This window comes from Homo sapiens, chromosome 6, assembly GCF_000001405.40.
Source record: "Homo sapiens chromosome 6, GRCh38.p14 Primary Assembly".
Taxonomy (NCBI): Eukaryota; Metazoa; Chordata; class Mammalia; order Primates; family Hominidae; genus Homo; species Homo sapiens.
The window spans coordinates 156,542,263-157,359,433 of record NC_000006.12 but is presented as its reverse complement, the minus strand read 5'-3'; the positions used below and the strand labels follow the sequence as shown (position 1 = coordinate 157,359,433).

Below are 817,171 nucleotides of genomic sequence, written 5' to 3'. Positions count from 1 at the left end.
CCCAGGCTGGAGTGTAGTGGTGCAATCTCAGCTCACAGCAACCTCTGCCTCCCAGGTTCAAGTGATTCTCCTGCCTCAGCCTACTGAGTAGCTTGGATTACAGGTGTGCACCACCACGCCTGGCTAATTTTTGTATTTTTAGTACAGACGGGGTTTCACCATGTTGGCCAGGCTGGCCTCAAACTCTTGACCTCAAGTGATTATTGAATTCTTAGAAATCAGGTTACCAAACATAGAATGATCTGGTTTTTATGAAATGCAACTATATGCATAAATATAGATAGATAGATGTCAATGTTTATGTCTAGAATTTTGTGTGACATTTTTTACTTTTTTCATTAAACTTGTCTGCATTGGCCCATTATTGTAATAAGCATGTGAGTGGATTGATTCTTGTGGGAATAAATATATAGAGCAAAGAAAAAATGTAGCTCAGGGCAGAACCTTGGGGAATGCTGACATTTGAGGGACAAAAGGTGGGAAGGGATGACAGCAACAAAGATGGATTAGTCAGAGAGGAGAAAAATCCAGAGTATAATTCCCAAGAAGCCAATAAAGGACAGGGTTTCAAAAGGAAGGGCGCTGAACCGTTTAAACACTCCAGAGAGGAGATCGGCTGCATGGAGGTCTGGCAGGAGAGTGCTGCGTTTGGAGACTGTGAGGGCGTGCTTCCTCCAAGAGAGTGGTCAAGTAGCAGGGAGGCCAATGTGCAAGGGTTTTTGGAAAGAATGGGGCATGAGGAAGGAGGGCAGGAAAGCCATAAATACTGAATAAAATTAGAGACCTTCAGGCATTGAAGCAGATTGTCATCTTCATACTAGGAATAGCCAGAATACAAACTCGAGGATGTTGAGATGACAGTTACCCTAGAAACCCTATTGAGAGAGTGGTACCCTGGCAACGGGTACCAAGCTGCTCCACTGCACTGTACTGAAGATGTGCTGGGACTCATTCTAGTGTAGTGTGTCAAGTCGCCTGTAGTCTTTGCTGAGTGGGAAAGACGTTTCTGTAAACCCGCGGCCTTGGTGGTGAAATCACTTAGCAGCTTCTACGTAACAACAAATTGACAGCAGCAACCAGCACAATTTGCTATTAGAAAGTTTCCGTAATGTGACAAGAAAGCATTTATAAATTCATTTGGCTACTAGGGAAAATGCTCTCTCATCTAGTTTCTCTACCACTTAGCCAGGTTCCCTTAGGATGAGGACACAGTAAAAACTAAATACTGCAAAGATTGAGAGGGAGGGGGAGGGTATGTGTTTAGAAAGTGTGCCAGGCACTGCTTGCTCTTCTTTTATCTTAGCCAGGGAGCCCTGGGATGGCATAGCATCAGTGTGTGTGTGTGTGTGTGTGTGTGTGTGTGTGTGTGTGTGTGTGATGGAGTCTTGCTCTGTTGCCTAGGCTGGAGTGCAGTGGCACGACCTCAGCTCACTGCAACCTCTGCCTTCCAGGTTCAAGCAATTTCCTGCCTCAGCTTCCCAAGTAATTGGGATTATGGGCACGTGCCACCATGCCCAGCTAATTTTTGCATTTTTTTTTTCTAGTGGAGATGGCATGTCTTGAACTCCTGGCCTCAAGTGATCCACCCACCTCGGCCTCCCAAAGTGCTGGGATTACAGGCGTGAGCCACCACACACACCTGGCCAGCATCAATATTTATATATATAGATGTGTATAGATCAATAGATAGAAGTATATATGTTACGTGTATGTGTATGTATATATAAAAATTTACCCATGCACAGTATTTATTTGAGTATCATGTGCTAAGCATACTTCACAGTTTACTTGAGTTATTTAATCTTTACATAATCCCAATTAGGTAGGTACTATCATTATCTTCTTTTTATAAATGAGCAAAAATTTTTAGAAGTTATGTGAGTTCCTCGAGATCACACAGCTACTTGCTTTAAAGTAATTTCCTTGGTACTACAGAGGGCACAAAGTAACTGTAGACATAATAACTCCCATTGAGGAACTGTCATGCTGGAAATACAAATTAGGCCCATATGGAGTTAACACTGCCTAAGAGCAGCGTGTAAATGCTGAGTTAGAGGGGCCAGGCATTCACTCCTGGCTGGCGCAACCAGAAGATTTCTAAAAGGAGGCAGTTTTAAAATTTCATTTTGAAGGTTGGGAATTCCTCTTATCATAAGATCAGAACAATGTCTATTTATTTCTTTCCTTTCTTTTTTTTTTTTTTTGAGACTGAGTCTCGCTCTGTTACCCAGGCTAGAGTGCGGTGGCACAATCACTGCTCACTGCAGCCTCTACCTTCAGGGCTCAGATGATTCTCCCACCTCAATCTCCTGAGTAGCTGGGACCACAGGTGCACACCGCCATGCCCAGCTAATGTTTAAATTATTTGTAGAGACAGGGTCTCCCTGTGCTTCTCAGGCTGGTCTTGAACTCCTGGGCTTAAGCTGTCCTCCCACCTTGGCCTCCCAAAGTGCTGAGATTACAGGTATGAGCCACCGCACCAGGCCCAATATCTATTTTGTCTACCTTTCTTTGTGTTACCTCAGCTCTTTTCAAGCTGTGCCTAAATACTAATACATCACTAGGTACATCAATAGAACCACCACCATCTTTTTACTCCTGACGTCTTTTATTTCCTTCGGGATCTGGACGTTTCTTAGCAATAGTAGACAGAGCAGGGGACATCCCCAGGTTTCAAAGCAGGCTTCAATCACTCGACAGCTCTGGCATGGAGAACCTGGCTATAGGGACTTCATTAAAGGACAATAGCCACTCTCCCTTTGACAGTTGTTTCTGAATGCCATGTGGACCAACTTCTAGCAGAGGCATCAAAAGCATGGTCTTAGGCAATCAGAATTTACCTTGGAGGCATTTCTGAACACAGCTCTGTCCCGTGATGGAGATGTTATTTGAATTTACCTTTAATTGTCGTGTATTAAATAAAATTCTAAAACTCTTTGTCTCTTTAAGGTTGAGAACTGAGGGATTGAGGGTTCAACTTCAGATCTGTGAGCGGGCAGTCCAGGCCCTGATTTGTCTGAGCATCCGTGGGAAGCCCCCTTGGACCTGGCTTTCTCCAGCACTCCCCGCACCCACAGTTGGCCCTGCTTCCTCCAACTCTCCCTCCAGTGGGCTGAGTTTCTCCACCAGAAGCAGAAAGTAATTCTTAAAATAAATTAGTTTTTAAAATGTTAAAAACACTTTTCACATTGCTCATAAGTAAATGTCTGTATTTCCATAATCTGAATGATCCCATCATCAGAAGGGAGGAGACATGTTTTTATGAAGATTCATTAAGCAAGGAGAAATTTCTGGATACCAGTAGTAAACAAGTCAAGTATACTGGGAAAAATTGGAGTCATTTATTCTTATCAAAGCCAAATTATTTCTTAAAAGCTCATGGTAGGTTGGGTGCGGTGGCTCACGCCTGTAATCCCAGCACTTTGGTAGGCCAAGATGGACAGATCACCTGACGTCAGGAGTTTGAGACCCACCTGGCCAATATGGCTAAACCCCATCTCTACTAAAAATACAAAACTTATCCGGGCATGGTGGCGTGTGTCTGTAGTCCCAGCTACTTGGGAGGCTGAGGCAGGAGAACCACTTGAACTCAGGAGGTGGAGGTTGCAGTGAGCCGAGATTGAGCCACTGCACTCCAGCCTGGGCAACAGAGCAAGACTCCATCTCAAAAAAAAAAAAAAAACAAAAAAAAAACAAAAGCAAAAACAAAACAAACAAACAAAACAAACAGACAAAAAAACCAAAAACACTCATGGTAGCTGGTTGAAACTAAGTGTACTGAAAGAATTCTCAACAACTGAAGAAAAGCTCTCAATAGACAAAAAATGGAAACATCTGATTGCAGTGTCAGAATTTTCCATTTTTATCCCGTAGAAAAGGTTAAAGACATTTTGACATTTCTTTCAAGTATATGGAGGACATGAAGAACTATCTCTTCTCCATTTCTCCAGAATAGGAGGAATGCAAAAAGAGATGCTGTCAAACCAAAATAGCTGAATCTTTCAACATTTCCTGTTATTCAATATTATTTTAAAATCTGGATACCTAAGTGCCATTCCTTCCCAGTTTAAAAATAGTGCTATTTTTATTGTTTCCTATGGAAACCATTTCCCTGGGCATGTCAACAGCCATATCTTAAGAGGGAATTATTTATTTTAGCCAGTTTTCCTCATTGAGCTTTGGATGACACAAACCCATATTTTATCCTAGTGGCTTCTTCAAGGCTAACCCCTGCCCACTCTTGGAGCAGCATCTACTGCTGCCATAACCACACTCCCAGCCTCTAAGCAGCCAAGGAAAATCATTCTGTTCCCCAGAGATCAGTTTGAGGAACTTCAGGTCCTCAGGGACTGATGGAAAATTACAGAATCTGTGACCAAATTGTGAGAAGTCTTCAAATCTGCTTAAAGGCAAATGTCAAATAAAGCAATGAGGCTGGGAAGACACAAGCATCACAAGACGCCTTCCGTACTTGCACAGGAGAGAAAGAATATTCCCTTCACATAATGCAGACTTCTGACAACATATTATTTTTCCTAGAAATTAAGAAATGGGAAACTTCTACTTCCACCTATGAACGGATAGCTTGTATTGGACTGACTCTCCCACAAAAAACGACCGTGAAGGCCAGGCATGGTGGCTCACGCCTGTAACCCGAGCACCCTGGGCGGCCGAGGTGGGAGGATTACTTGAGCTTAGGAGTTGAAGACCAGTCTGGGCAACCTGATGAAACCCCACCCCTACTAAAAATACAAAAATTAGCTGGGCATCGTGAGTGTACACCTGTAGTCCCAGCTACTTGGGAGGCTGAACAGTGGGAGGATGGCTTGAGCCCAGGAGGTAGGGGTCGCAGTCAAGATCATGCCCCTGCACTCTACCCTGGGCAACAAAGTGAAATCCTCTCTCAAAAAATTAAAAAAAAAAACCCCATAAGGGCAGGATAAAGCAGTCCCCCTAAGAAAAACAGCTCTAAACAACAGAGAGTAACAAAGCCACCAGGATTTAAAGGGCCAAGATACTGGAGAGAAATAAAATGCATTGAGGTAAGCCACCACTATTTGGTATAGATAATTTTCTGCAGAATAGAGGCCAAATAAATTAATAATACCTTGTGTTACAAGAGTCTTACTGGGCTGGGGAGAAAAGTAGAATTCATGACTATCAAATGATTTGAGGAACCAGGGTTCTAGAGAAGCGAGCCCTACATTCTCCGTGTAATGTTTCCTCAAGGAATTGCCCTATTTCTAAACTAAACATGCACAGTCCAAGAGGCAAGAAACCAAGAAACCACTCAACAAACTGCTTGTTAACCAGAGATTTTAGTAGTCTCATGGTCCTAGGAAGACAAAACTCAGAGTTCAGGACCTTCCAAAAAAGAGAATTCCTGGTAGGCACTTCAGGCCTTTAATTGAGAACCCCTAAAGGGCCACATCTGAAGAGTAAGGGCAAATAAGAGAAAAAATAGCCCTTACAAAACCCAAAACTCGGCTCCAATCAGCTCAATTTCTGATTTGATCAAGGTGATCTGCTGCCCAGATAAAACCGAATGCTCTCTGTAGTAAGGAAATCATCATTTAGTCCTTCTGTAGTTTTTATACGTAATGTCCAGCATTTAATCTGTAATTACCAGGCACACCAGAAAATATGACCAAAGACCAAAATACAACGGAGAGAGAGAGAGAGAGAAAAAAAATAAGACAATGGAAAGAGAAACACATTTGATCCAGATATTAAGTTTATCAGACTCAGACTTTAAAATAACTTATGGAAATAGTCATAAAATAGATTAAAATGTGGAGATTTTATTGAGAACTGGTATCTATTTTAAAACTTAAATGGGAATTCTATAGCTGAACAATATAATAACTGGATTGATAGCTCTAAACCTGAACTTGATGATAACTAAAAGCAGAAGAGAACATTAGCAAACTGGAAGATAGTTCAGTCCAAAAATCCGAATTGAAGCTCAGAGAAAAAGGATTCAAAAATAGAGAAAAGAGGTACATGAAACATGGTAGAAAGTTCTAATATATGTGCAATTAAAATTCCTAGAGAGGAGAGAGAATCTGGCAGAAACTATTTCCCAAAACTGACAAAAGACCTCAAGCCACAAATTCAAGAAGCTGTATTTCTCCTTCTTGCATTTTGTATTTGTGCATCTGAGCTGTATTTATATTCAAAAATCTCTAACCAAGATAAATACAAAAGTAAATCATACATAGATATGTCATTGTAAGACTGCTGAAAACTAAAGTTAAAGGAAATAAAATCTTCAGAATAAAAGAGAAAAAATATTATCCTCAAAGGCGCAACAATAAGACAATTCTGAGGTTAACATTGTATTTCTATATGTTAGAAAAGAATAGAAAATGAAATTTAAAAGACCATACCATTTATAATAAAAGCAAAAATCATCAAATAGGAATAAATTGAACAGAAGATGGGTAAAGTCTCCATACTGAACACTACAAAATATCCTGAAAATATTTGAAAAGATCTAAATAAATTTAAAAATATACCATGTTCATCAATTAGAAGACTCAATATTTTAAGGGTTAATTCTACTCAAATCCATCAGTAGATTCAATGCAGTCCCAATAAAAAAAATGGCTGCAGTTCACTGACAAATTGGAAATTGACAGATTGATTTTTAAATTATATGGAAATGCAAAGGGCCAAGAAAAGTTAAAACAATCTTGATCAACAAAAGAAGTTGCAAGATTTTTATTAGCAAATATCAAGTTTTATTGTAAAATGAAGTTAATATTAAGGTATCAGTGAAATGAAAACAAAATAGATCACCAGAATATAACACAAAGTTCAGAAAAAGGATGGTCTTTTCAATAAATGATAGTGGATCTACAGGCAAAGCTTGAAGATACTGTGGGTTTGGTTCCAGACCACTGCAATAAAGTGAACATCACAATAAAGTAAGTCACACAAATTTATTTGTTTCCCTGTGCATATAAAAATTATGTTTATACTATGTGGTAGTAGACTAGGTATGCAATAGTATTATTTAAAATAACAATGTACATGCCTTAATTAAAAAATACTTTATTGCTATAAATCACTAATGATCACCTCAGCTTTCATTGAGTTGTAATCTTTTTGCTGGTGGAGGGTATTGTCTTGATGTTGATGGTTGCTGACTGGTCAGGGTGGTGATTGCTGAAGGTTGGGGTAGCTTTGGTAATTTCTTAAGACAACAATGAAGTTTTTTGCATCAATTGATTTTTTTCTTTCACAAAAGATTTCTCTGTAGCAATGTGATACTGTTTGATGGCTTTTTACCCACAGTAGATCTCCTTCCAAAATTCAAGTCAGTCTTCTCAAACCTGCTGCTGCTTTATCAACTAAGTTTATGGAATATTCTAAATCCTTTGTGGTCATTTCAACAATGTTCACGACATCTTCACCAGAACCAGATTCCACCTCAAGGAACCACTTTCTTTGTTTATCTATAAGAAGCAACTCCTCATATGTGTAAGTTTTATGAGATTGCAGCAATATAGTCACATCTTCAGGCTCCACTTATAATTCTATTTCTTTTATTATTTCCACCACACTTGCAGTTCCTTCCTCCACTGAAGTCTTGAACCTCTCAAAGTCATCCATGAGGGTTGGAATCAACTTCTTCTAAACCCTTGTTAATGTTGACATTTTAACCATCTCCTACAAATCATGAATGTTGTTCATGGCATCTAGAATGGTGACTCCTTGCCAGAAGGTTTTCCCTTCCATAATTAAAAAATACCTTATTGCTATAAATCACTAATGATAATCTCAGCTTTTGTTGAGTTATAATCTTTTGGCTGTTTGTCCAGATCTGTCAGAGATCACTATCTATGGCAGGTATAGTCTTACTACTAAATGTATTTCTTAAATATTAAGACTTGAAAGTCAAATTTACTTCTTGATCTATAGACTGCAGCATGGATGTTGTGTTAGTAGTCATGAAAACAACATGAATCTCCTTGTACATCTCCATCAGAGTTCTTGGGTGACCAGGTGCATTATGAATAAGTAGTAATAGTTTGAAAAGAATCTTTTCTCTTAGCAGTAGGTCTCAACTGTGGGCTTAAAATATTCAGTAAACCATGACTAAAAACATATGTGCTGTCATTCAGGCTTTGTTGTTACATTCGTAGAGCACAGAGTAGAGTAGATGCATCATAGTTCTTAAGTGCCCTGGGATTCTTGGAATAGTAAATGAACATTGACTTAATTTAAAGTCACCAGGTGCATTAGCCCCTAACAAGAGAATCAGCCTGTTCTGTGAAGCTTTGAAGCCAGGCATTGACCCTTCTGTAGTTATGAAAGTCCTAAACAGCATCTTCTTCCAATGGAAGGCTGTTTTGACAACATTGTAAATTGTTGTTTTTCATAGTTACCTTCATCCATTATTTTACCTAGAGCTTCTGGATAACTTGCTGCAGCACCTTGCACTTTTATGTTATGGAGATGGCTTCTTCCCTTAATCCCCACGAGCCAATCTCTGCTAGCTTCAAACTTTTCTTTTGCAGCTTCCTCATCTCTCTCAGCCTTCATAGAATTGAAAAGAGTTAGGGTCTTGCTCTGTATTAAGCTTTGGCTTAAGGGAATGTTGTGGCTGGTTTGATCTTTGATCCAGACTTTCTCCATGGCAACAATAAGCCTATTTCACTTTCTCATCCTTCGTATGTTCACTAGAGTAACACTTTTCCTTCAAGAACTTTTCCTTTGCATTCACAACTTGGCTAATTGGCATAGAAGGCCTAGCTTTCAGCCTATCTTGGTTTTTGACATACCTTCCTCACTGAGCTTAACCATTTCTAGCTTTTGATTTAAAGTGAGAGACTCTTCTTTTCACTTGAACACTTAGAGGCCATTATAGGGTTATTAGTTGGCCTAATTTCAATATTGTGTGTCTCGGGGAATAGGGAAGCCTGAGGAGAGGGAGAGATATAGGGGAATGGCAGGTCAGTGAAGCAGTCCGAACACACACAACATTTATTAAGTTCCCCATCTTATATGGGTGTGATTCCTGGTGCCCCAAAACAATTACAATAGTAACATCAAAGATCTCCAATCACAGATCATCATAATAGTTATAATAATAATGAAAAAGTTTGAAATATTGTGAAAATTACCTAAATGTGACACAGAGACTTGAAGCGAGCACATATTGTTGAAAAAATGACACTGATAGACTTCCTTGACACAGAGTTGCCACAATACTTCAATTTATAAAAAATGCAACATCTGGCTGAGCACAGTGGCTCATGCCTGTAATACCAGCACTTTGAAAGGCTGAGGTGGACAGACTGCTTGAGCCCACTTTGGAAGATTGTTTGGCAAATATCTGCTATACACATACCCTATCACCCAGCAATTCTACCCTGAGGTATATACCCAACAGAAGTGCATCGAAAGACATGTACAAGAAGAATATTCACCGTAGTGCTATTCATAATAGCCCCAAACTGAAAATAACCAAATATTCATCAATAGTAGAATACATCAATAAATTGTGTAAAAGTCATGCAATGGACTTTTACTATTACTGTATAGCAATAAAAATGAACAAACTATTGGTAGTTATACAACATGGATGAATCTCACAAATCCTGTATTGAGTAAGAAAACCAGACACACACACACACACACACGCACACACACACAAAACCAAAACAGACACAGACACAAAAATAACACCTACTGCAATATTTCCTTTATATAAAGTTTAAAAACAAGGAAAAATCTACAGTGACAGCACTGAGAATTCTGGTTACCTTTGGAAGGGTTTGGACTGGGAAGAAGGCATGAGGGAGAACTCTGGGTGCAGTAGGGCTCCATAGCTTGATCTAGATGGGAGTGACTCAATTGTTTTTACTCTGTAAAGATTCACTGAACTAAGGATCTAAGACGTGTGCTTTTTTTTTTTTTTTTGAGATGGAGTTTCCCTCTTATTGCCCAGGCTGGAGTGCAATGGTGCGATCTCGGCTCGCTGCAACCTACATCTCCTGGGTTCAAGCAATTCTCCTGCCTCAGCCTCCCAAGTACCTGGGATTACAGGAGTGTGCCACCACACCCAGCTAATTTTGTATTTTTAGTACAGATGGGGTTTCACCATGTTGCTCAGGCTAGTCTCAAACTCCTGACCTCAAGCAATCCACCTGCCTTGACTTCCCAAAGTGCTAGGATTATAGGCGTGAGCCACCGTGCCATATATCTTTCTTGTATATATGTTATATTTTCATTTTAAGAGCATAAAATAAGAAGTGATTCCCAGTTCGAGTCTCTGCAAGCTCTTCTTCAAGGAGCTTGTCTCTACGTATACACTTTTGTTACTAGGTGTATGCTGATGGCTCTTAAATCTCTCCCCCTAACCCCTATCACTCTCGGTCCTTCCACAGACATCTGTACTTGCATGACCTATCAACATGGTGAAGGCGGAGTCTAAGACAGATACGCGTGAGTTAGGGGAGCCTCTCATTTCCTAGTAACTTCTCTGGCACCTCTCATTGCCTTATGTTCTCTACATTGTACTATCAAGTCCCGCAAGCCTTCCTTTCAAGCAGGTTTCTTTCTCCTTTCCATTACATCAGTCAAGGTTCAGAGGCAGCAGACAGAAGCCATTCCAATAATCTGAAGCACAGAGAGAAGTATACAGATAATTCAGGGCTTACAAAATCACTGGGAGGCTGGAGGATCTTTGCCTGGCTGACTGCCAGGAATGAACCCCATGCAAGACCACCAAACTGGATCTCCAGGGGAATTCTCCAATCAGGCAGGTGGGGTTCCAGAGGCTTCCACTGGAAGTGTTAAAACATATCCATCCCAGGCTGGGCATGGTGGCTCACGCCTGTAATCCTAACACTTTGGGAGGTTGAGGTGGGTGGATCACTTGAGGCCAGGAGTTCCAGACCAGCCTGGCCAACATGGCAAAACCCCGTCTCTACTAAAAATACAAAACAATTAGCTAGGTATGGTGTAATCCCAGCTACTCAGGAGGCTGAGGCATCAGAATCACTTGAGCCTGGGAGGCAGAGGTTACAGTGAGCTGAGATCACACCACTGCACTCCAGCCTGGGCAACATAGGGAAACTGTCTCAAAAACAACAAAAAACAAACCCCATCCTTGCTGCAATCCAGATATCAGGGAGCCACCCATACACCCATGAAGTCCCCCAAAATGCACACCACTAGTGACTGGACACTTGGGAATAAACCCAGTCTCTCTACCACCTGTCTGGCCAGCAGCAACAATCAAGGTGGAGAAGGGTGACCTGCCCTTGCCGCATGTCACTTTCCACATCCAAATCTCAGGAAAGCACATCTAATTGATAGAACTGAATTCACACACAGAACACTGGCTGCACAGGATTCCAGAGAAGCAGCCTTTAGTTTTCTGCCTCTGCAGGAGAGAAAGGCCTCTAGAAAGCGAGTGGAATAGTGGCTGAGGGTCAGTTCACCATATCCATGCATGCTCCTTTCATCTACCACAAGCCAATCTCTCACACCTGGAGCGGCAACTGAGTCATCCAGTGATAAGTAGGAAATATCTACTCAGTCTCTGCTGGGTACCTGGGATTGGGTTAGGTACTGGGACCACAGAGAAAGAGAGAGTTCCTGCCCTCAAGGAACTCTTGGTCTAGAAAGAGAGAGAAACCCAATAACCAGTGATCACAAGATGCCTTAGGGGAAGGACTGTGATAGAGATGTGTACTTTGAGAGTAAGGAGAGGCAGTCTTGTCTTAACCTGGGGGAACAAGGAGGCTTTACCAGAAGAGACCCAAACATATTTTGAAGTCTTTAATAATATCATTTCCTTTGTCTCAAATATCTCCCCATTCTACCTTTTACAGACTCTGTGAAAGAACTCACTTGTGAATCTTAGTAAATAAAGGTCAATTTAAGTTAGAGAAAATGGTCTAATAGATTTTTTTTACTCTCAATTGCATTTTAAACAAATTAAGCTAACAATTGGAAATCCTTAGATTGCCTTTGAAAATGAATAAGGATGTGTGTGTGTGTGTGTGTGTGTGTGTGTGTTCCATATCAGTTACCATAAGGTGGTGATTCTAAAGGACATGAGTGTTTGAAATGTCTGTTCATATGCCTATTATTTCACTCCTATTTTGTTTACACAATTGGTCTAGAATAAATTATACTATCCATTGAGGAAAGCATATTTTATGCTGCTCCTGTCCCGTTTAATTGGAATCCACATAATTTAGGTTTTACCTTTGCTAAATGTAACTAGAATCACGGTATAGGGAACATTAAAGTGTTGGGTATCTGGGATCCTTGTCCTTGCTTCATCATCATCTAGCTCTGAGACAGCAGATATATCCTTGATATACCTGTGCTGTTCTCATGATAGTGCATGAATCTCTCCAGATCTGATGGTTTTAAAAGCGGGAGTTTCCCTGCATAAACTCTCTCTCTTTGTCTGACGCCATCCATGTAAGATGTGACTTGCTCCTCCTTGCCTTCTGCCATGATTGTGAGGCCTCCTCAGCCATGTGGAACTGTAAGTCCATTAAACCCCTTTTTTCTTCCCAATCTCAGGTATGTCTTTATCAGCAGCATGAAAATGAACTAAGACAATCCCCTACCTGCCTAGGCAAGTCAACAGATTCTTACTGGGTGTCCATCTCATCAATGTGATTTCTTGTCTTCTGTCTTGTGATGGGTCTTTATTTGGACATGCCATTTGCAGTTTATGTATCCCATGTGCATAGGCTGAAGACTCCAGTGAGTGGCTGAGACATAGCCAGGGGCCTGAGACATGGCCGGTGTATCATTCTTATAACACTAACCCTTCCCTTAGGGGGCTGTGTAATTCCTTGGCTCAAAATGTGCCATTCCATTACTAATTGCTGCCAGCTGGATAAATGCTCCTTCTCTTATGTCTTATCAGGCTCCAGATCTATGCATTATTGAAACCCGAGTAATGCTCCTTGTCTTTAAAATAAGACTTACAGTGCCTTGAGACCAGCTTTCCTATAAAATTGATGCAGAGGTAACTGGCAATGGTGTCATCTGTACAGCATTGGACAAAGGGTAATAGCTAATATGACTCCAGGACCTAGTTCTGAGTAGGCAAAAGTGCAAAGCGGGCACATCTTGGAGAGGGGTGCAGTGTGGCACCTCAGGCTCTGGCAGGTGCAGTGTGGTTCCATTTGTTGCTGATCTCTGTTGCTGAAGACATTTCTTTTTAGGAAATGTGTATGGCTTTTTCACAAGGCACCTGTCCCAAGAGGTAAAGCCAGATCTCCTTTGGACCCTGTAAGCAGTCTCAGTCCCTGACCCTCCTAGAGAGGCAGCAGCACATCTCACCACTTGTCCTGAAGCCTTCATGGGCAGCCTTCCTGCCCCCCAATCTCTAAAGCACAGGGACCCCTGAGCCTCTTGGGGAAAGGCTGAAGGAAACTGGAAAGGAGGAGGGTATGCCACATTTTAAAACCTAAGTTTTCCTTGAGCCACTAAGGTCAAATGACAACTCTTAGTCTACTTATACATCTAGCAAAACAAGAATAGTTAATTTCATTTTCTTTTATCAATGACTGATCACATCAAGTTGAACAGACTAAACTTCCTTAATAATTCCCATTTACTTGTGGTTAATTAAATTCCCTCAAATATGTGAAACTGCAGTGATAAATGTAATATATTCCATTTTCCTTTGGACTGCTTCAAATGCCTATTCTAAAGAGCAAAGCCATTCCAAATCCTTAACAATGGTAATAAATGTAATACATTAAGCCTATAAATATAGTGACTCTTAAGCTCACTTAAACATTCTTCTATAAAATTAATTTTAAAAGATTTTTTTTGATATGGAGTCTCACTCTGTGGTCCAGGCTGAAGTGCAACTGTGCGATCTCAGCTCACTGCAATCTCTGCCTCCTGGGTTCAAGCGATTCTCCTGCCTCAGCCTCCTGAGTAGCTGGGATTGATTACAGGTGCGCACCACCACACCTGGCTAATTTTTGTATTTTTAGTAGAGAAGAGGTCTCACTATGTTGGCCAAGCTGGTCTCGAATTCCTGACCTCAAATGATCACCTCCCGTTGGCCTCCCAAACTGCTGGGATTACAGGCAGGAGCCACAGCGCCTGGTCTAATCAAATTTTAAACTCAATCTAAAATCATGTCTGAAATCAAAATGTGTAATTACTTAATTATGCATTTTAAGTGGAATCACAAGCAGGGCTGTCTTTGTTCTAATGTGCCCAATCCTCTTATTACGAACACTTAAAATCTACGTACACTCAGATTGTCTCAATGATTTCTTGAACTTTATACAAAGGTATAAATAGCATAGTTTGGTTTACTTCAGCATCTCCATTTCTAATTCTAAACTTTTATAGGGCTAGAACTACGGTTCACCCAATGGAAAGAACAATTTCATTATCCCCAAAAAACCTGGATTGTCTTCTCAAGGTGTTCAAATCACTTATTGGCCAGGCAGCCAAGTCCTACATGAGACTCCAGCTCTGAGCCTGCACTTGTCCCAGGCAACCCTACCTACAGCCAAAACTGACCAGTGTCAGGCACATCCCAATTGATTTTTGACAAAAATGTCAGGAGCACACAATGGGGAAAGGACAGTCTCTTCAATAAGTGGTGTTGGGAAAACTGGTTACCCACGTGCAGAAGAATGAAATTAGATCCTCATCTCACATCATATACAAAAACAAACTCAAAATGGTTTAAAGACTTCAATGTAACAAGTGAAACTGTAAAACTGCCAGAAGAAAACCTAGGAGAAAATCTCTATGACATTGGTCTGAGCAACGATTTTTTGGATATGACCCCAAAAACACAAGCAACAATAAACAAATAGGATTATATCAAACTAAAAAGCTAGGGCTGGGGGGAGGAGGGATTGGAGAGACGTTGGTCAAAGGATAAAAAATTCCAGGTAGACAGGAGGAATGTTCAAAAGATCTATTGTACATCATGGTAACTATAGTTAATAATAATATATTTTACACTTGAAAATTGCTAAGAGAGATTTTTAAGTGTTCTTAATACAAAAAATGCTAAGTATGTAAGGCAATGCACAAATTAAGTAGCTTGATTTAATCATTCCACAACATATACATATATCAGAAATATCATGTTGTATACCATATGTATATACAATTTTAATTTAAAAAGAATTTAAAAAGAATTCTAAAAAGTCTTGTGCTGAGGAAGTATGTTGACTCCAAGAAGCCCAGAGTGGTGGGGCAGTGAGAGGCACGTGCCTAGGATGTGGACAGATACTTCATTCAGCTGAACTCAGCTTCTCTGTTCTCTGTTTCTAAGACCTGCCCATGAACTGATCTCACTTGTTTCTCATTAAGGCACCTGGAATTAACTACAGCATGTCTGTTCTCTCCCAGCATTTGTATCGCTTCCTTAGTTCTGTCAGTTTCCAGAGCATTTTACTTCCTGTACTTACCTTCACCAGGCTCAGAACGCAGTACTGCAGGAGACTTGGCATTTGGACAGGAATGTGCAAGTTGTCCACCCGCTTTTTGTTTTGCTTTGTCTTTGTTTGAGACAGAGTCTCACTCTGTCACATAGGCTGGAATGTAATGGCATGATCATAGCTCACTGTAGCCTTAACCTCTTGGGCTCAAGCGATTCTCTGACCTTGGCCTCCTGAGTAGCTGGGACCACAGGCACTCACCATCATGCCCAGCCAATTGTATTTTTTGTAAAAACAGGTTTTCACCATGTTGTCCAGACTGATCTCAAACTCTTGGGCTCAAGCAATTCTCCTGCCTCAGCCCCACAAATTGCTGGGATTACAGGCACGAGCTACTGCGCCCGGCCTTTGGTTTTTGTTTTTGAAATGATGTCATGGGTTCAGGTTTTCTTTATGTAAAGAAAAAAAATTCAGATCAATGGTAAAAAACTACTACTGCTGCTAGTACTACTACTATTACTACTACTACTGCTGCTGCTGCTGCTGCTACTACTACTACTACTGCTACTAATGGACCAGTGAGCTTTTCTTGTAGTCTGACCATATAGGAAAATAAGTCCTTACCTTACAGAAGGTGTTGTTAATCTTAAAGCTCATGACACCTGGGTTCAAGTGACAGCATTATCTAATCTTTCAAACTTCTTTTTTTAATTATTATTATACTTTAAGTTCTAGAGTACATGTGCACAACGTGCAAGTTTGCTACATATGTATACATGTGTCATGTTGGTGTGCTGCACCCGTTAACTGGTCATTTACATTAGGTATATCTCCTAATGCTATCCCTCCCCACTCCTCCTACCCCACAACAGGCCCTGGCGTGTGATGTTCCCCACCCTGTGTCCAAGTGTTCTCATTGTTCAATTCCCACCTTTGAGTGAGAACATGCAGTGTTTGGTTTTCTGTCCTTGAGATAGTTTGCTCAGGATGATGGTTTCTAGCTTCATCCATGTCCCTACAAAGGACATGAACTCATCATTTTTTATGGCTGCATAGTATTCCATGGTGTATATGTGCCACATTTTCTTAATCCAGTCTATCACTGATTGACATTTGGGTTGGTTCCAAGTCTTTGCTATTGTGAATAGTGCCGCAATAAACATACGTGTGCATGTGTCTTTATAGCAGCATGAGTTATAATCCTTTGGGTATATGCCCAGTAACGGGATGGCTGGGTCAAATGGTATTTCTAGTCTAGATCCTTGAGGAATCACCACACTGTCTTCCAAAATGGTTTAACTAGTTTATAGTCCCACCAACAATGTAAAAGTGTTCCTATTTCTCCACATCCTCTCCAGCACCTGTTGTTTCCTGACTTTGTATTGATCACCATTCTAACTGGCGTGAGATGGTATCTTACTGTGGTTTTGATTTGCATTTCTCTGATGGTCAGTGATGGTGAGCATTTTTTCATGTGTCTATTGGCTGCATAAATGTTTTCTTTTGAGAAGTGTCTGCTCATATCCTTTGCCCACTTTTTGATGGGGTTGTTTGATTTTTTCTTGTAAATTTGTTTAAGTTCTTTGTAGATTCTGGATATTAGCCCTTTGTCAGATGGGTAGATTGTAAAAATTTTCTCCCATGCTGTAGATTGCCTGTTCACTCTGATGGTAGTTTCTTTTGCTGTGCAGAAGCTCTTTAGCTAAATTAGATCCCATTTGTCAATTTTGGCTTTTGTTGCCATTGCTTTTGGTGTTTTAGTCATGAAGTCCTTGCCCATGCCTATGTCATGAACAGTATTGCCTAGGTTTTCTTCTAGGGTTTTTATGGTTTTAGGTCTAACATTTAAGTCTTTAATCCATCTTGGATTAATTTTTGTATAAGGTGTAAGGAAGGGATCCAGTTTCAGCTTTCTACATATGGCTAGCCTGTTTTCCCAGCACCATTTACTAAATAGGGAATCCTTTCCCCATTTCTTGTTTTTGTCAGGTTTGTCAAAGATCAGATGGTTGTAGATGTGTGGTATTATTTCCAAGGGCTTTATTCTGTTCCATTGGTCTATATCTCTGTTTTGGTACCAGTAACATGCTGTTTTGGTTACTGTAGCCTTGTAGCATAGTTTGAAGTCAGATAGCATGATGCCTCCAGCTTTGTTCTTTTGGCTTAGGATTGTCTTGGCAATGCGGGCTCTTTTTCTGTTCCATATGAAGCTTAAAGTAGCTTTTTCCAATTCTGTGAGGAAAGTCATTAGTAGCTTGATGGGGATGGCATTGAATCTATAAATTACCTTGGGCAGTATGGCCGTTTTCACAATATTGATTCTTCCTATCCATGAGCATGGAATGTTCTTCCATTTGTTTGCGTCCTCTTTTATCTCATTGAGCAGTGATTTGTAGTTCTCCTTGAAGAGGTCCTTCACATCCATTGTAAGTTGGATTCCTAGGTATTTTATTCTCTTTGAAGCAATTGTGAATGGGAGTTCACTCATGATTTGGCTCTCTGTCTGTTATTGGTGTATAGGAATGCTTGTGATTTTTGCACATTAATTTGGTATCCTGAGACTTTGCTGAAGTTGCTTATCAGCTTAAGGAGATTTTGGGCTGAGACAATGGGGTTTTCTAAATATACAATCATGTCAACTGCAAACACGGACAACTTGACTTCCTCTTTTCCTAATTGAATACCCTTTATTTCTTTCTCTTGCCCAGTTGCCCTTGCCAAAACTTCCAACACTATGTTGAACAGGAGTGGTGACAGAGGGCATCCCTGTCTTGTGCCAGTTTTCGAAGGGAATGCTTCCAGTTTTTGCCCATTCAGTATGATATTGGGTGTGGGTTTGTCATAAATAGCTCTTATTATTTTGAGATACGTCCCATCAATACCTAGTTTATTGAGAGTTTTTAGCATGAAGGGCTGTTGAATTTGGTCGAAGGCCTTTTCTGCATCTGTTGAGATAATCATGTGGTTTTTGTCTTTGGTTCTGTTTATATGATGGATTACATTTATTGATTTGCATATGTTGAACCAGCCTTGCATCCCAGGGATGAAGCCAACTTGATTGTGGTGGATAAGCTTTTTGATGTGCCGTTGGATTTGGTTTGCCAGTATTTTATTGAAGATTTTTGCATCGATATTCATCAGGGATATTCAAACTTCTTTCAACATTGCTGCCTGATGTGGAACATGGAAACCATCTCCTCAACCAAGGTTTCAGTTAAACTTCTCTATTCTGTCACTACTGTTTTGTTTGTCTGTTTGTTTGTTTGTTTGTTTGTTTTGAGATGGAGTCTCGCTCGGTCACCCAGGCTGGAGTGTGGAGTATAGTGGCACAATCTCGGCTCACTGCAACCTCCACCTCTTGGGTTCAAGCAATTCTTCTGCCTCAGCCTCCCGAGTAGCTGGGACTACAGGCATGCACCAACACGCCCGGCTAATTTTTGTATTTTTAGTAGAGACGGGGTTTCACCATATTGGCCAGGCTGGTCTTGAGCTCCTGACCTCGTGATCCGCCCACCTTGGCCTACCAAAGTGCTGGGATTACAGGCACGAGCCAACGTGCCCAGCTTCTGTCACTGCTGTTTTGACTTTGAACTCTTTTCATCTTCCTATATAGCCAAGCCACGGCTCTCACAGACATTTAAATGATGACTGCATGTGGTGGCTGATGCCTGTAATCCCAGCACTTTAGGAGGCTGAGACGGGAGGATTGCTTCAGGCCCAGGAGTTTGAGACCAGCCTGGGCAACATAGTGTGATCCCATCTCTACAAAAAATAAAAATGAAATTAACAGAAACCAAAAAATATTTAAATGGCATCAGATAGGTTCTGCACACATGTCAGCTGTGGCACTGAGGCTCTATGACCACACTGATGATGCCAGCCCACACGCAGTGTCACTTCCCACACCTGCCCTGCTGGGCTGCTCACGTTAGTGATCCAGATTGGAAGTGGCAACTAGTTTCAACCGGTTTCCGTGCTCAGATACACTTCGACACCACTGATTTAAAAAAACATTTCAGTACATTTATCTTTGCTAAAGGTGATTTTTGCACAACCACAAAGTCATCAGGTGAAAACAATGTAAGTTACAAACATTGATTCTATCTGGTGGGGTCATGTATTCACTTCACAAACATTACTGAGCACCTGCTACATGCCAAGCTGTGTGGATACAGTGATGAACAAGACTGGCCAGGTTCCTACTGTCATCCTGGTGAGAGAAGCTAGACAACAGGCAAGCAATCTGCCTAACCCACAAACTGCCTGACCCCCAAACTGCCCAACCTCCAAACCGCCTGTCCCCCAAACCACCTGTCCCAGCCCTCCTGTGACTGGGGACAGCAGCTGCCCCCTCCACTCTGGGCATTTGAACAGAGGGTCCCAGTTTGTGGCAGCAACTATCACCAGTGACAACAGCCTGCCCTCTAGAGACAGAAAGCTTCCACCCTGGCTAGTTATGTGACTTTGGAGGATGGATGAACAATTCCTTGGACAACAGTTTCTTCCTGTGTCAAATGGGGTCACAGTATCTACCCCACAGGTGTGGAGATTAAATGACTCTGGGCAGATAAAGCACTTTGCACAGTGCCTAGCACCAAGCATGTGCTTGATAAATGATGGCAAGTACTGCCTTCAACATATGCATGTTTCATTGTAGGTATGTATCTTAGTTTGGGCTGCCATAACAAAATGCCATAGGCGAGGTTGCTTCAACAACAGAAATTTATTTCTCATAGTTCTGGAGGCTGGATGTCTGAGATCAGGGTGCCAGCACTGTTGATTTCTGGTGAGGGCTCGCTTCCTGACTTGCAGACAGCCACCTTCTTGCTGTGCCTTCACATTTAGAGAAAGAAAGCATGCTCTCTGGTGTTTCTTCTTAAAAGGACACTAATCCCATTGTGGGGGCCTCACTGTCATGATTTCATGTAAAACTAATTACCTCCCATAGGCCTCACCTCCAAATACCACCACATTGGGAATTAAGGGTTTCAACATAAGAATTTTGAAGGGACACAAACATTTATTAGTCCCTAACAATATGTTTCTTTGGGATTCCACTGAACCTGATTTTTTTCATTATCTTTTGAAAATTATAAGGTCCTGAAACCACACAGCTGAACCTTGAGGAAGCACAGCTAAGCATTGCCAAAATTTTACTTGAAGTGTTATCTCTTTTCAAGGACAAAACATTCCGTCAGAGAGCAAGCTGGTCATTCTCCACCTGTGCCCTCACATCCATTCTTTACCCTCTTGGCCTTTCTCTGCTCCAAAGAACTCCTGTGGGGTCCTTTTCAGCTGCTTTCTGCTAAGACTGGGTCAATGGGAGGCACCAGAGGACATCCTAGGGCAGGAAGCTGGGCATTGTTTCCCTGTTCCCTTCACACTTTTGGTGCCTGGTTCTGGGACTTGTGACATCCCTCCAGGAGTTCCTGGCTCTGCCAGATCACTGGATTTCAAAACGTCCACGCTCCCACCCCATCTCCCTTGAGGCCCAGGGTTTGTAACAGCTTCCCACTGTTGCTAGTATCCGAATGCCCCAGCCTTTCATCAGCTCCCTGCCCACATCCCTAGTGATAGTCCCTTGGTTGAAGAACCTTCCGCTGAACAGGCCAGGTGTGGTGGCTCACGCCTGTAATCCCAGCACTTTGGAAGGCCGAGATGGTCAGATCACTTGAGGTCGGCAGTTCTAGACCAGCCTGGCCAACATAGTGAAACCCCATCTCTACTAAAAAATACAAAAATTAGCCGGGCATGATGGTGCGTGCCTATAATCCCAGCTACTTGGGAAGCTGAGACATGAGAATCGCTTGAACCCAGGAGGCAGAGGTTGTGGTGAGCCGAGATCGCACCATTGCACTCCAGCCTGGGCGACAGAGAGAGACTCCATCTAGGAAACAAACAAACAAACAAAAACCAAAGAACCTTCCGCTGAACCAGCTGAGGGGTTTTCTATTTCCTGATGGGCCCCGGGCAACAGATGTAATGATAATAAACTTCACTATTTTCCCATGCATCCTACTTTCCTATCAGTCATGCTCTTAGTTTAATAAAATATTTTCCTTCATTAAAACAGAAATTCTGGAGAAGTTCCAGCTGGCACATGTGGCTTTTGCAAGGTCATGATGGTAATTGCCATAAGGGAAATAATCATTTTTAGGATTTAGTATTTCAGTGAAATTGAGAAATACAGCAAAGGAAATGTAATTCTTGCTCATGGCTTGATGGATTCAGAAATGTGAAAAATGGTAAGTTAGAAGTCATTAGCACAGGAGTTGGCAGAATCGAGCTACCAAAGGATCATATTGTTCTTGGTCATTTGCCTTCTCATTACTCTTAAGGCAAAGACTAATTACCTGCCTACGAGAATCCAACACTTGTCTCTAAGCCAATATTTAGGGGCTATCATGAGGCATATTCTCATCCCTCCCTCCCCACAAAAATCTTGGAAATAAGAGAAATAAGATACTCTCTGAGAGTTAAGTTTCAAATCACTAGGACAGAATAATAACAAAGAAATACAAAGTCACCTTAAAAACAGAAGTACCCTCAGCCTGGGCAATATGCCAAAACCCCATCTCTACAAAAAAAATACAAAAATTAGCCAGGTATGGTGGCTCATGCCTGTAGTCCCAGCTACTTGGGAGGCTGAGGTGGGAGGACTGCTTGAGCCTGGGAGGCGGAGGTTGCAGTGAGCCCAAGTTGTGTCACTGTACTCTAACCTGGGCGACAGAGGGAGACCCTGTCTCAAAACGAAAACCCAAAGCAAAACAAAACCCAGAAGTATCCTGAGAGCTGGAGGACTTGGCTTTGGCTGGATTGAGTATATCAAACTATCTGAAGCAAAATGCGCTCGTCAGAAAAGGCCACCAAAGCTCATCATCAAAGCAGACATCAAGAGTGCTCAATGAATTCCCTTGCAGAAGAACAAGCTTGAATTGCTTGGAATGTTTAGATATCCTTACTGTGAAACAAACACCTCAGCTTATCTCAGCCTGATGCCTTTAAATAATCAATTCTAATTCCCCATGTTTCAATTCCGTATTTACCAAGAAATATTTTTATAGGAATAATTTTATTTCAAAAGTAATACATGTTTATAACAGAAATCATCAGAAAATATGGGCCAAGCCCAGGGATAACATTAATGCCTTGATAGATTTTCTTCCATGCCATTTTTCACACACAGAAATATACAAATATACATATTAACAAAAATAGAAAGGTTTCTATTTTGGGGTGGGGTTCAACTTGCTGTTCACTCAATAATGAATAATGAACATCTTTGTATATCAACAAATATACCTCTGTGACAGCAGGTTCATAATTACATATTATTTTTGATGGGGGGCAATCCTATAATTTATTTAACAAAGCTCTCATGCATATTTCTTTCATTTCCATCCTTTTGCAATTATTAACAGCATTGTTGGAGACATCCTTGTAGCAAATCTTTGCAACTCCTTAACCATTTCCCTGCACAGATTCTCAAAGGGCATGGACATTCCAAAACTTCTGATACATTTTGCCAGATTGCTTTCCAGAAAATAATCCTGTAATTTTTCCAGTGTTTGCCAGTTTTATAGGTGATGAATCAATCATTAGGCTATTGTTTTAATTTGTCATGAGGTTGAAATTTTTTCATGAATTTCTTAGACACTCGAATTTCTTGTTTTTAAAATCTTCCTATTCATAATCTTTGCCCCCTTTTTAAACAATGGGATATCTAGAGCTTTCTTGCTTATTTACAGAGGTCCTTATACGAATAAGGATATGAACTTTTGTGATCCATCGTACAAATATTTTTGTTATTTGCCTTTTGCTGCAATATGGTGTTTTGCCTTAAGCTCAGAATCAGTTAGGAATGAATTTAACTTCAGGAAATAGAAAACTCAGCTCCACTCTCTTAAGGGGGACTTATTATCTCATGTAACAAGCATCTCATAGAGAGGCAGCTGTTGGACCTGATTCAGACAGTTGACAATGTGACAGCTCACGTCCCTGTCCTCTCGTAGCCCCTCCCATTTGTTACCTTATCATCATTAAATGGCCGCTGCAGAACTAGCCACCAGGTCTGTGTTCCAGGCAGAAGGAAGAAGAGTGGAGGAAGAGACAAGACCAGCCGACCTTTGCTTATGTCTTATTGGCCAGAACCGATTTCATGGCCACTCCCAACAGTTAGGAAGAGGCTGGCAAGGGCGAAGGAGGCATAGGATTAAGTGAGCAAACTTAATCTGTCTGCTGTAGAGCAGTGTTAAGACTTTATGTAGTCAAACTGACCTACATTTATTTCTTCGGTTTCATGCTTTAAAAGTTCTTCCCAACTTATTTACCAACTTATTTCGGTAGATATTCATCTATATTTTTTCCATTATTTTTATTGTTTCATTTTGTCCCCAAATCCTTTTTGAACTTTCTCCTCTGATTTGAAATACTCCACTTCTTCACTAAGCTATGAGATGCACTGAAGTGCGTTTTGGCCGGTACTATTCTGTTCTGCAGATCTAGATTCCTATTCTGTGCTATAGCTAGTACTTTAATTAATGCAAAGTACCATGCATTTTAACATTGTGAGGCAAGTCCCTCTCATCATAGTGCTTTCTCAACAAAATGTTGACCTTTCTTGAATGTTTATTATTCAGATGAATTTTGAATCATTCTAACAAGGTTTAAAAGTAATCTTATTTGAGGCAGGGCATGGTGGCTCATGCCTGTAATCTCACCACTTTGGGAAGCCCAGGCAGGTGGATCACCTGAGGTCGGGAGTTCAAGACCAGCCTGGACAACATGGTGAAACCCTGTCTCTACTAAAAGATATAAAAATCAGCCAGGCATGGTGGCCCGCGCCTGTAGTCCCAGCTACTTGGGAGGCTGAGGCAGAATCGCTTGAATCCGGGAGGCGGAGGGCGTAGTGAGCCTAGATGGCGCCATTGCACTTTAGCCTGGGTGACAAGAGTGAAACTTCATCTCAAACAAAACAAAACAAAACAAACAACAACAACAAAAGAAGATCTTATTTGGATTTTAACAGGAATTGCATTACATTTATAACATAAAGGAGAAGAATTAACAACCTGTGTGATTAAGACTTCTAGGCCGGGCGTGGTGGCTCATGCCTGTAATCCCAACACTTTGGGAGGCCGAGGCGTCCGATCACGAGGTCAGGAGTTTCAGACCAGCCTGACCAACACGGTGAAACCCCGTCTCTACTAAAAATACAAAAAAATTAGCCAGGCATGGTGGCGTTCGCCTGTAATCCCAGCTACTCAGGAGGCTGAGGCAGGAGAATCGCTTGAACCTGGGAGGCAGAGGTTGCAGTGAGCCGAGATCACACCACTGCACTCCAGCCTGGGCGACAGAACGAGACTCCGTCTCAAAAAAAAAAAAAAAAAAAAAAGGAAAAAAGAAAAAAGAAAAGACTTCTAGGGCAGAAGCATGATGGAGGCAAGTCTTCTTGTTTATGTCAGTAAAGTGTTGTGATCATCACATAGTGGATTTCTTCCCCTCTGTTTTGTATTTTAATGGGGTATAGCTAATGTATAGAAAAGTTGAAACTTTTATTAAGATTTCTTTTACAGCTGGAAACTTCACTGAATCCTCAATCATTCTAAACGTTTTTCCTTACTTATTATATGTCCAATTAATCTGCCAGAACCTCCAAGAGGGGGGTGTCCCCTGCAACTTTGATTGTTATCTGGCTTCCCATTATGGTTCTTTTGCCATATTTTTCATTATACTATATTAAGCTGGCATTCACTCATGAGCCTAATTAACGTAATTTTTCCCCTGAGAGATAAATCTACTCTTGCTCTGCTGACAAAAGAAAGTTTCAGAGACAGCGGAGCTGAGCTGGCCCATGTTGTGTGGCATAAGCCACCTTGCAAGTTCTAACCTGTCCCTCAGTGGAGGAATGTCTTCTACATCGCTTTGTACATATTAATACAAAAAAATGTATTTATGAACCTCTGTTGTAGAGGTATATTTGTTGACATACAAAGATGTTCATTTTTTGCTCAGAAAGTACCTAATTCCATTTTGGGGACATTTCAAATTTTTAAAAGTTCTCATGTGTAGAGACATGATCTACCCAATATAACTTCTCTCTGTGCCTCCTGAGAGAGGCATCAGCTTCCCAATTCTTCTCTCTCCAACCTAAATATATCTCCCTCAATGATTTCTTCTTAGATAAGCTGGCTAAGACTTCTCACCCTCCTTGTCACTCCCCTTCGCCTGCCTGCTCTTGGAGGACGCTTCCTCCACAGTGGCCCCCAGAACAGATGGGAATGAGTGGGAGAGACTTCTCCTAGGCAGACGCACAATGACCTCCACTGTTTCAGCATTATCGCCAACTAAATTGTCCATTTCTTTGTCTCAGGAAGTGCTTCAGGCCAAATCTCTCCCATCCTGCACTTGTGTATTTTCTGAAAATTTGATTTATTCCTGTTAAAGTTCATTTTATGTGTGATTGACTTTTGTTCTTGTCTAGCTAAGTAATTTTGAGACATTTCTGTCATTCATCTCATTCATTAAATAACCAAACCTTCTTGTTTTGTGCCTTACATAAAATTTAATAGCCTGCCTTCTAGCTCTAGGTCCAAGTTGCATATAAATACGTTGAAATGGCCAGGGCTGAGGAGAGACCTGTGGCGTGACCTCGGGTGTCTCCTTCCAGGTGATACATAAATCACTCTTCTTTAGGCATAGGTGGTCAATCAGCTTCAAACGTAACCAATCTTATTGATAAAGGGATGAAAGGAAGGACCTTGTCAAAGATCAGCTGGGGAAGAGTATTGTCCAGAGCTCCATGTGACCCATCTGTGATGTGGTCAGCTATGGGTGCAGCCACTACAACAGAGCAGCGCACACAGGAAAAAACCAGGACCTAGAATCAGATCTGACTCCTGGAGTGGAACACACAGTGGGCTGGGGCGAGGCTGGGGTTTCAGAGAGAATCGTTATGTTAGTAATATTAGGAAGTACCACCAGCCACTCAGCTCACGGTACCCTATGGGCTTTTGCTTCTAGACGATGTGAGTGGCACATGTGGTTATGAGAGTGGCATGTACTTCACAGGCTGCTGCGTGTGCAGGTGTGCAATGAGGTTAATGCATTAAATAAGACTATTTTACATGAGAGGGGTGTGTTTTCCCAATTCTAGCAAAGACACCATAAGGGCTTTCATGATATCCCCGTGAAAGACAGTGTGGGAGCCAGAGAAAGCAAGCCTGGATAGTACCTTGAAGGATGGCTGCGAGGGCGTTAGGAGAGGGAAGAGCAGACAGAGTGCCAGGAGAGAGGAAGTCATCAGGACATCATGTGTTGCAGATTGGGTGGACCATTGATAAATGTGGTTCCCACTAGGCAGAGCTGCTGGCCTATACATGGCTGTCTTTGGGTCTGGTGGTGACTCTGGTTCAACTCGCTTTGGCCAGGGTAAGTGGATGATGTGAGATGAAACACAGCCACCCCTGCAAATGGAACCACGCCTGGCCATTTTTCTGAGGAAATGACTAGCATTCAACACATCATCAAATTTCTCCAGTCCATGCTACTACCACAATCACAGCACAATGGGTACCTGGTTACTGTAAGAGAAACTGCGTGTCAGGTAGAATGCACTCTAAAATCAGGAGTCACAATAGACCCGCTGCTGAATCTGTAATTAGGAGAACTTGAGAGAAATACTTCTTGGATACAAGATGATCAGCTACATGACCCAAGGTCACTCTCATTTCCATAGTCATGCAACTCTGCAAAAGACAACCAAATAAGGATAAATATATAGCAGGGCTTGAAATAGTAAATCTAATTCTACTGTGTGCCAGTCTATTTTGGTCTCTCAACTATACCAATTCAGAATGTGCTTTGCGGACTGCGTTTTTCTTCCTAATTGATTGGAATGAAGTAGATTATTCATGAACATTTTGGCTTTTTCCCCTAGCAAATATCTCTCCTTCTCTCTTAGAATGTGAAGAAAAGCTCTAAATTTGACATGGGAAAGTGAGATATTATGTTTGGCTTAAGTAGAAGGAAAGCTTCAACCCCATCATGAAATCTGGTCTTTGCTATTTTGACCACTCTTCTGGTTCAGACAAATTGCAGAGTGGAGACATCACTAACTTTTAGATCTTACCATGAGCTGCAAGAGAGAGGGGGCATTGCTCTCTGTCCTCTAAAGGGAACAGTCTCATTTCTCCAAACTGAACTAGAAGCATAGAGTTTGGGAACTAGGAAGAATCCTAGTGACCAAGTAGTTCAGTATTTTCTCAGTCTATATTCTAAGATATATGAGCCCACAAGATGTTCCTAAACAAAGAGTTGTTGGTCAAATAAGTTACAGAATCAAAGCTTACCGTGCCCTCCTCTTGAAGACTCTGAGAGGCTCTGAAGCAAAGAATTCTGTGAGGTTTTGTTTTCCAAACTTCTTTGATCACAGAATCTGTTTTTTTGGTTTTTGGTCCAGGTAACACCTAACAGCTTCTGGAACTGGCATGCTGTGAAACATACTTGGACAAAGTGCAGATATATTCAATCCCTTCCTCACTTTACAGAGGAAGGAAATGAAGCCCATATTAAGAAACATGGTTGGGAGGCCAAGGCACGGATCACCTGAGGTCAAGAGTTTATGACCAGTCTGGCCAACATGGTGAAACCCCATCTCTACTAAAAATACAAAAATTACCCTGGTGTGGTGGCACGCACCTGTAATCCCAGCTACTTGGGAGGCTGAGACAGGAGAATTGCTTAAACCCAGGAGGCAGAGGTTGCAGTGAGCCGAGATCACGCCACTGCACTCCAGCCTGGGCAACAAAGAGCAAAACTCCATCTCAAAAAAAAGAAAAAAGAAACATGGAGACAATCCTTCCTCGTCACTGACAGAGCTGGAAACTAGACCCTGGCTTCCAGACAACTGACAAGTCCAGGCTCTTTCTATCACCTTGAAAGAGGCATTGTTAACAGCAGCTCTGATGTACCCCCTAGCACATGCTCACTGTCTGGAATTTGAGGTAGCATTTATTTATAGTGCACTCAGCAATGAATCCATCAAATGCTTTGACTGTTTTAAAAGGGCATTGGGCCCTGAACAGTTGACCTAAATAAAACACTATCATCTAAATGATACGTAATTTACTAGATAGTAAATATTTTATCAGGCTGTATAATCACATTCTAAGAGGTTATTACTTTTATAAGCAAGAGTAAATCAAAGGGGTGAAATCCCAATAAAGTGTTCCTAAAATATAAGTATACTACCCAATGGGAAGTAACTGTAGACAATTCTCTTGCAATGCAGAGAGGAATAGTTGGTGAGGACAAAATTATAAAAATGTGTCCAAGGGTCGTGTATATATTTTTCCAAAATAATGTAAATTCAAGTAGCTTGAGCATGCTTGCACCCCTCAGAAGCAATATTTATCTGCCCCATTCTCTGAATCCTAAAGGCACTTTGAATCTACACACATTTTCTCACTTCTTTAACCATACCATGGTTTCTGAGACTGCAGCGTTGGGTACTTTGGAAGCCTGTAAATTTTTTTTTTCTGACTTAATACACTTGAGATATGAGATATACTCCTAGCAGTTGGGATATTTTAAATTAGTTTCTAGCCTCTGAATACAAGGTTTCCAAAGCCAATATTAGCCCATGTGGTACTTTTGTGTGTGTGTGTGTGAACCAGAAAAGGTGCACCTTCCCCAGGGCTGCTGGATTCCAGCACCAGAGCGCAAGGCTTTGGTGAGCAAAATGCAGGCTGGATTCCTGACCTGACCTGTTCCATCCTGTTCCATGTCCCCCAAGATGGAGGCCCTCATGCAAATGAACAAGTTGCACAACTAAAGGCAAGATCCCTGTTTCTTTCCCTCCCTCTCCTTGAGCCCCCCACCCCTGTAAGGCTGAACTCCCATTCCTACCTGCAGACCCAGCCTTCATCTTGACCTGAATCAGCATGTACTTCTGGGCCTGAGCCTCTCAATTTGCCTTGCTGACTCAACATCAGAGTATGTCTGACTCTATTACAGTGATCCAAGTCTGATAACCGGGCTCCTGAACAATGGTCTCTTTTTCATTTCCTTGCTATTTTAGCTGGGTTTGTGTCTTGTGCAATTACCAGTTACCATCTCTAGGTCTTCAGTTCTGCCTAGGGGCTTCAACTCTGCTACCCATGGACAAATTTCTTGGTGACACTAGCCTTCCTGCCTAAAGTTCTGAACTCTCTCCCTGCCCTGGATTCCAGGATGCCCTGTTACCTACTTAAAAATCCTTCTACTTCATCTCACAACTAGGTCACCTGGACTGAAAAACTCTCTTGCCATCACCCCCTGGCATGAGCTTTGTCCCCCAGGGACATGTGCCTCTTGCTTTTGAGTTTTTTGTCTGGGCCTCAGTTGCTGAGCCCACTTGTAGGAACTAGTCCCTTCTCCACAGGCCCCCTCTGAATTCCAAGCCAGGACAGTCTGGGTTTGGTACATATGCAGACCAACCTCTTAAGCCCTCTATATCCACATTTACAGTAACAGTTGATATTCAGAGAAGTGACTTAAAGCACTGCATACTTTTTAAGCAAGAAGTAAACCATATTTTACTTATTAAGGCAGAAAGTAGAAGACCAAGAAAGAATATCAACTGCAAAGATTCAAGCAAAAAGATATTTTGATGAAATTTCTTAGAAAATTAAGGGTTATGGAACTATAAGCTCCAATGAGCCAAGGACTGTGCCTCATTACTTCGCTATAGTAAAACAGCGCTTAAGACCATAGAGGTGCTCAGTAAATACTTGCTGTGTCAATAAAAAATAAAGTCAATCGAAACACAGTATTTGGTCAGAAAAGGTCTTACTACTTTATGTGGTCACTCTTTCATCATACATGTGATAATACTTGTTTTTAAATCATTTTATAATTTATAGCCTTTAATATATCAGAATGGTATAGATTATTAACAATAAATACAATAAACATAAGATGTATTTAATGATGCAAGTGGTTGATATCACAGATTTTAATAGTAAATGGGAGTGTAACATATGTCCTTGTATATGAAATACTGGCAAAATGATAATGCATAGATGGAAATATATTTGGCTTTTGGGAATGCTAAGAGTCTTTTCTATAACTGGGACACACACAGGACTAAAAATAACAATGCTTTACATTGCCAGAATACTCAACAGTTTACAAAATGCTTGAACATCTGTGATCCTATTTGATCCTCACAAGAAGATAGAGAAACATAGTTAAAGGAAATTATATGCATCACTCTTTTATAAGATAATATCTAGTGGCTTATGAAATATAACAGCTCTTGAAAAGATTTCTAGTCTATCATTAATGATAACAATTCAACTGATAGCACAGAAAGAGATAGGAAAGATATACTCTACAATAAGAAAAATTGAATGGAGGAATATATAATGGCAACTCTCATTTACTGTGATAAAGACAGACATATTATTCAACCTGAGGCAGTTACAGAATATGATTCTAAAAGATTAGTAATGAGATACCGGAAATGAGTAATGAGACTCAAGCTTTGGACTCAAGCTAGTTTCAGCTCACTCAAGAGGAGTTATTACCATACTTACCATTTCTATTGATTGTACTAATGCCATTTCGAAGGAGCTGTAGCTCTGGGGATTCAGAGCAGATACTGGGAAGAATTCAAGAGGCTGAGAGCAGCAAACTGGAGGGTGCAGATACCACGTGGGCTCTCATGCCAGCCCAGAGCTTCTCCTTGTGACATAATGCATCTTGCTCTCATTCCCTTGCTTTCCAAGAATGTTATCGCTGGGTATCCTGCTGGAGAGTTTGATGAGTTACCCTGAAAACCTATATAATATTTCTATTTAAACCAAAATTCATCTTTTAAACAAGGCGATACATTTTTAAAGTATTTTATTGTTTTCCTTCCATTTTTTCCCTTCTCACAAAAGTAATACATGTCCCTTATTAAACATTTTGCAAACATTATAGAAATATGTAAAAATGTGGCTTTGGTCAGCATTTTACTTACTAAGGCAGAAAGTAGAAGAGATATAGATAGAACACTCACCTCCTCCCTCCTGTCAAAGTAACCTCTGTTAATAATTCAGTGTTGAGTCCAGATCTTTTCTTCTGTGCACACACTTAAGCTGGCAATAACTTTTAAAGATCTCTGATATATATATATATATATTGAGATACATATATATGTATCTCAAAAAAATTATATATATCTTTCAAAAAATTACATATCTATATGTATATATATGTTTTTTTTTTTTTTGAGATAGAGTCTTGCTCAGTCACCCAGGCTGGAGTGCAATGGCATGATCTCGGCTCACTGCAACCTCTGTCTCCCGGGTTCAAGCAATTCTCATGCCTCAGCCTCCTGAGTAGCTGGGATTACAGGTGCCTGCCACCACAGCCAGCTAATTTTTGTATTTTTAGTAGAGATGGGGTTTCACCATGTTGGTCAGGCTGGTCTCAAATTCCTGACCTCAGGTGATCTGCCTGCCTCAGCCTCCCAGAGTGCTGGGATTACAGGCATGAGCCACCACACATGGCCTATATTTTTGACAACTATCTTATATCAAGCAGCAGGAAGGATGATTTGACCCTTATCAGATTTTAAAAATAATTCAGCCTCATACATTAAACATGGAGAGATTGAAGCTCTGAAGAAATGTTTTAAAAAGTGACGGGGAAAAGAGTCCATCAGAGTTCAAAACAAGCTAGAGCTAGGGCCATCCAAATTCCAGGAACGGTAAAGCTAACAAGTTTCTAGCTGTCAACATTTGAAATAGAATCTACAGGAGCCAAAACGTTTGAAATAAGAATGTGGTCAAATGTGTCCCTGGTATGAACTTTCAGCTGACTAAAACAAATACCGAAATAGCAACAGCATCCGTCTCAGATAAACCTGCTTTCCCAGCAGCCTCCTTGGCTTGTAAGAGATTTCCATTACTTTTTCTAGAAGAGTACTGTGCTTCCATTGAAATATCAGTCCTGCTGGTGCTGCGTGAAGCAACAAAGCTCTGTGACTTTCTAATCTCTGGTTTCCACACTTGGAAATGCTTCCCTGCTCAAGTCCCCATCTTGCAAAGAAACTGTGCTTAGAATGTCTACAACTCACCTGTTTGGAGCTTGTGTCATATCTTCCTCTAGTAACAAGTCTAGGTGGAATTGTGGAATTCTTAGAGCAGTGCAATTAATCAAATTGTACCCAAAGTACCCAACTGGGTGTCCTGTAGAGATATGAGACCTTGGGAAACATTGTCTTTAAAAAATGCTTTCTTTCAGCATTCCAACTTGGGATGCCTGGAATTTGGTCTTATCCCAGGGCCAGGGACTTCCCGTCCCAGTGTGTGGCAGGCTTCTGAGGCTCTGGAAACACCATCTCCCAGGATCTGGCACCAAGCAAGTCACAGGGCAGGTGCTGGGGGCTAGTGAGAAATGGGGCTGTAGTAGTCTCCACAAACAGGCCTTGACCAAGGAGCTCGCACCTCCTCCTCTCCTTGGTATGTATCCCACAAAGATCCTCAAAATGCAAATTTTGAGGCTGAAGTGTAAACCATTGGTTTGTGTCAATTGCCTTTTCAGTCCTGTGTATATTGGGAAAACAAGCTTTCAAGTAGAAAAAAGGAAGATTGCCTTTTACTTTGGGGATTTAGAAAGAAGATAGAGGTTTGTGAGCTGCAACATCCAAAACAAAGCAGACACCAGTTTCCTAGGATGTGCAGTTACTTTCAATGGAGACCAGCTCTGGAATGCAGGACTCTGTAATTTCCCTAGATTACAAGATCTATTATCTCCCTTCTGTTCCTTATAGTAAGCAGTGATATAAACCTTAAATTATTATTATTATTATTATCATCATCATCATCATCATCTTGAGACGGAGTCTTGCTCTGTCACCCAGGCTGGAGTGCAGTGGCATGATCTTGGCTCACTGCAACCTCTGCCTCCTGGGTTGAAGCGATTCTCCTGCCTCAGCCTCCCAAGTAGCTGAAATTACAGGCGCCGCCACCACACCCAGCTAATTTTTATATTTTTAGTAGAGATGGGGTTTCGCCATGTTAGCCAGGCTGGTCTCAAACTCCTGACCTCAAGTGATCTGCCTGCCTCGACCTCCCAAAGCACTAGGATTACAGGTTTGAGCCACTGTGCCCAGCTTAATCCTTAAAATGTTTCTGTCGTTTTCTAAGGGGACAGCAAAGAAGAGAGTGGAGGAATCTGCACTTTTTCTCCCTAAGCAGTCTTGGGAAAACAGATTTCCAAGTGCTAAAGTGTATGGTGTGGATTTTAAGAGGTGTAATCCATAAGAGGAAGGCACACAGAAGATGTTCTCGAAGTGGAATCCGTGGCAACAGCATCACCTGGGAACTTAGACATACACGTTCTCAGCCCCCACTGAGTCACAGACTCTGGGAATGGGGCCCAGCAAGCTGAGTGCAATAAGCCTTCCAGGTGATTCCAATATTCAAGTTCACACTTGAGGACGACTGGCACAGTGGATAAGGAAGGACCTGCTTTTAAGCCCTGTCTCTGCCACTTAACAGCTGTGTGAGCTTGAGCAAGTTAGTCTTTCTGAGTTTATGGAGAGGAATAAATGAGATAATGTACTTGAAGCACTTAGTGCAATGTCAGATATATAGAAAGCACTCAATACATGTTAGCAGCTATGGTTACTGTTATGTATGAGGGGAAGGAAAAAGGATAGGTCCTTCAACAAATTAGCACAGCATTTACCAGCTTAAAAGCCCTTTCAGATACTGACGTGTTTCCAGGAAATCCAAAGGTCACATACATTCTGTGTGATCTCATCCACACAAAAATTTGAACAGAGCAGTAGTTTTTTATCATCAGAAACCCCACGGAGCTTTTACATTCTGCCCTGCCACCCGCGGGCCTTCAGAGCTCTAATCTCCCGTGGTAGATAGACCTTGATAATCCATCATTTTTAAAAATCCCCATAGGCAATGCTGCAAAATAGCTACTGGAATCAAAGGTGGTAATAGTTAGAGCTAACATGTATTGAATATTTATATGTGCCAGGCACTGTGCTAACTTCTTTATAGATGTTGCTTCATTTAATTCTCACAGTAATCCTATGAGTTAGGTACTATCAGTTTTTGTGTGTGGGGGGGGCGGGATGGGGTGGATGGCAGAGTTTCACTCTTGTCATCCAGGCTGGAGTGCAACGGCTCGATCTCGGCTCACTGCAACCTCTCCCTCCCAGGTTCAAGCCATTCTCCTGCCTCAGCCTCCCGAGTAGCTGGGATTACAGTCCCGCATCATTAGACTCCGCTAATTTTTGTATTTTTAGTAGAAACGGGGTTTCACCATGTTGGCCAGGCTGATCTCGAACTTCTGATCTCCACCTGCCTCAGCCTCCCAAAGTGCTGGGATTACAGGCGTGAACCACCGCGCCTGGCCTACTACCAGTTTTTAAATTTTACAGGTGAGGAAACTGAGCTATAGAGGGGCTAAGTTACCCCAAGTTCACACACCTGAGAAGCGGTTTAGGACCCGAGCCCAGGTTTGAGCTATTAACTGCACTTCACTGACGCAAAAATGGATGCATTCATTTACTCATTCATCCAACATGCATTTGATGTTGGTAACCAGTTAATATCTGAAAGCTGGGGGATATAAACTGAACATAGAGTCCCATCTCCATCCTCAGGAAACTCATGCCCTCCGGTGATGGGGGGCAGGACAAATAGCAGAGAGACCGCCTTATTTTACAAGATGTCATTGTTCTCTGAGAGGCTGAAAAGATTTTCTATCACCACTAGCCTCCTCCTCTCCACGGCCATTTACAGAATGGGCAAACCAGCCTCCCAGCGGAAGACCAAGCTTGCTAGCGGTCAACGTTGCCGGCAGCTCTGCAAGCGCTTCCAGCGGGCGTCGCTCTCCTTTCGGGGGTGGTACTTTCATTCGGTCATCCTGTGAGTGTTCCACTTCCCGACGGAGGCCGAGCACTCACACCGCGGCGGAGGTACCCGTCACCGCAGAACCGGGTGGCTGGCTCTCCTCCAGGGAGAAAGCCTGTCACTTATTCCTCAACACTGTTGGGAAGTTACCTAGAAAAGTACAGACAGAAGACCTAGGCTTGCGTTTTAGAATCGTGGAGTGTTAGCGCTGGCCAAATCGTTGGACACAATGTAAGCTTGATCAGGAAAATGAGCTCCAGGGTCTCACAGGCGGGGCCTGGAATCTTGGCGCAATCTGCGACCCTCACTGCCTCCTACAGTCGGGGCTGAGCGTTCTTTCAAACAGCCAAAGTAATCACTTAAGTCCAGCAATGATCTCCTTGGAGAAATCAAAAGATCCTCCCTAAGAGACGGCCTTGGAGGGCATCGCCCCTGGGGCTGGGCACAGCACGTCTTCCCGGCCCCGGCGCGGGAGGAGGGTTTGGGGACAGCGGCCGCACTCCGGACCCTTCTTCAGATTGCACAGGAGGAGGCGGTAGCGGAACCTTTCTCCTCCGCCTGGTTCTCGCTTCCACCCGGGCCCAGTTGGGGACGGACGCACTAGAGGCGACCTAAACATGGAGACAGCGGGCGCTGCAACTGGGCAGCCGGCCTCTGGGCTGGAGGCTCCGGGGTCCACGAATGACCGGCTTTTCCTGGTTAAAGGTAAGATGTGCTGTGGTGAGGTGCGGGCGTCGGGGTGAGTTAACCCCGGACCCTGGCTTGCTCTGGAGCGGGCATTCCCACACACATCCCGCTCTGAGAGCCCTTAGCTTGTGCTTGCCCCTGAGTTTAGCCCGCGGAGTCTGGCGGCCCAGGGAGGGTAGGTCGCTTACTGGGTGGAGTCTCCCCTTGGGCGGGGCGGGGGGCAGATCCCGCGAGCTATTCTCCCGGGCGTGCCATATTTCCCCGTCACCTCTGCAATTGTTCTAGAGCCTTGCCTTTTCTGATTGCCATCGTCTCTTCTCCTCCCCGTGAGAAACTTCACGCTGTGGTCCCAGGGGAGAGGGGAAGGGAAGCTGAACCTTTTCTCTGCGCTCGGGAATAATAATTCGGAATGACCCAAGGAACCAGAGGTCGTGCGGTCACGCGTGTTTCTCAGCCGCTGTCATTTACTGTTAGCAAGAGCTGCTTAGCCATGGTTTCTTGAATTTCAAAAGTGATTTTGATTGTAACTCGAATAGTATCTTAAACTTACTTTTGTACATCTTTTTAACCTCTTTTTATTTAATTTTTTTTAATATCCCCCCTCCTCCCCGAAACTCTTGGCAGGTGGAATTTTCCTTGGTACCGTTGCTGCAGCGGGAATGCTAGCTGGATTTATTACAACATTATCATTGGCTAAAAAGAAAAGCCCTGAATGGTTCAATAAGGTTGGTGACACTGAAATCCATTCATAGCATTGTTATTGTTTACAATATATGGCAGCTTTTGCGTAGAAAAAATAAAATATTGATGGTCTTTCACATTGCTTTAAGATGTGAATTTATATACGCTCATGGATTCTAGAAATGTACAAATTAACCAAGTCTTTATTTTCATTTAGAAGGATGTACTTATGTGCTTTCTTAAATTTTAGCGGAACAAGACTTTGAAAGCTTATCTGGTACATTTCCTATTCACAACATGACTTTGAATCTAAATTTGGGCCAGGCATCGTGGTTCATGCCTGTAATCCCAGCACTTTGGGAAGCCGAGAGGGGCAGATCACCTGAGGTCAGGAGTTTGAGACCAGCCTGGCCAACATGGCGAAAACCCATCTCTACTAAAAATACAAAAATGAGCCAGGTGTGGTGTGGCACTCCTGTAGTCCTAGCTACTCGGGAGGCTGAGGCAGGAGAATCACTTGAACCCAGGAGGCTGAGGTTGTAGTGAGCCCAGATAACACCACTGCACTTCAACCTGGGTGACAGAGCGAGACTCTGTCTCAAAAATAAATAAATAAATATTCACACAAATAACTGTGTAATTACAATTTGATGTGTGCTATGGAGGAAAAGTGTTACGTAAAACATCATAAAAAGTCAAGTTTCCTTTCCACTTACATTTATCTTTAATAATCATACTTAAGCCTTATCGATACCATAATGGCAAGAGACCATGTTTAAAGTGTGCTTGGATCCCCTCTGAATGCTCTAAGCTTATATGGAGCTTCCTAAATCACTGCTATGGACCTTGTGGGTCATTTTCTCTCTATGTTATAGAATGTTTTCAGAGCAGAAATATATTTTGTGGTGGAAATCAGAGTAGTGCCTTAACAGTAGAGTTTTGGTTGATTTCTAAGCCTAAGTTATGTTAATCCTTGGCTCACTGATCTTTTTAATAATCTGATGAAAACTAGGGATTCTCTGGGGCTGAAGAGCGCACGTACACATATCACAACTTTCCATCCTATTTTGTTATTCTGAGATTTGATCATCACAGATGCTCTTCGGGGTCTAACAGTGGTTTTCAAACTGCAGTCCACAGAACCCTGCTGATCCTTGATCCTTGGGTCCATGAAGTCAGAACTATTTTCATAATGATACTAAGATGCTTGTACTAATGGTACAGAGGCAATGGAGAGTAAAACTGCTGATACCTTGGTCTAAGGCAGTAGCACCAAACTGTGAAAGTCCTTGTGTCCTTCATTACAAAGTACCTGTATTTTTTAAAGCCAGTATTACTTAACAGTGTCCTTGTTGAAGAAATAAAATAGTTAATTTTATTAAATCATGACCTTCAAATAAACCTCATTTTAATATTCTGTGTAAAGAAATGGGAAATACAAGGCCGGGCGAGGTGGCTCACGCTTGTAATCCCAGCACTTAGGGAGGCCAAGGCGGGCGGATCATGAGGTCAGGAGACTGAGACCATCCTTGCTAACACGATGAAACCCCGTCTCTACTAAAAATACAAAAGAATTAACTGGGCGGGTGGCGGGTGCCTGTAGTCCCAGCTACTCGGGAGGCTGAGGCAGGAGAATGGCGTGAACCCGGGAGGCGGAGCTTGCAGTAAGCCGAGATTTCGCCACTGCACTCCAGCCTGGGTGACAGAGCGAGACTCCGTCTCAAAAAAAAAAAAAAGAAAAAAAAAAAAAGAAATGGGAAATAAATACATAAAGCATTTCTATTTTATACTGAAGTAGGATTTTTTCTCTAGAAAAGCAATTGAATTGCAAGCTGAACTAGCCACTTTTTTCCTATAGAATATCATTTTTACTTGAAAGAATATTTGGCAGACATCTTAACAATGAATAAAATGAGCTTGTCTTTTCAAGCAAACAATTGTCAGTATTTATTGCCACTGATAAAATTCAAGCTTTCAAGTGAAAATTAGATTTTAGAAAACTTTTATCCCAGCACTTTGGGAGGCTGAGGGAGGCGGATCACTTTAGGCCAGGAGTTTGAGACCAGCCTGGGCAACACGGTGAAACCCCATCTCTACTAAAAATACAAAAATTAGCTGGGCATGGTGGCATGCACCTGTAATCCCAGCTACTTGGGAGGCTGAGGCACAAGAATTGCTTGAACCTGGAAGGTGGAGGTTGCAGTGAGCTGAGATCACGCCACTACACTCCAGCCTGGGTGACAGAGCGAGACTCCATCTCAAAAAATATAAATAAATAAAAGACTAACAAAAATGTAAAACATTGTCTCTCTTTGCACAGTTTTGTTTTGGAAAAGTAATTTTTCATAAAAAATAGGCTTATATTAATCTAAAATGATTTACTATTTTTAAATGACTAATATAATTTAAGAATTTCATAGTTTTAATTTCTAATACATTAAATATTGATAAATACAACCCACTTAATTGAAAGTCTTTAGGGCCCAAGTGTAAAGGGATCCTGAGACCAGGTAGTTTGAGAACCCCTGTTTTAGATGGTTCTGTCTCCCTCTGGGAAAACACTGGAATTAGAGTATGACCACTTACCCAGACTCTGTTTCAGAGGTAAAATTGTTTGTAGAAGAACTCAGAGATTTTGGAGCACACAGTTAATGCGTTTATACTGAGCAAGCACCAGTCTAAGAATCTCACTTAGTCAGTGCACTTCACAGTTGCCACCTGGAGGTCTTTTCTAACATTGATAATATCTAATATTTGAGTGCTTAGCATGTGCTGGCTGTTCTTCTGCGGGCTTGACTCATTGAACTCTCCTCACACCCTATGCAGCACCGTTATGTGTGGTCCCCATTAAAGGGCAGGAAACTGAGGCACAGATGAATTAAGCAACTTGCCCAACATGGTACTCTTCCCATCTTGGGATACTTCTAGGGAAGAAATGATACAATTTTTAGTAATCTTGCTATTTAAACAGACTTCTATCCATTAGCCTGGGATTCTAGGTATTAAAACAGATTCAAATTGCAACCCCAGAGGACATTAAAATGATAAACTTTTCAGTTGGGGACTGCCTACACTGCTTTTATTTTGGGATGATAGTTATCCTTTTAATGTCCTGTTCTCATTTTCTTAGCTGTGTGTCATGCAAAACAACTGGGAGTTGAAAAGCAATAATAGATGCTGAATGGACATTCATTTTTCTTTGTAGTTCCCTGAATAAACAGAAAGAGGAAGGTGCAAGCTAAAAGTGGCGAAGTAATTTACTCTTGAGCTTCTTTGGTCGATCTATTAAAATAGATCAACATTTTTGTTAACTAGTCTATCCTGCATTTATACATCAGTCTCATAATCGGTAGACTAAATGAGGTGCTATGAGAGAAAATAACATGTATTATATGTCTATTTGGTTAAAATAACTGAAGAAAGTACATAATGTTTACACACATGCAAAGTTTACTTATCTGAAATATCTGGTGCCCTTGCTCATCTTAATATTATGGCAGGAAAAACATTCATAAAATAACTGAGTTATTTTAATACCACTTTAATGTCATTCTGTGAAAATGCCAATGAATGGGGGATAGAGAAATCTTGACAAAATGGTCTAGGATTTTTCTGGAAGAATTAACAGGCAAGGTGCCTTGCATACTCAAATATCTGTGAGTCAGAGAAGGCATGCAATTATTAAGTAGCAAAGCCAGAATTAGACCTTGGGTTGATTTAGCTTCCTAATATCATGTTGTTTGCACAGAGAGGAATTTGCAAACACCCCCAGAATGCTTATTCTTTCTGCACTGATTGTTTTTACCTCAACTTTTCTGTTTCATTTCAGGGAAGTATGGCCACGGCTGCATTACCGGAAAGCGGGTCTTCCCTTGCCTTGCGAGCTCTGGGCTGGGGCTCCCTGTATGCATGGTGTGGGGTTGGTGTGATTAGCTTCGCAGTCTGGAAAGCTTTAGGAGTTCACAGTGTAAGTAACTACTGTCTTGTCCCTGGTATCTACATGTTTATTCTGCTTACTGTGTTCTAAATTTTTCTGGTTTTCAAATTTATTTGCATGTAGTTTGGTCACTGTCTAGGGAGATGATGACAGAGTACGTGACTAAATTCTTACAAATAACTAGACAACTTCTTATTACTAATAAATACAATTTTTGAAGGTGGTAAAACTTCAAATATAATTAAGTAATGACTAATTTATAGCTAATGTTCTATATAAATTGACATTAGGGCGAGTGCAGTGGGTTATGCCTGTAATCCCAGCACCTTGGGAGCCTGCGGCAGGCAAATCACTTGAGCTCTGAAGTCCAAAACCAGCCTGGGCAATGTAAAGAAACCCTGTCTCTATAAAAAAATTAGCTGGGTGTGGTGGCATGCGCCTATAGTCCTAGCTACTCAGAAGGCTGAGGGAGGAGGATCACCTGAGCCTCACAGGCTGAGGCTGCAGTGTGCCAAGATCATTGCGCTTCAGCCTTGGCAGCGGGGTAAGACCCTGTCTCAAAAACAAAGTAGAATAAATAAACAAATTGACATTAGCGATTTGTTCAATAAAATTATTAATTTGGAACAACTTTCTATTGCTGTTTGACATATATATATAATCTTTGTAAAAGTTAAAGCATTTTAAAATTAATTATTTAAATTACTAATGTGTTATTTACACATTTTTGGAAAAAATCCTAAAATCTTGTGTGTCTGTGTCTGTGTTTGTGTATATATGTAAAATTTATACTTCAAGCTACAGAGCATTACATTAAGAATGACTGCCTTCTTTTTTTAAACAACTGGTTGGAAGTTCTGTGGACCGGACCCTTCGTGACTGGTGAGAATTGGCAGTAGTTTGAGATAGGTGGCAGCGGTAAAGTTGATGAAAACAGATGTCGATATATTTTGAAGGTCAAGTCAGCAAAGATTTGTTGTTGATTGGATGTGGGGTGTGAGAAAGAGTGAAGTTGGATGTCATCAAGACTTTTGGCCTGAGCAACTGAAGGATGGGTGGGGAGCAGTGTGAGAAAAGGAGGTATTGGGAGATAATGTCAGGAGCTCAATCTGACTTGTGAGGTTGACACATCCGTTTGATAGTGAGATGGAGAGCAAGTAAGCAGTTAGATATAGAAGTTGAGAGTTAGGGGAGAAGTACAAGGTGAAGATTTGAATTTGAGACTCATCAGTATATGGCTAGCATTTAAAGCTGTGAGACTAGATTAACTCACCAAGGCAGTGAAGGTTGAAAGAAAAGAGAAGAGGTCTGAGGAAGGAACTCTTGGGGACTCCTAATGTTAAGAGGTTGGGGAATGAGGGGAAAGTACCCTACTGAAGAGGGAAATCTCCTTGGCCTGGTGACTTGGACACCCGGTGAAGAAAACACTTCAAGGAGAAGTGACTGACTGTGTTGTATGCTGGTGATAAGTTACGTAAGATGAGGACTGATGATTCACCCGGTTTGGCAGTGTGACAGCCATTGGTGAAATGGTGGAGTGAAGCCTGAGTGATTCAAAAGAGAATAGAGGAGAATCAGAGGCAGTATATCTAGGTGAGTCTTGAGTTTTGCCACAAAGTGAAGGAAGGAAATGGGGTCATAGCTGGAAAAAAGAATGGGATCAAGAGATAAGTTTTTACTTGTTATATTTTACATTGGGAGAATTAACAGCATGTATATGCTGATGGGAATGATTCAGCAGGGAGGAAGAAACTGGGGCAAGTTGGCAGGGTTGCAGGAACAACCTCATAGACATTATTGAGCTTTTCATATTTAGTTTAATCGTAAACAAACATAAACATTACTGTGCTTTCCACTCAGAATACACTGATAGACAGATGATGGTGCTTTTCTCCTAGTCTAACCTTTGTTTTTAAAATTTATTTTTATTTTCGACTCTTTGGAGACAAGGTCTTCCTCTGTCACCCAGGATGGAGTGCAGTGGTGTGACCTCAGCTCACTGCAGCCTCCTGGGCTCGAGCAACCTTCCCACCTCAGCCTCCTGTGTAGCTGGGACCACAGATGCATGTCACTATGCCTGGCTCATTTTTTTTATTTTTTGTAGAGATGAGGTCTCATTATGTTGCCCAGGCTGGTTGCGAACTCCTGGACTCAAGCGATCTTCTGCCTCAGCCTCCCGAAGTGCTGGGATTAAAGGTGTGAGCCACTGCACCTGGCCCTCACCTTGATTTTTGAGTTAACTTTGCTGGCTAATCATTGTTTGTAATGCTAAATTAGAGATTGCTTGAAAAGACAGAAAACCTGTGACTGAAGATTTTTCATGATTTTTGCTGTTAACCTCAATTTTGCTTTCGACCAATATAAAATCTCTTCTTCCATTTTAGGCATTCTACAGACATTTTAGACATAGCAGATTATTTAATCTTCATAATAACTATCTAGCAGATATTAATATCCCCCATTTTATAAATGAGGAAATTGGGGCTCAAAGAGGTTAAATCACTTGCCCAAGATGACATAACATGTGATTGGCAGTGTCAAGATTTAAACCCAGGTCTGAATCTTCAGATTATTAAGTAGTACTTAGTAATAAAGTTATTAAGCTTCTAGTTTCTATAAAAATGACAGTCTGCTAGCACTTTACATGAACTGTGTGGAACTGATATGTGATGTTTCCAGTGTTTAGTAATGTGGGTCACAAACTTAGTAAAATTTTAAGGTATTTGAAAATACAAATAGTCTCACTTAGAAGAGTCAATCCCAGTTTTCATAAACCAACAAAATTAGGTTATCTAAATTATACACTTGATAATTCAGTGTTTATGGGCTAGAATAATCCAACTGTGCTAGAATAATCCAATTTTTTATTCATAATTATTATGGAATTTCATTTCACATAGAACACATACATTAAATACAAACATACATTTCTATTTCACACAGTGGTATATCATTTAATCAGAGGTTCCAAAGAAGGAGAGGTATTGGGAGCTATCTTGTTACCAAACAAAGCAGATACGTTTGCCCAGCACTGAAGATGGGTAGAATGTGAACTTCTTTGTTTTTTGGCATTGATACAAGGATTGCTGCCTAAATAAGATATTTTGGGGAGAAAAAATATTTTCTGGTTGGCACTACTGAATATAAGAATATGTGGAATCCTTTTATATTGCATCTTTATGTCATCCAGTGATAAGTAGGAAATATCTACTCAGCCTCTGCTGGGTACCTGGGATTGGGTTAGGTGCTGGGACCACAAAGAAAGAGAGTTCCTGACATCTTTATGTCTAAGTAAAAAGAGAGACTGCATATGCACTCTCTCTGCATATAGATCATTAGGCATATCAGTTTGATCTCCATGTTTGAGAAGGCCCACAGAAAAATGAACTCACTGATACCTTTTCAAGGTCATATCTTTTAAAGGCGGTAGTGTTTACTAATTTGCTGGTTTGTTCATTCTAAAGTCATTTGTGGGTCTCTCCTGAGCCAAGCACTGTGCTAAGACAGCGCTACCCTGTAAAGGGGTAAACCTTACCTGTTGACTTTCTAAGCAAATTCTTATGGTATGACCCTGCTCTGAGGCTTGCAGACAGCAATGTGGTATATTCAGCTCAACGTTTAGAGAGTTTTGATAATTATGAGGTTACCCTGAGTCCAGTAAGAACTTCTGTCACTGTGTACTGTCTCATCTTTGTATGACTAAGAAAACAGTCTCAGTCAGAAAATGTTAAACAGAAATGGTCCAAGTCTATGCACTCAATAAATAACTGAGATGATCATTCTAGATAAAATCAACTCCAGCGTTAAATAATTGTAAGTAGCTAGCTCGAATTGAATTGAATCTCTGATAGAAACCCAGTTCCAATACAAAAGGGTGCCATCTAATGGTTAACCTAGAGCAGCTTGATGAAAGTGCTTGCGGTTCCTATTTTAATTCGCAGCTACATCTGCTGGCCTAAAAGGGAACATGTTTAAAATGCTTAAAGTGAAACTTCGGTTTCTTTAAAGTATTTTGGTTTTACTGTTTGTTTATTCATAATTATTCTGGAATTTCATTTCACATAGAATGCATATAATAACATTAAATATAAACACATGTGTATTTTACACACTGTTATATCATTTAACCAGAGGATCTAAAGAAGGAGAGGTAGCAGAAGATGTCTTGTTAGACCAAGGCAGGTAAGTTTGCCCAGCATTGACAATGGGGAGAAATCAGTGCCAGTTCAGTATCTACCCTGCTCCCCGGCCCACCCTGGCCAACAAGCACGGCTTGACTGTTCAGTTTGTGTTCATCGATTACTTTCAACTATGGTATTTTATTATTTGATTATAATTAAGATAGCACCAATTTTATCACAATAACTTAATTCTGGAAAAAAAGATGAACATTTACTTTGGGTTTGTAGTCTCCTAAATCAGCTGTGTACATGATCATGGGAATGCATGCTGGGACACTATGATGAGGCCAGGTGAGTGCACACTGGGACACTATGATGAGGCCAGGTGAGTGCACACTGCGACACTATGATGAGGCCAGGTGAGCGCACACTGGGACACTATGATGAGGCCAGGTGAGTGCACACTGGGGCACTATGATGAGGCCAGGTGAGCGCACACTGGGACACTATGATGAGGCCGGGTGAGCGCACACAGGGACACTATGATGAGGCCGGGTGAGCGCACACTGGGACACAATGATGAGGCCGGGTGAGCGCACACTGGGGCTCTATGATGAGGCCGGGTGAGCGCACACTGCGGCACTATGACGAGGCCGGGTGAGTGCACACTGAGACACTATGAGGCTAGGTGAGCGCACACTGGGGCACTATGATGAGGCCAGGTGAGCGGACACTGGGACACTGTGATGAGGCCAGGTGAGCGCACACTGGGACACTGTGATGAGGCCAGGTGAGCGCACACTGGGGCACTGTGATGAGGCTAGGGGAGTGCACACTGGGGCACTGTGATGAGGCTAGGTGAGCGCACACTGGGGCGCTCTGATGAGGCCACGTGAGCGCACACTGGGACACTATGATTAGGCCAGGTGAGCGCACAGTGGGTCACTGTGATGAGGCCGGGTGAGCACACACGGGGACACTATGATGAGGCCAGGTGAGCGCACATTGGGACACTATGATGGGGCTAGGTGAATGCACACTGGGACACTGTGATGTGGCTAGGTGAGAGCACACTGGGGCACTATGATGGGGTTAGGTGAGCGCACACTGGGACACTATGATGAGGCTAGGTGAGCGAACACTGGGGCACTATGATGACGCCAGATGACTGCACACTGGGGTACTATGATGAGTCTAGGTGAGTGCACACTGGGGCACTATGATGAGGCCAGGTGAGCGCAGACTGGGGCACTATGATGAGGCCAGGTGAGCGCACACTGGACACTGTAATAAGGCCCGGTGAGCGTACACTGAGGCACTATGATGAGGCCAGGTGAGCGCACACTGGGGCACTATGATGAGGCCAGGTGAGCGCACACTGGGACACTATGATGATGCCGGATGAGCGCACACTGGGACACTATGATGAGGCCAGGTGAGCACACTCTGCGACACTATGATGAGGCCAGGTGAGGGCACACTGAGGCACTATGATGAGGCCGGGTGAGCGCACAGTGGGACACTATGATGAGGCCAGGTGAGCGCACACTGGGACACTATGATGAGGCCGGGTGAGCACACACTGGGACACTTTGATGAGGCCAGGTGAGTGCATACTGGGACCCTATGATGAGGCCAGGTGAGTGCACACTGGGACACTATGATGAGGCTAGGTGAGCGGACACTGGGACACTATGATGAGGCTAGGTGAGCGCACACTGAGGCACTATGATGAGGCCGGGTGAGCGCACACTGGGGCACTATGATGATGCCGGGTGAGCGCACAGTGGGACACTATGATGAGGCTAGGTGAGTGCACACTGGGACACTATGATGAGGCCAGGTGAGTGCACACTGTGGCACTATGATGAGGCTAGTTGAGTTCACACTGGGGCATTATGATGAAGCTAGGTGAGCGCACACTGTGACAGTAAGATGAGGCCAGGTGAGCGCACACTGGGACAGTAAGATGAGGCCAGGTGAGCGCACACTGGGACACTATGATGAGGCTAGGTGAGTGCACCCTGGGGCACTATGATGAGGCCGGGTGAGTGCACACTGCGACACTATGGTGAGGCTAGGTGAGTGCACACTGCGGCACTATGATGAGGCCGGGTGAGCGTACACTGGGGCACTATGATGAGGCTAGCTGAGTGCACACTGGGGCGGTATGATGAGGCTCGGTGAGTGCACACTGGGACACTATGATGAGGCTAGGTGAGTGCACGCTGGGGCACTATGAGGCTCGGTGAGTGCACACTGTGACACTATGATGAGGCTAGGTGAGTGGATACTGCGGTACTATGATGAGGGCAGGTGAGTGCACACTGGGACATGATGAGGCTAGGTGATTGCACACTGGGGCACTATAATGAGGTCAGATCAACGCACACTGGGGCACTATGTTGAGGCTAGGTGAGTGCACACTGGGAAACTATGATAAGGCTAGATGAGTGTACACTGGGGCACTATGATGACGCTAGCTCAGTGCACACTGGGACACTATGATGAGGCCGGGTGAGTGCACACTGGGACACTATGATGAGGCCAGGTGAGCGCACACTGGGACACTATGATGAGGCTAGGTGAGGGGACACTAGGGCACTATGTTGAGGCTAGGTGAGCGCACACTGGGACACTATGATGAGGCCGGTTGAGTGCACACTGGGGCACTATGCTGAGGCTAGGTGAGTGCTCACTGGGGCACTATGATGAGGCCAGGTGATTGCACACTGGGACACTATGATGAGGCCGTATGCGTGCACACTGGAACACTATGATGAGGCTAGGTGAGCGCACACTGGAACACTATGATGAGGCTAGGTGAGCGCACACTGGGACACTATGATGAGGCTAGGTGAACACACACTGGGACACTATAATGAGGCTCGGTGTGTGCACACGGGGGCACTATGATGAGGCTAGGTGAGTGCACACTGGGAAACTATGATAAGGCTAGATGAGTGTACACTGGGGCACTATGATGACGCTAGCTCAGTGCACACTGGGACACTATGATGAGGCCGGGTGAGTGCACACTGGGACACTATGATGAGGCCAGGTGAGCGCACACTGGGACACTATGATGAGGCTAGGTGAGGGGACACTAGGGCACTATGTTGAGGCTAGGTGAGCGCACACTGGGACACTATGATGAGGCCGGTTGAGTGCACACTGGGGCACTATGCTGAGGCTAGGTGAGTGCTCACTGGGGCACTATGATGAGGCCAGGTGATTGCACACTGGGACACTATGATGAGGCCGTATGCGTGCACACTGGAACACTATGATGAGGCTAGGTGAGCGCACACTGGAACACTATGATGAGGCTAGGTGAGCGCACACTGGGACACTATGATGAGGCTAGGTGAACACACACTGGGACACTATAATGAGGCTCGGTGTGTGCACACGGGGGCACTATGATGAGGCTAGGTGAGCGCACACTGGGACACTATGATGAGGCTAGGTGAGCGCACAGTCGGACAGTATGATCAGGCTGGGTGAGCGCACATTCGGACACTATGATGGGGCTAGGTGAGTGCACACTGGGACACTATGATGGGGCTAGGTGAGTGCACACTGGGACACTATGATGTGGCTAGGTGTGAGCACACTGGGGCACTATGATGGGGTTAGGTGAGCGCACACTGGGACACTATGATGAGGCTAGGTGACTGCACACTGGGGAGGCTAGGTTAGCGCATACTGGGACACTATGATGAGGCCAGGTGAGTGCACACTGGGGCACTATGATGAGGCTAGGTGAGTGCACACTGGGGCACTATGATGAGGCTAGGTGAGTGCACACTGGGGCACTATGATGAGGCTAGGTGAGTGCACACTGGGACACTATGATGAGGCCGGGTGAGTGCACACTGGGACCCTATGATGAGGCCGGGTGAGTGCACACTGGGACCCTATGATGAGGCCGGGTGAGTGCACACTGGGACACTATGATGAGGCTAGCTGAGTGCACACTGGGGCACTATGATGAGGCTAGGTGAGCGCACACTGGGACACTATGATGAGGCCGGGTGAGCGAACACTGGGACACTATGATGAGGCTAGGTGAGGGCACACTGGGGCACTATGATGAGGCCGGGTGAGCGCACACTGGGGCACTATGATGAGGCTAGGTGAGCGCACACTGGGATACCATGATGAGGCCAGGTGAGTGTACACTGGGACACTATGATGAGGCTAGGTGAGCACACACTGGGGCACTGTGATGAGGCTAGGTGAGTGCACACTGGGACACTATGATGAGGCCAGGTGAGTGCCCACTGGGACACTATGATGAGGCCAGGTGAGTGCACACTGGGATGCTATGATTCAGTTGTTTTATCAAGACAGATAGTTTAAGTTTGGAGAACAGTTGAGGTAAATGCTTTAAGGAACTCTTGTACTAAGTGGCAATTCCCTAACTATCAAAGAAGAAAAAGAAGCCTTGCTGTTTACATGGTTATTTACATGTGACTCAAGAGCAGTGACTTTTACACTTGTTTACCTTTTATTATTTATAGTACGTGTTGATACTTGAAGGATTCTGAAGAGGTTTAGGTTATTTATAGCTAGACTACCTTGAGTTTTTTCCTCCCCTTAGAAGGAGAAACATTAAATATCTAAATAATTCCTAGTTGGTATGATTAGAACTTTATCAGGGGGGTATGCGCTATGTCTGTGGACCTGTGCTCTATGTTTGTGGGGAGGTGGTTATCTCAAAGGACTGGCAGAATGAACATTGCTAACCTTTACTGGGGCCTCTAGAGAATGCATTCATGATGCCTAGTATAGTAGGAATTTACAGATAATTTATAGCTGTTGTCCTCACAGGAGCTGAAACCTCAACTGTAATAAAAAACCATCAGTGAAAATGTCCTTAGTTATTGTGAAGTACTTTAAGTTGTCCAGTTATTTAAATTTTTAAATTAATGTATAAATGAAGGGAGTTTTTGATTTGTTTTTTTACCCCTTTGCCATGGGATAAGAAGTATTTGTTAGGTGGGCGGTGGCTCATGCCTGCAATCTCAGTACTTTGGGAGGCTGAGGCAGGAGGATTGCTTGAGTCTAGGAATTTGAGATTAGCCTAGGCAACATAGCGAGACCTTGTTTTTACAAAAAAATTTTAAAAATTAGCCAGGCATGGTGGCACGTGCCCGTAGTCCCAGCTACTCAGGAGGCTGAGGTGTGGGAGGAGCACTTGAACCTGACTGGCAGGTTGAGAGTGTGGCAAGCTAAGATCACACCACTGCACTCCAGCCTAGGTGACAGAGACCCTGTTTAAAAACAAACAAAAACAGTATTTATCTTCGTATATATATTGAGGACCTTTTTATTCAAAACAGAAAAAAAAAGACAACCTTTGGTATTTTTTATAAAAATATGTACTCGTTTAAAAAAAAAATCAATGTTGAAAAGTACAAAACAAAAATCACCAGAAATCCTACTAAGTTGTAATCATAATTACATTAGAAACATCCTTTTGGAGCATCTTGTGTAGGCATATTCATAGAGTTGTATAGAAATGCTGCTTTACTGCCTGCTACTCTGCAATCTTTTTTCACTAAACAGTCACAGGAGCATCTTTGCACAGCAGAGTATATCAATCTCCATCACTTTTAATCACTATAGGGAACCCTATTGTATATTATAATCTATTTAATCAGTCTCCTGCCAATGGCATTTAGATTGCAATTTTTCACTATTAAATACCATAGGGAACCTGTAGGCATACATCTCCTTGCACAAAAGATGTTATTGTTTGTTGAGTCAAAGTGCATTTTTAAAATGTTTTTGATATTTGTTGCTAACCAGCCCTCCAGAAAAGTTTATACAAAATGCATAAAAGTTTCTTGGGATCCTTGCCCTGAGTGGCTTCTATTACTCTGAAATTTTTGCCAATCTGATTGATAGAAAGTAATCCACCCCCACCCCCAACTCTCTTTCTTCCTGTATCTCTCCTGAGTCCCTGCTGCTAGAAAGGCTTTTATGGAAGTGATTTCTGATTGGCATCTTGCACAGCTTTCCAGGGCCCCGTCTTGCCTCCTCTTCTGCTGATAGACATTGCTGCTTTTTCAAGAGCCCAGACCTCCTTTTCTTTAAAAAACAAAAAGTAAAACATGTAAATAAAACAGATATATTTTAAATATGTCTCTATAAATGGACATTGTGCTTTCCTATTACAAGAGAATCTTTAAGGGAAGTAATATTGTATCTTTCCTCTAGGACAGTATTGGATGTACTCTGATAATATTTATTTTCTCCAGTTCTTTTTTGTAGCTGCTCCTAGGTATAATTTTTATGATAATATTTAGGCTCACTTCTTAGTAACCTTATGACCAACTGGAGGGCCTTAGCTAATAATTACAATCAAATTTCTTTTGGCTCCTTGCTAATTTAAGTTTCACTGGTAGTTTGGTGTTTCTCTTATCAGTACGTTTATTCCTGCATTATTTTTACCTATTCACCTCAAATGAAGCAGCGTTGTAGAGTGACTGCTAGAACCCCATATGTAAATAGTAAAACTGTGAAAAAGCTTAGAAATGTTTAACTTTGATGATCTCTAAGGAGGGAAATAGACTTTAAGGGCTATGTACTTTCATTGGCTTAGATCAAACATTAAAAACAAAACTGAGTCTCCTGGCCAATTGTTTAATGGCAGCCACTTCTGAGGGATCTGCAGGGGAAGTGTGAGAAGCGGCTGAAACATTTCCCTCTGCCTCCTTGCCTAATCTAATTTCAGTGCTTCCAGAGATCTCTACCAGCTTCTGCCCCCAGGAAGCAAGCCTCAATTTCTTATTTTGATTACCATACGTCAGCATATTCGGCCTCGTTTCCACTTCTTCATAGTGCTCACTAGAACCTCAGAACAGTCATCACGATCCTGCAGAGGTAGTTCCATGTGTCACACTCTTGGGCCTTCAAACAGCTTGAGGACTGGGGAATATTTTCCTGGAATCATTTTTAAATGAATTGGAAGTAGCACTGCACATCAGTGAATAGGTTCAAGTCAGAGGTGACAAGAACATCTCTATAACTCTTCTTCCCCATTCCACTGCAGCTCTAATAGGTTTAACATCGTAGTGGACAGAGGCACTTGATGCATATGTGGACAAGCAGTTTGGTGACAGAGAACCCGAATCACAGGGACTTGCTCAGTTTAAGATGGGAGATAATGACCAATGTACTTTTTTAAAAAGTCAAGCAGGGGAATCCGCTGTTTTGGCATATTTCCAAAATAGCTCTTTCAAACCCACCTGTTTCCTTGTATAAGTAAAATAGCACCCCAAGCATTTTATCAAGTGGGAACGTGCGACAAGGACTGGGACAAATCAGCTCTGCCATAAAAGCTTTTTTGTTCTGAGGCTTGACACAGATCAGACTTCATCACCTCGATAATATTCCCAGCCGTATCCCACAGGAGGAAGGCAGCCTAGATTTCACTTGGGTTTTCTTTTTCTTTGTCCTTAATTCTTAGACTGAGCCTAGAAAATTGGGCACACATGAGCAGATCTCTCTAAATAAAGCATTGTGGACTGGAGACCTGATATCATTTGCTTCCCCCTCAAGCTCCGTTTTAAAAGTTACTTATGATTGATTAGTCACTTACAAATATCTAAAACTGTGGGACAGTATTACACTAATATATAGTTGATATGTACAGTTTGTAAGTATTCACTTACCGGTATATCAGAAAATGATGTTCTCTCAAATGGATTTTTCTACCTGAAATGTTTCTAACAATTTTAAGAAATCATTTTCTAATGTGCTATATATTTTTCCACTATGTAAATTGTGCTGAACATAACTTATCATGTAACTTTTTCTTGGTGACTCAGATCTATCATTTATTGTTTGCTTCTTATACTGACAGATTCTAGGCTTTTATAGTTCTTCCTTTATTCTTTTTATGAGTTTTCTCGATTCCAGTTTGGCTGTTGTAACTTCCGACTGTCCCACTTACTTGTGAAATAGTGCTGCTTTATTTTACCCAGTTATGCTTAAGGTGCTTTTTTTCCTCCCCTCATCTCTTCTCCTTCACAGGTTCCAGCCACTCTGATGCCTTCATTTACACCCTGAGCTCTAGGCTCATGGGCCCAGTTGACTGGACACAGGTGCTTGGGTGTCCTGCAGGCATCCCGTGTGTCCCTCAGTGAACTGTCATTTGTCCCCAACTACAACCTACTCCTGAGTCATTCTCCCCGTGAATAGCAGCATCACCCACAAAGCTGCCCAGACAGAAAAGCCAGGTGGCCATTCCTGACCACACTGTGTCTCACCCCTGCATCTAATCAGTCACCACATCTTGCTTTTCCCTGACCCCCACAGCCACTATAGTTGATGGCACCTTCTTGCTCCAAGATGATTCGGACAGCTGTCTCTGTTCTCCCTGCCTCCCGCCTTGCCTCTCTGCAGCCCTTTCTCTGCCCTTCTGCCAGAGCACTCTGGCCTTCACCTTCTCTGGACTTAACACGCACACTGCCTTTCTTCCTGTTACCAGAGATAAAAGGTCCATGCTGCTGCCAGAGGCCCACCCTGCCTTTTGGGCATTAGATCCTGCCCCTCGTCATCTACAAGGGACCTTGCTCCCATCGTTATCCTCAGCCTTAGCTGATTGTGACATGTTCCTTCTCTGCTGTGGTGTGTACAGACATGCTCTAGTTTCTCCCACCTCTAGAGGTTCTCTCTAGATATTCCTTAGCCTCCTCCAGCTACCAGCCCATTTATCTGCTCCCCTTTACACAAAAAGCTTCCCGAAAGAGTTGTCTGTGGTCACTGCCTCCACTTCCTCCCCTTCCTGCTCTCAGTCCAGCTCCTTGCCCCAGCGCTGCACTGGAACTGCTATTAAGGTTGCCAGTGCCCTCCTTGTTGCCAGATCTTACTTTATCCTCTGTTACTTGCCCTCCCAGCAACATTTGGGCACAATGGAGCCCCCCCTCCATCCTGAAACACTGTGGCTTCTGAGCTACCTTCCACCTCACTGGACATTTTGCCTGTCTCTTGTGCCAACCCCTCCCCTGGCCAGCCTCTTAACATCAGTGTCCAGTAGCTCCTACTTAAACTCTTCTGTCCTCCATCTATCCTCCGCCCCTTGGCTCTTTCGTCCAGTCCCTGCCACTTTAAAACAAACAGTACTATCTGATGCCGTCCAGATACATAGCCCCAGCCCTGACCTTCAGATCGGCGTCTCTGCTTCATATTGTGTGCCCTCACAATATGACACGCCCTCATAGGCGTGTCACATGACCCATGTCCCAACTAGAGCACTTGATTTCCTCACTTTATTCCCAACTTGCTCCTCCCTTGGTCTTCCCCATTCCGTAAATGCCACCGTCATCTCATCCTTCCACTTCAAACCAAAAACCCCAGTGAGAATCCTCTTAGATTCTCTCATTTCCCTTGGTTCCCTTCATCTGATGCATGCAAGTCCTGCTTGTCAGCTCTGCCGCTGAACACCGCCTGCCTCCTTCATCTCTCCACATCCATTCCTCTGTTGCCTAGTGTTTTAAGAGTTTCCTGTCCAGTTTCCCGGCCTCTTCCTTATTCCTTCTAGAATTTTTTCTCCACACAGCAGCCAGAGATATTTTAAAAATGTGAGTCAGATCATGCTACTTCCTTATTTAAAACCCTTCAGTGGCTTCCTGTTGAAGAAGGTTTACATGATGTAGCCCCACCAACCTCACTGACCTCATCTTGAGCCACCACAATTGCCCACCTCACCTCTTCCCACTGCACTCCAGCCCTGCCAGCATTCTTATTCCTTCAACACACAGGGCTGTTCCTGCCTAGGGCCTTTACTCTAGCTTTGCCCAGGAAACTCCTTCCCCAGGTCCTTGCATCGCTGGCTGTTTGCTGCTATCCAGGGTTTCAACTCAAACTTAATTTACCTCCTCAGAGCAGCTTCTCCAGATGTCTTCATTCCCACCACCCAGTTACTCTCTGAAATTATCCTATTTTCTTTTCTTTGTAACGCCTATTGCAAAACGAGATGATATTGACCATTGTCTTGTTTTATCAGTCTTCACAAAAAGAATGTAGATTCTGAGGGTAGAGACCTCCTTTATCTTGGTCATTGTTATATCCTCGCACCTGTAACACTGCCTAATGCATTGTAGGTGTTTAGTAAGTATTTATTGAATGCAATCTGATCACATCACTTCTACCATTTCATTTCAGTGGCACTCTCTCTCTCTCTCTTTTTTTTTTTTTTTTTTTTTTTTTTTTTGACAGAGTCTCACTCTGTCACCCAGGCTGGAGTTCAGTGGCACAATCTTGGCTCACTGAAACCTCTGCCTCTTGGGTTCAAGCAATTTTCCTGCCTCAGCCTCCCAAGTAGCTGGACTACAGGCATGCACCACCATGCCCGACTGATTTTTGTATTTTTTGTAGAGACGGGCTTTCACCATGTTGACCAGGCTGGTGTGGAATGCCTGACCTCAAGTGATCCACCTGCCTCGGCCTCCTGAAGTGCTTGGATCACAGGTGCGAGTCACTGCGCCCAGGCTAATGAATTTTAATTTCTTTGCTTTCCATGTTTTATGCCACATTATAAGTTTTCCTTTTTAATGATTAACACAAGTGGCTCTTTTATATTGCATCAGAAATTATGTATAAGATGCTGCTTTCAAAGAACAAAAATGTGATTGGGGTTATTTATTAGAAGAGCTTGCCAATTCATTTCATATTTAAATACCGTAAACAGGAAGTTGATCCCAGCATTGCTCTTTGAATTGACTTTTTGCCTTTATTCTATTCTTTGTGGCCCTCTATTTGTCTTTCCTCCAGTTTTCCCAGTGTTGCTGACAAAGTAAAATATTTTCATGTGCTGGGATTTGCAGAGACCCCCCCCTCCCCCCGCCACCATGAGAATTACTGAGCAATAGAATTAGAGCCCACTAATTTATTTTAAAACTACAATTTGCATTCTATGATTTTTCAAATCACAAAGAAGACTTTCAAAATAATTGTGTTCATGCTGGTGAGTTTATGGCCTATTTCAGATCAGCTTGTAATAATTAACACTGCTTTCATTTTATCCCTTTCCCCTAAACCAAGGGTTCTGTGTGCTGATTATTTTTTTAAAGCTTTCCAAAGAACAGAACATTTTAAATAACTTTAAAGGATAAAAATAGTTTCTCTGCCACTGCATATTTGTTTTACTGCATTTCTAACACTGTAATAGATTTTTGTTTTTGTTTTGTTTTTTAATGTTTTAACTTGGTAAAAGTGGGTATTGGCTTTGAAAATAGCCACAAAATCTTTTAGCTTATCCAAAGCTTTACTTGAAATATATGCATCAACTTTCTAAAGATGCCCCAGTGGGTGCCACCTACCCATTTTACTTACCCTCATTTTCAGAACTCTCTCTAGATGGGGTCTGTGGCCCCGCCTTTCTGTCTCTCTCACCTTTTAGCCCACTCCCCAGCCTTACTCACTCAGCTCTACAGTTCCTCATTCTTTTCTACTACATTTACCAAATCCCTATTCGTGGGCCCAGCTCTGTTCTAGAGGACAGGGATATGCTGGTAAATAAAAGGTGATCCTTCTTGCAGTGGCACATTCGTAAGTATTTTACATTTAACTGTGTGTGATAAATCCTCTAATGGAGAGAGGTACAAAGTACAGTGGTGACATAGGCTTTTAGAAAGCCAGTTCTGCTTAGGGGATTGGCAAAGATTGGTGAGAGAATGGAATATCAGAACTGGACTCCCGGAGAGGAAAAGGAGGATTTGAGAGCTGGGTGTGAGTCCAGGTGAAAGGAATAGTGACTTAGTGGCAGCCATTCTTGGCCCAGGGACTTGCTGGTTGTTTTCATTTCCTGCTTCCTCCCTCCTAAGTGGTACAACCGAAAGTACTGAGGTGTAATCCTGCCATTAGCTATAATACTGTACTGCGTTTTGAATAGATAATTTGAGTCAGGTTTTCAATTCAGAAGGAATAATGAGCCACCTAGGATAGGAAGTCACTAGGGAGCTGTCTAGCTATACTTGGCTTTCCACATCTTTGAGTAGACCTAAATATGCTCTGGAGGTCACATACATCTCTTCGTCTTTGTTAGTGCTTTCCTTTTTTATCTCAAGACTTATTGTAAATAAAAAAGCTGCTTTGTTTGGTATGTTTTTATTTTGAACAGTTTTTTTTCCCCCTCAAGATTGATTTAGTTGTGGCTAAGGGGAAAAACTGAAGAGGCAGCTATTAGAGAGATTGTATTTCTGAAGAGGTTCAAACGATAGAAAGAAAATGACTATAGAAAGTAGCCATCCCGCGAAGAGTCTTTATGTCCTTGAATTTCATGTTCAACAACACTTATCTTGGAAAATGACTTGACTGGTGAAAGGAATCATTATAGGTGGATGGTGGGAACAGTCACCAGGTTAAAACATTTCAAGTTATGACTGAGATAAAAGAAATGACAGCTATCAAAAATTGTTGCTTTTAAAGGATTCCTCTAAAACATTGGCCACCATTAAATAAAGATGACCCTTTTAAAACTGCAGTTTTTAATTTGACAAATGTTAACCAAAAATCTGACCACCAGTGCTAAGAGGATTCATGTACCTAGTCCCCTTACCATTTGGTTTGTGGCTCTGTCATCTGAACGGGGTATCTGATCCTTACTGATAGGGAAAACATGGCCAGGAGGTCACCCTGAAACAGGATGTCAGGAACTCAGCTGATGGCACACCTTTCCCACCCTCACCAACTCCTTTGCTTATTGTTCCTCTCCTCCTGGACTGCCTTTTTTCTTCTTTTGTTGAGACGGAGTCTTGCTCTATCGCCCAGGCTGGAGTGCAGTGTCATGAACTTGGCTCACTGCAACCTCCGCCTCCAGGGTTCAAGCAATTCTCATGCCTCTGCCTCCTGAGTAGCTGGGACCATAGGCACACACCACCACACCCGGCTAATTTTTGTATTTTTAGTAGAAATGGGGTTTCACTGTGTTGGCCAGGCTGGTCTCGAACTTCTGACCTCAAGTGATCCACAAACTCAGCCTCCAAAGTGCTGGGATTACAGGTGTGAGCCACTGCGTCCAGCCCTGGACTGCCTTTCAATGGCACAAATAAGAATAGCTTTTCGGCCAGGCGCGTTGGCTTATGCCTGTAATCCCAACACTTTGGGAGGCCGAGACAGGCAGATCACCTGAGATCAGGAGTTAGAGACCAGCCTGACCAATATGGTGAAACCCTGTCTCTACTAAAAATACAAAAATTAGCCAGGTGTGGTGGCAGGTGCCTGTAATCCCAGCTACTCGGGAGGCTGAGACAGGAGAATGGCTTGAACCTGGGAGGCAGAGGTTGCAGTGAGCTGAGACCATGCCATTGCACCTGGGCAACAGAGCAAGACTCTGTCTCAAAAAAAAAAAAGTAATAGCTTTTCAAGTCCAAATATAAAGTATTCATTTTGTCAGCATTCAATATTCTAAAGCGGAAATCTTTTTTTTGCTGATCATGAGGAGCTACATGTACCAAGGGGCCCCATTCCAGAAGAGCACACTGCTTTTAAATAAAACAAGAGGGAGAGCTTTTGAGGAACCATTACACGGGCAGAATGCTGTTTATAAGTGAGGAGAAAGTGCCATCATTTTTTTTGGAGCTTTTGTAGTTTACTGGGCTTATTAGGGTATGCATTTCATCAGATGTGAAGTTGACACCTCCTCAGAAACTGTAAGGGAATTTAGTTCTTAAGATTGCCCAGAGAAATGCTGAAGAAATAAGGCATACTGATGCCACGTTGTACTAGATCATTTATTTCACTACTTTGGTCAATAATCTGATTTATGCATTGGTTGAAACTTGCCATTTTAAGGACTTTTAAGAGATATCCTCATTTTAATTGAGGACTGCATTGCCAGCTTTCTACCTGAGAAGTCGTTTTTCTTCGGGACGCACAATCAAAGGCTTTCCTCTAGCATGAGAAAGGAATAGCATTCTCGCCTGGTGAATTTTTAGTGATGGGATGACTCCCAGCGGGCCCCTACCCTGCTCAAGCTCCTGCTGACTGTCCCAGTGTGGGTCCTGGCCAGAACTGGCACCAAGGCAGTGGGATCCTTTATAAATAGGCCTCCGGCGCCATACACCAGATAGCAGGAGCCCACTTCTGGGACACTGGGAGATGGTGCAGGCAACCACCCGTATGCAAAGCACAGCGCCCTATCCTTCCCGGCAGGGTCACCGTTCAGAAGATGTAACCTGATTTTCATCCGTAGTTAATAGAAGCATTTTTCCTTGGCATTCATACTAAAAATAGAAAACTAGTAATTCCGGGGATCTGGGTTAACCTCTTAAGCATGTCAACTATCGATGAGAATACTCTTTGTAAAACTAACTCCAGAAATCACTTGCTCGAGAAGCAGCCCTTCACTGCCTTAGTCTCAGCACCAACGGAAAGTACATGTTGAAGGCGCTGGCAAGGCCCGCGCAGCCGCAGTAGAGGGCCAGGGGGCGTGTCTTGCGCACTCGCCACAGAGGGCTGAAGGTGCTGCTAATGGCTCTCTTGGCGTTGCGACGTCCTGGTCAGCAGTTTTCTTCCATTCTCTCCCTCCATTTCTTGAGTGAGCAGCCATGAGTTGGACTGTGTCTGTTGTGCAGGCCAGCCGGAGAGTGAGCTCGGCAGGAGCGAATTTCCTGTCCCTGTGTCCCAGTCAGGCAGCGCGCATGCCGCTCAAGGGCGCCTGGCTCTTCACCCCCGTGAAGAGTGAGCTTGTTGAGCGCTTCACTTCCGAGGAGCCCGCTCATCACAGTAAGGTCTCCATCATAGGAACTGGATCGGTGGGCATGGCCTGCGCTACCAGCATCTTATTAAAAGGCTTGAGTGATGAACTTGCCCTTGTGGATCTTGATGAAGGCAAACTGAAGGGTGAGACAATGGATCTTCAACATGGCAGCCCTTTCATGAAAACGCCAAATATTGTTTGTAGCAAAGATTACCTTGTCACAGCAAACTCCAGCCTAGTGATTATCACAGAAGGTGCACGTCAAGAAAAGGGAGAAACGCGCCTTAATTTAGTCCAGCGAAATGTGGCCATCTTCAAGTTAATGATTTCCGGTATTGTCCAGTACAGCCCCCTCTGCAAGCTGATTATTGTTTCCAATCCAGTGGATAACTTAACTTATGTAGCCTGGAAGTTGAGTGCATTTTCCAAAAACCGTGTTATTGGAAGCGGCTGTAATCTGGATACTGCTCGTTTTTGTTTCTTGTTTGGACAAAAGCTTGGTATCCACTCTGAAAACTGCCACGGATGGATCCTAGGAGAGCATGGAGACTCAAGTGTTCCTGTATGGAGTGGAGTGAACATAGCTGGTGTCGCTTTGAAGAATCTGAACTCTGATACAGGAACTGATAAAGATCCTGAACAATGGAAAAATGTCCACAAGTGATTGCTAGTGCCTATGAGATTATTAAAATGAAAGGTTATACTTCATGGGCCATTGGCCTATCTGTAGCTGATTTAACAGAAAGTATTTTGAAGAATCTTAGGAGAACACATCCAGTTTCCACCATCATTAGGGGTCTCTGTGGAATAGATGAAGAAGTATTCCTCAATATTCCTTGTGTCCTGGGAAAGCTGACCCCTGAAGAGGAGGCCCCCCTGAAAGAGAGTGCAAAAACACTTTGAGAAATTCAGAAGGAACTGAAGCTTTAAAGTTGTCTAAAACTACCATTCTGAAATTATTGAAGAGATCATAGATATAGGGTTATATATCAAAATTTTGAATAAACTTAAATTCCTAAAATATGGAAACAGGAAAGTGGATAAAATGACTTACCTATTTATTTAGTCCTCCAGCTCTTTTATTTAGCATCCAGGTGCTGGGTGATACTTATTTACAATTCCTAAAGAAAGTGTTTTTGGTACCCCTGATGTAGCAGCACTTGCCTTGTTATATATGTAGTTGGCATTTGGTTCCCAAAAAGTAGGATGTAAGTATTTATTGTGTTCTAGATATTCTGATTATTTTCATTAGATACATGCTTTCTTCTTGCTGGCTTATACCTATGTTCATTTATATGCTGTAAAAAAGTGGTAACTTCCTCTACAATGTAAAAATAAAAGTATATACGTACAGGTATTTTTTATAATGGACCCATCTTGAAACCGCCTTCATTTCCTCTGGGACGGCCTTTCAGCTGGGTCGTTAAAAAGACATGAAGTGGGGACTGCAGCTGCATGTTGGGCATGTGTGTACATGCACACACTTGTGTATGTGCGCACACCAGTGAAGCAGGATCATTTGGTTAAGATATGAAAATAGTGATCTGATGGTAGCTGTTATAAAATGTTTAACGCAGTAATTCAGAAAGCTTTTAGAAAGAGGCTTGACAGTCAGAGGTGGTATAGTTACTGTTGTTTGTTTGGCCGGGAAAGGAAACTTCCCTAAATTTTGCAGTTACTAAAAATAAAGCCTGACTGAGTAAAAATCATTTTAGAATCGCTCCTGAGAACCTGACCTGTTAGCGCATTAAATCAAGAAGCATGTTAGAAATTGTTCTTACTGAGCAGGATCTTAGCTTCAGAGTGGCCCTGGCTCTAAGAGCCTCCTGGGTTATTCCGCTCTTCAGTTTATTTCATGTTTACAGAAAGTTTTTGCTTTTGAATTTGTGCCTGATTGTTAATTACTGTCATAAAAATTGGCCATTTTGATGCATACTTCAGGGATTGTATTTCTCAGAAAGTTACATGTGTGCTTTGTATTTCTAAATCAATTGACTTTACTACAGATTTTGGACTTTATGCATGTGATACAGTGAAAGTTGGGGAGAAAGTAAAAATGTTTGTCTGACATTTATCTAAATAATAGGATTAGTAGCTTAGAAAATGGAAAGCTGAGATGTAAAAATTCACATTCGCTTTCCTAATGCAGTTGAATATTTAATAATACGGTATGTTCAAATACATTTCATCTCAGGATCCATGTGGATAGCAACAAAACTAGTCAAAAGTGAAAATATCAGTATCTGCCCTCTAAACCAGGCCAGTCCTGCTTAGTTGAATTTTATCAAGCATGATGGTGATCCTCCAAAACACTGACCCTTTTCTACCCTGACCAGAACTCCCATACTGCTTTATTGAAAACATCTAGAAATGTTGATTTCTCAGGAAGCAGTGTCATATAATGGGACTCACTGATGTGCTGGGCTCCTTGAAAGTGGGAAGAGAAGAGTGGTGGTTTCAGTTCTAGGCGGTTTTAGGAGCTTTTGAGAGCTCAGCTGCGGAATTTGAGAGCTTGTAATTCCAACAACTGCCTATTTATTGGAATTGATGCTTAAGGACTTTCTGAAATTAATTAAATTGGGGACATAACCTGAGGCTTTTAAGTAACTTTTCAGCATACTGTATATTAGACCAAATGTTTTCAAGTGTTTTTCCCCTACCAAGACATGCATGGTAAATGTGCAGCAGTGTCCCCTGTGCATATTCAAGCAGGATACACAGTAAGCACATAGGCTGTGCAGTCAGATTTGCTCTTACCAGCCATGGCACTGAGCACATTGTTTCGTTTCTCTGAGCTTCCATCACCATAGCTTTAAAGGAGGGATGATATTTGCCCCACTTGGTTGTTGGGAGGGTTAAATGAGAAATATGGCTGGCATACAGTAAGGACTCTCTAAGTGGCATCAGTGGTTGGCCTCACTCCTGGCCTACTGGCTATATGGCCTATTGAAATGTGAACGAGAATAACATTATTAGAGGCATAATCCTGAATCTGTTTTAATGTCTAAAAAGGCCATTGTATCTACAGAACATCCATATTTGTGACAAATTACTTGTAATACATTTTCCATTTGTCTTGACATTCCATTTGAGCACTACTACCTCAGATGGTGGTACTTTCTGTGACTATGACAATGCAGCACTGTTGGACACAAAGCATTGGGACTTAGAAATGAGGATGGTGGGCCCACGGCACTGGGGAGTAATACTCATGTCTTAGATGAGGATGGTGGGCCCACGGCACTGGGGAGTACCATTCATGTCTTGGTTTTGTTTAGTTTTGGTTTCTTTTGAGATGGAGTCTCACTCTGTGGCCCAGGCTGGAGTGCAGTGGCATGCTTTTGGCTCATTGCAACCTCCACTTTCTGGGTTCAAGCAATTCTCCTTCCCCAGCTTCCTGAGTAGCTGGGGCTACAGGCGTGCGCCACCATGCCTGGCTAATTTTTGTATTTTTAGTAGAGACGGGATTTTACCACGTTGGCCAGGTCTCGAATTCCTGGCCTCAAGTGATCCAACTGTCTAGGCCTCCCAAAGTGTTGAGATTACAGGCGTGAGCCACCACACTCCACTCATGTCTTAGTTTTTATGGAAAGCACCCCCTGGAGGTGTGCAGGGCACAGCAGCACTGCTTGGAAGGGTAACCCTGTTATCCATAGTATAGGAAAATTTTCCCTGGTCAGAGGAAAGAAGAGAGAACTACAGTTTGGAAAATGCTTGGGAGTGAAACGGAGTTGCTGGATGGGTACTCTAGTTCCCAGCATACCCCCCACCAGACTTTTGGGGTACAGGGCAGTCAGTTCTATGGCAGTAGCTGTGATTATCAAGGAATTCAGTACATTTACTTTATAACCAAATTTGCTTAAATGCACTCAACCCCTAAATCTTTTCAAGCACATCTTTAAACAGGGAAATGTTCTGTTGGCTTCATGTATAGAGAATCATTGGTCAAACCAATACCTTTTCTGAACTGCATATCAGAAATTGATATAGGTGGAAACGATGTGAAGGTTTTCATTTACTGTCCATGTAATATGAACAGTATGAGCTGAAAAGCCTTCTGTGGAGCCCATTCTCTAAAGCCACTTGAGGCCCTGTTTATATCTTAAATGTCTGCGTTTCGATTTCCACAGCTGTAAACTTAGAGAACAGGGATAGATGGTACCCTTTACCCATCTCCGTTCCTTTCCCTCATCTCAGGCCTGTCTATTCCTAGTTAGTTACTTTTCAGATAGAGTGCTTCTATTGATTCAGTTACCATGACCCTGGGCACAAGTAAATAATTTAATATTTGAGAAATTAGAGGAAAGAAAACAATCAGGCCAAGAGGAGGAAATGGAAACGTAACCCTGCCGAAGGAGAGCAGGACCGCCCCTTGCTCTCCTCCCCTGGCCTCACCTGCATTTCCCAGCCTCTCCCTTCTCAGCAGCTGACCACATTCCAGACCACTGGAAGGGAGACTGGTGAATGATTCTGTTCATGTCTTGGCTATCTGACATCCCATTTGAAAATTGTCATCTGGCTTCGTTGTAAAAGATGTTCAACCAGAAGAGTGAAGAGAAAGAACCAGGCAGCACATTGCCAACCCTGGCCAGAGAGATGTCTGTTTTTCAACTACAAAAGTCTATGCAAAGTTCCTCAGTGGGGGTGATATTAATGTTTTGGACAAAGCAATTAATTCTTTATGGAAGAGGGAGTGGGGAGGGAGACATCCATGAGCTGTGTGTCTTCAAGATTAGTGTCTGGGTCCAGAACACTGAGATGGCTGGCACAGATACAGACAATATGTAATATGGAAGGAAGACCTTACGTATCTTCCAGTGACAGAATATGTAAACTAAAAAGATATATAGCTATAAAGTAATGTACTTAACAGACATTCCATAATATTTATATCCATGTGAGCTTTGTTCTTGGAATATAGCACACATATGTCGATAATACAGCAATGATAATAGCTAATGTATATTGAGCACTTTCCATGTGTTAGATGCTGTGCTTTATATGCATCATCTCACTTAGTCCTTAATCCTCACAACTCTTTAAGCAGGTAATTACTGTCTCCATTCTACATATGTGGAAAGTATGGCTTAATAGAGTAAGCAGCTTTCCCAAATGGTGGAGCTAGGATCTGAACAGAGTCCATGCTGCTGACAGCAGTGCTACAGTTTGCAGCAGTGCTAGGAGTAAATGCCTAGGATTTACAAGTCCCAAACCCCTAAATCTGGAAACAAGGTAAAGATTCAGCCTCAAATTGAAATAAATAAGCATCGACATTAAAGAAATATTAGCTGATTCTCAAAATAACCACTCTAAGAAATGACTTGCGGCCGGGCGCGGTGGTTCACGCCTGTAATCCCAGCACTTTGGGAGGCCGAGGCGGGCGGATCACGAGGTCAGGAGATCGAGACCATCCCGGCTAAAACGGTGAAACCCCGTCTCTACTAAAAATACAAAAAATTAGCCGGGCGTAGTGGCGGGCGCCTGTAGTCCCAGCTACTTGGGAGGCTGAGGCAGGAGAATGGCGTGAACCCGGGAGGCGGAGCTTGCAGTGAGCCGAGATCCCGCCACTGCACTCCAGCCTGGGCGACAGAGCCAGACTCCGTCTCAAAAAAAAAAAAAAAAAAAAAGAAATGACTTGCATGTTGCATATGAGTCCAGCATACTTCACAAACCTGATCAAGGCTATCTCTATCCTTAGGAAAATATGACTGGCAGATGGCTGATGAGAAAAAATTGGAAGGCAGTACTGTGGTGCTGCTGAAATGTCTTCGTAGGAGGACCGTATAGATTAACCAGGATGAATCAGGGAGTGTGTTACTAGTACTGTCCAATGTAAAGATCACCTAACTTCTGTAAGTTAGTGTTCCCACCTTATGGGGTTGTACGCCTTAGGTGGACCCAGGTGCTCCAGGTAAACTGTAATACTGTGTGACACTGCATGTTAAGATCTCTTAGGCTGGGCGCGGTGGTGCACGCCTGTGATCTCAGCACTTTGGGAGACCGAGGTGGGAGGATTGCTTGAGTTCAGGAGTTTGAGACCAGCCTGGGCAACATAGCAAGACCCCATCTCTACCCAAAATGCAAAAGTTAGCACATGCCTGTAGTTCCAGCTACTTGGGGGTGCTGAGGTGGGATGATCACTTGAGCCCGGGAGGTTGAGGCTGCAGTTAGCCATGATTGTGCCACTGCACTCCAGCCTAGGCAACTGCCTCAAAAAAAGAAAAAAAAATCTCTTGTTCCCTTGCTGTGACTCTGATTCCAAATCAACTGCTTGTAAAACTCCTACCTAGATTTAAAAAAACAAAAACAAAAAAAAAACCACTGTCTTGCACATAAGAACATTCCAGTTTATCTACCATTCCTTGATTTATTCTTGACGAAACTCCTAAGTTTCTTCTGTCTGCCATTTCTGTGTCTAAAATTCTAGCTTTGAATGACCTAATTATATTTATTTATTCAGAAAGAAATCCCATCCTCAATGGCATCTTTATATATGAAAGCCAACAATACACACTCTTCTTCTGGGAGGGAATAATTATTATGGAGAGTTGACGGTTTAGGACATGTTGCCTTGCAGATTAAGAGTGGTTTGTTTGTTTGTTTGTTTGTTTGTTTGTTTTTAAAGAGATAGAGTCTTGCTGTGTTGCCCAGGCTGGACTCAAACTCCTGGGCTCAAGCAATCTACCCACCTCAGCCTCCCGAGTAGCTAGGACTACAGGTGTGAGCCACCATGTCCAGCTAAGAGTGAAGTTTTATGTTATTTATTAATAAATTTATACTCAGAAGAAGAAAGGAAGTATATTTCATTTTCTTTCAAGATACCTAGGATATATATAGTCCCTATCTTTTATTGATGTTCCTTAGCTCTGTATCTGTGAGCAGTGAAGTACTAGCCAGTCAGCAAAGGTGCCATCTCTAATAGCTGTTTTTCTCCTTCTTTTAACATTTGATAACTGATTATTTTTCTTCTTTTAGATGAACGACTTTCGAAGTAAAATGCAATCAATATTTCCAACAATTCCCAAGAACTCCGAATCGGCTGTTGAGTGGGAGGAAACATTGAAATCCAAATGAGATGAGCATGGATGAATTTCAAAATGCTTGTTACAGAAAGGGGTGGCTCTGGAGACACCATGACAGCAAAAGGACTGGGACTGATTTCTCCCAGGAACATGGGCAGATTGCTGACTGAACCAGTGCACTGGATAGCATTCAGCCTCATCACAGGAGAGTATGTGTGTGCGTGCTGGGGGAGGGTAAAGTTTTCCCACAGTTAAGAAGACTATTTAAAAATAGTAATTACAGGAATAACTTCCTTATGTGGAGGGGACCCCATAGGAAATGATTCTGTTTGTAACAGTTGAAGCAAATTTCATACTAAAAAAGTTTATAATAAAAGTATGATAAGAAAATATTTATAAAACAGACCCCCTAATAGCAATAGTACTGCAATGTGTCTAATTAAAGGAGTTTCAAGAGCCTTTCTTGTCAATATATGACAGAACTTGGAAGTCTTATTCTGATTAGCCAGACTACAAAGTGACAGTCACCTGGTAAGTCCTGTATGGTAGGAAGTGGGTGTGGCTCTCGGGTCCTAAATGTGGTCTGTGCTTTACAGCCATCACACACATGCTAGTTATTTACCTGATGCCCTTGCTTGAAGGCCCTATAAATTCTTATACTTAAAACAAAAAGCCAGTAATGAGTTGTGATCACCCCAAAAGGCACAGTTGGGCTAAAATAATGATGATATCAGGGGTAAACATATTTTTTTGAGAAGTTGGTCTGGATCTCTGAACACTGACAATTTGTCATTTTGTCTCAGTTGTCAAAGTAAAAAAAGCCCAGTTGTCATCCGTCTTCAATATTTTTAACCAGAAAGTCACCTGAGTACGGAGTCCCAATATAAAGTATTTGGGACCACCTCCCTAACAAAGCTGTTAGGGTAAATTCTGTGTGCACGCCCAACTCCCTCCTGTCTTCCACAGTCTCCTACAAAAAAAACAGATGGAGAATAATGTCTACATGCAATTGTTTTTACTGCAATTGTATTTTAAAATATTTTCAAGAAGAGAAATACTTTAATATGTCAATATGTCCAGAGAAAAAACCTGTAGTTAAATATCAGTTGTGCAATTTCTTCCTACTTGCCTAGGCTCTAATTAGTCAGCAATCAGGTTTAATAAAGGACATTTGAAATTTCTGTTATCATGAAACCTTTTATTCTAAGGGAGATTTTTAAATGAAATGACAAGAACTTAATGTAATACTTTTCTCTAGACCATGTTACCCTGTTAAAATTGCTGTATTGTTAATGAAACAGGTGTAATCAGCATCTGGAATTCATATGTAATCTGTTAAAAATCCAAGACTGAAAGGAAAGGATTGTGAAATTGGTCAGTGAATGCGGGTAGCAAAAACTCTTCACTGCCTTTCATTTGTAACTAAATCTCCTCTGAGAAGAGATCTGTAGGCTTTGAATGAAAGGAAGGAAAGGCAGGAGCCAAAGGAACAGGTTTTCGTCCATACAATTAGTCTGAATCTAGGTTCCTCTGAATAGAATGGGCACCGCCTGATCCTTTTGTGCTTCATAAATGTGGGTTTCCAACGTGCATGAGATGGCCCTCAAACCTTGTTACAACGATGCACTTTACTCGTTTGATGTGGGGGGAAAAAGAATGGGCACTACCTAAAACTGTTTACAGCTAGAATCTGGGTTTTATTTTTCATAGATGGAGAATGCCTAGTGGTTTCTAAAGGCCTCCACTGGGTGGAGAAAGGAGACTTGCCCACCTGTCTGGAGTGTTAAAAGGAGAAATCATTGTTAACTGATTCTGTTAATGGATTCCTGCCTTGTAACCTCCCGAAGGGCAGGGACCCCTCTCAGGGCCTTGTAAACTGGTGTCAGCACCGCTGCAGAGGCTGCTGCACATCAGGCTGATGGCAGCTAGGCCCTAGGAAGGAGCCAGGGGCCATGGTGGGGGCTCTGCTTTCCCACAGGGCTGGCACAGAGGAGGCCTAGACATATGTTGCTGAAAGAGTGTCCTAATACTAGAGTGGCATGCCTCGTGTCTACAAAACCCTTATATGTCACCTCTGCTGTCCTTGACCGATGGCAGGGGAACTCCCATTAGAATGATGATGAATCCCCTGCAGAGGGGAGGCTGGCAGGGACAAATTCCCTAAAAGAGGGACCAAGCGTCAGCTCCAATTGCATCTTAAAAGCAAAGGTGAAGTAATGCACAGATGGAAATTTAAAAAGAAAACAAGCAGTATGACTCAAGTGGTGTTTTTCACAGTCAGAACTTGAATATCAGTAGATTTCGTCATTTGTCTATTCCTTTTGTACCAGAGGCATATTGTTAAATTGGTTAATGGAAAGGAAAAATGTTGAACAGATAATGTTATTCTTTATGAGACGTACCATCTGTGTATTGAGCTCTGAATGTCCCTGGATATGGAAGAGAGGAAATGTGATGGAATTTCAAGTTTGCCTTCTTTGCTGTCTTTATCTTGGGTTGAGTATGACAAACATAATCACATTTATCTCCTGGAGCATAAAGAGTTTTAATCACCCTATTAACCAGGATGACATTTTTCACAGACTTAAAAAGGAATAGAACAGACATTATCTCCCTATAAGCAATCCATTTCATGGAGGCTGAGCACTAGAAATGCTTTAAAGGATGGATAACGCAGGCCATTTCCATTTCCTGTCTAAGCCAACATTAAGGAGGCTTTCGGTAAGGCTGTTGCTTCCACTGGGTGAGTGTTAAGCTTTACACTTAGAGTCTCAGCGCCCAAAAGAGCTATTAGAGAAAGCACGGGCAGGGAGGAGTGGCTTCCGAGACCCCAGGATTCATTCAAGGGAAAACATGTATCCTGGTAAGTTGCTGCTGCCCTGTGAAAAGGAGTCCATAGGCTGCTGTTATATTCAGAGTCAAGAAAGTGTGGGTTCAGGACAACCTGAGAGTGGAAAGTGGGGGACGGGAGCTGCCTCCGAAGACGCCCGGCAGCCCATCACCAGGAGGACCATGGCCCAAGGGCATGGAAGCATGTGGCTGCTGAGAGGGTCGTGGGCCATCTCCACCACCACCCTCGCGTCAGGGCATGGGCCCAGGCTGGCGTTAAGGGCACTTTGCCTGCTTAGTCAAAAGGTGGCATCGAATCACCTGGGCTGTCACATGTTTTGTTTAGTTTCATGGATAGTATGGGACCAAACTTGCAAATTAATCATTGCAATCTAAGGGGAAAATAGAAGAAATTAAGGTGGGGGTGGGGGGACGGGGAGCCCATGGGGATAAAAGTAATTAAAATCCATTGAATTTAGCTATTTCACTTGGGGCAACATTTAATCTCCAAGATTAAATCTTGGTTTATGGGGAAGGTTATATATTTTCATCTCATTTTTATGTATCATCTTTAAGACAAATTGTTAAGTACAAATGAAAATCAGGTAACATACAAAGGCATTTCATCAAATAGTTAAATTTCCTATGAAAGTTAGTAAAATACATATTTTTATAATACCATGTTCAAGTGAAGTGTTTTTGCTTTCTGCCAAGAGTCATTAAATGATATAGCAAGTATTTGGGTCTCTCTTGGTGTTATCAGGATTAATTGCCCAAGGCTGCGATTTTGTGAGCATAGAAGAGGAAAGCAAGCATCTCTCACAAGCAGTGACATGAATCTGTAATAATGAGTGAGGCTGTTAGCAAATTTTGTGTGATGGCAGATAACTCAGTTTTGGAGAAAATTAGAATCACAGCTACCAAGAAGCACATATCGTTTCAACTTTCCCACCCAAGTATTAGTGAAGTGATTTAGGACCTTGATTTATATTTCTTAGAGAAGCTGGCTCGAGGCCTTTGTTTCATTACTGTTTGATGAGGCATGATCCCTTACTTTAAAAAAAAAAAAAGGTGAATGTATTAAATGTACTTAAAGACATAAGGATAAAGCTCATTCTTAATGGACTCTCCTAAGAAGCTAAGTCAGGCAAACTGAGAAAGCTTGGCATGTTCATAACACCTATTACCTGCTCATCTGAAAACACTCAAAAACCGTACCCTCATGCTGCCTCTGACACCCCAGGCTCAGAGTGGCCTTCCAGGTTTGCAGCCTAATAGGTGACCCTCCACAGGACACCTCCAGGCGATGTCCACATTGCCGGCCCTGGGCGAGTCTCCGGCGCTCCCGCGTGCATGCCCTGCCTTCAGAGGACAAGTTGGCAAAACTGAGTTTCTAAAAGAAAGCTTGATTTTGGTGGTCTGTACAGAGCTGTGCCAAACTGCAGTTTGCTCCTTTGCTCTGCCAAGCTGGGTGGTGGGAATGTGTTTATTTTATTGCTGCTGGCTGTCTTCTCCGACTGACCCTGTTGTAGGGGCTGAATCCCCCACCATGTTTCCTACTCTGGAGCAGAGGCTACGTGGCAGACCTCTCCATCCAGAGCCTTTGGGGAGTGTTACCAGGGGGTAGACCGTCCCTGCAGCCACTGTCTCCCTGTGTCCTTCCATCTCCCATCAGGCCATGGCGGCCACAGCTACTCAGATCCTTCTTGCAGTCAGGACAGAGGTTCTGCAGCTAAGACAACTCTAGTGAGTAAATCTCATAAAAACTAAAATAAGACCCCTTGTCAGAAGATAAGGATTGAGAAAACCTCTGCACTCAGCTTGCTCGTGAGCCACCTCTGGTTCTGTTTTCAAAGACTCATGACAAATGGGTGTAAAGTATCTGTGGAATCAGCACATGACCAAGTGTCTCAACTCCCTATTTCACAGGGATGCTTGGATGCAGCATGTGATGCAGTGAGTGACAGGGAGGCTTGGCTCCGCAGTGGAGAATGCCTGCAGGAGGGCCGGGTTCAAGTTTATCGGGAGTGGGAGGGAAAACCGCACTTCCACCTGCCAGGGTGGGGCTCTGCAGCATACCAGCCCGCATCCCAGGTTCTCCTGTCTTTCCAAGTGTCTCCCACATACAGAGATCTTCCCTGGGAACTGTGAAAATGTAAGGGCTCGGAGTTGGGGTGGAATCCATATTCTTCAATGAGCATGGTTAGCTTTCACTTCTCAATATTCTAAATGTTACTGAAGGAGCCGGGGTGAAGGGCTGGGTTGGAAAACGCAGACTCAGGTGAGACCCTAGAGAAACATCCACAGCCCTGACGGGAAGAGGGCGTTCACCTTGGACTGTTTCTTCGGGTTCAGGACTAAGCCCATCATAGCCCTTAGCGGACTCAAGAAAGAAGATAGGAAGGAAGGGAGGGAGGAGAGGGAGGACAGAAGGGAGGGAAGGGAGGAGGAGGGGAAGGAAGGGAAAGGGGAGGGAGGAGCTCCTCCCTGGGAAGAGGACCCAAGCGTCCACTTGGCTGTGTGTGAGACCAGGTCCTGGGAGACTGGCATTTGCCTTCTCTGTGCTGGCCACATTTGCCTTTCCCACCAAAACTCAAGGAAAATTACATCAAAATGAAAATGAGGAAAAAGTCATTTCAGCGGGGGTTGGGGTTGGGGGTGTCCTGGGCTTTTACAGCCAGAGGCTGCAAGGTTAGGCGTTTCTAACTGCCAGCCCTGTGAACGGATAGTTCAAAAATGAAAAGCCACCTGGTAAGATCCCACTGCACTCACCAGCTCTGACCTACTGAGCAGGAAGAAAGAAATACACAGACCTGCAGGATGATCCCTACAGACAGATGATACTCAGTGGCCCTGCATCCGACCGAGGAGGAGGTGGTGGTCTTGCTGCACGGGACGGGCCAGTGCCCTGCTCAGGCACTGGAGGCATGAATGGAGGGCATTGTCCCTAAAAGCAAAGGACCTCAAAAAAAAATCCCTGCACTTCTCCCTTCATTTTAGAAACCTCGCTGTCTTCCTACTTGTAGTATCAGCAACACCACCTAGAAGTCAGGCTTTGTCCTCATCTCCGGGGGTGGAGAGTTTTATTTTGTAGCCAGAGAACCTAAGTTGAAGTTTTACAGAGAGTGCCTAGGATCAGGCAGGGCACACAGAAATATCTTGGGCCAGGGTCGCCTGGTCACATTCATCAAAGAAACTAGACAGAAAGCAACCCACCGTCCGCTTCCCAGTGAACCTAATATACCCTAGAAAGTCCAGTAATTCTACCTAATCTACCCAATTTGTGCCTTTGATACGAGCTTCAGCATTCTATCTTTTTCACAAGACGCTAAGTCATTTTGAGTGGAGTGCCATCACACGTTAATTACCTAGCCTGACAAACCCCAGGGCAGCTGCTTTTCCTGGGCTGTGTCTGCCAGGAGGCAGCGGGAGTTATTAGAAAAGTTCGGGCTGCCAGGTTAATATCATCCCTTCCATTATCAATATGTAATGTCCTACTCCGTGCCTGGGCTTTAAGTACCAAAATTAAAAACCACTCTCTCAAATACATGACAGGCTGAGAATCTTATGACTATTCTCTGTGGCTCCAAACTTCTAAATCAGTGCTCATAGTAACTGCCCTGTGGCCAAAGAGCTATGCCATCTCAAGGCTTAAGGCTGGGAACTCAGTGCCATGCTGTTCAGTGGTGATATCCAGCATTGGCTAGTGACAAGCAGGCCAAAGGGAGGCAGAAGCCTTCTCGAAGACTGTGGCATCCCCAATAAGGACAAGGAGCTAAGTTGCAGTACTCAGGAAGTATACAACTCTGCTGCCTCAGAGTTTTTAATTTTTTTATTTATTTATTTATTTTGAGACAGAGTCTTGCTCTGTCACCCAGGCTGGAGTTCAGTGGCGCCATCTCGGCTCACTGCAACCTCCGTCTCCCGGGTTCAAGCAATTCTCCTGTCACAGCCTCCGGAGTAGCTGGGACTACAGGCGCACGCCACCATGCCCGGCAAATTTTTGTATTTTTAGTAGAGATGGGGTTTCACCATATTGGTCAGCCTGGTCTCTATCTCCTGACCTCAGGTGATCCACCCGCCTCTGCCTCCCAAAGTGTTGGGATTACAGGCGTGGCTTCCCAGGAAACCTTTCTAAAGCCATTTGGTAGCTTCCTGTGCATGCCGCTAAATCCAAGTTTCCTCCAATCAGGGAGCAGCATTGCTGGGGCGCTGGCTTCCCCGAGCTGCAGCTCCCTCATCTCATTTCTCTTTATTTGACCCTTGGTTGCCAGAAAAAGTTATCACACCTCCTTCTGGGCCTCAGCCTTCGGACTCACCTAGACTTTATCTTCTTCCTGACAGTTCCTTCTCCTGCTGCACAGAACACCTGGAAAAGCAAGACGTGAATTTGATTCCATTCATCAGAAAAGGAGCATTCGTGGCCCACTTGCTACAAACTGTGGCATCTCCCCAGCCTCTTAGCGGGAAGAAGGGCAGGGCAGGGGCTCACAGCCCTTGGGTTTTTGATGACTTCTCATATTTCTCTGGGTGTCCTGCACCCCCACTTCCAGAACTTTCTTCAAATATCCTTCAGGGGTCCCCGGGGTGGGTCCTATCCCAGAACCAGCCCCAGCTGTCCCGAGAGGAGAGGATAAGGCAGATGAACAGCCTCCTGGCAGGTTCAGTTAGCCTCAGCCTGTTTCCTTCCTTTTTCAGAACAAGGACATGTTGACCAGTGACACGGCAATGTGTGCGCAATTAAATGTTTTTACCTGTTCTGCTGTGCCGACAATCTGCCTTTTTTCCCTTCAGATAAGTTGTTGATTTTTTCCCAGCAGGCAGCCTGCTCTCCGGAGCCCCATGCTCTGGGCCCCGGTGAAGGCCTGTGAGTTCTGCCCAATGCCCTTTGCTCAGCTAGGAGCGTCCTTCCTGGACCTGGAGCAGTCACTTCCCAAACCTCGTCCATTTCCCACTAGTTATTAACAGTCTATTCAGCACTGCTCTATGTCAGAAACATTGTCTCTGCAGCTAACACTGCTTCATGACAAACCTGCCATTGTAAACATTTGAAACACTCTTTACAATTCGAGCACCTGTGTAACGGGCAGTGCGCCCTGAAAGCAGTCCCCAGGGCCACTGGTGGGTGAAGGCGAGATCTGTGTCCCTTCACTCCAGCTCCTCTGCCACCTGGCCCCAGCGCTCAGGCCTCCTCCAGCCTCCCAACCACGATGGTTAATTCTAGGTGTCTGCTTGACTGGATGAAGCAGTACCCAGGAACCTGATGAGGCATTATTTTGGGGTGTGTCTGTGAGAGTGTCTCCAGAGGACACTGGCACGTGAGTCTGAGTGGAGTAAGTGGGGAAGATCTGCTCTTAATGTGAGTGATACCATCCAATCAACTGGGGGCCCAGAGAGAGCAAAAACAGAGGAAAGGCGAGTTGGTGTCTCTCCCTCTTGGAGCTGGGGTGCTCTTCTTCTCTTGTCCTTGGACATCAGAACTCCAGGCGCTCCAGCCTTTGGACTTCAGGACTTACACCCGTGGCCCCTGGGTTCTCAGGCCTTCGGACTTGGACTGAGCCTCACCACCAGCATCCCAGGGTCTGCAGCTTGGAGACAGCCAGTGGTGGGACTTCTCAGCCTCCACAAATGTGTGAGCCAATTCTCCCAACAAATCCCTTCTCATCTAGCTATCTAGATAGGTGTAGACAGACAGATACTATTGGTTCTGTCTCTCTCAAGAACCCTAATACACAGCCTTAATCTCCCGCCGGGGCCCCTCCACCCATGGGCACACCACAGACAACCAGGATGGCTTGGGACAAATGACTCCATGAGGGCCTTTTGTCTTCATCTCTGAAACAGGTGCATGCACTCCCGTGGCACCACATTGTAGGGAGGGTTAAATGAGGGTTCACGCAGCACCCTGCTCCTGAAAGCCCCCAAGCTGGATTGCTGGCCCACTGGATTTGATGTTAGTCAGTTAGCAGAATAACACCCCAAATGCACCTCCCACAGCACACTATTTACACCATCAGGGCAGGTGCACCTCCCACAGCACACCATTCCCACCATCAGGGCGGGTGCACCTCCCACAGCACACCATTCCCACCATCAGGGCGGGTGCACCTCCCACAGCACACCATTTACACCATCAGGGCGGGTGCACCTCCCACAGCACACCATTTACACCATCAGGGCGGGTGCACCTCCCACAGCACACCATTTACACCATCAGGGCGGGTGCACCTCCCACAGCACACCATTTACACCATCAGGGCGGGTGCACCTCCCACAGCACACCATTTACACCATCAGGGCGGGTGCACCTCCCACAGCACACCATTTACACCATCAGGGCGGGTGCACCTCCCACAGCACACTATTTACACCATCAGGGCAGGTTCCTCAAATGCTTGGGCCTCCAGACCTTGCCCACCCTTCGCCTGACACCCAGCTTTAGCCTGAATCAGAATCAGCTGGGGAGATGGTTAAAACACAGGTTCCTGGCCCCACCCCCAGAGCTTCTGATTTCTTTGGTCTGGGGTGGGGCTGGAGAATCTGTGTTTCTCTCAAGTTTCCCGAGGCTGCCGTTGCCGGAGAACCACTGCCCTGTGGTGTGGTTCTGATGATGGCACTTTCAACATAATGTGTCACAGGAGTGCGTCTTTGCTAATCACTCACTTGCTAGCACAGACAACCTTGTGAGGCCTCTGTAGATAGTGGCAGTAACACTGGTCCCAATTCTCACAAATCCAAAGTGACTGCATTCACTGGACTGAGAAATGCATCAGTGGGTGTCACCCTCCATGGCTGCCTCCCTCTCCTGCCACCTCTGGACTCCCTCTCCCGCCACCTCTGGACTCCCTCTCCCGCCACCTCTGGACTCCCTCTCCCGCCACCTCTGGACTCCCTCTCCCGCCACCTCTGGACTCCCTCTCCCGCCACCTCTGGACTCCCTCTCCCGCCACCTCTGGACTCCCTCTCCCGCCACCTCTGGACTCCCTCTCCCGCCACCTCTGGACTCCCTCTCCCGCCACCTCTGGACTCCCTCTCCCGCCACCTCTGGACTCCCTCTCCCGCCACCTCTGGACTCCCTCTCCCGCCACCTCTGGACTCCCTCTCCCGCCACCTCTGGACTCCCTCTCCCGCCACCTCTGGACTCCCTCTCCCGCCACCTCTGGACTCCCTCTCCCGCCACCTCTGGACTCCCTCTCCTGCCACCTCTGGACTCCCTCTCCCGCAGCTGCAGGAGGCCGTACTGTCACCCAGGCAGCCCTACCCTTGTGAGCACCCGAGGAGTGGGCAGAAGCACAGGCACATGACAACACGAGACCCTGGACCCCTTCAGGAGCCATGCGGAAAGACATGGGGAGCACTTAGGAAGGCCCCCCAAGGTGCGGTCCACAGGTTGTTTATGATATAATTGGAGAGGCAGACAAGGTCACGCTGAGTTAACTGACCAAGACCTTGGTGTGGCTGATGACCCCAGAAAGGGAGAGGACAGTGCAGATGAGAGTCAGAGAGAATGACCTGGAAGAGGCCAAAGAGGAAGGGGCTTTGGGAGATGAGGCAGAGAGGAGCAGGAGAAGCTCAGAGGAGCAGAAGAAGCTGGCGCCAAGAGGAAGACTTGTTGGTGGCACAGTGAGCCCGAGACCACGGTGCAGTGGGTGGTGGGATAGGCAAGACGGAGAGAAGGAGATGAGTCAGAAAGGCACGTTAAAGGCTGGGTGTTGTGGCTCATACCTGTAATCCCAGAACTTTGGGAGGCCAAGGCGGGCGAATCACCTGAGGTCAGGAGTTTGAGACCAGCCTGGCCAACATGAAGAAACCTCATCTCTACTAAAAATACAAAAACATTAGCTGGGCGGGGTGGCGTGTGCCTGCCAGTCCCAGCTACTCAGGAGACTGAGGCAAGAGAATCGCTTGAACCTGGGAGGTAGAGGTTGCGGTGAGCTGAGATCACACCACTCCAGCCTGGGCCACAGAACAAGACTCCATCTCAAAAAAAAAAAAAAAAAAAAAAGGTAGCTTAAGGCCCATGGTTAAGGCCCACTCATAAAAGCATAAAAGGCCTTTACTGGCCGACTAAGAGGTTTGCACTTTGCCTATAGCAACAATAATATAAAGTTAATAAAGTTTTCTGAGCTTGTGACATATAAAACTGGTATTTTCTTTCAGTCATTCGTTCATTCATCTAAGCACAATTATCAAGTGCCTGGCCAGCACTAGGTGGGGACACGGCAACAATTAGACGGTCCCTCCTTTAAGAACTCCCGGTAATCTGAGGGGGCAGAGGAAGGCCACTGCGACTGGAGAATGGACAGGAAGAGTAGAGGCCCTGGCAATCCCTAGGAAGTGCCACCTTGGACGGCCAGCAGGAGGCGGCTGGGCCTGAGCCAGGAGGACCAGAGCTGTTGACTGCGGGTCCCCAGCGGCTGGGGACAGGAAGGGTGTGTACTGTGGACTGCACAGCCCATAGAACCCATCAGCTCTAATTTTGCTCTTCTCTTTTTTCTTTTTCTTTTTCATTTTTTTTTTTTTTTTGAGATGGAGTCTTGCTCTGTTGCTCAGGCTGGAGGGTAGTGGTGCAATCTCAGCACACTGCAACCTCCACCTCCCAGGTTCAAGCAATTCTCCTGCCTCAGCCTCCGGAGTAGCTGAGATTACAGGTCCACCACCACACCTGGCTAATTTTTTTTTCTTTTTTTTTTTGCATTTTTAGTAGAGACAAGGTTTCACCATGTTGGTCAGGCTGGTCTCAAACTCCTGACCTCAAATGATCTTCCCGCCTCGGCCTCCCAAAGTTTGGGAATTACAGGTGTGAGCCACTACACCCGGCCACTTTTCTCTTTTTAAAAGAAAAGAAATGAGAGTGAATGGCAGAGCTGTACCTGAGCAGAGCCCTGCACTGTCTGTCCAGGGGCAGATGTTGGTTTGGATGTCGGGGTGGCTGTGGGTGCAGTACCCACACTGGGCCTGTTCCTGGTCGAGTGCAGGAGGGTGAGAGCTGGGCCACACGCGCGGAGAAGCTGGGAGGCAGCTCGGGTTCCAGGGAAGGGGCACCAGGTCTCACAGCACCTCCAGGCCTCCACAGTGACCTCTGGCCGCTGAGCACAGGGAGGTGCCAGCCAAGGGTCTGATCCTTTACTTGGGGGTCCTGCGGGAGGGAGAATTAGATAAGACCCACTTAGAGAGGAACAGTCACTGATCCTAATATTGATAATAACAACAGCACCTATGTAGCATTTACTATATATCAGGCACTGCTCTAAGGACCTTACATATATTAACTCATTTAATCCTCACACTCTCCGTGAGGTGGACACTATTATATCCTCATCGTACAGAGGAGGAAACTGAGGCCTCCATTTGCACTATTTATTCATAGTGTATCTGGGGTCACATGGCTGGAATGAAAATCAGGTGAATTTTTTGTCCAAGATCACGCATCTAATAAATGTCACAGCTCGGATTCAAACTCACATCTGGCCTATAAAGCCCCCACACCCCGTTGGCCCAGGCAGCAGACTACAAGGGAAAGACGACTGTAGCCTGAAATTGAGCATTTGCTGGGCCCGGGGCAAGACTGAATGCAGGCCCAGGTCCCGGCCACCTTCGTAAAAGTTACGCGCAACAGTCACCCACCAAGCTCGTAACCTGGGGAGTAAAATGCGCTCGGTCTCCTTCCCTGACAGACAGCTTCATGGCAGCCTGGACCGCCAGGTTCACATTTGGAATTCTCAGACTCCTCAGAGGCCCACCAGGACACAATGCGGGGAGAGCGGCCGTCCCGGGCTCCGCCCTTTCTCCTCCCTCAGCCGCGGCTCCACCCAGCACCGCAAGGCTGCGCTGGTTTTGCTGTTGTTGTTGTTTTAGTCTCTGCCTTCATTGATTCTTTTTTTTCTCTTTCAAATATTTTTTATTGAAATAACAATAAAATAAAAAAAGAACAGTGATCACTTTAACCAAACTTTTACTTTACAAATATAAAAATATAACCAAAACTTGTTTCTTTTATACATTTTCCATAAACGTAATACCAGAAAAGTTCTCAAAGCCAAACTATAAATGATGCTTGTATACTATGATGTGAACACAATAACCAAAAGTTTAAATTTCTAAATACATGACCTTTCCCTCAACAGAACAGCATAACCGATATATCTTCCCAACTTATCTCTATTTTTACGATATGATCTTTTTCATTCTTTCATTTGGACAACAAACATTTATTAAGGATCTATAGGCATCGGGCATTGTGGTAAATCCCAGAGAATCAAAGATACATCAGATATAGTCCTTGCCCTCCACAGGACCAAACTCTAAGACGAGAGAAGATACCAGAGAAAAAAAAAAGAAAAAGAAAAAGAAAACAGAAAAAAAACTATAATAGAGTAGAAAGTCCTGAGAATTTTAGGGGAGGGTTGGATAAAGGGACAAGAGAGCAGAGAAGAAAGAGAAATTGCTTCTCCCTTCCTTCCTTCCTTCCTTCCGTCCTTCCTTCCTTCCTTTCCTTGCCCTCCCTCCTTCTTTTCTTTTTTCTCTTTTCTTGTTTCCTTCCTTCCTTCCTTCCCCCACTCTCTCTCTCTCTGTGGCTTTCTTTTTTCTTTCTTTTTTCTTTCTTTCTTTCTTTCTTTCTTTCTTTCTTCCTTCCTTTCTTTTCTTTCTTTCTTTCTTTTCTTTCTTATTTCTTTCTCCTTCCTTCATTCCTTCCTCTCTTTCTTTGTTTCTCTCTTTTCTTTCTTTCTCCTTCCTCTCTTCCTTCCTCCCTTCCTCCCTTCCCTCCTTTCTTTCTTTCTTTCTTTCTCTTTCTTTCTTTCTTTCTTTCTTTCTTTCTTTCTTTCTTCCTTTCTTTCTTTTTCTTTTTTTTTCTCACTCTGTTATGCAGGCTGGAGTGCAGTGGTGTGATCACACCTCATGGAAGCCTCCAGTTCCTGGCCTCAAGCGATCCTTCCGCCTTGGCCTTCCAAAGCACTAGGATTACAGACATGAGCCATTGCACCCAGCCCAATCTGGTCCTTAAATGTCAAGCTCTAAACCCACAGGACCTGAACAAATGCAGGTAAGAAGCCCTTTTAGAAGGGAAAAATGGGCCATTGGGGTGGCTCACACCTGCAATCCCAGCACTTTGGGAGGCTGAAGTGGGCAGATCACCTGAGGTTAGGAGTTCAAGACCAGCCTGGCCAACATGGTGAAACCTCATCTTTACAAAAAATACAAAAATCAGCCAGCCTTGGTGGCAGGCACCTGTAATCCCAGCTACTCGGGAGGCTGAGGCAGGAGAATCGCTTGAACCTGGGAGGCGGAGGTTACAATGAACCGAAATTGTGCCACTGCATTCCAGTCTGGGCAACAAGAGCAAGAATCTGTCTCAAAAAAAAAAAAAAGGAAGGAGGGAAAAGCGCTAATCTGTTGCAGCCTATCTAGCCTAGAGGAAGACTGTGTGTTTTCAGGGTGGTGTTGCTTTTTCACAATCTCTCAAATAGCATTATAAATATAAATGGCCGAATTGCACGGTGAATCAGAAATAACAATGATTATAGTAACAAGCGTGTGGACAACCCAGCCTGCAGTCCAAATTCCCCTGCACCCCACTGGCTGCCCCTGGCCCTCCTGAGGCCCAGAGGCATGAACATGTGCAGGGCTAGCCACTGGAGAGGATGGACCCAGGGCAAAGGCCAAGCCTCAGGGGTCTCGGGGCTGACTGAGTAGGAAATGAGAGGCCCTGGCCTTGTGGATAATTCACCTCAGGGTGAGGCAGCTGTAGGAGTAGGCACTCTGCAGCGAGGGCTGGGCTGGGCCCCTTGCCTGGGGCCTGGCGCGGCGGGTGTCCCACTCCAAAGCCTAGGCTTGCCACACGCAGGAGGGCTGGACCCTCTCCATCACCTGACTCAAAGGCCCTTATAGGGGTCACCCAATGAACACGGTACTGGAGACCCGCTGATACCCCTTGAAGACTAATACACGGATTATGATTTTCTTTTCTTTATTCAGATACTGAAGTGCCTGCCAGCCTCCACATTTCCATCTTTGCTTTGGCCATCAGAAAGCTTGGAACTAAATTTAATCTCGCGTCATAATAATCTTACCACCTTTTTGACTCCCTCCTTCTTTGGCATGAGTTTTCAATTTTCTGTTCCCATTTTAGCAATCTTATTGTGCGTGTATCTTTTATTGGAAGCTGCCTCCAATCCTTTTTAGAAGCTGACAGGGTATAAATTGTAAATAAAAATAAATACTGCTGAAATCTTCCCATGGTAGCTTTCTTATTTCTGGAGGTATCTGAAATCCTGACTTGGCTTTTGTGAAAAATTCAACACAAAACATCCCGTGCACCAACTCAGCTTTAAGTTTCTGCTTCTGTAAAAGATCCTGGGTTGCTATAACCCTGAGCTCTGAAATGAAAACTTTTCAATGGCAAATGGTAAATGTTTAGTTTCTAAAGTGTAGTTTGTAAAATGTTTACCTCAAGTGGTGGCTGTTTGTGACACCCCACTTTCATCTTAAGCATTGTTTAATATTTGGGCATTATGCTTAGCTAGCTGGGACTAGCTTGACTGGGAGGCTGGGAAATGTGGAGTCACTTCTGGCTGGAGGAAAACAGTTGGAGTATTTATGCGCTCGAATGGAGATTCCATGTCATTCCTTATTGTCTGCCATGAGTGGGACCAGAGGAGAGAAGGGCTTCCCTGCTGGTTGGAGTGCAGAAGAGGGAAATGGAGGCTCTTCTGTTGTGGGTTTAACTCTAAAGAGAGTTCCGGTTCTGGCTGAACGGAGATCCCTGAGCTTCCCAGGTTAGAACAAAGGAAGTTTCTTATCTCGGAGGGGGGGAAAAGACACCATGAGAGAGAGCCCAGTGCATGCCTTTATTTCAGTCCTTTATTTTTTGAAATCTTACTCTGTGAGATTAGTTTGTCATTTAAGGCTATTGGTATGTAGCAATTGTAATAGAGAACTCTACATTGTTCAAAAGAAGCAGTACACACACACACACACACACACACTCCCCTCTCCGTGCAGCCCCTGCACCCCCTCTTTCTCAACTCTCCCACAGCCAGCCTGGCCCTGCTCCTGGCCTGCGAGACCCCTGGGTCTCTTCCCCACCCCCATCCTTTCTGGACACTTTCCGCCTTATTCTTCCGGCAGCTATCTTGCTTATTTACCAGGGTCGTGTCTCCTTAGAAGGTCACATCCCCTGGTCCTGCCAGAGCGTGGCGCCTGTGGCCAAGGGGCACCCTCCCCAAGCTCACCTCCTCAAGACAGGCCCAGACTCTCCACATCTTCTGAGCCACATGAGCAAAGCACCTGCCATTTATAGAGGCACCGAGTCCTAACTGCAGGTCATATTTTCAGAGAACAGCCCTATTGATGAGTCTAGGAAACTAAACTCAAAAAGTGACGGCAAAAGTCATAGTTCCAGAAAGGTTGGCATGTGGCATTATTCCACTGCAGACAGTGACATCCAACCCACTTAGGTAGACAGATGCACCTTTTCGTGTGCGGCCATCATGGGGCACTGGAATTTTAAACCTTTATAATCTACTTTCCCCATTTTCCCTCAGTGAACATGGCTTGCTCTTCTAACTAAAGAAAGTGAAGGAGGGATATTTGTGGCATGTTTGTTTTTTGAGAATAAAATAATCGTTGCCTACAATACATGGGTTGATCTAAAACCCCAAGCAGTCCCCAGGCCCCCTCCCTCCCTGGGGAGTGGAAGTGCTTGGAATCCTCCTTGCTGGGACTCAGGGCTGGGCTCTTGCCTTCTAGGGCCACTCCGGTGAGGTGAGATCATGACAACTTTCAAGGTTCTCTCTGCCTTGGGAGTGAAGCCCTGTGGACTTTGCACGCCCACCTGGAACAGGCCTGCTGTATGTGGAACTGTGTCCCCACAAAAGGTATGTTAAAGTCCAAACCCCTGGTGTTGAAGATTTCAGTGTTGAAGCCTTCTTTGAAAATCAGGCCTTTCCATTTTCAGCAAGTTAAAATGAAGCTATGTATGTATACACACACACTTTATTTATTTTATTTTTATTTATTTATTTTGAGAGGGGGACGCTGTCTCACTCTATCACCCAGGCTGGAGTACAGTGGCGCGATCTCAGCTCACTGCAATCTCCGCCTCCTAGGTTCAAGCGATTCTCCTGTCTCAGCCTCCTGAGTGACTGGGATTACAGGCACCCGCCACCAGCCTAATTTTTCGTACTTTTAGTAGAGATGGGGTTTCATCATGTTGGCTAGGCTAGTCACAAACTCCTGACCTCAGGTGATCCGCCTGCCTTGGACTCCCAAAGTGCCGGGATTACAGGAGGTTTTTTTTGTTTTGTTTTGTTTTAAACGGAGTCTCACTTGGTCGCTCAGGCAGGAGTGCAGTGGCGCGATCTCGGCTCACTGAAACCTCCGCCTCCCAGGTTCAAGCGATTCTCCTGTCTCAGCCTCCTGAGTAGCTGGGATTACAAGCGCCCGCCACCACCCCTGGCTAATTTTTGCATTTTGGGTAGAGATGGGGTTTCACCATGTTGGCCAGGCTGGTCTCGAACTCCTGACCTCAGGTGATTCGCCCTTCTTGGCCTCCCAAAGTGTTGGGATTGCAGGCGTGAGCCACAGCGCCCGTCCAAAATGAAGCTAAATTTGATGAGAGTGGGCTCTACTCCAAGACCACTGTTGTCCTTGTAAAAGGAGAAAAGACAGACACAGGGACACAGGGCCATGTGGCCACAGAGGCAGAGACTGGAGTGACGGGAGACAAGCCCCGAACACTGAGGACCCTGTACCCCAGAGGCCAAGAGAAAGGCATGGAACAGATTCTCTCCCCCAGCCTTCGGGGACCTTGACTCTGGACTTCCGGCCTCCAGAACCGCGTCTGTTGCTTGAAGCCTCCGGGTCTTCGCGGTGCAGAGAAGCGCCAGGCCTCCAGGGCCTCGCCTCCCGCCGCCCGCGCCCGGCCCCGGGTCCTCCCTCGGAAGCCGCCTGTCTGTCTGCCGCCGAGTCCCACCGGGCTTCGGCCGGCACTGCCCGTTTACCCTCCGTCCCTCCCATCCCTCCCGGCTCCTAGAGGAGCTGGGTCCGCGTCTAGCTCCTCGGCCCTCCCCGCGCGCTCGGCACCGCGCACGGCCCACGCTGGACAGATGTCCCCGGCCCTCTCCCCGGACGCCCCCAAGGCCCCTGCCTTCCAGGCCGAGCCTCCGCTGCCGCCGCTTCCCCGCGCTCTGCAGTCCCCGCGGCGCTCCCGGGGCCGCCGCTCGGCCGTGGTGCTCGCTTCGCCCAGCAGAGGGCGGCCGAGGCGCGGGCCTAGGCGGGGCTGTCGCCGCCTGTACGGGGCGGGCGGAGCGGGGCGCGGGCGACCTGACAGCGAGGCCCGGCGGCGCGTCCCCACAGCGGCCTCCCGCCCCGTCCGGGACCGGGGCTGCGGGGATGACCCCTAGCTGGAGGCCTTGGCTGCCTTTTGCTCTTTTGTTTTCTGTCTGGTCCCCTGGAACCGGGGCCACTGGAGGCTCCCGGAAACGCGCAGGCGACATCTCCCCGACCGTCCTCATCAGAAGCCCACGGAGCCCGTCCCGCCCACGCGTCCTGAAGGCGTGGCTGCGGGTGCCGTGGTCCCCAGGTCCCGCGTCTGGCCGCGCCCACCTGGCATCTCCCTGGACGCCCCCAGGCGCAGAGACTGAGCCTCCTCCCGGCTGCAGCGTCGGTCCCCGGGCGTGGCCGCCGTTCCCTGTCCCCCGCGCGTGCTCCCAGGAGAGTTCAGTCCTCAGCGCCCGCAGCTGCACCCTCTCGGAGCCCCTCATTTACCCACCTGTATCCCACTCCCGACCCCGGAACTCTCAGCACCCAGGGGCCGCCCTCTGCATGGTGGCTGCCAAAACCCAAAAACCAGAAGTGGGCTTTTCCTAGTGCCTTTTTGAGATCTAAGTGGTGTTTCTGGCGGTTTGGGTTTTAAGGTGCCATTTTCTGTCTACTTTCTTTACTTTCTCGAATGACTTTTTCTTGTTATAAGTAACTACATGTTCAAGGTCAAAAAATGAGAAAACATAAGCAAAAAAGGCACCTGAAATCCCAGCTTCCATCAATAACTATAGGAATATTTTGGTGTCTGCTGCCACATTTTCCCCTCTGCGTGTGGGTGTGTGTACGGTGATATGTTATTTTTCCAAAATAGGGATCCCTCCCATCCACCTCGGCAATCTGCTTTTCCACAGAGCAAGGCAGTGAGAACGTCTCTCTGTGAACCACAGTGAAGACGCACCCAGCAGGGTATAGGAGCTGGGCCCGCTGGGAGGGCGAGTGTGGGCGGGGCATAGCCGGCAAACCCAGCCCACCCGAGGCCTGGCCAGGGGAGGGCCCTCCCTGTGAGCCTCCTGGGGGCCCATGGGCCCTGTTACCTACGTCGCCTTGGTTGGTGAGGTCTCATCCCTGGCTGCAGCTGCCGGGCTTCAGGGTGTCCTTTTAAAGAGCACCTCGAAGAAGAAAATCCCATCCTTTCCTCTAGTCCCGGAAGAGTCCATCTGCAGTTGAAACAACTCTGCCCTTTGTAGAGTGGCTCTTTCTTGTGTGGATTTAAATACAAGGAATACAAAACAAATTCATATTGACCCCAAGGAGCCCCATTCCTCCCTCCGCCTCCGGACAACTAGGGTGCCTCCAGATCAGCAGTTCTCAATGAGAGGCTGGGGGGAGGGGGTTGGTGGGTGGAGTTTTGCCTCTCTTCCCCCAGGGGACGTCTCTGGTATTGCCTAGAGACACTAAGAGGGTGCTACTGGCACCTCGTGGGTAGAGGCCAGGATGCTGCTAAGCATTCTGCCATGCACAGCACAGGTCCCCACGAAAAAAGAATTCACTGCTGAAAATGTCGGTAGTGCCCAGATTGAGAAATCCTGTCCAGATGTTTCTCGACACTCTTCCAGGGGTCCAGGAGCCCAGGAGTCCCGAAGCCTAGGTCTGCCTACAGCACCGTCCAAGGGGTAATGGCCCTGGCTGATCACTCCCAGGCCACGTCCATTAGCCCAGGACCTGAAACGACTGGCGACCAAGAAGGGCCAAGAGGTTGCAACTGCAGTCTGTGGAAATGAGAGGCCCTGGGCAACGGGGCGTCAGGGGAGGAGATGAATTCAGTAGCTGAGGCTCTGTTTCGTTTTGTTTCACTGTGCATGGATTCAGGTTGTTTCCTAAGGCTCTATGTGCCTCGTTTATGAGTCTTTCCTTTCAAAACAATTCAAGATGTCCCAGCATTTCAACCCTCTGACTGCAGAACTCCACATTGCTAGAGCTCAAAGGAACCTTTGACATTTTCCACTCCAACTGTCTCGTTTTCAGGGAGCCAGACCAAGGTTTATGCACAGCTTCAGTGCCTCAGTTTCTTCCTCAGTAAAATCACAAATAATGACATCTCTCTTTGGCCAGCCCCCCCCCCCCACCAACTCCATGCCTCGGGCACTCTCACACACATTATCTCTGATACATCTACCCTGGGAAGGAAGTTGCCCCTCCTATTTCCCAGGTGACAGCGCTGGGCACTCAGACTGCGGGGAACTGACCTATGACCACACAGCGAGCAGGTGGAGGAGGGGAACACCAGCCCTGGGTTTCTCTCGCCCTAACAGCGGACCAGGCCACGGGTTCTCAAGCATGGCTGCCCATCAGAGTCATCTGGGGAGTTTTAAAAATCCTGGTGCCTGTCACACCCCCTATCACTGTCATGGATATGTGATGGAGGCCAGGGAAGACTCAGCTTCAAGAAATGGTGAGATCTTTGAATATCTTCTTGGTACCAGCCCATATTTTTTGAATTGAGAACCATTAGGATTAGCTACAAATGAGTTTTCTTTCCATCTGAATATTGAGAACTGTGTTTTCTGGCTGCTCTTTCCTCCCTGGATGTTTGCAAAGTTGAAAAATCAGCTAAAAATATATGCAGGGGCCACACAAGGCAGGAAGAGTGAGCCCAAACATCCCGGCTCTGTGCGGGTGGCCAGGGCCAGCTGCTTCCCCAGGCTAGAGGGCGTAAGGCACCACATCTCCCAGGGATATTTGCATTTTCAGCAGAAACTCTGGAACATGGAAAGGTCTTCAGATGAACAGCATATCAGAAGGCAGCATTTCAGGCACCAAGAGGCCAAGGGAGGTGACTGGGTCTGCGGGGGGCTGCTACCTCACCTGCCTACCCTTGTGCAGTCTCTCCACAGCCCCTCTGCAAGTCTATCTGCTCATCTGTCTCTAAACTGCCTCAAACTTGAGACAAAGCATACAGAACCCTCTAGGCAGGGTAGCTTCTCTTGAGTTGGATGTACCATCTGCATTTTAGTCTCACTTTTGGTAATAAGAGCGCTTTGAGCCTTGCAGAGCAATTGGGCAGCTGGCAAGCTCTGACTGTTGTTGGCATTTTGTGTCATCGCGGAGAGGCTAAGTGAGTGCTAGTGGGTGACAAAGGCCAGGCTTCTGACTCAGGGTCCCCACTTCCCACCGCTCCGCTGACCCCCTTAGCTGCTGGCCTCTTTCTTGGGGCCTTGGTCATGTCTGAAAACAGGTGCCGGCTGCACTAACATTTTGCAATGCTGCTGACCGGGTCACCAGGGACACTGTGTTCACGCCCCTCATGGCACCTCCTGCCTTCAGCAGGGATCCTCCCCACCCACCGCTGGGCCTTGACATCACTGCTTGCTGCTTCTCAGCTCATCCATGGCTCCACCTCCACATTACAGCTGCTTCTGAATGGTTCCATCTCTGTCCTAGCATCGGAAAGGTTTCTTTGACCTTAAAACTTCTATTTTCTATATGTCTCCAAAATTTACATCTCCAGGCCAATCATATTATAACATTACTTTTCTCAGCTGGTTAAATGGTTTTAACGTGTCTTTAGCTCTCATTTTATTAATTTTTTTTTCTCCACATTCTCCAAGCTCTACTTTGACAGAAACTTTTACATAAAAAAGGTTTGATCCATTCTGCAAGTGTTTCTGTGTGTGTGTGCGAATGTGAGTATGTGCCTCACCTACTGTAATGATTCTCAAGTGTGGCCCCAGAGCCATCACCTGGGAACCTATTAGAAACACAAATGAGTAAGCCCAAAGCCAGACCTGCTGAATCAGAAACTCTAGGTGGAGTCCTGGAATCTGTGTTTTAAGAAGCCCTCTGGGTGATTCTCTTGCATGATAGAGTTTGAGACCCACTTATCTACTGTTGTTTTATAGGATCTACTCCTCACCAAGGATAGAGGGAAGTTGTGCCTCTGTTAAGATAGAAACATGTAAATAATAGCATTCTCGACACCATTGCAGGAGGTCAGCAAACTTTTTTTCCTGCAAATTTCTTCATTCACTATTTAACTTACAAAATGTGTATATGTGCATGTGTGTGTGTGTGTGTACACATGATGATGGCTAGCGATGGAGGTGGAAGTGGTGGTGTTAGTGTTGTTGGTAGTAGGAGTAATAATATTATTGGTGATGGTGGTGGTAGTAATGGTGTTGATGGTGATGATGGTAGTGGTGGTGATGGTGGTGGTGGTGATGGTGTTTGTGGTGGTAATAGAGTTGGTGTTGTGATGATGGTGATAGTGGTGATGGTGGTGGTGACAGTGATAGTGCTAGTGTTGATGGTGGTGGTGGTTGTGCTGGCAATGGTGGTGGTAGCAATGGTGCTGCTGCTGGTGTTGGTGGTGATGATGTTGTTGGTGATGGCTATTATGGTAGTGATGGCTTGGGCAGTGATGGTGATCGTGGTCATGATGGTGGTGGTAGGGATGGTGGTGGTGGTAATGGTGTTGGTGATGGTATTGTGGTGGTGTTGGTATTGGTGGTGGTGTTGGTATTGGTGGTGATGGTTTAGTGTTGGTGTTGGTGAGGGTGGTGGTGGTGGTAATGGTGTTGGTGTCATTGGTGGTGGTAATGGTGTTGGTGTTGGTGGTGTTATGGTGATGGTGGTAGTGGTGGTGATGCTGTTGGTAGTATTGATATTGATGGTGTTGGTGGTGGTGATGCTGTTGGTGGTGATGGTGGGAGTGCTGGTTACATATCAGCCCCTCAGATCATATTGCCTGACTCCCCCGTGTCTCACCCAAAAGGCCTGCCTGGCTTGTGCCATGGTGCGTGTGATAATGTGTGTGCATATGGATGTGTGTGAGTCTGTGTCTGGCCACTTCAGCCTTAGTGCCTCTGAAGTTTACAAAACCCCCAAAGTTTTAAAATAAAATTGGGGTTAAACCATTTGGATCCTGTAAATTAGAAAAAATAAATGAACCACCCAGCAGCAGTTACAGGCAATTAATGTGATTCTGGGAGGGCTTCACTGCAAGATAATGGGAAAGCTGATTATAAATGAGCCAAGGGTAATGAGGGAGGTCATGAGTCCCTTAACTCTGAAGGAGAAGCCAGGGCTCCACTCCGGCTGATGCTGGCTGCTTCGAGGTGCACACAGATCTCTTTCCACATGGGCTTCCCATCCTGGCCGCTGGCCCACACCCAGCCGGGAAGGCAGGCCAGGCCAGTGGGGAAGGGCCGAGCTCAGCCTGGTTTACCACGGCAGGGAGGGGCCTGGGAACGCTGGAACCTGGACTCTTCTGTGCTGTCCCTGCAGCTTCAGAAGAAAAGGCTTCTGAAAATAAATCCAGAGAAGGGCCAGAAAAATGAGGACAGGAAGGGAATGCGTGGGAGGGGAGGTTCCTGTGAGAACAGACGGAAAGCAGGACTTCTGACCTGGAAAGGCCCTTGCAGAGACAGCCTCGGGAGCCAGGAACCAGGGAGACTGGAAAGCACAGGCGTCTGGATCCTGACCGGATCTCTTTTCACTCCTGCAATGAGGAATCTCAAAACCAAACGTGCGGGCTGGCCAGGGACCTCAGGCGGCTTCCTACAGCTTGCCTATTTGCATTCTCGTTTTATCCTTCTCTTGATTTTGTTTCTAACCACTCTCCTGGGTCTTGTAAATATATTTTACATCTTTTGTGTTTTGCTTGCACATATCCTATTGCAAATTCTTTTCTAACAACAATAGCCTGTGAGTGAATAGATGGCCATGCAAGCCACGGCCCCTCACACTCTGAGTGTCTGCTGCCAGCTGACTAAGTCCACTAGGCAAGTCGGGGTTCGGGTTGAGCGAGAGCAATCTTCAAGCACAGCCTCATTTTCTTCAGAACCTGCAGGGTTGGCTGTGTTCTCTCTGGAAACTTGGCCCATGGTCAAGGGGTCTTGGCCCTGACTCGTCATGACCCTGGCCCAGGCCTTCTGTTGTGGAGTAGATGGAAAATCCCTCTTTCTCGTCCTATTCTGGTCTCAGAGGAGTTCTCTGTCCTCAACTCTCTGTAGTTTTGAGACAAGAGGAGCTTCATCCTCTTCCTCACACACTTGGGGTGCAAGGGTCATCCCCACTCTGCACCTCACCCCTCAGGGAACAGAAATGGCTCCTTGGGGGAGGAACTCAGGTGGGATTCTTATGGGATGTCATTGTTCTCTGGAGAATGAATCCATCACTCCCAACCTAGGCTTGTCATGCTGCACCTTGTGAGTGATGTGTGGGGCCCACGGGGCCCATTGGTTTGTAGTGTGCATGGGAGTGAAGTGGCAGCTCATGTCCACACCTCGCGAAGCAACAGCCTGACCGAGTGGCTCAGAGCACAGTCCCAGGCCAGGCTGCCACTGCCTCCTCGTGCCAGCCTCTCTGCGCACCACTGTCCTCCCTGTCAAGTAGGGATACACCTACCTCACTGGGCTACTTGGAGTATTTATAGATAAGAGACTTAACATGCAGTTCAGGCTGGGCACGGTGGCTCACACCTATAATCCCAGCACTTTGGGAGGCCAAGGGGGGCGGATCACCTGAGGTCAGGAGTTTGAGACCAGCCTGGCCAACATGGTAAAACCCCATCTCTACTAAAAATGCAAAAATTAGCTGGGCTAGGTGGTTCACGCCTACAATCCCAGCTACTTGGGAGGCTGAGGCAGGAGAATCGCTCGAACCCAGGACGTGGAGGTTGCAGTGAGCTGAGATTGTGCCACTGCACTCCAGCCTGGGCAACAGAGCAAGGCTCCCTCTCAAAAAAAAAAAATGCTCGTTTCAGCACCGGGCGGATGCAAATTATGACAATGATCATGTTTATGGTGATGATTTCCCCTGGGCAACAGTCAGACACCAGCCTAATGGCCTGTTGGAGAAATTGCACCATTAGTAGCTCTGTCGGGGTTCAAAGCAGGAGCCATCAGGAGCCACAGGGCCTGGTACAGTACCCGCACCCAGAACTCCCCAGCCGGCAGAGGCTGCCCAGCTCCACGGTGCTGGCTTTGAACATCCAGGGCTCTGTTGCCCAGGCCTGCTGCCCCCTTCCCCACAGGTACCAGGCGAGGCACCCACAGAGACCTATGCCCAGGGGGCCTCGGATGCAGAAGCCAAGCCCTCGGCCTGGGTGAAGGACACTTTCTGAAGCTTCCTGTTATTTGTTGGTTTCTTTTGTGTCTCATGCTCCCTGCAGCTCACAGACTGGGGCTGCTCCTGTAGGTGCAGAGTTCCCCATTGACCGCAACTTAGGAGAGGCCAGCTCATCCTGGGTGTCACGCCCCTCTTCCTCCAAGTAACCTTCCTCTGTTGGAGGAAATCCCCTGTTACGAGCCTTGACTTCTCGACATGGAAGCCAGGATTCAAAGCCCAGCTCCCCCTGCAGTGAGGACGCAGGCTCTACCGCCAGATGCGGCCCAAGGAGGTGTCAGCTGCCAGGGAGTGATGTGCGGGAACAGGCTCTGTGGGTTCCTTTTCATCGGCGCAGGTGGAAGCAAGTGCCCCTAGTTCTCGTGGTGACAGCAGTTGGGGCTGCAGTGGCCCAAGCTGCCGCTCCCAGCTCCATGCAGAAGCCGCATGGGTGTGGGTGGCAGTGCAGTGGCTGGGGAGCTGATTTTCAGCACTGATCCTGGAAGCTCGGTCTTGACCTGTCTCTGCAGCCCTCGCAGTGGTCCCACGGACCATTGCATACACTGTAATAACTCCCCTTCTACACAAACTGGTCAGGGTGTGTTCTCTTGTTCAGAACCGAGACAGCTGGCGGAGAAGCCACGGCTGCGTGCAGAGCCTCTCACGTGCTCACCAGCCTTTTCCTACATCATCCTGTGCAGTGCTCACGGCAGCTTAGTGCAAATGGCCAGCTTGAGAGATTGAAGCCGCCTCGGGGCACTTACTGGGGCCCCGTGTTAGGCCTCTTGGAGGGAGACTAATTTTTTGTCCTCAAACCCAAAATCAACTCCTGGCCTTCTCTAGAGGAGACCAGAGCACAGGCATGGGCGATGGGGATCACCCCGGATCTCAAAGGTGCTGCACGGAGCTGGGTCTGAGGGCAGAGGCGGCAGGACCTCAGCATCCTGGAATTGGGGAGTGCGAACCTCACTCGGGCCGACCCGTCTATACCCTTGGATCCCCTGCCAGACACAGGTCAGGGCTGTGTGCGGTCTCTCTGCAAAGCACCTGCGGCCACTCAGAAGGGATACTGCTGCCCTAAACTCATGTGTGTGCGCATGTATATGTGTATGTGTGTATGTGTACGTGTGTATGTGTGTGTGTGTGCGTGCATGTGCATGTGTGTATGTGTGTGTGCATGTGTGTATGAATGTGTGTATGTGTAACATTGTGTGTATGTTTTTGTGTGTGTGTGTATGTGTGTGCATGTGTGTGTATGTGTGTGTTTGTGTATGTGCATGGGTGTGTGCATTTGTGCGTGCATGTGTATGTGCATGTGTGTGCGTGTGTATGTGCATGTGTGCATGTGTACATGTTTGTGTATGTGTGTGTTTGTGTGTATGTGTATGTGTGTGCATGTGTGTATTCATGTATGTGTATGTGTGTGTTTGTGTATGTGTTTGTATATGTGTGTGTGTGTATGTGTGTGGTGGCAGCTCTTCTGGGCATTGTCCTTTACCTCAGTCCTAATTTTATTAAAGCATTAGAGCCTCTCACTGAATATTCCGAATACCCTATTAACCACATCTTTTGAGAGGCCAGCGCCAGTACAGCAAAGGGATGGCCGTACTCATTTTCCTCTCCTTCGGTGACCCCTGTCCCAAATCAAAATCACAGAATATTAACTCTTCCTTTGAGCAACACTTTTTGTGCCTTTAAATTACTTCCTCTAAGCCTAAAACAGAATCTAAATTCTGGAATCAGATGGTTGCTTTATGCTCTTCATTCATTCATTCATTCAACAGTTCTCCTGAGTGCACGCTCTGTTTGTATGTGCCAGGTGCTGTCTTAAGCATGGGGGTTCCAGTGTACACACACAGGTGGCACAGCTCACTTGGAGCTTGGCGTGTAGGGGAAACCAGACACCACAAATACAGAAGATAGCTTACAGGGAGGGCAAGGGCTGTGAGGAGCTGGGCCACGCAGCGCGATGGCAGAGCCTGCTGGGTTTCGGGGCAGTGCCAGGCAGGGGAGTCCTTGCTGGGAGGGCAGGTCCACTTCAAGGGCTGGGGAACAGTCCTGAGCCCCAAGAAGAAAGGGGGAGCTTTGGGTGTTCAGAGACTGACAGAAAGAGTGTGGGGACAGGACAGAGTCTGTGGGATCAACTGCAGAAGGAAATGCGGCCTCCTGTTCAACAGCGGGTCAGAATTTCAAAAGGGAAGCAGAGCGATGCCCTGGTCGGGGTCCCCAGGTCACAGCCCCTGCAGATGCCGAGTGCCCCTGAGGCTGGCCCTGTGTGAGAAGAGGGACCTGAGGGGTAGCTGGGGCCAGATCACAAGGCCTGGGGCCCAGGGAAAGATCTGGACTGGGTTCCTCTCGCAGTGGAAAGCCTCAGAAGGGTCTAAGCAGCAGCGAGCTCTGGCATGGCTTCTCTCTCTGCGCAGTCACCGGGAGGCCATTCTGGGCTGGGGAACAGACAGGGCCTATTGCAGGAGAGTGAGCGGGATAAAGAAGAGGAGAAGAGAACAAGGTCGGGTTGGGCTCTGTTTAGAGAGGGGGCGGGCAGATTGGCTGTGAGGGGAGAGAACAGGAAACCCCCAAGTTCAACTTGAGCTTGCAAGTTTAAGATGCCCATTAGATCCCAATAGGGCATGAAACGGGCCACCTTGTCCTACGGAATCAGTGCCTTGTCTAAGCAATGCTTTTTTCCTCTCCTCACAGAAGGCCGATTCCAGGACACGGCCGACCACAGTGCTTGTTAGGAGACTCCTCGCAGTTAGAGGCCATGTTGCCAGATGCTAAATCTCCCCCATAAGAAATCTGAAGACAAAATCGCCGCAGCCACTGTCCAAAACCAATATGTACAGAACAGCCCAGAGCCCCGTTAGAGCAGCAGGTGCCGCAGCCGTAAACACGCGAGCTGAGCATGTTGACTTTGGCAACACTCATGCGTGTCTTGCTGTGGAAATGGAGTTTATTGAAACTGAAACCTGGGAATAGACAGCTCGGCACAGCCCATGCCCCACTACCTTCATCCATAGTAACATCAGGAAGAACAAGGGGACATGTGTGGTCTGGTCAAATCTCCTGGACACTGTCCACATATTCTCTGACTTAGTCCTCCCAACGGCACTGTGAAGTGAGAATGATTATCCTATTTTTCAGATGCTGGAAATTTTTCAGATGCTGGAAATGGGGCTCATGAATGCTGAGTGATTTGTTCAGACAATTAAATGGAGCCCAAATTAAAAACCAGTGTGGCAGATCCTGTTAGCTGCCTACCAACTTGCAGCTCCGCCCCCCCTTTTTTGAGACAGTGTCTCACTCTGTCACCCAGGGTGGAGGGCAGTGCAACAATCATGGCTTACTGCAGCCTCACACTTCCAGACTCAAGCAATACTCCCACCTCAGCCTCCCGAGTAGCTGGGACTACTGCCACCACATCCAGCTAATTCTTTTAATTTTTTTGTAGAGACAGGGTCTCACTATGTAGCCCAAGCTGGTCTCGAACTCCTGGACTCAAGTGATCCTCCTGCCTCAGCCTCCTGAAGTGCTGAGATTACAGGCATGAATCACAGCACTGCCTGCACCTCGTTTTTTATGGCAATCTGGCTGGCCCCAGGAGATAAATTGTGATTGGTCTTAGCTGGTCACAAGAATCCTGTTCCCCTTTGGCAGGGGCTGCTATGGGATGAGCATGTAACCCATTCTGGCCAATGGGATAGAAGAGAAAGCTTTGGGAGGAGGGGCTTCTTGAAAGATTTTCTCCCTGGTAAAAAGTGGGGAACAGTTCAAGGACCAGTGCCTCTTGATCCATGTCTCCTTCCTGTCTGTGGACATGTTATGGAAGTCAGGTGTGTGGCCTGTGGCAGCCTTCTGAGACCCATGAGGTGACATGGAGAAAGCCAACAAGCTGAAGATGCAAAATGGAAGCTTGGACTATGCCCAGGTCCAGAATGGCATCATGGAGTTGTCAAACCAATCTGAGGGTCACCTGCCTCCAGACTTCTTGGTGAGAAAGTGACAAATGTCCTTATGGTTGAAGCCACTGTTAGGTATTTGTAAGTTATTTTCAGCTGAACACCTCCTAACGTAAAGCCTGGGTTGGTCTCACTTCAAAGCCCATGATCTTTGTCCTGTTTCACTCTGATGTTTGCATGGGGGTCCAGCTGTCATCCCACGTCCATTGTCAATGCCCAACAATTATAGCAACGATCAGATTTAGAAACTGAAAGGAAAACTGTCAGTTGAAAGAAGGAGAGGTGGTCAATTCAGCAAGATCAGAAATCTGGCTCTGGCCTTAATTGTTCTTGGCATGAATCCTGGGTCACAGAACTTCAAAGCTGGAATGGACCAAAAATATCTTCTGATCCAACCCCCTGTTTTGTAGAGGAGGAAATTGAGGCTTTGAGAGGCTAAGTGATTTGCCCAGCGGCCCACCGATGGCATCAGCCTTGACAGTGGAACGCAGCTCTCCCAGACAGCTCTCTGCCAAGCCAGCGCTTTCTTGCTCAGCACTCAAACTCACTCAACTTTGTTCCACACTCTGACTGGCCAATCGCCTCAAATCAAAAGGAGGTTCTCAATTTAATCATACTCTTGTGATAGGATAAACTTTGGGGGCATTAACTGAGGTTTCTTTCACATATATTTTCTTAATGTATCAAGTTACCACCCTCTTCCAATTATTTTTTATTTTTTAAGATAGGGTCTTGGCCGGGCACGGTGGCTCACGCCTGTAATCCCAGCACTTTGGGATGCTGAGGTGGGTGGATCACTTGAGGTCAGGAGTTCAAGACCAGCCTGACCAACATGGTGAAACCCCGTCTCTACTAAAAATACAAAAATTAGCTGGGCGTGGTGACCGGTGCCTGTAATCCCAGCTACTCGGGAGGCTGAGGCAGGAGAATCACTTGAACCCAGGAGGTGGAGGTTGCAGTGAGCCAAAATCATGCCATTGCACTCCAGCCTGGGACACAAGAGCAAGACTGTCTTAAAAAAAAAAGACAAGGTCTTGCTGTGTCACCCAGACTGGAGTGCAGTGACACGATCATGGCTCACTGCAGCCTTGACGTCCTAGGCTGAAGCAATCCTCCCACCTCAGCCTCGCTGGGACCACAGGTGTGCACCACCACACCCGGCTAATTTTTAAAAAATAATTTTTGTAGAGATGGGGTCTCCCTATGTTGCCCAGGCTGGCCGTGAACTCCTGGGCTCAAGCAATCTTCCCACCTCAGCCTCCCATAGCGCTGGGATTATGGCATGAGGCACTGCGCCAGGCCGCCAATGTTAATCTGGAAATACAACCAGAAAATATAAAGAACCCAGACGTATAGGGGAGTGGGGGTCAAGTTCTTGGCTTTTCAGATTAAAATCAATTCTTGAATCTCATCACAGAGAATGGTCTTGAAAGCAAGCGCTGGGCATTTAGAAGTTGAGTGGCTAAGCCCTGAAGGGACCCAGTCGGAAATGTGTGCCAGCAACTTGCATACATGAAGTGGGAAGAGAAGAGATGAAAAGTCAGATGACCCCACTTAAAGGCTTCATGAAGACTATCAGACTGGAGGGAGAGGAAGCTTCACTGTTGGAGAATCCTGTAGAAAGGGATTGATGTCCAGGGAGGAGGGGAGGCAGGACAATAAGGATAGCAGACAGGCATGAGGGGGTTCCCGACTATTCCTGGGGGCAGCCAGGAACAGTTTGGAACTGCTAGGGGAGTTGGGGGAGGTGGGGGCGGGCAACAACAGATCGGTAAGACAGGTTTTGGATGTGAGCACAGAGGGCTTGGCTTAGCTCCTGTCTGGAGGTCTGGGAGGCTGTGCAGACAAATTCATTCCATGGGGACTAGGGGATGGAGTCAAGATGTTTTCCTGGGGACCAGGGTAATGATGAGATTCTATCAAGGGAACCGAACATTCTCCAGTGTCTCGCAGTCAGAGGGCAGCCAGCACTCCTGGTGCCCTGCGAAGGCATGGCCGTCCACTGAGGATGAAGCGAGCGGCGCAGAGGATACCACAATGCAGGCAGAGCCACGGGCATCACAGTGACTGTGCAGGCCTGAGGCCCATGGAGCCCTGGCCACCCCGGACAACATCAGTGAGGGGCAGTTCCTTTTCTTTTTCTTTCTTTCTTTTCTTTTTTCTTTCTTTCTTTTTTTTTTTTTTTTTTTGGAGACACAGTCTCATTCTATCCCCCAGGCTGGAGTGCAGTGGTACAATCTTGGCTCACTGCAACCTCTGCCTGCAGGGCTCAAGTGATTCTCCTGCCTCAGCCTCTCAAGTAGCTGGGATTACAGGCGACCGCCAACATGCCCAGCTAATTTTTGTATTTTTAGTAGAGATGGGTTTTCACCATGTTGGCCAGGCTGGTCTCGAACTCCTGACCTCAGGGGATCCGCCCGCCTCAGCCTCCCAAAGTGCTAGGATTTCAGTCGTGAGCCACCGTGCCCAGTCTGTGAGGGGCAGTTCTGACCAGTGGATCTCACAGGGAATAGATATCAGTAATGAACTATAAAAGGAAGACCTCCTATCTCTGCAAATGCAAGTGCAAGAAGGGCAGATACTTCCCCTAGATAGCACAACCTCGTGTGCATGGTCTCTTCACTGTGATGCTGCCTAACCACAGGGAACACGTATTCAGCTCCGAGCCTGCCAGGCTCAGTGCCCCTAATGCAGGGTTTCCCATGAGCCTGCAGTAGCTGTGAGCTGCTTTCTCATACGCTGGCTACAGTGGCCTCCATCCCATCCAGGTGAGCCAGCTGTGCTCACCTGCCTCTCGTTCTTCTCCTGGGATCCAAAGGCTGGCATGGGCATGTCCTTCTCCTGGCAAGGGCAGAGGGGAAGATCAAGCAAGTCTAATCATGCAAGTGCTTTGCAAGCCTCTAATTGCTTTACATTTGCTGGTATCCCATTGGCCAAAACAGGTCCCGCGACGGAGGCTGGCATCACCGTGGGTGGACACACGAGAATTATGTGGCAAACGGCAGAATAGAGGGAGAGGTGAAGTCAGGCCATACTTGCAACCTACCACACCAGGTAAGCTACCACCCATCCAACCTCCCCGTGATGAGAAGCTAGCAAAAAAACTGGCAGAAAATCCTGATCTTAACTGATCTTAAGCACGAAAGGGCTGCTGGATCATGAAATTGAGTTTACCTGCAATTGACTAGTTTAGGTTTTCTAACCATTAGACAGAAAAGAAGTTCAGGATAAAAATGTAGCTTAATTGTAGAAAAAAATTACAATTTTTGCTTATGTGATTTTGTGACTGCAATTTGTATGCACTACATTCTTGACCAAAGGTTCAAAATCACCAGATAGATCAATAAGTCAGCTTGAAATACTCTAGAAGCCAGCCTTCAGAAGACCTCCAGCCAAACCAGGAAGTGGCATCCAAAGCTGACACGGGCTGACTTCCAAAGAGCAGACAGAGAGGCGAAGAAACGGATTAAAAATTCTGAGTTTGCCTACAAGGGTGGATTCTGGAACAAAGTGGCCTGGAGCCTCTGACACTTTTCCTAGAATATCACCTTTCTGATGACAGCCATCTCTGTAATTACAATGATAATTGCTTCCAATGTAAAATACCACTTATCTGGCTAGAAGAGCTGTCTGGGTCAAGGCAAAAAACAGAAAATAAAACAAACAAAAAAACAATGTTCAATTTCTTGTTGTCAAATGAATAATGTTATCATCATTAAACCAATTCTAGAGGATAATCTGGTGGAGGAAGGTGGCTTAATTTAGGACTGGCGGGGACATCAAACTAAATATAAGTGTTGTGTGTTCCACGCACCGGAAGTCCTTCCTCAATGTTTACAGTGAGACACCAAAAGTAAAAGACAGGACCCAAGCCCAGGGCATTGGGAGGGAAGCAAGAAGGGACTCAAATGCCACAGAATGGAAGGCAGGATTCCACAGATGTGAGCAATTTATCTCAAAACAAGCATTTCAAAAGGCTGAGAAAAGAGAGAGAGACAGAGAGTGAGACCCCGCCCCCCATTTTCACAGTATTATAAGTGGGCTGCCTTTCCCAAGGTCCTGCCATGTCAGGGTCTTTGTGTGTGTGCATGTGTGTCCGTGTGTGTGTGCATATGTGTGTGTGTGCCCACACGAGTGTGTGTGCATTTGTGTCCATGTGTGTGCACACGCCAGTGTGTGCACGCGCGAGTATGTGTATGCAAGCATGTGTGCGTGTGTGTGTGTGTGTCTGTGTGGTGTTCTGTTCCAATATTTCAAAAAAGTTTTCGAAGAATAAAATGCTTGTGTCCTAGTTATAAGCCAGAGTTTCATGGCTGAGGGGAGAGGAGTTGACCAGATTGGTTCTTTTGGTCCTATTTCCCTGTGACTTAAAATCCCAGGGCTCCTGTGGGCCTCTTGGTCAGGGGCTCTGCACAAAGGGATCTCTTGAAGGGCAAGGACTCCTTCCACCATCTCAACAGAATAAATGAAGTCCAAAAGGGCCTGCGATGAGCTTCCACTCCCCACAGGTGACTCGTGTGGCTCGTGAATTATATCTCAACAAAGCTGCTAAACGGAAGTGGTTGTGGAGCATCCGGCTCTGCCATATCTAGGGGCCTTGGAGGCTGTCTCACAGCACCCCAAAAAACCACACTCCCACACTGGGCCAGCTCTTCCTGTTTTCACACCTCCGAGGCCACCCTGAGCAAGGGTTACTGGCAAGTGGTGTGCACATGGCCGTCCATGGCAGAGCGCCCGCAGTGGCTCCAGGGTAATGGTGTGGTCACACATGGGGCTGTCCTCAGCCATGTAGGGATGATCACAACCACCATGGCCATGTCAACCAGGACGCTGCAGCCGCTGGCCTCAGGTTTCCACCAACTTCTCGGGTCTGATCTGCGATGCCAAATCTCCCTATCCCCAAACTCTGCTCTCCCACCTGCGATGAGCGCTCACAGGGGCCGGGTCCATCCAGCCAGAGGGTCCCCAGCCTGGAGATCAGGGCATTCAGCCTTCCCAAGAAGGGGACTCTTCCCTCAACCCCCTGGAAACTCTCCACCAGGAAGCTGGGAAAACCCAGCCACACCCACAGCAGCCAGTCCAGGAATCACTTCCAGCTCTCTTCAGACCCCAGGATGGTGTCAAGCAAGAGCCAAGGTGAGCCCAGGGCTCCTAGTGGGTTTGCCTTGGAGAGAAGTGCACAATGATCACATGACTCCTGAAATCGGCTGCGGCTTCCCAGTGCAAAATGCTGGAAGCCCCCCAGGATAATCCGCGGTGTGGAAACTGAGGATCAACCCTGCACCTCTCTCTCTGGCATTAAGCTTCTCCTTAGCTATTGTGACGCCCCAAGCCCTCTGGCTGAGCCTGATCATTGCACAGCCCCTGACACTCCAAGGCTGTGACAAGAAAGGCACCTGGGTCCTGGAGCTACCTGCATACTGGGCTGGGCTGGGGTGACCCAGAGTCAGTCCCTGCAGATGCTGTTTTGATCCGTGTCAGATGCTGGGCTCTGTTAAAATTCCATGTGAGGAAGGCATGTGGTCTGTTCTAGATCCTTCGTGCACCACTTTGTATTGCAGCCTGTAGTCCCTGTGCGGGGAGTCCCCAGCTGACCCCTCATGGTGGACAGCAGCACAGCTTTCTGCCCAAGACGACCTTTTCCAGGCTGCAGGAAAAGTTTCATATGGGGGTAACTATGGAGATGATTGTCATGGTGGCAGAGGAGGCTATGATCAAGGTGGCTACTGGGGCTGTGGTGGGGACTGTAAGGACTTCCAAGGGGGTTGGGGTGGTGAGGACAGAGGCAGCTTTGGCCTTGGCAAGATGGGCTCCAGGAGTGAGCACAGACAGGATTGCAGGAGAGGTTGTATTAGCCTGACTCCCGAGATTCTGGAACAGTTTTTCTTCTTACATCCAGTGTTACCTTCATTACTTTGTAACCTTCCAACTCCTGATCACCCGCAGGTTTTTTGTGCTGGACTATGTAATTGTCTAACCTCTGGTTCCCATTAAAAACCACCATTTTAGTTTTAAAAATAAAACCTCTGTGTGCATGTGTGTGTGTGTGTGTGTGTGTGTATAATTCAGGATGGAAAAATGTAGAAAAGACTCTGTGGGTCTCTTCTCTTTCATCTTCATATTCGTTTTATTATAAATTTAATGTTTTGTGATTGTTGAAGAAATACATGCTTATGGAAAACATTTCTAAAATACATAAAAGTCTATTTTAAAATGATGGAAAACATGTGGCTGCTGGTCATATATCATATGTAGGGTTAGAGTCGTCTCAAGGTTAGAGTTTCAGAATCTTTTTCTCTCCTATTTGGATATACATTATTAAAAATCTGTCTCTCTTATACCTTATCAGGGGGCTGGAAGCAGAAGGGCTTCTCTATCTCTGGAAGTTTTCTATATTCTCCATTGCTGGATGACCTGCACAGCATGTTTAGAGAAATCCTGTAGGTTAGAAACACATGAAATCTTAATCTCTTTTTCTCTTTCTCTCTCTCTCCCCTCCCAACCCCCCCCGTGTGTGTGTGTGTGTGTGTGTGTGTGTGTGTGTACTCATATAATTCAGGATGGAATATGCAAAGTGAAGTTGATTCAACTTCCAGTGCTTTTTAGCAGGACTTGTTGTTATTTGCAGCCTGTTCGCTATTGAAACCCACCCCTGGCCTGTTAGAAACTCAGGTGTTCCTTGTCTATCCTCAGAGTAGGTGCCTTGTCCCTGCCAGGCTCTGATCCTATGTCTGCCTCCTGGTTGTCTGGATGGGGGGGACAAGGGACAGGAAGTTCGAGGAAGATTTTTAACAAAGGGATGGACATTCTAGATCTTGGACCACTTTCAAGCCAGCCTTAGCTTGCTGAAAGCAGTTCTTCCCTTGATAGGAATGAGCATGAGCTGTGTGTGGCCGAGGGCTTGGGACACACCAGGGTAACCTGCCCACCATCCAGCTGCCCCCACTGGAGGGGAGAGGCATCCTTCTCCGGCTCTCAACTTTCTATTTCATCTCTCTCAACACTCAGGCTGGACGGTGAAAAGAAAATAATTTCATCAAGGGTTAAACCAGTGTATTAATTATCCTTCTTTTGTACAATGCTTGGCCAATTACTTTGCATAAAGCAGGAAAATGGTCAATATAGAGAGGCTGGGTGGGCAGCCCCTCCGCAGAGCACACCTTCAGCAAGCGACTCGGGCCGAATCGATGCTTCCAGGGGGCGCGTCCTGAGTCCACACCACAGACAGTGATGAGCACACACTCCCCTTACTTCTCAGCACGACACGCTTGGAATAACAGCCAGGCTGCAGCTGCTCCCATTTCATCTCTGGAGTTCTGGGCCTGGCCTCTTTCAACTCCCCTTGCCCAAGAAGGCAAGTTCTTGTTTTCTTTTCTTGTGTTTTCAAGGTTGTACCTGTGAGTTTTGGTAGAAAGTCCTTGAGGCTTCTGGGCTACTGTGCCTCTGGGCCCTTGAACTTGCGAACTTGCAGAACGCTCTCTGATTCCGGTCTTCTTTTCTTTCTGGGCGCTCGGCTCCTGGTTTCCTTTGAAATCCTCACAGATAAAATGATGAAACAGCTTGGAGGCTGTTGAGGCTGAGTGACCAGTTGAACAAGTACGCCTGAAACATGCTCTATAAGCAGAGGGGTGTTAACTGCAGGCGTCTCCAAGCAGAGGGCCCAGCTGCCCGGAGCACATCTGTGTTCTCTATTTGTGTCTGCAACAACTGAATTCAGACATGATCCAGGTGTAGACAACATATTAGCCTGATAGTTAACAATATGACTGACATCAAATTGCTGGGTTTAAGTCCAGCTCTGTCACTTACTAGCTAATTGTCCTGGAGCAAGTTATTGACTGTGCCTCAGTTTACTCCTCTATACAGTGGGGATCATAATAGTTTCTACGTGAGAATTGTTGAGAAGATTAAGAGTTGAGACTCAGGAAGCACTTAGAGTTTATTGTGGAGTGCTGGCTGTTGTTAGTATAGTGATCATGCTTGTGAGTAAGGCAGTGGAGAGTGGAGACACCAGTGAATGGCCGAAGACTCAAGGCACAGTGGACAGAATCAGGATCCAGAGGACCTCAGTGAGCTACGGTGATGGGTGATTTTCACAATAAAGCTAATTATTGTGTTCCCAAGCCCCCAGCTGCAGAGGATGGGGAAAACGTGACTTTGCAGTGGTATGGGTGAAAACGGCTTGGGAGGGCTGTTTAACAGTGTTTCATGTGGGGCAGCCACGGGGTGGGGCTCCCCCAGTTAATGCAATCTTACCCAACACCCCTAGAGATAGGTGTGGGAAGAGGGAGAGCATTGGCCTCAGCCTTGGACACACGGACCACACCTGGACTCCAAAAAAGGAGTCTAGACAGGCAGGAATGTGTGCAGAGGAGTGAGCTGGTCACAAAAGAGCTTTGCGTCATGTGAGCCAGTCAAAGTGATTGGAGCTGCTGTGACAGGTAAGCCCCTAACCACAGAGACCCAGCACAACCGCTTATGGCTTGCTCACCTAGGAGGGGCTCCTGAGTGGAGGTCAGCCCTCCCCTAGCAGTGACCCAGGGCAGCTTCCCTCTTGTGCAAGAGCATGGAGGACTGTGAGTGGAAGGTGTGTATAGGCAGGGCCTGGAAGTGGCCACATGCCTTCTGCTCACATTCTAGAACTCCTGTGGCCACTCCTACCTGCGAGAGAGGCTGGAAAGTGCAGAAGAGGAGAGGAGCCTGGTGATCAGCAAGCAGCCTCTGCCACCTCGCACAATATGAAGGAGGTCCAAGAAATTGAGGATATTGAGCCTGAGAAGTGGACCTAAGATGTGTCTTCACTCAGAGTCTACTTGGGGAAAGAGGGGATCATCTTTGTTTTGTGCCACTCCAAAGGGTGGATGCAGAACCCGTGGATAGATGTTAGGAGGCAGGTAGGGTGAGCAGCTGTCCCTGTCTGGCTTTAGCACTGAAAGTTCACTCTCCTGGGAAAGCCCTCAGCCCAGGGCAGACCAGGATGGGCTGGCCCTCCTAGCTTGGGTGATTTTAGGTCCACACAAGTGTATCTATGTTGAGAGGCTCTCCAGGAAAACACTCCTCCCCACAAACCTCCACCCTCTGAAATATGAGTTGAAATGCTGTTGGCCATAACTTCAATGTTAATGAACCAACTATATATATATGCACATATTATACATATATACATATGCACATACGTATATAAATATATAGACACATTATATATCAAATTAGTTGTCTTTAAACAGAAATACACATAAAACAAGATTACATATCGATCAGTAGGCAAAAATGTGACCAGAGGCTTGCAGGAACCTAACTCTATTTCCTGTAGGGGTAGTGGTTCAATGTTTGCTAATTCAATGTTTGCGGTGACTTTACAGAACAGAACTCCCAAAAATAAGGAGAACCAATTGTATATCAATACAGTGGAATACAATTTGGTAATAAAAAACAACGAAGTGCTGATGAACCTTGGAAACATGATGCTAAGTGAGAAGCCAGACACCAAGACCACATATATTGCATGGTTCCGTTCATGGGAAATGTCTGGAACAGGCCAATCTAGAGTGACAGAAAGATTAGTGGTTGCCTAGGGCTGAGGGAGTGGGGAGCTGGAGACTTGGGGGAATATGACAGCTAAAGGGAAAAGGTTTGTCTTGTTTTGCTTTAGGTGACGAAATGTTCTAACATTGTGGTGATGGTGGCACCTGTCTGTGGCAGTACTAGAAACCACTGAATTGCACACTTTAAATGGGTGAATTGTGTGGTGTGGGAATTATATTTCAGTAAAGCTATTTTTAGAAAGAATAAAACCCCTCCCTCCTGGGGAACTCGCAGGAGGAAGCAGAACAGGGCATACCTGGCCAGCGCGGCTCTCACCTTCATGCCTCCCACACTGGGGCTTTGACAAGCCCTGCCCTTTCCAGGCAGGCTCTGGGAGGGACTCAGCCCCCACACCTCCCAGGGAACGCTGTCCAGCTGAATTCCCTCATCACAGAACAAAGACTCGGCAGAAGGGCCCAGAGGTGGCATGGGTGGCCTGGGAGAGAGAGAGTGAGCTCCTCCATTTTTTTTTTTTTTTTTTTTTTTGGAGACGGAGTCTCTCTCTGTCGCCCAGGCTGGAGTGCAGTGGAGCGATCTCGGCTCACTGCAAGCTCTGCCCCCCTGGTTCAGGCCATTCTCCTGCCTCCCGAGTAGCTGGGACTACAGGTGCCCGCCACCACGCCTGGCTAATTTTTTGTATTTTTGTAGAGATGGGGTTTCACCGTGGTAGCCAGGATGGTCTTGATCTCCTGACCTCTTGATCCGCCCGCCTCGGCCTCCCGAAGTGCTGGGATTACAGGCGTGAGCCACCGCGCCTGGCCTGAGTTCCTCCTTCTCTAATTGCCTAAGCACAGGTTGGTGGAAATGCTGGGAGGGGATTCAAGCAGCTGACAGCAGAGATTCCAGGTGACACAGCTCCAGTTTCTTCAAAGAGTCTTGAATCCATCAGGAATGCTTTTGATCACAAGTAACGAAACAGCTGACCAACAGGCACCAGGCAGTGAAGAGAGGCCGTCAGCTCACACGGTCAGAAGTCCGGAGGTGGGCGGTCCCAGCTGGCATAGGTGCAGGAGGATGGGTGTCAGCACCAGGCTTCCTGGTTACCTGCTCTGCCACCCACAGCACACGGCTGTCCATGCCAAGCCTGTCACCTCATGGTCACAAGATGCCACCATGTTCCAAGTATCACATCATCACACAGAAGCGTTGGAGGCAGGAAGTTGGGGAAGGTGCAGAAAGGTCTTTTCCTTACATGCCTTTGTCTTGTATCTGAAGAAAAATAAAAGTATTTCCTGGAAGCCCCATCAGCAGGCTTGCTCTGTGTCTCGCTGGCCACAGCTGGGTTGTATGCCAAGTCCTGGGCCAAACATGGGATTACAGTGATTGGTTTGGACCAGGCACAGTGTACCTTGGGGGGTTGAAATTATGGGATTGCTATCCCTCTACCTAAACCCAATCCAGCTTCTACTACAAGGGAAGAACGGAAAGGGGGAATGGCTGTTGGGTGAGCTGTGAACAGTATGGTTGAATGTCATAGAAAGTAGAAAAAAGACTGATGGTGTTCTCTTGCATGAATACTATTTTGACATTTTGCAGAACCGCCAGAAAAATAAAGACTTTGATGTTTGCAATTATGAGCTCTAAATCTAACCAAGTTTACGTAGCTGTAACCCCAAAGCCCCCAGGACTTAAGATACCAGAGCCAGCCTGAAGAATGCCAGTGCCGGCACCTCTGCCTCTCCACCAAGCATTTCCTTGGTACAAAAAGGTGAAACTTTTCATTGTGTTACTGGAAATGTATCACGAGGCCACCGTTTTGCCTCGGCATGGCCCCTTCATTAGCAGTTTCTTCAGAAGTGGAATGCAATTTGGAAGTAATCTGTTTGCTCGGACACGGCTGAACGATGGCTCCTATCTGGAGATAACTGGTGCTTCTGCAACAAGAAGTCGATGCCTTCTGCATGCATGTGCCTCAGAGACACATACCCTAATGTGCCCACCATGTCTTGTGAATACAGCAAAGCAGCTGCAACCTTCTAAAAATTAATTGGTTTCTGGATCATTTGCATTTTTTATAGTTTGCCAACAACAGGGAGAGGGGAGGGAATTTATTAATGTTTGAAGAAATTTTCCAAAAGGGGAAGAAGTGAGCATTTTTAGCAGGACCCAGAGATGCTTATCTAAATATGACATGGCATTGCCTTTCGAGCTGCCTCTCCCGGCAAGCCCCTCTGAAGCGAGAATTGATATGCAGCCCTAAATGTAGACAGCTGCTGCAGACCTCCAGAAACTGCCTGGGGCTTACATTATTTTATTTGGGGTCTGCATTATGGTTCAGTAACAGCCATTTTCAGAAAACAACCAAGGCAATTTCAGGATTCACTGTCACAATAGGCCCACTAAAAATAAAGTCAGCATAAATAGATTAAGAAATTGACAGAATAACAAGGCATAAAGAATGAGAATGAATGTGCCCGCTGCAGATGACAGCCCAGCACACTGTGTGGGGAGCTGGGGAGCGACAAGAGGGAAGGTTGGAGCTTTATCTGCTGACTCCGTGGTTTCCAGATGTTTTCTGACTGTGGGGAGAGTTTATTTCACAGGGATAGTCAGCCCCTAATCTAATTCTGCATTAGTGGCAGTGGAGGCTCTATACGAAGCGGGGAGAATGGCTTTCATTGTGGCATTCTGTTTTTTCATGGCTGATACCTCTTAAAAGACAGGGTGGGCCTGGGCGCGGTGGTTCACACCTGTAATCCCAGCACTTTGGGAGGCCGAGGCGGGTGGATTACCTGAGGTCAGGAGTTCAAGGTCAGCCTGCCAACATGGTGAAACCCCCGTCTCTACTAAAAATACAAAAATTAGCTGGGCGCGGTGGTGGGTGCCTGTAATCCCAGCTACTCAGGAGGTTGAGGCAGGAGAATCTCTTGAACCCAGGAGGCGGAAGTTGCAGTGAGCTGAGATCATGCCACTGCCTTCCAGCCTGGGCAACAGAGCAAGACTCTGTCTCAAAAAAAAAAAAAAAAAAAAAAAAATCAGAAGTCTTCCATAGTAGATCCCTAGTCCCAAACATGAGTTTGGAGAAGGAAGAGATGCAGTGCAGAAGGAAGTAAGTTGGAAAAAAAACTGTTTTTAATTCAGTCATGACATTTGGAGAAAACGAATCTCTTCAGAAAACTGGCAGGAGAGAAAAAGATAAAAACTATCTGCTATATACTTACTGTGCCATCATAGGTCAGTGCATACTGTGGTAAGCTCAGGGAGATGGACTCTTTCTGATCTGGGGGTCCAAGCAGGCTTACTCAGCTGGTTAATCACAGAGCTCTGGTTGGGGCATCCGGCCCCCGACTCATCAGCATCGCTGGAAAACATCATGATTTCTTTTCATGTCTGGTCAGGCTGGGAATGCCAGAGAGAAGCAGCTAGGGCGCCTGGGGTGGCCCCCAGTTCCTCACTGTCTCACCCTTCACTGATTCTATGGCTTTTGTTGAATAGAACAGAGCAACAGATACTGCTTTTATGGGAAAATTTCATGGAATTTTCTGGAAAGGCATTTCCCAACCGAGTTCCCTGGTGTTAATAGGTGTTAGGTGAAAAAAAAAAAAAGATTTCTTAGCTTAAGTAATGTTGCAAAAGCAGCTGAATTTAGCTAAGCAGGTGAATCTCCTTCACGACTTCTCAGCATCTTTGCTAAGGTGAAGTGCACTGTGAATCTTACAGAAGGGATAAAGTGGACAGCATTTCTCCAGTGAATCTTAACATTAAAATTGTCCCTTTGAAAAATATTTTCCATGGAACACCTTGGTAGGACTCTCTGGAAATATGTTTTGTCCTAGATACAAACCATATGATTTTCAGTTAATTGAATATAGGAATGTTAGGGAACATAGCCCTCTACGTTTCTGCCTGGCCAGGACCAATTTTCTTTGAAAAAGGAAACATTTTATTATTATTTTTCCAGTTCAGTACTCATTCAATTATCTCCAGGGGACGTGACTTAAAGAGCAGAAATGATGGCACTGAGTTCTCCAGGTTGGGAAAAAAGAGGGGACAAGTTCAGCCCAAACCGTGCCTGGTGGCAGATGCCTGCCCAGGCCCCTCCATGCTGTGCTAGTGCTTTGGCAGACATTCATCAGAGGTCAATAAAAGTTAAATCAATGAAATGAAGCTCCGCTGTGGAGACATTTAATCATTTCATTAAGCATACTATTGTGTCCAGGTGCTTTGCCAAGTATAGCGCTGGTTATGGCTTCATCTAATTCCTAACTGCTGGGAAATGCAGCCAGCAGCCCTCAGACGCTCGTGCTCTGCCTCCCCAGGCAGCTGCTGGAGAGGCGGCCAAGGCGGGCTGCTGGAGGAGTTCACCTTCCGTGTATTCCAAAGGGAGACAGGGTCTTCTCCTCAAGTTTCTTTTGAAGGTTCTCCAGCCTGATTGGAGTTAAGGGAAGGTAAGGATGGGGCAGGAGTGGGAGGATGTGGAGGGGCTCTGAGGGCTCCAACTTGGCCAGGGTTTCAGAGCACCTTGGGCATGCAGAGCTGTGGTCCACAGTGGGGAGTGCTCTTCGCATGACAGGCTTTCTGGAAGACATGGTGTGGGGGACTCCCCCAACCTCTCAGAGGCCTGTGCACCCATCTGCAGCCAACCTCCACTGGAACAAGGCTCATGGAACTTCAGGGTATAGAAGATCAGTCAGTGCCTTTTGTGGTGGAGACCCAATACAGTGAGCAGTGCCCATGGATGAGAGTGGGGGACCCTGTCTGGGTATAACAGGGAGAAGTTTCAGGGGATGAAGGCCAGGAGCAGGGAATTTTAATACAAGATTATAAAATGAATTGAGATGCTCCCTTGAATAGAGCCCCTCCTCACATAGGTGGTCCACTGATTTTCAACAAAGGTGCAAAGGCAATTCAATGGGGAAAGGATCATCTTTTCAATAAATGATGCTGGAATAACTGGACACCCATATGCAAAAAATGGGACCTCTATGTGAACTTCGAACCTTATACCAAACTTAGCTTTGAAATGATCCTGGACCTCAATGTAAAAACTAAACTATAAAACTCCTAGAAGAAAACATAGGAGAAAATTTTGTGACCTTGGTTTGGCAAAGGTTTCTTAGCTACCACACCCAAATGCATGATCCATAGGAGAAAAAAAAAGTGATAAATTAGACTTGTTCAAGATTAAAAACCTCTGCTCTTCAAAAGACAATGTGGCTCACACCTGTAATCCCAACACTTTGAGAGGCCAAGCTGGGCTAATTGCTTGAGCCCAGGAGTTTGAGATCAGCCTGGGCAACATGGTGAAACCCCTTCTCTAGAGAAAACACAAGAAAATTGGCTGGGTGTGGTGGTGCGCACCTGTAGTCCCAGCTACTCATGAGGCTAAGGTAGGAGGATCACCTGAGCCCAGGAAAGTTGAGGTTCCAGTGAGCTGTGATGATGCCACTGTACTCCAGCCTGGGTGACAGAGTGAGACCTTATATCAAAGAAAAAAAAAAAGACAGTGTTAAGAGAACAAAAACACATGCTATAGATTGGAAGAAAATATTGGCAAAATACTTATAAAGGACTTGTACCTAGTATATAGTTGTTAAACTCTCAAAATAATAAAAAAAAAGCAAAAACAGCAGAAGATTTGAACAATTTGCCAAATTGTCAGATAATGCCAAAAAAATATATAGATGAGAAATAACCACATGAAAAGATGCTCAAAATCGTTGGTCTGTAGGGCAATGCAAATTAAAACCACTTCCCACCTGCTAAAATGGCTAAATTAAAAAGAACAACCCTACTAAGTTCTGGTGAATACACTGAGCAGGGAGATCTCAACTCTGAGTCACAAATCATTTGGTTACTTTCTAGAAAAAGGTATTTTGGAAGAGTGCAATATTACAAAATAATAGTCCATTTGATGTCAGGAACCTAAAACTCAGTGTCTGGGGTCAACAATCCCAGGAAGAGGGTATTATCCTTATCATCCCTGTTTAACAGACAAACTGAGACCTGGAGAACTTGGATGACAAAATGAGTTCATGGTAGGGATTAAAAGCAGGTGGATGAATTCCCAAGCCCACTGCCTAAGCACTGTACCACATGGCCTCAGCTAGCTACACACCTAAAGACCTCATGAAAGGAAACACCACACCAGCAAGGACAATGAGAACCACCCCACCCCCAGACACACTGCTAACACCCAGACATTCTGCATCCGTATTCGCCAGAACGTGGTGTGATTGGGCCAGGCACGTTGGCTCACGCCTGTAATCCCAGCACTTTGGGAGGCTGAGGCAGGTGGATCATTTGAAGTCAGGAGTTCAAGACCAGCCTGGGCAACATGGTGAAACCCCATCTCTACTAAAAATACAAAAAATTAGCCTGGTGTGGTGATACATGCCTGTAATCCCAGCTACTCTGAGGCAGAACTGCTTGAGTCGGGAGGCAGGAGAATCGCTTGAACCCAGGAGGCAGAGGTTGCCGTGAGCGGAGATCGCACCACAGCACTCCAGCCTTGGCAACAGAGCCAGACTCGATTAAAAAAATTAAAATTAAAATTAAAAAAAAACTTGATATGGTTGCTCTACTAAACAGAAATCTGGGCTAAAAAGGAAACCTTGAAAAGTTTGGAAAGAAAGAATATCTCTAGAAAAAAAAAAAGTAGGGATTGTCAAGGAATCTTTTTCTGTATATAGTTTCTCATTCCTTGCTACCCTCAACCAGAAGGGGGAAAAAAAAAAGTTAAATATAGACTCTTGGGATACTTCCAGACTTCAGCAAATGGACCTTCGGAAGATTGCTGAGAGTTACAGAAAACTGAGAAACTAATCAAAATTGTGTTCTTTGATGACTTAGTATTCACCAGGTACTATTCTAAAGGCTTTATAAGTGATAATGCCATTCAATCCCTGCAGGAAGGTATTATTAGCCAGATTTTAGAGATGATTAAACCAGTCATCAGAGAGGGTAAGTGACTTGCCTAAGGTCACACAGCTAGTTGGCGGTAGAGCTGGGATTCAAATCCAGGTTTGTGTGATATCAGTGACTGACTTTTCCATCCCATCATTGCCATTACCAGTAAGCAAATAAACAGTCCTACCTGGGCAGGTTTGCGTCCTGTCTCTATCCTATGTGTCCTTTATGTTTACATAGTGGTACCAGATGTGCATCCACGGCTCTGTAATTTCCAAGGACCTGCCTGTCCTCCCCCTCCCAATCTGCTGGCAGTTTACAAATGCTTCCCAGGCACCACACAGGGGCGTTATCTCTCCTCTCTCGCTGCGACTGCACCTTGGCCTGTGCCCTGACTCTAGACAGAAGCCTAATAAATGGTTAGTAATGACTCCAGCCCCACACAAGGAAAGCTGCCCTGGCCCAAGCCCCCTAAAGGCCTAAGCGGATTAATACCACCTCGGAAAACCTGCAGACCGCCCAGGATTGGGGGCACGCGTGTGCTTCAAAATTTCTTCTCGATCGTCTGTGAAAATGAGTCCGTGTCCAACAAACAGCATTGTTCCATGTGAGCAGCCATCAATGCACTTGGCAAGAATAAGGACTTGGAACACGCTGGTGATTATTTTTAATTGGATGGGCCTCGTGGCTGTAACAAAAATCGATGTATTTCTGACGCGGCTGCGGATACACTGATCCATCTTGGCCCTGCGGCGCTCCGGCGGCCAAAGGAGGCCAGCACTCCAGAGAGCAGCCCCCTTTTGGCTTTGGGGCCCTGAGGACCAGAGGCTCAGGGCTTCCCCGCAACAAGGCCACAGGACCCCGCTGGTGGGAGGGCCGGGGCCCCGCGCTGACCAGACCCAATAGAGGCCCCCATTGGGGGACAGGCCCCGCGGTGCGGGAGAAAGTGGGTCTGGGGAAGGAGGGGGCTGTGCAGGGGGCCGCCTGCACCCTCCGCTCCGGCTGTGGGCTTGGAGGGTTTGCGTTTCATGGAAAGTGCAGGCCTGCTAAGCATTTGCCACTTGCATCAGGAGTGACGACCTGCCCACGCAGGACAGGGCCAGGCAGGGGGCTTATGAGCCAGAGAGCCTTTTAATGCTTTCATTTCTGGCTGGAATCACCATTGTGAAATATTAAAACCAAACAACAGAACATGGCCTCCCTGGTGTAATGAAAAGCACGTGGCTCTTATCCCTGCCGGCAGCTGCCCAAGGTCTTTGAGGAGATGGGGTTGCTGTCTGGGGGAGACTGGGGTTTGTCTTTCTTGCGGGGAGAGTGGGGGTTGTCTGTGAGCTAAACAGATGAGACAAGTGTTCTATGGAGCCAATTTTTTTAATGACGCATTGGGGGAAAAGAAAAGTAATCGGATACCCACCCAAGGCTTAAGGAACCCTTGAACCTGGTTTAAAGGTTTTTCTCAAGAAAGACAATAGCATGGCCACTCTTGTCTCCAGCAGTTCATGGACAGGGTGAGGCCTCCATGCCGCTCACATGGAACAATGCTGTTTGTTTAACACGGACTCATTTTCACAGCTGATCAGAGAGGACATTGTGAAGCACCGCCCCCGCCCCCCCCAACCGTCCCCAATCAGGAGAGGACCCCGAGTCTGGAAAGCGTTCCTCTCAGGAGTGGCCTGGGAGCAGGTAAGTGCCGCAGGCAGATCCCGGGGTGCAGACAGCAAACCGCAGCACCGTTGCTTCCACAGCTGCAGCGGGGAAGTGTTTTTATGCACGCAGGAGCTCAGAGAGTGAGCAGCCACCATCTCAGTGATGTGTCTTTTGAAGATTTTTGGAAGCTGCTTCTAGACCACAGTGCAGCCTCACTAGCAATAAAAGGAGAAATTCCCTGGAGCACCAGGAATGCTACTGCCATTCCCGTGAACTGTGCCACCTGCCACCCCCATGCCCTAACTGAAAAGCTCCCCATTCACACTCAACAGAATCAATAACAATTTAAACTACTTTATAGTGAGCATGATTTCTGTTTCTAATCCTTTTTTTTTTTTCTTGAGACAGAGTCTTGCTCTGTCTCCCAGGAGTGCAGTGGCACAATCTCAGCTCACTGCAACCTCCATCTCCCGGGTTCAAGCGATTCTCCTGCCTCAGCCTCTGGAGTAGCTGGGGTTACAGGCATGTGCAACCATGCCCAGCTAATTTTTGTATTTTTTAGTAGAGAACGGGTTTTGTCATGTTGGTCAGGCCTGGTCTTGAACTCCTGGCCTCAAGTGATCCGCCCTCCCTGGCCTCCCAGAGTGCTGGGATTACAGGCATGAGCCACCTTGCCCGACCTCTAATCCTTATCTCTGGGGTTTAGCATAAACACACACTGGAAGAAGAGATCTCGGCCTTCAGACACCCCCTAAACCCACCTGAGCCTGCTTCTCTGCAAACACCCTTGACATCTGCATTAAGAGCCCAGGGGACCTCTGCTTGTAGGCTGGGCTGCATTTTCTACAAAGCCCCTGATTTTCACAGCCACATAAGTGATTTCTCTCTCAGGGCATTGCTTTTGTGCAGAAGTTTATCATATTTTTTTTCCTCAGTCTAGAAGTAAATCTTTTTTTTTTCTGAAAACTTGAAGGAAATCCTTTAAGCTGTTTGGACTTATTCAAGCATGTAAAAAGGGTATTTCAACCCATAGTTCAGCTGCTTAGAATGTTCTCAAATAGCCCAAATAATCTGAATTTAAAACTTTGAATTGGGCCTCTTTATATAGCATCTTAAAAAGGTGCCATTTACAAAGAAAAATATGGCCATGAAATAAAGGATATGGGGAGAAAGTGATCCTGCTGGTTACAGTAATAGATTGAGACTCATAAATCTTGGTTTCTATTCTTGGCTTTGGAAAGAATTTATGTGCTCACTGCATTTGGCACATGGTGGCAACAGGGAGATAGACTGGAGGACTTGGTATGAAGGAAATAACATCATCCTGCACACGTTCAGTTGTGAAATCCACACACAGGGCACTGGAGACAATGCGTGCAAAGCCACCTTAAAGAAACACAACAATCTGCAAGTCAGATGGGACCAGCCAGGACTGCCCTGGAGAGTCTCAGAGGCAACTGCGGGGAGCTCATATCTGAGCAGGGGGAAGGAGAGGAGGGAAGGGTGTGGGAACGGGGGAGAAGTGGGGTGGGTTGGGGTGGGTGTGGGGTGGCCCAAAGGCTTCTTCTGCTTCAGGGGAAGCAGTAGAGTGTCCTTGGCTGACTGGGGATCCAAAGCCCTGCTCTGCCAGTTCTGAGCTGTGCGATCTTGAGCCAGTTACCTAACCTGGTGTCTCAGTCCGTTAAAGCCCCTGTAACAAAGGGTGCAGCTTGGCTGAGTTCTGGTGATGGCCCTCCAAGTTGCAGGTGACGGTCCTCTCCTTGTGTCCTTTGTAAAGGCACTAATCCCATTCATGAAGGCCCCACCCTCATGACCTAATCTCCCCCAAAGCTCTCACCTCCTAACGCCATGACACTGGGGAAGAAGATCTCAACACGAATGTGGAGGAGGACACAAACATTTAGTCTGTAACACCTCACTGAGCCATAAGAGCTTCATTTGGGAAAGTGGAGACAACAGTTCTTAACTCATGGAATTAAAGGAGGATAAAATGTGTATACCTCACTTAGCAGTTAGGGAGAGGTGGTGAGGACTGTGCCGGTAGGGGTGGCAGTAACACTGGTGAGGGGATTGCCATTGTGGTACTGCTGGAAGTGGTTATAGTGGCGGTGGTGGTGATTATGGCGGTGGTGGTGGGCCAATCGTCAATGCAGAGATGGCCAGGTCCAGGCTGCCAGAGCCTGTTGCCGTTATCAATGCCCATGAGCCAAAGAAACCAGGAACACATAGTTGAATAAAGTTAGGTTTCTGGGTACTTGTTGCCACAGGGGAAACCGCACACCACAGGGAAACTTGGGGTGTCTCAGTAAGAGGGTGGTAGGTGACCTTGTTATAGGAGTTGAGCTCGCGTTAGGTGACTTGGGAGCAGTTGCTCTGGATTGGGTATAATTGGGTATCACTAGTTTTTATCCAAGACGAGAAAGGATAGAGCGAGCTAAGGCTGTCATTGGTAAGGAAGTAGCCATCATTGACATTGGGTGAGAGGGAGGCACGTGTGGTTGTTTTTGTGGTTTGAATAGTGTGCTGTGTGTGTGTCTGTGTTCAAACATGATTACCTTGTTTGAACAAGTGGTCTTGTTTTTGTCTCCCCCTATCCAGTCACAGAGTTGCCTTGTTCGATGTTGGTGTCCAGGAAAATTGTGTTTGTTCAACAAAAGACCATCATGGTGGAGTGGTGGGCGCCAGGCTGGCTCCCAGCTGACAGCTGGCGGGGTCTGCCTGTTTGTTCCTCACCCTCTCGCCCCGGAATCCCTGCTGCAGTTCATTGCTCACCAAGAACCTCTTGGATTAGAATTGGGCTTCCCACATGTGGGACCTGCAGGGGACAATTGTGGTCAAAGGGATCTGAGTATCCCAGACCCCTGTGGCGATAGCAGTGTTGAGCCATATGAAATTGCCACTTTTATAGGGCAGAAGCATTCAAATATTGGCAATTTCCCACAGTAGAGCCGAAATATTTCTCACCATTAGTTAATAATTTGTTATCCTGCAGCCCTTAACAGTTTCCCCTGGGCCCCCTGCGAGAGGAAGCCCTCTGTCTCTGGGTGAGAACGATTTGGGGTTTCTCATCCTATAAGGCAGAGAGTTGAACCTTAAACCACACTCAAAATTATCAAGGTAACGTGAGACCCTCCAGAAAATACCAGGCTTTTCCCCCATGGCACCCTCTTCCATTTATCAGAGGGAACTTGGCTCCGAATCCACTTCTGCCTGTCAGTAAGTCAGTTAACTCATCGTCTTGTGAAATGACTTATGAACCTCTTTGCCCGGGCTCAGGCGCTGCCCATCTCTACCCCCAGTGGAAGGGATGGGCACATGAAGGGAAACAAGTGAGACAACTCGAGACACAAGGACCTGGGGCTGCGATTGAGAATAAATGTTTAACTGGAAAGCGGCTGGGGTGTGGACAAGGAAGCTGCCCTGGGGCAGCATGGGTGAGCTGGGTGCAAGGCCCACACCTGGCATCACAGCTTCCTGTAGCTCGTCCCAAGGTCCATTACACACACACACACACACACACACACACACACACACACACACACACACACACACCCGGAGAGCGGTGACGCGATCTCGGCTCACTGCAACCTCTGCCTCCCAGGATCAAGCGATTCTCCTGCCACAGCTTCCCAAGTAGCTGGGATTACAGGCGCGTGCCACAATGCCCAGCTAATCTTTGTATTTTTAGTAGAGACGGGGTTTCACCATGTTGCCCAGGCCGAATTTTGACCTCAGTAAAATTCTGGGGGCACCTGCTGCTTTAAGTGACACTTTGCTTGGCATGAGTTGCTGAGTGCCTGAGTAGGTTAACAAATTCAGGCGAACAAAATCACCTGCGCTTTGAATGGTGCTATTATTATATAGGAGTGATTGCTGAGGCCAAGAGAAGGAAACTCAGAGTTTTTCCAAGGCTCTGCCAGGCTGGGCTGCCCCCACCGGTTTGGGCACTTCTGGCCAGAACCAGTCATCCCCAGAAATGTAGGGCGCAGCTGCTGGACTGTAGGGGAGCCCAGGTTTGGGGAAGAGAAGTGTATTAGTTTCTGTGGCTGCTGTTACCAATGACCACAGCCTTGGTGGCTTAAAACCACAGATGTTCATTCTCTCGTGGCTTGGAGGCCAGAAGCCCTAAACCGAGTGGCCACTGGCAGTGCCTGGCATTCCTTGGCTTGCAGCCACCTCACTCCAGGCTCTGCCTTAGACTCCACATGGCTTCCTCCTCTCTGTTCTTCCCTTCTACCTGTCTCAAATCTCCCTTAGCCTCTCCATTAAAGGACGCTTGTCACTGGATTTAGGGCCCACGCAGGTAACCCAGGATGATCTCCTCATGTCAAGATCCTTAATTATATCTGCAAAGAGCCTTTTTTTCAAATAAGGTCATATTCACAGGTTCTAGGGATTAGGATGCAGACATACTTTGGGGGCCACCATTCAGTACCCCACAGGAAGCACAGGGCAGCAGCCGGCTTGGCCCGCAGTGCTCCTCCCGAGCCTGCTTCATTAATGGGCTGGTGCTTCGTCAACACGACAGCATTTGCCAAGGGCAGGTGTCCTTTTCTCCATCCCACCTTGGAAGCCTCCCAGAAGCGGCCAGGCCCCTGTGGGACTGCCCCCACTGCAGCGTCTACCTCCATAAACACTTCCCGGGATCCCCCTTGGAAACCTGGCTGCCTGGCTCCCCTCCCTCCACCCTCTTCCTCAGCAATTACCCCAAGCTGGCCGGCTGCAAGGTGCTGGGGATCCCCGGGAGTAGGGGGCTGGAGCCCGGTTCAGCCAGGCCCTCCCCTCCTCCCTCCCTCCCTCCCCAGGGCTGGGTCATCGGCCCCTGCACCCTGAGTGCAGCTCCCATGTAGGGACACCCTCACAGCCCATCAGCCCTCCCCCAAAACACACGCTCACTCACGCTGGCTGCTCGTCCCCTGGAATGGCTCCTAATCCCCTCGGCAGTGACTAAGCACCTTCCAGTCACTGCTCCAGTCATTAATTTCAGCACGGGCGCGGCCTGGCCGTGCTGTTCTCCTGGAGCGCCAAGGCTGTCCGCGCAGCCATTGATTTAGGAGACAATATCACTTGCTTCCAAGTTTATGAGGCAGTAAACAGCCCCCGCATAGTGATGAATGCCGAGGTGTTTGCTCAGCACATTTGCTGTGCGCATTTATTACAAGGGCTGTGCTTTAAAGCAAATGAAACTGCAACTATTTTCATTTCCTCCGGTGGGGCCGGCCCCTCCCCCAGCGGTTGTCCTATCTATTTGATCCTGGATCCCTCTTCCCTGGGTACTGGGCTGCAACCCTGTGACCAGCCAAGATGCACACCTGGTCACTGCAAACACCCCTGTTTGCTTAGGCCTTGGGGAACCTCAAAGGACCCCAGACACAGGGCTGGGAGGGTCTGGAATAAGAGGGGCAATGAAGAGGCTGCATCTCCAGGACCCCGCCCTCGAGGCCTCTCTCCAGCCTTGCCTCCTCCTCCTCTCTGGAGAGGAGCACGCGTAATAAAAATAGAACCCGCCAGCCGCCAGCATCTCCTCCCCTCGCAGCATCACACACCAAATAAAACTCCTTTTAATCTTAAGAAGCTGGGACGCCTACAAGGCTGGGCTGCCAGTCCATAAAGATGAATCTTAGAGCATTTACTGGTTGGAATGCCCTGTGAATCGAAACTGGTTTATGTATAAAATATTAGGACGGCTCGGAGGAGGTGGCGAGCCGGTGGGAGCGACCAGAGGAGATTGATTGCGAACTTTGTGCCAACCGAGCAGTTCCCTGAAAGCTGAACAGAGAACAACACTTGAAAAATGTATCAGATTAGCCCCAACACAAAGCTGATTTATAGCCGCAGTAATCCGCATCTTGCCGTCCATTTTGGTAATAGAGAGAGATTAGGATGGTGGTGGCGCTTTGTGGGGTTTCTCCAGCTCATTCCTCCCCCAGCCCCCAACCCCACAATGAATCTTGCGGTAAAATCAGGAGTTAGCAGTTTCACCAGACATTGTGATGTGGAGGGTGTTGAGTTTTGAAGCATTTTTGAGTTTGGCATGAAAACTGACTGGATGAGGAATTCGTTTTAAAAAATCTAATAATATTGATTGCTTAAAATCACAAAGAGTTTCCTGGGGAGACGGAGGAGGCAAGTTCCCCAGTAGCCCCCAGGCTGTGTTTAAAAGGAGAGGTGTCGGAGCTGAGTGGCTGCCCTCCAGAGGCACCCACGTTGCAGCCCACCTTGAGCATAACCCCAGCCCATACACACAGCATTTGGGGCCACCTGAGTTGGGAAGGACAAGGATAGAGCCTGCTTTGAGACAATGACATTCACCCCCACCTGTCACTGGCTACTTATCTATTCAGTGGACATTTGCCAGTATGTACAAAGCACCATTCTAGGTCCGTGGGAGATGCAGAATGTGGGGGTGCCCTCCTACTGTTGCTAAATGCCATGTGGGACATTTGAGAAAGATCAGGGTCACTGCCCTCCAGAGCCTTACAATCCCCACTGGAACTGGGGCACAGGAGCCAGATAGATCAATAAATATGGAACATGCACCAAACCAGAGAAATGGTAACTGGCATCATGTCAATCAAGGGCAAGGGAGAGAGACCGAGAACTCCTGGGGATGGGATGAGATGTGATTGAGGAAACTTCTCTTTCTGTGCAAAGGGCTCCTGGGAAGAGTGGGAAACAGGAAGATGTGTGACTGGACCTGGCCCCTCCACAGGGCCTGCCGATATGTCCTGCTTCTATGGAAGAACCGACCCCTAAAAGCTGCCTTTGAAACCCTTTCGTCTAGGCAAATCTCATTCCCAAGCTTATTGTTCTAAGAAATAGTTTAGAGGATCCTCTTTTCTACCATTGCTCATACATGCACAAGACTGTTCAGGACTCCCTGGCAAAGTCTGATTTGCCTGAGCACAGCAGGAGGTCTTCCCTCTGCCCATCCGCCTCATCAACAGATGAATCTCTCAGGCCTGGGAGGAGGGGCTGCTCACCACTAACAGGATGGGGTGATGAGACATGCTGTGCACAAAAACACCTGGTGCAGACAGGAGGTATAGACACCAGGAGAGTCTAGCGATAACACTGGGACCCAGTTGCTGAGAGCTTGTGGGGTGACCACCATCACCACCACAACGTCACCCTGATCCTCACCATCACCACCTCATCACCATCCTGATCATCATCACTACCACCACCCCCATCACCATCACCCTCATCCCCACCACCACCATCACTGCCACCCTCATCATCACCATCACCATAACCACTACCACCACTATCACCCCCATCCTTACCATCATCACCATCATCATCACCATCACCCTCATCCTCACCACAACCATCACCACCACCCTCATCACCACCATCACCATAACCACTATCACCCTCATCTATTATACTCTCTATCACCACCATCTCAAAGGTGCCTGTGGGGTGGGCCGTTTGCTAAGAGCTTCATATATATCTAGAACAATCCTCATAATAATCCAGTGCCATAGGGGCCACTATGATACCATTTTATAGGTGAGGGTACTGAGGATTAGAGAGGTCACCCTGATAATAAGTAGCAGAGTAGGAATTCAAGCCCATGCAGCCTGACCCTGCGTGAGTATTCACAATATAGTAAGTTCCCCTTATTGGTGGGGGATATTTTCCAAGACCCCCAGGGGATGCCTGAAGCCTTGGATAGTACCAAACCCTATATATGCTATGTTTTTTCCTATACATACATACATACCTATGATTAAGTTTAATTTATAAATTAGGCACAGGAAGAGATGACCAACAATAATAGAACATTTACAACAATATATTGTAATAAAAGTGATGTGAATGTGGTCTCCCTCTCTCTCAAAATATATTACACTGTGCTCACCAATTTTCAGACCACGGTTGACTACTGGTTATTGAAACTACGGAAAGTGAAACTGTGGATAAACCGGGACTGCTGTACCAAACTGCCCCCTCCTAGGCTCCGAGTCTCTGTTTACTGCTGTTTTCTTGAAGGTTTGACCGGTGAGATTGATCTTTAGATCAGTTGCTGCTGGTCACGGGCCAGCTGCAGGCGTTGTGAGTGGAGATGTGATTGTACCTCCATGAGCTGTTTGTATCATTCATTCCCCCATTCACCGCTGATCTGAGCGGGGAGGGTATGAAGAGAGGAGGCACGCCCTCCCTAGAGGAGTTTATCCTTTTGACCTTCAGGGGTCAGATGTGGCCACATGGCTGTCCTCACCTGAGAGGATCACACAGGGCCCAGACCAGCGCGTGCCCCGTGTGCTGTGAGAGAGCAGGGGCCAGGTGGCAGGCAGCCCTGCATCCTCACCAGCTGCCTCCCTTCCCCCACCCAGTATGGATCTGAATGTTGCGCGCGCGCGCGCGCGCACACACACACACACACACACACACAAAACCTACCTACACAAGACAAAACCCCAATTCATTTTGCCAAAGACATTTTCCCTTAGATTTAAAACCCTGTGTAATTTAAGAGATATGTAATTCATGTGTCTGCATTTAAACCATCAAAGTGCTTTTAAAAGAGCTATTTGAAATCTTTGGAGCTTTATGAACCTTTAAAGTTCTTTCTTTGAAACATGGGAATCACACACTGCCAAGGATAAAGATAGTCAAATACCAAAGGGCTAGGGGTGGGCTTGAGACTCGAAATCCGTGACATTTCACTGACAAAACTGAATTTCTCCTCTTTAACATCCACTTCCAATTAGGACGGCAGGCTGCCTGGCATTCTCCACCTCTGCGTGCCGGGGATGGCGGCGGGGCAGCACCGGGCACCCGAGCCCGTCCGCAGGGGCACTTTCCCCCTCGCACCAAAGCTCCCAGAAGTGGGCCCGAGTCTGCGACACCGGCGCCGCCACGTGCCGAGGTCGGGACTGGTTAAATGCGGGTGCCTGGGCCCCTCGCCAGGGTGGGCTGACTCCGCGGGCCTGGCGGGCCCCGGGCTGCGGGGACCACGATTCACCGCGCCCCCGACCCTGGGGATGCCCGAGCACGCAGGTGTGGGGACCCGGCCAGGGACGGCTCGGGCGCTGCCCGGCTGATGCCCGCCGTCCCCCGCTGCGTCCCTGGCCCCGGACCCCACGGAAAGAAGGTGAGGGGTGCGGGCGCCCCGGGTCCACCTCGGCGGAGCAGCTCCCACGGCCCCCGCGGGCTCCTAGCTCGGGTCGTCCCCGCCGAACCCGGGAGGCCGTCGGTGTGCGAGCCCACTTCTCCCCCGCTGCTCCCAGTGGCCTGGCAGGTGCTGTTGAAGGCGGCCAAACCTCCGCACTTCCCGGGTCAGGGCCGCTGTGGGCCCGGAAGGCTGAGTCGCGGGGCCAAGCCCCACAGCCCGCCTCGGCCCGCAGGTCACCAGGGCGCGCTAGATGCACGGTCCCCGCCGCGCTCCGCCTGGGTGGGCCGCCAGGGTGGGGGATGTCCCCTGCGGAGTCCGCGGCAGAGCTGTCGGGTCCCTGCCGCCAGCTCCGCCGGCGCCTACGGGGTCCGAGGCCGACCGACCCAGGCCTGCTGAAGGGCGCTGGGGTGGGGCCGCCACCTGAGCCGGCCGTCACCGCCCGCCCTGCCCCGCGGATGCCACTTCTTCTCCTGGCCCAGAACCGGTAGCCCCCAGGCGGAGCCGAGCGCGGCCCCCGGGGGTTCCGAGAGCTAGGCGGGTGAAGTCTGGCACCGGTCTCCTCTCCGCGCTCCGCTCCCCTCCCCTCCGCTCCTGGGCAGCGCCCCTCCTCCGTGTGCACCCCAGGAAGGCGGTGTCTTACTCCCTGTCCTGCCCTCCCCACTGCTTGGGACCAGCTGCGACTTCCTTCACCCCGCAACGCCTCCCAAGGCAGCCACCACGGAGGAGTGAAGATTGTCTGAGGAATCTGGCTCTGAGTGTCACTGCGGCCGCAAGGGAGCGGGGCAGCAGCCAGGGGCCTCGGCTCTGGGCAGAGTCCCATCTTCGGCGGGGAATTGAAGGCTGGGGTGCGCTGCTCTCTCCGCAGCTGCCGGCCCCGCACACGTCTGTGCCCCACAGCGCCCCTCCTGGGCTCCACCAAAAGCCATCAGCTCGCAAGTTCCAAGCGCTGAGGAATGCTTTTAGAAATGGTTATATTTGGTCCGGCGTGGTGGCTCATGCCTGTAATCCCAACAACACTTTGGGAGACCGAGGCGGGCGGATCACAAGGTCAGCAGATCGAGACCATCCTGGTCAACATGGTGAAACCCTGTCTCTAGTGAAAATACAAAAATTAGCTGGCCACGGTGGCGCATGCCTGTAATCCCAGCTACGCGGGAGGCTGAAGCAGGAGAATCGCTTGGACCAGGGAGTCGGAGGTTTCAGGGGGCCAAGATGGCGCCACTGCACTCCAAAGAGAGACTCCGTCTCAAAAAAAAAAAAAAAAAAAAGAAAGAAATGGTTATATTTGAACATTGGCATAAGATTTAGCGTCCTGGGGCTTGGGTTCCCTTCCAGAGTAGTAAAGCAAGCCCAGGCTGATGCCTCCAGGGAGGGTGCCTGGCCCTGCGCACTCCACCATCAGCCTGGCCTGCTTTGGTCCCCACCTAACCCCTACCTTGCCTGAGTTTGTCCATCAGGCCCAGTTCTGACCACTAACTAGCAACCCAGGGACTCCCAGGTCACCACCCCCAAGGCTGAGTTCTCACTGTGTCTTTTCTTGATGACTTTGGCTGTCCTCAATGACTGTGTCACTGGCCGGAGAAATCCACCCTGCTCAAAGAAGGAGAGCATCTCCTCCCCCACAAACTCCCTCCTTTCCAATTTCCCCACTTCCTGCATCACTACAAGTTGCAATACACCAGTAGGAACACATTTGACTTATTTTGACGTCTTTCTCTCTCTTGCTCCTCTCAACACCAAATTCAATCTGCTCCAAATCTTGGAATGTCACTCAAATCCACATGGTGTTCAATGAAGGTTAAGCGTTGAAGGCCAAGAGTGAGGTGAAGGGTGTTTCAGGCCAGGAACAGTGCATGCAAAGGCAGAGGCCAGTGAAAGCACCTAATGGTGAGAACCAGCCAGTGGTTTGGGGGTCCCTACTGGAGGGCCCCACCACCTGGCCTTTGTTTCAGCAGCTGGGTCTAGTCTTCTAATCTTCTGCCATTCAAAACCTCCTCTCTCCTTGGTTCTTAAAAATACCCAGTGGCCGGCTGGGCACGTGGCTCACGCCTGTAATCCCAGCACTTTGGGAGGCCGAGGTGGGCAAATCACCTGAGGTCAGGAGTTCGAGACCAGCCTGGACAACATGGTGAAACCCCATCTCCACTAAAAATACAAAAATTAGCCAGGCGTGGTGGTGCTCATCTGTAGTCCCAGCTACTCAGGAAGCTGAGGCAGAAGAATCGCTTGAACCTGGGAGGTGGAGGTTGCAGTGAGCTGAGATAGTGCCACTGCACTCCAGCCTGGGCGACAGAGTGAGACTCCATCTCGAAACAAAACAAAACAAAACAAAACACAACCACAACAAAACTAGTAGCCCTTGAGCCCAGTGATCTTTTCTGTCCCCATCACTTGTTGGGGTAGCAATGAGTCTTCAAAGTCCATTTCCCCAGGTGTGAGCAGGGCTTCCTGTACACACCCAAACAAACGCTAGTGTCCCCATGCAATTGTCTTGCTATTTGCAAACAAGCCTGTGTCCCTCTCAACCTCTGAAGACTGGGACTAGGTCACTGTCTTTCAGAACAAAGAGGCCCAACCAACCTTTTCCACCTTAGTCTTTTCTCAAAATCTCCAATAGGCAAGCCTCCTCCACACCCTCATCTGGACCCAATCCTGAGCCTGGACTTGTGGGAGATGTCACTCACCGGGCAGCAGCAGGTGTTACAATCCTTCTATGTTGCTGAGATGAAAGCTGGGACCAGGGCCAGGTGGAGAAGGGAAGCTCTTTGGGCCTGTTCATGGAGAACGTTAGCTTCACCAAACCATTAGCAGCCACACGGTGCAGGGAACACTGCTGATCACACACACAAGGCCTCTTGTTGGAGCCAGCCTGGGAAAAGACCTGGCTGGGTGGTGTCTGCTTACCTGGACATGTGCTCCTGGAAAGGGACTCAGCATCAGCAAATGCAGAAGGCCCCATTCTGACAACTTGAGATCCAAGAATTCCTTACTTTGTGCCTCTTCATCCGATTAAATACAAAGATTTGGGTAGCAGCCGCCAATCTTCCAATAAATCACCCAGAAATGGGGAGATTTGACCTGGGACCTTGGGTCCTCCCATCACCATGAAAACCAGTGTTCCTACTGCATGAGAATAAAGCCAGTTGCTGATCAGAACAAAGGGTTCCAGGGGAGACCCTGGTCAGCTCACTCCTGCCAGTCTGCACCTGTCCTGCCTGGCTTCGTTTCTTCTGTCCCAGCCTGTGAGGGAGAGGGCCACAGTTCTGTAAAGCTTTCTCTGGGTTCTTCCAAGGGAACCCCCTCCCCTGCCTTCAGGGTGGGAGGTACAGGAGGAGGAACAAGGGACTCGGATTGGAGCTTGCATCTATCCTTCATAGCTGTGTGATGCTGGGGAAGTCACATGCCCTCTGAGCCTCAGTTTCCCCAGTGAAGATCAGAATGATAATTGGCGTACGTCGTTGCCCGTTTAAAGGAGAGTGATTTGTGAATTACAGAGCCCTGTACAAATGTCAGTTATTGTTCTGATCCTTGACTTTCTTGCAGTCCCCAGGGGCTGGAATAGGAGCCAGTAACTTGTGGAGTAACAAGAATAATGACTAACAATTTTGCAGCTCTTACTACTCTGAGGAATGATACTTCACATGAAGTATTTAATTTCATCCTCACATCAATCCAAGAGCATAGATACTATTGGTGTTTCCATTTCCAGGTAAGTACTGAGGTTCCAGGGCTGGCCAGCCAGGAGTTCTAGGTGGACCCACAGTAAACACAAACCTCCCATCCCTGTTTGGAGAGCGTCCTCCATTCCTAGCTGCGTCCTCACATCAGCAGTCCCTGAAGGGCACCTGCCACCCTTGCATGGAGCTCAGCGTGTTCCAGAACTTCTCCAGGCCCTTATTTCACATCTTTGGCTCCTCGGGTCCATTTCCCACCAAGTGTGGAGGCCGATCTGCGTCCCTAAAGGCTAGGTTAAGGAGTTCTGCTCCAGAGCCGAGAAAAAAAGCCCGGTCCCCAATGGTTGAGGGACCTCTCTGTCAGGTGGCCTGGCCTCTGGGGTGTCTTCTGCCATCAACCAGAATTGTCACTGGGGGGGGCCACCTGCCACCCTTCAGAAGGTGGGCTCCCAGCATCCTGCCTTGGGCTGGGGCCCCTCCCTAAGTTTGTGTGCGCCCCCTCAGTGCCCTGCTTCTGCAGGACTGGGGCTGAGGGGTCATGGCCAACACTGCACCGACTCCCTGCCCTCAACTCGGCGTGGAATCAGACCGTCTTTCCACTCAGGCCACTGTCCTTCACGCCTATCCCCTGGTACCCTCCACGTATCTCCTGGCCACCATCAGAGACGTGTTCCTGGATGCCAGGTTGGGCCTTCCAGGCCCTGACCCCTCAATACACCTCTCCGTTTCAACAGAGCCTGCCCCTTCCCCAGCTCTGGCCAGGCCCTCAGAAGCTGGACTGAGGATAAGAGCCCCGCAGTCAGAGAGGACATCCTCACTCTGACTCCTACACTCTGCCTGGAAATCCTCCTCTGGCCAAAAGACAGCGCAGTTAAACCAGCTGCGAGGTCCCCCGGTGGGCCAACTTTGTTGTGTGTGCGGTATTTTTAAAGCAAAGCCTGCCTGTCACATCACACAGGCACTAAATCAGGTGCACATTATTGGAGATATCTCAGAGGAAGCATATTGGCTATGTTAATAACAACAATGCACTCATAATGTACTTTTCAATTTGAATTAATTTTTGTAGCTAATTCTAGCTACTGAATGTCTTCATTTAAAATATACACATACATGTGTTTTGTTCAGTGTTTTAATTAGGCCCAAAGGAATATACTTTCCATTTTTGGTCCACTTCATTTGTTATATTAATGAAAAGGCACTCTAAATCAAGTTTCACGTTGATGTTTCATTACGTATGCTGTTCTCACACATCTCTAAAAGAGATTTACGTTGCAGGGAGTAACCACAAATACTGGCAGTGGACATGCTGTTAATTTAAAGTGTAAAGTTTTCTTTTGAGGTGCAGCAAAAACATAAGGTCACACACTTCCCGAGCACAGCTGACTTCCCTGTAACGTGGCTGCACCTGGAATTCAAAGCAGGGGCCCTGCACTGCCCCCTCCTAAAGCGTGTGCCCACCTAGGCTCCGATAATAGAGATCAGAGCCCGACCTGAAGGACTGAGCCTGACTTCAAGGTATCCATGACTGGGAAGGAGAAGATTCAGGAGCTGGGGGGGTCTCTGGACTCTGCATCCGCTGTGTGTTGGGGGGCTTCGGTATGGGGACTGGATTGCAGCTCGTGCCACTGACACACACACATGTGAGCACACAATCACTCTCAGCAATGATGATGGCGTGCCCGGGGCCCTTGCCACATGAAAGGCCTCAAAGTTGGTGTTGGCCTTGTCCTGGGCTGCCATTGAATGTCTCCTGTGGTCCAGGCAAGGCGTGGAGCCTGTCAACCCCGTGCCATCTGACTGAATCTGCACCAGTGCCTGTGGGTAGACAGCAGCACCCCATCCTCGTGTGTAGAGGAGGAAGCCGTGCACCTGGCTGATGCGTCACAGAGTGAAGATGTGAAGCCAGGCCCAGTGCCTGCCAGCACAGGCCATGGGAGCAAGTTCCGCTGGGGACAGACCTCCCCATCCCCACTGGTGTTGGGATAGTGTGACACACTTTAGAGGTAAACCTGGGCCTAGTAACTACCTAAGAAGGGCAAAGCGGTTGGGAGGAGGGTGAATTACAGCTCCCTTTAACGCTGCCATTGATATTTAGCCTTCAAACGTTAAGCTCCATTAGACACATGTCTCGGCACTAAATTGTACTTTAACGCTTAAGAGCAGTTTGTTAAATCTTCCATCCTCCACTCTGCAGACTGAAAGCAAGCTACTCAGGAAAACGAAGCTGGAAGACGATTTTCTGGAACTGCCTGGAAGCTGTGGGCACTGTAGGTGACACAGACTCTCTTCCTTATCTCTTAGGAGAAAGAGGAGATAATTGGGACAATTCTGAGAGTAACAGAAATCACCCCACCCTTCCTTTCCGTGGCCCTCAGCGGGCCTCCAAACACCCTGACAGACACTGTTTCCCTGCTTCTCCTGATGGCCCTGGAGCCTGAGGTGTTATTATTCCTGCTTTGTAGACCAGCTGGGATTACAGGCTTGCGCCACCATGCCCGGCTAATTTTTTTTTTTTTTTTTTTTTACATTTAGTAGAGACAGGGTTTCACCATGTTGGCTAGGCTTGTCTCCAACTCCAAACCTCAAGTGATCTACCTGCCTTGGCCTCCCAAAGTGCTGGGATTACAGGCGTGAGCCACCGCACCCAGCCCTGCATTTTAATTTTGAAAGAGTACTTTTAAATGTACAGGCAAAATACGTTATGCTTGGCTGGATGATGATATTCAGTATGGTATGCACTGAAATAGCCTCTTTATAGAAAGTTAAGATAAATATAGCAGTTTAGTGCACCAAAGGATGTGTTTCATGAAATGTTTGGAATTCATATTTGGTGTGACTTTTAAAATTGTGATTATCAATAATCAGACATAAAAGCTATAATTTGTTGAGCACCTACTCCTTGTGGCCGCGTGGATTATGTCATCAATTTAAGTTTACACATTACTTGCCCGCCAGCCACTCCACCCAGCCACACCTGCCTGCTTGGCCTAGGACTGCGTCAAACTCTTCCTCACCGCGGGGCCTCTGCACCTGCTGCCCCAGCTGCCTGGAGTGTCCTCCCCTAGGCTTTGTGTATGTTGGCTCCTCCCATGCTCCAGAATGTCACGAGGCCGTCCCTAACCATCCACTTGTCCCCTTGGGATGCTTTCATAGCACACTGGCCTTTTCTGCCTAGCACACACCAGAATCCTGGAATGATGTTATTTCTGTATTTATTTGTTTTCTTTCTCTCCCACTTAGGGTTGCCAGACAAAATGCAGGATGCCCAGTTAAATTTGAATTTCAGATAAACAATGAATATTGATTCTTATGCTAATTTAACTGGGCATCTTCTGTATTTGTTTGCTAAATGTGATGACCCTGTGCTCACTAGCCTGAAGGCTATGCGAAGGAGACTGCCTGGTCCCCCAGTGTATTCCTGCTTCACAGCAGGTGCTCAGTCATTATTTGCTAAACGCACCTGACAAGCTGTTGTGTGGTGGTTTCAAACCGGCCTTCCCCACACCACAGCCTGTGCCTCTTCCAGATGCTGCTGACGGCAGTACCATCACCGGCCAGACCACCGTGTCCCACATCCCCAAAGAGCGTATCAACAACCCCAGCCATCCCCATTCCCCACTGTCCAAAGACTAGAGTCCAAAGCAGGTCAGCAAACCTTCAAGAAAACTATCTTTGAGATGCTTAAAACTGAGCAGAAAACAAGAGAGTTGGTCAGGGAGGAACTCATCTTAGGAGGTGAAGCTAGACCCTCAGCGTGCAGGGTAATCTGGGGAAGAGGAGGCTGTGAGATGGGGGCGTGCACTGGCAGGGAGGTGACAAGTCTCAGCAAAGAAGCAGCGGGTGTGACCTCGGCACATCCATTAGAGGTGCTCGTCGCCATGGAGACCAGACAAGTGGGCGAGCAGCCAGGGAGGCAGGAACAAAGTGGCTGCCGGCGCGATGCTCACGGAGAGCCTGGGAGTTAAATGCACCTGATGTGGCTGAGTGGAGACTCGGAGTTGCCCAGATGTCCACCGAGACATGCGTGGAGGAAGGGGAGGCCGCAGCTGTGACTCCACAGGACAGAAGGAGCTCAGAAAAGTTCCAGGAAATGTCTGGTGGCTCTGGGGTAACTCTTCTGGAGGTGGCATCTCTGGGTACAGGGAATGATCCCCCAGGAACGCGCCCTCACCCTCGGTTCTGGGCCCATGCACAGACCCGGGCAGTTGGTGCTGGGCTGGGCACAGCTCTCCCAATCCCACAGCCTGGCGCCGCCTCCCGGTTTTGATCCCCACTCAGGGAGCCTGATGACAGAGGCCAGTGTCAGGGCTCATCAAACCCCAGAGCTACCTTTGGTCTTATGTGACACTCCGGCACCCTGCAAGGCAGAGCCCAAGGGGACTCAGAGCCACTGTCCCCCTGGGAAGCCCAAGGTGTGGAGTAGAGAGGCCACCACCCACAGCCCCCACATAGGTCTTCTGACACTGTCCTACGCTGTCACACACAGATGCCGGGGGCTGACCTCATGGCCGCCTCTTCCTTTTCCAGGCCCAACCATAGAGGCTAAAAACTGGGTTTTCTTAAATTTTAACAGTCATGACATAGGAATATCTACGAGACATCATGAGCCCTGTGTTGCCAATTCTGTTTTCCTAATTTTAAAAATTAACTTATAATTTTACCAGCTGAATTCAAGATTTGGCCAGTTCTGGGTCTTGTTAATAATGTGTGTTGATAAACCCACCCATAGCTTGGGAGAATGCCCCCTCCACACTCCCTGGGTCCAGGCCTGCCATGGCCCCTGACTCTCCTTGCACTCTCTGACACCTGGGAACTGGCCCCCGGCATCTAGAGGCAAGACCTGGAGGATGTGGTGAGGCGACGCCCAGAAGTGGGAGTGCAACTTCAGAGGCAACGGCCTCACAGCAATTGATTTGGAAGCAACATCTGAAAGGAAGGAGGGGAGGGGTGTTGCTTATTGCAGGATAATTGACATTTGTCGTAGAAAAATACAATTAAAAGAACCAAATAAAAATGGGTAACCCCACCTCCTAGTGGTGGAACTGGTTAATGTTTTGAAGGCTATGCTTACAGACCCCGGTCTCCATGTGTGGGCATGCGTGCGTGTGTGTGCATGACCCCGGTCTCATGTGTGTGTGTGCATGACCGCAGTCTCCACGCGTGTGTGTGTGTGCATGATCCGGCTTCCACATGTGTGTGTGCATGACCCCGGTCTCCACGTGTGTGTGTGCATGATCCAGTCTCCATGTGTGGGTGTGCACGACCCCAGTCTCCACGTGTGTGTGCATGATCCGGTTTCCACGTGTGTGTGTGCATGACCCCGGTTTCCACGTGTGTATGTGCATGACCCTGGTCTCCACGTGTGTGTGTGCATGATCCAGTCTCCATGTGTGGATGTGCATGACCCCAGTCTCCACATGTGTGTGCATGATCTGGTTTCCACGTGTGTGTTTGTATGACCCTGGTCTACACGTGTGGATGTGCAATGTGTGCATGACCCCAGTCTCCACGTGTGGGTGTGCATATGTGTGTGCGTGCACATGACCCTGGTCTCCACGTATGTGTGTGCATGATCCGGTTTCCGTGTGTGTGTGCATGACCCCGGTCTCCACGTGTGTGTGTGCACGATCCAGTCTCCATGTGTGGGTGTGCACGACCCCAGTCTCCACGTGTGTGTGTGCATGCACGTGTGGGTGTGCATGCACGTGTGTGCATGAATGGCTCACATTGTTCTGAAATCTCCTTTTCATATTTAGAGATAAATTCTTTCATGTCACAGAATTATTTCCTCAACCAATAAATGGGGGTGGTTGGGCCATGCCTTGCATTTCTGCAGCAGTTCGGCCTTGCCCAGCCTTAGAGGTTCCTGGTGTGGACACCCTGACCCTCCTCTGGGAGGGACCAGCTCCCACTCACACCTGCAAGCCTGATTAGCAAACCTGACTTGGTTATTCAAGTGTGAAACTCAAACTCAGGCAGGCATTGGAATTCAAGTTTCCTGGAGCTATGCTAAGGGCTGGGAGACCTGAACCGGGCTGCAGATGAGGGAGGATTATACCAGACATATCTGGCAGAACACAGCCGGCTTGAGCTCTTGAAAAGACTTTTGGAGTCAGGAGGTGGTTTGGCCCAGCGATTCATTTTGTAGATAAAGACACTGAGGTCTGAAACACAGAACTGGGGCTGGGGGTGGGGGTGGGAGGGGAGGGAAAAAGTGACAAAGGAGAAATTTCTAATGATTATAATTCAAACAATAAACTTTCATAAAAGATTAGTAGTCTGGTAAAAAAAATATTGACAAAGGATACAAATAGAAAATTTCCAGAAAACAAAATATAGATGGGTTAGGAACATACAAAAAAAAAATTCAATCTTGCTGACAAGGAAATGAAAACAGGACAAATTTCGCAAAGCGGGAAGATAACCCAGTGCTGGCTGGGTTCAAGGAGCTGGATCTAGATCCTTTCTTAGACTTCTGCTGGGATTTTCCATGACGTTCCCAAGAGTGTAACTTGGCCACATGTCCAGATAGCTTTAAAAATAGTCATACCATTTGAAACACTGTTTTTCACTCCCTGGAATTTATCTTAATGAATTAATTAGAGATTGTGACAAAGATTTATCTTCTGGGATGTTTGTGGCGGCATTTTTTTATGAGGGTGAAAATGTGGAAGAGACATGAATGTCCAACAACTGGGGATGGGTGAAATAAATGGGGCCCTAGGCAGCCACAAAGGCTCAAATTTTAGAAAAATTAATGACATGAAGAGGCTTAGGATATAATAAAATTTAAAGTTTGCTTACAAAATTGAACACCTTATTAAAGTGGATATTTCTGGATGCCAGAATTACAGGTAACTGATATTTTTAACTTTGTTTCTCTATGCTCTTGTACTGTTCTAAGTTTCTACAATGGACATATTTTTAGCTTCTAATTTTAAGAAAAGGACAAAGAAGGGAGGGTGAATAGGAGGACACAAGGAGTGAGGGAAAGAACTATTTGTGTGACTGTTTGCTACATACCGTCTCCCTGTTAGCTTGTTAGCTGCAGGCTCTGGGGCTTGGATGAGGCAGTCTTGGCTCCCTGTGCCCCTCGACGTGTCCAGCACCCACACCCTGGGCCCTGGCCTGGGCTAGCAGGTGGAGGCCAGCAGCGGATGCGGTAGGTCAGCGGTGGGCAGGTCCTGCGGGAAAACGCAATGGTGTCCCAGGCCAAGGGCAGCCTGCGGGCCCCTAGCTGGGACCTGGTTGCGGCACTCAGTCGACAGACTCATTGGGTGTGGGGGCACTGGATGGTCTCTGGCACCCACTTCCCCTGGGAAACTCAGGGACGAGGCCAGTGGGCCTGGCTGGCGAGTGTGGCAAGACGGCACTAACGCCCCTTTTCCCTATGCCTAAATCGTGTCCAACTCAAGCGGGAGTGGACATGGCTGGCCTGTTAAAAGTATGCTCCGCAAAGGAAATCCCACGTGATTCGTTCCGCTGGGACAAAACCCAGACATTTGGCCACACTGAGTGAACACCTGCTCCGTGCCAGGCACCCTTCCAGACTCCGAAGACCCAGCAGCGAGTAAAGCAGACCCAATGCCTGCCCTCGTGGAGCCCTGAAGGTTAATGATCTCAGTGCAAGGATTGGGGATGTGGGGAGGAACGAGGCAGGAGCGTTGTCAGAGAGAGGGAGCACCAAGAGGCTGCTGGAGCCTCCTGGCTCGCTCTGCAGCCTGGCCGGGCCCCGGGAGGGAGCCGCTGCCTAATTGGCTCCTGCCTGTTTCTAGTGGTGTCCATTTGAAGCCATCTAACGGCTCAGTTCCTAAGAAAGTTCCAGCAGAGGCCCTTGATTGCCCTCTGGAAGGCTAATTAGTCCCAGAAACAGAGCGTCTGTGGGGCCTGCGGGACGGGGGAGCCCTCAGCCGGCACAAATGGCGGAACCGGCATGGGGCTGCCTTCTAATGGCTTTTTGAAGGTTGCTCTGCGTTTGATTGACAAATGCCATATGTCCCTAATGCGCTTCTCTGAGCTCTCTCTTGTTCACCTCTAAAACAGGTTCCTCTTTGCTTTGATTTCATATATACGATTTTACCAGTCCCTGTTCTTTAAAGGCAGGAAAGTCCTAACAGCTCATCCCCACACAAGGCCCCAACAGTCGCCAACTCCCGGCTCTAATGACTGCAGCCGAGTTCTCCAGCGCCTGCCGCTGCAGGGGACAACGGAGCGGGCCCGCCGGCCCCCCTCAGCCGCTCCCCACTCACCCCTCCCCACTCACCCCCTCCAAGGCTGCCGCTCCCCTGAGGGGGATGCTCTGAGCCACGGGGATGAAAGGCCTGGTGATTGCTGTCACGAAGGCCCCAGAAGCCCCAAAGGCGCAGGAGACGCAGGCGGCTAAAAGCACCCGATGGGATGCTGGCCTGGGCCTTAAATAGCCATGCTGTGTCAAGGGAATGTGCTGGGCGCCAAACCCAGGGGCCACCGGAGCCACCTGCACCGGGGTGCTGTCCCCAGGGACTGCAGCTCCCTGGAGGCCTCCCCGAAGCCCGTCAGCCACAGACTTCCTCATGTCCAGCCACCTCCTCGCTGCTGGAGCAGCTGCCCTTTCTTCTTTGTTCCGCTCGAAGCCGAAACAGAGCCCAGCTGTGGCCCTCAGCATCCCCTCGGCAACGTGACAGGTGTTATTAACTTGTGCCCTCTCCTTCCTCATCTTCGCCCCCTCCCCTCCCGCTGGCCTTCTCTTCTCCAGGCAATTCCGGAAATTTCTGATTGCTTTTATCAATCTTCTCTCCCAGAGACACATGGAAGCTGCATAGATCTTATTCCTTGCTTGGATCTGCTGGCTGGAAAGGCTTGACCGTGAGGACGGTCTTGCTCCTGAAGGGTAATTGGAGGTGCAGGAGAAATTAGAAGCCACTACAGCTTGTCACCGAGCATAAGCGACAAGCCCATTACCATGCTCGCTAATGACCGCCTGAATGTTCCCCTTCATTTTGTCAAAAATAACATCCTCATCCCCACGCAGCACTCCATCCAGCACCTGTCTGTCCCGCACCTCCTTCAGGCTGGTGTCTTCCTTTGCTGCCACCAACACAGCTTCTCTTGTTCCTCAGGGCCCCCCAACTTCTCTGTCATCCATCTGCTCCACCCCGTCCAGGAGCATCCCCGGACCACCGTTCGCTGCGCAGGACAGACGCCAGCCACCTTCTCTGTGTTCCCTTGGGAGGTAGCAGCGCTCTTGGGGCCCATAACGGGAGGAGCTGCCTAAAACATGAAGAGATCAAGAAGTCGTTTTGCCCCAGCACGCTTTTAGTACAAAGTGCTCCCTCAACATCCGCTGAGCAATGGGAGCCTCCTGGACATGAGTGCCAAGAGCTTGCGGGGGACCAGAGGGAGTGACACGGAGGGGCACCAGCAGTCACAGTCCACTGCCACCACGCGGGGGGGGGGTGCCCAGCGCTTTCCTCTGGTACTGGGGGAGACCTCCTTCCAAATCAGCTCTGGGGGTTTGCCTGCCCCCAGGGCATTTGGGCTGTTTCGGTGCCCATGAGTACTAAAGATCCCCGGCCCTGTGACACCAGCGGGATTCTCTGTGTTTTCTGCACAAAGGTTGCAGCTGTCGCTTCGCTCCACGGACCAGAGAGCGATGCATAGGGGCCTCCTCAGACCAATCAGGAGCTGCTCGTCACCTGGAGGGCCCCTGGGCGGTCCTCCTGCCTCACCACTGCCCTTCAAGGAGTCCTCCCTGGCGACTCATCTGTGTTCCCCAAGCTGCCTTGCACTGGGGCAGACAGAGCCACTCCCTCCCAAAAAGGCAGGCAGGAAAACCACAGCTCATAAATGGCCCCACAATGTCACTGAGGAAAGGGGAAACACTGCCTTCTCTCCTTAACAGTAAAATCAATCGATGCCCAGTAAGCTAAGGAGAAAACACACCCACAAGCGCGGGCAGCTGTTTTCCTGGAGGGTCTTCACCTTCCCACTGCTATGTGCTTTGCCTTCCAGGGGCCCAGCCCCACCCCAGCTCCGAGCTGGGCAAAGGCCCTGCCCTCACAGCTGGGGTCTGGGTGGACAAGGGATGTGACCTATGCCATATACACAGAACACGGCTTCTGACTGTTTTCTCTATTGAGGAAAAGGAGCAAGAGAACTGGGCCCCACATGGCAGGAGCCACCCAGGAGGGCTGGGAGGAGGCTCATCTTGAAGAAACGACAAGAGGAACCAGGCCAGGGCCAGGTGGGGGCAACCACCGTGTGAACCACTCTCTAAGGTGGGCAAAGCCATAGAGTCATGTGAGAGCCGCTGGGACAACCCTGCCTGAGATGAGGACAGTGACCCAAGAGGCCAGGTCAGAGTGACTCCAGCCCACTCTCTCCAGCCCTGCCAACCGGCAAAAGAGTGTGCGACTGTGATGAGAACGTGGAAAGGCAGGGAAGAGCACGTTTGGCAGCGGGAGAGGTGGACGGCAGGCAGGAGAGCCTGGGCAGCCCAGGTTGGGGCCACAGGGCTGGGAGTGAGGGGACATCACCAATCACCAGTGGGACGCCAACAGATTCCTCTAGCCACAGAGGGGGTGGACGCATTGCAGCAGAGCCCTTGGCTGGGGACACCCGCAGGGCGGCCCTTCCTTGACTCAGGAACGAGGCCAGAGGGTCCTAGGAGGGCAAGGGGAGGGTGACCCAGGACTTCCAGGGATGTGGGACTTTCAGGGCCAAAACGAGGGAAGTCCCAGGAAAGCTGGGACCAGTTGGTCCCCCTATCTAGAGGGAAAAGTCTCCGGAACTTTCGCTGTACTCCACTGAGCTTGCAGGGCCCACACCCTCCAAAACCCACACACCTACATCCCCACACCATGCAACCATGCAACACGGGGCAGGAGGCCTCCCAGGAAGAGACCCACAGGGCTGCTGGGGCTAAGACCGGCAGAGGACAGAGGCCACCCTTGAGCACAGCCCTGGGGACCTGAGACTGCAGGCAGCAGGGAGGCAGTGAGGATGCCCGGGCTCCCAGGGCTGGGGGGACTGCGGGCGCCTGGCTCCAGGGACAAGCCCTGGCCCAGCGTGTGTGTATGTGTACGTATGTGCACGTGTGTGCACATGAATGCGAGAGTGTGCGTGACTGTGACTGAGCTTAAGTGTATGTGTACGTGTGTGTGCATGACTGTGTGGAAGTATGTGTGACTGAGCGTGTGTATGAGTGTGTGTACGTGTGTGTGCATGGCTGTAAGTGTATATGTGTGTGCACGCACCTGTGTGTGTGAAAGTGTGTATGTGTGTGTGTGCGCGCGCGTGTACGTGTGTCTGAGTGTGCACGTGTGAGTGTGTGGTGAAGTGAGCAGGGAGAGGCCTGTGAGGACAGAGAACCAGGGGCCCTGGTATAAACTCTCATTGTCTAGTCATGGAGGAGTCATCTTCAGAGTCCCCGTGATGGCAGCAACACGAGGGCAGCACGCCCGCCCAGGCTGAATCGGCCCCTGCCGTCTAGGAAAGGGAGAACGGCTGCCGGCGCCGCGGGGCTGTTTCTGCGCACGCGCACTATGCTGGCCCCGCTTCCTGGTCGCCACACCGCCCTCTGGTTCGCACACAGCACCGGAGAAACCGGAGAAACCGGAGAAACCGGGAACGGCACATGGGGCACCTCCGTGCTATTTTTGCAACTTACTGTGAGTCTACAATCATTGCAAAATAAAATGTTTTAAAAAAGGTATTAGATGTATTTTTTCATAATAAAAACCTGGCCATGTTCTAGGTGACAAAAGCTCCAGCAAATTCCAAAAGAAACAGAAGAGCGGGGACGTCGTGTCCTACCTCAGGCTGTGGAGGTGCAGCCACTTGTGGCCAGGAGCCGGCCAGGGGCGGGAAGGGGGCAAACCGAAGGGACTCTGGAGGTGCGGGGTCCCTTCAGTTTCTCTTTACTCCTTTGTGTGAGACTGAAATATTTCAACACAATTTCCAAAAAAATCCATCTCAAATCCAATAGATTATGGAGAAAAATAATTGAACGTATAAAAGATCCAGAAATGTAAAATAAGGGGGCTTATGTGAGGAATTCCAGCAACTATTTTCCTGTGAAATTGATGTTCTCCAAGAAACAGAAGAAAACTCTATTCTAAAGGAAACTTGGGAGAAAATTGCTTCTGTGAAAAAGGAACCGGGCCAGGTGCAGTGGCTCAAGCCTGTAATCTCAGCACTTTGGGAGACTGAGGCAGGAGGATGGCTTGAGCCCAGGAAGGAGTTTGAGGCTGCAGTGAGCCATGACTGTGCCCACCCAATACCCACACCCCACTGCACTACAGCCTGAGTGACAGAGAGAGACCCTGTCTCTAAAAGTAGAAGAGAACAATTTGAGACTTTAAAATATTGTTTTATACCAAGATATGCACAAATATATAAATAAAAAATATTGTTTTTAGAAGTAAAACATTAATTACTCATTGGTTTTTCAGCTCAACAGAAGCCATGAACAGCATATTGGATATAACAGATAGCTAAACTAATGACTCTAGAAATTCTCTGAGCACCCAGAAGAAAAGATAAAGAGGCGAAAATAATAAATAACAAGACAAGAAAAAGGCAAGAACGCAAAATATCTGTTGGGTATTCCTGGAGATTCCAGAAGGCAAGCGTGAGCAGAGAAGTAATGATGGAAGAAATAAGAGATGAAAAGTGATCAAATATAGAAATTATATAAGCCATGTTGTGATAATAATGCAATAAAACTAAAATTCAATAGTACAAGGAAAAACAGGGAAAAATAAAACCTATTTCAAACTAAAAGAGCCTCCAAAAAAAATCATGAGTAGGAGAGGAAAAGAACACAGCCATTGTGGGTTTTTATAAAACAACAGTCATGGCATAGGAATGTTCTGAGAAGAAAACTGGTATTTTTTTTGTCTTGTTTTTGAGACAGGGTCTCACTCGGTCACCCAGGTTGGAGTGCAACGGTGCCATCACTGCTCACTGCAGCTTCCACTGCTTGGGCTTAAGCGATCCTCCCGTCCCATCCTCCTGAGCAGCTGGAACTACAGGCACACGCCGCCATGCTCAGCTAAGTTTTAAATTATTTGTGAAGATGGGGGTCTCACTATATTGCTCAGGCTGTTCTGGAATTCCTGGGCTCAAGTGATCCTCCTGCCTCAGCCTCCCAAAGAGCTGAGATTACAGACGTGAGCCACTGTTCCCTGGGGAAAACTGATAACTGGAATGTGTTTTACAAAATTCAACAGAAATGAAAATAAATGTTGTAATTAAGAAGCAGGATAGTAAAGAACAAACTAAACTAGAGGGAAGGAGAAGAAAGGGTAAGCTGAGAAATTCATGACTCAGAGCGAGTGGTATCAATGACACTGAGAGCGGGTTCTCTGCAACAGACAAGCCTCTGGCAAGGTTAATCAAGGAAGAGAGAGCGCAAACCCCAACCTCCACACACCTTCATGAGAAGAGGAAGAGCTGCAAGGAGAGGCCAGGCCGGCAGGGAGGGCTGTGGGCAACTCAGCAGGAGGGGCTTCTGGGAGGCTGAGCATGGACGAGGGAGCCCCGGGGAAAGGGCAGGGCAGGCTCTCATTTCCCAGGAACACCCGTCAGCCCCACCTTTGGGGACAGGGAGCAGCCTCATAAAAGGGAAACATGTTGCGTCCCTCTCCACACGAGCTCTTGGTGAGAAAAACCCGGCTGCTAGGCCCTGTGGGTGACAGCCGTGATATTCTTTCTGTGCTGGTGCAGACAGGCTCCCAGGACAGGGGTGGAGGGGACAGCAGGCCAGGGCACCCCCACCTAGGCCTGCTTGTGGCCTGTCCCCAGGCCATTCACCGGCCCCCACTCCCCAGCGTGGCTGTGCTGTGTGTGGAGAGAAGGCCACCATCAACCTAGGTGCTTACCTCAGAATGTGCCAGGAGCTTGAGAAGTCTTGAGGCTCTGATGGCCGGGATGAGACTTCGAGAGAAATACAGGACCGGCGGAAGAGGAGGCCGGGACAGAAGGTGGATGTGCACCGGCCTCCCACTCCTCGCTCACCCAGGGGTTCCCACCTTAGGAGTCACTAGTCATGCATCCTGGGATCCAATCTGCGCCTCCAGAATCCCGGGGCCCTCGGTCTGGGCAGGCCAGGACACAGCCACCTTGGAGCTGTCCAAAATGCCTCACTTTCTAGGTTTGTCCCACTGACTTAAGACAAAGGTGACAAAGCCTGTGGTTTCCTTCTCCAGGTGTGGACACCCTGTGAGTGGTGGGGGCACGCTCCCGTTCTTTGCTCAGCCCAGCCGGGGGCCTTGGGGAGCCTCACCCAGGTCCTCAGCCTCACCTTCAACCTCAGGCCAGCTCCCACGCCTCAGGATCGAAGGTGCAACCTCCAGAACAGAAACACACCCCAGGAAGCAGCTTCCGCTCCGAGGAGGTGCTCTGAGGAGTGTTGAAGGCCGTTTTCTCCACCCACACTTTTGTGAAGAGCAAAGTAGGATGATTTTCATGCATGAGGAGAGGCAAGGTCGCTGGTGGGGCAGGCTTTCCCGAGCAGGAGTGAGCTGGGCACGGGGGATCCTGAGCCCCTGTCCTGAGAAGCATCTCAAAGGGCGTGTCCATGGAGCAGCCTTTCATAGCAGGCCCTGAAGGTGGGCAAGGGCAGCAACCCCCGACGCTGGCCCTGTCATCTGCACAGCCACCCCCCCCTCCACCCAACGCTGGCCCTGTCATCTGCATGGTCCATGAGCTCCCATTGCAGAATCGAGGGAACCCTCTGCTGCCATCTGGGCCTGTCCTGCAGCCTGGGCCCTGTGGCAGCATCTCCTGGAAGCCTTTGGCTCTTGGTGCCAACATGGGCTCCCTGGCCTCTCCCAGTGCCCCACCCGCCCTCTCCGTCCTGTCCTTCTTGCCTCCTCTTTCCAGCCCGCCCCTTCCACGCTCTTGCTGGCAATCTGCTCCCACCCTCAGGTCTCCACTCACCCCGCACTCCCCACCTCTATGGAGATGACACCAACCCTCTCCACCTGCTGAGCCCAGACCCCTGCAATCAGCCGCTCCCTCACCGGTTCTCCTCGGACATCCTATAAGCACCACAGACTCAAAAAGCCCCTCTATCAGTGTCCTGTTGCTTCTGCAACAAATCACCACAAATTTGGTGACTTAAAACAACACAGGTGGACGAGCTTACAGTTCTGGTGGCTTCAAGTCAGGCACAGGCCTCCCGGGCTAGCATCACGGTGGGGCAGAGCTGCACTCCCCCCAGGGCTCTAGGGTACAGCCTGTTTCCTTGCCTTTCCTGGTTTCTTGGCCATGAACCTTCCTGTGGCCTCTCTGGCCCTCGCTGTGCAGTGTCGTCTCTCTGAGCCGCCTCTTCCGCCTCTGTCTTCCGCTTCCCAAAGACCCTTGGGGTACTTTTTTGCCCACGTGGATAGCAGGGGATCCACTGCTTTCCCAAAGGCCCGCTGGTGAGCAACCTCAGCTTCCCTCTGCCACCAGCTCAGCGCCTTCAGAGGTTCTGGACGCCTCCGGGCCCTAATCCTGCCAGACAAACCCCCTCCCCGAGGCTGGCTGCCCAGCCCAGGCCTTCCTCGGATCTGGCCTCTCTGTGACTAGCAGCACCACTTTCAGTGACCGGCGCCAGGACCCCCCGTTCCCTTTTGTCCCTATGTCCACCTGACCTCTACATCCCACCACCCTCACACCCTTGAATCTGTCTGGTCTTTTAAGGGCTTCAGCTGGCGGCCACTGCCCTCCCCAGCCCGGCCCACCCTGCTTGGGTTTTGCAAAACCCCCAGTGGGTTCGGTCTCCAGTTCACTCCTCAGATCCCTGCATCTTTCTGATTGAGGATCCCATTCTGTTGTACCCATATTTAAAATTGCCCGGCATCTCGCCAAGGCCAGCTTCTCAGGAGAGACGCGGGGCACCCGCCCCAACTCCTCCCTCAGAACCTTTCAAAACCCACAACTGAACTCTTACGTTTCGAGATTCCAGAATGCCCAGGGATCTCTTCCAACTGTCTCTCTCCCATATGATGAGCCCTCTGTCTCCAAAGGCAGCTTCCTGCAGGAAGCCTTCCCAGGTTGCTCCCTCCCAGCCGGGGTGGGCTCCCCCTCTCCTGGATCCTCCCACAGCACCCTGTGCACATCTCAGCAATGCCATCACCATGGATGGGTCTTACCTGCTGACGTGTGTGGCCCCACGAGTCACACGATGATGCTTGTTATTTGCTTTCAGAATGAAAAAGCACGATGGTTTACTGAATGCTGATTACATGCTAGACTGTGCTCATGCTTTGCCCACTGTCATGCTGCAGGGATGACATAGACAGAGGTGTGGAGGTGAGCAGGCTCTGAACCAGGGCCCCTTGACAAAGACCCACTCCTCCTAAGAAGACAGAGCTGGGTCTTGCACCCTTTGGCTGCTCTGGGGGTAATGACCCCTCACCCCAGTACCTTTGCTGAGCTGGAGGGGGAGATGAGGGTTGGGGAAGAGGTAGGAGCTCCCCACCATCCTGAAAATAAAAAACAATACACTTTTCAACTACTGAAAAGCCATAAAGGAAGCCAGGCAAGAGGCTTTAAGGAGTGTTCTCCAAAAATCTAAGTTCAATACCCCGTTCAAGCCTCTCAAGCATCAGACTGAAAGCAATTCATGGCACTTACAGATCTCACCATTCAGCAACGGCTGCTAAAGACAGACTCTGGGTGGGTGGGAAGAGATGCCAGTTCCTATCAAGATTTGATTGCTCAAATCAAATCCAAGCCCACAAACTAATATATCACATTTAATATTTGAAAACAGGGCCCACCAAGATGAACTTCCACTCATTAACAAAACCCATTTTTCGTTTTCCCAGATGCATTCCAATCTCCTATTACCCACACAGCAGAAGTTGAATGTTAAATGTGGGGAGAGGGGATTGCGTGTGAAAAGTTGGCTAGGAGAGGCCTTCACTCTAAGCTCCCCTTTGGAATTGAAACTCATCTGGATAAATCACTATGGCTCTTTGCCATGGGGACTCTTCTCCCTTCAGATCTTATGGCCAAGAGAAGCTCTGGCCATATGTTCACACCATTTGGTGAAAAACACACTGAACCAACAAAACAACCATTGCACTTATGGGTAATTTTAAAAAATCATGCTAAGTGTATTCATCTTAAATGTGTAAGATATACCACGTCACTTTCCCCCCATAGGAACAAATAAGCTGTCTTATGAGACCTGAATTTTTATAGCCATGAGCCAAACCTAAGCAACTAGTGTCCTCCCCAAATGTCCTTTGTCACTTGTCATTCCTCAAGTGTCTTCTTCTAAGTCTCAATGGATGAATGAAAACTGAAACATGGAAGAAAATATTGAATCAGAACCCTGAGCGTTGTCCAATAGGGGTTCTAGAGGCCATTTATTAAGTGGAATAGTAGCCCCAAGTCAGCGAAGCTTCCAAGACCTAACTAAACCCAGAGCGGAATGTTACACCAATTCCTGCGGGACAGGCCCACTCCCTGGATGACTATGAATTTCAGCTTTAAGGTGGCCAGGGTTTGGTTAATGCTGACAGCAGCACAATTCTAATTTATCATAAAGCATCATTTATTTTAATTCAAAAAAAATTTCTTTAGACAGAGTCTCGCTCTGTTGCCCAGGCTGGAGTGCAGTGGCTCGATCTTGGCTCACTGCAACCTCTGCCTCCTGGGTTCCAGAGTCTCCTGCCTCAGCCTGATGAGTAGCTGGGATTATAGGTGCATGCTACCACACCTGGCTAATTTTTGTATTTTTAATACAGAAGGGGTTTTACCATGTTGGTCAGGCTGGTCTTGAACTCCTGACCTCAAGTGATCTGCCCACCTTGACCTCCCAAAGTGCTGGGATTACAGGCATGAGCCACTGCGCCCTGCCCATTATTATTTTTCTGAGATAGGGTCTTGCTCTGTTGCACAGGCTGGAGTGCAATGGTGCAATCATAGCTCACTGCAGCCTTGAACTCCTAGGCACAACTAATTCTCCTGCCTCAGCCTCCCAAGTAGCTGGGACTACAGGTGTGTGCCACCATGCCTGGTTAATTTATTTTATTTTTTTTGGAGAGACATCTTACTATGTTGCTCAGGCTGGTCATGAACTTGTGGCCTCAAGTGATCCTCCTGTCTCAGCCTCCCACCATGTTGGGATTATAGGCATGAGCCACCATGTCCAGCATAAAATATCATTTATGAAAGCCCATGGGCCCAGATCATTTTTTGAAGAAACCACAATTTCAATAAAAGTTCTGTGGTGTATTTGAAGATCGTGGTGAGCAGAAAATGTGTCTGACATGCTTTAGGAATTTTACTCAAGAGAGTAGGTGTGTCGAATACGGACTCAAACTTGAGTTGCTCATAGGAGTTCACACAAGCCTTGGGCATTAGAATAAGGGAGGCCCAAAGAGGTGGTGCAGGTGTGAGCCCTGTAACAGGAGCTGCTTACACCAGGGAGGGATGATAATGACATTTATTCCTCAAAACATGCAGGGAAGCTCTGGAGGATTACGAGGATGACAGCAGGAAGGAGAACCTTGGCAGAGCCTGCTATGCAAAGACAGAGTGCTGCCAGGACCATCCCGATTTTGGGTGAAACAGTATCATTTTAATATAGGCACAGACATAAACTGAGCATATGACATTAAATCTCTAGAATGAAGAATTAACGAAAGACCCCTCTCTCCCTCTAACTGTGGCCAATGTACATCACGGCTTCTGTTTTAAAAGTCCCTGGTCTCCCCCAGATTTTGTGTAAAGCTGCAAAATATCTTGGGTACATACACATTCTTGGTCTCGGCTTGGTTCTAACTCGGCATGTTATTTTGGGCGTCAGCCTCTGCTTCTGTTTTTGGAGGATGGATGTGATAATGTTCCATACCAAGGCTTCTGTGAAGAACCACTAATAGCCATGAAATTCTTTCAAGTGCAAAAAACATCCAAATGTGAAGTAATCACCACTTACCAGGAGGCAACTCGACAAATGCTGTGGCTCTTGCCTGAAGGAAGCGCTTTTGTTTGGTGAAGACCATCTTTAGGAGCCGCATCCAAGCTTCATCCAAGCTTCGGTTCCTTAACTCTTGGGGGAAAATCTAGTTTGTAAATATACAAATCCCGGGCCAGCTAAATACCAAACTTACGCAGATCAAGGCTCAAGCTTCATTGATTCACCTGACCTTAAGCCTACCAGGAAGTGAAGAGTATCGTGAATCCCACTTCTCCAGCCCACAGCACTGCAGCCCATCTCCAGCTACGCGTGAAGACCGTAGTGCTCTTTCTTTAGAGGGGCTCTCTCTGCTGTGTGTCAGATGAAAAGGAGTATCAAATTAAACACTGTGGTCGGCCACCTGCCACATCTGACCTTTAAAAGGTGTTACAAGACACTTTCTTAGGTTAGGGCAGGGTAGGGCAGAGCAAATTTACTGTGTGACTGTAGTCCAGAGATTTGCTTCCCCCAGGTCTGCGAAAAAGGTGCGATCTTCCACCACTGCAGGGTGTTGGACACCCAAAACTGACATTCGGTAGAGAAATTATGCAGAATCAAGCTGGCCTTGGTGAGATGACGGGCAATTTTAAATATGGGTACAACAGAATGGGATCCTCAATCAGAAAGATGTGGGGATCTGAGGAGTGAACTGGAGGCCGAACCCATGGGGGGTTTTGCAGAACCCAAGCAGGGTGGGCCGGGCTGGGGAGGGCAGTGGCCGCCAGCTGAAGCCCTTAAAAGACCAGGCAGATTCAAGGGTGTAAGGGTGGTGGGATGTAGAGGTCAGATGGACATAGGGACGTTTTACTATAAACCAAAAACAGCAACAAAGAGTCACACAAGCTGTGTGACTGGTTATGAAAATGGGAAGCTATTCTCTTGGACTTTGTGTGAAACACATTTTAGGACACCAGCCAAAGGAGAAGTCTATATGTATGGATGGATGGATGTTTGGGGTTAATATTCACCGGTCACATGTGACAAGGCCTTTAATCATCTCATTTAATCCTTACCAATCCCCTGAGATGGGTGTCATGCCCATATTACAGACAAGGAAACTGAGGTTCAAATAATTTAAGTACCTGGCTCAAGGCCGTGGAGATAGCAAGAGAAGATTCCATGTTCTCTCCTCCCATGAGGACATCTTAATTTTGGTTTCAGGAGTAAGAATGCAAGGAGCATTCAGTCCGGGGCAATGGCCAGGCATGAGCACTGGTGGATGAAGTTGTTTCCCAAAGCTCTGCAGCATGTTTTCAGGAATTGCTTTTTTTTTTTTTTTTTTTAATTCCAAGGTTAATTAAGTCAGGAAATGCCTGGATTATAACAGGTGTCTCTTCTGCAGGATTTCTATCTTTAATATGGCAATATGGACTATGGATTGCCAAGAGAATACATAAGGAGATTTTTTGGAGATCTCTTCTGTTTCTTAGAATACACTTTGGAAAAAGCTGGGGTAAAACTTTAAGTCCCTGAAATCAGATTCAGGAAGAAGACAAATGAGTCTCATGTTTAGGACACACTTGACGGTTGCCCCTCCCACCTCCAGCCCCACCAGCTTTCCCTCAGGGTTTCATCATTTTAAATCCCAAAGTGAATTAACTCAGCAATTTGACTTTGGCACTTTAGAGGATGACATGACTTGGATCATCATAAAACCAAACCAGGACCAGAAAGCAAGGGTAGAAGCGCTAGCACAGTGCCTGGAGATGCACGTGGATGCACCTGACAGCGTGGGGCTTGGGGTCAGGAGGCCTTGACTACGGCCTTTGTACAGGTGCAGTCAGTTCCTGCATTTCTAAGGGCTGATGGTGGAGCCTGGGAGCACCGGGTACCAAGCCACTGCTGCTTTTTCCTTCCACATCAGGACTCACCAGCGTGCTGGCGGGAGCCTGGGCAGGCCAGGAACTGTATGCTCTGCAGGAGCAGCTCTTAAACGGGAGGGCCTTGGACAACTGCAGAGCACAGTTGGGAGCCTACAGGCCACACCCCAGATGAGACTTAACCTTTTAAGTGTTTTTGATTTTCAGTCCAGAGCTCATCTCATCACACCCCCTTATCCTCAATAGCCAGTATCTTACTTTTATTTCTTAACAAAAATGAGTGTTTTCAGCCAGGCATGGTGGCTCATATCTGTAATCCCAGAGGTTTGGGAAGCAGAGGTGGCCTGAGGCCAGGAGATCTAGACCAGCTGGGGCAACATAGCAAGACCCCATCTCTACAAAAAGTTCTTAAAAATAAATAGCTGGGCGTCGTGGCACATGCCTGTAAACCCAGCTGCTTGGGAAGCTGAGGTGGGAGAATCACTTGAACCTATGAGTTAAAGGCTGCAGTGAGCTATGATCATGCCACTGTGCTCCAGCCTGGGTGACAGAGCTAAACCCTGTCTTTGGAAAAATAAAAAAAGTGTTCAGTGCATAAACATGGAGCGTTCTGAGTGTTTTCAATGTAAAACACTGTATTTGGAAGACTAGTTTATTTCTATAATTGTCTGACATGGAAGACTAGAACATAATTGAAACAGGGTCATTGTTTATTGAGGACTCCTCAGAGCCTAGAACAGAGCCAGGCACATAGCATGTGCTCAACACATCTCTGTTAAATTCATGAGTAATGTTGCCTGTTCGCAGATTAAATGCTGCTACCAAGTGTATTCATCAGAGTTTTTAACAATCTTGCCTGACCATGAAGTTTACTTCCAAGTTCTTCTAGGCTGGTGCTGAGCAGGACTTCAGGCAGCTGGGCCACGGCCCTCGAAATAAAGAAGTGAACCAACACTCAGCAAGAAGAACAGGGACTGTTTGCACTGTCCATTTGTGGCTCATTTATAATACTTTCTTTGCTTCCTCAAAGGTGAACAGACATGGGAACAGGTACATGTGGTTTGATAGGAAATGAAAGATTTCCAACAGTTTTAAATGGATGGACTTCAGGGCAAAGGCTGGCTTCTTTTCATAAAGGAGGTAGTTAATAGCTTACATTGTATGAGACTGCCCATATGCCCTTAAAAAAATCATTCTTCATTATAACTCTGAAAAAACAGCTTAACTAGTCTTTGAACAGGCCACCTTCATCAGTAAAACATGCTTCTATATCATTCTCTTCCTCGAACAAAACACTGTGAATAGCTATTGCTGAGCAGACGCCGCCCAGTATCTCTTATGTGACATTAAAAAAATCCACTCAAATACCAACAGATTCAACTTTATAGCACCATTCCAAAATACTAAACTTTCTTTGCACCTTTATTTTTTATCTTTTTTTTTTTTTTGGTACACATGTAAAGTCTGGGCATCCTGTAAATTTCTGAAAAGCCTCATAGAAAAAAAAAAACCGACTAATTTTTAGGACAAAGCAATAACTCAGTTTATAGGCAAGATGATCTCAAGCAGGCTGTAAATTCTTCGTGGGCTTCTGTAAATCTTGATTCGGGGGTGAGAATATGGAAAGGAGGCTAAAGTCTTCCTGGATTAGTCTCTAGAGACTGTGTTGCGCATCAGGATAGAAAAACTTGTTGCCCAACGGTCAGACTCTGCGTATCGGTTACAATGCAAACCATAACAACAGTCTTTTGTTAATTATTTTACTCTTCTGATTGACAAAGGAATTGGAATACTGGATATGTTCGGAGTTTGTATACACCTTTTATTTGTACTCTGTAAGAGAGAAATTAGAATAATATTGAATTCCCTCTTACAAATCTCCATATTTGAAGCTTGGAGCACTGAAATCTGTTCTTAGCAAGCAGATGTATTTAAAGCAGAATTATAAATGGGTCTTTAATTCAACATATATTTGGTTGCATTGTTATGTAAGAAGACTGTTTGACTCAGTAATGTGGGAGTTGACAGATGAGAGACTGTTTGCAGAAAAGATGATTTTTTTCCTCGTGACACTGGAGAGTCACGTCTCACAATGACTGTAACTGCATGTTCTTGTCTAACTCTTCCATATATTACTGTGAGTAATGTGAACCGACACAATGTATGCGAGGGGCTGGGGATTCTGAGTATACTGTGATTGGGAGAGGGAAGAGAAGAGGTAGAGGTCCACTAACAGCATAATTATGCAGCAGTTTCAAAGAAATCGATTATTACACAGTAACAGTCAATGACCCAGGAAGAGAAAGTTTAAATTAGAAGTGACTAGTATTAAAAAGCTACTGTGCACCAGGTAGGAAGGAATATGAGAACCATAATATGCCCTGAAATAGAAATCATCACTTTGCACTATGTACACCACATACAATATAACAGATTCTTTTTTAACATTGCACAGTATAAATATTATACACGGTGGAGTAAACTAAATGCAAAATAACTCTGAGGCACACAGAAGAAACAAGGAATAGATTGAACTTTGATTAAACTAAGATGGAGTTAGTAAAAGGCAGAATGTTACATTTTCAGGCCAGTTAAGCTTCTGAGATCTCACCTCAAGTGGGTCAGCAGCCACCTCCCATAAATACTGAAAATGATCATACCTCAATGTCGTTAGAGTTAATTGCTTCAAAGAAAGACTAATTAGCTAAGTAATTTGAGAAAATCAAACTGTTGCTCCCCACTCTAAAGTAGGTAACCCCTAAAGGTCTCTTCCAAATGTAGGGTTTTATAATGTGAATACACTGCTGCATTCCCCTATTTCTTGTAAATAACTTGATTACTAGGAAACCACTTTAAGGAAACTAGAACAGTATTCAAGAACACCCATCACAGTGCTTAACAAGATTTAATGTACATTTATTCTTAACATGTGGAACATATAAAGATTTTATACTGAATAAATGATATTCATTAAGCCAGAGGAAAAGGAGGAATTTACATCAAGTTTTTTTCTTTTTTTTTTTTTTAAACTACATTATCTTGAAATACAAATGTGGATTCTCATCACTGAAAAATCTTTGAAGTTGTGTTTCTTCCTTTTAGTTGTATTTTTTTCATTTTCTCTTTTTTGACTGTACTGGTAACCATTTTCTAAATCAATCCATATATAACCATTTCCACACCTTGATTCATGAAGCAAATTGTGATCAGCTGCTCTCCTGAAATCGAGCATGACTTTATACATACAGAAACTTGTACATTACCCTCTTTTTTTTTTGTTTTTGTTTTTTGTATTTTTTCTTTCTTTTTTTGGAGATATGGCCCTAATGAAAAAATATATAAAATAAAAATAAAAAATTATTTAAATCTACCATCACTTCGTAGTTACCACATCATGAAAAAGAAACTAAAACTTTGTACTAAAAAAAAAAAAAAAAAAGAAAAGAAAAAAATGAGGGTATGTTTAATGTACAACTTCTATATACATCACAGCCCATAGGCAGTAAAAAAAATATTTAAAAAATGATGAAAGGAATTGTGAAGAACTGTCACGTGGAAGGTCAAACGCCGACAGCAGGCATGACGGGAGTGGTGAGGAGCAGTTTCCGGATCGTTGTCAGGTATGTATTCTCAATCTTAAAAAACATTGTTTTTGCTCCCAGCCTAATGGAACCATATTCCTGTGGAGAAACCAGTATCATTTCATAGTTTTGACTACTGACCGACATACCTCCTTGAGCCCCTATACCTGTATCTGTAGAAATTTCTATTGCACAGAACTTTGGGTGATGGGATGCAGTTTTTTTCATTCTCTGAGGAGTAAAACGCATAGGAAATGGATAATTTTTCACCTTTTTGACTCAGTGTGGTGAAATTTTCGCATCTTAGCATCTTTTGCCACAACTTTTTTCTTTAAAGTCAATTTGCTTCCCCCAAAAATGCAATACAACATGGGAAAGAACATTAAAAAGATCTGTGAAGAACAAAAAGTGACCTTTGAATGCACTAGACAGCAACTTTGGTTAAAAAAAAGAGAAAAAAAAAACCCCAAAGGATGTACTTATACACACAGACAGCAAATATTAATTTCATAACTGTTCAAATTAATTATTTCTTTAATTCCCAATTGGTAAATAGTGAATGGGGCAGAGGAGCAAAGATTTTCTTTTCCTTCTTCCTACGCTGGATAAACAAGAACAGAAAACAGCCAGTTATATGTGACCCTCTAATCTTCACTCACACATGCTTGCCTTCTCACTTATGTCATAACTGCCCAATCTGAAACAGTACATCACAGATGACAGATGCAACCAGAGAGTTCAGGACAGCTGATATCGAGATATCCAGCAACCGGCCCTCGTGCAAAAGGAATTCCGAGCGGTTTTCGTCCACTCTGGCCATGGCTAGCAAAGCCTTGGCCGCCCTGCACATCATGTCTACGCTAGGTGGTTCCAGGGGCGGGGGCTGCATGTGCATGAGGTTGTGCTGGCTCTGCTGGTACTGGGCCATCGTGACCCCATCCTCTAGGAAGCTTATCAAGTTTCCAATGCTTCCTTTCTGCACAGCTATGGCCCTTGCTGCTAGTGCGTCCCCTTGGGCAAGGTTCGATAAAAGCGCCATGGACATTTCTCGACAGACTGGGTTTTTGCGATCCCCAACGTACCTAACTAATGTAGCATAGAATTTCTCCTGACGACTAAATGGAGGAGTGGCCAAGATCAGGTCCACATTATTGTCCTGGATACTGAGTTTACAGAGGGTCTCCAGCACAAGTCTCTGAGGCGACAGGACCGAGTTGGGTCCCACAGTTGGAAAGGGATCTTGTGCCTCTGCAGACGGGCACACCATCCAGTGCAGCAAGCCATCCAAAATTGGCAAGCAGATGCTTTCCGTGTAAGCAGACAAGTCTAGCTGCCCGGAAATGTTGGCCAACGTGACCAACGTGTTATCCCTCAAGACCTCGAGGCAGTCCCACCACCACTCATCTTTGCTGCAGGCCACCCCCTTGTCCTCATCCTCCTCTTTCTCATAGGTCTGCGGTGCTCGCTTTCTCTCTGGATGCTCGTGGTGAAGAAGAATCAGCTTCCCCAGGATCAGCACCAGGCCTGGATGTTTGGACATTTCGGCATCATTGCCAGGCACGAATGACAAGCTACGGACAATATTGGACACACAGATGCATCGCTTAGCCAGCGAGTCCTGCCAGTGCGCGATGGTACACAGAGGAGTCTCGTCTCGGCTCCTGGGCTCGTCCTCCAGCAGCTTGATGTTCCGGTGACTTTTGGCTTGCTGGATACCAAAGGGAAACTTACTGCTTTCGGTCTGGGGCCCAGGGTTTGCGTCTTCAGGCAATGCCCCTGGCCGAGCAGAGAGGACGTCATCGATGGTTGCTATGATGCTTTTCTCTTGCTGCTCTTCAGAGTCGCCTTTGCCTTCTTGCTCTTTCTTTCTACCTGCGGAGCTTAAGGGGGGAGGTGGGCGCCTGCGAGGAGGAATTTCCATCTTGCTCTCAAAGTGAGTCTGAATGTGCTCGGTGGTGTCACCCCCGCCGAGCTGCCAGTGCAGAAGGCCACTATTGAACTCCTGCACACGCCCCAACTTGTCAGATCGGTCAACAACAAACAGGTTGTTCTTTTTGACTATCTTTATTGGCAGCTTGTCGAACTTACTGGCTTGCTTGGGCTTCTCCTTTGGGTCTGCAGCGGCGTCCGGGGCAGTCAGAGCGATGCTGCTCTTTTCATCGCTTTCTGTCTTCTCGCTGTCTTCCTCCTCATCCTCCTCGTCTTCCTCGTCGTCATCAATACATTCAGCATCTTCCTCCTCTTTCCCAGAATCGTCTGCCAAGGACTGGCTGTCATCCTTCCTTGCTGCGTTGTGATCAAGTGCTTTTTGGCTGGGGTCTCCCACTTCATATTCCATAAGAATTCCAAAAATGTCAATCAGGCATTTTCTAAAGTACTCGACTAAAAGTTCGAGAAATCCAGACAACTGGAGAGGAGGAGGAGGAGAAGAAAGAAAGAACAGGTACAATGTCATGACATCAGATATGACCGAGGAGGGTAAAGATCCTGAGACCCGTCAATACCTTTCCATCATTGTCACACGTTTGTCTCCCTTTTTGGCTGGACCATGAAAGATAAACTACCCTTCAGGTCCAGCGAACTTCCTGAATTTTACAGTATAAACTAAACCGATGTTTAGCATGTTCCTTATTTGCTGCTTCCTTGCTTAGACTATCTACACGAAAACTTACTTTTTATTCTCATATCTCTAATCTTATCACTGAGGGAGTGCCTTGCTGTTCTTTACCTTTCTGTTCCTGATTTAGAGACAATGTACTCATTATTAGAAGAGTGGGAACATGGATTTTATAGACTCTTTTGCCCAAAGTGACTCTGTTCTCTTCTATTATTTATCTGAGACTTGCTTGCCGGGATTTTTATGGTTGTTATTCTTAGGATTTTATGGTTATTTTTGTCTCAGGTACCATAGGTCACCCTAATTTATGTTCTCTATATATCTTTTGGAGAAGATAATTTCAGCAATGTGGTAGCTCATGAACACTGAAAATTAAAAACAAATCAATTTAGCCTATGATAAATAAATTAAAATGTTTCATAAAATGCAATTTTACATTTCAGTTATTTATGACTCTAGCTGAAAGGCAAAAACCACTATGAGAGAACCACTGACTACAAGAACAAGTTTGGTTTCCTTTAAGCAACTGTACCAAGAAAAAACCAATACACTTCACGATTAGCAACTGCCCTCTCTCCCAACACCCCCCACCATGTTTAGGAACTCTAAAGAGTAAGTAACAAGGATTCTAACAAGGATTCTTTCCCGGTAGATGTTCTGGAAATCAGCTATACCTTCATATCCTACTGTCAGTTTCTTGAAAGTAGAGTTGGAACAATTTTTAAGAAGTCAGGGGAAGCCCCCAGCACCAACTAGAAAGAACTGCTTTTAGTGTGCTGAAGGCACAATGTTCCAAGGGCATTTTCCCTTTTTTTTCCAGGGGAAAAGGGAAAGTTAATAAAGCAATTCTGGTTATGCAAATATGTGATCAACAACAGTTCACCTAACATAAGGATGAAAGCGCATTACTCTAGCAAATGCAGTATACAGTTTTTAAATACTTATTTTCTGTTAACACAGAACTCGTACAATGTTTATGACCTTATTAATAAACTTTCTAGCAATTGAAAAATTGCCTTTCTAGGCTGATAATGAGGGCTTAAATGAGAGAAGAAAGAAGTAGAAGATTCTGGTCTTATTTCCTTAGAAGCAAGGAAATTAAGTGTTTTAGTTTTTGCACTCAAAGTAGAGAGTTGTTTGTATACTATAGGGAAAATGACCTTTTTCCATTTTTTATTTCTAAATATTTCTTTAAAAGTCTATAGCCCAGTGGACTCGGGCATTTTCCCCAAACTTCAGTGCTCCTCTCTTCTAGCTATTATGCTGGAAGCTACCTGAAGCCTACCTCTGAACAAAGGAGGGGTTTAAGCTCATTAAAAGTAGTAGGCTTTTACATGACTGCTTCAAAATAACCTGGAGAGAGGCAGAAATGAGAGAGCATAGACTAAGAAGTAAGTTTAGCCATGAGTTCATAACTATTTTAGCTGACTGACAGGTACATGGGGGTTCATTAAACTGCTCTCTCTCCTTCTATATATATTTATACATTCTATAAATGTATAGAATATAAAATTTCTAAATCTTGAATATCTTTTTAATGAAAAGAAGATGTCAAGTCCTCCTGGAAAGCAGGGTTATGTCCCATTGCAACCAACTGTGTTTCCAATGCTGACTCCAGTCACAACTTAATGTTACATTTTGATTTCTTCCCATTGGCCAGCTAATATTCATTCTGAACAATTTAATGTTACTACTGTCATCTATCCCATATACACATACACACACAGTCACTGTTCTCTCATAAGAAATAGAGGTATGTGTGTGTACACACACTAAAGACTACAGTGAATATTATCCCAGATAACTCTACATTGATTAAGGCTGGTTGATAACAACTGCAGTGATTAACAGTGTTGGACGGTCAGTGCTCATCAACTCAGGCATTAGTTCAAGCACAAATGTGCATGGCCTGATGCTCTCCTATCCTAATTTGGTTGTTAGTTGGACTATGCTGGCTTACCTGGGAGAGATTGAAAGTAGCAACAGTGCTGTCATCATACAGAAGAATATTAATAGTGTCCAAAGCCCACGTACTCTCAGCCAAAAGACCTGATTTAAGGGACATCATCACACGCCACGCCTCAGGAGTAACTGAAGATGGGGAAGAACAAGGATATCATGAATGTTGACTCTATGCATGAAAGAACGAAAGTTAACGAAAGAGTAAGAAAAAATAAGTGGAGTGTTAAGTTAAATATTGACTTTAAACAAATGCTCTCAAGGACAGTTAAGCGTGATCATTTCCGATTTTAAATGGAGGCCATAGCTGTAACGAGAAACTTTTGTGGTTTCAGATCTCGCTTTGTTGGTCACGCAGGGGCCGAAAGTGCTTCTGGAGGTGGAGTGGTTGAGCACAGATGGTCCTTTCTCATGGCCGGGTTATTTCTTTCAGCCACCCTACAGAGTCTGCAATGTGGTATCAGAGCTTTTAATAAATGAGTCAAACCCAAAAGTGGTATTTGTCTTCTTTTGGCTTCACCACTCACGAGTGTCTCAAGGTGGCGTCCTGGAAGGCCGCCAAGTATGCAGAACATGGAAGCAAAATTTAACTCCAAGACAGCCTCCTCAGACACACGGCCTTGGCTTCCCAGGCTGCTTTCCTCTAGTCCTGTGCTCCTGCCCTCAGAACATGCTGTGATAAATATTAGCACTTTGATGGCTCAGATTTCTCAGGAGTATGGCTGGAGCCACAGAATGGGAAGTAATTTGTTGTTTTCCCTATTCCTGCTACTGAAGGAAACAAAATGATCAGGTAGAAAGTTTGGAAGATTTGCCATGAGACCCAGCTCGGCCAGATCCCTGGAGCTGCCTGGAGGCTGGGGGCATTCTCCAGGCACCAAGAATCATTGCATGAGGGGGAGACACCGTGGCTTTTCCACTTTTATTTTATCTGTTTTAAAATTTTCTAAGATAGCTACATACTGTTTTTACAATAAAAAAATCAAAATTACTTTTAAAAATAAACATGTAAATTTCCCTAGGTTGAAGACAAATGCTATATAACCCGCACTGGGAGATTTTTAGAAAATTTAGATGTATTTATTTAAACATACATATACACACATAAACACACAATACACGTGTGTGTGTGTGTATATATTTCTATATATAAAATGGTGCTCAGTGTCTGTGTCTCCTTCTCTCCCTCTGCAACCCCATATAAATACACACACACACATATTCTATATATATCTATATATCTATATTTATATCTATCTATATATATATATAAAGGGATATAGATACACATGCATTATATATAAATGGATAGATATATATAAAGGAATATGTGTGTGTGTGTGTGTGTATACAGTGGCACAGTCACTGCTGAAGCCTTGATCTCCTGGGCTCAAGTGATCCTCCTACCTCAGCCTCCTGAATAGCTGGGACTACAGAAATGAATCTCACTTTTGGCTAATTTTTTTTCTTTTTAGTAGAGACGAGGTTTTGCTAGGTTGTCCAAGGGTGGTCTCGAATTCCTGAGTTCAAGTGATTCTCCTGCCCTGGTCTCTCAATCTACATCTCCTTAATGTCCAGTGATTGATGTCTTTCAAATTATTAATATCTTTAATTTTCTAATCACTGAAAAAGATTTTAAGTCAATTTGTTCTTGATATTTTTTGAGTAATTTTTCCTAATATAACTCAGATCTATTATCTTCCTTCCTGTGTTAAAAGTACTTCAAAAATAATGCAGAAACCCTGTGTGTACTTCCAGATAGTCCAGACCTCTGATTAGTATTCAGAACATCCCACAGAGGATAAACAAGCAACATCAGCATTCGATTGACATGGTTCTTGGCCCAAGTCTACCAGTGCATTGGATGATATCAGTTCTATGTATCACAGCATAGCATATTCTTTATGTCATACCATCTATCAATCTACATATTACATACAAGCTTTAACTTTTTCCCACGGAAATTCACTGTATGTTGTCACCAAATTACAGAGTGGCTTGCCTTCAGATTTTCTCAGGTCACCTTTAGCATTTCATTAGCCTCATGGGGGGGTCTGTTAGGCACGTATTGTAGTGATTAAGTGGCTTGGTTAAGTTCAAATCTTTAAGCCCAAAATACAGCATATAACCACTCAGGATTCCCTGATCTCTTACTTGAAGCTCTAATCTTTCACACAAATAACATTCACACGTAAAACTACCATTTTATTTCACCGTGTTATCCAGGATGGTCTCGATCTCGTGACCTCGTGATCCACCCGCCTGGGCCTCCCAAAGTGCTGGTATTACAGGCATGAGCCACCGCGCCCGGCCAATCTTTCTGGCACTATTTCTTAATTCAGATTAGCAGCCTCCAACTATATTACTCCTATATAAAAACGCATCTTGATAACTTCTAGTCATAATTTTTTCATCCCTTTAAGATGAGCAGGAACAGCATCTTTACTAAAATTAAAATTCTACACTGCAACTGGAATTCATTTCAGAATGAAAGCTTTGGAATTCTTACCGATATCTTTGGAGGTAATCTTTCGCCTTTGTTTCAAGACTGGTTGTGATGCTTCTACTGAGCCAGGAGGAAAGGTGATCTCCCTTCTGATTGGGGGTGGTTGGGGTGGTGGCCCGGTGACCTGGGATGTGGGGACCGTGGGCATGACCTTCTGCATCTTCATAGACGGCAGAAAAGGAGACTTGCTTGGAGACATGCGGTTCTCCAGGGAGCGCTGGAAGGACGCTGGGCTGGGCGCCCTGGAGATGTGATTTGGCAGTGACGGTGGCGTCTGGTAGGACGGCTGTGGTGGGCGTGTGATGGGCTGCATGGAGGCTGAGGACGACATATAAGGCTGACGCTGGCTGACGTGAGAAGGCCACTGGCTCTCATGATTTATCCTCTGATCGGGTACCATCATATCGTCTGTGCGGTTCATGCCTGGGTAAGGGGGCGCCTGTGTAGGGCCGCCAGGGCCCTGCCTGTTCTGGTAGGGATAAGGCATATCATTGCGTGCTGCCCACATATTCTGCTGAGGCCCCTCACTGGAGGACGACTGCAGCGGGCCGCCCATCATCTGAGGCGGGATTCCGTGTGTCTGGATCTGCCCCGGGCCCTGCATCCTCTCCCTGCTGTAGGGATACGGGTACTGGCCCTGGATGGGCCTGCGGTCCGGGCCCGAGTAGGAGCCTCCATACTGGTTGTACATCTCCTGCTGCTGGCTGCTGTACTGCATGTTGTACATGTCGCCCTCGTGGCGCTTGGCTGGGGGCCCGTACATGCCGTCCATATGGCGTTTGTAATTCTGGAATTCACAGAAAGACAAATCATCCTGATGTGCTCTTACAGGTATAATCACACACTGAAATTATGCAAAATAGTTATTACCTGCTAGAATGTTCATTTCAAAATGAATATGGGAAGCTCCTATAACAACAGAGAACTAACAATTTATGTTCAATATTTCAGTATTATATACACCATGTCACACACTGAGGAGAGAGCATCCAAAGTTTGTTTTCACGTGTTTGAAACTTCCTGTGGAAAAAAAAAAGCCTCCTCTCCTTAGGCTGTGCCACCGGGACAGCCAGCGTTCAACTCCCACACAGGCAGACGGCTCCCGGGCTGGGAGCTGCACTAGGACCACAGCAGGAGGCAGAAGGACCCTCTCACAGGAAAGCCAGCATCCAGGGGCCGGCCTGAAAGGGTCTTGGGGTAAAAGGGTTTCTTGGGCCTCATTTTACAGAAAAGCCCCCGAACAGGACTCGGCTCCCCAGACTGGCCCGTGTCACCCAACATCCATCCCACGGCTCCTGCCCTGACTTCTGGCCTGGTCAGGTGTGGCTCCCCCAAAGCCCCACTGGTCCCAGCACTGAGGACAGGGCTGGGACCACACCTGTTATTAAGCTTGCTTCCCAGGATGCTCCGGGACCAGTGCTTAATCGGGGTAGGTGGGACTCTGATGGGAGGCAGTGAGATGCTGATGTTTTCCACTTTACTTGAAAACTGTTTAAGATCAGTTGGTTTAATAATGCAATTCACTGGCCAGGCGCAGTGACTCACGCCTGTAATCCCAGCACTTTGGGAGGCTGAGGCAGGAGGATCACCTGAGGTCAGGAGTTCAAGACCAGCCTGGCCAACATGGTGAAACCCCGTCTCTTATAGTAAAAATACAAAAATTAGCTGGGCATGGTGGCGGGTGCCTGTAGTCCCAGCTGCTTGGGAGGCTGAGGCAGGAGAATCGCTTGAGCCCAGGAGGCAGAGGTTGCAGTGAGCCGAGATTGCACCACTGGATTCCAGACAGAGCGAGACTCCATCTCAAAAAAAGAAAAAAAGCAATTCCTTGTGCCTATATGCTCCAGCAAAATTAAATAAATGAAAAATGATATACATATTATTATATATAATTATTATAATTATATAACATATATATAGTTTTCAAAATTTTTATTTTTTGCAAGAGTTCTCAGATCTGAAAAGTTTTTTAAAAACAGCAAAGTCCTGTATGTCTGGAAAGCCACACCACGAAGGGCGGTTCCTGCAGCGGCACTGGTCACTGTAAGGGGGAGATCCTGCGTAACTTAGCATCTCTGAGCTGCAATGGTCACCTGTGAACCAGCAAAAACCTGTCCTACTTATTCAAAATAAGTATCATTAGCATCTTATCTCATTTTTAAATAAGCCAATTCACTTTCACTATTAGTATACAATATTTTAAGTTGCTTTTCTACACATTCTCCTTAAAGCATTGACAAATTTCTGTTCTAAAATGGCTTCTGATACAACAGTATGCACAATAGATACATGTTTAAAATATACTAATTCTAGCTTGGGCTTGTTATTATTTACAAGGATGAATACACTCAACTTCTTATTACAGGTCATATGTGTTTCAAGAAACCGTGTATCAAGAGTTATTTTTAATTTGCTGACTTCAACATCCCAGGAGTACTTTCTAGCATTAACTATATCCTGAATGCTCAACAAACACTAATCATTTTTGTTAGATGTCTGAAAATCTTCAGAAGTAAGACAAGTTTGAGTTTTAGCCTCCAGGACAGAACCAGAAAACACAGCACCCCACGCCCACTTGCCAACTCACCGGCTGCTGTGGGTACAGGCCGGGCTGGTGCCCTCCATACGGCGGCTGTCCCGAGGGAGGGCCTTGGCCTGGATACTGCTGCCCATAAGGTTCATGCCTGGAATGAGGCATTCAAAGAAAACTTAACTGAGAAAAAGCTTCAGGCAAACAGAGAAATAAACAATCCATTTCTGGAACCCTGACTCCCTCAAGCAGCTCTGTGTGGCTTTTACTGCGCACCCCTCCGACAAAGGCCCTCTGAGAGGCAGCTGCACGCCAACTGTTAGCACCAGGGATGGGAACACCCATTTTGGGAATGGTGCCAAGCTCCTAGTTTGGGCTGTTGGCTAATAGGTGTCAGAGGAATACCGGTTGAGCAGGCAGGCACCCTGTAAGCACTTGTTAGAGCCTCTGGCCTCTGCTTGGAGGCCGCAGCCCCGCCTGTCCACTGACGTGTACCTTAGGAAGTGTCGTACAGTGCTGTGATGACAGGCATTAAGGGAAGCAAGAAACAGCAAGAAGAACTTAAGACTCAAAGGCAATGTTCCTACAAGTGCCAGAACATCAAAATGTTTGTACTTTGCACATTCTCATTATGAATGGAAAATGTTTAATTTTTAAAAGCTATACTTCAAATTTAATTCAAATGTTAGCTAATCATTATATAAATACAAGTGCTCAGAATTTCACAGTCCTATGCCCTAAAAGGCTCCAGAAAAGAATAACAGGGATGATTCAAATGTACACCTATTACATCTTAAAATGGAAATGAATAATACATTCATTTTTCAACTACTAGTATATTAAGAAATTATAAATACCATAAAAAATAGCATGTTTTAAAAGACAATAGATTTGGAACTTTGAAAAATACATTGGTTTAATATACTAAATCTTGTAAGAAAGGGAACAATGGACTGAATATATTCCTAAGCTGATCAAGGAATGAGAATAATAAAAACAAATAACTGAATTTTTAGACTATCACATGTGAAACAGACACGGGAACTTTTGATAACTACTTTGATATCTAAGAAGGAAATGCAGAGATAGGAGGAAAGAAATGTAATTGACATGGGTAAAATTTAAGTTGCCTAACAAGCAACATTTTTCAGAAGAGAAAACTTAACAATGAGGTAAACCTCTCTTTAATGTGGTAGATAGAGCCCAGATAATTGTTCTTCTAATCTTGCCAGCTACCCCCCCCAAAAAAACATCTGTAGCTTTTCCTGGACCCTCAGAAACAAAACAAACCTAACTGAAATCCTTGATTCAGCACACTAAATGTTACCTTATGGTTAACTGATTAACGAATATATCACAAGTAAATATTGGCCGTATTATGGCCGGGTTAAGAATTAGAAGAGTAAATTCCTAGGTCCCTAGGAGAAAGCACCGTGTCTCCTTAAACATGGGATGGACTCTCAAGAACAAGGCTCACAGACAATACCATAAAGAAACCTCATTTGGTAAAGCCGTGATTTTTCAACCTTTTTCTCCTTTGTATTACACTGAGGAAGCTTTCCCACTGACCCATCCCTGTGACCCCAGCATGTGGGCTGATGAAAGGTGAGCGGCTCTGGCCCAGCCGGTCCCCGGTAGAACAGCACACGCAGCTTCCGAAGGCCGCGATCCCGAAGTCAGCTCCACCCTGTGGCACACACTGTGGCTCCGGGGAGGGAAAAGCCCTTCTATTATGCCTCTATCTTTTTTCTTTAAAAATCTGAAATATTATATGAAAACCTTGCTTATCATCATGTCTCTTACTAGGAGGTAGAGAACATACCCAACAAGGGGAAGGGGTTTTTGTGACAATGAGTATTGAAGTCAGGGCCCAGGCAAGGGACTTTCTTCACAAAAAGAAGCCTACCCTATGCCATCATCTTAGGAAGCAGTTTTCAGGTTACCTTTCAGAGCCATTTCAATAACTTTTCCTCCTATCTAGTTACAAATCACTCTGCATCATCAGTCCTGCAGCTGAACTTGCCATTTTAACTTGCAAGTTTAACTTGCCATTTTCAGTCATTTCAAGATGACTTCCTTAAGCGAGGCTGCAGTGAGGCCTGTGCTGTGGGTTTTCTAGAGATGTTTATTAAAGAGCAAAGTATTGTCCCTCTGTTTAAAATATTCACAGGGGAAAAGCACTGCCTGGAAGACCTTTCCAGAATGCTGAAAGCCCAGTGTGGCTACCACTGCACAGGCCTTTCCCCCAGACAGAAAGAAGGGAGGGAGGGGAGCGGGTGCTGTGGAGGCCCAGGCATCCAGGAGCTCCAGGCGAGCCATGTCTGGAGTGTGCAGCTGGCAGTCCCTCAGAAGGAAGCTGGGTGCTGGTGCCGGGTGCCAGCGTGACTTGTGGCGGCCCTGGCTCTTGACTTCGGGAAGAAGACTCCTACCAAGGCCAAGGTCCTTCTCCCTGGTCCTGAATAGCCATCTACTGAGGGCAGCCACCTGACACTCACCTGGTGACCAGCAGCCATTGCCTCTTTACTTTCACAGGAAAGGGGACACTGTATATTGTCATCAGTGGCTCAGCTGCCAGGGCTCAGAAATGTGTGTGTGAGGAAAGCACGGTTTCTAGTAAATCATCATATTGTCATCTTAAAAAATACTCACCTTCGGTCGTAACTGGCTCCATAGGGAAACTGCTGGCGCTGCCCCATGCCCAGGTTAGACATTGCTCCGGAGGGACTTTGGTTGTACATGTCCTGCATGCTGCTGTTGGGCATCTGTCCTTGCGTCATAAAGGGCTCGCTGCTTCCAGGCACTGCAATATTTTAAATAAAATGCATACATTTAGGCATTTCTGAAAGTCAAAGGCCCATCCATCCCTTCTAGTCATCTCTATTGTCTTTGGACTTTTTCTTTTTTTTGAGATGGAGTCTCACTCTGTCGCCCAGGCTAATGCAGTGGTGTGATCTTGGCTCACTGCAACCTCTGCCTCCCGGGTTCAGGCGATTCTCCTGCGTCACCCTCCCAAGTAGCTGAGATTACAGGCATCCACCACCACACCTGGCTAATTTTTGTATTTTTAGTAGAGACAGGGTTTCACCATGTAGGTCAGGCTGGTCTTGAACTCCTGACCTCAGGTGATCCATCCACCTCAGCCTTGCAACATGCTGGGATTATAGGCGTGAGCCACTGCGCCTGGCCTGTACTTTTTCTTAATATGATAGACCATAATACTATTGAAAGAGCATAAGTTGTGGAGCCAAGATGTGCTCTGTGGGGGCAGAAATCTAAGATGGCCCCGAAGATCCAGCACCCCCTGCCCGGTGGGCACCTTCCATGAGCCCCTCCCCTTCAGTGTGGGTGGGACCTATGAATACGATGGTATCACTCCCATGATTATGTTATGTATGTTACATGGCAAAAGGGGCTTAACAGATGTGATTATAGTTACTAATCAGCCGATTGTGAGTTTAAACAGAAGGGAGATTGTCCAGGTAGCCCTTTAAGTTTGGATCTAGAGCTTAGAGAGGAAGCAAGTCAGAGATATTTTCCTGCTGGCCTTGAAGAAGCAACTGGCATGCTGTGGAGGGGGATCACGTGTTAGGGAAGGTGGGCAGAAGATAGTCAACAAGAAAACGGGACTGCAGCCTCACAAACACAAGCAAGTGAATTCTGCCAATGACTTAAATAAACTCGGACGAGGACCCTGAGCCTTCAAAGAGCTCACAGTGCTGGCAGACACCTTGATTTTAGCCTGTGGGACCCTGAGCAGAGGCCCAGTCACACTGTGCCAGATTCCTGATCCACAGACACTGGAGGATCATACATTTATGTTGTTTTAAGCTGCTAAGTTTGTGGTAACTTGTTATATAACAACATAGAAAACTAATACAGGCCCAGATCCATTCCTTACTTGGGTAAGTTACCTCTGAGTTTAATTTCATTTCTTTTCAACATTTTTATTATGTTTTTTAGAGAGAGGGTCTCGCTGTATCACCTAGTGATAAGAGGTGCAATGTTGCAACTGCAGTGGTGAAATCGTAGCTTACTGTAGCCTCGAACTCCTGGGCTCAAGTGATCTGCCTGCCTTCCTCAACCTCTTGAGGTGCTAGAATTACAGGCATGAGTCATCACCTGGCCCCTATTTTCTTGTCTATAAAATGAGGCCAGTAATATTATCTCATGAAATGGTTGTAAGGAGGACATAAAATATGTATACAAAGTTAGTTCCCTTCTCCCATAAGAAAAAAGGTGAAAACCTTAACATTCAGCCACTGATTCACTCCAAAATAAGGATTAAAAAAATTATTAAGGAGTTAAGAATAGCTCAAGATGGGATGAAATACAACTATTTCTAACACAGGATGGAGTGACAAGTAGGTAGTACATGCAAATTAGCATCAGCTCAGAGCCTGAAGGAAATTGTGTTCAGTCCAGAAACTAGCCTGAAGGCAAATTAAACATTTTAATATAAATTTTCATCGTTATACAGTATTGCTACCTTTCTCCATCCTATGATAGTTACTTTTATGTTATGTGAAGCAAAAGCTGGTTAAGATTTCATGAGTAGATACATTTTGTTAGGCTGGTAGAGAGGGGCCAATGCCAGCATCAAGTATTTTCCTTTGCAATGTGCTTTCACCTGTTTTATCTATTTGATCTCACATCAACCTGTGGTAGAACCAGTTTTGAAGTTACTTTCTATTTTGTAGATGTGAAAACAGAGATAGAAAGAAATCACGTGACATAATTAAATAGCTTTTCTCTAATACACAAGGAAATTTAAAAAAATCAACAGGAAAAGCAACAATCAAATTAAAAATGGGCAAACACATAAATGAACATTCACAAAAGAAAAACAAATGGTCAATCAACATATGAAAAGATGTGTGAGTTCACTAATAATGGAATGAATCCAAGGTAAACAGTAATGAGGCCTTCCCCCTTCCATCTGATTGGCCAATGTTAAAATGATGGACAATGATCATTCTTAGTAAGGGGGTGAGAACCCGCACACTCTCACATGCTTTTGTTGAGAACATTAAGCTGGTATAAGCTTTGCCAATACCTGCTTTACCTGCTATGGGAGGCTGTGCTTTGGCAACCCCCAAAGAAGTGCATCTCCCAGCATTCGCAGCCTGGGAAACCCCTCCCATGATGCCTTTGGGTTTGGTCATGTGATTAGCATTGCCTAAGAGGGCTCCAGCAAGTGAGATGCAAGCAAAAGTTTTTAACTGCTTGCTCCCGGGACCTGTCCTCTTGGAGTGCTCCCTCTTGAAATCCATCTGCCATGTTATAGGCACCTAAGAAACTACATGGAAAGGCCCCATGGAGGAGGCTGCAGCCAACAGCTCCAGTTGAGGTCCCAGTAGAGCCTGGGGATGACATCAGCCACTTGAGAGACATCAGAGCCCAGCAGAGCTCTCAGCCTGGCTCCCAGATGATGGCGGCCACCTCAATATCCTAGCTGACAACATGACACACAGAGCGAAGAACTACCCAGTCTACCACAGAACTGAGAGATATAATTAAGTGTTACTGTTTTTAAAGCCACTAAGATTTGGGGGTAGTTTGTTATACTGTAAAAGCTGAGATACTCAGTAAACTAAAAAAAAAGTTCATATCCTTTGATTCAACAATTCTACTTCTAGGAATCTATTTCGCAGAAACATTCTTACAATGTGAAAAAACTGTACTTCAACAATCACTGCTTCATTGTTTATAATAGAAAAGATTATGGAACAACTCACCCATTACTAGAGCATTAGGGTGTATCTATTCAATTAAAAAAAGTAGAGCTATGTGTACAGATAATAATATAAATTCGATATATACTATTCTGTTAAACATATAAAATGATGTTCATTTATATGTAATCAATCAATGCCTCAATCAGTGAAGTAAGGAAGTAAGAAGGCAGGGAAGGCAGGCCGGTGAACAGGCAGGGCCAGGCCCCTCAGGGCTACTGAGGGCTAATATTAGATCAGACTCTGACCATGCTACTTGTACTACAGGTTAACACCACCAGCAGCAGCAACAGCGACAAAGAGTATGTTTTCCACTGAAGTTAGTCATTAAATAAAAAATCAGAGCACCATTAAGTTTACTGACAGAGTAAGGCAAACTGAAGAATGGAAAACTATACACAACAGGATTAAGACTCTTAGAAAATGTGTTTCCCGTGGATTTTCTGTTTATCTGCTTTAATTTGGTACTGAATACATCAATACCGTAAGGCAGCAGGTGAACTGAAATACACTAGGGATTGTACTTGCCACCGGGGATCATTTACATGGTTGATGAAAACAACATTACAGACAGTCACCAAAGTAGGATGGCTCAACCTTATGATGGTGTGAAAGCGACAGGCATTCAGTATGCTCCTCAATTTAAGATGGGGTTATGTCCGGATCAACTCATTGTCAATCAAAAATATCGTAAGTGAAAGTGTGTTTTCAACTTACCAATATTTTCAATTTAGGATGGGTTTCTTCTGATGTAACCCCACTGTAAGGTGAGAAGTATCTGCATATATCTACCTAGGGCCTAGCAAGGTGATCCCAGAATCATTCCACCCCCACAAATTTATTTTTGTAATAAGAAATTCTAGGCATGAGGACACGAGGGAAATACACCTATAGTTGTCTAATGTGGTGTATCGGTGGGATATGGGAATGGTTTGCAATACATTTTGAGGCCAAATTCTAAATACTACTAATTATTTTTTTCCATGTTGTCATATTTTCAGAGTCTAAAGCCACCAAAAGCACTAACGAAATGTTCTGTCTAGCATCTCATACCACTAAGAAAAACAGCTACCCCAACATTCACAAAGCTTTTGAAATTCTAAGCTTATGGATTTACTGCATGTCCTACAAAATCCTCACTTGGAATAAGCAGCCCTGAAACTTTTGAAAGAAAAAAATCATAGATGATCTTGCTTTATGAGTGTTACCTGAAATGTTGTACATGAAATACTATGAATTTCATTTTTAAATGGTATATGCCCTATACTCAAATTTTAAAGACTCTCCATTGTTCTTTTTCATTGGTCTATAATACATATGAAAACCAAGGCTTTGGGCTTTATGCTTCTCTCCACTCAGACAATATTATCAAGAAATTTATGTACCCCAACACAGGTACTATTATTTAAGGGATTCCAGAGTAAGTATTTCCATAAAAATATTATTCACTATTTATTCTATATGTTTTTTTCCAATAATATACACATCATGCTTCAATTTCACAGGCCTTGAATGCACTTGGAAGAATGCGCAAGAGCAAAATATCAAGTCTCCACTTGTGGCTTGTAGACCACGGGCAGAACTGAAGGACAGTGGCTCAGACAGTCACAGCCTCAGTGCCACCTCAACCTTGGGAGTCGGCAGGCATCAAGGGAAGGGCCAGCCTGGTGTCTCCTGATGGCAGTCATAAACTTCTGCACTCTCTGTCTCAAGGATCTCATCAATCCCATCACTGCAGATGCCATTTCTACACTTACTACTCCAAGATCATACCGATCCCAACATCTGCTCAGCTCCAGCCATGCACTCCATGCCTTACCACCGGGACACACCCCAGAGGGACTCCAGGTTCCCCTCTCTAGCCCGGTCCTTTTCCAATCCTCTGCATTGCAGGGAATAATGTCTTCACCCGCCCAGTCACGGTTAGCTTCTCCCTCAGGGCCCGCGTTCACTCCACCAGCACCTCTGACATACACTCTGCCGGCGGGTTCCCTCTGTGCTGCTGGTGTCCGGCTCCAGTTGGCCAGCTCCCCCTAGACTCTCACAGTGGTCTCCCCAAAGCTACTCTTACCTCTTTCCAGTACATTCTCCAGAGATGGCCAGTCATTTATTTATTTATCACAAAAAAAAACTACTCACATCACTTCCCTGCATAACATCTTTCACCTTGGGGAAAAATCCAGATTCATCAATACGCCCACAGACACCGAAAGGCTTTGGCCCCGCCGGCCTCAACGACCTCAGCCTGTCCCCGGGCCCATGCTCACTGTGCTCTGGACACCCACCACCTCCTCATACACCAAGCTCATTCCCACCACCACCCCCATGACAGGTCCTCAGGGCCCTTCCCTCCCGACCACTCAGTCTAAATCGCTTTCCCTCTCTCCCACCGCGCCACCCAGTGCCACTGCTATCTGTATCCTTTCTTCCTTTCACTTTCCTGTCTTCCACCAACCACAATCTTTAACTGCTTATTTGTGCTTAACTTATTTTTTGCTTCCTCCCAGGAAGTAAGAAGGCAGGGAGTCTGTGATTCCCTGAAGGTGGGCAGCGACTCTGATTTACCAATCCACGAGCTAGCGCCCAGCGCACACTAGCACACCACCATGCCAAGTGCCGTGAAGTGCGTGCTTACTTACCGCGGCTGCCAGCCACTCTTCTCTGAGCTCTGTTGCAGGAACTTAATCCTCGCCATGCCTTTGGAAGCGGGTCCTATTATTTTCCCAATTTCTAGATGAGGAACGTAACTTGGCACGTGTAAGGAGGTGGCAGGTATCCGGAAACAGGGAGCATGTGCCAGGGAACAGGCTGAGGGCACTGAGGCCAGCCGGGGACAGGATGAGGGCACAAAGAGGCTAACTGCTTTTCCCAAGGCCACAAGTGGAGTAGGATGGGGACCTGGGACCCACACCGATGCAGCATGGGCTCAGAGGTGTTCTGAGTGAAAGGTGAACTGTTGTGGAACGGCAGAGAGTAGAATGCCCACTGGTCCATGGCCGGGTGGAGGCCCCTCTACACGTACCTTTTCTCATTCCCCCAAAGGGGTCCTTGTTGGGCTCATAGGGCATCCTGCCCATCACATCGGGCATGCTCATGCCCTGCTGGTAGGGGGCGTTTGGAGTCATGGAGTTCCGTTTCGGGAAGGATGAATCACTCACATCTGAGAATGGGTCGTGCACACTGATTGTACTGCTTCTGAAGAGAGGCAAAGAATGAAAGCTTAATGATACAGCAGGAGTTACCTCCAAACAGTACATTCAGAAGATGAACCCATCTTGAAATGTGCAAATGCAAAAACCATTCAAGATAAATGACATGAAGAAAACTGGCAGTCATCAACATTTAAAAACTCTCTAGGGAATACCATTTCTTCTCTCTGTGAAGTTTGCCCCAGAAAACTAAAAGATGAACAAATGTGACTTTGTATGCCTCACAGAGTTATTTGAACATACCTTCCACCTTGCATTGGAGTCATCTGGCCGTGAGGGGTGGAGGCTGGGGTAGGTGGCTTCAGGTCACCTGGAACCTCTGCCATGGAATTGCTGCCAGTTGACTGGGGGGTCTGTGGGCCTTGCAAGGATCCCGAGTTAGCTGATAGTAGCAGCACCAAGAGAAACAGGAAGAAATCCAGAGATTATCAAGTAAGCCCAGCTGCCTTGCTAGTTATACAGATGAAAGACATAAATGTAAATAAGACACCATCTTATTAGAAACAGTAACAATAGCCATTGCTGATAATGATGTTGTAAAATTCGTTGCTTTTCTATTGTTTACAGTAAAAATTAGTAAAGAAGTTTTTGAGTAAACTATTTGGCAACATATTTCATTTGTGAGCCATAAAACACATTTATATCTTTTGACTGGATACTTATTTTCTGGGGTATTTATCCCAAGAAAATAATCTAATAAAAAGGAGGCTTTAGGCAGAAGAGTGTTCATTCACTGTTGTCTAGACTGGAAATAATCTAAATGTACATTTTTATAAATGGGATGAAAATTTTTGTGCATCAACTCGATGAATTATTGTGCTGTTTTAGAAACGAAATTAGAAAACTTAGTTCTGGGTCTTAGACAATGTGAAATGTTTAAGATGAAAAGCAAGGACACAAATTAACAATGAGCCTTATGTCATTTCAATAGCTTCTCAACATCTGAATGTGTCTGTGCTGTCATTAATAGTGTCACTTTTTGACCTATGAAATCAGATTTGTTATCAAAAAGCACAAGTCATACTGGTTTGGCGTTTTTTTAATGCTGTTATCAGGGTGCTGAGATTTGGCTTTAAGTATAATTACATTATAATAACAGAATTGAACTGATTTTTTCCAAACCTTATGTGGGACTCTTGGAAAAATTAATTAACCTCACCTTGAGGGAAAAACGTAACATTTGCAGGGCTCCTGCTCTGTCATCTACTGCAGTCCTTAGCACGCCAGATCATCAATAGATACTGGTTTCATGTGTGAATTAAACAAATACTTAATAAATGAGTAATACACCTACTATAGTCTAGGTTCTCTTCTATGCTCACATACACCAGTGGACCAAACTGATAAGAAAGACAACAACCCCTGCCCTCATGGAGTTTCTGATAAAAACGTGCAGAACCCCCCGAACAAATGGCAGGATTACTGCTGCTTGTGAATAACGTTTTCCATGTTATTGTGTAGAATGCCTTTCCTATGACGTTCCCAAGGCTCACTACAACTACCATTATTCACATTTTACTCTAGTGGCAATGGAGGTGAAACAAACCACGAGAGGTTACAGAGGACACTGGGAAGGAGTCAGAAATCAAAATGAGTACATTATTTCTACTCGGAAAGCCTCAGCTAGACAGAGACATTCCTAGCCAGATGAGGTCTGCCCAGCCTCTGGCCTGGGTTGGAATGAACGCTGGCCAACAGAGCTGAACACTGCGTAACATCCGTCCCTGTGAGCCCTGCACTGAATGACTTAGAGAAGTTCTCAGAGATGCCACAAAGACTGACTTTTTTAAAAAAGTTTTTATTTACTTTTTTTTTTTTAAACTTTAAGTTGAGGGGTACATGTGCAGGATGTGCAGGTTTGTTACATAGGTAAACGCATGTCATGGGGGTTTGTTATACAGAGAAGATTGACACTTATTGTAGGTATTTTAAAAGAAAAATGTATTCACTCATACTTACAAACCAAATTTGCGTAAAACCCTGGAAACACATGTTAAAAAGGTATATTGGAGTAAAGGAAGAAAGCCGTCTTTTGCAGATATAAAAGGGTAATAATCCTGCAGACATGGTTGCCCGCCTAGTGCTGCAGAAGAGAAATGACTTGCTTTCGAAATTCAGGCAGGCTCCGCTCCAGCCGACAGCCTCCTTGGAAACATCACTTGCAAGGCTTGATTTCAGAAAGACCCTTATTTACAAGTATTCACATTTATAGCTAATAAAAAAAAAAAGGAAAAATCTCCCTTGCCAGTGTTTTTTTTTTCCTTTCCTTTCATGGAAAAAAAAAAAATGAATGCAACCTCTTGTAACTCCATTAATAGAGGAGGCTGGCAGGCTCTCTAGGACATCCCTACCTTTTGCCAGAAGCTACAAATGTATACTCTAAAGTAAACAATGGAAAGGTTACTGAAGGTTAAGTACATTCACACACTTCAGACAGCATGGCCAGGCTCCTAGCTGGGAAGATAATTTACCCGGCACGAACCTGGTGCCCTAGTTCTGGCGGGGTTGAGCGAAGTAGGGTGGGGAGAAGGAATAGCTGATATGTCCCAGGTCTACAGTGACTAGAGGTCAACCAGAGGGCACCTCTGTTTATAACCTGAGTCCCTTTCTCATTTATCTTCCACTGAGGATTCCCTAGTTGGATCCATGACAGGTTTTGTGACATCACCTGTCAGCTAATAATAGAAATTCAGTCAGCCACCTGCCAGCCAAGATGGATGGGTTTTTGGTTACAGACTTATTAACCGAATGTGGAGCTCCATGCCCCACCCCTGCCCCACTTCTCCCAGCCTGGTCCCTTCCATTCCCCTCCCCATCTCCAGCTTACAGGCTGGGGAGGTGCTTCCTACAGCGCTCATTGGAACTCCCCCACAACCTTTTCTAGATGCTTTATAACAAGATCGCCACTGGCACCTTAAAGACACAAACCACACCCCATGGCCTTGCCTTGGTTCACCTGGGAGTCTCAATCACTGACTTGCTCTGGTGGCTGGAAGACAGGAACCCAGACATCCGGTGTGAGAAGCCACACAGCCACTTGGCAGTGATATGTGGGGTGCAGCCCCAGGGGCCAAGGGGCTTATGCCTCCCAGAGGCTGACAGAATTGAAGCCTAGAGCTGTATTAGCACCCCAAATTGAAACCTGACTAGAGACAGATGACTTAGAGTGCTCTTAGAATACAGTCAAAAGACTTAGGATTTTAGCTGGTTCAGAGCAACCATTGGGTGAAAAAAAATCTAAAATGTTTCTTCAGAATCTTTTAGTTTAGTTCGCCTGAATGTGCTGGTAAAAAATAAACTATAATTATGTTCTTCCAGGAAAAAGTGACTTCAAAGAACATACATTTTTACCGTAAATTTGTGTTTAAAAATCTTGTAATAAATGAGACTCTAACATGGCCAATAGTTGGGAATAATTTTATTTTCCTTTAACAACAAAAATGTTTCCAGACACTTTCCCTAATGATGGGACTGGAATCGGAGAGGCCACCTGCTGTGTGGGTGGCAGTGAATCGAGAGGCTTCTGAAGACCAGGGTGCCTCTGCCTGCGACCCCCAGACGCCTGTGTGTGCCTGGAGCCCCCTGCACGCGCTCTCGGGGCTGGACGAGACCAGGAGGCTTTCCTTCCACTGCCTCCTGTGTCACAGGCCCTCGGCTCCATCTGGACTACTGAGAAGAATGTATACCAGGAGTCCATTTGCAATCCAAGCTCTTTTGTGTAGTTAAAATGATAATGTTGCCATAAAAATGACAGTTTAAAAAAGGGGAAAAGGGAACGGCTGGCTGTTAAGAGAACAGGCCCTCCACTTTCTGAAGGATCTATACGCCTCAGCAGGGCCCCCGTCCTGAAGCTGATGCACACTGGGAGAGCTATTCTCCATACACAAGTGCAGCCCATTCAGTGACACGAGTTCTTTCCTGGCAAATAAAATGTACCCTTAGATCTTTACAGACATCACCACTTTGGTCCCTACGCCCCACTGGGTTTTTATTTTGGAAAAATAGTTTCAGAGCTGTTCACAGGCAGCTTGTTTTACTCTGTGAACTGGATGTAATGTTGTGAGATTTTTAAAATTAGATTTCCCAGTTTTTAAGGGACACCTGAGTTGGTAAAGCCTTTGAATCTTTAAGGATGAGGTTAGCGAGGATTTCTACTTGTTTTTAGAGCCTACAGATGTAATTCTAGGTATATTCACTACAAGTGCACTTTGGGCCTAAAACGTATTTATGTGAGATCCCTTGATTAGCAACCTTGGATATCAGCTTTGCCATCCAGACAGCAGCTAGAGGAAATCATTAAAAATGAAATGACCTCTTTCTCTGGCTTCTATGTGTAAACATTTCACATATTACAAAGGTATTTTCAATACAGCCAGAGGTGTCTGGTGGGTATCGTGTATACTGTAGCACCAGATGCCCCAGATAAGACCTTCTACTCCCCAGCTAGTTGGCTTTGGGCAAGTACTTAGATTCCACGAGACCTTCATTTTCTCATGGATTTTAAAATAGTATCAATGTCACAGGGCTGATGTGAAAATGAAATGATAGCACTTAGAAAAGGGCCCAGCACACTGGAAGTGCTCAGGAAACATGGGCTGCCAGCCACGCTCAGAACAAGCTGTGTACAGGAGCGGTGGGTGCAGCCACATCTCATAGACAGGGACCAGGAACAGTGAGGCTAATGTGCTGAAGGTCGCTGACTGCGAGGCAGACACAGATAAGAGAATGGTCGGATCTACTGGAGTAAGGTCACCACCCAGCACTAAGGTGCCAATTTCTTCCCCTCTCTACTATTGCATTTATCAGAATATATGATTTTGTCATTTCAAATCTGAAAGCCAAACGGTAGAACGAAGGCTGGCAGGGGAGCTGAAAGGAATGGGAGGGTCTCTGTCAGTGGGGAGGAGAGGGAAGGGAGCCAGCAGGCGTCACTGATGTGGCTCGGCCTGCGAGCGTGTTGGTGGCCAGCGCTGCACCCATTCCTAAGACCCCTGACTTCCAGAACAAGGCTGCAAAAGACCACCTGTTTCCAAAACAAGGCCGTGTGGATCCTTACCACGACAGCTTGTTAAATTCCCTAGAAGTGAGAACTTGCTGGGTAGGGGACATTAGAAACGAAGCCCAGGCTTCATTTTACTAAAGTTCAAATCTGAGGATTTCCGAAAGAGGGCGGGGGAGCTCGAGCTGTCGAACCTGTAGGGTGGCATTTCCTAGAAGTGCACATGTATTCAAACTGGCCACTGGGGGATCTTTATTTTGTGTAGAGGTAGATGGAATCTTTTTGAATACTTGTATAAGCAATAAACGTATATGGCTTAGAATTCGAAAGCCTGTTTTGATTAAGGTAAAGCAAAAGAAGGGGTGCCTTCCAAGTGTCAACCAGAAATGGCCATATCCCAGATTTAATTCTCTCATCCCTTAACACTGCCAGTGGGCGTCCAATTAAATAAACAAAACGACACAGGAACCCCCCACCTCTCAAAAGTCCCAAGTTCCCTGTTGGCCTGACTGTGAAACCACCTTCCCGGAACCTCCCAGGCCAGGCGCCTGGGCTTTCCTGGGCCAGTGACTGCAGCGCCGCCACTTACCAGGAGATGGCGGCTGGAGCTTGGGCTGCTTTTTGGTGTCCCCGGTGCTGAAGACTTCCGGCGGGGGCTCCTCCCCACGTTCGATCTTGCACTCAAAGGCAAACAGGTACTGAATATACTGCTTTTTCAGGGAGCTCGCTGCACTGCTTGAGGTGCCAACGTTTAGGTTGGTTGCCAGCTCACGCCACTTCTTGTTTTTATTAACCTAGTGAAAAACACGGCAGGATCATTGGTTTGCAACAAAGTGGCTTGTTTAAAGCCAGGAGACAAAAAAAGCACTTAATGTCTTGGTTGACTTTTCTTCATTTGCCTCTTTTAACTAATGCTCATTACTCCCACTCAGCAGTGCATAGGCAGCATTTACAGTTATAAAACCATTAGGGAACCTGCTGATGGCAACAGAAAAAGCACTGCTCGGAGGTCCTTCTGCCCGCCACATCTCCCAACGCCTCACGCTCATCCCACTGCACCTCCAATTAAGGAAAAAGGGCATCTCAAAACATTTAAAAAGCAACAACGGCACTATTTTCCAAGTTAGGTTTTTGGGCACTGATGTGAAAGTGCTCATTCCAGCAGCTGCAAGCCCTCAGAAGTGGGCCTGTGATTCTGGGCCGTACCCATCCCCTCACCCCAAGACTGCTTGGGGTGTCAGGCAAAAGCAAAAGCAGCACCTCGTGCAAAGGCAAATGAGCCCCTGGACCAACGGCCCCCAACTTAAAAAGCATGATGCGATGCCACTGGCCACCAGCCCTGCTGACGGGGCAGGTGCACACCTTCCTGTGCGGTGCTCTTACTCAAGGAGGCTTAAAGGGCTGGAGACAACACAGTCGCAAAAGGAGGAGAAAGAAAGAGAACTCCTGAAATGTGACGTCAAGATCCGAGGCATTATTTTAACCTTTTGATTCCCACTTGGGAACAGGTTATGAAAGGTTAAACGGTTAAACACATGGATGAAACATGAGGATTTGCAAATAACTTGGGGAAGGTTTTGCCTTTTGATGTCTCCTGCGTTGTGTGGCAAGGGAGGAGGTAAGGGGACAGTGGTTTTTAATGAAATATTAAATTTCTGGGTTCAAACTTTCTCACACGGCTCTTCTGTCCATTTACTTAGTACTCGGTGGTGTATAATAAATTGTGGATGCTCCCGGAGATGCCCACCGCCCTCTTTTGGCACTGAATGCAGGGCTGCAAACTGTGGGTCTTCAGGTTACTTCAGAAATGGCAAGCTGGGCGCTGCTCAGTGTGACCTAAGAAGGAAGGCTGGGAGCTGAGCTTTGTGTGGTGGCAGCACCTGCTCCCAACCACATCTGATGCCCACAAGGTACACAGCATGATGGGGTGGGGACAAAGATGCAACCCAGCTACATTCCAGCAACCCTCATTATAAGCCCGCGGAGAGTCTCATGACAGACCCAGCCTGGTTATATATACTGTGGACACAGTCACAGTAAGGAAGTAGCCAGACACTATCTACTCTGTGCTGGCTGATAAAATCTAATCGTTTGAGCAGTCTTGGTGATTCTAAAAAATCCATGTCAGAAGAGGCTAGGTGCAGGGGAGAAAGGTCAGGGGAGTCCAGGGGCAGAAGGCAAAGGAGCCCAGGTGCAGAGGGGAAAGGTCAGGGAGTCCAGGTCAGAGAGAGGCGTGTCTCAATCATTCTCTTTGCTGACCATCACTCACACGTGGTATCACACGACTTAGCAGCTGGTTATGCAGCGTCATGGGCAAGCTCTAATTCTTTCTGTCACAGGTCTCAGTTCCCCCATGGAATGGATTAGGCACCTAGTGGGAAGGCTAAGCACAAAGAAGGCCTCCCCTTTCTCCCCCGAGACGCAGCACTGAGACCACGGTAGGCCGTCAGTGACACCTGCAGGGCAGATGACTTGCCCTTGGATAGTTAGTGACCCCCGCCACCTTGGTGGGGCGCAGGGCGCCTGATTCTGACTGCCTGTTAGATTACCTTGGGCACAGAAGGTTTCATTTCATTGATGTCGGGTGGTAGCCCAGGTACTGACAGCTTTGAAAAGCTGCCCAGGCCATTCTAATGCATAGCTGGACTCCAGAACCAGTGGCAAATGGGAAGAGTATGTGTCTGGAGTCAGACAGACCTGGCCCCACCAACTACCCTGTGAGTGTCCCTGGGCTACAGCATTATTCTATTTTTTAAAAAATATATTATTTTTTATTGAGACAGGGTCTTGCTCTGTCAACCAGGCTGGAGTATAGTAGTGTGATCAAAGCTTACTGTAACCTTGAACTCCTGGGCTCAAGTGATCCTCCCACCTCAGCCTCCTGAACAGCTGGGACTGTAGGTGTGCATCACCACGCCCGGCTAAGTTTTGTAGTTTTTAATGGAGACAAAGTCTTACTGGGGTCCCCAGGCTAGTCTGCAACTCCTGGCCTCAAGTGATCCTCCTGCCTTGGCTTCCCAAAGTGCTGGGATTACAGGTGTAAGCCACTGCACCCCATCCTGTACTTGATTTTGTTACACAGGAGTTTTCTCATCTATGCTTTGGGGCTGGTGACTCATGTATTTAGAAAGACAAAGGTTACACAGTGAGTACCTTTTCCCTGTTCCTATGACAGGGCGTGGTCCTACAACTAGACTCCTGATTAAGGAGCGAGGGCTACAGTGAGGAAAGCCGGTGCCTGGGGTATGAGACTTCAGGACGCACTCACTCTGAGAGTCAAGCAAGCACACAGTGGATAGCTCCTTAAATCTGCACCCCAGGCAGCTCCCCTGTCACACCTCAGGCCTAGCCCGCTGGAGGTCACAGCAATGGCCCTCCTAACTGTCCAGTTATTGTGGGCATGGTTTGACAAGTATCACTTAATTTTCCTGCTAACCTGTTCTGGATAGAGGGAAGCAGTAAATGTGACTTATATCTGACACAGATAATTAATTCAGTCATTTGTAAAACATTTCTGAGTATTTACTATGAACTACTGGCAGATTCCAGAGAATTCTGGAGCTGTAAGAAAACCTACAGGAAAATCTAGTCTGGCCCGCTGTATACATGACGAAACTGAGGTCCAAGAACATGACCTGCTGAGGTCACGCTGCGAGTTGGTGGCAGAGCCAGGGTCCCCCAGTGCTCCCTGACAGCACACAGACGTGGGTTGCAAGAAGGCGACTTTCACACAGGCTTAGCTTTTCCTTTGTGAGAAAAAAAATGAGTCCACACATTCAAAGAAAGCCACTGTAAGAACTTATCCACAATGCTTCCTTTTTCACCCCCTCCCTCACTCATTCTTACCTGGGCCAAACCCCCGATCTCTTTGACGCAGACGTAGAGTCGGAACAGGTCCAGGGGCTTCTTGCCCACGGCAGGCAGACTTGAGACAGGAGAGCCTCTCTCTTCCATGAAGGTGAGGTATCGGTCGACCCAGAGCTTTCTCTCTGGCTCATTCCCCAGCTCGTACACCTTCGTGATCTTCTCCCCAGTAGTGGTGGAGGAGCTGGACTTCTAGTACCCAGAAGCAGCATGTGGAGGTGGGGCATGGGTGGGCAGAGGGAGAGGGAAGAAGGTGAGAAAAAAGTAATGAGCTAACAAATACAAGAAGAGAAGAGATTAAAAACTACTGCTATCACACAACAATTAGGAATGAAGGCTACTAGTTCAGGCACAAACTATACATTTTCTTAGTTAGGAATTTACTTTTACTTTAAATAAAAGGCCCAAACTCCCCCTTTTATACACTTAAAAACAAAAACAAAAAAGAACAAAGCCCTTTTTGGATATAAGCGTTGAATCCCAGAAGGCAAAATTCCAGTGACACCTCATGTTATTTTTAAAAATAAAAGGGTTCTAGCTCATGGAATGATCATAGTGAATTAAAATTTTTACATGTGATATTATAGAGCCCAAAACATTAAATGGACTCCTACTTTTCCTTGTCAAAACAAGAATGGCTAAAGGGTGTCTTCGTTAAAATGCTACAGCATCTGGAGGATGAGCAACCACACGGTGCTTGCTGAAAAATATAAGGTAGATTTCCAGTCACGGGAACCAGTGGTGTGGGCTATAAGCTCGTGTGTTTTTTGTTTTTTTTTGTTTTTTTTTTTTAGATAAACTAAGGGTCAACCAAAGCTTTGGGATTTATGGATAAACATATACATTTATTTTTATGCCCATGTATTTATATGCTCATGTGTTTTATATTGATACTCTAGTTCTTGGGTTTCTATGTACCTGCTTTTACCTGACACTAAAATATCAAGAGTTGCCGTTTCTGAACACCTGAAGCCTACTCCGTGGATTACATAATCTGGACAGGTAACACTTTTAGCCCTAGGCGGGCCAACTGTATCTCTTCCCTTTCTTATTTATATCTCTGTATTTGTAAAAATATTTACAATATTTGCAATACTAGGGTTATTGTACAAAATCTTTTCTCAGTTCTCAATAAAGATTTCTTGGAACAATAATTTACTTTATTTATGCATACCTAGGTTATTATTTGCAATATAGAGAAATTATTACAGACAGAATTCTTAAGTTTTTTTTCCTTTTTTCTTTATTTAGCTTAACATAATTTTAAACATATTTTTGAAGGTTTAGGGGGTTAACTAACATGACTGCCATTGAGGCTAGATGTTACCTTATTTAGCAGAATGATCTCCAGTAAAAGTAGGTCCCTCAGAAAGGATGCCTGAGAATGAAACTTACGCAGCATGTGAGGCCGCCGCTTTCCCTTTAACTAACACGTGATTCTCCAGAGTCACTGGGCTGAGATTTTAAGCCTTCAGCTTCAGAATTACTGAGGCATAACCTCTTTATCAAATATGTAATGGGTGATACAGTTGATGTAAATAAAAAATGTAGAATGATAAAAAATAGTTGTTTTATATTTTAGAATATACTTTGATGCTGAGGTTAAACTTCACATCACTTAAAAACCACTTTAGATAAGAGCTTAAAAAATATATATGTATACATATTCATATATGTGTGAATATATATATGTCTATAAACCCATATGTACACTTAGAATATAGAAACTATATATCCAAATAAATTTTTAAAGCTTATTTTTCATATCCTTGTACCCAAGGCCTACTTGACTAGGAAAAGAGGCTGCTCTAACACACTTTACACAAGACTCTCATCCGGGCAGCACCTCAGAAGCTCTGCCGTCATTAATGGGACAGTTATTAAAAACAGGTTCCTAAATTTTAGTATGGAGTTTTCTTTTTTATTAACGGGACAGTTATTATTAGGAGGTTTCTAAATTTTAGTATAGAGTTTTTTTCTTCTTTGGGGAGTTACACTTAAAAAAATGGGTCCAACGTTTTCAAAAGTGAAAAATTGAAATAAGAACATGAAGAAAAAGGCATTATAATCTATAATCAGTTAACAGTAAAACAACTTCCCTCTTGCATTTTATTTGTAAAAAACTGAGGTAAAAGTTTGAGATTCAGTTTAAAGATAAGACAAATAAAGGCAATCATTTCAATTTAAAATTGCTCCAATTAGCTCAACCAATATCCTGTTTGTAAGATCCATCTGCCGTTCCTGGTTTGGTCCTCTCTAAACTGAAACTGGGGAGTGGTTCTGGATGAATAGAATCATGAACAGAGCAACGGGGCACAGAAATGCTTGTTCTTGCTTCTGAAGGGACTGGATTCTTACAAGCTGGAATAGGCCTGAGATAATGATGGACACAGTTTGACTATATATTAACTTTTCTCTCCTTGGTTAAATAAACTTAAGTTTAATTAACTTGTGCCTATCTCAATTTGTTGTCATAACACTGGAAAAATTAAATGAAGATACTTTCTAAGAGAATAGTTCTTTTTCATAATTTTTAGATCTTCTAAGAGGCATTTTTATGGCACCATAATGTAGGAAACTGCATCTGCAGGGAACTGACACGGTCAGGCCTCAGTTTACGTGATAAATTCGGAAGAGGCCTCCCGAGGCTGGCTCACTTAGCTGAACCAGGGCCTCAGTTTCACCACTGCCACACGCTTTACTTTTCCTTTGCAGCACGACGTCACACACTGTGTAAAACTGTATGTTTTGCACGTAACTATTTGTCTGACACCCACTTTTCCGACTAGATCCTAAGTTTCACAAGTCAGAGTTTGGGTGGATGCTGATCACCAACACTTAGCGTGGTGCTCTGCATGCTGGAGGGCTGTGATAGCATTTTTTTTTTCCATGAGTGATTACTCCAATGGACAAAAAGGGTGTGAAACGCTTGGAACATGCTAACAGGAATTAACAGCTGATTCAAATATCCTATAAACAGGATTTCACCGAGCAAGGTGTGGAGTGAACGTGGGCACAGTCTAGTAAGACTGAAGGCTGAGCAAGAGGTTGCGTCCGCTGCCAGCACTCAACGCCTCCACCCCAGCTTATGGTTCGCATACTGGGCAGGCAATGACCACAGCCAATATTTAGTGTCTGAACAGAGCGCAATTAAAGACTTAGTGAATAGAGAGCATGTACGTTATCACTCTCATCACTGACCAGGCTCCAAACATACTGTCCTTGTTCATAGACGCTGGCTTTGGATAAAGGTCTTCATTTACACTCCTCCCACTGACAGTAGGCAAACAAACTCGCCCTTCGGAAAGACGGGTTCACTTTTCCCAGTCACTAAGGCCTACCTAGTACCGCCTCAGTGTTGCAAAAATTGTATCCTACTGCTGTGAAACTTTGTGGAGGCAAGAAAAAGGAATGGAAATTGCTGTAAAATTACAGCAAGACATTATTATGGTGCCACAAATGTTTTCCTTGCATATACTTTAATTAAGCCTATAAGTACATTTTCCTCAAGTCTTTTAGGCAGATTTACATTTCAGCAGTCTTTACCATATGCCTGGTAATATGTGTATGTGTATGTGTATGGACAAATGTTTATTTTTATTTTAGAATGTTCTGTAACAAAACAATGTTGGTCCACAGTACACTGTCAAAGCATAGAGCATCTTCATCATTTTGCCTTTTCCAGACCTGCTGTTAGACAGGCTTTATTAAGGACACTATTAAGAGCAATTTTAAGCCCAAATTGAAGCGGCATCTCAGAAAGAGCAGTTAACTATTCCGGGGTTGCATGTATTTGCAGTGATTTGATAGCAGAGATAATGTTAGGTTCTTCATTATACTCTCTTTTGCTCCCCTTTTTGAATTAGCATCTCATTCAAAAAAGTGGCTGTTTTCTCAACACAGAGCAATAATCTGACATTTTCCACTACTGTGAACTTCAGCTTCTCTTGTTCCTATCTACTACAGGAGCCAGAAGTTTGCTTGCAAATTCTTAAAACTATTTATGGTACAGGAAGAGATCATATATATGGAAATATTGAGAAAAAATACACAATTTCAAGTTTAATTATAATCAGAAAACAAAGTTTATAATTCAGTTTGCTATTGTCTTACATTAAAGGAGAAAGTCAGATTTTGATAAAGTCTCCTACAGTGGATGGAGATAATCTTAACTAGTGAATTAAAATATTGTGACTATCTCAAGCCTTCTTTATAAGTCAATGAAATTAGCAAGATGAAAAGTTTTAAACAATATAATATGGTCTATTGTTAGTCTTTCTTTTTAATAAGTGCTCATTCTTATTATCTTTTTTTTGAAATGGAGTCTCACTCTGTCGCCCAGGCTGGAGTGCAGTGGCGCGATCTCGGCTCACTGCAACCTCCGCCTCTCGGGTTCAAGTGATTTTCCTGCCTCAGCCTCCCGAGTAGCTGGGATTACAGGCACCCATCACCATGCCTGGCTCATTTTTGTATTTTTAGTAGAGACAAGGTTTCACCATGTTGGCCAGGCTGGTCTTGAACTCCTGAGCTCAGGTGATCCACTCGCCTCGTCCTCCCAAAGTGCTGGGATTATAGGCGTGAGCCACCGCACCCGGCCCTTAATTATTATCTTAAGTTTTAAAGATTATTATTTTTAACCTCTGAAATTCTCCCTCTGGGCCAACACACAAATACTTTTGAGAAGTTATCTGAATTCTACCTGTTAACTTGAGAGCATTACTGATTCAGGAATGCTTTTCCTATTAAAAAAAGAAAACAAAACAAAAAACCAGGGCAGACTATGAGGGAAAAACACAATGTCGGCTGCCTTCTGAGACTCAAAGCAAATAACACAAAGACATCAAAATGCAGGAGTTGCGCCCCTTCCTGCGAGTTCGGATGCACCCCTCCTAGAAGCGCACTGTCTGCTATACCCATCCTAGAAGCGCTTTCTCTTTCATCACGGGTGCTGCAAAATCGAAACGTAGCTACAGAGAAGGTAAGAGCGAATATCGCCCTTTCCTCCTCTGAAAGGGAAAATGCTGGTTATCCTAGAGCTGCATGTGAATTTTACAAACATTTACTAGAACAACCAACTCTTCAAGCCTTCAGGCTCTATCTGTTTAAACCAGTGAATGGATAATTAATAGCAGCCTCCTTTTGGGGTTTTGACTAGATTGCCAGATTCTGCACAGCTAGGGTCTTCTTGCCTCCAACTTGCCTTCCTGAGCCGTGCTCGTCAATACATCGCCTTACAGAAATGAGCATGTTAATTAAGCCTTCTTGGCAAGTAATTGCATGTTGTTTTTTTTTTTTTAAGATCTTTTGATTCTTTATATGAATGTAAAATAAAGGTTGCTTCAGCACCATTTTTTTTTTCTCTCTAATGGTACAGAATTTCTTTAGTAGGAAACTAAAGGCCCACTTCTAGGGTCAGAAGAACATTGAGGCTTACAAAATTCCCTGATACATCCGTGACATTTTTGTTATAATTTATATATCATACAAAAATCAACACTTAATTTCAAGATTATCAGCAGTCTTGTGCAGAATACAATTGTTCTATCTCAACTGATTCTAACATAGGTACACATTATTAAACTAAAAATTCATTCACATACTAACAACTTGTACGTTTTTATTAATTTCAGACAAATGGGTTAAAAATAAAGCAGGGCTGATGTTACACTAAACCATACCCAAATTGAGTATTTACTTCTTTCAGGTAGGCAGTTTTGAAATAGATAGAACATGCAAAATACAGGTCAGGGGCCAAACTTATCATTCAGTCAATGGCTGCTATTAGTTCCCATATAAATGGAGAAGTAACGCATTTGAAGAATCTTCTATAAGTGCATAATGGATCAGACATTTTTAAAAAGTCACTGTGTGAAGGAGTTTGGACCCAGTTAACACACTCGCATGCTTTGTATAGAGGTGCTTCTTTATAACAGCTTTTTCATTACCAGAAATCAACTTCTTTGATGCACGCAAACTTTATTCATTTTGTCACTAATATTATTATTTATAAAGAAAACCCTTTCATGGATAAATAATGAAGAAAAAGTCTTACAAAACAAATAAACAAGCAAGCATTCAAGTAGAATTAATTAATTATCAAAAAACCCCAAAAAAACAAAAAACAAAAAAAACAAAAAAAAACCAGAGCCACTTACAGGGCTTGATGGAGTCTTTGGCCAGCCTGGGCTGCTAATGCTATCACTTTCATCTCCATGAAATGAGGAGATGCTAGCAGAGCTGGGGGACATTGGGGAAGGGACTGGCAGGTTGCCTGGGGTTGGGGGCTGAGAAATACCCTGAGAGCTGTAGCTATCCTGTGGTAGAGGAATAAAAAAAAAAAAAATGACAAAGGTAGGGCAAACTTTATTTAAAATAACAAAAAGTACATCCACTTTAACAAACTAATTTTTTTATATATATTATATATATATATATATATATAAAGACATGTACAAACAAACACACAAAACCACACATAGATAAAGGTATTAAAACAACATTCTTAATTAGTATAATTGGGTAAGTCTGCTGGATGCTGGAGAAGGCCAGTACGCCACCATGCTTACTTCAAGCTTACATGGAATGCTAAGCATGGGTTACCCCTTATGAAAGAAAGAAAAAAAAAAAGCTGTTCACCTTATTTATCAAATAAGGCAGGAAAGCAAAATATTAAGTATGTTGTTGTTGCTGAGGCGGCCAAAACAGGAAGCTATAAACTGAAGGCAGAGAAAATGGCTGCAAGTACCGAAACCAGGCAGGACCCCTACTTCTCCCCACCCCGAAGCATTTTTCTTAGGTGGGTCTTGTCCCTCCACCCCTCTCCCCCAACCGTGAGTTAATGCCATAAGAACTAGTAACTTTCAGATCCACACCATGAAGGGGCTGGGGAAAGAAAAGAAGACTACAAACATGTTGCACAAAATGAAGGCATGCAGAGGAGACCAAATGAAAAAAAAGTGTCGGCCAACACCAGTGAAGAGAGAACGACATGGCAGCTTTTTGCTAGGCAGACCTCACACCGCGTGCAGAGGCGAAGGAAGTACCTTTGACTTGCTCTCGGGCTGTGGAGTGCCTTCTTCTTTGCCGTCTGCTTTGAGAGGCAGGGGCAGTTTGGATTCACCAGGAGACATCATATCTGCAAGACCCACAGATGCTAATCGAAAACAGGAGAAAGAGTTTAGGATTATATGTGTGATTCGTCAGACTGTACTCCTGCCAACACAAGTTACAGAGTGAAGCAGGAGGCCCTTGCATTTCCCTTGAAGGAAGAAAAGAAAAAAGAAATTGTAATGGGGAGCATATTAATTTCTGAAATGCAAACAGCACCGCATTCTGGCAAAATCCTTTTTTATCTAAAAAAAAGGGCAGTCATTCTGTGTGCTTAAGACCCAAACCTATGAAGGTCAACTTATATCAATATTATTTTTTCAAAATTATTATACCTTCAAAAGAGTAGGCAACAAGTGGAAATAAGGCAAATGTTTAAATTACTAATCAGGAGTTGGAGGCAAATACTGGGTGTGCGTATTTTCTACCTAGGTCCTAGAGGATTTAGTGCCTTCTCAATTTCATAAGTGCAAATAATCTATAGTTTGCAAAATTATTTGACATTTCACAGTGTTTCTTTTGAAAACCTTATCTATTGCACGTAGTCTAGTCAACAATAAGGGAAGACAATCACAGCAGATGGCTTCAAAAACAATATAATTAAAAATAAATTTTGGAAGGAAAGGATTTCTGATTACTTTGCAGTTGTGCTGGGATCCTTTCAGTCTGTCTGAGAGCCTGTGGTCATCAACCCTTACAGCAGCTCAATGCCCAGGTCAGAGGCCCACAGCAGCTCCAGAGTCAACACCACATTTTCTAGCACTAGGCTCAGAAATCCAATCAATTCTATTTAGGCTTTAGCATCAAAGGTTCACCATAGAACAACTGATTTCTCCACATTCATTGCAGATACAGCAGACATTTTCAGGTTAAAAATATGGGTTTAGATTTCTTTTTAGTGGAAGAACAAGACTAGAGTAAGGAATCAGTGTAGCTATCCAGGGAATAACAGCTGAATTTCTACAGAACCCCACTGTGAAAACCATCTGCGCAACACTGGGCTGCAGGGGCTGCGAGTGAGGCACCAACCAGATGTGAAGAGTCAGAGTGAGGAAGAGAGGGAAGGAGAGAGACGGGAGAGAATGATGAGCCTTATACATGAGTGGGAAGAACCAGAAACCAGGCCTATTTCAAATGAAAATAAACCTGAGGTTTGATGAACAGGGCCCATTCTACATTCTGCAAATGAAAGTGCTGGCTCAACCAAGGCGGGACACATGTAGCGTTATGTGCCAAGAAAAAAAAAAAAAGCTTTAAAAAAGGCTCCGCAGATTGCCCACTACAAAATGATTATTGCACATATTCATGTATTACTATGTTTTAGAAAATAATTAGTTTTAATTACAGCAGTGAGAGAGTGAGCAGGCTCTGGTGAATTAGCTGGCAAGCTTTGTGGTGCTAATTTGCTAATATCGTTAGCATCACTGCAGGTTGAGACCACAGGTCCTGCCAAAAAAGCCTGCCCTGCCACGTGCCCATGAGTTTACATCAGCACACTCAACAATACACTTTGAAATCCCGTCTTTTCCACGGGCGCATTGGCTTGTTTTTCAAAGCCCATTTGCAGCCCAGTCAGTCCTTGAAGTCATCACAACACACACAAATCATAATTGGGATGTTTTTCTTTTTTTCAAATTACTTTCAATACTTAGACTTTAAGAACTGGAACAAAAAGCTTTTTCAAGTGATGCAGCTGCAGAGAAAAATCTATTGGGATCAGCTAAAAATGCTGTTATTTTTGTGAATGTGTGAAACCTCAAGCAGCTGAGAGATATTACACCGCGAAGACCGCCTTGTTCAAAGCAGTGGACTGGACTGCTTCCACGCAGTTTTGTCTCTGGGGTCTAACGAGATATGAATTAGTAAACCTGTACATTAAAAAACACCCTTTTCAGAAGAATAGAAGGATAAAAGAGCAGGATGAGTGCGAAAAGAGGGGCTTATGTATGCGAGTCCACATGTCCTGGCTAGTTGATTCAGAGCGGGTTCAAAGGAATGACAGCCAAAACAATTCCAGAGAAAGTGGTAAAGTCATGGGCACATGGCTTCTGTGGCATCGAGCTTCTCCAATGGTTTTAAGTGGTAGTTTTGTCAGTATTTACAATAAATTATGTATGAATATTATTTTGAAGGCAGGAATAGTAAGATTCTATTTTACGCATTAAATGTGCTAGCGTACACAAACGCAACTTGTAAGCATACAGAACTAGGCCAATATGTATTATGGAAATTACTGACAATTTACACTGATTTGAAAATCAGACTTACATGAATATAAACACATTGTTGGTCTGAAATTCCCCAAATTTCTTCATTCTCTATTATATATTTTAAAACAGGCATTTTGGGTGTGCAAATAGAAAAATTATCAAAAGTGGCACTGTTCTATTATTTTGAGAGATAAATAAGGATAGAATTTAGAGTAATAAATGGTTCTATTTAATATTTCTACCTTATAAAATGTATGTTTTATTTTACTAAATGGATCAGAAGCTCTTTCCTTACTGTGGTTTTTACTATTCTTTTTATTTAAATGCTTATTTTTGACTTCTTACCAGAATTCTCAAGGAATCACTGAAACGAGCCATATGCCTCCCAAGGCAATGGGACTCCAGGGGCACTATTTCTTCTCCTTTCCCAGAAGAGAAGGACCACGACTATTACAAGGACGTGTTAAATCAAGGCACTGTTCCTTCTCCTATTGACACGAGTAATCCAGTATGTAAAGTTCAGACATAAAAAGGGGCAGTAAAGAATCTGTAACTGCAGAAAGTGCTGCCTGAGCACTGTAAATACTTTTCAAGCACCAGCCTCTGGCTTTACCATTGAAATTTAAGAACTAGAACGATTTCTTAAAGTAAGTGTGGGTCAAGGTCCTAAGGCAGCTATTCCACACTGGATTTAATATATTCAAAAGGAACGTAAAGAACACATGACATGAGTCAAACCGAACTTCAACACTCATGCCTGCTTTCTTCCTCTTCCTTTACTCAGTCTCCTTACAAGTCTGCAAAATCATTTCCAGAAGATGGTGAAATAGGTCAGAAATGCACAGTTCTTTTCATTTCATGGTAATATACCAGACTGCAAAATATTTGATTTCTTGTTTTTGAAAACACAGAGGGCTGATCTATGTACATCCGCGGATGTTCATGACTATGTTTACATGTGCCAAGACAGAAAGTCCACTGTGAAGGTAACACACACAGGATCTAAGAACGGCTCGGGAGACGCACTGCTCTCATTGGATACGCAAGGCCCTGACAGCCCTGACCGGGAGGACCCTCCATGGCACAGAGTGGGGCCAGCGAGTACCCTGGAGGCCCTGCATACCCCATCATTGCCATCAGCGCCCCCTCCCCACTGTGGCCACCCCCAGGACACTGGCCATGCTGGGTGGCTTTCCAAGGAAACCAGCTCCCCCAGCCACCTACAGAGTCTGGAGCCATCCACATACTTTGGCATAATCTCAGGATCTATTTTCCCCCAGTTTAAGAGATTTGGTTTTCATAACTTATCAAAACCCTTTTATCAAGTCCTTTGTATATGGTGGGAGGGCAGCAATTCACTTGAAATCATTACCTTAGAGCAAGCATGAAAGTGAGCACCCCAGCAACCTCTACAAACAACCCGGACAACCAGCCCCTCGCAATGAGGCTGAAGACCCAAACCTTCCTTTGTGAGAGACCCTGAAGTCCCAAGACAGAAAACTGTGATCCAGCTGGAAGATTGATATTCTAGGAGTAGTTTTGTGAATCTTTTCTTTTTTTCAATTTCAAAACAGCAAATCATCTGGTAAACAGCTAATGCCCCACAAAGCTGGCAGCAGATCTGCCAGGAGACTGTTGAGCAAAATACCTCCACATTGGCGCTTCTCAAACTTGAGCTTGCATGCATGAAAACTACCTGCGGAAGTGGTCAGGGATGCGGATTCCTGGACCCACCTCAAGAATTCTGAAGGGAGCCCCAGAATCGGTAGTTTTAACAAGCACTGCAGGAAGTCCAGAGGTAGGAGGTTCTCAGTTTTTGTGGTAGTGTGATTGCCTTTTTCTTCGTAAAGGCCTGCTGGAGCTGGGATACCCTGTACTGGCAGGGCATTAACGGGACACTTCATGTTTGGGACTGAGTGGTGCTAGGTTAGCAGAAGGACTCACTTCTGGAATGTGCCCAGGGCTCTCTGTGAGAAAGCCTGGTTCCAGCAGCACATATGGCCGCTCCTGTGCTATTTATAGGTGGCAGTAGGAGAAATGCCCTACATTTTGTAGAGTAGCGTCTGGTGAGGCAAACTTAGAACCACAGATGGGAGATAAAGTTTTTGGAATTTAGATGTCCACTTTAAGATGACGGTTTATATGCAGACAAGTGCAAATGACTAATGAATATTATAAAATTCAACACAAATAAGTAAAACCTAACCAATCACACATGTATTGTATTACAGTGATTTGTAATTTTGTCCACAGTAATACATAATTCTAACCTTTTAATCTAAATAATTGAAACAAAACAAAACCAAAAAAGCTCTTTAGAAGGAAAAATTCCCACTGCTTACCATCCTCCTTCCCTTGGCATTTTAAGTGAAGAAATAGTTGTCACATTTATACTCACACTGACTCCATTTAAATAATTACTTGCTCACTGAAGCCTGTAACAATTTGTCACTACACAGGAGGATTTTTTTTTGGCCCCGTACACTGTCTACAACACAGTTGTTTGAACTCGGTGAAGAGAATTGCTGGAATGCTGGTTGCACTGGCTGCTGAGGTTCAGAAAATTCCACCACCAGACCTGGCCATCATTTGTGCTGTCCTCGCTTTCTCCAAAAGTATATTTTGATGGAGAAATGCTTTGCTGTTATCACTGGTAATTTATCTCCATGGGCCCAAACCAAGGAGACTGGAGTGATGGTGATCCCACCATTTCTGGCCCTTCTCTTGTGCAGTCAGGTAGACGCATCCCAACGCTCACAGGGGCTGTGCTGTAACGCTCTGCGTCACTCCTGTCTCTCTGAGAGATCAGAACGCAGTAACAGCAGATTCACGTGTACCTGCTGCTAGGTGCACAGCCAATGTGAAATGGCCAGTCCTCCTCTGTTATGCATTTCACTTAATCAAGGTGGGATAAAATCAGATCAACGTGTAGAGGAAAACTGGATAAATGTTTAAATTATTAAAAATTCAATGTTTCAAAATGTACAATGCAGTAAAAAAATACACTACCACCCCATACAAAAGATCGTGAGGATGGACGGCCTTTCACTGAACAGATTTCCTCTGTACGGAATAACGAATAGCTGAATTATCTGAATAATAAGAATAGAAAGAAACCCTCTCTGTGAATCTCCATTAAGCTGGCTATTCCTTAGGAATACATAAATCTTCTGAGGCAGGGCACTGGGCCATCTGCTTGTTGTTGGTTGTTTCTGTGGCTCTGGGGTCCAAAGGAAGACGGGGAAAATGAGCGCTGCTGATATTAGGTGAAAACTGATTGTGTGGTTTCAATGCTCTCAAGTAATTTTATTCCAGCAAGTCAGACAAAACATAGTATGTCACAACCCAATATTCTGTTACCTGGGCCAGCACTGGTTAGGGAAATTAGGGAAAGAAGAGGCTTCCAGCTAACAGGCTGTTTGCAAGCTTTTCACTTTCATCTCGAATGTAAAACATCCACCAAACTGTGATGGAGAAGCACTCAACGCAGCATCAGGAAGGGCTATTTTATTTATTTAAAAACCTTCATTTTTACCACTAGTTTCTATGTGTTCCTCTTTCATAAATCTTTCAAGAGAAATTATCATGGAATGTCACCCTTCAATTAGGTCCTAGAAATCAACGACGCAGAAGCTCAGACAGGAGGCGAGCCCAGCCTCTCACTGGCTGTTCCGCCGGACACAGGGACATGAACTTTCAAAGACAGAGAGGCCAGAAAGGAGGTGGAAGGCAGAAGAAATGAAAAAATGTAATCAGAAAGAACCAAGGATCTGGCTGTCCCATGCATTCCTAACGCATCACGGGGCATCACGGGATACACACTGGCTAAGCCACGCCCTGCAGTCTCTGAAGGAGGGAATCCTCCCGTGAGATCCATTTTAACATGTGACAGAGAGTAACAGGTCGCTGGAAATACACATCACTTTATGTAAAAAGTGGTACTCATTGTCTTTAGGTAGTTACGGAACCTGAGGAGGGGGTTCAAGGGTCTTGAAGAGTCTAAGATCATGGGAGATATGCACAGTCTCAGACACTCTTGATATTTTCCACACATTGGCTACTCATCCACTGCAATCATCAGGCATGACTTTTAAGAACGCTACTGTGGAGATTATAAAATGGGTTAAAATAACTAAACATCATGAAACATTTAAAACAGTTTCCCAATAGAGACAATCTGCACAGAGCATTTATGAAGCAGCTACTTCCGAGCATACATTTAGAGGTGTTTCCCTAAATGTAAAAAGTACTTCAAACCCCCCTTGCTCTGCCCTTCCAGCGATTTCCCCTGAAATGTGAATTCGAAATGTTTGTCTCCACCACTACCAAATGGAGAGAATTTGAGGATCTTCCAATACTAATAATTCCCAAAGAGAAAGAGAACTTAGTGTGCATATTTAACAATCTCCAATAATACTTGAAATATGTCCACTTGTTATACAAACACAGATTGAATAAAAATAATTTACATAAAATATAATGTAATTCTCAAGTCTTAAATAGATGGAGCAAGTTTCTGAGAAGCAGAAAAGTAGTATGATTCCCACTTTCGCCAACTGATCCACCTTCTCGGGCCGTTTAGGCAGATTCACTGGTGGAGCCTAAGAGGAGGAGAGGGGAGAGAGAGGGGCTCAGGAGCGCAGAGCTGCCAAGGTTACCTGCCGAGCTGTTCACCATGGCGGGCGCCATGCTGTAGGGCGGCGCCTGCGTGTTCATCAGGCTAGAGCTGTTGTTCATGGGCTGGCTGTAGGGAGAGCTGGAAGCCATAAGTCCACTCTGGTTCATGCCGGGGAAACTGCCTTGCCTACAGGAAGAGAAAGCACAGCACACATATACCGACCATGCACATTAGCAGTGGTTTGCCCTGGCAGTCATTTCTACTAATGCATTTATGTAAGGGGTGGGGCTATAACTTTTCATGTTTGTGTAAAACAGATTATTTCCTGGAGAGAAAGGCTGAATTCTATTGCTAGGTAACTCTTTAATACACCCCTTTACAATTCCAAATATTACAAGTTCTGCAAGTAAATTACACATTTTTAATCATGTCAAGTGTTCCAGGTTATTATTTATATAGAGGAATATAAGCAAGAAAGGGGGAACTTGAAATAAGAACAGGAATTACAAAAGCAAGCAAAATTAACTTCTGACTATTAACACTACTTAGTAACCTCACATAAAAACCCAAAGGTTAAGAAATGAAAAACAAATGGGCAGTGTGGGAATGTTTTTTAAAAAAACTTCTTTGACCTAAATTTTCTGATATAATGAATATGGGAGAAAGCACTTCCAAAACTCTCCCCGACCCTACTCTTTAACTTTGGTAATTAGGTTCTATTAAAAACATACCAATTTCCCTACATTAAAATGCCACAGTAGACATCAGACTTCCACTTCTTGTTGGTTGGGCTTTTTACGTTACAGAGGAGGATGGGCACTTAGATCAGCTGCACGTGTCCCTAGCATGCAGTCGCCCGTCCCCAGGGTGGTGCAGACCTACAAGGCGGTCTTGGTGACTTAGTCTTGTTAGTTTTGTCTTACGCCCTGTCAGACTTCTCTTCACTCTTGCAAAGAGGTCAAGAGTATTCTCTGATTTGAAGCAGATAACTGTCACACAATGTCAATTCTCTGACTGTTAGTAACGAGATGGGGGAGAGATTTTAACTGCACAGTGGTGTAGAGATTGCCCTAAAAACAGAAATGATAGCAAGGTGGCAAAAGCGTCAAAAGAGTCCACCATTGTAGTCAAGCTCTTCTTACGTAAAGAGCATACCTTTAAAAAATTTTTCAAAGTTTTGGCTACTCATGTTTCATCTTAGGAGTACAAGCTAGTAGAGGGGTACAAATCCAAAGACACCCTGCCTATCTGTTCCAAATTAATTACAACCCCCTCCACCACCATTAAGCTATCACTTGGTATAATAGTTGGCATTTTAAAATGAGATCCTTTAAAAGATTAACATAAATCTTATTTTTTTATTTTTATGTTTTTTTGAGACAGGGTCTCATTCTGTCGCCCAGGCTGAAGTGCAGTGGCGCAGTCTTGGCTCACTGCAACCTCTGCTTTCCCAGGCTCAAGCGACTCTCCCGCCTCACTCTCCCAAATAGCTGGAACTACAGGTGTGAGCCAACAGCATCCAGCTAATTTTTGTATTTTTGTAGAGACGGGGTTTTGCCATGTTGCCCAGGCCAGTCTCGAACTCCTAAGCTCAAAGCGATATGCCCACCCAAAGTGCTGGGATTACAGGTGTGAGCCACCATGTCTGGTCCATAAATCATTTTTTTTTTTAAATATACTGTTCCTTTTGTTTACCTATTTTCAGCGGACTCAACTGAAAAACCTCTGTACAAAAAGTTCAAACGTGGACCATCTGCAAAATCAAGCTATCAAAGCCATAACTGGTCTACTTTAAATATTAGACAAACTAGAGAAATTCTGTACAATCTAATGTACCATGATGGCTTGGAAAGAACACTGTTAGAAGCTGAAAGATTCTTAGGTATGAGGGTGGCTCAGGGAGAAATGGGCATTACTTTAGCCTGCAATTCTTAGCTTCCTGACAGTCCACTTTGAATAACTGCAGACTGCTAAATCAGAATTAGAATACCCCTTGGAGTTCATTAAGAACAGATCTGAGATCATCCAACAGCTTCTGATTAACCTCTAGGTCATCACATACTCATGCACACAATTGCACAGTAGCTATAAACACATCCCTATATGGTTCAGGGCTTTACATCATCTTGCAGAGTGTTGGCATTAACTCAAGTACCTTAGAAGTATCCCTTCTGAGGTGTTCTTCAAACAAGGGACAATTGAGCATTTAGGTAACTGCTTCAAAAGTGGCGCCTGATGGGACTGCTCTCAGTGTCTTAGCAGACAATCACTGAAGAGCATCTTCACTTGTGGACGGTTATGTTTTCTGGAAGGCTACTTCCATGTCAGTGACTGCCTCCAAGTCACAGCCAATTTTGGCCCATTCTCCAAGATGCATTTTAGTGGCCACTGCTCTGTGATGGCTGTCCTTGTCATCCTTCCTGAAAGTAAGCCCTGCCTCTCCACTTAGCTTCATCTATGCCTTTTGTAGCACTGACCTCTTTCTTTTGTATGTTAAAATAATTTACGCATGTCTTGGTTCTTCTAGGTATGGAAGCCTCCTGAGAGGAGGATCTGGGCCTAATTAATCCCTTGCACATGAGAATTACTAAAAAAAAGAAAAAAAATTGTTAAAGGGATGAATTACTACAGAACATTTTTATTCTTGAAAAAAGGCATTACAAAGATGGTCGCCTTTTCAAGCTTCCATTAAATTCCGTCTCATATATAGTGTAACTAACATGTATGAAACTAATGGTTCCTTGAGACACTTGTTTATACTAAGGTAAAAAAGAGAATCAGAATAGAAAATCCACCAGGCAAATGACTGAATGAAGTAATCATCCAACCCTCATCTAGGATTTCTCCCCCAGGACAGCACTGTCCATCCGTGTCCATCTTTAATCACCAGAAGATGATGAAGGCACACACTACAGGTTTTAAGAAATACCTTTAAACTAACAATGAGGTCCATGCCTTGGATGTCAGTTGCTGGTTACAATGGTCCTTAATTAAAGCACATCTGTAGTTTTAAAAGTTTGGTTAAAAAGCCAGGGGTCTTGACTCTGTCACTGGAGCTCTGGGAGCTCTGGTCCTTTGGATTTCAGTTTTTTACACCAGAACAGGGAGGGGCTGGTAATGATAGTGACAGTAATTTATTTAGTATTTACTGCATGCCTGGTGCACATTCTAGGCATACACATTTAATGTTTTAGATTCCTGGAGGAAGGTAGGTGGAATTATGCTCATATATTAATAAAGGCAATAAAGATCAGAAAGGTTAAGTAACTTGCCTAAAGTCACACAGCTAGTAAGTAGCAGAAATAGAATTCCCCAAACCTACTATCAGTGCGGTATACTACACTTCTTTCTCTATGGGACTCTAACACTGCTAACACTCAGTGAGACCAAGTGCCTGGCTCCTGGCAGCCTGCTGCACCATGCCTTTCCATCTGTCTGGTGTATGGCCCTGCGGTTGTACAAAGATGACAAACCAGAGGGTGTAAACTCTCCGGGAGTCCTGGAATACAGGCTTCAGGGAGCTGGCCACAGTGAGGGGTAGTGGGAGACATGAATACAACAGCTCCCTGGACACCTGCTGCAGGCCTACTGGGCCTCCAGGGCAGGAAGTGAGTCCTCCCAGGAGCACAGGCCACACGTGGCCAGGGCAGAGCAGTGGGTGCCTGTCTGGGTGGGGAGAGCCAGTCTTTCACCATTGCAGAGGAAATCCTATTTGCTCTTGCTTGAGACACTACTGCCAAGAGTCTTGGTAATTTTGAACAAGCAACATGGGCCTGATACCAAAAGAAGGCTCGCACTGCACGCCACTGATTTTGGTTAGTGGAGACAGCGGGCTGTGGATGGACTCCTAAGATGGCTGCCGCCCTAACTAACCCAGCACTCCTGCTCAGCGTGGTGTTGCTAACCTAGGAGGAGTCTGTGGCTCACAACAAAAAGCTCCTTGTTTGGTGGGGCTGAAAATACAATGCCCGAGACCACAGCGACCTGGGTTTCGAGGCGACCTCAGCAGCAGCTGGGTCCTTTCCAGAGCAGCGCTCCCTGGCTGCTGAGCCCCTTCTGACCAACACAACATTTGGACGGCTCCAAATGAATTAGGAGTGTTAAGAAGTAAATCAGTTGCTTTTTTGAAAAGCAACAAAACAAAAACAGGCAAAAACATGAATTGAAACGAGCAGAATGTTTCCAATGTGAAACCCTACAGAAACCTAAGCTGTACCCGGAAAAGCAAAGCCTCCCCCCAGACCCTTGGGCTCTGGCTTCCAGGGGGCCTGCGGGCTTCATGTCTGTTACAAAGGACAGCTGTCCTGACTCTGCAGATGCCGAGTCCATGGCTGTAGAAATGACTGCCTAGGAACATCTCAGGGGGGTAAGGAGACAAACATTTACAATAATTCGGTAGATGCACACTGTGGGGGTGACCCTGGTTGGGTGGTGTTGACCCCAGACCCCAGGATGCCGACACTGCGCTCGCCTGGGCCAGGGTTAGACCACAGCACCGCTCCCTCCTCCTCTTAAATGGCAATGTTCAAATTGGGGAGTTATTACTTAAACATGCTGACCTGCGGAATAACCAGAAGAACTTTATTTAAATCTGGTTGGGACCAGAGGTATTTAAGAACTGTCATTCTATAAGCAAAGCCAGGTTATTACAGGGAGAATAATTGAGAAAGCAGGACCTGTGAGTTTTCCCTACAGCACTCCTCATTCCTGCCCACGGGCTGCACACATACATACCCCAACAACTTTTTTACTTTTTCCTTTTATTCACTTTGGAGATTTCTCAAACATTACATATTCATATCCCAACAAAGGGCTGTCTTTGGGGAAAAAAGCCCAAAGCAAACACCAGTTTTCAAGCGACTATTTCCAATGGTTCAGTGTGAAAACAGAAAGAGGAATATCACTTCCCACTACAGTTTGCTTTCAGCAGTTAAAAATATTAGTATGAAATTTCATGCAGTACCCACATCTTTCTAAATATCTGGTTTTAAAGTCAACTACATTAAAATTTAAAATAATTTTGATGCTTTAGAGAAGAATATTTAGGCCTTATCATCTTAGCAATCAACACTGTATTTTCTCAACAGTGACAGACGGTGAAGTGTGTGGTTATCTTTAAAATGAATGGGTTTCTGATACAGTTCTTTGGAGAAGGGTAGGGACAGACAGAAGAAATGGAGACCCTGTGAGTGAAGCCACTTTAAAGTCCCATCCCAGTGGCAGACACGGGGGAAGCTCCAGCACATCCACTGCAAATACCACCCTTGAGTTATGTTCGGAATGAGCATCACGCAGTGCACACTTTATTGGGAAAATGAGTGCGAGTGCCAGGTGTACATAACTTTCTCTATACGGACTGTCACTGTAGATGTAGCTGGGTTATGAAGCCAGAAAAGACTGCTTACTAACAACATAAACTAGGCTAACACTAAAACTTGGGGCACTTTATCACTTAAACCCAAGAGTCATCAGAACCAGTACTCAAAACCTTGAAATGCTCCAATTCCAGCAGTTTATTTCTAAATGTGTTACTTTATTCCTCTGGAGAGATCCAATTGCATACATTAACATTACACAGGATGCCCTATAAAAAATGTTTTATAAACACAAACTCTTCTCACACATGTATCTAGCATCACTGGTGAAACAGATTTTCAACCCGAATTACATGGTGACTCTTCCAAAGCAGTACTGAGAAGGAGAGACTCAGTCGAGGTTATTTTAAATTTAATATTTTAAGAGGGAAAACTACTATGTGCCCCCCCGCCAAAATATATATATATATATATATATACACACACACAATCAAAACAGAAAATAAGACCGTCAAGCCCTGGTCAATTTTTGGTGTGGCTAATCCACCAGCGTGCCTGCAACAACAGCTGCATTAGCAATTCTGGTGGCAAAATAATGTAATTTCAACAAGCCAGTGGCTCTGGCTAGGAATCAATCCTGTGGCGGTAAAGTGGCATTTGTCTCATTAGACAAAAGACATAGAATAGAAGTGCCTTTATTTAAAAATGTAGATTCGTGTAAAAGTATATAACCATATGCTACTAAAAAAAATAGATTCTACCCCTTTTGCTCAGGGAGACATGCTATAAGTAATTACAATTAACCAGAAATACCTACTGCTTTGTTGACAGTTATAATCACTTGTCCAAGATGAGTATTTTAAGATAAGTATGGGAGAGGAATGAGCACAACAGCGGGCCAAGACTAAAAACAAACACAACCAAAGTCAAACAACCAGGGCAGCGAGTGCGAAGTTGCGACCACATGCGTGGCTTGGAGAGGTCTGTGTGTTATGTGAGCTCACAGGAAGGCGAGCACAGGAAAAGGTCCCAAGGAAGGGATGACGTCCCCTCCATCTCTCAGATCTGAGGGATCAATCCACTGGAATTAACCAGGTAAGGAGAAGAGAAAAGAGAAACAGCAAATTCAAGGGCCCTGGGGCATCCAGGAGGCCCTCTCCAGGAGAAAATGCGGTAGAGCAAAATAAGAAGCGAGAGTGGTGCGGGGCCAGGCTTATGGTTCTCTGGGTTTGGTCTTTATCCTAAGAGAAACAGGAAGACACTTGGGGTTTTTAAGCAGGAGCAATGGCATTAAAATATGTTTATTTTAAAGACATTGTTCTCTGGCCATGCTGGGAAGAACACATCGGAGGCAAGAAGAACGAATGTGGGGCTGACCGTTACGAGGCTGTTACCACAACCAAGGAAGAAATGATGGTGCCCTGGAACAGGTGGTGGAGCACAAGAGAGAGTTGAGCAATATCGTGGAGGTGAAACGGACAGGATTTGGTGATGAATTAGGTCCTCTGGGGAAAAGAAAAGTTGTGCCTAGCTGTCTCCTAGGTGTCCAGCTTGTGGGATGGGCAGATAATGGAGCAGTCACTGAAATAAAGAACATCAGGGGAAAGCGTGGGCTTAGTTTTGGACATGTGGACAGGGTTTGGCTTTGGACAGGCCTCTGAGCACCTAGCGTCACACAGGCAGGTGGACTCTCAGGTCAGGAAGCAGAGGTTTGGGGTCATCTTTCCTCCCTATGCAGGAACCCTCTATATAAGACTTTGTGAGTCTTGTCTAAGTCTTCCTCCACTGGCGAATGTGACCTGTTTTCGAGGCAGCCTGCTCACTCAAAGAAAGCTTCCATGTATTCAGTGCTAGCAGACAAGCTGGAGCAGCTACCAGTTATCTTCCAGCTCCCTGTTAATAACTCCCCAAAACCTTTGGTAGCTGATATGTTTACATTTTATTTTCTTCCTTTAAGAATGGGCAAAGAAGAATATTGTTTTGCGACAGCTTTATGAAAGAGAACTTCTAAGTAAAGGAACAGTAGTAACTTTGTCACCATACTCTCAAGAATAATATTTTCAGTGGCTATGCCTTAGCTCTTCAGAATAGAACTTCTCCCTGGCACGTCTTTGCCTGGTCCTTTAAAATGTGGCACTGCCCACAGGGCCTCTTGTTTTCAAAGCATTTCTCCTGATTGTCTCCACATTTCTCCAAAGAGCTGTATTTTTCACTCCTGCATCTTGGTGAAGCTCTTCTTGCTAAGCACTGAGGAATACTGCATATTCCAGTCTGGATTTCTTAAAAGCCTCTAACATCAGAAACGTTTTTCCCTTTTGTTCATACTTCACACAGACTTCTCAGAAGGTTCCGACCTGTTACCAGCTCTGCTCCTGGCACTCCCTGCTGAAATGGCACCTGTTGTGCAATTTCAAGATTCAGCTCTTCCTTTTTGCTTCAATGCAGGTAACCAGCTTTAGTTGTTCCTAAAGCAGCTCACTGATCTTCACCTTTTCTCTCAAAGCAACCAGGAGAACAAATAGAGCTCAGGGGTTCTGAGGCGAGAGGCCTCCTTGTCGGGGTGTGAAGAAAATGCAAACATGGTGTTGTCTGGTTGCTTGAATTTTAGCAACTGATAACTAAGGAAGTTCTCTTCATCCTCAAAGTTGATTTTGGTTTGTTAAGCCCATTGTTCTGCTACTACGGACTCTTTCCTGGCAACCATACAAAAATGAACCTCAATACTGTGAAGGTATTTAGTTCAGAGATTCTGATTTCAGCTTTTCCCTGCTGATCCCCAGCACATGGGCTGCCTCAAGCGCACAGTGTGGATTAGAGCCACAGGGGGGTAGCAGTGGGTCCTAAATCCTGTCTTTTCCCTGCAATGGATGACTCTCCAGAACTTTGGGGGTTTGGTATCATGTCGCATCCCACTGACCTCTGAGAAGATGTAAATGGCACAGTTTCCTGGTCTGGTGAAGCTAGATCCATACAGCATGAAAGAAACATTAGCTGCCATGGATGTCACCCACAGAGAGAAAGTGTCACCTCTATTGCATTCTACTTAAGGATCTTTACTTAAAAAGTTTATCTTGAGATCATAGTACCATTAAGAAAAGATCTCTGTTATTTCCAAGGAGGGCTATTACTTCTCAGTGCTAGGAATAGCCACATCCTTTATTCCAGGACATCCCTTCCAAGGTCACAAGGTATAAAGGGGAGTGAACTGCTAATCCCAAAGTGGCTTAGCTGCCGAGGAGCCACAGAAGCAGAGTGGAGGGAGCAGGTCTCTTAGAGGTCTGGAGCCACACAGCCTCAGACACAGAGAGCTTATCAGCCCAGCAATACTCAGAGTAGGTAACAATCCCTGATGGACGAACCTGAGTTTTAGCAGTGCGAGGGGGAAGCACACATCTATCTTACATGCGTTCTATCTAACTCTCATGCCTTAATGGGCTTGTCAGTGGGCTTAAGAAAATTAATCTGGGTCCTGAGTTCTCCATCCTATATCACTGTGTTGCAGCAATATTGTGTAGAAACCTCTAATAAAAAATGCACTTGTCCAGGAAACAGAAAAACAGTAATTTCTGATCTTTAAAAAATCCTCCTAAAAATTCTTGGAGATTTCCTGAGTTAACGGTGGCCTGGGCCACAAAGTGACTTAGTTTGGTAAAGCCAAACATTGTTCAGTTAGGGTTAAAATTTAGGCAAGGCTTGCAAGCTGAGCAAAGCTATAGTTCTTTATGTCCTCACCAGCCACTCTGTGCAGGACAGGATTCAGACAGGTTCTTACCTGGCAGGAATTTTAACAATCAAAAGTAATCCAGTATGAGTTCACTTTTAAAACAAGGGCCACAATCTTACAGGTTTCTGTCTGTGCATTTTTTGTTATTATTATTATTTTTTAAGAGACAGGGTCTTACTGTTTTACTCCAGGCCAGAGTGCACTGGCACGATCCTCGCTCACCACAACCTTGAACTTCTGGGCTCAAGTGATCCTCCCACCTCAGCCTCCTGAGTACCTGGAACTAGAGGTGTGCGCTACCATGCCTAGCTCACTGTTTTTCACTTTCTGTAAAGACTGGCTCACTACGTTGCCCAGGCTGCTTGTGAACTCCTGGCCTCAAGCAATTCTCCTACCTTGGCAGCCCAAAGTACTGGGATTACGGGCGTGAGCCACTGTGCCCGGCCTGTTTGGTTTTTTAAATCTATATAATGGCAGAAATGGAGTTCAAAATAAGAATGAAGACCAAGATTAAGAGGAATCTTAGCATCTTAGTGAGTTGCTTCTCATACTCCTTACTGCTACTAAGATGCCCTGTGACCCACGACACTTTCCAAACCCCAAGCTGCAATATACTAAGACATAGTCATAGCCTCTTCACCACTTACAAACTTCCTGCTGCCTTCAGCCCAAAACACTGTTGAGGTTATCAGATTTCAGGGCGGTGAAAAATTCACCACCTGCTGGTCATCAGCCTGACACCTGGCAGGTTGGCATCACTGGCCATTGCCACTCCTGTTGCACACACGTAATTCCAAAGATCCCTGCCTTTCGTAACTCAGAACCGTGGGGGTTGCTGGGCTGGGCTGCTAATGACGCCTAGTGATGGGTGCGCTTTAATGCTGGTTCTCGCTGTGACGATCCCAGGACATCTGGTGTAAGTGTGTATCTATGGGGGCGGGATGTTAACAGAGCCATGAAGCTGGAAGTGAAGACAGGTGGCATAGACAGTGGTGCGCGAGTCACGGTGAGCCATCTCCGAGTGAGCACAGCCACCAGCTGTGAGAGGGCCAGACCCAGACCCGGAGAGGGGAATATCCGAATGAAGAGGGCAGGCTAGGTGTGGTGGGGAACTGAGTATTTCAGGGGATGAGGAGGATACTGAGGTCTGAGAGGAAGCAAAAGGGCAGAAATCAAGACAAAGCATTTAGGAAGACACACTCTGCCATGATCAACAGATCTCCAGAGCCTGAGTCAGGGTCAGGTCGGCGCAGACTCGAGCTTCTGATGCCAGAGTGCTCCCAGTGCGAGCCCTGTGTGCTCCTCACGTGATGTCCCTCAGGAAGACTGCATAAGGAGGAAGCGTCCGGAGCATGCCTCCCAAACCTCCCACTCCATGCTGCCTCCGTGCTCTGCAGTGGCGGTTATCTCTGAGGCCCCCCTCAGACCTGAGCTGGCTTCCACACCAGAACCACCAGGGGATTTTGGAGTTGAGGCTCCCGCGCCTTGGCCCCCTGGCTGGGTGAGGGTGTACAGCGGCTGTCGAAAATCTCTGGGTGACGCTCACGAGTGGCTTGGGGCACCTCATGGTCTCCGGTCCCTCCCAGGTCTGCTGCACAGTTCATGCTGTGATTCCTTGGCTCTCATTAACATTAAAAAATAAATCTCTGATCCTTTTAGAATTAGTGTTTTACTACTTTTTGATTTGATGATTTATAAATGCACTTTATGGCTTCCATAATAGTTCTGTAATTCTAAAAGTTTTAATTGAAATCATAATCTTTAAATACTAACATAATAACATTCATTCAAATTCTAAATTTTGAAGAGAAAAAAGGGGCTAAAAATTAAAGCGTAGTATTTAGATGATAATGCAAAGGCTTACATTTAATTGCAGAAATAAAAAATCTGTTTAAGGCTTTGAAATCTTTTCTCTTTGTCTTTCAATAACATGACTTTTCAAATCATAGCTATTATGTTAAAACCTAATTGTCCAAAATCCAAAGGGCTGGATTCTTGGTTAATACAAATCACTTCCTGCTCTTTAGCACATGGACCCCACTACAACTGGGGCTTGACACATTTCGAAGTTTTTTGCCCCTTCTCTTTGACATTTTAATGCACTATCTCCATTAACGTATTTCCACATCAGCAGCTCTTCGTCCATCAGCAGAATTGCATCATACTGGCTTCAGAGGAAAATAACACAGAAAAAGTGCCTTGCTGGCAAATGGCAACACAGGATATGAATTATAGATACACCTCAATAAAGAACAGTGGCTGGAAGATGTGTCTATGTGGGGTGCACATGAGCCACAGTACAAGCCACTGTATACCCAACAAGCCAGTCCAATTCATTTGCATTTGTAAATAGACCCAGCTTCTTCCAAGCAGAGGAAGGCAGCTAGTCACATTCTCTCCCAAAATATTCAGCTCCTCCAACAGCAATACGGTGGGGTTACCACTGATCTAGCTACCCTATGGAATTTATTCACCCTGTTAATGAGTGGCTAAGATTTAATAATCTTAACTAAAGTTCCCAATTTCCTAATGGACTCAACACAAAACATTTGAAAGCTAATTTCAGTGACCCTAGTTTTTGGTATGATGTAGTATTAAAATGCAGGTCTACAGAATTATATTTGTGATATTCAGTATTAAAACTTCCCTTCTAGTCAAGAGTAACAAGACTTTTCAAATTAATTCATTTTACCCTTTTTTTTTTTTTGAAATTAAGAAGTCTGAGACTTCTCCTTCTTCTGATGCTCAGTTAGTCCACGAAGGGCTCTCTCAGGGACAGCAAAGGAACAGTAGTGCTTATACCAGCATCATGTAGGTGTGCACCTTTATCCGTGTCAATATCACTACCTTCCCACTCTGCTCCCCCACAATTCACAATTCACAATTCGTACTTTAACAGCCATACTCCAGTCCCAACAATGTTAAATGCCAAAGCAGTGTTGGTAAAAGCCTCAAATGGTGAAAAGGACAGAAACTCAAACCCGCCCTTGTGCCAGTAAGTAACTGTTACTTATCTCACAAAGCGCTTGGCTCTGGAAACAATCTAACTCTGAGCTGCACGTGGAGTCTACATGGGAATGTGCAAAGCATGTATTTCCTTTTAGGTGCAGCAGAGGTAACGAAATTCAGATAAGAGAAAAAAAATCCAGATTTCAATGCAAGAGGTGGAAGATCCACGAAGATACTCGTTACTATTTGGTTTCTAGGAGCAGGATTGCCACTAGATATGATGGAGAACAAAAATGAAGAGGTGTTGTGTAACAAAACAAAACAAAACAAAACAAAAAAGTAGAAAGAAGAGCAACAGGCCGGGCGCAGTAGCTCATGCCTGTAATCCCAGCACTTTGGGAGGCCGAGGCGGGTGGATCACGACGTTAAGAGATCAAGGCCATCCTGGCCAAATTGGTGAAAGCCCGTCTCTACTAAAAAAAAATACAAAAATTAGCCAGGCATGGTGGCAGGTGCCTGTAGTCCCAGCTACTCGGGAGGCTGAGGCAGGAGAATCACTTGAACCAGGAGGCGGAGGTTGCAGTGAGCCGATATTGTGCAACTGCACTCCAGCCTGGCGACAGAGTGAGACTCCAACTCAAAAAAAAAAAAAAAAAACAAAAAAAAAAACAGAAGAGCAGAACAACAACAGGACCAGATGACAAGGACCCTGCTCCTGACTCAATGATTCTGAGTGGGTGACCCTGTAGGTCTTTGTTGACTCCACCATAAAATCAAGAAATAGAGGCTGGGTAACGTCTAAAACCTTCCCAGTTCTGAGATCTGCTCATTCTATAATTGAAACTCTGTGTCCTTATGGAACCTCTTCTTATGAACACAGTATTAGCTTAAAGATCCCTGCCAGAATTTTGACACAATCTCAAGTCACTCAAGACTTGATCAAAATTTATATATGTGAGGTGCTAGGGTAGCAGGCCTTAAGGAATTAAAATCTGTTTGTCCATCTACCCTGGCTTAAAGATCCAGGGCTTGTGAGATCTTCTGTAAATTCAGTGAAATCATGCTTCCTCCTAGAGCTCATTTCCAAGAAAAAATTCTGGATAATGCTGAAATTTCCAAATCCACAATCAGTTGTATTTTGAAGAGCTGTCAATTGCTGGACATCACCAGGTACCATCTAGGACTAATAAAAGGACGTAAGACACATGGAATGAATGGGGGAAAGTTATTCTACCTGTGCACATCTGCACGCACAGCCTTTAAACATAATGGATTCAGTCATTTAAAAAATGTTACAAGGTCAGGAGTGGTGGCTCACGCCTGTAATCCCAGCACTTTGGGAGGCTGAGAAGAGAGGATTGCTTGAGGCTAGGAGTTCATGACCAGCCTGGGCAACATAGTGAGACTCTGTCTCTACAAAAAAGTAAAGATAAAATCAGCCAGGTATGGTGGCACGTGCCTGTAGTACCAACTACTTGGGAGGCTGAGGTGGGAGAATTGCTTGAGCCCAGGAATTTGAGGTTGTAGTGAGCTATATTAAAGCCTGTGTTTAGCCTGGGATCCACAGCTATGCTCTTTAGGAAGTGGTAGGCCAAAGTTCTTCCTAAGCTTCTGGCAAACTTTGGCTCACCTATGCTCAGGTAATGGCTCAGAATCCTCCAAAATGATGCTACAGAGAGCCACGAGAACTGATCTACAGATGGATGGAACTAATTTGCCATTCCTGAAGTAGGCTTTTAGTAAGATCAGCTAGTATTTCCAACTCTCTGTTTCTTATATCTTCAAAAGTAAATTCCTTAACTAGCAATGCTTTAAAACTGTACACAACAATGCATTTTCAGATAAAAAGGGTATCAGTGTGTAGAAGGAGGAGGGTTCTGTACAGATATTACTTATAAACCATTAACTTCAAATGACTGGATATTACTGCACAGTGAATCTAGTACGTGAACAAGAAGATTCACCAGATTCTATTGTAAATCCTCTGATGATCAAAATGAGGAATTTACTCAAAAGGTGAAAAAGAAAAAAAATTAATCTATGTTTCTTAATTTATTCAATGCAGCAGGTCGATTTTACCTTCATATTGTCACTCTCAAAGAAATTAATAAAACAGTTTCTAACCAGTTAAACTTGCATGTTTTTTCTCTCTACTATCTTATACTTGACCAGCTGAGAAAATCTGAAGCATAATTGCCCCAATCCTTCATTTTTACAATGAGCATTCTGTTTTTATCTAATTGCAGACACACACTCACTCACGCTCCACCTTCATCATTAATTTGTCCTTTTCAGATTCTTCCATGGGCTCTAGGTCCTTTGGGATTGTGCCTTGAGAAAGAAGTCATTCTGACAAGCTCTGTGAATCCCACACTATGCCATTTCTTCCTCTCCCAAAGAGAAACTAACATTTAGCAAACTAGCTTTTCTAATCGCCAACCTAACTTCAACCTAACAGAGCCATCAATGGGGGAACAAAAATCAAAGCAAAACCACGAGTTTGCTGCAACAAGCTGTTAAATAAGTAAAGCAAAAGCATGTTGAAAATCAGATTTCTCAACCCAGAGCACTAAAACATGTCATACACATGTTTTCTCAGATTCAAGCTTCTGCTTTTAAAAAAGGCACAACACAGGTTATGTGCATTGCGAAGTGAACAGAAGGAAGATTTAAAATAGAAATAAAACTTAACTTCTTTCTTTTTTTAGAAAGAATAGTGTAGACATAAAAGTTAAAATTCACAGCTAACAGTCATGGGGCTATGAATATGAGCCCTTGCCAAGTGTGCTTTATAAGATTTACATAGAATAACGCCAACATTTTTCTTTTTCTTATTTTTAATTAAGGAGGAGGTGTTGTACTCTAAGGAAGCTATCTGGATGCTGCTGGCTGAAATACAGATTTGATCTCCTCGTGCTGGTTAGCTAACATCGATTTTCTGCCCCAGTGGAAGAGATTTCACTCTGATGCATGCCATTTAAATTCATTTTACACAGCTGCTTAATGTGGTTTGGCAAGGCACAGTCAAACTAGCTTTGTGGGTCTAAAGAGGCCTCTGGAGTTGGTAAAAGGACAGATCCTATGGATTAGCTGCAGATGATGAATGCTTGCTTCCTCCGACTGTTATCTTCCTACTGACTCATGAATTGACCTTGAAGGTACCACAAGAAAGTAAGAAAGAGGAAAAGCCAATTTCCCAAGAATAACCATGTTTACCTCATTCTATATTTGTTATTTCACTTTGGGGATGATGTTTACAGGATTCTATATTTGTTGGTCCACATTTAGGGCCATGTTTACAGACTTTAGAACTCTCGATTCCAAAATTATCATTTGTTCTGTCTAAATAAATGTAAACTGAATATAAAACTACTAAAAAGCTCTGTCAGGCATTCATAACCAGTAGTGAAAGCATAGTTCTATAAGTTTACTGTTTAAACAAAGCTAGGTGATAGTTCCCTGTTTGATTTTAACCAAAGATGGGGCATGTCTCTACTAAAACTAACTACCAAACATGATTAAGTCTGCCCAGGATGATAGCAATAATTATTTTTTTTAGCAATTCACTCAATAGTAATAGACTTTAAGAGCATTTACTAACCTAAACATGGTGACAGAACCTGATATTACACAGTTTTGTAGTAGGAAAGAAGAGATACTTTTTGTTGCTGTATGTAATTCCTGTGTTGAAATTGAGAATAATATGGCAACACTGTGTTTAGACAGAAAATTATCTGTTGGATTATTTTGTTGTATTTTCCTGGTGACTTCAATATTCTGATACTCGCTGGAGAAAAAATAATAGAAGTTTTTGGCACAGACATTTGCTTGGTGGTGATATAATGAAACTCCTCCTAAGTCCTATGAATAGCCTGTCAGCTCAACTGCAGTGAGTCTCTTGTCAAATGAGATGCTGTGCTCTTAATTTGGGGGTGGGTATGGCAGCCGCTCACTGTAGCAGCAGGAGTGATAATATAGTCATGAGAACAGCGCTGCACAACACAGGTTCCTAGACAAAACAATGACAACAATGGGGGAAATGACGCCAGAGGTGGTGACATCATGTCTTCGACACAGATCAAAGTTTCTATTTCCCTCTCAGGCATGAAGGAAAGCAGCCATGCCGAAAGCCATGCACAGACAGGGCCTGAGGACGCATGCGGGTTTCCACCGAACGGCCACAGTACTGTTAATACGAAAGGAAAACGAAACAAACACACCAACAAAAATGGACAGAAGGACAACCCCCTTGGAGATGGATTTTCTGTTAGGTGTTTCGCTTTCTTGGTTTGGGTGTTCCTTTCGCGGCCAGACGGCACGATCGTTAACAGTTTCAGAGAAAACGCCCAGGTCCCGCAGCAAGTCGGGGTGTGTTGCTACCTACCCGTACTGGTCAGGCTGGTGCACCATGGGAGCCTGAGAGTTGCCATAGTTGGGGTGCTGGGAAGAAAACATGGGGCGTCCGCCAGCCCCAGACTGGCTGGGATAAGCAGGCGACCTAATGTATGGTGGCCTAAAGTGGAACAGAAGAACAGCTTCTTGGGATTTGTTCTGATGCACAAGCATGAGCCCTGTATATCTGTCACCCCCACACATAGGTGCGGGGCTTACAGACCATGGAGGCAAGTTGAATACCCTGCATCCTGCCGCTGCCTGAGGGGTGGGGGGTACAGAAAATGCCTCCAACGAAAGGGTGGGGACAGGCAGAGAAAAGTAATATTCTCAATTCTAATCTCCATTTACCATTTTAAAGTATAGCTTTGACTTTGGTAAAAGCAAACAAGAAGATATACAGCCCCCATTTAAACTCCTGGTGAGCTAAAATGGGCAGTAAGTTGAAGGCAAGGCTTTGGAATGGTCTACGCATTAGAAACGGAAAATGGCAATGCATGGATGTGTATTTATATATTGATTGCTACAGGATGACATAAACACTGACTCAGAGAGGGGGCACGCGTAGCTTTGTAACCACACAAAATCAGGCCTGGCTCTCTGTGGCTATCTTCTGAGGTCCCTCCAAAGGCTGCGTGCCAAATGCAATCAAATACTTTCTACTTAAAAAAAGAAAATAACTTGCGCTTTATGAGTTGCAACAATGGACAATTCATTTAAACTTGAATTAGAACTTCAATTTCAACAGCCAAACCAGTTTTCACAGACAGGTTTACAAAAATATTCCCTAAAGCCTGTGTAGGTTCGGCAGAGGGCTAGACTGCTGGAGTTCAGAAGATTTTAAGTAATTGTAATGTGGAGACAGAAAGAAAGATAATGATTGATTTTCATTTTATTTCCTCAAGGGAAATTTATTATTATTTGGAAAAAACAATAAGACTGGAGGGGTCCCACATTCCCCAGATAGCAGCTTCAGAGGAAAAGTAACAAAAGACACATTTAAAAACACACGCACACACATGCACACACGCACACACACCTTAGCTTTTGCTTCCCTTTGACAAAAATCGGAATCTTCTACTTTGCTTCTGAAGATATCATTAAGATACACATCTTTCAAAGTATGTTGCTTTAAAACATATTTACATGTGCTTTTAAAACATATTCACCTTTGCCTTATAAATTTTTAATTATGTTATTTTTATCCAGGTCAAGTATTTACTTCAAAATTAATTTTTAAGTCGGGATTAAAAATGAGTAAGTAATTGTAGCTAAAGCCTTTTATCAACTCAAACTTTCTAAAATATTATATTTGCTTTTTAAACCACATTTTGGTTTGGACAGATAGATATGCCTGGAAAAATAAAATATAACATAAGAATGTCAAGTATATAAATCTCACACATATACATTTAGACAAACACACAATACACGTATGTATACATACGAAGTTTGTATTTTAGGAAGATTCTTGTGGTAGGGTGAAAAAAAGGTGGGGAGTGTGTTCCTTTTGAATGTTTTAGATTTTAAATCGTTCCTAAGCGTATTTCCTGCTTAAAAGTCACTGCTTCAATTGGTACCACGCAGACACTTCCCTGTGCAACCAGATCTGGTTTGCTGCTGCAATGACTATTCACAGGCATTTCAAATCACCTCCCACGACTGATGTGCTCACCGCTCACATTCCTTCCTCATGTATCATAAAACATGGTTTGTCACTTAGTTCTCTGACCTCGATGCTACAGAATATATTTAACACAAAAAGAACGGCCAAGCACAGTGACATTCTACTGCTCTGTGTGACCCCAGGGAACAATGCAGCTATGTGCGCAGTCACGTGGTCACGGGTAGACACACAGCGTACCTGCCCGGGGCGTGCTCCTGGGTGGCGTACCTGCTTTGTGCTGAGTTCGCAGCAGCCTGCATCACTGCTGCGGCTGCCTCCTGTGCCTTACGGTTCACAGTTGGCATTGGCGGCCCCATTCCTGGCCCTCCCTGCTGAGACATGCCAGGAGAACTGGGGGTCATGCTGCTCATATTTCCAGGAAATGGTCTGTTCTGCATCCCAGCTGATGGCATTCGTCCCAGGGGCACAGCACCACATGGCTGGCTTGGCCCTTGTCCATGCATCTGGTTGTTGGCACTGATACCCATACCGGGCCCTGGGCCGCTGTAGCTTGCACTGGGCACCCCACTATACGCTGGGGGTCTGGAGTAGTTACCTAAACAAAAAGCAAACACAAAGTAAAGCCTTTTATTTAAACTTGTGACAACATTCACTGGAAATACTTTTTGTCCAACAATGCGATCAGCACGGAGTATTAGTCATGACCGTTATAGGCCCTTCCTGTTGCTGCTGGTGCAGCTGCCAGTCTCAAACATGCTCTCTCTGCACACTCCCAGGCCCTCAGAGAGTGACTCAAATACAGACAGCCCCAGAGGACCACTGCACTGATGAAGAGAAATTCAGGCTGGTCATAAAAAGAAACAAACAAAAAAACAAAAAACAAACCCTATGAATAGGCAAGGGACACCGAGTGCTGCCTCAATCCATTCAACACCACATATTCTTATATTTTAACCAAAATGGTGAGCACCACTCTTGAGATCACACCACTAGATCACTGCTACCTTCAACAGTCATGTGAAAGGGCTCAAAAAGACAACGTGTAAGACGACATGCACATATGGTCAAAATCATCCTTTAAAACCCCACAGGAAGGTGTCACGCGGGAACCTGACATGAGCCCCAGTTTTCCTCTAAGTTGGGAATAATATTTTTCTTTCTTTCTTTCTTTTTTTGCTTGAGTACCAGATCGAGCAGCTGGTTTGTGCTGGCTGCCACATCTCGGAAAACTGTCCCAGCACAAGCACGGCACACGGCAGCAGGAGAGCTGGCGGGCAGGGTCAAAGGCGAGGGTGAGGGCGGGCGGGCAGGGTCGGAGGCGGAGGTGAGGGACGGAGGGCAGGGTCGGAGAAGGGGGTGAGGGCTGGCGGGCAGGGCCGGAGGCGGGGGTGGGGGACGGCGGGCAGGGCCGGAGGCGGAGGTGAGGGACGGAGGGCAGGGCCGGAGGCGGAGGTGAGGGACGGAGGGCAGGGTCGGAGGCGGAGGTGAGGGACGGAGGGCAGGGTCGGAGGCGGGGGTGAGGGACGGAGGGCAGGGTCGGAGGCGGGGGTGAGGGCTGGCGGGCAGGGTCGGAGGCTGGGGTGGGGGACGGAGGGCAGGGTCGGAGGCGGGGGTGGGGGACGGCGGGCAGGGCCGGAGGCGGAGGTGAGGGACGGAGGGCAGGGTCGGAGGCGGAGGTGAGGGACGGAGGTCAGGGCCGGAGGCGGGGGTGAGGGACGGAGGTCAGGGTCGGAGGCGGAGGTGAGGGACGGAGGTCAGGGCCGGAGGCGGGGGTGAGGGACGGAGGTCAGGGTCGGAGGCGGAGGTGAGGGACGGATGGCAGGGTCGGAGGCGGGGGTGAGGGCTGGCGGGCAGGGCCGGAGGCGGGGGTGAGGGACGGAGGTCAGGGTCGGAGGCGGAGGTGAGGGACGGAGGGCAGGGTCGGAGGCGGGGGTGAGGGCTGGCGGGCAGGGTCGGAGGCTGGGGTGGGGGACGGACGGCAGGGTCGGAGGTGAGGGACGGAGGGCAGGGCCGGAGGCGGGGGTGAGGGATGGCAGTTGTTTTCCCTTTCCTTTCACACCTTTTGATTGTGTGTAGATAGATTCAAGTAAATCAAAGGTACACATGATACTACTTCAATCATAACAGCTGCTGAACCACAGTGTGTGCTGGGCACTTGGTTAAGTGCTTTGCACCAATGAATTCATTCATTTCTTCCAATAACCACATGAAATATAGATACCCCAGGACTCCATTTACAAATGAGAAAAATCAAGAGCTAGAAGATTAGTACTGAAGCTCAAGCAAACTGGCTCGGGGACCCATGTATTTGACCAATAAAATGTGCTGCCTCCTGATAACTGAATGTTGAAATTACATAAATGCGAAAGACAAGTGTGTGTGGAATATGGATTAGTGTTTCCCAATCAGTCCTTACTATTTTTTGGAAGCCTTTCTCCATCCATGTAACATAACTATACACTTACTACATTCCAGAAGCTGTTCTAGGCACAGGTGACGTAAAGCTAAATACAATCCAGTTCTTGCACTCGAGAAGCTCACATCTACATGGGTATGTGTGTGTGTGTGCATGCACGTGCACGTATGGGTATGCATGTGTGTGTGTGTGCAGTAAAGCAGCAAGGGTGAAAACAAGAAAAAGGATAAAAGCAAAACAAAGCATGCAATGTGAAAAGTGCAAGAGAGAAGGGAGAGTGAGTCTGATGGGGGCTGAGGGCTTGAGGGTCCCCTTGGTGGGGGTTGGTGGAGAGTCCTCTGAATGAGCACTTCTGGAGCTGAACCCTCAGGAGCTGGCTTCAGGGGCTGGGAGAGCCTGCAGCTGGGTGAGCCTCTGCACTGCCTGCCTGTAGGACCTTAGGGGAGTTGCTTGCATCTTTTCTTGTTTCATTCTCTTCTCTGTAAAACAGATAATCCTAACACTGTCCACATGAAGAGGTGTTCTCAGGATTAAACCATATAATGGATGTAAAGTATCAAAATTGTTGGTGCCACTTGATGGGGGTTTCATTGTTGGCTGGGGACTGTGGCAGAAGAGGGGAAAGGGCACTTATGGCTGAGAGGCTGGGGACACCGGCTTAATGGCAAGGGCAGACTGACTTGGGACAGCCACTGGGGCGCTGTGTGTGGCTGACGGGGGGATAGAGGGGAGAGGCTGGGTCTGGCAGGGCCTTGTGTACCAGGCTTCTAAGTTTGAGATTTATCCTGTCCATAAGGAGGAGCTTCTCAAGGATTTCCAGCAGAGGTAGGATTGGATTAATAACTGCAATAAAAGCAAACACTTAACATTTACTATGTGCTAAGCTCAGTTCCAAGTTCTTTGTGTTAACTCACTTAATCCCCAGATCAAGCCTAGGAGGTACACATTATTATAATCCTCATGCTGAAGACGAGGAGCCTAAGGCACGGGGCTGTGAATAACAACAAATGTCCCATGGTCACGTGGCTCACAACTGGAGGACTAAGGTCTGAGCCCAGGCATCCTGGAGTGTAGCTTAGAGTCCAAGCATGACACACTCTGCTACACAGTCTCTCAAATATTTAAGAAAAAGCACATTTATGTAACAATGTTACCCTAATGGTCAAAACCGGCTTTCTTAAATTCACACATATAAAGTTCTATCACCTACAAATCTGCAAGAGACCTCTGCAGACTTCTCCACATTTACTGCGCGTCTGATCTCTGTGAGAGCCACTGTGTGCATTTTCATTTGGCTGTCCGGGAGGCGTGTGTTATTCCCTACAGGCGACGCACGGGCCACTGTCCGTGCAGATGTGGGCAGGCACGCTTTTTGTCAAGGGCCAGATAGGAAATAGTTCAGGCATTTGGGGCAAACAGTCTCTATCACGATTGCTCAATCCTGCCACTGTAGCCCCCAAAGCAGCCACACACACAGATGGGAGTGGTGATGTTCCAGTAAAACCTTATTTACAAAAACAGGTAGTGGGCCAGAGCGGGCCACAATCTGTGGACTCCTGATACAGACCGGTCTTGGGACAAGCTAATAAACTGCTACACTAGCAACAGCAAGTAAGACCTGGTCAAGTCAGCAGCTTCCTTAGTCCCGAACACCACCTGGAAGGCTGAGAAAGGCTTCAGGGGATGCCAGAGAGCACAACAACAGATCTGAGGAACTGGGAAAGAAAGTGGAAGACACAGGGGAACAGGAAACAGGAACAGGAGAGGCACAGCGCAGACACCTCGGGTGCGCTGGGCCACACGCCATTAGCTTTTTTATTGGCAGCTCCTTAAAGGCAAACTGCTTCGGCGTGAAGAGGCACTGCTTTTGCACAGCTGAAGTTTGCAGATACCATCAAAACTTTGTTTTCAAGTTAAAATAAAAAATAAAAAAACACCACTGTTCATCAGTTTCAAAGTTCTTTACAAAAATTTCTTAAGTTGCTTCTGAATCTCCCATCCCACGGGACACACATAGGCTCCCCTGTCTGTTTTCCCATCACGCAGTCTCGGCGGAAAAGGCACCTTCTGTGCACCCTGGTAGGTGGGCACAGAGCAGGGGCCAGCTGCTGGGCCCTTCCTCTTCCCACGCTTACCCAGAGTCCCAGTCCTCACGACTTTTCCCTGTGAGAAGGAATTCAGACTCCTCCTCCTCCTCCTCCCCAAGCTCACATCCCCTTCGCTTCCAGATGATCTGATAAGATCAGTGAAATACAGTGCTCCTTCTTAGCTCTTGCTTTTATTAAAAATAAATATACTCATTCATAGTTTGAATGCACAAGTAATTAATTCATATATTCATGCCATTACTTGAGGGCTAGTTTCCACCCTCCCCTAACACTGGATAAGTGACTCAGTTGGTAAGAAACCTTTTTCAGTGAAAACTTATGTGCCCTTTGCTTTAGAAGGAAATGAAATAACGTTTTAGTCTTGTTTTAGAAAACAAGCGTTTAGACTATACCCATCATGCGGTTTTATTAGAGAAAGAAGGTTTCTGAGTTTGTAGAATTCTGCTTATAGCTGGAATGCGGAAATGCTGGCACTCCAACCTCCTGGGTTTAACTGGGAGTCAAGGGCTGTATCTTAATGAACACAAAGGAAAGAAACTACTGAGATGTTAAGTTACTCTGTACCCTACCTCCATCTCTCACTCATGTTATATACTAAAGAGAGAGGAGCTGTGTTTCAATAGCTTTGCCCAGTTCGGCAGCTGGTCTTCGTCTCCTGGCAGGAAGCATCTGCAACCTGGGGGAGCATGCGTTCGAGCACAGCTATGCACACCAAGACACGCGTGTGTGCACTTGTGCTTAGAAAGGCGCTTAGGCCAGGGGTGCCAATCTATTTCTCTCCAATCAGTTGGGTTGATTCCATGAATTGGCACTCAAAAGTGCATGTCAAGGAAAAATGTTCTAATTACAGAAGCCTCTATTGGATAGAAGAAATACAAAGTCCCCTTTTCTTTTCTTTGAAACTTTCCTCATTAGACTCACGTGCCTGGACAAAAATAGTTTCTAAAGGCTTAAAACGGTTTAAAAGGCAACAATGGATAAAGCACAGGCTTCAGCATCTGGGTGTGAATACTGGTTCTGACACTCCCTAGCAGCGTGACAAGTGGTTTAACCTCTCTGAACTGTGGTTCTGTCATCTGTAAAGTGACTACGATAATGAGTAAGAGGTTGAAAGTAACAAGTACAGCGCCAGGCACCGCACTGCCTAACAAATGACAGCTGCCATCGTCATCAATGGCCATAACAACATCACTAACATCACCCCCCCCATCTTTTAAAAATGTGTGCATGGGGTGAAAAATGATTCATGCCCCCCCCAACTACTCGATAACGTATCTTTCTTCCCAAAATAAACAAAAACCAAATATGTAAGCCAAGCAAAATATGAGAGGAAAAGCCAGGAATGAGAAGTGCAATCTTATTTCCATGTTTCTCTAATAGGTTAGTAATTTGTTGGCACTGGCTTTGACAGAAAACAGATGGATCCAGCATTAAGCACAATGAAGGCGGCAGATGCTGGGCCAGCCCACCTCAGCTGGACTGGTCTTGCAGCCAAGTCCAAGGACCCACAGTTTTCAAGTGGGTTCATCTTGGCACACTAGCTTTGGAAAATTGGTCACCAAATGAATTCAGATTTCTACCCACCAGGAGTTCCATTCAAGCACCAGAGAGAGGAAGCAGAAGCTAGACCCTATTCAAGTCACCATCATCATTTCAGGCAGATCACAAAAATTTCTATACCTGACTCCAGAATATTTAAAGTTGATAGTTGCAATGCATACTCAGAGCTTACTGCTTTTTGTAAACTACTAAATGTTTCCACTCATATACGAAATTTTGCTTCTAAGTTCCAATCACTCAACAGTTATGAACAACTACTATGGGCAAGGTTCTGCGTCATTCCCTATATGATGGAGGAGAAAATGGAGGTGAATGCAATAAATCAGAAATCTTACCCTTGTGGAAAAAAGAAATGCATAATTAGCTACATACTATGATAAAGGCAGTTGTGAATTAGGGCTAAATATGCATTTATCTTGTTTTGTAGCCAGTGATGTTTACCATTTTTATAACAGTTACTACAAAATATTGTTTTTTTTGTTGTTGTTTTTGTTATTGTTGTTGTTTTTGAGACAGAGTCTTGCTCTGTCATCCAGGCTGGAGTGCAGTGACGTGATCCCGGCTCACTGCAACCTCTGCCTCCTGAGTTTAAGCGATCCTCCCACTTGAGCCTCCTAAGTAGCTGGGTTTACAGGTGTGTACTACCATGCTAGGGCAATTTTTGTATTTTTAGTAGACACAGGGTTTTGTCATGTTGCCCGGGCTAGTCTCAAACACCTGGCCTCAAACAATATACCCGCGCGGGCCTCCCAAAGTGCTGTGATTACAGGCGTGAGCCAATGTGCCCGGCTTTGTCATGTCTATATTGAGATATAAAAAATTCTATAATCCTGTAATCGACAGCACAATCAAGGTACAGAATATTTCTCTCACAAGAAATGAAAGGAGGGAAAAGTTCCCTCTTCCCCTTCTATAAGTCAACCTTATCCCCATGCCACCCCCTGGCAACCACTGATCTGATTTCCGTTCATGTCATTTTATTTCTCTACAACGTCACATGGAGTCACACAGTATAGGCTTTCGTGGCTGGCTTCTTAGCATTATGCCTTTGACATCCATCCACACCGTTGCATGCATCTGTACATTCCCTTTCAGTGCTGAGTAGTAGTCCATTCTTGGATATGGTTTCCAGTTTTTGGCAATTACGAGTAGAGCTGCTAAAAATTTGTATACAGGTCTTTGTGTGGTAGGAATATGTTTCATCTTTCTTGGTAAAACCCTAGAAATTAGATTGCTGGCTGTATGGTAAGTACGTGTTTATAAGAAACTGCCAAACTGTGGCTGTACTATTTTGTATATATTCCCATCAAATACTGTGTGAGAGTTCTAACTGCCAGCACTTGATATTCCAACTTAAAAAAATTAGCCATTCGAATCAGTATGTAATAGAAATCAACGTGGCTTTAGTTTTCATTTCCCTAATGAAAAAAATTTTGAGGATTTTCCATGTGTTTATTTGCTGGTTATCATATTTAAGTAAGATCTTTTCTGTGAAAAATAAAGTTCTATTTCAATACAGCTTCTTTCAATTCTATCTTTCTACTTAGATCTATCACACAATGCTGCTCTTTCAGCCAGAGAAATGCATCAAGTAGATGATCACAAATACAGGTTCATCAAAATGAAAGCTGACTTACCGCAAGTTGCATTAAATCCTATTTGTGGGAATAAATAGAGAGAATTTGTTTTCTGAACTATACATAAGGTACCATATTTCTCTTAGGTCAATATGCATTTTAAAATTCTTTAAAATGTAAAACTTACAATATTACACAAAGTGTGTAAAAGAAGGAGAAAGACCTATTATCTTACCTTACAGTGTCACTTCAATGTTTCACTTTTGGTAGTTTTTTTCCATTTATGTTACAACAATTATTGTCTTCCTTTTTAATTACAAAGTAATGCACGCTCAATGCAGAAAATATGGAAGCACAGAAACAGACAAAAATTATCCTTAGTCTCACTCCACAAGGATAATATACCAGGTACTGCTCTTAGGCATCGAATGGTCAACCCAATACTGGTCAAGCTTCAAGGCAGGAGGGGACGGAGTATCAGTGACTCTGGATTACTCTGCCTTAGCAAAATTCATTCATTTAAGAAAGAGTTATTAAGGGCCTCTTACATGCCAGGCTCTGTGCTAAATGCTGGGGATTCAGCAGTGAATGAAGACAAGAGCTTATGTCCTGGTGGCAGGAAACAGGCAAGTAAAGAAATCAAGAACATGTCATGAGGTGACGAGAGTGATGATGAGAAACACAGGAGGGAGGACTCTGCAGAGTGCTGAGGGGAAGGGAGCCATGTGGAAGGCCGCTGCCTCTCCCGGGGCAGAAGCGGATCCCGGACCAGGGCTAACGTCAGAGGCGGACCCCAAGGACACGTGGGTATGCTCAGAGGCCAGCATCTGACATCGAGGCAGCAAGTGAAGAAGAAAGGCCTCCCAGGAGGTGGGTCTCGCCATCTGGTTCTGGGCAGGTGACCTCTGGAAAGCTACGTGTTACTCCAAAGCTCAGTTTCTTCCTCTATAAAAAGGGTACAATAAAAGATTCTCTGTCTCATGTGGTTGCTGCAGGGAAAAAAATATAGTAACTATGGTTGGACAACTGACAATGAATAGATAAAATCAGCCAAGGAATAGGCAAAAAGTGTTCTTTTTATTTTTATCGAGACAAGGTCTCACTCTGTCGCCCAGGCTGGAGTGTAGTAGTGTGATCTCGGCTCACTGCAACCTCCGCCTCCCGGGTTCAAGTAATTCTCCTGCCTCAGCCTCCTGAGTAGCTGGGATTACAGGCGCGTGCCACCACATTAGGCTAATATTTGTATTTTTAATAGAGATGGGGTTTCACTGTGTTGCCCAGGCTGGTCTCAAACTCCTAGACTTAAGCAATCCACCCACCTCAGCCTCCCAAAGTGCTGGGATTACAGGCGTGAGCCACTGCACCTGGCCCAAAAAGTGTTCTAATAACTTTATAATTAGTGAAGAGAAACTATCTTTACATCATCATATTGCACTATATCCCTAGTTTTACTTTCATCACGCACAGATACGCAATTTATTCCTTAAATAGAATGTATAAAAGGTAAGCACTGACATTAAAAAATATATAAAAAGGCTGGGCACGGTGGCTCATACCTGTAATCCCAGCACTTTGGGAGGCTGAGGCGGGTGAATCACTTGAGGTCAGGAATTTGAGGCCAGCTTGGCCAACATGGTGAAAACCTGCCTCTACTAAAAATATGAAAAATTAGCTGGGTATGGTGGTGGGCGCCTGTAATCCTAGCTACCCCAGAGGCTGATGCAGGAAAATTGCTTGAACCCAGGAGGCAGAGGTTGCAGTGAGCTGAGATTGCACCACTGCACCCCAGCCTGGGCAACACAGCAAAACTCCATCTTCAAAAAAAAAAAATAATAATTATATATATAGCTCTCTCTATATATAGTTTAATATATATATATATAGCTATTAACCCAACCCAATAGTCAACTGCAGTGTGAACAGTCAAGTCTCTATGGTAAGAACCGAATGCGTCTAACCATCAGAAGCACACTCCAGAGGCTGTGTCTCCAGGCTCAGCTGCTGTGCACTGCATGCCCCACACAGACTGCAGGGGAAAGGCACCCCCTGCAGGCGGGCCAGGGAGGGTCCCGATCGGCTGCCGCTAACCACAGGTGGAGGGACCCTTCTCCAGGGTGCCTGGTGCAGCTCTGACAGATTTGTGAAATGTGTCAACAGGTAATTTCCTTTTAAACATTCGAATAAATGGAAGAGCGATGGACCTCGGGAAAAGGTACCTTGCTAAGAGGGCAAGTGAAGCTGCATGTCCACACCCTGCCTCTCTAGGTGCCACCCACCGCTGTCTTAATGAAGCCCACCTGACATGGTGCGTACGGTGGTGCGCTCGGTCACACGGTGAGGGCAGGAGGTGTGCCCCTCTTAAGTACTGCTGATGTTAATTACTGCAGTAAAACAATTAGCCTCACAAGAGTCAAAATTAAAGTTGCTTGATTTTTTTCTTTTTTCATTTTAAGTTGATTTGTACTGTATATTTTCCTTTTTCTCCCTAATTCCCAGGTTTTGTTAAGATCATGATGTGATGATCTTATCAAAATCATGATGATTATCAGTCTAAGAAAAATTCACGCTTACGTCTTATAACTTGAAGGCTAGATTCAGGCATCACAAGAAGACTTGATTACGTTCACCTATCCTTTGCTATGAAATAATCCAATTCAATTTTTGTTTTTTCTAATATTAGCAAAACAGATTTAGTATATTTCCTTAGTAAAACATAACAGTATAGAAGAAGGAATTAATCCTTTTGCTTTGCACTGTCGATTTAACCAAAAAACAAGGTTAAGATAAGAAGAAGCTGTGGCCTTATCAAGTGCATCAACCTGTTTGAAGAAAACAATAAAATGAGCACACTGAAGGGCGAGTGACCTGCACAGAATCTAGTCTTTGGAACGTCAGAGAAGAGGATCTTGTCAATCTGCATCACCATCCAGGGGAAGTCTTTTGACTGCACAGAATGAATCTATGTGGCAGACAGACCCCACATCTGCAGAAGAGCAGCTGCATTTAAGCCAATTCAATAATAAGACCAAGGTTCTCTCATGCCTGTAATCCTAGCACTTTGGGAGGCCGAGGTGGGTGGATCATGTGAGCCCAGGAGTTTGAAACTAGCTTGGGCAACATGCTGAAACCTTGTCTCTACAAAAAATACAAAAAAAATTAGCCCGGCGTGGGGTGCATGTCTGTGGTCCCAGCTACTAGAGAGGCTGAGGTGGGAGAATCCCTTTAGCCCAAGAGCTCGAGGTTGCAGTGAGTCAAGGTTGCATCACTGCACTCCAGCCTGGGTGACAGAGTGAGACTCTGTCTCAACAACCAACTAACCAACCAACCAACCAACCAACCAACCAACCAACCAACCAAAGATGGAGGTTCTGAACTTAGAAGAGTAGAGACTGAAATCCTGGGTCTCAGTGACTGCAGGGCCTACAAGGTACCCACAAGTAGCCAGGGGCCCCACAACTCTTGACATCTAGACCTTGCCCCTCTAGAACCACAATTTAAGAGTATTGCTGTGTAATTCAGTAGTTTGGAACTGTATTCATTTCAACTGAATATCATTTAAAGTTTGCCTTTGTTGAACTTATGAGACACATATAATGAATGAAGGGAAAAGGAAAATTTCTAGATGGCATCTAATTTATTTTAGTGAAAAAAAAAATCTTTAAACCCTTCTGAAAAACACCTTTACCAAAGTAATTTAGAAATAATTTACACCTACTTGTAAGTCCTCTGCTTTCTAAGACACACACAATAAAAATCAGGCATAAACCCAGGTGTCAGCACGACCCATATGGCTGTGTGTGGTGGCCCTTCCCAGACTCCCATAGGCTATTACAGAGTGAGTGAGGCCTGGGAGCAATCTAGACTCAGAACTACTGTTACTTGCCCAAGGTAACTCTACTTACTCACAGCAAAACTAAGGCCCGAGTGTTTATATTTTGTAACTAATAACAACATGCAAAAAGTATTTCTGGATAGTCAGTGTGATAGACATTCCTCTAGAGAACACAAAAAACAAACAAGATAGTTTTGTCCTTAAGAAATAAAAAGGCTATGGACATGAAATTGATTTTAGCTCTCTTTTTCCCATACAAACTCACTTATTAATAATTAACATGTTAATTACATAATCCTTTCTACTTATTAAAGCAAGTCCCCACAGTCCTCTTTCCTTGCAAACACTTTGCAAGGGTAGTTATTATTACATGTGCTTGCTTGAAGGTGGCAAAGTGCTATTTCATAAAATATACTGTAATTAAGTATTTTTACACATTTATATTGGCTTCATTTATTTAAAAATTCAGATTTTATAGTACTAATATACATTTCTAACATTCCCCCTTCTTCACATCATAGAAATTTTATTTTATTTTATTTTTTGCGACAGGGTCTCACTTTGCCACCCAGGCTGTAGAGCAGTGGTGTGATCAGAGCTCACTGCAGCCTCAACCTCCTGGGCTCAAGTGATCCTCTGATGTCAGCCTCCCGCGTGGCTGGGACTACATGTGTGTGCCATCACAACTGGCTAATTTTTTTATATCTTTTTGTAGAGATGGGGTTCTACCATGTTGCCCAGGCTGGTCTCAAACTCCTGGGCTCAAGCGATCGGCCTGCCTCAGCCTCTCAAAGTGCTGAGATTATGGGCATGAGCAACATTCTTAATCTCTTTAGTATTTTTGTTGTTGTTGTTGTTTTTTTAAAGACAGGGTCTCACTCTGTCACCCAGGCTGGAGTACAGTGGCATGATCTCGGCTCACTGCAGCCTCCACGTCCCGGGTTCAAGCGATTCTTGTGCCTCAGCCTCCCAAGTAGCTGGGACCACAGGCGTGTGCCACCGCACCCGGCTAAGTTTTGTACTTTTAGTAGAGGCAGTGTTTCACCATGTTGCCCAGGCTGGTCTCGAACTCCTGACCTCAAGTGATCCACCCGTCTCGGACTCCCAAAGTGCTGGGATTACAGGCTTGAGCCACCATGCCCAACCAGTAATTTTTTATATATATGTTTCCATGCCTGTTTCTTGCTCCTTAAAGGCAAGTTATTTGTCATTTTGGTTTTATATCCCTAGTGGCTTACTGAATGAATGAACCGGTGAGAAGGCAGTGCAGCTCAGGTGTGGGAAGCAACACCGCCAATGACCACGCGAGAGGCCCCTCGTAAGTCAGTTTCTGCTGGTGGGAACCCTGGCCCAGCCACTTACTGTAACAGCTGTGGGATCATGGCCGAATTATTAAATTTCTCAAGGCTTTGGTGTTCTCATTTACAAAATAGAGACAGCCTCAGAGGGCTTCCCGTTAATTAAGAGAATGGGTGAATCAGCCTGGGTTTGGATCCTGGCTTGACCATTGTAGTCACTGTGCATCCAGGCAAAACTATTCACCTGTTCTGTGCCTCAGTTTCTTCCTCTGTAAAGTGGAGTAATAACAGCAACTTCTGTGACGATTAAATGAGTTAATATATAAAAAACACTTAGAAAATAGGACCCAGGACATAGTAACATGTTCAATAAATGCTGGTTGTTATTACTAACAATTTTGGAAAAGCTTCTCATATAAAATATGAGTAAAACGGCTGTGAAATATTTGAAACTTCTTTAAAAAAGCAAAACCAGAAGCAAGCCATGAAGTTAAGAACAAAAACAGAAAAAGGAGACTGATGACATCTTGGGTGGCTGCATGAGTGAATCATTCCAGAGATATGAACACTTCTAATGCAAAGAAGGAAGCTGAATATGTCACTAATAATCTGAGTAGTTAATCAAGAGGAGAAAGAAAAAAAACCCTTTATTAGGATCCCTTTCTAAAAGGATAACAAAGACAGAAAAAGTGAAGAGTATTTATTGAACTCAACAACACATTGCAAATGTGATCTCCTGTTGCTGAGTGTTTGCTGAGGACAGGAGGCTCCAAGGCGGAAAAGGTGATGATTTTGATTTGGACATTGAGAGTACCAGGACCCTCACAGCACACAGCGCTCCGAGCTGATGCAGGAACCCAGGAGCACATATGCCTTGGAGGGGAACAAGGTGGCAGTGTCACTCAGGAGAGGAGAAAAGGGTGCATGGTGCTGGGAGGGGTGCCCAACTTTCAGGCACCAGAGAGTGCTGAGTGTGGGAATATTCATTCTCATTTCAGATCGTTTCTACTATTAACCTACACTCAAGGTTCATGCCTTAAAACACTCAAACAAAAAGCTGAACTGTGATGCAGGAACCCAGTGGGCTACCGTAACAGTAAAGGTCCTGGAACTGAAGCAAGGCTTTATTCGTAGAACATTAGAAGTGGAAGCAAATGCCAACATAATATAATCTCATTTTCTCATTTTCTAGACAAAAAGAACTTCAGAAAGAGTAAGCAGTTTTCCAAGGAGACACAGCAGTTTGGATAAGAACTCTCCTGGGCTTAGTGCTCTTAAATTAAGAGTCTTCACATTCAATGATACTGAAAAACAGGGATTTAGTAAAAAAAAAAAAAAATCCATTCTATAGTAATTTCCTTCCCTGCTATTAATTCCTATAGCAAAAGTTCTTCCTTAGTTGTTCACAAAAGACTTACTAGATAGCCCAAGGCTCAGTCTTCACATATGATGAGTAGAAAAAGAGGCTACAAGATTGAATTACTTGAGAGTATGGAGACAAATTTCAGAGTCCAGGAAGGGCTTATGGACTTAAGAGTTAACTCCTAGACCTTCAGCCACACCCAATTCTGAGAACAAGGTCTGCATCTTGCTTCCAATTACATTAGGAGCAAAAGCCCGCATTTTCTGTGCCTACCACAAGTTACAAACCGTTTTTCCAACTGCCACTAAGCTCTCTTCTTTCCATGACAGCTAAAGAAACCTGGCTTTGACGACACCCACCACGTTCAGTAAGGATGGTGGGTGACCCACAGTCCTGCCTCTGCTCTGCAACAAACTGCTACATGTCATAGTTACCGGGCACTGACAGGGAACAAGCAGACCATTACTGTCAACTGGGACTGAAATTCCTAACGCTTACTGGAATTACTAACATGGAAAACTCTTGATGATGTGATATAAAGAGAATTGGGCAAAACACCAAGTCTCACTCTCAGGACAAGCCTAGAACAAAGGCAGGAGAGGCTCTATACAGACGTTTGCTTTCTTGGGTATCCCCATAGTCTTCCTACCAACAGAAATATTTGGAAAGTAAATATAACAAAGCCCTCTAAGGCAAAGAAACAATGCTCCATTGGTAGCACTGAAACTGTTTAAGATCTTTCGGAAAAACATCTTCAGAACACAAGATAATAACTCGCTTTTCAAGCTGTAAAGTACTATACATCAGAAAGATGCGATTTTCTGAGAACCAGCAGGTAAAAAGGTGACTGGGCCTCACCTTCTATTTGCCTGGCCTCTAGGAAATACTAAGGCGCTACACCAGGCAAACCTGGTTTTGTTGTAGAAGTGGTAAACATTTTACTACAGTTTCCCAGTGGCACTCATCATCTTCACCTGGAATGTTCCTGGTATTTTCAGAAGTGAGAGAACTCTGGGAATTGTGCCAGATTATCTCATTCTCTCTAAATTATCCACTCATGTCTAATTTAAATAAACAAAATATAAGGAAGGTGGTAAATTCAAATGTCTTATTGCTAAAAGTGACTTAGAAAAAACATATATATATGTATACCTACACACATCAGGTTAAAAACCTTGATAAAAGGATGCTGTGTGTATCTGACAAAACCTACATCCACTTCCAGGAAGGAGGAAGGCCAATGGTGCATGCTGGACATGATTCCACTAGTTCTCTGCTCCTCCCTTATCTTCTCTTGTGAAAGACATGTAACCATTTCAGGCTTTGTCCTGTCTCCGAAGAGTCACACTGGGGTTGACTGGGAAAGTGAGAACTACTGCTGACCTGATGCGGCACCTCGGAGAGAAACTGGGAGGGATGTGCGGGGCAATGCCGTCCTGAGCCGTCAGCTCAGGGTTTTGACGGTGATCACTAAGAGGGATGGGCCAAACCAGAATCCAACCCAACAAAGCCCAAGTTTGACATCAGAAACCTGAGAACGTGGCTTGTGTCTTTTTCTCTACGTTTAGAACCACGTCACAGAAGATAGGGGTCCCCTACTTCACTAGTAACACAAGGATGATGAGCACCTACCCAAGTGTCTGATACATAAATGTTTCACCAATAGTGGCTGTAATTATTCCTCCCATCATTATGGGCAGCTAAAGTACTGTGGGCTTGTATGAACCTCACAAACCTGTCAGGTAACAGATAATGGATCTTACGATATGTTTACAATATTAAAATCTTGAAGGACTAGCACATTAAGAAAATTTCTACAACTTGCTGCCATGCATTTTGGAGAAGCTTTGGTTTTACCTTGTGGTCCATACTGGCTCATCTGTGGACCGTAAGTCCCACTTGAGTTACTCTGCTGAAAGCTACTGATTCCAGCATGCATCTGGCCCCCAGGAGAAGGATGAGGCGACATGGATGGTCCTGTCTGTTGAGGTCCATACTGAGCCATCTGAGGGTTTCTTTGTGTGCCTGCCATAAAACCTAAGTGGGAAATAAATGGAAACATATAAATGCAGGTGTTTCATAATCTCTGCATACATAAAAATGGACATGGACTGATGTGGCAGGTGGCAGGGGAGAAGGCTGGTACCATAAGATTCTCCTAAAAAATAGCTAAAGACATCTCAGTTCAGCGTGGACGGTCTGGAGGGTGCCCTGGTGAAACCCTGGTCCTAACCCTGAATTCCCAAGAGGATTCCCAGGAAGCCAATGGCTTGTGGACTTCAATTAGGGAGGGGAGAAGGAGGAGAAAAGGCAAATGACCTTAACCTCTCTTGCAGATAAAATCCCTACAAAAAGCAACAGTGACCGACTGCTGTACTGCAAACCCTCTGCCCCTGAAAGGCTGGCCATGCCGTGCGTGCCTGCTCCAAGCCTTTGCTCCCTGCCCAATCTGTGGGATGCAGCTCTCTGGTCAAAGATCCCACTCGTCAGACCCAGGGTACCAGCTCTTCCCTGCACAGAGCTGTTTTTCTCCCCTCTGGTGTCCTCAAGCAGTAACCATTAAACTTGGCTCCTAAAGAGCCTGCAGACTTCTGAATACCTGACTCGGCACTACCCCTTACAGGTCAACTGCCAACAACTGCAGGCTTGCGCTGTATTCTGCTGCGCCCCAGCAGAACCTCTGACTTTCTCCTTCAAACCTGTTGGGTCTTGAGACTTATCTACCTCTGTAACTGGTACTGCCACTCCTCCAAATGCTCCCTCAGACACATGGGACGCCCACAAGGCCACCCTTTCCTTCTTTCCTCTAAGTGTGATCCATCCATCAGCACATCCTGGTGACTCCGCTCCGACATAGATCGTGCATGGTACTTCTTCCTTATTTCTACTTCTACCAAAGCCAGCCCCAGTTGTGTCTTCTCCTGCCCACACCACAGCTGTACCACCGACCACTCAGCCTTGCTAACCCCAGTCTTGCTCCTTTTGGTTCATTTTCCTCAAAGGTGCCAGAATAACTTTCAGGAATATAAAAGGAAATGAGAGCATATCTCTCCCCTGCATAAAACTCATCAAGGCTGGCTGGGCGTGGAGGCTCATGCCTGTAATCCCAGCTCTCTGGGAGGTCGAGGTGGGTGGATCACGAGGACAGGAGTTCAAGACCAGCCTGGCCAAGATGGTGAAACCCTGTCTCTACTAAAAATACAAAAATTAGCCGGGCACGGTGGCAGGTGCCTGTAATCCCAGCTACTCAGGAGGCTGAGGCAGGAGAATCGCTTGAACTCAGAAGGCAGAGGTTGCAGTGAGCTGAGATGGCACCCCTGCACTCCAGCCTGGGCCATACAGTGAGATTCCATCTCAAACAAAACAAAACAAAACAAAACATCATCAAGGCTTCCCACTGGCGCTAGAATAAAATGCACACGTGACCCTGTCTGTGAGACCTCGTGAGCTCTGGCTGCTGCCTTTCTCCCTTCAGCCCCATTTCCTAGAGCTTTCTCCCCCTCCACTGCACTGCAGGTCCCAGAGTTCCTAGAAGACAACATCGTGCTCCTTCCCTCAGCAAAGCCTCTCTCCCCCGTTCCCTCCTCCCGGCTCGCCCACGATCTGCTCTCCACACTGCTGGGTCCTTCTCATCCCTCAGCCCTCCCTCGACACCTGATCAGAGGTCACACCAACCCTTGCCCTTTCCCACTCACCTTCCTTCATAGCACTTTTCATAATCACTGGTAATCACTTTATTTTATTTTGACTCACTTATCATCTCTCTTCCCCACTAAAACATTAGCTCCATGAGGGCAAGAATCACACCTGGGTTCACTATCCTTGGTGCCTAGCAGAGCGTGTGGGACGTGGTGGTTAACAAAACTATTGCTTTTTAAAAAAATGAATGGATGTTAAATTCTTCATGCGGCCAACAGAGTGCTGAGTACGACACATAGGTGCTTGGTGGGTAGATGATTCAAATGGATAAAGAAAACACATCTTTATGCATCACTGGAAGGCCAGGTACCTCCACTCTCAGGAGTCCAGGCAAATGGAAGCGAGTTCATAGATGGAGCTGTGAAATACTCATTAGGACAAAGAGGACCCCAAATCAAGATAGATTTGAGAAAAAGCTGACATTATCCATCTAGCACACTAACAAAGGACAGTTTGAAAAACAACTCTCAGAACACAGGGTTTTATGTTCGGGAGAGGGGCCCACGTTACCAGGTGAAGGCTCTAGCTGGAGACGGGCAGGTTTCTGCTTCAGGAGAACCTAAAGCAGTAGCTTCGAAAGAAAATCCACTGAGGCAGCTGGAGGGTAAGATAATCCCAGATCTAAGTTTGGCTTAAGGAGGTTAAATGGCATATTGTATTTACAAAGGTGGCCACAGTTTACATTTCAATTAAAAAAAGAGATATAGTCTAACATTGCTTCTGTTTAAAGAGATAGACATAAAATAAAAGTAAGTTGAACTATTTCTTATTATCCTATTTAACTTATTTATAAAGATAAGCCTTATGAAATTGGGCTCAATTGGCAGCTTCCAGATATAAACCATCATAGAAAACATTTGCTTATTCAATCTGAAAACAAACAGAAATCAGAGCACTAAAATTACTATGAATGATTGCATCTTAAGATGTTACATGAAATATTTATCTAAGCTTTACTATAAAATTCTCAAGTGTTTCAGATAGAGTCCTGTTTAATAAAAAAATGTGTTTCAATTTCATAGAGATCATGTGGGTCTCCCCTTACTTTCTTTGAAAAGAACGATTGCTTTTTCTTCCTTAGTTAAGGAAAATAACACAGGCCCTTTAATTAGCATTAAATTTCACTCCAACCATGAAGGTGTCCATGCCAAAGGGTTTGGAAGCTCTGATAATATACTATATTCTTTTTTTTTTTTTGAGATGGAGTCTTACTCTGTCACCCAGGCTGGAGTGCAGTGGCACGATCTCATCTCACTACAACCTCCACCTCCCAACCTCAAGTGATTCTCCTGCCTCAGCCTCCTGAGTAGCTAGGATTACAGGTGCATGCCATCATGCCCAGCTGATTTTTGTACTTTTAGTAGAGACGGGGTTTCACCATGTTGGCCAGGCTGGTCTCGAACGCCTGACCTCAAATGATCTGTCTGCCTCAGCCTCCCACAGTGCTGGGATAACAGGTGTAAACCACTGCGCCCAGCAGTATACGATACTCTTAAGTTTTTGTGGCCTCTGTGACACTCATTATAGGCTTAAGGTTTGTTCAAATGAGTGCTAAGAATTCTTACCTAGGCAAGGTATTTCTTTTTCTATTTACTCAGTCCTTAAAAATACATATGTAGTGTTCCACTTGAACTATCTCAATTGTCACTGGCATTTCACATAAAATCACATTTGCAAAAAGGAGATGGAGTTTCCAAAAGGAGGTAGAATTAAAAAGCGAATTCAAATGAGGCTGCTTCACAGTATCAATTTCCCATACCTTAGGGACAAAGTTCAACTGGGTGTGGAATCTACCTCCTTACATAGAAATTACAACTTGAAAGCTATTTTTTTCTTTGTATTATTTACTTTTGCAATGGCACCACTTAAAAGAGCTTCCTGAAATCTTGTTTTCTATTTTTGGTGAGACTCACCCCTTTCCCTGTTCCCCAAGACCATGAAAGAGGAAGCTGACACATTTCCCTGACTCCTTTCTAAGCCAGCATCATCTAACGGCAGTGGACTGGGAATGGAAGGCGTAGATTGTGGTCTTGTTTGCGTCATGAGCTCTGAATCTAGTAGGGGAGACAGATATGTAAATAAATGGACTGCAGTGGGTATTGAATACAGCTTGCTGTGTGACTTTAAGCAAATCATAACCTTTCTGAGCCACAGTCCCGGATCCTGTGAGGATCAACTGAGATAATATGTCAAAGTGTCCTATAATCTGTGATGTGATATACAAAAAAAGTTAAGACATTATAATGTTAATGTTTGGTTTATAAACTCCCAAAAATATCTTTTCACTTGGATAGCCTATAAATTCAGATGAAGCTTCCAGCTGGGATGAACAAGTTTTTATTTCTACATGTTTTTAATTTAAATGTCTGGAATCCACATTACTCCAGCACTTGGGTAACTGTGTACAGATTATAAAGGGTTAAAAAGGGTGTATTATGGGAAGTACCTCTCACATCCCTGTCTTCTGCCAGAGTTCCCCTGGCCAAAGGCAAATGGTTTTTCAATGTATTCTTTCAGAGATATTTTATAATTTGTGATTGTGTTTTTATTTTGGTTATCAAGAGTAAATGTGAACATGTTAAACAGCTGTCTTTACTTCCTTTTCTATAAATGTCTGTTTATATCGTTTGCCTCTTTTTCTATTGGTCACGCTCTCTCTCTTGAATATGAAGTATTTCATCTGGCAGGTACAGCTCCTGTTAACAGATGAATTGCTGCATGGCTCACCCAAACCTCTGTATCTGCAGTCCTGTGAAAAGCTGGTCTTTCAGTTGGTGTAATAATGGCATAGACCATATACTGCCGTAAGAGGAAGTGTTATGACCTGACTTGCATTTGTTTTCTTTTTGAGACAGGGTATCTCTATGTTGTCTAGGCTGGTCTCGAACTCCTGGCTTCAAGTGATTTTCCTACCTCAGCCTCCCAATTAGCTGGGACTACAGGTGTGGGCCACCATGCCTGTTGCATTTTTGAAAGCTAACCCTACTGTAATAAGCATCATGAAGAAAGGATTGAAGAGGAAGAGAAAGGTTACACGTGAGAAGACCAGTTAGGAGGTAGGTACATGACACATAATAGAAAATCACAATTAAATGCCAACACTAGCTAATCCTACTAAAAAAGTAATCCATTATGGATATTTTTAAAGGTTATTGAATATTGCCATAATCTCCTAAACAAATTGATAAAAAATTAGAAGACAGAAGTTAGCTAAAAATGAAGTATTTCTATTCATCCTAAATACAGAAACGATGCATGTCTATTAGCAGTTTCCTCATCTGTAAAATGGGGGCAATCATATCTACCTCATAGGGTTGTAGTGAGGATTAACGGAGATAAACATGCATAAAAGGGCTGGCTCACAGGAAGCTTTCAACAAGCAGTAGCTTTTTTTTTTTTTTTTTGAGATGAAGTCTTGCTCTGTCGCCTAGGCTGGAGTGCAGTGGAGCACTCTTGGCTCACTGCAACCTCTGCCTCCCAGGTTCAAGTGATTCTTCTGCCTCAGCCTCCTGAATAGCTGGGACTACAGGTGTGCACCACCATGCCTGGCTAATTTTTGTTTTTTTTTTTTTTTTTTTTTTTGAGACAGAGTCTCACTCTGTCACCCAGGCTGGAGTGTAGTGGCACAGTGGCGCGATCTTGGCTCACTGCAACTTCCACCTCCTGAGTTCAAGCGATTCTCCTGCCTCAGCCTCCTGAGTAGCTGGGATTACAGGCGCCTGCCACCATGCCCGGCTAATTTTTTTTTTTGTATTTTTAGTAGAGACCGGGTTTCACCATATTAGCCAGGATGGTCTCGATCTCCTGACCTTGTGATCCGCCCACCTCGGCCTCCCAAAGTGCTGGGATTACAGGCGTAATTTTTGTATTTCTAATAGAGACGGGATTTCACCATATTGGCCAGGCTGGTCTCAAACTCCTGATCTTGTGATCCGCCTGCCTCAGCCTCCCAAAATGCTGGGATTACAGGTGTGAGGCACCATGCCCGGCCAGTTCTTGTCACTATTATAGATTCAAACAAGGGTACAGGACAGGTAGCATGGTAACCAAGAGAGCACTGGGCGAGGATCTCATCCTGGCCTCCACGTCTGCTGTGCAGATTCTAGCCAGTGACTTCACCTTTTTGGCCTCAGTTTCCTCACCTGCGCTCAATAGTTGTAGGGGCACTTCCAGCTATAGGTGTCTATGATTCTGGTTTAAACGTTTTTCTTTCCTAGGAAGAAATCTAAATCAAGTCTGCAATTTCCAAGTATATTTATTTCGAAGGTAGTTCTTTTCTTGTTTTGTTATATTTTTATTTTTGAAAGAAATACATTTTAAAATGTTTCCCAAGAAATCAGATTTCAACTAAGACTTTTCTTCCTATTTATGGTGACATATTTGTTTGATTGCATCTTGCTTTTTTCAGAACATTCTTCTAAGATGGTGTCTTGTAACAGAGTTTGCGAATAGCAAGCCTGACAGCTGAGGGAACGCAGCTGCGTCTTTAAAAGGTGTGACCTTTTCTAGTCATAAGCCATCTGAGTTTAGAGTACCACGCTTTCTGAATTTAGGGAAATTCAGAAAATATAAAATGAATTTCCTATATATTGTGAAAGTATATTGAATTACTAAATGTATTATGGAATTATAGGGTCCCAAGTAAATATCTAACATGGGAAAATTCAAACTTTAGACAAAGCACTAAATTAGATATTATCTACATGATACAAAACAAAGTTTCCTCGAAACCTCATATGAAAATATGATTAATATATTCATCCGTAACATAAATCTGCACCAGGGTTCTGATCAGGGAATTTCCTAGTTTTGAGTCCTGCGCTGTATGCTCATACAGTCACCGAACTTGTACTACCACATTCCAAATGCAGAGATACCCTTCTGATGTTAAAACCAGACTACCCTTTCTGCCCTTTAGGGGAAAAAAAAATCAAGCAAAAGAAAAATCCTTAGAGAGAAGTTAAGGTAGTGGAGTAGGAGCAACACACCCCCTATGGATTTGTTTGGAAGCAGATCTGTTTAGAGGCTGCGTCTCCCATTCGCTGTGTGGGTCCACAGGCTCCTTTGTGTAAAGTGAAGAACGCACATCTTGCTCTGGCTTACAAGATCATTCACCCTGAGAGTCAAATAAGAAAAATCCATGCACAAATGCTCTGCTAAACTGAAAACCACCATGAAAACCCTATACAAAGGCATTACTATTGCCTTTATAGTGATTCTGTGAGCCCTTTAGTCACTGCGCGGGGTTCTATCTGAGCTATCAAACTGGTAACTCAATCCACAGTAATGTCACACAAATCTTCCACCAGCATGCACCTATTTTACTCTAACATTCTCGGAACTGTGGTAGGAATAAGAGAGTATTTTTTAAAAAGCAAAAGATGTGATCCTTGCCCTCGAGGAACTGAAATTTTAGTTGAACAGAAAATAAAAGCCTATCAATAGGGAAAAATAATGAACTAAAATTACGAAGCAACTTATAACTTTATATGAGACAAGAAAAGTAACATCTTAGTCAACTAAATATCACCTCCTTTCTCTTCCATTTCTTGGTCATTCACGAGGTGCCAGGGGCATGAATGAGCCAAGCACAGGCAACATCTACCCTCATGGAATTAACATTCCAGCGGGACACACAGACATCTGACAAATAACTCAAAGTCAGTGTGTGACGTGGAGAATAAAAGCAGCACAGGTGCTATGAGAGTATCAGGGGAAGACCCAATTTAGACTGGGATGGTGGAAGGTTTCCTCGAAGAAGTCACATTTCAGCTGAGACCTAAACAACGTGTAGGAAAGACCCGGGCAAATCTGGCCAGACAGCTTCTGAGAGGCTCCACTGCAACCAGTGGGTGTCATCCAAAGTGGATGTCCCAAGGCATGGACTTGGAAACTAAAGTTCCTGCATTCAGCTGAGTCTAGAGGTCACTTGAGGTACCCTTTTACTTGGCTGGTTTAGAATTTTAACTTCTTCAAACCATCTGTAGCCCAGCTACCAACTGTCAAGAAATGACCACCCACACCACAAGAAAAGCCAGCATTGACGACTTCCTGCCCTCTAAGCTTTGAGCATCTCCAGCCAGGCCCGAGGCTTATTGGTTTTCCTCCTCTAAGAAGAAAATCTTCTGCTTGTGCCCAAGGCTGGTGCCTACACTTGGGCACTGAACCGCCTTCTGCATCTCGCAGATATCTGTGTTCATTCAAAAACCATTCACTGTCTCTTGACTCCTCAACTGGCTGAAGGCCAAACTTAGCCCAGCACACGAGTCTGCCGCCCTACCCTGGACACGCAGTCACCAGGTGCTCCCATTCTGGTTCTGTCACTTAGGCTCTGAGCTCCCTGTAGCCCCTGGGTTGCTTCAGACCTGCAAGTCCCTGCACATCCAGTCACTCAGCAAATCTGCATTCTCAGGTTCTAGGTAAGGTGCCATTCCCTGGCCTATGAGCAGCTGATCTTTAATGAGCATATATTATATGCTAACAGCTTGTTCATTATTAGCCCATTTCAGCTTCAAATCAACCTAAAGACAGTGAGGCTCACAGAGGTTGATTTGTGAGGCCACTTTCAAACTTTTTTTTTTTTCAACAATCCACACTTTAGAGACATATTTTATGTCATGATCCAATGTGCATATGTTTACATACTTACATATACTATTCACATACACTCTACATTTTCCAGAACAATGTTGACCCTTATTATGTACAGTGCACTCTGATATTTTACATATCATGGAAAGATCCACTAATGGGAGGCATAGCTTAAAAAACAAGATGGTGTGCTGTGTCCTTTGCTCCAGCTGTTTTTACAGGTGTGCCTAGAAGGCCACTTGCCTTCATACAGCTGATGTGCACCTGTTCTGTATGACTCTGTTAGTGCTATCTTCCATGACATTCCTTGCCCTTCCAGGAAAGCAGTCACTTTTATAAGCATGAAAAGCACCACGTATGTTAGCTGTGGCCGTGCAGTTAGCATACTGCTATTGTTTTTTGTGCAACTGTTTCTCTCGCCAGACTGTAAGTTCTGGAGGCTTTAAAACACACTCTCCTCTCATCTGCCCAAGCAAGGTATCTGGCATAGAGTTAGAACCAAAAACATGTGGTCTTAGTGAAAAATAAACCATCTTCATTCAGACCCATTTGCTCTTACTTTACAAAAGTGGCTTAATAAATTGGATTGTTTCGTTCTTCATCTCACGGTGTTTCCAAAGAATCATTTCTGAGGAAAAGGAGACAGCTGTCCAAGAAAGGACTGTTGTGAGAAGGAACAACTGATAGCTGACAGCAAGGCAAGGAAGAAAAACGAGTCTACTAGGCCAGAAAGCACAATTATTTCCATGGCCTAAATGTCTATCAGACGCATCCACCCTGTCCATCTCCACAGCCACTGCGAAGCTGTGAGGAGTGAGGGCTCTGCAGACCAACTGCCTGGGCCAAATCGTGTCTTCACCACTTACTAGTTCAGCAGCTGTGGGCACGTTAGTAGCTGCAAAGCATCACTTTCCTTTTCTGAAAAATGTGGATGACAACTGAGCCTACCTTGTAAGATTAAACGAGAAAATGTGTAAAGCACACAGCTCAGTGCTTGCACACACTAGAGGTTTAATAAATGATAGCTACTATTATTCATATTATTTTTAATGCAATCCACCATTTATTTCCTGACTCCAAGTTTCCAAACTAATTTCTCTTGCCAGGTTTCCCTACAAACCATTCATCAGTGAAGCCAGAAAATGCTGCAAGTCCTTGGATGGTGGTTAATCTCTGGAGGTGCAATGCCACACCTGTGAGCCTCCTGGCACGCCTTCCGAGGCTGCCCCTAGGGAGTGGTGGCTCCAGGCTGGGCCTGCCTGTCCCACGCCTCCTCTACAAGGCCAGCTAGAGCTGAGGGGGATCCTGCCTCACTTAGCTCACTATGCAGAAAGTCCTGTGCCCTTCCAGATAAATGGTTCCAGAAATAATTGGCCGACCATGTTATTTGGCTCAGAAAAGCTCAGCTTGTCAGTTTTAGGCCACTCAACCAACAGCTATAGTACTGATTAGCTCTGGGCGGCCTAAGAAGCAGTATACATCCTTCCTGATCTGGCAGATTCCCCAGAGTTTGCTTGTGTGTGTGTGGGGGGGGGGCGGGGGGCGGGGGGGAGAGAAAGAAAGATTGAGAGAGAGACAGAGACAGAGACAGAGAAAGATCTCAAAATCCCCATCGAGTATCTGAATAGACTCTCAATGTGAGGAGAAGGGCCCTGACTTCTGGTTACCATGGGATCTCAAGCACCCATGGCAGTGAGTAGCTTGATAAACATTTGTCTTAATGGATGAAACAACCCATTAGGTTTTTTGTGGGGGTTAAAGGAAAACCAGTCTGAACTAAGAAACCTATTCCTGGCCGGGCACGGTGGCTCATGCCTGTAATCCCAGTACTTTGGGAGGCTGAGGCGGGTGGATCACCTGAGGTCAGGAGTTCAAGACCAGCCTGGCCAACATGGTGAAACCCGGTCTCTACTAAAAATACCAAAAAAGTTAGCTGGGTGTGGTGGTGCACACCTGTAATCCCAGCTACTTGGGAGGCTGAGGCAGGATAATCACTTGAACCTGGGAGGCAGAGGTTGCAGTGAGCCCAGATCACGCCACTGTACTCTAGCCTGGGACAGGGTGAGACTCTGTCTCAAAAAAAAAGAGAAGACTGTTCCCTTTCTAGCTGTAAGTTAGAGCACGCAGGACCCTGGCCTAGGAAATGGTGCCCTGGCAGGTTCTGCTGCCCCAGAGCTTGTGTGAGGGTATGAGCCCGACCCGGGCAAGCGCGTTTCCACCACATGCTAAGAGGCGAATCCCTTGTCCTCAAGTTCATTTCAACGTTACATGGTGTTAATTTAGATAATGGATTCTAATACAATTTGATAATTGTTTGAATTCCACATTTTGTATATCTAATAGCTAAAGACAGGGGTAGTGGTGGGCTGCCAAGATATTCCCTGGAGTCATTCAGTCTGCATTTTGAAAGGACTGTTTTATTTAGGGGCATTCTCTTGTGAATAGTAATATTAGCATCAGTGAAAAATTCCTATTCCAATAATCCATTCTTGTTACATGGCAATGTAAGCAGTGTTCGCGTAAGTCTAGGAAAAACGCTACTTCAATCTCTATTATGGAGACCTGTGTTAAAGACTAAGCCAAGAGACATTTTTCTTCTATCAATTAAAAACAAGAAATCCCTTCACTGCCCTCTTGCAAAACTGGCCTAGTTGGCCTAATGACAAGCCAGTCATTGTCATAGGTGCTTGAGACCCAGTGGTAAACAAACTAGCATTTCTAAAACATGTCCCTGTGTTATTCTTAGATAAGTGAGTTTTCCAGACCTTTCCAGTGTGTTCTGCAGCAGTGTCCTATCTGTGGTTTGGTTAGCGGAGACTTTACCTAGTTTATAAAATGCTATATGCGAGCCAGGCACAGAGGCTCACGCCTGTAATCCCAGCACTTTTGGAGGCTGAGGCGGGTGGATCACTTGCAGGAGTTCAAGACCAGCCTGGCCAACATGGTGAAACACTGTCTTTACTAAAAATACAAAAATTAGCCGGGCGTGGTGACATGTGCCTATAGTTCCAGCTACTCGGGAGGCTGAGGCAGGAGAACTGCTTGAACCCAGGAGGTGGAGGTTGCAGTGAGCAGAGACGCGCCACTGCACTCCAGCCTGGATGACAGAGTGAAACTCCGTCTCAGCAAAAAAAAAAAAAAAAAAGCTATATATGATTCTCTTATTTGTAAAAGAGATAATCTTTACAGCAAAGATCCAATGTTGCTTTCTAAACCTTAGCAGATGAAAAAAAATTAAAGAAACTGATTTATGACATCCTTATAAGCAAATCACATCTTCTATATAAAAGAAGGAAAAAATGAATATTTTTGTATAGTAGGAATACAGAAAAATTCTTCCCTGGATAAGAGAGAGACCTAACTTTAGAAATTTTCAAAAATAGAATGAAACTGTATTTAATTTTAAAAGTAAACTTAGTCCTTAAAGCATATTTGGGGGTAGACGACATAAAGGAAACAGTGATGAAGCTCCATGAACTTAAACAGGGCAATGTTGTCAAAGCTCCAAAATCGCCAGGGATGGGTCCAGTTAAAGTACCATCCAATGAAAACATATCTCTAAGTTTGAAGGGTGTTACAAAACTGAGTTAGAAACAAAGTCAAATAAAAAGTGAAAGCAAAACTAGGAAATTTGGGGAAATAAAACTGGGAGGAATTTTAACATGGATCTTGTTTAGCCTCCAATCGTGTATTCTTTTCCTCTTCATGGGACACAACAAATTCTGCAATGTAAGCATTAGAAACTTTAAATCCTGTTGGAAAAAGTAGAGTCAAGCATGAAACCCAAGTCACCATTCATCCTACCCATGAAAGAGAAATCAGCAAACACAGAAAGCGTGCGTGGCCAGGCCCATGCAGGAAAGCACAAAATCAATTACAGAAAAATTTAATTTCTTCATCAAAGGTGCCTCGTCAGCTAGCAGAGAACTACAGCATTGTCAGGATACCAACAAGACGTCCAAGGCAACAGAAGCCACCGAAAAGCAAGCACGTTTTTCATTTGGCACATGGACAATTGATTTTCATGTTGGCATCTGTCTCTTCAAGCCAGTTCAATAAAAGCTGCTTTGCCATGTGTGTGTGCCACGGTTACATACCACGCCACCTTTGTGGTGTCTCCACCCAGAAAGACAGGCAGAGGCATTTCTCTTCACAAATAGGTGTCACATCTCCATTTGGAGAGAAAAATAGATTTAAAAAAATATTCTCGTTACATTTAACTATGTTCAGTGTTTATTTGCCTGCCTTCCTCTCTTCACAACATGAACTACTTTGAAGAAGACAGGAACTAATGGCCCGTTCAAGGCTTTAACCCAGGCCCCCCGCGCCACACCAGCTGTGCTATTAGGTTAACTGGCAAAACGACTCCCTCTCCTTCCCCACTACCACAGAGCCTGATACTTGGAGCCGGGCACAGCAACCTCTAAGCTGTCCCCATCCACCCCACAAACTCCTTTCCGCTACTGACTGGTCCTGCAACTTATACCACCTATCACTGGGCAAATGAGAGTCCGGGGAGGGGTCAGACTGAGCACCCAGATGACAGATGGGGACAGAAGATCCAGTCATTCCTTACACAAATCCTTTAAGTTTTAGCTGCAAAAGTCCACTTCAGTGCTGAGGAAAAAGACAAAGTACGTACGTCGCTATGCCCTGGAGAAGCAAATAAACTACTTTTTAAGGCTTTCGACCCAGGTCTCACCTGAGGTATCTGAACCTGATCTTACATTTACTATGTTCACGGTGCTTTGCAGTTTTTACTGTTAGATACAAAATCTTATTTGAATTGTGCAATATATCCATGATCCTCATTTCACAAATAGTCCAAAGATACAAAACTAGTTAGTGATAAAGCTTGTACCTAAACCCAGATCTTCTGATTCCAAAGTCCCTGCAGATTAAAATGAGAAGCAGCAGGTAAAACATGAGGCCCTGGAGTTCTGAAACTGACAAGGCCACGGTCCCTCCACTCGCAGAGTTCTGGAGTCTGGAACAGAGTTCAACTGTGAATCAACTGTAATCCCAGCTGTTAATGGGTCACCAACACTGTACACATCTGGGCTGCTTCAGAGGGTGCCTGGCCCATAGGGGCAGCACGGTGACTGGTTATGCTTCCTTCATTTGTTCACCCAACAAACACTGACTCAAGCACCTACTAAGAGCCAGGCTGAGGACCTTAAGAATCAGGACAAAGTACACAGGTAAGAAGACCCACAGGGGTGGTGGGGGTGCAGCTGAGGTGGGATGGCTGCAGAAGTGTTCCAGTTGGAGAGAAGAGTTTATATAAAGATCCCAAGAGGTTCAGTGTGGCAGGTGTTTGAGAGAGAAAGCAGTGTGATGACAGGGAGGCCAGCAAAGGAAGCCGGGGCTGGATAAGGACAGGCCCCTTGACCGCACAGATCAGTGCACCTTTATCCAAGGCACAGGCAAGTGACTAAAGGCATAGGTGGTGAGGAATGACATGCTCTCACCGGTCTGAGGAGGTGGAATATGATCTCAAAGGCATGAGGCTGGGGACAGGAGGAACAGCGAGGAGGCTGTGAGGTTAACTAGGTGTCTGGACTAGAGTGGTGATAGTGGGTATGGAGAAGGGGTGTGTGGGAACCTCTACTGGGGAAGAGTTGGTGGAACTTGGTGACTAATTAGTTTGGGGCAGACGGGGGAGAAAAACGCATCAAGGATGGCTTCCGAATTTTTGGCTTTGGAAAAAGACAACGGTTTTTCACTGAGACAGAAAAAACACAAAAGGAACAGGAAAAAGTGTTGTTATAAATCCATGAATTTACCTAAGATCCAGATGTTCTCAAATACTTTCAATGAAGAATAATGAGCCAATTACAAATAAGTATTAAGTATTAAAAGCCCACTTTAATTGGCAATTCAAAAAATTACTGCATATAACAAAAGTAACAAAATATGCTTCTTTTAAAATGTTCTAAAACTTCGACTGATGCTTCCTCAATGAATATAAATGGACTCCTATTGTGTGTGACATTTGTTTTCCCAGCTTTGGGATGAACCTATTTCTGGATAGCTGGCTTAAAAGGAACTTAATGATAAACCTGACACAAGTCCTGTGCCATGACTGCCTTCATTACTGACTAGCTTTGGCTTGGTCCACAGTCTAGCACAGAGGCAGAGTTCTGAGGCTGAAGAAATTAGAAGCAGCTTTCCAGAGTGGTGTCTAGATATTCTCTTTTGTATAAAGCCTCCCATTTGAGTTTATTTTCATCTTTCACACATCACAAAGAAGGGATCTTCAATTAAGAGTGGAGGCTAAGTTAATTGCATCTGGGGGTGAGGGTAGATTATTGCTGATGCCCTACCGGGGTGATCTATAAACTTACACAGCATACATTAGGAAAATGATACACTTACTCTTTAAAACTAGAAAGGTAGATTAAGAGAATATTTTCTGACAACCAGTATATCTTATGATACATCTCAGCATCTGCAGATCTACTGTCACACTTACAACCGGGAATCCAATAGAAAGAAGAACAACACGGTTTCCGTAGGTTGCAAAACAGAAAAAAGTATCAAACCCCACTTCCAACTCCTTAACAATTATCCGGGTGGTCTCCTTCATTTCAGTACTGACTTGTTAATCTATTCTTGAATATTAAGGAATTAGGTCAATTCAGATATTCAAGAGTAATTTTCACATTTAAAAAATAACTTTTGGTATAAATATCACCATAAAACTAGCTGACAACAGTAAAAAACTTTCAAAATTTTACATATTTCTATCTAAATGCCCCTGGGTCATAAAGAGCACGGCTGGGGTTGGGGAGGGGACTCAGCACAATCCATTTAGTGCCAGGCTCCAGGTGCAAGGGCTATGGCTCATACTGACACCCACTGTAAGTACAGCTGTGCAGTCATGGAAATGCATCTGGGAAGAACAGAGGCAGGGGGGAGCAGCAGCAGTAGCTTTAATCTTGTGTAAGCTCAAAATACTAACAGTGAGTTCAGAGGGACAAACACTGTGTTACAGCAAATGACATACAGTATTTATTGGTAAAATTGTAAGCTTTCTTAATTCCAAACAATAAAGATTTTCTAGTTCGGTTGTCTTGTGCTTTGACAGGGTGTGAGAGCTGGATGGCTTTAGTTGTTTGGCTCAGTCTCTGCTGAGCATCTGTGAAGCCCCAGCCTGCTGCCGACATGGGGGTCCCTGGCAGGGGATGAACACCGAGGGCCATGCAGGCCCTGGGGAAGCTCAGTTGAACTCATAGGAAGACACTGAATTCATTCTTTTTCCCCTGATTGCAGGAAAAGGTAAGAGAAAGATGTGCCCGCAGCCAAAAGGTGTGCACTATGCAAATAGAATGTGACTCGAAATCTGATAAGGAATTCTACTCAGACTTTGTAAAGAAGCTAAAATATACCATTAATTAGTAGGAATAAAATTATACCAAGGCAGTTAACATTCGGGGTTAATAACAGAAGCAGCATATAAAAAATGAAGACATATTGAATAATGAAATATTCAATAATGAAGACTATTCAGTCTAAACAAAATATGTAATTTTGAAACCTCAGACTTTTGAAGTATAGAAATTTTGATTCACCTTTTTGTAGTAGTACGCAAAAAGAACCTTGAAATGCCTGATCATGCCCCATCTGCTACACACTTTGCTGGGTAATGGCACTGTCTGTATTTGCAAAAATGTAGCTACTGATAAATATTCCTCTGTGAACATCAGATTCCAAAGATGAGATTTTTGTGATTCTGCTGACAAACAGCTGTCAAGATCTCTATGTTTGGCTGGACAAAATACCAGAGGCTTAGAACAACACAAAATTTTGTTATCTATTTTCTCTATAGAACTATAGAGAAAATACACAACTCGCCCAGCTCACCTAATGTTGGTGTCGCTGATAAAGCAAAAGCCAATTTTCAATCAGGTACAGCGTGCTTTGACTACAACTCCTCTTTTTCAACAGTGGAGAGGAAAAGCCAGTCCTTGTGTAGGTTGGAAAGTGGGCAGAAATGAAGGTTGGGGGGACTGTTATTCAGTAATTCTGGAAGATTTCACCTAAGATGCTTTCAGCACCGATCTGATGGCCACACAATGGTGCCAGAGAACTGCCTCCAGCAACAGAATACATTTCCTCGTGGCTCACAGTCCTGGAGCAGCATCCATTCTGCTTGCATCTGTGTCCGAAAGGGGAAGTTCCTAGGGGTTCTGCTTCAGCATATCTCAAGGACTAATTAAATCCTCATTATGACCTTCTAATTATTCAAATACTATGGGATTACACTAGGAAAGTCCCTGCTGGCTTACTAGATAAAAAGGGTTAAATAACCTGTGTTGATTTTGGGAATCCAGATCTAGTTCAGACCTTCAGAAAATCACCGGCATTAACATGAATGTTTAACTAGACACCACTGTGAAATTAAAAGGGAATTCAATTAGAAGGTTTTCGAAAAATTAATTTTGACCTCTCTACATCTGTCCAAATAAATAAGCTTTCTTTCAGCATTTTCACCTAATTGCTAATCCAATAAACTAGAAGGGCATTTGTTAGTTTCATTAAGCTTAACGTGTCACTGGGGTTAAAAATGTGGTAACTTTAATGTTAATAATTATTATACTTATTTATCTACTCAGATGACTATTCCGTATTTCCTCCAAGACTTCCTAAGAGGACAACCTATTAATAAGCCGTTTCCTATTTTTCTTTTTGAATTTCAAGACATATAAAGATTAAGAAATAAGGATAAAACAAATGTGAACTGGTCACCTACAATTTTTGTAAGATTCATTTCAGTATTTTAAGGTTATCTGAACTGTTCCTCCAATGCCTTTGGTGGCCTAATTTACACTGCTTGATTTTTTGGCAAGGTGATTTAGTAACATTTCTGTATATTGCCATATGAGGTCTACAGAGAGGTTTAAAATAAAAACCAATGGCAAATGTGTTACAACAGAATACTAAACTGAGGTTTTTACTGTTTTTCTTTAAAATTCATGTACATAATGAAGAAGTAAAGGCCAAAAAATCTGAACTAATTTTCTTTATTTAGTTAAAAAGAAGTTCCGCTGGGTGCGGTGGCTCACACCTGCAATCCCAGCACTTTGGGAGGCAGAGGCAGGCGGATCACGAGGTCAGGAGATCGAGACCATCCTGGCTAACATGGTGAAACCCCATCTCTAATAAAAATACAAAAAAATTAGCCGGGCGTGGTGGCGGGCACCTGTAGTCCCAGCTACTCGGGAGGCTGAGGCAGGAGAATGGCGTGAACCCGGAAGGCGGAGCTCACAGTGAGCTGAGATTGCGCCACTGCACTCCAGCCTGGGTCACAGAGCAAGACTCTGTCTCAAAACAAACAAAACAAACAAACAAAGAAAACTTCCAGCAGCACAATACTAAATCAAGTTTTATACTGGAAAACAGAAGATGTAGAGGAGGCAATACTATGTAAGAGAGTAGAGAGCCCAATAAATATCTAAAGTTTTCCCTCCATTTGTAACCTATGATGCCATATCCATATTTACTTGCACAAATACCTTCTATACATAGAAAATATCAACTGTAGAAACTCACAGTTATTTTCATCTGTGTACAATGTGGGGAAATGGATTTGTGACTGATGTCCTGTGACAAAACTCAATACCAAAACCACCAGATAAAATGGGCACCGAAAAAGAGATGGGGTGGGGACGGGGACTGCAGGTTTACAAAGGACTGCTGTCAGGAAAGCTGGGCACTTCACTGACCTTGCTGTCACCAGAGGTTTGCAGAACCTCTGACACACAGGGTACATGGTTTATTAACATATGCTCTTCCTGAACGGGAACACAGGACCAAGTAGAAAAGAAAGATCAGAGCAAGGGTTCAGCTACTTGAAACTGGGGGGACTTAGGCTCCAAGGCAGTGTTGCCAGCATCACTGCCCCATGAGGACTTGGAGGGAGAACTCAGAAAACTGCACCTCTAGAGAGAAGTAGGTTGCATCATCTCTCACTCTCCATCATCTCTTGTCTCTGTGCAAATGTGTTTCTAGATTCCGTGCCATTAAAGAAAATGTTATCTCCTGTGGGTACATTAAAGAAAGTACGTATATGGTGGACTATTACTATATTATCAGAATCTTATTTATTAAAACAAACTAAGTGTAAACAGAACTGTTCAATGTGGTTATTTCAGCACTCAGCAGTACAGAAGCAATGTCATTACCTTTTCTATCAGGGTCTATGGTTTCCATGATATACCTTTTTTTTTTTTTTTTTTTTTTTTTTTTGAGACGGAGTGTCGCTCTGTCGCCCAGGCTGGAGTGCAGTGGCGTGATCTCAGCTCACGGCAACGTCCGCCTCCCTGGTTCAAGCGATTCTCCTGCCTCAGCCTCCTGAGTAGCTGGGACTACAGGCACACACCACCATGCCTGGTTAATGTTTTGTGTTTTTAGTGGAGACGGGGTTTCACCATGTTGGTAAGGCTGGACTCGAACTCCTGACCTCAAGTGATCCACCCGCCTCAACCTCCCAAATACTGGGATTACAGGTGTGAGCCACCGTGCCCAGTCTGATATACTCGTTTTAAAAAAAGATACTAACTCACTAATGTATTTCTTGGCCTGTTTCTTTCAGCACTTCCCTAAACAAGGTAGGTATATATCAACCGTAAGAGTATAAACAAAGTTAAGTTACTTTCCAATATGGGGGAATGAATTTTGGGGAATTTCCTAGTAAGAGTTTTCTTAGATCTGCTTTCCATTGTGTATGCTGCTGGTACATACCAAATGATGGTCCAACAAACAGATGTTTCTATTATTGTGCCAAAGCACTAAAGTCACTGTCATTTAGACACCTGATCAGGTGGCATTTGATCAAAGGTTATTAGGAGCTAACATTTCTTCCTAAGTTTTAATAAATAATAAAGCCATTTTCTTTAAAGCCTTGCTACCCAGTGCTGGAGGAAATTTCACTCATGCAAGGCAAAGCATCTTCTAACGTAACAGTCATTTTAAAATAGAAAGTTTTCCTTTTCAGGGTGTTGCCTAACCAACACACACACACAAAAGGGAATGTACAGTGATATAGCTTGGCTTTGTGTCCCCACCCAAATCTCATGTTGAACTGTGTCCCCACCCAAATGTTGGAGGTGGGGCCTGGTGGGAGGTTATTGGATCATGGGGGTGGTTTCTAGCGGTTTAGCACCGTCCCCCTAGTGCTACCTCATGAGAACTCACGAGATATGGTTGTTTAAAAGTTTGTAGCACCTCCCCTTTCGCTCTCTTCCTCTTGCTCCTGCCATGTAAGATGTGCTAAATTTGCCTTCACCTTCCATCATGACTGGAAGTTTCCAGAGGCCTCCCCAGCCATGCCTGCTGCACAGCCTGCAGGACTATGAGTCAGTTAAATCTCTTTTCTTCATAAATGATCCAGTCTCCAGTAGTTCTTTATAGCAGTGTGAAAACAAACTATAACAATATAATAATGTCTCTCACAGTCTTTCAGAGGAGGTTTAGAGATCACATTCATAAAAATCAATTCACATTTAGCAACTTATATAATTTATATTTACTATTTGAAAGAAATGGTCATGGCCGGGTGCGGTGGCTCATGCCTGTAATCCCAGCACTTTGAGAGGCCTAGGCAGGTACATCACCTGAGGTCGGGAGTTGGAGACCAGCCTGACCAACATGGAGAAATCTCATCTCTACCAAAAACACAAAATTAGCCGGGCATGGTGGCACATGCCTGTAATCTCAGCTACTTGGGAGGCTGAGGCAGAAGAATCGCTTGAACCCAGGAGGCAGAGGTTGCAGTGAGCTGAGATCGTGCCATTGCACTCCAGCCTGGGCAACAAGAGTGAAACTCCATCTCCAAAAAAAAAAAAAAAGAAGTGGTCATTATAACCACCCAGCTTGTTATGTACCTGGTATCAGTTACCCAAACTACACTACATATAATAAAGGCAATCGAAGGAAAAACAATAATCATATTAACATGGTAATTTCCATACAGTGGTACCACTAAAGAGCCTAGATTTTGCCTTGAAAGTGGATCAATTTAAGTTAAAAGTTTGATTTAGCTAAGTTTCCTAATTGTTGTCCTGTTCTTCACATCTGGTTTTCTACATTGCCCAATTTCCCAAACACGTATCTGTTGGAAAGGGCTGGGAAAGACATTGTTCAAGGATCTGAGAGGGTTTCTCTTTGTTTTCTTCTTAGTAATAAAGGTTAAAATTTTAAGACTTTCAAATAAGGGAACTTTTACCCTTTAACACTTGTTAAAATAAAAAGAACTGTACCAGTGAGAGTGATGTTACAGGGTTATGGGGTGAATCTTCATCTCAGTTCTCTGCCTGACCCGAGTAGGCACCCAGTGCAAGACAATTTCCTTTTTCCCCACAGTGACCCAACAATACAACACAGGTGCAACTCACAACCAAAAAAGGATTTTAGTAAGAATCACGCTTGCTTGGCACCAGTACACTATAAACTTCTATAATGCCTTCAAGATGACCAGAGCCATATGAGGAGTTAACACAGATCAAGCAATTTAGAGAGATGATATGGGATAAAAGGATGATTTGGAGCAGGTCACAGTAGAGAATTTAGGGAAACAAATCCACATATTCACACAATTATTAAAATCTATTTTTATTTTTTTGAGACAGGGTCTCACTCTCTGTTGCTCAGGGTGGAGTGCAGTGGTGTGATCACAGCTCATTGCAACCTCGACCTCCATGGGCTCAGGTGATTCTCCCACCTCAAAAACCTATTATTGTACTATTAGAAGGCAGTGGTTCTCAAGGTATGGTCCTCAAACCACTGGCATCAGCAGTATCTGAGAACTTGCCAAAAATGGAGGTTTAAAACGTCCCAATTCAAACCTTCTGAATTGGAAACTTGGGGGTGGGGCCCAGGAATCTCTTTTAACAAGTCCTCCAGGTGATTCTCACACACTGTGAAGTTTAAAAACCATGAACTATTCCATTATTAAAACATTATATTATCGACTATACCTTAAATTATAATATATATATGTAATGGTATTAGAAAATGAAAAATTCATTTTATCCCTCTGAAACATTCAACACAAATGATATGTAGAGAAAGCAAATCTATCTTTTCATTGACATTAGTTTCTAAACATGTTGCTGAGTTTGTAACATGTAAAATAACTTAAACCTCATAATTCTAATCAGAAGCAAATCATCATCTCTACAACTCATATACAAATAATTATAAACAGTAGGGGTCAGGAGCCCAGTACATATTAGCTGCCAAGGTAGGAACTTCTGGCCTCTGGGCCTGTGTGAGAGAGGAGGGGAGTGCAGGACAGCGGTATCTCTCTCGTTTGTTGTGGGATGGAGCAGACAAGCCTTGCCCCACAGCAAGGGAAGTGACCTGCCACCGCACCAGGGGTGCACAGGTAGGCTTCTTGTACCTCCAGAATACACCAATCTGGATTAAAACCACCACCACCACCAAGAGTAGCTTTCCTACTCCAAGGGATAATGAAGACAGAGGTAAATATGGGTGGGCTTAAGGTCTCTGCAAGGCAGTTAAGAAATGCACGGCAGGGATGACAGGCAGGACTGAGCTAAAGGTCAAGAGCACTGGCAGATGTGGGGCCACTTCTCTCCAAAGGTTTCTGGAAAAGCCCATATTCTTTTTTTCTGGGACTGGCACTAACTAGCTCCTGAGAATAAGGGAAGTCACACCTAACCGCTACACTCCCCAGTTGCTTTAGGTGACTGGGCCATAGAAACTTTTAGGTCTGCTCCAGTTCTAAGATCTTACCATTTATTAAGACAGGGTCTTGCTCTGGGTTTAAAATCTTACTATTAAATATCAGGGAATAACCAGTATTAACACACACAACCCCCCACCGCCAACCGCCACACACACACATTGGGACTGATACCCTAGTTGAGTCATTCACAGTTATTTTTACACAGCTAGACCAAATACCAGACTACAGTCATATGTGAACCATGCTTCATGGTGCTATGTGGACACACACATTCTTTGGGCCTTGAACTGTACTTTGACCACACTTCACCCAACCTACAAGAAAGCATCCTCCCTCCTCTCCATATTTGTTGGAAGGGCTTTTATTTCTTCCGTCTGATAAGAAAACATAATATCCTTTAAAAAAATTAATGATAAGGAGGTGCATAGGTAAGCAAACTCACGTACGCCTTATCGCCTGAAAGCACTATAGGCATGTAAGACATGAACTGGAGACGAACCTCTTTCCTGTGGCATTGGTGACTGGCTCAAGGCGGGATGGGAACTGGATTCTGACTGGCTCCCGGGTGGCTGCGGAGGCATCTGACTACCTGTAAAACACAGGAGGGAAAGTGGAGATGGGGGAACCCTTTGCATTAATAATGCAGTCATGCAAAACCAAGACACAGCCACATTTAATTTTTATGATCACAAAAGGTATAGCCCCATTAAAAAAAGACATAGCTCAGAGTGTAATAGTTCATCTTTTCCCTGGGAAACAAAGAGGAAACATGAATAAACATATTTAGCTAAACACTTGCTGAAAAGTTGTTACTGAATGAGTTCCTAAACTCATATATGAATCAATCTGTAGCTGAAATTTCTTGACACACACTTCTGCAATGCATTTAAGAAAACGTAGGAGAGCTGGGCCAAACTCATCCTCCTGACTCTTACGTGAGTCTCCAGGTGGGCAGGCATGCAGAGTGGCCAACAATTACTCATGGTAATATCCAATCAGTACAGTAATATCAATAGACTTCTAAAACATCTTCATCATTAGTCAGTCAGAGATTTAACATAAACTTAGAAGACCTCCATTAAGAAACAAAAAACATACTACTATAAAATGCAGTATACATGATCACTAAAGAAGGGACTATTATTCTGCATCTCTTTTGATCTTTATTGCTAATACAGCAATAGCATCTATTTAATTTCCAGTTTTAAGTGTATGCTCAGTTTGTCTTTTCCAAATATAATGTAAACTCCTTAAGACAGGAATCTTATCTGTATTCCTTCAATCCCTCTCTGAACATAGCAAATACTTAATAAGTCATAATCTGAGAATATTATTTAAAGGAAGATACTTCTTACTATACTGATAAAAGAGAGATAATGAGTCATGTGAAGGCAGGAGATGAGATTTTGAAATTTAAAAATCATCAGAGGTAGCTGATGATCTCAACTCACTTTTTGGCTGAGAGGTTTAAATGCATTTCTAAGACTAAAAATGTAACGGAATTTAAAAAGCAGCTGAATTTAGCACAGTCCTCAAGGCACTAACTAGCTCTCGTGACATGAGGACCATGCTATTTTATCTTCTACCCTCCCTCTTTGCTTCAATAAATTGGAAACACAAATACACTCACACACACACATAAAGAACATTGCATAGTCCTCTGGGGCGGTGGTCCTGGGACCCCGGCTGGATCAGGCTAACCGCTCTGACTCCGTCAGACCCACTGCTTCATAGTCAGGCATATTGCTCAAAAGAATTACAAATAATAAAGAAAAAAATTAGTGTCCTAAAGATCATCACCAATTCGCCCCCCGTGAAGGTCAGGGCACATTCAGCACAAAGCCTGGTATTTGACGATGTACAACAACCAACCCTCTTGTGGTTCTACAAGATGGGTCTGTTACCCATGTGGCCAGGCAGGACACGGTCCCAGAATCTCTCAGGACGGTCACTCCTTACTAAGTCTAATCACGGGGTATCTGTGGCAGTCAGAGGATCAGGAATATGATTTTCAGTTTAGATAACACGTATAAATAGCTGTTAAAATATTACTATAAAACAATTGTTTTCAGGGGTTTAGGCTTTGTTTAGAGAAGAATGCAAAACTTGTTTATGTATTTCTGAGTGTTCCTGAGTGTGTAACTGCCACTCTCATTTTCAGATTAAGTGAAAACCAAAGACCTGAATTTATAGACACTGAGAAATATGCACTGTGTCACCACTAGAAGCTGCTTTTTACATTAGAACCATAACTAGTCGGGATAAAAGACCTGGACAAACAGCATAGACTTCGTTAAGTATCCATTTGGTTTCAGACATTTGTAGTAAATTAGTACTAGTACCAAATAATTAAATGTAAAGTAAAAAACACCTAACATTCTGAACCAAAACAATTTCAAGGGTAAATACTGGTCACCGACTTGGCTACAGATCTACAAAAGTTGCTGTGTGCTCACTGCAGGGTCATGTGCTTCCTATGAAATACCCTAAGGCCTCCAATCTATAGTCCATTTAGAAATTTAAAGCACTCTGCAGCCAAATACTGACTTTTTAAAATGTCACTGGGGAATCAGCTGCAGCAAGACAGTAAGTGCTTACATTATCAGGATCACTTCTGCATGACAGGCTGGATTCATAGACTCATGACAGTAAAAACAAACAGTAATTCTATGTGAACACAGGGCACCGTGGCTTAGACAGTGCACGCCCGAGGCACTGCTCTTATGCACAATATTTCAAGTAGAAATAAAAAAGGCTGTAAGTAATGCATCCCATGATTCATAAAATACCGCCACAGCCAAGCAGCACTTCTGGTTGTGTGGCACAATTCTAAGACAGATGTCTCTTTAAAGCAATGAGAATATTCACATACCAAATTCATTCTGTTAAAGATACAAGAGCTTTATCATGATACAGATCCACCCAAACCATCTTATTCATTTTCCTTTACTCCCTATCTTTCTACCATAGTTTCATAACTACTAAGTCATAGTTACTATGATTCAGTAACTACAGTAACTAAGAAACAACTTGATCTTCCACAGGCATAGTTTAAACATCGTCACAGCAGATGATGACTCAGAAAATGCATTTGAGAAAGTGATAACAGAAGACTCATTTGTGTCCTTGGCCCATGTAAAGAAGAAAATTCAGAGCCCTCCGAACCAACCGAATTCAATAAACACCTTCAAAATTACAGATTTTTATATGACATGTGTTGGTCACAAGTAAAACCTCTTAAACAAAGTGTGGTAATAATTTTTAAAGCGCATACTGCTGGGCACAGTGAACCAACCCACTTTATGAAGGCACTTTAACATTAAAATAGCTTAAAAAAATAAATAAAGAGAGCCCCCGTGTTCTTTCCTCAGCAATGTCTATTATGATGTAAGCATAATGGAAAAAAATACAACTGGAAAACACTATACTATGAATTAGAGTAAGTTCCATCATTGCACACTTCTGTATTCTCCAATGATAACACACACAGCCACGTGCACAATTTAGGTGCAGAACTGTCACCTGCATTTCTACTTTTACTGAAATAAAATTATCAGCCTAAGTCTATGCTATCATTTTCTTAAAAACGTATTTTTATTTTTAATTAATTTTAGACTTACAGAAAACTTGTAAAAATAGTGCAAGGAGTTCCCTTATATCCTTTAGCCCACCTCCTCCAATGTTAACATCTTATATAACCATAATACAATTACCGAGAAGAGAAGCTTACCTAAAGACCTCATTTGAATTACACCCATTTTTCCGCGTCATGTCTTTTTTCTGGGATCATCCCACATTTCATTTAGTGACTTTCCCTTAGCCTCCTCCAGCTGGTAGGTACTTTAGTCTTTCCTTCTATTTTGTGACCTTGACACCTTTGAACAGTACTGTTCAGTTATTTTGTAGAATGTTGCCAAATTTTATTTGCTCTGATTATATTTTTTATCCCTAAAATGAGGTTATGAATTTGGGGAAGTGTACCACAAAAATGTCATACCCTTCTCAGTACAATCTATTTTCCCATTGTAGTTGGTTAAGTATTTTTTGGAAGATATTTGAGACTATGCAAATCCTATGCCTCCTCAAACCTGCACTCACGAATTTCTGGATCCTTTAGAAGATCTTGTTTACATTTATTACAGTGGTATCGGCTAACGGTGATTCTATATTTCCCCTTTTTCTTCCACATTTAGTTACTGGAATTCCATTGTGAGAAGAGCCATCTTCTTCCTCACTTGGTTTTTTATTTATTAGACTATTTCTCTTCACTCACTGTGGCAGACACACCCTCGAGTAACCTCCAATGAGTAACACCGGTGAGTAATCCCCTCCTCTCCACTGAGCAGAACCTGTAATTCTATCCAAAGAATGTGAAGAAAGTGATGGGCTGTCACTCCTGCAACTATGTCAGATGGCAAATGTGAAAGGATTTTGCAGATATAATTAAACTCCCTAATCAGCTGACTCTGAAATAATCAAAATGGAGAGAGATGATCCTGTATGGGCCTGACATTTCAACAGGGTTCAGGCCTTCTAGGAAATAGGCTTCTCTGATGTGAACTGAGACTAAGGCAAGAACGAGAGGCCTCCAGAATCTCAGGACCTCACTCCAGCAACTGCTAGGAGATGAAGCTGCCACAATCCGAATGAAACTGGAAGTAGATTGTTCCCTAGTCGAGCCTCCAGATGAGGATGCAGGCTGCCCAACATCTTGACTGCAGCCTTGTAAGTCCTGAGCAGCTAAGAGGTGCCTGAACTCTCTGCCAGGGGAACAGAGATAATGAATGTGCCTTGTTTTAAGCTGGTAAGTTTGTGGCACACCCTTTGGGCTTTCCTTTTTTTCACGCTGTCCTGGACACACTGTCCTGGGCTCCCCAGCACCCCTTTATGTGAGTGCTCCATAGTTTACTCAACACTCTCCTGTGTATGGGCATTTAGACAGTTTCCAGTCTTTTGTGGATGTATTTTTGTATTGCTGGGGTCTATGTTCAGGGAAAATTCCCTGAAGTGGGATTGTTGGGTCTAAAGGTTACACAATTCCAAATTTCCTTCTAGAAACTTTGTACCAATTTACATTGCTACAAGCAATGTTTGAAAGGCCTGTCTCTCCATAACCTCACTAATAGAATGTATTGCTGTTTAAAAAAATTTTACCAGTCTTGGCCAGGTACGATGGTTCACCCCTGTAATCCCAGCACTTTGGGAGGCTGAGGCGGGCGGATCATGAAGTCAGGAGTTCAAGACCAGCCTGACCAACATGGTGAAACCCCGTCTCTATTAAAAATACAAAAATTAGCCAGGTATGGTGATGCGTGCCTGTAACCACAGCTACTGGGGAGGCTGAGGCAGGAGAATCGCTTGAACCCGGGAGGCGGAGGTTGCAGTGAGCCGAGATTGCACCACTGCACTCCAGCCTGGGCGACAGAGCAAGACTCCATCTCAAAAAAAATTAAAAATAAAAAATTACCAGTCTTACTGATTCTGAATGAGTTTGACTACTTTTTCAGATTTTAGGGCCATTTTAATATCTTTCCTTGTGAATTGTTTGTTCAAGTCTTTCTCCTATTTTTCTGCTTACGTTCTTAATCCTTTGCCCTGGAATTTTTAAGGGTTCTTCATATATTAGAGATATTAGCCCTTTGTCTGTGGTATATATTGTGAATATCTTCTCCTAGTTTGTCAGTTGTCTTTTAGTTTTGCTTACGGTGTCTTTTGTAGCGGAAATTTTTTTTAATGTTGTCAAATTTATCAGTCTTTATTTTTATTGCCTCTGGATTCTGAGTCACAGTTAGGAAGCTATTCTCTCTACACCAAGGTTAAAGAGGAATTCACCCTAGTTTTCTTCGAGTACATACATGTTTTTTTTCCATCTCCCTTGAGTTTATTTGATGTGAGGATGGATCTAACTTAATCTCTTTGCACGTGGCTCCCCAAGTATTCCAACACAATTTATTTAAAAATCCATTCTTAGCCCAGTGACTTGAAATATCATCTTTGTCATTTAATACATGTTCACATGTATTTGGTCTAACTCTGGACTTCCTCTTCTGTTCCACTGGCTAGCACACACTATTTTCAGTTCCAGTATTTTTATACCATGTTTTAGTGTCCAGTAAGAATAGTGCTCCTCACCTTTTCTTTTTCAGTGTTTTCTAAGTTTTCTTGCATGTTTTTCTATATGAACTTTAGTATCAACCTGTCCAACCATATAAAATAGCTCACTAATATTTTCACAGCAATTGGACTGAAATAATCAGTCAAGGAGAACTCATGACTGCTGAGTTCATCCCACCCAAGAACAAGAGACATCTTTCATTTGCTTAAGTCTTCTTTAGTTTCTTTCAGGTACCTAGAGGGTTTGTATATTTTATGTTAAGTTTATTCCTAAGCACGTAGTCTTCCTTGTTGCTACTGTAAATGGGATTCTCTTCACCATTATATGTCTTTTAACTGTTTATTGTTTGTGTATAGAAAGACTACTGCTTTTTGTATGTTAATTTTATGTCTCACTACCGCATTAAATGAATTCTTCCACTGCTAATTTGTCATTGATTCTCCGGGGTTTTCCAGGCTTACTATTATATCATCCGTAAATAGACAGTTTTATTTCTCCTACACTCATCCTTATGCCTTTAATTGAGTTCTCTTGCCTAACTACATTGGCTAATATCTGTAGTACATTACTGAACAGTAGTGAAGATAGTGATGATCCTTGCCTCATTTGTGATCTTAGTGGAAATGCCTCTAGAGCTTCCCTAGTCCATAAGTGAAACTAAAGCATATACATTTTACCATGTTGAGATTGTATCTCTCCATTGCTACTTCCTTGAGTGTTTTTATCATAACTGGGTGTTGAGTTTTGTTACAGAGAGGATTTCCCCCCACCAGATGTATGTTTATGGTATATATTAATAACAGAGTTGTTAGGCCGGGCGTGGTGGCTTACGCCTATAATCCCAGCACTTTGGGAGGCCAAGGCGGGTGGATCACGAGGTCAGGAGTTCGAGACCAGCCTGGCCAACATGGTGAAACCCTGTCTCTACTAAAAATACAAAAAATTAGCCGGGCATGGTGGCAGGTGCCTGTAATCCCAGCTACTCAGGAGGCTGAGGCGGGAGAATCACTTGAACCTGGGAAGTGGACGTTGCAGTGAGCCGAGATCACATTACTGCCCTCCAGCCTGGGCAACAGAGCAAGCCTCTGTCTCAAAAAAAAAAAAAAAAAAAAAAGTTGTTAATATTGAACCAACTTTGCATTTCTGGAATAAATGCCACTTATGATACATTATTTTCTTAATGTACTGTTGGATTCTGTTTGCTAATATTTTCTTTAGAATCTTACACTAGGAGAAGTTTTGGGAGAATTTTATCCAATTAAAAATAGCTTTTAAGAACTAAATCAAGATAAGTACCAAATTAAATATTCAAGTAACATAACTCTGGGATTTTAGTATATAACACAATTGGGAAAAAGAGGCTAATATGTGTATTTTGGTAAATTAGCACACATCCAGTAATGTATAATGTACAGTGGATGGACTGAGACATGAATATATTATAGCTCAGCATACTTCATAGAACAAGATGGTGGGGCAGTCAGTACTAACAAGTGCCACGTTCTACGATTTTTTACAACTGGACACAGTATTAACACTTTCCATAGTTCTTAATTTAATTCCGTTCATTGTCTCAACTGACTACAATGTACATTCCATACAGACAGAAAATTCAGACTGTTTGGTTCCCCGCTATATTATATCTCTTGAACCAGGCATATAGTAACCATTCAATAAGTATTTGTTGAAAAAAAAAAGTATGGCTAATGATTCCAGGAACCAAGCTCAGATTAATAGATAATTAGATCTTTGTAACTCATCTGTAATCATGTAGTTTTATCTTATTATTCTAGATGAGGATTAGACAAACTTTCTCTGTAAACTGCCAGATAGTAAACATTTTAGGTTTCACAGGCCATATGTTTTCTGTTCCAACTACTCACCTCAGCTGTTGTAGTTCAAAAGTAGCCACAGACAATATGAAAACAAAATAGCATAAATAAAACTTTATTTGCCAAAACAGGTGGTTGTCTGAATTTGGTCCTTAGGCTGTAGTTTGTGATCCCTGTTCTAAATGATAATATGAGTGAGTAAAGAAACATTCAGGAAGGCCGGGTGCAGTGGCTCACACCTGTAATCCCAGCACTTTGGGAGGCTGAGGTGGGTGGATCACGAGGTCAGGAGTTTGAGGCCAGCCTGGTCAATATGGTGAAACCCCGTCTCTACTAAAAGTACATAAAAATTAGCCAGGCGTGGTGGCGTACACCTGTAATCTCAGCCACTCAGGAGGCTGAGGCAGGAGAATCACTTGAACCCGGGAGGCAGAGATTGCGCCACTGTACTCCAGCCTGGGTGACAGAGCAAGACTCCGTCTCAAAAAAAAAAAAAAAAAAAAAAAAAAGAACCACTCAGGAGGAATACTTGCTGAAAAAGCCAATACAGATGAGTATTTAATAACAACAGCACTGACATAGAAATCTCACATTCTTCCATATTTAAAGGGGAAGGCTTCATAAATAAATGTCAGTAACAGAAGTTGCTTTATGCTCTCTCCTATCTATATGTAAGAATGCGCTGGGTTCCTTAGCACTTAATGCAGGCAAAAGTCTAAGACTTAAATGGTAAGTACATTTAGCAGGTAAATGTTTAGATAAATGATTACTTGTAGTTTTATTTTTCCAACTCTTTCGGATCAGAAACAAACCAACAAATCAGATCAACTACTGATCAGATGCAATTGCGTAAATTATACTCTACTACTTTTGTGTTGGGATGGTAGAGAATAAACATGAGGTGAATAGGATTCCCACATTAATCCTTTATTGAGGTTAAAATTCCTTGGGGATAATTCCTTTCTACATTACTACAGTATACAACTATAGAAAAAGAACAAGAACACTAACTCTGAACCACAACCAATTCTGGCAAACAAACCATTCACCCCTTTTCAAATAATACTGCATTATCTCCAGTATTAGTAATACTAATAGATATAGAAATATTCAGAAATTCCATGTTTCAAAAGTTGTAGTGGCCATAGAAAAATTATTCCTTCCTTTCACATCATTACAGCTAAAAAGCCAACTAACCTAAGATGGATTTAGTTATCTGAGATGGAATATTGACATGATTAGTCAAGATAGCAAATCTGGAGTCTGAATGACAGACACTACTTGATTTCGGTTTTAATGCCTCAGATCCATTCTATCCTTCCAATTTTCCTACGTTAGCTGACTCTGGGCAAAAGTGAAGAAAGAAGGAGCTAAAGAGAGAGCACTGTCTAGAATATACATTTATTTGTCTTACAAGTTCGCAGGTAAATTAGAGATAGCTTGAATGTACCAAATGAGGTTAAAAAAAAAAAAGAGTACTCACTATATAGAGGGCAATGTCCTAAATTATATTCTTCGATTAGTAATTCAAGAAGATTGGCTTTTTATAATTAATGTGAAAAGACATGTGAAACCATGGAAATTTGGATAATTTTCTTGGCCAATCATCCTCAATACATGGAGATCATGAGGTGTTTAGTGGCAAGTACTTGGGCCCTCTTCATAAACTCTGTGACAGTGGCAAGGGTAAGACAGACCTATTCTTAGGTCCGTGTGAATTAAACTGGTTGTGGTTCTTGTTGAATTCTGAGAAGAAATGAGGAATGCTTCCAGTCACTTTGCAAATAACTCTATCATGATCAAGTTACTCCCATGGGATGGTGCTACAAAATCAATACATAGTTCATGGTTTTCAGCAATTAGCAATTGAATTAATTCTTCTACTCATCAAGAATTCTTGGTGGTGTCATTAACTTTAGTGAGAAATTAAAAGAACACATTGTAGCAACCAAATACTGATACATTACTACTATGATCGTGTTCATCTTGTGCTTCCCACTGACTGTGCAATTCTGCTGCTGCATCCAAAATTAAAACACTGGGTTGCTTTATTCTAGTACAGCCTCATGGAAATCGGCTCTCTTTCAAATCTTTAAAGTAGAATACGGGTCTCACCTGCCACCATCTGACTTTACCGATCTTCTGGAGGATGCATTTCTTATATTCTGCCAAACCCACTAGTAATTACACTATAACTTCTTACTATGGGTTGTATTTAGTTGCTCCTTTAATTTCTGCAACATGAAGAACTGGTCAGGATCTTTCCTTCCACCATGATAAATGACAATATAATTTTGTTAAGAGACAGCATTGGTTGGTTGCATGGTAGACTCCGCATCTGTGGAAATCACTGTACATCTTATCTCAGTTAGTAAGAAGCTAGAGTATGGTAAGATGGTACAGCTCTGCAACACAGCACAAGGATTTCATGGGTCATTTCTTTAAAAACCTGCATAATACCTAATGGTGTAAATGAAAAATACATTTTTGATAATCCATACATTCAACAAATGTCCTAGTCTCAGGCATTTATTTAGATGAGTTAGAAAACCCACAAGTTATTTAGACATAGCATCCTTCTGTTCAGTGTTTTCTATTTCACTTGCTTCAAGAACGGAAAAAAATCCCACTTATTCTCAGAATGAAGAAGCAGGCTGGCTGACACCAACTTCGATATGCTCCAAGCAAACTACTGAAATACAGAATCTGCTCAGGCTTCCGCTTAGTGGTTCCGGTTAACAGTTTATCTGAAGTGCGTGGGTGTGAACTTATAACACTTCCTATTGTTCAGCATGGGGTGTGTGTGCCTCTGTCTCTAATAAGATCACCTCACCCTTTACCAAAAGGTCCTGTATCAGGGCAGAGGGGTGGGGAAGATGTTGGTGAACAGGCTGTCAACACAATTCTTTATTGTGAATAAATCCTATCTCAGATTAGAGCAGTATAAACCAGAAAGTAATGTTCTTCCCTACCTTTCAACTGAGAACACAGAACCACAGCAATTTGGTGTCCTCACCTTGAAGGAGTTAAGCCCCTGCTTTGAGAGATAAACCTTTTCATGTCATACAGCTCGAAAGTTCATTCAAAACGGGGCTAGACTTTCCTAAATCCTTATCCAAAATATTACAGACTATTCATGTGTCATTAGGTCCTAAAAATACAGATAAATGGGCACTTCAGAGGCTATCTGACTTGGATACTCCCGAGCCATGAAGGGAATAAGGATACTTCCAATTCCCGAACTTGAGAGAACAAGACAGCTCCCACGCACCGTTCACAGGGCCATATACCTTTATTCTAAACAAACTAATACACTGTCAAAAACCTGCCGGATTAAGCTTTTCAACTCTCCTCCCTACTGTGGTCTGAGTGTTCCAAGTCTTTTTCTAAACCTCACTCCTAGGCTTGAAGATAGATTAGCTATAAAGGACGATCAGCCAACAGGTAGAAAACAGAAGTGAGTATGATGTGGTCTATGTGAATTATGTCCTCATAAAAGCCCTTAAAGACCAACTTATAAAACGTTACTCACCCAGCCTGCTATCATAGATTCAAACCAGAACTTTTCTTTTATTAATTAAACATACTAAAACTACACAATGTTTTTCGCATGGGTCCTCCTCATAACTCTGTGACAGGTGCGAGGGTAAGACAGACCCTTGCAAGTTGGTTTAATAGTCTGATCACTAATACCCATGAGATCCCTTTTGGGGAGATACCTTCCCACAGAGAACTTGGGGCAAAGAAACTGAAAAGTCTCTGGCAAGGCAAAGGACAAGTTAAGTCAGAGGATACATGGTGATGCACGGACTTCTAGACTTAACTATTTAAGTCAGCACAGCTTTGATTAAAGATAAACTGGAGTTGGCCCAGCGCAATGGCTCACGCTTGTAATCCCAGCACTTCAGGAAGCCAAGGCAGGCAGATTGCTTGAGGTCAGGAGTTCGAGACTAGCCTGGCCAACATGATAAAACCCTGTCTCTACAAAAATGCGTGGTGGTGGGCACCTGTAATCCCTGCTACTTGGGAGGCTGAGTCAGGAGAATTGCTTAAACCTGAGAGGCGGAAGCTGCAGCGATCTGAGATCATGCCACTGCGCCCCAGCCTGGGTGACAGAGCGAGACTCCGTCTCAAAAAAAATAAAAAAAATAAACTGGAGTCATAAAACATTTACATACAGAGGATTCTCCGCATTAAAATGAGACATTTTTAGTCTGGATGACTGCTAAGTGGCCTGAAAGGTGTGGGAATATAATGTGCTTTGGGTTTGACTGAGGCACAACTCTCAGGGTGGCGGCTGGCACAGCTCAGCCTGGGTCCCACTGCACTTGCCACTCCACTCAGGACCGACTCTGGGGAGGTGAATAAAAACTGTGTCTTTGTGGATAAAACAGCCATTAAATAAAAGATGGAACTTTAAGGAAAGCTTCTCAACTTTAGTTAACTTCAGATGTGAAGACATGAATAGTAAATAGGCAGTATGACCAAAAATGTGATTTGGTTGAAAGCAGGAACCACTTCTAACTTTGGGAATCTTGAGGATCTGCGAGGCATCCCCTGTGAAAGTCCATGATGTCCTGAAGTACATCAACTACCATGCTGAAAATCTGGCATTCTCATCAAAACACACCCTTTGCAATAGCTTTAAAGCTCAGGCATACAATTCCAAGGTCTACTGGGCCACGTGAAAACCCACTTGTGGAGGGAAAGGTCTATTCTCCACATTTGGGTATGGCATCGCTAGCCCGGCCTTCCCCCAGGAAGTCCGGATTCATAGCACTCTGCTATCTGTAAGAAAAGAGGTAGGTTCTGAACTTTCCTCAGGCAGAACACCAGACATAAAATGCTGAACAGCCACCAGCTCCATTCTCTCGAATCCTCGCTTTGATGTAAGGTAAGAGGCGGCGGGGAGAACACCAAATAGAGGGATGGTTTATATTTCTCTCACCAGGGCAAATTAATAAAAACAAAACCTAATTTTTCCCTTCTCTCACCCATTCTTATTCCTCCTCAATATTTTTCCTCTTTCTAAGATTCCTTTTTTGTTTGAGAAGCTTAATATTTGGCTGCCTCTGAAGAAATGGGTATAGTGACAGATGAAAGACTTGTATTCATCGTCTAATTCAGAATAAGGGGAAAAATCGACTGCTGTGCATTTTAGATTCTAACAACCTTGCAATTTTGTATAGTCGTTTCCCCCACCCGTTCTTTTGAAGAAATCTGCTTTTATTCTGCTAATAACTAACCACAGTTGCAGCAGCATGGATCCGATTAGCAGTTCTTATGACACAAAGGGGAGAAGAAAAAAAGCTGTGAACAGGGTTGCCAATTTGTCCACCTGGGCCCCCAGGAGAAAGATTAGCTGAGGCGCCTGCCTGCTCCCTTTCTTCCACTTGATCGCTGCTCTGTGCTGCCGGATAGAGACAGGCCTTTTTAAAGCCAAGGCACTTTCCTTTAATCAAAGTTTCACTCGCCTCCACCCTCTCTTGTCACAAATTTCTCATTCTGGGTTCCAACGCTTCGTGACAACTCTGCCTGTAAACATGGGTGGTTGGCTATGAGAAGTGCCACATGCGGATGCTCACTCCCTTGGAGTCATTTTGCACCTAAAAGAGAATATAGCACGTGAGCGCTTGCTGTGCCCTGTAGGTACGAGGGACCGTGTTTTCCAGACCAAAAGGTGGCACACGTGGTCAATCAATGGGCATCTTTATGCTGCGTCTGGATGTCAGAAGAGGGAGGGAAAAATACAGGGTTTGGGAATTAAATATTGGAATTTGAGGGAAATAACACAGAATGTATAAAGTTGAGACCAACAGATAAAACACTGGTACTATAGGTGGCATGGTTTCTATAAATTCTCCATTTAGATATAGAATTAAGTGTCAATTTATGTACTAAAATAATATGCTTTTTCTTACAGAGTTTAAAATTTCATTGCATTTGTGATTATACTAACTAATGACAGCTTGTTTTCATGATAAAACTTAAGATTTTTAAACCCTTGGCATAAAACTCATACTTTTAAAAGTAAAGAACGAGACAGCTAAAACCACTTACTATTCTGAAAAACTTAAAAAACAAACAAACAAAAAACCCCAGGCTCCTGAGTGAAATCTCCAGGATCTAAGGGGGATAAATCAACACTTCACAATGTATATTTGAAGGAAACCAGCACCTGCTTACCTTGCTTCACTATCACAATTCACACCATGACATATTAATACATTTGGGTGTTTAAATAAGTGCTTTTTCAAGAGATATAGAGTTGCACAATGAAACCCGGATTAATCAATAACCAGACTCCTTTTTAACAGTGCTGGGCTTGTGAGGTTGCTGGGGGGAGAGCAGACCTCTCCAGCACGAGGCTAGAACTGGGAGGTCCAGGCGGGTGGCAGTGGGCACCCTCAGGGACCCCGCAGCTCAGGAGTAAACTCTGCCAGAGGCAGTGCCAGCCTGGGCACGGCTAAGCTCTCCATGCTGAGTGCCAGGGGACAAGGAGGGCTGTGCAGGCCACAGAGCCTCTGACTGTGGCAATGTGGAGAGGAAGGTTCTCGAGCACGACCTCAAGTACTCTCCATTACTTCTTTCAGATTGGACTAAATATTCGGCAAGCACACTTGTGAAAGGTATCTGTCACAGTGGAGTCGCTTTCAGGAGGGAGGGGAAAAGAATGATCCCATGGAGGGTGAAATGCAAAGGCAGAAAGATGGCTCCAAGCCCACAGGAGAAAGGTTATAAGTCACCAATTTCAGAACTCTCTCCTTTTGAATTCCCATTTTTCTAAGAGAACTGTGAGTTCTTTAATTTGGCCCATGTTTACTGAATAGCGCTACTTGCCAGGCACTGTTCTTGGCACTGGGGACAAAAAGAAGAAAGAGGCTCTCAGCCCGCCAGGGGCTCAGGCAGCTGGGGCAGCCCTGAGGGAGAGCTGAACTCCGGGGCTGCAGGGGTCAGCAAGGACTTCGTGAAGGGAAAGATCCTTTAGCGGGGTCTTGAAGGGTAAGGAGGAGTTTGCTGGGCTGCATGAAGAGTGGGATGGATGTTCCAGGCAGAAAGGATAAATCACATTATTCTTTAATGCAGCTCTAGGGACAAAGATCTGACGCAAAGTCATGGTCAGTGGTATAGAGACAGGGAATTCTCAACTAGTTCCTCCGTCGGCTTCTAAGAAAAGGCACTGAGGCCACATGAAAAACGAACAAGCAGCAAAAATATATCCACTGAGGCTCGCTTCTCTTAAAATGTGATACTTTTTTTTGCCTTTTTTCAAGTAGAATTAAAATAACATGATTCTTGGATTTCATGTGAAATGAACTTCAGGTAACAATTGTGGAAATGAGGAAGTCTGCTGCTAACTGAACTGGACTTGAGAATACAACAGTATTTTTGCACAAGAATTTTTTCTGTGACATTACTTTCAACTGAACCAAATCTAGTTCTAGAAAGATCAGGGGAAAAAACCTCAGCACTATGCCGCCCTTAACACATGAGCTAATCATCCCTCAACTTTCCTGTGAGAAATGTATGTGCTCCTAACTGGGAAGACAGGCCTCCTTCTCAGGCACGCCCATGGAGCACTGGGGAAGTGCTAAGTTGTCTTGGACACGGGTGCTCTCTTCCATATTCTAGAAACATTTCTTCTTGCATTTCTTTTTCACAGTCTCTACCTTTTTGGGTACCCCAGGGTTTCCTCAGAATTCTTCTCTCAGTGATTCTCAGCCTTGGCTGTGCATAATAACCACCTGGAGAGCTTTAAGAAAGTACTGACGGAATACCCCGTGTCAGACCGATTAGCTCAGCATCTCCAGGGCTGGGCCAGCACCGGTCCTTTCCCAGGCATGTTGTGTGGCGAGTGCTGAGGAGCACTGACCTTCACTCACTCCCTAGGCCAGTACTTCCCAGACCAGCAGCTTCAGCAGAACTAGAAATTATTGGAAATGCAAACTCTCGGGCTCCACCCCACAACTACTGAATCACAAGCCCTCCAAGTGATGCTGAGGCAGGCTGGGTGCCCAGGGGACCTCATCCTGAACCCTAAAGCCTCACACACTCATTTTTCCCACCAAAATACTGCCTGAGTCCAGATCTTATCCAACCTCCTATTCAAAACCTCCCTTAGGATGCCCAGTAGGAACCTCAAATACAGTATGTTTAAAACCAAACTCTCGATTCCCCTTCAAAAACGTGTTCCTCTGTCTTCTGTACAGAACCATCATTTACCAATTCCTTCGGCCAAACTCCTTCTGCCACTACTCCCGCTATGTGCACATCCAAGCGGCCATCAACACTCCGCGTGGTTACTGCAGGAGCCTCCGATGTCTCTGCTCCCACCTTCCCCTACAGTATACTGTCCACTTAGCAGCCACAGTGAGCCTCCTAAAACCTAAACAGGATTATGCTATTTCCTGCCTTCCCAACCTTCCAGAGGGATCACATCACACTTAAACTCCTAAATCGGCCAGGCGCGGTGGCTCACGCCTGTAATCCTAGCACTTTGGGAGGCCAACATGGGCAGATTTCGAGAGGTCAGGAGTTCGAGACCAGCCTGGCCAACATGGCGAAACCCCATCTCTACTAAAAATATAAAAATTAGCCAAGCGTGGTGACATGTGCCTATAGTCCCAGCTACTCGGGAGGCTGAGGTAGGAGAATTGCTTGAACCTGGGAGGTAGAGGTTGTAGTGAGTGGAGATCGTGCCACTGTACTCTAGCCTGGAAGACAGAGTGAGACTCCTTCTCAAAAAGAAGTAATAAAAAAACCTCCTAAATCATAATCATAACCTACAAAGTCGTTAGCTCCTCTCTCACCTAACTGCCCACACATTCTGCTCCATTGCCCGTGACCACTATGCTGTGGCTACACTGATTTCCTGGTGTTCGCCGCCCAACACACTAAGCACAATACTAACTCAGGGCCTTTGAGTTTGCTCCGTTCTCTGCCTGGATCTCCTTTCCCAGATGCTCACATGGCTTGCCCCTGCCCTTCTTTCACTTCTCTTGTTCAAATATCAGCTTCTAAGAGAGACACCTGCCCTAACTAGCCACTGCTATCTAAAGAAGTAACCTGATTTTTTTCCTTGACTACCTGACAATAAAGTATGTAGTTATTTATGTATTTCCTGTCTTTCCCACTAGACTTTAAGTTTCACGAGGACAGGACCCTTTGCAGTTTATGTTCAGCGCCTTTACCCCACTTACTACGCCTGCAGCATAATACACACTCAGTGCTTTGCTGAATTAATGACAGAATAGAATGATAAAATAAGGCAGGAAGGAAACGGAACAATTAGGATAGTTGGCTTTCCACAGGATATCTCCTGGTATATCCAACACTCAAAGTGCAACATGCTACTTTTCTAAAACCATCAAATGAAGTAATATATTTGGCATCCTCAGCAAGGTCACACTCTTGGCATTCAGCTTTATGTATTTAATGCAGTTTGCAAGTACAAACTCCCATGTCACTTTCTGTTTGGAAGGGAGAATATCAACATTAACAATTCCTAGTTATATCATTTATAAACATGCAGATGTGGATTATGAAAGATTAATGCATTTTAGGATTAGTGAAGGCATTCCGTTTGTCTCATGCCGAAACCAATTCTGTTCTTCATTAGTCAATGACAACCCATATCACCCTGTTATGGAAGAGAAATCAAAGATGCAAGTGTGTGAATTGAGAATAAGTGATGAAACTGATTAGTAAGAGTCTTAACGGCTATAATCAATCAACACATCATAATAATCCTGGCTCCAGGGTTATCAGAAGACTGGGAAATAAACCTAACACTCTCTATAAAATGGTTTTGTTCCTTCCACAATTGTTACTTATTCTCTTTTAGGAAACATGGTGATATACCAGAAGTTTGTGAAATCAACTTTAGGAGCATCTTGACTCTAAGTACTATTCATTTACCCACCATTTTCCAAAATGTACTCAAGTGATTTTTGAAACTTTTTACTTCTAGGCTAAAATTAGTTCATAAAAGCTTTTGTACCCCTCCATTCTGAATCTTCATTCTCAGCGAAGGGAGAAGGCAGCGGGTCAATGCCAACAGCATTTCCACAGAGGCAGCACACGCAGAATCCAGACGCAGTGACACTCAGCTGAGCAGAGGTTCAGAGCAGGGACAGCCTACTCAGCTCAAGAGTGAAAACAAACAGAACGAGGTGTCTGAAGTGCTTCTCCAGAGAACAATGCAAAAAAATAATGGAGAAGTGGGAGTGGACCATTAGACCCACCATGAAAACACATGAGTCACTGCTGAGATTGCAGAGCAAGAAAAAGGCACATAATATTGCCTTGGTGACACAGGCTTTCTTGTATTTTCATACACAGAAGAATAGAGAAAGGGAACGGAAATTGACAGGATAATTTAAACTGAGTTGCCCAACTTTTTTTAATTAAGAGAGGAGCAAAACCAAGTGGGAATTTGTATTTTGATAAATTTCTATTGTTTTCTTATTTCTAAATGTGGGAGAAAGAAGAGGAGAAAAGGCTTAATTTGAAGTTTGCTGGAATGAAAGATTGAAAAGATTTGTGCTTTTGAAGAAAAGAATACTCATTCCCCACCCATCAGAATACCTGACTTGGGGTGTGGAGTGACCTCTGAAGGAGAAGAGTAGCTCAGAACACTGAGGCAGTTCTTCAAACGCAAAGGCCTTGGCCACCAGACAGCAATGGGGAATCTGTCCTCTAGAAACAGCGCTGAGAATATTCATGACCCATGGACTTGCTGAGTTTCCATAACCAGGATCTTGGCCTGAATTTTAAAGCTGTTATCTTAAAGTGGGAGGTTCTACATCACGCTACCAATAACTAAGCCATACAGAGATGCAACCCCGTCTCTCAAAAAGACAAAATATACAATTTGCTTTCTTAACTATTGCTAAGCAGCATTTGGAAGGGAATGGAAATAGTTTTGTATAACATCCAAATATTTTACTTTGTCAGGGAAAAAAATACTGGCTTAAGTTCTCTTTGGTTTGTAGAACTGCTGAATTGGTTTTCTGTGCTGCCACAGATTAAAAACATGGATATATCAATGGCATTTTGTGTTAATTTTTTTTTTCCTCCTCGGCTTGCCAATAAGCAGCATGCATCTTCCTTGCAACAAGCTGTTGCAGGATTTCCACCTCCAGTGAAGCCAAAAAGGAACATTCGATAGATATTTAAAAATAAGATTATTAGGTAAGATGATTATGCAGACTTTCAAATAAAAAATTTCTGTCAGTACAAGAAATGCCATTTTAGAGGGTCTACTGCTAATGTCATCACGAAACGACACTGGCTAAGAACCATTTACATATAGAAATAAACTCATGCTTTTTACCCTGAGTTTTATTAAGGCCAAATTAAAAAGTAGAAAGTTTATTTACTTAGGATGGGCTTGAGCCCTAAGAGACCTAAAACTCCAGGAGAAATGGGTTAAATGAAAGAGAGACATTGGTTTGCATCCTCCATTGTTCATCTGATAGGTACTAATCTTGACAAATTAGACCAGGAGCTATCATTTCCTCTCACTGGAATCCTTCCTGTTCACTCTGGACTATGACTAACTCCTAACTGAGATTCATCTTTCTCTTTCCCATTATAGCATCCTTCCAGATTCTGCTTGTTTGAATGTCAAATTAAGCAAGAAAATTAGTTTTTTGACCAGAATATCTTCTTGTTTGTATCTGCAGCTATATCGGCTGGTAGAGAAATCTACTTAGCTCTCACTTGCTGAAGGGTGGGACTGGGTGAGCACTCACACAGAAGAGCTCTAAATACACCCCAGTGCTGCCAAACAGTTCTTTTCCATATTTAATCCAATACGTGCCACCCTTTCTAGAACTCATGCTTTTTGTCTGAGATTTTCCTGAGGGGCACAGATTCATTATGGCTGGTTGGTATGCTGGATGCATCTCTCGCCCTCTAGGAATGGCCATGATAAAGCTGCAGAGAATTAGGCTCCACTATAAAGGAATTGGTGCTTTGTGGCGTAGGAGGACGAGCTCTGACCAAGCGATTTCTTCAGGCTCGTCACACCTGTGATCCTTTTCAAAGGACAGAGACTGAAGTTATTCACTGGGTATGAGTTCACATTAGCAGGTGCCACATGCTGTGCACTGTGGAGGGGCTCCTGGAAGAGGCTACCCCAGGCGGGAGGCGGCTACCCCAGGCAGGAGGCACACGTGCAGAGGTGATCACTGGAGTAGGGTGAAGCGCAGCTGGCTGGAGAGGGAGAAGGGGAGGGGAGGTATCAGTAGAAAAAGATGGGAGCAGTGAAGGTGGCTCCTGGAATGTGAGTGAGATTCCTCCTGACCTGTGCCTCCCGGCTTCACAGTCTCAGCTCTGAAGGCACCCTGACCCATCCCTCATGCCCAGCCAGCCAGCAGGTAGTCTGCCGAGAGGCCAGGTGGCAGGTGAGCGCCTCAAACAGCGAAGCACGAAATGTGAAAAGAAAAAGGGTTCTACTTTCATATTTGATGCAACTCTATTTTGTTTCTGTCTATGATAGCTAAGATGATGTTGCCTTTGATTAGTCTTACCTAATACCAAGCAAGAAGAACAATAGCCATGAAACAAACAGCTACTCATTATGTGCTAGCGTGAAGACCTAATTTTGTGTTTTTGACCCTAATCTATTATAATCAGTGGCCTTCTGCTGCCAGATCAAAGTGAGTTAACTCTACTTACACTGGACTTAGTACAAATACCAAATGCCTAATGCCTAAAAAAGAATGCGGAAAAATCTATTCAGGAATTTTCAGTTACTATCCTTAGATCTTCATTAATAAAACAGATGAGCTTAGTTTTATAAACAAAAGTAGCCAGGCTATGAACAGTTAACACCTGCCTGTCCATTCCTCACCCCCACGGTGAGCTCCCTCCTCTCAATATTTAAACACTGCCGCTGCTTACAGCACATGGAGGAAAAGCTGACAAAAGCCTCTGGCCAATAAAATAAAAAATTTTTAAGTTTGGCTTATTTACATTTTTGCTTTGTTAGTAAACTGGAATGGCTGGCTCTGGAGGCAAGACAAGTGAAATTAACATCCGCAGAATCTTCTGGCAACAGCGGTGCATTCAGATGCCGTGCTGAGTCAGCTTCCACCATGCATTAGGGGCAATCAGGCCCAGCGTAAGACCCAAGACCTGTTCAATACACATCCAAAACCCAGCAGCCCTCCTAACGCCAAAGTGAAAAACGCTAGGATATAACCCAAGAAGCAGTGTAAGTGCAACGTGATGGGATCATTTACTAGAATATCAGCATCATGTCTAATATCACACATTTCAGAATTAACTGTACCTGACATTACATCTACTTAATTTAAATGTATAGTATATGAATACACACTGCCAATTACAAAGATGGAGCTATTTCATTTCTGTCTCTAAATATAAATACATCAGTATGAAGAGGAGAGAGAATAGGTAAAAAACAAGAAAATTTGTGATGGCACTGGAGGGAGAGTACAGCGTTTGTGTTTCTGTTCTCAAATGCTTGTTTAGAGTCAACAAGCAGGCCTGAATTCTTTACCTTCTAACTATAGAGAGCTGCAAAGCTGGAGCCCAGGAATGTGCAAACAAAGGGAGAGAATCCATGTGGCTACCTAACATAAAAAATCTCCATTCTGCTTCTCCAAAGAATGCAGGAGGAAAAGCCCAGCTGAGTTAGGGATGTGGCGGGGCAGTGTTGTACCAGTGTATCACAGTAGTGGTTCCCATGACACTCACAATGTTTGTGATGCAGCAAGATAGGAGGGCAAATCTGCAGTGGGTGGAGGAACAGTTTAACAGGCAAGAAACAGAATCAGCCATTTGGGATGCTTTACTGGGCTTCGTTTATCTACCTCTGTGATACTTCTCATTAGCTGTCAATTACATTTACCAGGGTAGAGATGGAGAAAAATGATTGTTTTTTTTCAACAAATCCTAGGAAAGCAACATCAGGAAGAATCCCCTGCAACATTTGGCTTTACTTCATCCCAGCTATCAGCTACATAACAGCTGCACATTTTACAATGACTTGTTGGAGAGACAATGATTGAAAGAGCCAGTCTGTGAGACATGGAGAGGAGGTGATGAGATATGGCAGGAAGCAACAGGAGAGAAGAGAGGCCAAACACAAGTTGGTGCTGGGAGTAAGAGGAAGGAAGGGGACAGAAAGAAAACAAAAGACTACATATAGAAAAATAAAGGGAAATTCCTAACAGATAGCTCGACAGTTTGAGTATCACGCCTGGGAGAGCATGTCGTCTCTACATGGCATGTATGGTTCACTGGCAGACTCAGAACCAAATGAAGGTGGACTGCATATGAACTTGGGATCTGATGTATAGATACACACCATTTAAATATAAGGATTAGAGATGGGAAAAGGAGGAGGGAGATGGGCCTCATTATTCTCTAAAGGAAGGTGTATTTGCATTTAGGTGAAAGTAAATATAAAACAAAAAGCAAAGACCAACTTTATGATCATCTCCAAAATGTGGTTTTATTACCTATGACCAAGATCACACAAATATATAACATAATGCACGCTGGATAACTTAATATATTTAATACTTCTCAGAGAATAAGGATATGAATCTTAGGGAAATGATTTAAAAACTTCGAAAGGACAGGGTGCCTAGGTGGAGGGAAATGGAAATAGAAGACAATCATTTTTTTTCCCCAACAAAAACCTGTCATGAGCTTTGAGTAAATTCCATTAAAATAGCTGCATATAAAATGTTGGATGAACTGTTATCAAAAACTGACATTTGAGTGGCCCTCGGCTTAGCTGTGGGAACAAAGAGAAATGGGTAATACCTGGACTCAAGCCATGGACTACTCCCCCAAGGTCTAGGACAAGGTTACTGAGGGTAACCTGGCTCCTCTGTATGAATGAGAAAATGGTGCCCCTTCCCACAAGAGGGCAGGTAGATGTCAACTCCCATTCACCACTCAGACCCTGTGCAATGAGCACCTGTTGAAGTGTTTACAGCAGCCCTGGCAGTGACCACTGGGCAGGAAGTGCTGCTCACAGTTAGCTGATGTGGCCTCCACACAGGCAAAAAGAGGGAAAATAATCCAGGATTTTATACTGCATCTATTGTTAACTTTTCTGTGTGGCAGGCAGGCGGTCTAGCATAAATGTTTGCCTATGATCTGAGAGAAGCAGGGGCTAAGTGTTCAGCTAAAATTTTCATGTGTAGAGACAACAGTAGAAATTCTGTTAATCTCTGGGGTACAGTCATTCTCTCTCGTTTTCCGGTCTTCCTCTTAACCTTCTCAGGCTCAAACTCCAAGAGGAACGTGGACTTTTTTTTTTTTTCTAGAAGAAAACTGAGCTCAACTCTGTGAAAATATATTATGCTTTCATGGCTAGCTCTAGCAGTCCTACCGAACTACCTCAGCAAACACACCAAGTCATTACTGGGAACAACATACATGTCTTCTGAATTGCACAAAAACACCACTGGATTAAGAACCAGAAGACTTGCTGCCTAAATCAACTGTACAACTCTGAACAGTAATTGTCACAGACAGTCTCAGTTTGAATAATATCCATAATGGTGAACGTAACATCGTAAGAATCAACAAGCACTGAGTGCTCCGCATGTACCTGTCTCACGTGCAGTGACACATTTAATCTTTGCATTTCCCCTATAAGGTGGGGTTATCATCTTTACAGATGCAGAAACTGAGGCACAGAGAGGCTTAGAAGCTTCTTCAAGGTTATATGGCTAGTATCAGATAATTATGAAAGTCCATCAAGTTCAAATGTTTGTAATTCCACTTGGGAGAAAGGTGAATAAATGCCAAAATTGTTTATCAGATTTTTTAAGAGGTTACTCCATGGCGAATATACTAAGAAATGTTCTATTTGTCATATTTATATAATCTAACCCCATGTAGCTTTGCATTTAGCAAAGACAGTTAAGAATTTACTTGAAGAATATGCCACCAAAAAAAAGGTGGAGCTTTTGCTGCCTAATTTCCTCCCGGTACTAAATTTCATTGAATAGCTTTACCAAGCACCATATAGAGGTCGGCTACAGAGGAGCTGACTTGGAATAGTACAGTGAAGCAATATGGTGGTAAGTGTTTCTGACACAAGTTTAAAAAACAAACTATACACTTTAAATAACGTGTCCAAGAAAGTGGAAAGCTTTCTAGGAGTTAGCAGGGAGAAATGATAGTGAGATCCTTGTGCTCTCCGTCCGCACGCATCTGCAGTCACTGCGAAGAATGGGCATCCTTTGTGATGGTGTATAACCCACTCACCAGCTTTTACCCTGTGCAAACCAACTGAACCACAGACTCTGAGGCCAGTTAAATTTGCTGAGCTACTTCCTCTGTAAAATACTATATAATGTAACACCTGATACCCAGGATCACATGCCCGAAGTGAGCTTTTCTGTTGGGTTTTATCTTCTGTATTGCATCAAATCCAAACAATGAATATACAAGTTTAGAAATCCCCATTTGGAAGGACAGACATGTGGAAAGTCTTCAGATGGTTAACTACTCATGTCAGGAATTTAAAATTTAAAAGCATTATATCTTTATACCTCAAGAAAGTTTTCATTTAGGTTTTTAGAAAAAGTCCTTTTGACTCAATTTAGAATGAAAGAGTAAGCTCTTTGAGTAACGCAATATTTTACATATAACTTTCCAACATTTAGGTAGGTGACATCTCACAAACCATCTCAACACCAAAAACTGTCTTAAAAACTCTAGACTACAGAGTATTCATAGCATTAAAAAGTTAAAAGCAGCAGATAAGTCCAGGTTATTACAAACACTATGAGGACAAACATATATCTTTGAAAGAAAGATAACATCGAAATGCTTTAATCAAAATGCACTGAGCGTATACCTATATCAAATTACAGATGAATCTTAGAAATGTAACGTTTAGTTAAAAAAAGCAAATTTTAGCCTACACTACAAGTGGGTTGACCATATTATCTGACCTGCCCAAGACCTTCTGGCTTATGCCGCTATCCTACTGTAATTGTTAATAGTAGCCCTTTGCATGCACAAAAGTGTCTCATATTGGATGATAAATTATAGTCATTCCAAATATAATACATTTCCATAAAGCTAAGAACTTAATAAAACAATATATACTCTATGAATGTTTGTAATAAAATTCTTAGAAAAAAACCCAAAAACCAAAAGAACAATATTTTAAAAAAGATTAAAAGGATATTTGAAGTGAGGAAGAGGTATAGAGCTTGGGATAAGGAAGAAATATACAGGTAGATACAATGGCATTATGATACTCTAATTCTTAAACCGGATGGTGAATTCATGAATGTTTATTTGATAGTTGATGTTTCATAATTAGTGTGCTATGTATGTTCTTTTATTTAGAGATATATATGTGTAATATTCTAAACATTCCACAATACACTTTTTTTTTTTAATATAAAAGAGGTGAAACGTTAAAAAGCACCAAAACTAACGCCCATGATTTTGGAAGGATAGAATGAATTATCTGGTTTGGTGATAAAGGAAAGCTAGTTGTACGGTAGACTTGAATGGATGAAGTCTGATATAAGAAAGCTGGATGAGGATGAAGTAACTGACAAATAAATAACCAAATAAATAACCTCGAGAACATAATAAAGGGAGAAGATAGAGGCGATGCATGACAAGTGAAATAAATGAACACAGAGTTAACCAGAACATGGGCTCCTTGTGTCCAAGAGAAGGCACGAGTTTGTATCAGTAAGAACGCCTCGACCATGCTCCACCTTGACCAGTGCCTGCATGTGATCAGACACTGATAAGTATAGACTGTAGAAATGTTTTAGAAAATAAATGCTGTGGCAAGTATTGAATAGAACCACAAAAAAATAAGGCCAATCCTCATCAACAATCTCACTTTAGTGGCACTCATCAACAGAAGCTCTGATGTAACAGAATCATTACAAAACATATGCTAAGAGGATAAATAATACCCTGTTTCTGGCATAAGTTAAGGTAAATATGCAAATTGAAATTATCAAAGTAATTGGTCATTTTATTAAAGGGGTAGTTATAATCACCTGTTGAATATCTTTAGGAACTGGGACTCTCGTATGCCTTGGTGAGAATTCAGTTATACTCTTAATATGTGGCCACTAGGTTTTAAATAGTAAAGTAATGTGAGTTACTGTTGATGAACATGAAATCTCTCTTTATCACAAAGTAAAATAATAATTGTCAGGAAAGTAAATACCTGGGATACTTGCAGGAGAGATTGGGCCAGATCGAGACTGGTTGCTTCCTACAGGAGAGCCAACAGGAGAGGGAGATGGGCCCCCCGGGATGCTGGAGAGATGAGGGGACGCATGTGGGGAGAAAGGCGACTGCGCCGGGTTGCTCTGATCCCCTTGGCTGCTCGTGGACCCGGATGCACTGACTGCTGAGCTCAAAGTTGCTTCCGTTCCCGTGGGGAGGTCATCAATGGAGCCAGACAGATCCTAAGAAAGGAAAAGATGTATTTATAGAGTGACACGTTTGGATGAATATCTCATCAAAAGACGACTTGAAAATCATAATGACGTCCCCTTCAGAGATGAAGGTTTTCTGGGTAACACCCAAAATAAAAAAGCATGGCCACTTTTTATTAGATTTTAATGAGGTCATTTGTAAGTTGAACCAATAAGATCTTGCCTCTCTCCTAAAAAATGAGTAAAGTTGTACTTCTCTTTGATAAAACCATCCCCATACAGTTTGCCCTTCAGCTGTCAGCACCGAGTCCATTAGACCTGTTCAAAATGCCACACAACACAGACAGCACTCTGCCTGGTGACTTACCATAGGAATGGAATGCTGGTTCTTAAATGATTACTTCATAAAGTAAAAAACTACAGGCTTTGAGTCCTTTTTTTCAGAATTTGACACTGGTGGACTACGTGAATTTCAAACTAGGATATTGTAATGTAATAGCAGTCACAATTTTGACCAAACTTTGTGATGAGAAAGTTTTTTTTTTTTTGGGGGGGAGGTGATGAAGTCTCACTCTTGTCGCCCAGGCTGGAGTGTAATGGCGCGATCTTGGCTCACTGCAAGCTCTGCATCCTGGGTTCAAGCGATTCTCCTGCCTCAGCCTCCCTAGTAGCTGGGATTACAGGCACCTGCCACCACACCTGGCTAATTTTTGTATTTTTAATAGAGACGGGGTTTCACCATGTTGGCCAGGCTGGTCTCGAACTCCTGACCTCAGGCAATCTGCCTGCCGCAGCCTCCCAAAGTGCTGGGATTACTGGCATGAGCCACTGTGCCTGGCCGAGAAATTCTTACAATAAAGTGCCATTAAAAGAAAATAATAATGTGTGTATTTATATATGATATTGTGAAAATAAATGTCTTTGAAGTTATGTTGGCAGAAATGGGTCCTAATGTTATATCTTACTTTTTAATACCAGTTTTTCACCGTCAATGCCATCTATATTTTATCACCATACTCTCTGAGGCAGTGATTAAAAACCCCATTGATACAGATACAAAACAATGGAAGCTCAGAGAGTCCAAGTTACTGTTGAAGGTTACGTTACTGAGGACAGACTGTAGGTGCTAAAGACGAAAAGGGGAAGATGAGAGAGGAGGAAGAAGAAACTGTCTTCTGCTCCCTCAGCAGAAGAGGACGCAGACAAAGCCTTTACTTCAGCCTGCATCACTGGTGTGCCCCCCATGGCTCCCATGGAGGCCCCCATCAGCAGGTGCTCAGTGCATCCCCGTTGCAATGACTGGACTCCCAGATCACTGACCGAGCAATGTGCCAACGAGTTCTCAAGGCTGAGTTACAGCATAAAAGATACTTGTCCTGATAACTGAAGACTACATACTATAGAATGGAGTCAGAAATATCTGGTTATGCTACTGTTTACAAAGCATATTCAATCCTAATAGATCTCCACCCTCTAAATTTTATCAATGTTAAATTTTACCTCACTGCTTGCAACTGGGACTTCTGAGAATAGGGCTTTAGAATCTGGCAGAGGAAAATGCTAAGATTCTAAGAGTAAACCTAGACCAGAAAGTACAAAAAAAAGCAAGGGAAATCAGAGCTGGTTATAGCTCTTCAGGGTTTCCTGAAACGTCACAAAGCAAACTCAGGATTAGGATCCTAGTACCCTGGATAGTTTAGTTTATCTGGTAAGCATCTGTTATAGCATATAATTAACTTCTCTTTAAAAATCATATTCTAAAGTATACCTGACAGAACCTAATCAAAAAGAGAAATGCTATAGAAAAACAAAATGTCTTCTGCTAAGAAGAATATCTTTCTAAGTAAAACAGAAAACGTCTTCATTCCACAAAATCTTCAATGTCCAATGACTGTGCTTATGGGAAACAACAGAACAGCAACAGAGCAGACTGCAAACAGCACCCCTAGAAAAAGTTCATCAAATCTCCAAAACAGAAGCCTGGAGTGATGGCACAGCCTGTGGTCCCAGCTACTCGGGAAGCTGAGGCAGGAGGAGTGCTTGAGCCCAGGAGTTCAAGGCTACAGTGAGCTACAAGTGTACCTGTGAGCAGCCACTGCACTCCAGCCTAGGTGACACGGTGAGATGCAGTTCCAGAAAAAATCCAAAATAAAATTAAGTAAATTCAATCCGATTGTTAGAATTCAAAGGTATATAAACATTTATGCTAATCCTTATGATTAGCAGAAATGTAAGGGCACGTGAGATGCATGGTTTTGTACATATTCAGCTGGTGAAACTTTATATTTAACTTGATTACTGGACTCAACAACAGAAGTCTTGACAGAGACCACAGGGGCTGCAAAGTTGAAAATATTTACTCTCTGGCCCTTAACGGAAAAAGCTTGCTGACCCCTGATTTAAAGAACCACGTGTACTCACACCATCCCTACTGCCTTTGCCTATTCCTTGGGGGAAAAACAGGAATTAGGACAGGCCTCAGCTGAAATGCACCATAACTTTACCATACATCATGACTGGTACAAGCTTTAACAGGAACAGGAACTTACTCCGTTACTACATCCCCCTGAAAAATACTGAGTGACAACTCCATATAATCTTACTCTTTTTGAAGGGATCATAAAAACCCAGGATGGGTGATAGCCTCCATATCCAGGCCCTGACAGTACCCACCACACGGCAATGACCAATAAACAAGCGGCAGTCAGAGAACAGCCATCAGGCAGGAAATAGGCTTTTCATGTTTCTCTAAAGAAAAAAAAACCTGGTAGATAACAAGATATAAAATCCCATACTATATATGAAGTTAAACGTAGAAAGGACAAATCAGATTTAATTTTTGAAAAATCATCTATTGTAGTTAAATAATTTTATGCAAATCTCTCATCATAAAATCTGAAATTTTACTTTGAAGTTCTTGTAATTCTCTGCACAGCCTACAAGTTTCATCCCCATTCTCCCTTAAAATTCCATATTATGGTTTAAAAAGTGACACGGATGGGCATTAAGAGGGCTTTACTCAGGTTGCAAAGGCATCAAAAACATTTCTGTTATTCAACAAGCTGATCAAGGAAGTATCAAGAGAAAAATATAAAAACAGTGGCTTTCTTCGTGTTCATGTGTCATCAGAATTTCAGTGCTGACTAGACCTCAGTGTAACAGAAGAGTAATAAAAAGATATAATTATTATATTACTGTTACACACTCACGCGACTTTTATATGTAAATTATACAGAAATATTCCCGCCCTGCAGATTGTTAGGGTATCTGTATGTAGAGCTATCTTAAAACATGCTAATAAAAGAAGTTCAACAGTGGTTTAAGTATTCAGCCTAGTTAACAAAGAAGCTCTGTAACTAATACTCCTCTAGAGGACAATTTAGTCAGCAGGGCACCAACTCTATTCTTCTTTTATAAGTACTATCAGATCTATGATGCCTGTAAAGAACAGAGAGACCTTACTGCATCTCATTCTACCCAAGGCACCTTCAAGCTACAGTGCTTCCATTTATCTTGCTGGAAAGCTGGCAGGTGAGGTAATTGCAGGCAGTCTCTTTTAAGGGGCTAGGAGAGTCCTCCTGCCCCATGGCATTCCATAAATCAGTCCTCTTTTTGTGATGGGGTGATTGGCAAGGCAATGACTTCATGGGCTCTCAAGCATAGTAAAATCACTATTTTGCTATCATCATGTGATTTGGTGAAATCTTGCTATTAAGTTGGGTTTTCAGTAACTGACATCACTCGGAATACTGATTACTTTCTGGCACACCAAAAATAACTTAACTTCTACTATCGATGATTAATTTTTTAAAATCCCTGCCTTCAAAAACCAAAATCATGAAGCTGTTTAGCTTTAAAACTTAATTTAAATGACAGTTCCCTGCAATGACTCTCCCTCTGTAACCATCATCCTTCCACTGTCTCTCTGCCCATGTAAAATTTTCATTCTAACCCTAGTGACAAGTACAAGAGATTTCACTGTGCTTAGAATGAAATGCCACCCAAAGCAATAACAATCTTATCAGACTTTGACAAGAGAAACATTCACAAATTAACATGCAGCATGAATATGTTCAGATTCTCTATGTTGGGGCAGGCTCAGGGAGGGCAGCGTCAGAAGGAATAAAGATGGGACATCCCACAAAGAAGATGCATGGGAAGGATTTTTTAAAATCTGCAGATAATTGAAATAGATATTAAGTATAAAGACTCTCTCATGCCTACAGATTGTACATGATCCTTCCTAAAAATATTTTACATTACTACATGACGACTTGCTACACATCAAAAGACATATTTGGTTTTGATGGTATTCAATTTAGCGTAAGTTAGCTCACCAAAGGATAAATTCAGTCAATACTGGTGGCTTTACTTTCTCAGAGAACTGGGAATAAGTCAGAAAATTTTACTCCCTTGCTTAATTAAATAAGTGGGTTTTTTAAAAAGCAAATGAAAATACTCTAAGCTATGGTTCTCAATACAATTAGCTGATGGTATTAGATCAGCCGCTCATAGAAAGCTGCCAAGCACTGCACACATTTGGGCATCTCTTGCTCAGAAGTGCCCCAGGAGAGCATGAGGATAAACACTGAATCAGAAATAGAGAAGATATTTCAATCAATGAGACCAGTTCAGGTCTCTTGTTTAAGGATTTTAATAGGATACAGTTAATGATTTCTCACTGTGACTTCCCATGGGTTTAAAGCACAGGTTAAAACGCCAGTTCAGTGGTCTTCAAAAAAAGTCTCTTAATTATCTTAAAAAGCAGAAGTAGTGTCTCTTCTCCTTTTTAGAATATTAAAATGAAATAAAACCGTGTACTTTTTCTTTTTCTTTTTCTCTCTTCAACTACACCCTCACCTTCTTAAGGGTAGTGACTTCTTGTGCCAAGTGCGGTGCTAAAGACAAAATGGATATGATTGTTCATCGGTAAATATCACTAAATTTATAAGCTCTACAGAAAAATACAGCTGCAAACACTATAGAAAGTAATCCAGCACATGCAAATATTTCTAAATATTTACCATAAATGCTCTACTGAAAACTATTGACTTAGCTATTAAAACTTAGCAATGAATTATCAGCCCTCTGTTTCTAATTAACATCCTGGATGTCAAGTATCCAGTGTCATTAGATTCTTGGTTCTTTAGAAACACACTGTAAAATTACTTCACATCTTCCACCCTTATTTCACAACTATCATTTTTGGTCACGTGATATGAATACACCTTGAAATTGATATGAGAATTGAGTCAATAAATTGACAGACACATACACACAAAAGGAAAATTCTCACAGTGACTGTTTAATTTCCATGATGTTTAAAGGCTTTTTCTTGCATTAACCTGTGTTGTAATAGTGTTTATGTCCAGATACCTACCAAAGTCCCTGCTGCTTTCATTTGTCTAGACAGCAAATGAGTTAAAAGCTCAGACTTCCTATCTTAGACCACATTAAAAAATAAAGCAAAGGCACCAGAAAAACAGAATCCCTGGAAAAAAAATCTGCCAAGCACTAATTGTTAGGCCTTAAGAGCATCCTCTTTCCAAGTTATACATGTGTCGCTTTTTATTTAATCATGTCCAAATATGTATTTATTTTCTCATTATGTGACAGTATGTACAGTACACACCCTTAAGATGTACGAGGTCAGCTGGAAAAAAAGGTTGATGTTAATTTAAAATTAGTTCTAAGCTCCAAAAATCCGTATCAAAAGCCAGAGATAACACAAGAAAAACTAATGAGCCAAAATTCACTTTAAGAGGGGTGGCCAAGAACTACTTTTGGGTGACATGACTTTCACCTGATACGTTTGTGTTATTTCTCAGGCAAAGATTCCATTATGGGTAACTCTCATTTTAAGGGGGACATTTGTAGGATAATCAGCTAAATTGACACTTTACAAAAGCAAAATTCTGAGTTAGGCATACCATTTTAGATAAATATCATTGTAATGGTTACATTTTCTTTGGTATTTAAAAATCAGCATCTAAAATAAAAGCTGTTCTCAAAGGTCCTTGGGTTAAAACTCCTGATATGGAACATGTTGCCATCCTAAACTTAGAAGTGGTAAACAATGCAAGTATGAAATATGCATCATAAAAGGGATCTTTCTTCCCCACTGCACAAGCCTCAAGGGGTTCCTAAAATAGTCTCAGTTTTCAAGCTCTTTTGAAGAGATTCTCCACTCTTCAACTATTAACAGTCTCAGGAGTTACGTAGACTAGAAAGAACAACAAATAGACCTCTCAACATAGTATGGGCAGTAGAACTCAAAAATAATTTGGTACGAAAATGTATTTATAAGCTTTTTTTGGGTATATAGAATCTGGGATTTACCTTCATCTGGAAGTAACGTTTCCCTTCTTGGTTAGACTCCCAGGACCAGCCTCAGAAATGCTCATGATTATGGCCACGAGAATGCTGACTTTAGCAACAACTGATACCACCACTGATCAAGGGCCGTCTAAGTGCTCCAGATACTATGCATATTTTCTTACGTGAGAAAATAACAGCATCTTGTTAGCGGCATTTCATTGTTCCTACCAGTTAAAATGCTTTTTATCTGATTTTATCATACTTAAGTCCAACGAACTTAAGACTCTTCCTACCCACAAGTCAAGCCCCATGTCAGTGCTAAAACACGAAAAAGACTCGTGTGCGTAACTGCTGGCCCTTTATTATTCCAGGAACAATGATGTTTTGAAAACAAATTATAGTGTACTGATGAAATTAAAGCTTTATAAAAAAGTGAGATACTGAATAATGTGAGGAAAGGTATTTTTGTACTAGAGTCACCCTTAAGCAAGCCCTATCTAAGTTTTGTAGTTGGTGCTGTGGGATGGGTGAGAGGAGGTGGAGAAAAAGGGAGAAGGCAGTGTTGACGTGTGGATGACATTTTATATTCATATGTGGACTTGTACACTTGAATGTCCTTCTATCATTGAGTCTCAATGAAGAGAGACAAACCACACAAACAACAATGAAGTGCAGAAAATTCTATGATGGAGGGTGAATTAGTAAGTGCTAAGAGGACAGACTGACGGGTAAATGTCCAGGGACTGGGGTCCAAACCAGGAGTAAAGGATACTCTAGGACAGCTGGTGGGAAGGGGCACTTGGCAGGGAAAGAGACAGGAAGCAGAGGGGACAATCCACAAAGGCACAAAGGGCAGGAAGAGTGAGGGGAGGGCATGCTCATTTCGGCACAGGCGGCACTTGGGATGCCCAGGAGAGAGGGTGAGGCTCCGGAGCCTGGCAGAGGCAGGCTGCGCATGGCCTCACGTGCTTATGCCAAGGAACAGGGGCCTACATTTTTAGGAACCAGGGAGCCACAGAGGTCCAGAAAGTGAGTCTTAATATTATTAGAAGAGGAAAAATTTGCAATAGGTGCCAACGAAGAGACTAAGAACACTTTAAACACAATTAAAATTGCAGGTACTATTTAAGAATAAATCTGTAAAGTGCTTTTTAAAAAATCTGTATATTTTTAGCATTATATAGAATTAAACAAATAACACAATGACAACAAAATTGCCTGAGTAACTCTAGTCTGGGTTAAATAGCAACATGTTTTCTAGATTGCAATAATTTTAAGGATCGACATAGTCATCTGACTCATTTCAGGTCCATGTGAGAATCAATGAAAAACATGAGTTGAAAGATATATGCCTTAACCTTAAAACAGCCTGACAGTATCTAAAAACTATGACTAACATACAGTCTTAAAGATTATAGTCTCTTAATTCTATATTCTACTCCAAAACTGCTGGTGATGACTCTCAAGGTATTTAGTTAGAAAGGAAAAAATCACCTAATACCACTGAGGAAGAGAGAGAGATGGGTTTATGGGTTGGTGCTTCCCAAACATCATTGCCAGGTAGGAACCTATAAATATTAATGACCCATGTGCTTTTGAAAGTAAATTGACAAACTAACAAGACCTGTAAATATATAAGATTCAGACTTTGCCTACAGATTCCTGTTTTTATAACTGAAAGTTTACAATAAATCTTCAGGACAGAAAAGCCATCAATACCACCACTTCCATCTCTCATGGTAAAAAAAAACCCACAACAACTTTACTGTTTATCTTAGAAGTACAATGCTTAGCACACAGAATCTCTAAAAATAACACAATAAAAAGGCATGAGCCTTCTGGAGACATTCATTTCTTCAGTAGTATAGCAGTAAAATGCTTATAAACATTAAGATTTATAGGAACTGTAAATAAATTAGCAACTTTAAAAAAATTAGGCAGGAATATTGCTTGATCCCAGGAGTTCAAGGCTGTAGGACACTATTGTACCTGTGAATAGCCTCTGCATTCCAGCCTGGGCAACACAGTGAGACCTCATCTCCTGGAGGAAAAAAAAACAAAACAAACAAACAAAAAAACCTAACAGAAAAACACACAACTCACAAATTGTGTGGAGTCTACTATGAAAAATAGGCAAGTTTTACTTGTAGAACATTACTAAACTTGGTTATTTTGATATTCTACCCATTCACATGAACCATAAGAAAAAATGTATTTGTTCTTCATCCTTCACTGAACTTTTTAACTTTCAATTTTGAAATGACTTCAGACTGAGAGTTCCTTTACATCCTTCATCCGGTTTCCCTAACAGCAACATTTCACATAACATGGCACATTTATCAAAACTGCAAAATGAACAGTACTACGACACTGTTAACCAGAGACTTCATTCATATTTTTCCAGCTTTGCCACTTATGTCCCTTTTCTGTTCCAGGACCCAACCCACCATCCATGTTACAATGACTCGCCGTGTCTCCTTAGCCTCCTCCATTCTGTGACAGTTTCCCAGTCTTTCCTTGACACAGTTGAAGAGTACTTGTCAGGTATTTTGTAAAATGTCCTTCATTTGCATGTCTTGGTGTTTTCTCATGATGAGACTGGGCTTACAGATTTTGGGGGAAAATACCACAGAAGTGAAGTGTCCTTCATATCGTACCATAGCGGGGAGGACGAGGTCAACATGACGATGTCAACATGACTCACCACTGGTGATGTTAGCCTTGATCACTTGGTTAAGGTGGTGTCAACCAGGTTTCTCCATTGTTAAGTTACTTTATTCCCTGTCCATACTCTACTCATGAAGGGAGTCACTAAGTCCAGCCCACACTCATGGGAGGGGAATTAAGCTCCACCTCCTAGTAAAAGAATATCAAAAATTTTGTGGATGTATGTAAAAACCAGACAAGAATAAACATTTTGGGTGATATATATGAAATTATGCAAGTATCCTAGTAGAAAATTTTCATATTTTCATTAAAATCATTTTTAAGACTTCTGAATGCTTTAGAAAAGTAGAGAATTCAGAAACTTTTTACATGATTAGCTTAACTAGATTACAGATGGAAATGTTTTATGGAGACTATTTTTATATTTTAAAATCAAATTCAACAAATGCAGTACTCCCGCAAAAGTCAAACTTAAAACCATGCATTTTTCTTATTTTCTGTTATGATTCATAGACTCACTTAGATAAGAGGTTTCCAAAATGAGTTTTCATTTTTGTACAGGGGCAGCTGGTCACTTAATACCTCAAGTGCTAGCACTCAAGTGCAATTTTACATAATAATTTTTTCCAAGAGCATATAACCACTTTATAATATGTTACTTCAAAAACTACTCAAAAGGAGGTGGTCATCAACCTATTCAGGGTCTCAGAAAGAAACTTCCAATGCCAATAATAATAACCATGATGATAAAGAAAATAGTATCAATAAGGACTTGAATGAGCACTGGACACCCAGTGTGTTTTACACTCAACCATACTACCTCTCCACAAGAGCCATTCTTACACCACGCCATGATGTTACTATACCTCACCTTTATAAATAATTACCCTGTTCCCTGGAGCACGTTCCCAGACCCTAGAGTAGGATAAAAAGTTTCCTCTGATGATCACTTCACTCCACTATAAAGAGTCTCAAAGACAGCATAAAATAAGACATGGGACTCCCAAAGGCACAAGAATAAAATTCACATTTCCTTTGCACTGTAATACCTTTGAACAAGGGAGAGACCAAAAGAACTTGACTCACTAGCCCATCATATTGCCTAATTCCTCTTTATCCAAGTAAATTATATATCCAAACAAGTAAAGCTGGACTTAAACTCTGATCAATAATCTGTAAATTGGCCGGGCATGGTGTCTCATGCCTGTAATCCTAGCACTTTGGGAGGCCGAGGTGGGCGGATCATCTGAGCTCGGGAGTTCGAGATCAGCCTGGCCAACATGGTGAAACCCCATCTCTACTAAAAATAAAAATTAGCCCCGTGTGGTGAGGCACACCTGTAATCCCAGCTACTCAGGAGGCTGAGGCACGAGAATTGCTTGAACCCCGGAGGCTGAGGTTGCAGTGAGCTGAGAGTGTGCACCACTTAGTTCCAGCCTGGGTGACAGAGTGAGACTCTGTCTCAAACAAACCAACAAACAAACAAACAAAAAACAATCTGAAAATCTCTGGAAGGTGCTGTGAAGCCTTCTTGCTACATCTTATTCTAATCCTCTAATGAAACCTGCTTCTCAAAGGCATGCAATCAATGTTCAAGTTTTCTTTTTGATATTTGTATGGTATCATAACAGTCTTCTTTTTGTTTTGGGGGATGGGGATGATTACAATAGAATTCGGGCTCTGGAACCAGACAGCTGCTGGTCAGTTTCACTCACTCGGAGGACTTGGGCAAAGGCCTGAGCCACAGTCAAACCCTACCGGCCTCCACTCCACTTGTGTGTGTAGCATGTGGATAATAAATAATGAACTCACAGTGTTGAGAGAGTTAACTGAGTTGCTGTAGATAAAGCAGCACTAAGCATGATCTGTCTGGCACCAAGATCTGTGCTCGTTAAATACTTACTGTGATAAAGGTGTTGAATAATAACATGGCAGCTAACTCCTCCAGCAGGAATTGTGGGGTAAGAGCAGTGTAAACTCAGGTCCTGGTGCAATCATTTCTTCACCTAACCTTAAGCAAGTTACCTAAGTTCACTGAGAATACTTAATTTCACCACCCCCCAAATAGAGAAAATAACATTTATGCCACAGTGAGAATTAAATGCAATCGTGAATCTGAAACATTAAGCATACAATAAGTGCTCAATAAGCAGTCGCTATGTATAAATACATACATCCACATATTAACACAGTTCTGACACATACTGTTTTTAAACACTGCTTATAAGGTAAAATACATTTTGAGTAAAGAATGTGTAAATGACTTGTAGAAAAATATCTCACTTAAAAGATGGGGTGCATAGGGCCAGGCGCGGTGGCTCACATCTGTAATCCTAGCACTTTGGGAGGCTGAGGCAGGCAGATCACCTGAGGTCAGGAGTTTGAGGCCAGCCTGGCCAACACGGTGAAACCCTGTCTCTACTAAAACTACAAAAATTTAGGCAGGTGTTGTGGTGTACATCTGTAATTCCAGCTATTCAGGAGGCTGGGGCAGGAGAATTCCCTGAACCCAGGAGGCGGAGGTTGCAGTGAGCCGAGATTGTACCACTGCACTCCAGCCAGAGCGACAGAGTGAGGCTGTGTCTCCAAAAAAAAAAAAAAAAAGATGGGGTGAATAAATACTAGTGGCATAAATGTATCCCATTCTTTATCAAATATTTATCAGATAATTATGTATTAGGCAAAGAGTTATATTAACAATCAATATTATACTAAGCAAATGGCCTTTGGCACTTCTTTAAAGTATATAAACACTACACACCAAAGACAGCACTGACTAGAGAAGGGAACCAGCCCAGGTTGTAAAGCCTTGGTTCAAGTCTTTGCTGTAGTACTTCCCAGTGGTGTGACATTGGGCAAGTGATTTAACATCTCTAAGCCTCAGTTTCTTCACCTATAAAATGGATCTCTGTCTCAAAGAGGCTGAGAGAACTGAATGAGTTAATAAAGAATCCACTTAATATATGTTAGTGATTATTTTGATTTTTGTTTTATAATATCACATAGTATTAAGATAATTTAAAACAGGAAATAAGAAAACTGGACATTGTAACAGCAATAAGTTAGAAATCATCTAAATCTGTTTAGTAGCGAGCAATTTAAAAGTATATAGAAATTATTAAAAATGTATGTCATATTAATATAAACAGTACAATTTTATTGAAAAGATTGAACGAAAATCAAGTAACAACAGAAAATAAACATTATAAAGATTATATGAGCATGCAGGCTTATTTATACATACAAAATACACTTGTATATACGTGCCTTTTTAAATGCCTAACAGGTATAGACTGGTGCTGAATAAAATATTAACAGTAGTTATTTGAGGTGATCAGATTTGGGAGGATTTTCACTTCCTTCTTTGTACTTGAGAATTTACCAACTGTATAAATGCTGAAGCTTTTTTTGTAAAGGAAATAAAACAAAAGGGGACCCTGGAGATTTTAACACATAGCTACAGCACAACTGAATGAAGAGAAGATTAACTTATGCCCACTCGAAGGTGAACAACAAATCCTATTTAAAAGATGGGAAACAGATGAATAGCAGTAGCATGAAATCACATTAGTATTTTCAGAATAGATGTTAAAACTTAATGAAGACATATACAATAAGGAAATGATAAGATCAAGTTGGACAAAGAAAAAATTCTGCTCATATGCATACTTTGCACATTTGATCAACCTAATATTTTTACTAAGATTTTCTTTATGGTCCCCATTTAGCAAGTCTGTAAATACCTGAATAAGATAGCTGAGGAAAACTTCTGAAAAATCCGATTTTGGGTAAGTGGGAAAAAGCAAAAGTCTAAAGTCAGATTTTCATAGCATGGCCTTTTGATAATAACAGCCCCAGTCTAACAACCCAACCTTCCCCAAAAGACGAACAAATAAATTCAGACATAGGAACTTCTAGTTAAATGGGTCACAGAAGCTGGCATCTTGAACCTGAAGATTCTCAGAAGAAACAGAAGTCACATGCCTATCAATAATTTACACAGACTTTAAAATAAATTGTTATTCTTTCACTGCTGGCAACTTTGTGGAATAGGACCAATTATCAGGAAACAATGAATACCACTGCTTCAGGTACAGGTAGCGCCTGTGCCCGGAATAACTCCTCAACAATCTTGTCAATGGTCTCCTTCTAAGAGTTACATGCTTAATGTTTGTTTGTTTTGTTGTTGTATTTTTTTTCCTTTCAAAGATAATTATAATTTTTAAGACAATTATTTGTGAACTGATGCTTTTAAAGTTCCTGTTTCATTTGGAAATTGTAGAAGTCTTAAAGTAATGAAATGGAGAGGAAAGAGTATCCTAAAACTATAACCTGCAGTCCATTTGTCCTACTGAGCTCACTTTTTGCTCTTAGGATGTGTCACCACGTGAGATTGTTTAGGAGCACCACGGCAGTCCATCAGTCTGCAGAGTGTGATGGGACCTTCCAAGGTGTGCCCTTGTGTGGAGTGCACCTGCCTCTTCTTGCCTTCTGCATCCTGTCCTCTTCTGAATTTTTCTCAACACTGCTAAGTAGATAAGACATTGTACTAAGGATAAAATGAATTTTGGCTTTGAGAATAAAAGCAGCATCTTTAAAAATAAACATACGAAGACTGGTAAATGTTACTTAGAAATTAAATAAAAGAAGAGTGAAGGAAAAAAATGTAAAGCTAAGAGGAGCACAGCAATCTGCTCCGAGCTGCACGAGTGCCAGTTTGTGGGCCCCAGGGCTCGGCAGGATTTCTCTGTACAGTGCCAAACTCCAACAATATTGTTATGGTTAGAAAGGAATTTCTCACAAGAGCTAACAAAGGCAGAAGGTCATAAATAAACCCAGCAGGATTGCCTTGTCAGTTCTCATTATTAGCGCTGCAGGCATTTGCTTTTCTATGGGCTTCTTACAGGTTCATTTAAGTGTAAGAGTTCCTCCTCAAAAATTCACATGCTCGTAAATAAAACTGTTCCTAATCTAGCAATGTAAAATACTTGAAAACTAAGAAAATAAGTAAGTAAATAAACACATAAAGGCCAGGAGACCTGCAAAGGGCAAGGGATACTGCCGCATGCTCCAGAACTTCATACCTGAACTCCTGGCCTGATTGACTACCCTTAGCACTGACCACAAGAATTGTCTGAAGAATTATATCTGGGCAGGAAACGATGCTGAGCTCCTAAACTGATGCTGACATATGTTATAAACTGAGCAAAGCACAGCTGTGTGATCATTACTGTAATTATGAAGTGACATTTAGTGTTAACTTTTATTGAAGATTTTTAACTAGTAACAAAAAAGGAGGTGTCAGTATACTAGCAATAGGAAGAGATGTTGATATTTAGCAATTTAGAATATCAAAACTTACAATAATTCCAATATAGATTTTTATTCAAAGGAGAAAAGATCTGAAGACCTGATTTCATGTACTACTAACCAAAAAATATATTTATTAGCAATAAGAGAAATATATTTTATCTTTCTTTAAAAAAAAAAGAAAAAAACAAAATGAACAATTTAAGGTAACACAGCTTATTATTCTTTAAAAAATAAGAGAAACACATTGGAAAACAAAATAGAAAAAAAATGATCAGTAGTGTCACTATTCAGAGCTTACTAAATTGTAACATTTTGCCATATTTCCTTCTAGTCTTTTTTCTTAGGTATAGGCAACAACATATCTTTAAGCATAATATGTATGCAAAAACAGATATGATATCAACTGACCTACTGGCTATCCTCTATCAGGAAAAATGAATTACATCATGCCTTTTAAGAGAACAACTACAATTTCCAAGGAGAAACGTTATTCGTATAGGCTAGGACGCTGGAATGCCGCTTCATGTAGTTACCTAGTCAGTCCTAGAAGCTGAACTGTTAAGTACTGTTATGTTACAAAGAAAGGTATGTTTGCGGGATTCCTTTCCACTAGCTTGCAACCTCTCATTACCTACCACTCATGATCATTAGTGTCAAGCTGATACTGATTCTTCACAGGAAAAAGGCTCCAGGTTTGCTTTAGGCACTGGCAATTGGTCTATGATCTGAGTATTCAAACAGGATTGCCCTTGAATAACATAACATTACTGGTACAAGGAACATGAATAAATGCTGAAGCAAAGGGAATTTAAATGTTCAAGAGTGGCAAAAAACTGAGAGAGGCCTCACTTTACATTGGTGAGGAAAAGTGGGTTTTGCCAGAGAACATTTCTGAAGCAGCTAAGTAACTGCATTAACTGTAGCCTACCTACAAGAAATTAGTAGTGTTAAATTTGCAATACGTTGCAAACATCATATTAAATTTTATTAGATTAATGGCTTTATAACCAGGTAGCCCACAGTTGACAATGAGAGGCCATAAACAGTCCTCAGGAACTTGCTACTGAATATTCTGACAACAGCAATAAATAGTAAATGCAAGGTTCCCATACCTGACACATGCAGGACATGAATAATATATAAAAAATAAATGGAGCTATATTTAGACTTGTGACAGCTAACCTATGCTCTTCTTAGCCAAACTAGACATCATCAATTCTTAGAGCAGTTTAGCAGATGTTAAGGGGCCTCACATTTGAGTATAGAAAAAGAAAAAAAAATAACCACAGTAGTTCAGATAAAAACGTGATACAAGTTAAACATTAAAATGTAGGGGGACGCTACATTTCACTCAGAAGAGAAACCCTTATGACTGCCTGGTTGTTAGGAACTGCACAGAATTTTCAGAACTGAAACAAGACCACAGTAGACATTTACTCCTATTCTGTGTTTTCGAAATGTGAAACAGAGGTCCGGAGAAGCTAAGTGATTCATATCAAAACTATGCACAGGTTCTACAAACACAGACTACATTAGGATGCAGCTTCTAGATATATTCATTAACAACATCAGCGCAGATATTGATAGCTGCATCCAAGAGAGCAGAGGATGTGTTTGTATGCATCTGTGTACGCACGTGTGTGAGAGGGTGTATGTCTCTAGTTAAATGCATTCTCTAACAGGTATTTCACACTATGTAAGCATATGATGATCTCAAAATCTTTTCATTTAGTAAAAATATAACTTTGTAAGTGATAAAAGGAAGAGTAAAATGCAAAACTATGCAGCAGAAATGTCACAGTATGCATAAGAGCAGGATATACTTTGATAGATCCTTTGGTGACTTAAAATAGATCTCTTGTTTTCTAATTTCTACCCTTCGGTGGGTCTCACAGAATGTTTTCTCCAGTTCTCCAATTGCTTGGACTTGCAAACATAATAATATTTAGTGTATCTTCTTGTGGGTGATCCCCAACAGCCTGTATTGTGCACAGGTCCATAAAACAAGAGACCATCATCAGATTCAGCTGAAGACAGCTACCTCTCACCAACACAGGCAGAAGAGAATGTCTTCATAATGTGCCTACCTGACCTGTGCAGGAGGCCCACCTCTAATACAACACAAAAATTCATAATTAAGTTCAGAGGGAATTTAAAGAGCAATAAGTAAAATGTATTTTATCATGAGTGCTAATAATTTTGCTCGAATTGATAAGGCAACGGATTTTTGTTCTGTCTGCTGATTTCCCATGGAATTCACACGAGTGAAAGATAAGAGAACCAAATTGTGAAGACAGAATGTTTTGTGAAATCACAGTCCATGAAGTAAACCATCTGTGATCTAGCACAGTTCTCAACTTACAATGGATCCCTGGTGCCATATGAAGTGATAAATAGTTTATTTTATAAAGTTAGGAGTTCTGAAGTACCTACGATTGTTTTAGGTCTTAAACATATGGGGTATGGCACAAGCTGAATTTAAATTCCTGAGAATTGTTGACTGTGGAATTAACTCCACCTATGGAGAAGCTGACCATGTACACTCTGCAATTACATATGGCAGGATACAGGAAGAAAAGGCGGAAAAAAGGGACAAGACGAAAATGGGGAAAGAGAGCAGAAGACAGAAAAACACAGGCACTGCACAGTACGCAGAACGAGTGCATATTATAATACTTTCTGTGTGAATAAACAAATAGGTCAATGACCACACATGCGGAAAAATGCAAGGAAAGCAGACAAAGTGTCGGGCAGATCCAGCAAATAATAAATATTATTGAAAATCTTAACCTATCACTGCTAAGCTAAATGATATAGGAAACTCTCTATACATGCACATTTGAGCAGGAGGAACCTTCGCGAGAAGCAAAAAAAAAGTGGCCCTATGGGCAAGATGCAGCCCCGTAAAACCACGGTTCCTCTGTGGAAGGAAACTGTACCCCATTCTCAGGAATGAGGGGAGCAGGGAGACTCTGTCTTAGCACCAGGCCAGTTTCAAACCCCATTTGTTCTCAGGAAATTAACCCTGGATGCACTGTCACAGTGACCCTGCCTGGCACCAGTAGATGGCCTGTACTTCCCAGAAAAACGAGCAAAGCTTCGTGGTTAGGAGCATGGGCTTTGTGACTCGAACTTGGTTCACTCCTTACTTCTACTGGTTACTAGCCATTCAGCCTTAAACACTTGACTTAGCTCTGAGACCTCAATTTCTTCATTGACAAACTAGTACAAATACTGCTAAAATCTTTGTTTATAATGAGACAGAAGAAAGTCTTGGAATCTGCTTGGCAAACAGTGAGAATAAATGATAGCACTTCTTGTTTTTTTTATCCTGACAGCCCACTCAGTAAGTAGAGACAACTGCATTTCATACACAGGAAACAGATTCAGAGGGTGAGGTGGTTGGGCCATGATTTCAATCCAGCTCTCTGTCTTCAAAGCCCATTTTCAGTGTTCTAAAGTCCACTCCTCTAATACATGTTTTTCTCCTTTCTACTCCCACACCAAAGGAAAAAAAAACAAGCCAGAGAAAGAAATTTTAAAAAACTGTACTCTATCAGTGTTTTCCAGGAGGTTCACGGTTTTTCTGAAATTAAAATCATTTAATAATTCAAGTGCATCTCCTTCCTCTCCTAGCAAAACAAGTATTATTTTTGCTTTGATGGAAAATGAAATCTCTCCCACTGCAATAATTACCTCCCAGATCTTCCACTGGAACAGAAAATGGCAAAACACCACTCCCAGTATCCTAACGAAGGGACTAAATGATTCTATTCTTTGGAACAAAAGACCACCATGAACTCAGACATAAGCTATCCGTTAAAGGCTATAATATCATCATACAAGCAAGACAGTGTTTTGGCCCAAAAATGTCATTAAAATTAAAACTTTCTTCATTGAGATATTTATATATTTAATGGAAGATACTTTAAAACTAATTGTGCATTATATTTTATATTTAATTGTCAGGAGACCATTTAAAATTCTGAGATTATATACAGTCCTCAGAAAACAGTTATTACAGAAGGAAGAATAGTAAAACCAAAATGGAAAAGAATTGAACTACACCTTTTCTTCCTTTCTGTAATTTTTAAAGGGTAACTCTTGAGTAACTGATTTTGAAAGCAAAGAATATTCTCTTCCATGACATCCATCTTGTCTAAAATTTCTTTTAGTTACTATATGAAACAGTAAAAACTGATATTGACAGAAACTCCTTGAATAAGTTTTGTGTTTTCTTCACACAAACCCTCTCACATTTTCATGTGAAGAAATAAGATTGTTTTCTGTGGGGAGACTAAACAAATGGCTTACCATTAGTGACCATCGGGGACTGGAAATTTAACTGACTTTTATTCAGACAGTGTGGTAGGGGTTGGGGATGGATGGATAATGATTCAAAAGAGGCATAAGAGGGCTTTTGGGGTCCTGGTGGTGTTTCTGAACCAAGTACTGATTACACAAGTGTGTTCATTTTGAGAAAATGTATCAAGTTGTACATTTAAATTTGTGCATGTCCCTGTATTTATGTTACACCTCCACAATACTTACATTAAAAAATGGACTTCTACACAATGACAGCATAGTCATTTGTCATGGCATTAGAGAATATAAACCAGCCATCATCCAAATCCTTACGGTCTTATTTCTCCTGATAGGTCAGCACTAATGTACGCTAAATTCTTCTTTGGTATTCTCCCTGAAAATATGACCTGCTCTCAGAAAAGCAAGAAGTCCAACTGAAACGGAAGTTTCTATGGGTAGGTAATGGTTTGACCCCTGATCCCACTACCACAATTGTTCCAATTCTCTAATGATTTCCCTGCAGGGTTCATTTACCAGTTCTGGGTCAAAGACCAACATGCCCATGAAGTCAAGGGTCAACCCAAGCAGTGCTTGATGTATTTGAAAGTAACTGTACCATAAAGGCACCTTTCATCAATTAGAGACGGTTTTTTAATTTAAAATAAAAGTATAAACCACAATATCATCATCATTTATATTAACGAATTCACAGGCATACACATATGGAATGATATATCCCGATTATGGTACAGAACCAGTTAATACCCAGAGCCAAAGTAGTTTCAGCTTAAAAAAAGAGAGGCAATTTTACCTTACTATCTTCAGTAGTATCACATTTGAAAGCATTTTTCATTTGTCTCTCAGATTTTCCTTCAAGTTTTCATTACTTTGAACTTCTTTTAACTTATATTCTTCATGACTTTGACTAGCACAGTTATGTATGGGTTAGATAGGGACGTGGAGAGGTGAATTTCCCCAAATATGATAAAATGCTGCTTTAATACTCTTTTAACTTAAACACTACTTCCTTACTTTCATATCTATAAAAATAACTATTTGCAAATAATAATTTTTGTTAAACAAACTACTCCAGTAGAGAATGGGTTGAGCCATTTGGACTTGAAAATGGAGTGTCTTTTAGAATTATAGTCAGTTCCTAATAAAACAACAAAAGACAGTAACTTCCTCTACTGCTTATTTGTCCTGAAGAGGAAGGAAAGGGAGTAGTAATCAAAAAAAGAGGGAGAGAAAGTGAGAGCCGGGGCTGAAGGGCAGGGGGCAGGCCAAGGTTGTGGCTGGGGTGCACGCAGTATCAGGCAGAGGCCGGAGCCTGGGGTTAGAAGCTGGATCCACCAGGGCCGAAGCTCTAAAGTGTAATCCACTCAGCTGGTCAGGAGAGGATGTGGGGACAGTGGGGCATGACACTCGTCAGGTGCAGCAGCTAAAGGTGCATTTGGAAGTGTTCTCGGCGAATCCAGAAAGCCAGGGTTGTGCGTTCTCCACTTGACAGACTTTGGATTGGGTTATAAGTGCTCATGAATAAGAAGCATTAGAAGAGTAAAAATTAAACAAATCAAGTCTTCACTGTTCACTGGGAACAACAATACACTCAAACCATCGAAGAAACACTAAGAAGAATGTTTCCGTATCATCATAAAAACTGAGCATAGCCTCTGAGTGTTTTATTTTGCTCTTTAATATTACGAACACACATAGCTAAACATGCGTTCTGGAGAAAGGAGCTTTAGAGTCTCATGAAAAACAAGTATTCCTGTTCAGCAGATACATGCAAAGTTACCTTAAAGAGCAAGGCCAACTCCTAAATAGGCAGTACCTATCGTCAGACCAGATATACTCAGATGGCTCAGGAAAAACTGTATCAGTCAAACGAGGGGCTGATCAGCCAGGGAAAAATCTCAGAGGTGCTGCAAGACAAAGATGACAACAGGGTAGGGAATCCAGGCCAATGAATATCAGAGATGACTGCACAACCAGAATGGGATTCCTACTGTGGAGATGCAGGTTTCCGGCTAGCCTAGTCGGATGCCACAAACCTTCCAATTATTTAACCACCCCATGTTCTGATGCCCCCCTCACAGACTGGCCTCTCCCTACAGAGGTCAGCCTGCAGGTAGAGCACTGCGGTGCCAACCAGTGTGGTCCATGAGTCTTCATCTGAGATGGGTCATCTAGCTCTCAGTATTCTCCTGGTAACATTGGTTTCTGAGCCTTGTAAAACAGAGAACCAGATCTTGGTCTTAAAGACATTTGCTAAAGGAATGTCACCCTGTGATAAGTCATGAAAAACTAAAACCCTCCCAGATAACACACTAGCCATTTGCATATTGTACAAGGACTAGATTGTCAGGTTTACCCACTGGCAGTCATTCCATACATAACAATAAAATTGAGAAGTCTGACTCATTAGAAGTACATTTCGTATGAGTTTTATATTTTACACACATTTTATGTTGGTAACTCACATGTGCCTGAGAAGTTAACATACTATTCTTCCACACTCAATTCTTATGGTATAATAGAATTAAACTCACATTCTATAGGCAAGTCAAGTAATAGCACAACTATCTAAAAAAAAATCTAACAGAGGAGGAAAGGGCCCCTAATGATAAGCATCTTGGTGTGGAAAAGGCACTGGCTTTTTATTAGCCGCATGCCTCACAGTATCAGCTACCTAACCTGTGAGGCTGTTTCCTCCTTTGTCAAAGGGGCATGAGAGCACCTGCCTCTTAAGGTGGTGTGTTAAAAGAAATGCAAAGCACCTGGTATTTGCTTGCTGCTCAGTAAATGTTAGCCCCCCAGCTGCCACCCCTTCTTCCCTTACTCAACATTTCACACTGGCATGAAAAAATGGCTGGTGGCTCATTCACCTGTCCTGGAAACTGTCCTCTCTCCCTTGGAACTTGATAGTAATCTAAGATTCAAAAATGTTTAAAAGAAAAAAAAAAAGGGAAAAGCCACCACATTAAAGATTCTCTACATTCTTCAAATCCAAGATGAGGATGGTCAGTAGGACCCATCCATTCTCATTCTGAAATGTAACTTATTTCTTTAAAATATATTTTAGGCTGGGCACGGTGGCTCACGGCTGTAATCCCAGCACTTTGGGAGGCTGAGGCGGGTGGATCACCTGAGGTCAGGAGTCCGAGACCAGCCTAGCTAACATGGTGAAATCCCATTTCTACTAAAAATACAAAAAATTAGGCAGGTGTGCTGGTGCGCACCTATAATCCCAGCTGCTCGGGAGGCTGAGGCAGGAGAATAGCTTGAACCCAGGAGGCAGGGGTTGCAGTGAGCTGAGATCGCGTCATTGCATTCCAGCTTGGGCAACAAAAACAAAACTCCATCTCAAAAAAAAAAAAAATATATATATATATATTTTAAAACATACCAGATTAACAGACACTTTGTATGAAACAACAAACATCACAGGAGGAAGGCAAGTAGCGAGTGCTCATCGGACCACCGTCATCAGTTTCTTATGGTACCCTGTCCTCATACCTTCTATGAATATACAAGGGAAAATTTAAAAATCAAACTCGTGTCTACAGCAATTAACAAAAGGAGAAACAAGCCATGTTCGGTGGCTCACACTTGTAATCCCAACACTTTTGGGAGGCCAAGGTGAGAGGATTGCTTGAAGCTAGGAATTCAAGACCAGCCTGGGCAATGCAGTGAGACCCCGTCTCTACAAAAAATGAAAAAAATTAGCTGGGCATGGTGGTGTGTGCCTGTGGTCCCAAGTACTTGGGAGGCTGAGGCTGGAAGACTGCTTGAGCCCAGCAGTTGGAGGCTGCAGTGAGCTATGGCGCCACTGTACTCCAGCCTGGGTGACAGAGGGAGGCTCTGTCTCTAAAAAAAAAAAACAACAAAACAAAAGGAGAAACAGAAACAGGGGAACATACAATAGCAAGAGAAAGCAAAAGAATCTAATGTTGTAGCTATGTACTTGGGAAAGTAGATTCGGCTTATCATGACTGCTTTGTCAAACATTTTATTATCTCCAAAAAGTGACAGCAGTGACAGCACGCATGGGCTGTCTTTAGCTCCTTTCATTTTTGCTGTCTCGCTTTTCCCACTGCAAACTCAGTGGTTATTAGCTGCTGGAAAAATTTACCATGGTGACTCTTCCATAAAAATACTTTCCTCCTACCACACGATGCACGTTTGGAAAAAACATGGCACAGACATTTCAGTTTAATTGTTCTTAATTGGGTTGTCTGAAAAACAAAAACAGGCTTTTTTATGCTGTGAAAAAATACACAAAGGGTGGAATCAGCTATCTTTTTTATTTCTGGTATATTATTTAAGGAATGGCACAGAGTAGGCACTTTGGATGGATTAGAGTTATCAGATAAAATATGGGAACTCAGTTAAATTTCAGAGAAATAACAAGTTTTAAGTGTATGTGCCATGTAATATTTGGACTTATACTAAAATTTTATTCATTGCTTATGTGAAATTCAACTATAACTGGGCAATCTTTTTTTTTTTTTCTAAATCTGACAACCCTGAGATGGTAAAGGCAATAATAACCAGGAGTTAAAATACCCACGCCCACTGCCCGAACTCCTCCCCACAACTGCGAGATGTCAAGCAGGTGACCTCACCTCTTGGTTCTTCTGTTCCATTCTCTATGAAATGGGACATCACCTGCCATACCTTGCAGGGTTGACATGTGGAGCACTTCCATGTGCTCCGTACCATTCTAAGTGCTGCAGATAAGTAATGTAACTCTATCTTCACCGCTTTGAGATATTTACTATTATTGCTCCCATTTAAAATTTTACTATTATAATTGCCATTATGCAAACAGCTAACAAATGTAAATTCAAATGCAGCCAGGCTCTCAATTTAATGCAGTAAAAATAAATATATGATAAAATGTATAAGAAAGACACAAATAGGATATATTACAATTAAAGAATTAGAAGGAATTAAACTTTGACAGGAAAAAAAGATTGTCTTGGTTGATCAGTTGAGGGGACAGCCTGAGTCACGAGTCCACAGGAGGTGAGACAGACCACACAAGACCCTCTGCCCATCCAGAGGTGCCACAGCAGGTTGTGGGGTGGGGAGTGGGCAGAGCACTCCACTCTGTAACATTTTTTTAAAGGCTGAAAATAAAAAACACCAGCAGCTCCAGGGGGAAGAAGCTGTAAAAGATCATTTGTGAGTTAACTAACCACAGATGGGGCAAAATTAACCTTGGTGTGGACAAGGAATTTGTTGAGATGGAAAGGAAGGACAGCTCAGAGAAGCTGAGAAGGAAAAAATAGCAGGGGGTTAAGGACTGAATCAAAAATGTGTAAAGTAAACCATCAGCAGATATTTATTACCATCTCAGGATTGTGAATCTGTGCCAAGACAGCATGGTCGGGCTCTTGAATGTGATGAGACAATGAAAGAATAGTAAAAAAAAAAAAAAAAAAAAAAAAAAGTTCAGATTTTGCTTCACATATATTAAAATGCTTTCAAAATAAGTTTAAATCTATATGTTAACCAGATTGAAACTTTGTGGTTGTGTGTGAAATTGTTGTTATTGAAAAGTATTATTTAAGAAAAACTACTAGTGAAACAAGTGATATTGGAAAATTATTTATTCTTCTATGGCACTAGACCTTGGGATTTTACATTTATTAATCAAAGTATGTAATGTTCGTGTTTGCATACAAACAGAGACTACTTTGCAAATAATTATTAATAATTATTTTTGTTCCAGATAATTAATCTTAAAAAGTTGCGCACATGTCTACTATACCCTATTACAATGTAAAAATTGAACACTCTCTGCTTTACCATCGTATTGGTTTCTGAATTCAGAGCTGAGAGGCGCTATGCTATATAATTTACCTTAAGAACTGTTTTTATCGACTGATGGATTGTTTTCCCAGATGTGGACTTATCAGCGGTCTCTTTAGTACTGGTATCTAGACAGGGAGTTGGCAGTAAAGTTCCTGTTTCACTAATTACATTCTTTTCCAAAAGTTCACCCTGCCTCGGTGTCCAGGTAATTGCAATTAAGTCAGGAATCTGGTAATTAGAAATTCAAGTGCCCTGCCAGGAACAATACACTTCCTCTTGACACGCTGCCCACAAGAACTAATTCACTTGGAAAGGACAGAAGCTGATGTGAAGTGGCAGCGTAGATGCTGATTAAGCAACAAGCAGTGAAATAAATTTTTCCCCTCCTTGTTCTAAAACAAAATGCATTCTATCTCATTTAAACTCCTAGAAAGCATTTTGTAAATTCTGAAATGCACAGACAAAAGCATAATCACTCATATTCAGGAAAGCTTGCTCTCTCTCCCTCACAAAATGTTTCCCAGGCCAGGCAGGAGCTTTAGAGCCCACCAGGTCTCCCAGGCAGTAGAAGGGGCGTGCTAAGGAAATTTAGGGTCACTTGTATCTTGCTAATCATTGTTTAACCCCAGAGCTTTCCACAGGGCCTGGCCCACTGAAAACAATTAATAAATGTTGAGTAAACTAGTCTCAGAACCTCTTTGTCAATACTCTAATCTCAGAAACCTTTTGGTAAAATATAAGAATAAACATTTATTTGACTTACCAATAGATTAATTTCCATTACATGAATCAGACTCTTTTAACCTCATATTCTGCAGTATACTATCAAATATTTACAAACAATTCACTATGTAATGAAGATTTCAGGTAAGAAAGGAAAACACGATAAGTAACTTTATCTCTCTAAAAAGCAAGGGCTTAGCTGATTCTGTAAACCATTTTCTAGCGAATGGAGTAATTTCACCAGCTTCTTTTATTCCTGACATCACACAACTCTATTATATAACAAACTGTTACACATGATAATGTAAAACTTTCATTTATACATCAATTTACTATTTTCCAAGCACTTTCACATTTTCTCATTTGATTCTAAAGATACACAACTAATCAATATATCGTCTCTTAAATCTTTTCTCATGCCAACAGATACCACACACTGTCGATAAATGAATATATTTTTATCAAAAAAAAAAAACAAAAACACAATTTCCAAGCTGAAGTACCTTTGGCTATAACTCATCTCATTGAAACATCTAGGCAAGGTGTTTTGGGGCCTCCAAATCTTTCCTACCAAAATCCGCAGCCCCAGCTAGATCTGCCTATTCATTCCTGCCTGTCTGTGAGGCTACCCTCCTCTGCAAAGAGCTAAGTCAAATCTCCTTCAATGCCTGATCACCCCAGACCACGTGGTATTTTCCCTCTTCTATGTCTTATTAACCACATATCGCTGGTCAGGTGCTACCCAGCCCCATCTCTCCAACTGCATTGCAAATGATGAGGGCCAGAACCACGTCTGCCACCGCTAGTGTCCTCAGCACCCAGCACGGGTGAGTGAGGCAGGAAGACGCTGTGAGCCTCAAGCTGCCTCCCGCGGATCACATGGCTTGCTTCTGTGAACATCAGGCCATATTAAAGAGGGTGACTGACATCACAGTTGCAGGAAATAAATAATTTGGCACAAAGATTAAGATAAAGTAGGGCTGGGCGCGGTGGCTCACGCCTGTAATCCCAGCACTTTGGGATGCCGAGGCGTGTGGATCACCTCAGGTCAGGAGTTCAAGACCAGTCTGGCCAATATGGTGAAACCCTGTCTCTATTAAAAATACAAAAATTAGCCCAGCATGGTGGTGTGTACCTGTGGTCCCGGCCACTCAGGAGGCTGAGGCAGGAGAATCGCTTGAACCCGGGAGGTGGAGGCTGCAGTGAGCCAAGATCCTACCACTGCACTCCAGCTTGGGCAACAGAGTGAGACTTCGTCTCAAAAAAAAAAAAAAAAGACCAAGATAAAGTAGTTTGAGAAACAGTTGCTGATAATAATTTAGAGAAAAGCCTGATGGCGTTCAGCTGGTCATCTGGGCATATCTGAACTTCGTGGCCCTACTGGAGGTGAAGTGAGGGTGGTAGCAGACAAGCCACCACAGGATCAGACAGGACAATGACTTCGGTGTGCATGGAAGTTGGGTGTCTGTCTTGCCTTACTATGCCACTGCTTTCCTTAAGTACTACAGTTCATCTTGTAGTCACATGAGTTCCCAAAAACGGGTGCATCCATAAAATACTCATCAAAACTCAAAAAATTCTGCAAAAGAAAGAAAATTAACTAGTAATTTTCATGTCAACATTAGTAATTCCTCTGGAATATCAGAAAACCACTCAATGTACTCATAGAGTATGCTGTTGGTATCATCAACCCTATCTGAAATTAATCCTCCTAAACTTTTGTTTGATTCTAGAATCAAGCACAGGAAATATTTATGGCTATTTTAAAATTTTGACACATTTTCAAAAATAATGAGACTTGCTTTATATACGTTTTTAAATTTTCGGCTCTATGGAATTCCCCCACCTAAAGGACTGAAATCAAGTGCATACAAATCCTATTTAAAATATATTATTTTTCTCTAAAGTAATTCTGAAAGGAATCAGTGTTAGCAAAGATAAATTCAAAATAACGTGCCAAGCATGGTGGCTCACACTTGCAATCCCAGCTACTTGGGAGGCTGAGGTGGGAGGATCGTTTGGGCCTAGGAGTTCAAAGCCAGGCTGCACAACATAGTGAAACCTCATCTTACATAACTATCTATCTCATCTATACAGTTATAGATGTGTGTATATACATATATACCTGCAAACATAATTGAAAAGATTGATTTTTTTAAAAGATAAAGGATAGTTTGGATTTTTAAAATATGTTGTATTATATTTGATTCACAGAATTGAGAGAAAAATATATAATTATTTAAAAGTTAGGACACGTGGTGGCTCACGCCTGTAATCCCAACACTTTGGGAGGCTGAGGCTGGTGGATCATGACGTCAGGAGATTGAGACCATCCTGGCTAACACAGTGAAAACCCATCTCTAATAAAAATAGAAAAAATGAGCCAGGCATGGTGGCACGCACCTGTAGTCCCAGCTACTCGGGAGGCTGAGACAGGAGAATGGCGTGAACCCAGGAGGCGGAGCTTTCAGTGAGCCACGCCACTGCACTCCAGCCTGAGCAACAGAGTGAGACTCCGTCTTAAAAAAAAAAAAAATTCAAACAACTGGGGTAATAAAATAACCTGCACAACTCCCATGACGCATGCTTACCTACACAACAAACCTGCACATGTACCCCTGAACTTAAACTTATTTAAAAAAAAGAAGAAAAGTTTTAACAAAAAAAGAAGAAAAGTTTTAACAAAAAAAGTTAAAAAAAGCTTTTTAAGAAAAGTTTTTAACAAAAAAAAAAATTAAACAAAATTCAATTGCCTAAGTTTCTCCTTATATGCTCCAAAAATGATTAGTCAAAACTAAACATCAAAATGTTTAAAATATTGTTTAGACAAAAATTTTTTCTGAGCATTTCAAGTCTATCAAACTAACCAGACACAGCAGGGCCTTCTTTTTCTATTATTTGCATGCCTATGAAGATTCATGAGATCATAACCAAACATAACTACTGGAAGGAGAAACTGAGATCATAAAAACCTTCAACAGCAGCACTGAAAACAGAAACGCAGCACATCCTCCACCCACCCCAGAAGTGCATCAACTGCACAGTAAGAGCCTGTAGTAAGAAATTACTTATCTCACTCTATGGCAAAGGTTCAGAAGCTAACAATAAAACTGCTGCTATGATGGATAGCTCTGTTAAAGATGCTTATCATTTCTTTTCAATGTTGTCAGTCAAATATGTTCCATAATATCCCACTCTCATTTTTCCAAAGCTGCATTTTAGAAAAATTCAAGTTAAGGACATTTTGAGTACATGTAAAAAAAAGACCTTTGTATCTCTAAAATCTGAGGGCAAATGTGAAATCAGTAGCTGTGGGAGGCAGATTTTTAAGATGGTTCCTAAAACTCCCAGCCCCTGGTATACAGACCCTACATAATGCCTGACCCTAAGTATGAGGTGGGGGCGGTGTGGAGATGACAGGTAACACTTCTGCAATTATGTCACTTTATAGGGTAGAAGGGATTTTGCAGATGTAATTAAGGTCCCTAATCAGTTGACTTTGGTGTTAATAAAAGGAGATATTCCTGGGTGGGTCTGACCTAAAGAGGTGATCCCTTAAAAGAGGTGGGAGAGATTGAATGCAAATCTCCTGCCTGCTGCCATGTTGTGGAGACAGGCACGGAACTGCAGGTCACCTCCAGAAACTGAGAAGGGTGCTGGGTTAGCATGCGGCATGATGGTGGGAACCTTAGAACTCCAGCCACAGGGAAGTAAATTCTGCCAACGGGTGAGCTTGGAAGAGAACCCTAAACCTCAGATGAGACCACAGCCCTGACAATACCTTATCTCAACTTCACGAGATCCTGAGTAGAGGACCCAGTTATTGGACTCTTGGCTACAGAAATTGTGAGATACTCAGGAAGAATAGTTTTAAACTGCTGAATTTGGGGGTAATGTGTTACTCAGCAACAGAAAATTAATACATTTGAAACCTCACTTACCTTTCAAATCTCACCAGAGGAGATCTGTAAGAATTTTCAAATTTTCCTTTTTGTTAAAGTTAGCTTTCTATTGTTATCAAGAATATTATAATCAAATTTAAGGACTAGAGAGCAGTTACTACAGTGAGCAGTAAAGGTTTGAAATTTAAGGTGATATTTGGGTGTTTTCTTTTTAAAGCAAAAATTTTGAGCAGCTACTTCTAAAGAGTACTTTGTACAAGTTCTACGGGTGAATTTAAACGACAAAGACAGAAACAAAAAAAGATTATGTTACTGGAAAGGAAAATCAAAGGCATAAAAATAAGATGGGTAAACTAATGATTATTGTCTAGTTAACCAATTAATGATCTGTATCTTTTCTATAGCAGCATATTATTGGAGATCTGGCTTGAAGTAGAAGGAAAGATAATCACTCATCATTTCCAAAGGGAAACCAATGCAAATGGTCCCCTTATCCACACAGCAGGCACTAAGCTCCACCTGAGGTATCTGCTGGCTTCAGTGGTGAGGTGGCTCCTCTCTGGAAAGCCCCCCTACTTCCCGGCTGATGCCAGCTGAGGAGGATGCTTCCCAGTGGTGAGTTCTGTTCCCTCCTCTGCAGGTTTATGCTACAAGTTACTCCAGTTCTAAACTGAATGGAAAATGGAACCAGGTGATGTATCCATGTGAAAAGAGACCCACCACTGGGGATGAGTGAGCTAGTGAAACGCTGCTGCAGAATGAGGTACGGCTGAGACAGCGGTGAACCATGGACAGGAGGGAGGTACACGTGAATAGACATTTATGTGTTTTATGCTAAAATAAAATGTATAATGATTGCATCATTTTCAAAGATTTCTGCTTTAACCAATCTGACAATCACCCCTGTAACAGTGACATCTAGTAAGTAGGCCTAGGCTGTGGTTCTTTTGCCTTTCACAGCTCAATGTGAACAACTATTTCCACAAACCTTGCTCTTTAGGTAAGAACCACTTCCTCAGACATAGAACAAAAAGCCCCAGATAGGAAGTGAGGAGATGTGAGGTCTAGGTGGTTACTAGTCCTTCCATGAGCCTCACTTCCTACTTTTATAACACAGGGGCAATAGATTACATAATTTCTCATGTCCCTTGTAGCTCTGAATCCTATCACCAGATTTACATGTTTATTATAAAATAATACAAACACATTATTTCAAAAAACTATAACTCACTACCATTTTAAAAACCAAATATTTAATTGGGCAGTAAGAACATTAAAAGATGCTAAGGAAATTGAAGATAGTTTGATGCTGCCTTGTGTTACAAATCTCAGTTTTAAGACACAGCATTTCCAAGGGGAAAAACCTAATCTAAGGCAAAGAATCACACAGCTCCTGGCCATCCACCTTCTTTTTTTTGAGACAGAGTCTTGCTCTGTGGCCCAGGCTGGAGTGCAATGGCACAATCTTGGCTCACTGCAACCTCCGCCTCCCGGGTTCAAGCGATTCTTCTGCCTCAGCCTTCCGAATAGCTGGGATTACAGGCACGCACCACCAGGCCTGGCTAATTTTGTATTTTTAGTAGAGACGGGGTTTCTCCATGTTGGTCAGGCTGGTCTCGAACTCCCGACCTCAGGTGATCCACCCATCTCAGCCTCCCAAAGTGCTGGGATTACAGGCATGAGCCCCTGTGCCCGGCCTAATGTTTTTATTTTTATTTTTTTGTATTTTAGTAGAGACGGGGTTTCACCATGTTGGCCAGGCTGGTCTTGAACTCCTGACCTCAGGTGATCCACCTGCCTCGGCCTCCCAAAGTGCTGGGATTACAGGCGTGAACCACAGTGCCCAGCTCATCCACTTTCATAGAAGAAAAATTTCATGCTATCATAATAAATCAAACTTATAGAAAGGCTTGATATTATACACGTAAGCAACAAAAAGCCACAGACATGATTCTTTTCCTAATCTCATAAAACAAAGCAAACCCCACTCAAACTAAGGTCCTTAAAGAGGGAATCATTTCTACATTCAAGTGATAATAATTATAGCCAAAATTCAGGAATAAAGTTGCAGGATTGAATAATTGCCTAGTAGGAAGCTGAAATTATAAACTACTTGTATTAAAAAGATGTAGAAAAGTTAATAGTTTTATATACTGCTCTGTTTATACTATTGACAAGAGAAACCAGTCAAGACAGCACATCCCCCAAAGGGCTATTGCTATCTTCAGAATAGCTAGCTTAAATTCTGCATGATAGGCCAGGGGTGGTGGCTCACACCTGTAATCCCAGAACTTTGGGAGGCTGAGGTGGGCAGATTGCCTGAGCTCAGGAGTTCAAGACCACCCTGGCAACACGGTGAAACCATGTCTTTACTAAAAATACAAAAAATTAGCCAGGCATAGCGGTAGGCGCCTGTAATCCCAGCTACTCGGGAGGCTGAGGCACGAGAATTGCTGGAGCCCTGGAGGCAGAGGTTGCAGTGAGCCGAGATCATGCCACTGCACTCCAGCTTGGGCTACAGAGTGAGACTCCGTCCCTAAATCAATCAATCAATCAATCAATAAAATAATTCTTCATGATATTTTGCACTGTTGTAAATCAGGCTGGTAAAAACTGCTCTTAGCGCTGGGTGTGGTGGCTCACGCTTGTAATCTCAGCACTTTGGGAGGCTGAGATGGCCAGATCACGAGGTCAGGAGATCGAGACAATACTGGCCAACATGGTGAAACCCCGTCTCTACTAAAAATACAAAAATTAGTTGGGCATGGTGGCATGTGCCTGTAATCCCAGCTACTCGGGAGGCCGAGGCAGGAGAACTGCTTGAACCAGAGAGTCAGAGGTTGCAGTGAGCCGAGACTCCGCCACTGCACTCCAGCCTGGTGACAAAGCAAGACTCCATCTCAAAAAACAGACAGACAAACGAAAACTGCTCTTAGGTGCTGTTGTTTGGTACAGGTTGCTATGTTTGTCCAATCTTTGTCCATTTCTTAAATTCTTTGAGGCAAAGTGCATCTTTTCCTTTGCAACTTCTGTTTTGCTTTACAAGATATTCTGTATAAGCAGCCATTCAGATTATGCCTGTTTAAGTTACACAGCTACAAGAGTCCACTTTGGAATTCCAAGGACACTGATGAAAATATCCATAGGAAACTTCACTTTGTTTCACAAGGAATGTGCAAATAAAGGTGCCAATTATATTGGGGGAAAGTAATCAGCCCCAACAAAACTTATTTGAGTAGCAGAGAGTGGCATCTGTCTACAGTTGACATCCAGTCCAACAGGCCGACTTGGTTCCACACGGATCTATTACCATTCAATACCCTAGTTGAAAGCTATTCCCTGATCAATTCTTCTATATGAGATAAGTCACACAGGCTGAGAAGCTTGACTGTCTAGAGATAATTCAACAATATACGAGGATCAGTTTCTTCATTTTACTACATATATATATAAATAACCTCTGTTATCCAACCTTTATTTTCATTGCTTCACCTACAAGACAAAATAGCACAATTGGAGACATTTTCCTACGTCATTACTTGGTAAAATACGACGTACCTGGAAGCCCACAATATATAGAAGGCCTCAGCCTTCAGTTTTTAACAGTCTTTTTCTGCAAACTGCTGTTCTGGTGGCATTTTCAAAATAATTACCTATTAATTAAATTGACAAAACTAAAATAAAGCAAAATACATCTAATCATATAAATAACCATACAGATAACAAGAGAATTTTAAATACTTTTATGAAATATGGTTACAAAGTAATATATCATGTGACAAAAGAAACAACATGAAAAGAAATATACCACTCTCCATAATTATTTTTGCATAAAAATATCAATACCTAAGAGTGTGGTGCACGAGGACTGTACCAACTGCCTCAGATCCTGTTACTCAAGAATCATCTGTACACTCTCTAATTATATTTTTACATTCTCCTGGTATTATAAATATTCATTTTTTTTCTTTCCTCTGCCTGCATTTATTGAAAGATACACAGGCACAAGAAGTCTAGCATTCAAACATTCAAAAGATACAAACTATAAAATTCAGAATTGTTGCATATTACATTTCAGTATAACCTAAAGTACAGAGTGAATTTAAGAGGTTACAGATTACAAATAGTCATCTAAAATAAAAACGATTCCTTTAACATTTTTTTTTTGCTTAATAAGAGAATCCATTGTAAATTCTTATTCCAATTATTATTTACTGAATTCCAAACTGCATTTTCCGTTAGCATTTAAATGGATAAAGGGAGCTGCCTGGAAGATCTAGTTTCGTTGTGCTCATTTCTATCTGCTGTTTTAGTTTAAGGCACATTTTCCTTTATTTCACTTTTCCACAAGCCATAAAAAAACTCATTTCTAATTCATCCGTTCGTTCAGCTTAACCTCTCTTCTCAGCAATTAAAGCACTCTGCGCATCCCTCATCTATCACACAGCCAGCTAAATAATGCATTGCGTCCCCCGCTCATCTTTTATCATCCCAAATGACAGGTATTAGCATATCTCCCCAGTCAATTACAGTGCAGCAGAATAATCACAGCATAATTGGGCGAAAGCCACTCTAATCACCAGCCCTGCAAATGCGCAGAATAAAAACTGAGTGGCAGTTCAGACAGGCCTTGCTCTTGTCCATGACTCTAGCCAACAAGCCTGGCAGATCTCCATTTCCTGCCTTTTAGAACTTATCCTTTAGGGAGGTCAACTTCTCTAGGCCTCCTATGTAAAAGGAAAGAATGCATACATGTGTGAATGGGAAATATTTAATGTGTAACACACATATATGTGCATCTATTAATATTGTGCCTGCGATGTTTGCACATACTATTACATAGCACATCATAAACCTTTCCACTGTTGATCAGGAAACAAAAAAGTCATTTTATGAGTATGATGTCATTAGAAGTACTATTACAGGGCTCATATGAAGGTAAAACAAAAAAATTAACTTTTTTAATGAAGGTTATTTACTACCAAAATTGAAGCCCTCTAAGTGTCTACATGATAAAGAAATACCTTCTGCATCATAAAACTCAGGATTTCTTCTTCCCAAATTATTCATTTATCACAAGTAACTTTTTTATTTTTGAGATAAGATTCTCGCTCTGTCGCCCAGGCTGGAGTGCAGTGGTGTGATCTCCGCTCACTGCAACCCCCGCCTCCTGGGTTCAAGCAATTCTCCTGCCTCAGCCTCCTGAGTAGCTGCGATTACAGTCACGCACCACCACGCCTGGCTAATTTTTGTATTTTTAGTAGAGACGGGGTTTCACCATGTTGATTAGGCTGGTCTCAAACTCCTGACCTCATGACCCACCCGCCTCGGCCTCCCAAAGTGCTGGGATTCTAGGAGTGAGCCACCATGCCCAGCCACAAGTAACATTTTTTAAATTGAGTTATCTGTTGTTCTTCCTTGTTGGGGGACTGGGTACAGGGGGTTTCATTGATGATATACAAAGTGGAGCTCCTTTGGCCCCTCCCATTCTTCTGGGCATCTGAGATGGAAACTGTGGGGATGGAAGACCCTCAGTGAGGTGGGGGCTGAGTCAGGGAGAGACACCCCACAACTGAGAGTGTCTCTCTTCCTTTTGCTGGTGCTGATGTTCCAGGGGTCCCTTACTCCTTGGAGGCCACAGGCGTTGTTATTCTTGGACTGTAGCAGCATTCAATGCATGTTTTAAAATCATGATGATATGAAGTGCAGGTTAACACATTAAGATGACTGAAGAAAAGACACTTATCCTTTTATGAGGAGATTAAAACTTAAATGAGACAAAAATAGGAATACAATGTGAGAAGCTTTAATATGTAATGTGAAGATTTAAAAAGAAAATTCTAGAAATGTTTCGAAAATTTGTTTGAAATTAATTTTAGAATACTTCTTAAAATTTTATTGATTTTACCGTGATATTTAATGGATAAGATAAGCCTATATCCAATTCTCATTATAAATAATATGTATTCATTTGCTGCTCTGTTCTTCACCTCCCCTCTTCCTCAATGAGATACAAAAAAATTTATTCTGAAAGGAAAACTTAATTTGTGGAAGAGTGAAGGGAGGTTAAGAGACATTTCTTATAAAAATGTACATGGCTTCTTAAGAAACAGCCAATTAAATGCTTTAAACTGCCATGTGTAGCTAGGGGAAAAAAAAGAAATCTCCTGTAGGACTTAACTTCCTCTACGCCGATTTCAAGGGCCAGTCCTGTCCCTCCCCGTACTTCTCTCCAGTTCCTCACACTGACCCCTCCTTTTCACATGGCCATCTAAGGCCACACCTACTGCAAGGAGAAAACTGCCCAGCTACCAAAGGAAGGTCACACTTGAGGAGCACTCTGGCCAGAGAGAGAGAAGGCTTCATCCCACCTTGGCCACGGTCTAGAATCGGCCATGGCAGAGTGGCCTTGCTGGGCACAGTGAGCAGCAAATCAAGGCAGCAAGTCTTTTTTTTTTTTTTTTTCTCCAGACTGAGTCTTGCTCTGTCACCCAGGCTGAAGTGCAGTGGCATGATCTCAGCTCACTGCAACCTCCACCTCCTGGTTCAAGTGATTCTTGTGCCTCAGCCTCCTGAGTAGCTGGGATGACAGCTGCCCACCACCACGCCTGGCTGATTTTTGTATTTTTAGTAGAGATGGGGCTTTACCATGTTGGCTAGGCTGGTCTTGAACTCCTGACCTCAAGTGATCTGCCCGCCTCAGTCTCCCAAAGTGCTGGGATTACAGGCGTGAGCCACTGCGCCTGGCCTTAAGGTAGCAAGTCTTGGTGACTTGGCACACTGGAACACAGAGCCACTGCGGGCTGCATGGATGCTCTGCTGTGGCTATGCACAAACGAATAAATCACACATGGCAAAACTCTCTGCTTAGTGATTCCATCGTAATCAAGACACCAGCCGAATTCAGGGAAGCATGAGATCAGGCGACTATGACAACAAAGCAAACAAGATATGATATTTATTACTCTTATTATTTAGAACTTGTAATATTTTCAACCACAATTCTGTCAGACAATGTATTCCTTCAATACACAGGAACACACTAAGGCAGTAATACATTATCAAAAGCCAACTGTTAAAAGACCAGAGTAAAAGCAGAATTTAGACAAAACAAATAGTCTCCCAGACTTTTTATTCCTTCCAAACTTGTTATTTTAAGTTATAATGTGAAATGTTTTATTTGCATTATCACTTCCAGAGCTCTGCATGCATTTCTGTTGGCATATCTTTGCAAATGGACCCACAGGATGCATTACTTCGGTTGTAAAATGGTACTTTTATTGCTTATTTGGGAATATCTTTTACAAGTATTTATCAGTGATACATCTGTTATGCAAGTATTAATTCAACAGGTTTCTTAATCCAAATCTGATTTTTAAAAATCATCCCTGATATATTCTTTAATTCACATAAATGTTCTACTTGGCTTTAAGCATATTCCAACATATTGGCTCTTTCAACACCAGCCACGTTGACATTCTCAACTGACTTGCAAAAATTGACATGGCTTGGGAAGAAGCCAAATTTAAGGCAGGAGGAGGGAAGGAGGAGGGCTTTCACCATCTGAAGAAACAGAATCTGCTTTAAAACTTGGCAGTGCAGAGAACCTAAAACACACGCAATCAAAATCACCCCCATCTTCCCTAGGATATTTTCTTTGCTTCTTCCCAACAAAATCTCAAGTAGCTTGATGATTACTAATATGATCACAGTAACTGCATGCAAAGGAATTTTACAGGCAAGTCCTGAAACACGCCTCTAATTACATGTGCATGTCCCAAATGAACAGGTGTTTGAGGGTGGGGATAAGAGAATATATGCATTTTTATTATTACTAGAAAATTAAGTCCTCAAAAACTAGTGCCAAAATAATGTCCCCAGAGATACATGGAGTCAATCAAACTCTAAATTATACAAGTAAATAAGCTTGCTTCCAGCATAACTCCTTGCTCTCTTAAAAAGACCACTTTTCAGACACATAGCACGTGAGGCCATGTTTAATTCCTAACGTCTTTTTACAAAAATGAACAGAATCTGACAAAGGCAGGCATGAACTACACTAAATTATGGTCCCTCCACTCACCTTATCTTCACCATCACTAAGGCAGGGCAAACATTTCTGCACAGTGGACTTGGTAGATCTTGGGACAGCCGCGATGCTGTCAATGAATCTATCTAAACACTCTGTCATCTACCATCATCTGACAGAATACTTGGTCTAGAAGAAATGGAGTTCCTATTACACCAAGAACTCCTCTGATTATAATATACTACTTCTGATTTTGCATATAATGCCAAAACATATTCTGGAAACGTCACACCTTCTTTGCTGGGCTTTCTGGCCTACTGGGTACTCTCATGTCAGTTAAGCTCCACAAACATCTCGTGATCACCTAATACCTCACAGAGTGTGCTCATACCCATTCCAATTGGAATAAACTACTTTTAAAGAAAAATACCGTTTTCACTATTGAAAGCTGATCTAAAATGATATTAGAGTCCTAGTACATTGGGTTGAACCATATGAAATTGCCAACATTACACCATTTTTTGAGCTGCGAAATGCCAATTCTGTAAAATGTAACCTAATATAGAGTTCCTAAACTTGAGAGGACTGATTTAAAAAAACAACAACACAGGCATTGCTGGAATTTTTTCATAAAGTACACAGGCCTGGGAAGCAGCAACTTCTAGCTGAGCTTTACCACTAGACAGTGCCTAAAATAAGTCACTTTCCCTCCCTCAGCCTTTTTCATTGTGAAAAAAAGAAATTGAAAAAATCTTAGGTTACATTTTCTCTTTGAGAAAAATGCTGAAAAGTAACTGGCCATAGCAGCTCTAAAGGAAATTAGGAAAGAAGACTAAAGGTGGCAGAAAATAAAATTTCTATATTTTACCTTTCTTTTAAAAATTTTTGCCTGGCTTCACTTAATGAAAGGATTTGTTTGTGGACAACAATACAACAACAAAATTCTATTTTTCCCAAGACAACAAGAATATCTTAGTCTAGGAAACATCAGCAAGAAGAAATGGAAGACTAACAAATGGTAAAACACTTGTACTTCCAATGAATACAGGAGGCCTGTTAGCATTAAGGACCTGAAGAATTTTAGAGCTGGAAATAAATTTAATGATGTCTAGAAATCAATTCTCCAACCTCACAATGGGACTTACAGTAGAATATGGGTCTGTTCAACTCCCAGTCAAGTAGTCTTAATTATAAAATGGCAGGAAAAAAATCCTATTCCATATTTAATCCAAAGCCAGACATCAGGTGAGACCCCTAACAGCTCTCAAGTAACTCCTCATCAGCCACTCCAGGCCTTTCATTAACAGGGCTCTAACCTGCCTCTTCACTGCATATGTTTTGGCCTCACAGTCTTGTCTTTTCTGAGTTTTAGACTTGTGTATTCCTCTAAAGACAAAATTGGAAAAAAAGCTAAAATATCCCTTCAAAAGATAATTAAACCTAACAAAGAAAACTGTATCAAAATATTACAGGTAAATATACATAAAGTATTTCCCCCAAATCATTTCTAAATAAAAATAAAGCAAATTTGTTTTAAACTCAAACATGTAACTGTCTGAACTACCAGCAGATGGCAGAGGCAGAGGCTGGGAAATTTTCTAACAAAAGAAGAGAAGAGCTCAATATGGATTCCTGGATTCCCACATCCGGGAGAACTTGAGATCCTTGAGGTCCTAGAGAAACACTGCAGATTCCTCTCCCCACACCCCCTTGAATCTTTCTTTTAGCGGAAACAGTAAATTTTTTGCTTTAACAATATATATTCTATAATTTTAAGTTTGAGTCAATATTGAAACAGTATGGAATAAACTTGGTCCTCTACTGCTCTAAAGGTTTTGAACAGATTTTAATTAAATAAAAAAGATTAAAATGTAAAAACAAATCTTTCATATTATGAAAAGTAATATGAGTTCATAAGATTATGAGTTCAAAAAAACTGTTTGCTAGTTTTGTTTCAATGACATTGGTTATCTTAAATATACTTTCACCTAACTTATAGTCACACTCACTCAGAGAGTTAGCCAAGTAAATTCACTAGAAAACACATCCCGCTAAGGGTGGAGCTTGCAGTGAGCCAAGATGGTGCCACTGCACTCCAGCCTGGGTGACAGAGAGAGACTCTGTCTCACAGAAGAAAAAAAAGGTCCCGCTAAGAAGACGCAAAGAGTAGAGAAGAACCAGAGTTAATGCAGCTTGACAAAAAATATATATGGTAAATGTTTTTAAACAGAAAATTAGTATATGTTTTCATGTGGTTACACTCATAAAAGAAATAACTATTTTATTGGGTAGAATCTTACAATGCAAAACTAAACACTCTAAATCCAAAATACTATATTGGTAGCCTGGGGCATATCTTAGGCAAATCAATGAATTAATGACCCATCACAAATGTCACTCTAGAAGGATGTCAAATTTCATGACCCTGTTTAAAACTTTTCTATTCTCAAAATCTAATGAAACTTGTCAACTTTATAGTAGTTTATCTTTCTTTCCTAAGCAGAACATCCCCTCTGCTTTATAGCACTCTACCTGAACAGCAAATTCCTTCTGTTTTCTACTATCTTTTCAAATCCCTAGTGTTTAAATCAATTTTTAAAATGGCTGTTCTAATTGTTATTAGAACATTTATATATTATATAAATGGCTGTTATGCTAAAAACTGTCTGTGTCATCTACATACTTGGAACCTGTATTTTCTAGACCAGCTCAGGCAACAGAACTCATTGTTAAGATGGACGCCTCTCTCTATGCACTGTGGCAGTGTGGCAGCCACCAGCAACATGTAATTGTTGAGATGTGGCCAGTGTAACTGAAGAAATGATATTTGAATTTGATTTAGCTTTAAATACTTTAAATAGCCACACATGGCTGGTGGCTGCCACACTGGATAGCACAGCTCTACAGAACCAAAATGAGCAATGAGAAATGATTAAAACTGGAAAAATGTAACAAAAGATACAGAGTCAGAAATGACTAAAAACAAATGGACTTTTAACACAATTCAAACTGGAGCCCTCTAAGTTAGATGGATCAGAAAAGGAAGCTACAAGTGAACCTCCCGCTTTTTCCCAAAGGTCATTATTTGGTTCTTGAGCCAGGAGGCCCATTCAGACATGGGTTGCCATTGTATTTTTTTCTGTTTCCTCCTTAGCCAGTATGATAAATCCTATAGTTAACGACTGCATCATTTTGTTTTTATATGAGGGAAGTGAAATACAGATACTTTCATAATGATCAGATGTCAAAAGACAGAAAGCAGCTCAAATTTAAGTCACTGCCAAATATGATCCTCAGGCTACACATTTTCCACAGTTGAAAATACCTTATTTTAAAAAGATAAAATAAAATTTTCCACTTTTATTCTATTTGAAATTATATTTACGGGTGACTAATCCTTTTGTTATTTATAATTTCCTTAGGTCAAACTGGAATCCATTCCATTTTGTAGAATACAATAAATAGATTCAATTAAGACAATTAAACAACAGAAAAGCATACAATTATATCCAAACTTTGCATCTCTTCTTGGATTTTTCTCTGACATAAGATCATTCCAAATGTTGTGTCCAGAATGTAAGATCCGTGGAAGCAAGGACTTATTATTCTTACCACTGCATCCCTGGTACTTGACAAATAACACGTATATCCCATAGATATTTGTTTGAATGGAAAGCAGTGGAAAGAAGTAGAGTGATATGAATGAATACAACTGCAGAACCTGATTAATGAACATATTTAAGATAAGCCAGGTTAAAAGGAACCAACTAGTTTTTGATGCCAGCCATACCCACTCAATAGCTTCAACAAACATTAACAATGAATATATCTTCCTTAAGGTGGGCATTACAGAGCTTAAATAGGAAATGCCAAGCTCACATATTAGCCCAGATAACAGGAGAATCGGCAAGGAAATCCCAGAATACAGAAGAACACAGTAGTGATATGTTAATATCACACATTTTATGCTCTTAGCAGTGACAATTGTTAACACTATCAGTAAAACTCTTAATCATCAGTACTTATGCACTGTTTACCATGTGAAAGTCAATATGGATATAAAAAGATGAAAAAAATGGATTCTCTAAGCTTACCATATTATGGGGGAAAATGCCACGTAATAGAATTGGGCTAGGCCATATCACGCTGTCTCCCAAATACAAAAGAACACCAAAACAAGTTGGCAGATGAGAAATTCCAAATGAGTCCTAAAGGCAGTGAGAACTGTTGAGCTCTGAGGATGGTGCTCAGAAGGCGCCCATGCCGAGACAAATCATAGAAGAGAGAGGTTAGAATGGAGCCTGGAGGGAAAGCAGGATTTTGAAATGCAGCAAGAGGAAGGGTAAGCATTTCAGGGGAAAGGCAAGGTGGAGACTAGGCTGGAGGGAAGCTAAGGGCAGCAAAGGGCATGGGATATTTAAGGGACTCTGTTAGTTGGGGGTTGGAAGACCAGTTTGAACGCTGATGTTATTTTTCTCTAAGATATCTAATCAACCAAAATACAGGTAAAAAGTAATACAAGTGTAGGATTTACTTTAACATCTTATGTTCAGATACTTTAGCTTAGACCTTTCTCTTTTATAGTAATAAATTTTAGGTGCCTAAAACAAATATTAAAAATTATCACCAAAGAGGATTAAAGTTAAGTGTAGCCTTTGTGCGGTGGCTCATGCCTGTAATCCCAGCACTTTGGGAGGCTGAGGCGGGCAGATCACTTGAGGTCAGGAGTTTGAGACCAGCCTGGCCAACATGGTAAAAACCCATCTCTACTAAAAATACAAAAAACTTAGCTGGGCGTTGTGGCACAGGTCTGTATTCCCAGCTACTTGGGAGGCTGAGGCAGGAGAATCACTTGAACCTGGGAAGTGGAGGCTGCAGTGAGTGGAGATCACGCCACTGTACTCCAGCCTGGGTGACACAGTGAGACTCTGTCTCAAAAAAAAAAAAAAAAAGGAGTGGAGGGCTCCTGTGATCTTGTGGGACCCAATGATAGCATAAATTGCATCATTTTTCTTTTTCTCATTCTTTTTTAGAGTAATACAATATGCTTCCCCTTGATTATCCTTGTAATTCATTTTAAACTGACCTCTCCACATGTATTTTTAATAGTTTATATCAAATATTATAAAAAGAGTCATAAAATTCAGAGTTTTCTTCCCAAAGAACATGTCAGCCAAAACACCCTATCAAAATATTTTTGATTTTGTGGAATTCTGATGTCCATTTAGCCCGGAAGACAGGTATAGCAAATGAATACACTGGTAATACATATTTCTGTCCCTCCATCTTTCAAAGGGAAAAGTCTTTAAAAATTATTTTGAGAATCAAATTACGTTATTGTCAAATAGGCAAGCCCTAAGAATTTACCCCAGGAAATACACTGTATTGAACAAGAGATACATGTTTTCATCTTTGTCATGGCTTTATGCATATTCATTCATTCGGCAGGATATTTAAGAATACACCCTGGAGGAGGAGGGGAAGGTGTAACGTGGGGTATTAGCGGCTTATGTAGCAGAGAGGAGAATCGAACACATTACTGCCTGTCTGTGAAGAGGAAGACGAGTCTGAGAAATCGAGGCCAGACCTGTAGGAGGTGAATCAACAAAACGCTGCTGAGGAAGCCACAGGAAGAGAGTGTGCCAAGGAAGAAGTCCATTAGGTCAAATGCGCAAGGAGGCAGGCACAGGGCAAGTAGTGAACTGCTCTGCTAGATCTGGGTGTGTCGTTGGGGACCTTAGTAAGAGGAGTTGAGTGGGGCAGTGGTGATGGTGGCTAAGAAGATGGGGAGTAAAGACTGAGAGGCGGGTACAGGGTACACCCTATCAGTTCCATCAGTGATCAGGACATTCAGAAAACAGAGAAGGTGCTGGGGCTGACACTGCTGGTGCAAATCCCAGTTCTGTTACTGATTGGTTGCGTGAACTTGAGCAAGTTCTAGACTCTGAGTTCCTGTTTCCTTACCTAACACTGGGGATAACAACAGTGTCCACGTCTCATATGAGAGTGGATTAAATAAAAACGTGCTTTTTTCTAATTCTGGACTTAGCCACCTAATCAGAAGATGAAGAACATTCACAGTCATGAAATTTTGAAGTAACTTATTAGATTAGTAAGATTTCTTAAGAAATTTATTAAGAAGTTTATTAAGTTATGTTTACATGTTTTTTAATGACCCAGGGCTAATTACATACCCCTTTCTTGTTTACACCCCTTACTATAATTTTCTATACTACTATATGTAGAATCCATAAACAACAAGTCAATGTTTCAGTCTTTTCCCTATGTTTAGTAATGTAATCACATATGTACACATATAAATGTTTAGCTGATTTATCATCCCATTATCAACAGCAGCTTTAGTTAGTTCATTAATGATATACAAGGCACGGTTATCCTATAAAAAGAACCAACCCATGTTGGTGGCTGCTGGGACTTCTGATTTATTTTTCTATAGAATTATAAACTTTATAATATATTCAAATCATGATCAAAGCTGAAAATAAGAATAGTGGTCTACAGTTTCAGAACTTTACTAACAAAGGCATATATTCACCCATTTTTTATTTTGAAGCACCTCTTCTATTCACCTCAAATTCTTGTTTATAAGTAGATATAATTTAAAAATAATTATCTTAATTAGACCTGTATAGAAACAAACTCAAGAAAATAAAAGTTACTTAAATTCAGAGGAAAAAACTAAAACCACGGGAAAACAGCGGAAGTGCTTATTGTCTACTATACTGTGAAACAGCTTCAGCATTTCAAATTCTAAGTTACCTTTAAATGAGATAAGCCTAACAAAACAATGAATCTCTATTTGTGCAAAATTAAGATGTAAGAAGTAGAACATAGATATTTGCCATTTGACTAGAGTAAAAAGTTACTCTCAGATCAACCTTGCTAGTCATGATAGTTTTGCGAGACTGCACACTTGTTTCCCTGGGTTGTAGTTTCGCCACATGTACATACAAAAATAAGTTGTTTTCATTTCTGGGTCCCAGTGTATTTAACTCATTTTCCAGTAAGACTGACAAATTTGTGCTAAGTCAATATTAAGCTTGTAAATTTAATTTCGCTTAAGAGAAGGCAAAGCATACAAGTATAAAGAATTAGTAGGAAAAAAAGTACAGAAAGATAAAGGATCATTAAAGATCATCACTAAAAGGAGCGGCGACATACACAGGACACACACTCCAGCAGGCTCAGAAATGTTCTGTGCATTTGCCAAGAGGGTGCCATGTGTTACCACAGTGACTTAGACACTTGAGTTACCTTTCCCAGTGCTTACAAAAACAGGAAGAAACACCAATTGTGAATGCGTTTAAAAACCTAACGCTGAATACCTAGACCTTTATGAAATAAGGTAATTCTGGCCGAGCACAGTGGCTTGCGCCTGTAATCCCAGCACTTTGGGAGGCCGAGGCGGGCAGATCACAAGGTCAAGAGATCGAGACCATCCTGGCCAACATGGTGAAACCCCGTCTCTACTAAGAATTCAAAAATTAGTGGCACGCGCCTGTAGTCCCAGCTACTCAGGAGGCTGAGGCAGGAGAATTGCTTGAACCTGGAAGGCAGAGGTTGCAGTGAGCTGAAATCGCACCACTGAACTCTAGCCTGGCGACAAAGCGAGACTCCGTCTTGGAAAGAAAAAAAAAGAAGACAGAAAAAAGAAAGAAAGAAAGAAAAGAAAGAAGGAAGGAAGGAAGGAAGGAAGGAAGGAAGGAAGAGAAAAGAAAGAGAAAGAGAGAGAAAGAGAGAGAAAGAGAGAGAAAGAAAGAGAGAAAGAGAGAAAAAGAAAGAAAGAGAAAGAAAGAAGGAAGGAAGGAAGGAAGGTAGGTAGGTAGGAAGGTAGGAAGGAAGGAAGGGAGGGAGGGAGGGAAAGAAAGAAAGGAAGGAAAGAAAGGAAAGAAAGAAGGAAGGAAGGAAGGAAGGAAGGAAGGAAGGAAGGAAGGAAGGAAGGAAAGAAGGAAGGAAGGAAGGAAGGAAGGAAGGTAGGTAGCTTTTGGAATTCAAAAATATACTTGCCGACTTCCAGATAATGAAGCAGTAAAAAGAAATGTCCCATCCTGGGTAACAAGGTGAAACCCCGTCTCTACTAAAAATACAAAAAATTAGCCGGGCGCGGTGGCGGGCGCCTGTAGTCCCAGCTACTCGGGAGGCTGAGGCAGGAGAATGGCGTGAACCCGGGAAGCGGAGCTTGCAGTGAGCCGAGATTGCGCCACTGCAGTCCGCAGTCCGGCCTGGGCGACAGAGCGAGACTCCGTCTCAAAAAAAAAAAAAAAAAAAGAAATGTCAAATTTCCCATTTTTAATTATATGTATAAACACTTCAGTATAGATCAGCAAAAGCTAAAAGCATCTATTACTGTGAAAGTCACTGGATTGTTGAAAAAAATTTTCACTGTTGTTTCAACTTATTAAATTTAAGGCTATGAGGTCAGGAGCAGTGGCTAACGCCTGTAATGCCAACACTACTCTTTGGGAGGCCAAGACCAGGGATCACTTGAGGCGAGGAGTTCAAGACCAGCCTGGGCAACATAGTTAGACCTGCATTTTTATAAAAAATTAGCCAGGCATGGTGGCACATGGCTGGCGGGAGCATCGCTTGAGCCTGGGACGTTGAGGCTGCAATGAGCCATGATCGCGCCGCTGCACTCCAGCCTGGGCAACAGAGTGAGACCCAGTCTCAAAAAAAAAAAAGTTAAGGCTACAAAAGGAACCTGTTAGGTTGGCCACAGAACAAACACGGAAGCTTCACACAGCAGGGCAGACTATGAGAGCTGCTGGCTACACTAATCTTCTATAACGTTGCTGCATACTCAGTAAGTATGAAGGATTATGAAAATGAGCTCCTAAGAACTGACCCTACAGGTCTATTAAAAATGCAATGAATATTCCACATGTATGCTGGGCATTAAATAAAAAATGAAAAATTCACAAGACAACCATATGTTAAATACTGTAAATAATACTGAATTAGGTTCTATTTAGAATAATTTCTTTTAGTAATTTTTGGCAGATACAGAAACATAAAAAATTTATTAGGGTTATAAACTTGAGTTGTATCAAGTATTTATAAAGTATTAATTTAATTTTCTTCATATATTTATGAATGTAAAATTGTGCTACATTTGTAACCTCAGAAACTTTGCTTTTGGTAGCATTACAGTGTCATCTTACCTGTCATTACTGTACAACTGGTAGACTGTGCTTTTGAAATGTCAAGCATATAGGATAAAAAAATGGTAAAATATATATATGTATATATAAATAATCCAACTTGGTTTCAAGCCAAAGATGTAGCACATGGAGGAGTCACGTGAGGGTCATCACCAATACCTGGTGTTCTGTAATAGTTTCTACCAACCTTCCTATCCTCCCAAACTGACTTCCGAAGTAACTGATGGCACCTACCCTATACTTCTACACCTCTATATGAAAATGAAATCAGAGTTCTCTAATAAGTGTCTCCTAATTTACTCAAAATTTAACAAATTTAAAAATTATCACCAAATATGTACAAAAGGCAAATGCCTCCCAATTTACTCAAAATTTAACAAATTTAAAAATTATCAGGAAATATGTACAAAAGGCAAGTAATTTGATCGACAATTCAGGTCTGGAAGATTATAATTTTTAAAAATCTGTAATTCTTCCTCTTGTGTTCTCTATCTCAGGGTGACACCATATTGTCCCTGGACTCATCTTGAGCTCCTCTTTTCCTACTCTGCATACCCCAGCAGGCACCAGACCCTGCACACTGCGGTTGCCAGTCCTCTGCCCTCTGACACTGCTTCTACTATGCCAGCTCAGGCCTGTGTTCACTTTTACTGGGTCTATTCAACTGCTTTTGACTGGTCTCTGGTTAATCCGTCCTCCAAAAAGTGGCCAAAGTCATCTGTCTAAATTGCAAATCTGACCACTACCTGGCTTAAAATCTTTTAATAGCTTACCATTTTTTATAGGAGAAAGTTATCTTTAACCTCTCCAGTCTCAGATCTTGCCACACAGACAGAAACTTAACTACTTTTAGCTTCCTCAGATATTTTTCATGGTGGCTGTTCTACCCGAAAATAGCTCTCATTTCTCCTGCCCTCCTTTCTTGCCTCAGTATAACCTAAGCCCTCAAAACTCAGCCCAGGGATCCACCTCCTAGAAAGCCTTCCCATTCTCCACTCCACCCGACTCGCAGCCTCTGGCATGTTTCTTGCATGGATACAGCTACCCTGTGGGATGATTTATCTGCTTATAGGCTTAGATCTGTCAGCTGGTCATGAGGTCCTCACGGGAAGGAGCTGGGTTTTCAATCCGGTTGTAACTGGACGGTAGGGGTTCTGTCTGAAGCGGGGACGTTTAATAAATCAATGAATAACACTGGAGCTATGAACTAAATACAGCACTCTGATAACATCTTACATTTCAGTAGCCCCAAACTGGGGCAAAATTTAAGCAAATCTTGTGCTATGCCGAATTGAAATTTAAAAGTCAATTACTGCTAAACGAAACTCTTGTTTTCCTGTATTGTTTCTTTCTACACAACAAAGAAGGTAATGAAAATACTACCACAGTCTAATCTTAATCACAATAAGAGAAATCTTAAACTTGTGAAGATTTTTAAACCTCAGTGTTTTGATTATGATTAAAAAAAAAATAAGTCCCCTCTGTTGAACCTTCAAATCCACCTAGGAGGAACTGACAAAAACCTCCACAATGAACTACACCAGACTACACACCTTGAGTCCAAAGGCTGCATCCTCCGAGGCCAAGACTTCAACCTGAAATCATAAGGAAAAACATAATTTAGGCACTATCAAAAACCTCTTTGAGTCTAGCCACAGAAACCAGACACAGGCATGGCCTAGAATTGAGAGTTCTGAGAAAACTGGCATTCCATTTATGTCAGTTGTCAAGAAAGAGAGATCTGTGAGTATCTTCAAGAGCTGGGCTGAAATCCCAGTCACCGTCTGGGTTTCAGTTCTATAAGACGGCGGGAGCTCCTATCAAATGAATCCATCTGCCATCATGTGGACGTAGTGGTTGAAGTTCCTCAAAAACAATCCAGGGAGTGAGTAGAATCATCCTTCTCACCTAAATCACAACATGTTGCATATGCCTTTTGGTCTTTTACTGACAGACAGTGAGGGGAAGCTGCCCTTTGTAGAGCAATCTCACTATGCATGTGTGCTACCAGTAGATTCTTGTCCTGCTCAGATCAGAGTGGGCAGCGCTGGATCTCTGGAATGTTGCAGAGCAAGAGTTCCTGAAAGCAATACTCTGGAAAAGGCAGGCAGTGTCTAAGCAACAAGTTGTGAAATGATGGCAAAACTTCAAGACTGCCTGTCAGTCTCATGCATAGAAGACAGAGCTCATTAACATGAATTTTAAAAAGCTGCGAGGAACAAAACGTGTATTGATAATTACTGTTTTTTAAACATAATTATTCAGTGTCGTGTGTAAAGCTTTTAACTTTGACTATTGCAAAGTACCAATACACGATGGAAAAGAACAAGGAAAGAAGGCAACAGAACACATCTGAGTATTTTTAAAGAGGAAGACGGGGTGGGTGGGCAATATCAGACTGTAACAGGCTTCACTGTCAGTTTTAAACCTTTTAAAACTAGGCATGTGTGGCAGGTGTTTAAGTAGAAGGCACATAGGCCTATCTAATGTATCCTGCTATAAAACAAAATTGTATTCTTCCCTTGTGGACAGAAAATATAGAAAGGAAGGCCATGACAATAAGACTTTCATCCAGTATGAAAGTTAAAAGGGTCAAAAGAAGAAACAAGGAAGCAAATTGTCTTCTCCAACTGCTTCACTGAAAGCCAGGCTCACTGACCACCCCCTGGCACTGGCAGAGCCTGGTGCGGAAAGCAAAAGAAAGATACTACCATTAGGGATGGAGATGAGCAGCCTCGTTTTCATAGAAAACCATATGTTGCTGATACCAAATATGATTTTAGGCTAAAGACTGAAATGTTGGATCAATTATAGTAGAAAAAATCATTGTAAGTTTCACTGACAGCATTTCTGTTTACATTTTAATTTCCAAGGCTGTTAGATTTAGAAACAAGGCCTTATTATAGACTTTTCATTTAAGAAAAGGAAAAAAGATTACATGTTTGAATTTCCCAAGCCCTGACTTTCACAATGCTAGGTTACTAACCTCAACTATTTTTTAAATTAAAACCTCTAATCAACATTGGAGACTTTAAAGGAAAAACGCGAACAGGAAATATGCTGAATCTTAAATACTGTGAACATCGTATGACATTTGCTTGTGAATTACACATATAGATCATATCTGCATACCTCACCCTTGATGTGCTATTTTTAACACAAATAGAATTATTTTTAAAATATATTACAGTTTAACTTTGCAAGAAAAAATCTTCAGTGAGTTCTGCATATTTTATCATATTATAAAAAGTCAATGTAACAAGAAAATTCAATAGCAAATAGAGCTCTATTTAAAGATAAGGCTTTAATATATTTGACAACTTGAGGTGAGAGCAAATCAAAGCTTTCGTGTGAAATTTAGAACTCTCCCTGTGGCTATTTCAGCAGACAGAGACAGTGACAGACCTTGTGGGTGGGAGGAGGGAGTCAGATCCCACCAGGGCACCCTTCACCCCAGATTCTATCTCCAGGAGGGCTGGGGGAATTGTTTTGAAACTCTTAATATACCTTTAAACGAATTTAATTACAGCAACTCTACAAAAGTATTTATGTTTTGTTCAAAAGCACTATTGTTTACATATATATGTACCCTAGTTCAAGTATCCTTTACATCCTCTATTTCTGTAAGATTTTAATATCAGCAACTACAGAAAATCAGCTGATTTTAAAAACATGAGGTTATCCTCAATTTAATACAAAGGGAATATCAATGTCACACAAGGTTTTCACGCTGAGTCTAAGAGCATTTTTACCTAAGTTGGAAGGAATCCCCCTCTAGTGGGAGCAAAGGAGTATTTCAACTTTCACACTTAATTTCCAGGTAGTAGTCATTAAACTTACCGGCCGAAATCAGCTAAGCTTTTTTGTTCCTTTTGTCATAAATTTGAACAACAATAACAGAAAAGTCAATAACTATATTTCATAAGACAAAACCACCCATCATTCTTATACATAAATTAGAAGTAGATCTGTGTTAATCCGATTAAAACAAGAATATACAACTGAAAAATTTGGGAAATTCTCAATGGAAAGACTGGATACTGTACTGGGAAGACACAGCATTGATGCTAAAATACTAATTCTTTGCCTATAATCTGCATTTATCTGCTCTAATCTCAAAAAGACCATCACTCATTCATAATAAATACTGTGCAGATATTTATTAAATGCAATGTTTTGTGCCTAATGTCATAAGAAAATGAGTTTAGCTTAGGTATAAATATCTAAGTGAAATGTATTTAAGTATCCATTATACAGTCAAAAATAAATTCTAATTCATAAATGAAAAGATAAGATTATTCATTGTGTTATTTTTCTTTTTAACTTTGATGTGGGGAGACTTAAAAATTAGCAGTAAGAAAAAAAAAGTCACAGGTTTAATCAAATGTAAAATTAGGACATAATAGCCAACGTTCTCCTCCTCCACACAGACACTGTAACAAATACAGAGACAAATTTGAATACTCTGATGAGACCCATGTTTCACTTCAATGGGAGAGAGAACTTTTCAAGGGTTCCTGAAGTACAGAGGTGTGAAGGGGCAGGTTTAGGATAACAAAGTAGAAACTTCCTAAAGGCAAAGACAAGGCCCTTTCCATTAACTCACACTTATTTCAAATGTTACAATCAACATTTTATAACACAAGTGCCTAAAAGGATTCCATTTGTAGAGAACCTCTAAGAGCTCTGTGAAAGTTCAGTCTGTAAAGTTCAGCAGCAGCTAAGCCATTTACAGTCCTCACTCTCCTAAAGCACAAAAACCTTCAATTGACATCTCTTTCCCAATTACCCTACGGCCCACCTCCACCAAAAATAACACAAATCACCTTAATTTCCAATCATTCCAGTAAGAAAATTGGGAAAACAAGAATTCCTGAATTTGGAAGTAAAACTGGCCGTACTTTCCTTTCTCTTTCACTTTCAACGTCCTTTTTATGTTCACAATGTAAAGCACTCATTGAAAACAGAGTATACTAATTCTAGCAGCATTATCGTCAAAATAAAGCAATGCCAAAACTATGCTGCAATTTATTTTTTTAAATAGTTCTAAAATCAGTATCACACTGTCACAAAAAGAGGAACTAAAGTGAGAAATAATGCTCATTTATAACAATGTATAATGAACGATACTCATAATTAAAGGAATACAAATAAAGTCATATTGTACTAAAGATTAAACCTTGTAATAATTACAACATATACACAGGTTTGGGTAATTATTCAAATCACAGCCTTGCACTGCTGATGAAAATATATACTGGAATAAAATACAATTGGCAGTATCAATCAAAATGCACATGTATATGATTACGCAAGTATTAACCCCAACAATTCCACTGATCCTAAAGTATAAAAATAAATATTTAAAACGATGTTTACTGGAGTTGTTTGTAACAGTGAAAAGTGAATATAACCAAATTTTCATTGCCAAGGGAGTTTACAGTAAATTACTGTATAGTCGAACATAGAAGACTATGCTTCTGTTACAAAGACAGAGGTAAATCTATGTGTGCAGACAAGAAAAGATTTCCAGGATACTCTATTAAGTAAAAAGAATGGAAAGGGTGTGCACAGTAAGCTACCATCAGTTTTTTTTAAAAAAGGTGGGGGTGAGTCATATACTTGATGTACTTAGAATATTTTTGGAAAGAAATGGAAGAAACACATCAATCTAAGAACTTTTCCCACCAACTACATGTGCTTCTTGTTCAATTAAAAGTAATTAGTTAACAAAATAAGTCAATAATAACATTACCCATTGTTCCATGTCAATTAATAATCATGGAAATGTGAATAAACATCTTATCTTTCAAGGTAGCAAAAATTAAAAATATAGTGGTCCAGGTTTATGTGTACACCTAGGTTTCTCAACATCTATGGTGGGCCTGTAGCTAAGAATGACCCGCCCAGAAAACAATCTTCCATTACATATCAATATCCTCAAACATACTCATGCCCATTTATCCAGCAATCAAGCCGCTAGAAAGAGCTATCTTCAAGTTATAATTTGTGATCTACCATTTATATATTAAGCATGTGTACCACATTATTTAAAATAACATATTAGAAAAAAACGTACAAATATGGGAGATGGTTAAAGTATGGTATATTCACATGATAGAGCATTAATAATCATGAAAAATTCAGGTTTTAAGAGATAGTTTGTAACACGGGAAAATGCTCATAACTGTGTTAATGTAAAGAAATTAAAAACAAAAAATTTGACATTTTAAATATTTGAATGTATCCATTTGTTTTCCCCAAGCTTCTAGAGTTTGTGCCATGCTGGAAAATGTCTTCCTCACTGCAGCATTTTAAAAAATATTCATTTTGGGCCGGGCGTGGTGGCTCACACCTGTAATCCCGGCACTTTGGCAGGCCGAGGCAGGAGGATCACCTGAGGTCAGGAGTTCGAGACCAGCCTGGCCAACATGGTGAAACCCTGTCTCTACTAAAGACACAAAAATTAGCTGAGCGTGGTGGCGCATGCCGGTAGTCCCAGCTACTTGGGAGGCTGAGGCTGAGGCAGGAGAACAGCTAGAACCAGGGAGGCGGAGGTTGCCGTGAGATCGCACCATTGCACTCCATCCAGCCTGGGCAACAGAGTGAGGCACCATCTCAAAAAAAAAAAAAATTTCATTTGTTTTCTTTTAATATATTTGACTTTTTTACATTTAAATATTTGATCAAACTGTAATTTATTGTGAAATAACAAGAGGAGGGGGTGACTCCATTTTAATTTTCCATTTGAATAACTGTGATGAAGAATATTCCTTTATTTTTTCCAGTGATTATAGATATCATACCTTTACCATAATTAAACATTAAAATGATATAGATTTTGCCTCCAATTCCAGGCAAGGATGGGAAAGGCAAAATTACACAAGTGAGCTGTTCTGCCCAAAGGGGAATAAAGGTGAGGAGAGGAGGCTAGTAACAATCAACAAGAAATTGATTAAATTTCCAGTCACAATAATATTTATCTGCAAGGGTATTACCAAGAATTTAGATGCTCTTGGAAAGAATAATTTTTGCCTACATTGGTGTCCAGGGGATAAAAATACTCTCCTTACAATGTTTGCTGTATCTCCCTTGATTGGGCCAACAAGTCCAATACACCAACTACAACCTATTCCATTAATCATACTTTTACCTACATTAAGGAAAAGTAGACACTAATAAATAAACTGCTCTCCAAAACCATGTTCCAGGATTTATGACAATTTAAACTGCAGGAGAAGCATATGGGTTGCAAAGTTTTAATTTTATCAAACAAAGAAGTTGTTCCGTGTTTTTCTTTATTATTATTTTATTAACTTTTTGGGATTTTAATCCATTAAAAACATAGAACTCTTAAGAAAAAAAAAAACCAACCATAAGCCACTGCCAGCATTCCTCTTTTACTTATTAATTCTCCTCGTTCTCCTCATTAGCATGACAGACCACATGACGGCTGAAGGACATGGCTTGCTGAAATCGCTCAGTGCACCGTTAGCCAGCAGTGGAAAGAACACGCACGGTAGCCTCGTGCTGCTGAGTACAGCGGCCGTCCTCTGAATGTATTGGAAATGAACTAAAACCTTGTCTCTATACAGGGACCCAATAAATATTGGTAACAATGAAAAATACATCTATGCAATCAAAAAGCATTTGATAAACTTAGTACTCTAAGACACAATTTCAAGGCGGTGTGATGTTAACATAATTACACTTTTCACCGCAAGTGATATGCTCACATGATCTCCTCCACTAGGATGCTGGTGTGTCTTTCTATTCAAGGCTGTTAAATTTAAAACAAAGTCAGTCAGCACTGTGGTCACACCCTTATTTCCAATTATGTTCTCTAACTCAGTGAGGATACCTCCACAGAGGATTTACAAAGCAATGAGGACACCTGGTATGAACCAATCTTGAACTCTTGGTATCACTCAGAGACAGAGAGACCTTGAAGTGTGCGAAACCAGCCACTACTATGCAATGTGGTGTTATAGCCTCTTCCACCCAAGGTGGAGTCTAATTCTCTACCCCTCAATCTGGACTGGATTTATGATTTACCTGGGTCAAGAGACTGCTGCAGCAGCAATCATGCTGTGCCACTTCCAAGTCTAGGACTCAAGAGGCAATTCTTCTAATCATTCTCTTGAAACACAACCAACCACCACATGAACAAGCCCAGACTAGCTTGATGATAACACATGGTCCTGTTACCACATCGCCTTAGCCAAGAGCCAGTCAAGCCAAGAGCCCGAGAAGCAGAGCCACTTAGCAGGTCAGTAGCTGACTGAAGTAGAAGGAACAAGCCCAGTACAAACCAGAACCACCCAGCTGAGCCCAGCCCAAATCGTCAAACTGTAGAATCATGAGCTACATAAATGGTGGCTGTTCTGAGCACTACTGCAAAAACTAACTGATGCACTGTACAACTTTAAATAAAGGAACTCTAGGTGCCATGGATTTACAGGCAGAGTTCCAGGCAAGAACACCATGACACTAAAGGAAGTTCTGAAAGCATCCACGCAGCCAATTGCTTCTTTCATCTCCACTCCCTCCTTAAAACCTTCGAAGTCTTCCAAGACCGTAAAATTAAGCCGAGCTGCTTACCATGGTCCACAAGAAGCTAAACCACGTGGCTCCCGCCTGCCTTGCAGGTCCTCGGTCCTGCCACCCGCTGCTCTTCACAATGTTCCCGCTGCACTGGCTTGCCTTCTGTTCCTCCAAATGGCCACTGTTCACCTGAGGGCCTTTGCACTGGCTGCTCCCTCCTCCTGAATTACTGTGCTACCAGATCATCCCATGGCCAGTCCTGTCGTACCAATCACTCCTCAAGAGAATCCCTCTCCTTCTTTTGTATAATCACCTGAGATTTTCTTGTTTATTCATTTGTGTATCACCTTTCTCCCTTTACTGAAATGTCAACTTCACAAGAGCAGGCTAGCTCATTCACTGTTGCATGTCTCTTACCTGGAAGAGTGCCAGACACAGAGTAGGAGCTCACTAAATATTTGTTGAATAAATGTATATGAATGAATGCGCTAAAGACTATAACAAAACAATAAAAATATAAATACATGTGTATGAACCCAAATTTGACACAGCTCATTATGACACAGGTGGGGATATAACAAGGTTTAAAATATGCTCTACCTAATATAACTATATAAGTAGAAGTCATATGTGTGGTTGGTGATACATGCTTGCATGCATTACACATGACTGTTACTAAAAATCAAACCAAAAACCAATTTTGCTATATTGAATACATATATATGCATTTGATGCATTTGTCTCTCTAGCCAAGAGTAGACCTTAAATTCCTTAAAAAGGATTAGTTCTTATAAACTGATGGCAATAAAATGAGTATGTATGTTGCTCAAAGATAGATCTTTTCTATCCATCCTGAGTTAAGAGGTAATGACTTCTAGACTTGAATCATACCAATAAATAACTCCAGTTAGACTACAGTAAATATTTTATAAAAATACATACAGTTCGCAATCCTTCCAAACAATTTTAAAAAGTAATTTTGAGCTTTCCAATTTAGGTTGGCTGACCACAACACAGTGGATGGTAAGAATATCTGCCTATGCTACAGGGCATGATTGTAAAGGAGACTGACAGGCCCAAATTCTACAGAAGAATAGCGGCACTCAGAAGGCTTATGTGGTCACAGTACCATACCTTTTCCATAAATAATTTTCTTGAGACAGTGGAATAGTGTAACCCTGTCAGTTACATGATGACATTATTTGTAGATTTGGGGGCATTAAGAACACTATACCTAAGGAAATCACATGTATCAAAGTTCATCATTTCCATACTTCCAGCGTTTATCAAAAAACATGGCTATGAGATCATGAACAATATAGACCAAAATATAGTTATCTATTCATTATTTCATTTGGCCTTTCCAATGCAACACATGTGTATGTATCAAACATTTTGAAAACAGGTAGTACTTTCAATAAAAGCAATGCTTTCCCTTTAGATCTTTATGTAAACTGTATCTTATTAAATTAGAAAACACTAATACTTATTCATTACATTATTATTTCTACATGATTGATTTTTCTGTATAATTCAAATTAATAACTATTTCTTCTTAACACTTTCTATACTTATTCCTAAATTCTAGAAAGTTTGATGAAGGAAAATAAAAATGATGGGTGTCCAGGCAGTGAGGGACTGTTAAAAAACATATGAGCACTAAGTAAGTGGTAGTTAATAAACTTTACAAAAAGTGAGATAATGTTTAGTCATATTCTAAATATTTATCTTGCATTATGTGATATAATTTGGTCATAATTCAATGCCATTTTATTTAAGCAATACTTCCCAATTTACCCAACCATTTACACACACACACACATACACACACAGTTTATGAAGCCAATGTCTTATGCTACAGCTTGGTAAGTTTAGATTCTCCAAAAATGTAATAAATAAACTCTTTTCCTAATTTTGACATTTCATAAAAAGGAAAATCTTACATTTAAAAAATACCTGGATAAATCAACGGAAGTACTAAAAGATAAAAATTGTGGCTAAGGTACTATTTGATCATACTTAAATCCCTCTCCCAGTCCCACCCTGCCATTGAAGTTAGAAAAGGAAGCTGAAAGTTGTTACAAAGTCACTATGTAGAAGACATATTGTGGACACACAGGCTATGGCCATCCCCAAGATAGAGGCATGTAAAACTTAATTATGGTATCAAAGAAAATGAGGTGCAATAAAGATGACTTTATTGATTAGGTGAGAATGAAAAGGTGTTTTAAAAACAAATACATTTTTAGATCAGCAAATGAAACTTCTATTACAGCCAGCAAATGGCTGTTCATACATCTCGATTGTGTGTCACTGGTTTTCTTTCTGCTGCCCTGTTCCCTGTCCAAACGTTCCTGCCCCCAACTCTGTCACTTGGGTCCAAATGTCAAAAAACTAACAGATGACAAAACTTCTTTCTTATCCTAAAATACTTCTACCAAAACAGATGGGGGTTTCAAAACACTGAAATAGTGGTTACGACCAAAGACATTTATCACAGTGCATATTTAAAACCTTTCAAAGTTCAAATTAAATAGTATAGTATTATTTTGATTATCAAATTGGAATGGAAAGACAATTCAATAAAAGAAAGAATGTAAGATTAGGTATACTGAAATTTAACCACAGAGTTTTATCTTTTACCTTAAGATGAATTATTGTGTTAGAGGAAACTTATTTTGAAGAATCTATTTAATTAGGTAAACTAATAAGTTTGAAGCTAAGAAAAAATGACTCTAGGGAAGACAGACAACTATTTTTTTTTATTCTTTTCAGATTTCTCAAAAGTCCTATTTGTCCAAAGAAACTTAACTAAACTGGCTCCCCACCAATCATGTCATCTCCCTTTCTTCTCTCACATAAATTGCTTAATACAGCCTTACCTGCTAAGGGCAATAATAACAAATAACTATGTATGCATTACATGGGAAGGAAACTGAGGCTACCTAATACAGGACACTCTGTAAGAGGTAAATTTAGGAAGAGGAGTTAGAAGTTTTCCAGGTAACTGTCACAATACCACTATTCCACTCTGCTCCCCTTCACCTCTTTAAAAAGTGCATCTTCTAATAGCCAGGCGCAGTGGCACGCATCTGTAATCCTGGCTAATAAAGAGACCGAGGTAGGACAATTGCTCGAGCTCAGGATTTCGAGACCAACTGGGGCAAAATAGTGAGACCCCCCCATCTCAAAAATAAAAAGGGTATTTTAGCACAAAAACAAGTCACAGTGATGATTACAAACACTCCTCTACTCACCTAAGAAATAGGTCTCTGAGGATTCATGAGGCTTAGGTGAGACTGGAAGCAATGAAGACAAACCTGAAAGCTAGACAGCTCTGAGATGAAGACTGGCCCCGAGAAGAAGGCAGGCGCCGCCACTTGTCAGCATACTCCTCTAGACCAAGTGCTCTTGATCTGTTGCTGCTTTATTAAATAAAACTACTTCATATCAAGGGTACATCTTGACATTAAATAATAAAGTCACTTTAAAATACGATTGATATATGATTACAGTGCTCTCCCAAAGAATAAATTACCTGAACATGGAAAAGACGAGTCTTTTGGCTACACCACAGAAAGCAGTATTGTCTGGAAAAAGAAAATATGAGTGATTTGTCTCTTTCCATGATAAAAACATTGGAGTCAAAGGAGAGATCTGATTTTTAAAAATAGGCCTGGCGCAGTGGCTCATGCCTGTAATCCCAGCACTTTGAGGTGGATCGCCTGAGGTCGGGAGTTTGAGACCAGCCTGGCCAACATGGTGAAACTCTGTCTCTACTACAAATACAAAAATTAGCCAGGCATGGTGGCGGGTGCCTGTAATCCCAGCTACTCAGGAGGCTGAGGCAGGACAATCTCTTGAACTCACCAGGCGGAGGCTGCAGTGAGCCGAAATTGTGCCACTGCACGCCAACCTGGGCAACAGGGCGAGACTCCACCTCAAAAAAAAAAAAAAATCTATTCCAGCACAATGTTACAGCCACTTTGGAGAAGAAGCCTGGTAGTTTCTTACAAAGGTAAATGCAGTCTGCTATATGATCCAGCAATCCTCTACTTCTAGGTATTCACCCAAGAGCAATGAAAATATATTAACATGAAAACCTATATGAGAGTGTTTAGGGAGGCTTTCATCATAGTTGACAAAAACTGAAAACAATCCAAATACCCTTCAACTGATGAGTGGATAAACAAAACTATGATCATAGCCAAACAATGGAAAACGACTCACCAATGAAAAGGAATTAACTACTGATACAAACAAGGAAATGGATGACTCTCAAATGCACTGTGCTAAGAAGCCTGACTCAAGAGGCCACCCACTGTATGATTCCATTCATATGACATTCTGGAAAAGGCCAATCTACAGAGAAAGAAAACAGATCTGTGGCAGCCAGGACTTGGGTGTTAACAGAGAGGGACTAACTATAAAGATAGAGGGGAACTTGTTAAGGTAACAAGAATGTTCTACCGTCCTACTAGAATACTGTTCTGCCTTACACATCATTGTTATGCATTTCTCAACATAGTAATCCATCCACAATGCTCAGAAAACTTTCATCTTGTCCAAATATTCAGACATGAATTCAAACAATATCCTATAGTTTCTCATCTTAAAATTCCTTTAGTTTCCACCGTGTAACACATCTTTTTGTTCTGAGAAAGTGTTCTAGAATATAGAGTTAAATTTTACATTTGATAATTTCTAGACATTTCTGCATAATTTGGGAATTGCTACATTTTTCTTATGGAGGAGGTCAAAGTTTTTGAGTTTTTTGCTTTGGAGTAAGAAAGGAATCATTTACTAAAATTCTTTGTTATTTAATACAACTACATATAAATGTCAACTTCAACATGAAAACGAGCAAATGAACTTAAAATCAGAACTGCAGCCAATGGTGAAATCGTCTGTACAAGCGCAGTCATGAAAATTATTACACAACCTTCAGATCTGAAGCATGGCACTTAACACATCATCACTATACCTTTTTCTTATAGCTCAGAAATGTATGGAACTACACCATGAAGTTCCTTTCTACTCAATAGCAAAAAGCTTGAAATGTAGTCTCAAGGATGAAAAGCCAGATTTTGGGTTTTTTTTTCTTTTTTGTTTTGTTTTACAGAATCTCACTCTGTTGCCAACACTGGAGTCCACTGGTGCAGTCAAGGTTCACTGTAACCTCTGCCTCCAGGTTCAAGTGATTTCCCTGCCTCAGCCACCTGAGTAGCTGGGATTACAGGTGTGTGCCACCAGATCTGGCTGTTTTTTGTTTTGTTTTGTTTTTTAAGTAGAGATGGGGTTTTGCCATGTTGGCCAGGCTGGTCTTGAACTCCTGACCTCAAGTGATCTGCCCGCCTCAGTCTCCTGAAGTTTTGGGATTAAAGGCATGAGCCACTGCATCCAGCCCCGAAAAGCTAGATTTTTGATGTTTGAAACATCTACACCAAGTAAGCCCTTTCAACATTTTAATATTAAATGGACTCAATTTGTTCACTCAATTTTGTTCATACAAATCTGCTTTTTAAACAAAAATGAGGTTTCTGAAATAATTTACAACCAAACATAAAAAGAAACTTGTCACTTGGCAGTAAGATTCATTTATGTTATGTTTTTCTAAGAGTTTATAAACAACCTTGGTCAGCGTTTGGGATGAAATGACCCCAGTTCCTGAAAGAGTTAAACCACATATCATTTTTGTGGCAGGAAGGCCATAAGAAGCAACTTCCACAGAGTGGCACTTCAGCACTGCTGACGCAAAATGTTGGAAGACAAATCTTTCTTCCACAAAGAGGCCTTCAAGTTAAGTAACATCTCTGCACAGGCAGATAAATCTCATATGAAATGTAGGCTGAATGCCATGGTTTATGTTACCAACTATTTTTAATACAAATTCACTATTTTTAAAATGGGTAAATTGGTGAAAGTTTAAAGAATAAATAACCTGAGATAACTAGCTACAATCTACATGCAAAATCTGTCAAGCCATACACTTGCTTGACATCTCACTTGAATGTATTATTTACATCAAGACTACCTTTGGCAAACCTAGGGGAGCATAGGAACCACACACTCATTATATTAGGTAGGCAAAGTTTAACTTCAAAATTTGCCGTAAACTTGGCAAATGTTTGCAGCAAATAGAAATTACTGTTGGAGGGGCAGAAGTCATAAGTGACTCCCAAATAGATATGCCTTGTTGATATTTATTTGGGTTAACATTTTAAAATCCAAGACTTTCCAAATAACATAAAATAGTGACTGCAAACCACACTTAGATGTACCTACAACGTCAGACCCATTATGAGCAATGGCAGGTAAGTGTAACAGTAGAATATGCCACGACGATGGGGAGAAATCTTTTACTCAACCCTTATTACACTGTTTCCAAATTGCTCCAGTTTATGTAAAATAATTTGTATTGTTTTCTTTTTTAATTGTACATATCCCTTCTGAGATACAGAGAAAATTAAGCTTTTCCATAAATTCAGTATTCACAAAGCTAGGGAGTTAAAAGCCTGTAAACACAAAATTCACTGACCTGCATCAATTTAAGCACTATTAAAAGAGATTGCAGCTCAAAATCTAAAAAGAGCTGCTAATCCTGCTCTACAGATAGTAACCAATCAGTGTTTATCCTCACAATGCATTTGCTCTTCCTGTTAGGAAGCGCCGGAGTGAGGAGAGGATATGGAATACAAGAGTATATCCTAGTATGCAACTCACTCCTTCTTATGAAACACCTAAATAATAAATTCAACTTAATTTAAACTGTAACTGGCAAATGTCATCAGTTAACAACAATGATCAAGGTCAGAAATGTCCCTGCTATTATTTTTATAAAATCTGTATACAGATCACAAACACAGAAATTGCTACATGAAAATTTCTATGCATATTCACACGTGCGGTAAACACTACAAGGCATAAAAACAGAAGAATGTTAATATTCAGAACTCTTCAAGGCCATTTCTCTTAAACATTTCAAAATACTTTTGGATTCTGTCTCTACATCAACACCGAAAACTGACCCTAACCCTAACCCTACGTTGTTATAATGGATCATCAATTAAATTTGCAGAATTCCAAAATTAAGTTGCTTTGAGTCTGATAAAAATACACACATAAGTTATAAGTTATCTGCATAAGAATTATCAACAAGAGAACAAATTAGAATTTATGGTCAAATTATATAGTTCACAGAGTGAACAAAAAGTGTAAAACCAAAGTGGCCGTCGCTGATTGCTACTAGTTGGATTAAATGCATGTCTTGGTTAATCTACTATAGTTTCATGTGTTGTTTAGCTTACTTGAAAAAGTCGTCAAATGTTCCTAGATTGCAGATTGCAACATCCTACCTAAAACACCTGCAAGTGACCAAGAGACCACCCAGTGATCCCAAAGTCTCCATGGCAGAGACAGGATGAAAAGTAATATCCCGACAAGACTCTTCAGCATTTAATTAAGAACAGGAAAGCACAGGCAGGAGATGAAACTTTACAAGCCTAGGCGTTTCTCGGCTTTTAAAAAATGCTGTGAGTTGGTTTTCCCAGCAAGGAAGGTTGATGAGCATGCACTTGGCTCCAAGAAGCAGCTATTACACAAATAGAATCCAAGTGCCTGGCTAAGCCGCCCAGCCTCGGTGCGTCGGGTAACAGCCAATGGCGGCGGCCTGCCAGCCTCGCCCCGCCCACCTCCCGCCGGCCCCGCCCCTCCACCTCGCCCCCTTCCGCGGCCCCGCCCCGCCTCCCCGCCCTGTTCTTGGCGGCCTGGGCTCCGCGGCCCTGCTGGCGTCCTTCGTCTGTAGTTCCTGGCTTTTCCACCGTCAGCCACTCGTTTTAATTACGCGAACGGGTTCCAACTCATCCAGCCTTTAAGTTTGGGTGGTGGTTTTGAGAGGGGGAAAGAGATGCACCAAAGGAAGTAGGGGAAAAATAAAACCTTAAGCGCTGGGCGCGCCACGCGGGACGCAGAGGTTAGGGGCGCGCGGCGAGGTAGCGGGGCGGCGGCGCGAGACGGCGCAGGGGAAACACTCGGTGCCTGCGTGAGTCTGGCCGCGCCGGCTCATGTGTACGCGAAGCTGTGTCAGCAGAAACTTTAGAAAACACGCTGTGCGAGCGGCCGCCGCCTCCCGCCTCCAGGAGGAGCCTGCGGGCGCGCGGGGCGGACGGTGCCTGCAGGCGGCGGCCGCGCTTGCCCGGAAAGGAATGTGGCTGCGGCCGGCGCCTCCTTCCGCGGGGTCCCACAAAGGCTCATCTGTGCGCGGCGCGGCGCCGTCGGAGGAGTCCGAGCCTGTTCAGTCAGGCTGAGGACGCGGTTGTTTTCGTCCCCCTGTCCCCGCCCCCACGAGCCTACGTGCGGGGTAGGGAGGGCGGCACCGGAACCCCCGCCCGGGTCGGGCCGAAAGGAGCGAGCGGGGCCTGCCGGCAGAGGCCGCCGGGCTGCTGTGTGACTCGGTCCCCTCCGCGCTCGCCGCCCTCATCCTCGCCCAGCGCCTCCGCGGCAGGGTTAATTCCGCCCGCTGCCTGGTGGTCCCACTCCCGGGGGATTCCGGGGTCCGTGGAATCACTGGTTCTCCCTTCGGAGGAGCTCGGCTTCTTCCGTGGGCGCGGGCGAGTCTCCCCGCTGTACCGCGGGGCCGGGGCTTGAATAAAACAAAAGAAACCAAGGCGAGGTGTGGACGCGCAGTGAGGACCGGAAAGCGAGGCCTGAGAGCTGGCGGCCTGAAAGCGGTCCTGCGTCCTTCACACCCTCTCTCTAAAATCCCCCTCTCTCAAGCGGGCCCTGACCAAGAGTAAAAGCGCAGCCGAGGAGGGAAGGACGCCGCCGCCGCGCAGGCATCCGGGCAGGGACGGGTGGGCGGGAGATTCCGGGCCGCTGTTCAGGGCAAGCGCTAAAAGTTTCCGGGTCCCCGAATTTCTCATTTCTTTATCGAATTCTGCAAAGAAGTAACGTTCCTTCGGCCATTAATATTGTAAGAATGTATCGTTTCTAGCCATAAGTTCCAGGTTACTTTTTGTAAGAAAATTAAGGACTCAAGTAGATCAGCCAAAGAAACCACGTACAGCATAAACTCACGTACCACTCCTTAAAAAAATAATTTATTGAGTTATGACCAAGAGTTATATAAGGGGAGAGGTAACAAATCTTTGGTGAGGAAAAAGCGATGGAAAAAATATTAGAGAAGCATAATTTTGAGGAAATTACATATAGTTTGAAACCACCACTGTTTAATATTTTGACTCGCGATCTGAGTAGGAGAAATGACCAAGCTAGGCTGTTGTTTATGTGATGCCATCTCATTCAGTTCTACCTACTATTTATAGCTCCAACAGCATCAGAAAGAAAAACACATGCCTAGTGGCTAAAGCATTCAAACACAACCCCTTATAAAAAAGTTAAAGTTTGGGTTAATTAAAAAAAATTAATTTCATATTAAATATATATTTTTAGGTTCCAATTTACAGTTATGTAGTTATATATTATCGCAATAAAAAGATCTGCCCATGGACTGGTTTTTGGTTTTGAGACATGTTTAAATTACATCCCTTACAGAGTGCTCAACTTGTATGGGGGTAAATGACTAACATGATGTTATCTACAAGGTTAAAAAGCAAGAATAAAGAACTAACTACATTTTAGGTCAGTTCTTCATCAGAGAAGGAATGTTAAAAATTTATTTCCATCCAATTTATTTTCTAAATATTATTAATTTTCTTAAATAAAACATTTCCTGAACGGCAAATTTGCTTGTTATGTCTATTCCCTCCTTCCTGAAATGACTTTCTCCTATCCCTCTAACAGCTTTGTCTTTTGCTACTTCTTCATCCTCCAAGTTGTGCCAATTTGTTTCACTTTTTATTTATCTTTGCTAAAAGAGAAAGGCAGGGGGCGAAAAAACCCTAAAGGACTTAAGATTTTCAGATGGTTCTAGCTCTAGAAACATAATGGCTGCATATGAAGGGGAAGACAGGAGTCGTCCAGATACACCCAGATTTTCTTTTGGCTTGGTGGGAAGAATGAATGGCATGGTTGTGTCCTCGGCAATTTGACATGCTTGTGGTATATCCGCGGAGGTGACCCGCTGGCAGCAGGAAATACAGGTCATGGCACAAGTTGCAGGAGACTAAAGAACATGGATTCGCAGGCAATTAGATGACAGTTGAGTGAGCGTGGATGACTGAGTTTTATCATAAAAAGGCATCACAAAGGACGATAGAGCCTAAAACAGAACCTTCAGGAGTACCAACATTTAATGGACAAGTTCTTCCCTCCTTCCTTAATGAAAGCAAAAGCCACCAGGCTAGAAATTTTACAATTTCAGAACTGCTTTTTCCTCCAAATCTAGAGAGAAATAGGAAGTGAAACATGGACTCAGGTAACACTAAACAGAACTAAATTTAACTCCTCCAAGCAGTGGCTTTGGAGAAGTTAGACAAGTTTCTTAGCATCTCTGGGCCTCAGCTTCTTCATGTATATGACGACAGTCTGCTCTGATGGTTGTTATGAGAATGAAATCAGCACTTACCAGATGCTGGCTATAAACATCATCTGACCATTCCTGAAATACAGACTAGCCTCCATTCCCATTACCAATGCCTTAACTGAGACTCGCATCTCTCCTCCTAAGCCTAGAATACTGTGAAACTGGTTTCCTTGACACCAGGCTCTTTCCAACCCATTCTCCCTCACAGTGCCCCCAGTGTCCTCTTCAGATAACAGATTTGAACATGTCATTCTGCTTAATATCCCTCAGACCAACAGAACTGGGTCTAGACTTCTTACCTCGGGATAAAGGGCTTTGGAGAATCTGTTCCTAATCTGCCATATGATATCACCCCTTACCTCAACTCATTATTGGAATATGAAGCACCCTGTCATGATTTCTGTGCTGAGCCTACCGTATTTTTTTTCAGCCCTTTATTCATACAGATCCCTTCACTTTCCCTGTACATTTGCCCTTTGAGGTCATGCTTCCAAGTCTTCCCTGACCCCCCATGGTTGGAATGTACTGCACTTTATGTACTACTGCACTGGACTGATAGAATTTTACTGTTGTATATATAATCACATATATGTCTATTTTCCTTTTAACCTCTATGAAGGCAAGGTCCATCCATTGTGAATTTATGTATATTTTCCCACCTGCAAAAATCCATAGAAAAGTTTGCTACAGATTAATTTAGCTACTAAATTTAAGCAGAAATGAAAGAGATGTGCTGGAAACCAGAAATTCTCATACGCCAGAAATCCAAAACTTCAGATTAGTAAACGAAGAGTAAGGCTGAGACCTGAAGGTCTCACATGTAGATGGGTAATAATTTTTGACAAGTATCTCCAGGAAGCAGAGTTTTATCATAAAAAGGAAATAGTTATGCCGGGCACGGTGGCTCACGCCTGTAATCCCAGCACTTTTGGAGGGCAAGGCGGAAGGATCATGAGGTCAGGAGTTCGAGACCTGCCTGGCCAATATGGTGAAACTCTGTCTCTACTAAAAATACAAAAATTAGCTGGGTGTAGTGGCACATGCCTGTAGTCCCAGCTGTTGGGAGGCTGAGGCAGAACAATCACTTGAACCTGGGAAGCAGAGGTTGCAGTGAGCCGAGGTTGTACCACTGCACTCCAGCCTGGGCAACAGAGCAAGACTGTATCTCAAAAAAAAAAAAAAAAAAAAAAGCATACTACTTTTTGTTTAGACATTCTTTCCTACTAAAAACAAGTCAGTTTCCATTTTACTTATTACTTTACTTTTATTTAGAGACATGGTCTTGCTCTGTTGCCCAGGCTGGAATGCCATGGCACTATCATGACTCACTGCAGCCTCAACCTCCTGGGCTCAACCTATCCTCCCACCTTAGCCCCTTGAGTAACTGGGACTACAAGCACATGACACCATGCCCAGCTAATTTTTTTTTTTTTTTTTTTGTAGAGATGGTGTCTCATGTTGCCCAGGCTGGTCTCCAACTCCTGGGCTCAAGCAATCCTTCTGTCTGCCTCAGCTTCCCAAAGTGCTGGGATTTCAGGCATGAGCCACCACACCCAGCCCAGTTTCCATTTTAGAGATGTTTAGGCTCTAGACATTTGCACCACAGCAGAAGGAGCTATGTTGACTTTCAATTTCAAAGCAGATTCTGAGAAGCTATGACATTCTAAATATGAGGCCTTCTTTACTCATGGATTGTCCTAACTACAGGTTTGTTTTCAGATGAATGCAGTCTGGTCTCAGGAAAGACCCCTAAAAAGGTTAAAAAGCAATTACCTAGAGGAATATGAGTTTTTATTTTAGAATTTCAACTAGCACTGCTCATTTGTTACTACTGATGAATTCCTAAAGAAAGATGCTAACTAAATGCCTTAAATCCCTTTGGGAACAAGGTAGTAAGTAAACATATATTTTATAAAATCTAATAGTCATTTAATAGCCAAAACAAACATATTTTATAAAATCTAATAGTCATCTATTAGCCACAACAAACAAACAAAAAGAACATCTTCCTGTGGTCCCCAATAGATGTTTTACTGATTGGAAGTATTACTCTTGAGTAGCTCAGTGAGTATGAATTATTTCCCAATCTGCCTTCCCAAAACTCTCCCTAATCAATAATGTGGCTTTAAAATTTACCAGAATTGTTGATGGATTACCAGAGGTTTCTACACTGGGCAATGACATTTGAAACAAGGGCAATCCACCACTATAACAAGTCCACAGGGAAGGTCCATTCCCTGGGGCGCAGAAGTTGTGTTTGGTGTAGGTTTGTCTAGAGCAACCCTGTCCAACAGAAATACAATCCAACTACATTTGTAATTTACCATTTCCTAGCAGCCACACTAAGCAAAGGGAAACAGGTGGAATTATTTTGATAACATGTTTTATTTGACCCAACATACCCCAAATTTTATCATTTCAACCTTTAAGCAATACAAAATTAATGAGATACAGTAAGTCTTCACTTAACAACATTGATAGGTTCCTTGGAAGGCATGACTTCAAGTAAAATGCCCTACCAGGAAACCAAGTTTTCCATGGGCCAATTGATATAAATAAGAAATAAGACTCAAAATACTTACAATATTAAACATCGAAACAAACGTGAGCTATACATACATTTAAGAAAGATTAGTAAAAATAAGTAATATCATTATTTACCCAAGTATTCCAGTTTGGGTCGCACATGGGCAGAGCCCATCCCTGCAGAGCACAGGCGGGACCCACTCTGGCCAGAATGCCACTCCATTGCAGGGCCACTCACACACCCACAATCACTCACAATGAGACCATGCCGACATGCCAGGTCCCATAACTGGCACATCTTCGGGATGTAGGAGGAAGCTCCACACAGACAGTGGTCCCAGCTGGGAATCGATATTTTTTTTTCTCCTCCAAGTTATAAGGAAACAACATTGAACAAAACAATATTATTCAAGGACTTGCTGTATTTTACTTTGTTTTTAATGCCATGTCTTCAAAATCTGATGTGTATCTTTTACTTGAAGCAGATCTCACTTTGTAAAGTAGCCACAATTCAAGTGCTCAACAGCCACACTGGACAAATCTAGATATTTGGGGTGGGGGGTGGCGATGGTGGCACCTATTTGCAATTGAGTATTGAAGTTTAAAATTACATTGAGGGGGCTCTTTTTTTAAAAACTGAAGACATAATTGCATATAAATGTATCAGTGATTATTGACGTGAAAATACAGCACAAAGCATTAAAAGGGGAAATAACGATTAATACTGAAATGTTTCTAATAATGCAAAAATAGCAGCCAATAGTAATTTGACAGACACTGTCTACAAGCCAGGCTGGCTCAAGTACTGTACTTAAACTAGGCAAATGTCTTCCGAGATAAAAGAACCACTTCTACCAACCCTTCTCCTGAGCAAACTGAAAAGAGTTTCCATTTGTGAGAAGATATCTCCTTACAGATGTATCAAGAGGCTCTGAACCGGTCTAATTTTTGCTGTCTTGAAGGCAATGAAGATGCAGGATTCACATCACAGCTTTGTGTTTCTTTCTGAGGGTTGGGGGATGTATGTAGCAGTGGGGTCGGAGTAATGCTGTGATTGGCACAATGAGGACAGGAGAACATCTACAATTTTACTATCGTGCCAGGAATGAAAGCAGTGAAGTGAAGACAGAATGACAGCAAACGCAGGGTTATACGGTAAGTCAGCACCTGGGAAACTCTGAAGTCAGGAGAACCAACTGCTCCCAATAGAAACAGGCTACAGAAGTGTTCTAACTACAGTGGGTCCCCTTTAGAATAACTCTGATCAGCTCTAGAAGTGTCAAATTTAAAAGTATTATCTTCCTCATGGATCTATCAGAGACAGTCTTCGCACTTTTCTTGAGCAATCTCATTCACACCCAGGAGAATATCAGATATGGCTTCAAATATCAAATATTGTGGTGAATCCCAAATCTGTGTCTTAGTTTCCTCCACCCAAGCTCCAGGACTGACCAGACCTCTCCAACTGCACACTAAACAGTCCCATGAGGATGTCCTTCAAAAACCTTGAATTTAACATGTCAAAAACTAAATTAATTTTCTCTCATCATTCTGCTGATCCCTAACTAACTTCTGTATTGTCAGTTATTGACAAACTATTTCCCAATCTGCCCAAGCTCAAAACTCCGGGACTTATCCATTTCTCCTTGTATTGCTCCAATCAGAAATCATATCCCTGGTGTTTCTTTATATCTCCATCAGGCTCTCATCAACTCTTTATTCTTCAAGTCACAGTTCCGTTCAAACTTACTCCCCAAATATTTTCTCAGTAGCTACGACGTGCAGGGCATTGTGTGAAAAATGCTGGATTAAAAGACACGTGGCATCAAATGTCATCTCGTCTTTCCCAGTCTGATGCCCTCGAGTCAGATTAGCCAGCTGCTCTTCAAAATACTGAGTTATAATAATCTGATTATTTGTTTTTTACTTTAGCCTGCATGTTTCTATAAGATGGAGAGTGGCATATTATTGTGCTATCCTTTTTTTTTTTTTATTCCTGGCATAATACAGAGACTAGTACAGTATTTAGTATACATAAGGTAATTGGTAATTTTTTACTCATCATGCTTTAGTTTACAAAGGAAATTTAATGGCTCTAGATGCCAATCTAAAGATTCATATTTAACTGAAAACTATTGTATTCCTCAAATTTGGAATTCAGATGATCACCCTTCTATCAAAACACTGATTAATTCAATGGTGTTGGTATCACCCCAAACTCTATTGCACATGGTAACTCTGTCATACATCTATAAAGCCTAGTAGCTGTATTGGGTGAGATGAAAAAAACTGCTTATATTCCACAGCAACATAATTACAAATAAGTTTTAACCTATTAAAGTACAGAGTCTCTCTCATCACTTTCAAAGCAGGACCCTACTTACCAATAATTCATAGCATACCTCCCCTTATTTTAAAACTCATATGATAGCTGATTTCCTAACTGTAGCAATCAGGATTCTTAGAAAGAATCGAAACTGAATTTAGCTAACTAAGGAAGCGGATTTCATTAAAAATATTGGATTAGTTTACAGAATCAGTAGTGGAGAACCAGGATTGCATAAAAGGTAAGAACCAAGGGAGACTGGTCAAAAGAAATAATTTGCCCAGAAAGTCACCACCAACAATTCTAATAATGGACACACGATGCTGACAATATTGCTAGATTCCAAAGTCTGTGGAGTTTAATCAGGCAAGAGCTAATGGCTGGCCAAGCCTTAGTCATTAGTCACATGCTCCCTCAGTAGCATCTACGATCTTTGGATTCAGTAGCAGAAAATACATGCTGCGTTTTAAGTTCCATACCTTTCTTTTGTCCCCCAAAGAAAGCAGGTTTATACGCTGAGTCACCAAAAACAAAACAAAAAACACCCAGCAATATTCAAATATTCAATAATGTCATCAAAAATTTCATGATACCCAAAGGTTTTGTGTGTGCATTAGCAATGTACAAAGTCAAGGCACTGATCTTGAGCAAAGCACCGAGTATAAGATTCCCACAGTGCTAGCCTGTGTTACTGAACAGACCCAGGGGGCTGACTCCTTTAATTGATTCTTGCTTGTCACTTCTATTCTGTTCAGGCCTGCCGCTGAATTCCCTTTGTGCTGGTATGTAATTTGGCTATAGTGCAATCAGTTTCTAGTCAGTACAGAAAAAAAGGTAAGTCCATGAGATTGCGTTGCAGGCACCCCTCAACCTTCAGTACACATTCAACCAAAATCTTCCTGTGGTGTTTAATGTGAGTGTTGGATACCAGGGTTATTTTGAGCAAAACACAAAACACACACTGAAATACTTGGCTCGTGACAGATCCTGTTTTCAGTGTTAACTAATCTGGTAAATGCCTTTTAACTAACCCAAGGAAGTAGAGATGAAGCAGTAATAATGCACCTAGCATTTCTTTTTTTATCATTACCTTCAACTGAGGTCTCAACTTCAGGGCACAGCAGTTGCAACACAGAATTCTTTTCCTGCCATCACTCCATCTCACATGAATGGTACTAAGTCCATAGGCTTCAGAGAGCCCTGGATCTAAATGTCATGCAACAGAGGAGGCCACTCCTGGGATCATCTCAGAGGGTAAGGAACTTAGGTTGGGACTGAGCTTTGAAGGCACGAAATGCCTCTGCAATTACTGCCTTCAAAGTGCCTTAGGCAGCACTAGAGCGGCAAAATGGCAAGTTCAAAACTTCATGCCGGCAGGGCGCCGTGGCTCACGCCTGTAATCCCAGCACTTTGGGAGGCCGAGGCGGGCGGACCACCTGAGGTCAGGAGTTCGGGACCAGCCTGACCAACATGGAGAAACCCCGTCCCTACTAAAAATACAAAATTAGCCAGGCATGGTGGCACATGCCTGTAATCCCAGCTACTCGAGAGGCTGAAGCAGGAGAATTGCTTCAACCCAGGAGGCAGAGGTTGCGGTGAGCCGAGATCATGCCATTGCACTCCAGCCTGGGCAACAAGAGCGAAACTTCATTTCAAAAAAACGAAACAAAACAAAACAAAACCTCATGCCATACTTAAAAACCTCACCATGTAAGGTCCCATACCATTCCTATTATTTGCGCACATTTGTTGCTTTCATTGTTAATCTGCAGTATTATTCATAGATCTGAAACGAACACTGGATATTAACAGAGTATAACTTCTTATTTCATAGATGAGGAAAACGGAAGCCAAATAGGATAAATGACTGTCTAAGGTCACGTACAATTATTTGAGGAAATTAGACTAAAGCCTAGGTCTCTTGCCCCCTGGGTGTTACTCTTTGTACTACAGTATACCAACCCAATAATGTCTTCTATTTACAGTTGGCTAGAGTCAACTACTGACAACCAAGGCCAGTTGCATAAAGGCAGCCTCCAGTTAGCCTCCAGTATACCATATATTCACCAAAGGTAGCCCTAATCCTCATCATGTATTCTCAATCTAAGTGACTTTGTTCTTAGTTTACACTTGACTTGTTTGCTGACAATGGAGCCCTCATAACTGCCTTATCGGCCCACTCCCATGTTCTCACAACTGCCTGGTGGACTTCTTCAACATGGACTAACTCATGTCATTGCAGTTTTTTGCCTTTAATTCCACAAATTAAACACAATTATTACGTTATATCATGTTTGTTTGGCTTTACTGTGCCATTCTATCTGTTTACTATTCCATCCTACATCTCAGGTATTCCTTCTGGGATAATTTTCCTTTGTCTTAATTACATCCTGCAGTTCTTTCAGAAGAATTTTAGAGATCTTTGGTAAAACTCCCTCAGCTGTTGTTTAAAATGTGTTCATCTTATCATAATTCTTGAACAGTACTTGAAACAGTCTTGCTAAATTGCTATTTTATAGACATTTATGTGTTTCTTCTGAGTTCCATGGTGTTACTGCCAGTCTATTTCTTTATAGATGAGCTGCGCTTTTTCTCTGGCTGCTTTCTAGACTTTCTCTTTGTCTTTGATGTTCTATAGCTTCGGTCTAGGCATAGATTTCTTATTCACACCTGGAATGCAGTATGCTTCCTGAATCTGTCGGTTCCTTATTATCATAAATTCTGAGAAATAACTGTACCTTTTGAAAAATGCTACACAGGTATCAACCAAAATAAGGTAGTAGAGAAAGACAACAGTAGGAAGTCTTATGGTGCTTATGCATTTAGATTCATTTGTAATAAAAGTCAAATCCTCTGATAATATTCACATTAACACTATACAAAAATAAATAAAATGCAACTACAATTAAACTATGGACCATTATGTCTATTGTGAAACGGTTGTTCATGGACCGTGGTTCATAAAAACATAACTTTCTAAGGAAAGAATTCTTTCCTCAAGACTTTAAAATGAATTTATATCACATTTTCATTTTATACTTCACCATAAAAATTCCCATAGCAGAAAATAATGCAATACTTCACACCAATTAAGCTTTCTTTTCAATTTTTCCACTTAGTTCATTTTAACTAATCAAGGCATAACTGCTACATAATTTGTTTTTGGCTGTAACTACTGACTAAAGGTGTAGAATTCATATGCAAGGGAATTTATCATAGAACTACAATACTTTTTGGACAATTAATTAGAGCTTGAAGGAACTACAAAATCCTCAAATAGCAATCTAATTATCTTGTGTTCATTTTTCCAACTCTTTAAATGTCGATAATATATACATGCTTTAATGACAATATGGAAATCCTTGACCATGATTAGTCACCAAGAGTTTATCATACCTGCACTAAAAACAAAAGGTAAAAGAGAAAGTAGAACAAATGAAAAGAAGTACAGAATGCTTTCTCCATTCAATTTGCCCATTCTACACCCCCTCAAAGCAAAACCAAAAAAACTTAAAAAACACACACCATAGGGAAAAGGAAAAAAAGAAAAACTATGAGAGGTGTCCTGGCCTTCGGACCAGGCTGTTGCAGTTAACTGCATGACTCATGTCTCTTTTCCTTCGTTAAAAAGTTAAACTAATAATTCCCTATGATAGTTCTATTAGTGATCACAATCTATAGATTTCCTACAGAAGGAAAAATAGGAAAGTAGCAATTTCATAGCTAAAAACAAAAGAGGTCACACCTACTTTCTTATCGTGAAGGATTAAGCACTAGAGAAAGATTTTTCAGTTTCACACATGCAAAATTTCAATTTAGATAAATTGACACAAGTTGCTTTGCCTAAACTGAAAAGAAGTCTTGCTACATGAGAACAGTTAAAAACAACAACAACAAAAAACAAAACAAAACAAAGCAAAAAAAAAAAACAGGCCGGGCATGGTGGCTCACGCCTGTAATCCCAGCACTTTGGGAGGCTGAAGTGGGCGGATCATGAGGTCAGGAGATGAGACCGTCCTGGCCAACATGGTGAAACTCCGTCTCTACTAAAAATGTAACAATTAGCTGGGTGTGGCAGTGCTTGCCTGTAATCCCAGCTACTCGGGAGGCTGAGGCAGAAGAATCGCTTGAACCTGGGAGGTGGAGGTTGCAGTGAGCCAAGATCAGCCACTGCACTCCAGCCTGGCAACAGAGCTAGTCTCCATCTCAAAACCAAACCAAAACAAACCAAAACAACAACAACAACAAAAAAAAAAAAAAAAAAAAAAAAAACAGGCAATGCATAAATGTTAACAAAATTAGACAGAAGCCTAGAATTTTACTGATCAGGAGTAAATAATAGCTCGGCCCTATTCAAGATTACCCAAAGATAGAGAAAAACAAAAACAAAACCCCTGAGTGAAACCAGTGAATCAGTGGTATAAGTGTGATCACTTTAGGTTCCCTCATATTGCTAAGAAAATCCAAACAGTTCACAATATTTAGTTTTAGAAATTCTCTTCTTATTCTAGATTTCCCTAACACTCTTTCATATGAGAAGGGGTAAGAGCTACTAAAAAATTGCTTCATAAAGAGCAGAACTTCACAATCTTTTGTAGAGTCCTGGAACACAGGTTGGCTATATTACATCACATTCTTCACTCAAGGGGTGGGTCAAACCATGGGCTGTGTAGGTGACAACCTGTGTTCAAATCCTGGCCCTACAGGGATTCTACTTAAGACTTACTTAACCTCTCTGTGCCTTGCTGTTCCACCTCTACAAACAGGTGCCATAGAAGTAACTATATAGCACAGAGATGTCATAAGGGACTTGACAAATAAATGCATATAAAACACTTAGAAAAGCATATTAACAAATATGAATATTACCACTATCAATTAAACATTAGTGAAATGTCTCAATTGATGAGCATTTTGCGTCATATTAGCTATGACATTCACAAGAGTATGTGCTGCTCAGATAAAGCTTTTATATCTAATATAGTAACATACAATAAATACTTGTTGAATGAAACTATATATGCAGAACCCAGTCTAGAAACTACACTTGTCTCTAATCAACTCCTTTCAACTAAGAGAAATGTACTTTCCATATTCAGTACTATCACCTAGTTTAGGGCCAACTTTTCCGCTATTCTGTCTGTTTCCTAACTGGCCTCCCTGCCTCTAGTCATCTCTTCCAGGTCATTGAGAGAAGAGTTCCTCATACTAACAGCCTTGTGCGTATCACTTCTCTGCTCAAAAACACTGACTTGCACGCCATTACCACCTTGAAGCCTCACTTTCCTTACTGCACCTCCATTTTACTCAACACAGAACTACTGTGTTTTCCAGTGAAATCTTGCAGTTTTTCATCAACACTTATAGTTTCCTACAAATGACTGTGAGCACTACTGTCTCTGTAGCTGATGGCTGCTTCAGTTCAGTAACCAGTGGGCTTCCTTCTCCTAAACCCTATATGAAGAATATCTTAAAGGCCAAGCACAGAGGAATGACTGGTATTTACAAAGAAGCCGATTATTTTATTATATGAAGGGTTGGCCTAAAAGCTAACCCAGTGAATTATTGACCTTCTTCGAGATTGTCTGTAACTAAACTATATTCTTAAAGGAAGCCCAAACATCTTAACACTGGAGGCAGTTGGCAGTAGTTGGGAAGGTGGGTGTGCTAGCGTCAAACTGAAACCTGCCAGCTCCCAGCACCACCACCCATTACAAACTGTGAGAGCTCAGACAAGTCACTGTCAGGATGACCAGTGAAGGACCCATGCTGTCATCTGAGCGCCGCCCCCCTCCCCCGCCGATCCCGTACCCAGAGGTCTCTTCTACAGAGAGATGGGTATCAATACTGCTAAGTGAGCCATGCTTGGTAAGGCCTCCCACCACCTCCCACCCAACTCAAAGTCACATTTGCCTAAAATCCTTCCAACTAATAGGGAATGCAGTAATGAAAAATCGCAATCACAGTGATTAGGTGTCCAAGTCAGAGAATGATGTCTGAGTTAAGCTGAAGAGATCAGGGTGCAAATCCATGTTTTTTAACCCCCTAAATGGACTCTGAACCGGAGCCTTTGAAGACAGAAGATAACAGTAACTTTGGAATGAGGGAATGGCTTTCAATAATACTTAGCAGCATGGAGGTTAAAAGGGAAAGATTACAGGAGGTCCCTAGAGTAGTCAAATTCAGAGAGACAAAAAGTAAAATGGGGTAGCCATGGCTGAGGGAATGAAGAGTTAGTGTTTACTGAGTACAGAATTTCAGTCTGGAATGATGAAAAGACTTCTGGAGATGGATGGATGGTGGTGACGGCTACACAGCAATGTGAATGTACTTAATGCCACTGAAATATGTGTGCTTAAAAATCGTTGAAATGGTAAACTTTATGTTATGTATATTTTACCACAACAAAAAAGGGGGAAGGAAAGGGAAGGAAGGAGGAAGAGAGGGAAAGTAAGAAAAGGAAAAACAAATCTATGCATCTCTGTAATAGCACTTATTTGCCGAATTTAAATGTTTTGATGAAGCTCTTTGCTTAATTTAAACTTTAAAAAGTTTTTAAAACTTAGGGCTTCCTAGGCTGGGCGCAGTGGCTCACGCCTGCAATCCCAGCACTTTGGGAGGCCGAGGTGGGCGGATCCCGAGGTCAGGAGATCGAGACCATCCTGGCTAACACGGTGAAACCCCGTCTCTACTAAAAAATACACAAAATTAGCCGGGCATGGTGGAGGATGCCTGTAGTCCCAGTTACTTGGGAGGCTGAGGCAGGAGACCCCAGCCTGGGTGACAGAGTGAGACTCTGTCTTGGGGAAAAAAAAAAAAAAAAACAACTTAGGGCTTCCTTAACTATTGCTGCAAAAATTCCTATGGAACTTCAAAAACACTGATGTTCCACAAATTTTTCTTTGCAATTATCTTCTTACAACAACTCTCTGACTCATTTCTTATAATTCTCTACTTTCTATTTTAATATTTCAAATTCTAGTGCTCATCCTTCCCGCTGTGTCTATGTGTGCACGTGCAAATCTGTAACAGAAGCTAAATGGTTCGCTTTAAATTAACAAAACATTGCCAAAATATGTAGAAAACATTAATGTATTTAAAGAAGAGCTTTAGAGTGCCTAAAATCGTTGACCCTAGTCTGGCAGCAATTTTCAATACTTATTAAACAATTAAAGAGCAGAAAAGAATAACATTTTGGGATTCTTTCTCTTCATTATGAAAGTAATATAAGTACAAATACAGAAAACTTAGAAAACTAGGGGAAATTCCTGAATTTAAATTTAACATTAAAAAGCATTTTTCTACCTTCCTGAAAGTTTTAGTAACAATTATCTTTAGTCTCAAAGAATTTCCATTTGAAGGCATGTGCGGGAATTCATTAAATTACGTCCCTTCCATGAGTCCTTCAGGGGTGTTTCCAATTTTTCAGTTGCCTAAATAAGATACCAAGGAATGCCTTTATACACACAGTTCTCCCATGTCCCCAACATTTTGGATTATTTCCTTAGGAAAGATTCTCAAAAGCAGAATTACAAAGTTAAAGGATGGGACCATATCATGGTGCCTGATAAACTTTGCGTGTCTGTGTGTGTGTGTGTACACACATGTGCCTAGAATACACAGCATTTTTTCTTTAGCAAACTGATAACATTTCCATTTAAGGAAGAGTAATTTAGGATTACTTCCACGTGAAAAAAGACAAAAAATTTCTGGTAAGTAAACTTTCTTGTGAATAAAGTCTCCTTTTTCCATTCTGAAATAAAAATATTCAATTTAGAAATTGCAGCTGTGTGCTGAAAGCTTCTTCACAAAAAATGATAACAGTGCAGGCTCCTCTCTGGTCTATGAAAACACTACATACTGCTCTGAGTATCTGCAGCAAAGTAAAGTATCTCTTCCTTCTGATTACACATTTCTTGTTGACATCATTCCAATGATAAAAAACCTAAAGAAGTTTCCTAATGGTTAATAACTGAAATAAATTAAAACTGTGTGTTTACTGGTAACTAGGTTAGTTATTAAAAACGTTCTCCTAGGCATATGCAAATGATGGCTGCTTAACTGGTACTGCTCTCTAATGACATCTCTATACTGTAGTGATATTTTATAAAACAATATAATTTCAACCTTATGCTACAATTCTTTGAATATAATTTCTCTCTTCAGAATGGCCATTTTGTTGCCCCAGGAGGGAGGTGGGGGAGGACCTAACACAGTATTCCACATGCACCATGTCACATCAGGTTACTCTTATCACCAGTATTTCCATAAAATGGCTTGCAATACACTGAAGCTCTGATATAACATTATCAATCAACAGATTGTGTGAAACTGCCCATCAATGACAGAGCTCAGAGATGGTTCCAGATGGTCTCTAGATCTTAGTTCCCTGAGGTAAGAATATGTGCTGTCTGTTTCCCTAACAGTGAGATCAGATAGCACTGAACTTCCACGGAATACCAAGGGCAAAGGAGTCTATCTTGCCTGGATCTCTCAATGGGGGGTGTTGTGGGGTGGCAAGAATAAGAAGGGGAATAGAAGGAAGGGCAAGGGAAGACAGAGAGAAAAGAGGGAGAAAACGTGAATATATAAAAGCCTCTTAAAATAGCAATGTCGCTATGGCATACATTTCCAAAGCATAAGAAACAAAGTCAAAAGCTATTAATGGAAAGCGACCCCAGAGAGTTTTAAGTTCAGGGAGTTAGGAGGTAGCTGAGGAGACAGAATATGGTGAAAAAGGTAGAAATGCAGGCCAAACTTCTAAAAAGCATTTTTAAAAGATCTGAAGTTATTTTGTTAGTTTATGAACTTAAAATGCATTATGTTAAATTCCTCTGCTCATAAACTTTACGGTATTGGGATGTGGTGAGTAGAACGGAGATCGGGGAGGAACTGCCATTGCTCCTTTCAAAGTTCATGAACAAATCACTAACAGAAGTCCTGTGGAGAAAGAAGTTTTACCAATTCGGTTTTCTTACTTGCCTACTCTGGGCTTTTCATCTTTAGCTACAACTTAACTATTCTCCTTGGCAACCCAGTAAGTATTGTCATTTTAGGTAAAAATAAATCTTTTGTGTTAGAAATGCCACTACATAAGGGCCTGGCACGGTGACTCACGCCTGTAATCCCAGCACTTTGGGAGGCTGAGGCAGGCAGATCACAAGGTCAGGAGTTCGAGAACAGCCCGGCCAATATGGTGAAACCCCATCTCTACTAAAAATACAAAAACATTAGCTAGGCATGGTGGCCCATGCCTGTAATCCCAGCTACTCAGGAGGCTGAGGCAGGACAACTGCTTGAACCCAGGAGGTGAAGGTAGCAATGAGCCAAGATCCCACCACTGAATTCCAGCCTGGGCGACAGAGCGAGACTCCATCTCTCCAAACAACAACAACAACAACAACAACAACAACAACAAAAAACAGCCTGGCCAACATGGTGAAACCCCGTCTCTACTAAAAATACAAAAAATTAGCCAGGCGTGGTGGTGCACACCTGTAGTCCTAGCTACTCAGGAGTCTGAGACAGGAGAATCTCTTGAATCCGGGAGGTGGAGGTTGCAGTGAGTCGGGATTACGCCACTGTACTCCAGCCTGGACAACAGAGCAAGGCTCATCTCAAAAAAAAAAAAAAAAAAAAAAAAAAAAAAAAAAGAAAAAAGAAGAAGAAAAAGAAAAAAGAAATGCCACTACATGTGAAAAGTACACACACAAGAACTAGAGAACCAATTAAATTCTTTCTAACATTCACTGCTGAAAAGTGACATAATTATAAGCAATATGGTACAAAGTGTGTACTTTCCCAACACCCTCCCCTAACACCGGCAATAAAATCACTCCAGCCTCAAGGGAAGCGCAAGTGGTGAACACAGCCAAGTCCAAGTGCACGGCTGTTCCGAACACATTTCTAAATTTAAGGTAACTATCATTTTGGGGGGAGTTCTTATAAAAGAGACCAACTTTACCTTCTGAATTACAATGTATGTTTTAAAATTTCAAAATCTGTGAAATGAAATTAATATTTAATCTCCTTCCATGGCCCCAGTGTTCTTCGAGCCTTTTTCTCAAGAAATTACACTTCGGAAAATCAAGCAAAATTATGGTATTTTATCACTTAGATCTCTAACATGTGTTCACAGGAAGAACAAAATGGCTTCATTTAACATTTCAGGGCTGCAAAATGATTTCACTTGCTAAACACTTAGCAAACATATAATTTACAAGGCAGTATTAGAGTTCAAGTTCTTTTTTGGCCTATATTTAATTTCCCAAATTTAAGACATTTCCATGGAAAACATCGTAGCATGTGCCCTAATGTTAATCAGTAGCTCTTGGATTTTAAACAGATAAAAGGCAGAGATAAAAGGCTCACACCTGTAATCCTAGGGTTTCGGGAGAACGAGAGGATTGCTTGAGGTCAGGAGTTCGAGACCAGCCTGGGCAATATAGCCAGACCTCATCTCTACAAAAAAAATTTGTGGTGGTATTGTTTTTTGTTTTTATTTGTGTTTGTTTGTTTTGACACAGGGTTTTACTCTGCTGGCATGCACCACCACACCGGGCTAATTTTTGTCCTTTTTGTAGAGATGGGATTTCACCATGTTGTCCAGGCTGGTCTTGAACTCCTGGGCTCAAGCGATCCTCTTGCCTCGCCTTGAACTCTCGGCCAAAGTGAAAAAAAAAAATTTTTTTTTAATTATCCAGGAACAGTCATGCGCACCTATAGTCATAGCTACTTGGGAGGCTGAGGCAGGAGGACTGTTTCAGCCAAGGAGGTCGAGGCTACAGCAAGCTATGATGGTGCTACTGCACCCCAGCCTGGGTGACAGAGCAAGACCCTAACTCTTAAAAAATAAATAAATAAGAAGACTCGATGTTACTTAATTTAGCTGCCATTAACACTTCACTGTAAGTAGTCCATTCCCTTTTGAGGATGAAACAAAAAATGACCTTGCTCCTTTTCCCATGTACCCTTCTCCAGGCAGATAAGCCCAGTCAGAAAACCAGGTATCTCCCTGACTCCCTTGCCTTTACAGCCATACATTACAAGGCCTGTGGATCTTCTTGCTTTTCTTCACCTCTACTGTCACTGCCTAAATCTAGACCACAATAATCTCAATCACAAATGTCTATAATTTCTCCTCTGGCAGAGCCCCCATGTAAGGCTGTCCGGGATGTACAGTACGAGGTAGGGGCCAGGCATTCACATGATGCTCCCTCACCCTCTGCAGTACCCAACCTCCATGGCTGTGTTGTCCATACACAAAATCCTCCAAGAGCATCCTTAGCTCCAGTCTGGTCCCTTCCAATCCATTCTCCACATGGCAGTCAGGAAGATCTTTCTGAAATTCAAGTGTACTCAGATCATGTCCCAGGCGAAAATAAAATCTCTTTCCAATGGCTTCCTCTTGCTCTTAGGATCAAGGCTAACCTCCTCACAGGAGCTTCAAAGCCCCTCTGTGATGGGGCCCCAGCCTTTACACTCCCCACCATCCTCCCGGCCTCCCACTTCCTACACTTCTTTCCCTAATGGATGCTGCTTTCCTTGGAATTCCTGGAATACACCATGCTCTGGCATGTTTCTGGTCTCAGCTGTCTCCTCTGCCTACAGTCCTCTTCTCATTCTCATGCCTGGCTACTGTCCTTCAAGTCTAAGATGTCACTGAGATGTCTTCTTACTTAAGAAAAGATTAACACTGTTTTCTACATAATCCTGTCTATCAATTTGCATTTTACCTGCAAGATGTTCTCTCCCACTAAATTATAAAGTAACATGAGGGCAGGTCTGTTTCCTGTTCATTACTGCAGCTTCACTTATAACACAGCAGATGCTCAACAAAAATGGGCTGAATGAAAGATCAAATTAACAGTTTCAGGCAGACTAAATTAAAATACTCCAGCAACTATTTAGCAATTCTAAGAAATTATTTTAATGTTTTTAAGGCATTTCCCAAGGACAAATGTATCACAACCATAAAATAGATCATAAAATAGAATGAGGAGGCCTCAGGAACTTGGAAAATGCAATGCAGTGGCTACACAGTTAAGTTTGTTTCCTTTGTATAAATGCAAAGCAGGTTTGTGTATTACAAGTGTCAACTTTGTATAAGAATAAATTTAACATATGGAAATTTTTAGTCCTCTCACAGATTTAGAAGGCTTTTAGAATCCACAGGTTAAAGGAGAAGCCTCCAAACTAAAACAGTAAGCAGAGAGTAAAGATAACATAAAGATAACTTTGGGAGAAATTCTTTTCAAAATTGGAGGTATAGAGATGTGCAAAATGAACACAAAATGATAAAGTTTAAAAAATACCATGTTTAACTTTCAAAGTTAAACATTTATCTCAAGATATCAAGTTGTATCATAATTATGAAATCTATTTCTCATCCCGACTTGGCAATCAGGAAACAGGAGGAACTTTTCTAAGTTCTAGTTACTAAATTAAAGCGAATATTTATTTCTACCATACTTTGCAATTGAGAAAGCAATTTGAAATATACTATCCCAGCTAATATACAGCAACCCAATGTCACAGGCAGAGCAGGAGCTGTGTGGACACATTTTCATTCACTGCACGCCTTCTCAATAATACGAGGCACCTCTGGAAACGAGCAGCGTGGGGAGCCCTCGCCGCCTGCTGTTGGTAAGGTGTGCGACCTATCGCCAAAACTCAGTCCATCTCTCCTCCGGCCGAATTCCTGGGGGATTCCAGGAGACCACCATCTCCCCTTTGCCACCTGCCATAGGCTCCACCTTCTCAGAATCTAAAAGCTGAAGTAATGAGTCAATCGGCCAAGGGCAAGGAGGGGGACAACTGCATCTTAAATGCTTATAAGCCCAGGAATACAAAAACTTCCACTTTCTCATTTTGTTTTCTGTTTTTGTCAATATAAATAAAAACCCACATATAGCTCAGATGTAGTACTGCGTAATATATCAAACAAGGTCCCCTGGCATTTTAAATGCTCAATAACAAATGTCTGCTGCATTCTTTTGGGACCTTCAATAACTTAAAACAGGGAGACCATGAAGTAGCTGCTTCGATGGTTGGTCTCAGGCTCCTCTCCCCTAGAAAGGAGACGTCGGACGAAATGTGTAAAGTGAACCAGAACCTCACGTCATCTGCAGCTGGTCAGAGGACGGTTCAGATGAAAGCCTGCACTTCTCATATTTATCCAGGTAGACTGAGGGGGACGTGACAGAGACTGAGCTCCGAATTAACACAGATTCGATCTCGGCTCCACTACTCGTGAGCGATCCCTCTCGGAGCAACAGTTCCTTCACCTTCAAAATGAGACCATTTCAATCTGGGTGCTGTGGCAAAGATATCTTCGAAAATGAACCTAGAATACAGCATGTGCTCAGCCAGGCATCTTCACCTACCCCGTTTCCTTGCTGCATGCCTTAAGAGAACAGCTTTAGAGATTAAATGTGTTTCAAATTCTGAAGGAATTGATAGCTATAAAATGTATTCTAGAGCATTTAAGATGCCATGAAATGTTGCCACAACAGTCATTTCTAACCTGGGCATGCTTTATTAGAAATGAGTGTTTAGGCCGGGCACAGTGGCTCATGGCTGTAATACCAGCCCTTTTGGAGGCCGAGGCAGATGGATCACTTGAGGTCAGGAGTTTGAGACCAGCCTGGCCAACGTAGTGAAACCCCATCTCCACTGAAAATATAAAATTGTAGCTGGCCGTGGTGGCGCACACCTGTAATCCCAGCTACTTAGGAGGCTGAGGCACGAGAATCGTTTGAACCTGGGAGACAGAGGTTGTACTGAGCCGAGAACGCACCCCTGCAGCCTGGGCAACAAAGTAAGACTCTGTCTCAAAAAAAAAAAAAAAAAAAAGAATAATTAGAAATGGGTGTTTAGAAAGGGTGTAAATCCATCATAATTATTGGAGGAATCACTCACTCTACCCCCAAAATGCTGGTGGGAAAATGTAAGAACATTGTTCCACATCCATATAGCATGCTAAATACCAAGTAAATAATTACATGTGAAATTAGGATTTTAGGATTAGTCCTATAATTGTTTTCAGACTACAAAATATGACACAGTATTTTACAATATTTCTTTTCAATTTGTTTTTGGTTCATAGTACACAGGATGTTTTTACATTTACTTTACTGTTCTCACATCCCCATCACAAAGAAATAGATATAAAATAGATCTCCATTTGATAACTAAGATAAGTTTCCAGAGGCAAAGCAGCCTACTTCCCTCTGGTTCACAGTGATTTTTCTGGAGTGCTATTCAGAAACATGGCAAAGAAGCCTGCAGACTCCAGTCAGCTTTAGAATTCATTCAAGGAGGGAGACTCTGGCCCTGGTTCCCTCCCTCTCCAGCCTCCCAGGACGCATCTCCAGTTTCGTCCCACCTGTTCCTGTAGCAGGGCCTTCTCCTCAGCCATCCTTCTACCCAGAATGCTCTCTTGTCAAACCCTTGCCTAGGTGGCTCCTTCTCCTTCAGATTTTAGTTGCAGATTTATGTCCTCCACCAGGTTGTCTTCTCTGACTGCCCAAAAGAAATCAGCCTCCCACTCACTCACTCACTCCATGTCACCATATTTCACTCTATGCACAGCAAGCATGTCTTTCTGACATTATCTTTTTAACTTATTGGTTGTCTTTCTCTTCTAGAACACAAGCTCCCTGAGAGCAGCAACTGTGATTTCTAACCTGGGCATGCTTTATTAGAAATGGGTGTTTAGGCCGGGCATGGTGGCTCACGCCTGTAATCCCAGAACTTTGGGAAGCCGAACAGTGGAATTGTTTTTCCATTGCTGTGTTCCTAGTGCCTCAAAGTGTGCTGGCACTGAGAGGCAGGCAGGTCCTAAATATCTGTTGAAAAGGTGAGCTGCTGACGGGGCTCAGCAGCACCTGCATGCTCACGTACCCAGACAACACAAACACACACGCTTCCTAACAGACCACCCTGCTGCCTGTGTTTCTTAAGGCTCTTCATCACTAGCATCAGTGTGGGAAACCAATGGCAACAATGGAAAAGAGAGTGACAATGTCTTGAACCCCCATGTGACAGCAGCTCTTGTTTTGTATTTGCTGACTGCAACAATAATAGTGACTGCTTTATTGGGCCTTTAAGTGCCAGGGTCATACCCTGGCTCCTCTAACCTTTTGAAGAGCCATTGTTACAGAGGGATTGTGACCTTCGTTTTATACATGAGGAAATTATAATTCACAGAAATCAAGAATCCTTTCCAATGTCACATAACTTGTATGCACAGTTGGGCTTTATCTGACTGATTACATGCTGTTAACCAGCATATCCCAAGGATAACTAGTTAATATGAAGGTTTTAAATGAAATCCTAATGTACTGACCATTACAGTAAATTCCTACACTGGAAAGCAGCTGTGCCTCATACGTAAGTACAGGACTCATGGCGCATCCAGTCTCCAACCTAGTGTGACTGCAGCACCGCCACAGCCACCAGGGTTGAAAGTCACTGGCCCAGAAGGTTTGAGGACATGTCACATGAAGCTAAAGTCACCACTGAAGAGAGAAACATATAAACTTCCCCCTCTCCCACCTTGCATTCCTTCCAGTAGCTCTGCTGATTTAACTTGGAATGTGTTCTCACACCAGTGAAGCCTGCTCAAAAGGCTCCACGGTATTTTCTCAAGGGCCGCGTTCCACCATAATTGGAGGAAAAGAACGCTTTCTTCCTCTTTTCCAGGCAGAATAAATACAGCTTGGAGTTACCATTTTATCACAGAATAGAGGCCCAGAGAAAATGCAGTTGTTGATTTTCTCCCTACTATTGTTAAACAGACCAATTTAGACATGAATAAAGAAATGTAACTTTCATGTGTGGTGTTGCTTCCATCGCAGCTCCCCGCTCAACAACTGAGCTGGAGAAAGCCAATCTCCAGCCTCAGGATGAGTCCACTGGTGTGAGGCTGCTGTCGGCTGCACAGCCACTGTCAGCTCGCAGCAGTCATTCCTCGTGCCCCTTCCACCTCTTGGAACTTTTCTCAACTTCTTTCAAAAGAGAACAAGAGCCAGGCGCGGTGGCTCACGCCTGTAATCCCAGCACTTTGGGAGGCCGAGGCGGGTGGATCACGAGGTCAGGAGATCCAGACCATCCTGGCTAACACGGTGAAACCCTGTCTCTACTAAAAATACAAGAAAAAATTAGCCGGGCATGGTGGCACACACCTGTAGTCCCAGCTACTCAGGAGGCTGAGGCAGGAGAATCGCTTGAACCTGGGAGGCAGAGGTTGCAGTGAGCCAAGATCGCGCCACTGCACTCCAGCCTGGGTGACAGAGTGGAAACTCTGACCCCCGCCCACCAAAAAAAAAAAAAAAAGAGAGAGAGATCAAGATTGGGAGAGGGGAGCAAAACAGAAAAGCTAGATCTAGGCACACTCTACTGTCATATCACGAACATCTTCAGAGTTGCTTTCTATCCATACCAAGAAGCACAGATGCAAGGACTGCAAGCCCGCACAGCACCCATAATCCATGCTCTGGAGTAGTCACGATGACGAGGTTCCTCTTAAGCGTTAAACGGAAAGAGGTAAAATAGACCCCATATTATTGTCCCATAAGAATTTATTTGCACCCATTCTTCTAACATTTATAAACACTTTTCTAGTATTCACATTTGCAGATAAACAATTCCCTGGGATAATGATGTCTTTATGCTTATAGTTTATTTTGTGTAATTGCAGTCTTCCAGTAAATCTTTCAGAAATAATATATGTATACAGAGTTTCACGCCAATTCTTAATAGGAGAATCTTTAGATATTCAAATGCATTCCTTTATGCTAATGTAAACTTAAATATAAAGTTCTAGAAATGATGGTTCTTGTGGAAAACAGTATGGTATGGTGGAAATAACAGCAAAAAAAAAAAAAAACAAGTTAAAATGCAAGTGTTTAAATCTCAGCTCTACTACTTCCCACCTGAACTTTGTAAATAAGAATTTCTCTACATCTGTTACTTCTTACATAGAGAGGATAAACATGCCTACCATGTTTACCTCTTGGTAATTGTAAATATTTAATAAGATAATAAGAGAAAACATCCCGAAAGCTATAAAGTGCTATTCAAAGGTAAGAATTCATGACAGTGACGATATAAAGAATTGTTATTTCAATACTAAAGTAAAAAGGATGCCACATGTATAATTACAATACCTAGACATTTATTTACAGAATAGGAAATAGACTGAAGAGCTGTAACACAGAGTGCAGGGTTTTTGCACAGACATGAGAGGAATTCTGTAATATAATCGCAAACTTCTATGGTTTCTTCAGATGCATCAAGTATCCAACCTCTAAATTCTGTCAAAGAGGAACAACATCATGTTTATACAAATAACTAATGTAACATGCATGGTAAATCACAAATTTTAAGACCATCAATTTTATATCTATTTTGGTGTTTCCCATAGACCACATCCATTCACGGGTACTTGTGAAAATAATATGTTTAAAAATAATTCCTTGGAGATTGAGAATTTATGTCTTAAGTAATGCTAAAAATCAGGTTTACTAGGACAAATTCACCAGACTGCATACCATACTCTCTATGAATAACACACGTTTTTTTCCCTTCTCAACATCAAATATCATATTTTCTCAGAAACTTTTAAGTCGTAGATTAAAAGATTATCATGGCTATCTACTAACATGAACAATTCAGGCAAATGTGTGATTTAAAAAACAAAACATTCAATCAGTCAGGCTGCTGATTTTAATTTGGACATTAACGCAATTGTAAAACTGCAATTCCAATTCCCAACATTTATTAATTGTTATACAGCAAAAATCTAATTTAATATGAGGTATTAATATGGGTTAAAATTCACATTCTTTTTTTATAAAACTTGATAAAACTTCCAAAAAAACCCAAAATGCAGCACAAGAGTAGTATTAGTAGGCTTAATACCCTCTGTCTCTAAAGTACTCCACAATCTACAAAATACTTTTACATATTTTGATCTATTACTTATTTTTGGTTTCCATAACAATGCATTGAGGGTATATATTATCCCATTTTGAAGAGAAACAAATGGAGGCCCAGAGACAGAGCCATGACTCACCTTCTGGTTCAGTACAATTTCTTTCCATGTTATCATCCTATCTCTAACCAGGCACACCATGAAGGTGGTAGGTTGTTGAGGATGCCTTTACAAGATTCCCTTTCAGAGGGACTGGGGACATTTCAGAATACTCCGTCCCATCTGGTTGCCCTAGAGTCTCATCAAGACATGACCTCGCTGCAGGAAAAGAAATCCTTACTTGAGTTAGAGCTCAGCTCTGAAGCCATTCCTTACAGTTTTTGCGAACACCTGCAGAGAGAACCTAATAGCAGCATCCAGCCTGTGGCTTAGATTACTCCTTACCACCCAAGCTTTTGAAAAAAATTAAGAAAAATTAAGATTTTGGAGGATAGAAGATATTTCTATTATTCACACAGTGCTTGAATTTGCTACAGAGTCAAAGGATTTAGCCCTTACTGTTGAAGAGTTTAAAGATTTAGGGGAGCTAAAATATAAGCATTCCAATTTTGTGTGGGGTCCTGAGGTTTTTCCGCAGCTTATATCACAGGGAGAGAGGACTCTTCTCATCACTCAAGTGAATTCTTTTTCTATAGGGTTGCCAGATTGAGTAACATGTCCTATGTAATATGTTCCATGTAATATATAAGACGCATTTAAGCTAGGAAATTATTCCTTGTTTATCTGAAATTCAAATTTAACCGTGCGTCCTGTATTTTATCTGGTAATTCTACTTCCACATCAATGACATGAAACACGTTACTAGGCTGCAGATTCTCCATCTCATCTGGTGATAGCTTAATAGCAGCTGGTACAGCACTGACGATAATTGAATATTTGGGCACTCTGTCACTAAGCACATCTTCTCACTTGCACTTGTCCATGTCAGTGAAGTCTAGAAGCTCAAAAAGGTTACTAAGTAGCAGGCTTGAGGATCTAGTCCCAAATTGTTCAGTTCCTAGTACAGTACCCTGGGCTTGGAGCAAAACAGATACTTAGAATACACTATATGACCACATGGTTTTCAGCAACAAATACTTAATCCTTGGAAGGCAGCCTGCTCAGAAGAGTTACCAAAACTCTCCTACTTATTCAAGACAATCTCTGTCCATAAAGAATTCTAATCAGCAGGTTCCTAAGTCAGGACACTGTACAGGTCCTTTGTAAAAATAAGGTTCAGGTCAGCTATTTAAAATTGCTACCTTCTCTTTGGCTCCTTTTGTACCTTTCAGGTAAACAGAGTTCTTTTCAGTGAGAAGCAGTGAATAAGAAAAGAAAATGAAATTCACTTTTCAGGGGCTCATTCGTACGTCACCTCAGGCTTCCTACCGTCTGTCTTCAGGTACACCTGGAGTCCTAAGCCCGGGAGAAGAGGGCACAGCCCCACTTCCTCTGGTACCAGTAGGGCCCTCTTCAGAGACAGACGTGCCTAGGAAGGTGCAGGTCCTCCTCTGCTGAAGATCCTCACATTCCAGGGGTGCAAGAGGGGCCCCTGCAAAGTCAGTCTGCTCAGACCTAAGTCTTGGTAAGTGGCCCTGACTCTTCTGCCCTCAGTCCACCCAGCCCCAGCTGACAGGGGAGGACAGTAAGAATAACCCAACCGTCATGTTCTGGCAGGCACTGGTGCATGGCTGGGAGAGCTAGTGACACCGTGTTCAGGGTAAGAGAACCTCTCCAGGCACTCCTGTGAGGGCACACCGGGACACAGAGACCACTGGTCTGTCCACTGGTGGAGGACAATCCTAGGCAGCCCTGGGCTGGACTGAGTCTTCTGTCTGGTCTTGGACAGGTTACTAAATGTCACTGACACTGGAGGGAACCGTTGAGAATTGGAGGCAGAGCACAGGGGATGGCCCAGATCAGGTTGCCCATAATGGGCGTGCGTTCACCCTACAGACTTAACATATGTTTTCAAAATAGTTTTGCTTTTTTTTTTTAAGCTGCCTCTGATTATCCAGGAATGAGGACTGGTTTTTACCTAGGAAAAGCATTTTATAAAGGTATTTTTTTTTGTATATTTGTTTTAAGTATCATTTCCTCCTTTTGGAGGAAGTAAATCAATAACGGAGCCTCGTAAATTCTTCTATGGAGATCCGGAAACAATCAGAGGGCGTTCTCTGGAATCTAAACTGCTGAGAGAGTATGCTGGAAGCTTTAAAACCCATTAGCGCTTTCTGCATTAAGACTGTCTGCCACCTATGTATACAGTCAGATCTGACTGAAAATGGCTTGTTATTGAAAGAGAACGCAGACCCACATACACGGTAAACAGAGTTCAAGGATCTACAGGGACTGTAAATAGGTGACCCATTCTAACCCTTCATTAAGGGCAAAAAACTTTTTAAATCAGTCACTATTTCTACCCTCACTGCATCAAGTATTCTTAAAATGTACTTATGGAAAAAGCAAGCACAGAAATCATGAACAAAAAAAATGACCAAAAGTTTAAAAATGTGCATCTCAATTTCTACATACCTGACAAACTTCACGTTCCTACATAATGCTTTCTGTTATGGTACAATGGCATCTGTGAGCCTGACACATTCAATAAGTATTTATTTTATAATTTGAATAAGTGCCACTTGATATTTATATTACCTATTCAGCAAAATGTTTGATAGACATATATTTTACGAAGAGATAAACTTAAAATTTCCATTTGATTTTTATAAATTTTTGGACATATTATCCATATTTATCAACAGAAATTTAAGAGTTAACAGCAACAAGTCAACAGGCTACTTCAAAAAGAAACAAGACTGTTTTGTTTCTGGCTTTTACTAAAGAGCAATGGTTCTACCCATGCTTGTCAATGGAATAAATATTATTCCTACTACATTCAAAAAATTTTGAAAGTTGGGATTGTTGTTTGGCACTATCCTTAGGTATATAACTTCAATGGCCAGTCTGAAAAATCAGTATTTCAGAGAATCTAAAATAGTATAATATCATAGCCTTAAAGGTCTAATATATTTTGTTATCCAAGCATCACGTCTATCTGTAAACTAATATATAAAGTTACACACACATCTTGCAAAATAGGAAATAACTGCTTGTGGTCAGAATCACCATACTGAGCTAGCAGAATACTTTTGCTAAAAACTTGAGGCCAAAAAGAAATTTCCCCTATCCTTCGTTACAATAAGAATGTAGGTCTCATTAGATATATTTAAAATGTGCCAGGCGCAGTGGCTCACGCCACCCAGCACTTTGGGAGGCTGAGGCTGGTGGATCACCTGAGGTCAGGAGTTCAAGACCAACCTGGCCAACATGGTGAAACCCCATCTCTACTAAAAATACAAAAATTAGCCAGGCATGATGGCGGTTGCCTGTAATCCCAGCTACTCAGGAGGCTGAGGCAGGAGAATCGCTTGAACCGGGAGGCGGAGTTTGCAGTGAGCCGAGATCATGCCACTGTACTCCAGCCTGGCCACAGAGAGAGACTCCATCTTAAAAAAAAAAAAAAAAGCGAAAGCATATATATACAATTATGGCCTAAAATGGCTCATTGATAAACATTCAGCTCCCTACAGAAGGCATCTGAATTTTAGACTGATTTACAAGGTCTTTTAATTCACTGAATACTATTTTTTTAAATCACAGTTGATTTCTTTCTTTAAATCCAAAACATAAACTTGGCTAACTGCAGAGTGACAGAGAGGTGCTAGGCAATCCAGTCTGCAGCCGGCGGCTCCCTCCAATGCTGTGCCTGGTGCTGACCCTTATGTTGCCCACCGCACAGTGCCTGCAACCCACTGGGACCGCTCCATAGCCAGGGCAGTCTTCCAAGGCCCAGTGACCTCTGCGCAGAAACAGGCCACGGCTGCTCTGGAGAAGCCAGACAGCCACTGCAAGTTTTATCAGTGCCCAGGCCCCACAGATGGGAGGCCGTTCTGAATACCTCCCGCTCCAAAACCTACGGCCCTGGTGCTAGCCGTCTGTCCCCTCCATTCCCGGGGTGCCTTTTCTGATAAGGAAAACAAACAGAAAACTCACGAAGATGCTCACGAACACTGAAAACACATATCTTAGAACAAAGCTGTGGAACCACTAAAAACAAATTAACCATCTTCTAAATTCAGAGGCTGTGATAATAACTCAAAAGTAATTGGCTTTTTATATTTTACTTGGGAGATGACGAGATATTAACATATAACAGTTACATGTTATTTTTTTCCCCATGAACCTCAGAAACTTAGAAGGGAGCAACCGAACTGCAATGATACCCAATAGCTTTCCCAGATGAAGGACTACAACACACACACAAGCACACTCATGTCTGTATCTACAACTAGTTAATATTTCACAGCAGGAAATACAGAAACCCAAGAGCTAAAATGTTAGCTTAGTGCAATCTGCATTGACATACTACCCTGTACAGTTATTATACATGACATACATAGCATACACATTACACACTCTCCATAAAATATTTCTACTGGAAAGAAAAGTAAACTGTAAAATAATGCCTATGTCTAAGGTTACTTAGACATAACAAGAGTTCATGACAAGAGATCTTTGTAAACTTTATTGACTTTTCAAAAATGTTTTCTTTGTTATTAAATTAGGATTACAAATTTGTTAAATATCTTTGGCTAATTTTCAAGATTAAAAATTTTTAAATATACACTTGAACAAACATGTCCTGGAGAAGCAAATTAAGGTACAAAATAAAGGGCAGTTTATAGATAATGCATCTCATTTCAATAGAACTTTTGAAATACTGAAATGTTTGGGAAAAAACTCAGGACGTTTAGAATAATTTATTACTATGTGTATGAAAACATACTAAGTTCCAATTATTCCTAATTAAAATAAATTAAAAATCAGTACCTTAATAATGTATTCAGGAAAATATCCTTTAATTTACTGAAGTTCAAGAAGAGTGTAAGAAAGATATAAGTATGAACTTTTCCCCTCAACATTTCTCTAATTCTGATTTGGTACAATAACATAGACAATCCTAGCTTAATACAGAAATGTGCCAGGCGCAGTGGCTCATGCCTGTAATCCCAGCACTTTGGGAGGCTGAGGTGGGTGGATCACCTGAGGTCAAGAGTTCAAGACCAGCCTGGCCAACATGGTGAAACCCCATCTCTACTAAAAATACAAAAAATTAGCCAGACATGGTGATGGGCACCTGTAATCCCAGCTACTTGGGAGGCTGAGGCAAGAGAATCACTTGAACCCAGGAGGCAGAGGTTGCAGTGAGCCGAGATCGCACCATTGCACTCCAGCTTGGGCGACAGAGAGAAACTCCGTCTCAAAAAACAAAAACAGAAACAAAAAAAGAAAGAAATGCATCCCCATTTCCCAATGAGTATCACAAGAGACAGGCTAGCATCTGCAGGCCCAGACTGCCAGGGTTGAAACTGTCTCTGCCATGTGTACCAACTGTGCAACAGTCGGCAAGTCAAGTTACTGCTCCTCAGAGCCTCATGAGGAAGTAGAACTAACAAGACTAATAACAGCCCTCATAGGAATGTCATGAAAATTAAATGAGTTAATACATGTAAAATGTTTGCAAAAGTGCCTAGCTCATAAGTAAACCCTCAATCAATGTTAGTTGTTGTTACTATTATAGTTATAATTATTAATCATCTTGGCTGTGAAATATGATTCACCATGAAAAGCCATTTATGATACTTAATTTGTTAGTAAATGCAATAGAGCAAAAATATAAAATAAAACCAAGGGTTAAAAGGTTCCTATGTCAGGAAAAGGCCTGACACAGCTGCTCACACCTGTAATCTTAGCACTTTGGGAGGCTGAGGAAGGAGGATGGCTTGAGGCCAGGAGTTTGAGACCAGCTTGGAAAACAAGATGAGACCCTGTCTCTACAAAAGATGTTCTGTTTGTTTGTTTGTTCGTTTTGAGACGGAGTCTTGCTCTGTCGCCAGGCTGGAGTGCAGTGGTGCGATCTCGGCTCACTGCAACCACCAACTCCCTCGGTCAAGTGATTCTCCTGCCTCAGCCTCCCGAGTGGCTGGGATTACAGGCGCATGATACCACGCCCAGCTAATTTTTGTATTTTTAGTAGAGACGGGGTTTCACCATGATGGCCAGGAGGGTCTTGATCTCCTGACCTTGTGATCCGCCTGCCTTGGCCTCCCAAAGTGCTGGGATTACAGGTGTGAGCCACAGCGCCCGGCCTACAAAAGCTGTTTTGAAAAATTAGCCCGGTGTGGTGGTGTGTGCCTGCAGCCCTACCTACTCAAGAGGCTGAGGTGGGAGAATCGCTTGAGCCGGGAGTTCCAGGCTGCAGTGAGCTATGATGCTGCCACTGCACTCCAGCTTGGGCCACAGAATGAGACTCTCTTTAAAAAAAAAAAAAAAAAAAGTTAAGGAAATCTGTTCTGTAACCAGTCCATTGACTCTACAACTCACTGGATCTCAAGTTCTCTAAGGACAAACACCACTTCCTATTCATATTTTTGCTCCCCAAATAGTAAGTCCGGTAAGAGAACATGTGCTCCTAAGTATTCACTGAATTAAATACTTTCTGTATAAGAAATTTTACATTATTCATTGTAAAGGTTGAAAATCAAATTAATTGGCAAGAATTATATCAAAGGTATCAACCATAAGCTTAGATGCCTCTGATTAAATATGAGATCACTATTTCCTATCATTCTCCCACATGGCAGCAATACAGAAGACTCCCATCACCCGGGAGGTAACATACATCTACCACTGCTACTGCCACTCCCACCATCACCTCAACTATCCCCGCCATCAGCACTCTTGACAAGGCATTTATTGGATGTACACTTAATAAATCAGCAAACATTGCTAATTTCAATACTGAAGTCAAGGGGAATCTCACTGACTCCTCAGACTAGCCTGTGGGGTAGATTATCATCTCCATTTTACAGATGGGGAAAGTGAGGCTTAGAGATGTTAAGTAATTTGGCCACAGTCACACAACTATGGGGCGGCCCAATTGGGATTAAAGGCCAAATATGTATCACCCCCAGGGTCCTTACTTAATGACTATCTACCTTTGAGTAAAACTTTAGAATTTCAATTTATACACTGGCTTTGTATAGTACAGCTATGACGAATTCCCAAAACTTTTTGAAGATTAACATGTATTATCTTGTGACTGTTAAATGCATCATTATCTTCTCTTTTGCTTGGAATCTTCATAACCGCAAAAAGATATAATCCTACTTCACCTTGACCACCAGGACATAAGACGATCCTTTGTAGCAAAAATGCCAACAGCCAAAGTTGTGAAATTTTGTCCCAGCAGTGTTTCATGGAAGACGTGGGAGTAGAGACATAGTGTGGCTGACCTGACTTAGAGGGGTTTCGCAAAGCAACCAGGGAGTGAAATAATCAGGAGTAATACGAATAAAATATGATAAACATGGCCAAGAAGTTAAATCCAAAAGGGAGCTCAAAGAATGGGAGTAGGAGATCACAACACTCTCAGCTCTCTGTGTTGTAAGAGCAGGATGGCAGAACACAAGAAAAGTCAATAGAGTATGGTAGATCCCTGTGACAACATGGCCTTAATGTGGCCATGGGTCCAAGCTACAGGAGCAGAATACACAGAGGCAAAAAATGAGAAATTATTTTTATGGCACATTTCTCTGATTGTAAGAACGCACATATGCAACTGTCATGAATACTGGCTGCCATTCCCTAATCCAGGTTACAGGTAAGGAACTGGTCAGTTGAGATAACAAAAGCTCCAGGTGCATAGGAAGAAGGCAGTAAAACGCACCAATGTCCCTCCCTATCAGATGGCTCAACATGCTGAAGTGTGTCGGAAGTGATTGAAGCGCACTTCCCCACTCTCCTGAAACACAGGCAAACCAGCTGTGTTGGATGCTGCAGTGGGCAAGTTCCTAAGCTTGCACATGCATTCAGACAAACAGGAAATGAGATGTCCAGAGCTGGCAGGTAAGAAAGCTCCTCTGGCAGTCCTTAACTCCTTGCTAGTAAGACTTTTCACTTCCTAGTAGAAGCAAGAGGATGTGCTGCCCCCATTTAAACTATGGAAGGAGTGGCCAGGAGAAGCCAGAGAAGGACTCCATGGATGCACTAGCCGTTCCTCCCCTCCCCCTCACCATGGTTTGCAGCGAATCCCCTGAGATAAGCACAAAAAACAGTGGCAGGCTGCAGGCACCACACATGCATGAATGAAGACAGTACAAAATGTGAGTCACCTCACTTAAAACAGAAGTGTTCCTTTGAAACACCACACAAATTGGGCATATGTAAATTAAGTCACTGGCCCAAAAGTTTACATTATTTAGCATATTACTGGTCTGTTTTTTATCCTATCCCCTTAAACTCCCTTCTCACCCTTCAAGCTCCCGGTTTGTAACTACTAAGTGCGTCTCCAGCTAAATCCTTGAACAATAATCCCTCTACCTTCACCCTAAAACTAGTTGTGACAAATCTGAATTCCAATAGATCAGATTTTTTTAGAGTGTTTTGCCTATATGTACCAACAGTAAGCATCTAGAATGAAAGAAAGACTAAGATATTGACCATTTCCACGATATTCCATTATCCCCAACATCACCATCATGCACACACTTATTATCTGCTATAGATTAATTACTTGCATTGTATTTCATATGTATATTCAAAAACATATTACAGAAAGTACAGAAAGGTACTATTCAACTCAAAGGAATAAAGTCTCAACAGGCCACGATTCTAGATTCGAGCAAGATACTCTGAAGGGTAAATAACATAAACAAGGGCTAATGGGGCCTGTCAATGACTAAAGCTTATGTATTACTATAACTATCAAGTATGAGAATATATTAAGTTTGCAAAACAAAACAAAAGATTCCACAAGCTAAGGAAATTCAAGTGATGTCAAATGAAAAAAGCAGAAAATACAGGCACAAAACTAGCACTGGGCCGGGCGTGGTGGCTCACGCCTGTAATCCCAGCACTTTGGGAGGCCGAGGCGGGCGGATCACAAGGTCAGGAGATCGAAACCATCCTGGCTAACACGGTGAAACCCCATCTCTACTGAAAATATAAAAAATTAGCCGGGTGCAGTAGCGGGCGCCTGTAGTCTCAGCTACTTGGGAGGCTGAGCCAGGAGAATGGCGCGAACCCGGGAGGCAGAGCTTGCAGTGAGCGGACATCGTGCCACTGCACTCCAGCCTGGGAGACAGAGCAACACTCCGTCTCAAAAAAAAAAAAAACTAGCACTGGTATCTAGAAAACTGACTAGAAAAAGGAAACAGAAATATTAGCTGTAATTATCTCTCTAGAATGGAAGAAAAACAGGTGACCCCATCTTATATTTTGCTTTTAGTTTTTTAATTTTTTGAGACAGGGTCTCTCTCTCTCTCTCTCTCTCTCTCTCTCTCTCTCTCTGTCACCGAGGCTACAGTGAAGTGGCAGTATCACAGCTCACTGCAGCCTGGACCTCCCGGGCTAGAGCCATCCTCCCACCTCAGCCTCCTGAGCAGCTGCGACGACAGGCACACCATCACACCCGACTAATTTTTTATATTTTTGTAGAGATGAGGGTCTTGCTATGTTGCCCAGGCTGGTCTCAAACTCCTGGGCTTAAGCGATCTGCCAACCTCAGCCTCCCAAAGTGTTGGGATTACAGGCATGAGCCACCGCACCCGGCCTATGTTGTTTTATTAATACAAAGTACATATAATGAACAGCCAGTTTGTGTTTTAATCCTGTTTAATCACTTTACTATCATTTTGCTACCACTTTACTACCATTATGCTGACAGCTGAGTTTCCTTTTAAAATGGTAGCATTGGCCTTAAAAAAAAATTAGGTCCAGATAACTATACTGTAGTCTGTGTAGAAGTATCGAAAGCTCTTTAATAATAATAGTCATAGCAACAGTAACAGCAAGCATTTACTGAGTAATTACTATGAGCCGGGCAATGCTCTAAGCACATCACGTGCTAATCTTCACCGAAGACATAAGTTCTGTTGTCCCATTTTGTAGGTAAGGAAACTGAAGCACAAGAAATGAAACAAGCTGACCGAGTGACAGAGCCAGATTCAAACGCAAGGGCCTAACTACCAGCCCCTGCTGTCTCTTATGCTGATGATTTTACCGTGCAGGGGGTTCAGGCTTTGAATAAGCTTAAAAATAATTAGACAAACTTTGGAGACTTAAAAAGCTTTTTATTAAACAGAAATTAAAACTGAAATGAAATTTTGTATTTAATAACAATTAGCTACAAGCCTGTTCAAGAAAGAGGATGTGTCCCTCTAATAATTAAAAATCCAATACCTTCCCATACAGGTGTTATCTACTTAACAAGTGAAGGGGCTGAGAGGAAGGTCAGAGTGACTAACAAAACCAGTCCTGAGGCCTTGACACCTGAGGACAGGTAAGTGATAAAAATGAAAATTAGGTAACTCCAAAAGGAAGAGCTAGAGATCCTCCCTAGATCGCTTTCCCTTCCTCTGTGAATCCTCACAGATCAAAGACAAAAAGCCTTCCAAGTAAAGGAATTTTGCCAGAAATTAACAAAAACTGACAGAAAAATCGCAGGAGGCAGGAATACTTTTACTGAAAATTACTCGGTGCAACAGGACATTACATCTCGAAATAAAGCAGTAAAGGTTCTGCTTCAGCTTTGCTTTTAATTCCCATCCAACAAACCCAGAAGCAGGCGTTGTCCTGATCCGAGATGAGCCAGGCAGGGCACAGTCACATCTCTGAGAGTGACTTGGACAGGATGATGATATTTAGATATGTGTTCCCTTACAGAGCTGTGTTTTGTAGCAATGTGCAGACGTTTAAGTTTTATTATCATATGGTTCACATTTTCAGGCTACAAAAAGTATATGCAATTAAACCCAATACATGTGTGAAAGTTTTAATAATAAAAAGAGATTCAAGACACAGTAGTTGTTTATAAAAAGCAAAACTTTTAATGTATGGGAAGCTGAACACTAAAGGGAAATTAACAAAAAATAAACAGCCAATGTAATATAAAAACATGAGTTAACTGAGGTCGTTAATGTCAGTTAAATGGCAAACAATCCATTACAACCAATGTTTAAACGTGTGTCAATTAAATATGAGCAGACAGCCTTGCAATTAGAGTTTAAAGATTTACTTTTACTTCTTCCAGATCCATATATTGTCTTTCAAACATGAGCACCTTCTCTGAATTAAAAAACCTTCCTTTACATTTTATACACAAACGCTAAGTACAAAAATGCTTGCTAACTATGTTTATCAATGCAGCGGATATTATCACATTGATTTTAGAAAGAAACATGCCAAAAAGTATTATCAATTTCAAGCATTTTGAGTGATTTTAACAGAATCACAACATTATATTCTCACTTCTCTTTACTTTTCTTCCAGGATTGCTGTCAATAAAAATGTAGCTGACCTTAAGAGTCACAGCCTGAAAGAATCTCAAAATGGTCTAGAGTATATGGAAGCTTTCTTTCTGTAAGAACTTTAAAAATATATAAAGCAATATTTAATAACCTACTTTTATTTGGAAATGAAGTCTTACTCTCAGTCTCTGTATGAAAATAAAGTACTGGCCAGGTGCAGTGGCTCTCACTTGTAATCCCAATACTTTGGGAGGCTGACATGAGTGGATTGCTTGAGTCCAGGAGTTCAAGACCAGCTTGGGCAACAGGGCAAAACCCCGTCTCAACAAAAAATACAAAACAATTAGCCAGATGTGGTGGTGCATGCATGCCCGTAGTCCCAACTACTCATGAGGCTGAGGTGGGAGGATCACCTGAGCCCAGGGAGGTTGAGGCTGCAGTGTGCCATGACTGCACCACTGCATTCCAGCCTGGGCAAAAGAGCGAGACCCTCTCTAAAAAAGGAAAAGGAAATGAAAGGAAAGAAAAGTAAGAAACTCCATTTAGACTCAGCTAAATGTTCTGATTCCAAATTTCACACTGAAGTTTCACCCACAACTGCACCCCACCCACTACCCCACACCCAGCACTTGTAGATTCCTGTGTTCCTCACTTTACTTTTGCTTTCTAGTAACACCAAGTCACTGTCATGAACCCTTCACATTTCACTATCAACTTCCTAGTAAGTCAGTAAACACCAAGCAGGTCCTAGGACATTTTCACTTATCCAGAACGCCCTTTTTTTCCCAGTATTCTGGTACCTTAAAAGAGCATGGCAAAGAGCACTGTGGGGCAGAAGGAAGGATCTGAAAATTCCATTCTGATGAGACATCTAGGTAGAAATGTGAAGAGGTCCAAGGAGAAGCTGGAAAGAGAATTAGTTCCAATGATTATTAAACTAATGCCCCTGCCATGGCTCCCTCATTCTGGAGCTGCACCGGACTGCTGTGGGAGCATGCCTTGCTGTGCTGTTTCCCATCTCCAAGGTTTGTCCTGATACCTCCTGGAGACGCTCAACGAATCCCCTCCGAACTCCAGCCACTGCCTGTCCACAACCAGGTGCAAGAAACCCAGCCAGAACCCCACCCTTCCCAACTTCCTGATCCCAAGAAATGGGGAGAGGTAAAAAAAATGATTGTTTTAATAAAATGAAGTTTTGAAGTGATTTGTAAACGGAAACAATAGTGCTAACAATATATGTAGATGGAAAGCAAACACAGGAATGAGAAAAGCAAGGTCAATCCTAACTGGCTGAGGGGTGCAGGAAATCGGGTAACTAGAAGGAACAAATTAACACAGCTGGTATAACCTGAACAGCTCAAGAACTGGAGACCACCAGACCAAAACCAGATTTAAATCAAGAGTTTGTAAAGCCAGAGCATCTGACCACCATCATCCCTCTTCCATTGTAGACACCAAACCAGAAACGAGTAGGGCTCACACGGATGAGGTGGTTTGTGAAATGGCCACACAGTACATTAACAGCAAGTACCGAACACTGAGACCCTAAGCCCCTCAGCCCAGCCCCGTAATGTCAGCAACCAGGCTTAGACTTCACCCACCATGTCCTCCAAGCAGAACACGACCAGTGTCTTCTCTGGAGAAAATAAACTACTCCTGAGCATATTTCACATATCAACATGAGGAAGTCCCCAGTGAAAAAGCTGGCTGATCACATGATAACCCCAAAGAAATGCCTACCTGTCCACATGCCCAGCTCACACAGGAGGCCTCCAACCAGCCTGTTTTTGTTGTTTGTTTGTTTTTTGAGACTGAGCCTCGCTCTGTCGCCCAGGCTGGAGTGTAGTGGTACAATCTCGGCTCACTGCAACCTCTGCCGCCTGGGTTCAAGCGATTCTCCTGTCTCAGCCTCTCGAGTAGCTGGGATTACAGGCGCCTGCCACCAAGCCTGGCTAAATTTTGTGTTTTTAGTAGAGATGGGGTGTCACCATCTTGGTCAGGCTGGTCTTGAACTCCTGACCTCATGATCCACCCATCTCAGCCTATGCTGGGATTACAGGCGTGAGCCACTGTGCCAGGCCTTTCTTTTTTTTCTTTTTTTTTTTTTGAGACAGGGTCTCACTCTGTTGCCCGGACTGGAGTGCAGTTGTGCAATCTCGGCTCACTGCAACCTCCACCTCCCAGGCTCAAGCCATTCTCCTGCCTCAGCCTCCAGAGTAGCTGGGATTACAGGCACGCACCACTACCAATCAGCCCTTTAATGCACCTCACTCTTAAATAGGAACAAAGATTCTCACACTTTTGAGGAAGCCTCCTGCCTAAAACAGATTGTAAAAAGTAAAAAGGGTAATTCAGAAGAAACAGATAATGCAAGGAATAGAAGAAACATTGTAAAAAATAATAACATGCTGCTTGAGAGAGGAAAAGTGATTGCATACAGGAAATAAAGAATGCTATTAAAAAAGGAACTATGTATAAAGAAAAACACTTTGAATTAAAAAATATAAAGAGAAAAACAAGATAATTTAACAGTCAGATTGGCAGATAGAGTCAAGGTTATCTCCCACGCAGAAAACAGTAACAGAAAAGAAAAATCAGTGAAGGAAAGAAAAGATCAATAAATCCAGTATATCCAACACCCAGGAGCACCAGAATAAGAAAGCAGATTAAGGGAGAGAAAGAAATTACCAAATAACTATATAAGATAATTGCCCCAAAATGAAGAACAGTACATACTTAGTGCCCAGCACAATGAAGTACAAAAAAAAAAAAAAAAGACCCATAGAGACACACAGCACTATTTCGGGCATCACAGGCGAAAACCCTAACAGTTTCCAGGATCACACAGAAAGAAAGGGCAACGTCACAATGGCATCTAATTTCTCCACAGCAACAGGAAACATCAGAAAGCAGTAATAGCAGAAGTCAGAAGCTTTTATCTTTTAATTCTTAGAGAAAATTATTTCCATGCAGGATTGCTATATGTAGTCAATCAATTTAAATATGAGGGTATATAGTAAAGGTGTTTTGAAACATGCAAGGTCTAAAAAATTTACCTCCCATTCACATTTTCTCAAGAAGCTACTGAAAGATGTGCGCAGTCAAAATGGTAAGTGATCTAGGAAACGGGAGATCCACACATGAGGCAAACAGAAGAGTCACAAAAAAAAAAAAAGAGACATCCCAGGAGATGGCTGTACACATCTATCTCCTGCGTTAACAACCACTCCAAATTGTGGTGAAGACTATGGAAATCCAGAAGGGATGTCTCTTAAGAAAAAATACTGGAGCTGAAAAACTTCTCTGGCAGGTATGACCGCATGAAGACTGCACTGCCCAGTTGTTGGAGGGCACAGGAAGGCCCAGTCAGATGTTCAAAGAAAAGCATGTGAAAAAAAAACGAGGTAATGAACTCCAAGCAAAACTAAGTTATTATAGTATTACAGTATAAGTATAGTATAATGCAATATTTAGCTTAGTGAACAAGAGTTAAGAAGACATAATAACATAAACAGTAATGCAGTCTTAACCAAAACCTGATGGGATTAGATGGGTAGGACATTGAAGAGTGGGAAAGACACAGTGTACAGCAAGCTACAATCCTCATCTAATAGGAAGCCAGTAAATGATGCCAAACTGAGGAATTTAAAAGATAATATATAGCAATGATTGCATGTATATGTACATTTCTAAAGAAATATACATGTAACAAGACAATTTCATTTGATTTTCATCATCTATAAATTCATCATACATTCCTAAATTTTGTCTATTTTTGAAAACTTAGATGACCTGGGTTACAGTTTATCCTAGGAGAAAAGGATATATGTGCCTTAACTCCTTTTTGTTTCTGAATGCTTAATTCTATATACTCGATGTGAAGAACGGCAGAGACTCTCCATTGCCTGATCCAGCTACCTAGGTGGTTAATAATCCCCTATGCTCTACTTCACTACCACCCCTCAAAAGAAAGACATCAATCATCCATCCTGCCCACAGGTCATGTGGACCTGGAGCAATCTTAGAGGAAGAGACTAAGTCAGTGCTTTCTAACAGTCACACCAGCACTGCTCACCCTCAGAAGTAGACAAGGGAGGACAGTGGCTACAAGTCTCAAGAAATGAAATACCTTTCCAGTTTTTGCTAAGTCATGAGTTAAACCAACAAAAACAGTGGCTTCACTTACCTGCCATGATTACACAGATGTTTATGCTACAATGTAAACAACAAAATAAACACTAACTAGATTTATCATGAAATTGTTTCTTCCAACAAGTGAAAATGACTTAATTTCTGTGACCCTCCCTAAAATAATAAAAGATTTTCCCTAAAAATATAAACCAGTATCTGTGTATTCTTCTGTATGTCAAGGGCTCTTCACTGCCTCAGGCTGAAATCTGAGCTCCTGGGTACATTGAAAGCTGCCAGCCTTTCCCCAGACTGCCGGGTTCCGGGCTGCTGCACGGGTCCCTCCACTGTCTCAAAGGCCGTCCCTCCACTCCAGGGATCCCTGCTCAGGCTCCTGCAGATCCTCAGCCACAACAGTGCAGGCGATTTTACACGGCACTGTCTACGAGTAGCCCTGCCACTAAACCGGACTCCTCCTACGGGAAAAGCACTGCGTGGTTTCATCTCTGTATCCCCAATGACTGGCACATTGACTGGCACACAGAAAGGAGCTCAATGATTCTTATTTTGTTTTGTTTTGTTTTGTTTTTGAGATGTAGGTTGGCTCTTGTCGCCCAGGCTGGAGTGCAATGGCATGATCTCGGCTCACTGCTACCTCCACCTCCCAGGTTCAGGCAATTCTCTTGCCTCAACCTCCTGAGTAGCTGGGATTACAGGCGCCCACCACCACGCCCGGCTAATTTTTGTATTTTTAGTAGAGATGGGGTTTCATTGTGTGGGCCGGGGTGGTCTCGAACTCCTGACCGCAGGTGATCTACCCACCTCGGCCTACCAAATTGCTGGGATTACAGGTGTGAGCCATCACGCCCGACCTTCAATGATTCTTTTCCACATATACTTAGCAAATTACAATGACACTATGACTACGGATCTAAGCATTACAAAAAATTTTAATGAATGTTTAATGGCAAATGCTAAATTTTTACATATACTTTCCTTAAAGTCTTTTAACTTAGGTGGCAAAAAAGGAAAGGCCACATTACAATCAATGTTTAAATGGAAGGACCAGGCTGGGTGTGGTGGCTCATGCCTGTAATCTTAACACTTTGGGAAGCCGAGCCATAGCCAAGCTATGATCACGCCACTGCACTCCAGCCTGGGTAAAAGAGTGAGACCCTGTCTCAAAAAATAAAAATAATTTTAAAAAAGGAAGGAACAGGCCAGGTGCAGTGGCCCATGCCTGTAATCCCAGCACTTTGGGAGGCCGAGGTGGGCGGATCAAGAGGTCAAGAGATAGAGATCATCCTGGCCAATGTGGTGAAACCCCGTCTCTACTAAAAATACAAAAATTACCTGGGCATGGTGATGCACGCCTGCAGTCCCAGCTCCTCAGGAGGCTGGGGTAGGAGAATCGCTTGAACCTGGGAGGCGGAGGTTGCAATGGGCTGAGATGGAGCCACTGCACTCCAGCCTGGCGACAGAGCGAGACTTTGTCTCAAAAAAAAAAAACAGCAACAGCTGATTCAAATAATTCATGTTTATATTTCATGCAAATCACTAATGTCCCTGGACCACTGCCAAGCTCAAATTCAGGTAGATCAAGTAGTAATTTCCAATACTCCCACAGCAGCAAGGAATATAAACAGCATTGTCCTGTCCTCCCAAACTCATCACTGGGGCAGGTAATTTCTCCCCATGGCAGGATATGAAGAGTTTAAAGCTGAGTCAGTTCACCTAACACCATATTCTGAATAAGGAAAACAAGATTCACTGGAACCTGACCTAGAAAGGTAAGTTTCCACCTAGGCATCTCAGCAGTTACTTTAGATTTGTACTGTATTACATGCACAATATATATATTCTTTGCAAGGTTGAGATCCTTGTCAACTGAGAACTTTCAAATGACTCTGTCACCTGGTAAGTATAGAAACAGTAATAACAGAACTGCAAAACAGAAAAGTTCTTAAATCACAATCTGGAAACTTTATCAGCACTACTAGCGCTTTCAGGATACTTCACTTTACAGAAACATAAGCACTGACGACACATTTAAATCTTTTATTCATTAAGCAATTCAATAGCATTAAAATGGATTTATCAGCCTTAACTGAAAAAATGTAAATGTATTATCATATACATTTGAGTCAGCAGCCATCTGGATAGAAAATGGAGAGAAATTTGGAACAAATGGAATAACATACTTTGATTCTGCTATATTGAAGGCTAAAAGAGTATGTGGCTAGAAAAAGTAATATATCACATTTAAATATAGTCTACTGGAAAGTAAAGTTTATGGTAATTCTTTTTACACTAATAAAACCCCAAATTATATTCTCTTTTGAATCATACTAACAAAGATACTCTACCATGAAACTAAATGAGATTTTAAGTAAAGACCCACCTAACAAAACAACATACTAAAAATAACTTCTGTATAACGACACAAAACAGTCTCTAATAATTTATATCACACAAGAACAAAGGTTTTCATGGTGATGAGATGGATTCTACACTGTATAAAGGGACTTCCATATGTTTATTCAACAAAACTCAAGGAAGATACACAAATTCTGTCCATAACAGCTATGAAGAAATCAAAATCCTGTTTCCCTTTTGTTAGATTCTATTCTCCTAATATTCATTCCTGTCACAGGGACTGCATTTATTTCCCCCTTAAAAAATAGAAATAAAAATCTGGACAAGATCTGTGGTGCAATCATTTTCAAAACACTGACCATCAACAAGGATCTTGGTCCCTGAGAGATGGGAAACAAACCAGGTGAACCCTCTGACTGCCCCAGCAAACTGCCTGGAACACATTTCCAGGCCAAGGTGCTGGGAGCAGAAACCAGGCAGAGTCTGGAAATGGAGCTGGGAATCAGAGGTCAATAAGAGGATGGTGTTTTCAGGGAAGCGTAAGAGACAGGGAAAGCCACCCAACAAGAACGCTCCTGGTATTGGCAGTCTTCCCTCCCATACTCGGCAGAGTCACGTTCAGCCTGTGTGTGTGAAGAAACCACGTGAGGATGGGGAAAGAAGCACCCAAAAGGATTAGAAGAAGAATCCTCAGGGCTCACACAGAAGAGTTCCTGCTCCCACCCGCCAGAGAGGGAAAACCACGCAGAGCCCTTGGGAGGAATCTGCCCGAAAAGTGGGCAGAATCAGTGCAGACCCTGCTTACCCTGTCCCACCTCCCAAAGCTTAAAGTAAGACCCAAAAGGATCAAGCTGTTTCCAAGTAATATGCCTGGGTCCCAGACTAAAGTTCAAGGATGTTTATAGGAATAAAAAGAAAGATACCCAGTCATCAACAAGGTAAAATTCACAATGTCTGGCACACAATAAAAATTACCAGAAAGCAAAGAAGCAAACAAAAACAAAAGCAAACAAAAACAAAAGACCCCAAATGAAGAGAAAAATCAGTCAATTGAAATGTACACAGAACAACAAAGACAATGGAACTGAAAGTCAACAATATTAAATTAGTGTAACTATATTCCACATGTTCAAAAAATATAGAAAAAATGTGCATCTTAAGGTAGAGATATGGAAACCAAATCAAATAACCCAAATTGAACTTCTAAAGCTATAAACTTTAATGATGCATGTAAAAAATACATTTTCACTTTTTCACTGGATAGATTTAATGGTAATTTTTAAATGAAAACGAATAAGCCTGAAATTGAAGACACAGCCCACAAAGGAAAAATAAAACACAAAGAGAAAGAGACTTCAGGGTAGGTCTAATATATATATTTAGTTAGAGCTGCTGTTTAAAAAAAAAAAAAAAGAGGAGACAGGATAAATATCTGAAGAAAAAAACTGACTTGAATTTTTTCCAAATTTGATAAAAACTGTAAATCTACAGATATGAAAGTCAATAAAACACAACCAAAAGACACACAAAGAAAACCACACCAGTCCCATCATAATTAAATTTCTTAAAACCAAGGAGAGAGAAAAATCTTTTTTTTTTTTTTTTTGTAAATATGTATTACATCCCTAGAAAAAGAATTCCAGGATTTTCCCTGCTGTGTGTTTTCATCTTGCTTCCTTATGGTCCATGATGCCAGCCGAGGTTGTCAGTGCAATGAAACCAAACTGGCAGGATGGAAGCAGATTATTCTGCCATTTTTCTAGATCTTTGAGTTGCACATCAAATCTGAGGCTGATCACTCCACACTTGTTTAGCCCGCCTGTGAGGTTCACAACAATTTTCCCAGCTCTGTGATCATCAATGATTTCAAATTTGCCAATGTAACTGAGTTAGGAGTTTTTCCTGCCGATGGGTTTGTGGTCTCGCTAACTTTGATGAATGAAGCTGCGGACCTTCACGGTGAGTGTTACAGCTTAAAAAGAGTCCACGGACCAGGAGAGTGAGCAGCAGCGCAGTTTACTGAACAAAGTGAAAGGAAAGCTTCCACGTGGTGGAAGGGGACCCAGAAGGGTTGCCGTTGCTGGCTCGGGTGACTAGGGCTTATATCCCTGTGTTACCCTCTCCCCTTTCTTTCTTTTTGTCCACTGAGAGTGGTTCTTTTTTCAATCCTCCCTTGGAGTGGTTAATTTTGAATCCTTCACTCGACTGGTTAAGAACTCAAAATCCTGAGTCACCGGGGTCTCTTGCAAAAGTCCCCCGGCCCAGGAAGTCCCCCCAACTCCACCCCGCATAATCCGTGCTGCATCATCACAGTGAGAAACGGGCAATGACCTTGGAGCACAGCTTAAAAAGCACCTAGCGTTTGCCTCTTTTCGGCATTGTTGATGCTCTTGAGAATGTCAGCCAGGACATCCGTGTGCACTGTCAGGCCTCTGAGCCCAAGTTAAGCCGTCATATCCCCTGTGACCTGCACATATACATCCAGATGGCCTGAAGCAACTGAAGATTCACAAAAGTGAAAATAGCCAGTTCCTGCCTTAACTGATGCCATTCCACCATTGTGATTTGTTCCTGCCCCACCCTGACTGATCAATTGACTTTGTGACAATACACCCCCTCCCAGCCCTTGCGCTTATGTACTTTATGATATTCCCCCGTCCTTGTGAATGTACTTTGTACGATACACCCGCTCCACCCTTGAGAAGGTACTTTGTAAGATCCTCCCCCTGCCCACAAAAAAACTGCTCCCAACTCCACCGCCTATCACAAACCTATAAGAACTAATGATAATCCCATCACCCTTTGCTGACTCTTCGGACTCAGCCCGCCTGCACCCAGGTGAAATAAAAAAGCTTTACTGTTCACGTAAAGCTTGCCTGGTGGTCTCTTCACATGGACGCTCGTGACATGCACCACTGTGGTGGCATGGAAAGATGGGGGGAAGAGGAGAAAAATCTTAAAAGGAGTCAGAAAAAAACACATTACATCAAGAACAATAAAATTAAAAAGACTTCTTGCCAAAACAATGAAAGCCAGAAGACAGTGGACCAGTATCTTTAAGGAACTGAAAAAAAAAAAAAAAAAGAAAAAAAAAATACAGTCAAACTAAAATTCTATATCCGGTGGAAAAAAATGTCTTTTGAAAATGAGGCAGTTTCGCACCAAAAGCACAAGTGATTTTTAAAAATGGTAAAGTTGGACTTCAGCAAAATTAAAGGTATTTTTTTGCTTCAAAAGACACCTTTTAAGCAAGTGAAAAGATAAACCACAGCCTGTGAGAAAATATCTGCAAATCATATATATGATAAAAGATGCATATCCATGATATATAAAGAACCCTTAAAACTCAAGACAAAACTCCTCCAATTTTAAAATGGGCAAAATATTTGAATAGACATTTCACCAAAAAGGGTGTATAAATGGCCAATGCACACATTAAAAGATGCACATCATTGATTACTAGGAAAATGCAAATTAAAACCCCAGTCACATCCACAAAAATGGCCACGATGCAAAAGACAAAAGATAAGTGCTGGTGAGGTGTGGAGAGGAACACCGCTTATAAGAATGTAAAATGGTTCAGTCATTTGGAAAACAGTGTGGCAGTTTCTTCAAATGTTACACAAAAATCACACACCCCCAGCAGATTCCACTTCTAAGTATCTACTGAAGAGAACTGAAAATATGTCTACAGAAAGACCTACACATGACTGTTCCTGGCAGAACTATTCAAAATAGCTGAAAAGTGGAAAGAACCCAAATGGCCATCAAATGGTAGATAAAATAAATATGTGTAGTGGTGTTTATAAAATATTGAGATACTGAATGTATGACAACAACAGCAAAAAGGCAGAGAAGGGAGAGACAGTGTGTGCTGCTGTAAAGTTCATATACTGCATGTGAAGGATGTAATGGAACTTGAAAGTAAGTTCTGATAAGTGAAAGCATATATTTTAGTAGCAGCTAAAACAATTTAACAAACAGCTAATAAATTCTATTGTTCCATGTGATGCTTCTCACTGAGTTAAAACAACTCTGCCAGTATCTAAGAAAAAGTAAAGATTTTTCTATGCCTACACTTGGATTTTTAATTATCTGAATTTCATTAATATAAAATATGTCTTGTGTGAAGAAGATGTCAGAGAGTACATGTGGGGGTTTTTGGTTCTGCGTTATGTTTTCAAGGAACAATTTAACCTTTCTCTTCTTCTCCAATCTTAAACAAAATTACAACAGTTTCCTCTTTACCTCTACACAATTGGCTTTTCAGGTACATTAACCAAACAAGATTATTTCTTATTTATCATTCAATGTGTTTTAAATGTTGGTTTGCTGCAAAAAGAAGAGTCAATAATGCTTCCCTTGCAAGAAACTAAGTAAGAGAAATGATTCTGGTACTCACGTGGTTTTGTTATTACAAGGTTTATAAAGATAAAGCTCCCAAAATAATCTACGTGTTTTAAAAATCCTGAACTGTAGGCAATCTGAACTTGTTTAAATTGCACATCTTTATTCAGGCTATTAAAAAAATAAAATGTACACAGATATAAATGAAATATAAATAGTAAAAACTCAAAATCCAAAACTAAACTACAGTTTTCACTTCATTTCTTCCCTAGTCTCTCTCTTTCTCTCTCCTAAAATCCTGGGCATTGTCAGACCTGAATGAATAATGTTTTCAAGTCAGATGCCCTTTGGGAAATCACACCTAAATTAGCCTAGCAAAATGTTGTAGAAAACCATTCCACAAGGAAAAAGTTTTCAGACAAAGAGAGAACTTCTATTCAGGTCACATAAAATCTAACCTGAACAATCAAGAGGTTTTGAAGAAGGAAAAACCACAATCAGAATGATATATGCCAATAAATGTCTTTGAGGAAATTTTTAAATAAATTCGGTAAATATTGAAATAAATTGGTAAGTCAAACTGAACCAAAAATAAGTGGGGGCAGGGACACAGTGGGGGCGTTGCCTGTGGTTCCATCTTTCAAGACAAACAAATCAAGTCTCAGTTCTCCTGAGAGCAGGAAGGATTTGGAGGGCTAAAAAGTAAACTAATATAGAATTTTCTTTTATTTATTTCATTTGCCTCCAACTCCCATCTGATATGGAAATTCTGTGATGCTTAAAAACTAAGTTCTGTTTAAACCAATAACCAAAAATGTTTTTCATTGCATAGCAGTAAAAGACATGCAGAAGATGAGCAGCTTAGAAACTCACAAGTAAAATAACCCTACATATGCTATTAAAATGCATTAAAAAGTAATTTATAGCAAACGATATGGCACAGAATTTGAGAATCAGAAGGGCTGTCAAAGATCATTTATTAACAGTTACTGCTTCATGATAGGAACTTATAAACTACGTATGCGTACACCAGCACAGTTCTAAAGAACTCGCTGTTACCAAAAAATAAAAAAAAAGGTTCTATAATCTGTGCTGTCCAATATGAGCCAACATGACTGCCACATGTAGCTATTTAGATTTCTAAAATTTGTTAAAATAAAATAAATGTACAATTCAGTCCCTTAATTACTAGCCAGTTTTTGAGTGCACAATACCCACAAGTAGCTAGTGCCTACTGTACTGCACGGCACAAAGTCTTAGGCTTTTGCTTATATGATGTGAGACTATTAGTCTGTTATACATAGTCTATACTCTGTAAACTACTATATATGGTTTTATATAATACAATGAGAAACATACTAAACTACCATGTGTTAACTATCCTCAACAGCACTATTAACAGATACCAACCAAAGTATCACTTGAAATGACTTTTTAACTTTATTTCTTTCAATAAAATCAAAATACAAAGAAACTGAAAGTTTAAAATGTCTTTTTACTGGAAAATTTTAAGCAAAATTCTAAAAAGTGACCACCTTTTTGGTGGTTGGTTTGTTAGCACATGGCTTGTTTTAAAGAGGAACATCAGAACTGTAATCAGTCTGATTTCTAAGTCCTGCAGGTCTCTCTGGCTGGAAAAGACTGACACCTGAATCCCACATATTACCAAGGGGAGAATGAGGGTTTAACTGAAAAGGTGAGACAGAAACGAAGCCTCCTATTTTAATCAATAATAATGGAAAAGCATTACGTGCTTATGGTTCTGATTTCAAACCATGCTATCCAAATTTATGTTCACATGCTTACTAAATGTTCATCTTCCACTGGTAACTAAAGAAAAATCCTTCATCAACGTGACACAATCCAATTAAAATAAATATTCTTAATAAAGTAGATCTGTGCAATTTTACACTCAGAAAAGCAAAAGCTGTGGGCACAGGGGAAGGGATAAAGTGGACAGCTCGTCCAGCCCTCAGCACAGGTGCCACCATGCAACCACTGGACACCCCTGGGCCTTTGGCTGGCCCCAATCCCTGCCCCACAGCTAAATAAGGTCACAAGCCTAGACCATTTGCTTTATTTCTGATTGTCCACTCCTGACACTGTTTGAGAACGACTATTGTGACTAAGTATACATTAACTAAAATTCCTTCCAGAATTATGTCTTGTAATTTTCATTTGAGAATTCTGGGGGAATCTCATACCAAGTAAAATAAAAAGAACTATTTTAACCTTTATGTATTATACCATTTTTAAAAAGTTTAAATACAGAACTATATGAACTAAGAAACCTATGTCCTTCCCAGCCCATGCTCACTCTGTGTGTAGGCAGAATTCTGTGATGTCCCCCAGGATTCCTGGCTCTGGGTACAAACACTAGGGCGCTCGAGCCTCAAGTGCAGGAAGGACCCGTAAATGTGTTGGGATAGCAATCCTACCATTAAACCATGTTATACAGCAAAGGTCAAGGGACTCTGAGGATATAATTAAGGCCCCTAATTAGTTAATCGAAAAGGAAATTATCGTGGGTAGGCCCGTTCTAAGCAGGAGAGCTCCTTAAAGAGGGATCAGAGAGACTCTCTGGCTGGCCTTGAGGAAGCAAGGTGCCATGAGCTCCACAGCTGCAAGGAAATGAATTATGCCAGCAACCACAGGAGCTTGGAAGAGGAACCCCCACAAGCCCTAGATGAGATCACAGCCCCGGCTGACACCCCGATATCAGCCTTAGGAGATTCTGGGCAGAGAATTCAGTATGCCTGCCCAGATTCCTGAGCCATAGAAACTATGAAATAATACACAGATGTTGTTTTAAGCCTCCAAATGAGTATAGCAATAGTAAAGGAACACACTCCCAAGCCCATCCACAGTTGTCTAATGTATCTAGTTAGGATATTTTCTCTGCATACACACACAGGTGCGTGCACACACAAAGTTCTTTCAACATCTCTGTTACATAATGTTATATGTTATTATGCCCATTTTAAAGATAAATAACTTGAGGCTGAAGAACATGGGACTAAATTGATTAAGGCACTATGCTGAGCTCTTTGTTCAATTGGTTCATGTAATCTGTCTATCAATAAGGAAAGCAGGCTCATTTTACAGATAACGCTGCAATTTAAAAGAACATATTTTTTCCAAGACCACAAGGAAAGTAAAAGCAGAAACAAGAATGTATGAATTCATGTCTTTTAGAATCCAAAGCCCCAAATCTACAAAAACCCTTCAGTTTTAATTCCCTGGTAATTACTCTTAATTATAAAGAATTTTCCAAAAATTTCATCAACTGTGAACTTCAAGAAGGATGAAGATGAATGAGGACACAGCAGTAAACCTGTCATTTCTTTGGGTGACTAGCATCAGGGCTCCACCGGCTGCAGAAGCTGGCAGCAGAGGGTAAAATAGGACCCAAAGAAGATCAGACCTATACTTTCACGCAAACAGCACACTGGGGAGAATTCTGCTTCCCTGCTAGAGATCCAGGGTTGGCAAAGCTAGGCTGAGAGAGAACTGAGTCCAGCATAAGATGGGCCCCCTCTCCAACCACAAACATCAGCTGCTGTCATTCAGAGGGCAAAAGGCAGTCACCTGCTCCAGCCCAGCAGTGAGTGCAGAGCAGGTAAGAGATTGGGACAGCAATGCAGAAGGAAGGCTGGGCACTGAAGCATTCCTTTTCCAATGACCCACAGACAGTTGCTCTATAACCTAAAAGAATTATCTCTTTTGAGTGTTGTTTACTAATCATAAAAATTTGGCAGTATTAATGAAATAGGAATAAAATAGTTTTGAACAAATTGTTTTTAATGTTCCAAAATTTGCAACATCATAGCAGACTCAGTAATCTTGGTTAAATAGTTAAAGCACATTTCAAGTGTGACAGAAGAGAGTGAAATGCCAAACTGTTTTTAAAAGACAAAAATCAAAAGCAATTTTTGATTAAAAATTTTTTATTTAAAAAGTCAAAGCTTGGCTGGGCAAGGTGGCTCATGCCTGTAATCCCAGCACTTTGGGAGGCCGAGGCAGGTGGATCACTTGAGGTCAGGAGTTCAAGACTAGCCTGGTAAACATGGTGAAACTCCATCTCTACTAAAAAATACAAAAAATTAGCCGGGTATGGTGGTGGGCGCCTGTAATCCCAGCTACTCAGGAGGCTGAGGCAGGAGAATTGCTTGAACCCAGGAGGCACAGGTTGCAGTGAGCCAAGATCATGCCATTGCACTTCCAGCCTGGGCAACAGAGTGAGACTCCATCTCAAAAAACAAAACAAAACAAAACAACAAACAAAACACACAAAAAAAACAAAGTCAAAGCTTTTATTCTTAATAATTAAATACAAATTCTACATTCTACAGTTCACTAATTGACACAGAAAAGGTAAACATTAATTTTCAAGTCTGAATTGCTTTAATCTAGTGCTGGTTTACCTGATACCAGTCAATGCAAAAAAAAAAAAAAAAAGCATTATATAATAAGAAATAAACAAGACAGAAGAAAACAAATTGAAATTATTGAGCCTTCTAAGTTACTAGACAGTGTCTTCTCTTTAGAAAATTGGGATGTAATACTGAAGTATGCTTTTAAACTTCTATTTTAATAAGTGTTCCAGAGTCTAAGTTCCCCTGGCCATATAAAGCTCGTATGAATCAAGTCTAACATCTAGAGTTCTAGATTAACAGTTATAAGCTAGTACCATTGGAATAAGGTTGAAAGTGGTTAAGTAGCTTGGCTCTTGGGTAACTACAGATATTAGATGTACAGTAATTCTTGTATTAGAAGGTTTTAAATGTTTTTGTGACATCTCTTTTCAGTAAATGCAAATAAATGTGGCTCGCCATGTCTACCATGTGTTCAGTAGCTTAAACAGTGAGTTCTGCTGTGTGTTCTGAACCCAGACTGCACTCCTTCCTCTAGCTGGTTGTCTTAAGACAGATACCAGCACTCATGGGGAGAGCCTGCAGTACAAATGCAACACGGCTGAACAGGGAACCACCACCACCGATCCTGGGGCTGAAAGGGGTACAAGTTAAGCCCAGACTAACAGACTGATTTTGAACTGCGATTTGCATTCATATGGAATATTTTCTGGAGAACTTTGTCGACACATACACACAAACACAAATCTCCTGAGACATAAACAGCAAGATATGTCTTTACTCAGTGTCCACTGAGGTAATAATTTATAAATAAGTTATGCTACTCAAGTCCATTGCAAGGTCACATTGTTTGGAACCTGGAATGCATTTGCCAGAAATATAGTAAATTGAAGTTAAATCCTCAGCCTCTGAAAGTTTCAACCCATGAACAGAACCCATTGTACTGGAAGTGAGCCATCCTTTTCAACAGTGCAACTGTGCGCATGTGGAGCACCTCCCTGGGGCCACCTCTCCACCTGGGCTCCACTCACAGAAGAGACCTGCTCCCAGGGGCTTGCGCCCTTCACTCCAAGCAGCTAGCACACAACCTCAAGCCAGAGTAACCATTCACAACAAAAATCACCACCATTCACTGAGGCACTGTAGTACATGATCTCTGGTGATCCTGACAATGACCCTGTGAGGAAGGAGCCTTGACTCCCATTTCCAGCAAAACAAACAGAAAAGTCAAATGAATTGCTCAGGTGACAGAGCTAGAAGTGGTGGCACCAGAATTCAAACCCAGATCCAACTAACCCCAGCAGACTACAATCCTATAACCACTGAAGGTGATGAGCATGTCGAGACTCCGGGTGATACTCCATTCACATATGGGTATTTCTAAAAGCATGTACAGAACCAAAGAGCAAAAGCTGAAATCAGTGGGAGCTGGGTGGGGTTCTGCCACCAGAGAGCATGAAAAAGACGATGAGAATGATGATGGAAAACAAAGGCTTAATTTACATTTTCCATTCTAAAACATAATGCTCAATGGGGATTTACTTTCTTGCTAAGGGGTAATGAATAGTCAATTTCAGACTAAAGATTTTCTGCATTCATCTTCCCCAAGTGTTTCATATCTTTACATTACATTTTTCAGATATAGATATTTTCATCACTAATATTGTTCCTCTCAATTTCCCCTTTCTCATTTTTTGTAAAATGGCAAAATGAACAAAATATTCAAATATTTGTGTCAATTTACAATAGACTAAAATTAAAATGCTGGCTACCAAACAGTATTACCAAAACAACAGTTTACAATAATCATTTCCCAGGTGAGGCGTTAAGAGTCCAGGTGAGGTGCTTACAGATGCTTGGTTAAAGCTCAAGGACAGTGGCTACATGAAGGGGAGACAGCTCCCTGCAGGAAAGAGACTGCAGACAGGGACCGGGAAAGGTCACGTGTGACCTAAGAGGAGAAAAGGACATTCCTTCCTAGGACTGAATGAACAGGAAACAAATTCAGTACCCCGAAAGTCTACACAAATCTGAACTTTGCATATATCAATGACAAAAATTCACTTAACTGAAAGAAAAGTAAAATTTAAAACTGGGCTCCCTACTGAATGAACCAAAGTTCCTTGCAAATCTTATCACCAATTTCAATATACACAGAAACCCCCAAAAGGAGGTTCATACAGCATCTATGTTTCAAATATAAGTCTACGTTATAAAAAATAATAATTTGACCTCATTAATAAGATCAAATAACTTTAAATACATTCAGAAAAGTCTAAAGCTTAAATTTTCATGATAATAACAATGAATATAATATATAAGGTAAACCATAACAGATTGGAAATTTTTATTTCAAATTGAATATATAGGGCAAATTAATATTCTTCTGTCTTAAAAGCACTGAAACAAATCTTACGTACCAAATGTACAAACATACACACATTCTCTCCCTCCTCCTCTTCTCTCACTCATCATTTACAGAGCATTGAAAATCAGTCAAAAGACAAAAGCATCAGGAGGAAAAAAACCCATTTCCAAATTAATCATTAACTTCATTGGTGACAGCTAATTTATCTTCATGACTTTTTCATATCTATTTAATGACATTTCCTATGGTGATTTGTGTCTTAATATCGCTAAATATTTTTATCTGAAAAGACTGCATGTGAATTTGTATGTGTGGATATGTGTATGTATGTGGCCATGTGTATGTGTGTGTATGAAACTAACTTGTATTCAGCAACACGTATCTTCCAATGTTCAAATATAAGGTACATTTTGAAAGACAGTAAGAATACTATGACCCTTTCAAAATCCCCCAAAAGACTAGGTTTATATATCTCTAGTAATTTCTAATCACGGCAATTTAAAAGTAAGACAGCGTTATCAACATTAACAAAGACCAGATTGAGAAGAAGAAAATGGGCTGAGTTACTAAAAGAAAAAGCCAGAAAAAGAGCCTATTAAAAGTTATTTATAGCAGGACATGGTGGCTCATGCCTGTAATCCCAGCACTTTGGGAGGCTGAGGCAGGTGGATCACCTGAGGTCAGGAGTTCGAGACCAGCCTGACCAACACGGAGAAACCCCATCTCTACTAAAAATATAAAATTAGCCAAGCATGGTGGCACATGCCTGTAATCCCAGCAACTCGAGAGGCTAAGGCAGGAGAAACGCTTGAACCCGAAAGGCGGAGGATGCAGTGAGCCGAGATCGCGCCACTGCACTCCAGCCTAGCGACAGAGCGAGACTCCGTCTCAAAGCAAAAAAACAAAGTTATTTATGGCCAGGCGCAGTGGCTCATGCCTGTAATCCCTACACTTTGGGAGCACGAGGCGGGTGGATCACCTGAGGTCAGGAGTTCCAGACCAGCGTGGCCAACATGAAGAAACCCGATCTCTATTAAAAATACAGAAAATTAGCCGGACGTGGTAGCAGGTGCCTGTAATACCACCTACTTGGGTGGCTGAAGCAGGAGAATCACTTGAACCCGGGAGGCGGAGGTTGCAGTGAGCCAAGATCGCACCACTGCACTCCAGCCTGGGCAACAAGGGTAAACCTCTGTCTCAAAAAAAAAAAAAAAAAAAAAAAAGAAAAGAAAAGAAAAGTTATTTATGTCTGTATTGTAGTGATTTTCCCTTAAATTGAAATGCTGGTTCTAAGCATTTACACTACCAAAACGAGAAAATAAACAAAAATTTAAAGTATGCCTTCTTAAATCTTATATATGAGGACTGCGATATACCATTGAAGTATTATCTGCACACTTATAGGAATTTAATGTAAATTTCAAGTTAAGCAAGAAATGGTTAATCAGAATTTGTTTGGCTGTGGGCCTGTCTTGTTGAATGATAAATTAGCAGTACATACAGATAAAGGCCAGTCCCACTTATTGAAAAGAAAATAGGCAAAACATCCTACATATCTTAGCTCTCTATGAGAACTTGTGGTCCCTGTGATGAGGCCAGAGATCTCATGTGGTTGTGCTGGTACTTCATTAAAAGAAAATAAAAGCAAAGCAGGTATGTAAATACACAAATAATACATCTTAGTAATTAAAACAAGTATACACTGCCCACAACTTAAAGACAAAATTTCAGAAGTCTAATCTGAAAAGTCTCAGAATTTATTAATGATTAATAAATTTTTTCATAGTCTGCAATAAAGTACAAGTGTATATTTAAATACGACTTTTGGACAATCGAGCTAACAATAAAAAAATCTTATTGTTCACAAACTGCCCCCCAAAATAATTAGCAAACTACAATTCTCCATTAGGTTCCAAAATTTCAAAACCACATTAAATATAAAAGAGCTGGAAAAAGAGGCTACTAATGGTTGTACATATTTGTATTATAACAAATTTTTCCCTAAATTGAAACCACTAGGTTTTTATTTGAAACTTAATATGTGTTTAATCTACTCTTTCTACAACTATTAATACACATTCACGGATTAAGTGCAGACTTAGTTTATTCAGTTAACGCCTACTAAACTAGGCAGAGCAGTCATCGAATAACAAACAGTGACTTTTCTTAAGTGACACCCATTTTCCATACTTTTTAAGGATAAAGTGGAGAAGACTGAGCAAGAAAGAGCTGCTTCAGAACAACGGGCACATCTGGAGGAAGACAGGTGCCTTCATGAAGGGTGGAAAACCCTGGGCAAGCCTAGAAAATTTAGAAAATGAAATAAACTGTGCAACCACATTCCAGATAGGCATCAACAAAGTAATGACAGGGAAAGCACTGCAGAATTATGTTATTCCTTTGAAGCTTTAAAAAACTGTGTTTAAAAAATAAAAATAAGAAACTCTTGATCCCAGCTGCTCTATGCAAAAGAAAAGTAGAGGAAATAACTAAATTTCAAACTACTGATAAACAACATACAGGACATAGGGAAGAGAATACTTATGTAGCTGTATATTCAATGACAAAGTAACTCTATGAAATATTCATTTGAAAGGTAATTAAGTCTTACAATTGAAAAGCTAACCTTTCACAACACAAAAACCATCATGCGGCTTTGAGATTAACACATTCTTATGTCCTCTGGTGCTCATTACAATTTATTTAGCACCTCATCTACATTGATACTTGGACTGTTTATATATTTTTCATTTCCTACAAGCTAAAATAGAAAAGAACCAAGGCTGATTCTCCCCCAAATATCTCAAACAAAACCTTTACAGATCACATATATAAGACTTATATAATAACCTTAGTGTTAAATCATGCTAAAATATTAATGAAAATAAATTTTTTCCATTAAGAGAATCCATACTTCAACTGAGGTTAAGCTGTCAAAAAAAGATGGTTTTAAAATCTATATTCTTTTTTGTAAAATCAATGATTCCAAACTTTCAACTTTTATACACATACATAACATTCTATGGCCTTGAGTATACGCATAAAATTACGCCATCATAAAAGAATTTAAAACCACAAATTTCTCAAATAATCCTATCCTGATTTTCCCTACATAGAATATTAAATTAGCCTTTCTGTGGTCTCACAGCACATGAGGGATGACGGGACTTTTTTTCCAGAAGAAATTAGCAGAATTTTAGGCTTTAAATGCCAAAACACTCTATTAGCTTCCCTTTGGCTATTAGTCTGATAAACAGAGTGGTCTCTAAAGTGTCTGCAACAGATACCAATAAATTTTCAAAATGAGACTTAGCACCTGCTTTTCTGATGTCAAAGAGAATGAAAAAGAGCTGATTCAGCATATGTGGTATATCCATTCAAGTCACATACTACTGATGTCACTGCGAGCTTTGACAGCTCATCGTCTTGACAAGCCAAAGGTTGCAAGATGAGTTAATAAGGCATGCAGCTGAGTCCATGATGACAGGCTTTGGGGAAGGCTGGGGACAACATCCCCCACAACTGCAGGCCAAGGGGCAGAATCCTTGTGACTGCTTCCAAGGGTGACAGAGAGATTCTGAAACTGAAACAAACGAGCAGTGGAGAAGAATTTCTCCTTCAAGTGCGATTAATCAGCTCCTTTCCACAATTGGCAAGCACATATTCATACTAAAGAAAAGGGAACAGAAAACCGTTTCCAGAATCCAAACTTAAGCCACGTGGGCATAGTTCATGCTAGAGATTATTGTATGTCCTGCCTCTCGGACTGCTACCTCATAAGCACATTTAAAATTTCTGTTGTGCAAGATAAATATTACACAATTTCTGTAAACAAGAAGAATTTCAAATAAATATACTGAGAGGAGAAGTTTGTTTTGGTTTCAGGAGATTTATTTGATTACAAAACAAACAAACTCTTCCATGGTTTTGATTTTATGTAGCATTTGATCCATTTTCATAAATACTACTTAGAATTTTTTAAACGCTTAAGTATCATTCTGAACACTAAAGATTAATATAACAAAAAAGACAACTAAATTAAGCAACACTTAGTTACACAGTCTATTTAGATTCTTTAATATTTTCTTAAACAGGCTTATTCCATATGAATACTATGCAATCATTTAAAATGACCTACGCAACTAACTGTATTTGACAAGAAATTACAATTTCCAAGTAGATAATAAAAACAGTACATAGAATACGACTGTTCTTCTAAAAGAAATTATCCACGAATACACACAGAGAAAGAAAGAGAAAATAGTAATCTTCTCAACTTTATAATGAAAATATTAACTATGTGATTAGGATAACCAGTAGAGCGATTTTTAGAAAGAGAAAACTTAACATCACTGAACAGACTTCTTTGTTACTCCCTAATCTAAATCTAAATTCATTACTTGATGCAAAAATGCAACACAAACACAGTCGGTGCAGGCAAAACAGAGTGACTTTTAAGCCCTCTAAAACAAACAGAACCTACCAAAATAAACTATAACTAACTACATAATACTTCTAAAGAAATTGAGGCCGGGCGCGGTGGCTCACACCTGTAATCCCAGCACCTTGTGAGGGCCGAGGTGGGTGGATCACGAGGTCAGGAGATAGCGATCATCCTGGCCAAAATGGTGAAACCCCGTCTCTACTAACATAAAAAAAAAATAGCTGGCCGTGGTGGCGCACGCCTGTAGTCCCAGCTACTGGGAGGCTGAGGCAGGTGAATTGCTTGAACCCAGGAGGCAGAGGTTGCAGTGAGCCGAGATCGTGCCACTGCACTCCAGCCTGGCGACAGCGTGAGACTCCATCTCAAAAAGAAAGAAAGAAATCGGCCAGGTGTGATGGCTCACACCTGTAATCCCCACACTTTGAAAAGCCAAGGCGGGCGGATCTCTTGAGCGTGGGAGTTTAAGAGCAGACTGGCAACATGGGAAGATCCATCTCTACTAAAAATACAAAAAAATTAGCCGGGGGTGGTGGTGCCTGCCTGTAGTCCCAGCTACTTGGGGGGCTGAAGTTGGAGGATCGCTTTAGCCCGGGAAGCGGTGAGCTGTGATTGTGCTGTGATTAAGCTGTGATTGTGCTACCGCACTCCAGCCTGGGTGGCACAGCCAGACCTTGTCTCCCTCCACGTCCCCACCACGCCCCAAAAGAGAAAAGAAATAGACACAGGCACAGACATCTGGAAAACTTTTTCTAAAATTAAAAAATAAAATTTTATAACACAGCTTTTTAGAAATAACTGTTTAAAGACATTACAGGCAAAAGAGGAAAATATTGCTGAATTATCATTTACCTTTCTATAGTTTTTTTTGAGACAGAGCCTCGCCCTGTCGCCCAGGCTGGAGTGCAGTGGCGTGATCTCAGCTCACTGCAAGCTCCGCCCGCCGGGTTCACGCCATTCTCCTGCCTCAGCCTTCCGAGTAGCTGGGACTGCAGGCGCCCGCCACCACGCCCGGCTAATTTTTTGTATTTTTAGTAGAGACGAGGTTTCACCGTGTTAGCCAGGATGGTCTCGATCTCCTGACCTCGTGATCCACCCACCTCGGCCTCCCAAAGTGCTAGGATTACAGGTGTGAGCCACCGCGCCCGGCCTTTCTATAGTATTTTTAAGAGTATTTGTGTATATGTAAAATTATTCTATCAGAGAAATCAGTCCATTTACTGACCCTAGTAAAAATAGGGTCAGTGTTATGGTGAAATTGACTTAGAAGAGATTAGAAGTGGCAGGCTGCTCCCCACCCCAACATTATGTTTATTTTGAAATACAAAGAATACAAATTTTCTTTTTAAAAATACATTCCTCAGTAAACAAAACACTAATCATAAACAAGATCAGACACGAGTTGCTCCCAGCCCCGTGTGCCCATTTATTTGTACTTCAAGAAACAACCAGCACATCCCACCTCTGTATCAATTTCACATTCAACAGGTGGTAAGCGCAGCTCACACAGCGACCCTGCCCTTCTGGCCTAGTCTTCAAATACTCCCAGTACTGCTAAGGACCACCAGGCTTCCACCAAGAAGACACTTGAGTGGAGACAGGGCTGAAGATCAGGTGAACGGAGCCACCTGTGCTCACCTGACTGTCCTGCCCGCGCAACGCAGCGGACCCGGGAGAGGACCCCGCGCCAGCCAGCAAGCCGCTGCTGGCGGGGCCCAAGGCTGCATCACCACAGCACTGCCCGGAAGAGGCAAAGTTGGCATTTCCCCACCTCCTTAACAGCCTGACCGGTGATTTCATTTTACTCTCCAAAATTACACACCTCAAAGTTGTGTGGAATAACACCATATTTTCAAAATATCATTTGAACAGTCTGCACGGAGGCCTGTTATCTGACAGAGAAAGCTGACTAAACGTACAGTGTTGCAGGATTGGTTTCCATTAAGCAGCTCCGTGTCCTGCGCACTCTGTCGCAGAGCACGCACCTGGGAGTGTTTAGGGATGCTGAGCTGCACCCTTCTTTCTGGAGTAAGCTGTGTCTGTCTCCGCAAAAGCTCAGGGATTTGGGTTAGAGGTTTGGGGTTTGTTTCTTTGTTTCCCAAGAGGGTGATTTCTTTCCTTTTCTGTGGGAACACATAAATCTTCAAATTTAGAATCAATGTTCCATTTTACAACGATTTTTCCTTTTTAAAAAGGTAGAAAGGTGGACCACTTTGCATTGGTTTTGTTTGTTTGTTTTAAATGGCACCCTTAACTAGAGAGGAAAACACTTCCTAGGACTCTATTTCATAAAATGCACAGGGAATAATTCTGCTTCTTTACTCAACAAAATCATCTAACTTCATGCCTTAAAAAAAATACAGTAAAGTGCTTTGTGCCTGTAATTCTAAAACCCTGTGGCTTTCCTCTATCTGAATCATATTCTAGTTTACCAGTTGTTTTTTATTGCAGAGAGTAATTTGGGGTTCTCCCTCACTTTAGAACTGCCCTTTAAGTACATAAAAATGAAATACAAAGACTAGTAGTGAAATTGTTGCTTGAATTTTTAAGACTCTAGCAAATAACTGCACCATGAAAACTGACTCAAAGGAATGTATACCCAAACCCATTCAAACTAAACACATAAACAAAATAAATACATAAAGAAAAATAGTACTTTTAAGGCCAATACTTTGTCAAAAGCAAAGTTTATTCACATTATTTTTTACTGATTAAACTAAATACCAAATGAAAATATACTTTTATTTTACTATAAATTAGAATAAATTATTTTAAGGACAATAATTCCCTTATATCAATGTCCAGAGAAATGCACTATGAGTCAATAAGGACGTCCATCATACAAACAGATGCTGCAGGACATATGTACACAGCCCAGTTCCCTATCAAAACCCAGAAATTTCTGTTTTGGTCGTGGTTTAAATTAAGAAGGGGACAAGTGGCCAGGCGTGGTGGCTCATGCCTGTAATCCCAGCACTGTGGGAGGCCGAGGTGGGCAGATCACGAGGTCAGTAGTTCGAGACCAGCCTGACCTACACGGTGAAACCCCGTCTCTACTAAAAATACAAAAATTAGCTGGGCATGGTGGTGCGTGCCTGTAATCCCAGCTACTCAGGAGGCTGAAGCAGGAGAATCGCTTGAATCTGGGAGGCGGAGGTTGCAATGAGCCAAGATCGCGCCATTGCACTCCAGCCAGGGCGACAGAGTGAGACTCTGTCTCGAGAAAAAAAAAAAAAAAAAAAAGAAGCTGACAATCTTCAGACAATACTGAATTAAAATTTCACCAGCACACAGGTGCAGCTGCACAGCAAACCAGAGAGAGCAGCCTGGTGTGCAGACCTCCCGCCTGCCACCACGGATCGAAAGGCAGCAGGGGATGGTGGACATATTTTTTATTTACTTACCCGGGAGAGATGGGGAAGAATCTGTATTTTTAAAACTGGTCATATATTTAAAAAGGACTCTGACTCAAATGATGTAGTCAGACAATTCAACCTTTACACAGTCACAGTTTCTGAAGACTTCTCATAAAATTTTATTAAAAATATTTTAATAATAGAACACTACAACCCTCCTGATCCTCCTTTTAAGAGATTTTTAAGTACAAAACCCTACACACTGTAACAATAAACAGACCGAATTAAGCAAGACGTTTTGAACAGAATGAGTACGGTTGGTCCTCCCTACCCATGGGTTCTGTGTCAGCAGACTCCACCAATAGCAGATAAAAAATTGGGGGAGGAAAAGCAGTAAAAATAATACAAATTAAAAAACAAAGTACAACAACTATTCATAAAGCATTTACATTGTATTAGTTATTATAAGTAATCTAGAGATGATACAAAAAGTATGTAGGAGGATGGTAGGTTACTTACAACTACTAACTTTATCTAAGGAACTTGAGCATCTACGATTTTGGTACTCGTGGGGGTCCTAGAACCAATTCCCTGTGGATACTGAGGACTGTACATAATTTTCCCACACTCACCCTTCCCAAACAGAATGATACTACGCTCAACCATTAAAAAGAACACAAGCCAAGTGGTCTTCCCAATAGAGGAAAACATTTCATTTTGCATTTCATCTTTTCTAGGCAAGTCCCACAGACTCATTTAATAACCTTCCTGTAATCTTATTAACCAAAGTATGATAATTAAATAGTCTTTGGGGTTTGGTGTTTAGGTTGAGGCACATATGAGTAGTTAATGATTTCACTTAACTGAAAATCCCAGGTAATGACCAGATCGAAAGAAAAGAAAGGGGCTCCTTTATTTTTCCTTACCTTTTAAAAGTACCTTGCTTCATTAGTAAACTAACTCCGTATGATTCCTGGCCTCATCTTTTTTTGCTTTGCTTCATTAACTGGACTACAATCACCCCTTGGTTTTAATAGAGCTTTTTTTTAGCAGAAATTACCCAGATTACTGACTTTTCCAAAAGGAAGGAGGAAGACGATTATTTCACAAAAGAGGAAAGAGAAATCCAGACTATAATTAAAAATAATGATTATTCAAAAGAAATACTTAAGACATTTGGACAACATTTAAATGCCCTTCAACAAGATGGGTAAATGCATACTGCAACAAAATGTATTTGCTGAAAAGTGCTTCACGATCTCAGGGACTCTGTATTTCTTCAAACCAGGAGTGTATCCATCATAATAGCACACTACAAAGGCTCAAGAATTGCTTAACAAAATGAATTCATAAATTCTCCTTCTCCCATCATAAATAAAACGAATTAGGTTTATAGACTGAGTAAGAACTAGCAATATAACTCAACCATCTACTTTTGCTGCTGAAGTGTACAGTATGCCACAGAATCAAACAAATACTGAGAAATCAGTATTACTCATTCCTAGTGTTTTTCTTTCTTTTTAAAGGGGGTAGGGGGAACAGAGATAAACTGTTTAAAAGTGAAAAAGCTGTTCCTAGGTGTGGAGCTGTGACTAGGAGAAAACAAGTTAGTCTTTAACCTCCTGATGTCAGGAAATGGAGCCAGAAGGCATGGATTGGACTACAAATGGTAGACTGCCGTGTGCAGTGGGATGGATGTGGACAACAAGCCAAAGCTGAGTTTGCAAGGCGGGTGACAAATGAATCAGAGATCTTGGAACATATTATTCTAACTACCCAACTACATTATACTGAATGTAAAATGCAGTTCTTATGAAAATTCTAAACATGTAGAGCACTAAAAAAGTGAATGAATTAAGTCTAAGAGGAAGGCTACACCACATAACAGATTCCCTAGCAGAATACAGAACTCCAGTTGTTTGGGGGGCTTGGAAGGGGCAGCAAGATGGACTCAACACATGGGTATCCTGGTGTCATTATCTCCATCAGCAGAACCCCTACTCATCCAGCAAATGAGGATACCAGCCTTAAAAAGTGAGAGTCATGAAAAGCCCTAGGCTGGCCTGAAATTACCAGATTCTAACTATGAAATTATTTGAGACTCGTGGGAGAAAAGACTTCCTGATCCCCTTTACAATTAAACAGAAAGAAACATATTTTAAATATCAACAGACATCATTTGTATACATTCAAGGGACATGATTTACCAAACCATAGGGTCCAAATCAACCCTAACCTAATTCTCAGATGCCACCTGGGCTATGAGAAAGATGCCAAGTGATGGACACTCCATATCCTAAAGCTCCAGCTTCTTAAGCCTGCACGGTGGTCCTGGCAGCCAGGATGCTGGAACTTGGCCTGCTACTCTGCTTCTGTGGCTCACACCTCTGCTTGACCTTGAGTCTGTGCCATCCTCCTACCTGAAGCTGACCCTGGTACTGGTGAGTATGTGGGAAGGAAGTGGGGATGTCCACAAGAGATCTTCAAGGTACTCAACTCTGTGATAACTGTTTCCAATAAACATAGATAACTGAAAACCCAGAGAAACAGGCAAGGAGAAAGACGTGGGACACAGTGGCTCTGTCACTTGTAAATCAGCATCCAAGTGCACAGCACTCTTTCACCAAGTGTGCCATTCTTACTCCTGGAATCTTGGTTCCTGGCCTACATGCCAAACCCTGCAACAGATAAACTCTACATCTAAAATATATTTGTTCCTTCAATCTCTTGTATCCTTGTAAAAATGAGGTAATTTTAAATGCCAGCTCAGAATACATTACAAATCAATAACTTACATGCCAAGAATTTGAGAGTCTTAACCTAACATTGTTATTTTCACCAAATTCAGTCTGTAATAAGATCCTGACCATATGGGATCCATAATCTAGAACTGCACTGTCCAGTATGGTCGGCACTAGCCACATGAGGGTGTTTAAATTTAACTAAAACGCAAAATTCCTTCTGCTAGCCATATTTCAGGTGGTATATAACAATATATGGCAAGTGGCTGACATACTGGACAACACAGATAGGGACTGTTTTCATCACTGCAGAAAGTTCTACTGGACAGTGCTGATCCAGAATATCCCAAAGTCCCTGCAACATCCTGCCTGCTACACATGCTATAAACAAAATTCACTCATATATTTTTCCTTTTGGAGGGAGATGCAAAATACACTGAATGGAAATCTCATTAAGATATCAGTGGACTAAGAAGCTGTCATCCACCCTTCACCCCAAACTCAAGCTGAAACTGCAGGCTGGTTAAAGAAGCCTCCATGGTGACCCAGCAGAGGGTCTATGGACTGACCACAGAAAGGGCTGCTGTCCCTAGAGGCCACCTCCAGAGGACTATTTCCTATCTGCCACTCCACTGCTACCAGCACTGGTCTGAAGCAATTTTTTTCCAGTCTATAAAACTTATTGCCAAATTTTCATTTGTAAGTGCTCTGCCTCCCAGGTTCCCATGCCCAGAACTCACTGAGTCCTGGCTTCTGAGAGAAGGGTGGGGGTAAGAAGCAGGGAGAGTTTATGACAAGTCCGAGTGGAAATTATGGGCCAGCCTCCATGAACTCACAAAAGTACCTGGGACTCATTCAAAAAAGAATGTCTTTTTCTGAGTGGCCCACTTGCCTCCCACCTCCTTCCCCTGCTAGAGGCAGCCCCTGTGCACTACAGAAGCAGAGGCCCTGCTCTTGTCCCCAGTACCAGGCCACTGGTGCATGTCTTCCCCAAGGTTTACATCCCTAGAAAAGACTAGGCCAGTTTTATCTGACCTTATGTCCAGAACCCAGCAGTCCTGGACGGCTGTCAAGCAGTTGGTGGTAAAAAGCAAAGCACAGGGCACTTGGCAGATACACAGATGAACACAGGAAGGTGAGGAAATAGAACAGGCGCGGCTTCCACCACCAGCGGCCTCCAGTAACCTTCCTAACAGGATAGGGTTTCTGAGACCAACAGCCCTCCTCCCTAAAATCTTAGGCCCCTGAAATGGGGCTACTTCATTTCTAAGATCCCAAGTCCAGGGCGAGTATCTTCTGCCTTGGACCCCATGACATCCAGGCTCTGTTTCTAGGGCCCTTCTGGAGATGGGCATAGGTTCTCCTACCTTTTCTTGATGTTTATCTTGGCTGTTCCTCCTGGACACAGGGAAGGAGCTGAGGCGTATCACTCAGGTGGCAAGGTGAACTAGCTTAAAAGGTAGATTTTCTCCTCTCATGTAGAAAACTTGATAAAGATAAAATTATGTCAATAGCAAATTATGTATAACTTTCAATTATTACAGAGCCTTTATATGTGTTACATCATTGGAAGTCATATATAATCCACAATAAGTCATTCTGGAAGACAGCACTATAACATATACAGAAAGGACTATAGCGTTGTTCTGGATCCCCACCTAGCCTCAGATAAAGTCTCTAGGACAGGATTGTGGTTAATATGTAATGTATGGCCTGGAACATACAGTAGCTCTAGGTTTATCACACCTGGTTGAATGGCAATAACCAGAATGTCAGAAAGCTCTGGATTTAGCCTATTTAACTTTCTGTATTAAGAGCTATCATGAGATACAAATTCAGAGGGGACACAAAGGTAGGAATTACACTAAATACAACAGATGCCAGATTCAGGATCCTAACACACGTTAGCAAGCTTGAACAACAGCCCCGACCCAGTCCAACAGCAGCCAGGAAGGGTCGATGAGCACTTGAGCTCAGGTGCAGGATGGATGAGACGTATCCTTCAGAGCAGCTCCCATCACAGTGGCAAGAGTGGGCTGCAGCTGCCGCAAAGCCCTGCAGACCCTGACGCCTCCGATACACGGCAGCGTGACGGTCCAACACAAAGCGGGCCAGGTGGCCTCCGCCAGCCATGCCTTTGGAGCCTGCCCTTTGGTTGTGGATATCACATTTAGAGGTGCTTATACAAAAATGAAGCTCATTAAGGAATTAAGAATAGGGTGCAGGGGAACTTGAGACCACACAGTGGGGGAAATAGTTAAAGTAACTATTAATAGCCCAGAAGAAATCCTAGTAAATGAAAACTATCTTCAAATACGTGAACAGCCGTCATATAGAAGAAGGATTTAGATTTACCTTGTGTGGTTTAAGAAGGCAGAAGTAGAACCAGGATTTAAAAAAACAAACAAAAAAAACAGTTCGAGCTAATGTAAGGAAAAACTTCCTAAACAATTTAAATTACCACAAATAAAATACCTCATAAAGTAATAAATTCTGTATCACAAGACATTAAAAATGATGTTTTAGTAGCAGTTTATGTATCAGGTAGACAGGGACTTGTATATACCATACAAACTATTAAGATTCATCTTTATTCTAAAGACAAAATACTCACAGATAAAAAAAAATCATATGTATGTGTGTGCAAACGGCCTCATTCCACACAGGCTGACTATGTCAGAGCATATTGCTTCGAAAGTTACATCAACTAAAGCATTTTCAAAATGTCCAACAGTTCTCCAGAACCATAAACTGTCCTTCCTTTACTATCTCATGTGAGGGTATAGTTCAGGAAAGGGGCTAACTAGAAACTTGAAACCAAAGAGACATCTTGATCAATATTATCACTCATACATTAAAAAAAAAAAAGAACTTCATTTTTAATATTTTAAAAGCTTAGTTCCTTAGAACTTTGTCTCCTCTGAAATTGTCCAAGATCAAGCAGATAATGGGCTAAGTCCAAAAAATAAAGGAGCAACAGAGCAAATCTGACTGCGTGTTTGAAAAAGCCTATAAAATGTTACAAGCAAAACAGGAAAGCCTGTGTTAATAATGCATAAACCAAAAGAGAAAAAAAAGCTGCCCATTTAATGGAATAATGCTTTTATCCTTGCAGTTAAAATGAAATAAACCATGACTATTAATCTAGTAAGACCATGTAAAAATGTAATTTTTAAACATTTACTAAAAGGGGATAGTTCAGTAACCACTCTAAAAATCAAGGCCTTGTGTACAGCAGTGTTTAAACGCTAAATACCAATCTCCTGTCTGCGGAGGCCATTACCCACCCTGTCACCATAGCAACGCTAACAGTATGCCTGACTTCAAAGACAAAGATGTAATTTCAGACTTCCAGCAGCCAGAGGGAGTGGTAAGAATATTCTACCCAAGCAGTGTCAGCTGATGATAAATTATAAAAATATCCAGGAAGGTTATGAGGCGGACGGTACCACATATTCTCATATTCCTGGGGGAAGACTTACATTAGTCAAACATACTAGGAGACAGAGAGAGTAAAACAAAAAGTAAACAAGAAAGAATCTCAATGGAGTCCGATTTTTTTCTTTTTTTAAAATTACATAGTACAGAGTTCTAGCCTTCCTTTTCTCTTGCTCCCAGGAGAAAATAAAAATAGTTTCTACCATCTTCTTTCTCATTCAAATTAAGAGTGACTGCAGACCTGCATGAATGTTCCAAGGGACTTGCAAAACCACCTCTATAACTGCTACTTCTATATTTGTGAAACTCTGGCGTTTGTCAAAAACCGTTTTAAGCACCAGTAGTCAGCTAAGGGGGCTGAGTGGATCCCTGTGTTGAAGCTGCAGAGGGCAGCCGTCCATTCTAGCACTTGGAGCTTTGCTTTCCAACCACCCAATCTAACCCCAACATACTCAAGATATTTTTAAAGCCCTGTGAAGGGGAAAACACTGAAAAACAATTTGCCAATTTGTAAGTTTTTGTGTCTTAAAAAAATAATAATAAGTGCATAAAGCTGACACAGTACTGTTTCACAATTACGCAGTTGACCAGATTTTAAAAGCACTAGCCCTAGAGTTGAGGTTGAGAATGCCACAAAATGCCCAGCTAGTAATTTTCCCAGAGGTAATGAAATACAAAAGAATAAAGTTGGAGCTAAAGTCTTCTTGAAGATTCCCTACAAGGAAGAATTGCCAGACTCCAAGGATTTTCGCTTACTCGAAGAAAGTCATAAATGACTAGCCTGGCCAGCAAACACACAGATGTAAGTTTTACTACAATATTATTGTTTTACAAGAATGAATATATACATTAAATTCTCTTTCTGTTGAATTCTCTTGTATGGTTTTAGGCTCAAAAAAGTCTAGTTCCCTTACTAACAGGAGCATGACACGGCTGCCTCTTTCAACAGACCCTGCTCCCCACTCCCAAAGGTGGATGAATGGTCAGAAGGGTGTGGAGTCCAACAAGGGCTGGTGTCAAGATCCCTGCCCCCACTGCTCACCGGCCTGCTGCCCACAACCACTCTCAGCAACCAAAGTGCACAGGAGCCACGGCAGCCCGACCTTCTTCCCACGACCAACCATGGGGGGCAGGATGGGAAATCAAGCCAGCCTCAGTGTCCCCACCACCCCTGCTAGCCTTTTGCTGGAGGTGGACCTATGATGGAGTTCCATGTTACTCCTTAGGAGCACAGCTCCAATTTTATAACGTATTCAAAGTCAGTAAGTTCGAGAAAAATAAAGCACATAAATTCACTCACAAACTGTTATCATCCTAACTATTAAGCTATTAGTGGCATGCATGTTCTGTAAAATTTAGACCATCACTAGTCTCATCAATTAATCTTGAGCCCTCATCTTTAAACCCAAGGATCAGCAATCTTCTTCCCAGAAAAACAAGCTAAATTACAAATGTCACTCACACACCTATCCCTCAAAACAAAGAAAAACACATGTATAAAAAAACACTCTCTTCACAATTCAACTCTTTCCTGACTAAATGGGTTTCCACCCTGGTACACGTTTTATGCTTATAAAATAATTATTTTTAAAAATTATTGTGAAATAAAAATGGGTTCAATAAGCTACTTCTTTGGACAGAGTAACAAAGTAGTTAAGCAAGTTACAGCAAAAACAGATAATTATTCAATCATTTATGTGGCATGACACCTAATTTAGGCCTTTGATAATTTTCCCAAACATGAAACCACTTTTTTAGCACTATATTAAAAACTCATATTTTGGACTCATTATTCACTATTTTCAAAAGAGTATATATTCCTTTATAAAGTATTTCCTTTTACAATATAATAAAAGAAAAATAATATTCCTTTCTTAAGAAATGAAGTGTTGGCCAGGTGCGGTGGCTCACACCTGTAATCCCAACACTTTGGAAGGCTGAGGCGGGCGGATCACGAGGTCAGGAGATTGAGACCATCCTGGCTAATACAGTGAAACCCCATCTCTACTAAAAACACAAAAAATTAGTTGGGCGTGGTGGCGGGCGCCTGTAGTCCCAGCTACTCAGGAGGCTGAGGCAGAAGAATGGCGTAAACCCAGGAGGTGGAGCTTGCAGTGAGCCGAGATGGCACCACTGCACTCCAGCCTGGATGACAGAGCGAGACTCCATTTCAAAAAAAAAAGAAAAAGAAAGAAAATAAATGAAGTGTTTTACTTTAATAATTAGGTAATCCCAATTTTTCCCCTTTACTTTGCTAGTCAGGAATGTAGCCTTAAATTTAATCATTATTCATCAGTAACTGCATTATCATGGTTTGTTTGCTTCTCTCTTTTTCAAACTTTTTTAAGAATTTGTAATCCGCTTGGAGCAGTCTTTGTTTATACAAACGTTTTACTGTAAGTCAGCTCAAATCCTTTCTGGAAGCACAAGGGTTATAAATTCTATATAAAAACATCATAGGATATGAAACATTCTGTCACACCAGGACTCTTTCAGTTAAAAGTGGCCACTGGTATATTTAAAAATAACCATTTATTTATAATTTTCAGGGATACATGTTGAAAGAATACCTCATCCAAGCTATTTTTAAACACTTTTATAAAGAAATTAATTCTTAAATTTTGATCATTAAGTTATAGAGTATCTGGGTAATACTTTATATTAAAATACCAGAGTATTTTAAAAAATTCATTAGGGAGGCTAAAATTGCATCAATTATATTATACTTCATACATTTTTATTGTTTTAATGAGAAATTAGGTTTGTAGGTAAATTCAAAGGTAAAACTGGTAACAGTAAGTATGATTTAAGAAGGGATATGACAGGACAGTCAATAAAAATGTTGGGGAAAAGTAAAGTGCATTAATCTATTTGCAACGGTAAAGTCATAGTCATTTCCTCTATAACTTCCCCAGTTACCTTTACAGCAGTTACCACTAGATCTTATGAATAGTTTAAACTTCAATAAATAAGACTCGGAAAGAGCAGCGCTAAAAAACCAGGACAACTTTCAGGTTGTTACCCCCCCGCAAAATACCACCTGGCCCACAACAACATATTCATTTAATGTCATCTAATCAACTGCGATGGAAGAAGGCAGAATTGAAAAAGGTATATTTCCTATATTAACGTAATTATTTAGGCATGTCCCTTTCTCTTACATCCCCATATATATACACAAACCTATATAATATTTTAAATAAAGTTTCAACATTAAGTATTTGACTTAAAAGTGCATTTAGTGATACTACCTGATTCACCATCTTTGGTCTTCCACTAAAGACCTGTGTTATCCTTCATGGCTGGTTGCTCCTATTACGGTTATATGGTGTTTGTACCAAAACTCTGAAAACTCTTTGAGCAATGTAAGGAGTTTGCCTAAAGCAGATTTGCTGCAAACCAAGTAGATCTGTACCTATGCCTTTGCTTTTGCCTTCTTTTAGGTGATCTTGCTACTCACTAGTAATACCATGAGCTGAAATGAGCAAGGGAGGGTGAACCCCAATCACTGCAGCCACTATGCTACCAACCGACTCTGAGGATAAAGCTGGGGTGCAGATTAGTCTAACACTAGTCACTAACATCACATTTCCGAATTATCAACATATTTTAATTGTCCAAACTATACACCTATAATTATTCCTAAGGAGTTAGAAATAATTCACAAGTTAGAAATAATTCACTTGTTAGGAATAATTAATTAAAATGTATTAAAACCTAGAGGATTTCACCCCTTCATCTTCACTCGTCCCCATAGTTTAGTTTTTGGTAGCTCAACAAACCAAAAATGGCAGCGTAATACTGGGGAAATTCTTAAAAACACAAGGTTTATTAATGTAGTTTTCTCTTCTTTATGTTCTTCTGTGCAGGGTAAAACTGATAAAATATAAAAAATATAAAACTGAGGAACATGAAATAAAATGGATGCAGAAGAACCTCAGTGGCATTTACACCAACATTCTCTGCATCCAAAGAGTACTGCAGCATTGGGGTTCAGCAATGAAGTCACAGGCTAGGAGTCCTGGGGATCTGATTTAGACAAGAGTCAGCCGCCTGTTCCAGTTCCTTGCTCATAGGAAAGGAATGCTGAATCTCAGGGAAGTGTGGTGCACCGGCAGCCCTGACAGGCCCTGGAAGCCAAATATCATTTCACAAAAGGAGGAGGGCAAAGAAAAGGCAAGAAATTGACATTCAGTGGACACTTGTGAATGTGGCAGGCACTGCCAAAGTGGTTTATGAACCTTAGATCTCATGTATGTGCAAAGTACTCTAGGTGGAGTATCCCGGCTGAAAAGCTCAATTAGGTGTGAAATGTTCTTTGTCAAACAACAACGTGCATATTTAGATATATATATCTGATACCCCTAAAACAGGCCAGAATTATATGAAAGATGTTTTTATCCCTATAAAACATAGAAAATGCCAATTAAGTCAGCAAAAAAAGTAGTAAAAATAATAAAATCCTCATGAAGCCACTCAAGAAAGCCAGCATAAACATTACTCTTCTACACCAGGTGTTCACAAAAGGGTTGGGAGACTTGGAAGGCAGTGTTCTCTTCCTCTGAAATCACCAGCACTGATAAGACGTGACTCAATGCCACCTGAATGTCTTGTATAAAAAGCTCTGACCACAGTTGTGTCATAGCCATTGCTGCTCTTAAACTTTCAAATAGTCAAGACTTCCACAAGATGGCAAAACACTTCTGTGAAATTATATGTGCTGAAAGTATGAATTCTGCAACTATAGGTACGTGGTTCTCTGAAGATAAAATGAAAAAAGATGTTAAAGTATTTTCAGTAACCAGTATCCCAAAAGTAGATATTTTCTGTTGAGGATTTCTTTTCTTATTCCTGAATGTGTTATGGGAAAGAACAGACATTAATAAGCCAGTGAAATAATTTGATTTTTTATTTATTTTTCTTTACATCTAATATAAAATCTTAGACATTAGACACAATAAATGATTACTAAACATAACTGAATTTTTCTGCATCATTGAGATGTGGAAAAGACAAGATACTGTGTCTTAATTGAGGATGTCAACATTTAGGCATGCTGGCTAAAGAAAGGCATAAATGCAGCAACTATGGGGCTGGGCACTGTGGCTCACATCTGCAATTCCAGCACTTGGGCGGGCGGCAGAGGTGGGAGGACCACATGAGGCCAGGAGTTCAACACCAGCCTGGCAACAGAGTGAGACACCCTCCACCCCCACCACCCACTGCCCCCCCATCTCTATAAGAAATTTAAAAATTAGCCAGGCGTGGTGGCACACGCCTATAGTTCCAGCTACTCGAGAGGCTGAGGTGGGAGGCTGAGTCTAGGCGTTCAAGGCTATGATCATGCCCTTGCACTCCAGCGTAGGTGACAGAGCAAGACTCTGTCTCAAAAACATATTAAATAGAAATAAATAAATAAATGCAGCAACTATGAAAAGCAAACACATTTGGGGAAATTTGACCACATTTGTATTTATTCAAGAATACCCCTAACTTTAATCAAAATTAGCAAAATAGTTTTTTTATTTAAAAGGAGAGACTGTTTTAGCTTTGAAAAAGCTCACAGGACACCATGGTGGCACCATGCTCAGGAGCAGGTGCCTGAAGGAGCTGCTGTCATGACTGGAACAAGCTCCAGACAGACCACTATTCCACCACTGTTCAGCTGTCCTGCCATTCTGGAGTCTCTGTTTTCGTAGCTGGAAATTACAGCTCAAAAATAATCCAAATCAAATTAAATATATAAAAATACATGCATGTTAAGAAATCATTAATTTTAATTTTTCTTGTTTCATTAATTGCCCTTGGCAACTGTAATATGTTTCATCTTTAGCTTATACAAAAAGAATTTTTTAAACAAATTAAGCCAAAAGTTTTTCCCTTCATCCCTAAAGCAAAACCTTTGCTCTTTTCTTTGTCATTTCCTGGAGTAAAATGACAGGCCTTTTTAAAAATGAAGAAAAAATAGGGGGAGGGGCTTGATTTTTTTTTTTTTTTTAAATTAGCCCTTCAGAGTTCAGAGTAATCTTTCTAAAGTCCCATTTCCTCTGCTAGGATCCAAATGTACAAGAAACTCCTGGTGCTCAACGTGGTAACCCATTTCTACAAAATAAAAGGGGATATCTTTCAAAATAGCATGTTAAAGCAAGGTTCCCTGCACCATCGCCCCATACTCACACGCCCTACATCTGCAAAAAAGAAAAAAACAAGTAAAGGCATTAAATTTGTAGACTATGCCATACATACCTATATCCCCAAAAAGTTTCAGAGAAGGAGGAATTAATAATGAGACAAATTAAACTAAGAAATATTCCTCCAAAATGAACTAAAGTAAGAATGTAGCCCAAATCATTCAAAAGTATATATCAAACAAAGAAATACAAAGTAACTTGTCTTTACCCAAGGAAAGGAACCTATTTGGATAGAAATTTACTGCACTATCCTAAAAGCAAAGAAAATAAGACTAGCCTGAGTCCCAACTGAACTACAGAGTTTCAATTTTTATCTTGGGACTGTGCTCTTGCCCTAGTCCCAGTTACAGTTAGAGACACTCTGGGATGATGTGTGGAGTTGTTTATACACAGTCTGCTACAATACCCTTCAAATCATCTCCAAAAATTTAAATGAAATGCAAAGTTATAGCCAATGCCATCAATATTTCAACATCAATTCTAATTTATGACAATGTTTTACTTCTATAAAGAACTATATAAGAAATAAGGCTTTAGTAGCAAAGATGAGTGAGTTGCTTCCTTTTAGATGTTACAGGATTTGAGCAGTTATTCAGGACTTGCTTTACTCTCATAAAAATCTCTGGGCATTCCTTTCTCTTCCCACCACCGTTTCCCTGTGTTTGTCAGCAACGCCACCAACACATCCTGGTCACACAGATTAAAAACCTCAAAAGCATCTATCCTCCTTCCCTCCCTCCCTCCCTCTATTCCAACAATTTTCTTCCTCTGCACTCCCACTGCCACCACAATTTCACAGCATCGCTGAGCTAACACTCTCAAGTTGTGTCCCTGCTCCAGGGTCATGACAGCATTTCGAAAATGAAGTTTTGCATATGTTAAAAGGGCGTTACAATGCGCTTAGTAACCTGAAAGCTCTAGACTTTCGAAATACTATAGAAGAATGGAGTGGGCTTTAGGCAGGCACATAGATGTCAGGAAGCCCTGTCTTTAAAATTCACACACCTCTATCTTGGACACTCACTAATGGGCATATTTATTTATTTATTTATTATTTATTTTTTATTTTTTGAGATGGAGTCTCACTCTGTCGCCCAGACTGGAGTGCAATGGCACAATCTCGGCTCACGGCAACCTCCACCTCCCAGGTTCAAGCAATTCTCTTGCCTCAGCCTCCCGAGCAGCTGGGATAACAGGCGTGCACTGCCATGCCCGGCGAACATTTTTTTTTTTTTTTTTCGTATTTTTAGTAGAGACGGGGTTTCACCATGTTGGCCAGGCTGGTCTTGAACTCCTGACCTCAAGTGGTCTGCCCGCCTTGGCCTCCTGAAGTGCTGGGATTAAAGGCATGAGCCACCACGCCTGGCCCATTATTCTTCTTTTACTAGCAGTTTCTAGTGTCCATTAACTAATATTTTCACCTTTGTCGTTGTTGAGACAGGGTCTTGCTCTGTTGCCCAGGCTGGAGTACAGTGACGTGATCACTGCTCACTGCAGCCTCCATCTCTCAGGCTCAAGCCATCCTCCCACATCGGCCTCACAAAGTAGTTCAGACCACAGGCATGCCCTACCACACCCAGGTAATTTTTGTATTTTTAGTGAAGATGGGGTTTCACCATGTTGGCCAGGCCGGTCTCAAGCTCCTAGGCTCAAGAAATCTGCCCACTCATGGCTTTCCAAAGTGCTGGGCCACCATGCCCAGACACTATTTTCATTTATATACAACCAGACTTTCAAAAATAGTGTCCAATGAATGAAGTGTCATATTACCATTCTAAAGCCAAACTTTTTCCGGGTACAGCATAATTCCAAAAGACCAACTACACATTTTCCCCAGGTGTGGACTGACTCACTGCACAGCTCAACCACCCATGCCCATGGGGAAAAGAAAGACTCAGGGAGATCCCTACCTACGCAAGTCAGGAAATTCTAAAAACAGGAAAGAATCTGCAGGCACAGGTGCCAGGAGGCCGCAGCACACTCGGTGGTCCCCAGGCTCACTGTGGCCTGCTTTAGAGAGGACATCTGCCTGAGGAGCGGACATGGCTTCTGCCACTGCCTCAGTGCATACCATTTTGTGCTCTGACAGAAAGAGCAGTGAGAAAACAAGTAAAAATGAGAACTGTAACACACCACTCTACCCAGATCAAAACCAGTGAGCTCTAAACACTCACAAAAAAAAAAAAAAAAAAAAAAAAAAAAAAAAAAAGCCGGATGCGGGGGCTCACACCGGTCATCCCAGTACTTTGGGTGGCAGAGGCGGGCGGATCACAAGGTCAGGAGATCAAGACCATCCTGGCTAACATGGTGAAACCCCGTCTCTACTAAAAAAAAAAAAAAATATACAAAAAAATTAGCCCGACTTGGTGGCAAGTGCCTGTAGTCCCAGCTACTCGGGAGGCTGAGGCAGGAGAATGGCAGGAACCTGGGAGGCAGAGGTTGCAGTGAGCCGAGATCGAGCCACTACACTCCAGCCTGGGCGACACAGCGAGACTCCGTCTCAAAAAAAAAAAAAAAGGAAAAGAAAAAGAAGAAGAAGAAGAAAAAGCTTGCAGGGGATGCAGGAGGCATTCTCCAGGAAAACAGCTTGGGTTTCATTAAAGACGAACAGTGGTTTTTCATGTCTCTGGGTTGCTACTACTTCCATTCATGTCAATCTCGGTTTAAAAAGCATAGTGTGTTTATGAATGACTTTTTAGTATAACAAATGTAAACCTGAGGTTTGGAGGTGAAGGGAGGCCTCAGATACATGCCCTTAGGGCCTTCCTTCCCCCACCAAGAAATGAAAAGCAACTGCCACATGATCAACTTGGTTCAGAAAACCATCCGGTTGGCATTAGCCTTTGCATTACAAAGATTTCGGCGTCCTGCAGCTTTTTCATTTATTTGGTTGGCTGGTTGGTTGTTCTGCCTCCCCCTTCCCTTTCCCATGAAGTTTTTTCCTTTTCCCTAGACTTCCCTATATGCAACGACATCACGGCTCCCAAACTGATCATACAGGAGAGGAAGGAGGACCTCTGGAATCTCTAGGATGAACAAGAAGAGGGAGACCACAGGAAGGTCTGCGGCTCTCCAATGGCCTGCATAGTAAGATTATATACTCAGTAAGGCAACCCCAAATCCCTCAATAAGTTCAAGTGTCCCTGCTACAAAAGCAAATGGCATCGGAGAATGGAAGAGAGGCCACCAAGCAGCACACAGGAGCCGTTTCTGAAGATTTCAATGTACCCGCACTTTACTCACTCCACTGACTTTTTCCCAAATGCAAAGGGCCCGTTTTTATCAGTGCTTTTTCTCATACACTAACAAAGATGGCTTTTAATGTAAAATTTTGGAGCTAGAAGGTGCTAGAGTTTCCTAAATCTAACTTACTCATTTTTCAAAGAAACAGAAGCTCTGAGAAATGACGTGTATTGCTCAAGGCCAGAACCTTAGCTGAGAGTCTGCCCTGTTGGCATTCAGTGTGGCGATTAGAATAGGTCTCCCAGCCAAAACATATTATTTTATAAAAACAGTAAAGCAATTGTTTCTTCCATACAAGTCATTATAAGCTGTTTATTTTCATTTTTGTGAGGAGGAAAAAAGGCAAGTAATATAAACTACTTTCAAATCACAATTTTTACAATGACCCGATGGTAAATAAAATTGTAGTTAAATATTTATTTCATTTCAGTCTAATAATCAGGTTAAATCAAGAGCTCTAAAAAATTAGCTATTAGTAAGTGAGTGCTAAAAATGATATACGTAATTTTAGAATATTCTCACATGCAATGAACACGTACCATATGCACAGATGCATGCATACAGACAGCAACAAATACAAACCTGTGCACTGAAAAATGTAAATGGTATCTCAATCACGAACCAAGTAGAAAGATGTGCACACCATGATCTAAAATTGGGTACAATTTCGGTCCTGTGGAAAGAGACAATCGTACCAACATGCTTTTTTTTTTTTTTTAAAGAATGCATTATGAAGAAAAGTAGTTGAGAAAGCTTAGTCACTTTTTTGTGGCTTACAGCTTTTTTCTCCTCTTTTATTCCAGGCTTAAACAAAGTTCAGTGGGGCATCAAAATGCCTGTTTTAAATTACAGTCTATATTTTAAAATAGAATGCACGCACGGCATGTTCCTGAAGCTAGGGGGTGGGAGTGTTATTCACGGAAAATTGAAGGCTTGTTGAGTCAATAATCTTCTTTCACACAGTAACAATTTTCCGCTAAAATTTCTTGACCCAAACAAAGGAAAACAAGACCATTCAGTTATTTTACAACAATTTAGAGAAGGCAAAAGAAAAAGATGAGAAAACAAGAGAGACACCTCTAAAATCCTACATTGTGAGGGAAGAATGGGAAATTTTGGCTCAGGTAGAACCTTCTCTACATGTATTTATTTCCTCTCCTAAACTGACAGTTAACATTAAAAATTGTTACTTCCAGTCCCAAAGAAACATAAAAGCAAATAACCAGTCTACAAATGCTACTATGAGCTCCTGCTGGTTATATATCCCTTGTTATATAAAACAGATGTGTGCCTTCAGAGTTACCTGCGAAGTGAAAATCTGTAAATTAAAAGCTATTTCCCACCTAACTTGGATAATATAAAGTAGAATGCATTCAACGCCTCACACTGGCCATTGCCTGCAGGAGCTGGAGGCAGCAGATCCCAATGCCCAGGAGAAGCAATAGGAGGAGGAGGATGGGTGGGTGAAGATGGTGGCATCTAGCCCAACATGGCAGGCACTGCCATGCCAAAACCAGAAGTGCAGGCTAGGGTGAGAAGAGGGACCTCAGAACATTAGAGTCATGTGTTTTTTTTTTTTTCTTTTTAGCATAAAAAATAAAAAGTTACACTTGCAGGAGCTGCAGTCCTGCCCTGGCCTCTGCACCATTGTGGAGCTCCTTGTAAGCTCTGCTCTAGGTGGCTCTAGACTCCCTGAGACCCACTCTGGCTCCCCCTTCTGCTGGCCTGAGGCCCATGGGGTCCACGCTGCCTCTGTGGCCCAGGCATCCAGACCACAGAAGAGCTCCGTGGCCTCACAGAGGTCACTGGAAGAGCTGCAAGCTGGTCAAAGCCTGCCCATCCCTCACTTGTTATGGCAAAATTTGTATGCTGACTTTTCTATTAGCCAGGAATATCTGCATTTATCATCTCTTACTTAATGAGCCTCATTTATCAACTATAGATCATCCTTATCCTTCTATTATCAAAACCAATATCCTGCAAATCAGTTATGCTTCAGCCTCTCTTAATCTCCAATTTTGTCTAGTGTCTATTTTTTTATAGTACTCCTTCATACTCCTTCATTAATTTTTTAGGAACTAATTGACACTCCTATAAAATGGGTTGAAATTCATTTCCCCCATATTTTAAATGGAAATCTTCAGAATACTATATGAAAAAGTTTTCAGGGGCATGCTTAGTTGAAATGTATTTTAAAAAATTAAACAAATTCTTAAAATTAAAACATTACCACTAAGCAAATATCTCAGCTATGACGAATTCAGAATTTTATTTTAACGGGAACTGAGTATGTCAACTTAGAAACACTTTGCACACAAACATCTGAATTATTTAAAAGCAAACTATAGTTCTTTCTCAATATTAATTTATTCAGACTTTCCATTATATTTAGCCTGTTTTTTCCTGGAAGAATTCCAAACTGTTAAGGTTTTATTGAATTTTCATTTACAGAACAAATATTTAAATGGAAGATTGTTTTGAAAGAAGGAGACAGACATACCTTCCTGCTTCCTACCTTGTTCAAGTTCAAGCATTATCCTCTATTTTCAAAATGACTATCAATATCATGAAAATATCCTAGGGAATAAAATCACAGGATATCACATCCTAAAGAAATAATCCATTTTGGAAAATAAACATCTGTCAGAGTCACTATCATATTTTCTAAATTCAGGTTTTCCAGCAAGGTCCTGAAATGCTCTTAATCTTAATCCAAAAATAACTGATATCTCCAGATAGAACAGACCAGTGATGAAAATTATGTTCAAGAACTTGATGAATCCTAAGAAGCTGAAGTATTGCATGTTCCCTTTAAAACTTCCCCAAGACATCAAAATGCATCTGTACCTTTGGTTTTGAAACGATGCAGATGATAAGGTATGCCTGTAGCTGTTCTGGGGGACAGGGCACCATCCTTCAGAGAACCTCCTCTTCCTCCCTGGCACAGGAGGCTTCCATTTTATAAAGTATTTTCTCTGAAACTCTAAAACTCAACATAGCCTAATAACATTTTGAGAATACTGATAATAAACAGCTTAAGTCTTCAGCAACACACAGGCATCATCCATGCCTGAACACTGAGATAAGCCTGATGACAGATATGGGTTTTCCTTCATTAACTTATAATTTTTTTAATGTTCATAAGGATTTGAGAAGGATCAATCAACGGAAGACAGCTCCACTCTTAACCTTTTAATGACAACCATTTAAATCAACCTCAAATAAAAAGGTTTCAAAATACTTCATTCAATAGCCATACACCTAATTCTTACCTGGTAGATTTTAACTTTTGCCAAAACCTGCCAGCTCACAGGTTCAGATGGTCTTAGCAATTTACATTTCTAGCTGGGTTGGACTGAGAACTAGCAAAAAGCTGAACCCAGTTAAAAAGCTTTTCCCGGTAGTTTCCAATCATTCACAGTATTATCAAATCTACATGCTTAGAACATCCATATGAATGTCAGCAATATTCAAACATGCTTCCAAAACACATGACCTTTTGCCACTAACCAACGTAAGTGTCATTAAAGATTAAGAAACAAAAACCAACACAAACAGAGTATTCTTCTTGAATTAAAGGCAGAACGCTGCATGCTCTGCGGCTAATAGCCAAGCCCCAAGAATATTCTTGGTAATAAAAGTTTTCCAACCATTCTCTTTCAGGCTTCCAATATCCTGTTTAACACCCTCTATTTCAAAGAACGACCAGCATTTACTACCTCCTTCCTTTCACAAAGAGCCAAAAAACATATGTTTTATCTAAAGCCCAATATTTCCGTCTAATTGCAAACTCAACAAAAGTGCCATAAGCACTATTCAACACATTCAGGGATTTTTAGTTAACTCAGAAAGATCAAACCGTTTTCATGCCAACCTCTTTAGATATTTCCTATTTAAGGAAGAAAGGGTCACAAAGAGGTTTTTAATGACCTGATGAGCCTTCTAGAACAGCCAATATTTATAGAAATATTTCACAAAGTCCTAACAAAGCAGTCCATTTTCAAACGCTCTTAGAGTATGACTGCCAAACTGATTGTATTCCAAACTGATTGTATTCTATATCTTAGGTAAACAGAATAATGAACCTCCTATCTGAAATACAAAGCTAGCAGCATGCCTCTCTGAAGAATAAAACAAATTAGTTATTTTTAAACTGAGGAATATTAACAACTCTTCAGATCCCTGGAGGGAAAAGCACTATAAGAAAGTGCTTATATAGTGTTTTATAAGAAAATAAAACTTTTTCCTTTTTCATGTTTACTTCCCTTTATACATGTTTACGAATATTTTATTAACTACCCATCTGTAATATAATTACTGAACTTATGATTACCATTTCTGTCAATTAATTTTTTATAAGTAAAAAAGATGTATTACTAAGAACAGAATGCTTTTAGGGTATTTTTAGCTTAATTATCCAAAGTGTCCACTTCTTTTCCTAAAGCTATGGTTACCAAAGTAAATCCAAATGTCACTTGGTAAAATAGAATCATTTTAAGAATAACACCCACCTGGCGATGCAGACATCCACCCATTTAATCACTCAGCAGCACCAGCACAGAGAGCACAGGTGCCCCGAGAGCCATTCAATGCCACCTAACAGATCCCTTAGCAATTAAAAGAAAATTCTGAAAATGAGGAAATAATTTATTTTAAAATAATTTTTATAGAAATTTTTGAGGAAAATATTTACTGAATAGGACATAATAAATACCATGAAAAGCTTCTAGTGAAATAGGGGAGCGAAGACAATGTTCAGGATAACTATAATAAAAGGATAAATAATAAATGCCACAAGAGGTGAAAATTTAACAGAACACTCAACAAAAAGTGTATTAAATCATATTTGAGGGCTATCTTGGAATATAAATTGAGGGATATCCAATGTTTATGAAACAAGAAAATAAGTAACTGACAGCATCTTTTAGACATTCCACTGTGTCTTTAGCTTAAATGCTAGGTTTATTTCATACCAATATTAGAGGTCGTGAAAGCTAAATGTGCTCAAATTTTAAGTGATAATAGTCTAAGAAAGAGAGCTCTTCAATGTTAAGATTTATCAATAACAGTAATACCAAGGATGTATAAACTAATACAACTAAACAGGGAAATGCTGTACGACTAAGAGGTATAGAAATAAGTGGACGATATTAAGGAGGATTTGTTCAGTGCTTAGGTCTGAGTCCACTAAGCAAAAAGTAAATATGACTGGTCATGGCTCCAAGATAACGAGAGAACAAGTTATTAATTTATCAATCATTTGCCTTCTGCAGATGATGTGAAGGTCTATCTAAGTTAGCTGGAAAACATAACTGCATTGCCTACTGAAGGTCATCAAGAATTTAATGGCATGCAAATATAGAAAAACAGGTTCACACAACAGTGAGGACAACTTGCTGAGGGATCAAAGTATAGATGTAGCATAAAGATATTGGAAATGCCTTGATTTCTTATAATGCAAAGTTGTTACATTGTAACAAACATGCTAAAGAAAAATCTACTTAGGATACAGGTAGAAAATATCACATGCAGAAACATTACAAACCTATCTGTAAGCAAAAAGACTAAGAAATTACTACTTGAGAGGCATTCTTGTCATCGTCATTACATAAAATGAACAGAATAATTACACATTAGAATCACTATGTTGCATTTCATAAATGGTACAGATAACACAATATACTTAATTCCAAATTACAAAACTACAGGTTTCAAATATCATGGATTGACTGTAGGTGAAAAGACAAAATTTATATCCCTGACACCTGAAAAGGAAAACCATAGCACAACAGTAAATCTACAAAGGATCCAACAGCAAATTCAGATGTGATAACAAATACAGCTTCATGGGCTCTCCAGAATCAACCCAGCCAAGTTAGAGGACTACAGTATCTAATAAAAGTAACATTGTAAAATACAGACTATTAGAGCCGTAACAGAGTATCAACAAATCATTCCCTGAAACCACAATGACCTTAGCTGTGTGCAACTTATTATAAGTATCCACATAAATTAAAATATTTGTAAGCCCCATACAGAAAGTTTTTACACATGCAAAGCCCTCGTGGAAAAAAAAAAAAGTGGTGCAATAAATTTCATTTAACTACAGCCAAATTTCATCCTAACAGATTGGGGGTTTTAGGTGTAGCAGGTTATCTTACAGTTTGTCCTTTATTCAGTAACTGAATCTTCTACATACTTAACATAAAACCTGGAAACTCTGCTCTCTAAAGATTATTGAAATGTGTTTGAAGTACTATTGAGTCAACCAGCATCTTATTTATCTGTGAGTTACAAAAACGGAAAGAAAATACCAATTGGGGTATTTCATTAAAAAAAAAACTTACATTATGGACAACTTTAAATACTTTTGGGAAGTAGGCAAGATAAAGGTTAAGGAAGATAGCTGTTATACATACATAACAAGACAGAAATAGAACAATTCAGAAAACATTTAAACAGTTGATGACTATATTCGTTCATCTCCTAAATGCCTTCATCCACTCTTCCAGCAATCAACTTAAAAGCTCCTATCCCAGACCAAACTCTTCAGTCAGTTATCTGAAACTACAATACTTCATGCCATCCCTAATAACACTGTAGAGTTAGCTGAATGTCAACCATCCAATCCAACACAGATCCATGGCAAAAGGCACGCACTAGTGAGTGATGCTGAAGTTTCTGAGTAGATATGAAGAAAGCAGTTTACCACAAACTATTTTTATAGCTATGCAGAAAATCTGCATCCATTTATGACAAATTTACCAACCTGTGTCACAGTACAAAATCATCAGCCAATGACAAATCTACAAGGTCGAACCTCTCCAAAACCACTAAAAAACTGCTGAAAAAAGTGGAATTCACTGTTTACCTGCTTCCCATGCATCTATTTAAATTTCATAGAACCACAAAAGCTAATTTCCAAATACTTGGCAAATGTAGTATTTATCGACAGCATGCATGCCTCTGTCTCTCTCCTTCTCTCTCTCTCACACACGTACACACTACATGCTTACCAAGCTGCGAACTATCTGCTACAGAAAGTTTAGCAGCATACAACACAAAATCCATTACCTATTTCCCTCCTTCAAAACCAAATACCTAGACAACAAATACATTAACACTACTAAAGGGGGGGGGAAAAACACCACAATAAGATTTCACCCTCTCTCACATAAAAGTAAAAGGTATAAAAATTAGAGTTTCAAAAATATATCCATCAGATTCAAAGACAGTAGACATCCTGTGGTCATCACTTACCTTCTCTAAATCTGCATATACATTAAAATGTATATGGTATGGTACGCATGTCAAATGTCATGTTTAACATTCACTACAAATGTCTGTTCTCAAATGTTTAGAAGTAATAAATCTAAGTTAATGCAAACATAGTTGAAATTCCAATTAAAATCATGGCTATACTGAATTCCCATCTTAAAACAAACCTTCTCCATAGAAACTAGGCAATGACAACAATTCTTCAAATAAATGTAAAAATATTTATTGGTATAGATTTATTCTTTTTTTTTTTTTTTTTTTTGAGATGGAGTCTCGCTCTGTTTCCCAGACTGGAGTGCAGTGGTGCAATCTCGGCTCACTGCAACCTCCGCCTCCTGGGTTCAAGTGATTCTCCTGCCTCAGCCTCCTGCAGATTTATTCTTTTAGTTAATAAAGAAGACTTCCTTTAAATTAGGTTCTCTATAAAAGAAGGCAAATTAAGTAGATATGAACTATTTATGAGCATCAACATGATACCCCATATAATAGCCACTACTCTTATAAATAGAAACCCCAATCACCATATACTATTTATTGGTGGAAATAAACAGCTTTGTCAATTTTTTTTTTTTTTTTTTTGAGATGAAGTTTCGCTCTTGTTGCCCAGGCTGAAGTGCAATGGCGTGATCTCGGCTCACCACAACCTCTGCCTCCTGGGTTCAAGCGATTCTCCTGCCTCAGCATTCCGAGTAGCTGGGATTACAGGCAGGCACCACCACACCTGGCTAATTTTGTATTTTTAGTAGAGATAGGGTTTCTCCATGTTGGTCAGGCTGGTCTTGAACTCCCGACCTCAAGTGATCCGCCCACCTTGGCCTCCCAAAGAGCTGGGATTACAGGCGTGAGCCACCGCGTCTGGCCTCAAATTTCAAACTACCTTCTTTTGGGTGATTTCTCATTACATAAATAGAAAGTCCTAGAAGAAATTCAAATTACTATCAGGTATTTTATCTCATCATTTGTATCCTTTGCAAAGTGCAAATTTCTTTTAAGTTTTGACTCCTCTAAGGACACCTCTGTTCTGTATCGCTGCCAAAAAGCAACAGCCTAAAGAAAGCTCAACTGTACAACAGCAATAACCACCTGCACACAAAATCGACCAGCCGCATAAAACCTTCCAACTGATGTCTACACTCTGCAACAGAGATATATACACATGAAATAGACTTATCCAGGACTACAGAGCTCCTAAAAGGTAAACCTTGAAAAATTGACCACAAAATAAACCTGAAGTCTAGAAACTTCTCAATCATGTCATAATATAAAGTAGAACAAACAAAAACAACAGCTCTTTCTAAAAGTCTTTAACTCATTACATTTCCAAATCAGCACAATAATGTCTTACTGGTAAACTTGATGGTCTTTCTTGCTGTATTAAGTTCAAGTCTTCATGGTTAGGTTTTCCGGGGGCCAGAGGAGGTTGAGATCTAGTTCCATAGCCTTCCTGAGACATGTCCTAAAAAAAAACACAAACACAAAGCACTTCATAAATATCTCAATGAGTTATAAGCTTCTTCAGTAACTAAAATTAAACAAAAGCTTGGCTGGGCACAGTGGCTCATGCCTGTAATCCCAGCACTTCGGGAGATCAAGGCAGGCAGATCGCTTGAGCCCAGGAGTTCAAGACCAGCCTGGGCAATGTAGGGAGACTCCATCTCTACAAAAATAATAAAAAATTAGCCGAGTGTGGTGGTGCAGCTACTTGGGAGGCTGAGGTGGGAGGATAGCTTGAGCCTGGAGGTGGAGGCTGCAGTGAACTTTGACTGCACCGCTGCACTCCAGCCTGGGTGACAGAGCGAGACCCTGTGTCAAACAAAACAGAACAAAACAAAACAAAAGCTTATCACAACCAACAACTGTTACATTTTAGCAGGCATATAAATATGTTATGGCTATAATTTAATACATTATCAGAAGCAAAAATTTTAAAAAGCAGTGAATAACAGCAGAAATATAAACTATATATATATATATATATATATATATATATATATATATATATATATATAATTAACAACTAAATTTATTATGAGACCATACCAAGTACTGTATTTGAGTTTTGCAGGAAGAAGACTAGTTCATAAAAACAGGGAGGGAGGTCAGCTGTAGCCAAACCAAACTGTCTTTAAACCCAGAGTGAACCCAGAGCAAACCAAAAGCTCCCTGGATTGTTGAATTCCGATTTTGGTCAAACTGCCTTTAATATTACCTCAAAAAGTTGAAATAACTAACGAAAACCTTACTATCAACTATATCTTAACAGGTCCTCTCAATTACCCACATAACAGCGTAAATCGTTATTAAGCTCATAGGATCCTGAGGTTTCTATAAAACCAATAAACACGCATATATAGAACTCCATATGTTCATGGGGCATAGTTTTCAGAGAACCATCATAAAGAATAAAACAACAGTGGGGAACAAAACACACCCAAAAAACCTGAATAGGCACAATAAACTTATAATTAACACGGCCTTTCTGGCATCTTGTCAAACACTCTTCCAAGAGGTATTCTGCATGGTTTCAGCATTGTGCTGAAATAATTAGCATATATAACCCAAATACCACACCACACCACATTTACTGTATACCAGATCTCTAGCTACCTGTGTATGCTCAGCTACTAAACATTCTACCATCGTTTCCCCCTGAAGTCAAACAGCAGGACAGAATTGTTAAATACTTATTATAGCATGTCTCAATTGGCACTGAAAGTTGAAGAACCAGTTTCTAATTGAAGAGAAAAAAAGAATGGAAAATATTGCTTTAAAATAAAATTATCTCCCTTCCCTTGTCAGTTCAAATATGTGTTGGTATTAAAGAAACATCATATACAAGTTCTACTTCTGTTAAGTCCCTGGAATATTGCTTTAAAAATTAATGTTTATTACTTGAAATCCTATAAAAAGCTTCTGCTGTCCCACCCCTTTCTTGCACACTTAAAATTACATGGCTTCTTAAGCCAGGAAACTTTGGAGCAATAGCTGGTACCACCAAGTACACAAGCTGTACAAACTGGATTTAACCAGCCTAGTGTTGGTGCGACCTGCTTTTCAACACGCTCTGAAATACAGGAGCGTGCCAATAATTCCAGCTTTTCACATGTAGCCCTTCTTCCCTTTAAATACATCTCCACCAAAAAAACAAACAAACAAAAAACAAACAAAAAAAGCCTCAGATATTTAACCTCTACTAGTAATGTACCCAGTTCATATCATATTTTTCTAAGAGAATTCAATGCTATTTGTCTAGGTTTTTATTTGATAACAATAAGGTGAGAGTAAGCACAGGCAATCCAAGGACACTTACAGAGTGGCTCTGCAATCTGGTTGCCAGCAGAGGGTGACAATTAAGCTTGTGGGGCACAAAAGCAAAGGCTGAAAGATTATGACCACTCTCCCCACCACCTTCCCCCTCAAACACCACGTTTCTTCCAGATTCTAGATTTCCACTTGTCACACAGACTTCCCGCTGGGTGCCCTGCAGGTTCCTTTCCATAAACAGCATGGATTTCAAATCAAGCAGGGCACAAGGCCTCTATTCAGGGGCCTTCACCCTGTTACAAAAAAGCACAAAGGTGCAGGACAGCCTCACAATGGGCAAACAAATGAGCAGGCCCCGCCTCCTCCTCCAACACACGTGCACACAGTGTCTGCCCAATGCCTACTTTTTTTTTTTTAAAGTAAACTTCAGCTAGGAAATAGTAACAGGCTCAAAAGTCCTATGCATATTACCCTTTTATGTTTCTTTTTATTTTCTCTTCTTCGCTCAATGAACTGCTTTCTAAAGAGGCTGAAAAAGATCATTACAACTATAGTGGATAAACATTTCAATTTAGACATCGTCCCCCTAAAATAAGCAACACAGACTAACAGACTATGAAAGCTATCAGAAAAATGTATTGTGGCCTTATATTTCACTCTTTAAGGCTTTAAAAGTTCAAAATAATTAGATGCCACCAAAATCTCAAATACTATTCCTAACCACAAGAAGCTTTCAGCTATTAAGTACAGTTGGAAATAAAATCAAAACAAAATTTAGTGAGAACTATTGAAAAGGAAACGTGTTCTGCCTCAGCTTATGTTTGAACATAAGTATTAATTTAATAAGGGAGCACATAGAAAAGGTGCCAAGTTTAAACCTAGAACAATCAACAACTACATATAACTTACAGTGGGACTATAAAGTCTGTTTGGCTGTTTTAATAATGATATAAAAATATTCCATAAGAAACTTGAGCTTTTTCATCTTAAAAAGCTATATTTATTTTTTGGTACATACTTATTTTCATCTCAAGAAGAGCAAATACACAGTAAAAAGGCAATGACAGTATCAGAAAATAAAGAATATGTTCAGCATCATATTTTATAAACAAAGAAGCACAGCTTTACACTTTAAAACATTACTGCCATCTTTGGTTATTTGTAAGTTTAAGCAGCCAGTGAACACCAGTGTGTAAACCAATATACACATATAAATAATTACATTTATCTGCTGTATAGAATGCCATATTGTGGTAATACTGCAATGCACAAGAACCAGGCAATGGAAATGAGGTTTCCCCTTTCAGAATTCATCAGTACTGTTTTTCTACATCTCACTCACAATCTTTTAACCATTGATGGACTCTGGCCTTAACCTTCTTTATGTTACGAGTCAAAGGTTAAAGGGAAACTGACTCACAAACAAAGGTGTGAAAAAAGTTTAGCGTAGTAGTAATTACACATTTGTTTCAGAAATTTTCAGTTTGGTATTTCTTCACCCCGCCCCCCCCCTTTTTTTTTTTTTTAAGAAACAAGGTCTCGATCTGTGGCTCAGCCTAATCATAGCTCACTGTAGCCTCTAACTCCCAGGCTCAAGCAATTCTCCTGCCTCAGCCCACCCATGCCTCCCTAGTAGCTAGGACTACAGGCACATACCACTATGCCTGGCTGATTTTTTTTTTTTTTTTTTTTTTTTAAGACGGAATCTTGCTCTCGTTGCCCAGGCTGGAGTGCATCGCGCAATCTCAGCTCACCGCAATCTCCACCTCCCGGGTTGAAGCGATTCTCCTGCCTCAGCCTCCCGAGTAGCTGGGATTACAGGCATGCGCCACCATGCCTTGCTAATTTTGTATCTTTAGGAGAGATGGGGTTTCTCCATGTTGGTCAGGCTGGTCTCAAACTCCCAACCTCAAGTGATCAGCCTGCCTCGGCCTCTCAAAGTGATGGGATTACAGGCGTGAGCCACCGTGCCCGGCCTAATTTATTTATTTTTTTAATATTTTGAGAGATGGGGTATCACTATACTTCCCAGGCTGGTCTCCAGCTACTGGCCTCAAGTGATTCTCCTGCCAAAGTGCTGAAAATCAGGAATGAGCCACTGTGCCCAGGCCTCTTGTAACAAATGTCGTAGACGCTGACTGAATGCCTACTATGGGCTTATTCCCTTTGCGAGGTACTTGAACATATCACAGTATGAAATGAAACATGACCAGGAGGAAAACACTAGTATCCCACTTCTACTACAGGAAAGGGTAAAGATAACTATTACAAGGGCCTAGTAGAAAGGCCAGGAGCAGGAGTGCTTCTGTTTTCTTTCATTAGGAAATGAATAAAATCCAAATAGCAATATGTAACTTTGAATAAAATGCAGAATAACCAAAACGTCAAAGACACTTTTTAAAAAATTAAAAAGGGAAAACATTCCCATGGTATAAGCTTTGAATTTTTTTTTTTTTTTTTTTTTTTTGAGACTGAGTCTCGCTCTGTAGTCCAGGCTGTAGTGCAGTGGGCGCAATCTCGGCTCCCTGCAAGCACTGCCTCCCGGTTTCAAGAGATTCTCCTGCCTCAGCCTCCCGAGTAGCTGGGACTACAGGCATGTGCCACCACACCTGGCTAATTTTTTGTATTTTTAGTAGAGATGGGGTTTCACTGTGTTGGCCAGAATGGTCTCTATCTCCTGACCTTGTGAACTGCCCGCCTTGGCCTCCCAAAGTGCTGGGATTACAGGCATAAGCCACTCTGCCTGGCCTAGCTTTGGATTTTTTTATTTACCTTTCTGCAATTTTTCAATGTGTTACCAAGTTTAAATGTGAATTTAAATCCTTTTTCCTTTATATACAACTAGAGCATATTTTCTGTAAACAGCACGTTGTTCAGCCTCTTAATATATTGTAGAGCTCATTCTATATCTGCAACTAAATATCTACTTTATTCTTTTTTTTTATGGCCACACAACATTGCATTATTTGTAGGTGGAGTAACGTATTTAACCAGTCACTTATTGATGTACATTTAGGTTGTTTCCAGTCTTCCGTTCTTCATACAGCACTATAGTAAGCATCCTTACGCATATATCTTCACATGAAAATCTCTGTAGCATCAATCTTTACAAGTGAAATTTCTGTCAAAGGGTTGTATATGTCCATTGTCACACTGCTATAAAGAAATACCTAAGACTGCATAATTTATAAAGAAAACAGGTGTAATTGGCTCACAGTTCTGCAGGCCGTACAGGAAGCATGGCAGCTTCTGCTTCTGAGGAGGCCTCAGGAAGCTTCCAATCATGGTGGAAGGCAAAAGGGGAGTGAGGTGGCTCACACAGTGGGAGCAGCAAGGGAGAGAGCAGGGAGGTGCTACACACTTTTAAACAACCAGGTCTCATGAGAACTCACTCACTATCACGAGAACAGCACCAAGAGGATGGTCTGAAACCTTATTCAAGAGAAACCGCCCCCATGATCCAATCCTCTCCCACCTGGCCCCACCTCCAACATTAAGGATTACAATTAGACATGAGATTTGGGTGGAGACACAGATCCAAACTGTATCAGATTGCTACATTTGAAATGTTAATATATACTGGCAAATTGTTCTTAACAAAGGAAGTATCAATTTACACTTACAGTCCATCATTCTGGAATAGAACAAAACTTACTCCAGGTGTCAAACTACATCATAAAAAGTAGCAAAACCAGAGCAGGGGATGAGTGGGAAGATAGGTAGACAGTAACCAAAAAAAAAAAGAATTTAAGAGCATACAGACTATAAACTAACAGATGATGGAGGAATGGAGGAGGGAAAGGAGCACCTTGGTCCTTGACAAACAAATGGCAATGGCACCTAGTAAGAGGTCAGTGAGGAGGCCTCTAGATGCCAGCAAAATCCAACAAAGAGCGTCAGGTCAGAAACAAAATGCAACAGAGCCTCCATGGTGTCTGGATCTGGAATAAGTGATAACTGTCATGTTATTTAAGAAAAGTTTTTCCAATCCTCACATCAAGTATAGATATGCTAGGAAGAGAGTTAAGATGGCCACATTGTTATTATCTTGCAATAATTCAGAATGAGGGAATGAATGACGATTTGAGTAGTCTCAATAATTTCTTGATCCTTTTCTCTTTGTGCTTTGGAAATTCCCTATCACCAATTCCAAATCGTAAAAGGGAAACAGAAGCCTATCCCCAACATGTGAGGGTGGGGGAGAGGTGGCTGCGACCACTTCCACAGAGAGGATGCCTGGTGGCCACACAGCCTGCCACAGTTCGTGAAATCATCCCTAGGCTTCAGACATTTGGCATATTATTGACCTCCCTCCACTTTCTGTGTGTAGATGAATTTCAAATATCATTTCCAAAAGGAAAGCGATATAAATCCATACAACATGCACATCAAGGATGGCATGCTCAGCCCTTGCCACCTCAGGAAAGCCCCACTGACAGCTCATATTCGCAAGAGGGGACTTGTGACAGGTACTGTGCACAGAGGTAGTGTGCACGGTTCATCCTAACGACACCACCACAAGATAGTTGCTATTGTTACCTCGTTTTTTCCTACCAGGAAACAAAAACTGAAGTCATTTGCAGAGCTAGCTTATGAGCACTAGGCTGGAGTAACTGAAAGTGATGGATATCTCTTCATTTCTATAATAACTGTACACTAGAGACAACTGGAAGCTTCAAACACTATCACATAATAAGGGATTGAATATAATTTTAGCTTTTTAAGGTTTTATCCTGGGCTTCATATATTCCCCTAAATTCTCTTTTGAAAAATTATAATCTTAAGTAGTTTATACGTGGAACACTTCTAAAACATCAATTCCAGTAACATGAATAAGTAAGAAATGCGAAAATGAAAAATTCTCTTCCACAGGTGTGAAGGCAAAGCCACACTCCTTATCATCAAGCATTACCAGAAGCCTACAGGCTGGCTGGCAAGCCAGGTGAAGGGGCCCGCCTGCCAGATTATGTTCTTTAAGGATCCTCTACCGGCTCTTCTCTTTCTCCCTGTCCTTTAAGAATGGGGGCCCCTCAAGTGTCTGTACCCCAAGGACTCCATGTGGCCCCCTGCTTGGTGGTGATTCCCAAATCTCTACAGGAGGTCCTTAACTGCATCCTTAATGTTTGGACCTCTGGAGAGAGTGCCTTGCACTCATCGGGTCAAGAAATGACTCTCCCAAATGACCCCACAGACCTGTTCCTTCTCCCTTGGGCCCCCACCTCACCGAAGGAGAGCACCCAAATGAGATTGCTCAGAGCCACCCCACACAACTCATTATCTCTTCTACAATCTGTGCACGTCTGACACATCACCAAAGCCCAAATCATCACCCAGTCCATCCCCTTCCTCCTGATCCGATGGCAGACACCTGCACTGCGGTCAATGCTGCTGACTTCCTCAAATACAAGTGCTCAGAAAATGCCTCCCGAAGGCCTACAGAAGGAAGTTTAAGTCCCAGTCTGGGCTCAGAAGAGCTCTTCAGGCACCCTCCGGCCACCAGGTCAGCTTCTACAGGGCCGGCCCCAGGGTGTGGGGCAAAACCGTACTTCACCTGTTCAGCTGCTCGGGTCCCATGGGCCATGCGGCCACTGCTCCTCGGTGCCTTTCAGCCAGTCCAAGTGGATGCCCTTCCTCCTCCTTACTGTCCTCAAGATCCTGCTAGAAGTTAACCCTATCACCCTCCAAAACAACTACCTCAAACCAACCTCAAATGGGCTCCTCTTAAAGAACTTAGAATGCCATATATTAACTATTTGTGGTGTATCCCAAACTGGACACCATTTTTCTAAGACGGGGATGCTATCGTCTTGGATTCCCAAGGGCCCAGCAAGGATGGGTACTGGATAAAAGCCAGGTGAATGACTGAATGGTTTCTAGGAGCTTATACTTAGAATTAGACACAGCAACACAAAAACAAATGTATAAGGACAAACACATAAAACTGAACAAAACTTGGGCACACATCCAAGAATATTTATCATGTTAGCAGCTACTCTGCCTGGTAAATGTGCTACAGAACACATTTTGCTGTTTGTTACTGGCAGTCTTATGGCAAAAGGATGACTGCAAAATAATGCAGTAAAAATATACTGGAAATTAAGACTGCAGAGAGCATCAATAATGCCACCAGAAGCGGGGGTGGGGTGGGGATCAAGACATTTGATGCTTACCAAAAAACAGATCAGGAATAAAATATCCCACCTCCCAAAAAATGATGAGTTTGACAAAACCTGCAGATCAAACCACTAATTTATAGGAAATAAAAAGGTCCAAGCAACATGTTAAACCATTGCAAATCAATCAGGAAATCCCAGGCTGTGGGAATCTCTACTAGACAAATGTCCCAGTTTCAATAAATAAATGGCAACAGAAAAAAATGAAAAGTGAGAGGACGAGAAGGAGAGGAGATGGAGGAAAATCCTAGAAATGAAGAGTAATTAAAAGATAACAACAAATTGTTAACACTTTATTTGGATCCTGATTCAAACTACCCCACAATGTAAATTAAACAATAATATATATTCCATTTATGAGATTATTGGAAATTTGAATACTGGATAATTGATAGGAATAAATTATATTTTAATAGTGATAACTGTATTATGTCTCTTTTTTAAAGTTCTTTATCTTTTAAAGGCACATACTGAAATATTTACCAATGAAATGATACAACATCTGGGCCAGGCATGATGGCTCACACCTGTAATCTCAGTGCTTTGAGAGGCCAAGGCAGGCGGATCACGGCGTCAGGAGTTCGAGCCCAGCCTGGCCAACATGGTGAAACCCTGTCTCTACTAAAAATACAAAAAATTAGCCAGGCATGGTGGCAGTGCCTGTAATCCCAGCTACTCGGGAAGCTGAGGCAGGAGAATCACTTGAACCTGGGAGGCGAAGTTGCAGTGAGCCGAGACCTCACCACTGCACCCGAGCCTGGGCAACAGAGAGAGACTCCTTCTCAAAATAGTAACATCTGGAATTTACTTCAAAATAATAAAAGGGACAGGGGATACGGGGATGAGAAGGGGGAGACAGAGGTGAAACAAGATGAAGGTGGAGTGACGTGTGCCAGATTAATTACACCATTATCTACTTCTGTTTACATTTGGAAATTTCCTTTTAAAGGAAACTGAATGAAGTTAATGGTATGAAAGGCAACTTCATGAACCTAGAGTGGGGCTGAGACTGACTCTGGCTTTCATCTGAAAAACTATGCCTCCAACCTCCTCCCCTGTGAACATACATTAAGCATTAACCATAGAACTTTCAATCTTTCTGTTTCATAATGCCCCCACCTATTTTTAACATGTTTGCTGCACTATTAAATCCTAATGCTTAGCTATCCTAAACAAAACAAAACAAAACCCCTCCATGATCTTAACCAAATTAACCTTAACAATTTCATTTTTCCCCTAGGTTCCCAAAGTAAAACCTGCTCTTCTTGTTGACTCAGTGATCCTTGTTCAATCTTTTGATCTCAGCTGAAGGTGCCCTCCCAGCCTAAATCTCACACTCTGACTTTATCTTAACCCCACCTCTTAAAGGCCTGGTGTCCTATTTCACCAGCTCCAAGAAGCCTTATGCAGCCACAGATCTCTTCTAAGGACCTTGAATCTTTGAGTTCAGACAAACCCAAATTCAAATGCCAACTTCACTATTCATCAGCTGTATGACTCCAAACAGCTTAGTTTCCTATTCCACCAGCCATACTGGGTGGCAATGGCCTATGCAGACTACGAGTGCATCACATGTGCCTTCACTCCTCCTGCTTGTCTATCTCAGGCTCATGGTGCTCAAAGAACAGGGGTGGAATGGGTCTCTTGCATGTGCCATGATGAGTACTGTTCATTATCTGTTCAGAAGACTACTAAATCCCTTCAATTTTTCCCAGTCCACATCGATAGTTTCCCTTCCCCTCTGCTCCAAAAATCTTTTAGTTTAGATAAAAATCACATGTCTAAACTGCAAATGCTTTTTAACTGCAACTAATCCCAGAGGCCAATTAGAAGCTTAAAGCCATATTCCTTCTAATAAACTATATATATTATTAATGAGTCCAAAGAATATTCAGGATATTATTTATTTTCTATCAATTCAAAGGAATAATTATTTCCAGACTTTTTTAAAACCTTTTTATAATTTTCTTTTTTTTAGAGAAAGGGTCTCACTGTGGTGCCCAAGCTGGACTGCAGTGGCACAATCATAGCTCACTGTGACTCAAACTCCTGGGCTCAGTGGATCCTTTCTCCTAAGCCTCCTGAGTAGCTGGGACTACAGGTGTGTGGCACCATACCCAACAAAAAACCATTCTAGAAAAAGGACAGGCTTGTATAAGCTACTTCATGATGCTTTCTTACTGATAAGTCTCAGTCTTACTGACAAAGGACTCAACACTGCAAAACGCCTGCAATTCACAGAATGTCACCATGGCACAGGACACCCATGTAAACAAGGACCTGCAGTCCCTGGCTTCAGTATAGAGGAACCCTGAGGGGATATGGAAGAAAAGAACAGAGCAATACCAAGAGCAGCCATCTCCCCTAAGCTTAAGAAGCAAGAATCCTAGAGGCTGCTAATTTATATTCAAAACTTAAGACAAGCTTTTAAATTTGCCTTCTTTCGTAGGAAAGAAGTTTTCATAAGACTTCTTCCTAAACTAACAGTGGGCTCAGAATGAGAAAGGAAGCCACATGGTTGCCTAAAATTAATTTTCCTAAAATAATCAACATAATGATAGGCAAGACTAAAGACTAGTTAAGATTTTTAATAATGAATGTATTTTAATAAAGTCATAAAGGCAAATGAGCCACAGTAAATGTTCTGCTCTCTATACTTTTTGTAGGGAAAAAGTAATGTATCTAATAATTTTTAAAAATCTATACAACATCCAAGAATCTCAGCTCCCTATAACTTATTACCTAAATAATTCCTTTCCTCATCCATAAAACCAAGATACAGTAGCTCCCCACCACCCTTACCCACGGTTTCGCTGTCCATGATTTCAGTTACCCATGGTCAACTGTGGTTCAAAAATATTAAAGGGAAAAAATTCCAGAAATAAACAATTCACAATTTTAAATTGCCCGCCTGGATGTGACTCCTCCCTTTGTGAGGCAATCCACGTTGCAGGCGCTTCCCATCCACTGGTCACTTAGGAGCTGTTACCAGATCCAGTATCAGTGCTTGTGTTCAAATCACGCTAATTTTACTTCATAATGGCCCCAAGGCACCAGAATAGTGATGCTGGCAATCAGTCAGCCAAAGAGAAGCTGTAAACTACTTCCTTTAAGTGAAAAGTTCTTGACTTAATAAGCAAAGAAAAAAATAGCACATCCTGAGGTTGCTAAGATCTAGGGAAAGAATGAATCTTTTATCCTTGAAACTGTAAAGGAAAAAGAAATTTGTGCATAGTATGCACAGAGTTCAGTACTATCCACACTTTCAGGCATCCACTGGGGGTCTTGGAACTTATCCCATCCCCTGGCTGACAAGGGGGATGACTGTATAAGGGACCTGCTACTAAGATACAGGAACCTACCTTCTAAGGTTGTATTCATGATCATGACACACTGCCTTCAAGCAATTAGCACTGTGCCTGGTGCCATTTAAATGTTCACAGATGTCAGCTATTGTTATTTTTAAAAGCATATTTAAGAATGAGAATCAGTCTGGGCACCATAGATTATGCCTGTAATCCCAGCACTTTGGGAGGCTGAGGCAGGAAGATCGCCTGAGATCAGTTTAAGACCAGCCTGGCCAACGCGGTGAAACCTGTCTCTACAAAAATTAGCTGGGCATGGTGGCGCACACCTGTAACCCCAGCTACTTGGGAGGCTGAGGCATGAGAATCACTTGAACCTGGGAGAAGGCAGAGGATGCAGTGAGCCGAGATTGTACCACTGCACTCCAGCCTGGGCAACAGGGCAAGACTCTGTCTTTAAAAAAAAAAAAAAAAAGAGAATCAACTAATAGAACTTTATCCAGTGGCCATGATGCTGAGGACAGTGTTGGTAGTAACAGCAGCTGCTAATAATTCTACATCACACCATCTATCAGGTACTCTCCTAAGTGCTTTACTCATACAATAAACTCTTGATTTCCACACTGACCCCATAAAGTAAGTACTATTTTACTTATGAAGAAAATTAGGTTGAGTAACCTGCCAAGGTCACTCAGTTGGCAAGTGGTGGAGAAGGGATGGGAACCAAGATATTCTTTCTCTAGAGTGTGTGCACTTAACGATGCTCCCACCCACCAGATAAGGAGGCACTTCTGGACCCTACCTGACAGCTGACAATTCCCAACCGGAGGATGGGGTCCAGGAATCTGAATTTCCCAGATTTGTCTATAAATTTCGAGGACTGTTGATTAAATACAGTGTTATATTTTCATTAAATTATGATAATTAAGTGAGTCCTACAATGTGGGGTTTTGGATATTACTCCATTACCTAGCATCTGTAATAGGGCATTTTGCTGTAACATTAACAATGGCTAATTTCCCAGGTAGATACCTGTCCACCCACCCTTCACCTATCCTCCTTGGGCCAGGGATGGTCTTATTTGTCTTACTGTGGTTAAAGCAACAACTTGAGAAGATCATCATCAGCTTTTCAATGACATGGCCCTGCACTGGCATCTCACACTTGGAAGGCTGATTCTTGCTCCAAGAACCCAAGCCCCTTCTTCTCCCAACCAAGAAGCAGACTACTTCCGGCACACGAGCCACAGACCTGGAGGGCCACAGGAGGCCTTCAGAAACTAGCAACATCAGTTCTTCCTACCCCACACTGGGACCATAACTCATATCTAGGGCCTGAATTCTTGACCTGGAGTAGAAGGTCTTTGAACACTCCCCTGAGAATACAGCAACTCTGTGATGCATGTATTTGTCTGGGAGGAGAATCTGTAGCTTTTACCAGATTCTCAAAGACTCCAGAAAGATTAAAGGGTAAGAACAGAGATAATCAACAATGGGATTTACCAAAACTGAAAACATCATAATTTCATAGAGATGTTTTGAACCAGATTAGCTGCAAATAACCACATTCAACATTGTAATACTTTTCTAAATAACTGAAACACAAATAAAAATTACTTAAGAATTTGCAAATATGCCATTAGTATCTGAATTAAACATGCAATAAAAGCCCAGACTGCTTAAGTAACTCTAGTCTAAAGAGCTACCTAGGCCAGGCATGGTGACTCACCCTGTAATCCCAACACCTTGGGAGGCCGAGGCGGGCGGATCACTTAAGGTCAGGAGTTCGAGACCAGCCTGTTCAACATGGTGAAACCCCATCTCTACTAAAAATACAAAAAATAGCTGGGCACGGTGGCATGCACCTGTAACCCCAGCTACTTGGGAGGCTGAGACAGGAGAACTGCTTGAACCTGGGAGGCAAAGGTTGCAGTGAGCTGAGATTGCACCACTGCACTCCAGCCTGGACGACACAGCAAGACTCCATCTCCAAAAAAAAAAAAAAAAGGGCAACCTATACAGGACCCCTTACGTTATTATCCACACTCTTCACTTAGATGAATACCATGGGGGGTTGCAAGTGGCATGACAGTGACCTGCTGAGACAGAGCTCCTGAACCCGCGTGCTGGATAAAGAGGTACAGACCTTCTTTTTGCCAAAGAGAGTGAAGTAAAGTGCCAGAAAGATCCTGCCTCAAAAGCCTGTCTTGCCAATTCATCCCTAAAACTGCTGAGGGGGTTAATCTCAAAAGTTGTCTGATTTCTCTGTGAAATGCCTATGGAATGAAAGCTAAAATAACTGAAGGAAAGAAAAAGAAAAAAAAAGCTAGAGAAACAGAAGAAACAGCCAAAGACAATAAAAGATAAAGAAGATTCTGTTGTTTTGCATTGTATCAATAATGCTTTCAAAATGCAAGAAGCACAAGGATTCTGCTGAATTTTTTTTACAAATATGTATTACTTTTTGAACTTTTTACAAGATGTTAAAATGGATCATTTGATCTACTAAATTATCTCTTCCCCACTCTAAGAGTACAGACTTTCAGAAAAACAATATACTAAAAAGAACTTAGCATCCAATTAGTATCAACTTTACCAATCTTCTACGAAAGTAGACAGGCCACAGGCATCCCCCTTCTCCAAGAAATAGCAGAAAATGTGAATTTTTTAGAGATTCCCTTACATTTTGTGTGTGTGTGTGTGTGTGTGTGTGTGTGTGTGTGTGTGTGTGTGTGTGTGTGTTTTCCCATCAAGTGCTATTACTGTAGAAGACTTTTTACCTTTTAAACAGTCAAATTTCCATTTGGGAAAAAACATAAAGATGACTCCAGAAATCTGAAATTATCATCAATTACATCAAAATTAAATTAAAATAAAATTTATTTATTTACCCACTTTATTTATTTCTTTAGTCACTTTATGTTAAACACCTCCAACTTTCCAAGGAGGGCAAGCTATATATTCATCCCACTTTATGTTAAAATGAACACCTCCAACTTTCCAAGCAAGGTGACTAATATATTCATCCTGAAGTTAATCCCCCACTGCTCTTCCATAAGGAAAGCAGACATGAGAACTACTGCTTTCAAGCAAGGAAGATACACCAAATATTTGGCAACTGGTAAAACAGTGGGGTCCAGGGTCCTGGAGTCCCCCTGCTAATTAATTAATTAATTACTGCCTGTAATCCCTCAGCTACTCAGGAGGCTGAGGCAGGAGAATCACTTGAACCTGGGAGGCGGAGGTTGTGGTGAGCTGAGATTGCACCACTGCCCTCCAGCCTGGGCAACGAGAGTGAAACTCTGTCAAAAAAAAAAAAGAAAAGAAAAGAACAAGAAAAAGAGAAAGAAAAGAAAACCACAGCTGTATACATACCAAAGGGCCTTCCCTGCCCGACTTCCTGACACCATCTTCTTCTGTCTCCCTAGGCTAATGCAAAGAGACATAAACCCATTCCTCTCCCAAAAGCCTAGCACTTTGGGGAAAATCAATCAGTGACCTAAGCTGGTTCTGTTCTTTCTTTTGCAGAAAAAAAGAAAAAGGTGACCACTGCCCACATTAGCAAATGCTAAAAATAATGCTACATTTCAAACATCTGAAGATAATCTTCCTCTGGAATACAATATACATAGAGCTTGTTACTCTAATTAAAAATTTTAAAAATCAAAGAAACTGATGAAGAAAGAACTTTATGTATAAATTATGTTTTATTTCATTTTTCATAGTTTAACATATTGAAATGAGCATGTTAAAGACAAATGAAAGCAGCTGAGAGTAGCAAAAAAACAATCCAGGAAAAAAATAATTCCCCAATTTCCCTTGTGTCAGAATATAAATATCAAGGAAAGAGAATTAGTGAATATATAATGAGCCTCGATGATACTTTTAACTGCACACTGCATTCTCTTCCCAACTTCATCCCTCAATACCAATGGGGGCAGGAGCAGGGTATCAGAGAGGAAGACAGATGGGCTGTCAGGCCCAGGGAGCTGAAGGGGAGGGAGGTGAAGGGGTGCAATGAGGAGGCTTGCTCGGAGAGCGCCAGTTCTACCCAACTTTCTGGTTTAGAAGAGCAGGCTTCTTCTTCCACTGGCTGCTGAGTCTGGGGAACTAGGACTAAAAACTAGAGAACAAGGCAATGTCCACTCATGCGTGAAGACATCTGGTTCAATTCCATAAATCCTCCTCTGGCGGGAGAGAGGGATCACCCACCTACAGTTAGTTATAGCAGTGTTAGGATCAGAGAAGGAGGTGAAGCTTAATTGCTCTTTAGACTAAACCCTCCTCTTAAGGTGTTTGAAGTTTTTCTTTAGCCTTTGATGAAATATATCATTCATTCATTCATTTAAAGAGCCAAGGTCTCACTCTGTGACCCAGGCTGGAGTGCAGTGGTGCGATCAGAGCTCACTGCAGCCTTGAACTCCTGGGCTCAGGGATCCTCCTGCCTCAGCCTCCTGAGCAGCTGGAGCTACAGATGTCCGCTAACACGCCCAACTAAGAAATACATCTTCAACAATCTAAGGTTTTCCTCTCCTGCCTCCATGGTAGACAGTCATGCCCAGCTGATGTGATCTCCTCCACATTTCAGTTAAACTGGGCTAAGCAGCTGCCCAACAGTGTCTGAGATGCTTCAAACCAGGACACAGCTGGCCACACACTCCAGGCCTGCCTGGCTTCCTGGCTACTCTTCTCAGGAGGAGCCTTCCATCCCCTTTCTAAAATTAGTATTGAAAATATTATTACTATATAATTCCTCACTTCCTGGTTTTAATTCTGGTACTAGAAAGAAAAAAAAAACTTAAAATATATGTTAAATATGAAAATGAATACATAGCATTATCAAATTATGATCCAATGCAATTAAATTCCCAATTATACTTCAAAACATATTAAAAAAACACTGAAAGTTTTCCATTAAAAGCCAAAAATGCTTCGATACTAGAAGTGATGTGTATAAAATCTGAGGATTTTTCTCTTGCTTTCTTCTGCTACTATTAAGGAAAAGCAAAGGCCCAGGCAGACATAGTTGCAACTAACTACAGATTCACCCTGATTTCTACAGCAATTAAGAAAACCAAATTCATACCAAAAGACATTCTAACATTCTCAAAATGTTATTTTTCTTCATTCTTCAATGGGTCTTTTTTTCTACTTTTTTTATTTTAAGAAGCTTTCAGGAATAACGCCACCAAAACACACAATAAACTGAAACTGTTAACGCAGCAAATTACACCTATATTCAAAACGAGTGCTGAGCTTTTACTATACTAGTTTTTCCCCCAAGGGAGAAAAAGGGAACAGAGAGAGGAAGGTCACTAGTCCTCATTCCCATCCTCCTGGCATCAGTCATCCTGCCAGAGCGAGCGCAGGCAGGCTGGTGGCTCCTGCAGCCTATCTAACCCCACCTCTGTGCTCCCAAAACCGGCCCCAACACAAGGTTAGAAGCCCCAAGTCAACAATCAGAGTCTAGGAATAGGCCTTGCTCAGCCACTAAGTGACCCAGAAGTTGTCTCCTCGGATGCTTACAAGCTCTTCAAACTTAAAAGGAAATCTCCCTCAGCAATGGTTCAAAGCCTGAGACAACTGTAGCAAGAAGAAAGAAAAAGATTCAAAATTCAAACATAACCCAAGTCTTCACTAATAATATCCTTTAAAACAAAGAATAACATTAACTATATTCTGGTTTTTACTGAGTTAATAGACTGTGTTAATATCCAAAAACTAAGCAATTAATGGCAACAAACTATATATGTCCTTGTTTTTTTGCTCTTATAATAAAATCTTAAAATAAGTGAAATGAACACTTCAGTGGCTTTCCACAGGCCTTGTAAGGTTAATTTTCCCCCAAAATCTGCAGGATTGGCTTATAAATTAAATTTTGGTCTTATTTCTATATAAGAAACAGATTTGCATAATATAAATAACAACAATATAAGGAACTGTTTACCCCACAATGGATCACAGCCTCTGTCCCTAATGTGACTTCTGTGTTCCTTCAATGACTTGAGTGGCATGCTGTTACAAGCTTTAAATCAAAAATATATTTCACTATGTTTTTAGCTTTAAAAAAAGTATTTTTTCTAAGTTAAGCTCCTTTGAAAGATTTTGCTTACTATGTGGATTATGATGGATATTTTATGTTAAAAAATTGAAACCTATTTTACCCCCATGTTCCAGTACTATTTTGTTCTTTTCCAAATGATTGCCCATGTGCCAAGTACTTCCAGTTCACGGCATCTCTTTTAAAAATTGCTGACCAAAAAGATGTCTGAAGAAAGATATTTTAGAAAATATCATTTAAACACCCATCTACCTACTCTCATAAAAGTAGACTCAGATTTCCACTTGGTCCAACTACCAAGTGATCTACTGCTAGAAGTTAACTGCTAAACTAGTACTATTTTCTGTTTTAAATGATATTGAACAATAAATAACCTCATTTCATTTTTAATCACTGAGGCAAAGGCAATATAAATCACCAGTTCCCACCATAATTAATATGCTCCATCTAAATGACCTTGACTGTTAACTGACCTCATTGTCTACTTCAGTATCTCTCAGGAATGGGCATCCCCTCTATTTTCACTAACAAGGAACTGGCCCTATCCCAGGATCACTTCTTCTCTCACCAGCAAAGTCTTCCTCATTCTTCCAGACTTCCTCTGAGACACTTTTATCAACATCTTCTCCTAAGCCTCACAACACTAGAATCACAGCTTGAAACACACCCCTCCCACGGCACCGTCAACCCTCCTGTTCAACTAGGGGCTCCTTTAGGTCAGCAACAACGTCTGACTCAACACTAGATTCCCACATGCAAAACAGTCCCAAGCCCAAAGGGGCTCATAAAATGGTTTATGTTTTGCTTGTCCAACAGACCCTGAGGTAAATAAGTACACTTTCATAATACCCATTATTTCTCTTAAGAATCCGAAACAACTATATCAACTTGAAGAGAAACTATACGTATAAAAGCCAAGTTTGAAATTATGTTGCTGCTTTACACTAAGGTTTTTTAAAAAGATCCATACTCTCTAAAAAAAAAATGGTGACTTCTTAAATAGGGTTACTTGCTACAACTCTTCTCTAAGAAAAGAAAAAGGTTTTTCTGGCTATGAGGGCACAACAGTGTCCCTTAAAGCCATGAAAACAGACAGGGTTGTGCGAGGATGCCAACTGTTCCAGACCAGCAGAAGACCTCGGTCACAAGAAAGGGTACTGACAGACAGCCCCCTGTCTGCGGCCAGGCAACTCTCTTTGAGTTACCTGATTGTTGGAACACTGGCCTTGACACTTAACACACAACATCTGCCAGGAGACGATGGGTGAAGGTTCCTGGAGAAATGTGTGCCTTAACAGGAAAGGAGGTCTCTTCCAGTATCTTAGGAGAGTAAGTCTGAAGCAGAACAGGAGTCAGAGGTAAAAGGAAAACGATTCTGAGTCTAAAGGTACTAGGAGGAGAGAGAAAGGTCATGAGAGCTTGCTAAGAGGGGACCGGGAAGCAGACCTGCATGTGATGCATCGAGACCTGACAACGGGGAAACATAAGGCAAGCAGAAACGTTAGAGCAAAACAAAACAAAAACTAAACCACAGCATTGAAGGAGCTTTCCCCTTCTATATAAAAGTATTAAATCTCGGTTAATGAAGTCTGAGGAAGTAAGCTAGGATGTAAAAATACTTTAAAATGGAAGCAACTTCTTCAAATAGCTTTTTTTAAAGGCCATAAAAATAGATGCTTTTTAAAAGAAGGAAATGACGAGTGTTGGGTAAATAAGATGTCTGATGAACGCACAGTGTGAACCTCTGATGTCCTAGTTATCCTCTATCTACAACAGGAAGAATAAACCAGACCTACTCACTCCAGTTCTAATTCTGCCCCCTAAAAAGAGCAGCAGAGACAAGAAATGGTAATGGTAACAAAAATGTAAACAACAAGAAGTTGTGGAATTCATGGAGCCGCAGTGTCAGCAGTAAATCAAAAAAAATTACCAATGTCCAACTGTGTACTTCTTCCTGATACAATCGAATTTCCACGATCTGTTCCATCATTGTAACACATCACCTAGATCCATCCTAATTCCAAATTCTGTGAGGGCTCTTTAATTCTGTCGGTGCTCAGAAAACAGTTAAATCCTCACTAAAAATAAAACTTAAAATAAGAACCACTGGAAAATATATATTAAAATGTAGGAAAGTGAGCTGGGGGGGTGGGGCGCGTAATTTGTTAAAAAACCTTCTAGAGAGGAATTTGGTTAAAAAAGAGGTGGGGCTTTTTTTTTTTTGAGACGGAGTCTTGCTGTGTCCACCCAGACTGGAGTGCAGTGGTGCAATCTTGGCTCATTACAACCTCTGCCTCCCAGGTTCAAGTGATCCCCCTGCCTCAGCCTCCCAAGTAGCTGCAACTACAGGTATGCACCACCACATCTAGCTAATTTTTGTATTTTTAGTAGAGACAGGGTTTCACCATGTTGGCCAGGCTAGTCTTGAACGCCTGGCCTCAAGTGATCTGCCCGCCTGGGCCTCCCAAAGTGCTGGGATTTCAGGCATGAGCCACTGAGCCCGCCCAAAACCAAATCTTTAAAATGTGCTTTTTTTTTTTTTAATTTTTTTTGAGACAGAGTCTTGCTCTGTCACCGAGGCTGCAGTGCAGTGGCACGATCTCAGCTCACTGCGACCTCTGCCTCCTGGGTTCAAGCGATTCTCCTCCCTCAGCCTCCTGAGTAGCTGAGACTACAGGCATGCGCGACCACACCTGTCTAATTTTTTATATTTTTAGTAGAGACAGGGTTTCACCATGTTGGCCAGGCTGGTCTCGAACTTCTGACCTCAGGTGATCCACCCACCTCAGCTTCCCAAAGGGCTGGGATTACAGGCATGAGCCACTGCGCCTGGCCTAAAATGTGCCTGTTCTTTTGCCCAGCAATTCTATCAAAGAAGAAAGCCTGTTTGCTCACATACATGCATCTATACTGCACAAAGGAACCAGCTATAAAAGCATTCCACAAAGCACTATCTGCAATTCCAAAAGAAATCACAAAATTTAAATACCCAGCAGTAAACATTTACCTTCTTCAACACTGTAAAGTATGTTTTACTATGTTTCAGCAAATAAAAAAGATTTTTTGAATGATTAAATCAACAATTTTCACCATGTTTACTAAGTTTCTACTTTGTGCAGGCATTGACCTAGGTGCTGGGGACATAATGACAAAACAAAGTCCTTCCACTCATAAATCTTATTTTCTTAAGGTGAAACCACACACATTATTTGGAAAAAAAGAAAAAAAAAGTGGGCTTGATAGAGAAGAGCCAAAGATTTCAAAGGGTCAGAAAGGATGGATTGACATACATATTGTTGGGATGGGGGAAAATATAGACAGGGCAGGTTTGTGGATAAAGGGCTGGGTGGCCAGAGGCCCGCTTTGGATATGTTGATTTTCCAAAGCCTGTTGGGCATTCAAATTAGTGATTACCTGCAGGAGCTGGACATACATAGATGTAGAAAGGACAAGACAGATCCAAGTTGCAAAAGTACATATGAAAGTCACAAGTCTCCAGATACGTAAAGCTTTGAAAGTAAAAGAAATCATACAGGTAAGGTGGGTAGAGCCACAAAAAAAGAGGGGCCAACACTGAGCCCTGGTCATGGGCCAGTATTTGGAGGCCAGAAAGATAAAGAAAATCTAGCAAGGAAAGGCAAGGAGCGGCCACAAAGTAGGAAGAGAGCCAGGAGAGGGTGGCGTCCCAGGAACCAAGCAAGACAGGTGCTCCGAGGAGGAAGATACCGTCAGCTGCATGGAATCCTAATGACAGGCGAAGGATGGAAGGAATGACTATCACCCATCAGGCTGAATAACAGAACACTGGAGGCTTTGAAAAGAGCTGTTTCATACCGCATGATCTCACTCAAATGTGGCCTCTAGGAAAGGTAATCTCAGAAGTGGAGAGTGGAATGGGGGCACCACGGGCTGGGAAGGGCTGGGAGCTGGGGAGTAGAGTGGAATGGGGGCACCACAGGCTGGGGTGGCGCTGGCAGTTCGGGAGTGGAGAGTGGAAAGGGGGCACCATGGGCTGGGAGTTGGGGAGTGGAGAGTGGAATGGGGGCACCACAGGCTGGGGTGGGGCTGGCAGTTCGGGAGTAGAGAGTGGAATGGGGGCACCACGGGCTGGGAAGGGCTGGGAGTTGGGGAGTGGAGAGTAGAATGGGGGCACCATGGGCTGGGATGGGCTGGTCGTTGGGGAGTGGAGAGTGGAATGGGATCACCGGGGGCTGGGATGGGCTGGTTGCTGGGAAGTGAAGAGTGGGATGGTGGCTCATGGGCTGGGGTTGGCTGGTTGTTGGGAAGTGGAGAGTGGGATGGTGGTTCACGGGCTGGGATGGACTGGTTGTTGGGGAGTGGAGAGTGGAATGGGGGTACCATGGGCTGGCATGGGCTGGGAGTTGGGAAGTGGATAGTAGGATGGTGGCTCACGGGCTGGGGCGGGCTGGTTGTTGGAAAGTAGAGAGTGGGATGGGGGCACCACGGGCTGGGGTGGGCTGGAAGTTGGGAAGATGTCGATCAAAGATACAAAATTTCAGTTAGATGGGAAGAATAAGTTCAAGAGATCTGTTGTACAACATGGTGACTGTAGTTAATAATATATTGTATTCTTGAAAAATGTTGCCAGGTGAGGTGGCTCATGCCTGTAATCCTAGAACTTTGGGAGGCTGAGGCAGGCAGATCACAAGGTCAGGAGTTCAAGACCAGCCTGGCCAATATGGTGAAACCCTGTCTCTACTAAAAATATAAAAAAATTTGCCAGGCATGGTGGCGCGTGCCTGTAGTTCTAGCTACTCAAGAGGCTGAGGCAGGAGAATTGCTTGAACCCGGGAGGCAGAGGTTGCAGTGAGCCCAGATCGCGCCACTGCACTCCAGCCTGAGTGACAGGGCGATACTCTGTCTCAAAAAAAAAAAAAAAAAGAAAAAGAAAAATGTTGAGTGGATGTAAAGCGTTCCTACCACGAAAATGGTAACTATGTGAGGTAATGTATATGTTAATTAGCTAGATGTACTCACTCTACAATGTAGTATATATACTTCAAAACATCACATTGTACACAGTAAATACATACAATTTTACCTCTCAATTTACAAAGCAAGTGAAAAAAAAAAAAAAGAAAGTATGAAAAGAGCCATTTCAATAGAATAGTTGAAATAAAAGCCTAGACAGAGTAAATTCAAGGGATACCAGCAAATGGGGAATACAAGAAAAGAGAAAAACAGGCTTGTGGTTTCGGTCAAGAAAGGCGTTTTTGTTTTGTTTTGTTTGGGGTGGGAGAAATGATGGCATGTTTAAATGCCAATGGGAAGGACAGAGAAATGGATGGTGTGGGGAAAAACCAAGAACTTGAGTGGACCAAGGGCACAGAGCAGCCTTCCAGAGGAACAAGGAGATTTCTGGCAGAGTGTGTACATCACAGAAGGCAGACATGATATGCAGACACAGGCTGGCTGGTACCTCTAAGTTCTCCTGATTGCTTGTGTTGATTTCTTCAATGAAACAGGAAGCAGCCTCACTAGCTCAGAGTGAGGGGCAGGGCTTAAGCCTTTTGGGTTTGAAGACAGAGGGAGATCTGAAATAGCCTTAGGGAAATGCAAAGCTACAAGGCAAGGATGATCTAACATCAGTGGTCACCAACTCAAATAAATAGCAGGGTCTTCCCTCCCTCTTTCCCCATCCCACTCACCTGGAGTGGGCACAAAAGTGGATTTCATCAGGCTTGCATAAATAGGTTTAATAAGATGGGGCTGGTGAGTATTTAAGAGTACATGCAGGAGCGTGAGGGCGAGTATAATGATGGGCTTGGAATTTTAGTTGGGTAAGGAAGAAAGGGATGACAGGAGGGGCATAAGAAACAGTTAAACAAAAAAAAAAAAAAAAAAGAGGTTTGATTCACTGTTTCATTTAGTTTGAAGAACTGAGCCAGCATTTTAGATATTTTGATCAATAGAGACATTGAGAGCACCTAGTCTGCCACCGGAATGGGTAATTCCTTACATTGTATAATGGGTAACGTGGAATCCTTTACACAACATTTAAGAATATTATATATGCATTACATGTTTATGTAGATAATTTAGAAAATACAAATAAAGCAAAAGAAAAGAAATCTTTACTTTCTTACCAGTTTTTACTATGTATTTGTATTTTATTTACAAATTTATAACATTTCCAGACTTTGGGGTAACTTACCTTTTCTAACAACTCTGTGAGCATGTTATTTAAAGTGGTCTTCTATACTTTCATTTCTATAATTACTGTTGTGTGGTCATTGATCCCATGGATTCTATGCCTGCTCGTGGTTTTGAGCTGTTCATCCCACACATCTGTAGCAGCCTCGTTTGCACCTGTGGAGTCCATGGCTCCCACAGACCCAGGCACAAGCCTCTGACTCTCTCACAAGCCTTCTAATGGAGAAGTGCCTGAGCATTTACTTAAGAGAAACACAAATGTGTTATAGGCAGCTTTCTGTCCTTTCCTACCTCTTTCCATTACATTCAGGGAATCATACTCATGTTTGAAATTTTATACATAGGGAACTCACTTTACATATGAATTTCAGGAAAATTAAGGACATATATAACACATGTAGTGACAAAATTTCAACGGAGTAGTTAGTTGTCACAAGGACACAGAAATGCATTTAAACAGTGGCTATAGGGTAGGAATGCTAGATTATCCTGCAATGTGTAAGAGTGACTGATGGAAAAGATCACCATGCCACAGCCGACACTACTTTCAAAAGTGCCAAAGTTTGGGTATATTTAAAAACAAAGCAAAAAAAAAAAAAAAAAAAAACTAATTATTTAGCTGAGTCTAGAACCCAACTCCATTTTGCAAGGAAGAACAAGGTGTTCTTAAAATCATCTTATGACATAATAAATTTTCCAGAAACAAAACCATCACGTATATTGAGGGAAGATTATACTTTGTTTTGCTCAGAACTTTGCCAACAGTTGCTCATCATTTCAAAAGATGACATCACCACTGACAACCCTGCTGGAGACATCTGAGTTGCCAATGCAACATTCCTATATCAATCTCATTTTGTAGCTGTCAAGTTCACAGTGATCACACATATACATCAAGCATCTATTTCACAAGTCTTCTAAAGTAGTATGCCTAAATATTTGTTTAATTAAGCATACAATACTTTATTATATACTTCTTTCTTTTCATTTTCCATATATAGTTAGTGCCTTATTCTAATTTTGTTTAAAATTTTGTGTGGGGAGAGCTCATATTACCTAAGAACTTTATTTTAAAAGAATAAAGGAGACACTAGAAAAGTTTGATTCAAACAATGAGAAGGTATTATCTGTATGTTCTAAATGATCTATCATAAACATTACATATTTGTATGGTTTCCAATTGTATAAAGGATACCAAAGGAACAACTAGAAAACATGAAACTACCAGTTCCAGCAGTATGGCAGATTAGATGCTCTAAATAGCTATTGATTGAAAAACCCAAAATACTGGATAAAATGCGTTTTCTAATCCTTTTTAAATGAATCCCAGACTTGCCATAAATGTGAGTAACATGAAGAACACCCAGAGAGCAGACCGAGAACAGAGAAACCAAGAGAGCAATAGAAGCCAACTTTTGCTATAGATTCTAACTTTCCCTTTGACAACTATTCGAGAACAGGGAAAAGGAGAGGAAGTCCAGGGCCTGCCAAAAGGGAGTAAAATACAAGACAACACCTCTCAGTTAAATTAAGGACCAAGAAGGGCTATACCCATCATTTAAGAGCTTGCAACCCCACTAAACAGAAAAGAGAAATACCTGTCTTGAACTTGATATGCAGAGGTAGCAGGAATAAGTGGCTCCTTTAAGAAATAGCAACCACAAGCTAACCATCACCAGGGTATCTGGTCAAAATTAACACTTAATGGTGTGGTCTACAAAACCTCAAGAAGATACTTCATTTAGAACAGCCCCAGAGACCATCATCACCTAAACCCTCTAATTAATCTTAACTTCACTGTTGTGGGACAACCAAACATTACGCTCAATCTGATACAATAAACGCACAGCATCGCCTATGAAGCATCCAGACCAAGTCAGTCAGAAATGACGGGTAACAACCACCCCAAACTCAGTGGCCTAGGGTCACCAGCATGTGTTGTGCTCACCAATGTAGTTAGTGAGCAATTTGGAGAGGGTACAAAGGGAAGCTTTATCTGTCCATCACAATGTCTCTTCAGCCTCAGCTGTAGCTGATGGTCACAAGAAAGGTGGGGGCTAGAACCACCTAGAGGCTCTTCGCTCAAAAGGAGGATCACAGACCCATCCTGTGAACAAGGGCAGGCCTAAGATGTTGGGAACATGATTTTCAACGACTGCAAATAAAATGTTTATCTTCAAGCCTGTGGATCTAACTTGCAATGTACAGGAAACAGATGAGCAAGTTAAGCCACATCAAGAGAAAACTGGCAGATAAAGCCATTCCACAGGACAGTTGACCCAGGTTTTTCAAGAGGTCAAGGCACAAATTTTGGGGAGGAGAAACTGTCCTAGATAAAAAGGCTTCAGAACCAAATCAATGTAATAAATCTTGTTTAAATTTTGCTTGAAACGAATGATACAGAAGGGTATTCTGAAGACAACTGGGGCTATCTGAACATGGCTAGGTTTGTAGACAAGTGGAATTATATTTAATTTAATAAGATGTGGTAACAGAGCTGCTGTTATATAAGAAACGCCCTTGTCCGGATGCGGTGACTCACGCCTGTAATTCCAGCACTCTGGGAGGCCGAGGCAGGTGGATCACAAGGTCAGGAGTTCAAGACCAGCCTGGCCAACATGGTGAAACCCCGTTTCTACTAAAAATACAAAAATTAGCCAGGTGTGGAGGTGCACGCCTGTAATCCCAGCTACTCACAGGGCTGAGGCAGGAGAATTGCTTGAATTCAGGAGGCAGATGCCGCAGTGAGCCAAGATTGCACCACTGCACTCCAGCCTGGGCGACAGAGCGAGGCTCTGTCTCAAAAAAAAAAAAAAAAAAAAGAGAAAGAAAAAAGAAAAAAAAAGAAGTGCCCTTACGTTTTATACACACATACAGAATGATTTTGAGAAGAAATGTATCTGTGACTTAAAATACTTTGAAGAAAGTCGGAAGAGGAGGAAAAGATGAGACAGGGCAGCAGACATGGGAAAATATTGGTAATATTAAAACTACGTGAGGGCATAGGAGTGCTCATTATGTCATTCTGTGTATCTGTATATTCTTCTTGTAATAAAACTTTCACAAAATCAAACACAAAACATTGTTCAAGATAACTGGTACCCATAGGCACCTGGCAAAAGCAAAGACCAATCAATCCTTCTGAGGAAACAGAATGCAAACCCAGGCCTCAATAAAAATGTCTTCAAAAAAAAATAAGCAATTTAGAAAAACAAGAAATTTCTTAGAACTAAAAGAGAACAAAAATGATACATATCAAAAGTTGAAAGATTCAGCCAAAGCAGTACTTAAGAGAAAAAATTTTAGTCTCATATTTAGCTTCATCAAACAAAAAATGTTCAAATAAAGTAAGCATTCACTTGAGTGGGGGCGGGGGGGAAGAACAGCAAAATAAACATCAATAAAGTAGAAAGCAAGACGTAATCAAGGTGAGAGAAGAATTTCATTAAGTTTGTTTACAAGGACACACAATACAGACAATAAAGACCAAGTCACTTTGGAAATGGTTTTATCAAGAATAAAAGAAGAAAAACCATTATGAATTAAAATGCCTTAACTCTGGATGGTACAGAGATTAAAGTAATAAAGGCTATTACGAACTTTATGTTAATAAAGTTGAAAAATTATATGAAATGGACAAATTCCTATACATAGGAATATATATATAGCAATACTCACACAAGAAGAAATTTTTAACTTGAATATGCCTATATTGACAAAAGAAATGAAATCAAAAATTTTAAATGGCTGGGCACAGTAGTTCATGCCTGTAATCCCAGCACTTTGGGAGGCCAAGGTAGGAGGATCACTTGAGGCCAAGAGTTAGAGACCAGCCTGGGCAGTAGAGCAAGACCTCAACATCTCTACTAAAAAAGTTGAAAAATCAGGGGTAAGACAAAAGGTAAAGATAAAGAGCTATACAACCCTTTATAGCTTTATAAACAGTTTTACTAAACATTCAGAGAACAGATAACAACACAAATTCTTTCAGTAAATTAAAAAAGGGACTCATCTTCAATTCTTTTTTTTTTTTTTTTTTTGAGACAGTCTTGCTCTGTCGCCCAGGCTGCAGTGCAGTGGCGCGACCTCGACTCACTACAACCTCTGCCTCCCAGGTTCAAGCAATTCTCGTGCCTCAGCCTCCCAAGTAGCTGGGATAACAGATGTGTGCCAACATGCCTGGCTAATTTTTTTTTTTTTTTTGCATTTTTAGTAGAGATGGGATTTCACCATGTTGACCAGGCTGGTCTCAAACTCCTGATCTCAGGTGATCTGCCCTCCCAAAGTGATAGAATTACAGGCATGAGCCACCACGCCTGGCCTCCAATTCATTTTCAAAGCTCGAAAAGTACAGATACCAAAACCTAACAAGGATAATTACAGTTCAGTCTAATTCATGAATTTCTGATTCAAGAAACCTAAAACAAATGTTAGTAAACTGAATCCAGTGATGAATAAAAAAGACAATATATCATGAGGCTATGTTTATTATAGAATGTGAGTTTCATTTGATACTTAAAAGGTAATTTACCTCAAAAACAGATTATAAGTAAAAACAAAGTGATCATCTCAATACATACAAAGTGATCATCTCAATAGATTCAAAAAAGACGGAAGATAAAATTCAGTATCCACTCATGAAAAAATCTCTTCGCAAACTAGAAAAGAAGGGAACTTCCTTAGCCCAACAGTGGACAGCTACAAAAAGAAAGGGAAAAGAGAAAAGAAAGAAAAGAAAGGGGAAACATTGTATTAAATGACAAAATGCTGGAAGCCTTCATTTAATCAGGGATAACACAGGAACAGCCAGCCGTTTCAAAGAATGCATACAGGGGAGCCAGTCTGCAGAAAGGCAAAAAAGCAGGAAGGCAGTGATTTTTTAAAGTATTATTTTAATTAAAAAACCTGAGACTTCACAAATCACTAGAATTAGCAGAATTAGCAAGAATTTAAAAGGTGGCTGGACACACACACAAAGTTAATATACAAAGTCTGTTACATTTGTATACACCAGTAACAATGAGAAAATGTAATTTTTTAAAGGATACCATTTACAATAGCAACAAAAAATAAGGTATGTAAGAATAATCCTAACAAAAGTAATACAGCAGCTCTTTTTGAAGAATGTTATAAAAGAAACTGAAAAGTACCTCAACAAATGGAGAGATGGAAAGCTATCCCATGCAGGAGAGGCAGGGATGGTGGAGTGGAAATGGGCAAAGGCAAGCATTGGAAAACCAGGCAGAAGAGCCAGCGGACTGCATGGTTTCTACAGCACAGCAACAGTGCCCGAAACAACAGGTGCCCAAGGCCACTTGCTGATGACAAAAATGACAAACATCCCCGCTTCTTTTTCTAAGTGGCTGGTGCTTTTTTTTTTTTTTTTTTTTTTTTTTTTTGGAGATGGAGTTTCGCTCTTGTTGCCCAGGCTAGAGTGCAATGGCACGATCTCAGTTCCTCACAACCTCTGCCTCCCGGGTTCAAGCGATTCTTCTGCCTCAGCCTCCCGAGTAGCTGGGATTACAGACGCGCCTCCACGCCCAGCTAATTTTGTATTTTTAGTAGAGACAGGGTTTCTCCATGTTGGTCAGGCTGGTCTCGAACTCCTGACCTCAGGTGATCCACCCACCTCGGCCTCCCAAAGTGCTGGGATTACAGGCATGAGGTGGCTGGTGCTTCTTTACCAATGACAACCCTGCCCCACTTCAATCCTCCTGTCTCCTAGATAAAAATTAAAATACCTAATCACAAAAGTACCCCCAGCTTCTTGAGAGCAGCCAGTTGAGGACCACCCCTCCTCATGATGCCACTCCCTCTTAAGAGTCATCTAACACACACCCCAACCCTACTACAGCCCCACCTCCCCCTTTCCACAGTGCTCCTGGGGCTCCTCAGGACTGCATCCTCCCTGGCCTGCAGCCACCTAAGCTAAACAAACACATCTTTTTATTACAGGGATATTTCTCATCTTTGGTCAGTGGGCTCCAAAAAGGAAAAAGCTATTCAAGTAAAGTGCTTCTGTGTGTCTTATCTTTATTCTTTTCTAAGTACCCTGTTTCACAGAAGATCCCATTATAACAATAACAAAAGATAAAATTCTTAGAAAATAGCGTGATAAAAAAAGAAAAAGTTTATAGGAAAAAATAAGCACATACGAATAGCAAAAGGAAAAAGAAAACCAACAACTGAAAAAGAAGGATAATGAGGATATACTACCCCATCAGATACTAAAAGATAATAGAGAAACAGTACAATACTAATGCATTCATAGAAGAGCCAATGGAGAATAACAGAAATCCCAAAATGACCCCAAACACCATATACCTAAGGAAATTCAGTTAATGATTTTAGTGGCATCAGGGAAAGGTAGCTGCAATGGTTGATTTTACATGTGATCTTGGAAGGTACTGTAAATGGAATTAACAATTTCAACGGAGACTCTGAGAATAACAGATTGTTTTCCATAATGTGGGTGGGCCTTATCCATTTAGTTTGAAGTCCTAACTATAATCAAAAGACCAGCCCCACCTAAGCAAGAAGGAATTCTCCAGCAAGCTGTCTTTGACTTCATCAGACCATCGGCTTACCACCTGCCAGCCCATACTGCAGGTTTCGGAAATGCAAAACTCCATAAGCATATGAGCCAATTCCTTATAATAAATCTGTGTGTGTGTGTGTGTGTGTGTGTGTGTGTGCGTGCATATGTGAGCACAATTGATTCTATTCTATTATTCTATTCTATTGATTCCAGTCCTCTGGAGTTAATAACTCATATTACAGACAAAGGCCCAGTCTCCCTAATATACAAAGGATTTTAAAAATAATTTTTAAAGACCAACAACTGAAGAGAGAAAATTCAAAATATATATAAATTTATAGTTCAGGAAAAAGGAAACACAAATGCCTTTAAATACACAAGACAACACTCAACATTACTCATAACAAGATAAATGTAAACTAAAACTATATGCTTAGAAAAAGAAGTATTTCAGATTTTGGCATATTTGCATATACACAAATGAGATATCTTAGAGATGGAACCCAAGACTAAACATGAAATTCATTATGTTTCAAACGTGCCTTACATATATGGCCTGAAGGCAATTTTATACAATGTTTTAAAATACTTGTGTGACTGAAACAATGTTTTACATGTGTTCTGACTGTGATCCATCACATGAGGTCAAATATGGAATTTTCCACTTGTGGTGTCATGTTGGCATCCAGAAAGTTTCAGATTTTGGAGCATTTCATATTTCAGACATTGGGATTTAGGGTGCTCAATCTGTACCAGATTGGCAAAAATCCAGAAGCTTTGTAAAGCCATGCTACTGGCACATATGTAGGAAGAGTCCTCTCACGTGCAGATGGGAGTGTGAATTGGCTACAACCTGCAATACCCACTGGGAATGCAGATGCACACACCCTTTGCCCAGCACTGTGGCTTCCAGAATTCATCCTGCAGATATTACTGCCCACTTATGACACATACACAAAGTTTAGCATGGCATCATTGTTTCAATTCAAATAACCAGAACTAATCTAAATGTCCATCAAAAAGAACTGGTTAAATATATCATGGTATGTCCATAAAATGTAATGAAGCTATAAAAATGAATGAGGGATTGCTGTATGTGCTCCTTTGGAAAGATCTCTAGAAAATATATTTAAGTGAGTAAAAGAAGGGGATGAGGAAAAAAATATGGAAGAAGGCATGTAGTATATACTATATACACCATCATTTGTGTAAAAATAGGGTAAAAATAAAAGTATGGTATTGTGCTTCTTGATATAAAGAAACTCTAGAAAAACATACAATAAACTATAAATGGTTATCCAGTCAAGAACGGGGGTGGTGACATGGGCAGAGGGAACTAAGACGGGAAGAGACTTTTCTCGGAATCCCTTCCTTGTACTTTTTATTTTTTCAAACCAATAAATGTATTGATTAGTTAAAACATTAAACATATGAAAAATATTGAAGACACAAAGTCAGGTATCTTGATGGAACCCTAAAATTATACCATCTGTATCAATCGCATTAACAAGACACCAAGTACTACTAATACTTGCTAACTGCCTGCCTTATACAAAAGCAAGAGATTACATAAACCACATTTGAAAACAAAAGGAAAGACTGCATAAAGAAATGTTCTGGTCGTTATGAAATACTAGCTGGTTAAATATGGTTGAGCTTCTTAAGTTTTTAAAGGTATATGAATTCAGTGTTATTAAGATTTAGCTTGATTTTGATAATACTTTAATGGTAATTTTTACTTTGTTTCAGGATAGATTTAGGGGGATTACTTAGGTTTTGGAGGTGCTAAATATATCTATAATGCAAGTTATCACTTTTTTGAGAAACTTTCCAAATCTATCTCCCATCCAACTCCCTAAAATCCAGGACTGTTCCTGTCAAACCAGACCATCTGATTAGGCCACTCAAATGTCTCCAACTTTCACCTCTCTGCCCCACAATGAATATAACTCAGACATTTTATAGCTAGGGAGTACAAACCCAAGAAAAAATTTCCAATGTATTTTGAGCAATGTTTGGTTTTATTCAGAATATACAAAAATTATTACAATTACTTTAAAAAGTCATGGTTATAGAGTATTTACCATATAATTTATTGTATTCAAATCAATAAAATGATAGCAATAATCAAAGCATAAGATAGACTGAAACTAAGCACATTAAAATAATATTCATTAAAATAAGATTTTACTTGTAGTATGCTTTAAATATTTAAATATGAAAGATATTAAATAACTAATTGCCATGTGCTGGAAGTCATCAGTGAATAATTTTTAAAGGAAGTAAATTTTGAGCTTGGTCTTGAAGAAAATGACAGGCATTTAGAATCATTAATCAAATCGGTTTTATGATCAGAGATTCATTTCAGCACACTACAGTCAAATGAGTAATATAATTTATCTATTGACTCCTTAAATTTTGATGACATGACAAAACACTCTGTGTCTACAGATAAGTTCAATAAGGCTCTGAAAGCCCCTTGAAAAAGGTTATAACTTTATCAAAACTCCAGATACCAGCCTTGCTCATCTAAAAAGAAATTATATTAAAGTGTTTTAAAATTTTCATACACTTTAATAAAAGACTTGACCAGGTAACTATGAAATGATGTACATTCCTACTGCTACAAACCCCACAGATGTTACTTTTTTTTTTTTTTTTTTTTTTTTTTTGAGACAGAGTCTCACTCTGTTGCAAGGCTGGAGTGCAGTGATGTGGTCTCCGCTCACTGCAACCTCCGCCTCCCGGGTTCAAGCTTTTAAATACATGTATGTAAAAACAAGATTGTACTGGGTCTCGAATCCTAGCTGTTGTTTTAACATGTTTTGCTTCAAATCATAAACTCTCTTTAGAATTCTCTAGTAAGTCATACGGAAAGGGACTCCAACAAACCCAAGAAAATATGTAAGAAACCAGCCAAACTGATTAAAATTAAGCTCCGTAAATTTATTTATTTTGCTTAATATCCACGATCTATTCAAGCCACAAAAGAAGTCCTTTAAAGAGGAAAAAGTCGATGCTACATGTGTTCACCTTCTCTTTGCCACCTCCACCACACAAAAGAGAAGGAAGGAAGTATTAAAATGGAAAATTATATTTTGATGTTTATGATTGGATGTGCTACGAACATTTTATCTGGATTCAGAGTAAGAGTCCCTCACTCACTACTTCTTTTCATGTCACTCATGAGTGACAGTCTCTAAAACATAAGGAAACTGAATCATTTTATCAAATAACATATATACTATTTTTCCACAAATTCTGTAAGCTGAAATATATAACCCAGTAACCTAAAGGAGTATTTAATGAGACTAATTTAAACTAGAAACTGCTTGATATATTTAAAGTACATGATTCCAATTAGTATTTTAATATACTGCAACTGAAGTGAATATCTACTTATAAGCTAGTTTAAATAGAATAACACAGTCAAAGGCAACAATGTTTTCACAAAGTAGCACTTACCATTAAAACAAAACAAAACAAAGGTCAAGATAAAAATACCATGCACGTGCCAACTAGAAGGATTAAATGATTGATAAAATCCTTCTCCTGAATAAGCCTTAACAAAGTGGCAGAGTGCTTTCTTGAAAGGTTCAGAACACAAATGACAGGGAACAAGCAATGACTGACACTTTCTGCTGCCACTAACCAGTAATGCAAGCAGCTATTAAACCAGTCATTCTTCTCACCCTCCAATCTCAAAAGGGGAAAAGACGGAGGGAGAGATGGAGTTAGATTAGGTTACAGTTATGCATTTTCTCAAAACTAATTTTTTTTCCACCAGAACATAATTTTTAATAAAGGACAGGAAGATGATTCAGAGCCGGGTCTGCCTTGGTGGAGAAAACAGGGCCCTGCGGGGCAGTGCACTGTGCTCACCTGCTGCGGCTGGTACCTCTGCTGGGACTGGGACGGCAGATACTGCGCCTGGGGTGGGAGGTGCGGGGGCTGCGGCTGCTGGCTGTAATATGGCTGTTGGCCCTGCTGGCAGTAACCACTCACACCTTGCTGTCCATACTGAGGTGGCATCTGTCAAAAAGTCAAGCAAAGCAAATGAGAAAGTCAAAATGTGCAATTAAATGAAATCAAATATGGTTTCAATTCAGCAACATGAAGGGGGTTCTCTGCTAAGCAACTAAACTCAATATTTCTAATCCTCTCTTCCTTAAACAAATCGACACGCTGCTTTCTATTCACATACTATAAATGAAGTCAAAAGGCAATCTGCTTTGCCTTTAAAAACCATCATATTCTATCAGATAGAAACTATTGATAATATCATAAAGGTGGAGAGGGGAGGAAGTGCTAAATACTGAGACTAAAAAATAGCCTCTACTAAGAAAGAGAAGCATGATATGAAATCCATTCCCACACAACAGTGAAAAAGTGAACTCAAACAGTCCAAATTAACTCACTAATACTTTACAGAAGGCCTGTGGTTTGGGTGCTTTCTTGTGTATGTTTGTTTCTAAGTTCAGAATGAAAAAGTCAGAATATACCAACGGCATTTACAGCACATATATACCAGTTAAATTATCAATTTTATTTACTATTTTTGCTAAGGATGGCATTTTCTTAGTTGATAAAACAGGTAACAATGTAAAGCAAGGTGTACTACAGTGCAAATACCAGAGGTATAGACAAAAATGGCCTCAATCAATCTTCTCCATCTCTAATTTACATCAGCCTAAAAATGCCTGAAAGCATTGTTTACAGGAAAATCCTTCCTCATGCAATAAATATACCATGGATAGTATTTTTGAATATTTTCTTAATGAGAAATCTATTGCCTTTTTCTGTAATTTCAAGAGAGAGCAGGAAAGGAAAAGAAAAACAAGATATCAGGACAGCAAAAAGCACTCTAGAGACAAGAATGGCAAAGTCATTTTGTTTCATACCACAATATGGTCCACTGGAGAACTTCAAGAACTTGAGCCCCATAAGCACACACACTTAAGAAATTAATGAGTGCCAGATACACACTTAAAACCCAAATCCACTATAGAAATACTGAATGAGGAAAAAGATGAAATGGTAAAAGATGAAAAGAGTAAAACATTTAGCCTCTAAGAAAAATCAGCACAGTAATTCCTAACATATACAATGGGGTAAAAGGGGAAAAAATGAAAAAGTTAAAGTTCCTATATTTCTTTCAATCCAATCCAGATTATTTTCAAGATCTACCAAAGAGGATGAGATTAAATGTGACCATAACGGCTCACAATGCCTCTCATCACACAGAGCCTAAGTTGTTGGAGCAGAAAAGTCTGCATTGCAAGCCATTTAACAGCACAGTTGAATTTTTTGCTTTTATTTATTTTACAGCTTGATATCTCATAATGAATGTTATGTCCCTGCCATAAGCCAAGCCAACGAATTTCCATAAAATACAACTCCACATGCTAGAATACCATATACCACTACAACACACATCCTTCCGTTCAACACCCATATGTTTGATTTGATATCTAATACTATATTTCACACAAGCATCTTTGCAGTTTGATTTAAAGCAGTTAGGATAACACTTCTGCCAGTGTTAAAATGACTGTAAAGCTCAGTCAACACAGCCAGCAACTCCCCTATGAATTGCGCTTTAATATGTTGACTTTCTGGTTACAGAAGCCCTCACACACAATATGGAAGTGTTGTTTGGGGAGGGGGCGCTGTTTTCTAAGCAACACAACAACAGGACAGATTGCAAGAACCTACTAACACTAGAGCAGCCACAAGCTGACTAGAATTTTTTACTACCTAGTCCAGCTCCAGGAAGTTTGGCTGCAGGGTGTGGGGCGAGGAGGATAGGTGGGCGCAGCTAAGAAATCTTCACTGGAGCAACCACCTACACGACTGAGCAAACCGAGACCTGGGTGCCCTCAAATATGCTCCTTCACGATTAAAACCAATTTGCTATCCTTTTAGACACACGGCTCATTCATCCATTTAGGACCAACTTTGCTGGCACCCCACCTTCTGTAAGCCTGGGCTGAGGAAACCTGTAACAGCACAGAGGGGCTCTCCCTGAGACCTGGGGCCCAGTGCCAACCAACTGGACCCGGTCAGCTGTCCTTCAATGGGAGCCATGATGGGACGGATTGCTCAACTCTAGTTTACCCAAAGAATCTTTGGGTTTGAAATACATGGACTCTAAGTCCAATTCCCTTTGCACGTGAGTTGTGTGAATACGGTCAGTCACATGACTCTGCCTTACATCTCCAACTGTCAAACAGGACTGCCTTCCTAAGTCATATAGATGCCCTGCCCAGTCCCACCTGCAAGTCTATACAGGTGCCATTATGACTTATTAAACTAGAAGTTGTAGTGCTCTCTGTAAAATATTAATTATTTCCTAAATGTTACCTTTAAAAACCAATTCCTCGATAGAATATCCCAGCTGACTGAAGCTAAAGTCTAACTCTTTGTTTGCTTGTTTGAGACAGAATTTTGCTCTTGTTGCCCAAGCTGGAGTGCAATGGCGCGATCTTGGCTCGCCACAACCTCCACCTCCTGGGTTCAAACGATTCTCCTGCCTCAGCCTCCCAAGTAGCTGGGATTACAGTCATGAGCCACCACACCCGGCTAATTTTGTGTTTTTAGTAGAGACAGGGTTTCTCCATGTTGGTCAGGCTGGTCTCAAACTCCCGACCTCAGGTGATCCGCCCACCTCAGCCTCCCAAAGTGCTGGGATTACAGATGTGAGTCACCGCACCCTGCTTAAAATCTAATTCTTTAATGATCATTATTGTTTTTTTGTCAATGCATTCAGATGCAAGGCTTTGAAAGATCTACTATATGCTGTTCAGACTTCTGAAACTGAATAGTATTATGAAACACAAATCAACAGCCTGCCCCAAAGGACATGGAAGGCCCCAGAGCCTTCTGCTGGATGCTGCAGACCACAGCTCCTTTTGAGTTCTGGCATCTGGGCGGCTGTCCCTCTCCTCACAGGCCATCAGGGCATTCTGGCACTGCTCACCGCTCAAGCTCAACCCCCACCTGAACCCAGTTAGGCTTCTAATATGCTGAGGACCAAGACACCCACACACACTGCCCACACAAGGAGGGCCCAAAGGACCGATGCGTGAGGAAAGCACCTGAGCTTCACTGTCCCAAGCTTTGCAAACCCTATTCTGATTGCTGAGAGTTTTTAAGTCGTTTCATTCTTAACCATATGCAGGATAACTCATATAACCAGACGGTTGCATGCAAGTGACATGCAACCAACAGTTACTGAGCGCTAGTCAGCAGTTGCTGGGAGCTGGAGACATAGAGCACTGGTAGCTCGGGCGGCCCTCCCTCCCCAGTCTAACCCTAACCATGGTCACTCTCGTGCCTTGACCAACCTGATCTTATCACAGGGGAGACTGATTTAGTTATGTAGTGAAACACTTAACTACGTGTTCACGTGTTTACTATCTGTCCTCATCACTAGAATATAAGCTCCTGGAAAAGGATCTGAGCGTCAACAAACATCTGTTGAATGATAAGTACTGTTGAATGATTATTAAGCAAGCTATTATTATATGAAAAATTTTAACGAATCAAGGAACACATTATAATATGGAAATCTCTTGAACTACCCAAATCTGACACACGTGTTCAGCTTCATCTACAGCCACTGAATGGTACACTAACAGCAGCACGGTGTCCTTGGCCAAAAACTGCTGGCCCATGGAAGTCCTGACTGTCCAGTGCATGCTTTGCCTCGAACACAGTTCTAACTATATATATATATATTTTTTAAAACCTGCAAAACTGAACTAAATGGAGATCTCAAAAAAAAATGCCTCAGATCAGAACATTTCCATTTGTTATTTAAAAATAAGAATCTGGCTGGGTGCAGTGGCTAAAGCTTATAATCCCAGCACTTTGGGAGGCCAAGGTAGGCAGATCAACTGAGGTCAGGAGTTCCAAACCAGCCTGGGCAACATGACAAAACCCCGTCTCTACTAAAAATACAAAAATTAGCCAGGCGTGGTGGCACACACCTGCAATCCCAGCTACTAGGGAGGCTGAGGCAGGAAAATCGCTTGAACCTGGGAGGTGGAGGTTACAGTGAGCTGAGATCGCTCCAGTGCACTCCAGCCTGGGCGACAGGGCAAGACTCTGTCTCAAATAATAATAATAATAATAATAATAAGAAGAAGAAGAAGAAGAAGAAGAAGAAGAAGAAGAAGAAGAAGAAGCAGCAGCAGCAGCAGCAGCAGCAGCAGTAGCAGCAGCAAAAGAAGAATTTGCTTCACTCATTTCTAAATAAAGAAGACCTTTAAGACATGAACACACACAACAACAAAAAATTTATAGCTAAAAATGATTCACTTACATATTTATTTTAGAAAATTATCCCAATAAAGAACGCAAGTACTACCTTTCACATTTCTGTATCACGTTAAATATGCAGGGTCAGGACTCATTTTTCATTTCACCATACCCTGAACTTTTTGCTCATCCTCCAAAATGAGTGAAATGATCAAAGGTTACCCTCTCCCCCTTTTTCCTTCTAAAGAAGTTTGTTTTTGTTTTGTTTGAGGTGGAGTCTCGCTCTGTCGTCAGGCTGGAGTGCAGTGGCACGATCTCAGCTCACTGCAACCTCCGCCTCCCAGGTTCAAGTGATTCTCCTGCTTCAGCCTCCCGAGTAGCTGGGATTATAGGTGCATGCCACCACGCCAGGCTAATTTTTGTATTTTCAGTAGAGACGGGGTTTCACCATGTAGGCCAGGATGGTATCGATCTCTTGACCTCGTGATCCACCTGCCTTGGCCTCCCAGAGTGCTGAGATTACAGGCGTGAGCCACTGTGTCCTCTTTTTTTTTTTTTTTTTTTTTTTTGAGACGCAGTTTTGCTCTTGTTGCCCAGGCTGGAGTGCAGTGGTGTGGTCTCGGCTCACTGTAACCTCTGCCTCCTGGGTTCAGGTGATTCTCCTGTCTCAGCCTCCTGAGTAGCTGGGATTACAGGAGCGGGCCACCACGACCAGCTAATTTATATATTTTTAGTAGAGATGGGTTTCATCATATTGGTCAGGCTGGTCTCGAACTCCTGACCTCAGGTGATCCACCTGCCTTGGGCTCCCAAACTGGTGGGATTAGAGGCATGAGCTACTGAGCCTGGCCTAAAGAAGTTTAGAGAGCAGTTTCTTACTAGGTTTAAAGGTACACTGACCCCATGACCCGGCCATGCGCCTTGTTAAGTATATAACCATGAAACACACATGTTCCAGGAAGGATATTCAATGCAGTCCTGTCTACTACAATTGACAGAAGAGGACAAAATCTAACTCTAAGACAGAAGGTAAATGGGAAAAGTTAACTTTGCTATAGGCACACAATTAAATCTACACAGTAGTAAAAAAGGAGTAAGACGCCACATATCAAAATGGTACAAAACTAAAAACTACAATGTTGAGTTTAAAAAGAAAGCAACAAAAAGTTAATGCAGTATCATATCATTTGTATAAAATTTGAATACGTAAGATATTAGTGTATACTGTTTATAAACACACATGTAGCAAAAGTATAGAAACGTGCATTGAAAAGAATTGGGGATTATGGGGCGTGGCTTCAGCCATGCTTTGCTCCTTTATAAAAAGAAAGATGTGAAGCAAATAGGGTAACATGTTATTTTTATACCTATATATACTGTGTGTATGTGGGTGTGTGTGTGTGTGTGTGTATACACCTGTATATACTGTATCTGTAATTACACAAGTGTGTCTGTTATATTTGCTTCTGTACTTTTCTATATGTCTAAATTATTTCACAATTTTCCACTTTTACCATAAAGATTTTGCCTCCACCCCAGTCCACATCCTCCCAAAAAGAGGTGGCCCTGGGAAACTCAAGCACCCACACAAGGCAGGAGGGGACACCCCAGGAGGTGTCCTTCCGAGAAAAGAGACTCAGCTCAAAGGCCAAGTCCCTGACTACAAGACCAGGTGCTCCAATCACTTCCCAGGCCTTTCACCTAGGACACTCCAGGCCATAGCTCTTCTGAGTTCTGGTGTCTGAGCGACTGTCCCTCTCCTCACAAGCCATCAGGGCATTCAGGACAGAACTAGGAGGAAGCCTTCATTATGATCTCCTCCCAAGGGAAACAAGTGTCCTGTAGGTTGGTGAACCTCTAACAGACAGAACTTTATGCCAGCATTTCCCTAAGGGTCACTAATTTCCCTATGGGTCCTACAAGGGACACTAATTCTATAGAATATCACACAGAAATGAGTTCTATAATTTAAAAAAGTTTAAAAAACAAATATACTATAAAAAGAAAACATACCATATCATCACATTAAAGGATATGTGAAATCCTTTAAAAAGTTTGGAAACTTGTCCACCTTTACATCCAAGATTTCTCAAACTCATTTGACCATGAACACCACCACACCACTGGACAGTCCACTGCACAGGACAGGCCCTTGCTAGTTCAGTTCATCACTGTATTCCACATGCCTGTCCAGTACTAAGAGCTCGGTGAATGTCTGTTGACTGAACCTCCTGAAATACATATAGAAATCACACACCACAGTCAATGGAAACGTTAAGAGCTGCTTGCCTTGAGCTAAACTATAGTCCAGTCCAGTTCTATCTCTAGGAAAGCATAGAAAAACACTGGAACAGATATTAGAACCTCCTTGATGTGAGCTTTGAAGTTATGATACTAAAACACGCCCCAGTTTCTATCACAGACCTGGTGTCTCTGAATAGCTCAATCTACTTACATTATCAGTTTGTTCCTCCTTTTGGAGGAAAAGAATCTATGAACAAAAGAAATACTTGGCATTGTCCTAAACTTATCAGAGACGTATTCAAGTGTGGTGAAAACTCCCCACTACTGAATTCTAACATGCTACTATTTTGCTGTGTAAAAGAATGAGCACCTTTCTCCTTATCTTCCATGTCTAAAGACCTTTTTTAATTGTGCTAAAATATACACAAAATTGACCATTTTAACCATTTGAAGTATACAGTTCAATGATGCATAAGTACATTCACACTGTTGGCCAACCATCACCACCATCCTTTTATAGGATTTCATCATCCCAAATGGAAACTCTGTGCCCTGGAAATAACAACCCCACATTCTGTTCCCCATCCCAACCCCCGGCCCCCATCCCAACCCCCCGGCCCCCATCCCAACCCCCGGCAAGCACCATTACACTTTCTGACTCTATGAATTTGGTTAGTCTTGCTATCTCACATAGGCAGAATCACACAATATTTGTTCCTTTGTGTCTGGCTTATTTTGTGTCTGAGTTAGCATAACGTATTCAAGGTTCATCCATGTTGTGGTGTGTATCATGTTTCATTCCGTTTTAAGGCCACGGAATGTATACAGCATAACTGTTTATCCACTCACCCATGGATAAACACTCGACTGTTTCCAACTTTTGAGTATTGTGAAAAATGCTGCTCTGAATAGGGGTTTACAAATATCTGGTCGAATTGTTGCTTTTACGTCTTGGGGTACATTCCGAGAAGTGGGACTGCTGGAGTATATGGTAATTCTATGTTTAATTTTTTGAGAACTATCATACTGCTTCTCACAGTGGCTGCACCATTTCACATTCCCACCAACAGGACGCAAGCTTCCAATTTCTCCATATCCTTGACAACACTTGGTATTTTCTGGGTTTTTCTTAATATTAAATATCAGCTGTACTAATACTGGGTGTGAAGTGATAACATACTCATTGTGAAATTTGCATTTCTCTAATGATCAGTGCTGTTGAGTACCTTTTCATGTGCTTATTGGCCATGTATATATCTTCTTTGGAAAAATGTTTATTCAAGTCCTTTGCCATTTTTTTTAATTAGGTTATTTGTTTTGCTGTTGATAGGAGTGTTTTATATAGATATTAATCCCCTATCAGATATATGATTTGCAAATATTTTCTCCTATTCTGTGGGTTATACCTTTTCACTCTCTCGATAGTCTCCTTTGATGCTCAAAAGTTTTTAAAACTTTGACGTACTCCAATTTGTCTGTCCTTTCTTTTGTTGCCTATGCTTTTGGTGTCATATCCAAGGAATAATTACCAAATGCAGTGCCAAACTTTTCCTCTGTTTTCTTTTAAGAGTTTTATAGCCAGGTACAGTGGCTCACACCTGTAATCCCAGCACTTCGGACGGCCGAGGCGAGTGGATCATTTGAGGTCAGGAGTTCGAGACCAGCCTGGCCAATGTGGTGAAAATACAAAAATCAGCCAGATGTGGTGATGAGTGCCTGTGATCCCAGCTGCTCAGGAGGCTAAGGCAGGAGAATCACATGAACCCAGGAGGCGGAGGCTGCAGTGAGCCAAGATTGCACCACTGCACTCCAGCCTGGGTGACAGGGCAAGACTCCATCTCAAAAAAAAAAAAAAAGGAAGAAAAAAGAAAAAAAAAGAGTTTTATAGCTTTGTTTAAGCTCTTACACACTTAGGTCTATGATAGATTATGAGCTAATTGTTATATATAGTCTAAGGCAAAGGGTCCAATTTTATTCTTTTGAAAGACTTATTGTTTTTATTCTATACAATTTTCACATCAGCTTTGGATCTTTCTGTTTTAAGAAGTACAGTTTGGTATTTACACATCCATCAAGAACTATTTTTTGAAAAGAACTAATTAAATGTATACATTCTCAACACACCATATGGTCTGTTTGCATGAAATTCAAAATCAGGCAAAATCAACTTATTGTGACAGAAATCATAACAATGATTGTGGGATATGGGGCCTGGCTGGAAAGAGACATGAAGGAATTTTCTAGGAGTGACGGAAATAGTCTAATTAGGATAGTGGTATCCTAGACGTATGTAATTGTCAAAACTCACTGAATTGCATGCTTAAGATTTAGGCATTTTAATGGATATAAATAATAGCTTTAAAATATTGGTGGCATATGTATATACACTTAATACAGAAGTCTAAACTGTTCGTCTCCATTTTTATCATTCTATAACACACATTTTAACACATTTATGCTTAAATCTTTCTTGCCTTTAGACCTAGATGTAAATTTTGTTTTATAATTAATGACTGATCCTAGATGCTTATCAGTGAGTTTTTATGTTTTCATTTTACATAATCCAAAATATTACAGAGCAACAGGGCAAACTGAAATAATCATGGTGAATTTACAAAGTAAAATATGTAAGGCAAGTCATAATATGTATAGAAACAACGTTCTTTTAACCCAAAATTCTACTTTAGGAATTTATCTTAAGAAAAAGTATGAGGCCGGGTGTGGTGGCTCACGCCTGTCACTTTGGGAGGCCGAGGTGGCTGGATCACGAGGTCAAGAGATAGAGACCATCCTGGCCAACATGGTGAAACCCCGTCACTACTAAAAATACAAAAAAAAAAAGAAAAAAAAAAAAAAAAGAAAATTCGCTGGGTGTGGTGATGCACACCTGTAGTCCCAGCTACTCAGGAGAGTGAGGCAGGAGAATCGCTTGAACCGGAGAGGCAGAGACTGCAGTGAGCCGAAATTGCGCCATTGTACTCCAGCCCGGGGGAAAGTGTGAGACTCCGTCTCAAAAAAAAAAAAAAACAGAAAAGAAAAAGAAAAGGTATGAAACAAGTATGCAAAGATATGTGTAGCAAGGAGTTCATTGCTGCTCCACTCAAAAATAGGGAAACAGCCTAAATGTTTAAATGTCCATCAACAGGGAACTGGTTTGAGGGGGGGAAAAAAAAGAGCAGAGGTGAGGATTCAATAAAATACTATAGAGCCATTAAAAATAACAATCCTCATTTTACACTATATTTAATAACAAAAAGTTCTGTCCATATATTACTGAGTTGAGGTTTAAAGATAGCAGGCTACAAAACCATATGTAGTATAATGTTATTTTTGAATGTGAGAATCTGTTTGTGGTATAGGTATAAAGAATTAACAGCCTCAAAGAATATATACCAAAATCACTCCTTAAACCAACTCTGTTTTTCATGAATCTAGAACAAAATGAAATTTATTTAGGATTATTTACTGCTGCTGTCTAAGAGTTATCAAAAAGTATAACAATTTATCTTAAACAGAAGAAAGCTCCTTAATTTTTATGTGTTTGTTTTTCATCACAGATTTGAACCCCTCCAGGTAAATTCTACAAAATGGGAAAGCAAAAAGCAGAAGAAAAATCTTAAGTCCACAACAGCTCCATTCACATGTGGCAAATCCTGCTGGCTCCTGATTTCACAGGAAGATCAAACACCATTTTTCATGCATAAGAGACAGACTGAAAATTCCCCACAGCAAGAAATTCAGATGCTAAGCTGATGCGTGGTTGAACCAATTGCACAAGGAAATTTTATTATGTCAACATGTCCAGTCAAAAATAATGTGCTAGAAGGTAATAAATAAAGTTTACAAGGTCAAGATCTTACAACTGCTCAACATTCCACAGTCCCTTAAGCTAAGTTCCCAAATGAGACTCCTAAACAGCTTAGGTGCCTTTTCCTCCCCTCTTTCTTATTTTAAGAAGAAAAATAAATCTTGTTCTTAGGTTTGTCTAAGGAAAAAACAAACAACAACAACAACAACAAAAACTCCACAATTTCCTGAAATTCACCTTTCACCCTTGAAAAATGAGAAATAGTCAACAAATGTATATTGAGCACTTACTGTATGCACTGTATACTAAAGCTAAGTTCCCTCCAATTCTATCTGGCTTCTCTTGACTAACAGGAAAAAGATGACCCGGGATGAGAAAGAAGTTGGCAAAGTATACAAAAGGGTCAGGCAGTGTCCCACACTGCAGAATGGGCTAGCTGACCACCCACACCCACAAGCTGGGTCCATGGCTCTCACATTGCTCTGAAGTCCAGTATGTTCTGGCCTGGGCCCTGGTTCCTTCCTAACAGGTAACTTCTGGGCCATAAACATTGCCAGTTTTTAACAGGCTTTCTGAAACCAACACATCTGGGATAATTTAACCCTCCCCATTAGCTTAGAAATTTAAAAAAAATCATAGGATAAAATAGATTTACCTTTTTTGATTTGGGAAACATTGAAAAGTTCTCATTTTTTATCAGTAACAAGTCTTTTTCGTGACAAATTTTTTATAAAACTTAGAAGGGTACACACGATATAAGATTATAAAGACATACACATACAATCCCTCTTGGATTTCTTTACAATTATTAATTGCCTACAAAATTTCACTGCTTATTCTAAGTTCAACTACTCTATATTTAGCAAATCACAGCTGAAGTGAATAGTAGGTCAGACCAATGTTCTGCGGAGTGAATATTCTATATAGCTGTGGGAACTAAATGGTAGTGCCTCTCATGACCTCAATTTCCAGAAGTCAGGGATATGTCCTGAACAGCCTTTATTTCCTCTTAATAACCATTATGAATCTATTATCCATGAATTTATTTATACACTTCTTAAATTAATTTATATTTCCAGTCCAGGCTATCTCTTTAGGGTAACAAGCTCTCCCACATTATTATCCACTTTGCAAACTGGTACATCCTTTAGTTTTCATAAAATTAACTCCTTCAGGCTTCAAGGAGTGTTGCCTAACTCTTGTACACAGAATTTGATTAACAAATGTATAGTCAACCAACGCAAGTCAATTATATCAGCCCAAAGCCTTTTTTTTAACCATATCAAAAATTCCTTGCCAACTACTGTCCATGCCAGTCTGTCCCTTGATTCTTTTCCTTTGCCTATCTAAACTGCTTTCACCCTGTTCGCCTTTATTGTGAAACAGCAGCTAGAATAGCACAAACGATCCCGAAGGCACAGCAAACACGGCTGTACACAAGAGTGAGATCACTTTTCGAGGTACCTGGAAAAGGAAATCTCTAGTACACATTTTGTATTCTCCTCTCCCACTGAACTACAGATGTTTTCACCTTTCTTTCCAGGTCAGCCAATTAGAGGAGATTTTATTCAAGTATTCATAAAATGCAGGCATTCACTGGCAGTCAAATGCTTCCTCTCATTTACAACCAGTGTTGAACTAAAGTCTTACTGTACACAAAATTAACACGCAAGTGTATAATTGTAGTTTTATGCTCAAGTGCCCTAATTACACACTTTAAAACACTTTCTTCCTGAGGATCCAATCGAGAGTATTCGATACCACAGATCTATAAAGTCTACAGTGTGTTTTTTGACAAAATAGAAGAACAACAGGAAAAAATCCGCAGCTTCTGAGAGAAGAGCATTTGTTTAATACAAGGGATGACAAATCTTATTCTAAAATAGCTTAAAAAATAGCATATTTCCAGTGTATATAAACTTGGTATGGTAGGAGGGTTGCCTAAGAGTTAAATAATTCATACTGCCTATTCTTGAAGAAAACAGAGCTGGCATTTTAAAATGTGGTCTTTCCTAAACTGTCACAGCAGTGAAAAACTCACCTATAAGTTTGTGTGCCTTATTGATATAATAATATAAAACAGGAAAAAATTTTTAACAGTAAAAAGAGCCACACTCACTTTTAATGTGGAAGCTTTGACACCTAGGGTATCAATATTTGCATTTAAAACAAAATTAAAAAATAAGTATTTTCCATACCAAATATACAGTCATTTTTAAATGCGAGACTCATAACTATGGAAATGCATCAACATGACTTCGTAAAACTCTATTCCTGTGAAGGTCATAGGATACGTGGAAAGAAATGAAGGGCTCAGGAGGTAATCTATAGTAACGAACGGGTCAATTCTGCTCACAGAAGCAACACTTTCCTAGAAAATAAAAAGGCCTGAGCTGCCTTGCCTCACGGGGATTTGGTTGTTTCCATCCCAAAAATGCTGTCCCAGGAAAAGCACACTCGTGGTATCATTTATTTAGTAATGAGTACATCTCACTACAAAGCAATTTGGATTTTCCCTCTTTCTTGTTATATTATTGCCCAGACTGTAACTGGTAATTTTGAATTCGTGAATGTCATCTTTGAGATTTTCCATTGTTTTTAATGCAAAAGGATTACAAAATCAAAAGTCAACACAGTCTAACAGTACTTCACACACATGTTAGAACAGCAGGGTTTTCTAATAAGACTTTAAAATAAGTGTCAGGCTACAGTATGTTCGTGTTTCTAAAAACCACCCACTTGGTCCACAAGCACATGGTGAGGACACCATTTACTACAGTGTAAAACAGAAAACACTCGGGAAGCAGAAGTGATGGGAATTACAGAGGAGCTTCTTGCTTATCTGCCCTTCTGGCCAGAGATTTCTATTTTTATAAAGCACAAAAAGAGGAGCCAAGAGCTTTACCACTTTCCTATATAAACCCAGCTGCCAAAATGAATGTGCCAAAGGGGAATTTCAGAAAATTTTAAAGAGATAACCTTTGCTGAGGCTGCAATGTCAACTTTGTAACCGCATGACTGGGACATGTGCAGTGAATGCTTGATTGAAAAGACTGTTCTCTTTGAGATAACTATGGGGTGGGGACAGGGTACAGAAAATAGGATTTACCAGAAGAGGACTAGAATTTTAAAAGAGTCAACAAAAAGACAAGCAACTGGTATCTTCCAATTTGGAAGGGGAGCCTTGTAGGGGAACAGGAGGAGCGAGACCATTCACTGCAGGCCACTTTCCACCCTGGGGATCGTATACTTGCATGATAAATGCATATAAATTACTCATTCGTGTGTAGGTTTTAAATACAGCCTTTGAAATTGTTTCTTCTTTTTTTTTCAAATGAAAGAATTGGGGGTGAGGTGAGATTATGCGGTTGCATTGTTACCACGAGTCAAAAGCCCACTCTCTGAGGGTGCAGGAGGGTGGGTGCTCCACAGCCTTCCTATATCCTTTTTCTCTTCTGGCCCTCCTCAAAATGATTTTTGTAACTAAGCTGATGAAAACAGAAGAAAATGCCAAGCCCATCAAAAATGAAAATTTCAAAAACTGCATTAATTTAAAGCATCATCCTTTAAAAAGATACAGTCTAAGTGTTCCATGAAGATACTTTTCAGGGAGAAAATGTACTCATTAATCTATCTACCCCTAAATTTAAATGATGTATATGGTGAAAAACATAGCAATGGAGAAAAGTAATAGCAATGGTAATCATGCAAGGGTCCAACTTCTCCACAGACTGTCCAAGACCCAACTTGGCTCTTAAATTTCTTCCTCTGAGACTTTGGGAATCGTGTCAACTGCAGAATCCATGAACAGACAGTCCCGTGGGAAGAGCCAGCATTGGTACGTTACTGGCACCCACTGCTCTCCCGAGAGGAGGCTGCACACTGACACAGACAGTGAAGAGGCTGGGGGTTTTGTCCCTATTACCTAGGACAGGACAGGCTTCAAATGAGCATGAGTCTTCTGTCGCCTTCCTGAGTTTCAGAATGTTCTCATAACAAATGAGGAGTGGGTTTATAAATAAATAAATCTTTCTACATTCGAAGATGCTGCTACCACCAGCCCACCATTTCACAAAGCAATGATTCCTCCCCTGAATTCCATGTACAAAGGTAGGGTCAGTGGAACACAAAAGCATTATCAGTGGTTCAAAAACTAACTCCTTGCAGCTTGTTCCCTGGATCATAGTTTGAGTTGGTGTAAAGGGAAGGGAAGAGGAGATGCTCAAAAATATATCCAGTACACAGTCCACATATTGCTGGATCAATGAGCTATTGTTTTAAATGAAAAAATATGTATCCATTCCCTTCCTCCTTGGAAGGCTCGGCACAGTTACACATTATTAAGAACTACTTTATCATACACTTCCGGAACTGGAAAAGACTTTGAATGGCCACTGGTTCAACTCTGTCCTTGTTACGGTCAAGGGCTAGGAAACCTGCATAATTTCACCCAGTAGTCACAAACGGAAGTGCTCACTCCACTCTCCCACGAGGCTCAGTCATTAAACGGAAGTGAAAGGTGGAGGAAGCGAACAGCCACTCAGACTGGGACAAGAGAGGCAAGGACACTTTGGAGGTCATGCTGTGTCCCAGGAGAGCAGTACGGGGTAAGGCATGGGGAGCCCAGAGGATACAAGAGAGCCAGCAGGGGTGGGAAAAGAAGCTGAATAGAGGAAGGAAGCCTGTAAATGAGAAATGCACACACATTTCTTTAAGTTTTAAAAACTAAAATTGTTAGCCAGGCATGGTGGCAGGTGCCTGGAATCCCAGCTACTCCAGAGGCTGAGGCAAGAGAATCACTTAAACCCAGGAGGCGGAGGTTGCAGTGAGCTGAGATCACACCATTGCACTCCAGCCTGGGCGACAAGAACAAAATTCAAAACAAACAAACAATAACAGCAACACTAAAATTGTAAAATCTGTGTAGTTGAGATTAATTTAGAAAGTATGGGTAGAATGTCCCTTATCTGAAATGCTTGGGATCAGAAGTGTCTTGGATTTCAAGCTTTTTCAAACTTTGAGATATCTGCATTACATAATTGCTGGTTGAGCATCCCTAACCCAAAAATCCAAAATCTTGGATGCTCCAATAAGCATCTCCTCTGAGCATCACATCAGTACTCAAAAAAAGTTTAGGATTTTGGCACATTTCTAATTTTGGATTTTCAGATGAGGGATACTCAACCTGTACAATATTAGGATACAAAATTTCTACCAACACAGACACTGTAAGTTCTAGGCACAAGTGGGAAGGGGAGGCTTCGTTGTGAGTCGTTTAGCACATAATCTTAACTTACATGATAAACTTGTGATACTGGGCAAGAAACAGGAACTCCATTTTAAAGTTGTGGCAATATGAAGAAGTGATGCTTTGGATAAAGTATCAAAGTACTTGAAATATCAACATATTTCAAAGTAAATGTTCATACAAAAAGAAAATAATTCAGTTATTTCCCTTGAGAAGAACAATCTGCAACTTTTAAAATTTCATCAGGTGGAACATGTACCAAGTAGACCCAAAAGATTGGTCAGAAAAAAATATAGGATGTTGACATTTTAAAATCAGTAACAGAAAGACACCCAAGGGCAGGCAGGGGAAAGGGAGGAGGACTTACTGAAGGTAGAATTTTCAGCAAAATAAATGTCTCACTTCTTTCCATTGCCTCCTCATTTTATATTTACAAATCATTAAAATTAGGCATTCTAAACTATACATTTTGAAACTCAATAAATAATCATAAAATGATACTTACCCACCTCAAACCAATACTTCAACATGGATGTATTCTGATTGTCCATTCTAAGCACCTCTGAAATTAAGTCAATAGACTTCAGTGAATGCATTTCACTGTTTTGGACATTAACTGGTACAAATACCTGTCTTAAGACAGAACCCTCCAAAATCCAGTGACATATAAGGATAACTGGGCTAAAATATTTTAGTTCTGAAATTAGATCATATTCCAATTTTACTTTATTTTAGCTATATTACCATTAGAAGGTAAAGCCAGGTTTCAAACAGTATCCTACAATGATTTTCACTTTAATAAATCCTTTAAATTTAAAAGATACACTGTATATGTCATAGGGAAACACGATTTCCAACTATTCATTTGACATATTTAGTTTCCTTTCAAAAATGTTTCTTACAAGAACAATGAAACTTTATCCCAGCAGCAACACTGTAGTCCGGAAGGACTTCCCCGAGCTCAAGACAAGGTATAAGGAACTGGGGGGAAATGATAATATTTTCTGACCAGGGCTACTACATTCAATAATCACTCACAATCATTTAAAACCTACAGCTATTTCTTACTGCCAGAAAAAAGAATTAGCAACACTAGTATCTGGGCATTCGGTGGTTCCTGAATCTCAGAACCTTTTTCCATTGCTCTTCACTCCCCAAACTAGTGGTAGCCTAATAATCCTAGAAACATGGCAGCCACCTCCTTAGCGGACTATGATTAGCCCACACACAGCATCCAGGAAAAACCAACTGCTGGAGTTTGGGCACTCCATCCTTACACCTCCTAATCCTCCCAGATGGAACGCCCATCTACAGAAGGCCCTCCAGGTGGCCACCTTACCCTTATCTGCTGGAGCTTTACTGGGAAGGCGCACTGCTTAGGAGGCAAAGACCTGCATGAAATAGAGAAGACCTGCCGTGCAACTGGCAAATCACTTAGCTATGGTTTCAGTTTTTCATCAGGTTGTCCTGAAAATAGACCATGTTCTAAATCTACTTTATCTGAACTACAAAAAAAAAAAAAATTCTTAAATTATCATTAGAAGGAAAAAGGGAGAGGGGAATCAAAGGAGCTTAAAAAATACTGAAAGTTAATTAGAGTAATGGCTGTCAAATGTTTTGACGCCAACTCGGAGGAAGAAACATATTTTATGTCAAAACCTTGAACACAGAGGACACTTGCTGTATGTGCTACATTTGTATCTTCTACTATTTACATCAAATTCCTTCCATTAAAAACATTTCTAGTTGCAGTCTAATACATTACTTTCTTGCTCCCATTAATGAGTCATAATCAGCAGTTTAGAAAACACTGCATTAGGGCACGATATTTTTTTTCCCAGAGAATCTCAAAGAAAACAGTTCCAAGTGATACTTTATCAGAATAAATGAGGGTCCCGCGATTCTGGCTCCTGAAATGCCTCTTCCCTGACCTACAGCTGTTGTTGATACAAAATGCCATTGCCAGAGAAAGAGAACTTACTGCTGGTCTGAGTAGGCTGAACTGCCAGGGCAGGTTAACAGGAAACACCTGCACAGGAGGAAGGCAAACACCAGCAGAACAGGTAACAGCTTACCTCCAGCACCTCCAGCACCTGCCACTCAGAGGAGCCGGCAACTCTCAGAAGAAGTCAAGAGTCAAAGCAAGGAAAGGTGAAGAGATGGGGCTGGAGTGAGACGAGGTGACAGTCCCGAGGTGAGGATCGGAGAGTGAGATCATGCTGTGGGGAGCGTGGGCCGAGTGCTGGGGCTGATGTGTGTCAGGCTCACGCTGGAGAGGAAAGCATGGAAGACATGGCGTTCAGAGGCAGCACGTCCAGAGGAGAAGGAAGTAAAGCTCAGAAAAGTAAAGAAAAGCAAGGAGAGGAAGGGCTATGACTTATTTTAACTTTCCACACAGATCCCCAAAGAAGAAAAGTAAATTGTCACGAAGACAAGGCAATCTATTTGTCCAGAGTGGAGGACCCCAACTGTGGGAGCTCTCAGATCACCAAGTCCCTGGAGTAACTTGGGAATCCCCCTAGCAATGAACTCTTTGCCAGGTTTATATGAATATTAGGCAAACAATAGCTCTGGGAGAAACAATTAGAAGAAATTATAACTACTACCCCAAATTTACAATAATGCTACCAAGAATAAAGACGGTTAACATATAATTGAGAATCTGCAAGCTGACGAGGAAGATTTGATGCAGGGAGAGAGCCCCGAAGTAAGATGCTGTCGGTATGGGGAGCCTAAAGGCGCCTCACAAACACTCCTTGACTATAACTCCCAGGGAGGCCAGAAGAAACCTAAGGCAGTTGCGTTAATTCAGGCTCTACCCTTAGAAAATGCAGAAATTAAGACAGCGAACTCTCCCTCTTTTCGGGTTCCCCGTGTAAGATTTTATCATAACCTTACTTTGTTCTCTATCCTGAGGCCTCAACATAAAAGCCCCTAGCCACAAAAATACAGTATAAAGCTAATCAGCTCTGTGTACTACAAAATGATTTACAAAATAACTACCGAACAGACCTCATTATAAAATGTTGTCACTGATATCACCTTCCCTCACCCAAAACTAGCACTCACGACAATAGCAAGACGTTATACAAAGCACTTTTAAACGTTTTAAACTATTTTCACACAGACGATCTCATTTACCTCCATAACAATCCTACGAAAAAGTATAGAATCAGTATCCTTTCACAGAAAAATGTCTAAGAGTATGTGGCCAGTGTGTGATGGGAACCGTGCTATATTTCTGGTCTCCTGATTGAAAGAGACCACAGCAATGAAAGAAAAAGGCAAGGCAAGGCACCCTTATAGTTGGTATCTGTAGCTACGCTTTGTTTTCCCAAATGGATTTCAAACACCTCTATATTTTCCATTATTCACATGTGTTGACTGATACTTTATTGTGCAATGATTAGGTGTCCACAGAATCATCCCAGGCCCTGTAGATGGTACAAATATGAATAAGACAGAATCTCTGAACAGAAACAGCCCCTAGCAGAAGAGAGGGAGCCCATGGGCAAACAGGGAGATTCTGAGTGGCATCAAAGAAGCACAGCAGAGAGGCAGGCTGGCCAACTCTGCCCGAGGAGCTGGGCGGAAATGGGTCCCAGAACATGGGAATTGCTGCTCCACCGGGACCAAGGCTGAGAGGGAGGACTCCCTTTCAACTAGCAGAGAAGAGAAACGAGAGTAAGATCTGTTGAACAGCTGCAACCCAGCTGGGGAAGAAAGGCACACACAAGTGAAAGAGGAATCATTCAGGACAGGATGAGCAGTGATGGGGCAGAATTTTATTAATTCCCAGGGCCATGCTAGGCATACAGCAGATGCTTAAAAAAATACTGGCTGTATGATTGCTTGACTCTGAAATAAATTAGTACATTTTATTTTAAAGCAGAAGTATGTATGTTACTACCCAAGTAAATGAGTTCTAGTTCTCAAATATCAACTGTGCATACTTAAGCATTAGGGCTTCCCCCAATGCTACACTAGCCTTCAGGATGCCTCCTCACATTAGTCAAGAACACATCTTCGCCTTATTAACCCAAATAAGCCATGGGGAGGAAGTTAAACTTGCCGCCACCCCAAATCGAATACTGTAGCCCCAAACCGTGAGGCAATTTTTAAGGAATATCTACCATTTGGAATTATTGCTATAACTACTTCCCCACAATGGGGACAGGAACACTGGAGATCCACCAGTATGTATCACTAAAGACTAAAATTCCAACCACAGGTGTTGAAAGTAGCCCAGTATTGAGGTATGGGAACCCGTGCAGTCCTCAGGCTCTGAGAAGGAATGATGCAAAACCGAAGACAATATGCCATTTGTGCAGACATTTAGAGAGAACCTAAAGGTATTACATGTGACACTATATATATACATAGATGTGTGCATACATTGTATACATACATATATTTTTAAAACAGTATAAGCAGGAGTCTATTTTCCAAAGCTTTGAAAACAAAAACTAGTAGAAATTATGCAATTTCTTCAAATACAACATGCCAGAATTTCAAATCTGGTACATCTAAAATTTCAAATACCATATACTAAACCCTATTTGGGTCCAGAAAAGCAACTTCTGGCTCTCCTAGTACCAAATTGTGACTGCCTGAGTGAGCCGTAATTAACAGAAATCAGCTTTCTCAGGTTCCAAGAGTGGCTCCCAGAGAGGCTGTTCCCAGCCATGCAGGCCCCACCCAGGGAGAAGGAGAAGACCTAACTTGAGCCAACTCACCTGGCAGGGCTCTCTCGAAACTCCTGCAGGCCCCAGGCAACACGCTGTCACTGTCAGTGCATTTTAAATACCCTTCTAACCTCTACTATCAAGCTAACAAGACCAGTACAGAATTCTAAACCCTTCTCTTTAGCCTTTTTCTCTACTTTACAGCCACAAAAGTGCTTATAAATTATGCTAGTCTGAGAACATGGATTACACAAGAAACACGAAAAAATGACTATGCAGTTTTCAATTTAAAATTTCTGTTCGCTATACAAAACTAACAAGGATTTTTAAAAATACTAAAAGCTTAATAACTAACATCCACCAAAAGCCATCAATGTGTGTTTTTCTTTTCTTTTCTTTTTTTTTTTTTTTTTTTTTTTTTGAGACAGAGTCTCGCTCCGTGGCCCAGGCTGGAGTGCAGTTGCACGATCTTGGCTCACTGAAACCTCCGCCTCCCGGGGTTCAACTGAAACTCTTGCCTCAGCCTCCCAAGTAGCTGGGATTACAGGCATGCGCCACCACGCCCAGCTAATCTTTGTATTTTTAGTAGAGACGGGGTTTCGCCATGTTGTCCAGGCTGTTCTCGAACTCCTTGACCTCAGCTAATCTGCCAGCCTCGGCCTCCCAAAGTGCTGGGATTACAGGCGTGAGCCACTGTGCCTGGCTGATGTGCATTTGTCTTATGCAAAACTTACACAATAAATCTAAATAACTGTTTCCTACTCTATAAAGAGCCTTAAGTTTGACACTTTAAACACTACATCATCTTATCTACTATCTTAGAAATGCCTTGTAGTAAGCTTTTGCCTCTAACACAATCATGAAACATTCTCGCTATTTTTCTTTCTCTCTCCTTTCACTACCAGCATTCCATTTTCTAGCTCCTCCCTTCTCTCTCTTATCACATCCTTCTTTTCCTTTGACCCGCTCTACTAAACGACTGGTCATTTGCTCACACTAAGATGTCTCCCTCTCCCAGAAATCTCTTTTTCCTCCCAGGCTTTTCATTGACATTGGCCTGCAGTCTCTTGCCACCTGGCCTCCACCTCACAACTCAAATATACCATCAGGGGGCATCTGGGCTCCCAGAAGCCCACAGCCCCTACTGGAACAGCCTTTGGAAATCTTCTAATGCTGGAAGGGTCCTTCTCCTCTGATCACTGTTTGCCATCTGCTGCTGCAGAAAGGGTTTGAGATTTTGTTGCAGTTTTTGCTTTGCTTTTCTCCCAATATCATGAATGAGTTGACTCTTAGCTTTCCTGCTGTATGTGAAAGATCACTAGTCTAAAACACAGGAAGGCTAAGCTTACACACACACATATGCGCACGCTGCACATATATACACATGTGTCATATGTTTATATCTTAACTCCCAGCAAGAGTTGACTTTACAAAAACAATGATATAAACCCTCTGCTTCCTGTAACAGAAAAGCTACCCGATACTTCTAAAATAAAATTCTTAAGGGTTTGCAGAAGTGTTTAGCATTATATGAAAAAGAATACCTCTTACAGTACTTGTTTTGAGGCACTTCATTCCCAAAACACATTTTCCATTGTTGTAATCTTTTAAAGTGCTCATCTATCTGGCTTCTACAGCAATTTGCGAGTGTGAAACAAATATGCAATTCACAGAGGGAAAAAAGGGCAAAGGCTTAATTTACGATACTCTCATTTGCCAGAGTGTAGAGCTGTGGGGCACAGCCACAAAAGTGATTGTAAATTCCACTGGTCTAATGAACAGATACAGTTTTCCTAATTTTTATTGCTGTACTCCACAGCTGAGTGATTGTCAGGCCAACGCCAAAGCACAGGTTCCATTTGAATGACATATGGCTTCAGTCAACCAGAGAGATGTTCAACATTAAACAACACAAGTAGACAGAACAAGAATACAAAATGCCAAATTAGCCCTCGCAGAACCAGATACCCTAGTACACATCTCAGTCCTTTGGAAGAGGCTCCGAGTGCGTGGGTATGATGCGAACACTCCTCCCTGGCCCCTTGCAGCAATGCACAGGGCACAGCCGGGATAGGCTGGTGCGGAGGAGAGCCTCCATGGGCACTGGAGTCAGAAGCTGTAGTTCCGCCCTCAACAGCTAACTGTCCTACCTACATCAGACTGCTTTACCTCTTTGTCCAGCAGTTTCCTTACCTCCTCCTTACAAAATGGCACTACAATACTTCCTCCACCTCACTCAATGAAATGCTGATGCAAAAACACTTCCTAAATGGTCAATCACGATGCAAACAAACCCATGATGATGACAATTCTCTTACCAACAAACACTTCCTAAAGCAAGCCCAGTGCAATTGCAAGCATTAAAGCAGCAATGTAGCGACCACCTGTCCAACCATTTGGCTGCCCAAGCTATGAACCCTCTTCTGGGATTTGGGTAACTCCTCACCTTATTATGAGCCTGATAGGAGGCAGACTCCACTTCCCAAAAGAGAGGCTGGAAAGGCCAAACACTTACTTGCTTTCCCAAACTAGAAACTAGAGTAACTGGAGTTACAGGCAGCTAGATTATTGACCCAGCCAATCAGATGCACATGCCCTGGTCTTTGACTCATTAGCCAGTAATACAAAGAAACAAGGAGAGGAGGAACTTCTCCTTGCAGTACACACAGCAATACCCAATTTCAGGTGTGTGCACATGTGTCTGCCACCAGGATGCCAGTGGGGCGATATGGAGGTACAAGTTGTGTCTGGCATGCTCAGGTCTTCTCTGTACTTGTGACCTGTTTTTGCAGCATCCTCATGGTGTGGTCTCCCTTGTTCCTGCCCTTCTGGCAATTCTGTGAGCTTCCCAACAGCCTGTCAATTCCTTTTCTGCTTGAATTGGCTAGACTCGGTCTTCATCGCTTACACCTAAGAATCCTCGCTGACACAAGGTAAAATGGTACCTTGAAATGGTAGCCAGATAAGTGGAGAAACTAAAGGAGAGCCTCAAAATGTGTGGCACCACAAAGCAAAAACAGAAGGCAGAACGTGACGCCCAGCTGGCAGAGGCATGAGGAAGGGCAACCGCCTGATCAAGTATGTAGAGTGAGAGAAGCCCTTCAAAAGATCTTACGTAACTAATCAAAAGTCAAGGATAAACATGGGCCAGACGCGGTGGTTCACGCCTGTAATCCCAACACTTTGGGAGGCTGAGGCAGGTGGATTACTTGTGGTCAGGAGTTCGAGACCAGCCTGGCCAACATGGCAAAACCGTGTCTCTACTAAAAATACAAAAAAAAAAATTAGCTAGGTATGGAGGCACACGCCTGTAGTCCCAGATACTCAGGAGGCTGGGGCACGAGAAGTGCTTGAACCCGAGCAGCAGAGGTTGCAGTGAGCCAAGATGGCACCACTGCACTTCAGCCTGGGTGACAGAGCGAGACTCTGTCTCACTTAAAAAAAAAAAAAAAGGATAAATATGGTTATGCAAGAAGGCCTACAGGTGGCATGGACCCAACTTTCAGAGGCCGGCAGCTCCAATGTGTTCCTTCTTTTAGCATTCATTGAGACCTTATGTGCCAGACTCTGAAAATACTCATGAGGGTCACAAGTTCAGCAGGGGACACATTCAATAGCTACAGGTAATTTTAATATAGGGAGACACGTTATTGAAGTAGACGTTGAATAAATGTAGGTGGAGCCAGCAGGCAAGGAAGAAGCACGGAGAAAGAGACACCTGAAGGAAACAGGAGAGGGGAAGGAGTGCGGGTCCACAGGCAACAGTACAGCACAGTGCAGAGTGAAACACAGCACCATGCAATCTCGAACTGCAAGCATCTCAGTAAAGTGGTGCTTAGATCCAGGCTGGAGAGCTGAGAGCAATAGGGGTGAACAGGAAGACAGGAGTCCAGAAGGGTCATGCCATCAGACTCACAAGTTTGGATTTTATTTCACAACAGATATTCACTAAAGAACTTTAAGCAGGAGAATAACATATCAGATTTTCATTTTATTTTAACAAGATTACTGTGAAAGCTCTTTGTGAAAGAATAAATAATAAGTGGTTGCTAAACATTCGGGATTCATAGAACCTTTGAGAGTATATTGGCCAGAAAAATGCATCTACACACATATATAGAAATCTTAATATTTAATTTCCGGGAGGCTGAGGCAGGAGAATCGCTTGAACCTGCGAGGCAGAGGTTGCAGTGAGCCGAGATCACGCCACTGCACTCCAGCCTGGCAACAAAGCAAGACTCCATCTCAAAAACAAACAAACAACAACAACAAAAAAAATTAATATTTAATTCCAAAGGATTCGCAGCATCCTGAGGTCCATCTGTGAACACTCAGGGGTCTGTGGACCTCAGAGTGAGAATGATCTGGAAGTAGGAGGGCGATAACTGGCAGATACACTGGTTGAGGGGCTAAAGCAACTGCCCACGCCAGTGACGGCAACAGCCTCAACTTGGGTAAAGGCTATGAAGACGGGGCACACAGAAAGTGTCTGGGACAGTCTTCAGGAATTAGTGATCAAGTGGAGGAGGGTAGTGAGGGAAAAACACCAAGGATAATAACTTCCCAGGCGGGCAACTTAAGAGATTGAGCAGTGCCATGTTTTTATGGGGGCAAACGGTGGACTGGGGAAAAGAAACACCATGAGTATACTCGGAACTGGGATGCTGGAGGCGCCCCCAGGTGGACATGCCCAGCCGGCATCAGCAGTGAGTCTCGGGCTGAGTGGGCCGTGGTCCAGGGTAGAGCCACTGGAACCAGGACGAGACAGCTGAGCCTACACAGATATCGAGGCCCAAGTCCACAAGGCAAACCCAGGACTCAACCTAAAATCCACAGGGCCGGATGGGTGAGGCTGAGGAAAGAGGCCCACAGTTCACTGAGAACACCACCACAATATCATCTTACAAACATTAATACAAACTTATTAATCTGTGCATGTGATTTATTCACACAGTCACATCAGTGCTATCTACTCCAAAATATAAAGCTTTGGCAAATTTCTTTAAATAATTCTGTTCAGTGCCTGGTAGGTACCACGGGAAAGTCAACACTATCATCCAGAGATACAACTCTAAATTTTTTCAGAGACCCAACTTCAAAAAGGACAGTGTATGCAGACAAATTTTAAAGATGCTTTAAAAATACCCATATAATTTGGAATATTCAACAGTACACTTCAGTAACACTAAAATCTGGAATGGAATTTGCAATTTCAGGAAAGCAGTTCTTTAACAGAAGTATTTAGCACGTTATATAAACATGTTATTCAAAGAAATGTACAACACAGGGGATTTTCATCACATTTACTACATTTGTTAGCCAAAACGTAGCCCTCTTGTAATCACCAAGAGAGTTGCAGTAAAACCTCTATAATATTAAACAACAGCACAACACGGCAGTAAGCCATCCTTTTATTAAGACAAAGAAAACATACTTAATACGCGCAGCTTTCTTTGCCACTTCTTTCCTGAGGAACTCATTTTAAACAGCAGCTCACTGAAAAGGCATGAACTGTTTAAATCTGAACAGAGACTCGCATCTTTATTTTGTGAGGAGAAGCTGGCAGGGAGAAAGACTGTGATAATTTTAAGGTTCTATCAGTCTCATGCTAAAATCTAGAGTGTGAAATAAAAATAATCAAAAACATTAATCCAGAATCGAATACAGCTGGTCAATGAAAACTTTCTCACCTCACCTGGCTTTTAACATTGACCATTACAAATGCAATTAATTTTGAATAAATGGCAAAGTGTTCCATACATTTTTAAGGAAGAAAATATAGATGTCACTAACTGGACTGGAAAATGGATGCAGATATGAAGAAAGCTTATGGTACTCAAATGAGTGATTTGTAAAGCTCTGAAAGTTGATCATGCAATGCACAACCACAACCATTTCCTATGAAGCTAAAGAATGACTTTCCTTCCATACACTGAGTTCCTGCTACACAACATATGGCAGTGTGATGGTGTAGTGCTCGTTTAGTGAAGGAATGCGGGAACAATGAATAAATGAATGGCCATCAGCCTCAAATATATATCTAGACACTACTCTTAATCTATATACTCAAATAGGCCATTTAGAGATGGTCTTTCAAAGAATACTGTAAAATTTAGCAAGTAAAAGTAGATCCTATATGTTAACTAAAGTCAAATATTTACCTGATCAGTTACTATGGGTGGGCTATTCCACTTTGTGCCACAGCGATAAAATCCAGATGTGGCTCCTGCTCTTAAGGGCCTTAAAGGAGCAAAGGACCCATATTCCAATTACCATAAGTCAAGATTCAATATGCCACGACCATAAAGAGATACGCTTAAGGCACTACGCACGTTCTGGAAATGGATTAAAGCTCCACGAAGGAGAATGGAATGGAGTTTTGAGGAGTAGCCAGGGTTGTACCAGACAGAGATACAGGGAAAGAGATCAGGACTTCCAAGTCACAAATAATGGCACCATGAAAATGTGGGACCTATTTAAGAAGGCGGGGTTTGTGTAAGAGGAATGAAGGACATAGTCAGAAAGGGACGGGCCTGGAGCCAGCACAGAGAGGACCCATGCAAAAGAGAGGCCACACTGAAAAGGGGACTGCAGATGCACCTGCTGATTTTTAGTTTGGGGGAAATGTGTAACAAACACCATGCATGCCAGGCCTTGAGCCTTGGTGTTGAACTCACTCTTACCAACTTCACTCTACAGGTGAGAGATTCCCACAGCATACAGCTGATAGTCAGTGAGAAGGGGAATCAGGAGAGTCAGGGCCCCTACTCCAGGATATTAAAACAAACTAAATGGCTGAGCGCAGTGGCTCACACCTGTAATCCCAGCACTTTGAGAGGCTGAAGTGGCTGGATAGCTTGAGCCTACCAGGAGTTTGACAGCAGCCTGGGTAACACAGGTAGATCCTGTCTCTACCAAAAATTTAAAAATTAGCCAGGTGTGGTGGCGCACATCTATTGTCCCAGCTACCTGAAAGGCTGAGGCAGGAATGAGCCCAGGAGGTTGAGGCTGCAGTGAGCCGTGAAACACTACACTCCAGCCTGGTGACAGAGTGAGACCCTGTTTAAACAAAATAAAACAAACAAACAAAAAACCTAAACATAAGAAATTAGTCAGTACAGGAAAAAAGGGCAAAATCCAATATGACTCTTTGGCACTGCCACCACAGGCCTGAGGATACTATGGTTCCATTAAGAGAAGATGTGGGCAAAGCAGATGGAGGAAGAGCTGTTTCTGAGGAGGCCGTGGGTATCTGAGAAATGCTTTGGCGGGTGCTGACAAGGCTGGCCCGCAGCTGAGAGACAGGTTGGGCTGGGGGCACAGATCCAGGAGAGAGCCTTCTAAAGGACGCCACTCATCAGACGCCTGAAGTTACCAATGCCTGAGACTGTCCACAGGTGGGGAAGACCGGGCCATCCTTCAGGAGACAAGAAGGCAAACCCACGTAAGTGAAGGAGAATCTGCAAAGCACACAGGTACTGCAGTAAAGCTCTGCTGCACAAGACTCCATTGCATTTGCTGAATAATTCACACTGTGTATCACAGCTCTGCACGCAGCCAACCATAGAAACACAACTGCATCAACGCAGATCATTTGTAGATTCCAGATCTTCAGTAATATTTATTCAGATTTCCACTTATCCTGTAAATCACCAGTTCTCTCCTTCAAAAATTGACCACTAATTTTTACAAAGTTTACAAAAATATTTGTGACTAAATATGCTTTAAGTTTAAAGTAATAAAAGACTAGTATTAGTTACCCTCTCCTCAAAGTATGATAAAAATTATTCACTTTGAACTTATGAAATGTCAGAATCTTCAGTTGAACACAATTATTGTGACAGAAAATTCTATCCAGTGGGCTAATCCAGAACTTTCCAATCATTAATCACATAATTACATAAACTAACCTGTGATTAATTTATGTAATTAAATATGATATGAAAATTTGTGCCCATTCCCCTTTTCTTCAACCCGTATTCTCTAAGAGCCTTCTGTTTATCTGTCAGGCATCATGCAAGGTGCCAGGAGCAGACATGAGAAGCCATGCACGGGGCTGCTGGCGTGCTTGTAGGCTGGAAGGGAAAGAAAGAAACATGAAATGGCCTGTTCAGGTGGTCACTGCCTCGCTGTCCGACAGTTCTGGTAAGAATGGCTGGCACAAGATGGAAGGAAGAGTAGAGGGGTCTTCAGCACACGGAGTAGCCTCAGAGCAGGAGGGGAGTGTCCAGCATAAAATACGGATGGGCCGATGGGCAGGGGTTCCAGGGGAAAAACAGCATGGAGGAAAACAAAGCACCAAGAAACAACCTATGTGGAAGGATGACCAATGACCACGCCAGCAGGCTCACGAACAACATCCACTCCACAGCGTGGGGGCAGCAGTTGGAAAAGGGTGCTGAAGAGACCTTGTTATTTCTCAGATACCTATTTCCCCTTTTTCTGGTCCCTGGAAGGCTCTGTCCTACTGAATAGAAATTATTAAAGAAAGCTTAGCAAGCCAATAAACCAAACAGACTGAAAACCGATGGGTTAGGCCAGGAGTGGTGGCTCGCACCTTGGGAGGTGGCTCAGCACTTTGGGAGGCTGAGGCGCGCGGATCACCTGAGGTCAGGAGTTCAACACCAGCCTGGCCAACATGACGAAACCCCATCTCTACTAAAAATACAAAATTAACTGGGCGTGGTGGTGCGCGCCTGTAATCCTAGCTACTCGACAGGCTGAGGCAGGAGAATCACTTGAACCTGGGAGACGGAGCTCGCAGTGAGCCAAGATCGCACCATTGCACTCCAGCCTGGGCAAAAACAGCAAAACTCCTTCTCAAAAAACAAACAAACAAAAACAATGGATTAAACTGACCAGGTATGATTCCAAAAACAGATGAAATGGAGGAAGGAGATTTATTGAGCACTAAGTGCCAGGTCCTAGGCAACCTGCTTTTACACATGAAATCTCATCGACTAATCCCAATTCTTGTTTAATAAAAAAGAAATTGTAGTTCAGACGATTTAAGTAACTTGCTCAGGATCACTCGCCTTGAGAAGCGGCTGTTGCTTAAATCCAGTCTATTTTATTTTATTCTACACAGACTCTATTCCAACTTCCCAACAATATGTCAGCGTACAATATCATATATGCACATATTCATTCATTAACTCATTTACTATTTTTTAAATCTAAGAACATGGAGAAAAACAGAAAGAGAAAAACAAGTCTTCAATTAAGTATACATAAGCCACCAGGAAAAAAGCACAATGTGGTTCCTCAAGAAGGAAAACCAGAAGTGAATGCTCTTGTAACTTACAATGAGCCCAGTCCCAGGAGGCCCTGGAAGGACCTGGTATCATCAAGCAGGACATGCACCTGCACAGGGATGGGCCCTCAGCCTCCCATCTAAGAAGCCCCTGTTCCTGCAGGAGGGGAACAACACAGATGTGCCAGCTGCCCCCACTGTCATATGCTGTCCCAAAGACTTGGAGCAAGTAAGAGCATGTAAGAAGATACTTGCCAACCAGAATGTTTCTTTCCATGTGGCATCTCCAGAGTCCTAAAAGTAGGATAAAACAGTAATTAGGAGCAACAGTGTTGGAGTCAGTCCAGGATTCCCATCTTGGCCCTGTGGCTTATTAATTAGGTGACCTTGAGCAACTTAATCACTCCAAGAAAACCTCAGGTCCCCATCTGTATCAGGCCTTCTCCACCACTCCCTATCAAATGTGCAAAAGGGTTATCCATGGGATCTGATTTCCACTCTGTCTAGCACCGTTTTTCAGACTGCCCATAGCATAAGTGAACAAGAACATTCCATGGGGTGCACTTAGCATTCCATGACTGCCTTCCATTTATTTGTCCATCACCTACTGGATGCCAGGCACTGTACTAGCTAGGAGGTGATAAATGTAAAAGATAAGTAAGCTACAGTATCCCTGCCCTCCAAAAATCTCACTTTTCTACACCACAGGCTGGCCTGTTGCTTCTATGGTATATGTAAGAAACCGTAGCAAGATAGGCTGTACAAGAAAGGAGAAACGATGACAGCAGTCTTAGTTTCAAACCTCCTCAGATTAATGACAAGGCAAAAAAAATCACTCAGATTCTAGTTACGGAACTTACTGACATAAATACTAATCTCTTTTAGGCATAATGCTAGGAAATCCAAACGTTCTAGATATTTGAAAATGATAAAAATCCCAAATACAAAACATGCACAGACTTTAGGAACATGGTTTGTTAGATGTTATTAGGACATTTTTGGATACAGAATCATTACTAAATATTACTGCAAAATAACAAAGAGGTTTGGTAAAATATTCTAGTTCTGAGTCTAGAGTCCAATGTCACACAGCTTTTTAAAAATGTAAACATATCTATAATGTGCAATACGACAGAATTAGCAACTCTTAGCTGGATATATGTGACTTTTTTTTTTTTTAACACTACCATTTTAAGCATTGCTTTTCAAGTACTTCTATTTTCACAGGAAATCCAGAATCCACATTTTCCCACCAGGTCTAAGTTACCACACAGACTCAGTATTTGACAAGACTTCATTCAAAGCAAGCTCTTCAATCCGCAGCTCCCAAGGCATAGGAAATCTTTTAAACTATAGATACAGAAAAGACAACGAAGGCAATTTAACCTAAATAATTTGTTCAATGGCAAATATATTTATTCCATGTTACCCTAAGCCCTGAAGTGAGACATTTTCAGGTCTCCCTGGCCTCTAGCACCAGGCTGGAAGCTTTGTGTTCAGGATCTGGTTATAAACAGCCAGCGGAACGTCTCCTGGAGCTCCCTGCTAGCATCCAGCCTCTCAACACCAGGATGGGCCTCAGACGGGGCCTGCTACCACAGTATGAACGCAATCTGACGACCGGGGGGAGGCAAAAGGATTTACTGAAGTTCCCTGTGGATCAGGAGGCGCTCTCCAGCTTCTCTGGTTGCCACCTCCACTAGCAAGGCCAGGTCATGAGTGGGCACTTCGGCCACCGGCTCTCCTACTTCTTCAAAGACTGTAATCCAGGGTGTTTCGGAGCTAGAACTGGAAGGAAGAGAGCAAGTCCTGAACAAACCGGACCATCGGAATGGCTACTCCCTGGCAAAGGCAGAGAACAGCCTCTCAACTGCTTGCCCTCCCCGCCCCCACCCTGCCCCAGCCACTGCTCCCTGGTGTGTAGGGAACTCACTCAGGGAGATCAGTAATGCCTCAATTATCAAATGCTCTCTCCTGCTACTATGAGGATTAGAACATTATTGGAAATGATATTTTAAATATTTTTAAAGACATATTTTCAACAGATGTCTGAAGTTGTTAAGTGTGATTTTACTACTTGCTCTCAGAACCGATTTTTCCCTACAGGAATGCTCACTCTTTTTTTTCCTTAAGAATCTCAATGGGCATATAAAATTTGATATGAAGAAATTCACTTTATAGCTCACTCTAGACAAATCCATCTCTTCACATATTTTCTGACATCCGTATTAATTCCTGTAGCTTCCACTTGCATGCCTGCAAGTCTACTAAAAGGGTGAAGAAAAGCATGATAAAATAAAGTCTTTCCATGTCCTCGCCCTTATAAAAAGTAGTTAATATAGGTCACTGAGACTTCCTGAAAACCCTATTTTCAGGCAAATCAAATATATGCAGACTAACAACTTATAAGCTCATTAATCTCAGTGTGAAATTTTGCTAATATTTATGAGGCAGATGTAGTCCCCAATGGTTACTTATAAATTATATAAAAATGTCTCTCATCCAAAAATTCACATGCAAATTTCAAATTCAAAAAACCATTCATTATTCGCTTTTATGGCCAGATGTTGAGGCAACAGAAGATGAATGAACTATACCAAAAAACACGATGACCTATGACAGAGAGACAAAAAAAATTTGTTAATCTCGTCTTCGAAAGAAGTGTCATTAGAAAAAACAGCTAAAAGTATTAAATCTGAAAATTTGGCCTCTTCTGACACACACTTGGTAACAGACTTCCAAATCTTTAAATTCCTTTGAAGAAATATACAGACAATGCACATACAATATAGCAATTAAAATGAAATCAAAAGTTTCAACTGATGACCAAGAAAATTTAACGCTTTAGAGGCAAAAAAAACAAATTCATTTTTTTTTAAATCAGAAATGTTTTACAAATCATCAAATGCCTCTTCCTTCACTCACTTAAAATTACATACCCAAATAAACCCTATTCGTACTTGGTCTGTCACTTCTTTTATATTGTAATGATCTTGCTGAATTCTTCTTTCACATTAGCAAAACAAAGTACCGTTAAGTGTTATTAAAAATTGACAAAAATTGTCTCTAAATCCTATTTCTAAAAAACATTTAAAACAGTTCTAAGTAGTTTCACAAGAATACCTATTGTTTTGTTTTGTATTGTCTTAAATCTGCTATGGTCTGAACATTTGTGTCCCTCCAAAATTCATATGTTGAAATCTAAACCCTCCAGGTGATGGCATTAAAAGGTGGGGCCTTCGGGAGGTGACTAGGTCATGAGGGCACAGCCCTCATGAATGGTACTGAAGCCCTTAGGAAGAACAGTCAGCTGGCCACCCCCTTCCACCATAGGAGGACACAGCCCAATGGCACAGTCCCGGAACCAGGAAACAGGCCCTCGCCAGACACTCAATCTGCCAAGCATCTTGATCCCAAACTTCCAGCCTCAAAAACTGTGAGAAATACATTTCTGCTTTTTATAAGCCACCCAGTTTATGGTATTTTTGTTATAGCAGCCTGAACAGACTAAGATAAACCCTTTCAGCATTTCTGTCTTCTAAAGCCATTTCTTTATCACAGGAGGTTTAAATCCTTAATATTTATCCTCATGTGATAACAATACAATAGAAGCACCCACATATATCAGTGATGACAACCAAGGAAACACCAATTCCTCAATTCTCTTTCCAGGGAGGAAGAAGAATGATTGAGCTTCTTTTATAATTCACACTTTACCTAAATAGTTCAACAAATACAAAATAAAGACCACGTGGAAAACTGATCCAAAATAATGAATCAGACGTTTGTGCACAGCTCGGTACTGAGGCAAGCATTCACCTGGCAGCCTGCTACAAGGCTTTCCTCATAGAAAGGTAGGATGGAAATGACCCATCCATCAATCCCCACTGTGAGGAAGAGCGCTAGGGACAGGAAGGCACTGGGACAGTTTGGAACTGCAGCAGCCATGCTCAATGACAAGGTGCATAACTGACGTGAATACAGCAACTCGTTTCGGACATTAAAATTATTTCTGAAACAAACATTTGCTTTCTCCACCTGCCTTTTTAAAGAAAGCTTATTTGATCGGTAGAGGAGCTGTATTTTGAACTCCAATGAACAGCCTGAGATTTAAAGGGCAGGGCATGTGAAGAGCAGCTTGAGATCTGTCGGACCACTTCTAAGGTAAAATGACATTTTTTAAAAGTCACACCAGAAGTATATTCTCTGTCTTATTCTTAACCTGAAAAGCAGGCCTAAAGGAAACCAAAAGTATCTTCAAAGTTATTTTAAAACTTCAAAATAGTACATTCACATACCGTTCAAATGTAACCAAATGAAAAAAAAAATTAATCAGGTGGTATTCCTAATAATGACACCACCCAGATACTTTTAAAAACATTCAAATAAAGGATCAAATATCCCAATAAAATACAATCACTAGGTCAGCTTTCCACAGGAAACAGTGTACTTATCATGCCTCTCACATTATTTGTGGGAGGAAACATCCCTTTCTCCCAGCTCAGTTTATGCCCAAGGAAATGGATTCCGGCACTCAGCCTGGCTCTTCCTATGTCCTCAGCAGTGAGGGTTCTTATTGCTGCCATCCACACAGCTCTGGCCAGGGCTCCCAGCACAGGACTGCCGCCAGTACCTAACTGCCTATGGTGTTTGCACCATCTTTTCCATGGAGGAGCCTCAAGCCACTTTAAAACTTTGATTTTAACATCCAGCAATATGATTTTCTTTGCTACCCTTTAGTAGGTCCAGATATGTCATGTGTACACCTCTTGTTGGTTGTCAAAGATGAAAACCGTCTGTCAGAGTATGCAATGGATGGCTGAAAGACAGGTCACAGAAGACTCCAAGGAAAATACACAAATAGCATTATAATAAGCCAGCACTGTGCCAGGCCATGTTAAAGGGAGCTATTCATGTACAGGGAAAAACTGTGGTCACAAGTAACTTTCCTATGTCTGTACAGAAAATAAAATGCACTAAATCACACTTAAACGAAGTAACTTCCATGATGCTTGCAAAATCAACTGAGTTTTTCAACGTTTCCAAGTAGTATAAACCATTCAAAAGAACTCGTGTAGACAGTTCTTGTAGCTGTTAATTACATTTTAATGTCTGTGACAATTCTGTTTATGTATTAGACAGACAGTAACCCACAGCCATGAACATATTAACATAAATTACAAAGGTATTTATAAAGTAGCACACAACAGCAGTCAGACCCACAAATGTAAACGAAACCAAACTGTTTTCATTTTATGACTCACATATTTTTAACCTAAAGAGACTCTGGATAAAGACAGCAGATTCAGCACTCACATCTAGTAATAAAAATGGCAGTACTGTTTGCTTTTTGCTTGCCTGCTTTTTGTTTATTTTTATAAAACAAACCCACAAGAAGAGGAACAAAAACAGCCAAAAATTTTGGAAGCTAGAAACAGATGGACAAATAGTAACTAACTTACCCAACCTGGAAAGGTTAAGTCCGACACCCAGCTGACAAGGCAGAACCATCCAAAGGCTCGGCGATTGGTGGCAGCAGACACCTCCGAGTATAGTGTGGCGGTAGATGGGGTGACTAAGAAGCACTCACTCTCCCACTAAGCACAGCTCCTCCTTCACCCTGGCAGATGCCCAGAGATTTCCTCCTCGTAGAAGAGCAAAAGAGGGGCTCCTCAGAACCACTGCTGCAGAAGTACCACAGCAGTATCCACAGAATCCCCCAGCACAATCAACCTTGCCAACAGACCTCTTTCTGTGGTAAACCTGAGGCTGGACCAATAAGAAAGGTCTAAATACAGCCAGGATGGGAGTGGGAATGTCCCAGATTTCCCTAAGGAGCCCACCAAGGTCCCCACAGTAGTTCTTATGATGAACAACTGGCCAGGCAACCAATAATTACTTGGGGAAAGACTTTAACATAAAAATAGGGACCAAAACAAACAGAAAAGGGCAAGTTAGACGACAAGGAAACTATGCAAAACAGAGTACAATCAGTATCTCAAAGAGGTAAGAAAAAATAATCTACCCTCAAATAAGAACAGGAGTCTTTTACAACAAAACAAAAAAGAATTAAGAAAAGGAAAAAGGAGGAAGGTGGAGGGAAGGAGGGAAGGAGGGAAGCAGTCTTAGAGGAACAGAAAGAGCTCCTGGAAATTAGAAATATAATTGAAATGAAAAACTTTTCTAGAAAATGGAACAAAAAGGAAAAGACATGAAAAATAGAAGAAGAGATAAAGTTAAAAGTCTAGTATGAGATGATGAGTTCTAGAAAGAGAGAAGAGTAAAAATGAAGGAGAACAGGGAGATAAAAAAAACTTAAGAGCTTTTCCATAATTGAGCCAGAGTACGTGGGGAAATGAACTAAAATGGACTGAGACAAAACTAAAGACCAAAAGAAGGTCCTACAACATTAGGGGCTGAGGGAAGAGAGTCACATGCAAAGGATTAGGAAACAAGAAGCAAGAATGGCTTCAAACTTCACAACAGCAAGACTGGTGGTTAAGACAGTTGAGCAAGTGCTTCAGAATTGTGAAGGAAAGTGATTTCCAGAATTCCATTCTCAATCTATAAGTCATGCATGAGGGTAAAATGTCTTTTATTTTAAAGACATTTTCAGACATGTGAGATCTTAAAAATTTGGTCTCTTGAACCATTCTTAAGAAAGCTACTGAAGGATTGGCTCCACCAAAACAAGAAAGACACAGAATCCAGGAAACCAAAGATCCAACACAAGAAAGTGAAGGGAAACTCCAAGTAAAGGAAAATCCCAGGGTAATAGTTGAACATCAGCAGAAAGTGAATCCAGAGAGACTGGAGCAAGCCAGAAATCTCTAGGATAGGAAGTCCTCTAGAAGATAAAACTGATGACATAACTGATGGATCTAAACATCTTACAAGGAGAGACAGACAGTTATAACCGATTGAGATTCTAAAGGGGAGTGCATGGTAAGTTTATATAGAAAATTTAAAAAAAATTATTTACGAAAAACAAAGAGCTGTGTAGAAAAGGAAAACAACAGTTTATGACATGGCTCATTTCTGAATAGTGTTTCCCCACCCTTCATAATGTAAATACCAGACTGATCAAACCACAATTCCGGCAAGTCTACACTAGGAGGATGAGAGAGGATAAAGGGTCATGCTTGTGGTGAGGGCCAAGTGAGAAGGGAGTACTAAATCATCATCTTCCAGCGGGGACAGCAACAGACAAAGCCTAAAACTTCAAGGAGCAATGTAAGAATGTGATTCTAGACATGAAGGTATCCTCAAAGAGCAGCTACAAGGGTTGAAAGTGGACGCCTCTGGGGACGTGGGCATGGGCTAAGGCGGGCAGTACCTACTGTTACTGACAGCACAGCTTACACAAGCATGGACTCTGTAAACCATTTACACATATAACCTTGATACAAATAACAACTTTTTAAAAACTAGGCTAAAAGAAAAGATTACAGATAGCTAGTGGAAAGTAAAATATCATAAGCCAAAAACAATTTTAAAGCCATCCTATATATTACCATTACTTAGAATCAAGCCAAGAGCCCAGGGGAGACATGGAAGGTATACTCACTGCCCGAAGCACACCTCTGAAAGACAAGATAACAATTTGTCAGAGAGCATCCTCTCCTTATCCCACTCAGAGGGCTGCAAGATTATTAATCTTCAGAATACAAAGAAGTGGAAAACTACAATTCCCAGTATACCCTGCAGTCCATTCAATTACTTTAAGTACATAAGGCTTTGCTATGAGGGAGAAGATTAGTTTTAAGAAAATATAAAACTAGTTCTCACAAGTCATTTCCAGTCTACTGTGTTCTACAGACATAATTTTTCCATTTTCTACTTGAAGAAAAAAAAGGATACAAAACAAATCATCTGTTATAGGTTGAAAATTATTGTTTAGTTATTTCAAAGAACAATTTTGAGATGATGGTATTGCAAGTCTGGAAACGGAATGTTCGAACTAGTGAGGCCCAAGAAGTAACGGAATCTCTCCTTCCCTCTCCACACTCCACACATCCAATTTTGCACATGGATTTTGCCAAGGACTCAAAGAGGCCCAGCACCCATCCAAAATGCCCAGAAGCTGTGTGCAGCATCATACAGGGAAGAATTCATCTTTCATCCAACCAACAGCTGAAAAACACAGTTTTGGCAATTGCTCAATTAATCAAGACACAGAACTGGAGTATTCACTAACCTGGGTTCCACTTCCTATTTCATACTTTTGGAAAGTCAGCATTTTAATTTCTTCAGGTTCCCCATCTATAAAATAGAGATACAACTCTCCTGTGTTTCACAGGAGAGTTTGATATATATGTTGTTTTAAGATTCTTAAAGGAAAAAAGAAATACAAACTACTCTCTACTTTCCTCAAGTATCCACAACCAATACAATCATTTCAAAATCAGTATATCCAAAACCAAACTTATCATCATCATCTTTAAAACTGGCCTCTTTTTCTATGCTCAGGCTCTTGGCTGAGAGATCCATATTCTTCTCTTCCATCCAACCTTGAGAATCCAGAGTCATCCAAGTCTCCTGCTCACCCATCCCACACCTTCTTGCCCTAATGCAATCAACTTCCCTGTCCTGCCTCGTTAGTCCTCTAAATAGATTTAAAGCCACCCCTTTCCTTCTCATCTCTATTACCCACCACTATACTAATCTGCTGAGGTCCCATCTTATTCTGGTCTTTGTGTGCCTAGACTCAGAACAGGTGGTTTCCAGGTTCCTTCCCTTTAAATCCTTCTTATCCCCACAAGCAGCAGGTTAAAAAGTGACCTAACATGCTAATTTCAGGCATTCTTAGAAGTGGAGAGGAAGTACAGGGTCAAGTCAAACTTCCCAACTTAATCTTCACATCCTCCATGACCCGGCACTGTCTCCAGGATCATCTCACGTGCAACTAAGGCGCAGGCCCATATTCCGTCAAGGCACTGACGCCACCCTCCACCTCCTCTGCTGTTCTTTCTACCCACCTGCCTTTTGTTTTTAAATGACTGTTATTCATCTTATGAAACTCAGCTCATCATCTGTTCTGTCATTCACTATTTCCCTGTCTCTTCATGAGCAGGAAGAGTGATCTAGACATGACTTTCCGCTGCCAGGGCCCAGCCCCCAAGCGGGCACAGGGTAGGCCTTCATTAACAGAGAAGCACTCCTGGCTCCCACACAACAAGACATGCAGTCCCAAAGAGCCGTCCACATCTACCGCCTCCTCCTTTCCTCATTCACTCCTTACACCACTCCGCTTTGCCTTGTACCATCAATCACTGCAGGAAGGCTCTCTGGCCATTTCTTAATCCTTATTTCTCCCTGACCTTCTGTAGTGCATGGCGGTGCTGGCCACTGCATCCTCCTTTGGAATGGCCCACATCCATCCATTTTATGACAGAGCTCTTTTCTGGTTTTTTTCTCTTACTGTTCTGCCTTCGTCTTACTTTCTCACTGTGCCCTCTTTCGCCATATACCCCCCTTAAGTGTTGGGGTGCCAAGGTGTGCTCAGCCCTCTCCTTGAACAACACTCATCCCTTCCTGTGGCTTCCACTGTAGGCCTACAATTGTGATTCTCAGCCCTGCTTACACAGGGCCAAGGGCCCGCGCCAGGCCAACTGTAGTAAAATCTGAGGATGGGGCACACCACGGCTATTTGTTAAGGCTCCCCAACCAATTCCAATGGAAAGCCCAGAACAGAACCACTGAGCCACACAGTAACTGTAGACCCAAACCTCAAATGTCTCTCTTCACCATCCACAACTCCCCTGACCCATATTTCCAGCTGTCCACTGAACATTTCTGTTTCCTCAAGACACCTACCATAAATCAAATTATGTTCAAAAGCAACGTCACTGTCTTCCCTTAGACCTGTTCCTCCTGGATTCCTTGAACTCTATACTGACACCTACTTGGATGCCCACGCTGCACACTGGAAAATCATCTCAGAAACCCTCCTTTGCCTGACTTCAAACTCACAAATGCCCTTTGGGTCAGTCCTACCTCCCTTTTGGCCCCACTGCTTCTGCACATCTCAAGGTCTACAGGGTCACTCCCTTGTCACTCACCTTCCTTTCAGGCTCCCTGTCTAGCCCACTTTCCATACCACCAGCAATGAGCCTTCTAGAGTACAGACTTCATAGCTGCCTCCTTATTAAAGCTTTGTAAGCAAAGAGAAAGGGCTCCCATTTCAGCATGATAAAGTTCAGGTTCCGTGGGAAGGTGTATAAGACCATTCACATTCACAACCTGTCTCTGGTCTGGTTTCTTATTTATTTATTAATTTTTTATTTTTTTATTTTTTGAGACAGGGTCTCACTCTGAAACCCAGGCTTGAGTGCAGTAGTACAATCACAGCTCACTGCAACCTCCGCCTCCAGGGTTCAGGCAATCCTCCTACCTCAGCCTCCCGAGTAGCTGAGACCACAGGCTAGCACCACCATGCCTGGCTAATTTTTTTGTATTTTTTGTAGAGACAGGGTTTTGCCATGTTGCCCAGGCTGCTCTCGAATTCCTCGAAATCCTGTGTCCAGCAATTCACCGGCATCAGCCTCCCAAAGTGCTAGGATTAGAGGCATGAACCACCACGCCTGGCCTGGTCTAGTTTCTTAACCCAGACTTCTATCACATTCTCCAGGTTACTCTTCGTCAGCACACCATGCCAGTCTAGGATTATAAAGCAATGGATAAACTGTTTCCCCTGTCAAGAACATGCCTGTCCCCCCTCCCCACCACCAAACACACAGAGTCCTGTTGTTCCTTCACTGGCACCTTCAAATGTCACCTATCCTTCCTGCAAAGGCTCCTCTGTCTACCTTTCATACAACCAGTACCTCTCCGTCTCGGCTCTACTAACGACCACAGTGTACAAGGTGGCTGACAGACCTACTACGTGGCTCTGCTATTGTTCTCTGAGGGCCTGGAATGTGTATCTTTTTCCAAACCAAGTTTTTGTGTCATTAGAGAAATTCTAAAATGTTGGTTGCACAAAAAAGCAAGTAACTCTGGCACAAACAGAGTGCTTAAATAGACCAAAGGCTTTTTCTAAAGAGATCCAGATTTTCTCAAGCTAGAAAAGAAGTAGAGGGGGAAAAAAAAGAATTTCTGTTTTAAGTTCTATGTCCTAATTATGAAAAGTATAAAACGCTGTTCCTCAAAAATCTATTATTAACATCTTAATGAAATAATCTTTTGTGGGTATACTAAAGATTCCATTACATGCAAGTTAGAACCATCATTTTGCCAACTGAAGACTGAAATCCTTTTCTTCTCCTACAATCACCTCCAAGTAAATGAAAGAGTCAGCTATTGTCTCCAGCTTGGTATGGATGTTAGATAATTAACTCGCAGAAAGATCAAAATTTACAGTTCTAGAGTATAGTAATATTCTTATTTTATCTTACTACCTTTTCAATGGCATAAATCCCACGATTTAATGGTCTTCTTGTTCCTGACTATTAGAAATTATTGCCAGTTTACACTAACAGGCTTCTGTCCTGTTTCATTTTCAAATCCTATTGTGGCCATTCATTCCAATCAAAACCAAAATAGATCAATTTTTAAGAAAAAAAAAAAGAAGACACTGAAAAAATAAGTTATGTGAACAATTCAAAATCCTTCCTCTATATTATCTATAATAAATTCTGAACATCAAATAAAATTGTAAAGCACTATTATATCATCAACTCTGTGCTATACTGACTTCAAAAAGTAAAATCTAAGCATACGGCATTAAAAATTTGTAAGCATATTCTGCAAAATTTAAAGCATATTCTGCAAAGGGAGATATATGCATAAGTATAGGTGCTTTTGTTCATATTCATGTCATTTATGCAATGGACTTATCCACTAACAAACTGACTGAGCAGGAAGATTCCATTCTGAACACTTTCATGGTTTATCAGATTCTCAAATCTGCCTCAGTACTGTGACCCAACTCTCTTAAAATTAATCTCTCTCTCTCTCTCAAAATAAGGACAAGACCAAATGGTTGAAACAACTCCTGCTGCATACAATTATGTAACTAGACAAGAAGGGTGTGAAAGTCTGAATGAAAACATTAGAAGTGACAGCTTTTCACCTTAGTCTTTCTGTGCCCTCTCCAAACTGCAGGGAGCAGATGGTGATTTTCAAGCACATTTAGACCAGGCTTGGAAGGACAACTCAGTGGTAAAGAAATAACTGCACATGCAAAAAACCATGTTTTGCAACCTACGGCTTTTAATCTAGAAAAGCTTTAATACCAGTTAACACAGAGAAAGAAGCTGCCATAAGCATTGCTCTGTATAAAAGGCTGGTGTATAAATTATAAAATAATTCAACTTTAAGTTTCCTTTACACAGGTGCACTACAGCACACCTGTAAACACTAGAATTTTTTTTTTTAAAGAACTAAAATCTAAACATCAAGTAAGGCACCAAACAAAAAATGCCAACTCTTAAGGGAAGGCGAACTCTCCCTGCTCTCCATTCCTTTATGGCCAAAACTCAGGCGATGGGCAGCCATCCTAATGGCACTGGCACCAGTAGTGTAAGGGATGACAGAAAAGGAATCATCAGACAATTCTGATTCATTTACAGTCATGTACCACATAACAGTGTTTCGGTCTATGATGGACCACATATACAACGGTGGTCCCATACACGTGGTGGCGGGCACCTGTAGCCCCAGCTACTTGGGAGGCTGAGGCAGGAAAATGGCGTGAACCCGGGAGGCGGAGGTTGCAGTGAGCTGAAATTGCGGCCACTGCACTCCAGCCTGGGCGACAGGCAAGACTCTGTCTCAAAAAATAAAAAAGAGTGGTCCCATACAATTACTGAAAAATTCCTATCAAACAGTGACATGGTAATCACCATCATATTGTAGCATAATCATTTAAAAAATTAATCTAGTGTACCCTAAGTGTATAGGGTTGATAATGTCTACAGTAGTGTACAGTAATGCCCTAGGCCTTCACATTCACCCTCTACTCACTCACTGACTCGCTCAGTGCAACTTCCAGTCCTGCAAGCTCCATGCACAGTTAAGTGCCCTACACAGGTGAACCATTTTTACGGTTTTTTTAACTTTTAATTATTATGAATCCGTAACAGTTGTACATATTCATGGGGTATGTGTGGTTTGTTTTTTGTTTTTGTTTTTGTTTTGAGACAGAGTCTTACTGTGTTACCCAGGCTGGAGTGCAATGGTGGGATCTTGGCTCACTCCAGCCACCACCTTCTGGGTCCAAGCGATTCTCCTGCCTCAGCCTCCTGAGTAGCTGGAACTACAGGCACACGCCACCACACCTGGCTAATTTTTGTATACTTTTTAGTAGAGGCAGGGTTTCACCATGTTGGCCAGGATCGTCTTGAACTCCTGACCTCAAGTGATCTGACCACCGTGGCCTCCCAAAGTGCTAGAATTACAGGTGTGAGCTGCCGAGCCCAGCCTCTTGTGATCTTTTGATACAAGCATACAATGTGTAATCATCAAATCAGGGTAATTAATATATCCATCACCTCAAACATTTGTCATTTCTTTGTGTTAGGAACATTCCAGTTCCAATCTTTCAGTGATTTTGAAATTACATTATTGTTAACTATAGTTGCCCTACTGTGCTATCAAACACTACATCTTATTCCTTCTAACAGTATACTTGTACCTATTAACCATCCCCTCTTTATCCCCCCTCCCATCTCTCCACTACACTTTCCAGCCTCTGTTAATCATCATTCTATCCAGCTCCATGAGTTCACTTTTTTTTTTTAGCTCCCATCTATGAGGGAGAACATGCATTATTTGTCTCTCTGTGCCTGACTTATTACACGTAACATAATGTCCTCCAGTTTCATCCACGTTGTTCGAAATGACAGGATTTCATTCTCTACTATGGCTGAATAACATTCTACTGTCTGTGTACCACATTTTCTTTATCCATTCATCCCACTGATGGACACCTAAGTTGTATTTTTACTGTATCTTTTCTATGTTTCAATATGTTGACGCACAAACACTTGCCACTGTGTTCCAGTTGCCTAGAGTATTCAATACAGTCACATGCAGCACAGGTTTGCAGCCTAGGAGCATCAGGCTCTGTTATATAGCCTAGGTGTGCAGCAGGCTATACCATCTAGGTTTGTGTGAGTACACTCTATGGTGTTCACACAATGACTACACTGTCTGATGACACATTTCTCGGAACATATCTCTGTTGTTAAGCAACATGACTGTATATTTCCAATGCAAAACTGACTACTATACCAGTTAGGAACAGAACACTATTTGCCTCTTTGTTTCCTTAAGCCAAACTGAAACAAAAAATCAAAGTAGTTCCAGAGTAGGTGGCCAGCACCTTGGTCATGGCTCTTCAGCCCCCTTCCTAGCTCAACAACACCCTGAGTTTCCAATTCAAATAGAAGCTTCAGAACAAAGCCCTCCTTCACACTTGAGCAAGAGGGCTTCTTGAAACCCCATACTAGAAGTTAGCCCCCAGGCCAAGTACACACCAGGGCCTCTGCTTCTAACAGCCACCTGTCCTTGCATTCTCAGTGGGTATGCCTGGCACCTCAGCTTCCCAGGGGCTCTGTACAGCCTCCACAAAGCAGGGGACCAGGGCACTGACACTCTCTTGAAATTGCGGGTGACAGAATCAAAGAATATTGTTTTGTTATCAGAAAACCAAAGTTCAGCTTTTGACACTTCAAAACTGTGTAACTTTAGGAATGTCACTTAACCTAAGCCTCAATTTCCTCGTCTGGAAAATGGTAATACTTTTGGTGTCATTTAAGAGAACTATTATGAGGTTCAAAGGAGATTACTGATGTAAAAGCACCCAGTAAACAGACAAATCTTACTACACTGATGTTCTAGTTGTGGTTAACAGTTCAAGCAAACATGTAAATTTTCCTGAATCCCAGCTCCTCCATGCGGCTCCCATAAATCCAACTGCAAGCCCTTCTGGACCCTTCCAGCCTTGGGGTGAATGAGTGAGGTCAGATAGCCCATCCTACCCTTAGATTGCCAGCACGTCAAGCTCCCAACGGTCCAGTTTAGATATGTATTACTTTTCTAGTTTTTCCCCCAAATTTCTTCCCCTTATATTTTGTCACAGTTTCAACAAAATATGACTGAATGGGTTTTTCAGCATTGAGATTTACTAGGCTTAAGCATTTTAGAAAGCCAACATCAGTTTGTGTGTGTGTGTGTGTGTGTGTGTGTGTGTGTGTGTGTGTGAGAGAGAGAGAGAGAGAGAGAGAGAGAGGATATGCATGCCCACACACACAGGATGTATTAAATGGGCTCTGCCATATACAGACACACACATGTGGATACACAAGTGTTTTTATAATAAGACACAGTGCTTGATGCAGGGAGGCAGCATGGAGCAGTGGTTAAGGTCAGAGTCTGGATGCAACCCCGGCTTCTCCACTAGAAATACTTGGGGAAGTTACTTAATCTCTCCATGCCTTAGTTTTATCATCTGTAAAATGAGTTAATAGGACATACATCTTAGAATTCCTAAGAAGTTGATGAGTTAATGTACATAAAATGCCAAAAACCAGCACATGGCACACAGTGGGAGGTTTTAAGTGTTTATGTTGTTATCATTCAATGCATCCTGAAAAGCATAGGCTATATGGTCACCACATACACACACACATACATGGTTCTAGGCATTGGTATAGTGGAACGTATTTGCTGAAACATACACACATCTTTCCACATGGCACCTGCAGTAAGTTCGCTCCAGTTAACGTTAGGCAACCTACATCAGTTTATGTTGTTTACCTCACTCCAGGCACTGCTCTAAGACCTCAATATCTAGGAACACATGTTGTCCTCATAACAACCCTACAAAGAAGCAGGGGTCCAGAAAGTCTCCAGAGCCTGCTGTCTTCCCTCCATCTACAACCAGTCCACACGAAGAGTTATAATTATAATACGTGAAAATTGTAGGCTACATAACCACATTTTTCCTGAAAATTTTGATAACAGAGAACAAACCACTATAATCTTTATTCTCATACTGGTATTTCAACAATTGTCTTTTTCATAAAAGTATGATAGCATCCCTGAGGATCCTCTAAGAGTAGCCATCTGGTTCCTAGATTCCAGAGCTAATTTCTCCAATGTAAATCACTGAATTCCATATTCCCATCTCTAGTTGTGGCATTTAAAAAGATACTCACATGCACGCACACTCACACACACAAAGACAGAGAAACACACACACAATTTAGGGCTCCATTCAAAATGATGAACTGCTTTGATGAACTTAAGGTTTCATTATTTTAACCAGTTTTCATATAGCTAACTTATTGTTTAGCTTGTTAGTATTTCATCTTAATATAATTATAAAATGATTATTTTACAAACTTTATCAGAAACACTGACTGAAATATGTGATATTTTGTCAGAAAAGAAACTGAAAATAAAGGTAAGCGTGTAGTCTGCCGCCACGTGAAACACACAAAGTGGACGGGCCTGCAGTGTTTTGTGGGTCAGCATCCCACGCGTCTGTGTTAGCACACGCCTTCCTCAGACACACCGGAACCCTGTGCAGAAGGTACACTTGCACACAATATTTTTGTAGCTGAAGTCTACTCTCAGTGTAAATTCTGACTAATTCCCAAACTTTCGAAAATCAAAAAACAATGTGCTCGCTAATGGGCTTTAAATGTATAATATCATCCATACGCCTTAAAAATCTATTACTAATTCTTAAGAATAACTTAGATAATAGTATTACAAACTTGCTCTTCCAAAAGTGGACATCATTCCCCATCTCTCTGACCTATGTTCATTCATCTCTTCGTGTTAACTTAGACACTAGTGACATTATTACAATTTGAATTTTATGCTTCATGAAATGCCTTCTATGATATATGATAAGCACCCATCCCAACCCCAACTGCCCCGAACTCATAGTTTATCACAAAAGCCTTATCAAACAGCCCAAGTGGACAAAAACTGCCTAGTAATTGACTGGAAGTAAACAGGCCAGAACAATCAACAGAGGCCCATGTTACAACTTAACACATTTTGTTCATTTATTCTTATGATCATATTTTTGTTTTAATTATTTATGGTAATTACAGCAGTTAATGTGCTGTAACATTTTTGCAAAAGAAATGAACTCTCAATAAAACCTTCCTAAATCTTTCACTGTTTCATCTGTGCCCTATATATTCAAACACAACAAGCAAATAGCACAGTGTTAGCTGGTATCTAGAGGTGGACACAATTCCGCGTGGCAGGATGGCCGGGATGGGTGCGGGGGCACACCGCGACGGTTTACAGCAGCAGGCTGTAAGCACTGTGGAACAGGCCACACTTCCTCAGTCCTGAGACAATTTTGTCAATTTTGAAAGCTGACCCAACATGTTCCCTGGGTCTAGAGAGGCTATTTAATAAGCTTAACATCCCAGAGCCTGGAGGAACCAAGCAGACACCTGAATCTTCCGTGCTCTGCTCCAGGACAAGCCCCTACCCCTGCTTCACAGCCCCAAAGGGCTTCCTGAACTGCCTCAGGTTATGGGTCATAAGAAACCTTAATTTTCTGAATTCCACAGAAAGTCCCCAAGTACAAGTCAATAATCACTCAAAACCAAGGAAAACAGCCTTTCAAGCTCATTCCAGCTCACCCTGGCAATTCCGTTCGTTCCTTAGTGCCCCCTGCCAGAAAAACAGAAAGAGGAGGGGGTAGGAACAGGTACTAGTAGCTAGCTTTGGTTGATAAAAGGAAATTGTTAATGTCACAATTCACAACTCCCTGAAGAACGACATGTTTTATGAAAACATTCATAACGTTCTCACCAAAAAAAGTTTGTTTTTTAGTGAGTGAAAACATTAAATTATTTACAAGTATCACCTCATTTAACCTCACAAAAATTTATGGAGGGCTGGGCACAGTGTGGCTCATACCTGTAATCCCAGCACTGTGAGAAGCCAAAGTGGGGGATCACTGGAGCCCAGGAGTTCGAGACCAGACTGGGCAACATAGTGAGACCCCATCTCCACAAAAAATGAAATTAGCCAGCATGGTGGTACATGCCTGTGGTCCCAGCTCCTCAGGAGGCTGAGGTGGGAGGATCACTTGAACACAGGAGTCCTAGGCTGCAGTGAGCCGTGGTCGTGCCACTGTACTCCAGTCCGGGCAACAGAACAAGGCCTTATCTTAAAACAAAACTAAAAACAAAACGTATGGAGGCAGGTAATACTATGAGACCCATCTGACAGATGCAGAAGCCATCTCTTCGAGGTTAGGGCTGAGCCTCAGAGCTCAAAGACAAATAGGAAAGAGTACTGTGCCATAAAGGTGAGACCACAGAGAACAAGAGAAGCTGTGCTGGCAGATGGAGGAATCAGAGTCAGACATTTCTACACCTTGCCCCCTCTTCCACCACAAAAAGCACACGTGGGAGGAGAAAAAAGCACCTGTCCTGCAGCCTCCAGCTACTGCTCCTACAGGGTGACCCAGGTTAAGCCACTGCCTCCCTGGAAAGGAAGCTTGGGCCTCAAACTGACCACCCTAGAGGACTGGGTCTACCATTAGGATCCATTTTCATGCCCGCGGTGGGAAAATACTCATCCTCAGGACAACTCTAGGGCTCTGAATAAAAACACACAATAAGATTGTTTTAAAGAATATATCCAAATATTTCAAATTCATTTTTACATAGACTTTCATCTAGTCTCACAACACATTTCAATACAGGCATACTTAAGTACTATAATCCCAATGTGTTAAGTAAGATTTAAAGCACAGAGTTAAACCTAGAATTCTTAAGTCCTAATTCCTAATCCAGTCCTTAAGCACTGTAAGATTTTAAAGTACCACCCTATACCATGGTCTTAGTAATTCCACCAGTCAAACCGATCACTGTATGTGCAAATGATGCATGTAGCACATTCCTTAAGGAAGCACAAAGCTTCCAGCCATTATCCCTATCAGCATTATAACAGGCTACTCCACTTCACAGCAAGCTCACCAAGACATGAGGGAAGCTTTGGGTTTTCAAACCTGTTTGTTTAGTAAACCTTTTGCTCTCCCAATTAAGTGAAGGAGGAAGAAATATTAAGTTATAAAACAAAACTAAACATGAAACGAGAGGCTCCTACTTTCAGAGTAAGTAAGATAGCTGTAGCTGGGGTCGCTAATATCTGAAAGGTCTAAAATAGCATAGAGTTCACAGGCACGGGAAAATATAATACAAGTCATTAGCTATTAATAGAGCCAGAGAGCCCACTGTTGTAATTAAATCATAGTTTAATCCTCTGTATAATCCTCTGAGTTAGTCTTGACATGCTTCCTTGTGGTTAGTTTTGGAAAAACATCTGCTAATGGTAAAATTGGGGGCTCAGAGGGGGAAAAATTACATCCTTCTGGTTGGAATAGTCATATGAGTAAGTCAATGAAAACACTGAATTAATGAAGGTCCAAATCACTGGCTCTTAATTTTTTTTTTTTTTTAAGAGACAGGGAAACAGAGTCTTCTTGCTCTGTTGCCCAGGCTGGAGTGCAGTTGCCTCATCACAGCTCACTGTAACCTCAAACTCCTGAGCTCAAAGGGTCCTCCCACTTCAACCGCTCAAGCTTGAGACTACAGGTGCACATCACCACGCCCTGCTAATTTTAAAAATTTTTTCTGTACAGGGAGGTTTCGTTATGCTGCCCAGGCTGGTCTCAAACTTCTGGCCTCAGGCAATCCTCCCACCTCGGCCTCCCAGTGTGCTAGGATTACAGGTGTGAGCCACTGCGCCCGGCCTCAAATTTTTTTTTTTAAGTCAAAAGAGACTTAAACACAGAAACAAACTAAATTTGTGAAGGCTATTACAATTGAACAAAATATTCTGATTCGAAGTCCCTATATGCTCTTGCGAGAGGTAAAGAATAGAAATATAACTTTACCCAGTTAGGAAGGAAATATGTAAGTAACAAGTATTTGTACTGAAAGCATCCCTTTTCTAGACCAGCCTTGCGCTGAGATAACAATATCTCCATAATACCTTTAAAGAATGAGAGGCTGATTCAAGCCACAGTCCACAGGGATCAATTTACTGCCAGTCAATTTGCTAAAGACCATTTAGCTAGCTATATTCAAGCCTAGAATCTTTTAAAAAGCCAAATCAGCTCTGAGTATGTGCTGGGCTTTTTCATTATGTTAGTCTTCTACGTGAAGCACTCGACCAATAAATATTCAAATAAATTAACTGTGCCAGTAAAAAGTTTACTGTACTTAGTCATTTGAATGCAGAAATAGTAATTTTAACAATCTGTGCACAATTCCATGTTACGTTGGGCAGGCCCAGTTCAAACCCACTCCTGACACCCTACAGCTATAAATTATTTCTGGAGCTTGAAAGTGAAAGACAGGCCAGGTCTGAAATAGCACAACAGTTGGACAGTTCCAGCTTCAAGAAGACAAACCCTGTAATAACCTAGATCCAGAGGCTTCAGAAGGAGTCTAACTCACTGTCCAAAAGTGGGGGGAAATCCCTTCCAGAAAACATTCTTCTTTTTAAAAACGTACTCTTCATTGTTATTTCCTAAATATACAATTAAACATTGGAGTGTCAAAAGCAAAGCAGAAAATAGAGAATGCTAAATAAATAACCCGGAACAAGTTGAACCCTTCACGACTGAATGGTCTTGGAGAACAAATAGGGTATCTTCCTCCTCGAAGTCTTAAGATCTGGGTCCCCTTTCTAGAAGCAGCCCCTAGTGCTTGCAGGGGGGCTCTGGCACACACAGAGAGAGGCCAAGGTAACTGAGTCTTTCCCTAGTTAAGTCTCCTCCTTGGGGACATTTTCTTCATGTAAATTAGCAGTGTTCAAAGAGCCAGACCTGGCTCATTCCCCCACGGTAATAAATAATATAACCACACAGAACATTCAAAAACACTGCCCAATGCTGTTAATAAATACGGGACAAATACGCAAGGTTCAAAGATTAATGAAGCACCTCGTTCCCTTCATACAACCACTTGTTATCTGTGAGTGGAAAGATGATGGGGGAATTTTTGTGACTTTCATATTCCTTTACATTATCTGGACACTTTACAGTAAATACTTATCATTTCTCCTGTCAAGGGGAAAATATTTAAGCCATTTTCCTTTTTAATTTTCTCACTCAATGTGGTTTCAAAGAACGGATAGCAAGTTTAACTGCTTCAACCAGGTTAGTGGTCTTCAAAAGGTAACCTTAGTAAAATTTAAATAGACAATTCTTTCTTCCCAGAAGAAATTCTGAAAGAATATTAGTCTAACATATTTTCAGAAAGAAAAAAATGCTTAAACTGCCTATACATTAAATGCTTGTTTGAGAAATTACACTAATTACAACGAAGAGCCACTCTGTGATCATTAAAAATTACTATGCGTTCAGTGCAAGGGGTGATTCCAGTGTTTCCACTTCCCCATTCTACTTTCTATTACTTTTCATCCTTTTAGGCACTTATGTCTTAAAAGTGGCATAGCCTACAAAATTAGGAATTCAAAATACAAATTCAAAAAAGCCGCTTAATTTTAGAAATAGGTCCTCAAAAAGAAAAATATTTACACAATTTCATGTGAGAATTCAATCCTAAATAAGAATACTGGCGTCCAAAATCACCCAAAATGCAATAATAAAAATACAGATTCATATTGTCCAGTCAAAAAGAGTCTCCAATTTAATCATATATTGTAGCATTCTCAAAACTTCCTATCATTCCGTCCCATCTTTTCCATTTTCAGAAATGAAGTGATAATTCAAATGGGAAACACAGTAATTGTGTACAGTGCAGCCTGTCAATTGGTCCAGTTCTCTTCTGCACATCACCTTAAATACGTGCAAGCCAGATATGCTCTCCCGGGGCTGGGCGGGCCTGCATCTAGTAACTATGTGCTTAAAGTTGTCCAGGGCTACTAGATCAAAGACAGCCGTGCAAGAACACTTCCAGCTCTAACAGGTGCCACTTTGTGCAAAAACATCCACAGGAGTATTACAAAAAAAGACAGCACTGGGTTTCAGAAAGCCCGGTGTCAAAAAGGTGCTTTCATGCATTTTTAATCCGAGAGAGAAAGTGAACAATTGTCCTTCAATAATCAGTGTCAGGGCCAATGACACGGCTTCCCCTCCTTAGGGTCCACCCAAACTGTGACAATTGGCTTACCAACTACGGTCCTTAAGGGCTTTAAAAACAAAAGAAAACCAAAAAAGCTATCCTCCCCAGCACAGAAAAGCACCCAAATATTTGTCTTTTTCTTCTTTTGCCCCTTCCATCTAGTAATGAACAAGAAAAGAAGGAGAAAATGAATGTGATTGTCTGCTCTCTGGGACAGAAAAACATGCAAAGACTGTAACGATTTACACAAAGAGGTGTTTAAATTTTGACTCTTTTAGACTACGTAAATGCAGATGCTTCTCTCTATGAATTAATTAACATTCTGCTATTTAATATTTTAAGTCTTAGCAGCGGGTCCCACATGTTGGCTGACTGTGGGGTATAGCCTGAAAATTATTTGTAATGACAATTCTGTAACATTATCCCTCACTTTACCAAATTCCTTACCAATGTTTAATAACAAAACAAAGCAAGGTATCAATGGCATTTATTACTTTAACCCTATGATTTAGTATATAAAACTCTTCCAGGGAAGAGGGCATGAAGGAAGGGAGACAAAAATGGTTTTCTAAGTACTCCCAGGGGAGGAGAGGGAAGAACCCTGGTAACACGTGAGTACCTTCAGAAGAATCGAGGCAACAATTTAGAATAAAAAATAGCATACATAATCTCAAGGAAATGCTGGACATAATTTAGGAAAAATGCCACTGGACACAGAAGACCAAAAATGAAGACTAAATGTCCCCAAATTTTTGACATTTAATAAATATGTTTCTCCAGGAACCTGGTGCTCAGTTAATTAGTGAAAGTATATGGACCCAGGCGGTGAAGTTTCTCCCTGGCAGAAGGGGCAACAGGCTTCAAAAATAATGGGAAATTTACTCAAAGTTGTCTCCTTGGTTATTGTAACAAATATTTTACCAAAAGATATCAGAGAAGAAAGGGACTGCCATCAGATGACTCGTCTTTTATTTATGATGACAGAGCTAAGACTTAGCGAGGCAGCAGGGCCTCCCCACACTTCTGGTCTACCAAGCCAGAGAAGGCCCCCCGGCACCTCCCCTCATGCTAAGCTCCATTCCCAGGCCAGACAAGGCTATAAAAAGCCTGGCCTTGGGCCAGCTGGCAGACCACACACCGGGTATTTTTAACTTAAAGGGGCCTGAGGATCAGGCCAAATCCAGGGCACCAAAAATGCACAGAGAAGAATAACAACCTCCAGCCAGGATGGTGGTCCACATGGAAGATCCTTTTCCTGAGTTATCCTAATTACTAATGGGTGTTCTAATCGTGATGAAGACATTAAAAGATAACATTTGGGAAAGCTGATAAAAGTGGGTAGATACTTCATTTTGGAAGTGCACGATCACTTTGAAAGACCATATGTAGAGTTACATAAACAGCAATGTGAACACCAAACACTGGCCAAATAAACTGAACTCTTATTCTTTATTCCTGACACATAAGGCTACAGACTTGACTTTTGTTATAATTACTCTAACAGTTTGCTGTTGTTGTTTTTAGTTTCACACTGGTCTTGGCACTGGGCCACACATACAGATACTGTGAAGCTGTTCTCTTCAATAAAGCTCAAATACAGCAACAGTACAACTGAAGGCTGAGGAGCTAAGGATTATGCTACAATGACTAACTTCATTTTCTGGGTTCATAAGTATTAATCGGAAATTTCTTCCCGTTTCATTCTTTATTGTTAAAAATTACACTGAAACACAGACATTAGTTATATTTTCTGCCTTAAATGAGCACCACTGCATCTTTCCTTGAGGACTGAAGACTGGCAAAGTCTCCATCACGATTCTAAATATGAATGCTTAGTATCACCTGTCCAGTGACAGGGCAAGGGGAAGGCCAGGTAGGTGGGGTCTCAATTACAACACCCTTGCTCTGACTGTTTTATTTATTGGATTCTCTGGTGGGCTTCCAGGGAGGAGGTCGAGTTGGGTTCTGTGACTCCTGGAGAGCAAGCCACATCTGCAGAGAGCCGGGTCTACAGTCAGAAATTTCTTTTCGAACTAAATATAACCTTAAAATACTTTACTTAACTTGCCTCTTTTTCTCTCCTAAAGGCAAAGGATAACCAGAAAAATCATGTTTACCTGCAGACGTGTGTTAATAACTACCAAATGTAAACACATTCAAGATATCCTTAACATTTACAACACTAGGATCATCTTCATCCTCATTAAAATATATCTGCTCTCATCTGCAAGAAACCTCCAAAACTCTCTTTCCTTCCCATCGTCTATCTCAGCTGGACTCTCCTCTCTTACCCTTCACTGGGGATGTTCTCTACAGACCCAGACCTCATTTTGCCTCTGGATGGTGGGAGAGCCTGGCCGGCCTTCCCACTTCAGATCTCCCATTCGCTGGGTCCTAAACACAGCTGGGAGACCCTTTCCCCTGAGCAGCACTTCCTGAGTTCCCTGAAGCTTTTCCTGGCGAATCTAAACAAAGGCCACCCCACCCTTACATGGCCTCCTCAGACCAGGTTCCCTGCCAGAGACGCTCCAGTTGTGCTGTTTAATTCATTTATTCTTAGGTTTATTCTTAGTCTACCAATTCCTTGAGACACTGAAAACTCTGGCACATTACCAGATAGCACAGTATTAAAACCTATTAGAAAACAGGTTGGTTTAAAAAAAAAAACTGCTTATTAAAGATGCCTTTGCAGAGGTTTCTGGTAAACAGACAGATTAAATGCTCATGTTTCTCTCTACTCTTCCATGGGACCCCATTAAAATGACAGTAAAGAAATAAAAACAAATACCACAAGGGCAAAGAAAACATGAGGTGAGATGGTAACAGATAAGAAAGGTCAAAAAAATTTTGGAAGGAGAAAAGCAGAAAGACAAGTGATAATTAAAGTTTTAATCTGTTCTAGGTGACAGGATAAGAAGCAAGCTAATTAAAGTGCAGAACCCCAAAGACAGGAATCAGAGGGTGGCGGGGGGCTGGGTAAACAATCTGTAGGGAGCAATTCAGAGATCCCCCTTCCCAATCCCCACCTGTCCTGTAGGAAGTCAAGAGGACTTGCCATCTGGAGGGGCCACAGCAGGCGAGTCCATGGAAAACGGGGACTCAGTTAAAACACGTAACAGGCCCGTCCCCCAGTCAGCCTCCAGCTCTCCAGACACCCTGACTTCTCCTCTGAGAGTCAACGATGAGTTAGTTACTGGGGAGGGGGAGATAGCAGCATGTTAGGGTCTGCCAACAAGATGGCCCAATCCTCTCCCCACCACCGCAGCCCCGTCCACACACACAACGTGCCGATCGGTTCTCAGAACTGGCTGTTACAGATGTGCAGAAAGCGAAGGACCACCAGACACCTCAAGAAGGCCTCTGGCCAGGCGCGGTGGCTCAGCCTGTAATCCCAGCACTTTGGGAGGCCGAGGCGGGTGGTTCACGAGGTCAGGAGTTTGAGACCAGCCTGGCCAACATGGTGAAACCCCGTCTCCACTAAAAATACAAAAAAAAAAAAAAATATTAGCCAGGTGTGGTGGTGCACACCTGTAGTCCCAGCTACTCAGGAGGCTGAGGCAGAAGAATCACTTGAACCCAGGAGGCGGAGGTTGCAGTGAGCGGAGATTGTGCCACTGTACTGCAGCCTGGGTGACAGAGTGAGACTCTGTCTCAAAAACAAACAAACAAACAAAAAAAATAGCCTCCAACCAGAAAGACCGTATAGGTGAAGGGCTGAAAGGAAATATGGACCAGGAACACTGCAGAGGAGCCCTTCAAAAAGAATCCCAACATTGTCGTCGGCAAGATAAACCATTGTAGCCACGAAATAAGAGTAAGATGGTATAAAAAAGAAAAATTTGGTGAACAAAACAAGTTCATGGAAAGTGAAACTACAAAAACAGAACAAACATCTGCCAGGAACTACAACAAAAAAAGCAATCAGATGAAAGGAGGATAGAAAAAAAGTTTCAAAAATTAAAGAATTAATCCAGGACTTATAACACCCAACTAATAAGGTTCATAGATAGTAAGAACAAATGAAATAAAGATATGGTAATTATCAAAGGAATAATACCCTCCCCTAACGAAGAAAAAAATAGCACCAAGTTTAATACTGAATGAGTCTAGCAAAATGGATGGAAAATACCAACTCCAAAGTTCATCCACATTTTAGAAATCAAGGAGATCAAGTTTCTAAAGTCTCCAGAGAGAAAAACAATCAGTGACATACCAAAGAAGGGGCCCTGGACTTCTCAACAGACATGCTAGAAGCTCAGAGGACAGTGGGGGAACAACAGTTTTTGAGGGAAAATTATATCCAATCTAGAATTCTACACTCAGCCAATCCACCCATTAAGGCCACCTTTCTGACAAGCAGAGACACGCACATCTCCTGCACCCTTCCTACAAAGCTACTACAGGATGAACCCTACTAAAACGAGGATTACATAAAGACAAGACATGGAATTCAGAAAACAGGGTTTGAGGTCAAAGTAATTTCAAGAATGGCAGTTAAGGGATGCTTTACTCCGAATGCGCAGCGGGCCAGGAGGGTAATAAAGTACAGAATGCAGAATGCGGCAGGTGGCTCCCGGAGGGATTCCAGCTCTGACCAGGAGATCACCACTGCTGCTGAAAGCCACACAAAATTTAAAGAACAACATGCAAAGTGCTTACTTCCAAATAAAAGTCCAGTATGGCTGGTCTAATTAAAAGAACTTAAGCCACCTGAATGCATCCCCGGCTGAAGATGTCTCCTAAATTACGGAGACAGAGCTTTTTACATGTGGACATCTCCCCAGACACGGGAAGGCTATTCAAAAGATGATGGTCATCCATGAACATGAAAAATTGTTCACTCAGAGTCTAAGTAACTAATGGGTTCCACCATCTTGAGAGGAAGTGCACCGTTCTATCAGAGCTTGAGGATAAACTGGTGATGTATACATTTCTTAAAACGTAAAATAATGGGCAGTTATCAACTCCTGGATAACAGAAAGTTGTACAGTAAGGAAATATACTTGCAGTCCATGACTCAACTACAGACAGTTATTTTATAGTTACATTAACATAAACACTGAAAGTTGATTTAACCAAAAGTTATAATATGGAAAGATGATAGAGGGAAAAGGAAATACAGGGCAAGGCAGTCAGTTTTTATTCAAAACTTCACTTCTTTACTTATTTCCCTATCATCCTTCACCAGGTTAAACACACCAGAACAAACACTCAGAGTGTTGAGTATATTGCCTGAACATTACTTTAGATTTTTGGCAAGTTCCTATTTCCAAAGGCAAAAGTCACCAGCAATGTAGACTGCAAAGCAAAATGTTAATTCTTTATATATAAACTTAACTGCCATAGAGGTGCTATAATTGCATGATGCACTCTGATACAGAAGAAAGTAAGGTTAATAGAAATCATATACCAATTTTAAAAAGTCTACTTATCAAAACAATGTTTAGAGACATACTGCACTTCCATCCTCTCTGGATACACAGACAGAGTAGGAATTTTCTTCACTCTGGAAGCCTGAGCGCTTGCTCCAAGTATGAAGAAACAGTTTCTCTTCTTAAACAAAACAAAACAAAAAATCAAACAAGATCCAGCCAGCCTGTAAGCGGCAGCCCTGTGGCTTTCTGAACTGATCCATCGAAGCACCAAAGCAGAACAAAGATGAAAGGAAAATTTGGAAGCAAGAAGGGGAGAAAGCTTGATTCTATGCTCATAACCATGTGTAAACTGAAAATGTGAAAAATTCTGTAAAATTCACAAAGACCCCTTTACAATCTAATTGAACTTGAAAAGCACACTCTACCTACTCCCCAAGAACACATGCCTCTCTCCCCAGACCCAGCAAACTCCTACAGCAAGATCCAGGTCTAGGGGCACCTATTCCCCACCCCATGCAGCTTCAGGTGTTCCCAGAGTATAGTCCATAGATCTTGACCCAGCACTCCTCACACTGCATCCAAGTACCTGGTACGTGTCTGCTCCCATGATGTACTTTGAGTTCACCCACTTAGGGCTACCAGTAAACATCTGATGACAACTAAGTGAGCAAACTGTCAAAGACCTTAATAATATTCTCTCAATTTATTCGACCAAAACAATAGCTATGGATAGCAATGGACACATGAGATAATGGCATTTATCTAACTGCAAAATACCAATTTTTAAAATTTAGTAAATACATATTATTATTAGAATCAGTCTGGATTCACATATACAGCCTAACACCCCCCCTACATTCCTGTCCTTATCCCAGCCCAGGTGTGCCCCTCGGTGTTACCATAGCCCCAGGGTAAACATCCCTACCTGTGCGCACTACTCAGCATATCTCTTTGCAGAGTGTCCCTGCCGTGGTCCTCTGGAGCAAAGCCCCAGTTACGGCTGTCTTGGTATTTCCCCATGACTAGTACAGGACTGAACAACTGTAGACATTGAAAATACATGTGCTGAGTTAAACTCAAAGTAAGTAAGCTTAACTTACAGCATGAACTGTTTTTCTTTCCAGTGAAACACTTTTTAATTTAAAAATTGTATTTTAAAACTTTGCATACTACCATATATATAAAATAATACTACTCGTCATAAACAGAAGATTACCAGAAAAAATGAATACCATGAAGACAATACAATAATGGTTACATTCTAACCAGATATTGATGCTGCCCAAGGTATAGACACAGGCCTGTTCTTCAGAAAAAGGAAATGGGGTGGGAGGCACTATGAAGTGTTGGAAGGGTGCTACCGCGTACTAACACCAATGAGAGAACAACTACCCTACTCTAGAACTCCAGGTTATGTAATGCTGTGTCTATGTGCCACCCAAAATGACCTTGCCTAACACCAGTGGAATGTGTTGCACACACAGCAAGGCTGGTCTGGAGGATCTTTAAGGCTACTATCTAATAGAAAGGCAGAATTCTCTACTTAGAGTTTGTATCAGCTTGGGCAAGCTACCTAACCTCTGTTTCCCCACTGGCAAAGTGAGTAGTATTACTTACCTCATGGATTTGGCGAGAATTATAGGAAATGATATATGAAAAGGGTTTGGCAAGATTCCCTGGCACTTAAGAGTCTCAGTAAATAACAGACCAATGATAAAATCCTGTTTCTAGTGTAAAATGGTACAGCCACTATGGAAAATGGTTTGGCACTTCCTTAAAAAGTTAACATATAGAATTACCACATGATCCAGCAATTCTACTCCTAGGTATATACTCAAAATAATTGAAAGTAAGTATTCAAACAAATACCTGTACACAAATGTTCATAACAGCACTATTTACAATTGCTAAAAGGTGGAAACAACCCAAATGTCTATCAATGGATGAATGGATAAACAAAATGTGATGCATATATCCAACAGATTATTAAGCCATAGAAAGGAATGAAGTGCTGGAACGTGCCACAAGAGATGAACCTTGAAAACAGTATGCTAACTGAAAAAAGCCAGACACAAAAGGTCACATATTATATCATTCTATTTACATGAAGCATCAAAAACAGGTAAATCCAGCGGTAGAAGGCAGGTTAGCAGTTGCCTGGGGGGAAGAGGGACAACAGAGAGTAACTACGTAATGAATCCAGGGGTCTCATCTGGGGGTGGTGAAAATGTTGGAACTAGACAGAGGAGGTGGTTGTACAACACTATTACTGCAGTAAACATTATTGAACTGTACATTTTTAAGTGGTTAATTTTATGTTATGTGAATTTCCCCTCAAAAAAATTCCTCTAAGTGTGATAGACGTAGTAGGTAACATTCAATTTTCAAATTGTTAAAGGTCACAAAAGACTTTACGTGAAACGAATATTCAATGTCAAAATGAGGCTACTTTAATTATAATCAGTCTTATTATTTAAAAACTCAAAGGAACTCCAGTGTCAGTTACAAGGATTCCAGCTTTACCAGAATCATAAAACAGTGCTAGCGTGCGCCCAGAGTTCAGGCGCTAAGGAACTGAAATGCTTGTTATAGCACTTAGTAGGCATGTAAATTTGAACAGCCTGAGTAACCCCTCCCCTTAGCCTCCTCATTTGTAAAATGAGGATGACTATATAACAATGCCTGTCTCAGAGGCTGTTATGAGGACTGGGTGAGTTAATCCATATAAAACAAGCAAAACAAGTAAGTGCCTGACCCAGAGTAAGCCCTCAATAAACATGAGCTACTATTACTATTCATAAAATGGAGATAAATAGAAACATGGCAGGGATTAAAGGAGAACATCCATGTAAAAGTACTTAGCATAAGACCTGGCACAGAGATTGCTGTTATTGTTACTGTCATCCAGAGGCAACTTCTCATATTTACAAATAAGAAATTGGGTCCAGAGAGGAGACAATTGTGATGGTGACAGTTTACATGAAGGCACTAGATTCCTGTCATCATCATCATCAAAATTATATGTCTATCAAAGATTCTCAACTAGAATAAAGCACACAGGGATGATTTTTAAGAATTCAACCTAAATTTCATTCCTCTACTCCGAGGTGCAACTCTCATTCCAGCCGTAGCCATGACCTCTGCTTTGGAAATGGGCTACGATGCAGTGTATGCATAATGGCAGCAGCCCCCATAAAGCACTGTGAAAATCAAGTCTGGGTCCAAATGATCAGCGACAGAGAACTAAAATGCCATCAAAAGCCCTTTCCGTGATCCCAGCACAAACATGGATGTGAACTGTGCTCTCACTACAGAGGCTCAAAGCCCATCTTCCAGGCCCTGTTCTTCCACCACATGTGGTAGAACTCTCTTCCCTCCAGCAGCAAATCCCTAACAGAAAAACATCTGTTTTGTATGTACGGCATCCTAACTACTTGGGGACTTTCTTCAGTAAGCACTGTTGAATGACTGGTGTTGGGATGAAGAACCTAGCTCCCATCACAGGTACACCAAATCCAACTCAACCTTCTCCAGACTGAGGTATTACACCCAGTGCAAGGGATCATTCTGAGACATAATGGGCCTTAGAGCAGAGTAGCAGCCATCTCCAATTTACTCAATGGGGTTAGAATCAGAGAGGAAGAAACACAGACCCCGGACATGACACAGCAAGACAGCAAGACAGAAAACCACTCAGCTAGAACAATCTCTCAGGCATCAAAACTTCCTTAGGAATCTAAAAGCAGCATTAAAAACACAGCCCCATAGCTGTCTGCAGGCTTTGTTCTCAGAGCACCTGGGCACCGGGATTCTAGTGAAAACTATGAAAGCTTTGGAGAATGAGCCTAATCTCGGAGCGAACCATGGGTGGCAGATAACACGGCTAAAGCACACAGACATTTTTGCATCAAGCTGGACAGATTTCACTGGCCAGAGTCTAGGATTCGGCAACTTCTTCATTAGTAGTTTGGAAATGTTTGTGAAATGCCATGTACGGCTCTAGACGATGGGTCCACACCCGTGGAAAACAGTCCCTGCCGGCCTAGGCCATATGTTCTAACGGGAGGATCAGACAAGTGAGGTTCAGGAGGGGATAAGAGAGCTGGAGAAAACAGAACAGGGCAGGAGGCAGTGGGAGTGTGCAATTTTACTTAAGTCAGAGAAATGTCTCAAGGAACTCAGATAGCAAGCCCTGCAAGACTTCCCAGCAGGAGGAAAAGGAAACGCAAAGGTCAGAACAGATGAAAAAGGCTGAGAAAAGCCAAGAAAAAGATTTAAAGGCTGAGAAACAGAGGAGGGGTTGTGGCCCAGACGGTGGGAAGGAAGAAGCTACCAGGTATTGAGACAGGAAAACTACAGGAGGCGACACTGAAGAGGGAAATTTCTACACAAGAAAAACTTTGGAACTGTCGAGAACAATTCTGTGTTCCCTACAAAGAGTTAACAACCACAAAGTTCTGCCTCCGAAATTTAGAAATCCGAACTCAAATTCGCAGCCTCTCTTGCAGCCTGCGTGCATTCACGTGACTTAAATTCTTTGTTAGATCATAGCAGAGTTTGATTTGGAAGTAAGCACACTGCATGATGCTCCTTGCCAGACCTTGGTGGCTTTCAGCAGCAGTGGTGATTTCCTGGTCAGAGCTGGAATCCCTCCTGGAGCCTCATGTCTCACTCTCCACTGTGTGCTTATCACTCTCACGGCCTGCTGCGTATGTGCAGTGAAGCACCCCTTAACCGCCATTCCTGGAAGTGTGCTGTGATACATCAGATGCCATGAAGACTAAGGGCCAGTGATGTGACTAAGTTATCACTCTTCCCATCCTTTTATTTTGACGCCAAGGAGGAAGAAGAATGGGTGAGAACTCAGCCAGAGACACTAGGGGAGAAAGAGATTAGCTCTTCCTGGCAGCTGAAGGGGATTCTAGTCTTTCCTCCTCTCCCCAACTGCTCAGTGATTTGAATGTATCCCCTAAATTTCATGTGTTGAAAATTTAATCTCCAAATTCATATGTTGACTGGAGGTAGGGACTTCAGGAATTAATTAGATAAGGTCATCAGAATGAGGTTCCCTACAATGGGACTCAAGGCTTTATAAGAAGAGGAAGAGAGATCTGAGCCAGCACGCTACTACCCTCTCACCCTGTGATGCCTTCCACCACGTTGTGAAGCAGCAAAAGGCCCTCACCAGAGGCCAACACCATGCCTTTGAACTTCTCAGCCTTCAGAACTATAAGAAATAAATTTCCTTTCTTTATAAATTACCCAGTCTGTGATTTTTTTTACAGCAACAGAAAAGAAACTAAGACACTAACCATCAAATTTTGGCCAATTACTGAAGAGTAAGACCTTGTCATCTCCATGACCCCTAACGAATGGCACAGGACCCACAAGTAGGAAGAAAAGAAGGCAGGCCCTATTTCTCCATGAAGCCCAGGACACTGAGGAGAACCTCCAGAGATGTAAATCCTTAAGATGTCTGGAAAATGACTATTGGGATGCCTGAAGATCCTACTGGAAATCTCAAGGTAATATACTAATTGAAAAAAAGGGAAGCCTCCTTGTTGGCTGACCCTTTTAAGAGAGTATCTGAGGTCACAGATCCCATAGGCCAATAATTATTCTGGGCTTTACCTTTTCCCAGTTCTCTTTGGAAACAATGATTATGATACTGATTATAAAGAAACATCTAATCCTTACTTAGAGCGGTTTTTTTTGTTTATTATTATTATTATTATTATTATACTTTAAGTTCTAGGGTACCTGTGTACAACATGCAGGTTTGTTACATAGGTATACATGTGCCATGTTGGTTTGCTGCACCCATCAACTCATCATTTACATTAGGTATTTCTCCTAATGCTATCCCTCCCCCATCCTCCCATTCCCACCGACAGGCTTCGGTGACTTAGAGCGTTTTAAGAGCTCTTGCTTTCAGGTACGCTCTCGCTATCGTTGGCAGCTCAGGCTGGAAAACCATCCCTGCACAGCTGTCTTTTCTGTGGTGCATCTCAGACTGAAGCTTTCTTCCAAAAGACGTTTGTCTCCAGCTCTCTTGAGGACTAGCTACTACAACTATCCAAGTGAGGCTGGTTATACCATGTCTCAGGACCATTAAGTAAAACTTAATTACCTCAGCAATGACAGGTTTTTGCATTTTAATTCTAATACCTGCGTATTTTTGCTATTAACATTAGTCTGACTTTGTTTCTGAATGTTTGGTGTTTTATAGATCTTGACTTGGATCCTTGCCTTTGACTAACCCTGAAGAGCCAATTCTACTGGTTGGTTTGCTTGGTAGTTATTTAAAAAAAATAAAATAAAATAAAATAAGCATGCTCTTACCAAGTCAATATCAATAAAGGGAGATGAATTTGGCTCATTCTTTGGAATATGGTCTGCTTTCTAAATTAAACACACTTCTCCATAAGAATTGGGAAGCTGGGTAACTCCTGCTGTTTATCTAGTGACCAAAATTTTGGATTGGGGCTATTTAAGCAGGCAAGGGATGTTTGTGTTATACACGCACACTACCCACATTCAGATCTCAAATCCAGGACGTCCCAAACATTTCTAAACTTGAGTCCAACTGCAGAGTTGCTCTCGAGGCCTGAGGAAGCCTGGATTAAGCAAGGCTCTCTGGCTCTGCGGAGGAGAGCCAGATTATAAAGCTGCTGCTTCTTTATAATCCCCTACTTGCCTCACATGCTCCCACCCATCTTCTTCCTCTGCACCCTCTCAGCTTAAGAGTTTTCTTAATTTCATTCACAACTACAGATTTAACTTTTAAAGTTCCTTTTCAAAATTATAATAAGGGCAAATAGCTTTAATAAATTTATTACATGTAAAAATAATCAAACTGCCATAAAGAATTTTTTGCCATTAAGAATTTAACTATTGGCTGGCTATTAACATAAAAGAAAAACTTTTTACCTTTAGAAAAAAAACCTTTTTAAAATACAAAAACAAAGCCATCTAGCCTACCTCATGAGAGTTAAAGAGTTAAGGTAATGCACAGAACATAAATCTTGAAACGTGTTTCCATCCGGACTTCACTTTATATAATCTGTCCCAATGTTGTTCAATATATACTTGTTTTCAGAACTACTTAGAAAGTAGCAATGTCTTAAAAATGAGTAATTGCTAGATCTCTCTTTGCTTCCTTTTGTGATTCCAAGAATGTCAACCTTAAGATTTTCTACTTATCAAAAAGGACAGACTGCACTCTACACATCTAACACATACCAGGTTCTTGCAGAACAAAGACTTACATGAGAATACATTCATTTAAAAAACAATAAAATTAAGAATTAGAAAATAATTTATTAGACTGATACCAACAATTTGCTAATCTTTGAAGAAGAAAGAAACACCTCTTTCTCTTTTAAAAAGAATGTGGGTCAGTAGTTATCTTAATACAATTTGTCAAGCATCAACCCATACATTTCACAAGACTGCTGAAATAACAAGACTTTAAAATCTAATGCTGAGGCTGGGTATGGTGGCTCATGCCTGTAATCCTAGCACTTTGGAGGCCAAGGCAAGTGGATCGCTTGAGTCCTGAAGTTCAAAACCAGCCTGGGCTACATGGCAAAACCCTGTCTCTACAAAAATATTAAAAATTAGCTGGGTGTGGTGGCATGTACCTGTAGTCCCAGCTACTCAGGAGGCTGAGGTGAGAGAATCACCTGAGCCCAGGAGGTCAAGGCTGCAGTGAGCCGTGATCGTGCCACTGCACTCCATCCTGGGTGACACAGCAGGACCCCATGTCAAACAAACAAACAAAAATCTAATACTGAAATGAAAAGACATTCACTTAATATTACTTTAAAGGGGAAATCCAAGCTGAGAGGTCTTATAGTCCAACCCCCTCATCTGGCAGAGGAGCACAGTGAGATCCAGATTTTCCCAGTATCACACACAGATTAGACTTTAACAGGCAAGGACTCAACCATCCCAGCTCCTGGTTCTGGGCCCATTTCATTCCTTTGGGTCAGTGGTGAGTTTCTGATTCACCGAGTGGGCCAAGAACCAGCATCACTACCAAGTCTCCAGAAGGTGTGAGCTGCCCCCGCTTGCCCACGTAGCCTCCCTCTAATACCCTGACTCACAGGGCAGTCACGGGAGATTAGGGCCTTCACAGTCAGGTGTCATTGATATGGGCATCCTTGGGCATCCGTGGGGGGATTTTCTTAATGCCCCGGGAGACTCTAACATTCAGCAAAGTTTGAGAACCACTTGTCTAAGATACGTCACTTAATCACTTTAACTTTCCATTTATCTTGTGGGATTTCCGTTGTTGTTCAGTGTTTGTTTTCCAAGGAGCGCTGAAGGGATATGGTTGGTTCATTTTACTGACGTCGACTGTTACCTTTATTTGAATTATTAACGTTTTAACATAAATACCATGCTTAATGTTTCTTTGGTGAAAGCAAATAAATCACACTTATTTAAAATATACTCATTCAGTGCTACCTAAAACACACACTTGTTCGAGACCAACCTGGGCAACATGGTGAGACGTCTCTACAAAAAAATTTAAAAATTAGCTGGGCATGGTGGCACATGTCTGTAGTCCCAACTGCTTGGGAGGCTGAGGTGGGAGGATTGTTTGAGCCCAGGAGGTCAAGGCCGCAGTGAGCCATGTTCATGCCACTGCACTCCAGCCCGGGCAACAGAGCAAGACCTTGTCTCTAAAAAATAAAAATAAAACATACATTTAAGATTTACATCTCAAAAGTAAAATAGAAAACCTTACAGATATTTTAGGTTGAAAGTCTATATGTAAAATACATAGTGGAACTCATGTGTACATGACAAAACAGTATAAACTACCAGCAGAGTACTAGGCGCTATATACTGTATATAAGCTTAGAAAATCGAGAATAATGTAAATGTACAGATAAAAAATAAATGTATCAATATAAACATCCTAATATAAAAGCAGCTTTCCATATTAAAATGAAATCATCTCACATTTTCTCATTAAACTTTCAGGTAAAATCTGATCTTCTCTCACTTTTCGGAAAAAGGCTAAAGATTTAAAAATCTTTATTTAACTTAAAATATGATCTCTTCTAACATATCATTCCAAGAATGTCACAATTCAAATATGTTTAAACCCAAATACAATATAAAAAGTACACAAAACCAGTTAGGTATTATAGGAATTTACAAATCTTTTCAAAAATATTTTCTTTTTTTTTTTTTTTTTGTGACAGAGTCTCCCTCTGTCACCCAGGCTGGAGTGCAGTGGCAAGATCTCGGCTCACTGCAAGCTCCGCCTCCCGGGTTCACACCATACTCCTGCCTCAGCTTCCCGAGGAGCTGGGACTACAGGCGCCCGCCACCACGCCGGCTAATTTTTTTGTATTTTTTTAGTAGAGACAAGGTTTCACTGTGTTAGTCAGGATGGTCTCTATCTATCTCCTGACCTCGTGGTCCGCCCACCTCAGCCTCCCCAAGTGCTGGGATTACAGGCGTGAGCCACCGCGCCCGGCCCAAAAATATTTTCTTAGTACAAAACTCCATCTACAGGGAGCTTTGGCATCACAGCCAGTAGCATCTGCTATCTACTTGGAAGCAGAAATGTGAGGTATAAATGTATTTTGCTGGTAAACCTTAAATACCTTCATGTTCACTGCTGAAGAACAACTGAGGAAACCATGACAAAATGTGGCCAACGAAAGGCCATTATTTATAAAAATCTGCAATCTGCTGAAGGGCCTCCAAACATTTCAGGTGTACAAGCAAATCAGCTCGGCTCCAAGTCTCAGTACAGAACACGAATGTATGAAAATGCTGTAAACAACATAGTGAAATTTCATAGCATTTCATTATTTTACTGGCCAAAATGTTCACCTTCATTTCATTTGTGTGTTTATATATGTATATCTACAAATATGTTTAACATATAAATTAATATACATATACACGTTTCATTACACAAGAATGCCATTGTCACATGAATGTTCTGTTTTTTACACACATGTGGGAGCGTACATGTGCACACAGATATGAATGGGCATCTTTAAGTAAATATAGAGACTCAAAAAATTAAGAGTCTGAATGTAAAACAGGCACCAGGCACCCATTCCTCTCCATTATACTTAGTCAAGTTATCTATCCTTTCTCATCCTGGACACACCATCACAGTCGCAAACATAGGAAGTCTAGGCTCTTTTTTAAATAAAACAAAAATTAAGCCCTGACTATTGGATTCATATTTAGGATTCAAAGATTGAATCATAATAAACATTTCATGATGAAAAACTCTGGAATTTTTAAGTCTTAAACCAGTCTTCCTCTCCCCATTCATCCTTACTTTTCAGAGCTCTCATGCAAACTATATCAAAACGTGGCTTTAATTACATTTAAAAGAAACACATTTTTTTCCAGAATAGATCAACAATATAAATTAACACAGGTGGAAACCCTAGAAATTGCCTGGCTGCCTTAATAACCCCAAAGGAAACATTTATTTTAGCCAAACAATTGTAATGTTTGTCTCCTTTTTAGAAACATCTGCTGCCAAAATAAACATTTGCATTGGAAGAAGTGTTTTGGCTGTTAAGAGGGTACCAAATAAAATGCTTATGTTCTGAAATAAATATTTTACTCAAAAAACATGCAGCAAAATTAGAATACAAATCTTTTTCAAGCCCTCTTCAAGGAAACCTGTTTTGAATTGTTTTTACTTCAATATGAAGTAATAAGTTCAGATGAATCACCTTAACAAAAATAATTAGTTTATATTTAATTTTGCCATTTTCTATTTCAAAACAATGATCATATTCTATGTTCCTGCTATAAAGTTCTTCGCAATACATGTATGCCTTTAAAAACTAAAAAAGTCATGTTTTCCCATCATAAAAGCACTCATGAACTTCAATCTCTCATTTTGCTTTTTTTCCTTTTGCCCTGTTTTATAATTCCAACAGGCATCATATTATCAAACACCTGCAAGAATAGTTAAAATATCAACCCAATTACAAAAAAAAACTCAGGAAAAATCTCAGTCTACATAATTGAAATCTGCTTGACACAAATAAATAACTCAGCTTCTGTAAGCTATTTCTCCTGGGTGCCGTTTTATATTAAAATCTTATTTAAAACAAGTTGGTAAAGGCCTAGGTGTACATTTATGATCACGAAGGATAAGAAAAATGAAACAAAACCTGCATTCCTGATCCAGCAAAGAATATCTTGGTGTCTTTAAGGTTTGTTTTTTTTTTAATCTGAAAAACTCAGAGTCAGATTCTAGTAACCTTAAAAATTATGCCTCTTCTGTGTAGCTGTCTAATAGATGAAATCAACCAATGTACTTCTGTTAACCAACCCCATGTCTGAATTCCAGAAGCCTGGAGGCAGAATATTCTCCACAGAGGCATAGAAAATTCATTTCCCCCCTGAACTCAACAAAAACCCAAGTAGACTAGTTTTTAGGGCACCGTGCAAAACTAATCTGTTTAGCCATGTATTTGCCTGATGATGTGGGAGAACTGGCAAGTGAAAGACCACAAATCTAGTTCCAGTTAATAAAGACTAAAATGATGTACTATTATCACGTCATGCTTCAAAGATCCAGTCACGAGTATATCTCAAAAACAAAATTATCACCATACAAATCAAAGATCACCAGGGTAATACTAAAATCAAACACAGTCAGTGGCCAGTTCCTTCAGACTCTCAGAGACAAAAAATAAACAGTGATACTCCTCTCCATGTTAAATTTCACATCAGCACTGCAGTTCTTTCTAACAAAATACTCATTTAAAATTCATATCACAGGAGCAGAACGCCAGCCAGGAATCAAACTGTGACCCCTGAGCCAAAGACAACTTACCACTCAGCTGGTAAGTGGGCAACTCAATTTACAAACTTGAATTCCTGCATTTTAATCCTGTGCAGAAATATACGAGCAATATTAAATGAACTGGATTCAGCTCATTAGAGGTTCACAAACCAAACACAGAACGTTCTGGAAGCCATCCAAAGCAAAGTCATGCCTAGGTGGTGATGTCCACTCAATAAATACTCAATGTCATAATTATCTTTCAACTTTTTCCCTGAAGAACATTATTAGCCACAACTACAACAATGCTTAGCCAATTACATTAATCCTAGGGGAAGATGGATGGGACCAGCAGCCAATCACAGTGCCAGGACCCTGTTTGTGAACAAATTTATAATTATCCAAAATGCAGAAACAAAGCAATTCACTGAAAATTCCTCCCCAAAGAACACAGACTCAAGCTAACAAAATGAATGTATATGCTCTAATAACCTTTGCTCTAAATCTTCACTATTTTTTTCCATTTCAAAAATTAAGAACTGTTCACATGACCTTGGTATTATAAAAGCTGTATGTCTTCTTTAAAATGTTATACACATTCAAAAGTGCATTCTGTTATTTTTAGCCTTTTAAATTTTAAAACAAGATACTATATTTCAAAGCTGTATTTAACTAAATGAAAAGGTAAAAAGGCAATACAGATTATTTAGACCCATGACTTTGATTAACTCATTATGAAAGTTTCCACACTTCTGCAGCCAGGATATTCAATTTCTTACCAGATATACTATTTTCCTTTCATTATCAGAAAGATCTGTGCTTAATTAGAATTGGGTATTTCTTTTGGTTAGCAGTAAAATATCCAATCTAAAATCTTAATTAAAAATTTGCTGAAATACTTGATGGGCAACCTACATCAATTTGTCCCTTCAAATAAATCTAAGAGTCATTGGATTTAAAAAGTGTATAAGAGTCACAGGGATTAAATAAATGGAAGAAGCTAAGAAAATTGAGATTACTCTATATATCTGTGTATGTCCTCTACTTTTAGCTTTACACATTTAGAAAAGAAAATAATTAAAAACATTTCCTAGGTAATCATTCTTCACACACCCTCTCCATTTGTTTGACTCCCACTTTGGGACTGGAAACTAAGCCAACATCTAGAACTTCTAGTGAGACTTAACTCCTTCAGAGACCAGGGAGATCCGGCTGCTTGCCGTGAACAGCATCTTTTGAAACTGACTTTTTAATCTCACATCAGGGAAACATGCTGAAAAGCAAAGTGGGGAGCCCAAGAGCAGCGAGCATCCACTTCTCTCTGCCGGTCCCACTACTTCTTACTACCTTCCCACCTCTGCTCTCTTCCTGTGGCCAAAGCACCATCCACAACTATTAGCTCCCACATAAAATCAGCAACAGAGTGCGATGGGGACTTGAGCAGCCAGCTGCCTGGGCTGTCTTCCTCTCAACTAATGGTGAAGCTGCTCTAAAACTAAAATGAAGGAGAGAAAATCGCAACTCTTCCACCTTACTTTTCATCATTTACAAATTATTTCCTTCTCACAATTAGCAGCCACAACTAAAGATTTCTACTCTAGGCAGCAAAATATTGCTGGAAAAAAAGGAATAATGTGGAAAAAATTAAAAGTACAATTAAGTATGCAACTGACTGCTAGAATTCGGAGTGGGTAACCTTCAATAATTGAGAAGTGAGGTCTCTGACAACAGCAAAGGGTGTTCAATCTGCAACTAGGATTCAAAGGCTGAGCTACCTCTATCTTCCCCAATAATGGCCTTAACATAAACAAAATCATCCAAGTGGGAGCAAAGATAAAGAGGAAAGACAACATTTTATTTCTTATTTTATAAATAAAAGACTTATTTTATTTCTTTTTTTTTTAGGGTCTCGATACATTGCCTAGGCTGGACTCAAACTCCTGGGCTCAAGCGATCCTCCCACTTCAGCCTCCCGAATAGCTGGAAATACAGGAGGGTGCCACCATGCCATGCTACTATAACATAGACTTACACAATATTATAATTAAAATAAACTTCAATAATAAATTAATAACAATAATAATGAAACAAATAATAAATCACAATACAGATCGAATAGTGTATAAACGAGAAGGCTCAGAAGCAACCTACTGATGAACTGTTAATATACAGCTATGTATCATGTAAAGTATGATCAATCATTCTCCATATCCACATCAGAGAGAACAGTAGTCATATCTAATTTTTGCCCCTCAACGAAAGATGTCTGGTCAGATGGAAGCATTTCCTGAGACAGCACTGTCAAGCCCTGTTGTGGGTTACCGACGGCCGCACCATGGGACGCCCCAGCCTGGGGCAGTAAAACGTGCAGCAGCATCAGCCTGACCCACTCCCTGGCGGCTTAGGTACGGTATGGCGATTTATAAATAAGCCTTTCTGGTGCTCCTAGTAACTAAATACCCTAACAAGTTTGAATCTAATTTAGTCTTTTCCAAATTTCATCCTCCCTCCAGCCAGCATAAAGGGGTATTCTTTCAAGTATCCAAAAGACTAGGTTTACCACTGCTAGAGGGTAAATGGTCATCTAAGGTGACTCCATTTGATTCCAGAGAAAAAAAAGGAAAATGTTGGGTCTCTTAAGAACAGGAAAAGTCTTTTTTAAGTAAAAACACAAAACCCATCAAGACCTAACAAAACAGATGCACATCAAATCCTCTTATATGAAATACAGAAACCTTTTTCAAAAGGTACAGAAGAAATAATTTAAGAAATGAAAGCAAAATAACTTTGGGAGACTAAACTTTTTTTTTTTCAATTTTAAAAACTTGATGCCATCCTCATGGAAAAGACCTTTAAATGACTTGAAAATTCACCTTAAGATGGTCTATTCACAGCTCAAAATCTGACACAGTCTGACAAAAATGTTGGAATGCCAAGTTCACTTCAGAGCTTACATCTGTTATAACCTGCTGCAAATTTATGACACAGTGCACCTATCAAATACAGCTGGTCCTGCTGCCCTTCTACCAAACAGGTATTCTGTCCACTTTAAGAAGCTCACCTTTCCATCTTTAAAAGAAAAAAAAAATTATACCTGTGATTAAAGAAACAATAAAAATTAAAGCAGAAAATCCGTGCAATGCCCCCTAATTCTCTTTAACATCAATCTTAGGTGGACAGCAAAAGGCAAAGACAAAACTATTACAAAAAAGCAGCGGGTCGGGGGACCAGCACAAACCTGCTGCTGAGGGTACTGCATTCCGGCCATGGCCCCGGGAGTCCGACCCTGGATGCCAATTGGATACCGCTGTGGGCCTGGAGGGCCATAGGAACCTCCTGGGTACGGACTGCTCTGCTGAGGCTGAGAATGAGGGTTACTGCCCATGCCATACAACTGAGGTCTCTTCATCACCATTGGATCCATTGGGCTGCCCTGTGAAGACATAAAAGAAGTCGGTTTATTAATTCATTCTTTATTACAAAGGCACAAATTTGTGTTATGTCAACATATGCATTAATAACACAACTATCCTTAAGTTTTAAAAATATTAAAAACAATGACCTGACAAAACATCCAGCAAGACATTAAAGAAAAAACCTAGATGGATACAAGAAATTTTATTTTTTACTTTTAGGAGTTTTTAACAACTAAGAGAGCTCTAGACTAAACAAAACTAAAAACGATTTTGGACCATAAGCAGAGAGAAAACATTTGCATCTAAAATTCTATTATGCGTACAGGAAAAGAGCATGATAGTTAAGCTCACCCACCTCCTTTTAGCTTACTAGTAATAAGAGCAGAGGGTATTGAGTGATTAACATTTTCTGCCTTCAAAGTATTCTTAGAACAATGATTTTATTTTAGAACTGAGTCTGCAAGTCTTGATCAAACCTTAGTGCAACCGAGTGTTCATTAAAAAGTGAAAAGATAGATTTTAGATCATGCATATGTCCAGGGTAAAGATTTTGTTCAGAGACCAGCAGTGTGTAGGGATGAGCACTCAGACTATGAGTCACAGCACCTCTCCCCATGTAAGTCAGCATCTTACCAAACACAACCAGTTCACAAGTAGATGTTGAATTTTATTTTTGGTTTGGTGAGTCAGGCCCTGGGCTTCAGGGCCGAGGTCATACAGGAGGGCTAGGCGTGGAGCCTCAGCCCTTCATGTCCTGGGACGTCAAAGGAACAAAGCAATAGGTAGAAAGGCCCTCACCCGGTGCTACAGTAGCAGGCAGCATTCACCCAGCAGCTCCTTCCTTCCCTCCTCTGTCCTTCCAAAACCACATACTGATCCCAACTGTGTGCCAGATGCTGCGTTCACACTGAGGTAAGTACATGGGGACTTTCAGGAAGGCTTAAGAATTAGCAGGGTAAATTCAAGACCATCCTGGCAACATCACAAGACCCTGTCTCTACAACAAATTAAAAACTTAGCCAGGCGTGGTGGCAGGCACCTATAGTCCGAGCTGTTCAGGCTAAGGCAAGAAGATCACTTGACCCCAGGAGTTCGAGGCTGCAGTGAGCTATGATCACACCACTCCACTCCAGTCTGGGTAACACAGTGGGACCCTGTCTCTTGAAAAAAAAAAAAAAAAAGAGGCCGGGCATGGTGACTCATGCCTGTAATCCCAGCACTTTGGGAGGCCAAGACGGGCAGATCAGTTGAGGTCAGGAATTTGAGACCAGCCTGACCAACATGGTGAAACCCCGTCTCTACTAAAAATACAAAAATCAGCTGGGCATGGTAGTGCACGCCTATAATCCCAGCTACTCCGGAGGCTGAGGCAGGAGAATCGCTTGAACCCAGGAGGCGGAGGCTGCAGTGAGCCAAGATTGTGCCACTCCAGCCTGAGAGACAGAGCTAGACTCCATCTCAAAAAAAAAAAAAAAAAAAAAAAAAAAAAGAATTACCAGGATAAAGGGGAATAACACGTCCAAGGTGGGAGGGAACAGCATGTACAGTACCACAGGGCAGAAGAAACAGCACAAGGCACTGGGTCAAGGGAGATGAACTGCCTGGTGTGTATCAGGAAATAAAAACCATCTGGATCCACGTGAAGCACGAATTTACGAAGATGCTGAAGCAGGCAGAAGCCAGAACATGGGTGAGCCCTGCAGGGCATTCTACAGGCTCAGGCTGCCTCTGACAGATGAACACAGGACTGCTCCCTTGGGCACCTGACCCAGCTGGAAGCAGGTCAGGTTGCCCTGGCAGGCAGGTGAGGCTGAGGTCCTGAACTGGCAGCAGTGGTGGGAGGAAGCAAGCCCAGCTCCAAGGCACAGTTAGAAGGGAAATGCGGCAGGATTTGGAGACCAAATGAGTGATGGAAGCCAGCAGCCAAATGAGATGGAGTGTGCAGAGGGAGAAGCCAATCACCATATCCCCAGGAGTGGGAGCCTTCAGTGGTTTACATAGGAAACTTGAGGCTCTGATATGAAATCCAGGTGAAAATGCCCAGAAGGAAGAGACATAATGAGCTGCAGCTTGGGGAGTAAGGCCTGACCTGGAAAAATAGGTAGAGAAGTCAGCAGAGAGGACATCCACTCCCAGAGGGCAGGGATTTTCTCTATTTTATTCACTATTATATCTCCAGGGCATAAGTTGAACAGTGTACCCAGCACATTAATTGATGAATTAATCAATAGGAAGCAATAAAACCCATGAACTTTATTTAGGAGGAATATATGAAAGGAAAACAATGGGTAGCGAACAGAATCCTAGAGAATATCACCGCTTAAGGGAAAAGGGAAAATGAACCCACAGACAAGCTGGAAGAATGGCCAGAAAATGTAGACACTCTGGAGAGTGTGCTCTTACAGGAGGGAAGGGAGTCAGGTGTAGCAACGAAACAGGTGTGCCAAATGCAGCCCAGGAATGCAGTCAGGTGAAGGGTAAAGGCTTCTGCTATACTTGACAAGGAGGCCACTGCTGTGCTCGGCAAGGACAGTCTCGCTGCAGAGGTGAGGGCTGAGGCTGGAAGAGGAGGGACGGAGGGGAGGTGAAGATGGAAGGCAGGAGCACAGACCCCGAGAACTGCCAGTCCTCTCTTCCACTGGCACTCCCACTCCAAGGCTGCACGGGTCCTTCCCCTTCTCTGCCTTCCTCAATACTCTGGTGTTCACTTTAAAGATTTGGTGAATCCATTCACCACACATTTACTAAGCACCTACTATGTGCGTTGTGCCCAACACTGGAAGCAGAAGGATGAACGAGCCTCCATGTCCTGGAGATTCACTGAAGGAGACAGACTAAACAGGTCACAGTGCAACACAGCAGATGTCCTGAAGGGACAAAGCACCAAGGCAAGGTGAGAAGAGGGTGTCTCACTGGGTCTGCCATGGGCTTTAACAAAGGCTTCCTATAGGAAATACCTGAGCTCAGTCCCAAGGGATCCACAGGACTGTGCCAGGAGGAACCCATCTCACCTGAATGAAGCTCTGTGGAGGACACAGGAGGAAAGAGGGTGCTTTGCCCCAGGCCCCACAGCCTACAAGCAACTTTTCTGCTCAAAATTCACCATGTGATACAATTTTAAACTGTTACTACTTTCACCAGCCAAGACATTGTTTGGACTTAACATGATAGAAATTAAACGACAGTACATTTGTTTGCCCAAACAATATACTGATTTTACATAACCTGAGCCGCCTTCATAATTAAGTGTACAAACATGTATGTTGATATATTTGTAGTAAAACTAAAATCTAGGGCTAAGAATTCATTTTCTCATAATTATTTAAATTAGAATTTATGCCTGATAAAAATAAAATGTGATTATTTTCTAGATTTTCTTGAAAAAGGTAAAACTTTTTATGGAAGTATGAAAATCAAGGCTGAGTTGGTGATTTCAAAATCAGCCAAGTGAATGAAGGACCTATGGAGAGGCTGAGTAAATCAAATTTCAGGCTGAATTTCCAATACGGGGCCCTGAGGCAGTCCTATCTTCACATTCAATCTAGACAGCCCAGGGCACAGGAAACGTCTACTTATTTCACTTCAAATAGTGCACGACCAAAACTGCCTTAATTAAAGCAGAAATGTTAAATGGGAAAATGATTGGAATGTCTATGTTTTAATGCTATAGATAACAGTGCAGCAAATTCATCTTATCAGTGACTAAAATTGTTTTGTATTATCTGTCTCATCACTGCCATCAACTCTCACAGTCCTACTTAAAATTCAGTTAATTTGCACCATGTCAAAAATGTTAGCTTAACCCTCAGATTTCTGAAAATCGAAAGCATTAAATACACAGATTATCTGAACCTCTCAAAATGCATCAAATATCTTTCAATGAGACTTCAGATAGAAAAACAGTTACTCATACAGTGCAAATTATTTAATTTTAACTTCTCCTTATGGTCTATTATTAAATATTCATCCACAGTCCAAATCCATCCTGCTGTGTCCTCTATTTTTGAGCATTAAAAATGTACAACTGAGGGTCTCAACTCCTGCTTCTCACTACCAGTCCCTTAAAGAAACTAAAAATTGGCCAAGTGCGGCGGCTCACGCCTGTAATCCCAGCACTTCGGGAGGCTGAGGCAGGTGGATTGCCTGAGCTCAGGAGTTCAAGACCAGCCTGAGCAACACGGTGAAATCCTGTCTCCACTAAAATACAAAAAATTAGCCAGGCATGGTGGCGGGCACCTGTAATCCCAGCTACTCAGAAGGCTGAGGCAGGAGAACTGCTTGAACCTGTGAGGCAGAGGTTGCAGTGAGCCAAGATCGTGCCACTGCACACTCCACCCTGGGTGACAGAGCAAGACTCCATCTCAAAGAAAAAAAAAAAAATCAAATCTAAGACTTCTGGAAAACAAAAGGGCCAAGCTGCTTCTCATACGCACATCTAACCTGAAGCAATTTTATGTTTTTTGTTTTGTTTTGTTTTCTGAGACAGGGTCTCGCTCTGTCACCCAGACTGGAGTGCAGTGGCACAATCTCAGCTCACTGCAACCTCCACCTCCCGGGTTCAAGTGATTCTCATGTCTCAGCCTCCCAAGTAGCTGGGATTACAGGCACATACCACCACACCCAGCTTATTTTTGTATTTTTTGTAGAGACAGGATTTTGCCTTGTTGGCAAGGCTGGTCTCGAACTCCTGACCTCAAGTGATTCGCCTGCCTCGACCTCCCAAAGTGCTGGGATTACAGGCGTGAGCCGCTGCGCCTGGCCAATTTTATGTTTTTTTAACATCTATCCGGGTATGACCATTTTCATTTCTCACTGAAAGTTTATGCTCTATCAGGGTTATCATCCACATCGAAAACAGCCCTCAACAACTTCTCTAAATAGATTGTCCGAGCATGTTTTCATTTCTAGATGGCATTCCACAACTGCTGTAGCTTGAGTTTCAATTCCAGAAAATAAGACAAGTGCTGTGAAGGCCACAATATATACACCACCATTTTCAAAGAGCTCTTAACCTAACCAGTCTGGTTTTAGTTACTTGGCTTTTAATGCAATTTTTTTACTTGATAAGACTTTCCTCCTCCTTATTCAAAGTAAACTTTTGGATGTACATGTAAGTAGGAGTTATTCTCTCTCTCTCTAAGGAAGAAATACATTGTCTATTTTTAAGAAATGTTTGTATATAGATTCTTCTAAGCATATTGGGTAGCACAATTCAGCTATATTACATGTCAGATAGGCTTTCAGAGGCTGGGCTGGGAATCCAACTGTCCTTTTCAAGATGATCCAAGTTAAAGGACAACTTGCTTATATACTTTTAGTATACTTTAAATATACTTTATCCTTTTTATATTTAGATACTCTGTTATCAGGCTTTCAGAGTATCCCTACACATGCATTTATAGTAAAAGATATCTAATTGTATTTGCTCCTAAATATCAAATTAAGAACACAGTTTATTAGATACATCTTTATGCATATCATATTTTACTACTTTTTTCAGCCCAATTCCTTCAACCGCAAATTGGAAAAACACTTCACAAAAAAAAAAAAAAAAACAACAAAGAAAACCCACCGAAAGAACTATCGAATCTTGTTGATCTAAAATCATTTCTACACATGTGGATTAAACAAGAGCTGATAGAAAACTCTTCCCTCTTTTGAACCATTGTTCGGGAAACAACATTCTCTTACCAGTAACTAAAGAAAACTTTTGAAATCTGTTCTATTTCTCTCGCTCAAACAGGGCAGGGGGTGTTTATTCACGTCTGCAGCTGTGTACCGAATGGCACTGCCCAGCAAGGAAGTAGGGGCTCTGGATTCAGAATGGATTCACAGCCCTGTCCCACCAGGGACCTCGAGTACACTGTGACCTTATTTCTTAGTTTTCTCATTCACTAAAGGAGAAATAAAACCCACCTTGCAATTATTATGAACATTAAATTCATCAGCGCTATAAAGGCTCTCAGAGGTCACAGGGGCTATGGCAGCACCTGGAGCCCAGGGCCCACCTACTCATTGAGAAAAAATGGAACAGCCCAACTGTGCAAAAGTAAAGAATCCATGGCCCGGCCGTAACACACCAACACAGCGGACTACACACGGGCATAGAGAAGACATGTCAGGTAACGTGCCATTTCTTCAATACTGATGCACACAGATCACAGCCATGTGAAACAAGCTCGATAAGGATCGGGGTCAGCCACAGTGGCCTGTAGATAGTTGCTGTCATATCGGGAAGCAATCTGTGTTTACTTTTCTGTGATGGTGTCTAAATATAGCTCAAAATGCCTCTGTTTTTCCCTGAGCATATTACAAACAGTACTCTGGCTCTCTGTAAAGGGAGAACAGGAGGTGGATGCAACACGGCCGTCTAGCCTGTCTTCCTCCCTCGCACACCCGCCTGGTCACGGCACACACAGAACAGTGGGCAGTGGGCGCCCACTCCACCTCACCACAGAGGTTCCCCACCACATGCCAGTGGCACCACCCAGAAGCCACTGTGGGACACACTTCAGAGCTGCTGTACACACCTGCAGAAGACACAAGTAAAGACAATGATAATACTGAATGCATACTCTGGTCAGGTTCTTCTCCTAACGGCATAAAAACCCGTTTACGGCAAAAGTAAAAGTGGGCACTAAAGACTCTTCCCTTGTTTCATAACAAGTGCCTACTCCTCTCTAAGCCAGAAAGAACCAAGAATCTCAGCTACCACTGCCACCACTACTGCAGAATGTAATCGCCAAAGAGATTCTCTCATGCCCAATGACACAAAGGAGGCTCACGGTAGCAGAGCTCAGACCAGAGTCAAGTCTCCCAACTCGGGTCCACAGTCCCATCTCTGGTCTGGTGTGTCTATACACGATCATCAGACTGAAGGAGGATAACATGCAACCCTGCATTTAAAACCACTATGTGTTTTACTTCAACTCACAACAAAACACTGCCTGCTTATTAAGACTTGAACTAACACGTTGGAACTTCGAATGTGGGTATCAACACACAGAAGTTCTTCTTTTGTCAATACAGGAATATTTGTCACATTTTCCAATGGTACAGAAAGGATCAAGAAATGGGATTCTAAGATATTAGACAAGACTGGCCACACATGGTAGCTCACACCTGTAATCTCAGCACTTTGGGAGGCTGAGGCGGGCAGATCACTTGAGGTCAGGAGTTCAAGATCAGCCTGGCCAACATGGTGAAACCCCTTCTCTACTGAAAAAAAAAAAAGATATTAGACAAGGCAGAAAAGGTTGTTTTGTTACTAACTCTAAGAACCATGAAATTATCGGTGCCCTCTAACCATGACATCATTAGCAATGTTGGGGGAGAGACCTCAAAACACTCCTAACTGACTGAGAAAGATGACCACTGCCTGTGTTTTTGGTCTTGGTTTTGGTTTTCTTAAGCAAGGTGCAGAGAACATATGTATTTGTGGAACCATGGAACCCTCAATTTAGCATACAGTGTCAGAGGAGTTCATGGAATCTAATCTAGAAACCCATCCAAAGATCCCAGACTTACATTATCAAATAATAACAACATATGCCATGCATTTCCAAAGCACTTTAATATATTCTCACGTTATCACAATTCTTAAGACAGCCTGACCAAAGATTCAAAGATTCAGCAATGAAACTCAGAACCTTAGAACTGCAGAGAGCCTGACGGGTCCGTAAGTGATGTACATACAAATCCTTTCAAAGCATCTACAATGAATGTTATGAATTTCTTCCTCCTATGTAACAAAAGTCTGCTCCCTGTCATTTATACCCATTGGTATTACTTTGGTCCTTTGGCAGAATATTTGAAGATCGCTGTAAGCTATTTCTCTTTTCTGCGTGACATATACCCATTCTCAGCCCCCTCAACACAAAAGGTATTGTGGGGGGAGTGGGGGAGCAGTTCTTGCTTCCTTTTTCTAGAACCTGCACTGCTGACAACACAGTCTAAGAGCTCTGCGCTCTTGGCAGCCCCATCCCCACCAACAGCTGACTAAACCCCACCTCCCCATCTCCTATCAGACACTTGGGGAGTTGACCCTAGTAGAAGAAGTTGGTCTTTATCTCCGCTTGTTTGCATTTCGCTTATTTCTGATCACCATTCTACCAGGATGAGGTTGTTTTTCAAATCTTGATTTGGATCTGACATATTACAGTAACTGCATTTTCTAGCTTGACATCAACCATCAATGAAATCAGCATACTATTTCACCCAAGTCTTCATCAATGAAAACACTGAAGAGGTGCGAGGGGAGACAGAGCCTTGGACTCACTACCAAATCTATTCATAAAGACTGGTATTTAAATCCAAGCATCAGCGTTCTGGAAGCAGATCCGTACAGAAACCTTTCCACTGGTTCCCAGGAAACCTCCCATTCCTTCACTACTCTTGCTATGCAAGTACAATACCATATTTGCCTTTAGGTGACCACCTCTTGACCACTTCAAATTCCTACATCTTTTCTAATATATAAAATAAATCCAAAGTTTAGAAACATAATTTGGGGAAAAGGTTATAACGGAGCAGGCAGGGGGTTTCAAGTCAGACAAACCTGGGTGAGAATCCTGCCTGTGCTGCTTATTAGCTAGGTAAGCTTAAGCTATTCAACAGAATACGGTCACACTCACCTCGCAGTGTTGCTGGTGGATTAAATGAGATACCACAGGATTTATCACATAAAAAGAACTTCCTAAATCTCTTTTATTTTACTCTTAACAAATTAGCAAATTGAAGGCAGAGCTAAACCACTCAATAATTTAATCTACATATTTTCCTGTCTCCCCAGCAGACTGTTAATTTCAAGGTGAAAATTTTGTCTTATTCATCTTTGCATACCTAGCACTTAGTACAATGCCTGGCATAATTAACATTTGTTGACATGAGAAAGGAACAGCTTCCTCAATACCACATGGCCACTTAAACAGCAGGACTCTAACTAGAATGTAGGCCTCTTGATGACCACTAGATAAAAGAGGTAAAGACCCTTCTAGTCTCCCCTCCCTGCAGACAAAGCTTCACTTTGCACAAGTTCACCCAGACCATGGCTTCCATCACCTCCCCAAGCTTCTGTCTCCCAAATGCTGCTTCCCTTGGCTGCTTCCTCCAAGCCCCAGAACTCTGCACAGCATTCCTGCCCAGACATCCACAGGCTCCTCTCCGCCTCTCTCTGACCTCAGAGAAAGACACCCCATCCACCCAGATATTCATGTCAGAATCCAGGACACATCCTGACCCTTCCTCTCCTCTCCACCACAGCCAGCTCCTTACCAAGTCAATCTGTGGGACCCCCCATCTCTGCCAGCAGGAAATCTCCCCTCCAACCATGCTGGCCTCCACAGGGCTCTAGAAAAACCACACATTTCAAATATGTCATTCTTTCACCTAGAATGAGCTCTGTTCTCCTCCTGCAGAACTCAGCTCCAACGTCATGTCCTTAGAGGAGCCCTCCCTGAACTCCAGGCCCGGGCAGGATCCTCTCAGAGTAACAGTGGGCTCATCTGTGTGACTACTTGATCAATGTCTGTCCCCCAGCCTAGACTGTCCCAGAGAAACAGGAGTACGGAAGAGGAGAAAAACAAGTATTGAACCCATTTATAGCTATCATCCAGGTGCTACAGAATAAGTCCAGAAAGGAAGACTATTTTGGTTCCCTAGTTTTTCCCTGATTTTTATAAATTGGCAAAACCTATTATTAGCTTCATCCCCCAAAGCTCAGCAGCTTGTAAGTCAATTCAATGAGTAAATTACTGTCTGACTAAGCTACACTTTTCAATTTAATTTAGCAAATGTAATAATTTTATGAACAAACCAAAGGCTATATATATTGTTTATTTTGAGAGTAAGTTAGATCTAAAAGGAATACCAAAATAGTAATAGAATATATTTCCATTTTTCCTCACATTTGTTACTCTTGCTACCCAAAAAAATTGTAAAGCTTTTATCATGGCTTTAACATTTTCTAACATTTACATCTCTAAGTATGCAGTATTGTTCATAACCATGTGTCACTACTGACAGCCTAGTAGCAAGCACTTATTTAAGAAGGAGAAATAATATGGTATATTTCCCATACAAATACAGATTCAAATTGAGAAAGAAGCTTTTGTGAGACTATGTCAAATTTTAACCCCACCACTTGTAGCTCTGTGATACTGAAGAAAGCTACCACTTAACTTCCTTGCACCTCAGTTAATGGATCTGTACACAAAGAACACTACCACTATCATTTCAGAGCTGTTACAGAACTGGAGATAATACATTCAAGTTCTTGGTACATAACAGGTTTTTTTTTTTTTAAAAGGATAGATTTTATTATCATCATTATTATATGGAGGTATAATTCCAGAATAATCAATGAGGCATGGAAACCCTCTACTCCTCCATCAATGTGCAGAAGACAGACATTGCTAATCAATCCTAGCATTATTTTCTCTAAGTCCAGTAAGCCTCAGAATCTTTTGTCCTGCAGAGTTGCGGGCAGTTGTGTCAACTATCAGAATTTGCACAAGCAAAAAGTAATTTGCCATCTCCAGTAAAATGGAAAGAGCCTAAAAGTATGTCATCAGGTACACCTGGGTTCACATCTCTCTCCTACTTCTGACTAGCCATGAAATGTTAAGTAAATTATTGAAGTGCTCTAAGCCTCAATTTCCCCACCTCTCAAGTAAAAATAATAATACCTCCCTCAGACAACCATTCAAAAGATGTTTAGTGTGATTTGCAAGGATAAACAATTCCAAACACATATCAGAGCACTACGTAAAGACAGAGAAGTTACTAATTTCCCCAGCAATCCCTATGGTTGCTACCATGCCTCTTTCCAACTATTTTATCAATATTTTAAATAAACAACTTAAAAATTGTATTAAAATGCCAGTTAAGATAAGAAAATTACCAACTGACTTACCTATCTTGGGACAAAGGGTGCTTGCCATGCTGATACACAGGCTATTTGCCCCTGGTTTTAAAATGCTTTTCAGAGATATGACCCTATTAGATATCTAATTTGTCAGAGCTGTAACTATGTGTAAGCATATATTGACTCTTACTGTAATGTGCTTCATTAAAGAAAAACAAGTTAACATGACTAATATATGGTCAAATCTTATATTCTAAAAAAAAAAAAAAAAAAAAAAAAAATAGGGCAACTAAATTCAACATATAAAGGCCAGACAGAATCTTACACTGAAGGAGAGAAGATTGCTATATAGATGCTATTAGGACAACAGACAAAATTAGAATGTAGACTGTAGGTTAAAGTATGCAATCAAATCTAAGTTTCCTGACAGTGATAACTGCACTGAGGTGTGTGTAAGAGCATATGCTTGCTCCTAGGAAATACACCCTGAAGTATCTAGGAGTAAAGAAGCGGAATGTATACAACCTACTCTCAAAAATGATTCTGAGAAAATGCATTATAAATAAATGATGGATGAACAGATGGATAGATGAACAGACAGAATAATAAAGTAAATGTAGCAAAATGTAAAAATGTAATGCATCAGAATAAAAGGTACATGGGACTTCTCTGCACTATTCTTGCAACTTTGCTGTAAATTTAAAATTATTTCAAAATAAAAGTTTTGTGTGTGTGGTTTTTTTTTTTAAGAGTCAGACAAGGTCCTGCTCTGTCACACAGGCTGGAGTGCAGTGGTGCAATCAGCTCACACAGCCTCAAACTCCTGGGCTCAACCCATCCTCCCACCCCAGCCTCCCACATAGCTGGGACCACAAGCGTGTGCTACTACACCTGGCTAATTTTTTTTATAGAGATGGGGTCTTGCTATGTTGCCTAGACTGGTCTCAAACTCCTGGGCTCAAGTGATCCTCCTGCCTCAGCCTCCCAAAGTGCTGGGATTATGGGTGTGAGTCACAACATCAGGCTGCTTTTTTGATACGGATTCTCTCACTCTGTTGCCCAGGCTGGAGTGCAGTGATGCAATCTCAGATCACTGCAATCTCCACCTCCCGGATTCAAGTGATTCTCCTGCCCACCACGCCTGGCTAATTTTTTTTTGTATTTTTAGTAGAGACAGGGTTTTGCCCAGGCTGGTCTGAACTCTTGACCTCAGGTGATCCACCCACCTCAGCCTCCCAAAGTGCTGGAATTACAGGTGTAAGGCACCATGCCCGGCCTTTTTTTTTCTTTTTTTTTTTTAATTAAAGGGCAAATGGGATGAAGTTCCTTATTGTTCTAACGTGCGATAATTCTAGAATCTTCCCTTCTCCCTCCCTGCCAGACCTTCTGATTATGCTGTGGTATCAAAAAGAATGTGGACTGTTAGAGACACTTCTCCTTTCTGCCCCATTCTTTGATCAGAAATCTTATCAATAAACTTCCTTGAAGATCAAAAGTAAGAAAGAGGACATAAAGGGGTCCGAAAAATCCAAACTCCAGAAGGACAAATTCAAACAAACAAGGTTAGCCTCAAGGTGACAGGCCCAGCGACCTATCAGGCCTCAGCCCGCCCTGTACCTGGACAGCCCTCTTATGCACCACCAAGCCGATGCCTGAGCACACAACTCCAAACCCATTTCTAGAACACTCTGTACCCAGCACAGCTGTGGCTGCCCTGTAAACGGAAGACGCACTTCCAGCCTGGGGAAATACCAGTGAGTCCAGCAGCCTGCCTTCACAAGGCTCCACCGTTCCCCACAGCTCTCTTATTTAACAGATACTCAATTTATCACCATCAACTGCAACTCATTGTTTATCTCTGCCTCCTTTATCAGACAGTAAGTTCTTTAAGGCCAGATATGTTTTTTCCTCACCCTAATTTTCCTTATAGCCCCAACTTCTGACACCCAATGGACAACCATTATTGCTATTATTTCTTTAATAAAAAAACAAAATTAAAGAAACCCAAGTGCATCTTTTAACCCTTACCTCTCTCCAAGCCATCCTTTTCTAAACAATATTGTACTGTCTTCCTAGCTGTGTCAAGTATAAGTAATAAAATTATGAAAATCGATATGCTGTCTGACTTATAACAGGCATTTAATAAATGTTTGGTATGTGACTGCTGGAAAGACATCCATCTCCTATTCCAAGTGACTTCTGAATTCAAACTATAATGCTCCAAACATAGGCATTTTTTAATTTCCATACTATAATGTCACTATTTCTAGTATTCTAAAAACAGTATTTCCCAAAGTATATGAATAGATGTTATTGTAATTAAGAATGGTAAATGTGTATAAAGCGCACACCATTCTTCAAGATTCATAACATATATTAACATGAGAAAAGTCTAAAATGTCCTATATAGAAAAAACTTACTTAACTTGGTTGAACTCAAACCTGCCTGGGCAATGTTTTTTAAAGCAGAACACAGGAAAACATGAACCAGGATGACATAAAAATGTAAAAATGCATTCCATTTTCACTGTTACCCAGGCCTACTTAGGTAAACAAACAAGCAAAGTGTCACTAATATAAAGATAGATAGAGCTTACCTGTCGATTTTTATATATAGCTGGATAGTAACAGCAACAACAAGGTATGCTGGTCATATATCCTTAGCATTTATGGCAAATTATTAATCAAGTCCCACCTGAAACAATTTGTTAAATTGATTTTAATCACTGGGCCTCTCATGTGAAGCTTTGTATAATCAGCATTTCATTTACAAAATTAATTGCCTGATTGATTTTCAGGAGGCAGTTGCTGTCATTACCCTGCTGTCATAACTTCTGAGTAGGGTGTCACAACATGAAATTCTGACAGTATGAAAAGCACTGTTATTTTAAAAATGGGTGTGGGGAGAAAGGGAGAAAGGAGGAAAACTAAAGAAGTTACATTATCCTTTTCAGCCTAAAAAAGTTCAAAGTGTTTCATGCTAATTACACTCAATATCAATACCCTTCTGCTAAGTGAATTAATATACCAATCTAGCATCAGCGCACGAAGGATCTTTACTATCTTAAAATAATAACTAGAATGTATATGGACAAACTCAACAGTAGAAAATTTTACCCTACGTTACAAAATATACACATGTCTGGATATGTCTATATCAAGATAAAAAGAGCACTATCTTACAGTGGCATGCTACTTGTCTACTGCCAGCCATTTCAATTTCCCATACTCTTCTTTTCTTAGACTTTCTAATAAAAAAGCCATGACCAGAAATTTTAGGAATTTACAATGGAGACACAAAGTATATCCACTTTAGGTATACTCAAAACACGTAAGCACGCAGTCTTTCAACAATATTTGAATATTATTGTTACATACACACTTTTATATTGAATTTCTTGCTCACTATTTAATATTTAATAGTCTATTGATAATTGATGGGTCTTCACCTAAAAACCTGTCATCACAATTAACGGAGATTAGGCTAAAAAGCATTTGTTGTATTAAAAAAAAAATGAGGAGTACAGAACAAGGGATGAAAGGGGATTTTTAATAGTTATTGAGTATTATCCTCCCAAAAGTGAGACGGCATTGCCTACAACATCCTATTTCAAGTGCACCCACATAAACATCAAACTAGCCAAAGATTCTACTTTTCTTTACCATCAATCTGCCTTCTCAGAAAGATGCCCAATTCTACACAGGTCCCTAAATCTTGGGACCCCATCTCTCCCGCAAGCTCATGGTTGCATTTCCCACATCCTCAACATTAACTAAAAGCAGGATTGACCACGCCAAGCCAATTTGTTTTCAAAGGCATAATATAACTTCCAGAATATAGAGGCGGGCAGGCTTAAAACAACCCCCATTTGCTGCAATCCAATTCCAAACACAGCCTCTTTTAAATAAGACACCTTGAACTTAAAAGAAGTCCCCTGTGGAGACCAGATGTACTTTACATTGGTGCTTTTGTTTTTGAGACAGGGCCTCTCACTCTGTCACCCAGACTGTAGTGCGGTGGCAATCATGGCTTACCCGGCTCAAGTGATCCTCCCACCTCAGCCCCCATAGTAGCTAGGACCATAGGCGCGTGCCACCATGCCCAGCTAAGTTTTGTTGTATTTTTTGTAGAGACGGGGTCTTGCCATGTTGCCCAGGTTGGTCTGGAACTACTGGGCTCAAGTGATCCTCCTACCTCAGCCTCCCAAAGTGCTGGAATTACAGACGTGAGCCACCACTCCAGATGTATTAATATTTTACATTCCTTTCAGTACATGGAATTTTGATTCTTACGTATTCCTTTAAAAATAAACATCACCTTGTAAATTTACTCTATTATCTTGTGACCAAAGGCATTTTGTTTGCTGGCACACTGTACCCACTCTCGTGGTGCAGGCTACCGTGAAGAATCCACAGCGCGGGAGCATGAAGGCAGGGTCTGACCAGCGCACACATCCTTGAGATGGGGTCTGGAGGGCAGGCCCCTCCTGAACTTCTCGTGCTATTCCACTGCAAAAAAAACAGCAACAGCTCCCAGTTCTTGCTTGGCTCACAAGGATGCCCTAAGTATTGATAAGGTAATGTCTGCAAAGCGCTGTAAGCTCTGGAGAGAAAGGTCTTATGAAAGCCTAATATATGTCTAGGGTCACTCCTTAAGTGACACAAACTGGAATCATTTTGGAGAACAGGGTTCGACAAATTCAAATGCATATCAGTTTAACCCTGTCATTTAAAAAGAATCATATAAAGGGAAGACAGAATATTCTCTTACACATGTGCAAAGGTAGTGGAGACACAACACCGCACCTGAACACTTAATTCTAACTTCACTACTTCCTGTAACAGGATTCTACAGTATATCAGAAATTGTTTAGAGCAGTAATTCTCAAGGGTGAAAATGAATGAATGCTACATAAATAAGAACGAGGGTTACAAGGAGGGTCCGGTTAAAATACACACCCAGGATAGCCTGAGCGCAATGGCTCGCGCCTGTAATCCTAGCACTTTGGGAGGCCAAGGCAGGCAGATTGCCTAGCTCAGGAGTTCGAGACCAGCCTGGGCAACATGGTGAAGCCCCATCTCTACTAAAATACAAAAAAAAAAAAAAAATTAGCAGGGCGTGGCAGCATGCGCCTACAGTTGTAGCTACTCGGGAGGCTGAGTCAGGAGAATTGCTTCAACCTGGGTGGCAGAGGTTGCAGTGAGCCAAGATGGTGTCACTGCACTCCAGCCTGGCAACAGTGCGAGACTCCGTCTCAAAAAAAAAAAAAATATATATATATGTATGTATATACATACGTATGTGTGTATATATATATGTATATACATACGTATGTGTATATATATATGTATATACATACGTATGTGTATATATATGTATATACATACGTATGTATATACATACACACACACACACACACACACACACACACACACACACACACACCCAGGATTATAATTTTCTATTTGGAAAAGAAAGGAGGAAAGCTTTTTTTTTTTTTTTTATAACATACCACATGAAAGTGGAGCTTGATAAAATAATCTCAACTGTTGAGGATCTGTAGGAAAAGTCGAGCTTGTCCCATCAAGGGAGATGGGGGCTGCGGGCCTGGTCTTTTGGGAGGAGATACTGAAAGGTGGAAGGGGTGTAAGGAAACTTACATTTTCAAAAGAAGGCATGAGTTAGAAAGGATTGAGAAACAAAGATTTAGATGAAAGAGGAAACACATTACCTCAGAGGCCATGCCCATTCATTTATTTGTTCATTCAACATTGTTTAAACTGAAAAAATATTAATGTACAAGGCACTATGAAAAAGATAAGCAGAGGTATAAGAAGGTCCTTGACTTTAAGAAACAGAAGAAACAAAAGATGTATACAAATAATACACTGCAAAAATAAGCTTATAAATACTATAGGACAGAGGCTTATAAATGCCACTGTCCTATGAGTTCAGGGGAGAGTAACCACTTCTTTCTTGAAGAAATGGAAGGATTCATGGGGAATTCTTCATTTAAGGTAGATAATAATTAAAAAAAGAAATCAGCCTGGGCAACATAGCAAAACCAAAAAATACAAAAATTAGCCAGGTGTGGTGGCACATGCCTGTAGTCCCAGCTACTCATGAGGCTGAGGACAGAGGATCACTTGAGCCTGGGAGGTTGAGGCTGCAATGAGCTGTGATCATGCCACCACACACCAGCCTGAGCGACAAAGGAAGACCCTGTTTCAAATAAGAGAGAGAGAGAGATGCAGAAATATCAAGGCACAAATACAGCAACAACAGACAACATTTAATGAGCACCTCCTGTGCCCTCGGCACACTATAGGTGATTTACACACAGCACAACCAATGCGAACAAAAATCCTGCAAAGTAGTTAATGTTGCCAACCACTATTTTAGTTGAAGGAAATCATCTCCTAGAGTAGGTAATTTGCCCAAGGTCATATTATAATATAAGGGTCATGATGCTTTTTGGGGAAGGCATCTATATATATACCCCAACTGATATCCCTTGAGATAAGCAGAATGTAACTAGAAGACTTTCTTAGCCTGCTACAGAATGAATTGTGTCCCCCACCAAAATTCCTACATCAAAACCCTAATGTCCAATGTGATTGTATTTGGGACTAGCGTCTATGAAGAGGTAATGAAGGTTAAAAGAGGCCATGAGCATGGGTTCTAATCTGACAGGACTGCTGTCCTTATAAGAAGAGAGACCAGGCTTCTGGTACAGGCATGCACAGGCTCTTGCATCCTCTCTCTCCCCCTGCACATGCTCAGAAAGACCATGTGGGCACACAGAGAGGTGGCAGCTACCTAAAAGCCCAGGGAAGAGGCCTCAGAATGAAAACTACCTTGCCAGCACCTTGATCTCGGACTGCCAGCCTCCAGAACTGAGAGGGAGAAATTCTGTCTGGCATTTTGTCATGGCAGCATAAACAGACCAACAGAAACCACTGCTATTTTTATGAATTATAACACACAACCTGTAGTTGGCAGAATTCTAAAATAAATCCATGGGATTTATGCCCCTCGTATCCACACTTCTGTGTAATCCTCTCCTCTTGAGTACGGGTAAGACCTGTGACTGGCATCTAACTAAGAAAATATAGCAAAGGAAGAGACTTTGCCGATATAATTAAAGCCCCTCCTTAATCACATGACATTAAGTTAAAACAGTGGCCTGGATGGGCTTGACATAATCTGGTGAGCCCTTTAAAAGAGGGTCCAGGCCTTCCCAGAAGTTACAGATTCTCTCTCTGCTGGTGGCATTGAAGAAGCAGGCAGATATGAATTCTACAGCCACCAGGAAATAAATTCTGCCAACAGTCTGAGGCGGCCTTCCCCAGTCAAGCCTCTAGATGAGAATGCAGCCCGGCTGACACCTGGATTACAGCCTCTACGACCCCAAGCAGAGTATGGCAGCTAAGCCATGCCTGGACTCCTAACCTCCAGAAACTGACATAATCGATGTGTGTTCTTTTAAGCCACTCAATGTGTTATGCAGCAACAGCAAACTAATCCACAAGCTAATACAAATAATACACATTTCATATAGCTCTTCCTCACTCTTGCCCCTCCCACATAAGACCTGCTGCTGTGCAAAATATTGGTGTTGGTGCTCTCACATTCTCCAGAAGCCTGAAGACACACGATTCCAGAAGTTATTGGGGGCTGATTCCTCATCTTTCAGGCCTTGACTCAAGGATCACCTTCTATATCAAGTTTGTCTTGAAACCACCAGGCAAAATGAAAATGATCAAGAGATCAGAGACCCCTGAGGAAACCTGTGTTCTAAAATTTAGAAGGTTTGGTTGCCATTGTCTGTTTATGTGTCTTCTGGACACCAGAGGCTGTGAAATAGCAAGAGAGTTTACAAACCAAAGGAGAACACCCCTCTCGCTTTACAAGGAAGACAGAATGAGAGCAGGAATCCAACGCAGCTCCAGGAGCTGAGGCAAGTTCCTCAACCTCCCAGGCCTCAATCCCCTCATCTATAAAGCAGGCAGGCTGGCAGGTGGATCTTTGGTAAATGGCAGCTGTTACCATTTACACTTTTATAACCAGAACCTACCACAACGTATATCTGTAGATGGAATCAGTATGACAAAATATTCTTGAGAGGTCACCCTAAATTCTAACTCAAAAAATTGCAGAAATGCTAGCAATAATACCAATATAGGACAATGTGTACAAAATAGTGAACTGAAAATAAGTAGTTTAAACTGTGACTATTTAATAGTACATGTGTATAAGCTGACAAGGAACAGAAATGATTTTCAATAGTTATTTTTCCCCTTCCTATATTTCACATGTAAAGCAGCAGAGGTCACACATGGGGCCTGCTGCACCTGACAGTCTTCACCTCCCTCCTGAATCTGATTCCTCAGCCACATGCTGTGCTGATTTCCCAGATGATTGCTTAAATCCTCAAGTTCAGAGCTGCATCTTTTTGTCCTCTGCATGCCACCTGACCACATGACAAACTGTGCCCACCTCCACAGAGCTGACTTTACCTAGCCTACCATGCTAAGCCCATGTCAGAACCAAGGCCCGCTCCACTTTCTGGTGGCCCTCAGCCACCAGACTTGAGAAGGCTACTTTTGAATCATTTTTGAACGAACCAAGGGAAAGGGAGTCCTTTTTTTTTTTTTTTTTTTTTCTTTGAAAAAGGCAAATCTTCACATGCTCTTGACAATGGTGGTGGTACAGGAGCCTCAGGTCTGCCCACTTATCTCAAACCTACATCTAACCCAGTAATTCTATGTAATGCAATTGATTCAGCAGTACCATTTTACAATTCTGACTGGGTTTCTCTAAAATCCTGTTTATTAAGTTGCTTCCTTTAAGCATGCATAATTACTAAGTTGCTTCCAACTAAATCAGATATCATATGGAAAGATTACACTGCAACAGTGGAAGAGCACTCCAGGGATTATGTTTCATCAAGATCTCAAAATTCAAATAGGCGAGAATTTTACAACTGTAAAATGTCTTCTTAAAAAGAAAGCTTAATTTATACACAGGATGCTGGATCCGTAAAATGTCAATATCCCATTATAACATCCTGTGTACAAAATGACCACATCTCTCACATAGCACATGAAGCTAAGGCCAGCAGACTCAATGTGGCTCTCACGTGCTAACTTCCTCTTAATCAGGAGGTCAGTCATGGTAAGACACTGCTCAGCAGTGCACAGAGCTGAAACAGACTGAGCCTTTATGTGCCTGCTTGAAAGTACAGAGTAAGTAACGTAAAGTAGGCCAAAAAAAAGACACCTGATACTTTATAAAATTAGGTTATTGATGTTTTACTTTTAAAAGATTAATAGCAAATCAACAAATCAAATTACTAAAATGAATAAAAACCTCCAAAAAGAAACTTCAGTGATTTGCTAAGCCATGTGACTTTGATTAACTTTAATTAGAGTCACACAGATAAAACAAACTCGTGTGTACAAATCTTAAGACATTTCTCCCAAAGCACAATGAAATACAAATCCTTAACACTGTTTTTAATCAAGGATTTTAGTGCCTCTAAAAACATTCGTTAAAAGAAGTTTCTCTCCTTTCATCAAGTAAAAATAAGAGCATTGATATTTTAAAACCAAATGAACAAATAAAGAATGTGCACAACTAATGAATAAATCCTTATTAAACAATACAGATAATGTTTTTATTTTCAATTTTCATAGTGGCATGTAGATTAGAAAAAGACTTCTTTATAGAGAGTTAGTACACTTATATATATTCAATTTTAGCTGAGACTGAAAACAAAACAGGTAAAAAAGAGAATGAAAGAAAAAAGTATGATTGCAAGGAAATCTGTGGTATGAGGACTGTAAGAGAATTACAAGCATTGACTTTAGTAACAGGGCTGCTCTGGTTCACGGTCAATGTAGGCTGGAGCCCACACTCACAAGAGCACCACGTGATAGGCTGCCAAGAACACAATGAAGGCTCCCTTTTTTCAAGAGAGATTATTTACAAAGTCATAGCCTACATTTGACTAGAATACCTATTGAGTACCATACCAAAAAAAGAATGAGAACTCTGAAGTATTTTAAGATCTACATTATACCACTACATGTTCTCCTTTCTGTTTTCCCTGTTCTTATTTCTAAAGCTAACAAGACAGAATGCAAATAACTTCGGGAAAAATAAAATAAAATCCAGCTGATGTCTTCCAAATAGGAAACGCTCTCATCTCTCAATTACTTTTGAAATTTCAATTACTAAATCCAATTACTTTGAAATATCTACCTCTGCTTCTGCTTTGGGATACAATAGGGTTAAAGCCTCAACAGTAACACGGCTTAACAATGAAGAGGTTGTATTTTTATAGCACACTCATGGTAAGATGTTATGGACAGCGCTCAATGACACGGGAGTCTAGGACTGCATCTGAGGCTGTCAGAAAAGGAAGTCACGCAGGACTCAGACCCAAAGACCCTATCCTGATCCTTCCGGGCAAATCCTGCCAACTGCCTCAAAAGAGGGTGACATTCTAAAATGATTCCACAGTCCACAGCAAAAAAAATGATATTGTGTTTTTTCACTGTTCAGTGACTGCTTAGACAACTGAGAACCTCTCTTGCTCACACAACAAATTACCCAAAGCAAAAAGTCGAACCACTGTGGTGTGATCCAAGGAACTTTCTGTAAGGAAAAGGTCAGAGAACACGTACAATATCATCTTATATACAGATGTTTATATTTATATAATTGTCTATGTTCACATGCAGTATTTTAAAATCAACTAAAAGACACATTTAACTTAAGAGCATATACTTCTGGGAAGGGGAAGCAGTAAATGAGAGTTTAAATATTCAACATACACGTTTTTGCCAGCGTTTGAATCTTTTAATAATCAAACTATACTAATGCACTACATGTCTGTAACTCTCTTTTTCAAAAAAAAAAAAACCTTAAGAAAAAACCTCAAAACTCTAGTGGGGGGAAATTAAAGAACTGACAGAGCTCCTAGAACATGAAGAAACTCAACTAGATGGCGGGCAGTAAAAACCAAAACACAACAGAGAACCCTGAGCTTGGTTTCTGACATGCAAGCTTCTTGCTTAAGGCGTTTCCGACACCACGTGATCCGCTGGCTCCCTTCACCCTGGGCTCTTCCACTCCATAGATCTGAACTTTCTCCCAGCTTCCTGTTAGCTGAGATGCTAGAGAATAAAGAGTTGTGCAAACAAAGATGCTTCACTGGGTGGGGCGTGGGGGGGTGCACAATACTTGGACGGAACTGGAAATGGAAAAACGCACGCTGTCCAGGGGTTGGCAAGCTGCGGTCCTCCAGACAAATCTGGTCCACCGCTTGGTTTTTGTAGGACCCATAAGCTAAGAATATGTTTTACATTTTTAAATGGTTGGGGGAAAGAAATCAAAAGAATATTTTAAGACATGTAAAATTACATGAAATTCAATTTCAGCATCCATAGCTTTTCTGGCACGCAGCCTCCTCCCACGTTCATTTACGGATTGTCTATGGACACTTCAGCACTGCCTCAGCGGAGCTGAGTAGTTGAAACAAACATCATCTGGCCCAGAAAACCTGAATTATTTACTATGTGGCCCTTCGTAGGAAAAGTTTGCTGACCCCCTGATCCAAACGTGTCTCTAAGCTAAAGAATCACTGTAACACACCACAGCAACAGTGTGAGGTGCAAAAGCTCAGATTTGGGTCACAAAACCTGGTTTGAAATAAAGTCGTGTCCTTAGCCAAGTCACTGTGCTTCTGCTTCAGCACACACGAAACAGGGATATTAACCAAACCTCGCAAGATTACTGTGAGGACTAGATAAGAAAAGCACTTTGGAAATTATTAAATCATCTGTAAAGTAGTATTATTAAGCAAAACCAAACAATCCCCATTTAAACTCTGGTTGAAAATATGATACAGTAAAGTCTGTGAAATGTATTTTTGTGAAATGTGTTTTTAGAAGAAAGGACACGTAGAGAGCAGGAACACCTCCAAACCAGCTCTAAGGAGGTTCTGAAAGCCAGAGGTAGAACCTGTTCTTCAACTCAGTGGCACGGTAAGGCATGGGGTCCCAACTTGAGAAACTAAAAGAACCTTCCAAAGACCATAAGCCTTTGCTTTTTTTATTTAAAAACCTTTAAAAGTTTGTTGAATGTGCTGAACGTGAGTTTATCACTTATTGAGGACCTGGGCAACGCACCCTTCCAGCAATTCACTTAATCCCCATTTTATGGACAAGAAAACAGAACCTCAACAAGGTTTATGGTTATGATTTTGGGACCCACCATTAAACCTAATTTAGTGAATGTGACACAGAAAAAGTGGCCAATACGGAAATTAGAAATGAGCTTTCTAACTGGAGTGAGGGGGAACTCACATTACAGGGTTTCAAAGCTGAAAAATGTGGCTGGGCACAGTGGCTCACACCTGTAATCCCAACACATCAGGAGGCCAAGGCAGGAGGATCACTTGAGGCCAGGACTCTGAGACCAGTTTAGGCAACACAGCGAGACTCCATCTCCACAAAAAAATTTAAAAATTAGCTGGTTGTGGCAGTGCGCATCTGTGATTCCAGCTACTTAGGAGGCTGAGATGGGAGGATCACCTAAGCCCAGGAGTTACACGCTGCAGTGAGTTACAATGGTGCCACTGCACTCCACTGTCTCTAAAAAAAAATAAAATTAAATAAATAATTAAAAAGTTGCAAAGTATATGTAATTCTTTTTCCTATTTTTTCTTCCGTGTATGGAAAGGAAAGAAAATAAAAGCAAAGGTGACATTTGGATAGAAAAAAAATTTTCTTGTAGGCCCTCTGAGAGCAGAGAGAGCATACTCCTATAGGCAAACCAATAGCTGCCCTTCCTTGGTGAAGTGTAAACCTGCTAGGTTTCCTCAAGAATAGTAATGGTAACAATAAAAGCTGACACTCGGACAACATCCTATATGCTTTAAACATGCGACCTCATTTAATCCTCAAAATAACCCCAGAACTTAGATATTATCATTATTCCCATTTTACAAAAAATGAGTGGCAGAACTGGGGATTCAAACAGACCACTTTACTCTCGGGCCTATCCTGTCTCATTCCCTCACTACACATCCAGCACAGCAGGCTGCAGGTGGAGGCAAAGTGTCTCCACCAGATTTTCCCTAAGATTTAAATCCAATGAGCCAATACTACATCCCTGAAAAACTAGGGCCCAACCCAGAATCTCTAACTTGGCCTACTGAGTAAGCTGAGAGAGGCCTGTTCCTGCCAGAGTAGTATAAGCAAACAAATGCATAGTTATAATTAGCAATTATTAGCTAAACATCCAAGGGTTGGTAAGTGAAGTACTAAAATTTAGTGAGATGTTTACATTTGTTAAACTCTTGTCCTATTTACATGTCACTTTATAAGTACTGGCCATTAGTAATACTGCCTAATCTTTAAATTTTATATTTTAAGGGTGGGTGAAATAGGAACATTAAGACACAAAAAGGGCCAATTTCTTTTTTTTTTTTTTTTTTTTTTGCCAATCAGATCACATCTCTCTTAGTAGTAAAATTCTTCAATGGTTTCTATGACCCCTGGAATAAAATGTAATCTTTTCATGATACGTTGATATGATTAGGCTTGTCCCCACTCAAATCTTATCTGGAATTATAGTTCCCATAATCCCCATGTGTTGTAGGAGGGACTTGGTGGGAGGTGATTGAATCATGGGGATGGCTTCCTCCAGGCTGTTCTCGTGATTGTGTTAGTTCTCACGAAATCTGATGGTTTTATAAGGGGCTTCCCCCTTCGCTGGGCACTCATTCTCTCCCCTGCCACCCTGTGAAGAGGTGCCTTCTACCATGATTCTAAGTTTCCTGAGGCCTCCCCAGCCATGCAGAACTATGAGTCAACTAAACCTCTTTCCTTTATAAATTACCCAGTCTCAGGTATATCTTGATAGCAGTGTAAGAACAAACTAATACAGTAAATAAAGCTCTCTTTATGATCTGGCCCCTAATTATCAATGTAATCCAAAATTGAGGGGTGTTTTTTTTTTTGCTTTTTTTTTGAGACGGAGTCTTGCTCTGTCACCCAGGCTGGTGTGCAGTGGTGCAATCTCAGTTCACTGCAACCTCCGCTTCCAGGTTCAAGTGATTCTCCTGCCTCATCCTCCCAAGAAGCTGGAACTACAGGCGTGCACCACCACACCCAGCTAATTTTTGTATTTTCTGGTAGAGATGGGGTTTCACCATGTTGTCCAGGCTAGTCTCGAACTCCTGACCTCAACTGATCAGCCAGTCTCAGCCTCCCAAAGTGCTGGGATTACAGGAGTGAGCCACCATGCCCAGCCTTGAGGGGTGTTCTTTAGAAACATTCTCCATCATACCAGGCAATTCAACGTTACAACTACTATTACCTCTGCCACTAACATTTAATGAACACTTATTTCACATTGGATGTAAAGCTATATGCTTTACACACCTCAACTAATTTAGCTCTCTTAGCAACCACGTAAATTACGTTTCATCATCCCTATTTTGCAGATGAGGAAAACAAGGCTAAGTGTTTCCTAAACATGATGAAAAATGGCCAATTGTTTTAATATGTATTGGAAAAAAAGGTAATAACAGACACCCAGGAAAAATCTTACAGGAAAGCCCACCCAAGACAGGATGTGGAATGGGACACTTACAACTAACCCACTCAATGTGGGCAGCTGTGGAGGGGCAGGAAGAACTAGATCAAAAAAGGAATTTAAAAAAAAAAAAAAGAGAAAAAGATAAAATGAAAGCAAGAAAAAAACACACCATGAAAACAAAAATAAAGCATTCACTTGAAGAGAAAGGAGGGAAAAATCATAAATGCAAAACGAAGGCAAAGGTAAGTCTAGGTAAGTTTAAGACAGGTAAGTACAGAGGGAGGAAGATGGTGGATGGATAAAGATTTATAGATAGACACACAGCTTAGAGAACACTGAAACGAAAGGAAAGGAAAGGAAAATATTTTGGTTCTCTCTTAAAAAGGTAAGTAACAGCAACTACAATCTTTGCAAGATCCATTATTCTTCTATACTGAAAAATCACAGGAAATGTACATACATTTCTATTATACAACATTATAAATGTGGACTGAATTTCATAAATAAAATGTTGGCTCTTAAATCTTCATTGAAAAGGCTTAATAAATGTACAAGACCACATGCACGAAAATTCCATCATCTCTGCATACTAGAGTCAATCTGATAAAAAGAAAACATCGTTGCTTGGAAGTTGTATAATCAATTTCCTATACTCTTTACATATACCTATCGCTATAGCAGTAATTTAAAAAAAAACAAAATAGGTTGGGAGGACAGAAAAAAAATGTTTATACTCACACATACACCCATCAGAAATAAAAACTACATGGAAACATGCAAAAGTATAATCAGCTGCATTAGCATAAGGATCACGCTTTAATTGTTTTTCATATTTGTAGTTATAATAAAACTGTGAAACATATTGTGTACATACACAAATAACACACAGCTACATACTCATAAACACATATGTACACATATATTCATCCACCTCTTTGCTTATGAGATGCTAAAAATACTTAGAAATATAAACAATAACCCTCAACTTATACTTAGCCACAAAAAAACAATGCCAATACATAATCTTTCTCCTTATTTAAAAGCTTTGCACTCTGTATGGCACATCTGTTTTGGCCATTCAATGACCTACATTAGAAATCAAAGCCCCAGGGGCTAGGAGAGCTGTAGCCATCTAATAGGTGGGGATCTTGAGAAATCCTAACCTAAGAACCTAAATAGAAGCTTCAAAAAGAAAAGTGAAGGAACAGTCAAAAATTTGAAGTCCTCCTTATTAAACCTCTGGACATTCCTTAAATTAACATTTGATATTTTAAAACTAAAAAGTATATGATTTAAATATTTTATTATTTTTCAGGTTAAGCATTATTATTCAAACTACTAAATCCTAAAAAGAAGGGTAAAATATTCCAAGTAGAATGAAACACAATGAATGAATACGAAAGAATATGAACATAAATAACTAACATCCTTTACATATCATCAAGCTTTCAGAGACACTAAAAAATGTATTTTTGCTTCATCTAATGATGATGTGAAATAAAATGTTTGCAAACAGGAAGTTTATTTCTTCTAATCCATAGCCTACAGGACTTCCTAATTATTCCTCATAGCAACACTATAATCTAACACTTTCAGAAGGGCTGTGATTTTTCTGACATAGATGGAGGTCTCCTCGTGAAGACAAGCTGTGAAAAATTGGGTAGGAGAGAAGGAGAAAGGTGCCGTTTACACATTTATCTGCTTGGCTCACACCTTCGATAGAACAGCACCAACCAGTTAAACATTCAGTACTGCAATAATTTTGTCTCCATGCTTTTGACAATTTGTTTCACGCCTCATTTGCTATGAAGAGTTAAAACATTTTAGTCAATTTCGAGAAAGCAATTCGATTTTTTTTCCACACCAAAATGCACAATCCATTTCAACTACCAGGCCACAGGTTAAAGTTCAAACTGCAACACAGACAGAAATCAAGGACTTTCCTTCAAACATCGTGGAAGAAAAAAAACACTAACTAAACTTACATTTATTTTCAGTGGATATAAAACAAAGTGAAGTAAAACAGCCTTCCACATGTTTGGTTCCAAACAGCCTTTTCTCTACTACTAAAAAAAAAGCAAAAACACAGACCCCACCCTGCTCTTACCATCCTTAGACAATATGGCAGAACCTGGATAGATGCTTCAAGCAGAGGAAAAAATCTTTCCTTGTTTATAATGTGGTTTTAATGGTTTTTCATTATTTTTAAAGTTTAGATAACTGCAATACATTTGTACTATCAAAGATAGTTTCAAAAACAATGATGAGGCCGGGTGCGGTGGCTCACACCTGTAATCCCAGCACTTTGGGAGGGCGAGGTGGGTGATCATGAAGTCAGGAGTTTCAAGACCAGCCCAGCCAAGATGATGAAACCCCGTCCCTACTAAAAATACAAAAAATTACCCAGACCTGGTGGCGGGCACCTATAATCCTAGCTACTCAGAAGGCTGAGGCAGAGAATTGCTTGAAACCGGGAGGCAGAGGTTGCAGTGAGCCGAGATTGCACCACTGCACTCCAGAGTGGGCAACAGAGCGAGACTCCGCCTCAAAAAAAAAAAAAAAAAAAAAAGATTATTCAAGATCCTACCCTACTGACAGCCATCCAAAATTCAAGTAGCTCACATTCTACACTTGCTAAGAGCCAGGCACAGTACTAGTAGGTTTAAATTGTTATAAATACTACAAGATGCAACTCAAGAGTCTCTAGAACACTGTCCCAGAGAGCTTTCTACAGTGATGAGAATGTTCTAGATCTATTTTGCAACTTATGACAGACAGCTACTGACAACAGATTGTGCTGCTGAGCACATACAATGTGGCTAATGCCACTGCAGACATTAACTAATTTCATTTAATTAATTTTTTTTTTAAGAGACACGGTCTTTCTCTATCTCCCAGGCCAGAGTGCAGTGGCTCACTACAACCTCGAACTCCTGAGCTCAGGTGATCCTCCACCTCAGCCTCCCAGGTAGCTGGGACTACAGGCACACACCACCATGCCTGGCTAATTTTTTAATTTTTTGTAGAGACGGGGTCTTACTATGTTGCCCAAGCTGGTCTCAAACTCCTGGGCTCAAGTGATGCTCCCGCCTCAGCCTCCCAAAATGCTGGAATTACAGGTATGAGCCACCATGCCCAGCCTAATTTTAATTTATTTTATTTGCTTTTTTTTCTTTTGAGATGGAGTATTGCTCTGTCACCCAGGTTGAAGTGCGGTGGTACAATCTCAGGTCACTGCAACCTTCACCTCCAGGGTTCAAGAGGTTCTCCTCATTCAACCTCCCAAATAGCTGGGATTACAGGTGCCTGCCACCAAGCCTGGCTAATTTTTGCATTTTTAGTAGAGACGAGGTTTTACCATGTTGGTCAGGCTGGTCTTGAACTCCTGACCTTAGATGATCCACCCGCCTCGGCCTCCCAAAGTGTTGGATTACAGGGGTGACCCACCACACCCAACCTAATTTTAATTAATTTTAATTTAAATAGCCACACAAAGCTGATGGCTGCCATACTGAACAGAGCCATTTCAGAGTATACTTTTAATGCTGAAAAGGTTTTATGTTGGAAAAAGGTTCTTCAGACACATGAAATGCATCCTGATTCTGAGTTTTCTCTTTAGGAAAGGGGAATTGTAATGAAAACTAACCAAGTACAAAGATCCCCTTTCACATTCTCATCAAAAGAAGAAATACGCTTCAGTTCAAATCTGCTTTGTAACTGGTGGGACAGGAGGGATGTGTATAATAAAAGTGTTTTCCATGGCAGGGGTGGGGGTGAGGGTTCCGGGTGGGCACCTTAGAGCCATGTCACCTAGGACCCCGAAAACAAGAAAACTCATTTCACCTGCTGGCTGGGAGTCTTATTACTGCGCAGCTTCTTCAATGATTCTGTTTCACAGGTCTCTCTAACCAAATGGTATCCTCTTGGAGGGAAAGGAAGATCTTTCATCAGCTTTTCCAGTATCTTCATAGAATATCAAATGATTTGAGGCCGGGTGTGGTGGCTCATGCCTGTAATCCTCACACTTTGGGAGTCTGAGGCGGGCAGATCACTTGAGGTCACGAGTTCGAGACCAGCCTTGCCAACATGGTGAAACCCCATCTGTACTAAAAAATACAAATATTACCCAGGCATGGTGGTGCACATCTGTAATCCCAGCTACAAGGGAGGCTGAGGCAGGAGAATCGCTTGAACCTGGGAAGCTGAGGATGCAGTGAGGAGATAGCACCACTGCACTCCAGCCTGTGCAACAGAGCAAGACTCCGTGTCCAAATATATATATATCAACTGATGTGAATGCGCAAGCAAGCAATAAAAAAAATCTATCATAACGCCACCTTTCACAATGTAAATTCAGACCACTTGTCCAACTCTACTCATTCCAGTCCCTCCTGAGAGGCAATACAGCATATATGAAAAGGCAATGGGGTCAGAATGCCTGAGTGCAAACTGCAGCTGTGCCACTCGCTAGATGTGTGCCTCAAATGAGTACAGTAATAGAACCTACCTCACAGAAAATGCATATAGAGTTCTTAGCACAGTGCTTGGCACCTAGAAATTATTTGATGAATTATTTTATATTATTAATTATTCAATACTTAGTATTTCACTACAACAGCAAAACAATTGATTTCCCTTTGAGGTTCCACATATCATGAGGGAATCTGACCTACAGTCTGTAATACTTGAGACTTGAGATGGGACATGTACACGAGTTGAAATTTAAAGAGTGGTTTTTTTATAAATATATGGTAGGAAATACACACCTGTGCAGCATTAGCCATTTTAACATCAGAGAATAACCTATACACACAGAGAGAAAACTATTTCACAACTGCCAAGTTTTTTAGTATCCAATCCTGAATGACAGCTCTCAAACATAAGGTTTCAGAGGGGGTAAAGAGAAAATGTACAATTAACAACATTTACTCATGCTGACCATGCTTTAACCCAAGATTTTCGCCACACAAGTGGCAATGACCAAAACTAACTCCCCAAATGCAATAATCTCTATGAAGTTTCTCCAGACACTCAGAGATGCCTCCACCAAGCCAGCTGACTCACTACATCAAGGTGACAATCCAGTTTACCAAAGAGATCAAAGGCATCCAAAATATACTGGTAGTTCAATATATTACAAAACTAATCTTCTGGAAATATTTGTAAATAATCTTCCCCTCAGTCTACAAAGGTAGTGAAATATTCTCCACCCTCAACAAGGAGCGAGGGCAGCACAGGCTTTGGAGTTCATCTGCCTCAGGGCTGACTCCTGGTACCATCATGTAACATGGCCTTGGCCAAAGCGCATGCACCCTTCGTTGTACGTTACCTTAGAATCTGTGAAATGCAGAGGGGAAAGCCTGTCACCTAGGAGTGCTAAGGGAACTCTATCACCACCACCAGCATAATCTGAGCCCCACCGCATGCCAGGCACGACCCCAGGCACTGGGCCACAAAGAGCCAGGCGTGCTCCCGCCTTCCCCTGAGCAGCTCCAGGCCCACCGGAGAGGAGGAAGGATGGGTGGACATGCAGGGGCCCCAGGAGGGAGCGACCAGCACAGCACCCAGCAGAGAAAGCAGAGCGGCAGGCGCAGGCGCTCCACCCTCTTCCAGCAAAAGAACAACACATCAAACACCCCGCTCCTCTTCCAGCTGTCCAGAGCCTTTTTCTGGCTTCCTATCCATCTCTCGCTCCACCTACTGCAAACTGCCGCCTTCCCGACCACTCCTCTGAAGGTCACCAGTGACGAAATGACCACAATGTCAGCCCCCAGGCTTACTGGGCATTCCTCAGTGCTCACCTCAGTTGTGCATGTCTTCCTGCCCCCTGTGGAACTCTCCTCAGCTTTTCCATCGCCCTTTCTGGCTCTCTGGGTGGCTCCTCTTCATCCCTAAAGGTTGGTGCCCCCTAGAACGCCCAGGCACCTCTCCTCACCAGGCACGTGCTCCGCAGGGCAGTGTCATTGGCCTCTCAGCTGGCACCTCAGGCTGCGGCCCTTGTGCCCGCCTCAACTGCACATCCCTCTTTTCCTTCTGCTCCAGCATCTCCATCGAGCTGTCTGGAAACCATCTCAACCCAACACGTCCAAATCCAAAACCACAGCCTGGCACCAAGTACATGAGATGATCCAAAAGCAGGAACACCTTCAAAAAATCCAGCACTGTATGATTCCTTCCCATAGAGTCAGGTCAAGAACCTTGCGCTTGCAAGGTTCTTCTGTCCAGCCTTGAGGAAATAAAGGTGGCATCGGGGCTGCCACTGGTCATTTCAACCACGGGCAATGGAAATGCTACATTTAACAACTGTCCTATGGCACAAGAGGCTCAGGCCGGGCATCTGAAAGACTGGAGAAATAGCTGCGATAGCTCCTCTCCAAACTGATTTTACTGCATATTCATCTACAGCTCCATTAAAACCAATTTTTGAAAATGTTCCATTATTTTGAATTCCCTTGTACTGCTGTTCATCCCTACAATAAACGGCAGCACCCCCATGTGGGTGGTTGGTCTGCTGTCTCTGGGATTAAATTTCTCTGGAAGGTAAGCCTTATGAAAGTAGGGACTAGGTTTTGTCACTGTGGTATCCCCAGCCCCTAGAACACTCTGCCACACAGCAGGCACTGAATAGATACCCAGCAACTGAGTAGACGGCAGCAGCTATTTGATGAATAAAGGAAGTATATACACAAAGGGGCATGGTATCTGGCAGCTGCTGGCAATCAACTCAGGCCTCCCACCCACCCAACCCTGACTCACCACTCTCCTTTCCCAGGGTCTTGGGGTATGGAAGGCATCCCTCCAAATGCCTCTTCTACCAGGTTGGTGTCTGAGGCTCTCAAAGACCTCAAAGCACATGAGGCTGGGCCTGCCCCTCACTGAGCCCACTCACTCAGAGGCCCCAGGCTCTGGCTTCTGCTCCTACGCCCACCCCAGGGCTTAGCAGAGCCCACCATCTCACCACTTGTCTGCTTCCCCCAGCCCCACACACTAGCCTGCGCCCACAGCTGCATGACGAACTTCTCCACTCTGTCCTTGTAATATGGCAAAAAGGATAACTATTCTCTATGCCTGGAAGAGGAGGAAATGGCTTGATTCTTCTCCAACAGAGAGAAGCTCATGAGCATTCTGACAGTTATTTTATTAGGGCTTTCTCAGCTGCTTCAGAATGTTCTCATTGCTGAAAATCTTACCACTAGATGAATGATACATTACTACTGAAATTCCCTGAAAGAAATAACACAAGTAGACAGGTGTTAGCTTTCTAGGCAAAAGATACCTTTCATCATAATGACAGAGATTTAAACGTGGCTGCTAAGACATGAAGATGCCCAGTCCCTTCATAAGTTTAAAAAAAAAAAAAAAAAGTAAAGGTCCAGTCTTACAGACACATGGCAAAAGCCTAAAAAGCAGGTTACAGATTTTGTTGTTTTTTTCTTCCTGTGGGCTCTTAAAAATAAACTGCCCACTGATTTGCTTGAGATGGGTTAGGCACAGTCAGCTTTAACTTGAAAAACTGGAAATCCATGATAACCCTGATAGTGATACATTACCATAAACAATAAAGCAAGATGAAATATTATGAAATAGGAAACAAGAGACAGCAAAGACTTCATTTAATTCTAAGCTAAAAACAGAATTACAGGGGTATGCCACTTGGAAACAGTCTCAGCCTCAAATTAGAGAGAAAGCAGATGAGGAGCACACACGCTGAAAACCCAGACAACAGGCATGAGCAGAGCAGCGCCGAGCTTTCCCACCGCAAACAGGCATGAGCAGAGCAGTGCCGAGCTTTCCCACCGCGCAGGAACCCCAGCAGGACCGCTTACGTGAAATTTAACTTACACCCCTTGTCTAAGACAAGGTTATGAGCTAAACTGAATTTTTTTTTAAAAAGCTGTGAGATGTAGTTTTATTGGCAATTAGAAGAGAGGAATAGTTGGGGACATAAAGAGAAACTTCCCAGTACTGTACTTTACCCATAAGGCACAGTAATAATAAGGAAGAGAAGGAAGGGCGCAGAGGGTCTCGGGAGCCCTCCCACACCTGAGGAGGCCTGGGCAGCCTGGGGAGGGAGGGAAAGAAGGTGTCCGCTGAGTGCTTTCCACAACCTCCTAACACCACTGAATCTGGCTCCAAAATGACCGTGTGGCTACAAAGACAGAAATAATCAAGACTCTATGTCATGAAATAACCTCACTGAAGAACTGGAGGAGTTTTCTGCCTTACATCTGTTCTTTTAACTATGCATTACCGTCTTGATGATTTTTAGATATGCTAATTTTGGTGTTTGGTTGACAACTTTTAGCACCATAGTACTTCAATCTGGGTACATAATGAATATTATATTTTGTTGGTTTCTTACTCTAAAATTATCTCTCATCCGGCTGCCTGGATTTCCCCTTCTCTCCTACCTTCCGGCCTCCCTTCCCTTATTCTCTCTTCCCACTTCCTCGGACTCATGGATTTCTGGACTCGTAAACCCCAGCGAATCTGAGACACCGTCCAGTCTGTGCACCAACTCTCTTTCATCCAACACAAATGACCTAACAGCCACCGTGTGCTGCCTTACTCCTTCCCAGGCCCTGCAGCAGCCTCCGCCTCCTGAACCAGCCAAGCCAAGCAGGCTTTCCTCTAAATGGCTGCTGACTAGTTCACGGCCACCCTGGGTAACTATGCAATGACCCAGACGGTGGTAGGGAGCAACGACCCAGATAATGGTAGGGAGTTTCCCTGAAGAACAAATGTAAATTAATGTCTGGTGATGTGATCAGAAAATCCCAATGCCACCCTCCAGCCCTTGTAGCCCAAATTCTTGCCTCTTCTATGTCTGATAATGACTACAGAGCCAAAATACACTAAAAGCTCCTGAATTATAAGAATGTGGGCCAGGTGCAGAAGGGCTTCACGCCTGTAATCCCAGACTTTGGGAGACCAAGGTGAGTGGATCACTTGAGCTCAGGAATTCAAGACCAGCCTGGGCAACATGGCAAAACCCCCGTCTCTACAAAAAAATAACAAAAATTAGCCAGGTGTGGTGGTGCGTGCCTTAACTCCAGCTACTTGGGAGGCTGAGGTGGGAGTCACTTGAGCCCAGGAGAGAGAGGTTGCCATCAGTGAACCAAGATCGCACCACTGCACTCCAGCCTGGGTGATGATGTGAAATTGTCTCAAAAAAAAAAAAAAAAAAAAAAAAAAGAATGTGCCAGGCTCCATGGTTCATGTGAATGACTACGCCCAGACTCCCAGGCCTCCCAGGCCAAGGCAGGAGGATTGCTTGAGCCGCCCAGAATGTAAAGAGACCAGCCTGGGCAACACAGCAAGACCCCCATCTCTACAAAGAATTTAAAAATTAGCTGGGCATTGTAGCATGCGCCTGTGGTCCCAGCTACTCAGGAGGCTGCGGTGGGAGGATTGCTTGGGCCCAGGAATTCAAGGTTGCAGTGAGCTATGATCATGCCACAGCACTCTAGGCTGAGCGACAGAGCAAGACTCTGTCTCCAAAAAAAGAAAAGAAAAAAAAAAGAATGCAATTTTACATGTCTTAGCAATAACAAAAAAGAAGTCTTTTTTTTTAAATGTTACCACTTGCTCTTCAGTGGCCCTACTGACAGACAGAAAGGTGGGCTTCCAGGCCACTCCAGAGCCTGATGGCATCTGAGTTCCTGGGGGCAGGGGTTACTTCCCTAGGTGATTCTGAAGCACAACTGGGTTTGAAAACCACTAGTTTAGTGGAAAGAATGTAGGCTTTAGCACCAGAAAAACCAGGGTATTGAACAAATTTCTAAATTCTACCAGTTTCCTTGTCTATAAAATAGAGATAATGATGATGCTTTTGCAAGACTGTTGAAAGGATTGCAGATAATACGTGCAATGTGCCTTGGCACACATACTAGGAGTGCATTAATGGTAGTCATTATTACTATTACTATTGCTTTTTATTATAGCACTGTTATTTATGGCTCTTCTAAGTCTTTCTCTAAACCTCCATTTCTTTATTTGAGAGGCAAGAATGAGAAGCAGCATATCCATAAGAGTTTTGCCAGTCACTCCTGACTAGAACGACAGGCTGATTTCATGTTTCCCCAAGTATCAGTCCTATGCAGCCCACCCTTTTTGAAAAACCATGCAAGGCCGGGCCCAGTGGTTCAACACCTATAATCCTAGCTCTTCGGGAAGCTGAGGCAGGAGAACTGCTTGAGGCCAGGAGTCCAAGACCAGCCCGGGCAACACAGTGAGACCCCATCTCTGCAAAAATTTTGAAAAGTAGGCAGGCATGGTGGCATGTGCCTGTAGGCCCAGATACTCACGAGGCTGAGCTGGGAGGATTGCTTAAGCCCAGAAAGTCGAGCCATGACCTCACCGCTGCCCACTAGCCTGGGCAACAGAGTAAGACCCTGTCTCAAAGAAAAGGAAAAAAAATCCCACAATGCTCAGCTGCTGACTCACGGACACCCTGACATTTCTGCTGCCTCCTCTGCACCCAGCTGGCTGCTCTCCTTCACTGTGTGCACCAGGAGGACCACTCTCCACTTGGCCATCCTGACCTTAATGACACACCTGCCTTGCTTCTTCTCCAATCACAGAATTCCCTTTTGCCTTCTCAGGTGCCAGCCATGCCTCATGCCCCCACCCCGGTATTAATCTGATATTAGGGCTGTGCTGGCTGCTGCATCTTCCCAGGTAGGCATAAAGATGCTGTCATCACTGGATTAGCGCTCCTTATGCCTGCCATGCGAACTGCAGTCCACGAAAGCCCCCACATTCTACAAGACTGTGATAAGATACTTCCCCCAATTTTTTTTTCATTGTCCTCATTTAAAAAGAAACAAGTCATCCTCGGATAAAAGGATAATTCTGCTTCCCCCATAGTCTATCGTATCCATTAAGCACATTCCCTACACAGACATCCTAAGGACTAAACCTATTTTACACCCACGGAAAGAGCCAGGTATCTATGACAGCTCCCACAGCGCCTGTAACGGATGCTCTGACCCACGATATTTCATAAACCCTAATGTACACAGGAAAAGCTCAGCTTTGAAAGCTATACAAAAGCACTCATAAATTTCAGACTGCCCTAAGCACCCCTCCTTTTGCTAAGACACTAGCTGGAGTACCACTTCAGACCCATTATTCTTATAACGACAACCTTCCTTATGCATCTCGTCCTATCAGCCTACTCAAGCACCATGACTATTATTTATACTGAATTTTACACTAACTGCAAGTATGTTTATTAACAAGGCAAAGATAAATGTTCTTTAAAACTAGCTTTGTCTAATAAAAATCCAAAAATGTGCTATTAATTACTTTTATTCATCATTACACTATGATGAGTCTCACTATGTTGCCCAGGCTGGTCTTGGACTCCTGGCCTCAAGCACTTCTCCTACCTCAGCTTCCCAAAGAGCTAGGATTACAGGTGTTGAACCACTGGGTCCGGCCTTGCATGGTTTTTTAAAAAGGGGGGGCTGCATAGGACTGATACTTGGGGAAACATGAAATCAGCTTGTCATTCTAGTCAGGAGTGATTGGCAAAACTCTTATGGATATGCTGCTTCTCATTCTTGCCTCTCAAATAAAGAAATGTAGGTTTAGAGAAAGACTTAGAAGAGCCATAAATAACAGTGCTATAATAAAAATACTCAGCTATTACAAAGCTAATAACTCTCATATGAGTAAAGTTCTAAGTATCAATTCATTTCAAAATTCCAGATACAGGTCATACATTCATCTCTCCTTTTTTTTAAAGATTTCTGCTTTTGAAAGACTCATCTAAATTGTCCACTATGTCAAAAGTATTTAATTCCTAGCATTAGGAAATAAACAAAAATTCAAAGATTTCAAAAATATAGTTTGGAAAGGAAGAGAAAGAGGAGAGTCAAAACGAATTAGCAATGCCCATAATAACAATGTCCTTTTTTAAAAGGACACGGTTCCAGAATTCCTACATTTATCTCTCTATCTCCATCTGTCAGTTGCTCTTCGGATCCTGCACATCAGCACATTGTGAACAGACGGTGGGTATTTTCACCCTGGACCAGGTAGAAAGCTTGCCTGCCTGTACACGCTGACTGCCTCCCTGTGTTATCTGTCCGTGTTCCGTTTGAATCCAATTTCCTTGCATTACCTCTGCCCAGGTCAGGGATGAATGGCCGTCAAATTCCCAGTGGAATAAAAAGAAAAACCCTTTTCTTCCTGAGGCAGCAAGTTTCAATTCACAGAGCACATGGCTAATCTACATATGTGAAGGTCACGGCACTTCAGTCAAAGAGGTTAAGAATGGAACAGCTCACGTAAGGGGTTGTCTTAAACATCTTGGCATGATGCCCAACAAGTGAGACTGTTGAAAAGCAATAGATAGCTCTGGCAGCAGCAAGGGGAAAAATATTTTGATCATGTGATGCCATACACATTACCTCGTTTATTTCATGTGTGAAAGTTTGAGAGTCCCTGAAAAATACCACATATGCAAATCAAATCCAGATTTCAGCTTTACCAGTTTAGCCATGCTAGTACACCTTCCTCTTCATAAAATACATTTATATGGAATTTGTGGATGCACCAAGAATAAAACTTCAACATATTGACAGCCAGCTGGCTCAAATATCTTAACAGCTGATTACAACTTCTTTGCATTAGTTTTTCCATGAAGCATGAAACTACTTAGACTGGGAAAGGGTATTTAGACTAAAAAAGCATATTCTTTTAAGTTATCCAAATATAACTGTCTTAAATAAAATTCATCTTCTCCATCTTTCTCTATTCTTCTCTTTCTCACTAATAATATAGCAATATGGAAAATTACAGAAACTTAATGCATAATAAAAGATAAAACACAAAACTGCTTACCTTTCAATTTCCCTCTTCAGTAATTAATTGTAGAATAAAACACTGGTGCTTCTAAGTGCTTGTGTCTCCGACCAATATCAGAGTGGAGGAGGAAGGACAGAGTCTTGCCATATACAATAGACATGGGTGAAAGAGGAAAAGTCAGGATTGCAGAGGGCATGTCTCTGCCTCCTGTATGCATGGCGCCTTCCTGAAATGCGTTCTGCATCAGCCAATTCAGGTTAAAGGCAGTTGGCACTAAGATGGGGGGAAAGGGATGATTTCCACACCCAGCAAAGTCATAAAAAGTATGACTGTAATTTTTAAAATTTTCCAACAGTCAACAATAATAAATACTTGTTTAATACATGAAGAAAATAAAGTAGAAGCAAAAGATCCATTTTACCAATTTGGAAATTGTCTGCCAGACACCCATTTCCTTCAACTCAAAATTCAGATTGCTTATGAGGCCAGAGTTATTGTCTGTATTTCTAATTAAATGGAATACTAAGTAAAATTTAAACACCCCACAAACTATCTTAATTAATTTAATCACCACTGTTTACTCAGTAATCTAAGGACATCACTCTATGCTCAACAATTAATACAATGTTTAACAATTTACAAATATTTTCTGGATATCTACTTCTGTGGTACAGTGCCCCTACACCAACGTCACTAAATGTTTACTGATGGTAGGAAAATTAAATTCTTCAATTATAAATCTTCTGAATTTATTTCCTCACCAGTTAAAAATATGACTGCTTAAAAAACAGGCAAACTACAGTAAACATTTTAGAATTGCTCAATAACTTACTTTTCCTAACACTGGACAAGGTAAAAACATATCAGGAAATTTGAAAACTGCCATGGTATGGATTAGAACTAAGCTTCAAATATAAACCTATTTGCTCTGAAAGACCGATAGGCTGCTAAGTAACTTGTTAAATTAACTAATAGAGAATTGCCTCTAACTCATTTTAATTCCTTATTCATGAGAAAATACAATCCTTTGTTACTCTATTAAAAGGTCCTTTTCATTGCCAAGCAGCATACACGTTTCTTATAAAGTTTAGTCCTCATGAAAATTCCATGAGTTAAGTATCCTTTCCCATTCTTTGACAAATGAGGAAACCACACAGCACAGAGAAGCGAAGTGACTTGCCTGAGGTCACACAGCTAGTAAATGCATAATCTTCCAGTGCTCTCTAACCTGCCAGCTTTTGGCTCTAGCCCTTGCCCCAAGCCCCATGCCTCTTTACCTTCACTGTTTGTTTCTCATTAACCAAGTCTTAGCTCATCAGACCTCCTTTGCTGTAGGAGCCTTCCTGCCTCAACTCCACCCCAACCTAATCTATATAAAGTGACCCTCTAACATCAAAACTTCTTTCACAAAATCCTTTACACCTTACTGTGTAGCATGTTTACTTGTCCTTAATTCCTGCATTGTCCATTTGTGGAGGTCACCAAAGAATCCCATCACCCAGCATGATGCCTGGCACACAGTGAGCTCTTCACAAACATGTGCCTTCTGCCCACATTATTGCTGTGATGACACGAATCTATAGTTCCAAAGCCCTGACGCACACAGTTCAATACAGTGAAGTAAATGAACTGAGTATTAAATCCTTCATGTTACTGATGTGAAGGCTTTTCTTTAGCAGAAAAATCACCATATGAATGACACCCAATACAAAATCCAAATTAGGATCACTTTCTCATCAACGTCACAGCACCAAAGAACAATCTCCAAGTACACTGACCTTCCACATAGAATAGCAAATACTGACCAAACGGATTTCCTTGCAACTGATATTGGAAATGAATAATACATTCGTTAGGAAAGTTTCAGCTTGGATACATCATTTACTCCATAAATACTTCTTAGATGGTGCACTTTGAGGAATATAGTCTTTTTGCATAAGAACTACAGAAGAAAACTGTAGCCATTCACTTTAATTTCCACTTTGTAAAACACCAGGAGTCTATGATAATACACCTGGGAAAATTAAGGATCATATGTCATCTTTACTCTGTGTATCTTAAGCACCAAGTGGTGCTCAGTAAGTATTTGTTCATAATAGAATTACATTTTGTCCCTGATAGTTTTATAAATCTCAGCATTTAAAAAAAATTGCTCTTTATATATTTGAGGGAGGACCCCGGTACTCTTAGATTTGACATTCCTGTTTTGACTATTTAAGAGCAGCCCTAACCCTCCATGCATAGTAAATTATAATTTTGCTAAGGATCAAGTCTAAATCATATATTCAGTGAAGATGAAGCAAACACAGAAGCAAGTTACTTAGCTAATGAGAGACCAAAGTCTAGCACCCAAAATCTCCAAGAAGCCTACTTTTAAATTTTTGCAACTTCGTTCCTTTGCAAAAAGTAATTCTCCTAAAAAGCCAGTCATTTTTTGCAGATCATCAAAGTGGGAAGGTTTAGGAAGTATAACAGAGGAATGATTGTTGGCCAGAGAAGAGACCACTAATTAATATTAGGGATGGGATATTGAATGGGGTAGCAGCTTGGGGCCAATGGCATCAGCCGTAGGCTCTGTGGGTAAACCAAAACCAATTTATACAACTGCTGAGCAAGAGTCCCAATCAGTACAAAACCACATTCTGTAAGGGAAACTACAGTGGAATGCAAAAATCTATGTATTTGCACAGGTCTCAGTTTATATTCACAGAATATGTCTGGGATCTAGTGTGGTTTAATAAGCTGTTCAGCGGTGCATAGCTGATTAGGCACTATTTGTTTAAAAATTCAAAGCAGCACAGATTTTTGGAGCTGGGAGGGGCTGAGCATCACCTAATTGATGCCAGCAAGGGCTTGTCCTGAGTCAGCCACACCCCGAAGTACAGCAGGACCAGGCAGAGAATGAGAAAACAAGCCCCACATGGGAAGGCAGGTAGGCAGAGAAGAGAGGGGCCACATACAGATGCCACAGATAGACATCCATGACCTCAGTGAAGGTTTTCAACAACCCTGCCCAGCAGCCAACATTCCAGGTAAGGAAACTGACCCCCTGCTGGAGTGCAGAGAAAATGGGTGCTGAGGCCTCCAAATGAGCTAAGGTCTGACCAGCTCCAAGCCCATGATCTTACCATTGTGTCAGGATGCCTCATCATAGAAGCTTATTCGCTCACAAATCCTCAGAATCACCAAAATAAACTAATACACAGCAAACATGCCAGTCCCCTCGGAATTATGTCTGCTTCTTCAGAAAGATACTTGCTCAGCAGTAGCAATGTTCCACATTCCTATTTCCAAGGTCATTTATAATTCATTAGTTAGAGTGAATTTATTATAAAATATACCAGTGGTAACAGAAAATTTAAAGGGCATTAAAATGGGTGTGTAGCTTGATATATGGTCACTGAATCTTAAAAGGTGGTTCTCAAGATTTCACAAATTAGACGCCAGCTTCTAAATGAATTTTAGAATTAACAATCATTTCAATATAAGGCTATGAAATATGGTGAGTGGTTTAACTTCTAAGATGCTCATCACAAAAAGAAACAGTAGATACTAAGAATTCTGGAACTGCCTCCACTAATCATCAATGCCTCGCTTTCTGAAAGGTTTATTTCAGGACCCAGAAGCAGTAGCTGAATTTACTCCTCAGCCAGCATACATTATCTAAACAGTTACCAAAAATACCCCAGCAATCCAAGTATCTTCCTAAATCTGAACAGACTGTTTTAACTTTTTTTCCAAGAATCTATGTAATGTAGAAAACTGAGAAAAAGAAAAAGGACCATTCTATATAAATTTGAAAGTGATTATATTTTCCTTCTTTTAGTTATTATTCTCGGTAGTGAATCTATATTTCGCTCTGGCACAAAGCCAGTAACTGATTGGTAGAAATGGAAAAGAGTCACTAGATCACATCAACTATATCACAACAACCTACAATTGTTGTTGACCAGATTTTGTTTTGCCAAAATATACTGCCCCACCGGAAAAAAAAAAAAAAAAAGCAGGCCAAATAGACTGCTGACCCACATGGTTGCTATCTGCAATTTGTTTAAATGAGCCAGTTCTAAGTCAATGATGTCAGCAATACCACGATCCAGGTATGGAGGGAGCAAGCGTTAGCAGTATCTCTGCATGATCCGCACACCAACAGCAGCAATCCCCAGACCCCAGCTATTGTCTGTCTCTGGCACAGGGCTGATTAAGAAAGTGGGAGCTCAATAAATATTTGCCAATTGACTGTCTGGAGTAGATATTTATCTAACATATACCTCACTGCATACACAAATGCTAAATGTTTACACCTTAAAGAAATAACTATTGCTTCCCAGTACAAGCTCTTAAGTAACAGTTCATTTCCTCTCTGTGGAAGCTGGTGTTAAAGTACATAACTGATCTTACAAAGATGTGACTACCTATCAGCATCAGCAGCAATTCCAGTACAATTCCAATACCTTACACAAACCAAAGACGCCTGTTCATGAGACTAGGCAGGATCTAGAAGTCTCCCTTCACAGCTGCCTTTAAAATGTAATTCTAAAAGGTCAATCATCTTAATTTAGTAATTTTTCCACATACAAAGAATTTCTGAAGTTTTGCAGAGGACTAAAAAGTAAAAACATGAGGGGGAGGCACAAATTTGGTGGCAGAGAACACTATGGAAAAGGACATGGCACCACCTAGACTCTGGGTTTGCTCTGGGTTGGTAGGGGTGAGATGCCCAGAAACTTCAAACACAGAAAGAATAGAAAAAAATATCACTATAAATGATTTTCACTAATAGTGGGAAAATAAAATTAATAATTTTTAAGAGACTACAAATGCAAAAGGTGAGGGAAGAAAAGCAAGGGAAAAGTGAGAATGGTAACAGTTCATTTCCACACCCTATTATCTAACCAAGTCCCAGGTTTCTCTCAACAAATACCCTCAACCTTTAAACTTTAGAAAGGTTCCAAAAAGCTGCTTTTCAAAATTTTAATAACATAACTGGCAGTGAAACTACTAACCTTTGTAATACACATCTCCAAAGAGATCCTCAAACTCTATGAGGATTACCCCAAAGTTAGAATTGAGAGGAAGTAATGTACTAATAAAAAACAAAAACAAACAAACAAAAAAACCATTAGCATCCTGATGGAATGTCTGCGGAAGAATTTACTCACAAACTATGAAGTGATAAGATTAATGGTTACAAAAACAAGATTATTTTACTTACAATACACATTAGCAGCTAACAATTTTAAAAGAAAGAGAAAAATATTTTTATTTCAGTTTGAGAAGGAAAAGTTCTGGGGATAGATGATGATGGTGACAGCCACACAACAATGACAATGTACTTAATGCCACTGGAATGTATGCCTAAAAATGGTTCAAATGGTAAGTTGTATGTTATGTACGTATAGCTTACCTCTATTTAAAAAAAAAACCATATATTTAATTTTTTAGCATCCCATTACAAAAAAAGAAAAAATGTAGCATTATGGTCCAGGATTTCTTCTGGATTTCATCAAATATGGCTTCCCTTCCAGAGTCACCTGATAAGGAATGGCTTCTGGTCTAGTTCTCCAGCTCATCATTCATCAAGGCCCAGGAAGACACTGAGAAGTGCACCTTACAGAAGATGGTCAACAGAGGGTGAATCTCCTCCAGATTCTGCTGCCATCTACCTGATTTTAATAATGGAAATAAGAGTAGCTATTCATAAACCAGATAGGCTTAAGATTTTAGGGCTTTAGTCTGGTGCCTGGTAATAAATCTCATCCAAGAAACAAGTTAATTTCATCATTAGTTCATCTGTCAAACTCAGTAGCCTTCTAATATTCTTGGCATTGATCCATACAGATGTGGGTTTGAAAACTGCCTACTGGATCCTATTTAAGTAAGTAAATCTTGCCTGGCAGGATGGTTCACATCTGTAATCCCAGCACTTTGGGAGGCCGAGGAGGGTGGATCACTTGAGGTCAGGAGTTCGAGACCAGCCTGGGCAACATGGCGAAACCCCATCTCTACGAAAAATACAAAAATTAGCCAGGTGTGATGGCGTGCACCTGTAGTCCCAGCTGCTTGCGGGGCTGAGGCAGGAGAATCACTTGAATCTGGGAGGTCAAGGCCACAGTGAGCCAAGATCGCGCCACTGCACTCCAACCTGGGTGGCAAAGTGAGACCCTGTCTCAAAAAGAAAAACAAATAACTAAATGTAAGGAAAGAATTTTCTTAGAATTACTCCAAGTCAAAGATTTTGAAAATAGAACATATTTAGTGAAAACTTACAGTGGAAACACATATTCTACTCTGAAAAAATTCACTCACTCAAAGTGAATTGCTAATTAAAACTATATAGTATATGTCTATCATTCCATTCATTCAGATGTCAGTATAAGGAAAAACAAATGAATACTTAGGACACTCAGGTAATGACTGATACCTAAGTCATTTTATCTTTACCAAATTTCCTGAAGAAAAAGTTGCTAAAGTACACCAAGTTTTTAGATCAGAATTAATTCACTCAATTACCCAATTAAACCAAAAGGGCCATTGAGTCTCATTCAAATAGCCTCCAAGCTAGAGAAAAGATATTTATAATAGTTCTACATCTATGATACAGAAATATATTCTTGGTAGAGGAACAGTTTTGCCTGGTGCCTCTCCCGGACACGACAGGGAACAGGGTTTGGGATTCCTCAGCCTCAAGCAAGCACACACAGCAAGCGTGCGGCACTACTTTACATATCCACAGAGAACCTGCAAAAACCTCCCTCCCATTCAGGAAAGGGCACCTCCGAAAAGGCATGCAACCAAAACCACCCAATCCCAAAAAGGCCTAAGAGGTGGATACGGCCCCTTGAGTAATAACAGCAGTGTAAAATGTCATAAAAATTTTATAACATCCAACTGGAAAACCTAAATATTGCAAAAAAAAAATGGAATTAAGTTTTATTAATATTTTCAGCCTCCATAAATCTGTCATTTTATGCAACACACCACACTTCTATCAAACATAAATATCAATCTCAAATTTACAAATCTACACATACACTCCAAAACAAAAGTGACACGAGTGAAATATCAGTCCCTTTTCCACCCACATGGATCAAAGCACACAACCCCATGAGCTGAGCAGTGTCAGTCCAGTGTAGAGCTGCAAGAAAAGCCTCCAGATTGAGGACACCGGCAAAAAAGCGAATACAGAGTCCTAGGCCAGCACATCCAAAATTTACATCCCCAGTGAGTCTCCAAACGGAGTAGAAAATTTCATGGAACCCTAACAAATGTTCATCAAATCACTCATCTCCTAGGAAAGGGTAGGGTTAAATAAATGAAATGATCATCTTTTCGGTTTGCCTGTGATATTGGAATTTATCCTAGGAAAGCAAGTGTTCCTATTACATCAGAAGTCATCTTTTTAGATAGATACACCCTGCCCAGAATCATAAAGAAATAAAGTCTATTAATAAAAAATAGAACTGAAAACTCAACCGCATTCTATTACACCTATTCTCTTTAAAAGGTATCTGTGTCTAATAAAACGATCAAATGAGCTTATATTAAGTCTTCCTCTACATTGTCTTACATTTTTAAAATCAGTTCTCAAATCAGAATTAATGTTTTTTTTTTTTAAATATCAGAATAAAGACGTTATTTTCTTCAATTTCAGTAAAGGAAAATGACATTCAGAGGTTAAGTATATTAGTAAAAGTGTCCAAGTGTGATCTGCATTATTTCCACATCCATAACACACTTCTGATACACTATGACATTGAGAAAAATGGAACAAGTATAAAAAGCCTTGCCAAAAATTCATGACTAAATATAGACAAGCAGAGCCAAAGCAAAGAGGGGTTAAGGTTCCTCATTATAGATTCAAGGTAAGGATGTGCTAGTCCCTAGCATATACTTACTGATGTAGTATTAATATAAACATAAACCTAAGTGATAGCTGTCTTAAAGAGTGGCTACCACTAAAAAAAAAAAACTACCAAAATATTGTCAAAAGTATGTACCACAAAAATCAGGACTCCCAATGAAAACGATTTTAAGCCATGCATAATTTCATCCCAGATGATTCAGAAAACAAAACTGCAGACATTTGTTATATTTTCTTTTCCTGTTTTTTAAATGATAGGCCCTTTCCATTAGCCACAGTTACTAAGTCCACCTTTTCTAACTATACACAGCCATCCATACTTTGGCAAATATATAAATTTAGGCCACAAAAATTTGTTTACAAGATTTAAAATATCAGACACCCTAAAATTTAACTGGGAGTGATTTTATCAAATAATGTATCTCACACACATTTTAAGGTAATCAGGAACCAGTTTGTAGCTTCCTGCTTCGCATGCTAGCTAATCACTTTTCTTCTAATGGTAAATAAGGCCCTTTTCTTAATACATTGTACTACGTTTTATAAAACTAAAAGTTAAAACTGCATTTATGGAATTCAGTAGAAATGTGGACATCATAAAACCTATGTGCGTGAGTAGACCTCAATATTCCTTTTGAGACTGCTCCATCTGAATACTCATCTTACAAAAATCTAGTAATAAACTGAATCGTCAAATGGCTTATTTCACTTTTTAAAAAGACCCTTCTCCTATAATATATACACGTTTTGTCCCAATTACGAAAACATTTGCCACCCAATAGAAACTATTTCCTGAAATCAAAAATGAAACTAAAAACATATTAAAAGCCAAAATATTTCATCATTTAACAATGTGATTTAATAGCATTTCATGACCTACAGTCAGGCAGTAATTTAATATTTTGGACAAATGACTGTTTCTTAGTATAATTACAACAACTAATACTAAATAATACTAACTTCCAAAAAGAAAAGAAAAAAAAGGATTGTAAAAAAGACACATTCCACATGTTACACGGTAAGGTACTTAAAAGAAATTCCTGAATCTAGGTCGCATGTCCATATTTCCCCCAACCTCAACAAAAAAAAAAAAAAAAAAAAAAAAAAAAAGCCTATTCCCAAGGGTCATAGGGACATAATGGATTCATTCTCATTACAAGAAAACAAAATACTGAAAATGATTGGTACCATTAAGAAAAAAATACTCTAAAGTAACATGGTCCTACATCTGCCTCTAACTTCATTCGTCTCTAGTTTACGAAGATGTGAATTTTAAACTGCTCCTTTAAAAGCAGGCTGACAAAGCAAACCTTTTTAAAATTAATTACGTGGGTTTATTTCCATGATTCTTCTCTATAATGTTTTTCCTCGTGTGAATCAAAAACAAGTTGAAATCACAAGTTTTCTATTAAGAATAGAAAAATCTATTATCCTTAAAAGCAAAACTCCAATAACTAAAGATCTGAAAGCAGTGGACAGCAGTGTTCAGCCTAGGATTCACAAGATTATTTGTTAAATTCAGCCCTTCCTTCACTCTGACAAGTCTCTAAGGTATGATTATTGTTAAAATACCTCTTCCTAAAATAAATGAGTTACATAAAAATATACATACAACGACTGTTGTTCCTCTCTAACAGATTAGGATTTTTTAAACTTTCATAGCATTAACATGAAAGAAAAATTATTTGGAAAAAAAGACACCCAGCACAACTTGCTTAGAATATAGTTTCCCTAATTCATCGTGTAAGCAGTTCAAACAAGGCTCAAATTACCTAATCTAACAAAACAATGAAGAAAAAAAAAAGATTATGGGGCATTTCTGTATTCTCCACATCAAAAGCAAATATGAAATGATTCTTAGTATTTCACAGGAATATCTCATTTTTCCCCTTTTAATTATTGTTATCTGCACAAATATGTGGTTTCCTCATTTCGTTTTTTAAATATGTCAATTCTAACCAAAACTCCTCATCCACAAATATCTTTGAACAGTCAGAACTGATAAATCACAAAAAAATGAAGCTTAAATCTTGTTTATCAGGTGAATTACACATCACCAAAATATATTGCTGCCTATCAAAATCTTAAAAAAATTTTAAGGTTTTATTAAGCTGCGTGTGCTGACAGAATTCAAATTTTTCCATAGTTGAATTTGTAAAGGGAAGACTTTTATAAAGGCTTTACAAATCCAAAAATTGGTAAAATTCGTGGTTTACTTATTTTTCAATGGCCTTATCCTCAGCCTCCAATTAAAGTCTATGATATATGTAATGTGCATATTCTAAGACTATCATCAAAGATCTGAATTTTGTAAATGCCCAATACTGGACACCAGCGAACTGTTTTTCTGTATTTGATCCTCTTATTAATAACTATGATTCATAATAGTTTCAGCTTTAAATACTGAACCTTACATTTGCTTGTAATAGAGCTCAGTTATTATTTGTGGCAAGAATTTTTGTGACTGTACTGCTCAGCACTTCTATTTACATCAGCAGTGCTAAATGCCCAATGGTGAGAGGGGAGCCAATCAGATGGCAGATTAGATGTCAACTCAGAGGCAGCTGTCTGGAGACTATTACAGCCAGTTTACCTCCACAATTCAAATTCCAAACCTTGCAAAGGAGATCAAGTCAGTCTTTAGGCTCAGCCTACTAGCAAGAAACAGCAAGAGTGCAGGACACTTCCTAACAGCGCTGTAGGACTCGGGTGACAGCAAAATAAAGAAAATCCAAATAAATACGATCCCAAAAGATCAATTTTCACTGGTCTGCTATCTTACTGGATTTGCTGAATAAAATGCATGCCTAATCCATGATCAAAATAAGTTCAATTGATCCGGAACGTGCTCCTTTCACATAGCCTGCCTGTTGAAGGTGACTCCCTGCAAGCAGCCCGTAAGCCCAATAATGGATTTCCCTGGCTATTCTAAGGAACGAATCGATGTATTTTACAATATTGCACCTCCATGTCGTTGTAAATTTTGTTATTATTCCTACCAGCAAACGTTCGAGCTCGAAGCCCGCACCGAGTGTCTCTGAATGGCTCTCCCTAAGTAGGAAAAACCCACTCGCTTGTCACAAAGCTAACCTATTTTCCCTGCCTGGACCTCGGAAGCCAAGAGGGAACGTGCTGTGGCTAAAGGTGTGAGAAAGTTCCTCATTCTTTCCCCCGTTAAAGCACATTGTGGGCGCTCCCAGAACCGATCGGGTGGCTCTTCGCCCCAGCCGTCCTGGCCGGGAGAGCCTATTTGTTACAAAAGCACCCGAACGGTCCCCGCCGCCCCAAACGGCGACCGCGCGGGTGGCGCCTCGGGATCTCGCTTCGCGTTCCCGGGCCTGGGGGAGGGGGGGGACGCGGGTGCGGGCCGGCGGGGTAGAAGCCACCCGGCCCGGCCCGGCCCGGCGAAGCCCTCCCAGGCCTGGACAGCGCGCCGGCCCCCGGGGCGCCCCGACCGCGGCGGGAGGCGGCCGCCCGTCAAGATGGCTTTGGGCGCCGCGCCCCCGCCGCCCCCGCGGGAAGACGGGGAAAAGTACGCGGCAAAGAAAGAAACTCAGGCTCGCGGCGCGGCGAGGCCGCCGGGCGGAAGCAGGCCCGGCTGGCGCGAGGGTTACCTGGGATCTGCCCATGGTCGGTCCGGGGGTGCCGGGGCTCATCGCCGGGTGACTCCTTTGTTGCGCGGCCGCCCAGGCCGGGCTGGCAGCGGCGTACTGGGCGCCCATGTCCTTGCCCAAGCCCATGCCCGCGGCCGCCTGCTGGCCGCCCGCCGCCGCCCCCGCCGCCGCCGCCTGGGACTGGGGCTGCGACGGCGGCGGCGGCGGCGCGCTGGGGCTGCTGTACTCGGGGTAGCTGCCGCCGTAGCTCCGCATCATGGGGCTGGGCGAGGTGAGCAGCTGATTGAGGGTCGGGGTGGCCCCCGACGGGTGCTGGTTCTGGCCGGCGAAGCGCTGGAAGCCCCCCGCCGCCGAGCCGGCGGCCGCCTTGCTGAGGCTCGCGGCCCCGCCGCCCCCGGGGCCCATCATCATGCCGCCGCCCTGCTGCCGGGGGGAGCTCAGCACCCCGTACCCCGCGGACGAGCCCCCATAGCCGCCGCCGCCGCCGCCTCCTGCTGCTGCCGCCGCCGCCGCGGCCGCCGCCGCCACAGCTCCCGCTCCTGCTCCTCCTGCTCCTGCTCCTCCTCCTCCTCCTCCTCCTCCGCTGCCTCCTCCTCCTCCGCCGCCGCCGCCGCCGCCGCCGCCCGCGCCGGGCCGGCTGTAGCCCGGATAATGGTTGCACTGGCTGTTGGGGTACCCTTCGTGGGAGTTCTGCAGGGGGTCCATGCTGCCGGGGGCCCCGGCGGCGGCGGCGGAGGCGGAGTGCATCATCCCCATCCCGGGGCTTTGTTGTCCGCCATGTTGATCAAAGCAAGGCCCAGCGCGGCCGCCGGGGCCGCCGCTCGCAGGGGCAGCGCTGCCATAGTAATTATTAAACTCCGGGACGGCCGCCGGGCCGCCGCCGCCCCCGGGCACGGCGACCGGCGGCTGCTGCGTGCCCAGGGCGCCCAAGCCCGGGTGCTCGTAGCGGCCGCCCGCCGGCTCCCCCATCTTGGGCGGCGCGTCGTCCTCGTCGCCCGGCTTGCTCAGCAGCGGCGGGCCCGGGGGGTCGGCCTGGCCGCCCGCAGCACTGTCCTTGGCGCCTCCATGTTGCGGCTGCTCCATGTCGGGGCCGGGCTGAGGCGCGCCGCCGCCCGCGCCGCCCAAGCTGTTGTTGTTGGAAATGGGATGTTGCTGTTGCTGCTGCTGCTGCTGCTGCTGTTGCTGCTGCTGCTGCTGCTGCTGGAACTGGTTTAGCTGCTGCTGTAGTGCGTGGTGGTGGTGGAGGTGGTGGGCATGGTGGTGGTGGTGGTGGGCATGGTGGTGGTGGTGGTGCTGCTGGTGGGGCGGCGCGGCGGGGGCTTCGCCAACGGTTTTCAGTTTGTGGTTGGGGAGCAGCCCCGTCTCCATGGCCGAGCCCGGGCCCGACGAGGAGGAAGAGGATGCCGCCGCTGCCGCCGCGGAGGAGGAGGAGGAGGAGGACAGCGCGGCGGCGCTTCCACCCTCCTTGAGAGCCGCCTCGGAGCCGCCGCTCTTGGCGCTGTGGGTGCCGGCGGCGGCCGCGGCGCCCGCGTTATGGGCCATGTTGAGTTCGTGACGGGGGAGCAGGGGGTGGTGGTGCACACTGTTCAGGCCGCCGCCGCCGTCGCCGCCGCCCCCCAGCATGGGTCCCGGTGCCGCCGCCGCCGCCGCCGCGCCGCGCGCCCCCGCCTCCAGGTCCCGGGCTCCGGGCGCCGGCCGCGGCCCGGGGGGCGCCCGCCGTTCGCCGCTGCCTGCCCGCGCCCGCGCCCGCGCCGCCGCCGCCGCCGCCGCCGCTGCTGCCCGCGCGGCCATGATCGCCGCGGCGTGGCGAGGCCGGGCGGGGGGCGGGGGGAGACAATAACCCCCACTTTTCAGGCCGCGGCCCCTCCTGTGCGCATCCACGCGGCCCGCCGGGAAGCCGCGACCCCCTCCCCCTCCGCAGGCCCCGCCGGAGCGCCGGGCCGGGCACGCCTTACGCTCTGGGCCTGCTCCTGCTGTGTGCTTTCATGGTGAAAGTTTTTAGTTCAGGTTTAAATGAAACTTTTCTCTTTTCCTCTCTAGCCCGGATATGGGTAAATACACGACTAGCTGAGCCTATCGGGCCCAGCATGGCTTGAGAGGCAGCGGGCGAGCTCGAGCAACTATTATCCACTTCGCTCGCATTACTCCCGCGCACTCGCAAAACGCGGACTGGACTCGTCCCCGGGCCGCCGCCGCCCGCCCCGGCGCAGCCTCGCGGGACCCAGCCGGGCTTGGGCTAAGGCTGGGGCCGGGGCCGGGGCCGGGGCGGCTCGGCGGCCGCTCGGAGCGCGGCGGCGTGGGGCGGCCGGAACCTGCACTTTCCCCCCGGGCCGCTGTCTCCTTGCCAACCGGGCGTTCGCATGTTTGTTTTCACGTCTAAAAGGAACGATACAAAGGTGGAAAACGAGTCTGACGAGCAGACAAAAGAGGGAGAAGGGCTGGGAAACAAAGTTGTCTATTGGCCTCAGAGGTTACAAGGAGCCGACGGAGAAAGAAAATATTTAGGCAATCTGCAAAAGCACGGTCTCTCCCAGGAGTTATGTAATTTTCAGAACGTTCGCCTCTGCCTTGATTTCGGGCCATCGGCGTAATTCCCACAACTTCTTCCAACTGCAAAATTAGGAAAGATTTGAAATGAAGGTTAGCCCCGGTCAGAGAGCCCTATGGCCTGTACCCAGTAGGTACTCAATAAATGCTTATGACTGACTGCACCCGCCCCAAAGAGAATGTTTACATAACTCTTTTTGAAGGCACCTTAAACACGTATGTAGGTTTGTCAGTGTATTTCCAAAGGAATATGTCCACGTATTCCCAAAGGAGCATTTTTCTTACATGCACTTGGATGTCCTCTGTGGAGTATGTACAGTGGTGTTTTCTGCGCCAACTTTCACATGAACATTTAACTCTTGGTGCCAGAACAGCGACAGCTATGGGTTAGCTCGTATCTTCATAAATCTATATGACACCTTTCATCATGTTTCAGAGCTTCGTGTGCACAGTTAACCCTCTCGATATACATTCATTTCAAAGAGATGTGGAACGAAACTAAAATATTATAGACATTATATTTAATAAATATAACTTCAATAATAATATAAAACAGTCAACTCTAGTCCTAATGTAGAAATGTTCCATACTTTGTTCTCTTAAAAATTGGTGTCTATTAACATTTTATAATGTTTTTAATATTTGCATTGTTATTAATGTTTTCAATATGTGCATTGTCCCCTAGTAACATTTTAAAAAGCAAGACTTCTTAACCTTAGGCAATGACCCACTTGTACTAGTGTGGACTCAGTTTTCATTGAGAGAAAGCATTTAAAACCTGGCAGAAACAATACTTACGGTTTTGGTAGAGTATAGTTTTCCAAAATTATTTCATTCTTCAGCTTTCCATAAAAACTATTTTAGTTCATTTCCACTGCAGCAGTGGTTATTTGTTTGACCAAGTGTAAATATGTTACATGACTAAATAGAAAAGGATTGATGGGAAAACTGGTGACTAATTGGGGTCGGGGGGAGGGAATCAGGTGCACACCCAAGGGTCATTATAGAGTGTAGAAACAACAAATTGCAATTCTACGCAAACAACTGGAAAACGGGATATATCATCGTGTGTTAGAGAGAATAACAGAACCATAAGATGAATTCGTGCCAAATCATTCATCAGTTTTTGCCAAGAGAATACTACATCTTTGTTAGTGTGCCTTTTTGACATTTTTTCCTGGATTTTCTCCCTTTATATATTCAAATACATACTAATTATACGCATTACACCACAGAAGTTGAATTTTTAGTTTTTCATATGCAAATATAAATATATGTCTGTTTTGTGTGTATATACATATATTCTAAAATCAATTACATATTTATGCTTTTAGACATAGTCAAACTAAGTATGTACACATCATCCTAAAAGTGCATTTTTTCAAATTGATAAAATATATCAAAGTCAGTTCATACAAGTGTAGCCATATGTTGTGGCTTATTTTCACAACTAATCCTAAAAGGGAAAATGAGTCACCAAGTTCAGCTATGGCCCTTTTCCTTAAAATATTTTTTCATATTGGCAAATCGTGAAACTAAAAAAAAATTAGTAGAGAAGTCAAAATCTCTTTTAATTCCATTTGCTTCAGCAAGTCAACTAGAAGATTGGAACTAAGAGACTATAAAATAGAGGCCCCCAGCACAATGAAATCAGTCTGCTATAAAAGGCGACACATGCCAGTTTTTCCTCCCCAATGGCAGATGCCACACCCTAAAGCAGACAGAAGGCACTGCAGCCTGTAGGAGAAGCACAACACAAAGCCGGCAGGACTTGGTTTTGTCTTTTAAACCACGGAGAATGCTAAAATACCTTTCTAAAGCATCTTTGCTGAAGATAAGAAGTGCACTCGAATTTGCTCAACTTTTCATACACACCTCAGGAAAACAAAATAAAAGCCTGTTTAGTTTCATTTAAACATCCAGGGCTTAACAAACAAAACACCAATTGTCAGGGGTCTGTTACAAAGTGATGAAATAGGTTCCCATTACACAAAAGCACAATTTCAACCACAGGTTCAAATTTCCATTGTGTTCCTTGCCTCAACTATCTCATATGGCAATTCTACCTTATTGTTTCTTTTTGATGAAATAAGGTACTAGAAATCACTGCGCTCATTTTTCCTAATGAATTCCTTAATTTTACACCTCTTGCCTAAATTTCAAACCACAATGACAACTTTAATAAGTTACCCTAACCACAAAGAAGCCATGAGGGGAAGGCCCGGAGGCTGCCCGCAGCCACCCTGGGTTCCAGCCGACCTCCCACCCACAGGGTGCTCCCCACGCCCTCATGTTTAGCCAGAGGATTACCCATTATTTTGTTAAACATTCCTTTTTGGTTACAAAAGACTTTTTTTTTTACTGTATGGAAATATTAATATTCAAATACTGCGCCTTTTGAATAAGTTTTAGGGCACTGAATAAAAGGCTCTTCAACTTGGCCACTTAAAGGGGATTGAGCCAGATGGTAGTTTAAGAATTCCACAGTTCTGTTCTTTTTGCCTCATCGTAGCCCATCATACTCTGTTTGCTTTCAGATTAGTCCCCTTTTACTGTTCTACTTATTTATTCGATGACTGAAACTATCACGATTCACTGCCCATCATATTTCTAACTATTCTTTATGTAATTTGGAAGCAATTTAGAATAAAGCCCTGTCAAGGTTTTACAAATAAGAACTATTAAAGAATAAAGCTTTGGATACTTGCTTTCCTTTTAGATTTATGAGAAATGCGATGAATAGAGCTAATGGGATTTCCCTACTGATCTTGGTCAGGGACTTAAGAAAGCACGAAACAATTGTCCTTTTCACTTCTCCGATTTAGACGTTAGCAGTGAATAACTGCGTCACTGCAAGATATGGGATGTAGCATTTGATTTGAAACAACTGTGCAAATCAATTAGGTAGGATTTGAAAAAAAAAAAGAAGCCTAGGCAAAAAAAATAGTTCAAATTTGGGAACTATGGCAGACGGTAGCACTAATAAACTTACTAAGAAAATTATTGTGGGGATAATAAACCTGGATGGAGATACACTGCATGTAGTCATTCAACAAATTTACCTAGAGTCTACCTTGTGCCATGCCTTGAAAATGAAAGATAATTACCTTGGTCCTGTCCTTCATAGGGGAGATAAACAATTAACAATCACTCATACCTACTAAGGTCTGCCCCTCAATGTCACATGGGATTTGGCCAGTAAAGAAGCAAGCTCAGACCTTCCCCATCCCGCAGCATTTCCTGCAGCGGAGGCTTGCTGGCTGCCATTAGCGGGCAGCTGACCCTAATCCTCCCGCTGACACAACTCCGACTTGACACCTGGAACCCACCACTGTGGAGTCTGGACTTCCAGAACCTTAAGTTTAACATCAGGCTACTACAGTTTCTCTCCAAATTCCTTAGAAACATAGTAACACCAGTGAAATACATTAAGAAACACCTTACTACATTTTAATACATTGTACTTTTTATTTTATCCTGGACTGTCCGCTTTTGAATGACTTTATCACAGCCTCATTTATAAATTTCTTGTAACTTTTAGACAAATGTGTGTTCAATGGCTGCTTTTATTTCCAGTACTGTCCTCAATCATTTTGCCATTAGTGAAAATCACTTACTGAGCACCTACCAGTGTTTTTCAGTATTCTACATCACATCATGTAGTCATCTTTGTGGCCGTTCTTAGTGATAACATGCTGCCTGGCTGGCTAAAGGTCCTGCATAGGTAACTCCACTCTAGTTCCTCAAAATAAATATTTGGGTAGTAAGCATATATAATCAGGTATACAAATAAGTCACTTGGCAGTTGAATCACCTCAGTTTTCTAGAAAAGTTTCAGGAACTTACCTGAAGGCCTTCTAGGTCTCTCACAGATAATGATTAATTGCTTTATAGTACAGGTAAACTTTGAGAATAAGACTATGTTTCAAAAACAGTAAGTCCCAAATAACAATAACTCGTGCATTAATGGAGCGCATTCCTCGTTTTTAGTTCACCTTGCTTATACCTGATGACTTGGTTTCTAATTCATTATGCGAGTCAGTGAGCACCTTTAAGGGTTTATGACAGTCATCTAATTGTCTTGGTCAGGGCCAAAGGACTTGGTTATATGCTTTTCATACCAAAATGACATAATTTCATTGAGGAATCTGCTTATTAACCCATTCCCCTAAAAATGCCCAAGTTAAATATAAAGAATTTTTTTCTCTCTCTAACTTGAAGTTACATTGCAACATGTAACTCTAAGACTTAAATTTCAGTGAGCTCTCCCTGGCATCTTCTTGGGCCCTCAGGTGACACCTGTGTCAAGCTGTACTCTGTGTAGTATAGGTGACCCTCTTTCTCAAGGACCGGACATGCCAAAAGGTTTCCCTGCCAAAGCATAACCCACAAGGAGCATCTGGGAAGGGGACTCCTTGCCTCAACCCCAATTATTCATTTGACAAGGAACTGTCTATCACCTACTCTGCCCTAGCCCTGTGCTAGGTGCTGTGGGCACTGGAGTGAACAACAAAAACTAATAACACTTGACCACATTGAATGTACCGGATCATTCATTGAATGATCACTAATGGAGAGTTACAAAGCAATGGGTTCTGAAGGAAAGGTACAGGGTTCTATGAGGGAAATAGCCAAGGAGCCTGATGCAGACTGGGGGCTGAGGGACAGCTTCCCTGAGGAAATGTGACTTGGGCTGAACACTAAAGAAAGAGGAGAAAACATTAAATAAAGAAGGGAAAGAGTGCCGCAGACGGCAGGAGGCAAGTGGGACTGGAGAGCAGGGTGAGGGCAGGCATGCTGGGAGACAGGGACCACCATGCTTGTCCCAGGCCCAATTAAATCAGGGCTTGTGACCCAAAAGCAGTGGGAAGTAACCAGGGCATTGAAGCAGGGGGCTGACATCAGATCTGGGTTATAGCAAGAAACCACTGCTAGGAAGACAGCATGTTGGCAGTGCGGCCAGAGCTGGAATCGGGCGGCAGGTCCCGGGAGTCGGGGCTCAAACCTCTGGGACCAGGGCGGCCTGGCCACTCTCATTTATTGCGGCTCTGAGGATATTATGATATTTTTTAAAACCATAAAAGAGGAGCATACAAATGTTTATTTTAATGTTTACATTTTTAAATTCCTAATGTACAGACTCAAGAATACAATGCTATACAAATATGCCTTTTGCAGAATAAATCTTAAGATTTATTTATTTTTTAATTCATAGGGCAGTGTGAGCTGATCATAGATCCCAACCTAAAAAGCAAAAAACATGAAGAACATCTTTTAATCTAGTTGTTGTTATCTCTAGGACTAAATGTATAACTGTACCTGGCAACAACACCGCGTCTAAATGTAGGCCTCTTTATAAATGGCTCTCCTAATTATCTGTGATGATTGCGCATAGCCCAAGTGAGAAAAGAGAGATGGTGGAGTTGTATGGGGACCAGAGGGACTATGGGGATAGAGATAAGTGAACTGACCCCACAGAGTCCACTACTTCAGAATGTGCAGATTGCTCACTGCTCAAGGCCAAGGAGGTGGGTGGGGGCTCTGATTCAGCCAGGGCCTTGCATGCTACTCATTGAGTCCTGGCACAGAGCTGAGTCCACTGGAGAATGGGGTGTCTTTTTCTAACTTACACAAAGCTCCATGTATGCTAGCAGTGGCCTCCATGAGAGAGACAGTGAGGAGGTAACACTGAAGAATGAGGTCGTAGATTAGATAAGGAGGTGAGAGGATGGCAGGGCCGAGGCCTTCTCTTTCCTCTTTTTCCTCTCCACCCTTTCCTGCCCAAACCATATTGGCATGAAGCAACTGGAGATTCCAGCTTTTATCCCTGCCGTCCAGACCATTCCACACTACCCATCAGTCCTACCCAGCTTGCTCTCCCAGCCCTGCTCTGATAAGCCAACCCTGCTCACCATAGAAACTTAGCTCTAAAGAAAGCTTCAGGCTGGGCATGGTGGCTCATGCCTATAATCCCAGAACTTTGGGAGGCCAAGGCAGGCGAATAGCTTGAGCCCAGGAGTTCGAGACCAGCCTGGCCAACATGGTGAAATCTCATCTCTATAAAAAAAAAAAAAAATTAGCTAGGTACAGTCACATGTGCCTGTAGTCCTAGCTACTTGGGAGGCTGAGCTGGGAGAATCACCTGAGCCTAGGAAGTCGAGGCTGCAGTGAGCTGTGATCAGACCACTGCACTCCAGCCTGGGCCTCAGAGTGAGAACTTGTCTCAAAAGAAAAAGCAAGCTTCAAGGTTTAAGAGGCGGAGGACAACTCCTCAACTCCACACAGTGGGAACATTCTGTAGCCTGAGCATCTTCTCTGTTATCTAGGAATTTGTGAGATTGAGATGATCCATGGAAAACCTTTCAAAATAAATGGACCAAATTCAAGACACCTAACCATGAGTTACAACCAACCCTTTCTCAGGGCCACCTGCTTGCACAGCATGAGGGGCGTCTTGCTTGTTGTCACTGATACAGAGGATGTCTTGTCCAATGTGACTGGCATGTCCTGGGTTTTTCCCATTTGCCAGAGACCTGAGCTGTCATTCACAGGTGCTGAGAGGGAGCAGGAGAGGCAAGCAGAAGCTGAAATGCCCAGGCCTGGGCAGCGTCCTTGCTTTGCATCATGACTTGGCTGCTTCCTGCCACCTTCACACAGGTGTGAAACCTTAGGGCAAACCACCTCGAATCTCTGGAAAAGGTAAAGGAGAAGCTGGCCCAAGCGGGGATGGGGATGCCCCCGGCCTGCGGTACACCCTCCCTTGTTCTCATTCACTTACCTGTTTAGGGATAGTGCACAAGCGTAAAAAAGAGAAAACCTCAGACACAAAGAGTTGTATTTAATCAATGAACCAAACCACCTCTAGGCTGCATTGAGCTTTGTAACTGTTATTACATACCACTTAGTATGTTTATCCCGTGTCTGGCACTTTGCATACATACGGCAGAGAAGCAAGTTGCCTAACTAACCCAATATCTGTTCTTCCCACCTTTAGTTACAGAAGCCCCAGTGTTTAGCTGGGCACATGACCACCTGTTTAAAAAAATCGACATTTTGCATATTCCCTTGGAAGTCAGTACGTCCACACGCTCAAGCGGAGCTGCTCAGGGCAGCTCAGCTGCTGTCTACCTCCTGACTTCGTGTATGAGAAATAAGAATAAACTTCTGTCTTGTTTAAGCTTCTGGTATTTTTTGCTTTGTTTTGGTCTTTTTTCCCCCTTTTTCTTTCTTTTTTTTTTTTTTTTTGTAGAAAATCACATGTAAACCCAACTGATATAATGCATTATGGTTTCTCACATAATCCTCACAACAACCCTTTGAAGAGTTTGTAAACATCCCAAACCTTGGTTTACTCCTGTATAACACACAGATCGCAGTAGTGCTTACTTCCCCAGGTTTCTGAGGATTCAGTGAAATAAGGTCTTCAAAGCTCTGAGCACAGCACCTGGCACACCAGAAGTGTTTGATAACTGTACTTTATTAAGGTAATTTTCATCTCCCTAGCTGGATGGATCAATTTCTCAAGGACAAAGTCCCTGTCTTCAATTTCTGTTATATTGTCTACCACACTCAGAACATTCCTGAACCCACAGTGGGGGCTCAATTGTCAACATAATTTTATGGCTGAATCCAAACATGCAAATAAAATTATTACATGCATTTTCAAATTAATTGTTTCTTTCAGAGCAGAGAACTGATGTAGCTAAAGCAGCAATGACTATGCTGGTCATTTAAAATAAAGACAGGCTGGACACAGTGGCTCATGCCTGTAATCCCAGCACTTTGGGAAGCTGAGGCGAGTGGGTTGCTTGAGCCCAGGAGTTTGAGACCATCCTGGACAACATGGCGAAACCCCATCTCTACCAAAAAATACAAAAATCAGCTAAGCATGATGGTATGTGCCTGTGGTCCCAGCTACTCAGGAGGTTGAGGTGGGAGGATCACTTGAGCCTGGGAGGTTGGAGGATGCGATAAGCAGTGATCACACCACTGCACACAAGCCTTGGCAACAGAGTGAGACCCTGTCTCAATAAAATAAATAAATACAGGATTCCTAACTTAAAAAATTACTTAAAAGGCAGAGAAGGCCAGGCATGTTGGCTTACACCTGTAATTCTAGCACTTTGAGAGGCCCAGGCAGGAGGATTGAGCTCAGCAGTTCAAGACCAGCCTGGCAAACATAGTAAGACCCGATCTCTAAAAAAAAAAAAAGGTGGGCATGGTGGCACGCACCTGTAGTCCCAGCTACTTAGGTGGCTGAGGTGGAAGGATCGCTTAAGCCCGGGAGGTCTGAGGCTGCAGTGAAACATGTTTGTACCACTGCATTCCACCCTGGGTGACAGAGCAAGACCCTGTCCCCCTGCACGCCGCCCCCCGCCCCCCACCAAAAAATACAAAAATAAGGCAGAGAGCATTTTTCTTAAAAGGTGGTTTCTACCTATCAAGGTAACATGTTTCCAGCTGTGTTCAGAGGGCTACTGCTCTAAGAAAGGAAGTCTGTCTGACTTACCATCTTCCTCCAGGTAGACTTCCTCATTCTTGTTAGCTAAGGGACTATTGTGTAGGCATGAGATTCGCAACTGTAGAGAGCATTGCAGAGTTGCTATGTACATGTTTTAACGCTTGGGCACATAACAGTAAGGCTTGGTCTGTACTAGTCTAGCATGGCAGTTGTTTACAAACAACATGATTATTAGTGCTGATTCTACAAGATTGGTTTCCCATTGACCCCAATAGAAACAATGCAAAATATTTACCCTTTTCTAAAGCATAGTAAAACTCCTGTGGTTTTTGAAACCAGACCAAGAACACATGTAGAAAACCCCATGGATTATTTTAAGTGAACTTATTTTTTTAAATCTCATTAACTTTTCACCATATGCTGTTTATTTTTATATCCTGCATAGGCTGAAAAGTGAAAATAGACCAGGCCACTGTGTTTCATTTCAAGCAAATCATTATGAGGATGACACACACAGACTCTGGGGAGTTCAGAGAAAAACAAAGATGATTAAGAGGCCTTTTAAAGATGACTTACAAGAAAAGGTACTTAAAGCTCTACATGTTCCTTAACATAGCAACCCAGGAGGCAAACAGGAAAACTACTCCTCCTCGCCACAAGGATGGAGTATTCCTGCCGGGGGCTTCATGATCTGTGGAAAGAGGGTAGATTCGCATCCCAGCTCCATGTTTACAGGCCGTGCAAGTTTGGGCAATGTGCTGACCTTCGTGTGTACCAGGATGTACGTGAGACACTAAATATCTACTTCGTACAATTTCTGGGGGTAAGAATTAAATGAGAAAGTATATGTAAGTACTTAACATATTGCCTGGAATTAAACAGATAAGGTTTGAGGAGTGTGTGTGTGTGTGTGTGTGTGTGTGTGTGTGTGTGTGTGTTAATGTCTAAGTAGAATAGATGTGTGTTGTATGCTTTCAGGAAAACCAGGTATACTCCACTCAACCCCAAGCATTTCTCCTGCTATGTAATTAAACTTTCTCCATTAAAGATTTATGGATTTATTCTTTTCCGCAAAGGCTTTGAGCCTTGTCAAAATACAAATTTGCTTCTAACAAGTAATACCTTAAACTTGTATCAGTTATTTACACCTTCTTATGAACATATTTTGGATCTGTTTCTGAAAGCCTGCTTTGATGAAGGAGAGGAGATGAGAAAGAGGATGTGGATGCCAGAAAGAAGGTGGGCTGAAGCAGGAGGAGGGACCTCAGTGAATGGGAGGCTGAATGGTGGGGACAAAGTCTATTTCCTGCACAATATCCCCTCAGACCCAGCCCTAGATATTAATGAGCTGAAGGTATGAAAAGGAGAACATACCTAAATATTGGAAAAGTTTTTCTTTCCTTCTGAACAGTTCAGTCTCATGGATCCTCAACCCATTCCCTCAAAGCTGGAATCCCAGGGTTTGCCACCGCTGACCATGGCATGATAGACTCTTGATAGATGGAGATGGGTACTGAGAAGGAGGGTCATGCAGTAGGGGGGGCTCTTTTCCAGGCAAGCCCAAGTTAATGCCATGATTCTGTGGCTACATAGGACAGGGGATGATGTAGAACATTTTTACTTTAGAGGTGATGACGAAGCACCATAGATCCTCTACCGCTACAAAAGGAGGCTGGTACCAAGGCAGGAGGGAAGAGGGAAGTAAAGGAAGCTGCTGGCCCTAGGCCTCTGGAACCTGCACCCTACCATGTGGGCCCACGTGGGTCCCTTTGGCTGCAATGACAAGGATTGGTTCATGCACAGATATGAGAGTCCATGTCACCCACAGTGATGTGGAGAAGAGGACAAGGAAGGAAGAAACTGGAAGGGAACAGAAGTGGGGAAGAAGAGGGAGGGATGAGAGAGGTAGAATGACAGAGAGAGAGCGAGAGACACAGCCAGACATGGTTACTAAAGACATCACTGGGTCTAGGAAAAAAACAATGTTACAAACTATAATTTATCATTTGATACATGTATCATTAGCCAGGCTAGATCCTCTTACTAATGTGAGATAATTCATGGAAGTCATAGCAATTTTAGGCTTGAGGTTAAAACTGTAGAAGATGGATGGTTGCGATGGCTCATACTTGTAATCCCAACACTTTGGGAGGCCTAGGTGGGAGGGTGACTTCAGGCCAGGAGTTCAAGGCCAGCCTGGGCAACAAAATGAGACCCAGTCTCTACAAAAAAAATAAAAAATAAAATTAGCCAGGTGTGGTGGTGCACTCCTGCAGTCCCAGCTACTTGAGAGGCTGAGCTGGGAGGATTGCTTGAGCCTGGGAGGTTGAGGTTGCAGTGAGCCATGATCATGCCACTATGCACCATCCTGGGCAACAGAGCAAGAGACCCTGTCTCAGAAACAAACAAACATAAAACTGTAGAAGATGAGTAAGACCCTCTTAGCCTTTCCAATTAGTATTCTTCCTTGCTGATTTTCCAGAGAGAAATTCCTTAAACAATTGGCCCCACTGACTCCATTTTATTCCATAACCCCTGCCACATTCTAATTTCTAGCCTCATCTGGTTCCTGGAAAATTTCCATCTCTGATTTCTCATTACCTTCTTTCTTCTAGAAAAACCCTCTTGTCTTTTCTTGGCTTTCCCCTGCTTCCATCTTTTAGAAATATGTATTGATATCTGGAGCGTGGTGTTTTGTAACTAATTCTACTCCTGCGGATTAGAGCTGAGATAGGAGGTCTGTTTACATGATATAAGCCCTTCTAAGTGCCAGATATGTGCGGGAGGACTCAGGGGTGTGGGTGGGATGGAAGTCTCAAGGGCAGATGGCGGTCCTCCACCTGAAAGAGGCACCTACTGACAGACTTCAGTTTCCTGTGGCGAATGGACCAGTTAGTGGCCACCGGTGACTCTGTGAGTCTCAAAATTATTTTTCCCCTTCCCTGATTTCCCTGAGACCATTCTAGCTTCTTCCACACTTTCTGTTTCCTTCACCAACTTCTTGTCCTCCTAGCCACAGCCTCCCAACCCTAAGGCAGCCCCTATCTGCTCCTTTTCTTTCAGGCCTCACTGCCCCGTGGCCCTCCAGTCCACCATGGTGCCCCTCAGGACGGCCCTGGCCTCTCCGCCCTCACCCACTGTTGCTGGTTCCTCTCTCTGTGCCTTGGTTCGTGTCATTCCCCCAAATGTCCAGCCACTGCTCCCAAGTCAGGCTCACTACTAGCCCTCTCTGAGAAGCGGTCCTTGACGAATTCCACTGCTAACCCCTGCCCCACCGGGCTTGCTCACGCCTCTCCGCCTTTACGTTTGCTGCCTCCTGTGTTCTTTCCCATTGCTTGTTAAGAAGCTGCCATCTTTCCAAACTCGGCCCAAATATCACTGGCCTTTGTGAAGCCCTCCTTGATCACAGTTCCCACACGCCCTATGGAATAGTCACCTCAGAGCTATGAAACCAGCTTGTGGGCATCACGATCTTAGCCTTTATTGTATTATGGTGTAAATATTTGTGAGTGTTCATGTCCCAACCCCAAAAAGGGTGCTCCAGAAGGGCACCCCCACATTTTTGCATATCCAGGGCCTAACCTAGGACCTGGTCCTCCACTGAACGAATGACCTCTGAAACCAGTTAGAGCAATACTGGGGCAATGCCTGCTCCTCCAAGCAGGGGACCAGTGTGACTGATATATTTGAGCTTTCCCGACACTTCCTGAGCAGGCACAAGGCCCCTATGCATGAGGATATGTTCTTAGCAATCAATCCATTATTCTTTTCTCTTCTGTTTTGCTTTCTTTCTTTCTTTTTTTTTTTTTTTTTTTTTTTTGAGACGGAGTCTCTCTCTGTCACCCAGGTTGGAGTGCACTGGCACCATCTTGGCTCACTGCAACCTCCACTTCTCAGATTCAGGTGATCCTCCTGCCTCAGCCTCCTGAGTAGCTGGGATTACAGGCATGCACCACCACATCTGGCTAATTTTCATATTTTTAGTAGAGCCAGGGTTTCACCATGTTGGCCAGGCTGGTCTTAAACTCCTGACCTCAAGTGATCCTCCCACCTCGGCCTCCCAAAGACCTGGGATTACAGGTGTGAGCCACCGAGCCCGGCTGATCAATCCATTATTCTAGGGAAATTGAGCAGAATCCTCGTGTCACAACGTGGGCAATGACTTCAGAACATCACTTGCTGGAGCCATATTTTTTCAAGACACATGCCAGTCACTCTGCTCGTCTGAACATACTGCAAGGGTGGTCTCTGCAGGAGGGAGAACGTGAGGCGACCACCCTCCTATGCCAGTACTCTGCTCTCGTAGTTAGGGAACCCCAAGCCCACAGGGCCTCCCCAGGAGCCCTACTTCTGAAATGTGGAATTTTGCCCTGGGACATTATAGAAGAAAAGTTCTCTGCTCCACGTAGCAAGAGTCAAAGAACTAGAAACAGCCATCATGGATTGCTTTAATGATTTCCAGATATCAACATGGGGAAAATTTCTAGACAACATGGGGGAAATAAAAGTTGTACAATGCAGAGCACATATATAATTTTTAAATGGCATGCAAAAAGGCTGTGTGGCCACCCTACAGACTTGAGATTTATTTATTTTATTTTATTTTATTTTATTTTATTTTATTTTATCTTTTGAGACAGAGTCTAGCTGTGTCACCCAGGCTGGAGTGTAGTGGCTCAATCTCAGCTCACTGCAACCTCCACCTCCCGGGTTCAAGAGATTCTGCTGTCTCAGCCTCTCAAGTAGCTGGGACTACAGGCACATGCCACTGCACCCAGCTAATTTTGCATTTTTAGTAAAGACAGGGTGTCACCATGTTGGCCAGGCTGGTCTCGAACTCCTGGCCTCAGATGGTCCGCCTGCCTCGGCCTCCCAAATTGCTGGGATTACAGGCATGAGCCACCGTGCCCAGCCTTGGGATTTTTTTAAAAAAATAACTAAAACCCCTGTTGAAAATGCTTTTTCTCTATACTGCCAAAGAGCTCAGACTATTACAATTATTAGATATAGACATTAGATATTTCCTTGCACTACAGAGAAATAAAGTTATTAGCATGATGGGTCTAAAAATAGGCTATTTGTAGCTGAGTTGTGATGTATTTTCTAGATACTTTGTTTTAATTTCTAACTTTGTTAACTCAAGTATAAGATGCTATATGTTATATGCTTCTTGGCATTACATTATTCGGTCAGGATCTGATTTAATTTCTTTTATAATAAACAAATAAATCTAAAAATATTTTATTTATCATCTCCAGCAAGTTCCCCTACGCTGGCTCCGGGACCAATAGTCAGCTAACGGGGCTTCATTAGGGTGACATGCAGTGAATTTCCAAAGCTATGTCTAGATGCTTTGAGAATGGACACCCGTTCTCCTTTGCCACTGCTCCTCCAGTTCTGTGCTGTACCTTCAGCCAAGGCCCAGTCTTCACTTTGTCCAACAGTTTTGCTAACCACATCCTTGTCTTGTTTCTTAGGATTGAGCCCCAGCCACTGAATCCTGCCTACTCTATTCTCCTGAGCCTGGGGCTCTTCTTTGCTTTTGCCACAATGTCTATTTTATCCTTCCACCTCCGTTGGGACTGGGATCTGGTCCTTCAACTCTTGGTTCATTGCTGTCATCTTGTTACCTGCTGAAAACTGTATATGATGCTGCCAGCCTGCCTGGATTGCCAAATATCAGCTCCCTGCTTATTGAACACGCCCTGACGCCTACTGCTTGCATTGACAGTTCACATTAGTCAAGTGCTCGCGGTGTGACAGGGCACAGTGCCATGGGCTCTGCATTTGTGACCTCATATGATCTTCCTAAGGATCCTATGAGGTAGATAATATCTCTGTTTTACAGGTAAGCATACTGGAAAATGTGAAGTAAAAGAATTTGTATCAGGTTGCTGGGTGCGGTGGCTCACGCCTGTAATCCCAGCACTTTGGGAGGCCGAGGCAGGCAGATCACCTGAGGTCAGGAGTTCGAGACCAGCCTGCCCAACGTGGTGAAACCCCGTCTCTACCAAAAAAAAAATACAAAAAATTAGCCGGGCGTGGTGGCGGGCACCTGTAATCCCAGCTACTCAGGAGGCTGAGGCAGGAGAATTGCTTGAACCTGGGAGGCGGAGGTTGTGGTGAGCTGAGATCATGCCACTGTACTCCAGCCTGGGCGACAAGAAACTCCATCCCCCGCCGCCCCCTCCAAAAAAAAAAGAATTTGTGTCAGGTTATACAACCAGTAAAGGGAGAATCTGAGATTGGAGGAGTCTCAAGCTGGTTCCCATTCTGGGGAAGCCCTGCGGCCGCAGTCTACAGGTCCCGGGTGAAGCCTGCGCTGAGGCATCTCTCACCATGGCCTGGGCTGAATTTGGTGCTGTCGTTTTGTCCCCAACTCAATAGATGGGTCCAATTCGAGGGTCACATACTGCCAGGCTGTTCTGTCATAATTGGCTCTTACATTTTTGACTCACACCACAGCATATCTAGGACTACCAATAATTAATAATGGGAAATGCTAGGTATGAAGAACAGATATAAAAATGTATTTATATTTGGTAAAACTTTATTAGATTTTATTCTTCCCTCCCTTCCTTCCTTTCTCACTTCCTCCCTCCCTTCCTTCCTTTTTTCCTTCTTCCTTCCCTCCCTTCCTTCCCCCTTCCCTTCCCTTCCCTTCCCTCCTTCCTTTCTTCCTTCCTCCTTTCTTCTTTCCTTCTGTATAAGAGAAACTTTTGTGTTTTTTTTTTTTTTTTTTTTTTTTTTTGTTGTTGTTGTTTGAGACGGAGTCTCACTTTGTCGCCCAGGCTGGAGTGCAGTGGCACCATCTCGGCTCATTGCAAGCTCCGCCTCCCGGGTTCACGCCATTCTCCTGCCTCAGCCTCCGGAGTAGCTGGGACTACAGGCGCCCGCCACCATGCCCAGCTAATTTTTTGTATTTTTAGTAGAGACGGGGTTTCACCGTATTAGCCGGGATGGTCTGGATCTCCTGACCTGGTGATCCGCCTGCCTCGGCCTCCCAAAGTGCTGGGATTACAGGTGTGAGCCACCACGCCTGGCAAGAGAAACTTTTAAAATGTCTTCTAAGATCTTAGGAAAGTTATATCATCTAGAAAAGAGATGTTCATATTCCACTGAAAGTCCATTGTGAGAAATTTTCTCACACATTTTGCTGTACTGGCAGTCTTGTGTTCTGTATAGAATTTGTTTTAATATAATTTATTGCAAAAGCTTTCTGAAGGAAGCAGGAACCATGAGAAAAATTTTCAAATAATATACTGAGCAAAGTTTGGTGTGACAGTTCTGCAGAATATTTTCTATTTTCCTCTCACTTTAGAATTAAGTATTTTTAAAAATCTTTGACTTAAAGAAAATCAGTACATACATATTGGCAGATCACATAGAGAAAAACTTTTTTTGAGCCTCAATAATTTAGAAGTCATGATTGTTTGAATAAGGACAAGGTAAAGTAAATGTATTAAAGAGTAGAAGAATTAGAAATCACTCAGCACAGACATCCTCATACCCAATACCTCTCGCAAATACACATACACATCCTCACACCCGAGACACATCACACATCACTATATAAGGTGAGAATCCTCAGCTGCTAAACTAACAAAAAAGTTGCACAAGAAAAAACAAATTGGGCCAAGGCCCACAACAACTCTGGGACCCTTGAGAGCCAAATATAAATCCACACTACAGGAGTCAAATTCATAAATACAAAAATTAGCCGGGCATAGTGCATGCACCTGTAGTCCCAGCTACTTGGGAGGCTGAGGCTGAGAATCGCTGGAGCCTGGGAGGCGGAAGTTGTGGTAAGCCGAGGTCATGCCACTGTACTCCAGCCTGGGCAACAGAGCAAGATTCTGTCTCAGAAAAAAAAAAACAAACAAACAAACTGAAAATACAAAAGAGAGGTTAGGAGGCCTGGAGGACAGAATGAGAAGTACAAAATAACTATACTTTTATTGGCATTCCAGAAATACAACTGTAGTGACATTCAAAGAAACAATGGGGGAAGAGTAATACTGTAACAGTTCATGTATTGTATAGCTGCTCCAGACAGAAAACTGAAAATTATGCACAGGGAAATTATTAGAATTAACAAGAGAATTTAGCTGGATAGATGCAAAATAGACATACATTTTTCTGGAAATGAGTATTTTTTCTTCTGAGTTTTTAATTTTATTGGCATAAAGTTGATTAAAGCATTCTCTTAACCTTTTAATTTCTGCTGCATCTGAACTTATGACACTTTTGTCAGTTTAACAATATTTATTTTTGCCTTTTCTTCTTTTGTTTTTTTGAGTAGTCTTACCAGATATCTACTTTTTTAGACTTTTCAAAGAGCAGTATTTTGGATTCCTTGAGCATTTCTATTATTTATGTGTTTCCTATTTAATTGACTTCTGTTTAATTGATCTATTATTTATATGGTGGTTATTTATTTGGTTTCTGCTCTCATCTCTATAGCAGTCTTCATCCTACTTTTTTGTGATTTTTTTTTCTGTTATTCTTTAACACTCAAGTTTGAAAACACAGCTACTTAATTTTCAGCCTTTAAGCATCAAGTCTATAAATTTCTCAAAAAGTACCATTTTTCTACGTCCCTTAGTATAGCTGTGTATATAAGTGAGATGGTAGATAAGAACATACTTATAAAAACAAACAAGAGTAGAATACATAAGGGTACTTAGGACTTAACACTAATACATCACGTCACACACAAAAACCAACTCTATGTGTATTAATGAGCTATATGTGAAATACAACCCTACAGAAACTTTAGAAGTTAGTCTGGGAGAATACTCATCTGAACTTAGGGATGTAAACATTTTCTTAGACAGGAAACAAAAATTGAAATCCACAAAGGAAAAATTGACAAATTGGCCTACATTTAAAATGAAAACATCTATTTATCAAAAGACACTCTAATGAGAATGAAATGACCAGCCACAGACTAGGATGAGATATTTGCTAAATGTGTAATTGTCAAGGGATTAGTCTCCTAAACATGTAAAGAATTCTTACAAATCAATAAAAAAGACATCTATTTTCACCAAAGAGTCAAAATAATTACACAAGTGTTTTATAGATGTACAAAATGTCACTCACTCATTAGCAATCAGGAAAATACAAATTAATTCTGCTATGAAGTACTGTTACACATCCACAAAGTTTGCAAAAATGGAAACCTGACACTACTGTGCGTTGAATGGGATGTGAAGCAAGACAATTTCTCATATATTGTTGATGGAAGTGTAAATTAATTGTCACTCTGGAGACCAATTTTGCTATGTGAAAATGCACATACATACTCTATGACCTAGCAATTCCACTCCTAGGTGTAAACTCTAGAGAAACTGTCCTGTTCCAGGAGGCATTTATGAAAATGCTTAAAGCAGCACTATTCTTTTATTTTTATTTTTACTTTTATGTTTTGGAGACAGAGTCTCACTCTGTTGCCCAGGCTGGAGTGTAGTGGCATGATCTCTGCTCACTGCAACCTCTGCCTTCCGGATTCAAGTGATTCTCCTGCCTTAGTCTCCCGAGTAGGTGGGCTTACAGGTGCATGCCACCACGCCTGGCAAATTTTTGTATTTTTAGTAGAGATGGGGATATTTAGTAGAGACCATGTTGGCCAGGCTGTCTCAAACTCCTGACCTCAAGTGACCTGCCTGCCTTGGCCTCCCAAAGTGCTGGGATTACAGGCATGAGCCACCGCGCCCAGCCCAAGCAGCACTATTCTTACTAATAAAAAAACTAGAAGCAAATCTATGTCCATTGACAACAGAATGAATAAAATATGGGTGACAGAATACTATATAGTAATGAGTATGAATAAATTACACCTGTGTCCATCAATGCACGAGAATCTGAAGAACATAATTTTGAGTGGAGAAAACAAAGAAAAACACAGCTTTAGTCAAATGATATACAGTTTAAAACATGCATAACTATATTTCTTTGTGAAACTACAAGGAAATGATAACTATCGAATTTAGGATTATAATGGTCTCCAGAATGGAAACCAGCGGGTCTAGGGAGGCGGACAAGGAATTCAAAAGCAATGGTGTGGCTTTGGCACTCTTTTCCTACACTTGAGGGCGAGGACATAGGGGTTGTACTATTATTCATTTTTTGTTTTTTCCATTATACTTTATACCTTACATATTTTTAAAATATTGTTTTGTATCTTCTCAGTATTTATTAAAAACAATTAAAAAAATAAAATGCTAAAGAGTGACACTTTTCCAAAATTGAAAAAGGACATAAATCCTCAGATTGTTGAAGTGCCCCCAGGCCCTTGCAGGTTAAATAAAAACAAATTCAAAACTAGACATATGAGAGTGGAACTGCAGAGCACCAAAGACACAGAAAAGACAGGGGGTAAAATAGGCTACCTTCAAAGGAAAACGTTCAATTCTGTACAACAGTGACACACCCCAGAAGTGACATAACAATTCTAGGTGCTGAAAGGAGGGAAAACCCCTGGATAGAATTCTTTTTTTTTTTTTTTTCTGGGACAGAGTCTTGCTGTATCACCAGGCTGGAGTACAGTGGGGCGATCTCTGCTCACTGCAACCTCTGCCTCCTGGGCTCAAGCAATTCTCCTGCCTGAGCCTCCTGAGTAGCTCGGACGACAGGCACACGCCACTATGCCCAGCTAATTTTTGTATTTTTAGTAGAGACAGGGTTTCACCATGTTAGCCAGGATGGACTCAATCTTTTGACCTCATGATCCACCTGCCTCGGCCTCCCAAAGTGCTGGGATTACAGGCATGAGCCACTGTGCCTGGCCAAGGGAGGAAAACCCCAGGATAGAATTCTTTATCCAGCCGCTTTATTCAAGAGTGAGGGCTAAATGATCACCCTATTAGAATTCACCATTAACAGACCTTCACTGGAAGAACTACAAATAAACAGTCATGTGTCGCTTAATGATGGGCATACATTCTGAGAAATGCATCGTTAGGCACTTCCATCTTTGTGTGAACATCATAGAGTGCACTTACACAAAGCTACACAGCATAGCCTACTCCACACCTAGGCTGTGTGGGACAGCCTGTTGCTCCTAGGTTACACACCTGTACACCATGTGACTGTGCTGAACACTACAGGCAACTGGAACACAATGCTAAGTATTTTGTGTATCTAAACATAGGAAAGATGACAGCAAAAATACAATTTAAAAGATTTTAAAATGATTCACCTGTATAAGGCACTTACCATGAATGGAGCTTGCAGGACTGGCAGTTGCTTGGATGAGTGAGTGAGTGAGTGGGGAGTGTCTGTGAAGGCCTACGACTTTACCGTATGCTACTGTAGACTTTATCAACACTGGACACTGAGGCTGCATTCAATTCATTCATTTCTTCAATAATAAATTAATCTTAGCTTACTGTAACCTTTTCACTTTATAATCTTAATTAAAAAAAACTTTTAGACCTTCTTTCCTTCCTTCCTTTTTCTTTCTTTCCCTCTCTCTTCTCTCCCTCCCTTCCATCCTCCCTTCTTTCCCTCCCTCCTTCCCTCTCTCCCTCCCTCCGTCCCTCCGTCTGTTCGTTTTCTTTCTTTCTTCTTTCTTTCCTTTTCATTTTTTCCTCTCTTCCCTCCCTCCCTTCCTTGCGTCCTCCCTTCCCTCCCTCCCTCTTTCTTTCCTTCCTTCCTTCCTTCTTCCTTTCTTTCTTTCTCTTTCTTTCTTTCTTTCTCTCTCTCTCTTTCTCTCTTTCTTTCTTTCCCTCTCTCTCTTCCCTCCCTCCCTTCTGTCCTCCCTTTCCTTCCTTCCTTCCTTCTTTTCTTCCTTCCTTCCTCTCCTTCTCCTTCTCCTTCTCTTTCTCTCTCTCTCTCTTTTGCTTGGATGGGTACAGTGACTCACACTTGTAATCCCAGCACTTTGGGAGGCCAAGGTGGGTGGATCACCTGAGGTCAGGAGTTCGAGACCCGCCTGGTCAACATGGTGAAACCCTGTCTCTACTAAAAATAAAACAATTTAGCCAGTCATGGTGGCATGCGCCTGTAATCCCAGCTACTTGGGAGGCTGAGGCAGAAGAATTGTTTGAACCTGGGAGGTGGAGGTTGTAGTGAGCCGCGGTTGTGCCATTGCACTTCAGCCTGGGTGACAGAGCAAGACTCTGTCTCAAAAAAAAAAAAAAAAAATTCTTGCTCAGTTGCCCAGGCTGGAGTCCAGTGCTGCACTCATAGCTCACTACAGCCTCGAAATCTAGGGCTCAAGTGATTCTCCCACCTCAGCCTCCCAAGTAACTGGGACTACAGACACGTGCCATCAGGCCCAGCTCATTTTAAAATTGTTTTTAGAGACTGGAGGTTCTCACTTTATTGCCCCAGCTGGTCTTGAACTCCTGGCTTAAAGCCATCCTCCCTTCTCAGCCTCCCAAAGCACTGGAATTACAGGCATGAGCCATTGTGCCTGGCCTTTTTTGACTCTTCTGATAACACTTGAAACATGAACACAGTAAAGAGCTGTTCAAAAATATTTTCTTTCTTTATATGTGTATTCTATAAGCTTTTTTCTTTTCGTTTTTTTTTTTGATACAAGTTCTCACTCTTGTTTCAAAAAACGTGATACAATGTATCAAAAAACAACCTACAATAGTGATGTCTTGTCTGGAGTGCAGCAGGGCTTTTATGGTTCACTGCAGCCTTGAACTCCGGGACTCAAACAATCCTCTGGGCCGGGCACAGTGGCTCACGCCTGTAATCCCAACACTTTGAGAGGCTGAGGCGAGCGGATCACTTGAAGTCAGGAGTTTGAGATCAGCATGTCCAACATGGTGAAACCCCATCTCTACCAAAAATACAAAAAAAAAAAAAAAAATTAGCTGGATGTGGTGGTATGCACCCATAATCCCAGCTACTCGGGAGACTGAGGCAGGAGAATTGCTTGAACCCAGGAGGCAGAAGTTGCAATGAGCTGAGATCGCACCACTGCACCCCAGCCTGGGTGACAGAGCGAGACTCCGTCTCAAAAAAAAAACCCAAAACAAACCAAAACAAAACAAAAAAAGCAATCCTCCAGTTTCAGTTTCCTGATTAGCTGGGACTACAGGTGTGTGTCACCACACCTGGCTAATTTTTAACTTTTTTTGTAGAGACGAGGTCTTGCTTTGTTGCCCAAAGCTGGTCTTAAACTCCTGGCCTCAAGCCATCCTCCCACTTTGGCATCCCAAAGCACTAGGAATCCAGAGGTGAGCCACTGCACCTGGCCAAGCTTCCTTTCGTTACTTTTTTAAAACACTTTTAAAATGTTGGCCAGGCGCAGTGGCTCATGCTGGTAATCCCAGCACTTTGGGAGGCCAAGGCAGGTGGATCACCTGAGGTCGGGAGTTCGAGACCAGCCTGACCAATATGGAGAAACCCCATCCCTGGTAAAAATTCAAAATTAGCTGGTGTGGTGGTGCATGCCCGTAATTCCAGCTACTTGGGAGGCTGAGGCAGAAGAATTGCTTGAGCCCAGGAGGAGTAGGTTGCAGTGAGTCGAGATCATGCCATTGCACTCCAGCCTGGGCAACAAGAGCGAAACTCCATCTCAAAACGAAAACAAAAACAACAAACAAACAAACAAAAACACCTTTTAAAATATTGTTAAAAGCCAAGATACAAAGACATACACTAGCCTAGGCCCAGACAGGGTCAGGATCATCTACATCACTGTCTTACCTCCACATCTTGTCCCACTGGAAGGTCTTCAGGGGCAGTAACACACATGGAGCTATCATCTCCTGTGATTACAATGCTTTCTTCTGGATACCTCCTGAAGGGCCTGCCTGAGGCTGTTTTACAGTTAACTTTTTAAAAAATAACTAGAAGGCGTGCACTCTAGAATAATGATAACAAGTATAATATAGTAAATATAAAAGCCAGTCACATGTACTGTATATAATTGTATGTGCCATACTTTTATATGACTAGCAGCTCAGTAGGTTTGCTTACACTACAAACAAGTGAGTGATGCATTGCATTATGATATTACAGCAGCTGTGATATCACATGGGCATTTTTCAGCTCCATCACGATCTATGGGACCATTGTCATATGCGCAGTCCATCATTACGTGCTGCATGACTGTACTTGATCAATAAGGAAAAGGGACCCGGAAGAGAGATGGGAAAAATAAGGAGAAATGGTAAGCAAAGGAATTAAATAAACAGGTCAGGCACAGTGGCTCACACCTATAATCCCAGCACTTTGGGAGGTCAAGACAGGCGGATCACTTGAGGTCAGGAGTTTGGGAGCAGCCTGGCCAACACAGTGAAACCCATCTCTACTAAAAATGCAAAAATTAGCTTTGTGTGGTGGTGCATGCCTGTGGTCCCAGCTACTTGGGAGGCTGAGGCAGGAGAATCACTTGAACCTGTGAAGCAGAGATTGCAGTGAGCTGAGATCACACCACTGCACTCCAGCCTAGGTGACAGAGCAATATTTTGTCTCAAAAAATAAAAATAAATAAAAATTTTTTAAAATCTTTTTGAGTCAAGGTCTCACTCTTACCCAGGCTAGAATGCAGTAGTACAATCACAGCTCACTGCAGCCTCAAACTGCTGGGCTAAAGGGTTCCTCCCACCTCAGCCTACCAAATAGCTGAGACTGCAGGTACATGCCGCCATCCCCGGCTAATTTTGTAAAATTTTTTTGTAGAGACATACGATCTCACTGTGTTTTGCAGCCTGGATTTAAACTTCTGGCCTCAAGCAATCCTCTTGCTTCAGCCTCCCTCGTTGCTGGGATTACAGGTGTGAGCCCCTGCACCTAGTTCAGCAAACATGACTCGTAAAACAAAAAAAGCTGAGTTTGGCCCAAGTTTTGTGGGATCTAAAGCTTTAATAGTTTGGCGGGGGAGTGGGGGGGGGTGCTTTTTAAAGAAAGGAATACCAAATTATTAATAAATACTTAGGTACAAAAGTTTAGATTTACTGAGAATAAAAATAAAAATCACGACAATTTAAGTTGTAGTTAAGTGCCTCAAAACATCACAAAATCCGGGACTAAAATACAAGCTTCAATTATTTTATTATAACCAATCCCTTTCTTTTTTATACATTTTATTCCTTACATTTTTTGGCTATATATTCTTTGATCACCTCTTAATGTGACAATAATTTCTAAGTATCATCTTCTATTTTAAAAAAGTAGAGAGATAAGTCTGTCTTGTAAGGATAGATTAGTCTTCTAACACAGTAGGTCAATATTTGTGGTTTGTTGGTTTGTTTGTTTTTAGAGATGCGATCTTACTATATTGCCTAGGCTAGAATGCAGTGGCTAGTCACAGGTGTGACTGTGGCACACTACAGCCCCCAACTCCTGGTGTCAAATGATCCTCTTTGCCTCAGCTCCCGAAGTAGCAAAATTTATTTGTTTTTAATCAGTCATAGTTGAGAAAAGTTTATTTTAGCTTCACAATTTGTTATTGGTAGTCGAGGGGAATCCTCAGACATAACTTCAGCCCTTTGATCTCACAGTCACAGCAAGCTGGTCAAGGTCGACTGGGTTTTACCACACCCAGTATCCCTGCCACCCTCGGCCTTGCCAGGGCTGTTGTCAGGGGCAGAGCGTGTGCCAAAGGGACCATGAAGCCCGGTCACATGGCCCTGGGGCTGGGAGTAGAGCCGTGTCGCAGAATGTTTTCCTTGGGGAAGAGGCTGATGTCCTAAGGTTCAAGTTGTCACTGGGGCCTGGTACCCAACCCCCATGCTGCAGCTCCAGGACTACCACTAGGGTGAGCAGAGTGACCTCCAGGCTGGCAGAGCTGCCTTCCTCTAACTCTCCTGGGGCTACTTCTTCTTCCCGGACCTTGGAAGTGTCTTTGCAGACTAGGGAGCTGAAACTGAAATATCAGCTCCAAGGTAAATCAGACTTTTGCAGGGAATATGGAAAACAACTTTCATAACAGCAGCAATAATAGTAACAATGGTTAGAGGAACAACTGTTTCCCGCTCATATGTCCATAGAGAGGAGAAAAGGTCTACTCTAATCTCCTCAAGTGATAATATGAGAACACTGTGCACTTCTTTCTGCCTCCTCAACCATTCTTCCACCAGGCAGGAGGACTGCAAAGTTTAGAAGAAAGGCCTCAACGTGCTTGGCTCAGCCCCTACTGTTTTCTCTCCTTCAGAGCTGCATCTCCCAGAGAAGCTGCATTCTTGTCTGCGTGGTCTGTGCAAACAGCCTTATTGGGGACACTTGTTGTTGTCCCACTCTGCCATCAGGCATGAAGCCCATTTAATTCAGGAATACAGTATCAGCAAGCTCATCTGTCCACAGATCTAAAATCTCTCTCTGCAATCAGACCTACCTGAAATAAAGCTAACATTGTATTTTGATTTTCAACTCTCATTCTTGCCTGTTTCCACCCTTATTTCTCCATATGAATTCTAATTTCAAGACAGGAAGATAAGTTCTGTATATGAGATACCCTACAACTCTAATAATAAAGGCTAATTTAGAGAGATTTTCAAAAACTGGTAAAACTAACAAATTAGAGAACAATAACATGGGGAGAGAGAAAATGGAGCTACTGTTGAGCTTTAGCTTTTTTAAAAATTAAGCATGACATACTCAAAATTTAAGGGTAACTTCTAAAAGGAATAAAATACGTGTCTTTCAAAACACTGGAGGAGGAAAAAAAGGCAACAAACTCAAGAAATGCAGTAGAGAGCAGGAAAAAGTAAAAACCCAAATAATAAGAAAAAATATGGTAACTAGAAAACATAAAATAAGATGATAGAAATAAATCCAATATAAGGAATCCTCATAAATGTAAACATGAAACCACCTGTTACAAATCAGAGATTATCTGAATTGAAATACAAATTTTATCTATGTTTTATGCTCTCATGTTCTTCAGAAACATAAAATACAATGATTCTTAAAATTTGAAGTAAACTTATTGAAAAATATTTCAGGTAAGTACTAAACAAATAAAGGTAATGAAACAATACCAATTATATGAAATAGAATTTAAGGCAATAATGTTAGGTATAAAAAGTCATTATTGACTAATAAAAAGAAGAGTTATCAAGAAAATAAAACAATCCTGAACTTGTTTGCACCCAACAATATAGCCACAAAAATATATAAAGATAAACAATGATAGATAAACTAAAAGAAATTGTTAAATTCCCCAATCATGGTAGGTTTTTGTTTTGGTTTTGTTTTTTGCATGGCTGATACAGAGTAGTTTTATTCTTTTTTTAAAAATTCCGGGATACATGTGCAGGATGTGCAGGTTTGCTACATAGGTAAACGTGTGCCATGGTGTTTTGCTTAATACCATCACCTAGGTATTAAGCCCAGCATGCATTAACTAATTTTCCTAATGCTCTCCCTCCCGCCATCCCACATGGTAGATATTTTTAACACATCCCTCTCAGAAACTGACATAGCAAGCCAATGAATAACTAGGAAATATAAAATGTCTTGAACAACACAATTAATAAGCACATTCTAGTGGACATATACAGAATCCTGCCCCCAATAATTAGAGGAAACAGATAATTAGTAGAGTGACCACAGTCTAGACACAACAAATACATCAACAAATACAAGCAGGCCAGGCACAGTAGTGCACACCTGTAATCCCAGCATTTTGGGAGACCAAGGCTGGCAGATCGTTTGAGCTCAGGAGTTCAAAACCAGCTTGGACAACATGGTAAAAACCCTATGTCTACAAAAAATGCAAAAACATTAGCCGGGTGTGGTGGTGCGGGCCTGTAGTCTCAGCTACTCAGAAGGCTGAGGCTGGAGGATCACTTGAGCCTGAGAGGTTGAGGCTGCAGTAAGCTGAGATCGTCCCACCGCACTCCAGCCTGGGCGGCAAAGTGAGACCCTGTCTCAAAACAAACAAGCAAACAAACAAACAAACGAACGAACAAAACCCAAATACCAACGTATTCACTTCCTACAGAGCACACTTCATATTACATACAATGCAATGTAGTCAGAAATGTAAAAACCAAAAAAATAGTTTAGAAATTCTATCATTTTAGCCAGGCGCAGTGGCTCACGCCTCTAATCCCAGCACTTTGGGAGGCCGAGGCGGGCAGATCATGAGGTCACGAGTTTGAGACCAGCCTGACCAACATGGCGAAACTCCGTCTCCACTAAAAATACAAAAATTAGCCGGGCGTGGTGGCGGGCGCCTGTAGTTCCAGCTACTCGGGAGGCTGAGGCCGGAGAATGGCGCGAACCCGGGAGGCGGAGCTTGCAGTGAGCCCAGATCGCGCCACTGCACTCCAGCCTGGGCGACAGAGCCAGACTAGTCTCAAAAAAAAAAAAAAAAAAAAAAAGAAAGAAGAAAAAAAAAAAGAAATTCTATCATTCTAGAAACCAAAAGCACTTCAAAATAGATACTTACATAGATATATAGATGGGTAAACTATATGAAAAGGCAATTCGATCGATAAATAAAAGATGACGAGATCGTACTATAAAACCAACGTCGGCTGGGCGCGGTGGCTCACGCCTGTAATCCCAGCACTTTGGGAGACCGAGGCAGACGGATCGCAAGGTCAGGAGATCCAGACCATCCTGGCTAACACAGTGAAACCCCGTCTCTACTAAAAATACAAAAAAATTAGCTGGGCGTGGTGGCAGAAGCCTGTAGTCCCAGCTACTCCGGAGGCTGAGGCAGGAGAATGGCGTGAACCCAGGAGGCGGAGCTTGCAGTGAGCAGAGATCGCGCCACTGCACTCCAGCCTGAGCGACAAAAAAAAAAAAAAAAAAAAAAAAAAAAAAGCCTACAATCCACTAGTACTTTTATTTGTTGTCTTGTTTTTATTTTACTTACTTTGATATTGTTAATCCATTTAGTATTTGTTTTGTTATATGGTAGGAATCTAAATTTTTCCTCCTCCAAACGGTTAACCAAATGTCTCAACCTTTATTGAATATGTCATCCTTTATTTCCTGATACAAAATGCTCTCTGTAGAAAAACCTAAATTCTCTTATGTCCATGGATCATTTTTAATTCTCAGTTATGCGATGTTGATCTATACATCTATTTTTCTACCAATTCCATTGCTTTAATTATTCTAGCTTTTGAATAGTGTATAATAACTGATACGGTATATTCTTCCTGATAAAATTTTTAAAAGATTCTTTTCCATAAATAAATACAAGTTCACCATTTAAGATGAGTTTTAGAGTAATTTTGTTTTGTTTTATTGAATATTTTAGAGACAGGATCTTGCTTTGTAAGTTAGGCTGGAGTGCAATGACAACATCATAACTCACTGCAGCCTTGAGCTTCTGTGCTCAAGCAATCCTCCTGCTTCAGCCTCCTGAGCAACTAGTACTACAGGTGCATGGCACTTTGTTTGGCTAATTTTTAAATTTTTTGTAGAGACAGGGTCTCACTATGTTGCCCAGGCTGGTCTTGAACTCTTGGCCTCAAGAGAGCCCTGTACCTCAGTCTCCTAAAGCTACTGGATTACAGACATGAGTCACTGTGCCTGGCCTTTAGAATGCTTTTAATGTTCCAACAAAACAAACAAAAACACATAAATCCACCACAATTGAGACTTTGATTTGAATTTCATTATACTTTTGGACTCATTTGCAAATATTTAACACTTTTTATTATTGACTCTTCCCATTAATATTTAATATCATATTTCTTCTTATTTTCAAATGAAGTCACTTTGATCTTTTTGCTGAGATGTTAGCAGACCCTTGAAATTAAGTCATGAAGTCTCTTGTACATGTCAATCATTTTGTTGAGAATGAGAAAGTCATAAAAGCGGCCTTTGCCTTCACTATGCTTACATTCCACAAAAGATAATGAAGCTCTAGGGGGTTGACATAAAGTCAAGTAAAACAGAAATAAAACTCCCCATACTTTATTACTATAAATACACTGTTCTGTACTTGAATTCTGCAAAGTTGGCTGAGAGGACAAGTGACAATAAGAGCAGAATGGGATTGATCTGGAGTGGTAAAGGAGATGGTGAAAGGCATTGCAGATGGCAGAAATGGCATTTGGATTAGAGAAAGCAAATCACGAAGCAAATTCGCATGTGCTCTAGGCTAGCAAAGATCATGTGAATATACAATTATCTTTTAAAAGAGGAATGAGGGAGAAGGAAACCAATTGCTAGAAAACCTTTCAAGATGAAACATCAATATAGGTTTTATGTGAGCAAAAATTTAGACCTATTGTGTCTTCTAAAAATGAGTCTGAAATAGAAATGATGCTTAAAAAAGATATTCCTGCTGCAATGGACAAATTTGGAGTAAGGAGGTAGTTAATAGTCTGGTTAGGGAATTGGTGCAATACTTTAATATGGAATTTAATTTATTTACTCAATACTTTTCATAGAATATTACTCACTATGTGCCTAGCACTGTGTTAGCATTAAAATGACATTGTTTGCATCTGAAATCTATTTTTACAGTCTTCACAACAGATGTCTAATGACACCACTTATAAAGAGGGGGAGACATACCCCAGGTACTTCTGTACTTTGTTCAACAGAAATTTAACTGCCCAAGTGGATGCGTGATTGATGTTACTCAATGATTAATGCAGCAAACTCCCTACTTTACCCGCTGCAGCAGAAATCTCCGTTTAAGCCCTTGGGATATGTAAGTGCCTCATTTCTTAAGAAACTACAGTGAGATTAGGGAGAGAGGAAGGCTTCACAAAGCAATTAGGAAGAGGGCAGTTTAATCCATCCTCCTCCTTATTGCAAAGCAGCTTTAACCAAGGTATTGCCTACTAAAATAAACTTTAATCTACAAAGGAGTTTGCAAGAAAATTTGATCAAATAGGAAAATAAGAGGAATAAATAAAACAGCTATTGGGACAACCTATTTCTCTGCTGTTTTATTTCTTTCAATGTACTGAGACTGATAGCAGAAAATCTCATTGAAATAAGCATTTCTAAGTGCATCACAGTTGCTTTTCAGTCTGCAAAAGCCACTCTCCTGTAGCATGAATATTTTATTTTTTTCTCACCATATAACTGACATCTACATGATGTGAAGCAAAATACTTTGGGTTCTTGTTGTTGCTGCTTTTTAGAATTGGAAGAGTTATTTGGAAATAGGTCTACCCCACAAAAGAGAGCTTAAAAATGTTCGTTTCTTTTTGTGCCATTAATTCCTCTCTGCCTTCCCTTACTTGTAATTAATGGCTGTTAAGTGAGACTGTATGAGAGGAAATAAAAAAGTGCTGCATGTAAGTGTAGGGTTTTTTTTTTTCTTTTAATAAAAGCACATTTAACTTTTGTTTTTAAAGCCCACTTTGGCCCTCAGACCCAGTGATGCTAATTTTCTGAGCATCCTCTCTGACCTCAGAGGCATCTTTCTCTCTTTAGTCAAGTGTTAAACAAGAGCCTCTCCACCAGGAATGCCACGGGGGAGAAATGAAAAAAAAAAAAGGGACTGATAATATTCCTACTCTAGTTCCTAAAAGCGCATATATTGTGGTTCCCAGAAGACTGAGAGACATTGAAACCAAATATTGAATCTAGGTAAAAATGACTTTCACCATAAGCTATAAATTATATAAAAAATTATACATGCTTATGGCAACAAACAAGCAAACAAAGAAACCCAACAGAACAACAACAACCACAAAACCAGAAAAAAAGAAAAGAAATGGTATGTGATAGAACAATGTATAAAGCAAAAGTACTTCTCACTCTTCAACTCCTCAGTAAAACATTTATTTATTTTAGACAAATAGGGTTATATTATATATTGTTTTCCAGCTTGCTTTTTTTTGCACAAAACAATTTATCTTGGACATCTTTCTCTACCAGTACATATAGCTCCATCTCCTCCCTTTAAGCAGAGATATCCGTGACATAGAAGACACGAGATCCTGACTGCTGGACCTTCAGCTGGGTTTTGGTTATTTACAAAACAATGTTGCTGGGTGCGGTGGCTCATGCCTGTAATCCCAGCACTTGGGAGGCTGAGGTGGGCAGATCACTTGAGGTCAGGAGTTCAAGATCAGCCTGACCAACATGGTGAAACCCCATCTCCACTAAAAATACAAAAATTAGCCCAGCGTGGTGATGGACACCTGTAATCCCAGCTACTCAGGAGGCTGAGACAGGAGAATTGCTTGAACCTGGGAGGCAGAGGTTGTAGTGAGCTGAGATCACCCCATTGTACTCCAGCCTGGGCGACAAGAGTGAAATTCCATTTCAAAAAAAAAAAAAAAACCAATGTGATGATTATGCTTGTTCATGTGTAAAAAACCATAGGATAAATTTCTAAATGGAACTGGAAGATCAAAAGATGTGTTATTTCAATTTAAAAGTAAAATTTATAGGTTAACGTTTAATACATCCTGCCAAATTGCTCTGGAAGGAGGTTTTATCAACTTGCACTCCTAGTAATGGTACCAGAGAGGGCAGATTTCCCACTTGCAACAAATGTTTTCATCACTGGCAATATGAAAGAGGAAAATTCATTTCTCAATTTTAGAAATTTTCATATCTTCAATTATAAATGAGTTTGAACTTTGCATATTTTTATTGGTCAGGTTTTTTTCCCTACAAACAAAACTATCTATTATTTTTAAATTGACTTGTTTACCTTTTAATTAATGTGTAAGAACATTTGGATATTAAGGAAATTAACACCTTGTCATACAAATAAAAAATGTTTTCTCAAGAATGTATAATAAATAATCCATTTAAAAGAATAGTCCTAGTTTTATCAGTAGACTCCTTATCCAGGAGAAATTTGATTTAAAATCATTCCTATTTAAATCTTTCATTACAGAAACTGGATTTAATCAATTTTTCCAAAGAAAATGCATTCTTCTATTTGATGTAATCTTAAAATAGTTGTTTGATGTAACTTTAATACATAGTCATTACCTCCAAGATAGATTTATATTCAGAAAGAAGAAAAAAATTCGGAAAGAACAATGAAAAGTCAAAGAATAACGATGACCATCTTCATGTCTCATGAAACCTTTAGAATAAAATAAATTAAGAATATAAGACATAGAACATTCATGGAGATTTCAAGCTTTGCTCAGAACTTTGTTCTTAATTACTTTGCCAATTTTTTTCTTTATCATTTCTATGGCAATGTCCTCTTTAGAGGACATATTCCAAATTCCCTCTTTACTCACATCCTCTTTTCCAAATTATCTCACATATCTTCTGAAATGTTGTATTTTTTGAGGGCACCAAAGTTTGACTTAAAAGTTAATCACCATTAGATTCCATACACAATTCTATAGGAAGGTCATTGCCAAAGACTCAGATCACTGTACACACAGTTTATCAGCAGCTATGTCTTCACCTTGACTTAACTAATGCTCACAAAAGTCTTATCTCTGAAACAGTTTGAGTAGGAAAATTAGTGACAATAATGCTGGATGAAATAGCCTAAATACTAAATGCTGGTTTATGTGAAATGAAATTCTTTAATTTTTCTAAATCTCTGAGAATCACATCATTCTATGATTTAACCCCTAAAATTCTATGAACTTATGAGTCTAGGATTTTATATGGAAGTAACTATTTAACTATGTTTACAAACCACTGTTTCAGGTTCCAAATTGTTTTAGATGCTCAATGGCTTATTTTTTTTAAAACCATTAATTAGGTAATTAGTGGACTAATTTAAGAAATAAATAATTCCTCAAACCAAACAGGCTAGACAATTGCAGTCATAGTAATAAAGTAACTAAATTAAAATCAAATATAATTAAATATATTACAGAGAAAGTAATACGTTGCTAGGCTAGCATTTTTAGTTTATTTATTTTTTTCTTTTTTTTTCAGATGGAGTCTTGCTCTGTCCCCCAGGCTGGAGTGCAATGGCACAATCTCAGCTCGCTGCAACCTCTGCCTCCCGGGTTCAAGCAATTCTCCTGCCTCAGCCTCCTGAGTAGCTGGGATTACAGGCACCCACCACCACACCCGGCTAATTTTTGTATTTTTAGTAGAGATGAGGATTCACTGTGTCGGCCAGGCTGGTCTTGAACTCCCAATCTCAAGTGATCTGCTCGCCTCGGCCTCCCAAAGTGCTGACATTACAGTCGTGAGCCACTGTGCTTGGCCTGCATATTCAGTTTATATTTAAATACAAGTGAAGTAAGGCTACTTAATACATTATTTTAACATTGCAAAGTAGATTTATTATAATGTATGATGTTATTTTATTAATATTTATTTTTTCTTCTTTTTTTGGTCAAGGGAGATCAATGTATTTTGGTTTTGACTAAATTTAAAAAAGTAAACATATCAGAAGTTAGGCAAACTTTTGATATAAGGATTATCTGGAGGTGATAACATATACAGATCTTTTCATTTATTAAACAAATATCTATTGGCCACCTCTTGAGATTAACTTAGATAACAGCTAAATTAAAAAGCATTTGGAATCTGAGTAAAGACATATCAGGATGTTCTAAAATCCTTAGATATTCACCAAGCTTGGAAACTACTCAGAAGCCCCAAATCTGAAGGGATTTAATGCTGAAGTTTTTATTTACCCCAAAATAAATCCAAGTTTTAGTCAAGATATACTAACAGATTGGGAATGTAACCAATCTGTTATTAGATTATTGTATTTCTTTAAAAGTTACTCCATTTTACATTTTGATTTATTTATAAGGCAAAGATGGTTTGGGGGGAAATGTCAGTACTGGTAGTTTAATAAAGAATTTTTTGTTTATGTAACAGAATGATTGTTGGTTGTAGCCCTCATTGCTCTCTGAGGATACATTCTTGTAGCTGGAGAGCCTTCAGTTTACAGGATGCCGTGATAAAATAAGAAAATTAGGCTGGATGACTGAATTACTCTCCTAATAGTGCAGGGCCGAAGGGCAGGTGACAAGTTCCCCTTGGAGAAAGTCCTGGAGGAATAAGAGTGCAGTGAGGCTGTGCTGGTGAGTGTCCCAGAAAAGGTGACTCCTGATGCCTGGGGACCTGGGAGAAAGGATAAAGTAAGAAATGTTCAACAGGCCTGGAGGTGAAAGTTTGCACAGTGTGAGATGTAACCCCTTGTGATGCCATCATCAGCCTTCAGTAAATCTTTAAGGATATTGAACTGATTGGATTTCTTGGGGAAGCCAGTGAATAGAAAGAGTTTATGTCAAGGTTGTCTCCAGGCAGAAATATTCAGCTCAACATAGATAAAAAGGACAGCAGACACGTCAGTAACATAACAAAAAATCAGCACTAAAAACTGTCAGAATTATTTGTTCAATGCTTTGCCATTTGGTTACGCCTGGGCTTGTGAATCCTAGCAGGCCTATGCAACGTTTCCTGACACAGCTGCCTGCTTGTCTGGAGTATCAACCAAAGTTCACTACAGACACGTTCAGAAATGAAAATATTCCCCAAGCAGACCTCTATGGGTTATTTTATTTATTTATTTATTTGTTTATTTTTTTGAGACAGAGTCTCGCTCTGTCGCCCAGGCTGGAGTGCAGTGGCACGATCTCGACTCACTGCAGCCTCTGCCTCCTGGGTTCAAACAATTCTTCCGTCTCAGCCTCCCGAGTAGCTGGGATTACAAAAGCTCGCCACCACGCCCAGCTAATTATTCGTATTTTTAGTAGAGAAGGGGTTTCACCATGTTGACCAGGCTGGTCTCAAACTCCTGACCTCAAGTGATCCACCCGCCTTGGCCTCCCAAAGTGCTGGAATTACAGGTGTGAGCCAACGCGCCCAGCTCACTATGGGTTATTTATTAAAGAAATGACATGAACATAATCCTTAGTAGAAGGTCTTAACATCAAAATTTGGAGTGCAGTGGTGCAATCATAGCTCACTGTAACTTTGAACTCCCAGGCTCAAGGGATCCTCTGGCCTTAGCTCCTGACTAGCTGAGACTACAGAAGTGTGCCACCACGCCTGGTTAATTTTTTTTTTTTTTTTTTTGAGATGGAGTTTCACCCTTTTTCCTAGGCTGGAGTGAAGTGGCGCGATCTCTGCTCACTGCAACCTCTGCCCTCTGGGTTCAAGCAATTCTCCTGCCTCAGCCTCCGGAGTAGCTGGGACTATAGGTGCACGTTACCACACCTGGCTAATTTTTGTATTTTTAGTAGAGATGGGGTTTCCTCATGTTGACCAGGCTGGTCTTGAACTCCTGGCCTCCAGTGATCTGCCTGCCTCGGCCTCCCAAAGTGCTAGGATTACAGGTGTGAGCCACTGTGCCCAGCCGCCTGGTTAATTTTTTAAAAAAAATTTGGAGAGATAAGTCTCATCATGTTGACCAGGCTGGTCTTGAACTGGCCTGGCATCAAGTGATTCTCCCTTCTCAGCCTCCCAAAGTACTAAGATTACAGGTGTGAGCCACCGTGCCTGGGCACTGTCACATTTTTAAAGGAAACAATGTTTTTCTATATACAATGTTTCTGTTACATTTTATTATTAAATATCTTAGGATTATTCAGACTGTTCTTTTCTTAAATCAATTAACAAATCTATTATATTGTGTATCTAATACTTAATACTAGTGGGAGAATACTGTCTTCAAGCTCTTCAATCCTTAATGTCAGTAATTTTCCACTGTAAGTCTGTACTCACTGGGCATACTTGAATGAAGTCTCTATATGCTGTAACAGGAAGTAAAAATCACTTACAAGAAATTTCTGACTCTAGCAGTATTCATTCATTTGCATATTGCTAAGTGATTTGCATTCTAGTTAAGTTAAGGATGTCATAAATGCATCTCTCATTTACATCACCAAGAGGGGGAAATTAGAGGATGACAGGAATGTATGCAAAAGCACTTTGTAAAGTACCAACAAAATGTAGTCCTCTAGTATCAAAATCAGACAGAAGTTAACAAAGTACTCTGAGGAATAGCCATGAAGCAAAGGAAAATTATTTGCTTATAAAACCAGAATTATAGGCTGGGCATAGTGGCTCACGCCTGTAATCCTAGCACTTTGGGAGGCTGAGGCAGGTGGATCACCTGAAGTCAGGAGTTTGAGACCAGCCTGACCAACAGGGTGAAATGCTGTCTCTACCAAATATACAAAAATTAGCTGGGCATGGTGTGGAGGCTGAGGCAGGAGAATCATTTGAACCTGGAGGTGGAAGTTGCAGCAAGCCAAGATCGCACCACTTCACTCCAGCCTGGCCAACAGAGCGAGCCTCCATCTCAAAAAACAAAAAACAAAAAACCAGAATTATAAATAATCAGGTACAGCTATATGCCATATACAGTACCTTAAAAATTTGTTTTCTTATATATATATATATATATAAGAAATATATATAATTTATATATATATATATATATATATATGGGTGAAAAAATAGTTAAAAAGATTCAATTCATGCTTTAATGTAGTTTGTGTTTTTTTCAGACCCTTTTTATTGATACCATGGTCATTTTCATTTTCCAAGCAGCTATCATTTTGTTATTAATTTCTAATTTTACTGCATTATGACCAGAGAATGTGTTCTATATGTAATCAATTTTGTGTTGTCTATTGAGATTTCTTTTGTGGGAAACATTGAAATTGTTGAATTTTTCTCAAATTAGATATATACTTCACTTGTCTATTTTTCCTGCCTGGGAATCAGTGTATTTCCTCACGTTTTAGACTCTTGTATTTCATTACAGAAAATTATCATCCCATTTTCTGCTCTCTCCAGTGTTTCCTTGAGACATATTAGACATATGTTGGACCTTCTCATTTTATCTTCCTTATTTCTGAGCCACTTTTTAATCTCTTCTCTTTCTTTGCATACTTCATTATGGGCAAATTCCTCATATATATCTTCCAGTTTGCTTATTTTTTCTTTAGATGTGTCTAATGTGCTATTTAACATATCCATTAACATTTCCAGGACTATAAATTTCATTTCTAGACATTCTATGTCTTTTCAAATTTGCCTACTCTTTATTTTCATAGTGTCCTATTGTTTCATTATGTTTTCACTTTCTTTAAAAATCTCTTTACTCATTTTAAGCATACTACTTCAGAGTGTTTTTTATTTTGTTCTGTTATCTGTAGTTGTTTTGGTGCTAATTCTCTTTATTTTTGCCTCCAATGACTTTTTTTTAATGGTAGTTTCATTCCTTGTGTACTTTATAACATTTTTTGTGGTGGTTGTTTTGTATTCATCTTCAGTGCTTTAATTTGTTTTTTAGAGAAAGGTTTCTGTTATGGACTGAACTGTGTCCCTCTCCACAACCCTGTTTATCTGTTGAAGCCTGTGACGGTTAAGTTTATATGTCAACTTGACTGGGCCATGGAATGCCCAGATAGTTGGTTAAACATCATTTCTGGCACGTCCCTGAGGGTGTTTCCAAAAGAGATTAGCATTTGAATTGGTGAACTGAGTAAAGTAGATGGCCTTCCCATCTACTTTAGTCCCCAAGGTGGACATCATCCAGTTCACTAAGGAACTCAGTAGGAAAACCATGAAGGAAGGTTAAATTCTCTCTCTGCCTGATTGCTTAAGCTGGGATATCAACCTCCTGCCCTTGACACTCCTTGTTCTCAGGCTTTTAGACTTCAGCTGGAATCTTTACCATTGGTTCTGTGGCTCTCAAGCCCTTAAACAACACAATTGGCCTTCCTGGGGCTCCAGCTTACAGAAGGCATATCATGGGACTTCTCAGTCAGCATAATCACATGAGCCAATGCCTTACAATAAATCACTTTCCATATATACATATACATATGAAAATAAATCTCATTATTTATACATATATATTCTGTTGGTTCTGTTTCTTTGGAGAACACAAAAGTACAGAGCCCTAACATTCAATGTGATCAGATTTGGAGATAGAGCCTTTAAAGAGGTAATTAAGGTTAAATGAGGTCGTAAGAGTGGGGCTGGGGCCGGGCATGGTGGCTCACGCCTGTAATCCCACCATTTTGGGAGGCTGAGGCAGGCGGATCACCTGAGGCCGGGAGTTCGAGACCAGCTTGACCAACATGGATAAACCCTATCTCTACTAAAAATACAAAGTTAGCCGGGAGTGGTGGTACATGCCTGTAAGCCCAGCTACTCGGGAGGCTGAGGCAGGAGAATTGCTTGAACCCGCGAGGTGGAGGTTGCAATGAGCCGAGATCGTGCCCTTGCACTCTAGCCTGGGAAACAAGAGCAAAACTCCATCTCAAAAAAAAAAAAAAAGGCCGGGCGCGGTGGCTCACGCTTGTAATCCCAGCACTTTGGGAGGCCGAGGCGGGCGGATCACGAGGTCAGGAGATCGAGACCATCCTGGCTAACACGCTGAAACCCCGTCTCTACTAAAAATACAAAAAAAAATAGCCGGGCGTGATGGCGGGCGCCTGTAGTCCCAGCTACTCGGGAGGCTGAGGCAGGAGAATGGCGTGAACCCGGGAGGCGGAGCTTGCAGTGAGCCGAGATTGCGCCACTGCACTCCAGCCTGGGCCACAGAGCAAGACTCCATCTCAAAAAGAAAAATAAATAAATAAAAAATAGAGTGGGGACTTAATACAGTGTGACTGGTATCCTCATGAAAAGAGAAAGAGAGGCTGGGTGCAGTGGCTCACACCTGTAATCCCAGCACTTTGGGGGGCTGAGGCAGGCGGATCACGAGGTCAGGAGTTTGAGACCAGCCTGGCCAATATGGTGAAACCTCGTCTCTACTAAAAATACAAAAATTAGCTGGGCGTGGTGGCGTGCGCCTGTAGTCCCAGCTACTCAGGAAACTGAGGCAGAAGAATCACTTGAACCCAGGAGGTGGACGTTGCAGTGAGCCAAGACTGCGCCACTGCACTCCAGCCTGGGCAACAGAGCGAGACTCCATCAGAAAAGAAAGAAAGACAGACAGACAGACAGACAGACAGACAGACAGAAAGAAAGAAAGAAAGAAAGAGAAAGAAAGAAAGAAAGAGACACCAGAGATGTGTCTGCTCTGGAAAAGGCCACGTGAAGATACAATGAGGTGCCCTCTATAAGTCAAGAAATGAGTCCTCAGGCGAAATCTAACCTGCTGATACCTTGATCTTGGCCTCCCCAACTTCTAAAATTATGAGACAATAAATAAAATAAAATTGTATTGTTTAATCCATCCAGTCTATGGTATTTTGTTATGGCAGCCCTAGCCAATTAATACAGCTTCTGACCTCTATGTTTTGAAAGTAACCTCACAGAGTTCTTTTGCATTTGCTTCTATCAGATTCAAAGGTTTCAAAGTCTTTGGATCTATTTTTATGTTAATTTATTTGCTTAGTGTCCTATTCCAAGACAGTGGATTTAGGATTAGGTTTCCAAGCAAATATTATAAATTCAGACCTCTCAATATGTGGCCCAGTCTGGTATCAGTTTCAGACAATGTCTGAGTTTGTTGTTTTGTTGTATCCATCACTTTCATGACCTGGTAGAAGGAAGGGAGGCTTTCCATGTCATGTGTATCTACTGTGTTTGCTTTCTAATTGTGTGCACTAGAAGTAGTAGGTATTTTTCTAACATGCTAGAAGTAAATTTGTCTTTGTAGAGCAAGGCCAAAGAAATTATATGAGTTAGTAGCTAATAAATTTGTCACAGCCTTTTTTTAAAAAAAGGTTATGTTGTGGGTAGAAGAATAAATTAATTTTAGAATAAATAACCTTCAATAATGTCATGAAACGATCATCAGAGATTTTTTTTCCAGATTTAAGGACATCAGTGTGATGTATGTAGTGGTTCATGGTTTCAGAAACAATAGATGTATTTTATATATATGTATTTACATGCATATATAATACACACATATAATTATAAGTTATATATGTATGCGTATATACATACACATACATATATAATTGTAAGTTGAAAAGCAAGAAAAAAGTCTTCATCTTTGTGGCTGTATTATAACTGCGAAGTCACTGATACCTTCATGGACCTTTAATGCACCTGCTGTCCATACACCTGTCATTTGCTTTCCTATCATCTATTCAAGCAAGTCTATGCTTCATGTTTATGCTGTTCCTACCCACTTAACCAGAGAAGTAATCAATGATAGTCATGATAACTCAAATGCACAGTATTTAACATGCAGTCAAGTTTCTGAAACCTATTTTTTTCCCATTTAAAGCTCTCCTGACTCAAATACATTCTTAATTATTCAAAGTAATTCAATGTTCTCCCTCTTATTCAGCTATCTGAAGTTTGATTAAGATTAATGCATTCAAGAGCCCACAACACCAGACTTCACGCTGGGGGGTGTCGGGTGATCTTACCAGTATGTAACCACCAATAAATAGCATGTCCTGGACACAGGCTGAATGGCTGAGATGTGCATGCTGTGTGTTCCTTGCTGTGTTCTCTTAACAACTTAGTCTGTGGGAGGAGGAAGGAGAAGCATACTGCTTCCTTTTACTAAGGCATCGTGAATTTCAGTGGTGCTGTCTATCATATAGACAGAATATTCCCATGTTTCCTGTAGCCATCTAATAACTGTGACCATAAGGAAGGAAAGAAGGGATTGAAGGAGACCACTAATAAAGCTCTGATGGAAACCAGGAGACTTCCTGCCTTTCCAGACTGCTCCATTTTGGCTTCAGTCTTCCTGGTGTTTCTAGTTGTCCTTAAAGGAGTCCTTGAAACTTTAAATTTCCTTGTTCTCTCCATTTCCATTCCAGAACAAGTGGTTCATACTTTGTTATATTGATGCCATTCAATTTCCTAAAATAATGAGCCTAGCATGGGCAAATTTGACTTTGATAAAAGAAACTCATCAGTGTCTCAGGAGGTGTCACACAGCGCACAGAGGTGGCATTTGGCTGTGAGATTGGAGAGTCTGCCCTTCCAGGCATGCCTCCTATGGTCGTGAGTCTTCACTCATCCCAGACTTTGACAAAACAACTTACCCTGTGTGGGTGCAGAGTTTTGTTTTTTGTTTTTTGTTTTTTGTTTTTTTTTTTTGAGATGGAGTCTTGCTCTGTCACCCAGGGTGGAATGCAGTGGTGCGATCTCGGCTCACTGCAACCTCTGCCTCCCTGGTTCAAGTGATTGTCCTGCCTCAGCCTCCCAAGCAGCTGGATTACAGGTGCGTGCCTCCATGTCTGGCTAATTTTTTGTATTTTGTTAGTTTCACCATGCTGGCCAGGCTGGTCTCGAACTCCTGACCTTGTGATCAGTCCACCTCGGCCTCCCAAAGTGCTTGGATTATAGGCGTGGGCCACCAAGCCTGGCTGAGTTCTTTTTAAAATAGTTCTCTGGGCCGGGCACAGTGGCTCACACCTGTAATCTCAGCACTCTGGGAGGCAGAGGAGGATAGATCACCTGAGGTCAGGAGTTCGAGATCAGCCTGGCAAACATGGTGAAACCCCGTCTCTACTAAATATACAAAAATTAGCCAGGCGTGGTGGCAGGCACCTGTGATCCCAGCTACTTGGGAGGTCGAGGCGGGAGAATCACTTGAACCCGGGAGGCAGAGGTTGCAGCGAGCTGAGATTACGCTACTGCACTCCAGCCTGGGCGACAGAGTGAGCCCTGTCTCAAACAAACAAATAAATAAATAAATAATAAAATAAAACAGTTGTCTGAAGCCTGGCTTCTCAAAGAGTGGCCATGAATCAGCAGCGTGGGAATCTCCTGGGAGCTTCTCCAGTACAGCATCTCAGGCCCTGACCCAGAGCCTCTGAATCTGAATCTGCAATGTATCAAGATCCCAGTGATGCACAGCACATTCGAGTCTGAGAAGCACTGATGTTGAGTATTGTGCTCTTGACCTAACGCAGAGTCACCTCTTTTGACTCAGTAATAATATCTAAGAACAAGATTGGGGAAAAAACTCATCTAACATGGCATCCTGGTATTCTATAAACAACGTCAACTCATCTAACATGGCATCCTGGTATTTTATAAACAATGTCAACTCATCTAACACGGCATCCTGGTATTCTATGAGAAATTAGGAATCACAGTAGGATCTTTTTTTCCTTGTATAAGAACACTTAATATTTAAGTCTATAAATGATACAGAAAAATTGTTTCCATTTTGATTTGGTATGAATGCAGTCTTGCTCACAACTGCTAAATTAGAAGCAAAGAACTGTCTCCTTTCAGGTTAATGGGTTTCCCCTCATCAAGCTGTCTTTCTTTCATGTAATCTAGACTTGCCTCCACTTATTTATTTTTTTATAACTGTTCATTTTTTAATAGGATTATTCATCCTTCTAATATTAACAGCAATTAAACTCACCTCATGGTGCATCATGCCAAGTCAATCCGCGACTGTCAGAATAGGATGATCTTAGTCTTGTCTCAGTAACAAACTTTGACAACCAAAACAAAGCAGCGGGCAAAATACATGAAGAGAATTAACAATAAAGGATCACAGATGACAAGAACTTCTCGAACATCATGGTTGCCTCTGCCTGTTCTGCCCACACGGGAACAATGGCATTCACTCTGCTAGGGACTATTGAAACTATGACACATGGTCTTAAATTATATTTTTCAGAAAAGTTTTAAAAGAAGACTCCCTAAAAGCCTTCAAAACATTAGCATTCTCTTTCCAAATCTAATCTATTTAATTTTATTGGAAAACATTTACATAGCTCATCAGCAGACTTCCTAGTATTGAGTAATATTTAGCACGCTGTAATCATAGGAAAGAGAGATTTAGATTAAATGCAGCTTTTTATTACTATTCAATCATCATAAGTTGTTCCACTTTTTATCTTTTTAGTCAACAGATTTCAAAGGTGGGAAAATATCTTCATTTGCAGACATACCTGTATTTATCTCCTATTATATTTTCCATTAGTGTCTACATGAGATTTATTCCTGGTGATTTCCAACAAAGTAAATGTGAATCTCCTAACACCAGATGCTAATAATAAAGACAAATGCATCCTATCACTTAGAGATGTTATGAGAACAAATTAGATAATATTTACAGGGGAATTTGACCTCACTAGAGATCGTATATAAATAAAATGTTTTTGAAACAGCATTTAAAGAACAAAAACTTCCATTCAATTGTAGCCAGATTGACTTGACAGTACCAAATTATGTCCTGCATAAAGAAAAGGTTCCTACTAATATTGATTCCACTGGTTGTGGTAAATGCCAAACACTGACAATGAATTCCAGGTCTGGGCTGAAACCTTGGTCATCGGTTTGGATGTATACAAGATGAGCTCTTTGTCTTTCTCTAGACACCTACATTTATTAAACTTGTGATACTGGTAAAGCCTTATATATATTGTGGTTAATTATCAAAATTGTTTTTTAACCTCTTTCTACATTTGATAACATGTAAGAACTGTGAGTAAGGAAGACTCACTGCACGAAAGTAGTTGATGTGAGGCTGGGTGCAGTGGCTCATGCCTGTAATCCCAGCACTTTGGGAGGCCAAGAAGAGTGGATCAAATGAGGCCAGGAGTTCGAGACCAGCCTGGTCAACACGATGAAACCCCGTCTCTACTAAAAATACAAAAACTAGCCAGGCATGGCAGCACACGTGTAATCCCAGCCTCTTGGGAGGCTGAGGTACCAGAATTGCTTGAACCTGGGAGGCGGATGTTGCAGTGAGCCGAGACTGCACCACTGTGCTACAGCCTGAGTAACACAGCGAGACCCTGTCTCAAAAAAAAAAAAAAAAAAAAAAGAGAAAGCAGTTGATGTAAAGAGATTTTTAAAACATATATAAAACGTATACACCTGGACAAACTGTTTTCATGTTTATATCATCTAGAACCAAAACGAAGCTTTTGGTGAGACAGTGGGCAGAAAGGGAATCACAGTCACTACAGATTGAGGGCAAAGTTGTCCTCACAGATGTAGGAAGGTCATCAATTAGATTCTTAGTATTGTTTGTGGGGCACTGAAAAGTTCTCATTTCCACATATTTTTCAAACATACTTCAACACTATCCCAGAGTCTACTACTTTAAATTTCTCTGAGTTAAATGAAGTAGTTGCATATTCAAGAAGAAAGGCAGGCTGGGCGCAGTGGCTCACGCCTGTAATCCTAGCATTTTGGGAGGCCGAAATGGGTGGATCACCTGAGGTCAGGAGTTCGAGACCAGCCTGGCCAACATGGTGAACTCTGTCTCTACTAAAAATACAAAAATTAGCCAGGCATGGTGGCGGGTGCCTGTCATCCCAGATACTCGGGAGCTAAGACAGGAGAATTGCTTGAACCTGGGAGGCGGAGGCTGCAGTGAACCGAGATCTCACCGCTGCACTTCATCCTGGGCGAGAGAGTGAGACTCCGTCTAACACACACACACACACACACACACACACACAAAGAAGAAAGGCAAGAGTAAAAATTGTAGGATGATGAAGATATTCAACAATGTAATAAACCAACACTTAACTGCCTACCTACTATGTGTCATTCACTATTCTAAGTGCTTTACCAGAACTATCTTGTTTAATTCCCACCCCAACTCTATGAAATAGGTCCTATTATTATCCCAATGTTACAGATGTGGGAACAGGCAGAGAAAGGTTAAGAAGCCTGCCCAAGATTATGCACGGCAGAGCTGGGCTGTCTGACTCTACAGTCCACGCTCCTGCCTCCTTCCATACAAGCGCAGTAGTTAGCACCATACAACGTATTACTGTGAAAAAACAAACAATACTGTTCAATGTTTAATAGAAAGAAAAATCTGAACGTTGAAAATGTTTAGATTGTGCTTGAACAATTGTTGCATTTTTCTAGAAAAGCCAAGACTATAATATTAGGGCAGCCTCCACCTTTCTATTTTAAACAGTGCTGGGCTCATGAACAGCAAGCGTTCATAGTACAATCACAATGTGGTGAAATTGTTCACCAAGAACAGAGCACTAGATAATATGCCAAAAGGACCGCTCTCTTGTGGAGCCAACAACAGACATTTGGGTGGAAATGAGAAAGGCAACATGGACATGAGTTTAGAGATGGAAATATCAGAAGAGCTTAGATAATATGCTGTGACTAACTGACATCTCTATCATTAACTTTTGCAGTAAGAGGCTACTATGCATTTTTGAATGCAGAATGGCATCTCGATACACACAATGTAAAAAGGGCCTTTCAAATTTTCCTCTAATGTCAGAAACATGTGCTGTACATGTTTTTTGTCTTGTTTTATCCTGTAAAACATATGGATTTTTGAAACAAGATGAACTGATAACCCAGTTTCCCCACCCCTAAGAGAACATTGTCATATGATTAAGTATAAACCTTTCCATAGCAACAGACGTTATATATCAGACATGAACCCTACGTATTTCCCTTGAAGAAAGCTTTAAGGTTATAATGGACAAATTCAAAATAAAGTCTATGATCCCATCACCCTGAAGCCTGCTTCCCCAATCAGCTCAAGAAAGGATACATTGACAAATGACTCACCATGGCTTCCTAGAGCTCATTTCTTTGCCTTCCTTTTTCTTTAAATGGCACTTCAACCTTAATAGTTACAAAGGTTTCAAGAGGGAGGACTGGTGCCACCTGAAAAAGAAAGGCCAAAAATCCAATACAATTATGGTTTGCAGAAGTTCAGCATTGGGCTTACTGAATAGTATTGAGGCATAGTGGTTTTTCTACTCTGAGACTAAAGACCTTCATTCTTGCCACCCGTTACTGTTTTATTTTGTGTATTTCCACTCTATGAACATTATATGAACACTGGCTACCCGCTTAGCTATAAATCCAAAATAGGTATTTCTTAGAGGGGAAAAGGTAGCTTTGGGGACAATATCTTGCGATGTTTTCATAAATACATATCAGGAACATGATAGCAGGCCACTGGAAGTAGTGGCTAACACAGGGGCAAAACCAGGCTCATACATATAGTTGCACATGCAAACTAGAATTAGATTCCCAAAACACTTGCCTGTGCAGAGTGGTTGCCTCCCTTTGCTTACGCCAATTAGGCAGGAGGCACTGCCTAGGGCTGGAGAGTGAGTCTGCCTGGTGAGTCTATTACGACTCACTATTGTCTCTGTGTGGGGAGAAGCATGAGCTGCTCTGTGCGGCTAACATTGTGCTTTGTTTTTAACATGCAGAACTAGGCTTGCAGACGCTATTGATTATGCTTAGGAGAGAGGAAGTTAATGATATGTTGTGAGTGTGTGTACTGTATTTCATCTCTATTCAGGTTTTAAATAGCATCCTCTTCCAAATTTTCTACTCCAAAGGTTGCATGTTGAAAAGGGAAACAGATGGTCCAGTTTTATATTTCTTTTCCTTTCGAATTTCTTATGCAGCTCAGGGACCTTGGCCTTCTGGGATCTCAAATGATATTTCAGCCCATTATATGTATATCAGTTTGGAAACTAAGATGATATGTAAGAATGATTCAAAATCTACAAGGCCGCAGACTTTGCTGGCTCTTAGTGTGCCGTGAGCTGTTCATTTTAATTGAAAATATTCTAAAAGGAAGATTGATGTGTTTTCTATCCCTCTAAAATAGGAACAGGTCTGGGCTCATAATTGAGCACTCATAAGCCCCCTTTCCTTATTAACATGCCCTCTCTAATTTGTGCCTCTGTTTGCACAATATAAATGGCCTTTAACAGCCCTTCATTCATACAATGGTCTCAGTAACCCAAAGAAAATTAGTAGCAGGCAAAAGCCTATTTTAACTGACACAGAGACAAAAATGCTAATTACCTTAAAATATTCTCAAGTGTATATCTTTGGCATCCTTCCAAGTAAGGCTCAAAAGTTTTTTTTTTCTTGTTATTTACTAGTAATAGGGGAAGTTGTTTTTGTTTTACATTCGGGCTTATACATAAGTAAGTTTATATGTATAATTTGAAATCTTTTCTTTTGGGTCAAAAGTACTGGTGATAGGTGAGGTGTTTGGTTTTCTTTCTACTTAGTCTTTGGTATATTGAGAGAGTTGCCCATTTTGATCAATTATGCGATTGCTGTTTTTGTTAACGTACGCAGGGATATTTGGATAAAAAGTGGAGTGCCTAAAATTTTGAATTTACTTTATTTAAACATATTAATTACCATATGTTTTAGAGTTTCCTTAGAATTTTAAAAAATATTTCTCTGATAATTAAATCTGTTTGTCCCAGTTTACATTCTGATACACTCCTTCTTCTCAAAATTGTTTATTTATTTATTTATTTACATTGGGTTTTGGTGTCACCAGGCTGGAGTGCAGTGGCACGAACATGACTCACTGCAGCCTCGACTTCCTGGCCTCAAGCGATCCTCCTGCCTTAGCCTCCCCCGTAGCTGGGAACACTACGGTAGGCATTCGCCACGATGCATGGCTAATTTTTGTATTTTTTGTAGAGGTAGGCTCTCTCTTTGTTGCCCAGGCTGGTCTCAAACTTCTGGGCTCAAGTGATCCTCCTGCCTCAGCCTCCCAAAGTGCTGAGGCTTCAAAAATGATTTTAAAACTAAAGACTCTGATGTACACAATAAGCAATAACGAAACAAAATTCAAGGCAACTTATTAAATTATGATACCAGATATGCTGACAATATTTACATAAAGACAATGAGCTTTTTATGATTTCTGTCCAAATATTTATTGAAGATTTATTATTTTCAGGGTAATTTGTTAGGCTTGCTATAGAAGAGAACGAATAAGGTAGAAGTGCTCTTCTTAAAGGAGTTTAAAAATCAAGGTTGGGGAAAGAAAAAATATGTACACTAAAAGTTAAATAATGCTACAGAAGTCCAATAACAGTGGAAGACAACAGAATAAAAGATGCCACAAGACAGTGTAGGGTGAAGTGGCAATTAATGGGAAAAAACAAGTAGTGTCTGTCGTCCAGGCTGGAGGGCAGTGGTACGATCCCAACTCACTGCAGCCTTGACCTTCGGGACCCAAGCAATCCTCCAGCCTCAGCCTTAGCTGGAATTACCAGTGTGCGCCACCATGCCCAGCTAATTTTTAAATTTTTTGTAGAGATGTCATCTCACTATGATGCCCAGGCTGGTCTTGAACTCCTGGACTCCAGTGATCCTCCCATCTCAGCCTCCTGAAGTGCTGGGATTGCAGGCATAAGCCACCACACCCAGACTGACACAGTTTTAATAATGGTCAAAAGATTTGAGTAGATATTTCAACAGAAAAGAGAAATGAATGTCTAATAACCACATAAGAAGATGCTCAACTCATTAGTCATCAGGGAGATGCAAATCAAAACCACAACAAGATACCACGACATACCCACTAGGATGGCTATCTTCAAAAAGCCAGACAGTATCAGGTGTTGGCGAGGATGTGGAGAAGCTGGAACCTGTGTACATTGCTGGTGGGAATGTAAAATGATATAGCCACTTGGGATAACAGACTGGCAGTTTCCCTCCCTCCTTCCTTCCTTTTGAGACAGGGTCTTGCCTGTTGCCCAGGCTGGAGTGCAGAGGCGCCATCATAGCTCACTGCATCCTCGAGCTCCTGGGCTCAAGCGATTTTCCTGTTTCAGCCTCCCGTGTAGCTGGGACCACAGGAGCATGCCACCATGCCCAGCTAATTTCATTTTTTGCAGAGACAGGGCCTCATTACATTGCCCAGCCCGGTCTCAAAGTGCTGGCCTCAAGTGATCCTCCTGCCCCAGCCTCCCAAAGCACTGGGATTACAGGCATGAGCTACTGTGCCTGGCTACATTGGTAGTTTCTTAAAAAGTTAAACATCAATTTGCTGTAAACCCAGCAATTAACTGCTAAGAATCTATCCAAGGAAAATGAAAACATATGTTCAAACAAAGATATGTATGTAAATGTTCACAGCAGCATTATTCATTGTAGCCCCAAACTCAAAATAACCCAAATGTCCATCAGCTGGTGAGTGGATAAACAAAGTGTAATATAGTCCTACAATGGAATACTATTCACCAATAAAAAGAAACCAAGATTGATACATGTTTCAATATAGATGAATCGTTAAAAAATATGTTAAATGAAAGATGCCAGATGCAAAAGACTATATTTATATGACCCTATTCATATGCAATGTCCAGGAAAGGCAAATCTATAGAGACAGAAAACACATCAGGAATTTCTTAGAGCTTAGAGTGAGTGCAGAGATTACCTACAAATGGGCATAAGAAAATTTTTAGGGTGTTAGAAATGTCCTGAAATAGAATCTAAAATGGATTCTACGATAGCTGCACATCTGTATACATTTACTAAAAATCCTTGAGTTGTAGCCTTACAATGAATGGATTTTATGTTATGTAAATTATACTCCAATAAAGCTGCTGAAGAAAAAACGAACATCACATGTTCTCACAGGAGAGGGCTGACGTGGTCATCTGAACTTTTCATGTTTATTTCAAGGCCGAAATGTAATTCAAACGTGTTTATATCAATAGATGTGAATCCTTTTTCACAGTTTGCAATGTCTTTTACCATTTTCAAGTTTATTTGATCCTGACACTAATTCTGTGAGGTAGGTTAAGAAAGTATTGCATAACATATAATAAGCACTTTTCTTTTTCCTTTTACCTATGTTCTTAGGAAACTTCAAATACTGTATAGATCATATAATTTGAAAATAAAGGCCATCTTAGATAATACAATCTGAATAAATTGGATAGAAAATATTATCATTCTCAGATGCTTTTACAAAGACAGGTATCCTCCACTTGCCAAACTACACTGAAGGTCGGGGAAGCTCCTAGCTGGAGCCTCATTACAAGACATTGTGGACAGGCTTGGCCAGGTGGCCACACCCACAGATCCACCCACTTGTCCATCTTCCTCATTTAAGCCTGTGGTGGTTTCTCACTCTAAAGCATTTGCATTTACAAACATCAAAATGCATGCAATATAATTGTATATACAATTAGTTGCACAATGGCTACAATTACAGGAGCTAATATTCCCTGGCAGAAGCAAAGCTGCCAAAAACCAAACTGGAGATTAGTGTATTAATTTGGTTCACAGTAGATTCTTCTCTAGTATTTCTCTTGAAAGCCCCAATAGAACTTAAACAATTCCAACTTAGCTTGAATCAGAGAATGACATGTTTAAAGAAATGCAGCATTAAGCATCCAATTTGAAAATGTATGTTGGCGTACACATAAATAATCTTACAGTAGATAAAAGTCACACGAACCTCTCTTATTTTAACTGTACATACATAGCAGGCCAAAATCATAGACCTTTCTATTCAGCCTAAGATTTAATGCTTTGGATTTATGAGAAGGTCTGTTTCTGGATTTGTCTCTTCCACAATTTCTGCTTGAGTTTCATGAAAAAAGTATTGGCCAAAGGTGGAAAATACAAACTCAACTAAACCAAAGTTTCAGCCTTGCTGTCTCAGCTTCATTTGTGTGCTTGCTTATTAATCTCTGCTTTACAAGGAAAGCGTGAATATGTTGTGTGCCTCATCACTCTTTGGTTCTCTGCATGACCTCCTATACCTTTGCTCCTGAAAGGAGCTTTTTGGCAGCTGAAAAGGTATCTTTTTGGCAGCACAGCTGTGCAAGGATGCTAACATACTCTCCAATCGGACACAATGTGTTCTCTTGACCATCTAAACAAATGTAGAAAGATCCAGCTGATTTCAGCCAATAGCTAATTTTGATATTTTCAAGTTGTAAAAATTTTATATTAATGTATACATTGCAATACATGGAGTGTGGGATGCACATTCCATGTGCACATTAAAAAAAAACCTTTGTACTGCAGTTTTTTTAAAAATGGAATTTGAAACTTATAGACAAATTGTGTATTGCACTATCCTAAAATGCCACAAAAGTTACAGCTTGAAAGTAACAATGATAGAGATAAGAAATGGATATTAATTAAATGGTATTTTGCAAACACACACACATGCATACATGCATGCAGCTGCAAGGAAAAGATATGTCATCTCAAACAGCACCTTTCATTTATTTTCTTTTAAATAAGCCTTACTACATCGGCTTTCAAGTTCCTACAGGTCCGGTGTTCCTCTAAGGGGCATTTGTTGCCCCTCAGAGGGTGCGGATCACCAACACCCCTCCACTGCTCCCTCAACAACTCTGTTCACATTTGTTTTATTTACTTGGCTTTTACTTAATATTTTGTTTGGAAAAGAGTCTGTGGATAAATGCAGTCTGAAAACCACGGCACAACATAATGTAAAAGCTTTTGCTTAAATGTTGTACTTTAAAGAAGTGTTCCCTTACACCTACCACATAAAAATGTCATCTTACAAGTGTTACAGCAAAGACCAAAGGCTAGGGTCCAGGAGCGGTGGCTCACACTTGTAATCTCAGAACTTTGGGAGGCTGAGGCAGGCGGATCACCTGAGGTCAGGAGTTTGAGACCAGCCTGGCCAACATGGCGAAATTCCCTCTCTACTAAAAATACAAAAATTATCCAGGCATGGGGGTGCATGCCTGTAATCCCAGCTACTCAGGAGGCTGAGGCAGGAGAATCCCTTGAACCTGGGACACACAGGCTGCAGTGAGCTGAGATTGTACCACGGCACTCCAGCCTGGGCAACAGAGCAAGACTCCATCTCAAAAACAAAACAAAACAAAACACCAAAGGCTAGAACATAATTTTCTATTTATACTCTTTTCCAATACTATAAATGGCATGTGATACTTAATTTTACAGAGCCCCTGTACAAATTATCAAATATTTTAATAACTATATAAATATTAACATTTGATATATGAGACCTCCTAGACTGCAGCATAATCCTAACTCTGGATTGATAGGGTGCTAAATGGGAAAATTCCTGTTTAGACAGTTGTAAGATAAGGGAAATGTTTAATGAAACAAGTTTTATGGTCTTGTCATCATAAAACTGATAGATACTTGGCATACCTTAATTTTTGCCAAAGAATTTTGAGAAAAGGAACAATCAGTAACTTAAATTAATTCCCCCTACTTCCCCATCAGTCCAATTCATCTATCTCTTATTCTATGAATGGTCCCTTGGTCTGCTGATTAAACAAATTCTTTTTTGCACCATTATTTAAGCAATTAAGAGTTGTTTGGTGGCCCACGCCTGTAATCCCAGCACTCTGGGAGGCTGGGGTGGGTGAATCACCTGAGGTCAGGAGTTTGAGACCAGCCTGAACAACATGGCGAAACCCCATCTCTACTAAAAATACAAAAATTAGCCAGGTCTGGTAGCACATGTGTGTAATCCCAGCTACTAGGGAGGCTGAGACGGGAGAATTGCTTGAACCCGGGAGGCGGAGGATGCAGTGAGCCAACATCAGGCCATTGCACTCAAGACTGGGCAACAAGAGTGAAACTACATCTCAAAAAAAAGAAAAAAGTTGTTTTTATTTTATTTATTTATTTTAAGGGATAAGGTCTCACTCTGTTGCCTAGCCTGGAGTGCAGTGGTGTAATCATAGGTTACTGCAGCCTCAAACTCCTGGGTTCAAGCAATCCTCCTGCCTCAACCTCCTGAGTAGCCGGGATGACAGGCACATGACATCATGCCTGGCTAATTTTTTTATTTTTATTGTAGAGATAGAGTCTTACTATGTGGCCCAGGCTGGTCTCTAACTCCTGGCCTCAAGTGATTCTTCTGCCTCAGCCTCCGGAAGCGCTGGGATTACAGGTGTGAGCCACTGTGCCTGGTTGGTTTTTAATTTGTTTTTAAGGACATATGTCTAGTTTATTTGTAAGGGTTTAAGTAAAGGCTATTTCACTTGGGGTATCATTGATTTTCTAAATTAACTCAGCATAACAAAAGCGTAAAAACAAAATAAAATATTTGGGTCATTTCCCCTATGACTTTGAATCTATTTACCGCCCAGATAGGTTCACTATGTTACTGAGAGACTTAGTAAAATAAAGAACAAATTATTCCAGCCAAAGGATTTTCTTATCTCAGTTCCCTAAAAGTCTGTACTCTTCCCATAATAACAGACGGATTTGATTCCTCAGCAAAATGCTGTGGAGGACACTGAGATAAAGTACTATAAGCATGACCATTCTCTTGAGTAAAGTGGAAAGGGATCCTTCACTCTAAGCAGAACGTCAATGACATGGTTTGGCTGTGTCCCCACCCAAATCTCACCCCCCCCCCTTTTTTTTTTTTAAAGACCGAGTTATGTTCTTGTTGCCCAGGCTGGAGTGCAATGGCACAATCTCAGCTCACCACAACCTCCACCTCCTGGGCTCAAGTAATTCTCCTGCCTCAGCCTCCTAAGTAGCTGAGATTACAGGCATGCACCACCACACCTGGCTAATTTTGTATTTTTAGTAGAGATGCGGTTTCTCCATATTGGTCAGCCTGGTCTTGAACTCCCGACCTCAGGTGATCTGCCCTCCTGGGCCCCCAAAAGTGCTGGGATTACAGGCGTGAATCACGGGGCCCCTGGCCCTTTTTTTTTTTTTGTGAGACGGACTCTTGCTGTTGCCCAGGCTGGAGTGCAGTGGTACGATCTCGCCTCACTGCAACCACTGCCTCCCAGGTTCAAGCAATTCTCCTGCTTCAGCCTCCTGAGTAGCTGGGATTACAGGCATGTGCCACCACGCCTGGCTAATTTTTGTATTTTTAGTAGAGACAAGGTTTCGCCATGTTGGCCAGGCTGTTCTCCACCTCCTGACCTTGTGATCTGCCTATCTTGGCCTCCCAAAGTGCTGGCATTACAGGCATGAGCCACCGCACCCCACCCCAAATCTCATGTTGAATTGTGGTTCCTGTAATCCCCACGTATTATGGGAGGGACCTGGTGGGAGTTAATTGAATCATGGGGGCGGTTATCCCCATGCTGTTTTTATGATAGTGAGTGAATTCTCATGAGATCTGATGGTTTTAGAAGGGGCTTTTCCTTGCTTTGCTTGACACTTCTCTCTCGTGAAGAAGACGGGTTTGCTTCCCCTTCCACCATGATTGTAAGTTTCCTGAGGCCTCTCCAGCCATGTGGATGTGAGTCAATGACATCTCTTTCCTTGATAAATTACCCAGTCTCGGGCGTTCTTTAGAGCAGTGTGAGAAGGGACTGATATCACCTACTAGTAAATAACATAAGAAGAGAAGTGGCTGGTGTCACCATGAAGATCACTGGAGACTGCCTTGGATGGTCATGAGCAATGGGGCCATTTCTCAGCTTCTTTCAAACTTCCTGGAGCTCACAGCATGCTAGCCTCATTCATCCATGTGAGCTTGTATGTCTCCTGGATGTCACTTCCAATAGGTTTAGATCACTTTATGAAGCACAATGAGAGGTATTTCCTTTACCTGTAGAAAGTGGTTCACTTTCACTTTTTGTTATCTTCCGGAAGAAAGTCTCTGTTTTTTTAAATTCTAATTTCCAGTCCATTCAAAAAGAAGATGTGAACGAAATCAATATTCTCAATCTTTTTTTTTTTTTTTTGAGACGGAGTTTCGCTCTGTTGCCCAGGCTGGAGTGTAGTGGTGCAATCTTGGCTCACAGCAACCTCCGCCTCCCGGGTTCAAGTGATTCTTCTGCCTCAGCCTCCCAAGTAGCTGGGATTACAGGCACGCGCCACCATTCCCAGCTTTTTTTTTTTTTTTTTTTTTTTTTTTTTGTATTTTTAGTAGAGACGAAGTTTCACCATGTTGGCCAGGCTGGTCTCGAACTCCCAACCTCAGGTGATCCACCTGCCTTGGCCTCCCAAACTGCTGGGATTACAGCAGGCGTGAGCCACAGCGCCCAGCCTGTTGTTTTTTCTTTCTTTTTTTTTTTTTGAGACGGAGTCTCACTCTGTCGCCCAGGCTGGAGTGCAGTGCACAATCTCGGCTCACTGCAATTTCCGCCTCTCAGGTTCACGTGATTCTCCTGCCTCAGCCTTCTGAGTAGTTGAGACTACAGGTGTGTGCCACAGGCCCGGCTAATTTTTTTTTTTTTTTTTGTATTTTTAGTAGAGACGGGGTTTCACCGTGTTAGCCAGGATGGTCTCCATCTCCTGACATCGTGATCCGCCCACCTCGGCCTCCCAAAGTTCTGGGATTACAGGCGTGTTGGCCGCCTCGGCCAATAAGCTCACTCTTTAGGGGGCTGACCTCACCATAGTTTATCCTCCCACCTCCTTTTGTTGTGATGGTCATGCGTTTTATTGTTTGTCTTGGCCTTGGGAATCTGATTGGAGTGGGCAGATCTTCCAGAACAGAATTTTGGTGTAATTGTGGGGGCATCCCAGGGGTCTGGAATGAAGCAACCTTAAGAGAACTTCCTTCTGTTGCTCTACATTCCCGCCTGTGTCTCAGACCCTACATACAAAATCCCAGGGTCTCCGCATTGTTCCTGGGGAGACAGTCAGCACCACCTGGAAAATGACACCAAATGTCACTTCTGCAGCCAGAATTCAAAAGCATGTTAGTTGCTCCAGAGGCAGGGGATATGCAGGCAGGCAGTGTTCAGAGAAAAAAACAATAATTCCCCTCTGTTAATACAATGTAAAAATCTTAAAAACAACTATTTTGCTGGAAACGTAAAAACCTGAGAGCCAGGACAAAACGTGATTCCACATAAAGATGAGAGAAACAGAAAAGAAAGAATTAGGCCATTAGGCCGGGCGCGGTGGTCTATGCCTGTAATCCCAGCACTTTGGGAGGCCAATGTGGGTGAATCACTTGAGGTCAGGAGTTTGAGACCAGCCTGGCCAACATGGTGAAATCCCGTCTCTACTAAAAATACAAAAATTAGCCGGGCTTGGTGGCAGGCGCCTGTAATCACAGCTACTTGGGAGTCTGAGGCAGGAGAATCGCTTGAACCCGGGAGGCAGAGGTTGCAGTGAGCCGAGATGGTGCCGCTGCATTCCAGCCTGGGTGACAGAGCGAGACTCTGTCTCAGAAAAGAAAAGAAAAGAAAACAACAACAACAACAACAACAACAACAGTAAGAATTAATTGTTTTTTAAAAGATCAACTTAGATTTGTTCAGAATGTTCGTCTGACTACACAGTATTGTATCACTTTAATCAAGCATTAGCTTCTCTTCGAGTATCAGCTATCCCAAGAAGATGGGGGTGCAGGGAAGGCAGGGGTGGGGAGGTGTTGCATTCCAATCCTGCTGCCCAGAATTCGTGTCGACCCATTTCCTCATTCATGCGCTGGCCAGGAACACTCCGCTGGAACACTGTGAGTTCAGCAACTTGCATAACAAAGACAGGTCGACACCACCTAGCTCTGGAGGCAACCTTGCAGGATTGCTCCTGAGAGACGCTGGCATATGCCACAGAGGAGGAGAAAGTTCCACAAACAACCCCCGGATCTCTCCACCCAGGTCTCTCTACACCTGGTTTCTCAAGAGCAGATTGCTTAGCCAACCTTAACAATCCCAGAGGAACGCCAGGGCAAGAGGCTGGGTTCCCAGTACCTTTGCCCTAATTTATTGAGGGCTTTAAAAGTAGAAAATAAAACTTTGAACTCAACTCATCTGAAGCTTAATGATTCAGGTGTGCTACTTGCCTTCGGGGGCACCGGAGATCACTGAAGTTAAAGTGACAAAAAAAATTCTGTGAGCTGCAGAACAGAAAAGCGTGTCCAGACCCGACCCAGCTGCTTCTCCTAGCGTATTAACTTGGCAGGAGAAGCACGGAAGTCCCCTGTTCTGCCCTTGTCCTTTTCTAATGGATAGGATTTCCCCTGCTTACGGGCCTCTAATCCTCTCTCCTCTCTGGCCTTCCAGAGTGTGGAGAAAAAGTGCTCTGCTTCAAGAAGAGGGTAGAAAGATGAGGGTGAGAATGGTAGGAAAAGGAGGAAATGAAAATGGCTAGTGAGAAATACTTGGAGAGAAAAATAAAAGTCAAGGGTGAAGTCAGTTCTCATTTACACTTCATTGAAACTTAAGTTCAAATAGCTAGTCCTGCAATGAGCTCATCGACACCACTTTATACAAATATCATAGCCCACATGGGCCTTTTTCCTATCTTACTAGGGAGATATTCACAGCAACCCCATTCAGCTCTGTTAGGATCCACTGTGTTAATTTTTGTGGCAGTGTCCATGTGGTGCTTCTGCGCAGTAGGTGTTGAATGTAGTTCTGAAACTAAGATTCCACTATGACCGACTGCAAAGCAATGTAGTAGTATTTCAGCTTAGATGATATTTAAGGATAAATGTAGCCCTTTTAGTGACAGGGAAAGCTAGGCCTAAAAGGAAGGAGAGATCTTTGGCCTAGCCAAAGGGGAGGTGGGCTGCTGTCCGCACCCTCAAGCGAGAGAAGGTTCCAGGCTTTTCCAGAGTGACCTCTCTCTTCTTCCTGGGGAGGGCTCAGAGCAAGGGTTACCTTTGGATGATTTCTTCTCGCTGAATTCAGCTACTAAGCACTTTGCCTGGAAAGGAAGGGCACCTCTGAGCTATTCCTACCGACGCAGTGTGTGCACGTGTGTGTCTGTGTGCATGTGTGTGGGCGTGTGCATGTGCGTGTGTGTTGCTCCTGACAGGTCCTGAGTGCAGTGCAGAACCACGCAGCGCGCAGCGGGAGGCCTGCAGCCGCTGGGCGTTTTCCCAGGCCGGCCTGCGGCGCGGCCGGCCTCCTGGGCCGGTGCTGGGCGGCTGACACATGCACCAGTTTCGCTGGGTCGGCGCCTCCCCGGGGAGCGGGTGCGGGGCGGGAGAGGTGAGTTGAGCAACAGGGCCCGCCCCGCCCCCGTCCTGGGCCGGCTCTGCGCAGAGGAAGCGTCTGGAACGCCGGCACTGGTGTGTGGCTTTCCCAGGGCGTGTGGTGTGTAAACAAAATTGTTGTCAATCAGGTCGCGTCTTTGAAGGCTCCGAGGGAGCCTGTGAGTTCCAGAAGCCCCGCGGTGGATCCCTGTGTGGACGCAGAGGCTTTTTGCTGGGCGCACACGCACCCCCACCCCCGACAACGTAGATCTTTACTAATTTCAGGGTTTGTGACCTCTCACCTTTAGTCTTTAGTTTCTCTCCTCAGCCCTCCTTTCTGATGATCTTTACCGCCCTGTAACCCTACGTTTCCCAGTCGCCAGAGCTGCTGAGACCGCGTGGCCATGAGGTGGAATTTCCCAGCTTTTTAAACCGGGGCTTTTACCCCCAAGACTGTGGTAGATGGGTCACAGAAAGGACGAGAACGTTCCCAAACCCTCCAGCCTTTGAGACAGAGTGTGTGCTTTAAGAGACGTTAATGGCAGGGCGCGGTGGTTCATGCTTGTAATCCTAGCACTTTGGGAGGCCGAGGTGGGTGAATCACCTCAGGACAGGGGTTCGAGGCCAGCCTGGCCAACATGGCGAAACAACATGGCGAATTTTTAGTCTCTACTAAAAATACAAAAAATTAGCCAGGCCTGGTGGCGGGCACCTGTAATCCCAGCTACTCAGGAGGCTGAGGCAGGAGAATCGCCTGAACCCGGGAGGCGGAGCTCGCAGTGAGCCAAGATCGCACCACACTCCAGGCTGGAGTGTGGAGACAGAGGGAGACTCCGTCTCGGAAAAAAAAAAAAAAAAAAAAAAAGAGAAGTTGATACAAAAAAAAAAAAAACCCAAAAAACAAAAAAACAAAAAAAAAAAACAAAACCAGAGTGTGGATGCCTTGGAACACCCACCTGTGATCCTTGCGGAGCGGGGGTCTTCACCCTGGGGGGTGGACTCTTTGGGGACTGGGTCACCCCTTATTTCTCCGGAAGAGACAAATATATTTCACTGGGGATGAAATGGTTTCTGTACATAATTTAAATAGTGTTTTGGGGGTCCTAGGCATGCAAAATGCAGCTTGACTTGAAGGTGTAATTCTCCTTAAGGGAAAATGTGGAATGCGCCGAGTGTTTTCCTTACCTGCTTTTCAAGCTAGCTTGACTCTGTGTCACTAACGAAGCTGTTGAACCGCGTGCAGATGTGTAATCCAGCCCCTGGCGGAGTCGGCCACACTGTGCTGATTGGCTCTGCCAAGCCTGGAAGCTGGGCTGAGTCACCCAGGGGCTGCTCTAGCCGTGGATTTCCCTCTAAATTTAGAATATGTTGGTAGAATAAAATGACTACCACTTTTTACAGATTCAATGTCTTCACTAACTCCCTCTTTTAGACATATTTTTTTTTAGGAAGGGAAGTGTTTTGTCTTAATTTTTCCCTCTGATGGAGATACTTTGGGTTTTAAACAAAATTGAGTAATAATGACAATAAAATATTGTCATTAAAAATCATTTCTGTTTTTGGAGAAATTATATGTTCTGGTTTGGAAATCCTGTTTTTGCCAGAAATAAAAATGTAAAAATATTTTTCCAAATTATTCCTGAAGTTTATGATTGTACCTTCAACTAATTACATTCTCAGAGACACATTTAAATTAAATTTTAATTTTAAAATTTCATTATATGAGTACTACTTTTAAATTATGAAACATTTCAGGCATACAAAAACCTACAGAGAATTTTATAATAAACATATGTAGGCTGAGGTGGGAAGATCACTTGAGCCAGAGAGTTTGAAGCTGCCGTGAGCCAGCATTGTGCCACTGCACTCCAGCCTGGGCAACAGAATGAGACCTTCCCTCAAAAACAACCCAAAACAAACAAACAAACAAAAACCCATATGTAGTCCACTACATAGCCCAAGAGATAAGGCTTTACAGATGTAATCGAAGCCCCCACCACTGACGTTTCCTCCTTCCTAATCTCATTTTCCTTCTTCAAATTCCAGAGATAAATATTACCTTACACTGGGTGTTTATCGTTCCCAGGCATTAAAAGGTTTACTACATATGCACAGGCGTATACACATACACAGTACACCATAAAGTGTTAGTTTGCATTTCAAACAATTTTTATATGAACGATATCATACTGCACTTACATTTCTACAGTTGGCAGCTGTATCGCTCCAGCTATATCACAATATTTTTCTGATATATACACATTGATGACAGCAGCTCTGCTGCCGAAGCGTCCTTTGTCTAGAATGGCCATGCTTCTGTTGATGGATATAAGTTGTTTACATCTTTTTTTTTTTTCCGGACAGGGTCTTGCACTGTCATCCAAGCTGGAGTGCAGTGGCATGATCTTGACTCATTGCAGCCCCAACCTCCAGGGCTCAAGTTATTCTCCTACCTCAGCCTCCCAAGCAGCTGGGACCACAGGTGTGTGCCATTACACTAGGCTAATTATTTTTTATGTTTCTTAGGGAGGAGGTCTCATATGTTGTCCAGGCTGGTCTCAAACTCCTGGGCTTAGGCAATCCTCTGGCCTTGGCCTCCTGAATGTTGGGATTATAGGCATGAGCCACTGCGCCTGGCCTTGTTTCCACTTTTTCTCTATTATAAACCGTGTTGCTGTGAACCTTCTTGTATGTGTTGCATTGTGCATGTGTAAAGACTTTCATCCAGGAGTGGAAATGTTTCAGGATTTTAAGTATACAATCTACAACTTTATTAGATACTGCCAAATTGTTCTCCACAGTCACTAGTTTTACATTTTCACTGTAGAAACATAAGAAATACAGATTAGATGAGAAAAAAAAGGAAAAGTCACTCCCCATCTCTACATTCAGAGAAACCCACTTCTAACTACTTCAAAATCTTTTTGGTATATAAACTTCCAGGTTTTTCTGTGCCCCCCCCCCTACAGAATCCAGTATACCTTATATGTCTCTATATATGTAGATATAAATGCAGCATATCATATATGTACACATAAATACATTATATGTCATATGTATACATTCATATATAATATATACACAGAAACACATGTATATATGTGTGCATCTGTAGCTCTGTGTTATGTATATATTTATAATTATTAATGTTTGGGGATCCTATATTTTTAAATTTAATATAACATTAATGTATAATAATATAGTGAACATTTCATTGTGTCACTAAATATTCATTTAAAAATACAATTTTAATGGCTGCAAATGAGTTCTGTGTAAGAATATTTCTTTGGTTTATTACTATTCACCTATTAAATATCTAGGTAGTAATTTCTCACTCCTATACAAAGTGCTGTGATGAAGTTCAACCAAAGCTTTTTTTTTTTTTTTTTGAGACAGAATCTTGCTCTGTTGCCCAGGGTGGAATGCAGTGGCGCGATCTCAGCTCATTGCAATCTTTGCCTCCCAGGTTCAAGCGATTCTCCTGCCTCAGCCTACCGAGTAGCTGGGATTACAGGCGCATGCCGCCACACCCAGCTAATTTTCTTTCTTTCTTTTTTTTTTTTTGAGACCAGTCTCGCCCTGTCCGTGCAGTGGCGCAATCTCGGCTCACTGCAAGCTCCGCCTCCCGGGTTCACGCCATTCTCCTGCCTCAGCCTCCCGAGTAGCTGGGACTACGGGCGCCCGCCACCAAGCCCTGCTAATTTTTTGTATTTTAGTAGAGACGGGGTTTCACCGTGTTGCCCAAGCTGGTCCTGAACTCCCGAGCTCAGGCAATCTGCCCGCCTCGGCCTCCCAGAGTGCTGGGATTATAGGCGTGAGCCACCGCGCCCGGCCTGTACTTCACTTTTTTTGAGTCTCAATTTACATCATCTGCAGAATGGAACTAACGGAAGTAATAACTAACATTTATCGAAGGCTTATGAGAAAGCAGCAACTGCTTGGAGTACTTCACATGAATTATTTAATGCGACATCTCTGTCAAGTATATACCACTATTACTCCTATTCTATAGATGACTAAGCCGAGGTAGAGAGAGCTTCAATAAATTACCCAGATTACAATCAATAATTGGCACAGCCATGATTCAAACTTGCAGACTCTGCCCTCAGAGCCTGCCACTCCCTTTTAAAGACATTTTATCACATTTGCTTTCTCTGTTTCTCTCTCTTTCTCCTTGTCTCTCTCCACGTTTTTGTTTGTTTTTTGCTGAACCATTTAAAAGTTGTAGACATCTTGACATTTCACTCCTAAATACTTCAGAATTGTCACACAATAAAATTAACACTAATATCACCTAACCCTAACATACAGTCCAGTGTGTGTGTGTGTGTGTATGTGTGTGTACATGTCTCCCAGAAACAGAATACCTGGGATAAGGGGTGTGTGCACCACCTTTGCTAGGTAATACACATTTCTTTCCAACAAGCTTTGCCCATTTAGACACCTCCCCCCATACCAATTTGTATGAGAGTTTCTGTAGTTTTACATCCTCATCAACACTTGGTATTGTCAGACTACAAATTTTTGCTAATCTGATGGGGTGTGAAATGGTGTCTCATTGTGGCTTTAATTTGCACTTTCCTGATTATTTATGAGGTTGAACTTATGAGACTATTCTCTTTTCCCTCTTATATGAAATGCCTGTTCATTTCTTTTACCCATTAAAAAAAATGGTTTGCTTGTCTTGAAGGCTTTTCTTTTTAAGATGGAAACTGGCATGACGAATTCTTACTGTAACCTCTGGTTACTCAATGGCTTGGCATCACAAATAAATAAATGGTCCATGGAGAATGAAGCTGAAAATAGAGGAATGCTTTCCTAAAAGTGATTACTTGGAAATTTGGATTTCAAAGGTGGAAATGAAGCATACAGCTTCATGCTGAATAGCAAAATATACCAATACTTAAAAAATTTCACAAGTAGCAGAAATAGCAGCAGTGTTATATTTAAGTAAGAGAGATGAGTTGAATTCCGTGTCCTATTTCCCACCTGTCCTATTTCCAGGCGTTAAAATCTAAGTCATGAGGATGGTTGTAAGAATGAACTCCAAGTGCGTCTCCTGCCTTTGTACCTGTCCTTTAGACAGTGAGGGGACTTCAGTCATTAGAGCGGAAGGCGCTCCATTTTCACCAGTACTCAGCGCTGAAAATCAATAGTAGGATCGTTTAATAATGCTCCAAAGGCTTGAAAAGAGCCTGTTAAGAGAGGCTTAAGCCAAAATAAAGGAACTTCAGAGTGAAGTGTTCCTGTATTTGTTGTTATTTTCCTTTGACTTAAAGAGAACTATTTGTAGCCCTGTACTCCTGTGGCTAGAATAGAATTCAGCCAAGGCTGTTAATCCAGATTTTTCAGATAGGACAGAAGATAAGATATATCGCTTATTCATGTGGCGGTGTAAGGAAATTTGAAAGAAATAAAGTATGATGAATCGCTTTTCAGCATATAAATGTTAAGATTTGTACTTGAAAGTACAAATCACTTTACAGTGATTTATAGCATTTACTGTTGCTTAGCTAAGTGACTTTGGAAAATAGAACCGTTCTTACAGATGGGGTAAAATGCACTGTTTGCCACACTGTCTCTCATTAGCTGTTAAGTCTTTGATGCTGTTTCTACCATTTCAAATATAAGATCTGGAAACTGAAGAAGTTACTGTGCTTCATTGCTATTGGGTCTATCCAGGTAATAAACTCCCTTTAAAAATGACTTTACACTGTATCCTGATTGAGATGGGTATACAGTTTCATCAAAATTAACAGAATTGTATATTTAAAGTATGTACATTTTATAATATGTAAATTATACCTCAATAAAAAAAGAGTATTGGGGGAAAAAATGCCATTTCAGAATCTCCCTCTGGCTGGAATGGTTGAGATCATATAGTCTGGTTGTCCCCAAAGTACTCATGGTACCTTTCTGCAGTCCTGAAGGGTCTTATAGGACTGACCCAAGATATGTCTGGTGGTCTTGGTGTCTGGGTAAAAATCTTTGTCATCACTTTGAAAGAAGACAGAAAAGCAGAAGGTACATTTTTAGCTGCCATAAACTTAATAACAACCGGTAGCAAAATTTCCTACTGATAATTGATTTGAAAGACAAGTAATTCTATCCTCCTTTCTCTTGACTCTGGCCAAGGTAAGGAAGAGCCAATACCTGACGAAGAATTGTGGGAGAGGAAATGTAGTAGAAAGCTATCAAATTTATTCAAATTCTCTTTGCATCCACCTCTTTGCCTTAGTGAGAAATGACAGAGAACAAGTAGGTAAAAGTAGCAACGTGTAGGTAAAAGTAGTGAGTGATTTAGTTTTACTTTTGAGCTCTTCCTCTTCTTCCTCCCCTTCCTCCTCCCTCCTCCTTTGCCTCCTCCTCTGCCTCCTCCTCCTCCTCTTCAGAATACTGGCAAATGGTGGTGGGTGGAGGAACCTCCTTAGCTTGAGGCGTTTAGAATTGGCTCACGCCTTTAATCCTAGCACCTGGGAGGCTGAGGTGGGAGGATCATTGAGCCCAGGAGGTCGAGACCAGCCTGGGCAACATAGTGAGATGCCCGTCTCTACAAAACATTTTTAAAAAAATTACTGAGGTGTGGTGGCGTGCATCTGTAGTCCCAGCTACTCAGGAGGCCAAGGAGGGAGGATTTTTTGAGCCCAGGAGGTCTGTGCTGCAATGAGCCATGATCGTACTACTGCACTCTAGCCTTGGAGACAGACAGACAAAAAAAGAAAAGAAAAAAAGAATTGGAAGCATCCTGAGGTTGCTTTTACTTGTTCAACACCGTTTGCAGTTTTTTACTCCCAAATTTTCAGATCACTAAGTTTGAGAACCAGTGATCTAGTAGTGTACCCTTTTGCTTTCAGAAAGAGGTCTTTATTAAATTAGTCAAATTATTCTTATTTGTAAATATTTCAAGGACACAAGATTTTCTAAAATACATACACTAAACTCTGTCAAATATTAAAATATCCTAGAGTCACATAGTCGCCCTTCACTCTAATATCAATCTTTTTTTTTTTGAGACAAAGTCTCGCTCTGTCATCCAGGCTTGAGTGCAGTGGTGCGATCTCGGCTCACTACAACCTCCACCTCCCGGGTTCAAGCAATTCTCTGCCTCAGCCTCCCGAGTAGCTGGGATTATAGGTGCCCGCCACCACGCCCAGCTAATTTTTTGTATTTTTAGTAGAGATGGAGTTTCACTATGTTGGTCAGGCTGGTCTTGAACTCCTGACCTCATGATCCAGCCACCTCAGCCTCCCAAAGTGCTGGGGTTACAGGCGTGAGCCACCATGCCTGGCCTAGTATCAATCTTTTTTAGCAAATTAAATCCATTTTCTTTTCCAGTTAGGAGGTCAAAGCCAATACCAGTAACTGAAGACAAACCGTTTTTAAATCATCCTTCGTAGGTCTTATTTTGTACTTACTCATGCCTTATCTGTTTTTCTGTGCTTTTTAATTTGTTGAGGGGGCAGTTTTCTTGAGTTGCCTGTTTGTGTACAATTATTTGTGTTGGACTGAATGGCTCATCATTGATCTTCCTTCCTTCCTCCTCTTCCTCTTCCTCCTCCTTCTCTTTCTTCCTTTTTTTGGTTTCTCATTATTAAAAAAATGTGAAGGTACTCTGAAACCCCTTTGTACCTGTCTTCAATCTTCCTTCCCTGCAGGAGGGAGCCACTATCTTTCCCATCCATGTTTTTATATTTTTCTTTTCCTTTCCTTTTTTTTTTTTTTTTTTTGATACAGTGTCTTGCTTTGTTGCTCAGGCTGGAATGTGGTGGCACAATTTTGGCTCAGTGCAACCTCCTGGGCTCAAGAAATCCTCCTGCCTCAGCCTCCTGAGTAGCTAGGATCACAGGCATGCTCCACCGCACCCAGCTAATTTTGTTTATTTTTTGTAGAGATGAGGTCTCACTATGTTGGCCAGGCTGGTCTCAAACTCCTGGACTCAAGTGATCCTCCTGCCTCAGCCTCCCTAAGTACTGGAATTATAGGCATGAGCCACCATGCCTGGCCTGTTTTTATATTTTTCTTCATGTATCTGTCCATGAACAATATTTTGTATTGATTTATTTTTAAAAATATGTATGTATTCATATAACTTATTATGTATCACTCAACATATTTTTTAGGCTGTTAATTCAGGTTTATTTGGAATTGATTTAGATTTTGTATTTTTGGGTATTTTCCCATTCCTCTCATTCCTGCCTTATTGATATTGCCAATATCTCATTGTTATATTCTTTTATTCTTTTATTTTCCTTCTTTTCCCCTCTTTTGGTTAAGAAATTATACATTCTAATTCTATTCCTTTAATATTTATTTTAAAAAATTCTTAAAGAATGTAAAGTTAATTAGTATCTCTCTTCTCCTCCAGACTAATATAGGAAGCTTAGGAATTTTTCATTCAGATTTTCCTCTGCAGTCTTCCATGTTGTTGTTGGCTGGTACTCAGCATTATCTTATTTTTAAAGTCCTCTCAAGTTGGTTATCAGTATTTCTTATTGTTATTTGACAATATATGTACAAATTTCTTTATTCACCCTTGGATTTTGTCCTTGACTTCTTCTGTCTGGATTCTGTGGTTTTCCTTATTGAAGTAAACCCTTTAGTAGGTCATTTATTTTATTTTATTTTATTATTATTTTTGAGGTGGAGTCTCGCTCTGTTGCCCAGGCTAGAGTGCAGTGGCATGATCTCCACTCTGTTCACTGCAACCTCTGCCTCAGCCTCCTGTGTAGCTAGTATTACAGGCGAGCGCCACCATGCGCAGCTAATTTTTGTATTTTTAGTGGAGACGGGGTTTCGCCTTTTTGGCCAGGGTGGTCTCCAATGCCTGACCTCAGTTGATCTGCCCACCTCGGCCTCCCAAAGTGCTGGGATTACAGTCGCGAGCCACCGAGCCCAGCCTAGTAGCTCTTTTAGAAAGGGTTATTGTGTGGCTAACTCCCAAGATTGTTGATTTAAAATGTACTTGTTTCATTCTCAGTCCTGAATGAAGATTTAACTGGGTATGGAATGAGCGTGATCTAAGATGAGAATTATCTTCCTTTAGCCCCATGGGATCCAAAGATGCCATTCATTTCCTACAAACATCTATTGAGACTGATGACAAATTTGATGATGGTTTAATTGGATGTTTTTTTGCTTTTTGCTTTTAGGAGATTTGCTTTTGTCCTTTGTTAAGATTTTTCTTCTTATCATTGACATTCTGAAGTTTCATCATAGTGTAGCAAATTGTGACATTTTAATTTTTGATTTTTATACCTCTAGGGCCTTTGTACGCTTCTGAAATCTGAAGACTTGTTTATGTTTTTCTTTAGTTCTGAAAAATTCTCAGCTGTATTATGTAATGTACATAATTGTATGGGTTAGACTTTTATACAACTGGCAGCACAGCAGGTTTGTTTACACCAGCATCACCACACACACACACACACACACACACACGAGTAGTACATTGTGCTGCAATGTTATGACAGCTATGACTTCATTAGGCAATAGGAATATTTCAGCTCCATTATCATTATAATCTTATGAGACCACCATCATATATGCAGCTCATTGTTAACCGAAACGTCATTACTTGGCTCATGACTGTGTGTAAACTGTAATTTGAATTCTACAAAACTGGGATTAAGCTACATTGTCCCCTTGGCCAGTTCACTACAGAGCAGAATCTGGTATAAGGTAATTCATGTTTAGACCTAATCTAGAGAGATTATGTTACTAAAAGAACAAAGTAGATTCAAAATTTTGGGATGGTACCTATAAGGTAATGTTTCTGCATTTTTTCTGCATTCTGAGAAATTTATTGAAATCTATCTACTGATTTATGGATTCTTTCCTCACATTTCTCTTATCTGTTCATTACCCTGTTCATTGAGGTTTTCTTTTTCTTTTCTTTTCTTCTCTTTTTTTAAGACAGAGTCTCGCTCTGTCACCCAGGCTGGAGTTTGGTGGCGCAATCTTGGCTCATTGCAACCTCTGCCTCCTGGGTTCAAGCGATTCTCGTGCCTCAGCCTCCCGAGTAGCTGGGATTACAGGCGTGCATCAGTATGCTGGGCTAATTTTTGGATTTTTTGGTAGAGACAAAGTTTCACCAAGTTGGCCAGGCTTGCCTCGAACTCCTGACCTCAAGTGTTCTGCCCACCTCAGCCTCCCAGAGTGCTGGGATTACAAACGTGAGCCACTGCCCCTGGCCCTGTTCACTGAGTTTTTCATTTCAGTGACCATATTTTTCATGTATAGAGACTCAATTTTTTTTCAAAGTTGTTTGCTCTGTTTTTATATTATCGTTTCCTTTCGTTATAGTTTATATGCCTTTGTGTATACCTTTAGTCATGTTAGAGTTACTTCATAGTCTCTTTTAGAGTGTGCTTGCTTTTATATGCAGCTCTCTGAGGGCTGATTCTTCCATTTGCTGGGTCTGTTGACTCCACCTCATGGTAATTTATTTCTTTGTGGGCCTTGTAATTTTTGACTGTGAACTGCCCTTTATTATTTTTTTCTTTCCTAGGGGATGTGAAAGTGTTCTTGTGGAATGAGTGTACATTTTTACTGCAGGAGCTCTAGAAGTTTCTCACTTGATTTTTTTTTTGAGATGGAGTCTCGCTCTGTTGCCCAGGCTGGAGTGCAGTGGTGCGATCTTGGGTTACTGCAACCTCTGCCTCCTGGGTTCAAGCAATTCTCCCACCTCAGCCTCCCCAGTAGCTGGGATTACAGGTCCCCACCACCACGCCTGACTAATATTTGTATTTTTAATAGGGACAGGGTTTCACCATATTGGCCAGGCTGGTTTCGAACTCCTGACCTCAAGTGATCCACTTGCCTCCCAAAGTGCTGGGATTACAGGCGTGAGCCACCGTGCCTGGCCAAGTATTTCTTTACAGTAGTGCAAGAATGGCCTAATACACTTCCCATCTCCACTGCAGCCCTCATCTGGACTTATTTCAGTTGTGATTTCCTCTGGTTCATCCACCAATGGGATTCCGTCTGCCTTTGTGTCTTTCATACATTTTTCAAATTTTCTAATCGACTGTTGGCACCCTTTTGTGTTTAAGCACTCTCATGGAAGTATTATTTTTTGCGTATCATCATTTTAATGGGATTTTGGGGAGTAGGCTGAATAAATGCTTATATGCAATTTACAACCTCGAACCAGAAGCTCCCTATATGTGGTCATGCATCCTATTTGCTTAGCACTGTGCGTGGAACTAAGAAAGATACAAGAGAATACAGCACAAGATACAATCCTTAGTATCAGTGGTGTGCCACAGCCAGCTTGCACCAACTCACAAGAGCTAATTGTTAAAATATCAGGAGCTTTGAGATGATTGACTTTACTTTGATATCTTGAAATTGGCTGTGGGAGGAATGTTTATACCACTGAAATCAGCAAACACATCACTCTCCCCTCCTGGAGAGCTGGTTGTTAAACATTCATCAGCACACCACTGATCTTTACTCTTGAGCAAATGGCAGCATAGTCATAGTGTTAAGACAACGTATACTGGGCCAGGTGCAGTGGCTCACGCCTGTAATCCCAGCACTTGGGGACGCTGAGGCTGGCAGATCACTTGAGGTCAGGAGTTTGAGACCAGCCTGGCCAACATGGTAAAACCCTGTCTCTACTAAAAATACAAAAACTAGCCTGGCATGGTGGCGCATGCCTGTAATTCCAGCTACTCGGGAGGCTGAGGCAGAAGAGTCACTTGAACCCGGGAGGCAGAGGTTGCAGTGAGCCAAGATCATGCCACTGCACTCCAGCCTGGGTGACACAGCAAGCTCTGTCTCAAAAAACAAAACAAAAAACATATACTGAAGAAAAAGTAAAAGTGCAAGTAAGCTAGCCCTTGCATGCAAAGTAGAATAGAACAGATACCCCAATGGCTAAAACATTCAAGAGTTGGAGAAGTTTGGCAAGGTGGGAGCTGTGCAAATAGAGCACTTTTGCCCTTAGCAAGATAGAGGGTGGGCTCTGATGTCAGAATTGGAATTCCAGCTCTTTCACTTGCTGCTGAGTAATCTGGGAAAATGACTAAATTCCTCCAGTAAGCGTAACGACAGCCAACGTTTATTGAATCTTTATTATGGGCAGGCACTGTTCTAGGTGCTTTACATAAATTAACTTAATCTCATCATTTGCAAAATGTTGCTTACCTCACAGGTCTATTCTGAGTACTAAATGAGATAATTCATGTAAAGAGCATGCATAGCAAAACCTCCATAAAGTTAGTTTTTTACTGGCAATTTTCTTGTAGAAGGTAAAGCAATTTCAACATTAGAGTTTTCCTACTGGACCTTGAAAGATGGGTGACATTTGACTCGGTGAAGGGACTAGCAGAGGATATTTCAGACAAAGGAGAGATAGGTACCAAAGCACAGAGGGAAGGACAGAGCGGAATGTGGGGAGCTGGTTCTGATGCCAGCCCAGTGGAGGAGGAGGTAAAACGATTGAATGAATTAACGGGGCCAGATTGTGGAATGTTCTGTGGTCCTTATTTATTTATTTATTTTTATTTTTTAGAGACAGGGCCTTACTCTGTTGCCCAGGCTGGAAGGCTGGAGTGCAGTGGTGTGATCGTAATTCACTGCAGCCTTGAACTCCCAGGATCAAGCCATTCTCTCTCCTCAGCCCACTGGAACTACAGGCATGCACTACCACGCCCAGCTAATTTTTTTTTTTTTTTTTTTTTTTTTTTTTGTAGAGATGGGGTCTTGCTATGTTGCCAGGTCTTGCTATGTTGCCAGGCTGGTCTTAAACTCTTGGACTCAAGGGATGCTCCCACCTCAGCCTTCCAAAGTGCTGGGATTACAGTTGTGAGCCATTGCATGGGGCTTTGTTGTGTGTTCTAAACAGAACATTACATTTTATGTGCTGAAAATAGGGAGCCATTGTAAGTTTTCGAAAAGAGAAATGATGAAAGCAGGATTTTAGGGATAGGATTCTGGCAGGCTGGTGCTTGTGCAAAATGAATTGGAGAAGGGCAGGGGACAGAGACAGAGGCATGAGGCAGGAACAGTTTGAGGTGGCGGATGTGGGTGAGCCAGAAAAAGCCAGGTCTGGGCCAGGCGCGGTGGCTCACGCCTGTAATCCCAGCACTTTGGGAAGCCGAGGATCACTTGAGGTCAGGAGTTCAAGACCAGCCTGGCCAACATGGTGAAACCCTGTCTCTACTAAAAATACAAAATCTAGCCGGGCGTGGTGGTGCATACCTGTAGTCCCAGCTACTCAGGAGGCTGAGGCAGGAGAATAGCTTGGACCCAGGAGGTGGAGATTGCAGTGAGCCGAGATTGTGCCACTGTATTCCAGCCTGGGTGACAGAGTGAGACTCTGTCTCAAAAAGAAAAAAAAGAAAGAAAAGAAAAGAAAAAGCCATGTCTGCAAGATTGTTCAAAAGAGGGACTCATCCAACAAAGAATTCTGTAAAAAGACAAAAAGAGTCAGATTCTGTTATAAATGAATAAGCTAGAAATATGTAGCCACAATATTTGTAAGAGCAACCTGAACCAGAAATTAAGAAAAACCAGATGGGAGTATTCTTTCCCCTCCAAAAATAAAACTACTATAAATTGAAAGTAAGACTATGTACTTTTTTTTTTAATCAGTGGAAAGTTTTCTTTTTCTTACTTTCCTTGTTTTTTACATTGCGTATGGTTTCTTTTGTTTTTTTTTTTTTTTGAGACAGAGTCTCGCTCTGTCACCCAGCCTAGAGTGCAGTGGCATAATCTCGGCTCACCGCAACCTCTGACTCCCGGGTTCAAGCAATTCTCCTGCCTCAGCCTCCCCAGTATCTGGGATTACAGGCACCCCTCACCACGTCCGGCTAATTATTTGTATTTTTAGTAGAGTCGGGGTTTCACCATGTTGGCCAGGTTGGTCTCGAACTCCTGACCTCGAGTCAAAATGTTATTTCTGCTGGACTCTCTAACTTTACCTCTCACCTTTCTATCCCTCATTCTCTGTACCCTAATCATGCTATTCTCTCATGCTTTGAACATGCCACGCACCCTCTCTTTTCAGCATCCATGAACAAGCTGTTTCCTCTATCTGTTCTTTTGTCTGTCCTCCCTTCTCCCCATTTATTCTGCTATTTCTTCAAGTCTCAACTCAATCATCTCTTTATCAGAGAAATCTTTCCTGGATTCTCAGAGGCAGGTTCCTTTGTCTTACGCTTGCATAGAATGGTGGCCTTTTCCTTGTGAGTCCTTATCTGAGCTTTTAATGATCAATCCACTAGTGTGATTATGTGATAAATGTTTTCCCTGTCTCTGAGCTCCATGAGAATGGGAACCATGTCTGACTTTGCTCATCATTATATAGAGAGCATGCAGCACAATGCTTTAAACATAGTGGATCTTCAGTAAAAGTTGATTGAATGAATGAAAGAGAAGAATGTTGAAATGCCTAAAAGAACCATTGGAAGAATTGAGGCCCTTTGACTTGGAGAAGAGAATATTCATGTGGAACAGTGAAAAAGCTATGTATTTATGAAGGGCTTTCTTGGAAAATTGGGGGTAGATTTTTTTTTAATTCCTTCAGAGAGCATATTTAGGACCAAAGTTTAGAAGTTGGAGGTAATGGGGCCGGGCACGGTGACTCACGCCTGTACGCCTGCAATCCCAACACTTTGGGAGACCGAGACGGGTGGATCACCTGAGGTCAGGAGTTCAAGACAAACCTGGCCAACATGGTGAAACCCCATCTCTACTAAAAATACAAAAATTAGCTGGACGTGATGGCGGGCACCTGTAATCCCAGCTACTTGGGAGGCTGAGGCAGGAGAATCACTTGAACCCAGGAGGCGGAGGTTGCAGTGAGCCGAGACCATGCCATTGAACTCTAGCCTGTGCAACAAGAGTGAAACACTGTCTCAAAAAAAAAAAAAAAAAGAAGTTAGAGGTAATGGATCAAATTTTTGTTGACTGTAAGAATAAACTTTTCTGACAATGTGGACATCAATATTAGAAATGTTACATTCACATTTCAAATATTGATAGAAATATTCTATATCACGTGTATTTGCTGAGGCAAAGACTAGATGACCAGATGTAGACAATGTCAATGGACATTCTAGGTAGCAGCAGTAGAGGAAGGAAGGCATGATACTTGATCCCTTCAAACATCAAAGGGGTATAATTCTATTACAAAAAATAGAGATAGTAAAACAAGGAGACAAGAAAACACAAGGCATCAAATATGAGGCACTATAACTGTCTATAGAGTGGCCCAGCCACTAGGCGCCATACTGATGATGCTCCTCTCTTGGCTAGTGATTTTAAAACTTCTTACAAAAAGAATCATTAAATAGGTTATCTCCTAATCTATGCCTTCATCTATTAATGTAATTGTGAAAACTGAATATAGATATATCTCTTTTAGAGGGTTATGGGAGTAGGCAAAGTAGTTTATAAATATGAACAGCCTCAGAAACTAAGACCTCCAACACTATAGCATGTTATGTTAAACAGTGCTTAAGTAATGGTCAACATTTACATACACTACATGAAAACATAAATATTAGAGCCACTGTCTAATGCCACAGCATACATATATATTTCTCAAAAAAACTTTCCCTTTTTGCACTTTTATAAAAATAACGTGTGATTTCCTTTACGTGGTGAAAATGTAAAAATAATATGGATGAAGTGATTATATAATACCATAATATACTCAATAGTTGTAATCAACATTATAATAAGTATAAGACTATTTTTCACACTACCAGTTCAGGAGGAGAGTCACACTACATTGGAATAGCTAAAGGAGTTTTCTTGAAGGAGGGATGCTCCGATGAGTCCCTAGACAATGGGGTAGATTTTAATAGATGGATGGAGAGGAAGAAATGCTGTGAATAGGGCTATCTCATGTTCTAGATCTTCTGGGATAGTTTTGATTTCAAATATAATCCAGGTTATACAAGTATGGTCATAATTGTTAGAGTGGGTGCCTCTCTTCCGAGTTTGAAATATGGTCAGTAAGAACATTAACAAGTGCCTGGAAGCAGGAAGAAGATGGCCAAGCAACGAATCACGCAGAGCAGTGAGTATGTGCCTTCTCCCACCCCCCAGTCTCCCGCCATCCCTCCCTGTTATATTGTCCTTTCTTCCAATAATAAACCAATGTAACATCCTCCTGTCCCAGCGGTAGAAACATTTACAATTGCTGGAAATGTGATAGAATCAGAAATGTGCAACCAGTCTATGCAATCAGCTGCACAGATTGTGAAACAACAGTCGTGGTTCTGTTTGTTCCGAGACAGGATAAAAACTGCAAATCTTTTATAAGACAGAAACTGAAGCCTAAGAGAAGCCCCAGCAGCATTCCCTGTGCTGTGGTACCATTTGGCTTTTTGTAATCCCTCCCTCCTTCTCCCTCCTTGAGTCCCATTTTTTTTCAGCCAGTGTCTGCCCAGGGACACAGGGCACAGGTTTTGGAGGGGAGAGAAGTTTGGTGAGATTTGGCACACAAACACTGTAGGTGTCTTGTTTTTCTTTTTCTTTCTCATTGTTTTTTTTTTGAAACAGGATCTCTCTCTCTGTTGCCCAGTCTGGAGTGCAGTGGTGTGGTCATAGTTCACTGCAGCCTCTATCTCCTGGGATCAAGCAGTCCTCCCGCCTCAGCCTCCCAAGTAGCTGGGACTACAGGTGTGTGCTACCATAGCTGGCTAATTTTTAAAAATTACTTTTAGGCCAGGCACGGTGTCTCATGCCTGTAATCCCAGCACTTTGGGAGGCCGAGCTGGGAAGATCACTTGAGGTCAGGAGTGCGAGACCAGCCTGACCAACATGGTGAAACCCCATCTCTACTAAAAATACAAAATTAGCCGGGCATGGTGACGCATGCCTGTAATCCCAGTTGATTGGGAGGCTGAGGCAGAAGAATCACTTGAATCCAGGAGGTGGAGGTTGCAGTGAGCTGAGATCGTGCCATTGCACTCCAGCCTGGGCAATAAGAGTGAAACTCCGTCTCAAAAAAAAAAAAAATTACTTTTAGTAGAGTATTTGCTATGTTCCCCAGAAGATTGGTCTCCAACTTTTGGTTTCACATGATCCTCCTGCTTCGGCCTCCCAAAGTGCTGGGATTACAGGCATGAGCCACTGTGCCTGGTGGTCTTGTTTTTCTTTGCTGTTATAGTAGCAGGGCATAGAAATACCACAGAAAGAGGGAGGGTGGGACTCCCATAGAGCAGGAGAAACTGAAAGCAAATAGGGATTTCAATTTTTTGTTTCTCCAGATGAAGAATAAAATGCTTATGAACAAAGAAAAAGGTGCCTATAGAATACATAATAAATATGACATATTTAATAATATTAGCCCATTCAGATCATTCAGAGGAAGGATATGCTTAGAATGAGAAGGTTATTTCATTTTTAACTTTTCTTGGGTATCAGGTCCAAATTTCATAGTAATATCTGAAAAAATATCTGTACTTTTTATAAAACAGGAAAGTTTATGTGGAGCTACCTAAATGTTTGAATAGTAACGTAAGATTCATTGTGTTCATGTTGCTTTGCTTTTGTTGACTCCTACTTAAATTCGCATCATTCTACTATTTTGACCTAAGCAGTCTTGCTTCGATTAAGAAAATTCAGTGTCTGGCATCTACATGGTAAAATCACAGCAAGAAATTGGAACTCTAGAGATTGGAACTGTAGCCACGACAGGGGGTGCCAACTCCTGTGGTCCCCCGACACCACAGAATACCATGAGTGGAACTTTATCCACAAACATATATTTCCCTCCCAGTGTTAGGATGTTTCATCTCCCTCAGGCCTCCCTTTTAGAATTTCCTAGATTCCTGAAGTCCTCCTAAGTCTGCAATATTATCACTACATATATATCAAATTAAAATAAAGATCTGTGTAAAAGATAAAAGTAGCTTTTCTCTCTCTCTCTTCTGTTGCTGCTGTTTCTTTTCAGTTGATTCAGCTGTCAACTTCAGTCAGGCGCAGCTCTGAACACGTGGTCATATAATTCATTAGCAGTTAGAAAGGGGCTCCACTCAGCCCTGAAGACATTCATGCGAACAGCTTTTGGAAAAATGTTTAATAAACGTCTTCTAGCATTGGTCTGTGCTCTTAGAAAGACCAACCTGTAGGAAACTAATACATACAGCTAATGTCTTAATAGATAAATACACTTATTAGGCATATTTAATTTTATGTTTGACTTAGTACCCCCAAAAATGCTGTTTAAGTTGGTAAGAAAGTCAGATTCACCAAAGCAGAAGGGAAATGGGATGCATTTGGTCCCAGTAGTACTGGCTTTGGGTGAGTGATTTTGTATTGCTTTTGGATGAATTGTGGAAGTTAGTCGTTCTCCCAGTCACCTCTCTAATTTGATCATGAAGTCAAATGATATGAAGAAAGCGTTATAGAGATTGGACTAGTTCAAACAGTGAACACAGTCAATATAACTGGTGGAAATGATATTTTAGTGTAAACTCATGTGGCAAAGCTTGGCCTAAACGGAGAACATTTGTTGTTTCTATTTAGAAACATCAGACTCAACAGTCTAGACAATACATTTTGATTTATTACTCACCTTTTTACTACCTTTTTCACTTAGTTAATCAAAGTATATATTCAAAAACATTTGAGTGCCTGTATTGTGCCAGACAATATTTATGGTTACTCAGTCTTCTTATTTTCTTTCTTTCTTTTTTCTTTTTTTTTTGAGATGGGCTGGAGTGCCATAGTGATGCGATCTGGGCTCACTGCAACCTCTGCCTCCCAGGTTCAAGCGATTCTCCCGCCTCAGCCTCCGGAGTAGCTGGGATTACAGGCATGCGCCACCACACCCGGCTGATTTCTTTGTATTTTTAGTAGAGGCAGCATTTCGCCATATTGGCTAGGCTGGTCTCACTCCTGACCTCAAGTGATCCGCTCGCCTCGGCCTCCCAAAGTGTTGGGATTACAGGCATGAGCCACTGTGCCCAGCCAATCTTCTCATTTTCTAACTCATCTGTTTCTCATTCTCTTCTTCCTCCTCCTCTTCCTTTTTCTTCTTTCTTTAAAGCCTCAAGTTTTCCTCCTCAGATTTGTCTTGATTTTTAAAGTTTTCCTTTCATCTCTTGGATGTGGAATTTTCCCATAAAAATCTATTGTTCCCTTGTTTCATCCCTTTTGGAAAGGAATATCCTTCAACTGGAAAAGTGAAACATATCCACCAATTTTAAACGTTAAAAATAACTGTGCAAATATATAACTATGTTTTATCTTCAATTATTATGAAATTATTAACTCGGTCATTGATTTGTTTATTTGGCATGAGACCATGCTGTTCAGGGAATTCCTGCCCATTTCGAGAACCATCTTTCTTGCATTTCTTACTTAATGGGACTAAGCAACTTAGCTACAACTGAAATAATTTTAGCAAATATGAAATTCTACAAAAAAGCATGGCCAACAGAAAGCCTTCATTCACTGTGTTTATGTTGGTACTGATCTTCACGGCATGCTGTTAACTCAACATGAAGCTATGCTTTTTAAAACAATTCAAGTTCAAGGCCATCCCATTTATAACCAGTCATGTTCCAGGCCTATAAAGCATTTGCAATAACAATCCAAACTGGCATATAAGTTAAAGCTCACCCTAGGCAGCTTAAATTTACACGATTAGCCTGGGACTTGCTCATCCTGTAGCATCGGGAAGCCCGACCTCATGATCAAGTGCAATTCACATCTCACAATTCTAGCAATCGATGTACATGGATACACCATTATATTATTATTAAATCCAATTGCTTTGCAATTAACCCAATATGACACCCATACAAATGATTCAAATAAAGAGCCTCACATTTCACAGGGGACAATCAATACAGTGAAATCACAGCTACTGACAATGCCAGCAATTTGGCTTGTTACTTTAGTGCTACATTTTTCTCAGGTTGACACTTCTATTCCCGCTTCTGAATTACAGCTACCATAACTTTCAACTATTGGCAATGCCCACGCCTCACAAAAGCAGAATATTCAACCATGCTTGGCCATTCCTAACCTGTTAGCTGAGTCATGAAAAGTTACACCCAGCCTAAGACGTGCTAAATCATAATTTTTAAAAATTTTCTTTCTTTCCTCCCAAAATGAAATTTGGACTTCTTTTTCTCCAGGAAAAGCTCCTTAATGATGGAAAAGAAAATTATGAGACTTATCAATAGATTAAATAAGTTCTTAGGAAAAATGATTCTTGCCCCTCCCCTTGCATAAAACTCTTACAAGGAGATGCTTGAAAGCAAAACCAATCACAACAGTATCTTTCCCAATTACTATTATTGTTCTTCTGTAGCTTTATCATCTCTATTTTAATTAAGTGAAAGCACTTTACAGTTATAGCCTGATCAAAAGCAACCTTTTAAAAACATTACAACCTTCATTTTATGTCACCCTCTTTTGGCAGATTTTGCCAGTGTATGTGTTTGTCAGACAAGGTGGCTTTTAGCAGCATTTCCCTTCAGCCATTTCTACAGAGTTGGGTGCTGACATTCAATAGATATTTATTGACAGACTATTTGAGCGCTACTTTGTTAAGACCCCATAACTCCTTATTTCAAGTTGACTGAACTTGACCTTATGGAGCATTTAAGACAGGCACTGACCAAAAAATGTATCTTTTCTGTGTCTCTTTCTATATTGTTTCCAAACAGAGACTGGTTGAGTCAGATATGTTTCTATGAGGCCATTTCCATCTACTAAATGGGGGGAATAGAACATTAAGTATGCAGTAAAATGCCTCTGTTTTTTAACATACAGTGTAGACGATTGAAAATAATGACTTACTTAATACGCTAATAGAGTCTCCGTGAATCATACTGTATACATAACGGTGATGAAAATGTTCAGGTTTGAAATTTCTCCCTTGCCAGAGAGGAAACCATGGGGGTGAGTCATGGTTTTAGTGATGACTGGCCTGGGGAAGTGAAATTGGAAAGCCACAGGTTAAAAAAGGAGTGAGGAGTGATTCCTTAACAGGAGTGCCATAGTCATAAACTCCAAGAAGGCAAGAGACAGTTCCTTATGCTGCTCACACCTAGGCAGGAACCTGCAGAAGAAGAGCTCCTGGCGGTTCACCTGCAGGAGAGAAATCCTGAAAGCCCAGGAAACCAAACAACATTTAAAGTCACCTATGGATTGGGAAAAGAAACAGGACTTCTTGCTGGGGGAAGAGCGATAAATGACTGCCTGTAAAGGGGAACACAACTGAATGCAGTCACTCAAGTGAACGAAATTCATTTAAGAGCAATTGGATTAGAGATGGAGATTTACATGGATGACTTTAAAGAAGAGAAGTGTGCAAGAGACAGGAAAGATGCACATCAGTCATTTGCTACAAAACTGTAAACAGCATTGTTAAGTGGGAAAATGGGCCACTAAATTGTAATTAAACTATGACGATAATGTTGTAAAATGTGTGCTATGGGCAAAGACTGATTGGGATTACATAGAAATTAACCTAGTTACTGTGCTCTTGGTAAAGTATTGATGTTATTTGTTTTCCATTGTTAAATTTTGTGGTGTGAACATGAGGGTGGGGGTGGGGAGAGACTATATATAGAGAGTTTAGTGTTAAGACCATGGCACGAGGAACCAGGAAGCCGTCTTTAAGTTTCACACGGCCACGCCAGCTGCGATTGTAACCTCTCTTGAGTCTCAGTGTCCATATATAGAAAGTGAGAATAAGAACACCTGCCCTGCACTAATGGGGTAGTGAAAGCACTTTGTAAATTTGAAAGTATTGTAGGAGATTTTTTTAAGGAATGAAGGTCTGGGTGCTATCTAGATGAGAGACTTAGGAAGTCCAGACCTCAAAAAGTTACACTGACTCTCTTTTCTTAGCAGTCACTGCGGAAGCTGGAGAACATGTGTTATCTCATTTAATTTTACAGTAAAACAAATTACAAACACTTATTGGGCATCTACTAATTGTTTCACTAACCAGGTTTTCCAATACCATTTATAGAACAATCTTCTTGTCCTCCATTGATCTGAAATGCTCCTTTTATCACACACCTGAGTTTATATTTGAACTGCTGTTTTACTGCTCACCGTTCTGTTTTAATTGTTGTAGATTGGTGACTTTTTTAATCTGGTAGGGTAACTTTTTATAGCTGTTGTTTTTTAAAAATAGGATCCAGGGCAGAGAGGGAGCTATTAAGGAAGATAACCAAGCTTGGACTCAAGGGAGTAACTAACCAGCCCAAAGGCACGTTGCAGTGTAGCAGATTCTTAGAAGACATTCTGGAATCAGAGGAAGCTTACTTCAAATCCTGGTGTATGATTTATCATCCACATGACCCAACGTATATCACTTAATTTCTTTAATCTCTTTCCTCATCTGCAAATTGAAGACAATATCAGCTACCTTGAAGTGTCCTGATGTGGATTAAAGTACAAAATGGATGTCAGTTTCTCTAGGACCATGCCTGGCACCCAGCTGTCACATCCTTCCCTTCCTTTGAAAGCGTTCCTACTGGTAGGGACATGGCTTCCCTTTCTTAGGTTTTCTTACATCTGCAAAAAAGGAAGAAGAACAAAGAATGCTCACAGCATTCTGCAGGCTTGTTTCACTGAACGGAGATAGATACATGGTAACTGTCTAGGGGATTTCAGCTGTGCATGTGTATTCTCTCCTCCCTGAACATGGCAGAGCAGAAGATACTGCATGCCATAGAATTCATGAAGGGCTCTGTCATTATCCAGCCATGAACATGGGATGTCAAACCAGGTAGGAGTGCTTGGCGGTACATTCCCCTTGAGGGGAAGTGAAAGGGGAAATTGCCCTGGGCCGTGAGAACTGGCTAGGGAACAGGTGCAGAGTGATGGGGCCTCTCTTCTCTGCCAAGTTTGGACTTTAAGTGATTTTGGGGGCAGAACTCACATTGATGACCTCCCTTTTTGTAGTTTCTTAGAGATTATTGAGTAATATTTAAAAATATTTGATGATTAGAGTGAAGACACGTCACATTGGGCCCCAGAGCAATCTTCCACCTCCAGGAGTGGCCAGGATGACTTTGGAGGGACACCTCTGTCATCTTTTCTCCCTAAGTGATGGATGGATAGAGTCTGATCATAATTAATTTTAATAGAGACCTGATGTGCTGTGAGAGAATCTTGGCCATTCAAATGAAATAGAACTGATAGCCAGCCACGAAAAAAATAATCTCAGTTCTATCTCACCATTGGCTTTAGAACATATTAAGTCTAGTTAAGAAGTATTTATGGAGGGCTTCTGTGCCTGGTGCTATAGAAAGGGATACAAAAAAAGGACCTTGTCTGACATTCTCTGTCTGAATTGGACAGACAAGAAATATAATAAAATAATAATGTACTATCTGTGAGGCCCTGACATATGGTATACACTGAGTTATATGCTCAGTGTGCATTAGCTCTAATTCATTAATTCTTTCCACAAATGTTTCTGGAGTGCCTAGTATGTGCCAGGGATTCTAGTTGCTGGGAGAACCATAGGGCAGAAGGCAGAGCAAGTCCCTGCCTTTGGGAAACATTCTAGTACTTATAAGCAAATGAGTATGCACGATCATTTCAGGGAATGATCAATGCTATAAAGAGCCAGGGGCAGTGGCTCATGCCTGTAATCCCCGCACTTTGGGAGACCGAGGTGGGCGGATCACGAGGTCGGGAAATTGAGACCATCCTGGCCAACGTGGTGAAACCTGGTCTCCACTAAAAAAAAAAATAAAAATAAAAAATAAAAAAAAAATTAGCCAAGCGTGGTGGCGTGTGCCTGTAATCCCAGCTACTCGGGAGGTTGAGGCACGAGAATAGCTTGAACCTGGGAGGTGGTTCAAGTGAGCCGAGATCGCACCACTGCACTCCAGCCTGGTGACAGAGCGAGACTCCGTCTCAAAAGAAAAAAAAAAAAAAAAAAGAAAAAGAAAAAGACAAAAGAAAAGAAAAAGAAAAAGAAGTAGGGTACAGGGATAGAGGGGCATTGGGGCCCAGCTAGGGGATATTTTAGACAGGCCTCTCTGACGGGGTGGGCTGGAAGAATGAAGTGAACCCCAGAGGCCGAGGGTCCAGGCAGAGAGAACAGCAAGTATAGAGGCGCTGTGGGGATTCCTGAGACCAGGGCGGCTGGAATGGGGTGAGGCAGGAGGAGGGGCAGGAGAAGAAACAGGACAGACAGTAAGTGACTCTGCTGTGTCAGGTCTTGCAGGAAATGACAATCATTGCAGGTTTCATTCTGAGGCCAACGGGCAGCTCTTGGAACATTTTGAAGCAGGAGAGGGTTACCTGGAAACAGACTCTGAGCTGGCAATGCACAGGCAGAAGCCCTGTTCTCCCACCAGCAGAAGAACAAGAGAGAAGCAGGGCTGGGAAGAGGGAGAACGTGGGGTATCTCAACACAGACCCCCAACTGATCCCGCCAAAGCTGTGGGGTTGGGAGGACCCTTCAGAGTTTCCTCCAGTTGAGGCAAGAGGGCTGGACCTTATAAACCAGCATCAACCAGTTGCTGTCTCCCAAGAGGGGTTATAGACTTGGGCTAGGCAGCTCCCTGTGGGAGCGGATGCCTGGAGAGCGACACAGCTGTAGGCCGCCAGCAGTCAACACCCCCAGCAGCTAGGGCAGTGGCACCTGAGTCCTGAAGGGTGGCTCTCCACAGAATCCGCTACAGATCTGTTTATGTTTTCATTCTTATAAAAATCCTCTAAGTTAGGTGTTTTTATTCCCATTAGACAGGAGGAAACTGAGGCTCATGGAGTTTAGGCAACCTGTTCAAGGTCATACCTAGGAGATGTTGGATTTGAGACTAGATCTCTCCAAATGCAAAGACCATATCCTTTAAAAAATTGTGATAAAATATACATAAGTGAAATTTACCCTCTTAACCATATTTCAGTATAAAGTTGGTAGCATTAAGTACATTCACATTGTTGTGCAACCACCCCACTATCCTCCAGAACATTTTGTTTTTAAATATATGGAGTCTTGCCATGTTGTCCAGGCTAGCCTCGAACTCCTGAGATCAAGTCATCCTCCTGCCTCAGCCTCCTGAGTAGTGAGGATTACTGGAGTGCACCACCACACGCAACTAATTTTTATTTTTTGTGTAGACAGGGTCTGACTATGTTGCCCAGACTGGTCTCAGACTCTTGGGCTCAAGCAATCCTCCTGCCTCAGCCTCTTGAGTGGGTGGGACTACAGATGCATGCTACCTCACTTGGTTTCATCTCCAAAACTTTTTCATCTTGCATAACTGAAACTCTGAATCTGTAAAATAATAACTTCTCATTCTCCTCCCATCTCCCTAGTCCCTGGTAACCAGCACTCTACTTTCTGTCTTTATGAGTTTGACTATTCTAGATATAAGTGACATCCCACAGTATTTGTCCTTCTGTGGCTGGCTTATTTCACTTAGCATATTGCCTTCAAGGCTCATCCATATTGTAGCATGTATGCGAATTTCATTCCTCTTTAAGGCTGAATCATATTCCATTGTATGGATATTCCACCATTTATCTGTTTATTCATCTGCCATGGGCATATGGGTTGTTTCCCCCTTTTGGCTATTGTGAATAATGTTGCTATCAACATGGGTGTACAAATATCTCTTCATGGCCCTGCTTTCAATTATTTGGGGTATATATACCCAGAAGTGGGATTGCTGGATCCTATGGTAGTGCTACTTTCAGTTTTTTGAGGAATCATCATAGTGCTTTCCCCGGTGGGTACACTGTTTTCCATTTCCACCAGTATTGCACCAGGGACTGGAACCAGGGTTCCAGTTTTCCACATTTGTGCCAACACTTATTTTCTTCTCTCTCTCTCTAATAATAGCCATCCCAATGGGTGTGAAGTAGTATCTCACTGTGGTTTTGAGACCATGTACTTTTCATTGCCACCATGCTCCCTCTCTGAAGGGAATCAAAGATTTCAAGCTTGCATCCAATCCCATCATTCCACTTGTGGGTGAAAATGGTGACAATGCTTAGTCAAGACAAAAGCTCACTGAGCGAGGTGGCTCACGCCTGTATTCCCAGCACTTTGGGAGACTGAGGCGGGCAGATCGCCTGAGCTCAGGAGTTCAAGACCACCCTAGGCAACATGGTGAAACCCTGTCTCTACTAAAATACAAAAAATGAGCTGGGCGTGGTGCCACGCGCCTGTAGTCCCAGCTACATGAGGCACAAGAATCGCTTGAGCCCTGGAGGTGGAGGTTGCTGTGAGCCAAGATCATGCCACTGCACTCCAGCTTGGGCTACAGAGTGAGACTCTGTCTCAAAAAAAAAAAAAAAAAAAAAAGACAAAACTCAGTTAATCTCCCTGGATTAACATACCCCGAGGCACTCAGACAACTAAAGAACAATACAAAATTTGTCACTGTATGCTGAATTAGTCTTTAAAGTTTTTGCTCAAGAACCCTAAAATAGTTTAGAAAACAATGCTCTTCTTTGCATATTTTTAAATCGATACCTATAATTTTATCATACATTTGAATAGTTATAAACATGTGAATTCTAGCATATTGTAAATGTTGACATTTTAAAAGAAAACTGTGACATCACTCTTTTAAATGCATCTCAATGGAATTCACATCCCATCACAGTTTGTTACCCACCATCATCCATTTAAGAAATACACATGCCAGTTCATCTTCAGCAAGCAAAAATTGTATTCCATTTTCTCTTTGAAATTTTATTTCCATTCTACTTCCCCTTCAGAATTTTATGCTAATGTAATATAATGATAGAAAGTCTTTTACTGAATATCTCGTTGTACTTTTATCTATCAAACATATGTATACAAACTAAAATTTATACACTTTGAAATTCTTGTGACCATAGGCTCTAAGAGTTCTCTGAATTGAGTTCTCATTGCAATGACTAGTGTTACACAACTGATCCAAACAACCTAAATGAATATCAAATTTTATAAATGCTAACATGAAAAGTAAAGTTTTATTGGAAGTTTGCATTTCTTTTCTTGTTTTTTTTTTTTTTGAGACAGAGTCTCACTCTTGTTGCCCAGGCTGGAGTGCAATGGCGCCATATCGGCTCACTGCAACCTCCGCCTCCCGGGTTCAAGCGATTCTCCTGCCTCAGCCTCCCGACTTGCTACTCATTGCTAGATTGCTAGGATGACAGTGTGTGGCATTAATGCTATTTCTATTTCTATTTCTCATTTCTTAGAGATGAGAAATCCTTGTTCTTATAAATAAGGAGAGGGGAATGGAAAAAGTTTTGTTGTAAAAATGTCTTTCAAGTTTTGTCTTTTGGGGCAAATAAGTCAAAAATTGTCTTTCAATTTTTGTCTTTTGGGGCAAATAATCTTTTCTGACTTATTTGCCCCAAATCACATGGTAATGTATGATCAGAGATGATTTTCTAATGATCTGTCAGCTGACAACTCTACTAGATCCTCCTTCAGTTTTGTTGAAATCAAAATATTGGAAACTGTATGGTTTGCAAAGCCTTTGTTACCTAGTCTGTGAAGGACTGAACTTTGTTCCTACGTATGCATATGTTGATGTCCTAACCCCTAGTACCTCAGAATGGGCCTGTATTTGGAAATAGGGTCATCGTAGATATAATTGGTTAAGATGGGGTGATTAGGGTAGGCCCTAATCCACTATGACTGGTGTTCTTATAAAAAGAGGAAATTTGAACATAGGGACAGACACATCTAGAGGGAAGATGATGTGCAGAGACACAGGAGGAAGATGGCCATCTACCAGCCAAGGAGAGAGGCCTGGTACAGCGTCTTCCTCAGGGGCCTCATAAGGAACCAACTCTGCCAACACCTTGATTTTGGACTTCTGGCCTCAGAACTGCGAGACCATAGGTTTCTGTTGTTTAAGCCCTGCCGCTTGTGGTCCTTTGTTAAGGTAAACTTAGAGCCACTCACTCCCTTATACCTACACCAATATTTTCCATTTTTCTTTTATTTGGTGTCCAGGAGGGTTTTTTAAACCCCAGAGCAAGGCATCCCAGAAAGACTGGAAATGCAGGAGAGGGACGCTTCTCTTTTGTAAGTGGAATAGAAGCCACTGTGAAAGGGAAATGGGTGTTTAATAAAAAGCAGATATTGAATTTGAAGATCTGCATGTTGCTTTCCTTCAAAATATCCTTGTCTGTGGGCCCCTTTGGAAAGTCTCAGGCCCAGAGGACTAGGTGTGGTGCCTTGTTTGAAGACAGCTGTGCTGAGCCATAAAATACCTACTGAAATTCAGGGGTATGGAAAGCCTTTGTCCATGGAGGTGTCAATGACATTTTCATGGAGGCTATAACATCTAACTGGCCTTGTGTGTAGAATTTTGATTTGTGGCAGAGAGAAGGAAGGACATTCCAGCCAGGGTGGAAGCAACTTGGAAATGCACTTTTGACTAAAGTAGGAATTGGTAGGGTGGGACCAGTCTTCAGGGGTCCATCAACGATGGGCCTAGGAGCTTGTACTTAGGCACTAGAAAGCGTTTCATGAGCACTGCCACGATGAGAATGGTGCTTAGGAAGATGAGTCGGGCTGCAATGTAGAGGATGGGTGGGTGTGTGCAGAGCTGGGGCAGGAGCAATCCAGGGGTGTGGCTCTCCAAGCATGGATCCGTGCAATGGATCTAGAAAGGGGGAGGCAGCTGTGTGTTGGTTGTGACAGAAACACAAGTCGAATGCCCATGTCATAGTCAAATTATGTGCCCACTGCTTAATGATCTTCATTTGAGAGGGGCTGCCAAGTCCCTGAACTAACTCCCTGTCTTTCCTCTGCTTTTCCGCTGTCTTCTGTAGTGGTGGAGGGCTTAAAAGTCTAGAAAGACTAACGATTTCCAGCGAGTCAAGTAGAGGCACAGTGGGGCAAAACTTCTCTGTTATGTGACTGATCCTTTCATTGTCAGGATGAAATGAGTCAATGCGTGTGAAGACACTTGGTTAACTAGAAAGTGCCCTGAAATGTAAAGCTATGGTTCCTCATTACTCACTGTTGCATGCTACTCTTTCTCAGAGGTAGTGGAGAGGTTTTCTCAGTGCTTCACTTCACATGAGGCTTTAGTAACTGAAATCCAGGTAACAGAGACTCCATTGTGCATTGCCTGAGAATTTCCTTGGGCTTATATCCCTCTCCAAATTGGGAAGGTGTGACAATACCCCCTGCTGAGCCCCACTGGGGAGAGGAGCCATGCATTGCACTCCTGGATTCTCTGAGGTGTCTGTCCTCATGCCCAAGCACCCTCAGAGGACTGTTCATTTGCCGTCAGAATTGCAAGCCTTCCTGATTAGGTAGTAATGGATACAAAGCTTTCCTATGCCCTGAAAACCAGATTTTTTTTTAAATGGCCACATGCTCTCCACTCCCCAAGCAGGGGAGTCCACAGAGCATCAGAACAACCTGCCACACAACTGTCATTCACACACACACACACACACACACACACACACACACACATTCAATACCACTTGCATTTTTATGACCCAGAGAGGATAAGAAAACTGGTTTATTCTAGAAGAAACTGGTGGTCACCATCCTTATAGCCATCTCTCTAAATCTTATTCATGTTCTCTGTGTGACCCTGAGGGTCACTGGAACCTTCTGGTGTTCTTAGTTCTCCAGAGGATTCCCTTGGCCATCGTGGTAGAGACCTGTCCTACTGGTCATGTGGCTGCTGACTCTAGCTGCTAGGACATGAACATTTGGAATTTCTTCCAAGGATGAAAAGGACATGGTAAATAATGTCTGAATGAGTTTTCTTACCTACATTGCCACTGCCATCTCTTATTCAAAGGAATATCTCCATTCATATGGCTGCCATAAAGCAAATCCAATGGTAGGAAGACAAGATGGAAGCATCAGATGATCCCCTCGGCATTGACACCTGCTCCCATTTAAGAGATGGGGAGAGAAGCCAGCGTGTTAAATGGTAACAGTTCCTGTCATTCCATGTATACTTAACAGGTGCCAGGATGTGCCAAGCACTTTGGATATGGAGCTCATTTTGCCCTCCAACCCTATGGAGTAGGAATGCTAACACCTAGATTTTCAGGGGAATAGATGGCAAACTGGAGCAGGTAGGTCACTTTCTCAAGGTCACGAAACTAGTAAGTAGCTGTGTCAGTCAGGGTGACTTAAACTGAGCTTTGATAACAAAGAGCTCCCAAATCTTAGTGGCTTACAATATCAAAGATTTATTCCTCCCTCCTGCTAAATGTCTACCAAGGTCTCTGGAGGCTTCTTCCTCAATCTAGGACCTCGGCAGACACTACCAGGACACTGCTGGTTGTCATGCAAGTGGAAAAGGAGAAGACCGCAAAGTGCTCAATGCTGGCACATGTTACTTCTGTTTATTTTGTTGGCCAGAGGCTGTCACATGGTACCTGTAACTTCAGAGGGCCAAGGAAGTACACTCTTATTATCTCAAAGGGAGAGGAGGAATTTTTGCAGACAGCTCTAATGACCACCACAGTGGTAAAGGAAGGATCCCAGAAGAAAGGCATTTTCTAAAGCCTATGCTCTTTGCTCCTATGAGAGCTTCCACTCACGGAGCCCTGGGCGCCTCGTGGGGTCTGAGCACTAAGCGTTTTACAGATATCATTTCTGGTCTTCATAGCCACTTGTTAGGTAGATGCTAATATTCCCTTCATTTCGAGATCAGGTTGCTGAGGCCCAGACAGGTCTTGAAGTAGCTTGAGCCAGATGGTACAGAGAGTACCAAATAGCACGTGTGCAGGCCTCTGATTAGTATGACTCGGGAGGCTCTCTTCTTTCCTTCTTTGCCTTGAGGATTTCCAATGCCACAGACATCATTTCAGTTTCACAACAGAAAACTCACATACATTTTCACAAGATTAAAACTTTGCTTAATCTTGTGTTCATTTATTGTTTTATTAATTGCTCATTGTAAAAATTCAGGTAATACAGGCATGAAGGAGAAAGCGAAAAATCACTAACAATCAAAACATCAAGAGAGAGCCGCTGCTAACATTTTAAGTATGTCCCTCCAGATCTGCTCATCTGTAACTTGTTTCTTCACATAACAATAGGTTGTGAACATCCTTCCAATAAATACACTGCAGTTTTAATGACTGCATAATACTCTATTGAGTGACTGTGCTACAATTTAAAATTCCTTGATGATCCACATTTATCTTCTGTTTAATCTCTCCCTCTTCTCTTGTTAATTCTGAGTTCCAGCTCTTTCTTAACAGTGATGTCTAAAATCTCCTGTGTCTTATGATACAGGATAAGACACAGGTCTCTTATGATAAGAGACCTTATGCTTTCGCATTGTTATGGTCAAAGATCTTTAATCAAAACACTAGTTCCTCTTTGTTACCTCTTTTCTTTCTCCCTCTTTCATAAAGAGCCCCCACAAATGGTATTAAATGTTTTGTTCTGGGAGTTTCAGGCCAGGGATTTTCCTTGACATTTCTTTTTTGTTTCATGTACTTTTTCTGAAATTCCCCAATAAACTGTCCTGTTTTTCTTTTTACTTTTGTTTTTGTATATCCACATTGCTTATTTTATTATATATTTGCATGCCCATATTCCAGAACCACTGAACAGCATGTTTTGTGCTTTTCCTGGCTGTTACCTGTGTGGCAAGGTATTCAGTGGCTTCCTGGCTTCCTTTTCTATGCCCCCTGAGTAACCCCCTATGCAGATTCATCACTTTCCTACTCATTGTAGGTTCCCTGCTTTGCTCATGTTGTTCCCTCAACCTGGAGTGGCCTTTACTGTCATCTAGAGTTGGTCTTCAGAATCCAGCTCAAATGCCTGGCCTTTCACAAAGCACCGTCTGACCCTTTAACTGTTCTTTCCTCTGTGCTTGGTAGCATTTTACTATCACCTCCAATATATACTCAGGAGTCATCTACTGAGCACCTATGGTGTACCCTGGAGGGCTGGGGCAGAACAGACAACAATCAGCCTTGGTATCCACCCTCTAGGAGTCCGGGGAAATAGGAAAACAGAACTGGAACCCAGTGTAGTCCAGGCTGAAATGGAGGTCAGCAGAGACGCCAAGATAATGACAGGGCCACGCCAGCGCTCGCTGGCTTTTCTTTAACGCACGTTTTCCCTTAGTAAAAATCAAGATCCTGAGGGAGAAGTGATCCTTTTTAATTCGCCTTTTCGGGACTTTGTGGCAGCGCTTAACGCGCCTTATGCTTAATGGCACACGTCGGGGGGCTCCCGGGAGATGACGGGTGGGCGGACCCCAGGCGCAGGTCCAGTCCCATTACCCACATTTCCCGGAGCCCAGTCTACTTTTCACATCTTTCATTCCCCCTGAAATAGATGCACATTCGCCTCCAGATTTAGAATAGGAGCAATGAGTATTTCACGAAAGCCTGGAAAATATGACTTTTCCAGAAATGGCTTAAGTCGGTCATAGATCTTCAGGCTCCTGGCAACTGCGGGACGGGGGTGTGCCCTAATTGCATCCATTTCCTCCCAGGCCTGATTGGGAATCTTGCACCGGCATCGCGAGCCCCGCTCTTCGGCCTCCAGGAGCGAGTGAGGGACGCGGGAGAGGGGCTTTTCTTCGGCGTGCGCGTCCCCCTGCCGCCGGCTTCTCCAGCTCCTCGCCGGGCCGCGCTGCCGCCCAAACTCCGCGGCGCCGCCCGCTCCGCGCCCGGCTCCGGCCCAGGTTTTGCGGCCCGCCCGCCGCCGCGCTCGCCGAGCCGGAGGCTGGCGCCGCCGAGGCCGCCGCGGCCGGGGCGTGGGGGCCGCACCGCGCACGCGCGCCCGCGGCGTCTGAGGCTCCCTGCGCCCCGACTCCGCGCGGCCGGAACCCTCGCGCCGCCGCGCCACCCGGAGCCGCCCGGGACCCGGACCCCGCGCGCCCCGCGCCGGGCGGGGACTATTTTCTCTGCCCGTGTCCTCTCCTCTCCCCACGCCGGGAGGAACATTCCTGGCTCTCCCCGCCCGGCTGCGTCTGTGCCCGCTCCTCCCCCGCCGCGTGTTTTCCGCCCCAGTAAAGATCGTGCCACACAAATAAGCCTCGAATGCCCTTTGCCGAGCAGGCAGGAGGGCAGCAAGCGCAGAGCCCGAGCGGGCCATTTTCAGGGCGCGTCTCCGGAGCCGCTAAAAGTCTTGTTTTCTCCCAAAAGTGGAAGGTGGGAGGTGGGGCGGTCGTGGGGCCGCTTCCAACTGCTACACACGCTCGAATAGTTGTCAGTAAAATCAAACTGACGTCAGCCCTGAGGAAAAAGATAGGTCTCTTTTGTTCTCATGTTCTACCCCCGCCCCTTGCGATCAAAGGCAAAAAACATTTTTTTGGAGGTGGGGGGAAAGACAAAAAGGGGGAAAAAATTGCAATGCGGAGAGATAGCTTCCATCAGAGCTCCTGCCCGGGCGATGGGAATGTTTAATGAATGCATCAAGCCTTTTGATCACCCTCGCTCGGTTGGGTTCAGTAGTGCCGGAAGGTTAGTTGCATCTCCTGTGGCTGATCTGAAATTCGATCAGCAGAGGGGGCAAAGAAAAGAAAAGCATTTTAATGGGAATCAATAGGGGATCATAGGTCTTGGAAGGAAATACGTGTTGATTAAAAATGCCACAAGATTAAAAAATGTCCACGACTTGTTTAAAAAGAGAAAAAGGAAAAAACAGAGAGGAGAGGAGAGAGAGAGAGGAGAGAGGAGAGGGGGAGGAGGAGGGAAAAAAACCCTTAGCAATCTATTTTCTCTGTGTGTTGCTGCCAGAGAGGCAGTCAGCAGACCAACAGTTTGTATAATGCTTCAAGCTACAGCGGGCAAATTTAAAGCTGTATGCTCAGAACAACATAATAAATACTTATTGAAAATGCATTTCTATTTCTAAGCGGGGTTCACTCATGCATTATACAAAGCACCTAGGGCTGCAGTAGCGAGACGCAAGGGGACAAATAAGGTGTACTGTGGCTCAAGTTCTTAAAACTAAACTCTCCAGCTTTTAACAGTTGACAGCAAGAACATAGACACTTAAAAAATGTATGAAAAACTAAACGAATAGCTTGAAAGATACCACGGACTTAAATTGTCTGAAACTTAAAGTTGTAATTTAAAAAAATCTGATAACTGAGGTTGAGGAGAAGGATAGCAAGGGGAGTTAGTGGTAGATAGCATATTGATTGGGTTACAGAGTGGAAAATTATTGCCCTGTAGGTAGAGAAAGTGATCAGCGGTGTGATAAAAACGGTGGAAGGTTTTATGACTATCCATCTACTACAGTGGGAAAGGGAAAAAGGTATTTTAAACCCATTCTTTGACAGAAAAACACAAATATACACCCTGTTTGCATAGCCTTTTAGAAAGAAATCAATTTACATTTTTACATTTTTGCATGTTAAACAAAGTTTCTTCATTGCAGTGGTGGAGCCTTCCTTTCAATAGCCTTTTAGGGAGTCCTCCAGATCTCCTGCATTCTAGTCCTACCCTTTACTCATCTTCCTCATTTTTACCTTTTCTTTCAATCTCTTTGAAGGACGTAAAAAGCGTCAAAGAGGTTTCTCAGGGCAATTTCCCTTGGATGTTCCTAATATTTAATTTCAGTAGTTTGGATAAAGGGGGATCTGTTATAATGGAGGTTTCCTTGTTGAGCCACGAATTATCTTACCTCAATATTTTTGGTCTCTACTAGATTATAAAATCCTTGAAGGCAGGGGATGTATCTCCTCTATCATTCATATTTCCAACAATGCCCCTTAGAACAAAACCTTGCACCTGGGAAATAGTAGAGAGAGCTCATTGAGCACTTTGGGTTAATAGCGGTAGATGGCCCATTGGATTTCAGAGAGGAAAAGTCATTGCTGGGTAACCTCAGAGAAGTGACTTAGCTTCTCTGAGCTTCAGGTTCCTCATCTGTAAAGTTTGAATGCTTATATCTAGCTACCAGGACTCACTTTTGTGAATGAAATGCTCATAAAGCACACTGTGTAATGTGCAATATCTGGCTATATATACATATATATCTAAATACATATATAATGTATCTAAATATATCTATAAATTTTATGTTCTATCTATCTATCTATCTATCTATCTATCTATCTATCTATCTATCTGCCTATCTTGTTCCTTCTCCTAAGATTTCTCCCACCCAGAAGCCCTGACTCCTTTATTCACACTCTGATGTGTCCCCGCCTTGAATCTGGACTGTAGCTGGATTGATGCTTTATGACGTTCAAGGCTAGATTATAAGAATCTTGCTGCTTCTACTTGGGACTCTTGGAATGCTCACTCTTGGGACATTCCCTCCTAGGACCCAGCTGCAATCTTCAGGAATCAGGGATCTTGTGTAGGTGAGATCAGGTGGACAGGTTGATAGTGTGCAGTGAACTCCCAGCCAACAGATAACATCAACTGCCAGCCATTCACTGCCAGCCAAGTGAATAGGCCATTTTGGATGGCCAGGCCTGTCCAAACTTCTGATGACTCCAGCCCCAGCTGTTGTCTGACTGCAATTGTATGAAAGACCCCAAGCAAGAACTGCCCAGCTGAGCTTAGTCAGCCCATAGAACCGTGAGAGGTAATATATAAAATGTGCAAATAAAAAAATAATTTTACAGTAGGTATAAAACCTGCTTGTTGAATAAACAGAAATGAAATAAGCTAGCTGCTTGGCAATCTCTTCCTTACCCCTTCCCTCCTGCCCCTGTTATTCTTTGACACCCCCAGTGGCATGCCAGCCCTTATTCCTGAGGCTATTAAGCTAACTGTGACTACATTAAAATGGAATTTGGTAAGCCCTTTCCTCAGGAGGCTTAGAGTCCAATTGGGCAAGAAGAAACTTTTCAAAAGGGGAAGCCATTTATGCACTGCTAGGTCCTGGCATAGAATAATGATTGTTAAACTATCTGTTGTTAAATGGAAACATTATTTTCTGTAACATGCTGATTGGAGGGAGGAAAGTTTATCTAGGGTTTGAGCTGGCCTTTGCTTGTAGGGATTTTTTTTTTTTTTTTTCAGCTTCTTTTTGATGTAGTTCTACCTTTCCTGGGAAAATCTTAAGAGTTCAGGAGAACAAATTTCTACCAGTTTGGAAGCCACCAAAATGAGAAGATATAGTATCTTATTTTATTAATTTTGATATTTATGCACTAGCTAATTACTTGGAAGATACATCTTCTTGTTCGTAATACAGTCAGTGCCATTTGGCCCTTGATCAAGTGTAAACAATGATTTTCATGTGGAAGGGCTGGAGCTTGGGCTGCATCTGCCGTGCACTTCATTCGCTAGGGCTACAGTGGTCACCAGAGATTTTTCTTCTATCACAGGTGATTCTACCCAAGAATGATTCGAGGAAAGGGGAGGTGTGGGCAGGAAACCAATTGGGGTTCGCAAATAAATAAAATGCAACTCAATTTTTTTTTAATTTTTGAAAGAAATTCTAAACTTACTGACTTGTTTTAAAAATTGAATAAATAGGCTGGGCACAGTGGCTCATGCCTGTAATCCCACTTTGGGAGGCCAAGGTGGGTGGTTTGCTTGAGTCCAGAGGTTTGAGACCAGCCTGGCCAACATGGTGAAACCCTGTCCTTACTAAAAATACAAAAAAATTAGCCGGGCATGGTGGCACATACCTGTAATCCCAGCTACTTTGGTGGCTGAGGCACAAGAATTGCTTGAACCCGGGAGGTGGAGGTTGCAGTGAGCCAAGATAGTGTCATTACACTCCGGCATAGGCAACAGAGTGAAACTTCATGTAAAAAAAAAAAAACAAAAAACTAAATATTATACATGTAAAGAAAAAACCCAAAAATCTCAACAATGACAATTTAAAGGCAGAGATGAACAAGGAGAAGAGAAAGGTGGGTGCTTTGAGTGTGGAGAGAAGAGGGATAAGTGGCTTGGTGGATCCCAGGATGAGTCTGCGTCACTTGGATATTTACTTGAATTAGGGTTGTAGAGATTCTGGGAATATCTTGAGTTGCATGTTTTTGCGTTTTTTCTTACTTTTACAGTAAAATGTTTACATAGATAAAACACAAAGCCTTTTTTGATTTTGTCGATACGGGCATACATACACATAATAAGCCCAGTGAAAAATATTTTTCATGAGCAAATGGGTCAGCTACTCTACATAACTCTTCATAGGACTTTCAAAGTTTATATTCTGAATGCAACAATTACAACAATGTTCCAGAACAGAAATTGCATTCTGGAATGCACCAGTTGGGAAGTGTAATACCTTCTGATGAGCTACTGGCTAAAGTTGCATTCCAACCTCTTGCTGCTATGTCTTGGTTTGTATCATCTCCATGGTGGCTTTTAATACTTCATTCCAATTGGATGGATTGGGTCCCCGGATCTGTCTTTGGCTTTGAGCCTGTCTCTTGCAATTGACCCGTCTTCAAGAAGCTTGACCCATGTGTTCCGTTCATTTAATTCTTCATTCATTCCTTCAACAAACATGTATTATCTGTCTACTATGGGCCAAACACTGTACTAGGGGCTGGGGATACATTGATGAACAAGGCACCATTGTAGCCTTCCAACAGCTTCCAGGCTTGTGGGAAAGACCCACAGGTACTCAGGGGAACACTGGTAGGGAAACTGGAGTGATTTTGAACACTAAGGAAGCCATCAGAGAAGGGAAAAGTGAGAAGCGTCCTCAGAGAGTCTGAGTTGAGACCTAGATAAATGAATCAGCCAGGTGAAGGCCAGGGCATGGGGAAACATAGTGAGAAGAGATATTGGAATTGCAATATTTGAGATGTTGTATGGAGGTTCCTGATTTTGCCCTGGGATCTGTAAAGACAGCTAGGTGTAGTGATGCTTAAGCTAGTCCTGATTTAAAAAAATAATAATGTAAGTGGAGTGATTAATTCAAGACTTAGTCACCTTTTAAGCTATGAGCTTTTTTGCAGACTAAATGTGCTCTGCTTGCACTTATGTCTGTCAGCAATGCTTCTCCGGAATCTGACTGACCCTCTGAAGCCAAGTTTCATCTGTATTAGTGGTGGTGGTGACTGCCATTTTGGAAAAGGGATTTTTTCCCTTCACTTTTATTGTCGCATCTCAGTGCCATTGTTGATGTGGATTATGTTCTGTCATCTTCGTTGCTTCCTTTTGTACCTACAAACATTCCAAGATGCTAGCATTTATTTCTAGTTGCAGTATTTTAATTTCATTTTTATATCTTTTTATTGTGGTGAAATATACACAACATAAAACTGACCATTTTAACCATTTTAAAGAGTATAGTTCCGGGACGTTAAGTACATTTGCGTTGTTGTGCAAGCAATAGTCACCATCCATCTCCAGTAATTCCCCATTTTCCCTTCTCCCATCCCCTGGCAACCAGAATTCTACTTTTTGTCTCTATTAATTTGACTACTCTGGGTACCTCATATAATCATTTTACATTTTAAACTTTTTGGCAGAATTGCTGTCAGATTTGAAATGTTATTGGAGAAAGATTGTACAGGATGAATTACTGAAAATTTTAATGCATTTAAGTGTTCTACACACAGTTTTAACATTTTCTGTGACTGCGTAATTTATTCTGAAGCTGGCTATAGCAGTGTGTCTTAAGTCAACGTTGATGGGAGAGGTCAAAACTTTTTGCCTGATAAAGACTATTAAACAATTAAGATGACATAATAGCACTACAGGTATAAATTATGTCATGAGATTCTATCTGATTTGATTGGATCTTTCTCCCATATGTAAAATTAAATGTCCTCCAACTGAAACAGTCTTATTCAATATTCCTCAGTACAACTTTGTTAGTAGCTCCCTTAATGCATGAAAGAAGATGGTAAACGTTATGATGTATTTTTATAATCACTCATTTTACACATTTCTGAAATAGTAAAAATAATATTTTGTTTCAGTTACAGATATCTGAGAAACAACACTTTATACTCTACTGTATAAAAATTTCTTAATGGTAAAAGTGACTGAGAAATAAAGATAGAAAACTATAGCTCACGTTGTCTCAAACCTTTGTAAAAAATATTTCATAGTAGGATTACAGACATACTTAGATTATAAATAATTTTATTGCCAAGTTATCCATGTGAAAATTTAATTAATATAAATTACACGTTGCAGTAAAAATGATCTCTATAATGGCCAAATTTCGGCTTTTACAGTCTTTTGCTTTCAATATGATGTCATCTTTGCCAGAATGATCTGAAAAAGGCCTTCACTCTTAGAACTAATTTCTTTATAGGAGTTCTAGTTCTTAGGTTGTAGTAAAGATAGAGGAACCTCATTAATTCTCACTTTGCTAATCCATAAACTCTGTAATTTCCACAAAAATTTCTCAGCAATATCATTTTACTTTACAGGAAACATTTTATAGCCAGGAGCTCTAGACAAATCTCAAATCACTAAGAATCCATTACTTTTGCCAAATATACTATAGGCCATTCACTAGCTATCATAAAATATTATGACTCAACTACATTTATCTAAGTAAACTAGTAAAGCAAATATCACGATTCCAAATTCAGATGTGAAAAAATCATGTGCACATATTCTCATATTTCCCTACATTATGTGTGTGTATGTGTGTGTGAGATTGTTATAATGATAACCCCTAATAATTTGTGAATTACACTTTCCTGTATTCATATCTCTTTGCTACACCTTCAAACAAAAGGAGAATTACATTTTTTTCTATCCTTTGACTGCAGGCTGCTCTTGTGACTTGATTTGACAAATGGAATCTGGCAGAAGTGACATTGGATGTCTTCTGAGGCCAGGCTTATAGAGGCTAGGGAGCTTCTGCTTTTGGTCTCTTGTAACCCTAAGACTCCCATGCTGTGAACAATTATGCTCACGAAGAAAGACTTCTGCAGAGAAAGGCCCAGGTAAGCTCAGTCTTAGTCAACTGCCAGTGGACTGTACCCAGGCAAGTCCAGAAGAGAATTCCTCAGCCAACCTATAGAATCATGACAAATAATAAATTGCGGTTGTTTAAAACCATGAAGTTTCAGGGTGTTTTGTATGAGGATGTCCAATTGTTCCAGCACCATTTTTGGAAAAAGCTATTTTTGCTCCATTGTGTTGCCTTTGCTTTTTGTCAGAGAAACTGATATAGAAATTGTTATCTGACACTAGGTGCAAGTGTAGCAAAATCCTAAAACATGTGACAATGGTTTGGTGACTAGGTGGCAGGTAGAGGCTGCAATAGAAGCAAGAAGTTTGTTAGCAGATGCTGGAAGAACAATGAGGAAATGGCTATTGTTAAGACTTCAGAAAAATTTAAGGAGGTACCTAACAGACTCTCTCACCAGACAAAGAATCTTAAGGGCATTGTTTCATAGCAACTTGACATGTTCAAAGTAGAGGTATGTCTTGAAAATAATTATGGATATACCTTTTGGGCTTGGAGAGAAACTATAAAATTAATAGGAAACCCACAAAGTTTTTTGAGAGTATTGTATTTATGAGAGCACTGTCAGCTTGGACTGAAAGGGAAAGAGGGAATTCAAAATTAAAAAGAGGCCTCTGTACTCCCAACTTTCCACGGGCAGAAAGAAGACTAAGAAAGCTTCCTAGCTGCAAACGTGGGCCATTGTTGAGGATAAATGAAAGGTGTTTCAGAAGGTAAAGCCACAAGACTAGGGCAGAACCAAGAGCTGGGAAGAATAAGAATGGAGAGAACCAATCTTAGTGAGCAGAATTGGCCCCCAGTAAAGGAACATTCTTTATTCCCAGAAGAGAAGGCCTGAAACATGTGCCCAGCTGGATTTCAAGAGTTGTTATGGGCCAGTGACAGTTCTGTGCCTCCCATCCCCTTGTTTTTGAGTGGAAGTATCAATTGCAGTTATCTTATCCCTGTCTTTCCATTGTATATTGGGTGTCTGTGGGGCAGATAACTGTTTTTAGTTCATGGAGCTCTAGATTAAGAGTTGCTGCACCAAAGAGCCATTCTTTGCTAGCCTCATCTTTATCGGTACTTGATGATCTGCATGAGATCATGGGCTCTGAGCCTGATGCTGGGATTGGATGAGACTTTGGGGATTTGCATGTGAAGGAGACGTGAATCAATGGGTCCAAAGGAAGCTGTGGCACAACAATATTTAAAATAATGGCCCCTGATGAATCGCGTCTTTTTGTGTTCATGCCTTTTGGCAATGTGACTTTGCTGCTCCTCTCATCAAGAGGTGGCATCTAGTTTCTCACTCCTTCAATATGGGCTGGGCGAATGGACTGGCTCTGACCAGTGGAACATAACAGTAGCACACTGTCCAGCTTCTGAGGCTAGAGCCTAAAAGGCTTGGAACCTCTGCTTTTATGGCTTGGACTTTGGAGGTCACCATGCTGTGAAAAACTCAACATAAAAGACTGTGTGGAGAGAGAGGTGCAGCTATTTCAGCCGACTCAGTAGAGCACAGTACCCAGCTGGTCCACCAGCAGAATATGGTTGGATAAGTCAGCCCAGTGGGAGCAATGGAACTTCTTGGCCAACCCCTAGAATCACAAATAATAATAAACTGTTGTTATTTTAAACCACTAGATTTTGGGTGTTGCTTATTACACAGCAATAGATACCTGGTACAACTTACAATTTAGAACTGGTTGTTGTGAATAAAGATTTCCTTAATTATTTTATTTATTAACTATTAATTTAATTTAAGTTTTTTGAGATGGGGTCTCGCTCTGCTGACCAGGCTGGAGTGCAGTGATCTCGGCTCACTGCAACCTCTGCCTCCTGGGTTCAAGCAATTATTGTGCCTCAGCCTCCTGAGTAGCTGGGATTACAGGTGCCCGCCACCATGCCCGGGTAAGTTTTGTATTTTTAGTAGAGACAGGGTTTCACCATGTTGGCCAGGCTGGTCTCGAACTCCTGAGCTCAGGCAATCCACCCGCCTCCACCTCCCAAAGTGCTGGGATTATAGGCGTGAGCCACCGCGCCTGGCCTCCTTAAGTATTTTTGCCTGCTTGTAGTAATATAGCTCCTTGATGTGTGGCTTTGTTGATAGTGTGATGCCCTTGGCTGCTGGAAGTTAAGTTAAAGCTGGAAAACCTTAAGAAGAAAGGGTCGAAGAAACGTAAAGTGTTACAGGGTCCAAATTCAGTTGCTTGGGACCTGCGACTGTAATCTCGGAGACCTGCTGGCATTGCCAAATTAAGCCACAATTTTAGAGTTGACTCCATCTGAGATAAAATCCTAGCTCTGGCACTTATTAACTTTTTAAACAAATTGGTAAATTTTACATTTTAGGGCAGTTTTAGGTTCACGGAAAAATTGAGCTTAAAGTACAGAGAGTTTCCACATACCCCGTCCCCATACACACGTACCTTCCCCACTATTGACATCTCCCAACACAGTGGTACATTCGTCACACTTTGTGAACTTACATTGACATGTTAATATCACCCAAAGTCCATATTTTACATTAGGCTTCACTTTTGGTTTGTACATCCTATGGGTTTTGACATGTGTATAATGACATGCATCCACCATGGTAGTGTTATACAGAAGAGTTTCACTGCTCTAGAATTCCTGTATGCTCTCCTTGTTCATCTCTCCCTTCTTCCTAATCCCTGGAAACCATTTGTCTTTTTACTCCATTGTTTTTCCTTTTCCAGAATATTATGTAGTTGGAATCACCCAACTCGTGGCCTTTTCAGATTGACTTCTTTCACTTGTAAAATGCATTCAAGGCCGGGCGCGGTGGCTCACGCCTGTAATCCCAGCACTTTGGGTGGCTGAGGCGGGTGGATCGTGAGGTGAGGAGAGTGAGACCATCCTGGCCAGCTTGGTGAAACCCCATCTCTACTAAAATACAAAAAATTAGCCGGCATGGTGGTGAGCCCCTCTAGTCCCAGGTACTTGGGAGGCTGAGGCAGGGGAATTGCTTGAACCCGGGAGGCGGAGATTGCAGTGAGCTGAGATCATGCCACTGCACTCCAGCCTGGTGACAGAGCGAGATTCCATCTCAAAAAAAAAAAAAAAAAAAAAATGCATTCAGGCTTCCTTCATATATTTGCATGGCTTGATAGCTCTTTTTGTTGTTGTTGTTGTTGCTAAATAATATTCCATTGTCTGGATGCACCTCAGTTTATTTATTTATTTATCTACTGAAGGACATCTTGGTTGCTTCCAAGTTTTGGCAATTGTGAATAAAGCTGCTATAAACATTCATGTGCATAAACATAAGTTTTCACTTAATTTGGGTAAATACTAAAGATTGCTAGATCATATGATAAGAGTGTATTTAGTTTTGTAAGAAACTGCCAAACTGTCTTCCAAAGTGGATATTTTGCATTCCCATGAGCAAAGAAGGAGAGTTCCTTTTGCTCCACATCGTCACCAGCATTTGGTGTTGTCAGTGTTTTGGATTTTGGCCATTTTAATAGGTATATAGTGGTATCTCATTTTTATTTTAACTTGCAATGTCCTAATGACATGTGGTGTTGAACGTATTTTCATATGCTTATTTGCCATCTGTGTATCTTCTCTGGTGAGTTATCTGTTCAGGCTTTTCACCCATTTTTTAATCAGGTTGTTCTTTTTTTATTGTTTAATTTTAAGAGTTCTTTGTGTATTTTGGGTAACAGTCCTTCATCAGATGTGTCTTTTGCAGGCCAGGTGTGGTGGCTCACACCTGTAATCCTAGCATTTTGGGAGGCCAAGGTGGGCAGATTGCCTGAGCTCAAAAGTTGAAGGCCAGCCTGGGCAACATGGTGAAACCCTGTCTCTGCTAAAATACAAAAAATTAGCTGGGCGTGGTGGCATGTGCCTGTAGTCCCAGCTACTCGGGAGGCTGAGGCATGAGGATTGCTTGAACCTGGGAAGCAGAGGTTGCGGTGAGACGAGATTGCACCACTGCACTCCAGCCTGGTTGACAGAGCGAGACTCTGTCTCAAAAAAAAAAAAAAAATTTGTCTTTTGCAAATTTTTTCACCCAGTGTGTGGCTTGTCTTTTTATTCTCTTAATATTGTCCTTCATAGAGCAGGAGTTTTACATATTTAAAATTGATACATCATTGTTGTATACGTTTTGGGGTGACATGTGGTATTTTGATACATATATACAATGTCAGGGCAATTAAGCAACTGGGATATCCATCACCTCAAACACGTAACTCTTCTCTGTGTTGGGAACATTACAATTCTTCTCTTCTCACTGTTTTGAAATATATAATAAATTATTGTTAACTATAATTTTCCTAGTATACTATCAAATACTAGAACTTGTTCCTTCTATCTAACTACATTTTTGTACTCATTAACCAACTTCCCTTCATTCCTCCCACCCTATTACCCTTCCCATCCTCTGATAACCACTGTTCTACTCTCTACCTCCATGAGATCTGCTTTTTTGGCTCCCACATTTGAGTGAGAACATGTGATATTTGTCTTTCTGTACCTGGCTTACTTAACATAATGACTTCCATTCCATCCATGTTGTTGCAAAAGACAGGACTTCATTCTTTTTTATGGCTGAATAATATTCCAGTGTGTGTATGTACCACATTTTCTTTATCCTTTCATCTGTTGATTGACACTTAGGTTGATTCCATATCTTGGCTATTGTGAATAGTGCTGCAAGAAACATGCAAGTGCAGATATCAGTTTGATTTACTGATTTCCTTTCTTTTGGACGCATACCTAGCAGTGGGATTACTGGGTTGTATGGTAGCTCTATTTTCAGTGTTTTGAGAAACCTCCATATTGTTCTCCATAGTGGCTGTACTTTACATTCCCACCTACAGTGCATGATGGTTACTCTTTCTACACATCCTCACCAGCATGTTATGCCTTCTTGATAAAAGACATTTTAACAAGCAAGATGATATCTCATTGTACTTTCGATTTGCATTTCTGTAAAGGTTAGTGATGCTGAGCATTTTCTCATATACCCAGTTGTCATTTGTATGTCTTCTTTTGAGAAATGCCTATTCAAATCTTTTGCCCATGTTTTAATTGGATTTTTTTTTCCTATTGATTTGTGTGAGCTCTTTATGCATTCTGGTTATTAATTCCTTGTCAGATGGGTAGTGTGCAAATATTTTCTCCCATTTGGTAGGCTGTCACTTCACTTTGTTGATTGTTTCCTTTGCTGTGTGGAAGCTTTTTAGCTTGGTGTGATCCCATTTATTTATTTTTGCTTTTGTTGCCTGTGCTTTTGAACTCTTACTCAAGAAATCTTTGCCCAAACCAACGTCCTGGAGGGTTTCCCCAATGTTTTCTTCTAGTAGTTTCATAGTTTTAGGTTTTGGAGTCAAGTCTTTAATCCATTTTGATTTGATTTTTTTTAATGGTGAGAGATAGATAGGAGTCTAGTTTCACTCTTCTTCCTATGGATACCCAGTTTTCCCAGGACCATTTATTAAAGAAACTACCCCTCCCTTAGTGTATGTTCTTGGCACTTTGGCTGAAAATAAGTTGGCTGTAAGTGCATGGATTAATTTTTGGTTTCTCTATTCTGTTCCATTGGTCTATGTGTCTGTTTTTATTGCAGTACCATGTGGTTTTGGTTACTGTAGCTTTGTAGTATAATTTGAAGTCAGGCAGAGTGATAGCTCTAGCTTTGTTCTTTTTGCTCTAGATTGCTTTAACTATTTGGGGTCTTTTGTGGTTTCATATGAATTTTAGGATTGTTTTTCTATTTCTGTAAAGAATGTCATTGGTATTCTGGTAGATTCAATGCAATATGTAGATTGCTTTGGGTAGTATGGATATTTTAACAATGTTGATTCTTGCGATCCACAAACATGTCATATCTTTCCATTTTGGTGTCTTCCTCAATTTCTTTCATCAGCATTTTATAGTTTTCATTGATGAGAACTTTCACTTCTTGAGTTAAGTTTATTTCTAGGTATGAGGACTTTCACTTCTTCAGTTAAGTTTATTTTTAGATATTTTATTTTATTTGTAGCGATTGAAAATGGAATTACTTTCTTAGTTTCTTTTTCAGACTGTTTGCTATTGGCATATAGAAATGCTACTGATTCTTGTATGTTGATTTTGAATCCTGCAACTTTACTGAATTTGCTTTTTGGTGCTAATAGTTTTGGGTGGATGGAGTCTTTAGGTTCTTCTATATATAAGATCCCATCATCTGCAAACGAAGATAACTTGACTTCTTCCTTTCCAGTTTGGATTCCCTTTATATCTTTTTCTTGTCTAATTGCTCTGGCTAAGACTTCTAGTGCTGTGTTGAGTAAAATTGGTGAAAGGGGGCATCCTTGTCTTGTTCCAGATTTTAGAGTAAAGGCTTTCAGTTTTTCCTTATTCAGTATGATAACAACTGTGGGTTTGTCATATATGGCTTTTATTGTGTTGGAGTATGTTCTTTCTATAACCAGTTTGTTAAGGTTTTTATCACGGAAAGATGTTGAATTTTATTGAATGTCTTTTCAGCATGTATTGAAATGGTCATGTGGTTTTAGTCATTCATTCTGTTGATATGATTGATTTGCATATGTTGAACCCTCCATGCATCCCTGGGATAAATCCCAACTGATCATGATGAATGATCTTTTTAATGTGTTGAATTCAGTTTGCTAATATTTTGTTGAAGATTTTTGTTGACTTTTAAATATTCACCTTTATCCAGCAACCTCACTATAATCACTTTTTAGTTCTAGAAGGGTTTTTTTTTCATCTTTTAAAAAAATTTTCTAGACAATCATGTAATCTGTGAATGAATACAGTTTTATTTCTTCCTTCACAATCTGCATACCTTTTATTTCCTTTAATTGTCTTGTTGCATTAGCTAGGGCTTCCAGTATAGTGTTGAAAATCAGTGGTGAGAGGGGACATCCTTGCCTGTTCATGATCTTAGTGGGAAAGTTCTGAGTTTCTCATCATTAAGTATGATGTTAGCTGTAGGTTTTTGGTAGATGTTCTTTATCATGTTGAGGAGCTTCTCTCTATTCCTAGTTTGCTGAGAGTTTTAATCATAAATGGGTATTGGATTTTGTCAAATGGTTTTCCTGCATCTATTGATACGTTTATGTGATTTTTCTTCTTTAGCCTGTTGATGTGATGGATTACATTAACAGATTTTTGAATAGTAAACTGGTCTTGCATACCTGGGATAAATTCCACTCAGTTGTGCATAATTCTTTTTGTACGTTGTTGGATTTGATTTGCTAATATTTCGTTGAGGATTTTTGCTTCTGTGCTCTTGAGAGGTGTTGGTCTGTAGATTTCTTTTCTTGTAATGTCTTTGTCTGATTTTGGTATTGGGGTAATACTGACCTCATAGAATGAGTTAGGAAGTATTCTCTCTGTTTCCACCTTCTGGAAGAGATTATATCTATATTATAAATTATATAGGTATAATTTCTAATTTAACTATTTGGTAGAATTCACCAGTGAACCCATCTGGGTTTGATGGTTTCACTCTTACAAGGTGCTTTATACAAGGACATTTTAAATTATTGATTCAATTTCTTTAATAAGTATAGGTCTATACAGATTGTCTCTTTATTCTTGTGTGAGTTTTGGCAGATTGTGCCTTTTAAGAACTTAGTACATTTCATCTAGGTTATAAAATTTGTGAGTGGGGGTTGATCATAATATTCCTTTATTATCCTTTTAAAGTTCATGGGATCTGTAGTGACATTCTCTCTTTCATTTGCAATACTAGTAATTTGTGTTTTCTCTTTCTCTTTTTAAAAAAATTTAGTCTGTCTAGAGGTTTATCAATTTTATCGATCTCTCCAAAGGACAAGATTTTACTACTGGTTGCTTTTCTCTATGATGATGATGATGATGATGATGATGATTATTATTATTATTATTATTTGATTATTATTATTTTTTTGAGATGGAGTCTCACTCTGTAGCCCAGGATGGAGTTCAGTGGCATGAACTTGGCTCACTGCAACCTCCGCCTCCTGGGTTCAAGTGATTCTCCTGCCTCAGCCTCCCAAGTAGCTGGGATTACAGGCGCCCACCACCACGCCTGGCTGATTTTTTTTATTTTTAGTAGAGATGGGGTTTCACCATCTTGGCCAGGCTGGTCTCGAACTTCTGACCTCGTGATCCACTTGCCTCAGCCTCCCAGAGTGCTGGGATTACAGGTGTGAGCCACTGTGCCCAGCCATAGTTTCCATTCTTTTAAATTTGTTAAGATATATTTTATGTCCTAAGATAGAACAGAATGTGGCCTATGTTGGAGAATGTTCCATGTGAACTTGAGAAAAATGTGTAATTTGCTATTGTTGGATGAAGTAGTCTATAGATGTCAATTATATCCAGTTGATTGATGGTGCTGTTGAGTTCAGCTACGTCCTTACTGATTTTATTTTTATGCCTGTTGGATCTGTCCATTTCTGATAAAGGTGTGTTAAAGTGTCCAAATATAATAGTGCTTTTATCTATTCTGCCTTGCAGTTTGATCAGTTTTTGCCGCATGTATTTTGGCACTCTGTTAGGTGCATGTACATTAAGGATTGTTATGTCTTCTCTGAGTATTGACTTCTCAATTATCATTATCATTACATAATGTCCCTCTTTATTCCTGATAACTTTCTTTGCGCTGAAATCTGTTCTGTTGAAATTAATATAACTACTCTCACTTTCCCTGGATTAGTGTTGGAATGGTAAATCTTTCTTCATCCCTTTACTTCTAATCTACTTATGTATTTATGTTTAAAGTGGGTTTCTTGTATACAACATGTAGTTGGGTCATATTTTATTTTATTTTATTTTATTTTATTATACTTTAAGTTCTAGGGTACATGTGCACAATGTGCAGGTTTGTTACATAGGTATACATGTGCTGTGTTGGTTTGCTGCACCCTTTAACTCGTCATTTACATTAGGTATTTCTCCTAATGCTATCCCTCCCCTAGCCCCCCACCCCACGACTGGCCCCGGTGTGTGACGTTCCCCGCCCTGTGTCCAAGTGTTCTCATTGTTCAGTTCCCACCTATGAGCGAGAACATGCGGTGTTTGATTTTCTGTCCTTGCGATAGTTTGCTGAGAATGATGGTTTCCAGCTTCATCCATGTCCCTGCAAAAGACATGAAGTCATCCTTTTTTATGGCTGCATAGTATTTCATGATGTATATGTGCCACATTTTCTTTCTTTTTTTTTTTTTTTTAATTGATCATTCTTGGGTGTTTCTCACAGAGGGGGATTTGGCAGGGTCATAGGACAATAGTGGAGGGAAGGTCAGCAGATAAACAAGTGAACAAAGGTCTCTGGTTTTCCTATGCAGAGGACCCTGCGGCCTTCCGCAGTGTTTGTGTCCCTGGGTACTTGAGATTAGGGAGTGGTGATGACTCTTAACGAGCATGCTGCCTTCAAGCATCTGTTTAACAAAGCACATCTTGCACCGCCCTTAATCCATTTAACCCTGAGTGGACACAGCACATGTTTCAGAGAGCACAGGGTTGGGGGTAAGGTCACTGATCAACAGGATCCCAAGGCAGAAGAATTTTTCTTAGTACAGAACAAAATGAAAAGTCTCCCGTGTCTACCTCTTTCTACACAGACACGGCAACCATCCGATTTCTCAATCTTTTCCCCGCCTTTCCCCCCTTTCTATTCCACAAAACCGCCATTGTCATCATGGCCCCTTCTCAATGAGCTGTTGGGTACACCTCCCAGACGGGGTGGTGGCTGGGCAGAGGGGATCCTCACTTCCCAGTAGGGGCGGCCGGGCAGAGGCGCCCCTCACCTCCCGGACTGGGCGGCTGGCCGGGCGGGGGGCTGACCCCCCCCACCTCCCTCCCGGACGGGGCGGCTGGCCAGGCGGGGGGCTGACCCCCCCACCTCCCTCCCGGACGGGGCGGTGGCCGGGCCGGGGGCTGACCCCCCCACCTCCCTCCCGGACGGGGCGGCTGGCCGGGCGGGGGGCTGACCCCCCCACCTCCCTCCCAGAAGGGGCGGCTGGCCTGGGGGGGGCTGACCCCCACCTCCCTCCCGGATGGGGTGGCTGCCGGGCGGAGACGCTCCTCACTTCCCAGACAGGGTGGCTGCCGGTCAGAGGGGCTCCTCACTTCTCATATGGGGCGGTTGCCAGGCGGAGGGTCTCCTCACTTCTCAGACAGGGCAGCCGGGCAGAGACGCTCCTCACCTCCCAGACGGGGTCGCGGCCAGGTAGAGGCGCTCCTCACTTTCCAGACTGGGTAGCCAGGCAGAGGGGCTCCTCACGTCCCAGACGATGGGCAGCCAGGCAGAGACGCTCCTCACTTCCCAGACGGGGTGGCGGCCGGGCAGAGGCTGCAATCTCGGCACTTTGGGAGGCCAAGGCAGGCGGCTGGGAGGTGGAGGTTGTAGCGAGCCGAGATCACGCCACTGCACTGCAGCCTGGGCAGCATTGAGCACTGAGTGAACCAGACTCCGTCTGCAATCCCGGCACCTCGGGAGGCCGAGGCTGGCGGATCACTCGCGGTTAGGAGCTGGAGACCAGCCCGGCCAACACAGCGAAACCCCGTCTCCACCAAAAAAATACGAAAACCAGTCAGGCGTGGCGGCGCGCGCCTGCAATCGCAGGCACTGGGCAGGCTGAGGCAGGAGAATCAGGCAGGGAGGCTGCAGTGAGCCGAGATGGCAGCAGTACAGTCCAGCTTCGGCTTGGCATCAGTGGGAGACTGTGGAGAGGGAGAGGGAGAGGGAGAGGGAGAGGGAGAGGGAGAGCGTGCCACATTTTCTTAATCCAGTCTATCATTGATGGACATTTGGGTTGGTTCCAAGTCTTTGCTATTGTGAATAGTGCCACAATAAACATATGTGTGCATGTGTCTTTATAGTAGCATGATTTATAATCCTTTGGGTATATACCCAGTAATGGGATGGCTGGGTTAAATGGTATTTCTAGTTCTAGATCCTTCAGGAATCACCACACTGTCTTCCACAATGATTGAACTAGTTTATACTCCCACCAACGGTGTAAAAGTGCTCCTATTTCTCCACATCCTCTCCAGCATCTCTTGTTTCCTGACTTTTTAATGATCACCATTCTAACTGGTGTGAGACGGTATGGTTTTGATTTGCATTTCTCTGATGACCAGTGATGATAAGCATTTTTTCATGTGTCTGTTGGCTGCATAAATGTCTTCTTTTGAGAAGTGTCTGTTCATATCCTTTGCCCACTTTTTGATGGGGTTGTTTTTTTCTTGTAAATTTAAGTTCTTTGTAGATTCTGGATATTAGCCCTTTGTCAGATGAGTAGATTGCAAAAATTTTCTCCCTTTCTGTAGGTTGCCTGTTCACTTTGATGGTAATTTCTTTTGCTGTGCAGAAGCTCTTTAGTTTAATTAGATCCCATTTGTCTATTTTGGCTTTTGTTGCCATTGCTTTTGGTGTTTTACTCTTGAAGTCCTTGCCCATGCCTATGTCCCGAATGGTATTACCTAGGTTTTCTTCTAGGGTTTTTATGGTTTTAGGTCTAACATGTAAGTCTTTAATCCATCTTGAATTAATTTTTGTATAAGGTGTAAGGAAGGGATCCAGTTTCAGCTTTCTACGTATGACTAGCCAGTTTTCCCAGCACCATTTATTAAATAGGGAATCCTTTCCCCATATCTTGTTTTTGTCAGGTTTGTCAAAGATCAGATGGTTGCAGATGTGTAGTGTTATTTCTGAGGCTTCTTTTCTGTTCCATTGGTCTATATCTCTGTTTTGGTACCAGCACTATGCTGTTTTGGTTACTGTAGCCTTGTAGTATAGTTTGGAGTCAGGTAGTGTGATGCCTCCAGCTTTATTCTTTTTGCTTAGGATTGTCTTGGCAATGTGGGCTCTTTTTTGGTTCCATATGAACTTTAAAGTAGTTTTTTCCAATTCTGTGAAGAAAGTCTTTGGTAGCTTGATTGGGATAGCATTGAATCTATAAATTACCTTGGGCAGTATGGCCATTTTCATGATATTGATTCTTCCTATCTATGAGAATGGAATGTTCTTCCATTTGTTTGTGTCCTCTTGTATTTTGTTGAGCAGTGGTTTGTAGTGTTCTTTGAAGAGGTCCTTCACATCCCTTGTATGTTGGATTCCTAGGTATTTTATTCTCTTTGTAGCAATTGTGAATGGGAGTTCACTCATGATTTGGCTCTCTGTTTGTTTGTTATTGGTGTATAGGAATGCTTGTGATTTTTGCACAATGATTTTGTATTCTGAGACTTTGCTGAAGTTGCTTATCAGCTTAAGGAGATTTTGAGCTGAGATGATGGGGTTTTCTAAATATACAATCATGTCATCTGCAAACAGGGACAATTTAAATTCCTTTTTTCCTAATTGAATACCCTTTATTTCCTTCTCCTGCCTGATTGCCCTAGCCAGAACTTCCAACACTATGTTGAACATGAATGGTGAGAGAGGGCATCCCTGTCTTGTGCCAGTTTTTGAAGGGAATGCTTCCAGTTTTTGCCCATTCAGTATGATATTGGCTGTGGGTTTCTCATAAATAGCTCTTATTGTTTTGAGATACATTCTATCAACACCTAGTTTATTGAGAGTTTTTAGCATGAAGGGCTGTTGAATTTTGTTGAAGGCCTTTTCTGCATCTATTGAGATAATCATGTTGTTTTTGTTTTTGGTTCTGTTTATGTGATGGATTACATTTATTGATTTGCATTTGTTGAACCAGCCTTGCATCCCAGGGATGAAGACGACTTGATCATGGTGGATAAGCTTTTTGATGTGCTGCTGGATTCAGTTTGCCAGTATTTTACTCAGAAGTTTTGCATCGATGTTCATCAGGGATATTGGTCTAAAATTCTCTTTTTTTTTTGTTGTGTCTCTGCCAGGCTTTGGTATCAGGATGATGCTGGCCTCATCAGATGAGTTAGGGAGGATTCCCTCTTTTTCTATTGATTGGAATAGTGGTTGGAATAGTTTCAGAAGAAATGGTACCAGCTCCTCTTTGTACCTCTGGTAGAATTTGGCTGTGAATCCATCTGGTCCTGGACTTTTTTTGGTTGGTAGGCTATTAATTATTGCCTCAATTTCAGAGACTGTTATTAGTCTATTCAGAGATTCAACTTCTTCCTGATTTAGGCTTGGGATGGTGTATGTGTCAAGGAATTTGTCCATTTCTTCTAGATTTTCTAGTTTATTTGTGTTGAGGTGTTTATAGTATTCTCTGATGGCAGTTTGTATTTCTGTGGGATCGGTGGTGATATCTCCTTTATCATTTTTTATTTTTTATTTATTTTTCTTTTTGAGATGGAGTCTAGCTCTGTTGCCCAGGCTGGAGTGCGGTGGCGCGATCTCGGCTCACTGCAAGCTCTGCCTCCTGGGTTCACGCCATTCTCCTGCCTCAGCCTCCCTAGTAGCTGGGACTACAGATGCCCACCACCACTCTAGGCTAATTTTTTTTTTGTATTTTTAGTAGAGACGGGGTTTCACCATGTTAGCCAGGATGGTCCCGATCTCCTGACCTCATGATCCACCCGCCTCAGCCTCCCAAAGTGCTGGGATTACGGCCGTGAGCCACCACACCCAGCCGCCTTTATCATTTTTTATTGCTTCTATTTGATTCTTCTCTCTTTTCTTCTTTATTAGTCTTGCTAGCAGTCTATGAATTTTGTTGATCTTTTCCAAAAACCAGCTCCTGGATTCATTGATTGTTTGAAGGGTTTCTTTGTGTCTCTATCTCCTTCAGTTCTGCTCTGATCTTAGTTATTTCTTACCCTCTGCTAGCTTTTGTATTTGTTTGCTCTTGCTTCTCTAGTTCTTTTAATTGTGATGTTGGGTGTCAATTTTAGATCTTTCCTGCTTTCTCTTGTGGTCCTTTAGTGCTATAAATTTCCCTCTACACCCTGCTTTAAATGTATCCCAGAGATTCTGGTCTGTTGTGTCTTTGTTCTCATTGGTTTCAAAGAACATCTTTATTTCTGATTTCATTTTGTTATTTACCCAGTAGTCATTCAGGAGCAGGTTGTTCAGTTTCCATGTAGTTGTGTGATTTTGAGTGAATTTCTTAATCCTGAGTTCTAATTTGATTGCACTGTGGTCTGAGAGACAGTTTGTTGTGATTTCTGTTCTTTTACATTTGCTGAGGAGTGCTTTACTATCATCTATGTGGTCAATTTTGGAATAAGTGAGATGTGGTGCTGAGAAGAATGTATATTCTGTTGATTTGGGATAGAGAGTTCCATAGATGTCTATTAGGTCTGCTTGGTGCAGAGCTGAGTTCAAGTCCTGGATATCCTTGTTAACCTTCTGTCTTGTTGATCTGTCTAATATTGACAGTGGGGTGTTAAAGTCTCCCATTATTATTGTGTGGGAGTCTAAGTCTCTTTGTAGGTCTCTAAGGACTTGCTTTATGAATCTGGGTGCTCCTGTATTGGGTGCATATATATTTAGGATAGTTAGCTCTTCTTGTTGAATTGATCCCTTTACCATTATGTAATGGCCTTCTTTGCCTCTTTTGATCTTTGTTGGTTTAAAGTCTGTTTTATCGGAGACTAGGATTGCAATCCCTGCTTTTTTTTGCTTTCCATTTGCTTGGTAGATCTTCCTCCATCCCTTTATTTTGAGCCTATGTGTGTCTCTGCATATGAGATGGGTCTACTGAATACAGCATACTGATGGGTCTTGACTCTTTATCCAATTTGCCAGTCTGTGTCTTTTAATTGTGGCATTTAGCCCACTTACATTTAAAGCTAATATTGTTATGTGTGAATTTGATCTTGTCATTATGATGTTAACTGGTTATTTTGCCTGTTAGTTGATGCAGTTTCTTCCTAGCATCGATGGTCTTTACAATTTGGCATGTTTTTGCAGTGGCTGGTACTGGTTGTTCCTTTCCATGTTTAGTGCTTCCTTCAGGAGCTCTTGTAAGGCAGGCCTGGTGGTGACAAAATCTCTCAGCATTTGCTTGTCTGTAAAGGTTTTTATTTCTCCTTCACTTATGAAGCTTAGTTTGGCTGGATATGAAATTCTGGCTTGAAAATTCTTTTCTTTAAGAATGTTGACTATTGGCCCCCACTGTCTTCTGGCTTGTAGAGCTTCTGCCAAGAGATCTGCTGTTAGTCTGATGGGCTTCCCTTTGCGGGTAACCCGACCTTTCTCTCTGGCTGCCCTTAACATTTTTTTCCTTCATTTCAACCTTGGTGAATCTGACAATTATGTGTCTTGGAGTTGCTCTTCTCAAGGAGTATCTTTGTGGTGTTCTCTGTATTTCCTGAATTTGAATGTTCACCTGCCTTGCTAGGTTGGGGAAGTTCTCCTGGATAATATCCTGAAGAGTGTTTTCCAACTTGGTTCCATTCTCCCCATCACTTTTGGGTACACCAATCAAACATAGATTTGGTCTTTTCACATAGTCCCATATTTCTTGGAGGCTTTGTTCATTTCTTTTTACTCTTTTTTCTCTAAACTTCTCTTCTCACTTTATTTCATTAATTTGATCTTCAATCACTGATACCCTTTCTTCCACTTGATCGAATTGGCTACTGAAGCTTGTGCATGCATCACGTAGTTCTTGTGCCGTGGTTTTCAGCTCCCTCAGGTCATTTAAGATCTCTACACTGTTTATTTTAGCTAGCCATTCTTCTAATCTTTTTTCAAGGTTTTCAGCTTCCTTGTGATGGTTTTGAACATCCTCCTTTAGCTTGGAGAAGTTTGTTATTACCAACCTTCTGAAGCCTACTTCTGTCAACTCGTCAAAGTCATTCTCTGTCCTGCTTTGTTCCATTGCTGGCGAGGAGCTGCGATCTTTTGGAGGAGAAGAGGCGCTCTGGTTTTTAGAATTTTCAGCTTTTCTGCTCTGGTTTCTCCCCATCTTTGTGGTTTTATCTACCTTTGGTCTTTGATGTTGGTGACCTACAGATGGGGTTTTGGTGTGGATGTCCTTTTTGTTGATGTTGATGCTATTCCTTTCTGTTTGTTAGTTTTCCTTCTAACAGGTTTCTAAGCTCCAGGTCTGTTGGAGTTTGCTGGAGGTCTACTCCAGACACTGTTTGCCTGGGTATCACCAGCGGAGGCCACAGAACAGCAAATATTGCAGAACGGTAAATATTGCTGCCTGATCCTTCCTCTGGAAGCTTTGTCCCAGAGGGGCACCCACCTCTATGAGGTGTCAGTCGGCCCCTACTGGGATGTGTCTCTCCGTTAGTCTACACGGGGGTCAGGGACCCACTTGAGGAGGCAGTCTGTCTGTTCTCAGAGCTCAAACACCATGCTGAAAGAACCACTGCTCTCTTCAGAGCTGTCAGACAGGGATGTTTAAGTCTGAAGAAGTTTCTGCTGCCTTTTGTTCAGCTATGCCCTGCCCCCAGAGGTGGGGTCTACAGAGGCAGTAGGCCTTGTTGAGCTGTGGTGGGCTCTGCCCCATTCTAGCTTCCCTTCCGCTTTGTTTACCTACTCAAGCCTCAGCAATGGCGGACGTCCCTCCCCCTGCCAGGCTGCTACCTTGCAAGTCCATCTCAGACTGCTGCGCTAGCAATTAGCAAGGCTCCATGGGTGTGGGACTCACTGAGCCAGGCGCAGGATATGATCTCCTGGTATGCCGTTTGCTAAGACAGTTGGAAAAGCGCAGTATTTGGGCAGAAGTGCCCCATTTTTCCAGGTACAGTCTGTCATGGCTTCCCTTGGCTAGGAAAGGGAAATCTGACTCCTTGAACTTCCCAGCTGAGGCAACACCCTGCCCTGCTTCAGCTTGCCCTCTGTGGGCTGCACCCACTGTCCAACCAGTCCCAATGAGATGAACCAGGTACCTCAGCTGGAAATGCAGAAATCACCCATCTTCTGTGTTGATCACACTGGGAGCTGCAGACTAGAGCTGTTCCTATTCAGCCATCTTGGAACGGTCCTGGGTCATATGTTTTGATGCACTTTGAATATCTATCTTTTTCTTTTTCTTTTTTTTTTTGAGGCAGGGTCTGGCTCTGTCACCCAGGCTGGAGTGCAGTGCTACGAACTTGGCTTACTGCTGCCTTGACCTCCCAGGCTGAAGTGATCCTCCCACCTCAGCCTCCAGAGAAGTTGGGACTACAGGTGTGTACCAGCATGCTTGGCTAGTTTTTGTATTTTTTTGTAGAGATGAGGTTTTGCCATGTTACTCAGGATGATCTTGAATTCCTGGGCTTAAGAGATCTGCTTGGCTTGGTCTCCCAATATGCTGGGATTAAAGGCCTGAGACACCACACCCAGCCCTTTATTTATGTTTTAAGTGGTGTAGGTAGACCATTGACATTTGAAGTGATTATTGATATAGTTGAATTGATGTCTGCCATATTTGTTATTGTTTTCTATTGGTTGCTCTTGTTCTTTGTTCCTGTTTTTGTCTTCCATACTTTTTTTTGCCTTTTGTAGCTTGTTTTTTAAATTTCTATTTTAATTTTTTAAAGAATTTAATGCATTTTAAAACTTACAGGAACAGCACAGAAGACAGACAATATTAGAAACATGTACTGTCATGTAGGATAACTCAGAATAGTGAATGAATGGGGTCTACTGTATGATAAAAATGCTACAAACACCATTTGCTTGCTGTCCATAGAAGCTGAATTGTTTTAAAAAATCCAAATGCTGGCATTATCGAGAAAAATTTAACAGGTTTGTTTATAATTATTATAAAGTTGAACTGCTGAAACTCGTTCACTGAAACATTTTGGCTTGCATTAATGCCTTGTGTCCCTGCATTTATATTAAAAATTCACACACAAATAAAAATGGAAAAACTGCCAATACCTGATTTAAGTCCTGTATTTTTCCACTCACAGTCATATTCTTAGGTTCCTTTTGACCCCATGGGAAAAAAAAAAAAAACCTAACATTCAGAACCATCACTAACATCACTAACAGGTGGTGAAGAGAATTTTTTTTTTTTTTTTTTTTTTGAGAATGAAATGTTTCCCATCGTAGTGATCTTATCCACGTTCTCCCACATATGGGGCATATTAGCCGGATGTCTTTTGGCACAATTGTTACACGTTTGGCATAGACAGCACACAAGTTAATGTCTTCAGCAAGGCATCGCTTGACTCCTGCAAAGCACCAATAGTTGCGGTCTGGAAGCGCAGATCTGTTTTAAAGTCCTGAGCAATTTCTCACACCAGATGCTGGGAAGGAAGTTTGTGAAACAGGAATTCCTGGACTTCAGATGACGTCTGATTTCCCGGAGTGCCACAGTACCGGACCTGGGACGATGAGGTTCCTTCACCCCTCCGGTAGAGGGCGCACTCTGCGAGCGGCTTTTGCAGCCAGTGGCTTCCTGGGCGCTTTACATCGGTGGCCTTGTGGGCAGTCCGCTTTGTGGGAGAGCAGGTGTGGAGACCTCCTGGCTCTAGCCCCATCTCCTTCATGGAGTGCACAGAGGTAGAGGAGGCACTGGTATTAGCGAAGGTGGGGCGAGAGAGGCTCCTTTTGCAGTTTTAATTAAGCATTTTATATGATTCCATTTTCTTTCCTTTTTCTGCATATCAATTATACCTTTTTTAAAAAATTGGGTTGCCTGGCCGGGCGCGGTGGCTCATGCTTGTAATCCCAGCACTTTGGGAGGCCGAGGCGGGTGGATCACGAGGTCAGGAGATGGAGACCACGGTGAAACCCCATCTCTACTAAAAATACAAAAAAAATTGGTCGGGCGTGGTGGCGGGCGCCTGTAGTCCCAGCTACTAGAGAGGCTGAGGCAGGAGAATGGCGTGAACCTGGGAGGTGGAGCTTGCAGTGAGCCGAGATCGCGCCACTGCACTCCAGCCTGGGCGACAGAGCCAGACTCCATGTCAAAAAAAAAAAAAAAAAATTTGGTTGCCTGAGAGCTCACAATGTACGTATACAATTAATCTAAGTTCACTTTCAAATAACACTATATTGCATCAGGAGTAATGCAAATATCTTTTTAAAAATTTATTTATGTATTTATTTTTTTGAGACAGGGTCTTGCTGTGTCACCCAGGCTGGAGTGCAGTGGAGTGATATTGGCTCACTGTAGTCTCCACCTCCCAGGTTCAAACGATTCTCCTGCCTCAGCCTCCTGAGTAGCGGGGATCACAGGCGTGCACCACCATGCCTGGCTAATTTTTTTCTGTATTTTTAGTAGAGATGGGGTTTCACCATGTTGGCCAGGCTGGTCTCAAACTCCTGACCTCAGATGATCTGCCTGCCCTGGCCTCCCTAAATGTTGGGATTACAGGTGTGAGCCACTGCATCTGGCCACAAATATCACAAAACACAGTCCTAATTCCACTTTTGTGTCCATTGTAGCATTGCTGTCATTCATTTCACTTATACGTAAGCATACAGAAACACACACACATATGCATACACAAGCATGTATACACATACACACAAAAGCATACAGAAATAAATATATTGTTATTATTTTAAACAAGTCATTATCTTTTAGATCAATTAAGAATGAGAAAAATACGTTTTTTTAATTTTGCCTTCACTTATTCCTTCTCTGATGCTCTTCCTTTCCTTTTGCAGATCTGACTTTCTGACCTATATTAGTTTTTTTTTTTCTCTCTGAAGAACTTCTTTTAAAATTTATTGCAAACCAGTGCTATTGGCAACACTTTCCCTCAATTTTTGTTTTTCTGAGAAAGTCTTTATTTCTACTTCACTTTTGAAGGATAATTTTACAGGGTAGGATTTTAGGTTGGTGGTGTTGTTTTTCTTTTTTTCTCTCAACACTAAATATTTCACTCCAGTCTCTTCTTGCTTGCATGTTTCTGAGAAGTCTGATGTAATTCTTATCTTATTCATTCTTATCTTATCTTAGTTCCTCTATAGGTAAGGTGTTTTTTTTTTTAAACTTCTGGCATCTTTCAAGATTTTTTCCTTTTGATTTTTCTGAAGTTTGAATATGATGTGCTCAGATATAGTTTTTTTTTTTTTTTTTTTTTTTTGAGACAGTGTCTTGCTCTGTCGCCCAGGCTGGAGAGCAGTGGTGTGATCTCGGCTCACTGCAAGCTCCACCTTCTGGGTTCATGCCATTCTCCTGCCTCAGCCTCCTGAGTAGCTGGGACTACAGGCGCCCGCCACCACACCCAGCTAATTTTTTTGTAGTTTTAGTAAAGACGGGGTTTCACTGTGTTAGTCAGGATGGTCTCCATCTCCTGACCTCGTGATCTGCCTGCCTCGGCCTCCCAAAGTGCTGGGATTACAGGCGTGAGCCACCAAGCCTGGCCTACTCGGTATAGTTTTTTTCCTTTTTGCATTTATCCTGCTTTATGTTCTCTGGCTTCCTGTGGTTTAGTGTCTGACATTAATTTGAGGGAAATTCACAGTCATTATTGCTTCAAATACTGCTTCTGTTCCTTTCTCTTTTTTCTCCTTCTGGGATTCCCCTTATGCATGTATTACACCTTTTGCAAGTGTCCCATAGTTCTTTGATGTTCTGTTTAGTGTTTTTCAGTCGTTTTTTTCTCTTTGTGTTTCAGTTTGGAAGTTTCTGTTATCATATCCCCCAGCTCAGAGATTTTTTTCTTTGGCCATGTCCAGTCTCCTTGTGAGCATGTCAAAGGCATTCTTCATCTCTGTTACAGTGTTTTTGATCTTTAGTATTTCTTTTTGATTCCTTCGTGGAATTTCCATCTCTATGCCTATATTATCCAAGTGTTTTTACATGTTGTCTACCTAGATTTCTTCAGTAAAGCCCTTTGCATATTAACTCATATGAGGGAGTAGGAGTTGGGATTTTCCCTTGCCCCACGTGGAAGGCTACAGCAGGCTGGGATTGGTTATTTCCCTTCTCCAGGTCTGTTAGGCTCTGAAAAGCACCCGACAGGTGAGGCTCGGGTAAAACAGTTTCTCTTGAGGGCAGGTCTTGTTAGAAGAACAGAATGCTCTGTTTTATCTCAAAATGGTTCCTTTTCTCCTCCCCCTGCTGGAAGCTCAAGAGGGTTTTCTTTCTTTAGTATTCACTGTGCAGCTGCTGGAGCTCCTAAAGGTAAACTTACAGAAGTGTGGGGGCCCCCTGTGACTGGGTCATCCTGGAATTTTTAATTCTCAGACCTGTCCACACTGAGCCTCCAACAATTTATCAATTACAGTCCAGGGTTTTGCACCTTGGTACTGGTTCCCATAGAGGTTTCTGCTCTGGTAATTTGTGATTCTCTGTATCTGCCTGCCTGCCTCTCTAATTTTGGGGCAGCAGTGTGCCCTTGACCTCATTTCTCTGAGGGCTATAAGATGAGTCATTGACTTCACAGTTTGTAAATCTCCTGGCATAGATGCTTGATAGATGGTAGCTGCGGTGGGGGGACTCTCTGGAGCTCAATGTTTCATTTGGGCAGTGGTGTGGGGTTGGAACTTGTCCATGCTCTCTACTCAATGCCCTTATCACTAGGATGCTCAGCGGTTTCCTGGTACCCTTGCTGTTTCCTGGGTTATTGGGGGCGAAGGAGGTACTTTCCTCCTACAGCAACAGTGGCTTCCCAAGCTCCTCTTTGTAGCATCAACTTTTGTCGAACCAGAGGCATGAGTTGACCATCCCACCGTGGGCAGGAAGGCATGAGCTCCCTCCCTTTGGACCAAAGGCTTCAGCTTACCCATGAATCTAAAGAGCAGAGCAACAAAGAGTGACAAGGCAGCAGCAGCAAACCACGGCACAATTTATGGAGCATGGAAAAGACTCTGGAGCTTCCCATTGGTATTTAAGCCACATTCTGAGGCTCAGCGAACAATCACTGTCAGGCACATTATCTTTGAATACAAAGGACAACAAAGTGTAATACAGTCTGCAGTTCAGCCCAACATTCTTGTCGGTAACATTTCCAATTTTTTATTTTTCTCACTAGTTGACAATATTATGATTTCTTCCTACAGGGGATGAAACTGCAAGCCCCTGCCTATTTCCCTGCTTGGCTATTATTTGAGGTTCTATTATAAGCCTCTGGCAGGCCGCCACAGACATATAAACCTTTTTTTTTTCAAGGCTACACACGTGGTACTCAGTTTCCATTCAACTTTTGTCCGCTCTGGTCAGGGATGGTGCTGACGACAGACCCCAAGATCTCAGTAATCTTGGGAATTAGGTTGAGGTTTCAGAACTCGTGATTGCAGAGTCAAATCATGCAGACTTGGCAAAGCCGTCCCTGCCAAACGCCCCTTTTATCTGAATTAAAAAACATGGTGCCAGATTCCAAGCTGTGTACTCATTCCAAAAAGTCTTATGTTTTCTGGCATCATTTAACTTTTAGGTCAACAGAGTTTAAAATATAGCTTTGCCTTTTTCCATTAACACCTAATAAGACCCTGTGTAGTTTTAGAAAAGCACTGTGAATATTACAGTATTTTGTATTTGGGAAAAAAAAACAAAATCTATTTCCTCTTAAAAAAGAACTGAGGAGCAAGTAAGGAAGCAGACTTAGTGTTCATAGTAATATTACATGTTTTTAAGTTAAGGTATCTTTCAAGATAAAAATGCATTTTAAATTATTACTGTTTTGTATTTAGCTGTGGCATGTGGTTTATTCTGCAACTTTAATGACCCTTAAAGGAGTGGGTGATTTTGTGCTTACCTTAAGAGGGCATGGGTTAATAAAGGTTGAAAAGACTGTTGTAGATTTCAGTTTTATTATGAATTCCTTGCTCATTTAAAGTGATAGTTACCATCTACGTCTTTTCTGAGAGAGACACCAAGGTGCAGGCAGGTTCATTACAGAAAAACACAGTATGTTGAAAAAACTCTTTGTTCTGTAAATTGATTGGGCCAAATTTCTGGATTTGAAGGGAATTGGAAGGGAGCTTCGGTGCTATGGAGGGCCCAGCAGAGACAGGGGCATGAGGTGTGGCGATGCTTCGAGCTGCCCCCACATCCGCCTTGCGCTGTGGGTCAGTGTCTGTTTGAAGGAGTCACTGAGTGGGTGAGGGGTGGCCCTGGCTGGTGCTGCAGCCTGTGGTGCTCCTAAGTGGCAGTGACAGCTCATTCAGCAGCAGTGTGACCTTTGGGGGAATGCCTGCCACTCATTTACTTGGGAGAATCCCAGACTTTCAGGCCACAGGCTCCTTGCCTATAAAATGAGAGATATGGATTAGATGATTTGCAGGGTCCCCCTCCAGTCTAAAATGCTATGATTCTATGGAATTAAGCCCATTTGATCTAAGAATGGAACCAAAAACCTTCTGCGTGTGTGTATGATGGAGGAATGGATTGTAATGCAGATAAGATGAAATAGTCCTTTTAGCCTTATTTTTGCCTTTCCCCATCTCAATGGTGTTTTTTTTTTTTCCCCCTCAGTGCATATTATCTGCTCTGTGCTGAGCAGGTTCAGAAAAGTATAAACCATATTCCTTCCCTTAGGATGCTTAAAATTTCATGGAGGAAGTCACTAACACATGAAATAGTAACATGGAGCCACAGATAATTCTTTTTTTTTTTTTTTTGAGACAGGGTCTCATTCTGTTGCCCATGCTGGAGTGCAATGTTTTGATCTCTGCTTACTGCAACCTCCATTTCCCATGCTCAAGCTATCCTCCTGCCTGAGCCTCTACCTCCCAAGTAGTTGGAATTACAGACTCACACCACAACACCCAGCTAATTTTTGTGTATATATATATATATGTGTGTGTGTATATATCTATATATATATTTTGAGATAGGGTCTTACTCTGTTGCCCAGGCTGGAGTACAGTGGCTCAATCTCCACTTACTGCAACCTCTGCCTCCGGGGTTCAAGTGATTCTCCCACCTCAGCCTCTTGAGTAGCTAGGACTACAGGTGTGCACCACCACGCTTGGCTAATTTTTTTATTTTTTTTATTTTTTGGTGGAGACAGGGTTTCACCATGTTGGCCCAGGCTGGTCTTGAACTCCTGACCTCAAGTGATCTGCCTGCCTTGGTCTCCCAATGTTCTGGGATTACAGGCGTGAGCCACCATGCCCAGTCTAATTTTTGTATTTTTTGTAGAGATGGGGTCTAGTCATGTTGCCCAGGCTGGTCTCAAACTCCTGAGCTCAAGCGATCCACCTGCCTTGGCCTCCTAAAGTGCTGGGATTGCAGGCGTGAGCTAATGCACCTGGCTAGCCATATAAAATTCCAGGTGGAAGGGAACTGTGGAGCAGAATTAAGAGGAGCAGGTTCAAGTTTTCACTCCGATACCACCTTGTCGGTGGGGTTGAGCCCCACTACCTCTTTATTATTGCAGTTTACACCTTGGTGTTTCCCCCAGCTCTGCTCATCAGCCTTAGCCTACTCTCCTTTGTTTTTTCTTTGCTTTTGTTTACTAATATATCCCAAGTGCCTAGAACGGTGCCTCAATAAATTAGGCACTGAAATAGACATTTGTTGAATGAATGAATGGATGGATGAGGGAAAGTAGGGACAGAAAGCAGAAACAGAGAGGTGGGATTTAGGTGGGCCTCAAAGGCTGAGCACATACACCTTTGTAGAGAGGGACAAGGCCACCTATAAATGATAGGGCTGCTTATACTGTTAGATTGACAGGTCTCTGTTTTGAGCACTGTTTGTTGAGATGAAACTCCTGGAAAAATCCTGAAGACCCCTGATCCTGTGTTCTCCATGGACACATTAAGCCCCTGCAGAGGCCATTGTGATTGTAAGTGAACTTTTTTACTTTGAACAGTAAGATGTCACTGGGTGGGTCCCCCATGCTGTGGCTCTCTTTCTCTCCAGGCAAGCCATTGTTAGAAATGCCTCTCCGTGCTCAAACAGCAACAGCTGCTCCTGGGCACATCCTGGGCACCTTGCAGAGCAGAGTGAGGTGAGCACTAAGGGACCTGAGGATCTTCCAATCTGGTGGTTCCCCAATGTTGGCTTCACATTAGGATTCCCTAGGGAACTTTTAAAAAATACTGGGGCTTTGGCCTCCACCTCCTCCCCCAGATTCTCACTTAATTAGTCTGGGAAGGAGGGGCCCAGGCACCATAGTTAGTTTACAAGTTCCCCAGGTGATTCTAATACGCAGCCAGGGTCAGAGCCACCAACTACTTCTAGCCCTCTCATTTGATTAGTGAGGGAGCCCAGGCCCAGAGAAATCAAGCGGCTTGTCTAAAGGTGACAGGCTGTTATTACCTTCAGGTGGCCATCAGAGGAGCTGCACAGAATGTCTTTAGACTGACAATTTTCAGTTTGCCAGATTCTATGGCGAATTACATGAATCTAGGCTAGATAATTAAGTCCTAGACACAGAGCTCATATTAGAGATGTGCGAGGTACCTATCTGGCTGATCAGAAGACACGCAATAAAGGCTCAGACGTGTGTACCATGAGGACCCCTGTGTCACAGGTGCCAATAATAAATGACTCAGAACCCTCGATGGACCACAGATAAAGGTGTTGGAAATGATCAACACTGCAGGTCACCAAAGGGAATTGTCCTGGCTTGGCTGTTTCCTGGAGAGCTTTGTTTGCAGAGCCCATGGTCTTTACAGGGTTTGCTCTGGGTGTCCTAGTACTGTCAGGGTGTGGGTGCTTCTTCCTCTCAAAGAGAGGCCTTTCTGTGTCTGATCTTGCAGTGGGGGACCACGCCATCGCAGAAGAAAAGCCAAGGCTTGCTTTTCCACAGGGTGCTCACAATCATACCAGGAAAAAGTAATGAACAAAACAACCTTTGCTACCAATGTGCAGTCTCAGAAAGATACATTGTGGAGGAACAAGCTGTCTCTGCCACTTAGGATGACTGGGTCTCCCCCACAGAGCCCTTATATCCAGTCAGCGATGGTTACAAAAATACTGACTCCCAGCGAGATGAAAAATGAAAGGAGAAAGTGTCTTGGGAGTCCAGGGCATCAGGAGGAAAGACCCACTTCCAGTGATTTTTCTTTCTGGAGCTAATGGGACACCAAGGGGTGCTCTGTCTTAAAGCCAGGCACAAGTGGGGCTGAGCACCTTTGTTTCTGCTTTTAGTGTTCTCTGCTTTTGCAGCTCCTGGGCCCCGCGGCTGTTCTGCAAGAAGGAACTGTGGTAGTCCCTGCTGAAGGCAGCTGCCCTAAAAGAGAAAACTGTGGTCAGTGGTCTGCACCATCAGTACTTCAGGCTGTGGGGAGGATATTAAGCTGTGGAAAAGATACGTAAGAGGTTGTTTCTTGGGTAGGGGGAATTCATTCAAGAGACATTGATGAAGTTCTTATTTGAGAGTCTGCTAAGCTTGGGGAGAGGGCAGTGGTTGTTTTCGATGTAACCAGAATCAAAAGCAATGAGCTGGACAGGAGAGGATAAATGCATTTCTCTCTCCCTTTCTGCTTGTGGAAATAATTATTGGGGAAAGAAAGCCCTGTCTAGGAATTTGATCTGGTCCAAAGAATGTATAAACTATAATTTTGGAGTTGTGTGTTCTTTGTGAAATTAAGAGGGAGGATGAGGGAAAGGTGACTGGTGTTGCCAAAGGGCAGTTCTCGGATATAGCATCCCTGTTCTCATGGAGCTTATAGCCTGGTGGGGAAGACCTACAACACACAAATAACAAACTACACACACACACACACACACACACACACACACACACACACACACTTCTGTATGTGTGCTGATAACATCAAGGAAGAAAAGTGAATCAGGGGAAGGGTTGGAGGATATTTTAGATAGGGTGGTGGGGGAAGGCCTTTGAAGATGTGAATTTGAGGAAAGACTAAAGGAAGTAAGAATTTGGCTACACGGAGTAAGGGCATGCTAGCCAGAAGGAACAGCTGTCACAAAAACCTTCGAGGATGAAGGACTGGCATCTAGCATTGAGAAAACATCACGAGCAAGGGCAAGAGTGCAATGGTCAGCAGTCACCTCTGACCGAGATCAAAGAGGAGTCCAAGAAGGTGGTGGTACCTAGACTAAACCTTGCAGGATTCATAGGATTTCAACAGGCTGGATTCTGAGCAACCCAGGGGAAGAACAATGCCCTGATGTTCATAAGACCTTACACAAGGGAGATATTCAATAATATTTATGGATAAAGGGAACAGGTGGAGAGGAGGAAGGTATGAAAGATAAAGGGAATGCTGTAAATAAAGATGTAGAGGTGGAAACTGTGGGTTAGATTCTGGGAATGGTGGAGTTTGGTTGGAATATCCATTATGTAAAGGATGCAAAAATGGGTCATGAAAAATGTCGGTTGATGAACTGATAATAAACGGCAAGAATACTAAATTCTGAAGCTTGGACTGTGTTGTGCAGGCAAGGAGGAGTCATGGTGGGTTTTTGAATAATGGAACTACGCACACCAAAACAGAACCTATGCTGAGAATAGGCTGGTTGGGGGATGGTTGGGGGATAGAATAGAAGTGGAAGCCTGCTATGGTTCCTCTGGAGAGAACCGGTGCTTCATGATTTGAGCTAGGGCTGGGTTTCTAGCAATAGAAAGGTAGGTAAGACATGGTACAAACAAATGGCTAATATTCTGTGACTGTTTAGATGTAGGAAGAGAAGAGAGAGGTGGAGTCAAGGATGTCTGATGTTTCACATCTGATTGGGAAGATGGCAGCCTCACTGATAGGAAAACAGAAGTAAAATGATATGGGATGGTTTAGAGATGGTGATAGTGCACCCAGGGGTTTGATGTTTAGCTAATGGAAAAGGAGGGATGATGCTCAGAGAAAAAGTTGGGATTGGAGAGGGAAGTTTGGAATTTCTACCTAGAGGAGATACAGGTATTTAGGAAATGGAAAGAGAAAAGGCACCAGAACAGAAACACAGAGATTCTCACATGTAGGGCCTAGAAAGAAGAAGAGGAAGCCACAAAGGAGAGTCAGAGGAGCAGCAGAACAGGCAGAAGAACCAGGGATTCCAGGGTTGGAAGTTTAAAGTGAGGGTCATCAGTGGTGCCAAGCATTTTCACCCACAGGCAAATATTTTGGCAACCAGGAGTCACGGCCGACTTTCAGGAGATACGTCAGTTAACCATTAGTGATGTAACTGGGACCTTTGTCAGGGGGGACCAGCCTACCCTCATTGAAGGGGCTCTGAGGCTTTCTAATGACTCAAATCTAGAAATTGGTTGAGGGGTCACAATTCTGTTGGGATGATTCATGTCAGAATTCTATTAATCAGACCCAGCAGGTGGTATGTCTATTTCAGTTCTAGAGATACCAAAGATTTCTGTGGGTCAAACCACTGTGATCGCCCCGGTGGCTCTGCTGCCCATTACAGTAATGGTGCCAGCCTTGTGTCTGTGAATAAGGTTGCCTGCCACCCTGGCATTTCTATCCTCATGAATTTGGCAGTCCAATTCAGTGACTGCAGTTCCCACGGTTGTTCCTGGCCTGCAGAGAAGAGCCAACCTACCCTCTTCTATCTTCTGGTAGATATGTAAATTTATATCAGCCTTGGATTCTTCTGGCAGGTACAGTTAGGAATGGGTGAACAGGTCTTTTTTTTTTTTTTTGAGGCAGAGTCTTGCTCTGTTGCCCAGGCTGGAGTGCAGTGGTATAATCTTGGCTCACTGCAACCTCCTGTGTTCAAGTGTTTCTCCAGCCTCAGCCTCTTGAGTAGCTGGGACTACAGGTGTACACCACCATGCCCAGCTAATTTTTGTATTTTTAGGAGAGACAGGGTTTCACCATGTTGGCCAGGCTGGTCTTGAACTCCTGACCTCAAGGGATTCGCCTGCCTCGGCCTCCTAAAGTGCTGGGATTACAGGCATGAGCCACCATACCCGGCCCGAACAGGTCTTAAGTAATAAGTCCACTCTACAATTCTGATTTCCTAAGCCTCTGGATCTTGTCTTTTAAAGTTTGCTGAGGAAGTGCCAGCCTTTCAACGTCAGTCAGTAAAGGCCACTTTTGTTCCTGTGTTTCAGGAAGTGGCCTGTACAGACGTTTAGAGCCAGTCTCAACTGCTCACATTAACACGCTGAATCCAGGGTCTCTGCTCGGCATACATGTGTCAACAAATTTGGCTTAATCTGGAATATTCCTTCCACCTGGATCTAACATCATGGGGATTCATTCCCAAACATGTTTTCCAGGATACTGTGGATAAAGTTCACGGTCTTTTGGTCCTTCTGGTGTGTACGGTGTCTCCCCGTGGGTTACTCTTTGTGACCTTACTCCTGAGGCCTGCCAGGACTTGAGCCCGGTCGGAGGTCTAGAAGCAATGGGAGGCAGTTGGGTAAGGTCAGAGGAGAATTGGTCCCCTGCAAGGTAGCGACCTCAGTGGAGACCATGACAAGTTTCTCAGGCACAGGAAGACCTCAGAAAAAGGAAGCTTGGATGAGGAAGAAGCACTATTTCCACTGACAAAAAAGGCTTGGCAGAAATGATCTCACATTTTCAGGGGCCCAATCCATGCCCTGGTTTTAACATATAAGATTTTTGAAAGGTTGTGAATTCAATGTGCTTTGTCATTCAGCAGTCCTTAGGATTGAATTTAGGATTGTTTTTCAGAGATTTTGGCTACAGAAGACAAGAGATCCTTTAGGGAAGGCCTGGAAACTTCGTGTTGTTCTTTCCCCAGACTTTGAGCTGAGGATTAGAAGCCCCAATCTCTTCATTTTCTTTTGCTAAGTTCTGCACTGCTCTTAAAAGCAACCAACTCCATTAGAGTCCTTATTTTCACCAAAAGCATTATAGCAGCAACTACTTGGTCCCCTAAAGCCTTGTCTTTCAGACACTTGATTACAAATTACAATTTAGTGAATATTTTGCCCTTGCATGTCACAGGCTACCAATGTCCCTTGGCTATCGTCACAGGGCGATTAGTACCTTTACATCTAATCAGATCAGTGAACCAATTCTAGATAAGCCAGTTCCAAGTCTAAGAATTGATCTTTAAAGTTCTGTTTCCCAGAAACCACTGCCAGCCCCAACACGTGCATCAGAGAAGCAGAACCACCGTGAGTGATGTGCATTTGGGATCATCTCTTATGGCAATTGGGCTGTATGCAATCATGGAAGCTGATGAAGACATCTTGGAAGGCTGTAGCCTCTGTGTTCGATAGCAGGGGGTCTATTCTAAGTCAGCAGGACCAGAAATTAAGAAAAGCAAGACATGAATGAAGCACAGGAAATTGAGGACGAACTGGAAACTGTGAAGACAAACTAAACCCACAAGGACAAATGGTCAGTTGTGTCTGTCTCTCACCACCTGCAACCTGGATGACATGGGTGACCTGAAGTAGCCGGCGTCCTTTGCTGTGGAGCTGTGCGGTGCTTGACTCAGGACACGGAGAAGCTGGAGGGGGAGGTCCAGCAGGAGGAGGAGGCCCCAGGCCAGCCCCTGAGCCAGCAGATTGCACTAGTGTGGGACCTCTGAGTGGTAGCCTGCAGGTTTGATCCTGCCTCATATATCTCACATCTATTTCTCCGGTGGCCAGACCTAAGCCAGAACCACACAAGTAAGGAAATTCTCAGACTTGTAGTTTAACCTAGCTATGTTGTCACATTACAAAAACATATTTTTCTGGCTGTTTCTAAAAGTATGGCATGAGCATGTTAGGATGTGGAGACGGGAATCAAATCAGCTGGGTGCAGATCCCAGCTCTGGTCCATGCTGGCTGGGCAAACCTGGGTGGGTTTTTACCCTGAGTCTCTGCCTCTTCCTCTCTAAGTGAGGGAGCAACCACAAGTAGGCCAGAGCCCGCCTGAGCCATGAATGAGATCCCAGTAAACACCGGGCGAGGTGCCTGGTATGCAGCCAGGACCCCAGCTTTCTATCAACCGTCGTGGTCAGATTATTTGGGGATGGTCAAGAGTGATTTAGAAAATAGTGGAATGTGGATCTGGTTTCAAAATGCAACAATTTCAGCCAGGCGCGGCAGCTCACGCCTGTAATCCCAGCACTTTGGGAGGCCGAGGCAGACGGATCACCTGAGGTCAGGAGTTCAAGACCAGCCTGGCCAACATGCTGAAACCCAGTGTCTACTAAAAATTCAAAAAATAGCCAGAAGTGGTGGCGGGCACTTGTAATCCCAGCAACTCGGGAGGCTGAGGCAGGAGAATTGCTTGAACCTGAGGTGGAGCCGAAGTTCGCACCATTGCACTCCAGCCTGGGCGACAGAGCAGGACTCTGTCTCAAAACAAAATAAAAACAAAAAAAGCACAAAATGCACCCATTTGAAGTCTAGTCAAGAAGCTTCCTGGTGGATTTGGTATCTTTTATCTGGCCTTCCAATACCCAGAATTCTTCTGGATAAGACTGTAATACTGGTTCTCGGTGCCCCACTGTCTTGTCTGGCCTTGGTGTCTGGCGTGCTGTTTCCCAGCACATGCTAGGAGTGCCTCTCTCCTCCTCCCAGGCCCTGGCTCCTGTGGTCACTTCCTCCCAGCTTCTGTCTGCTCAGGCTGTTGTTCACTGTTCAGATTTTCCAAAACGTAGCAGCCCTGCATCCTGGGCCCATGATGGGGAGAACAGGAACCTGAGCAGGTGACCTCAGTGAAGACCCCTGAGCTGGGAGAACATGGTCCCCTATGGAGGGTGACAGCAGCTGCTGCCTCCCATCACTGCTGGTCCCTACGGGGGCCTTTCACAGAGAGTCAGCCTCTCCAACAGGGGAGCAGGAGGGGCACGGGGAGGAGGAGAGTGGAGAGAAGAAGGGGGAGTATTCCTCTTAGCTTCCTTGTTTCCCCTAGCCAGGACTGGGTTCCTGGGCTCTGAAGAAGGGAGAGGCGGGTAGCTGTGGCGATTTCTGGCCGCTCACATGTGTGGAACCGCATGGATAGTCACACCACAACTCACCTGTGTGATGGAGGGAAGAGTAGTTTATTAGTTTGGAATTAATGGCTTGTCTCAGTGATGGAGTCTTTTTTTTTTTTTTTCTTATGGAGGACAGGAAGGCTGTGAGGAATATTTTATGCACAGTAAGGCTGTCTACTCTCTGTGTCGAGTTGAAGAAGAAAAATGGAGAAACTCAGCCTCGTAAGAGTTCCCTTCTCCCAGAGGCCGGGAACATCCATGTGTGTAGTGCTTTTGATTAGATCTGCTGTTTTGCCCATGGCTGTTATCCATAAAAACACTCTTCTCATACACATCATTCAAGCCTCTATACACGATGCAGTTGCTCCTTTCTTTCCTTTCTTTCTTTTTTTTTTTTTTCCCATCAAAGCCAAACAGGGTGGTGTTTTTCCTTAGTAAAACCCCTCTTCTTTTTGGCTCTATGCCTGGCTCTTCCCAAGGTGCTTGGAAAGAAAGGAAAAATTCAGAATCATTTCCTTTTGTTCTTGACTGATTCATGGGTGGAGGGAGGAAGGGGTGGTTTTCCGTTTGAAACACAGAACGATGTTGAAGCAATTTTCACAAACGGTGTTCACGAATCTGGATCGTGTGGCACTGCCCCATCAGTTGCAGGTTCTTTTTTTTGTTTCTTCTCCTTTTTCTTTTTCTGCTTGTCTTTGAATGTGCAGCACCCAGCACAGTGCTTGGCACAGAGCAGGTTTCTGGTGATTGTCGACCACAGACTGTTGATGGTACACTCGATCCTGTGTAGCACACAGGGGCTCTTGCATGGAGCAAAGTGCTTATTAATACACATGTAAATTAAACACAACATGTGTGGCTACACTTTTCTACTTCCAAAGCTTTATTCATGGAGTGCTGTGGCATAAATCAGTTTCAACTTTGCTCAGCCCCAAACAAGAGTTATGTAGGAGCAGAAAAATCAAACCAGTGCTTTCTTAATTATAGTAGTGGTTTGAAAGCAGTTATTGACCTGTAGAGTCTCATTATTTGTCTTTCTGTCCATCCATATATCCATGTGACTAACACAGTCAAGAGGTCAGATAGGAATACAGCCAGAAATATGGTGCCTCTAATGTAACTGATAAGAATCTGAATTGGTGTGAATCTCTGTCGCGGGGGTCTACTTCCAGCACCCGATAAAACCAAACCAGCAGCCCTGGGAGGGAAGCCCTTCTGTTCGATGGTTCTGCTAACGTCATCATGTGAAAAAAAGGGATATGCTCTTATGAGTATATTTTGTGAAACCGAGAAAATAAAAGACAAAAAAAATGGCTGAAAAAAAAAATGTACCATCGTACACGTTTCTTAAAAGGAAAAGTCATTCTGTTCTCCCAGCCAGTGCAGACTTGCTGCCTTAAAGGAGAAGCCTGTTAAAAGAACATATTTGTGTGTGGAACAAGGTCATGCACTTATTGGTTTTCTGCTGCACAGCATAAATATACCAGACAAGGAGAATCAGTTTGCTTTTACTGTAGCCTTGTACTGTGCACAAAGGCTGCAGCACATATATATTTTCTAATGCTGGCAGTGCCAAAGTACAGAGGAACCCAGAGTCAGGGGTTTCAAAATTAGAGGAGAAGAGCCAAGCGTTTGCTGCAAGAAATAAATATATTACCTGGAAAAACCCCCCACTCTGGTCTTTTTATCATTCCTTTTTTTTTTTTTTTTTTTTTTTGTTTAACAGACAGGGGTCTCGCTATGTTGTCTAAGGGTTGGCCTCGAACTCTTGGGCTCCAGCGATCCTCCCACCTCGCCTCTTGAATAGCTGGGACTACAGGTGTGCACCTGGCTTCCAGCGTCACATTCTGAGCAGTCAGTGACTGTGGTAGGAAGTGGCTGGGGTAGCCTGGGTCCTCCACGTCTCTGTGAAGCTGTTCCAGAGACAAATGACTTCTACGTTTCTCAGGTTCTCCCTTCTCTCCTGCACCAATTTGTCCAGCCATTGCAGTTTGACTAATGTTGCTCATCTCCATTGTGCTGCTCTCTTATTACTATTACTAATAAGGTAACACTTCATTCATCCAGCCTCATCCGGGGTTAGTGTTCCACATAACTACATTTTCCAGCCCACTGACATCACTTCTTTGAGCGTCAAACTTTAGTTTGTTTTCATCATTCTGAATGGCGATTTTCCTAAAATGTTTTAAACTCTTGCCTTCTCGAATGGCTTCCACACACATGATGTAGCCTTATCTCAGGGATTAGGGGGCATCTTTACATTTACTGGTTTTGCTGTGCTGTAAAGCAGGGCTGTCCCTCCAGGCCATGGCGTTACCTAGGACTGCTTGGCTATGCTGAATGGCTCAGATCATTCGCTGCTCATTCTGAGCGAGGGCAAGTTATTTACCTCTCTTAGAATCAACTTCTTTACCTATAAAAGAGGGGCAGTAGTGCCTACCTCATTGGGCAGATGGGTGAATTAAATGAAATTACACTTATCAGGGTGCGTGGCCATGGCAACTGTTCAGTATGAGTGAGCCATTCTTATTTAAAGTGAGGAATTCCATCAGTCATCACCACTACAACAGTAGTGCAATAATGATGGCATTGGCATATATGCATGGAACACTTTAAAGACGTATACGGATATTTTCTCCAGCATAGTTTAATACAGTTTACTTACAACCTGGGAGGGCCCTCCTGCCTGATCAGGGAAGCCTGGGAGTGGGTCAGCCTCTGTCTCTTCCTTTCTCTTCCAGAATGGTGCCCCAAACACTCATCCATGGTCTTCTGCCAGTTCGAGCTGAGGTTCCCCAGGAAAGCTTCCTTCCTCTTTTTGATCTAACTTGCATCTGACCCACTTTTGTGCTTAGCATCCCTTCAGCCCCCTGTGCTCCATTTGTTCTGTGTCAATTTCTGTTTGTAGATAGGTTGCTTTGGCAGGTGTTCTTGGATGTGAAGTGGACTGTGGTTCTGTGGGCTTCATTAAGTCAAGGCATCCTAATGCCCATCCCAGCCACCCAGTATCCTTGTGGGCATGTTGTCTGGGATGCATAGAATGGAAAGGATGATGACAGATTTGTAATCAGCCCTGATGGGAGGGGAGGGTAGAGTCTGACACACACAAAGGGCCCAACGAGAATGGAAGTGGTCAGCGCTGTGGCTCCAAGAGACAAGCTGTCTCCATCCACCTGGGGAGACTGCCCCAGGACCAGGCTATTGGTGGCACCAAGGCTGAGTGAGTGGATGGGTCTTGTGGGGGCTGCACTTCCACCGTGTGGGGAGTACTGCTTATCTCCCAGCTCCTGGAGGCTGCCTTTGGGCTCTGTGCAGCCCCGGACTTCTCTGCTGCCAACTCCTTTGACCTTACTCAGGAGGTTCCTGCCTCCTTTCGCTCAGGCCCACTCCTCCCTCCTGAGCTGTTTCCTTGAACTGGCTACTGAGCTTGACATGTAATTGATGGTGAAAGCTGACTCTATCCAGAAGTGAAGCTCAGTTTCTTAACTTCCAACTAGAATCTAGACTTAGTCATCCCTGGAGCCTCTTTACATTCCATTCGCTCCACCAACAGCACAACTAACTTTCTGTTTCCAGCATCCTCTCCGGGGTGTTCCCATTCACTTTCTCCTCCTTTGGGGAGCCATGTCCCTTGTTCTTCTGCAGAGCAGAGGTGATGACATCCAGGAGCCCAGGGTGCGAGTTCTCCCAGAGAGTTCTGCTCATGGCTTTCAGAGATGTGGCCCTCCTGGGTGGTGTCACTATTGCTTTGGAACAGGGAAAGAACTACAAGAACAACAATTTCAACTCACAGTGAGAGAAGATGGCATTTCTTTCACATACCATCTTACATAATAAATGTGTTTCTGAAAAGTGTATTATTGAAATGATATAAGTAAAATCATGTTTAGAGAGAGCTAGGCCAGTTGTTCACAAACTTGTTTAGATGGTAGTATAACTAGAAGTCTTGATGTTCTTTCCAGTATAAACCCCTTACACAGAGACACGTTCAGTAACATCACGTGAGTCAGGGACAACTTTACCAGCAGAAGGTATGACTGTACCATATAAGTGCAATATAGAATCACAAGCATGAAATCCTCCCCCAAAATCAGGTTATCAAGGGTGACATGATTGGTTCTTTTTTTTAAATAATTGCTTAGTACATGTTTGTTTGCTTCTTTATCAACCCTTCCTTAAGAGCAGATAAGTGGTACAAGTACCAAATGTTTAAGAAAAATATATGGGAGACAAATTTAAATGGTTAAAACTACATTCAGTAGTCTGTTTTTCTATGCATTGGAAATTCTGCCTTTTTTTCAGTTTTAGTGGTCAAACACTTTTGTTCAGCTTATGGGCAGTGTTTGGCACTTTGTTTTGAAAGTTTCTGCCGTAAGAGAACTCAGCCTTGGTTTTCTCTCTGTAAAATGGGAATAGTAATCGAACCTACCACACACGATTATTGTGAGGATGAAATGACATAATGTAGGAAAATCATATATGAAGAGTGTTTGGCTGAAAACAAGGGCTCAGTAAATGGTAGATATTGTTTATAGCCTAGACTGTAATTCTTAATAATTTAACTAAGACATTTAAAAATTATACAAACATTTTGGTAATAACATGTACCAACTTACACTACTTATGGCACAGTGCACACTGTAAATATGGGTAAAAGTAGTTGTGTGTGTAAGCGTTCAGGCCATGGTAAGACGGCCCTTGGAGAAACAATTCAATTAGGACATTCCGTATTGGTCCACAGGAGCTAACTAGGTGAAAGCGGGTTTATAAGAGCAGGATTCTTGGAGGGCCTATGGTGACTGGCACTATGGTGTTTGGTTGAACTACCACAGTGGACGACCATACTGGCGAAGAACTGCAGTGGGATTGTTCTTGTGACCTTTGATTCTATAAATGCAAAGTTTCAAGGAAAAAAAGCAGCAAAGGGAGAAGAGAATTAAACATTTTGGGTAGTGAGCTGGCAGCTAATGGTGGGAGACATTGCTGATTTCCTCCCTTACCGCCTTCTCTCCCTCCCTTTGTTCGGTCCTCCCTCTCTTTTCTTCTTTCCACCATCTCTCTGCACTGCCCTCCCTTTAAAAAATAAGACACAATTTTTATAGGAAAGGATACACTTTCCCCCCTTAAAATCTTCCCTAGGTACTTTTCTTAGGTATATTTATTGCTCTAGTCTTGTAAATGGGTCATGCATTTACTGGCTTTTTAAAAGGGAAATTTGTCCTTGATTCTAAATCTTCCGTTTATCTTCAAGAAGAGGCTAAATGCTTGCCACAGCTCCCACCTCTTCTTCCTTGATGTGATTTTTACATTTACTTCCCCTCAAAAACCACCTCATTTTCTGCCACTTCCCATAAGGCAGTCAAGCTGGTAACTATATTTTGATACTACTTACCAACCACCAGATAGAAGCCCTGACAATGATTACTGAAAATAGCAGCTAGGAATGGACGAGCATTTTCTTTCACCTTTCAGTCTCTTTACACCAGTTGTCTCCAAACTTCTTTTGAGTCTGTGCCTCTATTAAAAAGAATACTGTAAATTCCAATGCAGAATTTCCCAATCAAATTGTTTCTCCAAGGGCCATCTTACCGTGGCCTGAACGCTTATACACACCTTTGATTCTGTGCCTCTATTAAAAAGAATACTGTAAACATACAATGTATACATATGCGTGCTTTAGATATAGTACATATGTAAGTGTACTTATGCATAGTTGTATTATGCATATCATGAAACATACATAAAATATAAGTAAATGGGATGAGACATGTGAGATAGATAATATGTTAAACATTAATTTATTTTATCTTATTTTAATGGTCGTGATGGTTAATTGCATGTGTCAACTTGACTGGGACACAAGGTGCCCAGGTATCTGGTTAAACATTATTCTGAGTGTGTCTGTGGGGGTGTTTTCATATGAGATTACGCTTGAATGGGTAGACTGAGTAAAGCAGATGGCGCTCCCTGGTGTGGGGGGCTTCATGCAATCCTTTGGAGGCCTGAATAGAGCAAAAGGCGGAGTAAGGGAGAATGCGCTCTCTGAGCCTGACTGTTGGGCTGGAACATTGGTCTTCTCCTGCCCTCAGACTGGGACTTATACCAGGGGTGCTCCTGGATCTTAGGCCTTCAGATATGGTCTGAGTTATATCACCAGATTTCCCATGTCTTCAGCCTGCAGATGGTAGATCATGGGACTTTTCAGCTGCCGTAAGTGCATGAGCCAATTCCTTACAATGTCAGTCTCTCTCTTTCTCTCTCTATATGCGCACACACACACACATACACACACATACACACACACACACACACACATATAAGGACCCAGACTAATACCATGGTATGAATAATTTTTGCTGTCATTAAATATCTCAAAACCCCCAAACCCCAGATACCTTTGGGGTAACTTTCACTGGCCTTTGAGGATCCTCATATGCACCTGGACCTGATATAAATGATGAGATTCTAGACTTTGAATGGAGGCTGTGATGAGATGAAACTTTTGGGACACTTTAGAGGGAGCGAGTGTATTTTGCATGTAGGAAGGATGTGAATTATTAGGGGTCAGAGGGTGGACTATGGTAGCCAGTCTTCAAGGTGGCCCTTGTGGTCCTCACCTCCTGGTATACTCCCTTCCCATACTACATCTGGGTTGGTTTGTGTGACCAACAGAGTATGGTGAGAGTGATAAGTGATGGTGCTGACTTCTTTCTTTTTTTTTTTTGAGAAGGAGTCTTGCTCTGTTGCCCAGTCTGGAGTGCAGTGTGGTGATCTCGGCTCACTGCAACCTCTGCCTCTGAGGTTCAAACAATTATCCTGCCTTAGTTTCCTGAGTAGCTGGGACTGCAGGCATGCACCACCACGCCTGGCTAATTTTTGTATTTTTATTAGACATGAGGTTTCACCATATTGGCCAGGCTGGTCTCGAACTCCTAACCTCATGTGATCCACCTACCTTGGCCTCCCAAAGTGCTGGGATTACAGGCATTAACTGCCATGCCTGGCCCGATGGTGCAGACTTCTAAGGCTAGGACTTTGCCACTTTTGCTTTGCTCTCTTGCAACACTCAGTCTGGGGGAAGCCAGCTGCCATGTTGTGAGGAGACTCAAGCAGCCTGATAGGGAGGCTCACGTGGTGAGGAATTCAGACCTCTTCCCAAAAGCCAGCACCAAGTTGCCAGCCAAACGAGTGAATCTTGGAAGTAGCTCCTTTAGTCCCAGTCAAGCCTTCTTATGACTGTAGCCTTGGCCAACATCTTCACCACAATCTCACGTGAGAGTCTAAGCTGGAATCACTTGGAGAAGTTGCACCCAAATTTTGACCAGTAGAAACTGTGTGAGATACTAAGTCCTTATTATTGTTTTAAGTCACTAAGTTTTGCAGTGATTTGTTTTACAGCAATAGATAACGAATACAGATATGAATATTTTTGTGGACTGCTTTTCTGATATGATTAATTTTTCCATTGTTTTTGTCTTTTATGTGACTTACAAATGTCACACTAGGACTTGGAGAAGTGTTGGTTCTGTCATGTTTGTGTTGTTCATTTTATTCATTTGTGATTGTATTGTTGGTATTGTCTTCAGTCTGAGGTTTCTTTGTGGAAATCTTTTAAGCTACTTCTCTGTATTTTGGATGTTACATACAAACTAATGTACTACAAGGCACTGAAAGTGATGAAAGACTGAGGACCACTGGCTGTGCTTGGATGGCTCTTTTCCCTCCAATTCTTTCTGTACCATGTGATCTCATGCTCTGACATCAGATTGAGTGAGGCCACCAATGTCAACCTGTGTATTAAATATTAATAGATTAGTGTCTTTCTGGCTTTCTTTTGGTGGGGTGGATAAAAATCATAAAATAAAAGTACTAACATTTCTCCCCCACCACATCCCAAGGCTCATCTTTGCTTTGTTTTGTTTTGTTTTAGTTTGTTTTGAGACGGATTCTGCTCTGTTGCCCAGGCTGGAGTGCAATGCCCTGATCTTGGCTCACTGCAACCTCCGCCTCCCAGGTTCAAGCAATTCTCCTACCTCAGCCTCCTGAGTAGCTAGGACTTCAGGCGTGTGCCACCATGCTGGCTAATTTTTTGTATTTTTAGTAGAAATGGGGTTTCACCACATTGGCCAGGTTGATCTCAAACTCCGGACCTCAGGTGATCTTCCTGCCTCGGCCTCCCAAAGTACTGGGATTACAGGTGTGAGCCGCTGTGCCCAGCCCAAGGCTCATCTTTAAAGACCACTGTTTTAGAGCAGGGGTTGGCAAAGTACTGGCTGTTTTTATAAAAGTGTCATTAGGACACAGCAACACACCTTTGGTTATGTATTATCTTGGCTGCTTTTGTGCTACCATTGCAGAGTTGGGCACATGCAACACACGATGTGATCGTCAAAGCCCAAACTATTTACTATATGCCCCTTTACAGAAGGTCACCACTGTTGTTTTAGAAAATAAATGGAGCTTGAGGGTGCTTAGCATCAACTCACTTGTTCCCTCATGCAGGGGCAGGCAATATGCAGTACAAAGTCATCCAGGGAATTCTGGGAGAACAAAGTTCTGTGTCTGCCTTGGGAGTGAAATTCTGGCCTGGGGCTTTGATTCTCCCAGACTGTATCCTAGAACCCAGTTACAACTTGAACTTTAAGGGAACCAATAGCAATATGGCAATGCAAGTAACTGGGTGGATCTGAACCAGGGCATCTTATATGGCTGATGGAACACATCCTTCTCCTTTCTTTCGACTATGTATATCCTAAACCATAATCCAAAAGCTCGTACTCCTTTCTTTTCTCAGAGCCCTTGTCCTCAACTCTTCTTCCCTTTGGATTGCTCTTCTCAAAGATCTTGGCTTGACTGGCACCTTCTCATTTAAGCTCAGCTTAAATGCCAACTCTATAGAGAGACCTTTCTGGATACCTAGTCTAAGGTGGTCCCAATGACAGCCCCATTACTCTCTATCTTATGTTCTGTATTATTTTTTTCCTTATATTTATCAATATCTGAAATTATTTTATTTATGCCTATTTATTATCTTCTAGATAACAAACTACTAGAATGCAAGAACCAGAAGAAGAAAGACCTTGTCTGTCTCATTCGTAACTGTATTTCCAGGGCTTAAAAATAGTGCCTGATCCAAAGTTTGAATATTTGAGAATGAACAAGAGGAATGCCTGATATTATTTTGTGTCTGGCTGTAGAATGGGTGTTGCATCCTGGGTCATAAATCATACAATTGGCTTGGAAAAGGTCTGGCCTGAATAAAACGTGTTGCTTTTATTTTCCACGCTCTGGATTCGTCACCAGTATCAATTAGACCAGTGTTTAACCCATGCAATGATGTTCTTTTTGAAAATTGTAATGATGGTCTATTTGCTTATTCCTGTAATTCCTATTTAGTTTGTCCTTTATTCTTTAATGCTACTTCTTCCTTCTCCGTCTCCTAACCTCCTCAGTCTTCTGTTCTTTTATTACGGTTTATAGATGATCTTTTGTGTCTTGGGTAGGAATGTTTGCTTTATCTCTCTCGGCGAACACATTTTTTTTCATTTGCTGCCTCTGCCGATTATTCCACAGTGACTCATTTCCCTATGTGGCTTGTCATCTTTGCGCATGAGCTCATCTTCAGTGGGGATTAATTTTCTGGGGTGACATGGGATCCCGACCGTGCTCTTGTCTAGATATTCTTGTTTTCCATTTGCTCTTCTGTGGGGCCCAGAGGTTTCCTTGGTTCTGTACCAGTTTTCTTTTTAATTTTTAAATTAAAGTTTACCATCTTAACAATTTTTTGTTTTTGAAACAGGGTCTTGCTCTGTCACCCAGGCTGGAGTGCAGTGGCACAATCATAGCTTATTGCTCCTTCAAAGTCTCTGGGCTCCAGCAGTCCTCCCACCTTGGCCTCCCAAAGTGTTGGGATTACAAGTATGAGCCACTGCACCTCGCTCAACTTAAAAATTTTTAAGTGTATAGTAATGTTCAGTAGCATTAAGTATATTCATGGTATTATGCAATCAATTTGCAAAACTTTTTCATCTTAGAAAATGGAAACTTTATACCCTTTAAACAGTGACTCCCTGTTTTCCCCTCTCCCCAGCCCCTAGCCACCACCATTCTGCCTTCTGTCTCTATGAGCTTTAACTACTCCAGTTACCTCATATAAGTGGAATCACACAGTATTTGTCGTTTTGTACCTGGCCTATTTCAGTTAGCATAATGTCCTCAAAGTTCATCCATGTGACAGCATGTGACAGAATCTTCCTCCTTTTTGAGGCTGAATAATATTTCTTGTATGTATATACCACATTTTATTGATCAGTTCACCCACTGATGGACACCTGAGTACTTGTGTCTACCACCTTTTGGCTATTGTGAATAATGCTGCTATGAACATCGGTGTTCAAACATTTATTTGAGACCCTGCTTTCAATTGTTTTGGATATGTTTACAGAAGTGGGATTGCTGGATCAGTGCCTGTCTTAATTTCTTGGTTGGGGTTCTCTCCTCATGTAGGTAATACAGATGTGAACACCACACATGTGTGTAGCAGGCACTGGCTTCAGCTTCCTATGGGTGAGGCTTCCTACCCCTTGCACTATGGCAAGCTCCCTTGCTGATTCTCTAAACCAAGGCACCGACTTTCTAAGCTCAGTGTCACCACCTAGGCACAGCTTCATGGCTTCCAGTTTAAACAGGAGTTTCGTTTCAGCTTTTCTGTCTTGTACAGGCCCAAGGCCTCATCTCCTTTTGCTGTACAGGCGTTAAAACTTGAGTCCCACGCCTGTTAGGCCTGTATCTGTTTACAACGCCCCTGTCATCTGTTTGGCTTCAGCTTGCACTCACCTCTTTTTCTTTGAGTTGTTCTTTTTTCCTGACATCAGGGAATTTTCTTTCCTTGCTTTTGAGTATGCATTAAAAAATAGTTTATTCAGCATTTTCAGTGTTTGGGGTGTGTGTGTGTGTGTGTGTGTGTGTGTGTGTGTGTATGTGTACGTACTTTCAGTTCTGTTTGAGCTGTGGTGCCAATAGATATTTATTTGTTCATTCAAGATTTTCTGACCGTTTATAGCCTACACAATGATAAGCCTAAGATGACTAAATAGTAATCTTCTGAACTCTTGTAACTCGGGAAGATGTTAAATCATAATACACTAACAGGCAAGATATAGATGTTGCTGTGCAATTGTGGCAGTGGAATCCATTTTTAGCTTGAATCCCAAACAGAAAGGTTGTCTTCCTACTAAAGCTGCACAATGAGCCCCTCCTCAAGCCGTGCCCTTGTGAAACCAGGTTCAGAGTACAGAGACCCGCGGGACCAGAGCTCTGAGCAATGAGGTTGCAGACAAGACCTGGAGCCACACACACCAGAAGAAAGGGGAGTCTTCCTGTGTCAATCAGCAAGAACAGGCAGGCATTTTTGCAACACGCATTATAAAATAGCCTACGTTGCAGAGACGTGGCCTTGTTAATTACTATTTAATATACATGTAACAAGCATATCAGCAAAGATCAATAATTTTCTGCAGATAAGAAAAAGGCCAGTGAGACTTTCGCTGGTGTTATTTTTGTCTGCGTCTATTGGTTTCAGTGTTGCCAGCTTCTTCCTTTCCAAATCCAGGCTATATGAGACAGAAAGAAAACCCAGAGAACTCAACACTCTCATTGTTTGAGTCCCAAGTCCCCCATTCAGTCTACCTCCTTCCATCCACCTTTCAAAGTCTTCTTATGTTTGATTTATATACATATATAATGTCTAGGGTTTTTAGTTGCAATTAGTGGGAGAAATAGGAGAAGTACACCCTATCTTCTTGGTGGATGATTTTTTTAAAAAAAATAAACTTGTGTTATTTTACTGCAATCATTACATTACTATATGCTTATTAACATCTTTATAATATAGAAATGATGAAATTGAGAGTAACAATTGGGCTGGGTAAGATTGTGAAGTAGGTGAAAGAAACAAACACAGTTCAGGCAAGAATATGGGATTAGCAAAGCTGCTTTTTATTTCACTATAACTTTAGACACTTTGTGTTCACATTTTTTTTCTGCAACAAAAATTTTCTTTTCTTTTCTTTTTTTTTGAGACAGAGCCTTACTCTATCACCCAGTCCGGAGTACAGTGGCGTGATCTTGACTCACTGCAACCTCTGCCTCCTGGGTTCAAGTGATTCTCATGCCTCAGCCTCCTGAGTAGCTAGAATTACAGGCACCTGCCACCACGCCCGGCTAATTTTTGTATTTTTAGTAGAGAGGTGGTTTCGCCATGTTGGCCAGGCTGATCTCAAACTCCTGGCCTCAAGTGATCCACCCGCCTTGGCCTCCCAAAGTGCTGGGATTACAGGCAAAAATTTTCAGTTTTATAAAGAAAGATGAATAGAGATGAACTTTCTTTTAAGAAAACCTGTTAAGTGTGAACCCGGGCGGTGGAGCTCGCAGTGAGCCGAGATTACGTCACTGCACTCTAGCCTGGGCGACAGAGCGAGACTCCGTTTCAAAAAAAAAAACAAACGACAAAAAAAAGAAAACCTGTTACGTGTAGATTTGAATTTACAAAGTGGATAGATAAGGATGTGATTCTGAGTTTTACTCCGAGTCACCCCAAATTTTTCAGGAACTCAAGTGTTATATAAAGTTAACTCAGAACAATTTTACTTGATTATCACTCTGGGATTCTTGGCATGAGTAGAATTCACGTCAATAAGTACAGTAAAGCCCTGTTTTGAAAGTGCTTTGCTATCACAGATTATATTACAGTAGGGTCAAATCATTTTCCACGTATAATCCCTGATATATGACTTGAGTAAAACAACGCATGAGGCAAATATTGTTCTTGCATTCTGATACCAGTGTCACAATAGGGTTCTACTGAATTATTAGTAAAAACATGTTCAGTGAGATTTCTTGCCCTGGATGTAAACTTCAGCCAGGCACTGATGCTTTTCCCATTAGCATCATTATGCTGAACGTTACTGTAATGGTATTCTACTGTCACACAACACTGGGGTCTAAATGAGTTTTTCCTAAAACAGGCCTATTCACAAGGTGAGCCTGGCCATCTCACACCATTTCTTTCATGCCTCTGTTTTGGCAGACATTTCCCCATCTTCATTCATCTTCCTGCAAGAAACAACTCCAATTCACACCATGAATTGTAATGTTAACTATACTGTACAGTGGTTTATTTAAAAGCCAGAATCTATGTTGTTTGATAGCCAAACTTACAGTGGGGGAAGGGCAGACAACCCAGTCATCAAAGGATAAAAATCTATACTAATCTTAAAAGCAAAACACAGTGTAGTATTTCTTGTCTATTTTTCTACAAAAGAAGGCCATTGTATTTCTGTTCCTGGCCATGTCAGCAGTGATGGTCCACCCCACAACGGCCCCCACCAGTTTTTTTCAAGCATTGATTGTTGACTTCCCCTGACACCCCATCACAACCCATTAGTACTGAAAACTGACAAGCCCAGCTGCAGCAGCAAAATGGCAAGTTTGAAAGAAAATATCGAAAGCACAGGCAAAGCCCAGCTCTTAGGGACCCGCACGAGACCCAAATGCAGTGACTCCTCCCCGCCCCCACGACACCTTCGCGGAGGTCAGCAGAATCAGCAGATTTTCTTTAACCCACACTCCAAGGTCTTGAGGAAATTATAAGGAGTATTGCTTTATTTTTACTTTCATTTTCAAAGGAACTGAGTTGAGGAATATGAAAACAGAGTTGGCTAAAGTGCTTTTGCTGAGAAAGCTAATATACATTATGTCTCTTTTCAGACTCAAGCGTTTCAGGCGTTAGTGGCTCAGCAGTCCTGGGCTTCTGAAGGCCACACTTTAAACCCTGGCAGCTTCTTAAGTTATGAGTCTTTTTCTTCTTTTTATTCAGCAGAGTTTTATGGTGCCTGTGTTCCGAGAGTTACAGTAATAGCAATCGCGAACATTCCTTGTGATTGTACAGTTGATTGCCCAGGGGAAAAAGGTGACAACTCTAGATTTCCAATAGACCTTGTATTTGCAGAGCTATGAGTTCAAGCAAGGCCAGACAACTTGTTGAAATCTTAAGAGCCAAGACACAAGGTGAATCTAACTTTAGCTAAAGAGCTGGATGTAAGTTTTGTGCAGTCAAAGCCCTGGAGATGGGGTAACTAAAAAAATGGTGACCATCATCCATTTAGGTAAAAAATCTAACTGCAAATGGTCATTGAATCAAGAACAGATAAGAATAAAGAGCCAAATGAAAAACCAGCATTAAGCAGGAGTTCCTGTGTTTTTACCCCTTGTGAGCAGAGAGGATGCAGTGCGCAAGCGTGGGCTAATGGCAGTGATGGTCTGCCTCATGGCAATGATGGTCTGCCTCCGGAATGGGCACTTGGAAGCCATTGTTTAGCACCGTTCTTGCCTGGGGATGGTAAGATGGCCTTAGGGGGAAATAAGAATGGGTCTCCTCAGTGAGTTTTATGGCCACCTCTACCATCAAGCCTATGTGTGCTTGGGCGTTACCCACTTCCTCCTTCCCCTCTGATTGTGTTTGGTGTCTTACCAAGCTGCTGATATGTTTCCTGCCTGCCCACATCCTCTAGGAGAGGTCTGGGAAGTCTGGAGTATGGGCTGCCTCTGAAGTCCTGTAGCTTAGACAGACTTGCTTGCCTGCTGCTCAGACAGCTGGTGAGCCCATAAACTCTCCCTGGTTTCCCACCAGCCCTCCGTGTTCTCTCCCTTTGGTAAAGATGGCTGCTCTGGCAGAGGAGGGGCCCACAGAGAAATCCCAGTGCTCCTAGGCTTCAGGGCCTTCCCCTGGACCTTGCTCCATCTGCCAGGGTACAGGCTGGGCCCCAGTCGGAGAGAGCTCCTCAGTGACAACCATGCAACCTGCAGACATGCAGATACACATTATAGAATGGCTTGCCTGGTGCATGTTCCAGCACCCATCCCGAGTCAGCACTTAAACCTGGAAGTTGTGGCTTCAGCTCTGCCTTTGGCTCTGAACCAACCCTTTTCTTCATCTGCAGGAGCCTCTGAGAGGACCTGGCCCTGCACTGTCCTCGGTGCTTCTAAAATGACAGCCTTGTGCTTCTCCGTCCTGTCCCCAGCATCTGCAGGACTCAGCCCCGCTGACACCACCCGAGTGCCTACTCGACTCCCTCGGATCACTTGTTCTCCCCTGACCAAGAGCAGCCCTTTGAGTTTGGGCTGGGTCTGGATCTTTGGCAGAAGATTTGACAGCTCCAACAGCTTCCTGGTTTTGGTTCATCTTTGGACTCTTGGCCCTGTGTGCCAAGTCCTCATTCGGCCATCCCGGGACTTGGTTTCATGCTCCGAGCCCAGCCCTGTGTCCACCTGCAGATGACCAGTTCAGATCGTCCGCGTTCTAGCCCATTTGGGCCACTCTTGCATCCAATCTTTCTGGAAAGCATTCTTTGGCATTATTTGGTTGCACCACACCTGACGTTGTCCTGAAGTGCCTGAGTGTCTGGTTCTTCTCCCCTATATTGGGGAAATAGGAGGGGTAGGTCTCCTCCATGGCTGCTGGGTGAGAGAGCAGGGGACAAACGCCAGAACCATGAGCAAGGGGAGAGGCTGGAGATTGCACTGGAAAGGTGGGTTTAACATGGACCACAAAGGCAAGCAGACCCTGACTGTGCATCAGGAACTGAGGCGCCTTCCCCAGAGAACGCTCAGAGAACCACCTGGGATGAAGATGGGTGTGAGATTTGCCCAGGGAATAATTTGTGCCTCAGAGGTGGTCCGGATGGAATCCAGAGAGGGTGCCAGAACTCTGGTGGTTGTTTTCCGTGCTTCTGGCCCTTATTTAAGTGAGGCAGGGCCATTTAAAGCTGCCATGATATGAAACATATTGGCTTATCATCAACAAAGATTTATTAAGTACCTCTGGCTACAAGCCTGAGCCCTTACAAGGTGAGAGAGCTGAGGTTAGAGTGAGTGTTCTGGAGTGGAAGTCGGAGGTGTGGTAGTAGCTATGCACATAGATCATGAATTTTCAAGACCCTCTGATGAAAAATCCGTTGTTCTGATTTCAAAAAAGGAGGTCACAGTAATGAAAAAATAAGGATGGAGGCAATGATTGAACCCTTACTGCATGTTAGGCGATGAGTGTCTGTCTCTCAAAGAGGAAAAAAGAAAAAAATATATATATTCTAAGTATATAGGAATATATACGCTATAAATATATATTAGCAATATATATACTATATATACTATTAGTAATATACTGTATATATTATTTATAATATATTTATATATTCTTAGTAATATTATATATTTGTATATTCCTATATATAGGAATATATATGTATATGCTCTTAGTTCTGACAAAATCTTTTGAAGCTTGCATTATTATTACTAATGGCATCTTATATTAATTGATGAGGCAACTAAGATCACAAGATTTAACTTTGATGCCTTTCACACCTAGGCCCTCCCATGGCCCCATCATGGTTCCTTTCTATTTAAGAAGCACTTAAACTAAGTTTTATTAACAAAAGTTCCAGCTACAAATGATTAAAATAGGCTTGAGGGAGACAGACACCCAGGTCCTCCACTTAGCCAGATCTGAGATACACAAGACTGACTGGAGGGAGACTTTGTAACTTGACCAGAAGATGTGAAGAACAATTTCAAGACACGTCTATTTAGGCTTTTTTCATGAAAAAAAAAAAAAAAAAGTGAAAGAATAACTCCAGTTTCCTTGGGCTGATTCTTTTGTGAAATACTTTGGTAATGATCAAGAAATGGGTTTAAAATACTGGTTGAAATATCAGATCAAATTTTCATCTTCACTGTTTGGTATTATTTTTCTAGGTCTCCACTGAGAGAAAAGAAGTATGTTAAGAAACTGGCCCAATAATTTAAATGTTTGTGTATTTCAGCGTGTCCAAAAGCAGAAAGGAATAGAGGAGGAACTACACTGATTTACACTGTTTTAAATAATAAACCAACAAAATCTGGTAAAGGATTTTTCCTAACTCTGAGTTAATGTAAATTCCACCGAAATTTGGCAAATGGGAAGCAAATCTGTGATGAGCGGACTTGGGTGGGAGGTTCATACAGCAGGATTTCTTCCCATTCCCTGGGAGTATCCGAGACTTCCGAAACCATGATCATGATGGTTCTTTGGATGCTAAGTGCTCCTGCAGGTGCGTTATTTAGTAGACCCGGGTGCGAGCACTCAGACACCTGCCAAACAAAGTTTTGGAGAAACAGGGTATCTTGAAATTTAGAAACGCTAGGATGCTTCAGGACGCCTTAGAGATGCACTGCTACCACCACGAAGAAATTTGTCATCTGAGAAGCCAGTGCCACATTCAGACACACAGGCGATGACGCCTAATTGTTTGTGATAAGTGTGGGACCAAATCCAGAAATGTGAACAGCCCTGGTCTAAGCACGCAGGACACTGTTCCCTGTCTGTCCCCACCAGCCTACCTCAAACCTGACAAGTCACCCTATTAAGACACATCCTAGCCCGGGAACCGGGCTCCGGGTTGTGGGGGCCGCGCTCGGCCCTCACCTGGAGCCCTGCGCGCAGGTCCCGTGGATCTGCGAGGCTGCAGTTCCTTAGGCTGGGCCAGGTGATCCGTCGTTAGGCAGTGAAACGCTTCCTAATGCAAAACACGAGTCAGCTGCAGGCGTTGCGCTAAAGCTCCTTTTCCATGGCAGCCTTGGCCCCACCTCCAGGGGCCCCTGTGCCTGGACCTTGCTCTCTGGCTGCCCGCCGGCCCAGCCCGGTCTCCCGCGAGCGTCACTGTGGTCATCGCACATCACCACTGTTCATAGGTAAGAGCAACAACTCCTGAGCGCCTAACATATGCCGGACGTTGGGCTGAGTTGCTTCATGCATGGGTATTACCTCCTGAAAGCTAAACTGTGAGGTGGCTGCTATTATTAACCCGTTATCCACGGAGATGTCAGGTCCCTCGCGCAAGGATGCACCAGGGGCACGGTTGAGCCAGGATCCGAACCGGGTCTGCTACACCCTTGCACCCGACCATGACCTCCAGGCTTCTCCCAAACCCAAGGCCTTTCTCGCGCCTCTCCGCAGAGGAGGGGCCCATCTCCTCACAGACACTCTTAAAATCTACCTACAACTGAACTCATCTTTCCCCTAATAATCTCCCTGAATATTTTTTTCAGTTTCCATAGACATGATGTAAAGCCGTTGCATTATCGTTGAACGTATGAAGGGGTGAGTCTTAAGTCAACCACATAGCATTTGTCTTTAGTTCATTCTAAGATGAGTCTTAGATTTGATTTGTGGTTTATGAGACAAAATGGTAAAATTTTCTTTTCTTTTTTTTTTTGTAAGAGGGAGTCTCACTCTGTTGCCCAGGCTGGAGTACAGTGGAGCGATCTCTGCTCATTGCAACCTCCACCTTCCAGGTTTAAGCAATTCTTGTGCCTCAGCCTCCCAAGTTGCTGGGACTACAGGTGCCACCACCACTCTGGTTAATTTTTTGTATTTTAGTAGAGACTGGGTTTCACCAGTTTGTGCAGGCTGGTCTCGAACTCCTGAGCTCAGGCAATCCACTGCCTCGGCCTTCCAAAGTGCTAGGATTACAGACATGAGCTACTGCTCCGGGCCAAAATGGTAACATTTTTAAATGCAATTTTTAATGGATTTCAAAGCAAATTTGTACATGACCAGAGATCATGGAAATACATAATTACATTGAAGTACACAGATTAAAAGTCGTTTACGCCTGTGGTTAATTACATATGAATTATTTGCGTGCGTGTTGTATATATACAGTCATGTGTCGATTAACAATGGAGATGCATTTTGAGAAACGTGTTGTTAAATGATTTAATGATATGCGAACCTCATAGAGTGTACTTACTAAACCTAGATGGTACCACCTGCTACACACCTAGGCTATATGGTAGAGCCTATTGCTCCTAGGCTACAAACTGGTAACACCTGTTACTGTTCTGAATACTGTAGGCAATTGTAACACAGTGGTAAGTATTTGCGTATCTACACACGTGGGAACATAGAAAAGGTACAGAGAAAATACAGTATAAAATATAAAAATGGTGCACCTGTATAGGGCACTTACCGTGAATGGAACTTACAGGACTAGGAGTTGCCCTGGGTGTCAGTGAGTCAGTGATAAGGGAATATGAAGGCGCAGGACATGATTGCATATGACTGTAGACTTTATAAACACTGTACATTTAAGCTACACTAAGTTAATTTAAAATTTTTTTCTTCAACAATAAATTAACCTTGGCTCACTGTAACTTTATAAAATTAAAAATTTAAAAACTTTTGGACTCATTTGTAATAACACAGCTGAAAACACAAACGCATGGTATAGCTGCACAAAAATATTTCTTTATATCCTTTCCTATAAGCTTTTTTTTTTGTTTTTAAATTTATTTTTTACTTTCAAAACTTTTTTTTCTAAAAACAAAGACATAAACATACTCATTAGCTTAGACCTACACAGGGTCAGGATCATCCATATCACTGTCTTCTACCCCCACATCTTGTCCCACTGGAAGGTGTTTAGGGGCAGTAACACACATGGAGCTGTCGTCTCTTATGGCCGCAATGCCTTCTTCTGGATACCTCCTAAAGGACCTGCCTGAGGCTGTTTACAGTTCTTTTTGTTTTGTTTTGTTTTTTTAAAAAAAGCAGAAGGAATATACTCTAATGATTATAGTATAGTAAAGGCATACACCAGTAACATATTTATTATCAAGTATTACGTACTATATATAATTGTATGTGCTAGACTTTTATAGGGCTGGCAGCATAGTGGGTTGGTTTATACCAGCATCACCATAAACAGGTGAGTAATGCATTGCCCTGTGACTTTATGGCAGCTATGACATCAGTAGGTGATAGGCATTTTTCAGCTCCATCATAATCTTATGGGACCATCTTCATATATGTGGTCTGCCATTGACCCATATGTTGTTGTTGACTATACATACACATAAACATGTATGCACACACACGCACACACGTAATTTTGTCACTTGTGTTCATATACATGTCTTCTCTACATTCCCACACCTTTGGCTGTAAATTACCTAAAGACTGAGTCCAGTTAGAATTTGAACCCAAAGTAAAATGAAGACGACATTTCAACCTGAAAAATAGAGATATCTATTATAAAACAGATATAAACATGGACAATTTTGAGGCTGGTTTATATACTTACTATGCACAAAGAGGTATTTTGATTTAATTTGTGGAATAGCTGTTTCTGCAAAGTTGTAAATATAATGTTATTTAAAATGCACTGGAAGGAAAGACAAATGGCTAATTATCATAAAAAATGTTCAAACTTATGACTATCAAAGAAATGTAAATTAAAAGAACACTGACTCTTGTTTATCAGATTGGCAAGTTTGAAACATTATTAAACTCAGAATTTGAGAGGATAAACATTTGTTGGGAGAATGCTTTGGCAATATGTATCTATATGTTTAAATGTTCATACCCTTTGTCTTGGTAAGCCTACTTCTAGGACTTCATCCTAAGGAAATAATGAAATATTTATAATGCAACATTATGTATGGTGGGTACAAATTAAAAACAATAACATATCCATAATAGGAGAGTCAGGAAATTATGATAGATCGATATTACATATATATGAAAATGTTTATATTAAACAAAAAAGTAAGATATAACCCAGTCTATAAGTATGCCACAATTTTATAAAACAGTATGTTTATATATATGCATAGAAAAAGACTAGAAAGAAATGTATCTTAATGTTAATAGTGGTGGCGGGTTAATGTTGATTTTTATTTTTACATTTCTCTGTGCTTCTAAATTTTTACAAGAGTAGGCCTATTTGTAAAAAGCCCAAATATAACAGTTAAAAATGCATTGGGATAGCTTTCAGGCAAGGTGTCAAAATGAGTAGATGTGGAAAGTTCTGTTCCATACATACACAAATTAGGGACAACTTAGAAACAAAAGTTAGAGCTGCATAGCTGTGCTAAAGGAAAAGTGGGAAGTCTAGGACCAGAGTTCCACAGCAGTGAGTGTTGGCTGAGGCTGGAGGCCTGTGGGAGGCGGGGAGAAGGTAGCCTGTTTGGTATCTAGGATTTCAAAGTGGGAGTGGAACAGAGAGGGTGAGTGCAGTCTCACCTCAGGCTGCTGTCATGAAGTCAGTGCTGGGATTGTGGTTCTATGCAGGTGATTGGAAGTGGAGGAAACTCCAGCTAACCCACCTGGGGTTTCAGCAGGTTTATATACTTACTAGGCATAGTAAGTAAACCAGCTGCTTACTAGCTGTGGCAGAGGTGGAAGCAGTGGAACTTGTGTGACCACGAGGTGGACCAAGTTCTGTCCTGGCTTAAGGTTGGGAACCATAAAGACCCAGGACGGTGAGGCTATACTTCTGAGCTTCTGATGTTGAGGCATCCCAGCCTAGGGAGGGGAAAAGCCTCCTGTACCAGTGTGGAATGATGTTAGCAGCAAGTGACTGTGGCCTAAACCATACAGACATTAATGATTTTCTTAATAAAAAGAGAATGGAGGTGGGCTGCCTTAGGGTGGTCTAGCAGCTCAACAATGCCATGAAGGATCCAGGCTCCCTCTAACATTCTCTTTTCTGCTTAGTTTGCTGTTTGTTGCCTTAGGTCATAAGACGGCTGCTGCAGCTCCAGGTATCACGTGTGATTCCTGTCTTCTCAGATACTCCCAAACAGAATCTCCATCGTATATTGTTAGGATGAACTTGGTCACAGAGGAGGCTGGGAAATTGAACATCTGGCAAAGGGAAACAAATAGTAACAATTGTCTTAGAGCAGGTGTGTCTTGGATCACCTGTTGGCTGGACACATTGATACTCGAGATAAAACTGGGTTTTATTAGTGAAGAAGTGGGGAATGGCTGTTAGGTAGGAAACTCCCTTGCAGTATGAACTCTCAAACAAAATTGGAAGAATTTATGCCTGGAAAACTACAAATAATAGAAGAATCTGAAACTTACATTAAAGTAAATACATTTACAATCTTCAATATGATAAGCAACAACTATAAAATATAAATTAAGTAGGTAATGATATCAAGAGTAGATGAATATAAATAAAAACCAATTAGAAATCTTGCAAATGAAAAATAGAGGCCTCAAAAAAGCAACCGTTGTAAATGAAATACTGAACTGAATATATAGTTGAAGAAATTGAGAGAGAAGCCAGAATTTTGCATATCACCTGGAATGCAGCATTGAGAGATAAAGGTGAATTAAGAGGGACCTTTAATGAAAGGTAAGTTGAGAAATTGAAGTTGTTACAACAGGTATTTCTAAAACACCATAGCAAGAATAGGAGAGAAGCAATATTTGAAAAGGTAATGGCTAAGACTTTTCTAGAATTAAAGGTAGACCTAATCCTGGCATTAAAAGGGCATTTTGTTTGTCAAACAGAGCAAACCACCTCACACCTAGATACATGCTAGTAAAACTGCAGAATGACAAGAAAAAAGAACTAAATTAAAAGGCACCAGAGAGAAATATAGATTACTTACAAAGGAACAGCAATCAGACTGATAGCAACATCAGATGCCAGGTGATGATGGAATAATATCTTAAAAGTGTTGAAGGGATGGCCGGGCATGGTGGCTCATGCCTGTAATCCCAGCACTCTGGGAGGCCAAGGCAGGTGGATCACCTGAGGTCAGGAGTTCAAGATCAGCCTGGTCAACATGGCAAAACCCTGTCTCTATTAAAAATACAAAAATTAGCTGAGTGTGGCAGCACAGGCCTGTAATCCCAGCTACTAGGGAAGCTGAGGCAGGAGAATCGCTTGAACCCATGAGACAGAGGTTGCAGTGAGCCAAGGTTGTGCCACTGCACTCAAGCCTGGGTGACACAGTGAGACTTCATCTCAAAAAAAAAAAAAAAAGTGCTGAAGGGAAACAACTACAAAGTTAGATTCTGCATCTGGCTAAATCATCTTTTCAGAGCACGTAAAAAGTAGAAAAAGAAAACAACAAAAATGATATGAAAACACCCAATGTGGACCATAGCCTTAAACAGAAAAACTAAAGCCACGAAACTAGAAGAAAACATAGGAGAAAAGCTTTGTGACCTGGGAAAGATAAAGATTCCTCAGCTAGAACACAAATAAGCATAAAACATAACCCCCCAAAACTAATAATTGAACTTTATCAAAATTAAAAACTTTTGCTTTCCAAAAGATGCCGTTAAGAAAATTAAAAGCTTAAGCCAGTCATAGTGGCTCACACCTGTAGTTCTAGCTACTTAGGAGGCTGAGGAGAGAGGTTTGCTGCAGCCCAGGAGTTTGAGATTACACTGAGCTGTCATTGCATCAGTGCACTCTAGCCTAGGTGACAGAGTGAGACCCTATTAAAAAAAAGCACTACAGAGTGAAGTAAAATATTTGCTACCCGTATATCTGACAAATAGTTTGTATGCAGAGTACATAGAACTCTTAAATTTCATATTAGAAAGCAAACAACTGAATATAAAATAGACAAAATATTTGAATACTTTACAAAAGAAGAATGACTGGACAAAAAATATGTGAAAAGACGTCTAATGTCCTCAGCCATCAGGGAAATGCAAAAATAAAACCACAATGACAAACCATTATTTACCCACTAGAACTTCTAAAATTAAAAATACTGACAAAACCAAGTGTCGGCAATGTTGCAGGACAAAGGGAATTCTCATAACCTGTTGTTAGGAATATACAATTGTACAGCAGTGTTGGAAATCTGTTTGGAAGTTTCTTAAAAAGTTAAACATGCAGCTACCATAGGATCATTCCACTCTTAAGTATTCACCCAAAAGAAAGGAAAATGTATGTCTACAGTAATACTTACATAAAAAAATTCATAGAAGCTTTAGTAATAATAGTTAATACCTGGAATAACTCCAAATATCTATCACCTGATAAATAAACAATATATTGTATATCCAATATGTAGAATATTACTCAGCAGCAAAAAGGAACAAACTACTGAAACATACAGCAACAATGGAGAAATCTTTAAATCATGCTGAATTACAGATGCACAGTCATGCTGAGGCCAGATACGAACGAGTGCATACTGTATTATTTCATTTATATAAACCGTGGAGAATTCTGTAGTGACAGAAGGCAGATCTATGGTTGCCCAGGGCTAGGGTAGGGGCAATGATGGGCTGCAAATGGGTACCAAGAATCTTCTGGGGTGATAGAAATGTTTTGTATCTCTATTGTGGTGGGTGTTTTATGAGTATTTGTATCTAATGAGACTCATTTAAATGGTTTCAGTTCATGTATATAAATTATTCCTAAATAAATATGATAAGGAAAAATGGACTGGGTATAAAAAAGGAGACATTTTTAGATATACAAAGATAAGGACAATTTAAATTTTATTAATTTGTAAAATAGGAAAGAAAAAAATGAACTTCAAAAGGAGGGTACGTGGTAAAAAATTTAATGCTTTGATTTAGAAAAATAATGCTTTGTGGGTACTACAATCCTGGGTAAATCCTTCTGTAACACAATTGATGAGCAAAACTCAACCATTTTAACTTAAAACTTGTTTTTAATTTAAAAAACGTTAAATGCATTTTTACATAAGTAAAAATAGTGGTAAAAAGAACTCCCATATATCTAGAAAAATCCACATTTTCATATATTGAGCTTGCTTGAAATAGGAAATACTGTGTTTGTTAATCATTATATAGAACTCTGTGTTTTAAAAGTGTTGTTTTCTTTATTTTCTCTCAGTGTATGTCAGATAAAAATTATCATTTTGCTTATTTACAATATTTAAGAAACATGAAAGATAATTAGGATATTAAGAATTCGAAATGGCATTACCCTCAAGACCTCAAATCATATTCAAATATCTTATAATTTGCAAAAACTTCCCTATTGCATGCACCTTTCAAATAAAGATTTTTTTTGGATATTGATTTTATTTTTCAAATACATATTACACAGCTTAAACACTTATGTAGATTAATTCAAATTCTATATTCATTGAGCAACTACCTTTTTCTAGGCACTCAATGCAATAGGCCTAGGACATAAGAAATTTGAATAAGACTTGGTCTTAACCCTAAAGGAGCTGATATTGCTCCAAAAACTCTGCTCCACTACTTCAGACTTCCTGCCATACTGATGGATGGGAGAACATCGTTCGTATCTCCGTGTGTCTGCTTTGGGATGTAATGAAGACACACACATACTAGCTTGAATCACTCCTCTTTTCTCAAGGTGGACTCTGAAACCCCAATTTCCTAAAACCTTCTTTTGTTTTTACAAAGTTGGAGGGAACGGCAAACAGTATGCAGTCATTCCTGGCACACACACTGTTTAATTCCTGAAAATTTATGGGTAAATGTAGAACACTTCATGGGTGAGCAGTGGTTGTCCTTACAGCAATTTGTAGTGAAATAATGTCATAAATCACAGGGGACTGGCCAGCACCTAAAATAAAAATAACTTTGGCTTTAGACTACAAATGTCTCATGTGCTAAGATGTGTCTGTCCTGCTTATTCCAATCACAGAATGTTAGAACTATAAGAAAACCGAGAAAGAAAAAAAGTTTTATCACCTCTAGTCTGCTCTATTCCCTATAAATTGGTAATAAACACATCTAAGTTACTTCACTACAATGCGATAGATTGTAACAGCAACTGTGAAAGTCCATTATATAAATCATTTAAATAGAGATTCAGACAATTTGAAAAATTCCCATTAATTACCACAAAGTCAGTAACAATGACATCGTGAGGTCAGTTTACCCTGCTCTTGTGAATACAGACACTTTAAAATGAAGATTATGACCCAACAGAGAGGAGTAGCTCGTTAGTCATGTAAAATCTTTTTATTTTTAAATTTTGATGGGATGAGAATTGTTGAACTAATAGATGATAATTGATCTTTTAGAATAAAGAGGCTGAAGTATCTTTAGTGCAACATATTGCCTGAATCACATTGAGATTTTTTATGGTCTGTCCATATTTTCAGAAACACCCAGAGTTCATCACATAATGAAGAGCTTTGGTGTGCTGAGCCCTGTAAAAGAGGGAAAATATTTAGTTGCTTGCCTGGAAGGTGAGGGGAGATCCCTCTGCTTTTTTGCAGTTTGTGGACTATCTTAGAAACCAGAATGATGCATAGTACAGCTCTACCACTGGTTAGGGATTTACAAGTAATCTTTCTCTAGCACAGCCAGTCATTTTCTGCTTCTAAGAGCCAGCATGTCCCTAACATCTTCTGTACCAAAGATCCCATGCTGTTACTCATCGCAGAATGTGAGACTGATGACTTCCCTTTCAGCTCTCCACCCTCCTCCCAGCTCTGGTTGATACTCTTCAATTACTGCAAAGGATGCCTCTCTTCTCTACTAAAATCTGAGTATCTTGAGGGCAAGGATCATCTATTACTCACAGATATCCATGATGGTTCTAGATTCAGCAATCTGCACAGAGTGGCACTGAATTCCTAGTCATTAAACACACACAGGACAAATAGCAGCTAGATACCGAAATCTGAGTGAACTGGATAGGATCTGGGCATCCTGTCTTGCTTATCACACTCCACCTTCCTGCTCGGAGTCCAGCCCAGGTACCTGGGCTTATGCTGGTGCCCTAGGCTGGCCTCCCTCTTCTTTGCCACCTCCAAGCCCCCTGTTTAGCCATCTCTCCCACTATTCTCTCACCATTCTGGACTGATCAGAGTCCCCAGGTGTGTGCCACCATGCCTGGCTAATTAAATTTTTTTTTTAAATTTTTTATTTTATTTTTTTTGGAGACAGGGTTTTACTATGTTGCCCAAACTGGTCTTGAACTCCTGGGCTCAAGCGATCCTTATACAGAACTTATAACTGGCCCAGCCTTGTTCTATGTACTTCACATAAATCAGTTCATTGAATCCTCACAACCTAATGGCATAGATATTACTGGCTTTTTATAGATGGAAAAACTGAAGATCAGACTGGCTAATGTCTTGTCCAAAGTCACACACAACCAGTAAGTGGCAAAGCTGGGACGGAAACCCAGTCCGGCTCCAGGTCTGTGCGTTGATTCACTCCTGCCATGGGCAAGGAGGGCATAGATGCTAAACTCTGAAAGCTCAACCAAAGTCAAGATTCACTGAAAATTTGCTGAGTGTCAAGGAGGGTGCTAAGTATTTTACATACATTTGTTACTTTTTCTGTATTTCAAATTTCTCATTTTGCAAAATTTAAGACACACAAAAGTTGCAATAATAGTATAAAATATTCCTGTGTATTCTTCACAGACTTACCAAATGCTAACATTTTACTACACTTCTCTCTCATTCTCTCTTTCTCTCTCCATATGTATATATGTTGTGTGTGTGTTACATACACACACAACATATATATATGAAACATTTGAGAATAAGTTGCAGACATGATGCTCCTTTACCTCTAAATACTTCAGTGTGTATTTCCTAAAACAAGGTCATTTTTTTCCATGACCAGTACAATAACCCAAATCAGAAAACTAACATTGATACAAGAGTATTTGCTGTGCTAAAGATCTCAGAGTTTTCCAGTTGCCCCACTAATGTCTCTTTTTGATCCGTGATTGAATCCAAGATCACACCTTGTATCTAGTTGTCATGCATCTTTAGCCTCCTTTAATTTGCAACAGTTCCTTGTTCTTTTTTTGTTTTTTTTTTTTTGAGACAGAGTCTTGCTCTGTTGCCCAGGCTACAGTGCAGCAGCATGATCTTGGCTCACTGCAACTTCCACCTTTTGGGTTCAAGTGATTCTCATGCCTTAGTCTCCCAAGTAGCTGGGACTACAGGTGTGAGCCACCATGACCAGCTAGTTTTTGTATTTTAGTAGAGACGGTGTTTTGCCAAGTTGCCCAGGCCAGTCTCAAACTCCTGGCCTCAAGTGATCCACCTGCCTTGGCCTCCCAAAGTGCTGGGATTACAGGCGTGAGCTGCAGCACCTGGCCTGTTTCTCATTCTTTGTCTTTCATGACTGTATTAGTTTTCTATTGCTGCTGTAACAATTTACCATAAAATTAGTGTCTTTAACAACAAAAGTTTATTACCTTACAGTTGTGTCGGTCAGAAGTCCAAGATGGTATCCCTGGGCTTAAAAAAAAAAGGTGTGGGGAGGGCAGAATTCCCTTCTGGAGGCTCTAGGGGGTGGGGAATCTGTTTCCTTGCCTTTTCCAGCTTCTAGATGTCACCTGCATTCCTTGACGTGTGGCCCATTTCTCCATCTGCAGAGCTATCAATGGCTAGTTGAGTTCCTCTCATGTTGTTACGTCTGTCTGACCTCTGACCACCGCTGGGAAAGCCCCTTTAAGGCCTCATGTGATTAGATTGGGTCTGCCTAGCTCATCCAGGGTAATCAGTACATCTATAAGAATGCTTTTGCCATGCATGCTAACTTCTCCACAAGTTCCAGGTACTATTGGGGTCATTATTCTCTCTGCTGCTGTAACTTTGACATTTTTGAAGAAGACAGGCGAGTTATGTTGTGCACTCTTTCTTGATCTGAGTTTATCTTGTGTTTCCACATGCTTCGATTCAGGGATGCTGTTATGGTTTGGCTGTGTCCCCACCCAAAGCTCCTCTTGAATTGTAGCTCCCCCACTGTCCACATGTTGTGGGAGGGACCCAGTGGGAGGTAATTGAATCATGGGGGTGGGTCTTTCCTGTGCTGTTCTCATGATAGTGAATAAGTCTTATGAGATCTGATGATTCTATAAGGTGGAGTTTCACTGCACAAGTTCTCTTCCCTTGTCTGCCACCATGTGAGATGTACCTTTCACCTTTTGCCGTGATTGTGAGGCCTCCCCAGCCATGTGGAACTGTGAGTACATTAAACCTCTTTCTTTTGTAAATTGCCCAGTCTTGGCTATGTCTTTATCAGCAGTGTGAAAATGGACTAATCCAGATGCAATGTTGGCAGGTGGTTCTGCTGCTGTGTTCTCAATCCTGTGTGTCAGGAGGAGTGTGCTACGCCTCTGTCCATTAGTGTGGGTGTCATTAATTTTGATCCCTTGACTAGGGTGATGTCTGGCCATTTCCTTCTCTGTAACGTTAGTATTTTTCACTTTGTAATTAATTGGTATCTCTTGAAGAGATTCTTTGAGGCTATGTAAATATCTGCTTCCCAGCCTACTTTCTATCCTACCTTCACCCACTAGTTTTAGCATTTGTTGATGATTCTTTGCTTGAAACAATTATTACTGTGGTGGTTGCCAGATGCCTACATTTTCTCATTTAATCTACAACCACGAGATGGGTAGTGTTACTGTCCTAATATCACAGATGGGGAAATAGGCTTACGTAAATTAAATAAGTTTTCCAAGGTCTTACGGTTAAGTACGGTGGAACCACAATGTGGAAGTTTCAAGGCACATTTCACTGACCTTCCTGGCCAGAAAGGTGGTTGGTAAGATGCGTTGTAGCTGTTCTCAGAAAAAATAAATTAGAAAGTACAGTGGACTTTATTCAATGTAATTCTGCATCAAGTTGAATCCATCTATCTTTTTGGAAAAACAACTTTCATGATGACAAATTCTCGGAATAGAACAGTGGAAATGAAGCCATGGTCAAAACTGTCAACTCTGAGGAGGTTCTTTCTCAAGGAGAGGCAAGTGGCACTTCAGCTGAGCCCCCGTTTGGGCGTCGTTCCATCATTGACCTCAGGGTGCGCAGGCAGGGCTGGCTTATAAGGGAGCTATGCTAGAAAACAGCTTGTCTGCTGCTTTTGGTAACAGAACCCCCCTGGAAGGGCTCCAGCATGGGCTTGTGTGAGATCAGATTTCACACTCCAGTGAGTGAACTCCTCAAAGTCCCAGTTAATTTGTATTAAGCACCCAGCTTTCTTTTCCCACTGAACTCCCTTGAGCCCTCTCAACCAATCAAAGAGACGTGGCATGCAAACAAGCCACTTGGAGGGGTTTCTATGACCAATAATCTAAGGCCCAAGCAAACTGGGTTCTGGCCAGCTCTGTACAGAGGCACTCCAAAGCTTATCGGTGGCGAAGCTACGAGAGGAACCGAGACTGTCATCGCTGGGGTCCCTGCAGGACTGCGCTGAGTGCCCTCCAGACCCTTTTAAGGAAAATAAATTTTACCTCTGCTTCTTCTGGTTCTGTTCTCCAGACTGAGCTTAATGAGTAACTCATCGCCACAAAATGGGGTAATTAGAAGCAGGTGATCTGGGATAGTGCCTGGGCTGTGGGTTTTTTGTTTCTCACTTGAGACTGGAAATTAGGAGCCCGGGATTCTTTCCCCACGAATTCTGTGCCACCAGAAAATAATATTTTATTTCCTAGCATCTGAAACGTAGTCGTGCATTAGGACTAATATGTTTGTGATGCTCTCTGAGCAGCCCAGAGCAAGGGGCTACTGTACAAACCCAGCAGCACTCTGTCTGCAGAACAGATGGCTATGGTAGTAAAAATGTAACAAGCTGAAGACACCCTGACTTTGTCGTATTAGATCATGTGTGCTGGTAAATCCTAGGTCTCTATACTACACACTTTAAGAGAAAATTGACTAAATGGCTTCTGAACTTTGTTAAAATAAACACAACAAAATACAAAGGTGCTTGATCTAGCTGCCTTTCTACAAGTGGCTTCCTAACATGAAGTAGCTATTCCTAGAGTCACAAAAAACCGAAGGCTCACACATAGAGAGTCGTACAAGCAAGAGAGGAGTGACATTTCAAGGGGGCGTTCAAGAATAGTTGGAGTGCCTTGGACTCTAGTGAATTTAAAGTTCCCCAGAAGACTTGATCCTTACATTTTCTAGGGAAGGTGATGGCATTGCTTTTCTTTGCAATGTATTCTATGACAGTGTGAATTCTTTGTGGGCAGGCCTTCTACCTTTGTATCATCCTTGCCTGGTTTAGTCCCTGACACACGGTAAGTGTTTAATAAACGCTAGTTGAATGAATATCAAAGTGATTACAATTCCTCCACTAAGTCTGTTCTTCTCATTTATCAACCTTAATATCTTTTCTTGCAAATGGCATACTTACTTCTTTCTTTGAAATTGAGTAGAACGATTCACGTTACTCAATGTAGAGGGTAGGTCTATTACAGCTTCTCTGCCCACAGCTTTTCCTGCTGTAAACGGCCGTGCACCATTAGAATCCGCCACTCCTCCTGGCCTTGGGTGATAAGGGCGGGTGCGTTCCTGACTCTGCCCTGTCTGGGAACTTAAGTCTTGCATGGCTTGGCTCTTTGCCAGTCATTTGGAATTAGGAAATGAGAGAGAGTGCTGCCGGAATGCAGGCCATGTAGACTTTGGTCTGCGGGCGCTGTCTGGGGCCCTGGCACACTAATGATGCACCTAGGAAGCTGGTCTACAGGAAGGAGAGTGGGGCAGTGAGCAGCGGAAGATGGATGGAATGTTGTGTGGCCCTGAGAGGCAGAAAAAGGGACTCAGTTCCCAAGGGCATCAGGAATGCTACCTGCACATGGTTTCTTGGATTCTGAGAGATGTTTCTTGTCCTTAAATTCCTCTCCTTTCTGCTTGAGCTTACCTCGGTGAAGAGCATTCTTCCCACATCCCATTATCTTGTTCTAAAGTGTAAACAAATTCTTATCTTAACCTCTTAAAAAAGTCTGTATGAGCTCCTGGCCACTGATTTGAATGGAAGGAGTCTCTTTCCAAAACTTTCAAGTTTCCTTTGTTCCTTTGCTGTAGCCTTTCCTGTATTCTTGTCCTTCACTTCTGAGTGGGTATCCTGAACAGAACACGATGCTGCTTCTTTAAAAAAATTTTTTGTTTGTTTGTTGTTCAGAGACAGGTTCTTGCTCTGTCACCCAGGCTGGAGTGCAGTGGCGTGAAACATGATGCTTCTAATAAAAGTCTGACAAATGCTGTTGAGAGTGAGAAGAGTACCTCAAAATCCTGACGCACTTATGTGTTGTTTATATTACCCACAGCCAGGATTAAAAAAAATTACTGGATTCTCAAATTAGAAAATATACTTTATTTTCAAATACATAAAAACCATTAAAAAATAATTTTCTCTCTCTATCATCTATCATCTAATTATCTAGTATCTATCCATCTATCTGTCATCTATGTATATATGTAATGTATCTATCTATCTATCATCTGTCTATCATCTATCTATCTATCCATCCAACCCCTTGGTAACTATGCTGTTCTCCATCCTTCTGCATCCTTCTATGTGAATCTTCTACATCCTTTCTTTTTTTTTTTTTTTTTGAAATGGAGTCTCCACCTAGGCTGGAGTGCGGTGGTGCAATCTTGGCTCACTGCAACCTCCACCTCCTGGGCTCAGGTGACTCTCCTGCCTCAGCCTTCTGAGTAGCTGGGATTACAGGTGCCTGCCACTATGCCTGGCTGATTTTTGTAGTTTTAGTAGAGATGGGGGTTTCACCACGTTGGCCAGGCTGGTCTAGAACACCTCACCTCAGGTGATCCACCCACCTCGGCCTCCCAAAGTGCTAGGATTATAGGCATGAGCCAACATCCCTGGCCCTTTCTATTTTTTATTCTGCTTAATCTACCAAACATTCAGAGAGACGTGTGCTAGAATCTCCCACCATGTTTTTCAATCAGTCTATTTTTCCTTATAATTCTAACAATTTAATATATTCTGAGGTTGTTTTATTAAATTAATAAAAGTTTAAGATGGGAAGATTTTCCCCATGAGCTTTCCCTTTATCACTGTGTAGTGAACATCTTTTCCCTGGTTAAGCTTTTCGTCTTAACATTGTGTTGTGTTGCCTTATATTATGTAACAATACCAGCCTACATTTGGTGTGTATTTATTTGACATGTTTTTTTCTTTTCTTTTTCTTTTTTATTTATTTATTTTGAGATGGACTCTCGCTCTGTCGCCTAGGCTGGAGTGCAGTGATGAAATCTTGGCTCCCTGCAACCTCTGCCCCCCGGGTTCAAGTGATTCTCCTGCCTCAGACTCCCAAGTAGCTGCGATTACAGGTGCCTGGCACCATACCTGGCTAATTTTTGTATTTTTAGTAGAGAGGGGATTTCACCATGTTGGCCAGTCTGGTCTCAAACTCCTGACCTCAAGTGATCCGCCTGCTTTGGCCTCCCAAGGTGCTGGGATTACAGTCATGAGCCGCTGTGCCCGGCCGGCATGTTTTTTCTCTATTTCTTTATTTATAACGTTTCTTTACTAGTATGTTTTAAACATATCTCTTATAGAAACACATAGCCAGATTTCGATTTTTAAAAAGTGATTGAAGAATCTTTCTTCTACCTGGTAGATAGAGATCTATTATGATTACAGATCAATTTTTCCTTTTCACTTATTCTACCTTTTCTTTGCTTTAACTTCCCTATTATCCACTTTATTGGTTAATTTAGTTTTCACTCTTTTTTCCTCCCTGCACTTCAATTTCACTGGAAGCTATGCATACTATTCCTATTTTTTTTTTTTCTGATTATCCTAAAAGTGTAACATGATACTTCATATTCGTGTCAAGGTAAGTGTTATTTACATACTTCCTGACTAATAACTTAATACTTGACTAACATCTTAGAATATTTTAATTTCAACCACTCTTCCCATTTGATATGGTTTGGTTCTGTGTCCGCACCCAAATCTCATCTCAAATTGTAATTCCCAGGTGTCAAGGGAGGGACTAGGTGGATCATGGGGATGGTTTCCCCCATGCTATTCTCATGATAGTTAATTCTCATGAGAGCTGATGGTTTTGGCAGTTTCCCCTGCACTCTCTCTCTCCTGCTACCATGTTAGACCTGCCTTGCTTCTCCTTCACCTTCTGCCATGATTGTAAGTTTTCTGAGGCCTCCCCAGTCATGTGGAAATGTGAGTTGATTAAACCTCTTTTGTTTATAAATTACCCAGTTTCACTTAGTATCCTTATAGCAGTGTGAGAATGGGCTAATACAGAAGATTGGTACCAGCAGAGTGGGATACGCCTGTAAAGATAACCTGGAAATGTTTAGCAATTTTGGAACTGGGTAACAGGCAGAAGTTGGAATAGTTTGGAGGACTCAGAAGAAGACAGGAAGATGTGGGAAAGTTTGGAACTTCCTAGAGACTTGTTGAATGGTTTTGACCAAAATGCTGATAGTGATATGGACAATGAAGTCCAGACTGAAGTAGTCTCAAATGAAGATGAAGAACTTATTGAGAAATGGATTAAAGGTCACTCATGCTATATGCTTTAGCAAAGAGACTGGCGGCATTTTGCCTCTGCCCTAGAAATCTGTGGAACTTTGAACTTGAGAGAGATTATTTAGGGTATCTGGCAGAAGAAATTTCTAAGTGACAAAACATCCAAAAGATAACCTGGCTTATTCTGAAAATGTTCAGTTATAATATATAAATGTTCAGCATTGACAAAGACTTGGTTTGAAATTGGAACTTATGTTTAAAAGGGAAGCAGAGCATAAAGGTTTGGAAAATTTTTAGCCTGACCATGTAGAAGAAAAGAAAATTCCATTTTCTGGGGAGGAATTCAAACTAGCTGCAGAAATTTTCATAACTAATGAGGAGTTGAATGGTAATAGCCGTGACATTGGGGAAAATGTCTTCAGGGCATGTCAGAGAACTTCAGGGCAGCCCCTCCCATCATAGGCCTGGAGGCCTAGGAGGGAAAAATGGCTTCCTGGGCCCAGCTCAGGGCCCCACTGCTCTGTGCAGCTTTGGGACTTGGTACCCTGTGTCCCAGCCACTCCAGCTCCAGCCCAAGCTAAAGGGGCCAAGGCACATCTCAGGTTATTTCTTCAGAGGGTGCAAGCCCCAAGCCTTGGTGGCTTCCATGTGGTGTTGGGCCTGTGGGTGTACAGAAGACAAGAGTTGAGGTTTGGGAACCTCTGCCTAGATTTCAGAAGATGTATGGATTCTCTTGGATGTCCAGGCAGAAGTCTGCTGCAGGGCCAGAGCCCTCATGGAGAACCTCTCCTAGGGCAGTGTGAAAGGGAAATGTGGGGTTGGAGTCCTCACACAGAGTCCACATATGGGCACCACCTAGTGGAGCTGTGAGAAGAGGGTCACAGTTTGCCAGACCCCAGAAAAGTAGATCCACCAATAGCTTGCAACTTGCTCCTAGAAAAGCCACAGGCACTCAATGCCAGCCCCTGAAAGCAGCTGCAGGGGCTGTACCCTACACAGCTATAGGGGTGGGGCTGCCCAAGGCTGTGGAGCCCACCACTGCACTGGTGTGCCCTGGATGTGAGACATGGAGTCAAAGGAGGTTTTGGAGCTTTAAGATTTAAAGACTGCCTGGCTGGGTTTTGGACTTGCATGGTGCCTGTGATCCCTTTTTTTTTTGGCCAATTTCTCCCAGTTGGAATGGGAACATGTACCAATACCTGTACCCCCATTATATCTTGGAAGTAACAGTGATTTTACAGGCTCATAGGTGGAAGGGACTTGCCTTGTCTCAGATGAAACTTTGGACTTTGACTTTTGGGTTAATACTGAATTAAGACTTTGAGAGACTGTTGGGAAGGCATGATTGGTTTTCAAATGTGAAAAGGACATGAAATTTGGGAGGGGCCAGGGGTGGAATGATATGGTTTGGCTCTGTGTCCCCACCCAAATCTCATCTTGAATTGTAATCCCCAGGTGTTGAGGGCGGGACCAAGTGGGAGGTGATTGGATCATGGGGACAGCTTCCCCCATGCTGTTCTCATGATAGTGAGTGAGTTCTCAGAGCAGCCAATGGTTTTAAAAATGTTTGGCAGTTTCCCCTGCACTCTCTCTCTCCTGCTGCCATGTATGACATGCCTTACTTCCCCTTCACCTTCTGCCATGATTGTAAGTTTCCTGAGGCCTCCCCAGCCATGTGGAACTGTGAGTCAATTAAACCTCTTTTGTTTATAAATCACCCAGTCTCAGGTAGTCTCTTTATATAGCAGTGTGAGAACAGACTAATACACCATTAAAAAAAATATTTATGCCCAGTATTTTAGTTTTACTTGTTTTCCAACCATGTGTTTTTATTATCATTGCTTTATACTAGCCAAAGCTTCTTTACAAATATCCACATATTTACTGATTTCTTTGCTCAACTTTCTTTTACCTCAGTCTTTTCCTCTATGTTTAATTTTTCTTCTTGCTGAAATAATATTTTGTCATTTTTTCAAGTGAAGTCTTAGCTTGTTTGAAAGTCTGTATTTGTCCTCATTCTTCAATTCTAGTTTAGCTGGGTTTAGAATTCTAAGATGACTACTTTTTTTCCTTTTAATATTTTGAAAATATTTTCCATTGTTTGCTGGGTTGTATTATCATAGTTGAAAAGTCTGTTGTCAATCTGACTTTTGGTCCTCTGTGAGTAATCTATGTTTTCTTAATGCTTCATATAAAAGTTTTCTCTTTGTCTTTAGTATTTTACAGTTTTTCTCTAAATGTGTTAAGTGAAATTTATTTTTATTTACTATATTTGGTAGTTGAAGTGATTCTAGAATTATGTGATTACTGTCTTTCTTTAGTTCTGAAAATATTGCCTCTTCCTCTTTCTATATTCTTTCTCTGGATATTCTTTTAGAAAATTCTTGGATCTTCTCATTTTATCCACATTGTTTCTCAAATTACAACGTTTTCCATTTCTTTATTTCTCTCTTATTCATTCTGGGAAATTTTCACAGAAATATCTTCTGATTCACCAATTCCTTCACTCACCTCTGTCTAACCTGCTGTCTAATTAACCTGTCTATTTAGTTTTAAAACACAGTGACTACATTTTTCATTTCTAGGTGTTCTGTTTGGATAGTTTTTTAAATGTCTTTTTTTAATAGTTCCTTGGTTTTATGTCTTTGTTTCCTCTTTTACATCTTTTAAAAATACATTCGTTCATAGAGTATCTAATTGCTCTATTATCCTAAGTTCTTAGGGGTTTAATTGCATTGTTTTTGGTGCTTGTTGATCCTTTTCTCTCATAGTGGATTTTTTTCCTCATGTATTTTACATTCTAGGTCATGAGCATTTATTTGGTGGGGTTTATCTTTGTGAATTTTTCTGGGGAATGAGTGTGTGATACAATCTCCACCCTCCAGCCCCCTGAGTAGTTTTTGAGTTTGCTTCTGCAAGATACCTTAAGAATATAAGCATATTGGAAATATTTTTATCTGTTTTCTTGACATGGAGGTTTCTGGACCATATGAGCCTATAAATTCAAACCAAAAATTTGAGTGAGGGTAAGTTCATTGTTGCAAATTCTAAGAGGCTATCTATTTCCAGCCAAAGCTCAGTTAATAATTAAAGAGATTCCTTGATGTTTCTCTGGGCCAGTGAAAGGATTTTTAAAAATCATCTTTTTATTGAGAATATAACCATGTGAGGACCCTGTCTTCATCAGGGGGTCTCAGTTCTAACTCCCAGTCTTGTTGGGGGCTAAGGTCTTATTATCTGTGCTTGTGAGACATTAAAACCTAAGCTTCTTGGTTTGTTTGGAGCTACTCTTGCTCCAACAAAGACAGCCTTAACTTTCTAGTTTCTAATTTCCAGTTCATTTTTAGCCATTGGGAGATTCCTTTACTTTATTATAAGCTTCACTATGAATTTCACAGGATATTTCCTATACGGTTTTCCCTTGGTGTCTGCAGGGGATTGGTTCCAGGATCTTTTGCAGATACCAAAATCTTGTGGATGCTCAAGTCTCTTATATAAAATGGCGGTGCTGGTATTTGCATATAACCCACACATATTCTCTCATATACTTTAAGTCATCTCTAGGTTATTCATAATGCCTAATACAATAAAAAAAGCTGTGCAAATAGTTGTTATACCATATTGTTTTTAATTTGTATTTTAAAAACCATTGTATTATTATTTTTTGTTTTATTTTTATTTTTTGCATATTCTCATCCACAGTTGATTGAATCCCTGAATGGGGAACTGACAGGTATGGAGCACTTACTGTACTTTATTCACATTTTTTTTAAATGAACGAATATATTTATTCAGAATCACTGCTTTTTAAACTATTTTCTAAGTATATATTAATGAATTATTGTTCAATTGATATTCTTTTTTTAAAATACTTTAAGTTTTAGGGTACTTGTGCACAATGTGCAGGTTTGTTACATATGTATACATGTGCCTTGTTGGTGTGCTGCACCCATTAACTCGTCATTTAACATTAGGTATATCTCCTAATGCTATCCCTCCCCACTCCCCCCACCCCACAACAGTCCCCGGTGTGTGATGTTCCCCTTCCTGTGTTCATGTGTTCTCATTGTTCAACTCCCACCTATGAGTGAGAACATGTGGTGTTTGGTTTTTTGTCCTTGCAATAGTTTGCTGAGAATGATGGTTTCCAGCTTCATCCATGTCCCTACAAAGGACATGAACTCATCCTTTTTTATGGCTGCATAGTATTCCATGGTGTATATGTGCCACATTTTCTTAATCCAGTCTATCATTTTTGGACATTTGGGTTGGTTCCAAGTCTTTGCTATTGTGAATAGTGCCACAATAAACATAACGTGTGCATGTGTCTTTATAGCAGCAGGATTTATAATCCTTTGGGTATATACCCAGTAATGGGATGGCTGGGTCAAATGGTATTTTTAGTTCTAGATCCCTGAGGAATCGCCACACTGACTTCCACAATGGTTGAACTAGTTTACAGTCCCACCAACAGTGTAAAAGTGTTCCTATTTCTCCACATCCTCTCCAGCACCTGTTGTTTCTTGACTTTTGAATGATCGCCATCCTAACTGGTGTGAGATGGTATCTCATTGTGGTTTTGATATGCATTTCTCTGATGGCCAGTGATGATGAGCATTTTTTCATGTGTCTGTTGGCTGCATAAATGTCTTGTTTTGAGAAGTGTCTGTTCATATCCTTCACCCACTTTTTGATGGGGTTGTTTGTTTTTTTCTTGTAAATTTGTTTGAGTTCATTGTAGATTCTGGATATTAGCCCTTTGTCAGATGAATAGATTGCAAAAATTTTCTCCCATTCTGTAGGTTGCCTGTTCACTCTGATAGTAGTTTCTTTTGCTGTGCAGAAGCTCTTTAGTTTAATTAGATCCCATTTGTCAATTTTGGCTTTTGTTGCCATTGCTTTTGGTGTTTTAGACATGAAGTCCTTGCCCATGCCTATGTCCTGAATGGTATTGCCTAGGTTTTCTTCTAGGGTTTTTATGGTTTTAGGTCTAACATGTAAGTCTTTAATCCATCTTGAATTAATTTTTGTATAAGGTGTAAGGAAGGGATCCAGTTTCAGCTTTCTACATATGGCTAGGCAGTTTTCCCAGCACCATTTATCAAATAGGGAATCCTTTCCCCATTTCTTGTTTTTGTCAGGTTTGTCAAAGATCAGATAGTTGTAGATATGTGGGATTATTTCTGAGGGCTCTGTTCTGTTCCATTGGTCTATATCTCTGTTTTGGTACCAGTAACATGCTGTTTTGGTTACTGTAGCTTTGTAGTATAGTTTGAAGTCAGGTAGCATGATGCCTCCAGCTTTGTTCTTTTGGCTTAGGATTGACTTGGCAATGTGGGCTCTTTTTTGTTTCCATATGAACTTTAAAGTAATTTTTTCCAATTCTGTGAAGAAAGTCATTGGTAGCTTGATTGGGATGGCATTGAATCTATAAATTACCTTGGGCAGTGTGGCCATTTTCACGATATTGATTCTTCCTACCCATGAGCATGGAATGTTCTTCCATTTGTTTGTATCCTCTTTTATTTCATTGAGCAGTGGTTTGTAGTTCTCCTTGAAGAGGTCCTTCACATCCCTTGTAAGTTGGATTCCTAGGTATTTTATTCTCTTTGAAGCAATTGTGAATGGGAGTTCACTCATGATTTGGCTCTCTGTTTGTCTGTTTTTGGTGTATAAGAATGCTTGTGATTTTTGTACACTGATTTTGTATCCTGAGACTTTGCTGAAGTTGCTTATCAGCTTAAGGAGATTTTGGGCTGAGATGATGGGGTTTTCTAGATATACAATCATGTCATCTGCAAACCAGGACAATTTGACTTCCTTTTTTCGTGATTGAATGTCCTTTATTTCCTTCTCCTGCCTGACTGCCCTAGCCAGAACTTCCAACACTATGCTGAATAGGAGCGGTGAGAGAGAGCATCCCTGTCTTGTGCCAGTTTTTAAAGGGAATGCTTCCAGTTTTTGCCCATTCAGTATGATATTGGTTGTGGGTTTGTCATAGATAGCTCTTATTATTTTGAGATATGTCCCATCAATACCTAATTTATTGAGAGTTTTTAGCAGGAAGCGTTGTTGAATTTTGTCAAAGGCCTTTTCTGCATCTGTTGAGATAATCATGTTGTTTTTGTCTTTGGTTCTGTTTATATGCTGGATTACATTTATTGATTTGCATATGTTGAACCAGCCTTGCATCCCAGGGATGAAGCCCACTTGATCATGGTGGATAAGCTTTTTGAGGTGCTGCTGGATTCAGGTTGCCAGTATTTTATTGAAGATTTTTGCATTGATTTTCATCAGGGATATTGGTCTAAAATTCTCTTTTTTTGTTGTGTCTCTGCCAGGCTTTGGTATCAGGATGATGCTGGCCTCATCAAATGAGTTAGGGAGGATTCCCTCTTTTTCTATTGATTGGAATAGTTTCAGAAGGAATGGTACCAGCTCCTCCTTGTACCTCTGGTAGAATTCGGCTGTGAATCCATCTGGTCCTGGACTTTTTTTGGTTGGTAAGCTATTATTGCCTCAATTTCAGAGCCTGTTATTGGTCTATTCAGAGACTCAACTTCTTCCTGGTTTAGTCTTTGGAGGGTGTATGTGTCGAGGAATTTATCCATTTCTTCTAGATTTTCTAGTTTATTTGCATAGAGGTGTTTATAGTATTCTCTGATGGTAGTTTGTATTTCTGTGGGATTGGTGGTGATATCCCCTTTATCATTTTTTATTGCATCTATTTGATTCTCTCTTTTCTTCTTTATTAGTCTTGCTAGTGGTCTATCAATTTTGTTGATCTTTTCAAAAAACCAGATGCTGGATTCATTGATTTTTTGAAGGGTTTTTTGGGTCTCTATTTCCTTCAGTTCTTCTCTGATCCTAGTTATTTCTTGCCTTCTGCTGGCTTTTGAATGTGTTTGCTCTTGCTTCTCTAGTTCTTTTAATTGTGATGTTGGGGTGTCAATTTTAGATCTTTTCTGCTTTCTCTTGTGGGCATTTAGTGCTATAAATTTCCCTCTACACCCTGCTTTAAATGTGTCCCAGAGATTCTGATATGTTGTGTCTTTTTTCTCGTTGGTTTCAAAGAACGTCTTTATTTCTGCCTTCATTTTGTTATGTACCCAGTAGTCATTCAGGAGCAGGTTGTTCAGTTTCCATGTAGTTGAGCAGTTTTGAGTGAGTTTCTTAATCCTGAGTTCTAGTTTGATTGCACTGTGGTCTGAGGGACAGTTTGTTATAATTTGTTTTTTTACATTTGCTAAGGAATGCTTTACTTCCAACTATGTGGTCAATTTTGGAATAGGTGTGGTGTGGTGCTGAAAAGAATGTATATTCTGTTGATTTGGGGTGGAGAGTTCTGTAGATGTCTATTAGGTCTGCTTGGTGCAGAGCTGAGTTCAATTCCTGGATATCCTTGTTAACTTTCTGTCTCGTTGATCTGTCTAATGTTGACAGTGGGGTGTTAAAGTCTCCCATTATTATTGTGTGGGGGCTAAGTCTCTTTGTGGGTCTCTAAGGACTTGCTTTATGAATCTGGGTGCTCCTGTATTGGGTGCATATATATTTAGGATAGTTAGTTCTTCTTGTTGAATTGATCCCTTTACCATTATGTAATGGCCTTCTTTGTCTCTTTTGATCTTTGTTGGTTTAAAGTCTGTTTTATCAGGGACTAGGATTGCAACCCTGCCTTTTTTTGTTTTCCATTTGCTTGGTAGTTCTTCCTCCATCCCTTTATTTTGAACCAATGTGTGTCTCTGCATGTGAGATGGGTTTCCTGAATATAGCACACTGATGGGTCTTGACTCTTTATCCAATTTGCCAGTCTGTGTCTTTTAATTGGAGCATTTAGCCCATTTACATTTATGGATAATATTGTTATGTGTGAATTTGATCTTGTCATTATGATGTTAGTTGGTTATTTTGCTTGTTAGTTGATGCAGTTTCTTCCTAGCATCGACGGTCTTTACAATTTGGCATGTTTTTGCAGTGGCTGGTACTGGTTGTTCCTTTCCATGTTTAGTGCTTCCTTCAGGAGCTCTTTTAGGGCAGGCCTGGTGGTGACAAAATCTCTCAGCATTTGCTTGTCTGTAAAGGATTTTATTTCTCCTTCACTTATGAAGCTTAGTTTGGCTGGATATGAAATTCTGGGTTGAAAATTCTTTTCTTTAAGAATGTTGAATATTGGCCGCCACTCTCTTCTGGCTTGTAGAGTTTCTGCCAAGAGATCAGCTGTTAGTCTGATGGGCTTCCCTTTGTGGGTAACCCGACCTTTCTCTCTGGCTGCCCTTAACATTTTTTCCTTCATTTCAACTTTGGTGAATCTGACAATTATGTGTCTTGGAGTTGCTCCTCTCGAGGAGTATCTTTGTGGCATTCTCTGTATTTCCTGAATCTGAATGTTGGCCTGCCTTGCTAGACTGGGGAAGTTCTCCTGGACAATATCCTGCAGAGTGTTTTCCAACTTGGTTCCATTCTCCCCATCACTTTCAGGTACACCCGTCAGATGTAGATTTGGTCTTTTCACATAGTCCCATATTTCTTGGAGGCTTTGTTCATTTCTTTTTATTCTTTTTTCTCTAAACTTCTCTTCTCACTTCATTTCATTCATTTGATCTTCCATCACTGATACTCTTTCTTCCACTTGATCGAATCGGCTACTGAGGCTTGCGCATTCGTCACGTAGTTCTCGTGCCGTGTTTTTCAGCTCCATCACGTCATTTAAGGACTTCTCTACACTGGTTATTCTAGTTAGCCATTCGTCTAATCTTTTTTCAAGGTTTTTAACTTCTTTGCCGTGGGTTTGAACTTTCTCCTTTAGCTTGGAGTAGTTTGATCATCTGAAGCCTTTTTCTCTCAACTTGTCAAAGTCATTCTCCATCCAGCTTTGTTCCATTGCTGGTGAGGAGCTGCGCTCCTTTGGAGGAGGAGAGATGCTCTGATTTTTAGAGTTTCCAGTTTTTCTGCTCTGTTTTTTCCCCATCTTTGTGGTTTTATCTACCTTTGGTCTTTGATGATGGTGATGTACAGATGGGGTTTTGGTGTGGATGTCCTTTCTGTTTGTTAGTTTTCCTTCTAACAGTCTGGACCCTCAGCTGCAGGTCTGTTGGAGTTTGCTGGAGGTCCACTCCGGACCCTGTTTGCCTGGGTATCAGCAGTGGAGGCTGCAGAACAGCGGATGTTGGTGAATAGCAAATGTTGCTGCCTGATTGTTCCTCTGGAAGTTTTGTCTCAGAGGAGTACCTGGCTGTGTGAGGTGTCAGTCTGCCCCTACTTGGGGGTGCCTCCCAGTTAGGCTACTTGGGGGTCAGGGACCCACTTGAGGAGGCAGTCTGTCCGTTCTTAGATCTCAAGCTGTGTGCTGGGAGAACCACTACTCTCTTCAAAGCTGTAAGGCAGGGACATTTAAGTCTGCAGAGGTTTCTGCTGCCTTTTGTTTGGCTATGCCCTGCCCCCAGTGGTGGAGTCTACAGAGGCAGGCAGGTCTCCTTGAGGTGCGGTGGGCTCCACCCAGTTCAAGCTTCCTGGCTGCTTTGTTTACCTACTCAAGCCTCGGCAATGGCGGGCACCCATCCCCCAGCCTCACTGCCACCTTGCAGTTTGATCTCAGAGTGCTGTGCTAGCAATGAGCGAGGCTCCGTGGCATAGGGCCCTCCGAGCCAGGCGCGGGATACAATCTCCTGGTGTGCCGTTTGCTAAGACCGTTGGAAAAGTGCAGTATTAGGGTGGGAGTGACCCGATTTTCCGGGTGCCATCTGTCACCCCTTTCCTTGGCTAGGAAAGGGAATTCCCTGACCCCTTTTGCTTCCCGGGTGAGGCGATGCCTCATCCTGCTTTGGCTCATGCTCGATGTGCTGCACCCACTGTCCTGCACCCACTGTCCGACAATCCCCAGTGAGATTCATCCGGTACCTCAGTTGGAAATGCAGAAATCATTCGTCTTCTGCGTCGCTTACTCTGGGAGCTGTAGACTGCAGCTCTTCCTATTCGGCCATCTTGGCTCCAACCCTATTCACATTTTTAAGGTATACTTTTAGTGGAAGGATTTTCAGGTTATTTATTTCATCTAATAGATAGAACTAGACTGATTATGATTGTTTCTTACATGTCAGCACTGAACTCCTGCCTTCTAGTGTCAAGTTGGTTGGGAGAAATAATTTGGTAAATAAAGTGCAAAATCACATTATTGGCAGTAAACGCTCTACAAATTATTGTGTTATTAGCAGTGAAATTTCCTAAATGAGTCCTTTATTTTTGACTTCAGAATGTGCTGTAGTATCACTGGCATTATGTATGTGGGAGTAATAGTATGAAGTTGTCATGATAAAATAATGACTTCAATAGAACACAGTCAAGACATGTAGCCAGTATATAACTTGAAATTTGTGTGTGTGTGTGTGTATATATACATACTATCATATATAATGTATAATATTTAATATATATAATATATACTTGATATGTAAGCCAAATATAATATATGGCTTGCATATGTTAAACCCAAATATAACTTGTACAATGTATGTAACATAAATTTCAATTATGTAACTTGAAATTTGTATATATTTATATTGTATATATGACATATATTTAGTATGTATATAATATATAATTAAATGTTGTCCATTATTGACTTAAAAGTTGTTTAAGATATTATATAACTTTCCTGGATGTTTTCCCAATGTGTGTTCTTTAGTACACTGGTGTATTAGTCTATTCTCTCGCTGCTAATAAAGACATACCCAAGACTGGGTAATTTATAAAGGAAAGCGGTTTAATAGACTCACAGTTCCACATGGCTGGGGAGAACTCACAATCATGGTGGAAGACAAAGGAGGACCAAAGGGATGTCTTACATGGCGGCAGGCAAGAGATCGTGTGCAGGGAAACTGCTGTTTATAAAACCATCAGACCTCGTGAGCCTTATTCACTACCACGAGAACAGTATGGGGTGAACTGCCCCCATGATTCAATTATCTTTCCTGGCCCCGCCCTTGACATGTGGGGATTATTACAATTCAAGGTAAGATTTGGGTGGGAACACAGCCAAACCGTATCAACTGGTTTCCCAAAATATTTTACAAAAAGTGTTCCACTAGCAAATAAAGTTGGAAAATCTTGCTTCTTATTATACTTCTTCTTGATGAATTTTAAGAATGCCAGTGTATGACACTAGGAACCTTGAGGTAAAGAAATCAGTTTGAATTTTGTTAATGCAGTGTGTCCCAAACCTATTTGACCAAAGAAATATTATTTTAAGTAACACTTGTTAGTATTCCATTCTGTAAAACACAATTTGGGAAATGCTGTGCTTTTGAGCATGTTTTTGTCAAGATAATCTTTAAATTCTTAGTTAATTTACACACAAGAAATATTCCATGTAATCTTCTACTATCAGAATCTTATTTATTTAAAATAAAATTAAATTGATATATAAAATTACATAACAATGTCCTTCTCTTACAAGATAAAATCATTTTGTTAACTATAAAAGCACTTAAGTTGATTAAACATGATTTTTAATCGATAACTGTAAGCTAACATATGGATAAGAAAACATTTCAAGTATGAATTCTGTTTTTCAATATTAATAATATTTCCAATTTAGTCAAATCATTTTTGGGACATATTTATATTGAAATATTACTCAATGTAATGGAGAGATTAACATAAAGTTGGTTCTCATACTTCCATTAATAAAATCAGAGCCACAGAAGTTCTCAGTGGCAAAAACCTTGTTATAGTATTTGTTTTTTTAGATAGCCCCATGGCCTGAGCTCTCAGGGCGGTATGATAGAGGAATTCTGCATATTTATTTTATTATTATTTTAATTTTTAATTAAAATTATTGATTTATTTCTTTTTTCCGAGCCTCTGTCACTCAGGCTGGAGTGCAGTAGCACAATCACGGCTCACTGCAGCCTCAACCACTCTGGGCTCAAGTGATCTTCCCCTCTCAGCCTCCAGAGTAGCTGAGACTACAGTTGGCTAATTTTTGTATTTTTTGTAGAAATGAGGTCTCACTATGTCACCCAGGCTGGTCTCAAACTCCTGAGCTCAAGTAATCTGTCCACCATGGCCTCCCAAAGCACTGGGATTACAGGTTGGAGCCACCCCACTCGGCCTCCGTATTTATTTTTAACATCTATCTATCCATCTGTCTGTCTGTCTGTCTGTCTATCTATCTATCTATCTATCTATCTATCTATCTATCTGTCTATCATCTATCTATTTATCTATCAATCAATCACATTTGACAGTATGTTAAACACAATCCTTCCAGGCAGTGACTTTCAGCTGAAAGTCATGAAGCCCCAAAGACTGAGAGCAAGCATTAGTTGTCACGTGTAACCTCATTCTGAAGTGAGGTGCTAGATCACCCAGGGAGGCCTTGCAAAGGGGAGTGTGGAAATGTAGGTGCCGACAGCATCAGCCCAGTGCCCAACTGTGTGAGGCTGTTTAAGAGAAGTGGAAAATTCATCAGGAGGCGTCTGGGTTTGGCCGGAGAAGCATAACTGCTGAGGGTGATGGGCGATGCCACAGGGTCAGACAGGAGGTGTCCGGGCTTGGCTGGAGAAGTGTAACTGCTGTGGGTGATGGGCGATGCCACAGGGTCAGATGCAATGCAGCTGTGGGAGCCCAGGCAGCCATGTGGGCTGCTCCTTTGCACCTGCTGCTGAGCTGGAGCTAGCTGAGGACCAGGCAGCCGAGCAGCGAGAAGGGACATTGCAGGTGAATGAGAGCAGGGAGAAAATGAAACCTGTGAGATGAGCTCGGACCCACAAGTACAACTGAAACCTGCGAGGATCGGCCCCTGACTCTCACTGGCATCAACTCAGCGCTGTGGGGGCCTGCAGGGCTGTAGGCCTGGGGGCCGCACCCAGTTGGCGCAGGACCTGGAGAGGCTGAGCAGATATTATGGGAGCTGGAGAGGGTGGGCGTGTGGATGCTGCCCCGTGGCAAAGAGGAGAGACAGCAGATAAGCCTGCAGCCAGCCTGCCTTCAGGACATCAAAACCACAGCTACGGCTCCACATCCATATTCCAGATCTTGTGTAAAATGTCTCTGTGGCCTACACTATCCTAGAACCATACACGGAAGAGAATTCTGGAGAATATAGCACAAACCCACCCTAGAGGCCAGAGGTTGATGGTTAGGGTGTCTGGGGAGAGAATATCAGTGTGCTGGGTCCCCTCCTCCCACCTGCCATGGGGAACTTCCACAAGTTATGTTGAGAGTTGATTCTGGAGAATTATTCAGAGGGCTTGACACGTGTTCCCTGAAGTCTGGGGAGGTAGGAACTGAACGTCTGCCAAGAGGTCATCGAGGTGTGAGGTGTGGCTGCCCCTGCCAGATGCCACCACAGCAGGGCTGCCTGGAATGAACTACATGGCCAGCATCTGTCAGGGAAAAATGAGAGCATCCCCAGAGGGCTGGGTGTGGACCCTGCAGAAGAGAGCTGGCGCTGAGCTGACATTCAATACACATTTGTGGAATGAATGAAAGTTTTTTTCATTTCAATTTTACGTAAAACATAATTTATCAGTTGCTTTCCAATATCCAATATTCTCTTCTTCCTTCATAGCAGCACCCTCATTTGACTTGGAGTAACGAGGCTCAGTAAAAGGCTGGATCATTTGGTTTCCCTTGCAGTAAGATACAAGGAGGTGACTAGGCTGACCGAAATATGGAAACAGAAGTGTTGAGTGGGGGCTTCCAGGAGGCTCTGTAAGGACAGCCACTCAGCTGGGAGAGGCCCTCTGTAGCCTTTCCAAGTGGACATGATAGGTGAGGTCTGGCAGCTACTGCGGACTGTGAGGTGACACCGGGGTGAAAGGGGCAGGCTCAAATGGAAAAGCAGAAAGACAGTAGTCACTGGTGCCTCTGTGACACGGCGTTAAGCAACGTGACCAGCACCATCCCAGATCATTTTCATAACGCTTACCCAACACAGTATTTGGGAGAGAAAAACCTGGCACGGGGCTGCTGGTACTGAAGGATGGAAGTGTTGGATTCTCCGTGAAAACAAATATTTTTTGAGAGGAGGGATCCAGATAAAAAGCCAAGTGAATAGAGCTTAGGTGAGCGAGGAATGAGGCAAAAGACTCAGAAAATAAGTTTTGGAATGGACTCCGTTTCTCCAGGAAGTTGAAGAAGATAGTTGTAAGAAAACCCTGGAAAATGCAAGCTATAAACTGTCACATCTAGTCTAGGCCTTGGCCCGTTGCTTTTCCCATTAACAACCCATGTGGACAGGGACACGGTGTTCTTAGCTCTGTTTCAGGCAGAACATGTAGTAAGTACCAGGAGATGATATCATGAATTGTGCTTACATTCACAAAAATACAAAGCTCTGACATTAGAACAAAAACAAAAAGATGAAACAGCAGTCTGTGTCTCAGCCTGTGAGGGGTAAAGGGCAGTTGGAGTTGCAGCTTTCCCTGGGGGTCTTCATGTTTGAGTCTCGTAATGCATCGTTCTCTGCATCTGTGTCTTTGTCCCAGTTATGTGGTTTTGGCAAATCTCTCTCTCCCTCCCTCTCTCCCTCTCCCTTTCTCTCTGTGTGTGTGTGTGTGAGACAGAGAGAGAGAGGAGAGAAAGAAACACACACATGGAGACAGAGAGAGACAGAGAAACAGAGAAAGAGTGAGATGACAGAGAGAGAGGAGGACAAAGAGAGAGGAACAGAAAGAGACAGAGAAACAGAAAAATAGAGAGACACAGAGAGACAGAGACACAGAGACAGCGAGAGACAGAGAGGGACAGAGAGAGACAGAGGATAAGTTCTGGAATGGACTCTGTTTCTCCAGGAATTTGAAGAGGATAATTGTAAGAAAACCCTGGAAAATGCAGGGTGTAAACAGAGAGAGAGAAAAACAGAAAAATAGAGAGAGGGACAAAGAGACATACAGAGACACAGAGACAGACGGAGAGGGACAGACAGGGACAGAGAGGGACACAGAGGGACGGAGACAGGCGACTCTGTGCTGGTCTGTTGCTTTTCCTCTCTCATGTTTTCCCTTTCACCCTTCCTGGCTCTTCATGTCCTTCTAGTTTTTTTCTTCCCTTGAGTTTGATCCCTGATCCAGCCCCACGAAAACACCGAGCCACACTGCATTTTCCGTAACCATAGTCTTGATTCTGTTCCCCGGTGTGGGCCAGTTGCCCTGGCAGAGCACGTGTTCCTCACCTGGTCACCTGATCCTTCAGAGAAGGGGCGTTTTTAAGCCAACAATGGTTTGTCGGCGATTGCCCTGGATGGGACTTTTGTAGGGTGCTGAGTGGTACCTAATTCAGTGGGCTCCGTGCCAAGACTAACATGGAATGCTGTCCTACTACTCCAGTCGCATCGTCATTTGAAAATGGCCTGAATGGAGCTTCCCATCCGGGTTCTTAAGAGGCTTCCATGTGGTTGCCTGGGGCCCTTTCTGGCCAGGTGTGGGTGGTTTAGGATCTTTGGTCCTGGCCTGCCCTTTTCTGGGTTTCTCTTTTTCAAGGAGCTCTGAGAGATTTGAGGACGTGTATTAAGCATCTGTGTGACTCTTGAGGCCTAGCTGACATATTTCCACAGGCGACACATCTTTCCAGGGCTAAGCCCCGCTAGGACAAGAGGGACGGGAAGTGTGGAGAAGTGTGCATATTTCCGGAGCCGAGAGGCTGCGGGGCCCAGCTGTAATAAAGCTGTCTGTTAGGAAGTTATCTTTCATATACAATTGCTTCCCCTAAGCTCTTAAGCACATTAACTGCACCTGTAATTATACACACCTCAGAAAATGCATAAAAGCTGCCTTCTTAGCCAGACTAAATAAAACTGCAGTCTCCTTCATATCCTCTATTGCCTACTATACCTTAACGCTAGGGGGGGAAAAAAAAGAAAAAAGGAATGAAAGCAAAGAGAAGAGGTAATTGCCCATTAGAGAGTTGCTCATAAGTGAACTTTGCCTCTCGTTTACAGCATTAATTTTGCTCTGCGTGAACTGCACTTGACAGGGCTCGGAGGCTGAGAGTTCTCGCTGCTCTCGCCGGCCTTCGAGGCGATTTGCTGCCGATTTGCATTTCAGACAGTGTGTGTGGTGCAACAACAACAACAAGGCATTTCACTCGACTCCCAGGAATCCCTGTGTCAGGGTGAAGAGCACGTATGATTTTCTCCGGGAGTCTCTCCTTTCTTTCTCAACGACCTACTTTCTTGCACTGGACTATTTTGCACTATTCGGTACTAATGAGCCTAAAACCCCTGCTAAGTTCTTCCTTTATGCCATACTGATCTCCTCCTCCTCCTCTTCCTCCTCCTGCGATAGCTCTTTCTCAGGTATTTTGGGGACCAGAGGGAAAAGACAAATTCCCTGAATATGGGGTCCTCAGGCATAATCCCGTCCAGCTGGGGTTTATCCACCCTGCCGGGCACAGTCACGGATACAGATCTGGTCCAGTAGCCAGACACACTTTTCACATTAGGAAGGGGGATAACGGGCAATGACTTGCCACCGCCTCCTTTCAAAGCCTACTCTAATAGAAACCATTCCTTGTACAGTGTCAGTAGAATTAATTGGCTGCTAATCCACAGGAGATGTTCGGATCGCCTACAGTTTATTTTATGAGTCCTCCAGGATCAATTTCATGTTTGAATGACTATTCCTATCATATATTTACATAACAGTTGTCCTTTGTATTCAGAGATGACTTGGTTGCTTTTTTACTCCCCAGGCACATTCTTTTTGGAAAAGGCAGACATGTTACCTGAAGCTTTTTTGGAAATTAGCAAATATTTATCCAGCACCTAATCTGCAAATACAGATGCTCTGTGACTTACGATGGGGCTATGTCCCGATAAACCTGCCACAAATTGAAAATATCATGTTGAAAATGCATTTAATACACCTAGCCTACTGAACATCACAGGTCAGCCCAGCCTTCCGCAAACGTGGTCAGAACACTTACCTTACCCAACTGTAGAGTTGGACAAAATCATCTAATGCAAAGCCTGTTTCATAATAATACATGAGGTAGAGTCTAAGTCTCGTTTTGGGTTTGACTGACCGCAGGGACAAACTATCCACTTCATAGATTCATAGCCCATGCACCTCTTTTGCCTTTGAGAAGGTTCTTTCTTATCATGCCCTGGACCCCTTCCGTTGATCTGAGAAGTGGAGAAAGAGAGAACTCTAGGGTGCTGCTGGCGTTAGTTGTGTGAAGAGTGTGAATCTATTACTATCCAGTCATTTAAGAGGGTGTGGGGTCACTACTCCCTGAAAAGTGGAAGAGATCAAAAAGGCCAGAGGAGGAGCTGGGGCAGCAGAGGAGGAGGGGGCATTGGGGGGAAAGTACAGGCCGGCAAGCTGGGGGACAGGGGAGGGGTTGGTGGCAGCTGCTTGCGTTGCCAGGACTCCTAGAGGAGAAATAGGGGAATGGGGTTTGGGGGAGGTTTTGCTTCTCGTGTGTCTCCCTTTGGGGACTCTTTTAGAGTCATCAGTAAAAATGTGGCTTTGCAAGGATTTTTGGAGTGCGGTTTATGTCTCTTTGTGGTGCATGTGGCAGAGCACCAGGTTAGAGTTGGAGGGAAGCAAGTCTGCTCGGAGACCCAGCTACTTCAGAGGGCAGAAGCAATTTGATTTCTCCTATTGAGATGTATTGGAGCAGAGAGAATAGGGAAGGAAATAAATCCCTTACATTTTGAGGCCATGACAGACATCCTTTTACACATGACTATTTCACTTGTTGGGGATGTGAACAGGTTTGTAGGCTCATCATTCATTCATTTGTTCAGCCAGCTGTAAAACAGACAAAATCCCTGCTCTCATGGAGTTCACATTCTATGTAGAGAATGCCTTCACAGTTGGAATTAAACTTTGCTGTTTATCTGCTTTGACAGATCAGGAGATCATTCAGATAGGACTCAAACCACATACCTGTTACTGACAAAGTGTAGTAAATCAGTGTTGGAACAAACAGAATCTTCTGCAGCAGTTCCAAAATGCAGGTCTGCAGATGAGGTGTCTGTCTCTTTACACCAGTAGCTCAGGTTAATAGGCCCCTGAGCTACCTATGAACAGTGCAGAATCCCGGTCCTCCACCTAGTACAGTTTGATTCTGAAGGTTCAGGGTAGGGCCAAAGAATATGTATTTTTAAACAAATTTCCCAAATGATTCTTTTGTGAGTTAAGTTTTAATTATACATATAATTCAGAAATTTATATTTGGTAAAGTTGCTCTCCCATCCTGTTTTCAGTCCAGCCCCATTCCCACAGAGTCTGGTCTGTATACATCCAGACCCACTTCTAGGAACATACATATATAGATTTATTCTAATAAAAAATATGTAATATTGTTTTATGAACTCACTTTAAAAAATAGAAATGGGAGCATTCTTTACATGTGGTCAGTTTCTCAGCCTCCCCTTTGCCTGAAGCTGGTGTGCAGGTACACGGGTTGGAGGGGCATGGCTTATGCTATCTCAGAGCTGCTAGAAGGGGTGGGGGTCTTAGGAATCAGTGTTTTTGCTTCCTCCGGTGCAAGAGCTATGGCCCCAGCTCAGCTGGCAGCAGTTTGCCTCTGCTATTCCCAGTGATGTCTGCAGTGGGGTAATGCCACTTTGGCCTGGCTGAGCTTGGTCAGAGCCTGTGAAGCTCCCTGGCTGGCTCAGCAACCTTGATTTCTGCTGCTCCCAGCTGCATCCTCCATCCAGCCTACAACCTCCAGCTCCTCCAGCCTTTGCTGTGGGGCCTCCTCCTGCTGCTGCCGGGGTTCCTTCACCACACGTTCTCTCTCAGCCCAAGGCCTCTTCGTGGCCCGTTCTACCAAACTGGCCCTTGACGTCCAACAGGGGAAGTGAAGGAATACAGACAATGCCATCTGAAGGGAGTGGCCTATACGCTAAAGTTATTTCCTTGCTGAAAATTTTCTTTTGCCTGTGTGTCAAAAGCTAAGGTCTTTCTCTGGCATTCTTTTGGTATCAAATCCTAGCCATCCTGCAGGCTGAGAAATGCCTCAGATGGAGCAGGTTAGGGAAGGCAAAAAGAAAAGTGCATGACTCATTTTCAAAATATTGCTCCTTTTCATCTCATAACCATGGTGTCCGGTCATTTTTCATTGGTTTGTGTAACTGACAGTCAAAAGACAGCGAGAGGGGCCACTACTTCTTGCACTTTTACCCCCCATGAATTTTTTTTTCTTTGAGACAGGATTTTGCTCTGTTGCCCAAGCTGGAGTGCAGTAGTACAATCTCAGCTCACTGCAACCTCCGCCTCCCGGTTCAAGTGATTCTGCTGCCTCAGCCTCCTGAGTAGCTGGGATTACAAGCAGCTGCCACCATGCCTGGGTAATTTTTGTATTTTCAGTAGAGACAGGGTTTTACCATATTGGTCAGGCTGGTCTCAAACTCCTGACCTTGTGATCTGCCCACCGCAGCCTCCCAAAGTGCTGGGATTATAGGCGTGAGCCACCACGCCTGGCCAATGGATGTATTTGAGGGCAGTTTTTGACCAAAGATTAAGAGAGACTCTCCTGTCCTAGCCACGCCCTAAATTACTTAATCTATTCTTTTTATAGTTCAACAAGGAAATGAATCAATAGCCCAAGAGACTGATATAGTTAAAAATCGTTCATAACAACTCCATTTTATTTTCTACCTAAGAAAATATGGCCCAGTCATGGTGGCTGATATGGTTTTGCTGTGTGTCCCTACCCAAATCTCATCTGGAATTGTAATCCCCAAATCCTCATTAGTCAAGGGCGGGACCTGGTGGGAGGTGATTGGATCATGGGGGCAGTTTCCCCCATGCTGAGTGATAGTGAGTGAGTTCTCATGAGATCTGATGGTTTTATAAAGGGCTCTTCCTCCTTCACTCATTTGTGCTCTCTTGCCTGCCACCATGCAAGATATGCCTTTGCTTCTCTCTTGCTTCCTGCCATAATTGTAAGTTTCCTGAGGCCTCCCCAGCCATGTTTAACAGTGAGTCAATTAAATTTCTTTCCTTTATAAACTACCCAGTCTCAGGTATGTCTTTATAGCAGTGTGAGAATGGACTAATACAGTGGCTCACAGCTGTAGTCCCAGCACTTTGGGAGGCTGAGGCAGGCAGATCGCTTGAGCCCTGGAGTCTGAGGCCAGCCTGAGCAATATGGCAAAACCCCATATCTCAAAAAATTAGGTAGGTGTGGTGGCCTGTGCCTATAGTCCCTGATACCTGGGAGGCTGAGGTGGGAGCATCACCTGAGCTGGGAGGTCGAGGCTGCAGTGAGCCATGATTGCACCACTGCACTCCAGCTTGGGTGACAGTGAGACCCTATCTCAAAAATAAAATAAAATAAAATAAAATAAAAATAAAAAAATAAAAATGGAGTAATTGTGGGTGATACACTATAAAGTGACCCCCAATGAGTCACAGTTGTTCATAATCACCTCTCCTTGAGTATTTGTGGCACCTGTGATTTGTTTCTGGCCAATAGAATATGGTAAAGGTAATGGGATGACACTGCTGTGGTGATGTTATGTTGTGTGGCAAAGATAAATGGATGTATCATTAAGGTCCCTAATCAGTTGATTTTGAGTTAATCAAAGAGACTGTTCTGGGTGGGTCTGAATTAAAGGTGAAAGCCCTTAAAAGAGGAAGTGGGACCCTCCTTGATGTCAGAGACACTCTTTCCTTCTGGCCTTGAAGAAGAAAGTGGCTATGAGTTCTACAGCTGCGAGGAAATTAATCCTGGGGAGCTTGAAAGCGAATTTTCCCCGTTAAGCCTGTGATGAAATGCAGCCCAGCTGACACCTTGACTGCAACCTTGTGAGACCCTGAGTGGAGAAACCAGCTAAGCCTTGGCATGCTCCCGACACACAGAAACTGTGAGACAATAAATGCCTGGTGTTTAAAGCCACTACATTTGTGGTAATTTGTTAGGCAGCAACAGAATACTAATACACAGTTGACCCTTGAACAATGTGGGGGTTAGGGGTGCTGATTCCCCATGCCTTAAAAATTTGAATGTAACTTTGATTACCCCAAAACTTACCTACTAATAGCCTACTACTGACCAGGAGCCTTTCCTATAACAGTTGATGAACACATGTCTTGTATGTTATATGTATTATATACTATATTCTTAAAATAAGCTACAGGAAAGAAAATAAGAAAATCAAAAGGAAGAGAAATATTTACTATTCATTAAGTGGAAGGGGGATCATCATAAAGATCTTTATCCTCATTTCTTCACATTGAGTAGGCTGAGGAGGTGGCAGAGGAGGGCTTGGTTCTGCTGTCTTGGGGTGGCAGAGGCAGAAGAGGTGGAGGAGGTGGAAGTGGAGGCAGGAGAGGTAGACACATTTGGTGTAACTTTTATTGAAAAATATCCCCATATAAGTGGACCAGCACAGTTCAAATCCATGTTGTTCAAGGGGTCAACTATAGTAATAATCAGTTATCATCCGTCCTGGTTTCTCAGCCCTCTGTTAATGAGGGTTTTCCATCCCTCCTTCCTTCCCCTCCCTTCCCCTCATCTTCCCTTCTCTCCTTTCCCCTCCCTTCCCCACCTTTCCCCTCCCCTCTCTTCCCCCCTCCTCCCCTCTTCTCCCCTCCCTCTTCCTTCTTTCTCTCTTTCCCTCCCTCCCTTCCTTGACAAACTTGGTCAAGTTCTATGGCTGTAATCTGGTTACTGCTTCCCTGAGTTGAGATGAACTCATTTAAGATTTATTTTAAAATATGTTTTATTTTTTGTAGAACATTTTCAGGTTTACAGGAAAATTGAGCAAAAATACAGTTCCCATGTATCCCCCACATGCACAATCTCACCTATTATCAATATCTTGCACGAGAGTGGGACATTTGTTAAATTCTTACACACCATTGTCATCCAAAGTTCATGGTTTACATTAGGCTTCACTCTTGGTGTTGTACACTCTATGGGTTTTGATGAAAGTTTGATGACATGGATCCACCATTACAGTATCCTACAAAGTAGTTTCACTGCCCTAAAAATCCTCTGTGCTCTGCCTATTTAACTCTTCCAATTCCCAACCCCTAGCAACCACTGATCTTTTTGCTGTCTCCCTCATGTTGCCTTTTCCAGAAATGTCATACAGTAGAGATCATACAGTAAGTAGCCTTTTCAGATTGGCTTCTTCACTTAATAATATACATTGAAGTTTCCTCCATGTCTTTTCATGGCTTGATTGCTCATTTCTTTTTAGCACTGAATAATATCTTACCATCTGGATGTACCACAGTTTATTTATCCACTCACCTACTGAAGGACATCTTGGTTGCTTCCAAGTTTTAGCAATTGTGAATAAAGCTGCTATAAATATCTGTTGCAGGTTTTTATGCAAACATTAGTTTTCAGTTCATTTGGGTAAATACCAAGGAGCATGATTCCTCGGTCACATGGTAATTGTATGTTTATCTCAGTAAGAAACTGCCAAATTGTTTTCCAAAGTAGCTGTATCATTTTGCATTCCCACCACTAATGAATTAGAGTTCTTGTTGCCCCACATCTTTGACAGTATTTGGTGTGTAAGTATGTAGTGGTGTCGCATTGTTGTTTTAGTTTGCAATTTTCTAATGACATATGGTATGAAGCATCTTTACTTACTTCTTTTTTATATCTGAGATGATGGCCATGATGAAATCCATTGTGATTTTCCTTCTTTCTATGGGGATCTGAGTGGTGGGCTTTCTCCAATCTCAAGCATGTGTAAGATCTTAGAACAAGAAAGCATGATGTTAGAAATTTATAGGACATGTTCCCACTTCATTCCTATTCTTTATTGTAATTTATATACATTTTCTCTGGGACATGATATAGTGTAGAACTTATAATTCCAAATGAAGGAAGGATTATCATGTGGTAAATTGACAAAAAGTCTCTTAGGACACTCTCAGGGCAACGTTCCTCAAGGGTGTCCTAGAATAGGGGTGAGCAATAGAAGTGACATCTTATAAAATCGCTTTGTTATAACTTGTATTTTCTAGTGTGCATTGGGGGAAGAGTCAGGAAATTAGGATTTGTGGTTATTTTCTGCTCAAGTCTTTTCTTGCCAATGTCTTATTGCCCATGCCAGGGAGCAAGGTCAGGTGAAGGAACTGCCCAGTTAATATCAGCAATCAGCTAAGTTTTCCCGTTGGGCTATAGAAACATAACCCAGACAACTGGATTGGTTAACCTGGTTTTGGTGTTAAAGGACTATGGCAAGAAATTACTTCCATTCTCTTGCAAGTGATATATTATCGCTCTATTTTACGGCTCCAAAATTTAGAAGTTACAAAGTGTCCAGAGCTCTGGCAATAGTACAATTTAGTAGGCTGCACCATTTCATAGGGTTGCCCTAAAATAATAGTGACTAAGCTTTGTGAAAAATGGTCCAACTCATGCTGCAAATGATGGTCTTGTTACTGGAGACATGAACAATTGAAAATGGCTGGGGCTGGCTTTTCTCATTTCTTTCTCCAAGCTTGAAAACAGACCATATAATTGTAGGTGGTCATATTTGCAAAAATGTCTGCAGTAAGGACACAGCTCACCTGTTTACAGTTAGAGCTTGTGGGCCCTAATGTTTTGCATGCTGGAAGTAGACTTTGTGTGTAACCCTTCGCTTGCATAAAGGCTTCAGTGCAAATTTTTCTTGTCCATGGAAATATTTTTGTTTCAAAGAGCCAGGTAAGTATGGTGCATTGAACAAATATGTTTATTGTTGCTTCCTCTGAAAATTGCATTAAAATGATAAAAACGGAATTAAAAAGGCATAGTCCTACAAGGACAAAGACAGTAGGAGGATATGCTCGCTAAAAGTAACAACAATGGGGAGGCTCTAAGTCAGATAGATATTGGTCACTGATTTTGCAGAAGGGAAAACCTACAGCCTAAGCTGGTCAAGAGGAAACCGAGCCATGGGCTGAATTGAGTCACAGCTTCTAGGAAGCCTCAGGAATTTGTATCATTAGCAACCTCATGGAGGTTCAGGTGGGAGCATAAACAGGGGGACTGGTTTAAAGTCTTCCTGGGAAGCAATGAGAACCCTTCCCGACCCAGTCCCTCCAGCAGAGGGAACACCAGGCTCAGCTGAAGGCAGAGGCCACAGCAATAACAAGTAATCCGGTAAGAGTCTATATATTGAGCACGTGCTCCAGTGCTTCTCCTCCTCACCAGCCCAGTAGGGCATCCAATCCAGGAATCCCTTGCTGGAGGCTGCTGGCGCCCCTGCACCATGTTGGCCTGATAATGGCGGACCCAGGCTTTGGGTTGGGTAGACCTGCTCCCGTCTTAGATGTACTGCTCACACAGCTCCCTAGCTGTGTGGTTTAGAAGAAGTTACTTAATCTCTCTAACCCTTATCTGAAATTGTGGGAAAGAAGAGCTTTCATCTTAGAGGGTTGTGAGGACTCAGTGAGGCGATGGGTATAAAAATTCTAAGAAAACATCCAACTATTTCTGAAAGGCATCACTTGGTCTTTGAATGACAGTAGAGAAATGTTTGCATTGCTCTTGCCAAGAATCTATTCTTTCATCTGACTCTTTAGGATTCAGTCTAATAGCTAACATAATAAATAATTAAGAGGACTTTTCTACCCCTCCCCTTAACAGCTGTAGTGGCCATATTTAAAATGTTAGCCACAGTACAAACCTGGTTAGATGATGCCTTTTTAAACCAGTTTCAAATCAGTCTAATAAGACTTTTCTTTTAACTCCTTTCTTTTATCTCAGGGGTGCATCAATTTCATGTCTTGAATACCTTTTCAAAGACATAGTTTTGATTTGAAAACATGGTCATGATCCAGAACACATTTTATGTACTACTTGACTGTAAGCTCTTTCTAGAAATCAGTCTCTCACAGACTGTGTGACATCTATTATTGAATGAACATCACTTCTACCTATATCTTGAAGAACGTCAATCTAAATTAAAATATGCCAAGTTTCTTAACAGCATCAACGGGTTTCCTAATTAACCTATGAATACTGTCAATCTGTTAATATTGTCCTCTTGTTCTTTTACAAATGAGTTATATAACATTTCTTTTATTTACTCTAGCAATTTCAGAACTAAAGTGCTCCTTAGGGTATTCCAAACTTCCTTTCAAAAGTAAAGAAAATATCAGTAACATGAATTAGTTCATCATATTGGCCGAAGACTTTTTGGCTTCTAGGATTTTTTTCATACCAGTAACTTGAACTTCATGCATTTGCCCTTTCTGCAATGCTCTTTGTCTGTAAAAGTCTATCTTATGAATTCTTGTGGTGAGGTGGATTCCTGAGGTTTGGTTCAAGGAGCATGTAGGCAGTAGCTTTTATGATCCTTAGTCTGGCTTTCTTAACAAAGTTGCTACAATATGTCTTTTCTCCCCAAGAATGGACCTCAGTGGGTGGGGGTGGGGGGGTGGGGGATTTGATTAGCCACAATCCTGGCTTTATGGCACATTCTCATTATTGATCCATGCACAGCTTTTATTGTTTATTGTAAAATAATGGATATCTGAAGATTCACCACCCAACCCAATTGATAGAACATTGAAAGTGACTTCTGTTTTTCATTACCCTTCCCTGTATGTTCCTCATGGGGTCTTCTGGGACTAGCTCTTTTTTCTTTTCAGTTTTTTATTTCAATCTTTCATCGCGTTCTAAGATTCATTCATCTTTTTTTTTTTTTTTTTTTTTTTGAGACGGAGTCTCGCTCTGTCGCCCAGGCTGGAGTGCAGTGGCGGGATCTCGGCTCACTGCAAGCTCCGCCTCCCGGGTTCACGCCATTCTCCTGCCTCAGCCTCCCAAGTAGCTGGGACTACAGGCGCCCGCCACTACGCCCGGCTAATTTTTTGTATTTTTAGTAGAGACGGGGTTTCACCGTTTTAGCCGGGATGGTCTCGATCTCCTGACCTCGTGATCTGCCCGCCTCGGCCTCCCAAAGTGCTGGTATTACAGGCGTGAGCCACCGCGCCCTGCCGTAAGATTCATTCATCTTATAACAAGTAGCTGTGGTGAGTTTTTACTGCTGGGTGTTATTTCACTCTGTGGATATAGTATAATTTATGTATTTGTTTTTCTACCAAAAATGGGCACAAGCTGCCTCTTTACTCTGGCCGACTCTTGGCAACACCAGAGGACAAAAAAGTAGGACAGAGCTTGTCATTGGTGCCTTTTGGTATATATTTCTACACTTCCTTATTCTCTTCTTAGGCGATCATCTGAGCGTTCTGCTTGGCACATAGTCAACAACAATAAATGTTTATCGAATATTGTAAGTGACATAAAATTTAGGGCAACTCCAGACAAATGAAAGGGGCTGCCCTGAGCATTGAATTGAAGCCTCATCTTGGCTTAGAGGAAAGAGTGCTGTGATCAATTATCAATGTCTACATGGATGGGGCCTGGGGAAGTGGGCGCTTAGGAGCCGCTTATTACCACCCCAGGTTTAATAGATTACCTTCCTCATGGACTTTAAAAACTCAGCTAGAGTCATGGGCATGGATTAAAAAGAAAGGAATAGAACTTCCATTGTGGAATTTCAAGTTTCAGTAAGTCTGGGTAGTCTCTGGGCACTGAAGATGATCAATGCAATTCTTGGTGCTCTTAAACCACACTGTAACCTTCTTTTCCCTTTCTTTTTTCCTTCCTTCCTCCCTTCCTTCCTCCCTCCCTCCTTTTCTCTCTCTTCTTGTCTTTCTTTCTCTCTTCTCTCTCTTTGAGACGGGCAGATCTCATTCTGTTCCCAGGCCAGAGTGCAGTGGCACAATCATAGCTCACTGAAGCCTTGAGCTCTTGGGCTCTAGTGATCGTTCCGCTTCAGCCTCCTGAGTTGTTGGGATTACAGGCATGAGCCAACATGCCCAGCTTCCACATATTTTAAAAGTTGGTCCTGGTATTTATTCTATGTTAAATATCTAATGTAAAAAAATGCACATTTTCCAGGAAATCAACTGCAGAAAAGGTGTTGTTTTTCATCCCTATGGTTAAATGTAGATTTTCTGTTTAAAAGTAAATCTTTTACCTGTGAAGATTGGATATGATGACACTTAAAGTAATGTAATTTTAAGTTGTCTAGTTGTTTAAATGTAGTGATGAAAAATTAACCAGAATATTTCTGGCTATGACCTCAAAGACCTTTTCCTGAAACTTTCATTTCTTTGTTTTGTTCTCATTCAAGTGTTGATAGCTTTAGTGATACCACTTCCAACTCGAGCCTCACTTTTAAATGGCTTATCATAAACTGTTAGAGCTGGGATAAATATAAAATATCATTTGGTTGAGTGTGTTTCAGATCTATCACCTAAGGAGACAGCATAAAAGACCAATTTCTGGGCTCCATCCTTAAACTAATAAATCCAGTTACCTGGGTGGAAGCCCAGGAGTGTGCATTTAATACAACCTCTCAGGTGGTTTTGATGCTTATTAACATTTGAGAAACACTGATCTGTTACAAATCTTCTGTAGTGGAGGAAACTGAAACAAAAGAAGTTAGGGACTTATCAAGAGTTGAGCACTAACAAATTCATATCTGGGCAGTCACATGAGGTGAGGTTATAAGATAAAAATGAATGTATGTTTTTCAGTTTATGTGGTGGGGTTTTAAATGTCTTATTCTCAATCCCAAAGCTGCCAGGCTGTAAATGTGCCTAAAACTCCTAGAATTAGGAGTTAGTTGTTTCCTGTTACCCTGTGTATTCTTTCTTTCTTTCTTTTTTTTTTAAATTCAATTAGTTGATGTTATTGGGGATCCCTGAAAAATTCTCAAGATCATCTGCTATTACTGGGTCACAATTCTTTTTGGGGTTCTTTTGAGAGCAAAGAAATTAGTCACTATTCTTATTCCAATTACACCAAGATCTATGAATCCATTTTCCAAAGATACTTAAATCTTGCAACATGGGAGAATAGTCACATCAGAACATTTACTTCTTCAAAATATCTCTTTTTTTGGGAAATTTACTAGTTTGTTGTTTTATGATTTAGTTGAAATGCAGGGAGTCACCTGCCCAACAGCATCTCAAATAATTAAAAGCCCTAATCTCCTGTCTCTTCCCCAAAGGGGGAATAAAAGGAACTAGAACCTCCCATCTCTCTCCCCACCTGGATACTTTTAGGCCAAGTCCATGGAAAACTCCTCTGTGTCTGTAAGCTGAATAATCCAAGTAGGCTGTGTCAGCTGAATAATCCAGGACTATTCAGATATTTGAAAAAAAATTCATATTTCAGTAGTGTGGGTTGACTTTTGCTTGAATCTATTGATTACAGAAAAAAGGGAGGTAAAAGTCTTTGGTCAAGGTCTTCTGATGCCTTGATACTTTACTGTCATTGATATCACATGTATTTACAGAGGCAAAGACCTAGAAGTCAACCCTAATTTGGGCTATTTCTGAAATTCTCAGAATTAGTATTATATTAATACTGTAACATGAATTCATTTTATTTGTGTAACTGAGGCAGGGGAATAGGGTCTGGAGACAGGGAATCTAAGGACGACTTGGACAGGCTCCCTGGAGCTGAGGAGTCTGCACACTGACCTATGATTGGCCCATTCCAGGACCTTCATTTGCATAAGATGCCAAACCACATCGGCCTCTGATTGACCACAGGCCAAATCTGCACTCTGGCCAATGATTGGTTCATTCTAGGACCTTCCTTTGCATAAAGCACCAAACTACATCAGTCTTGGATTGGCCATGGGCCAATTCACCTCAGCCTCTAGTTGGCTGCGAGCCAGTCCTTCATTTACATAGGGTGTAAGCAACGAGAAACCTCTAGGGAGTACTTAAGCTTCCAAAGACTTTGCTACCAGGGCTCTTGAGCCAATTGCTAGAGCCTGCTCTCATCTTGTGGAGTGTACTTTTGCTTTTGCTCCTTCCCTGCTTTCTGCTCTAATAAATCCACTTCTTCACCACTCGTTTGTGTGTCGTTCAATTCTTTGTTGAACACACCAAGAACCTGGACACCTCACGACTGGAACCCTTAATTAGGTAACATAATCAGGAAGGCAGTGGTCTAGCCTCCCTAAAATGACCATATCAGCTTGTGAGCCTATCATAGTTTTTAGAAAAACAATATCAATAACATCAATCATAAAGTAAACGTGGGCTGGCCCATGATCCAATTGAATTTACCTGCATTATTGGTCATTACTCTGTTACTATTCTTGTTACCAAAAAAAAAACTTTCTTGGTTTCAGCATTCAGGAACAAACTCTAAAATATTCATATAGTTTTTGAATTCCAAAAATATTTCAAATCTAGAAAGGCTGATGCACTTTAATAATTTTTTTCTCAAAATTGTGTGTGTATGTGTCTTTTTTCATCTATGTTGTGTGTATCAGTAGTTTCTTCTCTTCATACATGAATATTATTTTATTTTATGAATGTACCACAATCTGACTTATCAATGATTGCTAAACATTTGACTTGTTTCCAGTTTGAGCTACGATGAACACAGCTGCTATAAACACTTAACTATAGATGTTTGTGTGGCCATAAGTTTTCATTTCTGTTGGGTAAAAACCTAGGAGAATTGCTGGGCCACGTGGTAAATGTATATCTACCTTTAAGAAACTGCAGAACAGTTCTGCAAATTGGTGGTACCATTTTGTCTTCCCCCAGGCAGTGTGTGAGAGTTCTAGTTGCTGTTTGAAATGGTTTCTGATGGAGGCATAAAGAGGAATAGATGAGTTGTTTTTTTTAATGTTTAATTTTTGTGGGAACATACTGGGGGTATATATTTATTGAGCATATGAGATTTTTGATACAGGTGTATAATGTGTCATCACATCAGGATAAATGAGGTATTGATCACCTCAAGCATTTATCCTTTGTTTTACAAACAATCCAATTTATGCCATCTTAGTTATTTTAAAATCTACAATTATTATTGACTCTAGTTATCCTGTTATGCTATCTACTAAGTTATTCTAACTACTTTTTTGTACCCATTAACCATCCTCCCTTCCCCTCACCCCCTTATTACCCTTCCCAGCCTCTGGTAACCATCTTTCTACTCTCTATCTTCATGAATTCAACTGTTTTTTTAGCTCCCACAAATAAGTGAGAACACGAGAAGTTTGTCTTTCTGTGCCTGTTTTATTTCACATAACATAATGATCTCTAGTTCCACCATGTTGCAAAAGACAGAATCTCATTCTTTTCTATGGCTGAATAGTACTCCATTGTGTATATGTACTATATTTTCTTCATCCATTAATTTGTTGATGGACACTTGGGTTGCTTCCAGATCTTGGCTATTGTGAACAGTGCTGCAATAAACATGGGAGTGCAGGTACCTCTTTGATAAACTGATTTCCTTTCTTTTGGGTATATATCCAGCAGTGGGATTGCTGGATCATATGATAGCTCTACTTTTAGTTTTTTGAGGAACCTCCAAACAGTTCTCCATAGTGACTCTACTAATTTACATTCCCACCAACAGTGTAGGAGGGTTCCCTTTTCTCCACATCTCACCAGCATTTGTTATTGCCTGTCTTCTGGATAAAAGCCATTTTAACAACGGTAAGATGACATCTCATTGTAGTTGTGATTTGCATTTCTCTGATGATCAGTGACGTTGAGCACCTTTTCACGTGCCCGTTTGCCATTTGTATGTCTTCTTTTGGGAGATGTCTATTCAGATCTTTTGCCAATTTTTAAATTGGATGACTAGATATTTTCCTATAGAGTTGTTTGAGCTCCTTGTATATTCTGGTTATTAATCCCTGGTCAGATGGATAATTTGCAAACATTTTCTCCCATTGTGTGGGTTGTCTCTTCACTTTGTTCATTGTTTCCTTTGCTGTGGAGAAGCTTTTTAACTTGATGTGATCCCATTTGGATGAGTTGTTTTTTCATAGGAAAATGTGTTCACCTCTAGGGATGAGTTGTTGGCGGTGATCAGGGCTGGTGCTCAGCATTCTCTGAGACTGTCTCTGAATGGGGTAGCCCCCTGGGAGTTGTACCTTCCTTACCACTGCAGAGTCCGCTTACAGGTGTTTCTCCGTCCCTGCACTGAGAGCTGCTTGAGGATGGGGGCCAGGTCTTAGTCATCTCCGCAGTCTCAACTCCCAGCAGAGTCTGGGACAGCATAGGTTTCAACATGTGTTGTTGAATTGAACAGCAAATCTCTCCAGTGGCCAGGATGTTGTGAGGGGAGGGAAAGCTCAGGTGGGTGTGGCCTACTCCTTTACGTCTCATTTTCTGTGGCGGTGAAGGCACCAATGGTCATGAATTTCATCTAAAAACACAATAAATTGAAGCACAGTGAAGGGTATCAAGGCGGTGGGAAGGTCCTGCTACAGACAGAGTATGAAAACTGTTGAAAAACATAAAAATCAACATATTATGATTTTAAAAATGAAGAGTTATGAGGGGCTTGTTTGTAATACCATACCTGAATTGCCTCGCCTCACACGTGGGCCTGGATGTGGGTGGGAGGGGAAGGCAGTGTTGGAATTTTTAGCTGCTGCCTCATTTTCATTTGGGCTGAAATGCTCTGAACCCCATGAGGCATGCGTGGTGAGAGGTCCTGATTCACGGTGCTCCTTTCTGCAACATCAGTGATCCTGCTTCTAAACCATTCCTTGTCCCCGTCTTTCTGTTTGTTGTTGTGGTTTAGCTGGGGAAAGTAAAATGTCTAATTGAAGAAAGTGGGCAGGTCACTCCTTCTTAACCAAGTCATCCAGCTGCTGGACTCTCCTAGAGATGTTTCCATTTAGCAGGGAAAACTCTATTTTTCCTTTCTCCTTCCTCACCTCCCCCACCTCCATTTTTATCCCCTAGAGCAAATTCAGGGCCTCTCTGAGTTGGTACCACCTTACATTAATTGGCACTAATGCAAGTATTCACAGCTGTGCGTGGGATGCTTCTGAGTGCAAAATGGATCTGTCTGTGCCTGGGAACGGTTCTTTCACTTCAGGTGTGTAATTTACTCTTCTGTGAGATGCGTTCCCCGGGCTCCCCTGCTGCACCAAGCAGCACCTCAGCTGCCACTACAGAAGAGCTCAGCAACAGACGTTTGCTTATGGTCATAAATCTTAGCAGACACACCTGTACATGACCACAACATGCAGTTATAGAAACAAAGAACTTCCCATCAAGCTGAAACTGATCCAGGAGGTGTGGGTGGCTTGGCAGCAAAGGGGGGCCATTACCAGGAGAGCCCAGGTGACCGTGGAGGAGCTCAGGGAGCACCCTAGAGGCGGCTGGGGCTTGGGCACAATGAGCTTTGGTTAAGAGAGACTGGGATTCAGAATTGCTGTCTGCTCTCATAAGCCCTGTGATTGTAGGCAACTTACCTTAAATTTCTGAGCTATGGATTTCTCAAATGACACTCTTGGAACTTAGATCTATCATCTTAAAATTTATTTTCTATTTATCTCACTTGTTTTATGTTCCTTTTCTTCTCCTTGCTTGCCCATTTTTTGGATTATTTATGTATTTAAAAATTATTCATGGCTGAGCGCAGTGGCCTATGCCTGTAATCCCAGCACTTCGGGAGGCCAAGGTGAGAGGATCGCTTGAGCCCAGGAGTTCGAGACCAGCCTGGATAATGCAGTGATACCCATCTCTATTAAAAAAAAAAAAAAAGCAGCTGGGTGTGGTGGCACATACCTGTAGTCCAGCAACTCTGGAGGTTGAAGTGGGAAGATCGCTTGAGGCCAGGAGTTTGAGGCTGCAGTGGGCTATGATCATGCAACTGCACTCCAGCCTGGGTGACAGAGAAAACAAGAAACGAAAATATTATTCCATGTCCCATCTCTATCAGCTGTTAAGTTATACCTTCCTTTACTGGTTATCCAAGGACCAAGAGATGACAATAGCACTACCTTATTAAAATTGAATATAAAGTTGCACATCTGTCTATTCCTGGACAATGCACAGACCCCAAAAAGTTTGACTCTATTTACCTTCAATCCTGCCTTTTGTGCAGGATTTAATTCTAAATATATATAAGACCTCACAAAATATCAGTCATTATTGACAACCAGTATTCTTTTAGATTTACCCGTGTAGCCATCCTTTCTCTTGTTCTTCGTTTCTTTCTGTGTGTGGTAGACAGAACAATGGCCCCCACAAAGACGTCTCATTCTAATCTCTGGAAACTGTGAATATGTTAGGGGGAATAAAGGTTCCAGGAGGAACTAAGGCTGCTCATCAGTTCGAGGGATTATCCTGGGCCGGCCCAATTAATCATCACTAGGAGACTTAACTGTGTAAGAGGGAGGCAGGAGAGGAGAAGGAGAGATGGCAGTGTGAGAAGGCCTCAGCCCGACATTGCTGGCTTTAAGGATGGCGGACAGGACCTTGATCCAAGGAACACAGGAGACCTCTAGACCCAGCAAAGTCAAGAAACAGACTATCCCCTGGAGTCTCCAGAAGGGAATGCAGCACCGTGGACACAGATTTTAAAGCTCAGTGAGAACCATGTCAGACTTCCAATCTCCAGAGCCGTAAGATAATACACGCACATTGTTTTAAATTATGATGTTTGTGGCCATTTATTACAGCGGCAAGTGGGAACTAATACTCTATATCTCTGTTTTCATGCAGAATCATTTTGCTTCTATCCGAAGAACTTGTTTTAGTCATTTCCTTTAAGAAAATGTGGGGCTGTGGTAATGAATTTTGTCAGATTCTGTTTGAAAATGTCTTTCTCATGCTTTCATTTCTTTGGTTTGCAATTTTATTGATTTCTGCTCTTAATTATTTCCTTTCTTCTGCTTATGTTGGGTTGAATTTGCTTTTCTTCTCTAGTTTCACAAAATGAAAACTTAGAGTATTGATTGAAAACCTTTCTTCTTCCCTCATATAAGCATTTAATGCTACAAACTTCTCTCTAAACAATGCTTTAGTTGCTTCCAACAAATTTTGATATACTGTAATTTTGTTTTCATTCAGTTCAAAATATTTTCTTATTTCCTTTAACACTTCCTCTTTGACTCATGGGTAATGTAGAAATGTGTTGTTTATTTCCAAATATTTTGGAGTTTAACAGAAATCTTTCTGTTACTGATTTCTAGTTTAATTCCATTATGGTCTGAGAATATACTTTGTATGATTCCTATTCTTTTAAATTTGTTAAGGTTTGTTTTATGGTCTGAATATGGTCTCTCTTAAGGAATGTACACTTGTAAACAACGTGTATTCTGCTTTAGGTCAATTTGATCAATAGCGTTGATCAGCCCTATATTCTTACTGATTTTCTGTTTACTTGTTCTGTTGATTCCTGAGAGAGGAATATTGAAGTCTCCAACTATAATTGTAGATTGGTCTGTTTCTTCTTTCAGTTTCATTGTGTTTTGTTGTAATTCATGTAATTTGAAGCTCTGTTGTTAGGTCAATTTAGGGCAGTTTTGTCATCTTGGACTATGGACTTATTTATCATTAAATAAAGTTCTTCTTTATTCTTAATAATATTCCTTGTTCTGAAGTCTACTTTGATATTGATATAGCTACTCCAACTCTCTTTTCATTAGTGTTTGTCTATCTTTTTTTTTTTCATTTTCTAAGAAACTATTTTTGTATTTTTGCTTAAAGGAAGTTTGTTGTAGATATAATGTGGACAGGTCTTGCTTTTTTATCCAATTTGTCAATTTTGTCTTTTAACTGGTGTGGTTGAACTGTTCACATTTAATGCGATCACTGATATATCTGTATTAAAATCTATCTTGTTAGCCATTTTCTATTCGTTCCATCTGTCTTTGTTTTTATACTTATCACTTAAGAGATGTCACTCCATTATCTTTTAGCTTGTGTGAATTCTGATGTGAAGGCTGTTTAATTCTTACTTTGTTTTCCTATATATAATGTGTCTTATTTCTCTGGCTGCCTTTGAGGTTTTCTCATTGTCTTTTGTTTTCAGCAGTTTAAATATATGTGAAGGGTGTGTATGTATATATATGTGTGTGTGTGTGTCCTCATTTTTCTTTTTGTTTTCAGTTTGGGTAATTCCTATGAACCAGCATCACTGCTTCACTCCTTAGCTGGGTCAAATCTACTGATGAGGTCATCAAAGACTTTCTTCATCTCTGCTACTTTTTGTTGTTGCTGTTGCTGTCATTTAAAAAAAATTTCTAGCATTTGCTTTTAATTCTTTCTTAGAGTTTCAGTCTCTCTGCTGAAATTGCCCATCTGATCTTGCCTGTTGTCTACCTTCTCCATTAGAGCTTTTAAAATATTAATCACAGTTATTTAAAATTTTCTATTAGGTAGTTCAAACATCCCCATCACAGTTGAGTCTGGTTCTGATGAGTGCCTTGCCTCTTCAACAGTGTTATTATATTCTTGCCTTTTCACATGCTTCTTCACTTTTTGCTGAAAGCCAGGTATCTCATATATGCAGTAAACTAGGGTCAATCATTTTGCAGGCTGGGATGAGCACACTTTTGGTTCCTGCTGGGCCTTTGTGCTGGGATGTGAAATAAGCTAGTTAGGGATGAGGTTGGACTGAGGTATGTTGTTGCTATGGTTAACTTCAGTGCATCACAATCCTTAAATTTCTCTAATGACACCTACTGTTTAGAGAAGGGGCAGATTTGCCAGAGGGTTTTTCCTTCAATGTGTGTTCCATGCTCATTTTTAAGTCTTCTTCTTCCTCTTTTTCTTTTTTCAGAAAAAGTCTGTTTATATGCTCTTGTCCCTCTTCTCTCCCTGTCCCAGGAGTTCTACACTCTCACCTGTTATTCAATGCTAGTTAGCCTTGTAGTAGTGGGATAATGGGGGGGAATATTCTCTGTTGTTCTGATTGAACCTCAGTCTTAGATGGGCACTATGTTCCTAAGACTCAATGACCCTGCTCCTCTGCTGGCTGTAGTGCTGGACCCAGCACATATTTCTTACTCCCCTCTCTCCTCATAGTGATAGGGTATTTTTTTTTTCTGGTTCTCTTCCACCAGCTGCAATGTATTTTCACTGGTGCCCTAAGGAAAATAGTGTTTGTTGCCCTTCCCTGCACAGATTAAGGATTTATTTCAGACAGGTGATAGAAGAGAAGACTGTGGATGGATTTTGCACCCCTCCCATTGTGTTTGCTCTTCTTTTCTCCTGTTTTACACCTCAGAGAACACTTTCATAGGGCCCTTTTCAATTTTTGTGAGCTCCCAGTGGGGTCCCTGGAAAAAAAGCCTGAAGAAGGGACAGATTCTCCAATTTCTTTTTTTTTTCTTTTTTGAGATGGAGTCTCACTCTGTTGCCAAGGCTGGAGTGCAGTGGCGTGATCTCAGATCACTGCAGCCTCTGCCTCCTGGGTTCAAGCGATTCTCCTGCCTCAGTCTCCCGAGTAGCTGGGATTACAGGCATGCTCCACCACATCTGGCTAATTTTTATAGTTTTAGTTGAGATGGCGTTTCACCATGTTGGCCAGGCTGTTCTTGAACCCCTGGCCTCAAGTGATCTGCCCACTTTGGCCTCCCAAAGTACTGGGATTACAGGTCTGAGCCACCACACCCGGTCAATATTCTCCAATTTCTTTGACTCATAGGGGCTTCACACACTTGCCAGTGCATGCTCAGCTTTCAGCAATTTACTAACTATGTTAGCTGAACTGCTCTTACAAGCATACACTTGTGTCCACCTCGGGGAAACCAGTGCTCATATCTCATCTTTCCCTGAAGGTCTTAGATTTATATCTCTTTAGATTTGGGGCCATTTGATTTCTCTGAAACCTGAGTTCTCTGATAGTTTTTAGAAAGTAATGAACTTTCAGATTGTCTAGCTTTTTCATATTAGTGTGGGAGCAATGCTGTTTTCAGCTCTTTATGTCCCCAAGCAGCTTGCTTTCATTTTTATATGGGTAGTTTTGCTGGGTATAAAATTCAAATATAATTCTAAAGTTCGGGAGTTACATTATTTTGGCCCTTTTATGTGATTTTGTTGTCTATTGGTTTCCACTATGTTATTGAAAAGTATATTGTCAGTCTTACTGTTGCTCCTTTGATGGTAATATGCTTTTTTCCCCTTGCTGCTTTAAAAACTGGTTTTATTTTTAAAAACAGTTTTAAATTCATAGAAAAATTGAGGCTGAGCATGGTGGCTCACATCTGTAATCCCAGCATTTTGGGATGCTGATGTGGGAGGGTTGCTTGAGCCCAGGAGTTCAAGACCAGCCTGGCCAATATGGTGAAACCCTGCTTGTACAAAAAAATACAAAATATTAGCCAGGCATGGTGGCGTGTGCCTGTGGTCCCAGATACTCAGGAGGCTGAGGCGGTAGGATTACTTGAGCCCAGGAGGTAGAGGTAGAGACTACAGTGAACCGTGATCATGCCACTGCACTCTAGCCTGGGCAGCAGAATGAGATCTTGTCTAAAAAAAAATATACAGAATTCCCATATACCCTTTCCCCCCATCACACACAGTCTCCTTCACTATCAACATCCTACTTCAGAGTAGTGCATTTGTTAGAATTGATAAACCTGCATTGGTACATCATTGTCACCCAAAGTCCATAGTTTACATTAGGGTTGACTCTTGGTGGTGTATATTCTATGGGTTTTGACAAATATATGATGCCATGTGTCCACCATTACAGTATGATATAAAGAACTGTTTCATTGCTCTAAAAATCCTCTCTGCTGTGCCTATTCAGGCCTCCCTCCCTGCTAGCCTCTGGCAACCACTGATTTTTTTACTATCTCCATCATTTTTCCTTTGCCAGGATGTCAAATAGTTGGAATCATACAGTATGTGGTCTTTTCAAATTGGCTTCTTTCACTCAGTAACGTGCATTTAAGATTCTTCCATGTCTTTTCACGGCTTGATAACACATTTCTTTTTAGTGCTGATAATATTCTATTATCTGGATGTACCACAATTTATTCATTCACTTACTGAAGGACATTTTGGTTGCTTCCAAGTTTTAGCAGTTATGAATAAGCTGCAATAAACATTTGTGTGAAAGTTTTTATGTGCATATAAGTTTTCAATCACTTGGGTAAATATCAAGGGGGCTGATTATTGGATCACATGGTAAGAGTATGTTTAATTTTATAAGAAACTGCCAAAGTGTCCTCCAAAGTATTGTGCCATCTCGCATTCCCACCACTCACAAATGAGAGTTTCTGTTGCTCTACATCTTTGCCAGCATTTGATGTTGTTCTGCTGCTTTCAAAAATGGACTCTTGGGGAAAAGAAGGGAGAATTCCTGGGGTTATCAGGCAATGTCTCTCACTCTCTTTCCTCTCTTTCCTTGAATCAGAAGGAGTCTGTCTCTGAATGTCTGCCCAGAGTTGGGGGAGGGGTGACATAGGCCCTCCCTTGGCCACCATAGGCGGTGTCACACTTGGTTGCACCACAAATCTACTGCCTCTGAGACCAGTGCGGCACCAGGGCTTGCCCAAAGACTGCAGTCCTTGTGGCCTGACTGCCAGTCATATTTATTCCAAGCTTCAGGCCACGTTAGTCAGCTGGTGGTGGAACCAGCTAGGACTCAGTTTCCCCCCACTGGGGTGGAGAATTCCTCTCTCGCCCTGGACTGGTCTGAATGCTCCATCCATAGTCATCAGCAGAATTCTGTCCCGTTTTATGTTCCACTGTGACAGGACAGCACTGAGTTCCGATGTGAAGTCCCACACTCACTTCACTCTCCCCACTCCGAGGATACAGATTTCCTCTCTGTGCTGTGCTTCCTGGGGTTGGTGGAGGGGTGGTGTAGGCAATGCAGGACTGTCTTTCTTACCCTCTTCAATGCTTCATTCACCTGATTTTTTTGTTCTTCTGAGGGTGCTTTCTTGCCCTGATGGTTGTTCAATTTTGTGTTTTGGCCAGGGGATGATTGCTGGAGGGTTCTGTTCAGCCATCTTGCTCCATCTCCTCTACTGGAAGGGGGAAATCTGACAGGATTTCAGTCCACAGGTAAATGATGAGGTATGTGAGTGGCAATAGCGCCCTGTGCTTTGCTATGACCTTCTGAGTGGAAGGGAGTATGACTGCTACCTCACTTCTGTTTTCTGAAGCTAGCACAAAACATCTCTTGTAACCCACATGAATCCATGCTATTCAGGGAAGAAAAGTCTAACAAAAGTAATACCAGCTTGGCCAAGTTTGCATGATACAAATTCATCTCTCACCTGATTATCTCATTCTTCTCTTTCTGAGACTCCAAGTGCAAATATGACACATTTTCTGGCTGTTCCATATATCTTATACTCTATTTTGTACTTTGCATTCTTTTGGTTTTCTGTCCTTCAGTTTATATATTTTCTTATTAACTACCTTCCATTTGACTAAATCTCTCCTTTATCATTTTGAATCTGCTATTAAACACATTGAGTTCTTAATTGTGATTAATTTTTTTCTGTCCAAAAATTTCCTTTTATTCTTTTTAAGTAATTTATAGTTCTCAACTGAAATTGACCATATTCTCATTTATTTTCTTGAATATGTTTATCATTTATTTTCTTGAACATGTTTTTTTCACATCTATGTCATATAATTCTAATACTATATCTTGATCTCTTGTGTCTTCTATTTCTTTTTGTTTCTTTTGCTTTTTGGCACACTCTTGTCTTTTTATCAATTTGCCTATTTATTTGTTTAAAGATAGTTTTTTGGCTATGTTTTGCAGGCTGGTTTTTAACTCCTAGGCATAAGTGATCCTCCTGCCTTAGCCTCCCCAGTAGCTGGGACTACCAATGCATGCCACCATGCCTGGCTTTGCCTAGTTACTTTTGATCAAATTATTATTTTGATTAAGTTTCAATTTGTATAAAATTATTGAGATTATTTTATTTTCCTCTCAAAATTTATTTTTGCTTTTGGTAGGTAGTAAGTATAGGAATTGATCACTTTAATCAGATGTTGAGTTGATTCAAGTTCATCTCCAGTATTTCTAGGGGTTTATATATCTCCATATACTCCTATATAGAAAGGCATATATTTTCCTAGGAGTAACTTTTGAGGGGTCCCAACTAAAAGCATCAGATGTTTAGTAGGACTCTCTTTCTTGGTGAGTGCTATATTCCAATCTTTGCCTCCTCAGCTCTGTGAGATGCCTGAAATCTTTGCTCAGCTTCTTAGCCTCTCTGCTGTTACTTTTAAATAGAAGTGCCTACAGGGAAAGAGTGACGCCAGTGACTTCCTTTCTCTAGAAGGATCTTGGCATTTCAAGTCTTTTCTGTCTTGGTGGTTCTCTGATACCTTTGAACAGAGGTTTCTCAGATTTTGTCCAGGTTACTCTCAAGTGACATTCTTTAAAAATTGATTTTCAGGTTTTGTTTGCTGATATTTAGTTTTAGGGAGTCTAGAAGTTATAGTTCTGAAAGGTGAGCATTTCTGAATTCCAAGCTCTTGCAATCTAAGGTGTGAGTGAAAAAATGCCCTCAGTGAACTTTCTGTGGTTTGGTATTCATTTTAAAAGGTAGTTAGGAGGGTGTTCAAGATGATATTGGTGGGAATGTAAATTAGTACAGCCACCATGGAAAACAGTATGGAGATTTCTCAGAAAACTAAAAATAGAACTACCATACAATCCAGCAGTCACACTACTGAGTTTTAATCCAAAGGAAAGGAACCTGGTATATCAGAGGGACACCTGCACCCCCATGTTTATTGCAGCACTATTCATAAGAGCCAAGATATGGAATCTACCTACATAACCAGCAACAGATGAATGGGTAAAGAAAATGTATATATAGACACAATAGAATACTATTTGTCCTCAAAAAAGAATAAAAGAATGTCATTTGTAGCAACATGGATGGACTTGGAGGTCATTACATTAAGTGAAGGTCATTATGTTAAGGTCATTATGTTAAGCCAGACACAGAAAACAAATATCACATGTTCTCACTCATATGTGGAGGCTAAAAAAGCTGTTCTCATGGGGGTGGTGAGTAGAGTGATAGATTCCAGAGTCTGGGAAGGGTGTGTGGTTGGTGGGAGGATGAAGATAGATTGGTCAATGGGTACAAACATACAGTTTGATAGAAAGAATACATTCTTAATATTTGATAGCCGAGTAAAGTGACTACAGTTAACAATAATGTATTGCGTATTTCAAAGTAGCTAGAAGAAAGGATTTGAAATGTTCCTAATACATAGAAACGATAAATGCTTGAGGCGGTAGATATCCTAAATACCCTGACTTGATCCTTGTGCGTTCTGTGCATGCAAGAAAATATCACATGTACCCCATAAATATGTACAAATATTATGTATCAGTAAAAAAATAAAACGGTAGTTGTATCATGCTGTGGGATAGGAAATTCATGATTAGCACACCCATTTCATAGAGGAAGAAACTGAGGCATGAGCAATTGGAAGCCTGGGGAGTGAGTGACAAAGTTTCAAAAAGAGATGAATAGAATTTGGATAAGTATGCTCCAATCTTAAATTCAGAAAATCTCATACCTTTCGACTTTCTCATAGTTTTTTTTTGTTTGTTTGTTTCATAAGTAAGAAAAATGTTTTAGACCCCTCTTCTCAGTAGTCGCTTGTGTGCTTTGGCTGAGATTTTGCTGATGCTTTGGCTCTCCTGGGTACCATGTCTTTGCATTGTTTAGGTGACTCTTGGATATCACCACATCTGTAGTTCACTGGGGTTGACTTGTGTAGGCCTATGCACAGTAGAAAAATCAGCATCATTGCAAATATATGGAGGGATTCTTACAAGTGATTTCCATTTTCCCTAGTTATACCTCTTCAGATTTTAATTTTGTTGAATTCTTATTTATTTGACTTCCGTGTTGTGTTTTCTCCCTGTCGTCCCCATGTCCTTGGGAGCCATAACCCTAAAAGATGTGTTCCCCTTCCCAACTCTGCATTCAAATCACATTGGTAACTTGGAAATGACCATAGTGGCAGTATTTACACCATGGAAATTGGGAAATCAAGACTTTTATTCCCAGGCAGCAAAGTGTTGAACATTTCCCAGCACACCATGCCCTAATCCCTCCGTAGAACAAGGCACTGTCAACACACGGATGGATGTAGGTCTGGTGTCGCCGAGTGGAGCAGCATCACCGTTGAGTATCACAAATGGTTTAATAATGGAATATCAGCCGTTCTTGTTCATGAAAATCCCTTGACTATTCCTGCTTCCAGGGATCATGAATTTGTTTTTTTTCTTTAGGTTCTAGCCTCTCACGTGGATGGTTGGGAGAGAGCAGGAATGAAGTAATTTCTCTTCTTTTTTTTTTTCTTCAGCATACAGTTTGTGTAATGACAGGGAGCATCAGTCACAGTGTATTGTGTCCCAGAGCATTTGAATCGAGTCCCCTGGCATGGTGTGAGCAGTGGTGTCGAACCCATATCCCTGGTCCCAGCAGTAACATGTTCTCAGATCTGCCTTGATTTTGCAGCATATGGCATTGGGGTACACACTGAACAGAGGGTCACACCGTCAGTATCTCACTAGAGTAGCATGTGTTAGCCTCCGTGTTCCCTGGCAAATCATCACCCGAACTAATGAGAAGACCACTGCTGTTCCTGCTGCTGCCACTGTCGTGGGGTTTCTCTTTGGGAGCTCCTCCAAAGCATCACTAACAGGCCCACCTCTGGGACCAGTATATGGTGAATTATGAAGCTGGGATTTCATTTTTCATGTTGGTTTGCCATGCACAAGAGATGGAATCTTTTCCTATTTTTTTCTGCCTGTAAAATGAATATAATGTTAGTTGGCTTTTCTAATAGCCACAACCACAAATATACATTACTTCTGCTGTGCATAGGTCTACATAAGACAACTCCAGTGAAATACAGATGTGGAGACATCCAAGAGTCACCTAAACAATGCAAAAACATGGTACCCAGGAGAGCCAAAGCATCAGCGACATCTTTTATAACAACCACAACCACCTGGTTTCCTCTTTATAAGCACTCTTAGTGATAATAGCAATAAAATAGTTTTAGCAACTACCTTGGATTGGTCTCTTTCTATTTACCATCACTATCCTGGGTGTTTCACACAAATTACCCCATTTAATTTTTATAAAATCATTATGGAATAGTTGCTGCTACCATCCCAATTTCCAGAGGAGGAAACTAAATCTGCTGAAAGTTTAAAATGATTTGTCCAAGGTATAGAATGTGGCAGATTCAGAATTTGAACTTAATATAGAACTCCAAAACTTGCATTTTTTTTTTTTTTGAGACAGAGTTGTTGCATTGCCCAGTCTGGGGTGCAGTGGTGTGATCTTGGCTCACCGCAACATCCACCTCCCAGGTTCAAGCGATTCTCCTGCCTCAGCCTTCCGAGTAGCTGGGACAACAGGTATGCGCCACCGCACCCGGCTAATTTTTATCTTTTAGTAGTGATGGGGTTTTGCCATGTTGGCCAGGCTGGTCTCAAACTCCTGACCTCAGGTGATCTGCCCACCTCGGCCTCCCAAAGTGCTGGGATTACAGGTGTGAGCCACTGTGCCTGGCCCCAAAACTTGCATTCTTAACCACTGCTTCCTCTCAGAAAAATGAGAGAAAGATGGAAAAGAGTGTACAGTGCTGTATTTTGTACCTCTCAAAGAGGACATATGGTAAACTTGGTGGCCTGCTTTTGGTCCTTGAGTGCTATGGAGCTGTGAGGGTCAGAGGCGCACAGGGCTCCCCTGGGGGCAGTTTAGACATAGTTGCTTTCCTGCTCGCTCCCTTTCCCTGGTTTCTCTCCTGAGTAGGTTTCACAGACAGGCTGCTGTAGCTCCACAGAGAGTGAGGCGCTTCCTGCCAGCTCCGGTCTTAAATTGCAGCACTCCGAGGGGATTAGCACCGTGGAATCGGTGTGCAGACCAGACCCGAGTGCCACAAAGCAAATATTTCACATTTCATGTTAAATCACATCCTAAGACAAGTGTGAAGAATTGGGATTAAGTGAGAAACGTTCATTTCAGGGTTTGAAATGGGGTTTGATTAGGGTGGAATCAACAAGTTCCTCTGCCCTGTCCCCACCTTTTCCTGGGGAGTCTGGACATCTTGTTCTTTGTGTGGGATGTCCAATAGAGGCATCAGGCAGCACACTGACGAGGTGAGACAGGGTGGGCCGGGTGCCTGGAATGTGCTGGTCACACCAGGTTTTCCAGATTCAGGAAAATAAAAGGGGTTTGGGGCTCAAGGAAAGACATTTCTCTGATTGTGCATAAAAATAATCAGGACAAGGACTGAAGGGCAAGGAATAGCAGCAGATGAGTAAATGAAGCATGTACGGGACCAAATCAATATATTCTTAGAGTGACTAAGAGTTGCACAGCCTGGGTGGTATTTCTCAGACTCCTGCCTCTACTCAGGGAGGAGCGGGTGGGGACGAGGCTTTTCTGAGCCTCAGTGTTTGTGGGGGCCGCTCCCCGACAGGTTCGCTTCATGCTCAAATCTCATTCCTGAGCACAGGCGAATTTAACCTCTACTCAATTGGAAGCGAGGGTCCCACTTCCCCTTCGCTCTCCTGCTGAGCAAACCTGACATTTTATAATATACAGATGTGTAAAGGAAACATTGGGTTGTGGTTTCTGATGTGTCTGTTTCTCCTTTGTGAAAACATGGCATGCTTAAGAATGGACATTTTGGAGTAGAGGTTCCGACTTGTTGGATGGAAGTGGCTCCTGCATGGTTTGTGGAATGTCTCAGTCGGAGTCTCTGGTTGCTTCTGGAATCTTTGCGATAACCAACGGGAAGTTTCTGGGGCACAGAAGTTGCTTCTCTTCTCTTCCCACCTCTCCCAGTGAAAGTGCTTTGTAAGTTCTAAGGCAGTGGCTTTCCTAGGGTGGTCCCTAGACCAGCAGCATTGGACCCCCTACAACTTGTTAGAAATGTGCATTCTTGAGTCCTACCTCATAGTACGGAATCGGACATTCTGGGGGTGGGACCAGCATTGTACGTGTCTAACGAGCCCTCCAGCTGATTCTGAGGCAGGCTGGGGTTTGAGAAGCACTGCTGTCAGGCCACGTGACACGGGAGTAGGGTGTTACTTATAATCAGCACTTCAGAGGCAGGAATGATGTGGATATGGGAGAAGACAGACATCTAGATTACTGTAATCTCGTTACTGCTCTTAAATACAAGCATTTAATCATGTTACTCAATTCAGCAAATGCTTTAATAATTATTATGTTTACATTTTAGAATATATTTTAAACTATAGTGTTTGGTCCTCTATGAATCATTCATTCATTCATAGAAACGTATTGAACACTTACTATGTGCCAGGCAATTAGCTAGCCTTTGAGTTCAATGGTTAGCAAAACCAGAAAGTATCTGTTCTTCTGAGATTTTGAGAGTGTGTGGAGGCTGGAGGAGGGACAGACACTAAACAAATAAGCAAAGAAATTTTCGTGGTTATTAATGCCTCAAGAAGAGGTAGAGATAGCAATCCAACAAGAAAATAAATATCAAATGACAAATCTGATACATTCTCGGAAGGAGCAGTATGTGGTGGATTGACAGAGGGTAAGGGACCCTCTTCCTTGCAGAAGTGACTTCTAAACTGAAGTGGAAACTGGTCATTGCCAACACAACCGAGAGGGGAGTGGGGCTCTGAAGAGGGTGAACACAGGGCTGGTGTGAGGAAGCAAGCTTAACTTAAAGAAATGGAAGCAGGGTTTTGAAGCCAAGTTATGGATTTTGGATTTTAATCTAACAGTAGTGAGAAACCCTGTGTATTAGTTAGCACTCATTAGGTAATGCTGTGTAACAAACAGATGCAGAGATCTCCATGGCTCAGTAACAAAGGTTGATTTCTCACTTGTGTTCCGTCTTGACTCTGGGCCAGCTGCAGCTGTGCTCCATGGACCCTGTTCACTGTGGGACCCAGGCTAAAGAAGCAGCTTGAATTTGGGTCATGCCCATCTCGTGGCAGAGGGAGAAGAGGCATGTGCCACCTCTGATCACATCCTTGGGTTAAAGAAAATCCCATGGCAAAACCTCAGCCAGGAGCCTGCAGGGATGGGCAGATAGAGAGGGGCAGCAATAATTAGGATTAGGGCCCCTTCCTGTGGGCTCTTGAAGGTTTTACATGTGCACAGGATTGCTGGTAATGGAATCAGATCTGTTCTGAAAGGTGTAGTGATTGGACTGATGGTAACAGAATCAAATCTGTTCTGAAAGGTGCAGCGATTGGACTGATGGTAACAGAATTAGATCTGTTCTGAAAGGTGCAGCGGTTGGACTGATGGTAACAGAATTAGATCTGTTCTGAAAGGTGCAGCGATTGGACTGATGGTAACAGAATTAGATCTGTTCTGAAAGGTGTAGTGATTGGACCCAAGTGGGTGCAAGAGTAAATAAGTGAGGCAAGAAGAGGCTCAGGTAATGCTCCAGGTGAGGAGATGGTAGTGGGAGGGTGGAGATGCAGAAAGTAGGTCGGAGAAAGAATTTGAAGGCAAAAAGAATAATCTTGGTGACCACTTTGTGGGTGAGGGAGAGTGAATGTCAAGGATGACCCCCCCCCCAAATTTTTGCCTTATGTAGCTGGGTGAATGAGGGCATTGATAAATGGAACACTGGGAATGAGCATGTTTGACAGAAGAATATCATGAATTTGGTTTTGAGTATGTTCAGTTTGAGATACCTTGGAACCATCCATGTGGTTTTACCATGTTAAGTAAGTAGTTGGTTATTTACTAGATTATTTGTAGGAAATTTTTTTTTCCAATTTCTTTTAGAATATTACCTAAAAGTTATACTGAGAGTGACTTTTTTTTTTTTCCTTTTGAGACAGGGTCTCACTCTGTTGCCCAGCCTGTAGAGCGGTGGCATGATCTGGATTCATTACAGCCTCAACCACATGGGCTCAAGTGATCCTCCCACCTCAGCCACCTGAGTAGTGGGTAGCAGGGACTGCAGGCATGTACCAAAATGCCAAGCTAATTTTTATATTTTTTGTAGATATGGGGTCTTGCCATGTTGCCTAGGCTGGTCTGGAACTCCTGGGCTCAAGAGATACTCCCACCTCGGCCTCCCAAAGTGCTGGGATTCCAGGCATGAGCCACCACACCCATCCTTCAGAGTGACTTTCTTAGTGGAAATAACCTTTGTGTTATCATTTTATCATTCTTTTTTTTTTTGAGATGGAGTTTTGCTCTGTCACCCAGTTTGGAGTGCAGTGGTGTGATTTCGGCTCACTGCAACCTCTGCCTCCTGGGTTCAAGTGATTCTTCTGCCTCAGCTCCCCAAATAGCTGGGACTACAGGCGCACACCAACACGCCCAGCTAATTTTTGTAGTTTTATTAAAGATGGGGTTTCATCATGTTGGCCAGGCTGGTCTTGAACTCCTGACCTCGTGATCTGCCCACCTCGGCCCCCCAAAGTGCTGGGATTACAGGAGTGAGCCACTGTGCCTGACCCCATTTTCTCATTCTTAGAATACATAGATATTTAAACATTGTTGATGGGTAACAACTTTTTCCTATTTTTTTTGTCTTAGGTTATTTAATAGAAGGGAAATCACTCTTCCTTTATATTTCTCATTTATTGATACAAGTGTTCCTGCTTAACCACAAACTAGATAATACGCCTCCTTTTCCTTGGTAACACGGTGGGTGGGAGCCGAGGCAATCAAAGTGTAAAAATCAGACAGCATCTCTTCCCGCCACTGTGTCTGCAGACCTCCCAAACTGAGGCACGGTGCTGAACACCTCCAGCATTTTCATATCAGAAAACTGGCAAATATAGTCAAGGACGATGAGCAGCTGAAATTACAAAGGGCTCTTGGACCACTGAGACAGGATTTTTAATCCTTTTAGGATCAGCCAACCTTTTCTGAGTGTTGCTTCATCTTATGTAAATTCTTAGAGTTCAAGAAAATTCAGTATTTAGAATACAAAGCAGGATGGATCCAGGCTTTCTTTCTTTCTTTTTGTTTCTCCTAGTATTTCTATAGTAAATACGGTTTCAGAAAACACCCCATGTGATTTTGAAACACATTTTGGCTGGAATCTTGGCAACACTCGCCCTTCTCCAAGTGATGCCCTTTAACACACTATTGGAGCTATTGGACCGAGATTCAAATCTCGGGGAATGTCAGGTATCTCTGAAACACGAAGGGAAGTGTGGAAGTGCTTGGGGAAAGTGTTATAGTAAAAATCACAGTATTATGTTTTCCCACCTGAACGCCATCCAATAAACTATTTCTCCATTTCGTTCACAACATACCAGGAAATTACTACGCTCAAAATTCTGTATTACTTCTAAGTCCAACAAGCCACAGATACAACTCAACAAGTATGTGTTCATTGGATGTGAGCCCTGGGAGGCCGGTCCTCTTCATCTTGGTCTTCCTCAAAGCATCTGTCACAGAGGCATAAAGGCAGGTACAGGAATGGGTCTTGCTGCATTGGACCTGTTGCCTATGCTTTGGTTTGGGGAGAGAGTATATACCCCTCAAAGGCAGCTTCCACCTGCTGGCCAGTGGGGAAGAGTTTAACATGACCTAACTTAACTCTGTGCTGGCCAGCTGGGCTCTGAAGTCCTAAAACCGAGCTGGAATCCCGACTATGGTTTACCAGCCGTGTAATAACCCTGAGCTGGTTACATGATCTTTAAACCTTCATTTATGCACAGAGCATATGCAGGAGTTAACTGAGGTGATGTACAAAAAGTGTACAGATAACTATTAACAGTCATCTCGATAATGGGAACGCAAGAGAACCTACAGTGTGTGCTTTTGTAAAACATAGGTAGATGTGAGAAACAGCTCACTTGTACAGTCAATCCTTAGTGGCCCCAGGACAGAGGACTTCTGTGAATTATGGCCCCAGGAAACTTCACTGGAATAAAGACATCCAGCCACTGTACCCTTGAGTGCTCTCAGCTGAAGCCGGGACTTTAAAGGGCCTTGGCATACACGGTGGCTTGTTGTCTTAACCTCAGTTGGGATGAGATAGAATATTCACACCCCTGTCCCCAGCTAAGTTTTTATTAACATTGAGACCCCGTGTGTAGAAGAGCTTTGTGACTGGGTGGTATAATCTATGCAAACGTTACCACACGGAGTTGTTTCTTTCTAGTTTGGTTCACCTTCTTTCCGCAGTGGAGCCGCACGTGTGTTTGTTAGGTGGGTTGAATGCCCTTCCTGAGAAGGAAGCATCTCTCCATGTCTGTGTGCAGGAGAGCGATGACAGAAGGCCACTGTCTGTACCCGGAAAAATCCCAGGACAAGGAGGGCAAAGAGCCCTGGATGTGAGTCCAAGATCTGCTGTCACGTTGTATGGATGTGGGCAGGTAAGTGCCGGGCTCAGAGTCCTCATCTGAAAGATGAAGACCAGAGTTGCCCCTCCATTTTGCCTTGCAGCATTTTTCTGGGTATCAAGAACAAAGGTGCAAGAGTCTTATTCATTCATAAAAGGAAGTTCTGACACCTGCCACACCACAGCTGAACCTTGAAAACATCGTCCTACATCAAAGAAGCCAACGCACTAGGACAAATATTGCAGGATTCCCTTTATGTAAGGTTCCAAGAATAGGCAAATTGATAGATGCAGAAAGGAGAATGGGCGTTCCTAGGGCTGGGGGCCAGGGGATTAGGGAGCTGGAATTTGATGGGTCCAGAGTTCCCGTTAGGGACGATGGAAAAGTTCTGGAGATGGATGGTTGGTGATGGTTGCCCAAGAATGCAAATGTACTTTATGCCACTGAATTGTACCTTAAAGACGGTGAAAATCGTAAATTTTTATGTTGTCTATACTCTACCACAATAAAAATAGCAAAAAAACTCCAATAACCATGGAAAGTCATGGTACAAATTCAGGTTATAATATGAAACGTCAGTTCTCTTTTTCCCAGGGTAAAAGAGACATGGAAAAGAGAGGAGACGAGGGCTGATGGCCTGTCTGTTGGTCCTTGACGTTTTCGGCTTTGCCCGAGCCTGGTGGCTGAGCAGACGCAGAACCAGCAGCCGGGGCCTGGGCCTGGCTGTGGCCCTCTGTTTACTCGTCCTATCCTTGTTTCTTCTGTAAAATGAGGCATTCATTCCAGATGGCCCTCCACGACCCCACCTCACCCCCATAGCGCCACAATTCTCAAATTTCATTCACTTTCTTTTGATCTAGCTCTGTTCTTTTAAGTAATGTCATCTTGGCTTACTTTTTATAAACACATGGGAGCAAATCGTATTTGATTATTAACTTAAAAAAAAATTAAGAACCACCAAGGTGCTATAGGTTCTGAAAAACACCCTTTCCAACGATAAACACCCCATGCAGGGCTTGGCGGCCCAGGTGGCCGAGTCGCCGGCCTTGGAGGGGGCAGCCTTGCTGCTCTTCTGCGCCCTCTGGTGGCCTCTCTCCATCACCGTCGCCACCGCACAGGATTCTTCGGGGCTTGTGCCTTGGGCTGGGTGAGGACACTCACTTGTCTGAGGAGGAGATTTACTCTGGCAAACTTGTGTCTGGTGCTTCGAGTAGAGAGATGGAAAATGACAACTTTCTATTCTGAAAGGCTCTCTATTAGTGGCCGGTGATGAAGATGCCAGAAAAAAGTGGCCCATCCATTATATTTATGTTGTGTGATATTGGACCACAGAGGGTAAAGTCAATGAGCAGAATAAGTAATTGTAACAAGCATTTTCATTCCCTTGGCAGGAATTTACTCATTAGCAGTATACCTATTTTATACGGGGAGATTAGATAAATTAGAGATTAAAGAAAGTGGAACAGATGTTTTTCCTCTGATAAGCATCATTCTATAAGAAAACTCCAGAGGGTTAGAATCAGTGCAGAAAGCAGGAATGCACATTATTTTTTGGTGCTTCCACATTTTGAGAAGGCAAAAAAAAAAAAAAATACTAGGTGGGGGGAGGTTGGGCCAGCGCAGGGTTGCACGCGTACAGCACACCGACACCTCCATTGTAACGTGACTAATAATAGAGCCTTCTGTTTTTTGAGTACGTGCTAAGTGCCTTGTGTACTTTGTGAGCTCTGTGCCAGGTGCTTTGTGGATGTTCTCTTTAATCCCTCCAGTGACAGCGGTGGGGCAGCTGTTTTGTTTCTATTTCACAGATGAGAAAGGCGGAGAGGCTCCAAAAGGGCTAATGATTGGATGGAGATTGGGTCAAGCAGTGGTTCTCAGCCGGCAGCATCATCATTGCCTGGGAGCTTGTTAGAGATGAAGATTCCAGGCCCCACCCTAGACTTCCTGAATCAGAAACTTGGTTGTGGGGTGTGGGGATCTGTACCTTTTTTTTTTTTTTTTTTTGAGATGGAGTCTCGCTCTGTCACCCAGGCTGGAGTGCAGTGCCTCGATCTCGGCTCACTGCAACCCCCACCTTTCGGGTTCAAGCAATTCTCTTGCCACAGCCTTCCGAGTAGCTGGGATTACAGATGCCCGCCACCATACCCAGCTGATTTTTGCATTTTTAGTAGAGACAGGGTTTTACCATGTTTGCCAGGCTAGTCTCAAACTCCTGACCTCAGGTGATCCACCTGCCTCAGCCTCCCAAAGTGTTGGGATTACAGACGTGAGCCACCATGCCCGGCTGTGGATCTGTTTTTTTTTTTTTTTTTTTTTTTTGGCGACGGAGTCTTGCTCTGTCACCCAGGCTGGAGTGCACTGGTGCGATCTCCACTCACTACAACCTCTGCCTCCCAGGTTCAAGTGATTCTCCTGCCTCAGCCTCCCAAGTAGCTGAGATTACAGGCGTTCACCACCACACCTGGCTGATTTTTGTATTTTTAGTAGAGATGGGGTTTTACCATGTTGGCCAGGCTGGTCTTGAACTCCTGACCTCAGGTGATCTACCTGCCTCGGCCTCCCAAAGTGCTGGGATTACAGGCGTGAGCCACCACACCCGGCCGGGGATCTGTATTTTTAAGGAGCCCTCTGGTGACTCTGATGCTGTTGAAGTTTGGGAGCCACTGACCTAGAGCACTGGTCCTCAATCCTCACTGTGCATCTGAATCCACTGGGAGGTTAAAAAACAAAGCCACAGGGGCCTGGACCCCAACCCTTGGAGCTTTGGATGTAATTGATATGGGTGGGGCCTGGGAAATTGTTCCGTGCAGCCAGGCCCCAGGCCCAGTGGGGCGGAGAAATGGCGTGGTGGGAACGGAACTCAGGGCAAGTCTTGTCTCATCTCCAGACCTCTGCTTGGAAGCAACCCGGGCCATTTCTTCAGTTCACAGCCTGCTTGGGTTGTGGGAGACCGCCGAAGACATCTCCTGATTCTACCCAGGAGTCAGAAAGGGCTAACGGCCGGGCAAACAGGTTCCACGTGGACCTGCCATTGTGTGCTCGCCAAACCCAGGGTGGGCTGCCATCCAGTTTTGGCCAGGTGGCTTGACCAGAAGTTGGCTGCTGGTCTTCTGGGGGAGATTTTGTTTTCCTTTAAGAGAGAGCTCCAGGAGGAGACAGCAGATAGACCTCACAGCCTCTCCTTCCTCTGAACTGTGTGGTATAGGGGGCAACGCCTGGCTGTTGCAGCCCTGACTCCCGGACGCTCCCATCTGAGCAAGGGGGGAGGGTGGGAAAAACCTGCCTTGACGGGGCCACCGACAGCACCGTGGCCACTCTGCCTCTGCACTTGCCACAGGAGGAAGCCTTCCCTGGTCCAACTGGAAACCCAACTCAGGTAGCCCCTCGCACCCGCTGCCAGGCAGCTGTCCCATGCCACCCCTCGTGGTCTGTGGCTCAGGTTCTGGGCTTCTGTCCTGGCTTGCTTACCTGGCAGGATGCCAGCTCAGTCACCATCTCCCCACTTGCCTGACCTTCTCCCCCTCCCGCTCCTGAGTGCGCCCTGTGTTGCCGTGTGGCTGTGTCTGCACCTGTCTTGTCTTTGTCAGTATTCACGTTTGAATTGGTCGCACTGCCCAGCACACAGTCTGGGTGAGGCTCAGTGCAGTCAGTGAGCGGTAACTCGTTCTTGTGTAATGAACACATGAAGCGGGGTGGATGCCTGCCAGACACCAGGGTTCAGCCTGGAAGGGGATTTGAAGAGACGTGTGAGTCCCCAGGAGTGGCTCAGAGTCAGGTAAGCATCTGGAGAGTGAGCCCGGGATTTCTCTGCAGTCACGATTTCCATAACCAGAGTGGCCCCCTTCTAACCCTGTTACCCTCCATTAGGGTCTTGCCTTTCTGGGAGCTGTGTTGTTGGCTCAATTCCTTGTGTCTCCACTTGTGACACAGTGAGGTGGCCTTACATATGCGTGCCTTTTCATTCTTACAGGTGCCTTCTCAGGTCCTTCCTTCCAGGTGGGAGAGAAACTCCATTTCTCCCTGCAATAAAAGCTTTATAATGGTATCTATGTAGATGGCAAACTGGCACAGGAGAGAATGATCTGTAATTATAATAACATTTATTCAGTTGTTTAGCCATTCATTTCTTAATTAGACAAATGTTTATTGAATATATACTATGTACCAGACATCAGTCCAATCAATCAGTTAATAGGAAATTAAAGTCTATTTTACAAAGTTCTGTGATAGGGACCACAAAGCATTGAGGAAAAGCTCCCAAACCAGTGATGGAGAGGGTGTTAGACAGTGTATCCCAGGAGGAGAAGGGGCCGTGCTGGGATCTGTGTGATGTGGAGGGTTTTCAGATGAAGAGGAGGGAGAAGAGAATAAGAGCAAAGGAAACAGGCTCTGCCAAAGGCCACAAGATGAGAGGGAGCTGTGAGTCTGGGGACCAGCCTGGGGTTCAGTGTCAGGGGCCAGAGTATGTGGGCGGGGGTATGGTGCCTTGCTCCCAAGTCCAAACTTCATCCCGAGCTCTCCATGTACCCATTACCCAGCTTCCATACTGATAAGTTCACAGCTGGCTTTATCTCTTCTACCACTCCCTTCCCATCTCCAAACTTAGATGATTTTGAAGCAAGGTCCTAATAACATTTTAAAAACATTTTAAAAACATTTTAACGTGTATCTCTGAAAGACGAGAACTTGCTGAAAAAACAGAACCATGATTTCATTATTGTATCAAAAAATTAACAATTCCTAAATAACATCAAACATCCAGGTGGTTCTTAAATTTCTTCTGATTTTTCTAAAAAATATTCTTATACTTTATTTGAATCAGGATCCAATAATTATATATATATTGCAATTGATTGATATGCTTCTTAATTCATCTTTCTTTTTATTTCTGTGCAGTATATTTGTTCAAGAACAGGGTTTCTTTGTCCTGTGTTCCCCACAGTTTAGATTTGCTGACTACTTCCTTGTGGTGTCATTTAACATGTTCCTCTGTCCCCTGTTCTTACTGTAAATTGGAAAGTGGGTGAGATTCAGGATTGTTTTGTAAATCTCATAGGTGGTGTCTCAATTCATAGCACTGGAGTGTCAGCAACCTTTCCAAGGTACCTTTAAAGCAAAAGAATACCCAACAGTTCTGTTGATGAAGTAGCACATTCAAAAAGCCTCAGAAGTATTTATGCTCTAACAACTTAGTGGTTTTTTGAAAATGAATGAATGTAAATTAAATGAAAAAAATTTTCATTGCATTCTTAAATATTGCAATTACTTACTAGTTGGGCACCACATGGTTTCTCAAACTTTGGAACACTGCTACCTTCATTTCTTCTTTCATCTGGATTTCTGCATGGTATGTATTTTTTTATTACTGTGATAAAATATACCTAACATGAAGTTTACTATTTTAACCATTTTTAAGTGCACACTTTAATGGGATTAAGTACCTTCACAATGTTGTGCAACCATCACCACTATCCATTTCCAGAACTTTCTCATCACCCCAAAGGGAAGTTCTGGACCCATTAAACAATATCTTCCCATTCTGCACTCCCCTAGCCCCTGGCAATCGCTATTCTACTTTCTGTCTCTGTGACTTTGACTGTGCTAGGTGCCTCATATAAGTGGAATGATACTTATCCTTTTGTGTTTGGCTTTTTTCACTTAGCATGTTTTCAGTTTTCATCCATGTTGTAGTATGTTTCAGTTCTTCCTTTCTTTTTAAGAATGAGTAATACTCCATGGTACGGATACACCACATTTTGTTTATTCATTCATCTGTTGATGGACATTTGGGCTGTTTCCACCTGTTGGCTATTGTGAATAGTGCTGCTGTGAACATAGGTGAACCAGCATCTCTTTGAGCTCCTGTGTTCACTTCCTTTGGGTATATAAGAAGGTGCTTACTTTTTATCACAGCAGTCTGGAAAACCCAGCATCACACACATATGATATCATTGAAAGGAATGTAGCTTGACTTAATGAGGAAAGTGAGAGCTACCTTGAGCTGGCAGTTTGGGGCAGTGCCTGGCAGATGTTGAGTACTGTTTTTTCTCCTCAAAAACTTCTGTGCCAGCCCTGGATGGTCACAGCAGTGTCCAGGTGCTTCAGCCACAGTTGAGTTTGGGAGTCGCATAATTATGTTTGAAAACACATCTGACTTGGAAAGGGGTGAGGAGGCTGGGGACCCGGCTGGCAGCCTTGGTGGCAATGCAGATGAGAGATGATGGCTAGAGCTGAGGCAGTGATATTGGAGATGGGGGGAGTGGCTGGATTGAGAGGTGTTGAGTGACCACAGTGATTGTCAGTAAGGTGAGTGTTTTGTGAGCAGGGGAGACCTTTTCGAGAGTTGCTAAAGCCTGGAGTCAACAGAAAAGCATTGTGTGTGGCTCACTGTTTCTTTTTGTTGTTTAGACAAGGTCTTGCTCTGTTGCTCAGGCAGCCTCCACCTCCTAGGCTCAAGTGATCCTCCAACCTCAGCCTCGTGAGTACTAGGACTACAGGAATGCACCACCATGCCCAGATAATTAAAACTAACTTTCTTTCTTTCTTTCTTTCTTTCTTTCTTTCTTTCTTTCTTTCTTTCTTTCTTTCTCTCTCTCTCTCTCTCTCTTTCTTTCTTTCTCTTTCTGTCTTTCTTTTTTTGTAGAGATGTTGTTTCACCATGTTGCCTAGGCTGGTCTCAAACTCCTGGGCTGAAGTGATTCTCCTCCCTCAGCCTCCCAAAGTGCTGGGATTCCAAGTGTGAGCCATTGTGCCTAGCCACCACTTTGCCTCTAACAGCAGCAGGCAGATCTGTCCTGCCAGGATGAGGCCATCACCAGGGCAGCCTCCATCATCACCTTTGAGTCATTCTTGAATGCAGGATCAATCCTTTTTTATCATTAAAGGCACTTGACACATAAATAAGTCTGGCAAATTGACCCATTGCTGCTTTAGTTTGGATCTTCTGCCTGGAAAGGCAGAGGAGAGATGAGTTGAGTACTGCAGGTCCCAGAGAGGTAACTTCAATTTGCAGGTGGAGATGCTGATTTCGTTAGGATACTCCCATTCACTAGAGAGTTAGAACTAAAATTTTTGTTTTTCTTACAGATTTGGTTTTAAAAATCCAGTATTTTGTCTAATTAATTCTTTTTTTTTTTTTTTCTCGAGATAGAGTTTCGCTCTTGTGGCTCAGGCTGGAGTGCAATGGCACAATCTCAGCCAACTGCAACCTCCACTTCCTGGGTTCAAGCGATTCTCCTGCTTCAGCCTCCCAAGTGGCTGGGATTACAGGTGCCCACCACCATGCCTGGCTAATTTTTATATTTTTAGTAGAGATGGGGTTTCACCATGTTGGCCAGGCTGGTCTCAAACTCCTGACCTCAGGTGATCCACCCACCTCGGCCTCCCAAAGTGCTGGGATTACAGGCATGAGCCACTACGTCCAGCCTAATTCTTTAATTCTTAATGAGTAAGTGAAATTGCCTTAATGACTTGTAGCCAGGAAACACTCAGGCTGGTGTTTCTCTTCTTGTTCCAAGAGTTATGGATAACTACCAGCTGCTTCTGATGACACTGTTAGACAATGATCATGTGACCACAGGGGTGGCTCTGATGGAACCCAGATGATAATCCCATATGTTAGGATCAATTCCTTGCTAGATTCATATGTTGCTTTTTGTCAAAAAGTCATTCTTTAGAAGCTGCAGTACTTCCTGTTGTGTTAAGGGCCTCTCTACCCAGTGAGGAGACCAGACCTGGCCTGATGAGCTGCGTGAGCCCTGCCCCTCTGTCTTTATTTGGGAAATGGGGATAGTGACGCCTATGGGACCTCCCTCATGGGGTTGTTGTGAGTCTCTGTAAGGTCATCCTTGAGGAAGAGCTTTGCAAAGCATCAAGAACCAATCAGGTAATCCCTTACATCAGGAATCTGGCCGGACGCACCCTGTAGGCCACAGAAAATCAAGGACTCAGATGCCTGGCCACGCCTCCTTAGGCAGCAGTCCTGATGTGGTGTTTCTCAGCAGCTCTGCCTTCTCACAGCCCTCCTGGTGTGAGCAGAGTTAGTGCCAGCGTTAATAGTGTTTATTTTAGAATCAACACATCCCTATACCTCATCATGCCACAAAAAGAGGCATTTAGGCTGGACCATTCCACAAATATTTATAGAACACCTCCTAGGAGCCAGGCATTGTTCTACTCTCTGCCAACACCAGGAGAACAAATAGATACTGTCCCTGCTCGTATGGAGCCCACAGTGAGGGAGAGAAAGACATGAAAAGCAACAGCACCCGTGAACAACCCCCACACTAATAAATATGTGACTAAGAGCTGTGACAAATGCCGCGAGGGGAAAACGGGGACTGTGAAGAGAGATTATGTGGCAGGAGGGCTGGAAACAGATGGCACTTCTCTGAGGAAGTGGCTTTTGGGCTGAGACCTAATGGCAAATGGGAGTTAGAGACTTTGGCAAAAATAACAGCCACATGAAGGAAGACCCAAAGGCCAGCATTGTCCAGTTTTATGATCAAGGGGACGGTGGTGGCAGCTGATGAAGCCAGAAGGGACAGCAGACATCAGGCAATGCAAGGTAGTTCTGTGGTGGTGTGGGTTTCACCTGACGTGCAGTGGAGTCCACAGAGTGTTAATAAGCAGTGCGGTGATGTGAACCCATGTGGAGAAGGGCCAATCGGGATGCTTGTGGAGGGTGGACCAGGGCAGCAAGATAGACATGAAAGCCAGTCAGGAGGCTACACCATCACTGGGTGGAGGTGGCTGTAAGTGAAGTGGTGGGATTGGAGGGACCTGGGCTGGGCTGGATACACAGGGAGGGAGAGGGAAAGGGAGGGCCGAGGACAGTGCCCAGGTGTCTGCTACCTGAAACTGAGTGTAGGAGGTCCCATTTCCTGAGGGGGACACTAGAGTCCAGGCTGGGAGCTGTGTGAGTCCCCTGGGCTGTCATAACAAAGGATCACAAAGCAGGTGGCTCAAAAACAACAGAAATGTAATCTCTCACAATTCTGGCATCCAAAAATCTGAAATCACAGCGTCAGCAGGCCCACACTGCCTTTGAAACCTGGAGGGGAGGCTCCTTCCTTACCCCTTCCAGCTTCTGGTGGCCTGTGGCAGCATCACTCCAACCTCTGCCTCCATCTTCACAGGGTATCTCTGTGTCTTTGTGTCTTCACAAGGTCATCTTTTTATAAAGATACTGGTCATATTGGATAAGGGGCCCACTCTACTCCACTATGACTGAATCTTAACCAATTATATCTGCAATGACCCTGTTTCCCAGTAAGGTCACATTTGGAGGTATTGAGGGTTAAGATGTCAAAAGATCTTTTATTGGGAGACAAAAATTCAACCCATAACAGGCACATCACCTTGGACATGCACGTAGACCTTCAGGTCAAGATTGGCCGTTGACGTCCAGAAATGATGTCTTGGTGCAGATACAAAACAGTAATGGATGAGATCCCCTAGAATGAGAAAATGCAGGGGATGAAGGGAGAGGGCCACCAAATCAGTCCCGAAGACCTGGAGGGGCCAATATGCAAAGGAAACTGAAAAGGGAAGGGAATTATGAACATGGAAACTTATTTTCTTCCATAAACTAGAAAACTTCCTGAGACCAGGTCTTAAGGATTCTAGATTTCAGAGGCTGGAAATATACTACTACTTACTGTTACTCAAAACTAATGATAAATGCAATTCAGGCTCTATTTTAAAAACTTTCAGTAATCCTTTTGTAAAGCAAACACTCCTTTTCAAATGAGAACAGCCCACCACTTAACATACAATGTTTTCAGTTTATAATTTCATCTATGAGTTGCACCCACTGAGGCCTCTTTTGCTGGACTGGGTTCTGGAAGGGAATGAAGGGCACTGTTATTCCAAAGATGAGAATGGACAGCCGTACAGAGGCCAGAACAAAATGGGTGAGATTCCGTGGTGTCTGCCTACGGGGTGGAACCTCTTTGAAACAAAATAATGTGATTGTTGAGGATCTCAGTTGAGGTTGAGTGGGTGCCAGTGTGGAAAGAGTGTGGGAGTCAGCGCCAGGTGAGTCGATGTGCCCAGTGCCTCATGTGTGCTGTCCTTGGGTGGGCAACAGTGTGATCCCCATGCTACGAATGAGGATGTGGGTGCACTAAGAGGTGAAGGGATTTACCCAACATTGCATAGTAGAGCTGGGATACTTTTTCTTCCCCAAACTTTTCCCTCCATGTGGTTTATTTGACCGCAGAGAAAGCCTTGCCTGGACTTACCCTGGGCTCATTTATGAGGCCCAGAGGCTGACCAGGCTGTGGAGTAAGCCTCAGTCTTATTTAGCCCAGGGCAGCAGAACTGGGCGGGTATCAAGGCTTCATGAATCATGTGGGGGACTTGAGATCTTTATCTGAAAACACCACTAAGTGTGTCAGGCACACTACTAAGCCTGCTGAATCAAAGTCTCCTGGTTGAGGGTAGGAGAGATTTTTTTTTTTTTTTTTGAAAATATCTGCAGTGGTTTTGCTGTACATTCTTCTTCCAGTGGACAGTAGTCTCTGCAGGACCCTCGGGGGTGGCAGTGAGGTGCTAATTGAATTGGCCCTTAGTTAAGCCTTGCTCATAGGTCTGGTTAGTTCTCAGATCATCTGAAGCTTTTGTTTAAGTCCTAGGAAGTCTTGATTTCCTTTGGGCAGGGAAGCATATGACCTGGGTGCCTACAGCAGCAGCCACAGTAGCAAGGTGCTACAGGTTGGCTGGGTGTTTGGCTGCCTGAGAAGAACCGGAGGTGATGGGCAGAGAAGTTAGAGAGATCTGGGATTGCGTACCAGCCCTACTGGCTGCGATGTAGGAGAAAATTATTTAATTTCTTTGAGGCTCATTTTCTACCTCTAAACATAAGGATATCTCTTTCATAAGGTTGAAGGTATCATGAAATAATGGAAAGCTCATTGCTTTGCTAGGATGATCAGCTCATCCGGTCTGCCCAGGAATGTTCTGGTTTTAAACCTAAAAGTCTGTGCCCTGGGAAACCCTTTAGTCTCAGCCAAATTGGGACAGTTGGTGACTCTAGGCTTGGGACAAATTAGACGCTCAATAATAAAGATGAATCACTTTCCAGTGTCACCTTCCCTGAGTTGTTACACCTCACATTGGTACACCTGCCTGTAAAGGCAGCTACACCTACTGTAAGGCAAAGGGAGGGAAGTCTTCCGTGTCCTTTCGGTGGGATGACAACGCCCTTGACAACACTGCTGAAATGACAACTCTGTAAATTCCATCTCTGCTCTAGACGAGGTTTTGTCTGAATCCCCTTGTGACATGTGTTCTGCATTTTTGCAAAATCACTGACCAGAGCTAAAGTGAAAACAGGGAGCATGGAATATGGTGGAGCTCACAGCCTCTCTGGAAGCAGATGCACCAGCCAGGTGGTTCCTTCTCATTGTATGGGTGAACAGGGCAAGGCACAGAGCTTCTGGAATCGAAATCCTCCCTGTAACAGGAGCTAAGGCAGGTTAGCAATGCCCCTAGTAATGATTCCTAGTTCTATGCATGGAAACACAGAGCTGTCCATGAGCAACCTATGTGCAGCAATAAGCTCCTGAAATTGTGCTAAATTATTTGATTTAAATACTGGTCTATCTAGGGATGAAGACCTAGGCAATGCAGATTCCCATTAATAATGAATGATTTGCTGTATTCTAATCCTGTTAAGCAGAGAGTTACTCTGCAAATGTATTAGTGGCAATGTGTGTTTGTGAATTAAGCCCTTGGTGTATCAGGTTTATGAGCCTAATTGTCTATTCAAAAGGCTATCACTTTATCACGTCATGAAAATTAAAAAGGTCTCTTTTGTTGGAGTGTTTGGCTAGTCCTCCGAATGATATTTTCTCTTTCTTCCTCATTTTCTTTTTATTGAGCTTTATTATGATTTAAATGCAACTGAAGCAAATCCTGCCGTTACACTGAAATTAATGATTAAAATAACACCGATAATGAGACATAGGTACTAGAAAATAACACATGTGGTGCCTGTGGAGGGAGATTAAACATTCTCCCCCTCACCCACCCGGATTATGCTGAAAAAGAGGCAGGGTAGGGCACTAAAAATAGGAGAATGGTACAATATATCTCTGAAATGGGAAGAGATTTAGTGGCTGTTCTACCTCAAGGAAGTGTGAGTGATTTCCACTAACATTATCATCTGGATCCCAAAATGACATCTAACGAGAAGGTATGAACAATTCATTTGATGTTATCTTAATATTAGGCACTTATATGGTTGGCAAGCCTTTCCTATTTAGCTCCTTTGTTCATTGTCTTCCAATGATGTCTTTTTCTTTTTTTGAAAGAAAAAATAACCTCTTTCAGATTAAAAAATATTGGTGGCTGGCCTCTGTTGCAAAAATAGTACTCGGGAAAGTTTTTAGTTAAATTCTGCCTGGCTGTATTTGAACGCCAAAAGAATCGATCTGTCTTTTTTGAAAGTGAAAAAATAACCTTTATTTTAGTATGTGTTTAGAAAACTCAAAGATATCTTTGTTTTCAAACTTCAACGGACTAAGGACTTGTAACTGCTTTGTTTGAAGAAATTTTCTTTTGAAAAAGAAAGTTCGGAGAGTGGAGAAAATGCATGCTCAGCACTCTCCCAAGCATCCTCCCTCCCCTTCACAGATGCTCAGAGGCAGCGTCTGGGTGTTAGCGGTAGTGGACGGGGGACTAGGTGACCCTTCAAGGTGGAGCAAGCAAGGAGGGGACCCTCGGGGGCCACTAGGAAGCGATGGGACTGATTTTACAAGCAGGTGAATGTTTGTCCTTTCAAAAATAATTTCAAAGATACTTATGTTGGGAGACCAAACGTGTTTTCCAAGTAGGCCCCAGTGGGAGTTAGAATCACAGACTCTCAAGATGGAAGGGACGTTCCAAGCCGTAGTCTAGTCCAGACACAGTATATGACTGTCTTCCTGGTGTGATAGCTTTTTTTCTAGGAAAATTTCTTTGGTGGCTACAAATTGGATAAGATACTTTAGGAGGAAAACATTTGGAGCAAAGCGATGGGATGGTGTTCTTGCATGACTCAGAGGCAGACTCTGAATGCAAATGCCATGAACAGGAGTTCATTATTGCGTGGCGTCCACATTTGAGAAGTGTATCGCCGTTGTGAAGAGCAGGGCGTGGTCTCTAGACTTAGACAGACATGATTTAAAATGTGCTGGGAAAGAGAGACTCTATGTTTGCATGTAATTGGTGCTCAGTCATGTTAGGTCTTTATCCTAAATTCTTATATGTTACACACAAGTCCCAATCCTGAATTAGAAAAAGTGAGTTTAGGTGCTGGGATGATGTGGTCAGGAAGCAGCCTGGACCACAGTCCTGAAGGGGGTGCATTAGTTACAGATTGCCTTGGTGGCTTAAAACAACCTACATTCACCATCTCACAGTTGCTGAGCCACAGGGGTCTGGGCCTTACAAGGCTCCAGTGAAGGTGCTGGCTGGGCTGAATCCGTGTCTGGAGTTGGGGTCCTCTTTCCAGCTGCTGTGGTGGCTGGCAGAATTGAGGTGCTTGTGACTGGGGGGCTGAGGCTCTGTTTCCTTGGTGGCCGTCAGGTGGGGCTGCTGTCAGCTGCTTGCCAGCTGGCTTTTTTGCAGCATGGCAGCCTACTTCTTCGTGGCCGGTGTATTAGTTTTTTATCGCTGCTATAAGAAATCACCACCATTTAGTGGCCAAAAACACCACCAGTGTATTATTTCATAATTTCCACATGTCAGAAGTCTGGGCTCAGCTGGCTTTTCGACTCCAGGTCCCAGAAAGTGTAGACAGGACTTTGATTCTTTCTGGAGGCTTTGGGGAGCTAGTGGCTTCCAGGCTCATTCAGGTTGTTGGCAGGATTCAGGTCCTTGCAGTTGTAGGACTGGGTCCCCACTGCCTTGCTGGCTGTGAGCTGAGGGATACCCTCGCCTCCTAGAAGCCCTGCACGTGGGTCCCGCATTTCAGGACCAGCAAGGGTGCGTTGAATCCCTTTCATGCTGGAAACGTCTCTGCCTTCCTTTTGCCGGCGTCTCCATGATTCCAACCAGAGAACATTCCCTGCTTTTAATGGCTTTTGTGATTAGATTGGACCCTTCTGGATAATCCAGGATAATTTTCACATTTGGGGTTCTGTAACCTTAATTACATCTGCAGACTCTTTTTGTTTGTTTGTAGAGATGGGGTCTCCCTGTGTAACCCAGGCTGGTCTCTAACTCCTAGGCTCAAGGCCTTCTCCCCCCATGGCCTCTGAAAGTGCTGGGATTACAGGTGCGAGCTACAACACCCAGCCTGCAGGGGCTTTTGTTGCCATGTGATGTAACATTACAGGCTCCTGGAATTAGAGCATAGACATCTCTGGTGGGGTGGGGAGAGTTACTCTGCCTACCACAACCGGCAAGAGAATCTCTCATTCTAGTCTGCTAAAATGGAGTTGAATTTAATGTGACAGAGTCACAGAAAGGACTGTCCAATCACCTCTGCCATTTCTCTGGGCTGGAAGCAAGTCACAGGCTCTGTCTGTACTCGGGAGGGGAGGATGCAAGAGTGTGGCTCACTGGGGTCACCTTCCCGTGTGTCCCTACAGAGCTGGAAGCTGGGTGGGGTGGGGCGTTTTGGTTGCCTGGCAGCTGTTGGACCAGGTGGCCTTTAAGACTCCTACTACAGTGAAGAAGGGACAGAGCCTTTCTTCCAGCCTTTCCAGAATATTCTTTCCCCACTGCAGTCGGGTCCTGCCCCAGGCAGCTGTCTCTTGACCAACGTCCCCATCATTCGTTTGTTACTGTTTCTCCCCACCTGTGTATAGGTTCTGCTGGGAATTTTGAGGTTTCCTGTGAAGTGGTCTGGCTGGGCCTTGCTTTTACAGTGTAGACCTGCAAACATTTACTACTGTGAGCTGTGGAAAGTGAGCCTAAGGTTTAGATGGGGGAGTTAATTAGGGTCTGAGGGTTGTGCTGGAGGACATGGGGTACTTGCCCATAAGGTCCTTGTATAGATGCAGACACTTGGCTCCATTGCCTGCCCTGTACAGCCCAGGAAGGTGACGGGGATGCTGAGAGGATGCAGGGAAGGCTGTGTGCTTCTTCCTAGAAGTGGGGCACCCAAGGCAGGCATTTAACACCCAAGGCAGTGCTGATTCTTTGCTTTCCTTGGCCTCATTCTTGTGGGTCACATTTCTCAAATCTCTTCTCCAGAAATGCTTTGCAAATCAGGACATTTCTTACTGACACTCCTAAACAATCACCGGGTGCCACACACATATTCTGTCTTTGGGTGTGGAATGAGCCTGCACCTTCCTGAGCTGATAGCTTGGCTGCAGCCTCAGTTACTGAAAACTGCATTTCTTTGTCAAGTAGAGGTTTATCACCACAGCAAGAAGGAATAGAAAAGGCCATTAAATATCAAAATACAAAAGTGTTTCCTGGATTTATATTTCCCAACAAAACACAATTATGTTCCTCCCCAAAATAGTGATACTTATTTCGTATCTTTTCTGAAATAGACTGTTTTACATTTTGTCTTATCTAGAAAACAACTAGTTTAGCGCAATGATTCTCAGCAAAAGTATTCTGTCTCCTATGCCATTTGCTTAATCTAAATGATCTATTCTATTTATGGTCTCCAGGAGTTTTGAATTGTGTGTACATGTGTGTGTTTATAGTTGGTCATTTTCGTGATAGGTGGGAGTCCAGAAATTGACCCTCTTTAAATGAATTTTATGAGATATTAAAATGTTGCCCCATCCATTCTCAATTTTGTGTAGAAAGGGGAATAGTCTAAGCCCTGAAGTAGTAACTATCATTTTGTGTTTCAATTTAAAATTCAATTCAATTCACATAGTTGCCATTTAATAGTGCTGCAAACATTTCCCCATCTCTAATAAGACACAAATTCACACATCTCCAGTGTGTCGAAAAGAGATGAGAAAAATGCAGACATACTCTTTCAGGTCTGGGTGTGAGTTCTGCCAAGACCATGAACTTGCTGGGGATAATCTCAGATGTCTAATTTATGATGAAACTCAAAGACAGAAACTGTAAAATGTAATGTGACTCTCCCGGTTCAATGGTTTCACAGGCAGATTAATTCAGAGATGTATTTAACCAGCGTAAAGTACCCGATTTTGATAGAGAAGAATAAGCACTCTAAAAGGATCCTTTAATAAATGAAGACTTATTTCAGTATCTTCTTTTGGTTCTCTGACAGAGCTATTTCATCCAAATGTCTAGTCTTTCCCCTTCATTACTGCGTCGTTCTTTAGATAGTCTCCTATCATTTTAGAAATCCCACACACTAAGATTCAGTATGATTCCTTCTCCTTCTGATCTGAATTCTCACTGTAGCTGTTCCTCCATGCTGCTCTCTCTTGTAGTAGAGACTGCCCTGTGTAGAAAGAGAAACTCAGCTGGGCCATTGGTAACTTTTGCTCACGGTCCCAAATGTTCCCACATGAAAATATACAGAGAACACAAAGTGAGTGACGTATTTGTTGTTGAATTTCTATTAAGACACATTTGCTGACTTATTAGTCAATAGCAGGTACCCCCATAGCTGGGTAGAATAAATTTAGGGGGGAGGGGACTCCCCGGTGTGCCGAGCTGCCCTATGCATGTTGCCTAATGTCCTGGGCTCTGCAGAACTTTCAAAAAATTAACACACTCACCAAATATGTTTTTCTTGCTCATTAACTTGATGAAGCCCACTGGTTTTTTAGAATCACGGCAGCAAGTTGTAAATGATGTATGAAATGAAAAATCTTTTCTCTCCCAGTGAGCAGGGAGGGAGAGCTGACAATGCTCCGTCAATGCTGCTGCCGCCTGCAGTAGCATCTAGACACAGAGACACCCCAGGACCCAACCTGTCCCAGTACCAGCAGTGAGCTCAGAAGGAGTAAGCGATGGGCCCTCAGTGACCTCCCGGTACCAAGATTTCCTTGCTCCTTCACATACTGCACTGGGGAGCTGAAGACAATGTGGCTGAATGAAATCAAGCATCTGAGCCAGGTGCCTGCTTGCTGGGAACAGGATGGCCTGAGTCCAGAGCAAACCTCTTGGGCCCACTGGTGTTTGAGGCTTTAGGAGTCAGGAGCAAATCTCTTGGGCCCACTGGTGTTTGAGGCTTTGCCCTTTGGCTTCATGCATCAAGGCTTTTGGCTTAGTTCGCATCCCATAGTTGCGGTCGGTTGCAATGTATTGTTCAGCTGCTGTTGTTCATTTGCTTGATAAACTAACAAATGTTTGCATGTGCATATACCCAGAACTGGGCCAGGCATTGTAAAGGACAAAATAAACATAAAGTAGAGATATATCCAATATAAAAACCCAGCTTCTGCCCTCCAACTGCCGACAAGCCAGTCAGGTGAGAAAATAATTTACTTAATTAACATCTTTTCCTCAAATAGGATAATTTTATTCTTATTGTTGCCCTTGTGGTGCCATCATAGTGTTTCAGGCATCGTAATGGAAAGTGTATTAGTATATGTTTACCCACTTTTGTAAATAATGCGTGTTCATTGCTTTAAAAAGGGGGTTGAAGCCTAACGATGAAGGAAGGCAGTTTTCACAGTGAGACAGTAAATGCCTCACTGAAGGGAGGCATTTACGGGCCTCCCCCCGTAAATGGTATCATCTCAATTTACCACCGTACCCACACTTACTCAAGAACAGAGTCTGTTAAGACGGCAGAGCCCGGCAATTGCGTAAAATTTACAACTTTATGGGCAGAGGTTCAATTCCTCTTCTTAACAACGTGCCCATAGCCAACCTCCTACTTCTTATTGTACCTATTCTAATTGCCATAGCATTCCTAATGCTAACCGAACGGGATGTGTCTCCCCGGATGCACCAACATGAACCAATGTTAACTGGTTGACATTAACCAATGTTAAACTCCAAAAGGCTGATGTATACACCAGAATGCCAGTTTATTGTTTTGAAACGTGCACATGACCTGGGAAGGTGCCTTGTAGTCAGCGGGTCGTGTGGGTGAGCATGCACTTCTAACAGGGGGCCTGGTGAAAGAACATGAATGCTTACTGGCATTAAGCTCTGAGAAGCAGCCCAGTTGCCTTCCTCAGAGTTGACCTGCCCCCAAGACTAGCCGTTGTATCCACAGGCCAGGTGGCTCTCCTCTTTCAGGACTGGAGGTGCTCCTTTCTCTGTGTTTTCTTTTTCTTTCTTTCTTTTTTTTTTGACGGAGTCTTGCACCGTCAGCCAGGCTGGAGTGCAGTGGCCTGATCTTGGCTCACTGCAACCTCCGCCTCCAGTGTTCAAGCAATTCTCCTGCCTCAGCCTCCCTAGTAGCTGAGATTACAGGCACCTGCCACCACGCCTGGCTAATTTTTTTTTTGTATTTTTGTATTTTTAGTAAAGACGGGGTTTCACCATGTTGGTCAGGCTGGTCTCGAACTCCTGACCTCGTGATCCGCCCGCCTCAGCCTCCCAAAGTGCTGGGATTACAGGTGTGAGCCACCATGCCTGGCCTTCTGTGTTTTCATGATTGTCAAACTCCTCCTGACTGATCAAGCCTTTCTTTAGATATTTAACCTAATCACCAGGTGACAGTCATGTCATACAGGCCTATGGCTCTTTCTCAAATTTTAGGAGGCTTTGCCTGTCTCCTTAGTCTACAGATATCAATTTTATGGTTCAACTGCATAAGACAATGTTGTCTCCAAATTTGCGTATCTCATTTTTTGTCCCTCTTACCCCCTTCTGCATAATCATGGTTGCTGCGTGCCCACTGTGCTACACTAGAGTAGACAATATCAACTTTGGAGCTCTCCATGTTCACCAGCAGCAGGGTACCAGTGCTCCATCCACTCGCTGAATAATAACTGTGAATTTTAAGTCTGGCTTTGGTATGGGTTTGGGGTGAATTTCTGGGAGATTCTCTTCACCCATTTAATTCAGGCACTTTGACAATAGCCACTGAATGGCTTGGTGGTATAGAAGTAGACATGAATTGATGTCTTCCTGGGAGAAGGTGCAGGACGTGTCTCTAGAGCAGAAATGACTGAGTCATGGCTTGTGTATCCTGACCTTCCATCCATCTTAATGGTCAATGTGCATTGCTACACCATTAGGAGTTCTCTGTGGTCCCATCCTGTACTTCATGGAAAAGGTAGCTGAAATAACTGACTTGACTGTGTCAAGGTTGATTCTGGTGGCTGTGTGTATATATATTCTGACTCCTCTTAATACAAAAATGCCAATAGATCAAAAGCCGCCTACAGCTTTTGTCAATACATTGACTGCATGCTAAAAAAGGCTACATTCCAGGGTTAGAGGTCCACTGTAGACATCGGCTGCTCTGTAAATACTAGGAAGGTGTTAATCTTGGGAATTAGATTTAACCATATTTTTAGAAGACAGAATTTCCACATTTTCATACAGAAATTATTTTCCGTTTAGCCCCCATATATACCAATGCTTTGGAGCCAACTGCATTTGGTACAAAAGTTAGCAAATACAAGTCTGGATTCATCCAGATGTTTATATAATTGCCACATACAAAATAACTGTTTTAGACAATGAAAATCTGGATAATCCCTGAGATGAAGTGACCTCAGAAGCTAAAGAATGCATGCAGCTTCAAAACACCATTTACATTCTATTGAGGATTGCATGGTGATGGCTCATCAGTAGAAAGCGTGCAGGAGAAGGTGGACACAATGGTGGTGGCCAACAAACCCTCTTAACAAACTAAATGGATGTGGACTCACGTGGAGTCCCTTTAAAACCACACGAAGAGCAGAAATTGAACATGAACTACAAAGTGAGTAGGTTTGGCCGAATGAAGGTAAGACAAAGGTGACATGTCTGCTGTAGAAAAATCCTACATCTGACATAAATTTGCCCCTAGGAATGCCTGCAACATTTAGATGCTCCCTGTCACCTGGAATGGGCACACTTTTGGGTTCATTTTTCCTCCCAGAGAATTTCCGAAGGTAGGATGGCTTGGATGTCAGCTTTCACTACACTTAATCTGCCTCAGACGACGGGGTCGTCCTGAGAAAAAGCACACTGGGTTTTGCTGTTTACTTATCTTGACAAACTCAGCCTCTGAGGCAATGCATAGAGAACCAGCTATAAAGGAATGGAAATGAAAAGCCGGCATCTTCCCTGCTCGGTGAAATAGTCACTTCAAGGCAAACTAACCGCTTGGCTTGAAGTTAAAAGATGCTGCTTGAATGCAAGTTGGAGATGGTTTGGAAGTTAGTTCACTGCAGAATGCCCTGTAATCAAAGGGGACATTGCCCCTTAAATTTTGAGAGTGTCAGACATGCACCCCACCCAGTAGGACTATAATGATAACAGGATAAAACACACATGCATATTTATGACACTTGCCTAGTGTTTCTAGGGAGCCTTTCTTCCAGGAACTCAAAGGCTTCACAAGTGTTACCTCGGGGACTTCTCCTGCTGGGAGAGTTGCACAAGATCACCAGGTTAGCTCTTTGCCTCCAGGCAGGCTGCATCGAGACAGGTTCGAGCCCCTCCTGCTCCTGCCATCTCCTGGGAAGGGAACTCACAACCCTTAGATAATGCATCTGATAATGAAATTCCTTCTGGTACTGTTGAAGCTCATTTGTTCTCTCTTTAAAAGAGACTTTAATAGTCTGATTGCAATTTATACACTCAGACTGTTTTAAAGTCACCTTCTCAGTGTTCTTAACTTAAATGCTACAAACCACTTTCAGGTTCTACTTTTGGGACCATCTGGTTGACTTTCTTGCTTTTCTGTACACTCGGTGGGGGTATTGGGGCGATTGTGGTGGGTGTATAAGAACGTGGCATTTGGGGTCAATAGACATCAGTTTGAGTGTTTGAGTTTCAGCTCCAATATTTCCTGACTGTGATTTGGGGCAAATTGCTTGGTCTCATTCAGTTTTGCTTTCCCCATGCTTAAGATGGGAACAATACAGGTCCAAGCCATTAGTTGTTGTGAAGATTTAGTGAGATGATAAAGAATTTTGCACAATGCTGTTTCCTCGCTACATTACTTTAAGATGCAGTGTTCCTTATATTCCAGAACAGACATGTCTCTGAGAAGCCTTGGAAGGGTTCTCGTGTGGTGGAGGCAGGGCTGGGGTACGGGTCATTTGTGGTTAGCACCTGTTCTGATTGGTCCTGATTTCTTCCCCTGTAGTCAATGCTCACGCCATATCAACTATCAAATATTTAGAAATGAATGTATTTTAAGTTTAGCTGGGAACCTGCTAAAAGAATATGTAATCACCTTGAGGACATTCTGCGAAGTGAAATAAACCAGTCACAAAAGGACAAATAGGGTATGATTCAACGTATATGAGGCACCTAGAGTAGTCAAATTCATAGAGACAGAAAGTAGAATAGAGGTGACCGGGGGCTGGGAGGAGGGGATGGGGAGTTATTGCGTAATGAGTACAGAGTTTCAGTTTGGGATGATAAAAAAAATCCTAGAGATGGAAGGTGGTAGGGGTTGCGTGACATTGTGAACACATTTAATGCCACCGAACTGCACATTTGAAAATGGTTAAAATGCTACATTTTATGTTATGCCAATTATACCATAGTAAAAAACATGTAATGGGCCAGGCGCAGTGGCTCACACCTGTAACCCCAGCACTTTGGGAGTCCGAGGAGGGCAGATCACCTGAGGCCAGGAGTTCAAGATGAGCCTGGCCAACATAGTGAAACTCTGTCTCTACTAAAAATACAAAAATTAGCCGGGCGTGGTGGCAGGTGCCTGTAGTCCCAGCTACTTGGGAAGCTGAGGCAGGGAATCGCTTGAACCCAGGAGGCAGAGGTTGCAATGAGCAGAGATCGTGCCATTGCCCTCCAGCCTGGGCGACAGAGCAAGACTCCATCTCAAAAAACAAAAAACATGTAATGACTAATTTTGTAAAGAGAAACTCCTTCAATACTGCAAATAATCAGCGTTTTAGTTTTACTGAGGCATTTCCCCATGTCAGGCGATCCATCTGTCTTTTCCATTTGTGTTGCCATAAAGGAGTCCCTGGGGCTGGATGATTCATAAAGAACAGAGGTTGACTTGGCTCATGGCTCTGCAGGCTGTACAGGAAGCATGGTGCCAGCCTCAAGCTGCCTCCACTCCTGGTGGGAGGGAAGGGGAGCTGGCTGTGCTGTGCTCACATGGCGAGAGAGGAGGAGGAGGAGGGACGGAGGGCCAGGGAGAGAGAGAGAGGAGGTACCAGGCTCCTTTTAGAACTCACTCACTACTGCAAAGCCACACCATGAGAGATCTGGCCCCGTGACTCAAACACCTTCCACCTCCCCACCAACAACATTGGAGACCAAATCTGGGGGACAAACATATCCAAACTCTAGGACCATCCATCCATCAAAAATATAGTGTATAGTTGCTTTATGTTGGATGTTTCAGGAGATCATAAAAAAAGTAACGCAAGACACAACCTTCTTGCCAATTTGATTGGGAAAAGGGTGCACTCAGACGAAGGAGGGGAAATGCAAGGTGACGTTTCAGTAATGAATTAGGTGATCCTCTTGACACCTAATATGGAGGCAGCGCAGTGAACGCAAGTTGCAGAGGGAGGAGGAGTGTGATGGGAAGACAGCCTGGCTGGAGGCAGGAGAAAAGTGGAGCCCGTGAAGATGGGAGAAATGGTCTGGCTCAAGGCAGGTGTGAGCCCCCAGAAGGCATGAGCTGTTTCAGAGTAGTGAGTAATCCAGTGGGAAAATTAGAGACTTATACAGAGCCTTGAATGCCAGGCAAAGGGGCTTTAGAATTGAATCAAGAGAGTTGATTTTGAACTGGAGAAAATAAACAGTGTTTACAAAATACTTGTCAGTGGCGAGGACTGGGCTGAACAGAGGGAAGCTGAATTCAAGGCAGCCTACATCTTTTCTTGGTATGGCCACACTCTCTTCCATGACTTGAACAACTTTTAAAAAATACGAATGGCCCCCTACCCTGATTTGGACTCCAGGTCTCCAAGAGCCTGCTGAACACATCCAAGACTCCCCCCAGACCACGCTCCCCTCCCAGCTTCCCAGTTTCTGTTTTGGCAACACATGTCAGACACACATGCCCACTAATGTGGTCTTGGCCCCTTGCCTCTTCCTCCGTCTCCATGCTGTAGATATCAAATCGTTTGGGGTTTTTCTTTTGACAAAGGCCTGGTTGCACAGAGAGGCAGTCGTGTGTTATGGAAACTAAGAGGAATGAGAACTTAAAAGGATCAGTGGGTTTGGCAGTATGGCCATCATGGGCAACCCTTTTGAAAGGGTTTTCAGCATAATGATAGGAGTGTGTGTGTGAGACCTCAAAGGACTAAGTAGGGTTTTGGAAAGCAAAATGTGACTGAGAAGACTCTCACACATTGCACAGATTAATTTCTGATAGGACGTTTGTTCACTGGAAGGGCAAAAAA

General features: G+C 42.4%; 2 protein-coding genes, 6 long non-coding RNA genes, 1 other non-coding gene and 4 pseudogenes across 52 annotated transcripts, besides 88 other annotated features; 8 read left to right on the top strand and 5 right to left on the bottom strand.

Moving 5' to 3' along the window:
* Window positions 1-26,483: 26,483 nt before the first annotated feature.
* Window positions 26,484-33,203, bottom strand: LOC105378076 (uncharacterized). The gene is made up of 3 exons (XR_943165.2): window positions 32,515-33,203; window positions 30,986-31,196; window positions 26,484-27,154 (listed from the first exon to the last, which is right to left on the bottom strand). It is a non-coding gene; the product is annotated as an uncharacterized LOC105378076 (long non-coding RNA).
* Window positions 33,204-34,956: 1,753 nt separating this feature from the next.
* TMEM242-DT (TMEM242 divergent transcript) lies at window positions 34,957-35,800 on the bottom strand. The gene has a single exon (NR_187268.1). It is a non-coding gene; the product is annotated as a TMEM242 divergent transcript (long non-coding RNA).
* Window positions 35,203-35,632: an enhancer, noted in NCBI's record as "active region_25330". NCBI's record gives its function as "activates an Ori minimal core promoter by ATAC-STARR-seq in GM12878 lymphoblastoid cells {active_cell/tissue: GM12878}" and the evidence as "EXISTENCE:reporter gene assay evidence [ECO:0000049][PMID:35858748]".
* Window positions 35,813-36,152: an enhancer, noted in NCBI's record as "active region_25329". NCBI's record gives its function as "activates an Ori minimal core promoter by ATAC-STARR-seq in GM12878 lymphoblastoid cells {active_cell/tissue: GM12878}" and the evidence as "EXISTENCE:reporter gene assay evidence [ECO:0000049][PMID:35858748]".
* Window positions 35,915-70,409, top strand: TMEM242 (transmembrane protein 242). Its single transcript, NM_018452.6, has 4 exons — window positions 35,915-36,022; window positions 36,629-36,729; window positions 40,515-40,652; window positions 66,435-70,409. Exons 1-4 carry the CDS (start codon window positions 35,935-35,937, stop codon window positions 66,531-66,533), a joined length of 426 nt encoding a protein of 141 aa, NP_060922.2. The 5' UTR covers window positions 35,915-35,934; the 3' UTR covers window positions 66,534-70,409.
* Window positions 44,821-45,812: an enhancer, noted in NCBI's record as "H3K27ac-H3K4me1 hESC enhancer chr6:157734654-157735645 (GRCh37/hg19 assembly coordinates)". NCBI's record gives its function as "activates a minimal SCP1, AML or CMV promoter by ChIP-STARR-seq in naive and primed H9 embryonic stem cells {active_cell/tissue: H9 hESC(naive and primed)}" and the evidence as "EXISTENCE:reporter gene assay evidence [ECO:0000049][PMID:30033119]".
* Window positions 45,813-46,805: an enhancer, noted in NCBI's record as "OCT4-H3K27ac-H3K4me1 hESC enhancer chr6:157733661-157734653 (GRCh37/hg19 assembly coordinates)". NCBI's record gives its function as "activates a minimal SCP1, AML or CMV promoter by ChIP-STARR-seq in naive and primed H9 embryonic stem cells {active_cell/tissue: H9 hESC(naive and primed)}" and the evidence as "EXISTENCE:reporter gene assay evidence [ECO:0000049][PMID:30033119]".
* Window positions 46,343-46,638: a silencer, noted in NCBI's record as "tiled region #9813; HepG2 Repressive non-DNase unmatched - State 25:Art, and K562 Repressive non-DNase unmatched - State 25:Art". NCBI's record gives its function as "represses a minimal TATA promoter and a strong SV40 promoter by Sharpr-MPRA in HepG2 and K562 cells {active_cell/tissue: HepG2 | K562}" and the evidence as "EXISTENCE:reporter gene assay evidence [ECO:0000049][PMID:27701403]".
* Window positions 48,092-48,629: an enhancer, noted in NCBI's record as "OCT4-H3K27ac-H3K4me1 hESC enhancer chr6:157731837-157732374 (GRCh37/hg19 assembly coordinates)". NCBI's record gives its function as "activates a minimal SCP1, AML or CMV promoter by ChIP-STARR-seq in naive H9 embryonic stem cells {active_cell/tissue: H9 hESC(naive)}" and the evidence as "EXISTENCE:reporter gene assay evidence [ECO:0000049][PMID:30033119]".
* Window positions 48,630-49,169: an enhancer, noted in NCBI's record as "OCT4-H3K27ac-H3K4me1 hESC enhancer chr6:157731297-157731836 (GRCh37/hg19 assembly coordinates)". NCBI's record gives its function as "activates a minimal SCP1, AML or CMV promoter by ChIP-STARR-seq in naive H9 embryonic stem cells {active_cell/tissue: H9 hESC(naive)}" and the evidence as "EXISTENCE:reporter gene assay evidence [ECO:0000049][PMID:30033119]".
* Window positions 59,210-60,807, top strand: LDHAL6FP (lactate dehydrogenase A like 6F, pseudogene; annotated as a pseudogene).
* Window positions 68,035-68,123, top strand: LOC124901551 (uncharacterized; annotated as a pseudogene).
* Window positions 84,239-84,798: a silencer, noted in NCBI's record as "silent region_17722". NCBI's record gives its function as "represses an Ori minimal core promoter by ATAC-STARR-seq in GM12878 lymphoblastoid cells {active_cell/tissue: GM12878}" and the evidence as "EXISTENCE:reporter gene assay evidence [ECO:0000049][PMID:35858748]".
* Window positions 84,239-85,304: a biological region, named in NCBI's record as "H3K4me1 hESC enhancer GRCh37_chr6:157695162-157695993".
* Window positions 84,473-85,304: an enhancer, noted in NCBI's record as "H3K4me1 hESC enhancer chr6:157695162-157695993 (GRCh37/hg19 assembly coordinates)". NCBI's record gives its function as "activates a minimal SCP1, AML or CMV promoter by ChIP-STARR-seq in primed H9 embryonic stem cells {active_cell/tissue: H9 hESC(primed)}" and the evidence as "EXISTENCE:reporter gene assay evidence [ECO:0000049][PMID:30033119]".
* Window positions 84,999-85,088: a silencer, noted in NCBI's record as "silent region_17721". NCBI's record gives its function as "represses an Ori minimal core promoter by ATAC-STARR-seq in GM12878 lymphoblastoid cells {active_cell/tissue: GM12878}" and the evidence as "EXISTENCE:reporter gene assay evidence [ECO:0000049][PMID:35858748]".
* Window positions 85,305-86,137: an enhancer, noted in NCBI's record as "H3K4me1 hESC enhancer chr6:157694329-157695161 (GRCh37/hg19 assembly coordinates)". NCBI's record gives its function as "activates a minimal SCP1, AML or CMV promoter by ChIP-STARR-seq in primed H9 embryonic stem cells {active_cell/tissue: H9 hESC(primed)}" and the evidence as "EXISTENCE:reporter gene assay evidence [ECO:0000049][PMID:30033119]".
* Window positions 85,519-85,678: a silencer, noted in NCBI's record as "silent region_17720". NCBI's record gives its function as "represses an Ori minimal core promoter by ATAC-STARR-seq in GM12878 lymphoblastoid cells {active_cell/tissue: GM12878}" and the evidence as "EXISTENCE:reporter gene assay evidence [ECO:0000049][PMID:35858748]".
* Window positions 91,347-92,053: an enhancer, noted in NCBI's record as "H3K4me1 hESC enhancer chr6:157611546-157612252 (GRCh37/hg19 assembly coordinates)". NCBI's record gives its function as "activates a minimal SCP1, AML or CMV promoter by ChIP-STARR-seq in naive H9 embryonic stem cells {active_cell/tissue: H9 hESC(naive)}" and the evidence as "EXISTENCE:reporter gene assay evidence [ECO:0000049][PMID:30033119]".
* LOC105378075 (uncharacterized) lies at window positions 102,674-119,017 on the bottom strand. 3 transcript variants are annotated; one of them, XR_943149.4, is made up of 3 exons: window positions 118,619-119,017; window positions 108,384-108,523; window positions 102,674-106,519 (listed from the first exon to the last, which is right to left on the bottom strand). It is a non-coding gene; the product is annotated as an uncharacterized LOC105378075 (long non-coding RNA). The 3 variants fall into 3 exon arrangements; XR_943150.3 differs by having other exon boundaries at window positions 102,674-106,431; XR_007059831.1 differs by lacking the exon at window positions 118,619-119,017 and adding an exon at window positions 110,524-110,559 and having other exon boundaries at window positions 102,674-106,431.
* Window positions 118,656-119,440: an enhancer, noted in NCBI's record as "H3K4me1 hESC enhancer chr6:157638855-157639639 (GRCh37/hg19 assembly coordinates)". NCBI's record gives its function as "activates a minimal SCP1, AML or CMV promoter by ChIP-STARR-seq in primed H9 embryonic stem cells {active_cell/tissue: H9 hESC(primed)}" and the evidence as "EXISTENCE:reporter gene assay evidence [ECO:0000049][PMID:30033119]".
* Window positions 127,777-128,277: an enhancer, noted in NCBI's record as "H3K4me1 hESC enhancer chr6:157552291-157552791 (GRCh37/hg19 assembly coordinates)". NCBI's record gives its function as "activates a minimal SCP1, AML or CMV promoter by ChIP-STARR-seq in naive H9 embryonic stem cells {active_cell/tissue: H9 hESC(naive)}" and the evidence as "EXISTENCE:reporter gene assay evidence [ECO:0000049][PMID:30033119]".
* Window positions 131,459-131,959: an enhancer, noted in NCBI's record as "H3K4me1 hESC enhancer chr6:157548609-157549109 (GRCh37/hg19 assembly coordinates)". NCBI's record gives its function as "activates a minimal SCP1, AML or CMV promoter by ChIP-STARR-seq in naive H9 embryonic stem cells {active_cell/tissue: H9 hESC(naive)}" and the evidence as "EXISTENCE:reporter gene assay evidence [ECO:0000049][PMID:30033119]".
* Window positions 131,960-132,460: an enhancer, noted in NCBI's record as "H3K4me1 hESC enhancer chr6:157548108-157548608 (GRCh37/hg19 assembly coordinates)". NCBI's record gives its function as "activates a minimal SCP1, AML or CMV promoter by ChIP-STARR-seq in naive H9 embryonic stem cells {active_cell/tissue: H9 hESC(naive)}" and the evidence as "EXISTENCE:reporter gene assay evidence [ECO:0000049][PMID:30033119]".
* Window positions 138,087-139,281, top strand: LOC124901445 (uncharacterized). The gene is made up of 2 exons (XR_007059830.1): window positions 138,087-138,167; window positions 138,951-139,281. It is a non-coding gene; the product is annotated as an uncharacterized LOC124901445 (long non-coding RNA).
* ARID1B (AT-rich interaction domain 1B) lies at window positions 148,655-583,408 on the bottom strand. 42 transcript variants are annotated; one of them, XM_011535984.3, is made up of 23 exons: window positions 579,963-582,056; window positions 530,013-530,207; window positions 487,782-487,820; window positions 457,909-458,058; window positions 423,858-423,968; window positions 322,558-322,599; window positions 274,529-274,772; window positions 248,873-248,962; window positions 226,227-226,406; window positions 210,483-210,810; window positions 208,581-208,709; window positions 192,249-192,394; window positions 185,317-185,426; window positions 184,429-184,587; window positions 178,256-178,465; window positions 174,999-175,203; window positions 169,654-169,792; window positions 169,224-169,396; window positions 163,119-163,269; window positions 160,527-160,623; window positions 157,946-158,729; window positions 155,438-155,568; window positions 148,655-153,267 (listed from the first exon to the last, which is right to left on the bottom strand). In XM_011535984.3, exons 1-23 carry the CDS (start codon window positions 581,751-581,753, stop codon window positions 151,543-151,545), a joined length of 7,329 nt encoding a protein of 2,442 aa, XP_011534286.3. In that variant the 5' UTR covers window positions 581,754-582,056; the 3' UTR covers window positions 148,655-151,542. The 42 variants fall into 42 exon arrangements, with proteins under 42 accessions (XP_011534286.3, XP_016866594.2, XP_016866593.2 ...); XM_017011105.3 differs by lacking the exon at window positions 184,429-184,587; XM_017011104.2 differs by lacking the exon at window positions 208,581-208,709.
* Window positions 151,944-152,443: an enhancer, noted in NCBI's record as "H3K4me1 hESC enhancer chr6:157528125-157528624 (GRCh37/hg19 assembly coordinates)". NCBI's record gives its function as "activates a minimal SCP1, AML or CMV promoter by ChIP-STARR-seq in primed H9 embryonic stem cells {active_cell/tissue: H9 hESC(primed)}" and the evidence as "EXISTENCE:reporter gene assay evidence [ECO:0000049][PMID:30033119]".
* Window positions 172,491-172,991: an enhancer, noted in NCBI's record as "H3K4me1 hESC enhancer chr6:157507577-157508077 (GRCh37/hg19 assembly coordinates)". NCBI's record gives its function as "activates a minimal SCP1, AML or CMV promoter by ChIP-STARR-seq in naive and primed H9 embryonic stem cells {active_cell/tissue: H9 hESC(naive and primed)}" and the evidence as "EXISTENCE:reporter gene assay evidence [ECO:0000049][PMID:30033119]".
* Window positions 172,992-173,492: an enhancer, noted in NCBI's record as "H3K4me1 hESC enhancer chr6:157507076-157507576 (GRCh37/hg19 assembly coordinates)". NCBI's record gives its function as "activates a minimal SCP1, AML or CMV promoter by ChIP-STARR-seq in primed H9 embryonic stem cells {active_cell/tissue: H9 hESC(primed)}" and the evidence as "EXISTENCE:reporter gene assay evidence [ECO:0000049][PMID:30033119]".
* Window positions 175,445-175,739: a silencer, noted in NCBI's record as "tiled region #1838; K562 Repressive non-DNase unmatched - State 14:Gen5'". NCBI's record gives its function as "represses a minimal TATA promoter and a strong SV40 promoter by Sharpr-MPRA in K562 cells {active_cell/tissue: K562}" and the evidence as "EXISTENCE:reporter gene assay evidence [ECO:0000049][PMID:27701403]".
* Window positions 208,628-209,128: an enhancer, noted in NCBI's record as "H3K4me1 hESC enhancer chr6:157471440-157471940 (GRCh37/hg19 assembly coordinates)". NCBI's record gives its function as "activates a minimal SCP1, AML or CMV promoter by ChIP-STARR-seq in primed H9 embryonic stem cells {active_cell/tissue: H9 hESC(primed)}" and the evidence as "EXISTENCE:reporter gene assay evidence [ECO:0000049][PMID:30033119]".
* Window positions 212,857-213,705: an enhancer, noted in NCBI's record as "H3K27ac-H3K4me1 hESC enhancer chr6:157466863-157467711 (GRCh37/hg19 assembly coordinates)". NCBI's record gives its function as "activates a minimal SCP1, AML or CMV promoter by ChIP-STARR-seq in primed H9 embryonic stem cells {active_cell/tissue: H9 hESC(primed)}" and the evidence as "EXISTENCE:reporter gene assay evidence [ECO:0000049][PMID:30033119]".
* Window positions 213,706-214,555: an enhancer, noted in NCBI's record as "H3K27ac-H3K4me1 hESC enhancer chr6:157466013-157466862 (GRCh37/hg19 assembly coordinates)". NCBI's record gives its function as "activates a minimal SCP1, AML or CMV promoter by ChIP-STARR-seq in primed H9 embryonic stem cells {active_cell/tissue: H9 hESC(primed)}" and the evidence as "EXISTENCE:reporter gene assay evidence [ECO:0000049][PMID:30033119]".
* Window positions 225,553-225,753: a silencer, noted in NCBI's record as "peak6253 fragment used in MPRA reporter construct". NCBI's record gives its function as "represses an SCP1 promoter by STARR-seq MPRAs in K562 erythroleukemia cells {active_cell/tissue: K562}" and the evidence as "EXISTENCE:reporter gene assay evidence [ECO:0000049][PMID:32103011]".
* Window positions 277,872-278,373: an enhancer, noted in NCBI's record as "NANOG hESC enhancer chr6:157402195-157402696 (GRCh37/hg19 assembly coordinates)". NCBI's record gives its function as "activates a minimal SCP1, AML or CMV promoter by ChIP-STARR-seq in naive H9 embryonic stem cells {active_cell/tissue: H9 hESC(naive)}" and the evidence as "EXISTENCE:reporter gene assay evidence [ECO:0000049][PMID:30033119]".
* Window positions 283,207-283,326: an enhancer, noted in NCBI's record as "active region_25328". NCBI's record gives its function as "activates an Ori minimal core promoter by ATAC-STARR-seq in GM12878 lymphoblastoid cells {active_cell/tissue: GM12878}" and the evidence as "EXISTENCE:reporter gene assay evidence [ECO:0000049][PMID:35858748]".
* Window positions 283,337-283,386: an enhancer, noted in NCBI's record as "active region_25327". NCBI's record gives its function as "activates an Ori minimal core promoter by ATAC-STARR-seq in GM12878 lymphoblastoid cells {active_cell/tissue: GM12878}" and the evidence as "EXISTENCE:reporter gene assay evidence [ECO:0000049][PMID:35858748]".
* Window positions 302,717-302,766: an enhancer, noted in NCBI's record as "active region_25326". NCBI's record gives its function as "activates an Ori minimal core promoter by ATAC-STARR-seq in GM12878 lymphoblastoid cells {active_cell/tissue: GM12878}" and the evidence as "EXISTENCE:reporter gene assay evidence [ECO:0000049][PMID:35858748]".
* Window positions 302,833-303,033: a silencer, noted in NCBI's record as "peak6252 fragment used in MPRA reporter construct". NCBI's record gives its function as "represses an SCP1 promoter by STARR-seq MPRAs in K562 erythroleukemia cells {active_cell/tissue: K562}" and the evidence as "EXISTENCE:reporter gene assay evidence [ECO:0000049][PMID:32103011]".
* Window positions 303,693-303,893: a silencer, noted in NCBI's record as "peak6251 fragment used in MPRA reporter construct". NCBI's record gives its function as "represses an SCP1 promoter by STARR-seq MPRAs in K562 erythroleukemia cells {active_cell/tissue: K562}" and the evidence as "EXISTENCE:reporter gene assay evidence [ECO:0000049][PMID:32103011]".
* Window positions 309,965-310,465: an enhancer, noted in NCBI's record as "H3K4me1 hESC enhancer chr6:157370103-157370603 (GRCh37/hg19 assembly coordinates)". NCBI's record gives its function as "activates a minimal SCP1, AML or CMV promoter by ChIP-STARR-seq in naive H9 embryonic stem cells {active_cell/tissue: H9 hESC(naive)}" and the evidence as "EXISTENCE:reporter gene assay evidence [ECO:0000049][PMID:30033119]".
* Window positions 310,466-310,967: an enhancer, noted in NCBI's record as "H3K4me1 hESC enhancer chr6:157369601-157370102 (GRCh37/hg19 assembly coordinates)". NCBI's record gives its function as "activates a minimal SCP1, AML or CMV promoter by ChIP-STARR-seq in naive H9 embryonic stem cells {active_cell/tissue: H9 hESC(naive)}" and the evidence as "EXISTENCE:reporter gene assay evidence [ECO:0000049][PMID:30033119]".
* Window positions 337,159-337,248: a silencer, noted in NCBI's record as "silent region_17719". NCBI's record gives its function as "represses an Ori minimal core promoter by ATAC-STARR-seq in GM12878 lymphoblastoid cells {active_cell/tissue: GM12878}" and the evidence as "EXISTENCE:reporter gene assay evidence [ECO:0000049][PMID:35858748]".
* Window positions 337,549-338,068: a silencer, noted in NCBI's record as "silent region_17718". NCBI's record gives its function as "represses an Ori minimal core promoter by ATAC-STARR-seq in GM12878 lymphoblastoid cells {active_cell/tissue: GM12878}" and the evidence as "EXISTENCE:reporter gene assay evidence [ECO:0000049][PMID:35858748]".
* Window positions 340,291-340,340: an enhancer, noted in NCBI's record as "active region_25325". NCBI's record gives its function as "activates an Ori minimal core promoter by ATAC-STARR-seq in GM12878 lymphoblastoid cells {active_cell/tissue: GM12878}" and the evidence as "EXISTENCE:reporter gene assay evidence [ECO:0000049][PMID:35858748]".
* Window positions 396,092-396,732: an enhancer, noted in NCBI's record as "H3K27ac-H3K4me1 hESC enhancer chr6:157283836-157284476 (GRCh37/hg19 assembly coordinates)". NCBI's record gives its function as "activates a minimal SCP1, AML or CMV promoter by ChIP-STARR-seq in primed H9 embryonic stem cells {active_cell/tissue: H9 hESC(primed)}" and the evidence as "EXISTENCE:reporter gene assay evidence [ECO:0000049][PMID:30033119]".
* Window positions 400,970-401,019: an enhancer, noted in NCBI's record as "active region_25324". NCBI's record gives its function as "activates an Ori minimal core promoter by ATAC-STARR-seq in GM12878 lymphoblastoid cells {active_cell/tissue: GM12878}" and the evidence as "EXISTENCE:reporter gene assay evidence [ECO:0000049][PMID:35858748]".
* Window positions 401,160-401,209: an enhancer, noted in NCBI's record as "active region_25323". NCBI's record gives its function as "activates an Ori minimal core promoter by ATAC-STARR-seq in GM12878 lymphoblastoid cells {active_cell/tissue: GM12878}" and the evidence as "EXISTENCE:reporter gene assay evidence [ECO:0000049][PMID:35858748]".
* Window positions 401,230-401,359: an enhancer, noted in NCBI's record as "active region_25322". NCBI's record gives its function as "activates an Ori minimal core promoter by ATAC-STARR-seq in GM12878 lymphoblastoid cells {active_cell/tissue: GM12878}" and the evidence as "EXISTENCE:reporter gene assay evidence [ECO:0000049][PMID:35858748]".
* Window positions 412,745-413,472: an enhancer, noted in NCBI's record as "H3K27ac-H3K4me1 hESC enhancer chr6:157267096-157267823 (GRCh37/hg19 assembly coordinates)". NCBI's record gives its function as "activates a minimal SCP1, AML or CMV promoter by ChIP-STARR-seq in primed H9 embryonic stem cells {active_cell/tissue: H9 hESC(primed)}" and the evidence as "EXISTENCE:reporter gene assay evidence [ECO:0000049][PMID:30033119]".
* Window positions 413,473-414,201: an enhancer, noted in NCBI's record as "H3K27ac-H3K4me1 hESC enhancer chr6:157266367-157267095 (GRCh37/hg19 assembly coordinates)". NCBI's record gives its function as "activates a minimal SCP1, AML or CMV promoter by ChIP-STARR-seq in primed H9 embryonic stem cells {active_cell/tissue: H9 hESC(primed)}" and the evidence as "EXISTENCE:reporter gene assay evidence [ECO:0000049][PMID:30033119]".
* Window positions 414,685-414,979: a silencer, noted in NCBI's record as "tiled region #494; HepG2 Repressive non-DNase unmatched - State 23:Low, and K562 Repressive non-DNase unmatched - State 23:Low". NCBI's record gives its function as "represses a minimal TATA promoter and a strong SV40 promoter by Sharpr-MPRA in HepG2 and K562 cells {active_cell/tissue: HepG2 | K562}" and the evidence as "EXISTENCE:reporter gene assay evidence [ECO:0000049][PMID:27701403]".
* Window positions 416,902-417,403: an enhancer, noted in NCBI's record as "H3K4me1 hESC enhancer chr6:157263165-157263666 (GRCh37/hg19 assembly coordinates)". NCBI's record gives its function as "activates a minimal SCP1, AML or CMV promoter by ChIP-STARR-seq in naive H9 embryonic stem cells {active_cell/tissue: H9 hESC(naive)}" and the evidence as "EXISTENCE:reporter gene assay evidence [ECO:0000049][PMID:30033119]".
* Window positions 441,920-441,979: an enhancer, noted in NCBI's record as "active region_25321". NCBI's record gives its function as "activates an Ori minimal core promoter by ATAC-STARR-seq in GM12878 lymphoblastoid cells {active_cell/tissue: GM12878}" and the evidence as "EXISTENCE:reporter gene assay evidence [ECO:0000049][PMID:35858748]".
* Window positions 445,436-445,936: an enhancer, noted in NCBI's record as "H3K4me1 hESC enhancer chr6:157234632-157235132 (GRCh37/hg19 assembly coordinates)". NCBI's record gives its function as "activates a minimal SCP1, AML or CMV promoter by ChIP-STARR-seq in primed H9 embryonic stem cells {active_cell/tissue: H9 hESC(primed)}" and the evidence as "EXISTENCE:reporter gene assay evidence [ECO:0000049][PMID:30033119]".
* Window positions 472,731-472,780: a silencer, noted in NCBI's record as "silent region_17717". NCBI's record gives its function as "represses an Ori minimal core promoter by ATAC-STARR-seq in GM12878 lymphoblastoid cells {active_cell/tissue: GM12878}" and the evidence as "EXISTENCE:reporter gene assay evidence [ECO:0000049][PMID:35858748]".
* Window positions 477,193-477,262: an enhancer, noted in NCBI's record as "active region_25320". NCBI's record gives its function as "activates an Ori minimal core promoter by ATAC-STARR-seq in GM12878 lymphoblastoid cells {active_cell/tissue: GM12878}" and the evidence as "EXISTENCE:reporter gene assay evidence [ECO:0000049][PMID:35858748]".
* Window positions 477,273-477,322: an enhancer, noted in NCBI's record as "active region_25319". NCBI's record gives its function as "activates an Ori minimal core promoter by ATAC-STARR-seq in GM12878 lymphoblastoid cells {active_cell/tissue: GM12878}" and the evidence as "EXISTENCE:reporter gene assay evidence [ECO:0000049][PMID:35858748]".
* Window positions 505,658-506,353: an enhancer, noted in NCBI's record as "OCT4-NANOG-H3K27ac hESC enhancer chr6:157174215-157174910 (GRCh37/hg19 assembly coordinates)". NCBI's record gives its function as "activates a minimal SCP1, AML or CMV promoter by ChIP-STARR-seq in naive H9 embryonic stem cells {active_cell/tissue: H9 hESC(naive)}" and the evidence as "EXISTENCE:reporter gene assay evidence [ECO:0000049][PMID:30033119]".
* Window positions 506,354-507,051: an enhancer, noted in NCBI's record as "OCT4-NANOG hESC enhancer chr6:157173517-157174214 (GRCh37/hg19 assembly coordinates)". NCBI's record gives its function as "activates a minimal SCP1, AML or CMV promoter by ChIP-STARR-seq in naive and primed H9 embryonic stem cells {active_cell/tissue: H9 hESC(naive and primed)}" and the evidence as "EXISTENCE:reporter gene assay evidence [ECO:0000049][PMID:30033119]".
* Window positions 528,611-529,578: an enhancer, noted in NCBI's record as "H3K4me1 hESC enhancer chr6:157150990-157151957 (GRCh37/hg19 assembly coordinates)". NCBI's record gives its function as "activates a minimal SCP1, AML or CMV promoter by ChIP-STARR-seq in naive H9 embryonic stem cells {active_cell/tissue: H9 hESC(naive)}" and the evidence as "EXISTENCE:reporter gene assay evidence [ECO:0000049][PMID:30033119]".
* Window positions 537,483-537,552: a silencer, noted in NCBI's record as "silent region_17716". NCBI's record gives its function as "represses an Ori minimal core promoter by ATAC-STARR-seq in GM12878 lymphoblastoid cells {active_cell/tissue: GM12878}" and the evidence as "EXISTENCE:reporter gene assay evidence [ECO:0000049][PMID:35858748]".
* Window positions 538,796-539,423: an enhancer, noted in NCBI's record as "OCT4-NANOG-H3K4me1 hESC enhancer chr6:157141145-157141772 (GRCh37/hg19 assembly coordinates)". NCBI's record gives its function as "activates a minimal SCP1, AML or CMV promoter by ChIP-STARR-seq in naive H9 embryonic stem cells {active_cell/tissue: H9 hESC(naive)}" and the evidence as "EXISTENCE:reporter gene assay evidence [ECO:0000049][PMID:30033119]".
* Window positions 549,953-550,153: a silencer, noted in NCBI's record as "peak6247 fragment used in MPRA reporter construct". NCBI's record gives its function as "represses an SCP1 promoter by STARR-seq MPRAs in K562 erythroleukemia cells {active_cell/tissue: K562}" and the evidence as "EXISTENCE:reporter gene assay evidence [ECO:0000049][PMID:32103011]".
* Window positions 579,573-579,742: a silencer, noted in NCBI's record as "silent region_17715". NCBI's record gives its function as "represses an Ori minimal core promoter by ATAC-STARR-seq in GM12878 lymphoblastoid cells {active_cell/tissue: GM12878}" and the evidence as "EXISTENCE:reporter gene assay evidence [ECO:0000049][PMID:35858748]".
* On the top strand, window positions 579,703-579,756 carry MIR4466 (microRNA 4466). Its single transcript, NR_039676.1, has one exon. It is a non-coding gene; the product is annotated as a microRNA 4466 (primary transcript).
* Window positions 579,773-580,462: a silencer, noted in NCBI's record as "silent region_17714". NCBI's record gives its function as "represses an Ori minimal core promoter by ATAC-STARR-seq in GM12878 lymphoblastoid cells {active_cell/tissue: GM12878}" and the evidence as "EXISTENCE:reporter gene assay evidence [ECO:0000049][PMID:35858748]".
* Window positions 579,773-580,839: a biological region, named in NCBI's record as "NANOG-H3K27ac-H3K4me1 hESC enhancer GRCh37_chr6:157099729-157100264".
* Window positions 580,304-580,839: an enhancer, noted in NCBI's record as "NANOG-H3K27ac-H3K4me1 hESC enhancer chr6:157099729-157100264 (GRCh37/hg19 assembly coordinates)". NCBI's record gives its function as "activates a minimal SCP1, AML or CMV promoter by ChIP-STARR-seq in primed H9 embryonic stem cells {active_cell/tissue: H9 hESC(primed)}" and the evidence as "EXISTENCE:reporter gene assay evidence [ECO:0000049][PMID:30033119]".
* Window positions 580,533-580,582: a silencer, noted in NCBI's record as "silent region_17713". NCBI's record gives its function as "represses an Ori minimal core promoter by ATAC-STARR-seq in GM12878 lymphoblastoid cells {active_cell/tissue: GM12878}" and the evidence as "EXISTENCE:reporter gene assay evidence [ECO:0000049][PMID:35858748]".
* Window positions 580,803-581,032: a silencer, noted in NCBI's record as "silent region_17712". NCBI's record gives its function as "represses an Ori minimal core promoter by ATAC-STARR-seq in GM12878 lymphoblastoid cells {active_cell/tissue: GM12878}" and the evidence as "EXISTENCE:reporter gene assay evidence [ECO:0000049][PMID:35858748]".
* Window positions 580,916-583,074, top strand: LOC115308161 (uncharacterized). The gene is made up of 2 exons (NR_163974.1): window positions 580,916-581,188; window positions 582,003-583,074. It is a non-coding gene; the product is annotated as an uncharacterized LOC115308161 (long non-coding RNA).
* Window positions 581,283-581,352: a silencer, noted in NCBI's record as "silent region_17711". NCBI's record gives its function as "represses an Ori minimal core promoter by ATAC-STARR-seq in GM12878 lymphoblastoid cells {active_cell/tissue: GM12878}" and the evidence as "EXISTENCE:reporter gene assay evidence [ECO:0000049][PMID:35858748]".
* Window positions 581,423-581,572: a silencer, noted in NCBI's record as "silent region_17710". NCBI's record gives its function as "represses an Ori minimal core promoter by ATAC-STARR-seq in GM12878 lymphoblastoid cells {active_cell/tissue: GM12878}" and the evidence as "EXISTENCE:reporter gene assay evidence [ECO:0000049][PMID:35858748]".
* Window positions 581,723-581,962: a silencer, noted in NCBI's record as "silent region_17709". NCBI's record gives its function as "represses an Ori minimal core promoter by ATAC-STARR-seq in GM12878 lymphoblastoid cells {active_cell/tissue: GM12878}" and the evidence as "EXISTENCE:reporter gene assay evidence [ECO:0000049][PMID:35858748]".
* Window positions 581,983-582,332: a silencer, noted in NCBI's record as "silent region_17708". NCBI's record gives its function as "represses an Ori minimal core promoter by ATAC-STARR-seq in GM12878 lymphoblastoid cells {active_cell/tissue: GM12878}" and the evidence as "EXISTENCE:reporter gene assay evidence [ECO:0000049][PMID:35858748]".
* Window positions 585,625-585,919: a silencer, noted in NCBI's record as "tiled region #1028; HepG2 Repressive non-DNase unmatched - State 23:Low". NCBI's record gives its function as "represses a minimal TATA promoter and a strong SV40 promoter by Sharpr-MPRA in HepG2 cells {active_cell/tissue: HepG2}" and the evidence as "EXISTENCE:reporter gene assay evidence [ECO:0000049][PMID:27701403]".
* Window positions 591,507-591,566: an enhancer, noted in NCBI's record as "active region_25318". NCBI's record gives its function as "activates an Ori minimal core promoter by ATAC-STARR-seq in GM12878 lymphoblastoid cells {active_cell/tissue: GM12878}" and the evidence as "EXISTENCE:reporter gene assay evidence [ECO:0000049][PMID:35858748]".
* Window positions 606,306-606,405: an enhancer, noted in NCBI's record as "active region_25317". NCBI's record gives its function as "activates an Ori minimal core promoter by ATAC-STARR-seq in GM12878 lymphoblastoid cells {active_cell/tissue: GM12878}" and the evidence as "EXISTENCE:reporter gene assay evidence [ECO:0000049][PMID:35858748]".
* Window positions 606,596-606,665: an enhancer, noted in NCBI's record as "active region_25316". NCBI's record gives its function as "activates an Ori minimal core promoter by ATAC-STARR-seq in GM12878 lymphoblastoid cells {active_cell/tissue: GM12878}" and the evidence as "EXISTENCE:reporter gene assay evidence [ECO:0000049][PMID:35858748]".
* Window positions 609,733-609,933: a silencer, noted in NCBI's record as "peak6246 fragment used in MPRA reporter construct". NCBI's record gives its function as "represses an SCP1 promoter by STARR-seq MPRAs in K562 erythroleukemia cells {active_cell/tissue: K562}" and the evidence as "EXISTENCE:reporter gene assay evidence [ECO:0000049][PMID:32103011]".
* Window positions 637,597-638,145: an enhancer, noted in NCBI's record as "OCT4-NANOG hESC enhancer chr6:157042423-157042971 (GRCh37/hg19 assembly coordinates)". NCBI's record gives its function as "activates a minimal SCP1, AML or CMV promoter by ChIP-STARR-seq in naive H9 embryonic stem cells {active_cell/tissue: H9 hESC(naive)}" and the evidence as "EXISTENCE:reporter gene assay evidence [ECO:0000049][PMID:30033119]".
* Window positions 637,705-637,999: a silencer, noted in NCBI's record as "tiled region #478; K562 Repressive non-DNase unmatched - State 7:EnhWF". NCBI's record gives its function as "represses a minimal TATA promoter and a strong SV40 promoter by Sharpr-MPRA in K562 cells {active_cell/tissue: K562}" and the evidence as "EXISTENCE:reporter gene assay evidence [ECO:0000049][PMID:27701403]".
* Window positions 638,450-638,519: an enhancer, noted in NCBI's record as "active region_25315". NCBI's record gives its function as "activates an Ori minimal core promoter by ATAC-STARR-seq in GM12878 lymphoblastoid cells {active_cell/tissue: GM12878}" and the evidence as "EXISTENCE:reporter gene assay evidence [ECO:0000049][PMID:35858748]".
* Window positions 639,120-639,439: a silencer, noted in NCBI's record as "silent region_17707". NCBI's record gives its function as "represses an Ori minimal core promoter by ATAC-STARR-seq in GM12878 lymphoblastoid cells {active_cell/tissue: GM12878}" and the evidence as "EXISTENCE:reporter gene assay evidence [ECO:0000049][PMID:35858748]".
* Window positions 650,721-650,898: a silencer, noted in NCBI's record as "fragment chr6:157029670-157029847 (GRCh37/hg19 assembly coordinates)". NCBI's record gives its function as "represses an EF-1alpha promoter that drives an FKBP-Casp9 reporter gene in an ReSE screen in HepG2 liver carcinoma cells {active_cell/tissue: HepG2}" and the evidence as "EXISTENCE:reporter gene assay evidence [ECO:0000049][PMID:32094911]".
* Window positions 660,343-660,582: an enhancer, noted in NCBI's record as "active region_25314". NCBI's record gives its function as "activates an Ori minimal core promoter by ATAC-STARR-seq in GM12878 lymphoblastoid cells {active_cell/tissue: GM12878}" and the evidence as "EXISTENCE:reporter gene assay evidence [ECO:0000049][PMID:35858748]".
* Window positions 662,323-662,372: an enhancer, noted in NCBI's record as "active region_25313". NCBI's record gives its function as "activates an Ori minimal core promoter by ATAC-STARR-seq in GM12878 lymphoblastoid cells {active_cell/tissue: GM12878}" and the evidence as "EXISTENCE:reporter gene assay evidence [ECO:0000049][PMID:35858748]".
* Window positions 671,572-672,498: an enhancer, noted in NCBI's record as "OCT4-NANOG-H3K27ac-H3K4me1 hESC enhancer chr6:157008070-157008996 (GRCh37/hg19 assembly coordinates)". NCBI's record gives its function as "activates a minimal SCP1, AML or CMV promoter by ChIP-STARR-seq in naive H9 embryonic stem cells {active_cell/tissue: H9 hESC(naive)}" and the evidence as "EXISTENCE:reporter gene assay evidence [ECO:0000049][PMID:30033119]".
* Window positions 671,909-672,218: a silencer, noted in NCBI's record as "silent region_17706". NCBI's record gives its function as "represses an Ori minimal core promoter by ATAC-STARR-seq in GM12878 lymphoblastoid cells {active_cell/tissue: GM12878}" and the evidence as "EXISTENCE:reporter gene assay evidence [ECO:0000049][PMID:35858748]".
* Window positions 672,499-673,426: an enhancer, noted in NCBI's record as "OCT4-NANOG-H3K27ac-H3K4me1 hESC enhancer chr6:157007142-157008069 (GRCh37/hg19 assembly coordinates)". NCBI's record gives its function as "activates a minimal SCP1, AML or CMV promoter by ChIP-STARR-seq in naive H9 embryonic stem cells {active_cell/tissue: H9 hESC(naive)}" and the evidence as "EXISTENCE:reporter gene assay evidence [ECO:0000049][PMID:30033119]".
* Window positions 673,059-673,168: an enhancer, noted in NCBI's record as "active region_25312". NCBI's record gives its function as "activates an Ori minimal core promoter by ATAC-STARR-seq in GM12878 lymphoblastoid cells {active_cell/tissue: GM12878}" and the evidence as "EXISTENCE:reporter gene assay evidence [ECO:0000049][PMID:35858748]".
* LOC124901444 (uncharacterized) lies at window positions 674,362-679,180 on the top strand. Its single transcript, XR_007059829.1, has 2 exons — window positions 674,362-674,771; window positions 678,889-679,180. It is a non-coding gene; the product is annotated as an uncharacterized LOC124901444 (long non-coding RNA).
* A 17,617-nt stretch (window positions 679,181-696,797) lies between these two features.
* H3P28 (H3 histone pseudogene 28) lies at window positions 696,798-697,478 on the bottom strand (annotated as a pseudogene).
* Window positions 701,367-701,880: an enhancer, noted in NCBI's record as "H3K4me1 hESC enhancer chr6:156978688-156979201 (GRCh37/hg19 assembly coordinates)". NCBI's record gives its function as "activates a minimal SCP1, AML or CMV promoter by ChIP-STARR-seq in naive H9 embryonic stem cells {active_cell/tissue: H9 hESC(naive)}" and the evidence as "EXISTENCE:reporter gene assay evidence [ECO:0000049][PMID:30033119]".
* Window positions 701,881-702,395: an enhancer, noted in NCBI's record as "H3K4me1 hESC enhancer chr6:156978173-156978687 (GRCh37/hg19 assembly coordinates)". NCBI's record gives its function as "activates a minimal SCP1, AML or CMV promoter by ChIP-STARR-seq in naive H9 embryonic stem cells {active_cell/tissue: H9 hESC(naive)}" and the evidence as "EXISTENCE:reporter gene assay evidence [ECO:0000049][PMID:30033119]".
* Window positions 703,320-704,034: an enhancer, noted in NCBI's record as "OCT4-NANOG-H3K4me1 hESC enhancer chr6:156976534-156977248 (GRCh37/hg19 assembly coordinates)". NCBI's record gives its function as "activates a minimal SCP1, AML or CMV promoter by ChIP-STARR-seq in naive H9 embryonic stem cells {active_cell/tissue: H9 hESC(naive)}" and the evidence as "EXISTENCE:reporter gene assay evidence [ECO:0000049][PMID:30033119]".
* Window positions 727,647-728,147: an enhancer, noted in NCBI's record as "H3K4me1 hESC enhancer chr6:156952421-156952921 (GRCh37/hg19 assembly coordinates)". NCBI's record gives its function as "activates a minimal SCP1, AML or CMV promoter by ChIP-STARR-seq in primed H9 embryonic stem cells {active_cell/tissue: H9 hESC(primed)}" and the evidence as "EXISTENCE:reporter gene assay evidence [ECO:0000049][PMID:30033119]".
* Window positions 776,702-776,851: an enhancer, noted in NCBI's record as "active region_25311". NCBI's record gives its function as "activates an Ori minimal core promoter by ATAC-STARR-seq in GM12878 lymphoblastoid cells {active_cell/tissue: GM12878}" and the evidence as "EXISTENCE:reporter gene assay evidence [ECO:0000049][PMID:35858748]".
* Window positions 794,915-795,164: an enhancer, noted in NCBI's record as "active region_25310". NCBI's record gives its function as "activates an Ori minimal core promoter by ATAC-STARR-seq in GM12878 lymphoblastoid cells {active_cell/tissue: GM12878}" and the evidence as "EXISTENCE:reporter gene assay evidence [ECO:0000049][PMID:35858748]".
* Window positions 811,448-811,522, top strand: NMTRV-TAC1-1 (nuclear-encoded mitochondrial tRNA-Val (TAC) 1-1; annotated as a pseudogene).

Coding starts and splice junctions, on each gene's coding strand:
- TMEM242 (NM_018452.6), top strand. CDS start 35,935: ATGGAGACAGCGGGCGCTGCAACTGGGCAGCCGGCCTCTGGGCTGGAG. Junction 36,023..36,628: donor CCGGCTTTTCCTGGTTAAAG/GTAAGATGTGCT, acceptor AACTCTTGGCAG/GTGGAATTTTCCTTGGTACC. Junction 36,730..40,514: donor GCCCTGAATGGTTCAATAAG/GTTGGTGACACT, acceptor GTTTCATTTCAG/GGAAGTATGGCCACGGCTGC.
- ARID1B (XM_011535984.3), bottom strand. CDS start 581,753: ATGGCCGCGCGGGCAGCAGCGGCGGCGGCGGCGGCGGCGGCGCGGGCG. Junction 530,208..579,962: donor CGACCATGGGCAGATCCCAG/GTAACCCTCGCG, acceptor ATGTCTTCACAG/GGCAGCCCAATGGATCCAAT. Junction 248,963..274,528: donor CTCTCCTGCAAGTATCCCAG/GTATTTACTTTC, acceptor TGTGTTTTACAG/GTAGTCAGATGCCTCCGCAG.